Genomic DNA, 1,153,433 nt, shown 5'->3' on the forward strand with positions numbered 1-1,153,433 from the left:
GTAATGCATAGAAAGTCCTTGTAGATCCCAATTATAAACTGACCATCAGTTTGCAGAGTTTCCAGATTTTGCTGCACTTTTTCCTAGCAAACTGGCAATATTTCCTTTTGAGTGCTAGTTGGTGCTGGAAATGTATGGTTATATTCATGAGAATTACTGGAAGCTCGGAAAAGAAACAAGCATTAGAAATGCAATAGGTCTCGCAGCATTAGAGTTAGTGCTTTTAGAATTGTTTATGGGTTTTTTTGTAAATCTTTAGCATGAGGTTGAGGGTGAGTGAGGGTGAGGGGTTGAGGGTGAGTGAGGGTGAGGCTGAGGGGTTGAGGGTGAGGGTGAGTGAGGGTGAGTGAGGGGTTGAGGGGTTGAGGGTGAGTGAGGGTGCGGGGTTGAGGGTGGGTGAGGGGTTGAGGGTGAGTGAGGGTGAGGGTGAGTGAGGGTGAGTGAGGGTGAGTGAGGGTGAGTGAGGGTGAGTGAGGGTGGGTGAGGGTGAGTGAGGGTGAGGGTGAGTGAGTGAGGGTGAGTGAGTGAGGGTGAGTGGGGGTGAGTGAGGGTGAGTGAGTGTGGGTGAGGGATTGAGGGTGAGGGGTTGAGGGTGAGGGGTTGAGGGTGAGGGAGGGTGAGGGGTTGAGGGTGAGGGAGGGTGAGGGGTTGAGGGTGAGTGGGGGTGAGTGAGGGTGAGGGGTTGAGAGTGAGTGAGGGTGAAGGTGAGTGAGGGTGTGAGTGAGTGAGAGTGAGAGTGAGAGTGAGGGTGAGGGTGAGGGTGAGGGTGAGGGTGAGGGTGAGGGTGAGGGTGAGTGAGTGAGAGTGAGTGAGAGTGAGTGAGAGTGGGTGAGAGTGGGTGAGGGTGGGTGAGGGTGGGTGAGGGTGAGTGAGGGTGAGTGAGGGTGAGTGAGGGTGAGTGAGGGTGAGGGTGGGTGAGGGAGGGTGAGGGTGAGTGAGGGTGAGTGAGAGTGAGTGAGAGTGAGTGAGGGTGGGTGAGGGTGAGGGTGGGTGAGGGTGGGTGAGTGAGGGTGAGAGAGTGAGGGTGAGAGAGTGAGGGTGAGAGAGTGAGGGTGAGTGAGAGTGAGGGTGAGTGAGAGTGAGGGTGAGTGAGAGTGAGGGTGAGTGAGAGTGAGGGTGAGTGAGAGTGAGTGAGAGTGAGTGAGGGTGAGTGAGGGTGAGTGAGGGTGAGTGAGGGTGAGTGAGTGAGGGTGAGGGTGGGTGAGGGTGAGTGAGGGTGAGTGAGGGTGAGGGTGAGAGAGTGAGTGAGGGTGAGTGAGGGTGAGTGAGGGTGAGTGAGGGAGGGTGAGGGAGGGTGAGGGAGGGTGAAGGAGGGTGAGGGTGAGGGAGGGAGGGTGAGTGAGGGAGGGTGAGGGTGAGTGAGAGTGAGGGTGAGTGAGAGGGTGGGTGAGTGAGGGTGGGTGAGAGTGAGTGAGAGTGAGTGAGTGAGGGTGAGTGAGGGTGAGTGAGAGTGAGTGAGGGTGAGTGAGAGTGAGTGAGGGTGAGGGTGAGTGAGAGTGAGTGAGGGTGGGTGAGGGTGGGTGAGGGTGGGTGAGGGTGGGTGAGGGTGGGTGAGGGTGGGTGAGGGTGGGTGAGGGTGGGTGAGGGTGAGAGAGTGAGGGTGAGTGAGGGTGAGTGAGGGCGAGTGAGGGCGAGTGAGGGCGAGTGAGGGCGAGTGAGGGCGAGTGATGGTGAGTGAAGGCGAGTGATGGTGAGTGATGGTGTGGGTGAGGGGTTGAGGGTGAGTGAGGGTGAGGGGTTGAGGGTGAGTGAGGGTGAGTAAAGGGTGGGTTTTGACATGTGTGGTTTTAAGCTAGTAGGTGGGACATCATTTTTAAAGGAAAATTTGCTGAGAGCTAACCAAGTGGACGAAGAATTCGAGCAAGATCGTTGGCACTAGCTGGAGGGATTTGATAATTTAGTTACTACCTTGTTTCATGTCCAGTTCTGTGGTTTATCTGTAAACCTATTGCACTCTGGGAGTTGTAGTCTGGGTTTACTTAGATATTCAACCAATTGCACTGCACGCCTTGAAATGATACGTGTAGTTTTTAAGAGCCAAGACCAGGGATGGAACATGGATTCTTGCTGAAATGGAGTGAGGTTGGAACCCTAGCGGCATAAGAGGAAGTCCTCACCGGGGTATGTCGATGCTGCTGGATCTGAGCAGTCGCATTTATGAAACCAGTGCAGCATGGGGTGGAGACATGGGGGACCACAGCGTGGGGACTGAGCATGTTTGAGAATCTATGAAGTGGTCAGCAGCGGCATTTGGAGGTGGTGACTGTAGGAGAGGACTCTCACTGAAGGCCATGGAGCAGTTAAGGTGGACAAGGAGGTTATCATGGTTGGCGTGCCCGGGGTGGAGAGACGAGGCATGTGAGAGGGCTCTTCGTCCATGGACTGGCCGGGGGAGAGCAGCCGGAGGGAAGAGAGGGGAGGGGGGAGGAGAGCGAAAGGATCGGAGACACGGCGGGTGAAATAAAAAAAAAAAAAAAAGCCGGAGGGAAGAGAGGGGAGGGGGGAGGAGAAATGCGACACGGCGGGAAGGGGAGGGGGCGGAGCGGGTCAAATAAACAAAAAACAAGCTGGAGGGAAGAGAGGGGAGGGGGAGGAGAAGTGCGACAGGGGAAATGCGAGACGGCGGGAAGGGGAGGGGGCGGAGCGGGTCTGTGCAGTATGGTATACTTCAACGTAGTACTCACATAACCTGGAGTTTGCATTTCTTTAGTATTAAAACCACACACTTAAATGGCTGTTTCTACAATACATAAAACACCAGTGCCGTGCCAGCATGTGTCGGCTGTGCATGTAAAGCAGGAGTGGCATGCCAAAATCCACATTACTTTAGCATGCAGAGCCCAGACTCATGCAAGAGACCACACTAGGTACGTGTAGATACCACTATCCTGGCAGAAATCAAACTGTCCTGCTATGTAAAGCAGCACTGCAGTGCAAACAAGCACACTGCGCAGGTTCGTACCAAACCGATGTCCCTTTGTCTAAAGCTCCATTTCGGCGCGAGTGGCATTGCCAGCATGCTATCCCATCTACCCTCGTTCTCACCTCTCCTCACATGTGCAAGGGGCAGCTGGGATTGAGTTTGATGCAAGAGACTAAAATAGCTCAAGTGTGTGGATTCAACATGCTGATTCTGGCATAGATGGAAATCCATGTTTTCTTCTTCCTCGGAGGTTCCTTCCATTTTTGCCAAGCACTAAGGTATAGTGAGCTTTCAGCCCCAGGTGTCGGCTCCTGCTCCGGTCTCCTAAAGGTGAAACAGTTTAAGGGCAAACAAATGCCATGTTGAACGATTTTACACATTGTCTGCTTCTTAAGAATATAAAATCAATCTTCCTGTTAAAAGCCTGGTGTTCAGTCAGGAGAGCGAGTGGGCTGCTCAAATGTCCTTTCCCAATTTCCCTCTGAGTGTCTGGGGCTGCGTGCCTCACGCCGGTGGACCATGCGGTGCAGCCTACGAGGAGATTGCTGAAGGGGGCAGGGGAGGAGGGGTCCGGGGAGGAGGGAAGGGCCAGAGGGACTTGATGGGAGTGGTGGGGAGGAGGGGGAGGGTATAGAGAGAGAGAGGAGGAGAGACAGGACAGGGGGAAGCAGCAGAGACACGGCGGGTAAGATAAACACACTAGGTACGTGTAGATACCACTATCCTGGCAGAAATCAAACTGTCCTGCTATGTAAAGCAGCACTGCAGTGCAAACAAGCACACTGCGCAGGTTCGTACCAAACCGATGTCCCTTTGTCTAAAGCTCCATTTCGGCGCGAGTGGCATTGCCAGCATGCTATCCCATCTACCCTCGTTCTCACCTCTCCTCACATGTGCAAGGGGCAGCTGGGATTGAGTTTGATGCAAGAGACTAAAATAGCTCAAGTGTGTGGATTCAACATGCTGATTCTGGCATAGATGGAAATCCATGTTTTCTTCTTCCTCGGAGGTTCCTTCCATTTTTGCCAAGCACTAAGGTATAGTGAGCTTTCAGCCCCAGGTGTCGGCTCCTGCTCCGGTCTCCTAAAGGTGAAACAGTTTAAGGGCAAACAAATGCCATGTTGAACGATTTTACACATTGTCTGCTTCTTAAGAATATAAAATCAATCTTCCTGTTAAAAGCCTGGTGTTCAGTCAGGAGAGCGAGTGGGCTGCTCAAATGTCCTTTCCCAATTTCCCTCTGAGTGTCTGGGGCTGCGTGCCTCACGCCGGTGGACCATGCGGTGCAGCCTACGAGGAGATTGCTGAAGGGGGCAGGGGAGGAGGGGTCCGGGGAGGAGGGAAGGGCCAGAGGGACTTGATGGGAGTGGTGGGGAGGAGGGGGAGGGTATAGAGAGAGAGAGGAGGAGAGACAGGACAGGGGGAAGCAGCAGAGACACGGCGGGTAAGATAAACAAACAAGCCTTAGGGAAGAGAGGGGAGGGGGGAGGAGAAATGCGACACGGCGGGAAGGGGAGGGGGCGGAACGGGGGCGGAGAGGGGAGAGAGAGAGTAGGCAAGGGTAAACAAACACGGACGTGCACGCGCCCGTGACTTTTAAGGTCAATGCGCATGCGCATAAGCTTAATGCGCATGCGCATTGACCTTAAAAGTCACGGGCACTGCAAGGAATCGCCACGATTCCTTGCAGTTAGATAAAGAGTTGATGAGCCCCTATAGTCTCGCTTGCTCGATGCGCATGCGCATCGACAGGCGAGACCTAAAAAACTGCACACCCCTACTTCACATTAGCATATCTGTAGGTTCAAAGTGCCCCCGTGCCAGCCGTACATTGTACCCAAACCATTGGGGATAATCATTGTGACGCACGAGAAAAGGGCTGCTACTTTAATGCCAAATGTCCTCCTGCTACATGGGCTGCTACTGCAAAGGATGCAAGCAGTGATAGCACATGCCTTCAGCGATAGTACATACCTTCACTTATAGCACATGGCTTTCAGTGATAGCGCAGGCCTTCAGTGTTAGCACATGCCTTCAGTGTTAGCACATGCCATCAGTGACTGCACAGGCCTTCAGTGATAGCACATGGCTTCAGTTATAGCACATGGCTTCAGTGATAGCACATGGCTTCAGTGATAGCGCATGGCTTCAGAGATAGCACATGCCTTCACTGATATCACATGCCTTCAGTGATAGCACATGCCTTCAGTGATGGCACATACCTTCACTTTAGCACATCCCTTCAGTGATAGCACATGGCTTAAGTGCTAGCACATGCCTTCAGTGATAGTACATGCCTTCACTGATATCACATGCCTTCAGTCATAGCACATGGCTTCAGTGATAGCGCAGGCCTTCAGTGATAGCACATGCCTTCAGTGTTAGAACATGCCTTCAGTGACAGCGCAGGCCTTCAGTGATAGCACATGGCTTCAGTTATAGCACATGGCTTCAGTGATAATACATGGCTTCAGTGACAGCACATGGTTTCAGTGATAACACATGCCTTCACTGATTTCACATTCCTTCAGTAAGAGCACATGTCTTCAGTGATAGCACATGGCTTCAGTGATAGCACATCCCTTCAGTGATGGCACATGCCTTCAGTGATAGCACATCCCTTCAGAGATAGTACATACCTTCACTTTAAGCACATGCCTACAGTGATAGCACATCCCTTAATTGACAGCACATGCCTTCAGTGATAGCACATGCCTTCAGTGATAGCACATGGCTTCAGTGATAGCACATAGTTTCAGTGATAACACATGCCTTCACTGATATCACATGCCTTCAGTCATAGCACATGCCTTCAGTGATAGCACATGGCTTCAGTGATAGCACATGCCTTCAGTGATGGCACATACCTTCACTTTAGCACATCCCTTCAGTGATAGCACATGGCTTAAGTGCTAGCACATGCCTTCAGTGATAGCACATGCCTTCGGTGATAACACACATCTTCACTTATAGCACAGTGATAGTACATGCCTTCATTGATATCACATGCCTTCGGTGATAACACATACCTTCACTTTTAGCACATCCCTTCAGTGATAGCACATCTTCAGTGATAGCGCATGCTTTCAGTATTAGCGCAGGCCTTCAGGGATAGCACATGCCTTCAGCAATATTACATACCTTCACTTATAGCACATGCCTTTCAGTTATAGCGCAGGCCTTCAGTGATAGTGCTGGCCTTCAGTGATAGCACATGGCTTCAGTGATAGCACATGGCTTCAGTGATAGCACATGCCTTCAGTGATAATACATGCCTTCAGTGATAGCACATGCCTTCGGTGATAACACATACCTTCACTTATAGCACACCCCTTCAGTGATAGCACATGGCTTCATTGCTAGTACATGCCTTCAGGGATAGTACATTTCTTCAGTGATAGTACATACCTTCACTTATAGCACATGCCTTCAGTGATAGCACATCCCTTATTTGACGGCACGTACCTTCAGTGATAGCACATCCCTTCAGCGGTAGTGCATACCTTCACTTTAGCACATCCCTTCAGTGATAGTACATGCCTTCAGTGATAGCACATGCCTTCGGTGATAACACATACCTTCACTTATAGCACATCCCTTCCGTGATAGCACATGCCTTTACTGATAGCACATGCCTTCGGTGATAGTACATGCCTTCAGTGATAGTACATGCCTTTACTGATAGCATATGCCTTCAGTGATAGTACATGCCTTCAGTGATAGTACATGCCTTTACTGATAGCATATGCCTTCGGTGATAGCACAGGTCTTCACTGATAGCACATGCCTTCGGTGATAGTACATGCCTTCAGTGATAGTACATGCCTTTACTGATAGCATATGCCTTCAGTGATAGTACATGCCTTCGGTGATAGCACAGGTCTTCACTGATACCACATGCCTTTTAATTATTTCTCAGAGTCTAGCAACTCAAGCATGCACCCATGTGTGTTGTGACTGTTTGTAGCTACAATAACGGCCTCAGACAATACCTACTGTCCCCGTGCTGCACATGTTTTAGGCTGTTGTCCAACACCTTAGTCCACTGGTGTAACGAACCTTGAGGGGGCCTCCCTGCAAGGCATGTGGAGGGGCCCCCTCCGGGCTCAATCGGGAATTCTGCAGCCAGAGTGCTGTGCTGAGGGGGCCCTCTGGAGCTTGGTGCCCCCGGCACCACGGAGGCTGCGGGGTGCCTGTGTTATGCCCCTGCCTTAGTCTATACTGGACTGGTGCATATGATTTTGCTCTGTATCTGCTGTTGTGAACGGTCCTAGTCTGTAATGGGTTGGTATTTGTGTAATGACCATGCAGCACGCTGGGCAACACTATACCCTGTACTTGTGCAAATGCTTCCCAAGATATACTCGTCTCTCCAATTCTCTATTGTGAGAGGTTAGTAGTTGGCAAGGAACCTCAACAGGGTCATTGCAACCCTTCCCTGCAATATCAATCCAAGAAACAGGTGTCAAAGGACCCCGCAAGTGAAGGGTAATAAGAGGTGCTCTTTCGTACATTTCATACAGGTGAAAGGCCACGCTAAGCCTTCTTTTTAGGTCTGGTTTTGATATCACAGCTGTCATCAGACCAGTAGCTAACAATATTCAGAATGTGCTTTAGGTCTGCCTTTCTACAACTGGCTTTCTTCGACTTGCCTCTTTCACCTCTGACTTTGATCCCACTCGGCAGACAGGTTACTCTGTCACAGCAGTGATGGATATCCCGTCCGCCGAAATATGAATCCCATTATATCCGTCCACCGAGATCAAAACCAGGCCCTTTGTCAGTGAAGTCTCAGTTCGGCCCATGGTTGGAGTATTCCACTCTCACCGAGATTGGCTGTTTGGTAACTCCTTCTGACTCCCCTCAAGTCTTGCTTCCAAATGAATGAGGGACTACTTTACACCTACAGCTGTCTCTGTGCGCTCCTGTGGGCTTCCTCCCTAATGTCTCATTTTATTCTGGTAGAGCTGAATTGTTAGTATTTTAAACCCATACCTTATGGCTTTCCCAATGCTTGTTAGCTCTGGGCTTTAATGGTGCAGCTCTCAAATAAACCTACAGCCAGCAATGAACGTAGCCTGGCTTTCGGTCTGCCCATTTCAACCCCTCGCTTTTATTTGGCAAGCTTCTCTCAGCCTTTGGCTTCAGATCTTGGTGGGCACCTCTTGGCTCGGCCTAGTGGAGTATTGTATTTATTCATTTATTTTATGCATTTTTATATGGTGCAGACTTTACCCAAAGGTGTCAGAGCGCCCCAAAATAGAACCAAGTACGTTACCTGAGGAGAATGTTACAAATGTACATGTTACGGAAGCAAACGAGATTCAAGAAGAGGTATAATACAGCAATAGATGGCAGTCACTCAAAAACACAAAAAAACACAATAGGAAGACTCTTGCACGGGCATAGAATACACATTTACAATATTGAGAGAATTTCCTTGAGGGACTTTTAGACTGAGTAGATTTAATGCTATAGCTCCATGGAGTACGTATGTAGTAAGCTGATGCACATTTAACGTGCATGGGTACAGCTACCTCTCACATTTTGTTTGCTTTCGACACTTGCACAAGTGCCACCATTGCCTACGTAACGTTTGTTCTTGTATTTCAGTGTCTGTCATTTATTGCAGTATTATACCTCTACTTGTACTTTGTACGCTTTTGTAACTTGCACATATCACTTTTTCCTCCTGTAATGTACCTTTATCTACCTCTTGTATTTTGTTTGCTCACAATTGTCACTTTTGCCTCATGTAACATAACGTTTGCTTTTGTAATTTGTTCACTTGTAATGTTCTCATGTATCAGTACTGTTCCTATTGCGAAGCGCTCTGACACCTTCGGGTAAAGTCCGCGCTATATAAAATCGCATTAAATAAGTCAATGTAAGGTGCAAGGGTGCAGCAGGTTGGCCCGCATGTATCTTGAAAGGGGCTCCCGCGCACCCCCCGCCGCCCTGCCCGGCTCTACTTCCATCCTGAGTGCAGCTCCGCCTCGGCGGAGAGATAACAAGGTGTGCTGAGTCCTGAGTGACAGCGCCTGGCCCCGCCCCGGGCCCGCCCCCTCCCCTCGGCTCCCTGCAGCCCCTGGAATGCCCGGCCGGGCTGAGAGCAGCGAGGAAGGGAAGGAGCCTGCGAGGCGCTGCGCTGGGACCGTCCGCTCGAGGTACCCCCCTGCCACCCAGAGTCACCCCGGCGCCGGACCGCCTCCCTCCCGGTGCCCCCTGCGCGCAGCCCCCTCGCCGCTAACTTCTTGTCTTCTCTCCCCAGACCCTGCTGGCCGGACCCCGGAGAGCGGAGAAGCAGCCGGGCACAGCGGAGGCGGCTCCACCGGCGCGATGAGGGCAGCGAGGTGAGTGTGCCCCGGGACTGGGCGCCTTCCGTGGACGGAGACCCTCTCCAGGGGCTGTGTGCCCTCTGCTCCGTGCAGTGCGCTGTCTGTCTGCGCAGATCTGTGTGCCCTCTGCTCCGGGCAGTGTGCTGTCTGTCTGCGTAGATCTATGTGCCCTCTGCACATAGATCTAGTGAGCTGTCTCTACTAGTTGCGTGCCCTCTACTCTGGGCAGTGTGCCATCTGTACTAGTTGCGTGCCCTCTGCTCCGGGTAGTGTGCTGTCTGTACTAGCTGTGTACCCTGTGCACCGAAAGGGTGCTGTCTGCGCAGATATGTCTGTCCTCTGCTCCGGACAGAGTGCTGAACGCACCGGTCTGCGTGCTCTCTGCACGGGAGTGTCTTGTCTGCGCAGGACTGGGTGCTCTCTGTATGCAGTCTGCATCGGATTGCGTGAAAAAGGTTGCGTGCTCTGTGCGCGGGTCTGCGTGCTCTCTGCTCCGGCTTTGCGCTCTCTGTATGCTACCTGCACCGCACTGCGCTGGTCTGTGTGCTCTCTGGATCTGGCTGCCTTTTCTCTGCTCTGCCCAGGTGTACTCTCTGGGCAGGTTGTGTGCAGTCTGTACAGTTTGTTTGCTCTCTTTATGCTGGCTGTACCGAAAAGTGCTGGTCTGTGTGCTCTCTGGATCGGGTTCCTTACTATCTGCACTGGTGTGCTCTCTGCACAGTTTGTGTGCTCTCTGCACAGGTTGTATGATCTCTGTATGCTGTCTACACTGGGCTATTTGCACCTGGCTCCAGGGATCTATGTGCTCTGTCCGCAGGCTCCGGGGGGATGTGTGCTCTGTGGATTGGGCCCCTTGCTCTCTGGACTGGTGTGCTCTCTGCACAGGTTGTCTGCTCTCTGTATGCTGCCTGCACCGGTTGCGCGGGTCTGTGTGGTCTCTGCGCTCACAGGTTGTGTGCTGTCTCTATGCTGCCTGCACCAGGCTCCGCGGGTCTGTATGCGCTCCGCTCCCGGCTCCGCGTATCTCTGCGCTCTCTGCACCGGGCTCCGTGGATCTGTATGCCCTCCGCACAGGGTTGCGCGGGTCTGTTTGGTCTCTGCGCTCACAGGTTGTGTGCTGTCTCTATGCCGCCTGCACCGGCCACGCGGGACTGTGTCATCTCCGCACCGGGCTCCGCGAATCTGTATGCCCTCCGCATTCGGTTGCGCGGGTCTGTGTGCTCTCCGCATCGGGCTCCGCGGATCTGTATGCCCTCCACATTCGGTTGCGCGGGTCTGTGTGCTCTCTGCACCGGGCTCCTTGCTCTCTACAATGGTCCCTGCTCTCTCCACCTCCGCTCCATCCACTGCTTTGCGCTGGGCGTGCGCCCTGTTCTGTCTCTAGCTCTGTGACCCCCCTCTGATGAGCCGGTGTGTGTACCCCCGTGTGGGTCTGTGCAGCAGCGACCTCCCCGTGCTCACTGGTTCTCGCCCCCATGGCCTGTGCTGTTGCCTGCCCGGCCGGACGGGCCCTCGGACCCTTCCCAGGCGGGCTGGTCCCTGGGGCCGGGTTTAGGGCAGGCGCTGCTGCTGGCCCTGGGTCACTCACAGCAGCGCCCGGAGCTTAACAGCAGCGGGCACGGGACGCTTCAAGAGAGAGAGAAGGAGGGAGGGAGAGGTGGAGGGGAAGCGGACAGAGAGGGGGAAGAGAGCGGGGAGAGGAGAGAGAGGGAATAGATGGAAAGAGAGAGAGAGGAGGAGTGCGTGGGGTTGGTTTGAAGGTTTCTGAGAGGCTGCTTCTGGGTCCCCGGTTCCGGTCCGGCCCGGGGCCGCCACTCTCGGACCTGACACGTGCTTCATCTGGAGTCTGTGTGCACCCCAGCTGCACTCACGGCCGACTGTGTGTCTTCCTCCCGCCTATGTGTACCCCAGCCCCGGCCTCACCTCCCCACCATCGGACGTTCGTGCAAACTGTGCTCCAACTCACAGGGCGAGCCCCCTTCTTGAACCCGTGCTCCCTATACTGAATCTGTGCTTCCCAGGCCCCCTTTTGTACTCTCTACCCTCGTGTCTGCTCCTGTCCGTGGTGTCGGTGCCCCCGGGTGCCTGTCTGTGCCACTGTCCCCTTGGGTTTTAGCTCCCTGGTGTCAGTCTCCCTGCCTGTGCCCCCTGTGCACATAGTGTTTCCCTGTTGCTTGTGCTCCTGCCATTGGTGCATGTTTATAACCCTTGCTCCTACTCCTGCTTGTGCCCCTGTGCCCCCCTGCGCATGCCTTTGCCCCCTGCACCCAGTGCCTGCCTGTGTCCCTTCCCCTACCTATCCTCTGCCTCTGCTGTCAGACTGTGCCCCCTGCTCCTGTCTGTGCCCCGTCCCTGGTGCCTGCCCGTGTCCCCTGCCCCTGTCTGTCCCTGCCTCTGGTGTTTATCCTGTGCCCCCTGCTTCTTCCTGTCTGTGTCCCTGCCCCGGTCTCATCCTGTGCCCCCTGCTCTTGTATGTGCCCCCATGCGTCTGGTGCCTGCCTGTGCCCCCTGTTCCTGCTTATATCCCCTGCCTCTGGTACCTGCCTGTGCCCCCAGCTCCTGCCTGTGCCCCCTGCTCCTGTCTGTGCCCATGCCTCTGGTGCCTTCCTGTGCCCCCTGCTCCTGTCTGTGCCCCTTGCTCCTGTCTGTGCCCCGGTCCCTGGTCTCACCCTGTGCTCCCTGCTCCTGCCTATTCCTCCTGCACTTGTCTGTGCCACTGGTGTCTTCCTCGTGCCTTCGTGCAGTCTTCATGTGCAGTGCTGCCTGTCTGTGCCTCTGCTTCTGCGCACCCTTCTTTTTTGCAGTGCTGCCTGCCTCTCCCTCTGTTTCTGCGAACCCTGCTCTCGTGCAGTGCTGCTGTCTGTGCCTCTGCTTCTGCAAACCCTGCTCTCTTGTGCAGTGCTGCCTGTCTGTGCCTCTGTTTCTGCGCACCCTCCTCTCCCTATGCAGTGCTGCCTGTCTGTGCCTCTGTTTCTGCAGACCCTGCTCTCTTGTGCAGTGCTGCCTGTCTGTCCCTTTGCTTATGCGCACCTTTCTCTCGTGCAGTGCTGCCTGTCTGTGCCTCTGTTTCTGCGCACCCTGCTCTCATGTGCAGTGCTGCCTATCTGTGCCTCTGTTTCTGCGCACCCTGCTCTCATGTGCAGTGCTGCCTCCGCCTGTCTGTCTCTCTGTCTCTGTGCACCCTGCTCTCGTGCACTGCTGCCTGTCTGCGCCTCTGTCTCTGCGCACCACGCTCTCCTGCAGTGCTGCCTGTCTGTGCCTCTGTTGCTGCGCACGGTGCACCCCGCTGTCGTGCAGTGCTGCCTGTCTGTGCCTCTGTTTCTGCGCACCCTGCTCTCATGTGCAGTGCTGCCTATCTGTGCCTCTGTTTCTGCGCACCCTGCTCTCATGTGCAGTGCTGCCTCCGCCTGTCTGTCTCTCTGTCTCTGTGCACCCTGCTCTCGTGCACTGCTGCCTGTCTGCGCCTCTGTCTCTGCGCACCACGCTCTCCTGCAGTGCTGCCTGTCTGTGCCTCTGTTGCTGCGCACGGTGCACCCCGCTGTCGTGCAGTGCTGCCTGTCTGTGCCTCTGTTTCTGCAGACCCTGCTCTCTTGTGCAGTGCTGCCTGTCTGTCCCTTTGCTTATGCGCACCTTTCTCTCGTGCAGTGCTGCCTGTCTGTGCCTCTGTTTCTGCGCACCCTGCTCTCATGTGCAGTGCTGCCTATCTGTGCCTCTGTTTCTGCGCACCCTGCTCTCATGTGCAGTGCTGCCTCCGCCTGTCTGTCTCTCTGTCTCTGTGCACCCTGCTCTCGTGCACTGCTGCCTGTCTGCGCCTCTGTCTCTGCGCACCACGCTCTCCTGCAGTGCTGCCTGTCTGTGCCTCTGTTGCTGCGCACGGTGCACCCCGCTGTCGTGCAGTGCTGCCTGTCTGTGCCTCTGTCTCTGCGCACCACGCTCTCCTGCAGTGCTGCCTGTCTGTCCCTCTGTTCAGGGGTGGCCTTAAGCATATGCAAGCTGTGCACCTGCACAGGGCCACCAAACCCCAGGGACCTCCAAGCCAATATATATCCTTAATATAATAATCCTCTGAGGATGGATACATATTTGCGTGGCGGCCCCTGGCAGGGATTTCCATTTCATAACACCCTGACCCTCCCTCCCCGCCCACCCTGAGCTCCGGGTGGAGGGGGGAGGGCTCTGCCCCACCTGGACCCCCTCTTCTCGGGCCCCCTACCTACGCTTCCTGCCCAGGGCCTCCATGAGCCTAGAGCCGCCCCTGCTCTGTTGCAGCGCACGGTGCACCCTGCTGTCGTGCAGTGCTGCCTGTCCGTGCCTCTGTTTCTGCGCACCCCGCTCTCCTGCTGTACTACCTGTCCTTGCCTCTGTTTCTGCACACCCCGCTCTCCTGCTGTGCTGCCTGTCCGTGCCTCTGTTTCTGCGCACAACGCTCTCCTGCTGTGCTGCCTGTCCGTGCCTCTGTTTCTGCGCACCCCGCTCTCCTGCTGTGCTGCCTGTCCTTGCCTCTGTTTCTGCGCACCCCGCTCGCGTGCAGTGCTGACGTGCTCCCCTTCTCTTGCAGAGTTTGGCTGGTGCTCGCATTTCTCTCCCTGGCTGTGCTGGAGCTGGTGCAAGCGGTAAGTGACCTTTCACCTTTGCACAAGCTGAGTTTCCCCTCTCCTGCAGAGAACATACTGTGTGCAGTGCTCTCCATAGACCATTTTCATGCAGCTCCAGCAGTGTGTGCAGTGCTGTCTATATCTCATTATTGTGCTGCAGCACTGGTGTGCCCTCTACTGTACATATCCCATTATTCTGCAGCGCCAGCGGTGTGTGCAGTGCTGCATATACCTCACAATTCTACTGTAGAACTGGTGTGCAGTGTTCTCCATAGTCCATTGTCATGCAGCTCCAGCAGTGTGTGCAGTGCTGTCTATATCTAATTATACTGCTGCAGCACTGGTGTGCCCACTTCTGTACACATCACATTATTCTTAGGCTCTACTAGTTTAAGTTTTCTACAGCATGTCCAGTGCTGTGTGCAGCGCCAGCTCAGTGTGCACTGCTGTCCAAATCTAGTTTCTGTGCAGCATTAGAAGTGTGTTTAGTGCTTTGCATATTCCATTATTCTACAGCCACAACAATGTGTCCAGAGCTGGATATATTTCATTGTTACACTGCGCTAGCAGTGTGTCCAAAGCTGGGTATATCTAAATTTTACACTGCACTAGCAGTGTGTTCAGAGCAGGATGGATCTCATTGTCACGCTGCACTAGCAGTGTGTCCAGAGCTGGATGGATCTCAATGTTACGCTGCACTAGCAGTGTGTCTAGAGCTGGATGGATCTCATTGTCACGCTGCACTAGCAGTGTGTCCAGAGCTGGATGTATCTCATTGTTACGCTGCACTAGCAGTGTGTCCAGAGCTGGATGGATCTCAATGTTACGCTGCACTAGCAGTGTGTCTAGAGCTGGATGGATCTCATTGTCACGCTGCACTAGCAGTGTGTCCAGAGCTGGATGTATCTCATTGTTACGCTGCACTAGCAGTGTGTCCAGAGCTGGATGGATCTCAATGTTAAGCTGCACTAGCAGTGTGTCTAGAGCTGGATGGATCTCATTGTCACGCTGCACTAGCAGTGTGTCCAGAGCTGGATGTATCTCATTGTCACCCTGCACTAGCAGTGTGTCCAGAGCTGGATGTATCTCATTGTTACGCTGCACTAGCAGTGTGTCCAGAGCTGGATATAACTCATTGTTACGCTGCACTAGCAGAGTGTCCAGAGCTGGATGTATCTCATTGTCACGCTGCACTAGCAGTGTGTCCAGAGCTGGATGTATCTCATTGTTACGCTGCACTAGCAGTGTGTCCAGAGCTGGATATAACTCATTGTTACGCTGCACTAGCAGAGTGTCCAGAGCTGGATGTATCTCATTGTCACGCTGCACTAGCAGTGTGTCAAGAGCTGGATATATCTCATTGTTACACTGCACTAGCAGTGTGTTCAGAGCTGGATATATCTCAATGTTACCCTGCACTAGCAGTGTGTCCAGAGCTGGATGTATCTCATTGTTACGCTGCACTAGCAGTGTGTCCATAGCTGGATGTATCTCATTGTCACGCTGCACTAGCAGTGTGTCCAGAGCTGGATGTGTCTCATTGTCACACTGCACTAGCAGTGTGTCCAGAGCTGGATGTATCTCATTGTCACTCTGCACTAGCAGTGTGTCCAGAGCTGGGTATATCTAAATTTTACACTGCACTAGCAGTGTGCCCAGAGCAGGATATATCTTAATGTTACGCTGCACTAGCAGTGTGTTCAGAGCAGGATATATCTCAATGTTACGCTGCACTAGCAGTGTGTTCAGAGCAGGATATAACTCATCGTCACGCTGCACTAGCAGTGTGTCCAGAGCAGAATGTATCTCATTGTTACACTGCACTAGCAGTGTGTCCAGAGCTGGATATATCTCAATGTCACGCTGCACTAGCAGTGTGTCCAGAGCTGGATGTATCTCATTGTCACGCTGCACTAGCAATGTGTCCAGAGCTGGGTATATCTGCATTTTACACTGCACTAGCAGTGTGTTCAGAGCAGGATATATCTCAATATTACACTGCACTAGCAGTGTGTTCAGAGCTGTATATATCTCAATGTCACGCTGCACTGGCAGTGTTTTCAGAGCTGGATATATCTCATTGTTACGCTGCACTTGCAGTGTGTCCAGAGCTGGATATATCTAATTGTTACCCTGCACTAGCAGTGTGTCCAGAGCTGGATATATCTCATTGTTACACTGCACTAGCAGTGTGTTCAGAGCTGTATATATCTCAATGTCACGCTGCACTAGCACTGTGTTCAGAGCTGGATATATCTCATTGTTACGCTGCACTAGCAGTGTGTCCAGAGCTGGATATATCTCATTGTTACGCTGCACTAGCAGTGTGTCCAGAGCTGGATATATCTCATTGTTACGCTGCACTAGCAGTGTGTTCAGAGCTGGATATATCTCATTGTTACGCTGCACTAGCAGTGTGTCTAGAGCTGGATATAACTCATTGTTACGCTGCACTAGCAGAGTGAACACAGCTGGATATAACTCATTGTTACACTGCACTAGCAGTGTGATCAAGTCTGGATGTATCTCATTGTTACGCTGCACTAGCAGTGTGTTCAGAGCTGGATATATCTCATTGTTACGCTGCACTAGCAGTGTGTCTAGAGCTGGATATAACTCATTGTTACGTTGCACTAGCAGAGTGACCAGAGCTGGATATAACTCATTGTTACGCTGCACTAGCAGAGTGTCCAGAGCTGGATATAACTCATTGTTACACTGTACTATCAGAGTGACCAGAGCTGGATATAACTCATTGTTACGCTGCACTAGCAGAGTGTCCAGAGCTGGATATAACTCATTGTTACGCTGCACTAGCAGTGTGTTCAGAGCAGGATATATCTCAATATTACGCTGCACTAGCAGTGTGTTCGGAGCTGAATATATCTCAATATTACGCTGCACTAGCAGTGTGTTCAGAGGTGTATATATCTCAATGTCACGCTGCACCAGCAGTGTGTTCAGAGCTGGATATATCTCATTGTTACGCTGCACTAGCAGTGTGTCCAGAGCTGGATATATCTCATTGTTACGCTGCACTAGCAGAGTGTCCAGAGCTGGATATAACTCATTGCTACGCTGCACTAGCAGTGTGTCCAGAGCTGGATATATCTCATTGTTACGCTGCACTAGCAGTGTGTCCAGAGCTGGAGATAACTCATTGTTACGCTGCACTAGCAGAGTGTCCAGAGCTGGATATAACTCATTGTTACACTGCACTAGCAGTGTGATCAAGTCTGGATGTATCTTATTGTTACACTGCACTAGCAGTCTGTTCAGAGCTGGATATATCTCATTGTTAGGCTGCACTAGCAGTGTGTCCAATGCTGGATATAACTCATTGTTTTGCTGCACTAGCAGTGTGTCCAGAGCAGTATATATCTAATTGTTACGCTGCACTAGCAGAGTGACCAGAGCTGGATATAACTCATTGTTACGCTGCACTAGCAGAGTGTTCAGAGCTGGATATTACTCATTGTTACGCTGCACTAGAAGTGTGTCCAGAGCTGGATCTAGCTCATTGTTACGCTGCACTAGCAGAGTGTCCAGAGCTGGATATAATTAATTGTTACGCTGCACTAGCAGAGTGTCCAGAGTTGGATATAACTCATTGTTACGCTGCACCAGCAGAGTGTCCAGAGCTGGATATAACTCCTTGTTACGCTGCACTAGCAGAGTGTCCAGAGCTGGATATAACTCATTGTTTCGCTGCACTAGCAGAGTGTCCAGAGCTGGATATAACTCCTTGTTACGCTGCACTAGCAGAGTGTCCAGAGCTGGATATAACTCATTGTTTCGCTGCACTAGCAGAGTGTCCAGAGCTGGATATAACTCATTGTTACACTGCACTAGCAGTGTGTTCAGAGCTGGATATAACTCCTTGTTACGCTGCACTAGCAGAGTGTCCAGAGCTGGATGTATCTCATTGTTACACTGCACTAGCAGTGTGTCCAGAGCTGGATGTATCTCATTGTTACGCTGCACTAGCAGTGTGTTCAGAGCTGGATATAACTCCTTGTTACGCTGCACTAGCAGAGTGTCCAGAGCTGGATGTATCTCATTGTTACGCTGCACTAGCAGTGTGTCCAGAGCTGGATATAACTCATTGTTTCGCTGCACTAGCAGAGTGTCCAGAGCTGGATATAACTCCTTGTTACGCTGCACTAGCAGAGTGTCCAGAGCTGGATATAACTCCTTGTTACGCTGCACTAGCAGAGTGTCCAGAGCTGGATGTAACTTATTGTTTCGCTGCACTAGCAGAGTGACCAGAGCTGGATATAACTCCTTGTTACGCTGCACTAGCAGAGTGTCCAGAGCTGGATGTAACTTATTGTTTCGCTGCACTAGCAGAGTGACCAGAGCTGGATATAACTCCTTGTTACGCTGCACTAGCAGAGTGTCCAGAGCTGGATGTAACTTATTGTTTCGCTGCACTAGCAGAGTGACCAGAGCTGGATATAACTCCTTGTTACGCTGCACTAGCAGAGTGTCCAGAGCTGGATGTAACTTATTGTTTCGCTGCACTAGCAGAGTGTCCAGAGCTGGATATAACTCCTTGTTACGCTGCACTAGCAGAGTGTCCAGAGCTGGATGTAACTTATTGTTTCGCTGCACTAGCAGAGTGACCAGAGCTGGATATAACTCCTTGTTACGCTGCACTAGCAGAGTGTCCAGAGCTGGATGTAACTTATTGTTTCGCTGCACTAGCAGAGTGACCAGAGCTGGATATAACTTATTGTTTCGCTGCACTAGCAGAGTGACCAGAGCTGGATATAACTCATTGTTACGCTGCACTAGCAGTGTGTCCTGTGCTGCACCTATCCCATTGGCGCGCATGACACTCAGTGGTTCTAGTGCTGTACATATCCTATTATTCTGAAGCGATGTCCAAATACCCCAATATTCTGCAGCATGAGCAGTGTGTGCAGTGCTGGACATATCCCATTATTGCATGGCATCAGCAGTGTATGCAGTGCTGGACATATACCCCTATTCTGTTGAATCAGCAGTTTAGTCGGAGCCTTACATATCCCACTGTTCTGAAGCACCACCAGTGTGTGCAATGCTGAACATATCCCATTATTTGGAGGGACCACCAGTGTTGGACATATCCCATTATTGTGAGGCATCGCCAGTGTATGCAGTGCTGGACATATCCCATTATTGTGAGGGACCACCAGTGTGTGCTGTGCTGAACATATCCCAGTTATTGTGAGGTACCACTAGTGTGTACAGTGCTGGACATATCCCATTATTATGAGCAGTAGCGGTCGGCAGTAGGTGTTTCTATAGGGTGGTGACGTGGGCAGGAGGAGGGGCAGGGTGGGGGGAAATAATGTATGGATTACGGAGTTTTACAGGTAAGTAAACATTTAAATACATAAAACGAATTTCGTTGCGCGCACTGCATCACATTTGGTGATGCAGTGCGCGCAACGAAATTCGTTTTATGTATATAAATGTTTACTTACCTGTAAAACTCCGTAATCCATACATTATTTCCCCCCACCCTGCCCCTCCTCCTGCCCACGTCACCGCCCTATAGAAACACCTACTGCCGACCGCTACTGATTATGAGACACTGCCAATGTGTGCAGTGCTGGACATATTCCACTATTCTGCTAACTCAGCAGTTTAGTCAATGCCTTACATAGCCCTCTGCTCTGTAGCACCACTAGTGTGTGCAGTGCTGGACATATCTCATTGTTGTGAGGCATCGCCGGTGTGTGCAGTGCTGGACATATCCCATTATTATGAGACACTGCCAGTGTGTGCAGTGCTGGACATATCCCATTATTGTGAGACATCACCAGCGTGTGCAGTGCTGGACATATCCCATTATTGTGTGGCATCGCCAGTGTGTGAAGTGCTGGACGTATCCCACTATTCTGCTGAATCAGCAGTTTAGTCAGTGCCTTACATATCCCACTGTTCTGAAGCACCACCAGTGGGTGCAGTGCTGGACATATCCCATTATTGCGTGGCATCGCCAGTGTGTGAAGTGCTGGACATATCCCAATATCGTGTGGCATCACTAGGGTGTGCAGTGCTGGACATATCCCATTATTGTGAGGCATCGCCAGTGTGTGCAGTGCTGGACATATCCCATTATTGTGTGGCATCACCAGGGTGTGCAGTGCTGGACATATCCCATTATTGTGAGGCATCGCCAGTGTGTGCAGTGCTGGACATATCCCATTATTGTGTGGCATCACCAGGGTGTGCAGTGCTGGACATATCCCATTATTGTGAGGCATCGCCAGTGTATGCAGTGCTGGACATATCCCATTATTGAAAGGCATCGCCACTGTGTGCAGTGCTGGACATATCCCATTATTGTGAGGCATTGCCAGTGTGTGCAGTGCTGGACATATCCCATTGCATGGCATCACCAGTGTGTGCAGTGCTGGACATATCCCACTATTCTGCTAACTCAGCAGCTTAGTGTATGCCTTACATAGCCATCTGTTCTGTAGCACCACTAGTGTGCGCAGTGCTGGACATATCCCATTGCGTGGCATCGCCAGTGTGTGCAGTGCTGGACATATCCCATTATTGTGAGACATCGCCATTGTGTGCAGTGCTGGACATATCCCATTATTGTGTGGCATCACCAGGGGGTGCAGTGCTGGACATATCCCATTATTGTGAGGCATCGCCAGTGTGTGCAGTGCTGGACATATCCCATTATTGTGAGGCATCGCCAGTGTGTGCAGTGCTGGACATATCCCATTATTGTGAGGCATCGCCAGTGTGTGCAGTGCTGGACATATCCCATTATTGTGAGAACATCGCCAGTGTATGCAGTGCTAGACATATCACACTATTCTGCTAACTCAACAGTTTAGTCAATGCCTTACATAGCCATCTGTTCTGTAGCACCACTAGTGTGTGCAGTGCTGGACATATCCCATTATTGTGAGGCATCGCCAGTGTCTGCAGTGCTGGACATATCCCATTATTGTGAGGCATCGCCAGTGTGTGCAGTGCTGGACATATCCCATTATTGTGAGGGACCACCAGTGTGTGCAGTGCTGGACATATCCCATTATTGTGAGGGACTACCAGTGTGTGCAGTGCTGGACATATCCCATTATTATGAGACACTGCCAGTGTGTGCAGTGCTGGGCATATCCCATTATTGTGAGACATCACCAGTGTGTGCAGTGCTGGACATATCCCATTATTGCGTGGCATCGCCAGTTTGTGAAGTGCTGGACGTATCCCACTATTCTGCTGAATCAGCAGTTTAGTCAGTGCCTTACATATCCCACTGTTCTGTAGCACCACTAGTGTGTGCAGTGCTGGACATATACCATTATTGTGAGGCATCGCCAGTGTGTGCAGTGCTGGACATATCCCATTATTGTGAGGCATCGCCAGTGTGTGCAGTGCTGGACATATCCCATTATTGTGAGGCATCGCCAGTGTGTGCAGTGCTGGACATATCCCACTATTTTGCTAACTCAGCAGTTTAGTCAATGCCTTACATAGCCATCTGTTCTGTAGCACCACTAGTGTGTGCAGTGCTGGACATATCCCATTATTGTGTGGCATCGCCAGTGTGTGCAGTGCTGGACATATCCCATTATTGTGTGGCATCACCAGGGTGTGCAGTGCTGGACTATTCCATTATTGTGAGGCATCGCCAGTGTGTGCAGTGCTGGACATATCCCAATATCGTGTGGCATCACTAGGGTGTGCAGTGCTGGACATATCCCATTATTGTGAGGCATCGCCAGTGTGTGCAGTGCTGGACATATCCCATTATTGTGTGGCATCACCAGGGTGTGCAGTGCTGGACATATCCCATTATTGTGAGGCATCGCCAGTGTGTGCAGTGCTGGACATATCCCATTATTGTGTGGCATCACCAGGGTGTGCAGTGCTGGACATATCCCATTATTGTGAGGCATCGCCAGTGTGTGCAGTGCTGGACATATCCCATTATTGAAAGGCATCGCCACTGTGTGCAGTGCTGGACATATCCCATTATTGTGAGGCATCGCCAGTGTGTGCAGTGCTGGACATATCCCATTATTGTGAGGGACTACCAGTGTGTGCAGTGCTGGACATATCCCATTATTATGAGACACTGCCAGTGTGTGCAGTGCTGGACATATCCCATTATTGTGAGACATCACCAGCGTGTGCAGTGCTGGACATATCCCATTATTGCGTTGCATCGCCAGTTTGTGAAGGGCTGGACGTATCCCACTATTCTGCTGAATCAGCCGTTTAGTCAGTGCCTTACATATCCCACTGTTCTGTAGCACCACTAGTGTGTGCAGTGCTGGACATATCCCATTATTGTGAGGCATCGCCAGTGTGTGCAGTGCTGGACATATCCCATTATTGCGAGGCATTAATTCATTAAAATCATTGTTATTCGCAGACACTGTCAACGCACTGCTGCTGAAAGGAAACATTCAACACAGTCCTTCACATACCACCTGCACTTTAAGGTCTGAGACCTAACGCCTTGAGAAAGCACCAGCTTGTGGGCCGCAGGGGTTGAATCACATGTTGGCTGTGCTTCACAACAATATTTTCTTGTAATAATAACAAAAGAAACAAGTTTTCGACCTCACTCTTACTAGTTCTGGAGTGACGCTAGAAATCGAATATGGATATGACTGAACTTTTATAAATACCAATACTTGTCCAGGTACATCTTCTACTACTGAATCAATGGGTAAAGGGCTTTCCATGTCCAAGGACAATTGACACCAGATTTATCCTCATTTGCAAACAAGGGGACAAACAATTGGATCTATTACCACTTACAGGGTATGACGGATCACATACAATCATAATACAAACCAAGTAGTGGGTACCCTCTTCACTTACTCCCTTTCACCCTATAGATGGAATCTGTTTTTGACTCAGGAGCAGTTATATAACTCTGTAGTGCCCAAAAGAAACGCTCTGGGTGGAACCTCTCCTCTAAAAACAGAGGCTGTGACCCCTGCACCTTTCAGTTGAGTGGTTTTGCCCACCTCACCTAGCTCCTCTTGGTCGTCAGGTCTCATTGAGGTTTGGACCGCTAGGCCCATTCTACAAATATAATGTTAGCAATTTAAGCAATATAGTGGGGGAAGATGGTTGTGGCAAAGATTACGGATCACCTAAGAAATAGTTATACTCTGGCTAAATTGTTATCTATAGAAAACATTAGAACATATGTTTTGGAGTTCTTTTATGTTCAAAATATTTTATTAGGATTTTTTGTAGACAAGACAAACACAAAAAATACAATGTTGGTATATGTAACTAAATAGTACTACTAATAGAATGTTATCTGAACAATATCATATACCAGAATCTTTATCATTGTCATAAAGAATAGTGAAATGATAAAATGTGAAACAAGCATTGGAAATGCAATAGGTCTCGCAGTAGTAAAGTTTGAGCTATAGGTGTTATTTATTTTTTTGTTTTTTATTTATGTGTTGTTTTTTCTAAATAGCTAAATTAATAGCTTTCTTCTTAACAAAGCCAATAGTTATAATTTTTGTAAATGTGACACCTCTAGCATTTGTAAAGCAACATGTTTTGTATTAACGGGACTTATATGTGACTTATATGTATTGATATAAAAAAAAATCAATGGCTTTAAAAAACAATTAATAATTAATACGTAAATAAAATGGATTTTATTTTATATTGCCAATAGCTTAAAGTTTATTAAATATATTTAGTGAAGATGCTGTGGTTGCGCTGAGTGAGGGTGAGGGTGAGTGAGGGTGAGGGTGAGTGAGGGGTTGAGGGTGAGTGAGGGTGAGGGGTTGAGGGTGAGTGAGGGTGGGTGAGGGGTTGAGGGTGAGTGAGGGTGGGTGAGGGTGAGTGAGGGTGAGTGAGGGTGAGTGAGGGTGAGTGAGGGTGAGTGAGGGTGAGTGAGGGTGAGTGAGGGTGAGGGGTTGAGGGTGAGTGAGGGTGAGGGGTTGAGGGTGAGTGAGGGTGAGGGTGAGGGTGGGTGAGGGTGAGTGAGGGTGAGGGGTTGAGGGTGAGTGAGGGTGAGTGTGAGTGAGGGTGTGATGATGGCTCCTATAAAATTGAATGTAATCTGCCACTGCGGACATAGCAACAGTAGGCATTACTTGCACGCAGCTCTGAAACAGTACAGAAAATTGGATGGTATTATAAATGCTTGCCGGAAGGGCCGCCGATCACACTGTGCGCATGGGTAGAATGAGCAATTATCAAGCGACAAGCACTTGAGACGAATGCAAAAAACTAAAAAAAAAAAAACCACGTGGGGGTTGGGGTGGCCGATACCGAAAACTCTCACTCAAACCTCAAGGGGAAATGCCTGCGAAAGCAACACGAACATGTGCCTTTCGGGACAGGCAATTACTTTGCTGTGCAGGGTTAACACTGCTCTGGGGACATTCAGGAAAGCGAAACAATATCGGCAGGGGAACAGCGTATTTTGCCGGATAATAGAAAACGAGGCAAGGGGATGAAAGAGGACGGTGAGAAGAGGGATAAAATGCAGGGAGCTTCTACTAAAAAAAATAAAAAGAACCGGAAGAAAAGAGGCACAGATGTGGGGCACGAGTCAAACAAGCTATTGGCATTGCTGTGGGGAGGGAACCATAGGTTACGAAGAATGCTAGTAGACCTGTGTTGTAAGCGCTGTTAGGTAATAAGGTGAATGCAGGTTTAGCATGTTGGGGTCTTGCTTTACACGCTTAAGAATAAAGACGTGAATAACTCTCCGTGTGTGACGTAGTCATTGAAGAGGGCCCAGTACTGGTAAGGGCGCTACAATTTTAAAAACGTATTTACTGCGTTTCAACAAAACTTATTTAATCATCTGAATGTAGCGGAATTACTTTTGGGAGACTTTCGAGCCTCGTCCCTCAATGTGTAAATACAAAGTCTCCGTCACTACCGCATAGGTGATTTTGAGCGGTGTAAACGTAAAGTAACCGTCACAACTTGAAACTTGGCGTGGATTGTGTGATGATGGCTCCTATAAAATTGAATGTAATCTGCCACTGCGGACATAGCAACAGTAGGCATTACTTGCACGCAGCTCTGAAACAGTACAGAAAATTGGATGGTATTATAAATGCTTGCCGGAAGGGCCGCCAATCACACTGTGCGCATGGGTAGAATGAGCAATTATCAAGCGACAAGCACTTGAGACGAATGCAAAAAAACACGTGGGGGTTGGGGTGGCCGATACCGAAAACTCTCACTCAAACCTCAAGGGAAATGCCTGCGAAAGCAACACGAACATGTGCCTTTCGGGACAGGCAATTACTATGCTGTGCAGGGTTAACACTGCTCTGGGGACATTCAGGAAAGTGAAACAATATCGGCAGGGGAACAGCGTAATTTGTCGGATAATAGAAAACGAGGCAAGGGGATGAAAGAGGACGGTGAGAAGAGGGATAAAATGCAGGGAGCTTCTACTAAAAACAAGCCGGAGGGAAGAGAGGGGAGGGGGGAGGAGAAATGCGACACGGCGGGAAGGGGAGGGGGCGGAGCGGGTCAAATAAACAAACAAGCCGGAGGGAAGAGAGGGGAGGGGGGAGGAGAAATGCGACACGGCAGGAAGGGGAGGGGGCGGAGCGGGTAAACAAAGACGGACGTGCACGCGCTTTTAAGCTCAATGCGCATGCGCATTGAGCTTAAAAGTCACGGGCACTGCAAGGAATCGCCACGATTCCTTGCAGTCTGGATAAAGAGTAGATAAGTCCCAATACTCTCGCCTTGCTCGATGCGCATGCGCATCGACAGGTGAGACCTAAAAAGGAATACACGAGGCTACTCCACAGAACATGAGTTATACATAACTGTTAACTGAGACAATTAGTGTGATAAAACGTTCTATGAATAAATTGCAATGTAATCCTCAATTGGTTTCCATAACTGTGTAAAAGACAAAGTATTCTTTGATGGTCCCTTGTACGATATTTGTGCCTTCAGATCTAAAAAAAATAACATATGACCACCATGCATGGAATGAAATTGTGTCTGATGATTTCCAACTGGAAGTAACTGATTTAAGAGTAATAGAGATAAGGAGATTAAAATGTTTAGACTGAGGTTCCAATAAAAAGTCTGAAAGAACATAAGATTTGCCAATAAGTATGCTATAAGTGAGAGTGTCAGAAATAGGAAGTATTTTAATGTTATGGAGTTCTAATCCAGGCTTCGAGCTGGACCAAAGGACAAAGTCCTTATTAGATCTATTTCCTAATAAGAATAATTAGATCCAGTGTAAGCTTTCAACCTAGGTTCTCTATAGAAAACCTAACGTAGATGTATGTATCCTACTGCGAGGTCCCATTTGCTCTTTCAGGCAACTTTCACGTTGAGCCTAAAATGAACCCAGTTTTTCCTGCTGAAAACTGTATCACCTAAACGACTGTGCATCCGGGCACCCATCGGCTAATACCAGCTCTTTAGAGTGAAGGATCTCTCTTTCTGTGTCTTCTTCTTATCCTAGAGTGAATATGCTCTGGGATTTCCACACTTTCATCTCTGTGGCACGTGCAGCTGGTATTTACCCCAGCATAGCCTTCTTTGATGTGCACTACCTTTCATCAGCACCAGGCAGGTTTAATATTCATGATCCCACGGGCAGCCTTTGTAGGTGTCCCAGCCACCTTTATGTGTGAGTGAATTTTCTGAACCGGCTGCTGTCATATTTTGTGACCTACAGTGCTGGAAGGATGCTGGTGGCGGCCATTCCTGCATCAAGAAGGAAGACATCTTCATGGATAGTCTAAACTGTGAATCCTTTTTGGTTATCATTTTTCCAAAGGGCAGCCTGGTTCTATTATTTTTATTCAAACGTGTTGTTCTAATCAGTGTTAAATTAACTTTATATTTAGTGATGTTTGTTTTCATCCAGGAATATATTTTTGTTCCCAAAGCAGTTTTACAGACACCTAGTGTCATCCAGACATACAACACAAGCTTGATTTCAGATGAGCAAATCAATCTACCTTCTATGCAAAATGGCACTTGCTGCGTTCTGCACATTCCATCCTCGCTGGCTTTCCCAGTGTTATTTAAAACATTTTTTCTAAAAAATATTGCTAGAGACCGCTTTTTTTTCATTTTTCAGAGCTTTGCAACTACAACCAATAAACATACGTCATTATATATCATACACATTTTAAAATATACCGGAGGAAAGCCCTTGATGGTTAGCCGGTGAGTCAATGACATATGCAGTTTGCCTGTTTTTACGACAGCTAAAACAAGCTTGTTTTTTCACCATGCAATTTTATATTTTGTAAATTGCTGGCGCTGTGAGCAGTCTAACAGCCCCATATTTGTGAATATTCCAACCCTGGCACTCTCATACATAGGAACACTAGTCTTTGAAAGGGTGGAGGGCTGCAGCTCAACTGCTACCGCGAGAGGAAGAAGAGGGGAAAGAGGGAATGCCATCCTGACTTAGAAGTGTTTATTGTTACCTAACTCAATGGTACTCATTTCATCAACCTCAGAAGGATAAAAGGATGAGTGGACCAACTGGGATTTGAACCTGTAACCATGAGGCCAAACACAGGTTTCAGGAGAGGACGTACTCTAGCACTGGGCCACCACCCAAAGCCTTCAATGATAACGTCTCACAGAAGTGCATGAATAGGTGGAAAGGATATTGGGGAGCTCACGTTTTGGCAGGATTGAAGGAATTCCACCTGACAATGAGCTTACACTTGGCTCATTGTGTTCCAAAGATTCCCTAGTGGATGAATGAGTCACTCAACCTGCCCAGGTTTTTTCTTGTATGATGGTACATGAAGCCCTGTTTTCCCATAAAAAATTGATAAGTACAAGTCCCTTAAAGCAAAGAGCAAACCTAGACGGGGTTAATGTTAATGTTAAAAATGTTTTATAAAGCGCTCGTTCACCAATTGGCTTTATGGCGCTGGATCTAGGAGGTGCTAGTGCTGAATCGGTAACAGTTATTTATAGGCCTGGGTGTACAGCCATGTTTTGAGAGATTTCCTAAATTTCAGTAATTCGGAACAAGACCTGATTTCCAAGGGAATGGAATTCAACAATCTAGGCGCTAACGTTGCAAACCTACTTCCCCCTTGTCGCTTCAGCTTAAAGGTAGGGACTGCCAGAAGTTGGAGGTGAGCCGAGCGAAGGTTTCGCGAGGGGGAGTACCGTGCGATCAGGCTGCTATAAAACCAGGACCCTTGCCTTGCAGGGACTGAAACACAAGACAATCAACCTTGAAGGCGCAACGTTGAGGAATGGGAAGCCAGTGCAGCTTCCTAAGAAGGGGAGAGGCAGGATGCCACCTAGGTTGATGATAAATCAGTCTGGCTGCTTGGTTCTGGACCATCTGTAACCGTTTTGTTAGCCCAAGTGGTAGGCCCAAGTAAATTGTATTGGAGTAATCTAGGTGGGATAGAACCATGGCTATCACAACCTGTGTCAGAGCTGCTTGGTTGAATAACCTGCTTATTTTTCTACTCCTACGCAGCTGAAAAACTCAGGAAGAGATCACTGATTCTACATGAGTTTTCAGGGATAGATCGTTAGATATTATAACACCAAGGCTCTTGGCCGATGCAGAGGAGGTAGGAGAGGGTCCTAATTCAATTGGCCAATAGTGTGGGCCCCAACAATTCTGGCTCCCACCTGTCAGGACTAGTTCAGTCTTTCCAGGATTTAATTTTAGATTCCAATCCATCCAGTGAGAGATAAACTGCATTGTGGACTGGAAATTGGAGACAGATGGGGCGAGTTGTCAATTGTAAAGAGCAGTTGCAGGTCATCAGCATAGTTGAAAGTGACCACTTTCCTTTCCTTTAGAGAACCGATCAGTGGGAAAAGGTAGAGATTGAACAAGTGTGGGGAAAGCGAGAAGCCTCGTGGCACCCCACAAGTGGATTTTAGCTTGGGGGCCATAAACTGGCCCAGACGAACTGCCTGGGAACGGCAGGGCTGCACCCTGAATGCCAGCATCCCTGACACGGTCCACCAAGATCTCATGGTCGACCGCCTCAAAGGCAACCAATAGGTCTAACAACAGCAGGGCCTGGGGAGTGCCTCTGTCGGCCTTCTCCCGTAGGGAGTCCAGTACAGCTGTAATTACTGACTCCGTGGAATGGGCAGGGCAGAAACCCGCTTGGTGTGGGTCAACGAAATTAGTTTGTTCCATATGGTTGGACAGACATTTTGCCACATGGGCCTCTAATACCTTGGCCAGGTTCTGGAGCAAAGAAATGGGGCGGTAATTCGACAGAGTCTGAGGATCCGCTCCAGATTTTTTCAGGAGGGAAATCACCACTACCTCTTTGAAGGCCCTAGGTACACAATCTTGGGATAAAGAATTGTTCAGAAGAGCAAGGACTGGTCCCGGTACGGCAGTAAGGATTTATTTTAAGATGTGTGGAGGGCAGCAGTCCCTGGGGGAACCAGATCTAACTTTGGACAGCAGCGTGTGAAAAGTCTGAACGTAAACAGCCGGAAAGCATTCGAGGGAGCAAGGGTTCCTGATCCTGGAAGAGGTATTAACCTGAGTAGTGTGTTTGGGGATACTGGCTTTAATAGAGGATATTTTTTCAATGAAAAAATTGTTCAGTGATTCACAGAGGGCTTGGGAGGGAGTGGACCTAATTAAGACTCTATCGGGATTGGACAGTTTGTCTACAATTGTAAAGATTTCTTTGGTTTGGTTATTAGCGGTTAGGATTCTGGAGGAGAAATGAGCAGCTTTAGCATTTAAGTTGCATTTTTTTGTATTCCCTCATGGCAGTGGAGTAAATATGTTTGTCTTTTAGTAAGTAGTTCTGCCTCCATTTCCTTTCCAATTGTCGGAGGGCACGCTTTTGTAATTGTAATTCAGGGGAGAACCACCTCTGAGCCTCGAGGCGGTGAGTAAGTCTTATTTTTTTCAGTGGGGCATGTTTGTTGCTGGCCTCGAGTAGCCAGGCTGAGATGGATTCCTCCTGAAGGTTAGCATCAAGTATACAATTAGGGACAGTGTTAGCCAGTGATGTAAAAAAATCATTTTTGTCAATGGCATTCCCTTTCCTGATCCAATCCCCCCTATTAGTAGAGTGTTTGCCTGTGGTAGGATTCTGTAGGGTGAATTTTATCAGGTGATGGTCTGACCAAAAACACAGTAGAATTGACAGTATAGATACTACCAAATGAATGCTCCAAATATGGTCGAAAATGTGCCCCTTTGTGTGTGTAGCTGAGAAGACCTGTTGAATAAAGTTCAAGATGCTTAATAATTCGGTCATCTCAGTAGAGTGCTGCCCTCCTGAGCTACTTCACCATAGAACATGGACATTTGAGCTTTGTTCAATACAAGACTTTACAGAAGTGGTAGCTGCCTCTGTACCGGGATGGGGGGGCAGGAGAGGGAGGTATGATATTAAAAAAATGTAACTTATCTTCTTTGCCGCTGCTGCACGTTTCTCCCGTAGTCCTCGCAGAGTACTGGAAGCACCCAGTCTCCCGGACCTTACCAGCCAATCACGATGCTGCAGTAGCAGTGTTGTGATTGGTATGAGTGGCTGAAACGGCCACTCAGGCAGTAACTGGGACACTAAGCATTTTCTCCCTTGGGACGTGAACATGCCAAGTGTGTATGACTGTTTGGACTGCCCCAGAGGGCCGACCAAGCTGTCATGCGCACTTAGGGAGGGAGTGTGAACCACTCCTGCTCCCACTGATGTGGGGGAGCCCAGCTCCGCCTGACCTGGCTGGAGTCGGAGTCCCGCCAAGAAAAATAAAATGATAACAACTTCTTGTTACCATTTTATTTGTCTTTTGCACTGCTCTACGAGCAGTGGGGCAACACTCCTCCTCCTTAGCGGAGGAGCAGCCACTGCTTTACGGTTACACATTTCTCAAACTGACTCATGGTGAGCAGTGCGCAGCTCTTTGCTTTGCATTCTGGTATTTATAGTTCCGTATTTTATTTATTTTTATTTTCAGAGTTTTGTATAGCGCGAACAAGATCTTTGCAGATATCAGAGCGCTTTACACAGACGGGTACATGAGGGAACAAAGTCAAATAGGTAGATCGATAGTACACACAGTACAGAAGGGTACATGAGGGAACAAAGTCAAATAAGTAAATCAGTAGATAATACAGTACAAATAATACAATTGGGTGGCTGCAAAGCAATCAAGTGGGTGATAAGACAGCTCGTACAAATAGATAAGGGGTCAAGCAAGTAGTACAGATCATCGCAGGGTGTTGATAGGGTTCGAGATAGTAGTACAGGTGAATTTAGCCATGAGGATAGCTTTTACTTCTTTTTTGAAGAGTGTAGTGGAAGAGATAAGCCTGGTTTCGGGAGGGAGTGAGTTCCAAATCCTAGGCGCCATTCCTGAGAAAGAGCGCTTGTATGTTTTCTCCTTCCGGAATCTTCGAGGTTTCAGCAGAAGATTGTTTGCGCCTCTCGTTTTTCTGATTCCCCCAGAGATTGTCAATTTCTGAGCAAGGTAGCCGGGTGAGTTTAGGTGTACCGCCTTGTGTGTCATGCAGGCTATTTTCAGATGTATTCTGGCTTCAAACGGCAACCAATTCAGGGATTTCAAGTCAGGGGTGATGTGGGAGTGCTTTTTTGACCCCGTGATGAGTCTCGCTGCAGCATTTAGAGATGCTTTTAGTGGTGCAGTTGTAGTTAGTGGGAGTCCGCAGTGGGATATGCCTGACATAGCCATGGTGGATGCAAACTACAATTACAGATATATTAACTGCAAACCTACAGGTTTTGATGAATAGTCTTGAAGAGAAGCTTATGATAGAATCCAGCGTTTCAAGGACGGCTGCAGTGACTAGCACTCTCTGCTTTTCTCCTCGTCTGCATCCCAGCTGCAGATATTCATCCGTGTTTAATATTTAAGTATTGAGAACATACAATTTTGAATATTTACATTTTTCGACCATATTATTTAATATAATTGAATAAAAAATTAATATTTAGGGAATATCATACATTGTATTGTAAATACATTGTAACTGCATTTATGTAGCGCTCACTACCCCTGACGAGGCGTCGAAGCGCTTTTTACGGAGAGTAGAACGCTACTCCGGGACCCATAAAGGATTAGTGTTGAATTAGTATAGTGAAATATGACAGTAATTAAAGTGGTGGATAGGTTAGTCAGTTATTTGGATTTGGAAGGATTGAGGAAGGATAGAAAAGGTAAAAAGGTTACATTACCATTTATACATACTCAGTATCCTTATTAATCCACAATATACAAGATAATATTTTTAATATATTTAATCGTGTAAATATTTAAACAAAGACTCACCAGGTTTAACCTTATATAGGTGATTTGCACATAAAAAATAGCATTTTATACACTGTCCTTGTGTAAAAGATGTTCCTTTATGTCCAGTATCTTTGGGAATAACCCTATATGTAAATACTGTGCCATAGGTGGGAGGGAGGGAGGGAGGGAGAGAGAGTTCACGGTGTGTGTTCCCTGAAAAATTGGCTTGAATTTACGTATGGTAATTATTACTTTACTTTAAAAAAAGAAATTCACTGAAAAAAAACAAAGGTTAAAGTAAGGTTATAGATAGGTGAAATATTCAGTAGCAGGCCTAGAGTCTTCCCCACCCCCAAAAGCAGCCAACCCCACACCACACACAGCATTTGGCCACTTGTGACAGAGGATTTGTAACGGGGCCTGGGGACCCCAGGGCCTTTTTTCAAAGAGGAGGGAGGCTGCATGTCCCCCTCTATGAGCCTTGTTAGGTCTTGGAGACCTTATCACCAAGGGTAACTATTAAAATGAAAAGGAAGGGGGTGCCTGGCCTCTCTCCCTTGCCTGGTAGGACCCGGGGGACCCCATCATCCAGGGCTGGTTTTAAAAGTTAATGGGAGGGGGCCATCACTCTGGGCCACTAATTAAAATTAAGAGAAGATGACGTGCTGCCCCCGCGGCAGATTTAGGCCCTGGGTACCCCATGCCTCCGGGCCCGGCACAATTTCTTAGGGGGAGGGAGGGTACACAGCATCCCTCCCCAAGCCACTTTTGGCCCTGTGGCCCATGTACTCAGGGACCTGGTAACACATTTAAGAGAGAGGGAGGTACATGCCCAATTTTGGCCCCGGGGACCCCTTTCCCTGGCTCCGGCACCATATTCTAGGCGTAGGTGGTATGCGGCCCCCCTCCATGGGCCAATCTCGGCCTCGGAAACCCCATCCCAGGGCCTGGTCAGCAAAGGGTGGGTGCCACGCAGGGCACTCGCCACACTATCGTCGGGGGTCGCAGGGGGAGCCCCAAGGCCCTACCATCTCCCCGCATCTAGCGGAAGCTGGCAGTGCTCCCACCCTCAGGGAGCAGCTAATAATGCTGCTGCCTGCAGGAGGGAGCAATCTTTTAATCTGCTTCCCTGTCCGCTTCAGTGCAAGCAAGGAAACCGCTATGTCCTAATTGTGGGCACCCGGGACATAGCCTATGAGCCAGCCTGGGGGGTGGGATCCTCAGGGCCATTAATGGCTCAGAGAAGGGGTGTTGCTTGGGTTCGAATTCTTTAATGAAAACATAAGATAAGAGGTGTTTAGTAAAACAGGAACAGTTTTTTTAATTAAACAGTTTGGCTGGGAAAACAGTGAGAGGCACGAGGTCTGAGGGCTGTCTCAATTTACATTGGGTTTTTGCTCTCTTTAAATACAAAATTACATCAAGCAATAAAAGTTTCCAGCGTGCCATATATGGTGAGGAATGTTGGTTGCTACCTTAGAGTCATACGTTTTTTTTTCACAGAGTTTTATATAGCGCAAACTTGACCCAAATCGGGTATCAGAGCGCTTTACATAGCACCAGTTGCATTACATGAGGACACATTCATTTTTTGTTGGGCACGGGGAGATTAAGTGATTTGCCCAGAATCACAGGATGTTCAGCCTCATTGCCGAGACTCAAACCCAGTTCCCCAGATTCGAGGTCGACTGCCCTAGCCGTTAGGCCAACTCCTCTCCCCAAAATTCATAAAAGAATGGTCAAATGGTTACTACAGGTGGGTCTCGAATTAGCATGGACACAGTGTGGCCAGTGGTGAACGTTTTCAGATGTCCAGCATGGGGAGCATGTGATCACTACGTGCGCTAGGTCCTGATCGGCTATGTGTTCCTCATTCATTTGGCATCTGACTTTTAAGATGTTTTCAGAAGTGTGCGTACCCCCCTCTGGTCATGTGCGCTTTATTGGCTCAATCTCCTCTGGCCATTGTAATGTTGCTATGCCTAGCTGTGGTAGAGTTTCCTGCCCAAGTGTTTGCCTGCCAGCTACGCACCCTCCCACCTGTAACCCATTAATCAGTAATCTCATGGCCAGCACCGGGTGCCATTCAAAAAGGGTGGTGGGTCAGGTGGAGGGAGGCGTTAGAAATACTATATTTAAAGTTTTTTAAAAACATAACTTTAGCCGCCAGCAACCTCCACTGTTGCATCCCTTCGCACCGCCTCTCCTCTTCCTGTCTCGTCCCAGCAGCCCCTGGGACAGACTCCCATCCAATCCCCATGCTGCAAAGCAGCACGAGGATTGGCCTGAGTGGGCTAGAAAGATGCTCGACTCAGGCCAGGGAGTCTGTGGGGTTTCTCCAGCCCAGCTGCTCAATGTAGCTGGGTTGGAGAAAACCTAAGTGTGCATGTGTGTTTTGGTTGGCCTGAGATGGCCAGCCAAAAGCACATGAGCACTTAGGGAGTGCACGTAGCACTCCTCCCCTTTCCATGCCTCAGCCCGCCCCTCTCTACAGTTCTGGCTCAGAGTCAGAAAATGCAAAATAAATGATGCAAAAACATTGTTTTCTTTTTCATTTGCTGGCTCTGAGCCAGGCAGTGGATCGACGCTCCTCCTCCATTGCGGGAAGCCGCCACATCCTGGGCCTAGGTCACAGGGCCTGCCTGACTATGTACTTGCACACCGGGGTACATGTGTAGTTCAGAACTGGCGATTCTATTAATAGGGATATTTCATTTTTATCGATAAACGTATCAATAACCATGTTAAAATTCCCCACTCTAGTTGATTGTCCAACTACACTATCTAACCTGTTGCATTTACCTCAGGTTCTGCTGTTCCCTTTGCTGACTTTTGACTAAGACAACCTTTCTAGTTACTTGCATTCTACCTACTTTGAGGACTGTGTTTTTACAGCAGGGGACTCCCAATTCTATATCCCTGCAAACCAACAGTATTACAACAATAACTGGCAACAGTGATCTATACAAACCGGATATCCATTGTGGGAGCCAGGAGAACCAATTTGAGAACCACTCCTGCTCAGGGGCACCTCCTGCTTCACGCATCCTTCTCTGCAGAATATGCAGTGCTTGGAATTCAAGGATCAATGTTCCATTGTCCAGGTCGTTCCCTGGGATGAATATGCAGCAGGCGGCCCAATCTTGGGGCAGAACCCTCCCTCCTGTGCGGTCATTAAGTCCAACACATATCGATGCTGCATTACCATGAGACAAATGGCTCGCATTTCTTCCTTGATGGCATTGAGGCAAAGCTCAGTGCTTTTCATGATGTTGAGCATTTCCCACCTGGTTATCTGAAGCTAGCGGGCATTAGCTTTTGTCTGAAGGGTGACGACGGGTATCAACCCCACTACCCCCAGCTATGCTTCTGTGAACAGTCTGACTTCTTCTGGAATGTCCTTGAACTGAACCCAGCCAAAATAGTCTGCTGCACTCTTTTCTCGAGCTTGGTGCAGCAAGTTGGTATTTTTCTTTAAGAATGCTGGTACAAGTCTGTTAGCTCTTCTCCAGGAATGAGCAGGATCGGGTTGTGAAGCGTTACCAGGGAGCACAAGCCTCTTGATCCAGGAACCAGCATAGGCACACTCGCCACACTGCCAATAGAAATCCATAGGGTGGAGGTGCCCCATTGCATATCTGGAATGTGCAGAATCACTTCACAGTTAGCATTGGTGCCTATCGGAAGCGTAGCTTTTCATCTGAAACATAAGGAATACAGTGTTATTCTCCATACAATCAGGGGTTGACCCTTCCCTTCTAACCAAGTGTATCCACCCACCTCGGAGTCATAGATTTGCTGACATGGGTGAGCTATACTTTCATTCAACCTCTCCTATGCAACCCATTTCCATTTTTATCCCCAAGATGGACTGCCCAACACAGGAATTCCATTTTGGGAGACCGCTTCTTGTACAAGAAGACCGCCCTGGAGTGGATTTATTTGTGCACTGATATGGAGGCATGGTTATCCTAAAATCTCTTCTCCGGGAAGTCTCAGGACCAGATGGTATCTTCCCCTATGGTGCCCTTCCTATGCATCCTGTGCAGCTTGGTGTTGGATATCAATGGGTTCAGTGAAAAAGTATACAGCTGTTGGGTTGGAGTCATATCGGGTCACCTGTGTGGTTCTATCATATTGGGTTTGATCTTGGCCCGTATACTACAAAGGTAGAGGTGAATGAGGCATTTGCTTTCTCATGGGCTACCTCTTGAGACAGATAGAGCCTATCTGTGCCTACCGCATGTGGGATTAACGAGCAGACATAACATGACCTGGCTGATGCTTGGAAGCCCACTGCGGTTATGTTTTGATACCAGGTGTTATGTATAAGGGTGCTGTGCAATGGATGTGGGATGTTAGTGTTCTGTTTAGTGTAAATCTAGGTGACATACAAAAGGTGCCTACGCAAGCACTGTAGATCCCCATTAGTGATACTCTTTTTACTCTGCAGTTCCTCGGTAGTTCTCAAATGTAGGACTACCCATAGTAGGTGATCTTACACAAACATACATAACTTTTCTCGTGATGTTGTAGTTTGAGGTGTGAGTCCCCTCGGAGCTGTCTGCGCTTCTCCAGCATTTGTGTTTTGTCGGACCATTTTGAAAATGTTTGCGTTATTTAGTTCATGAAGGGTTTGCCAAGGATGGGTTCTGCTGCACTTCGGAGAGGTGCATCCACATAATTTTTTTCCTCCACCTTGAGGGTCGCGAGTGTTGTGAAGATCAACCGGTAGGGCACCTCAAACATAGCCTCTTTAAACTTTCTTACAAAGTTCGGAATATACACTTCTTGTTCAGGCTGAGGAATTTGATATGGCAGCTTGGCGTTGGTGCACTTAGATGTTCTGTGGCCAACGTGTTTGGATAAGAACCTAGCAGTTAGGGTTAGTTCTGAGTGATATACATGCAATTTGTCTCCCAGTGCTTTAAAGCTAGCCTCGGAACTTAATCTGGTCCTGGTCTTTGGGATGGGCATCCCCATCAATCTACCAGTTGCGATCTGAGATGGTGTGAGATGGTGATCGCTGCTAGGTGTGTTTCTTTGTGCAAATAAAGCTAGGGGCAGACAGTGGAGCCACTTCTTTTTGAGGGTGGCACAAATTCTACTTATTTTGTGGTTTAACAAACTATTGAGCCTTTCTATAAAGCTGTTACTTTGGGGGTGGCAAGCTAATGCTAATTTATGCACTAGCCCTAGCAGTTGTTGAACATGGTGTTAAGAAAGTGTTTCCCATTGCTTGATCTTATTATGTCATGCACCCCCACTGGGGTATCCAGTGGTGGCTGGTGACATTTGAAAGTGGCGAGATGTAAACGTTGGGCACGGCATATACGTTGGGCATGACTTTTATATAGCGAACGATGTGAACAAGTTCAATGGACAAACCTGAGGTCCAGGGTGAGTCTCTCTCATGAGAAACAAAATAAAAAGAAATTTGCAAATGGTGCATTTTAAAGCAAATTAATGTAGCGATAAAGCAAGGCTTATTAAGCATTGGGAACACATATTCTTGAAATTTTAAACACATTAAAAACGACCCCATATCTTCCTGCATTAATATGTTCAACAGTTTCTGTAGGGTGTGGGGTGACAAGTGGTGGCCTTCTGAACTAGGTGTGACCCCCTCTCCAGTATCGGAGATAAAAAATCTTGGGGTCTGGCTTGACCCGACACCCAGTTTCATCTGTCACACCAAGAAGGTGGCGGCCTCTTGCGATGGCATTATTAGAGGACTCAGGCCTATTCTTAAATTTTTTGATGCCTCCACCAGACAACTGGTGGTTCAAGCGTCAGTGTTGACCCGGCTGGATTATGCCAGCTCGCTCCTGGCTGGGATTAATCAGTCAGAACTTATCCGGCTGCAGCGAGTTCAAAATGCTGCAGCCAGAGTGGTGATAGGTTTGCCTAGGCGGTGCTCGGTCTCCAAATCTTTGCACTCACTCCACTGGCTCCCTGTAAATCAGAGGATCAAATTCAAGGTTCTCTGCCTTGCGTTTAAAATCCTCAAGGGTACGTCTCTTCAAATTCTGGAGAATCTGCTGACACCGTATGTACCCCCGCGAACCCTCAGATCCCTGGGTCAGAATCTGGCTGTGGTTCCGCACTTCAGGTTGAGTAGAACTGGTGGCCGCTCTTTTCGAGTGCTAGCGGGGAATTGGTGGAATTCTCTTCCTCTTCAAATTCGGGCCATTGATGACCTCCTTCAGTTTAGACGTGCCATCAAGACCTTCTTATTTGCTTAGCCTCATGCTGCTCCTGTAGTCTCTCTATTTTATCGGTGTTGTGTTTGCCTTGTCAAAGCGCCAGGACGCCCCTTCACTGGGGCAGCTGTGCGCGGTATAAGTAAAAATAACATAACATAACATGTGTAAATTGTACTGCATGACACCTTTAGCCCTTTAAAGAATATGCTCTAACCAGACTTCGAGAAGCACCCACAGATGATGGCTGTAACCAGTCATATATAAATATGTGCAGACATGTCTTTAAGTGAGATGAAAAAAGTGGGGGCTCTCTATAAATGAACATGTCAAATACATTTCTGTGATTCTCATAGTGTGCCACCTGACTGGTATTTTGGTTTCTCTCGGAGATGTAAGTTTATCCAGATAAATGACACAACAACTGACATACACCTAAAGTCTGTCAGTATGATTTGCTTTGTCACTGGGTGTTAGCTGTATAAGATACATTAGTAACAACAATGATTTCTTATAAATAATTAACACTGGAAATGTTTACACTCTGAAATAGTCAGTCTGTGAATTAAATAGCATTGAGACCTGTGGAAGGATATTTGTCCTTCAGTTATGTGTGCTTTATGTTAGATATGTATCTTTTTCTCTGCATATCTTTTACATCTGCACATCTTCAGACCCCCCTCTCTCCTCTTTTCACTCTTCCCCAAATGCACTTCCTTCCAACTCTGGCACTTCACCTCCCCAACATGCACTGCGCTCCCTCAAATGTAAGCACTTTAATTTCTCTTACTTTTGCCTTTCAAATATTTTGACATCTTTGTACCCCCTTCACACACATATCCGTAGTATGTCAGTTGCAAATGGAATACATAAACATTGTTCTGTGTGCTCTGCATAGAGGCCAATCCCCCGACAGGCACTTTGTTTGGCTTTAGCCTTAGCGCTTGAGCGCTCAATCAAAGCCCCTCATAAACACCTGACATGGCTCAAGCCTCAAAGTATGCAAAGAAAAAATACAGATAAACAACATCTTAAAATAGCAAACTCTAGGGGAATGCAAGATTAAGTAAAGTGTGTAAAATAAGAGAGGAACTAAATCGCTGAAATGCATTCCCTTGATGATTTTAACATTCATTGTTTTCAAGTCAATCCATGTTTTGGCATCAGGGTTAACTTAGCGGCATCATGACAGGGCCAGTTTTAATGTCATAAAATTGCAAACTGTCCACTGTAGGCACATGTTCCACATTCAGCACATATCTCATGCTTTGGGCTTGACTCGGATATTTGGATCAACTTCGCAAGGAAACAAGAACCCTGCTCCTTCTTTGGATCCATTTCGCGGGGCAATGAATACAGCACCTTTACTTCTAAAGGAGTGAGCGATCTCCAGGGTGTGGGGTGTCACAGTGGCGGGGATTTGCGTGATGAGGGGTCTCAACACAATACATATCACATTACATAAGCATGCAAACACTTACAAGTACAGAGAACAAGGCACCAAATCAGCCGTGCTTACATCCACTCCCACGTATGACGAAAGTGTGGGATCTATGCCTTAGAATGACGGACGTCTGAAATCACGCAGGGATGAAGTCTCGAACACACGAAACCATGACGCTGTTTGCATCTCTGGCCTACATAGTGCATACAACCCTAGGCCACAATGGAAATTTAGGGCTTTGAAACAGAAAGCTATGCGTCGTGCATCACAGTTAAGAAAGTTGATTTACTTCCTGGCTTCTGTATCCTGCTTCATAGCGAGGCGGGGCAGGCAGATTGAAACAGACAGTCCAGACTTGAACACATCAATTTATTTAGAGAAACGATCATATCTCTAAATAAATCAATCTATTTAATATTTTTTTATGTAAAGGTGTAGGAATTTCAGAGGGGTGCAGCCCCTGAGCACTAATGGAGAAACAGCCCCCTGTGGTATTACTTCCCTAACTAAGAAGGTTGTCGCTGCCTTGGCACCACAGTGCACGTAACAGGCAGCTTTGATCCATCTTGAGTACGGACAAACAACTACAATCAAATACCTGCAGTTGGCACATCGATAAATCATGTCAATGAAGTTGATGAGCAATGGCTTAAAGGGTCCGGTTGCTCTGGGAATAGACGCTGCCAGGACCCTGAGTGTGGGTTTAGAGGAATACAATTGGCAAATGCTGCATTTGTTTAAATACATCGTTACCACATACGTAAGGTTGGGGATAAACCAGTCGGTTTGAAGTTCCACCAGCATGTTGTCTTTTACAGTGAATGCTGGGAGGTGCAATTGGGGCAATGCTATGTTCACTAAGCTCTGGGCCCTGACTGGTTTTCCTGTGGGTGGGTGCCAATATATGAGGTTGTGTGCTGTTTGTGTGCAGCCCCTGGCTTCCCACTGCTCTTTCTCATTCTGCAATTCTATTTCTTGCAACTCCCCGAGATGCAGTTTTGACATCTCTGCGTATGGTCTGTCCTGAGTGGGTTTTGTCTCTGCTGTCTGCTGTAAAGGGAGTACACGTATCTCCCTAAATGCTTCATAAGTTGCCCTTTTTGTCATCTGGTGAGCTAGTGCGTTTCCACGTTATACAAAGTCCTTGCCCCAAGGTATGCACAGCAAATCCATTAGTTATGCATTCAGGTAGGGTCAATGCCTTAATTAGTACCTCAAGGAGGTTGTTGTGCATGACGGGTTTACTGTTCAATTACAGAAATTCTCGCCTTTTCCACATCCCTATGCTTGAATGTACTGTGGTGGAAACATAGGCTGAGTCTGAGTAAATTGTTACTGTCTTCCCTGTGCTTTGGGTGTGCACTTCAATCAATGTTATTAACTCTGCCACTTGTGCTGAAAGATGTGGTAGGAGGGTTAGCTGTGCGGTGACCGATGGCATGTGGCTAAGAGCTATCACTACCACTGCCCTGTGTGCCTTACCCTTGCCTGCTGGTCTATCAAGGAGGATTCCATACCAGATGTAATTGCAAAGCCCCAAGAATTTCTACATGCTCCTTTTAGTTTGCAGAGGTGGCATAGCCCTAATGGAGTTTGCCCATTCTGTGGTGACACGTCGACTGGCCCCTGAAATCAGTGTACCCAGATAATTAACCTCCTGCAGCACATACTGATCCTTGCCTTTGTCCACCTTGTATCCCTTCTCGACAAGTGCAATAAGGAGAGCTATTGTGGGTTGCTTCCTTCATGCCTGACGCAGTCCTCCGCTACTTCCATGTTCTCTGGGTCAAATGATCCTTCCCTCAGCCAAGGCCTGTCATAATGGTCTCTCTCCTTAGTCCAACCTGCAAGGAGTTCGCAAAATGGGTAGACAAAGGTCTTACCTTCCCTTTTAGCTATTATCTCCCTCATCTATCTTTGTCGTGCACCCATGAGAAGCAACGCGTATCCTCATTGCTGCTTCCTTCATGTGCACGCACTGATGCAAACAATGTTTTTCCTGTTTGTGGGTGGGTAAGTACCAGGCTGCCTTGCTCCTTTATGTATCCACCATGGGAGGAAGATCCTTCTCCTACTTAGCGCCCAGGACCTGGAATTCTCTCCCCACTCACCTCCGCCTTACACAGAACCACCTCTCCTTCAGAAAGCAGCTAAAAACCTGGCTATTCGATAAGTAACGCACCCACCCTCCCCCAAGCGCCTTGAGACCCTCTGGGTGAGTAATGCGCTATACAAATCCCTGAACTTGAACTTGTCTTGGTCAGTCCCTCTTCTATGCCTTAACGATGCAGCCAATAGCCTTTCATCGACTTCTGACTCTTCCCAGCACAGCGTACAATATCTGGCTTCCCTCATGGGGAGAGTAGGTTGCCCTGTACCATCGCTATAACTCCCTAGTGTGCGCCCTTTCTCTCTTAAGCCTCAATTCATCCCTCTCGTCCTTGTGCCGTCTGACCTGTTTCTTTTTCTCAGAGCTGCATGATGCTTTTGTTCGCCTGGCTTCACCCTCATATTCACTGTCTGCTTCCTCCTCGGCTCCCTGGGCATACCCTGTAGTCCCACCCTCGTCATCGGTTCCCAGGTGTCTGTAGCTCCCTTTATCTCCCACGCTCCCTGAGTTGCTATCGAGAACCGCCACAAACTTCCATGTCACACATTCACGTTCTTCAGACCCAGCAAGAATGGATATCTACATGCTATTGATGTAGATATCCTGTACTTTATATTGGATCAAGAACCGATTAGGTTGAGAGGAGGCAACAGGGAAAAGTGCCCAAGAAATTTGAATCTAAACATATTTTAAGATTCAATACCAAAACACCTGAAGGTTTGAATATAGAAGAAGATTTGTATGTCCATCTTTAAAATCTTGAACATTTTAAGAATCTGCAACATAAATTTTTTAAAGCAAGTTACTTCAGTCATCTATTCTCCGTAGTATATACTTGTTTAGCTGTAGTGGGTTCCTTATAGACATATGTGAGCACAGTTTTATTTATTATTTTATTTAATTTTTAAATTTAGATTTTTCAGTCTGATGGATTTGGGTATTTGTGGTTCAACTTGAGAAAATGTTCCTCTTTATAATATGTATGAACCAAGAGTACTGTATGATTTGATACATAGGTGTAAATGTTTATATACACTTTTTATGCTAGATTCACACACTTTTGGTAATGGCCAGTGGTTTCCTCTTCTTCTTGTCTTTTTCCATCTCTGCTTAAACTAATTTGGAGTAAGGAAAATTTGAGAATATCTTCCAATGTGTCAGGGGCACTTGCCCATATTCCTCTAACAGAAAAATGATGGGAGTACACCATTGATGTTTAAATCCATTGAGAACAGGAAAAACTATGATAATTATTTGAAAATTAATATTATTATGGGTTTTGCCAATTGGGGATTTTCTAAATGTACATTCTTTTAATTGTCAATGCTGTGAATTACAATTACAGTACATGTATACATGTATGTATTGCAATGATTTACACATTTCTTATTTGTAAAAGAATTGCACTCTGCACTATGCACTTTCAAGGGGTCATTGCAGTGAAGCTCAGGATGGTCGAAAGCTACGTGTCAAACTAAACGTTCCATAAGACACTTAGAGTTCACTTCCATAGACATCTACAGATCAAGTTAGAACCACTACTGGTGTGAGAATTTTTGTAAAAGATCCGGTACGATGTGTTTGTGTAGTGGAAGTAGTAAACCATGAGTCTGACGACTGTGATCATTTGTACTAGTTTACCTTTAAGAGAGAAAATGTGCACTGTCACTTTAAATTTTGGAATCCACCTGTGTATATAAAATAGAAAAAAATGGCGACTACTAACTGTTTTGAAAAAGACCGGGGAGGCGGTCAAAATGCGTTAACCAGTAGCCACAATAAAGCCTACCTTTAAAAGCGAGTCAGAGCGTGCTGAAGTCTGTTTTTGAAGTGTAAAGCAAGAAAGTTGAGACATATATACATTTATATTCACTGAAAAGAACAAAGGTTACAGGGACATTCTAGTTAGGCTCACATTTCACTCGTACAAAACCAGAGAAATTCAGCAGTTATAGTGAGAACTATAACTTAACACCCGCGCAATGCATTGCTTATGACCTCACATATTTCATCACTCATGACATCTCAAATGACATCACTGATGACATTTCAAAGGACATCACTGATGGCATCTCAAATGACATCACTGATGACATCATCCACAAAACCACTCACACACCTCCATACAACATCTCATACACCCAGCTACACACAACCACTGACATACCCATTCACAGCCCCATACTAACTCTCACACACCTACTCACTGATCCATTGAGCCACTCACACATCAACTCATCCATACAGGCACTAACACAATCATTAATTCACATATACAGCAGCTAATGCACCTACTCACTGACCAATACACCCACTCACACATCCAGCCATACAGACATATAGACACTTACACACCCACTGATACACCCATACAGCCACTCACACACTGAATCAGTCACCCATACAGCTACTCACTCATCTACTCACTCACCCATACAGTTACTAACACATGTACTCACTCACCTACCTACACAGACACTAAGACAAGCACATACTCTCCCATAAAACGTCTCTCACACTCACCTACTCACCAATACAGCCACTCACACACCCATGTGCTTCCCCATACAACCACTCACACACCCATTCCCTCACCTATGCGCCCACCTACACACACATTCATACATCCATATAGCCACTCATGTACCCTGTCACTCATCCATACAGACACTTATGTACCTGCTCAGTCACCCATTTAGCCACTCATGCACCCTCTCATTCACCATTTATAGCCACCAACACACCCGCACACTCACCCATACAGCCACTCATTCACCCACTCATTTGCCATTACAGCCACTTATACACCCACGCACTCACCCATATAGATACTCATACAGCCACTCACTTACTCAAACACCCACTCACTCACCCAAACAAAATACACCCAGTCACTCATGTATACAGTCTCTCACATACCCACTCACTCGTCTTTACACCACTGACACATGCACTCACTCGCCCATTCAGGCACTCCCACAGCCACTTACCTTAGTATATATGTTTAACACTCAATAACTTTTAGAAAACACCCACAATCACTGGATGATGTCATCAGTGATGTCATTTGAGATGTCATCAGTGATGTTATTTGAGATTCATCAGTGATATTATCTGTGATTTCACTGACAATGTCATGACTGATTTAATAAGTAAGGTCATGAACAGTGCATTGCGGGGTGCGTAAGTTATAGCAGGCTCAGCTAGCTATAACTGCTGAATTTCTCTGGTTTTGTACAAGTGAAATGTGAGCCTAACTATAACGTCCCTGTAACCTTTGTTTTTTAAGTGAATTTCTAAGGTTTTTAAAATTCTATTTCCTAACTGTAACATCCCTGTAACCGTTGTTTTTTTCAGTAAATTTCTACGTATATATTATTTAACCCCAGCATTTTGCAGCATCAGCAACAGGTGCCTAAGAAAAAGTGTACTTACATTTATCTTTTTACAAATTTAGCACTGCAGATGTAGCTCTAAATTACTTCCGAATCGGGTTGAGACAAGTGGCGGCTGGCATGTCCTGAGGGTGGAGAGCGGGTGGGACATTAAAAAAAATAATAACATTAAAGGCACTTACCTGCGAGCCTTCTAAATCCTTCTAAATTGTCTTCTCTCCTCGAGGCAGGCAGGCTCCAAACTCCCACGCCAATTCTGGCGCTGCTCTCACCAGCATGCGAGCAGTGCCATGATTGGTGGGAGCGGCCTCTATCAGCGCTCAGAAGAGCAAGGAAGGGTCTTGCCTTCCCTGTCTCAAGACAGCTGGGTTAGAGTTGTTCAAAGTGCGCATGTGTGGCTATCCAGTGCAAGACGGCCGGCAAATTATGCAGGAAATAAAAACTATATGTACAAGAAAGAGTTCCTGAGTTATAAGAACGTGAGTGACTGTACATCTCCCATCTTACCAGGGTCGATCTGGGTGGGATCAGGGGCGGCCTTAGGCATGTGCAAGCTGTGCATCTGCACAGGGCCACCAAACCCCAGGGGCCACCACATCAATATATATTCTTAATATAATAATCCTCTGAGGATCGATACAAAAATTGCATGGCGGCCCCTGGCAGGGATTTGGCGGCCTCCGGCTCTATTTGACTTCCAAACACCCTGAACCCCCCCTCTTCACTGGCCTCCGTGCTCTGCCCCGCCCGGACCCCCTCTTCTGGGGCCCCCTACCTATGCTCCCTGCCCAGGGCCGCCATGAGCCTAGAGCCGCCCCTGGTGGGATCTCTACTCTGCCTTGTTTATAGTGAGTGGTTCTGTCTTACATTTTAGAATTAACCTTTTATTTTTAATTTCGGGAAATCATTTTGCTACTGAATGAAAAGGGACACCGCTTTTCCTGTTGCATTGCCAAAGGCATGTCTAGGGACTGTCACTGTTTCTTTCTGGCAGGTATTTCTTAAATTAGACTTTTCCGGTGTTAACATACTTTTCTTTGCTGCTTAATGAATGGCGGTGCTTTTACTGCCAATAATTATGTTACTGATGCAGAAACAAAGGATTTACCTGTCTGCACACACTCCCGTCTAGGCTGATTGCCAAAACGTGCAGACGCCTCTATAATAAACAAATTGCTTGTGTCGGGAATAATTCTAGCAAGACATAAGCAATAAGCAATGTATATAATGCATGTGTTTTCTCTAGCTGTATCACCAGCCTCATGTATTAAAAACGCTAAATTAAAAAATACATACATATATAGATACTTATGGGGGATTCAGGTAGGCACTTATGGGCCGATCATGCACTTGACGGTGTGCCGGCGGGACCGTCGCCGCCGCAGCGCCAAAACTGCATGAGAATCACCTGCCGATTAATTACTTTTTTAGCCATTGGCAGGTGATTCTTTGGTGTTCCCATGACGGTGCCTATAAAATAGGAACTGCCATGGGAACGTCAAAGGAAGTTCCAGCTCGGCATGGACTTTGAAGTCCATGCTGCGTGGTAAGACGGGTGCATGCACACAGGGGGGCACATGTTGTGTCTCCCAGTTTGCATGTACCCCCTGTGTGCATCCAGATGGAGTGACGCACAAGGGGGCCCTATAGGGCCCTTTCCTTTTCTCACCGCCACTGTTTTCATAGAGGAAAGATCTCCATGAATTCTATGGCGGTGAGGAAAGTCGTAGCAAGCTTGGCAGGACCGTGACGCTCCCGCCAAGCATTTTGATGCCTCTGGATCGCCGCCCCAATCGGCGGAGTCGGCGGTCCTGGTGCGGCACGAACACCAAGGTTGTAATGTGGCGTTCGGAAGACCGCTACTGCCGCCCCACCACGAGTCTGACGGTCCGAGGACCGCCAGATTTTTAATCAGGCCCTTATTGTTCATTGAGCTGTTCAGCTGTCATTCACATGTTGCTTCTGCTCACCACAGCATACACCTGTGGAAGAGGGACTTTCCTATAGAATACGCTGGCATAGAGGGTAATTCATAGTGAGACACTTCACAAACAAATTGGCAGTAGGGGAAAAATGCGCAAAATAGTTTACAATTGTTTTTTCAATATTCCAAGCTAGCATATGCTCAAAGATGAGAATACAACCGCTACCAAGAGTTGTAAATTGGATAGACACAAATCTATTCTAAAGCACAAAACACAATTTCCAAACCTGAGCAACGCTAGCTTATATAAGTATCCATATCAATAATACTCTCTTCCAAATTGTAAAGTTTATTTTCTTCTTTTATTGTTCCAAATTCATGATTTCTTCATATTTGTCAATTCACAGTTCAATCCAGCCACAGGGTAACCAATTTAAAGATTCTTGCCACAATCCATAGAAAGTTCTTCAACAATTAAACTGCCAAAAGATCTTGCCAACACGTGTTTTGTCAGGCTTATCAGCCAACAGACTTCGTCAGGGCTAAAAACAAACATGCAATAACCTTAAATCATACTTGTTACAACCCTTCATTAGGCATAAGAAATGTTACATTGCTAGACTTTAGGGAACTGTGGCAAGAATCTTTAAATTGGTTACCCTGTGCCTGGATTGAACTGTGAATTGGCACAATATGAAGAAATCATGAATTTGGAACCAATAAAAGAAGAAAAGAAACTTTACAATTTGGAAGAGAGTATTATTGATATGGACACATATATGCTTGCGTTGCTCAGGTTTGGAAATTGTGTTTTAAAACCTGAGACGAAATTGTGTTTGGTAATTCATAGTGAATTCAGTGATTTGAGGCGCTCAAGTCCTCCAACACCGTAAGATCCCCAAATCCTCATCCCTCCACCACCATTATGCGAGGTTCTTGCGATGGTACACAGTGTTTAATTTTTACCAAACATGTCATTGTGCATTTGGAGTCAAACGACTCCACTTTTGTCTCATCTGTCCGGAGCAAATAGTTCCAGAAGTTTTGTGGGTCACTCAGCAGGGACTTACCTTCTGTGGTCAATAAAAAGAGTACCATTGAGTTGGGGAACAATAAACATCTGTTATTCAGGGCCAAGATACCCTTCCGGGGGAATGTGCATTTTACAAATACACATGTTATATTGCAAATGCTACTTACCAGTATGCATCTGTTCTTGGCATGTAGGGCTGCTGACATTCATATCTGTGCATAGATCGCCGCCTAGTGTTGGGTCCGGATGATTGCACATTGTTGTCCTGGAAGAGTCCTCGAAGTATCACGAGATAGGTGGCTCCTCCCCTGGACTACAGTGCGCATGGGCATCGCCTCCATCCCCAGATTGTTTTTAGCCATTGGCAGAGATGGAGTGAAGTATGTGAGTGATGACCATGCTATGAGCATATATATATACATATGAATGAATACTGCAGCTGCTACAGGCGCCGGGGAGGAGGGTGGGCGATATGAATGTCAGCAGCCCTACATGCCAAGAACAGATGCATACTGGTAAGTAGCATTTGCAGTTCGAGGCATGTGGGCTGCTGAATTCATATCTGTGCATAGAATACATAGCAGTCTCTCCATTAGCGGCGGCCGCCCGTGCCAGCTGCAGCAGTCTGAAAAAGTGTTTTGAGAACAGCCTGACCAACAGCTGCCTGCTGTTTGGAATGCACGTCTACACAGTAGTGTTTAGTGAAAGTATGTGTGGTAGACCATGTGGCTGCTCTACAGATATCTTCTAAGGGAATGTTACCTAGGAAAGCCATAGAGGCCCCCAACTTCCTGGTGGAATGGGCCCTTGGTGGGATAGTGAGAGTGCGTTTAGCTTTAGCGTAACAGATTTGAATGCATTTCACGATCCACCTAGCGATCCCAGCTTTGGAGATAGCGTTTCCCTTGTGTTGTGTGGCAAAAGCAACAAAAAGTTGCTTGGTTTTGCGAAAATCTTTTGTCCTGTCTACATAGTACATCAAGGCTCTCTTAACATCAAGGGTGTGGAGCATCCGCTCCGCCAGCGTCTCTGGGTTTTGGAAAAACACCGGCAACTCAATTGTTTGGTTCATATGGAATTGAGATACAACCTTGGGTAAGAATTTAGGGTTAGTACGGAGCACAACCCTGTTAGCATGCACCTGGAAGAAAGGTTCTTGGATGGTGAGCGCCTGCAGCTCGCTAACCCTCCGTAGCGATGTAATTGCTACTAAGAACGCAACCTTCCAAGTCAGAAACTGAATCTCACAAGAGTGCAGTGGCTCAAAGGGAGGACCCATCAGCCTTGTAAGAACCACATTGAGGTTCCATTCTGGAGCTGGTGGGGTCCTTGGTGGAATGACTCTTTTGAGTCCTTCCAGAAAAGCCTTGATAGCAGGGACCTTAAAGAGTGACAGGTGTTGCCTATTTTGGAGGTATGCTGCCATAGCAGACAAGTGAATGCGGATGGAAGAGTACGCCAGATTGCATTGATATAGGTGGAACAAGTAACAAATGATGTTTTGAATGGAAGCATCTAGCGGGTCAATATCGTGGTTAACACAGTAGATGACAAACCTCTTCCATTTAGCCGCATAACAAGCTCTAGTAGTGGGCTTCCTTGCCTCCCGAATGATGTCCATGCAATCGGGAGGAAGATTGAGGTAGCCAAACTCTAGGACTTCAGGAGCCAGATCGCCAGGTTGAGCTGTTGCGGATCTGGGTGCTGAATGTCGCCATGGCTCTGCGTCAGAAGGCTGGGAGTGAGATGAAGCCTTTGATGCGGTACCACGGAGAGTTCCAGAAACGTGGTGTACCATGGTTGGCGAGCCCACGTTGGAGCAACCAGGATGAGCGTCATCGAGTGCTGCCTGAGCTTGCGTGCCACCAGCGGTATCAGAGGTGCTGGGGGAAAAGCGTACGCAAATCTGCCTGACCAGTTCATCCACATCGCATTGCCCTGTGATTGCGGGTGTGGGAACCTGGCGGCGAAGCTTTGGCATTTTGCGTTCTCTTTCGTGGCGAACAGGTCTATCTCTGGATGACCCCACTTTTGGAAGTACGGTTGGAGTACTGATGGATGTATCTCCCACTCGTGCATTTGATGGCTGTGCCTGCTGAGCAGATCCGCCATCTGATTGTCCTTGCCCGGGAGATGCTCTGCCATGAGGAAGATGTTCCTCTGAATGGCCCACTTCCACATGCTCTGAGCCAGATGAGACAGCTGCGGAGAGTGTGTGCCTCCCTGCTTCTGAATGTAGTACATGGCAGTCATGTTGTCCGTCCGGATCAACACGACTTTGTTGCACAGATGTACTTTGAACGCCTTCAAGGCCATGAAGATTGCCATCAGTTCCAACACATTGATGTGCATCTTCCTTTGCTGTAGTGTCCAGAGTCCCTGCACTGTGTACTGGAGTACATGCGCTCCCCATCCCTGGAGAGAGGCGTCCGTTGTCAGGATAATCTGTGGCACAGGCTCTTGGAATGGTCGGCCCTTGCAAAGGTTTTGTGGATTCCACCAATGCAGAGAGTTGTATGCCCGACCGCTCACCAACACTAGGTCTGTCAGTTGCCCATGAGCCTGAGTCCACTGACGTGCAAGGCACTCCTGAAGCGGACGCATATGTAGTCTCGCGTGCGGGACAATGGAGATGCAGGAGGCCATCATGCCTATCAACTGCATGAACACCTTCGCTGGAAGCGAGTGCTGAGGCCTGAACCGCTGGATCAGCGCCTGGATACTGGCGATTCTCACTGAATTTGGCTGCGCAGTGGCTGCCAGAGTGTTTATTGTCGCGCCCAGATACTGTCGCACGTGGGCGGGCTGGAGATGGGACTTCGGGTAGTTCAGAGAGAATCCCAGCTCGTGCAGGAGATGAATGGTGCGTGACACGTGGTCGACGCACTGCTGTTCTGTCTTTGCTTGAATGAGCCAGTCGTCCAGGTAGGGGTAGACGTGGACGTTCTGGCGACGGAGATGCGCCGCCACAGTGGCTAGGCACTTTGTAAAAACCCTTGGCGCCGTGGTGACCCCGAACGGCAGAACCCTGAACTGGTAATGCTGGTCTTGAATCGTGAATCTGAGATACTTCCTGTGGGAAGGATGCAGGGGGATATAAAAATATGCATCTTTCAGATCCAGTGTAGCCAGGAAGTCCCCCTGCTGAAGCAGGGGGAGCACTTGCTGTAACGTGAGCATATGGAAGTGCTCCGAGAGAATGTACCAGTTTAGGGGCCTGAGGTCCAGGATGGGCCTGAGGGATCCGTCCTTTTTGGGGATCAGAAAATACAGGGAGTAAACCCCTGTTCCCCGTTCTTGCAATGGAACGAGCTCTATTGCCCCTTTTTGCAGCATGACTATAACTTCCTGCTGCAATAAGGTCAAGTGCTCGCCGGACATAGGACGGCTCCTTGGGGGTATGTTTGGTGGAATGGAAGTAAGTTCCAGACAGTACCCGTACTGGACAAGAGACTTGACCCACCTGTCCGTGGTGATGGATCTCCACGCTGGCAGGAACTGCTGGAGTCTCCCCCCGACCGGTGTTGTATGGTCGGGGGGCAGTGACAAGACGTCACTGCCTGTTGGCGGTGGTGGACCTGGAGCTGTTGTTTCCACGTCCCCTGCCCTTGACGTTATTGCCTCTGTAGCCACCTCTACCCTTGTTGCTGTACGAGGTTTGGGTGTTACTCTTGTAATACTGTGTGGACTGCGATGCCTGACCTCTTGAGGTGCCTCTGGAATTGGAGCGGCGAAAGGAACCACTCCGAAACTGCTGACTTTGGAGGGCCCCCATAGACTTGGCAGTTTCCGTATCTTTTTTCATCTTTTCCAGTGTCGCATCCACCTCAGGGCCAAACAGGTGGTCAGGATTAACTGTTTGATTCAGTATTGTGGTCTGAATGTCGGGTTTGAACCCCGAAATTCTAAGCCAAGCATGCCGTCTAAGCAACACACTGGTGTTGATCGCCCTGGAGGCTGTATCCGCCACATCTAGTGCACATTTTATAGATGCATTCGTGATGAGCTTTCCTTCCTGAATCAGCATTTCTCCTGCCTCCTTGTACTGGTCAGGCAAGTGTTGCAGTAGTGATTCTAAGGTGTCATAATGAGCCCTATCATAGCGTGCAAGTAGGGCCTGTGTGTTAGAGATTCTCCAAATATTAGCTGCCTGTGCAGCAATTCGTTTGCCTGAGGCCTCAAAGATCTTGGACTCCTTGTCTGGGGGAGGAGCGTCACCAGTGGTCTGCGAGTTCGCCCTCTTCCGAGCGTTGGAAACAACCAACGAGTCCAGTGGCAAGTGTCCCTTGATGTAGGTTGGATCCGAGGGCGCTGCCTTATATTTTTTGTCAATGTGAGGGTTGACGACACGCGCCCGGGTGGGCTCTTTGAAGACCTCCGTTGCGTGTTTGAGCACCCCCTTAAGCATTGGTAGTGTTTTGACTGACTTCTCAGCCACTGAGAAAGTGTCGAATAAAAAGTCCACATCCACAGGGTCCGAGTGGAGCTCGACGTCGTGGTTAGCCGCAGCTCTCTCGATCAGAGCGTTGAAGGCCGCCGAGTCCTCCGTCGGGGACGTTTTGGCCGCAAAAAGTTGCGTGTCCTGGGCCGACTGCGGGTCCTCCGGGTCGCCTCCGGCCGACCAAGGTTCGTGCTCCTCCTCCGGATCCGAGTACGCCGGATAGTTGTACTCTGCGTCTTCGTCGTCCGCATCGCCTGCGGCAGAATGCGTTGGCGAGTGTCCCAGGGCTTGTGGAGACATAGGTTCCACCAGAGCCGAAGATTCCGCAGAGTCCCTCTTATTTTTGAGAGGGATCCGAAAATGTTCCAACACCGGCTCCGTGGTGATCTTCCTCTTGAGGAGAGACAGTTTCCCGGTGTTGGCATCGATGATGACCTCCCGACGTTCCTCTTCAGCAAGCGGCTGGAGCCGAAGCTTTGACACCACCAAGGCAGCTTTCGGCGTCAATACCTCCTTCGAGGGCCCGCCCTGTTTCGGCGCGAAAGCCTTCGGCGTCGACTTGGGCGGCAGGGTAAAACGGATAGGCGTCTGCGCCTTCGCAGGCTTCGGCGTGAGCTTAGGCGCCACAGTGTCCTGATCGGGAACCACACCGCCCTTCCGTATCCGCTGCAGGGATTCCGCTACCTTCTTCGTGAAGGCCGGAGAGGGCTTGACCGGCTCGAGCGATTGTCCCGCGTCGAGAGTCGAATCGATGGCAGGCACCTTCTTCGGGGCCGACACCTCACGCGCCCTGTCCCCAAGGGCCCTGTGCGCGTCGTCGCCCTGACGCTTCTTTGGAGCCGTCTTCGGGTCCACGACCCCTTTCGGCGCCGACGCAGACGCGTCGGTTGACTTCGCCTTCGGCGCCGACCCCGAGGACTTCGGGTCGGCCATCTTGGCGTGGCTCTTCAAGTCGGCCATCTTGAATTTTTTGGAAGTTGACGCCTCCAGAACCTTCTGCCCCAGCGCAACTTTCACTTTCGGTTTCGCATCCGAGGGTGCGTGACCAGACGGCTTCACTTTCGTTTTCTTTAACGAGAGGGGCGCCTCAGAAATGTCCGTGACCGGGCCCGGAGGCGGGGACGTAGGACTTATAAGTAGATCTTGGGTAAGGCCCGAAGGCGATCCCTCGACCTGGGCCGTATGAAGGGGATTGACCCCTGAGTCTGGTTGGGGATGCTCCTCCTCCGAGCTATCCCCTACAGTGGCAATAGCCCGCTCGTCGTCCTCTACCTCGTCGGCGACTTCGTCAAAGTCCTCATCACCCGCGTCGTAGGCCTCCCCTTCGGACGCGGGACCAGATTCCGAACCTTGTACGTCGTCCTCATCTCCAACAGATTCTTGGAAAATGTTGTCTGGTGGGGGCGCCGCGGTAGCCGAGAACTTAGCCTGGAGCCTGTTGGCTCGACGAATCTTCAGAGTCTTCTTGCACCGGAATTTCGAACACGCCATGCAGCTGTCTTCGTTATGGTCCGGTGACAAGCATGTATTGCACACGGGGTGCACGTCGAGGTGTGAATATTTGGAGTTACACACCGGGCACTTCTTAAACGGTGTCCGCTCCATAGCAGAAATGTAGTGTAGGCCCGTCCGCGCCGAAAGCACGCGGAAGGGTAGCAAGAGTTCGGAGCTGAGAGTCAGACAAGAAACCCGAACGCAACTATACCGACGCCCAGCCTAAAGACCTTTTGGTCTCGAGTAGAAAAGTTGAACAACTATCGGTTCCGACAGAGGGAACCGAAACACATCCGAACCCAATGGCGGAAAAAAACAATCTGGGGATGGAGGCGATGCCCATGCGCACTGTAGTCCAGGGGAGGAGCCACCTATCTCGTGATACTTCGAGGACTCTTCCAGGACAACAATGTGCAATCATCCGGACCCAACACTAGGCGGCGATCTATGCACAGATATGAATTCAGCAGCCCACATGCCTCGAACAGCACTTTCTGGTAATCGACTCCTCGTGTGCACTTGTTTAGCAGTACCAGATTATTATTAGCCGCAGGTCAGATGCCTGAACAGAGTATGCATCCCATTGAAAGTGCATGCAACTAACAGCGTCTGTCTTGGAAACAGTGACCTCACTTTGGTTACATCCTGGGAACCGTCTCCTCCAACAGCTTCTCTTAAGCCTCCGAGACAGACAGAAGCCTCTGCCAGAATGAGCTGTAATCTCAGTGGTTGGATTTGATGAGAAAAGACACCACAGTCCATTAGGCCGTGGCACCATTCTCACAACTTGCAGCCAGTGGCATACCTGGAGGCATGGCGTCCCCCACCCACCTCAAATCTCCATGACAGATGTAAACGGAGAGATTACCTGTTCAATGCATGCACTGAGTCACTTTACTAGCACACAAGTAGTGGTTTGTGTAGCCTGTCTTTAAGGTCTGTTGTGTAATTAGCAGCTTACTCGCAGGATACCATGTGCAGTTTATCTCTATTGTTTGTCTCTAGTTTTAAACTCATCTCTAGACTTGTTTCAAATTTACACTGCAGCTTTTTCTGGTTTAGTTACTTGTGTAAATGGAATACCGAAGGGCCAGGGCTTTAAAAAGCTTCTTCTTTTAATTCAATGCAGTATTTCGGAGGTCTAGAAAAAATATTTGACAACTTCTGCTGCACAATGACTTTAAGAACGGTGATGGATTAAACCCAGATCTGTTGACTGGGTGTGAGTGTTCGATTGATTCAGATGCTCCGTCCATCACCATCCCCTTTTGTACCACTTTTGGCCACCATGAGTGTGGCAGGGTATGCTCAGACGTGAGTCCCTTGCTCACTTTGCCACTGGATTCAAGCAAGCCGGGCTGAAGACGGCTGGAATGCCAGAAACCGGTCCTCAGAAGCTTGTTTCCGGTCCAGGGAAGACATGGCTTGGCAGTTCGGGCTGGACTGTTCCCATGAGGCACAGGGTCAGACTGATTTGCATATAGCCATGTCTGAACTGGGGTGGCAGAGTGGGCTAAGGAACGGTGATGGATTAAACCCAGATCTTTTGACTGGGTGTGAGTGTTTGATTGATTCAGATGCTCCGTCCATCACCACCCCCTTTTGTACCGCACAATGACTTTGGCCATGTGCAGAGTTAGCTGGTTGCTGGTGAGGGGTTGGAATGGCCATCCCCCCGCCGTGCACAGCTGAGAGGGTGTGGCCTAATGGGTAAGCCGATCAATCGCAAATCTGGAGAACGAGGTTCGAGTCTCGGCAAGGACGCTCAACATACTGTGATTCTGGGAAAATCACTTAACCGCTTCCATGCTCGTGACGGAACCGCTCGGTCACGAGCCTCGGTTGAGCTGTGCTCATGACGGAGCGGTTCCGTCATGGCCCGCTCGGCGTGCCTGCGCGGCGCTGATTTCGCGCCTGCGCGGCGCGTTGTATTGAGCGGGCGAAGCCATGACGGAACCGCTCCGTCATGAGCACAGCTCAACCGAGGCTCGTGACGGAGCGGTTCCGTCACGAGCATGTGAGCACCGCTCGGCCCCCCCCCCCAGCACTGCGGCGGAATTGCCGCCGCAGCGAAGGGGTTAATCCCTCCGTGCCTAACAAAAATTAATGTGTCCTTGTGTAACGCAACTGGTGCTCATGTAAAGTGCTCTGATACCTTCGGGTCTAACTCACGCTATATAAAACTCTGTAAAAAAAAAAATAGATAGCCTTGCCCATAGGGTGTCTCTAGTGCTTAATTTGAGCCAGTGCTTTCCGGTGTTTAGCCCTGGCACTTAATCATCAACACTGGCAATTTTCATTAGCACCAGTTAAGGACACATTAATTTATGGTAGGCACAGGGAGATTATGTAATTTGCCCAGAATCACAGGATGTTGAGCCGACTCCAAGACTCGAACCTGGTTTCCCAGATCCGATGTCGGCTGCTCTGGCCCTCACGCCACGTCCTCCCCCACTTTCATGGTTCTGTTTTAGGTAGTACTAACAGGAAAAGTGTAAGCTGCCTCCTTATCAGAGCCCCAGCATATATGTTTTTTTTTTTTACAAATTAACCACTAGGTGGCTCCCTGCTGACACTGGGTTGGTTGCATGGCTGAGCCTGGGGCCAATCCCTGACCACAGGCGCTTGACCACTACTAGCTGTTTGGGTGCATGGCCAAGTCAAAGAGCAGGGCCTGCAGACAATACCTGCTGTGAACTGCCAAAGGCTGTGCCCTGCAGCACTTGGCCATGAATAGAATAGTATGATGTGGTATAAAAAAAAAAAAGAAAAGAAACATAAATGCACTGTAAAAACACAATGGTTAAAGCAAAGTCATGGTTAGCTTTTCGTTATAAGATCTTAACATATGTTTCGAAAAAGTGTAGAAATTCAGTGAAATACCACGGTTAAAATGCAGTTATTGATACAAAACAAACCCTAAAAAACGTTGAAATTCACTAGTTATGGTTAGGTAATGACCTTACCGATTACATCTATTATGACATGTTAAATTGCATCATTGATAACCATGGACGGCTCCTCCATGAGAGCGGAGGAGTGTTGCCCCGCCACCAAAATTGCCCCCAAACATGGTAATAAAGTACATTTATTACCATTTTATTTGTTAGCCTCTGTCCCGAACAGAGGGTCAGGGCGGGGCTTGCAGAGTGACTGCAGCAGGGAGGAGGGTGGGCTGACTGGGCACTCTTCCAAAGTGGGCACGTTTTGCGATGGCCAGGCAGACATGCCCACTTTGAAAGCAATAACCCCGCTGTCTTAAGATGGCTCAATAGTCCAGGAGAGGCAGGAGGGGCCACTCCCTCCAACCTTGGCGTTCTTCTCTTATGTTGTTTAGAGCAGCCCCAGGATTGGTTAAGGCAGTTGGCTGGGGTCCGCGTTGGACTGAAACAGCAGGAGGAGGATGTGCAGGGAGGTGGAGGAGGCAACAGAAAAAATGGTAACATAGAAATAAATTGTTAAAGATTAACACCAGTAAACATATCAATTGATCACTGGTCTGGTATCTGAGATTCCACAATGCTATTTATATACAAAATATTTAGAAGCGAAAAACCCACAAACTCCTAAGGAGAGGAGAGTAGAAAAGCGTGTCTATAAGTAACAAATAACAAAACAAATATATACTCACATCACAACAATGAACATTTCTTTTTACACAAAAAACTAAAATAAATTTGGGGTTACAGCACAAAACAAACATATATTTAGTGTCCCTTAAATCAATATGGATCGTCTCTTCCAAAAGTTTCAAACAAAAAAATGGCTGGTATTTCAAATTATCATACGCAGTTCAGACTAGAGGTAGTCCTTTATGGTGACACACACGAGGGAACGTCCTGCCCTCAATAGTTTTCTAGTGTCTTCCATGTAGTAAGAACAAGATTCTGTTTGAAATCGGACTCCTCCAATCATAGAAGTCGACGCATTTCGACCCTTGCATGTTGACCCTTGCATAGGAAGATGAGAAACCTGTGAATTGATAAATATACACACTTTACTTATCAGCATCAAGCATCTTATCCGGAATCCGTATCGTTGACCCAGTTTATAGATCACCTCCAGTTGTAAATGTTAAACACTTTCTATCTGTAAAAGAGAGGTTGTTGAAGCGATCGTTTGCAAGGTGCTGCAGACAATGGACCAGAACTGAATATAGAAAGTTCAGGTTTTCTTTGACTTTTCAAGTATAGAACATAGCCTTATAGCCCGCTGTCGAGGGCTAAACCAAGTTTTAAACGCCCTGAACACTAGTTATAGGCAGGAGCCGCAAGGGCCTATGATGAGGGAGAGGGCCTTTAACAAGGGAGTGGGCCTTTAATTGCCAGGAGAGCCTGCTATGGAGGGAACTAAGGCTATCAGAACATTCTGCCCCTGCAGGGCAGAATGTTCTAAATTGTAAAACAAAGGCTTCACGAAGCTCGAGGGTAAAGCTGGACTGGTAGTTTGGAGCTGTCATTTATTCAATAATGATGATTAAACCCATATTTTAGAGGGACCTCTGAGATATTTTTATAATTTCTGTGAAATACACAAATATTTAGAAACTTGATATTATTTACTGCATGAAGATGATTGAACCATTGCCGATACCTATCACTTTTGCTTCTAAAATGTCAAGCGGCAATTGGATTAGAAATGTATAGCTAAACTGCGGGTTTGTTTGTTCAACAAGTGGTCCCTTTTTTGCATATGAGTGATGACTGGTGGAAATTTCGATAGTATTCTTCTTCTGTGTATTAGTAGATGAGGTTTCAAAGAGCAGGATCCCTTGGGCTTTGAAGGTGACTCAAAGTCAAAGGACTCCAGAACAGATGCTTCTATTCTGCCTTTACTTCTATTCTAAAACTAGTACAAAATTGTCTAGAAGTTTTAAAAACGTGGTATTGCTTTGTTAGAAAGTATATATTAGAGGTCCAATCTGTAAAACATCTGCCAAAAAATTCATGCATAGGAAAACTGAGGCAGTAAATGTACAGGAAGGTCGAAAAGGCAAGTGGTCCTGTCTGAGGTTCCTTAGGAATAACATTAGTGTGCTTGCCTCAGAGGTCTACCCAGAGGCCTTTTTTTGGAGCAAAGTTTGAGCAGGAAGCTTTGTACTAAACTGATCGTGTGTATCATTCAGGTGGGAACCCAATTCAGAGGATATTCAGGAAGAATCCATGTCTTACACTAACAGTGATCCATGAAGTTTATATCTAATAAGCATGCATATCTACAGTATTGCATTGAAAAAGGCTTTACAGCAATACTAAAGCCAAAGCTGTACTGGCCGTACCGTGCATCGGGTGTTTCCTCTGGCAGCTGAAAGGGTAGGGGGGCGGTTTTGTTAGTGGGGGCTGGTTTTGTAGCAGTGCAGCAGTTTTAAAAGCCCTGAAAAGTTCCTTGTATATTCAGCAGTTTTCAGGCAACAATAAAAGTTTCAATCTAACTCTGGTGATTAATGTGTGTGTTGGAGAGAGATAGGAGGGAGTGTTTTTTCCAGTGGCAGCTTTGACTCATCTAAGGTAGCGCAGGAGGTTAATATGCCTGCTGCAAAGAACGTGAACCATGCATAACAAAGAAAAATATTTTATGTGCATAGCTCAGTAGGTTACTGCTTTGGTCACTGAGATTATTTTGTTTCTATGCAGTTCATAAATTACAACCAAAATTTTAGTCAGTTCATAAGTTACAATCGTAATCTAGCACAGTGAGCTAAGAACTGACATCAAAGATCTGCATTCAAGCTGCATGGTTCAGATTAGAAAGTTATGTTTTTCCTAGTCTTTCATTATCCTGATGTTGATAAAATGTTTATTTGGGTAGAAATGCAATCTTATTATTAAAGTCAACCCTAACCACTTTGTTGCGTTCTGAATCCTGAGTTTGTGCTTCTCCAGAACAAGCACTCTTAAAATGTGTCTACCAGTATGGATGGCATGTGAATACTACACCTTGTAGTCCCCCTTGCTGTTTGTAGTATTTTCTATACATTGATTTACACATGCATGATTCATTGTCTCTGTATGTGTGTGACATATAGTGCCCCGGCACCCTACACTGGTATGAGAGGTGCTATAAAACAAATCAAATACATGTGAGAGAGGCTATGGAGAGATGAAAGGCACTGTTGGAGGGTGATAGTGAGCAAATCATTGAACAGCCCTAACAAAGATTGTTGTGTCCTGAAGCACAGTAAGGTCATCATTTACTATGCTTTAAAAGCTTATACAAAATGAATATATAATGACACTTGTGTCGTAGAGTGCACCATTTTTCCCCAAAATGTCTTGGGGGAGAACCCCCTTAAATCCCCCTCCTTTGCAGTGGTCACTCGCACTCGCTATGCACCTTACAGAGGCTGGACTGACCAAATTTGCCAGGGCTGCTTTGGGTTCCCAGTCCGTCCCTGACTACAGCACATTTCAAATAAAAATTTCGAGTGATGTGGGAAACCCAGCAAGGTACCCAACTCACAAACAATTACTGAGTAGGTTTCCTCTTACACTTGGAGCAAATTACCACAGAAGTCCAAAAAGATTTTACAACCCCCTTACAAATCTTCCAACAGTCTTAGATGCCCAGGAGTAGCTCAGAATCCTTTTGTGAATTCCTTGTTACGCATGTGCATTACTTTTACACATGCATGTTGTGTTCTCCTGTATAAAGGTAACTGTAAAGTGCAGTTGCATTTACAACTTTTTTATCTCCACTGTAAAATATTATTCTTCATGGAGAAGCCTCCTTCTGTCATACTCTACCAATTCTGTGTGTGTTATTGTCTCTTTCGCACCACAGTACACATTTACTCTTTCCCTTGACAAGTGCAAATTTAAAGGCAGATGGAAAAGAGACAGTAACCAGTTGTGAATACCAACAAACTGTTGCGTTTATAGGTGTTAAACTGCTTTTGCATGTGTATTCACCAAGAAACGCCCACTCCTTGCCTTTGTGCAGCCACGGCCCGTGGAGGGAAGGGGCGGGTGAGGGGCAGGGTGGGGGGTGCTAAAAACTGGAGTATGGATAATTGAAGGTAAGTAAACAATTTAATAAATAAAACGAATTTCGTAGCCCACCCTGCATCGCATCCGATCCCTGGTAGTAAACCAAATATTTTTAAGTCGGAGTTGCCAAACTCTAGAAGTTAGGGTTTTTAACAGGCCCACAAAGGGCCTTCCCTTTAAATGTATCATCAGTGCTCAGAGGTTAAAGGAAGATCAGTGCACACACTCTGGCCAGAGCTCTTCCTGCTGAGCCTCTGAAGCCCTCCACAGCCATCAGCACTTTCTTTCTTCTCCTTATGGACACGTTTTCAGATTCCTGCCAGTTCCTTTTAATGAGCTTTAGACAACAGAAAGGACAGATGGGCGTGTAGTCCACTGCAAGCTTGGGTGACCAGGCAACTAACCCCTCACGAGTGTCAAGGTCGATGACTTCTACTCAAAGGGACTCCCTTTTTACAAACATAATGCTTGAGCCGCATCATTGGCACTGTAATTACAGCCGTGTGCCAGGGGCATCATGTTTCAGTGCCTGCCTGGCATCTGAAATTACAAATCTTAATGGTGTTCAGCTGCAGCGACAATGCTCCTTTTTGACACTCCTGTTTACGCTGTTGGGACAGCTTGGACCTTTGGGTCAATCAGATGTCCCTTCCATCTCAAGAATTTGGGGGCATTCTTCATGTAGTTTGGCTTGGTGGATTTTAATTTCAAAGCAGCTGTGTGGAAAAAAACTCCATCATCAAAACAAGGAAGGGCCATTGCCTGCACATGTCCCATCTGGAACGGTTGCACGCGAAAGGAAGTGTTGGCGATGACGTAAGGTGGCATCGCGCAAGCCATGGAGGAATGTCTAGAGGTTCGAGGGAAGCGGTGATGTGTATCTGAACGCCTCATGTCCCATCATGCTTGGTGGTGAAATATATATTCAGCTTTTCATCTGCCCACTAGGATTAATCTGTCAAGTAAAATCTGTTTCTCAAAGGACTTCTTATCCTGTGACCCTTGTCTTAATGATCAGGAGTCTTTATTTACTTGGAAGTCTGACTTAAAGCAAATAATTCCGTTTTCCATCTGGGAGATGTCAATTTCACGCTGTGGTTCAGGCTGGCTTGCTGATTGGCTAGTGATTGGCAAGCCGTTGTTGAGTATCTCAGGCGCTTAGGATGAAGTGATCTTGTGAACTGCTATACTTTTTATGCAGCAGTACAATATGAAGTGTACAGATATGGTTACCACATGACTCGATGTAATGAGGGTATTTTCCAGCCCTAAGCTCTCATTTAACTACCCAGTGCACTGTGGGAGTTGTAGTGCTGATTCAACTCAATGAAAACAACTTGAACTAAAGTTAATGATTGCAAAGGTTTGTTGAATGAGAAATGCACCGGGAATGGTGTCCCCAATCACAAGGAGCCATCTGGTGACCTTATCCTAGGAGAGAGTGATGTAAATACGCATAGTGGTATATGGATTGGTATGGCTCAGTGTCAGCAGATCTGCACAAGTGACCGAGAGTAGTGTATCATCATTGTGTGCTGTTCACTGGGTGGTGTGCCATTTTATAATATCCCTTCATTTGTCTTTCTGGTTAAGCACCATACCTTCATCTGCCAAATAACCTCCTATTCAAATAATTTCTACTGAAATGATGTGTAAAGTGCCTAGATACCTCCTTGTTGCAGGTGCACTATATAAAATGATTAAATAATCCAATAGTTCATATTTCCTCAGGCGCTAACAGGGCTTTGAGTTTTAACCTCTTCTTCAAAATAGAGATAATGTCTTGTGCGCCCAAGTGAGGGAGTTGGGCCCTCCACCCCAGATGAATAGTCAGAGACAGCCAAAAATGGGGTAAAGTGGGTCCCACAAGCCCAGCCCCTGTGCTGCTGCACCTTCTGTACTAATCATAGGTATGCTCATGGCATGGAGCTGTTTACTTTCTTTGCTTTCCAACAGTGCATCTCCCCAGTGGTCAGTGGATTTGTTGCGGATGTCCATGTGCAGAGAACACCTGTGGGGCGCAGATATATGGAAGGTGTTTGGGTGTGACATCACCCCAACTAAATACACTATTTTCTTGGTAGTTGAATATAGGGGCCCTTAGTCGGGTCTGCTATGTTAGTGATGGCTTTTCTTGCCATCATGATTTCACTAAGAAGATTGAACTTTTCAGTTTTTTGGTTTGGGAACTTAAAAATATATAGTGACTGGTTTGCCAAAAAAGCAGAAAATCTACACCCAAAGATGTACTCCTCGAATGGGTTCAAATTTACTATTTTTGGGATTTCATAAACATTGGCAGTAGTAGCCTTGAAAATCTGTGCCAGTCTCAAGTTTCCAGGAATACTACTGGCAATCACACACGGAAAAGATGGATGGGATGAGTGTTTGCAAATACTCTAACCAGTGGCAATCTCTCTGATAGCATTCCAATCCACCGTTGTTGGCCACTGTACCGCTCTAGACAGAGGCCCAACGAATGCAGCTCAACACTGACCCTGCTCCTCATGGGAATCAATCAGTCAGGATTTATAAAGTGTGGTAAATCGCCCGTGAGGGTCTCAAGGAGCTGGAGATGATAGCTGCTTCGAGGTGCTCTGTTCATTCGAACAGCCAGGTCTTGAGTCCTTTCCTGAATTGCTGGAGTGATGAGGTGGTCCTAAGGTGCAGGGGAAGGTCGTTCCAGGCTTTGACCGCCAGGTGAGAGAAGGAAAGTCCTCTGCTGTTGGGTCGGCGGATCCGGGTGGTGGGCCGGTCTGCAAGGAAGAGGGAGAAGGATCGCAGGTCTCTGGAATAGTCCATTGCAAACCCTGGTCATTAAACCACTCCACCTGCAAGATACTGCTTACTTCGTTGAGAAATGTAAGATCCTCACCCCCTGAACCTCACTGACTATGCTACGCCCCTGATCACCTGGGACCGGCCTTGACTTCCTGCTTCCGTTGCTGGCCGCCATTTTGATTTCTATTAGAAAGAAAACGTTAAAATGGGGCATTTCACTTAACCCGTTTACAGCGGCGAACATTCCGCCGCAGTGCGGGTGTTCTAAAGGGTGGGCGGGGCTGCGTCGCCCAACGGTCGTTCGCAGCACCAGTGAGGGAGAGTGCCGGCTGACGAGAGCACAGTACAGGTTAAGAGGGCAGGCTGCAAGAAAATTATTATTATTTTTTTTTTTAACCTCGCTCCTCTATAGGGAAGCCTTACCATGGCACAGTTCCCAGTGAAGCCTGTATGGCCAAGCCACACCCATCTCCCTGGTCCTGCGGCCTCAGAGATGATCCAGAAACTGCCCTGTCCTGGTTTCTAAAGGAAATATTTAACCAATCCTGACATGTAACCCTAAAACGGCTCTTTCAGCTGTAACTACTGCCCCCTCGAGCACAGCGTCCGCAGCCGCAGTTGTATCTCGTGATCCAGACGTGACTGGGTCCCACAACCTGTGGGGGCCCGGGGAGGCCCCCACCCCCAGCGGGGAGGGCCGCGCGTGTGATGTTTAAGATGTCAGAGTGACATGCTGGCGGGTGCCCGCGCGCTGGAGCCATCACGCAGGAGCACGCGGGCCTCAGATCTCTGCTTTCATGTTCCTGCTTCTCTTCCTTTTATGGACTAGGAACCTCTCGGATCAAAAAAGCGGCTCGACCAAAATTGATTACGACTTAAGCTCCCCTTTCCCAGGGCTTTTTTTGCCGGAACGCTTTTTATATAATCTGTGCGGTAACCGGTATTTGCAAAATTAAAAATGCGCTTCTTCAAAGTTAGATGTGGGGGGGACTGCACTTGAAAAAACTTGAGGAATGGCAGTTCAAAAACTGTTAACTTGGGGTGGGGAATTTACTGATACGGTAAATACCTTCAATCCTGGGGTTTGGAGGTTAATGTTGATAATGTGTTTCAGAATTAGTATCTACTGCATCAATGACAATGTAATGACATTTTTACCTAACATAGTCCCAGAATACATTTCGGTATGGTTTTGGTTGAGAAATCTGTCGGGAAAACAGAGGGGCTACGATAATTTTTACAAAAATCCCAATTCGTAAAGACATTGTTTTTGACTAAACTCTTCATACTTGGGTCTGAAGTGTGAGCTCTGTATGTGGGATGTTGATGTTTGGCTCCAATACTGGACTTTGATTATTTCTACTTTCTCAGACTCTCCGATTTAAAATATATTCCTTTAGCAGCTACTAGAAAGGAGCGACTGGCCACCGAGAAGATGGCAGGGTGAAAATAAATAAAGGGAACATAAAATGGTGACATGTAGGGGATACAGTGTGTCATATGAACATAGGAAATGCCACTATAAATCGTAATTTGCAGTGTCACGTGACGTCTGGAAAGGCATGAATGATTGTTAAATTGTCCTCTGTTTCTTGCATTTGTGTAGCACCCTTTTTCTGTTTGTATGGTCGGTGCATTTTAGCAATAAGGGCGACCTCTATTGTTATTTCTGGGGTCCGAGCAGTCCTATATAGTATTTCATTGCCTGCAAATCACTTGTAGGTAGTGCAGTTAAATGATTAGTGAGACTGTGTAGCTGATTACTAGTCTGATGGTCCGAGGACCGCCAGACTCACGGTGGCTCAGCTGTGGCGGTGTAGCCGGCGCCGCACTGATAGTCTAACCACGCCATTACGAGTTGGGTGCTTGGATCACCCTGGGACCGCTGCCAGGGAACTGCCTTTCCCTGGCGGTGGCGCAGTGGGGTATAGGCAGCAATATTCTTAGCGGTACCGCTGAGGTCCTGCCAAGCATATTACGTGTTTCCTCTCTGCCGGCGGTGTCTTGGAGGTTCCTTGTGCACGAACACCGTGGCAGAGAGGAAACCAAGGGGGTCCTACAAGGTCTCCTGTGCTTCCTCTACATGGGGATGCATGTGGGGGGAGGGGGGGCATTAATGTGCCTCCCATTTGCGTGCACCAGTTTCTGCATAGCATAGACTTTCGAGTCCATGCCGTGCAGGAACCTTGTTGTACAGTCCCATTGCAGTGTCTGTTTTCGAAGGCACCACAATGGGACTGCCACTTCGCCCACCAGACCGCTTTAAACTTGTATTCTGGCGGGCGGCGGTGACCTTCGATAGTGCAGTAGCACAGCAGTGGCTTACCGCCTGCTCCTGCCCTGCCGAAAGTTGTAATCCGGCCCTAAGTGATTCGAGATTGTATAATGTTAGTTTACCTATCGATACAAAAGTGAACTACAAAAATTCGATAATCCATCTTTTTACAGTATTCATTCAGGGTGTTTGGCTTTGTAGCATTGTTACTCAGTCCTTTGCAGATATGGGCCTTTTTTCTGCTTGTTTATTTCTTGCACGCATCTGGAGAAGCATATAAGTACCACTGCCATCTGTTTGTGTCAGAGTCAGTAAATGCAGGTTGGTTTCAAGTTGGAAAGACTGATTCCCATTAGATTTACTCTTGCAAGCCTTAAGAATAAGCACCTGGAATTGCTGGGAATATGGAGAGAATCAGACGCTACACCCTATAGAAGAAACTTCTGATTTATCTGGGCCTCCTACTGGGGACCAGAACTAGCGCAAAACTGAAAGACTGGGAGTGAGAGATGAATATTTTCTATGCTAGGGGGAAAATGCTTTATTGGGACAGAGGGTGCCCCAAGAAATTTGAATTTGGGATGGAAAGTTAAGGAAAGAGATGGCAAGAACATGGGCTGTTGGGGACGGGGTCCGGAGGAGAATGAGTTGAAGTGGAACTGCCGTAGACCATCTCAAAGACGCTGAGCCGGGAAAAGAGACTTTCTCCAAGACATTGCCTTGCACAATCGGACAATTAGAGCAAGAGGGAGTGGTGGGGGGGGAGAATTGGTGGGTACACGGATATGGATATTGATGGTTATCTGTTTGACAGTCTGTTGTCTATTGCAAATACAATAAAATAGTACATACCCGTCCATACCCCCATGACGTGTATCTGATCATTCTTCTTCCAAGGGCTCCCCACTTTGTGGTGCTGATTCCAGTCCATATTTGATGGGGTCCAGGGATACAGCAGAGGAGAGGTTACATTTAGTTCAAATTACACATTTGGTTGCCATGAAGGTGGCCTGAATTATGTATTTGTTCTTCTGAATTCAGCAGGAAAGTAGCTGAGATCATTGCTTCCTGTCCGTGCCTGGAGACGCGCCTAGTTAACAGAATCCAGTCTTCAATGCACCTCATGGGCTTCCAACAAGTGGAGCTCACCTGTCGGCTAACACAATGAGTCTGTTCAATGATCTTCTGAGTGGCCGTTTAAATATTAAGGGCAGGTAACAAGAGTTACTGGCACTATGGAATTACGTGATGCGCAGTAACGCCACTGATCGTGCGGCTTTCACCCACAGTCCTCCTACTGAAAACACCGGGAGAGAATGAACAATTACAAAAGGAATCCGAATTACTGATTAGCCAAGTAATTTTTAGTTTTCTAACGGGAGTGTCAGGATCCCACTATTAGTAACCTTCCAGTATCTCCCACTCCCTTGTGTAGTTACCGGGCCATACCCCCAGTTATGTTAACTCACCAGTGTGGGTTTCTTAATAAGCCCCTTAGTCGAAATATCTTTAAATGTGCACATTTCGCAGTAACTCAAACAAATTTTATTGGGATTTGTCCTCAAGCCCATGTAGACCTTTGGAAGGTTAAATTTGTCCTTGCTCAGAGTGTGTAATCTAACTATTACTGGCCGGGAAATGCATTGGTAATTGAGTGGAACACTAGTAACCCAGTAACCTGGGCATCATGCCAGTGCATCTGCATTCTATATACCTATCATTGCTGAACTTTGAAGTAAGCTAAAATCAAGTTCATTTGTATGAAAAGGCTTTTTTTATCCTGTTTGTCTTGGGTTTCTGCCCTGTTCTGGTGAGACTCAATGTAGGCGTTCGGAGTCGCCATCGGTTCTTGTGTGGCACACCATGCTCTTAAGAGCTCTCCCTTGATTGAGGGAGTTCATTAATGGTCCACGAAGGCCCTGCTTTTGGGGCGGGCTCCATGTTTTTAGTGAAGAAGGGTCCTGCTTTGGCTGGGAGGTGGGAGTCTGTGGGTTGAAGAAGTCAAGCTTTAATGGAACTGTCTGGAATTTGCAAAGTTTTTATCAGCCATTTTCCAGTAATTCTTCAGATAGGATAATTACTACCCTTAGTCAGCAAAGGTTTTTGAATGTGCGTTTTCATGTCATAATCTGGACTTTCACGCTCCCTTCAGGGTGTATTGAGAAAGTAAAACACTCAAGAAAACAGCAAATCTGTTTTCAGTACAAACTAGTGTTCGGGCGGGGAGAGGGGAATATTTGGAGGGAAAATGGTGCCCGGCATAAACATAGAAAAAGCAGGACTCTCTGCAAACTACGGATAGACCAATAACTAGGACTTACAGAAGACATGGGTCACACAGTAGAAAATTTGCACACCCTACAGCTGCCACAGTCATTGCTAAGTGATCTTTGAATTATCCTGAGAGAAGCTTGGAGCATTCTTTTTGTCCTAAAACCACAGTAATTGCAGCAGAGACACCTTTCATGTGTTGATTGATGTGAGGGAGACCTGTGAGTGTCCCTTTTAATCAGGATTCCCGTGAACATGCACTCATTAATTGGAGTTCCATACACACCGCGGAACAAATGCATCTTCTGGACTATTTCAGATTTTGGAGGCAATGTTCATCTCAAACTGTGGAGCTAATTCTTTTGACTTTCTGTGTTTATGTTCCCAGATAAGTAGATTCTGTTTATTTTTAGTCAACAAATGCATAAAGAAATTGAGTGAAACATTTTTTAACCTAATAAAGAAGTACTTAGACAAACTGGGCCCAGTGCCGAGATTTCTGTGCCCTCTAGATCACGTTACCAAATATTAAATAAAGCCAAAAGTAGGGTTGTTTGATTGAAAAGGCTTTGACATAATGTGTGCTAAAACGCCTGATCAACAATGAATGTCTGTCTCCTTTTACAGGATAATTGTACGTGCAACTTTCTGTTTAAATTGTTTTGACATTGAAGAATATTCTGTATATCTTTTCCAAAGTCAGGGTTCTTCGCAGGTAAATTATTTGTCCTCATCATCACTTCCAGCTGCTTCCATACTAATGCGTCCATAAAGATACTTGCAAAATCTTTCCCCGCTTTTCCCACCACGCAACTACTCGCTGCGCTGTTTCTGAGCTTCTTAGATTATTGAAACGTGTACTAGTTGGCTTTCCTTAATGCACATTCATACCAGTGGAAAGCCGTCCTTACATCCCCTGCCACTAGACTAAAACACTAATCTCTGAGCCTTGTAACATTACAATTGCCAAGTAGTTGACCCTTCTCAATTCTCAGTCCTATCCCACAACTGGGCAAAGTTCTAAACTTTGCTTTAAGAGCACTTTATAACCTCCCAGGGCCAGTGGCGTCACTGGGGTTGGTGTCACCCGGTGCGGGTAACTCATGGTGTCACCCCCTCACGACTTACCGCATGGACTACCTCTGTCGGAAATGTACGGTGCTAGGTACTGTCTTACTCCCTCTAGCTCCCTCTCTCTGTCTAGCTCCCTCTCTCTGTCTTACTCCCTCTAGCTCCCTCTGTCTCCCTCTCTCTCTGTCTTACTCCCTCTAGCTCCCTCCCTCTCTGCCTTACGCCCTCTAGCTCCCTCTCTCTGTGTCTTACTCCCTCTAGCTCCCTCTCTCTGTCTTGCTCCCTCTAGCTCCCTCTCTCCCTCTCCTACTCCTTCTAGCTCCCTCTCTCTCTGTCTTACTCCCTCTTGCTCCCTCTCTCTCTGTCTTACTCCCTCTAGCTCCCTCTCTCTGTCTTACTCTCTCTAGCTCCCACTCTCTCTCTCTTACTCCCTCTAGCTCCCTCTCTCTCTCTTACTCCCTCTAGCTCCCTCTCTCTCTGTCTTGCTCCCTCTAGCTCCCTCTCTCTGCCTTACTCCCTCTAGCTTCCTCTCTCTCTGTCTTACTCCCTCTAGCCCCCTCTTTCTTACTCCCTCTAGCTCCCTCTCCCTCTCTCTCTCTCTCTCTTACTCCCTCTAGCCCCCCTCTCTCTGTCTTGGTCCCTATAGCTCCCTCTCTCTCTGTCTTATTCCCTCTAGCTCCCTCTCTCTTACTCCCTCTAGCTCCCTCTCTGTCTTGCTCCCTCTAGCTCCCTCTCTATCTGTCTTGCTCCGCCTAGCTCCCTCTCTCTCTGTCTTACTCCCTCTAGCTCCCTCTCTCTCCGGTTTGGTCCCTCTAGCTCCCTCTCTCTGTCTTGCTCTCTCTCTCTCTCTCTTACTCCCTCTAGCTCCCTCTCTCTCTGTCTTGCTCGCTCTAGCTCCCTGTAGCTCCCTCTCTCCCTATCTTACTCCCTCTAGCTCTCACTCTGTCTAGCTCCCTCTCTCGCTGTCTTATTCTCTCTAGCTCCCTCTCTCTCTGTCTTACTCCCTCTAGCTCCCTCTCTCCGTCTAGCTCCCTCTAGCTCCCTCTGTCTCCCTCTCTCTCGGTCTTACTCCCTCTAGCTCCCTCTCTCTCTGTCTTACTCCCTCTAGCTCCCTCTCTCTCTGTCGTACTCCCTCTAGCTCCTCGCTCTGTCTTCCACCCTCTAGCTCCCTCTCTCTCTTACTCCCTCTAGCTCCCTCTCTCTCTGTCTTACTCCCTTTCGCTCCCTCTCTCTCTCTCTCTTACTCCCTCTAGCTCCCTCTCTCTGTCTAGCTCCCTCTAGCTCCCTCTCTCTCTGTCTTACTCCCTCTAGCTCCCTCTCTCTGTCTAGCTCCCTCGAGCTCCCTCTCTCTCTGTCTTACTCCCTCTAGCTCCCTCTGTCTCTGTCTAGCTCCCTCTCTCTCTGTGTCTTACTCCCTCTAGCTCCCTCTGTCTCCCTCTCTCTCTGTCTTACTCCCTCTAGCTCCTTCTCTCTGTCTTACTCCCTCTAGCGCCCTCTCTCTCTGTCTTTCTCACTCTAACTCTCTCTCTCTCTGTCTTCTTACCCCCTCTAGCTCCCTCTCTCTCGCACATTAAACCCGGGGGGGGGGGGGGGGGAGGAAGGGGGCAGGACCCCCGCTCCCCCCTTTTACACTCTCTGCCGCTTTCATGTGGTTTCTCTTTTAAAGCTTTTCAAGATGCAAAAAGAAATCTGTGTACAAGGCACCAGCGAGTTTGTAAACGTGAGAATGTTACGATATGTAACAGCTAAAGTAAAAGCTAATTTCCAAGCGGTTAATACCCCCCCCCCCTCTTTAGCACTGTGTCTTTTTCCATATAAATGGCGGGGGCCCCTCATTACTACACTTTTCAAACTTTATCTAATGAGAACATTTTAATTCGAATAGGTGAGAAAATATCTCGGTTCGCTTTTGTTTTTAATGCGGATCGAGTCTCTCCGAGGCCTTCGGGTGCGGTGCAGGGGGTGCCATGTACAGAGGCCTGCTGGGGGGGCGGGGGCGCAACCAGATGGCGTCACCCCCATGTGAGGGTGTCACCCGGTGCGGTCCGCACCCCCCGCACCCCCCTAGTGACGCCACTGCCCAGGGCCACTTCCACGACCTCATGTTATCACCCAATAAGTGGATTATCAGCAAACAAATACACATTTCTTGTTTTGGTATTCAAAACCATAAATGTTCTACCACTCAACTTCAACAACTACATATCACGAATGCTGAGCAGAAGTGAACTCTCGGGTAACTTTCGCTCGACTAACAAACACCTCTCTTAAACCCTCATGCGCTGCCTCACTATTCGCCCATTCCAGTCACTCAGTCGTGACACCCGGAAGAAACTCCTAGTCAAATGATGCTCCATCTCTTCTCGGACCACTTTCTCAACCGCCTTTGAAGCTCACCTGTTGAAGCTGGAAGTGCCCTTTACTAACCCTATACCTCCTTATTATCCCCTAATTTAAAATATTATCACATGCAGCTGAGGTTCAAGAGACAGCACTGGTGCAGTGAATAGTTTGTAATCCGATGTGTAAATATCTTCAAACGTGAGTAGTCTGTTTATTGATAGCTATGTCAGTCTGTGTACTGTCCAAGCTCGCTTCATGCCAAGCGTCTTACCTACAAGTTTCCTTAACCAAACTTATCCAAGTTACCACCCAAACTTATTATGACCGTACACACTGTGCTTCTGTTACTGTGAACATGATTTCTTGTTTTTCTCTAGATTTCTCCTGACATCTTGGCACAGCTTATTCTTCCCTATGTTCCCTCTCGCCATCTTCGTTCTCAGGGCCAACATCTTGTAGTGGTCCCCCGTACACAGAGAGCCCGTGCTGGTGGCCGTTCCTTCCACTACAGGGTCGCCCTTCTTTGTAATTCTCTTCCATCTCTGATTCGGGGCCTAACCAACCTGTTTCCTACATCATAGTCCCTCCTTCTCGCCTTTCCGTCCTGTCAGTTGTCTTGCTGCTAGCGCCGGGACGCCCCTTCACTGGGGCAGCTGTTTTACGCTATACAAGTATTGCTAACATAACATAACATTGTTGAAAGGCTGATTTCTTTCCCAAGAAACATATAGTCGTGCACCGAAAATCCAGGTGAACTGAGCTTCAACATGTAGGGTGCTTATGTATGTGTCTGTATGTAAGTGATATTTGTGATATTTCTGTGGAGCAGTACACCACAGCTTGACACACACACACACATGTTCTTAGGCTTTAAGACATATATGCCAAGTGAGTTGTTACTTATTCAGCTTGCAGTGCAGCATTGTTGTGCAGTGTTGCTTGCTATTTGATTGTGTTAAGTATAAGTTTGACAAACTAAACCTGTTGGGGCAACTGCAGGCAGTGCAGTTCACGCCATATTCAATACGCTCTTAATAGATGCTTGATATTTTACCTTTATTGACCACTTGCTTGCTCAATAATGTTAGTTTTTGACCTCCACCAGAATGATTGACCCATATCAGGAAGGACATATTTGCAAGAAAATGGAACTTGGAAAGTGCCCACCACTCCTCCCTCTGCTATTAACAGCCCATCCCCACCCGCCCCCAGCCAAGTGAACATTGCGTTATTATCATTTTATTTTTCCTTTTTAAACTGCTCAGTTGAGAAGTGGGGTGACGCTTCTCTGCCTTAGCGGAGGAGCCGCCGCTGCTCAGGAGGGGAACATTTTACTATTCCCACACCAGTGTATGCAACAGAAGGGAAAGCATTGAACTCAGGAGGGGAGCATTTTACTATTCCCACTCCAGTGTATGCAACAGAAGAGAAAGCATTGAACTCAGGAGGGGTTGCATTTACTATTCCCACACCAGTGTATGCAACAGAAGGGAAAGCGTTGGACTCAGGAGGGGTTGCATTTACTATTCCCACACCAGTGTATGCAACAGAAGGGAAAGCATTGGACTCAGGAGGGGTTGCATTTACTATTCCCACACCAGTATATGCAACCGAAGGGAAAGCGTTGGACTCAGGAGGGGTTGCATTTACTATTCCCACACCAGTATATGCAACCGAAGGGAAAGCGTTGGACTCAGGAGGGGTTGCATTTACTATTCCCACACCAGTGTATGCAACAGAAGGGAAAGCATTGAACTCAGGAGGGGTTGCATTTACTATTTCCACACCAGTGTATGCAACAGTAGGGAAAGCGTTGGACTCAGGAGGGGTTGCATTTACTATTCCCACTCCAGTGTGTGCAACAGAAGGGAAAGCGTTGGACTCAGGAGGGGTTGCATTTACTATTCCCACACCAGTGTATGCAACAGTAGGGAAAGCGTTGGACTCAGGAGGGAAGCATTTACTATTCCCACTCCAGTGTGTGCAACAGAAGGGAAAGCGTTGGACTCAGGAGGGGTTGCATTTATTATTCCCACTCCAGTGTATGCACCAGAAGGGAAAGCGTTGGACTCAGGAGGGGTTGCATTTACTATTCCCACACCGTGTATGCAACAGTAGGGAAAGCGTTGGACTCAGGAGGGGAGCATTTACTATTCCCACTCCAGTGTGTGCAACAGAAGGGAAAGCGTTGGACTCAGGAGGGGTTGCATTTACTATTCCCACTCCAGTGTATGCAACAGAAGGGAACGCGTTGGACTCAGGAGGGGTTGCATTTACTATTCCCACTCCAGTGTATGCAACAGAAGGGAAAGCGTTGGACTCAGGAGGGATTGCATTTAATATTCCCACTCCAGTGTATGCAACAGAAGGGAAAGCGTTGGACTCAGGAGGGGTTGCATTTACTATTCCCACTCCAGTGTATGCAACAGAAGGGAACGCGTTGGACTCAGGAGGGGTTGCATTTACTATTCCCACTCCAGTGTATGCAACAGAAGGGAAAGCGTTGGACTCAGGAGGGATTGCATTTAATATTCCCACTCCAGTGTATGCAACAGAAGGGAAAGCGTTGGACTCAGGAGGGGTTGCATTTACTATTCCCACTCCAGTGTATGCAACCGAAGGGAAAGCGTTGCTCTCAGGAAGGGTTGCATTTACTACTCCCACTCCAGTGTATGCAACCGAAGGGAAAGCGTTGGACTCAGGAGGGGTTGCATTTACTATTCCCACTCCAGTGTATTCAACAGTAGGGAAAGCGTTGGACTCAGGAGGGGTTGCATTTACTATTCCCACTCCAGTGTATTCAACAGTAGGGAAAGCGTTGGACTCAGGAGGGGTTGCATTTACTATTCCCACTCCAGTGTATGCAACAGAAGGGAAAGCATTGGACTCAGGAGGGGTTGCATTTACTATTTCCACTCCAGTGTGTGCAACAGAAGGGAAAGCATTGGACTCAGGGATGGTAAAATGTACTATTCCCACTACTGTCAGTGCAACAGTAAGGAAAGCGTTGGGCACCAAATGAGTAATATGTCCTATTCCCACGCCACTGTGTGAAACAGTAGGGAAAGTGTTGGACCCATGAGAGGGAAACAAGTATTATTCCCACTCCAGTGTGTGCAGTTATCCGATTGCCATTGTCGTCCCTGGCACTGAATGGATCTTCTTTGTGTTGAGATGCGCTCCTTGTGAAATAGCATAACGCCTCTAATAGTGGCATGTGAATGTTTGAAAAAAACAAAAAAAAAGTTATCATTTCAAAAAATAAACTTAAAAGAAAAACATGAAATGAAAGCAATAATTGACCTACAAGTCCTAGCAAGGAAATTAACTACATTTTAGGTGTCTGTACATGTGTCACTTAAGTGGGCTGAACCATGTAGGGGGTGGAAGCAGAATATATGACACTTGAACAGGTGGGTGAAAGGGGCTGCCAGAAGCCCCTCTATAACGCGATGTACATATGTATATATGTGTGTGTGGGGGTGCTTAAATCTGTTTCTTGACCAGACTAAACATAGTAGATTTACATGCCTTGAAATCACATCCCTTCCTTTCTGATTTGCTCTGTCTCTCTGGCCTGTCTTCTCAGGTCTTTTCCTTTTGTTTCACAAATATCCATGCGTCACCAAAGATGCGCCATGCGTGCGCCCCTGCTTTATTTTTTTTAAAACCATTCCTGTCTGACGGAGAGAACTTTGAGAACCCATTCCGTGGCCTCTTAAAAGGCAGCACATGGCATGTATCTGAGGGTTCCAGGAAAACGTCCATGAAAGAGAATAAAAGGCTGCACTAAAAATACCCGCCTTGCAGGGACTGATGAAGGGGTGGCCTTTGGATGGTAGTGGCAGGCTCTGCTCTGAGCCCGGCTCCCAGCAGCCCCTCTGACGCGGCCTCGGCTGGCTTCCACTCTGTGTTAGCAGGGGGGTGTGAATACGGGAGGGGGCTGGAAGGCTTTCATCTCGTCCGTTCTCACCTCCCTGGCAAGTTCTGCACAGGTTTGGGAGAGGCGTGGCCAATGCGGCGGGACTTCATTTAGACTGAAATGAACACAGCCCTGGAGTAAAAACAATTGGTAATCTGGCCTGGGCCCGAATGGAATCTGCTCCCGGATGCTGCGTCACTGCTAGTTGGACAAGATGAGCAAATGAGAGACTTGAGCTAAGTGATCAGGACTCGTTTCTGATACACACGGTGGGCTGGTTAGGTATGTAAGCTGTAAAATCCCTAGCAGGAGTGGTTAATTCATACGATGAGATACATCTTATTGTGCAAACCTGCCTTTGGGGTATTAAAGCAAGCATTGGCAAAGCCACGAGTTCTCCCTTGGTACCTAAATATCAGTTGGTGTTACTCAACTCAATAGTGCTCCTTTTATAAACTAGAAATTGTTTAGGGCTGGGTAATTGATGCTCCCCGCCAAGCTATCTTTTAGTAATAAATGTCCTTACTCATGTATCTGAAAGATCTGTAAAACCTGGCACTGTCCTATTTATTCCATGGTGTGATGGTGGTTGGGAATTGGAGTAAAATAAGGGTGATTGCAAAATATTAATGAATGACATGTCCTAAGGTGGTGTTTTTCGTACAGGGCAAGCAAACCTCAACCCATGTGCAGCTAAAATGAAATAAAATGTGTAAGCCTACCCAGGTACGATGCAGCAGCTCTGGCGGTGGACTGCCAGTTTAACATCAGTGGAAGGGGAGGTGGCAGTGCCTGCCCTGGATAGCGTAGTCATGGAGTGGTGGCCCAGCTTCAGCCATTTTGTGGTACGGTGCAGGTGCCTTTCGGAGGCCAGGGATTGGAAAAGGTTGGAATGTGGCTGCTGGATGTGGGGCGGAGGTTGGAGACCTGAACACTGGTGGAAATGTTAAGTTATTGAGTTTTCTACATCAGAGTTAGGACGGACTAACACCAGGGTTGCTGTGGCTTGTGAAACTCCTGGAGAACGGTGTGTGGCTGTTCATGTGTGGGAACCGTAGTAGTGGGGGGGTGTTACCATGACAAGCTCACATATTGAAGCTTCACAATTGTCTTAATCTCAGTTTGGACTGTGAACATGCGTAGGATTTCAAACCTTGCACTGCTGCTTCTATTGTGCACCTGGAGCTGGAAGTTGATTGAATGGGGGATGTGGCACTTGCCTTGGCGTGCACGTCCTAGGGTTCGAGCATTATTGGAAGGTGAAGACTTGAAGTAGGCAGCACTAGACTTCTTGGTGTTTGAAGTGGTGATTGGTGAGCACATGAAGTGGTTTAGGCCACGAGAAGACCATCATGGTGGTTATTTATTTAAAGTTTTATATAGCGCGAACAAGATCTTTGCAGATATCAGAGCGCTTTACAGAAACAGTAGGTAGGATAAACAAGACTCTTAAATCAATATGAGATTCCGTAGACAGTGAGTTGCAAAAATAGGGTATCAATCATACAAGAGTATACAGAGTAATAACAATCAAGAAACAATAATATGGAAACAGTACAATGTCTAAACGGATAAGATTATAGCACCCCAGGGGGTGAATAAACACAATGTTGAAGGCAGAGCAGTAGTCAGTAGTGGGTGCATTGCAGGTTATTGAGGCACTCAAGTCCTAGTGTACATGGAGAAATAAATGGAACAGAGAGCAGCAGCGAGGGAAAAAATGTCTTTTTCATCCTGTGGTGAACTCTTAATTTTCCCAGACCTCAGTACTGTGCCCAATAGAGGAGGCAAGAACTTCAGAACAGGAGACCGGACGACGTCCTCGTGGACATTGAGGCATCATCTAGTATCCAGCCAGGCTGAGAGTGTTGTAGGTGGGAAAGATGCCAGATGCTAAGTCCTCTTGCATTTTCTTTGCAAGTGCACTAATCCTTTATGGGTTCAGCAGTAGCGTGCTACTCGCTAAAAAAGTGCCTAAACACCCCATCAGGGGTAACAAGCGCTATATAAATACAAACCTTTTTCCCCTCTTCTATCCTTCAGCTAGCCTTCTGAATCCAAATAACTGACTAAACTATCCACCACTCAAATTACTTTCATATTTCACAACATTAATTCAACACTAATCCTTGATGGGTTCCGTAGTAGCGTGCTACTCGCCGAAAAAGCTCTTCAACGCCTCATCAGGGGTAGTATGCGCTATGTAAATGCAATTACAATACAATACATACATACGTCAGAAGCAAGCCCTTAGTTCACTGGGCTATCTCGCCAGCTCAAGGCCCACAGAGGTCTGGTACTAAAAGTCTAGGACTCATTTCTATGCTATGTAAAGAACCACTTAAACATTCCTCCAGTTGTTTCTTGGCACAGGCGCTACTTCTGCTGCTTGTGTACAGTTTCTGACGTTGCCTTCCAGTTGTTCCCTAGGCAACTATGCCTTCTAACCATGTCCAGATATACAACCCAGACAGGGGTACACATATGCTCGCTAAAGTACATGCTATTTAAAAAGGTTGAGGTAATCAGCCTCTGATATTCTAGCCTGCTTTTTAAAAAAATCTGTTTAGAATTAGTGAAGAATAATGCAAATATTTGTCACCATAATTGAAAATTAAAAACATGATTTGCCCAGCATCAGGCACACACACATGTGCAGCAGTTTATGCTGTTTTTTAGTCTAACTCTTTGATGTGATCCTTTTATTGAAGCTTGTCACTCATACAATCAGCATGTCCTTAATTATTTCAGGATGCTATTCTTCTGTGAAACATCATCCATTGCCACTCCTTGCACGTGTGCCTTTGAATGAAAGGCTGCATGTTTTGAAGACCCCCTTGTGTAATCTCATTCACGGCCATCTTGAATTCTTCTTTGAGTTATTGTTGCCTACCTTCTATCCTTGTGGTTGAATCGCGTGCCCATCTTGCGGACTGTTCGCCTTTATTAATCAGTCTGTGGTCCACCACCATACTATTGGCCTACTTTCCTTCTCATGCCTCTTGACACTCTCAATTGCAGTCTCTCATTCAGTCTACTTTTCTGACCCATGCTGCCGCATTGACTAACTCTGACCCATTTGCGTGCATCCTTCAATCCATCATAGTAGCTGGAGCCCTCCAGCGTCCCTTCCATTTATTTCTTTTTCTCAGTCTCTCAACTACTTCTTTGATTCTTTCTTTTCATCTCAGTCTTTGCCATAGAATGTAGTTTCTCCTTCGCTTTCCCTCAATTCTTTTTTTTGCTCATCCTTTCTTGTGGAAGATGCATGGATCTTATGATTTGCAGAAAGGTCCTACTGTAAGTCCATTTTCTGATTTAACCACCGTTTGACCAATCCCACCTACTCCATTACCATAATCTCTATGTCTTGTTATGGTGTCTTTAGAGCACACATACACACACCTCTGTCATTGCCTCCGAAACACTTGAATGGTTACGGGAATATGGATCGTTCGACATAAGAACCGGAGAAAATCCAGCTCCTAAGCAATTTTCTGATTGGCAGGTTTTTGAGGATGTTGATTCAATAGTAAAATACCTGGATAGGAAAGGAACTGGTGAATGTCCCATCTTTGTGCAAAGGAGCAGTGTTCAACAGGAGGACTCCTGAGGATCGCGACTGATAGCCTTGTTCTTGGTGCTGCAATAGTATGGATTGGTGGTGGGGAGTAGAGTAGAGTAGAGGGTAGTGACCATGCTCTGAAATACCATTGGCTTGCCCTCTTTTGCCATGTGGAGAGATCAAGGTCATCCTGCTACTTCATTTCAGGAGCATCAGGGCTGCAGATTTCTACAGTATCTGGAAGTTTTTCATGGTCACTGCCAGGAAGCCAAAGCAGAGGACATTCGCACATTCACTGAAGGATAGTGCAACGTCATTAATGCTAAGCAGATTTACACATGTTCCAGACTGGGAAAGATTAGTCTGATATGAAAGAGAAGATTGGAACCATATCACACCAGAGTTGCTGGGAGGAGTGAGTGATAGTGTAGACTGTGGAAAATGTGGCTAGACATGTGTCCAGACAGATGGGCCAGGAAGGTGGTGACCATCAGTGGCCCGTGGAGGGAACGCCAGGGGGCGGTAGGGGGTAGGTGAGGGGTAGTAAATAAGGTCTCCATGTGCTGGTCATAGAACTTTTACGAAGCCAAATTAGAGGCAGAAACACACAGCAATAAAAAATGGAGGAGTTTTAACTCCAACATAAATTTCTGAAATGGTTTTTCTTTCTTTTTTGAGGTTTATATGGAGACTGCTCAACACTTTAGGTTTATAGGGAAAAATGCCACCCACATCTTGAGGAGATTTTAAAAGGAGGGTTGCTTATAACATTGTGTTAGTACTCATCAAGTTTAGGACTATAAGGAGACCATGCCAAGATCGAGTAGGCAATGCTAGCCTCTGTATGCCTTTAAGATGCCGAAGAGCAAAGCCTGAACATGACCTGCTCCCTAACAGGATGCCGGTGTGAGGTGTCTACAAGAAGGAACATGTACCCTATCCTCGAGCCAGATATCAGATCGAACTATAGCATCCTGCAGTAACTGAAGCCTGTGAGTTGCATGGGAAGGGAGGCCTGCGTAAAGTGCTTTACGGCAGTCTTCTATTCATGAGTTAATAGCAATGCGTATGAATAATCCTGAGTATTTAAGTCGAAATGGCTAGAAATAACTAAACATACAAATATTTGTAAATGGAACCATGCTGGCAGAAATAAAAAGGAATAGTGCTTATAGAAACTGTGACACAAAAGCTACAAGTTCGTGAAGATTATAAGGATCAATTAAGCAGGACTTATAAAGTGTGACGATATCCAGGAACTGAGAGTCTTGCTGCTTCAGGTGGGTTCAGTTGAACAGCTAGTTCTTGCGTGCCATCCAGAATTCTAGGAGGGACGTGGAAGTCCAGAGGTGAAGGGGGAGATTTAGCCCTGAGGTAGGAGAAACCAGTGGACTTTCCTGAGGTGAGAGTTAATATGGGTCCATTTGGGGATGTTGAGGATGAGTATGGTTCTGGAGTTCTGTATGGTTTTCAGTCTCTTCCGGAGGTGAGTGTGATTCTTGCTTAGAGTGCGTTGCTGTAGTCCAGGCGGGTAGTGACTAGGGCTTGAGTGACGGTGCCTCGGGTTTTGATGAGGAGCCATTTGAAGATATTTCAGAGCATGCAAAGAGTGAAGAAGCAGGCAGATTAGACTGTGTTGCTTGGGTTATTCATAGTGAGTTTGCTTTAGAGAATATTGCCAAGTTTACAAGCATGGTCAGTCGGTGTGGGTGAGGATTCTAGTTCTGAGAGCCACCAGGAGTTGAAGGTGTCGTTGGTGAAGATCAATACTTCTGTTTTGTTTGTGCTGAGTGTTTCATCCACTTGGTGACGCTTGTCCTACACCGATGGAAGATGGCTCTCGTGGTGGTTGGGTCTCATAAGAGCATGAGGATCAGTTCTGTATCTTCTGCATGGGAAATTATGTTTAATCCATGGGCTCTGACGATGTTGGCTAAGGGGGTCATGTAGGCGTTGAACCCCTATTGAAAAAAAACACATTGAGTCCTCTCCTCGCAAAAAAATAATGAACCTATTTCCCTACTCCTTATAGGAAACAAAGTTCTCAAGAAACACATTAACAAGCACCTCTAGCTTTTTATAGGTGCATCCTCCATCCCACCTAAACAGGTTTCAGACCGGGTAGCAGCACTGAGACCACCCTGCCGATAGCCACAGAAGAACTCCAATCAATTCTGGACCGAGGAGGCTCTGCATCCATGATAATGTTAGACATTAGTGGACCTTTGACACAGTCTCACATCCATTCATCATTCAAAGGATGGAGGAAGTGGGATTTTCTGGGGCTGCCCTCAGTTGGCCTGCAACCTTCTGGAAAACAGGAGCTTCCTGGTCTGCAAAGAAGCCTTTCTCTCAACCACTCACACCATAAGCTGCGGTGTCCCACAGGGCTTCTCCCTGAGCCCCACGCTTTTTAATTCATTTGTTTTTCCCCTGGCGGAGATAGTGTATGCACACGCCTCGCACTTAAGACACGCAGTTGATTAGAGCCCTCATGCCTTAAACTGGGGAGACATCCACACAACACAACTCATGTCTAAAACAGGTCACCGACTGGAAGTCAGAAAGTAGCCTGAAATTAGTGCCGAACAGACAGAGGTGCTGGTTGTTGGTAACAACCTCTCAATGTGGAAGGAAATATTTAGGCCAGATTACCTTGGAGAGCTTCCACAGCCCCCCATGAGGTAAAAAGCTAAGACTTTTGGATGGACAATAATCTGACAATGGAAATGCAAGCCAAGAAACTCACAGGGGCATGTTTTGGTGTACTGAGTGCCTTAGGGATGTTATACAATGGCTCCCACCATCTTCGAGGAGAGTGGCCATACTGGGACTGATGAACTCTCGACTCGGTTATGGAAACTTCCTCCTCCTGGGAAGTTCCAGGTATGTTATATAGAGACTACAAGTCCTCCAGAATGCTGCCGCACGGACTCTACAAAAAATCCTAAAACTTCACTCATCCACACCAGCTTTAGCAGCCCTGCACTATCTTCCGCAACAGAAAATAATTCAATTCAAGGCACTCAGCATGGCCTATCGGGCAATACACAGAAAAGGTTCCCTCCTTATTGAGCAGCTTCTCAGCCCTAACATTCCTAGGAGGTCTTACTGGTCCGAGAATCTAAGGTGCTGATAGTGGCCATGGTCAAAAAGATGCAGTGCGGTGGGCACTCCTTCGCATATCTTGTCGCAAACTATGGAACTACCTCCCCACTGTCCTCAGACTGCACTAATCCGAATCTTCCTTCAGTAAACTCCTGAAGACACAACTCTGTTAACTTCAGGCTATTTTACAACTTAAAGCAGGTGAGTTGTCATCAGCGCTGGTAGGCCCGATCGGATAGCTATGCGCTATACAAAAAAATACCTGAATAGAATAGAATAGAACAGAGTGGGGCTGGAATCTCTGGGTTCTTCCAGTGAGGAAGGAGGTGATCTACTTGAGGGCATCTCCTTGGATTCCTATGTGAGGTAGTCTTTTGATCAGGTTGTGGTGGGATAGGGTGTTGAATGTTGCCGAGAGGTCGAGGAGGACCAGGGCTACCATTTCTGCCTAGTCCAGGAGGGTTCTGATGTCGTCAGTGGAGCTTGCAAAAAAAATATATATATTTTGGCTTATTGATTGTGTCTGTATTAGCTTCACAGTAGACATGAGCTAGGGAAAACAATAAACAAAGTATTCGATCTTCTTCCACTCTTGGGGCTCTTGCCTATACACTTGCTTTCCTTTCATACAATTTTTTGTTTGATATTGAAAGGTAAATTCAAAGAGACCACACTTTTTATATTTTCTATCATTTGAGTTTACAAAATAATTTTTTTTGCTGAAGGTGTGCAAAACTTCTCAGAGCTCTATGTCAAATCGTAGGTGCTCTTGGAGGGGAGTTGGACATTTGCTTCCATATTGTGGAGAAGTGTGGCTCACTGGTTAGAGGAGGCATACCCTGAAGCTGAGGTCAGACTGGGATCAGGGTTCGATTCCCGACGCTGCAGAGTCTTGAACCCAATTGTCCACGGACTCGATAATTCTCGCTTCGGTGCCCATTCTAAGCACGAGTTCACACTATGCAGCTCTGGGCAACAAGCTTGCTTAATCTCCACAACGGCCCCCCCCCCCCGCGGCGGGATGCCTGGCTTTCACCTTGGGGATGCCCAGCACGGGTGATCTCACAGGGAAAAACCAGGACGGGTTCCCAAGGCAAGCGCCGAGATGCCCAAGGGTAACAACGAGCGCTATATAAGAACACACATACATACATATATATCTGCTCCTGTGGGTGAAGAGGGCGTTGTGGGAGGGTGACCTCTGGCAATGGGCTGGTTGATATGGCTGGCTGGATCAACTTGCATATGTAGCCTGGGAAGTGGCTCGACAGGAAATATGGGTAAAGGGCATTTGACCCGGAAATAGATAAAAAGAAAAATGTGGGATGACTATGGCTATTAATGGTTTACTGTATGGATGCTGAATTGATTTGGCATGAGCAATATGTAATCTACGTTTGATGGTTTGGTGGTGAGCATTCTTTGTAAATTTTACTTCATATGTTGGTTCCAGGGTATATAAAATAACGTAGTAAAATGAATTGTAACATTTATTTGCTTATAATTTTCATGATACTCTTGAAGAAGGGAAAAGGTTATTCAAGAAGCAAATTGAGATCCATCAAACCATGAAATACATTTTACAAACATCACTGAAGTTGACAAGAATTTTTTTGAAATTATATTGCTATAATCATACGTAAACAGAATGATATTCATTCTAAAGGATGCTCATGACGTATTCAGAAAACGTTCAGACAACAAGTAATGTGTGTAAAATTCTATGATCAGTTCACAGCACCTGGAAGCATATTGAATCTTTGCTACACATGAGTTTACACAACACTTAGATTGAATTATTATAAGATATCGAACTTTTTACAATAAGGTGAGTGGATTACTACCAGATATAGGGGTCATTAGACCTATGGGGGTCATTCTGATGGCGGTAGGACCGCATCCGATGACTCATTGAATACGGTCCAACCGCCATCTGCTGCTGCGGTCCGACCGAAGCATTACAATGCCTGCGGTCGGAGCAGTAGCCGGAGGGACAGTCCAATGCTTTCAAAGGACTCAAGGAGCCCGTCGGACTGTCGTAGGGTCAGTAATCGTTACAATAGGGGCAGTGCCTACTAAGGCATTGCAGTAGAGATTACAATGTCCCTTTCCGCCTGCCCTTTCACGGCGGTTCTCCCGCCATTAAAAGTAAGGCGGAAAGTGACTTTTGGGGCCCCAAGTGGGCCCTCCTTCCCCCCTGCCCGGCCGCTATGGTGTTTGGGGGAAACATCCCTGTACTGTGTGCCAGTTTCCTAATAGAAATTACTTTATTTTTTAATGAAGTGCATCTGATTTTTTAAAATAAATTGTTGTTCATCTTAGACACAATAATGTTATTATCTAGTTCCATAAATGTCTCCCTTTCTTGTTGTAGTTTTATTTCATGCATTTGACTGTGAACATGGTTAGAGTTGTTCTTTCTGGTATTTTATATGTCTTTTTCAGTCGTACCAAGGCATTACTCATGCAGTCATAATTTTCGCCTTTATTACACACCGGGCTCAATCCTTTTACAGTCCTGGCTTGTTGGTCACCGGGCATTAATAGAATATTGTTGCTTCTTGTTTGCATGCCGTAGGGAAAAAGATAAGTACTAACTGACAGATGTTAATCTCTTGTCATGTTTATTCATGCCTTGGAAAACATAAGACAATTGCCAATGCAATTCTGAGCTCTGAGGCATTATAAATGGAATGTGGCAAACGCCAAGTATAACTTTTGTTCCTATTGGTTTGAGTCAGTGCTTCTTGATGTTTTCTTGGAGGTAGAGAACAACAAATATGTTGTATGTCTTTGACTGAGGGAGAAATTGAAGGCACTTATCTGGAAAGCTTTTAGATTTGACCCTCGAGCTTATTCTAATCTTGAGATTCAAGTGGTTAGTCAAGACTCTCTAATTAATTTTGCCGGACATTTTGTACTGTAGGGAAACTGTATTACAGCAAAATCCCCTCACATCGAGTATGTAGTGAGCACTCTTCTAAGCTTTTGCTGGTATGTGCCTCGTGGTTGAGAGGAAAAAATACTTTAAAGAACTTTATCCTCCAGTTCAGTGCTTGAAGACCAACAAGAAGGATATAAGAAGATGAAAAAAACAGGTTGAAGAAGTTTGTCTAGAGATTCGTATTAAATGACATATTTCCTAATAAAAAGGAACAATAAGAGATTTAGTCTTATGTCTTGAAATGAAGGAATGCTCTTAACTCCTTGTTGCTGTCTGCTGGTGATGGAGGTCTGAATTTACAAGGAATGGTTCTATCTACCAATATAAAGATAAGCGCAGAGTTGTTTATTTCTCAGAGCTTTCGGGAGAGAATTCCACAATTTTTCTGTCAGGAAAGAGAAGGATTGGCCACCAGATCTGTCCTTGTGAATCCTCAGGATGCATTACATACCCTGATTGGAGGAATGGAGAGCCCTGCAGGGAGTATATATTCTAAACCCCCTGTGCGAGTATAGAGGCCCTTTGTTGTGCAGTGATCTAAAACTAATCAGCATGGCCGTAAATGTGATCTATTGATTAACCGAAAACCAATGCAGTTAGTTGAGGTTCCGCGAGAAGATTGCCTCTTAGGGCAGTTCAAAATCAAGAGGGCCGCTGCATTTGAAACCAGCTTCAACTGGTTCAAAAGCCCTGTCGGAACCCCTAAATAAATCTCATTTGCATAATCCAGACTGGTACATTTGCATAATCCAGCCTGTCGGTGACCAAAGCATTCACTACCACTTTCCAAGTATGTCCAGGGAGGACTTTCAATGTCTTTATTTCAATTATTTGAGCATCCCAAATCATGTGGCTGTGATTCCGCTTACATGAGGCTTAATCAAAAGATCTTTGTCAAATTTAGATTTCCTGGATTTCTAACTTCAGATTTAGCCGTTGCATGTTCGCTGAGATCAGTAGGCGAGAAGAGTTTGAGATCCAATGAGAACGATTCAGCAAAAATCAGAATTTCTGATTTACCCGAGTCAAGTTTAAGACGTCTGCATTTAATCCAGTTTGCAACCATCGACAAGCAGCTGTGAAAGTTCTCCATGACCAAGTTGTTTATTTGCCAAAATGATAGCATCAGCTGAGTATCATCCGCGTAGGATACTGTGTTGAAGCCCCATTGTACAGCCCTCCTCAGAGGAGCCATATAGATGTTGAATAAAGTTGGGCTGTTAAATTTAGTCGGCCAGCTGCAAGCCATTGCTTCGGCCTCTGCTAATACCCATGCAAACATCTATAGCAAATTCACCAAAGGACCAGTGCTTTCTTACTGTCCAATCTTCATTTGTGCACCTCCTCCTTCTGTAGCACTTTAAGACTCGGGCACTCAAGTGCTGCCGTTGGGGCAAAGTGCACGACGCTATATATTTTTTGAGCCTGAGCCAGCCCCAATGGTTATGTCTGTTTATCGCAGATATGCATCTAAAATCAAGGCTTGTACAGTAACAACTGCTAAAACCAGTCAATACATGTTCAAAGCTCTGGCCCTGGTGCACTATGCGTGCCACCACAGCCCGTACACTAACCAGCAACATAATGAGCACTTGCTGCCGAGGCAGTCTTTATTCTTCTCCAACTTCAGACCCCGCTCCTGACCAGCTCTCTATGTTATGTTACATTATATTATTTAGATCTTGATATAGCGCACAACTCATACCGTTAGGGACATCTCTATAACTAAGGATCTCCCGTACTCCAGGAAGAAACTTAGAATCTACCTCTCCTACCAGCCAAGACATGCTGATGATGCAGCGTGCAGACTGTCTCCCACCCGCCCGCTGCTGGACCGCCACCCTTTCTCACCTGTATAACAACACAGGAGAACAACCATTACGGTCCACTGGTGAGGCATTAGGAGGCATCCTGTATAGTCGCTCGCTATGAGGATGATGAAGATTAATCAAATAAATAGAGGCCTTAATGTGGATTGTGAAAATTCCACTGGAGTTCCTTCTTCACGGAAGTAAAATGAATGTGTGCATTGAATGAAGGTCTAAGAGCAGAGGAATGCGCCATTTTGCACCCACCAGCTGCCTCTTGGGTGAAATCTGGAGTGTTCTTGGAAGAAAGAGCTGAGTTGCATATCTGACTGAATCTAGTAATCATATCTGCTCCCTCCCATTCCAGTGTGATGAGTTCATGCTGCAGGGGGAGAGGGGGTGGCAGAGGGGTGCAGTGCACTCCTGGCTCGCATTCCTCCAGGAATGGAATGCGCCTGAGCACACAGGTACAGGCTAGCTCCATGCAGACTGGAGGGAGGAGGCAGCTCAACACTGCTCGGTTTCTTCCTGGAGGGTGTGTGGATGCCTGACATCAAGAAGTGAGGAATTTTACCCTCCAACTTTTATTTATGGATGACGTGTAAGTGCAATTTTCATGCACCTTGAGCTGCTGTCTCTCCAGCTGCTACTTATCACCAAATCTGTGAAAATGGGGGTTTGAGTAACTGCTGATCAGTAAGCACACAATCATCCAAGTGTGTCTTAAATACTGAAATATAGCTGCAGTTTGAGTTTAGAAAATGTAAATCATAAACGAAAATCTCTGGTGTACTTTTATACATAGGTGCATATACTCTTGAAAAGGGTGTTCATTTTTTTAAATATTTGTTTTATCTGTTAGTTTCTAATAAAGTTCAATTATAGGGCTGCTCATCTTCTGAGTCAAGAATAGTGAAAAATGTTTGTTTGACTGACAGAGGTGTAGAGTCTTTTGCCCCTCTGCGATTACGTACCCTTTGTGGGACATTGGTCAAGCGAGCCGTGTTTCTCTGGTGGGTCCCCTTGTGGCCTTGCCCTTATACGCTCCCCGGGCTATATTATGTTCAATAATCATAGAAGCAGGACCTTCAAAGCCTTGGAGTGGTTTCAATTGCAGTGAATTGCTTTAGTCAATAGAGTGACTTCTTCTGGTCTGTGCAACAGCTTCTGCTGTGTTCTCGACTTGTGTGGGGCTCATACATACATTAGGAGCTCACTGGTAATATACTATCTTCTTGTCGAGACACAACTCCTGTAAACTCTTTGTCTGACCAGTAGATAACTCTGCAGTACCTTGCTAACCAGGGTTCAGTGTAATTTGACCAATTGAGCTCCTACCGTGTAGGTCCACGTCGAGACAGGTGACACCCTCTCTGCATCTGAGCACACAGTCCCCCGAGACCTCTCAGAATGGCAAGAGGGCCCTCTCGCACTACCCTCAAACACTATGCCACCTTCCCTTTCCCCCTCACGCACACCCTCTCCCACAGGCCTCATTTCTTAAAGGAGAACCCTTGATGCGTACCACATCAGCATGGAACTCAGCAACTGGGCATCTTGTTTTGATATATGTTAAACTCCTGATGGGACTCGCTCTCCCATGTCTCTGATAATAATAATAATATAATATAATATAATATAATATAATATAATAATGATCAGTGTGGTAACTTGACCACATATATAGGAATGTTTGTTATGCCTGCTCTACTTTCTGTATGGAACACGTAAAACCCACTAAAGAAACGTGAATACAATTTTAAAGTATGGTATGTGATTAACAGAAATGTTCATTGCATCTGGCCAATGGAGCTATACTTTGGGACCCGGCCAACAGTGATTTACACAATACTTGACTAAGCTCAGCTCGTCAGTGCATTTGCGATGCATACGCTGCACCAGACTGAAGAGCCCCTACTAGGGAGAAACCAGTCTTAGGTTGCTTGTGTTCCAGTTTAGAGGGGACCTGCTTGGCAGTTTGGGCTGGACTGTTCCTACTGCAGCCGGACCAAGACTGATTTGCCGAGTTCTAATCTGAGGTGGCACAACGGATCTAAAAACACTGGACTGGGATGTGGCTTGAGAATTTACCAGTGGCTGAGATTGATTCAAGCATTCCGCCAATCATTTTTTATTTACATAAATATATTTAAACCAGGACAGTGAAAAGAAATGTGGCTCAACAACATTTTATTTAGAGCAACTTTACAAATAAACACAGATTGACCCATTTATCACTACATCACAAGAGTCCAATTCGAGTTTGTTACCACAGTGCAGAGTTTATCAACACTGTACAGTTGACATTAGAAAAGCATGTTTTGCTGCCACACAGACTACCTTGTTGACAGGCTCAATGACCGAATTAACAAGTTCCTAGAGACATTTTCATCAGGGACCCCTGATTTCAAACAGCACATCCACCCAGTTCTGATCCCAGGTGACCTGACACATGCTGCCACCTCTGGGACCACCCAGGGATGACCACATCGAGACAGGTGACACCCTCTCTATATCTGAGCACACAGTCCACTGAGACATCTCTCCGAATGGGCGCTATCACCTACCTGACTGGCAAGAGGGTCTCTCGGATTACCCTCAATTACTACACCACCTTCACTTTCCCTCTCACACAGACCCTCTCCAACAAGCCTTATTTCTATAAAAGCGAACATTTGACTCGCCCCACCTCAGCATGGAGCCCAGTTGCTGGCTTCTTGTTTTGATACATGTTTAACTCCTGATTGGACTCTCTCTCCCATGACTCTGATCAGTGCAGTAACTCGATCACGTGTGTGGAATGTTTGTTTTGCCCTGCTCTACATTCTGTATGCAACACGTAAAACTCATTAAAGAAACATGAATAAAAATAAAAAAACAATGGTAATAGCATATTTAGCATATTGCACTCTGCACATCCGCATTCATACTGTATAATATTTATATATATGATATGCAAATGATCAAGACTGCGGTGCCTGCTGGAACACATTGTGATTCTTTAATGAACCAGAATGGAGGTGTACCCAGAGTGCGCGGTGTCAACGTTTCATAGAATCAAATGGAACGCGGTGTTTTGAAATGCAGATTTAGCCGGAGACTCCGTCCAGCGACCAAAGCAACCCGTATATATAATATTACATTGTGGTAATTCATATTCTATAAGGTGCTGGTATATCAAATTATAATACATCAGGTAATGAGGTTTGGAAAGTTGTCAGTGAGCTAGAGGGTTCAAGTTTTCCTGAAACTAAGCAATGGTGCTTCAGTAGAGGTTGTATGACGGAAACAGGCATGACTTTCCCATGCATACATTTACAACGCGGGCACTTCAACAAACGCTTTGTTACCACTCGTTCCTTTAGCGCGCAAGTGGTTACAACAAATTACCTTAGGGAAGTGCTACACTTTGGAATAGTATAATCTTTGATTCCAACTCCAGTCTGTGTAACAGAAGGGAAGGTGTTAGACTTAAAATCTTGACACCAGTCCAACAACGTATTACCTAATGCAAGACATTGTAATGACGCATGCTAAAGGTATGTGTGGTAACGATGCATTCGTTATAGTGCCCGCATTGTAAAGGGTGTTTCCCTTCAGTAGAGCGCTCCAATGAGAGCAATCTGGAATATGCAGAGATTCTCTTCCAGTGCTTGTGTTGGATGACTTGGTGGCATGAAGACACTACCCATCGTTGGTGAGGTAGTGATTAAGCAATCCTCAGTGGACTATCCAGAGCGCCATTCTAGAACCCTTGGACAGGTCAGATTAGTCATTCTGGTTAGCAGAATACCTGCAGGTTGGCCCACTGCTTTGAGGAGTGACTGTAGCATCTTGCATGTTGAGCTAATCACTTTCATGGGAGGAATAACGATTTTCTATTTTGGCTTCCTGGAAGAGTAATTTAGGTTTGCGCTGTCAGGAAAAACATTCCATGCATTTAACAGAAAAAGGCATCTCATGCATTTAATAGAAAAAAAGTATCCCGTGCATTTAATAGAAAAAAGCATCCCATGCATTTAATAGAAACAAAGCATCCCATGCATTTAATAGAAAAAAAGCATCCCATGCATTTAATAGAAAAAAAGCATCCCATGCATTTAATAGAAAAAAGCACCCCATGCATTTACTAGAGAAAAAGCATCCCATGCATTTACTAGAGAAAAAGCATCCCATGCATTTAATAGATAAAAAGCATCCCATGCATTTAATAGAAGAAAAGCATCCCATGCATTCAATAGAAAAAAAGCATCCCATGCATCTAATAGAAAGAAAAGCATCCCATGCATTTGATATAAAAAAGCATCCCATGCATTTACTAGAGAAAAAGCATCCCATGCATTTAATAGAAAGAAAAGCATCCCATGCATTTAATTAAAAAAACATTCCATGCGTTTAGAAAATAAAGGTAAAGGGGCATAAGCCATCGTCGTAAGAATAATATTTACATGCTTATTTATTTAGTACTTACAAACATATTTGTGCTCTTTAATATCTCTGTAATTTACGGATGCTTCTGTTGCTGTGTTTTTTACTGTGACCCCGGTCAGCACTTCACTCACTGCATTGGGGCTTTCGAAGGTACATGGATAATATGCCTTTTGTTGAATACACTTTATTGGAAAGATGCATCTCAGTCTGTAACTAATTATTTAAAAAGGAACTATACTTATACCTTCATCCTTTGCAGTTGTGGCTCTGTTATGCGTAGCCTGTAACACCTCGGTGCAGCTATGTATATGATCGAGGCTGGTGGTGTTTCTCAATTAGATGACAACGTAGCTGGAAGAGTTTGACCAGAGCTATGTTTGTAAAGTACATCCTAAGCCGATGACTTCATCTTTCATATGTGTATACCATGTGGTGCCCATTTTGGCTCAGCGGCTTCTCTAAATAAACCCAACTCACATCTGGGCCTTCCACTTCCCCTGGCCCCAGACCTGAGTGATGGTGTTTGCAGAACCAAGAGACCACATGCAAGAATACACCTGACAGTTCATTCATACACCCTCGCCCCACAGTCATGCCCCTAGAAATGCTACTAGTGTGATAATACATGTGTGGCGTTGAACCCTTGATGTGTTTGTGAAGTGTGGTATCTCCTGCGCCTTCTGCAGTGGAGTGTGTGTGTGGTTGCTGTAAACATCACCTGCATTGACAACTGTTGTAATGCAGCTCTCACCGGTTAAGGTAATAGCCAAGTTCCAGGTACCCAAAATCTAATGCCACTCTTCATCCCCGGCAAGGACCATTAATATGGATTTTATTGATTTTATTCTTGATATTTTATATGTTTTACCAGCCAATTTGTTTTTTTTAATGTCTTTTTGTACATGTGTCTTTTATGATTGTTTATAATCAAGTAAAGACTGATTGACTACTGACTACTGACTACTAAAATGTAATGCAGATCTCCCAGCTAAGGTAATATCCAAGTTCCAGGTACCCAAAATCTAATGCCACTCTTCATCCGGCAAGGACCATCCACATCACTCCAGGAGTGCTCTCGCTTCACAGTTTCCCATTCAAGCAATTGATTTACATGCCCAGCACCGTACTACCTTGCTGAATAGTCCCTCCATACCGGCCAGGGGGCAATATATGCTTTTGGGAAGGAAATCTCTGTACTCTCTAGGCTTTTCCCATTGAGATTCCTACTAACACACCTTCTCCTTCAAGAAGACCTTGTGACTTTTCAGAAATATTTTTTAAAGCACCTATTTCTACACACCTATCGACTACACTGCTGCTAGCACCTTCACGGGTCGGTGTCGGAGTGCCCCATCTTGCTATCATTGCTTCCGATGGGCTCCACTTGCCTTATACTGTTACTACTTCCTCTTGCCTGAAGTGCTGTAAAGTAGACTCCCAGTTCTATTCAGTGCCATGCACATACAATGAAAATATCACATCATAAGTCTACCGTACCATAATAAGTTTCTTTTGCTGAGGTAGTTTAGCGTGCTGAGCTCATGACTGGATGGGTCAGCAGTTTGTTGTAGGGTTGGTTGAGGTTTCATGACCAAAGGATCTGCCATGCTCTGCACTGATCTGTGTCATAGTGGGCAATCCTCAGCACCACATCATGGCCTAAGTGATGAACTCAACCAAACCTTTGCTGGCTATATCCCTGTCACTAGCCCCTCAGCAGTGAGACTCATATGGACTGCTCCAGTGGGCAGCCAAAGAAAATCTAAGGGAATCCAAAATTAATTCAATCGTTCTGTATGGCTCTCATAGAGAGCCTATGTCATTTATTTCAGTTTCTGAGAGTCATAACTCCTTGCTAAGACATCATAACAGTTGATAACAAAACTCATTGCTCACTGTAGTGAAATCAGAAAGGCCTTCCCGGCCAGGCAGGCAAGGCTCCCCGAAAGCAGAAAGCACAGCTGCAGGAGGGAGAAGGAAGGCAGGGAAGGTAGTGGGTTTTGGTTAAGTGTAGCAGGTAGGATACTTATTTTTCACGTTCGCGTCAGAGAGGAGTCGGCCTGTTATGTATAGGTCTCCCATTATCCTTTGCCCCTGTGCAGTAGTTGAAGACATTGGCAGATGAGTTTGGGGGCCATACATAACATAAAATTATGGATGGGTAAAAAGGGAATTACGGGCATGTTTTTTACCTCTGGATTCTGAGTGACATCAGAGACAACTCGAGCTTCTCTCTTGTTGTCTAGAACACTTCGTGAAAAACATCCCTGTAATTCACTGTTACCAAACTATAATTCTGTATGTAATTGTGTTATATTTTATGTGTTCGTGTTATGCACTGTGTAATCACCTAAAATTACATTATTTAAAAATTAGAAGAAACTGTATTAATCCGTCATCATTGCTGTTCCATGCCCCGCCTGTCCACTCTGAGTCTCACTGCGAAAAAAGTGCCTTTTTTTTGTACTATTTTTTTTGTCTTCCTGCTGTTTAGAGTAATTCCCTGAAAATCTCCCTGACCTCTCACGAATACATTTGCAATGGATAAACGTACAAAAATAAATCCAAGGCACATTTTGAGGGAGCATGAACAGACTGCTCTGCGGCTGCCTCTGCTGTTCCTGTGTGGCTACCACAATTTAAGGATTATTTTGAGAGACTGTTATTGAGATAAAAGCTGACAGCTAAACATCGCTTTGAAAGATGTGGGACGAGAGCTCCAGCTAATGATAAACATGTTCCATTTCTGGCTCAGGGGTATTTTGTACAATATGAAAAATGTAAGTAGAGTAAAGATTCAGTCGACCTGTCAGCTGGGTACTTTCTGAATCAAGTAACATGAAACTTGTTTGCCCTTCCTATGGACTGGGCCGCCATTTTGAGCATGGCAGCATTGGTCCACCTACGTAAAGCGCAGTGCAGACTCCTAAGGAAGTGATGTACAGGGATAATACCAGTGTTTCATTTATAAAAGAGTTAAGTGCCATAGCCCCAAGTTTTGATCAGGCACACTCAGTGCCGCCTTAACGCATGGGCGCGCTGGCCAGTTGCCCGGGGGCCCCACGCAGACCAAATTTTAACACTAATTTTCTGTTAAACATTTTTATTCCTGTGAGTGATTGTGTATGCAGAGCCCAGTGTCCTACCTTGCCCGCGGGCCTATAATGCTGTTAAGACAGCCATGAGTGCCGCAGCTGGGCAACGTAAAATGGCAATATTCAGGGGATGTTCATGGAGAGTTAGTAGAGATAGAAGACAGACTGGGCCCTCTTTGCACTTTTACTAACAGAGTCTTGGACATTTAAGGGCCGTTTACAAAGGCATGTAAAGAGTATTCCCGTAGTAAGTATTTTGCGTACTCATAAATGCTTTTGTGACTCCACCCCAGGAAGTAGACAGAGGCGGAAAGAGAAGTCTTGTCTGAGTAAGTAACCCCAGCCTTTCCAGGATTGGTCATTTCAGTGTCACGTGATTAACCTGATATTCGTGCTTTTCATTGGTGCTGGGCGAGTGCCAACTCCCACGATAGGCTGTTTCAGGGCACATGACGCCATCACACAAGAATCCGCATAAGGTAAAGCTACAACAATAAACCAATAGAAACCAGATCAGAATACGCATTCAACGGAAATAGCTAAATGTCATTCCCACTGTACCACTGGGGGTTGAATGCAGTGTCATAGTTAACATGTTTTCTCTTTCTTCCCATGTTTTCTTGTTTTTTTCTTGAATCGCATAGAACTATTTGATCAGACTGTTGTACCAATTGTGAACGTAAGCTACCACGTGCTCGCCGCCAGTGTCTAACCCTTGCAAGATAAACTCACCCTTCCATTCTTATGAGGTCAGTAACACCTGTTGCTGCGCTTAGAAAGCGCAAAGCTGGGGTATGAAGCGCTATATAAAATCAAGTTACTACGGTTTATCCTACATAAGTCACTTTGTTCCCTTGGGAGCGGCAATGTGGGAGGCGGGATCTGTTGGTTATTAGCACTTCATCGTCTGCTATTAAACAAACTAATCTATTTCTAAATCTAGTCTCGGAGCGACCACCAGACACTCTGGCTGAACACGTGATGACATCAGCAGACGTGTAGTTACAGATGCAGCCAAGGCTGGGCCGAGCAAGTTTAATGTACTGAGGACAGATTAATTATTCCAGTCTGGTACATGTGCTGCTCAGATGCCGCCCTGTCTCCGTTTATGTTTATCACTTCATTGTACACACCTCCTCTTCTCAGCCAAGGCTGTGGCTCTGGGACTGAGCCCGTTCATCACAATAATCGTAAATTAGGAAAGAAGTCAGCAAATTGGTTTCACCCTGGTGCAAACAGTAGTTCAACTTCCATTCCAGAACTTGTCGAAGAGTTGAATGCATGCGACTAGTTAATTTCAATTAAGATATACCTTCATCTGATGTGTCTCACTATACAAGAGTTTTCAAAGTGTCTGCATTCTTGGCAAACACAGACAGAAGTAATATATTCAACCTAATAATCGAATGCTTTTATATAGCGCACAATACTGAAGATGTGCCATTTTCAGCACTTTAGAACTTGTGTATTAGCGGCTTTAGATGGTATGAATACTTAAGTTCACGTTTCTGTCTTTTAATGAAATACACTAAATATCACTTGAAGAGAGAGCATCGTATTATACACTTGGAGAGAGGGCATCTTATTATATACTTGGAGAGAAAGTATCTTATTGTACATTTGAAGAGCGAGCATTTTAGTATACACTTGGAGAGAAAGTATCTTATTGTACATTTGAAGAGAGAGCATCTTATTCTACACTTGGAGAGAGAGCATCTTATTATACACATTGAGAGAGTATCTTATAGTGCATTTGGAGAGAGAGCATCTTATTGTACATTTGAAGAGAGAGCATCTTATTATACACTTGGAGAGAAAGTATCTTATTGTACATTTGAAGAGCGAGCATTTTAGTATACACTTGGAGAGAAAGTATCTTATTGTACATTTGAAGAGAGAGCATCTTATTCTACACTTGGAGAGAGAGCATCTTAATATACACATTGAGAGAGTATCTTATTGTGCATTTGGAGAGAGATCATCTTATTGTACATTTGAAGAGAGAGCATCTTATTATACACTTGGAGAGAAAGTATCTTATTGTACATTTAAAGAGCGAGCATTTTAGTATACACTTGGAGAGAAAGTATCTTATTGTACATTTGAAGAGAGAGCATCTTATTATACACTTGGAGAGAAAGTATCTTATTGTACATTTGAAGAGAGAGCATCTTATTCTACACTTGGAGAGAGAGCATCTTATTGTATATTTAGAGAGAGAGCATCTTATTATTCACTTGGAGAGAGAGTATCTTATTGGATATTTGAAGAGAGAGCATCTTATTATACACCTGGAGAGAGAGAATTTTATTGTACATTTAGAGTGAGAGCATCTTATTATACACTTGGAGAGAGGGCATCTTATTATATTCCTGGATAGAGAGTATTGTATTGTACATCTGAATAGAGAGCATCTTATTATACACTTGGAGAGAGAGCATATTATTATTCACTTGGAGAGAAAGTATCCTATTGTACATTTAAAGAGCGAGCATCTTATTATACACTTGGAGAGAAAGTATCTTATTGTACATTTGAAGAGAGCGTCTTATTATACACTTGGAGAGAGGGCATCTTAGTATACAACTGGAGAGAGAGCATCTTATTGTACATTTAGAGAGAGAGCATCTTATTATACACTTGGAGATAGGGCATCTTATTATATACCTGGAGAGAGTATCTTATTGTGCATTTGGAGAGAGAGCATCTTATTGTACACTTGGAGAGAGGGCATCTTATTATTCACTTGGAGAGAAAGTATCTTATTGTACATTTGAAGAGCGAGCATCTTAGTATACACTTGTAGAGAAAGTATCTTATTGTACATTTGAAGAGAGCATCTTATTTTATATTTAGAGAGAGAGCATCTTATTATTCACTTGGATAGAGAGTATCTTATTGGATATTTGAAGAGAGAGCATCTTATTATACACTTGGAGAGAGGGCATCTTATTATACACCTGGAGAGAGAGCATCTTATTGTACATTTAGAGAAAGAGCATCATATTATACACTTGGAGAGAGGGCATCTTATTATACACCTGGAGAGAGGGCATCTTATTATTCACTTGGAGAGAAAGTATCTTATTGTACATTTGAAGAGCGAGCATCTTAGTATACACTTGTAGAGAAAGTATCTTATTGTACATTTGAAGAGAGCATCTTATTTTATATTTAGAGAGAGAGCATCTTATTATTCACTTGGATAGAGAGTATCTTATTGGATATTTGAAGAGAGAGCATCTTATTATACACTTGGAGAGAGGGCATCTTATTATACACCTGGAGAGAGAGCATCTTATTGTACATTTAGAGAAAGAGCATCATATTATACACTTGGAGAGAGAGCATCTTATTGTACACTTGGAGAGAGGGCATCTTATTATACACTTGGAGAGAAAGTATCTTATTGGATATTTGAAGAGAGAGCATCTTACTATACACTTGGAGAGAGGGCATCTTATTATACACCTGGAGAGAGAGCATCTTGCTGTACATTTAGAGAAAGAGCATCATATTATACACTTGGAGAGAGGGCATCTTATTATACACCTGGAGAGAGAGTATCGTATTGTACATTTGAAGAGAGAGCATCTTATTATACACTTGAAGAGAGGGCATCTTATTATTCACTTGGAGAGAAAGTATCTTATTGTACATTTAAAGAGCTAGCATCTTATTGTACACTTGGAGAGAGAGCATCTTATTGTACACATGGAGAGAAAGTATCTTATTGTACATTTGAAGAGAGAGTATCTTATTATACACTTGGAGAGAAAGTATCTTATTGTACATTTAAAGAGAGAGCATCTTATTCTACACTTGGAGAGAGAGCATCTTATTTAATATTTAGAGAGAGAGCATCTTATTATTCACTTGGAGAGAGAGTATCTTATTGGATATTTGAAGAGAGAGCATCTTACTATACACTTGGAGAGAGGGCATCTTATTATACACCTGGAGAGAGAGCATCTTGTTGTACATTTAGAGAGAGGGCATCTTATTATACACTTGGAGAGAGGGCATCTTATTATACACCTGGAGAGAGAGTATCTTATTGTACATTTGAAGAGAGAGCATCTTATTATACACTTGAATAGAGGGCATCTTATTATTCACTTGGAGAGAAAGTATCTTATTGTACATGTAAAGAGCGAGCATCTTATTATACACTTGGAGAGAGGGCATCTTATTATACAACTGGAGAGAGAGCATCTTATTGTACACTTGGAGAGGGGGCATCTTATTATACAATTGGAGAGAGGGCATTTTAGTATACACTTGGAGAGGCGGCATCTTATTATACATTTGAAGAGAGAGCATCTTATTATACACTTGGAGAGAGAGAATCTTATTATACTCCTGGAGAGAGTATCTTATTGTGCATTTGGAGAGAGAGCATCTTATTGTACATTTGAGGAGAGAGCATCTTATTATACACTTGGAGAGAAAGAATCTTATTGTACATTTGAAGAGCGAGCATTTTAGTATACACTTGGAGAGAAAGTATCTTATTGTACATTTGAAGAGAGAGCATCTTATTATACACTTGGAGAGAAAGTATCTTATTGTACACTTGAATAGAGAGCATCTTATTCTACACTTGCACTTGGAGAGAGAGCATCTTATTGTATATTTAGGGAGAGAGCATCTTATTATACACTTGGAGAGAGAGTATCTTATTGGATATTTGAAGAGAGAGCATCTTATTATACACTTGGAGAGAGGGCATCTTATTATACACCTGGAGAGAGAGCATTTTATTGTACATTTAGAGTGAGAGCATCTTATTATACACTTGGAGAGAAAGTATCTTATTGTACATTTGAAGAGAGAGCATCTTATTTTACACTTGGAGAGAGAGCATCTTATTTTATATTTAGAGAGAGAGCATCTTATTATTCACTTGGAGAGAGAGTATCTTATTGAATATTTGGAGAGAGAGCATCTTATTATACACTTGGAGAGAGGGCATCTTATTATACACCTGGAGAGAGAGCATCTTATTGTACATTTAGAGAGAGAGCATCTTAATATACAATTGGAGAGAGGGCATCTTATTATACACCTGGAGAAAGAGCATTTTATTGTACATTTAGAGTGAGAGCATCTTATTATACACTTGGAGAGAGGGTATCTTATTATACACCTGGAGAGAGAGTATCTTATTGTACATCTGAAGAGAGAGCATCTTATTATACACTTGAAGAGAGGGCATTTTATTATTCACTTGGAGAGAAAGTATCCTATTGTACATTTAAAGAGCGAGCATCTTATTATACACTTGGAGAGAAAGTATCTTATTGTACATTTGAAGAGAGCATCTTATTATACACTTGGAGAGAGGGCATCTTATTATACAACTGGAGAGAGAGAATCTTATTGTACATTTACAGAGAGAGCATCTTATTATACACTTGGAGATAGGGCATCTTATTATACACTTGGAGAGAAAGTATCTTATTGTACATTTGAAGAGCGAGCATCTTAGTATACACTTGGAGAGAAAGTATCTTATTGTACATTTGAAGAGAGAGCATCTTATTATACACTTGGAGAGAGGGCATCTTATTATACACTTGGAGAGAAAGTATCTTATTGTACATTTGAAGAGCGAGCATCTTAGTATACACTTGGAGAGAAAGTATCTTATTGTACATTTGAAGAGAGAGCATCTTATTATACACTTGGAGAGAAAGTATCTTATTGTACATTTGAAGAGAGAGCATCTTATTCTACACTTGGAGAGAGAGCATCTTATTTTATATTTAGAGAGAGAGCATCTTATTATTCACTTGGAGAGAGAGCATCTTATTATACACTTGGAGAGAGGGCATCTTATTATACACCTGGAGAGAGAGCATCTTATTGTACATTTAGAGAGAGAGCATCTTAGTATACACTTGGAGAGAGGGCATCTTATTATACACCTGGAGAGAGAGTATTTTATTGTACATTTGAAGAGAGAGCATCTTATTATACACTTCGAGAGAGGGCATCTTATTATTCACTTGGAGAGAAAGTATCTTATTGTACATTTAAAGAGCGAGCATTTTAGTATACACTTGGAGAGAAAGTATCTTATTGTACATTTGAAGAGAGAGAATCTTATTATACACTTGGAAAGAGGGCATCTTATTATACACCTGAAGAGAGAGCATCTTATTGTACATTTAGAGAGAGAGCATCTTATTATACACTTGGAGAGAGGGCATCTTATTATACACCTGGAGAGAGAGCATCTTATTGTACACTTGGAGAGAGGGCATCTTATTATACACTTGGAGAGAAAGTATCTTATTGTACATTTGAAGAGAGAGCATCTTATACACTTGAAGAGAGAGTATCTTAGTGTACACTTGGAGAGAGATCATGTTATTACACACTTAGAGGGAGAGAGAGCATCTTATTATACATTTGGAGAGAGAGCATTTTACTATGCACTGAGGGAGAGAAAGCATCTTATTATACACTTGGGGAGAGAGCATCTTATTATACACATCGAGCGATCGGCTGACGCTGGAAGATGCTGGTACCGAGCGATCGGCTGACGCTGGAAGATGCTGGTACCGACTGATTAGGGGTACACTACCAATTATTGTTCAGATTGATAACGAACATTTTATACATTGGATCTATCAACGTGACAGGATGTAACCAAGGAAGGTCTCCTTCAATTCAGAACACGGCTCCCTACGGAGGCCATCAATCAAGATTGGACCCCCAGAGCCTGCATATCCTAAGTGCTCACATCCCATCATTTGTCCTGAGGAAGACCCCAGAATGAGGATCTACTAACCCTTTGATAATAGGGGTCGAAACGTCGACAACACCTACATAGCAACATATACAATAGGATTACAAGAAGCCATGATTGCCCTATGTGTAATGTTGTACTATAGGAACTTATGATAGATAATAGACTGTAAAGGTTCCATCATATATTACTGAATTGTGCTTTTACCACAACGCCTTTACCCTGTCCCTCACTGACCTAACCACATCTATCCTACCTCAATTACCTTTCCCTTTTCTTGCACTGCTGAGCACTGTATAATAGTGTACATTATAATACTGTGTATTTGCCTAGAAAATGCTTTTGATACAGAAATATGTATTGATACAACTTACTGAATGAATTAAATTCAGGTTCCATCTTGGGAATACTCGTGTATCTTTTGAATCAATCAATGGTCCCTGGTTAGTTGTTGTTTTTAGGTTTCGCTGGGGGGGCGGAGCCGTTAGGCTCCTCCTCCAGAGAAATCTATTGAGTATAGTAAGCACTATGGAACACGCCCCCCCGTCCCATTGGCTAGCTCCATAAATGGAGCCTAGCCATTGGACGAGGGGCCTGTCCATCAATGCCGGACCAGACACGGGGGCGTTCCCGAGATTCTTTGGCTTTGGCGACGTCACGCGACGCCGGGAACGCCCCCGAGTCTGGTCCGGCCGGGCCGTGCTTGCTGCTGTCCTGGCTTGTGTCCCTCCTCCCGCCGTCCCCACGTTTCCCGCCTCCCTCCCAACGTCCGTGTCCTTTCCCGCCCCCCTCGTCCTCTCCCGCCCCCCTCGTCCTCTCCCGCCCCCCTCGTCCTCTCCCGCCCGCCCCCCTCGTCCTCTCCGAGGTTTCTTCAGCCGGCCGGCCGGCCAATCCTAGCGCGGCCGGCCGGAAGTGCCCGCCCCCCCGCCGCCCAGGGGAAGAAGGAAGACGGCGGCCCACAAGAAGTATGGCGGCCCACGCGGGGCTCCCGTGGCCTGCCTGGAGGGAGCCCCGGAAGAAGCGGAGGACGTTGCCGGGCAGGTGTTGCCGAGTAGGACAGCTGCAGCCCCGCGCCTCCGCCCACGGTGAGTGCTGTGTTGCTCGGGTGTTGCGTGGCTCCGCACGCAGGGTGCACACGGCTGCTGCAGCGGCACGGATCCCCTGAACGGTGTGAGGCTCTCTCTACCGCAGGAACTGCTCTCTGCATTGTCCACCCGGCGCTCTAAGTGGGTCTCTCTGTCTATTTTAAGCCTGAGTCCCCCAGGTGTAGGTAACATAACATTGTTTGGTATTGACGGTGCATGCAAAATACCCATGTGAAGTTCGACGCAGTGTTTACGAGAGCATTTATACCGAGTCGTTCAACTGGGAGGGGAGAGAGCTACGCCACTTTTTTAACATTTGAGCAAAACAGTTCAATATCTTGTACCAGAATGTATTGCATTTTAACATTTTTGTACACCGTAACAATGTTGGGTGTGGACTCACAGGAAAAGTGAGTTTAAATGTACACATACCTCAGTTTAGGAGCCGATGTCTTTTAACACCATCATCCATCGACACAAACATTCAATATTTCATTTTTGCAAGGCGCAGCATTAATATACTCAGTGTGAGTTTTGGGGACGATGGTTTGCACTGGGCCAAGCTCCTTCACACGATTCCGAATGATGATTGACACATTACTGATGATTTTAAATCATACATTGATATTTAGCATTTCCGGCCTGTGGGTTCCAGTGGCCGCCCTATCTCGCATAAACGTATGAGATATAGCACTTTTTGTTTACATATGCTGGAAAGCCGCATTAGCTGTGCCAAAGAGCAGAGACCGAACCTGTGATGGCTGTTATAGAAACAAAAACATTATCTAGTGTTTCTTTGGTTAAAAAAGAAAAACACGGATCAAAAACCTCGGCTCTGTAATTCCTGCAGCTTGACAAGGCACAAATACATCTTTTTGGGATTATGTGACTCCACAGCGGCCTGCAAGGGGCAGGGAGCAGACACTATGCATACTGCACAACTATACAGTATACTGGCAGAAGGTATACTTCACGGCTTCCTGCAGGTGGCAGGGAGCAGACACTATCCATACTGCACAACTATACAGTATACTGGCGGAAGGTATACTCCACGGCTGCCTGCAAGTGGCAGGGAGCAGACACTATCCATACTGCACAACTATACAGTATACTGGCGGAAGGTATACTCCACGGCTGCCTGCAGGTGGCGGGGAGCTGGTGCTGTGTATGCTGCACAAATGTACAATATACTGGTGGGCGGTATACTCCTCGACTGCATGCAAGTGGCGGGAAGGTGATGCTGTGTATGCTGTGCAACTATCCAGGATACTGGTGTGTGGTACACCGCACGGCTACCTGAGCTGGCATTGGGCATACTGCACAACTATGCAGTACACTGATGGGTGGTATACCCAGGGCTGCCTGCACACGACATGGAGCTGACGCTGTGTATACAACACAACTTCACAGTGTGCTGGTGGAAGGGTGTACCCCGCGACCGCCTGTAAGACACAGGGATCTGAAGCTATGGATATTGCAGATCTATACGGTATACTGGCAGAATGTAGACTCCACGGCTGCCTGCATAGTACACAGGTGGAATTCTGTGTGCAAGCTACAGCTAGCCAGTTTTATTCCTGTGAAGAGCAAACCTAATCTATCACAGATCCAAGAGGATTGCTGTAAGTAGGTGTATAACTTAATTAACTATTAATATCTGATATTTACAGCATTGTGAAACTACAAGTCAGTAAGGAGGACCTTATAAAACAAGACCTGCCTGTTGCCGCTGTATTATTGAAATCAACCTTAATGCATGAGTCTCCACTGCCCAGCGTGCTGTGCCTTAGTGCGCATTGAGGCGCTGTGTGCAGGCACTCTCTGCAGCAACTTCTGCAATTAAAGAGTTGGGAGTCACACAGCCTCCCGTGCTCTCAGAATTCCAGGCTCCTTGGCCCGGAGATGGTTTTTTTAGTGGTGCTGCTGTTTTATTTGTGCTTTCAATGCCCAAACGTTTGCTTATGTGTCCCCAGAGGTTCTGGACACCACGAGCAGGAGGGATATTTTGGACTGGTTGCAAATATCTAGAGGGATTTGCACCTTATGTGTACACCGAGCCCACCAGACAGTACAAGCCGCCTAATTGAACAAGCATTTACAATGCAACGGTTTCGCCTTTGGAAAAGTTTGACCTATTGGCATTGTAAATGACAAAATTTGTATTTATGTGTTGGTTTTGAAAACAGATAAATAAATGGCATTGTCATTTACATTGCCAATAGCTCTAATTTTTCCAAAGGCGAAACCGTTGCATTGTAAATGCTTGTTTAAACTAATACTATACCGACCACTTCAGAGTTTGTACCAAAGCTCTTTGCATAGCGCACAAGTTGCTTTCTCTTGCGTGCCCTAGTCTGTTTAGAGATAAGATTAGATTTATAACCCTAACAGACATCTGCGTTCAGCATCAGTTTATAAAATGCTAGTTCCAACCATCTCTAAAGTATCTTGGTGTGGTAGAAGCTTTTTCTACATAACCACTTGCCTTTGGAACCAAATGCCTAATCCTTTAAGGAACATCCCAAATCACTTGGCTTTCAGAAAGCTTCTAAAAACTTGGCTGTTTACCTCAGCTGTTTAATCCTCCACTTTGTCAGTTTCAGTCTTCTTCAATTCAGGCAGCGCCTAGATGCCTTTTTGGCATGTGTCGCACTTAATAAATTTAAATCAAATCAAATCAACCGTCCTAGTATTACAAGGTGCTAGTGGTAAAAGGATGATAGAAAACCTATGAACTAAATAAATATGCATTTATTCATGGACTAGTCTAACTGTGCTATCGGAAGAGTTGCCTAGTTACTATAAATAAAGGGTTGCATGTAGGGTTATTTTCTAAAACACCCTAATGTGAAGCATAGAACATGTTTTGCATCCAAATTCACATATAGCAAAGCAAGAAAAAGTTAGAGCTTTCAGGGGCGCATTAACAAGTGGACAGGGTTTGAGTTTGAGTTTCGTTGTAGGTTTAGGTTTAGGGCTTAAATTAATATTGCACTTATGGTGTAAGGTAGCATTTGTAATCTGTTTTGAGTCGTTTGTGTTGCTTATTTATTTATTTATTTATTTATTTTTGCGATTTATAGAGCGCACAAATACCCGGGGGTGTCTCGGTGCTTCGGACTGCAGTAGGTGGATCCTGATAGAGAGCTTATTGATTGAACAACCAGGTTTTTAACATTCTTCTAAATGTGAGAAGAGATTGGCAGGATCTGATCTCCAGTGGGACCGTGTTCCAGAGTTTAGCCGTGGTGACCACGAACCTTCTGTCACCCCAAGAGGCTGTTTTAGTGCGTGGCACCATTAGCAGAAGAGCAGTGGATGAGCGAAGTGGCCGACTGGGAGTGTGAATTTTAAGGTGGTTGATTAGGAATTCGGGCCCATTGTTGCGAGATGCTTTAAAGGCAATGCAAAGTATCTTGAACTTTATCCGGTTTTTTACTGACAACTTTAGAATTTGTTGTTTATCATATGCTTTAAACTCGTTGGAATAACATAGAAACAGATTTAGAACATGTAGCAATCTACATCTTTAAACTCTGATGAATCTGCAGCCAGTAAATGACCACAGGTAGGAAAGCCACATCCCTGTAAACTATGTAGTCTTTCCACGTGGATTCATACACTGGTTCTGTTTGGTTGATCAGTTTGCCATATCTGTCTGGGCTGAAAATGTGCCCATATTTGACAGAATCCACGTGCAGTCCGTTGTTTGTTATACCAAGGTATGTGAATCTATTTGTGGTCATTTCTTTACGTTCTGTCTAGGTACATGGGTGCATGTTTAGTCCATTCTTTGCGTTATACCAATGTGGTGAATCTATTTGTGGTCATTTCTTTACGTCCAGTCTAGGTACATGGATGCATGTTTAGTCCATTCTTTGTGTTTATACCAAGGTGTGTGAATCTATTTGTGGTCCATTCTTTGGGTTATGTTTAGGCACATGGATGCAAGTGCCAGCTTAAGTGAACTGACCACACACCAGGAAAGCGCCCAGCCATGCCACACATATGTAATACGGACTGGGGCTTAAGGGGTGGAATGGCTGCTAGCACACGCAGGCCAGTACTCCACACGATGCAAATTGGGTCTTGTACAGTTTACAGGGGCAGCTCCCTCGCTGGTAGTTCTCGTAGACCCCGGCACAGCTATCCTTCCATTTACTACGCCCCACAAAGACTCGGGTTCCACCCACCCTTGAACCCAATGACCTCTCCTCTGATGCTCCGGGTGCGGGGCGGGCGCCTTCCTTGCATAAGTGCAGGACACTAATAGGGCATTAATTCCCTTCCCTCCCACTCGCCACTGAAGTGTCCCTCAGCTCAGTAACTGACCTCTCATTAAATCACTTTACGGTTTCACTCTCCTGGTTTCAACTGCACCTGTGTTCAGAATACGTGCTTCTGTCTCTCAGCCCTGTCTTCTCTTTGCAGTCTAAGGCTAGAATGAGGCAGTCTATGTTCCTCTCCACTCACTCACTGTCAGGCGCCATCTTGTCTGCACACTGCGCATGCCCAGTTTCCCCGCCTCGTGCTCTTTTTATTCCTCGCCATTCTAGCACTTTCCTAAGCATATGTCACATGAACATCCAGGGACATTGTCACTTCTAACTCCTCACTTCCTGTTATTGTTTTTTAGTGTATATTTTTCCATATTTACTCAGATCCTAGGTTATTAACAATTATCCTCCTTAGCATGAATTTGCCTAGACTAGCCCCGTTGTTTCACGGTTTTCTTATTATTGACTTGTCACTGTGATATATAGATCGGTCATTCACAATCCTCACTTATCACACATATTTTGCTTCCTGTACTCTCACCCCTGGCTTCTGGTCTTGCACTAATATGTTTTTCTTTCCTCCACATGATGTGCTCCAATACTACGTGGAGTTTACTTGTAGGTAAATCATGCATGACTTACGTGCGTGCATTACGCACACGCACATTACACTTATGTGTGTAAATTATGCATGTATGTACTTTTGTGAATAATGCCCAACAACACCCCTAGGAATATATCATGTTTCCTGTTTCAAGTCTGCTTCATGGCAAATCCATACCATACAACAGTTGTCTATATTATCATTACCAAATCTAGACATGTTCTGTGACAGGGGCTGTAACAATTGTTGGCGCTGTTGTGTGCACAACCCTTTCACCTAGCGGGCTGTGATGTAATCTAGATACACTTTACTTGTTAGCCGCTCCAAGGAGAATACTACCATTAAGAGCTTGTACCCTTAAGGTTGTAGGTGAAAGGTGACCAAAACGAGGGCAGAAGTTAAGAGAAGTGGAAAAATCCTAGCCCTGGGGCCATGGATTCCTGCCCCAGGAGGTCACGCTTATCTTTTCGATTTAAAAGAGCTGGTGAGTGACCACAGGCGTGTGGGAGGAGGGGGCTGAAAGGACATTCCGCTCAAGAAAATGAAATGGCATGCGTGTAATTAAAATCTACCGTGTGTAGGTGGGGAGCAGCTGAGTTTCCCAGGCACGTTGCCTACAGCTGAGGTGTGCAGCCTGACTAGGGTACAACGAGGGGTGTGATCACTTGTAAAGTCATTTCACAGTATCTCATCGTCTCAAGATTGCCTTGCCTGGCTTTCTTGGAAAGCCATGATGCAAATAGGCATCTGTAATGTCATGACTTTAGTTTATAGGCAGTGTGACGTCTACTGTGGTGACGTACAGCAGCTGTATAAGCAACTTAAATTTTTTTTTTTGTTGTTGTTGAGTTTTGCATAGCACGTACACCCAAGACATCGGGTATCATAGCGCTTTACATGAGCACCTGTTTCGTTACAGATGGATCCATTCATTTTTCTTAGGCACAGGGAGATTGAGTGATTTGCCCAGGATCACAGGATGTTGAGCGTCATTGTTGGGACTAAAACCTGGTTCCCCGGCTTCGAGGTCGACCGCTCTAGACGTAAGGCTAGAGATCCTCTCTCCGTCCTCTACAACCTTACCTTGGTGGTCCCCGAGGACAGCTTGGGGAGTAGGCGTGAAACAGATGTTGTGGTGGGGGAGGCGTATTTACAGCATAATCCTGTGCATAGGTAATTCTCATCCAGTGGGCTGTTTTCACTATGCATTCTTAGTGATTTCGTAGGTGACTTGTGTTTTACCCTTGAGGTCTATGACCAGGGGCATAGCTTGGTCAATAAGAATTTACGGAGAGGGCGAAGGGTGCTTCAGACTACCCAACACTCATGCCGGGGTATCTTGATAAAATACAAACACAATTTCTTTTAACAAATCAAAATTTTTAAGGTGTGTTTTGCCAGTGTGAGCATGTAAAAATCCCTGGTAAAATCCGACAGACACTTAGTCATAGCCGACTGAGAGCCCTTGTACCCAACTACTTACTACAGAATACATTTTTTAGGGGGGTGTACCACTGTGACTTGTGCTACGTTGCATTCATCACTTGTTTGGCTGCCTGGTATTTTTGCGGTGTCAGTTGGAGTTGTTGGCTTTGATTGCTTATTTTGTGCCTGGAGATGGCACCTTCAGCATTTTCCATTCAGAAAAGGGGGTGGTGATGAACAGAGTGCCTGAATTAAGCAGAGCACTCTTACCCAGTCCAAAGATCAGGGCTTGATCCATCACCGTTTTTTAGCTCACTGCACTATCCCAGCTCAGAACCTGGCTACATGCAAATTAGTCTGACCCTGGCCCAGTGCATCATGGGAGCAGGTAAGACCAAACTACCAAGCCAATTCTTATACTGGGAAGGAAACAAGCTTCCGGGGACCGGTTTCTGGCATTTCAGCCGTCTTCGGCCCGGCTTGCTTGAATCCTGATGGTGCAATGAGCAAGGGACTCACATCTGAGTATACCCTTCCACGCTTATGGTGGACAAAAACGATTCAGAAAAGGGGGTGGTGATGAACAGAGTGTCTGAATTAAGCAGACCACTCTTACCCAGTCCAAAGATCAGGGCTTGATCCATCACCGTTTTTTAGCTCATTGCACTATCCCAGCTCAGAACCGGGCTACATGCAAATTAGTCTGACCCTGGCCCAGTGCATCATGGGAACAGGGCAGACCAAACTACCAAGCCAATTCTTATACTGGGAAGGAAACAAGCTTCCGGGGACCGGTTTCTGGCATTTCAGCCGTCTTCGGCCCGGCTTGCTTGAATCCTGATGGTGCAATGAGCAAGGGACTCACATCTGAGTATACCCTTCCACGCTTATGGTGGACAAAAACGATTCAGAAAAGGGGGTGGTGATGAACAGAGTGTCTGAATTAAGCAGACCACTCTTACCCAGTCCAAAGATCAGGGCTTGATCCATCACCGTTTTTTAGCTCACTGCACCATCTCAGCTCAGAACCTGGCTACAAGCAAATTAGTCTGACCCTTCAGCATTTTTCTTCAAGCATCCTTCCGTCTCGCACGTGTTGGTGTGGATTGGCTTAATTGTTGTAAGTTTAGTTTGTTGTAATTCTTTTGAGGGTGACATGTGTGGATACCGTGAAATGTGTGTTTCTATGTGCTTAAGTGGTTGGCTTTACAGTTAATAAAGGTCTTCCTAAAATAAAAAAAAATAAAAAAAATTCTTTTGAGGGTGACTTGGCGTCGTTCTGCCAAACCCAGCGGCATGTGTGGCGAGTATTTATTCATTTATTTTGGACTGAAAATGTGCCCATATTTGACAGAATCCACGTGTAGGCCGTTGTTTGTTATACCAAGGTATGTGAATCTATTTGTAGTCATTTCTTTACGTTCTGTCTAGGTACATGGATGCATGTTTAGTCCTTTCTTTCTGTTATACCAAGGTGTGTGAATCTATTTGTGGTCCATTCTTTGGGTTATGTCTAGGCACATGGATGCAAGTGCCAGCTTAAGTGAACTGACCACACACCAGGAAAGTGCTAGTTAGACCCGAAGGTATCAGAGCGCTTAACAAGACAAGTAATAGTCAGAATTAAGGATTATTGTGGGTGCTGGGTTTTATTAGGACAAAGATAACGATTATTCCTTTACTTCGCGTTGCAGTCTGAGTCATTTTGATTCACAGCACATGCTATCCATATACATGGCATTTGCAGCACAGTAAAGGACACACATTGCTGTGAATGTTCCTATACTCTGTCTGCTGTGCCTCTAATAAAGGGGCTTCAAGTTAGCGCAAGGGGGAACATACAATGAGGAATGTACTGTGTGGACTGGACTCTTGAGCTGCCCTCTTCAGAGGACCAGAACTGGGACAGGTGTGTCCTTCACAACAATCAAAGTGCGGGCAAATGCACGAAATGTAGGCTCATGCTTTGTTGTTGTATCGATGGCTTGTAAGGTGCTTCACGGCCACCCAGTGATTTTTTTGAAATTCTGCGATATATATGAAACGTATTAACGTAGGAATTTTGCGGGTGGACCTTTGCTGCCAGTGCCCAAAATACTTTCGCTGTACACAAATTGCCACATCATTGCCTCGAATGACATCTGGCATTAATTAGGCAAACTCTGCTTTTGTGGAGTGATGAATATATAGAATTATAGATGGGTAACAGTGAAATATTGGGATGTTTTTATTGAGGGGCGTTGAGTGATGATAAATAGGCACTGAAAGAGAAGCTGAAATTGTCTATGATTTCACTCAGAATCCTGAGGTGAAGAACGGATGTTTTTCCCTCTCTAATTTTATGTTCGGTGTGGTCCATTCATATTATCTGCTCTGCTTTCAGCCACTACACAGGGGTTGAGAGGTGGAGGGGTCACGGGAGAGGCATAAACACATGCCCCCTTGTGTACTGCCACCCACCTCAAACACCCTCTGCCCATCACTCCCTACTCCTCCTCCCATACCACCATCAGCACTCTATTCTTCCTCGAATATTAGAAAATAATGTACCTAGTGTCCTGCCAAACACTCCCTGCATTCATCACTCTCTACCCATCCGAACTTGAAAAACACTGCTGACCTACCACCAGCCCTCTCTTCATGCACCAGACAGAGGCCATGCTGCTTACATGCTGTACCTCACATCTAGAACACAAGGTGGATATTTTGCCTGGAAACCACCTTCGTTCCTCGGCAGACAGCCCTAGAGTTATTATTTTCCCAGTTGCATCACAGTGGCACCTGAGCATTTTCTCACTCTTTTTCAAGGTCACCACTTAGTTCCTGCCGAAAGGGTGTTTCCAACATTTCCAGTCCTATACGTTCCAAGATATGGCCGGGCTCTGTTAGTCACTTTTTCCTGTCAAACTCTAGACGTCTTTCGTATCTTACATATCTAAAACAATCCTTCTTGGCTGGGGGTTTTACCTTATACCCTTACAGATAAAGACATCTTAGATGTTTGAGTGACTGATTGGGTATTGTAGTGAGCATTTTGTTAGCTCAATTGCCTTTATGCTCCATGAAGCCCTGATCAATGCAGCCGTCTTGACTTGACTTGCTCAAGGGAATTGAATGTTTTAAGATCACGCAGAACAAGAGGCTTTTATGGACATGAAATATTATCTTTGTGATATGTCATATATCACTTATTTTTCTGCCTTGCAGTTTGATTGTATGTTCCCCTGCTTTCAGTATGTTCTAAACTCCAGTTTCCATTGTAAAACATAATTTAGTAAAGGACGCCAGGATGGCTTCTATTTTTAATGATAACCCCAGATCATGTACATGGTTCACATTTAGCTTCAGTGTATGTAAATCTGTCTTATGCGGCCATCATAAAAATCCTACCAGGGTCCGATGTTCATGGAGCAGTACTGGACCCCCTGATGTAAATGCAAGCAGCCGTGTTCGGTGGTCTTAAGCTATACAGAAAAGGTTACTCTCTCCCTTTCTGCATCTGCATGTAACTCAAATGTGCATCTGCATGTTACTCAAATGTGCATCTACATGTAACTCAAATGTGCATCTGCATGTAACTCAAATGTGCATCTGCATGTAACTCAAATGTGCATCTGCATGTAACTCAAATGTGCATCTACTTGTAACTCAAATCTGCATCTGCATATAAATCAAATGTGCATCTGCATGTAACTCAAATGCACATCTACATGTAACTCAAATGTGCATCTACATGTAACTCAAATGTGCATCTGCATGTAACTCGTGCAACTACATGTAACTCAAATTTGCATCGGCATACAACTAAAATGTGCATCTAGATGTAACTCAAATGTGCATCTGCATAAAACTCAAATGCGCATCTACATGTAACTCAAATGTGCATCTGCATATAACTCAAATGCGCATCTAAATGTAACTCGAATGTGCATCTGCATATAACTCAAATGTGCATCTGCATGTAACTCGTGCATCTACATGTAAATCAAATGTGCATCGGCATATAACTCAAATGTGCATCTAGATGTAACTCAAATGTGCATCTAGATGTAAATCAAATATGCATCTGCATATAACTCAAATGTGCATCTGCATAAAACTCAAATGTGCATCTACATGTAACTCAAATGTGCATCTGCATATAACTCAAATGTGCTTTGTGTTTCTGTACAAAGCTAATCTAGCCTGAACTGGTATGGGTTAATTTTGAGACAGATATCCTAAGCCTTATCTGGACTTGAGACTTCTTGTATACCTTGTTTATGCGTTTGTATTAAAAAATTTAATATTAGGACAGTCGTTAGGAAATGTGAAATTTTGTAAATCTATTTTCTTCTTTTCAGTGATTAGTTGTTTGATCTCTTTGAAAGTTTCAAATTATGCATAATATTGATAATTTGTTTGACGTGTTTCTAAATACAAACTAAAAAAGTTAATTAAAACATTTAGTTGGCCCCAAAGCTGTATATAAGATAGCGAAATAAAATATCTTTACAGCTAAGAACAGCAGATTCAGGTAAATCCATAACAATTTTATTAAATTACCTTTTACAATTAGAAAGTTTTCCAGCCATTATGCAGCAAATGGCTTCTCAACACCCTGGGTCCGATTCTCAGAACCACTTAAGTGAGCAGATGGCTTGATGCAGGAGTACAGGTTAATTTCTAAGGATTGCATGGCAAGAATGTGCATGTATAAATGGATTTAAATACATTATAATACATCATCATGATGTAATATCACGTGGGAGTAACTTGCTCCGAGCGGTAGGGAGCGGGTGTTCCAAGACAGGAATGCCATGGCAGTTGGTCAAAACCCCCAAACCTGGGCTAATGCGGACAGAGGCGGCTCCTCCTTTGAAGCGGAGGAGAGTCGCCTCACTTAAAATCCCCCTAAAACACCATGAAACATAAAATGGTAATTTATAGCCATTTTATTTTCATCCCCATCCTGAGCCGACAGTCAGGGCGGGGGCGGGGTCGCAGCAGAGTGACAGCAGCAGGGAGGAGGGTGGGCTGTCTATGCACTTATGTTTAAAGTGCGCATGTATTTTTGGCCGGCCGTCTTGAGATTACCAACCACACATGCGCACTTTAAACATCTCTAACCGAGCTCTTTAAGACATCTGGGTTAGAGTCAGTGCATTCCTCCAGGGTGCTGTAGAGCACCGAGTGAGGCCGCTCCCTCCAATCAGGGCGCTGCTCTCACAGCACGAGAGTAGCACCCTGATTGGTCAAGGGAGTTCTAGGCTCCAGCTTCCATCTCCTCTGGAGGTCTGGAGTGGAGGAAGCCGCTATCGCTATCGCCCAGTAAGTGTTTATTTATTTATTTATTTTTAATTGTATTGTATGCTGCGCATCCTCCCCCCTTCTTCCTGTAGATGGTAGCCGCTACTGCATGCAGATCAATAAACCTTTGCAAAGCACATTTCATCCATGGAGTATGGCTGCAGGATTACTCTTTTCTGTTACCATCCACATTAGCTACGTACAGGCATACTTGTTCAACAAGTACTATTATGAGAGCACTCCTCGAAAGCTTCTCGATCCCACCTTCCTAGAAGCACTCCTGGAATTCTTTCAGAGATCAACAAATCATAAACTTTCCACATCTACGGATTTCCGACTTTTATTCTATATATCTCACCCTTCTGTTTACCCTGGATACTGCTATAACACTGAAAATATTGATTCTAAGTTTTTAAAGTGCCAAATCCTCTTAGATTCATGGATGTGTCAAAATATCTCCTAGCGGTGGGATTTGCTTCGATAAGCTACCTAAGCAGTGCAGTTCAGACTTCAAGGCAGAGTGGGCCCCTAGGGGGGCCCTGGGGAGGTGTTACTGACACAGGAAGGGGCTGCTGCAAGGCTTCCTCTGCACAGGTAACCTCATGGCGTTAAGTGCCATTGTTTTAAGCTGCCTGAGCTCCTCTGCAACTTGAAATGAAAAGCACTCATTTCATCCCTGCAGACTCGGTGTAATCCTCGAGTGTTTAATGTGTGTGTGCACAGATATGTCAAGTCTTGTTTCCTAAACAGGGCTGGCTGTTCAAAGCGAGGCAGATCCTTTTAACTCATTAACTGCCAGCGGGCCTGGGAGTGCAGAGGGCATGCCACTGTCATAGCACTACTTGTTTATAGTGCAGTTCGTCGTTATCCTGCTGAACATAAGGGTTTATTTGTGTGGGGCAAATGATACTCACTTGAAAGAAAGGTAAATAAGTTTCACCAAAAGTGCTGAAAGTTTCTTTATCAGTGGGGACAAAACAGATTTTGGTAAGTCAAAGTACTCAAATATTCAGATTGTTTTTAGGCGGATAAGGTTTGGTGCTTTTCATCTTGTGATTGTTCACTAGGTAAGGAAACAACAATGCAGATAACAGTTTCATTTGTCTCGTGTTTTAGGCTATTAACGATATTAGCTCTATTGGCATCTTTCTGTTGCCCCGCTGACAGTGATGTGATGCTGGTCGCTAGGCAATACCTATGACGACCTCCCACCCGACTCCCTGCATTCCCACTGTTCCTGAAAAGGAATAGGTGAATTAGTAAGGCAGCACCTGAAACTCTTTTCATTTGCTGCAGTTAAGGGAGTCTCATTCTATAGCAGTATGTAGGTTTATAATCAGGGCCCCTAGAGTTATGCAGCAGGGGAGCACCAAATTATATAGCAGGGCTGAGTAAATTATGCAGCAGAAAAGGCAAATAATTCAGCATAATGCAGTAAATTATTTGATACTATTACTTCATTAATTGGTCATCTTTACACATGGAAATACTGTATGATCAAAGATTTCACCTCATTATTGCTAGTTTAAGACTGAATACAGAAATATGCAACTGAAAGATGACCCATTAACCATTCCAAAAGGCCTTCCACTGCACGTGAATACGTAGCCATTTTTTTTGTAACTCTTTGAGCTAGAAACTATTTTTTTTTAAACTCTGCAGATCATACAGCAGATGATAGATTAGGTGGCATATCTGGAAAATCCATAAATATGCACAAAAAAATCTGCTGCTGCAGAATTGCAGAATTACAGGGGTGTGGAATGTATTTAAATATCTACTTGTCAATGGGACTGGTTCCTTCATAAATAGGATTGTCCTGTACCAAAATCCACTTGTCCCTTTGGTGCCACGAAGTGCGGTGACAAGACAAATTATGGCAGCAATCTCATTGTATATAAGAGCTCTGGTATATGATTTAGCCCAAGGCTCAAACTATATTAGGGGTCAAATATTAGTAATTTTCTTAGTATGCTGTCTTTCAGCAGATGTACATACTACTGCTGGGCTAGCAGTAAGCGATAGTTTCAGGGCTGAAATGCAATTTTGAGTCTGTGCACACCTACTAATTTGCATGTTTTATGGGTTTTCACAAGCTCTTCAATTCTTTCTCATACTGAGAAAGGTTGGAAGTTTACTCCTGACAAAGGCAGAAGTAAAACTGCTTCCAGGGTTGGAAAAAAAGCGGTTGGAGGGGAAGTGAATTTGTAAAAGTTCAACAGATTTTCGCATGAGCAAATCTACACATTTATTTGCTTGTGCTAAAGTGCTTTTCACAAATATTTTCTAGGATTACGATTGATTTCTTAGCCTACTTTTGTAAATTCTTGTGAATTCATGAAAGCTGTAAATCTGCATCAATGTAAGGACGTATACCACAGGTGCACTTTAGTGACTTTCTTTAAGAATTGGGCCCCTAATTTGACCTTTTGTCTTTATCAAAATTCTATCTCTCTCTATCTATTTATCGTCTGGCGTCACTGTGAGGGACATCATTCTGCTCTTTCACAAGGAGCATATCAGCACACAAAGTAATTTTGTTCAATGCCAGGAATTACTGTTGCAGTGTGTGCTTTATGAGACCAAAAATATTTTTGCTTTTTGCCAACGTTTGTTCTAATTGTGAGGGCCAGGCAGTTCCCACAGCAGTTAAGTTTTACAAAAAACATGTGAAAACAAGACACGCATTGACAAAACCAAAATACCGACCACATATGTCAGACCTATTGGGTGTGCCGATATGTGTTTATTTTCACGTTTCCCATAATCTTGTTAAAACTGGTTACATTGATTTTCCATTATGTATATTTCTTGGAAATACTTGCATGCATCAACACATTTTACTAGATGAGGCTTCAAGGAAATGGCACCTAAAATGTCACCGTAGTTAAGCAAAATGTTTTTTTTTCCTTGTTGCAATTTTTGTGAACATTTTATTTTGAAAGTAAAGAATTAGCAGTCTTGCTTTCAAGCTTCTGCGAATATTTGCATCTAATCAAAGAGCATTCTAGGAGCATTATACTTAACCTCACACTGTTAAACTTTGCAAACATTTGTACACATTTGTATACTAAAACCACTGTCAGTAGTGCAGTCCGAGCTTACATTTCATTAGAGCACTCACCCTAATAATAAAGGCTTTGCATTAATGAATCATGGATACAAGTTCAAGTTCAAGTTCAAGTTCAGGAATTTGTATAGCGCACTACTCACCCAGAACGCTTGAGGGAGGGTGAGTGCATTACTTATCGAATAGCCAGGTTTTTAGTTGCTTTCTGAAGGAGAGGTGGTTCTGTGTAAGTCGGAGGTGAGTGGGGAGAGAATTCCAGGTTTTGGCCGCTAAGTAGGAGAAGGATCTTCCTCCCATGGTGGATCTGTGGATGCGCGGAATTGCGGCGAGGGCTTGATTGGATGATCGTAGTTGGCGGGTGGGTGTGTAGAAGGACAGTCGTGTGTTGAGGCATTCGGGTCCTAGGTCGTAGAGGGCCTTGTGTGCGTGGGTGAGGAGACGGAACGTTATTCTCTTGTTGACGGGGAGCCAGTGGAGATCCTTCAGGTGACCGGAAATGTGAGCATGACGGGGAAAGTCCAGTATGAGTCTGGCTGAGGCGTTTTGGATGCGTTGGCGTTTTTTCTGTAGTTTGGCTGTGGTCCCGGCGTAAAGGGTATTTCCATAATCCAATCGGCTGGTGACCAGTGCGTGGGTGACTGTCTTTCTTGTTTCGGTGGGGATCCAGCGGAAGATTTTTTTGAGCATGCGTAGGATGTTGAAGCATGAAGATGAGACGGCGTTGACTTGTCTGGTCATCGAGAGGGAGGAGTCTAGGATGAAGCCCAGGTTACGTGCGTGTTGAAACAACATTAACATATGGACACAAATATTGCACTGCACTCAGTACCCTTTCCTAATCCATATTATGGTACTGTAAACTGGAAGCCAAATGGTTTGTGCTGCAGGGGGTTGTGCATACTTGTCTCAAGGACAAAATAAACATGAACACGTGATGTCCTTGACCTCAAAAAATGGGTCCTGGGCTTCTGGATATAGGTATTTCTTACCCCTGAATATTTCCAGTGGCCCTTTTTTTATAACAGTGTTATGAAATGTAAAAGATTCTTTGTAGAAGGGACCCTTATTATGTGGGATGGGTGAGAGGGTAGTACTTTAAAAATCATCTACTGTGTCAGATGCCCCATTGAGCAGGGCAGAGGAAAGGAGAAAGTGGCTCTTCATTATACCGTGAACAATATATTTCTTTAAAAATTGTTTCCCCCCTGAAAATCTTGAGTGAAGAGGTCTCTTTCATCTCCTCATTGATCCTGCTAGAGGGCATAATCTTCATCAGATAAAGTTGCAGAGACTTTCCACTCCTGCGGAGTCATCTCGGCTTCATTCTTCAAGAAGTGAGACCTTTCAGGTAGTGTCCACAAAGGCCCCTTTTTGGGCGGTTAGCCCCTCCTTGAGATCAGGCACCCTTAAGTGTTGGAAGCTGAGGACCCCTTTTGTACAGACCGATTTCTTCTTGTGATAGGCCCAAAAGAGACATTTAGAGTCTCTTTCTGCAGCATTCTATGGCCTCAATATACAAACATTTATATACATTTACCTTACATGAGGTCATGAAAATCTATTATGGATTTGCCCCTCTTGGACCAGTGTTGGACAGCTCTGTTTTAGGCTCTTCTCTTTCGTATACCCATTAGAAGCCTCACCCTTATCCTCCTTCATCTTCATTAGCTGTAGGGTTTTCAACACATGAATGCTGGGTGACTGTGGTGGAACCCAGCTGAGGCCTTTTGTAATGGTGGGCTCATATGGTGGATGGCTTTGGTGTAACCCGACATTACCAAAACCTGACTTCTGATCACAGCAGGTCCTGGAGTTCACCACATCCCTTCCCTTTTCTTTTGTTCTTTGGTACAGGGGTAAGTCGATCAACCTACCTTGAAGATGTTCAACTAAGGTGGTAGGGTTTCTTTTACTAGTCTGAGTTGTAGTGGGGATGTTACGGCCACTGGCCAATGTCCTGTTTTTGTAGCTCTCTCTATAAGAGTGACGTTATCACTGGCCACTTTCGGTCTTTTGACCAACTTGTTGGTTGGAAACAGAGGAGCGAGATGTGCACAGGAAAAGGCAGGGTAGGAATACCAGCATGTGCCAGGGACTTTATGAGGCTCCTAAAATGATACTTTAACAGTAACTTACTTTTTATGTTGAATTTCTTAACTTACTTCTGCTGTTTCTAAGCATTGTAAAGATCAGGTGTTAATATTACCCAATTTAATGATGATCAGTTACTGACCTCAGAATGATGGAAGGCTGAGACAGCTTAGCTGGAAGTCGAACTCGTGATCTGTACCTCATCACTTGCCTCAGCTGGGTCCTAACTAAAAAATGATGGATTTAGGCCCAGATCTGTAACTTGTGGGTGAATGTTTGACAATGTTCAGCATTGGGTCCATCATCTTTTTTGTGTTGCAATTTTCGCCCTGAGTGGGATGGGTATGATGTGGGTCCCATGCTTGCTACGCCACTGGATTCAAGCAAGCCTGGCTGATGAGGCATGTTACGCCGAAACCGGTCACAGTAAGCTTGTTTTCCAGTCCAGGAAGGGCCTGGTCTGGCAGCTTGGTCTGGACTGTTCCCATGAGGAACAGGGTCAAGAGTGATTTGCATATGGCTGGGTCCGAATGGAATGGTGCGGTGAGCAAAAAACAGATGGATTTACGGCAGGCCCAGATGTGTAAATGTTTGACAATGTTCAGCATTCCGTCCACAATCCTTTTGTGTTGCAATCAGAGATAAGCATGTCACTTACTGACCCATCTTGCCAGCATAAGTGATGCGAAGCAGCTGACAACTTTGGGACTAAGCATCTTGATGGCTGCTATTGGAAAACACAGGCCTTCCAGAGAGCAAAGTTGCTAACAGGAAAAGAAACACATGGCATACATAATATTGACGTAAGTGGAGGCAATGGCTGAGGCAAGTGAGGACTTGGAGGGAATGCACAGTTCGGTCCATGCACTCAGGTCACTTAGAGTAACAGCAGTCCAGAAGAAAGCGCTAGGTCAAGGGGGTCAGTCTGCGCTCTCAAGGGATGGCCCCTGGATCTGAGATGGTGGCACAGGTCAGAGGGGAGGCAGGTTACAGCTGCTTCCACTATGCCTGGGCGGCTTGGAATGCGCTTTAATTATGCGGTGATGAACCAGTTTTCTCAGGCATTGCCGAGCCCATCTGCTCTGTGTTCAGAGAGACATTGCTTGCATCTTCCACGGCGATCCAGGAAGTCTTGAAACAATAACCCCGCGCGCGTGGAGGGAGGCAGTGCACATTCAGCACGCCCCCCAGCCCCACCCCTTTGTTGTGTGGCTGCTTCTCGTCCTGGCGTCGCACTGACAGATGCTTGCATGTTGTGGGGGGTCTCTTGTGTCGCAGCACCGTCAAATACCACACAGACACTTGGACATGCTCTGCAGGCCTCTCTACTCGGTCCCGTGGGGCTCCAGATGTACCAGATGTTTGTTGCAATCTAAAAACAGGCCACAAAACATGCACGCGCATTTGTATGGTAATTTGTTAATCTGTGCAAATTCACGTGATTCAAGGCAAGAGGGGCACCGGTAAAGGGGTCCAGGTGACACCCATTGTGCCCTGCCACATGTGCCCTGGATCAGGGCAAGACTGGCAGGCACTTCCGAAGACAGCCGCTCTAACCCGAATGGAGATGTCTGGATGGCACACCATGTAGGAATCCATATCACAAACATGTCACATGGACTTTTAGCCCTTTGTCACATGGAATTCTAGCCCTCTGTCACTTGGACTTCTGACCCTTTGTCACTTGGACGTCTAGTCCTCTGTCACATGGACTTCTAGCCAGTGGTCGAAGTGGGGAAAAAAAGCAGGGGAACTGTGGGCGGAGACTCAGGGGGCGGGAATAAACAGAGGATTGGATCAATGGCGGAGTCGGAGGTGTGGCCAGAAATAGCATAACATACCAATTTTTAGTACGTTTGGCAGTTCACTGATCAGTTACAGCTATTAACGCTATTTAATTAAAGCAATCGATAAACATGTTTATTTGAGTTTTAATATACAAGTTGTTTAACCGAGCAAAAGTAACTAAACAACGAGAATTGTGTTTCTGTGAAGTGGAAGGCCGTGTGCAAAGGTTGATTCGTCACCTTTCTCACTTTTCTCACCGCTGCCTTTGCATGTTACACTGGGATTAATAGGCGAAAGCTTTCCAGAGACTGTTAGTATGTGTAAAGATGTCAAAATAATAAAGTATCAGAAAAAGATAACACTGCAGTCTTTTATGCTGCACAATTTAGTCAACACTGCAACATAATGTTGTCCTCCATTGCTGCATAATTGCAGTGGCCCCAAAGCAGGCAGCACTTGCGAAAAGTGCTTGTGTATGAATCAGAGACCATGAAGTTTGTGAGCTTAGGTGCATATTTAGGGGAATGGTGGCGCTGGGCTGCACAGCAAATTACTTTGCTGCACTGCCCTGTATCACAGGGAAAGGGCAAGAATGCACAGTATTTATCCAATATGGCGCATTCCTGTCTTTTCCCTCTGCGCTGGCGCCATTTCGACAGCCCAGCGCCAAGGCAGGCACACTCGCCCCATGGTGCAAGGGTGCCGCTGTTGCATGCAGGATTGCTTTTGTGCAGGAAGGGGCACCATCCTTCACAAAAACAATCTTGAGAGACTTTTTCCTCTTTCTTTGTGTGCTGCAGAATAAAGCACATTTTGAAAGAGGAAAAAACAAGGAGAAATAAAGATATTTCTCCTAGTTATGCCTCCTCTGGGGCAGCACGAGATTTTGACGCATTCCCAGGATTACAAGTCCTTGTAAATCTGTGAATGCATCAAAAACCGTGGGAGTTGCGTGGGAGACTTTTATTGTTGCAGGAAAACTACTGGGTTTACAAGGAACTCTGCAGTGATTTATGCGTTTTTAAGAGTGAGTCATAATGCTGCACAGTTCTGCTGGTTTTGTTACTGGGGGCCGATTTTGCAGCATTGCTGCAAAAACAGTCCCCAGTTACAAAACCGGTCTCCCATGCAACACCTACTGCAACACCTCCCTTGCACACAGTAAGGCAATGCAGCAGTTTGTGCTGCATTGCACTACTCAATATCTATGAAGTTGTTTATAGACATGCAAAGTGGCTTTACGTGGCTTTTAATACATGACTTGGAACTTTGCATTGTGCATGTACCACATAGCAAAGTGCAAGCATGACGCAAGGCCCTTGAAAACATGCTACTTTGTCTGGTGTGCATGCAAATTCTGCATTGCAAATCCCTGGTGAGTTGCTATATTACTACTGGAACAAGACCAATGAAGGCACCAATGGGTGAGGTGGACTGGCCTCAAGGGTTCTGTGACCTCAGTGACAAAGTCACTGCTGCTCTAGGGTGTGCTGCTTAGTAGGCCTGCCCGCAAGACTGGAGGTGAACTTCAGTATGGATTGTGGTGGGCGGGGCTTCAAGGTTAACCAAACACTGGCCACCGGTAGGGTTCACCTGCTGGTGCTAAGTGACCAGGGCTTCTAAGGTCTAGTGGGACCTTCTAAGGTCTATCATGGGAATGTGCTCCATCAGGAGTGGTCTGATGGACTAGGCATGAAGGCTGAACCAGGTTCCCCAGTTCCAAGTTCTGTAGCTCTGGCCATAGTGCCACATCCTACCCCCACCAAACACCCTTCTGCCCCACTGAGTGAAACTCGCACTGTCTTCTGCTACAACCCAATTCTGCCCCATTATAAACATCTGGATGTAACAACATTCTGGAAAAAGCGAACACTCAAGGGGAATGCAGGATTATGTAAAGCAGGCAAAATATAACCAGGAACAACATGTTACCTTAACGCTTTTACTCTCATTGTTCAGAAATCAATGAGTATTTTTGTGTCTCAAACATTGAGGACATGAATATAGGGCTCCTCCTGTACATATGTGTCAAGAACACAAAGGAACTCTTCAAGAGAATCTGATCTGACTCATGGAAACGCACAAGGGCTCCTTCATATTCATGTCCGCCAACTAGCTGCTCAAACATCTTATAGCAAATATGTATTCAAGTGTCCTGCAAAGAAGATTAATTGAGTGCCTGAATGTAACTGAGCATGAGTGAAAGAGCGTATGTGGATGAAAGTTAGAAAAAGTGAGTGAGAATGAGTCACGTAGAGTAAGTGAAACAGTAAGTTAGAATGAGGTAATCAGAGTAGGAAAAAGTGAGAGTGAGTGCGAGTGAGAATGTGATACCGAATGTTGAAGAGTGAGTGCAAGATAGAACAAGCATTGGCATAGCCAATAGGTCTCACTTTTGGGACCTTATAAGTGTTTAGCCACCAAGGGTATTGTGCTGCATAACTAAATACTTATAAGATCCCAAAAGCGAGACCTATGGCCTATGCCACTGCTTGTTGATATTGTTCAAGGCACTACAAAACAAAAAACATTTGCAAACATTTGTCGGCTTAAAAGTGATTTTCTCTTGAGCATCTTTTAACAAAATTGAATCGGGTCAGATTTGAAGACATTATTACTTGTATTAAAATGTTTAATTAATGCCCAGACTTCTTCTTTTGAGGATAGCCCAATTTACTGGAAAGGGGTCAATTATGAGACATCACACTGACTGCATCGTCATATACACTTGGAAAGTGTCATTTAAGGGACATCTCAAAGGCTCGAAGAAAGGATCTTTTAGGACACTACTTACAACCAGCAACAGGAAAGAAAAGGTCACATAAAATAGATCAAGCTGCTCCAGACAGCTTACCCCTTGTCTCAGGCCCTGGGTTTAAAGGGGCACCCACAGGGCACACCGCCTGAAGAATGGGCATTTATGGTGTCTATGGGCAACGGCTCCTTGAGTCCATGAGTAGTGACGCACTCAAAGCGCTATAATGAGTAGCGACGCACTTAAGGCGCTATCTGTGTAGACGTGCATTCATTCCTTACTCATGCTTGTATTTCTTCATGCATGTATACGTTTTTTTACTGGTGTGCACCCACATATGGACATATTTAGGTACTTCTAGATTCGTAATGCACCTTATGTTTCCCAAGCTGCTTTGTGCAATTAACTAGGCACACTATATACATTAACATAAAATAACCCTCATGTTACCCAGCCCATTAGACACAGATCTACACACCAGCACTACTGGGCACTACACATTGAAAAAAACATAACATTAAAAAACAACAGATAAGACATTCGACATTTTCCGTTTAAAAAAAAAATGCACCAGGTATTTTATACCTTCCTCTATGTGCACGTTGCACCACACAGGCAGAAAAATAAAGTTCCCGGTACGCTTTTTTAAAAACAAGAAGTAGGGGAACGGACTACCATAATTTTTAAACGTAGGGGCACGCCGTGCCCTTCCGTTCCCGCCCACTTCTAACACTGCTTCTAGCCCTTTGTCACATGGACTCTAGCCATCTGTCACATGGACTTCTAGCCCTGTTTTGTCAATTGGACTTCTGGCCCTATTTCACATGGACTTCTAGCCCTTTGTCACTTGGACTTCTAGCCCTTTGTCACTTGGACTTCTGGCCCTTTGTCACATGGACTTCTAGCCCCTTGTTCACTTCGACTTCTAGCTCTCTGTCACATGGACTTCTTTGTCACATGGACTTCTAGCCCTTTGTCACATGGACATCTAGCCTTGTTTTGTCACTTGGACTTCTAGCCCTTTGTCACTTGGACTTCTGGACCTTTGTCACATGAACTTTTAGCCCCTCTATCACTTGGACTTCTGGCCCTTTGTCACTTGAACTTCTAGCCCTTTGTCACATTGACTTATAGCCCTCTGTCACATGGACACCTGGCCCTCCGTCACATGGACTTCTAGCCCTCTTTTTCACTTGGACTTCTAGCCCTTTCTCACTTGGACTTCTGGCCCTTTGTCAAATGGACTTGTAGCCCTATGTCACATGGACTTCTAGCCCTGTTTTGTCACTTGGACTTCTAGCCCTTTGTCACTTGGACTTCTGGCCCTTTGTCACATGAACTTTTAGCCCCTCTTTCACTTGGACTTCTAGCCCTTTTTTTCACTTGGACTTCTAGCCCTTTCTCACTTGGACTTCTGGCCCTTTCTCACTTGGACTTCTAGCCCCTCTGTCACATGGACCTCTGGCCCTTTGTCACTTGGACTTCTAGCCCCTCTGTCACATGGACTTCTGGCCCTTTGTCACTTTGACTTCTAGCCCCTCTGTCACATGGACTTCTGGCCCGTTTCACTTGGACTTCTAGCCCCTCTGTCACATGGACTTTTGGCCCTCTGTCACATGGACATCTGGCCCTTTGTCACATGGACCTCTAGCCCACAGTCACATGGACTTCTAGCCCTTTGTCAGTTTGACTTCTAGCCCTCTCTCACATGGACATCTGGCCCTCCGTCACATGGACTTCTAGCCCTTTTTTTCACTTGGACTTCTAGCCCTTTCTCACTTGGACTTCTGGCCCTTTCTCACTTGGACCTATAGCCCCTCTGTCACACGGACCTCTGGCCCTTTGTCACTTGGACTTCTAGCCCCTCTGTCACATGGACTTCTGGCCCTTTGTCACTTGGACTTCTAGCCCCTCTGTCACATGGACTTTCACTGGACTTCTAGCCCCTCTGTCACATGGACTTTTGGCCCTCTGTTACATGGACTTCTGGCCCTTTGTCACATGGACTTCTAGCCCACTGTCACATGGACTTCTAGCCCTTTGTCACTTTGACTTCTAGCCCTCTGTCACATGGACACATGGCCCTGTGTCACATGAACTTCTAGCCGCCCTTTGTCCCTTGGACTTCTAGCCCTCTGTCACATGGTCTTCTAGCCCATTGTCACTTGGACTTCTGGCCCTTTGTCACTTGGCCTTTTAGCTCCTCTGTCACATGGACTTCTAGCCCTTTGTCACATGGACTTCTAGCCCACTGTCACATGGACTTCGAGCCCTGTTTTGTCACTTGGACTTGTAGCCCTTTGTCACTTCAACTTCTAGCCCTCTGTCACATGGACCTCTAGCCCTGTTTTGTCACTTGGACTTCTAGCTCTCTGTCACATGGACTTCTTTGTCACATGGACTTCTGGCCCTTTGTCACTTGGACTTCTAGCCCTTTGTCACATGGACTTCTAGCCCACTGTCACATGGACTTCTAGCCCTGTTTTGTCACTTGGACTTGTAGCCCTTTGTCACTTCGACTTCTAGTCCTTTGTCACATAGACTTCTAGCCCTGTTTTGTCACTTGGACTTCTGGCCCTTTGTCACTTGGACTCTAGCCCTCTGTCACATGGACATCTGGCCCTCTGTCACATAGACTTCTAGCCCTTTCTCACTTGGACTTCTGGCCCTTTGTCACTTGGACTTCTAGCTCTTTGTCACTTGGACTTCTAGCCCAATGTCACATAGACATCTGGCCCTCTGTCACATGGACCTCTGGCCCTCTGTCACATAGACATCTGGCCTTTCTCACTTGGACTTCTGGCCCTTTCTCACTTGGACTTCTGGCCCTTTGTCACTTAGACTTCTACCCCTTTGTCACAAAGACTTCTAGCCCTCTGTCACATTGACTTTGGCACCGTTTTCACTTGGACTTCTAGCCCTTTGTCACTTGGACTTTGTTGGACAGGCCACATGACGGGCCGCTCTCCCCCGGCTCGACCAAGCCCGAGCCAGTCATACAAGCACCACACACCACCATTGCACGTCCTACGTCCCCTCAGGGACACCTGCCCTCGAGCATGATAACCTCGTGGGTCCGATCCACGGCCGACCCACGCGCCCAGCCCGGGCCGCCATCTTGGACACTTCGCCACGAGGCCGCCTGGCCCCCGATCGACCTCAACCCTGGGCCTAGTCCGGCCTCAGACATTCCGGCACCACCCTCCACCCAGGAGGCGAGCGAGCTACTTGGCCAGTCAATGGGAGAAAGAGGTGTCGATGGTTCTCCCCCGGCCAGTGCCGCTCGCCCATCGCCTCCCTGGGCGCTGGCTCCACCCCCCTGCTGGGTGTCTGGACTCCCTCATCCCGGACCTCCCGACCTCCAAGTGCGAGGGTCCGGACATCAAAGCACGCCAGCCCTATAACTGGGGCAGCTCCAGAACAGGAAGGCAGTTGTATCTTGGAGTCGAGAGACGAAAGAAGAACTCATCCTGGACGAACTACTGGCGCTGCCGTAGCTCTGTCCTGTGCACCATCATCCTGCCTGTTGGCGCTGCCACAGCCGTCGTAACCTTCATCCTTCACCGTCGTCCGGATCTGCTGGCGAGGCCGCGGGCCGTTGTAACTGTCATCTGCATCGGGACCTGCTTGGCTTCTCCACGGCCCGTCGACCATCCTTCATCCATATCGGGACCTGCTTGGCTTCTCCACGGCCCGCCGACCACCCTTCATCCATCTCGGGACCTGCTTGGCTCCTCCACGGCCCGATCAGCAACCACGCCGAGCTCGAGGATTGAGAGCTATTGAACTCATTGGTAACTAAGACTGTCCCGCTACCCTTTTCCTCAACTAGAGATCAGAACCGAGGGGACCCCTGAGTCCAGACCTCCTTGTATTATATCAACGTAACCTAAGAAGTGCATATAAAGTCTCGTTAACCTTCAATCTTGTGTGGTGTCCGTCTGTGGGGGGGAAGTTACTTATCTGTACAGTCGTTGGAGACGGCTCTCCCTGGAGACCTCTCCCCGTAATCTCGGCCGACCCTCCCGGTCCGTCTAACATTGGTGGCCAGCGGCGCGATCCGAATCACCGCATAACGTACAGAGAGTAGCTCACCCCACAACGAACAACAATGTCGACTAAAGAGAGCGGATCAACTGAGAAGTTCCAAATGGAAAAGCTAGAGGAATACAGCCATCGTGAACTAAAACAGTTCTGCATCGAACTAGGTATCGCTACCACCGGACTAAGTACCAAGGACGATTTTAAGCATGCCCTAGAATCTTGGGCAGAGACCGGGGATGTCGAAGCCCCGGAGCAAAGCACCGCGAAAAAGACCAACACGGCCCCTGAAGAGCAAAGAACGGGTCTCTCGCAAGACGAGATCCAAGAAAGAGAAAAAGCCCGACTACACGAACTTGAAATGGCCCGACTCAAGATGGACATAGAACTCAAATTGGCCGAGCAAAAAAATAAACTTAGAGCACCTTCGCCTCCGAGAAGAAAGAGAGGAGAAACAGAGGCAAAGGGAGCTCGAGGAAAAAAGACTAACGTACGAGCACGAGCGGAACCTAGCCGAGATCAACCTGCGCAAACAGAATAAAGAATTAGGGGTGCCCGACAGACCGTCCACCCCCGGGACCACGGACAAAAAAGTGCACATCCCCAAGGATGTGGTCCGAGAATATTTTCGAGAAGACGACATCCAGCAATGGTTTAAGGCATATGAAATCGCGATGACTGCGCACCGGATCGATAGAGCCGACTGGGGAGCCGGCCTATGGGGCAAATTCCTCAATGAGGGCCGCGATACTCTGTTACAGCTCCCAGACCACCAGATGACCTCCTACGACCATATGAAAGCGGCCCTCCTCACTCGCTATGGCCTCACGCCCGAGATGTACCGTCAGAGGTTCCGAGACTGCACACGCATTCCAGGTACAACTTGGGTGGACTATGTAACGTACTTCAGCCGAGCCTTCGAAGGCTGGATCAGAGGGAACAACGTCACGACCTACGAGCAGTTGTTCAATCTGATGGTATGGGAGCATCTGTCCAACAACTGCTTCATTGAACTACGCCAACACCTCCTCGACAGCAAGTTAACCGATCCCCGGCAGCTCGCAGCCGAAGCTGACCGGTGGGAGATCACCCGAGTGGGCCGGAATGGGTCCTACGAGCAGAACAGGAACAACAATGGTCACCACCGATCCAGAGGAGGAGGAGGGGGCCAAGGACGAGGAAGAGACAACACTCCGGCCGCCCCCACTACCAGCACCACCCCCCCGGCCAACCGGGGCAGCACCCCGGCGCGACCGGGATACAGAGCCAATGTTACATGTCACCGATGCCAACGAGTAGGCCACTATGCAAATGACCCAAGCTGCCCGCAGTATCCGAGCCCAAGACCCCGCCAGGTGGCCGCCGCGGCACTAGGGGAAGAACAGATCTCCGAGGAACCAGAAACAGACGAGCAAGAGTATCAAGGGTGGGAGCCAGCCGCCATGACTCTCGCGTGCTTAGGGGGAAGAGACATGGTCCCGCGGGTCCCCCTACCCGCTAACACCCAGAAGTACAGCCAATGGGTGAGCATCAATGGACAACGGGCCGAAGCCCTTCGAGACACCGGGGCCAGTGTGACAGCCGTCCGCTGTCATCTGGTGACCCCAGAACAATATCTACCGAACATTCTCTGCCCTGTACGATCAGCCGACAACTCGGAGAGTCTGTGTCGGATGGCCTGCGTCCCCTTTGAGTGGGGAGGGGTCTCCGGCATGTTGAAAGTAACGGTCCGAGACGACGCCCCCGTGGACTGCCTCCTCGGAAATGACCTGGAAAGCTCCCCGTGGGCAGCCGTGGAGCGAAAAGAACACTTGGGGATGTTGGGCGTCCCAGACTGGGCGTGCGTCACCACCCGGTCTATGGCCGCCCGTGCCAACCATCACCCGGAAGAACCAGAATGGCCGGCGCCTCCGCCTCCGGTCGCCCCCGCCGAGACCCCCGACCAGGGCATCCCCCTCGAACCTGCTCAACCTTCCGACCTTGCTAATCTCGACCAGTGGGCTCAAGAAGGGGGGCCCACACAAGAACAATTTCGTCAGGAGCAGAAGACCTGTCCCTCCCTTGAGGGACTCCGACAACAAGCGCTCGCCCAAAGCGCAGGGGATACCTCCGGAACTCATTGGGTCTACTGGGACAATGACCTACTGTACAGCGAGCAACGAATCGCCGAGCTGGGGGCCAACCGAGTACTAGTGGTGCCACTCCGCTTTAGAGACTTCCTGCTAAATCTGGCCCACGATGTCCCCCTGGCAGGGCACCTGGGACAAGATAAAACCTACAGCCGCCTAGTGACCCACTTCTTCTGGCCAAAAATGAGAAACGATGTGCACCAGCATTGCCGATCTTGCCCCACGTGCCAAGCCAGTGGGAAGAGCGGCCGCAAATTAAAGGCCCCCCTGCAACCCTTTCCCGTAGTCACGACCCCATTTGAGAGGGTCGGAATAGACATTGTGGGACCCCTAGACCCACGTACAAGACAAGGCCATCGCTTCATCCTAGTACTAGTGGACCACGCCACCCGCTACCCTGAGGCTATTCCTCTCCGGACCGTCACAGCCCCAGTGGTCGGCAGGGCCCTGATGGGGATCTTCTCCCGTGTGGGGTTCCCCCGAGAAGTCGTCAGTGACAGAGGCACGAACTTTATTTCCAAATACATGAAGTCCCTCTGGCAACAGTGTGGGGTCACCTACCGCTTCACGACCCCCTATCACCCCCAAGGAAACGGACTTGTTGAGCGGTTCAATCGCACTCTAAAAGGGATGATCGGGGGATTGGAAGAACCCCTCCGTCGCCAGTGGGACGTGCTGCTGCCGTGCCTCCTCTTCGCCTACCGGGAGGTCCCACAGAAGTCCCTAGGCTTCAGCCCATTCGAGCTGCTCTATGGGCACCCAGTACGGGGGCCACTCAGCCTGATCAAAGAAGGCTGGGAGTTGCCTCCGGCCAAGAGTCCTCCAGATGTCTTCCGGTACCTCCTCACCCTCCGCAACCAGTCCCAGCGGTTCAGAGACCTAGCGGAAGCCAACCTAGAGGCCAGTCAAGAGGACATGAAGAGATGGTATGACCAGAACGCCTCATCTATTGAATTCGAGCCGGGGCAACAGGTCTGGGTAATGTCCCCCACAGAACCGTGCGCTCTCCAAGACAAATGGACGGGACCCTTCAAAGTAATCGAGCGCAAGGGACCCGCCACCTATCTGATCGATATGGAGTCCGCCCGGAATCCGCTCCGAGTCCTCCACACCAACAGACTGAAACCCCACTTTGCACGAACAGAACTCAGCCTCTTGATGGCCACAGACAACGGGGTTGAGGACGACTCCGAGCCTCTCCCTGACCTCTTGCGGACCCAGGAGCAAGACGGCTCCGTGGAGGGGGTCCGACTCTCGGAGACCCTCTCCCAGGAACAACGCCAAGAGTGCCAAACCCTCCTATCACGGTTTGCCAGCCTGTTCTCCCTCACCCCAGGTGTCACTTCCTGGTGTGTGCACGATGTGGACACCGGAGACAGCCCTCCTATCCGCCACCGGGCCTACCGCGTACCTGATCGGGTACGGGCCTGCATCCAGGCGGAAGTAACTAAGATGCTCACGCTCGGGGTCATCGAGCCCTCCGACAGTCCATGGGCCAGCCCGGTCGTACTGGTCCCCAAAGCAGCCGCCCCCGGAACCACACCCGAACTCCGGTTCTGTGTCGACTACCGGGGCCTGAATGAAGTCACCAGAACGGACGCACACCCCATCCCCCGGGCAGATGAACTGGTCGACCGAATGGGCGCTGCCCGCTACCTCAGCATCTTCGATCTAACGGCAGGATATTGGCAGATCGGCCTCACACCCCGAGCACAAGAACGTTCTGCCTTCTCCACCCCCGATGGCCACTATCACTTCACGGTCATGCCCTTCGGCATGAAAAATGCCCCAGCGACGTTCCAACGGCTCGTCAATCAGGTCCTGGCGGGGCTCGAAGAGTTCAGCGCCGCCTACCTGGACGACATCGCTGTGTACAGCCACCACTGGACCGAGCACCTCCACCACCTCCAAGCAGTGTTGCAAGCCCTTCAGCGAGCTGGCCTCACGATCAAGGCCAGCAAATGTCAAATTGGACAAGGGTCAGTGACCTACCTCGGACACCAAGTGGGAAGCGGTCTAGTGGCCCCTCTTCAACTGAAAATTGCCGCCATCCAGAACTGGCAACCCCCTAACACTCAAACTGAGGTGCGAGCCTTCCTGGGCCTCACGGGCTACTACCGAAGGTTCGTGAAAGACTATGGTACCATCGTGGGGCCTCTCACCGAACTCACGTCGAAAAATCAGCCCAAGAAGGTGAACTGGACCCCAGAGTGTCAAGCGGCCTTCGAACAGCTAAAGGCCGCCATGTGTTCCGCTCCTGTACTCCAGGCCCCAGACTACAGCCGGGAGTTCGTCGTCCAGACGGATGCCTCCGACCAGGGCATTGGGGCGGTCCTGTCCCAGGTGAACACCGAAGGCCTTGATCAACCGGTGGCCTTCATCAGCCGGAGACTCCTACCACGGGAGCAACGCTGGAGCACCATAGAGAGGGAAGCCTTCGCTGTGGTATGGGCCCTCAAGAAGCTCCGACCCTACCTTTTTGGCACCCACTTCCGGGTGCAGACTGACCACCGACCCCTGCAGTGGTTGATGCATATGCGGGGGGAAAACCCAAAACTGCTACGCTGGTCCATCTCCTTGCAAGGTATGGACTTTACCGTTGAACACCGGCCTGGGTCTGACCACGCCAACGCGGATGGCCTGTCCCGGTTTTTCCGCCTCGACGAAGAGAGTCCCCAAGAGGATGGGTAACTCTCCCCGCCTTCAGCTGGGGGGGACGCATGTTGGACAGGCCACATGACGGGCCGCTCTCCCCCGGCTCGACCAAGCCCGAGCCAGTCATACAAGCACCACACACCACCATTGCACGTCCTACGTCCCCTCAGGGACACCTGCCCTCGAGCATGATAACCTCGTGGGTCCGATCCACGGCCGACCCACGCGCCCAGCCCGGGCCGCCATCTTGGACACTTCGCCACGAGGCCGCCTGGCCCCCGATCGACCTCAACCCTGGGCCTAGTCCGGCCTCAGACATTCCGGCACCACCCTCCACCCAGGAGGCGAGCGAGCTACTTGGCCAGTCAATGGGAGAAAGAGGTGTCGATGGTTCTCCCCCGGCCAGTGCCGCTCGCCCATCGCCTCCCTGGGCGCTGGCTCCACCCCCCTGCTGGGTGTCTGGACTCCCTCATCCCGGACCTCCCGACCTCCAAGTGCGAGGGTCCGGACATCAAAGCACGCCAGCCCTATAACTGGGGCAGCTCCAGAACAGGAAGGCAGTTGTATCTTGGAGTCGAGAGACGAAAGAAGAACTCATCCTGGACGAACTACTGGCGCTGCCGTAGCTCTGTCCTGTGCACCATCATCCTGCCTGTTGGCGCTGCCACAGCCGTCGTAACCTTCATCCTTCACCGTCGTCCGGATCTGCTGGCGAGGCCGCGGGCCGTTGTAACTGTCATCTGCATCGGGACCTGCTTGGCTTCTCCACGGCCCGTCGACCATCCTTCATCCATATCGGGACCTGCTTGGCTTCTCCACGGCCCGCCGACCACCCTTCATCCATCTCGGGACCTGCTTGGCTCCTCCACGGCCCGATCAGCAACCACGCCGAGCTCGAGGATTGAGAGCTATTGAACTCATTGGTAACTAAGACTGTCCCGCTACCCTTTTCCTCAACTAGAGATCAGAACCGAGGGGACCCCTGAGTCCAGACCTCCTTGTATTATATCAACGTAACCTAAGAAGTGCATATAAAGTCTCGTTAACCTTCAATCTTGTGTGGTGTCCGTCTGTGGGGGGGAAGTTACTTATCTGTACAGTCGTTGGAGACGGCTCTCCCTGGAGACCTCTCCCCGTAATCTCGGCCGACCCTCCCGGTCCGTCTAACAGACTTCTACCCCTCTGTCACATGGACAGCTGGCCCTCTGTCACGTGGAATTCTAGCCCTTTCTCACTTGGACTTCTGGCCCTTTGTCACTTGGACTTCTAGCTCTTTGTCACTTGGACTTCTAGCCCAATGTCACATAGACATCTGGCCCTCTGTCAAATGGACCTCTGGCCCTCTGTCACATAGACATCTGGCCCTTTCTCACTTGGACTTCTGGCCCTTTCTCACTTGGACTCCTGGCCCTTTGTCACTTAGACTTCTACCCCTTTGTCACAAGGACTTCTAGCCCTCTGTCACATGTACTTCTAGCCCTTTGTAACATGGACATATGGGCATTTGTCACTTGGACTTCTGGCCATTTGTCACTTGGACTTCTGGCCCTTTGTCACATGGACTTCTAGACCTTTGTCACAAAGACTTCTAGACCTCTGACACATGGGCGTCTGGCTCTCTGTTACATGGACTTCTGGCCCTCTGTCACATAGACTTCTAGACCTTTGTCACATTGACTTCTAGTTCCTCTGTCACATGGACTTCTGGCCCTCTGTCACATAGACTTCTAGCCCTTTGTCACATGGACTTGTAGTCCTTTGTCACATGGACTTCTAGTCCTTTGTGACATTGACTTCTGGCCATTTGGCACATGGAAGTCTAGCCCTTTGTCACTTGGACTTCTAGCTGCTCAGTCACAGGGACTTCTTTATCACATGGACTTCTGGCCCTTTGTCACTTGGACGTCTAGCCCTCTCTCACATGGACTTCTAGCCCTTTGTCACTTGGGCGTCTAGCCCTCTGCCACATGTTTTCTAGCCCCTCTGTCACATGGACTTCTTTGTTACATGGACTTCTATCCCTTTGTCACTTAAAATTCTAGACCTCTGCCATATGGACGTCTAGCCCTTTGTGACTTAGCCTTCTAGACCCTTATTCACTTGGACTTCTAGCCCTTTATCATTTGGAATTCTAGCCCTCTGTCACATGGACATCTGGCCCTTTGCCTCATGGGCGTCTGGCCCTTTGTCACATGGACTTCTAGCCCTTTGTCACATGGGCTTCTGGCCCTTTGTCACATGGACTTCCAGCCCCTTGTCACATGGACCTCTTTGTCACATGGACTTCTTTACCTTTGTCACATGGACATATAACCCTCTGTCACATGGACTTCTATCCTTTATCACTTGGAATTCTAGCCCTTTGTCACATGACCTTCTAGCCCCTCTGTCACATGTACTTCTTTATCACATGGACTTCTATCCCTTTGTCACTTAAAATTCTAGACCTCTGCCATATGGACGTCTAGCCCTTTGTGACTTAGCCTTCTAGACCCTTATTCACTTGGACTTCTAGCCCTTTATCATTTGGAATTCTAGCCCTCTGTCACATGGACATCTGGCCCTTTGCCTCATGGGCGTCTGGCCCTTTGTCACATGGACTTCTAGCCCTTTGTCACATGGGCTTCTGGCCCTTTGTCACATGGACTTCCAGCCCCTTGTCACATGGACCTCTTTGTCACATGGACTTCTTTACCTTTGTCACATGGACATATAACCCTCTGTCACATGGACTTCTATCCTTTATCACTTGGAATTCTAGCCCTCTGTCACATGACCTTCTAGCCCCTCTGTCACATGTACTTCTTTATCACATGGACTTCTATCCCTTTGTCACTTGAAATTCTAGACCTCTGCCATATGGACGTCTAGCCCTTTGTGACTTAGCCTTCTAGACCCTTATTCACTTGGACTTCTAGCCCTTTATCATTTGGAATTCTAGCCCTCTGTCACATGGACGTCTAGCCCCTCTGTCACATGGACATCTGGAACTTTGCCTCATGGGCGTCTGGCCCTTTGTCACTTGGACTTCTAGCCGCTCTGTCACATGGACTTCTAGCCCTTTGTCACTTGGACTTCTAGCCCCTCTGTCACATGGACTTCTAGCCCTTTGTCACTTGGACTTCTAGCCCCTTTGTCACATGGACTTCTAGCCCTTTGTCACTTGGACTTCTAGCCCCTCTGTCACATGGACTTCTAGCCCCTCTGTCACATGGACTTCTGGCCTTTTGTTACATTGACTTCTAGCCCTCTCTCCCATGGACTTTTATCTCTTTGTCACTTGGATTTCTAGCCCTCTGTTACATTGACTAATAGCCCCTCTGTGAAGTAGTGTGGCTCACTGGTTAGAGGCGGCAGACCCGAGAGCAGAGGACGGCCCGGGACCAGGGTTCGATTCCCGGCGCTGCAGGTTTCTGGACCAGGGTCAGCGGACTCGATAATTCTCTCGCCTCGGTGCCCACTCTGATCAGCGATCACACTCGGCAACTCTGGGCATTAGCTTGCCTCATCTTCACTAACGGCCCCACCAGACCGCCGGGGATGCCTGGTCTCACCCTGGAGATACCCATTAAGGGACCATCTCTCAGGGAAGCCAGGAAGGGTTTCGCAGCGGTCGAAGCGCCTTGGGACCCTACGGGTAAGTAGTGCGCTATATAAATGCCAATACATTTACATTTACATTTACATTTACACTCTGTCACATGGACTTCTTTGTCACATGGACATCTAGCCCTTTGCCTCATGGGCATCTGGCCCTTTGCCACATGGACTTCTAGCCCTTTGTCACGTGGACTTCTAGCCCTTCTGTCACATGGACTTCTATCCCTTTGTCACATGGGCATCTGGCCCTTTGTCACATGGACTTCCAGCCCTCTCTCACATGGTTTTCTATCCCTTTGTCACTTGGAAGTCTAGCCCTCTGTCACACAGATTTCTAGCCCCTATGTCACATGGACTACTTTGTCACATGGACATCTGGCCCGTTGTCAGATGGACTTCTGGCCCTTTGCCACATGGACTTCTAGCCCTTTGTCACTTGGACTTCTAGCCCCTCTGTCACATGGACTTCTATCCCTTTGTCACATGGGTGTCTGGCCCTCTGTCACATGGACTTCTAGCCCTTTGTCACTTGGACTTCTAGCCCCTCTGTCACATTGACTTCTAGCCCTCTGTCACATGAACTTATTTTTCACAAGGACTTCTAGCCCTCTGCCACATGAACTTCTAGCCCTGTCACATGGACGTCTAGCACTTTGTCACATGGACGTCTAGCACTCTGCCACATGGACTTCTAGCCCTTTGTCATGTGAACTTCGAGTTCTTTATCACATGTACTTCTGGCCACGTTCCCTACTCCAGGAGCCCACTTACATAGTTAGCAAGGACAGTTTCAATCTTATTTTGGACTGAGCTACCGGCTTGGAGTGGAATATAGTATATCTGTGATTTTTGGGTCAAAATAGGCATGAGTTTTTAAATAAAGGACAATTTAAATAAACAAAAAATTATTCCAGAGATAAAAAGCTACGCTTACAAAACAATTATTGTTATTTAAAAAAAAGATATGGACATTAAGAAAAATAGAAATTCATGTTTTGCATGTATAAATCCGACAGGAAGGCTTCCCTGTTTCACAGCGTTGAGAATTAACTGATTTTTGATTCCCCTAACCCCTCAAATCGTAACTAATGAAAAAACACTTGCCAGGCGTTAGATACAAACAAGAGCTCAGAATAAATAGTAATAACAATACAGACATTTGTAAAGCGCGACAGCTACCTCAGACAGAGGTGTCCCATAGCTAAAGCGATCGGCAGTGCATCAATAGATAACCAAAAAGCCATGCTCCAGGCCCACTAATCTGCCCTAAAGAGCCAAGTCTTAACCATTTTCCTAAAAAGGGCTCTGTGTTTATATTGCGGAAGACAGTTGGCAAGCAGTTCCACAGTTTTGCAGCTCCAACCTTGAAGGATCTGCCCCCATACGAGCCTTCTTGAAGCGAGGTATGCAGAGCAGATTTTGAGAATTGGACCTTAAGGATCTGGTTTGCTTATATCCGCAGAGTCTGTGTTTTAGGTATCTGGGACAGTTACCATGCGTGGATCGGAATGCAAGTGTCCGGGCCTTGAAATCGATTCTTTTAGCCACTGGTAACCAATGGAGTTCTTTTAAATGCGGAGAGACATGCTCCCGGAAAGGGACATGCCTAATCAGTCTTGCAGCCGCATTTTGTACCATCTGCAGGCGTTTAATTAGGTACTTTGCAAGCCCAGATAAAGGCGTTTGCATAGTCCAGCTTGGATGTCACTAAGGCATGGACTGTGATTTTTCGGCACTTCTTTGGCAGCAAATGCTGAACTTTCTTCACATTTCTTAGCTTACAAAAGCATGTAGGTGTCACCTGCCATATCTGAGCTGAAAATGAGAAATCAGCCTCCCACTTGACACCCAGGTTTTTTATACAGTCTGCAGGGGAGGGTGGAGGACGCATTTCCATTGGCCACCAGAGATCCGGTGCTGGAGGTGACTCTTTCCCAAAGAACATCACCTCTGTCTTTCCTGCATTGAGCTTAACAAATTTTAACACCATATCTAAAGAAAGCTCAAAATACCCCTTCATCTGCATATGAATAGTCAGTGTGCATTGGTGACCGAGTCCGAAAGCAATTATTGCAGTTCCTATCTTCGAAGACAAAATGTTTCTAGCTCTTTTCTGAATTTGTAACTAGTCTTAACTCTTATTTTTGTTAATATTCGTGATTTTTCTGGCGCTTTAGCTGCAAGTTCCAGAAGGCACGGGTATGTGTTAGCTGCTATCACTAGTAACTTGAATTTCCGTGAGGTGTCCATATTGATCATAGAGATGGTTTGTCTGGTAGGTCTTTCCAGTAACTGCTGGTATGTCACATGACTGCTGCTTCCTCTCCCTTTCAAGTTGAAGCAGATTGTGACTTCCCCATAGTCTGGACCCAACTTATGAAGACACTTTCAGATTGACCAACTATAATAAATAGAATCAAGATTAAGAACTGGTCACACACACCCCCCATAGAAGCCGGTGCAGGGAGGAAATGGGTCTACTGTATACGAAATGTTATATAAAACATAACCCTACCAGTAGTAAAATTTCAAGTACAACTGGTGACAAAGTGTTGGGACCTTCTCTAGCTTAGTCTATGGATGAGTAGATTCCAAGTCTATCAGGAAAAGTAATATTCAAGAGATGTGTATTCAGAATCTTCTTAACACTTCACCTTATGTGGAGCACAGTGTACCATACTTGGTTGGGTGTGTCCCTTATAACCTAAGTATTGCTGCAGTATAGTATATGTTTGCCTTTGAATTGGACCAGCAGGCCAAGCAAGGACTTGGAAAGCTCATAATAGATGCACAAGCTGTGGACTATATTTATCTGCGGAACTTGTACCCTTTTGTTTAATCTAGCTGTAACGTCTGAATTTAAAATCATTGCACCTTTCACACACTAAAGCCCTTTGTATGGCATTGCCACTAGGTGGTAATACTGTGCAAAGAGTCCAGGGGTTCCCCAAAAGTGTACAGAGATCGATGTAAAACGCAAGTACTCTATTACTGGTAGTGTGGTCGATCAGCATTAGGCCCAATACAGAGGAGTGTAAGACAATTTATTGCACAACATTGACCAATAATGGACACTTTTAAAAATCGACACTTCAGAACAGTTCAATGTTACCCTATAGGGTAAATGTAAATGTGTTGTATTTGTAAAGCGCACAGCTGCCCACGCGACGGGCGTCCCAGCGCTGCGCTCATACCACTGTAGAACCCTTCCTGGCTTTTCCATGTGAAATGTCCACTCCTGGGCACCTCCAAGGTGAAGCCAGGCATCCAAGCGCTGCTGGGGCCGTTGTGGAGATTAAGCAAGCTATTGCCCAGATTAGACTAGGCACCGAGGCGAGAATTATCAGGTTCAGGGAGATTGAGTCCAAGAGCCGCCAAGGCAGGAATTGAACCGTGCTCCTGAGCCAGACCTCTGCATCAGGGTCTGCCGCTCTAACCATTGAGCCACGCTTCTCCACAGTATCACAGTTAAACAAGTCAGTAACACACTTACAATTCCAGGCTTCGGGACCAAAGGTCAGCAAGGGGATAGGGGAAAGGTTAGTTGAGTACCAAAGTTGCACCACCAGCGGCATAGGGACGGCTGGGTACAGAGGTCAAAATCGGCATACAGCCCAACGTATTTCAATCGAGACTGGGGGTGCCTGGAGCCATACTGCTTGTAGGTAAGTGGATCGGTGGCATGGGACCAAGCTTTGGGGGGTTAGGACCAGCACAGGGGGAGGACCACAAGGCTGCACCAAACATACACCACCAGTGGCATAAGGGCGGTCGGGTGAAGAATGCAATTTCAGCATTGTGCGCCTAATGCTTTTCAATGGAGAATCTTCTTTTGGAGAAGCTTTACGCCAAAGGTTTACTAGCCATATCAATCATGTCTGTGGTAATGCACAAGGAGAGGTTCATGGGGGTTTGTCATCCAAATCACTTTCCTGCTGCACCAGTAATATCTCATGTTGTTGTACACCATATGGTGTGTTCCTTCATCACCACACACTCTGCTTCTAACCAAATTTAGTCCCTGAGTTCCGTACTGGGGACTCCCTTTTGGCTACGGCGTCATCATTTTGTGCTGCTTCCTATTTTTTTCTGTTCATGAGGAAGCCTGCTTCCCTTTTTAATGGCATTTAGTTGTGAAGACACATTTTAGTGAATGGCTTACATAATTGAACTGCCATGCGCAATTCCACACATGGTGGAGGCGTTTCCCAGTTAGGTCAGATAAGCTAGAAAGCATGTTTGAATTCTGTGGCTGAACAGATGTTTTGAAATTTCACAGTCCAGTATCTCATCTCTGAAGGGAGAGGCTGTTCAATTCACTGAAGTTGACCAATGTTGAGGTCGAGCACCTACTGCTTCTGAGAGGGATCTAAGAACCACTAGTTTCAATTTCTTGCTTAGATGAAAATTAAAATTATCTTGTACGTAAGAGCGACACATCTCGGATTTTGTTACTGGCATAGTATAAATGATTTAATTCTGTGCATTTTTAAGACTATCAGGCACGTGTATCAAGGTAGGATTTTGCGAGTCCTTAATTGCGATAATTAAGGAATCGCAATTAAGGACTCTCAAAAGCCTATGCATGTAGGAATTGCTATAAAAATAATGATTCCTACATATTCCTTATTTGCGACTCGCAAATTGCGAGTGGAAAATAAGGAATGGCTTCCCATTTATTCCTATGGGCCCACAGGCCCATAGGAATGAATGGGAAATTGCATGCGCAATTTGCGAGTACCAATAGGTCCTCGCAAATTGCGCATGCAATTTCAGGGTGCAATGGTGTCAAAAAGACACCCTGTTGCACCCCTGAAATTGATCTGTGTGCAACATAAAACTTTAAAAAATGCACAAAAGTGCATTTTTCAAAGTTTTTGCAGATTACCATGAAGTTTATCTTCATGGTACTTTGCGCCCCCTATTAGCGAAATCGCTATTCTCAAGTGGTTCTTTCATTGCATTTAAGGAATTGCAATTAGCGATTCCTTGAATACAATTGCAATTTAAGAAATCACAAATAATTGCGAGTTCTTAAATTGCGAGTGGCAAGTTGTTTCATGCATCGCAAAAGCTATTTTTGCGATCGCAAACAGACGATTTTTGAAATTCGCACCGTTTCAGAACGCAAAAAGCTTTGATGCATGTGCCTGGATGTCTTTGTTAAAAGGAGAGCCTGCAGGTCAGTTCTCTTTGTTACAAGGCATGAATATGACCCGTTGGTAACCCTGTTCATGTAGTTGCTCCTCCTAGATTTGTTATTTAGAGGCAATGAAGCCTATTTTATTTTGTTACGTGTGTTTGTAGAGTCGCTGAGTTGGAGATGTCAAACAATAGGGAGAGCAAAGAGAAGTTTGAGAGAAAATGTACAACTGATGACATTGCAAACATTTTTCATTGGTCTGTGATCAACGGCAGGAACAGAACAGCACTTTTATGAGCTTATAGTGGTTTGGATTGAAGGTGGAAGGGAAGATGGGTGTTACATGGGGACAGGCACTATCAGTGTAGGCATCTACCTTAAAACAATTCTACTTTGACTGCCGGTCGATAGCCATAGGGTTTGTGAAACTGGCCATTGGCATCAGGTGGAGCTGGAAAAAGTGGTAACATTCTTGTAATACATGAGAGCTGGATCAGACATGAAAAGAATCTTGATTCAGTGTGACCTGTGGGAAAGGTTTAATCTCTAGAGTGTTCTCTAATGTTTTAAAGCCCCAAACAAGTTGGGCTGCATATCTATCTTCCTATGTCAGTTTCTGTAGGTAGTTTTTGGTAGTCAGGCGATATAAATACCATTTCTGTAATTGAGGAGGGACAGGACTTCTGGGCGAATACTGTGGTCCCACAGGAAAGGATTCTCAGGCAAGATCCTTATATGAAAGTGGGCTACTTTCAATTATTCCATAGATTAGAAGTTCAAATATTAATTCTGCATTTAAGTTCTCTCCCATGTTGTTGAGGACCTGACTTGGAGTGAAGACGGGCGCAATTCGGGTAAAGTAATAGTACCCACATTTTTGAGGTAATTAGACAAAGACTACATGTGTTTTACCTTGGAGGTACTTGCGGACCCATTGGTCACCTCTGGAGATCTTGTTCACTTTGAGATGTAGCTGGATGTTATCTGAGAAAAGCTCACAAAGCTTCTGTGGGTACTATGGATTGCAAAGGAACGATTTCCTCGTAAAAGCTCAGCTCTATTGAAAGACTTTGTGAAGGTTCCCATCACTCCCTTTTTACGGATCTTCGTGTGTTTTGTTAGTGGGACGCACTATAGGATTAGCCGATCAGCGCACAGTATCGTCCCCCGAAGCAGTGGCTTATACATGCCCCAGAACAATGATCATGAGAGCCACGCCTCTTCAATAATTAGGGACAGGCGCACAGCCTCCTCCAAGCTCCAGTTTGCCTCAGGGATACAGTACTTGGTGTCTGGGCATGCCGCTGGGCCCACACAAAAATGCTGTCTTCATTTAATTGAAAAAACATATGAGAATTCCTGTTGGCTTCTGTCTTCGTATTTGGCTTTTCCCAGTCGGCTCAGAAGACTCACGCTGAGCATCTTTTCAGGTGCCCTTTTGTTTCCGCACAAAAGAGGTAGCTATTGGACAACATTGTGGTTGATAATACAGATCTCATACTTTTCACTAAGTCCGCTCCAATGTTTGTCATAGACCATAACGAGGTGAAAGTATGCAAAAGAATAAGCAGGTGGACTGAGGCACTCCATTATTTAAAAAATTGCCTTTGAAGCCCCTTCTCCCCAGAGATGTGTTCCTAAAAGTATTTGTAATCTTGTATATTTTCGTATTGATGTTATATTGTTTGCATTTCTACTGACTATTGTATCCCGCCAAAAGGGTGCTTCCTTCATTGTAAGGTTTCCTACAAAAGAGTGCAAAATAGCACTGGGACAAATGCTTGCTTGGATTTTCAGACCTATAGGGCAATTTCATTTGACTAGAAAATCTGTCCCTGCTCCTCTTTGAGAGTTAACCATAGTGGGGAGCATTGGCACAAGGAAGAGATGTGGTCTAGTGGCTGTGATGTGACCACAGAACCTGGGGCCTTTGGGTCTTGTCCTGGATCAGCCACTACAAAAAGTGATTCTGCACAAATCTCTTCATTTTTATAATTATTGTTTACTTGTTAGTAGTAGTAATAACAATAGTAATACTACTATTACTACTAATAATAACAATAATAATATTAACATTGAAATCAAGTTGAGAGCCGAGCAATCAATCGATAAACATTGGTCAATACTGTACTTTTGCACTAAGAGAATCCTTTGTGTGCCTTCAGAGATCAACAGATTTGACGGGTTTAGTGTCTTCTTATGATCCAATAAGTATCCGTGGTAGTCAATAACTTAGATAGTTCATAAAGGCATTTTATCTAGTTTGAACTGTAGTCACTGTAAAAAAAAAGTGCAAACACCGAATTGCATATATTTCACTATCAAACTAATGGATTTGGCATAGACCTTTGTGTTTATTCAATAAAACACCTTTCATGTAGGTAAAACAAATCACACAGCCAAATAAAGGCGGGTGGAACATTAGAGTAACATCCACTCAAAAAAATGTAAATTACTGTTTGCCTGTCACTGGGTTGATCTTTAATGTAACCTACATTAAATGCAATTTCAAATCGTAAAAGTAAACACAGAATTGACATATTGCATAACATAAATAAAGTGTTGTGGCAAGGGAGGTACATTGGATAAAACAATTGGGAACTACCTTTCTCAAACGACGTAATAAAAGATTGGACATCATCTGCTTTCTATGAATTGTAACGGAAATACTAAATATGCCAAATTCCGTCAAATAGTATGACATAATTTCTGCTAATGTTGAAATGCATTATTTCTCCTTGATGCCAATCACTGCTAAACGTTGAGCACCTAGAAGATACATGGTGCTTGTTTGATTAAAGAGGTTACGTTTGGACATTTGTTTTATACCTTGGCAATAGATATAATTTAGTTTAGCTATTCATTTTGTATTTCATCTTTGTTTAGTTGTTTACATCTTTTCAGAGGGTCTTTAATTAAGCTCTTAATAAACTGTAATACACCAAATGCATTGAGTGCAAGACTTAAACAGGAACTCATAAGAAATGTAACACTAGTCAAAATATTTATTTGTTGAGTAACTGAACAGTGTTTGAATCTTACTGGCTGTACACATTAGAAGATGTATTATGTCGCTGACCCCTGTTTCTTCCTTATACAAACTGGAAGACAAACCTTTTATGGGGTTAATAGTTTTTATCCACCAGCATGTGCTGCTGACTTTTTTTGATTTCTTCAGATCGCTTTAGTTCTGTGCCTCAAGTTATTAGTATGCACAATGTAACAAGTGTACTATTTAGTACGGTCCCACTCTCACGTTAGCCCTCCCCGCCATATTCTCTATCTTTAATCCAGCCCACACACGCTGTACGGCACCTTATGTTTGATTTGTCCTTGATATAATACATATGTTCTCTGCTGCTCCTTAGAACTAGCTCTGCGTTACTTCGCCTACATGGAAATACCATGAAAAAATAGAAACTGACAGTCTGGCATTATTCCATGTTGGGTATGTCACTGCCACATCTCACTCCAATAGCTTCACGCTGTCTGACCTCTCCTTGAAGGTTTGCAGGATGCTTGTATGACTTAACAATGTCTCAAGCTTCTCATGCAGCGGTTCTCTCTGCAGCTTCACATGCAGCGGTTCTCGCTGCAGCCTCACATGCAGCGGTTCTCGCTGCAGCTTCACATGCAGCAGTTCTCTCTGCAGCTTCACATGCAGCAGTTCTCTCTGCAGCTTCACATGCAGCGGTTCTCGCTGCAGCTTCACATAAAGCGGTTCTCACTGCAACTTCACATGCAGCGGTTCTCTCTGCATTTTCACATGCAGCAATTCTCTCTGCAGCTTCACAAGCAGCGGTTCTCGCTGCAGCTTCACATGCAGCAGTTTTCTCTGCAGCTTTAAATGCAGCGGTTCTCTGTGCGGCTTTAAATGCAGCGGTTATCTGTGCAAAAAACAAAATGCCCAAATAGCTTGGCAGGGACAAACCTGCTTTGTGTTTTAAATCCTGGAGGCTTCACTTTCAAAGGTACGTCTCCCCTCTTTTGTGTTCAGTGAAGAAGTTTTGAACATAGTGCCAAGACAGTGTTATAAGCTGTGATGGTTGCTCCAATATGTTATTAACAGCATTCCATGGCCCCGCCAGCTGCTCATTTAAGTCTTTGCAGTGTGGTTGTAATGCCTGTGAAAGCCATGCTTAGAACCATTTTACTGACATCCTCGGGCATTGTTCAGCACATTATGAACACATAATTGCCCAGCTGGAAGAGCTGCACAACACCTACCCTTAAAAGCCCAGAATTGTTTGTTGAAATATGAACAAGTTGGCCACAACATCCTTTCCTTCATTGAGACTACCCTCATGTTATTATTTAATTAGCGGGTAAAAGTGCTCGGTACTACCTCATCAAAAACAGTACGAAGCCGAAGACTGCACGATGGTCTCAAGTGAAGGCGACGCTACTCTTATCGGAGATGCCCCCATAAGTGTGAGGAGAGTGACGCTGATGGACACCATTGTCCTCATCAATCATACTTTCTGAAGAATCTTGGTTATGTCTCCGCAGTCATCCGCCTTCACCCAACAGCCGTTCCATATCTATGACTCGCTTTAAACCCACTAGTGAGGTATCAAGCCCCCACTACGTCTGCCAATTGTAAATGTATCTGGAAGTTTCATTATCCTTGGTAGAATCCAGATATGGTTGAGTTCTTAATGGTAAGGGGCCATCATTTTATTTTTTAACTCTATGATTATTGTAGGTGGTGGAATTGAATCTTATTAGAATGTAAGTGCCAGCTCTTTATTGAAATCGCTGTAAACTATCAGTGCTTGCTCCATTCTGCTGGTTCATCCGAGAGGATTCTACATAGCTTTCATTGCACCTACGATGAGCACAGGACACTACTGGAGCAACTTAGGACCGCCGGATGAGGTACTGAAGATAGCCACTGACTCCTCTTGCCAGTGGTGGCTGATCCAATCCTGAGCCAGGCCTGGTGAAGTCTTTCTGAGAGCCTAGCATTGTAAGAGGAGAAGTAGGCAGGTTGGCATTGGCATCATGGTGTAATGGAAGTGACATTGGAAGAACCCATCCGCCTGCACCTGTGGCACTCACGCGCATACATAGGCAGAGCTCAAGGAACCCACAGATCGAAAGTGTTAAATGGAAGGATGCTCCGGCCCTGCTCCTGGTATACCTGGGGTGGACTCGAATTATGAAATGACAGAAGAGGGAGCAGCTTGTGTATCCCCCAAAACAGTCCAGGTGAAACCCTTGACTTTAAGCTGCAGTGCAGAAATAAATGTTGCCAACTGCTGGGTTTCTGGAGTTGCTTGTGTGGGTGGTGGACCCTCAACAATAGGGGCAGAGCTAGAGCTTCCCCTCTGGGCATTCTTGGGCATCCGAGGTATGGGGAATAGGTACGTTGACTGGTTGCCACTGCTGTGAGTGCCCAGTCTAATCCTGTAACCTATTCAGGATGCTGCTCTGCCACAGGCTTCTAAAAACATAGTGATGGATAGAATGTTGAATTAATTTCAGCCACTGGCAGTTGCTCGGGCCGCATCCCAATCCATTGTTTTTCGCCCACCATGCCACCTCAGTTTGGAACCAGCCATATGCAAATCAGACCTGACCCTGCTTCAGTGGGAACCATCCAGCCCGAACCGTCGAGACAGGTCCTCCCAGTACCGGAACACAAGCAAGCCAGGACCCATTTCCCCCTTATTATGGGCTCATCAGACAAGTATAACTTGCCACAGTGGGCATGGGACCCATGGTTAAGCATACCCGTCACACTTAGGGCATCAAAAAACAAAGTGATGGATGAAAAAGATGTAATACTTGAATTAGCTACTCGTGGTCGCTCGGGCAGCATCTCAATCCATTGTTTTTCGTCCTGGGTCCAAATTGAGGTGGCACGGTGGGCGAAAAACAACTGATTGGGGTGCGGCCCGTGCGATTGTCAATGATTGAGATTAATTCAAACATTCCTTCCATCATTTTGTTTTTCGACACTCTACGGCAGACAGGCAACATACCAGAGACACCTGAATTTCTTCTCTGCCATTGCAGTTGGACCGTCAACCCGCCACCACCTTGCCCAGAGTGGAGAAGAGAATCCAAGGTTCATTGAGGGCACCTACCTATGCGTTGTAGAGGGTTATGATGGGATTCAGAGCCATCGAGGAGAGTATGCATCCTACATTCTCAGGTCATGTCCTCCACTACAACTCTAAGCCACCTTTAAGGAACGGCCCTGTATGGGCATCCGACATCTTGTCAGCAACAGTGGAAAGACGGGCAAGGCCTTGGCGGCAGAGGCGACTATAAAGGGACTCAGGCTGCAGACCCCCCAGGATGCGCGTCATCACAAGACAAACTCACTTCCTGCACTGGTGAATCAAACAGAGGAAGAGCCCCGCCACCCAGGTTTAATCCCCCTGCTTACAGCTCTTTATAAACTACAGTAAAACACAGAAACAAAGCAGAGGAGGTGATATCCCAGCAGAGCGCCCTATAAAGCTTTCAGCTGCACAGAGGAGGGGCTGGCTTCAGTACAAACGCCATTTACAGCCCTTCAAGTGGGTCTCTCTTTTACAGCCCTGTGCATTACAGTGAAGAGCAGGGGTCTGCCTCCTGTAACAACCTCGTGACACACACAGGTTTCTGTTTTTACTCTGCACAGTTAATGCACAGCTTTGTACTGTCAATCAACCTACAAAAACATACAAAATAAACACCATCACACAAATGCACTTTCAAAAACACACAAAATAAACACCATCACACAAATGCACCTTCGAAACACACAAAATAAACACCTTCACACAAATGCACACAAAATAAACACCTTCACACAAATGCACTTTCAAAAACACACAAAATAAACACCATCACACAAATGCACTTTCACCCTTGATAAAACGTGAAAACATCGGTGTCCATGACAAGATGTACAGTGCATCAATCAAGGGGTAAACAACCACATACATTCATGATACAAGACATCATTTTTAAATCCAACACTGAACCTCGATGTCGAACAAACTACAAACACCACCGCAGCCTGCAGGAAGATTACTAATTTCTTGCGTTTATTCAAAATTCTAAACAAGAACAAAAACCAAACCCCAGGCAGGCGTCCAATTGACTTGTATGAAAAAATGAACTGTGGTGTAAATACGGGCACCTGCAACCCCTGTGGCCGGGATGGAGGGGTCCGAGGGGGGGCATCTTTGCAGGAGGTGTGGGGGCGCCATTTAAGGCTATGCCACAGTTCTGGTGACTACATTACTTCTTTTTATCATATTCTTAAATAGGTGTATTTCACCGCCTCCAAAGGGCAGCCATTACTGGCGCAGTATCCCCATGTGACTTCTTTTTATTTCAGAAAGTCTTTATTAGGATTTTGTAAAAACAGTAAGATACAGCTGAAAAAACACAGAGGTCTCAACCTAGTTGAGGACCTTTTGACTTCTAATCAGAACAGCGCAAGTGAGGCTGATGGGAGAAAATCCATAATTATAACTTTTGCAGCAAACCGTTCAGTCCAGCTCATTAAAGTTCAATAGGCGTTCTATACATTCAGGGACAATGTCCTTCATTGCCAGTTCCAGATTAGCATTCAAGAGGCCATGGTGCGTTCAGGTGATTGTAAGCAGCTTCTTTATGATGCCACCACACATAGGCAAAGGAGCGCACCAAATTGCAACAAATGACCTCAAAAGTGGCGTGTTCCCATTGGAAAAACAAGATTGGCAAAGCCTGTAGGTCTTGCCTTAGAGACCAATTGGCTTTGACAGTGTTGGCTGCTCACGCTGTGTGGTATTTTTATTAATACATTAAAAAAAATGTATGTGCTTGCCAATGTTAATATTATGTTAATGTTATGGGAGATTTATAAAGCGCAAGGCTACTCCATGGATTGTCCCGGCACTGAGAAAGTCCCCCTTGGAAAGAGAGACACTAGTCACTCACAATCCTGCACATCTTCATAGCTCATGGAACAGCCAGGTCTTGAGTTGGCGTCTAAAACTAACAAGCTCAGGTTCTTGTCTAAGGGAAAGAGGCAACAAATTCCAAAGTCTGCCCACTACCACCTGGAAGGAACGACCCCCATCCTGGTCCCAGAGAATTTTGGCACCAGTAACAGATGTTGTGTTGATGACCTCAAGGTCCTGGCTGGGGTGTAGGGCAAAATTCTCTTCCTGCTGCAGAGCCTTAAAGGCCAACACAAGAGACTTAAAATCAATCCTGTTTTTCAATGATAATCAGTGAAGAGTTTCCAAATGACTCGACATGTGCGTCCTAGGCCCAGCCAGAGAAATTCCTCTGGCTGCCGCATTTTGTACGACCTGAAGGCGTCCCAGTAAGTAATTCGGAATGCCCAGGTAAAGTACATTGGCATACTCCGGCCTTAACATTATCAAGGCTTGGACTACCGTCTTCCTATGGGACAGTGGCAGCAGTGGTAAGAAGTTCCTCATCATTTTTAGGAGCCTAAAACACGTGCCGGCCACAGATTGAACCTGCGACTTCATAGAGAGATCCGAGTCAAGCATGACTCCAAGATTCTTCACAGTGGTGACAGGACTGGATGGAGACGGTTGATCCTGGGGCCACCAATTACGCCATTCATCTCCAGGAGTATGGCCCAAAAAAAATAATTTTGGTTTTGGCAGAATTGCATGACAGTTGATTCTGTCGGAACCAGTCAAATACCTTAGTCAGGCAATGGTGTATTAGACTTTCATTAAACGGCTCGTCTTTTTCAAACGTGAACAATAGTTGGGAGTCATCGGCGTAAGTTATAATCTTAGCCCGAGTTTCTCCGCTAAAGGTGCCAGTGATGCCATATAAATATTAAAAAGAGATGGACTCAGAACTGAGTCCTGAGGCACTCCGACATTCAGCGAAGGAATATCAGCTGAGAAAGGTGGGGGTATGCTATTGCAACATGCATGATTATACATGTGCGTTCATTCAAAAATTATGTGATTTTTTAATGGACAGATATGAGATGCATTGGTAAATGTAAAAAAAAGTTGCAATAGTAGGGCAAATGTGCTTTGAGTAGTTGGGGAGATGGGGAGTGATCTGGGGAGGGAGGGAGCAACGTGGAGGGGGTGGGACAAAAAAAGCACGCTGGAAGAACAACGCATGGTGCAGGGGAGACAAATAAGACAATGAGCAAGCAACACACGGGGGATGACTCAGGTGCAGGCTAGATGGGACAGCAACATGGATCCGTTGAGGGAGAAAATACGGGTGATACATATATGCCAATAGACCCGATTCAAGTTGGAGACTCCCGAATTTTAAAGTAAAAATAGCTTTTTACACCAAGCCATCCCTATCCTGGAATCTACGCGCATGTAAAGAAGAGAGTACAACCTGGGAAAGTTGCATCAAGTCTGCAAACACAAGTACCATCAACACCATGGCACCTTCCATCTCTTAACCTCATAGCTGCTATTACACATTCCTCCCCAGTGCTGCGCTGTCCATTAGAACTAGTGCTGAATGGACGTTCAATGGTCGTGCGCAGCACTGGGGAGGTAGTGCTGCCGTCGGCCAATGCACCGAGGCAGCACTTAAGGGGTTAAAGAACACTGGCAACGAGAAGCTTCAGGTGCATAATGTGCATTATTTCGTGTATGTAGCGGTGCAGAGCATGATGGGAAGTTAGAATAAGACCAGTCGATGTTACCAATCACTTAGGCGCTGAACAGTGCTGCTAGAGGTGTGTAGTGCTTATCTAAGCAAACGAGAAACACCTCATTTGGAGTCTGGTGTTTGTATCTCTGCAGACAGAATACAATAAAACCCCACTGCCGAATAGTGGCGAAGCGTCTTCCAAAAGACTGATGAGTGACACCTCAATCACCAACGTAGGTATATCTCCTAGAGGTCGTGATAAAAAATGTAGAGGCTTAAGTGCCTGTATCTTGATACATTGGATGTAATATAAGGAATCCTATTTACCGTTGTTGAAAAAGAGTAGGGTTTACTACTTAAAAAATTAAAGAAGGTCGAGAGAGAGAGACAGAGAAGAGAAGAGAAAATGTAAACTGCAATTGATGTACATAGTGTTGACGTTTCGACCCTAACGTCGACGCTTATCTATGGTCCAGAAACTCCAGGATCTTTGAAAATGAATGCTATGATTCCTTGGATGTGAATTAAATTCTGGCCAACTTTACCCCTGTACAAATTGTATATATGTAATTTTCTATTTCACTGTATATTTCTTCATGCACCAAGCACTTGTCACTAATTGTCACTTATCTTTCACTTATGTTTGACAATCTTCTCGAGAGTATCTAATGTCGTTATTGAATGTATCAATTCTAATGTAACACGATTGAATTGCAATATAAATTCATTGCAAACCACTCCTTGTCTTTAAGAAATTGATTTTGCTTGAGTATTCATTACCTCATTGCACATGTGTTTTCAGAGAGTTTTCATGCGTTTGTTTTGCATTAATCAGCATTTTTCAAAGTGATTTGCCTTACCCAAAAGCACCACCTTTGTATTTAACCACTGTCACCCAGGTTCTGAGGGACACTGGGTTACCCCTTTTTCTTCAAACCATAACTATTGTGAGGTCATAAGCATTGTGTTTGGGGCGCATGACCTTATGCAGCATAGTTTCTCACAGGTTCGGACCTCCATGCTGGAGATGTTTTAATTAAAGCATGGGCAAATGCTCACTTCTGTTCATTTCTTTAGCTCCGGAGCCACTGGATGGCAGATTATGCAGGGCAAGGGTGCAGCTTTGAGGACTGTGTGACTACAAGCGCCTCTTCCCTCCCGTGCAGAGCTCATGGGGCCAGTATTAGGCAATAATCATATCTTATTTCAAGCAATATACCTACTAGGTATTGTATCTGCATGAAATTATTCCTTCTTCATCTTAATAGTCATTAAGAAGACCAATAGGGTATTTTTTAGGAGTGGAACAAGGGATCGTTTAGTCTCGTCTTGATGAAAAGCCTTAGGGGATAGGCTTGAAACATGTAGACTAGGAGACAAATACCCATTACAGTGTTTTTCTCCTCTCCCCCTTTTTACAAATACCAGCTATAGGGTTTAATAAAACTTAGGTTCCATGTAGCCAGGTATTTTTTAACGCACAAGTCTGACCCTCCAACTCTCATATCACTTATCACTTAATAGCTAATACCCTACAAAGTGCTCCCACGTCTCCGTCTATCATAGCACACCCCGTCCCGCAGCGGGGCGAGAAGAACCCGATGATGAAGCATGCCACCATGGGACATCTTGGTGGGTGAGGGTTATTTTAAGAAAACTCATTGTTTTCCTTAAATATTACCAATATCATGAGTAGGATTGTCATTTGTAGTCTGGGTGGACTCATTTTGGTTATTCATATTTCTCTACCTAAACATTCCATAATGTAATATTGTTAGGTGCATAGGGTTTGAAATAGCAGAAAATGGGTAGTAAAAATCAAAATTGCCCCAAACAGGGGCCTCAAAAATATATCTTGCTTGGGACCCCCAAAATACTTAAGATAACACTGCTCCAGGCCTTCGGCGGTGTGCACTGGAGTTAAAAAAGGGCCTGGTCTTCAGCCAGCCCCTGCATCGAACTGTCTGTAGCGTCCAACACCCACAGAGCACAGCTGAAGGCCGTGCGCAGCAGGGACTGGCCGCAGTCCCTGCATCCATCTCTGCTGACAGGCAACCCTCTTTGTAGTTGGCCTTCTGCCATGTGCAGTCAGAGGTTAACTGTAGACCCTGGCTTCTGCCCAGCCTATGTGCCCACCTCTCAAGGGCAGCCAACATGCACAGCCTTAAGCAGTGCACACTGAAGGCTGGCCACAGGTCCTAGCCGCCAATGGTAGCAAAGCTCAGCCGTGCCACTAGTCAAGCCCTACACCTTACCCATTGTAGACAGCCAACACCCACCAAACATGACATTTGCATGAAGCGGTTTCTGGATAGGCCATTCATTAACAATCTGTGAGCACCCAACTCCAACTGTACGTGGAAGGGGTTGGCTGAAGGCCCTGACCTCTGCCAAATTCCTGAAAATGACTATCTGAAAGCAGCCAATTCATGCTGCTCTCAAACTGAACCAATTTGCAGCGGTGTAGACCACTGGGCTTTGCCTCTGGCTAGTCCAGCACCTGACTCTCCATGGGTAACTAACTCCTACTTTGCACGACTGTGAGCCTTGCTGTGTTGGCTGCAGGAAGTGGACTGCAGCCAGACCCCTGCTCCCACACCTCCTCGTGTAGCCAACTTCCACTTGTGGGCATTGCTCAAGTAGAGTATTGGTACTCTTCATACTTTTTTTCAATATTGTTTCAGGATTTATGGCTTCTGTGCAGATTTGCAAACCCTGAGGCCCAGGAGGGTCCACTGAAATCCTGCAAATGTTTTTTTTTAATGTGTTTAATAAGGGATATCGTATCTATCTGTTTGGGGTCATTTGCTGACGGTCTGGTCTGAACATGATCATTAATATACCTCCATTGATCCCTCCCTCCACCCCCACGCCTTGTTGCATGCCCCTTCCTGTGGCATTGTGCACTCCACCTGCTCAGCTGTTACGGCCCCTCGTGGTCCAACACTTCTTTTTAGAGGGCCCGGTAGTGTTTACTGCGGGTCCACAACCCATATCACAAAGTGTTTTGTGCTAAAAAAAAGAACTTATTTTTTACCAATCCAAGTGGAGCCTGCCATCTTGGATTGGTAAAAAAAGAAACGGCGGCTGCTTCATTGCAGAGGAGCGGGCATGTGTCACCGTGCATGAACACTTCATTGGAGGGCACGGCTGCCCGAGGCGGCGTGTCAGCACACCTTTTTTGTCCAAATGCTTGAAACATCACCAAATGTTTTTTGGGCAGTACCTGAGGGACTCAGTAAAAAGCATTGACAAGGACAATAGGTCACCAAGTAAAGAAACTGCTGTGAAGAACCCAAGTAGATGTACTTTTTGGGGGAAATTCTCATCGGGGGGTGCGTGTGTGTGAGTCTATATATATGTATTTCTTATAATTAAGACTCCCTGTTTTCCATTTCTACTGATTTTTACAGATAAATACAGACAGAAAACCATTTATTTCTTGTCTTTTTTTTTTTTAAACATGGATAAAAACCGAAACTGTGTGCTTTTTGAGTGATTCTAAATACACTTTGCCATGACTACCAGTGTGGCTTGATAGGTAAGGGGGTTGAAAAAGGAAAAGCATTTCAGTAGAGAGGCTTAAACTGCAGTAGATACGCACAAGGCTGATACTGAAATTTGCATATTTTAATATAAGTGCATTGATTTATCTTCTGAGGGTGTTCATATCACTGAAACCTGGTAGGCGTTCAAGCATGACTACATAATTATTGGTTAAATGAAATATACCAGTTTCAGCTTTATTTTTTTCACAAAACCCATAATAAATATGGATAAATACAGATAAAGTTGACAAAAAAGAAATATGGATAAATGCAGACCGAAATGCCCAAAAAATAAATACCATAAACCTGGGAGCCCTACTGAAAATGGAGTATACTGTTTGGTTATACCTATCCGGGTCTTCGGTTTGAGAAGGTAGTGGTCTCTGGAAGTATCTGATCCAAGAAGCAAGAGCGCTCACCCACTCAAAGGTGGTATGTTTCATCATTGGGCCTGCTCCTCGTTGGGCTGGCTCTCCAATGCCCAACAGGCCATGCGAGGAGGCACTTGGCCAGAGATCTTTTTTTAAGATCACCTTGAGCTGGCTGGGAGAGAAGGAATGTCCCAGTCAGAGGGTGAGAAGGTTGGAAAAAATGTAAGATAAAATTGACTATAGCTCTTATGTGATTAGATTTATTAAAGACCAAGATCTAAGCTGAGTTATGAACAAACCTAGAAACTCCTGGACGTGATGATCCTGTTTTCTATTCAAAAGTGCCAGGTTATGGTATAGTGGGCTGTGTGTGACCAAGTGTATTTACACTGATCCTAGTTCTCGGTCAACATGTTTCGGGCCTTTAAATGTCAAAAATTGATCATGTGGCATTTCTTCAGGACCTTTAGATATATATATATACCTAATCGTCTGTATGTGGCAAATGTGTCATTTCAACTGTTTAGTTAGTAAACGTACACCACTATGTGTAAGTTCAGTATATCAGTGACCCTTCTATATTAAGGATCGGGCCCTTGGACATCGAGGACATGACAAGCTCAGAGTGGGCGAGTCACCTTCCTCCCTACTTGATTCCGTTAGACATATATTTAGACAGCTTATAGATATGTGTCTACTTACAGACAGATGTGGATTTAAAACCATTGCAGAGTCCCACTTTCAACCATTCTGGCTTTTTTAAATGAAAATAATTTGTTTTCAAAGAGAAACATTTGTTTTCAAAGAGGATAATTTGGAGCTAAGACACATGCACAATTTTGAGCCAGTAAACATCAGTGTGGCGTGTGTGTGCTGCAGATGTTCGGGTGGGAAACGAAAACAATTCATGATTTTATTTGGTGTGAAAGGAAGGGACATGAAAGCGAGGTGCAAGGGCCTGTCAAAATAAGTCAGTATAAAGAAAAATGTCTGTAATTTCAAAGAACAGGCACGAGATATTGTGGTCCTTGAGATGATGAGACTGAACACATCTGTTGCTTTAAGGATTGATGACAGCAGAGGGGAGGAGTTAGCAGCTCATAAGATCTTAAATCCCAGCACAAAATAATCTCTATTTATGTGATTTATTTTGCTCTTCTGCTTGCCACATGTGCAAGATGTCAAGCTGACCGTACTGTATGTACAGTCGTGGGTGCCGTTTAAGGACATGTCACGGGGAACTTGGTCCAGGTGTCCGCACTGGATGATTGGCTTCACTGACGTGTGCAGAACGCCTTTCACTACAGTCCTTGATGTGCTGATGCTAAAATTCTGGATGGAGCCGGTTCGGTTCTTATGGTGTGATAGGATTACATTTATTCAGTGGCGGCTGCTGTGGAACAGGGGTGGCGGGGCGGGTGGATGCAAAATAAAAATAAAGATCACTTACCTATTCACACCATGCGCTTCTTGTCGTCCTCTGCTCTGCCTCGCTCCCCGAAGCAGGAAGCACCCAGGCTCTGCTAAGCCAATGATGATGCTGCTGTCACCATGATAGCAGCGTCACGATTGGTCGGAGGGCTGTGGTTCAGCGCTAAGACAGGCAGGGGGAGCTTGGGCATGTTCTCCACCCAGGCTGTGCATTACAGCCCTGTGGAGGACATGCTAAGTGCGCATGACTGTTTGGTCTATCCAAGACAGCCGGCCAAACCGTCATGCACAGTTAGGGTACTATACCACGCCTCCTGCATTGTGACAGAAGCCCCGCCCGCCCAACCTGGCTCCGCAGAGAAAAATAAAATGAAAATAGAATCCTGTTATTATCATTTTATTTAACCTTTTTTGCACTAATCAGGAGCAGTGGGGCGATGCTCCTCGGCCTTAGCAGAGGAGCTGCTGCTGCTTTTATTTGTGTGTTTTTCTACTAGTTTATTGTTCTTCCTCTAAAGCCCTACAATTTTATTTCTGCGCTTTGTCTTGATCTGTGATGGCCCGGACTCTTGCATCTTACTTCTTTGCAGCTGGGTGTCACTTCAGCCAAAGCCAGTGCGCTGTCATCATGACAGGCACTGCCAGGAGGGTTTGTCAGATGCGACCTGAGCCCAAGATGTCTTTTTGCCAGTTTTAAAAAAAACAGATGTTCCAGTGTTTCAAAATTCCCACCGTAAAAAACGATTTCATTTCTCGCTGCTATCCTGTGAATGCTTAAACAGGGCCTCATTTGATTACACAAAGAGGACAGAGAGCCAGATTGTGGTGATTGGAGTTTACAAACACCAGCCAACTGTTTAATTTCGCCAAATTGCTTAAGAGCATAGCCTCCACCTGGGACACACACAGTAATCTGGTATAGAGTGAAAACCCTTTCACCCTGCGAGTGTGCAGCACTAAATTAAAGTCGGCCAAGTTGGTCTTAAATGTGTTTTTTTTAACAATAACTATATGGAAAAATAAAACAACGATGTATTGCAAAAAGTGTTTAAAATATGCTCTGTTGCATGCACTAGAAAATAACTCTTCACTGCCATGTGCAGTCAGACAAGAGCCATTCATCGTCATTACAGTGCAAGCTGACATCAGTATGCCTTTTAGCCCTGGGCTTGTCAGTGGAGCTTTCTGTGCGACCTATTCTTACCACATCTATGCAATGAGCATTAGAGTAAGCTTTGGCTCCTCCCAAAGGAGTATTTTTCCGTCACCTCGTGTTATTGGCGCTTAGGTGACTCATTCCGCCTCCTATTGAGTGTTTGAATTGCTGTGCATGAGGGACTTTTTTTACATCTCAAAAGTACACTGAGTCATCACAAAAGAAATTATTAATAAATTAGATGCATTCCATACAGAAATCAACCATTGTGTGTTTTGTAGTTCACTTCACAGTCTTTTTTATGATTTAGTCAAGGCTCAAAATCCAAACCAGACCTATACGCTTTGCCAGTGCCTGTTTAAAAGGCTTTGCCACTGAACCTTGGCACAAGCAGTAGATACATTTGCAATACGGTGGTGTCCAGTGCAATGTGAATATTTATTTGTAGCACCAACCTAAATGTTAATCAAAAATATTGCACCCAAATAAAAAGACATGATTGACAAATACATACGAATATATTACAAGACTTTATTCTGCTAAATAGGACAATGGATGTAACATACACCTCACTACAGTATAAAACATTTTAGAAAAAACAGCATAGTGGAAAACTGCTTCCTAGATTTAGGACTATACCCAGGGCTTTAAGTGGGATGAAAAAACTGGGGGGTCTCTCAAAGGGGCGTGGCCACTAATTAGGGGCGTGGCTTTTAAACACTTGCGCTAAAAATCTTTGTTTGATATAGTGTGCCGCCCAACTTGTATTTTGCTGTTTCTGTCATTGCATCCAGATATGATACAATAAGTAACATCATACCTACAACAAGTAAGGACTATTGGCTTTGTCAATTGTTATTAGTTGCATAAGATAAATAAGCTGCAACTATATCTTGTTACATATAATATTGAAAAAGCTTCCAATTAAAGCCCTGGTGCCCCAACCACAATGTTGCTGCTCTTGCGTTTCAGAAAGAGAAGGGAAATCCAGAGAGAAAATGACTCTCTTTAAAGGATTTCCCTTCCCCCACAAAGCTCACCTGGCATGACGTCATGCCATAACTTCTCCATTAGTGAGAAGTGAGCAGTGTGAGCAGCGCACATCCATGTGCCTGGTGCTGTCTCGAAACGGGTCTCTATCAGGCTTTGTTTTGTACCCTGGCACTTTTTTCCGGACTGCAGTGACAGTAAACTGCGGTCTCTGCAGTCTGGAAAAAAACGGACCGCCTGTGTCAGGGCTCAAAACAGAGCCCGATAGAGACCCGTTTCGAGGCTTCTTTTAAAAAACTCCCGGTGCTCAGACCCCTTGAGACCCGGCCCACTTAAAGCCCTGACTATACCCCCAAACTGCCTGTGTCCTCTGCTTGGTTGGTCTTCGGGAATAGTTAACTTCCATGACATACGAGTTACTTACTATAGAAGAACAATTCCAGCCACATGAAAGGGTTGAAAAGGACACCAGGTTTATTGCAGATGTGGCAACAGTTTGCAGTGTTTCCTGAAGGAAGTAGTTAGAGCTAAGAGAAAGGGTAGTCACAGAGATGGAGGGAAAGACCCAGATATGTTTGCAAATATGTATGTGTGTATATATATTATATGTACTAATATTTATATTGCACATTGTTATGTTATGTTAATGTAATTTGTAATATGCCTGAATCACCCCAGCAGGGGTATCTCTGCACTAGCGTTGAAATTCGGACAGGTAGTATTAATTCCTGAAAAGCTCTGTTTTAAGAAGCCTTTCGAAGGTGAGTGGGAAGATGATTCCATTACAGGGGGGTCAGGTAGGAGAAGGCTTTGCCACCAGTCCGCATTTTCCTAAAATGCGGTTAGATGAGGAGAGATTTCTCCCCTTATCGCAGAGATCTACTTGGCCGGTGCAGAAATTTTCTCTCAAGTAGCTTGGCGTTCTGCCATTCACCGATTTGTGAACTATACAGCAGAAGTCTCTTGCAAATAGGGAGCCAATGAGGGTACGCAAAAGGGGGAGGGAAGAGGTTCTGACTGGCATATTCTGAACTAGGTGGGCAGCTGTGTTCTGGACCACCTGTAGTTTATTGAGTAGAGACGTATTATTGGCAGCCAAAAGGGCATTACAGTAGTCCAAGCGACTGATTACCAGGGCCTGGGCCAGGGTTTTTCGCACCGAGAGTGGTAAATTAAGCACTTGTCCCAGGTATTTTGTGATGCTCCAATGAACAAGCGTTATGAGTTCCAGTTCGGAAATAGGTACCAGTCTTCTCAGAAACCAATTTAATTTGCTTAACTTATCTGTGTAATAGTGGTATTTAATGTATGTCCCTTAGTGGCTTGGAGCGCTATTTTTTAAGTGATTCTGTGCCTCTCTGCAATGAAACTGTAGTCCTACTTCTATTTTTGTGAAATGTGTAAGTTTTTGGTTTTAAAAATCAAGTCACCCTATTCGAGTCAGGCCCTTATGAAGCTCTGAGTCGGGTCCCTTAGGGGCTGAGAGTGGAGCCTCCAATAAGTGGAGTCAGGCACTTTTTGCTGGCTGGTACTCAGAACTCTAATACTTACAGGGTCAGACCTCTGACTTGGAGAGGGCCGGATCTCTGGCAGACTGAGGGTTTTGTTTGTGATCGGCCGATTTAGGCTACTGTAAGGAAGAAGAAATCTCGGCCCCACTTCTCAGTCCATCCTAAATAGGGAATACGTTTTTACAGTGTTTAATAAAGCAGTCTGCGGTCGATTAAGTCTGAAGGGGAAAGGCTAACAGCTTTTACATGACTTGTATTGATTGGTTCCTATTAGGCCAGCCATATATTTTTTAAAGCAAAAAAATGAATGATGGTAAATGAAGACCTTCTGTTGCCCAATGACACTTCTGTCTATGGGCGGCACAGGCACGTCCAGTGTTTTTGCTCAAGGCACCTAAGAGCTGAGCTCTTACCTGTTGACTTCGCAGACAGTCGTTAAGTGAAGCTCTGTCTGGGTTCTGTAAGGATGTCATCCCAGGAAGTATGAAAAATGAGCTCATTAGAAGTAAAAAGGTGAGGCTGGGGACAGGGGAGTCTGAACTGTGTCAGTAAACCAGGTCCACAGCCCACAGCACACCTGGTGAACCCTGAGCATGGGCGAAGCAGCTGTTCCAGCAGTTCAGTTTGGAAATTAATGGCCTAACTCCATCTGCGCTCAGCATAACCGGCCCAGTCTTTAGGATGCGTGTAACCTTTCCGCACACCTGGTAAATCCGCATGCTACCGGCTTGCACTGAGCACAACCTATAAAGTGGCACCCGAAATGGAAAGGACTCTAAAACAATCCTTCTCTGAGATGGCACCCAACGTGTGGAACTCCATTCCCCTGCTATCATGATGACCGCCTCCATGTAACTGCTCAACTGTAACTGTTTCTGGCTAAGCAGCGGGCAACAAGGGAGGGCATGGAACTAGCCAAGCCCTCAGTGAGACAGTATGTCACATTTAGTCTGTGTTCACAGATACAAGCTTATTTGTTACTGGTTTCCAATGAACAACATTGCTTCATTTTGACTAGATTCCGGCTGAATCTGGCACCCTGGTTATTAGCCTTTCCCAAGGTTTACAAAAGCCTGGTGCCCTAAAGCCATGTCCATGTGACAACTTCTCTGATCAAGATACCTTGCATTTTATATTTTTGTGTGACTTTTATGACCCCTTGCGCAAAAAGTTTTTACTGTCGCTACTCTACAAATGCTTTCCTCCTCCATGCTGTGCTTTGGGGTTGCAAGTTTTTTGTCAGGGGCCTTAAGATTGAAGAATATGTTGTTGCAGTAGTCATGCAGCATCCATCTAAATATGTCCAGGGCATCACATGCACCGTCCAGTGTTTTTCAGGTTGTAATGAAGTAGCCCCCTTATTAAGCAAATGATTCGTCACTATTGCACTTTATTTGTCGTATTCCATGTTCACTTTGGTACTCGTCAAACGATTCTTTATAATGAGTTTTAATCTCTATTTGTTTTATGACTTATTTTACTTACAGCCACCTGTATGATATTGGACTCTCTTAATGGATTAGTGTAACATTTTTAGTTATAAAACCCCTAAAATGTTTTTAAAAGTTTGCAATTGTCTGCTTTTATGGCTTTTATTGGCCGAATAAAGTATTTTTTACTTGATTTTCTCAACTGGGACCTGGAAGGTTTATTTTATCTGTCTGAATCCTCTGTGATTCCTGGACAGGTCCATCTCAGAGTGGGTACATGACAGGACTGCTTCAATTCTGCAGTGCAATACTGATATTAAACTTTTGCTTTTCCTGCTTATGCCTAAATGCATGTGCATCTTACTGCTAATTATTAGAAAGACAATGTAGGCGTTCGCCTCTTATATATACATTGCCATTATCTGCTAGTAAAGGGGTGTCTTCAATATTTCTCTCATTTGTCCTGTGTAAAGAGCTCTCCCGTTTTCTGCGGCTTGCCCGTACCATACAAAACTGCAAATAATGATTTCAATTTACCGAGCAAGTAGGGTTAATCATCTTGTTCTGATGCTTTGAAGCAGACTTTAGACAGATGCAGGTGGGAGCACAGCTACACCTCTAGTATGTAATGGAATGTGCTGCCATGTGCTAACATCGCTTCAAAATCTAAGTCTTTGAAGTCCGCAGATAATTATGATAATGCTGCAAATAATGATCATTTGTGATAATTAAGATAATGATGTTGGGTCATTTGAGGCTGGCCTGTCGGCTATGTAATTGCTACTTAGACTCAACATTCTGTTCTTCTTACCTTCGTGGAGTGATTTTATCTTCTAGCGAGTTTTTTCTTTTTGCAACAGATGTGCATTCTATTAGCATAGTGTCTGGCTATAGTCCTCTTCCTCCTCCAGGCACCTGTCCAATAGTCTTCCTTTTTCTCAGCAAGATCCTTGAGAGACTAGATTTCCATAGATTCCCCATTTCATTATCTTTCAGCAAATTCTAAAATCCACTGCACCGCACACCGTCCTGATAGAAACAGTTTTGCACCAGCATCATCTCCTGTTCGTTCTTATCCTCTGTTGACTGTTTGCAAGATTCATCAATGATGGGTTGGACATCAATCTAAAGTTCATACTGTGACTTGGTACCTTTGTTAAAACTTTCCTGGTACTTTTTCTATCCATCTTCCCAACAGTGCTGTGTGTCCTGATTCTCTGATCACTTAGCTCTTACTTTCCTGAGTCATTTGCTCACAGCTTAGTACTTAGTCTCTTCATCTTGATGACGTTTCATTTTTTATTTGTGGGTCCATTATCTCGAGATACAGAATCTTCAATAATGAACTCAAAAAACAAAATAATTGAAAGCAAAAAAATATCTTATGCAAACAGGTATGTTTACAGGGCTAGGTTAAAGGCTAACGTTTACTTAATGATAAGAATAAAGGTAAAATGGGGTTAAGAATAAAGTGATGGGTAAAAAGGAAGGCTGGACGTAGGTTTTCACCCATAAATGTATTCTGAAAAGAGGGCATTATGTGATTAACCTAAAATATCAGAGAAAAATAAGTGGAGATTTAGGTATAAATAAAGAAGATAATAGGAATGAGGTTTATCTTTATTTGTTTAGTGGTGTTCTATAATGTGGACTAGATTGAATGGAGAACCGAGCCCTTCACAAGAGAACAGGTTATAAGTGATTACAAATGATGTTAGAACAAAAGATAGTATATGCCTAAATTAGCTAAAAATATTCATATTGAGGAGCCCTTCAGTGTGAAAGACGTATTTGAGATGGTCTTCATCGATAGTCTTTGGTTTAGAGTAGCTCTCTAAAGTTGATCAGTCCATATTTGATCACCAGATAGAGTTTTGACATTCCTCTCCCTTTAATTCATATGAAGAAACTGATCTTTGGAGGAATGGCATCCAAGATCCTTGTGACACTTCAAAGAGAGTGTTTCAGTATCTTTGTTTTATTAAATGACGGGGTGTCTAAAAGAAGAGAGTTCATACTCCGCAGATAATGTTCTCTTCCTGCGATAGTAAGTCTCTGTGTTAGGCTGGGGAACCAGCATGTAAGGCCTTGCAAGAGATGCAGGGTGGTTTGCAGACTTAGCAAGACTCTACTTTGATCCAATTCAGTGAGGTTTGAATCATTATTGACCCGTTGTAATCATAAGGAATCTCTTCATCCTTTACCCATCAGACAACATGTTATCCTCTTTTGGCTTTTCCATAAAGGTCTTTACTGACCGCGCCCCGGTATCTGTACCTCTGGTCTCTTCTTCTCTGTCCTCCCAAACGAACTTATTATTATCTCTTAGCTATCTAAGTGTGGATGGCAACTTTTTAACCTACTGTTCAATACCATATGAACAGAAATGATTGGCTTTCCTTCTTCTACCACCCGAGGAACAATTTATCCTGTTTGTGGCCTTTCTTCCAGAATACGTTCTACCTCTTTGAAAGGAAAAATAAATCGATAATAAACGTGTTTATTATCCTTTTATTCTTCCTTTTTTGCCGTTTTGAGGCAGCAGGCATGGGGAGGCAAAGCTCCTCCACCAAAGCGGAGGAGCCGCCACTGATATCTATAGCTACACACACACCACACACACACACACACACACACAAACACATACACTGTCAAAATCATCACTGCCTCGCTTCCATGCCCTCTATATTTATATCCTTATTCCTCCATGCACTCTCCGATACCGTGCTCTTCCGTGTCACCGTTAAGAAGACAACTACCTTGAGCACCACTGTAGAGTCTAGTAAGCTCTCCCTATTTGATATTTAAACATAAAACCCAGCTATTCTTGGAAACCTGCAATAATACAGATCGAATGCTGGACTAAATGTCCTTCTGACTGTGGACATTATTGTTGTATTGTGCTCTTCACACCTTTTCTTTACAACAATCACTGATTAAGGTGTAGCAAAGTCCATATGTACTGTTGTGTTACTAATTGTTGCCTGGTTTTCAGAGGCAAGGGATTGTCTTAAATTCAATAACAACAAGCATTAGCAAAGCCAGTAGGTTTGAGTTTAATGTGCTAATGTATGCAGTGGTACTATAAACAACAAGGGAACCCACTAGGTAGGCAAGGACCTGGGGTATCAATTTTACGAAAAACAATGGTCCTTGACACAAGGATGGGAGGATATAATAATTATAGGCCACAATGTGCACTACAATAGTAAACAAAGTCCAGCCGGACTTGCAAAATTTATTAATTAGTTCATATAACCAGTTGAAAAGGAACAATAAAACAGTGGGACACAGTCCTGTATCCTCAGTGCTTACACAGACTCAGAGACAATACAAACATATACAAATACATCAGGCATGTAAACGAAAAATGGAGCAAGAAAGGGACTCTGTAATATACTCGCTTCACAAATGTGGGGAACAAAACAAATTATGCACATAATAGTGAACTAATGTTAAGCCCACATATACTGTCGACGGCGTTTCGATCCTTTCATAGATAACGGATCATCATCAGGACTACCATTGTTTGCCTGATAAAAACATCAGAACGGTGAATCGCCCACGGTAATTTCAATGGTATTCTGGCAGACGTGGTCACGGCTAATTAACCGAGGTGCGTGAGAGCGCTTGCATCTGAGTCAGTATTAACCCACCTCACTTCTACCTCACTAGCGCCACAATTCCAGCAGTGACCAGGTCACCACAAGACCCACGCTGCAGACAACGGGACGCCCAGCAATCCATGATCTGCTTACAGTGGCTCCTACCCGTGATTTTGTAGATTAATTCTAGACCCACGCAGCCTTCTTCAAGACAATCAGCTATCTTATGCCCTACGCCCAGCTGGGTTAATACTGACTCAGATGCAAGCGCTCTCACGCACCTCGGTTAATTAGCCGTGACCACGTCTGCCAGAATACCATTGAAATTACCGTGGGCGATTCACCGTTCTGATGTTTTTATAAGGCAAACAATGATAGTCCTGATGATGATCCGTTATCTATGAAAGGATCGAAACGCCGTCGACAGTATATGTGGGCTTAACATTAGTTCACTATTATGTGCATAATTTGTTTTGTTCCCCACATTTGTGAAGCGAGTATATTACAGAGTCCCTTTCTTGCTCCATTTTTCGTTTACATGCCTGATGTATTTGTATATGTTTGTATTGTCTCTGAGTCTGTGTAAGCACTGAGGATACAGGACTGTGTCCCACTGTTTTATTGTTCCTTTTCAACTGGTTATATGAACTAATTAATAAATTTTGCAAGTCCGGCTGGACTTTGTTTACTATTGTAGTGCACATTGTGGCCTATAATTATTATATCCTCCCATCCTTGTGTCAAGGACCATTGTTTTTCGTAAAAATGTATGCAGTGGTAGCACATAATATCGAGACACAAGGTGCTTGATTAACAAAGGTAAACTTACACCTTTGCGAATTAGGTCCGAGGAATGGAGCAAGCATGAGCTGAGAGAGAGAATTAGAGTTGTAAAGTAGGGCCGCATGCCATTCAATGCAAGGGCGCAAGTTGACATACGAGGAATGCTCAAACAACCAATAGCATTAGGTGAGAGATGAAAACTCCTCGAGGCAGATTCAGAATGTGGCTGGCAATGGCTGAAAGATGCTGGTCGAAGAAAGCCACTAGTTGAAAGGGCCAGAAACAAAGGACACTCTATGTGTATTGTTAGTGATAGGTCTGTTTGACTATTGTGCTGTCAAAACCCAAACCAAAAAATCACATTTTAAAACTTCTCTAACTTATAAAAATATTGGTCTCATTAAAAAAAGAGGCGGTACACTGAGAATGGTGTTATGGTCCAATGTCTTTTTCTATTCGCTGGTAAGAATTGGGAATTGCCTTTCATGTTGGGTCTGGCAGCTTTGTGGGGTAATGCATTGACTATAGGGGCCTGCATTCAACCTCGTGGTCACAGGTTCCAATCCCAGCGGCTCTACTCAGCCTTTCATCCTTCTGAGTTTGACAAAATGAGCACCATTGAGTTGGGTAACAATAAACATCTTCATTAAGTGCCGAGATACCCGTGGGTGAATGTGTTATAGGCAAAATAAATCACAACTAGTGCTTGATCATTGGGGCCACGGGTGCGCAAATCGAAAAATGATGGGCCAAGTCAGGTGGCTTGTAGTTCTGTGTCAGCGCACGCTAGTGGTAGCCCCAGAAACGAGGTTTACGGCCTGTTTATGATTGAGGCCCGCCACTGTCTCATAGCGGCCATCTTGTCATCGCTGTTTGCACACTTTAATAACTAGTGTTCTCCTGTGGTTTCAGGTGTGTTCTTGCAGTCTGAGGTAATATTCAATGCCTGTTCGGCCCTCTGAGACAATTGCAAAGAAAGGGGAAAGATAACAGGGAGTATGAGGGGCAGAGCCAGACATGCCTACATGCGAAGGGCCTCGAATGAAGAGTGCATTCCTCTCTGCGCGGTGTGGCTGGCAGGATGTCTGTGGTTGCATGGTGCACCGCACGCCCGGCAGCAGGCACGGGCGGACTGTCACCCCTAGAGCAGAACAGCTGGAGCGAGGAAGGCTTGATGAGATGACAGAGGTGCATTCCTGCCGTGTCCTCCAGGTAGCCCCCGGCTCTCCTTCCTGCAGAAGGTGTGCTCCCGTCCTGAAGCCATGGACTGCCATCTTCAGCTTTTTTTTTTCTTGTTGAATTTGGGATGGGCTGATGCTGAAAGGGGCATCATTAACCCATAACACGTGCCTCAAGGGAATGCAGTCACTTAAAGTGCTCAATCTCAGCTCAGCAGTGATCACAGCTATCAAAGTGTTAACATTCCTCAGTGTGATCCTGGGGCGGTGATGTGTTGCTACAGTGTGATGGAGTATTGTATTGTTGGACTAGCCATTTATCATTGGCCATTAGCCTAATTGACAAATAACAAGGAACCAATGGGATACAGAAGAAACCAAGAATGTAGTTTTGTTACACAGAAGAGATTTTCATATTAAACATATGAGAACATATAAATATTCTTTTCAGCTTGCCTGCTCCTCTGTGTATGGTTCTGACTTTTTGCTGAACTTTTATGCTATTTGTGTTTTACTGGTCTTCTTGTTCTGATTGATTGTATTGTTCCCCAAGTACTTTGTTCAAGAATTGTGCTTATTAAGTTATAAATAAATAAAAAATAATATATTAGCTGCATACGGAAAAGAGAATATCCTCCTTCCAACGGTTACCATTTAGAAAACCATTTACACCAACTGGTGTTGAACTTCAAGTAATGTACAAGTGTTTATGCAGGAGTGTCCTCCAACTTGTTAAACCCTCTGCGCCAATTGTGTCATAAGATTGAAAATGGGCCTTTTTATCCAGATCATGTCCATTCTTTATATTCATCAAAAAAACGTTGGACCTGATTCACAAAGCATTTTTAGCAATAAACATACATTTAGGGTTGCAAGTAACTCCATTTGCCTTGATTTATGTATGCCATGAACAGGATTCCTGGAAAGTGTAAATGGATTTACTACTGCGTATTTTTCCTCCACAAATACGATGAAATCTGCAGTAGTAAATCACACCCAAGGGGTGGGAATTGGACTTTACAAGGCTTGGCGTGCCTTACAAGTTTAAGAACCGCCACAGATGTGCCTTTGTGGTCATTCATAAACCCTGATACAATCCCTTCCCATTTTCACTTTGAAAGGGGCTGACATTTTCTCCAGATGAGGTGAACGGGTCAACCCCAGTTTTGGTGGGCCGCTAGAGGTAGAGCTTTCTTCAGTGGGAAAATGTTATTCCCACAGAGAAGAAAAAAATGAGCACTGTACAGCAGATTACATTGCTTTTGTGCTTAAGGGTAATATATATTGAAGTCTGCACAGCAAGAAAAGGAGCATATTGAAAATGTTCCATGAAATTCCCATTAATATGACTAGAAACCTCTTGCCTGCTGCAGCCTTCCAAGAGCCCTGATGGGTCTTTTTTGTGTGAAATGGGCGTATAATGCCTAGTCACCGGCATAGGAATAAGTGCATGTCTCATACACTGGTTTAATTCATTTTGCTTGCTGTTGGATCATAACATTATAATAAAGCTCTGTTTCTTAAGAACTCTTTTCCTCATCTGAAAGGTTAGTTTTTAGGCCTCTATACATTTTGAATTATGTACATAACACGAGGTCCTATGTGGGGCAGTCACGACCAGTATTGAACTTGTCCACTACAAGAACCTCTGTTTTACCCACTGAAAAGGTTCCACACCGGGCGAGTGCAGTCTGCTTTACATCTTACCAAGGTCGATAAAAACGTACTATTGTTGTGGGTGTTAATAAACATGTTATCTCTCAGTAGCGTGGAAAGTCCCCTAGTGAGATAACTAGAACAACATGCCTGTTATGTTATGAGGGGCAATTTTCATAGGAGAACCTAGTTGAGTGTTGAATAAAAAAATAAAGGTACCTTCCTGGAGAAGGTTCCAGCAAGCCTTGTTGTTTTCAGAGCTGCACTGTTGTCTGGGCCCTGCTGCGACCAAGAAAATAACATTGTTTCCTACTCAAAGAGGGCGCATGGGGTATTCCATTAAATATTGGGCTGGGGGTGAATATTTTGACATAGCTGTACAAACATACATTAGTTTATACATCCCACCAGTTCCCCAGCTGGTAGTCCACATAAAGGATATGAGCGCTGAAGCGGTCAAACGCCGAGGCCTGCAGGTAAGCCCAAGCCAGGAGTGCCGCCATGTTGGAATGACTTGTTATCCACTGCCTGCGGCCTGGATCGCATCTTGATCTGAAGGTGTGTTTGTTGGAAGTGGCGTGAAAACCATTATGAGGTCACTTCCCTTCCTTCCCGTGGGTGCTGGCGGCCGGGCACGTGCCTCCCACCTGGCCCGATAACCATAGATATCCGCGCGAGGTGGACAGATAGTACGCCCCGGGGCGGAAGCTGGCTATCGCCTGCTTCCGGCGAGGAATGTTTCGCTCTCTGCAGCCTAAAGGGAGGCCGCGGTCAGATCTTATCGGGCGCTGATTTAGGTTTAACAAGCTCACTTTCCTTCATTTGAATTGTCCGAGATGAACCAGGTCTCCCGGGCCTCCAATCTCCGTGCGGAATTCCACCCCGTGAATTGCAGGCGGCAAAAGGTGAAATTCATCACGCCCTGACAGAGGGCTGCATTCTTCCTTGGCAGGGGCAGGTGTCTGCAGAGATTGAAAAGCCTTCCCGTTGGCCCTAGCTGTGTCACTGTCGACTGATGAAGATCAAAAGGTAAAGTTTAAATCAACGCGGGAACCTGCTGTGTCAATACAACCATTGTGGGGCATGTCTTCTGTAAATCAGCGCCATAAGTCTATGTGCGTTTATTTCTCGGAACCCTCAACAGCAAAACAAAATACGAGGCCTCACCAGGATGCCCTACGCCTCCGCCGCTCTTCCCTGTTATGCCCTCCTTTCAAGGTTCCCCACTGTTAAGTTATTGATGAGATAGGAAAATGTAGATAATAAATGAAGATTTATTCGTAATAATAGAAGCACCAAAGATACAGGTCTGAATACCCAAGAAATCTTCAATCACCTGTCCTTCACGTCCGCTATTCCTCAACAGCCCGATCCATGTAAAGGTGTGGAACACACGGATCGTGCCCTAGAGGAGAGCATTCAAAGGACAACAAGTATACATATGTAAATAGAATACAAAAGAAAGCAGCGCATGCAACAGGCACTGCGCGCAACAACAGATGACAAACACAACAAGCACTGGCGTTGCCAATAGGTCTCGCAGTAGGAAAGTTGGAGCTATTGGTTTTTGTAAATGACATTTTATATTTATGTTTAGTGATTTACAATGCCAATAATTTTAACTTTAGCAAATGTGACACATAGCATTTGTAATGCCACATGTTTTGTATTTACGTGACTTATATGTTTATATCTTTGTAATATAAATGTTTTTTTGTTAATTAATTAATATTGAAATAAAAGTTATTTATAATGTATAATGGCAATATTGTAAACTTTCCTAAATACCTTTTGTGAATATTATGTTCAGTGTTTTTTTTTTGGTGAAGAATATCTAAGATTAGAAGTGAAATCTTAAAAAAATGTTGTGGCATTTGTAATAAAGTTTGAAACATTGAGCGAAGATTTTATAAATAGTTGTTGTTGAATTTTTGCATGGATTGATGCTGTGGTGGTGTGGATAGATGTTGTTGTTGCCTGTGTGTGCACAGTGCCGGTGTGTGTATGCAGTGCCTGTGTGTGCGCAGTGCGCTGTGTGCACTGTGAGTGAGGCCTGTGTGCACTGTGAGTGAGGCCTGTGTGCACTGTGAGTGAGGCCTGTGTTCAGTGTGAGTGAGGCCTGTGTGCAGTGCGAGTGAAGCTGTGTGCACTGAGTGAGGTCTGTGTGCACTGTGAGTTAGGGCTGTGTGCACTGAGTGTGTACTGAATGCGGACTGTATGCAGTGTGATGGAAGGCTGTGTGCACTGAGTGAGGCCTGTGTGCAGTGTCAGTGAGGCCTGTGTGCAGTGCGAGTGAGAGCTGTGTGCACTGAGTGAGGGCTATGTGACCTGAGTGAGGGCTGTTTGCACTGAGTAACGCCTGTGTGTAGTGTGAGTGAGGCCTGTGTGCAGTGCGAGTGAGAGCTGTGTGTACTAAGTGAGGGCTGTGTGCACTGTGAGTTAGGGCTGTGTGCACTGAGTGTGTGCAGTATGCCCTGATTGGGGACTGTGTGCAGTGTGATTGAGGGCTGTGTGCACTGAGTGAGGCCTGTGTGCAGTGTGAGTGAGCTATTGCACTGTGGTATGCTGGAGTGCACATGGGTGTGCTGGGTGCAATGCGGTGCGCTGGGTACACTGTGGTGTGCTGGGTGCACTGCGGTATGCTGGAGTACACTTGGGTGTACTGGGTGCACTGCGGTATGCTGGAGTACACTACAAACAACTGTGAGGCCGCCGGCCCTGCCCTGATCAGCTGTCTGGGTATATCAAAGGACTCAGACCTGCGCATCATCCGACAGAAAGACCTCCCCGTCCGGGGGCATTTGACACCAGACCAGGGGATGAGGTGCAAGCTGTGAAACTACACACGGCCCTCCCTGCTACCTGGGGTGCGAAATCGAGACCCGTCTGTCTCCGAAGGAAACGCTTTGGGAGTGAGCCTGGGCTGCGCCAGCTTCTGTCTCTGTTGTGATCTTGGGCAAATCTACATAACACTGGCTGCAAGTTGAATCACAGACGGGCCACTTGCTTCTTTTCTCCAAGAAAGTCTGTGTTGTGGAAACAAGTGAATGCACACCCGCAGACGGGTATGAAAAGCGCCTGCGTGGCTGGCAGGGCACGAATTGTACTGTTTACAACTAAACCATGCAAAGCAGTTCCGAAGTACGACAACGGTATCCTGTTGGCTGCATTAACGTTACATCCTACAATGATGTAGGAAGCACGTGCTATTCTTCACACACTGCTGTAGAGAAGAGTAATTGTGGTTCTAGAGCACGGCAGGTCCATGTAAATAAACATAAAAAAAACATGAAGAACGCATGGCAGTAGCACAAGCGAAACGGCCAGAGCTGCCGACTTTCGACGCGGGGAACAAAGTTCGTGTCTCTGTGTCATTTCAAAGCCCTGGGATTCCAGGCACATCACTTAATCTCCATGTACCTTCAAAAGAGTAAGTAAAGCGCTCCGATACCGTCGGGTCGGGTTTGTGCTCTGTAAATCTGGGAAAAAGAGCACTTCTTTAAAGAAAGGAGTGAAAGGCGGAATGCTGCCTCGGGCAAGGGCCAGCCTGTCGCTGTGGTTGCAGACGGTGGGCACAGCCATGCATTATTGTGGACCGTCACACAAACGTTTTTATTTTTCATTACACGGAGGAGGCAGACCATGAAAAGAGAGAAAGAAACAGGGAGAGCATATATGGAAACAGTGCGAAGGGAGAAGCAGGGATGAAAAGTAGGTGTACCATAGTGTGAGATAAAGTGACGTCACTAAACTCGATTGCAAGCTACAAGGGAAACCAAACTGCAATACACTCCATCGCAAGTTAAACGCCAAAATAATAAGAAAACCTGGCGTATTCAGACAGCACTAAAATAGATCGTAAGTTACATAGTGAAATGAAACACCAATAAAGTTGATCGCAAGTTAAGCAACTATATAATACGAAAACGTAGGGAATTTAGATAGCATAAACACGATCGAAATTACAAAGGCAAGAAAAACAGTACCACAAGTCACAAAAAGAAGAAACAAGTCAGGAACCTGTGAAAGCGAAAGTTATGATGAGTGGTGGTGGAGAACGAGAGACGGTGACTATGACAGACTTGATAGTGAAAACTAAAGAGTGTGAAAAATGTCAGATACAAACGGTGAGAAAGCAAACTGAAAGACATGCACAAGAGATTGAGGAATACAAAAAGTAGCAAACGAAAAGAAAGAAAAGGAGAACAAAGAAGGCAAGAAATTCAATGCAAAAGAAAGAAAAGGAAAACAAGTTCTGGCACAGCAGCAAGAGCGAGATTTGAACCCATGCCTCCAAGCATAAGAACAAGCGACAGGGAAAGCGTTTGCTTTCACTGCTGATTGAAACAAGAGCGGGGAGGTGAAGCCGCAGAGCGCACGCTGGGCGCAGCCCTTTGATGTGCTGTGCGGCCGTGAATGCACGTGCTTGTTTGGTCACGTGATTCACTCATTAGATCTGGCGTTCAACAGCTTTTTGGCAATTCTTGTTTTGTCATGGTTTATGCAAAACTTTATTGTTCTGTGAGCTCTTGGGCCTTCATCAATCTAAATAAAAACATTGACTAAAGGAAAAAAATTATATTGTCTTTAAAAAGCACACAATGCACTAGTACTCCCTAACACTGAAGGGAACTACTCTGTTGTCTTGTGAAAGGGCAGCAAGATGGAACTCATGGTGAGATCTGCCAATGGTTGAAGTGGGCTGACACATTGCCTCTAGTTGCATGCTGGAGTGGTCGAAGAGACTTGTAAATGACAGAACCACTTTCTAATAGACAATGCCTGGTTGAAACCCCGTCTAAGTAACTACGTTATACGCATAATTTTTTAGTAAAATACAAAAAGGTCTTGGCTGCCAGCCTCTTACCTTTGGGAAAGAAGATAAGAAGGAACAAATGAAAGAGGAACACAAGAAAGAAAGAAAGAGGAAGGCAAGAAAAAATAAAGAGGAAGCCAAGAAAGAAAGAAGGCAAGAACAAAAGAAAGAGTAAGAGAGGAAAGAAAGAAAGAAGCCGGAAAGAAAAAGAAAGGAAGTAAGAAAGAAAAAGGAAAGAAAGAAAAAAGGAATTAAGAAAGAAGTAAAGGCAAGAAAGTAAAAAGAAAGAGGAAGACAAAGAAAGAATGGGGAAGGCAAGAAAGAAACAAAGAGAAAGGGAGGAAAGAAAGAAAAAGAAAGAGGAACAAAGAAAAAAGGGAAAAAAAGGAAGAAAGAAAGAAAATGAGGAAAAAAAGAAAGAGAAAGGCAAGAAAGTATGGAAGGGAAGAAATAAAAAGTAAAGAAAGAACAACAAGATAAGAAAGAGGAAAGACAAAGCAATGAAGAAAGAATGACAGAAGTAAAGATGGAAAGAAGGAAACACAATCTCATCCTTGTTATGCTAATTGATTAATTAGATGTATTCTATTTTGAGAAGTTTTGGGGGGTAAAAGTAGATGTTAAATGGTTGAGTCAATAGCTGGAATGTCAAATGTTTGACCACTGGGTGGATTTTTAAAACGAACTTTATCTTTGATATGCTAATCGATTAATCAGATGTTTACGATCTTGAGAGGGTTAGGATTTGTGAGCATCCTTGAGGTAGTGCAAAGTAATGCAATCAGTGCACTTCTGTCCATGGTATTTGAGTGTTATAGGACTGAATGATAGTTGGTTATATGTAATCACATGCTATTGCTGCTTTACATTTAATGTGTAGGTTTATTTTTAACCATGGCTCTGTTTTTGTTTTTTTTAAACTATTTCTTGGCGAAGACTCACTCTGCAGTATTTGGTTTATGTATGTATTTATTTTTATAAAGTGCACATTTCACCGTTAGGTCTCACAGCGCTGGCAGAGGATATGGGTCATGCGACAGAGAAGAGTTGTTATGCTGGTGCCTTGAATAGTAGTGTTTTGAGATCTTTCCGGAAGATTTTATGATTTTAATTGTATCTTAAAGCCGTAGGCAGGGAGTTCTATGCCATGGGGCCCACCTTTGAGAAACTCCTATCTCCATTTCTGACAGTACGGACTCTTGGTATCTTTAGGAGATATTTGTTTGAAGATCGTTATGTATTTGCCGGGCAATATTCCTGAAGTTTGTTTTTTAAATATTTTGGGTCTTGTCCATTTAATGATTTGTGCACTAGGCAACAGATCTTGAACCTTATGCGCTTTCTGACTGGAAGCCAGTGCAGTTTCTTCAGGCAAGGGGCAGAGGGGTGTGCGTGGGGGTAGGTCCAGGGTCAGTATGGCTGCTGCATTTTGGAGTGGCTGCAGTTTACTTAGTGTACCCTCGTTTGCGTCAGCAAGGAGTGCGTTACCATAGTCAAGGCGGCTGGTAATTAGGCCTTTAATCAATGGTTTACGATAGAACAAGGGTAGCCATTTGAATATTTTCCTTAGGCTCCTCATGAGACCTATGCAGGTATGTACTAATTTATTCGTATGGGAAGCCATGGACAACTTGTCATCAAGGATGAAGCCCAGGTTCCGAACAGTGTCTTTTGGGGATGGGCAGGGTCCAAGTTCAGGTGGCCACCATTCTTGGGACCAGATGGATTTGGCCGCACCGAAAAGCATTATTTCGGATTTGCCTGCATTGAGCATTAGGAAATTTTGGGTCATCCAACTTTTTATTTCTAGCATACAATTCCTGAATCTCACTTTAGTCTCTGCTGGATCTGCTGGATCAGAGCCAAGGGTTATAAGGATTTGGGTATCGTCGGCGTACGACAGTGTGTCGAAGCCGAAGTCCCTAATAATTTTGGCCAGTGGTGATACGTAGACGTTGAATAAGGTTGGGCTTAAAATTGAGCCCTGGGGTACTCCCTTGTCGTTATCAATAGCTTCTGATGAGAAAGGTCCTGATTTGACCCTAGAGCTACGGCCTGTGAGATAGCTCTGGATCCAGCCTAGGGCTTGGCCCTAGACACCTATCCCCGCCAGTCGTTTTAATAGAACTCTGTGGGATATGGTGTTTACCACAATTATATGGCCATATTTGTGTAACAGAGTACTTTAGAAGACATCACAATAACATTAAAGAAATACCAATTATGCTCCTTTAAGTACCAACTCAAATGACTATAAAGCTATCAAAGCTCTCCCTCACAATCTCCATCCTTGCCTCCATTTTCCTCTCAATCATTATTCCATTGTCTTTAGCTTTTTAGGTCTCGTCTACCAGACTGCACAACCTGTCTGATTGTGAAAGACCTATGGTGGGCTGTTACATTTGTTTGCTTCTAATTTGATGGCTTGCCTTCCTCTTCTCATGTATGTTCGTCCCTTGGGACATACCCTCTTCCCCATCCTTTTGATTGGCTGACTTGCATCCCTTCACTGCTCACTTTTATGGTACTATTTTTTTCTATGTGCTTTTCCTGTGCCAAATACCTGTCCCTATTCTTTGTGTTGCTCGCTCCCGCACTTGCTGCTTGTGCATTCTCTCGCTCTCTCTTGTGTGCTTCTACTCCTGCACTCTGTTCTGTTCTCTCCATCATATGCTTCTCCTCATGCCCCTGCTCTGTATTGTTCTCTCTTGCTCCGATGTTGCTTTCTCTCTCTTGTACTGCTTATGTCCTCCTCCCCCACCCTGTTCTTCCACCCCAACCTCAATTTCTTCCCACTCAGTGATCTTTTTTTATTTTTATTTTGCACTTTTGTCTTTAAAACATTACATTTTTTAGGTGGACTTACTAGGCAGTGCATGTACTGTTTGTTGTGAGGCATTCTGGGTTTACTAAGAACATACTTTGACTTGGAGCCCGTCCATTGCCTGCTGTTGGTTGTCTTTCATTTGTTTGCTTCTTATTTGTGTCAGATTGTCAGTCTTGTGTGTTTGTTGCTTGCATGGAGCATAGCCTCTTTACCATCTCTTTTAATTGACTAGCTTCCTCCGCTTGCTTTTCAAGCACTACTTTTTAGGTTTAGCCTAAGACACTGCATTTGCTGTTGCTCGCAAGACATTTTGTTCACTTACAGTGGGCTTAGAGCGTATCCCATGCCTACCATTGGTCGGCTACATCCTCACTCTTATTTGCTTGCTTCTGATTTGTTAACACATGTCGGCTTCACATTCTGTTCTTCTGTTTGACCCTCCTGCGGGGCATGGCCAAAGTACTTGTGTTGTTCCACTGCTACTTTTTTCTTTTTCTCCATGTTGTTGCTTGCCCCATCGGGCTGTCCGTTTTGTTGCTTGCCCCCACCCACTGTTCGCGTTGTTGTTGCTTTCTGCCTTCTACTATCCATGTGTTGCTTGCCCTCTCTCTCTATCCATGTTTTTAGGTCTCGTGACCTATCAATGCGCGCAAGCCCATTGAGCGGAGCGAGAATTCAAGTGCTCGAAGTCCTCGTCAAACCAAGGGCTTCTTGGTGCGGTTTTCATTAAGTTCAAGTGAATCACGTGACCAAACAAGCACGCGCATTCACGGCCGCACAGCACATCAAAGGGCTTCACCCAGCGTGCGCTCTGCGGCTTCTCCTCCCCTAATTAATCATGGCCGGCCGTACTTTCAGTTTCCCGGCCGCTCTGCATTATCAGGTACGTTTTGGTGACGCATTATTTCACTTTGTCTCCGTGCGCCGCTCATCTTCTCTGCCATGTGTTGCTGTCTCCTTTGTGTACTTCTTCCTGTGTTGCTGTCTCCCTCGTGCTTTTCCCCACCACTCGTGTTGCTCTCTCCCTTGTTCAAAGGGTCGTGCTTTATTTACACACATCCTCCAACCCAACACCCTTTTTTTAAATTTCTTGTTTTTTGCTGTGTCTAGTATCGATTATAAGCATGCCCCAGTGCAGAGCTTTTTGAAATACACACATCGAGGCCGACCAAACTTAGCCCCCCAACTCGTGCCTATGCCGCCACTGTTGGGTGTTGTCGTCTTGCCATGCTCAAACCGCAATGCACTTTCTTTCCATGCCACCACACATCGAGGCCGACCAAACTTAGCCCCACAACTCGTGCCTATGCCGCCACTGTTGGGTGTTGTCGTCTTGCCATGCTCAAACCGCAATGCACTTTCTTTCCATGCCACCAACATCAATGTGAAAAAAAGGTTCGAAAAGCATAGCGTAATCGGACAGATATTTGTATAACAATCCCTCCTGCTACTGGCATTCTCCCTTCTTTTGTACGGCCATTAACACTTACAAGTCATAAGATGCTCCAAGTGTGCTGTCTCCACTGCCAGTCCTCCGACGATACCCTTTTGGCTTTTAGGACGCCATTATCTAGCTGTGGTTGCAGTTCACATGACCGCCATCTCGAGCTCACGTTGTACGTCCTACACAGAGTGGTAGGACTCATGATGAACACTCTACGTCTATAAACAATGTTCGCCATATTGGAAAGATCGCATTTACTAGATACGAGTAAGGAAACGTGTGCACAAACTCGTGGCGATATTGTTCTATTGGCCCAAAAGTTCATTGAAATCCCGAAATACATGGAGTTTAAACAAATACTGAAAAAAAGGGATTTTTATCTTATTACATGAATCGGCCAAAAATAAAAATATGTTACATTTTCATTGCACATGTGCGCGCTATTCCATTCTAGTTTAGAGTCAGAATATCGGGTCCTATATCATTTTGCTTGCTTACCAAAGATGATTCATTCAAATGAAAGGTTGTACCAACCTCAGAGTTTATTGCCATTCTAGATATTCTAAAAGGCTGCATGTATCAAAAAATAGGAACAAATACTTTTCAGTCTATCTCAGGAGTTGTTTCTTCCATGATATTCAGTCCCAATTGCTTTTTTAGGTTCAGTTAATACATGTCAGTGCTCACGGGGTATTTATCTATATTAGAACCAAACCCCACCATCATGCTTCATTTAAGAAGCATGGTAATAGAGACCTAATACATGTATTCCAGGGTGCAAGTAATCACTAGACATTATCTTCTCAGAATGCCCTGTAGTTGGAACCAATGAATGCGTGCGCTTTCCTAGTAGCTATCAATTCAACGCTCATACATTTAAAGAAGACAAACAGGTGAAGAAGAGTTGCTCTATTTTCCTATGATTATAGCTATGTCATTCGTGATGCGAAAGCTGCATGGTTGCAGTGGTACCAGCCATTTAGTCCGTTTTAAGACATGTTCCAATTATATAGTTTGGTGCTGGTAATTTTACACATTATAGTTAGTTTTTATGATACATGCAGCCTCACTCAGCCTCACATCCTCACCCTCACAAACTCTCACCCTCACACCCCTCACTCACCCTCACACACTCACACACCCACTCACCCTCACCCTCACACCCCCTCACACCCTCACACCACTCAGTGCTACAACACATATGTGTGTGTAGGTGCAAATGCAATGTTCTTGGATTTTCGTCACAATAAAATACACTGAACACAATCTTCACAAAATGTATTTACAAACGTTTAAGCTATTGCCATTATAAATTACAATAACTTTTATTTAAGTATTAATTATTTACAAAATTAAAAGCCATTGTTATTTGTAATATCAATACATCTAAGTCACGTAAATACAACACACATTGCATTACAAATGCTATAGGTGTCACATTTGCGAAAGTTAAAACTATTGACATTGTAACTGACAAAGCTATTAATTTTGCTATTTTCTAAACCAACACATAAATTAAAAAAGTGTCATTTACAGTGTCATTTACAATACAATACAATACAATACAATAGGTGTCACATTTGCGAAAAGTTAAAACTATTGACATTGTAACTGACAAAGCTAATAATTTTGCTATTTTCAAAACCAACACATAAATTAAAAAAGTGTCATTTACAGTGTCACTTACAATACAATACAATACAATACAATACGAATCGCTCAAACTTTCCTAATGCGAAAAGTTGAAATTATGGGCATTGTAAATCACAAAACAAAAAAATAAAATGTCATTTAGAAAACCAATAGCTCAAACTTTCCTACTGCGAGACCTATTGGCAACGCCAGTGCTTGTTTTTGCTTGTCTCCTCCCACTCTCCATTTCTTTACATACCCCCTCCCACCGTCCTCCTACTGTGCCTGTTGCTGATTGCCCCTCCTGCCCTCCGTGTTGTTGCTTGCCCCAACCCACCATCCTTGATGTTGCTTGCCCCCTTCTGACCTCCATGCTGTTGCTTGTCCTTTTCCGTCCCCTTTGTTGTTGCTTTCCCTTCCCGTTGCCATGTTGGCCCTTCCATCCACCCTCCATAACAAAATGTACCTCTGACAGTGTTTTTGAAAAAACTTTCAGTCCTGTTGTCATTGCTTTTCCTGTGCCCCTTTTCATGTACTTCCCCCTGTTGCTTTCTTGCCTGTGCCCTACTCCCCACCTGCTCCCCACTGCTTTCTCACACACTGCTTCTTGTGCCCACCTCCCATCTGTGTGGCTTCCACCCCCCTCACATTACTTCCCCCACCTGCACCCACCGTGATGCTACCCCTCACCCAACACCTCATGTTGCTTCCTGCACTTAAAAGCTCTCACCTACAAAATTATGCAACCACTAAGTCAAAGGATTTTTTTTTTTTAGTTATGCTGCACAGCATCTGGGATACTGTAAAGCAATGCTAAAAACCAATGGAAAGCTTTGTTCTATTGCTCTGACTTTTTTTTCTGTCTGTCTTTCCATATCTATTTATTTTCTCTCTCTCTCTCTCTCTCTCTCCCCCTCTCCCTCTCCGTCTACCTCTCCCTCTTCCCCTGTCTCTCTCTTTCTCTGTCTCTCTCTCTCTCTCTCTCTCCTCTCTGTCTCTCTCTCTCTTTTTGTCCCTGCTGCCCCGAGGAAACACCTGTTTGACAATGGTCCATGAAAATACATTGTTAATTCTGAAGACCTTACAACTTGGATGGTTTAATGCCCCCATCCCTTCGCAGCCACTTCACCGAGCATGTCTCCCAAGAAATTGACCGCAGCCAGAACCTGTAGTGAATACACAGTCCCATGAGCTCAAGGGATTTAATTTTCTTAGGGAGAATTTCAGCCAGAGAATACTCCAGCCAGGAGAATTCTTGGCTCATCTCTCATTGCATGTTAAGGTGTGGTTTTTTTGTTCTGTTGATTTCAGACTCCAACAAGCCCCAGCGCTTTTGAAGGGTCCTAAACGTTGGTATGGCATTATTCATATTCATATGGCTGTTCCAACTGATGACAGCACATGTTTTGATTTAGATAAGGTGCTATAATTATGCCAACGCTTAGCCGCCTGGGTATTTTTTACCATCCGTGGGTGGATTGCAATATAAAGCGTGGGTTTGTGCCAAGTGTGCAATTTATTTCTGCATCATGGACATTGGTCCCATCGAACCTCTTTTCTAAGTAAATGCAAACTATGCAGCACAAGTACCCTCAACACACTCTTCCTGGAGCTACCACGTCTGTTGATTATGGCTAGAAAACACTTGAGGTGCATTCCTTCAGGGTGAATTAAGGCGTTTGAATTTCGTGGCTGAAAACGTGCATATTGAGAATACTTACATGTCTAGGTAAACTGATGTTTTGCTGCTGGCGTGGAGTCTGTGGATAGTGGAACTCCTACCCCACCTTCCCTGGTGGAACCACAGGAGTTGCCATTTACTGCTGTGTGGCAACACTGATTGATGCACTGTTTGGTCATTCTAGGGCTCTCGACCAAGAACTTGCAGTTTGTATGTGCCACATCTGTTTGTTCCAGAGACTAATGAGGCGAAAAAGATGTGGGTGAGATTAGAGATTGTGGGATGGGTGATTATAAGAGTGGGGCATTTTCAGGGTGCTTGCATCGAGTTTAGTGGCTCCAGTTTCAGATTATATGGTGTGTCCATTCTGTATCTTGAGGTTGTGGCATGTTTTGGAGTGGTGTTGGGATAGGGTCTCACTCAAGTCTAAACTTTTGGTGTGGAGGTGTGCTTGGCGAGTGTCCTACTAGTTTTACAGAACCTAATTAAGGTTTTCAACACTCTATTTCACTTTTCTATTATGATACTGGTTTTTGGTTACAATCAATTTTCCCTGATTATCTTGTACTTAAGAGCTAACATTATAAAAAAAAGAAATTGCAATGCAATAGGTCTCGCATTTGCGAGAGTTTGAGCTTATTGGCATTGTAAATGACAATACCTTTTATTTATGTGTTTTGAAAACTTGAAAGCGGTGCGTAAATAAGCACTTTGTACTTGTAGTCCTTGCGTAGGACAAGCCAGTCTGGCAGCAAACGAGGCGCAGTTACTGCAAGCCTTGGTTCTCATAAGCAACAACTATAAGTAGACAAGTGAGTGTTTACGACCGCTTGCAAGTTTCTAAAACACATACATAAAAGGCACTGTCATTTTCAATGCCAATAGCTCAAACTCTCACAAATGCGAGACCTATTGCATTGCAAATGCTTGTTGATTAAGAAATAGTGCTTTATTTCAGCAAAGCAACCCTGGAAGCAAGGTGCCAATTCTCGCGGGTTCCTTACTGCGCAGACAGACAAGGACCACGGTGTCTAAAATTTGAAGCCTTAGGTGTGGCTGCAGGTAAATATTGAACAAGAGAGAATAAAATAATGTATCCATCAAGAAGTCTGCAAGAAGTCTCATGATTTCAAGTGACATATGGTGGAATGGTGATGGAGTGGACTCTGCTGAGAATATGGGCTCCAGGTCAGTGCCTATATGCCAGCCCTCCCTCTCCTTGCCCCCCACCCCCTTGTGGCAGCTAAGGGCCAATGACAGCTCCAACAGTATCAGATATAGTCGCAGAGAAGAGTAATTTCCAGGTGGAGGAGAAGAGACTGGCAAGTACGCTCAAATGGCTCTGTGTGGTTGTAATTCAGAATTAAGGAATGTTTCCTCGTACTGCTCTTGGAAACCTTTGTGAATTCTAAGAATTTGTAGCTCTGTGCACATGTGAGGTAGTACACCTGCAGGTGCAGGTTTGCTAATTGTTCTGTGAATCAGGCCCTGCGTGATGATTTATGTATCCCTGCGTAAGGAACGCCCAGGCAAGGGAAGGTGCACTGACAGGGGAGTTTGTCCGGTAGTTGAGAGGGCTGGGAAAAAGTGAGTCAAATGCATGACTCCTGCCTCCTTTATTTAGAAAGCTGAACATTTTACCCCAAGGCCATACTGATTTTGCCCCAACTTTTTTTCATGTCCTGAATTATTTCCGTGCCTCTGGCGGACTTGCAAACTTGAATTTCCGTGTGCGCGAGCTATTCCTGTAAACACACATAAAATTAAAATAAAATTACTTTGCCCGATCTATTGGGTCTCGTGACACATCTTGCATCAGAGTGACCCCTGGGGACCTTTGTCCGGTGACGAGTGTCATTGCAGCATCGGCAGTAAGCAAACATCAATCGGGAGGCCGCCACGTGCATTGATCTCTTTCAGATCAGGACTCCGTGTCCGGAAACGTGGCCTCCAATGGAAGGTCAGAACCGCCCACCTTTTATTCCGTCACTGAGGGTCTCCAGGGCCGCGGCAATGACGTTGGCTGTCTTCACAAAGCGGCATTTTGAATCCCACCTCCCCAGGCAATGGGGTCATAGTAGTCGTTTATCATTACGGTGCTGGGGCGTCTGCCTCGTATTACCCTAAGGTGCCACCTACTCTGTTTGTGGGGCGAGAAGTGGTGGGGCAATGGCACCCTCAACTAGTATTTAGTTTGGTAACGCATGATAAATAAATCCATTATTATACACATTTTATTAATGTTACCAATGTTTTACTGTATATGTAATTGCAATAGTTTTACAAGGAATCACGCATTAATGAGTATTATTACATTTAACTGATATAGTGATTGCAGGTCATTGCCCCCCAAAAAAGTAAATTGAGGTTTTGGTCAGAAATAAAAAACTTTGTGACACCCTGCGATTTATCAGGAGCAGCCACAAAGGCTGCACTCATTCTAGCGCCGTGGAAAAACCACCCAGGAAATAATATTAGTGCCAAATTAGTCTCTCTCACTACTGGATTATCAGCCATGCAAGGCGGGGACACCTGCTAACTTATTAATAGTCCTATACTGAGGTTAAAAGTTACGTCTGTGGGCCCTCTCCTTACATGGTGGGGGACATCCAATCCTTAGCAAGACCCAGGACTGTAAGTGGGCCGGGTCCTGCCGGTGATCAGTATCGGCAGATCTAACAAGAACAAAAACATTTCCTCTCAGTACATTTGATGAATGAGACAAAAACAACATACTATAAACGGCAGTCCCAGCCCGGTTTATGTTTTTCGTGAAGTAGGAGCCTACCCATCATTATGCCCGGAGTGAAGGTATCACAGCCACCGGCCCGATTCGGTGCGAAAACCGGAAGCCAGGCAGCGTCATGCCTGTCGTAGAGCGGGACTTCCGCCTTCCACGGGAAGCCCGCGCCCACGGAGTGGCTGGCCGAGAGGAGAAGTGGTGACGCGGGGCTCCCATGCCTGAGGGAGAGCCCCGCGGTGGTGGCAGAAGTAAGTAGAAGCCCTGGGTCAGAAGTGGCGGCTGAGGCTGCCGATGCCGCCGATGCAAGTGCGGGGATCCCATGAGTGAGGGAAGCCCCGTGTGTGCCAGGTCATGTGAGGCAGAGGAGATGAGACCAGGGGAGTCCTGAGACTGAGCCTGTAGCAGACACAAAAGTGCCCGGTGAGTTGGGCTCAGTTGTACCATGGGGGCTGGTGCTTGTGTTTGTTGTTGAGTGACCGAGTACGCGTGCACTGGTTGGGAGTGGCTGGTGCGTGTGTGTGCGCGTTCACAAGTTAACTCCCTCCTCGAGCCTAATTAACGTGTCGCCAAGCACCAGAGTACATGTGCAGATCTGATACATTACATGCAAGCGCGTCTTCATGAGCGCGTACACCTGCTCAAATCGCCAATCGCCCTGCGCATGCCCATCTCCTGTCCCACTTCCGAGGCAAGTCAGCAACAATAGATCTCACTGGCTACTGCAGCGCTTTTGCGCTGCGTTCGCCAGGCGAGTCCTAAAAAGACTCCTTTCTAGCCATAGGCATTACACAGGAGTGTTTCATTGACATGCTTCTGGCCAGCTAAGAGGGTCTGACATCATCTTCATAAGAAGTGGCTTTGAGAGAGTGAAGTATGTCAGCGACTTTTGGGAGATGTGGGGCTTTGAAAGTTGACCATTGCGGGATACTACAGGAAGTGGTGGGTGGAAGAATTGAAGCAGGCTTGGTGTTGTCGATGGGATTCAGATCTTTTCTATTTTTTCACTGAAGACTGTGCAGTTTACCTTAACTATGTATTTTTGCCCATCTGTCTGTCATCTCTGAATGCAATGCTAGCAGTCCGCTTTGTGTAGGTTTTAGTTGTTGCATTCTGGTAACTGCGGTCACTCTTGGAGAGAGAACTCTGTTCTGAACATGAGTTTTATTCTGTTTGATCTCAGATGTTCTGGGTCCCCATCTCCGGAATACCCAGGTTTTCACTTCCTTTCTGAATTTTGGATGTTGCTCGAGATTGCATATCCTGGCTAGCAAGGAGTTCAAGGGTTTTGCGGTGTACACAGAGAATAATGTTCCACCAATAGATTTGTTTTCTCGTAGGGAGGCAAGATGATTGTCTGTGCTAACCTTGAATGGAAACCCTACTCTAGGAGTATCGTTGGTGTTTTATTTGTGGGTACTGTGAGCCTTTCCCTTGGATGGCTCTGTGGACGATGCGAAGTACTTTGAGAGTAAAGTATGTGGCTATTGGCTCCAGTGTCATTCTTTCCCTTGGATGAAGGTGCAGTAATAGTCTTGTTTCGATATTTTGGACCTGTCATAATTTTCATTGAAAAAAGCAGAAAGCACTAAGAGAATGCCATTTCTGTAATAAAGCAGTGAAGTTATGAGGATGATAATAGCCTGTCGTTTTTGATGGTTCTCTAGGTTGGAGAGGATGCGCCTTAGCATCTATATTGTGTAAAAGACACTCCTTGTAATTACACGAACATTTGTGATTAGAGATGGGTTTGAATCCATGAGCACTTTATCGTCCATATTTTTCTGTATATTGCTGGTGGAGAATCAAATTCTTGGGCTCAAATTCGTGAGCGGTTATTAGTTCAAGTGTTCACATGTACTACTCAATTTTTACGCAGTGAGCTTATGGGGGTGATAATCAGTCATTCATTGATAGCATTATGGCACTCATCAAGCTCGCATGCATTCATGTCGTTAAGCTTTTCCAGTTTTAGAAGGATGTGCGAGTCGTCTGAGTAGTTATAGCACGTGAGATTGAAGGAGCGGATTAGGATAGGTAGACTGTAGTGATAGAGATTGAGCAGCAGTGGAGAAATGATCAAGCCTAGTAGTACCCCGAAATGCTGTGTATGAGGAACAGAGATGAATTGTGGCTTGTTACTAGTCCTTCGCAAACCTTTGCAGACCCATAGACTAGGAAATGTCTTATTGTTTAGAGTTGCAAGTTAACATTTTGTATTTCTGTGACAATATCATGTCATGCTACCTTACTTGGTTGACTGTAGTTTTGTCTAATGACATCTTGATTTTTTTCTGGGATTTGGTGCATTATGTTGAGCTAAGATTAGTGTTACACATAAACAGATCACCTCCTAATGTTAGGTATGTGTCGATATCGTATGATAGCGAATAACGGTATGGTGTTCTTCATTGCTTCACACTGATTAATGGTCACACATGTTTCTAGGCAGTCGAGATATATTGAAGTCCATCCTATTCAGCCTAATTGTGCATATCAAATTAAACAAGTGGTGGACAAAACCTGGAAATAACTTCTCATGGGACTTCTAGAATGTTGCTCCTTCCCTGTAGATTTTCTGAGTGGAAAGAAACTAGGTGCATCTGCTTTATCTTAAGAATATGTGATTCAGCGCCTGCTCCATGCCAACCTTTTCACCTGTTATCATGTATATGTGGTGCAATGCTTTATATGTCTGCTCTCTGTTTTAGTTTAATTGTAGATAATTGAATGGTTCCACAATAATATTTATAACACTTTTTAAGTAACCCACCAATATTAACCCAAATATGATAGAGCAATTCATTTTTAATTTCGCAAATTGCATTACTATCTTTTTTAACAAACTTTTACACTTTCCTAAATGCCTTGACAACTTTTAAATAACAGTTCAAATGTAATTTTCGCCCAAACCACTTACCATACCATTTTTAGCTGTTGTATTTTTGGATTGTTAGCCTTGGTCGTTTTTTCAATTACAGTTTTAATTTTTTTCAGTCTTAAGGTTTTGCAGCAGGCAATTATGTTTTTCTTATTTACCAAAAATTGACTAACAGTGGTGCCCTTAACAGGCCAATGCTTTCCTGGAAACAAATCGTCTGTAAAGAAACTGGTGCTCATGTAAAGCGATATGATACCCGATGTCTCTGGTCTAGTTCACGCTATATAAAACTCTTTAATAAAAAATAATAATAATGTATCCTGGTCAATCAAAAAAATGGCAGGTTCCACATTATAGGAAATACTCACTTTTACAAGGTGCACCCCGGCACAGACCAGAACAGTGCGCCATAGAACAATCAATGCATTGCCCCCAGTGCAGCTACAGACTCGCAGCTGCCCTAGGGGCAGCACATTAGGGAAAGGCGAAGCCGCTCTTTGAAGCAGCAGCTCTGTCTTCCACAGTGCAGGCTGCACACAGCCTGCACTTTAAAGGGGTTAAAGGTCCAATGGGTGAATGCCTCTGCCTACTAAGGATGGGAGCTGAGAGGGTCCATTGAAACCCCTATCCACTTGCATGGGTCTTCCTCAGTGGGGTGCACTGACTGTGCACTCCCTTTTTGTGGCACAGCCAGTATGCCTCTTGACTGCGCATAATATGGCACAAGAGCACAGAGGCAAAGTTAATTCATCATTAGCCTGAGGAGTGGCCCCCTTAGATTTGTGCAAGCACTGTGTTGGTTCAGGAGCGATCTGTATTTCATAAAGGGCCACACAAGCATCTGCTTTAATACCAAAATGCCCTGAGACAGGAAAAGGGATGCACCTGCCCATTTTAATGTTATACTGCCTGGGTGTTCCTAAACCTTGTAGATACAGGAGCAATGAATTGGAACAATAATACTGATTGCCAATTGGCTTTTGCTCCACTTTGGTATAAGAAGTAAGGCACTCATGCTAATGAGACAGAATTGCCTCTAATCTGATTCAGCGACATGTATTGATTGAACTTGTTGTATGGAATTAAAAAAGCAACAGCAAGCCCACACTGACCTGTGCGCATGCACACTGGTGCATACGATGGCATCCCATAACAATAGCTATGAAGACCGTATGTTCCAAGGCCAAGAGCTGAAACCCACTCCATATCTCACCTATCCTGTCACCTTTTTATGAAACATTGTCCCTTTTTTCATGTATTCAATAAAACAGTATCCTTGTGGCACAAGTTTCATCTGAAGACAACTTTTCAAGGCTTAACAAGCATCTCCTTATCCAGCATTCGTGCGTTGCCATCTCAGGCTATGAAAGATTGCAAACAATCTCTCAGGGCTTTGTTTTACTGCCTTGGACTTGGGGCAGCGCCAGAAAGCATCTGCAGTGATAAATTGTTGAATGGTCACCAAGACAATTGAGGATGATTATTACCACGGTTGCCATGATTGCATATACAAGAGTATTGTTTTCCGGAAGCAGCATTGATCTAGAGATTAGCCTAACCATAACATACTATTTGCAATTTGCAGATGCATTTCTTCTGAAATCTGCATTATGAGCCAACAGTGGACTTTTTTCTGAATAGTGACATCAGAGGGACAGGGAGCCTTCATTTTGTAATGTTTCTTTGATGTTGGATTAATCATGATAGTTTAGTAAGACTAGCATCTGAGAGAGGCAGGGGTGATGCCCATCAGCTACAGTATCATGCTTGGAACTGTCTACATACAGATCCCTGAACTCAGTAAGCCCCAAATAACCAGGAGAGGAATCATTTAGAAAGGCATCAACAAGGTAAGAGTGAGTGTCCACAGAGATAAAAGTAAGTAACTGATGAAGAACCTATGCAAGAGAGTGCATGCATCACTTAATCGCTTAGTGCTCCTAGAGTCTTTCGTAGTTAATGAATATTTCTTGATTTTTAGAGCTGGATTAATGGCCTCGTTTAAAACAAGCAATGCTGAGCACTAGCTGGTTTAGCCCTGATGGTCTTATAGACTGGGAGGCCGCACAGTTTTGGATCCTGTACATTTCTAGGTAACTTTGATACATACGGAGCTTGATTTAAATTTATCCGCGTTTCAAAACAGTATGCTGCAGGTCATGTCTGTCTTTCCACTGATTCTGGGTAGGAACGTGCCCCTTCCTACACAGTGATCTAAAGTGGGCAGCTATTAAAATGTCTATTTAACATGCTTGTTATCTGCTGCATCATGCCTTTTTCCCACACCCCTTGCTATTTTTCCATCAGGACAGCCTAGCCCCCATGCCGCTAGCACATGCATATATTTAATATCCTGGATGCACAGCAAGAAGAGACAGCATGATTTAGGGTAGGCTACCCATCAAAGATTAGGAAGTGAGCGCCACGCCTGGATAGCTTGTTGGAATCCCTTTGAGGAGGCAAGTGCTATGGGCCATGCAATTTAACAGTCGTGGGAAACATATAGCCGCATCCTCACTAAATAAACTGGATAGGAGGTGCCCCCAACCAGTGGTTTCTGGCATATCCACTTAAGCTGTGAACAAATGGGAAGGGCTCGCGATCAATGCTGCATAGGTTAAATAATTTTGATTTCTGTGGAAAAAGCACATTTGATGTTGCACTATACCACACCAGCATGGCTAGGAGCATAGCTTTCATAGATGAGACCGTACGATAATAACATGTTAAACTATCAGAGATAGAAGGTATAACAGCTTCCCTTAGTAATTTGGTCCCATGCGTCTATCCGCATTGTTGTAGAACTCTTCTCTTTCTAGGTCTGGCTTGAGGCAGCTTCACTTAAAAACGGATCTAATAGCTCTAGACAGAGAGAGGGGCAAAAAGTCAACCCACCTCCTCCCTTAGCCCTTGGTGTTTTTTGTCAGTGCCTGTTCAGCATCCCACATTCATCTTTCCTATTTCCTTCAAAAAAGAATTATCCGAACTGTTCTCAGGTTGTGCTGTATCAAATGGCTCCTCTCTTTGTTATGTTTAGTTTTATGGAGAAGTGTGGCTCACTGGTTAGAGGAGGCAGACCTGGAAGCAGAGGTCAGCCCGGGCCAGGGCTCAATTCCTGGCTCGGTGGGGTCTTGAGTCCTAAAATGTCCATGGACTTGAAATTCTCGCTCCGGTGCCTACTCGATTCACGGGTTCACACTCTGCGACTCTGGGCAATAGCTTGCTTAATCTCCACAACGGCCCCTCACGGCGGGATGCCTGGCTTTCACCTTGCGGATACCCTGCCGGGGTTATCTCACAGGGGAATACCAGGACGGGTTCCCTAAGCAAGCGCTTAGAAACTGCTTGGTGATTTGCGCTATATAAATTCCTGTACATTTACATTACATGTGTGTATTTATATAGCACACTATTACCTGCAAAGTGTGTGTGCCTTTGCCCTGTCTTTCTTTCAGTATCTTCTGTTTACATCGTGGGTGTCTTTTGTCCTTTAACCTCAACCAAATTTTATGTCTGTATATCTCAGTGTCTCTTTTTAGGTGGAGCCTAGGCAGCACATGCTGTATGTGGAGTATGGAATAGAAGCCCCGTCCACTCTCTGCCTATATTTGTCATTGGCTTTTGTCCTTGTCCTTCGTAAATGCTGGCTTCTAATTCATTAATAGGCTTGGTAGTCCCGCCTTGTCTTCATTCGTAACCTCCCATGAGGACTGGCCCTTTTTCTTTGGTAGTTACATGGCGTGTCTTTTTAGTCTGTAAGCACTATTTTCTTTAATGAGTTTCTCCTGCTGCAGGCAAGACATACTTTTCTGCAACATTTAGAGCGCCATGCGCGCTTTTACTTTCTAAGCAGGCCGGGACAATGGAGGTAACCTTGGGTGTAGTTTGCGTTGTAGCGATATGCATAGCTACGCGAAGTGCACTGTGCAAAATGCTGTTCGCACTGATTGCACAGTGCGTACAAGCCTCTGGCACTGTGCAATCAGTGCAAACCGCATCTTGCACAGTGCAAGCGGTCGTTTTCTGCCTCTCAAGTAGATTTGTACTCGACCACTCGCAATGAGAAACCTGACCTCCCTGCGTTGAGAATCTCGCCGGGAGGTTTATTTTCCACACTGGCGATCGGCAACTTGATGTTGCTGATCGCGAATGAGGAAAAAGTCTTGCCGGGATGTTATTTTGCTCGCTCGCGGTCGTCCAACTTGACGTTGAGGACCACGAGCAAGCAAAAAATGCCCTACACGCTATGCGTTTTTGCACTGTGCTACATGCAATTTACGTAGCGCGTAGTTGCGCAAACTACGCAAGTGTAGCGTAGTCCTACGGCCCGCCCAAAATGGCGGCCACTTCTTTGAGTAGGTCTCGCATGACAGTGCCTTTTATTTACGTGTTAATTATCAAAACAGATAAATAAAAGGCATTGCCATTTACAATGCCAATAGCTTACACTTTCGCAAATGCAAGAGCTATTGCATTGGAAATGCTTGTTTTACTGTGCTTGCATTCCTTTTATGGTCATATTCTTCTCTTCCACTCGTGTTTTATGTCATGGAATGCTGTTCTTGTGCACTGACAAGAGTCAATGAGTTAAAAAGGTACAAAAAAACTCCTAACGTAAGTAAATGGTAAACTAATGGTATGCCTCTGTCTCCAGTGGGTCGTGTAAACTAGGATACTTGAGCCTGGAGAATTTTAGGCGTGACATGTGGATGACAGACAGAAGGAAGTAACTGTCTAGCTAATGATAGGTAGACTGAAGCGACAGTGACACTAATGGACGGCAGAAAAGTGCATACAAATGGAGACTAAATAGAGGGAAGTACGTGTGGACTAATGATAGAAAGTGAAAGTACAAACTAATGATAAGAAGGAAGTCACTGATCACTTTATGGGTGCAATGAAGTAACCACAAAATAATAATGGACCGAGGCGGTGGCAGTACAAAGTACTGACAGCGGAAAGTCACCTGGCAAACTCATTCGGAAAGGGATTGTTCCAACTAACAGTGATGGATTGCAGTGACAGTACCAACTAACGACAGGCAAGCAGCCATGACTGATGCACCAACGTTTGCCAGAGAAAATGGTACATACAGGCCAGTGTGGGGGACACTGATACATTTACTTATGTGCAACTTTATTTGCATGGAAGAGGAACAGAAAAACGATTCAGTTAGGAAATAAAGGGGGTAGGGCCACATGAATATTTAAAAACATAACAGGGACATTTCTGGTTCCTTCAAACACAGGTTTGAGTGACTTTTTGTTGCTGAGCCGGGTGCATTTCACACGGTTTTAGCATATTGTATTACATATGCATTTATATGGTACTTCATAGGCATGACTAGGCACCGAAGCTCTTTGCTTACCTGCAGCGTGTTCCTGTGTGGGTGTGATTCGTTGGCAGTGCCAGTGCAGAAATGCTGTGCTGCAATCGTGTTCTATGTTCTTGTGCCTTGGGGTGTAATGGAGCGAAAACAAGCGCAAGATAGGATACTTAGGCTTAGAAAGTGTTAGTGTTTGGTGGGAAGTGTGGCTTATGTAGGAATAATTCAGGTATTGTGCATGGTCGAGAGAGGCTGCTCATGTTGTGTCTTTGCAAACGTCTAGCTGTGCTGGAGCACCAACCTATAGTTATTGTTTTCGTATCTGGTAACCAAAACAGAAGATACATCCAAAGTAGAACATCAAGGCAACAGACAAAGACAGCTGGTTAGCAAGGTTAGTCCACGTCGCAACAGCCTGCCCCAACAGACTTGTCATTTGTAGATTTCTTGTTCAACTCTGCACAAAAGTCCATTCACTGAGACAAAGTGGAGATCGGGGGGCGGGTTTTGGGATCTCCAACAGTGTCTCTTTTGACTACCAGGTAGCCGATTCCGATCAACAGTCTGGTGTTTAGTATTCTTCCATCCTTCCATTATTCCCAGAAAGGCCATTTTGGGGTTTAGGGCTACATGGGGTATGTGTAAAGCGGGTGATTAGATTACGTATTGCGGTCCAATAAGTTATTATGATGGGGCAAGCCCATATAACATGGAAAAAGGACCCATCCAGGCCCCACATCATTGACAGCATGTCGACTCTGCCCATCCCATTTTCCACAGCTTGTCCAGGCTATAATATAGACAGTGGAAGTAGCTAAATTGTTGAGCACAAAATTGGAAGGGATGATCAACCACTGCTTCATGCCAGTCCTCGGTATCCAATTCCCCGACATGTCTAACCAACTTTCGTGTAATTTTCAAAAGGGGTCTGGTGCATTAAGCAGGAGGGACCTGTAGAGCCTTGGAAATACTCTTCCGACCCAATGTGTACATGCTCAACTTCGCTTCCAAGGGGTTGCAGGCTGGGACTTCAATCAAAATCTCTGTGTGTGACTCCAGGGCATGTTATACCTTTATGTACTTGAAAAACTGTGAATTATGAAGCTCAAATTCAACCTTGAGTTTTTCAAAGGACACTATGTGATCAGTTCTCCACAAATCGCCCAGTGCATAGATCCCAATCAGGTCCCATTTTCGGAGTCCCACCAATTGGGTCTCTTGTTTTAGCCACCTCCCCTCCCACAGTGGAGTTTGAGCAGTGGGACTCCCCAACCATTTAATATGGGACATGGTCGCCAGCCAACACAGCAGCGGGATCGTGGAGTTTCCGGGCGGCGGCAGTGGACCCGATAGGTGTAAGAAGGCGAGCCGCTACGAGCAAATTGCAGTAGCGTGAAGATAGCCTCCCCCGTTTAAGCCCATAGATGTCAGCACCGTAGATCTGTGCTTTTCTTTGCGCACCTGGAAATACTAGGTTGCAGCAACCGTATTTTACGGTAATCTTCCTTTTTTTGCTTATTTTTCACATACATTCTCTGGTTGGACGTGCCTTAGCGAGCACGGACCACCAGGGATTTTTTATGTCACTGGTCCTGAAGAAAGCTGCTATAATATTAAGAGACAGCTGAAACATGTCGACCTACTATTGAAGGGATAAAAGTGGTCAATAATATAACCACCCTTAATATCCCACACATTGTTTTTAACAATATTGGCTGACCGTTGAATAAAATAGATTTTGGGTACAACCAATATTTTTTAATTCACTTTCACTTGCACTTATTCACATACACCAAGTCCAATTCACAACAACCTGCTCCGCTGCAAATCAGGCGTCGAAGCACACTGGAGGGTCATTCGGTTCCTCCAGTGGGAACCCCGTGATGAAGCATGTCACCACTAGGGTGAGTGAGGGTTCTTTTTAACAACTCAATTTGTTTGTCTCTGGTGTATGTGTTTTCACATTCTTCTTTTTGTTTGTTTCCAACATTGGTTTATCACTAAGAGGTGGAAGAATGTCTTGTCCTCAGGGTTGTCTGACTTTATGTCTAAGGCTCCAATAAGTCCACTCCTTAGTTGTTTTTTGTATTTATATTCGGGGATATAGGAGTGTTCCTCTTTCAAATCCTCCCTCTCTTGTTGTTAATTAAAACTTCAATCAAAATCTCTGTGTGTGACTCCAGGGCATGTTATACCTTTATGTACTTGAAAAACTGTGAATTATGAAGCTCAAACTCAACCTTGAGTTTTTCAAAGGACACTATGTGATCAGTTCTCCACAAATCGCCCAGTGCATAGATCCCAATCAGGTCCCATTTTCGGAGTCCCACCAATTGGGTCTCTTGTTTTAGCCACCTCCCCTCCCACAGTGGAGTTTGAGCAGTGGGACTCCCCAACCATTTAATATGGGACATGGTCGCCAGCCAACACAGCAGCGGGATCGTGGAGACATGCGAGAGAGAGGCAGGAGGGCGCCCCCCCATAGAGCAGGCCATTCATCCCCCAGAGTTCAAGGAAGAACAGCTCCATGCACCAGGAAGAGTATTGCGCTCTCCAAATAGTAAATCTCCCAACTGGACCATCTGCGTCACCCAGTAATATAGTGACCACAAACAGGAGCAGCCCTCAAACCTGAACCTGGGGCCAAATGAAAACTAGAATCCTGGCAAGGGTTCAAGTTAACTCTCATCTTTAATGTGAGATATAAACATAAAAAATGCCAAAAGATTGAGGTACAAAGAGAATAAAGTTAAAAAGACTTTAGAAAAAGAAGACTGAAACTGAAAAAGAAGAAAATAGAACAATGTTTTACACAAATCATATCCTCATATCAATAGAAAATTATTAGAAAATGTATTGATAAGATAATAATGATAGAAGCGACAAAATACTGATGGTGCTCAACTTGTTACACAAACAATCATAAGAACAATATGTTGTGTATACATACAAAGTGGCTGAGGACCCAGTAATATAGGCAAAGGTCCAGTGCACCAGTGCCACCCGTATGGACTGGTGCCATACATTTGAAGTATGCTACTCTTTTGCCAGCCCAGAAGATCCATGTGGACATGGATTGGCACGCCACAAAAAGACAAGGAAGAGGAGAATCTGTGGGGGGTCATGAAGCACGTAGAGGAAATGGAGAAGTGTTAGCATTTTGAATGGTGCCACCCATTGGTTAGGGAGTGCCCAGGAGCCACCCTACCACTAGCTGGTGCAAGGCATAAATGTGGAAACTACAAACACCCACTTCAGAACACTTTCTGAACTTGCAGAAGATCTAAAGAAGGACTGTGAACTGCTCCCTCATGCATCTGGGAAAAGGAAATGGTCTTCGAGGGTTGGTTAACAGACCTCCCATATGGCTACAGAGGGACAGCAAAGTGTAAGAGCCCTTTTCCTGGAAGTACCCAGCTGATCAGTAGCCACTGGACCTGGACTGGATCATGCTGTTGATATCTGCCTGGCAACCTGTGAGTCTCGAAGTGCCTCCCCTGAGGTCCTGGGGTCCGTCGAAATGTATTCCTTGTTGGAACTTAAAAGATTTACTTCCTGATTAAGAGTGTGGCAGATGGGTGTTTACTCAGTCAGCGCAACGGAGTAAAGTACTCCATTTACTAGACGGAGTCCCTGCCTGCCCGCCTGCCAAATTCTGAGATGTCCGTCAGCCCAGCAAACATCTCTAGCATTGGCAGGATCTGCCGTCATGGCACTTCCTGTCAATGCAATGTAATTATGTCAGACGGCTCCATCGACATGATGGAGTTGCATGTCAAACTTACAATTCTTTTTTTCAAAACGAAAACCTAAAGTGGGATTTGTTTTGAAAAGTTAAAAAAAATAATGCCTCCCTCGCCATGGGAGTTTTCTCTTATGGCAAGAGAGGCATTTTGCAGTTCTCACTTCCCCTTACTGTTAGGTTTCACCTGGCATTGATGAACGGTGAAAACTAACCATGTGTTGGCCTACTCTAAATCGAGTGGGTGGACACCTGACCAAATCTCTGACAGCTCTTACTCTGTCAGGCTCCTGGAGGTTATTGTTTGTGGCGGAGACAGAGTAGTCTCTGCTGTTTACCTAATGAAGGTCCCCCTGCCATCAAATGAGGCTGACGGGCCTTCAGTTTGGCAGCGAGGGTACGCATTTTTATTTTATTACTGTTTCGGTACTGCATAAGTACTTTGCACATTGTCCTACGTTAAGCCTCTCAGCTCTGTGCCATAGCTAGCTATGGTTGGAGCTCAGCTGAATATCGTGGCTTTGAGAGTTCACCCTGACAAGAGTTGTGATAAATCACCTACCCCAAATTATATTCCAGTTTATTACAGACCTCTTTTAGGAATGAGTAATTTGAGCCCTTAAGAAAGCAGCTGTGGCGATCACCAGTACATGTAAGATGCGTGTAGTAGGTTCAACTTGTTGCAGTGTCTGTAGGTGGCCTAATTATTCAACATTGCTGTAGTCTATTTTCTTGCGAGTAGGTTGAGCAAGAAAGAGATGAAGTGGTGGTTGCCATAATGGAGACTTCTTGTTAGTGTGATGAGTCCAAATGGAGAAAGGGTGTGTCCAGCTGCATGTGCAGATCCAGGGGCTAGGTGTGAGAATTTGAGAGCCTTGAGGTTTGTGATGATGAATCTCGGGTGAGGAGGTTAGGGCAGTTATACCAGAGAGCCACCCAGGATGAACATTTTGTGGCCCTTTTACAGCGATGTCAGAGATAGCATCTAGGAAAGTGTGGACACATGCTCTGTGGCTGATGAGGATCAGCAATTGACTAGGTTATTCCAACTTGGCCATCATGACAAAGTCTTGAAAACTTGTGATCTGTTAAGGAATCCTTCAAGATGACTTCTAGTTCTCCCCAGGTCTTCCCTATGATGTTTTTCCATGCGGAATGTTATATCCATGTGAGATTGCCTTGTGCAGAACTGCAGAGGTGTTGTCTCATAACAGGTTCAGTGATGAACAAAAGATAAATTTTTAGTCTGATCTCAGATCATAAATGTTTGTTTCTTTTTTCGTAAGTAATGCCTCACTCATCTCATGTAGGGGTGTGGATTTGGCAGGGGGTGGGCGGCCAGTGGGGACTGAAAGCAGATGGAGAAAGGAAGAAATGGAAGGACGAGAAGTAGGGATTGAGTAAAGTTGGGATGGAAGTTGTAGACCATGTACAAATAGCAGCAAACCCTATAAGAGCTTTCATATGACCCCTCGGTTGCCTTGGAAATATACAAGCACAACTAATAAAACAAAAGTAAAACATAAAATCGGATTGTGCATGAGGCTGAAGTGTCTTCCTCCTTCCTCCTCTTATCTGCTGGCAGAGTTCTGAGTTCTTTCATTCCGTGCCAGTGTACACAAGTGGGGCTGTCGAAGTATGAGGACATGTCTGACCTAATCTCCCAACTATGCGCCAACAGCTTCAAAACTAAATACACTTGAGAGAACCTCCAAGCCTGTGGGGACATGGCTGCCCGTGGATTCCCTGGAGCGCTCCCTTGCAGTGGAGGGGAGAGATGTTTGCTCGCTCTGCAGCGAAATCTGAAGATAATAGATCCTGCCTCCTTTCCTTCCCACATTTTTTTGACCAATTTGTGAAAAATATAACTGAATTCCTTGTCTCTGAATACATCAATCTTTTAACATAACTGTTGAGACACAAGGCCCCAGGGAGTGTAGTCGTAGGACTGTGTACATTAACTGAAGCATGGAGATATTCTTTCTGTTTAAAACGCTTTATTAAACACAATTACACAAAAATACTGGGCTGTCACAGTTCTTAAAAAATAAAATAAGTGAATAAAATTATAATCTATGATTGCATCTATGGCAAATCATAATATAAAACTGAAAGTTTGATATTTGCATAGTATTAAATACAGCACAGCTATATATAAATCAGTGCCCTATGATGCAGCCAGGGCGTAAAACACAAATGCGTCATTCATTATTCGAGGCCATTTTACTGGGGTCACCCAAAGCACGCTTTGGTACCTTTTTAGGTTCGTACTCTGAAAGGCGCTCATTCCGGATTCTCAGCTCGGGTGTGCACAGTTTCGAAGTTGCTTTCTCGTGGTCCTTGCTTTTTTCGTGCCAAAAATCTAAGACAAACATGAGATAGTCACAGAGTTTAAGGCAACTGGGACTCAGCATGAAACTGGAACTTTCACGACGCGTTTATTATCGCATATTTCCATTACCAGCTGTGTGCACCCGAGTGTCATTTGGTCTACCTTTCTCTTGCAAGTGCAAGGAACCTGAAAGTCAACGGCGTGCAAGGCGTGCCCTTGCGTGCAAAACGTCAATCTTAAAATTACATTTTTTTAAATCTGGGTCATGTTTTTGTGCAGGTTTGTCTTATTGTGCGGGAACAGATCCACTTGGGCAGGAAAGCTGGGACTGTTTGGCGGCCAATAATCAAAACCAAGTGTTTTTACAGTGTTCCCTTACTAGCACCTTTATAGACAGCACGACAACAACACTTGCTGTCTCTCTCCTCGCACACAGACGTCCACACGCCGCAAATAGGCCCAACTACTTCTAGCCTCAAAAATGACTACCACGTCGAACAGAAATAGATTCGGAGGCAGACGGTCTCTCCATGGAAATAGAAACATTGTGTGTGGGAGCACCACGGCCTTAGTCATGCCTGCAGGACGCTAAATGTGAGAGCAGACACGTGACACAATCAATCTGCGTGACATTAGTAAGGCTAACACACCTGCCCGGTTCGAAGCAAAAAAAGACGATGCTGTGCACAAATATGTATCCAGAAGTCCGAGATTAAAAATCCAGCTGCATAGACTCAGTCTCTTCTCTTTACAAGGCTAACGACCATTGGCAAAGCCAATAGTTCTGGCAAGCATGCATGTTTCAATTTTATTTTATAGTATTGAAGAAAAATGAAAAGTTTAAAAGTAAAAGAAAACCAAATGGCTGTATACGTTTGGCCCAGCATGCCTGGCACTGAAGTGTCCTTGTTTTTAACGAGGACATGTATGTGTGATTAAGCAAAATGCCCTCACTCGCATTGTGCATCAGCCAGTGGCTCAAGTGGGCTCATCCGTTGCCCCATGCTGTATGCAGTCACAGGGGAAGCTATACGTGATTGTCAATTTAACAGACCAATGGGTGAGGAGGGTTGATGCAAAGCCCCTCTAACTACAAACCTATATATTTATATTTATGTTTTTTTTACCATGAGGCTGCAAGATTCTAGGCCAGACCTAATAAGAGGAGTACCATTGAATTGAAGAATTGTAACACCCGGTTCATTATGTATTGTACTACACAAAGGGACTATTTCTAATAGCATTATTGTTATCTGTATTATTAATATTATACTTGTAATCTGGGGCGGCTCCTCCGCTATGTTGGAGGAGCATTGCCCGACTGCTCTCAGAGCAGGCAGAAGGAAAATTAAAATGATTATGACCTTGTTATTATAATTTTTTTTTTTTTGCTATGGGCCTAGGTTAGGGCGGGCCAGACTGGTGTCAGAGCCTGGGAGGAGTGGTTGGTGCACACTCTAAGTGCGCAAGATGGTTTGGCTGGCCGTCTTGGGCCGGCCAAACAGTCATGCACACTTTGCATGTTCCCCACCAGGCTGTAATACACAGCCTGGTGGGGAGCATGCAAAGGCTCCCTATCCCTATCACCGTCTGAACACCAAACCACGGCGCTCAGACCAATCACATCGCTGCATTGCAGCATTGTTATTGGCTATGGGGAGCTTGGGTGCCTCCGGGACTCGTCAGGAAGCAACGACTTAGGCGACTGTGAGGAGGTGAGTACTTTTTATAAATGTTTTGGTCCCCCCTCACCGTGCCATCCTGTTCCCTGCCTGCTGCCACTGTTTGTTATTGTCATTTTTCATATTTTTTATATGACATCTTACCGCAAGTCATGCCCCTGGATACCCCGTAGAGTACCATGCGGTAGTGAATAGTATAGGGTTAAGTTTAAGTAAGTGGTGCTCTTTTAACATTTCTATCATGTTATTATCACTGAGCTTGGATACGTTTGTGCGGCTTAGTTACCCTAAAGAAAAAGTGAATTGTTCTTTTTGCATTTTGCCTCCGTTTACTCCATTTCCTAACAGTTAGCGTGTTATTTTACACTGTTGCGCACCTTCACAACTTGCACAGAAAAGGTGTGGTGTGATTACTGGGATCGCCGGCTAAGTCTAGAGAGCGCTGCAGTGGCGCAACATTAGACCGTGGTTTGGGCACCCCCGAGTTCCAGGGGGCCCCCCTCCGGCACTATGTATGTCCGGCAGGCCCTTGGCCTGAGAGCCCTTGACTGGGACTGGTGGGTTTGCAGGGGGGACCTAAGGTTTCTTTGCGCCACTGGAGAGATGTAAGTGTCACTTTAAGACTTCAGTGTTTTCAGACAGGCATTATCATGTGATGTTCAGGGTCCAGTGTTAATGGGAATAAAACATGCTACTTTCATTCTGGTTAGCACAGCTGCAGTAAATTTAGTGCCTCAGAAAGTTGTGCTTACTTGTTGATGTCTGTGATGCAGGTAGCTCAGACACTGTATACACACGGCCACCCCATTTGAATTCTTTGGAATAATTCGCACTGCTGGTTGTATTTTCTTCACCTTAACATCAGGGCCACTGGAATTATGGGACGGGAGGACCAAATTATGCAGCAGGACTAAATTATTCTGCAAGTAGAGACCAAATTATGTAGCATAATGCAGCACATTTTGTGATAGTCGTTTTTAGGTTTCACCTACTAGACAGCACAAGATGTCTGTTGGCGAAAATACCATGGTTTTAGAGCCAGCCCACTGCTTACCATTGGTTGGATATACTGTCACCTCATTTGCTTCTTTTTATTTGTTAGCTTGTGTGGGCTTTCCTTCCTCTTCTTGTGTTTGTCGCTCCCATGGAGCATGGATGTATTACTTGTGTGCTTCCACTGCTTGCTTTTCCAGCACTACTTTTTCATTTGGGTTAAGAACTGTATTACAGTGCAAGTGTTTTCCAGCTGTTTGACTTGTGTAATTAAATCCTGCCCTCTAAGTGATGCACTTGTTCTCATGTAGTTCTCTCTTGCATTGCTTTCTCGCCTGTGTGCTTTTGCCCCACCCCTATGTGCTGCTCTCTTTCGCCCATCGTGTCTGCCCACCATTGCCTCCGTGTTTCTTTCCGTCCCCCACCCTTTGTGTTCCTTCACGCCACCTGCACTCTCTGGGATGTTTCCCTCGCCCAAGTCCTTTGTGATGCTTTCCCCTACGGGTGCTTCAAAAACAGTAAAAACAACCCGGTAAATAAAAAAACAAGCACTGGCGTTGCCAATAGGTCTCGCAGTAGGAAAGTTGGAGCTATTGGTTTTGTAAATGACAAAGCCCTTTATGTTTTTAAAATGAAAACAAAAATAAAAGGCATTGTTATTTGCAATTGTAATAGCTCAAACTCTCGTCAATGCGAGACCTATTGCATTGCAAATGCTTGTTTGTTTTTTTGTTTTAATGCCTGCTGAGATGTCACATTGTGCAATTTTTCTATATTGTTAATTATCCCCTGAGGCTGAGGGCGTGAGAGGTACTTCGGAACATGGGGGGGCATGTGTATCATTTTAGAACAACAACAAAAAAGTAATGCGTAACGTTGCGGTGCCCATTGGACCCGAAGAATAATGCAAACCGTAAACACTCGCGTAATAGAGCGCATTAGTTATAAACATACATTAAAAGACCTGCGAATGTTTACACTGGAATAGTTACACGTGGTAGCGGTGACCCAGTCACTGGTGCTGAGGAAGCAATCACTCCAGATTACAGAGCTTGTTCTGCAATTTGTGGGCATGGCTGAAAATTACTTGGGTCTAATATAGAAGGAAGTGACCGAGGGCTATGCCTAGGATCGGCGTGTCTGCATAAAGCGCAGCCACTCATACGCCTCCCAAAAATAGACAGGTCTAATGGCACTCGATCTTCAACTGCAAGGCTTGATCAGGGATTGTAGGCGGGGCGACCAAACGCACAGGGTAAAAAAGTATCGAAAAGCAGTAGATGGGAATGCCATATGTCAGCTGGTAATGACACATCGCGGAAGAGGATATACACGGAGTACTAATTCTGAAGTTTGGATGCAAGGGCTCTGTGGTCTCACGGAATCGGCTAACAAAAAAAGAGGGTCTTTGAAAAGTATACCATCATTGTGCTTAAACCCATCGTACGCGATCGTGGGATTGAGCTGTTTTTTTTTTTTTTTACTCCAGGTGTGGAAAGCGTCTTCGTTCAGAAACTGAATGGAAAAAAATCACACTGTCCGAGCCCTCTCCCTTCCCCTACACATTGCTACTTACACCAAACCGCTAAATCTAACACACTTGCCCATTTCCCCATCACAAGGTGCGTCTTTCCTGCTCCCAGGGTGCACAGAGATGTTAAACAAAGCGCATGCTTTATGGTTACAATTATAAACACTGCTGCATCCGACAGAGGTCAGTCAGTAAAGTATCTGCACTCCACTGAAACGACACTCTGCTGCGCACTCGAAATTCCAAACATTGCGTTACAGTAAGTGGTGACAATTAAACTCAACAATATCGTAATACCATATACGGGCCTCACGATTCAACTGAACGTTTCAATATCATGTGGGAGGGGAAATAGCCTTAACTGTGACATTCACATTACCTGCAGGTTAGTGCACACTGCTACCATGGGTGGGATGGCCAGCCCGGAGACAGACTGCCTGGCATACTGCAGGCCTTACACGATCAACGGAAAAGGGCTTTCAGCATGAATATGAACCAGCTGTTAGGTGCCCCCTAATCACACAGTAAGCAACGTTTCCTTTAAGACGGAATAAAGACGTGGTGCTTTCGAGAATGAGAAATCCTCAAATAGGATCTTCTTTTGAACAAGAATACTCTGATCAGGAACAAACCCTCGTTTGGCAACACTTTGGAGCCAAATAAAATAAAGCTCCTCAGATCCGGGTATGGTAAGGCTGCCCGCTTGTATGGTTTCTATGATATGAAACGGGTCTCATGCATTGAAGCATAACAAACAGCAATAGCACCCAGGATGTGAAGATGTTGAATGTGGCTACATGAACTCTACACTGCTGCTGGGCGAACACTAATGCTGCAGACAACCATGGAGGGAATAAAAACAAGACGGAGGGAAGGCAGAGAAGGGGAGGGGTGAGGAGAAATGCGACACGCGGGCAGGGGAGGGGGCCGAGCGGGGAGAGCGGCGATGAGGGTGTGAAGCAGCAGGGGCCTTTGAAGCTAAGCTAAGCTTCACTTCAAAGGTGTGGGAGGAGTGCTGCTACGGCCTGGGGGAAGCTGGCTGGGGAGGGGAGGAGAAATGCAAGTAAGGCTGTGCGCGGGGAGAGAGAGGGGAGGTGCTGGAGCTGGGGAACAGATGGCCGTGAAAGTTTATAGCCCAAAAGCGCGTGCCTGTGGCCACGTGAACTCGATGAAAACCGCACAAAAAAACCCGTGGTTTCACGAGTATTTTGAGCACTTGAATTCTCGCCATTTCCCATTCCTTCGGAATGGAAAAGGCGAGACCTAAAAAGCAGCACTCCTGTCTCTTTGTAGGTGAACATGAGTTGTGTGTGTACCATCAATATGACGAGTATGCCATGTCATAACGCCTTTTTTATTTGTTTGTTTTCTTAAGCCATGCTCCACAGCATCGGGCGTGCTATACAGCATACCTAAAAACCATTGGCTAAGCCAATAGTTCCCAATAGGCAAGACCTGTTGGTTTTTCCAATACTTGTTCCCCATGTTAAAAGTGCCTAAGCAAAGGTGTTTCCTCGTAAGTACCAGTTTAACACCCAAATGTAGCAATCAACAACTGAATGGTGACCAGTCAACCTTTGCAAAGGGCCTTACACTGCTTGGCAACTGTTGGCAACTGTGTTGCTGTGTTTTTAGCTTTTGATCCGAAGCAAACTTTTTAAAATTAAAATCTGCAGATTATGCCACAGATGATAGATTATGTGGCAAATGTGGTAACTTCATAATTATGTGTGCCAGTCAGAGAATTTCATAATCCAAGTGCCTATGCCTAATAGCCAGCCACACATGTGGTCGCATCAGAGGCATATTTTGGGACCGTGGGCTGTGCTTGGAAATGCAGTTCACAAAGCTTCCTCTGCTTCTGCCATGGCGCCCTCTCAACATGATTAGGGAAGTTGTGAGCCCACCAGAGGTTAGCCTGTGGGGCCAATTTATGTTTTAATTGAATCATAGGCGTTTCTGGACTCAAGACGTTCGGCACTCAAGACCACCACCAATGAGTGCAACACCACCTGATCACCTGGCTGAACGATGGCAAGAATTTCCTGCTCTGTAATTATGTAATTTATAATTGTCGAAGCCTAATCTCTGTTAAATGTAATAAATTTGCAATTTATATATATATTTATCTCTAACCACTAGTCTATGTAGTAGACCTTGTACTTACTAAAATTCCTATGTGATTTTAGAGTTGATCTGTTTGTATCTCTTCCTTGAGTGACTTTACAGTTTGTACATTTGCAATTTTTCACTCCTTTCACTCAACTTGTATATAACTCCAACCACTAGCATATGTAGGAGACCTTTGTACTTACTACCATTCCTATGTGATTTTAGAGTTTATCTGTTTGTATCTCTTCCTGGAGTGACTTTACAACTTGTACATTTGCAATGTACAAGTGGACAACTTGTCCCCTACTCCGCCGGCTGACTCCCTCACTCATCACGCCCCACACCGGGCATCAATCCCTGCTCATAGGCGCAGCGACTGCCCTCGTCCCCCGCATCGCCCCTGTAACCCCTCACACAACTACACCTCCCCGCCCAACTAGTCCCCCACCCCTCCGACTAACTCTCTCACTCAGCTATCCCCCAATCTGACCTCAATCCCAGCTCGTAATCGCAACAACCGCCCTCGTTGCACCCACAACTCTTCTTCTGACCTCGACACACTCACCCTTCTCCGCTCCTATGACCCAGCCCCCCAAATTCACACAACCACCCCACACCTCAACATTCCCACGATACACTCAAATCCCCTTAGACCACCCACACTAAACAGCAGATTCTCCATCCCCAATAACCTTAGAAAAGTCCCTCTCTCTCTAGAACCATCTACCACCCTCAACACACCCCGTCTCAAATGCACTCTTCTCAACTGCAGATCGGCCACGAAACATTCCGCCGCCATTGCTGACCTCCTCTTATCGCGGGACCTTGACCTAATCATCCTGACTGAAACGTGGCTAACTGAATCTTCGACATCTATAATGGACATTCTGGTTCCTCCCAACTACCACATTATTAGGCTGGACAGAACAGGCAAAATAGGTGGTGGAATCGCATGCATCTACAGGAACAACCTCTTTGTTCAGAAAGTCAATTCCACCTCCCTACCATCCCCAACATCCTGGGAATACATCTGCCTCAACATTATTAGTGAGGGCAAACCGATATGCTCTCTTCACAGCATTTACCACCCACCCAGGGACAACTTCACCTTTTCCCAACAAATCATGGATATAATCTCAACCAATTCCGGACGGCAGCTCACCCAAATATACCTTGGTGACTTCAACCTCCACTGGAACGATCGCAACGACGCGGTGGTAAATAGTCTTAAAAATTTCCTCGATGCCCTTAACCAAATATGCAACAGCCCGACCCACGAGAAAGGTTCTACCCTCGACCTGATCATCTCCAAAGAGGACTCTATCCAACTCGAGTCCATCCAACCCTGTGACTGGTCAGATCACCATATTGTCACATTCTTTATCAATGAAAAAGTCAAAGTCAACCCGGCTCAACTCTCCAAGCCCAAAATCTGGAAAAGAGACTCGAAAAAGCTCAACCCAGCCTCTTTGCCCCCTAACAGTTGCAATCTCCTACTCCCACCGACAGGCGCTACGGACGTCCAAACTCTGACTGACCACTATCTCAACGCTATGACCTCTATAATTAATGAGGCTGCACCTATGCAGCTAAAAAGAGTCTCTACTAAAATCTCCAAACCATGGTACGACGGGAGTCTCAATGAGGATAGACGAGACATGCGAATGGCAGAGCGTACCTGGAGATCAGCTCCCTCTGCAATGCACCTAAAAGATCTGAAGAAAAAGAGAAACGCCTACTTCAGGAAAATAAAACGCTCAAAATCAGACTTCTTCAGCCTCCAACTCGACCAAGCAAAAAACCGCCCGAGAAAACTGTTTGAGCTAATCAATTCACAATCCAAGGAGCAACCCCAACCACTCAACACTGGGCGTGAGGCACCCTCCTGTGAAGACTTCGCTGCTTTCTTTATCCAAAAAACTGTCAAAATAAAAAGCGATCTCCTCATTGACGCAAGCCTCTACTCCAAACCCCAATGCCTAGCACCCACTGAACCAAAAAACAATGCTACATGGTCAACCTTCGGCACATACTCGGAAGAAGAAATTGGCAAACTGCTCAGCACCCTGAAACCATCCAATCACCTCACGGACCCCCTCCCTGCCTCCGCAGTAAAAGACGTTACCCCTTTGCTTCTCCCTCTCTGGACTAAAATTATCAACAGCTCTCTCCAACAAGGAAGCATACCTGACTCCCTCAAAGTTGGTCAGGTCACACCTCTACTAAAGAAACCTACAGCCGACCCCTCTGATCTCAACAATTACCGTCCCATCACCAATATCCCCACTCTCGCTAAACTGCTGGAAAAATGCGCACAACTACAATTGACTAAACACATTAAGCAATTTGATCTCCTCAACCCTCACCAGTCAGGCTTCTGAGCAGGACACAGCACAGAAACTGCGATGACTCACATAATTGACGACGCACTTCAAATGCTAGACCAAAACGACACCTGCCTCCTCATCCTTCTTGATCTCTCTTCAGCATTCGACACCGTTAAACATGAGAATCTACTAGAACTACTAAACACAAGAATGGGTTTATCTGGAACTGTTCTCAAATGGTTCACTTCCTTTCTTCACAACAGGTCGCAGAAATTCAAGAGCAACAACCTGATGTCCTCGCCAATACCTGTAACGCTAGGCGTCCCCCAAGGATCCTCTCTTTCCCCAACTTTGTTCAACCTAGTCATGGAACCTCTCACCACCTTGCTACAAGCATCCAATGTACACTTTCACATGTACGCCGATGACACCCAACTTTACCTCAAATTACAATCCCCCAATGACATCAAGCTCCTGAACTCAACAATCAGATGCACCCAATCCTGGCTTGCTGATAATCACCTCAAACTCAATGCCCTGAAAACAGAGTTCCTTCTGATCTCACCTCCAGCGAAGATATCCACCACTCAAATCTGGCTTAAACACCTAACCGCACTCAATGTCCAACCCACCATTGTGGACTCAGCAAAATCCTTAGGCATAACACTCGACACCAATCTCAACATGCAGCAACATATCAGCAAGGCAACAAAGGGAGCGAACTTCCAGATCAATACTCTGAGGAAACTTAAACCCTACCTCCCAGCCAAAGACTTCCAAACCGCAGTACAAGCACTAGTCATCCCACGAATTGAATACGGCAGCACCGCCCTCTGCGGACTCCCCCTAACTACAACAGCACCACTAAGAGCTTCTCTGAATGCTGCAGCGAGACTCATCACTGGGTCAAAAAAGCACTCCCACATTACCCCTGACTTGAAATCCCTGAATTGGCTGCCTTTTGAAGCCAGAATACATCTGAAAATCGCCTGCATGACACACAAGGCGGTACACCTAAACTCACCCGGCTACCTCGCTCAGAAATTGACAATCTCTGGGGGAATTAGAAACACGAGAGGCACAAACAATCTTCTGCTGAAACCTTAAAGATTCCGGAAGGAAAAAACATACAAGCGCTCCTTCTCAGGAATGGCGCCTAGGATTTGGAACTCACTCCCTCCCGAAACCAGGCTTATCTCTTCCTCTACACTCTTTAAACAAGCATTTACAATGCAATGGTCTCGGCAATATTATAGGTAGAGCTATTGGCATTGCTTATTTTTGTATTTGTATTTTTTATCCCTAAGTAAATGTTATTGTCATTTCTATTGTCAATAGCTTAAGTGTTTGCATATGTGTTACATATTGCATTAGACATATTGCATTAGCAGAGAGAGAGTGAGGTAGCGAGATAGAGAGGTATTGAAATAGAGAGTGAGTGATGTAGTGAGAGAGTGAGGTAGATAGAGAGTGAGGTAGTGATGGAGATTGATGTTGTGAGGTAGTGAGATAGAGAAAGATTGATGTATTGAAAGAGAAAGTGAAGTAGTGAGTGTTAGTGATGTGAGGTATTAAGATAGAAACAAAGTGATGTAGTGAGATAGTGAGGTAGTGAAAGAGAGAGTGTAAGTGGCTTAGTGTATTTGAGAGTGAGGTAGTGAGATAGAGTGAATTAGTAATTTAGAAAGAGAGAGTGAAGTTGTGAGGTAGTGAGAGAGTGATGTAGTTAGTTTTTGAGAGTGTGTGGTGATATAGTGAGGTAGTGAGAGTGAGATCGAAATAGATAGAGTGATGTAGTGGTAGAGAGGTAGTGAGATAGAGAGAGAGTGAATTTTGAGTAGTGTGTTAGAGTGAGAGATAGTTACTGTTGTAGTGATATTGTGTTGCTGTGAGAAAGAGTTGAGTAGTGAGTTAGTGAGAGAGTGTAGTATAGTGAGAGATAGTGAGGTAGTGAGAGATAGTGAGGTAGTGAGAGATAGAGATGTAGTGAGAGTGTTAGTGAGAGAGTTAGGGAGAGAGAGAGTGACGTAGTGAGAGGTGTGGGGGAAGAGAGTGGTGTGGGGGAAGAGAGTGGTGTGGGGGAAGAGAGTGGTGTGGGGGAAAGAGAAGGTGTGGCAAGAAGGCAAGGAAAGGTATGTTGGCTCTGGGGTTGAGTGCATCAGGGTTGAATTTGCAAGCCTAGGTGGGTCGGTCTGGCCCAGGTGGTGGCTGCACGTCAAATGGGTCCAGAGTGGTGGGCAGGCACTTGGTAAGGAACCTAACGTGAGTGTCTCCAGTGGTCCCTTACGAAAGGTGCGGGAGGTACAGACGAGCGTGGGCAATTTCCAGTGGATTTGGGGGCGTGTGGGGGTCCCCTATCTCATCTGGAAGGAGGAGGGAGAGTAAGGGTGGCGGAACTACACGTCCCAAAATGCACCGCACTGCTTTCTAAAAAAGCTAGCATAGAGTATCGGTTCATAGACGGAAAGGATATTCTTTATCTCTATGCAGTTTTTACATGAGGGCTCATGTTGTACGCAGAGTTGGCAAGTCGCCAAAGGAGGGGCTGTCACAGGGAGGATGACTGTCATGGGCAAAGAGAGAGTGGGGCAAACGACTCCTTATTCCTCCTCGTAAGAAAGCGGGACGCCCAAAAGCTTCCTCTGCTGCTGCCTCTCCTATAAACTCCTATTTAGGATCCTCGTGTTCCTTGCATGCCCTTGTAACATGTATGTCCTGTACACACGTGATCTCAGGACCAGTGCTCTCTGCATGGGAACTCTTCACACTTGTGTGGCCTGCACCCCCACGGACCCTGCCACTCACCTTCCCACATTCTACCCAAGGGGCGCACCTGCTTCTCCTGGACACACTCCTGGCACCCCTGTGCTCTCCACAGGCACTCTTAATGTGCACGTGCCTCGAAATAGCACCCTTCTAGTCAAGTGTTTAAGACACGCAGTTAGAAACCCCGGATAATGCACATTAACCTCTAGGCCTGGCAGTAATGTATCACACACAGATCACCGTCCTTCCTTTGTGTCTCTACCCTAACTCATGAGGGACTGACTTCTTCATAGAATCAAAGTCTGACTGTTAGCATGTAATCGCACCTGGCACCTACTGGCCAGCTGATGGCGTGGTACTTTTCACACATACAGCAAATGGAGCCAATGGCATCCAAGAGACAATAAATATGTGCAAGTTGTGGTAATTGGGGTGTGACAACACGAGCGTGCCACAGTATTTATTTAGTGGTAAATGCGACATGGTCATTGCTTGGTGAATTGTAAATGCTAGGGTTAGGCAGAGTTTTACACAATATGAAACGTGTTAATCAGCAACCGATTCAAATACTGTGGTGTGATGTCATTGGTGACGTCATTAAATGTGTCATTGGTGATGGCAAAAGTGATAAGCTTGTGACATCGCCAGTTTTGTCACTGCAAAGACGGAAGTCACCCCCATCCCTCCCAATCCCCCCCACCGTACCCTCCTCCCCCCTTCACTGTTTGAGCTTTGGAATGCAGCAATAATCAGGGTTCCATGGGCATTCCAGGGTTCTGGGCCCTGTGCCACTGCACCTGCTGCACCAGTCGGAGCGACGCCCCTGTTTACAGGCTGATGCACCCCTCTTGAAGAGCGATATTGCAAACAAATGTGCTTTAACCCCTTCCATGCTGCTGACGGAACGGTTCCGTCATGCACTACGGGTGAGCTGTGCGGATGACGGAACCGTTCCGTCATGACTCCGCCCGCGCAAGGCGGAGTCAGCATGGGCGGGGAAAACCGCCCGCACGGAAGGGGTTAAGAGCGCCTTGTCGGTGTGTGTTGTGCATGTATGTATGTATATATACTTAAACTGCGCGTATGCAGCTCATCTTACAATACAACTTCTATTGTACATTAGCATCAGTAGATTGCATTCACTTAATACGTGGTATATATACATTTATTCTGCCATTCGTATAACCTCATAGCGCTGCATGCACAGGCAGGAAATACATGTACTTGAACCATGGACTGAGGGGAACGTGTTGTCGCTTCTAACCCACGTTGTCGGAACTCAACAGGAGTCTGCACAACTGAAGCTAATTCTAATTTCTTCTTGGGTTTCACATGAAGGGCTAGGGTCGTATTCTCAATTTTCTTCTGTGGGGATATTTGCTTCAGCACCCCGCCCCCCCCCCCGCCCCCCAGTACCCAGCAGACCCCTCTTCAGGACAGGGATGCTGCAGGGCGTTGGAGAGTGGGGGAGGGCTGGCATTATTCTGCTGTGAGGTTTACCAAATGCTGCATTTCTCTGGCAATGTCACACTGTGACCTGCCATTAAAATGCCACAACAAATGTTAGGGCAGTGGGAACATCACGAGAGTAACTTTAATAGGAATTGGGGACAGAGCTCATTGACGAAATACACTTCGACTCTATGGGGGGGGGGGGGGGGCATTGAAAATCGCTAAATAACTACGGTCAATATTAGGTGCCGGGGGTCTGGGGCTCGTGTGGGAAACAAGCATGTTAAAAACTTATTCCCTGACTACCAACCCCCAGGCTTCCCTCCCGTACCCCAGAGAAATATCACCAGGTTATTGCTTTGCAGTTTCGGTAATTGGGCAACCAGTGCATGCATACTGAGCCCCCGCCCTCACAGCCCGGTTCCGTGCGCCCACTCCGCACGCTCAACCGCGAGCTGGGAGGCCACAGACGTCCACGCGTCCATGTTCAGCACGGCCGAAGTAACAGAGCAGAAACACGCATGTTTAGGTGAAAATGTCCGTCCTTTTTGCTTGAAGCAAAAACAGCCTTTCTGTAGCATAACCCCCACCTTCCCCCAACCCCCAGGCCATTCAAGATGTGAGAAATATCGATAAAGCAAGGTATCTGTTGCATTCCCTGTCTGTCCACACCCTCCCCAATGACCCCCAAACCCCTTCACCCACTTCCTCCTACAAGCATCCCTCCCTCAAAGGTGTCACTTGCCACGCCGGCGCTTGAAACCACTGTCCATGTGAACAACATGCATTTAACAATTAATGCGGTGGGGCCAATGTCCCCGCTGCCATCCTCCCAGACCACTGCCGGCTCTACCCCGCGCCGCCCCCGCCCCCGTCCAAAGCGCCTGCATTTGCAACATCTGTGAGAGATAATAGGTTACACGGCTTAACTTTAGATCAGAATGAGTGCGTATTTCTATAACGAAAACATCAAATAGATATTGGAAATGCATAAATATACATTTGTCGCTCCGTCTGCCGCTCTTCCAATCAATAGGTGCCCCGGGCGCGCGTCCCCCCTCGGCCCGGGAAGAGTCTGTGGAAATGGCGTTTATTTTAAGAGGGAATCTTTGCAGAAAAGGAGAAAGACTTCAGCGTCCTGTGATTATGTCACTGGAAGGAACCACTGTGAGAAAAGTACCATAGAGAGAGAGAGGAGGGGGCAGGGAGGAAGGCAGAGATGGAGCGCGGGCAGAGTGGGCGGAGTCTCTCCCCGCCAGAGGGACAATGTTGGTCGTCACCGGGGTCAGAGACAGAGTCACGGACAGTCAGAGGGGCCGGGCTGGACGCGACAGAAGCATGTGGCCTAACGGCAAGAGCTGCCGACTTTGGACCCGGGGAATCAGGCTCGCGTCTCAGCATCACTGTATCTCCCGTGCCTACCAAAACAAAATAAACAAGAATAAAACGGCAAAAATAAAACGGCGGCCGCAACGATTTTCGGATTCAGGGCAGGAGCAGTGAACAGCGGGAGGGGGCGGGAACGAGGACAGCAGGAGCATGCGACCTACCTCATCTTCAACAAACAGCAAAATGGCAGCCGGCGCTTCTGAAAATTTTCGGATTGGGGGCGTGGTTTTGCTGTCCTGAGTGACGGACTACGTCACTGTCTAAAGAACAGCAAAACTTACGCCCCCAAATCCGAAAAAGACGGAGCTTCTTTGGAGGGACGGCTCTCTCCTCCAATGGCTGGCCCCCTTTTAGGAAGCCAGCCAATGGAGGGAGAGCCAAAAAGAGGGAGGGATAAAGCAGCCCTCTTACTAACATTAATTCTCGGACATCCGGTCTGCCTTTGGCAGACCGGATATTACCGAGACCTAAAAAGAAGTAAAAGCTATCCTCATGGCTAAATACACTTGAACTATTATCTCGAACTCTATTAACACCCTGCACCGATCTGTACCACATGTTTGACCCCTTTACTTATTTGTATGAGTTGTCCTATTACTCACATGATTGGCTTTGCAGCCACCTATTTGTACTGTGTGATCTATTGATTTATTTGTTTGACTATGTTCCCTCATGTACCCCTCTATGTAAAGCGCTTTGATATCTGCGAAGATCTTGTTCGCGCTATATAAAACTTTGAAAATAAAATAAATAAAATAAATGTTTCCCTCCTTTCGCTCCACTTGTAGATTTGCAATTTTTTTCTTGTTTATATCTCTTATGTAATTTATGTAATCCAAAGTCATTATGTAACGCAACTGGTTCTTTTGTAAAGCGCTCTGACACCTTCGGGTAATGTTCGCGCTATATAAAATCGCATTAAATAAAATAAAGAAAGAAAGAAAGGCCAAGACAGAAGGTGAATGACGTCCTGTTTTAGGACCGGGTCATCTGGTGCCTGCTGTCCTCTTGCATTTGAAGCAGCGTTAACACTAACAAGTAGTGTTGAGATTTCATTTATGGGCCTGCTGACCCTCGACACAGGATGAGCTGAAACTGAAACACCAATCCAATAAATTCTATCCCTTTAATAACTGTGTGGAGTGCGCCAAAAATGACCAGAATGCAGCACCTTTGCTTCCTAAAGTTCCTTTATTTAGAGTTTGTGTGGAAGGTGATTAATTTAGCCTTGTGTGATAGAGATGTTACCAAGAATAGTAGGAATGGGATTAGAGGCTGCTTCTCTGTGACATAAAGAAGAGATTGACCATTGCCAAGGCAGCCTTTGTTGGCAATAGGTTTATTTAAATTTAACATATGCAATTGCCCCTGTTGCTAACATCCTCGTGTCTGATTTACCAGTCATGTTGCCCACCCTCATGTGAAGCTATACCATATTATAAATTAGATTACCTTTCATAGAAGAGGCCACTGTTGCTAGTTAGGTAATGCAATTTAGTATGGACAACTGAACATCACAACTAGGAAGGCCCCGGGGCGCCACTTGTTGGTATTAGACCGTGCACATTGAAAGCTTTGAGTGATATTAGATTCATCTGCTCGATCTATAAGCCCGTGCAGATATCCTCAAAAGTGACCTGTTCATTTGGCGTGTGTCTGAGAATTTACTGGATGCTCATGCACAGTGCCTGCGGCCCACAAACACTGTAGCCAACAATGCCTTAGCCGCCCTTCTCGCTAAGAGATGCTGGTATTTTTAAGGGGTGAGGATGTGAGAGGATGTGGAGGAAGGCTTGTAGTGACAACCTGTTTTAAAAGTGAAGTTGATAAAAAAGTCTGATAGTTGAGTGTGTCAGCGCTATTTTTTGTGAGCTTCACAGTGGTATTTTTTGTGAGCTTTACCAACAAAAATGTCCCTCATGGTAGGTATGCATTTATGTGGCCTTTGTGAAGCATGAACCTAGCCGACAGGCGGTGGAGCGGTGTAGGTCAAAGGCAAAGCTAGTCAAGGGGTGATTTCTGTGGTAGCTCGAGTCAGAGAGGGGAGCAGTGGTTTCCTGGACACAAGATGTTCTCACTGATACCTTCTTTACCATTTACTAGCCAGCATAAACCATAGAATTGTAATGATAATGGAGTGACAGCAATGCCAGCGACCTAGAATGCCTTTAGAGCAGCCTCTAGAGTTGAGGTGGAGCAGATTTTCCACCTGAATACAACAAACAAAGGGTGGTGTTGCGTGGTGTGAATTCTTGGTTTCAGACCTTCAAGGACGGCAAAAACCTTTGCACTGGCCCAGCCCATCAGTCAGGGGGATTTTACTCCTACGATGTCACAAGGCAAAAACGTCATTTTTCATCTGTTGAGCTTGGTTGCAGCTTTTCCATTCATGGCTATTTAGCAGGCCAATTCAGTGGAAGTAGAGATAGGACTCTCTACTGACGCCCTTGTCACAGGTTCCATTGTAATTCCCCATTCCTGGGCAATAAACAAATCCTGATGGCATGGCATGTAACGTGTCTTCTGTCCTGGCTTGCTTCTTCTACTGCTATTACCGCCGCTCTAGCTGTATCAGGATTTTTGAATGCCCTTCCGGGGCGGGGTGACTGCCTTAAGTTACTATGCCTCAGAGCTCCGCACTCCCACCCTTTCCGTGCGCTGCTGTACGCAGGACCCCCTGTGCTTGGATGCGAGTGCGATCAGAGCCTGGGAGCTGTAGTATTACCGTGTTGCACCGCCTGGCGCCAACTCTGAAATCTAATCCTACCCAGCAGTTGCTTCAATGAACCCGGATTCATAAATAGCTTAGTAACGCGCGCTCTCTATAGAAGCGTAACAAGTTAATTACTAGACGAGAGAAATTAGTTTTCTACCATTTAATGTTACCATAGGTGCCTCCAAAGCTGCTAATTCTTTTTGCAGATCTTCAGGCCTGCTTTAATATTATCAGGGCCATATCAGGGGTTTGCACTCGATTTTGCACGTAGCAGTTTAGATTTGGGTACACATCAACACTGGGAGAAGAGATAACAGACAATAGAGTAGAGAAGTCTGCAGAAGGTCAAACATTCTACACAACATCATCATCCCTACAGCGTTCTAATATGAACACAAGGCGGGTGGGGTGGGGGGGGCCAACAACACCAGAATGAAGCTTTAGAAGAGGTATTCGTCTGGAAATGGCCGTTTTTCCGGAGGCGATGAACTTCGGCCCACAAGTAGCACCCAGTGACAGCTTACCCAGCATTCCTTGGGACATTAAAGAAGGGCCACATTTGATGACCTGCAACAAACCATGAGCCTGATTTAGACTTCGCTGTATTGTTACTTTATCACAGATGTGATTGACACCCTGTCCGCTGTATTACAAGTTCATTATATCCTATGGCACTTGTAATACGACGGACAGGATACCCGTCATGTTTGTAACGGAGTATTCTGTCTGCCGAACTTAAAATCAAACCCTATGTATTTTTCTCTAATTTAAAGAAAACAAGACAGATGGGACGGTGACTGAATGCCTTAATAGCTCCAACCTGAGGACAGAAGAGGGGTTAGGATGGAAAGGGGTTGAGTCTTTGGTTTAGGTAGTAATCATGACTGCAGGAGAATCATCTACATCTAAAGGTGGAGTGGCTGGTAAGGTGCCACACTCGAACACCATGGCAAGAGGCATAGGAAAGGTAAAACACAGTTTAGTACAGATGACATTCGGTATTAAAGCTGATGTCAGTGCCTCCTGCCAGTTACTTTCCTTGGCAAGACATAAGGGAAGAAACTCTTGGCACACTGCCAGGCGGTTTCACTTACTTCCTGCACTCTGTCTAGAATTCTTTCATTCATGAGTGAGCAAAATAACCCTTCCACCTCCCCGTAGCCTAATTCTACGCTGTCAGTGGGAAAAGTCAAATAACTTTCACTATGCTTTGCACTATTTTTAGTGTGTTGTGGCCTTGCTTTTTGTTTCTTCAATTACAGAAGAGTGAAGTCCTATGCTAAATTGTCTGGGGTCTTTTTTGTGCGTCACTGTTGATCTAAGTTATATTGTCCATAACTTGCTTTATCAGATGGTAACCATAGGGCAAACTAATAGTATCATTAAATCAAAATCAAAGTAATAACAGGTTTCCACATGTGCCCTTTGATTAGCCATTATTTTATGCATTTATAGTGAAACTACAGGCTGCATACAGCATGTTCACTACTAATAGAAGCAAAAACCGGTTCTTAATTCAACCAAACGTTAGAGATCCTTATTATGTCTGTGTTCAGAGCATAGCTTAGAGTAAAGAAAAATAAGCGAAATGACATGGCCCGTGCTGGCCGAGTCAATGCTCTATTATTTTCTTTAATTTAAGCCATGTTGCACAGCTGACCATGCTCCTGTGCAACGTGTCTAAAAAACATTGACAGCCAATAGATCTTGCGTCTGCAAAACCTATTGGATTGGCCATTGCTTGTTTTTCATGTAAAGAAAAAAACAAGTACACTGAAAATTGAATAATTACCCTAAATTTTACTTGAGTACACTGGTAATAAGTAAGGCTTCTACTGGGGAAATCATAACACTTGTGAATTTCTCTGGCATATGGCTTCTGTGGTAAGATCAGGAGTTGGAAATCTGCTAAGATTTCTAAATTCTTTGTGAAGTGAGCTCCAGGGGCTTCTTCATAATCACATAGAATTTTGAACGTGGCAAAGTGAGTTACATCTGAATATTTTCGAAAGGAAAACTGAAGATCCTACCCTACAACCTCAGTGCTGATCAGATGCATTTGTTAAAATGTTTAAAACATCTAGTCGAGGGGGTTAGCTAAACATATATTTGAAAGTGCCTGTAAACACTGCTCTACAAACTACGTTTGGCTAACCCTGTAAAAGAAATGCTAATGTCTTTGCTTGTTAGCGTAATAAAATACTTTTTGATTTCAAAACTTGTATTGGTTGTTTCCAGTAACATAAACATACAATAAAAACATAAGTGTCACAGATGGACACATTCGGAGTGGAGGGTGATTACAAAAGTATAAATAAAAAGATATCTACGTGGGCGATGATAGGCAAAAGGGACCGGATTGAAATAAGTAATCAGATGAACAAACTTGAAAAGAAAAAGTAAAATAACACATAACCTCAATCATATACATCGCTTATGAAGTATCAACACAAGGGCAGTGAACCACAGGCAGTACCGTCGTCGAAATTGCCGGACTTGCTGGATTGGTATAAAGGGAGCGATTATGAGCGTGTCGGGTCGGATCTAGTCGAGATAGTGTGAGATCGTATGCCGGACATGCTGGATTGGTATAAAGGGAACGATTATCAGCGTGTCGGGTCAGATCTAGTCGAGATAGTGTGAGATCGTACGTAATAAAATACTTTTGAAATTAAAAAAGTTATAAATCTATATTGACCTCTATGTTGTGCTTCAGGAAATGCTTGTTCATTTGACAACGTTTGTTTTCTGTATCTAAATGCCCATTCCCTGCAGACAACAAACATCTCATCATGAGACTCACTGTAGCATAGATCATGGTTTCTGTCCACCTCCAAGCAGCAGATTGTCTACATGAGCGAGACAATTTTACATTGAACATATTCTAAAGTTTGTAAGCAAAATGCTGTAATCAGACAGGATTAAGAAGGAGCTGAACTCTCATCAGACTGAGAAGATTTCTTCAGCTGCTGTGCTTATGGGCAAATATGATTGCATTGCATGTGCATGCACATATTGGGGCTGATGCTGAACCTTGTTTCTGACTAATTGTGTAAAATTTTAAGGAACAATGTGACAACTGAGTACTGTTGGGCCCTATTGCAGTCACAAGGAGGACTAGAATTACTGCAAGCGTGTTTCTTACTGTACTGAAATATAGCAGCAACATACACACTTTTTGAGCATATTCTTTAGGGTTGTATGTGATTTCATAGTAAAACGATTTAATGGAATACCATGTGTAAGAATCTATTTCACCTAAACTGTTTAATGGAAATTTGCAGTTTGAATAGCAATAACCATTTCATAGAAACCAATTCATAGAAGGTCTCTTTGTTCGAAATTGGCTTTTGCATGTTTATTTGTAAGGGTAAATGCAATTGCTGCAGGTCTTACTTTCAGAAACAGTTTTGTCAAAGTTATTTATTTCAGTGCTCTACTTCAGGGGGTATTATTTCAGTTATATTTTTTATATTGTTAAATAATTATTTTAGATGCTTTTAATTTGCTGACCCCTCACATCCATCTCTGACCCCTCAAAACCCTGAAACACCCTCAATCCCTGCCCCAATACTACTCATCCCACCTAAACTACACCCTTCCCTGAACCCTAAAAGCCCTTTCTACCACTAAACTCCACCCATTCCAGAAACCTAAAAGTCCTTTTTACCCCCACACTCCACCTATCCCTGACAGTAAAACCCCTCTCTACTGCTAAATATCACGTATTCCTGGACCCTAAACACCTCTTTCTACACCTAAACTCCACCCATCCCTGAATCCTAAAAAACCCACACCGCCCTTAAAGACCACTTACCCATAACCCTCAAAAAACCCTCACCACAACTAAACTCTATCCTTCTCTAAACCAAATAAATAACACCCCTACACTCCACTCATCTCTAAACCCTATAAACACCTAACAACCCTCAAATCTACTCATCCGTGAACCCTAAAAACCTCTCACCACTTCGAAACTCCACCCATCCCTGAATCCTACAAACCCCTTTCTTTGCCTGAACTACCTCTATTCCTGTCCCTTAAAGAACCCTCATCATCCCCAAACATTACCCATCCCTGAACTGAAAAAATACTCATTAGTCTTAAACTCTACCCATGTTTATTTCAATTTTGGATTTTTCCTCACAATTATTTTTCATTTAAAATGTTTTCTTTCATTTTTGATTTATTTATGTTTCTTTAAAAGTGTCTTCCTTAAAATTGTTTTTCCATGACTTGGTTTCCTCCAATTAGCTATGTGGACTGTAACTCACATTTGCTTGCTTTCTTTTTGCTGGGTTTCTTTTTTTTTCGGCTCTTCAGCGTGTCTTTGTTCCTCCCATGGAGCATATTCTATTAACTTTATTCTTTCACAAGTGCTGGCTTTACATTTGTTCTCAACTTGTCATATTTGCACTGCATTGAAAGACAGAGGTCAAATGTTAGTCTTATTTTTCTTTAATTTACTTCAAAGTGAGAGGATGTATCTAATCATCTGGGGGTGTGAAAGGAAAGGGTGTTTTTCTAGAACACAACAAAATGTAAATGTCTGTAAGTGAGCTGTGGAAGTACTTCAGAATATATCATAATTAGGAAAGCACATATGAAGCACTTTTATTGCAATTCTTGCTGGAAACAAATATTTTAATACATTTAAAACAAATCAACGCACTAGGTGATCCCATTTCCATACTTTTTTGTTTGTGCAGTGTATAGTTATATCATAAATCTGTACATCTGTGCAAATGTGATGGCAATTACAATAAAAAATGTGTAATGACCGTGTACTACAACACCATGCATATTCCACTGTACGCCACTGTACTCTGCTTTACACTACTCCGTGCCACTCCACCCTTCGCCACTCCACTCCACTATGTTTCACTCTGACACTCCATGCCTCTCTGCGATGCTCCACTCTATCCTTCTCTGTTCCACTCTACTAAACTGAACTCCATGCAATCCATTCTGACGCTTTACTCCACTCTACGCCCCTCCACTCTGCCACGCTGCTGTATGACCCTACATGCCACTTTACACCCCTCTCCTTTACAAGACTTCTCTTCGCCTCTCCAATCTACAACACTTTACTACACTCTGCATCCCTCCATGCCACTCTACTCAACAACACTCTAGTCCACGAAACTGTACTCCACTCTACGACATTCCACTCTACGACATTCCACTCTACAACACTCTATGACACCTTATTTTACTCCACTCTATACCTTTTTGTGCCACTCCACACTACACAACTCCATGACACTCTGCAATCCTCCACTCTACGTCCCTCCACTCTGCCACGCTGCTGTATGACCCTACATGCCACTTTACACCCCTCTCCTTTACAAGACTTCTCTTCGCCTCTCCAATCTACAACACTTTACTACACTCTGCATCCCTCCATGCCACTCTACTCAACAACACTCTAGTCCACGAAACTGTACTCCACTCTACGACATTCCACTCTACAACACTCTATGACACCTTATTTTACTCCACTCTATGCCTTTTTATGCCACTCCACACAACTCCATGACACTCTGCAATCCTCCACTCTACGTCCCTCCACTCTGCCACGCTGCTGTATGACCCTACATGCCAATTAACACACCTCTCCTTTACAAGACTTCTCTTCGCCTCTCCAATCTACAACACTTTACTACACTCTGCATCCCTCCATGCCACTCTACTCAACAACACTCTAGTCCACGAAACTGTACTCCACTCTACGACATTCCACTCTACAACACTCTATGACACCTTATTTTACTCCACTATATGCCTTTTTATGCCACTCCACACTCCACAACTCCATGACACTCTGCAATCCTCCACTCTACGACCCTACGCTCCACTCTGACACTCTACTCTATGACACTCCACTTTATGAAACTCCACTCTGACACTACACTCTATGCCACTGCACTCTCCACCCCTCCACTCTGACGCAAAACTCCACTCTATGCCACTCCTCGACACTATATTTGACTCCTTCTACGTCACTCCAAGCCACTGTATGCCACACCACCCTACTATACTCTACACCCCTTAACTCTGCGCCCCTCCACTCTACGCCCCGCCACACTGCGCCTCGCCACACTACGCCTCGCCACTCTACACCTCTCGACTCTACACCTCTCGACTCTACACCTCTCGGCTCTACGCCTCTCCACTCTATGCCTCTCCACTCTACTCTGATACTCCACTGATTGACACTCCACACTCTTCAATCTACGACACTCCATGCCACTCTCCTCTTTCTCACAATCTGCCATGCTGAACACCAGCCACACTGGTGTACAACATATCTAAAACACATTGGAATATATACTTTACATTTTACATGTAATTCTGACATAGTTATGCACAGACAAGGTGTGGCATACATTAGACTATCAGTGATGGAACTAAGCATGAGGGTAACGTTGCTTGAGTGCCTCTGTATGTTATTGTCTGATTCGTGCCTGCAGTGGGAATGCTAAGATTGACTGTATCCATGGATATACTGCTGCAATGTCTACAGAATAACGGAAACTTCATATTTCACAGAAAAAAGTGGAATCAAGTTGACTATGGTTAGAGGTTCAGAGGTACTAGATGGCTGCAAGAGCAGACCACGGGTAGGAGCACTACCAAGGCAGAGCGAGTGGAATTACTTTGAGTACGCGACATGTTGTTAAAATTATTGGTGTCACTTTTTTTAAGCAGTATACATTTTATACTCCTGTGCATTGCGACATACAATATTTAAAGGTATTTCTGACTTCTGACATCATTAGCAATGATGTGACATTTTTGGACCTTTTCTTGCCAAGATGCTGAGGTAAGTTAATGGTCCATATTAATAGTCAGAGGTTTCAGAAAAGATCGCACTTTACGATGCATTATGCTTCAAGAGAGGTAGCATCTACTACCAGGATTGTTCGGCATTCTCTGAAGGTGGTAAAAATGGTGACTGAGGAGAAAAGTGAGAAAAACATTGAGAGATGTGTCGTGTGACACCAAGATAGAGGAAACAGGAGGATATGCCTAATAAGAAATCAGATACCCTAGACTGTTACAGATGCATAAGTAATGTCTATGGAACAGATGTTGTGCAGAACAGAAAGGGAATGCAGTCAAGGTGGACATATGGATCTTAACTCTAGGGTATTCTTGGACTGCATTCAAAAGAATGGAAAATGGAAAAAGATTGGTAAGCCTGATGTGGCTTTATTTTTCAGTTTCCTATTGCATTAGCTAGTCCCGAAGGTATCAATCAGAGTGCATTACATGTTGTGTGCACAGGTTTAACAGTCAGAGAGGTAAAAAAAACAAAAACAATCCGGCATTAAGGTAGGAGAATAGTCAAAAAGTACATAACAATCAGTACTGAGGTAATGGCAATAGTGTCAGATTAGAGATTGAAGGGCCTTTTCTTACATCGTGGCCAAGACCTTCAACGAGCTCCCGATCGACCTCAGACGAGCCCCCTCGCTGAACACTTTCAGAAAGGTCCTCAAGACCTGGCTTTTCGATTAAACGGAACTGCTGACCCTCAAGGTGTGTTTAAATTAAATTCACAGATGAATTGATTGATTGATGGGGGCAGCCACCAGCATTTAAGTTAGTTGCAGGTGTGAAAGTGAGTGATATGATGGGGGCACTTGTCGAAATGATGGGAAGAATCGAAGAGAAATCAAGGATGTTCAAGAATCCATGAATGTGTCATCTACTTTATTTTCTTTGTACAAATGTGTGATGTTCGAATTGGGGTAAGTGAACAATGGATTGTGTGTAGTTGTCTCGTGTAGTATTCAGTCTCTTCCATGGAGCGTGCCATGTGCTGGGACTGTGTTATATAGAATATCGTGGCCTTTATAGTCTGGTATAGATTTGTGGATGACTAAACGTACCATCTCATGTAGTTTTCCTCTGTGTCTTCAGTTTGAATATGAATATATATATATATATATTTTTTTTTTAATTTTTTTATATTAGCTCTTGCACATCGGGAGGCTTTGTTGTACCTTAGATGCCCCTATAACATAAATAAAGGCACTTAAGTAACTCCAGTGGCAGGTTGAAACATTCCCATGCCCTCTGCACATAGATGTCAGAATCTAAGGAATCATCAGATCCAGTCATAATATGGGTCTGTGTATGTCTGGCCGGCTGTCCTGGCACCGATCACAGGACGATAGCCACTTTGTTCTCTTCATGCCTGAATCTAGTATTGTGTGAGATACGGTACGTATCTCACACCTTGAATTAGGGGAGGAATGAGCCGTCAGATAGCATTCATGGACACATGTTTCATCTTGTTAAAGTTCTTAACATAAAGCAGCATACAATCGGGGTGAATCTGACACAGACACATCAGTGTGTGCAGGAGTATTCATTGTAGAATGACATATTGGCGTTACTGTCCTCGGGCGTCTGAAAAAGGAGCTGCTTGAAGATGAACTAAAGGATTGTTACAATTTTCCTTGAAAGTATTAGGTCTTTTCTAAAAGTTTTTGACAGAGTGGAGTGAGTGAATAAAAACACTAATGTAATGTACACTTTGCCACAGTAGTCTATGTCTGGGCTTGGAGAAAAAGTAAATAGGAATAGCCAATGGTAGGGATCAAACTTGATAACGTTTCAAACCTTAAAAGTCGATAGTTTGGCACAGTAAAGAGTCAGAGAGTTGGACCCTTTTGTGGCTGCTACCTCAAAATGCCTTCCTCTCTTAGTAGTTACTGCTAACTTTGAATAGATTGACTGATCCTAACTATCTGTTGAAGTAACCATACCATTGTCATTACATCATAAGGACCCAAGGAGTGTGGATCCATGAAGACCAAACATACATCCTTAGATGTGATGCAGCTTTTAATAAGATGTCATTGTAGGGCATCTGGGGTGAGTGAAATATGGTCACATCACCTTCATCCAGTGATCAAGGGATTTCACCTAGACATTTGCGATCAACTTAAAGGGGCATCAGTTCAGTGCTACATGTATAGGGAGAGTAGTCTACAAATACAAAGTAGCTGATCTTAAAAGGGAAACTATTGCAAGAAGAAAGACGTCTGATTCTGCATGTTGGAAGTCTGTCAATTATTCCCCATGATGTGGGCTATAGTAGACATCTCTGCCTTCAACGTGTCCTCTTCTTTGACTATTGATTGGAAAAGCCTGAACATGGTTGGGCAATATAGGCTTAGATGTGATTTGGGATTTAAAGCATCTGTGAACAAATTTTGAAGCTTTGTCAATTTTTGGGCTAATGTGAGGCAGAAAGGCCAAATAAAACTATAAATAGGTATCATTTGGCAATAGGACCAGGTTAGAATTTTTCCTTTTGTGGGTGTGTGTATGTTGGGTGGGAGTGGTGTGTGAAGGGCCTCAATGTAGCACAGCAACAAAGGGGACCATTTGTGTTTATATTTCACGTATTGTGATTGGATAGGAAATTAGACCTGCCCAGCTCATCTGCCCTAAAATATAGTTGAAAGGAGCATCTCATCACACAATTACAATGGAAAGTCTTGTGACGCATGTCTTACTCACTCCAGTGTACATAAGTCAGTTGTGCAATAGAAACCTGCTTGCCATGCCAGTGCAAAGCCAGTGAGTCCCATATGTGTGTTTTAGCTCAGTCACCACGTTCAGTCACAACCCTTTCAATTTCACCTGCTGTATGTATAGTGAAAAAAGCACTTCCAGTTTGTACCACCCAACAATGAGAGTACCGCCCAAAGCCAATCTCCACAATTAAATCTCAAGTATAATACTTTACTTACATTTCTTAGATTTAGGCTTAGGTTTCTGCATGCTCAATAGTTGCCATATTACTGATTAGTTTCACTAGGAGGTGTACAGCCTTCTTTCTTCAAGAAATATCGCCACACAGAGTTTCATCTCTGCAGGTCATGGATATCTTACCACTACTTACAACGTTTGGAGTCATGCCAAGCCTATGAGATATCCACCAAGACAAATGTACTTTTAAGGGCCTTAGATGAGAATCCTGTAGATAGTCTGCGATAGGCCTGAACATCCGAAGTAATTGTGCCCCAGGCCACACCGTTTATTTTGCTGATGTCATAAGCAATTTTTTAAAACAATGTACTTTCCCAATAAGGTTCATTTTAATGACATTTTAAATATTTCGAATTTCATTACTGGTGAGGGGATTGTTGATTCGTGATTTGCAGGTGGTGTAGGCCCCTCATAAGAAAACCCAATCCCAGAAGTTATGGCAACTGTTTCTGCACCTTAGGGGCCAGTTTCAACTGCTCGACTTCAAAAGGGTTGAATATTCTCTGGCTAAGGTAGAGCAGACATTTTATGAGGGCCATAAGGGGATCGGATGTCTTTTGGCGTCTAAGCTTAAGGCTGCACCAACCCAGGGCAGCATTGTCTTTATCAGAGACTACAGAGGGGGTGCAGATGTTTAAGGAGATTACATTTTTAAAAGGTTCTGCAGATTCTACCAACACTGGAAGGGGCACACTACCTACATGAAACATTAGGGGCCAGATAAACCTACATCTGTGCAAAGGACCAAACTATAAATAAAGGAGAAATTTACAACATTGATCAAAACCCTCAGGATCTCCAAGATAATTGGTCCTGATGGATACATTCCCCGTTACGCATTGGTCAAGATCCATAGCTATCATGAGTAGGTTGTTCAACTCTTTTACAAAAGCATCTGGGGAGTCTGCACCCATGGTAAGGCTTGAATTTCGGTAATCTTTAAGCCAGATAAGTAGAGAGGGGTGTGGCGCATATTGATACATAACCTTATGCAAAAATATTCATACAGCTATTGACAGTAGATACCCTTACCAATGAGCTGTTTTTTGAGGATCAGCAATTTAGTGACAACACACGGAAGGTCGTTTTCATGGTCCAGCTGGCTGCCAGACCTAGCAGAGAGGCGATGCTGTTGTCCCTGTCCACTGAGAAGGCCTTCAGTAGAGTCGTTTGAGAGCTCCTAAGGGAGGCAATATTATATGAGCAGGGTATGTAACACGAATTCAAATGTCTGCATAAATGCACGGTAGTCATGTGGTATAAAATGTGGTGAAGTTTAAAGACAGGGATGCCCACTGTCCCAGCTCCTCTGTGCTGTACTTTGAGCCTTGGGTTCAGAGGATTAGAAACAACTCTGAGTTCAGAGGAGTAGGCCGGGGACTTGAACCGATTATACTCACAATTTTGTGGGATGATGTCTTGGTCTCACTGATGGACCCCTTCGTTGCCCTCCTGGTGCCAATGAAAAACACTCAAACATGGCATTAAGGGCATTCAGATTTAAGGTAAACTCGACAGAATTAGAAGCCTTGAGCCTGAATGCCTGGTTACCACATTGATCTGCCTGAGAGGGATGGATCACTTTCACTGAGCAAAAAAATCAATTCGATACCCGAGTATCAATATCACATATTTTAGCAAAAAACGTGTTTGGAGCCAACTATTCTTCTCTCTTCCAGTCTATTAAGATTTCACTTCAGAGATGAGACACAACGCATTTATGGCTGCCGCGCACTGCAGCCCTAAAGATGGCAAACTATGGACGATTCTTTTTCTATTCAAGGCCCTCCACATCCCGATTCCCATGAGATTCATTGAGTGAGTACAGAGGGAGTCTTACAATTATTTAAGTCTACATGGGGGGTGGGGAGGGGGCAGACAGACCTCCCTGTCCAACAAGAGGAGGGGACTAGGAATCCCACAGCCAGTTTCTTATTGCAGAACAGCACAACTGCCACATGCTGTCAAGGGAAAGCACTGAGCGAAAGTGGTGCTTGGTTCATCATGCATTGAAGGCTGCTCTATCTGGGAGCTCCAATGGATCAAGTGCAGCATTGGTCCTGAAGGCGATCTTACAGGTCCAGGATGTGATTAAAGACAAACTGTGCCTTTCGAGCTACCTGTCCACCTCTACCCCACTCTTTGGGAATAGAGAGTTTATACCTGCAGTATAGATGGAGGCATTCAGACGCTGAGGACCAAAAGGTGCTTAAATTTGGTGACCCACTCAAGGAGGCCGCTTTTAAATCCTTTGCACAAATAAAAGTACCTTCTGCCATAGGGAAGGTAGAAATGATATCATTGTCTGCAGGTGAAATACTGGGCTATGCACAGCGCAGTTAGGCCGGTGGCATCACAGACATTGGCACATTTCTAGATTTTAGAGGTAGCAGATCACAGTAGCCGCCGGACCGTGACTATCTGTCGCATCATCCAAGAGGTTGAGGTTTTGGAGTAGTGTTGGGGGGGTGTACAGTGTCAAGGAATAGCAAATGCATGTTGGAGGGGCGTAGGTGTTTGTAAGGAAGGCAGTGTTTTGTAAAATTCTTTATAGGTGACATTATGCTTGATTAGGGTGCATGTACTAGAAGAAGACAGCCTGAAACCTGTTAGAAAGACGGTGGAGGCCAGGAGGGCATTTTGCATATTTTGTGTGATTGCCCAAAGATTTGGTGGTTCTTGTTCTGGCTAACGTGATTCGAAAGGCATGGGGTATGATACCCATGACTGGACTCAAGCCTTAGGATGGGCCCCTGAGACCAGATGGGGATTGACAAAGGGCTCTCATAACTTCGTGATGCTTCTTATAATAGCGGCTGAACACAAATATTGGTTATGTGGCGGTATGCCTGATTTATCAGTTTTGCCAATCTTGCTGGATGGATGCACTAAACATGGCATATATCGGGGGAGCAAATAAATAGCAAACAAGTTGAATGTGACTGAGAGGAGATCGCCAAGATTTTATCTCCACTAAATAAGCATTTCCTGGTGTCAAACCTTTACTTATTCCTAAGGACTCTCCAGGTAGTATAGTGTGATGGAACCAGGGCCGGACTGGGAACCAAAACTGGCCCTGGCAGAGTCCCCCTTCCCCCCCATCCCCCACCCCGCCACCGAGCACTTTGCCAGGGCCGGTTCTCGGCTGTTTTTGTTACATGGCCGATTTTGCAGCAGAAACGGGCCTGTAACAAAAACGGCCCCCAGGGGCCAAAAACCAGCCCACACCCTTGCGGCCCATCGAGGGATTGCCCGGTGCCCGCAACGGCCAGTCCGGCCCTGGATGGATCTACTTGAGATGTCTTGGTTGGGTGGACTTGCTACAGTTCTTGGCATGTATGGAAGGCTGATTACAGGCTGAATTGAGAATTGGAGGCACAATCTCCTGCGACAGAGTGCAGCTCTGGAGGAAGTGGTTGACTTTTGTTGGTTGTCACACTTTTTATTATCTCAAATGCCGATACAGATTGTTTTAAGTCTTACATTTGATTTCCAATTAAACTTATTGGGAGGTAGAACTTCTTTTCCTTGACTCTGTACATCATTGAATTGTGCTTTTTCTGGCCAGCTGAATATCGGCGCAGCTAAGGCCATATTCCATTAACAAATAACGTTTCTAATATCTCGAGGCAATCTCTAGCATAATCCCTTTGAAACTGAATCTTAACACTGCTCTTCAGAAATCCTAGCAAGTCTTCATCCTTTTAAAGGTGAAGCAACCGTACCTCCCTCTTCAGTTCTGAATGGCCTAGTGATAAATACCCGATCGCGAAGGTAAGTTGCTGAAATAAAGGAGGCTTAGGGCTCTGCCATCACAACCTTCACTATGCTCTGCCCTCATTGTTCACAAAGAGAAGCTAAAGAAACCAGGACACAGACTAGCCCTTTTCCACAAACATGGTGGGTCTGCAAGTCACGGCTAGCTGGCTGACTAATTATTCCAACCCATGATCACTAAAAAGAAAACCTAAGCATTACAAAACATCAACACCCTCCCAGTTACTGTGGTTTGGAGGAAATGTGTATTTAATATCGAAGCTTGCTTGTCCAATGTATGTTTCATTGTTACTGTCTACAGTCATTATGGTGTATAGCTTGCAGCTTTTACTTTGTGTTTCATCTAATGAGCTCAGTTTACCAGGAAAGCGCGCGTCCTCAGAGTGTACTGCCTCATGACCAGGTACGCAGGGTATTGTGAGTACAGAAATCTGGCGCTCCTACATTGTGGTATTCAACATTTCTTAATGCCCAGTTTAAGATTGTATGATCCATTATTGTGAAAATATCCGAGCTTAAAACTTCATTTATAAGGATGAGACCAAAGTTGGGTGATGAACTAATGCTGTTCCATATGTACCAGAAACCTGTCAAAATGAGAAGAAGCAGGTGCAAAGTGTGCTGCACTAATCTTGAGCAATGCTAGACTCCTCCATGACCTCATCCTCCTCTTTCCTTTCTTAGCAGGGAGGCAAGAAGTTCTACCAAGGGCCATGTGCGGGGCGAGATTGCAGCAAGGGTTGCAAATGCTTCCCAGAAAAAGGCGGTCGGGTAAGGTTCCTCTCCCATGTTGGTTGAAGTAAAACAGTTACAGTTTCTGTCTAATACTCTGCTTTTCAAGTAAATATGTTTGTAAAGAGCTGTCCAGTTTCAACATGACACTTGGATCGTTAGCGGGAACGTCTGCAGCTGCTCCACGATTGTAGCCATGTTTGTTGTAAATAGTCTAGAAGGTCAATGTAGATAGCCAAAGATGACAGTACCAGGATATTCTCTTTGGCATTTTTGTACCAAAGATCAGACCACGTAGTGCATGGACATGTTTCCCCCAGACATAGAGGGCATGGAGGTAAATCTTGCTGAATCTACCTGAATTGGAATCACCATGCCTTTGGTGTGCTTGAACGCAAGATGGGTTCCTGGAAGGTAGAGTTCTGACATAAAACCCCATCATTCAGACCTTTGAGACTTCCTGCTTTAGGGCAATAGCCATGAACCCCACAACATGACTTTTAAGATTGGCATATTATGGGGTCGACAACAAGTAGCGTTTCCTGATTAGGGGACGTCCCCCTGATCACAGCGATAAAACCCACAACTTGGGTGTTGAAATTAATGAAACCATGTACACAATCTTTGTTCCTTAATCAAGCAAATAGATGTATGCTGCATTTATTCATTGTTTGATATTATTATCTTCATATCAGAACATTCGAGGTAAACTTTGACAGCATCAATCAAGTCCTTTTAAACAAGTATCTCCAGATGCATTTCGGGCTATTGCAGCCCTTCGTCAGTCGCACTCAGACTCACTGTTTCTTACCGTTACAGAGTTTTTTGCCGACTGTATTGCACAAAACCTATATTCGGACAGTCTTCAGAGAAGAGAAAATTGTCTCACTACTGAAACACTGTTAGCTTTTTTCTAAACGTGGATGAGTTGGGGTAAAAAGGATAACCTAGGTTTATTGGTGGTGAATAAAGCCCAAGCAACATTTGACCAGCCAGTGACTCTTGCCACTCCCTACACCTATAGGATCACTGTCCATTATCCCCTTGAATAAGGGAGGGAGCCCTTGAATGACTAGGAATCACACACCTTAAACATGTGTGATATCCCTTGAGATAATTACCTGTTGATTTTACTCACCAATGGGACACATTCCTAATCTGCTTTATCTAACTCTGAACTTTGTGATGGAGACATGTCAGGGCTTTATGAAACCAATAAGTAAATATCTAAAACGCATTAAAGTGCTATGGATTGAGCATTGATCCAAATGTATGAGAGACTAAGACTAAAAACTGTAATATCTAGCATTCGACTGGTTAATAGTTTTAATTTTTTTTACAATTTATTTCTAGTAAAGCAAACCATAGGATAACGTATCTAAATGATATCTTTATGCATGCACCTTTGTAAGCTCTTTTCTAGTTTCAAACAGAGTTTAGCACCAGGCAGAAAATGGTAATGACAGTGTAAGATGAATGTGAAAAATGGAGATTCAACAATTCCAAATATCATTCTGTTGGAAGTATTGAAAAAAGGGAAGTTGTTTAATTAATTAATGCTTTCACCCATGTCCGTGCAATGAAATGCATATTTGGTATGTGAAACAAATAGGATACAGCACACCAGTTCTAGTTTCAGCTTGTTGGTACTTTTATTTGCATATGGAATTTATATTCTCTCGTTTGGGCAATAGAGGAAAGATTGTTGAGCTGCACACTTAAGTTTCAGCCCATTAAGTTACGCGGAGCTCCAATTAACATGCATACCCTTAAATCTGACTCCCTAAAGTAAAATACATTCATTAATCAAACTAATTAATGAAGGAAATCAGTAAGCATAGATCGTAGTTTTATATAAAAATTCTAATGTATTTTATATTTCATAGAATGCTAAAACCAAATACAAGTGCTAGTGTACAAGTGGTTGCCCTGCTGCTGTCACTGAGCAAAACACAAACGTAACGTGTCTGAAAGAAAAAATATGTTATCAACTTCTTCCTACAAACAAAACTGTTTGGCTCTTCTCGAGATGAGCATTTAGAGGTCGGCCACCCCAGGTGGTTTTCCAATATTTAATGACCATCACTAGCCTTTTTGAGGTTGAAATCAATTTACAGGTTGGAGCATTGCTCTTTAACTTCTGATGGTGACCATAAAACTGGTAAATAAATGTTGTTTCCTAAGTACAGGAAATATGGTTCATTCGGGGAGGGGGGAGGGGGGGCGTCTTGATAAACGTTTCTAGCTGCTGAATGTGACATCTTCATAAGGCCTAGAAACCGAGCATTGTAATAATCGAGGCTAGTACTTACAATAGCTCTCGTGGTGTGTTCATCTGATGTCTTATGGACAGAGATATGTTTAAAGTAAAAGTACCTCTTGAGGTCAAAACCGTGGCAGAGACCAACTCTTATACATTCCAAATTTTGATTAACATCAATGCTAAAACTGACATTCCTGCTTATATTCATGGTCAAAAAGTTAAAACATTCAATAAGCTATTTATTCCCTCCCAACATAACTCTATGGCATCATTGAATCCAATATACAAGCTGCTAACAGTTTAGGTGCCGAATTGGAATGAATTCCATATCTTGAGTGTTTTTTAGACTTGGCAAAGGTCAAAAGGAGTTGTCTTTACAGTTGACACCCAACTTCCACACAAGTACTTACAAACGTTTGATGTGTTTTTAAAATATTGTTTCTCGTCACTGAAATCCTCAGTCAGTACCATATATAGTTTCACCAGGTCATCCTTTCCACGTATATTAATAAAGCTGCTGCGACTTTGTGCCACAATGGAAATTACAGGGGCTCAATAAAAGGTGACAACCTGTCAAATCTGGAACATTTTTCTGCAAAATTCACCAATGGAGCAGTTGCTACAGATTGGTCTTGATCGTCTTTTGAGATGATGGTTATTCGTTTCTCAACAGTGACAGTGGAGATGGTACATTTTACCTTGTTTTGGAGCTTCTCGCTATGGCTATGCTATTTATGGATATCTTCTAATATAGAAAGTTGAGCTTCGAAATTCTCTGCATAGTTCCAGAAATGTGTCTGGTGGGTTATCTCTACCATCTATCCTCTTATGAATGAACAGTGTCTCCTTGGGAAAAAACGTAGTTTGGCTGTAGACACATACTCCAGTCACTAAAACAAATGTTAAGCAATTGATGCAGGATTGTGCACAGAAAAGTAAATAAAGTAACTAGATATGACTGGTTATTACTTTCCATTTTAGGACGTTACTATTAAGTACCTTGCTGTTTTTGAAGGGCAGACATATCCTCCATTTTACTATTTATCTCAATTATAGATGGGTTGTAGAGACATAGCTTCTTCAAAACATGGGCCCATACACACTAATAGTGTAAATGTAATAATAAGATTTGCAGCAAAATTACACCAGTAATCTGTACTGAATTGCTTTATTGATCCAATCGGCAGTGATACAGTTATACAGCTATTAATAACACTTTCAACGTAATTAACATTTTCGAAGGATCCGGGTGAAGGCAAGGAAACTGTCCTGCAAGGTTCTCTAAATTTATTTTTAACACAGTTTATGTAATAAAAAAAACAAGATCCAGTGTGCACAGTTGAAATACTGGAACGTTAAAATTCTGCTAATTAGAAATGACGTTTTGCCAAAATGTTTTTTCCGCTAATTTCATCTCATGATTTCCCAGCTGAGTTGATTTCACGCAGCTCTATTGACATTTTGGCATTTGGTTCTGTCATGATGCCAGCTGCAGTTATATAAAACATCCTGTAAAACATCACCGCTCTGCTAGGTCAGCCAAGAGGGTGTCCACATCTCTCTGTATCAGCAGAAGTTCATCAGTGGAAATACGTTAAAATATTTTATCTAGGGAACATGGCTAAAATATTAGTTGGCCGGAGGGGTATGTCATGGGGTGGGTTTTGGAGAGAGTGTGAAAAGTAGTCTATTCTGAAGAAAATGCTTTTTATTAATCTTGAAGTCATATTTTTCTGGGTTTTCTGGCGGAGCAATGTTGTATTATCATGCTACCTGCTCATTCCCAATATTGGCTTCCAAATCAGAGAAAGACAGGAAATCTCCCACTTTTCACACTTTGTACACAACTGAGCACTAGTCGGAAACAGGCATTGGCATAGCCAAAAGGTCTCGCCTTTGGGACCTTATACGTGTTTAGCCATGCAGCACCTTATCCTGGGAACTGTGCTTCCAGGGATTGAAGAGCTATACATTTACTACACACTGGCCCATGCAGTCTGATTCAGGAATACATGCTTCCCTCAGGAAACATTTATGGACACATTCCAAGTCACAAATTGCTAAGCTGTAAAGAAGAGTGCCACGCAAGCCAACAAATGGGTAAGCCACATGCGGGCTCCAAGCCCTTTTTGGATACAATAGTGTCTCGCAAGCAGGAAAAATATGGGCTAACATGCCAATATTAAACCAAATGTGATGAATAGGCTCTGCTAATGAACCTCAATGTGGACTGACAGCACTTTGTGTTACTAGACTGGGAGCACCCCTCTGTTCTCCTGATTCCCTAAATGGTGTTTTGAAGTACCTTGTGGGTCCAGCTATTTCCTGCTGCACAGTCCACTTTTTAGCTTTAGCTTCTTAGCTTTAGCACAATAGCGTTCCTCTTTTGATGATAATGTGTCACTAAGCAAAGCTGGTCGTGGGCCATCAGATTAGATATCGGTGGCAGATAGTGGTGCATCATATTACTTAAAGACCAGTGAATGTTAAAGGTCAGAAGGAAGGAGCTTTGGAAGAGCCCTCAGGATATCCTAGTAAGACCGGTCACCACAGAGGTGCACTTTCAGAGAGGTCTCAATGTGGGGACAGCAGCGTGCGAGGCAAATCAGACTGGATGAGAGATGACCTCTTCACGTTCCCGTGGAGAGATAGCAGCTAAAAAAGAATGCACTTTATGAGAACATATCTTGCACAAACGTGCAACATTAGTTTACAGTGAAAGGAACATTTTTGTGGTTGTGATTTAATTCATTCGATTTGTTATGAGATTCTAATATTTGGGTATCCCTTCTAAACTTTCATGTGTGGTCAAGAAAGAAAAAAAAAGAAAAAAAGAAATCACCAAATCGTACCACTAGAATTCAATAACACTGTTTGAATGTCATTTATTCATTAGTTCAAGTCCACCGATGATTTTTGATTCATGAAAGATTAGGTGATTTGCCCAGAATCACAAGATGTTGAGCAAACGCCGTGACTTGAACCCCCAGTTCCAAAGTCGGCAGCTCTGGTTGTTATGCAACATCCTCTCAATTTGAGCTTTTTGAATTTAGTAGCTTGTGACTTTTACGTTAACTGAGTTGTTGCTTTTATGTTTTTTAATGATTGAGCCAATTGCTTTTTTTAATAGGTTGTATTGTTTTTGGATATGTGGCTTATTTTGTTACTTTTGGTAATTAGCATGTTTTTTTACTTTCGGTGACTTATGACTATTACTTTAACTAGTTTTAGCTTCCACTTTATGTTTAAATGTTTTTATTGATTTTCAAATAAGCATGGAATATACAAAATTGTATATCATTCTGTAGTTGCTAATATACGCCCTGTCAAGAGGGCTGGCATATATAGATGACCAACCCCAAAAAACAATAACCCAAAAACATAAAACCAAAAACAAACCCCTTTTCCGCCCTCCTCTTCAAGGTTTAGCTCTGTTTACATTTAATTAACAATGCCAACTATTGTAACCTACAATTTCTGACACTTTGCAATTTTCCCTAACTGGATCCACATGTACAAGGTATTTCCAGCTGTACCTAATAGCAATATAGCGTACATTGCTTACAGAGCTCAACCATTGGGTCGGAAAGAGAGTGTAATCAAAATTAACAATCAAACCATGCCCCCGCCCGTCCCTCCTCCCACCAGTACTCTTCTTACTGCTTCAAGTATGTAGTGAGCTCTCATGGAATTTACCTAATCTCTTTGTGCTATGTCTGTCTCGGGGAGTTCTCTAGAATTTGTGAGCCTAAGGAGTCGGAGGTATTTTGGGCACGTAATTTCGTGGAATTCCACGGACAACAGTTCAACAAGCATTTTCCACACCTCTGTGAATGGGTCTTCGTAGTTTGTAAGGGATGCATGGATTTGTTCCATCCCCATAATGTACTATAGTCTATGGAGCTAGTCATGGATTGTGGGTATAAACTGTGTCCCCCAGTGAGTTAGAATATTATGCATTGCAGCCCCCAGGGCCAATCCCATCTGCTTCCCTTTTCTCGAATTCAGTGGGAACAATAGGCCGTTAGGCAATCCCAGGATGATATAGGGCGGTAATCGTGGGATCTGTGTATCAAATCTTAGGTCTATTTTGTCTAATACCATTGGCCAATAAGATGCCAAAAGGGGACAATCCCATAAAATATGCAATAAGGTGCCTTCCTCCCCACATCCACGCCAACAAGTGGGGCTATATCTTTCACTTTAAGTGACTATAATTTTCACATTCTTTATGGCTTCCATTTATATTGCTAGTCAATTTTACTTTTGAATGAATGGTATTTTATTATGATTTACGTTTCGATCTTCTTTTTACTACATTGCTATTTATACTTTATGCCACTGTGGTATTCGTTGTTTTCTGGTTGCTCTCCATTCCATTTTTTATTCTTTTGGTGAGCTTCAGCTTTTACACTACATCCGTGCGGCTCTGCGGTTTTTAGATCTTGCCTGAGCCAGTGCATGAGCTGCTCTGGCGAGACTTTTAGTAAGAAGGCTTCAAAAAGCCGACCACAGCTTTTTGTGTTTGCCTAGAGCGTGCGGTTACGCGCACAGTTACGAGCACAGGCGCCATCTGGCTTTAATGTCTCGTCATGTCTCATTTAGTGCATCGCTTGCGGGCAGCCTTACAGATCGCGATCACTTTCACCATCGCGGCTGCGTCACTTTCGCGGCCGTGCGGCCAATGCTTATTGCTATTTGGTACTGCCTGACGTCTTTTGCACTGTTGCACTTTGAAGAAATGGCAGTCCACAGTCCCCTTTGAATTGGCATGTGGAACGTTAATGAAATTTCACCTTTGTCTTTTAATCACTTGGCCCTAGTCAGGCTCCGTTAGCAGCACCTGATAAGGCTTGACATTGTGGCATTTTGCACAGTGAATGTTATGCATGCCATTGTTGACCCAGAGGGCGGGCATTTGGCCCCGAAAGAAATGCTGACTTACAGCCCCACCCAATGTTAGTTGATACGGCTCACCAATATTGCATCCTGCACCTTGAAAGTAATGCTTGTTTGCAATCATTATTGTATTAGCACGTGGCACTTTAGTGACTGGTCCGACAACTTGGCCCCTTGCACTCTGTAAGAAATGCTTGATTGCAATCGTTGTCGGATCGGCATGTGATATCTTTGAGAGTGTGGACACTGCACTCTAACAACTCGGCACTTTGAAAGAAAAGCTCGTTTACAGTCATTGTTGGATCTGGACGTGTCGCCTTAGTGAGTTTGCACTTTTGTTACTCATACTGCTGGTCCATGTAGGGCTCTGTTTTGAGTCTATGGATAAGCCTTGACAGCTTGGCACTTTGCAATTATATCTGAAATGTTTGCCCCTGCTGATTTGTAAAATTCCTATGCGATGCATTGATAATTGTGCCCCTCCTTAGCGCAGTGGCAGTCTTGCGACTCATGCAGCTGGTCTTTGTTGGTACCTTGCACTTTGACTATTATGCCGGCTTCCTAAATCACATTTGAAATGTTTTCTCCCTCTGTGTTTTAAACTTCATGTGATACATTGTTTTTTTTCTCGTAGACTAAATGGACACTTCTCGTTCATGTTGTCTGCTTTTATTAGCCACCCCAAAATCCGTGATTTTATATTGATGTGTTTTATTCCATGTGTGTTTTCTGATGCTCTGATGGAATTGGAAAGATTTTAAGTAACCATACAATAAAGTACAGATTTTTTTTCTCTTCAATACTTAATAGTTAAGAGGGGTTCCTTATTGCCATGAACTGTCTGATAGAGGGGGTGTGGCAGACAGTGTGATGTGGGTCTCTATGTTATGAGAGAGTAGAATCCATGAGGTGCTGGTATTGGTGGGGGCTGGGATGGTATTTGCTAAAGCTGTCTGCAAAATCTAGGCAGGTGCAGTTGGTATCACAAGCCACGTGCATGCAGTCGAGAACTGAGACAACATAGACTGCCAGGGGCAGGAGACCAGCGTGCCTGAGATCCAAACCAGATCTGAAGCACTCACTTAGGGGCTGTAGAAAACGCCTGGCCCTAGCCCATTCCTGAGCCAGGGCCTGTGTGGAGCCACGCAGACACGACTTTACAGTGTAAAGCATCCCCGGCAAATTCTCACTCATTGCCATCATCTGTCTTCAGCTGGGTTGGGCAATTAATCTGATGCCTTACTATGATGCAGGGAACTTTCTTGTTGTGCCGCCTCTATGCCCATGGACTTCACCTCCCTGCCCCTGGTGTCTTGCGGTTGAAATTAGCCATGGAGGAGCTTGCATGAATAAGAAGAGGTGGAGGGTGTGCCGCTCGGCTGGGGAGAGTATGGCTGAGGCAGCGGTAGGGAGCGCAGACTAGACCCCTTGCTCTGTCAGTCAATGAATTAGATGTGCTTGCTAGCTGCACATGGCCTTGGTCTTTTGGGCACTGGGCAAATAAAGAGCCTGCATGCTTTTCTTTTCTGAACATGGTGCCCAAATTAACCAAAACACAAACATGGCTACCAAAGTAAATAACAAACAAAAGAGGGTGGCGGCCGTGAAGAAAGATCAAGCAAGGCAAAAGAAGTGGCCGCAAACCTTTCATCGAGCCGGCGCACGAAGTAACCAAAATACAAACATTTAAAATGAGCAAAGGCAGGCTAACAAAAAGAAGTGGGCTCTCAAAGTATCCTAAATAAACTGGAGAGCAAGAGCACATGTAAAAAGGGTTAGTCCTCATGGGAGGATACTTAAGTCCAGAAGGAGGGACTACTAAGCGTATTTACAAATGACAGTAAGAGGAACCAATGGAAAAAATGGGTGATGCTTAAAGCCCATATTGTAGATACAGCATTTTTCGAAGATACAGCATGTCTCGAATAGACAGCACACATGTGCTGCCTAGACAAGACCTAAAAAGGATGCGGTGTCCTTCTCACATCACCCTCTTTGAATAAAACAGTATAGTTGATACACCTTGTGCATCATCTGTTGGACCATCCTCTCCTAAAAGTAAAGAAGCTCATGCAGCATTGTCCCTTCACAGAGATCTGGGACAGCATAGGAATCAATGAAGAGACGCCCTCAACTCCCAAATGAGCCCTCAATTGCCATCTTCAGCAATTCCAGTCTCTTCTCAAGCTTCAGAACACCCCTCCACTTATTTTACACATGATCAAACTGTCTCTGCAACTTCTCTCAAGATGCATTCCAAAGTTCCGGTTGTGCCACAAAATCCACCGACCATTCTCTAGTTGAACAACTCTCACAGACGGAATTTCAAATATCCTTAATATATTAATCCTCTGAGGATGGATACATATTTGCGTGGCGGCCCCTGGCAGGGATTTGGCGGCCTCCGGCTCTGTTCCACTTCCAAACAACCCCCCCCCCCCCCCCCCCCCTTCACAGGCCTCCGCGCTCTGCCCCGCCCGGACCCCCTCTTCCGGGGCCCCCTACCTATGCTCCCTGCCCAGGGCCGCCATGAGCCTAGAGCCGCCCCTGCACGCAAATTGTTTGAAGGTACGTCTGGACTCCAGGAGTAGACATAGGAGGGAATATGGGCGATGCATTAACATTGAATACAGACTGAGCATCAGAATGAAGAACAGCCTTAGGAAGACAAAGATGTAATTAGGAGGGGGGGGCAGCGAAAAGGGCATTAATAATATAACCATGGCTTGAACAGCTAATTTTAGATCTGTTTTATGAAAGAATGGCGTCTTATTCTGTAGTAGCCTTAGTTGACATTTAGCATTTTTAGCTAAAACTTTCACATGGGAACCATCCCTGATTGAATCTTAGAGTGGCAAGCGGTCAACATGGGAATATTGTCTTTTCAATCAATACATCGATATAGCTGCCTGTAAACAGAATATTGGTGAAAGGAGATCCTAAATTTATCATGTTACCCACGGGTTCTACATTGAGGTAGAAAAGTAATGGTTTGAATTTAGCGCCCTGTATACCGAAGCAGAGGCATAAGGTAATACATTAAATGCTAGCACCACTGCTCCATTATGTTCCTTGATGCGTTTCCATGGTAATCTAGTGTTATCATCCATAATCTCTGTTAACTCCGAAATCGATGAATTCTCTTTGCTTAAGATTACGTTGTTCACATTTCTTTCTGGTGACACTCCAAGACAGCATTTGAAATTATCATGCTTCAGAAGTACCCGGACCTGTAATATTTAGTCAGTAGAGAGTCCAGGTTTTAAATATATAAATGTATGTATGATAATCGAGATTGAATAAAGGAACAGTAACACCACTAAAGGCACCATTCATGTGATAAAAGGAAATGAAGAAATTACACATTTAGGACACCCAGTATGTGGTGAAAGGAAGCACTAGAACCACACATTGAAGACCCCTTTCAAGTGGTGATTACAAAAGATAGAACTGGACATTCGAAGCAGCAAGCATGCAGCCAAAGGAATCATGATATGCTTCCTATCCCAAGTTTGAAAATTGCAGCTTCCAGTTCTTTAGGAGACAGCTTCCTAGGATGGGACCATGTGGGTCAATTTAGGTGTGGCCAGGCTTGCAGCGCCTACCCCTGGCTTACCCTTTGTTAACCCTGCTCTGCATTTGCTATACCTGGCCTCATGGACCATTGTGGAGGCAGCCATGTTTACTTTGTCAATCTAACTCTATGCCCTTACTTACCCTATCCTCTAGAAGCTAACCAGCATTGTCTCAGCCTGGCTTTTATGTGTTAATGCCGGAGAGAAAGCCAGCAGGAGCGGACAGAGCGGGCTGTAGGTGCAAAGTAGTCCCTCATGTGTTCAGCGCTCGAGTGCAAGCAGAAGAATACACACAAACAACCAGTAGCATTTGGTCAAATATGAATACTCCACTGGTCTGAGCCACGATGTAATTGACAAAGTCTCAAGTCAGTGACTGAAAGAGGCTGGTTAAAGAAATCCAACAGATTAAAGTGGTGGCCCCAAAGCCCACTCGCTGTACATTGTAAGCAATAGGTCGGTTTGATAGCTGAGGTTCAAAACCCATACATAAAAGTAAGAGATTGCATGGTGAAGGTCTCGTAATGGGGTTGCGGGCCCGCCTGTGATGTCACTGCTTCTCAAACGGTGTGTGACGTGACTTCCTATAACCCTGGCCCTCTATGGAAATGGTCCTTTCAGAAGGCCCGATGACTGGTCCTACTGTGCTTTGTAGTGTCTAGAATTGAATTGCACGATGAAATCACGTCGTGCATCCTGAAGGCTCGCTCAAATGGTCACTATTTAGACCATATACTAGTGTAGGGAAAAGTATACTATCAGTGTATATTAGAGGGACTGCGATTACATAGACATAGAGGTACAAAATAAAGATTAAACAGTAACCTAAACGTGACTGCTCTTAGAAGCACTGTTGGATTTCAACCGATTAAGGGGGGCGCATGAGCAGGGCAAGTATCATTTGAGACCAGTTAATAGGGAAGGGAACCAGGCGCCCCTCTGAAGGGTCAGTCTGTTTTCTACTGTGTGCACACGGAGAAACACTGGTCTGGGATTAATGTTCCCGAGTGAATTTAATAGGGAACCTGGCGTGAGTGCTATTTGCATGTCAGGGGCCCCGCCCGCACCTTTTTTCGGGTCTAATGAGAAGAGAGGATGCCGGAGGCCCCGTCAGTTCCTGCGAGGGCCCACGAGGTACGGGAGTGCAAGGTGACATCATCACGCAGCGCAAACTGGATTGTTTTGAAGCAGACATCGGTGACGTTGAGGAGCGTGCGGGCCAGTGACGCCTTCGAGCTCCACAGCTGCTCCTAATGTCCTCGCGAACAAGGCGCCCGTTGCTGATTAACCAACCAGCGCTTCCCATTGAGGTGGCTGTCTGAGGACAATATGGCAGCCATTAAGACACGGATGCGTGCCTTTTATACGCAACGATTATTACCATGTGGCAGTTCTATAGTTTAGGGACATTGTGGCCTATCTGGTGAGGGTGAACACAAAGGGCTGTAGTGGCCATAGAAAACGAAGAAATCGAAGTAGTGTCCGCGTGAAAAGGAGCGAAGGGGTCCCCGCTAGGCCATGCCTGGTCTCATTCTTAAAGTAAAGGGCTTTAGAACAAACCATCGGTTCACTCGGGCTTCAGACCACCTTCCGTCTGTTCTATAATGAAGGACAGACTGTGTCTGCTTTGTTGGCCTTTTATTTCCTCCAGATGCAGCCTGTTAAGACGTCCTTCTGACTCCAGGGCTGTGTAAAATGACTTCTCAGTTTCTTCAATTGTGACGAAGGTGGTTTGAAAAGTAAGAACCTAATCCTCGGTTTTGTCATTAAAACGAGCTGTAACAGATAAATGCTTAGTGTTGTATTTTTGTATTTTATGACATGATTTTGTTTACAGCTTGCTCTGCCTTCATGAATGCTTCAGAGCACTTTCCAGAGAAAGGACAGGAAAGATTTACTTTGATGGAGAGTTATACGGGGTATGTGACAAAGTAGTGAGTTGGAAGAGTCTGGGCTAGTTGCTTTCCAAAAGAAGAAAGCCCTTGAGGCATTTTCAAAAGTATGTGTAGTGGCTCAGAAGTGGGTTGTTTCTAGAGGGTATAGGCAGTGTTTTAAATGGAAAAATAGAAGTGCCGGTACTCTGTACTCAGAGTACCTGCTTGTTTCTCGGAAATGCCGGTACTCTCCAATTAAAAGTATTACGTCTCTCTTGAGATGTGCCGGTACTCTCCCTCTCAAAATAAAAAAGTGCCAATACTCGGCGTACCGGACAGTACCGGTCCATTTAAAGCACTGGGTATAGGGTTTCTAGAAGGTAGTCTTGTGGGTGAAGACCCTCCACCCGAAATATTTGAGTCTTGAGTAGAACAAAAGTAGAATTTGAATGACCAACTACAGGCATCTGGTTTGTTGAGTACTGGGGTACATTCCATTGTAGTGCATAACTTCACTCCAACCCGGAGGGTTGTATTGGTTAACAGAGAGGCAACCAAGGTTTTTAGACTACAAGGTGCTAAACGTGATGTCATCGCATCTGCTGGCGTAATGAAACTTGAGGTGGCCCCATGCAGAGTTCATGGAGGGCCCCTTCCGGACTCAGGTACTGTGCTGAAGGGGACCCCCCTGTAGCTTGGGAAGTCCAAAAGAAAAGGTGTAACTGACCAAGAAATTTAAGAAAAGTGGCGGTGTCGCAATACAATTGCATTAATAGTGATTTTACATTATTGTCCACAGCATAACGAAACAAGTGGAAAAGGTTATTTTAATTTATGCCCTGTTGATCGCAGAGGGATTTATTCATGTATATATACTTGTGTTTTATGCCATAAAGAGTAATTAGGAGAGTGAACAACTACTGAGAAGCATGAAATGTATTAAGTGCTGAACTCGGACAATCATATCAAACGATGATTGTTGTCATTATCTAGAATCCTGAAGAAAGTAGCATATCGATTTTCGTCCACCAAAACGCCGCATGAACAACTTTTTATTATATATTTCTTGAACAGCACTTGTGATTATTTGATGTAATTGTGTTTATTTCTTTCTGCTTATTTGCATTTGGTAAAAATCATAGACCGTTTTACAAAGAAGATCAATTGGTCAGTATGTTCCTCTGATTATATTGAACCAGTATATTGATGTAAAAAGAGAGGGCAGAGGAGATCATGTGCAAAATGGGATTTTACTACATGATGTTGTAGCATAAATTCTTTGTAACTGTTTACGTTTTTTTTGTACATGCACTTTGAATTAACATAATAAATATCAGACATGTTTTGCATATATTTGAGTTCAGTCTGTTGAAAATAAAGAGTAGATGAGAGTCTGTAAGTGATGCATGACTGTAGTGATTAGAAATAGATCCCGTTTAGTAGGAGATATTCTTTTGTTGAAATTGCAGTGCACCCTGTCCCATACGCGCAATAGGGTACCTCTCTATTTGTGATAATAATGAAATCAAGCTGGACAGCCTAAAACAAATAAAGCCAGCAAATGGAAAGCAAGAAAACATGAGTTACAAACCAGAAAGACAATGGCAAGCAATGGGCTGAATGCATTCCTAGGCCAACTTTCCGAATGTCCCCAAGATGTCTTTAGCAAACCAGACAGCTTGCGACCTAAAAAGGACAGAGAGGAATTTAAGAGTGGCCTCAAATGTTAATGATTGTAGGCGTTCCCAAAATTCCAAGGCGTACCAGGCCTTAGAATGCATAACAACTTGAGGGGGATTTACTACTTCTGATGTGTACGCACTTATTTAAGCAACTATGCCTTGTTACAACGAAGAATCACTTTGTGAATTCCTGATAAGTGTGAAAAAGATACATTTGGTCATAAACTGTTGTTTAAACTGAATATCCTGGGTGAGTCTGACCTCAGGTGAGTATATATGTACGAAAGGAAGGAAGAATTTAAGAATGTTCTCAGTGAACATGAGCAAGTGTAGTGTATGTCTGAAAGGCAAATTTTCATATTTGTGGTTAGAAGATTGGAATAGTCTCCACAGTAGATTGTGATACAGAAATTTAATGATTGACCCCGTCCATGTGCCCGCTGTGTTTTAGTTCACTTGCCATTCCGTAGAGCTACATAATGCTAATGCTCCAAGCATGGTAGCAGCAGTGGTAGAGCATCTAGGATCTAGCTGTTGTATGGCAGAGGATCCGCTTAGCAGCAGCAGCACAGTGCAAAGCCTGGCAGGCAGAGTTGTGCAAAACCATGGCTGGTTGCTACAGTGGTACAGTACTAAGCTCATCACGTGACCATGGCATGTTACCAGGAAGGGAGCAGGGGTATGGGACCGAATCTAGCAGACAACAGTGGTGTGGCACAAAGCCCAGCAATCTACAGTGGTATAGCACTGACCCGGTCAAGTAGCAGTGGTATGGCACCACGCCCAACCGGCAGTGGTAGGGAATGAAATCCGTCAAGTAGCAGCTTTAGGGCACCGAGCCCGGCAGGCAGCTGTGGTATGGCATTGAGCCTAGCAGGTAGCAGTGGCACACCACCAAGCCCAGCACATAGCTGTGTCCTGGTACCTAGCATGACAGGTAGTCGAGATACAGCAACAAGTTTGACAAGTAGTTGTGATGTAGCACCAACCACTAAAGGAAGCATTGGACAACCGGTGAACATAGCAAGTAGCAGTGGCGGCGCACTTAGCATGGCAGGTAGTCGTGGTACTGCACCAAGCTCGGCAGGCAGCATTGGGCAAGTGGCGAACCCAGCAAGTAGCAGGTGCCAGTAGTTTACGGCGCCATGGGGGCCAAGCATCCATGGGATGGCACTAAACCCCAGAGGCATCAATAGTACACCAACAGACCAGAAAGTAGCAGTAGCCTGGTATCTAGCACAGCAGGTAGTCGTGGTTCAGGGGTAGATGCCTAAATCGTTAAGCCTTGAATCCATGGATGGATGTTGTAGGGGCCAAGGCGAGGGGAAAATTGGTGTATTCCTGACAAACAAATTATTGCAATGAAATTCGCCTTCCTTAAATATCTACACTGGCTAGGCCAACAAACCAGCAACAATACCAAAGCATGCAATATCACAGACAAAGTCGAGAATATCCCAGAGTACCAATGACACACCAGGGCACCGCCAGAATGGAAGTGAATAAACATCTGAGAGCTTTATTACATGTAGTAGTCAGTCTGCTTGCTTGATGTAGCATAAGGGACGCTATCAGAAGCCAGTAGAAGACCAAGACTGTTCTTCCTACATTTTAATATGTACACATGATGTTCATGTTTTAAATACATTTCTGTATTTTTGGCTATGTGAAGATGTGCGAGATTCATTTTGCTATTAATATATGGCTTTAGTTCTTTATTTCACTTAAGGTGAAAATAGTTAATATTTTTTCTCTCCAATCTAATGCAGGTGTAGAATATGATATTTTTCTCTGAATGTACCTTGTACAAATACTATGCTTTACGCTCCTGGAAATCCTACCCCTAAAATACATTCCATACGAATATTAGTTTTTTGCAGGTACTCCTTATTACTGCAGTTCTGTTGTCATACCTATTCACTGTAACTGACAGGTGTTTTTGTACCCAACTTAATGGTGCTCAATTTATAGCCGCTATAAGAGTGAGGGACTAAATTGACCAAAAGTATGACCTGCAGGTCACAACAGATGCCAACAGCGAGCACTTTACTTGTTGAGCCATGTTGCTCGTTACTCATCCAGTCTTTCACACAATTAGGTAAAGCTTCTCTCTCAGTTGTTAATGTTTGGAGACTTTTTGGTTTCGCCATGTGAGGCGTTCCCCCTGAAGTGTGTCTTGTTAACAGTGTTAGCTAGTATTTCATTGTGTCTCACTGCAGACTCATTTGTGCTCAAGAGAAGTTCATCAGGCCCTTGCTTGTTTAAAAAGCAGCTCTGCAGCCTGTAATCCTGGCTTTCAGACTCTAATCCCACTGCCGGCCCAGTGTTTGTCTAGAACCCACCTGTGCTGTTGCATGGCAGTGTGATGAATTATGCCTCAGCGCCAGGCCAGAGCAGTTGTATCAACATGTGTCTGTGCAGTTTACATTCACTCGGAAGGCGCCCAGACAACGTCCAGAGGGTCTTAGCATCTGAAGGGCCCCGTGCCGCCCCCTGACTCCTCTTGTAACAAAGAGAGTCTACATGCTATTTATTTTTGTGTTTACCTGTCCATATAATAACAACTTAAAATGTACGACGAACGGAGGGCATTAGTGAGGTAGATTTTGCTACATGGTGCACATGTGGGCTCGGCTTTAACAGGGCTCTTGCAGGTGCCCCCCCTCCCTTATTTTCTTGTCCTAAAGAGACCCTGGGATTTTATATTGGCTCGAAACGTCATCTATACAATGTAAACAAACGGACTCTCTTCTCATGAACTGTATGTGTGAAGGCGCCCGTGGGCCTGTAAGGGAGGACTAGAGAGAATTAAGCAGTTTGTTGTACACACCACGTTTTCTACATGTTACCAGTGGTGGCTGGCATGTACGGAGGGGAGTTGGGGGAGGGGGGGAGAGGGGGGGTCGGCGGGATTGACAAATAAAAAATTATTCCACTTACCTTCTTCCGGAGGTCATCCTCGCTCAAGTCTTCCCTCCAGGCAGGCAAGCTCCAGGAAACTGCAGGAACCAATCAAGGTGCTGCTCTCATACTACATGAGAGCAACGCCAGGATTGGAGGGAGCGGGGGAGCGGCCTCTCTCGCCGCTCCTGAGGGCAATGGAGCCCAATGCCGTCTCTAACCCAGAAAGCTGGGTTGGAGAAGTTCAAATGGTGCGTTTCTGGCTGGCTATAACAAGACGGCCAGCAAAAAAGAGATGCACAATTTAAATCTAGGTGTCCTGCTCATCAGTGCTTTCTACTACTTCGTAACTGGCCCGACGCTCACTCAGCTCAGGATGGGTGGGGTATTGAAAAATAAAACACACTTTCAGATTCTTTTGATTTGGTGGTTGTCTACTAGGCTGTATATATGTATTAATAAGTATTTGACACAGCACTGGCAGTCGAGACAAAGTTTTAGAAATCAGGGGGTGATTGAAAGTATGGCTTGCTATTGTAATATGATTGGGTAGTATTAGCACAAGGTGCAATCTTTTCATGCAGTCACTGTTTGATCCACGAGAAATAAGATAATTTGCTCAGAATCACACAGTACGCCTAGCCAAGAGCTCAAGCTCGGACTGCAGCCATATATTCTTTTAGCTGTAATGAGAGCCGATCTACTAGTCTCCATTTCCTGAATTATCATGTAAATGTTTTTTACAGTTAAACTCTTACAGGTTATTACAGTGACTGGGTTACCAACTCCATCTTCGCCCTTCTGTCTCTATCAAGGAAAATCCGATTGTTTATGAATATTAGAAATGTGAGATGCAGAATATGTGACTGATGTTTGTATTTTACTTTTTGGTTTTATTACATGTTCACTGTCTATAAACTTATTTTATGTTTATTTTATGTACCTTAAATATTTATAGAGAGAACATTTCTATCTTCCCACAGCTTATTTTAAAGCATATTGTTTAAATAAAATATACACCGTAGGAATGAAACCTTAGATCAGAGAGAGGAGATCCTTTTCTCTTTTTATTTTCTCTGTGGGTGTTTTGTGTCAAAAAGTGAAGCCTGCATCATCTCAGTCTAAACACCTCCCGAGGGGCCAGCGCTTCGAGGTGTTAGATTCCCTGCTGTTCACGCCCCATCTTAACCTCAAACACAGCACGGACAAACTAGGAGCCACACTGCTCTGTCATGAAATGCAATCTACTGAATCCTTTTCAGGAGTTCAGTTTTGTGATTTCACACATTCCCCTTCAAAGCAACTATTCATGTTTGCTTTCCGTTTTATTATTGTTATTATTTTGTTTTTCTCGGTTTAAGTGGTTCATTTTAAAGCAAATGTGCAGGAAGAGAATATAGAGAAGCCAGGTATAAAGAAAAGGCAAATTAGAGTGAAATATATTTAAAAACATAGCTACTAGATGCGACTGGACAGGTCAGACCCCCTTGTCACAAAAAAATTGTTGCAACAGCAGAACTCTTGCGCCTTTTTAAAATAAATCCGTTCCTAGCACCCCTCGCTCAAAGTGAAACATGTGTGCTGTTCACAAAGGTTTTTTACAAGCTTAAATCAAGCTTGCACTTGGAGAAAAGTTAACTTTAGTTTAAGCCCGCATGAGAACGTAGGAAAGAGGCTTATGCATGTGATGTCCTTGTGCCTGGTGTACCAACTCATGCGAACTCGAAGCTCTTGTTCATAAACACTTTTTAATGTAGTGTGTCATACTTTACCTCAGTCATTTATAAGAGCTTGTAAGTAAGAGATGGTATTATTGTCCAATTTAAAGTCATTTAATTTACAGACCTCGGTATGATGGAAAGCTGAGTTTGCCTTTCCGAGTTTCAGACCTGTGACCTGGAAATGAGTAGATGTTAACGTCGAACATTTAACTCACGAGTCTTTTAGGCAGTCACTGTTCATCACTTATTTAGAAAAACAACAGGTGTAAATTCAATTAACTTAGTAGATACCCCCAAATATTTTGCAAAGCATAACATTGCAAAGCATTTTCCAACCCTTTCTTGACATTAGAATAGTGCAGCAGCCACATACATACAAAAATACATTTTTACTGATAGAGGAAAAGGCCATCAAACAAAAAACGTTCTAATCGACATAGTTCACAACGTTTCTAACGCTTTGACTGATGGACACAGTGTGTAGATTAATAAAGAGAAGCATTAGGAAGGCGCGAGTAAACCGACATCTTTTCTGTACCTGGATAATCTATGAAGTGTAAAGTGTGCATGCAGCAGTGGGAAATATTTGTGATTTACTCCCACGTATGCATGAAATCCATGTGTATAGTTAGCAATCAAGAGTCAGTTGTTTCAAAGGGTGCGTTACTGTTACAACGCAACTTTTACGTCGTAATGCTGTTACAACGCAGCTTGTACAACGCTGGTTCCATTACATCGGATGCTATTACAACGCAGGATATTACATAGCAGATGCTATTACAACGCATACCATTACATCGTAAGTATTGGTAAGTATATAATTTTTTTAATTTTATTTAATTTTATTTAATTAATGTAATTATTAATTATAAATAAATATATTTATTTATGTTTTTTAATATTATAAATTAAATATATTAATTTAAGTAATTTTTAAAATAAGTATGAGTATAGGAATATATGTTTTGGGGTACTGAGGTATATGTTTTGGGGTGTTTGGGTATTTTTAGGTTTTAGGGCTGGGTTTGGGTTTTGGGGTACAGGGGTATTTTTAGGTTTTAGGGCAGGGGTTGGGTTTTGGGGTATAGGGGTGTTTTTAGGTTTTAGGGCAGGGTTTGGGTTTTGGGGTACAGGGGTGTTTTTAGGTTTTAGGGCAGGGTTTGGGTTTTGGGGTACAGGGGTGTTTTTAGGTTTCAGGGCAGGTTTTGGGTTTTGGGGTACAGGGGTGTTTTTAGGTTTTAGGGCAGGGTTTGGGTTTTGGGGTACAGGGGTGTTTTTAGGTTTCAGGGCAGGGTTTGGGTTTTGGGGTACAGGGGTGTTTTTAGGTTTTAGGGCAGGGTTTGGGTTTTGGGGTACAGGGGTGTTTTTAGGTTTTAGGGCAGGGTTTGGGTTTTGGGGTACAGGGGTGTTTTTAGGTTTTAGGGCAGGGTTTGGGTTTTGGGGCACAGGGGTGTTTTTAGGTTTCAGGGCAGGGTTTGGGTTTTGGGGTACTGGGGTGTTTTTAGGTTTCAGGGCAGGGCAGGGTTTGGGTTTTGGGGTACAGGGGTGTTTTTAGGTTTCAGGGCAGGGTTTGGGTTTTGGGGTACAGGGGTGTTTTTAGGATTTAGGGCAGGGTTTGGGTTTTGGGGTACAGGGGTGTTTTTAGGTTTTAGGGCAGGGTTTGGGTTTTGGGGTACAGGGGTGTTTTTAGGTTTCAGGGCAGGGTTTGGGTTTTGGGGTACAGGGGTGTTTTTAGGTTTCAGGGCAGGGCAGGGTTTGGGTTTTGGGGTACAGGGGTGTTTTTAGGTTTCAGGGCAGGGTTTGGGTTTTGGGGTACAGGGGTGTTTTTAGGATTTAGGGCAGGGTTTGGGTTTTGGGGTACAGGGGTGTTTTTAGGTTTTAGGGCAGGGTTTGGGTTTTGGGGTACAGGGGTGTTTTTAGGTTTTAGGGCTGGGTAACAAAAAAACGCCCCCCCAGGGGTCCAAAATCGGCCCCCACCCTAGCGGCCCACCGGGGAAACGCCCGGTGCCCGCTATGGACAGTCCGGCCCTGCATACTGCACAAATCAAGCAAGGTGACTGCACAAAGAAGTCAGAAATGGACCCAATGAAAAATAATTAGCTCTCAGCATCTAAGTCTCCACCAAAATATTTACAACTATTTGACTTGCCAACAGCGATTTCAGTAAACTTGGGGTAGCGTGAATCACATTCTTCAATCAAGAGTTGATGGTAGCTCACACTACATTGGGCAGATGTCTTGGAGGGGGGGACTTTATGGTGGTGCTTATTGCCATTGGAGGGATGCCTTGGAGCGAGGACTTTATGGGCCCTTGCTCTAAAATAGGATGGATGTTTCGTGGTGGGCAGGAAGTTCATTGTATTTCCCACTTCCATCAGACAAATGTCTGGTAGGGGAAGGTGATGATGAGAAATGTGCTCCACAGATCAGGCAGTGAGATTAGCATAACTCAGACTCCATTTGTGTAGGTCCAAGGTTGAAAGGAACATGCTGATCCTGTCATTGCTTCAGATTTATTAACCTGGGTAATGCAATCTAAACTGGGAAAAAGACATAAATAACGCTTTAAAATCTGATGATTTGGGCATTCCCTTCTATGCACAGACATGAGACATGAATTTCCTAATCTGAATTCTCTTTTTGAGGACTGAGGAGCAAAGTTGCAGTTATAGTTAAAATACTATAATGACGTTTACGAGAGAGAATACAGGGGCATTTCAGGTTTATTTTAGAGTGATTTCATCCAAAAAGGCGAAATACTGTTGCTGTGAGCCTTGTTTATTTATTTATTCTTTTTCATTTCGTCTAGAGAGCATATCACTGATGGATAGAGTCTCGAAGTGCTTCATTGTGGAAAAAGAGAGGGCACTAGAGCCTAACCCAGCTGTAATCTTGATGCATTTTTCTGGTTATAGAATTTGACAGCTGCCACGACATGAACTTTTGGCGACTGTTTGTTGTTTTAAGTTTGTAGTTCGTCTCATTGTATTTCTTCCAGCCATCTGAAATTGGGTTTGCCAGAACTACTCGCTGTACTATGACTGAAACAGCGTAGGCGGATCTCCAGCCAACGATATTGTTTTCTTTTTAAATGAAACGCAGGCACATGGGGTGGTTCAAGTCCAGCGGCATTCAAGATGTTATCCGGATTGGACATGAACACACAAGATACATTTCCTACATGCTGCATACATCTAGATGAAGATTTCTAAAGAGTCTAAGCACAAGCCTAATCTTGCTTAGCAAGTCTCTTGGAAGTTCGTATAAACTCTTCGAAACTGGTGATTTTGTATGGATAAAGGTAGAGACTTGGGCTCTCCTGGGGATCTCAGCAAGGGCTCTTATGTGGTCATTGTTTTTCTTTTTGATTCGTTTTTGTAAGATACGAAGCAGCTGCATACCAGCAACCCACTCATTAGTAATGCTATTTTGAACCGCGAGGGGCCTAAGGGTTTGAGGGGAAAAAAGAGCATGAAGTGGAGTCCAAGAGAGTTCAGCTCCACGGTCCTTGGAAGGTCTGACCACATTCCATCGTTCCATTGCACCTGTGCTAAAGCACTTATGCTTCTTGCAGAGCCTCGGAGAAATCAGACAGAGTTCTGATGGTCGTAAAGGAGGCTCTGTATCCAGGATGCAGTTGAGGTCTCAAGCAAGGGTTTGGCCTTAAGAAGACCAAGCAAGGACTCCGGTCTGTGTCTGGTTCTAGCAGCTTGTACTGAAGCCAATGGTCTCCTTAAGAGTGTTTCCAGGGATACGTTTTTCCACACTTTGTATGTTACAAATGTACTACTATCTCTGATATCGAGGACAGCGGAATTAGCCCTAACTAATTTAGTGGGCAAATGAAGTCATAGTAACGTTGCTGAATTACTTGTTCCATTCGCATCGAGGTCCTTAAAGTTCTGTTTTGGTACTGTCATTTCTACAGAGCACATGCTGCTGTTAGTGGAGCTTTGCTGCACTTCTAGTTGTCACAGGACGACTTCCTACCTGGTTCTCGAGACTCCAACAAAGACTTCTTGGGAGCTGCCTCACTGTTTTGAAACTCGCTAACAGCAGACCTGAGAGCAATCCTTCCAAAAACACCAAAAATCCCATCTATTCGAGCTGTGTTTGTCTAAGGATATCTGCCGTTCACTGCCAAATTCTAATACTTGGGGCTCTTCTCTTCTGCTCCAATGAATACCTGCCTGTTGGTTATTACTTTCAGATTCAGAAGTTCTCCTTTTGCTTGTGCTTAAAGATAAATACTGGTCACCATGTTAATCTATCCTAGGATGATGATCTTGTTCACAGTATACTTAATTATTCCATGTATAACTTTTGATGCTTTGCACTATATAAAAATTAACAAACACATTACTAATTCTTTTAAGCATTAGAGTATCTATGCAAAATGATTGTAAAACACACAGTTAAAAGTTGAATTATGGTTCTGGCTCCAATGCGTTAAACCACTGAATTCACCTGATATGGTTATAAATGCATACAACACACAATAACTATCATGCCACCTCCTATATTATTGTTTTGATAGCTTTTTTTCTTGTTTTTGTACCATTACAAAAAGGCGTTTGAGCATGACAGATGGTGCTTGTTATGGTGTGTGTTGTGTGCGTTCATACCCATAATGGGAAAATGTCAGTTGTTTTACATATTTGAATCGGAACCATAACTCAGTTTTTAACTGAGTTTTTTTTGAGTGAATTTCATTGTTTAATGACATACTTAATTTCCAACCTGCTGCAAAGGACTTTTGCCGATCTGGGTGTGTAATGCTTGGCCTGTGCCCAACCACCTGTAAATGCACATATTGGCCGTAAGCTGTCCAACCTGCTAAGGGCACCTATCTCCTGCTGCACATGGCCTCCGTGGTCAGGCCCTGCGACGAGCCTGCAGCGGCCGCACATTCCTCGCCATGTATGTCCCAAAGCCATGCCTTATGGGGGTTGGACACGGGACTGCACACTAAAACACAGACATACAATACATTGTTACACGTTAGAATCCACTGTGGGCCAGTGTTGCCATTGAGCTGTACCGGTGATATCATAAATGATAAGGCCAGAGGCCAAGTGGTTTGTAAATCGCACTAGAACCCAAAGGTGGCTATTTAGGATCGGATTACAGGTTATGCATTTTTCATACTACAGATGTATTTTGGGGTAGTTAGCTTGAACAAATTTTTCTTCAAAATTAAGACAACACTGGGAACTGATTGAAATTTAAATATGTAGATTTACCTTTCATGAATATTGATGTTACGGCAATGGACAATGACGAGGGCCAGGGTATAAACGTGATTATGTGGCTGCTTCATTTGCTACATAATTTAGATTTTACGATATTCACCACAGCATTTGCACAAAGTGCTCATTTTACAAAAATGTTTCTAGCTCAAATGGCTGAAAATAATACTGTCAGAGAATGGAACGCATGATACTGGTGGACCCTGACATTGGTGAAGCTCTGCATTCAATTTTGGAGCAGTCATTCTCATCATAAACCCTTGTTTTACAGAAAACTGTGGAAAATTTGCCATATTTCACGGTTCCGTGTGCAAGATGTGTTTTTGTTACAATCTTTATTCATCACTAAGGGCCTCATTAGGAGTATGTGAGGTGGTAGTGCCTGAGCTAGTAACAGTACCGTGGGGTGCAGTACCTACCAAGTGTGGTATTTGCTCCCCCTCTCGAGTTTTGCACCTCAGAATGAAAGATAGCGCAGTAATATCACACACTTCCTCTGTTCTGACCTGCAGAACTCAGAATTTGCATTATCTTCCCCCATGCCAATTGTGCCAGGTTTACCTGATGAAATGTGTCCAGGGAAACAGAGTAGTGTTTCCACACTAGTTGTAATCATGATATCGACGCATACACCTCTCTGCTCATGAATCGGTATTACAAGTGCTTCATGGAGTGAGGGGCTATGTGTTCTCATGTTCCTTCCAAAGTGCAATGAGTTTCTGGATTACTTTATAAAGCCTTATTTATACTCATCAGAGTGGCTGCCATCATGTGCACTTTGTGCATTCACTCATATTTGCAAAATGTTTGATAGGTGCAAATACGGTGCTGGACGGCTATCAACATGGGAGACAATTACTGTCAGTGCCCGTATTGAAGAGAAAATATTCATTCCCAAAAATGTACCTCAGCAGCCCAGAAGCGTCCTTGCTGCCCACTGCTTTTTTTTTTTGAGGGGGGAGTTATAGAGCACAAACTCGACCCGAAGGCATCTGAGCGCTTTACATGAGCCTCCCACTGCGTTAAGGATAGACACATTCATTTTGTTAGGCACAGGAGATTAAGTGATTTGCCTAGGATCACAGGATGTTGAGCGTGCCGAGGCTCGAACCCGGTACCTCAGCTTCGAGGTCGACCGCTCAAGCCATTAGGCCACATCCTCAAACAGAGCCATGGTCCACACCCTCTGGTTCATATACAGGAAAGGGCTACGCAGCAGTTCATCAAGGACATTCCATAGTTTCCTATGCCTTTGTGTGGGAGACTGTCCAAGGATGCAGTTGAGAAGCCACTTCTATGTCAACGCTTCTCGAAGAACCGTTCAGCCAAACAAAGGATGCAGGAATTTTCTTAGGGAGAGCTTTAGTTTAAAGAGAAATGAAACCAGTATAGGGTAATAAACTATTTTATTTAATTGAGGTGCAATTGTAGAACTTAGAGGTGGCAGTTTTTTTAGCAATAAGCAGATAATTTAGCAATTTATAAATTCTTAGTTGTTAATGTGTGGGTCCTTTGGAGGACAGTCAAGGTAGACATTTCTTTATAGCTGCATCCCTGACCTCGACCTTCTATCGTTGGTATTAGTGGAATAGAGAAATATGCCTCTTTTACATACTTTTGACTAACCTGCAAGTTGCAGTAGGTTTTTAGCAAGAGGACCAGATTCACAAAGCTGTTTGCACTTCGGAGATATTTATTTACTGTCACAGATACTTCGGTTTAAGAGTGACATCAACAATTTTGGTTCACTGATCGGAAATTGTGTGACAGAGAATTTAGAAATGCAATCTACTACACAAAAATTTCCGACAGAATGGTAGAAGTTCTTTATGAGCAGATCGGCTTGGTGTATGGGCTTTCCAGGTTCACTCTTTTGTGATTATTCACCATTCGTTTTTAAGCAATTCCCAACCCTGAAAGGGTCAGAAATATACTGCTGCCAAAGGCAGCGGTAAATTCGTTTTTTTGGGCAGAATTAGGGGCCAGCTCGGCCACAAGTGGTCAAGATTAAGAGGAAGGGTTTTTTCCACAGGGATATATTCACCTTTGAGAAACTAAAGAAAAAAAGATTCAATTGCATTTGCATTTTACAATGATTTTTCCTTATGTTTATTTGAACAAATGTTAGGACATGGCTTCCCAAGAGTACTCCTAAACATCATCGTAAACCCAATGAAAGTCAAAAGCTCACTCAAAATGTAGGCGTAAGCCTTTGTGATTAAATTTCCAGGTTTCCGACCGTTTCTAATCTATGAATTGGGCCCACGCACATTTCCTTCCCCCAAGTCCTCATTATTGCAAAGTGTGAGGATTTACGCGCTATCACAAGGACTGAAGAAATAGCAAACTGCCTCTAAATAACTGAATGAATCAGTTTCAAGGAATACACAGTTCCTGCTTCCCACACAGCCAGGGAGTGTAGTGTCCCACCTGATGAGGCATTCCTTATCTGACCAGGGTGTAGGTCACGAGGTGAAATGATCACTACCACACCACTATCTCAATACCTTTTATCACCTTTCCCTCATAGAAGGTGTTGGGAAGTACAAGGCAGTGCCACGCTCATGTTAGGCAGAATTCAACATAGCTGTTCCGTAGAAGGTCTCCCACTCCTTCGGACTGTTGAAACGGTGTCTCGCAAGAATGCCAAAAATGCATGTTGCAGGAATGCCTTAGTTTAAGTTTGTGCTATACAAACAAATGATGGACGGAATGCTGAATAAATCCTGCATTCACCCCCAGTCAAGAGATCGGGGTTAAATCCGTCATTCTTTTGCTCACCATGCCACCCCAGTTTAGACCCAGCCATATGCAAATCAGTCTTGACCCTCTTCCTCATGGCAACAGTCCAGCCTGAACTGCCAAACCAGGTCCTCCCTTGACCGATACAAGCATCCTGGGACCAGTTTCGGGGTATTCCCTTGACCGATACAAGCATCCTGGGACCAGTTTCGGGGTATTCAACCCAGATCTCTTGACTGGGGGTGAATGTATGATTTATTCAGCATTCCGTCCATCATTTGTTCGCATAGCACTTTTTGCCATAAGTGGGATGAGTATGCCCAGACGTGGTTCCCTTGCTCACTGTACCACTGGATTCAAGCTAGCCTGGCTGATGAGGGGTGATACCCAGGACCCGGTCCCAGGATGCTTGTTTCTGGTCCAGGGAGGACTTGGCTTGGCAGTTCAGGCTGGACTGTTCCCCTTGAGGAACAGCGTCCAGAGGTCAAGACTGATTTGCATATGGCTGTGTTTAAACAGTGGTGGGGAAGTGAGCTAAAGAAGAATGGATTTCATCTAGATCTCCTGACTGGGGGTGAATGTATGATTTATTCAGCATTCCGTCCATCATTTGTTTGTTTGTGTTGGACTTAATCTAGGTTTGGACAAGATATGGACATTGTGTTAATAGAATCGGAGAATGTGTGCGCTAATATTTATGCTTCATCTACAAATACATGAGATCTCCAAAGACAAGGAGAAGAGGAAGAGCAATGTCATTAGTGTGGCATGCTCACACATTGACTCATTTACTGCAATAGCCATCATGTCAGAGCGGTATACATCTCTATAAAACGTTCTGCTGTGCTCATAGCCTAGGATGAACATCAGTACAAGATAATGTTTAAGGGATTACATTTGCCAACCACAGTTAACCAGGACTGCCTAGATGAAGCACTTGTGGCCCATTTCCCCAGAACCCAGTGAATAAGAGGAGCACCCTAGGATTTGCCCAACATTCACCTATGAAGTGGGAATGGGTGCGCTGGGAGCTGGAAGGAGTGACTTTGTTTTTCTGGGTATGTATCCTGTCACCCTTCCCCAGTCCTTGATGCTACAGTCAAAGCAAGAGAAGATTACATTCTGTCAATCACCTGCGCTAATCTCATTTAATTAACCCCCTCGCGCCTTTCCGTTGCTCTTGTATTTGTTGTTGTTGGAATCCAGTGCCCCAGAAGATTTTGCACTTAATAAATCACTTGATTTAAGAGAATGGATTAAGACTGTGGTGTTTTAGCTGGAGGAAAAGCCTATGTATGTGTAGAGTGTGACATCGGATTAGGTGTTAGGGCTGTTCTGATGGCTTGCTCCTTCTTATGCCTGATCCTAAATCTTTTCTGCTGATTTGGTGTTTCATTAAGCCTTGCTGCCATCTGTCTGGGGCCTTTGTAATTCTCTTGCATTCCTTAAGTATTTTGTTGTAGCCTTTGTATAGGGCTTTCTTAACCCCAACGGGCTAAGCTCTTTCTGGATGCGCGAGTTGGTAGCTGCTCATTTTGGTTGGCATGGTTGGAAGAGGGTCTTTCATAGAGTGGTTTATGTGGGTACTATTGTGGTTCCGTATTTGATCTTCAGGTGTGCAACTAGGCCTTTACCCCAAGAGAAAGTCTGGAGATCCATAGGATATAATCAGTCTTTTTCGCTCTACTATTGTTTGGGGTGCATAGATACTCGGAGAAACAGTATACCTTCTCCCGGACACAATTCTGTGTTTCATTCTTCAATTTGGTAATGGAGAGGTGTGCTTTGTGGGTAGGCCTTCTTATCTAGGAGGTCCTCAGGGTTCAGAGGGGAGAGGACTTGACTTGACTTGTCTTCGGAGCATGAAGCTTGTCGCCCATCAACTCCCCAAGTGATGGAGTCAAAACAGCACACATTTACTTGCGTTTTAATAACATTGTCCCAGAAAAGGGATGCGAAGGATGACAAAATGTGTCACATATGACAGTAGGTTCCATAATCAGAGCAAACCCTCTATGTGAGCAACTCACTCGGTCTTGCAATCATGAGTGACTTACATGGTGTGGTCCAAGTTTCGTCAGAGCGAAGACTTCTTTCTAGCAACACGGGTATGTTGGATCTGTGCTTTCTCATTTGTCTACTTTTGGGTTGACATTTTAGTCTTTCTGCCTCATAGGTCTTTTATAAAATATATTGAGAATATTTAAATATATCCCCGATTGTAAGCAATCCGTTTACTGTGTATCACAATAGACCAGTAGAGGTTCATTTAGTACAGCAATCACCACTGCAGGTCTGTTTAACTTAACTCCAACAACAAGCATATAAGGGGCTTTAGATGCCACTTGTAGTCTGCATTAGCTTGAATGGCTGCCATGCATACTATCACATTAACTTGATTTAATATTAAACATTCCTTTTTAATTGTCATTCCTGCCCTGATGTGATTCTAGCAGCATGTGCATGCTTGGAGGTTCATAGCCTTTCTCGCTGTTGTTAACGTAACGCGAACCCCACCTTTAACACCCCTCGCCCCCAACACAATCTGCCAGTGAATATCTCTGTAAGGTATTGGAGACTAAGGCACCCCTCTTCTCAATCTGCAGGGGGGTTAGGGGGTCATCACGTTTCAATATGACAGTAGCTGATGAAAATGCTTTGCGGATAAAACTCAAACATCACAGTTATTGAGAACATTATTTTGGGGCGGATAATCCCAACGCCTCCCTTTACAAATAATTTTATAGGATGTGTCCTGTAAACAAAACTCAATATCGTGTTAAAATCTGCTTCCCTTTAAAAATTCTACCTAAATACTATGCCTCCCCAGTCACTTAAGTACTACTGTTCGTTTATGTACTATGGCCAGATGAGTTTTACTTTTTCTTAGTTTTACTAGTAGTAATAATAACAATAGCCTGCCTTGCATAGGCATTAGTACTGCAGACCTGCCATTTCTAAGTGCTGTAAATAACTGGTGCTATTGCTCAATCTAATGACACTCATTTTTCCAACCTTAGATGGATGAAAGGCTAAGTCTGCCGTGCAGCTTTTTTTGTTTGTGACCTTCGTATAACTGCAGATGTCTGCAGTGAGTGTTCGCTCCCTGAGAAAGTGCTGGCCATATGTTGTTGAAATAGAAGTGAGGTATTAGTGTCTATCTAGAACAGTGAGTGAGAAACTATTGAGTGAAAAGATAGATTTTGAATCCCTAAAATTGTGTCATTCATTCTGTGGATAACTGGAAAGAGAATTTACAGCCAAAAATGCAGAACTGTTTAATACAATTTTCAAAAAGCAAGACGAGGGGGCTCAAAGTAGACTTTCATTTGTACTGCTAATGGTTTAAAGATCTGAGTACTGGGAGCTGGACGAATAACTGAGTTTTTGTAGTGAGCACACCAGCATTCAGTGAATTTGACTGGATGGGTGCCTGACATACACACTGTTGTCAAGTCTGAACTGTATGAAAACACCCAGTGAGTAAAAGGGCAAGAAGCTTCTCAACAATGTCATTTAATAAATGCAACTGGAGAAGACCCCAGAGTTCCAGCTCTTGCATTGGTCTTCTTTTTCAATGGCACAGCCATTGGAACATCCATGCATCACTGGATATCCGCACAGTACTGGACATCTATGCAGTATTTTCGTACTGGACATTCATTCAGTACTGGACATCCATGCAGTACTGGATATCCGTGTAGTACTTGACATTCACGTACTGGACATCCATCCACGCAGCACTGGGCATTTATGCAGCACTGGGGATTCATGCAACACTTGATATCCATGTAGTACTTGACATTCATGTACTGACATCCATGCAGCACTGGACATCCACACTGTACTGGAAATTAAATTAGCACAGTGCAGCCAAGCATCACTGGACAGCCAGCATCCATGCAGTACTGGACATCCATGCAGTACTGAATATTCATGCGGTACTTGACATTCATGTACGGATATCTGTGTAGTACTGGACACCCATGCAGTGCTCGACACCCATGCAGTGCTCGACACCCATGCAGCAATGGACATCCATGCAGCAATGGACATTCATGCAGCACTGGACATTAATGCAGCACTGGGCTATTGAACTCTGGCTCCGGTACTGGATATCCATGCAGCACTGGACACCCAACATTTATGCAGTATTGGACATTCATGAAGCACTGGGTGTCCATGTAGCACTGGGCATTCATGCAGTACTGAACATCCACGCAGCACCGGACATCCATCCATGCAACACTGGGCATTTATGCAGCACTTGATATCCATGTAGTACTTGGCATTCATGTACTGACATCCATGCAGCACTGGACATCCACACTGTACTGGAAATTAAATTATCACTGTACAGCCAAGCATCACTGGACAGCCAGCATCCATGCAGTACTGGACATCCATGCATCACTGGACAGCCAGCATCCATGCAGTACTGGACATCCATGCAGTACTGAAGACCTATGCGGTACTTGACATTCATGTTCGGATATCTGTGTAGTACTGGATATCCACACTGTACTGGACACCCATGCAGTGCTGGACACCCATGCAGCAATGGACACCCATGCAGCACTGGACATTCATGCAGCACTGGACATTCATGCAGCACTAGACATTAATGCAGCACTTGGCTATCTCACAATTTAGTTAGAGCACTGTCGCACTCAACACCATCCTGCTCCGCTGTAATTCAGGCGTTGTAGCACGCTGGGGAGGCACTCGGCCACCCCAGCGGGGACCCAATGATGAAGCATGTCACCAACTAGTGGTGAGTGAGGGTCCTTTTATAAAGAGAAGGCTTGTCTTTCCTTTTGTATAAACACACAGGGGCATAGGCTGCCTCTAGTGGATGTTTCCTTCATTGGATTCACTTCTGTTTTTTTGGGGGGTATCATTAACTAAATAGAACTAAAATAATGTTGTTTCTTTTTCTTTATTCACGGAGTCACTCCTTAGTTATTTATGATATATTGATTGGGGTACAGGAGTGCTTACTCTTACCCTTTCTCTCTTGTTGATATTTTCAGAGTTGTGCTTTCTAGGCACAGCTGGAGCACGACAGCAGTGCACGCCCCAATACCGAAGCCTTAAGTAGAGTGCCTTCCAATAGCCTAGCCTAAAGGCTTGCATTGTGATAGATAAGACCCGTTCTTTCTTTTCCTTGCTGTGGTGCATACAAAAAGTGATTGGTACATTTTTGTCTATTTAAGCATAAGTTAAGCAAATATGCTCTCAGATGCACGTGCCTACAGTGTAGGGTTCTATCAACTGTACGCATTGTCCTAATCGTGTGTTACGTGACATGCCATTGAGTAAGTGGAAGCACCACAAAAGGAAGGCATGTTTTGGCAGCTTCCTAGACAAGGCACACATTTTTCTTTCTGGTCAAGCTTCAATGTCTAACATTGCGCATGTCAAAAAAGTGTTTGCTCATGTGATGTGTTGCTGAGAAGTATTCACAGAGAAAAAGGTGCGAGAGGCCAGCTCTGAAAGAGGTTGCCTTTAGAATGTCAGGTGGAAAGTGTAATTCGAAACAGGATTGGCCAGAGGCTTCTGTAAGGTATTTTGCCTTTATGAACCCAGTGGAGGTTGAATGGCCAAGGTGCGTTCCTCAGGTTCTTCAGGGACCAGCATCACTAGTGTTGCTATTTGCTACCTCTGCTGGGGAGTGTAAGGGAAGCCGATCCCTGGCTGAGGTCTGAGACTGCCAACCCCATCTCTCTTTAGGACCAGCAGAAGACTTCTTTCTGCCAAGGGTTGAAAGTAGAGTTAAGACATGTAATGACAGAAAACATGCTGTTAGATCATGGAATTTCGAGCTAGCTTCCAGTGTTCAGAAATATGTCATACAAGCTAGTGCGCCAATCTCCTTATACCCTACGACAACCACATACTTACCATAGTAGTAAGGGCACCTCTTGTTCTAAGCCTCACATATCCACTCTCTAGCAGAGAGCTGCAACAACAACAGGATGCTGACTGTGCGTGCACAATTAGGAATAGTGTGCTGTCATAACTGTACCATGCAGAAGGTACACTCCACATTAAACATATGTATTAATCTGGAACAGCGTGCTGTAACACCAGCACTTTGTGCATTTTTTAACACTTTGCATGTTACTTTCACTCTGCACATCAAATACCATCCAGTCATTGTATAGTACCAGCACAGTGTGCATCATACATTCCACTCTGCACATTCTTATCACCCTGTACATCTCACTGTACAAATGATACAATGTACTTACACCCCACAATTAATACACGTATCATTTCTCAACGGTGTGCTCTGAAACCAGTACACACCGAATTGTATTGTATTGTAATTGCATTTATATAGCGCTTACTATCCCTGACGAGGCATCAAAGCGCTTTTTTGACGAGTAGCACGCTATTTCAGAACCTATAAAGGATTAGTGTTGAATTAGTATAGTAAAACATGAAAGTAATTTGAGTGGTGGATATGTTAGTTATTAGGATTCAGAAAGAGGGATAGAAAAGGGAAGAAGTTTTGCATTTCTATAGCTCTTGTTAGCATATCACCTCTTCCACTCTTCACGTTCACACACTCTACACGTTCTACGACAGCCTGCTTTGATAGTGGCATATTTTTAGAACTCATCCTGTCCTTTGCTCACGCATTACTGTACTAGTGCGCTTTCATTACAATGCAGAGCTCCCACACTCGGCGCTCTGTGACAGCCTGCTGTAATAATAGCACAGTGTGCATGAAACTTTTACACCCCACCTTGCCATTCTCTGGCTGTGTACTATAATAACAGTAAAAGACCCAGGCCCACAACAGCAGACTACGAACCCACCGCTACCAAGTACACATCAGGCTGCCGTCGTAGAATCTTGCACAAACTACATACGCATTACATGACCTTGGTCACTGCAGACGCGTTTCAACCAGTCACTTCAAGAATGTTTGCATGGCATGCCCCTTCACAACTCACTGAACTGAGACTGCATTGCTTCACTTGATGGGCAGACAACCAGAGGGATTGGAGCCAGGTGGCAATCACCAGATAAGCATTGCAAGCCATGCACATCTGGTGCAGGAGAGAAAGAAGGAGCTCCTGCCCCAGGCACATCTGCTGCAGGAGAGGAGCAGGCATTCAGAAGCACCCCCCCTGTGCCTGGTTGACTTTATACACTGTTCGTGGTGGCAGTGGTCTCGGAGAGTGGAATTGCTCACCGAGCCTTGAATCGAGAAACTGGCATACCCCTGTATTCCTCATGTGGTCAAAAAACAGTTGATCCTCTATATATACTCACTGAGTAAACGTTGACATAGGTTGATGATATCCGCACCAGCCTACGTGCCTGTAACTTCTGGGGTCTGTAATGATAATAGCAAAACTTCGTCTTACAATAAATATGAAATATTTATCTCAAATCAAATTGTCTCCTCTCTTACTGGTGGAAAAGCTGTGTGGCCAAGCTATGGAATACTCTAACCCATCCATGTTGCTAGTCTTTCCTTCCCCGTCACCTTCCACAAGCAGCTAAAGACCTGGCTTTTCTCCTTTCCCTGATCTTAGTTATGCTCACCTCTCCGGTAGTGGCTCTTCATCAGCTAGCACTTTGACACCCTCGAGTATAATGCGCTTTACAGATCTCTCAAATCAAATATGGACAACGCAAAGGCACACAATGATACATTCAGACACAGCTTTTATGGCTTGACAACAGAAGCAGGAATTGTGTTTAGAGTATCTTAACAAAAAAACATTGAAGGTGCTGCACAAATGTTCTGTATGTATACAGATCAGTGCACAGTGTGAAAGTCAAACATAAAGCTACAAATGTTATGGCCAACATGGGAAATTTAAAGTAACCCGGTTGCGCATAATTTGCAACAACAAAAAAAAGGAATTGACCAAAAATGTGTGCGATTGTGCCAACAAGGTCCACTGCATAATTAGTTTGCAGTCTAGAGAGGGACATATCGACGTTTTGACCCTTTCATATAATTAGTACTCAGATCTTCATCAGAATGAAGGCGTTTATCAACATTTGGAGTTGCACATTAAAATATGAGATTTCTAAGAGTCAAGTTGATTAAATCCTGTGATGAAAGTGCATAAGTACTGCTCAGTGAGAAATCGAAAAGGTATATCCACTAACCAAATAAAGTAGCAGTCGTCAGAGAGGGTCCATGTAGATTGTTGTTGATAAAGGAGGTGTCCTTGTAATGGCATTATGAGAATTGAAATGGAAAACTAGACTTGCATCCATCTTCAACAGTGACTGCAATCTAGAAAAGACAGCTAACAAAGTATGAACAATGTTGTGGGGGAATCGAATGAGAGCAGAAAGGCAAAGACATTTCCCTTCATGGTTTGCCTAAAACTAGGAGAGTCAAGGAGTCAAACTTATCGTTTCCAGTTGGTACCATGATGAAATATAAAGCCACAAGCTGCTCTCAAAACCATACAGGCACATGTGGAAAAAAAACTTTCATGTCCTTTCAAACAAATCACAGAATGACCTATGTATTTGGAAAATAAAAAGATGTAGGTAGAGTAGGGTATGGAAAAAGCAATACATTGAAGGTGTCAAGGAAGATATTGATGTTATCCAATGAAATCAGGAGATTAGCATGTTTGGACTTTCTTAAGTAGCCCCACTTAAATATGCCTATTGATTGTGCCGGTTGTGATTTGTCAGCTAGAAGGACCAATGGGAGCATACATCAATCCACTTACTACTGTATTAATAAATAATGGTGCAGCATTGTGGTTAGATTTGCTATCTCCTCGCTTGCTCCATTCACACTAATCCCAGTGAACCCAGCCTTCTCTCGTGTGCTACTTAGGAAGAACTTTGGCACCTAGAGGTGCTTTGTGGGCATGGAGAATGGTGACCATGCTGGGGCTATATAATGGGGAATGGGGAAATACTGGGGATATATTTGACCACAGCTTGATTAAATTGTTTTAGAAATAAAAAATTGACTTTGGAACAAGGAAAGCAGGCATTAAAAAGTATTTTCTGTTATCACAGTGGGTTTTGAGTTCTAATGTAAGGAAAGGTGCTGCAATCTCACGGAGGGCTTTTGAGAGTCTATTGCAAAAAATTGGATTCAAGGGGTTTGATTTTGGAAATCTACAACATTCTGTGTGTTTCGCCCAGTCATTCTGGGGAGCAGTCTTGTAGAGGAGCAAAAACCTGAACAACTCAGCACTGAGTTGTAACTATGTTCTGCCAATTCCCCAGCACCTCTCCTGCTCCCAACATTGCCTGCTCAGATGATCCACGACCCCTCTACCTGCAGACAAACATCACCCATGTTATGTTATGTTTTGCGTATTTGTATAGCGCGCAACTCACCCAGGATTGTATCCTGGTGCTGATCTGTGAACCTCAGGCCCTATCACCCCGCCCCTCCACCTGAATGTATGCCTAACCTTTGCGCAACGCTCTGCTGCTGGGTAGCTAGGTTTCAGCTTTATAAGTCCATACGCGTACATGCCGACATACATGAAACAGACATATTACAGTTCCTTGCAGGTGGTATTTACACATTAGTCTGGTTACAATGCATAGCGCTGGAAGTTTCTAAGTATGACAGAGGGTCTTTTTCGATAATAACAATGCAATCATTAATAAAATAATGGCCCATGGTTCTCCGGAGGGTTCCATATTTTGTTGTAAGGTGGGCTGGTTGACAGACAGACGTGCATTTACTCTGAAATCAGTCAGACGGATAGTGTGTATGATATTGAATGTTGCCAACCTGGATATCGCCTGATTGTGGTGATTAACAATGGTGCCAACACAGAATGTTTGGTTAGAGAAAACGAAAAATATTAGGTCTGGCGTGATAGAGCACCTATTGACAAGACCTATGTGATCTACATGCCTTTAAGAAGCAGTACAGACTGGGGCACTGACTCTGCCCACAGGATGATAGCATTGAGTGCATGATTTCACTGGAAATAAGTTGTAGGCTTCTGCCAAGAGTGTGTGTAATCAACTCCTATTGGCTCCTAGAAGCTTCTTTACACTAATATCGCTGCCATATTGAAGTATAATGATGCAGCAGCTTGTATTGTGGTCCTATTGACATCAGAAGGGGATCCTTTCACCGAATGTAGCTGTCTCATTTAAACATGATGATGACATACACAGCAGTTGTGCTGTGTATGTTTCAACATGTGACCTCCATCTTTTCAGAGTTGCAAACAATGCGGTGTGGGCTAGGGATTGGTCTGTTGTCTCTTTGTATCATAGCAAGCAACCATAGCGATTTACATTCTCTTTATGGCAACTCACCTTGGTCTGAGAGCTGCTGCCCTACACACACAGGCATGGCGCTGATGTCCTCCCCATACTGAGTATATGTAACAATGAAAAGTGTCTCAACAGGTGATACTTAAAGACAGTTTTTTTCAAAATAAGCACATCAGTTGCAAGAAGACGAAAACGGGGAGGCATGAATCATTATTGCAATAGATACGAAGAGCAGTCTATATTCAAACACAGTGGGGAAATAACGCACTGTATTAAATTGAATGTACGTGTAACCTGTACAAACTTGTCAACATGTGTGCTTGTGACAAAAGTGAACGGCGCTAAGTGACAAGTGAAGCAGCGAAGAAATGGAGCAAAAAGAAACAATGCTGTCAATATATATAGAAAAACTTGTGGTTAAGATTCATTAACAAAGATTTGGAGAAGGTAAATTATTTGATGAACCACAGAGCGTACACCAAGGAATTGTGGGGGTGGGGAGTTTGGGCGGGGGTCGTCCATGGCGTTTTGACCTATTGTGAGTTCAGGTCATCTTCAGGACCAGGTTACAGAATTGTCAGTGCTGCGTGATTGAAGAAGGGTAATTCCTGGGGGGAAGCAAGTGTAGCACCCAAAATCGGTGTGCTAGGGGAGGCGGGATGCCTGCGAGGGTGTCCAAGGGAAGACCAGGGTGGTCCAAATTGTTGGTTTTCTAGACAAATCTCTGGTAGGAGGCTTGGAGTGGATTGCAATGAATCCAGCCTAAATAGGGGGAGATGAATGCCAATTAACAAGGGTCAGGAGTCAGGCAAAGTGACATCCGGTGGCGTGGCATAATGCGCAATCTGCAGGCATCCAAATTAACTGTGTGGAGGTCAGCTGGGACGGCAGGATCCTCCGGTGGCCTCACAACCTGCGGCAAGAGTCAGAGTTTCTCCCCATACAGAGAGCAGTGCCACCCAGACTTTGAGTACATCTGTGGTGCTCCCCTAAGTTGGAGGCCAGATAAGGTGCAGCCCACGCTCTGTGCCACAGCTGCTTCCCACCGAGCTCATGGTACAGCTGCTCACTCTGCCTGCCCCTAACCTCCATAACATCAGCCTGTTACTTTTTCCCCAGAGCTATCGCCACTCCTCCCCAGGCTTCTTCACGGATGCAACCCCTTGCCCAGTCGTTTCAGCATGCCCAGGCATCCCAAAATCATGACATGCTAAGAAAGAGCTACTGACTGAAGGTTAATAAATGTGCCACCAGGCACTGTCGTTGCCATCTGGACACATTTCAAGTCCTGCAGGACTATCGCTCCCATTCAGATAGTGCCGGCCAAGCATGCAGCCCTGGTCTGCTTCGTAGAGGTGGAGCACAACAACACGGTGCTGGTGAATACTGAGTGAACATGGGAGTCTAGGAAGGAAGTAGAGTAGCCCTGACAACCAACCCAATCTCTGATGTGCATGTCAAGGCAAACCACACCCATCTCCCGGGCAATCTAGATAAGCAGATGAGCTGTAAGGGCCTGCACGTTGCCTTCCAGCCATTTAGTTTTAGACTGGGGTACTCAATTGTTTGCTGTTGATGCTTGTGTCTGGTAGAAGCTATTAAAGAACTTCAGGGACAGGTTTGATATGGTCAACTTACAGAAGTTTCAGTGCATCATGGCAGCCTGACCGTGCAGTCTTTGGACCCTGGTGGTGAGGTTCTTGGAGAGACCAGTGTGGATGACATTGCATTATCAAATATCAAAGCCATGCCCTGACAAGGACTGTCTCTCATCAGATACACTCAGTGGTTGCTTTAGAGTCGTGGAGTTTCCAGAGAAGAGAAAGATGGCTGTTGACTTGGGGAGTGAATGAGCAAAAGTTCCAAAGTAGTGCTAATCAGTGTTATTAGAATAGGCCGTTGGTTTGGAGCGGCATGAAGTCGCTGTCATGAACACATGAGTGTCCCCGGTCCAGGTGTGGTAGAGTGTCAATGGATTTAAATGTAATACTTTGTGATTTGTCCTGTCTGCTGCTCAATAAAGTATTTATCATACTCTTGGAATTATTATTTTTCTGTAGTTAAAGTGGAAAGTAAGCTTGGTATAGCCTTAACACCTGCCTAGAAATCCACTTTAATTACCATATTTTTCTGTGCTTGATTCCGTTAATGGGCTTTCCATAATTTGTCAGTCCTCCATCTGGGTTTGTGGTGCCATTCAATATGGTGTTCCAGCTAAAAGAGTCTGGTGTCATTGTCTGCTCTCTAACCACTTTAGAAGAAGCAAGAACTGTACGAAGGTCCTTCTAAAAAGAAGCTAACTAAAAGAAAACTAAATCTGCATGACAAACTATGTCTCAAACCCCGCCTCTATCACGACCCTGCTTTCACCACGTCTCCTGCTCGGTTTGTGCTCATGAAAAAACGGGCCCTTCAGCACTGGTCTAAAACCAACAAGTACAGTAAGTATGTGCCTCAAGAGACACGCCGCACACAGGTATGTGGAGATCAGGAGTAGGCCACGTTGTTGCTGGTTGAGAGGCGGGAGGCCCTCGCGAAGAATGCAGTCTTTTTTTCAGCACCCTGAAGCCTTCTGTTATATTCCATAATAGCGCTAATGACATAGCATCACGTTTGAGGTGAAGGGTGCACTGTGCTCCATTGAGAAGCATGTTAAGAGTTGCTTGACTTGACACGTCTTCAAGATTGGCATGGTCGGCATTGTTATTTTTGGGGATTTGGAGCGCAGAGTCTGACATTTCTAGGATTTTTTACATTTATTTGAAGAGCAAAGCTCCTTGTGACTGATACTTATGATGTATTTATGTGATAAGGGTTTGTGTGTTGTGCAATGTGCCATTGGTTTGGCCTTGGAGTGCAAATCAGGCTTGGTATGTTCTCATCCTCAGCAGACAGAGGCTGGTGTTTGGAGTATGAGGGACTGTGAGAATATTTAATACTCTGGTGTTGATAGTAGGATGTGTAATAAGGTTGTTTGGTGGGGTTGAGGTGTAGCCAGCGTACTTTAGCGTTAACTGGTTTATTCGCCTTGTACATTTCCCAGCAGGTTTATGTGTTTTTGTATATTACCTCGTCTATGTGGGTTTTGCCTAAACTAAACTAAGCAGCTCCCGCAATGCTAAGGTAGCATCTACTTAACCAATATAAGATGATTCAATGTTTGTTATCATTATTTGTACCCTGGACCACCAAAATCTGTTCCTTTGTAGCTGAGGCTGAGTACCTCCCACTCCTATTGTTGTCACTGAGCATAGACTATCACGGGAAGTGTGGAGTTTTAGAGTAACCAGGCTTTGCCAACCTAATCACAAGCAAATGTTAAATTTCTGCGGCCACAGCGGGTTTGCATCATGCTCTTGGATAGTCCATAGAATAATACGTTACTTTCCATTCATCGAACGTGACCACTTATCGTCTTCCTTCAGTTGATCCCCTTGCTGAGGCTTTACCTCACACAGCGCGCCAACACAGACTTGAGGGTGGACCACATTATAAAACCTGAAATACATCATCATACAAGGACTCATAATCCAGTCAGTGAGACAAACCTGAAACCATTTGAAATACTACATCCCATACAACACATGGTGCTACAAAGCTAGAAGAATGACAGATGTGTTCACCTACTCTTCTCTCATGCCAGCTATGTGCCCTGTCTCTATGCCACTCCTTTGCACTATGCCAGGATTGGATTTATTTCCGGTGGTTCAAGTACCTAGGCCAAATAAGCATTATCCTTGCAGCTTTCAGACCACACTTTAATGCCTTCTTTAGTTCCAGGTACCATGTTCTGCTTCAGTGAATCACTTTCCAGCAGTTTAGTCAGGATTTTCAGTTTCAATCAATCAGGAGTTTGTTAAAGCGCAACTACTCACCCGTAAGGGTCTCAAGGCGCTAGGGGTAGGGGGGGGTGCAGGTTCCATTTAAGTTGTATTAAAATCATGGATTGCTGAACGACCCTTTGGGGAATAATAGGCTCTAACTCCCTCAGAGGTTTAAATGTTTGCTTTCTGCTCAACCTTCATATTCTCATTCTTATTCAATTTCTACCTGATTATGTAGCTGCTTGAAAAGAGACCCAGTGCAGCTGCTATTATTTAGTTAAAGTGCTTCTTTTCTGAGGTGAGGCCAGTCCCCAGTGTGTTTATTTTTGCAGTTCTTTGAGGAATCATTTTTAGTTATCTTCTCTTCTTTTAAACTGGCAGTGGTTGAGTAAGTCACGTACAGCTCTTAGCAACAATTCACTCATAAGATTTGTACGTGTCTTGGCACAAACAACATTCACAAGTAGCAAGCAGGAGGGAATGCAAGTGGATGACTTGTAGAATTAATTGTAAGAATGTGAAATGTGTCCCACAGGTCTACTTTTTAGATTCAATGTAGATGCTATGTGACTTATGCTCTCTTGTAACACACAAAAGGTGATGGTAGGAATGCTTGCAATTTGTCTAGCTACTGGCGAGGTAGCAGGGTAGCATCCCAACCCATCATTGTTTTTCTCATCATACCACCTCAGTTTGGACCCAGCTATATGCAAATCAGTCTTGACCCTGCCCCTCATGGGAACAGTCCAGCCCTAACTGCTGGGCCAGGTCCTCCCTGAACTGCAACACAAGCAACCCTTGCAGTGTTGTCATACTTACGGGCTCATCAGCCGGATCACTGGAACCAAGCTATACCTGGCTGATGAGCCCATAACTAGGGCGAAACCGGTCCTGGTTTGCTTCTTCTTCCGGTTCAGTGAGGACCTGGCTTGGCAGTTGGGACTGGACTGTTTCAATGAGGAACAGGGTCAAGACGGAGTTGCATATAGCTGGGTCCAAACTGAGGTGGTATGATGAGCAAAAAACGATGGGTTGGAGTGCTACCCGAGCTATTGTCAGTGGTTAGACTTATTGCAAGCATCTTCCCATCACCTTTTTTGTGTTTTTTAGGCTCTCTTCTAACCACATAACCACACATAACCACAGGCTGAGCGCTTCCTTGGGGCAAGACATTTTGAACAGAAGTAGTTACGTATTCCACAACACTAGGGTTCAAGCTAGTGTTTTTAGTTTGTCTACTGTAGAGTTCAATAGGTTCCTTTACACACTGAGCTACCACGCCATCATGGGCATGTAAGCAAAGTTGCAGTCCCATTAGGTACATCTATTAGTAACATCTATAAAATCTGACCATTGTTAACTACCTTAATATGATTTTAAATTCCTCAATTACTCGTCATAAATTCCATATCTTAATGTCAGCCTCCTTTGCAATGTTGCACTGCTGTCAGTGGAATGGCCCAGTGCTGGCATGAACATCAGCAACTACTTACTCTTCATGCTTCTTAGTGCTTAAGAGACAGACTTACAGATATGCATTGACAAGTACGGAGAAGATCCTCTTCCAGGGTTGCACAGCATGCTTGGAGGCTAGAGATTTTCAACATTTTCTATAATGAAAACAGCTTATGACCAAAGGCATGTATCTTAAACTACTTCCAATAATTACCAATGTTACAAACGTATTCACATCCGATGAGTTCACATTAGTAACCACTATGTGCAGGATTCTTGGTTTTGACAACCATAGCACATCTAGAGGTCACCAACAAAATAGTCCTAAAAAGCTTGATAAACATTAATTGTCACTCCATTGGTAATGGAGTACCCACCATTGCTGCAGATGTCTTCGGTCACCAACAAAATATCATCAACAGAATCTCCCCATGTATTAACATGAATTATCTCTTGATTATCAACTTTTAAAATACTTTGGAAATGCAGTCAGATTGTCATCAAACATGCTTATCAGTTACTGAAAATACACACATTTGTCCTACCAAATTCAAATATAAGAGTTGCTTTTATTTGAGGGGAATTACATTTGTTTACTCAAAAAGAGAGTAACTTAAAAAAATATATATATATTTTTACCTCAAGAAAACAGTTTTGCTTACAGTACAAATGCGTGTTACAGATGGGAACCTCTTAATTGTTCGAACTTTAACAGACGTGCAGCTGTTTTACTCTTAAACTTAGTACAAATACGAGACATGTTCATAAACATTACCTGAGTTGACCCCTTGGCTGACTCTGAACTTGATAACCTCAGGTATGCAGGTGTTGCAAGCATACGCCTGACAGAGCTAAGCAGTTAACCCAACAAAAAAACTTGGTCTGTCAAGTGAAATTACTCGGGTTCTGTCATTTGCTAAATTAAAGAGCCAAAGTGTTAGGATGCCCATTTTTGAGCCAAAGACCGAGTCATCAGAGCCTAGTGTAATTTAATTATCGGTTTCCTGTCCTCCTCAGAACTAGCTACAGAAGCTGGTACTCAGTGTCATAGGGAATGTGGTTAATTAAGGCTTCTTGAGGGGGGCTACCTGCACTTCTTATATACAATGATGAAAAAGATTCCTTTTAATAAGCAACCATCCAAAGTAGGCTCAGGAGAGTGGATCCATGCCACATTTTCAGGATATCCAAGTAACTCAAAATTTAAATAATTTACATATTGTCAAGTCAAGTCAAGTCATAGAATTTATATAGCGCACTACATACCCAGAGGGTTTCAAGGCGCTTAGGAAGGGGAGGAGGATTACTTGTCAAATATCCACGTTTTAAGTTGCTTTCTGAATGCTGGGTGGTTCTGGGTAAGGCGAAGGTAAGCGGGGAGTGAGTTCCATGTTTTAGCAGCCAGGTATGAGAAGGATCTGCCTCCCATGGTGGTCTTGTTGATGCGAGGTACAGAGGCGAGGGCTTGGCTGGAATAGCGTAGTTGGCGGGAGGGGGTGTAGAAGGACAGTCGTGAGTTGAGGCATTCTGGTCCGATGTCGTAAAGTGATTTGTGTGCGTGGGTTATCAGTCGGAAAGTGATCCTCTTGTTGACGGGTAGCCAGTGGAGGTCTTTAAGGTGACCAGAGATGTGTTCGTTGCGTGGGATGTCTAATATGAGCCTGGCTGAGGCGTTTTGGATTCGTTGGAGTTTCTTCTGGAGTTTTGCGGTAGTACCTGCGTAGAGGGTGTTTCCGTAGTCCAGACGGCTCGTGACCAGAGCGTGGGTGACTGTTTTCCTTGTTTCGGAGGGGATCCAGCGAAATGTTTTTCTGAGCATGCGAAGAATGTTGAAGCAGGAAGAGGATACGGCGCTGACTTGTCTGTTCATTGCGAGTGAAGAATCCAGGATGACGCCTAGGTTCCGTGCGTGGTCTGTCGGGATGGGTGCTTTTCCGAGGGCTTCTGGCCACCAGGAGTCGTCCCATGCAGAGGGGGATGTACCTAGGATGAGGACTTCTGTTTTGTCTGAGTTGAGTTTCAGACGGCTTTGTTTCATCCATTCGGCAACTTCTTTCATTCCTTCGTGTAGGTTAGTTTTGGCGGTGCTGGGGTCATTGGTGAGAGAAAGGATCAGTTGAGTGTCATCCGCGTAGGAGATGATGTTGAGGTTGTGTTGGCGTGCGATGGCCGCGAGGGGGCTCATGTATACGTTGAAGAGGGTGGGACTGAGTGAGGATCCTTGTGGTACGCCGCAGATGACTTCAGAGGCCTCGGACTTGAATGGTGGAAGGCGGACTCTCTGGGTTCTTCCGGTGAGGAACGAGGTGATCCATTCAAGTGCTTTTCCTTGGATTCCGATGTTATTGAGGCGTTGTGAAAGGGTGCTGTGGCAGACTGTGTTGAATGCTGCAGAGAGGTCGAGGAGGATGAGGGCGACTGTGTCTCCATTGTCCAGTAGAGTTCGAATGTCGTCTGTTGCTGCGATGAGGGCGGTCTCAGTGCTGTGTTTTGCTCGGAAGTCGGATTGTGAGGGGTCGAGGGATTTGTTGGCTTCGAGGAAGGCGGCGAGCTGGTTGTTGACAGCTTTCTCGATGACTTTGGCCGGGAATGGAAGAAGCGAGATGGGGCGGTAATTTTTGAGTTCGGTGGGATCCGCTGTGGGTTTTTTCAGAAGGGCGGTGAGTTCAGCGTGTTTCCAGTCTTCCGGGAAGGTGGCGGAGTTGAAGGAGCAGTTGATGACGTCTCGGAGGTGCGGTGCTATGACGGAGTCTGCTTTGTTGAAGATGTGGTGAGGACATGGGTCTGTGGGGGATCCTGAGTGGATGGAATTCATCAGGCGGATGGTGTCCTCAGTGGATATTGGGTTCCAGTCGTTAAGGGTGTTCACGGGGGGAAGATGATCAGCAAATGGTAGGGTGGGTTGGTTTCCGGGTTGGTTGTCAAAGCTGTTGTGGATGTCTGCAATCTTGTTGTGGAAAAATGAGGCTAGGGAGTCGCAGAGGGTTTGAGAGGGGGTGATGTCGTTGGAGTTGGCCGAGGGATTGGAAAATTCCTTGACGATGTTGAAAAGTTCCGTGCTGTTGTGGGCGTTGTTGTCAAGTCGATCCTTGAATGCTGTTTTCTTGGCTTTTCGGATTAGATGGTGGTGAGTGCGGGTGGCGTTTTTGAAGGCGTCCTTGGTGCTAGTGGTTGGGTCTTTTTTCCAGGCCTTTTCAAGGGAGCGGCAGAGTTTCTTGGACTTCTTGAGATCATCGTTGAACCATGAGGCCTTCTTGCTTCCAGGTTTGTTTTGACGTTTTTTCAGAGGTGCTAAGGTGTTGGATAACCATAGGGTGAGGTTGGCGGCGGCTTCGTTAGCGTTAGAAGAGAGGGCTGGGGTGTTTCGAAGGAGCGATGCGGAGATTTGGTCCGTGGTGATTTTGTTCCAGTTTCTTTGCAGGGTAGGTTGGAGGTGGATGCTGGGTTTTGGTTTGTTGTAGGTGAAGTGAACGCAGCTGTGGTCAGTCCAGAGGAGGTCCGTGGTGTGGCTGAAGGAGACATGGTTGCTGGATGTGAAGATGGGGTCGAGTGTGTGACCTGCGATGTGGGTGGGGGAAGTGACTAGTTGTTTAAGTCCGAGATCGGCGAGGTTGTCCACGAGGGTGGTGGTGTTGCGGTCGTGGATCTTTTCAAGGTGAAAGTTGAGGTCTCCCAGAAGGATGTAGTCTTTGGAGGGGAGCACGTGTGGGGTGATGAAGTCCGTGATGTCTTCACTGAATTTTGCGCGGGGTCCTGGTGGTCTGTAGAGGAGGGTGCCTCTGAGTGTGGTTTTGGGGTCGATGTGGATCTGGAAGTGAAGGTGTTCGGAGTTAGCGAGGTTGGCGTCAGAGCTGGTTGAGATGCGGATTGATTTCTTATGGATGATAGCGATTCCTCCTCCTGTGTGGCTGGTACGGTCTTTGCGAGTGATCTTATAGTCTTCAGGGATGGCAATGGTGATGTCTGGTGCGGAGGAAGCATTCATCCATGTTTCCGTAAGGAAGGCGATGTCCGGAGGAATGGTGTCTAGTAGATTCCATAGGTCAATGGCGTGCCTGTGGACTGATCGGGTGTTGAGAAGGATGCATTGTAGGTGGTTGGGGTCGGCAATCTGTGGTGTGGTCGTAGCGGAGATGTTGTCGGTGCCGCTGAATTTGCAGGAGAGGCAGGAGAAAGGTCCATGGGTTTGTCCAGGGGCGGCTTGGACGCAGTTGGGGGCGCGACCGGGGTCAAGGGCTAGGAGGGTGGCGGCATCGTAGGTAATGCGGGGGGGCTGGGAGGGACGGGGGCCAGGGGGTATGGCGCTGGGCGCGGTCCAGGCGCGGACGTGTGATTTTGTTGAAACCTGATTGGGAGCTGGTGCCTTTGAGGTTAACATTTGAAGGCATTTAATCTAGTGTATCTATTGTTGTCTACCTGGTGGGAAGATGATCCTTCATCCAATAGGCAAGCATGGATGCGCGGACCAGGCAAGAGACAAAAGGGGAGAAGGCTCCAAAACTGGTACAGAGCACTAGCGCCAGGTGACAGGAACAGGACAGAGTGCACACGATGGCAATCCTGTTCCGGCACAAAATGAGAGCGCGGCCGCTCTACCGCTCCGTGCATGGCATTAAAAGGAGGATCAGGTAGCTAAAGAAATCAAAAGACTGGGTGCAGCACGGTGGCGGCAGCGTCCCGGCAACAGAAAGAGTGTGGGCAGGCATGGCGTTTGATAACCGTCGAGTTTCCTATGCAGATGGGATTCTTGGGGCGAAGGAGCTTGCGACCTTCCCTCCAAAGCCATGTGGAGTTGATTGTCTCTTCTGGGTGCATCACAGTGGGAATGCCTGTCTTGTGACCCTCTAGTTAGCTTTGGAGGCTGAGGTCTCAACAGACTTTATATGGTTTATTCTGTGTGTTGGTGGGTGATTGTACTCGTGGTGAGTGTGGTGCAGGTTGCTAATAGCTGTAGTGAAGTTATACTTCAGCTGAGCCTTAATCTCACAGGTTAGTTGAGTAGCTTCAGCTTTTCTTTCGATATGGGATAAACATGGTTGTCTACCTCTGTTAAAGTTCTCGATTCTTTCCAGGGTACTGGACAATATACTGCCTGGCCCAATTTCCCTGCTTTCAACAATCCATCTGTGTTTAGCAGAGGCCTAGTTATTCCATCCCTGCTGTGGTGTATTTCGTCTAATTTATTTTGTTATATTCTCTCTCTCTCCCATTTTTGTAATCCTCTTCCCCCACTGTTACTCCTCAGGAACGGGCATGCCAGAGCAGCCCTAATGTGGTTTATACTCTGCTGCTTGCATGTGGTCTGGGGTCTGTATATTGGTATGATTGTTTATTCAGTGGTTTGTGCGGTGGAAGGATAAGTTGGGAAGTACTGCTATGGAGTGTGGTGAAAGATGAGTAGTTATTCCTGTAAAAGTGAAGCAAGTTGCACAAGGCAGGCAAACGGACTGCAACATTGTAGTTCTGGAATCATCACTACGTGGGTGAGTTGGATTGATTAGTCAAGCCTGCAGTAAGGAAACAAGGCAGGCCTGTAGGCAAAATGCATTTTCTTGGTGTTAATATATTATAATTAGATGAGTCTACCCCCCCCCCCCCCACCACACACACACACACAAGCACCAAGGGTAATCTATTCTGTAGCTGGGTCTTGATTTCTCATAATGTAGCACCGCTGAGCATGTCAGGATCAGGTTGCGAAAAATACCCCTCACACACCAACAGGCCCCTTGGTGTCATGCTTCATCATCGGGGTCTTTGCATCTCACTAGAGGGATGCGGCGTGCTGCGACCAGCGACTACGCGGGAGCACTGTCAGAGTTGACTATGTGTGGTGTGTGTAAGGTGTAAGTGGTGGGGTATTTGAGGATGTGAGTAGGGTGTGGTGAGAATTAAAAAGTACCTGGCTAGTAGGTTCTATGAAAAAACTTTATTCGAGACCTCAAGCTGGTACTGCTAAAAGAAGTGCAAAGTGAGGTTAATTGTCTTTATTATGGACATTACCTCTGGTGTGCGTCGACATGTTTCGGAACTGGTGTTCCTTCTTCAGGACGGGGGCACAACTTCCCAACCCTACTCACGTGTTTTTATAGAAAAAGACTTTTTGTCTAGGAAGTAAAAGAAAAGTGAAGCTATTTACAGTGATGAAATGAGGCTATAGTGTGCCTACAGCGGTATTGGTTCATGCAGTTGCATGACTCAATGTTACTGTTTTTTATCCTGCTTCATGAGCATATCCAGAACGTCAGGGTGGGTTGATGGATTCGTAATAAAATCCGCCAGAGTTTGCCTCCTTCTACCACCCAACTCTGCTCCGCTGGTGAATACCACCCAATGCTGCTCCGCTGGTGAACCGAGACCAAAGTCTGCTTTGTTAGCCCTTTGCTTACTGTCATTAAAGAGATGTATTAATCTTCCTACCACAAAACCCCCTGGGTGAGTAACACCCTAACTTGCACCCTCTGTGCCCCTCAGGAGAATATTGCGGAGCTGCTCTGCCATCTGTAAGTTAACCACACATCCTCGACCCCACACCTCCCATTTTCCCTTGGCATTGTTGGTTCTCATAGCTGCAGTTTTCTTCCCTCGCTCTACCTTGATGATGAAAACGACAGTCCCACGAGGTCATTTCCCTTTCAAGTGATTTTGGATACTCCAACTCCACACACCCCTTACCTGATCTGGAGTGATGGTCAAACCTGCCACTCTACCACCTTGCTGCTGTATAGATGCAAACCAGCTCGAGGTTCTCAGCCTGTTGCCATATCACCAATTACTAGCATATTTACGGATCTTGTTTCTGGTACACACATGGCCCATATTATTGAGGTTTTATTCCTCCTCAGGGGAACACCTCAGGAGGCATAGAGACACACGTGTGAGTGGATCTGGTGGGGGCATATGCCTCAAGAAGTACAAGGGGCCATTAAACTGTTTCATAATGTTGACTTGTTAATTCCATTTTAGTAATTTTCATATATTTTACTTCTTTTTTGCCCAAATTATTGAGGATTTCTTACAAAGTATATTAAACTCCCTCCTCTTCTAAAAAAACGACTCCTCCTTTCCCAGCCTTCAGTCTCACATAATCAGTGTTGCATATCTGCAAATCCTGCCGATTTAGGTGGCAGACTATAGCTTTTGCTGCAGGCCTACCACCTACCAACATAAAAGGTGCAGTCCTACTGCTTTTCAGTCCCAGGCAGGGCCCAGCATTTACTGCCCCCTTCTCCTCTTCCTCCGCGCATAACAATAAAAAGAAGTGAACCCTGTTTAGCCTAGGGTGCCAGTGACCCACTAGAGCAGGACAACCAGGATTGGCCAAAAGGGAGTGAAAGCAGGTCATCTGTAGCTACGAAGCATTGTCTTGCAGTATTCTTGTAATGGGGCGGCCCTTCCGACCCCACTACTTCGGCCTGGCCTGCCGGGAACACAAAGAATGTATCTAGATTTGGGCCTTGTGGTCAATCCCTGGAAGCACAGTGTCTGGTGATAATCAGGGCGGCAATGTACGGTTGTAATGCCAGTCCTGCAACAGACAGCAGGGATCTGACAGGAGAGAGATTGGAAAAAGAGGTGAGGGAGTTAAAAAGAAGAGGGAAAGATGGATCAAAATAATAGTCGAAAAGATCAATATCATTTTATATATTTTTCAAGAAGGATAAAAGAGCCTGTTGAAGAGGGGAGCCACACGTAATTGTGAAACTTCACATATATCCTTCAACGTTCTCAAAAAGAAATAGGTAACATCAAGGAAGTTGGAACGTCACATTGGCATCATTGAGATTAGCAGTTGGAATAGAAATTAGGAAAATTGTATTTACATACCCTGAAAAGATTATAGATCGATGTATCTTTTCGAAGAAAGTTTCTAGAGCTAAAATAAATAATAAACAGAATAATGGACAACCTTGCGGAGTATCTCGGTGCAACTGAAAATATTGAGATTGTACTCCATTGATGAAAATAGAGGTATGAGGGGAGGAGTACAGAAAACATATTTTTTAATTGGGGGATCAAAACCCGGCTGTTTCAGAGCTCTAAACATATAATCCCAATGAACACGACCAGAAGCCTTTTGTGCATCAAGTTGGATTGCTGCAATAAGATTAGTGGAGTGTGAGGCAGAGTGTATGATATTAAAAAATGTTCTAGAATTATCTGTATTATAGCTACCTTTAACACAATATAATTGCTCAATGTCAATTAGTTCAGTAATAATGTGGTTAAGGCACAGAGCTAAATGTTTTGCGAAGATCTTACAGTCAGTATTAATTAGCTAAATGGGTCTGTAGTTTTCACATAGAGATAGATCCTTACCCATCTTTGGGATCAGATAGAGCAATGCTTCTGAAAAGGTGCCATTTCACTTATTTACTGGGAGGAAGTGTTGAAATAGTAACAGCAATTTTTGGAAACAAAATTTGGGAGAATTGCAAACAGAATTCAGCCGAAAAACCATCTGGACTAGGAGCTTTGTCTTTGGGTAGATTCTGTAGGGCTGCCTTAATTTCAGAAATTGAAAGATCTGTATCCAGTGAAGAAAGATCAACTGAGCTATCTTGGTGTTTTGGAATAGAATAGAATAATTCATCTAACACCTCTGTCAATGGAGAATTTCCTGGGGTGTATAGTTTGGTATAATAATCCAAACATCAATCCAAAATACCCTGATCTGGATGATGTTTATCACCCAGTTTATCATGACCCATAGTAATGTTAGATTTTTTTTAATTTAAGATAACTAGCCACATGTTTGCCTACCTTATTACGACCACCATAATATTTTGCATTAATGTAATAAAGTCCCACAAGCACTTTCAGTGGATTTTCTGTTATCCTCCATTTTGGTCTTTGTCAAGCAAATCAAAGTAGATATGTGATTAAAGGAAAAATATTAACGTTTAAGGTGTTTGATAAGTTGAAACAAAACAGAAGAAGATTCATTCAAAGCTTTTTTTATTGATACATATTGGATAATAAAGCTTCTGGCAGTTGCTTTAAAGGCATCCCAGACAAAGTTCATTTACTTATTATCAGTTTAATTGTTGTCAAAAAAATTCTGCGGCAAATTGTTCAAATCTCTCCACAAATGTATGATGCCATAACAAGGTATTATTAAATGATCAGAAACTAGTATAGGATCAATTTTTCGCTATTAACAATTTGAGTATATTCTGGCTCATAAACATGTAGTCTATTCTGGATCTGGAATGGTGTACAGCGGAGTAAAATGTGAATTCCATTACATCTGAATTAAAAGTCCTCCATGCATCAACTAAACCTCCAGAAAGAATAGATTTTAAAAACATTTTTGCATTTTATTCTGCATATATTTTGACCGAGAAATTCTATCCATGACTGGATCCATCAATTGGTTACAATCTCCACCAACAATTAATTTGTTATTTGAACAAAATCTTAGCAAATGTGAAAAATTACCCCAAAAGGAAAGTAAACTCCGCTGAGCCCATTGACAGTGCAAATAGAAAGCGGTGTATTATTAATTTTGAGATTCAGGAGAAGCCCTCTACCTTCATAGTCTTTAATTACAGTATCAATATCTAGATTAAGAGATTTATGAAACAAAATGAGAACACCATTCTTATTATTTTTAGCAGGGAGCACAACATTTGATCTACCCACTCTTTTTGTATTGAATGAATATCTTTTTCTAAACGATGAGTTTCCTGCAAAAGAGTAATCTGGTACTTAAGCCTGGACAAATGTGTGAGAACCCTTTGTTTTTTATAGGATTACAGAGACCTTTAACATTCCATATAACCAAACAAACATTAGTCATGATAAACAATAATAGAAATAAAAAACCATGTTACATAATAAATACAACAACTGGTAATTGATATATTGTATACTATAATGAGTTGAACAGTATACATACATTTTAAGCAATAGAAAAGTAAGGCTACGGGGAAACAAATCCGAAAAGGCCAGGAGGAGAGGAGATGTACAGAATCAGGGAAAGAGATAAGAAAAAGGGAAACTAGTTAAGAGGGGAGACAGAGAAATTCCCTATGTTTGTAGAGTAGTAGATGGCAAAAAGCCAAAGAGTATATCTAAATAAGTTAGAGAAAACTGTGTAAAATTCTGAAATCTGGAGAGGGTGAGGTGCCAAAAAGAAGGCCCAGCCACAAGCCTGCCCCGAGGAAGAAAAAAAAAGGAAAATAATTGTTCACGAGACAGGTCCGCAGGGACAGAAAAAGAGACGGAACATATTCAAGTACACTGAAAACATAAAAGAAAAGAAATCGCTTATCGTGAGCATAACAAACACTGATGGATGTAGAGGTGTGCAAACATGTAGACACAGGAACACAAAACACTTCAATCAGAACACAGTTAACATCTGCAAATAAATGGTGTTAGAATATTTAGTATGAGAAGGCACTGAAATTAATTACACTGTATGAGAAATGTGTACAATATAATAACAGAACATTAGTTATCATGTCTTTCCCATTTCCATCGCCTCTCATTGTGTAGGAATATGAACTTGAGATCCTCAGGATTTTCAAAAGTTGATGTTTTGCCCTGAAAGGTAACCTTAAGAAGGCATGGAAGTAGAAGACAAAAACTCGCTTTAATGGCTCTTATAGCCGAGCGAAGGTCCAGAAATTCCTTTAATCTGCTGGCCATTTCCCCTTGAGACATCCTGTGTGAAGAAGATCTTCTGCCTGGACAATAAATGTGTTTCCGTTGTTTGGCAGCAGAGAGGACTTACAGTAGATCTGAGTATTTCAAAAAATAAGCAATGATCTCTCTTCATCTAGCTGAAGTGGATTTTGCAACGGTAGGGTTGTTGTATGTTTAAAGATAAACCATCTTTTAGACCAACAATCTTGGGAATATTGATGAAAGAAATGCAATCATGTCTACTCCTTCTGAACTTTCAGGAACTCCAAATGTTTGTACATTATTGCACCTGTTTTTTAAGTTGGATGACTTACCTCGACAATGAAATTACCTTGTCAGCTATATCTTGAGCATAACTGATTCTCTGCTCTACTTCTGAAACCCTGGATTCTGGATTATACAATTTCTCTTCCATGCTCTGAAGAGTGGCATTAGTTTCAACAATTAATGGTTTTAGGTTTTTAAGTTCATTCATTATATCTTCTAAAGTCAGAGACAAAGGGGATTAAGTGTGACAAACCAGATCTTTTTTTACTGGATTATTGGCATTACCAGTTTGATTGGATACACAAGTAGTGACCAAATATGGAGGGGAAGCAAAATATTTGTAAGTCAATAGCAAGTGATGATCCATGGCAGAGAAAATACTGATAACCCAGAAGAAGAAGTGTTGAATAGTCTAAAAGTAGTAGTTAGTGAAAATATACAGCTAGTCTCTAATACAAATAATGTGAAGAATAAATCAAAACCAAAGACCCATTAGGAGGGGAAAAAATGGCTTGTGCTTAAAAACTCCAGGCAAAAATCAAGGCATTTTCTGAGTATATTATAGGAATCCACGTGATGACTAGAAGGGATCAATATTAAATATAAAACCTACTACAATTTGTGATCAAAGCTGTGAGGCCGAAACTCATCATGAATGTGTGTATCTTCAATCATGTCTTACTGAAGAAGAGACAGTATCCTGAGAGGTATATACATGCTGACACTGAAGATCGTGTAGAGATGAAGAACGTTATATAGAAAAAATCGCTAGCTGCAAGGTATGAGCTAGAACCAATAATCTGTCCTTAGTAAAAAAGACAATTGTAGGCAAATTTCCATGAGAGGAGATCTTAAGAAAATTCCCTCAGAGGCTCCGTGACTAAGTCGTTGATGAAAAATGAAAAGCATATGGCGGCTGCAGCGGAGCAACACTGGGAGCGGCAAATTCAGTCAAGTTTTTCAAAAGACCCTAAAGAATAAGGCTGTAAACTCACCTAGCTGCCCCTGATGTTACGTCACCCCTGCAACCTATTCGTTCTCTTCACAAAGCTTTCATTGCGCTGCAGAGCCGACTCACTGATCTGAGTGGACGGGAGAGCCAAGCAGCGCGGCCATCTAGTTGCACTCCAGAAATCTTTGTAGTTGAAAGTAATCCATTGGGACAGGATTCAGGGGTCTCTCATTGTAAACGGTTTGCTGCTCTCAGGTCAACTTGGACAGGCCTAGGAGCAAAACCATTTTGGGCAACATTCACTGGTCTTAATTTCTACCAGGTGTGGTATGACCAATGTATCCAGTACTTTGCTTTTCTTTGCATTATGAGCCTTGCATTTGTGTTTCTCTGTGTACACGAATAGGATTACAGGTCACAAAAAGGCAAAGAAAAAAAGACAACTATCTGAGCTGCTTGTGTCAAACCTGGGACAACGTTTTAACTATGTAAATGGTTGAAATAATTCACTGATTATATGAGCTAAAATTCCCCCGTACTGTCCAAAGGGCATCTGTATACGCTTCAGAGTTTCCTGACTTTATGTAGGCACTAGGACAGCAGCCTCGTGTCTTTTTCATTTCACAGAACTCCTCAGCGACTTGCAGTATCCTATAATGTAAAGCTGTGGTGGGCATATTCATGTCTCTTAGACCAATGAAAGGGCCTTAACCTGGGTCTGCAACGCCTCCTCAGAGGGCCTGCTACTGTTCAGAAAATTAAATAATTTTAGCAGATTGATAAATATAAAAAAATGTAAACACGCTACAAATGGGAAGGAATTTTAAAGTGGAGGCTGAAAATTAAGTTGGTATCAGATTGATTCGTGGGAGCAGTACACATACATTAAGCAGAATCTAGTATGGACGATTGGCGGCCTCAAAGCACCGGTTTGTGCCAGCATAAAAAAGCATGCATTAGTTAAAAGACAAAGTGATATGCTAGATTCAAATGTTTTGCTTTGTCTTTAGAATAAAAACAAATACTAAAAAGCTTTAAATTTCCAATTACAATTCTGATTTTTGTATTTTATGGTGAATTAAATAAAATGTAATATGAGTATTTCTTGATGTATATTTGTTGATGTATTTTTGTGTATTGTTTTGAGGTTCAAAATCATTGAAATTATTTAAGCGAGGACCCCAGCTTTCAGTAGAGATTCAGAAGGGTCTACAGAAGTCATAAGGTTCTTGGACAATATAGAAGTGATGCTCATAAAATGCCTGTCTATGCCTCATGAATTATGAGATAGTCATGCAAGTCTTGGGAACCTCTGCTTGGGAGGGTGAGGGGGGCAGTGAAGACGTATGTAGCCTAGAGGTGACACTCATCGGGACGCAGGAAGAATGCCAGGGTATAACCGTTTCAGGATGTAACCATTTAGCTTAATATATTTAGGATGTTTGGATTAAGAAGTGTATTATCCTCTGATCAGACAGCATTCACCCTCGAGCTGGAATATGGGCTGGTGGGCAAAAAAGTTGGGTTGCCATTACGGCGTTAGAGATGGCATTTGTGTTAGATATTTAAACGTGTCACTTCCTGCCAAGCGCATTGCAGGACGATTATTGCAGTTTTTTTTCCCATTTATGTGCTCTTTTTTCGTTTTCACTCTGGTGATAGCCATAGGCCTTAGTAAAACCTCTGTTCCCATGGAGTGAGAAAAAGATGGCCCGACTTGTAAAAGCAACAGGTTCATATTTTGTGTTTGGTCCTCATTGACACATCAGTCCAGGTTTTCATGAAATGTGCTTCACATTTTCAATCTGTTAGAAACACTGCAGTATCGAACGAATTCCACAAATTCTCCCTTTTGCTTTTCTGTCTACATAATCTACAAGTATCCACTTGTTTTCATTTAGTTTGCCATTCTGATATTTGCCTATTTGAACGTGCCTACGCCAGCGCATCCTCTGCATGCGCTGTCACTTGTGAGACTATTGTCTACAATAAAGGGCTTGGAACCCGCCATTTGCTTACCATTTGTTGCCTTTAGTGTCACTCTTCTTTGCTGTCTTCTAATTGGCCAGCACAAGCCCATTGAGCACTTCTATTCCTTTCTGTGGTGCTCGGAACAAACACAGATTAATGCATCCTAATTAGTGCTAATCCGCTGCCCCGGCTGTGAGTGAGGTACTATTTATTTTTCCCACTACCCCTGCCCGGTGTGGCAGAAGCCACAGAGGCCAAGGAGCACCAAGCCCGATTTCTGTTAGGGTGTATCTATCAATTAAAAAGGCTACAGCCAAGGGCGGCTCCTCCTCTAAGGCGGAGGAGCGTTGCCCCCACTTCTCTTTGAGCAGGAAAAATAAAATTATATTTAACACAGTTATTATAATTTTATTTGTTGCAGGTTCGGGCCCGGGTTAGGGCGGAGTTTGGTAGGAGGCTCAGTGGTGGGGGGAAATGGTTTGCACACTCCAAGTGCCCATGACTGCTGGGCCGGCCGTCTTGGCCTGGCCAGACAGCCATGCTTACTTTGCATGTTCCCCATCAGGCTGCATTACACAGCCTGGTGGGGAGCATTCCCAGGCCCCCATCCTCATCTGAGTTCCGATCCACAGCTCTCAGACCAATCACAACGCTGGCAATGTTATGTTATGTTATGTTATTAATGGGTCTTATATAGCGCAACGGTTACTCCAAAGGAGTGTCCCGGCGCTTTGTGCTCCAGACCCAGAAAAGATACTAAAGAAGAACATAACAGCAAACAAGAAGACAAAGGAAAAGGAAACAGAACTCTACCTAGCGAATAACCAAGTCTTCAGACCCTTCCTAAAGGCTAACAAATTGGATGTGGAACGTAAGGACAATGGTAGGGAGTTCCATAACTGAGGGGCCAGGAATCTGAAAGATCGCCCTCCCAGACGTGCCCTCTTTATACGGGGAACTGCAGCAAGAGCTAGAGACTCCGATCTTAAAGATCGAGTCGGCCGATAGAATTCCAGCCTCTTCTGAAGGTATTTTGCACCCGTGGCATGCAGTGCTTTGTGGGCTAATGTCAAGGCCTTGAACATTATCCTCTTCCGTATAGGGAGCCAATGGAGGGATTGCAGCAAGTTTGAAACACTGGCTCGACGGTGCAGGCCGGAAATGGCTCGCGCAGCGGCATTCTGGGTCACCTGCATACGCTGTAAAAGGTATTCTGGGAGACCCAGATATAGAATGTTGGCATAATCCAATCTGGATCCGATGAGAGCCTGCACAGTTATTCTCCGATGCTCCTCAGACAGCAGAGGGAAAAACTTTCGGAGCATCCTGAGAATCCCGAAGCAAGTCCCAGTCAAGGTTGCCACCTGGGATTTGAGCGAAAGCTCGTTATCGATTTTAATTCCCAGGTTCTTGGCCCATTTAGAAGACTGGGCTGGAGGGAACTTGTCAGCAGGCCACCAACCATGCCAGTCTGGTTCCACAGGGCATCCGAAGAAAAGTATCTCGGATTTATCCGAGTTACACTTGAGGCTGTTCAGATGAAACCAATTAAAAACAGCCCCAAGGCACTCGCGGATACTGGGTGCTTCTTGGTTCCGGGACTCGAGTAGAGGAGAAGAGTCGCAGCTGGAGAAATTGTAAGAGCTATTTAAAAATATATGTAAATATATTGTCCCCTGCCACCCGCCCCTCCACCCATTCTCTGCCAGACGCTACTGGCTACAGCGCTGGATTCTTCATCCAAATTTAAGCATTACTCTGCTTTCCAAATATATTACTTCTCCACCAGTTGAAACTCCTTACGTGACACTACTCAAACTCAAAGCCACTGCTGTGATTCCACTTATTATGATGTGAAAATTAAATGTAATGGTACCATGAAACTAAAAATGTGTGTTACTCATCCCTACTGTTCCCAAGCACATAAGTCGGCAAATAAATTATGTAGGGATTTTTAGTTAAAGACTGTCTGGTCAGGGTGGTCATTTTATGCCTGTATACTTGCAATTGCATTTAAAGACTTTCTCAAACACATTTTTTTCGAGTTTATGTTCTTGCAGGAAAGAATTTCTCACAATGAAAGCAGAAGCTGCGAAGCTCCATTTTCCCCTTGCGTTCCCTTACTACCACCCCTCAGCATACGTCACTCTAATGTCAGTCTCCCTCAGCCTGTACAACGGTGTAGCAAGGATGCCATTGGCCCTAATGCAAGTAAGGAAATTGGGTTTTCATTCCCTGGGGGAAAATTGGCCCCTCACTCAATTAAGCTCTGGTACCACTGCACCTACTGCACTGTTGATAACTACGTCCCTGAGCCCCTATCTGCCCTTTACTCTAATAGCCGGAATGTGGTTTTCAGCTCTTACAAACGTTTTGTCTGCCCCCTGTCCAGATAAAGGTCTCTCCTTCCAGAAAATCAATTACACCCCATATACCAGGGTTACACTTGGCGAGAAAATAGTCCTGGGAACCAAAATAAAAATGGCCCACATTAGTGAATTAGAAAGCTTAAAAAAGTGGTCATGTTTGCAATTTGGGGCAGTTCTGGCAAGCTGTATACATCTTTGCAAGGTATGGAAGATTGCATGTATTTGTGCTTGTTGCAGGAAATGTTTGTTTAAACATCTGGTAAATTAACAGTATAAACTGGCCTAGCAGCCCATTAAACAGACCTACAAAAAGTAAAAACACTGGTTCACTTACTGACCAGTCAACCAGCACTATAGGCCTATAGCAGAACCAATGTAAAGCATTCATGGTCCATGATGCCAATACGGATTCACACCTCTTACAATCTTCAACTGATTATTTTATTTTAGGCTTTGTGTAACACACACCTTTGGGTAGCAGCAGAGAGAGCCCTTTTATATGAAGTAGATTTCTGGAGAAATTGATGATGGCAGCACTGCAATCCTAGCCTTGAAATGAGAAGTTAATAAATATGTCGTAGACTGGCGTAGAAGTGTCGGAGCCCAATATCAAAGCACCTCATTTTGGGAGCTGTAGAGTAGTGAGAGGGAGAACAGCTAAGGGGTAACGAACTCCCAGGTAATAGTTTTAAGGGAGTTGGAGATATACAATGGGGGACTAATGCTGGAAAGGGGAGCTTTCCTTCTTCTGCAATATCAGAGTCGAGGGGCGTAGCTGGGGATATGAATAGAAAAGACCTGTCTGCGAATTATCTCTGCTCTGCATTTCTTGGGAACACCTGAGAATCCTCAATGATTACACATTGCGGTGTTGCGATGCTGACCCCTCTGCGGAGGTGGCCGCAGCAGTATGAGTTAGTTTTATTCATGACAGTGGTGTCTAGTCATAAGGGCAACGGGAACCATGTCCATATATACACTATTTGCCTTGGTGAATATTAAACGGATGTCAACTGCCCAGAACAGTTATGCTATGTTCTTCAAATGAATTTCCTCTGGTTATAAACCTAAGACCATTTGGGTCTGTACAATGTGAGCAACAAGCAGTTTCCTCACTTGTGAATGTTTATCATAGGATTGTGAACAAATCCCACGTTAATAGTTCCACGTTGCTGTGCAACACGTCGTAAACAAAATTGGCAAAGACAATAGATCTCACATAGGCGAGACTAACTGGCTTTGCCAATGCTTGTTGGAACTGAGGCTTAGACTTTCCACCATACTGCCTACCTTCAAAAATGTGCTTTAAACCTTCATGTGCAACTCATATGAAACAATCTGTGATGAAATAACTAGTCTGTACTATCCCTATAGTAATGTCAAGTCAGGAGATGCCTCGGTTTTTTTCTACTGATTCTGCCACTATTCATACATGTATATTTTGCCTACTGGCTATGTTATTGGTGGTTATCTTTTGCACCCTGATGCCTGGGCTGCGCTTTGTAATGTTATTTATTTGCAGCAGAAATAATAAACTGTGATCAGAACATTTGTCCTGGAGGCACTGATTTGATGGTTTGCATCACCCAACTAGGTTGAATGTCGCTTTTGTATGGAATTAACAGAAGAGACAAACATAGTATTTTTACAAAGTAAAGCATCTGCAAACATTTTGTGAGCAGTTCCCCTCCGTGTTATGGATGGCACTATGGAAATAGAGTACAACATTTTAGATGTAAAACGGTGTTGCCAAGGACTGCGCAGTTTGATGTAGATGGGAGTCTGGGATTAAATATCAGACCTCCTGGTCCCACATTTGTCATGTTTATTTACCCCGTGACACCAGGGGTGGTCAAACTATGAAAAGTAACAGTTAAAGAAGTTTATACGTTTCTTGGGACAATGCAGACCTTTTGTTGCCCCAAAATCCAGCGAACATAACTGCTACCCACTTACAATATACTTTACATGTCATATAGGACCCGGATCCCCCAGCATTGCCCCACCTCCCTCTTCAAGCATAAAGTACCCCACAGTTAAATCAACCAAAGAGATTTGTGTGGGTTTAAAAAAGGCCATGTTTAATATCAACATTTCATAAAAATGACAAGGCAAATCAACTGCATATTTCAAAATTACAAAACACTTTTAATATTGACTTTCATGATTTGCAAGATTATTATCCCCCAGCACCAAGGGGCCTCCTGGCTCGCACCCCTCAAAATGAGTTTTCCACGCAGGCGCAGTGCGCCTGCGCCCTTGAGCGGTGGGCCCCCACCTCTGATCCTTGTCCGCCATTATCGGGGGCCCACCCCCGACCACCAGGCTGCCCAGGGACCCAGGAGGCTCGTAATCTGTCGCCCTAGCCTCCCAGCCGGTGGTCACTTTTCCCCGGGCGAGCTTACCGTCTCTCCCCTCAGTGCTGGCCTCGGTAGTCCGCAAGGCGGGCTCCCCTCCATTCTGTAAGTCAATGTCACTGTTCGCAGGTCTTTTTACCGCAACACACCCCCTCAAAACTCTGAACTACGGGACGGGTGGGTGGGAGTTAACAAAGAACTAAAGGGTAGGCAATGGGGAGGGGGAGCATAGCCGGTCAGCCGGTCCCGGTGCAGCAGAGGGAAGAGGTCGAGGCCACGGCCACTTGACCCTAAATAAAGCACACATGTTTCGCTTCATGCCTGATACTCGAGCCCAGGTCCGGGATCGCGTGCACTAGACAGCATTATACCTCTACTTGCGCTTTGCACGCTTTTGTAACTTGCACCCATATCCCTTTTCGCCCTGTAATGCACTATTTGCTACCTCTTGTCTTTCGGTTGCTCCCAAGTGCCACATCTACCTCGTGTAAATTAACGATTGCTTTCGTTCTTGTTGTGCCCTTGAATTCCTTCCCCATCCTCAGGCGCCATTACCGTACCTAGTGTAAAGCGCTCTGACACCTTCGGGTAAGGTTCCACCGACTATATAAGTCTCTCTTGAGTGTGTTACTACACTACCCACCTTTGTGCGGGCAACCATGGCAAGAATTGTTAGAGGTTCTGCTCCATCCAAGACTCTATTACTCACTGTCCACTGTGGAACATCAGACAACACCTTTCCTTGAACCCACATCATATGCAGCCTGTCGACTACACACCGCCTAATGTACGTCCCATCTGTGCGTTACTACATATATCAGAAAGGCAGCGACACGCGTAGCGACTGTACCCAATGAAGAAATACACATTAAATCAGCAAACGCTGATGCGGTCCTGGCCCTTAACCGGGTCCCGAAGATTCTGCGCTATGCAATGACCGCCTCGGCTTCACCTACCCAGGCAATTACGACGTAACAACATTCAGCACTGCGTCTGGCCTGAACACAAACTGCGCCCGCCCGCGGCCGAGACACTAATCAACAGACTCGCTGCATGATGTAACCCACGCGTTTCCACATACCATAGATGATCTGGTTCGACTAAGGAGGGCAGAGGACAAAGCCGCCAAAGTATCGATTGCTGTGTGTGACCGCTTCGCAATTCAGTGTAAATAGTGACCACGATGAACTAAGGGGGACACTTATTCTCGGGCGTAATTAAACCCCAGGAAGGCGATGAGGACATAACTATTCCAAAATGCCACAGATCGAGCAATGAAACCATTATATGATCGTAGCCTGCTGCAACGCGCCTTAAACTATAAATTTGTAGTTTCGGAGGAACAAAACAGACGCACTGTGCCGCTCCCCCCCCAGACCCAGATGTAGCCCGTGGTGATTGTAAGCATAGATTCGATTTGCAGAAATCAACGATATAAAGCAACCCTCTCGACTGACTGCGGAAAATGCCAGCCGCTTATATCAAAAACCTTCTAAATACCCCCGAACCTTGGTCACACTGATACCCCTAGCTCTGAGCAGTACCACACTCCTAATGCAGCCTGTGCTACCGAACCACACCGCTAATCCTTCTGGCCCTGCGCAGTAAATACCCCATTCTTTCCCTGCTAAATCCGTTCGGTCGGTACCCCAACGACCAGTCAACACTCACTGTGGCACCATTGCCTGCGCCGAGCCCTCGATGCCTTGCTGCTAAAGCGCACAAGCTGTTACCAGACCTCTAGTACTGCCCCCCCCCCCCCCCCCCCCCCCTGGCCCCAACCCCTGCCTTCCCTGGCAGCACTCTTGCAGCCAATCCGCCGTACCGCAGAACCACGCTACTAATGTAGCCTGTTCTACCGAACAACAACGCTAATACTTCTGGCCCTGCGCAGTGAATACACCATTCTTTCACTTCTCAGTCCGTTCGGTCAGCACCTCAACGCCAGTCAACACACGCTGTGGCAACCTTGCCAGGGCCGAACCCTCGACGCCTTGCAGCCAAAGCACCCAAGCTGCTACGGGACCTTTAATACTGCCCCCGCGGGGCCCCCAGAACCCTGCACTCCCTGGCAGCACACTCACAGCCACTCCGTTCGGCCCCCAGTCAACACACCACTTGCATGGCATCCACAGCTTGCCCTGGGCAGACTCAACCGCTGCGATCCTCCCTCGCGCGCAAGCGCAGCTCAAAATTATGTGCCATAGTGTCGCCACTAAACCCCTGGGGTCCACATACTAGCACCCGCTCCACGAAAAGGCATTAACCCCCCCAACTAGCACTGTAGTTGGATTACTAATGGAACCATAGGCCGAGCACACCTGCCGGGGGATCGCCACGAAAGGGCTATACTCCCTGCAACATCTCACAACCAAATAGTAACCACCGTTCGACTTGCAACTTCAGATTTTTTGGCGTGAGAAAACTGCTGCCTAATTATCGCCCATGTCCCACCACGAGGTACGCTTCCGATCATTGCTGGTTACTGGTTAATCCAGACCACGCAGTTTCAGGCCCGTCTCTGCCTCGCGCCTAAGCGCCGCTGCTCCTCTCCCGGCTTCAGGCTGCTCGAGGCCCTGTATGCCTAGATACCGCTTAATGCTCGCAACCCCCAACCCTTTGGAGGCCGCCCACGTCGCCCCCGCAGGAGCCCGCACCCCGGAGCCCCGCCGGCAGCCGCAGACCACCGGAGCAGTCCCTCACCTAATTTACACCACCGGCCCCCTCCCGTAATCCACGGCCGCCAGCAGGCCCCCCGAGCACCCGACTCCCTACCTGGCGAGATGGACGGTCTCCAAGTCCCATGCGCTCCTCTTCGTCGCCTCTCCACCGGGCTCAGCAGTGTTGTCTCGCCGTCGCTCCCGAATCCTCCGGCCTCCGCTCCAGAAAAACAGTTAACAAAGAACTAAAGGGTAGGCAATGGGGAGGGAGAGCATAAAAAGGCGAGGTCAGCCGGTCCCGGTGCAGTAGAGGGAAGAGATCGAGGCCACGGCCACTTGACCCTAAATAGGCCAAAGGTCTCCGCCCCCCGCTGCACCGGATGTGCGTCACTCCCCCTGACCCGGAAGCACTTGACGGCCGGACGCCCTTTGGCGAGCCGACCGCCCCCTACCTACGTGGCTGGGAGGCGGGCCCGGGTGACCGGGTCCTAAGTGCACGCTCCTTTAAACTCGCGCTTGGCAAACTGCAGTGTAGTGGGGGAAAAATAGATCGGCTGAAAGTGATCAGACTGTTATTAGGGACTACTCTGCTCCCAGTTCTCATATGAGTTTTTTTGCTCGCTTGCATTTCTTTTAAATAGTAGATCTCCCCCAGCGTGCCCTCGGCCTCAGGCAGGCATTTCTCCTCCCCTAATTATTCACTTCACTTCGCGTTTCTCCTCCCCCTCCCAACTTTCACTTTCACGGCCGCTAGGCCGTGTCTCGCGTTTCTCCTTTTATTTTTTTTAACTTGTTCCTATTAACCTGGCTGTTGACATGGGGGTGATCCGGTTTGCTTGTCGATTTGCTTGTGTGCTCATAGTCAAGCCCATCCACGAAACATGCAATTTGGCAGCGGACAAGGATCACAATTCTGTCCATTCCCTTAACCTTTCAAGACAAACATACTTCACTTGGGCTTGCTTTCTTACTTCTATTCCTCCCATTTGTATGTCCCGTGTGCATTTAATTCATATACTCTTATTTGCTTTTATCAAAGTGGTTGGGTGCTTTTTCTCCACTTTTGTATCTCATTTGTGCCATATTGTGAGTTCTGGTCCCTGGAACCCTTTTGTGTTGTTAACTTTCTGTGTGCTGTACTTATGAGTCCATATGCCACCCTGAAAGTCCTCATTGAATTTCCATGCCCTCTGTTAGACTCTTTTTTTTGTGCCTTTCTGCCCCCTGTTAGACTCGTTTTTTGTGCCCTTCTGTTCTCTTAGACTCGTTTTTCCCTTGTTTTTCTGCCCTTCTGACCTCTGTTAGACTCGTTTTTTGTGCCTTTCTGCCCTCTGCATCACCACATCATCACTCAGCGCAACCACAGCATCACTCAGCACTACCACAGCATCACTCAGCACCACCACAGCACCACCACAGCACCACCACAGCACCACTCAGCATCACCACAGCATCACTCACCGCCACCCCAGCACCACTCAGAACCACCACAGCATCACTCAGCACCACCACAGCATCACTCAGCACCACCACAGCACCACTCCGCACCAGCACAGCATCACTCAGCACCAGTACAGCACCACCACAGCACCACTCAGCACAACCACAGCATCACTCAGCACCACCACAGCACCACTCAGCACCACCACAGCACCACTCAAGGCCACCACAGCACCACTCAGCATCACCACAGCACCACTCAGCACCACCACAGCATCACTCAGAGCAACACCAGCATCACTCAGCACCACCACAGCACCACCACAGCACCACTCAGCACCACCACATTATCACTCAGCACCACCACAGCACCACTCAGCATCACCACAGCACCACCACAGCACCACTCAGCACCACCACAGCACCACTCAGCACCACCACAGCACCATTCAGCACCACCACAGCATCACTCAGCACCACCACATTATCAGTCAGCACCACTTGTTCAAATATGTTCTCTCAATGTTTCAAGCTTTATTACAAATGTCACAAAAAGATGTTAAATAATGCTATAGGTGTCACATTTGCAAATTCTATAAATATTGGCATTTACAATAACAAAATTAATACATTTGCTATTATAAAAACATAAACCTAACTTAAAAAATTATTACATTTACAATACCAATACCTACAACTTTTCTAATGCAAGACCTATTGCATTTCCAATGCTTGTTTTTAAAGCGCCCAAACCGTGCTTGTACTTTAATGGTGGCCGCACCTTTCTTTAGACGGGCCCCATCTTAAAGAAAGGGACGTGGCCGACATTAAAGTGAAAATGTGTCATGGGGCACTTTACAAAAAAAACCATTTGTCAACTTGACAAACAAATGCCTTTTTTTGTAAAAGCGCCCCATACCACGCGTTCACTTTAATGGTGGACGCACCTTTCGTTAAATGCGGGTCGCCTAAAGAAAGGGGGGTAACCGCCATTAAAGTGAAAGCGCAGCATGGGGCACTTTTACAAACAAGCATTTGGAATCCATGGGTTTCACATTTACGAGAGTTTAAGCTATTGGCATTGTCATTTACAATGCCTTTTATTTAGGTTTTAAAGACCAAAACATAAATAAAAGGCATTGTCATTTACAATGCTAATATCTCAAACTCTCGTAAATGTGAGACCTATTGCATTGCAAATGCTTGTTAAGACTTGGTGTAAATCTGTTCAGTAATTTTTTTGGAATTAAGGTTCAAAATGTATGTATATTTACCTGGTGCAAACCTGTTCAGAAGTTTTTGAGGAATTAAGGTTCAAAATGTATGTATATTTAGCTACACTGTACCTTCGTAGTACTTCTGTGGCGTACCGCAAGTTCAAAATATGCAATCTAATTGTCTGGCGCAGTACTCGGTCCAAACATGTGATCGGATTGGCTGCCCACAACATGTAATTTTGGTTATAGTACCCCAGTGCCACAAAAAAAGGGGAGCATGGGATCTTTGGTGCTGAAGTTCATTGGGGTTGGCTAGCAACACAGTCTTGGTCCCCTACGGCCATACCTCTGCTACTCACGGCCGAAGGCCATGCTCTGAGGGGGGGTTGACAGCTTGTGGTCAACTCCACTCTGCGTGCTGCCAAAGGCCGTGCATGAAGGGGGGTTGGCTGCCCAAGAGGAATTGGGAGCAGGCGGTGGCCAACCCCACACTGTGCAAGGCCTAAGGCCACGTGTGGCAGGGTGTCTTGAGGGTTTGGGCGCCGGGCCAAAGGCTGGCTCAGCGGGGGTGGGCCTGGTTAGATATGGTAATAAAATATTACTTTATGTTAAAAAAACTAGAAAGTCTCTGGAAAAAAACAATGGTTAAAGTGACGTTCTAGTTAGGTGTGGTTATATCTTTCTTTACATTAAAAAAAGACCCTCCTAAAACTTAACTGAAAAAACCAAAGGTAAAAGTGACGTTATAGTTAGGTGAAAATGTCACAAGTAATAGTTAATTGAAGTAACTATAGCTCGTATCCTAGACATGCACTGTGTTGTCATCAGTGATGTTGTTTCAGATTTCATGGTATTATCAATGATGTCATAGAACCTGTCATGAGCGGTGTACAATGTGAAGTTATAAACAGTGTATGGTGAGGTTGTAAGTTATATTTACTTAATTTTAATATAATTGGTAAATTCCAGTGATTTTTTTTTCAGTTTAAAATGTAATGTTTTAACTGGCTTTTCCCCCCTACTAGAAGGTCACTTCAACTTTTGTTATTTTCAGTGAATATAACACAAACATGTGTGGTAAAGATCTACAATGTAATGAGTTCTAAAGGTCAACATGTTGTATTACATGCGTGGTGAAAAGGCATGCCTGTTAATTGCCTTCTTTTAGCTCAGGGGAAGTCTTGTAGCAGGCAAACTGTTTTGCTTGGAGCACTGAAAACCTGTGTTCCTCTCCTGCCCAGCCACAAGCGGAACACTTAGATCTTAAAAGGCTGCATAACCCCACTCGAGAATGTTCCCCCAACTAATTCTAAAGTTCAATGAGAGGTAAATCTCTGAAGTTGGAGTCCCTGGGGATTGTGATTATTTTTGCTTTGCTGCTAGTTTATGGCTTTTTCGTGAGCTAAAATCTGGCAACCAAATTTCTTTACATTAACTTGAAAGCTTAGGAGTCGTTTGTAGGACTTTGCTGCGATTTAAATCACGTCTTCCCCAAGAGAGTTTATAAAAGGGATAATCCAGGCAGGGGAATGTTTCATGTCAGGGTTGGATTGGTTAATAAGGCCAGTGGTTAGTGCGGTTTTCCTGTGTTTAGGTTTTGAGACATTAAATATATTCAGACTTGGCAGCGTGCAGACATCAGGCTGCCATGCCTCTCTCCGAGCCACGAGCCCGCCCAGAGATGGACAGCTTCGTGCAGGATAAGACTGATTCATGGGGGACATTCCCACATTAAGGCAGGGCCTGATTGCCGAATACATCGCTGCGGGGGGACGATTGCTCCTCACAAATGTGGGACAACAAGTGATCCTCACGAATGGGACCTGAGGCAAGTGGGAGGGTTGGGAGGGTTGGGAGGGGGTTGCCCTAAGCTTGGTTAGGTATGGATTCCCTTAAACCTCGAGGCCCTCGCAGGGGCCCTTCCCTTTGAGCATCGCTCCTGGAAGCAGCAGTGACAGGTAAGGGCCTAAAGGGGTCCTTTACCCGTCAGTGCTCCGAAATGTAAATCTGTTCTGCACACGCGTGTGTTTCGTGAGCAGTGGAGTACAGGGGTCTGCAAAATAGGCCGAGGGCATTCCTTCCCTGGTCATCCCCAAGCGACTGGGGAAGAGGCGCGCCAGGTGAAGGTTCCAAAGAATCTGTATGAATGAATGACGCACAGGAATCTGTGCTTGGCACACCCTTGGCTACCACATTTGCAGCAGTTTATGTGGAATATAAAGTGGCATGTGCAACAAATTTTACGCATGTGCAATTTCTTTTTGTTTTTGTGATTTAGTGCAGGTACAGGCTGTGCTTTTTCCACACTCAGTGCTAACTCAGATTGGATAAAGCCTCCTTGTATCGGCCTCTTAGCATTCAAATAAGAAGACAAATCTGAATAGGAGGAATTTACTAAAAATGTGGAGGGGGCTGGTCGTCCTTCTGTAGGGATTATACCATTTAAGGACACAGCCTACAGAATGGTGTTCTCCTTATCACACATATTACTGCTTTGCAAGTTACGTAATTGAGAGCAACCCATTAACGAATGTCTTCTAAAGATAGTGGACGATCTACTCCATGTCTAATCTTTCCCATGCAGGGTATACATGCACGTATCTCTAATAAGTTTACATGAGCCAGGAAGTATGTGCGACAGTGTTTATGACTGAAAGCAGTTAATATTAACATTGCGGTAAGGCATGAGTCCATTTCAGTTGCAGAATGAACCAGTGTAATTTCTTCGTTTTGTTCCAAGTGTACATCTTCTCTTAAATATTTATACCATGAGGGGGACTTTAATCTCTGTAGAAGCGTTGTGTATTTATGAAGTTATCTGCACCTGGGACTTCTCATTTACAACATGCGGCTGAGTGGTGGAGTAGTAAAAATGAGTGGTAATCGGGTTTCCTCTCTTTGTAACTGCTGTGTCATTCACTGAACGTAAATTCTGTTACACTGCAATATAGTTACTGGTGACATGCACACGTATCTAAAAACATAGCACCACACAAGACACGGAAACACAAAATTTGTCTCGCAAACATGGTTTTCTGTACATAACTTAAAACTAAACCCAGCCAAAACTGAGTTCCCGCTTTAAATAACAATCACAGTCAGCATCGTATTGGGTCCTGCGAGCAAAATGTTTTGGTAACAAGCCGGATATTGTCAATAAAAAAAAGTTTTCAGGTTTTATTCTTGACTAAAAAAATATCTCTAGTCGGGGTCACCGAATATACATAGCCAACAATATGCAACCTAACAAACTTGGTGCCCCTTAAAATGCTTGCTCCCACCTCAGGTACCTGGTACAGTCCTTAGGTCTGGCCAGACTAGATTACAGACTTTTTGTGCTCACAGACATCCCCAAAACAAGCTCTTCACCACTGAAAACTGCCTTGAATGCAGTGTAGAGACTCATAATGAACACATCAGTCTGAACTTGTATCTCCAATTCTAAGATCCTTAAACTGGCTTCCAATGGACAGAGGATGCATTCTTAAACTGGCTTACATCACTCGCAAAACCCTCCATCATGCCCAGCACAGACAGTAAAAGTCCTAATCAAAGACATACATTTTAAGAACAAAGAAATCCTCACCTTAGAAATCCTGAAACTGAGAAGCAAAAATCTCTCAGACAGTCCACTTCAGATGCTGTACTATGAATCTGGAACGTCGGCTTCAGATGCTGTACCATGAATCTGGAATGCAATCCCAATAGCACTCCGAACAACAACTTCTTATATTGCATTCAGAAAAAGGATGAAAGAGCTGTTTCCAGATAGTTCCCTCAACGATCAGGAGGCCATTCTTGTGACTCAAACACACCTTTACCCACATGTGCCAACAGACCCAACTCAGTCAAGAGATTCACGATTTTTAAAGCCCCAAAAACATTTCATTGAACTTTATCCAGCTTAGTATTGCCCACACTTCAGTGCAAGTCAGTGGGGAAAATGAATATTCAAGTATTTTTTCAAAATCTCCCGCTTTCATGTGCCCACAATTTGGTTTGTATATTTGTCTGACCCGTTGTTAGACCTGGCATCCTTGACGGGGTTTCCCCCTAACGTTTTGCCTTCAGACCTCCTGATTTTGCGGACTTTGTTTGCTGGACTTAGAACTCTGCGCACTTTACCACTGCTAACCAGTGTTAAAGTGCTTGTGCTGTTTCTCTACAACATGGTAACATTGGTTTATACCCAATTGGCATATTTAATTTACTTATAAGTCCCTAGTAAAGTGCACTAAACTTGCCAAGGGCCTGTAAATGAAATGCTACTAGTGGGCCTGCCGTAACAGATTGTGCCACCCACTTAAGTAACCTTTAAACATGTCTCAGGCCTGCCATTGCAGAGCCTGTGTGTGCAGTTTTAAACTGCTATTTTGACCTCTCAAAGTAAACCTTTTGCCAGGCCCAAACCTTCCTTTTTTTAATACATATAAGTCACCTCTTATGTAGGCCCTAGACAGCCCCAACAGCAGGGTGCAGTGTATTTAAAAAGTTGGACATGTACTTTTAAGTTTTACATGTCCTGGTAGTGAAAACCTCTTAAATTCATTTTTCACTACTGCAAGGCCTATCTCTCCCATAGGATAACATTAGAGTTGCCTTATTCACTTTTATAAGTATAATTTCCAGATGGAAAAAGATAATTGGTTCATGTTTGGTGTCTCTGGAATCGTAATTTAAAATCCTGTTTATGGCAAAGTTGTATTTCAAATTACAATTCTAAAAATCCCACTGTTAGAAAGTTGGCAATTTCTTGCCTTAACCATCTGGTGCCTGAAGCCTGTCTCTGGCCACATGACTGGGTGTAGTTGGCAGTTTGGCTTTGTATATTCCTCCTAGGCAGCCACACTCAATGGGAGCTTAGGCTGGCTGGTTCATCACAGGCAGATTGGGAGGGAGGAGCTGGACCCAGCCTCACTTACACCTGATTATGCTGTGGCCTGCCTCCACAAAAAGGGCTGCATAACCTCTGTAGTTAGTCTGGAGCCAGGGCAGGGAAGGCATGGCATATGTGCACTTCAACAGCATGCCTCTAGAAGCTTCTCTCCACTTCAAAGGCACAACAGTGCATAAAAATACCCCAGAAACCAGTACTTGACTACACTTCTGGACCTGTCGATATTCTGCCAGAAAGACGGACTGCTGTGCTGCTACAAGGATTGCCACTCTGCTGTACTGCTGCTGTAAAGGAACTGGTGCCCTGTTTTGCTGATCTGCTGCCCTGTGGCTTGGGGAAGAAGAGCGAGACCTACAACTTCATCTTGAAGCCAGGACCCCAGTGTGACTCAAAGTGCTAATCTGCTGGCATCCTGACCTGAGCCTCTAGGACATAAAAGCCTCCCCGACTGCTCCTGGACCCGTTTTCAGCGCGTACCTGACACCAAAGTGGTGCTGCTTGAGTCCTGGACACTAGGTGTGACTCACAAGTTCCTAAATCAAGCTTTTGGGCTGTTCACGACCCCAAACAGGCTTGTTCACACCAGAACTATTCTGCTCGCATCGAAAATCAGGGCAAACTGCCATCGCCAGTCCATCTCTTCACACAGCAACCATTGATCGCCCGCAGAGAACCCCAACGCAAAGCTTCAGACTGCCCATCAGTAATGTCCAACCTGCTCTTCGTGTCACTCCGACCACCAGAAACGCTCTGCTTGCTCCCTGCGACACTCTCCAACGCAAACAAGACTTTGCACAAAACTTGAGAAAATAAAACTTCAGCTGGACACATCTGGGATTGTATCTGACCAGTGCTCCATCGCGATTGGCCTGAACTTTTGACTTTGACCTGGTCCAGCACAACCAGATACCGCCGGTTGGTGCTTTATGCTTTAGGTACAATTTTAGTTTATTCTTTCAAAATTCATAACTCCGGTTCTACTGATTAGGGTTTTGCCATTTAAGTTTTATTTTATTTAAATTAAGCTTTATTTTTCTAACAGAGTTTGGGATCTTTCTGTAAAGTGTTTTCACTGTTTTACTTTCAGTGTTGCCCAAATACTTTACACATTACCTCTAAATTAAGCCTGACTACTCTGTGCCAAGTTCCCAATGGGTTGAGCACAGGTTAATTTGGGGTTTTCTTGTACCTTACACTGACGGGGATTGTGTTTTTTTCCCTTTTTTTTTTGGATTGTGGTTGCTGCGTGACCAGGGCTCACACCCCAGATAATGAGTAACCCACTTTTAACACCACTCATTTGGAATAACCTTTTATCTGCATCATATCCCAATTAGGTCCAGGCATAATCTTGTTTGACTTTCGTAATTCAGCATTATACTTGTTAGGTGAAAATCCGAAAAATACTCTATTATGCCAAGTTTCGCATTTTCTCGCGGCTCATGGCAAAAACTTAGTGCGAGTGCAGTTAACAACATTTCAGGCAAAAATACAGCTCCAAATGTCAGTTTTGTTTTTTGTGTTATGTACGCGTAATTTCCCTTATTTTTGACAACATTTCTCATAATTTATGCAAAGACAAATTATGGGAACTTTGCACGCTTGAAGTCCCAACCATCTTTAACGTCAGCTTATGTAATACAGCTTGCTTCTAGCTATGGTGGTGGATAGACTTTCTGCATATACTTCCACTCTGCTTTCGTAAATCAGTAACCCTCATGCATATTCAGGAAAGATATATTTTTGTGTGTGTGTATGTGCATGTCTATACAAAATCTCGCAATAAATCGTATTTCTGGTAGATTGCTGGTATGTCATTACAGAGGTGTTTATGCTGATCGCTGTGTCAGAGGATTACTGATCCTGCAGCAAGCTCGTGCTCCCCCCCTCCCCCCTCTCCCCTCCTCCCCTCCCTCGGGGCCTGAACCCCTCGTACATTGAGGGCCGGCGCAAGAGCGGCCTCAGCCCCTTCCAGCCGAGGGCGAGCCGCTCTGTGCCCGGCACATTTACACATCAGAGTTATCTCCGCCGGTTCACACAGAGCCTTGCTTTGATGTACGGCTCAGCTTGGAAGGAATTACTTTCCTAGCCCCGACCTTTGACCCTTCCTTGGCGTGCCTAAAAGGCAGCTGGCTGGCGCGGTCAGCGGAGTTGTGTTGTTAGAGCCAAGGGCCGCAATGTTACATTTTTGAACCGTGTCTGACTCAGGGTTGGCGTGGAAAGTGCACACGGCGTGATGACCTCCGACGGCGCCCCTTTCGCTGCAGTAATCGGGCCGAACACGGAAACACCACCAATGGACGTGTATTCATATTGTTTGCATTAAAGGACGCATTCGGACTGCTTGCTCTCATGGGGAGTACTTCATGGTGTGGGTGGCTGATGGCTCCGAGGCAGGTTTGAAGACCAGAGGGCCGCGCTGGGTGATCACAGCCCGTCTTGTATTCTAAGTAAGGGCTTTGAGCATTAGTCCGTCTTCTATTGAGATGGGGGGTCGTGACATCACTCGGGGCTCGGCCAGGTACTGCATCCCCAGCATGTCTGTGTGCAGAGCGTGGCTCCGAGTAAACTACTTAAGGGTTTGCACTCACTGCTTAAAGAGGAGGAAAACCAACAGGGCCTGATGAGCACACCGAGGCCCGTGCCTGCCTTCGGCCCTGGGCTGTGTTGACTGGAGGCTCTGTGCAAATCACTGCGGGACCCCGCGAGAGGCAGATTGGGGGGGTCCCGTGGGCAGAGGGCCCTTTCAATGGGAAGCCATGAAGCGCAAACACAGCTGCGCGGGCGGGCGGCCGCTCACAGAAGGCCTCGATGTTTGGCTCTAGCCGGCACCCGTCATTGTTAAAGAGGTTATTTGGAGCTGTCACCCCTTCCCGAAATGGAACACGGCGGTAATAAAATGTCTGTAGTCTACTTGTAATTGGATTTGGATCGGCATGAATAGAATTTTAAACGTTTTCAGCGTCCTGGCGTACGGACAATGTACTCTACATATAGTAGATAATGTGCCCTCGAATGCGCATGCAAATCTGTCAGAAAATAAAACCAGCTAGAAATACTTAACAAACATGGCGGTGCCCCGCCCCCCTCAGCTGAAGCTTGAATGCTCACTTCTTGCTGACGGTATGGTATAGGGGGCTGCACCCTGTCTCTGTTGTGCGACTGCGCGGCATTCCACGGTGGTAATCTGCCTTACACCACATTGTGAGGACCTGTATGCTCCCTTCTTTGGGAGACCGCGCAGCATTCGACAATGAGGGTCATCTCTCTGATATGTACACTTCCTGATAAACACGTGCTTCACATTCTACTGGAGCCTCTATTTCCCGTTGGTCTAGAGGTTCCACCCTCCATGATGCAACGGCTCTGCTCTCTCTGAATCTTCTCTACACTTAGTACTGATGGTCTGTTGATGATCCGCTCTACACTGCTCAGTGAAGATGCGCCCACACCGGGTCTTTTCTACGCTTCGTGATGAGCCTAGCCTGCACTGCCCTCGAGGGTGAGGCTCTGCTCTACAGTTCATGGTGAGTGTCTGTAGATGGTCGGCTCAACTCTGCTTGGTGGTGGAGTGTTCCTCACTTCATGCTACACGTCTGCTCAAACTCACATAGAGCCGAGCTATAAAGTTAAGCAGCGCAGTATCCCTAGGTGGGACAGTGCAGTGCCCCAGTGGAACTGTGCCGTCTTCCCACATCCAGATTTCCTGAATCCAAAGACACCGGACCCCGTTTTGCTCTCTGGAAAACACAGCCAGTGAAATCGCTTTGGCATTGGGCAGCAAGCAAGGTTCAGTCCTCATCTGACCACCTTCCAATGAATGGGGTGGAATTGATGCTCCCCCCTGCCAGGCACCATTCTCCTCTTCCCTCGAACCCGCCAGCACCCTGCCAAGGACTGGCCGCCCTGCACTCAGTTACCACTTGCTCAGAGCAGGAGGCAAATTAGAGCATTATTTGTCATAAAATTGGGAATTCCCTGTGGAATTTTGCCAGAAAAAAACGGGTCAACACAGTTATTCCCGTAACATGAGGGTTAACTTGTAATAGCTGAATTTATGTGCGGCGATACTGTTCGGAAGCGTTATTTCCCACCACAGGGCATTATTTGTAATCAGGGCCATAAGAAGGTTCTACACACAACAGTGAGGCTAATCTCCAACCTCCATCCTGATTGACTGCTCTATGCTCAGTTGGCGAGGGTCAGCTCTACACCAGTATTGAGACCCACCGAAGGCTCAAATGTGGTGTCAGGCTCTTGACTTCGTTATGAGGCTCAGCTCTGCCGTGATGTTCTGTTCTACAACCCATTGAGAGGATCTTCTCTACAATCTCTGGTAACTGCCTTCTAGGCACTCTGAGGTAAGGCTTGTTTTAACCTCCCTGGCTCGATTCTCTTCTGTCGTCCATGTTGAGGCTCGGTGGTATGGTCTGGGATGGAGAAGAGGGATCACTGTACACCTCATCGGGGAGAGGCCACTCTAGACTCTCTGGCGTGGTTCTGTCCTAAACGCCATCATGTTTTCTACTCTGTACACTCTGGTGAAGTTCTGCTCTAAGCTTTCTAGTGTTTGCCTTGTTCTTTTTAACACTCAACAACAAGACTATTCCCTATAAACCACTGTGTGGTTCGCCCTGAGAATCCAAGGTGATCATGTGCTCTGCACTTGTTGGCTCGGGTGTGCTTTGCACTGGGGCTACTTTTCACTTCCTGTTACCAGTCTGCTCAACAGTCCATTGTTGACGGTCTCCCTTAAACGTCTTGTTGATGCTCGGTTGTACATTTTGTGGTGTGGTTCATCTCTGCTCTCAGCGACCAGTTTCTGCTCTGTGCTCTCTGTTGAAAGTCTGCAGTGCCTGGTCTGGTTCTAGTCTGCCCAGCAGTCCTTGGTGGGGGTTTGCTTCTGCTGTGCACTTCATGGTTACACTCCCTTTTCCCTTCTGTGGTATGATTCTGTTGAATGCGCCTTGGCAAGCCTCTACCGTGCTCTACTCCAGGGCAAGGGTCTGCGTTACACTTGGTCTTTGGTACATTGCCTGCTAAGGGCCTGCTTTACACCCGTTTGTTGAGGCTTGCCTTACATACCCCGGTTAGGTAGGTAGTTTGAGTGTGCGCCGTGCGGGGGTGGCCAGGCCTTCGCTGTATTATGCACACCTACGGGACCACAACTCAGCACATAAGCTGAAATGGCAGAGGCCAATTAGGAAGGTGGTGGGATAAAAGAAGAAAACAGAAAAGTAACTGGAAGGATGTATTCCACTTCCACCCAACTGCGCAGAAAGCCAATTTCATAAACGCAGTAACCGATGGAAGTAGATCTCCAGCTGCTAGTCCTTTAGATAAAGAGGGCTTCAATTGTTGGTGCTGGCGTTTTTTTCTTCACAGTGGGTGCAGACCACACCAACACTCTTTATAAAGTCACCTGTCACCTTCTGCTGTAATTGACCCTTTGAAGAGCTGCCGATGTTGCAGATAGTTGGGGGCAGCAACCTAACACCATAAAGGCTTGAAAGTAATTCAGAAAGGGCCGCTAGATGGCAGGATTCCTCGGTCATTATACCTTTATTGCACTATTAACTCAAATCCATCTTTACATCACACATACTGTTTTCAGAGATGCATTCGTTTTGGCAGAGATCTCAGGCATTCGAAGAATCATATTGCATTTTATTTCAGGTCCTGTCTCTTGACTCCTAAAGCACCTCCTGCTGAGAAACTTGCACAATAAATATGAAACGTTTTTTATATACTGTGCTGAAAAGCTGTGTTAAACAGAATAGTTGTTATATATTTGGCATATAATTTGCCATTTCTTGAACCAAAATGTATCAAACCACGCGGCACACTTCGCTTCTGCAAGCTTCCAGTGACCCTGAATATAAGAAAGGACTTGCTCAAGAAACTAGTGAGGGCCCCTCTTCTAGTCTTGTGTTCCATAGTCTCCGTCTGTCTTACAGGTAATTGCTTTGAGCCAGGGTTGGTTCTTGGAACAGTTCACTCTCTGCAGTCCAAAATCCTAGACCCACACTGGTTTCTACCTCACTTATATTTTCCATGGTTTGATGTAGTAGGCTTGCAGTAACATCTATATAACCATCATTCTATAAGAATATGCATCCCAGCAGAGCCTATTCAGCTGTTCCTTCTTCCGAGATCGATGACTTGGTATCATTAAATTCTGCATCATCTGTTCATTTCAGCACTACTATATGACAACAGTTGCAGCAGAAAGTGCTCTAAAACAACTATTTGATGTGACCTAGTTAATCATTTTAAAGAATGCACAAAGGTCAGGCATGTGCTGTTCTACAACTCAACCTCAGGGGAGTTTGACACCATTAACCATACAACCTTTCTTCACGTTAGCAAAATATGCAGGAATAGGCAAAACCGCTCTCACCTGACTAAGGCATAGGCTTGGATAAAATCTTAACTACACTAGAGGAATTTGTGAGACTGCCTCATTTTACGTCGAAGTGCTGTTTTTCTAAATTAATTTTTTAAGGAGTGTGCACCTAGTGTTATTAAGAAGTCTTGTGAGCTATCAGCAAGAAACTGGTTTGCCAGGAAAATGTCTGGTTATGAGACAGTTTCTGCTCAAACCAGTGTCTTGCTAGTATCTCACAAGACGTTTTTATTAATGAAAGGTGCGAACTCACTTAAAACATAGTAATGTGAGATACCAGCTAACTAGATTTCAGTCTGAAAGTGTAGATTTGCAAAGTTTTCTAAACATTTCAGAATATTTTACAAGAACATTATGCAGTTTCGAACAACACTTCCTAGCCAACTGCCCTCAGCAGGCCAATTTAATTTCTGTCTATTCCAAGACCACCACTGTTATCTGTGGAGTTTTAAGGTTATGCCATTTCACCAAACCTCAGCAGCCTCCATATGGGTTCCCTGACTTTCATACTGTAATGGCCACAATGACGTGTAGCAGATGTTCACAAAGACACACATATTCATTTCAGGTTGAAAAGGAACTCTGGAGGATGCACACCCAGCTGCTTGAAGAATTGGATGAAACCAAATGCACTCTGCCTGAACAGCCAAAGGACTGAGACCACCCTTCGGGCCCTGCTAGCTCTTTTTTGCTTCCTATCACTTGGCTAGACTCTAAGGGATTTTCAATGACTTAACTTCCAAGGTGCATAATGATGGTGACTTGGTTAACAAAGATCTCACTTTCATCGAACAATTGAACACCGTTACCATGAAGGTATTCTGATATCTCCGTCTGGCCTGTGGTATCCTCCCCTTCTTTCACAACACGTACCTTGTTACTTCCAATGTGGTCATACGGTCCCCTTTTCCAGCAATCATTCCAGATCTCATCACTGCCTTTAGAAACAGAATGGAGGCAGAACCAAGTATGAAGTAGACCAGGACCACGTAGTATCAAAAATATATTTTCTTTTATTTTTTCATTTATAAGACAGCCAACGCATTTCGCTCCCCAACCATGGGAGCTTCGTCAGGGCAAGGATGTTATTAGATCTTGAGGCAACGGAATGACGTCAGTAAATAAGTTTGACCAAAACAGTACAGAAGCCGATATCAAAATTCTGATATCCGGATAATATTATAAACACGTCAAGGGCTTATGGGTAAAGGGCACGATTATCCAAGAAGGTAATATTCCAAAAAATAATGTAAAATTTTTGACGTCCAAAGACAGGCACGTGCGCAGACCTTAATAAGCTGCTACCACAAATGCTCCACGCGTCCTGTTACTGCAGTGTCCCCATGACGGATTCGATCGAGAGCCATGAAGGTATTCTGATATCTCCGTCTGGCCTGTGGTATCCTCCCCTTCTTTCACAACACGTACCTTGTTACTTCCAATGTGGTCATACGGTCCCCTTTTCCACCAATCATTCCAGATCTCATCACTGCCTTTGTTTACTTGTGACCCCCTACACCTACATAGGGTCAAGGAGTTTACTGCATGGCACATCATGATCTCCAGAGCACATGTCTCCCATATGATATATACCATGACTCCATCTGAAGCCCCCCAGTGTACAGAAGAGCATGTTAGATTAGTCATTGAATACTAGGTACTTGACCCTCTCCAGTTGACACTGCTAAAATCTAGGTATCATTCTGGATAGCCAGTTGTCACTAGACAGTCAGGTCGATCTTACAGTGTCAAACTGCTTCTGAACGATCGGAATGTTGAGGAAGATATTTCAGTCTATGACCCTTCTTAGTCATAAACACGTTGTTCTTGCTTTGGCCTCCTCAAGGATAGACTACTGTAATGTGCTCTACCTTGAGATCATCTAGTCAACCCCAGCAAAGCTGCAACTCGTGCAGAATGTAAAGGCAAGGCTTACGCTGGATATTCCTAAGCTGCAATCGGGGTCGAAAGGTCTATGAGAACTGCACTGGCTTCCGGCAGAGAAGCATATCCGGTTCAATACATTATGCACTGTACATAAAACTCTCTACATGGAAAGTCCAGTTTACATCAAAGCCATGTTCCAATGGTATGTTCCTGCTAGAAGTCTCAGCGCCGCACACCATAACCGGGTAACGGTCCTCAGAGTCCGGAAGAAGAATTGTGGAGGCAGAGCCTTCTCAGTAACGGCGGCAAAACTCTGGAAGACTCTACCCCATCATCTTACAGTTGCATTTCCCTTTTAGACTGGCCTTAAAAACCTGTTTTTTCACCCTGTAGGAAGGCACAGTATAATTAGAAGTTTCTATAACAGTTCAGTCGTGCGGCATAGCAAGACTACAGTGCCTAGAAACCCACAGGTCTTTGTTACGCTTTATACATTCTGGTCATATCAATTTACTGTGATTTATATGGAAATCCTCAGGTAAGGAGTTGTAATCCCTTTAAGGCCACCTCAGCCTCCTATCCTTCCAAGAGCAATAAACTGAGTGCATTAAACGGATGTATGACGGTACAACGCGTACCGTCACAACGCATACCTTTACCACTCGACTTGCGTTGGGGGCGCGAATTTCAAATAGTATAATTTACTATTCTAACACCAGTCCCCGTGGACCCTAGGGAAGGTGTTGGGATAGTAAATTAACTATTTGTAATCCTTTAGCGCCCTCCAGCGCAAGTCGTGGTAACGACTTGCGTTGTCACGGCCGCGTGGTAAAGGTACCGCGTTGTAAAAACATCGTGGTAAACGATGTTTACCGCATTAAACTGGCTAATTTAAATACAGGGAGGGTGACCGGATGGGTGAACAGAATCCGGTTATACAATTCAATAAACCAACAAGTGGGACCACCAACGTTAAACATTTTAAGGGTCCCACAGTGCAATAACCTTCACAGCATAACTCCTTACGTGACATGCCAAATCCGGAATTGCAATTTCTTTTATATATTTTATATTGTAAGAAATTATGTTTTTCATAAACCATAAACCCAGTTGGGGTGCATAGATGACGCAGTGGACTGTGGTCAAAATGTCTACAGCTAATAATTGACTCCACCAATAACTTAGACTTTAAGTTCATGTGCAGATCAAATCTCTGTCCTATACTTTTGTACTGTACTTACAGCACTTATCATTGCAAAGAGAATTAAATAGATTTGTACGTGTTCTGTATGGAGTTATTTATACTAATACCATTTTAAAGAGAGAGGGGAACCATTTGTTACTTTTTAGATTAAATTGGGTAATAGCAGCACCTTGTATTTGCAGCGCTCCGAAGCAACAGAGAGCCATAGGTCCACGCTGCCTGTTCCATTCCAGTTTTCAGGTCGAGGACCGTAGGCTGCGCTTGCGCAGTCTCGGTCAGAGATTTAATGTTTTGTAGAGTGGGGCTTGAACCCTCCCCTCTTCTCCATTGGCTGGCCTCGTAAATGCTGACCAGCCATTGGAGGAGAGGGGCGTCACTCCCTTTAAGCCCCGTCTTTTCCCGATTCGGGGGCACTTATTTTTCTCTCTTTTCTCTCCCTGATGTCATCGGGAGAGAGCACTCCCCTCAACACCCTACCTGTACGCTCAAGTCAGCTCTCTTATTGGTGTTCCTTATTAACCAATCAGAGGGCCGACTGGCGCGTGCAGGCAGCGTGAGCAGACTCTGCTCCCAGACAATTGGCTCGGCTCGTCGCTCGTCCACATCTACTTTTGATGAGGAGGCTTGACTGCAGCAGGGCAAAGCAGGAACCCATACGGTAAGAAGCGCCCGTTGTGCAGTCGAGACTCTGGGACATGCTGCATGCGGCACTGATTGCATGTTTCCCCCACATCTTCGTGTCTTTCAGCCTTTTTTAAACATCCGCCGCTCTCTGGACATCAAACGGTACAATCGTCTCGCAACCCTTCATTGCCTCGGGCTGGCTATAGTTGTAAACACTTTTCCCGTTCCAAATTTACCATCTCATGTTTTCAAGCCTTCAATAGCTTTCGTGTTTAATTGGACTGTAGCCCCTCACCCACTTTTCTATTTGTCAGATCAAGTCCATGATCGAAAAAAATGCACCATGTGTCCTGCCTCCTCCTTGCTCGTGCTTGCCCCCCTGGACCCCCCCTCGTTGCTTGTGCTTGCTGTCCTGCCCCCCCTTGTTGCTTGTGCTTGCTGTCCTGCCCCCCCCTCGTTGCTTGTGCTTGCTGTCCTGCCCCCTCGTTGCTTGTGCTTGCTCCCCTGCCCCCCCTTGCTCATGCTTGCTGTCCTGCCCCCCCCCTCGTTGCTCATGCTTGCTGTCCTCCCCCCTCGTTGCTTGTGCTTGCTCCCCTGCCCCCCGTTGCTTGTGCTTGCTGTCCTGCCCCCTCTCGTTGCTCGTGCTTGCTGTCCTCCCCCCCTTGTTACTTGTGCTTGCTCTCCTGCCCCCCGTTGCTTGTGCTCACTGTCCTGCCATTGCTTGTACTTGCTCCCCTGCCCCCGTTGCTCGTGCTTGCTGTCCTGCCCCCCTGTTGCTTGTGCTTGCTGTCCCCCCCTCGTGCTTGTGCTTGCTCCCCTGCCCCAGTTGCTTGTGCTCGCTGTCCTGCCCCCCCTTGCTGTCCTACCGTTGCTTGTGCTTGCTCCCCTGCCCCCGTTGCTCGTGCTTGCTGTCCTGCCCCCTCGTTGCTAGTGCTTGCTGTCCCCCCCTTCGTTGCTAGTGCTTGCTCCCCTGCCCCCGTTGCTTGTGATCGCTTTCCCCCTTGCTGTCCTGCCCCCCTCGTTGCTCGTGCTTGCTGTCCTCCCCCCCTCGTTGCTTGTGCTTGTTCCCCTGTCCCCCCTGTTGCTCGTGCTTGCTGTCCTGCCCCCCTTGTTGCTTGTGCTTGTGGTCCTGCCCCCTCCTGGCTTGTGCTTGCTCCCCTGCCTCCCCCTCGTTGCTTGTGCTTACTGTCCTGCCCCCCCCTCGTTGCTCGTGCTTGCTGTCCTCCCCCCCTCGTTGCTTGTGCTTGCTGTCCTGCCCCCTCGTTGCTTGTGCTTGCTCTCCTGCCCCCCCCTCTTGGCTTGTGCTTGCTGTCCTGCCCCCTCGTGGCTTGTGCTTGCTCCCCTGCCCCCCCCCCTCGTTGCTTGTGCTTACTGTCCTGCCACCCTCCCTTGTTGCTCGTGCTTGCTGTCCCCCCCCCCCCTTGTTGCTTGTGCTTGCTCTCCTGCCCCCTCGTTGCTTGTGCTTGCTCTCCTGCCCTGCTATTGGCATTGTAAATGACAATGCCATTTATTTATGTTTTAAAGAAAATAAATAAAAATAATGTCATGAGCAATGCCAATAGCTCTAACTTTAAAAATGCCGAGACCATTGCATCGTAAATGCTTGTTTGTTTTCCTTTCAATTCCTGTGCTTGTAGTCTAATGTATGTATCCCACTACAAAACAAGGATCACAAGCTCCACAAAGCAAAGTAAAAACCTGAACTGGAGCAGATGGTCGCGCATGGACTTGGGAATCTTGGCAGCTGTAATCATAAGTGCAGTATAAAGCGTTATATAAACAGAAGTTAGTGTTATTTAAATGTGCCCTGAACCGGCTCAAAAAAGGCGCTCAGATAAATAAATAAAACAACCTTCTAGACCGTGGGCGTCTAGTTAGACTTTGTTGACGGGGCGCCTCCTTTCCGAATTCAGATCCGCGTGGTTGAATAGTCCCCGGTTCCCTTTCTTGGCCCCCAGCAGTGTGGTGGGAGGGCAAGGGGTGAGATTTATTGCACACCCCTATCTGTTAATGTGAGGATGTCCTCTGGGGACCACGGTTCACCGGCTGGCAAGAAAGGACCCCTCAGTGCCCACATGGCTGCCTCCATTCGCTTTCACCTCCTGATGATTGCAGATGATATAAGGTGCTGATGGGGGTCAGAGGAAAGGTCAGAGCAAACATCTGATTCTAATTAGTGCGCAGTTCCATCGCGACGGAAGGATGCGTGCGCTCCAAAGAAGCGCAAGTGAAAAGCCACGTGGCCTAGAAGCCGTGGTAGGTTATTTAGGACGTCAGTTAAAGCCATTAAACACCTTGAACAGCCTGGTGTTCGGCGACTGATCTAAAGGGGCGGTTCTCCTCTTTTGCAGGTGTCATCAGCCTGCATCGGGCTGGACGTCCGTTGTTGCTGAGACTGTAAACTCTTCTGAGCGGTGAGAATGACGAGCAATTTCAACAGAAGTGTTTGGCTCACTGAGCTATCTCATTGGATTCCCCAGGGGAGCCGATCGGAGGTGCTTGCGTGTTTGTCTGTGTCATTTTAAATCCCAGCTTTATAAGTGCTGGTGTCGAATTCAAAAAATTGCATTATAAATAAGGCTACCAGCTTTCCGTTTTTACTGATTTTCACAGCTAAATACAGAAAGAAATCATTGTGTTTCCTTTCTGTATTTATTTTTAAAAGAGGAAAAATATAAAACATTGTGTATCTTTTGATTGACTCGCCAGGCTGTCATTCATGAATTCCAGGTCATTAACTGTTCAGATTGACAGCATGGGGAGTTGAAAGAAAAGGTATGCGATTTCCTTAAATGATTGTATATCTCAATATAAGTCTATGTTCTAATGCTAATATTTTCATGTGGGTGCTATTTTTTTATTATTCTTTGGCTTTGTAATGAGCTAATCCAGGCAAGCAGCAAAGTATGAGTGCACATGTATCGAATAAATACGTGCGGAAATATACAAATGACAACTTAATTTATTCACAAAACAAATATGGATAAATACTGATAGGATGACCAATTAATACATAGGGATAATGATAAAAAAATGTATACCATAAAACTGGGAGCCTCAATTATAAATAATGTTTTGTTTCATTACCTTCTCCGCAGCTCCCAAGACTGCAGTGTAATAATGTAATAGTACATACGGCTGATAAGGGCTTTACTGCAGATCTCTTGCCCTTTTAGCGGGACCCGATGAAGCAAAACGTTTTGGCGGGCCCTCTTGGTTTCTGAAGCTGCAGAGAAGACGTGGGGAGAAGTCAGACCATGAGCTCACAAAAAATTGTGCATCGAGATAGTTGGGAGAGATAGTTAGGTGTTGATTCACTCTAGGTTACTCCGTATGGGGACCGATTTGTAAGACGTCATATTTAACAACTTTTTTCTTCTGCTTGGGTCTGTTTCTTGGTTGGAGCCCCCCAGTGTACTCTCTGGGTCCCCTCCTTAAGCATCCACTGCCCGCATTCCACAGGCCTCTCCCTGCCCCTACAGAGCAGAAGCACCACTAGGTCAAAATTTAGAAATAGCTGCTTTGTAGATAAGAATTAACAAAAAAAGGGAAAATAAACCTCCGAGGCTACTTCATAGCAGTATTTTTTTCTGTTGCTGTGTAAGATGTAATACATACAAAAAAAAATCATGGGTTAAGATTTATGTTTTTAAGCGGATTATACAGCACGTGCCATTGGAGCGCTTGACATAAAGCAGGCAGCAGAAGCAATGCTACACTTTCGTACCAGGCATGGTGCCAAAATGTATAGATTAACAAACACTGAGAAGTTGCAAGGCATGAGAGTGGTATGTGAATCCAAGTCAGGTGATGCATGCAGCAGTTAACCCCTTACTATGCTAGCATCTACTGGCAAGAGCCCCCTTATACCAGCATATGTTAGGGCTATGATAGCAAATGTGACCCTCGCTTGGTTGACATGGGTGGCAGTTGTCCACCAAGATGTTTAAAACGAGGAGGCAAACAATTCATTTCACCCAACAGTGCTCCAATATACAGACTAAAAAGCCACGGCAGTTCTGATGAGCAGTCATAAATCACTCGCATTTATGATGGGGCTTTCATAGTAGAAACAAGCATTGACAAAACCAGTAGATCTTGCCTTTGGGACCTATTGGCTTTGCCAATGAGTTTTAGCCTTGCTGCACATCATTGATTCTGTGCAACATGGCTAGAGTCTTAAAAGAAATAAAACCTTTTGACACAGTTACTGATTCTTCCCGTCCGAGAAGTCTGCACAGAAGTACAAGGTGAGACAACAAGGAGACTGAGGGTGGGGGCAGCAAAGCACGCAGTGTAACAGAGAAGCAAGGAGATGGGAAAGCACATTTTGACAAAGCAACACAGAGGTGGGGAGCAGAGAAGCACAAGGTGAGACAAAACAACACTGGGATGGAGGCAGAGAAGCACACAAGGGATACAGTTGGAAACACACACACACTCTCGTAGAGTGCTGAACTAAAAAGAAAAAAGAAGCACCAAAAACTATGAGCAGTATAAGGACACATTAATGCACCAATGATCCAGGCCAGGGACAAACTCATGACAGGGAAGTTAGGCCCAAACAAGCCATCAAAGAAGAAGCAAGCAAATGAAAGTCACAGCGACGCCAACCAGTGGTAAACAATGGGCGGGCTCTAAGCCCACTGTAAGTTAACAAAATGTCTCACAAAAGATAGCGCATTCACTGTCTTTGGTGAGATCTACAAATACCATCTACCTGCAGCAACAAATCGTGTATACACCAGAACCACCTTTAGAAGCAAACCATGTTGTTTGCTGCTCGTGCAGGGCTGGATTAGGATGGGTTTGCCATGCGTAAATGCATTTCCCCTGATCCCAACCAACCAAGGACTTTCCCTGTGTCCAATGTTACCAGTCCTGCCATGCATGGACATAACTACAAGTCAAGAACAACTAATGTGCAAAGCATGGTAGTTAGATGCTCCCACTGGCTTCTCTTGGTTACTACATGTCCGGTTTCAGACTGCTGTATGGCAGTGGCGGCTCCTCCGCTGAGGCGGAGGAGCGTTGCCACACTGCTTTAGCAGTGGAAATGAAGGAAACAAAAAAATGGTAATAACTGGATTTTATTTTATTTGTTCCTGCGTCTTTGCGGGCGGAGCTGCTCTGCTCTCAGAGCAGGAGAAGGAGTGGTGGCACTCTAAAGTGTGCATGAATGTTTGACCGGCCTTCTCGGGCCGGCCAAACAGTCATGCGCACTTTGTATGTTCTCCGTGTAGGCTGCATTACAGCCTGCATGAAGAACATGTCCAGGCCCCCATTGCCCATTTGAGCGCCGAACCACGGCACGCAGACCAATCACAACATTGCATTGAAGTGTTGTGATTGATCAGGGGAGCCTGGCTGCGTCCTCTTCCGACTGGAGCGAAGGGACGATGACGAGGGACGACGTGGAGAGAGGCGAAGAGTTACGTTTTCTTTATTTTATCTTTACCCCTCGCCACACCACCATGCCAGCCACTACTATACTGCTGTATGGCCCTGTTGTGCTGACAACAAAGAATTTGGTTACTAGATCACCCCACATGGGCAGAGAGCATGTTTCCAGTGACACACCAGTAGATACATTGAGCTGACTGAAAACTACTATAAGTATGAATGTTATATAGATATATAAAGTTGGAAATCTGCCTTTTTTCTGCATGTCCCCCTCCAGATATTTTCCCTATATCCTTTCCTGGTCCCAGTATTGTAACATAACAGTAGTGTTTACACAAAGAAAGTTAATCATAACATATTTAGCAACAAAATTGTTCCCCAAGTAGGAGAGCTCCCTTTGCTCTCCTACTTGGGGCACAATTTTGTTGCTAAATATGTTTTAAAAGCTTACGCTGGCATACGAAATCTCAGTGTGAATAAATAACACTGTGTATAACCAGAATGTTGTGTTTATACGTTTATAGTTTGTTATGATTAACTTTCTTTGTTTAAACACTACTGTGATGTTACAATACTGGGACCACCTTATTGTATACTGTCCAATACCCAGGTCCCAGTGATTCCCGGTGTACCCCTTTCTTTAATACTATATCCTTTGCTGGCTTTAGAATTCTGTTCACTTTACCTCTGCTAACCAGGCGTAGAGTGTTTGTGCTCTCCCTTTAAAAATGTTTGAATTGGCTTATTCAGTAATTGGCACATTTAACATGCATCTAAGTCATTAGTATATGATGTAGAAAATGCAACCAGGGCAGGCAGTTAATGCTAATAAAGGACTGCGGCACCTATTGTGCATTCCAATATAGTGGCAGGGAAGCATTACTTCAGGCCTACCCTGTATAGTCTAACGGCTGCAATGTCAAACCTTCAGTATGACATGCAAAATAACCCAAAGGGAAGCTTCCTTTTAAATATTGATAAGTTACCTCTATGTAGCTCTTGCAGCACACACGGTATGGTGCATGGTATTTAAAAATGGGACATGTAGAAAATTAGCATTACCTTGTCTTTACATTGACAAGGCCATAAAAGCTATTTTCACTGTGGCAGGTGTAGCTGTCCTATGTAGATAAGAAGAGTACAGACAAAAATACTAATACTGCATCTCCGGAATGGGATCAGCTAGAAAAATATTTGAACCTCTATTTTAGGTTGAGCCTGGGCAGCGCATGAGCTGCTCTTCGAGGCATGCTGTATTGATGTAGGGATTGAAGCCCCGCCCACATTTTTCATTGGCTTGTGCCATTGTCCACTGTAAACTGTGGCTGTTCAATGGTCAATAGGCCTAGTAGTCCCTCCTTAGTACCGCCTTGTCTCATTTTGTAACCTCCCATGGCGACACCCCCTGTATGGGTTCTGGAGTAGCCTGATGACCATCCGGGACCCGGGGCCAGAACCCCTGGTCAAATTTTGCCCTACTCCAGAGGTGAACTCTTGGAGCTTAATATGGGTAAGTTCCATCTTGATCAGGAGTGTATACATCTGCTAGCCCGGGAGGGCTTGCTGATTCCACCCAAGAGCACAAGAGCGCGGAAGCGCGACTCTAATACTCATACTCTAAACTATGGCCTGCTGAATACGCGTTCTCTGCAGGACCATAAGCTGGAGGTCTTTTCACTTCTGGAAGATGGGGAGCTAGATGCCCTTGCGCTCACTGAGACTTGGCTGGAGGATTGCTCGGCGCCGGACTTAGTGGCGGCCCTACCTGATAACTATCTGGCACTCCATTTCAACAGGGAGGGAGCTAAGAAAGGAGGTGGAGTAGCTCTTCTCTACCAGGCTCATCTCCGCACCGAAAGGTTTCTTTCCGAAACCCTAGGGGGAGCAGAGGTTATGGGGGTTAAGCTCAGGCGGGGGGCGGTATGTGTGGTGTTCTTGGTGGTATACCGTCCGCCCTGGGCATCGCCAGATTTCCCGGCTCTGTTTATCAGATTGGTTCAGGATCTGCGCTCGAGATACGATAAAATGGTTGTCGTTGGGGACTTCAACTACCACTGGGAAAAATATCCCAAAGAGGGACAAGCACTACAGATTGAGGAGGCTATTTCCTCCTTGGATTTCACCCAACAGGTGAGGGGACCGACACACGAGAAGGGACATGTGCTTGATTTAGTCTGGACCACCATGCCAGCCCAGGGTGTTACAGAGATCTTGCCTTGTGCCTGGACTGACCACTTTTTAATAAAGGGCAGAATTTTACTGAAAGGCCATTTGTCCAAGTCGGGGGAAGGTTGGAAAATGGCCCGGAAGTGGAGAAACTTTGATGGGGAAAAAATGGTCCATCTTCTAGAACAGTTTCCTTCAGTAAAGGAGCAGGATGCTAACATTGATGCCCTCTGTGGTCACCTTCAGCATAAACTGAGGAGCGCCATTGATTTGGTGGCACCCCTCCGTAGGGTGAAGAAGGTGGAGAGAGGAGCTGGGGCCCCTTGGTACAATGATTCCCTACGGGATATGAAACGTGGGGTGAGGAAGAAAGAACGGGCATGGAGAAAAGAGTATGACGTCACTGCCAAGAAAAAATACGTTTCTTCCTTAGCAAATTACAAACTAGCCATCCAAACCAGGAAGGCTGCTTTCTTCGAGGAAAAAATAGTTGCAGCTAGAAATCCACAGAAGGAAATCTTTCGGGTCCTGGCGGAGCTCAGGATAAATAAAGAGCAAAGTACTGAGTTCACCCAGGAGGACTGCCAGAGGTTCCAGGATTTCTTCGTGAATAAGATCTCCGATATTCTGGGAGAAATTGCTGCAACTACACCCCTCGAATGTCCTTGCACATCGGACCTCACTGCTCCGCCAGATATCTCACCACTAGTTGAGTTCTCCCCAATTTCAAAGCAGGAACTATTTAAGATCATGGACCGAGTCAAATCGGGTTCCCTGGTGGATCCATGCCCTCCTGATGTGTTCAAGTTGGCACTGCCAGGAATTGAGGAAGAGGTTTTGCAGTTGCTAAATAACTCCCGTTACTCAGGACAGGTCCCTCTAGTCTTTAAAGAGGCTCGCCTGATTCCTCTGCTAAAGAAACCCGGATCGGACACAAAGTGTTTGAAAAACTTCCGACCCATCTCCCAGTTGCCTTTCTTGGCTAAGGTGATCGAGCAGCATGTGTTAGCACTACTCTCAGGCCATCTAGAGAGCAACAACTTGCTGGAGTCCAATCAGGCAGGGTTCCGTGCTAACCATAGCACGGAATTAGTTATGTTATCAATCCTGGATGAACTAAGAACTCGGGCTGATGTAAAAACACCGAGCGCCCTGGTACTACTGGATCTCTCCGCGGCTTTTGATACCGTGTGTCATGAACAGCTTTTGTCGCGGTTGAGATCTTTTGGTATCAGGGGAACAGCACTTGCATGGCTTACATCATTCTTGCAAGGCAGGACACAAAGAGTACAGTTGGGAGATTTACTTTCCACCTCTGCTCCCATCGCCTGCGGGGTTCCACAGGGATCTGCCCTGTCACCATTACTCTTTAATATTTACCTGCAGCCATTAATCGCCCTCCTGAACAGGATGGACTGCCTTGTATACAACTACGCCGATGATACCCAGATTATCATCCGGCTGGATGATGGCCCGGGAGCGTCCACCAGGTTGCAAGACATACTTAAAGCCACGGTCAACTGGATGTCCGAGAACTCCTTGAAAATCAACCCGGATAAGACGTAAGTGTTGCCCATTTCCATCTCGGGCAACCCCTGAAGCGAGAAATATTGGCCTGTGGAGCTGGGTGTACCACCAAAACCGGCGACTGCAGTCAAAAGTCTAGGCCTATACGTGGATGACAAACTATCCATGAAAAAACAAGTCACTACGGTAGTAGGTACTTGTATAGGCCTGATACGACAATTAAGGAAGATCTCTGCATTACTTTCATTCTCTACTCTGAGACACGTGGTCTCAGCCACAATCCTGGCTAGGCTGGACTACGGGAACTCCCTGTATATAGGTTTACCTCAGCGGCTGCTGGATAAACTACAGGGGGTTATGAATGATGCAGCCAGGCTGATTTATAAGAAACCTAGGACTGCCCACTCTTCCCCCCTGATGCAGGAGCTACACTGGCTTCCGATTCGGCAGAGGGTTGTATTTAAAGGCCTGTGCATTGTACACAAGTCGCTGTATGGTAAAGCACCAAGATATCTGAAATCCCGCCTATCCCCATACATACCAGGCAGGACCTTGCGCTCGTCGGACGCTACCCTCCTGTCCCAATCTCGGTTCAAACTAGCCACGGTGGGGGGACGTGCTTTCTCTAACACACTCCCAGCTTTGTGGAACAAACTGGCCCCAGAACTTAGGAAGGAAAGCAATCTGCTATCCTTCAGGAAAAAATTAAAAACTGTACTTTTTAAGCAAGCATGGTGCAGACCCTAGGCGCTCTACTGGGATCAAGTGAATGCCATACCTCATGTCGTAATCTGGACAAAACAGCGCTTAGAGACCCCGGTGGTTATAACGCGCTATATAAGTTAAATAAATAAATAAATAAAAATACTCATATAAAAAAAAGGCGCTTCAACACCCCGTCAGGGGTAACAAGCGCTATATAACTACAAACCTTTTTCCCTCTTCTATACCTCCGCTATCCTTCTGAATTCAAATAACTGACTAACCTCTCCATCACTCAAATTACTTTCATATTTCACTATACTAATTCAACACTAATCCTTATTGGGTTCCGGAGTAGTGTGCTACACGCCGAAAAAGCGCTTTGACGCTTTCTCAGGGGTAGTAAGCGCTATATAAATGCAATTACAATACAATACAATCTGTTTTAAAAACAACACATAAATAAAAGGCATTGTCATTTACAATGCCAACAGCTCAAACTCTCATAAATGCTAGACCTATTGCATTGCAAATGCTTGTTTAATAGTTATTTACAATTCAATGGTAAAGTTGGATTTTTTTTACCCAAGACTAACTTTTAGAAAGTTACGTTTTACCTGCCTGAACTGTCAGGAGGATAATTAGCATAACCCATTGCTAGTTCTCAGCCTGTTCCCAGCCATGAGTAGGCATAAAAGAGGTATGCGAGGCCTCCAAGGTGAAAACAATAAGCTGACCTGAATGGGCAGAGATGACATTTTGAGCTGAACAAAATATGCAGGATGGGGGATGTAGCTCTGCATTTCACAGACCAGTGTAAAATCCTACTTGACAAGCCTGTTGAGCCACATGCAACACTTGTGATGCCCTTGAAAGAGAGAGAACAGGATGCCAAGACAATTCTCGTGGGTTCCCTGTCCGGTTGCTGAAGTACCTTGCCTTTGTCCGACAGGACTTCTGTCACTTGATTTATTGTGGGATAGTGCAAACACAATGTGGCGGGGTTGAAGGGAGTGCTCGGAGACTGGTTCTCAGTATATAAGGCTTTCTTTTTATAAACGTTTTCTTTTTCCTTAGTGTAAGTCTTTCACGGGCCAATATTGCAGGATCCGTAGTGGCTGTCGCGGTCTGTGCTCCTCTGTGACTCCGGGCTCTAAGTGTTACGTCTTTTACAGGCTCCTCTTCCTCTGTTGCTCCACCGTAGGACATGCAGAAAGAAAACACGGTGGTCAGGTTGTTTGTCCTAACACCGTTATACCAAAAGGAACCCGGGGAGTGAGGGAACACCTGTGCATAAGTGTATATACAACTTTATGTACACTAGGTGAGGTAACGACTGTGGAGCAAGAAAGTATGAGGGTAGAGGTACTTGGGGAAGTGGGGGTAACAGGAACGCAGTATTTACAAGAAGTAACTACGAGAAATCACTGGTTCAATCGTACACTTCACACTGCGTCTCCCCGCCTCCCCACCCAGCCCGACACACGCTCCCGTACCTGGCTGAGCCACACTCCTCCTTTGCGAGTGTGGCTGGGCGGCTCGTGGGGACGGTAGCCTCCTGGCACTGCAACCTCCTGGGACGGTACTTCTGGACTCCCGATCTTCGTCTCTTCTCCGTGGTTCTCTTCTCTTCCTCCCTCGTCTTCCACACGGTCTCCGGTACAAGCCGCGAACACTTCGGAGACGTCACACGCCGTTCCCCTGCCATCCTTCCTTTTTTCCAATGGTGGCAGGTCTACGTCATCCGGGGGTGTGTCTTCCCCTTCAATGTAGGCCTAGTTAAAGGAACCCTCTTCAATTCCGGACACCTGCTCTCTCCATAGCGTTTCGGTATCTGTGCTTCCTACATTCTGGTTCGGGTGTATAGAGTAGAAGGTGTTCATGTCAGTGACCCACCATTCAGCCTGTGTGTTTGTGTGTTTATCTCCTCTGACTTCCGATACTCCTCGCTACACACAAGTAGATGATGGAAGGAGCACTACAACTTTTCAGACACTCACCCCCAGTCACGGGTTTGGGTTGAATCCATCATCATTCTTTAGCTCACTTCGCCACCCCAGTTTAGACCCAGCTATATGCAAATCATTCTTGACCCTGTGCCTCATGGGAACAGTCCAACCTGAACTGCCAAGCCAGGTTTCGCTGGACTGGAAACAAGCATCCTGGGACTGGTTTCGAGTAACACCCCATATCAGCCAGGCTAGCTTGAATCCAGTGGCAAAGTGAGCAAGGGACCCACGTATGGGCATACCCTGCAAATTTAGTGCGAACAAAGCAAACACAAGGAGATGATAGATTGAGCACTAAAACTTTTCAGACCCTCACCCCCAGTCACAGATCTGGGTTGAATCAATCCATCATCGTTTTTAGCTCACTTTGCCACCCCACTTCAGACCCAGCTATATGCAAATCAAATTATTGTGGGATAGTGCCTGCCTCAAACTGGTGTTTAGTGTGAGATGTTGGAGGACACTCGGATAACAAAGTACGCACCCCCACACACCCAAATCCGTAGAGCCAACGTCTAGTGTGTGGTTTGCCATCTTGAAATGTTCAACTAAGTCACTTCACTTTTACCATTATATGAACTGGCTTACAAGGTCCAGCATATTGGGCCTATTTCCAGTAAGGCAAAAAGGAACTACTGAAGAAAAGTGAATAGAGTTGACCCCCAGAACTATTAACTTATTGGTTAGTCATCCCCACCCACTAGCTAGTGCCAGGCATAAATGTGGCACCTCCAGGCACCCTCTTCCGAATGCTGTCTAGACATGTGGAAGAGCAGAAGAGGACTGTGACCCGAGAGGAGCCTTGAAGGACTGGACCCTCTTGTACTCCTCTGGAAAAAGAAGTGGACCTCAAGGGTCATTTGGCTGAACTCCAGTGTGTCTAGAGAGAGATAACAAGCTTCAAGAGGCCTTTTCCCGGAAGTACCACTCTGACCAGTGGCAACCTGCCCTGGACTGGATCCTGCTGTTGGCCTATGCCTGGCACCTTGTGCGTCTCTAAGTGTCTCCCCTGATGTTGCTTGTTGGGACTTGAAAAATTGAGTCAAAAGGTAAAATCGTTGACCAAGATGAACCTGGTTAGTGTAGGTAACCTACAGTCCATTACGGTTGGCCTCAAATTACCCTTACATCCTAGTCTACCACAACCGCAAACTATCATTGGCCCTTTGTACTTTTTTGTGCTATTTCTACTTAAATTGTAAAAAAAAAAATCATATCTCAGGTTCCTCTGGATTTTTGGAATTTTGGTGTCATTCCCTGGAGGACACTCTGGCACATGATAAAGATATGGACTGGTCAACTGGGCCAACACTTGGACCCCTGAAGCAGACAGCATCCCTCCTCACCCAAAAGGACCAAACATGTAAGTAGCACTCAGCCAAGCACAGGCAAAAAACACCCACTGCAACGTCCATACTCAGCCCCATGTAAATATTTAAGGCTCCATGTGCCTCCTTTGAAACCCACATGAGAAAAGCCAATCATGCTATAAACATTTTTTGATGCAAGATGCAATGGTAGCCAGAAATATAATTGCCAACCATGAACCCACACTTGCCCAAAATGACGACACAAAAGCAACCCCAAAATGGAGGAATAGCAGTAATGAATTATAAATCAATACAACCAAAATACCCTCAAGTAACCTTAGTCAAAGGGTTAGATGGGTGGAAAAAACACAGCTGCAGTTGGCAATCTCACAGCGACAGCTGCAGTGGATTGGCAGCTAAGAGCCCTCCTGACTCTTGCACCCCACTTTTTAAAGGCAGAAGGACCCTCGCACAGTTACACTCGCCAACGAGCCCCTCCTGATCCATGACTTCCACTGGAAGGCAAAAACTTTGGCCGGCAGCTCCCAGGTTCAATGGTGGGGTGATGCTGTTTAGACTGCCATTAAGGGTGACACCCCATGCCACCCCTGGGCACTGTCTCAGCTTTGGTTTCCCCTTTTTGGGTCAAGACTTGTCGCATTACAGTTAAAGAGGGTAATATGCTTCATAGCCTATGAAAACTAACAAGGTGAACTGATCATTCTTTAGGCAGGTCTGTGTTATCTTCCTGTGATTGGCTGGGGTACTGCAGTAATGAGGGAGACATCCCGAGATTAGCTCTTCTTTAAAAACTTTACTGACAGTCAGCTACTTAATTTTAAATCAGAACACTTTTGCAAGCAAAATATCATAAAATCTTAGGGCCCAATTATGAGTTAGGGGGTGAGACCGTCATTCCGCCGCAGCAGCGGGACCAGGTACTCTGCCAAGCAATCAACCTCGCCACCTGCCGTATCACAAGTTTACCACATGACTGGCAGTGTGGTGTATGGGTGGCAGAGTCATGGCGACGTGCATTAGAAAAACAGAGGTCACACGTTTTGAAGTGCTTTTTTGATTTATTCATGGAGGAATTCATTAAGGGCGAGAGCAGAAGTAGTATGCAAACGGAGAGCCAGGACGAATGCACTCCATCAGTTAATGATACCGCTCATTATGTGCGGGTGCTGTGGTAAGGAGGAACCAGTCACCCATCAGTCTTGGGCCTGACGCGAATTCCTGCAGAATGGCTGTCTCAGCAGGACTAGTTAGGGGCATCTGAAGCCAGACTCAAGGGAATAGTTTCGGAAAGTACCACTTGCACGGAGTGGTCTTTAAACACAAGCTTGCAATCTCCCAGCCCAGTCTCCTCTTGGAAATTACTACTGGCCTAAAATACCCAGATAGTGCGGTTGAAGTGCTGGCTTAAACTCTGGATATTCCTTTTGAACCCCAAATCAGAACTAAATCAAACTACCTCCAAATAATTTTTTTTAAACCTTGAGACCGAGCCCTTTAAGAGGCCCATTACTTGCCTTTCCGCAGACTCTTGCATGGCGGTGTCCCTGCCAGTTAAATGTCGGTGGAAAGGAAACACGTAATTAGGTCGGCGGAAACAATGCTGGCCCCTCCTCTGTTGGCCGCCTCTGCCTCTCCCGCCACTGCAGCGGTTGCAGAAATGGCGTGGGTCTTGAGGTGCTCTGCCTGCTACATTCGTAATCTGATGGTCTGACCGCCAGGGAAGCGGGCGGTCGGACTACCGAAAAGGGTCGGCGGTTCCCTAACTGCCAAAGTAGTAACAGGGCCCTTGGTTTTAGTTATCTCTATAAATAGTAAAACATTTTATGAAGACACGTATAATATTGTTGTATATGGCTTCCATAAGGAAGCAATTATAGTGAACATGTCTTCAAAACCACTACTGGGACGTCCAAGCACTGAAAAAAAGTTTGGTTTCACTGATCTGACATCAGAGGAGTGGAAAACATCGCTTTGAATCCTGTACTCCGATGAACGTTGTTCCACCTCCCATCCAGGTCTTCTGAGACTGGGGAGGAGGTGAAATGGTGGTTGTGCTATCTCTCCTGCTTCTTCTGGTCTCCATTGACTAGAACTGAGAGTCTGTGTAGATACACACTAACAAGGCATTCTATGTCATGCTGATCGACAGGTCTCTCAATGCCTGTCAGTGCAGGTTGTGATGGGAAGGGGATGGAAGGCGCAGAGGGTGGCGCACGATGCCAAGTGTGGATTATTTAAATATTCAGAGATGGAGTTGCCTAGTACGTAAAGAAGCCAGGATTTCTTTTTTTATAGTGGGAATGGTGGGTGGTGGCACTACGGACAAGACTGGCAGGATGTCAGGTATTTGTTTATTTGGGTAAAGAGAGGGTTTCGGAGAGTGGCAGAATGGCAAGATTAACCCCTTCGCTGCGGGGTAATTCCAATGGGCTCTGTGCATTGGAATAATAAATCCTATAGATGTGACTTATGACTTATGTCTACTAGGTCTCTATCGAATATATTAGACTTAATTGTGAGTGCCAGCTAGCTCAGAGGTCACTAGAAACTTTCTCGAGTTCACAAGAAGGGATTTAGTTTCTGACAACCGCATAAACATGGCCACTTTGTTTCCCCAAGATAAAACTGATCTTCAGAGTCGTGGAAACAATAGATAAATATTTTACTCAGTCATTCGTGCATGCTTCGTTTCACCAGAGTTTGCAGAGAAGTAGATAGACAGGTGTTTTCAATAAAAGGTATTTATTGAACAGTCTTCTTTCTCAAGCAGAAGAAATTAACTTCTACAATCGTAATACCGGTTGCAAAGTATAATGCGTACAGTAAAAAGAGTAGGATAAAATAATACTGTAAGAGCATTGTATGGTTCCTAGACCATAGATCAATACATGCATAAATAACAGAGGCTAAAAAGTACTCAACTGGTGCGTCTAAAATACGCCTACCCCGATGTACCTAACCTAAGCCTAGTACGAGGGAAGGAGTAAGTGAAGTGTAGCATAAATGTAGTATTCTTGGCCAAGAATCTATCCAAGATTTCTCTACGAGTCAAATCAGCTCCGTAGCTTGGTTTAGAATGAAAAAAGTCAGGCTCGGGACTCGATTTCCCAACAATCCGCAAGGGTAGCTTGGAAACACTAGAGCTGGATTTCACGGTAAGAGAAAAGACAGCGTCTCTCTCATTGCGTCTGCTGGAGGGTCGGCTTCCTTCGGCACTTGCTGTAGCAGGATTCGTCGGGCAATTAGATAGTCGAACTGCTCCAAACCAATGTGTGTTTGCTAAGGCAAGTGTGGGCATATTTATACCTTGAAGGTGCCGAGTTTGACGTAAAGGTGGACATAATAACGTCATCAAAGAGTCTCAGTTCTTTGAAAACTCCATGAGTTCTTAGACAAGTCAGTTTTCAAGCAAGGGGAAGTCCCTAACTGCTTAAGCCGAGTTTTCCAAGAAATTGTTGTGGATTTCCAGAACTAGTGGAAGTAGCCCTGCCGTATTTGGACTGCATGACCTATGTCTAAATATGGTTATGATTTCTATGCCTATATAAGGATATGGTGATTTATACCTATATAAGGGCATGAATAGGGAAAATTACAGTAGGGTCCTAAAATGCTATACATCAGTTGAGTATTATATGAGGATGGAAATAGATTCTATAATGGATGTCTGCTAGTTCTTAAATACAGAGAGAAAGCTAACTGTACCAAGCCGTCTCATGGAAAGTCTATCAGTGGTAAGAAAGCATGGTGGCTTTAGCTTGGTTGATGGAACTCTTGACATGGGATTGACTGCAGAGTCTCTGGTCAGTAGTCCCTGGCAGTGAGACCACCCGAGTACATGTGCCCATGCCATGGAATTTAGCAGATGCACCCCCCATCAGGTCCAGGATTCACTGATGTGACATTAGAGAAGTTGACTCTTCTGGCTAACTGCCTATGCCGTTACATGTGTGTGAGCAGACAGCCGAGTCTAAGGTGGCCAGAATAACCCAGTTAACTGTGTGAACTGGATTTGTGCTGCTGAATAGACTCTTCCCGAGGGCATGATCAGTTTTACTCAACTCCGTTTTGCAGCAGATTCAGTGAAGAACCTGCCACTGAAGACAACACTGCCCGGGATAGCCTTACAAGCGCATCTTGCCTTCTGAGTTATTTGTCCCTCTCTCAGGTCCTGAGCATAGCGGCTCTCAGCTGATTTCAGCCGTGTCCTGCCCCAACCTCAGCACAGGGCTCAGACAAGCGCAGGCCCAGCTTCCTAAGAGATCACAAGGGGGGCCTCTAGAATTATACTGCAAGAAGGTCCAAATTATGCAACGGGATTGACTAAATTATGAAGCAAAAAGCAAATTATTTGGTATAATGTGGCACATGTTGTGCTAGTATTACCTCAATATCTTAGTCATTTAGTGTATGGGGCATGGTGTATAAATTGTCAGTGTAATATGTCCATGGAGCGTCATGTCACTTTTTTTTTTTGTTCAAGTGGCTGTAAGTGGTGGCCACAGGCACCCATTTTAGTGAACCAGGACTTATATTTCATCAGCAAGAAAGAGACGGGAGGAAGGAGGAAGAGAAAGATAGATAAACTATGTCAAATGCAAAAAGCATTGGCAAAGATTATAGTGATAGCCTTAGTCTGCATTTTTTTCTGCAAACTTACAATATGCCCTACCACTGTATATCTATGGTTAACACTCCCTTCCGGAAGTATGACGTTACAAGGCATGCTTTTACCACGCATGCCTTTACAACGCATAGTGCTTTGGGGCGCTGGATAGTGAATAGTTTAATTTACTATTCCAACTCCAGTCCCCGTGGATAGTAGGGAAGGTGTTGGATAGTAAATTAAACCTATTCCCTATCCTAGAGCGCCCCCCAGCGCAATGCTTTGTAATGGTTTGCGTTGTAAAAGTTGTGTCGTAAAGGCACTGCGTGGTAAAAGTTGCGTTGAAAAGGTTGTTTACCCTCCCTTCCCATTGAAAAGATTTTTTTAGGTCGAGCAGACGTACTCTCAATGCGTGAGCATTGAGAGTGTCTGCTACAGACCTAATGTTGCCCGTATTCAGGAGACTGGACACGACTCAGACGCGCGCTTTTGCAGTCTCAGTTTTGACCGCGGGAGCGCGCGTCTGAGCCGCGCTTGCTCAGATCAACTCACAGTTCCTGCTCGCACACAGCCAGCCCCCACCCCTCTGCATGCACGCACGCACACACACACACAGGCGCGCGTGCGCGCACATACACACACGCTGCCCCCCCCCCGCCCCCCGCCCCCCGCATACACACAGACACGCAAGCACGGAGCACCACTCACCCGGACTTCTACTCGTCCCGCTCCGGGGCTGCTCACGACGTAATACGGGAACAGGGACACCGGCACTCCGCTCCTTGGCTTCCCGGGCGGACGCCGGCTGCACGCAGGGCTCTCCTCTCTGCACCGGAGCCATGCGCCAGCCACTGCCTGCCTGCCTCCTGGGAAACTCCGGTCGCGTGTCCGGCCCCGCCCCCGTCCCAACAAAGGTTGCCTGGCTTCCTGTTGAAGCCGGGCTGCGGCGGTGAGTTTGCTTGTTTGCTTTCTCCCAGAGACTGCAAGTAGGTAAAAAACGCAAAAACAGGTTCATTTACGTGTTTTCAATACACTTAGACCGCTGCGTTGACTTGAGCACATAATTCCGCAATTCTGACATAATTTGATCGAGTTCTCTGATGCGGTGTGCAAATACTGAACAATAAACTTCACGTCAGAAAAGTGTTTATTAAATGCTATTGCGCTAACTCCCGAAGCGGTCTTAAATCCTTTGTTGCACTGCCTAACTATAGTACACAGTACTGTGAACAAATTAAGTGCAGTGAATCATGCTTTTCTGGTTTCGGTGTGAAAGTGCTATTTCGGTTTCATTTCTGTTCTCCTAATGAATGCGGTGTTAACATCTAGAACATATAACTTTATGTGAGAAAAACGCTATCCCATCCCCCGATGAGGTCTGAAAATGCTTTGTTGCACTTCGTAAGTACAGTAAACATGCTCCTAGTGCACTGGGTAAGTACAGTAAACATGCTCCTTCCTATTGGTCTTAAGAATTCGGTTTTGAACTTTCCATTTTGGGTGCTTGCTTATTTTATATGCTAAATGCTTCAGTGCTAACCCTCGTGAATGCTTTTTCCAAACTTCGTGTGAAAAGCGATTACCCCCGATGCAGTCTGAAAATGGGAGCTTGCTTTTTTTTCAAATGCTTCTGCGTTAATTCTCGATCCCTGGCCTTAATGCGTAGTGAAAATGCTTTTAAAAAAAAAAAAAAAAACAATTAGATTTGGTTCCAGTGCTCCCGATGCAGTGTGCAAATACTGCACAATAAACTTCACCTCAGAAAAGCGGTTTGTAAATGCTACTGCGCTAACTCCCTATGCGGTCTTAAAATCCTTTGTTGCACTGCCTAACTATAGTAAACATTCTACTATTGGCATGGAGAAGGGCAAACTGAATAATGTCATGGTTAGAAACGCCCTATTAGTGTTTAATTTGTAAACAAATTAAATGCAGCAAATCATATTATTTTGCAGTTTTAAGGTGCAATTTTATTTCCATCTTCTAACAAACAGCATGAAATCTGTGTAAACAAGAAGCGGGTGTGGCTTTGAAAAGAAAATGCTAACATCCTATCTTGGAACCCACATTGCTGTGTCTTATTTTGCTTATATTTCCCCATCTACATTTGTACGTGCGCACAAAGCACACTTAATCACCAATTGCAGTTTTTAAACATTTTGGCACGTTTTTATTTTAAAATTACAAACGGGACCCCAGCTCTCCCCTCCCCTCTTCCCTCTCTCCTTACTCTCCCCTCTCGCCTCACTATCCCCTCCCCCCTCTATCTTCACTCCCCCTCTCCCCTCCTCTCTCCACTCCCTCTATACTCACTCTCCCCTCTCTCCTCGCTCTTCCCTCCATCTCTCCTCTCCTCCATCTCCCCTCTTTTCACTCTCCCCTCCCCTCTCTCCAATCCCTCTCTCCCCTCCCTCTCTTTCACCTCTCTCCTCCCTCTCCTCTCTACCCTCCATCTCCCCTCTCCTCACTCTACCCTCTCCTCACTCTACCCTCTCCTCACTCAACCCTCTCCTCACTCTCCCCTCTACTCACTCTCCTCTCTCCCCTCCCTTATTCTCTCACCTCTCTTCTCCTACCTCTAACCTCTTACCTCTCTCCTCTCGTCCCTCTCCCCTCTCTCTCCTCACCCTCCCCTCACCCTCCCCTCTCACCACTCTCCTCTCACCACTATCACCACTCACCCCTCTCTCCTCCTCTCTCCCCTCTCTCCTCCTCTCTCCCATCTCTCCTCCTCTCTCTCCTCTCACCACTCTCCGCTCTGTCCCCTCCCCCTCCCACCACTCTCCCCTCTCACCACTCTCCTCTCACCACTATCCTCTCGCCTCCTCTCTCCCCTCCCTCTCCCCTCTCTTCTCCTCTCTACCTCTCCTCAATATCCCCTCTCCTCACTATCCCCCTCTCCTCACTATCCTCACTCGCCCCACTCTCTCCTCTCTCACCACTCTCTCCTCTCTCACCACTCTCTCCTCTCTCCCCACTCCCCCCTCTCACCACTCTACCCTATCCTCACTCTCCCCTCTCCTCACTCTTCCCACTCTCTCTCTCCCCTGTCCCCTCTCTCCTCTCTCCCCTCTTATCTCTCCCCCTCTCCTCACTCTTCCCACTCTCCCCTCTCTCACCACTCTCCCTCCCTCTCTCACCTCCCTCTAATTTCAATTTCCCCTCTCCTCACTATCCTCACTCTCCCCACTTTCTCCTCTCACACCACTCTCTCCTCTCTCACCACTCTCCACTCCCTCTCTCACCACTCTCTCCTCACTCTCCCCTCCCTCCAATCTCCCCTCCCTCCAATCTCCCCTCCCTCCAATCTCCCCTCCCTCCACTCTCCCCTCCCTCCACTCTCCCCTCCCTCTCTCCCCTCCCTCTCACCTCCCTCTCTCCCTTCTCCCTCTCACCTCCCTCTCTCCCCTCTCCTCACTCTCCTCTCCTCACTCTCCTCTCCTCACTCTCCTCTCCTCACTCTCCTTTCCTCACTCTCCTCTCTCCTCCCTTTCCCCTCTCTTCTCTACCTCTCCCCTCTCATCACTATCCTCACTCCCCCACTCTCTCCTCTCTCAACACTCTATCCTCTCTCATCACTCTCCCTGTCACCAATCTCCCCTTTCACCACTCTCCTCTCTCTCCTCACTCTTCTCCTCTCTACCTCCCCCCTCTCTCCTCACTCTCCCCTCTCCTCTCACCTCTCTCCTCTCTCTCCTCTACCCTCCCTATCTCCCCTCTCCCGCTCTCCCCTCCCCTCTCTCCTTACTCTCCCCTCTCTCCTCACTCTCCTCTCCCCCTCTCTCCTCACTCTCCTCTCCCCCTCTCTCCTCACTCACCCTCTCTCCACTCCCTCTCTCCTCACTCTTCCCTCTCCCCTTTTCACTCTCCCCTCTCCTCACTCTCCAAACCCTCTCACCCCTCCCTCTCTTCCCCCCTCTCTCCTCCATCTTCCCTCTCCCCACTCTATCTATCGCCCTCACTTTATCTATCTTTCTATCGCCCTCACTCTATCTATCTATGGCCCTCACTCACTCTATCTATCATCACTCTATCGCCCTCACTCTATCTATCTATCGCCCTCACTCTATCTATCTATCGCCCTCACTCTATCTATCTATCGCCCTCACTCTATCAATCTATCGCCCTCACTCTATCTATCTATCACCCTCACTCTATCTATCTACCGCCCTCACTCTATCTATCTACCGCCCTCCCTCACTCTATCTATCTACCGCCCTCCCTCACTCTATCTATCTACCGCCCTCACTCTATCTATCTACCGCCCTCACTCTATCTATCTACCGCCCTCACTCTATCTATCTACCGCCCTCACTCTATCTATGGCCCTCACTCTATCGCCCTCAATCTATCTATTGCATCACCACAGTATCACTCAGCACCACCACAGCATCACTCAGGGGCACCACAGCAACACTTGTCGCCACCACAACATCACTCAGCATCATCACAGCATTAATCTGTGCAACCATTCAACAACAACTGGTTCAAATATGTTCTCTCAATGTTTCAAGCTTTATTACAAATGTCACAAAAAGATGTTAATATTTCACTTCTGTTCTTGGATTTTCGTCACAATAAAATACACTGAACATAATCTTCATAAGTTATTTACAAAAGTTTAAGCTATTGCCATTATAAATTACAATAACTTTTATTTAAGTATTAATTAATAAAAAAATTAAAAGCCATTGTTATTTGTAATATCAATACATATAAGTCACGTAAATACAACACATATTGCATTACAAATGCTATAGGTGTCACATTTGCAAAAATTATAACTATTGGCATTGTAAATGACAAAGCTATTAATTTCGCTACTTTTAAAACCAACACATGAATAAAACATGTGCCATTTTCAATACCAATAGCTCAAACTTTCCTAATGCGAGACCTATTGCATTGCAAATGCTTGTTTGAATTGCCTTTAAGTTTACCCAGTGGACAGCTCAACACAGAATGTGTGAACTTTCTAGCGGAGTATGTAAGCTAAGCTTTGGCATGTCACGTTTTGAGACGATCAGTCTGTGAAATAAAAAAAAGGGGAAGTGGAAAAAGAAGTGTTTTTCCATTTTATGCCCAATAGGAAATATATAAGTCTGCAACACAAGTCGCTTTAAGTATTCGCAGCAAACCTGACATGAAAGTAGAACTTTACTCAAAAAGCGTGCTTTCATTGATTTGGTGTTATTTTGTTAAGTAGCTTTTGAGGTATTTTTGTTTAAAAAAAGTTGCAGAGCAGGAATTGCAGGGTTAACACTTTTGGAAACATGCCATTTGGAACTTAGCAAATAATATACAAGTCTTTTAATGCAAAAAAGAAAACATTTTGATTTGACAAGGAAACCTTTTCGCCTGTCGTCACCAGTTGACTGCTGCAAGTAAAAAGTTTCCCACGTGACAACCATTACAGAACTTAGTGCAGAGTTCCCAGGTCCTGCACTTTTTTTTAAATTAAACAAAAGATCTGTAACGTTGCAGACTAGGCACACCCAAATACTTGCGGCACAGTGGAGTGACCCTGAAGCTGTCATTCTTAGTTGAATTATTTTTAAAAAAATGTAATATGTTGTGGGATTCATGAGCCTGATTTCTGACTCGCGAATACCCAACATCTAAAATGCCGGCCAGGGATTGTAGTACCTGTCAATTTTGCCATTTTAGTTGCTTAGGATTTGCAAGTTAGAAATGTAACTCGCAATTCTGATTCAAGCTTCATGGTGTGAAAGTTGCACAGGATTCACAAATTCTAAATACCATTCTGATTATTTTTTTAAAAGGAAAGATTAGGCCAAAGGCTGAGCACTTAGACCGGCTCTTGGGCATTGGCCACATTCCAGGCTCTGTGCCCAACTACACAGCTAAAAGCTGTGTGCTGCAGTGGTGGGCTGCCTGTAGACGGTGTGGGGACGCTATGCAGCAACTGTTACTGGACACAGCTATTGGTTGGCTGTCTGTAGTGGACTGGACCCAGGGCCAGACCACAGACTAAGCCCTCTGGCCGACGCCCGCTGCACACAGCCGAATGCCATGCACGGTGGAAGGTGGCACCACTCAGGGCTTTAAATGGACCGGGTCTCATTGGGTCTGAGCACTGGCAGTTTTTAAAAGTGGGCCTCGAAACGGGTCTCTATCGGGCTCTGTTTTGTGCCCTGGCACAGGCGGTCTGTTTTTTTCTGGACTGCAGTGAATGCAGGCATGGTGTGCACGTGCTCACACGGCTCACTTCTCACTTTTTAAAATTTTATTTATAAAGTTTTATTTAGCGCTACCTAGACCCATGGGTATCAGAGCGCTTTACATACAAAAGGAAAAGAAAAGATTGCATAACATCGCAGGACATGAGGATGCATAAAGATAAAAGCAAAGACATTATACTTATGCATCCAGTGAGGGCAGAAGGACGCAGGTGGCTGACACTGTCAAAAAACCACCATCCTCGAAGGTCAAAGTGAGTGGGGACTCCACTAAGTTATTGATGCCTAGGACGGTTGCCTTGGTTGGTAAAGTATTGGTTGAGAAGAAAGAGTTTCAGGTCCTTTTTGAAACAAGAGAAGGAAGGGTTGCATCTGAGGTAAATAGAGAGTGCTTTCCACACCATGGGTACATTGCCAGAAAAGAACTGGCACTGGGTAGATGTTCCTGCTTTTACTAGATTGCTGTTTAGGTAGTTTGGGGATTGGGTGTGAAGGGCCTTGTGAGTGATGCAGGCCAGTTTGAAAATACATCTACCTTCCATGGGAAGCCAGTTGAGTGCGTTGAGGGTTGGTGAGATGTGTTTAAACCTTTTACACCAGTTATGAGTTGGGCTGCCGTGTTAAGGATTGACCTTAGTGGGGCTAGGTGAGCTTTTGGTGACCCTGTTAGGATGGTGTTTCCATAGCCCAGTTTAGAAAGGACTAGGGATTGTACAATTGACTTGAGATCATCTTGAGGAATGAAAGGTTTAATTTTCTTGAGGTGTTTTAGAGATTAAATGGTACTTTTTGCAGAGTTCTTGATGTGGTCCTTCATTGACAAGTACTTGTCCAGGGTAATGCCTAGTGACTTTACTCAGTCGAGTAAGACGAGGGAGCAGTTTAGAGCATCAAGCTCCTTGAGCCAGACTTGAATTGGTTAGTGGTTACTTTTTGGAGAAAACAGTATTAATTCCGTTTAGTCTGGGTTCAGTTTTAAGTGGTTTTGTTAAAACAGGATTGGATCTTGGTTAGCTTGACATTCAGGTGTCGGATGTCACTGGGCGTTTTGATTTTGTAGTATATTTGTGTGTCATTAGCATATAGGTGGTAATGGACCCTTGCTTGTTTCAAAATAATTGCAAGAGGTTCCATGAAGCGATTGAAGAAGGATGGTGAGAGGAACAATTCTTGCGGGACTCCAAGATTGACTTGTGTTGGTACAGAGAGGCAGGAGTTGATTTTAATCTGTTAAGAACGGTGCTGAAGGAAGGAAGTGAACCATTCTAGTACTGTGCCATTAATACCACATTGGCTCTTCAGAGTCTCATGTAAAGCTCGATGGTTTTCTGTGTTAAATGCCGCTGATAAGTGAAGGATGATGAGGCAGGCTTCACCTTCATCTAAGGCTCTGTGGATATCATCTGCAATATTGAGCATCGCTGTTTCTGTGCTACAACCTTTCCTGAAACCCGACTGAAAGGTGTTGTGGAGATTTAACTCATCAATATGTTTGTTAAGTTGTGGGAGAACGCACTTCTCCAATGTTTTAGCTAGGAACAGATAGGTCTGAGGTTGTTGAGCTCGTTGGGGTCGGCCCCTGGTTTCTTGGGTATGGGTGTGATGTGTCCTAGCTGAAGGGAGTCTGGGACACAACCTGATGTTAGTGAGGAGATGATGATTTTTGTCCAGAAAGGGGCAATGATGTGGTTGAGTATTTTTACTATTGTGGATGGGAGGGGGTCCATAGTGTGGGAAGAAGACTTTAAGGTTGCAATTATATTAAAGACTTCGATTTCCGATATGGGTTCGAAGTGCGTCCAATTAGCGTAATTTTTCAGTTGGGAGCGGGTCTGGTTGTCCATGGTAAGATTTCAATCTGTATGGTCATGTGTGGTTAAAGGGGGGCAGGTTGCAAGGGAGGGGGATTTGAGGTTTGGATGAAGGATTGCTCTATTTTTGTGACTATCAATGAAGAAGCTGGCGATTTCTTTGCATCAATCTGTGGTGGCTTTTATTTCTTGTGGGGGTGTGCTGTTTGTTTGACTTTTGACAATGTTGAAGCGTTCTCTAGGTCTATTCTACGCCTGGTCTAGTTGGCTGCAGAAGAAAGTGGACTTTTCTCTAAAAATGTGTTTTATATGGCGACCAGGTTGATCAATGTTGTGCTACGTGAAGAGTCGAAGGGTTTAGTCTCCAAGTCTGTTCTGATTGTCTGAGTTGTCTTCTTTCATTATAAAGATCCACATTGAACCAAGATTTAGATTTGGTAGATCTCAAATGTTTGAGTGGTGCTACTTGATCTAACACCTCTGTCATTGTGGAATTAGAGCTAGCTGTGAGGTCATTTGCCGTCATATTGGAAGGCTGGGGTTGTAGATGGCCATGATTCCTGGATCCCAGTTCAGTTATGGTAACTCCTTTGATGTTCCTAGTACAGTGCTTAGGTTTGTCAGGTCGTATTGGTTGGTTTCTGACGTGAGTCAATATAAAACAGTATGAGGTGGTGGTCAGACCAGTCAATGGGAGAAATCGATCTCAAAGAGATAAGCTCATTTTTGGTGATGATCGTATCCAGAGTTGCTCCTTTGATGTGTGTTAGCTCTTTGCAGATTTGTTTGACATTGGTTATTTCAAGCACATTGGAGAGGTTCTGGGTTGTGGTGCCGTGGAGAACTTATGGCATGACATTATGCCAGGTGAACGTAGTAGGGAAAGGGAAATCCTTTATAGAGAGTCATTTTCTCTCTGGATTTTCTTTCTCTTTTTGAAACTTAGGAGCAACAACATTGTCATGGTGTAACCAGGGGTTTAAATGGAAGCTTTTTCTATTTTTAAGAGAACAAGCCATAGTTGCTGCTTATTTATCATACACAACTAACAACCATTGTCCTGACTTGTTGTAGGTATGATATTACTTGTTTGCAATGACAGAAATAGCAAAATACAAGTCCGGTGGTCCACTATGCCAAGCACAGATTTTTTGCACAGGTGTTTTTAAGCCACGCCCTTTATTACATATTCAACGCCCCTTTGAGATACCCTCCAGGTTTTTCATCCCTCTTAAAGCCCTGCCCCCGCCACACGGTTCTGGTTCTGTGCAGGGCCTGGCTGAAGGCTCAAAGCGGAGGTTAAAAAGTAAGTATATCATTAAAAGAAAATCTATGAAATTAACTGAAAAAAAACACAGTTAAAAACTGAGTTATGGTTCTGGCCCAATCACTGAACGAGCAACACATGCCGTAACTTGTGCCGCCGACCGTGCAAAAAACATCAGTTTGCCAATTACACAAAAACAAAGTATTTGTGTGTGTTTATTATTCATTTCTTGGAAAACATCTATAGACCAGACCCAAAAAGAAAGGATGAAAAAGAGTGCTAGAACTAGACAAGGAAGTCCGGTAGTGTAGGGTGGTGGAAGAAGCAGGAGGTGGCATCAAAACTAGACCGGTTTGGTGTTCGGCCTCAACGGCAGGGATCTCCGCACATATGTATTTGTTTGTTACTTCTTGGTTTTCTCAGAGTAATCGCTGCCTCATGTCATGGTTTGTCCACAGCTGCTTTCGCATAGTGCACAGTGACAGGGCTCAAGTCCCTGAGGGGGGTCGATGGCGGGAAAGCCTCACTCTCCAAACTTCCGCCAGGACACTAGGACAAACACCTGTCCCCGCACGACAATGCACCCTCAGAGCAATAATGAAAGCCGTACTCGCTGCTGTGGGACCCGACTGGAGGTGCCTGCAGGCTTTGACGTGCTGACGCAGACTGCCTCGTGAACGCGCCCTCCTCAGAGCGCGAGGGCCTTGAACCCGCACAAGCCCTGGCACCTTCACATCCGCCGCCGCCGCCAGATAAGAGATGGGAACTCCTTTGAATGTTCTGAGCACAGTGGAAAGAACTCGTACATGCAACGAGATGCCGATGAGATGTTCATACCCGCTGAGTAACCAGGGGGCCTGGCACCCCTTTCACCTCTGGGACCGAGCAGCAGCCACCACTCAGAGGCCCAGCCTGACCTACAATAGGGACCCAGGCCTTCAGATGCCCGCTCATAGCAGGGGAATAACCCTGGGGAGACGTTGTCTACTAAAAATATTATTAATACATTGTTTTGACATACTGTTACATACCACACTACTGATGATCCTAAACACTTTAAATAACTGATCTTAGCATTACTCGATTTAATATAATTAGTTTATCAACCTCGTAAAGTTGAAAGGTTGAGTCTGCCTTTTTGGGATTCAAACTCGAGAACTTGACGTCACTGCCAGTGTCAGTGGCGAGCTGTAAGTCACTGAGCCATCTTGGCGCATGAGCTAGTGGCTGTTACTGTTCTAAGAAACGTAAGACTAGGGCGCTCTTGCCTACATATAAGCTTGACCAAAAAACTTTGGATTCTGGGCATATCATTTTATTTCCCTGTGCCTCGTGTACTGTACGTAAACAGACCAGCAGTTGCACAGTGAGCTGTTTAGGACTGCCCAATTACATATTCTCTCGCTGTGCCCCCATCACACCCTCGTTTCTGAAATTTGGTGTGAGGCCTACTCTTTTCCGTTTACAGAACTTCATGTTTCAGGTGCCCCTGCTACATTAAAAAAATGCTCTGTTTAAAGAGCTGTGGTACTCCTTAGATCGGCGTCTGAGCTAAATTAAATATCTAATATTGAATAAATGAATATTCTGTATCATCATGCAATCCATTGGCATCTTCCTTTGTCTTTGATGGGTCACCCTTCCTTGTGACTGGTGGCTCTATTTGTCTTATTACAACAGAGTTTCTGTTTCAGATGCCTAATATAGCTCCAGGACAGACCATTCCAGACGTTCAGGTGCTCCATTTACATTTATCTACAATTAATCTAACTGGAACTTTTTAAAATAATGCTTAACCCGACAATCTGGTCCTCCTGCAACTTCGTTGGCCACCACCGTCGAAAACACTTTATATATCTTCCTAACTCAGCTCTGTATCGTCTGAAACACGTTTCTTCTTGCCTTAGAGGCGACACAAAGTTCGAACGCTGGATTCGTTTTCAGAGTCTTATAAAGCACTCTCTTGTCCCCTTGTGCTCACCTTGTAGCGCCGGAACAGCATCTGAGGTAGACATTGAGCTCAGCCGTTAGTGCCATCTGGGTGCGAGTGAGTCCCATCTAGTATTTTTCAGATATCTCTCATGCGCAAGTCCAGTTTTCAGGCGTTTCCTAAAACATTAAAGGTTGAGTTGTCTCCTGGGTCTGTAGTCAAATTGTTACACACTGTTGGGTCCCATGACATTCCAGCAGTGCCGGCTTTAGGGCAGTGCGACTGGTGCGGCCACACTGGGCGCTGACCTGGGGAGGGGGCGCTAATACCTCAAGTGGGGTGAGGGAGGGGGCCGTTTTTATAAATAACGCATGATTTAAAAACACCTTCAACAGAGTTCCCTAGTCATTCAATTTTCAGGCTGCATTAAAAATGTCAAGATCACTCTTGTTATTAATGTTCCTGATAGAGAGAGAGGTCAGAGTTTTGTCTAGGGCTAGTCTTGGCTCGCCATAAAGTAGTGCAGAGGTTTAATATGCCTGCTGCAAAGAACGCGTATTGTGAAAATCACAGATCTGTGTTTTAGGTGGATAGCTGAGTGGATTACTGCTTTTGTCACAGAGATCCTTTTGTTACTGTAGTTCATAAAATAAAATCCTAATATGGAACAGTGAATGCTACGAACTGTCCTCATAGATCTGCATTGAAACAGCATTAAATTGGTTAAGATGTTCTGTTTTATTTTCCTTAGTCTTTCATTATCTATTCCTAATTTTGCTGAAAAGTGTTTGTTTGGGTAGATATACATTCTTATTTGTAGAGTCAGCCTTTTCCAGTGCTTTAAGACAAATTAAATATATGTGAGAGAGGGGTTATGGAGCGATGAGGGGCACTTTTGCCTTGTAGGCGTGAGGGAATCCGAGGAGGTGGTCATGGGGGGAGTAGGTGACAAAAATGATTGTTGCATCGGTGCCAACAGCTCTAAAGCCTTCCAGAGCTCTTCCTCCATGTTTCGGGAGCTTTTGTTGGATAAACTTAGAGTAGGATAATATAAGATCTTTGCATGGGGACAGTTTTTGTAAGTATGCCTGACCTTTGCCCCAGTAGGCTTCGCATAGAGTTATAAATATAAGTTTGTAGTGAGGTAGAGTCCCTAGTCTTGTCTCCTGAAGTTGACCCAGAGTCGAGCAGATTGAATGTGTACTCTCTGTTTGTTTCTTCAGGAGACTGGTGTATGATATTTCAGCACTCAAGGCGCACCATTAACAGTGTCCATGTCAGCTCAGCCCAGCCCTGTTTTGGGTTTGCAATGGAGAGAAGGATCTCCTTAGTCTGTGAATGTAAAAGTTCATGACTTTTACTACTTCGTTTAAATGAAGGTGAGAATCATAATGAAGGTGGCTCAAAGGTTTATGACTTTTTGGCAAATAGAGGGGATCCAAGAACAGTAGGTGATTGAAATGGGTAGGTGTTCGGAGTGGACCCACCTACCGGGACTGATTAAGGCGAGGGAACTTTCTTTGATTCAGCAGCGTATGTGCTCACGGCGTTTGGTCATGTTTGTTAGTTACTGTCGAAGAGTGGCGCAGAGACAGAAGAACCTTGTGTGAGAGTCACTGCATGTGAGTGAATTGGTCCACTATTGGATAACGTGGCCCAATGCTTCAGTAGCCAGTGGTGAAACAACACAAGGGTTCTAGTCACCGCATTGCTGTTTGCCCATCTTGTGTGCCTTGTGGCAGATGGCACCATCTTCCTCTGCCTCACCTGCCAGGTCAGCTAGTTTGCATAACTGAATCTGGTGAAGCCCAGTATTAATGCAGTATTAAAAAAACTAGACATTTACATGCTAAGCAAGTCAGTATAGTGGCACACAAACTACCTATATGAAAGTTTGAGGCCTAAGAAGTTAACATTTTGAAGGTGTTGTGACTCATATTTGGAGTGCGAGTGAAAGATCCATATGGTACAAGTGATTTCCACAAAACAAGACTCAGAATGATTCCATCCATAGAGCAATACAAATGTTAAGGACACTGGCTGGAAGCAGCTATTACCCCCAGTGGAGAAGTGTGGCTCAAGTGGAGAAGTGTGGCTCAATGGTTAGAGGCAGCAGACCCGGAAGCTGAGATCGGCCCGGGACCAGGGTTCGATTCCCAACGTGGCAGGGTCTTGGGTCAAAATGTCAGCGGGCCTGATAATTCTCGCCTCAGCGCCTACTCTAACCTTTGGCTTCACTCTGCAACTCTGGGCAATAGCTTGCTTAATCTTCACAACGTCCCCTTCAACGCAGGGGATGCCTGGTCTCACCTTGGGGGTGCTCAGAAGGGACCATCTCACAGGGAAAGCCAGGACGGGTTCCCCAGCGGTATACAGCTCTGGGACGCCCGCGGTGCGGGCAGCTGTGCGCTTTACAAGTATACAACATTTACATTTACATTACCCCAGGTACTTCAGGCCATAAGGTCGGACTTGTACACGCCAAGGGCCACATTTATGATCTTAGTGGTGTATGGCAGTGCAGCAAATAACCCTGCTGCGTTGCGTCACAGGGAAAGGGCAGGAATGTGCAGTATTTATCCAATACTGCACATTCCCATCCTTTTAATGGCATGCGTTGTAATGGCATGCGTTGTAATGGCATGCGTTGTAATGGCATGTGATGTAAAGGCAGTTGCGTTGTAACAGTCGCGTTGTAAAAGCAGCACGATGTAATGACCTCGTTGTAATGGATGTTTTCTGTATTTGATAGTTGTTTGCTTTTGATAACATAGCTGCTTGAAGTCACATTGTAAAGAAGATGATATTACACTGAACTGTTGCTTGGAAACTCAGAGGCAAGGAGCAGATGCCTGTGAGAAACTGGAAAGCCATTTCTTCACTGTGAAGTGATTCTGGGGATAGTGATACAGCCTCAGATATTACTCTTTCTCGTGGAATTTGATATAATACATGCTGTGCTGTATGAACTTTTTATGGATCGTTTCGCATCTTATCTCATGTGGCTCTCACCACTCTATATGGGGCCTTGCCAATAGTAAGTACAGCAATAAAACACGCCTCATTATCCCCTTTATCTCAGCATTCCTCTGGTTTTTACACTGCTTTATCTCTCCTTGTGGCCATTTTCAGATAATCCAGTGGAATAAATACCTCTCCTCTTTGCTCTTCAAGATTTCACATTCCATACTGCTTCAATTCATTCCTGTTTAAGTGCATGCCTTTTCAGTTTCACGTTTTGAATGCCTGACTTTTCACTAGTCGCCCTTTAAGTGCATGTCTGTTCACCTTAAGTGCACACCTTTTCACTTGTCACCCTAAGTGCATGCCTTTTTAATTGTCACGCCCTAAGTGCACACCTTGTCACCCCAAGTGCACACCTTTTAACATGTCATCCTAAGTGCATGCCCTGATTCCATGCCTTGTCACTTGGCACATCCTAAGTGTACGCCTTTTCACTTGGCACACCCCCAGTGCACGCCTTTTCACTTTGCAAACCCTCAGTGCATGCATTAATGTTCACGTTTTAAATGCCTGCCTTTCAATTAGTCTCACCCTAAGTGCAAGACTTGTCACTTACCCTAAGTGCACGCCTTTTCACTTGGCACACCCTCACTACTGTGCACGCCTTTTCACTTCACAAACCCTCAGTGCATGCCTTTTCAATGTTCACGTTTTAAATGCCTGACTTTCAATTAGTCTCACCCTAAGTGCAAGACTTGTCACTTACCCTCAGTGCATGCCTTTACAATGTTCTTTTTAAATGCCTGCCTTTCTATTAGTGCATGTCTTGTCACTTACCCTAAGTTCATGCCATTTCACTTGTCACACCCTAAATGTATGCCTTTTCGTTTATCACTCCCTAAGGGCTTGGCTTTTCAGTATTCACACCCTGAGTGCATCCCTTTTTTACTTGCCACACCCTAAGTGTGCGCCTTTTCATGTATCACTCTCTAGGTAAACGTTTATCACTTGTGACATCCTAACAACAATTCTTTTCAGCCTTTACACCCCAAGGGCATTTGTTTCGCTTGATACACCCTAGTCGCCTGCCTGTCTCTCCAGTTGTCACACCCTGAGCACATTCCTTTTCATTTGTCACACACTACGTGCATGCATTTTCAGTTGTCACACACTACGTGCATGGCTTTTCAGTTGTCACAGTCCAAGTACGTGCTTTTTCGCTTGTCACACCTTGCGGGCATGCCTTTTCACTCCTCAGTTCCTAAGTGCTGGTCTTTTCACTAGTTACACCTTAAGGGCATGCCCTGAGTGCGTGCTTTTCCACTTGTCATAGTTGGTCCTTTTCACCTGTCGCACTGTATGGACATACCGTTTTCAGTCTTTTTGCCCCAGACATTCATACTTCAGGTTCATTCCTTTTCAGGTGTGATACCCGAAGGACGTGCCTTTTAACTTCTACACCTTAAGTTCCTGCTTTTTCCCTTGTGAAGTGCGTGCCTTTTCTGTTTTCACAGCTAAGTGAATGGATGCCTTTTAACTTGTCACACACCCTGTTCATGCCTGTACAGCCTTCATACCCTAAGTGCTTGCTTTTCAGTCTTCACACCCTAAGTGCATGACCTTTTGGTTGTCACACCCGAAGTGCACACATCATAAGTACATGCCTGTTTAGTGTTCACACTTCAAGCGCATGCATTTTCAGTTGCCATGCTGTATACCTGTTCCATGCTCTATAGCCATTCCCTTCCAGTTCTCGCCCTTTGGTGCATGGAGGTTTCACTTGCCACGCACTTTTCAGCTCCCACACTTTAGGTGCGTGCATGGTTGTTTTTTTTCTAACTACTTGCTCCTTTAGTTTTCACAGTTTTAAGAGGAAGCATGCTGCTTGCCTACCGTACATGCAAACCTGTTCAGTCCAAATACTCCACGCTGAACCGATTTTCATTTTTTATTTATTTATTTAGTGGCTTTATATAGCGTGAACTATAACCAAAAAGGTGTGGGACCGCTTTTCAAAAGGTACACTGGGGCCGTAGTACCAATTAAAATCAAACAATATTTAAATAAGGCCCCTGAAAAAATAAAATCAGCAATTAGGAGCAAAAAGATGTTGACTTATATCGAACCCACAAATTATATCCTGAAATCAGAGTTGGGAGTTATAAAAAGTCAGCATAGAGTAACAAACAGTTAATAGTAACAGTATATTTACATATAAACAAACTATAGATTATAGCAAGGAAACAGTAATGTCTACTTGTTAAAATTATTCTACATAATACTGTTATATGTTGTCTTCAATCATCTGAACCATTGGTTCTTAATCGGTTGTCCAGGGACACTTGTGGGCCTGCAGTGCCAACGCAGGGGTCCACCACCACTTAAAAATGAAACACTACTAACAGATGAATACGGTTATATTCGTAAAAATGCAAAATGTGCAAATGAAACTTATAAAATGTTATGTAAATGTGAAGGAATTGCAAATTGTAGGTAAAAATAATGATGGTATCCGCAGATTGATTTGTGGGAGCAGCGCAAGTGTATCAAACAGAATGTACTCGGACAATAAGCAACCTAAATTGAATTTTAAAAAGCCCAAACCTTCCCATTAAAATGTAGATCACGTTATTTTTGTTTTTTTAGTCAATGTAATTAATTTCATTTCCTCATTGTGTATCTATTTGATAAATGCTTGTTTCCGTATTTGACTCAGTGGTGGCCCCTGGATTCTAATAATGAGTCATTGGGAGGTCCCTGAATTCCAGTAATGTTTGAGTGGTGGGGAGGGAGGGAGGGGGTTAAGAATTACTACTCTAATCCACAAGTTGTAAAAAAAGAAAAATCGCTGTCCTTTCCAGTATGGCCAGTGTGGTCCAGTGGGTGCTGGCGCTGACCATAGATGCCAGCAATCGTGTATTATAAGAGCATCCCTCTTGCAGTGCTCTGCAGCTGCCTAGAGATGGAACGAGCTGGGCCGGAGGTGCTAGTGACCGGACCTCTATTAGCGGCGTTTTAATAATCAGTCCAGCCTCACGACTTGATGCACCCAAGGTTTCCTTCCTTACAGCCAGAGTACGTGTTTGCACCGTGGATTGGAATTATTCGTTTTTTAGCTTGTCTTGTTTTGTTGCGTCCCCTGCTGTTCCACATACACCATGGCCACCCTCCAGCTGTGAGTCACTTTAGCTTCAAAATATTGACACTTCCTTTCTCACATGCCCTTGCACACATGTTACATGCCAGTATACCCACTTGCTTAGCATGTGAGTGTCTCAGTTTTATTCAGATGAATAGGGAGCTTCTCAAGTGTGTTTTGTCATGTAGCAGCTGAGGCACAGGCCGACAGGATTGGCCAAAAGTCATATCGTTTGCTCAGGCTGACTCTAGACCTTAGGTGTCATTGTCTGACAGCCACCCACTTATCTACTGGGCCACATTACTCAGCAGTGCAGTTGTTTGACCCTTCAGAGGTTTCCTTGTTTGACGATCTGCATCAAGACCTCACTTTACATTAGGGCATACATGCTATAAATCTCCATTTTTGAAAAGATAACCCCTCTCCTTGTGCCCAGAGTATGTTTTTGAGCTTCCTTTTACTTTTATACTTTGAATTTACCTAGGGAAGAGCTGAAGGGGGTTTCCCTATAACGCCCCCATTATGAGTGAACATACCCCCACCACCATCCTCACCATTCTAACTTTCCTGGTGTCTCTAGGCCCAGAATTACTAGGTTTAAACATTCTGGGCAGGATAATTCTGGGCCTGGAGACTGTGCCAATGTTTGGGTGCCTGGAACACCCTTTAACTGTGCTTGGCAGCAAACACTCTCCCGCACCTAATGTGCTGTCTTTACTTCTCCCACCACCTGCTGAAGAAGTCTCTGAATACATTTACCATCTTCTTCAAGGAGGGATAAAAACGGATTTGGACCCAGTATTCTCAAGTTCTTCTTTTATACCCCTTTTCAGGGAAAGGAACGTGTGATTCACCGATTCAGGAACACGGAAGGGCCCTGTATCTCACACCGCACACCTAAATCCAGAGACATTCTAATGAGGGTCAATATATGCTATCTTTCAAGCTAAATCTTGACTTTTTTTCACTTATAGAATTAATACATATACAGCAGTTTAAAGTAAAATAATGAAAAACATATATCAATTGATGAGGTGCAAAAAGGAATTGTCCAGGCCAAGTCAGGCCAATCCTTGGTGGGCACTGTTCACCCCAATAGGTCTATTAAGAGAATACTTGGTTCTTGTGTTTTAAGGGGCGTCAGGAAGCCATTACTTGATTAGACAATGTCACACAATTGTGACACATATCTGTTTGTTTAATTACTCAAAAAGTCTTTCATCAATCTAGAATGCGAAGTGTCCTTGTTTGTTTCATATTGCATTTTATTCATGATTTACACTGCACTGCTTTCATTGAAATAGAAGCCACCCACCTACCTTTGAGCATATAATGGCCTAGAAAGTAATCTGGACAGGATATGAAACTGTTTTTTCAATCAATTGAAATTTCCCCGTTAAATGATTCCTCATGAACGCAAGACTATGTAACAATTAGTAAGCCACACATGTTGACTGTAAAAATATGTATTTACTTTCATAAAATTAGAATCGATCTATAAAAATGTGTATTCACTTTTATAAAATTAGAATTCTGGATTGAGGAACTTATATCAATAAATTACTTTTTGAGTAGTTTATATGTAGTTATTTGTCAACATTTTGTGTAATTTTCTGATCGTGTAAGGAATTTCTGAGTCTCCCTCAAGCACGAAAACCCAAGTATTAATTAAGACATGTTTTACATATAATGTTCTTGCTGTACCTAATTCATAATAGTGACAGAATTTATTTGTCCAGTCAGCTCTATCGTATTAGGTCGCAAAAGCACTTAAGCACAAGGAAATACCTGCAGATAACTACTTATACAAAAACGAATACGTTTGTGTTGTCGCACTGTAGTGCTTTGGATCAAAATTGGGTAATATGTTAATTATTGGATAAACATTTTGCCTTACGCCTATGATCCATAGCCTCTAGGATGAACTGCAAATTAAATCTATTGAATGCCCCTCTCAAATAAAACCTGCTCAAATCATCATATTGTCAGGTTGACTGGACAAGATTCAGTTCCCCTGAACCACATTGTGCAACATGTGTCCTCCTTAATTTGTTGTCTCTTTACCCAGTTCTTGGCAGTTGAGAATCTTTGAATTTCTCAACAATTATTCATATTCTTCTCTTTCACCCAACTCAAGTTCTTGACACTCAACCTAGTTGACAGTCGTTGCATTTCTCAACAATTATTTGCAATCTCCTTTTACAGTTTGGTCTACAAATGTAAAGTGCCTTCCACATTTGTGCTTTACTGAAAAAGTGCAATCCGTGTCTCCCCTCTGGGTCTTTCTTAGACATGGGCGCACCACTACAGGATTGAAGCTGTCATGTCCATGTCCGCTGTTAACCCAGACTGTTTTTGGTGGTGTCTCTCAATCTTGCTCCTGTAATTGATACTCAATCTGAACCATATTGTGCAATGTGTCCTCCTTAATATGTTGTCTCTGCGCCCAAATTCTGACTCTCAGACTTCTTGACAATCTTTGAAGTCCTCAACAGTTATTCAGAATCTTCTTTTGCATCTGGATCTATGAGTAGAGAATTTCTACCGCATCTGCAGCTTCCACAAGACCCACTAGTGTCCTCTGACTTAGGCTTTCACAGACCTAGATGTCGGACACCATGAATGAGCCATTGTGTCTAGATCAGCGGTTATCACAACTGGTGTTTGTGATCTTCTGCAGGACGACGTCCTCCCGCGCGCCGTCAAGTTCCAGTGAACACAGTCCGTGACAGGTGGAATCTTCCTCCAGACCTCAGATGTACCCACACAAAGAGCCCAGCTTAATCCGCACCCAGAGGAGGATGCACCAATCTGCCTGCTCATGAATTCCAGGGATCTGGGAGCAGGAAGCCCATAGCATTGTGGGTAGCTGCTCTGGCCTACACAGCCGTTTTGCCCTTTGTTGGACCGTAGAGAAGGGGATTTGTTGGACAATAGGGCTTGTCTGTCAAAGATTAAGCAGACTGGAAGTGTAGTTTAAACTAACAAATGGGAGAAGCTCTTTCGGTCACTAAAAAAGCTGCACTGAAAGTGTCTGTGGCCTTAAACTCACAATTTAATTGATGACAAGACAAATTGGAGCTTATAATTTTGTCTGTATGTCGAGCCATGGCAAACGCAGAGGTTAATAGTTCACTTTAGTATATACAGTATCCTACTCGGCACATTAAATTTATCAGTTGATGTTGAGCACATCATGACACTGGGTTCACATTTAATAGGGAACATGATGTTGTTTACTACCAATTTTCTGGCATAAAATTGAACACCAGCACTGCATGAACACACCTTTTTTAATTTTTTTACTAAAATGGTGCATGTTGGGTTTTTGTCTCACTTTTGCAAGTACTCCAAAGGCCTGCATGGTGGATGAATACCTGCTAATAACAGCTTTGCTGGGTCCCTTCTGACTGCTGAACATATAGTTATCCGGTAATTGTGGGCTGTGATGCTGTTTTCATGCTGATAACCATCAGAATCTTAGCGCCGAAAGGGGCTCATAATGTGGACCTGAAAAAGGTACAATTAATTAGCTAGCAACCTACAGCAGGGGCTATAAGATTGAAATAATTCTCGAGGGATGGTTGGCGGTGTGATTATCATGGTGTGTTAAAGAAGGAAAGATAGGGAGAGACAAAGTCTAAATATGGAACACAAGTTGCTAATGAGAGATATTTTAGTCACTCCTCCAGTGAGATCCACTCACTAAGAAAGCTGCTTCCCACAAACGTCCTATATTAAGTTGATGTGCCCCTATGAATATATCTGGTTCCATGGCTCACAATTAGGTCAAAAAGGCGAGACCCGTTGACTTTTCCACTGCTTGTTTTAGCTTACTCTATGGCACTCATTATTATAGACTTCCAGGACCCGTTTGTGGTTCTTAATCACAGTATATTAACATTTGGAAAATTTAATAAAATTTGCAAAGCCCAAACTTGGGAAAGGTTGTATGGGAAAGTGTTAATCAAGGTAAAGCTCTGAAACGAGGATCGTGAATAACGATTACACTGCTGAAGCCTCCTATCACACAGCATTCTTCACTTTGAGGCTTCTGTCATTTGCTTGGATGTTGACTCACCATAGTACTACCCTGTGTGGTCTCTTATGTAAGCTACCCATCGCCACTCGTTGCCAAAATCTTCTCCATCCAGCCAAAGCTGCTGGGAGAGTACAAGGCAGGGCAACCTTACAATGCTAGAAGGGCTGGTCTGACAGTTCAGGGTGTGCCCTGGGTTTTGGCTGGTTGTGGCCCGGTTTTTATTACTATTGATTTCCCTGATGTCACCAAAAACATTGGCTGCAGCAGCCACATGCAGGCAGTCTCTCATATGTTATGAAACGTCTTTGCAGCGTCTTCACAAGTTCAAAACTGCCCTGATTTGTAAATGTATGTCATCTTTTTTTTTTACAGCCATTTGATTCTCTAATAGGGTCGCCTATATTTTGGGGCGTGAACCTATGTTGTGTGCCAGTACAGCCCAGGACTCTAATTCTTGTGGCGCTTGCCATTATGAGATCAATAAAATGCAGAAATGTATAGGCTAGTTGGTCACAATGTCACTAAAATCCACCTACAGGGCCCTTGCTAAATAGATGCTAGATAAGCAATAAATACATATTATTTTTTCGTTTTGTGTGTTGAGTTCCCTCCATGCACGTGAGCGTGTGCTTGAGGTACAGGTGAAAAATAATAGTTATTGAACTCGCATCCGAATTGCTACCCAACCTCAGTTGCCATTCTATCTACCTCCACTCGGAACGATATATAGCACGCCCAGCGCCACAGAGCACCCACAAAAGGCGAGCAAGTAGTATCAAATAAAACGCCTATACCCGTAAAGTAGTAGAAACATCAACGTCTTTGGAATGTGTTTTCTGGAAGTGGGCGGGCCACTGAGAGCTTGAGCCAGATACTGGGCTCTGGCTCAGCGCAAACTCTTCTTGGAACCTGAAGCCCAAAAGTAGCCGAGCTTCCATGTGGCTTCTACTTGTCTCCTCTCATGGACAACTAGTTAAAAACAAAGCATTACTATTTGAGTTCAAAAGGAGAGACTAATAGACACCCATTTAGTAGCTGATTTATACAAAGTGAAACCCGAAAACCAGGGGTTATCCCGGCTTCCCTGCTTAACCAAAGTGTATGATCTAAGGCATATATTTTATTTCAACAACCCGCCTCTTTCTTCATTATCGCATACGAAAGCACATTCGAATACATGCGTACAGAATATAAGCTGTACAAGCATATTGTGAGTGATTCTATAATATTGCTCTATCTATAAGACGGCCGGCCACATACAATATAAACGAAGACGTGCCTCTTACGTCATGGTCACTAATGGCATCGTCACCAGGGTAGGAGCGAGTGCAGTCATGGTTCTAAGTTAATATTTAAAAACTTAACATTTTAATAAGTACCTGTCAGTGCAGTTCTTTACCGCGACTTATTAATGCCAAAGCTTCTAGCAGATTGTAAAATAAATGTTCGATTTTTAATTTTAAAGAGATTTGCTTATATTTTAGGTGATGTTTGTTGCATGGTTTACATGGCAAACATTTCCAGGGATGGGCTCGTGCACGGGCTAAATAACCAACTCTTCCATGGTAGGACTCTCCCTGGTAATTTGTTCACTGCCCCACGTGTATTGTTTTCTTCCTTCGCCCCCATTATCAAACATTTGCCCACCAATGCATAATGTTACACCACCCGTGACCCAGCTCGGGCGGGTGTTTGGTCTCGTGGTATGAGCCCGCTTGCGTGGATGCGTCGTTGCCTCACGTTGTGCTTACGGCTGCAAGCCGTGCCTGTCTTGTACGATCAACAACCTTTGACCCCGCGCTCAGGACGGCGCGCGCGTGGTACAGCAGGTGAGCCTTGCCTGAAGTTCCCGCGTTTCTTATTTTATATATTATGACTTTAAAGACGAGAGTGCTTATATCAGAAGCGTCCTCGCCCAGCGCATGGCCTTTGTTTTGCCTCTCCATTCCAGAGCAGCCGAGATGGGAGAGTGATTGTCACAGGAGGAGGGGCGGGGGCACCAGAAAGGCGGGGTGGGGGGGAGGGAGGGAGACTCTTTGAAGGCTCACAGCGAGACATCAGACAGGACAAAAGTGCGTGGAAAGGGACTCTGATCTCAGGGCCTTTCATATGGAAATGGCTTCTTCCCAAAGTGATGCCTCGTCCCTCTGATTCCAAAGTCTGCTTGTCATTCAGTTGTGTCATAATGGATGTTCATAAAATGGATTCACCTGTCACGTGGAAAGGCTAGCTTGGTAGCAGTAGTGGTGGTTGGTTCTCGCGGGGTGTGATCTCTACCCCTTGCCCATAGAAGTATCACAACTTTACCCTTAAAGGCACTGGACCTACCGCAAGTTGTACCAGGGCCCTGGGGTTCCTTTCTTTAGCCCCTTTGTGTGTTGCAACAATAACATTGTCCAACATTTGCCCTCTTGCTGAAAAGAAGCCAGACGAGATGAATGGTATGTGCCGAGTAGCACCACTGTGTCCTTGGCAGTTGGCTTTATCTGCCCAGTGTACAGGGTTGTGCAATGTCAAAGCTTTTGGCCACTATATAGCAATACATAAATTAATAAACTCAACTAAAATTACCTTCATTTTAGGTGTCTGGCGTATTACATCCACCAGTTGCTTCCTTTGTAAGAAAGAGTGTAATTTTATTATTAGGGACACACCTTCTTTTGGGGAGTAGTCCTAATTTAGCCATCCAGTCAAGACACGTCCCCTTCCTCGACCACCCTGCAGCCTTACTTTTCAGGAGTTTTTCTTCTTCCTATGGGAGCCTGCTCCTTGCATCAGGCCTTGTGCAGAGCAAGCTCATGTCACAAGGCCTTGCACAGATATTTATTTGTGGATTTAAATAGAAAAAACCATGGAATTTCAGAAGTTACAACAATTTACCTATGAAATACTTCCTTGTAATTAGCAGCAGATGTTTGTGTGTATATCAAAGCTTCCTTGTGCACATCATAATAGAAGAGATCTTTATGTACTTTCTTGAGCACATTCATATAATTATTTTCACAAAGTTGCGCTTGTATTCCACCTCTGAACTATAAACATATGAGCACTGAGGCATGAGTAACTGTTTTAACGCTGAGGGGTGGCGGAGAGAGATACAACTTCATGAAAAATGCCCCTTGAATGGGAATCTACTTATGAGTTTGTTAGTCACATAAAATACAAAGGCATGATGGCTGAAGACTTTGGTAAAAAAAATAGCCTTCTATTTGGGTTGTAGTAGTAGTAGTAAAAGTACTTTTATTAGACCATTGGTCTCTAAACAACATGATACATATTACAATAAATAATTAAAACCTATACAACAATTTCCATAATACTTTTAAAAACACACTACCTTCAAAGGAAAGGGGGAGATCCTACCTCCCTCCTACAACTTAAAAATTCTAATAACAATACTCCTACAGTTACAGTAAACAACACCATAAGCTAGTGTTACAGCCTAAATATAACGAGTTTTAAGCATTTTCCATGCCGTTTTCTATCCAATCTTATTTGGTTTCAACACTGTCTTTTTTATCGCCTTCATATATTTTGCCATGGCGATTGGTACATCAAGATTTGACATGTCACTAAATAGAATAATTGCTAACAGGCGCTCAGAAAATACCATATTTAAGAAACATAGGTCGTAAAAACAATTTCCGCTGTGACACAAATTTTTGGCAATCTAATAAAATATGTAAATTATCGCATTAAGTACCTAATCCACAGCGACATTTACCGTCGGGTTGTACCATATCTGCTTTTCTGTTTCCATGAGGTACCCAATGGTTGACCTCTATTCTCCACCGGAGCACTTCTCCTTGAATAGGAATCTACTCATGAGTTTGTTAGCCACATAAAATACGAAGGCATGATGGCTGAAGACTTTGGTAAAAAAATTAGCCTTGTATTTGGGTTGTGGTTTAAACCAAATGTGCACTTCCTGATTAATTCAGAGGCTAGAGCCCTCCCCACCACTTCCACTTTCCGCCCTGCTTATCATGTAGTGAATGAAACCTGCCAACCTTCACTTTACACAAAGGCCTCAACTTTGACCCATGCCATGTATTCAGCCTACAAAGATACAGCGCTGCATCTTCTTGCGAAACCAAGCATGCTGCATTCTTAGGCTAATAGCAGCCCTGTACAAACCAGTGAGATAGTATTCAAATTGATATTTGGCCTCATCATCCTCATCTCCCCAAATCTATTCCCCAAGCTACTTTCTCGCCTCCATCTCCTACCGCTATCTCACTATCCCAAATTTCTTTGACCATATTAGGTTGCTTTTTTCTCTCGCACATACTGCATCCTTTGAAGGTGTGTGTTCGCCTCCTTATAATCTCTTCAGAACATCTCTCCAAAACCTTGTGCTACAACTGGAGTATCCAGTCAGACGGTGCTGGCCAAAAGGGTAAGTCCCCTGGTTTGCACAGTGCCTAGATGTGTTCAAAACAAATCCCTAGGCAACTACTATTTTACATAGTATTATGTAGAATAATTTCTAATTGATTCTGAAGAAGGCTAGGTATACACATGGAACCCAGTAAAGATCATAGAGCTTCATGGTCAGCAGGGCACTCTCCCAGTTTTTGGAGTCTAATAACAAGTTGGAGGATGTGCAGTTTGGGTGCCGCCTTGGCCATGGGACGGAAACAGCTCTGGGACCGGCCTGGACGATCTTAGAATGCGAGCAGACAGGGGACAATCAGCTATACTGATTTTACTGGACCTGTCTGCCGCATTCGACACAGTCAACCACACAGTTCTCCTACCAAGGTTGAAGACAGTAGGGGTGGGGGAGTAGCCCTGGAATGGTTTCGATCCTACCTGACAAATAGATGTCAGGTGATGGCTCTTCCCCCCTATCGTTCAGATTTTGCCAAGATAAGTCATGGGTTCCCACAGGGCTCAGCAATTAGCCTGATGCTGTTTAACGCCTATATGCGTCCCCTGATTATGATTATTAAGTCATACGGGGGTCAGCTTGGTAAACTATGCTGACGATACTCAGCTTATCTTGTCACTGGAGGGTGACTAAGCGGTCTCGCAGGAACATTTTCATGCCTATATGCAAGATACCGTGCACTGGTTGAAAAACAACTCATTGCAATTTGATTGCATGAAAACTGAGATACTCTGCTGTGCAGCAGGTAAAGTCCTGTGCACGCACTCTTCCTTCGGGCTTCTGGCCCATCCCCACGGAGACACCCCTGTTACCCGTTAGGACGGTACGTAATCTTAGGGTCAGCTTTAATGATAAGCTAAACCTCGAAACTCAAGTTAATAAAATCGTGGGAAGCAGCTTTTCGCTCCTCAGGGTTCTCCGGAAGATTCTCCCACTACTCCCAAATCAGGTACGAGCACAAGTAGTAAGGAGCATCATTCTGAGTCGGCTTGACTATGGTAATGCGCTACTGCTGGAATCCCCAAGGTACTTGATTGGGAGACTCCAGAGAATCCAGATGTTGGCGGCTAAGCTGGCCTTATCAAGACCACAACAGTTATCTACATCTCTGGCGCTGGCGTAGCTGCACTGGCTCCCTGTATTCCAGAGGATACAATTAAAATCACTCTGCATTGTCTTTAAGGCACTGCACGGGATGGGGCCTATGCCGCTGCAGTCTAAGTTCAGCTGATATACTACCACCCGCAGCCTCCGTTCCTGTTCGGCCAACCTGGTGAATATACCTATACCCAAGATTAAGAGAGCTGAATCAGGCGGAAAAGCTTTCAGCTATGGGGCAGCACGCCTTTGGAATGGTCTCCCAGCTGACCTGAGACAGTCGCAGCATCTGCTGAAGTTCAGAGGGAAAGTCAAAACCTGGCTATTCCCTAGAGTACAGGCTTAGCTTAGCAACATGCTGATTCCAGAACTATGGTGACAGTGCATATGTACCGCAGCGCCAGGATGTCCGTAGGGTTACAGTGCGCTTTATAAATTTGAATACAATGTAATATAATACAAAATGCTTTTCTTCTATCAAAATATTTATAAAATCAATGATGTACAGTGTCTGTACAATTACCTGGCAGGTTAAAAACAAAATATCAACACAAATGTCTCTCATTAGGATAAACATACCATGGTCAAGCATAGTTAATATAGATTCAAAATGCATATGTAAACTGATACTGTTTCATACTTTAAGGACAGCTTTTACAATCATGAAAACATTTTTTTGATAGACACAACTGATGGTTGACAAGGGTAGTTATTTAGTTCATTTACACAATGAACAATAGAATATCTTCATCAGGAAAGCCACAAATGTAACATACCTAAAAACACATAATGCATTCACTTAGCATTCAATCTAATTAATAAACCAATCTTTAAGAGAGAAAAATGATACTATAAGTGAAAACCATCACCGAAAAAAGTGCATAGTAATCATTGTAATCATCCTAATGAGAAAGAATAAGGAAAAAGGAAACAAAAATAGAAACCCAGTTGTGCTCTCATGGAGGATCAGTGGTTTGCAACTTTTAGTAATGGAGGGAAGAGTTATGGTACAAACTCTTACTAGATATTAGATACCAATGGAAAAAGGTGTCGGTGGGAGTAGGGCCCAATTGAATAGCGGGACCAATGGATGAAAATAGGTCACTAATGGAATAAATATATATGCATGATAAGAGTAGGCCCAACATTAATGCCTGCTAGATGTACATCAAAATCCCAGCATCTGATAAAATACAATGATACCTTATTTACTTACAAACAATAACTGTGCACACGTCAGATAAACAATTTTGTATACATGTACTGTTGGACAAACGAAAATGAGGCTGTTGATTTGATGAAAGCTTTATGTAATTCTCTTTAGGGAGTATACAGACGCCAGCCGACACGTGTTTCATCAAGCAGGACGAAGCCTGTGATTCATCAGGGCTGAGAGTGGCGTGATGGGGTAATACACTGGTAGGGTAGAGTAATCGTATAGAATAGGGTAGTCCGCTCCTTGAGGGAGGTAGTCATACCCTCAAGGAGCGACACTGCTACCCTGTTCCATACGATCACAGACTACAGTTGTACCCGACTGTGTTTGCTAACCATTCATCCTGTTACACCCAGCACGCGGACTACCCTATTCTATACGATTACTCTACCCTACCAGTGTATTACCCCATCACGCCACTCTCAGCCCTGATGAATCACAGGCTTCGTCCTGCTTGATGAAACACGTGTCGGCTGGCGTCTGTATACTCCCTAAAGAGAATTACATAAAGCTTTCATCAAATCAACAGCCTCATTTTCGTTTGTCCAACAGTACATGTATACAAAATTGTTTATCTGACGTGTGCACAGTTATTGTTTGTACGTTCTATAATGTTCTGGCACCCCATGCTTGAATATTAGTTAGAGGTTATAGGGTTCTCCTCTATACTGTTTGCACCGTCTTATCCTATTATCATCCATCATCATACTCTACCCGCACTGTTTGAGCGCCCTTCACCTGTACATACCAAACCCACAGCAGATCACACATACCTTATTTACTTCCTCTGAGATGAAAAAAAAACAAGATGCGGACAGCATCAAGGATTATGATAAGAAATTGGAAATTATTTGTGAATAGACGAATCTGGATAAAAACCATGAACAAATATAACTCTTTTCCTGTTAATTAAACGGAAACGATTCCCCATAGTCAATAATGAAAACTGCCACAAAGAGCTAACTTATGTAGCCAGGAAGTTGGACTGGACAGGATCTTAGAACCCAAAAAATGATGTATCCAGAATGAAATTGAATACGTTTCTCCTATTGTATTTCTCAAAAATAGAGGAGAGATTTGATTTGAGCTCAAGACGTAGATTATTCCGCTTCGTTTTCATGTGAAGTAATGAACGTAACAAACATCAATCCCATGTAATCTAAATGTAGGGAGAGAATAGCAAATGAGAGGTGTATCCGGATAAATAAGCTAAGGCATATAGTTGATAGCTACATCTGGTTATAGATAACAAGAGTGTATAAAAAAGATGAATGGCCTCTTTGTATGGTGAATTGAGCCTTGCTGGCTGATGCCAAAGAAACCATAGGTAGATAATATGGGTAGCCTGGGAAAAATAATTAAAATATGCCATGTGGCATGATGCGTTACTGACACGTGAACAGGTCTCACGACTATGTGGGCCTGGGTAAGACGTATCATAAAGGGATTACGGCAGTCACAATTTCATCAATAAGTAGTGGAGAAAGTTATAAATCATCTAAACAAAAGATTTAAAATATGCTGTGTGGTATGATATTTTACTGACGAAAGGTCGGAGCTGTGTGTGCCAGAGTGGAACATAGATTCACAGCAGCCCATCATACCAAAATTGGTGTGTATATAACACTAAAAAATGAGTGAATAATACATACGTGTGGCCATGAGGAACAGAAATTGAAAAACCTTGAAATCTTTAAGCGTGTAGACATATGTATGCGAGGCGATGACTCCTGCAAAAGGTAATATGGTTATGTATCAAATGCACCTGTAACAACTTAGCATTCCACTCAATGCATAGTGACTGACTATGAAAGTACTAAGAATTGAATGACAGTACTAGGCATTGGTGTAAAAAATAAAGGTATGGAGACAAAAAGTGTAATTATATCATCATCAGAACAGACACAGGGGGTAACTTACCTATGTCGGTAGTCTTCCGCTTGAAAATAGCGATACCTGAATTCAGACAAATTGATCCTTGGCCTTGCCGTCCTCATCTCCCAAATCCATTCCCCCAGCTGGTTTCTCTGTTCCATCTCTTAACGCTGTCTCAGTATGCCAAATTTCTTTGACCATATTAGCTTGCTTTTTTCCCTTGCACATACTGCATCCTTTGAATGTGTGTGTTTGCCTCCTTATAATTCCTACAGAACCAGTTGCGGCCGACATGACTTGCGGGTGGGGGGGTTGGGGGGGAGTTCGCTTGGGGGTTAACGCGGGCAGGGTATGGGGGGGGTTCATTAAAAAAAATACACATACCTTTTCGGGTCCCGTGCCGTCTCAGCTCCTGGCTGGGTCCTCTAAGCCAATCACAACACGGCAATTTCTCAACGTTATGATCGATGGGGACGCCGACCAGCCTGGCATTCCTGGGGAGGCCATTTTCTCCATGTAGGCTGCTACACGGAGAAAATGGAGAGTGCGCATGACTGGTTTGGTCGGCCCCAGAGGGTTAACCAAACAGTCAGGGGCCGCAACATTGGGAAAGCCACTATTCCCCTGCCCTCGAGCAGACTCGCACACCTGCCCGCCCCCAACCGAACCCTTCTGCTTTCTCGCAGTGCAAGAAGCAGAATCATAAAATGGTAGGTTTACCATTTTATGTTTCTGCTTTTGCGCTGCGAGAAAGCAGTGGGGCAACCCTCCTCAGCCCTAATGGAGGAGGCCCTCGCCTCTGTTCAGAACAGCTCTCTAAAACCGCGTCCTACAACTTGAGTATCCAGTCAGACAGTGGTGGGCGGGAGGGTAACGCCCCTGGTTTGCACAGTGTCTGAAAGTGCACAGTGTACGTATTGTCTAATTTTCAACAATGTATTTCTACTGTCGCCAGTTAATGTAAATACTACTTTCTCCACAAATGGATTCTTACAAAGACTTTAAAAAGCACCACTGCGGTGCGAAACAAGACAGCTCAATGTAATTTCATTCATAACCAATATTTCTGACTATATTAATGAAGTTTGCAAAAAACACAGTTGATGGACAGAATGCAGAACAATGTCTTACATTCACCCCAGTACAAAGATCTGGGCCTAAATCCATCGTTTTTTTGCACTCCACACCACCCTAGGTCAGACAGTGGCTATATGCAAATCAGTCCTGACCCTGTGCCTCATCGGAACAGTCCAGCCCGAACTACCAAGTCATGTCTTTCCTAGACCGGAATCAAGCATCCAAGGACCGGTTTCTGGCTATCAGCCTTCTTCAGCCTGGATAGCTTGACTCCAGTGATGTGGAGAGCCTGGGACTCACGTCTGAGCATACCCAGCCCACTCGGGGTGAAAATTGCAATAAACACAGTTGATTGACAGAATGCAGAGCAATGTCTTACATTCACCACAGTACAAAGATCTGGGCCTACATCCATAGTTTTTTTGCACTCCACACCACCCTAGGTCAGACAATGGCTATATGCAAATCAGCCCTGACCCTGTGCCTCATGGGAACAGTCCAGCCCGAACTACCAAGCCATGTCTTTCCTAGACCGGAATCAAGCATCCAAGGACCGGTTTCTGGCTATCAGCCTTCTTCAGCCTGGATAGCTTGACTCCAGTGATGTGGAGAGCCTGGGGCTCAGATGTGAGCCTGGGACTCACGTCTGAGCATACCCAGCCCACTCTGAGCATACCCATCCCGAGTGGGATGGGTATGCTCAGACGTGAGTCCCATGCACTCCACACCACTGGATTCAAGCAAGCCGGGCTGAAGACGGCTGGAATGCCAGAAACCGGTCCTCGGAAGCTTGTTTCCGGTCCAGGGAAGGCATGGCTTGGCAGTTCGGGCTGGACTGTTCCCATGAGGCACAGGGTCAGACTGATTTGCATATGGCCATGTCTGAACCGGGGTGGTGTGGAGTGCAAAAAAACGATGGATTTAGGCCCAGATTTCTGTACTGGGGTGAATGTATGACATTGTTCTGCATTCTGTCCATCAACTGTGGTTTTTATATTAATGAAGTGATTTCTTTGTGTTACTGGTGTGTGGCTCACGATTGCTTTCATGTTTATTGGTTGAACTGAGCATTTGATTGGTTTGCGCAAGCTCCACATCTATTTTCCCAAACTAGATCCTGTGCAATGGCTATACCACTCTAGGTACAGGGGCATGTGTTGCTCCATTTCTGTGACCCCCACAACCCCAGGTCCTCCTCTAAAAGTTTTGGTGCAGCTATAAAGCTGTCTCCCGAACAAACATTTTGAGGGTCTCCTTGACAGACTTTGTCCAGTCGCCATGTCATTGTGCTTTGTACCACGACCAACGTGGTGCCCCCCACCCATTGTGGTGCCACAAGATTTCAATTCCTGGGAATCTTACCCACAGAGGTAGCTGGGAGACAGCTGGCATTGGACACTAATTCTATTCTGTGAGACTTGTAGAGTGTGTGGTTACCCAAAGGTCTCCCAGCACTAGTACAGACTGGTAAGAAAAACAAACTTGAGTTTGAACCATAATTCATTAATTGTTCTTCCTTCAGGTCACCTAACTTTGCAGTATGCCCATCGTAGTAATGTGTGTTATTCTACACTTTAAAGGATTATCATTTATTTTGTAATTAGAATATATAGATCACATTAATAAACGATGTAATGTGATCAATATATTTTCATGTTTTTTAATGTGATCTATGTATTCTAGTTACAAAATAAAGGACAGTCCTTGAAAGGACAACGAGACAGAGACTGCGGTGTTTTAATATTGTTTTTCAATATTGTTGCATATTCCCTTAGATTTGTACTCTTTCAAATATGATGGTGATGTGTCCAGTGGGGATGTAAAGACACAAAGCACCAAAGTGAAAATCATTTTTTGTTTATTTGTAAACTACTCTGTCCCTGTTGGCCTGTTGGGGGGGGGGGGGTACTCTCCTTTTGTTTGGAATTAAAATGTAGCAAATAAGAGTAACAGTGAAACAAACCAATGTTAAGTAATGGGAGTGCTGCAAGCCCCTTGTATGCAATATCCCTGTCCATCGGCAGCGAGAGTGCATGCAGCGCATGCGCCGTCGCAGGCAAGACCTAAAAGTGTTTGTCAGGACTCAAAATGCAATCCTGACCTATTGGCTTTACCAGTGCTTTTTGAATGTCTCCTCTCAGGCGCCATGTGCTGTCCCTGGAGTTCGTCTGTTCGTGCAGGACTCTCTCTGGCTTGCCATAGATGGGCACAGCGTGAGACAAAGCCTGGCTGTTCTGCATTAAGAGATGGATGATCTCAATTTTCCAGCTGCTTGGACCCGGTCACAGCTCCTCGCTGGCCTCCGTGAGCAGACACACTGCAGTGCCCTTCACTGCACAGCTGTGCCTCTGACGTCTGCGTGACAAGTGTCGGGTCGGTCAGGGGGTGCAGTGGCTTGGCAGCTTTCGAGGAAATGACTCCTGGTCCCTTTCAAGCCCTCCTCCTTCTGATTGCAAATACCTGTGACCACTTCACTGGGAAGTTACTTCAGTGGAAGCAAGCTGCTCTCGGGTGTGGTTGAAAAGTTGGTTGCATGCTGGTATCTTCCCTTAATTAGGCGTAAGTTACTAATAATGTTATAATGTAGTGGTTGTCTGTGATGTCAGCCAGGTCAAAGCTGATGCAGTGTTACATCCATGCTATCGTCACTTATACATTTCAAAGATAGACTCCTCCCTTGCATACCTCGTCTACTGCTTTGATCCCTTCATGCTTTGCTTTTTGAATATTTACACAGCACACCTGCGTAAAGGTCACTTGCTTGAGTCACTTGACGCATGGTCTGACTCTGATTCTGCTCCCCCCTTGCCTTGTGAAACAGAGCCAAGCGTCTAGCTGAACCGACCTTTATGCCTGCCGAAGGGAAGACAACTTCTTGTGCAGCTGACCACTATGCATCTTGAAGGTTGGCCTACATTCTGGTTTCGCTGAGCACTATGTCCTTTAAAGATAAGTCAAATATCTGGCCCATCTCTGGCATAACTTACCATTTGCCACGTAATGCCAAGCCAAACCTGTGGCTCGAATCAGCATTTGACTCTTGACGCCAAACCACACTTCTTGGCGGACTTGCTTCTTGTCTCTTGAAAGTAAGCCAAACCTCTGGCTCAGCCTTACAGCTTTCTTCTTTGACCGCCTATGACCACCTCCCTGTAATAGTGGCAGGTTGTGGCAGGTGCTTTACAAACCATTGCGGTAGGTGCTAATTTGGTCAACTAGGTCGAAGTGGTTGTGGTGCACACTTTACGCCCACCTCTGTGGATCTTCGCCACCGACACATAATCCGATAGTTGCACATCATAATGATCTGAGTAAGTAAGTATGCTCTAAATTAATAACACCAAGTGCAACTGTGCAGCATGTAATGATAAAGTAACATGAATACCCATTGTATTGCTCAGTAGTAAATCAGTGTGATTTTGTGGAACTGTGCCACCTGAAAAGGGATTCACATCCATCGAGTGTGAGTTTCAGATTACTCATATCTCTGAGCTGTAAGCTGAAGACTTCTCTGTGCCAGGTGCAAGAGCTGTACCTCCTCCAAATTGAAACAACCTTACCTTCGCCCTGGTGCTGACAGTAACCCACAGTAAGAGGCATGCCATGTATTTTATTTATTTATTTATTTTAATGTTTTATAGAGCGCGAACTTGCCCTGTGAGGGTATCAGAGCGCTTTACACGGTTTACAGAGGTAAACAAACAGTTTGGCGCGGGGTAGGGGTGCTGAGAGCATACATACAAAAGGGGACACAAATGGATGGTTATGGTTATAATTAGGATCAGTAAAAACAGAAGCCCCACATTTTCTTGTCGGGCGAGTTGGTGATCTGAGGAAGAAGCAATAGATTTTGATTCGTCAGGCACACTGTGGTGGAAGAGAGCAGGCCTTAGGCCAGGAATTTACCAATGAGGATAGTTTTGGCCTCCTTCTTGAAACGTGGTAGAGAAGGGAGTTTTCTGATGTCAGGTGGGAAAGAGTTCCAATTCTTGGTGCTGCTCCGGAGAACGCCCTATTGTAGGTTCTTTTTTCTGAAAATGGGCAGGTTGGAGCAGGAGGTTTCTAGCAGACCGGGAGTTCCTGCTTCCTCCAGATATCACAAGCTTCTGTGCCAGATAAGCAGGGGAGTTTGTGTATAGGGCCCTTTGTGTAATGCATGCCAGTTTCAGCTGTATTCTGGCCTCCAGAGGGAGCCAGTTTAGTTCTTTCATATGTGGAGAGATGTGGTCCTTAGGGGCCAACTAGCCCACCACCAGGTACCTCCAGTAAGCCCCACACAGTGGGATTGCTGAGAAGTGGTTACAAGGCTATGCCCCTTTTCACACCACTCTGCAAACGCGCCTCTTGGAGCATTGCTGGTGGGGCGATGAGGTCCTCTTGTGTCCTGAGGACTTTAGGACTAAAGTGGACTTCATTCCCTGAGCAGCAGTGCACCAGGGGGTGAGTTTGCAGCGTGGTGTAAAAAGGGGCGTGGCCTCGGACCATTCTCAGCAATCCAGCTGTGTGGGGCTTACTAGAGATAATAGGAGGGCTAGTTGGCCTCCAGGGACCCTCAGGAGGCAAGGGGACTTCATCCCCCAACCAAGAGCGCGCCAGGAGGCGCTTTTGCAGAGTGGTGGAGAAAAGGGCATGGCCTGTGTCCACGCCTCAGCAATCCCACTATCTGGGGCTTACTGGAGGTGTCAGGTAGACAAGTCGGCCTCTAAAGACCCCCAGCAGCAAAGGAGACTTTAATCCCCATCCAAGAGCATGCCAGGGAGCACGCTTGCCGAGTGGTGGGCAAAGGGGGTGTGGCCTGCTTTGAGAACTTACCAGTGCTGCTGTGTGGGACAGCCTGGAGGTAATATGAGGGGTAGTTGGCCCCCAAGGCTATCCTTTGGGGGCCAACTACCTCCCTGTTACCTCCAGTAAGTCCCACACAGTGGTATTGCTAAGAGGTCTTAGGAGGCCCGCTCCACTTTCTCTACCACTCTGTAAACGCTCCTCCTGTACCACGACGGGTTGGGGGATGAAGTCCACTTTACTCCTGAGGGACTTTGGGGGCCAAGACGCCCTCCTGGTACCTACTGTAAGTTCTACACTGCAGAATTCCTGAGCGCTGGTCGGAGGCACAGCCGCCTTTCTGCACCAACCTGCAAACATGGCTACTACGTTATAGTTAGAAATTAGCATTTTAAAAACCTTTGATATTTACTGAAAAAAACATAGGCTTCAGGGACGTTATAGTTGCAAATTAGCATTTAAAAAACCATAGAAATTCACTGAAAAAACCATAGGTTTCAGGGACGTTATAGTTATAAATTAGCATTTAACAAACCGTAGAAATTCACCGAAAAAAACACAAGTTTAGTGACGTTATAGTTAGTAATCAGCATTGAAAAAAACTTTGAAATTCACTGAAAAAACTCAGGTTTTAGGTACGTTGTAGTTAGTTGGACATTTCACTCGTACAAAACTAGAGAAATTCAGTCGTTCTAGTTATTTCAGCTAACTTTCTCGCTTCCTCGCAATGCACTGCTGATGATGTCACATATTGCATCACTCATGACATGGTCAGTGACATCACTGATGACATCTCAAATGACATCACTGATGACATCTCAAATGACATCACTGATATCATTCAGTGACTGAGTGTTTTTTTTAAAGTTTAAGAGTGTTTATATATATATATATATATATATATATAATGAGTGGGTTTATGAGTGTCTGAATGAATGATTTACTTGGTACATGACTGACTGTGTAAGTGAGTGATTAAATGTGAATGCATGGGTGAATGACTAATTAGTGTGAATGTCTGTATCGGTCTGTCAGTTGGTGTGTAAGTGGTCCATTGGGTTGGTGTGTAAGCTACATGAGTGTCTATATAGGTTAATGATTGGTTCTCTGAGTACCTGTATGGGTGCCTGAGTTACTGTGTTGGTGGGTGGCGGGGGGAGTGTGACTCCCTGCATGGATGTGTGAATGGGTGATTTACCAAGTGTATGGGCTCATGAGTGCATCTACAAGGGGCTGTATGGGTGAGTGAGTGTGCGTATGGCAGTGTTGGTGAGTGAATGGATGTCTCAGTGGTATATGTGTGAGTAACTAGAAATATGAATGGCAGGATATGTGAGTGTTGGAGTATATCAGTGACTGTATGTGAGAGTGAGTGATTGTGAGAGTGGCTGTATGGATGAGTGTGTGCTTGTGTCAGTGATTGTATAAGAGAGTAAGAATGTGTTAGTATCTGTATGAATAAGTGAGGTGGTGTTCCTATAACTGTATAGGTGAGTGAATAACAGTGTGATTGAGTCTTTGGATGACTGACTAGGTGTGTGAGAAATTCTATGGGTGAGTGGTGATATGTGAATGTATGGGTGTATGAGTGCATATATCAGAGGCGGTATTCATGAATGACTGTATGTATGAGTGACTGTATGGGTGAGTGAGTAGATGTGTGTGTAGACCTATGAATCAGTGAGTGGGTATGTACTAACTGGTATCGGTGTGTCTATGGTTTCGAGAATGGTAGTCTGTATTTTAGAGTGGGTGCATGAAAGGCTATATTAGGGTGTGAGGAGATGCATTAAGTGGATGATGTCATCAGTGATGTCACTGACCATCTCATGAGTAATGTAATATATGACGTCACCAGCAGTGCATTGCAGGGTGCGAGTTATAGTTAGCTGAAATAACTGTAACGGACGAATTTCTCTGGTTTTGTCCGAGTGAAATGTCCAACTAACTGTAACGTACCTGAAACCTGTGGTTTTTTCAGTGAATATATAATGTACTTACTTATAAGAGCTGTCAGCCAGCCCTCTTCATCCATTGGGGTGCTATTGTGTCATTCACGTTTATTTTCCACCCACTAAAGCAAACTGCATGATACAGTGGTCATCCCATTTCAGCCATTCAGTAACCTCACTATGAGTGATTGCGTTCTGCCCCTTCACGCGGAGCACGTCCACACACATTGGAATTTCCATAAGTGCCAGGGACTACTGTGACAATGTCTGCTTTTTGAGACCAAAACACATTTTTTCTTTTAACCATGCTTGTTTTTTTTTACTTGTATAGAGGTGAGGACCTGGCAGGTCCCCCAACAGTAAAGTTATACTAAAAACATGACAAAACAAGCATCAACAAGGCCAAAAGGCTGTCAGCCAACGCTAGATCAAATAGTATGTCTTCTGCCTTTTGAGGGCGAAACCCCCCTACCCTCACTGCTGCTTTTCACTTAGTCAGGCCTCAGTTGCCACAAAACAAAACAGAAAGGAGAGGAGGGGAAGGAGGCAGGGCCTGGACTTGGGGGTTTAGGCTCGGGCCCTGTACCGTCTCTGCTCAGCCCCATTCATCTTTCCTGTGTTTGTGGAGCCTTTTTGGAGTGTAATCTCCACAGATAAAGTCCCTGCCACTCGGTGGCCTCTTCATTAGGGACAGCAGCTGTGATAACTCTCCTGACCTGACCCCAGACAGGGGCGGCTTGCAGGTTACAGGAGGGCGTTGCCAGGGGGTGAACGGCGTGCATTGACAGCACAGGACAAAGAAGTCACACTCCTCCCGACTGGAGTCACTCAGTAGCAGCATGTCCGAAAGCAGAAAGATCTAAACAATTGCCTTCCGGGGCCATTTTTTCACGAGAAAACTTTTTCGAAAAAGTATCTCAGCTTTAACTTGCTTTTAGTGTGAAGTAGACAGGTCATTAGACGTATATTCTAATTATTAAATTAATATTAGATGGGTTTACTTTTAAACTGCTTCGTATGAAAAAATACAAAGTAACCAATTCAAAAGATGAAATTAAATGCATTCGAAATAGAAAATATAAGCCACTTTGAACAACAACGAGACGTTAGATATTGAATACATTTATAGCATTGAAGAAAATACACATTTTAAAACCGAGCTTTGCCAGAGCCCCTTGCTGTGGATTCTGTTTTTTTCCAGATGTTTATGAACATTAGTTGTCACATGTGCCAGGTGTACTCGGTCAAACTCACGGACACAGTGCAAACATTGCACTATGTGTTGTTAAAAGTGCTTAGAGCAGTCAAGCACATAAACCACCCCTAAACATTGTTCTATTTTCCTTACTTTTAGTACAGCAAAAAGGACATTAAACTCTGCTGTTAGTATAATGTGCATCGAGCAGTCACACACACTAGCAAACTGTAAACAATGCACTGTTGCGATCATGTGCATAGTAGAGATGGACACACTTTGTCCAGATGTATTCTATGTGCATACGACAGACAGAGGTTGGGTGCTGTGTGGCCCTTGGCCCTCTGCCCTAGCGTCGACTAATTCACTGAAGTAATGGTAGCCACACCACTGTGGGAGGTGGTGAGCAAGAGGGGGAGAGTGAACCCTATAAGAAAGGAGCGCGAGTCAAAACCGTCCTCCCATCCACCCCTCTTAGACAAAGGGCTTTAATTATTTATTTTTACACGCTGCCTGTCACTTAGGCTTCTCCAGAAGCATAAAGAACAAGCATTGGCAAAGCCTAGAGGTCTGAATTACATATGGAGTCCAAGACTAAAACATTTAAGAAAGGTTTTGTAAAAAACAAACAAAAGAAAAACAATTGCTTTGTGTATAGAGTGCTCAAGGAGATAAAGAATTTCATTTGCAATGATTTAGTGTACTTTTGAGATGTAAACGCTTCCCTCGTGCATTGCAATACATGCATTCCATAGGAGTCAGAGTGATACTCCAAACAGCCAATAGCAGGAGGAGAGAGAATCAGACTTACCACTGAGAGGACTTCAGGCTGTTAGGGGCGACCTGGCTCTGTCTATATCACTGATCACAGACAGGTTCAAATAAAGTGCGAAATGAGTGTCATTTTTTACGAATTTATTCATCCCACAATAGAGATGGTGTATGGAGTCGTCTACGGTTGGTCGATGCCCTCCTCTGGGGTTTTACATGTGTTTATCTTCAATTACACACTATAACACCCATGCCTATTGGTTATGGACGCCTAGCTTTGAACAGAAGTGTTTTTTCGGTAACTTCTATTAAGTAGACCACGTTTGTCTACTTCTTGCTCATCCACTCGGTACATGACAAAAATGTTTGTCATTTTGGGAAAGTTACTTATCTCTGTGTGCCTCAAAAAGTACATGTGTAAATTAAATATGAAGAAAGCAAAGGTACTCTGAGAGCCTAGCACTGTAGCAAGCAAAGGTCCCTTGCACCCTCTTTATCCCTCACACCCTAGTTTCTGTAATCTTGGGCAGGCCGAACCCACCTGGCCTGTCAGGGTACCACCCCTCATATCAGAGCCGCTCTTCCAAAATTACAAAGTTCGCTACTTGGAGCTGGCGCTGCTCTGGGTCAAATTCCTTCTGAAAAATGTATGTTTAAAGCCCATTCGTTTCTTGACAACGGCCAGAGAATCAAGACCCCGGCACAGGCACAACATCTTAGTGGCCTGTTTACTTTCGGCAGTTTCCGTTCTTTGCCCTTTAGCTCACCTCTAGACAGCAAGCAGGAAGACAGGCGGGGCATGGTGCCAAATCTGTGATGCCATGGGCAGAGTGTGTGATGTCACTTCCCCTGCCACTTGACTTGTGCGGAATCTACATCCATGCATACATTTCGCCCATTTCCCTCGGTGTCCTGTGAGCCTGCAGAATGCAAGGCGGTCAGTGTCAGGAGTCAGAACAGTGGGGTCTTGCAGCAGGTGCCCCTAAGGGGAAAGCAATGTTAATCCAGCTGGGACAGCGTCCAATTCTTTCTAGGAGGGAACCCGAGCGCTCTGCTCTCCCATTGGCTGCAGCTGCAGGCTGCTGCTGGCTTTCTGGCGCTGCACCTCCTTGCACAGGGAGGCCTGTTAATGATTTGTAACTGCGCGTACTACAGATGTCAAGAATGCAAAGCGGATGGCGGCCACTTTAGATGCCTGATCGGAAAGATCGCTTATTGTTTCCTTTATCTCCATGAAACAGGATTTCGAATCAGTGAATAGTAAATGCTTCAGGCTGGGTAGCACTTTAGAAGAAAGCTTGTACAAGTGCAGAACCGACTCCTCCCTCAAATTCCTATAGTTCAAAGTAGCGTTATTCTTAGGGCTTAAAAAGGGCAAAGACTAGATGATAGCATTGATAAGAATTTGTTTTATATAGTGCTTCACAACATACTTTTGGTGTTTCTAAGCGCTCTGAGTAACATCTGATACTCTAATGGAACTCATGTTATCCTTCTCAGAAAAATGGACCACTTAGTCAGCTTTCCTGGATTCAAACTTGTGACCTGCAGGTTAACTTGCTCTCCCGATCTATGCAGCAGCTGCAGTAATCAACGGAGTTATCTGACCATTTGAGTCACTTGGGCCCAGTTAATTAAGGTTTCTGGCTTGGAGCCGGACTTAAACAAAGGAGGTAACAGAAAACCCTCCCATTACCTGTCATCTCTAAATCAGACCCTTGCTAGTGTCTTACACTTGAATTTCCAGGAGTAAATCACAACTACTGAAAAAGCTTTTAGGCAGTCTGATCGCATACAAGGCAGCAAGCTCGGGGGTACCTTTGGCCAAAAAAACATTAATTCTATGTTGCTATTTGTCACATCTCACTGCTGATCTACCACCCAGTGTTGCAGTGGCCTGCAGTGGTGGGTGCAGTGTTCCTCTGGCGGATTCCTTCAGTGTCAGAATGTGCTACGTGTCTTTTTCCCCTTCTACAATTGCCTTCTTACTTCTATATTCTTTCCTTGCCTTCCTTCAGTTCATCTCTCCCTCTAGTCATCTATTCCTTACATTTCCCACTCCTCCCTCCTCCCTCCTCACCCCCTCTTCCTTCAGTTACTCAGTCCCACTTTATTCCCTGCCTGTCTCTCTTCTTTCCTAGTAAGAGTAGGAAGTACGTCTGAAACCAGCTCCCACATCTTCCACCTGTCCTGTTAATTGCTAAAGCAGTCTGCAGCGCCATTGCCATCTGCTGGCTGATCGCGGAAGTGCAGTCATTTCTGTAGCAGCCTTGGTAAAGACACCTTGGTAACTTTCACACGGCATCTAAGAGGTCTCACAACGATCACTTTCCAATCAGAGTTAAAAGCAGTTACTAATGGACGAGAGGCAATGTGTCATCGTTAAATAACTCATAAAGCATATTTTATTTAATCATCTCTCAGAACGTGTAGTCGTTAAACAAAAAGATTGTACCTTCGCTGGTTCCACTGAACGTTTAATGTATGAATATTGCATCTTTCTGTATCATTCTCTACAGAGTACATTGACAGTCATATTTGTGTTAATGTTCTGTGTTGCATTATGGGTTGTATGGACAGTCATATAAACCTTGAAGTTACATTTTCATTTGTAAGTCCCTCGTTTCTGTCTCTTTTCAAGGTACTTAATCATATGCATTTTCCAAATATATGAATAGGTTTGAGCAGCCATAAAGTTGTTGCTTTTTTTATTACACTAAGACACCATTTCAGGGCACATTCTCCTCATTTGATTAAGAAATTGCTTCTCGCTTGACAAACAGTATTCGTAGCTGTTGTTTTCCTAGTCATAAGGAGTAAGACTCTACCATGCGTCTTGTTGATACTTGTTTCTAACATTGAAGAGTCTGTTCTGCGTTGTAGATTTCCACATTCTCAGTTTCTCTTCATTGTTAGGCCTTGCGGGACAGGGCAGCTGTCTGCGGGCTTATTGTTACAAATTCTTTAAAATATACTTAAAATTTACATATAGGAGGAGTGTTACCCTCTCATCGCATGCCAACTCTGTCCATCACCACCCCCTGTTGTTTAATTATTTTGTCCACCATAAGCGTGGAAGGGTATACTCAGACGTGAGTCCCTAGCTCACTGCACCATCAGGATTCAAGCAAGCCGGGCCGAAGACGGCTGAAATGCCAGAAACCGGTCCCCGGTAGCTTGTTTCCTTCCCAGTGAAAGAATTGGCTTGGTAGTTTGGTTTGCCCTGTTCACATGATACACTGGGCCAGGGACAGACTAATTTGCATATAGCCAGGTTCTGAGCTGGGATGGTGCAGTGAGCTAAAAAACGGTGTTGGATTAAGCCCTGATCTCTTGACTGGGTGAGAGTATTCTGCTTAATTCAGAAACTCTGTCCATCACCACCCCCTGTTGTTTAATTATTTTGTCCACCATAAGCGTGGAAGGGTATACTCAGACGTGAGTCCCTAGCTCACTGCACCATCAGGATTCAAGCAAGCCGGGCCGAAGACGGCTGAAATGCCAGAAACCGGTCCCCGGTAGCTTGTTTCCTTCCCAGTGAAAGAATTGACTTGGTAGTTTGGTTTGCCCTGTTCCCATGATACACTGGGCCAGGGACAGACTAATTTGCATATAGCCAGGTTCTGAGCTGGGATGGTGCAGTGAGCTAAAAAACGGTTTTGGATTAAGCCCTGATCTCTTGACTGGGTGAGAGTATTCTGCTTAATTCAGAAACTCTGTCCATCACCACCCCCTGTTGTTTAATTATCCTGTGGAATTCTGGCATTGCAATGCATGGGGAACTATTTTACTTCTCAAAAATACATTGATTCCTACTTTAAATTTTCCAATTCATAGATGCCTTATAAACAGAAAGCATTTTTTATTTTATTTTGTTTTTTCATCACAGCCGGGTTGTTTAATACTCTAGAACTCAAAATGTAAGCTAGACCTATTGGCCCTGACAGTGCTTGTTGAGTCTAGTTGCTCGGTTGATTTAGACATCCACTGTCGGAATCTGTATTTGTCCTCACAGCCACAGGTTCAAACCCCAGTGGGTCCACTTACCCTTCCACCCTGCTGAGGATGATAACATGCGTACCATGAAAGTGGGTAACAGTGAACACCTGTTATTCAGCGCCAAGATGCCCTCGGGAAGTGTGTGTTTTACAAATTAATGTTATCTTCCATTCCTTTATGCTGTTTTAGAAGAAAGTTCCAATATTTTTTACATAATCCATTATGTTAATAATTATATATAGCGCGCACTTCAGCCTAGGCGTGTTGGCACTGTAGAAAGCAAATCAAAAGATAATATTGAATGGCTAGGAGTTGAAACTGATAGCTCCTGGGAAGCAAAGAGACGGACTGGCCAAGCAGGCAGGCGATCTGTCCTGATCCAGTTGTATTGTCCTCGAAAAGGAAGAATGTTGCATGTTTTTGCTGCTGTCACCAAAAAGTCCTGATCAGCAAAGGTGGCAGTGAGCGTTCTGTATACATGGAATAAGGCGAGCTTAATTGCCGTACGGACTGATGCCATCTAAACTTTGCTGCCCGGACATCAGGAGTTTTGGAATAGATGGCTCTATGTATGACCCACCTGGCCTTAAAGAATTGCAAAGAGGGAGCTGCCATTGCGGGGAACACATAGTCAGCGAGATGTGATCACTGTGGGAGAGGCCAGTAGCCAAGACTGATGAAGCGTCAAGAAAGGTTCTTTTCTGGCTCAACTAAATAACCAGCTTTCACATAGTCTAGGTGGGATTTAATAGGGGCATTGGCTATTGACTTATGAAGTAGAGGGTCGCTGAAGTGAGGAGACGTTTAAGGGTCTTCATATGGGGGACACGTGTATCTGAGACTTAAGTAACCTCCATGTATAAGAACGAATTAGTGTCAATATTTACTCTTGCCCTAGGGATGATTTCCAGACAGTGATAACTTGTGTAGTTAATTGAAGCTTTTTTTTCAAGGCATTAGGTTTTAAAACGTTCTTAGCAATCCACCTGCTGGTTAGGGAATGAGTCTGCTAAGCCTAAGGGTGGGGATGCCACAAGCTGACTGTGAATAGGCTGTAAGAGACCAAAGATCATTTGGGTTTTGTGGCTTACATGTAGAACTTGCTCCCTGCAACAGATGGCAAATCATTTGGGGCCTCATATACAGGTTCTAAAGGAGGTGAACAAAATAGATCTTGGAGGTACATCGCAGGAGTTCCTGCCGGGCTCCGAACGTGGTGGAAGACCCACGCTTGGTTTCTGTTGGAAGGAAATGATGCATCCAAGAAAGAGCAGTGCCTCTTAACCTTGACTTTTTTAGTCTTCATATCAGGATAATATGCTCAATAGTGTCAAATGCCGTCGAGAGGTTGAGTAAGACCAGTGCCCCAAGCTACTTACCAGGATTGGATTGGGATAAAAATCGGCCCGGGCACGCTAAGAAAAAGAGCCCACATTTGCATATTGCCTTTCCTCAAAACAACTTTTATTTTTAAAAAAATTCAAAAAAAGAGAGAGGGCGGGGTGGGGGGGGATTGTCAACGGATTAGTTTAGTCTGGTGAAACACCTGAAAACAAGTAAGGCCACTTCTGCTCAGGCCCCGCCCGCTCAATATGCATATATTAATGGGCGGACCCAGTGAGAGAAAGGGAGTGACGCCCATCTGCCTCCATGAATGCCACTCAGACACCCACTGGGCCGCTGGCTGTATCTGAACAACAGAGAAACCGCCCAAATGGCCACCCCAGACTGCTCAAAAAAGCAGCCCACAGCTGGTACTCGGACACCAGCCCCTCGTGCAGTGCCCGCATTACCAATCCGACGCTGCCACTTACATCCGCTGTGCTTATGAACTCTTTACCACTGATCTGATCTGGTTCTTCTACTTGGGTGGAATCCAGCTTTGAATTAATGTAACAGTTGGTTGTCTTCTACATGTACAGTTGACCCAAGGTCAGTTTTTCACACATTTCTAATAGGCGGGGCAACAGTGAGATAGGACAGAAGTTGTTACAATCGTCCTGACTCAACAATGGGTACTCGTTTAAGAGTGGCCTGTTTGAGCTATTTCCCGCCAGGTTGAATAAGTGATATTCAGATGGTGAAGTTTGGTATTTAAAGTCATTCATTTGTGATTGTTAATACGCATGCTTCAGCATGGCTGAGGTAGAATTATGAGTCGTGCTGGCCATTACCTCAGAAAGAGGGGCTTTGGAAATGGTAACTCTTTTTCAAACAGAGGTGTCTATGTGGACACGAGGGCTCCAGCTGAAGATCTTTACCATGTGCCACGGTGACACCTGGCTCTCTTATTCTCCAACCTATTGTAAGCCTGGGGCTGCAGTCGTCACTATTCCGAGCAAATTTCTGTTTCTCCCTCGCAACAGAAGCAGATTTAATCTCTTTAGGTGATTGAAACCCCCTAGCTGGGGGTGCCCCTTAGTGCATACCTTGCATTTTCTTGCAGAAGTGTCAGATGTGTTAGGTGTGACTCAATGCTATACCTCTAGCCCTCCAACCTAATTCTAGGAACAAAATCTGATTAGCCACAGCGAAAGCATTCTTACCAAATTCACTCTGATTGTAAGCAAGGCGGCCAGTTAGTTATTTGCTGCCATATTGGTCAACCCATAATTTTTGTCGTAAGGTACCGTTTTTGACAAAATAAAGACAAGACTTACCAGGCTTTATTTTAGAGAGGAATTTTATTTCTCCTCATTTATGGCAATTGCCTTAAACATAGCGTTTAGCTGGCACTGCAATGCCAAAGAGAACTGATGAAGAACAGTATCGTCTGTATTTGTTGTTTCCTTTAATGCACATGATTCTTTGACCCCGCCACAAGGATGAAGATGTTCCTGAGTGTGGGAGTCAGGGTTCAGCATCCAGGATCCTGCTTTAGGTCAGTAATCTGTCCACCTGGTGGCTCTTCTGCACATGTGGCTCACTAGCTCCAGCTCTGAGTTGTGAGTCCCTTTGCATAGTCATTGGCGAGGGATGGGTCCCTCTGAAATGCATCTCATCCAATTCTTTACTGCATGCAATTGAATGAGATATTAGCTTGATGTCAAAAAAGCACGCCTGGTCCATGGCTTTGGATTTGTTCAGGCTCTACTACTCGGGGTGGACTGCTTTCTTCTGAATCTCTCTTCACATTCAGATACAGTCAGGTGACCTCCACCTTGCCTTCCACTTTCTGTAACAATCTTCAAAACATCATGCCTCAGAAGTCCAAGATAGATATTATTCATTTAGTCGTAGCATCCAACCAAACCCCTTCTTTGAAAATGGAGAAAACCTTGTCTCAGACTGTACTGATCATGTAATTTGCCTATCCTGCAAGAAACCAAAAGTAGTGCATATCTGTCCTGCGTCTTTCCCCCGCCTTTGTGCAGCGCTCCATTGGTCTGGAGAAGGTATTCCACTACATAAGGCCACATACACACAAATGCCCAATCATATGGTTGGATACTAATAAGTTAGGAGCGTAAGGATAAGACCTTGCTTCTGTATTTTTGCTAAGTTCTTCTAAACGTTTGTCAGGGAGAGAGTAAAGTGAGATTTAAGGAAGCTTCGAGCATTCTATCCAGTACTCATATTCATTGCAAAGTTCAATGATGCTGACATTATTGCTTGCTGATGCTATTCAGGTCGCTGATCCCAGGGCATAAGGCTTCATCTTACAAGATACAAAGGACCAAAGATTGGCTGTATCATTTGGTGTCCACATATTAGTCGGCGATACTACCTCTTCTTCTTTTTGAACATTTTGTAATTCTGCCCCTGGATTACAGGTTGTTCAAAGTTGCAGAACACAACCGGTGGAGTAGCCAGGGGCGGCTGGTGAAATTTTCAAGTGGTGGGGCGCAAACTGATTTGCGAGTGCGACCCCCCCACCCCCCCTTGGCGGCGACCCCCCCCCATACACAACACTCAAAGAAATGTATTTACACACGCATACACACAAACACATCCATTCGCAACACTCTCCACCAAACATTCATGCATGCATACACGCACGCTCGCACCAAACATTTTAAAATAAAAGAAAAACACACACTCTTACCTTGCTGCCGGTCCCGGTCCGCGCCACCTCTGGGCTCTGCTCCCCACACGTCACAGGCTCACAGCGCCCCTGGCCAATCCTGGCGCCAGGGGCACAGGTACCTTCTCGCCCGCAGCACGCCCATTAGGGCTCCTACTGGGCATGCGCAACGTCGCAAAAACACAAGTGCGCATGCGTGGGCACGGGTAAAAATTCACCCTCCGTCCCCACGCATGAGCACTTGTGTTGCCGCCTGTACAATCATGTCAATCAATCAACATGACGCTAGACCGCCCACCCCTTCAGACTCTGAAGGGGCAGGGCGGTCTGACGTCATGTTGATTCATTGACATGATTGACGCCGAGGGAGCTGCGGGCGGCTTCGGGCAGGGGGGGCTACGCCCCCACACCCCAATGGACGAACCGCACCTGGGAGTAGCCAAGCTTTATTCTGTACTCTTGAGTTCTTCAGGGCGCTACTCACTTCATCAGTTTAGGAAGTGCCACAGATTATATTTTGTCTCAGGGTCCATCGTTTTTCCCCCCATTCATGTGAAATGTAGCTCATAGTTTCAAGTAGTGTGAGGGTGGGTGGGTGATGCTAACTAGATTTAAAATATCCAGGAAAATAAAAGGATTAGGAAGCCAAAGGATAAACCAATGGAACATTTTTTAGAGAGGGGTGCTGTTATTAATGTTATATCACTGAAGTCGTAGGGCTTGTGCATAATTCAAGGGTAATACAATCAACCAGTGTGGGAAATGTGCCATTCACTTTCAGCAGGAGAGTGGTACAGGTTTGGTATGTAGCGGGTGGTGCTTTTTGGTACACTAGTGTAGAGGCACGCATTTACAGGCAGCACATTTTTCATTGAAATGACCACTAAGTTTGCAAGACATGCAGTTTCACTGGTAATACTACATAGCGCAAAAACGATCATGTGTGGAAATCGGGTTTCAGTGAATATTTATCATTTGTGCATCACCAAGTAAAGTCTTCATTTCTTTTGATCTGATAAAACCTTTGTTTCATCACACTTCAAAATTACAAAACAAGTGTGTTATTTGTGCTTTCCTAATTGGTGATATAATTAGAAATATGTGTATAGCTAATTTCCCGATATTTAAATATTGAGTGTTAGAAGAAACTGACCTACTACAGCCGTTCTTTCAGTTTCCGGTGTCTCAGTAGGATTGTTACCTAGACCACTTTTACAAAATCATCTCACTTTGTCTCAAAGCAATAAAAATACACTCCAGTTTCCGAATAAGCAGCAATTCGTCAGAAGACATAGCTTGATATTTGACCTCTGTCTTTAAACACATAGTAAATGTGACAAGATGGACACAAGAATGAGCGCATCTTTATTGCTCATTCACCTTCTGAACTCAGCATGATTATTTCATGGGGTGCTGCAGCACCATCAACCCCATTACTTCCAAGCCCTATGGGATAAACAGAAAAATGTGTGGTCCAGTGTCACATTTTAGGAATTTTGAGCTTGTAGATCTTATTCAGGTAACGCCAACAATCGGCATATTACTTTGAATGTCTTTTTCTACATTGATTTGGAGTTTCGAGTTTTTCCCCTTCTCACCGATTTCTTACAGTTTTCTGGTGCCTTTCCTTTCCATTACCTTCTATGCGACCCTTTCCGTTGCACATTGATGTGACACTGAAAGCAATGCCACCACAAATAGCTTTTTTGCAACACAATTCTTTACTGCCATTGTTGTCTTTACCTGGACACTGAGATGTTGTTGTTTATATACATTTGCATTTCAAAATGTGTTTTGGCACCAAAACATACCCCCTTCTTTATTTTATGTCAAATAACCCTATTATTGAACAAGTGCTAAATATTTAAATAATTTTGATTACCTACAAAACGTTCTGTTACATTTATCACCTAGTTTTATTTTTATTCTGATCACTGTGCAAACTGCCCAGTGTAAAATAGATAGTTTGCGTACATACATTGGACACAGGACAGACCACCAGTCTAGGAGTATCAGCACCTATCCACATGCACATTGGTCATGGTACGGACCAACAGTCTAACAGTATCAACACCTATCCACATACACATTGGTCATGGGACGGACCACCAGTCTTACAGTATTGGCACCTATCCACATGCACATTGGTCATGGGACGGACCACCAGTCTAACAGTATCAACACCTATCCACATGCACATTGCGCATGGGACAGACCACCAGTCTAACAGGATCAGCACCTATCCACATGCACATTGGTTATGGGACGGACCACCAGTCTTACATTATCGGCACCTATCTTTATGCACATTGGTCATGGGACGGACCACCAATCTAACAGTATCGGCACCTATCCACATGTACATTGCTCATGGGACAGACCACCAGTCTAACAGTATCAGCACCTATCCACATGCACATTGGTCATGGGACGGACCACCAGTCTTACATTATCGGCACTTATCTTTATGCACATTGCTCATGGGACATACCACCAGTCTAACAGTATCAGCACTTATCTTTATGCACATTGCTCATGGGACATACCACCAGTCTAACAGTATCAGCACCTATCCACATGCACATTGGTCATGGGACGGACCACCAGTCTTACATTATCGGCACCTATCTTTATGCACATTGGTCATGGGACGGACCACCAATCTAACAGTATCGGCACCTATCCACATGCTCATTGGTCATGGGACGGACCACCAGTCTTACATTATCGACACCTATCCACATGCACATTGGTCATGGGACGGACCACCAGTCTAACAGTATCAACACCTATCCACATGCACATTGGTCATGGGACGGACCACCAGTCTAACAGGAGCGACACCTATCCACATGCACATTGGTCATGGGACGGACCACCAGTCTTACATTATCGACACCTATCCACATGCACATTGGTCATGGGAGGGACCACCAGTCTAACAGTAGCGACACCTATCCACATGCTCATTGGTCATGGGACGGACCACCAGTCTTACATTATCGACACCTATCCACATGCACATTAGTCCTGGGACGGACCACCAGTCTTACATTATCGGCACCTATCTTTATGCACATTGGTCATGGGACGGACCACCAATCTAACAGTATCAGCACCTATCCACATGTACATTGGTCATGGGATGGGCCACCAGTCTAACATTATAAACACCTATCCATATGCTATCTTTCAGCCTTCACTGGTTGGTAAGCTCTTATATCCATTCCCGCCATTCTCCTACAATTACAGTGAGACAGAGTTGCAGGTAAATTTATTTACCAGAGGCAGTGAAACCGAGATGCTTGACTATAAGTTGATGTGGTCAGGATCACGCCCTTTGGTCAGGTGAGGAGCTGGAGATTAGAACTGAAGTAGCCTCCTTCGTGCAGTCGCAAATACAGAAACATACACGTTTGAAGTACTGTTCCTTAGGTTTAGGCCAGTTCTGGTTGACTCAGGCCCCCCATGGCCATAAGGCAATCCTTGTAACAAGTATAGTCAGTTGTCCAATGGAATCTCAACAACCATAAGCTACCACCAGCTATCTGAGGTGCCCAGAACCTGCTATGTAGGCTATGATTCTCCAGAGAAGCAAAGGCAAGCCATCAAAGCTGTTGGGAGGGTGATATGGTTTAGAAACTCAAATATAGCACTTGAATGGCACACACAGTGTGAATGTCAAAGGAGGTCTTATGCCTTTGTAAAAGGTCTAACAGCTGAATACACTTTAAAGTCGAAAGTATCAGGTGACAATGAATAAATCTATCTTTGGCAACAGCACCATTTCAGAACGTGACCTAAGGGCGTGACCTAACAGGTTACAATACCCCTCATTTAGAAAGGATGGAGGAAGAAGCCCCTAATCTCAGCTGAATTCCAACAAAATAGCCTCCTTCAAGCTGCCAGGCAACTTGCAGGTATTCTGTCTAAAAAGCAAACCACAAAACATCGAAACATCACACACTAAGTATATATTAACTCAGACGGTACTCTTTGCAAGATCAGAAACTCACAAGGCTCGACCATCTTAGAGGAACTTAGAAATGGCAGCCTTGTAACCATCCAACAGTCGCTTTCTTCTACTCTCACTCTTTTGACATCGCTTTTACCCTATTATGCACCTGATGATTGGTTTACTGTGCTGGTGATTGCTTTACTTATGTGTTATGGGTGTACAGGCTCCATTTCCCACTGTATGGGAGAGCATCAGCCATCATGTGGTCTGGCTGTAACGCAACAGCTCTTAATTAGACAGTGATAAAACGACAGTCGAAACACTGACCTAGAACGGATGTCGCATTCTACAAGTATGTGGCCAATGTGGAAACCTAGCCTAAAGTAAAATACCTTACTGTTCAGTCCCTGCCACATACTACCAGGTCATGCTATAACATAATCTATAGGAAATTACTGGAAAGTTGCTTGCAGGTCTTTGCACATGTGACTGTGTTAACTTGTTTCATTGGATGCCAGTTCATTACAGAAGTGTTTGTTAAATGTCTACATGGCCTGGCCTTAAATGTGTGGAGCAAAACATTAAATGGGACAACCACACCAGTATCTAACAGTCAATCGATGAAACTTCCATCCATCTCTTTGTTGGTAGAGAGTGCAGGGGTTTTGCTGTATGTGCAGCTAGACTTTGGAACACTGCCTCTTAATAGACAAGCCCAGTCTCCACTTCAGACTTTATTATACTTTCAAAAGATGATGAAATCTGGTTATATAAGTTGCTTCTCCTGACATTATTTCATGCCTGTTTTTCATACGATGTACCTTTTTGTTTTGTTAAATTTATTCTTAAGTCATTTATATTGTATATTTTTTTTAAGTAGTATTGTTGTTTGTGTTAGTGCCTGGTAACAATTACATTTGTAGTGTGAGCTACACTAGAGAAGTAAAGTCAGCTGCTGTTCCCATCTCGTAAGTGTGGGTTGTTTTGGTGCTTTCATGAACAGCTACAAGCGCCTCGTTTACATAATCTTATTATAATCCTAGGGTATTATCCTTAGTGTAGAGCCCCTTTTTAGATAGTTGAGACCGGCATACCCATTTCCAAGAGATACAACATCATAACTATTAACTGTGTGTCCTTGGTCATGTTGTCGCCTGTGGTCTGCAAGGCGCAGTCCATACCCATTTTCAAGAGATGGAGCATAATAACTATTGTTGTGTGTGTATCTTTGGTCACATTGTCAACCGCGTTCTGCAAGGCACAGTTCATACCCACTTTCAAGAGATGCAGCATCATAACTATTAACCGTGTGTCCTTGGTCATGTTGTCGCCTGTGGTCTGCAAGGCACAGTCCATACCCACTTTCAAGAGATGCAGCAACATAACTATTAACTGTGTGTCCTTGGTCATGTTGTCGCCTGTGGTCTGCAAGGCACAGTCCATACCCATTTTCAAGAGATACAGCATCATAACTATTAACCATGTGTCTTTGGTCGTGTTGTCGCCTGCGGTCCGCAAGGCACAGTCCATACCCATCTTCAAGAGATGCAGCATCATATTAATTAACCGTGTGTCGTTGGCCATGTTGTGACCAGCGGTCCGTGACACTCAGTCCAGTAGTGCCTTCATGGTTTTGCACGGGATCCTCCTTCCAAACATTGCATTGGCCGGGCGGTGTGTAGGTCTATACGGATACTTCTCTCCAGTGGTGGCGAGATGATATCCACAGAAGTATGGCAGAAAGTGGCTTAGCATTAGTCATAAGAAGAGGGGTGGAGGAAGCTTACCCCCACACTGTAAAAGATGCATGAAAGTAAAGAAACTATAGATATAAGATTAGTGATTGATTGATTGATTGATGGTAGGTAAAGATTTTAAACGCAAAATAAATTCTACAAGGAAATTGAGTGATTCGCCCGAGTAAATCTAACTGGAAGGAGTCAGGAAAATAATTTTGCATGTGAGATTTGCAAATACTTTTGACAGTAACGTTTGAAATGATGTGCTTATCTGTTGTTTGTCTCGTTTTAGGGTCGACCGGGGCCACTTGGACCGCAGGGACCCATCGGCCCTCCAGGATTCAGTGGGCCTGAAGGTGTGGCTGGACACAAGGGTGAACGGGGGACACCGGGGTCCCCTGGATCAGCAGGACCCAAAGGAGACAAGGTGTGTGCCATGATATGCTCTACTGCTGATGGGATCACTATACTAATGCCTCACAGCCTTTTGGTGCTGTCACACCAATCCTAACATATTTTTTATTTTCATTTATTAAACGGAAAAAATCATTTCATTTTTATATATTCAACGGAGAGACTAACTTACAAGCGACAGGTCTGACGGGCACATTTTATTTGATAATAAAGAGGCACTTAGTTTGCTTGCAGTGTCCTCTTCTGAATTACTTTGTGGTATTACGGACAGCTTTCTCGTGCTGTTATGGCTTAAAATAATGACTTGCTGCTAAAGCATTTGTCATAAGCCTTTATGCTTCGTTGTGCAGGAAAACCCTACTCTGCAAGGTTGGCTAGACAGCAATCCTGCATGGACTTACTATGCAGCCGCATGCAATGAGTTTAGATGGTGGCAATGGATCCCCCTGGATTGATCACTCTGCAAGGCTGGCTTGAGAGCGATCCTGCATGGTGTTACTGTACAGCCGCATGAAATGACTTAAGATGGTGGCAATGGAGTCTCCCTGGATTGATCACTCTACAAGGCTGGCTAGAAAGCGATCCTAAATGGCGTTACTGTGCAGCCGCATGCAATGACTTAAGATGGTGGCAATGGAGTCTCCCTGGATTGATCACTCTGCAAGGCTGGTTAGAGAGGAATCCTGAATGGCGTTACTATGCAGGCGCATGCAGTGACTTAAGATGGTGACAATGGAGTCTTCCTGGATGGATCACTCTGCAAGGCTGGCTAGAGAGCGATCCTGCAAGCCGTTACTGTGCAGCTGCATGAAATGACTTAAGATGGTGGCAATGGAGTCTCCCTGGATTGATCAGTCTGCTAGGCTGGTTAGAGAGGGATCCTGCATGGCGTTACTATGCAGGCGCATACAGTGACTTAAGATGGTGGCAATGGAGTCTCCCTGGATTGATCAGTCTGCTAGGCTGGCTAGAGAGGAATCCTGAATGGCGTTACTATGCAGCCGCATGCAATGACTTAAGATGGTGGCAATGGAGTCTCCCTGGATTGATCACTCTGCAAGGCTGGTTAAAGAGGGATCCTGAATGGTGTTACTAGGCAGCCGCATGAAATGACTTAAGATGGTGGAGGGGATGGAGTTTCCAGGATCCATAAGTAAACTGTCACATTAAGAATGATGCACTAGTTGTTTTAGCACAAAGAATTGACTACATTGAAGGGCACAGACTAACACTGAGAGGTAACTGGCCAATCTTTCTACAGCAGCCAAAAAGAAGTGAAGAGCGAGTGCGTAGACGAGCAGCAGGCATCTGTTCACATTGGATGCCAGTGAGGGAGAAGCATAACAACACCCCAGTGCAGTCACACTTCCTATATAAGATGCTGGTTCAAACGAGACCCGGGTCCGGGAAAGGAACCGTGAAGCTTAGGACGGAGAAGCCTGCATGCACAAATGTCAGACGGCCTCAAGACATAAGGATCATCTTTAGCCGAACTTGGTTCTGCGCGGTGAGACCTGCACGGCCCATACTTACAATATGAAACGACACATAAGCAGCCAAAGTGCTGTTATCCAGACAGCCATGTCTGGCTGAAGTTGTCCCTCTTGGTGCGTTGGGTGATGGCAACAGTACAGCTGATCAAGCCTGAGCCCTGGAGCTGCTCTAGCTGATGTGAGCTGGATCCTACTCAATAACAAGACCAGCTGTGTTTACCAATGAATACGAAGCCATCACTTCCTGCAGCTCTAAGCATTCCTTTGGGTGTTCTGTCTTGTAATTTCTGTCTTCAGAATTAATTTCATTGCCTCGTCCGAAGACCATTTTTAACTACAGAAATAACAAATTGATACCACAACGCTGACTGCCTCTTGTTTCTTCTCTTTTTAGGGACCCATGGGAGTTCCCGGATTTCAAGGCATTAATGGGATTCCGGTACGTGTGTTGCTGTGGGTGTAAATATTTGAAAATATGTGTAAAATAACTGAAATATATACTATATGTGTACTGTACATGGTTTATGTAGCTGACACATGTCTCTGTGTAAACTAGCGTTGCTTTGCCTTGCATTCCAGAAGTAAAGGGGATGGGGAACGTTTATAGTTTGTCCTCATGTTTACATAGGAAAAGTAACACAGTGTCTTTTAAAGTCGAGGGTGCGGGGGGTTGGTGTGGGGGCTTTACATGGATCCCTTATAGATGTGGAACCGAGAGTCTTAAAAGCCAAGCTTCTCCCCAGGCCTAAAAATGATGTGCTGAAGGCGAGTGTCTCTTGGTTGAAGGCTGCTGAGGCCCAAGGGACCGCAGAGGTAGGTTCCTTGGATAGAGTTGAGGATTGCATTAGGACAGGACTGTTGACACTGCTGACCCTGCATATATGCCTAGATGCCCACTTTTGTCTGGATCTGTACTTTGAGTCTACGAACGAGTGTATCGAAGCCGAGTGCTGCCATTTGATGGTAAATCTCTTGTTTGTACTTTATGTGGACCAATTTACTCAGGTTCAGGAGGTTGCATAAATGCTTTACTGTATTATTGGCTCCTTTAATTAGGTTTTGGAGAATTAATCCAGGTAGCATGCCATTACCTCATCTACTTGGGGGTCAGCATCTCAGCTCCTGCCCCTTACTTTATTTTCTGGTAACCTAGGATAGAGTTTGTTAATCCTTCCCTCCCTCTTCATTTTAAACAAGTGGATGGACCCACGTAACCTCTTCCTGAAGTCCTCTTTTTTGTGTCAACCCTAACCATAAATGGGACACCTAAAGCCAAGTCTAACCCATGCACTAAACTGAACCCTAGCCCCACATCTGTTTTTGAGTCTGCTCATTTCTGTTGCTTTCCATAGCGCCTTCTGACTCCATTGTTTTTGGAGTCCCAGGTTTTTTGACTTGCGATTTTTCGGCCAGACTTTGGACCTGTTAAAAGACACGTCGCCGTTTTAATGCTATTGAAACTTATTCACAGACTAACTTGACCCCTATGTTTGTAAATGTTGCGCCTCATCATTCAACAGAAATAAAACGAATGCTTTATTGTCCATGATGACTGCTGCAGCTTGACATCACTGGAGAAGTGTTTTCCTGTTGTACCTTTGCGCGCTCCTTCTTCCCCATTGGCAGATCTCCTCACTCATAGTACATCTTACGCTCCTCCTAAGATTACCAGAAGATGCCATGTAACCTTGTACACTGCTCCGGCCCTTGGCTTTATTTAAAGACTGACGGTGTTCTGTGTGCTTTAGTCTTGCTTCATCTCAGCTCAACAAACTGGCCCAAAGTTCTAAAGCACCATGGTTTGTGGAAGTAACTACTAAATGTAAATATGCTATCCCTGATGACATTCAACATGCTGGAAGAGAGGCAGCCTTCAAACGAAAGACTACAGATACATCCATATGATTGCGGCATGTGGACCTGACGGAGATAGCCAGATGGCCTTCGAGTGCCATTCCAGATACTCAGTGGTCCTCAGAAGGGCTGCCAGTCCTGACCTTTAATGTTAGATGTTTGCAGGGCTCTCAGCTGTATTTAGTCTACCAAGAGCACGATGGGTTTGCGTTAGAAGGATTTAAACTGGTGAAATAAATATTTACACTGATAGTGTAGACAGACTGGTTCTGACTCTTACATGCATCAGACTACCTCTTGAGCTTATAGTGCTGCGGTAAGGCCTGGCACATGCATGTTTGTGTGCCCTTTGTCTTCGCGTGACATGCAAGAGTTGTGCAGCTGTTGAGCACTGTGAGAGTGGCCATAGTGTTGGAACTGGTGTTGGCGGCCATGAGTCTGCCGCCTGTTCGCTTTCATGAAACACTTGGCACTGATCACTGAAGCGGCCTTGTTAGTCGTCCGCCACAGGTACATCTTAGGAGGGATCAAACAGCTTCCTTCATAAAATGAAATGAGAACAGATTCCTTGAATAAAACGAGGACAGAGTGAACACGATGGAACATTGCAGTTTGTTATGTATAAAAAGCGTGCATTTTGTTGCTTTCAATAAAACAGAGCCAAGCAGCTTGAAAAGCGTTTGATCCAGCAACAAAGGAAAACTGCTCATTAAGAGAATTTTCCATCGTTGCCAGTGCAAGACTGATAAACCCACAGCAGACGGAGAGGACTTTTTGATTGTTTCCCTTTACGCCTTTCCTGTTTTGTCATTCCTATACTTTCCCCCTGTCGTTCTGCCTTTAGAAGGTTTGGATTTACCTATTTATAGATTAAGGGCCAGATGTACGACCAAGTAATTTTCGCATCGCAAATTGCAACTTTTTAGGGAGTCGCAATTTGCGATCCGCAAATTACTATGTACAACAGTGATTTTCTCACTGTTAGCGATTTCCAATTGGATTGCAAATAGAGAGGTTCAAGAATATTAATGAACCTCTCGCAATTTGCGACGCCATTGGGAATGACCAGCCTCACAGGGATGGTGGCCTGCTGGGGTCAGCAGACCACCATGTCTATTGACTGCTTTTCAATAAAGCAGTGTTTTTTTTTAAAATGCATCCCATTTTCCTTACAGGAAAACGGGATGCATTTAAAAAAAAAATAATAATTTAAAGTTTTGGTTTCTTTTTTTAAGGGCATGTAGTGGTCCCTGGGATCACTGCCTGCCTTAAAAAATATTCTTAAAGTCAGTCACAAAGGGTCCCCAGGGGATCCCTTCCAAATTGCTACTCCATTACCACTCTCTTTAAGAGGGTGGTGATTTGCGACCGCAATTGCGGTCTTAAAACATTCGTACATGGCTAGGGACTTACTATTTGGAAGGGAACATTCCTTCCAAATAGCGAGTTGCTTAACAGTATTTTGCGAGTCACAATTTATTTGCGACTCGTAAAATAGTGTTTGTACATGGGCCAGTTGTAAATTGCGTGCGCAAATGAGTCACAAACCCGTTTGCGCATGCGATATGCCGTTGTACATCTGGCCCCAGGTGCTCAAAGGCATAGTGGATGCAATGAACCACGTACGGAAAGTTTCAATAAGATGTGTGGCAATAGTACAGCATATCCCCCCCAGAGGCATGGAACCACAGGAACTGATCCAGGTCCTGCCACTAAATAGTACTGCAGTGCATAGTAAATAAAATACCATTATCTCAGCTACATTGTGCTGCCATATAAAGAAACAGTATGGCATGTATTTACGTTCATGATAGCATGAAGAGTAAAATACAGGTTGCAGTTTAATGTTAAGGTACAGATAAGGGATATAACTAGTGTTAAGGTAAGCGAAAGGTTTAATGTCAGTGTAAAAGATAGGTTTCTGATTATAGTAAGGGTAAAGATCAACAGTGAGGGATAGGTATGTGTTAGAGTAATAGGAAAGGAAAGGTTTGGGCTTGTGCAAGGGTAAACAGTATTTTAAGGTTCAAAGTAAGAGAAAGTTGTAAAGTAAGGGCATAGGGTAAGAACAATCATTGGTTATTGTAATTAAATGAAGCGTTGAGGTGTAGAGTTAGGGTATGGGTAAAGGAAGGCTTTGGGATTGGTGCTAAAATATTGGTTCATGTTCAGAGTAAGAGATACGTTTAGGGTAAGATAAGGGTAATGGTTTAAAGAAAAGCTTTGGGGTTGCTCTTAGGTCTGTAGTAAGGGCTATGTTAAGGGTCAGGATAATAGACACGCTTAAGGTAAGGGTAAAAAATAACAATAAGTATAGGGTGTGAATATTTAATATAAACGAAAGGTGAAGGTTTGGAGTTGGGGTGGGGTAAAAGAAAGGTTTGGGATTGTGTTAAGATAAAAGATTGGTTCGTGGTCTGGGTAAGAGATAGGTTTAAGTTGAGAGTAAGTGGAAGGTGTAACAGTAAGGAACTGGTATGGGGTTAGAGGAGAGATTTGGGGTTAGTTATTATGGTAAGGGTGTTAAGGTAACATTTAGACTGCGGTTAAATTTAGAAAACCTAGACGAGGTACAGTTGATAACAAAGTAATAGTGTGAAACAATAATATGTTTGGAGTAATGTAGATACTATTGTAATAATGGCAGGTGGGTGCAAAGAGATGAGGTACTAGTCGGCAAGGTAACAGCAAAACAGGTGGTGGCATAGATCCACATCATATCCCCATTTGTGCCATCCTGGTGCAGGGCAGTGAACTGCAGGGCACCGACAGAGTTAGAAGCTTGGCCTTGGGGTCCTCAGCACCTCTCTTAATTTGAGGGTGCAGGGTTCTTATCACTGCATCATTCTTGTAGCTGAGCCACGTCTTGTCTACATCCATTTTCTGAGGTTTTCAGTTTACTTTGTACCACTTTAAAAGATAGAAGGGGACCAGGGGAACGGCTTGGAAGCCCTTGGCGACCACATTCCTTTCAGGGCACAAGGCTGCTGTCATTATACTCGCCCTCTCTGCTCTGTAAGCCACAATTATCTTCCAGTCTCTCTCACTCTAAGCACCACTGGACCTTAAACTTTCTACAGAGAGTCGCTGCTTGTTTGGTCCAGTTGTCTCACAGGAACGCAGTAGATGTACCAGGTGTCCTAAGAAACATTGTGCTATTATGAGAGGTTTGTAGGAAAAGGTTGAAGCTACAGACCCCAAATTGCCAAGTTGGCTCCATGTTGTGTGTGACCACCATAGCCAGGCTTGGCTTTTTGTGCCAACAGCGCTCTGTTTGCTGCAACTTATCAGTGTCTACACTGTGAGGGTACAAGCAGCCCAGGTGTTGTAAATAGCATAAAGCCATCTGTAGGCAACGCAGACCACCCTGCTCCCAGCCACTCATTATCTACGGAGTCAGCCATCAAACGTTACCTAATTAGTAAAAACTCGCCTGCTTCGCCTTGGCAACACTTGGTGCCAGCATTCCAAGGGCACTCGATGTGGACCATCACATTTAACCCACAAGGACTCCAGAATGGGAAGCCCCTTCTACTGCAGCGGCATTGCTGCTTTCTTAACCTTTTTTTGGACAAGTTCTGATGGTCATAAAATACTTCTCTTGTGTCTCTGGAAGTCCTCATTTTAAAAACCTATTTTCTTAAATGCGGCACAGTACATTTGTCACGAAATCTCAGGCAAATGACAAAGGCATCTATGTCACTGTCATCCTGTCTTAAAATGTAGTAGAAAAGGACTACGGTCTCAGCAATGGATGGCCAAAGTGTGCTAGAGAGTTGTAGGCAGAGGTCAGTTTAGTAGGTTATTTGAAAACCAACATTCAGCACTGAAAGTACAGACTAAATGTCCTCCAAATGCGAAGTGTTTTCCTCTCAATATGTATTTATTCTTTTTACCAACAGGGGCATTCAGGCCAGCCTGGTGTGAGAGGTCTCCCTGGCCTTGATGGCTGTAATGGCACCATCGGCGAAGACGGACTGCCTGGCTCAGGAGGATACCCTGGGACACCTGGTTCCTATGTATGTTGATTTGTTTTTTCATTTGTTTATACATACTCCAGTGCTGGATAAGGTACAAGTGGTTGGCTTAACTGTACAGAGAAATAGAAGCGATAAGGCATACCAATGTATTATAGTGACATTTGCGGGGACATTTCAGATGGTCATTAGCAAGTCTGTGACTTGCCTTAAAAGATATGTGCCTGCTGACACTGGTATTTCTTTTATTTTGCTCAGCTCAGGAATGGCATGCATCTGCTGGTACTTTTATGTGTCACCTATCTTTAAAAGGTATGCTTTTGCTGACACAGTTATTTGTTGCACAGCTCTAAAAGGTATGCATCTGATGGTATGTGTTGCACAGTGCAGAAAGGCAATAAGGCGTAGCAGTTTATAGTATTTTCTGATGGATACATCTGCTTGTGGATTCCTCACATTATGAATACCCTCTGCACCAGCATGCCGCAGATTTTTTTCGTAGCTGTCTACGCCGACGAGGATATCACAGTGCCACGATTCCGCTCGCTACTCCGCATGATATCACTGGAGCCATGAGAGAGCCTCGTCAGCGTGATGTCGTCAGTTCCCTTTTTTCTGCGCCGTCAATGCGTAACGGTTTTCTGGCCCTCTCCATCTTTGTCGAGTTACTTTGTTGTTCTTTTATCTTAACAGTTGCTGTTAGGATGTCGTCTTTGAGGAAGTCCGGGTTCAAGCCCTGTAGGGAGTGTGGGGGTCACATGTCCATCACTGACCCCCATGAAGATTGTTTATGGTGTTTGTCGTCTGATCGCGGCGTGGAGGACTGTTCCAGTTGCAGGAAGATAAATCCAAAGGCTCTTAAAGAATGGGAGGCCATACTGTTTATGGCTAAGGCGAAGAAGGAAGGAAGAGGCCGTAAAAGAGATAAGTTGAAGTCGAAGTCATCGGCTTTGCATTCGTCGAATTTGAGGAAACACAAGAAGAAGAGAAGACATGGATCTTGGCGCCGTTCGTCGAAGGGTAAGGCTTCGAGCTCGCCTTTGCCGGCTCCTAGACATCGTCAGAAAGAACTTGTGTCTCCTTCTCCTTTGCCTTCTCCTCGAGTAACTCCGGTGAGATCTCCTTCAAAAGGAACGTCGTCGCAGTCTCCAGCGCCGAGGGGGTTTGCCGGATTCGGAGGGCTTACCAGCCCAACATGATCCTACTCCTGCTTTTCCTGTTCACAAGGTTGATCCTGTGGCTCTGATGGAACCAGCTGTTCCGACGCCGGATGCTCCTCGATTGGATGCTGGATTGAATCCATTCCACAATTTCCTACTCCAGGTTCAGATCCAGCGCATTTTTTAAATGCAATGTATGGAGTATTTGCTAAGGCAGCTTTCCCCCCTGGGGTCTGCTGGTCTTCAACTTGGGTATACCTCAGCACTATGCCCAGGCACCCTTTGTGCCTTTCATGCCGACGGCGCCGTCATGCAGGTTCCGGCTCGGAGGGTTTCTACGCCGTTTATGCCGTCTGGTGGGCCTTCCTCTCAGCCTCTTACGACGCATATTCCAACTACGGATCCTCCTTCAACGTCAGCTCTGGCGCTGCGGATGCCGTAACCAAGATTTCTCTCAAGGAGAAAGGCACAGAGACTGCTGGAGGAAGAGCAGTAGCAGAGTCAGGAGGTTGAAGAGGGTGAAATTGATGAATCATTGGATGATTTTGAGGGTATTCAGGAGGCAAGTGGACTGGACACTTCCCCTGAGTGGGAACTTTCTTCCACATGGGCTTCTCCACCTCAAGAGGTAGCTCCATACCATACTGTTAGAAGGAAGGCTGCAGAGCTTTTGGAATTGCAATTACCAACTGCTGAATATAGGTCAAATTTGCTCACTGAAGTTTTACATACGCCTTCTTCGATAGTTGAGCCCTTGTTGCCTTTTAATGAAGCCTTGACGGAGCCTTTCCTTGAAGTGTAGTGTAAACCACTCTCTTATCCTGCTGTATCTAAATCTGTGGCAAGAAGATATAGATCTGCTCCAGGGGATCCACTTTTTCTTTCTTCTCATCCTTCGCCAGAAAGTTTGGTGGTACAGGCGTCCTGCTCTAAACAACCTTCAGGCGCTTTTCCCCAGGCACCTGCTGACAGGGACTCTAAGAAGCTGGAGCAGTCGGCTGAAAAGGTCTTTCCATTTTCTAGCATGGCTCTAAAATCTACCAATGCTACCTGTTTGCTGGGCTTTTATGTACATGCCTTGTTGGACTCGGCTAAGCAATTGGCTCAAAAGTTACCTGATGAGGAGTGGGGACATTTTATGGAGCTTCTGTCAGATGCCCAGGCTGCCGCTAGACTGGTCATTCAATCCGGCCTGGATACGGCTAATTCAATGGCTAGAGTTATGGGTTCCTCCATTGCTACCAGGAGACCAGCTTTGCTTAGATCCTCTGGATTTTCCTGGGATGTTCAGGCTACCCTTCTTGATTTGCCCTTTGATGGTTCAAAACTTTTCGGGGAGAAGGCGGAGTCTGCTCTTCAAAGGTTTAAAGACAGCAGAGCTACGGCAAAATCTTTGGGACTGCAAACCCAGTCCAGGGGGTTTGTATATAAAAAGAATTGTGGATTTGGAAGGTCTTCCTTTCGCAGCTTTCGACAGCCTCAGCAGCAAAATCCACTCTATAAGTCCTATTGAGGAAGAGCCAGGGGTCGCCAATCTCTCCTCTTCTACCACCTCTGCTCCCCTTGGTAACGCAGGAAAGCAACCCTAGATCCCCCATCCTGGATCATGTGGGTCCTGTAGGGGGTCGGCTGTCTCATTTTCTATGGAGTTGGAAATCGTGTCAGACCTGTGGGTTTTAAACCTTTTAGAGAATGGGTACGCCCTTCCCTTTCGGGAATTTCCTCCTCCTTACCCTCCATGCCAAGGTTTTTGTTTGGAGGACCATTACCTTCTTCTACAGAAGGAGGTCCTAATCTTATTGCAGAAAGGTGCGCTAAAGGTGTTCCCGGAGAAGGAGAGTGGTCAGGGATGCTACTCCCAGTATTTCCAGATTCCCAAGAAGGATGTCAGGTTACGTCTGATCCTGGACCTCAGGGCCTTGAATTTTTACCTCAAACAGGAGAAATTCAAGATGCTGACCCTTGCTCAGGGTCTTTTGGCGCTGCAGCAAGAGGACTGGATGGTGTTGATCGATTTACAGGATGCGTATTTTCACATTCCAATCCTCAAGTCGCACAGGAAGTATCTCATTTTTACGGTGGGGTCGCAGCACTACCAGTTTGCGGTCCTGACGTTTGGTCTTAATACTGCACCTCAAGTCTTCATAAAGGTGATGGCAGTGGTGGCAGCTCATTTCAGAAGCTCTGGACGACTGGCTGCTCAAAGCGGAGTCGCCAGAGATGGTGCTTCATCATCTGCATGTTACAACTCAGCTGTTGTTTAACTTAGGCTTTTCAATAAATGTGTCCAAATCTCACCTGGTGCCCTCTCAGCGCAACCTGTACACAGGGGCAGTACTGGATACTACTCTGTGTCAAGCTTTTCCTCCTTTACAAAGAATTCTCGACATTTAGGAGATGATTCCTTTGTTTCACAATGGAGCGGTTGTTCCGGTCCTCCGCTTGCTCGGTCTGTTCGCTTCCTGCATACTGTTGGCTAGTCATGCGCACTGGCACGTGAGGGCGCTTCAGTGGTGCCTTTGCAGGCAGTGGTATCAACTCAATGTAGATCTCAGGGAGTCAGTCAGGCTCTCGAGAGAAACTGCTGCGGAGCTAACTTGGTGGAGTGTGCAGGGCAACTTGACTCAGGGAAAGCCCTTTCAGTCTCCTCCTCCAGTGGCAACAGTGATCACCGATGCCTCCACTCTGGGGTGGGGTGCACATCTAAATGATCTGGAGGTCAAAGGTTTTTGGTCTCCAGAGGAAAGGTTGCTTCACATCAGCCTTCTGGAATTGCGGGCTATACGTTTGGCACTAAAGGCTTTCCCTCCTTCCCTTCGCGATCAGTCGGTTCAGGTCCTGACGAACAACACTACTGCGATGTGGTACATCAACAAGCAGGGAGATGTAGGGACGTATCATCTCTGTTGAGATGCTCTGGTGTAGTGTAGTTCCTATATTTGCAATAGGCTCTGCGTATTGGAATAATATATGCTGTAGTTTAGACGTAGGACTGAGGTCGACTAGGTCTCTACCGAATATATTAAACTTAATAGTGAGTGCCAGCTAGCTGAGAGGTCACTAGAAACTTTCTCAAATTCACAAGAAGGGATTAGTTTCTGATAACCGGATAAACATGACCACTTAGTTTCCCAAGAATAAGAAATCAAATCTCTAGAGGCGCGGAAACAATAGATAGCTATTTTACTCAGTCAATCGTGCATGCTTCGTTTCACCAGAGGTGCTGAGAAATAGAGAGACGGGCGTTTTCAATAAAGGTATTTATTGAATAGTCTTATTTCTCAAGCATTGAAAATGAACTGCTACAATCGTAATACTGGTTATAAAGTACAAGGCATATAATACACACAGTATTATAAAGTAGTACTGTAAAAGCATGATATGGTTTCTAAGCCATAAAGTGCATAAAATATATAAAATACATACAGTAATAAATAATGACTAAAAGTACTCAACTGGTGCTTCTAAAATACGCCTACCCCGGTGTACCTAACCTAAGTCTAGTACGAGGGAAGAAGTAAGTGAGGAGTAGCCTAAGTTTAGTAGTTCTCTGCCAGGAATCTAGTCCAAGAATTCTCTAAGAGGTCTAATCAGCTCCGTACCTTGGTTTTAGAATGAAGGAGGTCTTGTATCTCTCTCTCAGGACTCGATTTCTCAGATACCCGCAAGGGTAAGCCGGAAACACTGGAGCTGGATTTATCGGCAAGAGAAAAGACAGCGTCTCTCTCAGTGCGTCAGTTGGAGGGTCGGCTTGCTTCGGCACTTGCTGATGCAGGGCGTCTGGCAAGTAGATAGTCGATCTGCTCCAAACCACTGTGTGTTTGACTGGGCAAACCTGGGCATATTTATACTTTGAAGGTGCAGAGTTTGACGCATGTTTGGACTTAATAACGTCATCCAAAGGCTAATTTCTTGGAAAACGCCAGGAGTTCTTGGTGAACTTAATATTCAGGCAGGGGAAAGTCCCTAGCTGCTGAAGGCAGGGTTTTCCAAGAAATCGTTCCATTACATTCTCTGAACGTAGTGGAAATAGCCATGCCGTATTTGGGCTCTATGACTCAGGTCAAATATGGTAGTGATTTCTATGCCTATATAAGGATATGATAAAGTATACCCATATAAGGGCATGAATTGGGAAAATGACCCTATGGTCCTAGATTCATTTACAACACTGGGACTCTGGTCCTGGGCACAGAACCATCAGATTTGTGTGTTTGCAAATCATCTAGCCGGTGTGCTAAATGTTCGTGCGTACAGTCTGCATTATTCGACTGATCACAAGTGGCAGCTTCATCCAGAGGTGGTCCATCACATCTTGCAGATGTGGGGGACTCCTCAGTTGGACCTGTTTGACGATCACGAGAACGCGCACTGCCTGTTGTTCTGCAGTCTTCTGTATCCGATGAAGGGAGCGTTGGGGGACACGTTTCAAATAAATTGGCGCTTACAACTCCTTTACGCGTTTCCTCCCATACTCTTGATCCCTCTGGTTCTGAGGAAGATTCGCCAAGACCGGGTAATATTGATCACCCCGGATTGGCCAAGAAGGGTGTGGTACACAGATCTACTTCACCTCTCATTGCACCCGCCGCTCCGTCTCAGGCCAGACCTCCTCTCGCAGTCACAGGGGCAGGTTCTACACCCCTAGCTCCAGAGCCTGCACCTTCATACCTGAGTACCTTCTCTCTCCCACCGGATGTGGTGGATGTTATTTTATTGTCCAGGCGACACTCCACTAAGTCTATTTACTCTTCCAGATGGTCTAGATTTGTTAAGTGGTGTGGAGAGAGCTCCATTGATCCTTTAAAGGCCCACTTGTCAGATATTCTTCAGTTTTCACTGTTTTTGGCCAAGCAGGGTTGTGCTGTGGCCACTGTTAAGGGCTATTTGTCGGCTGTATTGGCGTTTCTGGGTTTGCCAGATCAGCCATCTTTATTTAAATCTCTCATTGTTTTGAGGTTTATTAAGGTCCTTACCAATAGGTTTCTGCCTACTCCTTTTGTTATGCCTCAATGGGATTTGAATCTTGCTTTAACTTTCTTGATGGGTTCTTGTTTGAACCCTTGCATAGTTGTCCTTTGAGGTTTTTGTCTTTTAAAACGGTCTTTCTTGTGGCTATTACCTCAGCAAGGAGGGTGAGTGAGCTTCAGACTCTCAGTTCATAACCCCCGTTTTTGACTATACATGCTGAAAGGGTGGTTCTCAGGACCAGGGCTGCTTTTCTGCCTAAGGCGGTTACTCTCTTCCATCTAGGACAGTCCATTACTCTTCCTGTGTTCTCTCCCCCCCCCACCCTTCCAAGGAGGAGGAGAGACTTCACCGCCTGGATCCTAAAAGAGCGGTGAGGTTCTATTTGGACACAACTAAGGACTTGCTTTTGGACGATCAGCTCTTTGTGGGCTACAGTGGATGGATGAAGGGCAAGGCTGTGCATAAGCGCACTCTATCCAGGTGGATCATCTTGTGCATCAAGATCTGCTACGCCCTGGCTGGTAAGGAACCTCCTGAGGGTATTAGAGCTCATTCTACCAGCGCCAAGTCATCAACTTCTGCTTTGGCCAGAGGTGTGCCTGTAGTGGACATTTGTAAAGCAGCGACTTGGGCCTCCCTCCACACTTTCGCAAAGCATTATTGCTTGGACTCCAAAATGAGGAGGAAGGGTCACTTTACGCGCTCTGTCCTACAGGAGTTTTTGGTATAGAAGGGCGGACACCCTCCTCTGGGAGTGGGACTGCTGTGATAATCTATTCATAAGGTGAGGAATCCAAAGGCAGATGTATCCATCAGAAGAACAAGTTACTTACCTTCAGTAACGCTTTTTCCGGTGGATACACTATCTGCCTTTGGATTCCTCACTGACCCACCCTCCTCCCACATGTCCACCCGTATATACCTTAAAGGTGGTTTTGTTTAACATGTTTGTTGTATATTTGGTGCTTCATTTTGCATTGTGTGATTTATAGGAAATGCTTTTGCTCTTTGGCTTTCCTTTTGATTTTACACTATGTGTAGTTGTTTGGTGTACTGTGTATACTTTGAATCTGTTGTCGGTCCACCCATTCGCCTCAGAGGCACAGAAAAAATGGGTGGAACTGACGTCATCACGCAGACGAGGCTCTCTTATGGCTCCGGTGACGTCATACAGAGTCGCGAGCGGAGCTGTGGCATTGTGATGTCCTCGTCGGCGTAGAGAGCTAGGATAAAATTCTGCGGAATGCTGGCGCAGGGAGTATTCATAAGGTGAGGAATCCACAGGCAGATACTGTATCAACCAGAAAAAGCGTTACCGAAGGTAAGTAACTTGTTCATCATCTGCTGGGACATTTCCCACGGTCATTTGCAAGTATGTGACTTGTCTTAAAAGGTATGCGTGTGCTGACACAGGTATTTGTTGCAAAGATCGGAAAGGTATGCATCTGCTGGTAGAGATGTTTTGCAGAGCTTGAAAATGTATGCGTTTGCTGACACAGGTATTTGTTGCAAAGTTCGGAAAGGTATGCATCTGCCGGTAGAGATGTTGCACAGCTCTGATAGGTATGCATCTGCTGGTACAGATATGTGTTGCACAGCTCTGATAGGCATGCCTCTGCTGGTACAGATATGTGTTGCACAGCTCTGATAGGTATGCGCCTGCTGATACAGATTTGTGTTGCACAGCTCTGATAGGTATGCGCCTGCTGATACAGATTTGTGTTGCACAGCTCTGATAGGTATGCGCCTGCTGATACAGATTTGTGTTGCACAGCTCTGATAGGTATGCCTCTGCTGGTACAGATTTGTGTTGCACAGCTCTGATAGGTATGCCTCTGCTGGTACCGTTATGTGTTGCACAGCTCTGATAGGTATGCGTCTGCTAGAAAATCTGAATACCACATGCTTAAACCCATAGCAAAGGATGAGAGGGAAATACAGTATAAACACGTTTGTGCATAGGATTGATGTTAATTGTCAGCATTTAGTAACTTAGTTGAGAGTGGGGAGGGAACATGATTTACAAGAGGCAAAGCTTTGCGTGGATCACAATACCCTTCCACAGTTCTAATAAATTACATTTTGTTCTCCGCAGATCAGCATGTATGGTTTATGCTGTGTTTATGTCCATGTGTAGAAGTGAAAAACAGAGCTGTTTAAGAATCTCCAGAATGCACTGGGTCACATCTGTTAGATAAAATGTCAGAACACTGGCTTTGCAAGTCTGGGACCAGTAGCTTTCATCTCTGTAGTGATTCTAACATAAACAAGTACATAAATAACATAATAAGTAAATAAAGAACATATACCAGGAAAATATGTTCACTTCAATGGTTGAATAAAGTAGCCATTAATCTATCTATTTATACATCGTGGAAAGAATACAATAAAAACATCACCATTCAAACTACACAGTGCAGATACTGCAACTCGTAATTAACACTTCTCTGATCATAAATAGTATTAATTCTCTACAACATGGTGACAACGAATAGACCTTAATAGTCCAACAATAAAAGGAATTCAACATAAATAGAGCGGCTATAGACCCAGTACAATATAATAGCTAGAAGCACTGCACCTTGTGCAAAATAGCAAATGTTCTGTAAGACCGCAAAGCAAATGCCCCACTGTAAGACCACAGAGCGAATGTCCCGTGGTAAGACCACAGAGCGAATGTCCCGCTGTAAGACAACAGAGCGAATGCACCACTGTAAGACCACAGAGCGAATGTCTTGCGGTAAGACCACAGAGCGAATGTACCGCTGTAAAACCACAGAGCGAATGTCCCGCTGTACGACCACAGAGCGAATGTCCTGTTGTAAGACCACACAGCGAATTTCCAGCTGTAAGACCACACAGCGAATGTCCAGCTGTAAGACCACAGAGCGAATGTCTCGCTGTAAGACCACAGAGCTAATGTCCGTCTTTAAGACCACAGAGCTAATGTCCCGCTGTAAGACCACAGAGGGAATGTCCCGCTGTAAGACCACAGAGCGACTGTCCCGCTGTAAGACCACAGAGCGACTGTCCCGCTGTAAGACCACAGAGCGAATGTCCCGCTGTAAGAACACTGAGCGAATGTCCCGCTGTAAGACCACTGAGCGAATGTCCCGCTGTAAGACAACAGAGCGAACGTCCCGCTGTAAGACCACACAGCGATTTTCCAGCTGTAAGACCACACAGCAAATGTCCAGCTGTAAGACCACACAGCAAATGTCCAGCTGTAAGACCACAGAACGAATGTCCCGCTGTAAGACCACAGAGCTAATGTCCGTCTTTAAGACCACAGAGCTAATGTCCCGCTGTAAGACCACAGAGGGAATGTCCCGCTGTAAGACCACAAAGCGACTGTCCCGCTGTAAGACCACAGAGCGACTGTCCCGCTGTAAGACCACAGAGCGAATGTCCTGCTGTAAGACCACAGAGCGAATGTCCCGCTGTAAGACAACAGAGCGAATGTCCCGCTGTAAGACCACAGAGCGAATGTCCTGCTGTAAGACCACAGAGCGAATGTCCCGCTGTAAGACAACAGAGCGAATATCCAGCTGTAAGACCACAGAGTGAATGTCCAGCTGTAAGACCACAGAGGGAATATCCCGCTGTAAGACTAAGTGACAGACTGCAAGAAACTCTTATTATTTAGGAAGGAAACTGGAGCTTGGCAAAGACTATACAGGTCCTTTAAGTAGCATCACAGTTAATACATCTGGCCTTCTTTGGCAAATGCCTAAAGTTTCAAGAACGTGTTTCAATTATTTACTTATTTGGAAAGCAAATAAAATGTGTACAAGGGCCTCGAATGAAGAACCATTAACACATGTAATTAGTTGCTGGGTGTACACGAACCTACCTATCAATGCTGCAACTCTAACAAACTCTAGATTCACACGGTGTGCTGTACTAGCGGTTGGACTTGCAAAAATATCCTAATATGTCTTTTAAGCATCAACCATAGTAGAAGTGTACTCGATACATGTTGACCGTAACCCCCCAATGTATCTGCAATATTCAGGTTCTATTTCCTAGCCAGGAGTTTGGAAACATTGTCCAACTTAAAATGAAAACTAGTCAAAACAAATTCTGCGGATAAGCACTTTCAAAACTATAATCAAATTCTACTGTCCCTGTGAAGATTGTTCAATGCAGAATGTAAGAGCTAAACCGTTTCTGTGAGTTCCTCATGTTGTACAGACTTTCAATACTTGCAAATTGAAGTCATATAGAATGGTTTGCCACTTTTGGTTTTGATTATGGAGCAGACGCCATATTATTTCGGTCCACTTTGTTATTGTTAGTATCCATGGATACAGTTACACAAGGGGTTTAACTTGTGTGTTTCTAGAGGATTACAATGATGCTCAGTGACCGGTATGTGCTCTTTTCTAGCCCAAAACCTTGATTTCTCAAAAACAACAAAATTGATACCACTGCATAGGAGCAGGAGTCAGGTGATGCTAAGATTATGACCCAGCATCTCAGAACTTAAGCTTGGATACTGAAGATGAAACCTCAGACCACAAATGTTTGTAAATTATCCCAGGCTGAGCAATTTAGTTTAGATTCAAGTGAGGAATCGGATCAAGTGTCACATGTTGTTCCCACCAAGATCAGTTTTTAATGTAATTATTTGATTTCCCACAGAACCATAAATCTGCAAAAAGTCTAGAGCCTAACAAAAACGGAACATACAGACCACTATTAAAAATCTAGAATTGCACTAGTAAATTCAATCATGAGGCTCAAGCAAAGTAAGGAATATGGTAAAGAAATCCAGGAGGATCTAACCTGATCAGAAAGTGGCTTTAATGCCGAAAAATCTTCAAGAGTTCAAGTCTCAATGTCGAACAGAAATATCAAAATATTATGATCGCAAAAAGATTTCAGGGCCAGCCAGCCAGCCTTGGCCATATTTGATGCCACTTCTAGTCTCCTATTATGCCACAATTGTCTCGTCAAAAGAGACCAAGGGAGGAGCCTGACAGCTCGTAGTGTCATCATCGTGTACCTACTCAGTCACCAACCCATGCTGAAACATTGGCCCTGCCTACCCTCGTTCCCCTTCAGACAATGTGAAATCACTACATGAAGCAAATTAGGAAGAGAGACTCCGGGAAGAGTTCCAGGCGGACTCCCCGAAGGAAAAATGTACATCATACCTTGTGCGTTCTTCGCCCTCAGATGTGTCATCCACTTACCACTTACCATCCGCTTAGGTGCAAAAGGCAGTACTTGTGTCTGCTTCCTACCGTGTTAGATCATATATGTGTGTTTTCAAGACCCCATTTTCTGTTAAATCTATCCCTCCACGAGTAGCAATAAACTTCAGAGCTTATCGTCCGGAACCAATATTTAGGAGGTCACATGTTCCACCAGGCTCTTTGATTGTTGCTACTGCAAGGAAGTGGTTGCTAAACCAACTTGCAACTAAAAGTCATCCTGCTGACACGGGAAACTCAGTTGCAATGTGGAAAAAGATGTAAGTAGCTGAATCAATGCAGCAGAGAATTAGTAAATTCTCCACAAATGAGCAACACATTGCCTCCAGCTTGTGAATGGGACCTCAAATGTCTGCGTGGGAAGAAACCTTTGTGCAAGAGGATTTGGTAAATTGGTGCCTGTCAGTGCCCCAGAGCCTTGACAGCACAATTACAGGTCGCCTCTATTCCGCGGTGTATCTTCAATTCATTGTAGCACCTCCTGTTACCTCGCATAGGTATGCGGCACATGCTGCCTTTGGCCTCCAGCGATGACATCAGCAGACAGAAGTGCTACGGTTAGTAGGAATCAGTGGTCTGGTCTGAGAGGGGACTTGGCAGCTTCTGAGAGGTTTACCTCCAGGGATCGTGAGATTTACAGCCCGTAATAGCAGAGCTCTGTTGGGCCTCTTGCTACAAGCGGCATAAAATCTGTTCTTTTTATGGATTATCTTCAGTGTTTAAATTGAATGTTCAATAACTTGCCATTATTTATTGAAGAACAATATTTAGTTTGGTTTAAAAGGAGACATGTCAATGTACGTAATTAACGTTACTCCTTTAGTCTGAATCTGAAACCAAATATTTGTATGTGGTTCAACCTTTCATTTGTGTGCCTCACATTTCTACTGTTCAAGTGTTCTTTTCCTGGCACATCCATTTGCTAGAAAGTCATCATACATATTTGATAGGCACACAGTGCATATGTACATTAAGAAGTAATAGTAACTATTTAGCATCAGAATCAATCAGATTTGACTTGTTTTGATCTTCATTTCACTATTACTGTCGCTTCCAAATTGGAAATAAAAAAACTGATAAGATTTTTCTCTATCTTTCTTGAAATCTACAGCCAGTACCTTCTTTCATGCGTGTAGAAAATAAAAGCATGTGCCTCTATGCACTGGCGTATTTTTCCAAGTTAGTGTTACATATAAGGTTTACATGCATGGATGCACAAGTATGCATATTGTGTAAATCATGTATGCTTTCTAGCTCTTTCTTGCTATTGAAGTTTATAACATACACCTCCAGTGCAACACTAAGGAGTGTTGATGTTCAGCAATGGTAAAGAAAATGCATCTATCTCATCACCCTTTTTACTGGCTCCTTGAGAGATCCTAGATTCTGTTCAATGTGTTGTCAATGTCATGGAGTCTGCTTATTCGAAATGAACAGAGCGTAGAAATGTCCTGGGTGCGGGGTGCTCTACCACCACCAAGGCCTGGCTGCAGGATACGAGATGCTGCAATATGATTGATGTGCACTCATTCTTACGACCGATGAATGAACGCCTGCAGGCTATTTAGATTCCTCAATTCCCTGAGCAGTTACCTGTTCGAGCATGATTTGGATCCGAATCTGCCTCTCGCTAGCAAATCGAAGAATTGTCTTAGTGAGCTTAATGGTTGCAACATCCCATGGTGAGTTTCAATGATGTAGATACTGTGCAGCCCAATATGTTAAAATATATGGGAAACAGCCTTTACAACCAGGTTTTTACCTCATTGTGCCTTTAGCACAGATTTTTAGCACATATATTTTTACCACGTGCATGCCTTTATCACACATGCATTTACCATGCATTTAAGGTAAGTTGAGGGGTGCTGGGGACTCCCTTCACAAATACATTGTTTTTGTTATATAAAAATGCGTGGCAAAAGCCTGTTAACACATGCATGGTAAAAAATGTGCGGTAAAGGCATATGATGTCTTTACCTGATGTACTGTCGTACAACCAAAATATACATGCATTTGATGGAGAGAGAGAAATAAAGTTCTCATATTACTCTACCTGAAGAGAAAGCGAGGAAATGTTTTTGTAAAGTGAATGTGAGGAACATGTTAGTTGCAAAAAAAAGTCTTGTAACGTTTCCGTGCACCTCTCTCAATGTGTTTGTATTTTTTCTCTATATCAGGGTCGTGATGGTCCGAAAGGTCAAAAAGGGGAACCCACATATGTTCAATCTGGTTTCAAAGGAGAGAAGGTAGGAATCTCATGTTGTTTAATATGAACAGAATGCACTGCTTATTGGCCACATTATATGCTACATGTTGAACCAGAGAGATGTGCAGCAATCACAACATAATGTTCGGTTAATCGCAGACTAGACCATGTGCCTGATGAACCATGGATCTTCAGTCTTCTGGCTCTCAGAGGCCTGTGGACCTTCGTTTGTCTAGTTAACTTTCGTAGTCATCATTGAGCCTATTGGTAACGGAGACGGGCCTGCTGTGACCATGCCCTGAGGAGGCGTGAGCGAGGCAGTAACAAGCCGAGCCAAGGCTCCTGTGGGTTTACAGGGTTGATCCATCACAGCTGCTGGAGGATTCTCTGACCTGAGAAGTGGCAGGATCTTCTGTTCTCATAGACCTACATCCTCAGTGTTAACTTGAGTATTTATGGTTTTCTAGGTCTTTTGCCCCATTTCAAGCATTTGTGTACATATTAATGTCATTTCCGCTCCTTTCCACGTCCTGATTCTTTGATTATGCATTTTTAAATATAGTAATGGTGTAAATGGCATTGTCTCATATGATGATGTAAGGTTATTGTTTTTTTTTTTTTAAAAACCTTTATTGAGAAACATGAAGATACAATAGCAATCATACAGCCACATCGGGTCGGCTGGCAACATTTCCAATAATCATATCAGGATGAATAAATACACAGCCCTTCAGCCGACAACCCTAGGGCCCGGTGGCAGTTGGACAATCATGTCGTGTCATACATTACATCGCAGGAGAAATCAGGTTTTTATTTTGTGTTTTTTTAGAAAAAAATAACCAACCAAAAAATAAGAAAATAACTACGGAGGATAAACTGAAGGCAGAGACATCATTGATCCTTCTGGGGAGGGAGTACCACATCCACAACTGTTTCGTGTGTCTATAGGAAGAGCAGACGGGAGGGGGGGTGGGGGGCAGAGAGAGATAGCCAGCGATATATAGACAAATCCAAATCAGAAGGAACATCACGCTAGGGTGAGTGCAGCACTTCCGGTGGAGGCTCAAATGGGGGGGTACAAATCTCCCCACAATATTGGTTCCACTGATTCCATAACCTCCCCCATTTCTTGGGCCTGCCCCGAGCGATGTAAACTGTTTTCTCGCGAAACATGCACCAGTCCATGTTCCTAGACCAGGCCGACAGGCTGGGCGCCCTAGACGATCCCCACAGTTGCGCAATGTCGCGCTTAGCGATCATGTTACCCAAGGAGGCCCACTGCGTCTGTGCAACATTATAATCATTAGGCTCCCACACATTCAATAGACACCTTCGGGCCTCAGGCAAAAGCGAAACACCCGTCACCTCAGTCAGCTTTTTGTATATAAGAGAGATTGTACTGTCCGGAACGTGTCCATCGAGTACTCTGTCCTTCAGAGGAGAGGATTCTGGAACAGGCGTGCCAGCCGGAAAAACAGAGGAAAGGGCGTGTCGGACCTGTAGGTACCAAAGGTATTCTCGATGACTAAGTTTGAATTCTAGTTGCAACTCTTCAAAAGACTTTATCTTGTCTTTCCGCCAAAGGTCCCCCACCCTACTAATTCCAATTAGGTCCCATTTATCAAATCCCTTGGTAGTCCACAAATTGCCCAGCCTCTCAGCAGCGTAAAGTGGAGTAGCTCGAGTGAGAGTATCCGACCAGCCCATAGCGACATTAGCATTGTGCCAGACCTGCACCGCGACTCTGGTAGGCCCGGTCAAAGTCACATCGGATCGTTTGGAGTAAAGCGCCCTGTTATAGTCTCCGCCCGGCAGCAGCCATTTATCCATAGCAAAAGCCGGGTTAGGAGCTGGACCATACATCGCATGATTAACCGAGCTCAGTTGTGAGGCCCAGTAATATCGTCGTATATCCGGCAACGCAATACCGCCATCATACCAAGGCAGCGTAAGCTTAGCCAAGGCAATCCGGGGACGTCCGGCCCACAGCAGCTTCCCTTGTAGGCACTCGATCTCATGGAAGTAGCTGGAAGGCACTAGGTCCAATGTATTCTCAAGAGCATACAAAAATCTGGGAAGGGACATCATTTTGAATAAGGCTGCTCTGCCCACCAGGGACAGCGGCAGCCTGCTCCAGGCTTTCACGTCTGCTTTTAAGCGAGTGAGCGGGGGAGTAGGTTGCGTTGATATCGGACAGCCGAATCACGCGAAGCATAGATACCTAACTATTTAAACCCGGTGGAAGAAATTTGTATTGGGCAGTTGCGCGTTACGAGTGGAGTATCGTCTGTAAGCGAATACACACAAGATTTGCCCCAATTGATGACCAGTCCAGAGTTCTTCCCAGAGGAATTATGGACGTCAAACAATACCCCCAGTGACTTCCGTGGGGAGGTAAGGTAAAGAATAATATCGTCCGCATAAAGTGAGATGCGATCTTCAAAACCGGGGGTCCACCTGATACCCTTGAGGGACGGCTCCCATCGCAACCAAGCGGCCAAGGGCTCTAGAGCCATGGCAAAAAGCAACGGGGAGAGAGGGCATCCTTGCAGCGTACCCCTCCCCAGAACAAAGGGAGCTGACACTCGACCGTTAACTACAACCTGGGCCAGGGGCTCCTCATAAAGTAAGCGGACCCACCCGATGAACACCGGTCCGAAGCCAAACTTCGCCAAAGCCGCCCATAAATATGGCCATTCCAGTGTGTCAAATGCCATAGTGGCATCTAAGGAAACCAAAATGGCCGGTTCACGTAGCATTTCCGCCCTCGCCAGCACGCCATGAAGACGCCGTAAATTCAGCGCGGTATTACGGGCTGGAATAAAGCCAGATTGATCTGGATGCACCAAATCTCCAATCACTTTAATCAAACGGTTAGCCAATATTTTCGCCAAAACTTTAGTTCCACATTCAGAAGTGAAATAGGCCTATAGGAGGTACAGAATTCACGGGGTTTCCCCTCTTTAGGAATCACCACGATGGATGCTAAGCGCTGGTCACGGGGAAGCGAACCCCTCTCCCTGGATTCCAAGAACATCGAGCGAAGATATGACGCCATTTTGTTCGGACACAACTTGTACAGCTCGATGGGAATGCCGTTTGGGCCCGTGGCTTTTCCAGAGCGAATGGAACGAATAGCGAGCGCTACTTCATCAGTGGAGAAGTCCACCTCCATTAGGTCTCTATCAGAGTCGGACAGGCAAGGCAAAGCGATATCCCTGAGCAAAAGATGGGAGTCTTCCTCCGGCCGATCTGAGACCGAAGCGTACACCTTACGAAAGTGGCAATCTCCTCCACAATCAAGGTTATTGTTAATTAGCTCTCTATAATACTATTTTGGTACACCAGACTGAGGTCAATAAGTAATTCTCTACATCATTAAAGTATCTTGTTTTTCAGACCTTTGCAAACAATTTTAGTGTTGCTTCCATCAGTACATATATGGTGACTGTTTCAATTTCCTTTCCTTTCCTTCCCTTCTTTTTAGCCTTTCCCCTCTTGCTTAAAAGCATGAAAGATTTACAAGGTGCTCACACGCCATCACCTCTACACCCCTCCATACCCTGTCGTTTATGTGGACACCATGCAATTATCAGCTTAAAAATCCCAGACTCCGGGGGCGTTCATCCTACATATTTTCTGTTTATTAATGTTGGCAGCTTGCCTTCGGTGAGACTCTCATGAGGTTGAACTTGGGGGCAGACAGATTAGCCTCCACCCACTAGTATAGAAAAGGACAATCGACTCGTCACTCCCAGCTGTCACAATGTCTCCTCTGGACCTTGCAGCACCTATGGATGCCTTCACCTGCTTCATGCCTCTGGGCACTGATTCCTTGATCTTAATTGTATTTCCCTTGTTGGCATAAGCGTGGGATGCAGGGGGCCTACACAAGCCTCCCACGATAATGTTACCTATAGAAGTATGGATCTAATTCATACTTTTCATGTCAACTGTCTTCTGAGAAGCTCACGTCTGGAGGTCCAGGACAATCAAAACCACTTGGCACAAATTGAATACGCGTGTTTTTTTTTTAGCTCTGGTGTCCCTGTTCTGCGGACACTCAAACTGCGATCCTATTAGCACTTGACTCTCAGGCTAGCTAGGCAGAGCAGTCCAGAACTGACCCAGGAAATGCTGTGGGCTAGAGTCTCAGCAATACATCATTTAACATTAAAAAAGTTATTCAGAGGAATATCCGTGAAACCTCCATTATTTGGCGATGGTGAAGGTGTGGGTAAGGGTGCACTTTATTTGAAGTGATTTACACCTCGTTAGTCAAAAACCTACTCTTTTTGTTATGGCAATCGATTCTTTGTATATCAAATTGCCACTGCAGGAACTGATCAATTTACATTTAGGTTTAATATCACATTCACTTTTTTCTCCCCAATATTGTTCGTTATGAAGAAACGTCTTCTACAAACACACACAGTATTAGAGTGTTCAGTGGTACTGTCACCCCAATATTCACACTTCGCACTGCATTTTCCTGCCAGCACTCACATTCGGTGTGAAAAATCATGGATAATATTAATGAATACCCATAAGGTTAGGACTGAGCGTTTTTCTCCAGATTCCCACAGGCCACCATCATACCCTTGGCTTGGGTGCACCAATGCTGATATATAAACCTAAAAACTAGGACTGCAGAAATACAATAGTAGTAAGTTTTGTCTGTGACTTTAAATGTCTGCTGATCCTGATCTAACCAGCCTGAGCTACAAATCAGGGTCTCTAATTTGTGAGACAATATGAGTGTTATGTACACACAAAGATTTGTGTTTCAGTCCAATACAACTTATCTTGGTGTACAGATGGTTTTGTATACTGGTTACATAATTATTATCTTTGAGCCTAGTCTGACAATTATAGCACAATTTATTTTTGATGTCACTTAACAGATCTTAGCAATGGCTTACTTTGTCTACAGAAATCTAATTACAAAAAGGTGAAGGCTGAGACTGATAGTGTAGTACAGAGATCTCCAACCTTTTCTGTAACAAGAGCTATTTATGTTAAATGAAAATCCTCCCGAGCTACTAATATTATAAACAATGTAATAGTTATCACATCAGACAAGATTGTATCAGTGGCCACATGATGCAAAGATTACCAGCAGTGATCATTCCAGAGCATCAAGCATTGTTGCCAGCAGTAATGTAAAAACAGGTTGTCAATGTGGAATGCCTTTACATGGGTAATACAGGACAGTCATTGCTGCAATGACCCTACCACCAAGTTAATATTATTAGGAATATGTCTCCCCAATACCTTCTGATTTTTATCACCCAATTATGAACTTCTAAGTATAATAATGGAATTCAAACATTTTTCTCAAAATATCAGCTTTTGAGTTATGAAAATAAACACATTTTCATCTCAACTACATGATTTTTAATTTTGGTATACAAATCTAAGTCAACTAAGGAGAAGCTTCTAATTTTCTAGACTGGGCTGCACATAGGAGAACAACTTCCAAGTAGCTGGAGAGCTACCAGTAGCTCACAAGCTACTGGTTGGAGAAGCCTGGTGTAGTATATTCTTGAAATTCCCATTCCTAGCATGCAATTGTGGAATGCAGGCAATATCCCATCGCTTTGAACATGACATTAGTACCCTCAGAGCAGTAAGGCACTTCATAATGCCAAGCTGAACTAGACTGGCGAAGGTTAACATATTTTATTAAACTTAAAGTCGAGAAAAACGATTTTCCTTTTTGCTGATCATTGTCATCTAGCTAAAAGAAAATTCCACTTATGGAGGGGCAAGCAGTCAGGATTTCTTTTTTGCATCAAATTATTTTGGGGGAGTGTCAGACGAGAATACCTGGCCTGTTGGTTATTGTTGGATTGCTGCCAGACTCTATAAATCACAGTGTATCCTGGAAGAAACAGCATTTTGAAACATTGAGACACAAAAATTATAGGTTAGGGACAAATCACCATTGAAGCTTCCATCAAACAGTGGAATTTATTAGACAATATGATTGTGATATACTGACGTGTCGGAGAACTAGATTCTATCCCATTGACGACATATTGGATACCTCACGCTGAAATGCCTTCAACTCATGATTAACATTCTGACAATTCCTCAATAAAGGTATATTTTTCTTTGTTTTCATCCTTTAATCTATAAACCGTCTCTCCCGCAAGGCGTGCCACTTTTTCTCCACTGCCTGTTTAACTGGGTAAAGAGGAACCCGAGTATATTTCAGGAACACAGGTTGTAGGCAGCATATAGTGAAATGTTTGCATTAGAGGTTCTTGTTAAGTGCGGCTCCTCCATCCAGTGCTCTCAGCGTCACAGCAGAAAAGAGTTGGGATATTTACTTCTTGGGTAGAGTTTGTCCCAGCTTGTGGTATCCTGGATGAAAGAGCTTAAGTAGCCATACTGAAAATGGGTGGCATTTGGCATAACATGAGGCCACTTCTTCCCAAAGTATTCGAATGGAGACATATCAATCATTGGCTCTGACTTACAACGTTGTAATACTATGCAGACACCTGCAGACGGGAAACAGAATTGCATATGGTACATGAACAGATTCACAAAGGGAATATGTGAGTGTGCAAGGTGCAGCACATGGGTGCAATTTGTTTATTCCTTTGCATCACATCCAGTTACCCAACTTGCAGTTCTCGGCTGTTGTAGGGGAGTGGCAGGCACTGGTCTCTGTGCATTTCTTGTACCCACGGAGATCTACACAGATGGATCCATGATGCACCACATCTACTCCTGCTTCCATGGGAAGTATCATGCAAACCGGGAACATAAATGTCTCTTGCTTGGAGTCATGCATCTGTCCATCAAGGCTAACAGAGGGCAGGAGCATTACAGCACTGGCTGACATTCCTATCCCTGAAATCTCATCCATTCCATTTTCTTCACTTGGTACTTTAGGCCTGGGCAGGTGTATGATCCGCACATGAGTGGGGACATAAGCAGGCCATTGTTCATCGTCCCTATGAGAGCTAATGCATAGTTATCCAGTGAACTTAAAGTGCTGTGGAGGGGCCCTTTCATTGTAAATCTGCAGTAGGACGAGCTCTGGGAAGATAGACTTCCTTAAGGGCCCTTCTTTATTGCTTGGAGAGGTTTCCTTCTGGAACCTTGGTCCTCAAACAGTGCCCATGATCCTGCGATGGATAGTCCCTCAGGGTGGTCTTCATTGTTGGCACCCTGGAGAACTGCTGTTTGGCCATTTCAAATTCAATGAGTAAATGAAACCAGTAGACAATTGAAATAACACATGCATGTAGAACTCCCTCATATCACGCATCATCTACAAGGGATGGAAACCTCGTACTTTGGTTTCTCATAACGAGTACAATGTGCAAAGGAGACACATCTAAAGACTAATGTTAAGGATATGAGCCTTCCAAGCATTCCAAAGAGTTCATAAACCCACTATCTGTAATTACTGGAAACCTGTGCAGAGGGTGAGCTTCCCTGAGCATTCCAGATGTGACTGTAGCTGGTTTAAAAACAGATCAGGGGGCGCCAAACAATCTGAAAGGGCATTGTGGCTCAAACTGATGATGGATTGCGTCATTCTGTAAAGCGCAGCCGAAGACGGCTTTAACAACCTGCAGCATACACAGCGCACCTTTTGATTGCCTTTAGGGCAAATTACTATGGCACACAGGCTACCAGTGCCAGCAGCATGCTAATGACACCTGACCCTCCCGCCTACCCTTCGTCTCTGATTGAACATACCCAGTTTTATGCTGAATAGGTATCATTAGAGTGAGTAAATATCATCTTTTTGGACCAGCAAAGAGGCAAGCTGTTTCTCCACTTTATCATCCATCTTTCCACAGGCTAAAGGATTTATGTTGATCGCAGCTACTCCTTAGCATAACAACCTGCTCAGTCATCAGTGCCTTTTCCCTCATCTCAGATTAACAAAACCCTTTAGTAGTCCATGCTCCTGCTAAACCCTGTAACTGGTTTCACAAACAGAAGAAAATGATCTGCTTCAAGTCACTACAAACAACAGCGATGATATCCAGTAGCGCATCATGTTCAAGACTATGGTTGAAACTATCCATGAGCCATTCCGGTCTAAAAAGCTTAGAATCAAGGTTATGTGCACAACATCTGTGCAAAAACTGCCTTCAGGCGCCCTCATCATGACTTCCTAATTCTTTGGCCTTCTCAAAGAGAATAATGTACTGTCCCCTCAGGTCTTTCCACACTGGTTCACGCTCTTTCCTTTCATGTTTTCATCCACTAGTACTCTACAACACTTGTCCCCATTTATCTGGGTATATCCTTGAACACCCTGGTTCTTCATACTGATAAATCTGACTTACTGATTCTAGAGCACGCACAGGCAGAAGTCCAAAGAGACCAGCTGCAGGTTTTAGAGAAATATGAATAGCAACACCTATAAATACTGGTTAACAGCAGACAAAAGGAAGGCGGATCAATCATAAGGAGAGGAGCACCATGCTAAAGAATTTGGAGGACAGTGAGGTACCATTTCATCTAGACCGCAGTCTTAAACTTGATGAAACCATTGGCTTCATCACTAGGCCTTGCCATTGCTGTACGTGCTTGGCATGCTAAATGTGGATAAGGGCGCGCGAGGTAACCAAGAAGTGCAGTCCGAGCCCGATGTTACTTTCGTACTGCAGCATCTTAAAGGGTGGTACCATTTAAGCCTGTCAAACTCTGAGGCTGGAGCTATTTTGCTGCTACAATGTACATCATTTAATCTGTGTGAGTGCCTCACCTTAATTCCCTTACAATTTGTAGAACTAGCTAATACTCTTCAGTAAATTATTTAAATTCATTGTTATGCTTGTTGTATATAGATTTACTAATTCAATGAGTGAATATGATTATCCTGACAAATGTGCTGATAAACTTCAACAGGACAAAGTGGTAGATTTCTCCATCACGAAAGGGACCATGTTTTATTAGTATTCCTAGGCACTGCTTAATTACTATTCATAATCAAGGCTTAGTTTTGCAGCGTGAATCTTTCTGGATTCACTATGCTGTGCATTATTCCGCTGTCTAGTGGTTGGGTCCGGAATCGTAGTCTTTTTTTTCTTTCTCTCTTTTTTTTTCGTCACCCAGGTGGGCGTCGACATCGCACCTTTTGGTGTCCTTCCTGTGACGTCGGCACGCTTCCTGCGGAAGCTCCCACCCTTGGACGTCATCTTCAGATTTTTTTTTCCGCCGTTGGGTCTGGATCGTCACCGAGAGGTTCCAGAGTTTTTGGGAGAAAAGAAGAAGATAAAGATGGAAAACCACAGAAAACAATTGGAGAATACATCTAGAAAGCAAGACCACTGAACCGGGACGACTAAGAAGGAGGAGAACATCGAAAACTTCGACGTCCAACTGAGAATGGGCACACAGGGGGCTCCCTGAGAGCAGGAAAGGACAAAACACCGATCAAATTCTGCTGCAATTGCCACCACAAATACGCGCAGGAGGAACAGCCTCAGGTTTGCAACCTCTGCCTGCCAGTCGACCAGGAGAGCAAGGATTGCAACACCTGCTCCGTTTTTACCCCAAAGACGCTCAGGATAAGAAAAAGACAGAGGAGAGCCAACTACAACATGCAAGGCCAAGGTAAACCACAGTCGCTCCGGGACTTGGGCCTCTCCAGTGGGGAAGAGGACAGTATCCCCGAGGGACCAGATGACTACACAGTAAACAGCCTTTACAACGCAACTTTTACCACGCAGTGCCTTTACGACGCAACTTTTACAACGCAAACCATTACAACACATTGCGCTGGGGGGCGCTCTAGGATAGGGAATAGGTTTAATGTACTATCCAACACCTTCCCTACTATCCACGGGGACTGGAGTTGGAATAGTAAATTAAACTATTCACTATCCAGCGCCCCAAAGCACTATGCGTTGTAAAAGAATGCGTTGTAAAAACCACGTTGTAAAGGCATGCGTGGTAAAAGCATGCGTTGTAATGTTATACATCCGACTACACGGTCGTAGAGACCGATACGAAAACAACAAAGGAGGCAAGATAGACGTCGACCCCTGAAACCCTGACAGACTCTCGAAAATCAGAGTCAGACTCTTGAAAAACAGAGTCTAAGTACTCGAAAGGAGCACTGGCACCGAAACTTTCGACAGACGCAGCTGCATCCAGGGACAAACAGCCCAGCGTATTCTAAGAAAAGGACTCCCAGTCGGCGAAAACACAAGAGAAGCCTAAGTCGTCGAAACACGTCCCCGAAAAGGCACGCTCGAGGCCGAAGGAAAAGGACCCGAAGGCAAGTTAGACATCGAAGCGAGCGTCCGAAACCCCAGATGCAGAACAAACCGCCGAGATAGAGAGAAAAAAGAGAAATTCGAGGCCGAAATGGACAGCATCCTGCAAAGGAAAAGGGAATTCGACAAACGGATGAAAAGGTTCACCATCCTGTCGAAGCTGACGACGATAGTCGAGTTTGAGGACGAAGAGGACTTCGACGGCGAAGAGCCGCCGAAAACTCCGGAGCCCCAAGAACACCAAGAGAAAGAGAACCTATACTATTACGAGGGTGAAGGCGAGGAAGACCAGCAAACAAGTTTGGGCTCCACATCCTCAGTGGCACATGACCTGGATTTGCAGGACCTCGCGCCGAAAGCCCGGAAGAGGCCGTGTAAACATATCCTTCGAGGCCTTCGCTGCCAGATGACATTGGCATCTACAATATGGTCATCAGGAATGCGGCAGCAGCATATGGAGTGAAACTGGAGAAAGAGAAACCAAAAGCCTGCTTCCTCTTAGAGACCCTGCTCCCCACTCAAACTAGGAGTCCATTCCTCCCCATGCCCCCAAGTCTCCTGGACCAGGGAAGGGAAGCATTCAAGGAACCATTGAGCTGCAGGCCTGTCACACCCAGGACAGAGAAGAAGTACAAATATTCCTCTAAGGATCCACCATATATCCAGGGATCTGTCACAGCTGACTACATCAGTGCAGCAACAGCCAGAAAGAGGGCCAACGTTCCCACAAACTCAGGCCCACCTCCAGACAAGGAAAGTAAGAGGATAGACCTCACTGGAAGGTAAATAGAGAGGAATACAGGAGGCCACTGGCGTATTGCCAACTCTAATTCCCTACTCAACAGGCATATGTACCAGCATTGGGAGGAGGTCGGACAGCTACTCAAACACCTCCCTGAGCAATACCAACAGAGAGCATCACACCTGGTGGAGGAAGGCAAGAACATAGCAAACTCATGCCTAAAATGAGCCCTGGATGCGGCAGACACATCCAGCAGGCTCATGATGATTAGGGTCCCAGAAAGAAGGCATGCCTGGCTGAGGATCTCAAGTTTCAAGCCGGAAGTCCAGAATAATATCCTGAACACCCCGCTCAATGGATAAACTCTCTTTGGAGTGCCAGTGGATGAGAAACTGATGAAACTGCAAGGTCCATGGGGACGTTGCAATTCAGAGGAATGAGAAGGCGCATCCCGACATGGAGACCAATCGGAAGGAGGGAGAACCAGCCGGGAACGTCACATCAAACATTCCAGCAGAACAACCAGGGCAACAACCAGGCGCAGCAGGGCCAGCAACAACAAACCTGGCAATACCAGCCTAGGGGCCACTCCTTTCGCGGGAGGGCGAATGGATGAGGACAGACAAGAAGAGGGGGACAGCAAACCACCTTTAAGTGACTCTGCTCCACCAAACGTGCCCACCCACACAACACCTTCAGGGTAGGGGCACAAGAAAATAAGCAAAACAGTTTTAGACGCACTCATATCAGGGTTCTTTTGAATATGTAACACCAGTAGGAGGCAGGCTAAAACACTTCTTCTAGGAGTGGAAGAACATAACAGACAAATGGGTATTGAACATCATACCGTTCAGATACTGTATAGAACTGGAAAAGAAGCCTCCAAACAGGAAACCAAAAAGAAAGGCACGCTCAGCAAAAAAACTTGCGTTACTCCAGAAGGAAGCACAAGAACTCCGAAACAAGGAGGCAATAGAAACAGTACCATTCGAAGAAAGGAACAAGGTAGTGTACTCCAACTACTTCCTCGTACCAAAGGTGGACGAAACGTTAAGACCCATCCTGGATCTACGGTTCCTAAACCAATATATAAAGACTCAAAGATTCAAAATGACATCCCAACAAGAAGGCATCCCTCAGATAAAGGTTGGAGACTTTACGGCCACCATGGACCTCAAAGATGCCTACCTACACATTCCCATGAACAGACAACACAAACATTACTGAGATTTGCCATCGACAAAACACACTACCAGTTCACAGCCCTAGCCTTCGGATTAAAATCCGCAACATGGGTCTTCACCAAATGCCTTGCAACGGTAGCAGCGCACCTACGGAGGGAAGGGATTTATGTATACCCCTACCTAGACAACTGGCTAATAAAAGCAAGTTCCTACAAACAATGGCAAACACATGTACAGCGGGTCACAGAGACGCTGACAGAACTGGAATTCTCAATACACTGGCTGAAATCCTAGATGGAACCAGAACAAGTGAAGGTCTTCCTAGGCGCACAGATCAACACCATACAGGGCAAGGTGTTCCCCAGCAACAAGAGAACACTTGCCCTGCTGAAGGAGACACGTCAATTCCAGAAGAGGCGAGCTCTGACAGTGAGGACAGCGAGCAAGATCATGGGGATGATGGCGTCCTGCATGCAACTAGTCCCCAATATACGACTCCACATGAGACCATTCCAGGAATGGCTCCAACAACAATGGTCACAAGCTACAGGGAGTTGGGAAGATCTTGTGGTTGTAACGCACGCAGTGCAGGAGGAAATAGCGTGGTGGAACAAGGAGAACATAACCAGGGGGAAGCCTTAAACACCACCAAACCCAACAGTGACCATCACCACAGACGCATCCCACAGGGGATGGGTAGCACACTTGAACCAGCTCAAGGTGCGGGGTCTGAGGACTCCAACAGATGCGATCAAACACATCAACTACCTAGAACTAAAAACTGTGTTCCTTGCCCTAAAAGCCTTCCAGAAGCAACTGTACAAGCAGAGAGTGTTGATACAAACCGACAACACAACAACGATGTTCTACATCAACAAACAGGAAGGAACACAACCGGTCCCACTATCCAAACTAGCGCAGGAAATATGGAGATGGACCATCCCACTAGAAATAGACCTCCTGGCTATACACCTACCAGGAAAAGACAACGTGGAAACAGAGAGGCTCAGCAGACAGACATCAGCATCCCACGAGTGGGAACTCAATGCACAGGAAACGCAAAAGCTATTCAAGAAGTGGGGAACACCAAAGATAGACCTATTTGCAACACACCAGAATGCAAAATGCCAATACTTCGCATCCGAGCAACCAGGGGAACAATCCCAGGGGAATTCCCCAATGGATAAGCTGGTCAAAAACATTTGCCTACGCTCCCCCCCCCCCCGATACCACTGATACACAGGGTACTCAGCAAATGCAGAGAAAGCAACATGACACTGATTCTGGTGGCACTCCAGTGGGCCAGGTAGACCTGGTCCTCTCAAATAGTGGAGATGGCGCAGGGACCACCCCACAAGTTCGCAAAAAGGAAAGACTTGCTCTCCATGCAAAACGGGGAGGTGCTCCACCCAGAGCCAGAGAGCCTCGGCCTAGCTGCATGGCTCCTGAAGACGTAGAGTTTGCACACCTAAAACTCCCAGAGAGCACACTACGTGCTACGGGAGGCAAGGAGACCTACCACAGGGAGGTGCTATGTGGCAAAATGGAAAAGATTCACACAATGGTGCATCAGGGAAAAACTACACAAGAAAATGACCAAGGAATCAACTGTGCTAAAATATTTAACACACCTGCTAAAGAATAACCTAAGCTCTACCTCGCTGAGAGTACACCTAGCAGCTATAGTAGCCTACACAATAGGGGAGACAGGAAAGAGCTTCTTTACATCCGAAGTAGTAAAGAGATTCCTGGAAGGGGCTAAAAGGATCGCACCACATAAAAGGATGCCGCCACTGGCATGGAACCTTAACTTAGTTCTTACAGAGCTTATGAAAGCGCCTTTTGAACCCATCCATAAGGCCTTACTAAAAAGGCTCACAATGAAGACAGCCTTTCTGGTGGCACTCACCTCGCTACGCAGGGTAAGCGAGCTACAAGCGCTGACGCTACAGGAACCCTACATTCAAATACACAATGACAGGGTAGTAATGAGAACGGCCCCACACTCTATGGCAAAGGTGGTGTCAAGGCTCGACATGAACCAGACAATACAGATACCATCCACAAGCGCGGAAAGAGCATTACAGACTATGGACGCTAGAAGGCCAGTAATGCATTACATGGAAAGAACGGATGTATGGCGTTAAAACGCATACTTTTACAACGCATCCTTTACAGCCCATTTTTTTCAATGCAATGTCCTTTACAACGCATTCCATTACAATGCATGCCATTACAACAAATTTTCTAAAAACTAGCATTACAACGCATTCCATTACAACGCATACTACCTTTACAACGCATACCATTACAACGCATACCATTACACAAATTACTATTCTAACTCCAGGGGGTGCAACAGTAGGGTAAGTGTTGGATAGTGTAGGGGTAAAAATTACTATACTAACTCCAGGGGGTGCATCAGTAGGGTAAGTGTTGGATAGTGTAGGGGTGAAAATTACAATTCTAACTCCAGGGGGTGCAACAGTAGGGTAAGTTTTGGATAGTGTAAGGGTAGTATGCGTTGTGATGGTATGCATTGTAATGGTATGCGTTGTAATGGTATGTGTTGTAATGGTATGTGTTGTAATGACTGCGTTGTAATGACATGCGTTGTGATGGTATGCGTTGTAATGGTATGCGTTGTAATGACTGCGTTATAATGGCATGCGATGTAATGGGTCTTGCGTTGTGAAAGTTTCGTTGTAATGGTAGTGCGTTGTAAAAGTTGCGTTGTAAAGTTTGTTTCCCGGAAAGAACTAAAGAGCACAGGAAAACAAAGCAGTTCTTTGTGTCCTTCGCAAGCAGTTTCCTGGGAAGACTAGTAACAAAGGGCACCATCGGAAGATGAATCACACAAACTATACAATTCTGCCACAGGCAGGCAGGTCAAGAACTACTAGGAGGGACACCAAACCACTCTACCAGGAAAAAGGGAGCAACAATAGCCTTCCTGGCTAACACACCCATTCAAGACATATGCCTGGCGGCAGCATGGGCTTCAGTGCACACGTTCACTAAGCACTACTGTGTGGATATACAAATGAACAAGGAAGCACAAGTAGGACAGAAAGTGCTTCAACATATATTCAACAACCAACGCTCATCTTTCACCCAGCAGCCACAAACATAACAAACCGCTACAAAGGCTATGCACATCATAGTGAATCCAGAAAGATTCACGCTTCAAAACAAATAGTTTCTTACCTGTCAGTGTAGTTTTGCAGCTTGAAGATCTTTCTGGATTCACTAGCGAACCCACACACCTCCGCCAGAAAGATGAGGCAGGAGGAGGAGGAGAAAATACAAAGACAACATACAATCAGACACTTCAAAGAGACAAAACTGGAATTCCTTTACATTAAGGAAGAACTTGAAAAGATTGGAAAAGTATGAACAAACATGACACAAAAACAAGAAAAAAAAAGAATCCGAAGATGGCACCCAAGGGTGGGAGCTTCCGCAGGAAGCGCGCCGACGGTCCAGGAAGGACATCAAAAGGTGGGACACCGACGCCCACGTGGGCGACAAAAAAAAAAAAAGAAAAAGAAAAAAGACTACGATTCCGGACCCAACCACTAGACCGCAGAATAATGCACAGCATAGTGAATCCAGAAAGATCTTCAAGCTGCAAAGCTACACCGACAGGTAAGAAACTATTCGTTTGCTGCCTCAGGTTGATTTTTTGATACAGCCCCATTGGTGACAAAATCGTTTTGCACAATACAACATATTCTTCTTTTGTTTATCCTGCTCTGATATAAGTAGCAAAATAGCATGATGTCGATCAGTTGTGATTCAGGGTCCAGCTCCTGAGAAGCTGGCTGTATAATTCACGTAAACTGAATGGTTTATACTGTAGACTTGTGTGTGAACTTTTCATTTGTATTTTGTACTCATTGTGTCCCAGCTTAGCTTATAAAGAGGTTTTCAAGCTTGAAAGGACCGATCTTGTGTCGTAAAGCAGCTCTGTCTAGCTGTTTATCATTTACTGTGGTAACCACACTAACTAAAATTGAAAACTTCACCGGCAATGTAAAAAGTGCTGATAAACAAGTGACAAAGACTCAAGTAGATATGAAAGATTACATCTGAGGAAGAGAGGGACAAAGACTGAAGTAGATATGAAAGAGTACATCTCAGGAGGTGAGGAGTAAAGACTGAAGTAGATATGAAGAGTGCATCTCAGGAGGTGAGGAGTAAAGGCTGAAGTAGATATGAGAGACTGCATCTGAATATTTGAGGAGAAAGACTGACATAGACGTGGACGATTGCATCTCACCATGTGAGGGACAAAGACTGAAGTAGATATGAAAGTGTGCATCTCACTAGGTAAGGGACAGACTGAAGTAGATATGCGAGATTGCATCTTAGTAGGTGAGGAGTAAAGATGTTCTGAGTATTTGAGGAATAAAGGCTGACATAGATATGAAAGATTGCAGTTTAGTAGGTGAGGAATAAATACTGACCTAGATATGAGAGATTGCTTCTCAGGTGAGTGGCAAAATCTGGAGTAGATATAAAGGTTTGCAGCTTTGTAGGCAAGGGGCAAAGAATGATGTAGACATTAAAGCTTACATCTGAGAATGCGAGGGACAAACACTGAAGGAGATATTACATTTTATATCCCATAAAGTGAGGGACCAAGATTGAAGTAGCTATGAAAGTTTATATCTAAGAAGGTGGAGGGCAAATACCGAAGAAGATATGAAAACCAAAGTCTCAGTAGGTGAGGGACAAAGACTAAAGTAGCTATGAAAGTTTCAATCTCAGTAGGTGAGAGACAAAGACTGACGTAGCTATGTAAGTTTCAATCTCAGTAGTTGAGGGACAAAGTCTGAAGTAGCTATGAACATTTCAATCTCAGTAGGTGAGGAAAAAGACTGACGTAGCTATGAAAGTTTTAATCTCAGTAGGTGAGGGACAAAGTCTGAAGTAGCTATGAAAGTTAAAATCTCAGTATGTGAGGGACAAAGTCTGAAGTGGCTATGAACGTTTCAACCTCAGTAGGTGAGGAAAAAGACTAAAGTGGCTATGAAAGTTTCAATCTCAGTAGGTGAGGAAAAAGACTGACGTAACTATGAAAGTTTTAATCTCAGTAGGTGAGGGACAAAGTCTGAAGTAGCTATGAAAGTTTTAATCTCAGTAGGTGAGGGACAAAGTCTGAAGTAGCTATGAAAGTTTCAATCTCAGTATGTGAGGGACAAAGTCTGAAGTAGCTATGAACGTTTCAATCTCAGTAGGTGAGGAAAAAGACTAAAGTGGCTATGAAAGTTTCAATCTCAGTAGGTGAGGAAAAAGACTGACATAGCTATGAAAGTTTCATTCTCAGTAGTTAAGGGACAAAGACTGAAGTAGCTATGAAAGTTTCAATCTCAGTAGGTGAGGGACAAAGTCTGAAGTAGCTATGAAAGTTTCAATCTCAGTATGAGAGGGACAAAGTCTGAAGTAGCTATGAACGTTTCAATCTCAGTAGGTGAGGAAAAAGACTAAAGTGGCTATGAAAGTTTCAATCTCAGTAGGTGAGGAAAAAGACTGACATAGCTATCAAAGTTTCATTCTCAGTAGTTGAGGAACAAAGACTGAAATAGCTATGAAAGTTTCAATCTCAGTCGGTAAGGGACAAAGACTGAAGTAGCTATGAAAGTTTCAATCTCAGTAGGTGAGGAAAAGGACTGAAGTAGCAATTAAAGTTTCAATATCAGTAGGTGATTGACAAAGTCTGAAGTAGCAATGAAAGTTTCAATCTCAGTAGGTGAGGAAAAAGACTGAAGTAGCTATGAAAGTTTCATTCTCAGTAGCTGAGGAAAAAGACTGAAGTAGCTATGAAAGTTTCAATCTCATTTGGTGAGGAAAAAGACTGACATACCTATGAAAGTTTCAATCTCAGTAGGTGTTGGACAAAGTCTAAAGTAGCTATGAAAGTTTCAATCTCAGTAGGTGAGGGACAAAGACTGAAGTAGCTATGAAAGTTTCAATCTCAGTAGGTGAGGGACAACGTCTGAAGAGGCTATGAAATATTCAATCTCAGTAGATGAGGAAAAAGACTGACATAGCTATGAAAGTTTTAATCTCAGTAGGTGAGGGACAAAGTCTGAAGTAGCTATGAAAGTTTCAATCTCATAGGTGAGGGACAAAGTCTGAAGTAGCTATGAAAGTTTACAACTAAGAAGGTGCAGGGCAAAGACTGAAAAGATATGAAAGTTTGCAGCTTAGGAAAGGTGTAGTCCTTTCTTTTCAACTTCTTTTGTGAAAGTTGGCCTGGTGAAAGACATTGAGATTAGTTGTCTGTTCTATGTGCATAAATCAGTTTCCTAAAGATTTCATTCTTATTATGTACATTTTAGGGGGTTGACGGATTTCCTGGTTTGGAGGGCATTATTGTAAGTATATTTTTCGTTCAATTAATTTCCGTATTTTCTTCAGACCACAGATGGTTTTGTTTGTCCCTATTGTGCTATTATTCAGAACAAGACATCCATGTGCTGTGTATGATGAAATGTCACTTAGCAGTCCCTGCAATGCCTCGTAGGATTGGCTTTCTCTCTTAGGATGCTATATTATTTGAATTTGGCCAGATTTGTGCTGATTCTTTCTCTCTCTTTTTTTACATGCTGCTACTATCAGGTGACCTCAAATGCCTCAAATGCAAATTTGGGATGATGGTATAATCTGCAGATGAGAATCACGAGTTAATGAGCTTGAGTCTGAAACGCAGTATTTGAAGCACTTCACAATTTTACCAACTTTGGCTTGTTAATAGGAGAGTATAGCTGAATTGTAACTCAGCTGAATAAACTATTAATATCATTGGAAACTTTTTCTCGGTATTTCTGAACAGGCTCACTTGACCTCTGCACAAGTAACTTGAAGGTGCATTATGCATCGGCAGACCCTATTTGAATATGTTATATGAAGCCTTTTCACTCTTTTTCCTTTACTCTGTTTCGCCCAAAACTGTCTTTCAAGTTTATTAGAACTGTAAGGTTGATATATTATTTTAAATATACCAGATTTCCTTAATTTAAAATGTATATGTATGTATGTATGTATTTAAATTTGTAGAGCACAAACCAAGCTTCCTATAAAAATACCACCAAAAATATCTATAGAATGTGCAGCACTATTATCTTCTGACACAAACACATATTTGTGAATAATCTCTTCTGGGGCTGAGGGAATGTGCCGTCATACATGCTGACCGGCATTTGAATTATAATATTCTGAGAAACCACTATTTCATCAGCTTGGTGTATCAGAATCCTTTTTTATTCAGTCAATCCTGTGCTAGCAGGACTCCCAGGTCTCTTCATCCGACATGTGCTACATTTGTTTTATGTATTAAATATTTATTGAGCACAGGCAAAGAAATGCACCTCTGAGACATCTGTAGGGGCCGTCTCCACTCCAGGGAGGCCTAGGTCAGCAACCCCACTGACACCCAACACGAGGCCAGCGGGAACATCATCTTGTTAACACAGCAAGCCGCCTACAACCCAACTGGGCCGGCCGCGTCATAAGAGGTGCTACAACGGTGCAAGCTAATCAGTGCTAGCATAACTTTGAGAAACAAAGAACTGTAAACAACCCCCCTACCCTTCCCACCCCAGCCCACCCCTCTCCTTGTCCATTTCCGGGATTGCTCTATCGGTCGTGTTCCGCCACTAACAGTCAGTTGGCGCTGCGCGCGCAGGGCCCGTGCGTTTACGGGTGTGAGTATTGGGGTCTGGGAGAGGTGTTTCTGCCAGGCGTAGCAGGCGCAGGTAGCGTGGGCAGCTCACCTCCCGAAACTCCCCGGTAAGCAGGGCGAGGAATGGCCGCCAGAGTTCCGCAAATTCCGCCCCCCTCCCAGCTGCCGCCAGTGACAGTTTCTCCATCCCCAGGATCGCCCAGAGCCGGTGAAGCCACCCCAATTGCTGCGGGGCCTGAACCGCCCTCCAGTGAGCCACAATGTTTTGGACCGCAGCCCCAAGCGCAAGCGCGATCAAGCGTCCTCTCCAGGATTTCAGAGGGTATGTGAGGGCGTTTGGGAGGCCTAGAATAATGTATGCTGGGAAGCGCGGCAGTTGCGTGTCTAGATGTGCATCTATGAGGTCCAGGATGGGGTCCCAGTAGGGGCGCAGCGCCTCACAGCTCCACAGCAGGTGTTCCAGAGTACCCAAACCCCCACACCCTCTCCAGCATCTGTCACTTATTCGGGCATCCCATTGATGCAGTCTCTCAGGGGTGTGGTACCAGTATGTGGCTACCTTAGTCAATGTCTCGGTAAGCCCGGTGTGGTGCGCCGAGTGTCTGGCCCTATGGTAAACCCCCTCCCATTCTTTCCGAGTGAGCTGTCTCCCCAGGTCCCTTTCCCACCGGACTTGTCCCGCGTTGTACGTGTGTGCCTGAGTGAGAAGGAGCTGCTGATATAGATCTGAAATCAATTTCTTGTCCGAGGTGCGTGTCAGCAGCCACCGTTCGTAGGGTGTGAGGTGCCGTTGGGCCCCGGGCCGGATCGAGGGGTGAAGCACCCAGTGGCGCACCTGCAGGTATTGCAAGCGTTCCGATTCGGCCACGCCGTAATCCGCCTTGACCTGCTGGAACGGGAGGATCCCCTTGACGTCGAACATGTGTCCCGCTGCTCTACAGGGTGTCGCCCGCCACGTCGTGAATGCTCCGGCGTTCAAGCCCGGCGAGAAGTCTGGGTTTTCAAAGATGGGAGTCATAGGTGAGGGGAAGGTGGTCAGCCCCTTGGCCACAGCCACTCTGTCCCACACTCGCAGGGCGGTACTAGTGATTTCAGAGGCGTACAGGTTAGGGGGCCGGTGTCGGCGTGGTAGGAAAGGCACGCCCTGGAGGGTACGGCCGGCCACGGCCTGGTCCAAGAAGAGCCAGTGTTTGCCGGACTCCAGCTGGAACCATTCCACAAAGGTGCGCAGCTGTGCTGCCTGGAAGTACAGGGTGAGGTCGGGCACGCCGACCCCCCCGTTCGCCGGGGGCAGAGCGGCGAGAGTGTGCTTAAACCTAGGCCGCCGGCCGTTCCAAATGAACCGCGACAGATCCGATTGGGTCTGTTGAAGCCATCCCTTCGGGGGGTTCACGGGGAGCGTCTGAAACAGATATAGGATCTGCGGCAGCAGTGTCATCTTGCCTGCGGCAATTCTGCCCAGCCATGACAGCGTAAGTGGCCTCCAACGCCGGAGCTGCTCCCGGAGCTTGTGTGTGAGGGCCTCGTAATTGACTTGCGCAGTGCCCCCAACAGTAGGAGCCAGGCGCACGCCTAGGTACGGGACGGTTGCGTCCGACCATTGAATCTTGAATTCCGATTTAATCTCGGCCACCACATCTGGGCTCAGGGAGACGTTCAGGGCTTCGGATTTGGCTTCGTTGATTTTAAACCCCGAGGCCAGGGCAAAGGTGTGGAGCTCCACAAAGAGAGCACGCAGGGATTGCATCGGGTCGGTAAGGGACAGCAAAACGTCGTCAGCGTACAGGCTGATCTTGTGCGTGTCGGCTCCAAATTTGATACCAGAAATGCGAGCGTGCTGCCGCACTCTTTGAGCCATCGGCTCCATATACAGTGCGAATAGGAGCGGTGACAGAGGGCAGCCTTGGCGCGTGCCTCTGCCAATGTCGAACCTCGGGGAGGTATGACCGTTCACCCTAACCGCGGCGTTGGGCCGGCGGTAGCAGTTGAAGATGCGATGGCGGAGTTTTTCCCCAAAGCCGAAGTGGCGGAGGGCCTGATCGAGGTATGGCCAATGCACTCTGTCGAAGGCTTTCTCCGCGTCGATGGTGAGGAGCATGCAGCCGGGTTTAGTGCGCGACCCGGCCTCAATGAGGTGCAGCACCCGCCTGGTGTTGTCGCTGGTCTGCCGCTGAGGGATAAAGCCCGCCTGATCGGGGTCTACCAGCTGTTGCATATATGGTGCAATGCGGCTCGCTAGTATGCCAGTGTAGAGCTTCAAGTCTACGTTCAGTAGCGAGATGGGCCTGTATGAACCGCAGGCTGCCGGATCACGGCCCGGTTTGGGAATAACAGAGATAGACGCCTCCAGTAGGTCCGGGTGTATGGCACCGGGCGTGTCAAATGTGTTAAATAGGTCGCGCAAGAGAGGGGCAAGTTGCTGACAAAAGGTCTTGTAAAATGCCGCGGTATAGCCGTCGGGTCCCGGGGATTTCCCCACCTTGAGGCGGGCAATAGCCGAGATGACCTCCTCCAGGCCTATGGGCCGCTCCAGAAAGTCTGCTTGAGCTGGGGTAAGGGTGGGGAGCTCCGCGCCCTGCAAGTAGGCCGGACCGGCACTGGGGTCCAGGTGATCTGCGTCGTAGAGCGCCGCATAAAAATTGCCGAAGGCCGCGGCAATTGCCGCGTCTTCCGCAATCTGGTCGCCATCGGCCGACAGGAGAGAGCGCACTTGTTGCCTCTGAGTCTGTGCCCGTAGCCTGCTCGCCAGAAGCCTCCCGCAACGGTCGCCCCCGGTGTAGTAGGCGTGTTTGAGACGCATAGCAGCGTATTCCGCCACGTCCTGATCCAAGGCCGCCAGCATCTTCCGTTCGGCGCACAACTGTCGCCATGCCCTGGCCGCCCCTGTGCGCTGGTGCATCTGTTCCAGTTCTGCCACCCGTTGGGTAAGTTCGGCACGCTTCAGCGCCCTCTCTTTGTTATTGGCCGTGGCGATGGAGATGATTTCCCCGCGCAGGACTGCTTTGAGGGCCGCCCACTGGGTGGCCTTCGTGGTATCATCATTGGCGTTGTGTTCCAGAAAGTGGTTAATCGCGGCTGTGAGCCGGGTCTGGGTGTCAGGCAGCTGTAGGAGTCCGTCTCGCAGCCTCCAGTGGCGTTGTGGAGCCGGCATGGCTCCCACCCGAAGCGTCGCCACCACTGGGGAGTGATCCGATAGTGCGGCTGGCAGTATCTCCACTCCCTCGACCTGTAACGCCAGTTGAGAGGAGCCCAGAAAGTAATCCAGTCTCGCATATGTTTTGTGCGCCGCCGAGTAATACGTATAGGCAGTGGTTAGGGGGTGTGTGTGTCGCCATAAATCGGTGAGGCCCAAGTCTGCTAAGTGTGCATGCCCCGCTGCCGTGAGCGCCCCTACCTGCCCGGATCTTTGGCCTGAGCGGTCCGCCGTATTATGGAACACGATGTTGAGGTCCCCCCCCAGCAGCAAGTGAGTGTGCGTGGTGGATGTAGCGGTCTCTAGAACTGTATGTAAGAACCTTTCCTGCCCCTCATTCGGGCCATAGACGGAGCCCACTAGCAAGGTGTGGCCTGCAATTTGGAAGCTATAGAGCAGAAGCCGCCCTTTAATTTCGGCCTCTTTCTGGAGAACCCTTCCCTCAAAGGATTTAGCCACTAGGATCGCCACCCCTGCCGCCTTCTTCAGGGAGGAGGAGAAGAACTGCCATGGAAAGGCGCGTGATTTAAGCCTATGCTGGTCGCTGCGCAGAAGATGTGTTTCTTGAAGAAGGCAGATATCCGCCTTAGAGCGCTCGAGACAGGATAGTATCGCCCTGCGCTTGTTCGGACTGTTGAGACCCCGCACGTTAAGCGTGAGCACTGTGAGGTGTCGTGGCATGTCTGGGATAGTGAGAAAGACGCCAAACCCACCCGGAGGCCGTGACAGTAGGCCAGCAGGTCGCGGAAGATATTGCGCCGGGAGCCCCGTCAGCACCTCCCGTGATGTCAGCACCCCCTGGACAAGGAGAGCCCCCCGCCCCTCGCCCCTCTCCCCCCAACTCCCCCCCATCCCCGACAGTCCCCCCCTGTCCCTGCTCAACCGGAGCGACCTCCCCGCCCGGATCCCCCCCTCCCTCGGTGCAAACGCTTCCCATCCAACTCCCCGAGCCCGCCCCCCTACCCAACCCTTCTCCCCAACTGGCAAAGAAATGTGGTCCAACATTGTCCCAGGTCCAGGCACATGGCCGCTGGACCCGTGGTAAGGTAAGTCCGTAGAATGGGGGCAGTGGTGGCGCCGCAAGCAGGTCGGCCCGCTCGAAGCACTCCGCCACAGACGAATAGACAGAGTCACCATCAGGGAAGACCAAGGAGCGCTCTGCACGCGCTCCCGCCGCCGGACTAGATTAGCCCGAACCAACCATGGCTTGCGGAACTAGTGCGTCGCTCACCCAGCGGTCAGCCATTGTTTGCCGGCACCAGGCCCTGCGCCACTGTCTCCACCGCAGCCCTCTGCCCCTCTTCAATCTCAGTTGCCGCGGGGCGTCTCGGCCTGCGCCTGCGCCGTTGCTGCTGCCAGCGACCTGGGCCAACCTCGTTAGAAGTCTTTTCTCCCGGTGACCCATCGTCGACCACCTGCTCCTCCAGGCCCAGCACGCGGCAGGCGTCTCTGAGGGTGCGTGGCTGATGGAGGACATTGCCAAGCCGAAACACCAGGCGGAAGGGGTGCCCCCAGCTGTAGGAAATGTTGCGCTGTCTCAGTTCCGCCGTTACTGGCCGAAAGGTGCGCCGTTTCTCTAGGGTAAGTGCAGCCAGGTCCTGGTAAAGCGCCGGGGAATGGTCGCCAAAGGTGATACTCTCCATGTGGTGTGCCTTGCTTAGGATCTCCTCTTTTGTCCTGAAGTCCTGCACGCACACCAGGATGTCCGGCGGGTGCGTTGCGTCGGCCCTCGGCGGGCCCGTCCGATGGGCTCTGTCCAGTCGCAGGGGGGCGTCCGCCTGTCGGCCCAAGATGTGGTTGAAGAGACCCTGTGTGAACTGAAAGAGGTCCTCCGTGTCCGGGGCCAGTTTCACTCCTCGGATCCTGATATTATGCCGCCGGGAGCGGTTCTCCAGATCCTCGGCATGCGTCTGGAGATCCACCTGCTGGTCATGGATGCGGGCCAGCTCCTGCCTCAGGGCCCCTATTTCGGCGTCCCGTGTGTCGCTCTTCGTTTCCAGGTCTGCCACTCTCTCCCCTATGGCAGCGGTGTCGCGGCGGACCTCTTTGATCTCGTCCTGGAGCTCCTTCTTTAGGGCGTGGATGTCCTCCCTCAGCCCAGTGAACAGGGACTCCAGAAAGGACCGCGTGACTGGAGCCTCGGGGTCCGCTCCCCCAGGGGGCGACGAGGCCACCGTCTGCTTGTCCGTGTCTCCCCGGGGATTTGGCCCCGCGGGGCCATTCCGCTTCCCCATGGGCGCCGGGTCCAGAGGACGAGGCGGGAAGCGCCGGCCAGGCCGGGCGGGAAGCTGCCCAAGATGGCGCCCGCGGCACACCGCGTTGCACTGTCCAGAGGGTGAGAGCTCAGTATGGTCACAGGGGCCTCTTCGCAGCAAGGGGGGCCCGCTCACCTCCGGGGGGGCAGCGGTTGGGAGGGCTCGGCTACCAGTGTGGGTGTCCCCAGCGTCAGCGCCACCACGTCGGGCAGGGTGAGAGGCCCCGCGCTGTCCCACCACGTGCGGGGTCCCCGTGGATCCTCTCCGTGCCCCCGTGCCGACAGGCCACCCCCTCTCCCGCCGAATGTCCAGGCGCGCAGAGTCAGCCAAGGATTGGGCCGGTGCTGCAAGCGGGGACCAGTGGCCGCGGGGGGCCACGCCGATAGGCCCAGCGCTGGCGGATCGTGGTCTCGGTCGTCCCAGACTGCCGCCGTGTTGTGCCGCTAGCGGACGTGCCTGCGGGGGTGCCAGCCGGCCTCCGCTGTCACTCGGTGGCCCCACGTGCAAGGGGGTCCGCTGGGCCGGGGGGGGTGGGGGCCCCCTCCTCCACCGCTCCTCACCTCCTTGTCCTGGGTTCCCACACTCGACCCAGGCCAGGTCCGTCGTTGATCACCACCAGCTGGGCACTCCGATAGGCTGCAGGTCAGCGTGGCGAGCCCGCAGAAGCCCCCAACAGGTGATCGCGGGGGCCTCGCGCTCAGTAGCGCGGGCCGGGCTCGCCGTCGCAGCAGCCGCCGGGCACAGGCACCTTCGACGCGGCGTGCAAGCTCCGCCTCCCGCGGCCTCGTTGTCCCGCCGCGCTCCCTCCAGGCCCTCAGCGCCACCAGATCTCCGGGCCAGGTCCAGCCGGGGTTCCGCGCCGGGAACCGGCCGTACAGCCGTCCTGCACCCCCCCGCAGCAATGCTGGCCTCAGGCCCGCCGGGGAAGTGCTCGGTTCAGGGCGTTTGCTGGAAAATATGCTTTAGTTAACGGCCGGCGGCCGGAGCTCCGACAAAGCACGTCTGCTCACGCCGCCATCTTGGCCACGCCCCCGCTACATTTGTTTTAAAGGTGTGAGACTTATGCCACATTGATCTCACAGGTCTCAGGACATCATGTTGCTTTTCTTCCTTTTTAGGTCTTGCCTAAAACTTTGCATGCACTGTCTTTTGCGACACATGTTGTTAGCTTACAGTAGGCCTTGTGTTCCCCCACTGCTTACCATTGATTAAATTTATTGTCACTCTCGTTTGCTTGCTCCTTATTGGTCAGCTTCTGTAGGCTTTCCCTCCTCTTCTTGTGTTTACCCCTCCCCTGGATCCTGAATGCATTACGTGTGTACTTCCACTACTCATTTTTAGGCACTAATTTTCTATTTAAGTGCTCTACAAGAGTGCATGTTGTCCAGATGTCTCCCTTGTGTACTTCTCCCCCTTCTGTCTTCCTCTTTCTCAGCCTCCCTCAGTTGCCATTCTTGCTTCCTCACTGCCTACCTTCCCTTGCTGTTCTTACTTCCCCACCAGCCCCTTGTCCATTTTCTACTCCAGCCCTCTCACCCACCCTTCATTGTCTGTTTGCTTCTTCAGACCCTCCCTCCATTGTCTGTGTGTTTCCCCATCTGCTCTCGCTTGCCCTCCGTAGTCCATGTGCTGAACCATTTTCAGCTTGCGGGCCCAGTTCCTCACACCCTCCCTCTTTTTTTTGTCTTACTGATCCAGCCACTCCCACCTACCCTTTTGTGTCAGCTTGCTTTCCAATACCCTCCTGCCAACCCTTTATTTTCAGCTTGCTGCCCCAGCCCTTCCTGCCCTCCCTTTGTTGTCAGCTTCTCTCCCAGGGCTACCTGCCGCTCTGCAATTTCACCTTGCTGCCCCGACCCCTCCCACCTGCCCTCCATTGTCAGTTAGCTTCTCTGTTGTCAACATGTTGCCCTAGTCCCTCCTGCCCACCCTCCATTGTCACCTTGCTCCTCATCCCATCATATCTAAATATAACCCCATTGTCAGCTTGCTTCCCCATTACTTCTCCATTGTTAGATTGCCACCCCAACCCCTCCTGCACACTCTGTTGCCTGCTTGCTTCCCCAAGCCCTCCCAGCCGCACTCTATTGTCAGTTTGCTTCACCACCCCTAAAAACCCACCTTCTGTTGTTCGCTTGCCTCCCCAGCCCCGTCCGCGCACCCTTGGTTCTCAGGTTTTAACCGCTCTGCTGTACACCACGGCTAAAAATCTCATAGGTGAGACCTATTGGCTTTGACAATGCTAATTTTAGGTCTGGCTTTGCAGCACAGTTGTCTGTTTACCTATTGTTACCAATTCTTTAAAATATGCACAGTGTGGGCTTTGCCTTTTCCCAGAGTTTGGTGTATCATTCCGCTTCCTAGAGTACTCTTGTATTGTAATGCATGAGGGACTGTTTTACATCTCAAAGTACGCTGCAGCACCACACATTATATTCTTTGTCTCATAGTTGCTCTATATATTGAAGGCAGTCCGTTTCTGTTTTGTTATGTTCACTGCAGCAGACTTTTTTGACATTATAGTCAGGATTCGGAAAGCAAGCCAGACCTATTGGCTTTGCCAATGCTTGTCTCAGAAAGTTACTCCATAGGTTATGAGCACACAATACTTTGGCATCTGTCCACTACTCTTTCCAAGGTGAACATTGATTCCAAAGTCCTAGCAAAAAAATTGGTATTGAAGATGAAGCAAAGTTCTAATGCAGCTATTATCTTTAAGCATGTTTTGTAAATTAAATTATTGTAAGTGTTTACATATCTCATTTATATTCGAGGTATCCTTCACCTACAAGTTTATAAGGGTTTGAAATTGATTCCGGATTAACTTGATTTATAACTTGATTTCAGGTCAGCAAACCTCAATGAAGCCTAAAGCTCACAGCCTACTATATTGAATTATTCTGCCCAGCACTTGACTGCTAGGAGCAGTTACTTTTTACAGCAGAAGGAAGGGTTGCCACTTGCTGATACTTTTTCAAGGCAGTCTTCCAAATTGCAAGCATAGAAGGCCCTCAATATGAATGACCTATTAATTCCCATAGGGCCAGAAACAGCTTCGGAATTATGAGATTTGTGGAAGAACCACGGATCTTTGTATTTTACCCGGAGATTTCGGCTGCTGAAAACAGACAAAATCTGTGTGCGAGCATGGAGAAAAATGTGAAATTACCAGGGGAATTAGTACCAGTGTAACAGATTTTCCCCAGTAATTCTTTATTTCTTAGTGGTCTGTTAGGGTCCAACTTGTAATGGGCTGGATTTTCCCAAGCCCGGTAGTTACCGATACCCCTGTATCAGTAACTCTGGGGGTGGGAAATTCCTGCCCATTTTGCTTGGCCAGTCATAACTTTTGTTTCACTGCATAAAACATGTAAACACCCTTGTAATCAGTCTCAAGCTTTCCAGTAACAATACGTTGGCATATTTAGGTACTCCGCTCAGACACCCAGATCACAATTAAATAAATAAATAATGGTAAAAAAAAATGTATGCATTATTTCCCTGAAGTGAGAAGTTCACACTGTGATGGAATGAACTTCATTTATATTGCAGTACTTAGCGAAGATGATTCATGTTATTGTTTATTCAAAACAGCTGTAATTTTGGATTAAGTATGATAAGCCTCAGCATATTTCAGCAAGAAAATTCCCTTCTTCAGGATGAATTTTGTTGAACCTATAAAACAAGACAAAAGAGCCTATCAAATTAGATATTTTAACATCCTTTCACTTAAAAAACACAAGTTGTTGCTCTTCAAACCCTAATCATTATCACGTAATCATTTAGGGTTTCGATGAATAACGATTTTTAGTTCAGATTTAAAAAGAATCCTCTGCTAGAAATGTTAGCGGCCTGGATGAAATGCAGGGAGCTTTCCAGCCAATCGGAATGCTCTCATTGCAGCTACAGCAATTTTTACAGGTCCGCAAAAGAAGCATTCTGATATCTTCCAATGGCCCTCAAGTGCACTATGGGTCTGGAGCAAGAACTTTCTCTTACCTGAAGAGATAGGACAAAAACATCCCTCTTGACCTCAACAACCTTTAAAACGTAAACAAATATTTTTCTACGTTTTTTGGCTGATAAGGCTTTTTTCTAAGCAACATCAAACAAAAGGTGCAGGCCAGACTGCCATGTGTAAACAGGCTGCTAATGAAAAGACTGAGGGATTGCTGGGGCAAAATAGAGCCATTTCTTTACAATCTCTTCAGGCAAAAGCTCATGCCTCCGCAGCACTCCCAATTTTTTTGAGGGGGAGTTTTTGAAAATATCATTATTGCCTTTACCAGCATATCAATAGCGGCTATTAATTTGTTATACAACCTCAAATTTGGCTCGCACTCAGAAGTAGAGGGAGGATAATTAACTCCTGTTATTCCAGCAGGAGTAGATAATAATGCTTAATAAATCTAGAAATAGACATGTATTCCACTGCATTATGCACCTTTCGCTGTGAGCAGGTAACATAAAAAATGGTTTCTACACCACAAACCTCTTCAGTCCTCCTTGTGGGTTGCAAACCTCATTTACCCTTATTAAAAGAGAAACTTGATTGGTTTACATTGAATCACACAATACAAGTAAATATCTATCAGTTAATGACATAGTATGATTATGTTTGAAATGTGCTTTGTTAATCCCCTTGAACAGGTAAACAGGTCTCTTTATGTTGATTTGGGAATCATAAGGGAAGCTCAATGCCATCCATGATACAAAATATGACAATAAGAAATCTATTTTCGAATAGGTTACGTGTATTCCCCATGCATTCTACTAAGTTTACTTAAGATAAGAAAATCAATAGTAGACCAGAACTTTGGGCAGTTTTCACACTCTCGCTTTCAGATTTTTCTCTTGTTTCCGCTGTACTAAAAAAGTGTCAGTTCCTGGTGTAGTTCTACGGACAAATATCATTTTGATAGTACTTGTTGATCTGCCTTACATTTCTGGTTTTCTTTCATTACTTAAGAATTGTTCTTTTATGATGAATTGTTGATGTCTCTTTCATGCAGGGGCCTCAAGGTTCACCGGGTCCCCAGGGTTTTGTTGGACCTATTGGACTACCAGGGTTACAGGTGGGTTTATTTTCCTTTTTCTTCTTCTAAATTCTCAGCCTTTTTCAAGTCTTCTTTAAGGTAAGGAAAAAGTATAGCCTTGGTTTATCTACCCAGTTAGTGGCATATGTTAGACTAGTGGTTGAACAATTAGAAGTCACTACCCTCTCCTAAGGGCATTAACAGTCTAATTGCCCTCCCAAAATGTATGGGTCTGAACTAAAACATTGGCTGTACAAGAAGTGTAAAAACCAACTGAGATCTGTAGGTGATCAGCATGAGTAATCATACCACTAGCACCAGTGCAACTGTCTCAACCTCTGTATATATAAACACTTCCCCACTAGCTATATCTGTTTCTACTCACTGCTGCTTACTTTGAGAGTTCTTAGAATACAGGCAAACAACGTCTGCATTGTAAGCCTTATGACTGGCTGAACGAGCCTCAATTTTCTAGATAATAGATGGTGCTAATTATTGGTATTACCACTTGGTAGGACTAGTAGTTTTTTGAGTAAATAAATACATGCTTGTGTAATTCCCACAACAGATCAGTGCATGACATGTTTTTAGAGATTGACCTATCCATGGGCAAGAGTTTTATTTTACCTTCAAATGTGGGAACTAGTCAAGGGTTCATCAAAATCAGTCAGGGACCTTTCAGGGCCGATTTACAATGATTGACCAGTATTCATGAATTGTTAAAATTCATATTGAGACTCTTTTTGAATTCCCTTGCAGGGTCCACTGGGCTTGCCTGGATCTCCAGGACTAAAAGTAAGTATCATTGGTGTAGATTTTTGTCTTTGTTTCTTGATGCATGTGTTTGTTGTTTCAGGCAAGTTTTACATAAGCACATACACGACTTTATAGCTATGTGTTTCTTAACGTTTGAAATTCCATGTTGTTCTTGAATCATGACCCTTGAAATACCTTAAATATTGAGAAGGTCCCCATTCCAAATATTCAGCTTCTATCTCCAGGACTCATCTCTTTGGAGGACCTTTTAAACATTCCATATTGCTTATGTTTTTCGGATTAAAACCAGGACTTCTTTTCCTGTCTGGTGTAGAAATGATGGCCTCCCATTTCTGCTCTGATTTTATTTTGTATATAAATGGTCCAGTATCAACTTCTGGAGGAGAGCAGCTAGTCAGACAATTCATCACACGAAGCTTAATTATCAGTGAGACACCAAATACTGAATAGGAAGTATGCAGTTAACATTCATTTTCCTAGTGAATTGCGCTGTGGGTAATAAGTCTCATCTTGGTAGATATACTTGGGATTGTGGAGGGAGATACTGGAAACAATATCGAAATCGGAAAAGCTGATCAACCACTGGGGGTACAGGTAAAATCTCTAGAAATCTAAATTTCAGAAGATGTAATATTTTAATCCGAATCAAAGAATATTTGTTTTACTTTGCTCTCATTTGGCTCTCCTGGAGCTGTCCTGCTACCTTAATGCTGAAATGTCAAGGGTTCATTAACCTGATTGTTTTATAGATTTATTGGGAATATTAGAACATTATTTTTCTGTTATGTTTGCTTTAAATGAAAGGCAACAGATATGTATTACAAAAAGTAATGGCTAAAAAATGCTGGAGCCATCATTTCTTAAATGCTAGTAATTCCCCAGGTCCTCTCATTTTTTTTCAATTGCATTATATTGAAAGCAGTGATATAATGGACCTATAAATAATCACACATTTATATACAATAATAGATTACACAGTGTGTGATATAAAGAAGGTATCGGATACAGGTCAGTTAGACGTAGAATAATATATTTCTTAACTGTTTGCCAGCATCACCCCAGCAGAATATACATGTTTGACAGGTACAGAGCTAGAATATCGATGTATAAATATTGGTATACATAAATATCGTGGACAAGAATATCGATTGTCAGGTAAGTAATATCGTGTACAAAAATATAGTTAAAAATATTGATTTATTATTTTTATGTATTTTAGTATTTTGTATGAGAAATGTTTGTATTTTTATATATGTGTTAAAATGTTGATAGTTAATATATATTTTTTTTAAATACAATTTTGCATTTTTAGTCCCGTAGCTGGTTGTGGGTTTATAGGGTAATAGGGTTGGAAGTGATTTAATTATATAGATTTTATTTATTATTTCTAGTAGTTAATGCATTTTTTTATAATGAATTTTGCGTTTTTAGTTCCGTAGCGGCTGTGGGTTTATAGGGGAATAGGGTGGGAAGTAATTTAATTATATGTAATTTATTGAATAATTTATATTTATTCATAATTGTAATGTTATTGAGTTACGTGTGTGCATTAATTAATTAATAATTGTATGCTAATTAGTTAATTAATTTAAATTAATTATTCATTATTATGGTAATTGTTTAATTCATTTTAGGTGTGTTTTGTGGTGTTTATAGGTGTAAATGGTGAGAAGTAATATTTTTTTATTAATGCATTCATTATTTGTTGATAAATTTGTATTCATTAATTATTAATTATTAATTGTAATTGTGTAATTAATTTTAGGTGTGTTGTGGATGTTATAGTGCTAAATAATGTGTAATTAATGAATGTTTATTATCTTTTTTAATAATAATATATTTAAATTTCAATATTACTTATGTTAATAATTGAAATTTAATTTATTTAAAATGTTGATTTTTTTTTATTGGTGTGGTATCCAGCACTTTCCCTACTGTTGCACTCACTAGAGTGGGAATAGTCATTTTTAGACCTCCGCTATCCAACACTTTCCCTACTGTTGCACTCACTGGAGTGGAAATAGTCATTTTTACCCCTCCGCAATCGAACACTTTCCCTGATTTGCACTCACTGGAGTGGGAATAGTAATTATTACCCCTCCGCTATCCAACACTTTCCCTACTGTTGCACTCACTGGCGAGGGAATAGTAATTTTTACCCCTCTGCTATCCAACACTTTCCCTGATTTGCACTCAATGGAGTGGGATTAGTAATTTTTACCCCTCCACTATCCAGCACTTTACCTACGGTTGCACTTACTGGAGCGGGAATAGTAATTTTTTTACCCCTCCGCTATCCAGTATTTTCTCTGCTATTGAAATTATTGTGTTGTGAAATGTATTTTTTATTTTTTTTATAATCGTTTAATGTGTTAAATATAGGATGTTTTATTTTATTTTAAATTATCGATACATGTATTTATTTTATTTCTATATAATTTAAGAAGTTTATAAATTAAATAAAGATAATAGTTAATAACATGTATTTAATTAAGTAAATATATGTATATGTACACATTTTTGTGTGTATCTTTTTTTAAATTACGTTTATTTGTTATATTTAGTTAAAATATATATTAGATGTAATTTATTTTATTAAAATGTTAATATTATTTAATATATTTTGTTTAAGTTATATATAATTTTAAGTTGATGTTTTTTACACCTATATTTTTACTTTGATATTTTTGATTCAATATTATTGTACTTACCTGTTTAAGTATAGGGAGTCGATATTTTTGTATTCAATATTATTACATCGATATTTTTGTAAACTATATTTTTTACATCGATATTTAAACATGGAACCGTTTGACAATATGTCATTTCCTTTTATCCTATCCCAATAATTGGTTGATTCTGTAGACTGCTAAACAGATAATGATTATGGTTTAACCAAGGGAATCTAAAGTATGTCTTCTCCTGTTCCTCTTCCAAATAGTCATTCCTAACATCTGAGCCCAAACCCCTTTTATGCAGTGGAGATATTTTTGCCTATGTATTCCACATATTCTTTTTCTTAACACATTTGAGGCTTTTTGCCATAGTTCATCACATTGTTTTACCTCATCTTTGCAATTGCATAAGGGGTCACTCTCAACTTTGCCCCGGAAGGTGCAGTCCAAACCTAACGGCGTGGCCAGATCACATCCGCTTATGACACAAGCATACCTAGATGTGATTTAGCTTTGCTGTGCTTCGATGGATAGGTTCAGCTTGGGATGCCTCAACACAGAGTGCTCAGGCCCTCGCCTAGACATACTCTATAGCTCAGGGGGACTAAGACAAAAACAAAGCGATGAATGAAAAGCCTTGCTGCCACTTCTTAACCACTGTTGGTGGCTCTAGGTAGCAACCCAGTACATAGTGTTTTTCAATCATTGTTAGAAAAGAGACTTGGTTGGCTGTCCAGAGAAAGCTGGCATACTGGGCATAGCATCAGTCACCCTAACCTCCTGACACACCATCTATTTCTGGGGCGTCATTCTTTGTTATAACATGGTCCCCACAAATAGGTGGTGTCACTCTAAACTCATTTTAGCTATTGTGAGAAGGTGGCCTGATATGCAGTGCTCACTATTCTAGTGAACACTATATATCAGTCCAGCAACCCTTATTGATGATTGGTTGTAAGTCAACCTTATAGACCAGATATCCTAGTAGCATGGATACGAGCAGTCTAAGGCTAAAGACTCGAGAGGGCGTGTTAAGCCAGCTGTTTACCACACATATACCCCTTGAACACCAAGTGAAAGGACACCACACAAGTGTTATGAAAATAAACAGTTATTTATTAAAGATCACAACAGCCCTGTACTCTTTATGAGGACAGGGTACTAAGCACAAACCAAAACTCTTACAAAAATACTTAAGTTAGCACAGTATATACAAATGCCCGAGGGGCACGGAAAACCATATACTCTGAAAGTGGAATGTGAAATTCCTAGCAGGTAAGTACAGTACTAATAGCTTTTGGAATCGCTAGGACTTGACTAGGGAATCGTTAGATTACTTCTAGGAGGCCTAGGGGACTCGGGTGCAGTGTGTGCACTCTCACGCGAGATGCGGACAAAAGTCTATGGTAGCTAGGAATTAGAAAGTTAGTGTTCTCGGGCGAACCCGACCTGGTAGGGAAAAAGACGAAAGTAGATTCTGACCCTCGGATAGTGAGGCTATGCTGGGGCACCGAAATGCCGAAGTTACCTAGCCCAGGGGCTGCAGCTGCATAGGTCTGAAAAGACGTCGGGAATCCTCGTAGACGGACCAGGAGCCGGAAGAAAAGATGCTGGCCGGTGACCAGTGAAGAAAGTTCAGGTGGATCCAAGCCTGGATCTCGAAGATAGATGACACCTGAAAGCAGAGGGGACCAAGTTCGAGACTACTAGCCAGTAGTCAGTGGGCACCAGGAGGGCACCGGATGGTAGCCACCTCGACTAGGAGAGTGGGTGACGCTTGAGCTCGAAGATCTCACGGACCAGGAGGCGTTGTCGGCGACCAGGATGGAGGATCGAGCTGTCCCACGAAGATAGAAGCTGTCGGCGTCGCTGGACCCAGGATTGGGCAACAAAGCCTTGGCAAATTCAAGCCCACGCGGTGGACCTAAAATGGCGTCTGGAGTGGACCAGGAGGGTCCGGGGTGCCTCTCTTGAAGAAGGAAGCAAGGGCCAGCCTGGAGCAACCAGACCAGCAGTCGTGAAGTCGTTGGGCGTCGTTCAGAAGGCCACAAGCCAGCCGGCTAGTAGCCAAACAACGCGGTGCACAGCAAACAGCAGAAGGGCCCCACGCAGATCGTGGAGATGCAGGGAGGCTGACCTTGGGTGCTGGAGCTGCGCAGGGTCGGGGCTTCTCGGACCCCAAAGCACTCACCAGTGGAGGACACGGTGGGCTTGCAGTAAAGATGTCGTGCAGTCTTGGCGATCGTCGGTCCCTCGAGGTCTCGTCGCACTCACGGTTCTCAGCTTGGCTGTAGAGGTGAGTAGAGGTCAGAGGTGCCAGGGAAGCCGGGTCTCGTCGAGCTGGGTCGTCGGATTCGTGATGAAGGACTTGCAGCAGACCGCAGTGTTCTTTAGGATGGTGCCCGCTTGATGCAGGGTGACTACTCCTTAGCCACAAGGGAGAATCTTGAAGAAGAAATCGTGAAGTCCTTTCGAAGAAAGTGGTATCTTGATTCCAAAGATGATCTAATTTGAACAGGGGGCCAGCTCCTATCTTTATACTGAAAAAGGGGGCTGACCCGGTGACTAGGTCCTGCCTATGGGTGGGACCAGGAGGGGGGTGGTTACACCCCTCTCCCCTGCCGGACTTCCCCAGGCCAGGGGCTGGTGTGCCCCTGACTGGCCTATGCGTAGTGAGCACCGGGGTGCCACTCAGCAGTCACCTTCCTGAAAAGCCCTGCCTACCCAGGATACACAAAACCATGTCTGGGACGGTGCTAGCACCGCCCCTGACAGGAAACCCTTTGTCCAGGCTCCCCTCGCTGGAAGGACTCCCAGCTGCAGGGGGTCAGACTCGTGTCTGTGGTGGCAGCATCCATTTTGTGGAGCTGAGGCTTCAGTTAACTTTAACCGGGGTTCACAGTTACATACATGTCGTGTCCCTCTAGAAGGGTGGAATGCTAACCCCGTCGCCAGAATTGGCGAGGGGTTAGTATTCCAATTCGTATGACACCTTACTCGACATGTTTTGATAAAGCAATACCAAAGATAGCATTTAACCGCGAGGATTATAATGCACTTAAGAGTATATGGTATGCGATATCATGGAACAGCTATTAGGACTTGATTCCGCAAGCTGCAGACAGGCTCAGCTCATGCCAGAGCACCATCTCACACGATTCCAAGCACTCTGCCTTCAGGATTGTCAAGGCCTGCCATAGGAGTGACTGATAGGAATCTGTGTGTCCATTTTAGGGTTAGGTATAGGTATACTACACCTACAGCAAAGGGTGATTACACGACTTTGCCCCAGCTGTCATGCAGCCAGTTGTGTCAAATTTAGGAGGCCAGCCAGGGGTGGCATAATACATGCTGCAGCCCCTGGCAGCCCTGGGTACACCTATGCCCTGAGTTACAGGGTCTGATAAGGTGGCCCAGTACCAATTGGAAATGTACCTAGGGTACATGGAATCCATTTTAAAGAGAGAGCAGTAGGCCTGGGGTCCTGATTGGCAGGGTCCCAGGTCGACTATGTCCAAAACCAGCTAAAACACAGGGCAAAAAGTTGGGGGCAACCATAGTCAGGATGTACCTTCCTACAGCTATGCCAAAGTGAGATTTCACCACAGGACAGTAAACCCTGGAGCGACTCTTAGTCCCTCTTCTAAGCACAAAAGAGAAGATTAGCTTTTTAAATGTTTTGGGGAGAAAGGTACAAGAGATTTATGAATTTCACGGTACTATACTCCAGTAAATGTTTCTGAGCTTACTGTTTAAAGTTGACATTGGATATCTCCTGACAGTGCCTGCATCTGTGTACAGAGCTGCAGTCACACCAACCATAAAGTTTCTAACACTATATGAAGAATACCTACATATTTATGACTGGGTTAACTGATTCACTTTTTAACTTCACTTTTCAACTTCTTACATCTGAATCCATAACCTCTGCAACATCCCTTCTTTGAAACTTGTGTAGTGAAAATATTGAATGCTATAGGGTATTGATGACACAGATCATCTTGAGCAACTGCACATCTGGAAGCTCCTGTGATGGGTTGTAAGATAGATCCTAAGAATATTCTTCCCATCCTGATCAGTAAAGTTTTTCACCAGCTCTGTAGCTGTACCAATGCTATAAGAGCTTTAGAAGAGAACGAACCTACCTCCTTGAGTGTGAGAACCAGGCAAATTGCTAGCTCCTGTCATTTGGGATTCACGTTCTTGCCTTATTGTGTTATTTTAAAAGAGGCATGGGTGCTGGTAGTAATTGTATGATATTGCCTCACTGCTTTAACCCAAAATTTGTGGACATAAGAGTGATAGATAACCTCCCTAGAAAGATGTTGGTTCCCCAAAATAAAAGACGTAGACAGGTATCTTGGGTGATGCTGTGCATTGAGGCCGTAAGGTAAATTACATTAAATCAAATTTTGATATATAACTAATTCTTCCTCTATGGACATAGTCTTTCACTGAGTAAAAATATTCCAGCAAAGTTGACAAGAAATGTTGAGAAAGTGTTTTCACATGGGCAGAGCATTGGCAAGAGGACCAACCCAGACATTTGGTAAGAGAAAACTGGAGGTAAAAAACAACAATTGATATGGTCATGGAACGCTTCCAGTGATTTTTCCACAGCCACAGAGATGGGCTTTCTTAATCATATTTTTGAACAATCTTGCAGCCTTGTTCCAGGATACTTAGGTGCTCAGCACTAGAGGCCCACAAATCAACTAGTTAGCCTCCATGGAATTATGCAAGCCTGGGTTGCTGCTAATTGCAATGACTGGAATAACAAGGAACTAATAAAGGCACATTGAACCTCGAAACAGAGATTACCCACACTCTGAATCTATGTGCCCCCAAAAATCAAATCTAAATCCATAAAAAGAACCACCTCTGCAAAATGGTATACACCAGAAATCAAAGCTCTAAAAAAAGTGCAAAACTAGGGAACATAATTCCAGAATGTCCAGACTGAATGCCGATAAACTATCCTACAAAACCGATCTCAAAATTTACAATCACGCCATAAAAAAAAGCAAAAAAGACACACTTTGCACAAAGAATAAACAAAAATGGCAACTCAACTAAAGAGCTATACAAAATCATAAAAGAACTATGCAAACCTACCTGCATGTCACAAATGCAGTACCCTTCAGCAGAGAACTGTGAAATGATTAGCAACTTTTTCACAGACAAAATAGAGAAAATCTATTCAACATTTAACCTAAATACCCCAGTGGTCCCCACTAACAGGGGAGAAACAGACCGTTCCTCCAATAATCACGCTAAACTGAATAGCTTTGCCCCGATTACTGAAGCAGAGGTTGCCAGAACCATGAATGAAATCAAATCAGGATCTCACCTTGACCCCTGCCCACACTTCGTCTTCAGGCAGATCATACCCTCCTTCACCCCAGCTATCGCACAGCTTTTCAACAAATCCCTAGAAACAGCATCCTAGTAAGCCATAGTAACTCCACTCCACTACTAAAACTAAAACTACTAGTAACTCCACTACTAAAAAAAGCAGGTGCGATAAACCCGGTCAAGTACAGACCTATCTCCCAACTTCCCTACCTCTCAAGTGTTGGTGAAGTTGATCAATAGGCAGCTGTCCAACTACCTGGAAGACAACAACTTATTTATCAAATGAGATTCACGGCCACCAACAGCACAGAGGCTACCTTGCTGGCCATCACGGACAATATTAGAACATCACTGGACCAGGACAAGGCTGTGGCCCTGATCCTGATAGACGTGTCGGCAGCGTTCGACACAGTCTTCCACCACCTCCTACTTGAGAATCTACATGAGAAAGGAATACATGGAAAGGCCCTTCAATGGCTCAGCTCTTTCCTGAGCAGCAGAACTCAAACTGTACAGCTAGGTGCTTTCTCATCCAAACCAAAAAAACTGAAATGCGGTGTCCCGCAGGGGGCCTCCCTCAGCCCTATGCTGTTCAAAGCCTATGTCCCACCCCTAGCACAAATTGGGACAGAATGGGGTTTTGGTGTGTGCTCCTACGCGGATGACACCCAACGAACCATCACCATTGGGGAGGGGCATGATGACACCAAAATGAAACTTAACAGCTGCCTCACCCAAATGGCTAACTTGATGGCAGTCTACTGCCTAAAACTAAACGCAGACAAATCCGAGATCCTGCTCCTTGGGGAAGCCAAACATATTTGGGACACATCCTGGTGGCCCTCCGCTCTGGGAGACGCCCCAGTACCCAAGCACTGTGCCAAAAACCTGGGTGTAACAATCGATAATAAACTATCCTTGCAGGCCCATAGACGAACTCTATGTGGAAAAAGCTTCGCCACCCTGAAATTTTTAAAAAGACTATTCCCATGAATTCCCCTGGAAAGCAGGATGACAGTCACACAGGCCATGCTGGTCAGCAGACTGGACTATGACAATGCACTTTTCGTTTGCATGCCGGACAACCTCTTCAAACGACTACTGGTGGTGCAGAATGCTGCAGCCGAACTAGTGTGCAACAAAGACAAATACACCACATGACACTCCATGACACAGGCCCCGTGATCCTCCAGAACAAATTATTTTTCTACACTCGTACCAGATCGCTAAGATCGCAACACCTCTCACTTGCCGAAACGAAAGGATAAATAAGTCCAGAATGGGAGACCGCACCTTCTCGCATCTCGCAGTACGCCACTGGAACGAGCTTCCAGTTGAACTCAGGCTGACCAAAGATTACAACATTTTTAGGAGAAAACTCAAAACATACCTATTTCCCAAAGACTGATATCTGATCCACCAATCTCGCGGACCCTACCCATCACTGTAATCCTTAGCGCCGTGATATCCCCAGGGATGAACATATGGGAATCGGTCTTTCCCACATTTCTTTCGGGTGAAATACCCCATACATATTCCTGCAAAATCTGAAATTCTGATGGGGCCATAACTTTATGGCCCTATCCGAATTCTAAGGCTTTGCATAGTGAGAGCATTTATTTTCGTCCCTAAATTTCTGAAAAATCATGTATCAATCTTTTTTCTTTATCCTTCGCCTCAAAAAGAAGTTAATAAATAAGGTTGTAGTTATGCTATGTGTCAAGTAATTCCTGTTCTTTGTTCCTATTTTTTCAGGGAAATATGGGGATTGGCTATCAAGGACAGAAAGGAGAAAAGGTAAGATTTGTGAAACAAATGCTAGCGTCGAATGAATGAATATTTCTTTGGTGAAAAGGTACTTGCATAATATAATGTTGGTGAACTGCAGGATCTAACAAGTCACACACCGCACAGCCTTCAATTGAACAACGTTTTCTGATTGTACCTAAATTATCTCTATACAGTAGTGAGTTATTAAATGCCTTTCATTGATGGTCTCTAAAACATGAAACTATTGTTTTCAAATTAACAGTTGAAACCAATGTTGATATTTAACAAGTAAGGTCTTATGTTATCTGCTCTATATAGACCTACTTTGTAAATACCTTGGTTTGTGATCAGATCGGTTGAACCTTGCAGAGTGCTATATTTCAGAGCCTGCTGTCGCTGGGAATACGTTTAAGATCCGGCCACATTTTCCACATAATCATTTTAGCACTTATGAGCAGAAATTGAGACCCTTACTACAAATCCCTTGTAAATCCCTGCTCAGATGATGTCAAGAGTTACCATCTGAATCAGGATTACGGGTGATATAGGAAAGCTGAAATCCTAATTCAACAGTTTGCATCTTTCAGGGGAAAACCTGGTGAGATAGGAGTAGGAAAAGGTCCCAGAATTAGGGCAAATTGTGAGATCAGAGGCCAAAGTCCCAATACAACGGTTATTTCCCATTTTCATGTGTCAAAACATACAACTGGTTGGTATTACTGCAACCTAGGATCACCCCACATTATTGAAGGTGTCAGATGTGGTATTACTGTGTTTTTCCTTTTGTATTATTAATAATCGCAAAATAGACTTATTTACTGTGCAGTGTAATGAAGTGTAAACATGCCTAAATATGGCTGTTTAGAAGTGTGGGACGGAGTTACTAGAATAAGGAAATGAGAAATTATACATATAAAAATAAGAAGAATGCAGGTGCAAAATGATATTTAGAGATATCAACTGGAAGGCATCACTCAAGGGAAAGTGTACAAGTGAGAAGAAGGAACAATAGAAGATTCCTGAGATTACCTCAGAAGTTAAAAGAGGAATAGGAAATGAGAGACCCCTCTAAAAGGCTATAAGTGTATTAAAGAGGGCAAACCATGGTCACATGACAGAAAGGATAGAAAATAATGCCAAAAGGAGATTTAATCAAGGTAAAGAGATAGTAAACAAGGCTGAAGATAGCAAGATGATTGGGTGTAAATGTAATTTCATGGCTATGGTTCCACTTATGTTTTGGTCACAGATTCATGAATCCTGAGGAAGACTTTGAGGCCACCCCGAGGTGGAGGGACCATCTGCAGGGGTAGCGGCGGTCCCTCCATAGCAATTAGGATGTGACCGCCACCCTGGCGGTCACATCCCGTATCTTTAACCTTGCGGCGGGTGCTGCTTGAAGCAGCACCCGCCGCAAGGTTAAAAATGCATGCTTTGCATTTACATGCACAAAGCGGCAGGCACTGCGCGGTGCCTGCCGCTTTGTGCATGAAAATGAAGGGGGGTACCATAGGTACCCCCCATGTGCACCCCCCAACCCCGACACCCTGGGTGCCCGCAAGGGCCCCCCAGAAGCAAATCTCAACATGCTTTTCCACGGCGGAAAATCCGCCGCGGAAAAGCATGTTTGCACACAGATCGTAATTTGGCTGGAATTGCGGTCAACATCCTGCGGATCTTCGGCGGACGGACCTGCCGTCCGCCGCTGATCCCACCGCCATCATTATCTGGCGGGGGTGTTTTCAGGGTCCGCGGCGGTGAATCCGCATCCTCGGGGACGGCTGTGGCTTCCACCGGCCCGGAGGATGCGGATTCACCACAATCATAATCGACCCCTTTGTGCGGACACAAAGAAGACCCATGTCTACCCGATGGCCAAGTTTTGAGTTATGGTTTACTGCCTAATAATACTCAAATTCATTTTCTAAATCTAATTCAGTATACATTTTCTTATTCAACATTGGTGAAAAGTGTCTGGTGTGTATGAAAAACCTGCAGGAATTGATGCTGAACACTGAGTACCACAAATATTCCCCATTTCTCATGGAAAGGATTGTAATAAGGCAATATTGCAGCTTGAAAAGACTGTACTGGTAATTCGAGGTGCAGTGTTACTGATGTGGTGGTCCTGCTTTAGTTGTAATCTGCTCCTTTTGTGTATTTAAAAGTTGATGGTTAACTGCATCCTGATCTCGAGTGTGGGTGGCTCTACAATATTGAGTGAGTGTTGTGTAAATGCATCATATATGTTAGTTGACTTGTGTGCTCACAAACTGATCAAAATCCTACTTTTATAATATTAAGGGGGCTCCTCTCTTCCTTACCTTTACTGCTAAAACATTGTCTGTGTGGGGAGCAGGCAGGTCTTCCCTCTGGGTATGTGAATGTAGACGGAACTGTTCTTCAGAGTGCAAATCAGGTCCTTGACAAATCAATTATGGAATATGTTTTCTACTAGGCACCCTTGGCACGATCAGGCCTGACATTAATGTTCAATCTGAACTGTAGATTCATGCATGTTCTTGCTTTGGTTCCACACAGGGAGATGTTGGATTTCCAGGTGAGAGAGGTGCAGAATCTCCTGGACCATTGGAGTTTGAAGGATTTCCAAAAGGACACAGAGGCGAGCAGGTTAGTTGTCTTCCTGGTACCATACAGGTTGTTTGACAGCCATGTTTTAAATGGTGTTATGTTAGACAAGCAGAGGGTCACCTAAAGATGCGTGCTTGTCTTCGCACTTCTCAAAAGTCACGTGTCCTGTGAAATTGATATCTATTAGAATGCTTCCTTGCAAATAACATTACAATTGGATGGATCTTTCTTTTATACGGAATCTAAATTGGCAATACTTGATAAAATAATAACAATACAGAAAATATCTAATACATTCACGTGCTTGTTTTCCAAATGTTGAAGCTTCCCTTTATATCATTGCCAGCCTTAATTAGCCTATTTACAAGCTTCTTTCAAAAGAGAAGGAAAGTAGCAGAAGTGTGTCCAAATGTTTGTGGACATAGTAATTTACTAGTCTAATGCCTGGCTTGGAATATTTTGGGGATGTGTATTTTTTGGTGTCTTTGCCACAGTCTCTGCAATCAAGGCGAGTAAAATTAAAGATACCCTAGGGTAGTTTCAACATTCAAAACATTAGCAACATGTATAACAATATATGTTTTTCTGTTAAGTACCAGTATCTGCCCTCTTACACTCAACTTTTCAAATGCCAGTGTAGGATGATACTGCATGTGCTTGATGGCGTGGATAGCTTTTCTTTGCTTTGGCTCCTAGTTTATAATTTTCACAGATTTTGAATTAGCTCTTTAAATTTTGTGATGCATAAAACACAAGTGAAGATTAACTTGTTTTTAAGGTATTATTAGTCTGTTCCTTGTGCACACCTACTGGCTCGCCCAAGGGCCTGTCTTTTAATACTTGGCTTTGTGCGCTGGGCCAGCGATGAGTGATTGGAAAATCTGTGTTGTTGTCAGGTAATCTCACCAATTTGAAGAAGGGCGATAAGCCAAGTGCCCAAGTACAGCCCTTTATGTGAGCACATAAGCTGACTTTCTCCGTACTGTGTATCGCTTCTCTTGAAATGTTTGTTTGCATGCATTGTTGCACATGCTCCAAATTGTCTGTACGTGTTTGCTCAATACTTTTTGTTCCTGTGTCTGCTCTCTAGTGTGTATTTATGTTTCTGGTTATCCAGTGTCTGCAGATGCAGGACTCCGGACACTCACTCTCCTTTTACAAACATTGGCAAAGCATAGGTCTTGATTTGACTCCCAGCCTTTGACTTTGTCAGTACTTGTTTATTTTTGTCAATGTTTTTGCAAACCATTATTTTTGGGGAGCTGTGGAGCTCTCATCAATCTAAAAAAAAAATGGCTAAAAACGAAAATATTTTTTGGGTCTCAAAAATACACATTGCCATAATAATTAATTCATGGAAGGGAACTACTTTGTGTGTTGATGTGCTCCTAGTGAAAAGGAAGAATGCCATCATTCACAGTAAAGTGAGCCTGTAGTTGAAGTAGGCGGAACTATTGCGCTAGTCTACATGCTGCATTTCTGCAGAAGAAAGATATGATTGACACAATAACAGACAAATGGAAGAAGAGGGCTGGTAAAAGCCCCAGTATGCAAGTATATTATATATATAGTTTTAGCAAGATCAATAGGTCTTGGCTAATGCCAAACCGAAACAAAGTGATCATTCAAACTTAGTACTTGGGATCTGCACAGTTGTGCAAGGATGTACTTACTTTGTTCACACTGCATCGCCACACACCAGATTCTTGTTGTTTTGCCAGTGAAGGATGTGCAAAAACCATGTTGGCTCCTCTGTTTGCCAACAGTTCGAGCTACTGCAAGGCTTTAGGGGCCAGATGTACGACCATTTGCTTTTGCTACTTGCAAATTGCAAAAAATTGCGAGTCACAAAAGTAAATGTAAAACAATGTCAGAGACACTGTTAGCGATTCCCAATGGGGTCGCAAAATGCGAGCCTCATGAATATTAATGAGCCACTCGCAATTCGTGACCCCATTGGGAATGGCTGGCCCTCCCAGGGACGGTGGCCTGCTGGGCTCAGCAGACCACCATGTTTGGGACTGCTCTTAAATAAATCAGTTTAAAAAAAAAAATGCTGCCCATTTTCCGAAAAGGAAAACGGATGCATAAAAAAAACGCAAAAAACAATGAAACTTTTTTGTTACATTTTTTAAGAGCAGACAGTGGTCACTGGGACCACTGCCTGCCCTTAAAAAATATTTTCCCGTTTGCGAATGCTTTTCCACGTACTTCAAGAAGGTGGTAAATAACTGTTTTGCGACCGCAATTGCGGGCGCAATACAGTCATTCTTAGGGCTCAGACTCGCTATTAGGAAGGCACGTCCTTGAAACGTCCCTTCCTAATAGCGTGTCACAAATAAATTGCGACTTGTTAATTAGGGTTTGTACGTGGCCCTTAGGTATTTTTGCATGTGTAAACGGGTCGCATACCTTTTTGCGCATGCAGAAATACGTCGTACATCTGGCCCTAGTTCTGGTCTGACGGTTGTACTGAGATGTGTTTTTTAGTGCAGGTTGTTCCCTCTGTAGGAGGAAGCTGATTGTGTCTCTAAGTCTTAGCTGCCGTTTTGCAGTTGGTTAAAGCTTGACCTAGATTTCTGGCTTGCTAAAATTAGCTACTTACACTAAGTATATTCTAAGTCAATGCTAATACAATTATGGGGCAGATGTATCAAGCCTTTTGCGACTCGCAAAGGCCGAAATCCGCAGAATTTCTGCCTTTGCGAATCGCAAAAGGTCTTTTTGCATGTTTTGGCATGCATCAAAAATTCGCAAAATAAGAAATAGCAAAATTTTTCGATTCCTTATTTTGCCATAGCATTTAAGGAATCACAGTTTTGCGAATCCTTAAATGCCATGTATGTAGCATTTTTTAATTGCGACTTTTGTTTAAGAATTCGCAAATTCCCACCAAGTTGTAGTTGATGGTAATTTGCGAAGTCTTTGAAAAATGCACAATTTAGCATTTTTTTTTTTTTAATTTTTGGTAAACCTTTATTGTTGCATTAATCAGGTACAGGTATGGGCCTACAACCCACATGGCTGGCCGCTAGTACGGTGAAGTCAACTCAATAAAGCATCTCGTGAAGAACAGTAATCCGCCACCCGCAGGCCCCGCGTCAAAGCTAGGTAACATTAGCACTAGGCATAACACATGTGTATCAGGATTAAGGAAGGTTTCTTTTAAAAGATATAAGGGAAAACAGGATCCGGTTCAGTATAATCAATCAGTGAGAAAGTAAGGAATCGCAATATTACAGGATATTAACAAATAGGATCACTTATAGTTGAAATTTTGGGCGCCGGTGCACATTAAACAGGATAATCAAAAAGAAACAATACACGTAGCATCATTAAAACTGTCCTCCGGCATGCCTATGAACATCGTAGAAGCACCCTCCCCAGTTGAATAAGCTAACAGGAAGTATGGAAATACCCTACCCAGATCCCGGAAAAAAAGGAGAAAAGAAGGAGAAAAAAGGGCCATAGAAACAATAGAAGGACAAAACTAAAAAAGCCCATCCCCCAACCCCCCACCCTGCACTCCTGTAGATGGCTACGGCCTACCCCCCCTAGCAGTGTGCCTGTCGCCCTGTAAAAACCCACTAAAAGAACTAATCCATAAGAAATGAAAAGAAATAGATACTAGTAAAGCGGAGGACGACCTCCAGGCCAGCCCCCGGCCCTTCCCCGCCCCGCGCTAAACCCTCAGTACAGTAAACAATGCGAAATCGAATACAACCAGTTCACAGAAGGGAATGAGATACTTTGTTCGCCCGCAAAGCTACATAGTCACAGAACGTTTCCGAGTCTCTCTTCCTCCAGCAGCCCGTTAGCAGTCCCGGTACAATGACACCATCCCTAACCTTGGCCCACCCTATCGAGCTCACCCACACACAGCAGCCAGTCAGCCTCAAAGAAGATCGTGTCGGAGGGCTCAGGCACTCCGAGTGGCAAGAACAGTCGGCCATTTAAAAGAGAGTCACTGCGGGGATCAATCCACCCCAATATGTGCACCAAGGAACGCGATAGGACTGAGTATGGGGCCCTTAGCAAGTGGGGAAGAATCACTGTCCCATTCCGCTGTCGGAGCCGTGCCAGCTCGTTTAGGGGCGCTGCGTGATCCGCCGGCTCCTCCGGCGGTACAAGTCCAATGTCTCCCGCTTCGTGCGAACCTTTCGTTGGCCGGCCAGGAGTTATAGCAGTCGGGTCCCTCAGAGCCTCGCTTGTTGACGGGGTATCAGAAGCACATCCCACTGATGCGAGATCGGGCAGGGTTCCATTCATCCAAGGTCCGACTGGCGACTCCTTCCTGAGGGTGGCAGTAATGGCGTCCAGCTTGTCCCCTAGGTCCCGTGCGTCACAATCCAGGGCACTGCGGAGGGCGCCAAGGGCCATAACAAGATCACCAAGCATCATCCCATCACGATGCATCCCAATTCCAGCGTATCTCCCTGACGCAGGGTATCGCTGTCCAGAGCTGCGGCTCGGTCTGCACCCAGGTCCGTGTAGGATCGGGAGCGGGTTCCAAACAAGGGAGAGGGAGATTGCATGGCGCCACGTAGGAGACTGTAAGGTCGGGTACAGCAGTCGGAACCACCGACACCCCCAGGTGTACCTCGCCGTTAACAAAGGAAGCCCCCGTACACCATTCGGGAGACTCCCGCAGTCGTCGGGAGAGGCAGGCTCGACGTCCGATTATCTCACCGGCAAACAGTCCGGTTCCGAAAGCTGCAGTCGAAAGGCGATGGTCTAGACCCTCTCAGCGGCATTACTAGCGAGGATGAGTCGCTGCCGATGGAGCAAGGCAAGTCATTCTCCCACTCCAGGTGATCGATCTGGCCTCGCAGCTGGTGGCCGCCATTGTGCATAGGAATGAATGGGAAATTATTCCTTATTTGCGAATTCGCAAAATGCGAATTCGCAAATAAGGAAGATTAAGGAATCACAAAAAAATAGCGATTTTTTTTCATACATTCCATTTTGCGAATTCTAAATAGCGATTCCTTAAAAATCGCTATTTAGGATTCGCAAAATGGAATCTTGATACATCCGCCCACTTGTCTCCTATATGTTTCAAACTGTACAAGAATCTCAATCTGAAAGCAACTCCTACTTTCTTGCAAGCAAGTGCCTTGATCAAGAAAGACAATACAATAACAGGTGATTTAATGACACCACGGGTTGATGTACGTTTTTCAGTTAATCCAGTTTTAAAAGCCAGAAAAAAAGAACCACCTAAATTAGGACCCAGGATGTCAAATAATTCCTTACGTTGCATTGTATTTAAATTATCACACTTAGCCACGAAGCTTCAGAAATATATATAAAATTGGCTTATTACGTCCCTTCTTGTGCTCCAAGTGTCCAGGTTGGGGCACTTTAACAGGTCACATTGTCTGCTGTCCCTTCCATTTTTTCCCAGGTGTGAAAAACAGAATTTATGGCTACTCTGCCTTGCACCATGATTAAAAAAATGTTTTTCATTGAAGCCATAATCTCCCAAAATGTAAAGTTTGAACGTATTTGCATTTCCTTTCAAAGCTGGGACCACTTTATAGAATGTTATGGCACACTTTCTAAAAGTTTAATTGAAGTCCTACTTAATTTACTGACTTGGAGTCTGTATGGAATGGTAGAGCTGATTGGGCAGTTGTTCATGGGATCTTTGACAGTGGTTTTCCTTCCATATTTAAACAGGAGATTAATACCAAAGGTGGATAAACTCCTTAGGCAAAGGAGCAAACACTGTGCGCAGCTCAGCTTCAGACAAAGGCTTTTTGCTAGCAGAGAGAACACTGCTGCATCATTAGAAGAGGGATGCTGTTTTCTACACCAATTTGTTCGACATCTATTGTTTCATCATTCTGGTCCCACAAACTCAATTGTTCAAGTTACAGAGAATCTTGAAATCCACTATAAATCCTGTGAGCGCATTAGATTTGCACCGGATATTCCTCCTAGATTTCTCTTAGCTTCCTCCAACACACCAGGAACGGACTTTGAAAGACTTTTGTAAGGCCCATTATTGGATAAGGTCAGTTTCTTGTGCAAACCTTTGATCAAATCTGTGCTTCAAACAGTCTGTCTTGATCTGAAAGTAAATAGTGTTGTGGAACTTTTGCATCCTCTTTCTTCTACTCCTTCTGGGTTCTGTGCTGAAATGGATTGCTCTACCTGTGACTCAGACCAGGGGCCCTCAAGGCTCTATAAAGAGACATCCAGAATTGTGGCTCCAGTGGTAGAGGAGTGCCTGGTTATTTTGGGTGAAAACTGATGTACACTCAGGAATGGATCCAAAGAGGTTCCTCCGTCTGTTCTTAAGGGACTACAGCTCACAAGTACATTAGGAAGATGACACAAATACAGGATAGCTGCTTCTGTCAGAGGGAATGCCCCAAGGATGGTTTCACTGGATCAGAAGTGGATGGGTTAAAGTAGCATGGGACCAGAGAGAGGAGAAATATGAACCAAGGGCACCCTCCTAACTGAAAGGAGAATGAAGCACACACTGTAATAAGTAAAAGGCTAGTTACATAAATGGTTAAGAGCAGAAAGGTAGGAGAAGTTATGGGCAACCTTTGTACTGAGTAAATTGCTCTGGCACTTCTGGGCTATAGCTATGCCCTTTTATAGGCCTTCCCTGATGATTATTATTTTTTGGGGCACGGTAGCTTTGAGTGTGTGTTTGTGTGGGAGAGGGGGCAGCCAGCGCCTATCCAATATCCAAGCATTCTATACTGTGAAAGCAGACATGGCATCCACGGCTTACAGCTGCCTGCATGGTATTGTCTTATGTGGGATCCTCTTGCTCTGTACCCCTGTGCGGGGTTGCCAGCACTGATACTTTTTCCTGCCATTGGGTCTGGAAGCAAAATCTAGAGCTCAAAGATTAAGGAGGATTCAGGAAATTGTCGACAGATCAGGGAAAATAACTGCTGGAAAAAACTAGAACAAGGACAGAACCATAGATGGATGATGGATAACCATCTGGCATCACTGAAAGAAATAGATGCGTCATGCGGTGAAGCAACTGTGAGGCAGAAGAATGTGCATCTAGGATGCTGGAATTATCAAGGGAAATGAAGAGCACTGTCTTTAACCCCTTCGATGCTCATGACGAGCTCAGCTCGTCATGAGGCACGGTTGAGCTGTGCTGATGATGAGCTGAGCTCGTCATGAACAATGGTAAATCTGGGAAGGCAGCACCGGGGGGGGAAAACCTCTAGCAGCCAAGGTGTTAAGTTCTGCCCGAAATGCCACTGTACGTTTGCACAGAAAGACATTCACAAGGTTTGCAACCTGTGTCTGCTGAGCGATCACACCGTTGAAGATCGGCAGACGTTTGCAAAGTTCCATTCAAAGACTCAGGACCAGGGAAAAACAGAGGTGAGTGAATTACTCCACAACACAAACAAAGCAAAAATAACAGGGACCTCAGCATGTCCAATGAAGAGGAAGAAAATGTTAAGGAAACCAAAGTATCTCAAGGAGAAGGGTCCGACGTAGAGAAAGGAATAGTTAAACCAGAAAAAGAAGAGTTGCCATAGAAGACATTGATAGAGGGAGACCACAAGAGATGTGTGTAGGTAACACCTCTGAAGCATAGTGCACCTGAGCCAAAGGATTTGAACTCGAGGGCATCAAAATTACCCTCAGCGCCAAAACCTTCAACCAGCGAAAGGAGGTCAAAAATAAAAAAAACTCCATGGGTCCCTACACAAGGATCCCATATGAGGACTTCCTTCATACACAGGATTGACGCCGAGAGGCGATCGAGAATATGAGAGGAAGAAGTAGTTGATACAAGACCCACCAACTCTGGGAAGAATGACAACATGCATCCTCAATGCCAAATAAAGAGCACTCAAGGTTGAACAAAAAAACAACTTGAAGGCCAAAATACCAGGGGTACGCCAGAAAAAGATGGATTTTGACGAATACGTGAAAGGATTTTGAATCCCTTGGGAGAACCATCAAGGACAAGAGGCACGAAGGGGAGCAAGTTGAACTATCACCACTGTCGAGGAAAAGAACAAAGTCTTCTTTGAGGAGGAGATGTATGAGCAGATTTTTCAAGGACCCCGAGACCACCAATGAAAAATGGCAAAACCTTGACACTGGTTCACCCGAGAAGAGCATTTAATCCTACCCTTTGAGGCATTTACCTCCTGATGACATTGTAATGTAGAACACTTAGGTAAAACGAGCTGCAGTCAAGAATTGGATGCAGCTAGAGGAAGAACAGTCATAAGTTTGTTTTCTTCCTGAAACTCTCTTGCAATTGCAAAAAAAGTTTCAATACCTTCCTATGCTCCTGAGCGTCCTAGACCAAGGTAGGGAGGCATTTAGGGAACAAGCATCATGTAAAGCTGTAACTGAAAGGATGGAAAAAATACAAACACTTCTCAAAAGCCCCCTTATACATAAAGGCAATGCAGTGGAAGACTCAATAATAGAGGCCAATGCCATAAAAAAGCCAATTTTTCAACATCAATAGGCCCTCTACCATAAAAAGAAAGCAAAATAGCGGGGATGGTGGGACACAAGGTAGAGAGAGCAGCTGCAACACAATGAAAAGTAGGTAGCTCCAATGCGCGCCTCAATTGATATGGCCATGAACAGTGGGAGGAAACTGGGGAGTTGAGTAAGCCCCCCCTTGAAATGAGTTTGTGCTCGCATATACGCTCTGTGTACCTGCACTACCCTTAGGAGATACATTTGGTTACAAGTCTCAGGGTTTTAGAACAAGGTCCGGCAACATAATAATAATACCCCAAAGGCCATGGGCGCCCTACAGTTACATGGCAACAGGAGAAGGGGGACTACTCCAGTGAGAAGGCTGTCAGTAAGAGGAGGTTTTCAAATCACTACTCCTCCACAGACATTATTCCAACATACCAATGTATCACAATCAGCAGCCCTACAGTGGCAGTTCCCCTCAACACCTTGTTAGACCTTTTGAGGCAGGTTCAGATGAAGAAGCCGGCCCAGCACCCCGCCACATCCCTGCAGTGAGCGGCAGAATAAGAGGTTTCCTCAAGGAATGGAGGTCAACCACCTCCGACAATTGGATACTTAACATTATCCAACACAGTTACTATATTGAACTCTTAAAAAAACACCAAGTGTAAGGCCAAAAGAAACTCTTGCCGACAAAGAGCAAAGCCACTTACAACAGGAGGTGGTGGAACTCCTTCAAAAACAAGTGATCGAAAAAGTACCTAGGGAAGATAATCTTTTCGGTATAGTTCCTGTTACCAATACCGGACCATACACTGAGACTGATTATGGATCTCTAATTGTTAAACAAAAGTTTTTTTTCCCCAATGTTTAGTACAAGATTTTCAAAAATAGTAATAGCAAGTAGAAAACGTCAGACAGAATGACATTCGGTACAGCACCGTTCACCAAGTCCTGCTCAAACATATGCCCCGCCAAATCCTTCCCCTACTCTCTATTGGGTTCCCAGCAGATTACTCAGGGACCCATGGTCAACGGGCCTGCTGATCTTGTGCGCTTGTAATCAGGCCAGTATCTAACCCTTCCTCTGCGACAGGAGCCATCTTTTTTGTAATATTCCAGCCCACTCAAGACAGTCCTCCTCTACCTTACATCCCATGTAACCATATACCTTAAGGGACGCTTATCTTCATGTGCCAATAAACAATGAGCACAAAAGATTCTTTCAATTCAGCATGAACCAGGTCTACTTTCAATTGAAACTACTTCCTTTTGGTATAAAGTCAGCACCCACAGCGTTCTCAAAATGTTTACCTATACTGCTGACTAATAAGGGGGAGCTCATTCTCACAATGCCACAGGAATATCAAAGCAGTCATACATACACTGCACAAACTAGGGTTCTCAATGAAGTTGGAACACCCTTCCCAATACTTAAGAAGAATAAGACCTTTCTAGGATCATGCCTTCTTACCCCACAACCAAGAGAAATATGACACTGAGAGAGAAAACTCACTTTTACCAGACGGAGCTAATTTCTGCCAGTAAGGACAGTTAGGAACCAAATGGCCATGTTGGCCTCATGCATAGCATTAATTCCACATCACAAACTTCATATAAGATCAATTCAAGAATGCATACCAAACCAGTGGTCACAGGCTAGCAGGAGTTGGGAGGATCTAGTGGTTGTTACTTTAAAGGTACAGAAAGAAATGGCATGGTGGAACCTGAACAATATAACAATAGGGAGGCCTTTTGTACAACCACCTCCGTCAGTGACCATCACTATAGATGCATCCCACACAGGATGGGGAGCACACAGGGGGAATTTGAGCATCAGGGGCCTCTAAAATACAAGGAAAGCAGTACAGAAAGTAAATGTTGTTTCTGAAGATAGTTATTGTGGCACTAAGTGCTTTCTAGGCACAAATAAAAGGAAAGAAATTGCAAATCTAATCATACGTTCTGTCAAAGCTAGCCCAAAGCTCTTGGAAAATGGCCATTCAGAGGCATCCAGCCCTAACAGCAAACAGACACTGTAGACAAACAACAATCATGCATGAATGGAAAGTAAAACAACAAGTATTGAAATTCATTTTTCAAAAATGGGGTACACCAGAGTTAGACTTGTCTGCAGTCTCCGAAAACACAAGACGCCAAAACTTTGCAGCCAGGTACCGATACCACCGTTCCCAAGGGAATGCTCTATAGATAGACTGGTCAGGAATCTTTCCATGCATTTTTTACCCAATACCACTGATATCGCTGATGATATACAGTGCAGCCTCTCATGCCACTAATAATAATAACACCACAATGTGCAACACAAATATAGGTCTCTGACCTGATGGAGATTTTGCATGGAAAGCGAATAAAGCTACGGCGATCACCGGACTGACTATCAATGCAAATAGGGCAGGCCAGTCACCCGAAACCAACCAATCTAAGTCGAACAACTGATGTATGAACCCTTCAAACTGCTGCATAAAGCAGGACAACAAATGATAACCCTGCTAACAGCATTCCTAACAGCAATAACATCACTATGCAGGGTATGAAAACTATAAATGCTTACACACAGGAACCCTACATGGATATCTACAGAATCAGAATGCTAAATAACCCACATTTCCTGCCTAAGATCATGCCACAATCCATGTGAACCAAACCATCCAGCTGCCGGGGTTTTTCCAGCAGCCAAAGACACAGGCTGAAGAGCGCTTCAAATTCTAGGCACTTGCAGGACAGTCATGTACTAAGTGGACTAGACTATTTCCTTAGCACCAGCATGCCAGGGCTCACCAAACGGACACAAGGAACTATTGCATGATGGACAGTCCGTTCCTTCCAGACGTGTTACAGGAGAGCAGGAATACTGCTAGTAGATAAAGATAGAACCCACTCCACAAAGGCAATCCTTGCATTCTTAGTGAACATTTTAAATAATGATGTGTGCATAGCAGCCACTTGGTCGTCAATATGCACTGTACAAAACACTATTGTGTGGACATTCAAGTCAACAGAAAAACAAAAGTAGGGCAAAACATATTAAAACATCTGTATGTGAGCACAAACTCATTTCAACCCAACCTCCAAAAAGAGAAATATAACACTCCACAATCAGTTCACAGCATGTGAATAATGAAGAGTCATGCTTCAAAACTAAATGGATACTTACATGTAGGAGTAATTTTTCAGCTTGAAGAATTCACTGGATTCACGTACAACACTCCCACCTCCCCAGCAACGAGGTGCCTTTCAAACAAATTACAGAGGAGTTAAATTGTTCATACAAGTAGAAAGTATTTTTTTTTTTTAAACACGGACAGAAGGGAAATTTGAAGATGTGCACGTCTGACGTTACAGGGGGACCGACATACCACCAAATGGTGGTCAACAACGCCCATAGGGAAAAAAAGAAGAGGATAAGAAAGCGAAAATTGTGAATAAAACCACTAAATGGCAGAGCATGTAAATCCAGAAAATGCTTCAAGCTGCAACACTATTCCAACAGACAAGTAAGCATTGCATTCCACCTAAGGTTTGTCTGCATTATTTTCCCTATGCCTCCCTTTCCTATGTCACTGTTAGCAGTTTTTTCCTTTTTGACATTCTGGAACTGGACTAGACTAAATGACTTTTCCAAGTCCATCTCACTGAGTGGACCATGAATAATATAATAATGTGGTATTTCTGCACCCGGAATGGACAATACCACAGGAATACTTTAAGACTTGAGAAATTCCACACTTGATGCCAATGGTGATGTCTCATTTTCAGGCTGTTTTTCAGCCACTCTTTTCACCAGATGAAATATCTGGAGGGCGGGCATTATTAGTACATTATTCCCTCTTTACTTCTAAACCTGATGTGGTAGGTCATTTCCAGTACTGGCCTCTTGAGGACTGCCTTGTGACTAAGATCGAGGACCTAAATCTTTTTTATTCCTCAGCGACAATGTTTGCTTTGAGTTTTGAAGAGACCAGTTCCTAAAGTTGGACTTTTAATAAAACAGATGAGCCCTAAAATAAATGGACAGTAGAGGAGGCCCAACAGCAATTTACTATAACATACATTGACATTTTCTAGTGTGCTCCTAAGGCTTGGTATTATGACACACTCCACTAGGTAAGGCAGAGATTGTGATGTATGCATGTATGTGGTACTTGTGTAGCACAACCAAGCCAAAAAGCAGCAGAGAGACAGTGCGCGTGTGATTGGAGGGGTAGCTGGGATTTGAGAGCTGAAGTGGAGAGAGACTGCATCATGATGTAGTGTTCTTTAAAGAGGTGAGTCTTCAGCTCTTCCCTCTAGGCTAAACAGTTCACTCTGTCTTTACTCTAATGATCATGAGAATTTGAGCAATTAACTCTACAAACGGAGAGTTAAATCTTTGGCTGCCGAAAGAGTATTCAACATACTACTGTATCTGGTATATTTCCATCTTCATTGAAGAGCTGATTGTCAGAGAAAAACTTGATAAGCATGCATATCAACTACTTAACTGTTATCATGAGGGCTGCACTTTAAAAGGGTATTGGAGCAGGTTTGGGGAAGTCCTGATGGATACAGGGTTGTTGTTACAGTTACTGGGGTCTTATAGCGAAAAGGCCTGTTGGCTTGTTTTTGATCATTTGCCCGTAATTGTTTCTGGTCTGACAGTGCCTTAGCTGTGGGAGTGCCAGGGACCACCAGGAATGAGTATTCTGCTAGAATCTTCTCTTTAAAAGAACACCCTAGCCATATTATCAACTACCACAATACTGTGAATGTACAAGCGTTTAGGTAGAGGTTTACTTACCACCATAGATGTACCTCTACAATATATATGTATCTACAAGGTATGTAGATGTGGAGTTATGAATAATAAATCCATACTTACTTTCCTACCGATTGTGGTAGTCATTATTCTGGTTACAACATTTTTGTAGGACTATATTTAAAATGATATTCTAGCATACGGCCCTAGAGACGGTGAGCCTATCATCCAGATAGATTGAGTGCCAGTTGTGCTGCGGCTGGGTTTTAAGGTGGTATGGGTCAGCAAGGAAGAGGAGTTTCCGCAGTGTGTGGGTGAAGCAGTTATATTATTTGCCTCCAGCTGATGCCCTTAAGAGGACCATAGACGAGTTTATGAAGCCATGGACTAGGGCACAACCACCAAACAGATTGAAGAGATGAAGCTTGAACAGTAGTTCTGAAGTTGCTTTCGGAGATGAACAGTTTCACTTTTGCTAGCAAAGAGAGCTGGTACCAAGCTGTTGTGGTTTTCTTGGTGATGTGTTCCTAGAGTGTGAGAAGGGTGTCCAGGCTGAATCTGAGTGACTTAGTGTAGGATGGAATTTACAGTTTTGAGTGCATACAGGTTCAGGTTGCTGAGCATTGTTAGATAAGGTGGGATGATCCCCTTCGATCACTATCATCTAAAACTCAAGTAGAACCATCTGATGAAAAATAGACCCACCACGCATGAGGAGCAATGGCTATCCATCTTTGCACTGTCCCCGGTTGTCTGAAATAATGTAACACATTTAGATGCATCTTTAATGCCATGCACATTTCATCACCTCATTCTCACAAGGCTTTGAGTAATTCATGGCCCAATATTTTAACCCCTGACAGGGCGAAGAAGGCGATGTAGGAGACCCAGGATTTCCAGGAGAGCGTGGACAGCCGGTAGGTTTTACAGAATTCTAATTATGAATATTGACTATTGATCATTTTTTAAGTTTGTAAGATTGTTTTTATTTTTCCTATTTGTGGCTAAATCAATGTAGTCGGTGTGCATCATTTATTAAATGCGTGCAAAGGTGCCAGAAATTACAACTAAATTACCCTTTGCAAATTGGGTCATGTGACAATCTATGCTGCCAAGCGTGCTTTTTGCATGCATCATTAAGACAATAGGTGTGTGCTGCAGAGTGATTTACTGTTATTTTGAGGGCTCTATCTTTGAAGAGTATCTTTTTGGCTATTAAATGATAGTGGTAGGTTGAGAGCACTTGGCTGTCTCACGGTGATGAGGTCGAATTGGTGTGAGCTCAGAAAAAGTGTAACACTTTAGAAACAGTTGTGGCCTTGAATATCCAGTCAGTTCTTAACTTTTAAGAATAAATGTCTTTCTGACTGATAAATTATAGTACACTTATGCAGTAAAGAAGACGAAAAAACGTTCGTCAGGTGGATTCTTCAAGTAGTTTTAATCCAACAAAACTGCTTCACAACCACCAGCTGCCGTTCCCATCACAATTCTACCCACTTAATTCTAACCCAGAACATCCCCCCTTGTCTATTCCAACTGCAATTACACATTCAACACAACTTTCCTTTTTCCCCCAAAAAAGATACACTAATATTAAAACAGGCTGGAAAAAACTGTCACACCCATATACAGAACATAATAAAATAAAACAAAATAAAAACTACAGTATAGTAATAAATACAATAATAATAAAAGATGAAGGAGAAATCAAAGCATTCATATAAAGAATCAAATACAATAAAGCAAGGTAAAAACCCATAACAACATAGTAATTAAAACATTTTCACAACAAAGTAAGGAATGAATTATCACAATAAACACAATTTCTGTAGTAGGGATCTCTGTGTATAGTCATAATCTAGTGAATAGTCCCGCCCATGTGCGTGGACCCCGGCAATCAAAAATAATCTCTTAAGTTGTCAAATCATGCAGACCCTGCAAGACACTTAAGAGAGAATTTAAAGACAAATAATGCAGCCTATATCCACAGGCTACACTGTCCAGTACTTCAACTAGAAATTCCACCAAACAACACCACACATAACCCAGCCTGCAGTTTCTACCATAGAGAAACTTGCCTCCACCAGTAAAAGACTCTGGAATGATAGAGAGGAAGGCATGGACAGACAAGCCCCATAGGCTGCCATTATGTGGCTTAAATAGGATACTGTGCCTTTAAGAGAACTTTCCAGAACGTTCTCCCAGTATCCCAGAATGCATAGCAGGTCCCTCTTACTTTCAGTTCTTTTTGAAGGCGTAGCACGCCAGACCTGTAGCATTCCTTACATGAAGAATTATCTCCACCCTCTTTTTAAATCCTCTGCAAAAAACTTTGTCCAAAAACTCAATTACACCTCTAGAATCTGCTCTCTCACACATCCTTAACTCTGATCATTTTGAAAAATAATCTTTCAAAATAATGGCAAAAGCAGATTTCTTTTCCAACACCAGAAATAATCCAAGAAGGTTAACCCCAACTTCCTCCACAGACCTTTAGCACATTCCTCCGGTTCCATTTCAACAACACACGTTTTAGCTGACTTTTCACTATCAGCTCACGGCGCACACTACCTCACCCAACCATCAACCGTGCCATCAATCTTTGGCCACCGATAAAGTTCACTAACCCTCTGTTTAGTAGCAGGCCTACCAGGATGACCTTCATGAGCCAGTGAAAATATTTTCCTCCAGAGATTCTGAGGAGGCTCTATCTTGTTGCCCCTTACCGCAATACCCTCAAAAATCATCAGTTCATTTCGCACTTTATTAAACAAAGCTAAATCCTTGCTTAACATGCGTACTTCAGGTCATCCATTAATTAGAATACTCTGAACCAAATTCAAATTTTGATCCTACAACAAGGACTCCTTTCATTCATCTTCTAGAATGAAACTCTGCAGTCTCATGCTCTCACATTCCTCTCTGACATCTACAGTGTATGCTACATCACACTCTAGTAAATCAACAAACTCATCATCAATTACCAGTTAAATACACACATGCAATCTGTGTGTACATTTTTACGTCCAGGAATGCATTGCACAATGCACAGATATTTTGGTAATTTAGCAGCCAAACGAGCTAACACCTCCTTTTCTATCACTGCATAATTTGTTTCAGCAGACCTTAAAGTATGCAATGCATATGATACAATCCATTCTTTGCTCTTGTCTCTTTGCATTTAAACAGCACATAAACCCACACTGCTTGCATCCACAGCCTTTCCAACCTCATATGGTCTCAACCAAGATGCTTCCTCCAATTCATTTTTAAACAGTTCAAAAGCCATTCAATAACTTTCCCCCCATTCAAATTTCAAATTTTTCCTCAACAAGCGCCTTGAAGGATCAATTTTTGTGGCATAATCCGGCACAGATATGGCATAAAACACTGTTGGACCCAGAAATTATAATAACTGATCCTTAGAGATTGATGCAGCAGCATTACAATTGCCTATACATGGTTCCGTTTAGGCTTAATACCACTTCGAAACATTTCATGGCCCAAATATCAACTTTTTCTTACATATATTACATTTAAAAATGCGTACTGTCAAACCCTTCCATTGGAGTGTCTTCCATACAACACCCACATTTTTATCATGTTCTTAATAAGTTTTTCCACATTCCAAACTAATGTCCTGGAATGTGACAGCGTCTGTAACACCCTCACCCTCAATAGTCTGTTTCATTAGCCTCTTGCGTGCTCATGACGAGCTCAGCTCATCATGAGGCACGGTTGCGCTGTGCTGATCAGCTGAGCTCGTCATGACCTCCGCGGAACGCCCACACGGGGATAATTCCCCTGCTGTGCCGGCGTTCCATTCAAACGGACGGAGTCATGACAAGCTCAGCTCGTCATCAGCACAGCGTCACCTTGCTGCGTGACGAGCTGAGCTCGTCACCAGCACAGCGGCACCGCACGCAAACCCCTCCCCCCGCGGCGAAGAGGTTAATCATTGAAATACCAGTGCAAGGGTAGCTAAACCAAAAGGCAATCGCAAGTACTGGAACATGCCTTATGGAGTTACAAATGCTCTAAGGTATTTAGAGTCCTCATGCAGTTCATCCTGGTGGTAAGCAGTTGCAAGATCAGTAGTTGAAAACACAGCCGCTTCAGAAAGAGTAGAAACTATTTCATGCATATTCAGGAAAGGATGCCTAGCAATCCAAATGTCATTGTTTAAACTCCACAAATCTATGCAGAGACGTAGTTCCCCTGAACCATTCGCAGAGATCACTGCAGGAGACATCCATGGCGATGATTGAATTGGTTCAGGTATTTTTTTTTCACACAAATCATCCAACATTGCTTTTGATTCTTCCCGATAGGCACTTTTCTTAACTTATGCCTAACCGGAACTGCCCCATCCGTAAGGATTATTTTGTGTTTAAAGGCACAAACCTTCCTAAGACCTCAAAGAAGAGACCCCATTATAATGAAGTTATCTCAATTACAAAATGAGAACCATGTATTTCTGTCATTTTATGTACAAAGCTGGAAAGCCATTCAGGACAAGCTTCGTACCCAATTCCTGTTGATGTGGTCAACCCAAAATGGAGTCCCTTTTTTTGCCACATACATTTTTGCTCCAGTCCGTCTCCAGTTAAATTCCCAATCAGCCAAAAAAGATCCTTCCAAGTCTGTTTTTCTGTCCAGACGGTCTACCTGGTTGTACATCAGGAGATTACAAATGTCTCCCTTCCCATAACTCACAAAACACAGATTTCCCAATAATGGCCTGCTGTCCTATTTTTGTCCCTTTCGCTGGTACCGACTGACACCAGTGAGCGCTGTAATGCATGAGAGCCAGCCGACCACAAACACTCTGCACAGAATCACCCCACCTGGACCTAAAGAAAACAACTGCTTCCCTGTGCTCACAGGACCCTCACATCCCAAGCCCCCCATTGGGAACTCCCGGTATTGTCCCCAAGTCCTCCCTTGCAGTCTACTTCCAGGTGGCCTCTGTCATTTCTGCTGTGTAGCGTGCAAGGCTACTGACTCGTACAGCATCTCTGCACCCAGATTCACCAGCAAAAGAAACGAATGATGGATGAAATGCTGAACAATGCAAACATTCAAACCCAGTCACAAAGGTCTGGGTTTAATCCATCGTTCTTTTGCTCACCACGCCACCCCAGCTTAGACCCAGCCATATGCAAATCAGTCTTGACCCTGCTCCTCACAAGGGCAGATTTGACTGATCTGCTGGTGGAACTTTTGTCCCTTTACTTTTACCACCTCATGACCGAAAGGGGATCAAAGGAAAAGCATTGCAGGTATATGTATGCAGTAAATGTTCTTTTTCCCTTAGGAAAGCATTACACATAAAAATACACTGTTGGTTAAAGGTGCTGAACCTGTACAAAGTCTATTATGAAAAAGTAGTTACTGATAATGAAGATCTTGGGTTACAAATATATATAAAGATACATTTTATTTATCCAAATTGGTGTGGATCTGCTTTTTGAGTCTGTGCATCATTCATTGACTCTGTGTGGGCAACAGATGTCTAACACTACTCTCTGATAAGCCTAAAGCTGCTCGACCACACTACCTTAAATACAGCACCTGAGATTACTATGGAAAGCCCATGTCCTCTCATAAGGGATACCTGGACTCTATACACAGCATTCCTATTTTTGGTATACTCTATAAATAGCCAGCTTCCTACGCTGACGCAAATGAAAGACCACCCTTTCAGGGCCACCTTTTTTTGATACACTGAGGGCACAGCTCGTCTCCCATAAATACATGCTGATCTACTGCAGTGGGTGTAGTAGTTAATATAGCTCTTACCTGCTCCGGTGATGGCTGGAGCAGGTAAGAGCGGGGGTTTGATGGGGAGGGGGTGGCGGGATGGGGGGTGCTGGCGGCAGATGAGGATGAGCGGAGAGGCCGAAGGGAGAATAAATAAAGAAAACTTACCTTGCTCTTGCCACCGATCGTGTGTGCTTTGTAAGCAGGTGGAAACTGACTGTGGCCTTCCGGCAGCACACAATGTTGACAACATCTGAATCGGGCCCTGAGAATAGCATTGGAAACCCGCACTTCACAAACAGGCCTCTTTCGACCACTTTCACTGATCAATCCTCGTGAAACTCTCGCCATCTCCGCCCCAAATTCCATTCTAGGCCTGAAAACACACAACATCGCATTTATGAACTTGAGCTAAAAATAACCCGTGGATCGATTGTCTTCAAATACATTACATTACATTTTCTCATATCCAGCAATCGAGAACAGTACAGTACATAACTCAATAATTAAAAAAAAAAATACAAATGCCCTTACCCACTCCCTGGCTCACCTGCTGCGGTCCTCTCTGCTTCTATAGCCCTGGGCTCTGGTGTTCTCTGCAGCAATTGAAGTCTCCACACCAATCCAGGCGCTGCTCTCATGCTGCTGATAATTTTAAGTAGCATGAGAGCAGCGCCAGGATTGGCTGGAGCAGGCTGCCTCAACTGTCCTGGATGAACTTGGGCCCTTTTCTTGCTGGGTGGAGAGGTTTACACTGTGCATGTCAGACTGGCGTTGCAAGACCACTGGCCAAAGTGACATGCGCAGTGTAAATTGGTGGAGAAAGCACCACTCCCCTGCTGTCAACAGCCACAGTGGCCCCGCCCCCAAACACTGCTCGGGATGTGCTGGGGAAAGGGTAATATAAAACGGTAATACATTCAATTTATTACCATTTTATTTATCACCTTTGCGGTGCTAGCAGCAGGGGGGAACACTCCTTCGACCCAATGGAGGGGCCACCGCAGAATGTAGGCACGTTTAGAATGCTTCTTTTCTTTGGTTTTAATTACATTTAGATCCAGGGAAATGTGTACTATTGTTTTATATACCCTAATGTATTTAAGTTTAAAAGTGTTTTATTTCTGCAGTTTAAATTATCTTTGGATCTTGTCGCATGTTTTTTACTTTTGTGTTCATTAACTTGATGCATTTTAAGTTTGCAGCGGTCCCTTTTTCAAATGTTCTTCCTATCTTTCCTGTGAAATGTGTACTTTGTTTTTTTCTTATCCGGTTCATTTGTTCACCTATAATCCTTGACGTTTTCTGGGCCTCAAAAGTTACCAGCCCTGACCCTGAAAAGGCGAAGTGTCCTCCACAAAGCTTATGGCGGACATTAAACATTTCACTAAGCAAGAAGAATCACCAGAACCGAGCGTGAGCTTAGGAAAAGAAGAAGAAACAAAGAAAGCTTGGGGACTTTAGTGAAAATCAAGCATGCAGACACATCCGCCTTCTCGTTCTCACTGCTGTACTGCACCTCAGTTGTTACTCGTTTGTGCCACGTCGTGTGTTTGCATGTGACTGCATGACTCTGGTATTTTGTTCTTTTCTGCCTGCAGGGCCCTGGAAGTGTCGGAGAGGCAGGTGAAAAAGGAATCCTTGGTTTACCAGGATATCGGGTATGCACTCCATTTATTTTCAAAAGTTTGGACAGCTGCCAAATAATTCCGCCTTGTAGTTTGCATGTTTTTTTACAGCATAATGCTGCAGGCTGCATATCTTTGCGAGATCAGCTGGCACTGCGACTTGTGCATAACTCTTAATCCCACACTTCTAGTTTTAAACTGTTTCTAGCCATGGTACTATAAAGGTAACAGTGCTTAAACGCAAGCGACAGTTCTAAATATAGTTTACAATGTGCGACTATGCCCTCAAAGTCCCCTTCCCCTGGTAAACCCAGGACCGCCCCATTCCTAGATAGAGATGTCCTTACTGAGTTCTCCAAAGCTTCACACAGTGACTCTCCCAATGTACTATAAAGATATGTTCGACATTCCCTGCCTGATGGGGGTCGTTGGAGCTGCTTCACCCTGTGCCATGAAATCCAGGACCTTCTGCCGCAGTGAAACAAAGTCTCAGCATTGATCCAGGAATAGGCGATCAGCTCCACTGATTGTACGCCCTACATATTATGAAACCACTTGGCCTGGTTCACCACCTCACCGTCTATGCACGGGAAATCATCTGGCTAGTTGTCTTCGTAAAGTGACAAAGCCGCTTTTGTGCAGCGCGGATCATGCTTTTCCTAGCCTGGCCCCTGATATACATGAGAACTAGCCTCAAAGGCTCCAGGAATGGAGCCCCAAATCCTCTAGATGGCACTCAGCATATCCTCCCAAAATGTGATTTTCTTTGGAAACTTCCATCATTTGGGTATAGTGTCTCCCTGCCCTCCACAACATCTGGAGCAGTTGGCAGAGATATTTGGAAACAACACTTCCAGGTTCTGAATGGCATGATGCCAGTCATACATGACGTTATAATCTGCCACCTAACACGCACGTCTAACAACATGCATGAGACACAAATTCTTTAGTGACTGATGATGGTCGGGCTCACCTCTTGCATCATCACCAACCACAGCCCCCTCACAGACACTGACTTCCTTAGCAGACTGCTGCAAGAAGGATGGAAGGGATGCAAAGATACAGGTGATCGTGGGTCAAACCATAAAAGCCGCAGGGAGGCATCATTCCAGACACAATGAAAACTTGGGGTTGTCCCCGTCAGGAGTGCTTGAAGTGTGATCCCCAGGACCTCAATGTGTTCCCAGAAATCAAAGCCACAAAATATCCCTCAGACGATCCATTACAACAAAAAGTTCAGTAGGCATTTCGTTCTCACACATCCACTTGAATGAATTTAAAGTTCGACTGATCACTATATCTAATTGCTGAAAATAAGCGCCACCTTTGTGTCAGCATGTTTATTTGATTTGTATACATTAATATGCCTTACCCTGTGCTGGCAGAAGGGTTTACAATTGGCTGTAAACTAAGAGAGGAGGAGGGATGGTGGAAGCTGACTGAAGGCCCACGGCACACTGTGTGTCTTCTTGCAGAATGGGGCCTATTGGGACAGAGTCAATGCCAACACTTTAATTACAGCAGTGTTCAGGCTCACCTGAGGATATAATGATTCATTTTAGGATAAGTTTATAAAACTGTTAAGTAAACTCTGGGTAGGATTCCCAACGTGTTGATTCGAAGGCTCAAGTACAGTCCAGCATCAGACCTTTCAAGAACTTGGAAAGCCTAGGGTTTCAGCAATAGGCAAAAGACTCTACCCCATTGCTGGGTATATGCTGGGCCGAGTTTATCATGTATCCATCAGGTGAACCCCATCAACAATCTGACTATTCACTCAAAACCCAAACGCTGTGCAAAAACCAGCCCAGCCCATTCCAGGAAGATATGTGGAAAGAATAAACAGGGTCTACTATCAGAACACCATCAAAATGGTTTACATCAAGCCTTGAAGTGGAACTGCTGGGGAGATCACCCCTCAACAGAGTTTAAATACCTAACATGGGGAAACATCCTTTACAACCCAACTTTTACCACGCAGTGCTTTTACATCGCAACTTTAACAACGCAAACCATTACAACGCATTGAGCTGGGGGGCGCTCTAGGATAGGGAATAGATTTAATTTACTATCCAACACCTTCCCTACTATCCACGGGGACTGGAGTTGGAATAGTAAATTAAACTATTCACTATCCAGCACCCCTCAACACTATGCGTTGTAAAGGCATGCGTTGTAAAAGCATGCGATGTAAAAGCATGCGATGTAAAAGCATGCGTTGTGATGTCATACATCCCTAACATGTCTCTGTCTCACCAAAAGAGACAAAATCAAATCAAAGCTCTCAACAAATGGTTTAAAGAAGCCAACAGCAGTAATCCTGAATGCTGATCAATATGTTTCAATAGTGAGATAAGTAAGACATGGAGCACATGAAATGGGATGTGGTGTTTTGAAGCAGCTAAGAAAACATACATAGTTTGCTATTCCAACTGGGACATTAACAAAACCAAACAGAAATAGTCAATTACATTCATGAAATGAATAATCCAAAATATGTGTTGCCATAACGAATAACCCCAGACTTTCTCCATGTGTCTAAATTGCCCACAGCCCCTAGAGTCAGTAACTTAGCTAGCTTCATCTCATGTCAAGTCAAGTCAAGTCAATACAAGCTTTATTCGATTAGTTAAAATCATAAAAGCAATTACATCACATATAAAATCAACAGTTCATGTATTAAAAAACATTTCTTATAAAACAATTCATGTATTTACATTAAAATAGAGCATTTCATAGTTAGACTAACAAGTGGTAATTATTAACACATTTCAGGGACTGTTTGATTTCAGTTTTCTAGACTTAACACGCATAGCAGCAACCAAAAAACTTGCGACCCCAAATATTACTCTGATGCTACTCAGGAGTTGTAAGTAGCGCAGAGCGGGACGAACTTGTATAAACCCTGCTTCTCTCAGGATGGGTATTAAAAACAATCTCCTACATTCATCATAATGGCCGCAAAACATAATAAAGTGCATCAGTGTCTGTTCAGAGAAATTATCACAGCTACAATGGATAGATGTATCAGATTTTCCCCATACTGGGTAATTCCCCAAGGAATACTGAATGATGTTAAGTCTAAATCTCACAAGGAGATTACGATGGTAAGGTCGAGTCACAATGGTCAAATAGGGTTCCAGTTTAGGGGTGGTCTGGAGTATGTAATTAGACCTAACCCCCGGTTTTTGGACCTCTAATTCCTCCCGTTCCATCATCACACGTTCTAGAAAATTATTCTTCATCCACAGTACATCACCCTTCTTGATGGTGCTCGGGGCAAGATCTAGTTCTGGCCTCCCCAATTTAAGAAAGGTGTTTTTAATATATGCCAACCATGGAATTTAATTGACTTTATCCAACGCCATACAGTCTTTGAGGATAGAATGATTTAGACTTATGTCGGGATTCAACCAGGTCTTGGCCCAGCAGGTCAAAGGTGCCAGCTGTAGTTGGTCATTGATGTAGCCAAGACCTACCTCGGTATGGACTGATAATACTGGGGTTGATTGGGGGACCACTAAAAGAGATCTAAGAAACTTATTTTCTGCCACCTGGACTTTATCTTGTGGCAGATAGCCCCATATAGAGGCACCATACCTAGCTATTGATAGGCTTTTTGATTTGTAAACTGCCAGCAGTGCTTCTATTGGACGTGAACCCAAGCGTTTAGCAAAGCTCAATAGAGCAGAATTAGTTCTGGTGACAGCTAAGCCTTTAGCGTTTAGTTGTGGTCTCCAGGTGCCCCTTTGGTCAAAAAGGACGCCCAGATAGGTGAAAACTGGGACTCTGGAGATTTCCTCACCGTTGCAAAGAAACTTTCCAAACTTTACATTTTTGGAACGTTTCCCTGCAACCATGACGTGCGATTTTTTGTTATTTACCTGCAGGTCCAAGGAGGACATAAATACCCCAAAATAAGTCCAAGAGTTTCTGCAGCCCTACCCCAGTACGGGCGAGCAGTACAGCGTCGTCCGCGTAGAGGAGTACCGGCACCAAGTACTCCCCCACGCGTGGGACGTCAGGAGTGGACCCTTTCAGGGTTGGTTCGAGGGAGTTTATATATAGGGTGAATAGGCGGGGTGCCAAGATGCACCCCTGCCTTACCCCTCGTTTTGATTTAAAAGGACTCGTAGTTCTACCCTCGCTATTGGTTCTAATAGTGGCCCGCAGATCTTGATGCAGAGCCGCTAGATAGTTTACCAATGTGGGATCAATCCCTATGTTAATTAAAATTGCCCAAAGTTTACCACGATTGACTAGATCAAAGGCCGATGATAGGTCCATAAAGGCCATATATAACAGACCCTCCTTAGCCAAGGTGTATTTGCTGATTAACATGTGGAGGTTAAGGATTTGATCAAGAGTACCCCTTTTGGCCCTGAACCCATATTGTAATTCGGAGAGGACCTTCCTCTCTTCCAGGTGTTCGCCTAATCTCTGCAGAATGACTCTGCCCAAGATTTTGACGGCAGAGTCAATCAGCGTGATAGGCCTGTTACAGGCTGGGTCAGATCTTAAACCTTTTTTGAAGACGGGTATTATAGATGATGTTGCCCAAGATGGGGGAAACCCCGACGTTATTGTGGAGTTGAAGACATTCGTGAGTATCTTAGTTCAAAACTCCAGGGGAGTCCTATAAAGGTCTGCGGGCACGCCGTCTGGGCCCGGGGCCTTATTTTTCGTCATCCCTACAATGGCCTTTTGTACCTCCATTTCCTCGAATCGCAAAAGGGGTTCTACACCAATTTCTATAGGGTCCATCATTAATGTGTACTCTTCAGCACTATTATATATTTTACTAAAGTGGGCGACCCATGTCTCATCGGGGATCACAGAGTCCATCACCGAGTTATTTATACCAGAAAAGTAAGGGTGGTTTATTACAGCCCAGAATTTGGAACTATCTTCCAGCACATCCGTTGACATGAGATTATCCCAAGCCTCTTCCTTTATACATTTTTTACAGTTAGCCATAACAAGTTTATAGTTTTTTCTAAGTGCAGCCACCTTTTCCTTGTTTCTCGGTTTTTGTTTTAAAGCATGCATTAGTTCTTTATGGGCTTTTGAGCACGACTCATCAAACCACCTTGGCTGATCTGGGCAATCCCTCTTCTTGTGACATTTTAGGTCAAGTCTCACTTGGGTGCAAATAGTGGTGAAAAAATTTATTAACCCCTTTCCCATCTGCCAGGTTATCTAGGCATATTGCCATGTCCTCCTTAACTTTATGCTCTAGGTCTTTAATAAAAGTATCTGGTACCACCTTAGCCCAATTGAGCCTCCTCCCCTGATCTTTGGGAATGAGTTTATCAGGATTACAGTCCTCGTTTGTCTTCTGGTTGTCTGTGTCCTCCCCCCTATGTATGGTCATAATTAGAGGATTATGATCACTGAAGATCGAAATTGTGACCTCTATGGAGGAGCATACCTGTACCACACCAGGGGAAACGAATATGTAATCGATTACAGTTTCTGCTTCTCTACCTACAAAGGTCGGGGCCCTTTCCTCCCCTCCACTTCCCTCGACTTCATAAGCTTCCTCTATCAAGTACATCCTTTCAACCTCATGTCAAACAAGTCATAAGTACACTGCTTCAGACTCTTAAAACATGCTTACACTAGCCAAACCCACAGGAAATTGTGACAAACCTAAGCAATTATCCCACTATGACCATAGCAGATCTAAATTTGCAAAAGTTAAAAAAGGTAGTAACCAGACAGCCAAAGATTGAATAGTCCAACTGACTCCAAAATCGAGGACATTTCAGACACTCAGGAGGTGCTGCGTCCAAGGTAATGTCCTCCTCTCCCTTGTAGAAGCCACTGCTAAACTTCAGTAGTCGCTCCCTTCCCTTTGATAGGGCCCAGAGAGTGAGTAGACAACTCTGGCGCTGCCTTGATTAGAGCTAATGCGTCCTCTAAAAGAGCAGAAACAAAACAGAGTTTGATCATAGCGGGCTCTCAAATTAAAGTTTCGCGATACGTACCCCAGTTTGTCCAAGTCACATTCGCAGTTGCGTACGTTATTCAACTGCATCATATGCGTATTATACTCGAATCATCCCCTGGTTGGAAAAATAATGTGGGTTTTAGGCTGGATCCTGTCCGTTTCATGATGGGGGACATCTGCTCCTAAGCTCTTGAATGGCCAGACAAGGGTCTGGGCCTGGGTGGGAGATTGTAATCAAAAGCTGATGTTATCAGAGAGCCATGGTTTTAGAGATGACTCTAATCAAACCTTCACCCCTCCTTCCCTATAATCAACTGCAGCATCAAGAGTACCAAGCTCCACTTATCTAGCGTTCCTGCAAAGTAGAGCCCTGATGTTCCTGCGCGAGGTACGTCTACACTACTGCATCTTCTACCAAAAATCAGATTGGCTGCCTGCAGTGAGGATCAAAGAAACAAGCCTTGATCTTAAAAAACTCATGAGCATTGAAGACCCACCTGAAAGGCGCAGTTTTGACTCTGGGTCCCGTTCGTTGTGCACAAGGCCTGTTGGAGCAATGACACAGGAAGGATACCCCAAGAAATAGGCACCCCACACTAGGCATCATCCAGGAGTGCAGCTTTGAGACAATGTGGCAAAAAAGAGGAAGGGTCCATGCAGCGTAGGGCCCTAGGCCCTGCACCTCCCAATCCATCCTCCTAGGGGCAGTCTGATCACACAGATGTTAGAACCGATTGAAAATGGAATTGTTAAACCCCGCTCGCACAGCTTTACTTTGCTACAGGACGTAACTTTCAATAGATGCAGATGAGGAGCTTGGATCGATCCCAGCAGCTCCCCCCCCCACCCTACCCTCCCTTCCAAGACATGGATTCACCCCCCCCCCCCCATACCCCAAGGAGACATGCCAAGCTCCTCCTCCCGCCACCATGTACTCACCAACCCAATGTGTTTGTTTCAATGCAGAAAAGCTGTGAAGGTATTGGAAGATGACACTGCTGACACTTTAGGGCACTATGAATGTTTTACAGATCTGATCACACTTTTCTTTTAATGTTCTGTTTCCTAGGGGCCGCCTGGATTCGATGGAGCCACAGGCCTGCCAGGAAGGAAGGTACTGCCTAACATTTGATATCTGTTTATTGACACACCCTGCTTACAGGCCATTGTTGTATGTATTTTGTATGTATATATGTTTTTTTAAAGGTAGGCTTCAAACGTTTCTAGCAATAGCAAGGGGGTTGACATTAGGGGAGTATTCAGGACGCTAAAAACATTTGATAAAAAAAACAGGCGGATGAAATGAAAATAGTACGGAATAAGGATACTGATCGGGTTGGTGGGAAAAGTTAAAACGATAAAGTATTGGTAATAGGTTATTCTGTTATGGGAAAAGGCGAGAACCGGGGTCTCGCTGTAATCAGTGAAACACGAAATTACATCAAGACTTTCAAAAATAATTACTCTGAAATTTTGGAACATAATAATACATTTAACAAAATCCTATAATAAATGACACTGATATGTACAACTCGGAGTTGTTCATCCGAAATACCTCCCCATTATTAAACCCAGTGATCATATCACCTGAAATGAAGACATTGAACCAAGATACCTGCACACAGCGCAACAAGTCTGTTCCTCCAGCAGTGTGATGGATGCAGCCAATCTTAATCTAGGTGTACATTTCCATGTTCTTCTTTGTAGAACTGCCACCTCTATTCCGGTTTGCGTAGTTTTGAAAATAGAGATTTGAAAAGCGAGACCAAAGCAAACCAACAACACTTCCATGATATGCCGTAGACGTGAGATTGAAAATGTCCTTTTTATGGCTGTTCATAAGGCCTGCTTGTATGCATTAGCTACAGTCGGTCTGCAGTGGCACCCTTGCTGGTGGCGCCCGTCATCAACCCTTTCTAAGAAGCCACAGTCACTGGATGGCCCCGCTGCCACATAGGACCTGTTAGGGATATTTGCAGGCGGCATGCTCTGTCACAAACACGACGGATGTCCCGTTCTCTGGGTTAAAGGTGCCAGAGGTATATCTCATTTCTAATTCTGTGCACAGGATACTGCCTTCGTCAGACTCTAAATCAGGTCCATGCTATTCACAAGGAGCCTTAAGTCCTAAGGATGCATTCCATGAAAGCGGTCGCAATTTGGCTACTCACTTGAACCAAATGCCAAGGTATTTTGCAAACCGACCTATGTACTAATATAGTCCGTCACAATACGATCTCCCTCATTAATATGAATGTTGCAACTTGCGACACTCTGTGATTTGTTGTCATTACAGGGATAGTGGCCTGCTGTGGTGTCTGATTTTTTAATGCTTCGCTTTTTCCGCAAAGAAAAAACGTGATTTTTTTTAGAAAAATGAATATATTTTCACACATTTTTTGTGGAGCAAGCACAGGTCCATCAGACCCCTGTCAACATTCAGAAAGGGGAGTGGGTTATTTAGGGGACCCCTTCCTGTTTGCAAATGGGCTGCTACTGCTTTTCAGGTGTCGGTAACGTATCATTGGTTTGTGACAAAACATACCTTAAGGAATTACAACACACACCCTTTCCACTGTGTGATTGGTATTTACCATGAAACATATTTTGCGATTCGGTAATGAGTTAGCAAATCCCGGTTTGCGCTTTGTACATACCCAGAGCTATGTTGCGGTTGCAAAGGCCCCGATTTTGTGACTCCCAGCCTTTAAGACTTCAAATTAGCTTTATACCAAAGACCCATAGAGTATCTGAATAGAACAACCCTTGCAAACCAAAGTAGGATGCTTCTTAAATTCTGAAAAAGAAGAACTGACAGCGGAGCCTCCTAGCTAACAGCACCTTACCCGATGTTCAACTCTATTGGCGATGTCCCACTAAATTAGATGGGAGCTGTGTGCACACTGTTAGGTACCCACTGTCACAGTACTAGTTCCCAGCCGGGCTCAAAGGCTTTTACAAAAGAAGCAAAGGTGCACCACTCAAAGAAGCACTTTTATCAACATAAATAAATCAATTGTTCGTTGTGTTGAACGCTGTGTTTTATTTATCCTGAATGGAAATGAGGACAAAATAAAGAAAGAAAAAAGATAATACCGAAGACTTCCTTTCCTTTCTGGATATTGACAATTGATTTGTTTATGTTGATAAAAGTGCTTCTTTGAGTGGTGCACCTTTGCTTCTTTTGAAAAAAAAGTTTCTTAAATTCGCTTAAGGGTATCTTCTGCCACCTGGTGGTTGGACTTGGAATGATATTTAAAGTGTAAGAGTGAGCCTATTCTGCGGGAACAGCAAATGCTAACTCCTTTGGCTTGCGATCCTCTTTGATTCAGTTTCAGGAAGTGGTCAGTGTCATTCACTCAGCCCTGTGTTTGTGATAGATTCCCGCAGTGAGGGGTCTTGTAATATCACTCTGATTTAAAACCACTCATTGCTTGTTGTTGGCTCCTAGTCCTGGTTTGTGTCTCACCGACATGTAGTGGGCGTCCTGCAAGTTCTTCCACGGTCTCTTTGTTATACCTTTTTATAACCGTGCTATATAAAGTGCATTCTCAACCTGCTATTAAAAGGGGTACTGTCTCTGCACAGAAATCAGTACCTACTAAAGCACCTCAGTTTGCTATAAACAAGATGTATGTAGTTTGTTGAGCTAATATGCATTGCTTGCAATGGATAAACGAGTGTTAGTAGTTTGGACAGCCTGGTCTACTGTAGAAAAAAAATCTCGGCCTACATCAATGTAACTTCAGTTTAACAAAATGCCTGTAATACAAAGCAACATACACAGCAAGCGTTAGATAAAACAGGGAGCGGAGTTCATGCGGGAAAAGACACTCTTCAAGAGTTCTCGGTGAGTATTTTCTTCGTGGTGCTTAAAAGTGGGGCGAAATCTGGCACCGCGTGCATGAGGGAAAGAGGCGTCCCATCTCAGTGGTGCGTGCGTTACCCCGAAGGCCATGGATAAAGTACTTTTTTGTTTCGTACTTATACTGGCGGCACTAGAGCCTCTGGGAAATCCCACAACGTAAATCTATTTTTTGTTTAAAGTTTTGTTGCATGTACAATGTATTTTATGCATGTAAAAACTGCAGGTCTGACCTTAAACCAAGTCCTTGTGATGTGTTGTTTCAGTAGTTTGTTATTGAAGATGTTAACCAGGGGAGATACATTTCTTAAATATAGGGAAAATATACTTTCAAGAACTTTCAAGAAATGTACCTTTTTCGTAATTTCATAGAAGATTAGAGAGTGTTGGTTACTTTCATGTTAAGTACCTTTGATTGGATCTACTAAATAGCAGTGTTCTGGTTCATTGGTTCCCACATTTAAAAATTCCTTTGGTGGTTTAAACATGTTGGTTGTTTTTTGTGTTGTAGTTAACTTTACTTTCTTCCTTTATTTTTTAAATTGCAAACAAGTATAAACTAGTGCCGTTTATTTTAAAAAACCGATTTAATTTCACAGTTTATTAAAAAATGAAAATATTTGCAACAGCGTGCTGTGTTCAGAAGTCAAAGTCAAAGTCAAAGTTTATTATGTTTTGGCTCTCAATGAGGGCCACATAAAATAAAACACACAGTATACATCACATAAAGGAAACAACAAAGTAAAACCATACAGTCTAGAAAAAGCGATGTGACACATACAATCATTAGTTTAGCAGTCCCCAGCAATTCCCTGTGCATTATCAATAAATATCTAAAAAACTTTTAAAAAAGTTAAAAATTCTGTAGCAAAACATTTCGTTAGGGGGGCTATAAAGTGGTACATCTCTACATTGCTTTACATCCGTAACATGACTGTATCTTTTTCACCAGCATCAGCGAAAACACTCCAAACAGTCTTAAAAGTGAACACAACAACTTTGCTATATTGGCCACACAAGGCATTTGAATATATGTATTTAATGTGTTTTTTTTATTTCAGGGAGAACAAGGCCTTCCTGGCTTTTATGGGCTTGATGGTCTGCCTGGATTTAAGGTAATATTTTGAGAAAGACAGATGCATCTACTTAAAGAAAGGTAGAAAATACAAATAAAAGTATAACATAACATAACATAACAAAATGCCTCCTGGTTTTGTTTGTTCTTGCTGGCCCCATTATTGACCTCATTTTGGCACATTAATGATTTCTACAGCCCACTTTAGCTCTGCTCCCATGGCTTTCATAGCGACCTAGATGCAGTTGTTCTCAGAGGTAGTGCACGAGCATACTTGAACTTCCCTTGTGTAGGTCTGGCTGATCAGGAGCCTTAACTCTCTCAGTGGTGCTGAGGGATACAATCTCCATCATAATGCAGTAGAGTTAGTTAGTAAAGAACTTACAGCCCGCACCAAGGTTCTTATAACAGTAAATGTGTACTCACTAGTGACCAATAGAACATGTAAAGAGTAGCAGAGATTTGGAAAACAATGAACTTCACAATTTTTATCAAATATTTAATGAGCGTTGCCAAAGACAATATATCTAGCTTTAATGTGCCAACACATGGAAATACCTTCATGCACAAATGCTGCTTGTATGCACTTTATGCACAAAAGCTGATTAACGTATTAAAGCCAGACCCGTTGGCTTTTACAATACTTCAAAAAAGTAGCAAAAGGCATTTCTTTCTATATAGAATGCATTTAAGAGATAAAAAAAACTGAATGTGACAAACAGTGTGATGATTAGGTGTACTTTTCAAAAGGAAAAATAGCCCCTCCTTTATTTTAATGGATGCACTTCCCAGTGATAAACCGTACGGCCAGTAGTAGGTTGAGAACAAGAAATACTCTTTTAGGTGGAACCAAAGTCCGCTCTATGTATATTTCGAAGAATTAGCAATAATAGGTCTTGAAGACAGCTGCGCTGTCAAGCTAGACCTAAAATATTAGCCTAGTTGGGATATTCATCCTTAAGCTTTTTACCTAACAGTTTACATGGCGAACAAACGGAAGATTTTCCTACAGAAATCGCCTGTAAAAATTGTGTTCCTAAATATGTGTCCTCTTGGCGGCTTCACCAGATTTGCTCCTCATGTAAAACTGAAGCATAAAGAAATGGACCAGCAACAGAGGCTGATGTTTGGGTGTTTTTCTGAACAACGTCTCTACTCTTCCCTGTTCTAAAGCGATTGAAAACAAATGCACTTTAGGCTTTAAGGTGATGAAAAACAATTCAACTTCATGGCACTAAATAACTCCTCTCAACACTTAGAATCTTGTTTCTCTCACAGTACTTATCCTTCACATCAATATGCTCAAGTAAAACCTCCGTTCACTTCTGTATACTGTGCAGAGCATGTGAGAGGACAATTGCAAGGTTTCTGCTGGCCAGCCCAATTGGGCTCTTCACTCACTGCAGGCAATACCTCATTTCACTCAGAGCTAGATGTCTCGGATACCAGAACTAGTATGACCGGCTCCCAAGTGATGTCCCAGCATCTGACCCCATAGCAGTGTGGAGACTAGCCGGCCCGCCCTGGAAGTATCATTCAGTCTAGGGGGGAGCATGCTCAAGTGATGGACTTCCATATCTAGGAAGTAGGGATGCTTCTCAAAGAGGTTCACTCTGAAGATGTTCAAAGGTGGAGCGTGCCGTCAAATATGGAAATCCTGATAATGTTTGAGAGCTATTTTGCTAACCTATCCTGGCTCAACACCCACTATTATTTCAGCTGTGGCCTGGGAATACTTCATGGTGCATGTTTAATTGGCATGTCCCCAATTGGCATAGCCTACCTTAATAGTAAGTCCCTAGTATATAGTACAAGGGGTACCCAGGACCTATAGGTTAGAGTGTTCCCCAGGACTGCAGCATTTGATTGTGCCACCCTGAAAGGCTTAAGGTAAAACACGGCTCACAGTCTACCACTGCAGACTGCAAGGGTAGTTTAAAACTGCTAACTCGACTTTCCATTTAAAATAATGGCGAAGCCCAAACCTCCCTTAATGTATGTAAGTCACAAGTAATGCTGGCCAAATGAGCATTTAGGCATGGTGCTGGATGTTAAAAAATGGAACATGTACTTTTACATGTTCCAGCAGTAAAATCCCTAAATTGTTGTTTTTGCTGTGGAAAGGCTTGTAGCCTCATTACCACTTCTGAATGGGACTACTAAATTTGGTGATTTAAGGTGTCAAAAGAATCAGTCCATTAAATCCAAATTAAAGCTTAAATAAAATGTAATGTCACTGGTGAACAAAGTGCAACTTCAGAAGTTGTCACTTTAGTTGCCCAAGGTTTCCAATGCCTGTTTACTGTTGTACTCGGGGACTGCCCTGCATATAGGTGTTTGCCCTCCTGGGGAGATGTGCTAACGACTCCCAGGACAGGAGACAATAGGAGCCTGCTCAGAAAGCCAGGCAGATTTTGGTCCAAAAGGTGAGCTTCAAAGCTGAATCCGCCTTTGAAGCACTTGGGAGAGGGGATTATCTATTGCTTAGACAGACACGCTGGCACTAGGGGCAGAAAAGAGGAATCCAGTTGTCAATCTGGGTTTCCAGATGCATGTGACCCCCTTGGTAGCTTCACCTCCTGGTTGGGCTAGGGCGCTCTGGAGACCAAGAGAGAGCCTCTGCCATGTTGGGAGTGGGCAGGATGGTGCATCGTGGGATAGCTAGATGTCACACTTTCCAGGAAGTGTCCATCAGGAGGGAGGGAACCTTGCAGCCCATTGGCTACCAACTGCATCCTACCCTGAATGCGTTTGTGAGCATAAATAGGGCACCCTTGTAACTCAAAACTTAGATCTCGACTGGACTGGAAGAAGGACTGTCCTACTGCACCAAATTCCCGGCAAAGAGGCACTGTACCAACGTGCACTGTAAGTAGAGATAGTATGATTTATGAAATGTAGAATGGAGTTGGATTATTTCATATGAAAAAAAATAATGAATCTTGGAATTTGTTTAAAGATACATTTGAGCAGTTTGATGTACGTTACTTTACAAATTGTTGCAACTAGCAGAGTGTCATAACTGAGGTTCTGGCTTTAGCGTAATGCACTCTAACAGTGCGAAATTGATTGCACTGCCAGAAATCTTTCCTTGACCATGGAAAGTTGTCCAGAAACGAAAAAAGGGAAAGGGGCCTGATACATTTCATTCAGCATCAGTTGTTAGTCTGAATTTGACATTGCCTTGTGGTCTGGAATAGTCATTGTGTCGTGGCTGCGTCATTTTCATATTGCAGTTGGCTGGGGATGTTCTAACCAGACTTTAATTTATAAATGTGCTACATGTTTTTAGTTCTTGCCTACAGGCAGCTTTAGTTTTGTTTTGTGGAAGACCTGTTTTCTACAATACAATCCTTAGAGTGGGCTTTGGATCAACCCCTTGATCACGATTGGATGGCTTTCTTGCCTGGATTCGGTGCTCCAGATACAGTGGCTTTCCTTCCCATTCTTGGTTTTGCCTTGCCTTTCAGCAGTCTGCAGGAGAACATGGCTTTCCTCGCTTAATGCCCATCTGCGCTCTTCCTGTTGCTTCCCCTTGTTGGTTTTGTCAGTGCTAGTTATATATAAAAAAAAATTCTCGCAGTCTTCCATATAGTATAATGAAATAATCAAGAGCTTTTGGATTTGTATTTCTGATCACCATATACTGTGATACAATCCATATTACTCATGTCCTACAGCATCACTACGTGTTCATGTTGTGCACTTCGTTAGAACATGTTCACATTCTGTGTTTCAGGGTGACCGAGGAGACCCTGGCCCATCAGGTCCACCTACCTTCTACGAGGAAGACAATGGATTTATCACAGGTGCATTTTAAATTATTTATTGTTTTTGTATTTGCCTGAACGTGATTTGTGGACATTTTGTCAGAGTACACAACAACACGCTCTGGACAGCGGTCTTTGCCCCGCTGATTTTTTGTTGTTGTTGTAGGCCCCCGGTGCCATCCCCGTTCTGTCCAAAGGTATTTCGCCACCTACAACTGCAGCTGCAGTGCAGGAGGCAAATGTCCATTGGCATAATATCACCAGGCCAAAGTCTGCATACCTTTTTGTGCATCTTGAAGTTTTACTCCACTGGATATTTCTCTACTATACTTGTTTGACTGACAGTGGTTTGTGAATTAGAAAGAATGTTATTGATCTTTTGCTGAATTTATCAAACATTATAATTTCTATCTTTGATATCAGAACTGATGCAACATTAATGCTAATGTTGTTAGCAATTCTTTAAAGCCTATTTCAATTAATAAATATATTCTCTGTATCTACTGTTCATATTGCGACTCTCTGTTGTGGCCTCCCAACACTTATTGTCTCAGGTTTTGTCTCTGACTTTATTTATACACGCTTATTCTTGCCACTGATGCCTGCCTTACTCCAGCTGGTTCATAGCACACCACCACAAGAACAGCAGTACATCAGATGACTTGGCCTATAGAAGAAGCACTATGCTGTCGCGGAGCATGGGAAAACCGATCTCTGCCAAATCTAGGGAACGACAGAAAATCATTTGGTGCACATAGTCAAATACACAGAACACCACAGATCAAACTAATTTTACCTTCACACTAACCTGCCTAATCAATTTTGAAAGTTAACATCGTAAAAGCGCTTTCAACTAACCACGTACAAACACACACCAACAAAATTATAGGCTCTTTCAAACAGTAGATCTCCTGGTCCAATTGATGGCTTTCGCACATCAGTACACAAGGAAGCCCAGTTGAAACCATGCAGCGGCGCCATGAAAGAAGTGTTTAGCACATGTCACTTTACTTACTACATATTTTTAGTTCTGCAATAATTGTATTCTATTACACGCCAGTCAAGTACACTATGTATTACATTTTGTACTAAACATCTTGTGATTTCCAAAAAGACGAGTCCTTCTGAAATGTTGCTTGTGCAGAGTCAGTCACATCTCAACCAATGGCCCCAGAAACGCTGGCGGGTGAAGGACATTCATTTCCACATTGATCTAGGCACAGTCATTAATAATTTGTTGGGGTACCATCTGAAAAGTCTAGAAAGAGAGCAGCAGAGTTCATAACTACGTTTTTTGATCAGTGTGTAGTAAAGCTAAGCAGAACCAGACCAATGCCAAGAGATCAACTCCATTAAAGAGTTAAATCTGGGCCGAGATAGCCGGAAATATTCATTTATAGAAATCAGCTCTAAAACAAAACTACTGGGACTAGGAAAAAGTAATGCCCCGATCATTGTGGCTCTACCAGAATGACAAATGTATCAGACACCAAACGTGTGGCTAAACTCTGCGCCAGCCCAAGTGTATCACTCTTTGAAGCATATACAATTATTTTGAAAAGAATATATAGCCACCATCTTTAGAATATTTTTCTGCCTGTGGCTTCAGAAGCATTACAATGCGATACGTAGAAGTTCTGAATTCAGGATGAGTTAACAATAACCAGATGTATGCAAGGAGAACGTGATCAGACCTCACGGCATTAAGAACATATAGGATATGGCATTGGATGACATTTAAAAAGCAAGATTGTTCTTGCTCTTTCCAGCCATACACGTTCTAGGATGGAGAATGAATATTTAAGGTCCAGGGATGTTGAATTCCTTTAGCCCAATGCCCAGAACATATTGTTTGGGGTCAAGGGCAACAAGTTTTCATGTGTATTTTGTCCTTGTGACAAGAAGGCCCAACCCCCTACAATACAAACCCTTTGGCTGCCAGTTTTTAGTACTGCATTAAGGGAAAGGCATTGCCTGTAGTTAAGGTAATATTTGTGTCCATGTTTTAATGCCGTTCAAACTAGTATTTATGGTTCATTAATGCAAAGGCTTTATTATTTGGGTGAACGGGCTAAGTAAATGTTGTAAGCTCAGACTGCACTACTGACAGTGATTAGTGTATAAAAATGAGTACACATGTATGCAATGTTTAGCAATATGAGGCTATGTGTAAGGCTCCCAGAATGCTCTCTGGATGGATGCAAATATTTTCAGAAGCTTGAGAGCAAGATTGATGATACTTTGCTTTCAAAATAAAATGTTCACAAACAAAATGCAAAAACAGTTAGCTAAACTACAGAAAAAATGTAGGTATCATTTCTTTGCAGCATCATTTATTAAAATGTGTTGATGTACGCAAGTATTTCCCAAACAAATTCCTGATAGAAATCGGTGTAACCAGTTCTAATAAGATTATGGGAAACATAAAAATAAACAACCATTGGTAAAGCCAGTAGGTCTGAAATTGTTGGTCAGCCTTTTGGTTTTGTCAATGCGTGACTTGTTTTGGATGGTTTTCATAAAACCTTATTAGTGTGGGTTATCTGAATGCAGGGTTTTTAGTAACTATGAAGTATGGCGCTCAGCTCTATAAACGCAAATGTAAATAAGCTCAGCGATGTATGGTACAACCAGGTAAGAGGATAAGCCCTTTAACCCCTTGGAATCGTGTAGGAAAAACCTACACTGTTACAAATGAAACAAAGTCCTGGGCACACATCAACATAATTATATAGTGTAATTGTATCAACACAGTTCGATCATTGAACAAAGGTCAGTTGTCCTGGTGAATGGATAATATCTTTGTCCTTATTCCATTTTCCATTTGGGCAAAATACGAGAAACCAGCCAACAATTGTTACGTCGCATTTGGAAAATAATTCAGAGACTGCCTCAGGGCTGTGCGATGAAGAAAAAACTCTTGTTTATCGCTCCGCCGGTGATATTTCCCACCCAGCTGTTCAAGATAAAGTCCCATAATAATGGACTGTTCAGTGAAGGATGCACCATGATAATGGTGATCCTGTTATTAGGGCAGCCGGGTCCGAAATATCACCGGTGGAGCGATAACCAAGGCTATTTTCTTCATCGCACAGCCCTGAGGACGTGGCGGAATTATATTCCATATGCCACAAAACACGTGTTGGCTGGTTTCTCATATTTTGCACAATGAAAAATGGAATAAAGACAAAGCTATTCTCCATTCTCCATTCACCAGGACAACTGGCATTTGTTCAATGATCGAACTGTGTTGATACAATTACACTGTAGAATTATTTTGATGTGTGCCCAGGACTTTGTTTCCTTATTGGTGTGGGAGCTGCCGGGCCCTCACCATTATAACAAAGATTGGCAAAAGCAAAAATAGTTTTGGTCTCATAAAGCACATATTGCACAGTAGTTCCTGGCACTGAACAAAACGACTGTGTGTCGATATGCTCCTTGTGAAAGAACAGAATGCTGTCACTCACAATGAAGCTAGCCTATAGACAGAGGGAGAGAGACAAAACTGTAATAAACACAAACAGTCATGATTAACGCTAGACCTAATTAAGGGCCCAGTTATTAAATAAAGTGCACCAATGCCCTTGGATTAAGTGCAGATATATGACTTTCGTGAATTCACAAGACTTTATAAAGAAGTCGGCCAAGAAATAGTACTCCTAGAAAATATTTGTGAACAGCATTTTAGCATGAGCAAATATGCAAGTGTACATTTTCTCATGCAAAAATCTGAGTGTTTGCAAGTTTACTTTCCCTCCAGCCACTTTTTTCCCAACCCTGGAAGAAGTTTTATGTCTGACATTGTCAGGAGAAAATATACAACCTTTCTCAGTACAGGAAAAGATAAGACAAGAGTTGGTGAAAACTCAATGCAAGTTAGTAGGTTTGCACAGACTCAAAAGAGCATTCTCACCCTGGGACTCTTTCTTGTCATTACCTTCAGCCCCAGTATGTAGATCTGCGGAAACGTGGCAACATAAGGGAATTGCTAGTTTTCAAACCCTACTACGGAAGGAGCCCTGGCATAATCAGAGCTCTTATATAATGAGATTGCTGCCATAATTTGTCGCTGCATTACATGGCACAAAAGGGACAAATGGATTTTGTTATAGGACAAGTAGATTTATGAAGCAACCTGCCCCATGGACATGTGGATATTTTATTTAATTCCCTACCCCTGCTGGTCCAATTGTTTTCCAAAGCAGCAGAGAAAATGTGCGGCAAAAGATGAACCTATAGTTTGTAATACATGCTTCCATTGCAATTATAAGTTGGAGAGTTGTAAGAGTGATCATAATTTACTCCTACAACATTAAACAAATCATGGAAATACAATATTGGACATATTATGCAATGGCCCCAAAAACTGTTCATTTGTAGTGTAGGCTATGGAGCTAACCAGGCAAGACATAGGTTCGTCCTCTAAAGACGACTGCTCAGACAGGCTAGAAAGCACAGAGAAAAAAATGTGCTGACTTTTCCAGATTCTGCCATGAAAGACATTTTATCAGTGTCAAAACACCGTAAGTAAACAATCCTTAAAAATAATAGGTCTTCAGAGCTTATAAAAGCCGACTCCAAGACATTCATCACTATTGACATTGAAGCATAAACAGATAAACAAAAACTTTACAAATGATTTACAAATTTACAAGTGAATAAATGCCTTCTGGGCCAAAAGAAAGAGACGCCAATAAGACTAATGTCAAGACCCTCAATCTAACTTCTGAAATCGATCAGGCTCTAATCCTGTAACCAATTTAATAACCAAAAATCTTTAATTACGGAAGAGTTTGAAAGCTATCTTGGTCATCTATTAGGAAGTCCTAATAGATGTCTCAAGGCTGAAACTGCACCAGTTCTGCAGAACATTAAATCTTTGAGTGAGGCGAGGCAGTAATGTAATATCCCTCTAGAACAGGAAATAAAAGACCAAGGGCCAGATGTAGGACACCAAATACCGGTCGGTAACGGCCGATTTCGGCCGTTACCAACCGGTATTTGGTTTTTGATATGTAGGGGGCCTAAAATTTACTGAATCTGTAAATTTACCAATTCGGTAAAATACCGAATCAGTAAATTTACTGAATCGGTAAATCTAGATGTAGGTGGCCCTGAAAACAGTGCCACAGTCCCTTAAGAAATCGTTATTTACCACCAAATACTATTTTGTGGTAAATAACGAATTCCTGTGTACATGCACATCTGTGCATGTACACCTGTGCCAAGTGGCACACATACATGCCCTAAGGGCATGGCACACAAGCCAGAATCAGGGGTGCAACAGGGTGTCAAAGTGACACGCTGTCCCCATTGACAATTCAGTAATTTTACCGAATCAGTATTTACCGATTCGGTAATTGCCATTGATTCCTATGGGCCTCAAGGCCCATAGGAATCAATGGCAATTACCGAATCGGAAAATACCGATTCGGTAATTACCAAATCATACCGATTCGGTGAAAATTACCAAATTATTTCATACATCTCATTTACCGAATCTAGAATACCGAATCGGTAAAATTCGGTATTCTAGAGTCGGTAAATGAGATTTACCTACATCGGGCCCCAAGAGATTAACTAGACCTGGCGACATTGGAAGACACAGGAATACCTACAGCCACCACTGGATTCAAAAAAGTCATCGGGATAGAAGACTCCTGGCATAAAAATATTAATTAAAGAATATACAGCAGTACTTAAATAAAGTTGCAATTTACCCTACTAGATATCTCTACCAGTTGATTTATTAATTATCGATTGACGGACAAGAGATTTGCAGACATGTAATGACCTGGAAAAATCATGTTTTTACACACTGCACACAGACTTTGAAAACCACCACTTACTGTAGCAGAGGACCATTCCCAAATGATGTTTCATTTAAAAATGGTATCGCCTAGATTAATACAGGTCATTTACACTACAACTACTAAAATCATTTACCTTGCATTGGGAACAATAAATAATCCATCGGGATTGGGCATTAGATCTGATATTCACAAAAACAATTTAAAAACAAGGGGGCCCATTAGGATTTCGGGCGGATTGCCCGGTAGCCAACACCGGCCTGGCGGGGGCAATCCACCCGACATCCTCTCCTCAATGCCCCCCGCGTTATAAGTATGGCGGGGGGGACCGCGGCAGACGGAAAGACCATCCGCCGCTTTACCGCCCTGGTCACCTTGCGGCCGGGGCGGAAAAGGTTCAATATGGTGGCGGTGTCAGTTTGACACCGCCAGCCATATTACAATGGGCCCGATCTGATGCCCATTGCCGCCACGGAAAGGCATGCGGTCTTCACCTCGGGGGCCCCTTGCAGGCTTCCATGGTGAAGGTGGGGGGGTGCACATGGAGGTACCTGGGGTACCACTGTGGCGGGCGCATCCCAATGTCCAGTGCGGGACCGCCGCTCAGCTCGCGAGCGATCCAGTTTTTTGCAAGGGTGGGGGGCGGGCAAAGTCTGCCAGCCATCCTAATGGGGGCCAAGGTGTCCAGTTCCCTTAAAGAACAGAAATGTTTTCCCAATCCCACCCCTCAGTGATAACACTTTATTTAATTTAATTTTGAGCACTTTAGCCAGAGTTATCCTGTGGGTGTATTTTTCAGCAGCAATAAAGTCAGGGCACAAGTCCTAAAAAAAGAAGTGGGGGGACGCTGACGTCACGAGAGGAAGTAATTTCCCGAAAGGTGGCTTGTACCATCAGACTCATTGCCTCCCCTCGCTCACCCTTAGATGCGATTGCATCAGAGAAGCCAGCTCGTGAGCAGCGTTCTGAATGAGCTCCGATCTCGCCCCAGAGAGGCCAAAGAGTGAATGTGTGGCTCCATTTGCTCCAGTTATCGAGCTCCCGGTAAAATAAGTGGTACCCCGACTCGAGCCCTAAATAAAGTCTCTTTTTACTTTAAAGCCAAATCTAAAGGTCTGGTTAGTTTTGGTACACAGTGATTGGGTTTTAGTTCTAGAGGATGCAATGTGCTCGCCATACAACATCAAATGCTTTGTCGCGGACTCTTTACTCCCATGTACCACCGCGAAACGCCTATATTCATTTTTAGCTGTGTCGATTTCTTATTTATACAGTACTTCTGCACATTTGATTGATGAAGTTTTATGTGTACTTTTATGGTTATCTGTTTTTAACCGAATAAAGTTGAATTGATTTGATGAGTGACACTGCAGCAGACCAATGGATGAAGGGCCGACCGGAAGCCCCTCTACGTATAGCATATCATTTTTAGCAAATACAAAAGGTCTTGTCCAATGCGGACCTAAAAATGTTGCGTTCGTATTATCTGTATTTTAGCACTGTCACTCTCACTACATTTTGTGAACTACGTGATACTTCCTGGCCTGTGTGCTTAATATCTGTGCTGTCTTTAGGTCCCCCTGGTGATCCTGGATATCCAGGGCTCAAAGGCCCTTTTGGAGATGACGGATTTAGTGGGCCGCCTGGACCGCCTGGCCCACCTGGCTACCCAGCTGGCATTCCAGGTAAGACCTATATTTTGCGTCTCGTTTCATAAAAATGCAGTTTGCCATGTAATAGTCACCCTCAAACCAAAGAAGAGAAAGTGGTTTCACTGGCGCCAGTTCTGGAGGCTTGTTTCAGCATCTGCAGGTGCTTGCTCTTGGTGCCACAGAAGGAAGTTAAATATGCAAATCTCAGCTTTTTAACTGCTGATGGGACCTGTGTAATGGAGGTGTAAGATTTGTCATAAAAGCAAAGTAAGCATTTTAGAGAAGCTGTGATGCGGTGAAGGTCACACAATTTGGCCAAGAATGGATGGCAGATTAGGGCTCCTGTTCCCTCGTTCCAGTTGGCAATTTAGCCACTAGACCACATTGCCTGCGGCTTTAACATGTGGCCTTTTTATGGCTGCATACTCCATTTGAAGGGGTACTTCTCTCAGGTGAAACATATTTTTGCATTGACCTTGAATAGGTTACATGAAGCAGCCTTCACAGAAACCTCTGCATGTGTGTGACCTTTATTTTTTCAAACTGTTAGTTGGTTCTGGGGCGTATGAAATATTGTTTAATACTGTGGAGGGACTTCTGGTCATTCAAGAAGGAAGCTTATACCGGACTTCCAAGTGAAAAAATATTTCTATTCGTGTTTGGAAGCATTTATAGAGGTTATATAGCCTGTCTTCCTTTTCAAGCACTGCCTTTACATCCTGAAACGGGTAGTGAGTAGGACAGGATGTGCAGTTAGTATGCCCTTTAAAGTAAATATTTGCATTTTTGTTTGGTTGAAAGTGAACACAAATGGACTCGTCTCACTTCACACCGTTGTGTCTCGCACTGCAGCTCCTGTTTTTCCTCGATGTCATTTCATGCTTTAGAGTTTGAAAGCTGCTTTTATACCCTAGAATAGCAATACAAGGGCCTATCAGAAACAAGATATAATGGAAGAACTTTTAACTGGCGAATCATGCCAAAGTTAAAACGTTAACAGTAAAGAAAACATGTTTTATGTTTATTTTTCAGAGTTAAGATGTCCCCTGTAAGAGGTTGTTTGCCATACCTACAAAACTTAGATATTACTGCTTAGGTGATAGTGTGGCAACATCAATTAAGTATGTAGCTGGGTGGAAGTGCTCCCTTCCTTGCTGTGACTGGCTGTCTCCCACAGCACTGCCATGCTCGTCTCACTAATTCCAAAGACCTTATTATGAATCTAAGTGGAACTGTTCAGTCACACCATGCAAGTTAATGTAAGTCCCTATCTTCTCAATTCCCATAGATTAACTGATGTATTGCCCATATGAAGTTCATTCCCTCTGACCGCTTTGCAGCCCATTACTTTCTGCCCGGAGTAGGTTGACATTATTGTAAGTCATTCACATCATGATTTTAACCTTGCAATTCGAAAATGTGTTTCTTAAAAACCAAAGGAGGTGTGCTTAAAAATAACAAACATATTTTAGGTCCCACCTAAATGCCTTAGCCATACCATTGGCAAAGCCAGTATGTACCAAAGGCGAGACATTTCGTCTAGGCCAATGCTTGTTATTTGTAAGGGAAATTTAAAGCAATTGGTTAAATACCAAAATTCGGTGAATAATGAAAATGAATCAGCGCAATCAATTTCAGAATCTTTTATATGTCTCTTTATAAAGGTCCTCCTGGCACACAGGGATTCCCAGGTCTTACAGGGGTCAAGGGAGAGAGAGGTGACCCGGGAAGATCAGAGATTGGAACCAGTGGACGTCCAGGCAACGATGGGCTTCCAGGGTCCCCTGGTGAGCAAGGTCTGCCCGGACTCCCAGGTAAGAAATCTCTCTGTATCCTCAGTTCTCGATCAGTTCATGAAAATATTCTGCAGCCGAAGGGAAGAGAGAATAAGTGGGTCTTACACTGCTGGGACTGGTTTAGGAGACGCAGAAGAAGCATATACTGCATCTGAAGAATTGTAGTACAAGAAATATGAGAAAACGCAAAGAAAAATATTGATACAAAAAAATTAATTTTTTCATTGCGCAACAGAACACAGTCAAGACCTTTACTTTTTTTGGGCGATATACTTGGTTGAAGTGCTTTGGTGACTTTGACGTTAAGGGGGTCATTAGGATGACGGGCGGACTTAGTCCGCCCGCCATCCCATGGGATAATGGGACCGCCCGCCATAAGGGCGGGGTTCCTGTGAGGGGTATTAGGATGCTTCCGTCACAGTGGCGGGCGCATCCTGCATTTCTAACATTGTGGCGGGCGGTGCTCTCAGCACCGCCTGCCACAATGCTAAAAATGCATGTATGCATTTGCATACACAAAGCGGAAGGCACCGCGCAGTGCCTGCCGCATTGCCAGACATCCTATTGGGTCCCTAAGTGTCTAGAGGGCCCTCCACTACAGTGTATGTACCTGCGGTCCAGCAGTACTTGCCCTCCTCTCCTCACCGTTATCTAAAAAACTTGTGTTTGTCGGAAGACAGACAGCACTGCTGGGGTAAGTGCTTTGCTGTTTGTCTGTTCTTTTCTTCTAATTTGGCTGGTGGTTTAGGACAGTCCACCTAGTGGGTAGAATCTGTACAGTGGTGAACTCCCAAGGAGACTTATGTCATTTTCTGAATGTAATGGCACAGAAACAGCATGCAATGCTTGCAGTTCAGTTGCAGGATTACTTCCATGTTATTTGTTTTGGAGCTTGGTATCAAGGCAAGATGGCGGACATATTGTTGATGGCTTGTGTTTGAGTACAACATTTCTGTACCAGAGTTCTTGGTCTGCTTTCCTATCCATTGTCTACAGTTCCAGAAGCTTTGTGGTAGTTTCAGCGCTGGCTTAGATTTGAGGTTTCTCTCTTTGTTAAGATCAGTTGGCTTGAGCTTCTGTGTTTAATTGTTGGTAAGTGCCCATTTTTGAACTTGTAATATGTTCCTATTTTTCATGTCTGCTATGGTTGGTATTCAAGAAGTTCGTTGCAGCTGAGTGTATTCTTAATCACAGCAATCAATGCTACCATCCGCGATCCTCATTTTCTGAAAGTTTCATTATTAAAAATCACTAGCGAGTTTTTTGATTTTCAGATGTTATGTGGCTAAAATTGCTCCTAAGAACTTGCTATATATTGGCACAGGTCAAAAGAAGAGTTGGCATATGTATGGCATGTGGAAAATGATGATGTGCATTCTCTATTTCTCTGCCCCTTGCAATTCTTCCCCTTTAGTAAGTGGAGTACTAAGTTTGACAGCTAAAATGGTCCGTTATTAGGTCTGGCTTGCCATCACAGCTATTTTAGACCTATTGTCACAGATTCTTTCAAATATGCAGAGTGGCCTACAAGTCTACATAGAACATTATTTTTTTCTCACCTTATGCTATTCACCGATTGGTGTACTATTCCGCTTCTTATGTGGTACTTGGTTTGCAGTGCTTAAGGGACTATTTTATGTCTCAAAAGTACATTTAATCATGATACATGACATTGTTTATCTCATAGAAGCATGGTACATAGAATGCAATAGTTTTTTTTTCATTACAATATTTTAGTTTTGTAGCGTGAATCTTTTCTGGATTCACTAGGCTGTGCATTATTCCGCCATCTAATCGTTTGGTCCGGAAAATACTTCGAAGAACTAAAGATACCTACAACGCCAGAACCGGTTGAGGAACAGGAGGAAGAAGAGCACTACTGCGAGACCAAGGGAGAAGAAGAGGACCAAAACTATCACCGTTCGGGGACCTCGGAAAACGCAAGACCTGCAGTGGCAAGATCTCAACGCCAATTCACCAGAAGAAGGGTTGACTCATACACCTCGAGGCCCTCACTACCTGATGACCTTGGGGATAACTAGACATAATATCGAATTCAAAATATAGAATAGCCATAATATCGAAGTTAAAATATAGAATGGACGAAATATCGAATGGACCCAATATAATGGTGAAAAATATCGAATTGAAGGTAAGTAATATAATATTGATTTTCAAAATATAGAAAGTCATAAAGGCATTAAAATATATCGAATTTTTAATAATATCGAATTTTTTTAAGTGTTTTGTATGTTAGTATATGTGTGAAAAGTGTATATTATTTTTGTAATTTATTTTAAGTAATGAATTTTATGTGTTTTAATTTTTGCGTAATCTAATTCTGTAGTGGGTTTATAGGGGAATAGGGTGGGAAGTAATTTAATTATATTAAATTAAATATTAATTTATAGAAATTATTAATTATTTTTAATTTAATTTTGCGTTTTAGTTCTGTAGCGGGTTGTGGGTTTAAAGGGGAATAGGGTGGGAAGTAATTTAATTGTAATTAATTTAATATTTTTATTTATTTATTGGTATTTATTTTGAATTTATTGTTAATTAATTTTTAATTGGCAATTAATTTTTATTAATTGATTAATTAATTACAGTGATAATTATGTTAATTGTATTAATTTATTTTCCGTTGTGGGCATATAGGGGAATAGGGTGCGAAGTAATTTAATTGTAATTAATTACATATTAAAAATACTTTTTGTGTAATGACAATTAATTTACTGTTAATTAATTATTAATTGGTATTAATTGTTATTATTCGTTTTTGTTATTGAAAATTAGTCAATTATTATGAATAGGTAATTAATTTAATAACTAATATTTATTTGTATTTCTAATTAATTATTATATAATATTAAATTGGTAATTAAGTTTAATTATTTTTTTATTGGCATTGATATTTAATTTATTTTTATTAATATATTAAATCATTTATTTCCCTACTGTTAAACTCGCTGGAGTGGAAATAGTAATTTTTACCCCTACGCTATCCAACGCTTTCCCTTCTGTTGCACACTCTGGATTGGGAATAGTAATTTTTACCCCTACTCTATCCAACATTTTCCCTACTGTTGCACTCTCTGGAGTGGGAATAATATTTTTTACCCCTACGCTATCCAACGCTTTCCCTACTGTTGCACTCTGGAGTGGGAATAGTAATTTTTACCCTCCCGCTATCCAATGCTTTCCCTACTGTTGCACTCACTGGAGTGGGAATAGTAATTGTTACCCCTACTCTATCCAACGTTTTCCCTACTGTTGAACTCACTGGAGTGGTAATAGTAAATGTTACCCTTCCGCTGTCCTATGGTAAAAATATTGTATATTTTTTATTAATATTACGTATATATATATATATATATATATATATATATATATATATATATATATATATATATATATATATATATATATATATATATATATATATAAATAAAATTGTTTTGTTATAACTTAAATTAATTATTTAATAATTTTAAGGTTATTTAAGTATTTTTAAGTATGTTAGTAATTATATTTATTATTTCATTATTTCAAATTACTCTTAAGACATTTTAAAAAAATCGATATTTTGACTATATTTTTTACAACAATATTTTTGATTCAATATGTTTGTACTTACCTGTTTTTAGGTAGGAATTCGATATTTTTGCATTCTATATTTTATCATCTACATTTTGGTAAGTCTATATTTTTGTATTCGATATTATGTCAGTGATCCCACTCCTAGAGACCTTGCTGCCTACACAAACAAGGAGTCAATTCCTTCCCATGCTACCAAGTGTGCTGGACTAGGGCAAGGGAGCCTTTAAAGAGCCTGCTACATGCAAGGCTGTGACACCAAGGGTAAAAACAAGCACTGGCGTTGCCAATAGGTTTCGCATTTGGAAAGTTGGAGCTATTGGTTTTGTAAATGACATTTTATATTTATATATCGTTATTGGCATTGTCAATAACAATATATAAATATAAAATGTCATTTACAAAACTAATAGCTACAACTTTCAAAATGCGAAACCTATTGACAATGCCAGTGCTTGTTGGTTGTTTTTTGCACATGCTCGATGAGAACCTTGTGAATTGTGTTTCAACAAAGCTACGGGTCGGTGAGCAAGGGAGTTCCATTATTGGGAAGGCCGCTGCCTCCATGCCACCTGAGAAGCATTGCGACAGGCTCCTGCTGACCTCCAGTCAGGCAGAGCTGTCAGGACAGCCTGGTTGTTAGCGTGCCCCGGGGTGCTCCTGACAGCCACAGCAAACTCAACCCATCTGCATTTAACGCTAAAGCCAATTAGCAAGAACTCACTGACGTCGGGTACAAGAAATTCTAAAGCTGGTTAAAAAAAAAAAGGGGGACTAAAGTATCTGAACAGCAATTAAACAAGTCTAGTACTCCTAAACCGTTATGTCTTCAAGCAGACACTACTACACGCTTGCAAGAGGGAAAACTAATTAAATTAAACTTATGACACATCCAAAAGGAAACAATCCGCACGTAGTTCCACGTAACGCCCAAACAGATGTATGAAAAGGCTGAGACAGTGAAACAAGCTATTACAGCGTAAAGGAGGCAGGCTCATGTTTCACTTCAGGGTAGACACAGTTTTGTTCAGGGCATGATGGGAGGTCGACATTGTTGAGCCTCTGGACTAACCACAAAGTATGCATACATCTTGCACTTTTCAGCTTTCATAGAAATCCACAAACACGTGCAAAACTTGTTTTAATGTGAATCTGATCAGATGGTACTGTACAACAGATTATAACCTGCACTCAAGACGAATTTCAATGCACCCAAATAAACAGTTGATGCAAAAATACCCACATGTCCAAATTTATGCATGCACATTGCAAACTGCCCCTTCCTAGGCCCACCGAGAATCTCTCGTAGACAAGGAGAGCAGCCAGTGAAACCTCTTAGACTTTAAGTTCCAGTTTGCTCATCTCACATTTGGAATCCCATAATATTTATAAAGCGCTGCATCACAACTCAAGAACAAAGTCTAATTTAGAATAGAGACGACTATGGAAAAAAGAACACATTTCATAAGTACTAGATGGAAATATATAGTTCCAACTGGAGCAATGTTTGTTGTGTGGTTAGAACGTTAAGGTACAGGAATGCATTGTTTTTCTCAAAAGCACCTTTACAGACATAGCATCACTTCACAATTCTTCTGAGCATCTACCCCGGAAAATCCATACACAATGGAATAAATACATGGTCTTGTAAGCACTAGCCACTGAGATCGGAACATCAGCAAAGGGTCGTCCCTCAAATAGCAGCAGTGTACAAACACAAGACACTTAAAAGATTTAACCAGACAGAGTCAACAAGTCCGGACACCTCGGTCACTGTCCGAAAGGACGACTTCGACATTGTTCAAACCCCTTTGTTAACCCCTTCGCTGCGGATGACGAGCTGAACTCGTCATCTAACGCGGCTTTTGGAAAAAAGCCGCACAGCGGAAAAATAACCGCCGCAGCGATGCGGTTAAGAGATCTCTTGTTATTATACAGACAGATATTCAGGAATTACAATTATACAGAAAAAGCGACAGCAGTTTTTAAAATGCGTTTCATGGTGTGCACAAACATAACCAAGTGCTTTCTAGAGGACTTCACTGACGGAAATGATGTAAAGCTGAACCAGTTGGAGGGAAGCCGGATGGGGGCGGGAGAGCCTAGTGGGGGGGGGCGGGAATGCGAGCGAGGGGAGGAGAAGTGTGGCAGGCGGAGTAGGGAGATGCGCGGAGGGAAGCCAGATGGGGGAGGGAGAGACTGGTGGGGGGGCGGGAATGCGAGCGAGGGGAGGAGAAGTGTGGCAGGCGGATTAGGGAGATGCGCGTGCTTGTGTGGTGACGTGACCCACTTTTGTGGTCACGTGACTCCAATGCACTGTGAGAAAACCGCAGTGGTTTGACGAGTCGTTGTAGCACTTGAATTCTCGCCTATTACATTCGCAAGCAAATGATAATAGGCGAAACCTAAAAAATACAAACATTCTTCTATGGACCCTATGTACATCAGGGGTTCAGTGCCAGCTGATTCTATGATAACTTCCATGGCTGAGGAAGAGAGCTAATGTACCCACTAATGTGGAGCCACCACCAGAAAAAGAGAGCAAGAGAATTGATCTCACTGGAAGATAAGACGTGCTGCAATTCAGTGGTGCATCGCAAATTCAAATGCATTGATCAATAGACATGCATATCAGCACTGGAAGGAAGTAGGTGAACTACTGAAACATCTGCCAGACCAATTCCAGAGAAGGGCAAGCCACTTAGTGGAAGAAGGGAAGAACATGGCGAATACATGTTTAAAATCAGCCCCAGATGCTGCAGAAACATTGAGCAGAGAAATGATGATCGGGGTTACAGAGAGAAGGCACGCTTGGCTTAAAATTTCAGGTTTCAAACCGTAGGTACAGAACAACATATCAAACACCCGGTTCAACGATGAACAACTATTCGGAACAGCTGTAGACAACAAATTAAATCAATTAAAGAAGGAAAATGAAACTGTAAGGTCCATGGTGGCACTACTATTCAGAGGCATGCGTGGGGGACACCATCACGTAGACCAGCTGCCAGGGGTAGCCGGTAGCCTCACACCAAACATTTCAGCAAGGTTACCAAGGAGGAAGCAAGGGCCAGCTACAGGGCCAACAACAACAAGGCTGGCAATATCAACACGGAAGGCAATCCTTTCGAGGGCGCACTCAAGGAAGAGGCCAACCCCAAAGAGGGGGACAGCAGGTGCGACTTCACAGCAAATTTTACGCACACTCAAGCAGGATCTCAGCAGGTGCAATAACAAGCAGACCTAGTAAAAGATCTTGTCCCAAAGAACAAACAATGCTTCCAACATGTAACACCAGTGGGAGGCAGGATAAGAAACTTCTTCCAAGAGTGGAAGAAAAGTACATCCGACAAATGGATATTAAACATAATACAATATGGATACTACATAGAACTTGCAAAACAACCGCCAAGAAAAAGCCCAAAGAACAAGGTTCATTCAGCAAGAGAGCTGTCTCGAAGAAGCACAACAGCTTCTGAACAAAAATGCCATAGAGAAGGTATCATACAAGGAAAAGAACAAAGGAGTGTATTCCACGTACTTCCTCATACCAAAGGTGGATGGAACCTTAATACCTATACCAGACTTAAGGTTCCTAAACAAGTACATAAAGACTCAAAAATGTAAGATGGCATCCTTACAAAAGTAATACCTCAGATACAGGAAGGGGACTCCATGGCAACTATAGACTTAAAGGACGCATCCCCATGAACAGCAGTCACAAGGGCCTATTGAGATATGTGATCAACAGAACACACTACCAATTTACGGTGCTAGCATTCGGACTAAAATCAGCACCAAGATTCTCCTCAAAATGCCTAGCAGCAATAGCGGCCCACCTAAGAAGGGAAGGGATACAGGTTTATCCATACCTAGATGACTGGTTAGTAAGAGCAAACACATGCAATCTTTGCAAACAACACATACAGAGAGTCATAGAGGAATGGGTCCAGCTCGGTTTCTCAATACACTGGGAAATATCATCAATAGAACCAGAACAAGTAAAGATATTCGTAGGGGCAGAAATCAACACTACACTAGGAAAGGTATTTCCAAGCACAAAAAGGACATTAGCGATACTGAAGGAGACACATCTATACCACAAGGAGCAATCTCCGACAGTGGGCAAACAGCTAGGGATGATGGCTTCATGCTTTCATCTAGTCCCAAACATTCGACTACACGTGAGACCATTCCAGAAATGGATTCAACAACAATGGTCACAGGCAACAGGTAGTTGGGAGGATCTAGTGGTTGTCACACAAACAGTTCATCAGGAGATGGCATGGTGGAATAGAAATAACATAGCACGGGGGAGACTTTTCACACAGCCAACTCCAACAGTAACCATTACAACAGATGCTTCCCAACTAGGGTGGGGAGCGCACATGAACTACCTCAAAGTAAATGGATTGTGGACACACCAGGATGCGATAAAATACATCAACTTCCTGGAGTTAAAAACAGTGTTCCTAGCCTTAAAAGCCTTTCAGAAAGAGCTTTACGGGAAGAGGGTGTTAATTCAAACAGACAATACAACTACATGTTTTACATCAACAAACAAGGAGGAACACAATCATTGACACCATCAACCCTAGCTCGAGAACTATGGAGATGGACAATTCCAAGGGAAATAAACTTACTGGCATTACATCTTCCGGGGAAGACAATGTAAAAGCAGACAGGCTGAGCAGGCAGGCATCAGAATCCCACGAATGGGAGATGAATCATTCAGAAATCCTAAAGATATTTAAACATTCGACTACACGTGAGACCATTCCAGAAATGGATTCAACAACAATGGTCACAGGCAACAGGTAGTTGGGAGGATCTAGTGGTTGTCACACAAACAGTTCATCAGGAGATGGCATGGTGGAATAGAAATAACATAGCACGGGGGAGACTTTTCACACAGCCAACTCCAACAGTAACCATTACAACAGATGCTTCCCAACTAGGGTGGGGAGCGCACATGAACTACCTCAAAGTAAATGGATTGTGGACACACCAGGATGCGATAAAATACATCAACTTCCTGGAGTTAAAAACAGTGTTCCTAGCCTTAAAAGCCTTTCAGAAAGAGCTTTACGGGAAGAGGGTGTTAATTCAAACAGACAATACAACTACATGTTTTACATCAACAAACAAGGAGGAACACAATCATTGACACCATCAACCCTAGCTCGAGAACTATGGAGATGGACAATTCCAAGGGAAATAAACTTACTGGCATTACATCTTCCGGGGAAGACAATGTAAAAGCAGACAGGCTGAGCAGGCAGGCATCAGAATCCCACGAATGGGAGATGAATCATTCAGAAATCCTAAAGATATTTAAACAAGCATTTACAATGCAACGGTTTCGCCTTCGGAAAAGTTTGAGCTATTGGCATTGTAAATGACAAACTTTTTATTTATGTGTTGGTTTTGAAAACAGATAAATAAATGGCATTCTCATTTACAATGCCAATAGCTTACTCTGTCGCAAATGCAAGACGTATTGCATTTGCACACACACACCCACACAAGAGCCCCCCACACACACACACACGAGCCCCCCACACACACCACACAAGAGCCCCCCTCACACACCAGAGCCCCCCACACACACACGCAAGAGCCCCCCACACAAACACACACACGCAAGAGCCCCCCACACAAACACACACACGCAAGAGCCCCCCACACACATACGCAAGAGCCCCCACACACACGCAAGAGCCCCCCCCACACACACACACACGCAAAGAGCCCCACACACACGCAAAGAGCCCCACACACACGCAAAGAGCCCCACACACACGCAAAGAGCCCCACACACATGCAAAGAGCCCCACGCACATGCAAAGAGCCCCACGCAGAGGTCAGGGGTGGCACAGAAGCAGAGTTTCACCAGCTGAGGCTCGCATGAAGCCTCTAGCATGAAATAGAGGGAGGGTAAGGGAGAAGTGATGAAAGAGAGGAGGTAAACAATGAAGGGAGAGCTCCATACGTGGGGCGGGGGGTCGAACTTGGCCAGAGGTGGAGGAGGTGTACCCCAGATTCGAGGGACTGCCCCTTCCAGCAATCTAGGAAGCTCTTTTCAGGAGAATTTGTTTGAAAAAGCAGGTGGAGCAAGTTGTTCCAAGGGGAATAGCTGTTTTTATTATTACTGCTGATAAGTTATCTGTGCCACCTGCTCTTGTAAGTTTTAGCATCTCAGTTGTTTTCTTAATGATTGGTATTGAGAACCCCTCTTTGATCTCTTTATTAGCAAGAAATGTTATCAGGCTATAAAGTAGTGTCCTCCAACAGTGAGAAATGCCCTGCGTGGCCGAAACAGGTCGGTGTGACAGACTGGCTCTGTTTACTTAATTAAATACCTGAAGTGAAGGATTTCTGAGTGCGGCGTATTTTTGCTAAAAAAAAATAGATATATATATAATCCTGCTATTGTTGTATACACACAGCTTGTCAACTAGTAGCAAGGTGATCCTCATAGCTATATGCATTGCGTAACTCATACAAAATCATTATAGGTTTCTTTGATGAAGCAAGGTAATAGTGTATTGCCTGTTGCACAAAACGGTGAAGGTTTAAAATCATATGATGTATTAATCAATACAAGACAGGTTCCTTTTAAATCCAAGTACAGTTTGAAGTAGAAACCCCAAACTGAAACTGCATATTAAAAAGATTTAATAAAAAAAAAAGAATGACTGGTGCAAACTAAGTCAGACTGTATTATTCATTCAACCACATATCGCTTGTTCTTTTTCAAAGAAAAGGAATACTGAAGAAAATATTTAGAGCGCACATAGAAATCATTTTTTCACCACTTAGTACAAGGTCTGGAGCAAAGTCTGCTTTGATGCCGCTAAGAATTAGGAACAGCGTTTTTTTTCCGTTTAACGTCTTCCGTGCATGAAAAGCATAGGACAAAATAATTCCAATGGGTTAATGTCTCTATGGTTACCAGGTCACAAGCTCAAGCTCGAATGCCATCCCAGGATCCCTGGCTGACATCAAAGGGGCTGATTTACTGTAGCTGCTACTTCCTCCAGAGGCAGGCAGATGGCGTGGCCGCCTCCACGGAAGTGTGTTCTTAATCTGGGGCCCTGAGTTTTAGCTGCGATAGTAGTTTGTGCAGGGGTCCTCAACGAAAACATACACCTTAGCGATGCCTATGCAATGCATGCATGAGGAAACATTATGCAGTACGTTGTATCGAAAATATTGGCGTTTCTGAAACCTTTAATGTTGCTGTGAGGAAAATATATATATAGAATACACAGTATCGTTCCGAAAAAGGCCACGTCGACCAAAGTGCTTTACTGCCGGTGGGAAGTCTGCGTTCTTAACTTAAACATAGAAACCTGCCACATATCACCACGGAATGCTTGTAACGTCAAATAAATATACAACAATAAGCTCCACTGCGGTGCCGAATATAAAAGCGATCATACTAAGAGTGCGTGCTGCACTTGAATGGGCGCCGTTTCTCATTGGAGAACCTGTTACTGAGTATCATCCCTGGGGTACAGGGGGAAATGCATTGTGTATGAACGTCCAATTGAAGAGTTGCTGGTGAACCCCTGTATTCTAAAGGCACAGTTGAATACAATCAGGAAGCAGTTGGCCCTCCCCTTAATCGGTAGGTAGATTACACACATCCAGAGTTGAAGGCATAGGATTCCTTCCATATCTCTGACAGCGGTGTGTGTGCAACACTACCACTGCCTACGCACACAACTTAACCATAAAGTAAACTATCCAGATGAATAGGATGAAAGACCACGAGCAATTAAGCAGATTAACGTGCAGTGTACGAATAGGGCCGACTGTGGGCGGACACCTTAGACCACAACAACGATTCCAAAAAACACACTTAGATGCGAACTAGTTCCCAAGAAGGCACTCGTCTGCTGTACAACCGATAGTAATATTGGAGAGCACGAATGGATGAAACGAACTTCTACATAAATGCACTGACTAGAAACAAACAGCCCAGCAAAACACAGTGCTTAAAACACCTGCTACCCGCCCTTCAATAAAATGTGTTAAACCCCATGGTAATGGGGCCTCAGCTCAGCTGGTTTCTCCCCTCAAATCAGGGAGATCGGGTATTGGGCTGTTATCCCCGGGTCCCACGCGCAATGCGGGGCACTCGGGAGGCGAGGCGCACGTCCGTGACGCTTTGGCGAGCGAGCGCACAGCCCCCCAGCGCTTCCTCTCTTCAGCCGGTGTCAATACCGGGTGCGGGGTGGAAGGCGATCTCCCCCAGCTTCTGGGCCAAAGACTCACCCTCGCAGGCACGGCCCCCGTCGCAGCTCCCACTGGCCTCCGCTGACGTCGAGGGTTCCCCCGGAGTCAGCCACTCACAGCGCGGCTCCCGGGGCAGATCCTGATGACGCGGCGAGGCTCCAACCAACGGCGGCGCAGCTCACGGGGACAGGCCCACTGCAGCGGCCAATCAGAGCGCGCCTCTGCCGACGAGCCTCCGAAAAGCCACCAATGCGGTCGCAGCCCCTTCGTGCCTCGGCCAAGGTGCCGAGCAGCTGCCGGTTGACCCCCGGGCGGGACGGGATACCACAATTTGTGAGGACACGGGGGGGGGGGCGGGAGAGGACGAGGGGGGCGGGCGGGAGAGGACGAGGGGGGCGGGAAAGGACACGGACGTCGGGAGGGAGGCGGGAAACGTGGGGACGGCGGGAGGAGGGACACAAGGCAGGACAGCAGCAAGCACGGCCCGGCCGGACACAAGGCAGGACAGCAGCAAGCACGGCCCGGCCGGAGGAGACTCGGGGGCGTTCCCGGCGTCGCGTGACGTCGGCAAAAGCCAAAGAATCTCGGGAACGCCCCCGTGTCTGGTCCGGCATTGATGGACAGGCCCCTCGTCCAATGGCTAGGCTCCATTTATGGAGCTAGCCAATGGGACGGGGGGGCGTGTTCCAGAGTGCTTACTGTACTCAATAGATTTCTCTGGAGGCGGAGCCTAACGGCTCCGTCCCCCAGCGAAACCTAAAAATGGGGTACTCCGCAAATCGACCTATTTGCAACACCCCAAAATGCAAACTGCCAACACTTCGCATCCAGGCAACCGTGCAAACAGCTATGGATAGACTGGTCAGGGACATTTGCTTATGCTTTCCCTCCCGATACCACTGCTACACAGGTTAAGGAGCAGCCACATGACATAACTTTTGATTGAGTTCGGATTTTTAACACTATATTGTACCAAACTTTTATTTTCTGTTTTAAATCATTGTTAAAGTGAATTGTGTATTGTGATGAATTTGAAGCTGTTGGGAACTTGAATTGGAAACCCGGGGTGGCGGTACAAGATACTTACATTCTGCACTTCTGGGTAGTCAAACTTTACAGGGGGTACAACGCAGTCATTACATTGCATGTCACTACAGCAAATGTCATTACAATGCTTGTCACTACAACGCAGGCATTACATTGCAAGTCATTACAACACATACTTTTACAACGCATAGTACCCTTACACTATCCGACACATACCCTACTGTTGCACCCACTGGAGTTAGAATAGTAATTTTTACCACTACACTATCCAACTCTTACTCTACTGTTGTACTTACTGGAGTTAGAATATTAATTACGACCCCTGTACTATCCAACACTTACCTTAAATGCAATGTAATGGGATGCATTGTAAAGATATAATACGATGTAATGGAATGCGTTGTAAAGGTAGTTCCTGAAAATGCGATATAATGGCATGCCATGTAAAAGAATGCGTTGTAAAGGATGTTGCGATGTAAAAACTGCATTTTAAAGGCATGCATTGTAAATGTATGCGTTGTAATGTCATACATTCCTTAAAAAGGGACACTACGCCCGTCACCGTCCTGGAAGCGACCGGAGACGCAGCCTAATGTCCACCAGGTAAAGCTGGTCCCCAAAAGCTACAATTTTATTATAGCAGAGAGAGTTTATCAGCCCTGGATAAGCGGGGGAGTTGTTGCCTCTACTTTGCCCTATCTGTTGACACAAACCGCCTCGCTTGTGAAAACTGTAATTAGGGTGCCCACCCCCCCCTATGATGACGATACTGCTATAAGAGCAGTTGGCCATGTGGCATATACTCCTCACCCTCGGATTGTGATAACAGAGTGCAATTGGAAAGGCAGCTCTTCTCAATGGGCGATCCATAAGAAAACACGAGCTACAACTCTACAATCTCCTCACTGTCACAATGCCAAACATTATGTTCATTACTGAGACCTGGTTTAATGAGGGATCAAATCCAACCATTGCGAATGCTATTCCCTCCGATCACTTGATAATCAGGAAGGACAGGGAAAGCAGGAGGGGCGGGGGTGCGGCAATTATTTATAAAAAGTTGCTCTCTTGCCTACCTCTACCCATGGCAGAGATTGAGGGGCGGAGAGTCTCTGTTTCCGTCTTGACTGTGTCGGCTCAGCAATTGATTGCCGTCGCAGTAATGTACCGATCACCAGAGACCCTGGGACCCACCATTCCCCCAATCACAGCCAAATATAATCATGTGGTTCTTTTTTTTTTTTGTCCTCATTTATGCCACCAGATGTTATATGCTCTAGATGGTTCTCAATGTCGCCTTCTGTACTGACATTCCTGAAACCGCCCCGGGGTCAGTATATAGCTAACAGAGATGTCCCAGAGGTGGGTTGTTTCCTTATCCAACTCCCCTGTCTTATGATGGAGTACCTCAGGCTAGGGGAGGACAGGACCGACACAACCTCTGGCATAATCATCGGACCATTTACTTGTTCGACCAGGCCTCCAGTTTTGACCATACATTCTCAGAGCTTTCAGCTCGACCAGCCATGTCCATCTTACAGACTTCCATTATACTTTTTAAACAATCTGCAAATCTGGGAGGGGCCACTGACTTCATGTTGTTCTTGGGGATTTCAACATACACACGGACTAAGCAGCAGATCATGAGTCCATGAAGCTACATGAATCCCTTAGCATCCTGAATTTAACTCCCTATGTATCGCTCCCCACGCACGAAAAAATCCCTTTATTGGACCAGATCTTCTCGTCATCTAAGATCGTAATAGAGGCCACTTACCTGAAAAGGCTATCTCCTTAACGTAATAATAATATGGATGATCCCCTACTACAACTACGTGAAAAGTGGACTGGAGATGGCATCGAACTAGACGATGAAGGTTGGTAAATGGCGGTCTCCTCCACCAAAGTAGTTGCTATTCAGGCGCGGATTCGATTAGTGCAGCTAAACATCTTGCATAGAAGCTAATAAACCGGTCCCCTACTGATACACATGGGTGGTCTGATGGATGGGTCATTTAGAAGGGGATGCACTCAAATAGGCCAATTATGCGCACCATATGGCATTGTGAACCAATCCAGGAGTATTATTTTTTTTTTTTTGGTGTAAGAAGTTAATTGCATTTTATCATATCATCAATATACATGTTGTCGCCTACTACCTCAACAGGCCGGCTATGCAGTTATATCATACATACAGTTTTTGCCAAGCACACAGCCCATCAGCCGACATCCAGAGGACCGGCGGCGTTATAGCGAATATTGTGCGACATTTTAGAGCAGTGCGTATTCATATAAATAATCATGTTAGTCATCTTACTTTTCTCTTGTTTTTTATATTTTAATACTCTTTAAACAACTAAAGAACCAGGAAATCTGAGAATAACTATCACTGTGTCACAGCATCCTTCCCCCCGTCAGGAATTGGTCCAGGTCGGTTTCTCAATACACTGGGAAATATCATCAATAGAACCAGAACAAGGAAAGATATTCGTAGGGGCAGAAATCAACACTACACTAGGAAAGGTATTTCCAAGCACAAAAAGGACATTAGCGATACTGAAGGAGACACATCTATACCACAAGGAGCAATCTCCGACAGTGGGCAAACTGCTAGGGATGATGGCTTCATGCTTTCATCTAGTCCCAAACATTCGACTACATGTGAGACCATTCCAGAAATGGATTCAACAACAATGGTCACAGGCAACAGGTAGTTGGGAGGATCTAGTGGTTGTCACACAAACATTACATCAGGAGATGGCATGGTGGAATAGAAATAACATAGCACAGGGGAGACTTTTCACACAGCCAACTCCAACAGTAACCATTACAACAGATGCTTCCCAACTAGGGTGGGGAGCGCACATGAACTACCTCAAAGTAAATGGATTGTGGACACACCAGGATGCGATAAAATACATCAACTTCCTGGAGTTAAAAACAGTGTTCCTAGCCTTAAAAGCCTTTCAGAAAGAGCTTTACGGGAAGAGGGTGTTAATTCAAACAGACAATACAACTACATGTTTTACATCAACAAACAAGAAGGAACACAATCATTGACACCATCAACCCTAGCTCGAGAACTATGGAGATGGACAATTCCAAGGGAAATAAACTTACTGGCATTACATCTTCCGGGGAAGACAATGTAAAAGCAGACAGGCTGAGCAGGCAGGCATCAGAATCCCACGAATGGGAGATGAATCATTCAGAAATCCTAAAGATATTTTAAAAATGGGGTACTCCGCAAATCGACCTATTTGCAACACCCCAAAATGCAAACTGCCAAAACTTCGCATCCAGGCAACCGTGCAAACAGTCCCTAGGGAATGCGCTATGGATAGACTGGTCAGGGACATTTGCTTATGCTTTCCCTCCCGATACCACTGCTACACAGGTTAAGGAGCAGCCACATGACATAACTTTTGATTGAGTTCGGATTTTTAACACTATATTGCACCAAACTTTTATTTTCTGTTTTAAATCATTGTTAAAGTGAATTGTGTATTGTGATGAATTTGAAGCTGTTGGGAACTTGAATTGGAAACCTGGGGTGGCGGTACAAGATACTTACATTCTGCACTTCCGGGTAGTCAAACTTTACAGGGGGTACAACGCAGCCATTACATTGCATGTCACTACAGCACATGTCATTACAATGCTTGTCACTACAACGCAGGCATTACATTGCATGTCACTACAGCAAATGTCATTACAATGCTTGTCACTACAACGCAGGCATTACATTGCAAGTCATTACAACACATACTTTTACAACGCATAGTACCCTTACACTATCCGACACATACCCTACTGTTGCACTCACTGGAGTTAGAATAGTAATTTTTACCACTACACTATCCAACTCTTACTCTACTGTTGTACTTACTGGAGTTAGAATATTAATTACGACCCCTGTACTATCCAACACTTACCTTAAATGGAATGTAATGGTATGCATTGTAAAGATATAATACGATGTAATGGAATGCGTTTTAAAGGTAGTTCCTGAAAATGCGATATAATGGCATGCCATGTAAAAGAATGGGTTGTAAAGGATGCTGCGATATAAAAACTTCATTTTAAAGGCATGCATTGTAAATGTATGCGTTGTAATGTCATACATTCCTTAAAAAGGGACACTACGCCCGTCACCGTCCTGGAAGCGACCGGAGGCGCAGCCTAATGTCCACCAAGTAAAGCTGGTCCCCAAAAGCTACAATTTTATTATAGCAGAGAGAGTTTATTAGCCCTGGATAAGCGGGGAGTTGTTGCCTCTACTTTGCCCTATCTGTTGACACAAACCGCCTCGCTTGTGAAAACTGTAATTAGGGTGCCCACCCCCCCTATGATGACGATACTGCTATAAGAGCAGTTGGCCATGTGGCATATACTCCTCACCCTCGGATTGTGATAACAGAGGGCAATTTGAAGGCAGCTCTTCTCAATGCGCGATCCATAAGAAAACACGAGCTACAACTCTACAATCTCCTCACTGTCACAATGCCAAACATTATGTTCATTACTTAGACCTGGTTTAATGAGGGATCAAATCCAACCATTGCGAATGCTATTCCCTCCGATTACTTGATAATCAGGAAGGACAGGGAAAGCAGGAGGGGCGGGGGTGCGGCAATTATTTATAAAAAGTTGCTCTCTTGCCTACCTCTACCCATGGCAGAGATTGAGGGGCAGAGAGTCTCTGTTTCCGTCTTGACTGTGTCGGCTCAGCAATTGATTGCTGTTGCAGTAATGTACCGATCACCAGGGCCGGCTGGCCGTTTTCTGGAGACCCTGGGACCCACCATTCCCCCAATCACAGCCAAATATAATCATGTGGTTCTTTTTTTTTTTGTCCTCATATATGCCACCAGATGTTATATGCTCTAGATGGTTCTCCCTGTCGCCTTCTGTACTGACATTCCTGAAACCGCCCCGGGGTCAGTATATAGCTAACAGAGATGTCCCAGAGGTGGGTTGTTTCCTTATCCAACTCCCCTGTCTTATGATGGAGTACCTCAGGCTAGGGGAGGACAGGACCGACACAACCTCTGGCATAATCATCGGACCATTTACTTGTTCGACCAGGCCTCCAGTTTTGACCATACATTCTCAGAGCTTTCAGCTCGACCAGCCATGTCCATCTTACAGACTTCCATTATACTTTTTAAACAATCTGCAAATCTGGGAGGGGCCACTGACTTCATGTTGTTCTTGGGGATTTCAACATACACACGGACTAAGCAGCAGATCATGAGTCCATGAAGCTACGTGAATCCCTTAGCATCCTGAATTTAACTCCCTATGTATCGCTCCCCACGCACGAAAAAGTCCCTTTATTGGACCAGATCTTCTCGTCATCTAAGATCGTAATAGAAGCCACTTACCTGCAAAGGCTATCTCCTTAACGTAATAATAATATAGATGATCCCCTACTATAACTACGTGAAAAGTGGACTAGAGATGGCATCGAACTAGACGATGAAGGTTGGTAAATGGCGGTCTCCTCCACCAAAGTAGTTGCTATTCAGGCGCGGATTCGACTAGTGCAGCTAAACATCTTGCATAGAAGCTAATAAACCGGTCCCCTACTGATACACATGGGTGGTCTGATGGATGGGTCATGTAGAAGGGAATGCACTCAAATAAGCACAATTATGCGCACCATATGGCATTGTGAACCAATCCAGGAGTATTTTTTTTTTTTTATCTTTTTTTTTTTTTTGGTGTAAGAAGTTTATTGCATTTTATCATATCATCAATATACATGTTGTCGCCTACAACCTCAACAGGCCGGCTATGCAGTTATATCATACATACAGTTTTTGCCAAGCACACGGCCCATCAGCCGACATCCAGAGGACCGGCGGCGTTGTAGCGAATATTGTGCGACATTTTAGAGCAGTGCGTATTCATATAAATAATCATGTTAGTCATCTTACTTTTCTGTTGTTTTTTTATATTTTAATACTCTTTAAACAACTAAAGAACCAGGAAATCTGAGAATAACTATCACTGTGTCACAGCATCCTTCCCCCGTCACAGGTTGATATCACTACACCACATTCCATCATTTCCGTTTTAGTCCACGCTATGGGTTATCAACATGTTCTACCAACTCATGTTCCAATAAATATTTGCGTAAATACATCCAATAGTCTTTAGGCCGCGATCCCACTGGCAACTCTTCTTCATATGCGACCAGCATATCCCGGCAATATGTCAAATCTTCCAGCCAGTGCTTAACCCTCGGCCCCAATTTACTGTTCCAATGCATTGACACCCGTCTCTTGGCCATCAGCAATGCCACCCCGCAGAATTTACGTCGTTGTGCCCTCAGCTGCGGAATAACGCCCAATAAGCATATCTTGGCCTCACATTGCATTGACATCCCAAGCATTTCATTGAGGGCCTGCATCACCTCCTCCCAAAATCCCGCCACCCGGCGACAACTCCACGCCAAATGTATGAAGTCTGCATTCTCTTGTTTACACCTTACACATCTGGAGTCATCTCTTAACCCTTATCTTTGTAATCTCATTGGGGTATAGTACATTTGATGTAGGTACTTGTAGTGAATAATCCTCAGGTTCCCATTTGGCGTCAGCATACCTGTAAGCAGGCAGGCCGTTAACCACTCGTCATCTGTGAGTTGTGCGTCTAGCGCAGTGTTCCATTTGTTCCTCGCCCTCTCCGTGTTCCCTCCTATATCTCGCTTTATGCTAGTGTATAATTTCGATACCAGGTGGGAAGCCGTAGGTGAGGTGAGTACTAACTGTAAAGGTGCCAGTGTCTTAGGCTCATTTGGGTAATTCGGGAAATGCTCTTTAACCGCCCTCTGCAGCCTGTAATAGGTAAAACTAAATAACAGTGTCGGGTTAGTAATATACGCCAGGTTGTCCAGTGTCTTAAAGACCCCAGTTTGGTATAGGTCGCCTAACTTATCTATCCCAGCACATTTCAGCAAATCCATTCCAACCTGTTCCTGGGTGACTGAGAGCGCCGGATGGTGCGCTAGTGGAAGGGCAGGCGCATAAAGCGGCAGGCAATTCGCAGCCTTCCCCATCAGTCTCCACGCTTCCGTGGTGATGTTGACTGGGTTAATAGCATGTTCGTGTAAACTAGGCCGTTTGTACGATATTATACTTGTCAGTGGAATCGGGTCCGCATCCCCTGCTTCCACCGCCACATGTGTCAGGAAGGGTATTTCGTGGTACCAGTAATGCGCGAATTGCGCCTGAGCGCACAGGTAATAGAGATAGAAATCTGGGACCTTGAAACCCCCCTGTGCGAATGGTAGCGTCATAGTGTGTAAATCTAACCTGGCCTGTTTTCCCGCCGACAGCAAGTTAAGCACCAGTTTCTTAATGTTGCGGAAGACCTCTGCAGGTGGTTTTATTGGGATATTATTGAATAAATAGAGGAACTTGGGCAGTAGCACCATCTTTATTATCGCTACTCTGTCCGCCAGGGATAACGGCAATTTATTCCACCTGGCAACCTTATCCTCTAATGATGATATCGTTCTACCGTAATTAGTGCGAATGACCAGTTCCGGGTCTCTATGGAACCATACCCCCAAGTATTTGGTCGGTTCGTCTGACCATTCTAGAGGGTAGTCTAGAGTCGTGGGATGCGTGCTATCTGTCAATGTTAATACTAGGGATTTTGACCAGTAAGCCCGAGTGCTGCCCGAACTTAATATATTCTCTTAACAAGGGATTGAGGTGTTGTTCCGGATTTTTAACATACAACACCATATCATCAGCATAAAGCGAGATGTGTATGGGCCGTGTTTGTAGCTGTATTGCCGAATAGTGGTAATGTTGTCGAATTTTGCACGCCAAAGGTTCCAATATTAAAGCAAAGAGCATCAGTGAAAGCGGGCACCCTTGTCTGGTGCCTCGACAGATCTGTATCGGCTCAGAAACATATTTGTTAACTCTTATATGTGGTGATAAGTTCGTGTATAACATTTTAATCCATCCCAGAAAGATAGGTGGAAATCCCATGCGGAGCAGAACAGTGTGCAGGAATGACTAATCTATGGTATCGAAAGCTTTGGCCGCATCTAACAACACCACTACCGCTTTAATTTCCGGCGCCAAATAGTGGGCCAGTGCGAATAGTGTACGCGTGTTATGCATGGTGGACCTATCCGGTATGAATCCGGACTGATCTGGTCGAATTAACATGGGCATCAGTGGCTTGAGTCTATCCGCCAATAGGCTTGCTATTATTTTTGTGTCGACATTTATGAGTGAGAGGGGGCGGTACGAATCGCATTTATCCTCGTCTTTCCCAGGTTTCAATAACGCAATTAGCAGTGCCTCTCTCATTGATGCTGACAGAGACTGTGCCTCATGTGCCGCTCCATACAATCTTACTAGATATGGTGCTAGCAAGTCCGCAAACATTTTATAAAATTCCGTCACGAACCTGTCAGGGCCTGGCGCTTTGCCATTTGGTAGCCTTTTAATCGTATCCGTGACTTCTTCAATTGTAATAGGGCGAGCTAGATAGTCCCGGTGTCCATCCGCGAGCCATGCAATTTCTACGTCTGCCATATAGGCCAGTAAGTCCTCTTGTGGTATCGAGGTGCGTGCCTCGTACAGCTTGCCGTATGTGGCCATGAATTCCCTAGTTATTCCCTTCATGTCCCTAGTGACGTGTCCCTCTTGGGTTTGAATAGCCGTGACATTTTGGGGTGGACGGCCTGAGCAGATCTTGTCTGCTAGCGCTTTGCCCGGTCTGCCTCCCTCCCTATACCGTCTGGCAGTTGTGCATTTGGATATATATTTAAGCTCGTCCGCTGCAAACTGGCGGTGTTCGACTAGCAGTGTTTGTATGTCCCCTAATAGTTTAGTGTCACCTGTTTGTGTATATCTCTGTTCTAAATCGTGTATGTCTTTCTCACGTGTTTGTAGCTGGCGTCGGATGTCTTTCAGTATGCCTGCGGAAGTACTTATGCATACCCCGCGGATTGTGGCTTTAAACGCCTCCCATAATAGACCAGGATCATCGGTCTCGGGGTCGTTGAGTTCGAAGTAATCTACCATTGCTTTATGTAAGGTGTCTGCATATAAAGGGTCTCGCAGTGCTGCAGCATTAAATCTCCAAGTGAAAGGTGGCGGCACATAATGTGGGATATTCATCTCGACCAGCACAGGGCTGTGGTCAGACAATGTCCTGGGGAGATGCCTTATTTGTGTGGCCCACGACGTCACTTCATGTGTTCCTAGCCAGTAGTCTAGTCTGGACCAGCTGTTGTGCGCTGCGTTTATATGTGTCGCCACTGTCATCCCCGGGTGTTGAGCCCTCCACATATCAATCATGCCTAAGTCCTCCACTGCATCCTGTATCATTGCTCTCGCTCTGACATGTGGTTCCAGCGTGCCCGTTGTGCTATCCAGCCCATCCCTTAGCGCCACATTGAAATCCCCACCCCAGAGCACATGTTCCACCTGAAGTTCTGCAATGGTATTCCATACATTCCTAAAGAAACCTGGGTCATCTACATTAGACCATACGTGTTCACTAATGCCAGTCGCCTTTGTCTCACTACCCACCACAATCACATACTTGCCTTCGTGATCTGTGTGTGTGCTAGCTATTGTAAAATGTGTCCCCTTCTTTATTAAGATGCTAACCCCTCTGGAATATGACGAGTAGTTCGAGCAGGTAACTGACTCCGCCCCTCTAGCGCCCAGATTAGATGTACTTGTGGCTGCAATATGCGTTTCTTGCAGAAATGCTATGTCAACATGTATTCTATCCAAGTACGCAAACATCTGCCTGATTTTCTTGGGGTTACCCAGGCCTCTTACATTCCACGTGATGACTTTTAATGCGTGCGACCCCGTCACGTCGGTGTGAGCAGGTGAATCCATGTTGTGTTAGTGGCCATCTTGATGCGTGTCTTGGTAGTTGGTCGCATCACTATGGGAAATAGGTGAAGTGTGAAACGCATTACAACTGTCATGTCGATGTGATTGAGCAACAAGGAGGTCGCCATGCTTCTCAGACACAGTGTTTGAAATCCAATAACCCCCAAACCCCCCGCCTTCCCCCCACCCACTTCAGCGCCCAAACTTTGCCAAAGCCTTCCCTTCAAAACTTTCAAAACAGTAGTAGAACTTGGATTGGGGCGCACCCTCTTGGGGGTGTCACCAGGTACACACATCTCCATCCACATGGTGGATGTGGACAGAAGCTTGCGGTCTAGTCATTGTAGTGCACGAATTCCCTTGTTCCCCCTCCCCCACCCCTCGCAAGTCTGCAATCGCATAGTTCAACATTGCCGCCCATTTGTGTGTTTGCCACGCCGTAGGCGTCTGTTGCGTCAACTGACACATGCGTGAATCCCTTCTTGCTGGTACGTCCAACAGGACTCCACCGCATAGTTCCAGTGTTCAGTTACATTCCTTAAGTCTAATCCCATCAATCTATCTATATGCCCAACTCAGCATACATCACTCAGCATGGCGTCGTGCAGCCCATCGTAGTCTATACTCCGCTCCCTCTAGCCTGACTCTCAATGCATTACCAGTGTACTCACTGCGAGAGGTGCCACCTCTAGTGTAGGCATCCAGCTTTGTCATGCATGTGGTGCATGGGGGGTCTCTTCGCCTTGAAGCAGTGTGTTACCAACGCTGCCCGTTGTCCCTCTGTGAGCACGATACCCTTCCGCTCTCGCTCCCCACTTCAGCACCCTCTAGTTAAACTTGTCTCCGTCTGGTTATGCATGTATGTGAGGAGTCCATTCTCCCGAAGAGTCAATCTATGTCGCTGGTCTGCTCGTCCCGGTCCTGCGTCTTCCTCCGCTTGCCTATTTTCTTGATGTACTCCTGTGCCGCTTGCACTGTTGGGAGCACCACCGGTTTACCCGCAGTCATGATCTTGAGTTTTGCCGGATACAGCATTGCGTATTCTAGTCCCAGATCTCGCAATTTTTTCTTCACTGGGGCGAATTCCTTGCGCGCCATCTGTACTGCCATAGTGTGGTCTGGGTAAAATTCCAGGGTATTCCCGTGATGCGTGATTTTGCCCATGTCTCTGGCCAGTCTAAGGACTGTGTCTCGGTCCCTGTAGTTTAGCAAGCGGGCAATGATCATGCGCTGGGCCGCTCCCGGTTTAGGCGCCGGCGCCAATGATCGGTGAGCCCGTTCGACCAAGAAGACAGATGACAGATTTTCAGCGCCAAAGATCTCCTTCAGTAATGTCTCGACGTAGGTCTCCATTTTACCAGTGTTGGTGGACTCCGGCAGGCCGGAAATGCGCACATTATTACGTCTGGACCTCGCTTCCTGGTCCTCCACCTTTGCCCAAAGACTCTCCAACGTTTTGTCGTATCCACTGCATGCTTTCAATGCGGTCCTGGAGTCGTCCTCCACTTTAGAGATCCTCTGTTCCGCTTCTACTATGCGCCCATCATGTTTTTTTATCTTCGCCGCCATGTTGTCTACCCTCTGCATCACGTTATCCAGTTTGCTGTTCATCTCCTGGAGACTCTGCTAGATAGCCCTGAGGACCGCCTCCATGCCCGCACCTTCAGGCGTCTCCTGTTCGCCTTCTATATCTGGGGTAGCCGCGTTGTTCTTAACCTGTTTCCTGGTCTCGAATGGGAGTTTCGTCTGCTGTTTATCTGGCTTACCCATATCACCAACGTGCTTTTGGGGGCTGTGGCTGTGCGGGCTCGCTGTTTTCTGGGCTCCTGTATTGGCTTGGAAGCGGCGGGCTGGTGTTCTGGATCCCAACAGGGCGGTGGGTCTACTCATCAGTTGCAGGCTGATTGCGCGTGACCCTCCGTGTTGACTCACTGACAGAGTTATAGGCAGCTTCAGCTCAGGCAGCCATTATCGCCGTATCCGCAAGGCTCAGGCACCACTCATCAAATGTGGTCGCAGGGCAATTATATGGGGACCTGGACTTTCCCTAGTCGCATTACAGTGCCATATCTTCTTTGCTGTAGGATCTTCGCTCCCCCTGTGCAGTGTGGCAGAGGCGCAGCTGCTTAATGGCTATATCCATGTTGTCCCTCTTTCCAGTGCCTCCTTGGTTTGTAACACATTGTGGGGTACGTTTGGCAGAAGCTCCTGTGGTCCCGATGCCACTGCTCGCCTGGGTTTGCCGCTTAAAGTTGCCGCTGTCGCACCACTGGCGCCGCCGAATGCTCACCTCCCAACCCCAGTTACAGCTCCCGCCGACCTGCAGTCAGTTGGCGTTGCTCACGCTCGTGGTCTCGCAGCCAGCGCCGCGCCCCACTACCTGGAGGTTTCTTCGCTGGCCTTCCGCCGGTGGTCCCTGATCATCCAGCAATCAGTGTTCCTTAGCGTTGCGCGGGTCCAGGATCTCTTCAGACGCCCCTCTCGTCACAGCGGGTTTGCGTTCCAGCACCTCCGCCATCTTGTGTCCGCTGGAACGCATACCGCATCTCCACAATCTCCGTGCGTTCCCGAGCTCACCGCTGGTTTTCTTTAGGTGTGCTGGCATCGGAGTGTCTCGGCAGGTCCCACAGCGGGTCTGGGCAGCGGTGTGTCAGGCGTCTGGCCGTCAGAACCCGCGGTGTCCACGGATGCCGGGCGCGGCCATCTTGTAGCTTCGCTCTTCCTAGCAGCAATTTTTGCCGTTAACTTCAGTAAATGCCACTAGTTTGGCATTTCAGCACACATCGCTCCTGGGCTGGGTATTCAGACAGGCGCGTCGACCGTTTTCGCCGCTTTTTGGATGTCCAAAGGGGGTCAGAGGCCGCTATTTAGCTCCCCTCCGGCGGAGCTGACACACTCAGCCAGCCATTCCGCAGTGCGCCCTCTAGCGCCCCCAACCAATCCAGGAGTATTGGTATAAACTGCACGCAGTCATTAGCGAAACACTGGAGGTTGAGATCAAGCCAGAAGCGCCCAGATGCCTTCCTAATATCTGGGAACTGACCGACCTATACACACACTATACAATAGGTTACACTCGCCAAGAGGAACATTGCACCTACAATTGCCGACTGGAAAAAATACCTTGATTGGTGTATTCTAAGAGAAAAGACTGTATATACGGCCCCCGAAAATGGTCTAGGATATGGGCCCCATGGAATGCATACCGTGGCAACGTTTGTACTCCTCCCCGTGATTTCCAATGCATTCCGCTCACTTGAAGGATGGCTCCTGGAGTGGGCTTTGCAACTAGCTCCACCAAAAATGCAAACAGCTAAATCTGGCCGTGCCTCTGCTCCATGGTTCACAGAAGAACTAAGCAAAAGGAAAAGCGCATGCAAATGCCTGGAAAGACAATGAAGAAATAATTTTTATCCCATAAATAAAACTACTTACAAATTGGCCTTGAAGGCCCACTATGCTAAAGTTTGAGAGGGGAAAAAAATCTTCCTGGCCTCAAAAATTGAACAAGCTTGGAAAAGTAGCCTGGAATTGTTTAAGATTGTCAAGGCCTTCTCCTCCCCAAGCACAATTAGGCACCCTTTCACCCCTACAGATGAATGAATAAGCCACATGGCGCAATATTTTAATAATAACATTTAAATTATCCAGGATGCATTTGGGACTGTGCCCCAAACAAGCGATGGCATTTTAGTTAAATCCCCCCTTGCCTACTCCAATTTAGACAAGACTCTTTTGGAGGCCCCCACCCCCCCCCACGTCTCTTAAAAAAAATGCAAGTGCTGAAATCTGGCTCTCCATTTGACCCTTGCCCGGCGAAAGTACTGGCCTCTATTGCTGAAGTGATCAGTCCAGGAGTCAACTCAGTCCTGAATCTCTCTTTAGCCGAGGGTTTGATGCCAGAATGCTGGAAACGCTGTCGAATCTTGCCACTCCTCAAAAAGCCTTCGGCAGATCCCTCTATAGCCAGCCATTACGGGCCAATTACGCTACTGCCATACTTCTCCAAGGCTTTGGAGAACTACGTGAACATTATGTACACTGATTTTATAGACACAACCCATGCACTGCACTCCAGTCAGTCTTGGTTTAGATCTAATTTTAGTACTGAGATGGGGCTATTGGAGGTCTCTGACACAATTAAAACCACTCTTGACAGCGGCGGAAAAGCGGTACTGATCCTGCTGGACCTCTCGGCGGCCTTTGATACCATGCCCCATGATTTACTTCTGCACAGACTTCAGGACTGCGGTATCGGAGGCACAGTCCTAAAATGTTTCGCCTCCTTTTTGGAAAGCCTCCAGCAGACCGTATGGTCCCCTCCTTTCTCCGCCCTTATTCCGCCCATGAGGGTCGGTGCTGAACCCAACTTTGTTTGTTCAATCTATAAATGGCTCTCTTGGCACTACCGGTTGAGCATTACAGAGCAAAGGCCATATCCTACCCAGATGACACGCAGCTGCTGTTTACTTACGAGAAAAACGCTGCGCTGAGAGGAGATGAAATTAACAACTGCCTGACTGAGGTGTTGTCCTGGTTCAGACTAAACCAGTTGTGATGCTACTCCGATAAGCCCGAATTTTTTTTTTCGGCCATAGACCTGGTATGGCGTAATTGGTGGCCCCAGGACATGTCCCCAAAACCCGTTTGTCCAGTTACCACCATAAAAAATCTGGAGGTAAAAATGGATGCAGACATGTCCATGATGTCTCAAGTTCAGTCTGTGACTGCCACATGTTTTGGACTACTGAAAATGATGAGGAATTTTCTCCTTCTCCTCTCAATTTCACATAGGAAAACAGTGGTCCAAGCCTTGATAACATCCAGGCTTGACTACGCCAATGTTCTGTATCTAGGCCTCCTGATCTACCTATTAGGCCGCTTACAGGTGGTACAAAACGTGGCAGCAAGGGCCGTCTTGACCTTAGGACTCATATGACGCCTCTTTTGATGTCCTTGCATTGGCTCCCGGTGCGAAGGAGGGTGCACTTCAAGGCTCTGATACTGGTCTTCAAAGCCTTTCATAATGTCGGAGCCTCCTATATTAGGAGCAGAATCCAGCCCTATGCTCCAATCAGAACCTTGCGATCCTCAACGCAGAGGCTGTCGATCGTCCCAAAGTTCGCCCGTTCACGTATGGGCGGACGCTCATTCCTGGTGACCGCTACTAGGCTTTGGAATTGCTTGCCGCTTCACCTGAGACAGGAACAAACTCTCCTTAGCTTTAGGAGAAAGCTAAAAACCTGGTTGTTTCAACAATAGCAAAGCCACCCATAGCCGCTTCCAATTGCTCTGTCAAGAGGGTTAAGTCTGCGCCTGGACACTCTTAGGAGTAGCCGCACACTTTACAATAACATATAACATAACATATAGCCTATAAAGAACCAAAGAATACAGGAAAACAAAACAATTCTTTGTATCATTTGCCAATAGTTTTCTTGGACGACCAGTCACACAGAATACCATTGCAAGAAGGATTGCACAAGCCATACAGTTGTGCCACAAACAGGCAGGTCAAACATTGCAAAGAGCCCCACACGCTCACTCAACAAGGAAGAAGGGAGCAACAGTAGTTTTTCTAGCAAATACACCTATTCAAGACATTTGCTAAGCAGCAACCTGGTCTTTGGTGCACACATTCACAAAGCACTACTGCGTGGATATTCAGATGAATAAGGAAGCACAAGTAGGACAAAAAGTCTTGCAATATATATTCACAAACCAACGCTCATCTTCCATTCAACCACCACAAGAATAGCAAACAGCTACAAAGTCTATGCACAGCATAGCGAATCCAGAAAAGATTCACACTGCAAAACACTAAATTTTCTTACCTGTCGTTGTAGTTTTGCATCTTGAAGAATTTTCTGGATTTTCTGGATTCAATAGCGAACCCATCCTCCTCCGCCAGAAAGATGAGACATGAAGAAGAAATAAAGAAAACAATATGTGAAAGAAACAGGTAGTATTAGATTCCTTACCTTAGAATATCCCCAGGCGTCAGTCTGATGTCGGTTACCGACCCCCATCGCCGGTGCCTGTACTGCTTAGGGGCCGACCATGATGACAAGTCCTGCTCCGACTGCCAGGCCTTGACTTCGAAACCTAGGCGTAAGCGGTCCTGTAAGCGCCTCGAGCTCCGACAGTCGGCCCCACGCCGCTCGAGGTCCCGGTACAGGAGGAGGTCGAGGGACTGGTAACGGGGCCGGAGTCAACACAGCTCGGCGAGTCGACACCACTCGTCGGGCTCCAAGTCCTCAGATAATAGGCACAAGAAGTCGAAGAAGCAACACCGCTCTTTTGACTCGCCCGATGCTCGTGCGACGCGGCCGGGAATTCGGGCGACACCGTAGGCGTCGGGGCCTTCCCCATACCCGCCGGTCACTGGGCAGAACGCGACGCCAGAGGAGATTGATGCCTTCCTCATGACCATGAGGTCGCTCACTCCTCCGTCGGGTTCCGACTGGGAGCCCAAGCGGGCCGGGTGCTTCGGCCCCGGTGCCGTCGGGTGCTTCGGCCCCGGCGCCGTCGGATCCAGATCGCCGCTGGTCGACCTAACGACCCCTCTGCCGGCGTCGACTCCTAGGGTGTCGCCCACAACGCCGTTCCCGGACGACGTCGTCCCTGATCCCCCCGTCGATCCGGTGCCAACGTCAGAACAGCGTTGATCGACGCCGCATTTAACGTCGAGAGAAGTACAATACTTCTATGATCCGGCCCCATCATTTGAACCTGAGTACCAAGAGATGGAGGGCGAGGCGGATTGGGAGGGCTCTGTGGACCCTCTGGCACTGGAGGGCCAGTCTTTTCAAGACTGGGCAGGTAAACTAGGGGAGACCAGTGGTTTGGAAACTTCGCCCGACACTGTATTTGTCTCCCCTCCTACCGTGGCTACGGAGGAGGGGACTGCCTATAGTGTGGTGTTGACGAGGGCAGCCAAGGCCTTGTTCTTGAGCTCCCCGTCGCGGCCGTGAGGACTAACCTCCTCACTGAGGTCCTCAAACCGCAGGCAAGCTCTTCGGAGCCTCTACTGCCGTTCAATGAGGTCTTAACTGACGTTCTGTTGGGCACTGGGTCCTGGCCCGCTACAGGTCCCCCTGTAGATAGGAACGTGACCAGACGCCACCGCCCAGCCCCGGGCGACCCTTGTTTTCTGCCCCCCTCCCCCCGAGAGCCTGGTTATCCAGGCCTCTAATTCCCAGACCGCATTCCTGACAGCTCCCCCTGATCGGGAATCCAAAAGGTATGAACAGTACGCAAAAAGGTGTTCTCCTCACTTAGGTTGGGGTCGGTCAACACCGCTTGCCTTTTGGGCTGTTATACCCACTCTCTGTGGGACACGGTTGCGGACGTGCTGCCACAATGCCCGGAGGAGGCCCGGGTTAAACCCGCCCAAGCCCTTGCGGAGGGTCGAGATTCGGCACGGTATTCTATTCGATGTGGGCTGGATACCACGGACTCACTAGGCAGGCCGATTGCAACGACCGTGGCGGTTCGCCGCCATGCCTGGTTGAGGTCCGCCAATTTTTTGGCTGATGTCCAGAACACCCTTATGGACATGCCGTTTCATGGCCGTCGCCTCTTTGGCGACAAGGCAGACAGTGCGCTTGAGCGCTTTAAGGACTCCAGGGCTACGGCCAAGTCCTTGGGCCTGTCTGCCCTGTGCCAGCAAACTGCTGCCTTTCGCTCATTTCGTGGCCAAGGAAGGGGCACCCCCACATGTCCTGCCAGTCACGGGCCGCAGACTAACATTCAGCGCGGTGGCGGACGTGGTAACCGACATGGCGGTACCAGGTGACAACGGCGAGGCCAGTCCACATCCACCCCGGCAGCATCCGCCTCAAAGCCTTCTAGTCCGAGCTTTCAGGCCCATTTAACGCCAGTGGGGGTCAGGGTTCGCCATGACCTCCTCCACAGGCGCGACATCACATCGGACAGGTGGGTGCTGCAAACCTCCCCTTCGAGGCGACCCCTCCAGCCATGCCATCGCAATACCACCGCGTGTTGGGGGACCATTTGAAACTTCTGCACGAGAAAGTTGCGTCCCTCTTGGCCAAGGGGACCATCGAGCTCGTACCTGGGCCAGAAGTAGGGTGTGGTTGCTATTCCCACTACTTTCTGGTTCCCAAGAAGGGCAAAGGGGGCCTATGTCCTATCTTGGACCTGCGGAATGTCAGCGGCTTCCTCCGGAAGTAGAAGTTCAAGTTGCTGACTTTGGCTCAGGTCTTAGCTGCCCTGGACCCCGGAGACTGGATGGTAGGGTTGGACTTGTAGGATGCTTATTTCCACATCCCCGTCCTGCCAGCCCACCGGCGCTACCTGCGGTTCATGGTAGGCCACGAGCACTTTCAGTTTACCGTGCTCCCCTTCGGCCTTACCAGCGCCCCTTGGGTGTTCACGAAAGTGATGGCGGTGGTCGCAGCTCATCTGCGCAGATTAGGGGTGTCAGTCTTCCCCTACCTCGGACACTGGTTGTTGAAGGCGGGCTCGCCCCACAGTCGTCAGCCACCTCCAGACTACCGCCGACCTCCGTCACCTGCTGGGGTTCTCCATCAATGTGCTGAAGTCACACCTGTGCCCCTCTCAGAAGCTCCTCTTCATCGGAGCGGTTCTAGACTCGGCGCAGTTTTGGGTTTATCCCCCCGAACAGCGGGTTAGGTATATTCAGGCTCTGATTCCGATCTTTCAGCCTTTATCCCGAGTCTCGGTCAGGTTGACGCTGCGGCTTCTGGGGCTGATGGCCTCCTGCATCCTTATGGTGCATCACGCCAGGTGGCGGATGCGGGCACTGCAGTGGGACCTGAAGTTTCAGTGGGCCGAGCATCAGGGCAACTTGTCCGACCATGTATTGATCTCGGAGGGCACTGCAAGACAGTTGCAGTGGTGGCTCACGGACCGCGATTGGGTCAGCGGCAGATCCCTCTCCTTACCCCAACTGGAGCACATTGTTGTGACGGTCGCGTCCCTCATGGGCTGGGGGGCCACATGGGAGAGGTGGAGATCAGAGGCCTCTGGTCTCGGGCAGAGTCCCAGGGCCACATCAACCTTCTGGAGCTGCGGGCATTTCAGCTTGCACTGAAAGCATTCCTCCCCTCAGTCCGGGGGAGGGTAGTGCAGGTGTTCACGGACAACACCACCGCCATGTGGTACTCCAACAAACAGGGCGGGGTGGGGCTCTGCGCCTCTGGCAATGGATGGAACATCAGGGCGTGACCCTGGTGGTTCAACACCTGGCAGGTTCCTTGAACGCCAGGCTGGACGAACTCAGCAGCCGGTGCATGATGGATCATGAATGGCGTCTGAACTCGGACGTGGCGCAAGGTCTCTTTCAGCAGTGGGGAGAGCCTTGGTTAGATCTATTCGCCACAGAAGAGAGCGCGCAATGTCATCAGTTCTGCGCGTTGGAATTTCCAAGGCGGCACTCGCTCGGAGACGCTTTTCGTCGCGAGTGGAGTTGCGGTCTGTTGTTCACCTTTCCGCCTATACCACTTCTGCCCAGAGTGCTGAAGAAGATCAGGCAAGACCTGGCCCAAGTCATCCTTGTGGCTCCGGACTGGGCACAAAGATACTGGTATCCCGAGCTACTCGGCATGTCAGTCGATCCCCCGATTCGTCTGCCTCTTCAGGAGGACCTTCTGTCGCAGCAGCAGGGGACGGTCCTCCACCCGAACCTTCTCCAACCTCCACCTCCATGCGTGGAGATTGAGCGGCGTCATTTGAGGCCATTTGACTTGCCTCCTGAAGTCTGCGATGTGATTCTGGCAGCCAGGCGTCCCTCCACAAAATCGGTATACGCCTGCAGGTGGAACAAATTTGTGGCATGGTGCACAGCAAAGGCTGTGGATCTTCTACCTCTCTGCCATTTCCACCTTCTTAAGGCTCCCTGATCAGCCCTCTCTTTTCAAGTCCCCAGTTGTAAATAGGTTCTTGAAGGGCATCGTTCATATGTTTCCCCCTGCTCCTTTCGTGATGCCTCAGTGGGACTTGAATCTAGTTCTGATGTGCGCTCCCGTTGAGCCACTTCACAACTGTCATGTTCGTCTCCTTACTCTTAAGACTGCATTGCTGGTTGCCATCACCTCTGCCAGGAGAGTGAGTGAGCTCCAGGCTCTTTCTTCACAACCTCCTTTCCTTTCTGTCCATCCGGACAAAATTGTGTTGGGGACGCGACCCTCTTTCCTGCCCAAGGTAGTCACAGCCTTCCACATCGGGCAGTCCATCACTTTGCCCACCTTCTTTCCGCCTCCGCATCCCTCGAAAGAGGAAAAGAGGCTCCGCCGTCTGGACCCAAAATGTGCGCTCTCATACTATCTGGATCGCACACGTCCGTTCCGGGTGGATGACCAACTCTTTGTTGGTTACGTGGGCGTTAAGAAGGGACGGCCTGTGCACAAACGAACCATGTCCCGGTGGGTCGTTTTGTGCATCAGCTTGTTATTCACTGGCTAAAAAGGAGCCTCCTGTGGGGCTGCGTGCCCATTCCACTCGGGCCACGGCAGCTACTACTTCCCTGCGTCGGGAAGTCCCCTTGCAGGACATCTGTCAGGCAGCTGCGTGGTCCTCGCTTCACACATTGGCAAGACAGCCAAGTTCGGAGAGATGGCTGTTTCGGCCGTTCTGTTCTCCCGGACATGCTGGTGTAATTATTGGTTCGCAGACCCACCGCCGGGGTTGGTATTGCTGGGGTATCTATTCTAAGGTAAGGAATCTAATACTAACCTGTTTCTTTCAGATGCACAAGTTATTTAACTTCGGTAACAATATATCTATAAGAAACAGTAGTTAGTATTAGATTCCTTACCGCCCCACCTATCCTCCCCGTTCTGCGAACCGATATCTAGGGTTAAGGTCATGCCTTTTCAGGGCCCTAGTTTCATGGCACCAGTGTTGGTTTTTATCATGGCTCTGCGTTTCTGGCGCGGAAAAGCTGTGTATAAGAACTGACGTAAGCGCGCGAGGGTGGCGTCTAAGTACTTCGCCGACGACGGACACAGAGCCGCAGACGACGCCTAGCAACTTGCAGGGTTACTGCTAAGCAAAAGTTTCCGGATCCAGACTGAGGCCTAAGGTAAGGAATCTAATACTAACTACTGTTTATTACAGATATATTGTTACCGAAGGTAAGTAACTTGTGCGATTGCACGGGAGGCAATCATTACACTGAGGGTTGCCACCCTGTCCTCTTTTGGACCCGCCCACCGGAATTTGATATTTTACTTGCGGCGGGAGACAGTGTCTCTCAATTAGCCGCTAAGCACTTTTTTCTGTATTACGTGTTTGCCTTCAACAATGGCTGACACGCTTTTTATTTCTCCGTTCTTGGCTTGTTTGTTCTACGCTTTGAGATTTTGAAAGCATGGTCAGGAATTTCTAACTATCAACCTTTGCAATGTTCTGTGCCATACTCCACAGGAAGACTCTTTTGCACAAGAAAAAAAGAAATGGTAGCAAACCGGGCTCCGCGTGTTTGCGAATTGTACTGACAAACGAAGAAAAACAAAAACTTACACTAATTGTTAACGTCATCCATATGCTCCGAGTTTTATCTGACGGATATCCTCACAGCCCTGCGCCCCTCCCAAGACATTGCATTGAAGTAGCAGTATGCTGTGTGGCTTCCTCTCGCAAGGACTTGTTTACAAAACGCACGTTATTTTTTTTGCTACTGGGGGAAAAGGGCAGCACGGCCGGCAATAGCGCTCGTTCTTAATGATGTTACATCTGCGGTTTCTTGATCATTACCTAGGCGTAGCTGGCTGTCTTTCCAGGTATTTGATATGTCAATTGCCTGGCTTGGTATGTCATATTCGGCTTTGTGCTGCGGTGTTTTCACCCTCCTGTCAGCCGTTTCGGCCTGGTCCTTTGTCAGGTGTTACAGGGGGGATGCTTCCCTGTGTTGACGGCTAGGCCCGTCCCACTTGTTTCTCCTCTTATCTTCCGGCTGGTTGCTTGTTGGCTCCCTGCTGCGCCCGCCTGGACGATGTGGTCTGGGCGTTTGGTTCCGTGGCACTTGTCAGCGTCCAGCTGCGACCGCCTGCTCTTCGGGTCTACGGCCAGTGGCCTTGGAGAGGGGCCTGGCACCCCTGCTTTTAGTTTTGCGGGAGCCTTGTGGGACTATGTTTTTCTTCTCCCACATGTCATACTGCTGAGGCGGTATTCTGTCTGGTTTATTGACTTCCAGCTGTGATGAATTCGGCTGCCCTCTTCACTGGGTGGAGGGCTCTTGTCTTCGTTTCTACCCCTTCTCCTTGGAGTCTCTGGGCTGCCCTTCTTCCTCGGTACTCCTCTGCGTTGCCTGTACCTCTAGGGCTTCTGATGGAGGTCCCTGGTACATTGGCTGCTGGCCTCCTTTCTAATTGCCCTTGCTTTCGCCTGCTTGGTGAGGGCTGGGCTGCTTCTTGTGTCATTATAACACATCCCCTATGGGGCCGGTGTTCTTCCACGATGCTGAGGTTCTCTTCTGCTTGGGGGGGTGGACTGGGCTCTTTCCCCTGTCCCTGTGACTCATCCCCTGTTGGGGAGGACTGGGCTATTTTACCTGTCACTGTGATTTGTCCCCTGTTGGGGTCTTGTGTTCGCCTGAGCTGGAGAGGTCCTCTCGCAGACCCTCATTCCCCTTGGGTATGGCTAGGGCATCTATTATACGTTAAGGCATCTGCGGCTAGTAATCTCTATCAGATGTACGAGTTACTTACCTTCGGTAATGGTGTATCTGGTAAAGATGATTCTAGCCGCAGATTCCTTCACGACCCGCCCTTTCTCCCCGTTCTGCGAGGACCCATTTTTGGTCTTCTGCACTCGCCTGCCTCCGGTAGGTTGTCTTCTGCAAGTTCCTTTTCTTACTCCCTCCCTAGGTGGATGCTAGTCTTGTGGTTTGCTCCATTTCTTCCCTTCTGGGGATTGGTTGATGATTTTTGCGGCTCTGTACCCTAGTCTCCAGTGTGAGGTCTGCTTGTGCTCTTCTTCCTTTCGTTGATTGCACTTATGACTCCTCTGCAGTCCTTGGGGTTGAGGTCTCTTGGCTAGATCTCGACCCTTAGCTCTTTTTAGGAGATGTCTTTCCCTGCTGGTGTTGTCTGGGGTTGAATTGTCGTTCCTCTTCCGTTCTGGGCTGTGGCTTCAGACTTCTGCTTCTGCTGTGCATTTTTTGCTTGCAGTAGCTGTGCTCTGTTCTTCCCTTCCATGACTTTTGGTGCCGTAGTGCCTGGCACTATTCTGGATGTTGCTGTTCCTCACCATTCGTTTCTCTCTTTCTGTTTAGCTGATTTTTTCGCACACTGTTCCAGTATTCTCACATATTTTGTTTGTGATGGCTCCGTGATGTGGCGCAGAAAAGTTCTTCGAAGAAAACTGATGTAGGCGCGCCAGGGTGGGACTTATGTATCCTCACTGACATCGCGGACGACATCAGGGTGGAGTCACGTGGTGCCGCCCACCTGGCGTGCAGGGATGCTGTGACAAGAAAGTTTTCCGGATCCAGTCCCACGCCTGGGGATAATTCCACGTTAATGAATCTGCGGGTAAAATCGTCTCTACCAGATACACCGTTACCGAAGGTAAGTAACTCGTACTTCACCTCCCTTGGCGACCCTTTAGGCTTTCGCATCTGGCTGCAGACCAGATTTTAACTCGCAGGAAGCGGCCTCAAGGGGAGAAGCTCGCTCCGTTCTGAGCGGCAACTTGTACAGCCATGTCTGAAAGGTAGAAGGTGGTCGTACCAGCCCCAACCTTCCCAAGGCACTCTTTGTAGTGTATACTCGAAGACCACTCTCTTGACCGTTATTCTATCGCCCTTTTGCCTTACAGTGTTTAATTCCGGAGCTTCAATTAAGCGTTCTGTATTTTGGCAACAAAATCTCAGAGACATTAGTTTGTCAAGGATACAACAGCGCAGTCAAGTGGGAAAGCTGAGATCAGATCTTTGACCTCGATAGTTTGTGCTGAGAATCTCAGACATGTTCTAGTTAGGATATTACGCAATACAGTCAGTCATTGGTAGCACGTGCCCTGCAGACCTTAATGTGGAATGCAAGAGGCACCCACCACCTTAACCCAACCGCCTGTCCAGGACTTTAAGGTGGATTAAAAAACTGTGGGGGGGTCTCTCAGAGGGGCATGGCCAATGTAATTAATGGCGTGGCTTAAAAACACATAAGCTAAACATCTGTGCTTAGCATAGTTTGCTGCCCAACTTTTATTTAGCTTTTCTTTCATTACATCCAGATATATGATACAACAAGTATCATCATACCTACTACAAGTCAGGACTATTAGCTGGCAGCAACGATGGCTTGTAAATAATATTGAAATAGCTTCCACTTAAAGCCCTGGTGACACCACGACAATGTTGCTGCTTTTTCAGTGTTTTTCAGCTATCTCCCTATATTGTGCTTCTCTTCCCGCCTGTGCGCTTCTCCCTGCCCCCTCCATGATGCCCTTGTGCACTCCCAATCCACGCTGCTTTCTCGTTCCTGTCCTCCTAACGCTATGCTTTAACTTACTACACAGCTAAGAAATACACTTCTAACAACATACAACCACTGCATATGTTATGTTATGTTATGTTATGTTATGTTATATTTACTTTTGTATAGCGCGCGGCTACTCAAAAAGAGTGTCCCGGCGCTTTGAGTAAGGAGGGCTACAGCGTGATAACATAACACAGTTAAAAGAAGAAAAAGACCACAGACAGAGAGGACATACAACAGAACGGCGGCCTACTGGGTAAACAACCAGGTTTTGAGGCCTTTTCTAAAAGCAAGCAGGCTGGTGGCTCCCCGTAGTGTGAGCGGCAGAGAGTTCCACAACTGTGGCGCCAGTAGTCCAAAGGAGCGACCTCCCAGGCGCGCTCTCTTATCACATACATACAATCAATAATACATAGCTATAACACAATACCATTAGCAATGCAAATGGCTTTAACTTAAACAAAGGCGAGACCTATTGCATTTCCAATGCTTGTTATTTGAAGTAATTGACTGTTATCTGTTGTTTCCTACTGTATTCTAACCCACTCAACTTTGAATACACATCACTGCCATACTATATTGAAAGAGGTAAGTGCCTAAAAGGTCATCCAGTTTGGAGTGCAGTAATACTGTGGCCCAAGGACACTGGCATTGCCACAACAGACAGTGTCCAGTAGTCTCTGACTGCACCAGGACCCCAAGATAGGCTTCACAACTAGTTTTCCCATTATTTCAATGAATATTCAACTTGGTTAATTTTTTATTTATTCACAATATTAATCATAGGGTAGTGCTAAGCATTTATTGCACACATATAGGCAGTAGGTGAGACACACATTCAATAAAGTAATCAGACACCAAAATAACACATCCTTTTATATGAGTGTAGATACCAAGATCATCGGAATCAGATAAGTACTTTTCAAGTATGAATTTGTACAGTTTTTAAAAGTTGAGAGTGCAGTTTTTGGGAGCAGTAATGTTGACCTATTAGTGAAAAACATGTACTGCATTCGGGCACTTACATCGACTGTTCTCAGGTACTTGAGATCAGGATAGGGCAAGGTCCAAGGCCACACCAACAGGACACCTGGGAGACTCTGGAGTGTCTGGGTGCAGAGATGTCTTACACCGTTAGGTGTCCTATTCACTTCAGTGGGGAACAGTCTGGTCAGAAAGAGGCTGCAAACAGGGTCTGGGGGACCATTCCGGGGGAACCTACGGTGGGCTCAACCCTTGAGATGCTTGGGCACGGGGACACCATTGGTCCACTTCCCCTCAGGCTGTGGGACTCTGGTGCAGTGGTGTCTTTTGGCATAGGGTTCCTGTTCTGGAGTCAATTGCAGTTAGAGGAGGCCTGCAGAGAGAGGCTTGGCATAGATTTTGTGGGTCTGGGGACCCTGTTGGCACTGTCACTCCCTTGGACTTGGGCTGTGGAGCCAGAGGCAGTGGTACTTTGAAGCGTTGGGTGGCAGCTGTCAAAGACTCACTTCTTTGTCTTTGTTCTGCAGAAAAGGGACAAACAGGACAGCTGCATATCTCTGTGTGGGTCCCACTATCCTTGAAGTCCTTCGAGGTGCAGGTCGGGTTTCCTCGGCATTTGGTGTCCAGTCTGGGTATAACAACCCTTGGTCGCTGCAAGGGTTGCAGTACCCCAGGTATTTGTTTTGTCCGGTTCTGGTCGGTCTTGGCTTCCCTGCACATGGAGGAAGGATGGATCTGACCTGTAGGAGCACAACTACCTCTTCCTGGGCACTGCTGCTTCAGTAGTCCTTGAAAGCGGCGGGTGTACCGGGGTTTGCTTCTTTGGTGCTTGCAGCAAAAGATGACCTGTCCTGCAGCTGCTGCGTCTCCAAAGCCTGGGAGACCTGCCAGCACGTCTCCCAGGCACCAGGAACTCCTATAGAGCAGAGGAGCTGCTTCCCTGCATCTTTCAGGCATCCAAAGAGAACTGAAGACTCCCAAGACAGCGAAAACCCTGCGCCTAAGGACTCCACTGAACCCATGGCCGCATGCCCGAGTTGAAGTGGGCCAATGATGCCCTCCAGAGACGAGTCCAATGTGGTGTCACCCCCAATGGACTAATGTCACTTACAGCCTCTGTTCGCAGGCCCCCTCTACCATGACTGTTCCTGGTAAGGAAAACCCAATGCCTAAAGATACCTCTGCACCTGTCGCAGCTGACGGGGGGAGAATTGGGCAAAAGGTGTCCCTATGTCTCCGAGCATCGTGAGGCCTGAGTTTCTCTGTTGGTTCAGCCACACTGGCCTCTCACTCCAAGCCTGCAGCCTCTTTAGGCGAAGAAAATCCCCATAGACTAACATTGGGCCCCCAACGCTGTTTTGCACCCCTGCACCTGGCCGCTCTAGTGCAGCTTGTAGAGGCTTGCTGGTGCTGCCTTGGACCTTGCTCACCACTCACCTTAAGTCTTGGAGATTGGCCCCGTAAGTCGCTGTATTGTACCTGAATGGCGTACTTGTTTTTCCTCTCATAGGATAACATTGCAGCTTCTGAAAAATGCTGTCGACTTTTTCAATGCAAAAGTATTTCCACTGAAAAACATACTTACGTGATCATATTGATTCTCGTGCCTAAATATACAAAAACTGTAGAACAGTGAAGGTTTTGGATCCTACATCTGCCCAGCCCGGATCTCAACAACAGGGAAAACAGAACAAATTGGCTGGACAGGAAAATTGACAAAAAAAGTTCTACAGACACGCAGTCAATATGTACCACGTGACCACAGGGTTTATATCCCAAACAAATTTATTTTCTTTTTTACTGAAATTGTCAAAGTTTCAAAAACACGAGCACAAACAAAAAACCATCACAACAGTAAGTTCATGTGTACAGTATCTACAAATATACAAATTTACAAATGTACAGTACTTACAACAACGAGTCAAACGAAGCAAATAATAACGACACACCAAGGAACAGTAAAACATACAGTGATCCAAATAAATTGCATTTATATACAGTGCAAAATTAGTGCATGAAACAGAGGAGAGAACCAGTCCTTAGAACTATGAAACCAAGGGACAAGCGAGATAGATGGAAAGGAGTGCCTGCCTGTCTACCAAAACCTGTGGTCAAATGTTTATATGGGGTTGCACGACTAGGGTCCAAAGGTAATTTTTGCTAACCTTGGGAACCCTTCTCTTGTGGTTACTCACTCAGCCTACAACACCTGCGCTGCAAAATGTGAGCCGTTCTCCATCCTGAGTGTGCACCGCTTGGCGGGCATCACGTCTTCAGTCCATCACTGTGTGAATTACAGGTATGATTCACATTCTCTAAGGCCTTGCGCTATTGCTCTAAACATCCCAGACACCCCGGTTTGTCATCGTGCTGAGTACTTTTTTGTATGTTCTTTCAGAATTGACTGCTCAGTGAGATTTACCGACACTACGGCATCTTGTGTGCCCCTGTGCAGGTAATCATTTTTTCTTTCTTGTGGAGTCAGAGTAGACCGTTATAGTACTATGATATACAATTCTGACACCAACTCCGTATATCGTTACAGATTTACCGTCCCCAGTCCCTGTCCTAAAGAGAACCTACAACATCTAGGTTTGAAACGCGTCGACACTCCCACCCTGTGGCAACCTCAAAGGGTGCCTCTAGGATATAATTCACCTTACTACTTTGGACCCTAGTCGTGCAACCCCATATAAACATTTGACCACAGGTTTTGGTAGAGAGGCAGGCACTCCTTTCCATCTATCCCGCTTGTCCCTTGGTTTCATAGTTCTAAGGACTGGTTCTCTCCTCTGTTTCATGCACTAATTTTGCACTGTATATAACTGCAATTTATTTGGATCACTGTATGTTTTACTGTTCCTTGGTGTGTCATTATTATTTGCTTCGTTTGACTCGTTGTTGTAAGTACTGTACATTTGTAAATTTGTATATTTGTAGATACTGTACACATGAACTTACTGTTGTGATGGTTTTTTGTTTGTGCTCGTGTTTTTGAAACTTTGACAATTTCAGTAAAAAAGAAAATAAATTTGTTTGGGATATAAACCCTGTGGTCACGTGGTACATATTGACTGCGTGTCTGTAGAACTTTTTTTGTCAATTTTCCTGTCCAGCCAATTTGTTCTGTTTTCCCTAAATATAAAAAAAGATATGTGTTATTTTTATACATTGGTGTGGACCTCCTACTTGTGTCTTGTACATCATTTATTGACTATTGTGTGTATTTGCAGATCTCTAACACTCCTCTCTGATAAGCCTAAGGTTGCTTGACCACACTAGCCCCTAGAAAAGCACCTTGGGGTTGCTAGAACAAGCCTCTGCTCACTAGTAAGGTAACATCTGGACTCTTTTGGTATATCATATAGGGGCATATCTAGGAAGCCGTTTGCGATTCGCAAACACCGGAATTAGCAGAATTCCGGCGTTTGCGAACCGCAAACGGCGTTTTGGTATGTATGGGCCACATTGCAAAATAAGGAATCGCAAAAATTGCGATTCCTTTTTTTGCTCAAACATTTAAGGAATCGCAATTTTGCGATTCCTTAAATGCTATGTAGGGGTGCCTTTCAAATTGCGATTTTGGCTTAAGGAATCGCAAAATACCACCTACTCCAAGTAGATGGTATATTGCGATTTCCCGTCAAAATGCATAAAAAAAAAAACAAAGTGCCATATGGCGCACAGACATGCCCTTAGGGCATGTATGTGCGCCACGTGTACTTACAGGTACATTCCAGGGGTGCAACAGGTGTCCTTTGGACACCCTGGCCCCCTTGGAATTGCGATTCTCAAATTGCGATTTTCTCATAGAAAATCGCAATTTGAGAATGTATCCCCATTCATTCCTATGGGCCTCTTCTCAAATAGCGATTCCTTAAAAATCACTATTTGAGAATTGCAAAATGTAAATTACCTACATATGCCCCTTAAAGAGGAGTAAAACCACACAGGAGTCGTACCGATTGACGAGCAGCAACCGTGTGTGAACGCCAAAGGGATGGTGTGATATACTATTGCAGAACACATCCACCCCCACGAGGTTGGTTGCCGGTAGGATCATTAAGGGCAACCACCTGGCTCATGATGAAACACTAGTGAGGTGAAGACTGACCCCAAGCCCTGACGAAATTGCCTCAAGGTACTTTGACAATGAAACATGTTGGCCTTCCCTAATTGAAGTGGCTTACAACATCGTTTGTTTTTTATTATATATTTATCAATCTGAGTAGGCTCACGGCATATATTAAAGTTGGCATTGTTGCCAGTGGGTCCTATCTAATTTTTAGCTTGGAGAAGTGATAATTTCCATTTTCTTTTCACTATGGGGCCACAGTGGGATAGCACATGACAAGTATTTGCGGTGCATCCCTTTGCACATCACTAGGTTTTCCTTGTTTCACATGTTTTCACTGATTTCATTTCTTGGTCTTCAATGGTGATAAATACGTGAGCAGACTGGTGAGTACCTACCAGCAGCTCCCTTGGTGATGCCTACGGGAGGTACATTAAGACCTTCACACACCTTTTTTCTCTATGTGCACTTACATATTGGGATATAAGTGGGGTTGACAAACTTTTAGAATTGGATAGCTAGACCAGGTTCCGAGTAGCAATTTTTAGAAGCTATTCGCTAGTACGACAGCTGAGTACCTTGCCCGTGAGTCTCTGAAAAAGTATTGGTCTATGTCCAGAGCAGGTCTTTGTTGATATATTGTTGTTATGAGTGGAGGGTTATTGTATATATTATATAAAGAGCCAGCTTCCTACAGTTCTCAAGAAGATCAGGAACGACAGGGCCCAAGTCATTCTTGTGGCTCTTGACTGGGCTCAGAGAATTTGGTATGCCGAGCTGTTGAGCATGGCCATTGGTCCTCAAATTAGGGTGCCCCTCCGGGAGGGTCTTCTGTTGCAGCAGCAGGGGAGGGTTCTCTACCCGAACCTGTCAATGCAGCAACTTCATGCTTAGAGATTGAGCAGTGACAGTTGTGCGGTTCGACCTTCCGCACAAAGTCTGCACTGTTATCATGGCAGCCAGGCGTTCCTCCACCAAGACTGTATACGCCTGCCACTGGGGCAGGTTTGTGGGATTGTGTCCAGAGAAACAAGTTGACCCTCTTTCTGCTCCCCTCTCAGGTCCTTCTCTTTATCATTTCTCTTGCACAGCAGGGCTCTGCCTAAAGAACTATATGTTTGCCATCTCAGCTTTTCTGCGATTGGCAGCCATCCCTCTTCAAATCCTCTGTTGTAAATAGGTTCTTGGTTGGTTTGCAACACATTTCCACCTTCGTCCTTCATCATGCCTCAGTGAGATGTTAACCTGGTCTTAACTTTTCTGATGTGCGGTCCCTTTGTGACATTGCACAATTGTCCTCTCAGACTCTTTCTCTTTAAGACGGCTTCCTGGTGGCAAAAACATTTGCCCGGAGGGTCACTGAGCTTCAAACTTTGTCATTCAGGCCTCTGTACCTAACCATCTACCCAAACAAGCTGGTTCTTCACACTAGAGCTTCCTTTCTGCTGATCCTTTTCACTTCCTTTCATGTAGGCCAATCTATCACTGTGCCTATTTTTTCCGCTCTGCCACATGCCTCCAAGAAGAGGAGCGACTTCACTGAAGCAACCAAAAAGACCAATATCGTTCTGCCTTGACTGCACAGAAGAGTTCCAGGTGGACGACCAACTCCTCATGGGTATGTCAGAGCAAAGAAGGGAGAGGCCATGCAGAAGCGGACCATCGCCCGATGGATCATGCCCTGCATTAAAATCTGCTACACATTGTCCAAGAAGCAATCCTCCACCAGAGCTAAGGCTGCGACCACTGCTTTAGCATGTCGAGTTCCTGTCCTGGACATCTGACAGACAGCAATATAGGCGTCTCTGCACAAGTTTACCAAGCACTACTGCCTGGACACTCAGGTCTATTGCGTTGGGAATTTTGCCTGTTCTGTCCTGCAGGACTTCTTAGTGTGAAATTGTTTTGCAGACCCAGCTCCTGGGAGGTATTGCTTGGATATCTATTCTAAGGTAAGGAATCTGTAGCTAGAAGTCTCTATCAGATGAACAAGTTACTTTTCTTTGATAATGCCTTACTTGGTAGAAGCTCTAGCCAGCCACAAATTCCTTACCAACACACTCAATCAGCTCGGTCTACGAACACATTTCTAGGGACAGGGCTTTCCCCTTTCAGGGCCTAGTTTTCCACACCAGTGGTCAGTGTTCTTTGTAGCTTCAAGCTCCTGGCATGGAAAGTCTTGAAAAGAATCTGACGTCAGCACACAGGGGTGGCGCCTATATTGACACCTCGCACGTCACTTCCCGCGCTTACATTGACACATGCAGCCGACCGACACCACCAACCAGCACGCAGGGATACTGCTCACAAAAAAGTTCCAGATGCGATCCTACGGATAATTCAAAGGTAAGGAAGCTGCGTCTAAGAGAGTGTCTGCAATAAAAGGCGTCACTGAAGGTAAGTAGTCTGTTCTTCAGTGCATTGTTAGAACATAATTATGCAGTCTTACCATGTTCTTGGGCTTTATTCAGAGTGATACATTCTTTTAGAAATTTCTCTTTGCACCATAATTGCTAAAGACATTTATGAGGAATATTTCAGTTTCCTTCCAAAAATAAATACCTGTTATGTAGGCTTTTCCTACCATTTCCCCCCAGATAACAGCTGTCTTAAGCCTCTAAAAGCATGTTTTGCTTTCTTCTTGAGACAATATTTTGCTCATGTAGTGGAGTTCTTAAAACAAATGAAGCCTTGAATATTTTGTTTTGTTGCATATTATCAAACAGGTCCTGTCATTGGAGTTGGATCTATAGTGGAAGGTCTTCCTGGCCCACCGGGCCCTCAAGGTTTTCCCGGACTCCGCGGCCCATCAGGGTTCAAAGGTACGTCTCATTTAAATATTTGACATTGACGTGTGCTATCTTAGCACACATGGGGAGCAGTGTACAAAAGCATTTATTAGTATGTGAAGTAGTGCAGTCATAGTGCTAAATGCCTTCATAAATTGGTCTCAAAATTCTAAAATGGAATATTTATACACATGTAGAACAAATGGTAAGGGCTGTGCCCTGTTTGCACCTTTCCTAAAAGAGAGCTGGACATTTCAGCGCCAGTTCACAGAGGAAGGTGTGAGTATGTCTAATTGGCCCCAAACGGCTCATGAGGATTCAGGTTTTGGCTGCCAAGCTTGCACTAAACAAAGGAAGACCAGACTCCGCAACTAAGAGACTGCAGAAACTTTACTGGTTGCCGGTAAAAAAAAGGTGCATCTTTAATGCTTTATGCATACTACATAGGCCAGTAAATGGCACAGGAACCAGAGCTCTTCAACAGGAAGTTGAAATCTATATAGTCTGGCACGAACCTTAAGATCATCCCATGCCGACCTAGTATCTGTTCCTTCTTTCAGAAAGACAGGACTTGGAGGTAGAGCCTTCCAGGTAAAAGAATCTCAGCTATACAATAACCTTCTACTCTCCCTAAGAACCACCATCGGAAAAATCTAAAGACCTGGCTCTTCCCCTGGAAATGGAGGGTTAAAGTACAGTAGCACAGTGCTACCTTTTGTTAATAGACTTTCCCATCTTTACTGAGAGTTACCAGCACCAATATGCCCTTTGGGTGATAGTTGCACTATATAAATGATAACTAATAATACAAAAAAAGTCAACAGTTTTAGGTAAGTACATACTGTCAAATGATTGTGATTGATAGTGAGCTTAAATTTACCCCACCTTCATACCTGTCTTGTGAGCCTCAAGCATTTTGTGTAAGCATCAGTCCTAAAAATAGCAACTAGATAAAAACAAAGTGTTCTTGACAAACTCTAATCTTGGGAGCCATCAGCTAGTTCTTAATGGACCAACTCAAACAACTGGCTTCTTGGCCGTCTGTAAATTAAATGTGCTAAACCGTGCATCACTCCAACCTGTGAGCAGAACAAGATTTGCCTATGTCCAGGAAAGAGAAGGAGAACCAATGATTTATTTGCCTTCAGCACAAGCGCCAGTAGTACAATGCCTGCATGCCTTTCCCCACTGGAAGTATATGAATATTTTCCATGGGGGCCTCCAGGCTGGCACCACCTGTGCTGCAATCCCTGAGGTACCCCTCCAACTTATATGTCCCGGGTGTCTGGGTACCATATAGTAGAGAGTTACAGGTAAATTAGTCATTTGCAATTGGATACTGCCAATTCTACAGACACTTTAGGGTCCAGGCACTAGAACTGAGGTGTGGTTAGAAGGCTCAGAGCACTCATAGAGTCGAAAAACCACACAAATAGAGGCATTTCCTTACAATTATTATTTATGAAGGAGCCAAGAATAAATAACCACAGAACTAAGGACTTAAATCTCAGGCACCTGCAATGTAACAATGTCTCTTGTAGACTTTATAGCAATAAACCTTTTTCATAACCGAAATTATACAACTATAAAAGACAGAAATGGGGCAGGTTTGTGTATACAGGGCTAATAAAGTAATCAACTGGTGCAAGATAAACCTTAAAGACTGAACTGTCTATTTCTTCATGCAACTTAAACATGGTAGGTGTTGAAAGATGGCAAGGTCAGTCGATGTTTTACCCCTCTTAAACCTGGCAATAACCATCAGAAACACCAAAACGCCTGGCCTGTTAGTCATGATAAAGTATTGGATACTAAGAGAAATGACCATATGAATCACATTCAAATATTTCTGACTAACCTGTCTCCATGAACACAGAATGAACACAAGAGGATTAGGCGGGGATCAGACTATCTGCTGGAGCCCTGGTGCCCCTAACATTTCTTCCATTGTAGAGTTCTTCAGCAGGAATTGAGTCATTCCTCATGTGCCCTAGGCACAATCTCAAGTCATGCAAAGGCCTCGCTTGTAAAGGCAGCATTGAATATTGATACTATAGTATTCCAGAATGTCTAAGATACACACTGGCATGATGATGTGTCATTAGCATCAAACACGCGTAGAAATGTTGAATGCTGGCTCTCCAAAAAAGCGATCTTAAAATTAGAAAATGGGGACAAAAGAATGATTACCTCTGTTCAGTTTGTGTCCTGTCCCAGTTTATAGTTGCTGCTATGAATATACAAGGTTCAAACAGCAAACATACATCTTCACCTTCCATACCATACTTAAGGTTATAAAGATTATCATTAACCATGTCTGTTGTGCCAGAGCATTGCATAAAAGAAGTGCTTCATTTTAAATGTCAGTGCACTCTGATCGTAATGACCGCGATATTTCAAACTGTTCCTATATTTTCTTCCTCATTTCGAAATAAAATTGCATTGACCTCGTTAGACAGTGTGAATACGAATTGTTGCATTTCTATCTTGACGCATTTCCATCCTCCCTTTACCTTCCAGGAGATGCAGGAGACTGTGATTGTGAGAATGGTGAGCCAGTCGAGGGACCCCCCGGCAGACCTGGCATCTCCGGCTTTCCTGGATTCAAAGGGTATCGAGGTGATCCTGGTGTGATGGGCCCTCCTGGAATTCCAGCATCACCAGTAAGTACAACTCGAAAACATTGAAGAATATTAAATAGAAGCTGGGAATTCACTAGCAGGCCTTGGATTTATTTGTGAAAACGTGTAATGCTTTCCAATACTAAGAAAAGAAAGCTTGGCTCACCCACTCCCCTTATTTAGTGAATGGCTTCTTGAGTTACAGCTACCATTTTATCGCACTTTTAATACCAATGTGTCTGTTTACCCACATGCCAATCCCATCTTTAAATATGTAAAACCAGGTGACTGTGGGTGGTGTGTGATATAATGTGACCCCTGCAGAGTGTCAGCCCTCCTCAAATAAAAAAGGAAAAGGAGAGTGTATTTGTGAGTGAAGTTACATCTTAATATGGACTGTTATGGACTCCCTCAAGATCATTAAAAAATGGCAGCTGTAGGAAGCTGACTTTTTATATAATGGACCAAATTGAGGTACATTGTGTAAAGAGTCCAGGTCACCCCGATTGACTGACAAGGACACTAATTATATCCTAAATGCTTTCTTTTGTGATAGTGTGGGCAATCAGTTAGGCATATCAGAGGGTAGTGCTAAGCATTTATTGCACGCATAAAGGCAGTAAGTGAGACACACACTCAATAAAGAAACACCAATTTTGAAGATAACAATTATTTTTCTATTATTTAGATACCAAAATCATCGGAATCAGGAAAGTACTTTTAGAGGTAGAAATTTGTATACTTTTCAAAAGATGACACAGAGCAATTTCTGAAGTGGTAATGTATGGGGAAAAACCTTTATTGCATTCGGGCACTTGTCAGTGACTTAAGGGACTGTTCTCCAGGACTTAAGGGGAGTATGGGCCATGATCAAAGGCCACACCAACAGTTCACCTTGGAAAGCTATTGGGCATCTGGGTGCAGAGGTGTGTGACAGCGTTGGATGTCCCATTTACTTCAATGGAGATCGGTTCGGTTGGAAAGAGGCTGCAAGTAGAGACTGGGGGGCCAGTTAACTTGGACCTACAGGGGGGCTCAAACCTAGAGAGGCTCGGGCGTGTAGGTATACTGGTGGTGAGATGCTCAGACCTGGGGCTCATGTGCAGTGGTGTCTTTTAGCATCTGGTCACGTGCTGGAGTCCCTCGCAGTAGGAGGAGGTCTCCAAAAAGAGACTGCAGGTGTAGACTGCTTGGGCTGTGGGGCATGGGTGTAGAGGTGCTTTAAGGGGTCAGGTGGCGTCAGTCGGAGGCTCTCGCTTTGCCTTGTTTCTGAATAAGAGGAGCAAACTGGACAGCTGGACCACTCTCGATGGGGGTCTCACTGTTCCTGAAGTCCCTTGACTTGCAGGTTGGTTTTCCTTGCCGTTTGTGTCCAGTCTGGTTTTCCTTGCCGTTTGTGACCAACCAGCCTTGGTTGGTGCAACGGGTCTGGTACCCCAGGTATGGGTACTGTGCTGATCTGGTCAGTCCTGGCATCTCCACACTTGAAGGGAGGACGGATCTGACCTGTTGGGACACAGCTTCCTCTTCCTGGGTGGCTGCTGTGTTAGTAGTCATGGTAAGTGGCAGGTCGGTGAACCGGGTCTTGCTTCTTTGGTGTCTGCGGCTGCAGGGGCTTAGCTTCTGTACTCCAAGGGAGTTTCTGGAAGCACTGGAAGCCCTTTCTTGGATTCTGCATAGCAGCAGGTCGAGTCTGTTGCTACACGAGGGTCGGGTGCTGTAGAGAGGCTGGCAGGGTTGGCGCCAAGTCGGTCTTGCTCCTCTGTTCTCAAGTCAGCATTCCTGAAGTCCTGCTATCAGGAGATCCCCTAAATACTACATTTAGGGGCATTTAAGGGGATTGAGGGTTAGTAGGCAATGGGCCACTTATCCTTGGGGTCACTACACCCCCTGGATGACCACTTCCTTTCGGGAGTGGGCATCACCCTGTCCCAGAATTCTACTACGCACAAGACGGTGGAATTTGTATCTTCGTGTTCACTTCAGGTTGCCCACCCTAAAGTTGTGTCTAGCATTGCAGTGCAACAAGCCTCCTACATAGCACATTTTCCTGCCTGCCCTGGTGCCAAATGGGCCAAAGGCAGGGGGTGTAATTTCTCCTGTCTGGGGTAGCCTTGGATCGCATAGCAAATTCGTCAGAGGCCTTTGTAGGTTTCTGCCTCGAGATACAGATTTACTAGCTTTCCAGGAGGAGGAGGTGTAAACTATATCTCACCAGACCAGGCATTGTTTCTGACCTCTGAGAACATGACTCTAACATCCATGGAAATCAGAAACTCGTCTGTGATGGCAGGCTGGACTGGACCAGTCAGCCAGTGCACTTGAGGTGGGGTTCAGGGGGTACCTCCAAGGTGTCCTCTGGATGCAGGTATTAACAAAACCATCACTGGAATCAGTGTAGGTTTATTAATATGAGGTGTTTGATACCAAACACCATATTTTTCAGTGAAGATATTCTGTAGCTGGGTAACTCGTTTTTACCACTGCCCAGTACATACCTTAAGGTGGCTTCCCTGTTCACTTGTTCTGTCCGTAATCAACTGGCCAGCACAGGAGCATATCTGCTCATGCAGATATGTCCTCACATGTAATATAATGCATCTTGCCTTAGGGCTGTTAAACCTTCTGTAGGGTTGACTTACAAATATTACATTCAGTGATGGGGGACATTGCATACAGGTGTGTGCCATGTCATATTTTCACTTTTTAGAGCACCTTGTCATGCAGTCGCAATGGCAGTCTTCATGAGTTTGGTACTGGGTTCCTTAGAGTGGCAACAAATATGATGCAGCTCTTAGGGACCCTCTTTAGTAGCTAAGCTCTAGCCACCAGGTGTACCACTTACTATGGACTTACTGAGGTGATAAAGTTTACCCAGTTGGGGATCAATTCAGCAGTTTCCTTGTTTGGGAAAAGAATACTGGAAGTGGGGACCTGATTATCAGGAAACTCGTGCACTTTAGCCAAAATTGCATCAATTACAAGGCAAAAAATGGGGGGGACTACTGCAACAAAAGCCAAGCTGCGCTGCCTCCCTCTCCTTTAATTTTTGTAGTGGCCCTGGGAGATGGGGTCCCTAGGGCCGAACAAGGCTTGGGGAGGAGGGCCACGCAGCCCCCACCCCTTTAGTTAGATAACCGGACCTGGGGTTGGGGTTCCCAGAGTCAAGCAAGGCCAGGGGAGGATTGCCAGGTGCCCCCCCACTCCTTTAATAAAAAAAAAGGCCAAGGGGATGGGGTCTCCAGAGCCTAACAGTTTCAGTGAGGGTGGCCACGCAGCTCCCTCTCCCCTTTATTTTAAGTAGTGGCCCTGGGAGATGGAGTCCCCATGCCTTACCATGACTCTGGGTAGGGGGGTGGCACAGTCGGCCTCCTCCATTTGATATAAAAAAGGTCCTGGCGGTTGGGGGTCCCCAGGGCCTAAGAAGTCTAGTGCAGTAAATGTTTGTGAGCATATTATATTTTGTTTCAAATCCTCGCCACATAATTGACTGTGTTGTAAAAGTTCCTGTTTCACATGATATTTTTATATTGTTTTAATTATAGGGCTTTCCTGGACCAAAAGGTATTGCTGGTTACAAGGGAGAAAAGGGAGAGCCAGCCTTTGGAACCGGTTTTGCAGAACGTGGTGACCCAGGTGCAGAGGGGCAAAGAGGACCATCCGGGTTTCCAGGACAGCCTGGTAGAGATGGCCTTCCCGGATTGCCTGGCCGCCAAGGCCCTCCTGTGAGTTTTGTCTGAGTTTGGAGCTAGCTAAATGGTAACAAAAGCTCACATTGAAAGGGTGGTTTGGCAACTCATTTTCCTTTCTTCTAGGTATTTAGGCCTTCAAAGAATAAATAAGTTCTTAAGCAGTGGCTATTTTTCCTTTAATGGGGCATGCAATTATTGCTGAACAATGCATTATGGTCCACTTTTATGTACATCTTTCCTTGTTTAACTTGATTGTGTAGTCCAGATCACTCTAGGTTGCATTTTTGACATAGGCCACATAAAATGGACTGGCTGTCTTATGTGGCCTTAGTATACTCATTTATGCACTGCGGGCCCGATTCACAGAGTTGGATTTCTTAGAAAGAAAATTTAAGGTTCGAGGCATATGGGCTGCAGACCACACACTATTGCATTAGATCACCATCTGGTGGTGGGCCCGGATGATTACACTTTGTTATTGTCTTGGAAGAGTCTTTGTTGATGACTCCTCCCTTCGATCGTAGTGCGCATGTGCATCGACTCCATCTTCAGATTGTTTTTTTCTGCCATCGGGCTTGGATGTGTTCATCGTTCGGTCCCGTTACCGATCTCTTTTCGAATTCATAAATCAATCATAATACCATCGGCATCGTCTTCGACAGTGATTCCGGTTACCAGCGACGAAGAAAGGCTTCACTTCTCAATTCCAGCGTTCGTCGGGGCTGTGAGGCCCAACTGCGCCATTGGGCCTTTGGCTCATGGAAAGACACCCTTCAAGAAGTGCCCTCGGTATGGACACAAATTCCCTCACACCGATCTTCATGAGGTTTGCAATCTGTGCTTATCTCCAGAGCACGAGCGTCGAGACTGTGAGGCCCCCGCTTCGTTCCGGTCCAAGAAAACCATCAGGGACCGTTGAGCTCGAAGAGTAATGGCGCAGTCATCTTCATCGACACCAGACATCATAGACGAGGCTCCGATTGAAGTAGACGCCGAAGAACAGCCTCACGAGACATCGCTTCCAAAGCAGAGGATTCAACTTCTGGAACTGAGGATCAATCCGAAGATGACTATCTTCCAGCTGGTCAACAGGTCGTGAGTACAGACGTCAACCCTGTTCACCCCACCATACTGGGACAGGCTTCGGTTCCACCTCCACCTTCGGGTCCAGGTGCACACCGACCAAAACCTTCCGACGCCCGCCTTCTTGCTCGGCAGCGAAGAATATAAAAAAGCCTCCAGTCGATTCGGGCTTGAGTCAGTCTGTCGGTCACTAAAAGCAGGTCCTTAAGCCAAAATTAACACCGGCACCAAAGCATCCTTCGGTACCGAAAGCGGTCGAGCCGAAAGCAAGTTCGGCACCGAAAGAGGTTCCCAAAGCTACAGTACCAAAAACCACCCCGGTTCCGAAAAAAGTGGACCCGAAGACGGTTCTGGCACCGAAACATACTTCGGCTCCGAAGGTAGATGAGTCAAAACGTACTCCGGGAACAAAAACATCTGATCCAAAGACCACCGATCCTAAGAAAAAGTCTTCGGAACCGAAACCAAAACCTGCTCCAAAGACAATAGACACTGTAAAAGCTAAGCATTTCGGCCCCAAACCAAATAAATTGGCACCGAAAAAGGATTTTCCAGTAGAAGAGCTTTTCAAACCTGACCCAAAGCAAGACTCTTCATATTAATCTAAAGACTGGACATATCACTTCAGTGCCTGAAAAGTGGAAAATGGACTATCCTAAACCACCGCCAGTTCCTCTAAAAAAGCATACTCAAACTTCCCCCATAAGGATTCCTTCACCAGAAGTAGAAATACCAATAGATATTTCTCCTGTACATTCACCATCTAGTACACAAAGTCTTATACCACAAGATGAGGATGATGGGGATAGCTACTCACAAGAGGTAGAGAGTGAACATCATATAGACAACATTAATGACCCAGGTGATATTCCTGGGCCATCAGGTGATCCATGGGAAGATTATAATGCACCAGATCGGCCACAAGACGATGTATACCCGTCTAGAACATCTCCCCCAGATGACACTATTGGGTTTACGCAGCTCATTCATAGAGCAGCCACTTTCCATGGAGTAGACTTCCACACAGATACAGTGAAAGAAGACTTCCTAATGGACTCACTAATGTTGTCACATAAGACCACAACCACACTTCCAATACATATTGGAGTTGTAAGACATGCACCAGAAATATTTAAAGACCCAGTTAGAGCCAGGGTAATTAACCCCGGACTAGAAAAGAAGTACAAATCGGCTCCGACTGATCCAGCATACATTAAAGGACAGTTTCCATTGGACTCACTAATGTAATGTAAACAAATATTTGTACCGCGCGGCAATCGCTCCAAGGAGCATCTAGGTGCCACTGCCAGGATGGTGTAAACACTGGTCATACTGCTATTAGTAATTGCGCCACTCCTTCATACTAGTGCTCTGGCACAGGTGTCAGGAAGCTTAAAGATCCAGGTTTATAGAGCCTTTTGGAATTCTAGTTCCCGCTCGATTGCTCGAAGGTGGGGGGGGGGAGTTTATTCCATGCCTTTGCCCCTAATACAGGCAAAGATTCCCCCCCCCCCCCCCCCCCCCCTGAACTTAGTTTGAACATAGGAACAGATAACAGGTTGGCATTGGAGGAACGCAAGTTACGCCCAGGGTGGTAGTAGCAGAACCTCCCTTGTAGGTACTTAGGTCCCTGAGAATGGAAGGCTCTGAAAGTAATAACTAGGATCTTAAAAAGGATCCTTTTGATAATTGGTAACCAGTGCAAGAGGTTTAAAGCAGCAGATGCAGAGGATTTCTTTGGCAGTTTCAACACCAGCCTAGCTGCAGCATGATGCACCATCTGGAGTTTGTGCGTGACTACTTTAGTGGTCCCTGCATATTGGCTGTTGCAATAATCTAGTCTAGATGTCACGAGAGCGACCGTTACCATTTTCTTAGCAGCCAGGGGGATCAGGTCGAAAAATGTCCTTAGTCCCTTGATGACATTGAAACACGTCCCTGCTACTGCCAGTGCCTGTTGTTTGAAAGACAGAGCTGAGTCAAATTTGATGCCTAAATTACATGCCACATTGGTGGTATGAGGGGGTACCTCTGCGTTAGCCGGCCACAGATGTTTAGGACAAAGTCATTATGAGCACCCATTGGAATGATTTCTGTTTTGCCCGTATTGCATTTCAAATGTTTCTAGTAGTGTCAAATGCGATAAAAAGAGCTAACTCGCAGACAACAGGGGATGCTCCACCCCCTGACACAGAGTCTAAGCTTTTAGATGTTTCAGGAAAACGCACCATTTCACAAGCAGCCAATGTCTGGAGGATTGCTAACACTCACGCTTTGTTAGCAAGATATGATGAGTTAGAGTCACTCATGCAACACTTGCCAGAACAATATAAAATCGGGGCTTCTGATCTAATACAGGAAGGCAAGGTCATTACAAATACCTCCATTCGCTGTGCACTAGACACAGCCTCTAGAGCAATAAATACAGGAGTATGTGGCATAGACATGCATGGCTACGCATCTCTGGGTTCAAACCAGAAGTACAAGCCAGTGTTTTAAACCACCCATTTGACCAGCAACATCTTTTCGGTCCATCAGTCAATAGTGCACTAGAAAAGATGAAGAAAGATACAGACACGGCAAAATACATGGGAGCTTTACAAACGCAAGCCCATAGACCTTCCTTTCGTCGCTCCTCATATAGGGGCGCCTCTAAGGGTTTCCAAACCGACAATACCTCCTCTTCTTACAAAGCGCCCAACCAAACCTCGCCCAGTAAAGGATATTATAGAGGAGGGTATAGAGGAAACAACAATACGGGCAGAGGTAGAGGAAACAACAATCACAACGCCTCTACTCCCAAACAGTGACTTCCCTTCCATCCCCCCAGACCATTCCACTCCTGTCGGGGGGAAGGTTACAACAGTTCCTACCTGTCTAGAACTCCATCACCACAGACAGGTGGGTAAGACAAATAATTCAGTAAGGTTATTGCCTGGAGCTCACTTCCACTCCTCCAACAATACCACCCAGGCAGCGTCCCATGTCTCAAGAACACCTTGTACTACTAAGACTAGAGGTGGCATCTCTACTGCAAAAGAATGCAATAGAACCAGTCCCAAAACAACATCAAAACACAGGAGTTTATTCTCTATACTTTGTCATACCCAAAAAGGACGGGTCACTCAGACCTATTTTAGATCTAAGGCCCCTAAACCTTTACATACAATCAGGCCACTTTCATATGGTCACACTACAACAGGTTCGAAGGGCGACTTCCTTGCCACATTAGATCACAAGGACGCCTACTTCCACATACCCATCCATCAATCGCACAGAAAGTACCTACGGTTCATTCTAGAAGGTCAACACTACCAATTCAAGGTACTCCCTTTCAGAGTAACTACAGCACCTCGAGTGTTCACAAAGTGTCTAGCAGTAGTAGCAGCACACTTAAGAAGGCACAACATTCATGTCTTCCCATATCTGGACGACTGGTTAATAAAATCAAGTCATACTACCAATGTGTACAGCACACGCATCAAACGATATGCCTGAAACACAAAATGGGATTCACTGTAAATCAAAAGAAGTCACATCTCCATCCGTCCCTGTCTCAGCAGTATCTAGATACCTCCAAGGCAATAGCGTACCCCAACCCAACAAGAATACAAAGTATGCAGGATCTTATCAAAAGATTCCAGCCACAACACTCACTACCAGCTCGAGTGTTCATGCAACTAATAGGAATGATGGCATCTTGCATTTTCATAGTACCATATGCAAGTCTACAAATGCGCCCCATACAAGAGTGCTTGGCAAGTCAGTGGAATCAGGCTCAGCAACAAATAACAGATCTGGTGGTGGTAGATGACCGGACATATCGCTCTCTGCCACGGTGGAACACCAAAAACCTTTCCAAGGGCCGGACGTTTATAGAACCTGTTCCACAAATAATACTAAACACAGACGCATCTCTCACAGGATGTGGAGCGCATTTACAAAGACGCACAGTACAGGGTACATGGACACTGTAACAAAAACTACTCCACATAAATCATCTGGAGTTACTAGCGATTTTTCTAGCTCTGAAATCGTTTCAGCCTTACCTATCAAACAAAGCTGTACTAGTTCGGACGGACAATATGACAGCAATGTACTACATTAAAAAATAAGTTGGAACACACTCCCTACAGCTCTCCCGGCTGGCGCAGAGCATATGGATAGGGGCCATTCCTCAGAACATTTTTCTATTAGCAGAACATCTACCAAGAGTTCACAATCAAGTTGCAGATCTGTTAAGTCGTCAGAGACACAAATGGGAACTTCATCATCAAATTCTTCAACCATTGTTTCAAAAGTGGGGTCAACCAGAGATAGATCTGTTTCTACAAACCACAACTCCAAATGCCCAAGCTTTGACGCCAGAAACCCACACCCATTATCCAAAGGCAATGCGGTATGGATGAACTGGTCAAACACATTTGCGTACGCTTTTCCACCTCTCCCATAAATTCCATTAGTAGTACGCAAGCTACAGCAACATTCTCTCACATTGATTCTCGGAGCACCAACGTGGGCAAGACAACCCTGGTACACCACGCTACTAGAGCTCTCAGTAGTACCACATCACAAACTAAAACTCTCCCCACATCTACTGACACAGAACCATGGAGAGATTATGCATCCAGACCCAATGCAGCTCAATCTAGCGATTTGGATCCTGAGGTCTTAGAATTTGGATATCTACATTTACCACCAGATTGCATGAATGTCATAAAAGAAGCAAGAAGCCCTACCACTAGAGCATATTATGCAGCAAAGTGGAAAAGGTTTGTTGTATATTGCAACTGTATACTGCATACTGCACAAACAACATCAACCCCTTAGATGTTTCCACACAAAACATAATATGCTACCTGTTACATCTGCAAAGATCTAACTTAAGGTTACATCTTGCTGCTATAGCAGCATATCTTCAAAACAGACAACATTTGTCATTGTTTAGAGTACCTACAATCAAAGTGTTTATGGAATGTAAATGTAAATGTTGTATTACTTGTATAGCGCCCGAATCACCCCACATGGGGTCTAGCCGGCGCTTGTACGAATACCGCTGTGGAACTCTTCCTTTCTTTTTCCCTGTGATGCGCCCACTCCTGGGCGCCCCCTAGGTGCAGCCAGGCATCCTAGCACTGTTGGGGCCGTTGTGGAGATTAAGCAAGCTATTGCCCAGAGTTGCAGAGTGGGGCCCATGATTAGAATAGGCACAGAGGCGAGAATTATCAGGTCTGAGGAAATTGAGCCCAAGACCCGCCGAGGCATCAGGGTCTGCCGCTCAAACCATTGCAAAACAACAGTTGATGGCCAGAATGCAGAACAATGTCATACATTCACCCCAGTACAGAGATCTGGGCCTAAATCCATCGTTTTTTTTGCACTTTTTTGCACTCCACACCACCCCAGTTCAGACATGGCCATATGCAAATCAGCCTTGACCCTGTGCCTCATGAGAACAGTCCAGCCCGAACTGCCAAGCCATGTCTTTCCTGGACCGGAATCAAGCATCCTAGGACCGGTTTCTGGCTATCAGCCGTCTTCAGCCAGGATAGCTTGACTCCAGTGGTGTGGAGAGCATGGGACTCCCGTCTGACCATACCCATCCCACTCGGGGTGACAAAAGCAAAACAACAGTTGATGGAAAGAATGCAGAACAATGTCATACATTCACCCCAGTACAGAGATCTGGGCCTAAATCCATCGTTTTTTTGCACTCCACACCACCCCAGTTCAGACATGGCCATATGCAAATCAGCCTTGACCCTGTGCCTCATGGGAACAGTCCAGCCCGAACTGCCAAGCCATGTCTTTCCTGGACTGGAATCAAGCATCCTAGGACCGGTTTCTGGCTATCAGCCGTCTTCAGCCAGGATAGCTTGACTCCAGTGGTGTGGAGAGCATGGGACTCACGTCTGAGCATACCCATCCCACTCGGGGTGACACATGCAAAACTTTTGTATCGCTCTAACCATTGAGCCATACTTCTCCACTCTCACACTTCTCCACATGGAAGGACTCAAAAGAATAATTCCTCCCAGAATACCACCCTCTCCAGTGTGGAATTTAAATATTGTTCTCACAAGGCTTATGGGTCCTCCTTTCGAACCATTACATAAGTGTGAATTACAGTTCCTTACATGGAAAGTTGCTTTTTTAATAGCTGTTACCTCACTTAGACGAGTACGTTAGATCCAAGCATTAACAATTCAAGAACCATTTATACAACTTCCTCACAATAAAGTGGTTCTTAAAACAAATCCAAACTTTCTACCAAAGGTCATTTCACCTTTCCACCTCAACCAATCTATTGAGTTGCCAGTATTTTTTCCTCAACCGCAAACAGTTGCAGAAAGAGCTCTACATACATTAGATTTAAAAAGAGTGCTTCAGTTTGTGTCCTTTTCTCCTCCACATAAGGAAAATCCTATTTAAAAATCAGGTATTGCAAGATGGATTGTTAAGTGCATTCAAATTTGTTACCAAAAAGCAAAACGCACTCTATCCATTCCCCCTAGGGCTCATTCTACCCGTAAATTAGGGACATATATGGCATTCCTAGGAAATATACCATTAGATGACATCCGTAGAGCAGCTACATGGTCTACTCCGCACACATTTACAAAACAGTACTGTGTAGAAATGCAGGCAAAACAACAAGCAAGTGTGGGCCAGGCTGTACTCAAAACATTATTTCAAACTACTGCAACAGATGCGGGTGGTCGCCGCTAAGGGAGAACTTGCTCTGCAATCTATGCAATAGTGTGTGGTCTGCAGCCCATATGCCTCGAATGGAAAATGCTACTTACCAGTATGCATCTGTTCTTGGCATGTAGGGCTGCAGAACCACACACGCCCACCCGCCTCCCCGGCTACCTGTACCTGTTCCAGTATTATCTTATTTAGATACACAACACATGGTCATCTCTATCTGTACTCATACAACTCTATCATTTGCCCAATGGCGAAAACAATCTGAAGATGGAGTCGATGCCCATGTGCACTACGATCTAAGGGAGGAGTCATGCAACAGACAAAGACTCTTCCAAGACAACAACAAAGTGCAATAATCCGGGCCCACTACCAGATGGTGATCTAATGCATTAGTGTGTGGTTCTGCAGCCCTACATGCCAAGAACATACTGGTAAGTAGCATTTTCCTTTTCTCCTTTCTTCTTTTAACACTTATGGTTATAATAAGCCTTTGTTTTAGCTAGGCACAGATATCTGTGAGTCATGGATTTCCAGGATTACACAGGGAAACCCTAATTCAAAGCAAAGGCAATTTTCTATCGTGAAAAATCATCTGTTTACAGTTATTCAAAAGCTAACATTTGCACTCTTTTTCTGTTTCTACTACACTTGGAAAAATATTTATTTTCTCTGTTGAGGAGTGCTTTCTCCATTATCCTGCTGTAATTTGGAGGCTGGTTGCTTATCTTTTTACAATTATAAACATCTGAGAGCTTTTTGGTTGAGAAGCTCCTGAAAAATTCTCACTTTCTCATGTAGAAAGGTTTAGCAGAGTATATAGAATTCTGCTCTGAAAACCTGAATGAACAAATGAGAATTTATGGAGCGCACAGCTACTCCGGGGAGTGTCCAGGTACAAGTGGCAGAGCAGAAGCATAGTGCAGTGAACAGGTAGGTTTTAAGAGCTTTCTTAAAAGATGATTCATGATGAATTGCTCACAAAGTGTGCAGAAGTCAATTCCATTCAATGCTGGCGAGAACCATAAAGGAATGGCCACCCATCCTGGCACAGCGAAACCTAGGCACAGTGATAAGCAGGGCAGAACTGGATCGAAGAGATCTGGAAAGGTTAGCCAAACTCCATTTTTCAGAGATGACACCTGTGATCTTGAAAATATTTGGAAATATTTGTGGATTAGAACCACCTTAAACAGTCTGTTTATCTGCTTCATTTGCACTTTGTTCCTCTGCCTCCATTCATGTCTGTCAAACTCATAGTTACCTGCGGAGTAATGAGGGTTCGGCCTTCACCCCCTTTCTTTTTCTTATTCATGTCCATCCGCAAGGGAAGCTTGTGTGTTCCTTTGGTTTTATGTCCTTCTCGTATGACAATGACGCACAGATTTTGATGAAATTTGATTAGTAGTCATTAAACACACTCAGCAAGTTGGGGTAATACCCTAGAGGTATCCAGCAAATCATGGGAGACAACTGCCTGAAGCTGAATAGATAAAAGAGAGAGCTCCTTATTGCTGGCAAGAACACATCTCACTGATTAGCTGGACCTCCACTCCCTTCTAAAAGCTATATACTTGGACATCTTCTTTGAGCAGGCTCTTTCCTTTAGCGGCCAGTTTCACGAGGTGTGGCCCTGGCAGTCCTACAGTTGAGACTGTTCTGAAAAGTACTTTCTTTTTCGCTTGCATCAATGCATTTCATTGTGGTAAGGGTTTGAGTTCTGTTGAACTTGGATTATTGAAATGGCAGTCGTCATTGCAACCTATCTATGAAGCTTCTTTGTGGACTGTGCACATATAGTAATGTTTTTCCGCCCACTGGCTGCATCATTGGCTCCCAGTGAAGTATTACATTCAGTTCAAACCCCTTTGTATTGTCCACTGTGCCTTCCACAAAATGGTCTCAACATTTCTATCCAAATTGCTGGACTTCTATGTCCCCCGTGAGGCCCCTCAAATCTGGGCGTTGCTTTCCCCTAGAAGTTCTGTGCTTTTCTGAAGACGCTTGAGGACCTACTTTTCGCCCCACCCTACCGCAGTTGTCGGTTTTTTGGACTCCTGGGAACCAATGCCCGTTGGTATAAGTGCACAGTACAAATAACTAATTGTTATGGTCAGATATAATATTCTCCGTATTGTGAGACTATAGGCGTTGTTATAGTGCACAACCAATTGTGTTTTTCCAACAAGACTAGGGGTTAGGCTAGTAAATAAAATATTGCTATCTGGATGCGCACAATATTCATGTCACAAATGTAGGCACTTTTTGAATTTATTAGTTAGCTCATGAAAAATGTGGATGATCATCAGCCTAGCTATGTTACTTTGATGCTTTCAGGACATTTTGAAATTTTCATTTGCGTACATTTATGGTAAACTGTATATAAATACTCAATCCTGACGTTCCTGCCACCCTCATCGAACATCCGTTGTTAAGTGCAACAGCATAGAGGAACCCCTTCTGGTCCATGTCCAGTGTTTTCCATCTTTAAGCTTGTGTGCTCTGCTTACCGTTAGTCATTCCTCTCCGCTTTACTAAGTGTACTACAATACGCACTGTATTTTAAAACAATTAATATTCTCTTTTTGCTAGACAATTCCAAAAACAGGGGAGAGTATGCTAAAAGAGACAAGGTTATATTGTCAACAAGCAAAAGTTATTACCCTCTTGTGCTTAGTTCCATATAACATCCTTATTAGACAAATAAAATCACTTCTTTAAAATAAAATGCAGTTTTATTATCTAAAACAAATGTAAATTGCCTTTCTGTCTCGTTGTAGGAAAAAATATATATTTGTTTAAAACTCAATTTAAAAAACATTGTTTTAAGTTTTTAATTGAGTTTGCATAAACATATTATTTGTTTTCTCTTTTTACTGCACCACGGTCAGTTTTGGCAGGCAGGCAGTAGGACATTAGCGTATACATCCTACATAAGCAGTCTATGTAGAACTATATGCTTAGATAATAATGAACAAATAACCACATTTATTTTAAAGCATGCACCCAAAATCTTAACCTTTAAGACCATCAAAGTGGAATTCGAGACTCAAGCACTAAATGGCAGCATATGCACAGCTTATGAATCTATAATCCTTAAGGCTCAAAACAGTAGCCACAGGTTAGTAACTAGCGCCTTTCAAAGTATGCATCTGCTTGAAATCCAATTCTTTATGAAGTGTGTGATACCTGCTGCATGTTTCTTTACTATTTTTGTTACTGTCTCGCAATGCACAGGGTGATGGTGGATTTGGCTTTCCGGGTGATAAAGGATTTCCTGGATTGCCGGGTCAAAAGGGTCTCCGTGGAGACTTTGGTCCTCCAGGGTTTGGCTTCCCAGGTCCCATAGGAATACGTGGACCTCCAGGAAGCCCAGGCCCACCTGGTCTTGAAGGGCAACCCGGAGTTAAAGGTCAAAGAGGTATGTCATGTTACTTTGTTGTACAGCAAGTGAGTCTTTTCAGGTTATCTGTTGTACCATAGTGTAGGTCCCTAATGACATTACCAGATTGTGCTGCATCCTAATTGGTAACATAAAAACAAATGTACATAATCTACTTTTAAAAGTAGAATAGAATTACGTTTTAGCTGTTTGCATCTTTGCATCATCCTCCTCTAGTTACTGATGCCTCAATGAAAATTAAAATAAAATTGGGTTGGCACGCATGTGCAAATTTATAGGGTGTATTGAACATTAAATCATTTGAATTCACTTTTACCATTATCCTTAAACATAGCTATTTGTATAGTATCATGCACGTTGGCCAACTTTGAAAGGAACTAAACTTTTTGTTTTTACTGTAATTATTGACACAAACTGAATCTCATTATAGGGATGGCCAGCCCCTGCTCTTGACTTTTCTCTGCTTCTTGCAATGTGTTTCTTGTTTAACATTTTCTTTCTAAAGCTAAGCTAAGATGTAAATCAAGTCTGGGCCCAAGATGTAAGAGTTTGTCCATCTGCATCAAATTGCTCCTCGTTCACTGGTCCCCTCCGAACAAGCCTTGACATCTGTCTTAGAGTTTAAGATGACTTTTGTCTAGCATGGCAGTCTATAGTAGACAGTCCCACTTTGTCTTAACATTACCATCACCACCATGAAGCAAGTCCACTTACTATCTCCAAAATAATTGAACTTCCCAGAGGTCACTCTGCTTGAGGAACTGTGTCTAAAACAGTGTTGCCTCAAAACATGTCACGCTCCCAAATATCGTTAAAAAAGCAGACAGGCATTTTACCAAATGGGGATAGCAGTGGTCTCTCAGTGAAATGTTCCCTACCTTTACTTAGCTCTATATGAAAACCTCTGGTGCTGGACAGATTGGAGAGCAACCCTATGGTTGGCACAGTTCATATTATATATGCTGCTGCCACTCACTTTGTGCATCCTTTGTGCTGAACTCAATCACTTATAAATACAATATATTTACCAATTACTTTGGTGGGCAAAACTAATTTTGTTCACACCGTCACTAATCCCAGGATTTCAATTCGAGCCCCTTATCCAGGCTCACATCTGACGTGTTTGGTGATCCATTCCTTCCTCTAGATTCTGCAGTATATTAATTCAGTGGGTTGACTTATAAAATATATGTCTGGGGCTTCGTGTTCTACTGTTAGGCAAAGCAATGTATATGTTACCTTTTTCTTTCTGCTTGTGCTCTTTATTTATTGTTATTTTCATGCCTGTCATAGTTGTAATTATGCAGCCAAATATATTCACAATGCTTCACATCTAGTCAGAAAAGGTAATATCGCCCTTTTTCCACAAAACATGCAGTGCCATCTGTGTTAAAGAACCTAATCTCTTTGTGATCCAATCTGGCACCTCATTATCTGTGTTTCAGCAATTGGTTTCTCTATTCAGTAATCTTTTGTATCTGCTTATAGTCACAGTATGCAGAAAGAGGCCCTCAAATCCAATGGCCCCCTTGGTAACAATTTAGGAAGAAGATTGTGAATATGTTTGGCCTGTAGATCAAAGCTCTGCCAATCTTGTAATCCTTCGACTTTTTTTTAACCCTTTGCTCCTTTGCTTGCCTGGTATAGGTGCCTGTTGCTGCGGGGACACTCTTGGTAATGGAGACTTAGACACAGAGGGAGGTGAGAGGCTAGGCTTTAGTTGGTGTCAGTGAAACGATGGTGAGATGCACGTGTGCACTTGTGCTCGCCAAGGCTCAGGACCACAGATCTGCATGAACCTTTGTGATTATCCCATCTCAGTGTGGATGCATCAATGCATATGGCGATTGCACTGGTGTGACTATGGTCAATTTTAGTATCTTACCTACTTTCCTAACAACACCAACCACTGACGCTGTCATAATTACTATGTGATGACAAAATGTACAACCATGTCTTGCTTACAAAGCTTTGTTTTTGTAACTGTCTCAATGTTCAATTGATCTTGTCAAGCTTGCTAAATCCCAAGTCACATCACACTGCAATTACAGGCAATAAGTGCTCACTGGTTTTCTGCCACAACATTTAGAAGTATTGTGCTGCAAAAATGTTGACTCCAGACTATTAACTGCTTCTATATGACGAAGTTAAATATATATAGTTGTGTATAGATTTATTTTAAATCCATACTTACAAACTTTAATTGCATATGTATATGTAATTGTTTTATTGAAGTGGAGTTAAGATTAGTAAATCTATGCTTACCCATATAAACTTACCTTGATGATATAGTGATAGTCGATATTCTGTAGTTATTTTTGTAGGATGACATTAAACACTAGTTAATGTGGTAGAACACACATGAAATGTGATATTAGCTTTATGTTCACTGTACTCATTTAAAGCTATGCTGGGCACTGTGAAGGCATGTTGTAGGCTGCGCCATGTATTATTCACACACCACTCTTTGTGTTGTAATTGTTGTCGACTGGCAGTGTAAATTGTATCAATTATAACATGATTAGTAATGTTAGATTAAAGTACCTGCTTTCTGAATTTCAGTAAATGAAATAATATTTTAAGTGCTAATTAGTGTTTCTTTAAAACTGCATATTCCTGTCATCCTAAGTATCCATCTTATGGATTCGTATTTAGGTATTTAAAAGAATTTACTGATTATTGTGCATTATATATATATATATATATATATATATATATATATATATATATATATATATATATATATATATATATATATATATATATATATATATATATATATATATATATATATATATATATGTTCATACAAATGGCAAACAAACTGCTGAACGCCTTACGTGACGGGTGCCTCCTTCGTGCATTTGGCTTGCACGTGTTTAACTTCTTTACAATTGTCCCTTCACCCATGAACGCCACAGGAGCACAAGCAGGCTTGATTTATAACACATTTATTTCATCTCGCATGACGCGTTTCAGCCGCCAGGCCTTTATCAAATGCTGTGTGATGAAAACCGATTGTTCATATTCCACGGTTTAAATAGCTCAAGAAGCTCAGCTTCTATGTCATGGCAAGCAAGAGAGGACTACATTTACATCGTGGTCCTGTTTGTTGTTTTAGCGGCGCCATCATTGAAAGTGAATAAGTGCATTTAATTCCCATCTAAAATGATGTTTCTTTTTATTATCGACTTTATATATATATATATATATTTCTTTTTGTTTTCCCATCAAAATACTTCTTAAAACTCCATTAAGAGAGAGAGACAGCACTCAAACTCAGGGGAATAAACACTACTGCAATGTGTCTCTCATGTTTTCATGTGTTCCTGCTCTGGGAATTTTTATTTATTAAAACGTTTTATTCCCCTTAGTTAGAGTGCCGGCTCTCTCATAATGGAGTTTTGACAGGTATTTTGAAATATTTAGCGCTGGCACTGACCTCCAGCAGCGATTTGGCAGCACGCAAGCATGTCGCAACCCTCTTTCTTCGGATATATATTTAGTTTCCAATTTTTAAGTGAAGAGTAGCTTCTTTATATGGAACACTCTACAACACCACCAACAAGGTAAAAAGTGACAGAGTCTTTTGCCGTTTTTGCACCAAGTCTTTAAGTATAGGATTAGCTAGTGCCATCCACGTAGAGAAAAAAATTATAAAAGTCTTTTACCACTCCAGGCACAGACATTAAAGTTGTGTAGTTTGAGAGTGTTGGTGGTGTTGGCGAGTGGTCTATATAAAGAAGCTGCTCTACACCTAAACCTTGGGAACTTCTCATAGTTCCCTACTTCCTTTTTTGCATAATTTATAGAGCACTCTAAGCCTGACAGGGTATTGTTATATATTTATATATGTATATAGTGTACGTAAGAGATAACCATGTAATATGGTGCAATATTGCCTTTGAGGGGTTCTGGTCACATCTTAAACCATGGGTGCTAGTGATTTGTAAATGCCAACAGAATCTTGAGATGACAATATAGAACCATATTATACATCTTTCCAGTTACGTATCTTTTTATATTGTTTGTGTTTGGAGTTGCTAGCTTGAAAACGTTGTTTTCTTCAAAGTGTATTTAACAATGGACACTAACTGAGTTAGAATGTATTGGTTTATCTTTGATGAATAACTTGTTGATAAAACAATGGACAACGGTGAGGGCAAAGGGATTAATGCGATTCTTTGTCTGCAGAGTTTAAAGCACAATTATGGATTTACTCCTTTTGCCACATAATTTGAGGATTTCACAAAAACATTTCTAGTGAAAATGGTTGAAAATAATGCTACCAGAGAATATACCACTCAATTTGCATGTTTGCCGCTTAGTTTAGAAAACCATGCCGCCTAATTTGCTTTTCCGTTTCCCATATTTGTAGTAGCCCATACAGTAGTAAAACTCCACAGAGTGGTTTTTGGGCTGTCATTATGATGTTGAAATCAGTATTTCACCGTCAACTGTGAAATATTTACTATATTTCATGGCTCCGTGTTTATACCACTGCATTTTGTGCACTAAATGTAGCCGAACAAAACATGTAACAAAATATAGCTTTATTATTTTGATACTGTAACTCTTAGCAGCTCTTGGTATCAGTTACTAAGATGTAGCAAGGGTTTATTTATTTATTTATTTATAGTCTTGTTTCGCGCCTGAATCAGCCCCGAAGGGGTATCTCTGCACGTTGCTCCTGCATGAGTTGAACAAACTGTAATGAGGAGGATAACAGAGAGAGTAGCCAAATTATTCGTGTGCGAACAGATGAGTTTTTAGTTTTTTTCTAAAGGAAAAAAGGTTTGGGATTTGCCTCATCTGGGGTGGAAGAGAGTTCCACAACAAGGGGCCTTTAAGGGAGGGTGCTCGCCCCCCCTGTCTCGCTCTGGAAACTTTAGGCACATGCAGTAGCATGGTGTTGCTGGAACGCAAAGCACGTCCAGGAGAATAGGGAAGAAAAATCTCTTTTAAATATTTGGGACCAGACCCATATATGCACTTGTGCATAATGCAGCAGATTTTGAAGTTTATTCGCTGTTGCACTGGGAGCCAATGAAGGTGGGAGAGAAGAGGGCGGGAAGGGGTACGGGGAGGGGCATTCAGTATGAGTCTTGCCGCAGTATTCTGCACCACCTGCAGTCTGCGTAGTTGTTCCTGGTTGGCGGAGATGAGTAGACTATTACAATAGTCCACTCGTCCAAGGACTAGTGCCTGCACCAGCGTTTTCCTATGGGTGTTAGGTAGGAAGGGGAAAATACGCCGTAGGAGACCAATTGTACGGAAACACGTTCCTGTGACCTGACTGACGTGATCTTTCATAATCAGAGCTTGGTCCAGGCGCACTCCCAGATTTTTGATGGTCAGTTTGGGCGCTGGGACAGGTCCTAGCTCAAGTGGCCACCAATCCGGCGACCAGAGCAGGGTGGCCCCTCCAAACAACATGACCTCCGTTTTGGACACATTGCATTGGAGGAAGTTCTGGGCCATCCAGCCCGCCACTGCTCTCATGCCGTCTTGAAAGGATTTCATGACTGCAGGTGTGATGGTCTGAAAGGGAAACAACAGCTGAGTGTCGTCAGCGTAAGAGATTGGGGAGAACCCGTAAGATCTTATAATCTCTGCCAAAGGGGCCACATATACGTTGAATAACGTGGGGCTTAGGCATGAGCCCTGTGGCACACCCTTGGTAAGCTTCCTGCAGACAGATTTATGGGAGCCTAATTTGACACCTTGATGTCTGTCTTCAAGAAAGCTTTGAAGCCATGCAAGGGCGGTCCCTTTTACTCCCACTGCCTTCAGACGGTCGAGGAGAATACCATGCGACACCGTGTCGAAGGCAGCGGACAAATCCAATAGCACCAGAATCACTGAGCTCCCCCTGTCAAGTGACATTCTGATGTTATCTGTCACTGAGAGGAGGGCTGATTCGGTGCTATGGTTAGGCCTAAAACCAGATTGCGAGTGGTCTAGGCTGCCCGCTGCCTCGATGTAACTGGACAGGTGTGCATTGACATGCTTCTCGGCCATCTTGCTGTAATAAGGCAGAAGGGAGATGGGACGGAGGTTGGAGAGCTCTGTCCATGGGAGCGCCGCATTCTTGCGGATGGGGTTCACCACTGCATTTTTCCACTCTGCTGGTACTTTTCCCTCTTTAAGAGACTGATTGATCACATCCTGAATGTGGGGGGCTAACAGGGTGCGGAGGGAGGTTAGGGTTTTAGCAGGAATAAGGTCATTCGGTGATCCAGATTTTACTTGGGTCATTATTGTGTAAAGCTCTTCGGTATTGACAGGAGGGAATGTGGTTAATGTGAAGTTGGTATTTTTATTAGGGGAGGAGACATTCAAGGTATCGCTATTTGGTTGAGATGCCAGAATTTTTTCATAGATGGCTTCTATTTTATTTTCGAAGTATGATGAGACTTCTTCACATAGACTTTGTGAGAAGTCATCTGGACTTATACATGCCGTGGGTTTAGCGAAAGTTTCAAGAATCCTGTACAGTTCTTTAGGGGAATTACCGGCTTCTATGAGCTGTAGAGCAATATTGTTTTTACGGGCAGCTTTAATATGTTTATAATAGTTGTTTTGCGCTGCACGATGTGCCTTTTTGTTCTCCTCAGAATGTGATTTCCTCCATCTTTAAACTATGAAGAGATACTGCAGTATATACAGCACATCAAAACACACATAAACTTGTCTTGAATACCCTTTTGTGGGTGAAAGACCGCAAAGGTGAGAAAAGACGAGCTATGGGAAATCCATGTGGGTGTAACTAATAGGAGACAAAATGATCCCAGTGCTGATCCTAATTGATTGACGACCTAACATAGAGGTAGTTGGGCTTATGAACTGGCCCAAAAGGAGCACTACAGCCTTATTTGGAAATCTGGTTCAAAGTCCACATCCAAGGAATTTACTGGTTCAAATAATCAAGGGTGGCCCGCGGAGTCCTAGTCAGCTGCCCAAACCTGGCAGAGAGCACAGGGCTTTGTTAAAGATTAAACAGAGGACCTAGATCTAAAGTCTGAGACCAGAGGAGAAATGAAGCATCCTGCTTGTAGCAATAACAAGATAGTGAAAGTTGCCTTACTAGTTGAAACACAAAATGTATTCTTTAGGGGCCCCAAAGAGCCAGGGACAAAAGGGATTGAGAACCTGTTTTGAAATGTAATAGGGAAACCTGTCATGACTGGAAAAACCACAGGAGTCTTGTTTGGATTTGAAGAAGAATGAACAGAAAAAAGGGGAAAACACGTAACTGGATTAAATTGATAAGAAATGGAAACAGTAAGACTTTCTGCAAACATGAATTAGCTCATTTAAACACAGATCTTCAAAGCGAAAAGGTAGTCGAAAACTCGTAGGCAGTAGGTTGAAAAATAAAAATAGCTGTGTGGCTCTGCTGACTGAGCAAATGTCATGGTGCATGTTCTAAAAAGATGTGTTTTTTTTCTTTTATATTTCTGACACCACTCATAAAGTGGTCACTTCAAATTACTCCTTCCGAGCCCTATGCTTTGTTCTACAGGGGCAAGATGGTACACCAGTCTAATTGTATGTTCTTTAGCAAATGACTTGGAATGCCAAATCAACCAGATGATGATTGATAATAAACTAATGGTATTTAGAAAGGAAAAGATGCACCATCCCTTAGCAATCATATGATTTTGTGATCTTCCCATATGAAGGAAGTTGAACATATGTAGGTCTTAGCTGATGTACTCATTTGTGTGCACTTAGTACTAAGCATTTACCTTAACTCACGTTTACATATCACTACTCTGGCATCACGGTTGCGATACTGCTGGTCCGTTGTTGGTAGGCAATTGAGAAGTGAACACGTATTTCCAACATCGTTTTTGTAACACAGTGGCATTAATTCAGTTTCCTACTCATCCATGAGGTGAAAACATATGTTCGAGGCATATGAGGTGCAGATCTCACACTGTGCATTAGATCGCCACCTGGTGTTGGGCTCGGATAATTGCATGTTGTTGTCGTCTTGGAAGAAGTCTTTGTAGTCACGAGATAGGTGACTCCTCCCTTGGACGATAGTGCACATGGGCATCGACTCCATCCTTAGTTTTTTTACGCCACTGGGTTCGGATGAAACCTTTCCGCTCTAGTATGAAATCTACTTTTCAAGTACTTCGACGCGTAAAAATTTTCTTCAAACTTTACCAAACAACGTTCAATACCGATAAACATCAACTTGACTTCATCAGCTCGATTCCAGTCGTCGACGCGGGCCGTTGGGCTTACCCACGCTGTGAGGCCTACACCTCATGGAAAGGACGCCATCCAAAAGATGCCCCGAGTGTGGAGCAAAATTTCCACACAGTGACCATCACGAGGTATGTAACCTGTGCTTATCACCAGAACACGATGAATCCAGCTGCACATCTTGTGCATCCTTTCGATCGAAAAAGACCATTCGAGATCGGAGGGCCCGTCGATGTGATATGCAGAGATCAGCTCCGGAACCGGTGGATATCTTCGACGAAGGTCCAATGCCGCCCAGAAGAAGATTCAGATGATCTCCAGATCGTATCCGAGGCAGTAGAAAATAATGAAGCCTTCCGGTAGCTCTATACTGAGCAAACCGCATGTGCCAATACCACCTGCTCCCCTGGCACAGAAACAAAAAGAAGTCCCAGTTCCGAAAGACACTCTGAAACCATCGACTCCGAGAGACAAAGCGGCTCCGAAAACAACAAAACCGGTATCCGGTGCCCCGAAAACAGCTTCCTCTCCGAAGCCGATACCCTTGATACCGAAACAGACACAGCCTGCTTCCGATGCTTCCAAGTCCACGAAACAGGCTTTGGCTCCAAAGACAATATCTTCAGTGCCGAAATCTACAGCCAAAGGACTCAACATCAGCTCCTAAGGCTAAAGACGAGCAACAAACAGGTTCGGAACCGAAAAAATCGGCGCCGAAGGCTGTGCCTCAAGAAGAGGAGCTTTTCCACCCAGATACTTTACAAAAAAGGATCTACATTGATCCAGAAACAGGACATGTTTCCACTACTCCACACAGGAAGAGAAAGTCAGATACAGCACCTACACCTCCAGTGCCTGTCAAGAAGAAGGACTCTGCCACATCTCCTATGCACCCTTCTTCACCTGTATCTCCTTCTCCTCCTCTTCCTTTAAACATTTCACCTCAAAATTCTCCTCCTCATTCTCCACCACATACACCTCCTCAGGATGTTGATGATAATGAGTATAGCATGGGGGAGGGAGAGACCCAGGTGACCCTTTTCCCTACCCAACAGGTTCACCAGACTGGGAGTATCCATACCCACAGGATGTACCAGATATTCCTGACCCACATCTATATCCATCTAAACTTTCTCCTCAAGAAGACAATATTGGTGGTTTTGGACACTTAATTAATAGGGCTGCCATCTATCACAATGTCACCATGCATGAGGCCGAGGAAGAATTTTTATTAGACACTTTTGAACACTCTCAAAAATCTGTGCAAATACTGCCAATGATTAAAGGAGTCATTAAGCATGCACCAGAAGTGTTTAAAGATCCTGTACGAGCTAGATTCATAAACCCAAGGATAGAGAAAAAGTACAGAGCAGCTCCAGGGGACTCTGCTACATTGAAGTACAGCTACCCTTAGACTTCCTAGTAGTTTCAAACACTAGGAAAAGAGCAAATTCCCAAACATCAGGTGAAGCACCACCTCCTGATAAAGAATCAAAGATCATAGACGCTTCAGGGAAAAGAATAGCTGCCCAAGCTAGCAATGCATGGCGCATCGCTAACACATAGGCCCTCCTCGCAACATACGACAGGGCTCACTATAATCAGTTAGAGAAGCTCTTACAACATCTACCTGACCAATATAAGACACAAGCAAATGACCTCATACAAGAGGGTAAGCTTATATCAAATGCCTCCATTAAATGTGCACTAGATGTAGCAGACACTGCATCCAGAGCAATAAACACCAGTGTCCTCCTTGGACATCACGCGTGGCTACGCATTTCAGGATTTAAGCAAGAAGTGAAAACTACTATCTTAAATCAACCATTCAACCAACAACAATTGTTTGGTCCAGAGGTAGACACAGCACCTGGACAAAATTAAGAAAGACACTGACACATCCAAGTCTATGGGAGCTCTGCAGTCCACCCAAGCACGAGGCTCCTTTCGCCGCTCCTTCTACAGAGGAGGCTCCAAACAAGCTGGAGCAGGCAATTCAGCTTCCTTTAAAACAAATACACAAACATCCTCCAATAGAGGATACTTTAGAGGAGGCTACAGAGGCAACAACAACAAGGGAAGAGGTTGATGAAATAACAATCAAACCTCTCCCAACACAAAACAGTGACTTCCTTCTGCTTCCCCAATAGCATTCCACTCCTGTAGGGGGCAGACTAACACAGTTCCTACCTGTCTGGAATTCCATCACAACAGACAAGGGGGTAAGACAAATTATCCAGTATGGTTATTGCCTAGAGCTTACGGCTACCCCTCCACATATACCACCCAGACAGCGTCCAATGTCCACAGAACATTCAACGCTGCTCCAAAAAGAGGTCCTCTCATTACTGTTGTGTTCCCCTGAGCCCGCCACGCCTCCCAGCTGAGCCGCCCTCCCACAAGCACTCAAAAGCATTCCCCAAACCTCGCAGCGCTGTGATTCACTCGCTGCTTCCGCCTTGAGTGATCGCTCCCCTCGCTGCTCCTCACAGCGTGGTATCGTATTGCTGCACTGTAACCAAGTTGTGATTTCTGCATAGCGCATTGTAACCAAGTTGTAATATTTGCATAGCGCCATTTTTTTTTTTTTTTTGTAAGCTTCGTAATTTCATAGCGCTATTATCTCACAGCGCTTACATTGCTTTGATTGCATTGTTGTGTGTGATTTCCCCCGGCGCCCTGCTCTGACCTCCCCTCCATTTTGATCCTGCTGTTGTTGTGTTCCCCTGAGCCCGCCACGCCTCCCAGCTGAGCCGCCCTCCCACAAGCACTCAAAAGCATTCCCCAAACCTCGCAGCGCTGTGATTCACTCGCTGCTTCCGCCTTGAGTGATCGCTCCCCTCGCTGCTCCTCACAGCGTGGTATCGTATTGCTGCACTGTAACCAAGTTGTGATATCTGCATAGCGCATTGTAACCAAGTTGTAATATTTGCATAGCGCCATTTTTTTGTAAGCTTCGTAATTTCATAGCGCTATTATCTCACAGCGCTTACATTGCTTTGATTGCATTGTTGTGTGTGATTTCCCCCGGCGCCCTGCTCTGACCTCCCCTCCATTTTGATCCTGCTGTTGTTGTGTTCCCCTGAGCCCGCCACGCCTCCCAGCTGAGCCGCCCTCGCCCCTCCCCCTCCACTATCCATATATGACAGTAGTTCCCGCGTGCAGCGTCCACGCGCAGCGACCGCGCCCAATCCGCGCCGAAGGTGCGCCAAAGGTAAGCCCGTCTACGCCCGTCCGCGCCAAGCCCGCGCCCAGCGCCAGACCCCCTGCCCCTCGCGCTTCCCAGCCCTCTCGCATTACCTACGATGCCGCCACCCTCCTAGCCCTTAACCCCGGTCGCGCCCCCAACTGCGTCCAAGCCGCTCCTGGACGCACCCATGGACCGTTCTCCTGCTTCTCCTGCAAATTTAGCGGCACCGACAACATCTCCGCTACGACCACACCACAGATTCCCGACGCCAACCACTTACAATGCATCCTTCTCAACACCCGATCAGTCCACAGGCACGCCATTGACCTTTGGAACCTACTAGACACCATCTCTCCCGACGTCGCCTTCCTAACGGAAACATGGATGAACGCTTCCTCCGCCCCTGACATCGCCATCGCTATCCCTGATGACTATAAGATCACACGCAAAGACCGCACCGACCATACAGGAGGAGGAATCGCTATCGTCCATAAGAAATCCATCCGCATCTCTACCAGCTCCGATGTCAACCTCGCCAACTCCGAACACCTTCACTTCCAGATCCACATCGACCCCAAAACAACTCTTAGAGGCACCCTCCTTTACAGACCACCAGGACCCCGCGCAAAATTCAGTGAAGACATCACTGACTTCATCACCCCACACGCGCTCCCCTCCAAAGACTACATCCTTCTGGGAGACCTCAACTTCCACCTCAAAAAGATCAACGACCGCAACACCGCCACCCTCTTAGACAACCTCGCCAACCTCGGACTTAAACAACTGGTCACTTCCCCCACCCACATCGCAGGTCACACACTCGACCCCATCTTCACCTCCAGCAACCATGTCTCCTTCAGCCACACTACGGATCTCCTCTGGACTGACCACAGCTGCGTTCACTTCACCTACAACAAGCCGAAACCCATCATCCACCTCCAACCAACTCTACAAAGAAACTGGAACAAAATCACCACGGATCAGATCTCCACTTCGCTCCTTCGAACCTCCCCAGCCCTCTCTTCTAACGCCAACGAAGCCGCCTCCAACCTCACCCTTTGGTTATCCAACACCGCCGACACCTTAGCACCACTGAAAAAACGTCAACACAAACTTGGCAACAAGAAGGCCTCATGGGTCAACGATGATCTCAAGAAGTCCAAGAAACTGTGCCGCTCCCTTGAAAAGACCTGGAAAAAAGACCCATCCACCAGCAACAAGGACGCCTTCAAAAGCGCCACCCGTATTCACCACCAACTGATCCGAAAAGCCAAGAAAACAGCATTCAAGGATCGACTTGACAACAACGCCCACAACAGCAAGGAACTTTTCAACATCGTCAAGGAATTTTCCAACCCCTCGGCCAACTCCAACGACATCACCCCCTCTCAAACCCTCTGCGACTCCCTAGCCTCTTTTTTCCACAACAAGATTGCTGACATCCACAACAGCTTTGACAACCAACCCGGATGCCAACCCACCCTACCATCTGCTGACCATCTTCCCCTCGTAAACACCCTTAACGCCTGGAACACAATCTCCACTGAGGACACCATCCGCCTGATGAATTCCATCCACTCTGGATCCCCCACAGACCCATGCCCTCACCACATCTTCAACAAAGCAGACTCCGTCATAGCTCCGCACCTCCGAGACGTCATCAACTGCTCCTTCAACTCCGCTACCTTCCCAGAAGACTGGAAACACGCTGAACTCACCGCCCTTCTGAAAAAACCAACAGCAGACCCCACCGAACTCAAAAACTACCGCCCCATCTCGCTTCTTCCTTTCCCGGCCAAAGTCATCGAGAAAGCTGTCAACAACCAGCTCGCCGCCTTCCTCGAAGCCAACAAATCACTCGACCCCTCACAATCTGGCTTCCGAGCCAAACACAGCACTGAGACCGCTCTCATCGCAGCAACAGACGACATTCGAACTCTACTGGACAATGGAGACACAGTCGCCCTCATCCTCCTCGACCTCTCTGCAGCCTTCGACACAGTCTGCCACAGCACCCTTTTACAACGCCTCAGAAACATCGGAATCCAAGGAAAAGCACTGGAATGGATCACCTCGTTCCTCACCGGAAGAACCCAGAGAGTCCGCCTCCCACCATTCAAGTCCGAGGCCTCTGAAATCATCTGCGGCGTACCTCAAGGATCCTCACTCAGTCCCACCCTCTTCAACGTACACATGAGCCCCCTCGCGGCCATCGCCCGCCAACACAACCTCAACATCATCTCTTACGCGGATGACACTCAACTGATCCTTTCTCTCACCAAGGACCCCAGCACCGCCAAAACTAACCTACACGAAGGAATGAAAGAAGTCGCCGAATGGATGAAACAAAGCCGTCTGAAACTGAACTCAGACAAAACAGAAGTCCTCATCTTAGGTACATCCCCCTCTGCATGGGACGACTCCTGATGGCCGGAAGCCCTCGGAAAAGCACCCATCCCGACAGACCACGCACGGAACCTCGGCGTCATCCTGGATTCTTCACTCTCAATGAACAGACAAGTCAGCGCCGTATCCTCTTCCTGCTTTAACATTCTTCGCATGCTCAGAAAAACATTTCGCTGGATCCCCTCCGAAACAAGGAAAACAGTCACCCACGCTCTAGTCACGAGCCGACTGGACTACGGAAACACCCTCTACGCAGGTACCACCGCTAAACTCCAGAAGAAACTACAACGAATCCAAAACGCCTCAGCCAGGCTCATATTAGACATCCCACGCAACGAACACATCTCTGGTCACCTTAAAGACCTCCACTGGCTACCCGTCAATAAGAGGATCACTTTCCGACTGCTTACCCACGCACACAAATCACTCTACGACATCGGTCCAGATTGCCTCAACTCTCGACTGTCCTTCTACACCCCCTCCCGCCAACTTCGCTCTTCCAGCCAAGCCTTCGCCACTGTACCTCGCATCAACAAGACCACCATGGGAGGCAGATCCTTTTCATACCTGGCTGCCAAAACATGGAACTCACTCCCCGCTTACCTTCGCCTCACCCAGAATCACCTAGCGTTCAGAAAGCAGCTTAAAACGTGGATATTTGACAAATAATCCTCCTCCCCTTCCTAAGCGCCTTGAAACCCTCTGGGTATGTAGTGCGCTATACAAATTTTATGACTTGACTGGACTTGACTGCAAAAAGATGTAATAGAGCTAGTTCCGTTGCAACATCAAGGAAAAAAGGTTTACTCACTCTATTTCCTAATACCCAAAAGGACCAATTCAAGTGCTCCCATTGTTGCAACAAGGCGATTTCCTAACCACACTAGACCTCAAGGACGCATACTTCCACATTCCCATATATCCTTCTCACAGGAAGTAGCTCAGATTTGTACTAGAAGGACAACACTCTCAGTTCAAAGTCCTTCCATTCGGTGTCACAACTGCACCACAAGTGTTTACAAAGTGCCTAGCAGTAGTAGCAGCACATATCAGAAGACAACATATCCACGTCTTCCCATACTTAGACGATTGGCTCATAAAAGCCAAGTCATTCAATCAGTGTGTCCAACACACATCTCAAACAATTCAAACACTGCAGGACTTTGGGTTTACAATCAACTACACAAAGTCACATCTCCAGCCCTCTCATGTACATCAATACTTAGGGGCTTCCATAAACACTGATACAGCTCTAGCTTATCCCAGTCCAGCCAGGATACAGAGCATTCAAGCCGTAGTCACAAAGTTTCAAAACCAACACTCTCTCCCAGCCAGAGTGTTCATGCAACTAATAGACATGATGGCATCTTGCATTTTTATTGTACCATATGCAAGACTGCAAATGTGCCCATTGCACATCAGTGGAGTCAGGCTCAAGGACAACTTACAGACACAGTGTTGGTGGACAGCTGCACACATCGCTCTCTGCAGTGATGGGATACCAAAAACTTGTCCAGAGGGCGGCCGTTCCTCGAACCTGTGCCAGAGACAGTACTGTCAACAGACGCATCCCTCACAGGATGGTGAGCCCATCTGCTCCACCATACAACTCAGGGAAAATGGAACGCTCAACAAAAGGTGCTTCACATTAATCACCTAGAGCTGCTAGCAATATTCCTAGCACTAAAATCCTTACAAGTACAAGTACAGAACAAAGCGGTCTTGATCCGGACGGACAATATGACAGCCATGTACTATATTCAAAAAGAAGGAGGCACACATTCCCTGCAACTGTCCCAGCTTGCACAGAACATTTGGAGATGGGCCATTCCACAAAATATATATCTGCTTGCAGAACACCTTCCAGGAGTTCACAATCAGATAGCAGATCTGTTAAGTCGACAGACACAACAGATTCACGAATGGGAACTACATCTGAAAGTTCTTTTACCATTCTTTCACAAGTGGGGTCATCCAGACATAGGGCCACATGCAGGAACACATTTTCCCATAGACTCAGAATGGACAAAATACTTTGATGCATCTGGCCCATAGATCTGTTTGCCACACACGAAAACGCAAAATGCCCAACCTTCGCCGCCAGGTTTCCACACCCGCTGTACAAGGGCAATGCGATATGGATGAACTGGTCAGGCAAATTTGCGTACGCTTTTCCGCCAATCCCACTAATACCACTAGTAGTACGCAAGCTGAGACAACAATCTCTCAAATTGATCCTGGTAGCTCCCACATGGGCACGCCAACCATGGTTCACCACACTGCTAGAACTCTCTCTAGTTCCACACCAAAGACTGTGTCTGACACCATCCATGCTAACGCAGAACCATGGAGACATCAGACATCCAGATCCAAGTCAATTGAATCTGGCGATATGACTCCTGAAGTCTTAGAGTTTGGTTACCTTAACCTGCCACCCGACTGTATGAATATCAATAAAGAAGCCAGAAGACCTACTACTAGAGCTTGCTATGCTGCAATATGGAAGATATTTGCCATTTACTGCACTAATAAACAAATTGATCCTCTAGATGCTTCCCTCCAGAATATCATCTGTTACCTTCTCCATTTACAAAGATGTAATCTAGCATATTCATCTATACGTTTACATCTTGCAGCAATTGCAGCATATCTACAAAATAGACAACATATGTCATTATTTAGAGTACCTGCAATCAAAGCTTTTATGGAAGGATTAAAAAGAATCATTCCTCCCAGGTTACCACCCTCTCCAGAGTCCAACCTAAACATTGTTCTTACCAGGCTCATGGGGCTCCCCTTTGAACCTTTACATAAGTGTGAACTGCAATTCCTTACATGGAAAACAGCTTTCCTTATTGCTATTACCTCTCGTAGGAGAGTTAGTGAGATTCAAGCTTTCACTATACAAGAACCATTTTTACAAATACACCATAACAAGGTGGTTCTACGGACTAATCCCAAATTCCTACCTAAAGTAATTACTCCTTTTCATCTAAATCAATAAGTAGAGTTGCCAGTGTTTTTTCAAAACCCAGACTCTGTAGCAGAAAGAGCTCTACACACACTAGATGTAAAAATGTAAATGTAAATGTACAGGAATTTATATAGCGCAAATCACCGAGCGGTTTCTAAGCGCTTGCTTAGGGAACCCGTCCTGGTATTCCCCTGTGAGATAACCCCGGCAGGGTATTCGCAAGGTGAAAGCCAGGCATCCTGCTGCGAGGGGCCGTTATGGCGATTAAGCAAGCTATTGCCCAGAGTCGCAGAGTGTGAACCCGTGAATCGAGTAGGCACCGGAGCGAGAATTGTCGAGTCCATGGACATTTTTAGGACTCAAGACCCCGCTGAGCCGGGAATTGAACCCTGGTCCCGGGCTGACCTCTGCTTCCAGGTCTGCCTCCTCTAACCAGTGAGCCACACTTCTCCGCTCTTCTCTATTACATTGATAGGACCAAATCCTTTCGGAAAACAAAGCAACTGTTTGTAGCTTTCTCTCCACCACATAAAGGCAACCCCATCTCTAAAGCTGGAATTGCAAGGTGGATTGTAAAATGTATACAAATATGCTATCACAAAGCAAAACGTACATTAACGGTTCCTCCTAGAGCGCACTCCACACGCAAACTAGGAGCCTCTAAGGCTTTCTTAGGGAACATTCCCCTAGAAGACATCTGCAAGGCAGCAACATGGTCTACAACACACACCTTCACTAAACACTACTGTGTTGATGTGCAAGCCAAGCAGCAAGCTGCAGTAGGCCAAGCTGTCCTCAAAACTCTCTTTCAAACTACTGCTGTACAAGATACAAGTGATACAAGTGACCACCGCTAGGGGAGACACTGCTGTACAATCGATGCACAGTGTGAGATCTGCAGCTCATATGCCTCGAACGGAAAATGCTACTTACCAGTGTGCATCTGTTCTTGGCATGTAGAGCTGCAGAGTCTCACACGCCCACCCTACTCCCCGGGGCCTCTATCTGTTCCAGTTCTATCTTAATTCGATACACACACATGGATATCCCTTTTTCTATTTCTACTAACTCCATCATTTCCCATCATGGCGGAAAACAATCTAAGGATGGAGTTGATGCCCATGCTCACTATCGTCCAAGGGAGGAGTCACCTATCTCGTGACTACAAAGACTTCTTCCAAGATGACAACAACATGCAATCATCCGAGCCCAACACCAGGTTGCGATCTGTACTGGGAAATGCAGGTGGTCAAATACATTTTTGGGTTGTATTTGCCCGCAAACTGTTAGTCAAGAGAGTGTTGTCACATTTTTATTTTATTTCACCTGGGGTTTTAACCATGAATCATGTCAATCACAAATTTCTGAAAAAGTAAGAAACACTGATGATGTAAAGCTAATGATCTAAAGACTTACAAGCATAGCTTTCAATCCAGTGCCATTTTAGAGTTTCAATATTTCCTTGATTCATTGAGTGAGGAAGTTATGTAACTTGTGCCTAAATTAAAATGTAAATATTTGGTAGAAGAAAAGCATATCCATCACTGCGTAGTAGTAGTATTATGACATTGCCTTCCAAAAACAATTGAACAGTCCAAGGGGTGCTTTTATCTCAGGTATGGTGGAACCTCTGTCCTAGCCAGTCCCTGTGACATGAATGTTTTGCCTCTAGTCGTTACATTTAAACTCTTGTGGGTAAAATACTACAACCCTTTATGTCTCATTCATCAGGTAATGTTGACGAAAGACACATTTGTTTGGGTATGGGTATTTTGTGAGCTGCAATTGGTAAGTGGCCTTTATCTGTTTACCAAGCTCACCAACCTGGCCAGATTATTGTATGTACTATTTAATTTCTTCAGTACAAGGGGGCACCCAGTATAGGAAATGTAAATGCTATGTTTTGCATAATGATGAATGGAATAGTTCACAACAATGGCGATCTGCTTATGAGATCTCACAGATAAAGTTAATCTGCTCATAATGAGATGACATTGCCTAGATTAGCTTGCCAAGCAGGCTAGTAGATTCTCTAGCCCAAAAATGGGGCGCTTCATCAAAGAGGATCTGAATTCACACATGATGAAGGCAGGCGCTGGCAGCTCTGAATGAGAGATGGATTGTCCAAGTCCTTAGTCCCCTTTCCTCATGGGATGAGTAAAGTGATGTAGGTATTCTTGACTTAACCTACCATAAACCGTTCATTGGTTGAAAACCAACATTACAATTTCTTTATGCACATTGATGTCTACGGCCAAAAGAGGAACTTTTTGAAGACTTACATATGATCCAAGCCGCTCATTTTTTGGATAGCGCAAACATTGTGACTTCTTGGTGCACCACAACACTTACAGTTAAGAGGAACTGTTTGCATACTTTTATATGATCCTCAGAGTCTTTGTGGAGGACTTCACACCTTCTCAGGAACCCACATTTCTCTGATTCGAGCCAATGCCATGTGTGCTGCTTGTTATGGTCGTGCGAGGTCCTTTAAAGCTGCTCTTACTCTCTACCCTTTTGATTTGAAGCTTAATATGTGTATACTTTAAGCCAAGGCACATGGGTGCAAATTACAAGTTGTAGTTGGGTAACCCGTAAAGTAAACCAGTGGCTGTTACCTAACAGTTAATATTAAAGGCAGGTTCTTCAGAGTATTTACGTCATCACTTGGAGTTATTCTCACTGAAAGTAAAGCACAAGAGACCTGATGGACCCCAACTTGTTTGCTAAGGAATGCCAATGAAGATAAGTAAGGGAAGAGTTCATGTCTTCCTGCTAAAAGTTAAAACTTTGCAAATCCCTACATACAGTTTGCTTTCAGTTTTAATATTAAAACATAAACTCACAATAGAGATGAAACAGCAGACACTACATGGAAGTATTAAAGCTACTCAAGGTCATTTAGGGGCTTAAGCAGTAAACTGGCTTCTAATGCACGGTAGTGTTTTCTTCTTGACACTGAGCCATAGTTGATCCTGTGACTGGATTTCCCAGTTTTGGACCATACACAGTCTTGTGAAAATCACTTTTAGAACAATTTTTTATATCATGGCTTAAAACCATTTTGTATTTGGTTGTACCAATACCTTCTTCTCTGATTGTTGGATTTTCTATTCATGGATACCGGTGTGAAATGATGAATTACAAGCATATGCTAACTTACTGCTTTCTATGTAGGTTTCACGTTGCCATGTGTTATTGCTGGAGAACCTGGCTTGCCTGGATCACCAGGTGTCCCGGGATCACCAGGTATGCCAATGTGTCAATAGCTGTTATGTCTTCTCATTTACAGTGTTTTGCATTTATGGGCATCCTATTGTTAATCTTGTTTAGTTATCGTTGGGCTACTACTTTCTATGATACTGCATACCACTCCTTCAATGTGTGATTTTAAAAATGTAAGATTTTAGTGTTTATAGTGTGTTATAATCTGTATGATAAAATTAATAAAACCTTCAGATTGCTCCAGAAAATAGCAAGTAGTTACACAGCAAACCGTGTATTTGACAACTCAATATGCAACATATATCATATAAAAATATCAGTTAATGAAGACAGAAATATTTAAATGTCATGCACCCCAGAAAAACGAAAACCCTAAATTGCTGCACTAATGGTTGACACAGTGTTACTCAATCGGCAATTATATGGTACAAAGTTATAGGTAAAAACAATTATGTCCCAAAAAATTAACTTGAGAAAGTTTCTTTTTGAATAAAATGGCAGTAAAAAAATGGCAAAGGTTTTTCATCAGTTTCCCTTTGGCAGGGAGATTGTTCCACAGGGGCGCCCTCCCTGTTTCAAAGCGTGTATACTGAATCTTGTAGTGTTTTGCAGGTGAGTCTTATTAAGTCAATTATGTCTTGGGATTTCTGCAAAAGTAAGAAAGCAGACTGAAGAAAAATAAATTGCTCTTTGTTAAAGAAAGAGAAGTTCCAGCCACAGTGTGCCAGCTGTAGCGGTTCCTAACAGCCACTGTCTTCCCTGCTCGCCAATCTAACATAAACAATTCCACATTCTAGTAGAACATACCATACCAAATATCATGGGCAGAAATATGAAAAAAAAACATACAAGAGTTAAGAAACGTCCTAACAGTACCTCAGTACCTTCTACTTGAACTTTTGTCTTACACTTTTACTTACAATGTTCTTGTATCTTAGGAAGTTTTTTTGATAGATCCATATCTGTGAAAACATCGTTTCACCACATTTTGAACTGTGCTGCTTAGACAATACTTAATTAAGGATACTCTTCACTCTGTTCATGGCTTGATCATCTTAAACTGGCGGTGAACAGGGACCACTGAATTACAGGAGGGCTCCCACTTTTTTTCAATGACTTCGAAACTATAAGTAAACATATGTAGCCCCATTTCTAATACATTTAAGTGCACTTAGCTCGTCACATAGTCAATCAATGCTCCAAGTATTTCATGTTTCTTAAAAATATAAGGGAGCACAGTGATCATATGAACAGATCGTGGATGTATTAAGTAGAGAAAAGATTCTTGGACATTTACGGATTTATTCATTTTAAAATTTGGGGTATAGAATAGTCAGAGTCCTCAAAACAATTTGCTTGAGAAAATGTTTATTTTACTACAAACACTAGGGCACTATGAGATGATGCAATGCAATTTCTTTAGATGTACTTGTAAGATAGATAATTTAATTTTAATAAATATATTCGCTTTTTCTTGTGTAAAAGAAATATAACTGTTTGATGACATTGTACATCCAGTGACTAAAAGTGGATTCAAAGTCTGTCTTACATACAGTTGACATCATCATATAACATTTTAATTTTCAAAGGGATTTGGAGCACCTAATTTTGATCCTTTTTGCATTACATAGACATCTCCAGGTTGTGTCGACTTGTTTCAATAAATAGATAATTTGTCAGGTCTCATCTATATGATCTGTCATCAAATGTATGAACACGTATTGGAAGCACCTACATAATGAGGGAAACATTAAAACGTTTTCCACATTTAGTTAGATAAAAATTTGTTAGAGAATTACAGCTGCCTTAAATAACAAGCTAATGTATGTATATACTGTACATTAGAAGCATACAGATTGTTAAGCTGTACTAAATTTGTTGGACCAGAAATGTTAGTCAGTTTCAAATGGAGCTATTTGCATTTTATGTTTCTCACAAGGGAACATCATGCAGCCATAGTAGGAGTATGAATAATACATAATAATAATAATAGTATAAGTATAAATAATATCATTGATATGATCATAAATGTATCTGCATGCATGTCTTTATTTTCATTAGACACCCCAATAAAAATAGAAAAGTTCCATAAGAATGCAGACACACTTGTATAGGAATTTAAAGGAAAAGTCTACATAATATTCATAGCATTGACAGGGTGGTTTCCTATAGCAGTGCTATTGGCCAACGTTTGCACAGAGGACTTTAATGCAGTGTGAAACTGTCCATAGAGGTACTAGTAATGAGCTGTACAGCTTCAGTGGAGGCTGGAGACTGTAATGCAGTTTAGAAGCATTGTAAGCATATTTAGCAGACCAGGAGAATAACATGAAAGCAGACAATTCCACTGCATGAAATACAGTTGATTGATAATCAACTGTAGTCCATGTGAATTATTAAAAAGTCACCTTGACTGAGCTTGTGTCTTTACTTTCCTTCAGGCCCGAAGGGTAGCAAAGGTTTTCCAGGCATTCCAGGCCTACCAGGATTTGGCGGATCTAAAGGACAGCCAGGAGATCCAGGTCTTCTCGGAATACCAGGGCCTCCAGGTTAGTATGAAGATCACCACCAAGTGATAAGTTGTTGTAGATATTTCTATCAATCGTCCCCTAATTTTCAGACTGAAAGTATACAGTTCTGGGTCTAAATGTAAAATATCAATTCCACCTTTGATTTTTGGTTTTCCAACTCTGCAACCATGTCTGCACTAATATTTGAAATGTGATCCTAAGAAATTATCTTCCAAACACCCCTCTTTATCTCTGTTATGGTTTGTTTTATGTTATAGTTTAATAAACATGTTTTATTGAAGTAATTACCAAGTTGAAAAAATATAAGATTGGAAGTGATTAGCTGCAAACACAGTGGCCACTGTTATGTAGGCAACACTTATCATACCAGCTTACTGGGAGTGAGCTGGCTCTAGGGATTTAACAGGCCTTTAGCCATCGACATACAGATCCTCAAGGAAGCCCTGATGGACAGGAGCAGCTGGTTAGAGTGGTTGGACTAGGACCAACAATACTCCTGTATCCTCAGTTGGTGAAAGATTGGGCTGAGCATGAAATGCTTCCCAAGTTGGCAGTTGCCTTAACCAAACCCTGCTGTGACCCAGACCACTTAGTGATGACAAAACCAGAACACTAATAAAGCAATGTTAAAACATTAAAGGACTTTGTTTATGCCCACTCACCCGCAAGCAGGACACAGACGAAGACAGTGGCGATTCTATGCCTGGTATGACTGGGAGCTAGCTTCTAGCTTAGGGTCAGAAGGAGATGATGACAGTATCTGATTTCCTTAGAAAGGCGCTAAAGAAAGCACAGAAATCCTCTGCAATGGCGGAATAATGTTGGTAGTGGAACAAAAAGTGATGGGCCTCAACTCAGCAGTAAAGGCGGGCAAGCTGGTATTCTGGAAATAGAAAGATGTTAAAAGCAATTGGAAAAGGAGAATTGCGGTGTCATGGAGTGCCAGAAGAGTAATGAGTAGCTCTGGTCATGCTTGATTGCAAGATGGTGGTGATGGGAAACACACGCCTAACAGTGAACATCAAGATGAAGAGTTTTTTGCCCAGTTGTAGAGATGCCATTCACAGGAGTGATGTATTGTTTTGAATGGCGTCTTTCATCCCTCTATCTTTCTAGGCAAGATAAAGATGTGAAAAGGGCATATAGGATGCCGTTAAGGTCTGTGTTTTCTACATCGGCTGCTGAAGACCAGCATCATAGTGCTTAAACACCTCGGTTACAGTGTCCCTATAGTTATGAAACTGGTGGAACTAAAACACACTCTACTTATGCTAATATTTCCAGGCTTTTGTGCTGATACACTGTGAAGGTAGATGGAACTATAAATCTATCATAAAGAGTTCATGACCTTGGCAACAGTGCCTACTCCCTGCAACTCTGCTAGACTGGATCCAGAAACTTTCAGAGTCGTTCTCCTGCATGTTGCCAGTTGGCGTTGTGCAACTATCAAAGTCCGGCAAACAGTACAAAACTGTGCTGCTCGCCTACTTATGGATGTGCCTAAAGGTAGTTCAGCCAAATCTGCATTACATCAGTTGCACTGGCTTCCAGTGCAGCAAAAGATTTGGTTCAAAGCTAGGTGCACTGTCCATAAATCCATTTCTGACTCTGGGCCTGCCCTGCTCCAGCCCCACCATATTCCACGGACACTCAGATCTAACCATAAGAAGCTGCTAACAATCCCCAGGATTAAAAGGACTAGGATGGGTGGGGGCCGTTTCTCCCTTCATGCTGCAAAATTTTTGAACCAACCTCCCGATGCCATCCGACGTGAATCTAATTATCTCACATTCAGGAAACAGCTTAAAACCTTCTTGTTTTCTTGAGCTGGAGGAATGACTATGGGCTTACTGCGCTGGGATGCCTAAGGGTAGCCATGCGCTATACAAATGCGTAATCATTCATTCATTCAAATCTGTGCCAATGTAGTTATGCTCCAGCAGTGACGAGTGAAGCAGTACATTAGCACCACCCCTGCATGTTGACTTCAGTTGATTTCTGTCCACGACTTCAGTTGCAGATCTGGAGCTTCTCCATGGTCTTTCACCATTCTATTTCAAACAAAATGTCTCCAGTGTGTAAGGGAAATGTCATCCTTTCATATAACAGGGTACCTTGCAGCTGAGTGCTTTAAAGATAGCAGAAGCAGACCAGTAGTGCATTTCTGCCCCAAGAAGGTAATGTCACCAGCTTCGCTACGTTAGAGATCCCAGTTTGTTGGTGCCAATCCCCTCCTCTACCACATCAGTCTTTTCAGCCCATTCATGACAGAGGTTTTCAGATCCAAGAGACCATGAGGACAGCAGGGACAAGGTTCTTGTTGCAGTAACCTCAAGTGTGCGTCATGTCATGTTTTCACTTTTTAGAGCACTTTGCCACATATCTTGCAGTGGCAGTCTGTATGAGGTTGGGGCTGGGTCCCTTAGAGTGACATACAATATGCTGCAGGTCTTAGCCCTCTCTATTACCTATTCCCTAGGTTCCAAGGGTACCATTTACTAGGGACTTACAGAGGAACTAAATTCCTCTCTACTTGGGGATCAAGTCACCAGTTGTTTTGTTTTGGGGAAAGAACACAGGCACGGGGGACCTGGTTAGCAGGAATCCAGTGCACTTCAGTCAACATTGCATCAAATACCTTGCAAAAAGTGGGGGGGACTGTTGCAGCAAAATCCAGTTTTCTGCAGGGGCTTTGTCCAACATGAAGAGCATCAGTTGGTTGTCAGCATAGGGAGAGTATTTTGATGTGTCTTAGGTTCGCAATATAAGTTTGTTAGACGGACCGGGAGGGTCGGCCGAGAATAAGGGGAGAGGTCTCCGGGGAGAGCCGTCTCCAGCGATCGTACAGACGAGTAACTTCCCCCCCACAGATGTACACCACACAAGGATAAGGTTTAACGTTCTTTATAAGCAATTCTTTAAGTACGGTGAAATGGTACAAGGAGGTCTGGACTCAGGGGTCCCCTCGGTTCTAGTCTCTTGATTGGGAAAAGGGTAGCGGGACAGTCTTGTTACCAATCTGGTAGATGAAATAGCTCGCAATCCTCGAGCTCGGCGTTCTAGATGATCGGGCCGCGGCGGAGCCAGCAGGTCCCGGGATGGTTGAAGGTAGCGACGGTCCGCGGCGGAGCCAGCAGGTCCCGATGAAGGTGGTGGTTACAAACGGTCCGCGGCCACGCCAGCAGGTCCCGACGATGATGAAGGTTTCAGAAGGTTGCGGCAGCGCCAGCAGGCAGGACGATAGTTCGCAAGGCAGGACTACGGCAGCGCCAGTAGTCCTTCAAGGATGAGTTCTTCACTGCGTCTCTCGACTCCAGGATACAACTGCCTTCCTGCTCTGGAGCTGCCCCAGTTATAGGTCTGGTCCCCTTTGATGTCCGGACCCTCGCACTTGGAGGTCGGGAGGTCCGGGATGAGGGAGTCCAGACACCCAGCAGGGGGGTGGAGCCAGTGCCCGGGGGAGCCGGGGGCGATCGGCACCTGGCAGGGGAGAGCCATCGACACCTCTTTCTCCCATTGACCTGCCAAGTAGTCCGCTCACCTCCTGGGTGGATGGTGGTGCCGGGATGTCGGGGCCTGGCCAGGCCCAGGGTTAGGGTCGATCGGAGGCCACGCGGCCTTGTGGTGCTGTGTCCAAGATGGCACCCAAGCTGGGCGAGGGGGCCGGTAGTGATTCGGGTCCACGATGTGGAGATGTCCAGGGGCAGGGGTCCCATATGAGACGGGAAACGGGTGGTTGTTGCGTGTCACACCTGAGGAGCCGGGCTCGGGCTCGGTCGTGCGGGGAGGGAGCAAGCCCTTCACGTGGCCTGTCCAACAAAGTTGAATTACGTTGGGCTGAGCGATCATCCTTGGGAACTCCACATATGAGGTTCTTGGCCTCCGACGTGTATGGTGGTAGGCTGAACTTTTGTGTTCTCCCTGTAAGGTAGGAGCAGAACCAGTTGATGGCAGGTACTTGTATGCCGGTTTCTTGTGGTCTTTTGATCATGGTGGAGAGGAGGACCATGTTGAAGGCTGCTGAGTGGTCAAGAAGTATGAGACCTCTGTATCTCTAGGGTCAAGGTTCAGCCTAAGGAAGTATGTGGCTGCTTTGAGAGCAGTCTCTGTGCTGTGATTGGGCCAAAACCCTGATTGCATGGTGTCTAGGAGCTGGTGGGCATTGAGGTAGTGAGTGAGTTGTTTGTTAATGGCTTTTTTCGTGGCCTTGGCTGGGAATGCTGGAAGGGACATAGAGAAGTAGTTTGCTAGTTGAGTCGGGTAACTGTTGTTCATGGTGAGTTACAAAACAATGGGGAAACCCGAACTTCCACCGGACTGGGTAATATACTGTACAGAAATAATGATCTCAGTGGAATTTTATATTGACATAGAATCACATCCTCACCTTGATAAATCAAATTTTACAATGTAGTCATGTTCATAATGTTCTTGTGTTCATATTAAAAAACAGCACAAATATCTGTACATATTTGAAAGAAGGTGCCCAAGAACGGGAAGAAAAAAAGTGCTGAAAAAGGGTGTGCAATTGTGAGAGTTATAGAAGAGGAAAGGCAATGTGCCATATATACATCACAGATTAATAGTGACCTATCCAGCCACTTGAAGGTAAATTTATGCAAGAAACATAGTATCCTTGTAACACAGGAAATCAATTTCTGTTGTCAGTACGTGAACCACAAAAAAGACTGTTGACCTTTCGACCCTCTTGATATGAGTGGGTTATTGTGTCCTTAGCCTGGGGTCTTCATCAAGTCATGTGGAGACACCATTAGAACCACCTAGACAAATCTGGCGGTAACATTGGAAATAAAGGCTTGTAGGCTCGAAGTCGTGGAGGAGAGTAGAGAGGACTCACAGCATGTTAGTTATGATTTGGTGTGGCATCAGAGTTAATCAATCGAGGCCCCTCTGTGTAAAGTGCTTTGGCACGATGTGGATAAACCGCAGCCTGTGTCCGTCTGGCAATCTGTGTTTCTAAACGCGGTGATGTAGCAATTATGAGGTCAAACAGTTGAGCATGCAATGCATCCTGTTCATCCGGCTCTGAGTCAATCAGGAAAAAGTCAGCCTTTTAGAAAGACAGATTGCCACACGGACACAGGCAGCGATTTATCCACATTGTACCAAAGCACTTTACACAGAGGGGCCTCGATTGATTAACTCCGATTCCACACCAACTCATAACTAACATGCTGTCAGTCCTCTCTACTTGTCTCCACAACGTTGGAGCCTACGGGCCCTTATTTCCAAGATTCTGCCACATTCATCTAAGTGGTTCTCATGGTGTCTCCAAATGTCCTGATGAAGACCCTAGGCTAAAGACACAATAACCCAATCATATTAAGGGGGTCGAAACGTCAACTGTCTTTTTTGTGGTTCACGTACTGACAACAGAAATAGATTTCCTGTGTCACATGGATACTATGTTTCTTGCATAAATAAGCTTTCAAGAGGCTGGATAGGTCACTATTAATCTGTGATGTATATATGGCACATTGCCTTTCTTCTTCTATAACCCTCACAATTGCACACCCTTTTTGAGCACTTTTTTCCTTCCCGTTCTTGGAGCACCTTCTTTAAAATATTTAATTATTAGTAAATATGCTATTGCTAAGAAATCCCTGGTCTATATGGCCTTCATGGACTTGTTCACAGCTTTTGATCTAGTAAATAGGTCTAAGCTGTGGGCATCCCTTCTATCAAAGGGTCTGGACGAAACTCTGGTCAATTTCCTGGCTTATCTGCACAGAGATCTTAAGGCCCAAGTAAGAATGGGGGTGGGAGGAGAGGTCTCAGGGTTTATTGATATTGGCAGGGGGGTCAGACAAGGTTGTGTTCTGCTTTTCATTATATATATCAATGACCTGAACGCCTCCCTGAAATTGGCCACCCAAGACGTCCCATATATTAACAAAGTACCCATTCCTGCGTTGCTCTACGCCAATGACGCAGTTTTAATAGGGCACATGTCGAAGATTTTAATATTTTCATGAAAAATCTAGACTTACAAGTCAATTTAAAAAAAAAAATTTTTTTAATGAGCAGTGGCCCAGAAAAACGGGCTATACGCCCGATTGCAATAGACGGCCATACGATGACGGCGGTAAAATCCTTTGTATATTTGGGTTTGGCCTTTGCTGCGAACAGCTCCTGGAGTGAGCACTTAGCTCGCGCCAGGAGCAAGTTCTCAAAGGCCATTAACTCGATTTTAAGCATCCCTCGCCCTTAGACGATGGGTGCAGTATTAGCTGTCGAAAGGATTTATAAACATCAGTGTACCTATGGCGCTGAGATATGGGGGACGGCCAGCTGCTCTGCTATACAGCAGGAGGAGAATAGATTCCACAGAAAAATACTGAATGTCCCTATTTCAACCTCCCATTACATATCTCATAAAGAGCTCAATATTAATTTTATTTCTGATTTTATCAGGGCTCGTCCAGCACTTATGTGGATTGCTGTATGGAAGAACGAAGCATCCACCCTGACCCAGTCAATCATTAAGGGCTGCTTAGGTTGTGCTAGGGGCCTAGATATCTCGTGGTTGGGTGGAGTGTTGAGCAGTTTACGCAGTATAAATATGGAAAGCATCTTTTGGGACCCTTCACTTGCTGCTTTAGTCGCAAAAAAGGATATGCAGAATGCTCTGTACTCCTTATATAAGACCGAGCGTGAGGCAGTAGAGGTCAGTAAAACTACTGTGCGTAACTATATGGCCATTGAACATTATAGGCACCCACTCCACATTGTTACTACCGATGACTCGCTGGGAGACCAGTTTATTGTTCCGTTTAAGGGCTGGCACAATTTGTTTTGTACTCTCCTTCCCACTTGGTTATTGTTCTAATTAAACTCAATCCTGTGTCCGTGCGATGGGAGGAGTGAGCAATCTGTAAAGCATTTTATATTCTCCTGCAAATTTTATGTCAAATATTTTAAACAGTTTTTATGCTCGTATTTTAATAAGAGAAGACCAATTAGTTTAGAGGTAGCATTTGATTCCATGTTAACTTTAGATGATGAGGACCTTATTTTTCGGACTTGCACTTTCCTAAAAATGGCAGTAAGGGCACGCAGATCCATGGTTGAAGACTGAGAGTAATGTAAATAGTTTTGTTCTGTGATGAACCTAAATTTTGCACTAAATCACTTATGTTCTGTATAATGAATGTATTTAGACTATTTGACCGGTTAACATTTTAATATGTATGTAATGCATTTTATATTGTGCTTTTATGGGTACTGTGGTACCCAAATAAAGATTGACTGACTGACTGACTGAAAATATGTACTGATTTTTGTGCTGTCATTTAATATGAACACAAGTACATTATAAATATGAATACATTGTAATATTTGATCTAGCAAGGTGATGATTTGATTCTATGTCAATATAAAATTCCACTGTGACCATTATTTCTGTACTGGTGTTCATGGTGGCTTGGAGCATTTTCAGTTTGTAGTGCTCCCCCAGTGCCTCTTAGGGGTTCATGAAAGTGATTGAGGTGGTTAAAGCACATCTACAGAGGTCGGGGGTAACACGCTTTACCTATAATGACGACTTGCTGTTGAAGTTATAAAGACACAAGTAGTCCCTCTTGGGGAAGTGAAACCCATGACTTCCACTGCAATTTTTTACACAAATGTTCACTAGTAAGGTGCTCCTAAGAGTGTCCAGGGCTCGACAAATCTACTCGCCCGCTCGCATTTGTGAGGGAGAATGGATGAGGACGAGTTATTTTTAGGTCCTACTCGCCCTTTCTGGCGAGTAGGAAGACAAATTAACTTTTGTCCTCTGTCTTTGAAAACGGAGCAAAAGTGTGTGATGGCGCAGTAAAAGTGATCATATGTCAATCATATTCCTTTATTCGCAAGTGACTCCTCTGTATATATTTTCTGTTCTGATGATGACCTTAATCTGAATAATTGTGTTCGTGGGTCGAAATGATGACAGCCAACTACTACAGTGGACTGTTTTTAAATTAATCTCGGATCTGAATACACCCAATGGAAGTGTCTGCTTTTCCATCTGAATGGCCTTTTCAGTCACATGTAAATACTTGCATAATGTATAACACTTGGGCACAAATTATTCACAATATCACTTTTACTCTGATGCACCTTAGCTTTAAAATTGATTCATAAAACAGAGTTCTTGTTTGCAACAAGACAATCTCATTGTAAAATAACAATAACATTGTATATCGCTTCCTAAGCCTTACTAGTAAAGGTTTTTTAGGTCGAGGACCGAGAAGGCTGCGCTTGCGCAGTCTCCGGGAGGAGAATTAATGTTCTTTAGAACGTTGTTTGAACCCGCCTCTCTCCTCCGTCTCTCCTCCATTGGCTGGCTTCCTAAACGGAGGCCAGCCGTTGGAGGAGAGGGGCGTCACTCCAATGAAGCTCCGTCTCTTTCGAATTCGGGGGTGTACATTTTGCTGTTCTTTCGACAGTGACGTCATCCGTCACTCAGAACAACAAATACACGCCCGAATCCGAAAATGGCTGTGTGTTTCTCCGAGGCATTCCAGCCTCACCTTGGAGAAACGTGGTAATTTGGAGTGCTCCTCTCTCACCGAAGCACAAAGCACGGACGCGGTACTGACTGAAGGCTGCAGGTGAGTCACGCAGCTTCCAGCAGCTCTTTGTGTCGCCCTTTCCCCCCCCGCCCCCTCCTTTCTTCTCACCTACAGCAGCCTCGACATGTCTCCCCTTGGGATTGTCCCCGACATGTCTCCCCAGTCGGGCGGCGCCTCGCCTCATCACCGTCTTTGCTCTATAATAGGTTTAGGTCAGAGCAGGCAGTAGAGCCCCGCGTGCCTGCGTGGAGTGTGTGTGAGAGGTCGTGCAGGGAGGGTCTGAGGCTGCGGTGAGACACGGAGCCCGAGCAGCAGCGGCAGCTGGGAGAGGAGCCCGAGCAGCGCCTCCTGCCACGCACCCAGGACTCCGAAGCACAGCTCCAGGCCATGCAGGACTGGCAGCCAGAGCTCTCTGGGGAGGCTGCTCCCTTCACCGTGTATTTTTTGTCAATTTTTACCCTGGCCCTATTCATATTTATCTTTTCTTTGCCCACTTCGGCACGTGGCAGACGGTCACCCCACATCAGCCATTGCCATCACTGTGAGTGACTGGGTAATAGAAATAGACACCACCCGTAGGCACGGAGGAGGACCCGGTGCCAGCTCACAGCCCCCGCCTTTCACAGCCTACAACAGTGTGGGCTGTGGTGGCAGCACAGCCCCTGGCATTCGTAGCATCTAACATCTGGGCCCTGGCGGCACCTCGCAGCACTGGCATTCTCCTAGTCTCCCAGTGTAATTCACAATTTCTAGCGTTTCCAGCATGCACGCGTGAGCTGCTGGGTTGTAGGCAGCTCAAACTTCTTTGATTGCGCGTACTCAGTGCCAGGGGTCCTTGTGGCAGCTCACAGGTCCGGGTATTCCCATACCTGCACTAGTGGCAACCCCGTAGGAAGATAACACTTTCTGTATTCTTTTCTCATGGCGCCCCTTGCGGCAGTGCACGATTCCTGCATTCTTTTCTACTTGTGCCAGCTCACGATTGTTAATAATTCCAGTCACAATGTACATAAATTACCACACCTATAACATTATTTTCACAATACAAGACTTTACCCATGCAGCATATGTTCCTATTCAGTCCATGGCCTCTCTATAGAGGTAGCTAGCACCTCAGTGGTTCACTGCTACCTTTAAAGCTCTTCACGGGGTTTAGGTGGACTGGTTCGGTATTCATGCATGGGGTTAAGAGAAGTTCAACTTTCATTTTCCTCACGTCTTGGCCTCAGTGCTTAACGATGACAGATGCCCTCACCAGGAAGTGCAGTGATGGTTCCTGCCCACACTCCAGTGCTCGATCATGAGAAGTCCAAACAGGATGCCCTCAGAGGGGAAGGCGCAATACATCTGTGAGCCACGTGCGCCTTGCTTGGCATGCACTCTGCTGTATGGAAAAAGTATTAAGCACAAATGAATGTGTAGTAGAGATAGCATGCTGATCACAGTAACAGCGCGCTGTGCTCCCCTGTCCCACATACAGACCGTGCTTTTGTGCTGTGCCCTGCTGTGGTTCGACATTCCAGGGAGTGCCTCAAGGATCCAGCTGTTTATCTGGCATGATTGAAAGGCATTTACACAACCTTCCTCATGCGTGAGCACCAGCAGGTCTGCCCCAGGTGGACGGGTAGGACTTTATTTGCTAGTGAAATGATCTCCTCAGAGATGAGCATTGCTGTGTAAGCCTGTAGATTATTGATTGTGTTGCAGGGACAGGGGAATCCTTTTATTGTTTCATTTTCCTCCTCAGCCATTTACCAAAAGGCCATTTTACAGATAACGACCTGCTCAGCGAATATGACATTGTAACAATCTCTGAAAGTGTGTGATCTGGCATTTGGGAAGTTGAAATGAACAGATAATACCTATTTTGTGTCGGGGGAGGGGGGGCTCAGAAGTGCTTACTGTCACTAGGCTAGTGTGTGGCTCTGTCTGTGTGTGGCTCTGTGTGTGTGGATAGCTTTTTTTGTAGATGGCTCTGTGTGGGTGGCTCTGTGTGTGTGGATAGCTTTTTTTGTAGGTGGCTCTGTGTGGGTGGCTCTGTGTGTGGGTGGCTCTATGTGAATGACTGGGTGGCTCTGTATGTGTGTGTCTCTGTGTGGGTGTAAATGCAATAGGTCATGTATATGCGAGCGATTAAGCTATTGGCATTGTAAATGACAATGCCATTTATTTAACGATTAAGCTATTGGCAATGAAAATGACAATGCTATTTTTTTATGATTTAAAAAAAAAAGTCATGAGCAATGCCAATAGCTCTACCTTTAATAATGCTGAGACCATTGCATTGTAAATGCTTGTTGTAAACTTTTGCCAGGGAAGTCAAGGGCCACTCTTCCCCCATAGGGACCACTTGTGTCCCAAGGTTACTGGGTTGCCTCTTATTATTTGAGAGACTTGCTGTTGAAGGCGTGCTCGACCCAGGGTGCCGCCAACCACCTGCAGACATTCCATAGTTGGAAGTTCACGATCAGCGAGCTAAAGTCATACCTGACTCCTTTGCAGATGCTCCCTTACACTTGAGATATTCTGGACACAATACTGTTTCTAGCCTTCCCCTGATAACAATGTGTCCAGGACATTCAGGTTCTGATCTTGATGTTTTAGCCTCTCTCCTGGACCTCAATGCAGATGATTATGAGGCTGCTGGCGTTGTAACCTCCTACATACCGCTGGTGACCCATGGCAGATAGCACATGCGGGCTCTGCAGTGCAACCTCAAATCTCAGTGGGCACAACATCAGGAAAATCTGTCATAGTATATTCAGAATCTTAGATCGTCCGAGGCTAAACTTGCTGTAAAATCCAAGATCAGGAAAGCTAGAATGGGTGCTAGAACTTTCGCATACCTAGCTACTAAAATGTGGAATTCTCTGCCGAATGCCCTGAGAGCCTCTCCCAAAGAATCTGATTTCAGAAGGAAACTTAAGCTTGGGTGTTTCTTACCCCAATTCAATATTAAGATAGGTCCTTCATTGCCTTATTTGCCTTACCAGTCTCTTTGCCAAATTCCCGTGTCCAGCATGGGGACATACTGAAGAGGTGTAACCATGCGCTTTATAAATCACTTTAAAAAAAAGAATTACTACCTTCTAGATTGTTATTGTTGTTTTTGCCCCATGCATGTCTGCTTGCTGTACTGACTCTTTCCTGTTAAAAATAAAAATGATTTATACTTAAATAAAAGAAAAGATCATTGTCAGTTATGACTTAAAGGAATAATGTCTAGGGCAGCTTGTGTAAAGTAATACCATTGCATTTTTATTATAACTGAAATTCAGTAAATGATCTCAGGTTACATTCAAGGAGATTGAATGGTCCATGTTCTGTTTATGGGGGAAACGTGCATCTATCCCATCAACATTTATGATGTCTTGTAATTGAACTGTGTGGCCAGAAACACTGAAATGCCCTAACAAATATATGATGTCAGTCTAAATAGAATTATATTACTTTTTATTCTAAATTTTTAAAGTTTTTTTTCTCTTCAAAGGATTTACTGGTCCTCGAGGTGATCAGGGTCCTCAAGGACCTCCAGGACTGGATGGAAGAGACGGTTTACCTGGGAAAGCGGGAGTTCGTGGACCTCCAGGTACACCAGGAGCCCCAGGAGACATTTTAGGTGCTGAGACTGGCTCTCCTGGTAACCCTGGTCAAGATGGATGCCCTGGAGATAAAGGCATACCAGGAGATCCTGGGTTTCCAGGCGCTAAAGGTAAGGGGATTGCTTTTACACTCATTTTGAATGTATGGTAAACCGATTAGTTATGAATTATGTATTGTGCAACTGAATGAGAAAAGGAGCACTATCCTGTTATTTTCACATTTTAGCTTTAAAATTACCCACAGCCTTTGGTATGCAATTCTGGCGTCCCTCAGAGGGATGCCGCCCCTTGTAGAGGGCCCATTTGGCGCATAAGCAGGCGGGAAAATTATTAGTGGGCTAGCTATCATGGACACAAAATTTCAGAGTCTGCCATCTTTGTGATGGCAGAATTAGGAATTATGGGACAGCTTTATGACCGCTTCCCACTGGAAGTGGTTGTAGAGGGGGCATAGTGACCCCAGGGGTAAATAGCCCGTTGGCTACTACCCTACGAGCAGGAAAAGAAGACCAGCAACTGACTTGGTGCCAACCCAGCTGGCCTGTCTGCTCTCCTCAACAGTGGTGCCAAAGACAACTCGCCCTGCAGCTGCCTGTGCCTCCAAAAGCCTGGGAGGACGTCCAGCCTTCAACTAAAGACCTAGGAACTCACGTGGAGCAGCAGAGCTTCTCACCTGCATCCTGTAGGCACCCCAAAAGAGCTGCGAGGACTGCCAACAACTTGACACCGGAAAGCATCACTGCACTTGTGCCACATAGCCTCAGTTGAAGTGGGCCAAAGGTTCCAGCGTAGTCCCAAGAACCTCCAGACTCAAAGCCCACCTTGGGTTTCCTAGCTGTGTACTTCCCGAGGCCGTACAGATCTGCTCTACTGCAAGTGTCTCAGGTGACAGAAACCCGACTTCTCAGGACACCTATGCACCTGGCCGCCCCGTTCTGAGGAGAAGAGAACCAATGGTGTCAGCATGTCCCCGAACATCTTGAGATCTGAGCCCCATATTGGTTCAGCTGGACTGGCCCCCAGTCCAAACCTCCAGCCTCTGTTTGACAAGACCGATCCCTATTGACTTCAATGGGGACTTCAACGGGGTACCTGATACTATATTGCACCTCTGCACTTGGCCTCCCCTGTGCCGCCCAAGGCGACCTGTTGGCTGCCTTAGACCTTGCATCATACTCACCTTAAGTCCAGTAGATTGGTCTTGTAAGTCGCTGTAAAGAACTTGTATGCAGTCTTTGTTTTTCCTCCGTAGGATAATATTGCCGCCTCCTAAAATTGTCAACTTCTCTAGTATTGAATCTTTCATAGATTCCCTGTTGTCATGGTGGAAGCACTCCTGTATTTAAAATAATCAGTCTCATGTAAATGCATTAAAATAAATAGAGAAAGCAATTGACATTGTTAAGCAATTCTCATTGTTTTAATAGACCCAAGCTTCTGCCAATCAGAGGCAAGACCCAGTACCACTCTTCCCCCTCAGAGCCACCATACCTCAGATTTCTAACCGCACATGGTGTTAAGGGAGTCTCCCTGAGCTTGGCTCAGTTTGTTACAGGTGTGAACTTTTGACCTTGTCTCCTCTTCTCAAGGATGTAAGTATTTATCAGCTAAAACTCTGAGGTACTGCATTTTCAATATTTTCTCAAATATGTCTTAAGGACCCCAGAAAAGACTCTTCAAGACAGGTAAGTCTTGTGGCAAGCCTAGACTTTTTTATGAAGAGCCTCACACAGATTGTTTATACTGTCTGCATCCGAACCATAGAACAAAAGATTGTAAGCACTGCAGAACCTTTTCTGCCAAGACCTTCAACGACAGAAAAGCCAGACTTCTACTATAATTTCAGAGGAAAAAGTCCTGATTACATTCCGGCTATGATGAGGAGGATAAAAGTCCAAAAAGCTCCCCAACTGAGTGAAAGCAAAAAAATGAGAGCTCTACCTCATATGCTAAGGACTGAAAGACATTTAAGACTGCTGAAAAATATCTGATACTTCAGCCTCTGAAAATTCCTATATTCAAATAAAACACCTTGGCTTCCTCTGCTCCAGTTACACCTCAACAAAAATCAATCTGTCGACAATGGTACCAGCGTTGACAGGAACATCGTCGACAGTACGTTTATCGACCGGTCATTTAGGGATGACAGTCACCCCTACCACGTCGATGATGGCTTCGTCGTCGACAGATCCGACGACCACCCCATCATCAGTATTGACAACAGTAATCCTGTCGATGACGATAGTGGCGACGGCCCTTTCTATTTGGAAGAAGATCTTCCTGACGTTGACGGCATCGTCGACGAGCCCGTCAACGAGGCATAAAAAGATGGCACTCTCTAAAGAAGGTCCATCAGCACAATTGAGACCAGACATCGCCTCTCCAAGTAAGGTCTCCCTTCTGCCTCCGGCTCACCTGCTAGACATTGAAGAGTCTTGTGATGAAGGCCTTTTCGGCCCTGCTTACATCGCTTCTCAACTGAGAGTAAAATGGCAAGATTCAGGGGATGACGAAGATCATAACAGGCACACTTTTACTTTCCTAGAAGAGGATTTCTCATCCACTACTCTCCAGCTACTGATTCCCCATAGATATGATACTTTCCAGGAACACTATCTCTTTGAAGACCAAGATGATGAACACAAGAGTTTGAGGGAAGACACTATTTTGGTGCCCATTTCCTTGGTCATTGATCTAAGGCATATGATCAATGACAATTTTAAGGGCTTTCCTTAGTCAACGGCGCCAGTTCCTTTTCTTCCAGTCCAAGCAGATGTGCAGGAGGTGACACCTCGACCTAAAAGTCCTGCTCCTGTGCAAACCCAAGAGTCCTGGATAGTACTTCCTCTCAAAACCATCATGAGGAGATTACATTGAGAGTGATCTGGACAACCAACCTGAAGAGGTTGAACTTTTTTAAGATCAAGGAACAGTGGGTCAGGAATGGGATGATTCTGACTCCTTTTTCGCCCTCATCAGAGCCTTCTTCAGCAAGTTCCATACTTGAAGACAGTGGAGGGTTTCATGAGCTACTGGAATAAGCATCAATGAGGTTCGATATGCATCTCTCTGTAAAGCAAACAGATTGTCTTCAGTATGAATTTAAGGACTCTGCAAGAAAGTCTGTCAGATCGATACCCATTGTCACCTACATAGGGGAAGAAGGTCTTAAGTTAATAAAAATCCAGCTTCGGTCGCTGCTATAGTCCCATGTATGGACAAAAACTATAAAGCACTGGATTCGTCAGCAGCCTTCTTGATACGGCATCCATTCCAGATTCGGTGATAATGCAGGCTGCGCTCGAGTAATCCATCTGCCCCTTGTTGACCACCTCCAGACAAGGAGGGAAGAGGCTTATAATATTGGCAAACATTTTGCAGCCACTTCCGTCAGGGGCTCAAATGCTTTAACCATTCTGGGTCGTTACTACTGCCAACTGTGGACCGACCTCATTCCTCTTTTGGATCATCTTTCAGAGGATAAGAAAAAAGAGGCAAGAGAAATTTTGCAAGACAGTGACAAAGCGTCTTCTCAGATTATTGACATGGACATGGATACCTCATTCATTGCTTTGTGTCCGATGGTGGGAGTTGTGCCATAAGGTCCGGTTGAAGGCCACCTTGTTCCGCCCTGAGGTTCAAGCCAAGATATTTGACATGCCCTTTGATGGGGAAAATGTATTTGGCAAACATTTGAATGATGCTTTTCAGACTATCAAAGCGGATACTGAAATGACGCGCTCCCTTGGAACGCTGCAATCGATATGTTTACAGCCTTTTTGTTGAGGAAGAGGGTAATATGTTCATTGACTTTCGTATCAGTCTTACAGATTCCAGCCATATGCTCAGAAAGGCTATTGATCCTAGTGCGCTGGGCTACAACAACAGCAGTAGTACAGGTCTTCCATTACGGTTTACACAAGACATCCGGCTCGTAGGCGAACCTCAGCTGTGGGAAAAGCCGAAGGCTCTGCAAAGGGACAGTGAGTTTTTCCCAAGCACCAAACCCCTCCTAGCGGCATCAAAAGTCGATCCACAATCTCTGCGTTTATTATCAGTGGGAGAGCATCACCACAGACAAATGGGTGTTAGACATTATACATCCGGGTTACTGGCTGGAATTTTTTCCAATTTAACCCCCCCCCGAAGCCCCATGAATAGCCACCTCCAAAAAGGAAGCATCAACACATCTCTCTCCTGAAAAACAAAATATCTCTGCTTCTCCCAAAGGGGGGGCCATAGAAGAAATTCCTTTCCACCAGCGCGCACAGGTTTCTACTCGAGCATTTTGTTCATAAAGAAAAAGTCTGGGAAATGGAGACAGGTCGACAGGTCATGCACTGCAGACAGCTAAACAAATGTATAAAGAAGCAACCTTTCATAATGCTCTCACTTTAGGAAATTCTGTTGCTACTCAACAAAGTGGATTTCATGACGTCTCTTGATGTCTTGGGTGCATATTTTCACATTCCCATTCATGTGAAACATCAACGGTACCTGAGGTACAAGTTGGCAGGGTACCGCTACCAATTCAAATTTCTTCCTACTGGCCTACGGTCAGTTCCCAGAGTTTTTTTCAAAGTGCATGTCACAAGTAGCTGCTTTCCTGAGAAAAAATGGCCATCAGGTATTCCCCCACCCTGTACGACTGGTTAGTCAAAGCACTCTCGTTCCGCTATGCAGTAGAATCTACCTTGGCTTGTCAGCAGCTATTCAACTTTCTCGGGCTGAGATTGATGGTGGAAAGTCTTGTCTCCTACCAACAAGGTTACTGTTGTTTCTAGGGGCAATTCTGGACACCAAGGTCGACAAAGCCTTCCCGTCTACAGAAAGAGTCCACAAGATAATGGATATGGCTACTTCTCTGATAAAAAGAAAGTCCACTTCAGTAAGAACGTTCAAATCCCTACTGGGGTTGCTATCCTTGTGTATCCCATTGATTAATAAACTGTCGGCTACTCATGAGGCCATTGCAAGAACAGCTGGATGCGCAATGGGTTCAAATCCATGGGTCGTTCGAGGATATCGTCAACATCACCCCTGCAATGAAGCAAGCATTGCCATGATGGAGTAAGGAGGTCAACATCTCTCCAGGTCTCTCTTTTGATTGGCATAATTGTGCTTTGTAATGACAATGGATTCCTTCCTGGGAGGTTGAGGAGCACATCTCCAGGAGAGAGAAATCCATGGAAAATTATCGCTCCAAGAATCACAGATGCACATACATCTTCTGAAGCGAAAGGCTGTATTCCTAAGTCTCCAAACGTTGCTATCTAGAATTCACAATCCTTCTGTCTTAGTAAGAACAGACAATACCACCACCATGTTCTACCTAGCCAAGCAGAGGGTAACAAGATCGAAAAGTCTCTCATCTCAAGCCCAACAAATTTAGAAATGGTGCTGCAAAGTCTCTCATCTCAAGCCCAACAAGTTTAGAAATGGTGCTGCAGAGCTGCATTTTCCTGCAAGTCAATCATGTCCCATGCATATAAAACAAATGGGTGGACTCTCTCAGCAGAACAACAAGTCAATGCCACAAATGGCAAATGAGCTAAAAACAACTATCCCAAGTCTTCAAGAAGTGGGGTACACACAAATCCGACCTTTGTGTAACAAGTCACAACAAGAAATGCAAAGTGTTTGCAAGAAGTTTCCATCAGAAAAGGTCTTGGGGGAATGCTCTTCAGATACAATGGATAGGAATGTTCACCTATGCATTTCCACCCTTTAATCTCATTCCCAGTATGATATGCAAAATGAAAATGGAACAATGCCATCTAATTCTCATAGCCCCAGCATGGCTGGTACAATACTGCTCTTGATGTCTGTATCTCCACCCATTCGGTTTCAACCGATGGAGTACCTGATTTCCATGAACAACAGCCAAAGCTGGCCATTGTACCTCATGAACATGAGTTTGGATCTCTAAATTTTCCAGCAGAATGCAGATCTATCCTATAACAGTCCTGTGCTGGTTCAACTTACAAATTGTATGTAGCAAAATGGAGAAGATTATGTTGCTGGCGTTTCACAAACAATAGTAATCCTTTTAGCTCTTCTCCAGAGCAACTGTTGCTGTATCTCCTTCACCAGGCATAGTCAGGCTTGGCACATTCTTCAGTTAAGGTGCGTTTATCTGCAATTTCCAGGTTCAGAACACAAACTGGTGAAAGATCACTGTGGTTCACCAGGCTGATAAAGGAATTCATAAAGGGCCTTTTGCTGGCTTTCCGACCGATCCAGCAATATACTGGCAGCTAAACATGGTCCTTTCCCAAACTGTCTTTTGAGCCAATACACAAGGCAGATCTGAAATATGTTTCATGGAAAACAGCCCTTCTATTGGCCCTCAAATCTGCCAGAAGGATCAGTGGGATTTATGTGTTTTCTGTCACAGAAACTTTTCTACAGGTTAGAAAAGATAGTGTTTTTGAGAACCAAACCAAAATTCATCCTGAAGATTCCACCTTCTTTTCATCTGAATGAGCCCATTAGTCTTTCAACATATTTTAAGAACCTTTCTTCAGCTGCAGAGAGGGCGCTCCATTCTGTGGATATCAAGCAGTGCTTGAACTTTTACATTCACAGAACTATGACTGTCCGAAATCGGATCATCTTTTCATCTCTTTTGCGCCTCCCAGAAAGGGCTGCTGACTTTCAAGAAACAGTTTGGCTCATTGGGTGATGTAGGCGATTGCTTTTTGCCTCAACAAGGCAGGAAGGCCACTATCCAAGAATGTTTCTGCGTATTCTACGAGAAAGATGGCAACAGCCTTCTTAGCTGGAGTATCGCTTCCAGGCATCTGTCGAGAAGCAACTTGGTTGAACGCTCATACCTTCACCAAACACTCCGGTTCGGATTCAGCGCGGAAAGCAGATGCTGCAGACGAAAAGGCAGTTTTGTGTCCTCTGTTTCATTAAGGTACAGATTGTTATTTCTCTATTTCACTGCAATTTTTTTCCTGGTCTGTTGTTCATGCTGATATCAACATTATTTGCAGAAGGTATCTTGTATGTAGAGTGGTTTTCGCCTAACCCTCCCCCATGTGTTCTTTGCTTACTGCTAGGTACTCTGATTCAAGCATGTGAATCTATGAAAGATTCAATACTGGAGAAAAAACAAGATACTTACCTGTACACTATGGTTCTCCCATATTGATATATTTTCATAGATTCACATGCAGCCCGCTCTCCTCCCCGTTTATGCACACCTCTTAGATACCTCATGGATACATATTTACACTTGTGCTTTAAATCTGAGGTATGGTGGCCCTGCAGGGGAAGAGTGGTCCTGGGACTTGCCTCTGATTGGCGGAAGTTTGAGTCTATTAAAACAGTGTGAATTAGATTAACAATCTCAATTGCTTTCTCTATGTCTTTTAATGTATTTACAATGACTGCTTGAGTACGGGGAAGATTCAAGCATGTTAATCTATGAAAGATATTAATACTGGAGAACCACAGTGTACAGGTAAGTAACTTTTTTACATTTTTTTTAAGTAAAAACATTTCTATCTCGATACGTACTTACCTGATTTTGCTGATCTTGGTGCCTAAATATATAAAAAGATACGTTATTTTTATAAATTGGTTTGAATCACCTTATTGAGTCGTGTGTACCATTTATTGACTGTGTGTGTGTTGCAGATGTCTAAAACTCCTCTCTGATAAGCCTACGGCTGCTCGAACACATTGCCTCCTACGAGAGCACCTTGGAATTGCTAGAGCAAGCCCTTGTACACTTATAAGAGATTCTTTGCACAGTATACCTCATTTTGGTAAACTAAATAATGAGCCAGCTTCCTACAGATAGGTGAGAAAAGCGCATGGTACTTAACCCCATTTTGCTCTCCCCTCCAAATAGTTTGCACAATTAACAGATTTGCTTCTTACCATTTATCTACTCTCAATTTTTATAATGTGTTTTTCCTCCATAAACATGAATTTCTTATTCCCCAGGATATGACGGAAGGCCGGGTTTAATGGGTGTCAAAGGTGAACGAGGTGATCCAGGATTTCCTGGAATTCCTGGTTCAAGGGGACCCCCAGGACCTAGCGGGGAATTTGGCATCAGAGGAAAGCAAGGTTCACCTGGGGGCTTTGGTTATCCCGGATCACCAGGTAATTTCCATCAACTATTTAATGATAAAAGATACATTATTTTCAGCATGTGTACACTCAGAACAGACGTTCCCGCTTTTACCAATGTGCATGACTTTATAACGATGAGTTAGAAATTTAAATGTGGTTGTATCATTTTTACATCGTCAAGCTTACATTTTTTATTCCAGGTTGTTTCAGAATGTGTTATATTCTTTTTCTAGCCTTCCAACTAATTTGAATCCTTGCTTCTTCTCAAAATACTTATCTTTGGACCGTTTAACCTTTAACACATGAAATGCATTTGTTTATGTTTAATTTTTGCTTTAAACCCTAAATCCTCCTTACAAAATAAAAATATAACTCGCAGGTGATGTTCAAAGTAAAAACGATTTGTTTTTTACCAGACCAATAGCTGCAAGCATGAAACACTAAAGTGAGATGATTATTTTTAAAATCTACAGAATTGGCATGACAGTGACTTCTTGAGTGCATGCATGTTTTTGGTTGGTGTGATGGACTTGTCAGTGAGCACGGCTCCTAATTGGACAATGGCCTTTGATGAGTATCTCTGGAATTCGGTTGCAGCATTCTGCCTGAGACATTAACTCCCTGTTTCCACCTTTATGTTTTCAATTATCACCTGTTGTTGTCTGTTTCTCCTTCATCACGCCTCTCTTCCATTTACCATCAACTCTCCATGTCTGATGTCACACTGTTTGCTTTTGGGTTCATCACATAGGCTGCGAAGGTGAGAAGATGCAGTGTAGCATAAAAGCTTATGGACTAACTGCCTAGCTTTTGATGCTACAAAGATTGCATTGACTGTCAGTGACACCCCTTATCGTAATGCAGCAGAAAAAATATCATATCAATAGTTGTCAGGATTGACAGATTGAAACAGCAGGGCATATACAGTGCTATGATTCTGTGAAACCGCCTGTTCCTGCTACTCCACCTTCTATAAATAGCAACAAAACAATTGCTACTAGAAAGTGGTACACATGATCCTTGCTTTAACGGTGCTACAAGGCTTGCTGTTAGTGCCATCTAATATTATTGTTAAGAACCCTTCCCTTTTAGGACAGGAATGCACTTGTCAAGACAGCCAACACAGAAACATGCAATGTATGTTGGACATTTCTTGCGTTTCCTTGCCTTAACCAGTGGCCTTTGTCGTGAGCCACGCTCCCGTTCCCTGATCTTTAGTGTGCCATCTTGTTGCATCAAGATTACTCAACTTCAAGTCGGCTTGCCATTGTGCATTCCCTCGACAATAGCTCAGATCCTTAGGTTGCTTACATAATATTGTTAAGAGTTATAACAATACATATTTTTATTGTGTGTTCAATACCTCAGTCTTGTAAATAACTGGTGTTGAATAAATCGTTAATTAACTATAGGTTTGGACTTCCTGTCACTAGGTGATGAAGCACAAATGGTGACACACATTGGGTGTATTTCTTTCCAATAACTGTAAGTCCGGTATTGTACAATTGCTCTGGATTGTGCAACACATATCTTAACTCAACAGTTCAAATAGTTCTTATCATGTTTGTGAAGTTCCTAGCCTTGGGTGCAATGAGTTGCACATAAGAATGTCATGCTCCAAATAATTGTACTTAACTGGAGCATGACCAGATAATTGCGTGAGTAAATTCACTCTCCACCTTTCCTTTTGATCTCCTTCCTGATCTAAATTCGTTTCCCAATTCTAATGGGAAGGTGCATTGAGCACCCATTAACCTGTGGAGCAAGAAGTAACTAGAGTGCACTGAGGTAGTCGGTATAAAATGTAGCTTCCACTGCTTTACCTGACCCATTGCTCTCTCCATGAACTCCATCATCACAAATCATTGGATCGCTCTCAAAAAGCTTCTAATAATGATAACCTGCATGTCATGTAGCTCTGTCATGTTGGCTAAAAGCTATCACGTACACAATAAGTACTCATAATGATAAGGGGTTTCACTATGGCCAGTTTTTGTAGTGACTTAGGTAGTAATCATCTGTGTAGATATTATATTGTTAGACAACTAATGCTTTGCAGTTTCTAAACTTTGTCTGTTATAATTAAGCTGCTTGTAGCATAACTCGTTGTCCATCTTCAGGCTTAACAAATGTGCAAAGTTGTTGCGCTTGGTGAAGTGTTCTGATCGACAGGTGCTCTGCTTTCGCAGCATGCATTTTTAATTCCACTCTACAACAATTGCAGGTTTTCCTGGGAAAAAAGGATTCATTGGGGACCCTGGACCCCCTGGTCCCGCTGGCATGAAAGGACAGCCTGGCTCTGTTGGCAGAGTAGGTCGTCCCGGCGATTTAGGACCACCAGGGCCTCCTGGAGGTCCTGGTCAAGATGGGCTTCCAGGACTTTCCGGATTCAAGGGTAAGTGAAAATAGCATTCCATCTGTAGTCTTGCAACGTGTAACTTACAGAATGACTGACATGCCCGGAAGCTGTCACTGTAATATGTTCTTAATGAATCAAAGACACATAGAGGACTCACTTCATACAGATGTCTACATATACATATACAAAAACGATTTACTGTAGAATCCAGTGTAAAGAAATAACACAACATGATATGATTACTTCACTGCATATGAAGGTGTATATTGGTTTCTTCTCTTACAACAAATTGTCCATTTCTGTATAAACGTCACCCTTGCTCAAGAGTCATTGTGCAGCAACTCTGTGTTTAAGCTAATGGTTCAGGAAACAAGAGTTGGTGCATGTGCTTTCCATACCAGTTTCCATAATATCTGATGTTGATGTAGAAGGCAAAGCTTCAAGTTCCTGGGCGTAGTAGACATGATTATTGTAGCCCAAACAAATTCCCATATTTCATATTCCTTAGGGCACTGCAAAGTTTTTCTCTTGCGACGTTACAGAAATTCTAGTGATTGATATCTTTACAATTGTAAAGACTCCTCTATGTGTTAAAATCTAAATGTTTGCACCCCTTTTTTAAGTTCTTTGAAGAAAAAAGTTGCTATTAGCCATTCCTCTTCAGAGCTGCAAGAAAAGCTGTTTTGAAGTTGACACACTAGAAAAAGAATTTTCGCAACAGTTGGGACTCATTAGGAAATATTGTCACTGTATGGGGGGAAAAAAGTATACTAGGCCATAAACATAGTTAAAGTAGACAACTCAGTGAATGGCAGGTACAACAATAATAGGAATTGACACATTATACATGCTTTGCACCAGTGAGCCACAGTAGTGTGGCTCACTGGTTAGAGGCGGCAGACCCGAGAGCAGAGGACGGCCCGGGACCAGGGTTCGATTCCCGGCGCGGCAGGTTTCTGGACCAGGGTCAGCGGACTCGATAATTCTCTCGCCTCGGTGCCCACTCTGATCAGCGATCACACTCGGCAACTCTGGGCATTAGCTTGCCTCATCTTCACTAACGACCCCACCAGACCGCCGGGGATGCCTGGTCTCACCCTGGAGATACCCATTAAGGGACTATCTCTCAGGGAAGCCAGGAAGGGTTTCGCAGCGGTCGAAGCGCCTTGGGACCCTACGGGTAAGTAGTGCGCTATATAAATGCCTATACATTTACATTTACATTTAATTTCCATAAGGGAATCTGTTACCAAAGCAGTAAATGCTCCTCTGCACCCCATCTTTCACCTGTCCCTGCCCTAACGGTTGAGAAGTTGCTTTTATAGTTCATCATTGTGGAGAATAGGATTATGGTGTACTGTGTGTGGTACAATTTACAGGACAGGCAGATAAGTGAACTTGAGAATCTTTTTTGGGACTTTGACAGCTAGTATCTTACATGAAGTGCACCCTGGAATTGCTGACACTAGAATGGAATATTGATATTTGTATGGAAACATTTTACATCAACCTTCCATTCCAGATGCCTCACACTTCCGTCTGTTAATACAATAGCGTGAAACAATTAAACTGTATATATATATATATATATATATATATCACACAAGTGGGTTTGGAGGGGTAAAGACACCACTGCATCTGTGAGTTATCACGCCCTGCCACACGGCTTTCTTTAATTGAAGGAGTTTTAGATGCTGCTGTACTGATGTCTGCCATTAAAGGTGTTGAATCTTCTCCGCGAGTGGCGTCTCCACAAGGGTAAAAGAATGTGTGATTAATGTGTTGCGGCTCGCTCAGTCTCGGAGACGCCCTTCTGCAAGCAGGCGGATCTGTTGGTCGGCAAATACAGAGCAAAAAGAAGCGGAGAAAGCCGTGTGGCAGGGCGTGATAACTCACAGATGCAGTGGTGTCTTTACCCCTCCAAACCCACTTGGGGCATACTGCAGGACACTAGAGGCAAATCGGCACCCACTGAGGAAGCATATGCAAAGGACCACGAAGACCAGTATGCCTCTGAGCATACGCCCACTGGGGCGGGACTTTCTATCAGTTTAAGGAGCCTTTGTAACTTGCCGATTTGATTACTCACCTTTCAGCCCGTGAACAAGAGCACAGCGGTGCTCGAAACGCGTTGGGCATTTGACTTTTAATTGAAGGAGTTTTAGATGCTGCTGTACTGATGTCTGCCATTAAAGGTGTTGAATCTTCTCCACGAGTGGCATCTCCACAAGGGTAAAAGAATGTGTGATTAATGCTTTGCGGCTCGCTCAATCGCGGAGACGCCTTTCTGCAAGCAGGCGGATCTGTTGGTCGGCAAATACCGAGCAAAAAGAAGCGGAGAAAGCCGTGTGGCAGGACGTGATAACTCACAGATGCAGTGGCGTCTTTACCCCTCCAAACCCACTTGGGGCATACTGCAGGACACTAGAGGCAAATCGGCACCCACTGGGGAAGCATATGCAAAGGACCACGAAGACCAGTATGCCTCTGAGCATACGCCCACTGGGGCGGGACTTTCTATCAGTTTAAGGAGACTTTGTAACTTGCCGATTTGATTACTCATCTTTCAGCCCGTGAACAAGAGCACAGCGGTGCTTGAAACGCGTTGGGCATTTGACTTTTAATTGAAGGAGTTTTAGATGCCACTGTATTGATGTCTGCCATTAAAGGTGTTGAATCTTCTCCGCGAGTGGCGTCTCCACAAGGGTAAAAGAATGCGTGATTAATGTTTTGCGGCTCGCTTAGTCGCGGAGATGCCCTTCTGCAAGCAGGCGGATCTGTTGGTCGGCAAATACCGAGCAAAAAGAAGCGGAGAAAGCCGTGTGGCAGGGCGTGATAACTCACAGTTGCAGTGGTGTCTTTACCCCTCCAAACCCACTTGCGGCATACTGCAGGACACTAGAGGCAAATCGGCACCCACTGGGGAAGCATATGCAAAGGACCACGAAGACCAGTATGCCTCTGAGCATACGCCCACTGGGGCGGGACTTTCTATCAGTTTAAGGAGACTTTGTAACTTGCCGATTTGATTACTCACCTTTCAGCCCGTGAACAAGAGCACAGCGGTGCTCGAAACGCGTTGGGCATTTGACTTTTAATTGAAGGAGTTTTAGATGCTGCTGTACTGATGTCTGCCATTAAAGGTGTTGAATCTTCTCCGCGAGTGGCGTCTCCACAAGGGTAAAAGAATGTGTGATTAATATATATATATATATATATATATATATATATATATATATATATATATATATATATATATATATATATATATATATATATATATATATATATATATATATATATATATATATATATCGTTATAGTCAGACTGACTGTTGGAAAGTGGGTTATTGGTAGGGGCAAATGTAGGTCTGCCACTGGCAATAAGGCCAATAACACATGATAGGACTCAGCATAGGTCTTAGAAAAGTATTCCTTTGCTCAACCCTTGGTAACGTGGCTGCGAGCAGACAGGCTTAACTTCAAAGACAGGTATGTAAAGCATTTAAAAACACCATTTCAGTAAATAATTAAGACACTACACAAAATAAAAATCCAACACCAATTTATAAAAATAGGTAATATTTTTATCTTTTAAATGACACCAAAACGAAAATAATCCACTGTAGGGAACCAGAGATATGAATTTTTAAAGATTAGTCACTTTCTAATACTTAGAAACCAACAGTGCCCCTTTAAGTCATTTCGTTTTCTCTGTCAGGGACACACCTTTATAAATTGTTCTTAAGAATTCTCACCACTGTAGTGGGCCGCCTTCTTCAGCAAGCAGGGTCCAGTTAGAACACCTTCCTGGCGTTCTGCTTGCAGGTCCCAAAGTATCCAACACGCAATCCAAGGTTCTGGAATCTCCAAGAGGGTCCTTGAATGTGTGAAACTTCAATTCCGCAATCCACTTGAACAAAACCCTTACAAATCCACTGGTACTCCAGGCTTTGGATTCTTTGTGGGGCTGTCCAGGTGAGCTCTGTTAACCTGTAGCTTGCAGGGAGTCCACTCTTAGTCCTTTGGCAGCAAGGGCTGTAGTTTCAAATGGTGCAGTCTTCATAGGTCAGGCCGCCTTAGAGTTTCTTGCACAGCAAACTTCAGCAGGTCACTTCTTGCTTCATTCAGTTTCAAGCAGCAGATCTGGAGGGCTCTGCCCCTCTCAGATACGTATTCAAAATTCTCTGGGTCAAGCACCAGGTCACTGCTGACCAATGAGATCAGGGCAACTCCTCATGGTTATGACCACATCCTGTGGAGTGTGGCATTAGTTTGTCCCAGAGTGCATCATTCTTCCAAATCCATAATGGCTGACTTTCTAGCAAGGAGGTAAGACCTGGCTAAACACACCCCCTAACGTCTGCAGATACCTTTCTTAAGCCTAGCCCTGACTCTGGGTCACGACTGTCTTAGTGGATTGAAACCCAAGCCTCCCTTCTGTCTTTGAAGAATGTAGCCTGGCATTCCTATAGAACAGATCACTGCCCTCCCAGCAGCCTGGCTAATCCACTTAACTGACCAATCAGGGCAGACCACTGAAAGGCTGAATTTGGACTTACAAACAAGAAAGTCTCATAACTTATTGTATGTACACTTTAAGAGAAATTCAACAATTTAATATTGTTGGATTTACTACGACCATTCTGGGAAGTATTTGAATGGTCCGGCAAATCCTCTCCTATCAATATTTATTAATCAATCACTTCCTACCATGTTAACCTATGGGCCATGGGGTTTGCAATGAGGAAAATGACTTGCGCCACTTTTGTAGCACCAGGGCTTATAAAACCATATTTTATAAGTATTTCCCTAATTTCTACCGGCCCCCCACCCCCTGTGCAACTAGGGGAGACTTCAGGGGTTCTGAATCTGCAGAAATATTGCAGATCATCCTTACCCAATTCTTCCAGCATCAAAGTCGAATTTGAGCACCTCTTTAATACAATGTGGGGAGTGAAATGTAAAATTTCACTTTACCCAGGCCTATAAAAACTCATTTTATTAGGGCGCTCCTTATAGATAACTGACCCCCCACCCCTGGGATACCTAGGAGTGACCCTGGGGGTCCCAAATATGCAAAAACATGGTTGGTTTTTAATTTTTAAGGGCCCCTACCCCCAAAGTCGAGTTTGGGCACAATTTAAGGTTTAAAAGCTGTCCTGGCCACTAGTGCAGCTTTTAAACTGACCTCAGGCTTCAGCACTGCACACATGCTGGTGCAGAGAATCTGCTGGCCTCTAAACTGCCATGCCCCAGGATACTGGAGACTTCTAGGTAGTTTCAATCCCCTGCCCTATTACATACTAGGGGCTTAGGTGGTAGGTCATCCAACTACAGGGATACCCCACCATACTATAGTGTACCCTAGTGTATGTTGGGTGTCTTAACTGTGTTCTAATGTGTTCCTTTTAGCTTGGCACTTGCCCTGGGCCTGGTTAAACAGAGCCCAGGGTCAGTCAGAGTCAGTTACCACCAATTCCGGTCAGCAAAAAGTTGGGGGGTGCCCAGGGCACAGGATGACTTTGCAACACTGACGTTTTACCCATACAAAACCATAGGAATTCAGCAGTTATAGTTATACTTATGTTAAAAAATTATGACTCGTTGCTTTAAGTTACTTAATGGCACGAGTTATAGTTTCTTCAGCTAAGGATTGTCCGACCGGACAACGCAGGGAAATACATTGCATGCCTTAACCAGGCAATTTTTACCCCACATTTTTTTTTACATCGCATGCCCTTACCTTGCTTTATTTATAGATATATAAAAATTATCTATTTGTTGGGGGTGAACCCCCACAACCTCCAACATACCTTAAATGCGTGGGAAAGGCATACGCTGTAAAGACATACATGTGATAAAAACATGCACGCAAAAAATGCATGGTAAAGGCACAACTTGGTAAAACCTTGTTGTAAAGGCTGTTTCCCAACTATAAGTATAACTAACACTGCTGAATTTCTATGGTTTGTATGGGTAAAATGTCAGCCTAACAATAACGACCATGTAACCTTTGAATTTATCAGTAAATTATTATGTTTTATATTTTTTCTACTGAGGGCCAAAGCTGCGGAGGGCCCACGATTAAAGGTTTCGGCGAAATAAAATTAAATATGCAATTTTGGGCTCATCAAGGGTCCCTTACGGACCCCTCTGTGTGCTCTCTGGAGACAGAATACCTACATCCTGACCGCTTGTATGTTTTTTAAATTGTCTTTTCCCTGCATCGGGCCGATCCGAGAAACAAAATGGCAGTTGACACTTTTCTGTGAAGCTGATTAGCAGGGCTGAGGGCATTTCAGAGCTATTACACCTGTTCCCAGTACTTAAAATGGGGGCCTAAACTGGGGGTGGATCTGCAAAAAGGCTGTTATCTCACAAGGTGGCAGTGCTGCTTGCGTTGAGTAAGGAGAGGAAGAGTGTTGCAGGACAGTACCTTGGTATGAGCCACACTGCTAGAGACTCCATATAGCAGCAGTCTCCGACCGGCCAGGTTTTGCAGTCTGCAGAGTTGCCCACAATATGGAGTTAAGTGACTTACCGCATTGTGAATTTTTATAATAAGCATTCAGTGTGCTATTTAAAAGATTAACAGTGCTTGCACACTGAACGTTATGAGCAATTGAAGCAAGCAGTTTATTCTATTAGTTGAGCACAAATGCACATTAACTTGTGGGCCCGAGGCGAGGTGTTCATTGCAGACTGTGCAAAAGTCATTCTCTAGTAGTGTTGTAGCACTGTGGTTATTTTACAAATGCACAGAGTACACAAAACGTGGCTGAGAGGTTAGCTCCAGGCTGTCCCATATTCCCAATAAAGGCAGGGGGACAGCCACAGCGAGCACTTGCCACCACTCAACAATTTTTCCAGATGCTGCAAATGGTTATAACATCTCAACTACTGGGGGATCTGAAGATTCCTGAGTCACTGGCTTACTCTAGTACAAAGCTGAAACATTTAATTGTGAAGAATAAAAAATAATGGAAGCTATAGAGACGCTCACCATTAGTTAACGTCTTGTGATAAGACATGGACAGAGAGATAGTCCTGCTTAAAGTGCGTATTTGAAATGTAGAAGACAGAATGGTTGAATATGCACAAGCTCTGGCAGCAATGGGCTTCACATTGACGAAATATGAGGGAAGGCTTGCAGACTTGAAAAATAGACCCCAGTGTAATAATGTGGCATGCTGTATGGAAAATTGTTCCTGCTGTTGAGTCTTTATGCCCCGCCTATAAACAATGACAAAGGTTTTGCTGACATTGGATCAGTCCTGTGCAGAAATAATGATCACAATGTACTGTGAAAGGGTGATTTCAGTTGTGTGTTTAACAAGCTCTTGAATAGCTCCTATGGGATCGATAGACCACTTGGTAGGGTTTTCAAATAAACCACACACCTTGATTGAGATACTGGCATTGACTGAAGTGTGAGGAGTGCAGCATGGTGAGCGGAGGGGTTATTCTTTGCACTTATGTCCACGTGGCTCCTGCCTGCATATTGATTATATATCAGTGCAGCACACTACAGGAATTTTGCTAATAGGATTTTGGGATTTATTTCAATAGATCACTCTCAAAGCCCATGTCTGTAATGTTGCAATTGAGGCAAGTAGCCATTTGGTTTCAATGTCCCCTGAATCTTGGAGCTCTGCCAGGTAAGGCCCAACAACATGGGGTTCAGTTCCCTCTGGGGCTGACAGGTCTTCTAACTGAGAAGAGAGGACCTGAGCTGGTAGCTGGTGGCTTCCCAGACTACTTACCTTTTCTCTTGGAGGGTTGGGACACTCTTTCAGACTCCAGCACCTCTCCGTGGGTTTGCTCTGTGCTCAGGTTTTACGCACACCCATTCAGGGATCCCCAGCATGGCTGCTTGGAGCTCTACCTCATCCCATTCTGAGGACTTGAGATCATTCCCTAGCACACATTCAACAGGAATTGCAGAGGACACAACCACCTTTTTCCGGCCAGTAACCTCTCCCCACTCCAAGGACACCATAGTCATGGAATTAACCCTGGTGACGTTATCAGCATTGGTGACTAGATCCGTTTTTGCAGCGTAAATCTTTTCTGGATTGACATGCTCTGCATTATTCTGCTATCTAGTGGCTGGGTCTGAAATTGTAGTATTTCATTCTTTTTTTGTTGTTGGTGGTGGGCGTCAACATACCAACATTTAGTGTCCTCCTGTGACGTCAACGGGCTTCTCAGAAAGTTCCCACCTTTGGTCCCCATCTTCGGATTCCTCTTTTTTTTCCACCGTTGGGTCTGGAGCGAGATGGAAGGAGCTCCAGAAGATTGGATAAGGATTGACAAAGCAATTACGAAAATTATCCAAAGAACAGGAAAAAAGGTTCTTCGACGTACCGGACTTCGATCCTAGGAGCCGGAGCACGACGAAGAGGGAAAACTAATACTTTAACGACGCACAAAGAATGCGCATGCAGGGGGCTCCCTGTGCACGGTAACAGGCAAAACACCATTCAAATTCTGTAACAATTGTCATCACAAATACGCACAAAAAGATCAGCATCCAGTCTGCAACCTTTGCCTGCCACTGGAACACCGCAGCGACGACAGCAAGGCATGCTTAGCTTTCACCCCAAAGACTTTGAGGGTTAGAGAGAGGCAAAGAAGAGCCAACTATATTATGCAGGGTCAAGGCCCGCCACCATAGTTTCGAGACCTGGGCCTCTCCAGCGAAGACAAGGACAACATCAAAGAAGGTCCAGAAATCGAAGGGGACACAGGCGTCTGTCGTAGAGATCGAGAAGAATGCTCCAAAGGAGGTAAGAGAACCGTCGACCTCAAAAAAGATAAGCAAGTCCAGAAAAACTGACTTCTGCCCTCAAAAGGAGCCTTGGCAGTCGAAACACTTGACGTCTGCAAGCGCGTCCAGTGGAAAACAATCCGTCGGTTCCTTAGATAAGTACTCCAAGACAGCAAAAAAGACTCAAAAGTTCAAAAATGTCAAAAGACAGTCAAGAAAAGGACGCTTCGACGTCCAAAAAAGAGAGGATCAACAGCTGCATCAGTGCCGTCAAGCTCCAAAAGCAAGGCGGAAAGTCTTGCCGCTGAAACTCATGCATTAGAGATGGAGAAAAAGAAAAAGAAACTCAAAGTAGAAAAGATTTCGACAAAAGGATGAAATTATTCAAAATTCTGCCGAAATTTTCTATTGGCGTTGAAAAACAGGCCAAGGAATTACAGCCGCCAACAACTCCCGAACCACAAGATGAAGATGAAGAAGAGGAGAGGAAGAGGAGCAAACTTTTTCAGGTTCGGCGACCTCGGAGGCTCAAGACCTGCAATGGTAAGATCTCCACACCAAATCGCCAGAAGAAGCAGTGGAGACATATCCATTGAGGCCTTTACCACCAGATGACATTGGAATGTATAACCAAGTCATAAAGAAAGCAGCAGATACTTATGGAGCTCAATTGGAGGAAGAAAAACCCTAATCGTGTTTTCTGGTAGAAGCCTTACTGCCTACCCAAACAAGGAGCCAATTCCTTCCCATGTTGCCAAGTGTTTTGGATCAGGGTAAGGAAGCTTTTAACCCTTTCGATGCTGATGACGAGCTCAGCTCGTCATCACCCACGGGTGTCGTGTGCTGATGACGAGCTGAGCTCGTCATGGTGCCACTAAAATGGCAATTTCCAGCACGGGGGGGGGGAAACGCCCAGCAGCCATGTGGTTAAAGAACCAGCCACATGCAAGGCGGTCACGCCAAGAGGAGAGAAAAAATACATGCATTCCTCTAAGGATCATATGTACATCAAGGACTCAGTGCCAGCAGACTCAATTATAGCTTCAACAGCTTGAAAGAGAGCTAATGTACCCACAAATATTGGCCCTCCACCTGACAAAGAGAGCAAAAGGGTGGATCTCATGGGACGAAAGGTTGAGAGAAGTGTGGCAATTCATTGGCGCATAGCTAATGCTAATGCATTGATCAACAGGCATGCATATCAACATTGGGAGGAAGTTGGAAAGCTGTTAAAACACCTGCCAGAGCAATTCCAAAAGAGGGCAAGCCACTTAGTGGAAGAGGGAAAAACATGGCCAACACATGTCTAATATCGGACCTAGACGCTGCTGAAACAGCTAGCAGACAAATGGCAATCGGTATTACCGAAAGGAGGCATGCAGGGCTGCGAATCTCTGGTTTCATGCCGGAGGTACAAAACAACATTCTAAACTCACCTTTCAATGGAGAACAGCTGTTTGAAGTGTGGTGGATGCAAAACTAAACCAATTAAAGAAAGTCAATGAAACAACAAGGTCTATGGGTGCACTGCAATTCATAGGCATGCGTAGAGGCAAACCCTCACGGAGGCCAATGGGCAGAGATAACTACCCACCTACAACCTCACACCAAGCCTTTCAACTGACTTACCAAGGAGTAAGCCAGTGACAACAACAAGGACAGCAGCAGAACTGGCACTACCAACAGAGTAGGCAATCCTTTCATGGGCTCCCTCAGGGAAGCGGCCAGCCACAAGGAGGGGGACCACAAACAATCATCAAATGACTGCCCTCAAAAGTTTGTGCACACTCCAAAGACATCAAGTTGCACAAAAGAAAAACAATGACAACCAAAAACAGAAAACAAAACAGTTCCTGCAACATATTACACCAGTAGGAGGCAGGTTAACATACTTCATCAAAAAGTGGAAAAAGATAACTACAGACAAATGGATGCTAAACATAAAACAGTATGGTTACTGCATAGAGCTAGCAAAGAAACCTCCCAACAAAAGATCAAGCAAAAATACATCCCAAAAAGAAAATATCTCAATTACTACAAGAGGTACAAGAAATTCAAAACAAATGTGCACTAGAGCAGGTACCACGCAAGGAAAGGAACAACGGCATTTACTCCACGTACTTCCTTATCCCATAGGTGGACGGAACTTTACGACCAATACTAGACCTAGGGTTCCTCAACAAATTCATAAAGACTCAAAGATTCAAGACGAGAACACTGGGAGAGGTAATACCTCAGCTGCGAACAGGAGACTACATGGCAACCATAGATTTAAAGAATGCGTACTTAGATGACTGGTTAGTAAGAGCAAGCTCCTGCAATCTATGCAAACAGCATATAGAACGAGTAATAGAGACACTGGTTCAGTTAGGTTTCTCAATACACTGGGACAAATCTTCAACAGAACCAGAACAACAAAATGTGTTCTCAGGAGCACAAATCACGGCAATGTTAGGAAAAGTGTTACCAAGCGAGAAGAGAACATTAGCACTACTGAAGGAGACACATCTATACCTCATGGGGCAAGCTCTGACAGTGAGGACAGTAGGGAAACTGCTAGGAATGATGGATTAATGCATTCATTTAGTCCCCAACATTCACCTACAAATGCAACGTTCCAGTAATGGCTTCATAGCAATGGTCACAGGCAACAGGGAGCTGGGAGGATCTAGTGGTCGTCACGCAGATAGTTCATCGAAAGATGGCATGGTGGAACAAAACTAACATAGCACAGGGCAGACTTTTCACAACATCAACTCCGACAGTGACCATAACAACAGATGCGTCCCTAATGGGATGGGGAGCACACATGAACAACCTCAAAGTCAACGGATTATGGACACAGCAGGATGTAGTGAAACACATCAATATCTTCGAGTTAAAAACAGTATTCTTAGCCTTAAAAGCCTTTTAGAAAGAACTATTCGGGAAAGGGTGTTGATAAAACAGAGAACAAAACCACAATGTTTTACATAAACAAACAAGGGGAACTCAGTCCGTAGCACTCTCAAAGCTAGCTCAAGAGATTTGGAGATGGGCAATTCCAAGGGAAATAGACATAATAGCAATACACCTACCAGGGAAGGACAATGTAGAAGCAGACAGACTGAGCAGACAAAGAACATCATCCCACGAGTGGGAACTAAATCAAGCAGAACTCCAAAAGATTTTCAGGAAATGGGAGACACCACAAATAGACCTATTTGCAACACCCCACAATGCAAAATGCCAAAACTTCGCATCCGGGTGACCTTGCAGTCAGTCCCTTGGGAAAGCGCTATGGATAGACTGGTCAGGGATATTTGCTTACGCTTTTCCCCCAATACCATTACTGAACAAGGTGCTCAACAAATGCAAGATCAGCCAAATGACAATGATTCTCATTGCACCACAGTGAGCCAGGCAAACTTGGTTCTCAGAAATAATGGAGATGTCGCAAGGGACAATGCACAAACTGCCAAGAAAGAAAGATTTGCTAACAATGCAAAACGGAAAAGTACTTCACCCAGAACCAGAGAGCTTAGCCCTAGCGGCATGGCTCCTGAGGACTTAGAATTTTCACATCTCAAACTACCAGAAAGTACAATGGCTGTTCTAAAAGAAGCTAGGAAATGTTATACAGTGAAGTGAAAGAGATATACACAATGGTGGCTTAAAAAAAGTCTTTCAAAGAAGATTACAAAGGAGAGAACAGTGCTAAAGTACTTGATACATTTACTGGAAAGTAAATTATGCTATACATCATTGAAAGTGCACTTAGCAACTATTGTAGCGTATACAAGAAGAACAACAAGTAAACATTTCTTCACTTCACATGTGATCAAAAGATTCCTAGAAGGAGCAAAAAGAATTGCACCTCCAAAAATGGCGCCAGCACCCACATGGAACCTGAGCATAATTCTAGCACAAATGATGAAAGCACCATTCGAACCACTGTACAAAGCAACGCCACAAATGTTCACACTAAAGACAGCCTTTTTAGTGGCAATAACATCCTTATGTAGAGTTAGTGAACTACAGGCCCTAGCACTACAGGAACCTTACTCCAAATGCATAGCAACAGGATTGTCATGAGGACAGATCCTCAATTCATACCAAAGGTATTATCAAGATTCCACATAAATCAGAGTATACAAATGTCAAGTTTCTTTCAAAACCCAAGGACAAAAGCAGAAAGAGCTTTGCACACAATTGACGCAAAAAGGGTGGGCATGTACTACATTGAAAGAACCAAGGATCCAGGAAAACAAAACAGTTCTTTGTATCCTTTATCTATTTTCTGGGAAGACCAGCAACCAAAAACACTATTGCAAGATGGATAGCGCATACAGTTATGCCACAGGCAAGCAGGACAGACCTTACAAGGTGCCCCGTGGGCACACTCAAAAAGAAAGAAAGGAGCAACTATTGCCTTTATAGCTAATACTCCAATTCAAGAGATCTGCATGGCTGCAATATGGTCTTCAGTGCACACATTCACAAGACATTACTGTGTGAACATTCAAATGAACAAAGAAGCACAAGTAGGAAAAAAGGTCTTACAACATCTATTCACGAACCAAAGTTCATCTTCCACCCAGCCACCACAAAACTAGCAAACTGCTACGAAGTCTATGCATAGCATGTGAATCCAGAAAAAATTCACGCTGCCAAACAAATAGTTTCTTATCTGTTGATGTAGTTTTGCAGCTTAAAGAATTTTCTGGATTCACTACCAAACCCATCCCTCTCTGCTAGGAAGGATTAGAATAGGGGGAGAAGAAAAAAATTTAAAAAGAATCCGAAGATGATGACCAAAGGTGGATGCTTCCAGACAAAGCCCGTCAACGTCACAGGACACCAAATGGTGGTATGTCGACACCTACCAACAACAAAAAAAAAGGAAAGAAATACTACAATTCTGAACCCAACCAATAGATGGCGGAATCATGCACATCATGTGACTCCCGAAATTCTTCAAGCCGCAAAACTACACCGACAGGTAAGAAACTATACGTTGTCCAGTCAGCTACGGTTCTGGAGAAACCAGTTTTTCGGTTGCCACAGTGACACTTGTACCTGTATCTCTCAGTGATTCCACTCTAATTGCATTAGTATGAGGATGTTGTCTGTATTTCTCCAGATTACTGGGCCAGACAGCCAGGGCAGCTACATCCACCCCATCCTCTGAAACTAAAATGGCTTCAATTTGCTCTCTGACTTGGTCAAAGCACACACTAAGTATCCCATCTGGAGACTCACCACTGCAGTATGAGCTGCAAGTGCACTAGGGGGAGTCTTTAGTGTGGCCCCCATTGTCTTTGCAATTAAAGCACCTTCTCAGGATCCCAGTTCTTAACCCTGGTATCCACCTTTGGTCTGTGTTTTGTCTCGGGCCCACCCTCCTAAACAGGCTTTGGGGGGGATTTTAGAGGACTCTTTGTTTTTGTCTTTAGACTGTTCACCATCTTCCCTTGGGGGTGCTTAGCAACACTTTTCATTTGGTCACCCCCACTGTGATTTGTCTTGGTTACCCCTAGGCTTGACCCTGTGGTCAGCCTTCTTTCCCAATTCTTGGGGAGAGGCTGGACCTCGGCCATCCAAGTCCTGATGCAGTTTTTAATTTTTAACCGATGCTCTTTCATACTAATATTATAAAACCCATCATAGTTGTGCACCTTGTTACTTTTAACCAGCCATCTAGTGTGCCTAAGAAGTCAACAAAATATACATAGGTCCGACTCAAGGTTTTCTGAGTTTCCCTGAACCTGATACTCTACTCCTCAGTGGTGAGTGCAAAGCCCTCAATCAAGGTATCGTTCATGAGGCCATAGGACTCAGCATCTACCGCATTGAGTGTCAGGAGTCTATCCCTTCTCTTGCCTGAAAACAGCTGTCAAAGTAGAGGGAACCAGAACTTCTGGCTGAGTCTCCTCATCTTATAAGCCCTCTTAAATTCTGTAAACCACTTGGTGATATCATCACCCGCTACATGTTTGGAGACAATGCCTTTGGGGATTTTAGGGTCAAAAGCTTCTTCTTTCTCGCTATCACAAATTTTAATGCCACCAGAGATGGGTGCTAGGCCCATCGCATCTCTCTCTTTTTCTAGGACTAAGATTATAGCCTCTAGGGCTATTCTACTAGCTAGTTCCCGAAGTTCAGAATCGTCCTCCTCAACTTCATCTGGGGTACTACCAGAAGTAAGCGCAGTGGAGGAACTGCAGAGGATTTGTCATCCTCACATACATCTCAACCCCCTGTATCCTCAGAGCATTCTGCCATTGCCACGGCTCTATCATGCTCAGCAAGCAGGGCCTGTAAATGAGCCTTGTTAGGTTTAGACCCCATTGCAAAGTTCTATGCTTTGCGAAGGTCCTTAAGTTGAGACAACATAACTTTCTTGTAAGGACCCAGGTTGAGCGCCTGAGTATTACTTTCTGCCTCAGACATGGTGTTAGATCAGTTGAGACCTTTGTAGCAAGATAGACAAATCTAGCAAACTATTCTTTTTAAAGGCCTAACTGTCTAGGATACTTTTAAGATTCTAAAATAATTGGACTGGGGGACTTAAACAGCACAGTTTAAATAATTTGTAAAAATCAGCTACATTGAAAAAAAATCACCCTTAACCTAATAACAATTGTGGATTTACTTTGTGGAATCACCTATTGACCAAGTGGTCTCAACACATGCAAAGTCTTGTATGCCACTGCTGAACCATTAATGTAGGAAGCTCTCTCTTTATATAGTGGACCAAAAAGAGGTACGCTGTGTAAAGTGTCCACACAAACCCCAATTGGTTTACAGAGGCACATATGATATCCCAAATGCTCTCTTTTGTGGTAGTGTGGGCATCAGTGTGGCATATCAGAGGGTAGTGTTAAGCATTTGTTGGCGTACACACAGGCAATAAATTAGATACACACTCAAGAAAAAATCCAAGACCATTTTAGAAAAATAAGTTGTATTATATATAAATTCTGATACCAAGAACTTCGCTACCAAGTAAGTACTTTTTAAAAATTTAGATTTTAGCAGGCAAGAAAAATGTTCACTGCCTTTTTATTACTGAGACCTGGGCGCTGGAGCACTCGGGTCCTGACTTGACAGACCCCATCCCCCAAAGGCTATACTATCCTTAGATTTGACTGCCCTGGTAGAATATAAAAACCAGGGGCTAACCCAGCTAAATTGGCATCAGAATTAGGAAATGCTGGAAAGCAAACAGAACATTTAGAAGGCCCCAAACGCAAAATAGAGGGGACAAAGCATTTCAGGGTGCTGCCACTGGATCTCTTCGAGCTGCCTATAAGAAACTTGCATGAGAGAAACGTACTAAACGAATAGACAATGCTTGGCTCAAAATGTTCTCCCTTCTTAAAGAAAAAAATCCAGCTCCATTTTGGAAATATGTAAATCAACTCAGCAACAATGGCCAGTCTAAGGAGAATGGGGTACCCGAGAATGTCTGGGTTGATCATATTATATAGCTCCACAGCGGCGGGACAGGCCCAATGGAATACCCGCTGCAGTTTTTAAATCAAACCGATCCTTTTGGGCAGAACTTCTCACTCCGCTTTTTAATCAAGCCTTTCTTACAGCCACAATTCCTTCTACTTGGCAGGGCTCAATATTACACCCAATTTACAAAAAGGGCAACCGCTTAAACCCAGATAATTACAGATTAATTGCATTATTGGATATTGAACCCAATGCTTACGCTCGTGTCCTGCTGGCTGAATTAGAAAATTGGGTCACAGAAAATAGCATCCTCCCTCACACCCAGTCAGGCTTCAGATCGGGCTGTTCTACAACAGGCAATATAACAGTACTGGCCTATTTGTCCTGGAAGGCTATTCTCGCCAACAATCCACCCTTGTTCTGCTGTTTTGTGAACTTCAGTGCAGCATTCAATAGAGTCGATCGAGGAATGCTATGGAATAAGCTAAATTCTTGGGGGATACTCTCCTTTCTTCTCTCTGCACTGATGTAACTACATCAGAAAACCTGGGTGAGGATTAAAACCAGCGCCATAACAGTATCTGCAAAAATTCCAACAGAAAATGGATTAAAACAAGGCTGCGTATTAGCCCAGCTACTTTTTAATCTCTATACTGCCGACTTACCAAAAGCAATGGCTGGTGCAACATTGGTTGCCCCAAAACTGGGCAACGAACGGCTCCAAATTATTCAATACGCCGATGACATTGTCATCATGGACCATACAAGAATGGGTCTACAAAGAGCACTCACTGTCCTTAACACATACAAAATAAGGAACAAACTCCTGATGAATGAGTTAAAAACTAAAGTCATGATTTTTGGGAAACATCAAAGAAACAAAATCTTGGATTGGAGAGTCGGTGGATCAGAAATAACCACCCGCACCAGCTACAATTATTTGGGAGTCTGGTTCAATGAAAGGGCAAATAAAGTGGCCCACCTTAAACATCTTTGGTCCAAGGGAGCTGGGGTTATACATAGCCTTAGGCGCCTGAATCGGCAGCTGCACAGCCCCTCTGCCAAGCCAATTTTAAGGGTCTTACACACCAAATTGCTTCCAGCATTATCTTATTGCCACCTGGCTTTTCCAGGTAAAATGGACCTGTTTCTTGCGAACTTTCAAATAATGGCCTATAAGAAAATATTTTCCATTCCACAGCATGCAAGAAGGGCCAGGCTGAGGCTCGAGTTGGGCCTGGCAAGTGCAGACTTTCACTGCTGAGGCGATTTAATGACATTTTACATCCACACCCTGCGCGCCTCAGGTCAATCCCTGAAAGAACAACTTCAATTTATATTTATGGACGAACTCTCCCCCTGGTACAGACAGCTGCATTTGGTTATTTCCACATTGAAGATTGAAACTACAAACCTCTCTAATCCTGCTATTCCTCTGACAACGTGGAAAAACCCCATAAAATGCAAAGTGTCATTTGAGAGAGACATTGCTTGGCTTTCTAAAAACCCACTCTTTACAGCCCTGGATGCCTCGTACATCAAAGGGAAACATCAACCAAATGTCAACTACTTCCTTCAACCATAGACTCGCAATAAAATTATCTATATGAAGCTTTTAGCCCTTCCAATCTACGATTTTAATCCGCTTGGGCTCAGAGGACTGGACAGCGAAAGTGTAGGCTTTGTAATTACCCAGATGAGTCTTGGCTTCACCTTCTATGCTGCTGTCCCCGCCTTGCTCACGACCGTCGTCGGCTACTGTTCCCAGTCTATCGGAACAAGCTGCTGAGGCATTGCAGGGAAACATCTGGCGTGTGTTTTAGCAACAACTCCGCTCAAGTTCTTGCAAGGGCTGGGAAGTTTATTAACATTATTTTAACAACATTGCACACAGCTCAGCACTAAGACACAGCTAAAGAACATGAGACAGCATCCAGGGGGTCAAATCGGATCACCTTGCAGGGCCCAGCAACACGTTTACAGAGATAACTCACTAAGAGCTGCTGAAACATTCTCAAGTCCCTTTCTATATTGCCACTGTACAAAAGGACTATGCTGAAAGTCAGGTACTGGCAGCTGTAACAAACTCTGGGACATTCTGACATTGCCTTTTGCACTTCACACTTTTCTTCTGGCTCTAAATGGTTACATTTGGCATTCTTTCCTTTAACCAGAAATGCTGCTAGGGAATTGTCATTTATCTTTATCTTGACTGCTTGCTTTAACAATGTGCTTTTAAAACTTTTATTGATGAGATGTTTGTATGTTACGGTTTTAATTAACTGTATAGTAAAGAGATATAAAAACCAACACAGGTCTTCCCCCCCCCCCCACCCCCCACCCCCCCCAAAAAACATACAATGTAGAAGACTGAACAAGGTCACTGCCATGAACTGGAAGGCTGCCTTGGTCTCATTCTCAGGTGGTAACAACACCACTCTCCCCCCCCCCCCCCCCCCCCCCCCCCCCCCCGGCAGAAGGCTTCCGCAACTGGATTACTAACGCCCTGGACATTGTACCTCCAGTCAAAAGTTGGGACATTAAAAGAGCTACGCCCTCAGCTCTGTGGTTCTCAGAAGAGCTCATGGCTCTCAGGCGCCTATGCCACAGGTAAGAACGGAGATGTCGTGCAAGTCCTTGCCTTCGGGAAAAAGCCAAGCAGAAATCTCGCCATCTTCCAGGCCAAATCTCAGTATTTCACTGAAAAGATAGTGTCTGCTGACAATTCCTCCAGCATGCTCTTCAAATTCATCAAGGAGATTGCTGAGCCCCCGGGATCAAAGCTCCTGAACCCCTTCCAAGACTTTTGTGATAAAATAGCACTCTACTTCCAGGAGAAAATCCTTAAAATCTTTCACGAGTTCTCCTTGACCGAGGAAGTTGTCCCCGTCGCATAGGCAGCCGAAGGGGAAAACGCAGCCAGGCTTTTGAGATGCTGGCTCTGTCGTCCTTTCCTCCTACACACAGTTCCTCGTATCAAGGAACTCTTACTAGGCCTTAAGTCGGGAGCTCGCATAGATCCCTGCATGCGATCTACGCTCAGACTTGCTCCCAACCTAATAGCTAACTTCCTGTGCAAGGTCATACTTTTGTCCGGGCAATATCTGGAAGGACGCTATTGTCTCACCGCTCCTTAAGAAAGCCAACGCCGATCCCTCAGAGTTGAAGAATTTGCCGCCTGTCTCCCTCCTCCCTGCCCCTGCCAAGATTCTTGAAAAATTCATTAATGTTGAGCATATGAAACATATCTCATGACGTACTTGATAGCTCTCAGAACGGTTTTCGGGCAGGTCATAGCACATAATCCTCCTTGATAGCAGCCTCTGACTGTATCTGCATGCAGGTTGACCAAGGCGGATCTGGGGTGTTGATTCTGTTCGACCTCTCAGCTGCATTTAATACCATCTCCCCAGCTCACATGATTAAGCGATTGTGGGAAGCAGGAGTCACCGGGAAGGCCCTGCAGCTCCTTCACTCATTTATGAATGGTAGAACCAATGTCGTCAGCTGTAGCGGTTTCAAAACCAAGGCCTTTGGCCTTCTGTGTGGGGTCCCCCAGGGCTCCTCGCACAGCCCCACCATTTTTAATCTTTATGTGACCTCCCTGGCTTCATTGGTAAGATCATTCGGTTTTCAGGTGCTCTCGTATGCAGATGACAGAGAAATCATAATTTCCTTCTCTAATGATTTGCAATCAGTTGCCCAAAAGTTCAATCAGTGTATGTCTAGCATCATATGCTGGATGAAGGACAACTCATTAAAAATCACTACGGACAAAACCGAGGTTCTGGTCTTTGGCCCTCGAACCCCTATTTAGTCTGCTGCCTGGTGGCCCGCAGACTGCAGTCCCCATCGTGTTCCATTCAAAATGGCTAAAAATCTGGGTGTCCTCTTTGATGAGGGCCAGTCTTTTTACGCCCAGGTGAACCGAAAAGTCAGTACCTGCTTTTACAGTCTCAACATTTTGAAGACAGTTTTGCCGTATATCCCTTCGGAGCTATATCTGCCCACCATCATTACACTAGTCACGTCCCGGTTCGACTACTGGAATGCTCTGTACCTTAAGATCAGCACAGATTCCCTGAACAAACTCCACGTGGTGCAAAACACTGCGGCAAGTCTGATTCTTAACATCCCGAAACACCAGTCTGCCAGGAAGGAATCAGTGCCTTGCACTGGCTTCCCATCAGGAAGCGCATCTCCTTCAAGGTTTTGAACTTGGTTTACAAAGCTATGCATAGCAAAGGCTCACCACACCTAGAAAACCATGTTTCAGTGGTACACTCCAGGGAGAGCCTTGAGATCTTCCACACTTAAAAAACTTGTTTCTCCCAGATTTCACAGGTCCAAATAGGATGGCCGCTCATTCTCAGTGGTGGCCGCTAAACTTTGGAACTCACTGTCCCCTTCTATCACCACGGCTGACTCGCTTCCGGTCTTCATGAAACTTCTGAAGACCTGACTCTTTGCCTCCTAGCTGGCTGTTGCTAGTCTTTCTTCTTTTGTGCTCGCCTAGCGCCTTGACACTTTTTGTTTTTGGTGCGCTCTATAAATACTATACGATCCAATCCTAAATGCGACTTTATGCACAATGCTTTCCTATGGGAGAAAAGGAATGTATAGCATAAGGTTATTTGCGTTTGGTTCCTGGGGGTCTGCGTTTGGAATAGGGTCACAGGGGGCAACGGTCCAAAGTACCACCAGCAGTCATTCATTACATGCCCTGGGGAATCTGGTTGCAGAGGTGATGATCGGGTTGCTAGCTGTGTGACCTACGCCGGTAAGAAGAAGGTGGGCCACTTACAAACAGGCTGCAGAAGGACACTTACTTAGGCACAAGTCCGGGAGCTCCCAATGGGGGGGGATCAGGCCACAAGAGTCCTGGGGACAAGGGCGTACGTCGGTTCGTCGGTACCCAGGCTGGGGCAGTCGAGTCCAGAGTGGAAAGGTTGACTAGGCTCTGTGCACCTTGAAACATTCTCGTCAGTCTCTCCGGTCGAGGGTGAAAAATCAGGACAGCTGGGCCACTCTCAAAGTGGGTCTAGCAGTGCTGACGTCCCTCGATGGCTGTTTTGTCTTGGAGTTGTTGGAGTCTCGACTGGACTTTCACGGTCTCTGCTTGCTGTAAAGGGTCCGATGACCCAGGTATTGGTCCTGTGTGGCTCCTGTTGCCCTCTTACTTGGTGGGGGGACAGATAGGACCTTCAGGAGCACAGTTTACTCTTCCTGGGGGCTAGCTGGGGAGCGGCAACACAGTAAACCAGACTTTGTGTTTCTGTGCCTGTGGACTGCAGGGGAGCAGCTCCTCTACTCCAAGGGAGATTGCCTGGTGATTTGATAAGGCTGCCAATCTCATGGGATTCTTGGAAGCTGGTCAGCTGCAGGATGAGTGGCTGGGTCACAATTGTCGAGAATTAGTGCAACAGGCAGGCCTTGGTGCCAAACATCCAAAGCTGTCTTCAATTCTTGCTTTTTCTTGAGGCTCTCGGTGTCCTTCTCTTCTTGATACCTCGAATCGGAGTTCCTGGTGACTGGGGTGTCACCTAAATACTCAATTTAGGGGTGTTAGAAGGAGTGACAGGTAGTGCAAAACTCAAGTGGGGGCGGGACGGGGGAATTAGGGAAATAATAAGAATGAAAAAAGTACCTGTTCTGCTGCTGATGCTGCCGTATGCCATAGTGCTCCTTTTCACTCCTGCTCGTGTCCCAGTAGTCCCTGGGACACCAGAACAGTCTCCACAAGCAGTCCCGGTGCTCCTCTCAATAGCATGAGAGCAGCTTCAGGAATGGTCTAAGTGGCTTGGTTTGCTGCTCAGACAGTGCCTGGGAGTCTGTGCTGTTTCTCCAACCTAGCTGTGCAACACAGCTGGGTTGGAGAAACCTAAGTGTGCATGATGTTTTGGCCAGCCTAAAACAGCCGGCTAAACCTCATTCTATCCCGTTTGGACTGTGGAAACGCCCTATACCTCAGGGCTCCACAGTCCACCCTTAATAAACTACAAATTATCCAGAACTGCGTAGCCAGGACCCTTCTCCAAATCCCTCGTCGAACCTCAGTTAAAGCCCAACTGAAGGACCTCCACTGGCTCCCAGTAAAAGCAAGGATTGAATTCAAGGCTATGTGCATCGCCCAGCTATCCTACTAGGGAACAGGTCCCACCATCAACCGTACCCTTATAACCGCCTACCACCCTAACAGACACCTCAGATCGGGGGCTTCTTACCTCACCACAGTACCCTGAGTTAAGAAAGCCAGGTGCGAGGCCGTTCACTTTCTTACAACATCGCCAAGATCTGGAACACGCTCCCCCTCACACTCAGATCAGAGCCCAGACTACTGACCTTCCGTAGACACCTGAAAACCTGGCTCTTTAACAAACCTCAGTAACTCTCTGCGGCTCTGTCTCTGCTCCAATCTTCTGCAGCGTTGGGACTCTTTAGGGTAGCCATTGCGCTATATAAATCGTCTTTTCATTTCATCATTTCATTTCATGTTTGAAACTAGGAATTGTATCTGTATTGCTAACTTCACTTAATTTAACCTCTCTTTGATTTTTCGAAGATAGTAGTGGGATGGGGCAGTCGATGACCGCAGCGCTCTTTTGCCCAAGTTTCTGTTTTTTCCATGTATTCAATAATTTATGTACACACAAGAGGGGACCATGGGAAAGCAGTGCCTATCATGAGGCAAATAGTTATATTATAGTCACACAAAACGCCTCAAAGCAAATCAAAGACAGTGCCTTGGGATGTCTAAGAACCCACTTCCATCAACCATTACAAGGCAGCTGCAAACTTGGTGTAACTTCACCTGACACACAAGCAGGGATGTTACCAGGTGCAGCGCTCTACTGTGTCACTTCAAAGTCGCAACCCCGATGGCTTGGTTTACACCTGAGCCAATTAGCCTGGGTGATCAGACAAGGCCTGGAAAGGAACACCAGCCCTTGTATTTGTGACGGAGAGGGAGTCACTTGATCCTTGGTAAGACGATCGGACAGGAACAATAGGGGACAAGGCAGGGCTGAGAAGGAAGACGAGCGAAGGAGGGGCGCGATACGGGAAGCTTGTGATAAGAGAACCGGCACCGGATTCAGCCCGGTGACTAACAAGGAGGGAGGGGGAGAAGGGAGGGGATAGTGAGAGGGAGGGGGGAGGAGAAGGGAGCGGGTAGTAAAAATGATTTGCGCACTGTAAGGCTTAATGAGCCATAATGGAACGCCAGATGGTGGCAGTGTGCGTGCACGCGCGCGTAACCGCAAGCTTGAGGCCAGCGAAAGCGTGTGGTAGCACTTTTAAAAGTTCACTTACTAAATGTCTCGCAGGGCAACACATGCGCTGGCTCAAACGAGACCTAAAAAACGGTATTCATCAGACAGCAGTCTACACACTGTGTGCAATTGTGCCCCTCTGCTAACTTTTTCACATGTGGAACTTTCTAGTTGGCACTTACTTCATTGAATGAACTTTAAACTCAGTACCCTATATTTATTTAAGATTGGCGAATCCTCTTCTGGGATATTTATTTGCAGGTGTTGTTTAAAATATTAAATAGCCATGAAATTTATTAGAGCTACTTTGATTAATAAATTGTCAAATCAAGACTATGTTTTGCATAATGTAACATCATTTTTAGAAATGTGGTGGTAATTGTTAAATGTAGCTAATATTTATAACTTAAAGACTGTGAGTATTGTGCTTTCTTATATATTTTGTCTCTAGTCTCACTTTACTACCCTTGTTGTTTGTCTCTTGCCCCAGTATTGGAACTTTCATAGATTCCCATGCTTTGTATCATTCCCCGTCGTCGGAATGGGAGCCTCGGTACATAGAAAAAAACCATAGTAGTAAGCACAAAGTGAAAAAATAGGCCTAGGCCTCATCTCATTTTGTAGCTTATCCACCTCTTTTTGTAAAAGAGACCAAAATTCTGCAGCAGCCAATCAGAGCAGCCTCACCCCATAGAACCTTCCTGAGAGAAGCTCAGAGCCTCAGATTTTCTACCGCACGTTGTGCAAGGGAGTCTCCATTGAGCTCTGCTCAGTTTTCTTCAGTTTTTTCTTGTTATTTCTTCAACTACTTGGATATTTTCTCATCATGTCGGAGAAGCAAGCCCTCTTTAGAGCCTGTGCCACCTGCTCCAAGAGGAGGTTGTTTGTCGATGACAAACACGATGATTGTATCTACTGTTTGTATCCGGACCATAAACCAACAGGCTGTCCGATTTGCAGATCCTTCTCAGCAAAGACCTTGAGGGACAGGGAAGGACGTCTCCTCACATGGCTTCAGAAGATGAAGGACCGGAAAGAAATTATCTCTTCGGACAGTGAGGGCTCCTCGTCGATGGTGTCATCCAGAAAGTCTCTGAAGAGGGGTAGGTCCCCCCTTTCTGCTTCAGACGAGTCCCGTCACAAGGCCTTACCAGGGACCTCTGATAGGTCTGACAGGCCTGCTGCCCAAAAATCTCCTCACCGAGGTGAAAAGGAGAGGCAGGGTAAGCCTGAGGAGCAACAGCCCTCAAAGAAGGTGAGAAAGACTTCTACAATCTCTTCACCTCCCTCAGAAAAAGATCGAGGGGTCAAGAAGCCTTCAACTCCTGCTCAGGAGGTCGCTTCAGACAAGAAGCAGAAGTCGTCGACGACCAAACTCTCAGGTACGTCGTCGACGAGTGTTAAAAAGGACAGCTCTGCCAAGGTTGCCTCGTCGACGGGCTCGTCGACGACGCCTACACCGTCGACGGTTTTCAAGGCTCCAGAATCCTGCTCGTCGTCGACGAGAGTGACCATCTCCACGTCGACGACGATGACTGCAAGGCTGGCGTCGACGGCGGTGTCGACGACGAGGACGACTTCGACGACGACTATGTCGACGACGCCGGTTACCATGTTGCTGACGACGAGCTCGTCGACGGTCCCGTCGACGATACCACCATCGTCGACGACGTGTTTCACCTCGTCGACGACGCAGCCCTCGGCGATGAATATAGTGCCTACGTCTGCACTTCCACCGTTGACACAGACCCAGAAGAGCTTGCCGTCGACGACGGCCTCGTCGACGACGACCTCGTCGACGACGGAATTTTCTGAAATACATGTTTTTTCACGGAAAAGAAGGCAAATAACGCCAGAGATGACGTCTCCTCGCCAGGTTCAGAAATTACCTCCAAGCCTGCTATTAGAAGAGGACTCTGATGAAGAGACTTTCAGTGAATTTGGTCAGGCCTATAGCCCTTCTGACCTCCAGGTTAAGGTGCAGGACGTTAGCTCTGAGGAAGAGCAGTTGGAACGACAGCACTATGCTCCAGAGCATTATTATGAAGAGGAGCGCACTACTACTAGGCACATGCCTCCACAGCAGCCTATACGTCAGGTTCCTGAAGGGATGGTGGCAATACCGTCCACTTTAGTGGCGGATTTACGACTTATGTTGCAGGACTACCGGCAACGTTTCCCTGCGCCTCCAGACACCCAACAGGTGCGCCCCCCTACACCTCCGCCTCAGACATTACGACCTGTGGCAGACCATTCTTTGCCCGCAAGAGAGCGGGCCACTGCGCCGGATGTGCACCCACAAGAGGTGGTACAGGTGCAGGACACTGATGATGACGCTGCGTCTTCAGATGCAGACCAGCAAGCGGATCCTGATCAAGATCAACAGGCGCCATGGAATACTACTGACCCTATAGATCCGGACAACACCGATCCAGATAACATTACTTCGCCTCCAGCGGACGTTGGAGGGTTTCACAACCTAATGGACAGGGCATCTAAAAGATTTGGTCTCCCAGTGACCACGGTTCAATCGGACTGCTTCTTATATGATTTTAAAAAACCATTCAGAAAATCGGTGAGGTCCATCCCGATCATTGAGCATGTCTGGTCTGAGGGCTTGAAGGCCATGCATAATCCGGCCACAGTCCTCCCGGTGCTTCCGAGACTGGAAAAGAAGTACAAGGCACCTGATGGCAGTCCGGCATGTTTGCTTGGCCAACCGAAACCGGATTCGGTCATTTCGCAGGCTGCCCAGAGCAAATCCAAGAATCCTTCTACGCCGATGACTACACCGCCGGATAAGGAGGGCAGGCGCCTAGACAATGTAGGCAAAAGATTTTCAGCTATGGCCAGTCTCCTGGTTAGAGCAGCCAATGCTTTAGCGATTCTGGGACGCTATGATCGGCAAATGTGGTGCGACCTGGCTCCATTTGTAGAAGAACTGCAGGATTCTTCTAAGGAGGAGGTGAAGAAGATTTTGCTCGAAGGGGAACGGGCCTCTTCGGAGGTGATTGATGTGGCAATGGATATAGCAACCACCGCATTCCGAGCACTTGCTGGCTCAGCGGTTCTGCGACGCCAAGGGTGGTTAAAGGCCACATGGTTCAGGCAGGAGGTGCAGAATAAGATCTTGGATCTGCCATATGACGGTGAGATGCTGTTTGGCAAGCACGTCGATGAGGCCCTGCAAGGCATCAAAAAGGACACGGATACAGCTAAGTCCTTGGGTTCATTACAGTATCGTAAAGTGCCTTTCAGAGGGGCTAGAGGTAGAGGTTTTTCTTCTTATCGAGGAGGAAATCAAAATCGCTACTCTTCTGGATCTCAGTCCAACCAAACGTATAAGCCTCAATACTTGCAAAGGGGTTCTTTCTCTCGCCAGCAGCCTAAAGGACGTCAGGGGCAGCAAAGAAGAGACAACACCAGGAAACAATAGCGGCCAGGTGGCTCTTTCCACTGTTCCTGTTCCCTCATTCACATCAGTGGGGGGCAGGATTGCCCATTGCCTACACAACTGGATGATTATTACATCGGATCAGTGGGTCCTACAGATTGTCAGAGAAGGACACACATTGGAGTTTCAAGACCTTCCTCCAACGAGAGCGCCGGATGCCTTCCCTCCAAAACATCTCAGGCTCCTTCATCTCGAAGCCCACCAACTTTTCACCAAGGGGGCGGTAGAGCCTGTACCCCTTTCGCAAAAGGGGAAAGGGTTCTATTCCAGGTTCTTCCTGGTTCGGAAGACAAAGGACAAGTGGCGTCCAATTTTAGATCTACGGCAGCTCAACACTTATCTCGTGAAGTTGTCCTTCAGGATGGTCACTCTTCAGGACATCCTTCGTCTACTCAATCCAGGGGATTATATGGCAACCCTAGATTTGGAAGACGCATACTTCCACGTTCCAATTCATCCAGCTCACAGGCAATATCTTCGATTTACAGTGGGCAAGAGCCACTTTCAATTCAAAGTACTGCCATTTGGTCTCCGGTCCGCCCCACGGATCTTCACAAAGATTCTGGCTCCGGTGGCAGCTTTTCTCAGGAAGCAAGCTATTCAAGTGTTTCCATACTTGGACGATTTGCTGCTAAAAGCTCCATCTGTTCTAGAAGCGTCCAGTGCAGTCCGGACATGCAAGGATCTGTTCGAGCGACTAGGTCTGCGACTCAACAGGCAGAAATCGGTCCTATGCCCATCCAAGTCAGCAAGATTCCTAGGGGCCATCCTGAACACGGACAGTTGCTTAGCCCTTCCATCGGAGGAACGCCAGACCAAACTAATGTGTTCAGCTCGTCTTCTCCAATCTCGAAAGACACTAACAGTTCGCAGGTACAAATCGCTTCTCGGATCGATTTCATCTTGCATTCCTTTGGTTCCGCACTGCAGGCTCAGGATGCGTCCACTGCAAGAGCAATTGGACAGACAGTGGCGGCAAGTCACAGGATCCTTCGACGACAAGATTGTCATTACCAAGGAAATGAGGAAAGCAGGCAGCTGGTGGCTGCAGAAAGGCAATCTTTCCAAGGGTTTGTCGTTCCTCCTTCCACCATCTCCCCTTATTGTAACAACGGATGCTTCCATGGAAGGATGGGGAGCGGTCCTCCAAGAGCTGAAGGTCAGCGGTCACTGGAGTCCAGTGCAAAGCAAGTTCCATATCAACCTCCTGGAACTTCTCGCTATCCGGTTGGCGCTTCAGGCTTTTCTTCCGAGGATTCAGAACCGTACAGTGCTGGTTCGTACGGACAACACTACAGCCATGCACTACATAAACAAACAGGGTGGAACAAGATCCTCCACCCTCTCCAAGGAAGCCCAAACGCTATGGAATTGGTTAATCCAGAACAATGTCTCCCTCTCAGCGGAACATCTAGCGGGGACACTCAATGTCAGGGCGGACGCTTTGAGTCGTCAGAGAACAGTCTCTCACGAGTGGGAACTGGATCAGACCGTTCTGGAGGAGCTCTTTGCGCGATGGGGGACACCATCCATCGACCTGTTTGCGACTCCCCAGAACGCCAAATGCCTATCCTTCGCAAGCAGGGTTCACCATCGGGAATCCTTGGGGAATGCGCTTTTGATTGCCTGGTCAGGCGCCTTTGTTTACGCCTTTCCTCCCATTCCACTGATTCCGAAGTTGATCAGCAAACTCAAGGTGGAACCGTGCAGGATGATTCTGATCGCTCCAGCATGGCCCAGACAGGTTTGGTACTCGGAACTTCTTCTCCTCTCCCAGGACCAGCCAGTTCTCCTGCATCCTGTTCCAACTTTGCTAACAATGTCTCACGGTCAGGTTCTACATCCGGACTTGAAGTCACTGAGATTGACAGCGTGGCTCCTGAGTTCAGAGAGTTCCAGGGTTTAGATCTCTCAAGGGAATGTAGAGACATTCTGGCTCAGGCTCGAGCCCCTAGTACCAACAAGACCTATCGTGCTAAATGGAAGAGATTCTGTGTTTGGTGCCAGAGGGAAGGTTTGCACCCATATACTTCTTCTCCTCACAAACTCTTGCCTTACATACTTTCACTGGCGAAATCTGGGTTGGCTCCATCTTCTGTAAAAGTCCATCTGGCAGCCATCTCTAGATTCAGACGTTCATCTTCAGGTCCTTCCCTATGGTCAGCAAGGATTGTCAAACAATTCCTGAAGGGTTTATTCAGGGTCTTTCCTCCAGTCCGGCCGCCTCCTCCGGCCTGGCATTTGAATCTAGTTTTGTCATCTCTCATGAAAGCCCCTTTTGAGCCTGTCCATAAGTCTGACCTTAAGTTTCTCTCCTGGAAACTGGCTCTTCTCTTGGCCCTGACATCGGCTCGCAGAGTAAGCGAGCTCCAAGCTTTCACGATTGAGGAACCATTTCTCCAGTTTAAGAATAATGTGCTGATTCTACGGACAAATCCTAAGTTTATCCCGAAGGTACCTTCGGAATTCCATCTAAATGAGCCCGTAGTCTTGAAACCATTCTTTCCAAAGCCTTCTTCACCCGCGGAAAGAACTTTGCACTCTCTGGACATTCACAGATGCCTGAAATTCTACCTGGAGCGAACGAAGCATTTCAGAAAATCTTCTCAGCTGTTTGTTTCCTTCAGCGCTCCACGCAAAGGTTGTCCAGTTTCTAAAGCTTGTATTTCACGTTGGATTTCCAGTGCTATACAATTTTGTCACCAAGCGGCTGGGAAACCTCTGCAGTGAGCAGTTCGTGCTCACTCTACCAGATCCATGGCTTCATCTGCGGCGTTATTCGCAGGAGTCCCTATCAAGGACATTTGCAGGGCGGCAACGTGGAGCAGTGTCCACACCTTCACCCGCCATTACTGTTTGGATTCTTCTGTGAAGGAGGATGCAGCAGTGGGCCAAGCAGTCCTGAGGAATCTTTTCCAATGAGTCGGTGAGCTTTCCTTTCTATCCCGCCTTCCTATTGCATATTTTGTGTCACTGCATTATTGTCAGACTTTATGATCCTATGTGTTCTGCTGTTCTTTTCAGAGATGTTTAGGATTTTCAGGTTCATGTATGGCAAAATATGCTTTTCTGTTTACTGTTGGTTACTCTGATATAAAGCATGGGAATCTATGAAAGTTCCAATACTGGGGCAAGAAAACAAGTTACTTACCTGTAACTTTGGTTCCCCAGTATTGGTAACTTTCATAGATTCCCATGCGCCCACCCACCTCCCCTGGGAAAGCTCAGTCTTCTGGTATTGATGGATAGCTATTTACAACGGCTACGAAAATCTGAGGCTCTGAGCTTCTCTCAGGAAGGTTCTATGGGGTGAGGCTGCTCTGATTGGCTGCTGCAGAATTTTGGTCTCTTTTACAAAAAGAGGTGGATAAGCTACAAAATGAGATGAGGCCTAGGCCTATTTTTTCACTTTGTGCTTACTACTATGGTTTTTTTCTATGTACCGAGGCTCCCATTCCGACGACGGGGAATGATACAAAGCATGGGAATCTATGAAAGTTACCAATACTGGGGAACCAAAGTTACAGGTAAGTAACTTGTTTTCTTCTTTCTCAGTCACCCTGTGGTGTATGTAGGTAACACCATTGTAGTTTCACAGTTATGTATATACTGTAAAATGTAACTAATCTTGCAGGTGAAAAGGGCTTTCCTGGTGTACTGGGATTCCCTGGAATGCCTGGCCTAGTGGGACCCAAAGGACTTGATGGTTTCAACGGCTTTCCAGGTTCTCCTGGACGAGATGGCAGTCCTGGTATGTCCGGCCCCCCAGGGGTTAAAGGTGAGTATTTTAATGCCTTCACATATACCAGAAAACATAGGGCAACAAGCAGAAGTTTAACGTTTCACTGGTAACCTCCAATAGAAAAACAATGTTAGACAGCATGAGTCTTGAATGTCTTTGGTCCTTTAATCTAACTATTGCTAATTATTTAATCCATAGCGTTTTTCCTTGAGTATATTTATCAACAACTGTGAATCATGCAAATGTTCTAATACTTTTGTTCTTTTCTTGTTAGGTGAAAGAGGTGCAGTGGGTCCTCCAGGTCCACCAAGTCCTAACCCACAATCTTCTAAGGGAGTGAAAGGTGATCCTGGGACTGAGGGACCTGTTGGATTTACAGGGCCACGAGGTATGAAACACCATTAATCTTAAGTGCACATTAGCACCAAGTTTTCTGCCTAAAGGTCATTGTCATGTTATGTATGCTCATGTTAGAAGATAATTAAATATTCGTTTTAAATTCACTACATCTTGACACTTTGTGTGGTCTTATACTTGTTTGATAGTTTTTACTCTGTTGGTATACCTTTTTATGTTTTCAGTCATTTAAATGTCTGGCTTGCTAATGTTTTACATGCTGTTCAAAAAATTATAGCATTTCACACCATATTGAAATAATTAAGTATGGCAGAGCATTCCTTTGGAATAGCTTTGTGCTTCTGAACACACAAAATCTGTGTCACCTAAATCTACTTCAAACCTATCTTCTTAAAACACATTGTATCCATGTGTAAAGCACATTGTTTCAGTATAAATAAATAAAAAGCAGTCCACACAGTCTAACCCTTCTCTAATCCACATATCCCCATAGATACTCATGTTCCATACCGAAAACCATGTAGGGTTCCCATGCCCACCAGAGCTTGATCCAAGCAACAGCCGTATGATATACAGAATGTAAAGTCTCGATGGTTTTATTCCCTAAGGTTTTTGCCCCTCAATGGATACATTTGGGCTTTTTACAAGAAGACCAAGACCCCATATGAAAAAAGTCTAAGCCAGGGCTTCTTTTAGGAAAGATGCTCATGATTCTTGAATGAGATAGAATAGCACTACTATGCCACTAATAACAATAACCATTATTAGCAAATGCCTAGGCATCCATTTCATAAGATAGTGAACAAATTCATGACCCCTATTCCTTGCTCAAGAGGTGTATTACCCTCCTTAGAATGGTGTAATAACTTAGCCTTCTTCTTTGGAGATAAGATTTTTTAAATTCAAAGCAGCCTAGAAGAGTCCATTAGGGATGCCAGCAGGCTTCACCTTACTTAGATAGTAACCAAGGAGGTGGATTGCTCCCTCTCCTCTTTTAACTGCTTTTACTTAGTGGAGTCTCTAACAGCCACCCAGAGCCTTAAATCTGGCTCGCCAGCAAACCCTTGCCTCGTTAGTCTGCTAATTATAGTAGCAGATGTAATCAATTCACTGATAAATAAAGTGCTTAACGAGTCTCTTGTGCCGACGGTAGTCCCCACATGCTGGAAACAGTCTAAAATTCTTCCAGTCATGAAGAAGCCTTCGGATCACCCCAATATGACAAGTAACTACCCTCTTCCTTCCTCCCTGCATTGTCTAAAATTTGGAAGAAATGTATTATAGGCAACTCTCCTACGTGGAGACCAACCATCTCCTGCATCCTAGTCAGTCAGGCTTTATGCAGAGCCTGAGTACTGAGATGGAATTTTTGGAGGTCACTGAGCAAATTAAATTTATGTTAGATACTTGTGGCAAGGCTATGCTGGTGTTGTTAGATCTATCAGCAGCCTTTGGCACAGCTCCTCATCTCTCTCTTTTTGACCGCCTCCTGAGGATTGGCGTAAAGGGGATGGCACTTAAGTGGATGGATTTCTTTTTGGATAAGAGAGAACAGAAGGTATGGTTCTACCTTTGAATTTGACAAAAAGGCCATTTCAATTGAGTTGCCTCAGGGTTCTGCCATTAGCCCTACTATGTTTAATATCTATCTTACCCTCTTGCCTTTTTGGTAGAGTCTTTCAAGTCCAAGATCATACCATATGCAGATGATGCCCAGATCCTCGAGAGTCGCAAGGATCTTGCCCCTGATTCAATCAAGCCTTGCCTGACTGCTGTGTTTGCTTGTGCTGCTGTATTTGTTTGGATATATCAGAAACAGCTTTTGTGTAACACTGACAAGACAGAAATACTCTTTTTGGTACCCCAACTGGCCAGCAGCCTGGCTTGATGAAGCCCCCCTCCCTCCCCCAGTTTCTCATACAGAGATGCCCGAGAACTTTGGAGTTAAGTTCAAAAATCGGCTAACTTTCCAACCACGGATTAGTTTAGTGGCTGAAATTTGTTTTGGACTACTACTGGCACTGAAAAAGTTTTTGTTTTTTCTGTCTTTTTCTGCCAGGAAAACTGTTATTCAGTCGCTCATTACTCCTCGGTTAGATTATGCTACTGCTTTGTATCTTATGCCATCCGTAAGCTTCAAGTGGTGCCGAATGCTGCAGCACGACTGTTGTTCAATCTTCCTCTGAGAACCAGAACCTCTAATCCTTTGCACTGGCTCCCTATTAAGAAGATAATTCTGTTCAAGACCGTGTTGCTGACTTTCCGTACTTTAAATATCATTGGCCCAAGCTACTTGTCTTGAAGAGTCCATTTCTGCTACCCTTCTAAGAATCTCCAAACCTCGAAGCAGGCCTACAAAGATGTGCCGAGTCAACAGTGTAAGGACTAGTGGGCACTCTTTCTCCTTCCTGGGCACTGTTGAATGGAATAAACTCCCCCTGCATTTGAGCCAGGAGAGCTCTGAGCACATTTTAAAAATACACTAATAACATGGATTTTCACCCTGTAATAGATGACTTGCTGTTAGACTAGTGCTGGGACACTCGTAGGAGCATCTGTGCGCTCTAAAAGCTTGCATCATCATTTAGCCTAATGTCATATAGGAAATTAGAATACTCATATTTTTGTGATTCCTAAAATATTTTGTATCCATATTTGACAGTGCTGTTTGGTGCATGTAATAAAATTAAAATGTGTATTAGCTTTTCAGCATTCTCCTTCTCTCCAACCTTGGAACGCAATCAGGAGCCAAATGGATCTGCTCCCCAATATGTTCAGTCTCGACTTCCCAGTACTGTTCAGTAGACCGTCCGCACGTGTGTGAGGGTGACATTTCATTAAGTTCAGAGATGTTTTAAGGCCTAGGCAAAGTGGGCTCTGGCCCAGGGCTCCACCTTTCAAAGGAGGATCTTGTTATTTGATCAGTACGGGCCCCTCATTATTTTATACGAATAGTCAAGCTGTAATAACCTCTTTTAGCAATAGAATGTTGGCAAGTATACCACAGCCTCATACAAGGCTGCCTCATGGTCCACTTTCTTGCAAATCTGTGTGCTATATGTGGGTCAAGGCAGTGCAGGGGTACCTCGTACCTCGAGAAAAAGAGGAATGTTAAAGGGGCTGGTTTTAAATAGGCAATTGCCTATCAATTTTCTTCTTTCTTTTACTATTACTTAACTTCTAAGGTAGGATCAATGGGTGTGATTTAGCTGAAAATGGATAATAAATTCAAAGTTGTTGTGAACAGGGGCCACCAAAATAGTTTTGGCCCAGCCCACCAAAATCGTTAAGATGTTTCGGATTATGTTTTTTTTTTTTACATAATGTTAATTTGACTTACAAACGCTCCTTCTCAGGAATGGCACCCAGGATCTGGAATGCGCTCCCTCCTGAAACAAGGCTAATCACCTCCACTGCACTCTTCAAGAAAGAGGTGAAAACAATGCTTCTGGCCAAGATCTCCTGATCGCTACAGATGTTGGGTCAGAGACTCTGCATTGCTTGTACCGCTGCTCTGCCTATCCCCTGGCACTATACTCGACTTGTTGAGGGCACTATTACGCTACTCTCTTACTACCGACCAAGATATGATACACGTTGGTTTACTGATCCACCTGTACGCCATTGTAGTCGGATCAATGACCTGTGTTGCTCTATACTACTCCCTTACCTTATCATATATGGATTGGTTTTATGTTTGTTTTTATCATCCATGTTATTACCATGTTACTTACCATGTTATTACCATGTTATTACCATGTTATTACCATGTTACCATGTTATTTACCTGATCATATATGGATTGGTTTTATGTTTGTTTTTATCATCCATGTTATTACCATGTCACTGACTATTATACTGTTCCCATTATCTCTGTTTACTTCTATTGCCCCTTCCCTGTCTTTGTGAAGCGCTCTGATATCTGTAAGGATCCTGTTCGCGCTATATAAAACTTTGAATAAATAAATAAAATAAATAAATATAAATGTAACCTATTGTTGTTTTACCTAATTCTAGGTGAGCAAGGACAGCCAGGTGTGTCTGGCCTCCCCGGCATGCCAGGGATTCCAGGCCGAGAGAAAGGAAGGCCGGGAGAACCAGGTTTTCCTGGTGCAGTCGGACGTCAAGGCTTTGCAGGACCCAAAGGAGATATTGGCATCATCGGATTCCCTGGGATGCCCGGAGAGCCTGTAAATATACACAGATGTTTTATTCTTCTCTTTAGTTATCACAATCACTTCCCACCCTAACATATGTTTTTTGGAACCTAACTACTTTGAAAACATTAGTTAAATATCACCCATCGGACAATAGCCTTGTTTTATCATACTGTGAATGCCACCATAAACTAGTAACTTGAGTGAAGGCCATGCTGGAAAATGTAGGCCTCACACAGGCTTCTTGGTGCATTTTAGTCATCCTGATCTAGACCTCTCCAGATCTCTACAGTACTTCAAAGGTGCTACTATACAAAAGTTATTAAGACTGGTGGTGAGCTGACCAGCCCACTTGTGCAGCAGAAGCCGCTGCTTTCCACTTGCCTGGTGAATTATTGTCTGCCTCATTTTGAGATCCCCTCCTGCTTTTGAATGATTGCTTTGATGAGAGATGCTATTCCGGCCTAACTGCATTTTTATATTTCACATGTAAACCCCAACAGTTTGTTTGTGAACTATAAAAAACAATAGCTTTGATATGCAGCAAAGTATCTCCCTGCACGTCAGAGTCCTATGATGGTCTCAGGATGTTGGAAGACCTGCCGAACTTAGGACAGGTCCTGCAACACATTGACCTGATGGTCCTGTGACGGCATGGATACCTGGTTTTAGATTACTTACAGGCTAGCAAGCTAAGGTAAGAGAATTGCAGGTTTCATAGAGCACAAACCCAGACAGTTTTTGGCAGGGCTCCCATTCTGTCAAACCCAACGCGACCCCTTCTTTTTGGTTTGTGAAAGACCTGTTGATCCTGGCATATTAAGAAGAATTGGTTGTTAAGTAGGCCCCAAACTGTGCATTAAACGGATTGTCCTGTGTCAGAAATTTAACAAGAAGCCGGTGTTGATTGTGGACAGTTGGTGTAATTGATATAGCTAAATTGCTTAAGGAAATGAAAAGCCACATTGTCCACTGACTCATGACCAAACAAACAATGCTATCTCCCAACCTATATTTGATTTTATTCTTGGAGTAGACTTTATTGATTCAGAGTTTTTATATAGAATGGTCCAGGCTTTATCCATCATGCTAAAAAGTGAGAATAGGGTGGGTATACAAAGGCATAGGGGAGGGATAGCAAAAACAGAGACAAAAACAACTTTAAATTAAGAGCTACAAGGAAGAACAGAAGAAAAGGTATCAGTTATTCTGATAAACGTTGCACATAACTTGTAGTCACTATTGGGTCCCAAAGAGCAGACAGGAACGATAGGTTTTAAACCCTGATATTTTCAGGGGAGATATCCTTAAAACATTGCAGTGCTATCATTTGAGAAGGTACTCTTCCAAGGAGAGCAACTCCAGATCCGCGTCAAATCTTGCAGAATTTAAAGGAGCTGGGATCAATGAGCTGGGGTGTCACCTCATATGACTTAGTGATGTCATAGACAGGGTTGGTCTTGGAGCCGAGATAGAGTTGATGCTTTGCCTACCTATGCCAGAGAGCACCTGTAGTAGATTTAAGAGGTTAGGAATCCTCAGGTAAAGATTAATACTGAAGGTAAGCAACTTTTTCTTTGGAGAATTAGAAAATTCAGGAAAGGCACATTACAGCAGACACCTAGAATTGCCTCTATGTTAGCACCAGGAGCATGATATTCAATAGTTAGTGGAAATTAATTATTAAAAAGAGCAGTGCCTCACCCCATACAAGATGGTTGACTGACAGGGGATCCAATGGAGTTTAGAAGGTAGGTCTGAACACGGGTTAAAATGTGCTCTATTCTCCCAGTATGTGGGTATCTTTCTGTGTGGTTGCTAGATCTTGGGTCCCTCAACTCTGTATATTTAGCCATTATGAGCATAATATGAAACAGAAGAGGATTTATGTACAATAGACAGGAAGCACCTGGAGTCCTTCAAAGGGCTGGCCAACATTGGATAGCCTTCTATGCTGACTTCTAGGGCGCAGGCAGGACATTATAGCATAAACCATGGCCACTGACCGTTCATAAGAATTTTTGAAAGCTAAATGAATGCACATTTAATGGATTACATATAATTAACATTTGAAAACAAACTTAACTTAAAAAATTTCAGAAAATCCCTCAAGTGGCAGCTTTCTTCACCAGTTAGTCTTGTTGGAAATCAAAACTTACCAGTGAATCTTGCCAGAACACATATGTTCTATATGATTACTTTAGAAATATTGTTGTGCAGTTCATGATAACTTATGACATTCCACAAACTCTCATGGGTTCAGATCTGTTAACCCTGTGGATAATTCTTGCATTTCCAGATTTTGTATATTCCCAATGAAAATTGTTATATTATACTGGTGCGTTTTTTGAGTAAACACTTGCCTATTTTTGAGAGGCCAGATGTCAGCGCTGTTTAACAATCTTTATTATGTGGCAACATTTATGGAGTGTTTGTGGATTCATGTTTCTAAAATTCGCATAACTGGGAAAGTTCCTGCTTACTGTGTTCACTTTTGTTTCCTAGCATGGATTCAGATATGACTGACCATGGTTATGGAACAATAGGCTCTCTCCTCACGTAGGAAAATGGCCTTGCTTTTTCCAAAAAGGAGATTCCACTAGTTGCCAGTGTACCAGGACCCCCTGGCTGCCGTCTGCTACCAAAACAGATTTTCTCCAAGTCCATAAATTACAAATGTCAAAAAGATGAAGGAGAGTCTAGACCGGGTATGCAATGTACCTGTCAATACCTGCTTATAATATCAGTATACTTTGGGCTGCTGTGCTTTTCCAACTAAACACATTTTATTTGGCCTCTCCTAAAGCTTTCAATAGGCAAAATGCTCTTCTTGTGGATTACTCCAAAACCACTATTGCTGGTCTCCAAAACCACAATGCTGGCTCTCCTAAAACAACAATGTCTGGCAACCCATAACTGGGTAATCACGTCACAGTGCGATTTCCAACAGTATCAAGCCAATTTTGGTCCCTACCAAGACAATGATGGAACAAATATTGAAAGAACCACCCACTTAGGATCACAAGAGATCTTTATGCCAGTTGGATTGGATGAAGAAGCCTCATCAACAGGTTGTGGCATGCTTCATCATTGGCGACCCTGGATGGGGGACCAATATTGACTTGATACTTTTGACCATTGCACTTTGATGTACTTAACTTGATTTTTGTGGAAGGTGTGTGGGGGCGTACCTCCACCTTTCCCTTTGTGTTACATAGCTCTCAAGCCACAGGGCATAAGGTTTCCGAAATATCTTTCCAGCTCCAATATTTCTGGGAAAAAATATACTTAAGCATACAGAATTTGAGAGTTATATATTCAATTGTACTTTAATGGTGGATCAAATTACTACTGATTTACCTTCTAAGTGGTTGGGAGCGGGTCGGAGAAATCAGGAATCTGAGGAGTTGGACGAATTGGCTTCGAGAAAACTCCTCGCAAGTTACGAAGATCACTTAAGATAGTCATCAGGTCAGTGTCGTATGAAATCGAGTGTGTGGCTTAAAGTAACTAAAAGAACCTTTGAGTTTGTATATCAGCCCGTAAAGGAGCTTAGACCTTGTGGTTTTATTGTAAATCTGGCAATTATTTGCTGTACGTAGAGGTTAAGGAAGGCCACTTTGCTGGTTGCTGCCTGTAGGACACCGTTGGTTGAGCAGTATTGAAAGATACCTCATTCCAGTGGCTTACTGAGTTTCCCTGTGTGAGAAAGTGCCCTCTTTCTTGCATGATATGCCCCCAATTTTTGCTGAATTGCTGATGTGCTTTGACCAAGTGTGCCTTGGGCTCCTGCCAATCAGGTACCCAATGCCTGTGTTCCTTCCCTAAAACTACATTGAAACCTAAACTCAATTGGCATCCCTGGCCACATGTCAGCCCCTGGTAAATGGTACCCAGGGCACTGTGACCAGAGAAGGCCCCTAAGGGCTGCAGCACTCATTGTGCCACCCTTAGAGGCCCTGTGCCCTGACACACACACACGGCCTTGGCAGGCTGCGTGTCTTGTTGCAGAACAAAACCGAGTCGACATGGCACACATCCCTGTGTGCCATGCCCACAAAACACTGCCCTGGCATACATCAGTCACTCCTCTAGCTGGATGCCCTATGCCAGTGGTGAGGGTACAGGTGCATGAGCCCTGTACCCCTACAGTACCCAGGTCTATTCCAGGGCACTGTAAGTGCAGTGCTGCATTTAAGAGTATATGGTGCCAGGTAGGTTGTCATTACGAACTCCACAGCACCATAATGGCTACACTGAAGACTGAGAAGTTTGGTATCAAACTTCTGTAGTAGGGGATCTCTGTGTATAGTCATAATCTAGTGAATAGTCCCGCCCATGTGCGTGGACCCCGGAGCAATCAAAAATAATCTCTTAAGTTGTCAAAAAATGCAGAACTGCAAAGACACTTAAGAGACAATTTAAAGACAGATAACACCAGAGACCTTCAGTAACCACTACAGACCTACACTATGAAGGCCTACCACAGGTCAGTACCAATCTTTGAAGAGTCCTTTCTGTGACAGGATACCAGTGCTCAAATATTAGCCAATGAAGGAAGGCAGCAGTCTCAACGTCATCACAGAGTGGGATAGGGTCAGTGAGACTGCTGACCCCACCGCACTCTGTGATAAAGCGTCACTGATTGACACTCGCCCCTGGGCGCTTCAGGGCTTAAAACTGAAGTGGACAGGTGCGAGGCAATCAGTGACGCTACCCCTCGTCACTGAGGGGAGGGCCTCAGGGACCTTTGCTGAGCTGAGGAGGTCACGGCCACAGGAGCTCTGACTTCCTCAAACCAGCAAAGTTCAGCTCAGGCAGCCAGGAGCCTGCACATTTAGCGCATGTCTGGCTTCTGGCTGTCTGACCTGAAAACGAACAGTGTCTGTCAGGCTGACCTTTGTTCAGCCTGATTGACACTGTTTGTGAGGGGCAAAAGGTTGGTGGGCGTGGCCCCTCAGCCCCAATGGACTGACCGTAGCTGGCGGAACCCATGTGCTAGAATAGTTTGTTAGCCGTATCACAAGTAAATATCTACACTGCAATAGTGTTGGATTAGATGCTGATCATGACAGGTGCTCCTACCAGTGGTGAGCCCTACATTTTGTTGAAGACCTATAAAGTAAGATGCAACATTCATTCAGAATTCAGGTGTCTTAATCCACAGCCAAACACATGTATTTAAATGTTTTATCAAATGTTCCTTGTGTTTTTTAGGATTTTTAACAGTAAAACTCCTTCAAAAAAGCATATAAGGAATCTAAGGTTACAGTTGGCAAAAATGGTTTGCTATAATTCAGTGCAAATTTTGTGTGAATCGTGTTCTAGCTTTATTTCCTAAATATAATCATTCATGTACACAGAAGATTGGCTGTGAACACAATTAAAAGTATATTTTAGAACATATTGTGATAACCAAAATCATTCTGCTTCTTAGGGTGATTCCGGTTTTCCTGGAATTCCAGGTTTTCCAGGAACTGAAGGTTCTCCCGGAGTGAAGGGTAGGAAATTAATATTGTTTATTTGCTACATTTAGTGATGGTATCATTTTCATTGAGAAAAAAATATATGTTTTGCTGATGTGTTTGATTTTATTGGGATGGCAAATATTTATGACTACAAGATTTTAAGACACCACTCGCCCTTCAGGGGAAGGGACAATAAATAAAGCTTGGAGTGGTTTTAATGGGTAAAATAATTTGGCAACAAACAATTTTTCCCATCAGCAAAAGGGCCTGATTCACAAATCATATTCTATTAGCCTGTCATGGGCATCGATTCTACAAAATACCTGGGGTGGCGGAAGTGACATCAAATGTTTTGACCCCCATGATGTCACAGGAAGTGATGCCATATGACTTTTGACACGCTGTCACCCTCCCCTCAGTTGTTTGTGATCTGTCTAACTTTTCTATTATATGTGACGTCTTTCTCAGTTGTTGTTGTCTCTTTTTCACCCCTCCTGTTATCTTAACTTTGTCTTTTTCACTGATCTTATAATACATGTTTTCCCTCTCACTGATCTCCTTTCTTACCTGTTCTGTCTCTTTTTCACCTTTCTCCCACCTCTCCTGTCCCTTTTCACTTGTTTGTGTCGCAGTATTCTTGGTGTCTCCTTCCTCCCTCTTTGTCTCTCTCAAACATACATCCTCCTGGGCTTGTCTCTTGATCTCGCTTCCTCCTCTCTGTAGTGAATTCTTCCTTTCATTATTCTCCTCATTTCGCCTCTGAGCCTTTTACCTTTACCCCTCTCTCTCTTTCTCTCTCCTGCATGTGTTTCTTCCTCTCTCCACCAGCTATGGGGCAGCAGGAGGCACGGAGACGATCTACTCCACTTGGAACAACAAATGATTCTTTTCCAAGTTAGCTGCTGTCCTCTGAGTGCAGGGGGTCGCAGGCACGGTGCTGGGGGTCGCCGGCGGCAAGTAAGGGGTCGCAGCTGTAACCGCTGTCGACCCCTAAATGACATTCATGGAGTCAGTGTGCATTACTCTAAGTTTAAGTGTGACTTTCTCATGAATTTGAAAGAGTAGTGAAGGTTAACATAAGGTTTCCGATAGTACGCAGGGAGTAAGCCTGTCCCAATCTTGGAAATGATTCATAGAAAATGCTTTGCGAATCAGACCTGGATATTGAGCTGTAACTCGCATCTAAGACTGGTTGAAGACACATCCACTCACTCACGGACAGAGCTGTGTGACTTGGGCTCACTTCAGAGGCGGTGCGGGGGTACCCCAAGTCTCTCTGCGCGAAGGGGGCCCCCTCAGCCTGTCTGTGCAGGGTCTCTAAAGCAGCAGCAGTGTGCGGCCTGCTTTGATCTGGTGCCTTGCTGGCCAAGGGCCGAAAAGAAAGAAAATAACGTATTTGTCTCTTTCCCGTCTAAGCCTGCCAGGCAGGGAGTGGGTGGGGGCCTGAGACAGAGCATACTCCAAGGGGCACTGCTCGTTTTAGAGGGAAGAGGCAGACAGAACTCACTGGAGTAGAGGCAGCGTTGCCACCATCACACAGCCCGCTCTTCACATTACACGAATCTGCAAAGGCATGCACATGATTGTTAAATAGAACTTTATAAAAAATGATCTATATTCATTTTCACATGCCCTTTCTGTCTTTGTTTACTCAAGTTATCAGTCGGGGGTGATAATGACGGCTGTGGAACACATTCTAAAGTGTCTTTGGCTTACATCAACTGTTTAAATTGTGTACTGATAGGAGGAAAAACCTGCCCGCTAGAACATTAAATGCTATTGAGTTCACAAAGTTTCCATAAAAGGATCTGGATGAAAATCCAGAGAGAGAGTTCTTGTTTCTCTGGACATGCTTTAAATGACTTTGAATAACATGTTTAAAAATAATTGCCAAATATATATATCAATAAAAGCACAGCATTGTAAAACGAAACTGACCAGCTTTTCTGAAATATTTTCAAGTGCTTCATGTATTTTTTAAACCAGAGTAAAGTGAAAAAAGCAGATTGCCTTTTTCTTACATAAAACCGTTCAGTGAATTAAATATTCAAATAACCACATTGCAGAATTCTAAAGCAGACAGCTCATCCTTTCTCTTGTCAAATGTATCTTTTTTTGAAACCTGGTCCTTGTTATTTTGCATTTCCTATTATAGACAGGGCTAAAAGTTTCAGAATGCAATGCATCAACTACGCATACCTGAAAGGGAATAGTGTGAGTGCGCTATGTAAGGTCTAATGAATGATTTCTTGTACACTAGAAACCTTTTTTATTCATTGTTTCCACAAAGCAATTTTGTGTTTTCACACTGGTAGCTCCCATAAGAGAGATTTATAGCAGCATTAGTTATTTTAGTTTCCAAAATAAAATTCTTTCTGTAGGAAGCTGTCTCTTTATATAGTGCACCAAATCGAGGTACACTGTGTAAAGAGTCAAGGCAAACCCCCGTTGGTTTACAGAGGCACAAATGATAACCCAATTGCTCTCTCTTTTTTTTTAAGGTTGGCGAGCAGTGAATGAATGAATGAATGGTGATTTATAATGCGCAGAACAATGACCCGCAGGTATCAAGGCGCCTAACAAAATGATCAGAAAAGGGGCAAAGGAAAGAAACAGGAAACCTTACATGTATGCTTGCCGAAAAAGAAGAGTTTTTAGCGCAGAGCGGAAGTGCTGTAAAGACGGGAGAGATCTCAGGTCCAGGGGAAGGTCATTCCACCACTTAGGAGCAAGAGTGGAAAAAGCTCTACCACCCCATTTGGCTCTTCGTACACGAGGGGTTGTCAGACGCAATTTTCCAGAGGAACGCAAGTTCCTTCCGGGAATATAGTGGGAAATGATGGATCCGATTCCTGTGTCGCTGTTTTTGACAATGGCTCTATAGGTCATACATAGAACTTTGAACCGGATTCGGTGTTCTACCGGCAGCCAATGCAGCGTTTTCCTGGCTGCAGTGGCCGAAGAGCGTCTGGGAATATCCAGAACAAATCTAGCTATAGCGTTTTGGACTACCTGTAGGCGCTGCAGCTGGCCTTTGTTAAGCCCAGCATACAGCGCATTACAGTAGTCCAGGCGCGAGCCGATGAGAGCAACAGCTATTTGTTTTCTTGCCTCGAGGGAGAGATATTTCCTGATCCTTCGTAGGGTGTAGATCAGACCCCAGCAGGTGGAAACAGTTCTGCTCACCTGGCTGCCTAAGTCGAGGGCAGGGTCTATCAGCACCCCGAGGTTCTTGGAAGAAGTTGTAGGGGAAGGGCATGTTCCTAGAGAGTCGGGCCACCAATTGGCTGACCAGATGTTTTCTTTCCCCCCGAACACCATCACCTCAGTCTTCTCACCATTCAGTTTATCAGAGGGTAGTGCTAAGCACTTATTGTACCCACAAGGGCAGTACGTGAGACACATCCACAGTAAAGAAATCCAACACCAGTTAACAAACATACCACATAGTTTTATATGAATTGAGATACCAAGGTCATCCAAATCGGGTAAATACTAGGATATGAATTTTTACAGGTTTCAAAAGTTCATACAGTGAAAATTCTGGACCTATAATATTATCTAATGGGGGGAAAACATAAACTGCATTCTGGCACTAATCAGTGACTTATGGGACTCTTCTTCTTAACTTAAGGTGAGTATGGGAGTCCAGAGCAGCACCAACAGGTCATCTCGGGCAGGTCTTGGGCGGCCAGGTGCAGAAGTGCCTTTTGGCATTGGGGGCCCTGTTTAAGTCTATAGGGATTGGTCGGGTCAAAAAGACGCTATAAGCTGGGACTGGTGGGGGCAGTCCGGATAAACCCACAGGGGGACTCAGTCCTTGAGATGCTTCGGCACATAGAGACACCGTTGGCCCACTTTTTCTAGATCTGTGTGCCTCCGGTGCAGTGGTGCTTTTAGGTGTCAGGTTGCGCTGTAGAAGACCCTCGCGGATTGAGGGTGCATGCAAAAAAAGGCTGCATGCTGTGACTGGGGGTCCAGTCTAGCCAACCTCAAGGTCGTACTAAGCCTTTGAGGGTCTCAGGATCCCGCTGGCACCGTCACCTCCTTCGGACTCAGTCTTTGGGGTGCGGGTGCAGAGGTACTTAGAGGTGTCGGTTGGCGGCGGTCGGAGGCTCACTCTTTCTCTTGGTTCTGCAGAAAAGGGGCAAACAGGACAGCTGGTCCACTTGATGTGGATCTCACTGTCCATAAAGTCCCTTGGAATACAGTTGAGTCTTCCTCAGTGTTGGTGTCCGGGCTCGGCACAACAATCCTTGGTTGCTGCAAGGGGTTACTGTGAGAAGCTGGGTTTCTGTTGCAGCAACCCCGGCCCCCACTTTTTGCCAGACTACTGATGCACTTTTGACTTGATGTGTCTGCCGTCCCTGCCAATCAGGTTCACAGGGTCTGTGTTCTTTCCTTTGAAACTGTACCCAAAACGAATTGGCATCTCTGGCCACAGGTCATCCCCTGGTAAATGGTACCACAGGTCCCCAGGGCACTGTGACCAGGGAAGACCTCTAAGGGCTGCAGCACTTATTGTGCCACCCTTAGAGACCCTGTACCGTTACACACACTGCCATTGCAGGCTGTGTGTTTTGGTGCAAAACAAAGTGAAGAGTCAACATGGCACCCATCCCCGTGTGCCATACCTACAACCCACTGCCCTAGCATAGACCAGTCACCCATCTAGCTGGGTGCCCTATAGTGCTGAGGGTACAGGTGCATGAGCCCTGTACCCCTAAAGTGTCTAAGTCCATTCTTAGACATTGTAAGTGCAGTGCTGCCATTAAGAGTATATGGTGCTGGGAGTTTGTCATTACGAACTCCACAGCACCATAATGGCTACACTGAAAACTGAGAAGTTTGGTATCAAACCTCTCAGCACATTAAACCCACACTGATGTCAGTGTGGGATTTAATGAAAAATGCACTCATAGGCACGTTAGAGATGCCCCCTGAAAAAACGGCCAGCCTCTGGTGGGTTCCCTGACTGGTACACACCAGCCTGCCACCACAAGACATGTCTCTGGACCCCTAGGGTGGGAGCCTTCGCTCCCTGAGCCCAAAAACAAAGCTTTTTGTTGGGGGGAGGTGTTCACACCTCCCACAGGCCAGAAAGAGCCATCTTTGGCAGGGGAGCTTCAAAGGCCTGGCAGCCTTTGTAATGCGACCCCCAGCCTCTCCTGCTCTCAGGAGCCAGCCCCCTTCCTGTCTCCCCTCCTTTTCGTCCGAGAGGCAGGCGGGAAAAATTAGCCAGCCCAGAACGTATGCCCACCTCTGCAAACCCCACCCCTTAGGTGGGGAGGCGAGGTGAAGCCCACTCTCCAGTGCCCGCCATCTTGCAGATGGCAGGCACTCCCCCACATGGGGTGAGCACAGCAAGGGTGTAGTCACCCTAGGGTCAGTAGCCCCTTAGCTACTGACCTCGAGACCCCTAAAACGCCCCCTAAATACAGTGTTTAGGAGGCAGCCCTGAACCAAGAAGGCAGATTCCCGCAACCTTAGTAGAAAAAGGATGAAAGAAGACGACCAACAGAGGAGACTGCAGAGAACAACTGACTAGGCCCCAGTCCTACCGGCCCGTCTGCAGTTTCCAGAGACACCAAAAATCGACATGTCCTGCAGCCAGCTGCCTCCAGAACCCCTGGGAGGACTGACTGCCTTCAACAAAGACCGGATCTCCTGTGAACAGCAGTTCTGTTCAGAAGAAACACCAAAGAAAGCCCCAGAGCCTGCTGAGGAAAACAAAACCGGACGCCTGGAACCACCACTCCACCTGTCACCTACAGCCCGAGTTTGAGTGCCTCACTGGTCCCTGTGTGGTCCCCCAGCGCTCCAGAGACCGAGTACACCGTGGATTGACCCCTGCAGGACTCCCTGACGTCGCCTGCAGCCTCTGCACGGAGACCCCCCTCAACCAGAGTTGCCGGGTAAGGTGAAATCCGACCTCAAAAGACACCCCTGCATCCAGCTGCCCTGCATCCTGGAGAAAAGAACCCGAGGTGCACGTACGTCCCCGAGCCCTCCAACTTACCTTCCCAGCTGTTGGTTCCTCCCGGAAGTCTTCCTGGAGCGAGCCTGCTGCTAAAAGCCACAACCAAAAATCCCCATTGAAAATAACAGGGCACCCTACGCCAAAACAGCACCCTGCACCCAGCCGCCTCTGCGGGTGCACTTTGTGTGCTAAACCGGATCCCCCGGTGCCCTGAGCCGAATACCAGGAGCTTGACTCCCACAAGCTTGTAGCCTACTCGTCAGAAGCCACCAACCGGAGGCCCCCTATCCTCCATTGGATAACATTTGGCCTCAGCACTCTGCACCCGGACGCCCTATTGCTGCAGAGGGTGAAACTAGACCTGCATCCTCGACCCTGGGGGACCACTGAGTCTACCCCCAGAACCTCAATTACCACTACCAAATACTTACCTCAGAACCAATAACACTATTTTCCTCCATAGGATAACATTGACTGTACTTCTATGAAAAGTTTTTTGACATTGACTGTACTTCTATGAAAAGTTTTTTGACATTGACTGTACTTCTATGAAAAGTTTCTAAGTATGGAGTTTGAAAAACTTAAGAAATTCTTTAAAATTGCATAATCTAACAAAAACTATTCTACTTACTTGTTTTCAGGAAATGTACCAGAGTAGTATATAGGTATACTACTCTGTGTAAGCCTAGTAATCTCGAAAATTACTTGCCTGCTATGTTACTAAAGAGCCTCACTGTCAGCCCATAATGCTGTGTCCCCTCCCTCTCCCTGTCTCGTGGGTCATCAACCCTGTGGGGTCTAAGTAATACTGTGGTCCTAGTGGTTCATCATTCTAGAAGTGCTATAAGGGTCATATTCAGCCTAAAGATGCAAGATCATGTGATTGTCTCTGTTGCCCATCTAGGCTGGGTATTTTTTAAACTAACTCTGTGTTTGGTATAGAATGCCATCATGGGCTCTCTAGCTTCATGTTTAGCATCATCGATCCTTCACAGACCCACCCAATCTGTTGACCCCCCCCTAACTAGAGTATTTAGAGTGTAGGTGGTAAAGAACCACAGTGCATCCTGTGCCCAGCTTTAGAGTCAACATCCATCTGATTTACAGCATCTTAAGAATGTATAGATTTTTAAAGGCGATCTGAAAAAGCACTTTTTGTGCTCATCAGGTGGCATGTATCGTCCATGCGATGTTGTAGTTTGTTTTCTACCTATTAATTTATATTTTTGTATTGTTCATCATCTGCTGCATTGATACTGTCTGACATTGTTAAATCAGCAACAAATGAATATTAAATACAAAAACCCTGAGCCCCTGTTTGTCTTCAACTTTACATTCCCCCGAAATAACCACCAGCAGCAGATCTGTGAAGCATTATATGCGTAAATTACCATCTCTGGTGCTTTCTTAAATAAACTGCACTGTGAGAGATTTTTCTCTCCCAATGTTGGCGGAAATAAAACTATTTGATGTCACACACCAGGTGTGGAGTGGCACCCTGTCCCCTGACATGGAACACTCAGCCAGCACTCATGTCTGGTCCGATCTTCCTACCGGCTACTATGTGTAAAGGATCCTAGCATCTCTTCTAGAAAAGATAATGTCTCAACATTAGTGATTACCCTACCTCAATGAATGACTGCACCTGCTTGAGTCTGAACTAGGAACCTGGGTCTCCTCCCGAGTGAGAAATAGAAGGGTCCCTCTAAGGTGTCTTTCAGCAGAAGCTATCCTGGCCCATCTTCCTGAACCTTTACCTCCCACAGACAATATGTCAGGGTAGTTCATCACATTGATGAACCAGGGCCTTCCTTGTCCTGGTCTCCAATTCAACTCTACTTTCCTCCCAAAAGAAATGCAGTGTGATACAGACTGATTGTTCTAATATGATATCACAATATATTCTTAGTGGTTAACCCATTGCATGCTGATGACGGAACCGATCCGTCATCAGCTGCGGTGGCGCTGTGCTGATGACGGAGCGGTTCCGTCATGGCCCGCCCGACGCTCCTGCGCGGCGCGAATTCCGCGCCTGCGCTGAGCGTTCTATTGAGCGGGCGGGGCTATGACGGAACCGCTCCGTAATAAGCACAGCGCAACCGACGCTGGTGACAGCGCGGTTCCGTCACCAGCATATGCCCACTGCATTTCCGCCCCGCCCCCTTAGCACTGTGGCAGAATAGCCGCCGCAGTGAAGGGGCTAATGTACTGTAGAACAACACATCTAAACATGCTCACCCCAGTCAAACATACCTCAGATTAAACACAAAACAGTTGGCAGACTCAGATCAGCTGGAATCACAAGCAAACAGAGAAACAAACCCTTCAGGGTTGGATATGCTATTCCCAAAGCATTTTGTTTACTTCTTCTGTCATTATAAATAATTAAATCGGAATAAGCTGTGCCGTCTGCTCGGCCATAAAGAGCGTAGTTCAAGATCTTGCGGTAATAATACATTTAAAAGTCTAAACTGAAAGTTTAATTTTGTTTTCTGCAGGTGAGCGAGGGGATGCTATTGGAAGTCCGGGGCCTCGTGGGGCTAAAGGAGAGCGTGGAGTGTCTGGATTTCCAGGTACATGATCAGTGTTGTTTGAAACTATTACTTTCAATGTATATAGTTTGAAATGCATTTATCATGGGTTACTGATGTGTAACTGTTGTGAGCATCTGCACATGAGAGAAATCTGAAATGATGATTTAACATATGTTGGTTTAGTTTTATCAGTCATTATGTGCTTTAGACTTCTAGCTGTAGAATCCTTACCTTAGAATATCCTAAGGCGTCAGACTGGATCTAGAAATTTATTGTGCGCGCCAGTAGGAGGTGTCGTTCAGCTTCATGTGGCGTCACCGGCTTGGTCAACGCCAGGAGTGACGTGCGCGAGGCCTGTATTGGCGCCACCCTAGTGTGCTGATGTTTTCTTTCCATGCCAGTTAGCCCAGATCCAGAAAGAGCTACCACCAGTCTTTTTTGACTGACGCTTTTCAGCTTTTTATAGAGGTTTTTTAGGACCTTGCCTCCTGGTGCATCAAGGTGTCTGCTAGGAAAGCTGTTCTTAAAGTGTATAGCGCATGTCAACGTCCAATGTCTATGATAAACCCACATTTGGTGGGCCTCTGGTACTTGGAGCATGACCACAATGCCAAGACCTGCATCGACTGCTGTACCATGCACCCCAAACCCTTGAGAGAGCAGTCCTTTAAGCTCCTCGCCTCTCGAAGCTCGAAGCACGAAGCTCAAGATCTCGGTTGAGAGGAAGGTCCCAAGAGCATTTGCGGACCCACTCCATGCACTTATCGCATCAATCGAAGTAGTTGGAGAAATTAGGTAAGTTCCACAGGCACAAGTTGAGCAAGAAGTCAAAGAGATCTCCGACTTCACCACGTCGGTCGTAGTCATCTGACGAGACGAGGGAGCATCGGCATTCGAGGGCTAGCTCTGTGGTGGAGCCTGGGCCATCTTTGCTCTGAGTTTTCAGGAGCCGCAGCAACCCCCGACCAGTTACGAGAATTTCTATGAGGCCATGCACCTCATATGTGGGTAGGACATCCCTGCTGGAGCGCCTTCGGGCCCGACGGCTCCTACTGCTCTTCCGTCTGCGGGTTCGCCACCGGCGCCCGTCCGACCCCTTGAATCTATTGATGAATCCGGTCGAGCCACCTCAACCTTACCCGGCACCTGCTCCAGTGCCGCCACCACCCGGTGGCCAGCCGCGGTTGGCAGTGGGAGTACCTGCCGGGTGGTGACGTGGGGAGGCGAAGGGGCAGGGTGGGGGTTAGTAATCTATGGATTACGGAGATTTACAGGTAAGTAAACATATAAGTAAATAAAACGAATTTTGTTGCCTGCACTGCATCCCCAAATGCGATGCAGTGGGTGCAACAAAATTTGTTTTATTTATTTATTTATTTATATGTTTACTTACCTGTAAAGCTCTGTAATCCATAGATTACTACGCAACTCCCCCCCCCCCCCACTCTGCCCCTCCCGACGTCACCGCCCGGCAGGTACTCTCACTACTGACCGCGGCTGCCGGTGGCACCATCCTCAACTCTGATACAGAACCAGACGGGCGTCATCCATGCCTGGCTCCAGCACTAATGGGTACAGACCCCTCATGTCGGGTCTGGTGGCTCAGTGGACTAATGCGTCCATTGCAGGGGCCTGTGTTCGACCTCATGGTCACACGTTCAAATCCCGGTGGGTCCACTCAGCCTTTCATCCATCTGAGGTCGATAAATTGAGTAGCATTGAGTTGGGTATGAACATCTGTTATTCAGCGCCAAGAGACCTCTGTGTGAACATGCGCTTTACAAATATTATTATATTATGTTTTGTTATGTTATTTTATGTTATGCCGGAGCCAGTGAGCTATTTTGTGGATATGCCTGGATTGGTTGATGATTGGGGGCGGGGGGGGTTCTGAGGACCCTTATGGATACCAGTTAGACGATCCAGAGGACAACTAGTATGAGGATATGGTGCCTGCCAGCAGACTGGACACTTGCCCAGAACTGACCTGGTACCTACCCCTAGTCTGGCTGTGAAGGATGGTGCTTCATACGCAGTGGTGGTGCGCAGGGCAGCGGAGGACCTTGTAGCAGTTACCCTCATTGGCAGTTACCCTCAGTGGCAGTCAAGATGATTGTCTTGACGGTGGTGCTTCAGACGAGAGTTGCCCCCACCGAACCATTACTCCCATTCATTGAAGACCTTTCCACTATTCTTCTCGGGCCTTGTCCAAGCCCTGCACAGAGGTTGCTGTGCATAGGACAATTGCCCAACACCATAACACCATCGCCCCGCCCCAGGGGAACCCAGTTTCCTCACCCAACACCCCAACCTGGAGAGAATGGTCTTCCAGGACTCCACCTCCAAAGTTAATCCCAGCTCATTTCCTACCACTCCACTGGATAGGGAATCCAAAAGGCAGGATATCTTAAGGAAGAGGCTGTTCTTTTCCAACAGCATGGCACTGCTATCAGTAAACATTGCAAGCTTCCTGGGCCGATGCTCCCATACCATCCGGGGCTAGGTGGCCCTTGGTCTCGGAGGAGGCCCTAACCATACTCTCTCAAACAATTGCTGATGGGAGAGCTGCAGCCAAGTTCTTAATATGATGTGGGCTGGACAGAACTGACTCACTGGGCAGAGCAATTTCATCGTCGGTGGCCCTTAGATGCCACACCTGGTCGACAACCACTGGCTTCTCTGGGGATATCCAAGATTTTGATGGCTGTCGGTTGTTTGGAGAGAAGGAGAACTCAGCGCTAGAGAGCTTTAAGGACAGCAGAGCTACAGCCATGTCGTTGGGCCTTTCCATGGCCCTCGCCAATCCCAGTCCACTTTCTGCCCCTGTCGGGGTCACAGAAGGAGCTTACAACCGCATCTTTACATGCCCAGCCACCATGGATGGCAAACCGAGCAATCTTTTAGTGGTCAAGGATGCAGTTCCCACAGGTAACGTGGGACAGGAAGCCAGAAGTCAAGGCGGACCACCACCCCTCGGCAGCCTCCAAACCCCTTTAGTATGCCCTTCGAACAAAAGGCGGTGGAGGGCAGGATACGCCATCACCTGCACCAATGGAGGTTAATAATATCAGACCGTTTGGTTTTGCAGCTCGTCCAAAGGGGCTGCTCCTTCCTCTTTGTGACCAATCCCCCACCCATTCGACCCACTTACGACAAGCTTACTGCGGACCATCTCTTTGCTCCATCAGAAGGTGTTAGCTCTCTTGGCCAGGGGAGCTATAGAAACGAGGCCGGCATCAGAAGTAGGTCTAGGTTGCTCTTTGTGCTATTTTCTGGTGCTCAAGAAGGGCAGAGGCCGAAGTCCAATTCTAGACCTGTGCCTGCACAATCTCTTCCTGAAAAAGAAGAAATTCTCACATTCCCTAAAGTCTTGTCCACCCTGGTTCCAGGAGACTGGATGGTATCTCAGGACTTACAGGACACTTATTGGAATTTCCCTGCCCTGCCTGCCCACAGCTGTTACCTGCGGTTCACGGTCGTATGTTGGTGTTCACAAAAGTTAAGGGGGGGTCACAGCTCATCTGTGGAGGTCCGGAATTCCAGTCTTTCTCTACCTGGACAAAGGGCTGTTGAAGGCAGGCTTGCCCCTGTCAGTCATCCCCCTTCTTCAGACTACAGCAAACCTGCACTCTCTGGGATAAACTTGCCGAAGTCGCACCTGACTCCTTCTCAAATGCTCCCTTTCATCAGAGCTGTTCTGGGCACAGTGCAGTTTTGGCCTATCCTCCTGAGCAGCGAGTCCAAGATATTCAGGTGACGAAACTGATGTTTCGGCCTCTTTCCAGGATTTCCGTGAGACTCACTCTGAGGCTGTTGGGTCTCATGCCCTCCTGCATCCTCCTTGTGACACATGCGCATTGGAATGTGAGGTGTGTGCAGTGGGACCTGAAGTTTCAGTGGGCACAGCAACATGGAATCTTTATGACGTGGTCTAGATCTTGAAGGGAACTGAAAAAGACCTGCAGTGGTGCCTAACAAACCTTGATTGGTTCAGTAACAGACCCTGACAGATGCATCACTTCTGTGCTAGGGCAGCTGTCTGGGCGAGGTGGAAGCTTTTGACCTTCCGCCCGAAGTGTGCATTGTTATCTTTTCAGCCAGGCGTCCCTTCACCAAGATGGTATATGCATGCCATTAGATCAAGTTTGTGTCATGGTGTGCAGATAGCTAATTGACCCTCTATCTGCGCCCCTTTTCCAGGTTATTTTGTTTGTTCTTACCCTAGCCCACAAGGCTCTGCTTTAGGCACATTGAAAGCTTATTTGTCTGCCATATCTGCATTTTTGCAGTTGTCAGATCAACCATCAATTTTCAAATCACCTATTGTAAATAGGTTTCTCAACAGTCTTCAATATATGCTTCCACCTGCTCCTTTCATTATGCTGCAATAGGACCTCAACTTAGTTCTCATATTTTTGATATGTGCTCCCTTTGAAATGCTACACAAATGCCGCCTCAGGCATTTACCATGAGGGTCAGTGAGGTACAGCCACTGTCATCACAGCCTCCGCACCAGACCAACTGGTCTTTCGCACTAAAGCATCCTTCCCACCGAAGTTGGTGACTCCCTTTCATGTAGGCCAGTCCTACGCTTTGCCCACCTTTTTCTCTCCAACTCACACTTCTAAAGAAATGGGGGGGCCTCCATCGGCTGGCCCCAAAAAGATCATTGCTGTTCTACTTTCACCACACAAAAGAGTTCTGGGTGGATGATCAACTCTTTGTGGGGTACGTCGGAACCAAAAAAGGAAAGGCGGCACAGAAATGGAACATGATGGATAGTGCTCTTCATCAAAATCTGCTACACTTGGCCAAAAAGCAACCTGCTGAATGTTGCAAGCTCATTCTAGCAGCACCAAGCCTGCGAACACTGTTATCTCGCAAAGTACCTGTCCTGACTATCTGTCTGGCAGCAACTTTCTCTTCCCTGCACACGTTTAGGAATCAAACTGCCTGCACAGACAGGTCCAGCGAAATGGGCATTTTGTCCGTTCGGTCCAACAGGATTTTCTAGTTTAATCCATGTTGCAGACTCACCTTCAGGCGGTATTGCTTGGTATCTATTTTAAGATAAGGAATTTGCTACTAGAAGTCTCTATCAGATTCACAAGTTACTTACCTTTGGTAACGCCTTATCTGCTAGAGACTCTAGCTAGCTGTAGGTCCTTACCGACCAACCTGTCCTCTCCGCTCTGCAAAAAGATTTCAGTGTAAAGGGTTGCTTCCCTTTTAGGGACTCTAGTTTTACGCACGAGCAGCCATTGTCCTTCGTGGCTCCTCACTTCTGCAGTGGAAGGTCGCAAAAAGAAACTGATGTCAGCTTGCTGAGGTGGCGCCTTTACAAGCACTGCGCACGTCACTTAGGACGAGACCTACCAGCATGCAGGGGTACTGCTCAGGAATACATTTTGGATCCAATCTAGCCCCTGAGGTTTATTCTATGGTAAGAAATCTGGGCTAGATGGGGTCTTGAGCAGATAAAGCATTACCAAAGTGAAGTATCGTGCTTGTTACCTTGCTGTGTCAGCCATCAACACTACTATCTTATTTGCAGCATTTCAGGATACTGTCTTCCCATAATGTCATGTTTGCACTTTCTCTCCCAAGGACTGTTAGCTGGGTAGAGGACTAGCCATGCAATTTAGCCACATGTTGGTTCATGATACTGGGCACTATATTCTTTCTAGCCCTGCTATTCAGTGTTGAATTTCTATATACCCTGCCTGCTCTCCATATCAAAGTTCTTCATTTGTCCAGTATTATCTCTATTACAAAGAATTTGGAGAAGATACAAAGTGTGATTGATGTTTTTACTGATATTTTAGGGGTAACAGGAGCGAGCGGTCTACCCGGAGAGCCAGGTCCCTCAGGATTCCCTGGATTCTCTACTAAAGGCGCTCCGGGTGAAACAGGGCGAGCTGGACAAACAGGTACTGTTCAATAAATGCTTGTGTCAGGCGAAGAGCTGATATGAGTGTGAGAGGATAACTGAACGTTAGCGTACACATGGATATCTTTTAGTGTTAAAGAAATTATGCTGTTGAATCCTGAGCCAGATGTGTTACTTTAGCATAGGATCATTGAGGTCCAGTTCACCACACTGTGCATTTGTGCTTTTCTACCCTCCCCCAATACGCCTGACTTCACTCATAGTCTACGCAGAGACATCGGAGTGTAGTAAAGAAAAGGGAGGCAGGGAATTATTCCGGTCTTCTTGCTGGTTTTGAGGAGTTGCCTGTTGCCTGTTGATAACTGCACCACCAAATCCACCACATCCTCCCTGTATCCATGTTCCCTGCTATGTACTGTCCTTCTTTACTCTATTGTGTATACAGAGTGCTTTATTTGTACCTACTTTACTTGTGGCATATTGAATGTAAACATAAATAGTCTTACGCTCATGTTCTGTGTTTGCTTAAAAGAATGTAACATTTTTTTTAAAATTTAGAATCGTTTTGATTCCTTTTTTACTTATGTCCAACTGATGATGTAGCCATCATTTGAGTTAGGTTTTGCTTTGTCTAATGAACAAAATGTAATTCCAGCCCAAACATATATTGGCAGTGCTTACACAAAGAAACTACTGTTGGCCTTAAATCTTAAACCTTCGACCAGGAATGTTTTTATCATTTTAAGAGTTGTTGCCATTTTGGAAATGTTGCCTTTCCCGAACACTGGTGCTCTGACTTCTTAGCTCTGCAGTGTGTGCCCACTCATGAGCTAGCCCACTCTTATCAGCTTTATGTGAGGTGTAAAGCTGCACTGACTCTGACCTTTTCCTCACAGTGCATTTGGTGACGAGATAATGCAGGGGTTGGAAGCTTCAGTGTTGTCCGTCAGTCATGAATTCTTATGTTCCTTAAATGGTCATGCCCCCAAAGTGATACAAAGTAATTTAAAGCCCATTTTTAGGTCTCTCCTGTAGATAGAGCTTGCTATAGCTGTCGGCTGTTAAAAGAACTAGTGTGTACAATACCAATTTTTAGACTGCCCTTTGGGTCAGCCCATGTCTTATCATTCATTGGCTTTCTTGTCTATATCATGTGCTTGCTTCTACTTTAATGGCTTGCCTTCCTCTCTTTGTTTGTCCCTTCCTGAGACAATAGCTGTTTACAGAGTTTTTGATTGGAAGAATTGTATCTTTTCTTTTTTTGCCTACAATTAGGGATTTACTTTTTTCTTCTTTTTTCAGCACTTCAAGAGAGTGCATATGTTGTCTTCTTTCCCTTGTGTACTGGTTTTGCTTTACATTTTTGCCCCCTTTGTGCTGTGTATGCTGCTTTCTCTCCCTGCTTCCTCCATTGTTCTCTCACCTCTCCCTGCTCTGCCATTTAGTTTTCATGTTTTCTTTTAGTTATAGCACACTGCTGGAAAGTGTTTCGATGCTGTACATCCTCCGCTGTCAATTCATTCATCTTACATCTACGCTTGTGTGTTGCATTCCAACTTTTCCCCGACTTATTTTTAATTTTAATTCTTAAAAAATTAACTTTTTTCCAGGAACCCACCAACTGCAACAAAGTTATGAGTGTGCCACTTCTTTGATTTCTGCCCTTCTGCACAATATTTTTGTTATTTAGGCAGCCATGCTTTTTGTTTCTGAAAACCCATTCTAAGATGGCTGCCCATGTGTGCACATTTGCTGTCGTGCACCAGTAGCCTCCTTGGAGCAGGTTTCCTCAGACAAAAAGCATTCCTAGATGCTCTAGGCATCCATACATGGCAACCATTTAGATTGTTTGTATTTATTGGAAAACCAATGGTGTGGCACTCTCATTAGACAAGCCATTTTACTAGTGTTTGTTAGACTTCACCTAGCTGTAAAAAATAAATCATCTTACTAAGGTCCTCTGGGTAAATGTTTTTAAGTATTTCCACTTATATTTCCTTGTTAAAAACTTCCAGTAGATGGGTGAACCAAATCCAACATTTCACGTTGAAACATTAGGCTTTTTTCCAAAGCTTGCCAATTTAGCAATGTTTATGAAAATACTTGAAACATTTTTCAAAAAGACAATGCAACATTTATGGTGATGAATGTTATGGCTGTAGGTGTAGGTATTGTTGCGCGTGGTTCTTTGGTCCCGAAGTGATTGCTGAAAATGTTCTCTAGACTGTTGCACAGAATGGATTCTCAAGCAAGGGTGGTTCATAGCCAGTATATTTATGCTCTGTTTCTAGGTATACCTGGGCTGCTTGGACTGAGAGGGAACCCTGGCTTCCCAGGGTCTCCAGGACTGCCAGGACCACAAGGATTTCCAGGGGCACCTGGCTTTCCGGGGACTAAAGGTGAGTGATTTTTATAAAAATTTAGCCCAGCAAAAATAAGACACGCTTCTGGCAGCAGGAGCAGGTGAAGTTATTTGATTGTCGCAGATTGCTTAATGCACAAGGAGGCAGTTTTAAAGATACTTGATTTTAATGTTGTGTTGAGGCTCTGCGTTCTGATATTTGCAACACATTCATTTTCTTTTGCATAAATAGGATTACATAAATGCATTAAATGTGCAGAGAGGAAAAGGGATGTTTATTTCACTGAAAACACAGTAAGCTAAGGACCCCTTTCTCCGAAGCAGGATCTGTTGACGCATTTTGGTCGCAGTCGGAAACCTTTGACCTCTGAGAAAGAGAGTACAATGTGTGGAAGGTGCAGGCTGCGGACTTGTACCAACTGTATGCACCTCTTTAAATCTAGTGTATACATCTTCTCTTCGTGGTCAGTGATGGGACCAGAGCATGTGGTGAAAACCACAGTATCCATAGTATGAATGAGGGGAACATGCTGTTTTCCTCTTTTGAAAAAACTACCTCCTAGTTCAATGAAGGTTACCCCTAAATGAATAGATGGACACACATTTAATTTTATCTCCCTGGAAATTAGGTTAAAGAGAAAAGCAGCACACTTCCCACATTCTTCCTATTTCTATATCGCAAGGGACTTGCTTGTCAAACCTGCTTAGTATTTTTTAAACTTAACAAAATCGTAGGCTCTTGTGCATGGTATCTCTAGACTGTAATTGAATTCCAACATTTTTCACCAAATATAAACATGTTTCTGTGTGGGAAAATCTTTTCTCCTAGATCTCCCGAGATTCACATTAATGTCACACTTATTATTACATTTTCTTTAAAGTATGATTGGGTATACATTTAGGAATGGAGAGCTCTTGCAAATGTTTTTGAATACTCAGAAAGTTACAGATTTGAGAGCCTCCCTACCTGTTGGAGAAAAGTCCTCTGCATTGCTTTGTGAAGCTGTGACTCTCCTTTGAGCCTGCTGGAGGTTTTCCCTTTATTATTCTCAACTTCTGCGCTAGGCTCTGATGTCAGGGATCACCCCAATGTGTACAGTTTTTGTGAGACTTGCTACTGCACTGTCTACTAGATGGAGTGGTACTGACAGGGTGGTGGCATGTATTTCTAGGCAGGAGTACAGACCTTTTTATATTACCAGCATCTGCCTTAAAACGTTAATTCAGTCTCTGATAAATGCAGTCCTTGCTCTTCATCAAGTCTTGTACAAGGGGTACCTGCAGGAATTGATTTCACAGGTGTTTGTCTGGACCATTGAGTGTTGGAGCCCGTTGGGCTCCATGTGTGTGGGCTGCACAAGATGGTGGCTCCCATTATGCAGGACTGGTATTTTCCTTTTGGACATGCTAGTTCCCACGTGCGCAAACACCTCCTGTATACTTTTACAACACTAGATAAGCCTGTTGTGAAAAGTATAGACACCCCTGTCCTTTGGTTTAGCAGAGATTTCTTCGGCATATTGGAAAAGAAATGTTGTGACCAAAATATTGTGATGCAAAAATATTGTCAAGAATATCGTTTTGTAGGTAAGTAATATAATTTTCAAGAAAATCATTGTTTTAAATATCGTTTTCAAAAATATATTTGTAAAAAATATTATTCTAAAATTATTTTAATGTGTTTCTGTTCATTTGTCACCCCTACAAACCACAAATCCCCTCAAAGCACTTTAAAAAGACTTTTGCCAAATGAGTGGGCCTACACCCTTCCCTTTCTTCAGGTGCCTCCTCTCCCTTTCCCCATTTCCCCTCTCTCTGATTTAATGGTTAAGTCGAACTTAATGTCACTGGTCGGCAAAGTACAAATTTAGATTAGACTTGGGCTTTAATTGTCCAAGTTTTCCAGTGCCCTTTTACTGTTGTACACGGGGCTTGTTCTTCAGACAGCTTTCTGTACCCCTGGGGAAACGTGGTAATGACTCTCAGAAAAAGACACAACAGGGTGGCACAGATGTGTGGGACAGATGTGTTACCTCCCTGCTGCAGGGATCCACACAGGTGTTAGCCCAAAAGGTGAGCTTCAAAGGAGAAGCCGCCTTGAAGGGCAAGTGGATAACATTTAGGAGAGGGGTGCTCTATTGTTTAGGCATGCAGGCTGGCACTGTGTACAGGAGAGGAGAAGCCAGTTGTCAAACTGTTTTGTCAAGGGGCGTGTAACCACACCTTAGGGAGTGGGCTAAGGAGCTCTGAGTGTCAAGAGAGGTGTCTTGCCATGTTGGAAGTGGGCAGAATTGTGCATCCTGGAATAGCCAGATGCCACACATCCCAGGAAGTGGTCATCAGGTGTGAGGGAACCTGGTAGCCCATTGACAACTAACTGCATCCTTCCCTCAGAGCATTTTCCTAAGATAACGATGACCCCCTTGGCACCCAGAACTCCGAATTCACCCGACTTGGAAGAAGGACTGCCTTGCTGCATCAAACTGCCAGCTAAGAGAGGCTGCACAATCGAAACTGCACCTGGTGGCTAGGGAAGAGAGGGACTGTGCCTGCCTCCCGAGCCCAGTCATGCCACAAGAACACCAAGGGCCAGCTGGCTGGACTCCTGTTGGCAACACAAGGACACAACAGCTGAAGAAGCCTGCTGGGGCAAGTTGATAGCCCAAAGTCTTCACTCCTCTACCACTGCTGCCATGTAGCACCAAGGACCAAGACCCGACACACAGAGTTGCTCCCGAGTTCGCTGAGCCTGGGAGTGCTGTCGGAGAGTTGCAGAGACCGAGGCAAGTTATCAACCCAGGAAGGTATGGCCTGTGATCACAACACCAGACAACTGGTGGTCCAGTGGGGACTAGACTTCAGCCAGACCGGTGGGAGCCTTGTGGTACATTGACCCTGCAAGTAGGACCCCCCTCACCATCTTTATGGACTAAGTAACCTCTTCAGGAAGACCCCCGTAGACGCTGTCACATCCACAGCATCCTTGGAGCATCTTCAGCATCCTTCATCCCTTGCATCAGGACCACACCATAGGAAACCATTGCAACACAGATAAAATGCCTGGAACTGCTTAAGGACTGTTCTTCTGTGGAGGGTTCTATGCACAACCAATTTGTAGTACTGTCCTTTCGTGTAACTTGGGCACCTCGAGTCTTTACAAAGGTGATGGCAATGGTTGTGGCCCATCTCAAACAGTTGAGTGCCACAATTTTCCAATACCTGGATGATTGGGTCCTACAAGTCAGCTCACCGGTGGTGGTGTTTCGCCATCTGCAGACAACAGCAGCTCTGATGTTTCACCCAGGCTTTTCGATCAACGAGCCCAGACCTCACCAGTGGCCCTCCCAATGACTCCAGTTCATAGGGTCAGTACTGGACTCCACTTTTCTCTGCACCTTTCCTCCGACTCAGAGAATCAGAGACTTCCAGGAGATGGTTCCATATTTCCAGCAGGGCACTACTATTACAATCCTGACAGTTCTGCCTTTTGTAGGTCTGCTGGCTTCCTGCATCCTCTTAGTCATGCATGCACATTGGCACATGAAGGCCTTGCAGTGGTGCCTACGCAGGCAGTGGCTCCAGTATGGGGTACACCTCTCAGACTCCATCTTGATCTCACCCAGTGCTATATCGTAGTGGCCTGGTGGGGTATTGAGGCCAACTTTACTCACAGGATGGCCTTCACTCACCCTCTAACCGTGACTATGAAGGTGATGGATGCCTCCGTTTTAGGTTGTGGAGCCCATCTGGAGGTTCTGCAGATCAGAGGCCTCTGGTCTCCGGAAGAGTGGGTGCTTCATATCAATCTATGAGAACTGCGCGCTATTCGGCTGGAACTCAAGGCCTACCTCGCCTCCATTGCAAATTGATCCCACCAGAACTTGATGGACAACAAGACTGGTATGTAAAAAAGCAAGGGGGGTAGGTTCTCACCTCCTTTGGCTGGAAATGTTGAGACTGTGGTCTTGGGCTCACCACCAGTCACCTAGCGGGGTCTCTAAATGTAAGAGCCAACAGCCAGAGCCGACATAATTTTGCCAGTTACAAGTGACGTCTTCTGCTGATTGTAATCTGGGGCTTCTTTGCCCAGTGAGGCACTCCTCAGGTGGGCTTATTTGCCTCCTCAGAAAATACTTAACGCCATCTGTTCTGCTCCTTACAGTATCGGTTGAGTGAGCCATGGTGAGATGAGGTGGAACTTTCAGCTGCATTACGAGCTTCCCCCTTACACTTGATTCTTGATTCCTCGACTTCTCAGTAAGATTTGCTAAGGCAGGACACAAGTCATTCTCATTGCCCCTGGACAGACTATAAGGGTGCGATATACAGACATTCTGCGCTTCTCCACATTTCCTTCGCTATGCCTTCCACTCAGGCTGGACCTTCTATCACTCTTCTGACCTTCTGTCCTCCACCTCATCCTGCAAAAGAGGAGTAGCGGTTGCATTGGTTGGATCCTCAGCGGGCAATTAACTACCACCTGGACCACACTATCAAACAACCAGCTTTTTGTCAGATACTGTGGTGCCAAAAAGGTAAGGTGGTGCAGAAGAGGACTCTGTCTTGGTGGATCTTCCTCTGCATCATGAAGTGCTAAGCCTTAGCCAAGAAAGAGCCTACTGTTGGAATTAGAGCCCATTCCACAAGGGCTAAATCAACCACTTCTACTCTTGCTCAGGGAGTCTTGATTGCAGAAATCTGTACGGCAACAACATGGGCTTCCTTACAGAATACTACTGTCTGTATTAGGAGGTGCGCATGGATTGACACTTTGCCAGATCAGCCTTGCAGGATTTTCTTGTCTAACCATCCATCAATCTGGGCAGAGAGAAGGATTCATCATAAGATAAAATTACTTACCTGCAGTAATGATCTTTCTGGTGGCTACTCTACCTTCAGATTCTTTATTGACTCGTTCGCTTCCCCGTTTGATGGATGTGTCATAGGAAAAGTTAATAAGATCCCATCTTGCATTGTTCTGGTACTGCAATCCTTCATCAAAGTCAATCTGCCCTCTCACCTGGAAGGCTAGGGAAAAACAGAGGACGCGGATGTTGATGCGCTGGGGTGGATGCTATATGGCCCTGGTGATATCACCTGATGTCACTTCCAGTACCAACTGAGTCTGGCGCCCTCAACAGCGAAATCATTGCTTTGAGTTGGGGATCCAGTCTGATGCCTGTGGATTACTCTACACGTCAGGAATCTGTAGGTAGATAGTGTATCCACCCGAAAGATCTTAATCGCAGGTAAGCAACTTTTTCTTCTCATGGATGTTTTTTGTTTACTTTCAGAGGGGATCTGGGCTGGCAGTTTGAGCTTGACTGCTCCTTATTCTGCAGGACCAAGACTGATTTTCATAAGGCTGGTCTACATCTCAAGTGACATAGTGTGTGAAAAGCAATGTACTGGATCGCAGCCAGAGTGATTGCCAATGGTTCAGAATTTTGCAGGCATTACATCCGCATTGCATTTTGATAAGTAATGATTGTCAAAGATATATGTAATTGTGTAAAAAAAAATGCCCTTTTTGCGTCGGTGAAACCGCTACCTAAACCCCCCCCCCTCAGAAGCACACACTTTTTCCTAGATTTTTATTGCTGGTGTATGGACTCTGAACACTGGGGTGTTGCTGCCCGGTGTAGGTGCTCTGACCCCTAAAAACATGTAGAATTGGCTAATTTCGGATTGGCTTATTTCACTTACCTATAGGTTCCTAGTATGTGGGACTCTGTGTGACCAGGGCCTGTAAATTTAATATCACTAGTGGACTGAAGCACTTCTTATGCCACCACTAAAGTGACAAGTGAAAACATGACTCTTAGCCTGCCATGGCAGGCTGCATGAAACGGTGCAAACCTTTTTCGAAAACGCGGCATGACCCGCTGCTTGTGTGCCATTACCAAAGACACTGCGTATACTATGTGTCACCCTACAGCAGGCCGGGCAGCCCTAAGGCAGGGTTCATTATTTTATAGGTGAGGACTTATCTGTATGAGCAGGTATGCCCCTGTGATACCCAGTTCTATTGCTGGTCATTGCAAGTGATCAGGTAGCCATCTTAAGGCCATGCACTGGGCCCTGTTTATTATGAGTCACCCAGCTACACAACCTGATGCCCGTGTAGGATTTATTTTGACATGCAACCAGAGGGCATCTTCGAGGTACCCCCTGAAACCTACCAGTCTTTTAGTGTGCTGGCTAACTGGACTCTTCCAGCCAGCCACCCCAGTCGAGTTTCTGACCTCATGCTCGGGACTGCCAAAGCTCTCAGTAATCAGGAGCAATGCCTGCTCCTGAGAAAGGTGATCACACCTCCTTCAGCTGGGTGTCTAGTGAATTCATGTACCCAGCCCAGAGGCTTCAAAGCCTCTGCCATCTTTGATATGCAACCCCGGCTTCCTCCAGACATGAAGCATGCCACCCCCCTGCCCTGGGGCCCATTTAGCTCTAGAACAGGAGGGAAAATTAGCTAGTCAATAGGCATGCCTCACTATCAAGTTAGGCACCCCCCAAGGTGGGCCACCTGATGTGGACACGAAAAGAGGTAGTCACCCCAGGTGTAAGTATCCCATTGGGTAGGAGCTCACTGATGTGTCTTACTTCCAGAGGCAGTCCATTCCACAGTTTGGCCGCAGCGACCGCAAAAGTTCTGCCGCCGGTTCTGGCTTTCCTAAACCTAGCTACCTTAACCAATCTAGCTGAAGTAGAGCGAAGATTTCTAGCTGGGGCATACCACTCAAACTTTCTCTTTAACACGCTAGGACCCATCCAGTGCCAAGCTTTAAACACAAGACAGAGAGATTTAAACTTAATTCTCTGTCCCACAGGCAACCAGTGGAGTTCTGCAAGGGCCTTGGAGGACGAGGACCGTCTCGGCCATCCCAAAGGAAGTTTAGCTGCGGCGGACTGGATTCTCGACAATCTGTCCAACAGGAACTTAGGAGATTCAAGCAAAGAGGGCGTTACAGTAGTCCAGTCTACTCAAGACTGTACTCTGTACAAGGGCCCGCACTTGAGATGGTAGTAAAGGAAGGATTTTGCGTAGTGATCTGATGATTGCCAAGCAGTTTCCCACCGCTTTAGTGACTTGGGCTTCCATGTTCAGCTTATTGTTAAACACAATACCCAGATTGCGAACCTTCTCCACTAGCCTCAGTGCAGTTGACATTTCATTAGGCCAGAAGTTACTAGACAGCAGTGAAGGAATTCTGTCAACCGGACAGAAAAGAATCTCCGTCTTACCGGCATTAAATTGTAATGAATTGGCTTTCAACCGCTGTGCCGTATTACGCAGACAACAGTGAAACTCATAAATAGAAGGAGATTGCTCCCCCTCCAATGAGAGGATGAGCTGCGTGTCGTCAGCATAGTTTGTGACATAAATAGCCAGCTTCCTTCACTGTGCCGTTTTAAAACTATAAAATTCAACCTGGAAAAGTAAACCCATTCCTAAGCCTGAATCTTTCTTTCTAATAATTATAGGTCACCCCAAATGGCAAGCCCTAAATGGCAATAGAACAAGCTGCATGGTATTAAACAAAAAAAGGGCTTGTGTACTTACTATTTACATGTCCTAACAGTGAAAAGTCTTTTTCACTGTGGCAAGGTTAGCTCTCCCATAGAAAAGCACTGGGTTACAGTGTAACAATTTATATTGTATAACTTCATTTTGGGAATAGCTAGAACAATGAATCAAGGACACAAATTAACAGTAAATTAAAATTCATTTTACTGGTCAAGTCAGATTTTAAATTACTATTCTGAAAACGCCACTTTTAGAAAGTTGGTATTTTCCTGTCTAAATCCTCTAGTAGCCTTGTCAGAGTTAATGCCCCACTGCCTGTCCTAAGTATTTGAAAACCCGGCTCCCGAGATACTTCCAGGCCCGTGCGCTTTGTTCCAATTGCCGTGTTCAACTTGTCGTCCCACGAGCAAAAAGGGCTCGATTGGGGGGTCGAACTTTTTCGGCAAATGTTGCAACGCTATGGAACACCCTGCCCCCAGCAATTCAGCAAGCCCCCTCTGAACCTTGCTTCAAGCGGTTGCTAAAACTTGCCTCTTTACCCAACCACGCTAAGCTCCCTCACTTCAACTCTCCAGGTCAACTGTGTTCTTCCTAGCGCCGGGACACCTCCTCGTGAGGTAGCTGTTCGCGCTTTACAAAATGCTGTATTATTATTATTATTATTACTGGCCCCTTGCAAGAAGGTGTGAATGACTCCCAGGAAAGGGAACAAAAGAGGACTTGGCTGGGATGGCGGAGAGGGGGAGGCTGTGTCCACCAACTAAATGAACTTCAAAGAGGCATCCCCTGTCAAAGGCAGATGTAACAAACACCCTGCCATTGTCCAAGTAGCCAGAGTGGCACAGGTCCCAGTGGTGTTGGGGGGGGCGGGGGAGGGGGGAGAGAGGGGGGGTTCAGAACTGGTTTGCAGGGGGGGGGGCTGATTTGTCTAGCTAGACACTTATGGTTGTACCAGAGCTCTTCATCACAAGGGAAGAAAGGTTCTGCCATATTGGTTTAAGGTAGAAAGTGGCATTGTGGAATAGTTTAAAGTAAAACACACCGGGAATGCTGCAAAAGTGGGTAGGACCAGGGTCCTGGGAACATTTATCCCATTGCTTAGGAAGGGGGCAGGAGTTTCCCCTATTCCCTATCCCTATCCACAGGCTAGCACTGGACATAAAAGAGACACCCTTAGTACCCTCTTCAGAACACCATGGACCTGTGGAAGACAGAAGAAGGACTGCACATGCTGTTGAACCTGTGGAGAGAAATTTCAAGGGCTGAAACTGCTTCCCACGTGCACCCAGGACAGAAGATTGAACTCCAAGAGCTAGTTGTCTTTCCTACTATTCTGCTCCAGGTACATAGATGCTGCAAGAAATCCAAATCTCTACTGAGCCCAGCTGACTAGTTCCAACTGGATTTGCTCTGGATGCTGCTAATGGCTTCTGGGAAATTGAGTCCTAAACCCCAAGCTGTGCCAAAAAGGTCCTGGATCCTTGGCTGGTGTTTGAGTATCCTCCCTGCCCCTTACAAATTGAGACTGGACACTTAGAAAGTTTTTCTGAACTTTCATCAAAAAGAACGAGAGGCTACCGAGCCAGAGCAACCGACATCCAACTGCCGGTCAGAGTCAACTTGATGGTTTATCCCACAGAAAGAATCCTGACTTCCAGAAAAGTTTCTAAGTCTGAACATAGAGGATTTCATAAGGGCAAACAGCATGCAGCAGCACCCCGCACCCGACGACACCTTCCTGGACCTAGAATTCAGACTACACCTGCTCGAAGTTTTCTCAATGTCCGAGCCTTAAACTTCCCGGCGAGGCTCTCACTGAGATCTCGCCCTTCATCCAGCTGCCGTTTAAGAACCCTCTTCGGATTCAGCTCTCACCCCAATCCCCTGAACATCCTTGTCGATGAGGACTTTCCTCCAGAAAAATGAAGAAGTCAGAACTTTCCATGGGTACGAACATGGTCCCAGTATGCAACATGAACTCCATTGCGGTTGGCCTTAACTTTTAAGTTTCAGCCGATCTAGCTTGACCAGCTACCCTCAGGTGGCGCTTTGTGCTTCTTGGTGCTAGAAACAGCAAAAACTTTGAAAAATCACATGTCTGGTTTCTACTTCAGATTTTTGCCATTTTGGTGTCTATTCACACCTTAACATTTTCTCTATTTTTTTAAATTGCAGTGAGAGATTTTTTGGTGTTGTGTGTTTTACTTTTGAACTGTTTTGGTACTGATAAATTATTTGCACATATCTCCTAAGCTAATCCTGTCGTACAGCTACCAAGGATTGAGCCATTATTACTTGAAGAGGACTACCATCCACCTCAGCTAATAATTTACTGTCTCACAACAGTTGATAAGTGTTTCTGTTTTTTAATATTCTCTATCACATTTTATTTTAGGTTATCCAGGATTTTCAGGTCTGACTGGTCTAAATGGCTTGCCAGGAACCAAGGGATTATCGGGAACACCAGGTAAATAGAAGTAGTATAAATGTCTATTTTGCCTTGTTTAAATAGAAAAATGCCAAAAATTGACAGGTTTATGGTACTTTGGGCACTAATACTCTTTGTGGAAGGTAATCTAAACATTCTGCTGCAGTTACGTTTTTTGGGGACTACTCAGCGTTTTTATCAAAAATTTACTTTTGTGCCTTCTAATGCAAGAATACAAATATTTACTGGTTTGTCTATAGTGTTTGCCTACTGCTAGTGAACACACCTAGGACTGTGCTCAGGTTCACCATTTGTTCGATCCATTTGTTTCTGCTACAAATATTTGTGAAATAAATTTCTACAACTGCCTTATTGGCACTGATGAGTTCCTTGTGAGGAGGCATCATTGTCACTTGCATCCATATAAGCTATAGTGTGATTTATGCTTTTAGATTTAATGCCATTGAATGTTTTTAGCATTTTTAGCCTTAGATCAAGTTGTACACTCCTGCCATCCAATGGCATAGATGTTGCAATTTTTGTGTTATTCCTTGCGGTCTCTGGTCAAGCAGAGATTTCAAAACATGTGACTGTCACAGGAACGTACTGTTGTACTTGAGACAAAACTGAAGGTGTGTGTTCTCCATAACCCCTTCCCTCTACTTCCCACTGAGTCATTCTCATACGACCTGGATCAGTGAAAAAAGACCTCTGATCTGGATTAAATCCCAATCGTTAAAGATGGAAGCAGTTTTTTGTAGTTGTTGGAGATGATTCTAGAGTCAAACAACTGTTCTTTGTACCTCAACAGTCATAGTTCCAAAGTACTAGCCAATCTGATGACAGAAAAAATGAGGTGTACTCATTGTCCTGGTGCATTGTTAGTTTTGTGGATAACCTCGAAGCGTATACTGCAAATTCAAGCTGTTCAGCCTGCCAGCCCTTTGAAAATAAGAAGACAGTATAGGAGGGATCGTTGATGAACACATTATGGAATGCAGCACCAAGACTCTACCAAGCCATCAACTACTCTTGGTTCCGAAAAAATTGAAGGAACTTACTCCTAGAGGAAGGTGCCCCCAGTACCTTGCAGGCCTAATAGATCAGAGCTGGAAACTCTGTCCTCAGAGGACGGACTTTGATCCAGTAAAACATACACCCAGGACACAGACTGCGCTAAAGACTGCAGTTACCATCTGAGGATCATTCTTCCAGGGTTCTATCTCAACAAGAGTCTCAAAGTCAGGGCAACCACCGGTCTCGCTCTATCTCTCTCGCTCTCTCGCTCTCTCTCTTTCTCTCTCTCTATCTCGCTCTCTCTCTATCTCGCTCTCTCTCTCTCTCTCTCCCTCTCTCTTTCTTGCTCTCTCTCTCTCTCTCTCTCTCTCTCTCTCTCTCTCTCCCTAGAGAGAGAGCGACTGACCGACCTACCTACCTACCTGACTCTAGGGAGAGAGACAGGCTTTGAACCTCAAGGATGTGCCAACGAGGCCTCGACAACAGCTCCAGCCGATGTCCCTAAGCCCGCCTGCCACCAACATCATTTCTCGCTCCAGAAAAAACCTAGAACCGTGGGCTCTGAGGTTCAAAGCCAGACCACACCATCTCAGCAGGAGGTAGTGAACCACCAACTCCAAAAGTCGACTCTGATGCCTGTATCAGTGCCAATCGAACCTATGGTGATCAGCCTGATGTCAGGTAAAGTAAAATTTGCATCCACCTTCAGTCAGGGATCCTGTGGATCCAAGCCCTCTAACGTAGAGAAGACTAACATTCGAGGAGGCGATCTCTGAGAAGGAACACAAGAACACCAGCCAGGCTCCTCAGCCTTCCCCCAGCCACCACAACCTTCACCCCAGCACCCAACACGCACTGATTCACAGCAGGACATTGAGTCTGACCCCCAGGACCAATACTATGAGCCTCTCACTATTGATGAAAGAAAGGATCCATAGCAGGTATACGATGTGGATTCTCAGAACGATACTTTAAGCCCTACCCAGTGGGGCTTCCCCACCAGATGACACAACCGCGTACTATGCAGTCATTCAGAGAGTAGCAGATCATCATAAGGTGGAACTGCATGTGATCGAGGAAGAGGATGACTTCCATGGAGCCCTTACCTAAAATGGAGTTCTCTGCCCTCGCTGAACTTCGCGGATAAATGTGCAGCATAGAACATAAGCGAGGGTGGTAACGAAGAAATGTAAACAAACGCTGATCACCCACTCTACATCTAGGGGTCACATGCCACCTGGCTTTCTGTTTGTACACACAGCTAGGAGGTGATAGCCTTTTACTATGGAACTGAAGATGCTGTGCCTCCAAAATAAGGAGAGCCGCAAGCTTGACGTGTGACCTCCCATCTTTTAGGATGCAAGCCTATGCCTCAGATGCTCTGTGGAGTCTTTGTCCTGGTGCATTGTTGGTCCCAAGGAAGGATCACAAGTGTCCTCAAAACAGAAATGTGTACTTCAAAGAACTGGCAACATCACTGCCTAACACTAGATGGCAGGATTGAGCACACCTGGTGAATCTACAACACTTCAAGCTACAAACAGATAGTTATCATGTATGTAACAGTTTTCCATATACATTATAATAGCATTTGTGAGGAAGTGAGGCCATATATGTTTTTGCAAAAGGTCTGCAATGCCCGCACTGTCATTGCATGAATAGGTCAACATAAAAGTGTAATCTCTGGTAATCCGTCACTTGACAAATCCCTAAAAAGAAGAAAGTCAGCCTGACAAAAACAGGCTAATGAATATTCATTTTAGGAAAAGTTTACAATGACTAAATATCTTATCCACAAAAATATTATTTTTTTATGGAAAATAATTCAGTGGAGAAAAAAGAGGACAGTGTGCCAAAGAGGTAAGAAGGGGCCAGGGATAGGTATACATATCAGTGGGTAGCGAGAGGGTGGGAGGGTGAGTGGTTATAAAAAAATAATGCAGCAAGGTGAGTATTTTATTTAAAAAAAAGAGTAGAGCGGGAGAGAGGTAAACTGCTTGTAAAAAAAAAAGGAGTAAATCAGGAGTTGTAGTAAGGAATTTGTTAAAAAGAGAGTAAAGGCAGAGTTAGGGTGTTGTTATGAAGAGAGTAAAGGCAGAGTAAGGGGGTTGTTAAAAAGGGAGTAAAGAAGGAGGTGGGGCAGTGATTTTTAAAAAGGGAGCTAAGCAGAAGGGGAGATAGGGATTTGTTAAAAAAGGGAATGAGAGTGAGTATGGGTTTGAGAAAAGTGAGTAAAGTGGGAGGTTGACTAAAGAGTTCGAAAAAACAGTCGGAATAAAGGAGAAGAGGGGCAAAGTGGGAAGAGAGGGTTTTAAAAATAAACGGAGTCAAGTAGGAGTGGGAGTAAACAATTTGTAAAAAAAAAAACAAGCATTTACAATGCAATAGGTCACGCAATTACATTGTTTTGAGCTATTGGCATTGTAAACGTTATTGTGTTTTTTTTCCTTTGTGAAGCATTAATCAAATGTAATTCAAAATGGCAATAGCTCACTTTGTTGTAATTTTGAAATCTATCGCATTGCATCTGTACTAGTGTGAGTTTTGTATTGTAAACAGTGCTGGCTTTTATTAATGTTTTTTTATCACTTTAATCGAATGCATTCAAAATGTTAATACCCAGGCATTTTGGAATATGGACTCTGAGTGGATATTACATATACCCATGTATTGTTACAATGATTGCAGTTACAGGTGTGAGATCACTGTCACTGCAGATATAGTTGTCATATTACTATCACTGCATATATAGGTGTGAGATCAGTATTCGTGCAGATATAGGTTCAGGGAGCAGTGGGACTTGGGAGGGAGGAGGTGCCGCTGCCCAAGGAGGAGAGGGTGGGAAAGATGTGTGGGGCAGCCGATGGGGTGTGCTGATGGGGCCGGTGGTACTGGGGGCACGGCACACAGGGAGGGGAGGCAGCGTGGATCACAGTGCCAGCAGATGGTTGGGGGGGCTTGTCGCCTTGCACAGGCACAAGGGAAGGCTGTTGGTCCGCTGCCCTCGAGGTGATTGCTGGTTTGGCTCTAACCCACACGCATAGGGAGAGGACTTAGAGAGCGGCTGGTGTCCTTGTGTAGCGGTTCAAGGCCCAGTCTTCATACCCTCTGCCTTTCATCCTTCTGGGGTCAGTGAAATTGGTTGCAGTTCCTTGTCAACCGCGGTGCCTACAGGCGCTCGGGAGACATGGGCGGGGGGTGAAGCACTGTCTGGGGAGGAATGAAGGGGTATTATTGCGGTGAGAAGTGAATGGAGGGCAAAGGGTTGTTTGCGCGGGTGGCGCAGAGAGCTGCCGACTTAGGAGTGGCTCAACATCCTGTGATCCTGCGCAGATGATTTACTCTTCTCAGAAGAGGTATTTGGCCTGAGGTGACGCACGGAGGATCAGGAAGAAGGAGCCCTCGTTTCGGTGGCTTAAGGAAGGGCAGCAAAGGGTCCAATTGTAAGGTTTAGGCGGGGGACCAGGCTGCGCAGGAGGAGGCTTTTGCAGATAAGAATGGAGTGTTTTTTTTAGAGTACATTGGCTGTTCCCCGACATCGGGGTGGGGGGAGGAGGGGGGGCGGCACCAGGCACTATAGTGCGCAACAACGAGAAATCATGGGTTGGCTCCATTTCTTACAATGGCAAGAATAATTTACACATGGGGAGTAGAGGACAGTTCGGCAATGTGGGCACAGTACTGGGTGGCACACTCGTGGGAACACACAGGCGGCAGAGTGTGCAAACATTTGGCCGAGGGACAGTACAGCAGCAAAATGTTGGATTGGAAGGATGACGCCTGGTCCCTGGATCTACACTGCACCATCCTCGGGGGTACTTATAGTGATACCAGCAGTTAGGGGAGGTTCCACAATAGCACCTTCAAATTAGTCACAGGTACATTAGGGCTCTACCACAGGAGTTACGGTGAGCAGTAATCGGCAGGGAGAAGGGCAGGTACAGAAGAATTTAATGCTCAATAAACCGGGTCAGACCTACGGGAAGATCAGCCATCCATCATTCTATGCAGAACAGTGCCCCCAGGTGCCTGCAATTGTGGTCGGCGTTAAGGTGGGGTACTCAGATAAAGCGCTTTCGACTTAACAATGTAGTGTCTCCGAACAAATAAAATGTTGCCGCAATAAATTGGTGCTCGGTGTAGCGCTTTCCTGGCCAGGCAGTGGTTGGCTGCACTGCTATAAAGTTAAACTACAAGATCCAGAATGCATTGTGCCGGTGGACTGACACAACATGGCTGTACTTGGCATCTGTGGGTGGTGCATATATTCTATCAGTCGAGTTCTACATTGTAGTGCCTGGGTGCAGAACTGTTCTGTTATGTTTATCATAGTTTCCAAAATACATCTGCGGTATCAAGAACTCTCAGGGATGGTATGTGGCCTAATTGACGCTCTGCGGAGTCCCTGTCTCGGATCGACATCCTGTGATCCTGGGCTAACCTCTGACTCCACCCGTGCCTTACAAAAATGTGTCCTTATGCAAAGTTATCTGGTGCTCTGATAAAGCGCTCTAGTGCCTTGGACCAATTTCACCAATATCTAAAAAATAAAAAAAATAGAAAATGTAATGTTTGCCTTGTTTTAACTATATCTCCAGCAGCGTTTGCAAGTACAGTTTGTTTAAAAAAATAAATAAAAGAGGGTGTAAAAGGCGCCCTCTGCCCCTGGTACACAGGCAACCTCTGCCTCGCTCCAAAGATAGTTTGAAGTGCGATAAACAGGGAGTGAAGAGAGGTTTCACCAGCCTCCTGGTGCAGAAGGTTAACCAAGTGCTCCCCAGAGGAGCCTCCAGGGGGAGTTGTGGTGTGCGAGGGAGAGAAGGAGACAGAGAAGGAGGGAAGGGAGTGAGTGCTACGCAGAGACGACACCTCCACCGAGAGTTCTCACTACAGCTGGAGGCGGCCCAGGCACTCACATCTCCAGATCGGATCTCTGCTGGTCTCGGAGTCTAGGAGCCACGGTACGTGTGCAGGAGAGTGACCCCGCAAACCCCGGACTCTGCCAGGGCAAGGGGTGGGTGCGAACCCGGGAACCGGGGACGCCATCCAATGAAAATGAGGGGCAGGGCTTTAAGTCCCCTTCTAAAATCTCCTCTCTCCGAATATGTTTCGACGAGGGACAGCGCATGCGTTGCAACGCTAGGCGAGACCTAAAAAACAGGAGTAAGACTAGAGGGGGATTAAGAGGGTTGGAAAAAGAAGTAAAGTGGGAGTAAGGGGTTTGCAAACATAATTAAATTAAAGCAGGAGGGAAAGTAAAGGGTTTGATAAAAAGTAGTAAGGCTTGAGTTTGAAAAGAAGGGGAGTAAAGTGGGAGTAAGGTATTGATAAAAATATTAGAGTAAAGCAGGAAGTGGAGGTAAGTGGGTAAAAAGAGGAAGTATATTGAAAGGAGGAGTAAGGAATTTGTATAAAAAAACAGGAGTAAAGTGGAAGAGGGAGTAAAGAGTTTGGAAAAAACACTGGAGTAAAGTGCAAGGGAAGTATTGCAGGTGGCATAGAAGGTAGGGATGAGGGTCTTGTGATACTCCATGTGGGCTAATTCAGCTGTAGCAGGGAGTCAAATAAAAGCTGACATAAATCTGCCGCTACTTCAGAAGGGAAGGGTCCATCTGTGTCAATTTACCAGACTGCTGGTTTTATACAGGCCTCAGCCAGTCTGAATGTAACTGTATAAAGTAAAGAGTAATATGTTTGGATTTACAACTGCCAAGCCAAGGGATAGTGGTGGTAATTTGTCCCAGTGGAGAATCCTCCCATGGAATCTGCACTTATGAAGAAAATTACACGAGGACAGCCCTTCGGAGGACTAGTAATTTCCATTGTCTAAATCATTAAGTTGTGCAAAGATTGTTCTTTATAGGGCATGCATGATTTTCAATGGAACACAGGTAATACTTAATCCTTTGATATTTTTTTTTAACCCAGTACTTATAAAATAAAACCTGATTTAACGTATGCAGAAGATAACTCAGTTACAAATGTGACGCATATCCCATCTGCCTTATTACAAGTGCATTATAATCAGGGCCAATGGAATATTTGATTCTGCAGTGATTTTAGTATAATTATATATTTGCCGCATTTGCGACATATTCCATCATTTTGCTTTGTAATTTTTTATTAGCATTGTTGTAAAAATACCTCACAGGAACAATAATGATAATAGCATTCAACATGTAACAATTCATAGCAGAGAAATGAATACATTACAAGCAGAAATATAATCTGCAAATTTTATCTCAAACAGATCAAAAGTTACAAAAAATATGGCTGCTCAGGTTCTTGCGTCCCGGAATGCTTTTTGCAAAGTTGGACTGGTCATCTTTAAGTCAGTTACTGTTGTATTTGGGTGTTAAATTGTTACTAATAAGGTGAACTCGATTCCCAGATACTATTACTAAGTGTAAAAATGACAAAATAATGAAGTAATACTATCACAAAATGTGCCGTATAATATGCCTTTTCTTGCCACATAATTTGTTGAACTCTAACTCATAATTTGTTCAACTCTGCCGCATAATTCCGGTGGCCCTGATTATATCCTGTGGAACTTGGAATTAGGCTGTTGTGATGTCAATCACGTTTTTGACAGTAACCCATCTGCCAAAGTCTACCTCAGGTCCTCAGCCCTCTGGCGTAAAAACAGATCAATATTCTACTCTGTACTGAAATACATTGTAATGTCTTTTGAAAGGTTTGAATGAAGCAGGCCGCCCAGGGTCTCGAGGGTTCCCTGGCCCCAAAGGTGAAGCGGGAACTCCAGGTTTTGCATCTGGACAACCAGGATTTCCCGGCCAGAAGGGATCGAGAGGAGAGTCTGGTGAGTGCTAGTGAAGGATTTATATATATCTGGAATAATCATGGCCCCGATGTTGTTCACTCATGCAGCCAGCAGCCCGTCGGTAAACTGCCCGAGTGGTAGAAAGGCCAATCTGACCCAGTTTCCCTCCAGAATACAATGTCACCTCTGACTCCTTGCTATTCCTGCTGGAAAAGAAGCAAGTCTAAAGATATATGCCCAGTGATGTCATGAGCTCAACCACGTTTGGGTATCCGCTTAGTAACCTGCTCCTCCTTTCTACTGCCATACATGCCAATATACCTGATTTTTTTAAGCCAACCATGGCTTTATTTTAGGTGTCTCCCACCTAAAATGTTGTTTTTTTCAATATAACCCAATGGGGAAATGTATACCCTTGATTTTCTTTTCAAAATCTCGCACTTCAAAAATGTTGCACTGCAGCTCTGTTTTACAACCCAGCTGCCTGCCTAGTTCAATAGCTTTTCCAGCAAAAGGGAATAGTTTTCCGCATTTGTAAACAGTGGGCTGCGGGGGGCTCCTCAGGGTTTGGTGGGGGGGGGGGGGGGGTGAGAGGATACCCTCTCCTAAAAGGAGGTGTGGCCAGCTGACCATGGGAGGCGGAGCTGCGGTTTGAAACTTCCACTTAAGAGATAAGGGTAAAGTTATACCCAGGGACACCTACCAATGCGAATACTTAGGTTTTATAATGGAATGCACTTTTCGTTTTGTAGGATTACCGGGTGCAACGGGTCCTCCTGGTATTTCTGGGCCTCCAGGATTCTCCACTCCTTCAACCATACCCGGAAGACCGGGTGACCCCGGATATGCCGGACCCGATGGTAACCCCGGTATGTAACAGCCAGAAATTGTGGCAAGAATGTGCAGTGTATTTTCTCTTCTAGAGGCAGATGTCTGATTTAATAAGAGCAAGTGTGATGAAGCAAGAGAACCGATGCACTGGGACCTTACTTGGTAACGGGGTCTGATGATGAGAAAAAAGACAGACCTGTGTGTAATGAGAATCTCATGCACTGGAGGGATTTTAAACCTTTTGCCCTCCGGTTTTGCTAGTTAGTGACCTTCAAAATAAACTATGGTATGGGGTGGGACACTTCAAAAATATTTTTTGTCCCACATCCACCTTAATCTCCTCATCTCTTGGCTCAGTGGCTGCATCTCAGGGTGGGTTAATTTTCTCCATACAAGAGGTCAGAGGGGGGCTGGAATCATGTGACTCTGGAAAGGCACCGGGGCCCGACGGCATTCCAATCGATCTCTTCCAGGAGAACTATGATATGTGGGTCCCTTTACTAACTAATGTCTTTAATTCCATCCAGATAGAGGGTCTACCACCATCCTGGAAGCAGAGCGTAATAGTGCCAATATACAAGAAGGGTGACAGGGGATCCCCAATGAAATACAGCCCAATTTCTCTCCTTGATACTACTGCCAAGCTTATGGATTGGCTCTTATTAGTTAGACTGGAGGTTTGGGCTAAAAATCATAGCATCTTTATGAAGGCCCATATGGTTTCCGAAAGGGCATGAGGACAGTGGATCAATGCAGAAACCTTTCTCTATCCGTAGGAAAATACACCAAGGCAAAAGGCGGGATAATCAATAGGGCCTTTATAGATTTGACCACAACCTTTGATTATGTTTAGCACTAGAGGCTGTGATCTATGATGGAGGGAATGGGCATTGACCCACTGATAATAAGTTTTATTCGTCAGCTGTACGCCAATGCCACCGCTTGTTTACAGTATTGCAGGAATGGGGAGTGTACACGTTCCTTTAAGATAGAAAAGGGAGTGAAGCAAGGGGGTGTACTCGCACCGTTTCTAATTTCTATCTACACAAACTGGTAGGGGCCTCCCTTTCTGCCACACAAAGGGATGTGCCTAAATTCGATCATAGCCCCCTTGCGATATTGGCGTATGCCGACGACGCAGTACTTATGGCCAGAACGGGCATAGCTTTACAATCCCAAATTACAGCTTATACAACATTCATGGCCTCCCTAGATTTAAAAGTAAATGAATCAAAGTCCTTTATAATAGTAGCAGGAGGAGCCAGAGGAGAGAAACACTCCAACTTCAGTTTGGCATTAAAGAATTTTGAGGTGGTTGACTGGTTTTCATGCCTTGGAGTCCTTTTCGATCAAAATCACTCACTCTTGGACTAACTTGGTGGCAGCAAGAACCCAGAGTATGGAAAGGAATCTCCAATATATAAATGGTTAAAATAATATGAATCTCTTACTAACAAGTGAAGCCCGTGTTATAGAAATAGACCACTTCTATCTTCATTTGTACTTATTAGACTGCGACCCCCAGTCTTCCTCCTTTTAATGCATGCCCATCAAAAAGAAGCTAGGGAAAAACATACAAATGGGTCCCGGAGGGTCTTTAAAAAATACATGGCCACCCTGCATTGTTTGAATTTGTGGTACCTCAAAATTGGAAGAATTAATCTTTTTCTTTCTGCAGTGTAGTACTTGCAGTATATTATTAGGTTAAGGTCTGACTGAAGGGAATAATTATTGCATGGGCAAGGTGGCAAATCTGAAAATGTGTATCTTTTTTCCGGGTACCCTAATATTAGAGGGATCAAATTCATTCGAAAACATAGAAGGATGAATCTCTGCTGGGTGTTATTAATAGACATGAGATAATAAAAACCTTCCTCCTAGGGCGCCCTTTGCTCTCTGCAAAAATAGCTCAGTTAACCTTTTCTTCATAATTTCTTTCATAATCAAAGCCCCCTTGCGATATTGGCGTACGCTTACGACGCAGTACTTATGGCCAGAACGGGGATAGCTTTACAATCCCAAATTACAGCTTATACAACATTCATGGCCTCCCTAGATTTAAAAGTAAATTAATCAAAAGTCCTTTAAATAGTAGCAGGAGGAACCAGAGGAGAGAAACACCCCAACTTCAGTTTGGCATCAAAGAATTTTGAGGTGGTTGACTGTTTTTCATGCCTAGGAGTCCTTTTTGATCAAAATCACTCACTCTTGGGCTAACTTGGTGGCAGCAAGAACCCAGAGTATGGAAAGGAATCTCCAATATATAAATGGTTAAAATAATATGAATCTCTTACTAACAAGTAAAGCCCGTGTTATAGAAATAGACCACTTCTATCTTCATTTGTACTTATTAGACTGCGACTCCCAGTCTTCCTCCTTTTAATGCATGCCCATCAAAAAGAAGCTAGGGAAAAACATACTATTGGGTCCCGGAGAGTCTTAAAAAAATACATGGCCACCCTGCATTGTTTGAATTTGTGGTACCTCAAAATTGGAAGAATCAATCTTTTCCTTTCTGCAGTGTAGTACTTGCAGTATATTATTAGGTTAAGGTCTGACTGAAGGGAAAAATTATTGCATGGGCAAGGTGGCAAATCTGAAAATGTGTATCTTTTTTCCGGATACCCTAACATTAGAGGGATCAAATTCATTCGGAAACATAGAAGGATGAATCTCTGTTGGGTGTTATTAATAGACATGAGATAATAAAAACCTTCCTCCTTCAGGCGCCCTTTGCTCTCTGCAAAAATAGCTCAGTTAACCTTTTCTTCATAATCTTTCTACATGTTTCGGTGTCCTGGAATAATTCGCCTAGCCCTAATGCAATCGATTGTGTCTCCACATAGTTCAGCCAACCAATCTTCTTGTAATATTCCAAATTACAGCAGTCCTTGATAATACACTATGTCAGATCTACAGTAGACCTCCGCCAGATCGAGAACCACAATAAGAGTGGTGCCAATCTAATGCAGTCATTCAAGTATGGTAACCCCAAGTTCTAAATGTAAAATATAATTGGAGGCAGATTGGAGTAGAGTTTCCCGGTTTTAAAAAAAGGTTTCTTCCAATTACTGAAGATGTTCAACATTGGCCATCCCCCAGACTCCCGCCCCTTACGTTTATTACATGTTTCACAGTTTTACAATGAATTGGTACTTTTATGACTTGTGTAATCAAGCTCAAATACAAATGTATTTGTTTGATTTGATTGAACTATGGCATCAAAATGAACTATGGCATCAATGTGTAGTTGGACTTGCATAATAATGAAATTTAAGGTTATTTTGCTCACTGTGTTCCCCAGACCACCTATGTCAACCCAGTATGTCATTCCATAGGACAGTATGCAGAAGTGACAGACTTGTGCTAACTTGGTAGTGGCATATAGTTTGCAATGTTGAGGAGGAGGAGATTATGATACTAATGAAACGATACAATCATGTCTGAGGTTCTGAGAAGCTGTATTACCTTTTGTGAAGTGTGGCTACCGAGAGAGCTGGTAACTCGATTGATAAATGTATTACAAACTGATCATTTTTCTTTCGCAGCTATTTAGTGGACTAGAAAAAGGAAGAGCAGACATGAAAGTGTATCTTGGTTAATTGTGTGAGTGGAGAACATGGGCACACAACATAGAAGATGGCCCCACATTGCTCTTATTTTGTTTGCATTGTAATTCAATACAGTCAAAGAGTGAGGTGATGTCGGATTGCAGAGTTAGCATCTCATGTGCATTAAAATAGGCAGAGGCACCATAACAAGCAGGAAATGAAAAGGATGTTTATTGGGGCCTTGACCATTCGTATACATTTGCATGGACTATAAACAACACTGGTACATCACACATACTAGTAGATCTTCAGCGAAGATCATATTTACAGTTAAAACAGCACACCATAAAAACACAAGTTTTAGAGAGGGCTAAAATAAAATGTCAAGCATAGGCATCGCATTTTCAAAAGTTGCAAACTTATTTCAATTTACAAAAACAACTTGAAATGTAGATATTGTATGATTTTCTCACTGGCTTTTCATTTACTTCTAGGCCCACCAGGACCACCTGGTCTTCCAGGCCCCCCAGGACCAGCCAGCAACCAAGGTGATTCCGGTAACCCTGGGATTGCTGGTGTTCCTGGCTTCCCCGGTCCAAAAGGTAACAGTGGCATCCCAGGATTTTCTGGAAGACCTGGAGCTCCAGGGTTGAAAGGTATGTACTCTTTCACACCATGTGCATAAAAACAATCACAAGGCATCTAAAGTAAGTGTAAGAAAGTGAGTGTTCGAGGCATATGAGCAGCAGATTACACACCGTGCATAGATCGCCACCTAGTGTTGGGCCCGAATGTTTGCAGTTGTTTTTGTCCTGAAAAGTCTTTGGAAGTCACAGGATAGGTGACTCCTCCTTTGGACCATAGTGCGCATGGGCATCGGCTCCATCCTTAGATTGTTTTTTTCCGCCACCGGGCTCGGATGTGTTTCCTGCGCTCTGTGTTGGAACCGATTTTCCTTCGGCGCGCAATCCTCACCAGCTTCGACGGTATTGTTTTGAACGCGTTTCCAATCGACGCAAGTCTTCGATTCCGGTCGTCGATGAAGGCCTTCGGGCCTACCTAGCTCATGGAAAGGACGCCATTTAAAAAGTGTCCTCAATGTGGGTCGAAGTTTCCCCACACCGATCTCCATGACGTGTGCAACCTTTGCCTCTCACCGGAAGCAGAGACTGTTCCGCTTGTGCCTCTTTCCGCTCCAAGAAGACGATCCGAGACCGACGACCTCAAAGAACAAGGGCTCACTCATCAGCTTCGATCCCAGACGGCATCTTCGAAGAGGGCTTCGACCTCCCAGAGCAACAGCAAGAACATGGCGTCGACAGTAACTCCAAGGCCGAAGATTCAGACGTCGAGGACATCACTCCGGCACAGAGGGTCGTAAGTAAGAACATCGACCTCGACACCTTCTAAAAAGGCTGCGGTCACACCCTCGCCCTCGGCCCGGGTGCACACCGAGACACTGCTTCCCATGCCCGCCATCGAGCACAGCAAAGAAGCATAAGCCTTTAGTCGACTCAGGCTCGAGTCAGCATACCCCTACTGCCGGCACACACCTACTGGCACTGAAAATAAAGCATTGTCTTCCTCCACGCCAGCATCTAAGCACTCGGCGCCGAAGACTAGCTCTAGCTCATCTGCACCAAAACCACACTCTGAGCCGATCAAGAAACTGCCACTCTACTCCCTCGCTTCGGAGCAGAAAAAACCCTCTGAGCCGAAAAAACAATTGGAACCAAGAAAACCATCGGAGCCGAAAAAGACAAATGTTCCACCGGCTAAAAACACAAAGACACTGCCATAGAACATGTTTCAAAGCCGAAAGATACTCACAGCTCGGTGCCGAAAAAGCCCTCGGCACCAAAGGATCTACCTTCCTTCCTCTCCTTTAAGGGTACCTTCTCCTCCACCTCATATCCCTTCACCACCTCCTCCCCTACCCCATCACTCCCCTACACCTTCTCCTACTCCGTTAGCAGACGATGATAACAGGGATGACACCTCTGATGACACAGGGGGTGATGCAGATAGGGAGCCACCAGATCCTTCTAGTCCTCCTGGCTCATCTGACCCTTGGGTTGATTATAGCACCCCAGATGTCCCTAACGTCCCACAAGACAACATATATCCCTCCAGGCCTTCCCCACCAGAGGACACTGTGGGATTTAACCAACTAGTACAATGGGCTGTCCAATACCATGGGGTTGACCTACATACTGACCCAGTAGAAGAAGACTTCCTTCTGGTTACCTTTGACACCGCACCAAGGTCCACTTTGATTTTACCCATGCTTAAAGGTGTTATTAAGCACGCGCCAGTCTTTAAAGATCCAGTTAGGGCTCGAATCGTCAACCCTCGAATTGAGAAAAAATATAAGGCTGCCCTTTCAGATCCAGCCTAAATTAAAGGGCCTGCACCATTAGACTCCCTTGTAGTCTCTAATGTATGCGAAAGAGCAAATTCACAAACATCAGGCGAGGCTCACCCACCAGATAAAGAGTCTAAGCTCCTTGGCGCATCAGGTAATTGAACAGCGTCACAGGCAGCAAACATTTGGCTTATTGCCAATACTCAAGCATTACTGGCAAGGTACGACAGAGCACATTATGATGAGTTAGAATTAATAATGTAGCACCTTCCAGATAAATACAAAAACAGGGCACATGGGCCTATACAAGAGGGTAGAAACATCACGAATACCTCTATTCGTTGTGCACTAGATGCATAAGATACTGCTTCAAGGGCAATTAATACCAGTGTCCTGTTGCGTAGACATGCTTGGTTACGCATTTCCGGTTTCAAACCTGAAGTACAAAGTGCCATCCTCAACCAACCCTTTGATGAGCAAAACTTATTTGGGCCTAATGTGGATGTATCTCTTGAAAAAATGAAAAAAGATACCGACACAGCTAAATCTATGGGAGCCTTGCAGTCGCAAGCTCCCAGACACACCTTTCGCTTCTCATCTTACAGAGGCACCACCAGGGGATACTCCTGAGAGAGTCCCTCTACTTCTTACAAAGCCCCTACACAATCCACCTACAGTGAGGCTACCAAAGAGGTAGTCTCTACAATAAAGGCAGAGGCTTAACCAACAACTCCCGCTTTGCCTCCACCCCTGCCCAATGACTTCCCTCCCCTTCCCCCAACACTTTCCACTCCAGTTGGGGGAAGACTACAGCAATTCCTGCCAGTCTGGACCAACATCACATCAGACAGGTGGGTGCAACAAATAATTCAGTCAGGTTACTGTCTCAAACTAACATCTACCCCCCCAAATGTACCACCCAAACAACGTCCAATGTCACAAGAACATTTGATACTACTCAGGCTAGAGGTAACATCCCTCCTACAAAAAACGCAATAGAACCAATTCCCCACCATCAGCAAAACAGAGGAGTTAACTCCCTGCACTTTCTAATTCCAAAAAAGGACGGATCTCTAAGGCCTATTCTCGACCTCAGACCACTGATCCTGTACATACAATTAGACCACTTCCATATGGTCACACTCCAGCAGGTTCTTCCTCTCCTTTTACAAAACGACTTCCTTGACACTATAGATCTCAAGGACTCATATTTCCACATTCCCATTCACAAAGCTCACAAAGTACCTCAGATTAGTACTAGACGGTCAGCACTATCGATTCAAAGTACTGCCATTCGGGGTCACAACAGCACCAAGAGTGTTTACCAAGTGCCTTGCAGTAGTGGCAGCGCACTTAAGAAGACCGCACATTCACGTCTTCCCATATCTCGACGACTGGCTCATAAAAGCCAGTTCATACAGTCATTGTGTACAACACACTCACACCACCATCCAATTACTCCACAAATGGGGGTTCACAGTAACAACACCAAGTCCCACCTGCACCCGTCCCACGTACAACAATATCTAGGTGCCACAGTAAACACCTCCACAGCGCTAGCTTATCCCTCTCCTGCCAGGATAACGAATATGCAAGCTCTTCTAACCAAATTCCAACTGCAACACTCTCTTCCAGCTCGAGTGTTCATGCAACTCATAGGAATGATGGCCTCTTGCATATTCATAGTGCCTCATGCAAGATTACAGATGCGTCCTCTTCAGGAGTGCCTAGCACAACAATGGAATCGGGGTCAATTAACAGACCTAGTGTTGGTAGACGGTCGAACGCACCGCTCACTGCAATGGTGGAACACCAAAAACCTTTCCAAGTGCCGATCGTTCCTAGAGCCAGTTCCTCAAATAGTCATGACAGCGGACGCATCGCTCTCCGGCTGGAGAGCCCACCTACTGCAGCCCACCATGCAAGGAAGGTGGACACTGCAACAAAAGTTACTCCACATCAACCACCTGGAGTTACTAGCCATTTCTCTAGCCCAAAAGCATATATCGGGCAAAGCTGTCTTAGTCCGCACGGACAACATGACAGCCATGTACTACATACAAAAACAAGGCGGGACACACTCTCTGCAAATCTCTCAGCTAGCACAGAACATATGGAGGTGGGCTATACCTCAGAACATCTTCCTTTTAGCCCAACATGCTCCAGGGGTACACAACACCATGGACGATCTGTTAAGCCGTCAGACACAACAGATCCACGAGTGGGGACTTCATCCACAAGTTCTTCAACCGTTCTTTCAAATGTGGGGACAACCTCAGATAGACCTCTTCGCTACCCACGAAAATGCCAAATGCTCAAGCTTCGCTGCCAGATATCCACACCGCTGTCCAAAGGCAATGCGATATGGATGAACTGGTCCGGCAAATTTGCGTACGCTTTTCCACCTCTCCCACTGCTTCCACTAGTGATGCGCAAACTTCAGCAACATTCCCTCACTCTCATTCTAGTTGCTCCAACTTGGGCCAGACAACCGTGGTACACCACACTGCTGCAACTTTCTGTGGTACAGCACCAAAAGCTATACCTGTCGCCACGCTCCCTAACCCAGAACCATGGAGAGATCATACACCCAGATCCAGCTCAGCTCAACTTAGCGATCTGGCTCCTGAAGTCCTAGAGTTTGGTTATATTAACCTTCCTCCTGACTGTATGAGCGTCATTAAAGAAGCTAGACTTCCCACCACTAGGGCAGCTACACTTCCAAAGATGTAACTTAACGAGCACATCTATTAGACTGCATCTTGCTGCCATTGCAGCATACCTACAAAATAGACAACATCTATCAATTTTTAGAGTATCTGCCATAAAGGCTTTTATGGAGGGCCTCAAAAGAATAATTCCTCCCGGAGCACCACCTTCACCTGTGTGGAATTTAAACATTGTTCTCACACGGTTAATGGGACCTCCATTTGAACCTTTACATAAATGTGTGTTGCAATTCCTAATCTGGAAAGTTGCTTTCCTAGGAGCTATTACTTCTCTAAGAAGAGTTAGTGAGCTTCAAGCATTAACCATTCAAGAACCTTTTCTGCAAATGCATCATAATAAGGTTGTTCTCCGTACCAATCCTAAATTCCTTCCAAAAATCATTTCGCCCTTCCATCTCAATCAATCTGTGGAGCTGCCAGTCTTCTTTTCGCAGCCACAGACAGTCGCAGAAAGAGCTCTTCATACTTTATATGTCAAAAGAGCATTGCTTTACTACATTGAAAGAACACAATCCTTTCGTAAAAGTAAACAACTTTTTGTGTCTTTCTCACCACCACACAAAGGCAACCCTATATCAAAATCAGGGATAGCTAGGTGGATTGTCAAATGTATACAAATTTGCTACCACAAAGCTAAACGTACATTATCTGTTCCTCCCAAAGCCCACTCTACTAGAAAGGTAGAGGCTTCAATGGTATTTTTAGGGAACATTCCCCTAGATGACATCTGCAAAGCAGCCACATGGTCTACACCGCACACATTCACAAAACACTATTGTGTAGATGTGCAAACCAAACAACAAGCTACTGTGGCCAGGCTGTACTCAAAACACTGTTTCAAACTACTGCAACAGATACGGGTGGTCGCCGCTAAGAGTGGGTACTGCTATACAATCTATGCACAGTGTGTAATCTGCAGCTCATGCCTCGAACGGAAAATGCTACTTACCAGTATGCATCTGCTCTTGGCATATAGAGCTGCAGAGTTACACACGCCCACCCGGCTACCTGTATCTGTTCCAGTATTATCTTAATTCGATACAGCTTACATGAGCATCCTTCCTGTTGCTTACAAAACTCCATAATTTCCCTGCTGGCGAAAAACAATCTTAAGGATGGAGCCGATGCCCATGCGCACTATTGTCCAAAGGAGGAGTCACCTATCCCGTGACTTCCAAAGACTTTTCAGGACAAAAACAACTGCAAACATCCGGGCCCAACACTAGGTGGCGATCTATGCACAGTGTTGTAGTGTAGTTCCTATATTCCCAACAGGCTCTGCGCATTGCAATAACATATACTATAGTTTAGACGTAGGACTGACGTCGACTAGGTCTCTATCGTATATATTAGACTTAATTGTGAGTGCCAGCTAGCTCAGAGGTCACTAGAAACTTTCTCGAATTCACAAGAAGGGATTAGTTTCTGACAACCGCATAAACATGACAACTTTGTTTCCCAAGAATAAGAAATCAATCTCTAGAGTCGCGGAAACAATAGATAGCTATTTTACTCAGTCATTCGTACATGCTTCGTTTTACCAGAGGTGCTGAGAAAATAGAGAGACGGGCGTTTTCAATAAAAGTATTTATTAAACAGGCGGGTTTTTCCAAGAAATCATTGTTGATTCTCGAAACGTAGTGGAAGTAGCCATGCCGTATTTGGGCTGCAAGGCTCAGGCCAAATATGGTACTGATTTCTATGCATATATAAGGATTGGATAATGTATACCTATATAAGGTCATGAATCGAGAAAATTACACCAGGATCCTAGATTCATTTACAACAGTGTGTAACTCTGCAGCTCTACATGCCAAGAACAGATGCATACTGGTAAGTAGCATACTCCTTCTGTTGCAGTACCCCTCCCCCCCACACTTTTTGCCTGATGCCTGATGCACTTTTCCTTGGTGTGCCCTGGGTCCCTGCCAGTCAGGTACCCAGGGCCTGTGCTCCTTCCCTAAAAACTGTAGTAAAACCTAAAGCCAATTGGCATTCTTTCTCAAGCATAATAAATGTACTGCTACAATCGTAATACTGGTAATAAAGTACAGAGTATATAATACAAACAGTATTATAAAGTAGTACTGTAAAAGCATGATATGGTTTCTAAGCCATAAATTGCCTTAAAACGGATAAAATACATACAGTGATAAAATGATGGCTAAAAGTACTCAACTGGTGCTTCTAAAATACGCCTACGCCGGTGTACCTGACCTAAGCCTAGCACAAGGGAAGAAGTAAGTGAGGAGTAGTTTAAGTTTAGTATTTCTTGCCAAGAATCTAATCAAGAATTCTCTACGGGTCTAATCAGCTCCGTACCTTGGTTTAGAATGAAAGAGGTCTTGTATCTCTCTCTCAGGACTCGATTTCCCAGCAACCCGCAAGGGTAGCCTGGAAACACTGGAGCTGGATTTCTCGGCAAGAGAAAAGATAGTGTGTCTCAGTGCGTCAGCTGGAGGGTCGGCTTCCTTCGGCACTGGCTGCTGCAGGGCGTCGGGCAAGTAGTTTGTCGATCTGCTCCAAACCACTGTGTGTGTGTCTGAGCAAATGTAGGCATATTTATACCTTGAAGGAGCCGAGTTTGACATGTGATTGGACTTAATAACGTCACTCAAAGACTCAATTCTTTGAAAACTCCAGCAGTTCTTGGATAAATCAATATTCAAGCAGGGGGAAGTCCCTAGCTGCTGAAGGCGGGTTTTTCCAAGAAATCATTGTTGATTCTCGAAACTTAGTGGAAGTAGCCATGCCGTATTTGGGCTGCAAGGCTCAGGCCAAATATGGTACTGATTTCTATGCATATATAAGGATTGGATAATGTATACCTATATAAAGTCATGAATCGAGAAAATTACACCAGGGTCCTAGATTAATTTACAACAGTGTGTAACTCTGCAGCTCTACATGCCAAGAACAGATGCATACTGGTAAGTAGCATACTCCTTCTGTTGCAGTACCCTCCCCCCCCCCACACTTTTTGCCTGATGCACTTTTCCTTGGTGTGCCCTGGGTCCCTGCCAATCAGGTACCCAGGGCCTGTGCTCCTTCCCTAAAAACGGTAGTAAAGCCTAAAGCCAATTGGCATCTCTGGCCACATGTCAGCCCCTAGTAAATGGTACCCTAGGCACCCAGGGCATTGTGACCAGAGAAGACCCCTAAGGGCTGCAGCTCTTATTGTGCCACCCTTAGGGGCCCTGTACCCTGACACACACACACTTTCTTTGCAGGCTGAGTGTCCTGGTGCAGAACTAAACAAAGAGTCGACATGGCACACATCCCTTAATGGCTACACTGAAGACTGACAAGTTTGATATGAAACTTCTCAGCACATTAATGTAAAGTGCACTACAGAGGGCATCTTGGAGATGCCCCCTGAAGCCTAACCTGCAATCCACTTCTTGTCTGAGAGGCTGCCTAGGCTGCCACACAGCAGACATGTTGCTGGACCTCTGGGTGGAGAGCCCCCGCTCTCCTGGGCCTGCAACAATGCACATCCTGGGACGAGGTGCCAAGCCTCCTCCCCCAGGATGGACAGGGGAAGCTTCAAAGGCATTCCGCCTTTGTGAGCTTCTCCAGACCACTTGCTGTACTTAGCAACTGGCCCCCACCAGTTCTGACCCCTACTCTGGCAGGAAGACTGGCGGGAAACCCTACGTCAGGAAGGGGGGTGTGCCAGCCTGTACCAACTCCATCCCTCAGGTGGGAGAGGCGAGGTGAAGCACGACCTTGGGCTCCGGCCATCTTGAAGATGGGGCGCCCTGCCCAATCACAGCTAGGCTCCCGCCCTCCTCCCACAGGAGAGGTGCAGGCTAGGGGGTGTACCCACCCCAGGACTGAGACCCATTGGTCCCTGCCCTTACCCTACCTGTAACACCCGTAAATTTAGTATTTAGGGGACCCTGAACCTTCCTTCCTGAGATCCCGATTGCAACAACAAGAAGACCTGCCACGCAGCTGCTAACAATAGGGCGACGCCCACTGACTTGGCCCCAGAACCCTACAGGCCTGTTGATCCTTGAACCTGCTCCTGTGAAACTCCTGCGTCTCCTGCGGACAGCAACCTTGAAAACCCCGGAGGACCTGCCTGCCTTAAACCTTCCAAAAGACTGGGACTCCCACAAGCAGTGGTTCTGCTCAAACAGCAATACCCCTGGTGCCAGCCAGGAACCGCGAATCCAGCCCACTCTGCATCCGCCGAGCCCGACTTGTGTCTGAGTGAACCAAGACCACGAGGACATCCCCCCAGTGACTGGGACACGAAGTCCAGTGCCCAAAGACCCCCCTCGACGAACCAGATGACGCCTGCAGCCTCAGAACCAGGGACCCCTCCAAACGCGACCAGCTTAGGGTAAGATTTCCTGATGCCAAAAGACACCCCAGCACCCGGTGCCCCACGGCCCCCAGTGCCTTCCTTTGGGGTACCTACCTCTTCTCCAAGATCCCAAATTACCTCTCAAAGTGGTGGTCGCACCTGAAGAATCTCCATCCCCGAGCTTGCAGCCTTTGTTCACCTTTTAACTTTCCCATTGGATAACATTGAGCGCCCGACGGCTCAAAAGCACCCTGCACCCAGCCGCCTGAGTGCCGCTGAAAGTGCAACTTCTACCCTACTCTATTTCCCCACTTGCATTGAGTAAGTGACCAGGAGCTCAGCTCAAACAGCCGCGTGGCCTGCTTGCTTGCAGCCACCAACCAAAGACCCCCTACCCTCCATTGGATTGCATTTAGTCTACTCTCTCTGCACCCGGCTGCCCCTGTGCCGCTGAGGGTGTAACTACTGTACCTTTCCGACCCTGGGAGACCACTGAGTCTATGCCCAGAACCTTAACTCCTCCAGTCGAGTACTTACCTAAAAGCTGATAACTCTCTTTCCTTCCATAGGTTAACATTGACTGGTTTTCACTTGAAATTCGAAGTGTGGAGTTTGGAAATTTTAAAATATTCATCTAAAATCAGACGAATAACGAATTCTGAATTAATCACCCGTGATCAGGAGAGAAGTCAGTACTGTACCTTCTAGCCCAGTACTGAACCGCAAAAGTAATCCTAACTGTACTTACCAGTTACCTGCATTTTCTTCCATAGGAAACCATTGACTGTTTTTCTGTGAAATGTCGATTTTTGCAAACTACAAATATTCTTTAAAAAATCGTACCAATTACCAAACCGAAACTACTTACCTTAGTTAGGTAGAGGTCACAGTGCTGAACCTAGGAGTCCAGTACTGGATTACAAAAGTAACGAGAACCTACTTGTTACTACCTGTGACTTGAATTTCCTTCCATAGGATAACATTGCTACTTTTTCACTGAAAAGTTTCTAAGTATCAACTTTTGAAATACCTTTTTATTCTTTAAAAATCACTGCAATAACCAAAAAGTTTTTACCAAACTGTTGTCAGCTTAGACCCCAGGACTGAATCTAGGATCCAGTTCTGGAGTTACAAAAGTATCAACTTTGAAAATACATTTATATTCTTTAAAAATCACAACTGTAACCAAAATGCTTTTACTTAATTGTTTACAGCTTAGGCCCCAGGACTGAATTCAGGATCCAGTCCTGTGGTTAGCAAAGTAATCCTTAAAGTAATCAACTACCTTTATGTAGAAAAACCCATTGAGCTCAACGTTACATTGTGTTTAGAATAGTGTTGCCTATTGCAACCCCTGTAACTATTGTACTTACAAAGTCTACTGCCTTTCTGCAAAGTAACTACCTAAAGTCACGCATATTGAGAAAAGTATATTTTGATACATGTTGGTTCTCAAATAAAACAACTATATCTTATTATATAAAAACACTTGGCCTAGAGTTCATGTCTTGAGTGTGTGAAACCTTTTGCTGACTGAGTGTGTACAACAAATGCTTTACACTGTCCTCTGATACTGCCTTACTGCTCGATCAAGCTACCACTTTAGTGAGTAAGGTCAGATCTGACTTTAACCTCTGTTATACCTCTGGAGATTGGGGACTCTATACACACTGTACCTTACCTTGGTCCAGTATATATAGAGCCACTTTCTTACAGTATGTTACTAAGCAGAGCAGCATTTCACCTCTTCCAGCGAAACTCCAGCTGATGTAGTTCATGATAAGATAGTTCTGTAGGACAGAATGCCTGCACTCTACCAGTGTCCTACTTGTGAATGTAAAAAAAGCCTAAATGGATTTCATGAACACATCAGAAGTTGAGGCACAATGCATAAGAGAGTGTCCAATGGCATGTGTGGCTGTAGATGCACATGCTCTATATACACCTGTCATCTAGTGTTGGATTGGAGTTGTGCAACTTGTTTTTCTTCGAAGAAGTCTTTTGAGTCATAAGGTAGAGTGACTCCTCCTATCGTTGAAAATGCGCTTTGCATCAATTCCTTTGTTTGATTGTTTTCTCTCTGTTGTTGGGTTCAGACGTGTGCGCCTCTCTCCTGTGTTTAACTCTGTTTGGTAGAGTCTTCAGTCTTATCCTGTCTTTGACGGTATAGGGTATCTTGATTACGTATTTTCATTCTTGTGCCGGTTCGCACTTCGACCGATCCCCCTAGGTGTGCCTCCCTTCTCAGGCCTACCTTTCCATGTGCATCGTTGGTACAGATGTGTTCTTGATGGATTTGGTATTTGATGCATCTTTAACTGAAAAGCTCTGGGTTCCTGCTAATCAGGTCCCCAGTACTAGTGGTCTTTCCCCCCAAAAAGACAACTTGTCACTAGATCCCGAAGTGACCAGGACTTTACCACCTCTGAAAGTCCCTAGTAACTGGTACCTAGGGCACAGGTACTAAAAAGGGTCCTTGAGAGCTGCAGCATATCTTATGGGACTCTTAGGGACCTTGCACCAAACTCGTACAGACTGCCACCGCAGGCTGTGGGTCAAGGTGCTTTAAAAAGTAAAAACAAGACATGGTACACTCATGTACCACTTACATGTGAGGACATATCTGCATGAGCAAATATGCCCCTGTGCTGGGCAGTTTAATTATTGACAGTACAAGTGAACAGCGAAGCCATCTTAAGGTATGTACTGGGCACTGGTCAAAATGATTTAACCAGCTACATAATGGCTTCGCTGAAACCTATGGTGTTTGGCATCAAACACCTCATATTAATAAACCCACACTGGTTCCAGTAATTGATATATTGATACATTCACCTTGAGAGTACCTTAGACGTACGCCCTGACCCCTTCTATTGTGAAGGGTGACTATTCAAGTCCAGCCTGCTACCATAGACGAGTTTCTGACCCCCCAAGAGGTGATAGCCCGGCTCTCAGAGTACAGAAACTGTGCCTACTCTGGAGAGGAGTGTTTTGCAGCGTGAATCTTTCTGGATTTACTGTGCTGTACATCATTCCGCGGTCTAGTGGTTGGGTCCGGAATCGTAGTCTGTTCTCTCTTTTTTTTTTGGGACGTCCCACCTTTTGGTGTCCTTCTCGTGACTTTGACACGCTTCCTGCGGAAGCTCCCACCTTTGGGCGGCATCTTCAGATTCTTTTTTCCGCCGTTGGGTCTGATTCGTCACCAAGAGGTTCCAGAGTTTTTGCAGAAAAGAAGAAGGAAAAGCCTGAAATCTACTGTAAAAGATTGGAGAATACATCCAGAAACAAGACCACTGAGCCGGGACTATGAAGAAGGAGGAGACCATCGAAGACTTCGACGTCCAATGGAGAATGCGCACTCAGGGGGCGCCCTGAGCGCAGGAATGGACAAGAGTCCGTTCAAACTTTTGCTGCAATTGCCACAAGTACGCGCAGAAGGACCAGCACCCGGTTTGCAACCTCTGCCTGCCGGTCGACCACAAGAGTAAGGATTGCAAGGCATGCTCCGCCTTCACCCCGAAGACTATCAGAGTTAAAGAGAGACAGAGGAGAGCCAACTACAACATGCAAGGCCAAGGTCAACCTCTGTCGCTTCAGGACTTGGGCCTCTCCAGTGACGAAGAGGACAACATCGCCGACGAAGCAGATGACTACACAGTCGTAGAGACTGATAAGAAAACATCAAAAGAGGTAGGAGAGACGTCGACCCCTAAATCCCCGACAGACTCTCGAAAGCCTGAGTCAGACTCTTGATAAACCGAGTCTTAGTCCACGAAAGGAGCACTGGCACCGAAAATTTCGATGGCCGCAGCTGCATCCAAGGACAAACAGCCCAGCAGATCCTTCGAAAAGGACTCCCAGACGGCGAAAACACAGGAAAAGCCTAGGTCGTCGAAGCACATCCCCGAAAAGGCTCGCTCGGCACCGAAAGAAAAGGACCCGAAGGCTACTTTGATGTCGAAGAGATCGTCCGAATCACTCAACTCCGAACAGGCCGCCGAAATGGAAAGGAAATAGAGAAGGCTCAAAGCGGTAATGGATCACATCCTGCAAAGGAAAAGAGAATTTGGATGAAAAGATTCACCATCCCGTCGAAGCCAGCGACGACTATGGTCGAGGACGAAGAGGAGTTTGACGCCGGAGAGCCACCGAAAACCCGAGCACCAAGAACACCAAGAGGCAGAGGGCCTATACTATGTCGAAGAAGGTGAGGAAGACCAGCACACAAGTTTGGGCTCGGCATCCTCGGTGGCGCTGGACCTGGATTGGCAGGACCTCGAATCCGAAAGCCCAGAAGAGGCCGTGGGGACGTATCCTTCGAGGCCTTCGCCGCCAGATGACATTGGTATCTACAACATGGTCATCAGGAACGCGGCAACAGCTTATGGAGTGAAACTGGAGGAAGACAAAATAAAAGCCTGCTTCCTCTAGAGACCCTGCTCCCCACTCAAACCAGGAGTCAATTCCTCCCCATGCTACCAAGGGTACTGGACCAGGAGAGGAACCAGCAAGCATCAGGTCTGTCGCACCTAGGACAGAGAAGAAATACAAACACTTCTCTAAGGCTCCCCGCTACATCCAGGGATCCGTCATGTTTGTTTCCATCATTGCAGCAACAGCCAGGAAGAGGGCCAACGTTCCCACAAACTCAGGCCCACCACCAGACAAAGAAAGTAAGAGGATATACCCCACTGGAAGAAAAATAGAGAGGAATGCAGCAGTACACTAGCGCATTGCCAACTCTAATGCCCTACTCAACAGACATACGTACCAGCATTGGGACGAGGTCGGACAGCTGCTCAAACACCTCCGTGAGCAATACCAACAGAGAGCAACACACCTGGTGGAAGAATGCAAGAATATAGCAAACTCAAGCCTGAAATCAGCCCTGGATGTGGCAGACACATCCAGCAGGCTCATGATGATAGGGGTCACAGAAAGAAGGCATGCCTGGCTGAGGATCTCAGGCTTCAAGCCGGAAGTATAGAATAACATTCTGAACACCCCCTTCAATGGAGAAACCATGTTCGGAGCACCAGTGGATGAGAAACTCGCCCAACTCGAAAATGAAACTGCAAGGTCCAGGGGGGCCTTGAAATTCAGAGGAATGAGAAGAGGCACCCGACACAGAGGCCAAACGGAAGGGGGCGAAAGCAGCCGGGAACGTCACATCAGACATTCCAGCAGAGGTACCAGGGCGACAATCAAGCATAGCAGTGCCAGCAAAATCAAACCTGTCAATACCAGCCTCAGGGCCAGTCCTTTCGCGGGAGGGCGAATGGACGAGGGCAAACGAGAAGAGGGGGCCAGCAACCCACCTGAAAGTGACTCCGCACCACCGAGTGTGCCCACCCACACAACACCTCTATGGGAGGGGCACAGCAAAGTCAACAAAAAAGGGTTAAACAGACTAAAGATCAACGAGCATGTAACACCAGTAGGAGGCAGACTAAAACACTTCTTCCAGGAATGGAAGAAAATAACGACAGACAAATGGATACGGAACATCATACAGTTCGGATACTGAATAGAATTGGAAAAGAAACCGCCAAACAGGAAACCAAAAAGAAAAGCGTGCTCAGCAAAAGAACTAGAGCTACTCCTAGAGAAGGCACAAGAACTCCTCCACAAAGAGGCCTTAGAAACAGTGCCATTCAAAGAAAGAAACAAAGGGGTGTACTCAAACTACTTCCTCGTACCAAAGGTGGACGAAACGTTGAGACCCATCCTGGACCTACGGTTCCTGAACCAATTCATAAAAACACAAAAATTCAAAATGACATCTCTACAAGAAGTCATTCCTCAGATAAGGGACGGAGACTTTATGTCCACCATAGACCTAAAAGATGCCTACCTACACATTCCCATGAACAGGCAGCACAAACATCTACTGAGATTTGCCATCGACAGAGCACACTACCAGTTCACTGCCATGGCTTTCCGACTAAAATCCGCACCAAGGGTCTACACCAAGTGCCTCGCAGCTGTGGCGGCGCACCTACGGAGGGAAGGGATTCATGTATACCCCTACCTCGACGACTGGCTAATAAAAGCAAGCTCCTACAAACAATGCAAACAACATGCACAGAGACGCCAACAGAACTGGGATTCTTAATACACTGGGGGAAATCCTCAATGGAACCAGAACAAGTGAAGATCTTCCTAGGCGCACAGATCAACACCATACACAGCAAAGTGTTCCCCAGCGACAAGAGAACACTTGCCCTGCTGAAGGAGACACGTTAGTATCAGAATGGGCGAGCTCTGACAGTGAGGACAGCGAGTAAGATCATAGGGATGATGGCGTCCTGCATACACCTAGTCCCCAATATACGTCTCCACATGAGACCATTACAGGAATGGCTGCAACAACAATGGCCACAAGCTACAGGGTGTTGGGAAGATGTAGTGGTTGTAACGCATGCAGTGCAAGAGGAGATAGCGTGGTGGAACAAGGAGAACATAACAAGGGGAAGATTTTGACACCACGAAATCAAACAGTGACCATCACCACAGACGTATCCCAGAAGGGATGGGGAGCACACATGAACAAACTCAAGGTGCGGGCCTGTGGACTCCAACAGATGCGATCAAGCACATAAACTACATGGAACTGAAGACTGTGTTCATCGCACTAAAAGCCTTCCAGAAACAACTGTATGGGCAAAGAGTGTTGATACAAACCGACAACACCACTACGATGTTCTACATCAACAAACAGGGAGGAGCACAATCAGTCGCATATGGAGATGGGCCATCCCACTCAAGACAGACCTCCTAGCTATACACCTACCAGGAAAGGACAACGTGAAGGCAGACTGGCTTAGCAGACAGACATCGGCATCCCACGAGTGGGAGCTCAATGCACAAGAAACACAAAGGCTATTCAAGAAGTGGGGGACACCAACAATAGACCTATTTGCAACACACCAGAATGCAAAAAGGTGATACTACGCATCCAGGCAACCAGGGGAACAATCCCAGGGGAATGCCCTATGGATAAGCGGGTCGAAAAAATTTGACTACGCTTTTCCCCCGATACCACTGATGCACAGAGTACTCAGCAAATGCAGAATCAGCAACATGACGCTGATTCTGGTGGCACCACAGTGGGCCAGGCAGTCTGGTTCTCACAAATAGTGGAAATAGCGCAAGGACCACCTCACAAGTTCGGGAAAAGGAAGAACCTACTTTCCATGTAAAACGGAGAGCCAGAGAGCCTCTGCCTAGCTGCATGGCTCCTGAAGACATAGAGTTTGCACACCTGAAACTGCCGGAGAGCACAATGCGGGCTCTGCGAAATGCAAGGAGACCTACCTCACGGAGGTGCTATGTGGCAAAATGGAAAAGATTCACATAATGGTGCATCAAGGTAAAACTACACAAGAGGAATCAACGGTGCTAAAATATTTAACACACCGAAATCAAACCTAAGTTCTACTTCGCTGAGAGTACACCTAGCAGCGATAGTATCCTACACAAGAGGAGAGATAGGAAAGAGCTTCTTTACATCACAAGTCGTAAAAAGATTCATGAAAGGGGCTAAAAGGATCGCACCACCAAAAAGTATGCCGCCTCAGGCATGGAACCTTAATTTAGTCCTAACAGAGCTTATGAAGGCGCCTTTTGAACCCATCCATAAGGCCTCACTACAAATGCTTACGATGAAGACAGACTTTCTAGTGGCAATCACCTCGCTACGCAGGGTAAGCGAACTGCAAGCACTAACGCTACAAGAACCTTACATCCAAAAACACAATGGCAGGGTGGTGATGAGAATGGACCCACACTTTATGCCAAAGGTGGTGTCAAGGTTTCACATGAACCAGACAATACAGATACCAAGCTTCTTTTAGAAACCATCCACAAGCGCAGAGAGGGCACTGAACACTCTGGACGCTAGAAGGGTAGTAATGCATTACATGGAAAGAACTAAAGATCACAGGAAAACAAAGCAGTTCTTTGTTTCCTTCTCAAGCAGTTTCCTGGGTAGACCAGTAACTAAGGCCACCATTGCACGATGGATCGCACAAACGATACAAATCTGCACAAACAGGTAGGTCAAGAACTAACAGAGGGGGCACAAGCCCACTCTACCAGGAAAAAGGGAGCAACAATAGCCTTCCTGGCTAACACACTCGTTCAAGACATATACCTGCCGGGAACTTGGCCGTGAATGCACACGTTCACTAAGCACTACTGCGTGGATATACAAATGAACAAGGAAGCACAAGTAGGACAGAAAGTGCTTCAACATGTATTGAACAACCAACGCTCATCTTCCACCCAGCAGCCACAAACATAACAAACCGCTACAAAGTCTATGCACAGCAAAGTGAATCCAGAAAGATTCACGCTGCAAAACTAATAGTTTCTTACCTGTCGGTGTAGTTTTGCAGCTTGTAGATCTTTCTGGATTCACTAGCGAACCCACCCACTTCTGCCAGAAAGATAAGGCAGGAGAAGAAGGTGGAAATACAAGGACAATATACAAGCAGACACCTTAAGAGACAAAGTGGAAATTCATTTAATTTAAGGAAAAACTTGAAAACATTGCAAAAGGATTCACGAACACAACACAAAAACAAGAAAAAAAGAATCCGAAGATTGCGCCCAAAGGTGGGAGCTTCCGCAGGAAGTGTGCCGACGTTACAGGAAGGACACCAAAAGGTGGGACGTCAATGCCCACCTGGGCTACAAAAAAAAATAGAGAAATGACTACGATTCTGGACCCAACCACTAACCACGGAATAATGCACAGCATAGTGAATCAAGAAAGATCTTCAAGCTGCAAAACTACACGACAGGTAAGAAACTATTCGTTATCGCCTCCTCCTCCAGGAAGACTTGTAAATCAGTATATCAAGGCAGGAGACTTCAGAGATCTTTGATATGCGACCCATGGCTTCCCCAGACAGGGGAGATACCGCCACCTGCCCTGGGCCCATTTGGCCCCAGAACAGGCAGGAAAATTAGCTATGCAGGAGGCATGTTGCACTGCCAGGCAGGGCACATCTCTAGGGTGAACAGCTTGAAGTGAACACAAAATTAGGAATTCCACCATCTTGTGTGTTGTGTAATTAGCAATTCTGGGACATGGTGATGCCCACTCCCCAAAAGAAGTGGTCATATAGGGGGTGTAGTGACCCTAGGGGTAAGTAGCCATTTGCTACTACCCGTCACTCCCCTTAATGCCCCTAATGTGAGTATTTAGGGTACCCCCTGAACCAGGACCTTAGATTTTGACAGACACAAGAAGAAGTGGAGAAAGAAGATTGCTAACCCGAGAATAAAAGAGCACAACTGTCTTGGCGCTAACCCTGCCAGCCTGCCTGCTGCACCTGACCCTCGTGGAGCAACGACTCATACTGTCCCTGTACAGACTCCAAGAAACCCAGAGGGCTGCCATTGCTTCGCCAATTGCCAAAGAAATTTCGTTGTAGTAGAGGAGCTACTCCCCTGCAGTCGCAGACACCAAAGAAGCAATGCCCGGAACACCGACCTGCCGCCTACTGGGACTACTGATGCAGCTGCCACCCAGGAAGAGGTAGCCCTGCTCCTATAAGTCAGATCCGTCCTCCCTCCAAGTGTGGGGACGATAGGACCGACCGGAGCCGCACAATGCCAAAACCACGGGTACTGTACCTCTTGCAGCCACCAAGGCTTATTGTGACCGACGAAAACTCACCTGCATGTCGAGGAACTTCAGTGACAGTGAGAACCACAATAAGAGTAGCCCAGCTGTCCTGTTTGCTCTCTTCTGCAGAAACTAAAGACAAAGAGTTAGTGCTTGACCACCGCCACCCGACACCTCAAAGCACCCTTGCACCTGCGCTTCAGAGCCTGAGTCCGAGGGAGGTGACGGTACCCTTGCGGTCCTGAAACCCACAAGTGCGTAGCCCACCTTTGGGTTTGACCAGACTGGACTTGCAGTTGCCACCTGCAGCTCTTTCTGCAGGCCCACTCCAACCACGAGTGACTCAAGCACCAAACAAACTCCAAAAGACACCACTGCACCAAGCCCCACAAACTGAGGAGAAGTGGACTAACGGTGTCCCTATGTGTCCGAGCATCTCATGGGTCAGGCCCTCCTGTAGGTTCCCCCGGACTGGTCCCCCAGTCCCAGTTTGCAGCCTCTTTCTGAGCAGACTTTTCCCCATTGTAGTAATGGTGCACCAGACGCCGTAACACACCTCTGTACCCGGACACTCCAGAGCCTCCCGAGGTGGCCTGTGGTGTGGACTTAGACCTTGCCCCATACTCAAAATAAGCCCAAAAAAACAGTCCCGTAAGTGCCCGAATATAGTACATGTTTTTCCTCCATAAGACACCATTACCACACCCACAAATCAGCTTTTGAAAACTGTAAAAACCCATAACTTGAAAAGTACTTACCTGATTCTGACGATCTTGGTATCTAAATTTATATAAACATACGTGCTATTTTTTTAAATGGGTGTCAGATTTCTTTATTGAGTTTGTGTCTCATTTACTGGCTGTGTGTGTGCAATGTGAAAGAAACAATAGTTATAGATTTCTTACTTTAGAATTGCCCCCAGGCGTCAGACTGGATCGGCTAAGTTTTTGTCAGCAGTACCCCTACGACTCTGAAGGTGGCGTCGGTCGACTTTGCGTTCGTCGTTGGCGTTGTGGTTGCCAGGATGACGTCGCCTTAGCTACATAGACGACGCCTTTGCAAAGAGACATCAGTTTTTTCTTTTTCTACTCCAGCCAGCGCAGATCCGGAGAGAGCGGTACCTAAAGTCACTTTTGGACTGACTTTTTTCCAACTTTTGTGAACACTGTTTTCGAGTCTTCGATCCTGGTGCACGTCAGGGATGCTGGGCTTCAAGGCTTGCGGTTCCTGAAGCCGACTGATGTCGGTAACGGATCAGCACTGTGTTTGCCTGGAGCGCTACCACAACTCTAAGTCGTGCTCCGACTGCCAGACCATGAACCCGAAGTCTTTGCGGGAGCGGTCCCGAAAGCTGCTCGAGGCCCCGCAGTCGGCTCTGCGCCGTTGGAGGTCCCGGTTGCTTAGGAGGTCAAGGGACCGGTCATGGAGCCATCATCTCTCCTCATCCAAGTCTTCGTACTCTGGGTCAGGTAAGTCAAAGCACAAGAAGTCGAAGAAGCATCGTCGCTCTTCGACTTTTCCCTGTCTGTCGGCTGTCACGACGAGGCATGTGGGTGGTGCCCCTCCAGCATCTCCGCATGTGGAGCCCAAAGGGCCGACTCCGAACTTCCCACCCTTTCCGGGACACTGAGCGACCCCTGCCCAGCTTTGCCAATTTTACGGAGCAATTTATGCCATCTTTGGGCAGCCCAAATCCGCTGGCGTGCCTTCGGGCCCCACGGACTCAGCTGGGGGCCCTAGGACTTGGCCGCCGGTGGCTCCGGCACCGCAGGGTCCCCTTGGATCCAGGCCTGGATCCGGATCAGCGCCGGTCCACCTTGTTACACCGCCTCTGGCACCATGTCCGCAGCCATCGTCAGTTGGGCCCCCAGCCGGCGTCGACCCCGACCTCCATTCCGATGTAGACACGGAGAAGGACCAGCTTTGACGGGTACTTTTGTGCCCTTGTTCTACCCTGGCTCTTTGAGACCAGATTGGCAGCCAGAGAAGGGTGAGGAGGACTGGGAGGGGTCTGGAGACCCTCTGACTGACCAGTTGGGCTATGAACCGGACTGGAGAGAAGAACTGGGGGAAGCCAGTGGTTTGAATACCTCACCAGACCTTGGCATGTTGTCTCCTCCTACCATGGCTATGGAGGAGGGAGCGTCTTACGCTGTGGTGTTGCGTAGGGCAGTCGAGGCCCTCAGCTACCTACGGTGGGTATGCAAATTGTCCGAAGGGGCTACTCCCTCCCCTTCGAGACTTACCCTACATCCAGCACAATCACATGTCGGAGGATCATCTGGCCCTGCTCCAACAGGAAGTTTCGGCTCTCTTGGCCAAGGGAGCCATCAAGCGACTTTCTGCCCCAGAAGTAGGTTGTGCTTGCTATTCTCACTACTTTCTGGTGCCCAAGAAGGACAAATGCCTGCGTACTATCTTGGATTTCAGGAACATCAACCACTTCCTCTGGAAGGAGAAGTTCAAAATGTTGAGGCTAGCTCAGGTCCTGTCTGACCTCGACCCTGGAGACTGGATGGTAGCGTTGGACTTGCAGACGTTTGGTTTCACATCCCCGTCCTGACGGCCCATTGGCTTTACCTGCGGTTCACTGTAGGCCACGAGCACTTTCAGTTTACCATGCTCCCCTTTGGCCTTACCAGGGCCCCTTGGGTGTTCACGAAAGTGATGGCGGTGGTGTAGAAAGCTGTCTCTGTATATACAATACCAAAGTGAGGTATAGTGTGCGCAGAGTTCAGTGGAACCCCTAAAGGTAGGCAGAGGTAAAGTTGGATAGCACTTCACGCTCTATTTGTGATAGTGTGGTCGAGCAATAAGGCAGTATTAGAGGACAGTGTTAAGCATTTGTTGTACACACTCAGTCAGCAAATGAATTCACGCATTCAAAGACTGAACTTCAGAACAATTGTTTTTGTATAAAAATATTCTTTTAGTTTTTATTTTCTAGAACCAGGCAAGCCTGGCACAGGTAAGAAATAAATACTTTATAGTAGTAATGCAATTAAAATACAGTTTGAATGATAATTGTATATGCACTTTGGTTTGATTTACAGTATGGATGCAAAGAAATGCAATACTTAGTAAATGCTGTACATAGACTTGAATAGGCTTTTTAGTAAAATAGCAGGTAAGTAACTTTTGAGATTACTAGGCGTACACAGAGTAGTATACCTAGATACTACTCTGGGGCATTTCCTGAAAACAAGTAAGTAAAGTCGTTTTTGTTAGATTATGCAATTTTAAAGAATTTCTTTAGTTTCTCAAACTCCACACTTCAAAAACTTTTCACAGAAAAACAATGTTAGCCTATGGAGGAGCGGCACTAGGGTGGCGGGTGCAGAGTGCTGAGGCCCAATGTTATCCAATTGGGGTTAGGTGGGCCCCCCGATTGGGGGCTGCTGGCAAGCAGGCCACTTGGTTGTGGGAGCAAAGCTCCTGGACTTTAGCTCAGGGCAAATGGGGAAACCAAGTAGCACCAAAGGTGCACACTCAGCGACACTAGGGCGGCCGGATGCAGGGTGCTGTTTCGACGTCGGACGCCCTGTTGTTTTCAATGAGGAACCTCCTGTTTGCAAAGGTACTGCAAGCTTTGGGACGAAGGTCTCCTGGGTGCAACCACCACTTCGGGAGGTAAGTTGGGAAGTATGGGGTTGGTTATGCAGCGTCGGTTTGGGCACACAAGGCAGTGGGGCGTCAGGTGCAGGGGTGCCTTATGGGGTCTGATCTTCTTACCAGCTCCTGGGGTGTGTACACCCCCTATTATGCCACCCTCCAGTGAGAAGGGGCATGAGCCTGTCCCTGGTTGGCAGAGTCCCCCGATCTTCAAGAAGGCGTGGACTCAGAGTTGGGCTTTACCCGATATCCTGACTACTACATCGGGACAGAGGATACAGATTTCATCATTCTGGGCTTCACCTGGCCCTGGGATTTCCCTATTGTCTCCAGTGCATTAGACTGGAGTGATTACTTACCTTACAGACGTGTTGTATTAAGGTCTCTTTGCTTTGTCCAAGAGCCTTGGCTTTGGGCACTACTCAGCCCAACTGTGTCCAACACTACACACTGGAGCACTTACTTCGAAAACCGTTCCACCTGCTAAAGTCAAGGGCTCACCAAGTTATAATTTTAGCCCTGATGAAGTTTTCCAAGGAGAAGCTTGCCATTTCTATCTGAAAAATGTATTCTAAATAAAGACTTTACGTAATACAAGACTGCCTTGAACTTTTTTGCCTGGTGCAGGCCCACTCGTAATAACCTCTCTTCCTCACTTTTTTTTCCTGCCAGTTCTTCCCCCCCCCTCCCCCAACCCCCCAAAGTGGGGGTAAGAACCAGTTGGACCGGTTGCTGAGTGCAGAAAGTGGACTTGGGAAGCTGACAAAGGCGGCAAGCCTTTGAAGCTTCCCCTTCGTGAAACCTACCCATCCTGGGGGAGGAGATTTGGCACCTCGTCCCATGATGTGCATTGTTTCAGGCTCCAGAGAGCAGCAGGCTCTCGACCCAGAGGTCCAGAAACATGTCTGGTGGTGGCAGCTTAAAGCAGCCACTCAGCCTGGACACTAGTGGTAGGTTAGTTTTTAGGGGGCATCTCTAAGATGCCCTCTGTGTGCATTTTTCATTAAATCCCACACTGGCATCAGTGTGTGTTTAATGTGCTGAGAAGTTTGATACCAAACTTCTCAGTTTTCAGTGCAGCCTTTATGGTACTGTGGAGTTCGTAATGACAAACTGCCAGCACCATATACTCTTAAGGGCAGCACTGCACTTACAATGTCTAAGAATGGACTTAGACACTGTAGGGGAGCTGGGCTCATGCTCCTGTACCCTCACCACTGGTGTAGTGCACCCAGCTAGAGGGGTGACTGACTTACGCCAGGGCAGTGGGTTCCTAGGCATGGCACACAGAGATGTGTGCCATGTCGACTCTTACTTGTTCTGCACAAAAACACGCAGCCTGCAAAGGCAGTGTGTGAGTGTAATGGTACAGGACCTTTAAGGGGGGCACAATAAGTGCTGCAGCCTTCTCTGGTCACAGTGCCCTGGGTACCTGTGGTACCATTTACCAGGGGCTGACCTGTGGCCAGCAATAGCAATTGGGTTTAGGCTGCAATGCAGTTTTAGGGAAAAGGACATAGGCCCTGTGTACCTGATTAGCAGGAGCCCAGGGCACACTCATTCAAAGCACATCAGCAATTCAGCAAGAAAATGGGGGCAACCATCAAAAAGAGGGCACTTTCTCCCAGATGATTGCAGCTCATCTGCGCAGATCAGGGTTTCCAGTCTTCCCCTATCTCGACGACTGGCTGTTGAAGGCAGTCTCACCCCAGGCAGTTGTCTCCCACCTCCAGACTACAGCGGACCTCCTGCATTTTCTGAGGTTCACTATCAACATACCAAAGTCACACCTGATTCCCCACCAGAAGCTTATTTTCATTAGAGCAGTTCTGGACACAACGTAGTTTTGGGTTTATTCTCTCGAGCAGTGAGGTCAGGATATTCGGGCTATGATTCCGATCTTTCAGCAACTATCCCGGTTTTTGGTCAAAATAACTCTGAGACTGCTGGGCCTCATGGCCTTCTGTATCCTGATGGTGGATCATGCCGGCTCTGCAGTGGGACCTGAAGTTCCAGTGGGCACAGCATCAGGGGAATCTGCCCGGTTGCGTTCATATCTCGGAGGGCACTGCACGTCAATTGCAGTGGTGGCTAATGAACCAGGATTGAATCAGCGGCAGATCCCTCTCCCTTCCCCAACTGTACACAGTGGTGACAGATGCATCGATTCTGGGGTGGCCACATGTGAGAGGAAGAGATCAGGGGCCTCTGGTCTCCGGCAGAGTCCGAGCTCCACATCAACCTGCTGGAGCTCCGGGCCATTCGTCTTGCACTTGAAGCATTCCTTCCCTCTGTCGGAGGAAGAGTAGTACAGGTTTCACGGACAATACCACCGCCATGTGGTACTGCAACAAACAGGGCGGGTGGGGTTGTGGACCCTATGTCAAGAGGCTCTCCGCCTCTGGACATGGCTGGAACATCAGAGCATATCCCTGGTGGTTTAACACCTGGCAGGTTCACTGATCGCCAGAGCGGACAAACTCAGCCGCAGGTTCATGATGGATCACAAATGGCATCTTCACTCAGAGGTGGCGCAAGGTCTCTTTCAGCAGTGGGAGAGCATTGGTTAGATCTATTCGCCACTGAAGAGAACGCGCAATGTCATCAATTCTGCGCATTGGAATTTCCAAGACGGCGCTCGCTAGGCGACACTTTTCATCGCAAGTGGAGTTGCGGTCTTCTATACACCTTTCCGCCTATACCATTTCTGCCCAAAGTGCTGAAGAAGATCAAGCATGACCGGGCTCAAGTAATTCTTGTGGCTCCGGATTGGACACGAAGCGTCTGGTATCCCGAGCAGTTACCCATGGCCATCGATCCTCCGATCCTACTGCCTCTTCGGGGGATCTGCTGACGCATCAACAGGGGACGGTCCTCCACCCGAACCTGTCCCGCCTCCAACCTCTTGCGTGGAGATTGAGCGGCAACAGTTGACAGCCTTTGACCTTCCTCTCGAAGTCTGTGATGTTATCTTGGCAGCCAGGGGTCCCTTCACTAAGACGGTATACGCCTGCAGATGGAACACATTTGTGGCATGGTGCACAGCAAAGCCTCTGAATGCCCTTTCTGCCCCTCTTTCTTTCTGATGCCCTTTCTGCCCCTCTTTCTGAGGTTCTATTGTTCCTTCTCTCTTTGGCCCAGCAGGGCTCTAATCTGGGCACTCTTAAGGGCTACCTCTCTGCCATTTCAGCCTTCCTTAGGCTTCCTCATCGGCCTTCTCTTTTCAAGTCCCCCGTTGTAAATCGTTTTCTTAAGGGCATTACTCATCTTTTTCCTCCTGTTCCCTTCGTAATGCCTCAGTTAGACTTGAACTTGGTTCTTACCTACCTTATGTGCGCTCCCTTTGAGCCGAATCATAACTGTCCTCTCAGACTTCTTACTTTAAAGACTGTCTTTCTAGTTGCCATCACCTCTGCTCGCAGGGTGAGTGAGCTCCAAGCTCTTACTTCTAAGCCTCCTTTTGTCACTGTCCATCCGTACAAGGTCATCTTCAGAACCAGACCTTCCTTTCTTCCCTAGGTGGTTACTTCTTTCCACATTTGGCAAACCATCACTTTGCCAGCCTTTTTTCCGCCTCCGCATCCTTCTAAGGAGGAGGAGGGGCTCCACCGTCTAGATCCAAAACATACACGTTCATTTTATTTGGATCACACCAAACAATTCCGAGTGGATGACCAGCTCTTTGTTGGCTACAGGGGCGCCAAAAAAGATCGGGCCCTGTACAAACGGACCATCTCTAGGTGGGTCGTTTTGTGCATTAAAGCTTGCTGTTGTTTGGCAAAGAAGGAGCCTCCAGTGGGACTGTGCGCCCATTCTACCAGGGCACCCGCAGCTACCACTGCTTTAGGATCGGGAGTCCCCCACAATGACATCTGTCAGGCACCTACGTGGGCATCTCTGCACACGTTCACAAAACACTACTGCCTGCACAGCCAAGTCCGGAGGGATGGCTTCTTTGGTCGTTCTGTTCTTCAGGACTTTCTGGTGTGAACTTAGTTCGCAGACCCACCTCCGGGGTTTGTATTGCTTGAGTATCTATTCCAAGGTAAGGAATCTATAACTAATTGTCTCTTTCATATGAACAACTTACTTACCTTCGGTAACAATATATCTGTAAGAAACATAGATTGGTTATAGATTCCTTATCGCCCCACCCATCCTCCCCGTTCTGCAAACTGATTTCTAGAGTTAGGGAACCCCTTTCAGGTCCCTAGTTTTGGGCACCAGTGGTCAGTGTCTTGCATGGCTCTGCGCTTCTGGCGTGGAATTTCGTGTAAAAGAACTGACAACAGCGTGAGGGTGGCGTCTAAGTGGCTACCGCAACGTCATCCCGGCGACTACAACGCCAACGACGAACGCGGAGCCAACCAACGCCACCTTTTGACGAGCAGGGGTACTGCTGACGAAAAATTCTCTGGATCCATTCTGACGCCTAGGGGTAATTCTAAGGTAAGGAATCTATAACTAATCTATGTCTCTTACAGAAATATCATTACCGAAGGTAAGTAACTTGTCCTACAGCCTCAATCCTGGATTTCAGTGAGGTTGACTCTGAGGCTGCTGGTAATAATGGCCTCCTGCATCCTGCTGATCGAGCACACTAGTTGGAATATACAGGCTCTGCAGTGCGACCTGACATCTCCGTGGGCCTAGCATCATGGGTACCTCTCTGACCACGTCCAGATATCGGAGAAGACCACTAAAGTCCTGCAATTGTGGTTACTGTACTGCGATTGGGTCAGTGGTAGACCTCTCTTCCTGGGTTTTTGTTGCAGTAGTCCCCCACTTTTTGCTTGGTATTTTATGCAACTTTGACTGAAGTGCACTGGGTTCCTGCTAACCAGGTCCTCGGTGCCAGTGTTCTTTCCCCAAAACAAGACAAGCAGTCAATTAATACCCCAATTGACCAGGCCTTTAGCACCTTTGCAAGTCCCTAGTATATGGTACCTCTGGTACTTAGGGCATAGGAACTAAAGAGGGTCCTTAGGAGCAGCAGCACATCTTGTACCACTCTAAGGACCCCAGCACAAAATTCATACAGACTCCCACTGCAGGCTGCACGACAATGTGCTCTAAAAAGTGAAAATACAACTTGGAGGGCAGCCAGTGCCTCGCAAATCGCAAAAGAAACTCCCTTGGAGTAGAGGAGCTGCTCCCCTGAAGCCGCAAGCACCAAAGAAGCAACTTACGGTACACCGACCTGCTACTCACCAGGACTACAGACGTAGCAGCCACACAGGAAGAGGTAGTGGTGCTCCTACAGGTCAGATCAGTCTTCCATCCTGGTGTGGGGACGCGAGGACCGACTGGAGCTGCACAATATAGGAAGCAGGCTCTTTATATAGTGGACTAAAAAGAGGTACACAATGTAAAGAGTCCAGGCAAAACCCAATTGATTTACAGAGGCACAAATGAAAACCCAAAATGCTCTCTTTTATGGTGGTGTGGGCGAGTGAGAGAATAAATCCAAGACCGATTTAGAAAAATAACTTTGTTATCAAGTAAGTACTTTTTAAAAGATTGATTTAAGAAGGTAAGTAAAAATGTTCACCTAAATGTTGTTTTACTCAGAATTGTTTCCTATTGGAGAAAAGGCATATATAGCATATAGTTATTTGAGTTTGGTTCCAAGGGGCGGAGGGTCTCCTTTGGAACTTAGGGTCATAGGGGGCCATGGTCCAAAGTACCACCGGCAGTTAGTCGTTGCTTGCTCTGGGGCGTCCGGTTGCAGAGGTTTTGTTCTGGTTGGTAGCTGTGCACCCTTTGCCGGTTGAAAGAAGGGTGGAGCACCTTGAAACAGGCAGCATAGGTGGAATTGGGGACAAGTCTGGGAGCTTCCAATGGGGGGCTCAAGTCACAAGAGTCCTGCAGACAGGAGGGCACAGCCGGTTCGCCAGTACCAGGGCTGGGGCGCCTGGGTGCACAGTGAAATGTTGGTGGTACTAGCCTGTGAGGGGGACACGCCCCCTGACTAGTTAATTTTCCTGCCTGTCCTGGTGCTAAATGGGGCCGGGCAGGGGGTGGAATTTCCCCTGTAAGGGGAAGCCTTTGGTCACATTTCAACAGAGGCATAGGCGTTTAAAGTCTCCTGCCTTGATATGCTGATTACATAGCCATCCTGCCTTGAGGAGGTGACAGCATCTCCAGCCAGAGCAGGCATTATTTCTGCCCTCAGAGAACGCTGGCTTTTACCTACAGGGTTCAGAAACCTGACTGTGGTGGCAGGCTGCTCTACACCAGTCAGCCAGAGCACTAGTAGTTGGCCGGTTTTCAGTTGGCACCTCTAAGGTGCCCTCAGGGTGCATGTATTAATAAATTCAACACTGGCATCTGTGCAAGTTTATTAAAATCAGATGTTTGATACCAAACATCTCTATTTTCAGTAAAGCGATCATGTAGCTGGGTAATTTGTAAATACCAGTGTCTCAAAATGGCTTTCTTGTCCAGTTGTAATATCTAAGAATCGACTTAGACAACACAGGGGTAAATCTGCTCATGCAATTATGTCCACACATGTGTTATATAGTGCACCCTGCCTTAGGGCTGTAAGGACTGCTGTAGGGGTGCCTTACCTATACTGCGTGTAGTGTTTGCGGGCATGGCACACATGAAGTGTGCTATGTCATGTCTTCACTTTTCTCTGCACCATGGCAACCAGCCTGCAATGGCAGTTTGCATGTTGGTCCTTAGACGTCCCTTTAGGGTGGCACACTACATGCTCAGTCCTTTAGGTACCCTTTAGCCTCCTTGCCCTAGGTACCATTTACTAGGTACTTTCAGGGGGTGCTAAAAGTTTTGCCAATTAGGGGAACAATTGTACAGAGTTAGGGAGAGAGATCTGACACTGGGCACCTGTATAGCAGGCACCCATGTGCACTTCTGTCAACATTTGCATCAGATAACAGGCAAAAAGTGTGGATGCTAATGTCAAAGAGGGCCACTTTTGTGCACACAACCTGGGGTACTGGACCCCGTGCAGCAATAAAGGCTTGTTCTGTCCAGGCCAAACCCCAATGCTGAGGAAAACCGACCTGCACGTCGAGTGACTTCAGGGACAGTGAGACCGACAATGATTGCCCAGCTGTCACGTTTGCCCTTTTTTATAGAAACAAAAGACAAAGAGTGAGTCCTCGACCACCGCCACCTTACACCACCCCTGCACATGTGCCCCAATGCCAGTGGGAGGTGACGGTGCACAAAAGGTCCTGAGACCCACAAGATCCGAGCCCATCCTTGGGTCTGGCTAGACTGGACTTCCAGTCTACACCTGCAGCCTCTTTTTGCAGACTCCCTCCAACTGAGAGTGACTCCAGCACCGAACCAGACACCAAAAGAAACCACTTCAACTGAGGCTTACAGCCCTAGGAGGAGTAGACCAATGGTGTCCCTATGTGCCTGAGCTTCTCAAGGGTCAAGCCCCTGTCTGTTCCCCTGGACTAGTCCCCCAGTCCCAGCTTTTAGCCTCTTTCTGACTGGACCGTTCCCCATTGAAGTAAATGGGCACCCGAGGCTGTAACACACCTCTGAACCCAGATGCCCCAGAGCCTCCAGAGTTGATCTGTTGGTGTGGCCTTGGACCTTATGTCCAAAAGAACAGTCCCGTAAGTCACTGTTAAGTGCCCGAATGCAGTACATGTTTTCCCCTCACATAAAAATACCGCTCTCAAAAACTGACTGGTAACTTTTGAAAACTGTAAAAACCCTTAACTAGAAAGGAATTACCTGATTTTGATGATTTTGGTGTCTAAATTCATATAAAATATGTGTTATTTTTATAAATTGGTGTCAGATTTCTTTATTAAGTGTGTGTCTCACTTATTACCTTTGTGTGTGCAATAAATGCTTAGCACTACCCTCTGATATGCCTCACTGCTCACCCACACTATCACAAAAGGGAGTGTTTGGGGTATACTTTGTGCCTCTGTAAACTCACTGGGGATTGCCTGGACTCTTTATATAGTGTTCCTCTTTTTGGTACACTATATAAAGAGCCAGCTTCCTACAGTGACTGGTTGTAGGAAACTGATTCTGTATATACTATACCAAAGTAAGGTATAGTCTACACAGAGTCTAGTGGAACCCCAAAGGTAGGCAGAGGTAAAAGTAGATAATACCTTACTCTATATTTGTGGTAGTATGGGCAAGCAGTGAGCCTATTTCAGAGGGTAGTGTTAGGCATTTATTGTTCACACCCAGGCAAGAAATGATGTCACACACTAAAAGACTAAACTCAGACCAATTTTGTTCGTACAAAAATATTATTTAGTTATATTTTACTTTCTAGATCCAAGCCAGACCTGGTACAGGTAAGCATAATAATACTTTGCAGGATTTATGCAGTAAATTACAGTTGAATGCAGGTTAAAATGCAGTTGGCTGAGTTACAGGTAAGTCAACAGTCAAAATTACTTTTCAGTTACTTTGTAGATGACTGGATAGGTTACTTCTTGGTTTACTTTTTAAATTACTTTTTGCTAATCAGTGTGATATGCCTAGATATCACACTGGGACGTTTCATAGATAAAAGGTAAATAATTCAGATTTTACACATATGCAGTTTCTTAAGGTTTTCTTACAAAACAATTCCACACAGAAGATTTTTCACAGAAAAGCAGTCAATGCAGTCCTATAGGGAAAAACAGTGTTATCCGTTTATGGGTAAGTACTTGTGTTTTGGAGTTGGTATTTTGGAGTTAGTTAGAACCAGGGTTCCGCCAGGGTCAAGAATGCTCTCTCAAAGCACCCTCAGCGGCACTAGAGCGGCCTGATTTTTCCCACCTGTCTTTCCACCGAAAAGGAGGGGAGACAGGAAGGGGGCCTGCTCCTAATAGTAGGGGAGGCTGGGGGTCGTGTTACAAAGGCGGCAAGGCCTTTGAAGCTCCCCTACCACAGATTGCTCTTCCTGATCTGGCGGAGGTGTGAACACCTATGCCCAGAACAAAAGGCTTTGTTTCTGGGCTAGGGAGCAAAGGCTCCCATCCCAGGGGTCCAGAAACATGTCTCGTAGTGGCAGACTGGTGTTAACTAGTCAGGGGACCCACCAGAGGCTGGTTGTTTTTCAGGGGGCATTTCTAAGCTTCCCTCTGAGTGTGTTGTATAATAAATCCCACACTGATATCAGTGTGGGTTTATTATGCGGAGACATTTGCTACCAAACTTCCCACAATTCAGTAAAGCCATTATGGTGCTGTGGAGTTCATATTGACAACAAACTCCCAGACCATATACTCTTTATGACTTTACTGCACTTACAATGTCTAAGAATGGACTTAGACACTGTAGGGGTACAGTGCTCATGCAACTGTACCCTCACCAGAGGTATAGTGCGCCCAGCTAGAATCTTCACACTGGTCACACCAATTTGCTTTTGGGGTTCTGTGTCTGAGGGCGTGGACAGTAAGTTGTCAGTGTGCGAGTGGCACCTACAAATGGTCGCATGTCATTTCCAAAGTGGAACGAGTCAGTATAGATCCACGCGGTACCACCTCCTGGTGCACAGAGCTACTGCTGAAAACTTCTGGGTCTAGTGTGACGCCTGAGGAACATTCTAAAGTTGAGAAATCTGCAGCTAGATAGAATCTGTACTAGAAAGAGAGTATCAAAACAAAGTAACTTGATCTTCAAAGAATCCAGTATCATATCCTCCCAAGCTTCTCATATTTAGTCCTTAAAATATCTCAAATGTTGCTCTTGGTTTAGATGATCTTTTGCAAAAGTTTCCTTCGGGTATGTCTCAGTCAGATTAGTGCAGGCAATCTACCAATCAGTACCAACCACAGGGCTTTTGCTGTACAGTGGATAAGCCATAACCATCCAGCCTACCAATACATGTTCTAAAACTTCTTCAGTTATATAAGGCCTAGGCTTTCTCTCTCCAACAATGTGTACTCTGTGTGCTGAAAAAGGAGATATTTTCCTACACGTACTATCAAGCCTTCAGTTTCTAGATATTTGATTATCTCTACTTTTGTGCAAAGTCTGTATTTCTGTGGACCTAGAAGTTCATCAATATTCATTCTTTAAGGGCTAGCACGTTCTTCTCCATTTGGATTTACTTTTGTATGTCCTGCAGAGGAATAATTGTTTGGGAGATGTCACACCTTTGGCTTTGGGGCAGGGGTGGGGGCTGGATTGTAAACAACATCTGCCTTAGCATCGCATGGGTACACATTTCTGGGATCCTTATACTCTCCCCCATCCTCATGATCTCTCACCCAGCCCCCTCCCCACCCCCCAGCCTTCTCTAATTCCCTGATAGTCATCGAAAGCTTTGCTTGCTTGAGCTTGGAACACCTGAGGAGCTACATCACTTTACATAGCTTTGTTGGGAGCTTGGACCATTCGTCTACTTTAAGAGGTCAGGTTTGTCTGCATTTTAAGAAAGAATGTTGCACTATTAGCTGTTTGTTGGAACTTTACTCCTTTTCTTCCAAAGCACACCAAAAGTTGAATTACTGAAGCAAAATAGAAAAAGGCATTGGACTTTGAATATTGAGTAGCCCACTTGAAGAATGTTTTTTCATGGGATCCAGGTAACTAGGTACAATTGAGCCATTTGTTTATTAGGTTAACTGAAATTAAAATATTTTGGTTCAGGCAATTCAAAATATCATTATACATCTGGCTTAATTTTGTAAATTTTATGTTTATCTATGTCGCTGTAAGCTGCTAAGACTATTTCATGAGACTTTTTTGTTCCTAGGCGTGAGAGGAGATCCTGGCTTCATAGGGTTGCCGGGCAGTGAAGGCCCAGTTGGAGATTCTGGTTTTCCAGGATTCAAGGGGGAAACTGGTATTTCGGGTAAGTCGTTTAATTACTTCTGGTTGAGTCATGTAAAAATACTTTAACTTGTCATGTAATGAAAATGTATAGGCTGCCACAGACATCGCACCTTGTTCATGAAGATATTGTTTACATTCTCCCTTTCAGATGCAGAACAGGCGCTAAATTGACTATATTGTTGACAGTGTGCAATACCTTCAGTATGATTAAGAGTGCACACCCTCTAAACACCTTTTCACTCACCCCTATTCCAAAGGACCCCTAGCATATCCTAACATTCTAACCCCACATTCAGACAGAAGGCCTACTTCTAAAACTTTTACTTTTACCCTAACCTATAACATCAGTCCAAATCCAGCCTCTAACCAAGTCTTGTTCCTGACATTTAGACAGCTCCATCCCTAGTGTTCCCCAATACTAATTTGATCCTGACCTTTGACCCAACAACAAATGTAACTCGGTCTTCTCATAACCCTAACCCAACTGACCATATTCTTAAACCTATTTTGGCATTAGCTGTTTCCCTAATTAACACCTTGGCTGCTAGGCGTTTTCCCCCTCCTGTGCTGAAAATTGCTATTCTTCTTTATTCATGACGAGCTCAGCTCGTCATCAGCACAGCTCAACTGTGCATCATGACGAGCTGAGCTCGTCATGAGCTTCGAAAGGGTTATAGTCTGACTATTGTCCAGTTTCTATGACATTTATTTTTAATGTGAGCACCATTTCTTCTTCACAAGAGCTTCCCTATAAACAGACAACATTACATATTCAGACAGTAGTCACTGAACAGCTCCTAGAATGATTCTGGTTTACATTATAAGTTCTAGTTTAGCATCCCTCCCCTTCGTTCCCTTTTTCGAAGTGATCTCAGAAGCATCCATCTACCAACTCCTTGCTATCTTTAAGCCTACTGATCCCAGCTTAGACACAGCTCTGGGGTGGATGCTTCAGTTTCATGTTTCTGAATTTGCATCCATTTCCCATCATGCAAAAGCTATAGGAAATATTTACAAACATAGCACAACTTCTGCTGCACCATACAGTGTTTGTGGAAAGGAACTATATATGAAATTCATCTGTACTCCGGTAACTTGAAGCAAGCAGAGGTCCTCAGCAATTTTCTCTGTCACTGTTACCATTACCTTACCATTAAATTGTTGGATATCAATGTGATCTCAGGTGGAGTTACACAAATGGTAGATGAAGATAAAACATCAGTGATTTATTTGGTTAGAAAATACTATATTTATCCTATTGTACAGAAGAGTATTTTAATGAATGCTGATGCATGACTATGTATCTAAATTTGTCACACAATGACATTGAGATTTAATTTTGCCACTTTGATCACAATTGAACACATCTTGCAAGGGACAGATGGCTATTCTGTGTTTAAGCTATCACAAAGGGACCTTGAAAGAATACAATCGCTTTTTAATGATCTCTAAGTTGGCATCAGAACTTATAGTGACCAATTCTGTCAAATTTAAAATGCTAGTTTGGCAGCTGCCTAATAGGGTTGTTTCACAGACTATTAGGTGTCATGTAACTAATCTGCAGATTCCTTACAATATAGACGCTTGAACAAAAACAGCTACATGTGTGAACATCCAGTTTTTGTGTGGGACTAAATATTTCCGTTGGTGGAAGGAAATAGAAATTGGCAATTCGTTTACAAGTTGAATAATATGTGAAAATTGATTTGAATATTTATTCTCAAGGTGAGGTGATGTAGGATATGAATCGAGTTCTAATGTCTCTAAGCTGTTCCATAGTCTTAACAAATGGTAAGCAGATGGTGGATAGCAGAAATTATGTTTTGGCCCTTGTGTGTATCTGGTCACCTAGCATTTCTTGCTTTGTGTAGTAAACATTTAAAATATATCTGATATTTAGCAGTGTGCCTCACATTTGCCTCATTTATGTGACTATTGTAGTTGTTTTTTTGTAGTGTAAGCAGAAGATTTTGTTACTTAATGCGGTGGCGTTAAACAGTGGATGGAGCGATAGCAGGCAAGCGAAATAATATTCCAGAAAGTGTTCTGCTCAAATAAAATACATGCATCTATCTGGTCTAGCATCTCAAGCAAAATGAATGCTCTTGGTTTACTTCTGGGTGTCTAAAGTTATCCAGAAGGGATGGATCCTTTCCCGATGTTCATGATATCCCCATGCGATACATTTACATTAATTGAATTTCAATGAAACTATTTTACATAGTCTATGATTATCCCAAAATATGTCTCCAATCTGAGCTTTCTAGACTTATATTGGACACCCCTGGTCTAAATTAAAATCTTTTTTTACACATACCAGAACATACCGTGGAGGGCAGTGATTTTGACAATATATGACAGTAAGAGTAAATTTGGGAGGAATAGAGTTCACTTAGATTATGTCACACCCACCTTGGAGCATAGTGATGGCAGATGTGACAAAGGGACTCAGATCTCAAGTTGTTTTGGTGTAGATGTCAGGAGGTGACTGAGAAACAAAGAATCACAATTATGATATAGCAGTTCAGAGCTCTTCTAGTTGAAAGGTAGTGCTAGATCAGTCTATTCAAGGTTAAAAGCTTGAGGTCATGGACTTATTCCTATAGTAATTTGTGGAATGTTTATAGAGAACCTTGGTGCAGTGAGCCATCGTGCCTAATTTATATAGTTAATGATAGTATATGTGATGGGTGGACAAATCAAAGACTGTTGGTAGAGTTTGCACATACTAGAAGACAACATCCAATGTGATAGTTGAGTATTCCCATTCCCTCCTCAGAAGGTTGTAGTCACTGAACAACAACTACATTAGGAGCCTGTTTTGCACTTATTGTGTAGTTGCAATTGCTAATCAGTTACAATAGCTTGTTGAGAAGGGAGTGGTGATACCAAGAGAATAATGAAATGGCATTTGTAAAGCGCAACTATGCCCAATGGGCGTCAAGGCGCCTAACTCAAACATCTAGCTGACGGCAGACAGATACAGGAGCTTACTGATATGCTTTAGTGAAAAAACAGGTTTTCAACGCTTTCCTGAAGAGATCAAGTGAAGGCTGTGATACTGGAGACTCCTCAGTTTAGGCTGCCCTGCTTGGAACGTAGGTGTTATCAGTGCATGTCTTATGTGGTATTGAATTAAAAGTTACAGTTTCCTTGTTATTTCCATTTGTAGGTGAACGTGGATTACCTGGACCTCAAGGTCTAGCCCCAAGACCAGAAGATTACCCTATCCCTCAAGGTTTACCTGGACTTCCCGGAATTGAAGGATTGTCTGGTGAAAGTGGATTTCCCGGATTTCAGGGACAAGACGGGCTGAAGGGTAAGAGGAAGTGCATCCATGACGGATAATAATAGCTAATAGATAACATAATAGTTATATTCCCTTGTGGTGAGCTGCCATGCCTTGTATGTAGAGCCATTATTGGATCTTGAAATTAACTACCTTACTCATACTAGACATTTAAAAACTATTTAATAAGGGTAAACCCAAATAACAACAAGAACAGGAAACTCAGTGAGCAAAATAAATACAGCAAGTAGATAAATTATTTCTTATTCCATACCTGAAAGTAGGTTTGTTAATTTTCATTGAGTAATATTAACACTTCCTCCGTGTCCAGCTCAATGATCGTTTCAGTGTCCCATGATAGGCCATTTGTGATTATGGTTTTTGAACTATCGACCTGCTCTTGTGGTGTGTAGAACTGCAATATCTCTTCACAGCAGTATGTATAACCTACATGAGCAGTATGAACAATATATTGGTTAGGCCACATCTGTATAACCATCATTTCAATAATCAGTCTGTTGTATGATCCATAATTATATGTTCGAGGCATCTGAGCTGTAGATCATATGCTTTAGCATAGATTGCCATCTGGTGTTGGGTCCGGATGTTTGCACTTTGTTTTTTTCAAAGAAATCTTGTAGTCACGAGGTAGGTGACTCCTTCATTCGGTGATAGTGCACATGGGCATCGACTCCATCCTTAGATTCTTTTTTTCTGCCATCCGGTTCGGATGTGTATTGCTGCGCTCTAGTTCGGTACAGTTTTCGGACCCCTACGACGCTTAATTCACTACCCTCAATGGTATTGTTATTGATCGTGATCCATCATTCTACGTGCATCGTCTTACTTCGGAAAGCTTTCCATTGGAAGCCTCGAGGCAGGCTGTCAGGCATACCCTTGCCGACCGCGTTAGCAGTTGATGGAACGGACTCCATTGAAACTATGTCCCGGGTGTCATGCTACATTTCCACGCACTGACTTGCACGAAGTTTGTAACCTCTGCTTGTCCCTGGAACACAACGAAAAAAGCTGCAACGCATGTCTATCCTTCCAATCAAAAAAGACACTTTGTGATCGTCGGGCTCGGCGACACGAAATGCAGCACCAGAGCGACTCCATTCCGGACATCTTTGGAGGAGATACCAGCATCCAACCTCCAGCTTCGGAGCCAGAGGAAGAAGAGCAGGTCTCTGTGTTCGAAGCCGACTCCGACATGTAGGAAGAGGAAGACATCACTGCGGGACAGAGTACGATGAGCACAAATCCCCAGTTACCCATTCCACAAAATGGTTCAGGTTGGCACCAACAACATGTTTCCGATGCCGCGCCCTCTGGCTCGGCTCTGAAACAAAAAGAAAAGCCCTCGGTCTCGAGCCAGCCCTGCTCCGATGCCGAACCGATACCTTTGGCTTCAAAACATAAGAGCAAGATATCTTTAGGACCGAAGGTTCCACCTGATACGCCAAAAGGCTTGGAGTTGAAACCCTCCAAGCCCAAAGACTCGGAGCCGAGACATCCCAAGTCCAAAGACTTGGAGCTGAGACCATCCAAAGCCAAAGACTCGGAGCCCAAATCCTCCAAGACCAAAGATTCAGAGCCGAAATCTTCCAAAAACAAAGACTCTTAGAGCCGAAATCCTCGAAAACCAAGGACTCAGACAAGCCCAAACACACTGAGCCCAAATTATCAACATCCAAGGGCTAGGAGCCGAAATCTTCGGTATCGAAGTCTCCACAGAGAGATAAAGATACCTTCCCCAAAGAGTTTCCGTCTAATGAGCCAATTTTTGACCCAAAACAAAAAAAACTTGGTTATAAATCCTAAAACAGTACATATTCAAGAAACCATTCCAAAATGGAAGGCTGATTTGCCAGAGGAACATCATGCCCCTTAAAAAGAAGAATATGGGCACTAAACTTACCCCTCCTTACAATCCACCTCCTTCTCCTCCTCCCAATCCTAACTTGGTCATTACACCTATCAATTCACTACTTAGGCCTATTACACCTGACCCACAGGATGAAGCGGATGGGGATCAGGATGAGGACACTGACTCTTGGGATGATTACCACACTGGCCCAAATACAGACAATGACCCTGATTTGTATCCCTCTAGACCTCCCCCACCTGATGACAACATTGGTTATCTTGAGCTCCTTAACGGGGCCAATCATTACTATGGGGTAGAACTTCACAAGGAACCTTTAAAAGAGGATTTTCTTTTCAAGACAGTTTCTTCCTCCCAAAGAACTCATACCTTACCAATGCTAAAAGGTATGCTAAAATATACAGACAAGGTCTTTAAGCATCCCGTAAGGGCTAGAATTATCACTCATAGAGTAGATAAAAAATAAAAACCATCTCCTACCGATCCTATTTATATTAAAGGACAGCTACCCTTAAACTCTCTTGTAGTATCCAACGCACGCAAGAGAGTTAACTCCCAAGCCACAGGAGACACCCCTCCGTCTGACAAGGAGTCCAAGCTTATCGATGCCTCATGGAAAAAATAGCTTTGCAGGCAGCAAACAACTAGTGCATTGCGAATGCCCAGGCGCTGCTAGCCCGTTACGACAGGGCTCACTACGATGAGCTAGAAAAACTAATACAACACTTGCCTGACCAATACAACTCTAAAGCTAACAACCTTATACATGTAGGTAAGCTTATTACTAACACCTCCATTAAATGTGCGCTGGATGCAGCAGACACAGCATCTCGTGGAATCAACACAAGTATATTATTACGTAGGCGTGCTTGGCTCAGGATCTCTGGATTTAAGCCAGAAGTGCAAACTTCTATGTTTACCCAGCCTTTTGATAAATAGCTTTTTTTTGGCCCAGCTGTTGATACCATGCGGGAAAAGATGAAGAAGCACAATGAGGTCGCTAAGTCCATGGGGGATTTACAGTTACCAGCCAGTAGAGGTTCCTTTCGCCGCTCGTTTTACAGGGGTGGCGCAAAAACTATGTCCACTGACCATGCCTCCTCCTCTTACAAGGGCAACAATCAATTCCCCTCGCCCAGAGGATATTCTAGAGGAGGTTATAGAGGGAACAATAATAGAGGAAGAGGTAATTCCACATGCTCTTCCCCCGCAAACAAACAATGACTTCGCTTCACTACCCCCGATCATCCCACTCCTGTCGGGGGACATCTCTCCCAATTTTTACCTGTCTGGAATTCAATCACCACAGACAAGTGGGTACTACAAATTATCCAACATGGTTACTGCCTGTAGCTTACAAACACTCCACCAAATATTCCTCCAAGAGCACATGCAATGTCACCGGAACATCTCACTCTCTTAAAGCAAGAGGTTTTATCTCTGTTACAAAAACACGCAATAGAACCTGTTCCGTTAATGCATCAAGGGACTGGGGTATACTCCCTGTATTTCTTAATTCCCTTAAAGGATGGCTCTCTCAGGCCTATACTAGACCTCAGACAGTTAAACCTCTACATACTGTTGGACCACTTCCACATGGTCACACTCCAACAGGTGCTCCCACTACTTCAGCAAGGCGACTTTCTACCCACTCTAGACCTAAAGGACACCTACTTCCATATTCCCATTCACGGACAACATTACCAATTCAAAGTCCTCCCATTCGGAGTAACTACAGCACCCGGGGTTTTCACCAAGTTCCTAGCAGTAGTCGCAGCTCATCTAAGAAGAGCGCACGTTCATGTCTTTCCTTACCTAGACGGCTGATAAAAACCAGATCACAACAAAACTGCATACATCACACCCTAAAAAGAGTTCAACTGCTTCACAACTTGGGTTTCACCGTAAACCTCACCAAGTCTCACCTCCAACCATCCAACATCCTGATCTATCTAGGAGCCACAATAGACACTCGCACAGCTTTAGCGTACTCCAACCCAGTCAGGATTCGCAACATGCCAGCTCTAATTTCACAGTTTTAGCCTCAACACTTACTACCAGCCACAGTGTTCATGCAACTAATCGGAATAATGGCTTCTTGCATTTTAATCTTTCCAAGACTTCAAAAGCTTCCCCTACAGGAATGCTTAGCACATCAGAGGAACCAGGCTTAAGGTCAGTTATCAGATCTGGTGTTGATAGAGGGCCGTACTCATCGGTCTCTGCAGTGGTGGAACATACAAAACCTTTCCAAGGGGTGGCCAATTCTCGATCCGGTTCTAACTGCAGACGCATCCCTCACTGGGGAGCACCTATGGGAAAACATAACCATCCAGGACATGTGGACTCAGCAAAAAAAACAACTCCACATAAACCATCTAGAACTGCCAGCAATTTTTCTAGCATTAAAACCCTTTCAACTTCAGCTAGTAGGCAAAGCTGTCCTGGTGAAGAACCGGGCCTTTGGGCCTGGCGGCGCAGGGCACGCCTGAAATCTTCGAGTTCACCTGCCTTGTTGCACAGAGACACGGAATACTCTGTTGGTGTAGAAAAACAAGTTTATTGGCTGCAGCTAAGCACAGTTACCCAAGAAGTACACCAAGTAGGTTCTCAGGAGACTGCCACTTTACTCCGTGGCTCACAAGCTTTTTACAGGCAAAATACATCTGTGCAAACATACACCCAATGCACACAGTTTTAGCCAATCAGAAGAGTTTTAAACCAAGGTGTTGTGCAACCAGAATGCTCTCTGCTTACATGTTGTGTGTTATCCAGCCCCCAAAGTTAATCAATACTGGTACCCATAATGGCAGGACATGTCTGTATGCTTCAAAAGAAAGGTTGTGAAATAGGAAAACACAGGGAGAGAATAGTGAAGGCCAAAAGATAAGATACGGCAAGAGAAGAATACCAAAGGCTAAGAGGTAGTTGATACAGGGATTAGGTAGTCCAGACAAGGATTAGTTAGGCCGGCTGGTGTCTGAGATTGGTTTCAAAACAAGGACGGAGGGGGTTTTTGACACGTTGCAGTCCAAAGGGCAGAGACACTTCGTTCATCGAGCAGCCTGTGTAAAGGCAACACAAAATGGCGGCGAATGTAAGATGGAGTCGAAATTAAAGAACCTCACTGGTTCGCACAGACATGACAGCTGTGTACTACATGCAAAAACAGAGGGGGACGCACTCTCTACAGCTGTCACAGTTATCACAAAGCATCTGGAGGTGGGCCATACCTCAAAAGATATATCTCCTTGCAGAGCATCTTTTAGGAGTACACATCCAAGTTGCAGATCTGCTCAGTCATCAATGACAGCAGATACATAAATGGGAACTTCACCCTCAAGTTCTCATCCCGTTCTTTCAAATGTGGGGCTTCCCAGAGATAGATCTGTTTGTCACCCACCTAAATGCAAAATGCCCAAACTTTATGTCCAGACATCCACACCCATTGTCCAAAGGCAATGCACTATGGATGAATAGGTCCGGGATATTTGCTCACGCTTTTCCACCTCTCCCACTCATTCCATTAGTGGTTCGGAAACTCAAACAACACTCCCTGATGCTTATCCTAGTTGCTCCCACATGGGCCCGACAAAATTGGTTCACAAGTCTGTTGGAACTATCAGTAGTTTCCCACCAAAAACAACACCTCTCCCCCAAGTTCCTTACTCAGAACCATGGAGAGATAAGACATCCAGATCCCAGTCAGCTCAACCTTGCGATTTGGCACCTGAAATCCTAGAGTTTGGCTACCTTAATCTTCCGCCAGAATGTATAAATGTTATCAAAGAGGCTAGACGCCCTACCACAAGAGCATGCTACACAGCAAAGTGGAAGAGATTTGTTGTTTATTGTAACAATAATCACATCAATCCACTAGATGCCTCAATGCAAAACATAATGTGTTATCTATTACACCTGCAACGTTCTAACTTAGCGTACACATCCATACGCTTACCTCTCGCTGCAATAGCTGCATATCTGCAAAACAGACAGCACTTGTCTCTTTATAGAGTGCCTGCTATTAAAGCTTTTATGGAAGGACTCAAAAGACTCATTCCACCCAGACTTTCACCTTCTCCAGTGTGGAACCTTAACATAGTCCTTACAAGACTCATGGGTCCACCATTCGAGTTGTTGCACAAATGCGAAAAATGATATCTCACCTGGAAAGTAGCCTTCCTTATAGCGATCACTTATCTCAGGAGAGTGGGTGAGCTTCAGGCACTAACCATAGAGGAACCATTTTTGCAAATACACCAAAGCAAAGTGGTCCTTAGAACTAACCCCAAATTCTTACCTAAAGTCATCTCTGCCTTTCATATCAACCACTCTGTTGAGTTGCCTGTGTTCTCCCCTCAACCAGATTCAGTGGCAGAACGTGCCCTTCACACATCAGATGTCAAGAGAGCACTGTTTTACTACATAGAAAGAACAAAGCCCTTTAGGAAAACTAAACAACTCTTTGTAGCTTTTACTCCACCACATAAAAGCAATCCCATTACAAAATCAGGCATTGCAAGGTGGATAGTTAAGTGCATTCAAATATGCTACATCAAATCTAAACGCACACTAACAATTCCTCCTAGAGCGCACTCTACCTGCAAACTAGGGGCTTCTATGGCATTCTTAGGAAACATACCAAGATGACATCTGACAAGCTGCAACGTGGTCTACACCACACACATTCACAAAACACTATTGTGTGGATGTCTTTGCAAAACAACAAGCCAGTGTGGGCCAGGCAGTTTTACGAACACTATTTCAAATCACTGCAACAGCTACAGGTTAGCCAACGCTTCAAAATAACTGCTTTATAGTCTATGCTAAAGCATATGATCTACAGCTCATATGCCTCGAACGGAAAATGCTACTTACCCAGTATGCATTCGTTCTTGGCATGTAGAGCTGTAGAGTCATATGCATCCACCCGCCTCCCCGGGCACTTTACCTGTTGCAGTGATATCTTACTTAGATACAATTTACATGGACATTTATTTTATTACTTTACTAACTCCATCATCACCCTTTATGGCAAAACAATCTAAGGATGGAGTCAATGCCCATGCACACTATCACCGAAAGGAGGAGTCACCTACCTCGTGACTACAAGACTTCTTCGAACAAAAACAAAGTGCAAACATCCGGACCCAACACCAGATGGCAATCTATGCTACAGCATATAACTCTACAGCTCTATATGCCAAGAACAGATGTATATTGGTTAAGTAACATTTTCCTTATTGTTGTTCTCATCAGTGTGTAAGAGAGATGTGCAATTGTATGATTGTGTGAGGTTGGGAGAGTATGATTTATGAATGAACCACCGCTTTCGTAATCAATGAAAATGATTATCTGTGTAAAAACAATATATATTATAGATACATTGATATCATAATAATAAATAAGAATATCTTTTTCTAATTGATGCACGCTTTTTCTCTTTGTCTCAGTATGTGCCTCAAGTTTTGTGATAATAGTTATTAGTTGCCTGAGTTTTTCTTATGTGTTAATTACTCTATCCCTGCATTGGGCAAATACTTTTGTGGCAGGGGACCCTTTTCCTTTACATTAGTATACATAACCTACATCATTGAGTGTCCCCCACACTCAGCATGCACTGTTGTGGGGCCAGGCTTGTGCTCCTCTCCTAGTGGGCAGGTATGTGTCCAATGACTGTGTCCTAGAGGCATCTTTGGCGTGTGTCTATCTTCAGATGGCGGCATTCTTATGGGCTGATGGTCTCAGCAACAGGAGGGCCTCTTTATCACAGACTGACCTTCTGGACCAGTGAGTCTTAGGGAAGATCTCTGGGGCCTTCCTGGGATTAGTTGTTCATGCAGAACTCTTCCAGAGTGGATGACTAGGTAGGGTCAAGGCACTTCTGGTCAGCAGAAGCTGGATCCAAATCGGCACACTTGAGGATAGTTCCAGGGACAGTCACTCAGTTGTGTTGGCACACGTTGGCAAGTGCCTCAAAGTAGCAGCTTCCATTTTCAGTAGCATAGTCCACACAGGCACACAGTTGACAAATGCCAGAACACGCCATAGTCTCAGTTCATCGGACGCTTCTGGACGAGTGCCATGGATTCACTGGTCTCTTCTTCAGAGGCGCAGGCTGCTCAGGTACCTATGGAAAAGTGCCATGGATCTATCAACAGTATTGCTTCAGTCACGCAAACAGTGCCACAGGCCAGTGTCAGTTCCTTCTTTAGCGTCACAGTCTCCAGGCACTCATAAGCAAGTGCTGCAACTGCAACAACTATGTCAATGAAGGAATATTCTTGGGCATACTTTGGCAGTGCTGCAAATCCTCCCCTTTGGCTTCCATGATTAGCCCCAAGTCCAGTCATGCTCTCACTTGTCTGGTGGATGGATAACCTCTCCTGTCCACACCAGTCACTAGCTCCGTCTGCATGTATGGCTTGTTCATTCCCCCTTCTTCCAGGCAGGACTCTCCAGGCATTTCAGGGAAAACAAGGAAATGGAAAACCGTTCTTCCTCTAGATGAGACTCTAGGCACTGCCCACCCACCACTGGGAAGTTGTCTGTCAGACATATGCCAGTTCTGGGTGAACAGTTTTCACCTGGTTGAATTGAGGAGCATACCCTCCTTGGTCCAGGAGTACTTGAAACTAGAACATGTAGGGCAACTGTAGGAAGTTCGCTTTTTATGCACTGTACCAAGATGAGGTACATTATGTAGAAAGTACAGACGACCCTTATTGCCTTACAGGGCTTAAATTAATCATCTCAAATGCTCTGTTTGTGCTAGTGTAGGCAAGCAGTTTAGGCTTTTCAGAGGGTAGTTTTAAGCATTTGTTGAACATTCAGAGTAAATAAATGAGAAGCACACTCAAGAAGAAACTCAAGACCAATTTAGAAAAATATCTCAGATTTTTATAAATTTTGACACTTAAGATTACCGGAATCATGTAAGTGCTTTAGACGTTATCAATTTTACAGTAAAAATTGTTGAAAATGACCGCTGTCAGATTTGAGGCATGAGCCTCAAATGCGATATTGTTTATGGGAGAAACATAGCCTGCATAGGTACACTTACAGATGACTTGCAGAACTGTTCTTTTGGACTTAAGATAAGAAGGGGCCAAGGTCCAAGAAAGCACCGGGAGTTCACATTTACATGCCCTGGGATGTCTGGGTGCAGAGGTGCTTCCAGCAGTGGTAGCCCCGAACACTACACGCTAAAGTCAATGGGGACAAGTAACTGTAAGAAAAGGCTGCAAAGGGGGACTGGGGGACCAGTCCAGCAGAACTGGGGTGGGTGGGTGGAGAGGGGCTTGGTTCTTGAGGGTCTTAGGGCCACAGAGACACCATCTGTTTTATGGGAGCCTGGGCAGGGGAGCTCGGGTGCAGAAGCGTTATGTCCAGCAGGTCCCAGGAGTTAGAGGCTCCCATGGTTCTTGGGTGACCTGGAGAGAGGACGGGAACAGGGCAGCAGGGCCTCTCTTGATGAAGCTCTTGTGGAACGTGAATTCCCTCGTTGGTCGGTCAGAGTCAGTAGTGTCCGAACTGGACATGCAACAAGGCTTTATTGCTGCAAATGCTCTGGTAAGCAGGGTATTGGTGCTGAACAGCCCCTGGAGATCCTAGCGTCTCAAAACTTGGCAGGGGGATGGAGTAACAACGACCTCTTTCTGGAGTGCTGCTCCCTCGGTAGGCCCGATCGCCAGCAACACGGTGAACTCGGCAGATGCTTGTCGGTGCCTTCAACTGTAAGGGACGGCTTCTCCACCCTAAGGGAGATGTTAACTGGTTGTCGACGTCCTGGGCAGTCCTCCAAGCGTTGGAGAGGGTGTGCCGCTTTTGGACGAGCTGGGTCTTTGCAAGTGCTCTTCTTTTGTCCTCTTCAGTTCCCAGGAACAGAATCTGAGTTCCTGGTGTATGGGGGGGGAGGTGGGGGGGTGGGGGGCACTAAATACTAAATTTGGGGGTGATAAGGGGAGAAAAGGGTAGTAGCCAATGTGCTACTAACCCCTGAGGTCACTACCATTTCCTGTGTGCAATGGGCATGACCTTGTCCCAGAGTTCCTAATTCGACCAAAAACAAGATGGTGGAACCCTTCTTTCATAGACCGCATCAGGTAGCCCACCTAAGGGGTGCGACTAGCCTAGTGGTGCAACATGCCTACTTGCATAGCTATTTTCCCACCTGTCCTGGTGGGGCCTGAAGTCTTTGGGGAAGCTGGGTGGCGTATCAAAGGCTGCAGGGGCTTTGAAACCCTTTGCCTTGATATGCGAAATCACTAGGCGACCTGCTGGAGGTGTGATCACTTTCCCCCTGAGAAAGCATTGTTTCTGGCCTCAGAGAGCATAGACATTCACCTGCAGAGGCCAGAAACGTGTCTGTGGTGACAGGCTGGACCATACCAGTCAGCCATCCCACTAAACATTAGTACGTTTTTCAGGGGGCACCTCTAAAATGACCTCTGGGTGCATGTCGAATAAAATCTAGTACTGGCAACAGTACAGATTTATCAAGACACAGTGTTTGATACCAAGCACCATCAATTTCAATAAAGCCATCATGTAGCTGGGAAACTATGACCAGTGACCTGCATATATACTTAAGATGGCTAAAGCTGGCTTCCCTGATCATTTGTACCATAATGTAATTGAACTAGACATCACAGGGACATAGCTGCGCATGTAGATAGGTCCTCACATATAATATAATGCACACTGTCCTAGGAGGTTCTTTGTTGTTGTCTGTGCGTTTTGAGGAAGTTTCAGGTATGGGTGAGGATTGGTAGGGGTCTATGGACCCTTTAAAACATCAACTGTAAGTTCCAGTGGAACAGCTGGACTGGTCTGAGGATCTATGAGAGGCTGGTGGACCGAACACATCTCCAGATACTGATATGCTCTCCAGATACTAATATGTTCTCTCTGCCAACTGTGGCTATGGAGTAGGCAGCTTCTTATGCCATAGTGGTAAAGAGGGCAGCAGAGGTCCTTGGACTGAAGCTGTGCAGGTCAGGACTAATATCTTGGGGCTTCCACCTCCAAACCCCTATTGCCCTTTAATGAAGCACTGACAGATGTCCTTGTTGGCACGTAGTGCAAGCCTAGCACAGTGACTCCTGTGAATTGGATAATTGCACGCCGCCGTTGCCGGGAGCCAGGCGATCCAAGTTTCCTCAGCCAACACCCCACCCCAGAGAGCTTAGTGGTTCAGGCTTCGAAATCCCATGGCACATTCCCTTCCGCCCCTCCAGATAGGGAATCCAAGAGGCTGGACACACTTGGGAAGAAAATGTTTTCTTCTACCAGCCTGACATTGCAGTCGGGGAATGCTGCATGCTTATTGGGCAGTTTCTCCCACACCCTTGGGAGACGGTTGTGCAAGTGTTGCCACAGGTCCCAGAGGAGGCCCGGGCTGTGCGCTCCCAGGCAGTGAAGGAGAGATGCAGCAAAGTTCACCATTAGCCGTGGCTTAGACACAACTGACTCGCTGGGCAGAGAGGTTTCGTCGACGGTGGCCTTACAGTGCCACACCTGGCTTAGATCATCTGGCTTCTAGGTGATATCCAAACTAATCTCATGGACATGCCCTTTGATGGGACTCGCCCTTTTGGAGAGAAAGCGGACTCGGCATTGGAGCACTTCAAGAATTCTTGTGCTACGGCTAGATCCATTGACCTCATGGTCACACCTCAGTCTAGCTTCCGACCCTTTCGGGGCACTGGAAGGGGTTTTCAACAATGTCAGCCATAATACCAGCCACTGTCCTGCGCAGACTTCCTAAGTTGTAGGTGGACGCGGTTCATTCTGACTTTAAAATGGTAGCCAGAAGTCGTCTGCCACCCAGCCCTTGGCAGCTGCAGACTCCAAGCACTCCTAGCTGCAAAACCATTTCACTCCAGTCAGAGGGAGTATTCATCACCATCTTCTCCGTTGGAGGTCCATAACATCGGACAGCTGGGTCTTGCAGATTGTTCAGGAAGGCTATTCTCTTCCTTTTCTTTATTTTCCTCCTCCTATTACGGCAATTCAAGAACGGCTGGTGGAGGATCATCTAGTATTACTCCAAGTTACAGCTCTCCTGGCCAAGGGAGCTATATAAAACGAATATAGCATATTACCACGCCTGCTTTTACTAAGCGGTAGGTAACACCGCTTTTGTTACAACAACCGCGTTACAACGACCACGTTGTTACAACACGATGCCATTACTATGCAAGTCATTACATCGACTTGCAGTAGATGGCACTGTAACATTAGGAATGTATAATTTACTATTCCAACTCCAGCTTCCGCAACAGTAGGGAAGGTATTGGAATAGTAAATTATACCATTTCTTATGTTAGAGTGCCATCTACTGCAAGTCGATGTAATGACTTGCGTAGTAATTGCATCGCGTTGTAAAGGCATCGCGGTCTAACTACTGCAATGTAAATGTTGTTTCCCATATAACGCGTTTCAATTTCAGAAGGTTGTTTCCCGTATAAAGCGTTTCAATTTCAGAAATAGGCAGTGGTAGCTACTCCCTCTACTTTCTGATTCCGAAAAAGAACTGGGTTGTGGCTCCTTTTGGAACTTCAGACTGTCCAGCTCCTTAAAAAGGAGAAATTCAAGATGCAGACGTTGACTGAGGTCTTGTCTGCTCTAGACCAAGCAGATTGATTGGTAGCGTTGGACTTGCATGCTGTGTATTTTCATATCCCCATCCTGCCGGGTCATAGGCCTTACCTGTGGTTCAAGGCAGGCTACAAGCACTTTCAGGTTACCGTGCCACCTTTTGGCCTTACCAGCGCCCCTTGGGTGTTCACCAAGGTGATAGCAGTGGGTGGAGCTCATCTGCGCAGGTTAGTGGTGTCAGTCTTCCCCTACCTCCACAACTGGCTGTTCAAGGCGCCTTTGCCCCAGACTGTTGTCCCCACCTCCAGACTACAGCAAATCTCCTGCATTCGCTCGAGTTATCTATAAACGTGCCAAAGTCACACCTGACTCCTTCTCAAATGCTCCCTTTCATTGGCACGTTTTGTACACTGCAGTTTTGGTTTATACTCCTGAGCAGCTGATCCAGGATATTCAGGCTATTATACAGAAGTTTCAGTCTCTATCCTAGATTTCGGTGAGATTGACTCTGAGGCTGCTGGGACTCATGGCGTCCTGTTGGTAAATCATGCCAGGTGACGTATGCAAGCTCTGCAGTGGGTCCTGAAGTTCCAGTGGGCACAGCATCAGGGGAATCTCTTCGACATGGTTCAGAACTCGGAGGGAAGGGTGAAAGACCTGCAGTGTTGGTTTACAAATTGTGATTTGGTTAGAGGCAGTCCCCTCTCCCTTCTACATCCAGATCTCACAGTAGTGACAGATACATCACTTCTGGGATGAAGCGGCCATCTGGGAGAGGTGGCAATCAGGGGACACTGGTCTCCAGCGGAGTCTGGGCTCCACATCAACGTGTTGGAGCTTCGGGCGATCCGGCTAGCATTTAAAGCATTTCTTCCTCTTTCAAGGGGAAGTTAGTTCAAGTGTTCACGGACAACACCACCGCTATATGATACTGCAACAAGAAGGACATAGTGGGGTAATGGACCTTTTGCCAAGAGGCCCTGCGTCTCTGAACATAACTGGAACAGTAGGACATAACCCTGGTAGTTCAACATCTGGCAGGTTCTCAGAATCTCAGGGCAGACGAACACAGCCGTCGATGCCTAGCGGATCATGAATAGCATCTTCAGTAGAGGTGGCACATGGGCTCTTTCAGCAGTGGGGAGAGCCTTGGTTAGATCTGTTCTCCGAAGAAAATGCATAATTTCAGCAGTTTTGTGCCCTGGAGTCTCCATGGCGGCTATCGCTCTGTGAAGCTTTTCGTAGCGAGTGGAGTTCAGGCCTCCTGTGCGCCTTTTTGCCCATACCACTTCTGCCCAGACTTCTGAAGAAGATACTATAGATACTATAGATATTATAAAACTCAGCAAACGAGAGGGACAAAAAAAAGGGCGCGGGACAGTTAATCTACTAGAGAAATGGGAATATGGGCCATAAAGACAATAAGGGAGGAAAACCCTACTGGAAAACCCATAGGGTTGTTAAAATTGCTCTCACCCACTTAATAGTGGCATGCTTCATCCTAGGGCCACGACTGAGATTTGGTCTGCACCTTTCAAATTTCAATTCCAAATAACAAAGAGTATTATTATGATAACAATCACTCATAGATGCAAAACATGTAATTTGTTTTCCCAAAAGAACAGCAAAACAAAGAGTCTTCACTTCAGTTCTTTTTTTAATTCAGTTTTCTTTTTAAAATTGCAGAAAGCCAGATAGCCAACGCGTTTCGTCCGTTACCGGTCTTCTTCAGGGCTATACAAAATACAAAAAACACATATTTACAAAGTGCTATTTACAAATATACATTAAAGACAATTTAATCATATTACAAGAACCAGAACTTGACACAATTGTTTCTTAATTCTATTTAAGATTTCATTGGGGAAAACGTATTGGTGACAATATAAACTTCAACTTCCACATAGTATATGCATGTTTACATATAATAAATATATTTGCTATAGTAAACAGATTAACCCCAGTTGCACATATTCTGATATTGTTCACTTTCTAATCTGTATAATTTTATTCGATCAAAATTTAAATTACCATTAACAAAGTTCGTTAAAATGTATAGAGAGAAGAAAAAAATAGTTCATTTGATATACCTGAATCAATTCCAACAGATGGCAGATGCGCGTAAAATTCATACCGCTGATTATTTGTTGATCTGTCAAAAATAATCCAAAAGATAGAAAAAAATATATAGAAATATATTTCACATTATGTATTCAATAATCATATCGTTTTACTATCAGACCCCCCTGTTCATACTCGAGAGTTTTGTCAGAACAGATGATTAGTGAATTTCCCAAGAACCAGTCACATCTATAGGGTGACAAATTACAATTATAGTAATGCACATAGTAATGCGAAATTGATTTTTTAGGAAGCGGTATATGGGAAAAGCCATCATTCATTAAAGTTATGAGAGATTAACTTATTCAACAATGGTGTACCTAAAAATGTCTCAATACTCACTTATTTATGTTCTTGTTTTATGTCGAAATAAGTACTCCAAAGTATTAACAGTTGTCAATGTTGATAGTCTCAATCAAATATTTAGGCCTAAAGGCAAGATCAATAAGAACATTTCTTTTTAAGAAGGTGTTGTTTTTTGTTTTGTAAAACTAAACATATATAGACATCATCCCAATTGTGCAGTTAAAATAAGATTGATAAACAATCTCCAGAATAAGTGCTGCCTTAATTTGTGTTCATCAATATAGAGATATATAACATGACATACATACAAATTGCAACCAATTAAAAGAAATATATATATCATCAGAAACAGAACCGTCTACAGTTATTTATATTCTTTTCCATTAGTTTGACTGTAGCCGTTATTCTGAAAACCAGTAGGAGGCTATATCAGATGACATCACGTAATATATGTTGTTAAAATTTAAAAAACGGACGAAACAAAATACGTCTGTATTTCAAATCATTATTATGCTATGCAGTCTGCACATTTTCATATAGCTTTTTTATTTTATAACCGTTATGCAAAGGACCACACTTCGATCAGAATGACTCCTAAGAATCTAAGAAAATGATGGCATCCATATTGGAAATATACAGTTTAGACAAAAATAGTCACCTATTGATTAAAATTATCATGCGTTTATAAACGCCAACAGTTTAAAGATACAACAAAAAGCGTGAGCGTTACTCTAATCCAAACTCGTTGTGTCACATCATTATCGTGTGCTGGCTCAGTCCTTTGCCATAAGAGCAGTACATCTATCCAGATCCATATTCTGAAACTCATCGGAAACTTTGTAGCAACATTTCTATGAGAGACAAATGCCGCACACGCACACATCGTGGTCACCGAAAACAAGCGCCATTTTAAAGTGGCAAATGCAGTGGTACTGAAATACGAGTGATACATAAGGTAATACAACTACAGCCATACTATGCGGATATTACTAAACTGGCATACATCAAAAAAGGAAGATTTAAAAAGCGACTTAGCCTGTCATTATAAAATGCTGATTAGCTACTCCTACTTACCACAGAGATGTATGGTCATCGGTCACAATGCGGTCGTCTGGTTCACTTGTTTGGTAAGTGACCAGTCATTTTATAGGCGACGTCTTGAACAAATTCAAGCCAATTAATGAATTGGCAAGAATTTTCACAGTCAATTAGTCGCAACATGATTGCGTCATATTGATGTAAAAAAACGATGCAGTCTTGGAATGGTAAAAGCGAATAACAAAAGTCTATGTCGTATCTAGATGGATGCACCTACAAGCACACAATTCAATGTCTTTTTAACAAAAGACATCAATGATATTGTAATTACATAATTAACTTCAAATTTCCCAAAGTGGATCGACATTTAAAAAAATAATCCAAAAAATCTATTGTTGCACCGATGGTTCATACCAAAATTATTATAATATATAGAAGTGTGTTCATCAGCATGATCAATCCATACAGCGAACCTGTATGTCATTTCATTCCACATTCAATGAGAAGATAACAGAAAGCGTTATGTATATCTCAAAGAGCGAGCGCGCCATTTTGAAACGGTCAATGCCGCATGAACAGTCTATTCAATGCCACAATCCCAAATAGAATCCATTTTTAGCAACAAAAGGTCACGCCGGATAAAATGTTGTTTTGTTTAAAGACATCTTCCTCAGCGAGACCATTTTATACAGCAAGGCTGTACTACATCTCATTCCACATTAATTGGAGAGGTGTCAAAAAACGTAGTATCTATCTCAAAACAGGCACCATTTTCCATTTTAGAACGGTCAAAGACGCAAAAAAGATCTATTCAATGCCACAATTGAACCCATCCCCTAATACGATTGGTTATTTCTGATTCCATAACAACCGTTGTAAGTTCACAATGATCAAACATATCATATATTGAAATCTCAAAAACAACAGTGTATTAATAACGTGATGCATTCATTTATTAAATAACTGTGTGTGAGAAAAGGCTATGCTAAATACATATAAAAATGAGGCAGATCACTGAACCACATATATTGATACCGATATTATACCAAGCAGCCAAGTTCTGTTACACATACATATAAGAGCCTCTATCAAAATAGTTCAGAATTCCTGATCCAGAAAATCTCACTGCCATTTCCGGCTATTTGGGGATGTCGATTATTCTTCTTCATTAACCTACAGAAAGTGATGATATTCATTATTGGTGTTCATTCCCTGATGGACAGCCCTCAATCTACAAATCCAGCGTGACTTACTTTGCCTCAGAGATAGTGTCCTTCACCCCCTCTTACATTCATCTCTACATGATCAATAGCATGAAAGCTAATCTCATTATATTCTGGGTGACATCCCAAGATATGTTGCGCCACAGGGCTACGAGTATTGCAGTGTCTAATGTCTCGGACATGTTCTTGTATCCTTATTTTCTAGTTCCTCATACTGCTACCCACATATATCAGTTTACAATGACAAATAATCACATAAACTACAGAGGTAGTATTGCAATTAATGAAGCACCCAATTGAGTAGGTCTTCGGTCCATTGTACTTAAATGTGCTGATTTTATTCATACCGAATCTGCTAATGGAACAATTTCCACATACAAAAAAACCACAGGGATTTTCAGGTAGCCATGTTTTGGTGAAGGTCTTAGTAGGTTTGATATAACTAGGGCAAATGATGTTTTTTATTGTAGTGCCTTTCTTATATACCACCCTGGGTTGTTTGGGCACAATATCCTGCGGAATAGTATCGGACTTGAGAAGGTGCCAATTTTTTCTGAGTATGTTGTAAATATGGCTGCTATACAGTCCATATTCAGTCACAAAGATACACTGGCTATGGTAGTCATCATTTTTTCTCTTGGTTTGTGTAGTGAGAGTATCACTCCTTTGTTTTCTCCTGATTTTACATTCTGCTTTTTTGATGTCAACAGGATCATAACCCCTAGTTGCAAAATTGTTCTTGACTATATTAATGCCTTTCTCAAAATTGCAGTCCTCACTGCAATTCCGACGGACACGTACCATTTCTCCGTAGGGGATGGCAGCAATTGTGTTCCTCGGGTGACAGCTTGTCGCATGCAGAACATTGTTGCATGAGGTAGGCTTCTTGTACATGTCACTATGAATCATGCCATCTCTGACATAAAGTCTAAGATCCACGTAGACAATCTCCTTTGTGGAACTATTAAATGTCAGTTTAATATTGTGATCATTAGATTCAAATAGCTGAGGTACTCATGAAGAGCACCCCGCTCCCTTTCTAAATTAAAAAGATATCGTCAATATAACGAACATAAAAGAGAAAATGGTCAATCCAAGTTTCTGCTCCACGACCCCAGGCATGCTCCATCTCATACAGACCCATAAATAGGTTTGCATAAGATGGAGCAAACCTGGAGCCCATTGCCGTCCCACGTCTCTGCATAAACCATTCGCCCTCATGGAGAAACACATTTTGAGTCAAGATTAATTCAGACCTAGACAACAACATATTACTATGCTCCAAGTGACACGCATTACGTTTGTACAAGTAATGTTTCAGTGATCTAAGCCCATTTTCAAGTCCAATACATGTATAGAGACTTTCCACGTACTTCGTGACAAACGTGAAAATCCCATCCTCCCATGTCATATCCTCCAGTTTACACATGAGTTCATCCTAGGGCCGTTAACACAACCTAACGCAGACTTACGCTCAGGGTGTAGCGCATATTTTTTACAGAAAATGCTTTTTTCATGGAGGGGTCCCTATTGCAGAAAGAAAAGATATTTAAAACTGTCTGAAGTGGGTGTCCCTATCTTTATTGATTATGGGCAAACATAATAATAATACCCGAGCACAGGGCACATCAACTTTCACCCTCCCGGATGGAGGAGCATCACGTCCGCACAATGGGTACTCCAGATCATGCAACATGGATATTCCCTACCCTTCCTCCGGTGCCTCTGGAGCTACCACCCACATAACAACTACAAGAGGACCTCTTGTATATACTCTGAGGAGGAGTACAGGCTCTCTTTACCAATGGAGTGATAGGAATGGTGCTGGTACCAGAGACTACTTGTTATTCCAGTTCTTTCCTGGTGCCAAAATACACAGAGGCATTCGTACGATCCTCAATCTGCACCCTCTGAATTTCTTCCTCTGGTAGAACAACTTCAAGACGTTTACCCTGGTCCAAGTTCTATCAGCACTGAACACAGGAGACAGGATGGTGGTATTGGATTTACAGGATGCCTGTTTCCACATCCCCGTCCTGCAGTCCCACAAATTCAACCAGCAGTTTCAAGTAGACCAAGAGCACTTTCAGTTCACTGTGCTTCCTTTTGGCCTTAGCAGTGCACCTCGTGTGTTTACAGAAGTGATTGTGGTTGCAGCCCATATGCAGAACTTTGGAATACCAGCCTTCCCATACCATAACAACTAGCTGATAAAAGCTGACTCACCTCAGTCAGTCCCAAACCACTCCAGAAAAGGCGTTACTAAAGGTAAGTAACTTATTCATGTAAGCTTATAGGTATGCATCCATCTCATAAGTGTCTCAATTTAGGAGAGCTATGTTTATACTATTAGATGTGCGTCTGTCTTATCTCTGTCTGCAACATTATTCATATAGACATGGAACCATCTCATCTCTGTCTAGAAGGCTCTATTTATGTTAATACGTGTGAATCAATTTCCTCAGTGTCTGCATTAAAGAAGGCTATGTTTACGCAAATAGATGTACATCCATCTCATCACTGCGTGCATTGAAGAGCAATCTATGTAGCAGCTTTATTTTAAGAGCTTGTGTCTTCTTCCAAGGTCCAAAAGGCATTGCTGGTAAACCTGGTCAAGCCGGAATTAATGGTTTGCCTGGTGATCCTGGCCCACTCGGAGATTCTGGTTTTTCTGGTATTCCTGGACCTGTCGGTTTTGAAGGTAATTGTTTAATGCATTGTGCATAATGTGTGTCCTTCAAGTAGCTATGTTTTGCATTAAAACCACAAAACACTTGGTAAAAGGAGTGTTATAATGTGTTACCAACTTAATTTTTGGTGGCTACTTTAGTTCATAGAATTGTGTAGTTGTATATAGCCAGGACAAAACCCCTATTGTGAGGTGAGAGAAGAATAAATATGTTTTTGTCAAATTAAATGAAGTGACCTGTATTCATCCTTTGAAAATATTATCAGTCCACACTCTTAAGTACCCTTGACAGATATTCCACCATATCCAAGCCATGCAATGCATATAACAGTCCTCCAGATGGTATGACCTTGAACAACTACCAACAGCTACACACCGGAACCTTAACTAACCACGTTAGCAGACCTACAAACAAGCATACACATAACAGGAGCTTAGCACCTACATCCACACTAGTGATAATGCATCTCAAACAGCCAGAAACCAGACACAGATCTATGAGGGAATCCTGGATACAGGGCGGAGCACACACTTTATAAATCTATGAAACAACATGAGTGAGTAAGGAAACAGAATCTGGAAGATGAATGAGAAGGGATATGGAGGAGTCGGAAGCACCTGCAGTACACAAATACATAAACATCAGAATTTTCAAGCATAAGGCTGGATGTGGAAGCTTTTTCTTAGCAGTACCCCTGCATGCCGGTAGGTGGCGTCAGTCAACTCCGTTTGACGTCGTCAGCGTTGTGACGTCAGCATCATCACTATAACCACCACTCTGTCATTCTGATGTCAGTTCTTTTCTATCTGAGCCAGCCAGCGCTGATCTGTTGAAGAGCGCTACCCCCTGTCAATTTTTTACAGACTTTTTTAGACACTTTTGTCGACTTCGTTGGTGGGTTTAGGCATGTGGAGCAAGAAGACTTTGGAATTCAACCCACGTGGTGCCTGTCACGACGCCATGTCGGTCACTGACCCCCATTTACTGTGTCTCTGGTGCGGCTCAGAGGATGTAGGGACCCCGTGGAACCCACGGCCTCCCATTGGACCTGGTCCCGTGTCCAGACCGATGCCTGTCGCACCTTCACAGCAACCTTCCCGGGCGTTGCGTTCGACGCCGAGGTCCTTGGCATCACCAGCGCCTCCCCGCTCCTCATTCATGACGACATGGAGTCGGTCGGGTGTTCCCCCGACGCCGAGACCGGCACCAACTGAGCCGTACGGCTCCATGCCGTTCACACTACCCTATTCTGAAGGGTTACGGATGGAGAAAGATTGGGAGGGGGAGCAGGATGCTTTAGAAATCCTGCACTAACAAATTGTGGACTGGTACGAGGAGTTGGGTAATGACAATGGTTTGGACACCTCCCCAGACTCTGGCATGCTGAGGAGGGAGCATAATTTGCCATGGTGATGCGTAGGGCTGCGGAGGTCCTGGACGTGCAGCTCCCAACAGTGACTAATGTCTTGACAGAGGTCCCGCAGCCTGGGGTCTCCAGCTTGGAACCCTTACTGCCCTTTAATGAGGCCTTAAAAGACGTCCTTCTGGGTACCTGGTCCAAACACAGGACAGGGGCTCCTGTGAATAGGAAGATAGCCTGCCGCCATCGCCCTGCACCGGTCGACTCACTTTTCCTCACCACCCACCCCACAAAGTTTAGTGGCCCAGGCTTCCTCTTCCCGTGGCGTGTTCCCTTCCACACCCCCGGACAGGGATTCCAAGAGACTGGAGAGTTTCAGAAATAAAAAAAAATCATCCGCAAGTCTGGCATTGCTGTCGGTGAACACCACATGCCTTTTGGGCCGCTATGCCCATTTGATATGGGACACAGTTGTGCAAATGCTGCCCAGAGTCTGAGCTTTACTCTCCCAAGCTATTTCAGACGGGAGAGACGCAGCTAAGTTCACCATTAGATGTAGCTTGGACATGTCGGACTCGCTAGGCAGGGGAATTTCCATGATGGCGGCCATTCATTGTCACGCGAGGCTGAGAACATCGGCTTTTTCGTGGTATGTCCACGCTAACCTCATGAATATGCCCTTTGGTGGCTTCCATTTTTTTGGAGACAAAGCGGTTACTGACCTTGAGAGTTTCAAAAACTCGCGGGCCACGGCCTAGGGCCTCATCCGCTTTTCGCTCCTCTCGTGGCTATGGAGGGGGCTATCAACCACACCAACCCTACTCTTACCAGCACAGCAGGCCCTGCAAACTCAGTAACCTCTGCGGGGCTGTGGCCGCGGACCAAAAGTCGAGCCAAGCCAAAATCCCCCTCCTTCACTGCAAAATCTTCCTAGTCCGATCCTCCAGGATCACTCTCAGCCGGTCGGTGGCAGAGTACGCCATCATCTCTACCACTGGCAAGATATCACATCGGACAAGTGGGTATTGCAAATAGTCCGAAGGGGCTATTCCCTCCCCTTTGAAACTACCCCTCCATCTATACCCCCAGTGTGCAATCAGCTGATGGAGGATCACTTGTCTTACTCCGCGAGAAAGTCACGACTCTCTTGCCCAAGGGAGCTATAGAGTGGGTTACCAGGCCAGAAGTAGGCAGTGGTTGTTATCCCGGCTACTTTCTGTTCCCAAGAAAGGATAGAGGCCTTTGTCCTATCCTAGACCTCAGGGCCCAAAATTACTTACTCAAAAAGGAGAAGTTCAAGATGCACACCCTAGCTTAGGTCCTGTCTGCCCTGGACCCGGAAGCCTGGATGGTAGCGCTAGCCTTGCAGGATGGCTATTTTCATATCCCTATCCTACCTGCCAATCGTCGCTACCTACGCCATGAACAGTTTCAATTTTCACTGCTTCCCTTCAGCCTCACAGCACACCTCAAGTGTTCACAAAGGTGATGGTGGTGGTCGCAGCCAGTCTTCCCCTATCTCGACTGGTTGTAGAAGGCGGGCTCATCCCACATAGTTTTCTCCCACCTCCAGACTACGCCAAACATCCTGCATTCGCTGGGGTTCACTATCAATGTGCCAAAGTTACACCTGAGCCACTTTTAGACGCTCCCAGTCATTGGAGCGGTTCTTCACACAGTGCATTTTTGGGCCTGTCCGCTCGAACACGAGTCTAGGATATTCAGGCTATGATACTGATTTTTCAGCCCCTATCCTATATTTCAGTAAGAATGACTCTGAGATTGTTGGGCCTCATTGCCTTCCGTAGCCTGCTAGTGACCCATGCACAGTGGCTCATGAGGGCTCTGCAATGAGACCTGGAGTTCCAATGGGCACAGCATCGAGGAAGTTCCGCTGGCCTAGTTCAGATTTCAGAGGGCTCTGCAAGAGACCTGCAGTGGTGGCTAACAGACCGCAGTTGGTTCAAGGGCAGACCCCTCTCCCTTCCCCACCCAGATCTCACAGTAGTGACGGATGCATCCCTTCTGGGATGGGGTGGCTATCTGGGGGAGGTGGAGATCAGAGGACTCTGGTCTCCAGCGCAAGCCAAGCTTCATATGAATCTGTTGGATCTTCGGGTGATCTGACTGGCACTTAAAGCCTTTTTGCTGTCAATAAAGGGAAGGCTCATGCAGGTGTTCCCGGACAACACTACCACCATGTGGTACTGCAACAAACAGGGCGGAGTGGTGTCTTATTTTTTATTTTATTTACTTATTGCATTTGTAGAGCGCGCTGTCACCTGTCAGGCATCCTGGAGCTAAAAGTGAATTGAGCTGGCCTACCTCCTTTAGGACCTCAGCAACCCCTAGATCTGAGGCCCTGCGTTTCTGGACTTGGCTGGAACAGCAGGGCATTTTCCTGGTGGTTCAACACCTGGCTGGGTCTCTCGAAAACCAGTGCAGACGAGCTCAGCCGAAGGTGTCTTGCGGATCACGAGTGACGTCTCAATCCAAAGGTGGCACGCTGTCTCTTTCAGCGGTGGGGAGAGCCTTGGTTAGATCTATTAACTTCCAAAGAGAACACACAATGTCAGCTGTTTTGCGCGTTGGAGTTTCCAAGGTGGCTCTCGCTCGGATACACTTTTCATTGCGAGTGGAGCTCAGGCCTTTTATGCACCTTTCCGCCGATACCATTCCTTCCCAGAGTGCTCAAGAACATTAGGAGCGAGTGGGCACAAGTTATTCTTTTGGCTAAAGACTGGGTACGGAGAGTTCGGTATCCCGAGCTTCTAGACATAAGCAGGGTCCTCCACCCGAACCTGTCCCCTCTCCGCCTCCTTGCATGGCGATTGAGCAGCGACAGTTGATAGCTTACGACCTCCCTCCCGAAGTCTGTGAGGTTATTTTGGCAGCCAGGCTTCCCTCAACAAAACTTGTATACACCTACCAATGGAATAGATTTTGTAAATATTGTACAGACCGGTCTGTTGACCCTCAATCTGCATCTTTATCTGATGTCCTCCTGTTTATACTTTCGTTGACCCAGCAGGGCCCTGTTCTGGGCACCTTGAAGAGCTATCTTTCCTCTTTTTTCGGCTGCCTGATCAGCCTTCTCTTTTCAAATCTTCTCTGTGCAGCGGTCCTAAAGGGGTTAACAAACTTGTTCCCCTCTTCACTCTTTATTATGCAACAGTGGGACCTTAATTTGGTTCTCACTTTTCTGATGTGCGCACCTTTTGAGCCACTGCACAACTTCCTTCTAGGACTGCTCACCATCAAAACAGCCTTCTTAGTGGCAATAACATCTGCACGGAGGGTGAGCGAACTACAGGTACTGTCATCACAGCCTCTTTACCTGACAGTCTTCCCGGATAAAGTGGTGCTCCATACAAGGGCATCTTTTCTCCCTAAGGTGGTGACACCCTTTCACATGGGACAGTTGGTTACTCTTCCCACCTTCTATGAACTACTGCACCCTTCCAAGGAAGAGGAGTGTCTCTATCATCTGGACCCCAAAAGAGCATTATTATTCTATCTCGATCGAACTAACGAGTTCCAGGTGGATGACCAGCTCTTTCTCTTTATAGAGTACGTGGGTGCAAAGAAAGGGCGTGCTGTCTAATGGAGGACTATATCCTTCTGGGTTATCCTCTGTATCAAACTTTGTTAAGCTTTAGCTAAGAAAGATCCACTGAAGGGCTTAGGGCCTGTTCCACCAGGGCAAAAGTGTGCCACCATGGCTCTCCAGCGTGCTGTCCCTGTTTCTGATATCTGCCAAGCAGCCACTTGGGCATCGCAGGACACGTTTGCCAAACACTACTGCCTGGATTCCCAGGGTCGCAGAGACGGTCTGTTTGGTCGCTCAGATTTGCAGGATTTTCTTGTCTAAACCTTTCCGCAGTCCCTCCTCTGGGAGATAGTATTGCTTGGGTATCTGTTCAAAGGTAAGAAATCTGCGGCTAGATGTCTCTATCGGATGGACAAGGTATTTACCTTCAGTAACGCCTTATCTGGTAGAGACATGATCTAGATGCAGATTCCTTACTGACCAACCCATCCTCCCCGCATTGCGGAATTGTTTTTAGTGTCAGGAAAGTTCCCCATCAGGGCTCTAGCTGTTCATTTTTTAACACACCATGGTCACTCACTTCATGGCTTTGCGCTTCTGGCATGTAAAGTCATGAAAAGTACCGATGTCAGCACCCCGGATTGGTGGTTATACTGACGACACGGACGTCACAACGAGATTGACAACGTCACACAGAGCTGACCTACACCACCTGCTGGCACACAGGGGTATTGCTAAAAAAAATCTTCCTTATCCAGTGTGACGCCTGGAAGTACAAAGGTAAGGCATCTGCGGCTAGATCATGTCTCTACCAGATAAGGCGTTACAAAAGGTAAGTAACTTGTCCGATATGCACTGAACAGGAAAAGAGAGAATTGCTTTGCATTTATGATATAAATACAATACAGAATGTTGGATAATTAATTCATGCATTTGTGGAAAGGCAGAGATTATAATGTAACAGACAACCATATAAGAGATTTGGCATTTACCTACAGGATAGAATACTACAGGGAAGATGATGTGTTTGGTTTGCAGCACGTTGATTCAAAATTATAACTTGCGTGTGGAGGTCTCCGCCATCACCTCTACTGATTTTTATGTGCAGAGATCTCTGCACACAGTAGTAAATATGGGAGGGATGGGGGAATGGCTGGACCATTGATTATTCTATAAAATGGGAAGAGTAAAAAGTTAGGAGTAAGGAGAGGTTTAGGGGGGACATGCACAAAATAGTAAGCCCATTGCAGAGAGTGTGGCGTAATGGCCAGAGCTGCCGACTTTGGTGCTGGGGACCCAAGTTCGAGTCTCTATGTCAGCTCAACACTGTGTGATTCTGAGCAAATCACTTACTCTCCCATACCTAGGAACCACGCCTAGACACCCTCAAGAGTAATTAGCCACGCTATACAAATCCAAGTATTATTATTATTGGTATTCACAAACTACACTTCTATAGGTACAACAGCCTAAATGGACACAAATCCATCGTAAATGTGCCCAAGTGAAGCACATATACTAAGGCTGTGAGGAAATGGAGTGTATTATATGATGTGGTTGTAATACACTTATCAACCCCTTCAGGGCCAGCAGGTTTCATCTGAAAAACCATCAGCTCCTCCCTCTGTAGCTATGGCACAGAGCAGCAAAGCTTACACAGAGGAACACGTGTAAAGCATTTAAACAGCACCAAAACAATTGCAGAAAAAATCAACACCACACTCAAGAAATCAAAATAACAATTTATAAAAATATACTGTATTTTTATAAGAATTTGGACACAAGAACAAAAAAGATCCACCAGACAGTTCCAGAGATACTAAGCAATAATAAATCAAATCAATTTCACTCAACCATGCACAAGCCTTGGCAAAGTCACCGAATTGAACTTTTCAGAGAAAACGTAGGTAAGTGCAAATGCTGTTGGGTACAAGTACTTGGGGAGACCAACTCTGGCAGGAAGCTAGTTAGGGGGACCAGCAAGGTCCCCAAGAACAGCTACCTTCTCAGAAGAAGCAGTCCTTCAGCAGTTCCTGGCACTTTGTCTGCGTTGTAATGGATTCCTATGGAGTAGTCCTGATGCAAGGGATGCAGAATGCTGAAGATGCTCCAAGGATACTGTGGTTGTGATGTGGTTGATGGGGGTCTTCTGCAGGGATTCCTCGGTCCACGAAGATGGTGATGGGGTCCTGTTTGTGCGGTCTACATCCCACAAAGTCCTCTACGGTCTGGCTGAAGTTCAGTTGCCACTGGACTTCCAGCCACGCAATGTTGCGGTCACATGCCACTTGTTACTGGGACGATAACTTCCCTTCTGACGGTCCTAGGAATTCTCCGACAGTACTACTGGGTTCAGCGAACTTGGGTGCAACTTGTTTGTTGGTTCTTGGTCCTTGGTGTTACACAGCAGCAGTGGTAGCGGGTTGAAGACTTTGGGCTACCAACTTGCCCTAGCAGGCTTCTTCAGCAATTGTGTCGCTATGTTGCAATCAGGATGTCAGTCGAATAGCCCTTGGACATTCTCTGGGCTTGACTGGGCTCTGGAGATGACTTCTCCTTGAGCAGGAAACGGCAGTCACAGTCCTTCTCTTTGCTAGCCACCAGGTGCAGCAGGTGTCAACCTCGTCAGTGCAGCCTTTCTTTGCTGGTCCCTTGGTGCAGCAGGGCTGTCCTCCTTCAGTCCTTCTTTCCAGTCAGTCGAGATCTGAGTTCTGGGTGAAAGGGGTTCCCTATTTATCTTCAGAAAATGCCCTCAGGGTAAGATGCAGTTGGTAGCCAATGGCCTACCAGGTCCCCTCCCTCCTGATGACCACGTTCTGGAAAGTGTGGCATCTGGCTATCCTAGGATGCACCATTCTGGCCACTCCCAAGATGACAAAACCCCTCTCTCAGCACTCAGAGCTCCTTAGCCCGCCCCCAGGTGTGGCTACCAAGGGGCTACACCTTCTCCTCTCTTGTCCCCAGGGCCAGCATGTCCGCCTAAACAATAGAGCAGCCCCTCTCCCAAATGTTACTCATTTGCCCTACAAACCAGCTTCTCCCTTGAAGCTCGCCTTTCGGGCAAACACCCATGTGGCTTCCTGCAGGAGGGAGGAAATCCTCTCTCCCATGCAAGCCATTATTTTGTCCTTTCCTGGGAGTCATTAGCAGAGGGCAGAAAGCTGTCTGCAATACATCATATAAACAGGCACTGGAAACCTGGGGCTACTAAAGTGGCAACTTCTAAGTTGCACTTTTGCCCATCAGTAACATTAAATTCAATTTGAACATTAAATCAGATGTAATGCTCTGATTCATTTGATACCAAACAGTACCAACCTTAGTAGTACCATTCAGAAGTTGGTAAGGGTGATAGCCTGTAACTCTGTACTTGCCAATGGGGCTACTAGCCTTTCCCCAGTAAAAATTATAATTGAGGGTTTTTACTGCTGAAATATGTAAGAGTACGCGTCCTACTTTCTAAAATACAGCACCCTGCCTTAGTGCTCATTAGGCCTGCCAAGAAGTGACTAATGTACATTAAAAGGGGAGGTTTGGGCTTTGCCATTACTTTAAATGGCAACGTTGAGTTTTAAACTGCCCTTCCAGTCTACAATTGGCTGACTGGGAGCCATGTTTTACCGTGTCGTACTCATGGGGGCACAGTTTGTGCTGCAGTCCACGAGAAACACCTCAACCTACAGGCCCTAGATACCCCTGGTATCATATACTGGGGACTTACCATTAAGTTGGGTTATAGCAATTAGGGACAAGCCAATTAAATATACATCAATTTAAGGGTCAGAGCACATGCACTGAGTCCAGTTTAGCAGGGCACAGGGACTTTCAGAACCATTACACCAGTACTTAGTAGTCGAAATTGGGTTGAACAGTGGGGGGGCTTCAAGCAAAAAGTCTGTTCCTTATAAAGATATATTTACATACATCAGAGAAATTCGAGGATAGAAAAGAGTCTATATGTTGATGCCCAGGACGAGGTTAGGAGGCACGTTTTGAGGAATATGTCAAACTGGGACAAAGGCAACATAGCATAAGTGTCTGTTTTATGCTTAGCACCCACCATTCATAGAAGATGCTAGATTATATAGAGGGTCCACTAGCATTGTCACTCGGTTGTCGACACTTAGGAGATCGCCCAGAGATGCTAGAATGAGCAGAGCATCCCCAGAAAAGAGCAGACCTCTTTATGAATGTTACAGTTTCTCAGTGCAATAAAGTGCATTTCTCAACCACAAACTCTACTTAAATTGTGTAGCAGATACACTAGGTATTCATTTCTTTGAAAAACTACTTAAGGTGATTTCACCTTAGAAACATGCCTTAACATGTAAATTACTTGTTTTACCTTTGAAATAGACATACACTTACAGTAAAGGTTGACATTTTAATCAAATGGTTTAAAAGCATAGGGCTGTAAAATCACTTTATTTCGTTCATTGTCAATAATCTCTTTAAAGTGAATTTGCTGAAGAAACAAAGTGTTTAATGGTAGTTATCTCAACAAACTGAAATAAAATTTGAAATCCACATTGATCCTATATGTTTTATGTAAACTCATGCTTAGGTGCTCCAGGGAAACAGGGTCCACTGGGTTTGCCTGGAATGCCTGGCCGGAGCGTCAGCGTGGGCTATACTTTAGTGAAGCACAGCCAATCGGCCCAGATCCCATTGTGTCCCCTTGGAATGGCCAAACTCTGGGAAGGATACAGTCTGCTGTATGTAGAAGGACAGGAGAAGGCTCACAACCAGGACTTGGGTAAGTTATTGAAATTACATTTGCAATATGACATTGTGTTTAGGTCAATTCTATGAAATTACATTTTTCATCTGCGCTGTTATTGAGTGTCTCCAGTGCGAATTTCCCATTGGAAACATTTTAGGTTTGGGGATACTGTCCCTTTGGTATAATTGTACCTCTACTAAGGAGGGCTAGTACTATACATAGAATAAGAACAGTTGCATTGTGTGTCTTCGAATAATTTGTGTATCATTCACTTAGTAGTTACATTTTGAAGAAAATAGGTCACCTTCTACATAGCGTAGGATGATGGGTGTCACTAATCAGTCCGAGTACACAGTATTCATAATGTTATCCCATGCTGCAATTATTACTGACTGTGCTCTTATTTAGGGGACATTCTGTTTTTATGTTGTGTAAGCTGATAATTCTGTTCAGTCTAGGATAATAGTTGAATGTAAGCAGGGTTCTCAATCAGCTTGTAAAGGAGAAGGGGATTGTAGATTGGACAATGGATAGCAGGGAATGTTAAGCATGAGACAGATTTTAGGTTGAACCAACCAGACAATTCTTATTGTGGGCTTACCAAAAACATACAGGGCTTGTAGTTCGCCAATTGCTTGCCATTGAATGTGGTATTGTCACTCTCATTTGCTAGCTACTTATTCAATGATTTTCCTTGACCCAGCTTGTCCAGGCCAACCACGATGGAGCCCTGGGCGGCTATAGCTTGCAGCAGGTGCCGGTCTCAGTTTCTACCTTCACACTTAGAAACTTTTCTGGAGCTTTTCTCCTCGAGGCCCTTCTAATCTCCCAGCCAGTCCGGATTTGGTGAGGGTTCGCTGGATTGACTTGTGACGAGGTCCTGGTCAACTCCCCTGGAGCGGACTTAGAACATTTTTCAAGATCGCTTCAGCAGGGCAATCCTGGAATCCAGGCCGGCACGCGATGGAAGGCAGGTGCTTTGGCGTTCGCGGTTGCTCCCGGTCACCTTTTCTACGTGCAGGCTTAGAAACTTTTCTGGAGCTTTTTCTTGTGGGGTCTCTCGATGCTCCTCATGTAGCCGGATCCGGTGAGGATTCGCCAGCTTCAGATTTCTTCGAGTCCCGGTCAATCTCTGGAAGTTGGAGCGAGGGAGCTTTTAGCGGGACGAACCTGGTTGGCTTGGCCGGCTCGCAGTTGAAGGCAAGGCAGCCTAACTGGCCAGGTTGAGTCTGTCCCTCTATGGAGCTTTTTTTCAAAGCTCTTCAAACTTCTTGAACTTTTTCCTGAAGTTCCTCAAGGCGTCCCAACATTTTTCAAACTCACTCCAAGGGCCTGGAAGCTCCAAGATGGTCCAGGAAAGTCGAGGACTTTAGTTCCCACAATCCACTGGTACAAACCCCTTACAAATCCACTGGTGGTTCTCCAAGGTGCAGATTAGATGGTGATGCTCCAGATGATCTATTTTAACTTGTGCTTTCAGGTATTCCACACTTTAGTTCTTTAACAGCAAAATAATGCGGTTTTCAGAGGACAGGCCTTAGAAATCTTTGCACAGCAATCTTCTCAGCTTGGCAATGTCTTGCTTCAGTAAGTTTCAAGCAGCAGATCTGGAGAGCTCTGCCCCTCTCAGATACTTATTCCAAGTTCTCTGGGTCAAGCAGGAGGTCACTTCTGACCAATGGGAGCAGGGTAACTCTTTCAAGATATGACCACATCATGTAGAGTGTGGCATTATTTTGTCCCGGAGTGCATCAAAACTTCCAAATCCATAATGGCTGATTTTACTTAGACTCCCCCCTCTGCATCTGCTCTTACCTTCCTTAATCCTGCCATATACCTAAGGTGGGATGTTCAGAGTTGTAAAGAGCCGCTTATGACCCTATTCCAAGACACCTACTATGGGAATCATAAAAAAATCTGAGACTACCGGCCAATCTCCTGGAGCAACTAATTAGGCTACACCAAAAGAACTATGCAAAAGTGAGGTGGGGCCTAAATGGTGAACAGTCCAGCCCAATACCAATAAAGAGGGAAGTCCGTCAAGGATGTGTTTTAGCTCCAACTTTGTTTTCCTTTTTTGTAAATGATATCCCCTGCTTTTTAAAAGAAATTAAATGATGATGAAATGAAATGATTACGCACTTGTATAGCGCACGACTACCCGTAGGCACCTCGGTGCTTGTACGAATACCGCCGAGGAACCCTTCCTGGCCTTTCCCTGTGAGGAGCCCACTCCTGGGCACCACCAAGGTGAAGTCAGGCATCCTCAGCGTTGTTGGGGCCGTTGTAGAGATTAAGCAAGCTATTGCCCAGAGGTGCAGAGTGGGACTCATGATTAGAATAGGCACCGAAGCGAGAATTATCAGGTCCAAGGAAATTGAGCCCGAAACCCGCCGAGGCGGGAATTGAACCCTGGTCCCGGCCAGACTACTGCATCAGGGTCTGCCGCTCTACCATTGAGCCACACTTCTCTACAAAAGACTGTAGTAATGATGCACCTAAACTGGGAGGTGAGCCTATACCTGCCCTGCTATTTGCGAACGATACTATTCTTGTATCACAAACACCAAGGGGTCTGCAATGTTTACTCAATACATTTCAAATTTATTGTAGAAACAAAGGTCTTGAGATTAATATCGACAAAACCAAGTATATGGCAATAAACCCCATAGGTCTTTTAACGAAAACATGGTTTTAAATGGGAAAAGAATAGAGGATGTACACAATTTTCTATATTTGGGTATCTCACTTGACTCAAAAATGACGTGGAAAACCCAAATTGAAAAGAGCAAGCTTTTGTTAACACAAAACACATTACCAATTTAAAAAAAACATGGTAATAGTCAGAACAAAGCGGTTTTCCCTGCGCTTGAGGTATTTCGGTTTAAAGCGCAATTTGCTGCCATATATGGGGCAGAATTGTGGGGCCCATCATGTAACAAGGTGTTTGAGGTGAACGAAAACACGTTTTTTAGGGCCTTGTTAAAGATACCTATTCGTACCCCGCTAACACCCTTGTTGATGGACCTTGACGTTAGGCGCACTGATTACCATGGAATTATTAGGCCTTTGATGTTCTGGGTTAGACTATGGATAAGACCTGAATTATCGGATTATAGGGCAGCTCTAATTGAGATAAAAGACCTAGACACCTGTAACCGTATCTCATGGTTTAATCATGTCAGTGTATGGTTGAAGAAGATCGGTCTAACACACTTCTGGAATAACCCAACTGCCTTGACCCCAACCTCTAGGAAGGTCCTAAAATCTTCCTTCTGGGGTTACGTGGAGTCAAATAGACCGAATGATAGAGTAAACGGATCATTGACTTGTGAATTCCTCCTGTTCAAAGCCAGTTCAAGTTTTGAACCCTTTCTAAATGAGGTAAATCCACCACTGGCAAAAACACTTTATTTGAAATACAGATACGGTGTACTAATGCTAAAATGTAGCATGTTAGGATGGTCTAAGAATAGAAATGAATTATGTACCTTGGTCCAGATGTAGATAAATCTGATTTACCGACTCTAGAATACTGAATTTTACCGATTCGGTATTCTAGATTCGGTAAATCAGATGTAGGTAAAAATTCAGTAATTTTTACCGAATCTGTATGATTCGGTAATTACCGAATCGGTATTTACCGATTCAGTAATTGCCATTGATTTTTATGGGCCTACAGGCCCATAGGAATCAATGTCAATTACTGAATCGGTAAATACCGATTCGGTAAAATTAACGATTTTGCAAGGGTGACAGTGTGTCACTTTGACACCCTGTTGCACCCCTGATTTTGCCTTGTGTGCCATGTGACACACATACATGCCCTTAGGGCATGTCGGTGTGCCAAATGGCACAGGTGTACATGCACAGATGTGCATGTACACTGGATTCGTTATTTAACATGTCATAGTATTACATGGTAAATAACGAATCTGTAATGGCCTGTGGCACTGTTTTCAGTGCCACCTACATCTGTATTTACCGATTCTGTAAATGTACCGATTCGGTATTTTACAGAATCAGTAAATTTACCGAATCGGTAAATATACCGATTCTGTAAATTAAGCCTACCTACATGTCAGATCCCAAATACCGGTCAGTAACGGCCGAAATCGGCCGTTACAGACCGGTAATTGGCAACCTACATCGGGCCCTAAGTCCTTTCTCTGGGTGCCTGGGCCCAAACCAAAAGCATGGCACTTCATGGTGACTCCCAAGGGCCTACGCCTATGCAAATACCTAATAACCTGTGCCTGGGATGAACTTCTGACAGAACTCCTTGCCAACCTTTGCGGTACGGATTTCAGTCCTAGTGAAACATCTCTCATGTCTCAACATTGATGCTGTTCCGACACCACCTCCTATCACAGCGTACACTACAGTTTCTCCCATTGTACGTTGGTCCTTCTCTTGCCTTGACGCTTCTTAGATAACTCTGGGCCATATGTAGGTAAATGGCATTTACCGATTCGTAAATACAGAATTTTACCGATTCGGTATTTACAAATCGGTAAATGCTATGTAGGTATTTTTACCGAAATACTTACCGAATCGGTAACATTCTGTAATTACTGAATCAGTATTTACGGATTCGGTAATTGCCATTGATTCCTATGGGCCTTGAGGCCCATAGGAACCAATGGCAATTACCGAATCGGTAAATACTGATTCGGTAAAATTACCGATTTTACAAGGGGGACAGGGTGTCACTTTGACACCCTGTTGCACCCCGGATTCCGGCTTGTATGCCATGTGACACACATACATGCCCTTAGGGCATGTATATGTGCTACATGGCGCAGGTGTACATGCACAGATGTGCATGTACACAGGAATTTGTTATTTACCATCAAATAGAATTTGATGGTAAATAACAAATTATTTAGGGCCTGTGGCACTGTTTTCAGTGCCACCTACATCCCATATTACCGAATCTGTAAATTTACCGAATCAGTAAATTTGCCACTCCTCGCCTTCGGGCCCGGCAAAGAAGCCTACTAAGCCTCAGACGGCTCGGGCTCGAGTCAGCCTATTCCCGGTGCCAATCCTATACCGACACCGAAGAAGAAGCCATCTTCCTGAACCTCGCCGACCGCTGCTCCGACACCTAAGCACACCGCGCCGAAGACTGGCTGCGGCTCATCGATGCCGAAACCGCACTCGGAGCCGAGTAAAAAAACGCCTAAAGGCCCGTTTCACATGCTTCAGAGCCGAAAAAACACCCGGAACCGAGAAAACATGTTCCGGTAAAAGACATTTCAAAAGATCACACTTCTAAACCAAAAGACCCTAGACCAGCTACCGACTCGGTGCCGAAAAAAATCTCCGGACTTCGACGCCGAAGGATCTGCCCTATACAGAAGAACCTTTTACACCAGATCCTAATCAAAAAACTCTAGTAAAGGATCCTAAGACTGGCTAACTAGCTCTTAGCTCCAAGAAGAGACCACTATAGGCGCCAGCATCTCCTCCTCCTCGAAAGAAGAGAGACATTACAACCTCTCCATTAAGGGTCCCTTCTCCACCACCTCCCCATACTGTTCCTCCTCCTACACCTCCTCCACCACATCATTCGCCTACACCATCCACTAATCCAGATGATGATGTAGGTACAGACTCTGATGACACAGGTGGGGGTGCACATGACCCAGCAGGGACCAATAGTCCCCCTCAGTCACCTAATTCAGGGGATGATTACAACACCCCTGATGTGCCTTACGTCCCACAAGACGATGTATATCCTTCCAGACCTTCCCCACCAGAGGACACTATAGGTTTTAACTTACTAGTCCAGAGAGCTGCCCAGTACCATGGGGTTGACTTGCACACCGATACTGTGGAGAAAGATTTCCTATTAGACACTCTTGGCAACACACAAAGGTCTACTGCCATTTTGCCAATGCTTAAAGGTGTCATCAAGCACGCAACAGAGATTATTAAGGCTCAGTTCCTCAACCCTCGCATTGAGAAAAAATATAAAGCTGCCCCTACAGATCCAGTTTACATTAAAGGTCCAGCACCACTAGATTCTTTAGTAGTCTCTAATGCACGTAAACGTGCTAATTCACAAACATTAGGTGAGGCCTCACCACCAGATAAAGAATCTAAGCTCCTTGACGCCTCCGGTAAACGAACAGCGTCACAGGCAGCTAACATTTGGCGCATTGCCAATACCCAAGCGTTTCGGCAAGATATGACAGGGCACATTATGATGAACTGGAGTCCATAATGCAGCATCTACCAGAAAAATATAAAAATAGGGCCAATGAACTCCTACAAGAAGGTAAAAATATTAATAATACTTCCATTCGTTGTGCCCTAGATGCTGCAGACGTAGACATGCCTTTGGCTACGTATTTCAGGTTTTAAACCTGAGGTACATAATTCAATCCTTAATCAGCCACTTGATGAGACACATTTATTTGGCCCAAATGTTGATGTGTCTGTAGAAAAAATGAAAAAAGACACCGACACAGCAAAATCTATGGGAGACTTGCAGCAGCAAGCTTCCAGACGTTCTTTTCGTCGCTCATCATATAGAGGCAACACAAGAGGCTACTCCTCCGAAAGTCCCTCCACTTCTTACAAGACCCCTAGCCAATCCACATTCACTAAAGGCTACCAGAGAGGAGGTTACAGGGGTAACAACAACAAATGCAGAGGCAAAACCAACAACTCCCGCTCTGCCGCCACCCCTACCCAATGACTTTCCTCCCCTTCCCCCCCCAACATTCCACTCCTGTGGGGGGAAGACTGCAACAATTCCTTCCTGCCTGGACCAACATGACATCAGACAGGTGGGTGCGATAAATTATTCAGTCAGGTTACTGTCTAGAAATTACATCTACCCCCCGCAAACATACCTCCCAAACAGCGTCCAATGTCACAAGAACATCTATCACTGTAAATAATTGTGTGGTGTTTTTAAACTGTCTGCCATTGGTATAATAATCATACCTCATTGTTGCTCCCCGGTCCCCCTGGTCCCCGGTCCACCGCGGCTTGCCTGTGCCGATTGTGTGGAGGGACAGGTTAGGCGCCATCTTGGGTGTCCCGGACCCCTACTGGAACGGAGTTAGCGCTCCAGCTTGGGGAGGGGCTTGGCCGTCAAATGGGGATGCCTCCCAGAACGCGCAGCGGTCGCGCGCAGCGGGCGCGCCGTCTGCGCGCCGAAGGAGCGCCAAAGGAGGGCCCGTCTGTGCACGTCCGTGCCTCGGACGGGCCCAGGGCCAGCCACTTTGCTCGGCCTCCTTTGGTGACGACCAGTTCAGCGACGCGCGACAATATTCGCGCGCTGACCTTCTGAGACTTGCCCCTCACGGTAAGGGCCAGCCTTGCACGCGTGCTGATTTAGCCGGCGTTCTGGGTAAGTGCGCTACGTGTGGATTCCATCCCCAACCCTTCCCCCTCCCACGTTTAGTCAGTATCGCCACCACTACCAACATCAGGGCGGGTCTGATCAATGCTAGATCGGCGGTTAAGCATGCGGCCGATATTTTCGAACTACTATCGGACGGCCAACTGGAGCTGCTGTTCCTCACGGAGACTTGGATGACTTGCACCTCCGCTCCTAGTGTAGAACTTGCGGTCCCCAGAGGGTTCAAGATAGTGAGAGTGGATCGCCCCCTGGGTAGAGGGGGTGAGCTAGCTGTTGTGTTCAAGGAGGGATGGAGTTTTGAATCCGAGCCTCTGACTGTGAGTCTAGGGGGTGAGGCTCTTCACTTCTCCATTAAAACTTCTCCCCACTTTACCTTAGGTGGATCTTTGATCTACAGGCCCCCGGGCCTGGCTACCCAATTCCTGGACTCCTTAGAGGAATATATAGTGCCACGGGCCTTAGGTTTTCCTAAGTTTCTTTTGGTCGGTGACCTAAATATTCACATGGATGTCCCCGATTCCTCCGAAGCTCGCAGGCTTGGGGAAATTCTTGAGCTTGCCCAGTTAGAACAATGGGTTTCTGGTCCGACGCACGCGGGTGGTCATCTACTTGACCTGGTATGCGCGAATTTCCCCATCCAGTCAGTGATTGTGGAAAAAACAACTTGGTCTGACCATGACTTGGTCAGGTTCAGTTGGGAGATGGTAGAGCCCAGCCCCCCGCCCTCTACATGCCATCCTCAAAAAATTAATCTACCCGCGTTCAGACTTGCCTTGTCTAACACTCGCCCACAATCTAAGGGGTGCTTGGACGAGGCGGTTGGTGAGTTTAATGAATGGGTACGGCAGGCGGCGACTGCCTCTACTAAGCAAACCATGCTGACTAGAGCCAGACGCTCGCCCTCCCAACCCTGGTTCTCCCCTGAATTGAGAAAGATGAAACTGGGCTGCAAAAAATTGGAGCGAACATGGAGAAGGGAGTACAGCTCTGAGGCTAAGTCCACCCTACGGCTTGCCCAAAAAGAATACTATGCAGCCATTAGGGATGCAAAGGGTAACTATTATGCTGGGCGCATTAACAAGGCCGATAACAACAGCAGAGAGATCTTTGCGATTGTTAAAAGCTTTGTGTCCCCTGTCGCGGAAGCTGTGCCCCTCCCGTCCTCTGCACAATGGTGCGAGGAGTTGTCCACTTTTTTCATTACTAAAATAGCGAAGATTCAGCAGGGCCTTTTAGAGGCACTTCCTGCAGACTGCTCCGCAGCTGGCCCCTGTTCGCCCTTTCTCTCATCCTCTGGCCACCAACTCACCACCTTCGCACAAATTGCGGAGGGTGATGTTCTACTTCTTCTCCAGTCCTTAAAATCGGGCTCTCCTGCCGACCCGTGCCCTGCCCGAGTGCTTTCGGAGGTGGCGGTAACAGTCTGCAGTGAGATCACGCAGATAGTGAACCTCTCCCTGGCTGCAGGTGCGGTTCCCCAGGTTTGGAAACAAGCCAAACTCCTGCCGCTCTTGAAGAAACCAGGACTGGACGTGTCGGTTCCTGGGAACTACCGACCCATCTCCCTTCTACCTGCTCTCACGAAAATCTGTGAGAAGGTAGTTCTTCAACAAGTGGAGAGCTTTGTCGAAACATCTAATGCCCTCCACCCTGCCCAATCGGGCTTTAGGGCTGCTTATAGCACCGAGACGGCCCTGGTGGAGATGACCGAGGCAATCCGGGAATGTCTAGACGGAGGTGGCAGAGCGGTCCTAATCTTATTGGACCTCTCTGCCGCTTTCGATACTGTCCCCTATGACCTCCTCCTCGGTCGGCTGTCTGCCATGGGCATTGGGGGAGTGGTGCTGAAATGGTTGTCCTCTTTTTTGTCTGATAGGACCCAGCAGGTCTGGATGCCCCCCCATGCCTCTGAGCCCAAGCCTCTACTTACAGGGGTCCCGCAGGGGTCCACTCTTAGCCCCCTACTGTTCAATGTGTATATTACACCCCTGGTTTATCTAGCTGAACAGTTTGGGGCTAAAATCTTGGGGTATGCTGATGATACTCAATTGTCGTTCACCTGGCCTGACGACAATCTGGACACGTCTACAGTTCACTTGTGTCTGTCCTCGGTATTTCGCTGGCTAACACAGGCCCAGCTGAAGTGCAATGAGGACAAGTCCGAAGTGCTTTTTTATGGCTCCTTTCCTCCCTCATTTATGAGCACACTTTGGCCTTCTAATATTCCCTGCCCAAAAGAGATGGGGAGACCAGCCAAAAATCTGGGCATTTGGTTTACGGAGGATCTCAGATTTGAGCATCATATTAAAAAACTTACAGGCACTTGTTTTGCCACTCTGAAAATGCTCCGTAAATTTTTCCCCCTACTCCCTAGGGAGGCCAGAGAGTCGGTTGCCAGGGCGCTCATACTGGCTCGCCTCGACTACGCGAATGCACTGTTCAGTGGCATTCCGGCATACCTGGTCAAACGCCTCCAAATTATTCAGAATGCGGCTGTACGTCTACTATTTAACATCCCCAGATGGAAGAGCGTCCGCGCTGAGCTGCGCTCGCTTCACTGGCTTCCTGTAGCACAACGCATTTTGTTTAAATCTTTGGTGTTGGCGTTTCGTGCAATTCATGACCAAGGCCCCTCGTACTTGAGAAAGAGATTCATAAGGTACATCCCGGCACGCGCCCTGAGATCCGCCTCTTTGTTTAAACTGTCCCTTCCCCGTTTTAAACGTGCCAGACTGGGCGGCCAGTCGCTGTCTGTTGTGGTGGCTCGGGCCTGGAATGCACTCCCTCTCCATCTGAGCTCCACGCCGACAGTGGCTGCTTTTAAAAAGCACCTGAAAACTCACCTATTCAAGAGTGCAGCCTAGGAGGATCCCTCGATGTTTTGTTCTTTGCCTGTTTGTTTTCCCCGCGCCAGGATACTCTCCAGTAACAGAGCGCGTTACAAAATGGTTTATACTATACTATACTACTATACTGTTAAAGCAAGAAGTAATATCTCTGCTAGAAAAAAGAGCAATAGAACCAGTTCATCTGCACCAACAAAACAAAGGGGTTTACTCTCTATATTTTCTAATCCCAAAGAAGGACGGCTCTCTAAGGCCTATTCTGGACCTCAGACTGCTAAACATATACATACAGTCAGACCATTTTCACATGGTCACACTCCAACAAGTCCTTCTTCTCCTGTTACAAAACGACTTCCTTGCTACTCTAGATCTCAAGGACGCATACTTTCACATTCCCATTCACAAGACTCACAGGAAGTATCTCAGATCTATAATAGACTGGCAGCACTATCAATTCAAAGTACTCCCATTCGGAGTCATAACAGCACCAAGAGTATTCACCAAGTGCCTAGCAGTAGTGGCAGCACATTTACGAAGACAGCACATCGATGTCTTCCCGTACCGTGACGACTGGCTCATAAAAGCCAGCTCATACAACCAGTGTGTGGAACACACTCATGCCATTATCCAACTGCTCAACAACTTGGGGTTCACAATAAACCACACCAAGTCTCATCTGCAACCATCCAAAGTACAACAGTACCTCGGTGCCGCAATAAACACCTCAACAGCGCTAGCTCACTCCAGTAAGGATAGCCAGCATGCAAACTCTTCACACAAAGTTTCAGCCACAACAATCCCTTCCAGCACGAGTGTCCATGCAACTCATAGGGATGATGGCCTCTTGCATTTTCATAGTGCCCCATGCAAGACTTCAAATGTATCCTCTACAAGAGTGCCTATCACGTCAATGGAACCAGGCTCAAGGTCAATTAACAGACCTAGTGTTGGTAGACGGTCGGACTCATCGCTCTCTGCAGTGGTGGAACACCAAAAACCTTTCCAAGGGAGGACCGTTCCTAGAGCCAGTTCCTCAGATAATCTTGACAGCGGACGCCCACCTACTGCAACACACCATCCAAGGCAGGTGGACACTGCAACAAAAGTTACTCCAGATCAATCATCTGGAGTTACTAGCTATATTCCTAGCACTAAAAGCTTTCCAAAAGGAAGTATCAAACAAAGCTGTGTTAGTCCGCACGGACAACATGACAGCCATGTATTACATACAGAAATAGGGTGGAACACACGCCTGCAACTCTCTCAACTAGCACAGGACATATGGCGGTGGGCTATACCTCAAAGCATATTCCTTCTAGCCTAGCATGTTCCGGGAGTACAAAATACCATAGCGGATCTGTTAAGTCGTCAGACACAACAGACCCACAAGTGGGAACTTCATGTGCAAGTTCTTCAACCATTCTTTCAGATGTGGGGACAACCTCAGATAGACCTCTTTGCCACCCACAAAAACGCCAAATGCCCAAGCTTCGCCGCCAGATATCCATACCCACTGTCCAAAGGCAATGCGATATGGATGAATTGGTCAAACAAATTTGCATACGCTTTTCCACCTCTGCCACTCATGCCACTAGTAGTACGCAAACTACAGGAGCATTCTCTGAATCTCATCCTAGCTGCTCCAATATAGGCCAGACAGCCATGGTACACCACACTGCTACAACTGTCTGTAGTACCGCACCAAAAATTGTACCTGTCTCCACACCTTTTAACACAGAACCGTGGAGAGATCAGGCACCCGGACCCAGATCAGCTCAACTTTGCGATCTGGCTCCTGAATTCCTAGAATTTGGATATCTTAACCTTCCTCCAGACTGCATGAATGTCATAAAAGAAGTTAGACGTCCAACTACTAAAGCATGTTATACAGTTAAGTGGAAACACTTTGTAATATATTGTCACAACAACAATATTAATCCCCTAGACGTTTCTATTCAACACATCATAGGCTACTTACTGCATCTCCAAAGATGTACCTTAGCCTACACGTCTATTAGACTGCATCTTGCTGCAATAGCAGCATGTCTGCAAAACCGACCGCATCTATATGCCTACTATTAAAGCCTTTATGGAAGGCCTTAAGAGAATAATTCCTCCCAGGGTACCACGTTCACCTGTGTGGAATTTAAACATTGTTCTCACACGGCTAATGGGACCTCCCTTCGAACCCTTACACAAATGTGAACTACAATTTTTAACATGGAAGGTTGCGTTCCTAGTAGCTATTACTTATCTGGGGAGAGTTAGTGAACTACAAGCACTAACCATTCAAGAACCCTTCTTGCAAATGCATCATAATAAGGTCGTTCTACGTACTAATCCAAAATTCCTGCCCAAAGTCATTTCTCCCTTCCACCTCAATCAATCTGTGGAACTGCCCGTTTTCTTCTCGCAGCCAAAGACAGTAGCAGAAAGAGCTCTTCATACTCTAGATATCAAAAGGGCATTGCTATACTACATCGAGAGGACACAACCCTTTTGTAAGACAAAACAACTTTTTGTGTCTTTCTCACCACCACACAAGGGTAATCCCATTTCAAAATCAGGGATAGCTAGATGGATTGTCAAATGCATACAGATTTGTTACCACAAAGCTAAACGAACGTTATCTGTTCCTTCTAAAGCCCACTCTACAAGGGAGATAGGGGCTTCAATGGCATTTTTAGGGAACATTCCCCTAGATGGCATCTGCAGAGCAGCTACATAGTCTACACCGCACACATTCACAAAACAATATTGTGTAGATGTGCAAACCAAACAAAAAGCTAATGTGGGCCATGCTGTTCTCAAAACATTATTTCAAACTACTGCAACAGACAGGGGTGGTCGCCGCTAACAGTGGGTACTGCTATACAATCTGTGCACAGTGTGTAATCTGCAGCTCATATGCCTCGAACGGAAAATGCTACTTACCAGTATGCATCTGTGCTTAGCATGTAGAGCTGCAGAGTTGCACACACCCACCGCCTCCCCGGCTACCCTTGTCTGTTCCAGTATTATCTTAATTAGATACAGATTACATGGGCAACCTTCCTTTTCTTGCAAAGCTCCATCATTTCCTAATGGCGAAAAACAATCTGAGGATGGAGCCGATGCCCATACGCAATGTGGTCCAAAGGAGGGGTCACCTATCTCGTGACATTCATAGAACTTTTCAGGACAACAACAAATCCAGGCCCAACACTAATGTAAATTGTAAATTGATACTTGTATAGCGCACTACTCACCCGCAAGGGTCTCAAGGCGCTTGTACGAATACCGCTGTGGAACCCATCCTGGCTTTCCCTGTGAGGCGTCCACTCCTGGGCACCCCCAAGGTGGAGGCCAGGCATCCTTAGCGTTGTGGGGGCCATTGTGGAGATTAAGCAAGCTATTGCCCAGAGTTGCAGAGTGGGACTCCATGATTGGAATAGGCACCGAGGCGAGAATTATCAGGTCCGTGGAATTTTGAGCCCAAGACCCGCCGAGGCGGGGAATTGAACCCTGGTCCCGGGCTAGACCTCTGCATCAGGGTCTGCCGCTCTAATCATTGAGCCACGCTTCAAAACTAGGTGGCGATCTATGCACAGTGTGTAACTCTGCAGCTCTACATGCTCTACATGCCAAGAACAGATGCATACTGGTAAGTAGCATTTTCCTTATGTGTCAAGCTTTCTTCTGGTATTAAACACATCCCTACTGTAAATAATTTTGTATCTTTACTCTTACATTTCTTAAGTTTATCTGCGTCTTTTCATGTTGTGTCGACCAAAGCTGAACATAGTATTTAAATAATGTTCTTATATGCATAGTCAGTTGTAAGTAAGAGCATAAAGCATGCTCAGACGTCTTCCGTCATATCCTATCATGACCTGTGGCTTTTAAATAAATTATGTCTTCAGTCTGGGATTTGATAGTTCATTAATTGTCTTAGAGTGAGAAAATCGATAAAATGTGCTTTAATGTGGCATTTCACCTTTTCTTGCAGGACTTGCCGGGTCATGCTTGCCGCGTTTCAGCACCATGCCATTCATTTATTGTAACATTAATGAAGTGTGCTACTTTGCCAGTAGAAATGATAAGTCCTATTGGCTCTCCACCTCTGCTCCTATTCCCATGATGCCCGTCAGCAGCACTCAGATTTCAGAGTACATTAGTCGCTGCTCTGTATGTGAGGTTCCATCGCAGGCAGTGGCTGTACACAGCCAGGACACAACAATTCCCAAGTGCCCAGAAGGCTGGCGCAGTCTGTGGATTGGATATTCTTTCCTTATGGTAAGTCAGCTGGGTGACTTTTATGTGTCCAACTCTGTCACTTCACCTTTCCATGTTGCCTAATTCTTGCCTATGAAAGGGATGCATTGACACTGAGGTTGTTGAAAGTAGACGATCATCATCTGTGTGAGTAAATATAGATTCACTTACTTTGCCAGTCATCTGCATTCTGGATCAACTGTTCAATGTCTCCGGCAGCTCACGTACGCGTCTTCTGTTCGAGTATGAAGGCTCTTCTCCTAGAATTACAGTATCTTATTTGGGTTTTAGTTACAAGCAGATCTCTTTTTTCCTTTGTTTCAGAGGTGTTGTTGTTTTGGCACCACGGCTGTTATATATACCCAGTTGTTTTTAGGTTGAGCCTAGCAGCTGCGCGCATGTGCTGCTCGCTCTGCAAGGCATGCTGTAGTCGAGTATGCTTTAGGAAGCCTCGCTTACTCACCTCCCATATTTATCATTGGCTGGTATCATTGTCCTTGGTAAGCGCTGGCTTCCGATTCATTATGAGGCTTCTAAGTCCCGCCTTGGCACCGTCCTGTCTCCATTTGTTGCCGGCCATAAGGACTGGACCTTTTACTTTGCTCGTAACACGGCATGCTTTATCTAGTGGGTGAGCACTATTTAGTTTATTGACATTGGCGGCTGCTTTTTTTTGTTGTTGTTGTATGTTCATGCTGAGCGCTGCGCCCGCTTCAGGGACACGCGCTCCGTTTATTTATACTTTAATTTGGAGCGCGGCGCCCGCTTAAGGGATACTGTGCTCTTTCTTTTTTACAATGCCAGAGGTTAAAAACTTGCAATTGCGACACCTATAGCATTGTAAATGCTTGTTCGTTTCTTCGCCTCAGTTGGTCTCCGGGGAAGCTTTGTCAGTGCAGGTGAGCGGGCGGGGCACCTCTCTCACATCAGCACACTACCAAGGGACATATTTCTGATGACTGTTATTGTTACTCCCCTGTCTTTACAATACTTTGTTAATCATTTAACCACTTTATTCACGCTTCTCTCACTCGAGTGCCAACACACAAGACACATTTTTGGTCATAAAATTGAATCCAAAAACCACGCCCAACCTGCAGAGAGTAGTGCTGCTTCAAATGACAAGTTGTACGTTCACTCATTGTTATCCAGCAGAAATGCATGCTTGCATTATCGACCTTGGAAGGAGAAAAGAGTGAGGTCAGCCCCATGGGGATCCCAACCGATGACCTCTGGTGTGCAGGGGTTGACAGCTGGAGAATTACCCACTGAGCCCTCTCACCGGAAGAGCTAGATTCTGTCACTGACAGTGTGGGCCTGCACATTTCTTTCTGTGCGCGTTTTTAGGTGTGTTCTGTATGGACTGTGGCTCAGGTCGTTACGCTTCTTAGCGTGGATCTGTGTTATTATCCAAATACAACATTTGTATTGTTGTTTGTGTATGTCTGTCTGACAGTAGGTGCGAGTTTCCCAGAGGGTCTGAAATTTATGCAAATGTGTGTGGATCCAAGATAGTGTGATGAGGTGCCTGGATGTATGTATGTCCGTGTGGGTTTGTCTGGGTGTTTCTTTGAGTGCCTCAGCGTATATGTGTTGAGCGTGTACTAGTGGGTTGGATGAGTCTGTGTGTCTGAGTACGGTGTGTTTCCATGTTTCTCTGATATTAAGCCAAACATTAATGGCTCGAAGTACACAAGTTTAGCTAATTGCAAGTCAGTTACCAGTTGGCTAGAGAACGCTAAAAATTAGGAATGCAATGTACAAAAAACTAAAAATGTTGTAGTTGCAAAAACATGTGTGCAAACCACGGGGCATATTAACAAGGGATTTATCTCCGCTTTTTTTGGCTCTACCAAAGCAAAATAATAGGAGAAATGTCACAAAGCGACATTTCTCCTATTATCAAGCTTCACGCTAACCCTCTTAGAGATTAAAAAAAACAGCGCTAACCACGGTTAACGCTGCTTTTTGAAGTCTGCTAATTTTCAGACTTAGGCATACCTGTAATGGGATGATGTGACTGCAACCACAGTCACTATCACCAAGGTTATCGCAGTTTTTCATTGAATATCGCTGGAAATCCAGCGTTATTCAATGTAAAACGGCGATATTCCTGCTATCCCTGTTTTTTTTAATCGCCATGGCACTCAGTGTAGATAATACTGCACTACCATGGCGATTATCGCCAGGGATAGCCGGCGATATATTTTTTAACACTAACAGCGGTCAGCGATAATTTTCGCTGCCGCTTGTTAATATGCCCCTCGGGGGCATATCAACAAGGGCTTAATCTCTGCTTTTTTGGCTTTTAGATAAAACTAGCGCCCTATCAGCAACAGGGTGCTAACACGCAAATTTGCATGTTAGCACCCTTTCACTCTACGCTTCCCCTTGCATCTCTAATGAGATGCAAAGGGGGCATTCCAGAGTAAAATAATAGGAGAAAGTTCGCTAAGCGGCCTTTCTCCCATGATCAAGGATATCGCTAAACCTATTCGCGATTAAAAAAGCAGCGCTAACCGCGGTTAACGCTGCTTTTTAACGTCTCAAGCAAACAATGGTCCTGTCGGAATTCAAAACAATTTCTTAGTTCAGTTAAATTATACTTAATGCTTATAGTGTATTTCACATTATTAATCATGTAAATACTCCATATGAAGAACTGACCGGAGACCGACACAGACGCCTGCTGTTCTGCTCCTCAAGTGATCGCGTTTGCGGCACTTTAATCCCAATTTTTCCACCGGATGGTGAAGAAATCTCCAAATAATGTTAAGATACCCTGCTTGAGAAACACTTACAAGGGTGAGGGTGGACACCCCGATGCCAGAGGCTACGTGAAGAAGCCTCCATATCTACAAAAATACAAGGTTGTCCTCCCCCTTTTTGTCTTGATGAAGACCCGATACGGTTGCTAATAAGTCCGCACCATCTTCTAGGGTCGAAACGTCGACTTTATATTATCAATCGGTTCATACTATGTCTCAACAGAAAAAATTTGTAATCTTGTTGTTGAAGATTACTAATGTAAAACCTTGGACTGATGTTATCTTATGTATTTACATGTTATTGTGTCACTGAACATTCACCTAATCACTGATCACTATCACTCACCTCAGCACTTCACCCGAATTGTGATTTCAGTTGCTTTTGGACAGCCAAGTTTTTATATTTGAATTAATTCATGAAAGGTGACAAAAATAATAATAACCTTGAAAAAAACTACAAATTGTGGTGTGTGTTCTTCATATGGAGTATTTCCATGATTAATAATGTGAAATACACTATAGGCATTAAGTATAATTTAACTGAACTAAGAAATTGTTTTGAATTCCGACATGTGTTTGCTTGAAGCTTATTACCCAGGTTCTGTGGGTCACTGGGTCACCCCATTATAATTAATGGCTTTTTAACGTCTGGTATTTTTCTGACTTAGGAAGAAGAGGATTCCCTTGAGACAAAGCTAAGTGGAGGTTTAGAATGCTAAACCTTGCAGTGTCAAAGTTACATACAACAGAAACATATGAAAGTTAAAAATTCATTTATTTTGAATAAATTAAAACACACAATAGGGCAAACTAATCTAAATCCCTAAGAATAAAAACACAATAAAACAATTCACTCAATAATGACCCGCACTATCGAGAACAGACAAAGATGGGTACAACATAAAAATTGTTGGTTACAACTTGTACATTCCTGCTCCGTGGTTTAACAACCAGTGTTGTACTGCTACGACATCGGCATATCAAATCTGGTTATGGAGACTTGAATTGTACGGTAAGTAGCGTCGACGCGTTTCGGTGGGTTCTCTTATTGGTTACCACCTTTATCAAGACAAGATTTATTCTGTCCTCACCAGGGAGTGTTAACAATCGCCCCTGAGTTGAAAGATGGACTTATATAAGTCTTCTGAGTAAAACTTCTTGAAACCAGAAAGCAGTATTACTTGAGCCTTCTATAGTATCTGCTACTAGTGGGTTGTCCTGTTATACCTATTTAAGTTCGAAAAAGTTCCCCTTGGTTCGCCGTTCCAGGTTTGTTGGCGAAATGTAAAAGATAGATTTTGTTCGATTTATTTAAAGGCTAGGCCAGGGTTGCCATTTGGAGTGTTCATGAAGTCCCAGTTAGGGTAGCTTGATTTTAGAGTTAGTCCCTTCTAGTCTGTTTCTCCCTCTTGGCTATTTCAGTAATTGTCTACTTGAATGGCACGAGATTCCAATGTCCATCTGGTAGTCTATCCTGACCTTTGTTAAAATACCTATTCCTTATGGAAATGTTCCGCTGCCTGTGGGGGTCTGCCTTGAATGCCCTATTGTGTGTTTTAATTTATTCAAAATAAATGAATTTTTAACTTTCATATGTTTCTGTTGTATGTAACTTTGACACTGTAAGGTTTAGTATTCTAAACCTCCACTTAGCTTTGTCTCAAGGGAATCCTCTTCTTCCTTGGTTTAATAACCCCATTTCCCTTGGCTGACTCAAGGGGTACCTCTCCCTTTTTTACTCATTTTTCTGACTTAGCCATGATATCCTATGTAAGGTGGATATCATGGCTAAGTATGTCTATCCATATCAGCAAGCTATTGCCAAACCTTGTGGGATTATCGCTGTATTTCCAGCTATAATCTAAGAATTGGCAGCTTGCGCTCTGAATTTTATCGTTTTGGAGATAAGCATTTGCTCATAGCACGCTATCTCCGTGATAAAATTCAGAGTTGGCTGGTGATAATTATCCTAGCACTTGCCCCCAACTACTTTGCAATTTGCATGAAAGTGAAATTACCGAATTGCGATTACTAAATTGAAATTCACAGCTGCAGTGTACCAAACATTTTCAATTAGTGAATAGTTGCAAAAAGTTGTTTTTCCAGTCACAAATTACCATCAAGGGAAAGCAGCTGGTAACAAGGTGCAAACTATAAAAAGCATTTGCAATGCAATATGTCTCGCATTTGTGAATGTTTAAGCTATTAACATTGTAAATGACAATGCCTTTTATATATGTTTTAAAAACCAAAACATAAATAAAAGGCATTATCGTTTACAATGCTAATAGCTCAAACTCGCGTAAATGCTTGTTTCTTCAGTCATTACTTTCTCCTAACAGTAACAAAATAATTTGTGAATGTGGTTAATGAAAACATGGCAATTTTGTGCAGTGCATGATAAAAATCAACATTTTCAGTAAGCAAAATGGTATGTTTGACTCATGTAGAGTGCAGACCCTAGTTAAAGGCATTAGGACGAAACTCACTTTCAAAACTTTAAGCCCTGGCACCCTCTCAATATCGCTTTCTAGATTTTCATTCTAGCCCATTAGAGGTGCTCTAGGTCATGATGGTTTTGGTGCACTGTGAGAAAATTATAGGGACAAACAAACACTATCTAGTAGTTTGGCTGGAGAGAGATTGTTTTATGTACTCCATTTTGGTGGAGAGTTTTTCTTTGTAATTTGGACCAGAGCTTTTTACTTGGTAGGTAGTTTTTAAAACGATACATTTGCTGAAGTTGACACGCTAAACTTTGAAATTCTGTGTGGTAACAAGACTGCTTTCTGTAACCAAATTTCTTTTTTGTCTTAGCACACTGCTGCAGGTGCAGAAGGTGGTGGGCAGTCCCTGGTATCGCCGGGCTCATGCCTCGAGGATTTTCGTGCTACACCATTCATTGAATGCAATGGCGCCAGAGGAACCTGCCATTATTTTGCAAACAAGTACAGCTTTTGGTTAACCACGGTGGAAGAATCACGTCAGTTCATTGGTGCACCACCCTCAGAAACACTCAAAGCTGGACAGCTCCGCACGCGTGTGAGCCGATGTCAAGTGTGTATGAAGAACTTGTAGAAAGAACATGAAATACAACCTTACAACTTAAGACTTGAAAAAAAACCCTCAGAAATGTTAAGAAAAGCTGATGAATTGATTGACCCATCAGGTCTGCTTCAAAGTTTAGAACAGACCGGGACTTCGCAACTATTGGGAGAGAGAAATAATGTTGTAATGGCCTATGCGGATGAGATATGCAACATTGCATAGTCAAGGAGGGACAGGCTCATGCCATGCGATCTCCGCGTGTTACTCAGAATGGTGCTATTTCCTTTGGTTTCCAGTGTTGTACAATTCATGGCTACCTCAGAAAGTCTATCCTGTATCTTCCGAATTAAATACAGTGAACGGTCCACTCCTCAAGTAATGAAGATTCTTACACTGAGCATCTTGAACAATGGGGGTGTTCTTTCCTGTTTATTGTGCTTTCCTCCAAAGATGACCAGTATGCAGAATATGAGTGGGCATTGCTGTCACTAGACAGATTGTCAGTCAATGTATTACTATACCATGCGTGAAAGGTAGTGGAAATGGTGTGAAAAGTAGCATGTTTATTGAGGCAGAATATTTGATTATCATGATGCAAACTGTAAATATTGAATGCAAAACAAAGAGACCCGGGTTAAGATACATACATTGGAGACAGAAGTGTACTTCAGGAGGTGGGATCTTAAATAGGGCAGCTCGCTCACTCTGCAACGTTTGCGGTCGGTTGTCTCGGCTGCACATGTTTGGTTCTATTCCTACAAAGTCGTAGCGGGTGGGAGATAATTCAAATTATCTGAACCTTTGTGGAATGAAAGTTGTGGTTGTATTAAAGACACTGAGGCTAGCTAATGTTATGAATGCAGCTACTTAAATAAAAAGAAAGAGTTTAAAACTTCAGAATGTCCCAGAAGTTGTGGGAATACTCAGCAGTCTCCTTCAGGTTTGTCAGTACACTGAAACACCAGTGCAAAGAAAAGTTTCCTATCATCTTTTGCACCTATCGAGCCATCACCTGCGTTTCTTTCCTATTGCTCCTCCTACATTGCATCCTTCACTTATCAAACAGGGAAAAACGAATACCCTGAAAAATCCCTAATTCAAACATTATTTCAGAGTGGGATCATGTCAGCATTTGTACATTTAATGAAATCATGATTTACTTCCTGCTGAACTGTAGGAAGGCAAGGAGGCTAACATTATATCTGTTCAAGGCCTTGCCACAGCGGGGCAGTAGCAATCTTTTCCTTCAGTTATTTAAACATCTGACCCCAAACAACCTCTCATTTTCATTTCTTGAAAAAAAAGGGTACATATGACTAGATGTCAAGATATTATTCTCCAAGAGTGACATATAGTGTCTTTACATCTGAAGCCCATTGCAAGATACCAGATGTTGCAACTATTTAAATTCCATGTTAATCTTTTAAAATTCAACGTCTGGTTACACAGAGTCTCCAAGAGACGTAACAGACTCTGCCCACCTCTCACAGTATAATGTTGTGTAGGCAGCCTCACACTTCTCAAAAACTTCTTGACATGCACATTATGACTTACTGAGAGACCATACACCATTTTGCAACGTACTCAATTTTTCAACATTCATTGTTTTATGCAATAAAACCCTTTTCATGCAACCCTGTGATTTAATGTATCACCTCTACAATAACTACCATAACTCCCGACACCAGCATATCTATTTCCGATAGGCCCATCTAAATCTGTGCTTTTTTTGCTGAGGTCCAAGACCCTACTGTGAGTTTGTTATTCTTCTGCAAAGGCCCTGACACCAGCCAACTCTCTGAAATATGCCAACTGACCTGATCTGACTAACCTCGAGAACTAACTTGGGCACATGTCCACTGGACTTACCAGCACTTAATGGAATAGACAGGGATACTTATTTTCCCCTTCAAACAGAATCAGAACCATCAATTCATCTTCTTTGCAGGTGTTTTTTTATTTGGCCATTTTCTTCACCTGACTTCTGTGACTGGATTCCTCTGTAAATCGGCAAAACTCTATTTTCATATTCAAACGCAGCCAATACTTGCTAAAATACGTGACTCAACCAAATTACTATCTAAATTTACACCAATGTTTGCTTTTCACCTGAACTTAAAATTAGCATTTTTGGGATTGTCCTCACTGTCCCAGATTCTGCATGATGTATGCTGTTACCCTACCAATACCTCACTCATTTACAATCCCAACCTTACATTTCTATGAGGCATTTAATCCACTATTGTAAAACACATGGGATCAGGTTACTGAAAGAAGACCGGAGACTTATGACTGCTTATGAAACCTCTTGGACTATTTTGAGGTTTTAAATTCTTTCATTGTTTTTTTGGCTGCTGTAAGTAGTAATTTTAGCAATAAAAGAGTTCAATGCCTAATGTTAGCAACTGTGCCTTGCCATCACACACTCCTTTTAGTTCTGTTTTTTGAAACCATTTACATTTTACCAACACTTGTCGTGGGGGGTGAGGATACATTTAAGGGTCCAACCACCATGCAATGTATAAGAGGTCATTTTCTGTAGTGATAAGTAATAAAGATGGAGGACTGCATTGGCAGCATAAGATATAGAGACAAGTGAGGACACTTTGTGTCTGTTTAGTTGCTTGCCAGAATTGGTAATGCTTGTGAATCTCACCATATGTTAGAAACATTTTCACACTGCTCTTTTTTAACCCACTACTAGGTTAATGTAAAGTCAGAACATGCCTCTTTCGTTAAGGCACTTGGAAACATTCAAAACCATTTACCAGAAGTGCTAAAATTGTCTTTATAGAAGTTATATTTGTGGTGGCCTTAATGCAGTTTTGGTTTTGTGGCTACCTTCTTCATTTTAGAAGCAATTTTCAAACCACTAGAATTGTCTAGCCTTTCCAAGGTAGCCTTGGTGCTATTGTTGTTCTTCAAGTTTGTGTATATTTTTAATAGAAAGCCCAAACCCCATTTCTGTCACCGGCAGTCTCGTGTATTAAAAGATAACCCAGCAAGGGGTTGGATGTAAATTTGTGACTGCTAGATTGTGCTACCTGTGTGCTACCTTATTTGTACCTTTCATTGTTAAATAGGCTATTAAGTCTATAATAGTTTTTTATAATACACTAAAACATATATTTGCAGTATTCCCTGAGGGTATTACAGATCCGATACTACTGATTGTATTTCCCAAAAGGCAATAGAGTTAGTCAGGAAGCAAAAGGAGGTATTACACTGAAGTCTGAAAATGAGATTTTCAACTTCTGCATACATAGCTAAATTGTGTAAGACGTTGAGCACATTAATCTTACAGAATTGGCAACAACAATCGTGCACATTTCAAATAAAAGTGATTTTAAGATTGACCTGTTGACTTCTTCCTCTTTTGACATCGTCCTTCCAGGAAATATATTTGTCTTCAGTTTTCTTAAAGAAGTACTAGATAAGTCATAAATTATCTTTTTTTTAAATTAAACTCCTCTCCAGCTATTGTTCAGCAATTAAAATCCCTCTTCTCATCTACATTTGGCTAGGATTTCAGCTTCTAGCCATGTTCTGGCTCCCTAATTCTCCCAACATGTGGGTATTTTTAACTGTCTCTGGTTTTGGAAACTGCTACTTAACTTGGTTTGTATTGCAGATATGTGCTGCCGGTACTGCTCAAGGGTTACTGCATATTTGTAGCCATGCGCCGTATCTCCTGTGCCAGGCAGTTGTGCATTAGTGGGAATTACAACCTGATTCTGTTGAACTAATCTTCCATTTCCTTGCTTTTTCACTCTTCAGCTATGGTACGATTCTCTGGTTTCAAGGCATGCACATAGTGGCAAAAGTGTTTTGCCGCAGCTTTCCTGCATATCTACGGTTTGTCACATCTGAGAATCAACCATATTGTGCATGCATGTGTTTGCTTCTGATGGGATGAGATCTCACTTGAACGGCCTAGCATGTATGGAGAGTAAAAGTGGCCACACCAAACAGGAGAAAATTGATTTTTATTTTTAGACGTGGAGTACAAGTGCTCGGAAAGCACTAGGTGACCATATACAAGGGCCATTACACCCCAGTCTGCATGCCATCTTCTCTGGTCGAATGCAGTGCACTCTAGTGACTGCTATGGCAGTGGCCACACTTGGCTGCCTGTCCTCCTCTCTTTGTCTCCCTCTTCCCCCAGGGATGGATGAAATGTTTTAGCTGCTTCACTTGTTAAAGTTCAGGAAGATGTGCACCCCACCAGGTAATTCTAGTAGAATGTCCTTTAGGGACAAAACCTTTTGGATGCTCGTTAGACACCATGGCAGTATAAGTTGAGCCCATTTCACCAGGTTGGTATAATGCCCCAAGGTAGCTAAGCACAGTGCGATTGTGCTCAAGTCGGTGTGCTACTCAACTCTTCAAAAAGGATTGTGAGTTCTTCCCCTGGTAACCCTAATTTTTGAACACTAGAGAATGTTATCCCCTTTCCTATTTCCTTCAGTTGAACCCTGGAGAGTAATATGTTTGAATCAGCTCCTAGAGTGTCAGGTTAGCTATGGGTTACTGTTCAGGCAGGATTTTGATCAATAAGTGCTCCCCCTGCCTAATTATGTGAACAAACTAACAACTGCTGAAATTCCTGATTATCAATGACATGGCCACAGCTGAGTCGGCAAGTGTGAGAAAGTGGCTCTATATATACTGGACTAGAATGAAGCACAGTGTGTATAGAGTCCCGCAACCCCAGAGGTATAACAGAGGTTAAAGTCAGAACTGACCTTACTCTCCAAAGTGGTAGCTTGGTCGAGCAGTAAGGGCAGTACCAGAGAACAGTGTAAAGTATTTGTTGTACACACTCAGTCAGCAAAAGGTTTCACATACTCAAGGACTGAACTCCAGGCAAATTGTTTTTATATCCACAGATATAGGTGTTTTATTTTTAGAACCAACTGTTATAAAAATATACTTTTCTTGTTATGAGTTCTCTCATGTAATTTCACTGCAAAGGAGCAATAAAGTTTGTGCACACAATTAATACAGTATTGACAGTAAACAACACAATCTTAAAATACACTATAGCATTGAGCTCAATGGGTTTTCCACATGTAAGTACAGTTGATTACTATCTATAGATTGCTCAAGTAGTCCCAGGACTAGGTCCTATATTCAGTCCTGGGGTCTAAGCTGAAACCAGGTTAGCAAAAACGTTTTAGTTACTGTAGTGAATTTTCATGAATATAAAGCTGTTTTAAAAGTTCACACTTAGAAACTTTTCAATGAAAATCTGACAATTTATTCAATGGGAGAAAATTAAGGTTTCAGGTAAAGTACAATCGTGTTACTTTGGTAACCCAGCACTGGTCTCCTAGGGCCAGCACCGGCGTCTTAACTCAAAACAGGTAGGTAATTGCGTTTCAGTATTTTGTGTGATTTTTAAAGACTATTTCATGTTTTCAAAAGTAGACACTGGGTTCCTATGGAGAAAATACATATTACTAGTAAACCCATTAAGGATTACTTTTGCGGTTCAGTACTAAGCTGACAGGTACAGTACTAGCTTCTTCCCTGATCACAGGTGAGTACTTCGGAATTTGGCTGATTTGATATGAATAGTTTCAGTTTTCAAAACTCCACACTTAGAAAATTTTTGAGTCAAAATTGGTCAATGTTATCCAATGACAGGTAAGTGAGTTACCGGTTTCCAGCTGAGTACTCGGTTGGGAAAGTTATGGGTTCGAGGCATATGAGCCGCAGATCCTACATTTAGCAATAGATCGCCACCTGGTGTTGGGCTCGGATGGGCTGTTGTCTTCTTGGAAGAAGTCTTTTGTAGTCACAAGATAGGTGACTCCTCCCTTGGACAATACTGCGCATGGTCATTGACTCCATCCTCAGATTGTTTTTTCCGCCACTGGGTTTGGATGAAAGTTTTCCGCTTCGGCTAGAAAATGACTTTTTCTGCTTTTTCGAAGCGAGAAACTTCAAACAAACTTCTTTGGATATCGAATAGACTTTCGACATCACCAGCTACATTCCGATGCGTCGACGCGGGCCGTTGGGCCCATCGGCGCCGTGCGGCTTACGCCTCATGGATAGAACTCCATTCAAAAGATGCCCGGTATGTCGAGCAAAATTCCCTCATAACGACCATCACGAGGTTTGCAACCTCTGTCTCTCGCCAGAACACGACGAGTCGACCTGCACAGCCTGTGCCTCCTTCCGATCGAAGAAGACCATTCGAGATCGGAGGGCCCGTCGACACGAAATGAGGAGATCAGCACCAGCGGCCATCTTTGAAGAGGACGTCTCCGAGGACGAATATCCAAATGAAGATATCTCCGAGGACGAGGCTCCACTCGGCGCAGAGGAGGACTCGCCTGATTCGAACCCGTGAGTACATCTGCCCCTGCACGACAGACATTACCCAAACAGAAGGCAACGGTCAGCACTCCGCCCATGGGACCCAGTCGAGACCGACATTTACCCTCTAACGCCCCGCCTTCGGGCCCGGCTCCGAGGAAAGAGAATAAGCCTTCCGGTGCCTCGGCACCGAAGAAACACCATGTGCCAGTTACACCTACTCCATTGGCACCAAAACATCCTTCGACACTGAAGGACTCGTCGGCACCGAAGATAAAACACCCTTCGGCGCCCAAAGAGAAGCACACTTCGGCACCCGTACCATCGGTGCCGAAGCCAAAACCTGTACTAAACCCGAAAGCTTCGACTCCGAAACCTTCCGGTTCAAAAAACAAAGAGGGGAAGCCAGTTTCCGGCGCCACAGGACCAGCAAAACCTGTCTCCACGCCGAAACCTCTAATATCGGTACCAAAGACCCCAGATAAGGATAAACAACCTTCGGTACCGAAAACATTGCCAAAAGACTCAGCTACTCCTCATAAGGCAAAAAGCACTAAACAACCTCTATCGGCTCCGAAGAAGATTATAGAAGAGGAAGAACTGTTTAGACCAGATCCTAGACAGAAAAAGGTCCATATTAATCCAAAAACTGGACATGTGGAAGCAATCCCTTATAAAAAGAGACCAGCAGACACAACACTTACACCTGTGGTTCCTGCCAAAAAGGACTGTGCAACTTCTCCAATGCACCCTTCCTCTCCTTCACCTTCTTCCTCTCCTGTTACTCCATATGTGGAACCTATAACTTCTCCTATTCACTCTCCTTGATCATCACACCACACTGATGAGGAGTATGATTTGGGTGGGGGGGATGATGTTCCAGAGCCACATACATACCCTTTAGATGAGGATGTTAACACAGAATACCCTAAGGATGATGATACATATAATTTTGCTCCAAATAATGCATCAGACATCCCTGATCCTCAGTACTACCCAACAAAACCTTCCCCTACAGAGGACAGTATTAGTTTTAATCATTTATTAAACAGAGCCGCACTTTACCATGGGGTTCCTATGCACTCTGATGCCATTGAGGAGGACGTCTTGTTAGACACTTTCAAACAGTCACAGAGGTCTACCCAAATATTACCAATGATTAGGGGAGTCATTAAACATGCTCCAGAGATTTTTAAAGATCCAGTAAGGTGTAGGGTGTTAAATCCTAGAATGGAGTAAAGTATAGGCCAGCACCAGCTGATCCAGTATACACTAAGAGCCATCTGCCATTAGACTCCTTGGTAGTGTCAAATGCACGCAAAGAGGCCAATTCTCAAACTTCTGGGGACACCCCCCCGCCTGACAAAGAGTCCAAAATTATTGATGCGTCGGGAAAACAAATTGCTGCACAAGCAACAAACATATGGCGCATAGCAAACACACAGGCTTTACTCTCACGCTACAACAGGGCTCATTACGATCAACTAGAAAAATTATTGGAGCACCTACCAGATCAACACAAGGATCTGGCAGCAGAACTTTTACAAGAAGGCAAATTAATTTCAAATGCCTCAATTAAATGTGCACTAGATGTAGCTGACACAGCATCCCGAGCATTGAACACTAGTGTTATCCTCAGGCGTCACGCATGGTTACGCATCTCGGGTTTTAAACCAGAGGTACAAACTACCATCCTAAACCAGCCTTTTAATCAGAACCAATTGTTCGGGCCGGAGGTAGATATTACATTAGAAAAGAAGAAGATGGTGTCATACACCGCTAAGTCTATGGGGGCATTACAATCCACCCAAACTAGAGGTTCCTTTCGCCGCTCCTCTTATAGAGGAGGCTCCAAGCAGACCGGCGCAGACACAACATCATCTTTTAAAACACATACGCAGACCTCCTCTAATAAAGGATATTTTAGAGGAGGATACACAGGCAATAACAACAAGGGAAGAGGTAGAGGTAGTAACAACAACCGCTCCTTTTCCACTCCTAAACAGTGACTTCCCTCTGACTCCCTACAGCATTCCACTCCTGTGGGGGGCAGAATATCACAGTTCCTACCTGTCTAGAACTCCATCACAACAGACAGGTGGGTAAGACAAATTATCCAACACGGCTACTGCCTAGAACTCACAGCAACCCCCCCAAACATACCACCCAGGCAGTGTCCAATGTCTGCAGAACACATAACTCTGCTTCAACAGGAAGTTCTAGCACTTCTACAAAAAGATGCTATACAGATCACTGACATAATATCGAGGGACATAATATCGACTATCAAAAATATCGTAGACAAAGTATCGACAGACAGAATATCGAGTTTGTATCTACAAACAGGTAAGTACAAAAATATCGAGTAAAAAATATTGTTTACAAAAATATAGTTTATAAAAATATCGACTTTATTAAAAACAATGTTAAATTAAATTAATATTAAAAATGAATTACTAAAATATACTTAAAAATACTTAAATTAACTTATAATAATTAAATAAATAATGAGTTATAAAAAAAATGTTTAAATCATATTTGTTACAACGTATATATATATATATAGTTACATAATATAATTAAATAATATCCAATATAATTACAGTACAATAGCGGAAGTGTAAAAATTACTATTCCCACTCCAGAGAGTGCAACAGTAGGGCAAGCGTTGGATAGCATAGGGGTAAAAATTACTATTCCCACTCCAGTGGGTGCAACAGTAGGGAAAGCGTTGGATAGCGTAGGGGTAAAAATTACTATTCCTACTCCAGTGGGTGCAACAGTAGGGAAAGCGTTGGATAGCGTAGGGGTAAAAATTACTATTCCAACTCCAGTGGGTGCAACAGTAGGGAAAGCGTTGGATAGCGTAGGGGTAAAAATGACTATTCCAACTCCAAAGAGTGCAACCATAGGGAAAGCGTTGGATAGCGTAGGGGTTAAAATTACTATTCCAACTCCTAAGAGTGCGACAGTAGGGAAAGCGTTGGATAGCGTAGGGGTAAAAATTAATATTCCCACTCCAAATAGTGCAAATGTAGGAAAAGCATTGGATTACGTAGGGGTTAAAATTACTATTCCCACTCCAAAGAATGCAATAGTAGGGAAAGCGTTGGATAGCGTAACGGTAAAAATTACTATTCCCACTCCAGTTGGTGCAACAGTAGGGAAAGCGTTGGATAGCGTAGGGGTAAAAATTACTATTCCAACTCCAGTGAGTGCAACAGTAGGGAAAGCGTTGGATAGCGTAGAGGGAAAAAATACTATTCCCACTCCAGTGTGTGCAACAGTAGGGAAAGTGTTGGCTAGCGTAGAGGTTAAAATTACTATTCCCACTCCAAGTTCAAGTTCAAGTTCAGAAATGTGTATAGCGCACTACTCACCTAGAGGGTCTCAAGGCGCTTGAGGAGGGGGGGTGCTTTACTTATCGAATAACCAAGTTTTTAGTTGCTTTCTGAAGGAGAGGTGGTTCTGTGTAAGGCGGAGGTGGTTTGGGAGAGAATTCCAGGTTTTGGCCGCTAAGAAGGAGAAGGATCTTCCCCCCATGGTGGATCTACGGATTCGCGGGATTGCGGCGAGGGCTTGACTGGACGATCGTAGTTGGCGGGTGGGAGTGTAAAAAGACAGGCGTGTGTTGAGTCATTCGGGTCCTAGGTCGTAGAGGGCTTTGTGTGCGTGGGTGAGGAGACGGAACGTTATTCTCTTGTTGACCGGGAGCCAGTGGAGGTCTTTCAGGTGACCGGAAATGTGAGCTTGGCGGGGATGTCTAGTATGAGTCTGGCTGAGGCGTTTTGGATGCGTTGGGAGTTTTTTCTGTAGTTTAGGGGTAAAAATTACTATTCCAACTCCAGTGGGTGCAACAGTAGGGAAAGCGTTGGATAGCGTAGGGGTAAAAATTACTATTCCAACTCCAAAGAGTGCAACAATAGGCAATGCGTTGGATAGCGTAGGGGTTAAAATTACTATTCCCACTCCAGTGGGTGCAACAGTAGGGAAAGCGTTGGATAGCGTAGGGGTAAAAATTACTATTCCCACTCCAAAGAGTGCAACAGTAGGGAAAGCGTTGGATAGCTTAGGGGTAAAATTTTACTATTCCCACTCCAAAGAGTGCAACAGTAGGGAAAGTAAATACTTCATATATTATTTAAAAATATATAAATTAATATCTATAAAAAATTGATTAAAAGTAATTACCGATTTTATATAATATAATAATTAATCTACTAAAATTGTTAATTAACATTAATGATTACAATTAGTTACCTATTAATACAAATTAATTACAAATTAACAATTAATTATTTAACAATTAAAAATTAAATACAATTAAATAAATGTTATTATTTAATTAATTATAAATAAATTACTTCCCACCCTATTCCCCTATAAACCCACAACCCGCTACAGAAAATAAATTAGTAAAAGTAACATAATTAGCAATTAATCTATTAAAATAAATTAATTGGCAATTAAAATGTATTTACCCATAAAAACTTAATTAACAATTAATTCCAAATAAATACCAATAAATAATTTTACATATTTATTTAATTATAATTAAATTACTTCCCACCCAATTCCCCTATAAACCCACAACCCGCTACAGAAAATAAATTAGTAAAATTAATATAATTAGCAATTAATCAAATAATTAAAATTATTTGCCAATTAAAATGTAATTAATTACCAAATATAAATTAATTAACAATTAATTAAAAATTAATACCAATAAATACATTTACATATTTAAGTAATTATAATTAAATTACTTCCCACCCTATTCCCCTATAAACCCACAACCCGCTACAGAATTAAATTACGCAAAAATAAAAAAAACTAAATTCATTAATTATAATTAATTATAACATAAATACACACTTTTCACACATATAATATAAAAAACACTATAAAAAATGCGATATTATTAAAACATCGATAATTTTAATAACCTATATTATATACTTCGATATTTTAAATTTCTATATTTTTAACATTCGATATTACATTACTTACCTTAAAAAAGATATTTTTGATGTCTATATTCTGTCCATTCGATATTTTGTCCATTCTATATTTTAAACTCGATATTATGTCCATTCGATATTTTGTACTCGATATTTTGACTGTTTACCATGCTATTCAAGTGGTTCCGTTAGAGGAACAAGGAACAGGAGTTTACTCCCTGTACTTCCTAATTCCAAAGAAGGACGGGACTTTAAGACCAATTCTTGACCTCAGGCCACTCAACCACTACATACAATCAGATCATTTTCACATGATCACTTTACAACAGGTACTCCCATTACTGCAACAATGAGATTTTCTGTCCACACTAGACTTAAAGGACACCTATTTTCACATTCCAATACATCCTGCACACAGGAAATATTTAAGGTTTGTCATACAAGGACAACACTATCAGTTCAAAGTCCTTCCATTCGGGGTTACAACAGCACCACCAGTGTTTACAAAATGCTTAGCAGTAGTGGCAGCACATCTCAGAAGACAACAAATACATGTCTTCCCCCATCTAGACGACTGGCTCATAAAAGCAAGATCGTACAACCAGTGTGCACAAAACACAAAAAAAATTCAAACACTGCACAACGTAGGGTTTACGATAAACTACACCAAGTCGCACCTAGAGCCTTCGCACTTTCATCAATATCTAGGAGCTACTATAAACACATTGTTAGCTCTAGCGTATCCCAGTCAAGCCAGGATTCAAAGTATTCAGAACTTAGTCTCCCTTTTTCAATGCCAGCACTCTCTACAAGCCAGAGTGTTCATGAAACTAATAGGGATGATGGCATCTTGCATCTTCATAGTTCCCCACGCAAGACTGCAAATGCGCCCACTACAAGAGTGTCTAGCATAACAGTGGAATCAGGCTCAAGGTCAGCTCACAGACCTGGTGTTGGTGGACAGCCGTACATATTGCTCTCTGCAGTGGTGGAACACCATAAATTTGACAAAGGGACGGCCGTTCCTAAAACCTGTTCCACAGATAGTGCTCACGACAGATGCATCCCTCACAGGATGGGGAGCCCATCTCCTGCATTATACCACACAGGGTCAGTGGAACAATCAACAGAAACAGTTCCACATCAACCATTTAGAGCTGCTAGCAATTTTCCTAGTACTCAAAACCTTTCAGGTACAAGTCCAAAACAAAGCTGTCCTAATCCGAATGGACAATAGGACAGCCATGTACTATATACAAAAACAGGGGGGGACACACTCTCTGCAACTGTCCCAACTTGCACAGAACATTTGGAGATGGGCCATCCCTTAAAACATACATCTGACAGTAGAACACCTTCCAGGGATCCACAACCAGATAGTAGATCTGTTAAGCCGTCAATCACAACAGATTCACGAATGGGAGTTGCACCCACAAGTACTTCAACCATTCTTTCAAATGTGGGGGCATCCATAAATAGACCTGTTTCCCACCCACGAGAACTCAAAATGCCCAACCTTCGCCGCCAGGTTTCCACACCCACGGTCGGAGGGCAATGCAATATGGATGAACTGGTCAGGCAGATTTGCGTACGCTTTTCCGCCTCTCCCACTCATTCCACTAGTAGTACGCAAGCTCAGACCACAGTCCCTCAAACTGAGACTAGTGGCCCCCACATGGGCACGTCAACCGTGGTTCACCACGCTACTAGATCTCTCATTGGTTCCACATCAGAAATTACGGCTCACGCCATCCCTGTTAACACAGAACCATGGAGAAATAAGACACCCAGAACCAAGCCAACTGAATATGGCGATCTGGCTCCTGAAGTCCTAGATTTTGGTTACTTAAACTTACCACCAGACTGTATGAATATAATTAAAGAAGCTATAAGACCCACTACCAGAGCATGCTATGCTGCTAAGTGGAAACGATTTGCAATATACTGTAACAATCACCTTGATCCTTTGGACGATTCCATCCAAAATATCATTTGCTACCTTCTACATTTACAAAGGTCCAATTTGGCTTACTCTTCCATACGCCTGCATCTAGCAGCTATTGCAGCGTATTTACACAATAGACAACATCTATCTCTATATAGAGTACCTGCAATAAAAGCATTTATGGAAGGATTAAAAAGAATAATCCCACCCAGGTTACCACCTGCTCCAGTATGGAATCTAAATGTGGTCCTTACAAGACTCATGGGACCCCCTTTTGAGCCGTTACATAAATGTGAACTGCAATTCCTAACATGGAAGACTGCTTTCCTTGTTGCCATTACCTCTCTCAGAAGAGTTAGTGAAATCCAAGCATTGACAATAGAAGAAACATTTTTTCAAATACATCCTAACAAAGTGGTTCTTAGACCCAATCCAAAATTCCTCCCAAAAGTGATTACTCCTTTTCACCTAAACCAATCAGTAGAGTTACCAGTGTTTTTTCAAAAACCGGACTCTGTTGCAGAAAGAGCTTTACACACCTTAGATGTGAGAAGACCTCTACTATATTACACAGACAGGACTAAATCCTACAGAAAGACAAAACAACTATTTGTATCTTTCTCTCCCCCACACAAAGGCAATCCCATCTCTAAAGGAGGTATTGCTAGATGGATTGTAAAGTGTATTCAAATATGCTATCACAACGTACACTAACCGTTCCTCCTGGAGCACTCTCCACTCGCAAACTATGAGCCTCTATGGCTTTCTTAGGAAACATACCATTAGAGGATATATGCAAGGCAGCAACATGGTCTACAATACACACCTTCACTAAACACTATTGTGCTGATGTGCAAGCCAAGCAGCAAGCTGCAGTAGGCCAAGCTGTCTTTAAAACACTTTTTCAGTATGCTGCAACGGATACAAGTGGCCTCCGCTAGGGGAGACACTGCTGCACAATCGTTGCTAAATGTAGGATCTGCAGCTCATATACCTCGAACGGAAAATGCTACTTACCAGTATGCATCTGTTCTTGGCATGTAGAGCTGCAGAATCCTACATGCCCTCCCGTCTCCCCGGGACTTGTATCCGTTCCTGTACTCATCTTACTTAGATGCACAGGCATGGACATCCTTTCTCTTTTACTTTTACTAACTCCATCATTTCCCATCATGGCGAAAAACAATCTGAGGATGGAGTCGATGACCATGCACAGTATTGTCCAAGGGAGTTAAGTACAGTAGGTTCAGCCCCAGCAGCACAGGGCCGGCCGGGTGCAGATGTAATTAGGCCCAATGATATCCAATGAGGGAAAGGGGGCCTTCGGTTTGTGGCTGCTGGCTCGCAGGCCACGCGGCTATGGTAGCTGGGCTCCTGATCACTTGCTCAAGGCAAGGGGAAGTAGGATAGGACAAAGGTGGCACAGCCAGCAGCACACGGGCGGCTGGGTGCAGGGTGCTTTTGAGCCGTCGGGCGCTCAATGTTATCTAATGGGAAAGGTCAAAAAGGAACAAAGGCTGCAGGCTCGGGGACGGAGACTCTCCATGGGTGACCAGCACTTCAAGAGGTAAGTTGGGACCTTGGAGCACAGGTAGGTACCCCAAAGGGAGGCACAGGGGGCTGTGGGGCACCGGGTGCAGGGGTTGCGTTTGGTGTCGGAAAAGCTTACCCTCAGCTAGTCGTGGTTGGGGTGTCCCCTGGTTCTGAGTCTGCAGGCGTCGGCTAGTTCGTCGAGGAGGGTCTTTGGGCGCTGGAATTCGGGTCCCAGTCGCCGGGGGGACGTCCTTGTGGTCTTGGTTCGGTTGGGCCCGGCCCGGGCTCGGCTGGTGCAGAGTGGGCTGGTCCGGAGCTTCCTGGCTGGCACCAGGGGGGTTGCTGCAGCATAGCCTCTGCTGATGGGAGTCCCAATCTTCAAGAGGGTCAAGCCAGCCAGGTCCTCTGGGTGTCCCAAGGTTGCTGTCCGCAGGAGTCGCAGAGTTTTAGGTAGGAGCAGGTTCCAGAATTAACTGGTCGATAGGGCTGGGGCCAAGTCAGTAGTTGTTGTCCTGTTGTTAGCAGCTGCACAGCGGGTCTTCTTCTTGATCTTCTTTCTTCTTTTTGGTATCTGAATCTGAAGAAGGAAGGTTCAGGGAGCTCCTAAATATTAAATTTAGGGACGTTACAGGTAGGACAAGGACTGGGACCAATGGTTCCCTGTCCTGGTGTGAGTACACCCCTAGCCTGTGGGAGGGGGACAGGAGCCTAGCTGGGAATGGGCAGGGCTACCTATCTACAAGATGGCCGGAGTCTGGGGGGGTTGGCAAAGGTTGGCACACCCCCCTTACTGACGTAGTTTTTCCTGCCAGTCTTCCCGCCAGAGTGGGGGGCAGGACTAGTGGGGGCTGGTTGCTGTGTACAGCAAATGGTCTGGAGAAGCTCACAGAGGCGGCATGCCTTTGAAGCTTCCCCCTGCCCATCCTGGGGGAGGAGACTTAGCACCTCGCCCAGGATGTGCATTGTTGCAGGCCCAGGAGAGCGGGGGCTCTCCTACCCAGGGGTCCAGCAACATGACTGTTATGTGGAAGCCTCGGCAGCCACTTAGCCAGAAATGGATTGTAGGTTAGGGTTTCAGAGTGCATCTCTAAGATGCCCTCTAGTGCATTTTACATTAAATCCCACACTGGCATCAGTGCGGGTTTAATGTGCTGAGCAGTTTGATACCAAACTTGTCAGTCTTCGGTGTAGCCATTATGGTGCTGTGGAGTTCGTAATGCCAACCTCCCAGCACCATATACTCTTAATGGCATCACTGCACTTACAGTGTCCAGGAATGGCCCTGGGGACTGTAGGGGCACAGGGCTCATGCACCTGTGCCCACACCTCTGGCATAGGGCACCCAGCTAGAGGGGTGACTGAAGTATGGTAGGGCAGTGGGTTCTGTGGGCATGGCACACAGGGATGTGTGCCATGTCGAATGGTTTTAGTTTTGTACTTTGGCACTCAGCCTGCAAAGGCAGTGTGTGGTTGCCAGGGTACAGGACCCCTGGGGTGGCACAATAAGTGCTGCAGCCCTCAGGGGTCTTCTCTGGTCACCATGCCCTGGGTACCTTGGGTACCAACTAGTAGGGGCTGACAGGTGGCCATAGATGCCAAATGGGTTTTGTTTCAGTACAGTTTTAGGGAAGGAACACAGGCTCTGTGTACCTGGTTGGCAGGAGCCCAGGGCACATTCAGTCAAAGCACATCAGCAATTCAGAAAAAAAGTGGGGGCATACCAAGGCATGAAAGATGGCACTTTCTCACAGCAAGTACAGCTAATATCTTCTGATACATACTTCTACCAACAGATTCCTCACTTCTTGAATCCCCTTGAACTACTGACAGCATCCAGAAACTTGAATAGCGCTCCTATGGGGATAGGTGGCACCTTGGCCCTATCCGAGCTTTGGATTCCTACCTGGATTCGACATTTGGCATCAGCATGAGCTCCACCGTCCTGGGGGAAATTTGGGTGGTGCCAATGGCCTCCAGCCGCAATAGTGTCATCTCTTGATATTCAGTGGCCTACCAGGCTGTGGTTGGCAAGGACCCTGCTAGGCACGTGAAGGAAGAAATCGGACTAGAGTACACAAGCTGGGACTTCCAGGACCTGGAGAAGTGGACCAAGTACAAAGTGTGGGTCAGGGCCCTGGACCTGAGAGCCTCAATGTACTTACAAGGACCGACAAGGACAGGAGGAGTCCTCCTTGGGTCCTGCACCACTCTCTGACGGTGACCCTGGCCACTTATTCGCCTACCTGGTTTTTTTCTTTTTTTCTTGGTTGCTTTCCTTTCTTCCTGTTTGATTTTCTTCCCCCTTTTTTCCTTGACTCCTCAATGCCCCCTGCTGTGTGCCCTTATTTTGTCCTTTCCTCCCTTTTGGTCACCATTGCACTCCCTAACTCTCAGATCTCTTTTAAGGTTGAGGTATTATAACAATGTGTTCGAGGCATATGGGCTGCAGATGGTGCATTATGAATAGATCGCCATCTGATGTTGGGCTCGGATGATTGCACTTGTTTTTCTCTTGGAGAAGTCTTTTGTAGTCACGAGGCTGGTGACTCCTCCCGTGGGTGATAGTGCGCATGGGCATCGGCTCCATTCTTAGATTTTTTTCCGCCATCGGTTTCGGATGAGGATCGAAGCGCTCTGGATCGACTTTGAGAAAAAGTAATATTTTGGCGCGTATTCCCTTTCCAATTCGACGGTATTGTTTATCGAGCGCGAGCTAATTCCCATTTTGACGCGCTTCGAGGTCAACAGCGAAGATTTCTAACTCTACGTCGACGGGACTGTGAGGCCTATTTCGACGTAGTCCAGCCCGGAGTCCATGGAAAGGACTCCATTCAAGAAATGTCCAACGGGCGGTGCTAAATTCCCACACAAGGACCTACACGAGGTGTGTAACCTCGGTTTGTCACCTGACCACGAATCCAGGGATTGTGAAGCCTGTGCAGCTTTCTCCTCCAAGTCGATGATTAGAAACCATCGAGCCCGAAGACACGAGATATCGAGGATGGAGTCAAATGCAATCCCAAAACTGTTCGAGGTCGAACACTCAGAGGAGGAAGAAGATGAGGACGGGTCGGAAGCGGACGAGTCTGATGTCGAAGAAGTCGACGTTCATCAAACTGTGAGTGACGACGTCCCTTTGCCAAAAAACCGACCCCGCCTTCGAGCCCGGTCAGACAACCGAAAAAAGTTTCCGAAGCCCTTCCTTCTGGCTCGGCAACGAAACCAAAACACTCAGTCCCTCACTATGTCAGATCCGAGAAACAGTCGACATCGACACCGAAGCTCCACACCAAAGAGAGCTCGAAGTCGAGACATTCCATGTCGAAACCAAAACATGCTTCCACGTCGAAGACTCCCTCGACACCGAAAAAATCGGACTCGAGCAAACTCTCGGTGCCGAAAACACATAACACCGAGACACAGAAGCTAAAACAGCTATCGGACCCAAAGGCTTTGGTACTGACACAGGAGCAGGAGATAGATCCAAAACATAAGACTTTGTTCATTGATCCACAAACTGGCAGGGTGGTGGCAAAACCACCTAAAAGGAGGAAGACTCAACCGTTGGAGGGGAAAGCTCCTCCTCCTAAGAAAAAAACAATGGGGACAAATACAACTCCTCCCCTTTCTCCACAGCCTATGGACACACCCTCTTCTCCTCTTCCTCATACTCTACCAGCTATCCCTCGACCTTTTACACCACGCCCATCTACACCTCAAACAGATGTAGAAAGTGACACAGGGGATGGGGACCTTCCTGGGAATGATAACAATACTATCCCAGAGGACACAGACCCATGGTAAGATTATGATTCAGTAACAGATAATGATAATGACCCTGATCTGTATCCCTCAAAACCCTCCCCACCTGATGATAATTCGGGTTTTGCACAATTAATTAATAGGGCAGCAAAATATCACAAGGTAGATTTACATACTGAACCTCAGGTAGAAGATTTTCTTTTAGAAACACTACCAGCTGCACAAAAATCTTCAGGGACCCTACCAATGCTGAAAGGTCTCCTCACTCACACATCAGATATATTTAAAGATCCTGTGAGGGCTAGGGTGTTAAACCCAAGAATTGACAAGAAGTATAAGGCAGCCCCAAAAGACCCAGTATTTATTAAGGGCCAAATACCTCTAGACTCGTTAGTAGTCTCAAATGCTCGTAAGAGGGCGAACTCACTAACAACAGGAGAAGCTCCTCTTCCTGACAAAGAGTCTAAGTTAATAGATGCCTCTGGCAAGAGAGTAGCATCTCAAGCAGCAAACAGCTGGCGCATAGCAAATACTCAAGCGCTACTTGCACGCTATGATAGAGCTCATTATAATGAGTTAGAGAAACTCATTACACATCTCCCTAAGAACTTCAAAAAAGGGCAGAGCAGCTGATACAAGAAAGGAAGATAATAACCAACACTTCCATTAAGTGCGCCTTAGACGCAGCAGACACTGCGGCAACATCTATAAACACCAGTATCATGTTAAGAAGACATGCATGGCTTAGGGGCTCAGGGTTCAAACAGGAGGTACAAACTTCTTTATTGAACCATCCTTTTGATGGGAAAGCACTCTTCGGCTCAAGCATAGATGAGGCGTTAGAGAAAATGAAGGAGGACACTGAATTTGGATACTTAAATTTACCTCCAAACTGTATGGAAATTATTAAACAAGCAAGACGTCCCACCACCAGAGCCTGCTATGCAGCAAAGTGGAAAATGTTTGATGTATACTGTAACAGTAACAACATCAACCCTCTAGACGCATCTACACAAAATATTATTTGCTACTTACTACACTTACAGCAAAGTAACCTTGCTTATACCTCCATTAGAGTACATCTTGCAGCTATAGCAGCATACCTACAAAACAGGCAACATTTATCCCTGTTTAGGGTACCCGCAATCAAGGCTTTCATGGAAGGCCTCAAAAGAGTTATTCCACCAAGACTACCACCATCTCTAGTCTGGAACCTCAACATAGTACTCACCAGACTAGTGGGACCACCTTTTGAACCTATGCATAGGTGTGAAATGCAATTTCTTACATGGAAGGTGGCTTTCCTTATAGCCATTACCTCCCTCAGGAGAGTGAGTGAGTTACAGGCATTAACAATACAAGAACCATTTCTACAGTTACACCAGAATAAAGTGGTTCTTAGAACAAACCCAAAGTTCTTGCCTAAAGTAATTTCAGCATTCCACATCAATCAGCCAGTGGAACTACCAGTCTTTTTTCCAAAGCCACAGACAGTACCAGAAAGGGCCCTACATACACTAGATGTCAAAAGGGCAATATTATATTACATAGAAAGAACACAAACTTTCAGAAAGACTAAACGACTATTTGTAGCGTTTTCCCCAACACATAAAGGCAACCCTATATCTAAAGCAGGTTTTGCCAGGGGGATTGTTAAATGTATACAGATATGTTACATAAAGGCAAAAAGAACACTTAACTGTTCCCCCTAGAGCTCATTCTACACGCAAACTAGGGGCATCTATGGCATTCTTAGGGAACATTCCCCTAGATGACCTATGCAAGGCAGCAACTTGGTCTACACCGCATACCTTCACAAAGCACTACTGTGTTGACGTGCAGGCAGGACAACAAGCAAATGTGGGCAGGAGCTCCGGCCGAGCTGCGCAGAAATCCGACATATCATATGCCCCACGATCCACAAACGGCACCATACGGAAGGCACAGCACTCAGGAGACTGAGAGTAGTGCCACAGTGGCGTTAGCGTGCTGAATTCACCAGGGAACCGTGCTGTACGACTGCCCCAGCGAACCTTCAGGGGCCAAGATGGCGACCGCGGCGCCCGGCGGATCACGGCGATTCTAGAGCTCCGCCTGTGGCCCTGCGGAGGTGGACCCAACTGACGGAGGCACCGAGACCCGCCTGAACGCCAAGAGGAACCGGACTGCCACTGCCGGAGTAGCGGAGGTGGGACTGAGCGATCGCCGACGACCGGCCGCCTTTACCAAGATGGCGGCCGGCGGTGTCCGTGGCCAAACCACCGGAGGGGGCAGGACCGAGACCAGTTATAGCGCGCTTCTTGAACTTTGCTGACAGAGACTTGATCCTACGAGAAGCCAGGAAAATGGGGGAGATCCGCCTGGAGAATGCCACCATTATGATCTTTCCGGACTACAGTCAGGAAGTCTCAAAACAGCGCCGCTCGTTTGACTCAGCGAAGGCAAAACTGAGGTCCTTGAACATTACGTACATGCTCCTCTTCCCCGCCAAACTCAAGGTCATCTACAAGGACAAATCCATCTTCTTTGCACACCCGGAGGATGCGTGGCAATGGCTTGAAGAATGCCCTATCCTGAATAGCAGAGAGGCAGCAGGTCGAGAAGCGCTGGACAGGTCAATACAGGAAAGGCCGCGCTGGGAGTTTCCGAAACCACAGCGGCAGAAAACGCGGAGGACGAAGCAGAAGACACCTGCAACACCGTACAGAACTCGAGGTACGGAGGACAGGAGAGGAGGCAGACCGGCATCCCCGGCCAGTGACTCTGTGGCGGGCTCTAGGTTCAGTTGCCTGAGGAATGGAATCCGTTCGGAAGGAGAAGAAATAGAGGAATCGGAGGGCCGCACGTCCGGAGGAGAGGAGGAAGAAACAATGGGCGATTCGATACACCCGCTGGTTAAAGAAATCCAGCAATTGGAACAGGACTCCTCAGGGCAGGGGCCGAACATGGACACGCAAGACTCACACTCATGAACATTGGTGCACGGGAATCGGGGAGATAGCCGCTCGGCGATACGGAGCAAGCAAGTTGACACACCCCCTACTGTTATTTGAGTTTTCAGTACTGGTTGTTGTTTAGTGTGGGGAGGGATGTGTGGGAGGGCGACAGGCCTTCTCCTGTGGATAGTTTGGTCCCAGGTTGGGATGCGACTGGAAGGGGAGGGAGGTGGGGAGGGGGGTGCGGGGGGGGGTTGGTTCCTACATTACCTCATGTTGGGGTTCAGGAGGGTTACGGGGGAGGGGGCAGTCCGTTGAGGAACAGCAGCGACACGCCATGCCACGCTTTGTGCCATCCCTACTCCGAAGTCCTACACGGGGAGGACACTGTGACGTACAATGGCACGTACATTAGATACTCCACACATGGGTGACACAGGGGTCACGGTGCTAACATGGAATGTAAATGGCCTCGGGTCAAAAATTAAGAGAAGTTTAGTTAATGCCTACCTCAAAAGACTGGCACCTGACATCATCCTCCTCCAGGAAACACACCTTAGAGGAAATCAGTGCACATTTATAGTGCGAGGACGATATGTTGTCCTGGCACATGCAGGGTACACAACAGACTCCAGGGGAGTTGCGATTCTCATAAAAAAAACAACGCCATTCACGGTTACGCGCACTTGGCTGGACCCACAGGGCACTTATGCAGGAGTTCAGGGTTTGTGGAGGAGACGTAGGTACACGATACTATCAGTATATGCCCCACCCAAGTTACAGACACGCACACTAAAGGCAATCACGGCCATACTACTGGACACGGCCGACACGACACAAGTAGTGCGGGGGGATTTTAATGATGTTATGTGCGCTTCACAGGATAGATCAGGGTCACCTCACACAGTGGGATCCACTTCAGCCCTAGCGCGGCACATGAACACTATCAGCCTCACTGATGTATGGAGGTGGCTTCATCCTACGCACGAGGCATACTCATTTTACTCGGGGGCCCACAAAGTCTTTTCTAGGTTGGATTATATCTTTGTATCCAGACAGGAGGTCTCAGCGAGAGATTTAGCAGAATACAAAGCGAGAGGGATCTCAGATCACTCCCCGCTATATGTACATTTGGGGCGAGAGAAGGGAGAGAGGAAGGCGGAATGGCGACTAGCGGCATGGGACATCCAAACGCCGGAAATACTTTGGGGGATGCGAGCGGACTTACGGGTCTACATGGCCGAAAATGAGTGTTCAGTTGACTCAGGAGTTACCCTCTGGGAAGCAATGAAACCAGTCCTGAGAGACCGCATTCAGAGTAGGCTAGGGGACGCTAGGCGGAAACGACAGGGCAAGATAGCGAGTGAAGAGGCGACCATCTTAAACCTAGAAGCAGAATACCACCAGCAGAAGGGAGAGGCGCTCCTCAGGAAACTGCTAGACACGCAGAGACACTACAGGGAAATAGTCACAGACGAGGCACGCACTCAGGCGCTGGCAACACTGCACCGATTATATGATGTAGGTGACAAGTCCGGCAAACTCTTAGCTTGGTTGAGCAGGAAAGAACAAGCGGCAAGGTGGGTGGATCAGATCACGTTAGCAGGGAACAGACGGGTGAACACAGACGAGGCCATAGCAGACGCCTTTGCGACCTATTATGAGGACTTCTATAGGGCCAGGGACTTGGGGGACAGGGAGGACGCACTACACTACATGTGCGATATGGAAGTGCCGAATCTGTCCACAGAGGCCAGTGCGGCCTTGGAGGCGGACTTGACACTAGAGGAAATATCGGAAGCCGTAACAGCGCTGAAACCGGGGAAAACACCGGGGCCCAATGGTTTCCCGGCGGACTTCTTTAAACGGACGGCGGATTTGTTGCAGCAACACATGAAGACTTTATTCACAGAGTCGTACCGGATGGGGAGTCTCCCGCCCGATCTAGCCTGGCCACTATCGTCCCAATCTACAAAGAGGGAAAGCCCAGAGACGACTGTGCCTCCTACCGCCCAATTTCCCTCCTAAATATGGAGACGAAAATTCTGGCCACTGTCCAAGCTAGACGTCTACGACAGGTCATTACAGAGCTGGTACATATAGACCAGTCCGGCTTCCTTCCGGACAGGGCGACCAAATTAAATCTCCGCCGCACCCATAATTGGCTACAGGAGGTCCGTGAGAGAAGTGAACCCCACTGGTTCCTCTCCCTGGATGCGGAGAAGGCCTTCGACGCAGTCCACTGGCCTTTCCTGATGGAGACCCTCCAACGGTTTGGGTTTGGACCCAAATACTTGAAATGGGTTCAGCTCCTATATTCAGCCCCGAGGGCACGAGTGCGGGTTAACGGAAGGTTGTCCCGCGAATTTACAATCGGAAGGGGAACGCGCCAGGGCTGCCCACTGTCCCCCCTTCTCTTTACCCTTACAATAGAAATATTAGCGATACGGATTAGGCAGAACCAGGAAATCAGGGGCTTTACGTGGGGAGACTCGGACGCAACACAGGAGAAGATATCCCTGTATGCCGACGTCCTATTGTTTGTGACTGACCCAGACACGACAATCCCGGCACTGTTTAGAGAACTAGGAGATTTCGGGGCGAGGGCGGGTCACACGATAAACTGGCACAAATCGGTCCTTTATGATCCACAAGGCAAAGAGCGGAGGGAGTGCCTGCCAGAGCTACTCATTCATACAACGGAAGGCTTTCAATACCTAGGAATATATATAACGCTAGATAGGGAACGCTCTTTCACGAACAACATAGCCCGAATAATGGTATTGGGACACGCCGCACTCTATAAAATGGTCCTATTACCAAAGTTTCTCTATGCACTTCAGAACGAATATTATCCACTGCCAGCCAGGACCTTGAATAAAATCCATGCGGACCTGCGTGCATTCCTGTGGCTGGGGAAAAAGCCGAGAGTGGCTCTATCCACGCTACAGCGCCACCAATACAGTGGTGGGATTTCGCTTCCCAACCTGGAGGCGTACTACTGGGCGGAACACCTCGCCCCGATTAACGAGTGGCTACATGCGGCAGCCAATCACCCTACCTATGCACTAGAAAGGTCTAAATGGTCAAACAAGACTATACTGCACTACCTCTATGGAGGGACGGTGGGACAGCAGTTCCTACCTGCCACCAGGATTACGCTAACGGCGTGGCATAGAGCGACAAAAAGAATGGGTTGGGACAAGAGGCTCACTCGACAGACGCCACTGTGGTGCTGCAAGTGGCTAGGGGAACTTAATAAGCTGAAAGGCTTTAGACGGTGGGACGACATCGGTATTTCCACAGTGGGAGACGTGATACCAAGGGGGGAATTGAAAACCTTTCAGGCGCTCAGGGTAGAATTTGGATTGCTCAACACCCAGTACTACAAATACGTTCAACTGAGGCACGCATGGAGGGCACAAAATATCACACTCGCAGACATCCCAGAATACGCACCACTAGAGGGTAGATTGCTGCAGGAACAGATACTGGGCGGGGCGATCTCCCTAACATATAAAACTTTGACCAACAATATGCTAGGGGACCTACAGGGCCTACGAGACAAATGGGAGGCAGGCGTGGGAGGCATGGAGGATCTGGATTGGGAACTCACCCTCATGCACCCTCGCGAGGTGGCGATGAAGTCAAGGCTCCGTCACATACAATTCAAGGTACTCCACAGATCCTACTTTGATAGGGTGCGACTTTTTAAAATGGGTAGGATAACTGACACAGCCTTAGGTGTCGTCGGCAGACTGGCGATTTTTTCCATACACTCTGGGGTTGCGAAGTCATTCAAGAATACTGGGAAGGTGTGTTCCTGGAACTAGAGGAGTTACATACCGCGCGACCCTAGATTGGCGCTGCTGGGCATGACAACAGAAGTGGACCTAACCCGCCCCTTGATTATCTTTCTGGTATTGGCTTTAGTGGTGGCGAAAAGGGACATTGCAAGACACTGGGGGGCGTCCGAAAGGCCAGACTTGGAGGAATGGAGGAGAGGGCTGGATCTGTACATGGCGGCGGAGAGAGTGACTTACAAAGCCAGGGGTTGCCCCAAAAAATTTCGGAGAGTGTGGGCTAAATGGAGACAGTATCATGGACTGGAATGAGACATTGCAGACTAGGCACAGGAGGTCAAGGGGACCCCTGACGTGGCAATACGTACGATGGGGATCCCTGATGGACATATGTATACTTTAATGCTGAGATCATGTATACGAGATGGATAGGAGTTCCATAGGGGAGGAGGGGTAGGACCAGGGGAGGGGAGGATGGAGAGGTGGGTAGGTGGGCTGCTGTTTGGGGGACTGCTTTATTTAATTATGTTTTTCTTATGTTGCTAGTTCAAGAGCAAAGTGTTCTAATGATGGGTATGGCATCCAGTAACAAGAAAAGTTGCGTGACTAACGGCCAGGGCGGAATGTTGACGCTCTACCGTATGCTAGTTCTTACATCTGTGATACTTCTGATGCAACAATAAAAAGAATTAAAAAAAAAAACGTTATTTCAAACTGTTGCAACAGACACCGGTGACCACCGCTAGGGAGGGAACTGCTGTGTAATCTATTTATAATGTACCATCTGCAGCCCATATGCCTCGAACGGAATATGCTACTTACCAGCATGCATCTGTTCTTGGCATAGAGGGCTGCAGAGTGGTACATGCCCTCCCTGCCTCCCCGGAAACCTGTGTCTGTTCCAACATTATCTTATTTATATACACTTACATGGGCATCTCTTTCTGTATTCTATCTTACTACTCCATCTAACCTTACTATGGCAAAATAATCTAAGGATGGAGCCGATGCCCATGCGCACTATCACCCAAGGGAGGAGTCACCAGCCTTGTGACTACAAAAGACTTCTCCAAGAAAAAAACAAATGCAATCATCCAAGCCCAACACCAGATGGTGATCTATTCATAATGTACCACTCTGCAGCCCTCTATGCCAAGAACAGATGCATACTAGTAAGTAGCATATTCCTTCTCCAGCATTGGATCTTTCATAGATTCTCATGCTTGACATGTTGTTGTCCAGCTGTTCCTGCCCTCCCCTTCGCAAAGAAACTGGGAGGGGGCCTCATGTGTACCAGTACAAGAATTTAAGACTCATCAGAGGACTGCCCGTAGACCCAAATGTCCCACTCAAACATATGAGGCTATGATTTGGGACGGGAGTGTGTCTTCCAGGAGGAGAAACAGGTCATAATATTAGACTCAGAGCGTAAGACTCACAAACAGTGCTTTTTTGTGTGTGGTTGCGGGTGGTGAGCAATGGCACTCAAGGTTTTGATGACTGGGACTTCACCATTGAACTTTGCCCCAGGGAAGAGGAAGAGAGAGATAAGAAAGTTGTGGCAAAGGGAAGAAGCAGGGGTGAAAAGAATCTGCATGAGTGATATAAAGACAGAGTGTGGCGTGATGGAAGGCAGGGGCATGAGGTGGAATCAAAAGTAGGACGCTTTGATATCCTTCCCTCCTTAGCAACAGAGAAACTATACATCAGAGACTGAGAGTGCTCTGAGACAGCAGTAATCTGCTGTTAGTCGTTTAATTTGTGTTTCATAGGGATTGTACACTTGTTAAGGAGAGTGAGTAAAGTTTTGTATTAACAGTATTGTTAGAGGGCAAAGTTTATTAGGCCCTTACCTACAGAACTCCGAAGTGTGGAGCAGCTTCCAGCCCCCTGGCCAGCAGCCTAAGCATGCTGATTGGCTCCCTAGCAACCCTGAGCCCTCCTCTCACACCTGCCCCAACTTCTTAAGGGTTTGTTGAGTGAACCCCTAAACATTCTCCTCCATTTTGTGAGCTGCAGTTTCCATGTGCCCAAGATTGCAGTGACCAGGAGCTGGTAAGAAGGCAGACTCGTGACACCTCTTTCCTTAGATTTAAAAAGCAATTTTTCTCCGCCTGTGATTACATGATTTTCACCTGTTTTGCTTGTAGTTGTTACAGTTTAAAGATTGAAGTTTTTACCTGCCCGTGATTGCATAAATCTTCACATGTTTTATTTAGAAATTTGATATTTAACTTGCCTGTAACTGTCTAATTTTACCTGTTGAATTGTGTTTGGAGTTCAAAATCTGTTGTATTTTCAAATGTATTTATTTTATTTTGAAAGTTTTATATAGCGCTAACAACATCTTTGCAGATAGCAGAGCGCTTCACAAAGCGGGGAATACAAACAGGAGAGTGAATAACAGGCCATTAGGTATAGCGTAGTTGTAGGTAATAAGTGGGGTGGGGTAGGTACATGAGGGAGCATAGTAAAATGCCATGACTACCTGATTTTCCCTCCTCGTTTCTCCCATGATCAGTGCTCAGACCTCTGTATTAAGCATCCACCCCAGCTCCTATTTTGTCGTAGCGCAAGAGAGTGAAATCAGATTTACCCCCCTCTTTACTCCCTTAGCAGCAGAGACACTATACATCAGAGACTGAATAGAGGGTGCTCTGAGACAGAAGTAATCTGCTGTTAGTTGTTTAAGCTGTGTTTTTTTAGAGATTGTACACTAATTTTTTGGCTAGAAGAGTGATTAAAGTTTTTCACAAACAGTATTATCTGAAAGAGACACGTTAGTAATAGATTCCTTACCTTAGAATATCCCTAAGCGTCAGACTGGATCTGAACGTTTTTGGTCAGCAGTACCCCTGCACGTCGGTAGGTGGCATCGTGCGGCTCCGTCACGGAGACTACTTAGGAGCCACCCATGCGCGCTGACGTCAGTTCTTTCTTTTTTCGCGCCAGGAAGCGCAGATTCGGTTAGAACACGTACCCTAGTCCATTTTTGACAAACTTTTTGGAGACTTTTGTCTCCGTTTTCATTAAAATCTTTGACTCCTGGTGCCACGTAGGGATGCCTGGGTTTAAATCCTGCGGGGCCTGTCGCCGTACGATGTCAGTGGCCAACCCCCATGGCATCTGTCTCTACTGTCTGGAGCACGACCATGACTCTCGGTCATGTTCCGAATGTCTGGCCATGGCTCCGAAGGCCTTGCGGGAGCAGTCCCGTAAGCTACTGGAGGCCCGGCAGTCGTCCCCGCGCCGTTCAAGGTCCAGGGGTTACTCGAGGGACCGACCGCAGAGCAATAATCACCGCTCCTTGGGGTCCAAGTCTTCACACTCGGAGTCAGTTAAGAGGAGTTATAAGTCGGTCTCCAGGCGCGGATGGGGGGACCGGAGATACCTCTTCCACGGCTCAGTTGGAGCCAGTGAGTCCCGCGGCCTACCCACTTTATCCAGGTCCGTTGGCGACTCCGGGCCAGGTGCCAGGTTTTCTTGCTGTCATGGACTGCCTCTTAAGGTCTCGGGCTCCCGTCGGCGCGCCTTCAGGCCCCTCAGTCCCATCTGGGGGCGCCGCATGGTCCTCCGCCACCGGCCCCGGCCCCGTCTTCCCGCGGCTCCGTTCACGCCACCGCAGTGGGTTCCGTTGGTTCCACCTCTGCCCTTGCCCCGATTTCCGGACAATTTTACTCCAGGTTGGAAACCTAACTAGGATATGGAGCCGGATCGGCGCCAATCGGCAACATTCCCGCCGTCGTTCCTGGTGCCGTTGGACCATTTGTATTCCCCTGTTCCTCCCCACCCCTACAGCCTGTGCCTCGGGCAGTGGAGGATGGGACGACTGGGAGGGGTCTGAGGACCCTCTTGCACGGCAGTGCAAGTCGGAACAGGAGTGGGCAGAAGAGTCGGAGGATGCAGGTGGCCTTGACCTCTCCTCTGAGCCTGGATTCCTTTCTCCTTCTGCTGTGGCCATGGAGGAGGGCGCTACATACACTGTGGTGCTTCGTAGAGCAGCTGAGGCCCTTGACATTGACCTGCCTAAGGTAACTCTGAAAACTAACCTCCTCACTGAAGTCCTTCAGCCGGCGGCAAGCTCTATGGAGCCCCTGCTACCGTTAAATGAGGAGCTAACTGATGTGTTGATGGGCACCTGGTCGAGGCCAGCCACGCGGGTCCCAGTGGAAAAGAACGTGGCCAGGCGTCATTGCCCGGCCCCGGGTGACCCTGCCTTTCATAACGACCCACCCAACTCCGGAGAGCCTGGTCATCCAAGCATCCACCTCCCAAAGCGCATTCCCTACCGCCCCGCTGGATATAGAATCTAAGAAGGTGGAACTGTTTGGCAAGAAACTGTTTTCCTCTGCCAGCTTAGGGCTGTGGTCGGTGAACACTGCATGCCTCTTGGGCCGTTACTCTCACGCTGTGTGAGACATGGTTGCGCAGACGCTGCCGCAGTGTACGGAGGAAGTTCGGGCAGTGTTTTCAAAATCTGTGGCTGAGGGGAAAGATGCCGCAAAGTTCTCCATCTGGTGTGGACATGGACACCGCGGACTCGCTGGGTAGGACAATTTCCACCACAGTGGCCCTCCGTCACCACCATAGTGCGCTTGAGCATTTTAAGGACTCCCGGGTTACGGCCAAGTCATTGGGTCTTTCCACCACATGCCCGGTCACGTCTGCTTTTCGTTCCTTTTGTGGCCACGGAAGGTTCGCCCCAACACGTTCGTTCAGTCAAAAGCCTGCGCAAAATCAATCCTAGCGCGGCCGCGGAAGTGGTTCCCTCCGCGGCTGGACAGGGGGCCAGCGTGTGGGTCAGTCCACCTCCGTTCCCGCAGCATCCGCCTCAAAGCCTTCCTAGTCCGAGCTTTGGGGTGCACCCCACGCTGGTGGGCGGTAGGATTCGCCATCACCTCCCCCACTGGTGTGCTGTCACTTCGGACAGGTAGGTACTGCACTCTCCTTCGAGTCTGCCCCCCAGTATTGCCACCTCAGTTCCACTGCATGTTGTGGGATCACTTTGCACTTCTCCAACAGGAATTAATGGCCCACTTGGCCAAGGGGGCCATCGAGCGCGTTCCTGAGCCAGAAGTAGGACTTGGTTGTTATTCCCACTACTTTCTGGTCCCCAAGAAGGAGACCTCAGGAACGTCAATAGCTTCCACCGGAAGGAGAAGTGCAAGATGTTGACTCTGACTCAGGTCTAGGCGGCCCTCAACCCTGGAGACTTGATGACATATTTTCATATCCCCATCCTGCCGGCCCACCGGCGTTAACTGCGGTTCATGGTAGGCCAAGAGCACTTGCGTTACCAGTGCCCCTCGGGTGTGGTAGGTGGTCGCAGCTCATCTGCGCAGATCCGGGGTTCCAGTCTCCCCCTATCTCGACAACTTGTGGTTGAAGGCGGGCTCGCCCCAGGCAGTCGTCTCCCATCTGCACACTACGGTCAACCTCCTGCATTTGCTGGGGTTCTCCATCAATGTGCCGAATTCGCACCTGAGTCCCTCTCAGAAGCTCCCCTTCATCGGAGAGGTTCTGGATTCAACGCAGTTTCAGATTTATCCTCCCGAGCAGAGAGTCTGGGATATTCAGGCTATGATTCTGATCTTTCAGCCTCTATCCCGGGTTTCAGTCAGGTTGACCATCCGGCTCCTGGGCCTAATGGACTCCTGCATGCTGTTAGAGCAACATGCCAGATTGCATATGCGGGCTTCGCAGTGGGACCTGAAGTTCCAGTGGGCACAGCATCAGGGCAACCCGTCCGATCATGTCCAGATCTCAGAGGGCACTGAAGAACAATTACAGTGGTGGCTCACTGTGAGAAAGTGCCATCTTTCTTGCCTTGGTATGCCCCCACTTTTTTCTGAACTGCTAATGTACTTTGACTGAGTGTGCCCTGGGTCCCTGCCAACCAGGTACCCAGGGCCTGTGCTCCTTCCCTACAAAGAAAAACTATGCTGAAAGAAAACACCCAATTAGCATCTCTGGCCACCTGTCAGCCCCTAGTAAATGGTATCCTAGGTACCCAGGGCATGGTGACCAGAGAAGACCTCTGAGGGCTGCAGCACTTAGTGTGCCACCCTCAGGGACCCTGTACCCTGGCTCCCACACACTGCCTTTGCAGGATGAGTGCCTAGGTACAGAACTAAAGCAAGAGCCTACATGGCACACATCCCTGTGTGCCATGCCCACAGAGCCCACAGCCCTGGCATACTTCAGTCATCCCTCTAGCTGGGTGCCCTGTGCCAGAGGTGAGGGCCCAGGTGCATGAGCCCTGTGCCCCTACAGTACCCAAGGCCATTCCTGGGCACTGTAAGTGCAGTGGTGCCATTTAAGAGTATATGGTGCTGGGAGGTTGTCATTTACGAACTCCACAGCACCATAATGGCTTCACTGAAGACTGACAAGTTTGGCACCAAACTTCTCAGCACATTAAACCTGCACTGATGCCAGTGTGGGATTTAATGTAAAATGCACGAGAAGGCATCTTAGAGATGCCCTTCAGAAACCCGAACCAACAATCCACTGAGTGGCTGCAGAGGCTGCCACACAGCAGACATGTTGCTGGACCCCAGGGTGGGGAGCCCCCCGCTCTCCTGGGTCTGCAACAAAGCACATCCTGGGCAAGGTGCTATGTCTCCTCCCTCAGGATGGACAGGGGGAAGCTTCAAAGCCATACAGCCTATGAGAGCTTTCCCAGACCTTTTGCTGTACCCAGCAACCAGCCCCCCACCAGGCCTACCCCCACCCTGGCGGGAAGACTGTCGGGAAAAACTACGCCAGGAAGGGGGGGGTGCCAACCTGTGCCAACTCTACCCCTCAGGTGGAGGAGGCATGGTGAAGCACGACCCCGGCCATCATGTAGATGGGGAGTCCTGCCCAATCCCAGCGAGGCTCCTGCCCCCCTCCCACAGGAGAGGAGCAGGCTAGGGGGTGTACTCACCCCTGTACAGGGACCCATTGGTCCCTGCCCCTGCCCTACCCATAACGCCCCTAAATTCAGTATTTAGGGGCTCCCGAACCTTCCTTCCTGAGATCCCGATACCAAGAAGAAGAAAGAAGATCAAGGAGAAGACCAGCCGCGCAGCTGCTAACAACAGGACAACAACTACTGACTTGGCCCCAGCCCTACCGGCGTGTTGATCCTGGAACCTGCTCCTGCCTAATACCGGCGGCCTCCGCGGATAGCAACCTTGGGATACCCAGAGGACCTGCCTACCTTGACCCTCTCGAAGATTGGAACTCCCATCAGCAGAGGCTCTGCTGCAACAACCCACCTGGTGCCCACCGGACCAGCCCACTCTGCAATAGCCAACAGCCGAGCCCGGGCGGGGCCAACTCGAACCAAAACCATGAGGACGTCCCCCAGGCGACTGGAACCCGAAGTCCAGTGCCCAAAGACCCTCCTCGACGAACAAGCCCATGCGTGCAGACTCAGAACCAGGGGCCACCCCAACCGCGACCAGCAGAGGGTACGCTTTTCCGACACCCAAAGACACCCCTGCACCCGGCGCCCTGCAGCCCCCTGTGCCTCCCTTTGGGGTACCTACCTGTGCTCCAACATCCTAACTTACCTCTTGAAGTGATGGTCGCCCCCTGAGAATCACCGTCCCCGAGCCTGCAGCCTTTGTTCCTTTGTCAAGATCCTCATTGGATAACATTGAGCGCCCGACGGCTCAAAAGCACCCTGCACCCAGCCGCCCGAGTGCCGCTGGCTGTGACCTCTCTGTCCTAATCTACTTCCCCCCTTGCCCTGAGCAAGTGACCAGGAGCCTGGCTCCCACAGCCGCGTGGCCTGCTAGCCAGCCGCCACCAACTGAAGGCCCCCTGCCTCTCATTAACTAACATTGGGCCTTATTACCTCTGCACCCGGCCGCCCCTGTGCCGCTGAGGGTGTACTAACTGTACCTACCTGATCCTGGGGGACCACTGAGTCTGTGCCCAAAACCTTACCTTCACCAACCAAGTACTCACCTGGAGGCCGGTAATTCACTTACCTGCCATTGGATAACATTGACCCATTTTGACTCAAAAATTTGCTAAGTGTGAAGTTTTGAAAACTGAAAATATTCCTATAAAATCAGCCAAAGTCCGAATTCGAAAATACTCACCTGTGATCAGGAGAGAAGCCAGTACTGTACCTTTCAGCCCAGTACTGAACCGCCAAAGTAATCCCTAGCGGGTTTACTAGTAACCTGTATTTTTCTCCATAGGAACCCATTGTCTGCTTTTCTATGAAATTTCTTCTGTCTACTTTTGAAAACTGCAAATATTCTTCAAGAATCTACGAAATACTGAAACACAAATACCTACCTGTTTTGAATTAAGCTCCCAGTACTGGCCCTAGGAGACTAGTGCTGGGTTACAAAAGTAACACAATCGTACTTTATCTGTAACCTGAAGTTCTTCCCATTGGATAACATCGTCAGAATCATCTTGAAAAGTTTCTAAGTGTGAACTTTTAAAACAGCTTTATATTCAGGAAAATCCAACACAGTAACTAAAACGTTTTTGCTAATCTGATTTCAGTTTAGACCCCAGGACTGAATCTGTGACCTAGTCCTGGGACTACCAAAGTAATCCATAAAGTAATCAACTGTACTCTCCTATGACAAACCCATTGAGCTTAATGCTAGAGTGTGTTCCAGAACTGTATTGCTTATTAGCTATCCGGTAATTCTTGTGTGTACAAACTTATTACTCCTCTGCAAAGTATTTACATGAGAGTACTCGTATCTCAAAAAGTATATTATTATAACTGTCGGTTCTAAAAATAAAACAACTATATCTAAGGATATAATAACAATTGGCCTGGAGTTCAGTTCTTGAGTGTGTGAAACCTTTTGCTGACTGAGTGTGTACAACAAATGCTTTACACTGTCCTCTGGTACTGCCTTACTGCTCGACCAAGCTACCACTTTGGAGAGTAAGGTCAGTTCTGACTTTAACCTCTGTTAAACCTTTGGGGTTTGTGGACTCTATACACACTGTACTGCCTTATTGTCCAGTATATATAGAGCCACCTTCCCACACTCACGAATCGTGGTTGGGTCAATGCCAGATCCCGCTCCCTTCCCCAAATGGAGCACACAGTGGTGACGAATGTGTCCCTCCTGAGATGGGCCGGCCAATTGGGAGAGGTGGCGATCAGTGGTCTCTGGTCTCTTGCGGAGTCGAGGCTCCATATCAACCTGTATGAGCTTCAGGCGATCTGACTTGCACTGAAACAATTTCTTCCCTATGCCTGGGAAAGTGTAGTGCAGGTGTACACGGACAACACCACCACCATATGGTACTGCAACAAACAGGACGGGTGGGGTCGTGGCTCTGCGCCTCTGGACATGGCTGGAACATCAAGGCATTACCTTGGTGGTTCAACAACTGGCAGGTTCTCTGAATGCCAGGGTGGACGAACTATGCCGCTGGTGCATGATGGATCACGAATGGCGTCTGAACTCGGACGTGGCGCAAGGTCTCTTTCTGCAGTGGGGAGATCCTTGGTTAGATCTTTTCGCCACCTAAGAGAATGCACAATGTCATCGGTTCTGCGCGTTGGAATTTCCAAGGTAGCACTCTCTCTGCGACACTTTTTTTCGAAAGTGGAGCCGTGGCCTGTTTTACGCCTTTCCGCCTATACAACTTCTACCCAGAGTGCTGAAGAAGATTTGGCGAGACGGGGCCCAAGTCATCCTTGTGGCTCCGGATTGGGCACGAAGATACTGGTATCCCGAGCTACTCAGCATGGCGATTAATCCCCCGATCCGACTGCCTCTTTGGGAGGATCTTCTGTCGCAGCAGCAGGGGACGGTCCTCCACCCGAACCTGTCCAGTCTCCACCTCCATGCGTGAAGATTGAGCGGCAACAGTTGACAGCTTTCGACCTTCCTCCCGAAGTCTGTGATGTCATTTTGGCAGCCAGGCGTTCCTCCACTAAGCTGGTATACGCCTGCAGGTGGAATACATTTGTGGCAGGGTGCATGGCAAAGGCTGTGGATCCCCTTTCTTCCCCTCTTTCTGAGGTTCTTATGTTCCTTCTCTCTTTGGCCCAGCAGGGCTCTGCTCTGGGCACTATCAAAGGTTATCTTTCTGCCATCTCCGCCTTTCTACGGCTTTTAGATTATCCTTCTATTTTTAAGTCCCTGGTTGTTAATCGTTTCCTCAAAGGCATTACACACACGTTTTGTCCTGTGCCTTTCATAATGCCTCAATGGGACCTAAATCTTGTCTTAACCTATCTTATGACCGCTCCCTTTGAGCCCCTTCATAATTGTCCCTTACGTCTTCTGACTCTAAAGACGGCTTTCCTGGTAGCTATACAAAAGGCATGGGCGTCCGCAGGGGGGGGCAAGGAGGGGCCCTTGCCCCCCCTGGAGCAACCCTCCGTGCCCCCCCTGCGGACGCCCAAGAAAACCATGACTTCAAGACGGGGTTCTCACTCTCTTTCCTCTCCTTTCTTTTATTTGCTTCCCTTTGAAATGGATCCAAAAAAGAGACGCTTTTGCTGGAAATGTTGCATTTCAATTCCAAAGTGCAGCATTGGGAATAAAAGGCTAAAAGTATGAAAAATAGATAAATAACTAAATAAAGTAAGACAGAGTGGTAGCAAACTGGCAAAACTGATTTTATTCACACTGAAACACATTAGCGCCACTTTTACAGAGTTTGCCAGTGAAGCGCTATTTTTGTTTTCTTGTCTTTGTTTTCTCTGGACTTGGAACTAGTGCACCAATCCTGGAGGTACTGCAATGTGTGGATTGGAAAACAAAATGTGTGCTGCGGCTCTGCGACCAGGGATGTGGTCTTTTTACCATGCAGCTTACGTTTTGTAAAGGTATAAGCAATGGCCATTGAAATGGGTCCATTCAGGGCCCTGTAGTCGGGTCCTTAACTTTTCAGGCAAAAGCACTCACTGATTTCTGAATAGTGAGTGTAAAAACATTAAGGTAACCATGTTGTTCCTGCTTACATTTCCCATTGTTTGCAAAATTTTGCATTCCCTATAAGTGTTTGCTTTTTCCAGGACGTTGTTACTTTTTTTTTTGTAGGCCGCATATTGCTCTTGTCTAGTGCGTAATTTAAATTGAGCTGCATCCAGGTGTTTATAGCGGGTAACAATTGGGTTGTAGTTGAAGATAGTGGGAGTTTTTCTCAGTGGGACAGTACGGTGTTCAGTGGGGGAGAGGATGTGAAACTATGGTCAGAGCTGCTGAATTTGGAACTGGGAACCAGGTTCAGCCTTAATAACCAGTCCACCAGACCACTCTTCTGTGAGAGCACAATCACATGCTAGACCTTAGAAGGCTTCGCAACACCTCAGAAGTCCTGGTGTCTTCGCACAAGCAGGTGGACCCTAGCATGATAAGTGTAGGTTAACCTTCAAGGCTTGTCCACCACTATCATTACTGAAGTTCACCTCCAGTCTTGTGGGCAGGCCTATGAAGCAGCACACCCTAGAACAACAGTCACTGAGGTCACAGGACCCTTGAGAAGGGCCAGCTCTAGGGCGGTGCAACCAGTGTGACCGCACAAGGTGCTGACTTTAGGTGGAGGCATCATGTTTGCAAGTATATTATGGTTTTAAAAACGCTTGCTGACTCCTTCCTGGTCTCCAGCACTTTTCGGCCACAATAAAAATGTCATGATGACTCTGGTGAATAATGTTCTTCCTAGAGAGGGATCAGAATTTTGTTTAGTGGAAGTTTTGACTCATGGAAAGGTAGCTCAGAGGGTTAATATACCGGCTGCAAAGAACATGCGCCATGCAGATCACAAAGTTCACATAATGTAAATAGGTCAGTGGGCTACTGCTTTTTTCAGAGAGATCCTTTTGTTACTTGCAGTTTATAAGGTAAAATCCTAACTTAGAACAGTGAGCTATTAACTGTCATCTAAGAGCTGCATTCAAACTGCAAGGTATAAATTAGAGCATTATGTCCCCCCCAGTCTTTGATTATCCTAATGTCCCAAAAAGTGTTCTTTTGGACAGAAATCAGTTCTGATTATTAAGGAGAACCCCCAACCATTGTTTTATGTTTTAAATTCCAGGTATTGTGTTTCTCCAGACCAATCACTATAAAACTATACCGGCTACTAGTATGGTTGTCATGTGACTCCTACACCTTGTAGTCCTTAATCTTATGTAACATTTTCTATACAGCAATTTACACACATATTGATTGTCTCTGTGTAATGTATGTGATGTAAAGTGCTCTGACACCCTACAATGGTATGAGTGGCGCTGTAAATCAAATTAAATACATCTGAGAGAGAGTGGTTATGGAGACTTGGGGGGCACAGTAAAAGGATGGTTGAGAGGTAATCCATGGCAGAGGTGGTCATTGAGGGGCACTAACAAACAATAATGCACAGGACACCACCAGTGCTATGGCTGGCCCTGCCCTTGAGTCCAGTCTGCCTCACCGATAGGTACCTCAATTGGCCTTGTTTCAGCAGTAGTAGCTGCAACTCACCAGGGATTGGCAATGCAGGATTTACACGCACACCAAACTAAGTTCGCAAACTTCACAGTCCCCCTGCTTCATTCACAAGCACTTTTAACATGTGCTTCCTGCTGTGGGGCCACTAGAATTAATTATGCAGCAAAGGATGACAACATTATGCCGTAGTGTTGACTAAATTATGCATTCAAAAAAGGCAGCAGCGTAATGCAGTATATTTTCAGATATTTTATTATTTTGACGTGTGTACACATGCTAACAGTCTCTGGGAAGATTTTGCCTTATTAGTACCAGTTTAACATACAAACACAGCAGTGAGAAAGGTGACCAGTCAACCTTTACAATAGGCCATCCACTCCCCAGCAACACATGTCACATTTTATATTAACTTTTGATATGTTTGAGCTACAAACAATTTATTAGTTTAATTGGTCAGATCATGCAGCAGATCTTGAATTATGAGTCAAATATGGCAGAGCCATACTTTTAGAGAAAACATTTGCAAACTAGGATATTTTGCCATTCATTTGAACTGCTGTTGTGGGAAAAGGGAGAAGTGCTGATGATAGAAACTCCATGGCTCGGAGACAAATGGCTTGTGTTTCCACATTTTATCGTATTTGGTACATTCTGTGATTAGAAGCCCACTTTGTAAATATATTTTAATGTCAATAACTCATTATAACCTTAAATAATCATGTGTATCCATTGGTTGATTAAACTTGGCAGTGAAATGCCAAACAAATACTAAAAATTGGGATGTCTGCGCATTCTGGCCACACCTCTGGCTCCACCCACAGATCCAATCCTTGGGTTATTTCAGCCCTCTGATTTTCCACCCACTGTTCCCCTACTTTTTTTCCCCACTTCGATTACTGTGTAAGACTCAGCATCCCTGGACCTGTGATGTGCCGCCGCTGCAGGCACCGCATGTGCCACACATTTACGGTGCCGGGCTTTTGCATAAGGGAGCTGGCCATTATTGTATCCCTAAACGTGCGCAAGATGTCAGTTTGACATTGACTACACGTAGAGGGACTCTAAGTTTCTTTTAAAAAATATAGCTAACATTTGGACCTATACATTTTATTTTGTATAAATTAATTTAATGTGTGTAAAATTTAGCAATGCCCAGGGAATTCTAGTAAAGGGAGCATCCATTGGCGAATCACTAACGTGTGCGATTGCTGCATTATTTATTACTTTGACGTTGTGCTTTAAATTTGGATAAAAGTTATCATGAATTGTAGCACCAAGAAGCCAATATTGGTGAATATGTGTGATACAAATAATCCCTAACATACACTGTGCATACAGTATATTTAATCTGGTGCTTTAATCATAGGCTGTTTTAAAGTATTCTGCTAAAAATCGAATTGTGCTGAAGACAGCCTTGACTAGTGTTAGATCGAGGACCCGGAAGTCTGCACACCTAGCAGACAGAGATAAAGCACTTTGTGTGAAAGTTTAGCGTTTTCCCTACAGGTGGTGTTTGTTGGCCTGTGGCAGGGGCAGTCACATGTCCTGGATTCCTGGCATTTAATTGAGTCTATTCTAGTTCTGTACCCCGTGTTTCTTGTGCCCCACCTGGCACACATCATCGGAGGATGGTGATGACGTTAACATTTTGCTCACCCCTGGAAAAATTTCTGCGGACGCCCATGACAAAAGGGGATGATGGACGGAGCATTTGAGCAAATCAAACACACCCCCAGTCAACTGATCTGGGTTTAATCCATCACCATTCTTTAGCTCACTCAGCCACCCCAGTTCAGACATGGCCATATGCAAATCTGTCTGACCCTGTGCCTCATAGGAACAGTCCAGCCTGAACTGCCAAGCCATGTCTTCCCTGGACCGGAAACAAGCATCCTGGGACCGGTTTCGGATTCATAATCCTCATCAGCCAGGCTATCTTGAATCCAGTGGCCAAGTGAGCAAGGGACTCGCGTCTGAGCAAACCCTGCCAACCTTTGGCAAGAAAGAAGGACGAGTCCTTAAAACCACCTTGTCCAGATGAACAGAGAGAAAAGAAGTTTAAAAGAAAGAGCCTGGTGCCCACTCACTCTTCTGGCAGGGGTGATAGCTACCAGGAAAGCGAAACAAAAGAGGATGATGGACGGAGCGTTTGCGCTCTTTGTGTGCACTGATTGGTGGTTGTATCTGGTGTTTTTATTAGACTAGGGTTTGTGTTCTCATTTGTTAACTATTTGAGGGTGCTGAATGGTTCCTGGGTCAGTGATTCTATTGCTGTAGGACTTAGGGTTAGTGATCTGATTGGTGGATAGGTTTAGGGTTTCGTATTGGTTTCTGGGACTAGGCTTTCTGTTGGACATAGGGCTTAAGGTTTCTTGCATGATTGACTACTGAGAGCAGGATTGGGACTGGCTTTCTATTGGACATAGGGCTTAGGATTTGGTGCCTGATTGGTTGCTAGGACTAGGACTTTGATTAGCTTTAAGAGGCTGCTGTCCTATTGGATCTATAGCTTAGGGCTAGTGTTTTGACTGATTAGGGTTAGGGTTTTCATTGGCCTGTTTACAAGGTCTGTATAAGGCCAGGGTTCAGGGCGTCTCAGCCTGGGCGTCAAGGACAAGGGCAGAGAGGATAATGTTGTGTAGTTCCTCTATAACCTATACAGGATCTGCGCACTTGGATAACATAAAATGTGGGATTGGTGGCAGACTGATTCAGTGCACCCCCACCAGGTATGTAAGCCTGTCTGTATCAGCTAGCCACTAGAATCTCAACATATCGCAGAGAGAATAGTTCTTGGCAACGTCAGAACATGACAACCCTGATCCCTCAGAATCATGGAAACAATATACTACCTTTCACTCTGTAACGCATGCTTACTTAGTTTGTCTCAGAGATACACAGAATAAACAGGCTGGGTGTTTTTGATAAGAATTTATTGAACAGTTGTTATTCTAGTGTAGAATAGATGAGCTGCAACAACCATTAGACAGTAGCATAGATATATGATTAGAAGTACTATGAAAGTAAAAATATTGTACAGTTCTACCATCTTGCAGTAATCATGAATATATTTACGAGTACATAGAATACATGATAAAAAGTGCATACTCCTAAAATGCCTCCCTGACTAGATGTACCTAAATGTACCTAACATCTGTAGAGGTGTTATGCCAAGAATCCCTCTTGGATCTAGTCAACCCCATTACCTGAGAATGAGAGAATATGGGACTCCATCCTGGTCTCAAGTTGGACACCCCGCGAAGAATGTTAGACCACTGCGAGCTGGAGTGTCTGCATGCAGGAACCTCAGTGTCTCTGGTCAGTGTGTCAGCAGGGAAGTCTTGATCTCCTCTGTCATTCTGAGCAAGATGTAATGTATATATAACCATAGGTCTCCCCAGGGGTCCAACCTTGCTGTGTTACTGTGTCGGCCTAAAAGATGACATCAGGCCTGAACTTTATACAGAGATATTATACAGGAGATGGTAGTCCCGCGTTCTGAATGCAGGGTAGTATCTAGGTAAAAGGTCAGTCCCTAAGAACTGATATGGATAACCAGTGATTGATAGATGGGGGATATCTTCTTTTCTGTCAATTCTCCCATAAACAATTTGGCTTCTAGCAGACTAAATTCCGGCAGGGAGTCTAATCCCTCCAAGGCAGGAGAGATAGCGTGGCGGAACTGCAGGTATTTGAAGAACTGGGTACGCGGCATATCGTACTCATCCCTCAGCTCCTGAAAGGATTTAAGGGTTGTGCCCCTCATGACATGCCCCAGCACCGAGATCCCTATCGCTTCCCATCCGCGAAACCCCTGCAAAGTCGACAAAGCCGGCAGGCGGCCGTTCTGCCACAGCGGGGTCTCCTCAGTCAGCCTATTCCACCATCCCATACGACTAAGTGCTCGACGCCAAACCTGAAAGACAACCTGCGTAACCACCGGGAGCCTCTTCCTCTTCCCCGCCGAGTACAGTAACGTGTGCAAAGTATCTGGTTCCATTAAATATCTCTCCAGAGCATACGCCGGATTGCCCCGATCCCCATACCACCATTCGTTGAGTATCAATAGATGGGACGCTTGATAGTAGGAGAGGATGTCCGATGATGCCAGGCCACCGCAGTACGTAGAGAGGAAACAGGTGCGGAGGGCCACACGAATAGCACCTCCAGCCCAGAGAAAGCGGCCCAGCGCCGAGTTAACTTGGCGAAACCATTGTGGCGAGATAGGATAGGGATGATTCTGCAGTTGGTAGAGCAGACGAGGGAGAGCCACCATCTTAAAGATGGCCGATCGGCCATACAAGTTCAAGGGCATATGGGACCATGTTTTCATATCCGACCGGACCCTGTCCCAGACCGGAACAATATTACGGTTCCTCGAGACTCCAGGGATGTCCGTCATGAACACCCCAAGATACTTAATACCTCCTGTCGCCTTCTGTAGGGCGGACGCCCAATTACCAAGAGCCACACCGCTGCCCAGGGTCCACAAGATGGATTTCTTTACGTTGAGGTTAAGCCCTGAAACCTCTCCAAACACCCTCATGATGTCAAGAACTCTTGGGCCCGACCTATTGAGATCTGTAAGAAAAAACAGCACGTCGTCCGCGTAAATCGTGATTCTGTCTGACGGCCCAGCTTCCCATTCGAATCCCTTCATCTGCGCGTCTATACGCACCCATGCCGCGAGAGGTTCCATCGCGAGACCGAATAACTACGGCGAAAGTGCCCATCCCTGCCGGGTACCCCGCCCGATGGGGAAGACGTCCGAAATCGCACTGGCCACTCGCACAGACACTGTCAAATCGGTATATAGCAGCCGTATATACAAGAGAAAATGAGGGCCGAGATTTAGACAAGGTAGAAGCGCTTGTAAGTAAACCCAGCTCAGTGAGTCGAAGGCTCTATCAATATTAGCCAACAAAAGCGCCAACTGGGAGCCGGTGGCTCGCATCATTTCCAAGGCCACCTGGGCCCGCCTAATATTGTGTCTGGTGGCCCTGTGTGGCATAAAGCCAGCCTGGTCTGGGTGGGCCAGAGTGGTAATCAATGGGAGGAGGCGGTTGGCGAGCGCCTTCGCCAGTAACTTCTCCTCGATATTCAGAAGTGAGATAGGGCACTACGATTCATTGCGATCCGGTGGTCTTCCCGGTTTGCAGAACACCACGATCTCGGCATGCCTCCAATCTGGCGGCAGATGACCTAACTCTCTAGCAGCATCTAATGACTTCTTGAAATGTGGCCCTAACTGGAGATGATATTTCCGAAAAAACTTGCATGGGAAACCATTCGGCCCTGGGGCCTTCCCGGCGTTCAGTTCACCAAGTGCCTTGCCCAATTCCTCCGCGGACAATGGAATCTTGAGACGGTCACGCTCCTCATCGGAGATCCCCCTTGGCGGGAGATCCGCTAGAAATTTGTCTACAGCCTCCGCTGGTAGAGAATCTCTAGGGGTATATTGTGCTTCCTAATAGCGCGCAAAACTGTCGGCAATGACCCTTGGATCGGATAGAGAATTCCCGGCCTCATCTCTCAGCGCCGGCGTCCTAAGAACTGTTATGTATGTAAGGTAGGGAAGAGTATAGGTGGAAGGTTGCAATGTTACCTGCGCCTATATAGGGTACATATATGGAATATAACACCCACTCCTCTTCTTTCGACTAACCAACATATGTAATGCGGATCCAGAGTAAGCAGTTCCTCTGGCCTGTTTTCAGGCTCCTTTTGACACTTTTTTTCTGGAACAGTGTGCGATGCCTTCGGGCTTTAAGACATGTGCCTCCTGTTTACGGCAAATGTCCGCGACTGACCCATATCTTATCTGCATGTGGTGCCTGGGCGAACACCACGACTCAACTGATTGCGACGCATGCCAACAACTCAAGCCGAAGTCCCGGCGGGAGCACCGGATGAAGCTACTTTCGGCTCGGTCTGTCCTGGTCGAAGTCGCCACGGCCCCCGGCCTCCTCTGCGGCAGCATGTCCCGGTAGCAGAGGGTTCTGTTTGCGGCGTCGGTCGCCATCTGGTTCCCATGTGCGTTGCTTGACTGTCCCTGGTAAGTCCTGTCGCCGAGGTCACCGACCTTCCTTCCTCCTGTTGGAGGGGGCACTAGTTTCCGGACTTCTCAGGGCGCGGCCTGGCAAGGTCCACCTCTTCGGCCCATAGCACCCCTAACGCATTGCATAGTCCCGTGGGGCGTCCTGTAGTGTTGCAGGTGGTCGCTGATACTCGTAGCTCGTCTCTGAGTCCCCCTCGGCCCTCCGTACGTGCGGCTGCCTTTTCGGAGCCAGGCCGGTGCCGGTCCGGCGCCGTAGACTGGCTACGTTCCTTTCTTTAAAATCTGAGCCTGTTGTGGTCGAGCCTGAGTCGGTGCTGGTCCGGTGCTGTAGACTTGCCTCCCCGACTCTGGCTCTGTTCCTTTCTTCGGAGCCGAAGCCTATTGTGGTTGAGGCCAAGTCGGTGCCAGATTGGGCCGAGTCGGTGCCAGACAAGGCCGCGTCAGCCTCGGATGGGGTGAGTCGGCACCATCCAAGGACACCCTGGTGCCACCTCAGTCCCAGGTTGTTGACTTCTCTCTGGGAGGTCGGCTCTGGATCATCGAATCCTCTCCAGAGGCCTCTGGAGCGAGTTCGGCATCACCCCGACGTCCGTCGATGACGGATCCATCCTTCCATCCCCCCCCCCCCTCTGGAGTTTGTGGCTCCGGCGGACTCTCCGCCTCCTCAAGAGCCCCTTCAGGACCCTCATTCATCCACAGGGCTTCCTCCTTTTGGACATTGGTCTGTTCCTCCTTTCATCGGACAATCCCCTTGGAGTGAGCGGCTCAGCTTACAGCCCTCACCAATGGATGAGTTACTGTCCCCACCTCTGAGGGCTACAAGGCTGGTGCAGCCTTTGCGAGGGTTGTTTCCATGGCCACCCGCATTGTTCGTATGCAGCCCCCTTCAGTTCCCCTGCCTGTTGACCCCCTGTTGGATGTTCTCCACCACGGTTTGGGGAATGTAGAGCCGCTTCTGCCTTTCGAAGCCTTTCTTTATGATGCTCTTCTGGAGACCTGGGCACGGCTGGCTTCGGTGATCCGGTGGCTCGTTCCATAATGCACCGTCACTGCCCTGCCCCGAACTATCAGGTTTGCTTGTTTATTCATCCGGACGTTCAGGGGCTCGTTCTGCAAACGGCTGTTCCTTCCTTGCCTCCGCTGTTGCTTCCTCCCTCCCGGTAGTCTAGATGGCTGAAGTTGTGGGGTCGTAATATTTTCACCTCCACTAGCGAGGCTCTTCGCGCTCTCAATACAGTGTGTGTTTTGGCTCAGGCTACTTCTGCCCTTTGGGACTCTGCTGAGTCTCTTATCTCTTCAACCTCTGAGGGCGCTCGTGCTGACCTCCTTCATCATATCTGTGACGGACGTGACCAGACAGAATTTACTTTCAGGTCGGCCCTGGATACCTCTGACTCCTCTGTTGCACTACGTCAAAATTCTTAGTTGCGGGATGGCGTCTTCCCATAGAATATCTGGGAGCGCTTTGTTGACCTGCCTTTTGATGGGGTCCTTTTGTTTAATACCCATGCCGACTCAGCAGTTCAGCACCACCTTGCTGGCTTTTGCCCCCCCCCCATAGGCTTGTACTTGGCAGGTCTCAGGTCATCCTACACTGGGGTGGTTACCCCTCCTTCCTTTTGCAACTTTCATTCAGTGTCCACAAGTTGGACTGTGCGTTTCTGGGCTGACAGTAAGCCGACTGTGGTGGTGTTCCACAGGTTGTTCGTGTTTTGACCTCTGACTGTGGATTTCCCTGTTTTTTGTTTTTGGGGTCATGATATACCCCAGGTGAGGTATACCCCATGCGGGCGTGGAGGACCCTTTGGCATACATGCCAACATTTGAGAAGAGCAAAGAGGGAGATTTAAAAAAAAATTCGGGAGAATAGGGCCTTGAATCGGGTTAACGGCATGTATTGGCTTTGGAAGGGGCTGCTGCAGGATCGGACATTTGAAACACAAATGCAAGTTTTTTTCATACCTTTTAGAAGCATGGAGCGCAATGGCAGGCAGAGAGAGGGTGATGCAAGTGTTGTGCACTGGCCTGGCAGTGCATGCTCCCCCCCCCGCCCTTCCCCCGTGTGACAGCCCGGGCTAAAACAGCTTCCTGTGCACACTCACACCCACCCCCCCAATACTTCACAGGTCTTTAAAAGACCATTCCCTTGTTAATTACGCTTTGTTGGTTGTTCACCCCTTCGAGAGCCCCTGCATTGCCACTCTGACTATTGCTGGAAAAATTGGCACTTTACACAATACCAAGCCCTGTCAGCTGAAACCCCCGAGGAATCGGGTTTTTGCTTGTAGGAATCGGGAGGCGGGAGACTAGCCTTCTCACGCCTGAATCGGGAGGGTTGGCATGTCTGCCTTTGGGCTCCTCTCTTCCCCAGGCTTCATTATCTTAACGTTTAGGGCGGTTTTCTGTGGTGTGTCTTCTGACATTGCCTCCCACAGGCCACAGGTTCCGCCCTGTCTCATACCCCTCTTTTAGGTTTTTTTGCCCTTGTAACTAATTGATTCTTCAACCATTGTCCCTTTAGGGAGACACTAGGGGGCGGGCTGACAAAATGGCCGCACACTAGCGAGGCTCTGTCATCCCCGGAAGAAAAATCCATCTCGAATCCTTAATCCGGTGGCAATCATCGCCAACCGCAACTGGAAATGTGCGGAGAGACTAACTGGGAGTGAAAGCTCTCTCCTGGGGGCCACAGACAACAACGAGGCTTCAATACCAGATCAATTGTGCTGATTAGCATATTAGCGTAGCGCTAGTCTCCCATAGCGCGCTGCAACGCTCTGCTTTCTTTGTGCTGCCTATATTTAACTGATTGTGTCTTGTGCCGGTCCCACTAGCATTGTCATCGCGTTTTACACATATTGTGCCCCAACCCTGCATTGCTTTTGGCTGACTGCCATCTTGTTTTGGTTGTTGTTGTTTTGCCTTCCCTCCCCGGCTCTCCACCCCGCCTCCCAGCTGCTCCTCCCTCGCCCCTTCCCTCCACTTTCCGCATATGACAGATGCGTTTTTGCGCAGTGTTCACACGCAGCGGTCGGACCCCATGCGCACCGAAGGTGCGCCAAAGGTAAGCTCGTCTACGCCCGTCCGCACCCGACCCCCTGGTCCGCGCAAAACCCACTCCTCGCGCATAACGTATGCCGCCGCTACCCTCTTTGCCCTTAACCCCGGACGCACACCACAATGCTGCGAAGCTGCCCCAGTACACATCCATGGTCCATTCGCCTGCCACTCCTGCAAGTTCGCCTGCACCAGTACCCAGACCAAATCCACTACCTCCAAACACAGCCTGAACTCCAACCACCTGAAGTGCATCCTGCTGAACACTCGCTCGGTCCACAGACACGCCACTGAACTCTGGGACCTACTCGACACTGCATCGCCGGACGTCGCATTCCTTACAGAAACCTGGCTGAACGCCTCATCAGCGCCTGACATCGCCATAGCCATCCCGGATGCTTGCAAGATCATCCAAAAAGACCGCACCAACCAAACAGGAGGAGGCATCGCCATCGTCCATAAGAACACCATCCGAATCACGACCAGCTCCGACGATAACCCCGAGACTGCCGAACACCTTCATTTCCAGATCCACACCGACCCCAGGACCACACTTAAAGGCACCCTCATCTACAGACCACCAGGAACCCGCACACAATTCAACGAAGACATCACCGACTTCATCAGCCCACATGCCCTCACCTCCGAGAACTACATTCTACTGGGAGACCTCAACTTCCACCTGGAATAGACAAACGACAGCAACACCAACAGCCTTCTGGACAACCTGGCCAATCTCGGACTCAAACAACTTGTTGACACCCCCACCCACCTTGCCGGACACACGCTCGACCCTATCTTCACCTCCAGCAAACACATCTCCTTCGATCACACCACAGCTCTCCATTGGACAGACCACAACTGCGTTCACTTCAGCTACAAAAAGACCACGACCCACAACCCCCCACAACCTATTCCTCGAAGAAACTGGAACAAAATCACCACCGACCAACTCTTCACATCGCTTAACCAAAACCCTCCTGCCATATCATCGGACCCAAACCAAGCTGCCACCAAACTCACACAATGGATCACCCACAGCGCTGACGTATTAGCACCCTTGAAAAACCATCAGATCAAACAAGGTAGCAAAAAGGCCCCCTGGTTCAACGATGACCTTAAGAAATCCAAGAAGTTATGTCGTACCCTCCAGAAAACCTGAAGAAAAAACCCAACCTCTGACAACCTGACCACCTTCAAGGACGCCACCCGCAAACACCACCAATTGATCCGATCCACCAAGAAATCAGCATTCAAGGATCGACTCAACAACAACACCCACAACAGCAAGGAACGATTCAACATCGTCAAAGAATTTACCAACCCCACCGCCGGCACCAACGACATCACTCCCTCCCAAGACCTCTGCGACTCTTTATCCTCTTTCTTCCACAACAAAATCGCCGACATACACAACACCTTTGAAAACCAGTCCGATGAACAGCCCACTCCACCCACCTCCGAACCAAAACAGCACTCTCACAACCTTTTCGCCTGGAACCCAATCACCACTGAAGACACCATCCACCTGATGAACTCCATTCACTCAAGATCGCCAACTGACCCATGTCCCCACCACATCTTCAACAAAGCAGACTCCATCATTGCACCCCATCTCCGAGACATCATCAACTGTTCCTTCAACTCCGCTACCTTCCCGGAAAGCTGAAAACATGCCGAACTCAGCGCCCTTCTGAAGAAACCCACAGCAGACCCCTCTGAACTCAAGAACTACCGCCCCATCTCACTCCTCCCATTCCCTGCCAAAGTCATTGAGAAAGCCGTCAATAATCAGGTCGCCGCCTTCCTTGAATCCAACAATTCCCTCGACCCTTCACAGTCCGGCTTCCGAGCCAAACACAGCACCGAAACCGCCCTCATCGCAGCTACAGACGACATCCGAATGCTACTGGACAACGGTGAAACAGTTGCCCTCATCCTACTTGACCTCTCCGCCGCCTTCGACACAGTATGTCATAGCAAGCTCATACAACGCCTCAACAATGTCGGAATACAAGGAAAAGCTTTGGATTGGATCATCTCGTTCCTCGCCGGAAGAACCCAGAGAGTCCGCCTCCCCCCATTCAAATCAGAGGCCACCGAAGTCATCTGTGGTGTACCACAAGGATCTTCAACGTATACATGAGTCCCCTCGCATCCATCGCGCGCCAACACAACCTCAACATCATCTTCTACGCAGACGACACCCAGCTGATCCTCTCCCTCACCAAAGACCCCAACACCGCCAAAACCAATCTACACGAAGGAATGAAAGAAGTAGCCGAATGGATGAAGAACAGCTGTTTAAAACTTAACTCGGACAAAACGGAAGTCCTCATCTTAGGATCATCCCCCTCTGCCTGGGACGACTCATGGTGGCCACCGGCCCTGGGTACAGCACCCATACCTACAGATCACGCACCTGTTATGTTGTTATGTTATGTTAAAAATACTTGTTACAGCACACGGTCACCAATTGGTTTCATGGCGCTCAGAGACAAGTGGAGAGAGGAAGCCGGTGAGTAGAGGGCTAATCGTAAGCTAGGTGGAAAAAATGAGTTTTCAAGTGTTTACGAAAAGTGATGTAGTCTGGAGTGAGCCGGATTGAGAGAGGAAAGGAGTTCCAGGTAGACGGAGCAAGGAAGGAGAAGCAGGCACCGCCGTGTTTCTTCGGTTTGAACCTGGGAGTGATCAAGAGATTGTGAGCAGAGGACCTGAGGTGCCGTGAGGGAACGTGACGGTGAAGGCAGAGAGAAATAAAGACAGGGACAGAAGCAGATAGAGATTTTAAAACAGTGCATCCCATTTTAAAAATGCAGCGGTACGCTACCGGGAGCCAGTGCAGTCTTTCCAACAAGGGCATGACATGTTGGTACTTGGGCTGTTGAAAAACCAGTCTGGCTGCCTGGTTTTGTACCAGCTGGAGCCGGTGAAGATGGTATGCGGGAATCCCCACGTACAGACAGTTGGCATAATCAATACGTGAGGTAACCAGGGCCATGATTACAAGGATGAGAGCCTCTGATTTTTTTTTTTTTTTTTTTTTAAATATATTTTTATTGCAGAGTTATAAACCGCAGGATACAATTAAGCAGCCAGTACACTTGTGAGATCCCCCCGTCCAATAAGAATTCCCAGTCGTACACAGCCATTCAGCCCGCATCCCGGAGGCCGGGCGGCATATTATATCGCTCAAGAGGAACACATCACAGTGCACGTCCCATAAGGACCCTGGTTGAAAGATCGTTTTGCGTATCTGCTTTTACCCCCCCACCCACAACAACATTCCCGTCAGCCATCCCAGTGATAGTCAGTGATGTCGCCCTTGTCGGGACCTGCCCTAGGCGCCATGGGTCGTCGCATCTGGCCACACTACCCAGCCATTCTACCCTCCACATAGTAACCACCGTCCCAGTAGATCCAAGGCCCTAACAGGTGACCATCTAATGGCTTCCGGCCCTCCCCAAACACCCAACAACCAACCCCCCCAAAGCCCCCCCCCCCCTGGCAACTGCTAAGGTGTGTGCCTCGTCCTGTCGAATTGGATGGGTCCACTACAGTGCGTGATGCTATACTTCTGTGTTCGCCCCGCGGTGTCCAGCGGCTTAGGTCTCGCCATCCTCATCCTCTACCAAAGAATCACGCATAGCCTGTACCACTAACTCCCATGCACGCGCCGCATCCAGTGCCTTCTCATTCCCCAACTTTACAGCTTGCTTCATCCGGAGCACACTCTCGCAGTCAGACCACCGCAGCAGCTCATTCTTCCATCTACGCAGTGAGGGTCCCCCCCTGGACTTCCAATGCCACGATATTTCCCTCTGTGCCAATATCAGGCCCAGGTCTATGAATTTGCTTGTCACCCTGGTGTGCTTAGTATGCGGGAACCAGAGCAATAGGCACGCCGCCATGTCGAATTCCACCTCCCTGTCAGTCACTTCATTCAGAAGTTCCCCTACCTCCGCCCAATAGGTCCCCAGTTGTGGGCACCCCCAAAACAAGTGGTCCATGTCCGCTCCCTGGGACGAACACCGCGGGCAACAGGCATCCGGCACCTGAAAGTACCGCTGTAGTTTCTCAGGAGTTAAATAGGCCCTATGGAGCACATAGAAATGCACCTGCTGAAAACGCGCGTTTCTAGTGCCCTTCCACGTGCGTCGCAGGATGTGACCCCATGCCGTATCCGGTATGGGCCGGCCGATGCTCACCTCCCATTTAGCCTTGAGCCCTTGGAGTGGTTCCAACCCCTCGTTCAGCATCCTATTATGGAGGCACGTCACAGCTTTAAACGTGCCAGCCGCCATCACCACATATTGGCACGCCATAGTCGTCGTGGGTTCCAGGAGCCCCTCTTTCCAATGCTTTTGTATGGCAGCAACTACTGCCGCGTGTAGGAGAAAGCCCCCAGCGGGCAGCCCGAACTGGTCCCGGAGCACTTCGAACGGCGCCAAAGCCCCATCTATGTACAAGTCGCCCACCACCTGCAGTCCCGCCTCCTCCCAATCCAGCAACGGGGACCAATCTCCTCCGTGCGGCAATGCCGTCAACATCCCGATCGGGATCTCCGGGGCATAAGGCCGCGATGCCCTCGCTCTCCGAAGGCTCCGTTGCCAGCACAGCCGGAGCGTCCGCTCTTCTATGGTGAGGGCCCGTAACTCGAGCCGCTGCTGCATAATGATGTAGGACAGCACGTGGCGTTGCATTCCCCGATCCCGGTCCTCCTCCGGGCCCCGGAACACCCTGGCTACGTTCTGTGTAAGGACCTGCAACTGCGCTGCGAGGTAATACAGCTCAAGGTCGGGCACAGCCATGCCCCCTTCCAGCTTGGGGCGAAGTAGCGTGCTCAGGGCTACTCTACGGCGGCCATGCCCCCAAAGAAAGCCAATTATCATTGACCGCAGTTCTCTAAACACCCCCTGGGGAATCCAGACAGGCAGCGTTCGGAAATAATAGAGGAAGCGGGGGAGCGCCACCATTTTCAACAGTGCTATCCTGCCCAGGACTGACAGCGGGAGGGTTGACCAGAAAGACAAGCTGCCCCGCAGCACCCGGACACAGCGGCCGATGTTGCCCTCCAATAGGTCCGCAGCCGCGTGGTAAATGCGGACACCCAAATAGGTGATGCAAGAGGGTTCCCATACTACACCCAAATCGCTGCTAGGGGCTGGCGATCCCGCTCGCAGCGGAAACACACAAGTCTTCGCCCAATTGACCTTAAGGCCCGATAGCCGGCCGAACTCAGACAGCAGGTCCATCGCTCCAACCAATGCCCCCGAGGTGTCAGCTAGGTACAGGAGCAAGTCATCCGCGTATAGCGATATATAATGCCACTGTCCGTCACTAACTATCCCCGCGTATCGGTCACCTGACCTCGCTTGGACCGCCAAGGGTTCCATCGCCAGGGCAAACAACAGGGGGGAGAGAGAACATCCCTGTCGTGTTCTCCTGCCCACTGGATACGCCGCAGACACCAGGCCACCCAATCGTACTCTCGCCGTCGCCGAGGTATATAAGACCCTCGTCCACCTCCGAAACCCCTCGCCCATGCCAAACCTCTCTAGCACTCCATCCAGGAAAGGCCATTCCAAGCTATCAAAGGCCTTCTCGATGTCCACGGACAGAACCGCCGGTGCACCCTCCCTGTCCAAGATGGCGTCCATTATTCCCACCAGGCGGCGGATATTCAGCGCCGTGCTCCTCGTGGGTATAAACCCGGCCTGATCCCTGTGTACCAGACCCGTCATGTGCGGGGCCAGCCTGGTGGCCAGGATTCGGCTCAGGATCTTATAATCCACCGTCAGCATGGACAGCGGGCGATAAGACCTCACATCCGCGGCATCCCGGCCAGGTTTGAGGAGCGGTACAATCAAGGCCTCCCGCATGGACCCAGGCAATGCCCCCGTCTCGAAGGCTTCCGTGTACACCACCAGCCGCCTGGGCGCCAAGCTGTCCACATATTGTTGATAGAATTCAATTGGCAGTCCGTCCACCCCAGGCGTCTTGTTGCGGGCCATATGTTTGATGGCCACCCGTATTTCCGTGAGCGTGATCGGGCTACCCAGCTCTCTCACACCTTCCTCGTCCAGGACCGGGAGCTGCCTCTCCCCCAGGTATTCCGCGATGTCCTGAACCCCCACTCCCAGCTGACTCCTGTACAGTTCCTCATAATACCCCCTAAATCGTTCCAATACCGCTGCCTGGGAGTACACCATCTCTCCCTGCGCATTATTAATGCCGAGAATCGGGCAGCCCCTAAGTTCCGGGTTAGCTAATCTAGCCAAGAGGGTACCCACCTTGTCCCTTTCTGCGTGTGCCCTGATGATGTACTGCCTATAGTCATAGCACCTCAAACGTTCCGTCTCGGTGGCAACCACTTCCTTCGCCTCCAACAACTGGGCCTGTAGACCTGGCCTAGCCGGCCTGCGGCGCTCCAAGTCCCTCAAAGTTTCTTCCGCTTTCATTAGGTCATTCAGCACAGTCGCACGAGCATTCGAGAACCTACCCAAACACACCCCTCTCACCACCACTTTCATCGCATCCCATTCAATAGACCTACTCGCAGCCGTGCCCTCATTCACTCCGAAATAACTATCTATGCCTTGCCGAACCGCATCGCTGAACACAGAGTCCTCTAGCGTCTCCGGCCGAAGCCGCCATGTTGGTATCACTGAGCGCTCTCTCTGCCACTGAATGTGCACTAATAGGAGGTTATGATCGGATATAGTCCTAGCCAGGTACTCCGCATGGGTAATCAATGGGGCCAGGGATACCCCGCAAAGCACCGAATCGATCCTGACATGTAGATCATGGAGAGCGGAATAAAAGGAATAATCCCTGGCTCCCCTGTGCCGCTCCCTCCAGACATCCAGCAACCCCCATCGTTCCTGCCAGTCCTTCCTGTGCGCGGCCATCCTGCGCACCGGAGAGTCCACTAGGGGGGGATGGGACCTATCCAGAGCAACATCCGTAATTGAGTTGAAGTCCCCCCCTAACACTATCGGACCCGCCAGGAAAGAGGCCAAGGACCCCGAGAGACTATCAAAGTATCGGCCCTGGTCAGTGTTCGGTGCATAGACACAGCAGAAAACCACATCCCGTCCATATAACCTCCCCTCCACCACCACATACCTGCCATCCGGATCTACTACTTGATTCAGCACCTGAAAGGGTATCCCCGCCCTCACCCAGATCAACACCCCCCTGGCATACGCTGAGTAAGTGGTGCCAAACACCTGGCCCCGCCATCTTTTCTGCAAGGCAGCGCACTCTTTTTTGGTGAGATGAGTCTCCTGGAGCATAGCAATCTGAACCCCCCTGCGTACCAGATATGCATGTACTTTGTGACGTTTCACCATGGTCCGCAGCCCCCGGACATTCCACGTTAGGCATTTCAAGTTAGGTAATGTCCCCATTCCAACTTCGTACAGTCCGAATCAAAAAACAAAGGTCCATGGCCCCCCCATTGCAGTTGCCCCCCCCCGAACATTCCCAAAACTGAAACACTTCCCAAACCCCACTCCCCAGGACAGAGCACACGAACCCAGTGGCTGCCCCCATCCAAACCTTGAACCAACTTCTCACACTCTTACCCTGTGGTCTCCACCACAGTCGACCTTAAGGGCCCAAGGGGGGTGAGTCGCCGCCGACCCCAGCTAGCGGAGCCTGCACCCCGCACCTTCATCCCCTCCAACGCACACAGCTACCCCTCCCGGCAACCCGCCCTCCATCAACAGGATATCACCCTACCATGAAGTCCCGATCTAGTCCCAGTTCTATCTCAGCCGCAGAAAATACCATCCGATGTCTGTGGGGTCACTATCGGCCCCTTCGAACTTTCCGCCTCTGAAAGTTCCTCTCCTGTTCTGCTGCCTTCCCCTCCCGAGTCCGTTTCTGCCCGTTCACTGTTCTGTTGCGACCCTGTAATGGCCGCAGTCGCTGCGAGCGCATCCCTCTTCTCCGCCGCCATTTGAGCCTCCCGCTTCTCCCGCTGGCGCCTGTTGCGGGATCTGATGCGTTGTGACTGCCTCACCCGGGGCTGCTTGGGTTGGTCTCGCCTACTTTGGTGTGATTTGTCCGTCCCCGCTCTATGTGACTCGAGCCATTGCCAAACTTCGTCCGGAGTCTGGAAGAAGTGCGTAGTACCGTCCATAATGATCCGCAGCTTGGCTGGGTAGAGCAAGGAGTACTGGATGCCTTCCTCCCTGAGCTCCTTCTTCACAGCAAGGAACGATGCCCTGTTCTTCTGGACCGCTTGAGTGTAATCCGGGAAGATCGTTACCTTACTGTTCTCCACCCCATACGGGCCCGACATCCTGGCCCGCTGGATGAGAAGATCCCGGTCCTTGTAGTGGAGGAGCCGCACCACCATCGGTCGGGGGGGGCGGCCAAGCCCCGGCGGGCGAGCAGGCACCCGGTGAGCTCGCTCCAGAGTGAAAAAAGGAGTAAGCCCCTCCGGTGCCACCACAGTGCGGAACCAGTTCTCCATGTAGGCCACCGCGTCCTCCCCCTCAATCCGTTCCGGCAGGCCTACGACCCGCACGTTGTTCCGTCTATTGCGGCCTTCGGCATCCTCCGCCCTCCGTTCCAGTGAGTCCAGTCGGGCCAAAATGTCCGTGATCCTGTGCTCCGCGGTCACCACCGATGGCTTCAGGTCCAGCAACAGCTGGTCATGGTCCTTGACCCTGTCTGCCAGCTTCGCGTGATCCGCGCGTAGCAGCCCCAGGCCCGTGGCCACTTGGGCAATGTCGTTGCGCAATGCTTCCTTAGTGGAGGTGATCGCATCAAGGATGGCATCCAAACGCCGGTTCAGCCGCTGTTCCTGGTTAAGCTCCGGGGAGGGACTCTCACTCAGCTGAGTTGATGTCGCCGGGTCCCCCTCGGGCATCGGTCCTCCGATCGCCGCCATGCCAGGGTGCTGCGTCACAAGTCCTGTCGCCCGTTCTGCGATTACGCCCGTGGGTCCGTGCCGGTCACCGGGCACCAGGCAGTGCAATGTCCCCGCCGATGCTCTCAGGAACAATGGCCAGGTGGACGGGCTCCGTTCCGTCACCCCCCTCCGGCCTGAGGGGGGAAGGATAAGTCTCGGAGCGGTGGCCAACGAGGGTCCCTGGGCTCCTGGGTGAATCAGGTCAGCGTCCCCTGGTCTCAGGACACAGCACCGCCAATCCTAGTGCCTCGGGCAGCCAAGTGCAGGATCTCGTGCCACTCGGCGACAACTTGGTTCAGGGCCGAAGTTCGGAACCGTCCGACCTCCTCGCCGCCATTTTCTTCTCACCCTCGGCAACACCTCGGCCGCCTCTTCACTCGATCTTCTCGGGGCCAGCAGTCCCCCAGCGACTCTCCGATTGCGCGCAGCTGTCCCCTTACACTTCAGAGGGCAGGAACGTCGTCTTCGGGTCGCCTAGGGTCCCGAAAACAGGAGAATTAGCGGGATTCCGCGCGGAGCTGCGAGCTCACGCCGCCATCCCGATCGGCGTCCAAGCCACGCCCCACCACACCTCGATGAGAGCCTCTGATGATAAGAACCTTCGGATTTTACCAATTCTGCGTAGGTGATAAAAGCAGGCCGAGGTAACAGAGTTGATTTGGGGCCTCATCGATAGGTCACTGGAAATGATGACACCAAGGCTCTTCACGGAGTTGACTGGGCAGGGGGGGAACCAAGGGCTGGGGGCCAGAAATTAGGACTCCAAGGGTTCGTGGACCCACCGATCAGAACCAACTCAGTCTTGCTGGGGTTGAGCTTCAGCTGGCTGAAGTTCATCCACTCGTAGATGGTGAGCATGATTGATTGAAAATTAGAGCAAGAGAGAGGGGAGGAATCAATGGGAAAAATTAGTTGCAGATCATCTGCGTGATTAAATATAGTGACAGAAGAGTGACGAAGAGAGGCTAGAAGGGGTTGCATATACAGGTTGAACAAAAGAGGTGACAAAGCGGAACCCTGGGGGACACCACAGGAAAGTGAGATTTGGGGGGCAGAGAAGGTGGACAACTGAACCGATTGGGAGCGGTGTTGAAGGAAGGACCCAATCCAAGACAGGGCCATGCGCTGGATGCCCGCATTTCTGACACGGTCGATCAAAATGACATGATCGACCGTGTCAAAAGCGGCCGAGAGATCTAATAACACCAAGGCCTGGGCCAAGTTCTTGTCCGCCCCCTGTCTCAACGCATCCATGACAGCTACAACCACTGCCTCCGTTGAATGGGCCGGTCTGAAACCTGCCTGCTGGTCATCTAGAAAGTGAGTTTTCTCGATGAAGGCGCTCAGGCAGCGGGTGACATGAGTCTCCAGTACCTTCCCCAGATAGGGGAGGAGGGAGATAGGTCGATAATTACCTAAGACAGCAGGATCAGAACCGGGTTTTTTCAGGATGGGTACTACAACAGCTTTTTTGAAAGCATCGGGGACAGAGCCTGTAGCAAGGGAGCGGTTAAGCAGATCAAGTGGAGGACCTGGACAGGCCATGAAAGCATCCCTTAAAATTTGGGGGGGCAGCAGTCGTGGGGGAGCCTGAGTACATGTAGTATCGAAAAAAATTCATCTATAGAGATAGGAGGGAATTTGTGCAGACAACAAGGATTCGAAGGAGGGAGAACACTGACCTTAGACAGGGAAGGGGGGGGAATATTATTTTTAATGATGGTGATTTTATCTATGAAAAATGAGTTGAGAGAGTCACACAAGGCCTGCAAGGGTTGCGGCTGGGCCGTGACACGGTCAGGAAGGGAGAGTTCAGCTACGATGGAGAAAATATCTTTAGTTTTTGATGCAGAGCTAATGATTTTCTGGGAGTAGTAGGAGGATTTGGCCAAAATAATAGATTGTTTATATGATTTTAATAGATCAGTGAAAATGATCTTTAGTGAGGGGTCATAATTTCGCCTCCAACGACGCTCAGCTTGTCTGAGAAGTAATTTATCCGCTTTTAGTTGTTCGGTGAACCAACGCTGTGCGTCATGTGGGCGTTTGGATTTGATGGTTTTCACAGGGGCTACCGCATTGCTGGCTTGGATCAGCCATTGATCCACAGTAGTGGTTTGGGAGTTCAGATCAGAGTAGTCATTGGGGAGTGTGGTAGATAGGATCGAGTGAAAAAGGGGAATGTCAGCATGTTTCCAGTTACGTGCCGAGAAATTCGACACTAGTGGAGGACGAATGGATAGTGAGAGTTTCAATGAGAAGGAAATAAAGGAATGGTCAGACCAAGCGCAGGGGTAGACCAGGGGAGGGGAAATGTCCAAGTTAGTTGTCCAAACCTGGTCGAGGATATGGCCCCTGTTATGAGTTGCGGCAGAAATGTGTTGCAGAACATTAAGGCCAAGTAGTAAGTCTGTGAATTCGACTGATAAAGCGGTTTCCTGGGGGTCTAGTGGCCAGTAGTTAAAGTCGCCTATAATCAAGATCCTGTCGGAATTAATGACCAACTGAGAAATAAGATCACCAAACAGGGATGAGAAGGAAGGCATGTTAACAGGAGGGCGGTATACTAAGACACAAATGAAAGAATATTTAGGGGACGTGAGTTTCAAAGTGAGTATGTCAGAGTTTAATATAGGAGTAGTTGTTAGGGAAGTGAATTGTAGTTTAGAACGGATAATGGCGGCTACTCCACCACCTGGTCTGCCTGAGGTCCTGTTAGATTGGAGGATATAAAATCCTGTGGGGATGGCAGCCAGGATATCGGCGAAGGAGTCCTCATGAAGCCAGGTTTCTGAGAGGAGCAGGATATCGATGTTACCACTATCCAGTAATTGAAACACTTCGAGTTGGTGTTTAGGAAGTGAGAGGTGTTGAGGTAAACAATCGAGATGGAGTGAGCATCAAGAGAGCTAATCCTGGTGGATGGGGGGGCGGCGTTACAATGGAGGGAGGGGACAGGGGGGGAAGCCAGAGGGGTGTGGGAGGGGTGGGAGGACAATATGCCACAATTCTGGGCAATAGTAGCAACGTGGGGGGCAAGAGGAGCAGAGCAGTGAAACGAATGAAGATCATGGGAAGAGTAAGTAATGCAACAGGCAGCATGCATGGCCCCGGGCCGCGGACGGGCGCAGACGGGCTTGACTTGTGCGCGACTTCGGCGCGAAGTCGGTGCTCCTGCTGCGCTTCCTCCAGGTAGCCATATATACTGGCTGACGTGAACCACTAGACCGCTCACCTGCACGGTGGAGAGGCAGGGCGGAAGTGGTGCAGAGCAGGAAGTGGCACTCGTGTAGAGGACCCTCCGCACAAACGGCACACTGCCGGGGCGGACCGGGGTCGAGAGCGAAGGTAATCAGGTAAGCTAGTTACCGTATCCAGGAGTGAGAGATGCGGGCGCAGTAGCACATAACACAAATGTCAAATTTAAAAATATAAACAGCTCGTAGTCAGCTGGATAGCAGTTAAACACATCAGCAACACTGGTACACGTCCGCGGCCTGCTCGCCACGTTTGTCAACCTGCAGAGCCAATTAGCAGACAAGATATAAGAAAAGGCTCAGCAACCACTAGACCGCTCACCTGCACGGTGGAGAGGCAGGGCGGAAGTGGAACCTGGGCTTCATCCTAGACTCCTCCCTCTCGATGACCAGACAAGTCAACGCCGTCTCATCTTCATGCTTCAACATCCTACGCATGCTCAAAAAAATCTTCAGCTGGATCCCCACCGAAACAAGAAAGACAGTCACCCACGCACTGGTCACCAGCCGACTGGATTATGGAAATACCCTTTATGCCGGGACCACAGCCAAACTACAGAAAAAACTCCAATGCATCCAAAACGCCTCAGCCAGAATCATACTGGACATTCCCCGTCATGCTCACATTTACGGTCACCTGAAGGATCTCCACTGGCTCCCCGTCAACAAGAGAATAACGTTCCGTCTCCTCACCCACGCACACAAGACCCTCTACGACCTAGGACCCGAATGCCTCAACACATGACTGTCCTTCTACACACCCACCCGCCAACTACGATCATCCAATCAAGCCCTCGCCGCAATTCCGCGCATCCAAAGATCCACCATGGGAGGAAGATCCTTCTCCTACTTAGCGGCCAAAACTTGGAATTCTCTCCCCACTCACCTCCGACTTACACAGAACCACCTCTCCTTCAGAAAGCAACTAAAAACCTGGCTATTCGATAAGTAATGCACCCACCCTCCCTCAAACGCCTTGAGACCCTCTGGGTGAGTAGTGCGCTATACAAATTTTGAACTTGAACTTTATATATCGTTCCCAGAAGATAATTGAGTAGTGCGCTATACAAATTTCTGAACTTGAACTTGTCGGGCCTGGCAGGAAACACTGTTCATTACGGGGCCGCCATTAACGTGACCGCTCACCGACTGGCGGAGCTGGCACCACACTTGCCGAGCCGGCCTTCCCCAGTGAGAGTCCGGAGAGAGAAGCTGTCGTAACCGAAGGCGCCGGGCGAGACAGCAGAAGCGGTGCGGGGGTGCACTGAGCAAGGGGCAAGGCTAACCTGCTGCTCTGGAGTAGGCGGAGACAACCATACGAGGCCGGTGACTGAGGCCTGCGGACGAGAAGTGAGGCTGGAGTGACGCGCATAACCCTGTGACCCTGAATCAGGCGGTGCCCTCCTGAACACGGCCTGTGCTACCTGAAAGGCGCCGATTGCGGGTGGGGGAGTTCTCGCCACCGATCCCCCTTCTCATTTCCACTGGAAGGGCAGTGCGTGGAGCCATTGCCTGCCACCTTACACAGGCCTAAAACTGAGACTGCTGTGCTGGGTGATCCACGCGACTGGCTGCCAAGAAATCACCAGCGGCGATGCCAGGGAGTGGAATCCCCAGGGACAGACCTCAGACTGGGGGAAACGCCGCAACCACACGGAGCCGACATACATGCCCATATCCTGCGGGGAAGTCCTGATGCTCTATACCGCCCTGTTGTAAGCACCAGTACTTTGTCACCACATTAATAGAAGCATCAGGTATATACAGGTAGCATACTACCTCCTTCACTGCCGATGCCACCCCTCCCCCCACTGCACACGAGATGGCATGGGACGCCTCCACCTAAGACCTGAGCTGTACAAACTATGCTACTGGGGGCCTCATGCCTCCCCCCTCTGTTAGGAGCAGTGGAACATCAAAGATAGAGAACACAAGCAATAGACGAATTGGCGAACCTGCGGAAACTCACACCCCCACCTCGGAAGTGGCGACAAAGCACAAGATAATGGAGGGCACAGCGAAACGCAGAGATTGCCCATTTGACACGAGGCGCAAGTGAGTAGAGCGAACACTCGCAAGGACCAGAGAGACGCCATCCACTAAGAGACATAGACCACGACGCCTACAAGGCATTGAGTAGATAGTGGAACCTGCCGCCCACCTGATCAGTGGGAAAACTGGATGGTAAGCAGCCCAAACTTACCTTCGATATGCACAAGACGCCCACGGGCCGCCGCCTGAACCAGACCCAGATGCCACGGGTCACGACGCCCAAAGCACTGACGAGGTGGACATGAAAACTCTACTGCACACAATGAAAACCAGCTTCGCCTCCATAGAGGGTAAAATGGACAGCATATGTGCTAGAATGGACCAAATCACTCAAAAAATTGAAAAACAGGATGGCAGGATCAAGGGGGCTGAAACACGCATTTCCACCGTGGAAGATGATCACGTGCAGGCAACGGGGCCCCTCACGAAAATGGACAAACTGCTAAAAGTGATAGCAGCCAAAAACAAAGACATCGAAGCCCGCTCGCGGCGGAATAACATTCACGTGACGGGAATAACGGAATCCACCAACACGGGCAAATTTGAAGATTACGTGGAACAAATGCTGACAACCTGCTTTGGTCAAGAGGCCCTCTCCAAGTTGCTTGTAGTTGAAAGAGCGCACCGTACGCTGGCGCCCAGGCCTCCGCCGGGGGTGCCGCCTCATCCCATAGTAGCAAGACTCCTCAACTACCGGGACCGAGATAACGCTTTGCGTAAGGCACAAGAACTCAAAAATGTCATCTTTGAAAACAATGCAATCTCCATTTTCCCGGATTTCACCTTGAATGTGCAGGAAGTGAGAAAGAAATGTATCCCCATAAAGAAAAAACTTCAGCAGGAAGATTTACCCCACAAAACTACGGATTAACCATGATGGACAACAACACATTTGCTCCAACCCACAGCAAGCTGCGGACTTCTTCAAACATACTGTGAGGGCGGCAAAAAGAGCGGTAAGATCACCATCAAACTGAGAAGACAGCCCAATGCACTCAGAAGAAGACTGAAAAATGTATAATCCCAGTCTCCAACAGTTCGGAAAAGTTGTCATAACCAGACTGCGCATTTGTAGCAACACACAGGTAACGTTCACTCTGCTCACTGTACACACCACAGCCTAGATACCAGACTCTGGGTACGGAGGGTATGAACCGGCCAGACACTGTACCAGTTTTCTAGGGCCCCCTTCCACACCTGTCATTAGGGTGTGGGAGGTGCCGCCACGCCCCCTAGGACACACGTCTCTATGGGAGCACCCCATAACCTCATACGTGAGGAGTCTTTTGTTAATTGTTTATTGTTGTAATCTCCCCACAGGGCTAGAGCCATCGCTATTTGATAATACCTGTATGCTGAATGTAATACTATCCCTGCGAACACAAGATACTAGCGTATTACTAGGTTGGCCTTTTAAACAAGCATTTGCAATGCAATAGGTCTCGCATTAGGAAAGTGTGAGCTATTGGTATTGAAAAATAAAAATTTTTTAATTAATGGACACTGGACAACGATCCCTGTCCACAATCGCAACAACCGCCCCCGTCGCACTTGCAACCCTCTTTCGGATCTCGACACTCTCACCCTCATCCGCTCCTACGATCCAGCTGCCCTAAGCAACCCAACCGCCTCGCACCTCCCCATTCCCACGATACACTCAAATCCCAGTAGACCCTCTACACTAAACAACAGAATCTCCGTCCCGAATAACCTTAGAAAAGTCCCCATCTCTCTAGTACCCTCTACCTCCCCTGACACACCCCGTCTCAAATGCACTCTCCTAAACTGTAGATCGGCCTCTAGACACTCCTCCGCCATCGCCGATCTAATCCTAACATTAGACCTTGACCTAATCATCTTGACTGAAACCTGGCTAACCGAATCTTCTACACCTATAATGGACATTCTGGTTCCCCCCAACTACCACATCATTAGGCTTGACAGGTCCGGCAAGATAGGTGGAGGAATCGCATGCATACACAGGAAAAACCTTTCAGTGCTGAAAGTTTCTGCATCGTCCCTACCCTCCCCAACTTCCTACGAATACATCTGCCTTGACATTATCAGTGAGGGCAAACCGATATGCTCTCTTCACGGCATTTACCACCCACCCAGAGACAACCTCCCATTCGTCCAACAAATCATGGACATGATTTCAACCAACGCCGGACGACAGCTCACCCAAATATACCTTGGTGACTTCAACCTCCACTGGAACGACCACAATGATGCGGTGGTAAATAGTCTTAAAAACTTCCTCGACGCCCTAGACCTCACCCAAATATGCAACAGCCCGACCCACGAGAAAGGCTCTATCCTCGACCTGATCATCGCCAAAGAGGACGCCATCCAGCTTGAGTCTATCCAACCTTGTGACTGGTCAGACCATCATATTGTCACATTTAACATCAATGAAAAAGTCAAACTCAGCATGGGTCAATCCTCCAGACCTAAAGTCTGGAAAAGAGACCTGAAAAAACTCAACCCATACTCCCTACCCCCGAACAGCCGCGACCTCCTGCTCCCTCACACGGGCGCCACAGATGTACAATCCTTGACTGACCACTATCTCAACGCCATGACCTCAATAATTAATGAGGCTGCTTCCTTGCAACTAAAAAGAGTCTCCGCTAAAATCTCCAATCCATGGTACAACGGGAGTCTCAATGAAGATAGACGAGCCATGCGAATGGCAGAGCGCACCTGGAGAACAGCTCCCTCTGCACTTCATCTGAAAAGCCTGAAGAAAAAGAGAAACGCCTACTTCAGGAAAATAAAGCGCTCAAAAGCAAACTTCTTCAGCCTCCAGCTCGACCAAGCAAAAAACCGCCCAAGAAAACTGTTTAAGCTAATCAGAACACAAGCCAAGGAGCAACCCCAACCGCTCAGCACCTCATGCGAAGCACCCTCCTGTGAAGACTTCGCCTCTTTCTTTACCCAAAAAACTGACAACTTTAAGAGTGACCTCCGCACTGACGCAAGCCTCTTCGCCACACCCAACGGCATAACACGCACCGAACCAAAAAACAATGCTACATGGTCTTCCTTTGACACCTACTCCGAAGAAGAAATAGGCAAACTGCTCAGCACCTTGAAACCATCCAATCACCTCACGGACCCCCTTCCTGCTAACGCTGTCAAAGATTTCACTCCATGGCTCCTCCCACTCTGGACTAAAATTATCAACAGTTCGCTCCAACAAGGAACCATCCCTGACTCCCTCAAAGTTGGACAAGTCACACCTTTACTAAAGAAACCCACGGCCGACCCATCCGACCTAAACAACTACCGTCCAATTACCAATATTCCCACTCTCGCCAAATTATTGGAAAAATGCGCGCAACTACAACTGACTAAACACATTGATCAGTTTGATCTCCTCAACCCTCACCAATCAGGCTTCCGAGCAGGACACAGTACTGAAACTGCTATGACTCACATAATTGACGATGCCCTTCAAATCCTAGATCAAAATGATACCTGCCTCCTCATCCTTCTTGATCTCTCTTCAGCATTCGACACTGTTAAACATGAGAATTTACTCGAACTTTTGAACACAAGAATGGGTATATCTGGGACTGTTCTCAAGTGGTTCACCTCCTTTTTACATAACAGGTCGCAGAAATTCAAGAGTAACAATTTGATGTCCTCGCCAATACCTGTTTCGTTAGGCGTCCCCCAAGGATCCTCCCTATCACCATCTTTGTTCAATCTAATTATGGAACCTCTCACTACCTTGCTACAAGCATCCAATGTACTTTTTCACATGTACGCAGATGACACCCAACTATATCTCAAATTACAATCCCCCAATGACATTTTACTCCTGAACTCAACGATCAGAAGCACTCAATCCTGGCTTGCCAATAATCATCTCAAACTCAATGCTCTGAAAACAGAGTTCCTTCTGATCTCACCTCCCGCGAAGATCTCTACCACTCAATCCTGGCTTAAACAGCTAACTGCACTCAATGTCCAACCCACCATAGTAGACTCCGCAAAATCTCTAGGCATAACTCTCGACTCCAATCTCAACATGCAGCATCATATCAGCAAGGCTACTAAGGGAGCAAACTACCAAATCAATACCCTGAGGAAACTTAAACCCTTCCTGCCAGCCAAAGACTTCCAAAATGCAGTACAAGCTCTAGTAATCCCCCGAATTGAATACGGCAGCATCGCCCTTTGCGGTCTTCCGTTAACCACTACTGCACCCCTAAGAGCTTCTCTAAACGCTGCAGCGAGACTCATCACGGGGTCAAAAAAACACTCGCATATCTCCCCTGACTTGAAATCCTTGAACTGGCTGCCTTTGGAAGCTAGAATTCACCTGAAAATCGCCTGCATGACACACAAGGCTGTACATCTGAGCTCTCCCGGATACCTCGCTCAGAAGCTGTCAATCTCTGGCGGCTCTAGAAACACTAGAGGCACTAACAATCTTCTGCTAAAACCTCGAAGATTCCGTAAGGAAAAAACTTATAAACGTTCCTTCTCAGGAATGGCACCCAGAGAAGTAAAAGCTATTCTCATGGCCAAATACACTTGACCTATTAACGTTATCCGTAAAGACTCTGCACCAATCTGTATTATTCTGCATGATCCCTACGACTATGTGTTTTACCTGTATTATTGACTTACTTGACTATCTATGCACACGTCTATCTGTAATACTTGCATTATTGATGTACCTGTTTTACTTTACTCCCTAATGACCTGAGTTTCACTCTTGTGTTGATATTCCCTGCTTTGTAAAGCGCTCTGATATCTGCAAAGATCTTGTTCGCGTTATATAAAACTTTCAAAATAAATAAATAAATGTGTTGGTTTTGAAAATAGCGAAATTAATAGCTTTGTCATTGACAATGCCAATAGTTTTAACTTTCGCAAATGTGACACCTAAAGCATTTGTACTGCAATATGTGTTGTATTTATGTGACTTAGATGTATTGATATTACAAATAACAATGGCTTTTAATTTTTTTAAATAATTTATACTTAAATGAAAGTTATTGTAATTTATAATGGCAATAGCTTAAACTTTTATAAATGACTTTTGTGAAGATTATGTTCAGTGTATTTTATTGTGACGAAAATCCAAGAACAGAAGTGCAATATTAACATCTTTTTGTGACATTTGTAATAAAGCTTTAAACATTGAGAGAACATATTTGAACTGGTTGTTGTTGAATGGTTGCACAGATTGATGTTGTGGTGGCGACGAGTGATGCTGTGGCGTTCAGTGATGCTGTGGTAGCGCATAGTGATGTTGTGGTGGTGCAGAGTGATGCTGTGGTGATGCGATAGAGTGAGGGCGATAGATAGATAGAGGGAGGGAGGGCGATAGATAGAGGAAGGGCGATAGATAGAGGGAGGGCGATAGATAGAGGGAGGGCGATAGATAGAGGGAGGGCGATAGATAGAGGGAGGGCGATAGATAGAGTGAGGGCGATAGATAGAGTGAGGGCGATAGAGTGAGGGCGATAGAGTGAGGGCGATAGAGTGAGGGCGATAGAGTGTGGGCGATAGAGTGAGGGCGATAGAGTGAGGGCGATAGAGTGTGGGCGATGGACAGATAGAGTGAGGGCGATGGACAGATAGAGTGAGGGCAATGGACAGATAGAGTGAGGGCGATGGACAGATAGAGTGAGGGCGATGGACAGATAGATAGATGGTTGTGTGTGTGGTTGTGTGTGTTGTGGTTGTGAGTGTGTGGGGTTGTGCGTGTTGTGTTTGGGGTTGTGTGTGTGGTTGTGTGTGTTGTGTTTGGGGTTGTGTGTGTGGTTGTGTGTTGTTTGGAGTTGTGTGTGTGGTTGTGGGGTTGTTTGTGTGGTTGCGTGTGTGTGTGTGTGGTTGTGTGTGTGGGGGATTGTGTGTGTGTGGGGGGGTTGTGTGTATGAATGGGTTGTGTGTGTGTGGGGGGATTGTGTGTGTGGGGGGGATTGTGTGTGTGTGTGGGGTTGTGTGTGTGGGGAGGTGTGGGTTGTGTGTGTGGGGTGGGGGTGTGTCTGTGTGGGGTTGTGTTTGTGTGTGGGGGCAGTTGTGTGTGGGTTTGTGTGTGTGTGGGGGCGGTTGTGTGTGGGGTTGTGTGTGTGTGGGGTTGAATTATTATTTAACTTGCAACCGGGCAGCTTCTGTTCACAAGCTTGAAAGCAGCAGTTACATAAATCGGGAGCTGCAGCAGCAACATGCACTGGCTCACCAGTGCATGTTGCAAATGAAATGAAGCATAATGTGTTTGGATTGCATTACAAAGAAAGGCAATAACAAGGGGGTAGTAAGAGTGGGATGGGAGGGGGAAGAAATGGAGAGAGCTCCGACACGGAGAGCCAGAAGATGATTAATTTGAAATAAGGCTTTGATTAGAGAACGGGCGCGGAGCCAGGTGGAGCGGACGTGGGTGGGAGCACAGAAGGAAAGTACTAGAATTTGTGAGAACGAGATGAAAAGTGAACGGCAGAGCAGGAAGGTGCGACTCGGGCGGTACGAGGCACAGCAGTAGCCCAACTGGGGGAAGCATTTATTAAAAATAAAACAAATAAAAAAGGAATGAATACTGTGGTTGGGGCGGGGGTGGAAAAGACAAGAACTGCAACAGACGGAGATGTGTTTTTATCTACTGTTAGGGAGTGTTGTTATCTGTCTCGCTCTCGCTGCTCCTGTCTGTTTGTCTACCTCTTTCTGTCTGTCTGTCTACCCGCCTTTCACTGCGCATCGAAGTGCCTGCCACTCAGGGCCACGCGCACCTCTCTTTTTGGCAAATAACGCTTGTGCGGCAGCCTTTGAAGTCTGATGCAGAGGCACAGACAAATGGTGGTGTGTGATGTGTGATGTGGCTGGCGATGATGTGCACGCGCCTGGCTCACATGAACTGTACACGATCCGCAGCTAGGTAGACTTTTCGGACCGCTTACTATAATCTCGCCTATCAATCCCTATTGGACAGAATAAGCGAGACCTAATAAATTAGGGTTTAGATGGAGAACTGGAGGTCCATGTTTTAAAGGGGTCATCATGTTGTCACGGAACACCATAGTGTGGACATTTTCCCAGTCACCAAAATTGTTCTTGCAAAGAGTGAGCAATTGTGAGCGTGAAAAGGAAAGAAGCCAATATTTTTCACTCCTTTTTAAAGAATTATTTTTGAACTCGACCCAAAAGTGAAAAGGGGATTTGAAATAATGTGCTAATAATTAGCTGGTCAGTAGCCATAATAGTCCAAAGTAATGGATAGAAAAGGGATTGGTCTATTGTGACCATCTGTGAGTGATGGTAGAATGGGCTGGTTCTTCAGTACTGACTTGTGGATATAAGTGCTAAACAACGAGAAATGAAAACATAAGATGATGTAAGGAGATGTACAGGAGGGGAATAAGCAAGTTCTAGAATGAAATTTACTAACCAGCAGGGATGCAAGTGTAGTTATCATAATGTATAGTGGATGTAGTAACATCCAGTCAGTCCTTAGTATGCTGAAGAGTAGGAGATGACCTGCTGCACAAAAAAGGGTATGGGGAAAAATATGAATCCTGGTGATCAAGTACTTAATTATAGATCTGGATAAATTATTAAAAATGAGTGATTCCCTCCAAAACATGGACATAGACATGCCCATTAGCTGGAATGATGATGGCATCACCGGCACATGGTTCCAAGGGTGCAACAGATGGTCTAGAGTTACAGTAAGAAGGTATGTTGAAAAATTATTTTGCATAATCCTGGCAGTAGGACCAAGGTCAAAAGAGATGTGAGTAATGGTATGAATAAAAATAACAAATCATAAGTTGTGGTTAGACATGCATTGCAACACTCACTGCTAGGCCAATCTGTGTGAGTGTGTGGAAGTGTTGAAACACGAAGGCAGTGGCCGCTCATTAACTCAAATGCTAACCTGATTGTTGCGAAGTGTGCGTTGGCCATTTGCAGACATAAATCTCAGATTAGTGAGTGAGAATTTGTACCGTGTTAGCAATAGGAAGACAATATAAACAATGGTATTACGCTTAAGAAGAACCTGCCATAGCTAAATTAATGTGAGCAGAAAAATAAATTAATTGCATAATTTCCAAAAAGCATAGAAACCGGTTATGGCAAAATAGAAGATTGAAGTTGTAGTTCAGAAAACACTGATGTCATGCGAAAGACTGGGCATAACCCTTCAAGTAAGAAAGTGTATATATTTGCTAAACTTTTTAAACACTCCTGAATAAGATGTTTCCATAACTGGTCTCAGAGGTATAACAAAGCAGTGTATTAAATGTTGTAGAATAATAGAAATGTCTCTGTGCAGTCCAGCCCGTAAGAAGAACCAGAGCTCGCGCCACCGGCCTGCGACCAGGAAGTCGGCAGGCCGGGCGGGACAACCGGAAACAGGAAGTAGGAGGGCGGGAGCCTACCCCGCCTCCCACGGAAGAGCCGTGGCGGTTTTGAGCACCGGAGCAGGCAGGAGCCTACCCTGCGCCCCGGTGCCGAAGGAGGGAGGAAGAGTCCTGCTGCCGGGCCCTGCAGCTGCCGATGAGAGGAGAGCCGCCGCACCAAGGAAGCCGGTGGGTGGGGTTTCGCCTTGTTGCTGAGCTGCTAGGGCGGGGGGAGCCATGTGTGTGTGTGTGCACGCGCGTGCGGCGGGGGGCTGTGTATGTGTGTGAGCGTGTGTGCGCGAGGGAATGTGTGTGCGCGAGGGAATGTGTGTGCGCATGCGTGACTGTGTGCGAATGAGAGAGAATGCGAGGCAGGGGATAGCACGGCGACGTGCGCGCCCTCGAGGAGGAATCTGAGACAGCGAAGCTCGTGCTTGAACGCTGTCTCACATTCCTCCAGACACGCCAGCAAAAGATGTCGTCGCAGACAAAGCAGGTTTTTCCTGCTTTTTAGGTCTGCTCGACCTAAAAAACGCTCATGTCACTCGGATCAAACACCGGCGAAATACAATGCTCCCTGTGGGAAATGTTGACAGGAATGTCTATACTACAGTTGGGAATTTCGGGAGAGGGTTGGAGGGAGGGCATAATGCACAGCAAGTTGGGGAAGCCGTTGTGGGTGGATTGTTGCGGTGAAAACATAAACACTGCAGAGATGTTTTTTATTGACAGAGTCCTAACACTTTAAGTGTATCAAACCCTTGCACATACAGCCGGTACTACCTCACCAATAAGTCCAGACATTTTTTTGAATCTGCATGATGGGTGACAGACAGACGAATAGTAGTAACATGGGACTGCTACTCCTTACCTGGAATGTTCGGGGGTTGGGCGTCCCCAGGAAGAAACCGCATATTCTAACATACCTGGATAGACACCAGGTTAGTATAGCCATGTTACAGGAAGCCACGAGGTGTGCCTCCCACAGATACTTTTCCGCGTACTCTGCCTTCTCAAGAGGTGCAGCACTACTTATTAAAACAAGCATTTACAATGCAATGGTTTCGCCTTTGGAAAAGTTAGAGCTATTGGCATTGCTCATGACATTTCTTTTTTTTTTTTTTACTTATAAATAAATGACATTGTTATTTACATTGCCAACAGCTCTCTCAGCCACACAGCTCTCACAGCCCACACAGCTCTCACAGCCCACACAGCTCTCACAGCCCACACAGCTCACAGCCCACACAGCTCACAGCCCACACAGCTCACAGTCCACACAGCTCTCACAGCCCACACAGCTCTCACAGCCCACACAGCTCTCACAGCCCACACAGCTCTCACAGCCCACACAGCTCACAGCCCACACAGCTCACAGCCCACATACCCTCCCAATCTGTCCAAAACTGCATCAAAAAGACGCAAAACTCACCCTGAAATGCTCATGTCAGACCCATACTTCTGATCTAGCAAGAGTACATTAACCATTTACCTAATTTTGACATCAAAAAGACGTGCACAATGGAAGACTATCATATATTCCATGCTTCAAATCACCTACACCAGGAAAACACCTCATGGTCTCAGATTATCGGCCACTCCTTCGCCCTGCTGCAGGGCGGATGTTACAATTTCTCTATACAATAGTAACATTCTAATGCAATCCTCAAACGACAAACTAGCAATAGAGGCTGAGACCTTCCCTATCCTCCAGAAGGTGGTGAACAATAAAAACGTACATCCCCCTACCCCACCTTGTTGCCTGACTAATTTATTTTATTTTGAAAGATTTGTAGTGCGCACAGATACCCTAAGAGTTTTCCCGGCACAGAATAGAAGCAGATAGGTTGTCCCCAGGCCAGCCACTAGAATAATCAGGTCTTCAAGTTCTTGCGAAAAGCAAGTAAGGAATTGCAGTTCCTAAGAAAGGCAGCCCAAGAGTTCCACAGTTCAGGAACTCGTAGGCAAAGGAGCAGCAGTTCATACAAATCAAACAAATACTGGGTATGGAAAATAGCACAATGCTCAAAGATCTCCAGGGAGGCTAGTAGAGGAATAGGAGTAACCAACCAGAACCTGCATTATGGAGGTGCCAAGCCATATTTGGCATTAAACATATAGCACAATGCCTTGAACTCTTACTTAAACCTATCCACTCTAGAGTCCTCATCTCCGGATGGGCTTGAGAATCAATCTGTGACTTGCTGACCCAATGCCCATGCTTCCCCTGCCCCTATTAGGGCAAACAGATGTGCTCATCCCTGGACTCTTTTTCCCGTCCTCCGACCTCTCCAGCGATGTTCTCTCTGGTACTCCCAAAGAACCCTCCTGTGCCCAGAAGTTCTCCTTGTTCGAATCTATACCCACTACCTTGATTAACCTCTTGCGACCCAGGTCCCCCACTCAGCTCATAATACCCAGCCCTTTGCACGCACAGTCTGTAGGCACATGGGGCTTTTTAAATAAAGTAGCAAAATATCACAAATAATGAAGTTCGCCATGGTGATTCCTCTGTATAAATATAAGGTTTTCATATGATCAAAAATAAATTGATTTCATACAAAATTAGCACATTTGGCTGCAGAGGGTCCAAGGTCCAGACCAACCAGGTCCGGGGTGAGAAGGCTCGGAAGGTGCAGGGCGACTGAGGTCTGGACACTGGGCTCGGGGCTTTCCAGACCGTGCTCCACCAGTGCTCGTAGTAAGTCCTGTGGTCGCAGGCTGTGTTTAAGGCACACTTGCAGCGCGTGCACCGACTCCCGCTGTAGCGCCTCGTTCTCCTCTGGCAGAGCCCGCAGAAGCTCGGACAGAACAGCAAGACGCAGGGGTTCGAGGTCGGACTCGCCCCCCTCACACAGGGCACCCAGCAGCTGCACACACAGCAGCCTGTGCTCCATCCCGCAGTCTCGGAGAACCCGCGGCAGTGTCGAAAACAGTCTCGGTTACCCAAAAGAGAATAAGAAGGAAGATAAAGAGAATACCAAGCAGAACAAGAGAGAAAAAAGGGGCCCTAGAAAAGAAGAGAGGAAAAGAAAAAAGGAAAATACCCCTCCCCCAAGCCCCCACCCTGCACCCCTGCCTATGGCTACGGCCTCCCCACAGCAGCGTGCCTGTCGCCCATTATATGGAACCCGAAATTTTGAAGAAAGAAGAAAGAACTACCACCCGCCTAGCCTAAAGAAAGGACTCAAGAGAGAGAAGAAGAAAAAGAGAACCCCGAAGTCTACAAAAGAACAGAAAAGGAAGGAGGGGGGTTCCAAACTACAACTACAGTAAGAAACACAAAATGGAGAGGATCCCTTTAGCAGTCCCTCTGCCTCTCCCTCACACAATCGTTATATCTGCACATGATGTGAACTAAAGCAGCAAGAATCAAATCGAGTTAAACAAGTTGCAAGGGACAAAGTCAACCCGGCGCGTTATTAGCTAAGACAACGTATCGCGTAACCCTCACAGCCCCCAAAACAGAAGACGACGACCCGGAGGAACGTCATTTATCCTTGTCCGGTCTTGCTTATACCGCCAGATCCAGCAACTTTACCATTCTCCAGCAAGTACGATGGGCAAGACCTGGCACTGAAACAGATCTTCCGCACTTCATGCAGCGAGGTAACACAGGAGAATAACGTCCCAATGTTCAAACACGGTAGGAACAGCACCAGAATCTCCAGCAGCAGACGTAGGAAAAGGTTCCACCAGTCAGATCCAGTCTAGCGCCTCCAGATTGTCCTGGGCATTCAATAGTACGGTCATGGGATGTCGCGAGGCTCAGTGTCTCCGACCCTCCGGTGTCAGTAATAGACGCCATCTTGATGCATCTGGGCGCTGAGGAAGGCATCTCGCTATGCATCAACGGGTCAGCCGATCTCGTTCGCTCCGCCACGAGGGTCACTTCATCCAACTTGCCCCCCAATAATCAGGCACCCTGCACCAAGTTGTCATGGAGGGCGGCTAGGGAAGCCATCAGATCGCCAAGGTGCAGTTCTGTTCCGTGCTCCCCGTTTGCCATGCTCCCCTTCTCCATGTTAGCACGGGTCAGCGCCGGTCTGGAGTGGGGCCAAGGCACAGACAGCGAGGCAGCGAGCATTATAGCACCACCGGTAGGGCCACTGAGATCAATTAAAAGCAACCGCTGGAGTCAGTTCAGCTTAGTGGCGGCTCGGAGTAAATTCGGGAGCCTCCCGCCGAAAGCGGGACAAGTGGCAAAGCACTTCTCGGCGGAGGATAAGCGAAAATCGTGCCGCAATATCCGTCCTCACAGGGGCACAACGATAGGCTTGTCCCTCACTTGTGCTCACAGTCTGCCAGTATGAGCCTGCCAAAGATCGGCTGTTGTTTGCCACGTCGGAGCTGACCGGTCCCTCCCGGCCACCGGCGGCCGCTGTTGTTCACTCGGGGACCAGCCTCACAGTCTGGCCGAGTCCCCGGTCTCAGGGCTGCAGCGGGCCACGAACGTCGTCGACTGTATCTCGCCTCAACAAGCAGGCACGAACCTCGGGATTGCACCCTTGGCGATCGGACGCGTTCATGTCCCCGTTCACTCCGTCTTGCTGCAGTATTTCATGCAGGATGTGGTCCCGGGAGGAGATGATAACCGGAGCCGAGGGACTGGGCGGCCATCGCGGTCGCCGGCCTGGCCCCTCCCCCCCCCTATTCGGTGCGCTGCATTATAAATGCGGCGCACCATGGCTGGCGGAGCTGTGGCGCACTGTGGCGCATGTTAACTGGCGCATCCCTGGGGATGCGCCAGTTAACATAAATCTGCCCCATAGTACCTCATTTAAAGCCACCTGCGCATCACATTTGGACAGTTCTGCTTGTTGAATGGTCTTCTTTAGAGTGGCCATACATCTTTCTACCATTCCATTGGCTTGTGGCCATAAGGGAGTAATCTTTTGATGTCTGAAGTTTAGGTGATTGGCAAAAGCAGCAAATTCTTGCCCATGGAATGGTGGGCCATTATCTGTTTTCACTCCCTTCGGGATGCCCCATGCTGCGAAGACCTCATCCAGTACAGGTATAGTGGAGGCAGCTTTCTTTGATGCTATAAGTTGTGCAATTGGGAAACGTGAATATTTGTCCATTATGACCAGGGCATACTTGCCAGATTGTAACGGGCCAAAGAAATCCACTGCAACATGATGCCACACACCATCTGGCAGTTCAGACATTTGAAGGGGCGCAGGGGGATCCTCTCGACTCGCCAGCTGACACTGTGGGTAATCCTTCAGTGTAAGGTCAACCATCTGATCAAGCATCGGGAACCACGCGCTAGGTTGATGACTCCTTGGCGCAGCTGTTTCGGAATGATGATTCGTTTGTCCCTTAGTACCAGACCATCTGAGGTGATGGACAGTTCATCCTTCACATGTCTGAAGGAGGACAGCTCATGACTGTCGATGTGTTCACTCTGTTCATATTCCTCCAGATGTCTCCAGCTATTTGTCTGGATGCAATGTTTTACGTTTCAGAGTGTGGCATCTTCATTGGTAGCATCAAGGATGGCCTCCATAGGGACGGCTGGTGGTCTGGCTTGAGCCACCACAAAATGGATGTATTCTTCAGCTACGGTGTGATTGGAGGTGGACGTTGCTTTGGGGTGTCTGGACATATAGTCAGCTGGATTGGCAGCATTTCCCGGTTTGTGGATGATGGTGTAAGTATACTCTCGAAGTCGAATACCCCAGCGCTCTATTCTTGGTGGCATCTTGGCTCTGGGATTTTCAAAAATGGTTATCAGGGCCTGGTGGTCTGTGATGAGTATGAAGTGTTTTCCGTAGTTACAAATGTGAAAATGTTCGCAGACCCAGACTACTGCCAGGCTTTCTTTTTCCGGCTAGGAGTATGCTCTCTCTGTGTCTGTGAGACTCCTACTGGCATATGCTACAATATACCGCTGATCACTCTTTTTGTCATATTGAGCTAATATAGCTCCAAGTCCTACGGGACTCGCATCCACTGATTTACGTTTTCCTTCTAGGATTGAAGTATGCAAGGTTATTGGCAGATTCAACCGCAACTTTGATTGCATGAAAGGCTTGATCACATCTTGTGGTCCATTGAAACGCGTGTCCTTTTTTGGTCAGCTTTCTCCGAGGGTAACTGATGGTGGCATAATCTTTGATGTACTGCGCACAATAGCTTGCCATGCCTAAAAATGAACGCACATCTCCAGTGTCTCCCGGCATGGGGGTATCATTCAAAGCAGCAATCTTTTCTGGATCGGATTTCATTCCTGCACCTGAGAAGATTTGTCTGAAGAATTTCAGTGTGGATTTGTGAAATTCACTTTTGTCTAAAGTGAGGTTGGCGTCCAACAGAGCATGACAGACTCTGTCCAGTGCTGTGTCATGTTCTTGCAGTGTCGCACTGTAAATGAGGATGTCATCTCTGTAGTTCAGTGTGTTGGGAATGTGATGAATTACCTTCCTGATGGCCTCCTGAAGAATCTCTGCGGCAGATGAAACCCCAAAGCGGAGTCTTTTGTATCTGAACAGGCCTTGATGAGTCGAAAATGTGGTGATTTATCTTGATTTCTCGTGTAGCTCCAGCTGGTGATAACCCTTGTTAAGGTCTAGTTTGGAGAATATCTGCACACCGTTGAGTGACTCAATCATGTCACTGATGAGAGGCTCTGGGCGCCGTTCTCTTTCGATGGCGGTATTGGGTGCTCTCATTTCTACACAGAGACGCACTTTGCCAGGTGAGCCCTTTTTGGGCACTACAACCACTGGAGAGACCCAGGGAGTGGGTCCTGATGTCCTCTCGATGATGTCAGCCTGGAGAAGGTCCTGCAGTTCCTCCTCGACAGTCTGTTGAAGGTGAAATGGAATTTTCCTGTGATGTTGAGCTATGGGGGTCACACGTTCATTTATGTGCAATGAAACCTAACAATGAGCCATATTTCCAAGTCTGGTGAATAGCTTCGGAAACTTGTGAACTGTCAGGTTCATCATCAAATTTGTACAAAAACTAGTCGAAGTCGTTCCGCCGTTAGTAAGCTAAGAAGACAATCTGCTTCAGGACCATCAATGACATGAATGCGGGCTGGAATGGTCCTATCTTTGTATCTTTGTATGTGAGGTTAGTCGGGAATCGTCCCAAGCACGGGAGAGGTTCCTTTGACATCCAGGTGTACACCCGCACAGCAGCTTTATGCAAGTGTGGTGGCTGATATATTTTCTTGTATACTGCAACTGAGATATAGTTGAGAGATGCTCCACTGTCCGGCGCAAACTTGGCTAAGTGCATGTCCATTTTAAGGTCTAGTCGCGGGTATTTCTTCAGCCAGTCCGGATCCGCGACCATGCAGACATACTAATCATTGTCTTGCGATATTGGGGACAGGGACCTTAACTCATGAAATTGAGATCAACAGGATTGGTATGTCCTGTGAGAATGACGGCTGGACTGTGAAGACCCAGTCTTCAATCTTGGCTCTTAGCTAGATTAAATGAGCTTGCCCCATTACAGCCACCTAGACCTGCTACCCAACGGATCTCGGCCCCTTGGTTTACGGAGGAATTGGCCCATTCCCGTAGACAATGTAAAGTCGCAGAACGGGCTTGGAGAGCCCATTATGATACTGAGGCTAAACAGATCTATAAATCCATGATGAAATCCTATCATGATTTAATTCTTCAAGGCAAAAAATGTTACTTTGCCAAAAGAATTGAGGAAGCGGCAAACTCCTGCAAGGAAATGTTCTCAATTGTCCGAGAATTTACCACCCCGCGCTCACCCTCAGCTCAGGACGCCCCGGCGGAGACCTGGGCCAACACCATTGCCAATTTTTTACCACCAAAATTAGGCAAATACAGGACTCTTTTCCTCCTAGACTAATAGATGACCCTCTGACTCCGCCGATCGAGACAGATCTTCTGTCAACTACGGGCCCAGTCCTGCTAGACTTCCCGCCTCTCACGGTATCTGCATCCCTAGCTTTAATGAGGAACCTTAAATCGGGCTCACCGCGCGATCCTTGTCCAGCAAAATTCTTAGCGAAAATGGCAGATGTTGTCAACCCCTTAGCCAATCCCATTCTTAACCTCTCACTGAGTCAGGGAGCTTTGCCTCAATCTTGGAAACAGGCTATGGTTATTCCTCTCATTAAGAAGCCCAACCTGGACCCAGAAGTGCCATCCAATTACAGGCCGATCTCGCTCCTTCCAGCACTTACCAAAATCTTAGAGAAACACGTACATAGCGTGCTCTCCAACTTCTTGGAGTCGAACGAGCTACTCCATGAGTCTAAATCGCGCTTCCGATCGAACCTAAGCACCGAGACGGCGCTCCTGGAAGTCTCTGAGATTGTGAAGGAGGTGCTGGACACCGGAGGCAGGGTGATGTTAGTTATGTTGGACCTGTCGGCGGCGTTCGACACCGTCCCCCATGAGGATCTCCTCACTAGGCTTCATGATATCGGTCTAGGAGGGACGGTGCTCAACTGGTTTCGCTCCTTCTTAGCCAACCGCCGACAGACGGTCTGGGTCCCATCTGGATCTGCCGAAATGCCGCCATTGGGAGTTGGAGTCCCTCAGGGCTCAGTATTGAGCCCTACTTTATTTAACATCCTCATGACCCCTCTGGCGACATTGGCGGAATCCTATGGGGCCCGGATCGTCTCTTATGCTGACGACACCCAGCTTCTGTTCACCTGCCGCAAGAGTGAAGATTTCGATGGAGAAAGTATCCGTGAGTGACTTGGGGCTGTTTTTAATTGGTTCCAACTTAACAGCCTCAAGTGCAACTCGGATAAATCCGAGATACTATTCTTCGGATGCCCATCGGAACCGGATTGGCATGGCTGGTGGCCCGCTGACATGTTCCCCCCAGCTCAGTCATCTAAATGGGCTAAGAACCTGGGAGTTAAAATTGACAATGAGCTCTCGCTCAAATCCCAGGTGGTTACTCTTACTGGAACGTGTTTTGGGATCCTCAGAATGCTTCGCAAATTCTTCCCTCTACTGTCTGAGGAACATCGGAGGATAACTGTTCAGGCACTTATAGGATCCAGATTGGATTATGCAAATGTTCTGTATCTGGGTCTGCCAGAATATCTCTTACAGCGCATGCAGGTGACCCAAAACGCTGCTGCACGAGCGATTTTTGGCCTGCATCGCCGTACTAGTGCCTCAAACCTACTTCTATCCCTCCATTGGCTTCCTATACGGAAGAGGACTATGTTTAAGGCTATGACCTTAGCCCATAAAGCCTTGCATGCCAATGGTGCAAAATACCTTCAGAAGAGGCTGGATTTTTACCGGCCTGCACGATCCTTAAGATCGGAGTCACTGGCTCTGGCGGTGGTGCCACGTATAAAAAGGGCCCGACTAGGCGGTCGGTCCTTTAGATTCCTTGCTCCCCAGCTCCGGAACTCCCTACCGCTGTCTTTGCGGGCCACATCTAATCTGCTTGCCTTCAGGAAGGGTCTAAAGACCTGGTTGTTCTCTGGTTAGTGCACCTCTCCTTTTTATTGGTTTCTGTCTTTTTTTCACTGTTATGTTTTCCAGTCTTTTTTTAAGGTCTGGAGCACAAAGCGCCGGGACACTCCTTTGGAGTAGCCGTTGCGCTATAAAAGTCCCATATAACATAACATAACATAACATAACAGATGAATCTCTGCGGTACCAGACTGCCTTGGCATGATGACGAGTGTTAGCCTATCTGGACGGTCTGTAATTTTCTTGGTGATTGTCTTTGAGTGGTGCTCCGCACACATTCTCAAAATGGTTGTCCCTTTCACACTTCCTGCATTTTTGGCCTAATGCAGGGCAGGTCTCCGTGTGAGGGAAGTCGTATCCAAAGCGATAGCACTTAAGCTGGCGCTCCTGTCTTTTGTCAGTACGACTTGTACTGCGACGACAGCGATTTGTATAATGAGACTGCACTTTGGATCTGGATGATCGTTGCCTTGCAGGGGAGGACCTTTCAGTGTCACGAGATTGGAGTCTAAATGCCTGTACACGTTTTTCGCCTTTTCCAGCTTCCATTCTCTTGGCATGTTCTTCTGCTTGATCATGCACTCAAGTAATTTCTTCGATTTCCAACAGAGAGTAGCTTTTCTTTAATAGACATCTATGTAGCGACACAGACTGGCATCCTTCTATGATTCGCAGGCGAAGGGCATCTTCCGTCGTGAAGAAGTCAAATTTACCATAGCGAGCCAAACATCACAGTCGCGTAGTGAAAGTACTGATGGGTTCATCTTTTTCTTGAGATGCCAGGTTGAATGTGTATATTTCATAATCAATGTTTCGTTTGTGAAGAAATTTTCTGTTTAGGGCATCACGCACATTGACATATGACGAAGCAACGTCAGCTGGAAGTTCTTTTATGATCTGACCAAGGTCTTTCCCAATTAAGTTGTGTAGTGCAATTAGTTGCTGCTCCTCCTCAGTCACATGTGACCCTTTCATGAAGTCTTCGAAGTCCTCTAGCCATTCTTGCCAGCGAAGGCCCTTGCTCCCCCTAATATGAGGACTAGGGGTTCTGGGCGGTGTAGAAAAGGGACTATAATCATGCCAAGTCTCTGTCCGCCCATTTGCGCGGCGGAGATAGGCGACTCCGGCCCGGTGCTGGCACCCACGGAGGCATGACCCTGTCGGGATGTGGGTGATCCAGACATGATATGCGACTGTGTAACAGACAGTTGAACCACTCCCTTGTATTGGACAGTCTAGCACCAGAGTGCTCACAGCGCCTGTCACTCGGCGTAAATCACTGTATGCGACTCTTATTTGTACTTGTCAATTGGGAAGACACACCAGCGGGGATCCCAAGAGAGATGCAAACTACGTAATATGCTCCTGTGGGGCTGTAACATAGTGCCAAACCTGCAGCAACTTCTTCAGCATAACATTTGCCAATGCTTGATGCCATTTGCAGCCATTGCCTGACTCCAAAATGGCCACCGGGCACTCCTCGCAAGGGGATTGGAGGAAATGCCAGACCCAAAGATGGCCGCCGTGAGGTCTTGCTAATCGTGAGACTAGCAAAGCCCAATACACACGGTGGTAGCAGCTTGCAGCAGGGACACAGAGAGGCACTAGTACCTCCACGCTGATGAATCCAGCTACCGGGTGCCTCACGCACTCTTTCCTCGATCCCTCAACGTCAGCAGGAGGACGGGCACTCACTGCCTAGACCACGCGACCGGGGTGGGCTCCCAGGTCGCGAACAGCACAATGTACCTTTCTGGGCACACACGCGACCGGAGTGGGCTCCCGGGTCGGGCTCCCGGGTAGCAAACATCACTGCAGCACCCCACAGGAATGACACACGGCTGGGGCGGACTCCCCAGGGCGTGGCAAAGCTCAGAGGCAGCAGAGCCGACGAGCAACTCAGCAGGGGGACACAACGCAACCGGGGTGGGCTCCCGGTCCACGAAACAGGACAGCTCCAAGGCAGCGGAGCGCACACAGGATGCAGGTAGGGAGGCAGGGTCCACACCCACTCCTCGTCGCCAGTTGTGGTGTCGTAGGTCTGCAAATCATGACACCGACACGTTACTACTTTGGAGGTATTTTATTGCCTTCTTTCCTCTACCATGCTACTTCCCTAACTAACTCTCCCCGCCTACGCTCCTCCTCTTCTGTCCCTGGCTATCCTCCCACTGCATGTGCAGTTCCTAGCGCCCAGCACATTAGGACATTACACACAGTGTGGGAAGCCCTAAAGGTCACTTTTCAAGGATATTGTATTGCCAAAGCAGGGGGAATCCTGAGAGATATCCATACCACACTCACCAGCCTAGAGTGTCAGATAAGATAGCTTGAGACAGGGGCTCAAGGAACACACACCGGCCCCATACTTGCCCAAATACGCATAACCATAAGCAGAAGCGGAAAGGGAATGTCTCGCTGTACACCTCATGCGCACAGCGACAAGAGGAGACTCGACAATATCTGCAGCAGGTGGAACTGGCCTGGCTCAGCGACAGGCAAATCATTTTTTGCGGCTGCCTTCGAATTAGATGAAATCCGGGAAGCAATAATGCAAATCAACAATGGCAAAGCACCGGGACCAGGCGGGCTTGGCATTGAAATTCTACAAAACCTATATAGATACCTTAGCTTCTTTCCTCGAAGACGTCTACGAAGAAGCGGCTCATAGGGAGATACTCCCACCCACCATGCAGGAAGCGATGTTGGTGTCCTTGCTGAAACCAGGAAAGGCCCCTGACTCCACAGACTTGTACAGACCACTCTCTAATATAAACTGCGACGCCAAAATCCTGGCAAAAGTGCTAGCAAATCGGCTTACCCTATTGATGGAAAGATTGATCCGGCCCGACCAAGCGGGATTCATACCATGAAGATCGACCTCGCGAAAGGTAGACGGCAGGGTTGCCCACTCTCCCCCTTGCTATTCTCGATAGCCATGGAACCATTAGCCGCCATGCTACGACAACATCATAAGCCGTATGCACTAGATTATCCTACTAGGCCTTTGTTAATTTTGCGGATGCCATTACGTTGTACGTCCGTAACCCTGTGGATGGGCTAAACCCCATGATAAGTGAAATCATAAAATTCGAGGCCTACTCGGGCATCACTATCAACTGGGGGAAATCCCAAATCTGAAAGAGACACGTTAGTGATAGATTCCTTACCTTAGAATATCCCCAGGCGTCAGACTGGATCCGGAAAGTTTTGCGTAGCAGTACCCTTGCGCGTCGGTAGGCATCGTCTGCGGCCGTGATGATGTCGTCGGAGTACTTAGACGCCGCCTCCGCGTGCTGACGTCAGTTCTTCTTTTTTCCGCACCAGCCAGCGCAGATCTGGAAAGAGCAGTTCCCTAGTCACTTTTTGACTAAACTTTTGTGATCATTTTGATCCATTTCGAAGTCTTTACGACTCCAACGGTGCCGTTAGGGATGCCCGGCTTCAAGCATTGCGACGAGTGCGACCGTACCATGTCGGTCACGGATCCCCACCGCTTGTGCCTGATGTGTTTGGGCGTCGACCATGACGACGAGGCCTGCTCCGACTGTCGGGCCCTTTCGAGGAAGGCCAGGCGGGAGCGGTCTCGCAGGCGACTCGAGATCCGCCAGTCGGCCCCGCGCCGTGTGAGGTCCCGGTCCCACGGGAGGTCGAGGGACAGGTCGCGGGGACGGAGCCGTCACAGCTCCGGGAGTCGGCGCCACTCCTCCGGGTCCAAGTCGTCAGGTAAGAAACATAAGAAGTCGAAGAGACATCATCGCTCTTCTGACTCCCCCCGACGCTCGCGCGATGCGGCCGGGGGTTCTGGTGACACCGCCCATGCGGCTCCTCGAGAGTCGCGGGCGCCGCGTTCGGCCCCATGCCCCCGGTCCCTGGGCTGAACGCGACGCCGGAGGAGATCGAGCGTTTCCTCATGGCCATGAGGTCCCTTTCTCCTCCGACGGGTTCCGCGGCACCTTCGGGCCCAGTGAACCCGTCTGGGGGCCCTAGTGGGTCGGGGGCTACGACCCCGACGGCGTCGGGTGCTTCGGCCTCGACGCCGCCGCCGCCTTCAGGCCCGGCACCGCAGGGCTCCACGATCCCGACACCGCCGGTGCCCTCGGGCTCGGCGCCGCAAGGTACAGCAGCCCCGGCGTCGTCGGTGCCTTCGGGCCCGGCGCCGCAGGGCGCCGCTGGACCCTCCTCGGGCGATGGATCGTCACTGGTGGACCTTACGACCCCCTCGGCGTCGGTCCGTGTGGTGTCCCCTCCGGCGTCGTCCTCAGGCGGCGCCGTCCCCGATGCCTCCTCTCAATGGGTTCCGACGTCGGGACGACGCCTATCGGCGCCGCTCTCGACGCCGTTCGGAGATTTTCATTTCTATGAACCGACCTCATTCACTTATGACCCTGAATCTCAGGAGATGGGGGACGAGGAGAATTGGGAGGGGTCTGAGGACCCTCTGACCAGGGAGTGTCAGTCTAACACGGACTGGACAGGAGACCTTGGGGAGGCCAGTGGCCTGGACACCTCTCCAGACACTGGATTTGTCTCTCCTCCTACCGTGGATTCGGAGGAGGGCGCTACTTATAGTGTGGTGTTGATGAGGGCTGCTAAGGCCTTGGGCCTTGAGCTCCCCGTCGCGGCCGTGAGGACTAACCTCCTCACTGAGGTCCTTAAGCCGCAGTCATGCTCCATGGAGCCTCTGCTGCCTCTGCTGCCGTTTAATGAGGCCTTGACGGACGTTCTTTTGGGCACTTGGTCCAGGCCTGCTACAGGTTCGCCTGTAGATAGGAAGGTGGCCAGACGCCACCGCCCGGCCCCGGGCGACCCATGTTTCCTGTCCACCCACCTCACCCCGAGAGTCTGGTTATCCAGGCCTCTAACTCCCAGACCGCATTCCCGACGGCTCCCCCCGATCGGGAATCCAAGAGGTACGAGGCCTATGGCAAGAAGGTATTCTCGTCCCTTAGCTTGGGACTGCGGTCTTCCAACACCGCATGCCTCTTGGGCCGTTACACCCACTCTCTGTGGGAAACGGTGGCGGAAGTGCTGCCAGAGTGTCCGTTGGAGGTACGGGCCAAACTCGGCCAAGCCCTAGTGGAGGGCCAGGATGCAGCAAAGTATTCAATCAGGTGCGGACTGGATACTGTTGACTCGCTGGGCAGAGCGATGGCTACGACGGTGGCGATACGACGCCATGCCTGGTTGAGTTCCGCCAACTTCTTGGCAGACGTCCAAAATACACTCATGGACATGCCGTTCGATGGCCGTCGCCTCTTTGGCGACAAGGCAGACCACGCGCTTGAGCGCTTTAAGGACTCCAGTGCTACGGCCAAGTCCTTGGGCCTCTCGGCCCAGCGCCACAAATGGGTGCCTTTCGCTCCTTTCGTGGCCAAGGAAGGGGCGCCCCCACACGTGCCGCCAGCCAGTCGCTGCAAACTGTCGTCCAGCGCGGCGGCGGCCGTGGAAACCGCCGTGGAGGCGGTCGGGGAAACAAGCGGAGCCAGTCCACACCTGCCCCCGCAGCATCCGCCTCTAAACCCTCCTAGTCCGTGCTTTTCGGCCCATGTGACGCCAGTGGGAGGCAGGGTTCGCCATCACCACTCTTACTGGCGCACAGTCACTTCGGACAGGTGGGTGCTGCAGATCGTCCGAAGGGGCTACTCCCTCCCCTTCGAGACGACCCCTCAAGCCATGCCACCGCAACACCACCGCATATCGGGGGATCACTTGCAGGAGGAAGTTTCGGCCCTCTTGGCCAAGGGGGCCATCGAGCGCGTTCCTGGGCCAGAAGTAGGTCGTGGTTGCTACTCCCACTACTTCCTGGTACCCAAGAAGGGCAAAGGGGGCCTACGCCCTATCTTGGATCTGAGGAACGTCAACGGCTTCCTCCGGAAGGAGAAGTTCAAAATGCTGACACTGGCTCAGGTCTTGGCTGCCCTAGATCCGGGAGACTGGATGGTAGCGTTGGACTTGCAGGACGCGTATTTCCACATCCCCGTCCTGCCGGCCCACCGGCGTTACCTGCGGTTCACGGTAGGCCTCGAGCACTTTCAGTTTACTGTGCTCCCCTTCGGCCTTACCAGCGCCCCACGGGTGTTCACGAAGGTGATGGCGGTGGTCGCAGCTCACCTGCGCAGGTTAGGGGTTTCAGTCTTCCCCTACCTAGACGACTGGTTGTTGAAGGCGGGCTCGCCCCAGGCAGTCGTCAGCCACCTCCAGACTACGGCGGATCTCCTGCACCTGCTGGGATTTTCCATCAATGTGCCGAAGTCACACCTGTGCCCCTCTCAGAAGCTCCTTTTCATCGGAGCGGTTCTCGACTCGGCGCAGTTTCGGGTTTACCCGCCCGAACAGCGAGTCCGGGATATACAGGCTCTGATTCCGATCTTCCGGCCGTTATCCCGGGTTTCGGTCAGGTTGACGCTGCGGCTTCTGGGGCTGATGGCCTTCTGCATCCTTCTGGTGCATCACGCCCGGTGGCGGATGCGGGCTCTGCAGTGGGACCTGAAGTTTCAGTGGACCCAGCACCGGGGCAACCTGTCCGACCATGTCCTGATCTCGGAGGGCACTGCAAGACAGCTGCAGTGGTGGCTCACAGACCGCGATTGGGTCAACGGCAGATCCCTCTCCCTTCCCCAACCGGAGCACGTAGTTGTGACGGACGCGTCCCTCCAGGGCTGGGGAGGCCACTTGGGAGAGGCGGAGATCAGAGGACTCTGGTATCTGGCGGAGTCCCAGCTCCATATCAATCTGTTGGAGCTGCGGGCGATTCGTCTGGCACTGAAAGCATTCCTCCCGTCTGTCCGAGGGAGTGCAGTGCAGGTGTTCACGGACAACACCACCACCATGTGGTACTGCAACAAACAGGGCGGAGTGGGGTCGTGGACCCTTTGCCAGGAGGCTCTGCGTCTCTGGCAATAGCTGGAACATCAGGGCGTGACTCTGGTGGTTCAACACTTGGCAGGTTCTCTGAACGCCAGGGCGGACAAACTCAGCCGTCGGTGCTCGATGGATCACGAATGGCGTCTGAACTCGGACGTGGCGCAAGGCCTCTTTCTGCGATGGGGAGAGCCTTGGTTAGATCTATTCGCCACCGAAGAGAACGCGCAATGTCATCAGTTCTGCGCATTGGAATTTCCAAGGCGGCACTCGCTCGGAGACGCTTTTCGTCGCGAGTGGAGCTGCGGTCTGTTGTACGCCTTTCCGCCTATACCTCTTCTGCCCAGAGTGCTGAAGAAGATCAAGCGCGACCGGGCACAAGTCATCCTTGTGGCTCCGGACTGGGCACGAAGGTACTGGTATCCCGAGCTACTCAATATGTCAGTCGATCCCCCGGTTCGTCTGCCTCTTCAAGAGGACCTTCTGTCGCAGCAGCAGGGGACGGTCCTCCACCCGAACCTGTCCAGTCTCCACCTCCATGCTTGGAGATTGAGCGGCGACAGTTGAGGCCATTTGACTTGCCTCCTGAGGTTTGCAACATCATTCTGGCAGCCAGGCGTCCCTCCACAAAGACGGTATACGCCTGCAGGTGGAACAGATTTGTGGCATGGTGCACAGCAAAGGCTGTGGATACCCTCAATGCCCCTCTCTCTGAGGTTCTTCTCTTCCTTCTTTCTCTTGCCCAGCAGGGCTCTGCTCTGGGCACTATCAAGGGCTATCTTTCGGCTCTTTCAGCCTTTCTGAGGCTGCCTCTCCAGCCTTCTTTGTTCAAGTCCCCTATTGTAAACAGATTCCTGAAGGGCATCACTCATACCTTTCCTCCTGTTCCCTTTGTGATGCCTCAGTGGGACTTGAACCTGGTTCTAACATTTCTGATGTGCGCTCCCTTTGAGCCACTTCATAACTGTCCACTTCGCCTTCTTTCTTGGAAGACTGCCTTCCTGGTAGCCATCACCTCTGCCAGGAGAGTGAGTGAGCTCCAGGCTCTCTCTTGTAAGCCTCCTTTCCTTTCAGTCCATCCGGACAAGGTTGTTTTGAGGACTAGGCCCTCCTTCTTGCCTAAGGTGGTCACGGCCTTCCACATTGGGCAGTCCATCACATTGCCCACCTTCTTTCCGCCTCCGCACCCCTTGAGAGAGGAGGAGAGGCTCCACCGTCTGGACCCAAAACGTGCGCTCTCGTTCTATCTGGATCGCACACGCCAGTTCCGGGTGGATGATCAACTCTTTGTTGGGTACGCGGGCGCTAAGAAAGGGAAAGCGGTGCACAAGAGGACCATCTCTCGATGGATTATCATGTGCATCCAGGCGTGTTATTCCTTGGCTAAGAAGGAACCCCCTGTTGGGCTGAGGGCTCATTCCACTCGAGCCACGGCCACTACAACTGCCTTGGGCCGAGGTGTTCCCTTGCAGGACATTTGCCAGGCAGCTACGTGGGCCTCGTTGCACACGTTTGCTAGGCACTACTGCCTGGACAGTCAAGTCCGGAGGGACGGCTACTTTGGCCGTTCCGTTCTCCAGGACTTTCTGGTGTAAATATTGGTTCGCAGACCCACCACCACGGGGATGGTATTGCTGGGGAAGGTAAGGAATCTATCACTAACGTGTCTCTTTCAGATGCACAAGTTACTACTTGTGTAACGATATATCTGTAAGAGACATTAGTTAGTGATAGATTCCTTACCGACCCACCCATCCTCCCCGTTCTGCGAACCGATATCTAGGGTTAAGGTCATCCCCTTTCAGGGCCCTAGTTTCTTGGCACCAGTGTCAGTTTTTGTCATGGCTCCACGCTTCTGGCGCGGAAAAGCTGTGGCTAAGAACTGACGTCAGCACGCGGAGGCGGCGTCTAAGTACTCCGACGACGTCATCACGGCGCCCACGACGCCGACGACGGACGCGGAGCCGCAGACGACGCCTACCGACGCGCAAGGGTACTGCTACGCAAAACTTTCCGGATCCAGTCTGACGCCTGGGGATATTCTAAGGTAAGGAATCTATCACTAACTAATGTCTCTTACAGATATATCGTTATACAAGTAGTAACTTGTGCATCATGCCGCTAATGAACTGTACTGACCGGTTCCCCATGGACTATCCACTTCTGTGGAGCGAAGACGAAGTTCGCTACCTGGGTATCGCAGTCACCAGAGACAGAGATGAACTGATGTGCACCAATTATGGAGTGGCTCTAACAAATGTTGAGGATCTCATCACTAGGTAGACTGCACTCACACTTTCAATGGCAGGTCGAATAGCTTTAATGAAGATGGTCATCATGCCAAAATTCTTATATCTATTCACCAATATACCGTACTCCCCGGGATGCCCCTTCTTCACTAGGCTAAAAAGCCAACTCATGGGGATGGAAACAACCCCGACTTACATGGCACACACTCACACTACCTTGCACCCAGGGAGAGTTCAAAGTGCCTGATCCAGAACTCTATTATTTTAGTGCTCAAGCGCATTTTTCTGCGTACCGGTCCACTCCTCTGGCCTTCATGACACATCTGGCAGTAGAACAGGGGCTCATGGCGCCATTGTCTCTGTCAGGTTTCATTGAGGCGGATGGTGGAACTAGTGGGGGCAGAAATAACGTCTGGCGTGCTTTAGCCAATGGTCCCAAGTCACTATGCTTTATTCCCCACTACTCCCCATATTCGATCAACATAACTAACCGGTGACACAGGAAAAGATTTGTAAGTGCTTGCTTCTCCGCAAAGGCATGCACAAATGGGGCGACATGTATCTAGAATGCCGCTGCTAGGCTTATTAGAAATCTGCCACCACGTCACCATATCTCCCCTCATCTGTGTAGCCTACATTGTGTCCCAGTTAGGAAAAGAATAGAGTTCAAGGCTCTGGAATTGGCCTTCAGAGCCTCGAGAGAGAGAGAGGCCCAGGATATCTGAAGGTGAGACTCCAGAAGTACAGCCAGACTAGGACCCTGCGATCCAGTTCTCAAGAATTGCTTCGGATTCGTCGTTTGGCGAGACATCATGGTGAGAACTGCTACCCTCTGGAATTCCATGCCTGACCATCTTCATAAAACCGAGTCAGAGACTGCGTTTAGGAAAGCATTAAAAACTTGGCTACTTGATCTTCCTTAGCCCGTCTTTCTCTCTCTGTTCTCTATTGGGTTTTTGTCTGCTGCTTAGCACCGGGACGCCACCATTGGTGGTAGCCGTGCGCTCTACAAATGAAATGGAATGGAATAAACCATGACAACTACAGACCAAGTACAAATGGACCTTTCTTTGGAAAACTGATAGAAAGAGCAGCTTTCGCCCAAATGTCATAATTTCAGACTTCCAAATGGGATTCCATCCAGGAAGAGGCACAGAATCTGCCCTTGTGTCCATCTGGGATGAACTGAAGAACTTGGGGGCATATTATCAAGGAACGGCGTTAAAGTTATCGCTGCTTTTGCGGCAGTGAACTGCCGCTAAAGCTGCGATAATGGGCTTGATAATATGCCCTTGAGAATTCCCATAGAGGCCCATGTTCTGGTGTTAACATGGGCTTCTATTGGAATTCTCTACAGCATATTATCAAGCCCATTATCGCAGTTTTAGCTGCAGTTTCCTGCCGCTAAAGCGGCGATAATTCTGACACCGTTCCTTGATAATATGCCCCACAGTTTTTTTGTTTAAATCTTTTTATTGAAATTTTCATATTTTCATACAACATAAACAGTGCATCAGCACCCTGCATGACAACAACAAAGTTATGCAGTTCAGCATACAATCCATCTTATTAACAGGTAAGCTAGCGGATGATTTACTGGAGAATTGTCCTTGCAATGACTGCAGCAGTATCATGTCAGACATTGTGATATACTACATCTTAGCCATATTAGCCATGGTGCGTTACTTAATCAAACTGTGTGCGTGGGGTACAACAAAATGAGAACAAAGTAACCAAAGGAAAGATAGGGTAGTCACCTGAGACCCGCTGCCGCATATGTTAAGAAGGGGACGGCTTTGTTAGAGCTGAATGACAGCATGGAATCATATGTTAGTAGGTGAGGCCAGCTCTGTGTGCGTGTACTACCAATTGCTAAGCGCTGAGTTTCTGATCTTGTTCCCTTTCTTGGGTCCCCTCCTCCGTGACATTATCCATGCCCTGCAAACTTGACACCATAGCGTCCCAGTGATGCACCAGAGGACACTTGCGGATCCCAAGCAAGTCCGCCCGGCAAAATGCAACACCCTCAGCCTTAGCCCAGTTAAGTAACAAGCGCCAGGCTATGGCGTGAGGAGCCGTTGGGGACTTCCACCTCTTAGTGATTAGGCGTTTAGCCACTATGAACCCCAGATCAAGGAACCAAGTGGCTGCTCTGTGTTTCTTACTCCTACTGAACAAATGCAGTATGTGTGCCTCCCAGTGAAGGGGTATATCTCAGTAGGTACAGGTAGCTATTGTAGATATCACATTGGCCCAGTATTCACGCAAGTCAGGGCAATGCCACAACATGTGAAGTATGTCTGCGTTTGATAGGCGGCACCTAGTCCCGGCTGCATCTGATACTTATTAATTTGGGCTGGGGCGAGGTATGCCCAGTGCAATATAAAAAATTGAATTTGTTTAAAGCTTTGATTACGAAGTATACGTGTTGGACCTCCCTGGACGGCCAACCATCCCCTGTCCATAAATCCTCTCCCCAAGGCCTCCTCTCAATGTTGCTTCAGGGGGGTCAGGTCAATTTCTGTGTATTGTCGGAGTGAGGACGAGAACCGGCGAGTCAAGTGCCCCCCATTTCCCATCACATGTAGCTACTGTATTGTATGGTGCATGGGCGGTTCCTGAGCGAGATTACACCACTTAGAAGCCAGCGAGGCTATAATCGCACAAAGTAATAAAAACTGTCCCGGGTACATGTTCTCCTCCGACATTAGATCCTGGTATGGAATGAGTGAGCTATCCTGGTAAAGGTCTCCCATATCTTGAATACCTTCTGTGTCCCAGTGACGCAATTCCGTTGCTGTGGTGCATATGACCTCGTTGTGTACCCAGTAATGGGATGGCGGGGGTGTATGGTGTGAGAGCTCTGGTGAGGAAGAGGCTCCTGCATGTAAATGTACAGGAATTTATATAGCGCAAATCACCAAGCGGTTTCTAAGCGCTTGCTTAGGGAACCCGTCCTGGTATTCCCCTGTGAGATAACCCCGGCAGGGTATCCGCAAGGTGAAAGCCAGGCATCCCGCCGCGAGGGGCAGTTGTGGAGATTAAGCAAGCTATTGCCCAGAGTCGCAGAGTGTGAACCCGTGAATCGAGTAGGCACCGGAGCGAGAATTGTCGAGTCAATGGACATTTTAGGACTCAAGACCCCGCCAAGCCGGGAATTGAACCCTGGTCCCAGGCTGACCTCTGCTTTCAGGTATGCCTCCTCTAACAATTGAGCCACACTTCTCCACAGAAACACTTAATAGCTATAGTGGGTAGAAGTGCACCAATGGGTCTAGGCTTTGTGCATGGGTGGAAGATATGTAGTAATGTAATGTATGATGCAGAATTGGAGGTTGCAGCGAGGCTGTATCTGCCAAATGTCGGGATGATAGCCATCGGGTGATCCATAATGTTCGAAGTTAGGCTCCGACAACCCCCCTTGTTCTGCAAATAGAGTTTCTACATAGATACTCTGTGTCTGGACGCTCCCCATACAAAGTCCCATATTACCCCTTTTACAAGGGCTACCCTGCCCGAGATTTCCAATGGGAGGGTCTTCCAGAAGCTCATTTGTGACTGGATAGCTGTAGTGATTCTATGTTTCCTTTGAACAGATTCTCCCTAGTACGGTAAATGCGCACTCCTAGGTATCTAAAGGGGTCAATGCACCACGTCATATGAACGTCCCCACCACGGACTTCGGCAGAAATGAAGAGAGAATAGATTTCGCAGCATTAACCCTCAGGCCCGAAGCCCCGGCAAAGCGTGTTAAGGCCTGGTCCAAGGAGGGTGGGATGTCGTGGAGTTCTTGCACGTACATTAGTAAGTCATCAGCGTATAGCGAGATAACTTGTGAATGTCTCCCAGAGTGACTCCCATGTCCACGTGCGCGCGTATGCGCACCGCCAGTGGTTCCACAGCCAGCACAAAGAGGAGGGGGGACTACGGGCATCCTTGCCGAGTCCCACACCTTACCTGTATGGGGTCCGATAAATAGGGGCTTGTCCGAACTCGGACGGATGGGCGCCTATACAGCAACCGAGCAATACTAAGGAAATAAGGCCCTATACCGTACCGGGCTAGGGAGGCAAAAAGGAAATTCCAGTTGAACGAATCAAACGGCTTCTCAAGGTCCAGCACCATTGAGCCCGACTGAGGCCATTTGAGGGGGGCATACTCTGCTACCCTAAAGTACTGGCGGATGTTTAGAGCCGTGTTTCGGTGAGGGGCGAACCTGTTTTGGTCTGGAGGTACTAAAGGGGGGAACATGAGGCACCAGGCGATTAGCTAAAACTTTGGCTAAAATGTTATAGTCGACGTTTAATATCGCTCTCGGCCTATATGATCCGGGGGAGGTTGGATCCTTACCTGGCTTCAAAGGGAAACCACGTTAGCCGCGCACATCGAGGGGTGTAGAGTCATGTTGTGAATTGCCGATGTGTATAAGGAGTGCAGTCGGGGCACCAGAGTCTCCGCATATGTTTTAAAAAATTCAGTGGGGAGCCCGTCGGGTCCCGGCATCTTTTCGGAAGCCAGCGGCCGAGGTGCTTCATGATTTTCGACAACTGTCAGGTGAGTCCAGAGGGAGGAGTTAGTCAAGTGTCAGCCTGGGCAGCTCTATGTGGAGAGGAATGATTCAATATGAAGGTTATTCCTAGTCAGCTGGAACTAATATAACCTGGTGTAATGTGCTGTCATTACTGCATGAATGTCTCTCTTCATACAGCTCCTACGGCCCAGTTAATGTACCAAGAGTTGTATTGGGCGTTGGGGTTGTTTGTGCCTAATTAAGTAAGCCAGTTTTTTTGTCCGCCTTATCTGCAGTAGCATGGGAGCGAGCCGAATGCGCCAAGATGTTATGACATCATAGTCTTCCTAATAGCACTTCCCACTCAGCATGGGAGTCATCAAGTTGCTTTTGCCTATCAGACCAGTCGATGGCCTGTGCTTCTAACTGGAGCTATTATTGCTCAATGGCGGATAGGGATCTGTCAAGCTGTTTACAAATACTCCTTGTGTGCCCAAGGCAATGCCTTCTGGTCACTACCTTACATGCCTCCCACTCTGTCAGTACCGAATCCACAGATCCCAACTTGAGATCAAAGTATCCAATCACTGCAGACTCAAGGGAGCTCCGGAACACCGGGTCCTTCAGCGCCGCCGTCGGTAGACGGCAAGCTGGAATCGGGCGCACCTCGACCTCCTACACCAAGTGCATTATTTGTGGATTGTGGTCTGAGTGTGTCCGACCTCAATATTCTGTGGTCTGAATTAGGGGGGCTAGAATGCAGTCCAGCAACTTTTGGACTGGCGAAAAAAAATCCTAATGTGATGGTGGCGTTTGCGCCAGACATCTGTCAAATGTCCAATGCCCCATCCAAGTACATAGGGAATGGGCTTTCGAAGAGGCTGTGGTTCTGTTCAAAGGGGGAAAGGAACAATCCAGAGAAACTTCCAGCACAGAGTTAAAATCACCTCCCAGCAACCATTGAACCTCTCTCTATCTGGGGAGCAATGCTGTTAGGCTACAGAGGAATGCTCCCTGTTCAGTGTTAGGGGCGTAGATGGAACCCAACAGAATAGGTTGGCCATTTAACCTACCCTTAAGTAGCACATACCGTCTGGCGGGATCCACTATCACCTCCTCCTCCCATGGGACCCCGACTTTTACCCAAATGAGTGTCCCTCCGGCCATGAATGAGTGGTTAGTGTTATAGATCTGACCTCTCCAGCGACTGCGTAATCGGGCGGCTTCTGGTTGTGTTAGGTGCATTTCTTATGACCTGAAGAACACAGGGTTGCTGTGCAACTTTTCTTGGACCTCTCGGATAGCTTTGACACTGTTGACCATGACTCTCTGTTACAAAGACTCTACAAAGCCGGCATTGAGGGGACTGCTCTAGACTGGATCACATCCTACCTTCGCAACAGAAGTAATGTCATCTCTAACCTCCCTATCTCATCCAAACCGTACTTTACTAAAGCTAGGGTTTCTCAAGGCTCATCTCGCCCATGCTTTTCAACATGTATGAGAAGTCATACCGGCACTATTCAATCTATTTCGCATCATGTGCTGTAACTATGCAGATGACATGCAAATACTCCTTCAACTGGATTGCCCCAAAGACATTGGAAAATTGTCTGTTTTCAACTGTCTCAGAGCCATGGGTCAATGGATGATATGGAGGCATCTCAAACTGAATGCTTTCAAAACAGAAATACTCAATTCTGGCAATTGGAAAAATTATGACCCGCTCGCCGCCTGGCCTGATGATCTGGGAACACCGCCTAAAGTATCAAAGGAAGTAAGAAACCTCGGAATCGCTATGGATTAATGAATGCCCAAGTGGACAAACTAGCAAGATCAATCTTTGTTACTATAAAAACTCTGCGACAAATCTTCCTCGATTTGGGATTTCTACACATAGTAAACTCTATTACGCCAACAGCCTCTTCCACGGATCACCTTTAACGACTATAAAAAGAGTACAATGGATTCAGAACTCGGCAGCCAGACTACTCTTACATACGAAGTCACAAGACCACATCTCCCCTGCCTTGAAAGCCCTGTATTGGTTACCAGTTGCCAGAAGATCCATGTTGAAGCTGCTTTTTATCGCCCACAAAGCGATCCATGGAACGGGACCGTTCTTCAACAGGAATAAAATCACCAAACATATTCAACAAAGGAACCGCCGCTCTAGAGAGACACCTTGCCTCAAAATCCCAACGTACAAGAAAAAAACCACGGGTGGCACATCCTTCTCTGTTCCATCAGCCAAACTATGGAACTCTTTACCCCTAACATAAGATCCACGGATAGCCACCTTATCTTCAGAAAACTACTCAAGAATTGCCTCTTCCCCACATAACTACCATACACAAACAGAAAAATACAGCATATACCTCTGTATATAAGCATTTATTTGCACTATAGACATGTACCTATATATGTGTATTTCTTTTTTATAAACGTGTGCAATAATTGTTTTTAAAAATATAGATATTCATTAGTTCTGCTTAACAAATGTACAAATTACTGACAGTTACACTATTCTGTTTTTAACATGTATATAAGTGACTGCATAAATAAGTGAATCTTTTATCATAACTATTTATCTACAATTGCTTCACTATTGAATTACAAAAAATAAAAAAATGTATTAATTTAAAGTACAACAATACTTGAAAGCCGGAGTTTATTAAATGCATCTTTAATCTACATATACTACCTTCCTTATGCGTATATATATATATATATATATATATATATATATATATATATATATATATATATATATATATATATGTATAAATCACCAAGGTTGTCCAGCACGAATCAATCAATGACATTTAGGGCGCACTTTTCACAGCTGGTGCGCGTAGCGAGGCTGGACAAGCCTCGACTTCAAATTATTCACCAAATGTAGAAACATGCTGCACTCTCCCAGATATGTGACAATACACTGTTTATTTCTTTACATAAGCAAAGCCTTTGCTCCTGCTCACCTACTGGTTTCACCCTGCTGGGCTTGATCATGGTAAATACAAACAATAGTCCCTCTACAGTTTCTCTATTTATACCAAACACCCACAAAACACATTATGGTGCATTCTAGGGCTGGTAGTTTATACTGATTTTTTTCACCCAATATGTGCAATTAAAAACGTTATGTATACAAGTTACTGTTGTCAACTGCAAGTTCATTAGGATGTATGACGTTACCACGCATACTATTACCACGCATACCATTACAACGCGGTATTTACAACGCATACCGTTACAACGCATAGCGCTTTGAGGTGCTGGATAGTGGTAAGTATAATTTCATATTCCAACTCCAGTCCCCGTGGACACTAGGGAAGGTGTTGGATATAAAATTAAACTTATTCCCTATCCTAGAGCGCCCCCCCAGCGCAATGAGTTGTAATGGTATGTGTGGTAATGCCTGCGTTGTAAGTGTAGTGTGTGGTAAAAAATGCGTGGTAAACGTTGTATACCGTTCATTATTTCCAGGTGTTTCAGACATTGATGCCAGATCCTTTGGGGTGACCGTTCCTTCGTAATGTCTTAGTGACTTAATTAACATTAATATTCATTTAATTCAATGTACATACCCCCAAAAATTTGATTAGAGAACGACTAAGTGCGTATTTTTCTTTTTCTTTCAAATGTCCCTCTACTCAATTTTGATAGAGCTCAGTGCCCTAGTTTTCACCCCATTCTGATCCACAATGGCTCACCCTTTGTTGTACCTTATTGCTCATGCCTGGAGTTCGAACTCGCTTTTGTTGTCATCAATCTAAGTTTCTTTCACAGATGTGCATACATCTCTTCGTCCCCGTTTAGCCCTGTTGGGAACTTGGTTTTAAATCTGATGATCAGTTTTGATTCTAATCGTCATAGTTTAAGGGTCCGGTTCCCCCCTCTCTCATGTACAGGAATCGTTGCCAATCCAAAATAGTTCACACCTTGCCATATTTTTCCTGTATGGGTTAACATGTGTTTTTTTGTTTAAATCATTTTTATAAAATTTTGTGACATCAAACATATGAGAAGTCGGCAAAGAAGTAGTGCAAAGGACCCCCCAAGCTTCCACCCGGCAACCCTCCCCTCCCGCCCGAGGGCAAGCCTCACATCGATGTAGGAGAATTTGTCCATGAAGGTGGGTGAGGGCCCGGATCCGGCCGACAATGTCGTCAATCAACTCCAGCAACAACCAACTTCCCCTCCTCCCCCAACCCCCCCACTCCCCTGCCTCCCGTATTCCACCCCCGGTGTGGTCAAAAAGCAGCCGTCAAGCGTTCTGAGGTATATATACAGTGTGAGGTTTATGATGAGGTCTCTGTGTCCTGCCTGAATTCGTCTGCCAGGCGAAGCACCCTGAGGTATTTTGGGCATGTGAGTTTGTTAAATTCATCCGACAGGAGAGAGACCAAGGGTTGCCACGTGTCAAGGAATGTGTCCCGTGTCTGAGTGAGGGATGCTTGTATCCGTTCCATTCCCATTATGTACCAAAGCCTGTGAAGCCACCCAGTGTGCGTGGGTGTTCTCTCGGTGCCCCATAGTGATAGGATATGTTGTGTGGCTGCCCCCATTGCCAGCCCCATCTGCTTCCCTCTGAGTGACTTGAGGGGGCATGTGATTGCGTTGGGAAGACCTAACAGTGCATATGGTGGAAATCGGGGGATCTCCGTCTCAAAGTGCTTATCTATGTCGCGTAGCACCTGTTCCCAGTACTCCTTCACGTCCGCACATTCCCACAGTATGTGAGTAAGTGTTCCTATATGGCCGCACCCTCTCCAGCATGTCGGATCCCTGTGCGGATTGCTTTGACGTAATCGTGCAGGTGTCAGGTGCCAGTAATATGCTATTTTTACCGCTGATTCTCTGCTAGCCACGTTTTGGGCAGTGTGGTGGGCCCTGAAGTAAAAGTCCTGCCACTCTTTGTCTGTAAAGGAGCGATCCAGTTCTTGTTCCCATCGCTTTTGGCCCGCGGAGCACGAGGTTGAAGGGGGTGGGCTGAGCAATTTGTAAAGGTCCGTGATCACCTGTTTATCCATCCTTTTCGTGTGTAGCCACTTTTCATAAGCTGTGAGATGTCTGCTCACGTGGGGCAACACCTCTCTTGCGGTAAGCCAGTGCCTGATCTGGAAGTATTGGAAACGCCGAATCTGGGGGAACGTGTAATAGTCTTGTAGGGTGTGTATTTGCATGAAGCTCTTTGCTCAGCAATATACACATTTTGTTTTTAAAGTTCATTCGTTTGGTCTCTCCATCTCAGAAAACTCCATCCTCTAAATTGCTGCCCGCGGCGGTAGGGTGATTCTGCTAAGGAGTGCTTCTGTCAGTCCAGGGCAACTCCCTTAGACCAACCAGAACCGTCGACCTAAACGTTTTCGGCTGTACTCCAAAGACTTTGGGAAGCCGCGACCCTAGCAGCAGAACCAGATGGCGGTTCGAAAATCAAAAAATTAGCAAGTTTCTTGGATGAGAGAGCTGCACAATAAAAAGTAAAAAAAAATTCATTTGTCCATATTCATAGTTCTTGGCCTACAAATCAGCTTCCATTGTTTTCTTCCGCGTTGAGCCTCTTCAATTCAGGCTTTTTCATGAGAAAAAAGTACTGTTTAGTTGGAGTGCCCTCCTGGCAAACACCCACAGCTCACTTGAAAGTCATAATGTCTCAAAACAATGCACCAGTGTCTCTTCTTTGTGGCAGACACTACAAATGATGTGCTCTTCATTGACCAAGGGCACAAAGCATCTCGTTCAGATCCAAGCACTACTGAGAAACAACCTTTCAAGATCAGCAGCACTTTCAGACTCCAACACTCATTATTTAGTGTCAGAGGACGCTCAAGCTGCTTTCCCATGGACGCCAGAATGTAGTGCCTTTTTCCAAACGTGGATCCTTGGGTGCACTGCCTTTCCGCTGGAGCAAAGCAAAAAGAGGTGTGTGTATGGCCAAAACTCGGGCCAAGAGCTCAAGGGACTGTACACTGACAGAGGTTTCCAGCACATAACAGGTACGAAGCTCAAACACACAAAAACTCTCATTCTGTGGCAAACAAAGAACCAGCTCCTTTTTTTTCTCTGCAACGCCTTCCAATGAAGCAAATGCCTTGCTTGGGAGGTACCATTGATGTCACGCTGATGATTGCTGTCCAGCCTCGCGACTTCCTTGTTGCAGAAATTGTAGAGCCAAGAAATCTGTCATTCATCTGTAGCGGTCACTGATGGGGAGTGGGCTTAGTCTCGATCACAGGTCTGCAGTGTATCACTCTTCCTTTGACTCTGGAAGATCCAGCAGAACCTAATGATATAGGAAATGTAACACAATTGTTAGTTTCCCTCAAATCAAGCACAAAAACAGTTCATGGGTTTTAACAAGGGGACTGCTAGCAGGTGGCCTGCAATCTGCAAGGGAGTGGCAATATGCCATAGGAATCTAAATGGATGTCCTCACACAGTGGCATTGTCTAATGGGGTAAATACATATTTTCCTCAATTATTGAGCCTAGGTGTTCCTAAATTCCTTATCTTAGAACATCTCAAATAGAGAAATGACATAATACAGATTATCAAGGACATGAAGAAAAGTCCCTTTAAAAAAAATGTGCATCAGGTGCACTCTGCAATACAAAGGCTAATGATCAAATGTGCAGACTAAGGACAAGCACTAGAAAGTCCTGGTATTTGCATGATTAGAACACATCTGATCCCACCAAAAATTAAAGCAGCAGGAACAAAAGAGAACTGAAAAATTTAAAATAGACATTGAAAATTCGCCATGTTCAAAAGGGTAAACTTAAGATATCTCCTATTGAGATGGAAAACTTGTCTTACTATAATATTGGGTCAGTTAACCAGCCTATCACTCCCCGACAGTCAGTCTGAAAAAAAATATTGAAGTAGGCCTAAGGAAAATTCTTGCAAACCAGTCTGGTCATACAAAAGGAAATTATACATAACATGGGGGGTCCCTGATACATCACTGCTGTCTAGAAGTGTGCACATAAACAATACACCCATAATAAATGGGCTGACTGGTGAAAGGAATATGGAGAAGGGGATATGGAACTAGGACACAACTAAAATTCCCAATAACTAAGCATAATGCGACATTGGTCAGGGGAGAAGCAACAAAAGAAAAATCTATAGGAAGAACAAGATTTTGCTTGGGTGCCTCAGGCATGTGACACAGCACCAAGAGTATGGGGATACACAAAAGACCAAAGTTACACAAATTCTAACTCTACCGCTGGCAACTACACCATATACGGTAATCCTAACTAATGTTCCTGTTCTCTCTTCCGGGAGAGAAAAAAATGAAACCTGGTTTCCTTTCAAGGGACAAAGCCATATGCTATTTGGGAAACAAAACATGATTAAGTAATGCAATATAGAAATTAGGCCACCTTGAGTCACAGATCTATAATTCCATCCTTAGGTCCAATCAAGGATACATGAATGTAGGGCTGCCTATTCCTTTAAGGGAATGTGCAGTAAGTGACTAACAGCAGATGACACACTTTGATTCTGTATGTCTTTAGTTTTCTTCAATATCATTATAGCCAAAATTAGGCATGCACTGGTAAAAATGCTGCCTGTCTTCCTCACAGTATGAAAACCATATCTGTGAAATTTATCATTATACCAAATTCATCCAACTGTTGTGCAACGATACGTATCGTCATACGAATCCCTTCACAACACAGGGGAATTTGTAATAGTAACAACATAAAACAAAACATACACTAAATAAAAAAATGCACATGTCAAGCCATCAGATATACTCGCTGTATATCAAGCACAAAAAAGCAGCACAGACAAAACAAGCATATGTGGACAAGCGGTGACACACAGCACCATGGCATATGTACTTTATGCACTGTAAACCTGCAGCCAAAAACCCAATATTTGGGCCTGTACCCTCCTTTTGACAGTAGAACACAATGCAGTTAGAGTCTACTGTCAGATATAACTTTACTGTCTCTCTTCTAACATACAGGACCAACTAAAATATTTCACGATAGGGCCAAATACACAAATGAAAACATGAAATTTTTTTTTCCAAATAAATTACGTAAAAACACATCTCCTTTCAACTAACCAAACTCACGTGTCTTCTCAGCCTTAGAACAATCCATGAATAATCTGTAGGCAGAAACAGAAAAATACACAACACAACAAAAAACATTGTAACATACACAAAAATAAAGTTTCATTACTTAACTGTTACTCTCTTGTCAGTTCACCTCGCAACATCAAGCCACCATATTTTTACCGTTCTAAAAGAAATGGTTATACTGACACTCCATATTAATTTGGCACCTATAATGTGCACTGAAAAATAATACCTAATGAGCAAATTGTTTTTTTACTTAGGCCTGTAGCCTTCAAAATTTAGGAAAGGGCTGCATCCTATTTTTTTATCTAAGACTTGATGCAACACTTAGTTTTCTGTAAAATAAACGCAGCTAGCTAACATTATATTACTTAACGTGGAGACACAAATGTATTAGTTCTGCAGAGCATTTAACACAATGTTTTTGGACTTTTCAAAGAAACCCCTGTTTATTTTCCCTCTTAAATTAAGTTCTTTCATTGTATTGTTGTTTTCACGGAGAAACCAGAAACCCCACCCTTAGAGGCCCGTTCAGCAAGGTCATTCTGCATTCCTCGGAGGCAAAGTCCTAATTAAAGGGTCACAAATGTCAACATGACAACCTTCTCCATTGTTTACAGGGAAACTAAAAGATAACATCTTAGCAGCGCACTCGAGCCAGCCTCTGCAATTGTCCCAGCCCCCGGCCTCTGCCACATTGAAGCTAACAAAGCCAGAAGGCTCTAACCTGCAACAATTCACTCTATTTTGAAAAATAATTTCTCTTTTGTTAGGCGCTAAAATTATCTCTATACCCAGATCATTAAACTACATTAACTGTCAATGTTTCTCAAAACCTAAAGACACACAGACCAGAGTAAATGCTTGTTGCAATCCTATGGTACACACTTCATCAGTCTTAAATAAACAAACTTTCCGTAGGCCTAGCTGAAGCTAGAACCTTCAACCCTGATATTAAAACAAGCCTTTGTACTGGCACATTAACCCACTGAATCATAAGAAGGCACAACCTGCAAATATATATCAAAACCTAAATGTATGCATTTGCTTAAGCCTGAGACACTTTCAAAAGTACTCTGAATGAAAGCAAAATGCATTTTAAACAGTGTTTTTACTCAAAATCGACTTTCATATTTTGGGCATTAAAACATGAATATCCTACATTTTTCTTGCATAATATGCATTACTAGAATGTCTATTACATAACCCATGAGTCAGGCATTTGAAAATAATAACTTATACTTTATAAAAATGAGCTTGCTTGCGCCTATGCCAAGGGGAAATTATACACACGAATACTTGTCATTTTAGTGATGCAACATAACTTAAATCAAATTTTAATGCTAGGAGGTCATAGTATGAGTGTTAAGCTTTATAAATATTAAAAACCGATTTTTGTAGCACTTATTTTTAATAATTATTTTTCATAATTAATAATTTTTTTCTAATAAAACCAATTATTTCTTTTTGTGATTGTTCTACATATAAGAGCCCGCTGCATCCCTTGCCTATCATTTAGATGCATTAACTCACAAACCTAAGCGCATATGCCTAACTTAAAACGCGTCACATTCCTGCGTCACATTTTGCGCCACATTTATTTAAAAGGACGGTTATGCAAAATTCCACCGTGTTTAACTGGAAAAGTGCTGGCTGAATGAACATTCCAATCAAATATACTGCAGCTGAAAGGTTTGCCTGTGAACATCTAATACAGTGCATCTAAAGAAAACGCTGTAAATTTATTTATTTATTTTTGCAAAAATAGGTACTTTCGTTTTTGTTTGGGGCCTTATTTATGTCCATTAAATGTGACACCCACACACACATTGAGCTCATTTCAGACATAAACAGAAAGTGTTGAAACATTCAAGACACACAATACAGCACTTTCATAAATTGCGCGAACGCTATGTACATACCGAAGTTACACTAATAAGAAAAACCACATAAACATTTAAACACACATTTAAACCCACAAATCAACACTCAGGACGAAAACAGGACAGTTCAGACCGTACATAAACCAAACCATTTGTAAACAGTAGCTGTAAGTCATATTTACAAGAAACACCCCTCAATAGTGTTCCAAAAGACTGCAGAAACAGCCCAACAGACCACCGAATGTGCAGGAAACCAAAAATACACTCAATTCACTAGCTGTAGCTGCAGGAACACCAAAAATCGTTCTGCATATCTCCAAAAATTGCACAGAGCAAAGGATCCTTGTTATGTATTATGTCATATTTGAATTCCCTGGGGATACAAAATCACCAAGGAAGAAATATGTTTGTAAATCTAACCTATTTAGATATTCCCTTTAGGGGAAACCGTCTAATCCAAACGTATACAAAGTTGGCCAACACAAACCTTCAAATTTGCTAAGATCAGGCATCTTATAGCCCACTAATCTAGCTTCAAACTTCAAGGGGCTATCTCTATCGATACACTTGTAAATATACAAGACCCTCGGTTATTGAAAATTGCAATCTTCAAATAGTACTAAGGACCCAACAGACTAAGCAAAGAACCACAGAACAAAGGATTGGGAGCGACCCACTTATACTTCAACTAAAGCAGATGGAGAGAAAAAAATTCCTTCATTACCTGCCTACACAAATTGCAATTCGCATATACAAACCTATACAAACCTTGTCCAAATTCTAACTGCCAAGGTCTAACTGCACTAACAGTCTCTTTCTTAAAAAACTTACGCCAAAAAAAAAAGGTTGCTCAGTCAGGAGTGACATCTTTTGCAGAGTTAATGTCAGAAAAATCAAAAATATACTGGACCGCAAAGACAAAGAATCCCCCAGAACCTCCGTGCACAGAGTACCTCTTTTAGTAGATTTCTGTCTTGCCTTCCCCAGCAGATTTCTGTCCTCTGACAAGATTACTCCTCTCACTTCTTGATGAGGCCACTGTTGGGACGCCAACTGAAGTACCTAAAATACTTCATCACTTCTTCTCAGGGGTCTCACCAATAAGTAGTCCATTCAAAAGCAGCAAAGAAATCAACAGAGAATCTGAAATATGAAAAGACATCTTTATAACAATTAATTGTGAGGCTACGTCGCCCAGTCACACCTAAAGCAACTGAATGAGGCAGCCTCCTGAATGGTCTCCGAACAGACCTTTTATACCGTTTATTATGCCCTAGGCACACATTTTCTCTTTGAAGTACATTATTGTTGGTCACTCTCAGGACGTGCACACAAAGCACTGTATGATGACAAACCCACTTTTAAGATAAGTCCAGGCCATAAACAATGTTCACATAATGCGTACATTCTCTAACTGACAAGGCTGCGCAAACCCAAAACAGTAAGATCACAGCCCATGTCATAAATAGCTCGTGGATGCAGGAACAGGAACAGATGGAAGTAAGATTGATGGAGAGGTAATTTCTTCTGGTAATTTCTCAATGCAAAACCCTCATGCTACCTCTAATTTACCGCTCAAAAAGTGTTGGGCCCTTCACACCATGTAATACCTTCAGGAGACTTTAAATAAAGATGAACAGTCAAAAATGCAATTATTATTTTAAGCCAATAAAGAGAGTTGTTGAGTGTTTAAAGGGTTTTATTTTCTATTCAAAAGTAAATTTTTCTGACCCTTTATTCATTAATAAAATATCAATCAGGTTACAGAATTTGAAAACCAGGAAAAATAGCATTAATACAGAACACATTACAGTCTGCATATAGGCATAACATGTAGGAATGTGGCGCAAAATGTCATTCAAGACTCAAAGAGTTTCTAAGAAAAATATAGTCTTGCACGGCTAATCAAAAATCAAATAGTTTGCAAAAATCTCCCATTAAGAGAAATAAATGCATAAGTCAAATACATCTTTTCAGACCTAATTAATTTGTCTAAGCATAACTTGAAGTTTAGCATCTAATTCTATTTAATCAGCTGTTCTTCTGCATCTGTCTGTGTCTAAAGAGCAAGCAGGGAGTGAGATAGCCCGCCCTTCACCAGACCTCAAAGGAATGCGGCCTCAAGTGCCAAGATATGACGTGGAAGCAAGAAACCTCCCCCTGATTCTCCTCGGACGCCCCTGCAGCACCCGTGACGATCTCGTACCTAACCCATAGGCTGTCTGGCCTAATCTGTTCCTTCTCTTCAAGAGCTCACACACCCCCTAATGAGCCTAGAAGCCAGCTGAGCTGAGAAAGCCAGCCCCTGTCAGTTTTTATACACAAAATTTTGGCAGACTACACAAAATGTTGCATTTCAGGAAAACCTGTACGTTGATTGGTCAGTTATGATGGCATGAGTTTGCACTTTCCTGACGCATTAAAAAAAACTGTTTTAACAAAAGAAGCATACATGAATAATACATTTATAAACATTTGCAACATTTACTAGGGAAAATGTTTCATTTTAATTCTTCCTTCCTTTTCTCAGCGCAGTAGGACGGATACTTTAGTTAGCTGGTACATTGGCACAATCAGAAGAATGTACAGTTCAAGCTGTCCTTCACTTCTTGGCATGAGGAAAGCTGCCACAGTCTGCGCATGCTCCCTTCTCATTCAAAGCAAGCCATAGCTTTTGATGGTTTCACAGGCAGCCATTTAATGGTAGGCCCCAAAAATAAAATAAACACAAAGATAATGTTAATTTCATGTAAATCAGCACATTATGTTTCCAAACTCCATACTAATACTCATTATAAATGTTTTCCTAGCCAAGCTACTAGTGTAAAGCAGCTTTTCTATTATTTATGACAACATGTAAAATAAATGTGCACTGTACAACAAAGAAAAAGAGGTGTTATTAACTGAAAATATTTATCAAAATATGCAACAAGTCAAAGTCTCTTTAGACAGAAATAGTGGATTTAGATTACATGGGATGAGCTGGGAAGAGAGAAACACATTCTATTAATCTTCAAAGCTAAAAAGGCCACTTTTCTCTACATTGCAAAAACACATGTTAATTCAGCAAAAGCATGTCAGACTGATTTGGCCTCACTTTCGTATTTTTTTTATGTGCCATGTTTTTAACTTGCACCAAAATGTGCGTGGCAATTTAAATGCAGTCTGTCTGAAGCACAAAAAATAAAACAATGCCTGACTGCAGAGGAAATCTGCTCCATCAATCCACCCTTCTGATGATTCAAATCATAATAAATTGATTTATAATTCATCACATATATTTCATTTTCACAAGTGACATTTTTTTAAAATTGCAAAAGCTGAGCATATAACAATTTTAAATCTATTTCTAAGGCAAACACAAGTCTATCTGTAATCAGATCATATATAGCCAAGCTCAAATGTTTTAGTGCAGAGTTCTGTAAGTAGCTTCTTGAAACAGTCTTCTTTAAAATAAGTAACTAAAATAATAAAAAAGGAATTCAACAGGACAGTTTCAGCATTTCTTTGCTCTTTGTCATCAGCTTGCCATCAGAATGGCTCATTGGCATTCTGTACCTTTTTCAATGCAAATTAGACTACTTAGGTGCTGAGAAACTCGGACAGTGCACCATCAATCCTTGGCACTTTTTCAATCAATGCCTTTCACTCTTATTTTCACTTTGATCAGATTCAGATGATTCACCACTTCATCTCTCAGACCAAAGCCGTTGCACCATCCATTATGCAGATCTTGTGTAGCAGCTGCAATCTGGTGAGAAACTGCACACTGTACATCAACCAGACCTACACAGCCATGGCTAGTGTTCTCCTCAGTGTTTTCCACAAGTGCATTTGCATATGCATTTTCAAGCCACTTTGGTGTTGGTGAGACACCGTCTTTTGCAAAAGGTAACTCAGTGCTGCCATTGTGATGCTTTATTATGCTTGACACTTCAGGCAGATAGCTGCAAACCATTCCTTGTCCAATCTGTTGTTCTGCACTCATTATCTTTGAGACCACATTATAATCTGATTTCAGAGAAACTGGCAATCTATACCTGGGCATCAGTCTTTGCAATAACACTTTTGCCACTTTGCATTTGTCACTTTTCCCAAAAATAGTTCTGATACAACCCTGTTGTGCTGCTTCAAAAACATTTTCTTGAGCCTCTTTTAATTCACCTGTGAAGATTCCATAGAATGTGCATGCTAACAGAACACAAATGTGTGCAACTGAATTAACATGTCTCTCTCCCATGACAACAGTGACTCTCATTTGAGCAGATATACTGCATGTTATGGTAAGGGCAATCAATTTCGAATTTTGGACTGGGGAAATTACTAAAAGCCATGAAGCTTTGACAACATAATGTACAAGAAGCACAGCATGTGCTGCTTTTAATGTGTCACCTTTCAAACATGGGCCATCTACAAAATGGACATTGTTGGGCTGACTCAGGCGTTCATCATTAAAGTCTGAATTTGGCTTTATGCATATTTTCATGATATTTAGACACTCATTTTCAGTTTCATCACAAACCAAATCAGTTGCTGACATTTTTGTGAAGTTAGGGTCAAAGGTCATTGGGCAATACATCACAGCCCTTTGAACACAGTCATCTTTTTGAATAGGCAATGAGAGAGTGCAGCCCTCCCTCTCACTGCAAATTGGTGTATTTTCTTTCAAATAAACTTTCATTCCTAGTGCTGGGGCGCAGCATTCTTTCTCTTTCAACTCTAGGAATGCTTTTGTGCAATTGTTGTCCAATGGAAGCGGATCAGACACACCTTTGTGTGTCAGCCTCAGTAAAGGCTTAGCCACTAGGGAAAGGTTTAGTAACCACTCTCTACAGCAGCTAACCATTCCCAAAAATGTCCTGACTTCTTTCTTCATTTGAGGTGGATTTTTCTCGGAAATTATTTCCACCCTTTCTGGTGACACCTTTCTACCTCCCTTTCCAATTTTGTGTCCCAGATATTCATCTGCTTTTTGACAGTACTCCTGACTATTCTCATGCAATGGCACTGTTACATGGACTTTGCAAAAATCAATAAAAGTAAGCCATTCTTCAGCATATGGAATGTGAAAAAATATATTGGCTGGATTCGGTACCACGGGACAACATGAAAAAAATATGCTTTTAATCTCCTGCACTATTCTGTTCATTTCATTTATTTTCTGTGAGCCTGTGATCAGAAAGTTATACAAACTTCCAATCAATTCCATCAAAAATCCTTTTATTGGTAAAATTTCTGCAACTGATGGTGTTCCTGAATACATGTCATTTGGTTCTAATTTTAATAAGACATGTTCTGCACATTTTATTATTCTGGCATCCTTCTCTGTGAACTCTCTTATTTCTATGTTTATTATTTTTTCAAAATCAGAAGGTAATTTTTCAACAGTCTTTTCTGAAAATAATGCTACAGCTGTTTCTTGTTGGGCCATTTTAAAATGTACATCCTCATCAGGAATCTGAAAAATAACATAATCTGGTGTACAGTAATCTGTGCTGCTTAATTTGCAAAACAATTCGTTTTCTGCTTGGCCTGAATCACAGACAACAGTTTTGCAGTTTTCCTCAAATGGGCCTAATTTTGGTGCAAATTTTTCTAAAACTGGGTTTATAATTTCTTTCCTTAAAACTCTTGAAATTAAGTCTGGACTTTCCACTGCCTCCACAATGCACTTGGTAAATTCTGAATTGTGAGGGTTAAAACTCTCATTTTCAAACACAGCAACCTGTTGGACTGGGTTCTGATTTTGTCTCTGGAAATAATTCACATTTGCTCTGGATCACTTATTTAAATTAATGTTAGCATTTTCCATATTTTGTGGGACCTTTGCTTGGAAAATTCCTGCCATAGGTACCTGTTTCTGAACTGACATTTGCATTTGCTTAGCTTGCATATTTTGCATCTGCATTTCTTCATGTTTTTGTGCATCATGTTTAAATTTATTTTTCTTCTTCCAATGCTCAAATCTGCTAGAAAGATGGCAAAAGGACACATTTTCCAGCAGTACAACATCCATACCTGAATTTTCACAAACCAAACCAACTTTACTTCCATCCTGTGTTCTTTTAATCTGTACCCAATCAACATCCTTTACTGGCACTCCACCCTTCAGGAAAATAATCACTGCTATATTTTCCTCCATATCAACAGAAAATGATGGTGCATTCATGCAAACCCTTTTCACTGTCTCTTCACCTGGCCTCTGCAAAACTTTAGATTCAAACCACAATTCAGTCTGCATGACAATGTAAAAGAACATTTCCAAATTAATGCACAACTCTTTTAAAATGTCAACAAATCCATCAACTTGTGGGTACCACAGCATAATTCTGTCTCTCAATTGTGGGAATGTGTTCAGAAATGCTGCAACTTCACTTTTATTCTGTGGCATAGGAACATGCACTTCTCCTACCTTTTCTCTCAATGAGTAAGCAAAAGCTTCTCCCTCATTCTGCTTATTATTTTTCTCAACTAAATCTGGTGGCTTCTTTTCCTTATCCAGTTTCCTAGCTAAGTCTGGTGGTTTCTTTTTCTTCTCATGTTTTCTTGCCCATTGGTCTCCTAATTTCTCAAACCCATTGCATTAAAAAATATATTTTATTTCTGCAATGTGCAATTGCATTCCTGAAGAACACATTTTCTCATTTGCTTCATCATCCATGTGTACCCTGACACTTTTCTGAAATGGGAAACTTCCTGAAACATCAGTTTCATATTTTTGAGCCAAATCTGTCAGGCCATTATGGGTAGTTAATGCACATGCAACTATTTCCTTACTCAGGGAAATTAATTCTTTTTCCTTACACTGGTTCACATTTTCATTATTTAAACAGCATGGACTGTTATTTTCTCCATGTTCAAGGGCCGAATTTAAAACACTTAGCCGTTTCTCTTTTTCAGGGCCTGTGTTTATATGTTCTCCCATGTTTTCTATCTTTTTAACCACTGCTGCTTCCTCTAAGCAGGTTTGAAAAATCACATTTTCAATTACATTTATTTTATCCTGAGCTGTAGATGTTGTAAAGGCCATTTTCCCCTCACCCTTCAGTGCTTGGGGTAATTTCTGTTCAATAATCTGTGTATTCTGAGTTTCTGAAATAAACCCTGCCATAATCACTGATTTTGCAGCTCTTTGAACCTTTTCAGTAGGGACCATATTAATTGGGACAGTCATAATGTTTCTATGCATTATCTGTGCATCTGCAGTTAGCAATTCTTGGACTGAATCAGGCACATTTGAAGCAGTAACACCTGGAGGTATCACTATCAGTGCTGAATCAACCGGTAATGGGATAATCTGAAATGTTTGCACAGTTTTCTCAATATGTATTTCTCTCTGTTCAACAGAAGCAGTAGCCAATGTAGTGCTTACTAGTACACCATTTTCATTATTTTTAATGGGAACCACATAAAGTGGTGGACACTCAGTTAACAATGCATCCATTATTTCATCACCTGAATCATTATTTATTTGAAGCTCTTTATCATCATTAATTCTCTTCTCCTGCATTTGGTGCTTTACCTTTTTATCCTCACTTGCTTTCTCTCTTGCTACCTTTTCCCACATGCTTAAGGCCTCAAATTGTGCAGCTTTAGATGGTGTCTTTATTTCACATAAGACTTCCCTTAATTTGTCAATAATTTGCAATTCAAAAGTACCATCTTTTGGAAACCTCAAAACACCCTCTTTTTCAGTAATCTTGCACCATTGGTGAACCCACATACATGTATTTTGTCCCAAATTGGTAGACATAAAATGCACAGGTGTTCCTTCAGAAGCTTCACCAATAAAAAACGCATTTTTCACTTTACCTCCTAACAGCTTCTTTAAACCTTCAAACATTTTCATTTTTGCAATAGTTAAATGCAATGTCTTTTTTCCAAAGCTGTCAGTCTCAATATCAGTCAGTTTTACTCCTACTACTGACCCTCCACAAAATCTTACTGCAATATTTCTCTGAATCAATAACTCTGTTAGTAACAACATAAATACATTCTCTACTCTGTCTGTTGTGCTAAATAAAGGATAGATTTATATTCACTACGAGTAACACATTCCGCTTACCCTTCACAAAGTAAGACTTTCCGTTTACTCTTCAAACACTACAGGTAAATCCCTTCCGCTTACCCGTCACACAAGCTCAGAAGAACCTGCTACTCCTTTGGACTTATCCTTCAGGATATATCTTAGGCCAAAGTTTCACCAGCGAACCCTTTTGCTGTCAATCAAGCTCAGAAGAACCTGCTACTCCTTCAGTGTGACCCTTTCTAGGTGATATCAGACTAAAGTTTCACCAGCGAACTCTTTGCTATCAATCACTCACACAGAAAATAGTCCCTAATTTAACACTGCCAGCCCTACCTAGCTTCTCAGTGCTATTCCAACAGACGAGTAACCTCAGTGCAGTGTGGCTTCCATTTACCACCCGCTATTCCTTCCCGGGATTCCACAGGTGTGCATACCTGCGTGTTCCAGACAACATAGAACAAGACACTAACTTAACATGAAGAGTTAAAACATGTAATCAATAACCAAAAATTATGTCCTATGAATTTACCAGTATAATCAATAAAACCATCAATTCAAAATGAGTAAAATGTCACCAACAGTAAAAAAATCCTTACTATTTTCAACACTTCAAAAAAATACATGCATGCTAGCATATTAACAACATTTCACAACCCTATTGATACTCACACCACTTCTTGCAACACCTTCCAGTACTGCTTTGCCAATCTTCAGGTTCTGAGCATTGGAGTCAGGAATCAGGACTTGGACATTTATCTAACTTGGGCAATTATTTTATTTCCCTCTTACGGTCAATGATCCATTAGTTGAGTAGTTGATGGTGAAATCAATAATCATTAATCACCAAACTAATCAATAATAACCATCCTCTGATTACCAAAAACTGATGGAGAGGTAATTTCTTCTGGTAATTTCTCAATGCAAAACCCTCATGCTACCTCTAATTTACCGCTCAAAAAGTGTTGGGCCCTTCACACCATGTAATACCTTCAGGAGACTTTAAATAAAGATGAACAGTCAAAAATGCAATTATTATTTTAAGCCAATAAAGAGAGTTGTTGAGTGTTTAAAGGGTTTTATTTTCTATTCAAAAGTTAATTTTTCTGACCCTTTATTCATTAATAAAATATCAATCAGGTTACAGAATTTGAAAACCAGGAAAAATAGCATTAATACAGAACACATTACAGTCTGCATATAGGCATAACATGTAGGAATGTGGCGCAAAATGTCATTCAAGACTCAAAGAGTTTCTAAGAAAAATATAGTCTTGCAAGGCTAATCAAAAATCAAATAGTTTGCAAAAATCTCCCATTAAGAGAAATAAATGCATAAGTCAAATAAATCTTTTCAGACCTAATTAATTTGTCTAAGCATAACTTGAAGTTTAGCATCTAATTCTATTTAATCAGCTGTTCTTCTGCATCTGTCTGTGTCTAAAGAGCAAGCAGGGAGTGAGATAGCCCGCCCTTCACCAGACCTCAAAGGAATGCGGCCTCAAGTGCCAAGATATGATGTGGAAGTAAGAAACCTCCCCCTGATTCTCCTCGGACGCCCCTGCAGCACCCGTGACGATCTCTAACCTAACCCATAGGCTGTCTCGCCTAATCTGTTCCTTCTCTTCAAGAGCTCACACACCCCCTAATGAGCCTAGAAGCCAGCTGAGCTGAGAAAGCCAGCCCCTGTCAGTTTTTATACACAAAATTTTGGCAGACTACACAAAATGTTGCATTTCAGGAAAACCTGTACGTTGATTGGTCAGTTATGATGGCATGAGTTTGCACTTTCCTGACGCATTAAAAAAAACAGTTTTAACAAAAGAAGCATACATGAATAATACATTAATAAACATTTGCAACATTTACTAGGGAAAATGTTTCATTTTAATTCTTCCTTCCTTTTCTCAGCGCAGTAGGACGGATACTTTAGTTAGCTGGTACATTGGCACAATCAGAAGAATGTACAGTTCAAGCTGTCCTTCACTTCTTGGCATGAGGAAAGCTGCCACAGTCTGCGCATGCTCCCATCTCATTCAAAGCAAGCCATAGCTTTTGATGGTTTCACAGGCAGCCATTTAATGGTAGGCCCCAAAAATAAAATAAACACAAAGATAATGTTAATTTCATGTAAATCAGCACATTATGTTTCCAAACTCCATACTAATACTCATTATAAATGTTTTCCTAGCCAAGCTACTAGTGTAAAGCAGCTTTTCTATTATTTATGACAACATGTAAAATAAAAGTGCACTGTACAACAAAGAAAAAGAGGTGTTATTAACTGAAAATATTTATCAAAATATGCAACAAGTCAAAGTCTCTTTAGACAGAAATAGTGGATTTAGATGACATGGGATGAGCTGGGAAGAGAGAAACACATTCTATTAATCTTCAAAGCTAAAAAGGCCACTTTTCTCTACATTGCAAAAACACATGTTAATTCAGCAAAAGCATGTCAGACTGATTTGGCCTCACTTTCGTATTTTTTTTATGTGCCATGTTTTTAACTTGCACCAAAATGTGCGTGGCAATTTAAATGCAGTCTGTCTGAAGCACAAAAAATAAAACAATGCCTGACTGCAGAGGAAATCTGGATGCAGGAACAGGAACAGATGGAAGTAAGATAAGCACGTTTGTGTATAATACATCTTTACAATGTCCTGTGCTCTGATCTATAATCTTGATTATAGCCAGCTAAAGGGCAGGAACTGGCTTGGCAAGGTTAGCCTCAAGCAACAGGGTCAGCTTTCGTCAGGTCATGCAGAAGTCAGCACAAACCCATGCTAAGGTTATGTCCTTAAATACTTGTTCTACCACGGTGAGGGCCTACTGTAAGGGCAATGCCCAAAATGGCTGCTATTCACAAGATGGAACCCGAGGGTTCAAAACAGAACCTTCAAATACACAGTGAATCCATTGGTGTAACATGACGAAAACACTCGCACTTGCTGAACTCACTGTTTACGGTCTGCTGTTACCAAATTCATAACAGAATCATGATATTTAAAACACAGGTTCAGAATTTTCAGTACCAGATCATGCGCAGGTATTCTGTAATGCAGTCATGAAGCTGTTGCTTGACCCCTGTGCGCTGCAAGAAGGCTTCTTTGAGGCGCAATCTGCCTTTCTGCATCGTGATTCGTGGGACTCGCATGTGTCTCATGAGAGCGTCGTGATCGGAGAGTGGGGCCGGAAGAACCTCAATGTCATCAACCAGAGGGGCCAATTCAGTGTTTCCAAAGAAGTGATCAATTCGAGCATATGTGTGGTGTACGTGTGAATAAAAGGTGTAGCCCGGAGTGGTGGGGTGCTGTCTTCTCCATAGGTCCACAAACCCCCTATGCGCTAGCCACTGGCCCCCTTCCATAGAGTTCGCACCTATAAACCCAAATCGGTGGCCCGACCTGTCCCTGCTGGAGTCCACATTAAGTTAGTGTCTCCACCCACCAAAATGGATTTCGTATTGGATGCTAATGCGTCTGCCAGGGCTCCTTTACGAAATGGTTCTTGTTTAGAGTTTGGAGCATAAAGTGACCCCACGACCACCGCTAACCCACCTATCAGGAGGTTGTAAGCTAGGAATCTCCCTTTAATTTCGGCCACTTTGTCTCCTACCTGCCCCTTGAAATGTTGTGCCACTAGAAGGGCCACCCCTGCCTTTTTCTCAGGTGTTGAAGAGTAGTATTGGAACGGGAAGGCCCTGGAGCGCATCCTGTGCCAGTCTTTGGGGAGCAGATGAGTTTCTTGAAGTAGGCACACTTCTGCCTCAGAATTCTCTAGGTAGGACAGGACGACCCTACGCTTGATGGGGTTGTTAAGCCCCTTAACATTCAAGGTAAGAACCCTTAACGTGGAGTCCGCCATACATGGAAGGTGTAAGGGTTGCCGTGTATGTTAGGAGGTCTCCGGACTTCCAGACCCATGTTACCCTGCCTCGGATGAACGACACCAGGAGTTCCCCCTTTCCCCAGAACCGCCCCCCCATTCCACCCTCCCAACAACCCCCTTCCCCAACAACCCCCTTCCCCAACCCCAACTGAGTGAATCCCAACCAAAACATAGTCCTCGGCCTATCCAATCACAGTTCAGGCCTCTGGAGTCCTTACGTGTTGGAGTATGTGGCGGTGGCAACCTTCGTGGCTCCCCCCTTCCCCTCCCAGACCCCTGGACTTTGAAGCAAACGATAAGAAACCCCCTGTACTGACTTGCAGAGAGGGCAGCATCCAAGGCACACCTAGTGTCCTGTGTTCTCAGTCGGTAGGCGCAGTGTCCCTGGAGACCTCCAGCTTGCGCCACTGTTGTTGGATCCGGCTTGAGGGACAGCTCGGCGAGCGCCGTCGATCCACCCGCTGCCATCTGCCGTTGGAGGACCTCGGCGAGTGCCCGTTCGAAGGGCGGTCTGGAGGTTCTCCCATATTCTTATCTTCTTCTTTTTCCATGCCCAGCATGGCGCACGTGTCGCTGAAGGAGCGAAGTTGCTGGAGAACACCGTTCCACCTAAAGATTAATCGGAATGGGTGGCCCCAGGAGTAGGGGATTCCCTTTTCTCTCAGCAGGGCAGTAGCCGGCCTGAAGGTCCTGCGCTTCTGCAGGGTAATCGCGGAGAGATCTTGATAGAGGGCGAATTGGTGACCCTGGTAGCGGAGGGGTTGTTTCCTGCGGGCCTCCTGTAGGATGCGTTCCTTTAGGGGAAAGTCTGGAAGAAACGCCAGAATGTCCAGCGGGGGCGGGTGCTCGGCGAGCCAGGCCCACCCTTTGCGCCCTGTCGATGCGTACTTCAAAATCCTCCCCCTCGTCCAGGACATCGCGGAAAAGGCCTTGCAAGAAGAGGGAGATATATTTCCCTTCTGCCTGAAGCGGCACGCCCTGGACCCGTATGTTATTTCTACGGGAGCGGTTCTCCAGGTCTTCTGCGTGCGCTTATAAATCTACTTGTTGGTCTCGGAGACGCACCACCTCCTGCTGTAGCTGATCTATCTCTTCACTCCTAGTGTGGTCAGCCTCCTCCACAGCGGCCACTCGTTCACCCAGGCTGTCCACCTCTTTCCGTATGTCCCGAAATTCGCTCACCATGTCCTGCTTTAGGGTGTGGAAGTCGTACCTCAGCGTGTTGAAAAGAGACTCTAGAAACAACTTAGTGATGGGGGCTTCATCCTCCTCACGCCCCGCGGCACCTTTCGCCGGCGCCACGGTCCCCGGGCTCTTTTCACCTTTCTGGGCGCCTTTTGTCAACATGTCTGTGATTGTCCGGCCTCCTCTTCGTGGCCCTGAAGACATGTCGATTGGGTCCGCCGACCCCAAGGGCCGCAGGCACTCTCCCCCATCAAGAAGCAATCCGTGCAGACTCTGCCACCCGGCCGCTTGTGGACACCAAAGAGGCTGCTCGCCTCCCGTCGGGTGAGTGAGGGACAAAAATGTAGTCCCCCGATGCTTTTAGGGGCCGGGCTTCGTCGCTGGCCTGCGCCGCAAAGTCCGTGATGACCAGATAGTGGCGGGATAGGCTTGCGGCCAGAGAAACGGTCCCAAGCTGTGTGGTCCCAGTGCGTCAGATCCGTGGCCCGTGCTAGTACTGCCGCGTCCGAAGCCACTGACCCGCGACCAACTGACAGTCGGTGCCTCTAGCCTCTGCACTATGTGTTGCTTATTTCCTGCAGGACCTGCGGCCCCACGCCGTCCTTGTAGGGGTGGCTCAGCTCTGTCACATCCAGGTCCTCCCCTGGCAGGCTGGGAAGCCCGGGGCTAGATTTCGGGACTCCCGTTGGGTGCCACGTGGTTCTCAGGATATCATCCGCCGCCGGGCGCCAGTGCGTCATGCCCTCGCCCCCGGACGGGGCCTGCAGTATGGAGCCGCCGCCGTGGGATGTTGGCGGGAGCCGGCCCACTTGTGGCCGCAGCTCGTGTCTCTCTGGGCTGAGGTCCGAGCCCCGCAGGTAGGCCCCCAGGCCTGGGGCTCGATTTTCGCCTCCCGGCCACACTGCCTGATGTCTTCGCCGCTGCGGCCTATGGGCCTCCACGCCCACCTCCCTCTCCACGCAGAGCTCTCCTATCCCCCCCGTGCAGCCGCAGATCGCGGAGCGGCGGGGATCTGTTTGCGGGTCGAGACTCACCGCGGGTCCAGGCACCGGGCTCTCTGCCTTGTGTCCTCCGGGTGGGTGCTTCCACCCGGGTGCTGCGGGAACCCCCCGCCGATTGGCCGCTCTCCAGGCACAGCCGCTGCGATCCGTAGCGGAATTCGCGTCTAGGCTTCCAGGTGCTCCGCCGTCCCCGCACCTCCGGGAAGAATCAGCGTCTGCTACTCCGGGACCGGGGCCGCCATTTTCTGAAATGCAGGCCACGGGGAGATCCAACGGCGCTCCACAGCCACGGGAAAACCGTCACCAGCCTCTCCCACTGTACCAGGTCATGTAGTCCGGTTTCACCAGGGCCCCGCTGATTCTGCTTGGGGGTTCTTGAGTGCTAATATAGGGCCCGGAAGTGGAATCGGGACGGGAGCTTCACTAACACACGTCCATCCCGGTCGCCATCTTGGCCAAGCCCCCTAACATGTGTTTGGCCTTTGCATATGTTAAATCCATATTCTGGATCGCCTTGGTATGATCAAGAATCCGTTTTTTGAGGGGACAGATGGTGCTTCCAATATAGCGTTTCCCACAGTAACACAATACACAACATACGTGGTGTTACTGGTGATGGTGTCATTAATATTGAAAATCTTTCCTCTTGGGTCCAAGATGGTTTTCATATTTCTGCCGATTTTGCAGGCTTTGCAGTGACTGCATTTACATGGCTTTTGACCAGTTTGTCTGATATCGATGGTGCTTTCCTGTACGATATTTGAGGCCAATTTCCCAATTGTTCCCCAATATCCGGGTCTTTCAATAAGATGTTCAAGTACTTTTTTAAGGTGTTACGAATTTTAAAACTCTCTTTGCTGTAGGTCATTACCATTCTTATTGGCTCCTTGGTTTCGTTATCTTGATTTTTATCTTTCCTTCTTATCAGGGTTTCGGCTCTTGAGATTGATCTTGCTTTCATCTCTCCACGCTTTATATCATTGTAGCGATACCCTCGTTGTAGAAAGCGATGTTTTATTTCATGAAATTTTAAATTCATTTCCTTTGTATTGGAGCAATGTGTGTGTATATATATATTGGCTACAGGATCCTCAAGTGACCAAGCCTTCTTAAGTGTTAATGATGCACCTGCCTTGAAAGATGTGATCTCTTTAATAAATGATGACAGTCAAATTGGGAGTGAGGAAGTAATGGCAAAAGCAACAGGATTGGAAAAGATTGATCATACACCATTAAGAGCACCGTCTAGATTTTTGTCCCAAACTATGAGAGATAATTTAGACATTTTTGGGGAAAATATAACGAAAGAACTTAAACAGATGTACTCTGTGGTCAATCAAAATAAACGGAAAATGGATTCCAAGAAGAACACCTTTCCATAAAACAGTGAAGAATTACAAGAGGACGATGGAGTACTGATCAAACCCTCAGACAAGGGGGGGAACATTGTGTTGTGGGGTAGGAAGCAGTATAAGAAAGAAGCCCTCAGCCAATTGAATAACCGGAACTGTTATAGCAGGATCAGTCTCAAGGAATATGAAAAAGTGAAGGATCTATTTTTTATAAGACTGGATGCATGGAAGAAGGAAGGACTATTAAATTGGGACATGTTTAAGTTCATCAAAAAGGAGAAACCAATAATCCCAGTTTTTTATATACTCCCAAAAGTGCATAAAAGCCTTACTAGTCCACCAGGAAGACCTATTATCTCGTCCTGTGGTAGCCTCTTCGAAAAAGCCTCAAGGTATATTGATTACTTCCTTAACCCAAGAATACTCCCTTCATACATTAAGGATTCTACTGATTTTTTTTAATGTATTTTTGACATTCACTGGCATGAAGAGAGTATGATAATGTTGACACTTGAAATATCAAAACTCTATACTAACATACGACATGTAGATGGCCAGAGAGCATCTGAATATTTTTTAAGCAGGAGACCAGTACGATTTGTGAATTAAAACAAAATGATTTTAGAATTAATGGAATGGTTCCTAACTAAGAATATTTTTCTCTTTGGTGATGACTATTATCTACAGGCACAAGGGACTGTGATGGGCACCAGTTTCGCCCCAAGTTATGCCAATTTACATCTTGGCAGGTGGGAGGAACAGGTGCTCAGGGGCAGTCCTTTGGAACAATGGACTGAACATGTGCTGCTATGGGTCCGATTTATTGATGACGTCTTCGTGTTGTGGCACAGAGACGGAAATTGAACTGTTCATCAAAGATCTAAATAATAATTCCCTAAATTTGGAATTTGTGGGGCACAATAGTAGAACGCCCATAGATTTCCTTGATATCCGGATTAAACCTATTGAAGGAAAATTGGAAACATCTGTATTCCGCAAAGCTACCGCTGAAAACTCAGTTCTCCATGCGGAAAGTGCTCATCCTGGTGCATTAATCGGGACTATACCATTTGGGGAGTACTTTAGAGCAAAGAGAGCTTGTAGCGAACAGGGGAAATATGAAATCTAGAAAGACATAAAATACTGTTTGGGCCATCTAGAACAAAGCAACGACAACAACAGGGAAATTACCTAAATTATCAGGATATTTCTAGATTTATAACTACATTCAATATGAAACACAAAGAGATTAGGTCAATTTTGAACCGGCACTGGCACTTGATAAGAAGTGATCCGGTGTTGGACTCTAAGGTCAAGAGAAATCCTGAGAATACATATAAGAGATACAAATCTTTGAAGGATTTAATTGTCAAAAGTGAATTTCAAGAAAGGATGGGAGGTGCCCCTATATGGTTACAGCAGAAACCGGGTTTTAAAAAGTGTTCAAAATGCAAAGCGTGCCAGCATGTCATGAATCGCACTAATTTTAGAACTTTCTTTAATAAAACCGTGACCATTAGAAATTTCCTAACCTGCAGATCTAGTTTTGTTGTTTATTTGTTGCAATGCTCCTGTCCCAAAATGTATATAGGGAGTACACCTCTCCCTGTATATAAACGAATCCTTCAACACAGGCGAGCGATTGTAAATCAAGACAGGACTTATCCTATTGCAAGGCATTTTGAGACCCACCACCAGAGTAATCCCATGAGCCTGCAGTACACCTGTATAGCAGAGGTCCCGAGAAAAAGAGAGGTGGGGACAGGGAGAAGGAACTCCGAAAACTAGAGACATATTTTATTTTGGAGTTCAATTGCAAAGAACTATATGGGCTCAATGTGGATGAGGACTTATACACCTGCCTGTCTTGAATAATGTAATGCAGAGTTAGAATGTAAAAACCTGCACGAGTATAAGACCATAACATTTATGCTTTTAATTTTTAAGTTTGAAACAGTAGTGAGTAGTTGGGCACATAAATTGTTATGATTGGCGTTAACCATTTGTGTTGGTTAATAATACTTTTTTAGCGGATATGCATTCGCACTTTAGAATGAACATTGTACTGTAGTGTAGTATGTATATACTGAGGGAAGAGATAGGCTTATAGGGAGAAATCAATTTTTTAAAACTATTTTTCCAGCCTTCATAAGTACTAGCACTTTAAATTTAAATTTCTCCTCAACTTTAATATGCACTTTGCAATAAATAAAAGAAATTATGTGCTTTTTTATATAAAAATTTTTGATTTCTTTTAAATATTTTTTTATGTTTTTTGCAAAAACCATGATATATTGTATTTATCTAGCACTGGCACTTTATAGTGAAGTAACTATAAGTCTGAATGACAATGATTATAAAAAGAGGTAAAGAGATGCTTATCTTGCACAAATGCACTTGCACTTTAATTTGCTAGAATTTGCACCCAACTCAAATAGGCACTAGCCGGAATAATATGTTTTTGCCAAATTCTTAACATTGTTATGCACGTGCACTTTAAATTTCTGACATGCACCGATTGAAATTGAAATTTGTTGTATTTTAGATAAAATGTAGTGAATTTAAAAAAGCCTGAGGAATAATATTCCCGTTATATATTTGCACTTTACATTTTTTAGAATCATTTTAAATTCAATTTAAAATTGCTGCAATGTCATTGAAAAAATGGAACCTTAAAAGAATATGGTTTCATAATTGGGAGAGATAGTGAGGAGAAAAATGCCAACTCAAAATAAGCTGTCCCCATTTGAAAAAGAATGTGAATTTGGAAAATTAACATGTTGAAATATGGCCGCCATTAGATGAAAGGCTCAGTCCTTTCTTGCAGCATGTTGTGTCCTTTCTCAATGTCACTCACTGTGTATTTTAATGAGAAAAAATTGTGTTTTAAACATCGTGAACAAGGCAGCATGAGTCTGCTGAAATGCGTAGATGTTGTTATCTCGTTATAAATAAAGCCCGAGTGTTTTTGAAACTCAACCCGGAGTGCCGGATGATTATTTTGAATAGTTTTGGATAATCCTATATTCGATATATTTATATATATATAGCCAGAGACACGCCTTCTCATTTCGGTTTCTCCTCCACGCGAAAGAAAGAGCACAGACCACAGAAATACGTTCTGCTCCCAACAGATCGCATTAGCCATGACACGTTTCGTCCCTCACAGGGGACTTGATCACACACATATATATATATATATATATATATATATATATATATATATATATATATATATATATATATATATATATATATATATATATATATATATATATACACATACATACATACATATATTCACTGAAAAAACCATAGGTTTCACACCAGTTATAGTTAGCTGTAAATTTTACTGATATAAAACCATTGAAATTCCCACGTTATAGTTAGTTGGACTTACTATAACTTGCGCGCCTGCAATGCACTGCTGATGACGTCACATATTACATCACTCATGACATGGTCAGGGACATCACTCATTACATCACTGATGACACTATCCAGTGAATGTGTGTCTTTCTGAAAAATAAATATGTTTTATATATGTATATGTAAAGATCGATGGAAGAATAAATGTTTAAATAAGTGTCTTAATGAATGTTTTAAAAAAAAAATGATTGGTTAACTGGCTTATTAAGTGTATCTTAGTGAATACATATATTAGCGAGTAACTTTTAAATATATTAATATATATATCAGTGTTTCACTTTGTGTATAAGTGGCTGCATGGGTTGGTGACTGACTCACTGTTTGTATGTGTTTTGAAGACACCATATGAGTAGGATTGTAAGGGTGGATGAGTGTGTATATGTGTGTGTTAGTGAGTGAATGACTGTCTCACTAGTGTCTTTATTAGTAACAACATATGTTTTAATCTAGTATATGTGAGTATTGATGTATATAAGTAAGTATATGTGACAGTGAGAGATTGTAAGAGTTCCTGTTTAAATTAGTATGTGTTTCTTTAAGTGATTGTTTATGAGAGTAAGTAAGTGTAAGTTTCCTTAGAAGTAATGTGCTAGTGTGTGTATACTTGTATATGTAAATAAATGGATATTCAATAGTTTACTTGCATGTGTAAGTATGTGTGAGAGTAACTTTTGGATGACTGTTGGTGTGTAACAGGATGTATAGGTGTATCACTACATATGATGAGTGAGTATATGTATGAGTGACTATATAGAACTGTTGTTGAATGAGTGGATGTGTATATAGATGGCGGAATTATTGAATTGGTTGTTGTAACTGGTATGTGTATCTCCATTTTTTTGAAAATGTTAATTTCTATTTTTGAATATGTGTTTCATGGGTTACATTACACTGAAAGGAGGTCTGTCACTCTGTCACAAGGATGATGTCATCAGTGATGTCATGAGTGATGTCACTGACCATGTCAGGAGTGATGTAATATGTGACGTCATCAGCAGTGCATTGCACGCGCACGTTATAGTGAGTCCATCTAACTATAACGTGGGAATTTCAATGGTTTTATGCGAGTAAAACTTCCAGCTAACTATAACTGGTGTGAAACATGGTTTTTTCAGTGAATTTAATAGGTTTTTTAAATGCTAATTCCTAACAATAACTGGTGTTAAACCTATGTTTTTTTCAGTGAATTTAATAGGTTTTTTAAATGCTAATTCCTAACTATAACTTGTGTGAAACCTATGGTTTTTTCAGTGAATTTCATAGGTTTTTTTAATGCTAATTCCTAACTATAACTGGTGTGAAACCTATGGTTTTTTCAGTGAATTTCATAGTTATTTTTAATGTTAATTCCTAACTATAAGTCTCACTTTATAAGTAAGACTGTTAGCGCTCTAGTTGTTCTTTTGAACACTCTGGTACATTCTGTCATTGGGCTACAGTTGGGCTACATCTAGCTGATATTTGGGCTACATTTGCTTTTTTTGTCTCTGGTGGCCATCTTTGGGCTACATTGGGCTACATTGGGCTACATTTGGGCTACATTTGGGCTCTAACATATATATAGCCCAAAGTAGCACAATATATATTTTTTTCAAAGTTAATTTTCGTAAAAACCACTTGAGAATAGCAAAGGCACATTGGGCTACCAATCCCTACTATTTTTCCCAATTTCTTTTTTTTTTGTTGCTATGGAGCGCTCCCGGTGCGCGCCCCGGGGAGCGCCATAAAAGTGTACTTTTATAAAGCGCCCCGGGGCGCGCTCCGGGGAGCGTCCCGTAAGCGCCAAAATCGCGAACGAAAACATGATCGTGAAGTATCGCGTAGCCGCGTCCGCGTGAAACGCACGGCGTAAGCACACCCGGAAGCACTCGAGCGAATACGATCGCGCAACGTAGACGTCCGGCGCGCTTACGCGACGCGCCCCGGGCCGCGCAGCGTAAGCGCGTCGGGTCATGTGACCAGAAAATAACACTTTTCATTGGTTCATAACAGTTTTGGTTTCATAATGATGAAGCCCCTGCTCATGTGACCTGAAAATAACACTTTTAATTGGTTCAATAATTTTTTTTTCTAAATTTTGAGAAACCCACCCATTTCTCTCACTATTGATTTGCACTTGGAGAGAGAAAGAGGTGTTTTGTGAATTATCTACTCATTAATTTCCTGATCTACAGCAATGGCTGCAAGGGAGTCATCCAGCAGTGATTCAGATGGATTTGTGCAAGAGGACCCTCCTCACCAGAAAATAAAGAACCACTTTATCTGGAAATTTTATGACATCCCTGAAGGACAAAAAAAAGTTAATGCAAGTAAAGTAACTTGTAAAATATGTGGCAGTATTTTATCCAGAGGCAATCCTCTAAAAAAATATAGCTTTGGAAATGCCAATTTAATTAGGCATGTCAAAAGAAGACACCCCAAAAATTATTCCAGGGAGAGTGTCAGGGAGCTGGCAGAGAATGCACTAAGAGATGGCGGCAGCACCTCCACTGGTGGAGCAACACCTTCAGGAAGAACACGTGCAAGAATGGTCCCTAACGTTCAGCCGGTCTTTGCAGGCATTACATTTTTATGCGTGGACTGTCACGAACTACTTTGTTATGGAGAGCAGAGCGTTGAACTCATTGCAATGAAGAGACAGGAACACCGATGCTCTCCCCGTCCCTAAATTTTCTCATTTTTTTGCTCCTGTTGAGCAGTTTTTGAATCCCTGTTTTTGTTTTTCCCCTGTAAAAAATAAAAAAAAAATATAAAATCGTTTTAAAAAGTATAAAAAAAATATAAAACATCAAAAACAAAAAAAAAGTTCTTTTCACAACTACCTCCAATTTATAAAAAAAATTATATATATTTTTTTAAAAAGTGTCATTCTTTTTTCTCCATGGTGCGCGTACCGGGCGCTCCCCCCGCGCAAATCAAAAAAAACATTTTTTTTTTGCCCTGTGGGGCCCTTTTATGACCCCCACAACAAACCTGGGGGGTCAGGGGGGTGTACCCTGCCTCCTTTTGCTCATTTCCCCCTTTGATTTTTTCCACCTCAATCCTACCGAGGTACAAGATGGCGGCCGCTGCGGACTGTTTCGAATGTTTACAAACACCCGAGAGCCAATCAGCTTTCCGCGCGCAAGTCGCGTGGCGCGCTTTGAGCGCTCCCCCGTGCGCGTACTGGGGCGCGGCTCTAGATATATATATTTTTTTTAACCTAAATTACTAAAAATCCACTGGAGCACATATCTTGAGACATAGCAAAGGCACATCGGGCTACCAGTCCCTACAATTTTGACAACTTTGGTGGAAATCCATTCAGCCGTTCGGGCTAAAAGTGAAATCGACCGCCCTATGGAAATTAACATGGGGAAAACGCGTTTTGGGACCCCCCTTTTATCTCGGCCCCCGCTTGACGCATCCCCCTCAACCTTTCAGGAAAGGACCGGAGCGCCGCGAGGCCATTATGAGGAAATTGTCAGGCAGATTCGTCAACCGGCGCCAAAGTTATTCCAAATAGAATTTTGAGATTTAACATTGAAAAAAATCCTAACTATAACTACCTACTGGCGACCGCCAGTAGGTAATATATATATATATATATATATATATATATATATACATATATTGTACACCAATTTAGTCCGTCAGTAGTGCGCTCTTTGCACAGCTGGTGCTCGCGTCAAGGGTGGACTATCCCTCATATAGATTATTCAACAAAGTGAAGAAACGCCGCACTCCAGGAAAGTAAGGGGCATATTACCAAGCAATAGCGATAATTATCACTATTGCTTGGTTAGAGACAAAAATGTATTGCTGAGCTGCGGCGATTTTTATCGCAGATAAACCTTGGTATTACCAATGTTTATTGCAAATGCGATAAAAATCGGCCGCAATGCATGAATATCGCTGAAAAGTCAGCGATATTCATGCATTACCGAGCTAATGCTCTTAGCCATGTATTCCACCTCCCATTGGATAACATGGCTAAGAACTGCTCAGACGATTCAGAAAAGGGGGTGGTGATGAACAGAGTCTCTGAATTAAGCAGACCACTCTTACCCAGTCCAAAGATCAGGGCTTGATCCTTCACCGTTATTTAGCTCACTGCACCATCCCAGCTCAGAACCTGGCTATATGCAAATCAGTCTGTCCCTGGCCCAGTGCATCATGGGAACAGGGCTGACTAAACTACCAAGCCAATTCTTCACCAGAAAGGAGACAAGCTTCCGGGGACCGGTTTCTGGCATTTCAGCCGTCGTCGGCCCGGCTTGCTTGAATCCTGATGGTGCAGTGAGCAAGAGACTCATGTCTGAGTATACCCTGCCACACCTATAGTGGCCAAAAACGATTCAGAAAAGGGGGTGGTGATGAACAGAGTGTCTGAATTAAGCAGACCACTCTTACCCAGTCCAAAGATCAGGGCTTGATCCATCACCGTTATTTAGCTCACTGCACCATCCCAGCTCAGAACCTGGCTATATGCAAATCAGTCTGTCCCTGGCCCAGTGCATCATGGGAACAGGGCAGACTAAACTACCAAGCCAATTCTTCACCAGAAAGGAGACAAGCTTCCAGGGACCGGTTTCTGGCATTTCAGCCGTCGTCGGCCCGGCTTGCTTGAATCCTGATGGTGCAGTGAGCAAGGGACTCATGTCTGAGTATGCCCTGCCACACCTATAGTGTCCAAAAACGATTCAGAAAAGGGGGTGGTGATGAACAGAGTGTCTGAATTAAGCAGACCACTCTTACCCAGTCCAAAGATCAGGGCTTGATCCATCACCGTTATTTAGCTCACTGCACCATCCCAGCTCAGAACCTGGCTATATGCAAATCAGTCTGTCGCTGGCCCAGTGCAACATGGGAGCAGGGCAGACTAAACTACCAAGCCAATTCTTCACCAGAAAGGAGACAAGCTTCCGGGGACCGGTTTCTGGCATTTCAGCCGCCGTCGGCCCGGCTTGCTTGAATCCTGATGGTGCAGTGAGCAAGGGACTCATGTCTGAGTATACCCTGCCACACCTATAGTGGCCAAAAACGATTCAGAAAAGGGGGTGGTGATGAACAGAGTGTCTGAATTAAGCAGACCACTCTTACCCAGTCCAAAGATCAGGGCTTGATCCATCACTGTTATTTAGCTCACTGCACCATCCCAGCTCAGAACCTGGCTATATGCAAATCAGTCTGTCCCTGGCCCAGTGCATCATGGGAACAGGGCAGACTAAACTACCAAGCCAGTTCTTCACCAGAAAGGAGACAAGCTTCCGGGGACCGGTTTCTGGCATTTCAGCTGTTGTCGGCCCGGCTTGCTTGAATCCTGATGGTGCAGTGAGCAAGGGACTCATGTCTGAGTATACCCTGCCACACCTATAGTGGCCAAAAACGATTCAGAAAAGGGGGGTGGTGATGAACAGAGTGTCTGAATTAAGCAGACCACTCTTACCCAGTCCAAAGATCAGGGCTTGATCCATCACCGTTATTTAGCTCACTGCACCATCCCAGCTCAGAACCTGGCTATATGCAAATCAGTCTGTCCCTGGCCCAGTGCATCATGGGAACAGGGCAGACTAAACTACCAAGCCAATTCTTCACCAGAAAGGAGACAAGCTTCCGGGGACCGGTTTCTGGCATTTCAGCCGTCGTCGGCCCGGCTTGCTTGAATCCTGATGGTGCAGTGAGCAAGGGACTCATGTCTGAGTATACCCTGCCACACCTATAGTGGCCAAAAACGATTCAGAAAAGGGGTGGTGATGAACAGAGTGTCTGAATTAAGCAGACCACTCTTACCCAGTCCAAAGATCAGGGCTTCATCCATCACCGTTATTTAGCTCACTGCACCATCCCAGCTCAGAACCTGGCTATATGCAAATCAGTCTGTCCCTGGCCCAGTGCATCATGGGAACAGGGCAGACTAAACTACCAAGCCAATTCTTCACCAGAAAGGAGACAAGCTTCCGGGGACCGGTTTCTGGCATTTCAGCCGTCGTCGGCCCGGCTTGCTTGAATCCTGATGGTGCAGTGAGCAAGGGACTCATGTCTGAGTATACACTGCCACACCTATAGTGGCCAAAAACGATTCAGAAAAGGGGGGTGGTGATGAACAGAGTGTCTGAATTAAGCAGACCACTCTTACCCAGTCCAAAGATCAGGGCTTGATCCATCACCGTTATTTAGCTCACTGCACCATCCCAGCTCAGAACCTGGCTATATGCAAATCAGTCTGTCCCTGGCCCAGTGCATCATGGGAACAGGGCAGACTAAACTACCAAGCCAATTCTTCACCAGAAAGGAGACAAGCTTCCGGGGACCGGTTTCTGGCATTTCAGCCGTCGTCGGCCGGCCCGGCTTGCTTGAATCCTGATGGTGCAGTGAGCAAGGGACTCATGTCTGAGTATACCCTGCCACACCTATAGTGGCCAAAAACGATTCAGAAAAGGGAGTGGTGATGAACAGAGTGTATGAATTAAGCAGACCACTCTTACCCAGTCCAAAGATCAGGGCTTGATCCATCACCGTTATTTAGCTCACTGCACCATCCCAGCTCAGAACCTGGCTATGGAACAGACTAATTTGCATGTAGCCAGGTTCTGAGCGGGGATGGTTCAGTGAGCTAAAAAACGGTGATGGATCAAGCCCTGATCTTTGGACTGGGTAAGAGTGGTCTGCTTAATTCAGACACTCTGTTCATCACCACCCCCTTTTCTGAATCATTTTGTCCACCATAATCGTGGAAGGGTATACTCAGATGTGAGTCCCTTGCTCATTGCACCATCAGGATTTAAGCAAGCCGGGCCGACAACGGCTGAAATGCCAGAAACCGGTCCCCGGTAGCTTGTTTCCTTCCCAGTATAAGAATTGGCTTGGTAGTTTTGTTTGCCCTGTTCCCATCATGCACTGGGACAGGAACAGACTAATTTGCATGTAGCCAGGTTCTGAGCTGGGATGGTGCAGTGAGCTAAAAAACGGGGATGGATCAAGCCCTGATCTTTGGACTGGGTAAGAGTGGTCTGCTTAATTCAGACACTCTGTTCATCACCACCCCCTTTTCTGAATCATTAAGAACTGCTCAGGGCAGGTGTTAGCTTTTGGAGATATTCGCGCTTAGCGTGAATATCTCCAAAAGTTGGTAATAGGAGATAGCGATGTTAGCGACTGTTTCCAGTTGCTAACATCTTGGCACACCCACTTTGCATGTCATTAGTGATAAATATCACTGACATGCAAAGTGGGGCCCAAGATGGTCGCTATCTCCTACTAGCTGTCGCTAACTGGTGTTAGCGACAGCTAGGTAATAGGGAGATAATTCTATCTCCGCTTTCTTGGCTTTTAAAGCCAAAAAAGTGAAGATAAACCCCCTTGATAATATGCCCCTAAGTTTCTTCAACAAAATGTATTTAACAAAGGCAATTGTCACCATCACCACCACCAACGTGTTTCAAGCAAAGAGGTCTTGCTCGAGGTAAACTGAATACCTCATCACTTTTTTTCATTTATACTCTTTCCCTTTTAGCTCTTTAAGAGGAAATATGGGGATTGTAGTTTTTATTCTATTATTATGGTCCACAAGGATGTTTTTACTGACATATCTTTACAATTGTTGTTTTTTTTCCTCATTTCTCATTTTTTTTCTCATTTCTCATTCTACCCAGTATCATTTCATAACATGAGGCTAATACACATCATGGGGTAATATTTTGATATACATTACTCATTATCTCCACTTCCCAAATGATGGTAATGCTCAAAAAAAGTAGTTATTTACTGGGTATTGGAATATGATTTGTTCATGTTCATTACATCAAACAGCCAGCTTTCAGGAGTTTCCTTATTTCACAAAGTACAGGCTAAGTGCCCCCTTTTAGGCTTTCTACTTTTCTTTCAATCTCATCCTATTCTAAGAATCGCTATTGGGGATTCCTTTAATTCCCAAAATACATAGCTCAGTGCTCCTTTCTAAACTTTCTACTTCTCATCCAAATAAGGAGTGGCAAAACATGAAATATTTTGGAATAGCAGCAATCCCAAAAAATGAGAGAGGAGGAAACAGAACTTTAAAATTAAGGCGGTTAGAATCAAGATTAATTATTAGATTCAAAACAAAGATTCCTCATGGAATAAATGGAGATTAAGAACTATGGGCCATATGTATCAAACTCCCTTTTTGCGATTCACAATTTGCGATTTATAGCGAATTGCAAATTGAGAATCGCAAAACGGTATGTAAATAAAAACTTGCATTAAAATAGCGATTCCGTAAAAAGCACTATTTCAATAGCGATATGCCAAATAGCTATTCCTTATTTCAAAAATTGCAAAACTGGCGAATTCGCAATTTTGAGAATCGGAAACTCAGGTGCAGCTTGATGACATCACAACCAGGAAGTGTGACTACCCATGCTGCACCTTAGTTTCAGAAGCACAGTGAGAGACTAGGAGTGGAGGTGAGGCATCACTGCAGTGCTACACCTAATGGCAGAGACTGGAGACATGGCCAGCAAGGACAAGCAGCAGGGGGAGACACCCAGAAAAAAAACACAAGTTCTCAGAAAGTGAGCTGGAGGTCCTGATTCAGGAGATGGTTGTTAGCAATGAGCTCCTCTTCTGAAAGAAGTCCCTGCATGTGCCTGAGACCCGCAAGAGAAGGATATGGGCAGACATCCAGCGTAAAGTCAAAGCAAATGGTGTAACCCACCGAAGCGTGGAAGACTTATGAAAGCACTGGTGTGACATGCGCCAGCGCTCAGAGGAGAAGGTTGCTGCCAGGTTGGAGCAGGCTAAGAAGGCCGGTGGTGGGAACTCCACTGCCACCGCTTCAACACCACTCGAGGAAATGGTTGAGGGAACCCTGCTTCCGGAGAGTGTTATGGGCGTGGCAGACCTAGACAGCTCCGACCCCCCGGAACCAAGACAAGCTAAGAAGCTTGCCATCACACCCCTGATACCCCTACTTCACCCAGGAGAGACCTAGAGGCCCAACAAAACTATAAGTCCAGTGCAGGTACACAAGCACACACAGCAATGCATTATGGGAGATGTAGTCACATGCACCTAACAGTGGAGCATTGACAACCAGCCAGTCTCAACCAGTATGTGCGCATCATGAAAGGCAAAAGACAGACAGGACCCATGTAACTCCAAACAGTGAAATTTAATGTATGACAAATGCAGGGCAGAACAGAAAATTAATGTGTGCATTTACGTCCACAGCACCAGCAGAAACACAGGAAAGAATCAGTGGAGGCGAGGATGAATCCACAAACCCAGAGGCGACATGGCAAGAGGAGGAGGGCAGCCCAGTTATCACTCCAAAACGCAGCCGGCGGATTGCAGTGCCACCATTGCCCCCGCTGGAGGAGGAAGCCCAGGACACCGATGTCGATGTCCAACCAGTCCAGGGACAGTCAGAGCCACAACCCCGTGCTCGAGCAGATCCAACACTGCCAATACCATCCAGGCGCAGGGCACGTGCATCCACCAGCGCAGCAGTCAGCAGAGAGGACACCGTCTTCAGAGGGCTGGAGGGCCACATGTTAGAAGTCCAGCGCCTGCAGGCAAGAAACATAAGGTCAATCCAGAGGCAAATCAGGGTTGGCTTCATAGCCCAGACGGGTGCCCTGGAGGCACTCTGTGCTGAACTGAGAGCGGATCGCGCTGCTAGGCGCAGGGAGATGAAGCCTACACACCGCCTAGACCTCCACACCAGGGCGGTCAACCGCCTTTCCTCAGTGACCTCTGGGCTGTCGAGGCGCAGCATCAGTATGCAGCATGAGTTGGCACGCTGCAGCCAGGATGTGGCAAGGGGCCTGGTACAGGTGACATGTGCTGTGGATCAGCTGCGGACAGCTTCCACTACTGGCCCAGGAATCCTCACTCCAACTGACGAGGATGCCCAATCTAGCAGGAGCAGCATTACACTCCCGCCCCCACTGGACAGGCGCCGTAGTGTGCCAAAGCAGGGCTTCTGAGATAGGTGAAGGGGGCCCTGTGCACCCACGGTGAGGGGCTACGGGTTGACAGCACTGCAGTTGAGGTGCTCAGACTTGGCCATGGAGATGGGTGCATCAACCCAATGTACACAGACACTTGGTCAATTTTGTTAATTTGCCCTGTGAATCTAACATGTGCTGGACATATATATCATGTACTAAAGGAAATTAAACACAGTCTCCAAATAGATATTTAGAATTGTGTCATCTTTTCTTACCTAGAAATAGTTCTGTGTGATCTCATCTCGCCTCTGGCGCCCATCAGCTGCACCAATTACACCACCTGGCATGCGTCCTGGAGCTGGCCCCGCCTCATCTGATGATTCCGATTCGCTGAGCTCCACTGGTGTGCCTTTCCTGGTGGCGATGTTGTGCAGAATGGCACACGCTACCACTATCTTGCAACAGGTCTGGGGGCTGTATTGTAGTGCCCCTCAACTCTTATGTAGGCATCTGAAATGGCTCTTGAGTATTCCGAAGCTCTGCTGAGTGGTACATCTGGGTGCTATGTGAGCACTGTTGTACCTCCGCTCTCCAATGTTGGCAGGATTCAGGTAAGGAGTCAGTATGTATTCACGGACCGCATACGCACTGACACCTGTGGGGTGGGAGGAATATGGTTAAACGCTGTCCTACTAGTGTGTCCTTCGAACAAATGCAATTACTTAGTAGGTATCTCACCAAACTCCTCACTTGTGAGTCAACGGTGTATCACACTGTGGCGGAAGATGAAAGTGTTGTGTGTGCTGCCTGGATAATTCGCAACGATGTCAGTGATTATGTGCTTGGCATTACCCACCACCTGTATGTTCAGGGAATGGTAGGATTTGCGATTCCTGAAGACATGCTCGTTCTGGGAGGAGGGAATATGGCGACATGGGTCCCATCTATGCATCCAATTACGTGGGGAAATTGTGCAATTTGATAGAAATCCTGCTTGGTCTGGTCTAGTGCCTGTAGTTTGCTGGGGAAGTGGATGTGGTGATGCAGCCTCTGTACCATGGTATCAAGGAACACATGGAAAAAGAACAATGCACTCTGTGAGACCCCTCCTGCTGTGGCTATCACTCCCTGGAAGCTACCTGATGCCAAGAGGTGCAGTGAGCAAAGGACCTGGATATGGGTGGGGATGGTGTGTGTCCTACGTGTGGGGTGTTCAAGTATAGTTTTGAGCTCCGCTATTAATTCCAGGATGCTCTCTTCATCTAACCTGTAGTTTGTATGGATCTCCTGCTCAGTCCGCTGGAACAGGGTTATGCGCACTCAAAAGATCCTTTCCTGGGATCTCCTTCTCTGTGCTTAAGCTCTGAGTCGCAGCCTCCTGGCTATCACATACAGCCCAGCCATTGTGGGAAAAATTTGTTGCATTGTGGGCCTCTATAAATAGTTTGCAAAGGTTACCACCTCTCAATTTGCAATTTTTTCATGCATTCCATTTAGCAAAATCGCAAATTGCGAGCTTGACAATTACGAGTTTCGCTATTGTTGTGTCACATTTAGCGATTTCGCAAATAAATCGCAATAAAGTATGAATCGCAAATTTGCTAATAGCTCATTTTGCGATTAGCAATATTGCGTACGGAATGTGTCTCTTACATAGCGAAGCTGTGTTTTGCGATCGCAAACACCGTTTTTTTTGCGATTAGTAGTGTTTGCGAACGCAAAACTGCTTCATACATATGGCCCTAAATATCCATTTATAATCTTTATGAAAAATTGATTTCTTTGATAATAACTGAGAAGAATAGTACAGGAATATTAAATAGGAAAAGATTACACAGACTGAGAATACTCTGTGAACAAAGGGGGATATAGGAGAAAGGCTCACAAATATATTCATATGTACAGAAAGGTAAAAAAAGAGGGTATAGGAAAAGTTAACCAGGGTTTGAGGAGAAAGTCCATCCAACCGAAAACCGCCAAGGCACTTATCCAACATTAAGCTCCCATAATTATGGGAGGTAAGCGGAGAATGAGGAGACAGAGACATAGAATAAGGACATATTGTGGACAAAGAGGTGCTAAATTATTCGTACGTCGCTTAGGCACTTCGCCTCAAAATGTAGGAAATGGTTTGAGAAGTAGAAAGTATAGAAACGAGCACTGAGCTATGCATTTTGTGAATTAAAGAAATCCCCAATAGCGATTCTTAGAATAAGATGAGATTGATGAATGTCTGACAAAATATCGAAATCAAAAATATCGAAATACAAAAATATCGGAACAAAAATATCGAAGTCAAAAATATAGGAATCCTATCCCTAACAAGGTAAGTACAAAAATATCGAAAAATTAATATCGTAGTACAAAAATATTGAAATTAAAAATGTCGTTTTTTAAAATGTATTAATAATAATGTAAAAATAATTATAAAATACATATAATGTTACAAATATTAAATACAAATATTAAAACATAATTAAAAAATTAAAACTAATACATATACATTTAAAATAAATTACAAACTTAATAATTTAATGTAATTTTATATTTTTTAATTTCATTTAATTGATTTAATTTAAATTTATTTTATTTTTACCCTGTACGACTGTACCCCAAAAACCCAAAACTGACCCTGAACCCTAAAAATACCCCTTTACCCAAAAACCCAAAACTGACCCTGAACCCTAAAAATACCCCTTTACCCAAAAACTGAAAACTGACCCTGAACCCTAAAAATACCCCTTTACCCAAAAACTGAAAACTGACCCTGAACCCTAAAAATACCCCTTTACCCAAAAACTGAAAACTGACCATGAACCCAAAAAATACCCCTTTACCCAAAAACTGAAAACTGACCCTAAACCCTAAAAATACCCCTTTACCCAAAAACTGAAAACTGACCCTGAACCCTAAAAATACCCCTTCACCCAAAAACTGAAAACTGACCCTGAACCCTAAAAATACCCCTTTACCCAAGAACTGAAAACTGACCCAGAACCCTAAAAATACCCCTTTACCCAAGAACTGAAAACTGACCCTGAACCCTAAAAATACCCCTTTACCCAAAAACTGAAAACTGACCCTGAACCCTAAAAAAACTCCTTTACCCAAAATTAATTATTATTATTTAATTACCAATTAATTATTAATTAACAATAACAATAAAGTAAATATATTAGCACATTAGCTGTAATTACTTAAATTTAATAATTAATAATATTTTTTCCCAATTAATTAATTAAGAATAACAAAAATTTATATATATAAAAAAATTACTCTAATTAATGTAATTAACTAATTAATATTAATTAATTACCAACTAATTAATAATTAAAAATATGTACGAAAATTATATTAATTAATTAACTAATTAATATTAATTAATTACCAATTAATTATTAATTAAAAATATTTACAAACATATATTAATTAATTAATTATTATTAAATTACTTCCCACCCTATTCCCCTATAAACCCATAACCCGCTACAGAACATATTTATCAATTAATCAATTAATTAAAATTAATAAAAAATTAATTCTCAATTAATTAATTAATAATTCCTACTAATTAATAATTAATTTAACATAATTAAATTACTTCCCACCCTATTCCCCTATAAACCCACAACCCGCTACAGTACTAAAAGACAATATTTAATTAAATTACGTTAAAAATAGATAATAAAACATAATAAATACAATATAATATACACAAAATGTATTTAAAAACTGATATTAGTAACATCGAAATTATTTATTTCGATATTATTGACATCGATATTTAAAACTTCGATATTACTAATATCATACTAATATCGATATTAAGACTGCCGATATTACTTACCTTCTATATTATGTCCCATCGATATTTAAACTTCGATATAATTGTATATCGAAATTTAAAACTCAATATTTTGTCTGTGTACCGAGATTGATAGAATAGTAGAAAGTGTAGAAGGAGGCCCTTAGCCGTATACCTTGTGAATTAAGGAAACCCCTGAAAGCTGGCTGTAAGAAACTGCCTCTATATATACTACACCAAAATGAAGTATAGTGTGTATAGAGTCCAAGGGGCAGATTTAAGAGCCCCTTGCACCCCTTTTACGCCGTTGCGTCACTTTTGTGATGCAGCAGCGGCGCAAAAGATGCGCCATGGTGCGGGGTACTTACAACGTGACACATCTGGGAGATGCGTCACGTTGTAAAGTCCTGCGCCAGAAGGAGATGTTCCTACGCAGGGGGGGGGGGGGGGCGTTCCGGTGCAGGAACGCCTCCTAAAAGTGGCTCAGTGAAATCTACAAGATTTCACTCAGTCACTTTTGGGCCCATGCTGCGTCAAAACCCTGCGCCTGCTTGATGCAGCATTGTAACAATAGGGACCCCCAGAGCATTGCTGGAGCTGCGTCGCACTTGCGACGCAACTGCAGCAATGCACCGCTTTTACGGCACAGATGCGTCACGCATCTGTGCCGTTTTTGGCCCATGGTGCGCCGCATTGTAAATGCAGCACATCCATAGTGACGGAGGCATGGCGCACAATAACTGGCGCATCCCCGCTGATATGCAGGGATGCGCAAGTTATTGTAAATCTGCCCCCAAGTGTCCCCAGAGATAGGCGAAGGTTAAAGTTAGATAGAACCTTAGTCTCTTATAGTGGTAGATTGGTCGAGCTGTAAGGCAGTATCAGAGGACAGTGTTAAGCATTTGATGTACACACTCAGTCAGCAAATGAATTTACACACTCAAGAACTGGACTCTAGGCCAATTGTATTTTTTTGTTTGAAATCTGTTTTATTTTCAAAGTACCAGAACATAGGTCCATACATACACAGCATTAAGCCCACAACACTGCATGTCGCCTACAACACTTAGCGGGCCGGGAGGAGCTACGACGGCAAACAGGATGGCTGCTTAGGTTCCCGGCTCCGCCGTCCTCCGTTTTCCGCCACGAGATCCTGTACGATATCCTGATCTTACACCCAGCCTCTACCTGGATGACGTGTTCCTCACCCCGGTGGTGAAATCCCCAAGCTTTTATCATTTGATTTCGCGAACTTACACCGAGTTAAAGATCGTGGCCTGTTCCAGCGGTGAGGTTGCAGTTCAACAACATCGGCTGAGAGACCCCGGCAGGGTCCGGTCTACCGAGGTGGAGACTTTGTCTACGCCCGAATTTGGTGGCGATTGTTTTCCGTGCCCAGCGTTGTGAGAGAGGTGACCTGCTGCTGCTGCTTGTGTGTGGGGATCCCTGTACCGCGGACTCGGTATAGATTCCTGCCGGGGTTCGGCGGGTAGGGACCCAGGACTGCGGTGCTGCACCGGGTTCTCTCGGTTGTGGATAACTATGGGTCGCTGTCCACGCTTGCTCTCCCAGTATACTGTTCGTCCCCCCCAAAAATGCCTGATTCACCCAGGGAGTCGATTGTGACTGCCACCGAACGTGGTATCGTGGATCGAACGGCGTCTGGGACAACGCTGGAAACAATATTGGCAGAACTTTGGGCGTTTCACTCGCAAGTGGCTGTGCTAATGGCTAAAATGGATGTAAGTCTGACTGGGATCCTGTTCGAAGTACCGGACCCTGCCCCACGGTTGAACCAGCAAACAGCAGCCCCTCAAGCCGCGGCCATTTTGACTTCGTGCGAGGACCCCATGTGGGAACGAGTGTGGATGTTAATTCCGGATCCAACGGATGGCGCCCTGGAAGACGTTGTCCCCGAGACCAAGAGTGTCTCACAGTGCTTTTCATCATCATCGACTCTGGAGGTCTCCAAAGGCGTCCCCCCCCCCTCCCCCGGAAAACTGTGTTGTAAACTCTTCCCCCATCTTGTGGTTTTATCCCCCTTTTCTGGACGTTCTACGATTCCGGGGCAAGAACTATCGGGACAGTCCAGCTTGGAGAGGGGAATTTTCCGCGCGTGAAGACCTCTTGGAGTCACTAGCCACATGGGGTAAGGGATTGACTTTCGATGCTTTCCCTCTCGTCTATGACTCGTTTGTGTTCTCCGGGGTTTCGCTGGGGAGGGTTCGTGTGATGATTCGAAAGGGTCAAGGTTGAGTCAATTGAACTGGGATGGTTTGGACCACTGGTTATGGAAGTTCGAATTGTAACAGTTTAGTAATAGAGGCTGGGCGGAGTATCACGGTGCCCCTTCTTGATTTTTGTAAGAGTTGCTTTACGTCCCTCTTTGGCTGTAGGGGGTATCTGTGTTTTGGCGGGGGAGCCAAGGGGCCGGGAACACTGTATGATTAGGCCCTCCTCCATTCTTCTTCTTTTTCCTTCTTTTAGGGTTTAGGTTAATAGGGCGACAGGTACACTGCTAGTGGGGTTAGGCTATAGCCATCGGCAGGGGTGCAGGGTGAGGGGTTGGAGGGGGGGTTTATTTTTCCTTTTTTATTTTCTATGGCCTTTTTCTCCCTTCCCATATTTCCTTTAGGATCGGTATGGTCTGTGTTTTATTCTGATTTCATTGTGCTCTGAAATTAGTGTCCATGCTTCTCACGTTACTCGAATTACTGGGCGGGCGGGCCCTGAGAACTGTAGGCCACGAAAATGTATACTGTCTTACTGTTTACACTGATATGTAGGTATCAACGCTAGAGACCCACAAATGGCTGTTTCCACACGCATATCCTGTTTCCTTGGCCTGTCCCCCGTATCCTGTTGTTAGATTGTATGGCACCTGATCCGATCATTTAAATATTATAAAAAGAAGACCTTTATTATATCCTGTGATCTATTAATGCGTTCTGATACAAGATCCATCCTGAATCGCTGCCGGACCTCAGGGTTGTCGGCTGAAGAGCTGTGTTGTGTTATGATATGTCAAGGTTTGCTACTGTTTAGCGGCCGGCCCCTGCGGTTGTAGGCCCATGCTTGTATTTTATGAATGCTGCAATAAAGGTTTTTAAAAAAAAAAAAGAATGTTAAATGAAACATTGCCACTTTTTAAAATATTTTGTATCAATAATAAAAGGAGATACATTTCTAAAAAAAAAAAACACTTAGCGGGCCGGCTGCGTGGATTAGTACATGTAGCAATAGTGGCGTGCTGCGGGACGTTTCAGGACCTTTTTAAAACCAATGACAATACAACCAGGGGCTAGAGGCCCATATAAAGTGGATAGCAGTAGATGTACAGAAAAAGGTCGGGAAAAGAAGAAAGAAAAGAAAGAAGAGATATACGACTACATAGATGATCGGGTAGACGGACGGAAGGTGGTGTACGGCAGTATTAGGCGTAGAACGTGGAGGCCATAATGCTTGTGGAAAGGGTGGTGGATATGGCTGTTTGTTGTATGCTTATGTTTATTCTTAATTATAGTACTGTACCTTTAATGTTAGTTAGCCTTAAGAGTTTATGCTTGAAATGCTATCTGCTATCTGTTACATCTTGACATGGTTTGTGTTTTCCATGTTTAAGGCAACAGAAGAATTACAGGATCTGAGGAGATCAGCTGTTGTACTGTGCTCTTCATCAATAAATCCTATATTTTTTTAATATTCCTGGATTGATTTTTTACGAATTTTGGCGACGAGGATGGGATACGAGCACCGGCTAATTTTGGATATCTCTACATTCAGCTTTACTAGAGGAGTGTTTTACCGGCATAGTAGGTTTGACCATTCTTTTTATAGTTTATTTTTTCTACTTTTTATTGAATTCATATTTATTAATTATTTTCATACAAACTAAATATTTGTTTTCACTATTTGGATATTACTACTTGGCAATATTACTACTTGGCAACATTACTACTTGGCAACATTACTATTTTCTCCATGTCATTATAAACTTCTTATTTATTATTTATTTATCTGCATACAAACTAATGCTGGGTTTTACTACTTGAGAACATTACCTTTGCTCAATCATTTATTATATCTTACTAAAGGAGTATCTCAAGAGTGTTTATATACAATGCAATTTGATTCACCCTACAAGTTTCTTCAATCCAAAGGGGAACCTCCTATACCATGGAACAGATGGAAGGATGAGTTTTTAACATTTTTAAAAGCCACAGATGGAGATCGATTCTCTGCTGAGAGGGAAAAAATATTCATTTACACTCGCTAGGTTCTGAAGGACAAGTGATTTTCAGAACACTCCCTCAATTTGATAGGGGTGGTGATAGGAATGTTTTTGAGGATGCCATGATCCGTTTGGAAAACAGATTCAAACCTACGTCTAGTATAGCCTTGAATAGGTATAAATTCTATATGAGAGCTCAAGAAGAATCCGAATCCTTTGATGATTTTCTTACAGCATTACGTTATCTTTCAAATAATTGCAATTTTTGTCCAAATACTGACAAGATGATTAGGGATCAAATCATAGTTAATACTAAAAGTAAGAAAATCCAAGAACAATTGTCGACAATGGGTGATCCGGATTTGAAAGATGTTATCATTACTGCCAAAGCCATGGAACAATCTGACAAGTGGATGAAATCTCTTGACACAAATTCAAAAGAAAAGTCTGATGATGTTTGTGCTGTTAAAACAGAACCTGTTGTTAATTCCTCCAAATTCTTCTACTTCACAAAGAAACACTACTACTGCTCAACGCACTTTTAGAAGAACTGATAAGGAATTTCATTACTTTAGATGTGGTAGTACAAGTCATGTAGTTTCCTTTCCAAAATGTCCTGCATTAGACAGGGAATGTAAGAAAATGTGGTAAGCGTGGACATTTTGCCACAGTGTGTAGGAACATTCTCACAGGGACCAGATCTACTAGTAATGCTACTAGAGGGAGAATTTCCTATTTAAACAATGAAGAACCTCATGAAGGAGAATATAAAAGAGGGATTGTTGTGTCCATTACTGCTTGTGGAGAAAAAGGAAGTTCCTACATTTCTTTGAAACAACCAGATTGTTTTGTTCAAGTTTTGGGGGTTTCTCTCAAGCTTATGGCTGATACAGGGTCAGATCTCAAAAAATCTGATATCATTGCCAAAGCTTCTGATGGGTCTGTCATTGATATGGAGGGATACATTGGCGTTGATATGCACTTCAAAGGACATGTTGCGTTTGTGAAATTATATGTTGCTACTAAAAGTGTGAATGTACTTGGTTGGAGAGATCAGTGGGGTCTGGGAATTATCCTTAATCCTAGAAATTGTGATCCTGTGATGGTCACTGATGAAGACCATCAAGAATCAGATGTTATTAAAGGAATTGTTGATGTTGGAAATATTATTAATGAAATTATTGAGTCATTTCCAAAAGTTTTTTTCCAAAAAATTGGGAAAACTCAATAATTTTCAATATCAGATTAAGCTTAAGGAGGTAGCTGTACCTGTTAAACAAAAAATGAGAAATGTGCCAATCAATATCAGAAAAGATCTCAAAATGTTACTACAAAATCTAATTGATGATGATATTATAGAAGAAATCGAGTCTTCTGAGTGGGTTTCACCCATTGTTCTAGCTCGCAAGTCTGACTAAAGCTTGAGACTGTGTGTGGACTTGAGGGCGTTAAATGCAAATTTGATTGTAGACGGTCACCCCCTGCCTAAGAATAATGAGGTTGTGCGGATGCTAGAAGGGGCGAAAGTTTTTTCCACCTTTGATTTAAGGTCAGCTTACCACCAAATTATTTTAACTGAAATTTCAAAACATTTGACTCCCTTTCTTACACCTGAGTGTCTTTTTCAATACAAAAGAATGCCTTTTGGACTAGAATCTGCTGCATCAGTCTTTCAATGTGCTATGCACCACATTTTCAAAGATTTAAAAGCATATGCTAAATGTTTCCCGGATGATATTCTGAGTTTCTCTCCTAATAATGATTCTCACAAAGTACATGTCATAGAGGTTTGCAAACGTTTGGAGTTACATGGTCTTACTCTTAAAGACAAGAAATGCAAAATGTTTTGCAATTCTGTTGAGTACTTAGGACATCCCAAAAAAGTCACTTGTTAAAGCTATTGTGAGAGCTCCACATCCAGACAACAAAGACAAATTGTAATCTTTTACTGGTTTATGTGAGTATTACAGCAAGTTTATTAAAGGATTTGCCACCAAGATGGAAACTTTAAGAGACCTAACCAGACAAAAGACAGAATTCCATTAGGGAGAGAAGCAGGAGTCTGCTTTTCAATTCATTAAAAATGAAATTGTGTATGCTCCTACCTTGAAACCGTTTGTGTTAACGAACTCTGTATTGTTACCGTTGATGCCAGTGAGTATGGTTTTGGAGGTGTTCTTTCTCAAAAAAGTGGAAAGGATGAATGGTGTGTGGCGTTTGCGTCTCGGACTCCTAATGAGAGAAAGAAAGTACTCAGTTATTGAAAAAAAACTTTTGGGATGTGTATGGGGAATTTAACACTTTCGAAATTTCAGACAGATCACAAACCTTTAGTTCCAATGCTTTCTCCAGGTGGAGGGCGTAATGCCACTGCACACATTGGTAGGCTTATGTCCAGGTTACAAGAATACAATTTTTCGACTGAGTATGTTCCAGGTAGAAGAAATGTGACAGCTGATTGTCTTTCCAGGTTGCCCTGTAATTCTGAAGATAAAAATAACAAAGGAGATGATGTGGAAATTGTTGCTTCTTTAGGAGATTTTGGAGCTAGGGAATTTTCTGCCATTTCTGAAGATGATTGGAAAATAATGTGAACAGTGCGCAGTGCTGCTACCGCTGTGGTAGCATTCACACTATCTTGTACTTGGCCCACGTCAGACAGCGAGGGTCTCACTGCAGCACCATTGTATTGAAGTTGATTCATTTTTTGCAATTAATTGATTACTTTTGTATACAAGGAGTGCGCTTCCAACCACATTACTTTCCTAGATTCAGCACTGGGACATTTCCTGTAAACAGGTGAGTAAATGCTTTTTTGTTATTTGTGCTATTTTTAAAGAATATTTTCAGATTTCAAAACTCCACACTTAGAAACTTTTCGGAGCTCTACATTGAAATGAATAGGCTTTGTCAACAAATTGCAGGTAAGTTACTTTTACTTTACTTTTCCTAACTCAGTGCTGAATACCTTGATTCAGCAATGGGGCATGTCCTGCAAACAGGTGAGAAAACAAGTTTGGGTTATTTGTACGATTTTTAAAGAATATCTTTAGTTTGTAAAACTCCACGCTAAAATCGTTTTTTGGAGGGAAAATTGTCAATGTTATCCTATGGAGGGAAAACAAGCTATCATTTTGCAGGTAAGTAAGCAACTGTGAGAGTTAAGGTTCTGGGGATAGACTCAGGGGTCTCCCAGGGTCAGTGATGGACTGGAATTGCACCCTCAGCGGCACTAGGGCAGCCGGGTGCAGAGTGTTGAGGCCCAAAGTTATCCTATGGGGGATAGAGGGTCTCCGGTTGGTGGCTGCTGGCAAGCAGGCCACAAGGCTGTGGGATCAAAGCTCCTAGGGTTTAGCTCGGGGCAAGTTGGGGACTAAAGTAGCACCAAAGGTGCACCCTCAGCGGCACTACGGTGGCTGGGTGAAGGGTGCTGTTTTGAGGTCAGGTGCCATGTTGTTTCCAATGGAGAACCTCCAGGACAAAGAAACACAGCAGGCTCGTGGACGAGGATCTTCCAGGTGCGACCACCACTTCGAGGGGTAAGTTGGAATGTTGAGGGTTGGTTAGGCACCGTTGGTTTGGGCACACAAGGCCGTGGGGAGTCAGGTGCAGGGGTGCCTTGGGACGTCGGATTTTCTTACCAGCTCTGGTCGCGGTGGAGGGAGTCCTCTGGATTGAGGTTGCAGGCGTCGTCTGGTGGCAGGTCTGGGGTCACCGGTTCTTGGGTCAGGATCGCTGGGGGGACCTCCTTGTGGTATTTTTCCACTCGGGCCAGGTTCAGCGAGTGCAGAGTGGGCTGGATTCACGGTTTCTGGTTTGCACCAGAAGCTGCTGTTTGAACAAGTCCAGTGTTCACGGAAGATTCAGTCTTTGAAGTGAAGGCAGGCAGGTCCTCCGGGGATTTTGAGGTTTCTGGCTGCAGGACACACCGGGATTTCGCAGGAGCAGGTTTGAGGGGAGACAGGCCTGTAGGGCTGGGGCCAAGTCAGTGGGCGTCGTCCTCTTGTTAGCTCTGCATGGCTTTTCGTCCTTCTTCTTATCTTCTTTTCATGTGGTTTCTGGATCTGAGAAAGGAAGGTTCAGGGTGCCCCTAAATACTAAACGTAGGGGCGTTACAGATAGGTAAAGGGCAGGGACCAATGGGTCCCTTCCCTGGAGTGGGTACACCCCCTATTCTGCTACTCTCCAGTGGGAGGGGGGCAGGAGCCTGTCCCTGGTTGGATGGGTCGCCCCATTCTCAAGCAGCAGGGACTCGAGGTTGTACTTCACCTCACCTACCCCACCTTATATGTGGAGTTGGCAGAGGTAGGCACACCTCTCTTCCTCACTTGTTTTTCCCGCTGGTTCTCCCACCCAAAGTGGGGGTTAGAACCAGTGGGGACAAGTTGCTGAAAGCAGCAAATTGTCTGCAGAGGCTCACAAAGGCGCCATGCCTTTGAAGCTTCTCCTTCGTGAACCCTGTCCATCCTGGGCGAGGAGGCTTGGCACCTTGTCTGAGGATGTGCTTTGTTTCAGGCCCCTGAGAGCAGCATGCTCTCAACCCAGGGGTCCAGAAACATGTCTGGTGGTGGCAGCCTAAGCAGCCACTCAGTCAGGTCACTAGGAGTTGGTCGCGTTTCAGGGGACATATCTAAGATGCCCTCAGTTGTGCATTTTACATTAAATCCCACACTGGCTTCAGTGTGGGTTTAATGTGTTGAGAAGTTTGATACCAAACTTCCCAGTCTTCAGTGTAGCCATTATGGTGCTGTGGAGTTCGTAATGACAAACTCCCAGCACCATATACTCTTAATGGCAGCACTGCACTTACTGTGCCCAGGAATGGACTTGGGGACAGTAGGGGTGCAGGGCTCATGCACCTGTACCCTCACCACTGGCATAGGGCACCCAGCTAGAGGGGTAACTGATGTATGCCAGGGCAGTGGTTTGTGGGCATGGCACACAGGGACGTGTGCCATGCCGACTCTTCACTTTGTTCCTACTAAGGACATGAAATTGCTGTTAATTTTTAACATCACATCAAACTTACTAAAGGACAATTGCTTTTGCTCACAACAGGCACTGCGTGTTCCATGCATTTCAACTTGGGGGGTGTGTAAAGGAGGCATGCTCAAAATGAAATCATCAGAGTCAGCTGCTGAGTGTATGAAAAGGTCCATGATTAAGAGGCAGGAGCCTTGAAACGCGTCGGACGGAAATGAATTTTAAACATGAATGCTGCTGCTCGTTTCTTTATTGAAATAAACCGGATGGTTTCCTCTGAAATCGTGTGCGCTCTCATTGCTTTGGGCAAACTTTGTTGGATTTAATTACACGGCAGCCCTGCCGTGGAGAGCTGCGCCATCTCCAAACTCACGAGTGAAAGGCTGCAAGTTGGAACTGTGCCACACTTGATTTACAGCATTTCAAAGGAATACAAAATATAAACGGACTCAGCAAACATGACCCACTGGAGGGGAATAAGAACTTCCAAAAATGAACTTTAAAAAGGTCATACACGAAGCAGCACCTACTGGAAGGTAATGACTTACTCTGATTAGGACTACAAATCCTAGCATGCTTGGAGAAAGTGACGCAAACAGCGAGGCTTACTGGGGGTGTGTAAAGGAGGCATGCTCAAAATGAAATCATCAGAGTCAGCTGCTGAGTGTATGAAAAGGTCCATGATTAAGAGACAGGAGCCTTGAAACGCGTCGGACGGAAATGAATTTTAAACATGAATGCTGCTGCTCGTTTCTTTATTGAAATAAACCGGATGGTTTCCTCTGAAATCGTGTTCGCTCTCATTGCTTTGGGCAAACTTTGTTGGATGTATATATATATATATATATATATATATATATATATATATATATATATATATATATATTCAATGAAAAAACCATAGGTTATAGGCCATATATAGTTAGGAATTAGCATTTACAAAACCTTATTTTACTCGCATAAAACCATTGAAATTCCATATATAGTTAGAAGCGCTAACTATATATCGCGCACCCGCAATCCACTGCTGATGATGTCACATATTACATCATTCATGACATGGTCAGTGACATCACTGATGACATCACTGATGACATCTCAAATGACATCACTGATGACAACTCAAATGATTGTATGTGTCTGTAAAGTTTAAATATGTTTCACATATTGAAGAATGAGTGGATGTATAAGTGTCTGGATGAAGAATTTAGTAGGTGCATGACTGACTGTATGAGTGAGTGATTAAATGTGTCTCACTGAGTGCATGGGTTAGTGACTAAACTGTCTTAATTTGTGCATCAGTATGTTTGTTGTTGTGTAAGCTGCTGCATGTGTTGATCAGTAGCTATAAGAGTGGCCATATGGGTTATTGATTGGTTGCCCAAGTATTTGAATGGGAGGCTGAGTGTGTGTGTGGGTGGCTGGGAGGTGCGTGACTCTGTACATAGATGTGTAAGCAGTTGATTCACTAGGAGTATGAGTTCAAGAGTGCATGTGGAAACAGCTATATGGGCGGTTGACTATGCATGGGTGTTTTGGTGAGTGAATGGATTTCTCATTGCTACATGAGCAAGTAAGTACGTATGTAAAACACAATACATGTGAGAGTTGAGATATATAAATAACTGAACATAAGAGCCAGTGAATGTGTGAGTGGCTGTATCGATCACTGTGAGCTTGTATCAGGGATTATATAAGAGAGTAAATATGTGTTATTATATGTTTGAATAAGTAAGATGTGTATAACTGTATAGTTGAGGAAATGGAGGTGTGATTGATTCTTTGCATGACTGACTAGGTGTGTGAGTAACTCCATGGATGACTGACAGTCTGTGAGTGTCTGTTTATACTGAGTGTATGTAAGGTTATATTAGAGTCTGAAGAGGTTCATTGTATTATCACATGAGTGATGTGATCAGTGATGACAAATGAGATGTCATCAGTGATGTCATTTGAGTTGTCATCAGTGATGTCATCAGTGATGTCATTTGAGATGTCATCATTGATATCATTTGAGTTGTCATCAGTGATGTCATTTGAGATGTCATCAGTGATGTCATCAGTGATGTCACTGACCATGTCATGAATGATGTAATATGTGACATCATCAGCAGTGGATTGCGGGTGCGCGATATATAGTTAGCGCTTCTAACTATATATGGAATTTCAATGGTTTTATGCGAGTAAAATAAGGTTTTGTAAATGCTAATTCCTAACTATATATGGCCTATAACCTATGGTTTTTTCATTGAATTTTCAAGGTTTTGTAAATGCAAATTCCTAACTATATATCCACTATAACCTATGGTTTTTTCTGTGAATTTCATTGGTTTTTTAATAGCAAATATGAAAAGCTTTAAAATGTCAAGTACGTGATAGATAAAAACATTTTCGTATTTATGCACGCTGATGTGCTTTGAACGCTGCACCCCCCCCCCCCTCCCCTCTTTTGCCTTAGTAGTACTCTCTCTTTGCAGATACTGAAGGGTAGTTAACGCAGGCCTTTACCCCCGTTGTAATCCGTCGTGCCTCCTTGTCTCTCCATTTGATTGATTGTTGTCCAAGCATTTACTGTTTTAGAATTGGTTCTCTTTGGATCATTCTCTATTTACAAACAAGCACAAAGTCGCAATACTCTGTTTAATCTTTGCAGATAGTGAAAAATCGTGTAAAAAAATAAAAGTAATCGAGCAAAATCAGTAGGCCACTAATTGGATCTCTTTTTGACCTCGCTAAAATAGAAATATTAGGAACAACCCTTCTTGAGAAATACGAAAATAGTGAGATGAACTGAGCTCCACACCATGAGGGCTGCAAGACAGCTCGGCTCCATCACCCATCCCGCACAAAATAACGACAAACCCTATGCAAATATTAAAAATATAGACAACACACCAACAAAGAAACAGGGTAAAACATTTTATTAAAAAACTATTTACATAACGTTGGTTTATAAGATGATGTCAGTAGTGGACCGATGTGTGAATAGATCGAAAACAGCACAAGGCTCCAAGATCCAGATAGCAAGCTCCTGGATGTTGGGTGCCATAGTTTAGAGTTCTGAATTTCAGCCTTTTTCAATGCCTGTGCTTTGTTGAATCAAAATGGCGGCTTGACACAAAGCTGACTCAAGCGTTGTTACTGATGCTATGCAGACCAAAACTGGTTTTCAGTTTGTACATTTTTCTAGATTTTTCAATCCAAGTTTGGTTGACTTTGTAGAACGATGGCTTCAGATTTTCAACATACGGTGTGGTGGCGCTGACTGGGAGGGGGCGCTTCGCTCCTGCCCCCTCCCCAAGTAAGATTTTCATACGTGAAAGTACGTTAATGGTTTTGGTCCCTGAGATGCTTCGATGTCACTACCATTCTCAAATAGCATAAGTTCTGGATGTTGGGTGCCATAGTTAAGAGTTCTGAGCAGTGCTTGTAACACTGTCTGAAGCTTATTTCCACCTACTGCAGCTTCACTATTCTCAAAGTAAGTGAGTGTCGTTTGTGGACCTGACTGCATTAGAAAACAATGTGATATGTTACCTTCCTAAACAGCTTGACGGAGGCCCCTGAGGGGCGGTGTGATGGCCATGGACTCGGAGAAGACGCTTGGCTCCGACACCCTCCCCAAGTCTTATAGCACTGGTGTAGCCTGAGATCGCCCCCGACATAGGCGGCCGGCTCCCGGGGTTCGGCGGAACTTTTTGCCTTTTGATGACTCTTCAATTCTGGACCTTGTCCCACAATCCGTTTGACCTGAAGACAAGCTGTAGTGGGGCGCCCCTTTATCGTTTTAGTTGCCATTCCGCCCGCTTTTGCTACACTGTGCCTCTTCCGCCATTCAGCTGTTTACCGCCCGCTCTTGCGACTACAGCGTCTCGCTCACCATGTAGTTGAGATGCGCCCGCTCTTGCGGTGCAGCGATAGGCGGCTGCCACAGGACTCTCAAAATGGCGGCCGGCTCTTCGGTTTTGGGCCTGGTCCACTAAAATGGCCCTGGGACACCTTACAACTCGGACGCTTGTCTGCTAGGGCTTGCGTCCCATTCTCGAAAAGCGTCCCCTCAGCCGTGAAGATTCTACAAAAGTCTTGGGGGCCTCCGACTCCCGCAGGCTTCTGGTGGGGAGCGGCTGCCATGATTGCTCGTGGAATGGCCACGACGGAGCTACGAGATGGTAGTGGTCTCATGCTGACGCCAGCTTTAGTCTGAAACATCCAGAAACACTGTAGACTACCAATTCGATCAGTTCCGGTAGCGCCCCAACATGACCCGGAAGAGAAGAACTTGCCCTCCCCTCTTTGACTGATGGTTCTTGTTGCCTGTCCCCTCTGTTGTCATTTAACAGAACTTTTTGGACTGCTGAAAGGGGCTGTGTTCTGAACGCTGGTTGGTGGAGACATTTAGACTATATTCTTGACCTACGTTGTCGCGTAATGCGTTTTATGACACGCCGCGTTAGCGCACCCGGAAGTGATCCGAGGCGCGGCGCGCAGCGCGTAACGTAAGCATAACAGGTCATGTGACTTGTTAATAAAACTTTTCATTGGTTCATTTTACTTTTGTTAATTTAATGATGAAAAGCTTGGTCATATGACCTAAAAATTACGCTTTTTATTATTTTCGAACAATATTTTTTTTTCAAACATATGTTATAATATTCCAGGCTAATGTACTTTCCCGGAAAATTTACAACTGTCTTGCAAGTAAAATATATTCCTTTTTCGAGAAAAAGGGCGTTTCTTCCTTCCATGACGGAGCCGTTGAGTAAAAGAGATTCGGCCTGCTGTCTTAGTCGCCGATACGCCTGATTATCAGATTCTTATCGATCACTTTATGTTGCAGACATGAAAAACACAACTGCCCTTGACCATTTATCTTTACTGTGTTCCTACATATTATACCTTTTATCCGTCATGTAATTGGACTGCTTTATTTCACTTGCCTTTTACTGATTCGAAAACAGTCACTAAAAGTAAAAACTTTACAAATGAAAATACTACTACCGTGTTTTGTTTTAAAAACCTTTATTGTAAAAATGTCAGTATACAAATACGGGCCTACAACCACGTGGGCCGGCCACGGAGCAAACTGAAATCGTATATGATGAGGAGACATTTACACTGTAGAAGAACGTAACGAGCGGGCCATTAGGTGACAAGAACAAAGGTGTCTAACAGTTGCGGAATCGGTGGACGTACATTTTGTAATTAAAATACGACAGGGCCACTTACAATAACATTTTCTAGATATACATTTGCGGGCAAAGAGTTACGAGTCCCATTTATACCAGCGCCATTTTGGGCGAGGCCGGGCAGGTCCAAGATATAGTCAAAATGTCTCCACCAACCATCGGCCAGACCAGAACCCCTTTCGGCCCTTTATGCTACAAGATGGTGTCTTCCATTCAGAAAATATTGGTGGCAGCATTTTGAAAGGAAACAGAAACAGCCGTTCTCCTAGTGAGTTTCACATTGTTACATTTAGGAAGAATGTTGAAGAGTAGTATGTGGAAAATCTGAAGCCATTTTTCTACAAACTCTCAATCAGACTTGGATGGAAAAAAAAACCTGAAGAATGTACAAACTGAAAACCAATTTTTGTCTGTATAGCACCAACAGTAACGCTTGAGTCAGCTTTGTGTCAAGCCGCCATTTTCATTCAATCAATAGCGTCCCCCTGCACACATTCAGGGACCTGGTCGTGTCTTCAGATGAAACGCATTGTAGGAAAAGAAGCAGAAAGGAAAAGGAAAAAAGTTCCGCCGGACCTAGTGAAGCTGCAGCAGGTGCAAATAAGCTTCAGACAGTCCTACAAGCACTGCTCAGAAATCTCAACTGAGGCACTCAACATCCAGGACTTGCCATTCGGATCTTGGCGCCTTGTGCTGGTTCCGACCTATTCACACATCAGTCCACTACTGACATCACCTCATAAGCCAACGGGGCACCCCACGCCGACTTTCGGCGCAGCATTGTAGGATGGCCACACCAGTGCGGCAATTTGCTGGACACCACCTCGGTGCCATCCAGATCTCGGCGCGTTCATTCAATCAATAGCGTCCCCCTGCACACATTCAGGGACCTGGTCGTGTCTTCAGATGAAACGCATTGTAGGAAAAGAAGCAGAAAGGAAAAGGCAAAAAGTTCCGCCGGACCTAGTGAAGCTGCAGCAGGTGCAAATAAGCTTCAGACAGTCCTACAAGCACTGCTCAGAAATCTCAACTGAGGCACTCAACATCCAGGACTTGCCATTCGGATCTTGGCGCCTTGTGCTGGTTCCGACCTATTCACACATCAGTCCACTACTGACATCACCTCATAAGCCAACGGGGCACCCCACGCCGACTTTCGGCGCAGCATTGTAGGATGGCCACACCAGTGCAGCCACTTGCTGGACACCACCTCGGTGCCATCCGGATCTCAGCGCGTTCGAGTCACTGTGCCGGAAGAGTGACCGGAACTCAGCTGAACACGCCGTCTTTCGGCGCAGCATTGTAGGATGGCCACACCAGTACGGCAATTTGCTGGACACCACCTCGGCGCCATCCGGATCTCGGCGCGTTCGAGTCACTGTACCGCAACAGTGACCGCAATTCAGCTGGACACGCCGTCTTTCGGCGCAGCATTGTAGGATGGCCACACCAGTGCGGCAATTTGCTGGACACCACCTCGGTGCCATCCGGATCTCGGCGCGTTCGAGTCACTGTACCGCAACAGTGACCGCAATTCAGCTGGACACGCCGTCTTTCGGCGCAGCATTGTAGGATGGCCACACCAGTGCGGCAATTTGCTGGACACCACCTCGGTACCATCCGGATCTCGGCCCGTTGTGCTGCCTTCGGCCTATTCGCACATCGGTCCGCTACTGACGCCGCCTCACGTGCCAACGGATTTTCTACGCTTTTTGTAGCCCTATGTCGCATAACAGGTCATGTGACTTGTTTATAAAACTTTTCATTGGTTCATTTTACTTTTGGTTTCCTAAAGATGGAAGGCTTGGTCATATGACCTAAAAATAACACTTTTCATTGGTTTAGAACATTTTTTTTTCCCAAACGATGAAAGCCCCACCTTGTTTCTGGATCATTCAGACTGAAGCTGGCGTCAGCATGAGAGCACCACCATCTCGTGGCTCCGTCGTGGTCATTCCGCGAGCAATCATGGCAGCCGCTCCCCACCGGAAGCCTGCGGGAGTCGGGGGCCCCCAAGACTTTTATACAATCTTCACGGCTGAGCGGACGCTTTTCGAGAATGGAGCCCAAGCCCTAGCAGGCAAGCGTCCGAGTTCCAAAGTGTCCCAGGGCCATTTCAGTGGACCAGGCCTAAAACCGAGGAGCTGTCCGCCATTTTAAGAGCCATGTGGCAGCCGCCTATCGCTGCACTGCAAGAGTGGGAGCAACTCAACAACATGGTGAGCGAGACGCTGTGGCCGCAAGAGCGAGCGCAACTCAGCTAGATGGCCGCCACCTGGGGAGGCCCGTTCACGCCGGCTCCCCCACGCCCCCCCCCCGAGCCGCCGCACGCCAATTTTCGGAGCAGCATTGTAGGATACCAAAACCAGTGCGGCAGTTTACTGGACATCACCTGGGTGCCTGTCGTACATGTTGTGTCAGCCATGTGACACTGGACACAGACCGCTACTGACGAGGCCTCCCCCCGCACCACCCGGGACGCCCCACGCTGTTTTTCTGTGCTGCATTGTAGGATCCCTAAACCAGTGCGGCACCCAGGCGACATCACCTGGGTGCCGTCCAGAACTCTGCACGTTGTGCTGCCTTGGGACTATTCGCACAACAGACCGCTACTGACGAGGCCTCCCCTCGCCCCACCCGGGACGCCCCACGCCAATTTTCGGAGCAGCATTGTAGGATCCCTAAACCAGTGCGGCACCCAGGCGACATCACCTGGGTGCCGTCCAGAACTCTGCACGTTGTGCTGCCTTGGGACTATTCGCACAAAAGACCGCTTCTAACCATTGTTGCTTTTTGTGTTGAGAAATGTTTAAATGTTTTTAGTTTTTGTTCCGTTTGTTAAAGTTAGTAGTTAATAAAGTTTTATAACCTTACTTTGTTGGAGTGTTATCTATTTTTTTAAAAACGGGTGAATGGGGCCTTGAATCGGGTTATTGTCATGTGTGGGCTTTGGAAGTGTGCTGCTGCAGGATCGGACATTTCAAACTCAAATGCACGTTCTTTTTCTTACCTTTCCGAAGCATGGAGCGCAATAGCAGGCAGAGAAAGGGTGATGCACGTGTTGAACACTACCTGACCTGGCAAGTTGCTGGCAGTGCCCCCCCGTCCGCTCCTGAAAGAGGGCACACACACACCGCCGCCCCGAGTACTTCACAAATCTTTAAAAGACCATGCGCTTGTTCATGAGGCTTAAATGGTTTATCACCTCTTCTAGAACCCCTGCATCGACCCTCTGACGTTTCATGGAAAAATTACCATGTAACACAATACCAAGCCCTGTCGGCTGAAACCCCCAAGGAATCGTGGGGCATATTATCAAGGGGGTTTATCTCCGCTTTTTTTGGCTTTAAAAGCCATGAAAGCGGAGATAAAATTATCTCCCTATTACCAAGCTGTCGCTAACACCAGTTAGTGACAGCTAAAAGGAGATAGCGACCATCTTGGGCCCCGCTTTGCATGTCAGTGATATTTATCACTAATGACATGCAAAGTGGCGTGCCAAGATGTTAGCGACTGGAAACAGTCCCTAACATCGCTACCTTCTATTACCAACTTTTGGAGATATTCGCGCTAAGCGCGAATATCTCCAAAATCTAACACCTGCCCTGAGCAGTTCTTAGCCATGTTATCCAATGGGAGGTGGATAACATGGCTAAGAGCATTAGGTCAATAATACATGAATATCGCTGACTTTTCTGCGATAATAGCAAGGTTTATCTGCGATAAAAATCGCCGATGTGCGGCGATAATTTTTGTCTCTAAACAAGTTAGAGACAAAAATTATCGCTAGTTGTTCGTAATATGCCCCCGGGTTTTTGCTTGCAGAAATCGGGAGGCGGGAGACTAGCACTGAAATCAGTAGTCACACGCCTGAATCAGGAGGATTGGCATGTCTGAATTCTCTACAGCTGGGGCCATAAACTACATCCGCAGGGTTAGGTGATATCCTGGGACCAGCCTGGCATCTAAAATGGCTGCCGTGCACGACAAAATTGTGGCATTCGAAAAAAAGGCAAGATGGCGCAGCCGCTGGAAGAGATGTATCAACATATATCAGCCTCCTCAGCCACCCTCAGGAAACATAGGGGATTAGGATACCTCTCCCGCACCCCCTTATACCTAGTAATTTAATTAACGAAGCACAAAATGGCGAATTCCCGTTTCGCTACCAGTTTGCGGCCCAGTTCGCGGCCCGTGAAGCAAATGGCGAATTCCCGTTTCGCTACCAGTTTGCGGCCCAGTTCGCGGCCCGTGAAGCGCTTCTACCGTGAAAAATCATTTTTTTTTTTATTTTCCCCACGGGACCCTTTAATAACCCCAACAACATTCCTAGGGGGTGAAGAGGGGGATACCTTGCCCCCTTTCATTAAATTCCCCCTTAGTTTTTCACCTTTTCTTCTCTCTCGATCCTACCAAGAGACAAGATGGCGGCCGCTCCGGACTGTCACGCAGCAAAAAAAAAAAAAAAGCTCACGCACAGCCGCTGGAAGAGATGTATCAACATATATCAGCCTCCTCAGCCACCCTCAGGAAACATAGGGGATTAGGATACGTCTCCCGCACCCACTTATAACTAGTAATTTAATTAACGAAGCTCAAAATGGTGAATTCCCGTTTCGCTACCAGTTCGCGGCCGCGCTTCTACCGTGAAAAATCATTTTTTTTTTATTTTCCCCACGGGACCCTTTAATAACCCCAACAACATTCCTAGGGGGTCAAGAGGGGGATACCTTGCCCCCTTTCATTAAATTCCCCTTTCGTTTTCCACCTCTTCTTCTCTCTCGATCCTACCGAGAGACAAGATGGCGTCCGCTCCGGACTGTTTAGAATGTTGACAGACACCGGAGAGCCAATCAGCTTTCTGCGCGCAAAGTTCCGATAAGCGAAAAGTAAGCGGACCGGATCGCTGCCCAGAGCGCTGTTACAGATATATATCTTGGTTTGAACGTTAATTTCTCAAAAACTACTGGAGCACATATATTGAGACCTAGCAAAGGCACATCGGGCTAACAGTCCCTACAATTTTGCCAAGTTTCGTGCAAATCCATTCAGCCGTTCGAGCTAAAAGTGAGTCCAACCGCCCTATGGAAAAATGAATGGGAAAAACGCGTTTTGGGACCCCCCTTTTTTCTCGGCCCCCCCTTGACGAAACCCCCCCAAATTTTTAGGGGCTGCTCAGAATCAAAATGTGCCATTTTCCTGAAAATTTCAGCCGATTCCGTCCACAAACGCCAAAGTTATTAGACATAGAATTTTCAAAAGTCCCATAGAGAAAAAATTCTAACTATATATACCTACTGGCGATAGCCAGTAGGTAATATATATATATATATATATATATATATATATATATATATATATATATATATATATATATACACATATATATATATATATATATATGTGTTCACACCAAATGCCCTTAAGCTTCAGAGAGGGCACACGAAGCAGCCCCAGTCATCCGATCTGCACCTCGAGGCTGCTTGCAGTTTTTTGGATCCATTTCATTGTTCCATTTGCCGACGTTTCGAGCTTAGTATTCCCCATGACACTGCTTTAACATACCCATGATGAAGCACATCAAGCCTGTGGAGCAGAAAGGGTCCCATCACTAGACACATTGACAGTCCATCACACTGGAGTTTTGGTTCCTACAAATTGTCGAGCAGGACTACACCTTTCCCTCCCAGGACTTGCCCCATTCCAATTCACCCTGTCTTCTCAGCCACCTTACATTCTGCAGCAGTAGGTTTTCACTCATTGAGCAAGGATACTATGGAGTTGGTTCCATTCTTGACCATCACATTTGGAATGCATTTCTCTTCAGGAAAAACATTAAAGAAGTTGTCTATGCAGGCTCTCTATGCTTTGGAGCCAGAAGATCTGATGCTGTCCCTCAAATTGCATAATGTGCGTTTTCCTAAACCAAAAAAAAAAAAAAAAAATCAATGGGTTGCTCAAGAGGAACCTGAGTTTTGTGTTAGGTTTATCCCACTGTCAATTCGTGGTCCTGTCATTTGCGGTAACATCTGCACCTCAAGTCTTCACAGAGGTAATGATGGTGCTTAAGGCACACCTATGGGTGTAGATCTCTTTATACCTTAAAAATTGGCTGCTGTAGGCAGGCTTGCCACAGGCAGTCTTAGACTACCCGCAGGCCACAAATGAGCTCTTAGTCCTTCTGAAGACTGCTTCCGATACAAACTTCTATCCACATATTCCTCACCTATTGAATATTTCCCAAGCATCAGGCTAGATCTGGAAACTTTTCAATAGTTCCTGCAAGGCAAAACGTTCACACTAAACACAAGAAGACATAGCGTTGAGACCACTTCAATGATCGATCCCGGTTCCCTTTCTGTTCCTGGAGGTGATGGAGCCACTCTAGAGACCTTTCTTCATTACACTCCAAGTCCTCTGGTAAGCACAAAAAACACAAGTCGTCAAAGCAGAGTTTAGCTCCTTTGCACCTTTCCCACTTTCTGGTTTGAGTTGATTTACAGGCCCACTTCCAATAGGTACTGCTTTGGTATTTTTGGGGGGAAATTTTATATAGCGCAAACTCGAGATGAAGGTATCAGCACACTTTACATGTGCACCAGTTGCGTTAAAGGCGGACACATTAACTTTGTTAGGCATGGGGAGATTAAGTGATTTGCCCAGAATCACACGATGTTGAGCGTCCCTGCTGAGACTCTAAGCCGGTTCCCCAGCTTCGAGGTCGACCACCCTAGCTATTAGACCACATCCTCTCCTCTTTTCTTAATTATTCAAAACGTGAAAAATCTGCAGCTGTATCAGACGAACAAGTTTTGCAGCATGAATCCTTTTCTGGAATCACATGCTGTGCATTATTCCACCATACTGTGGTTGGGTCTGGAAATGTTCTTGTTTTTCTTTTTCTTTTTTTGTCGTGGGTGTCGTCGACCAGGATGTGGGGGTATGTCCATCCCCTGTATGAAGTAAGATGGCGCCATGGAAGTTCCTGTGCATAGTCGCCATCTTCATATCCTTTTTTTCACTCTTGGGTCTAGAAGCATGACAGAGGAGCTCCGAAGAATTTTGGGAAAAAGAAGAGCAGAATCAAAAAACAAACCAAATCGCCAAAAACAGAGAGAAAATCAACAAACAGAGAAGGGGAGCCATTTCAATCCCGACTGGGGACCCATTGGTAAGAACCATCTGGTTGGAGAATGAAAAGGGGAGAAGCACAAAAGGGTCAGGGAAAACACCCAATTAAGTTCTGCCCCAACAGCCATCAATATTTGCACAAAGAAACACCCCCGAAGTCTGCAACCTTTGTCTCTCGAAGGTCCACAAGGAGAAGACTGTGACGCCTGTGGCAAATTTGTACCAAAGACACCCAAGATACGACTGCAAGAGAAACTAGAGCACTAAACCATGGCCAGCAGTAAGAAGATGTAGGAATCGCTCAAAGACCCCTGCTTATCCATTCACGAGGAGGAGCATGTCGAGGAGGCGGAACCAGCCTGAGGAGAGAAGTCATACTTCAAAATCTATGCATCCGATGTAAAAAAAGGCAAGTGCGAGAAAAGTGTTGAAGGACGCTAAAAAGAAGAAAATTAAGGTTACTAAACAGCCAAAGGCACAAACACTAAGTACTCGGACACCAAGTCCTCAAAGCCGTCCTAAGTATCGAAACATTCGTTATCCAAAGGTCAGCAAAAACAAAGAGAGCCACACGGAGACCGATCAAAGAATATTGATGGAGGCAACATCAAAAACCTTGACACAACCGTTCACTTTAGAGGGAGTGAGAGAGAAGGGCAAGGTCTTGGAGATGGTAGATCTGTTGACGCTAAAAAAGAGACCGACGCTGACAAAAATCGCTTTAAGTCAAGCACAAGAAAAGAAGGCTCAAGGCCAAAACAGCCACCCTACTACAGAGGAAAAAGGAGTTTGACAACTCATTGAGGGAATTACACATCCCTACAAGACATTTCACAGCCACAGAAGCTGAGGACGACCAGTCGGGCATGGACGACCAGTCGGGCATGAAGGCAACGACAGACCCTCATGAAGAGGAGCAGGAGGAGGTCTATGAACTTGAGAAGGTAGAGGACACAACATGGTTTGATGACCAGAACCAGTTCAAGGAAACATGGCAGGATCTTGACGCCAAGTCTCCAGAGAAGGGGTTAGCCAACTATCTTTCGAGGCCATCTCATCCAAACGAACTATCCCGCTACAACAGCCTCATCAAGAGGGCTTCAAAGAGATATGGGATGCAAACAGAGGAGGAGATGGAGGAAGCATGTTTCCTTTTTGAAACATTAATGCTCTCAGAAAAAGCTATATGTGCCCAAGCTCCCTAGCATCCTGGACCAAGAGAAGGAGTATTCTGAACACTGGTGTAGGAAAGACCCTTTTTGCATGGTTGCCTCCCTCTTTTTGCCTAATGTTGATGCACTTTGATGAGCGTGCCCTGGGTTCCAGCCAACCAGGTATCCAGGGCCTATGTTCTTTCCCTAAACTGTACTGTTGCAAACCCCATTTGGCAACTCTCTGGCCACATTTAAGTCACTTGTAAAAAGTTACCATAGTTACCAAGAACACTGTGGCCGGAAAAGGCATCTAAGGGCTGCAGCACTTTCTGTGCAACCCTTAGAGGCCATGAACATTTACACACACATATACACTGCCATTGCAGGCTGCATGTCTTGGTGCAGGACAAAGTGAAAAGTTGACATAGCACACAACCCTGTGTGCCATGCCTATAAGCCACTGCCCTGACATTGGTACAGGTACATGAGCCCTGTACCACTACAGTGTCTAAGTCCATTCTGAGACATTGTAAGTGCAGTGCTGCCATGAAGAGTATATGGTTCTCAGCACATTAAACCCATACAGATGCCAGTGTGAGATTTAATGAACAATGCACACAGAGGGCATCTAGGAGAAGCCCCCTGAAAAACGACCTTTCACTAGTGTCAGGCTGAGAAGCTGCTTTCAGCTGCCACCACCAGACATGTTTCTGGATCCCTGGCTCGAGAGCCTGCTGCTCTCGGGGGCCTGAAACAAAGCACATTCTGAGACGAGATGTCAAGCCTCCTCCCCTAGGATGGGCAGGGTCCATGAAGGGGAAGTTTCAAAGGCTTGCTGCATTTGTGAGCTTCCCCAAGCCACTTGCTGGTTTAAGTAACTGGCCCCCACTGGTTCTGATCCCCACTTTGGGCGGGAGAACCGACGGGAAAAGCAAGTGAGGAAGAGAGGTTTGCCCACCTCTGCCAACTCCACCCCTCAGGTCGGGGACGCGAGGTGAAGCACAACTCTCAATCCATGTCATCTTGCAAATGGGGGTCCCAGCCAACCAGGGAAAGACTTACGCACCCCTTACACTAGAGGGTGGCAAAATAGGCGGTGTACCCACCCCGAGGAAGGGACCCATTGGTCTCAATGTTTTATCTACCTGTAACACCCCTAAATCTAATATTTAGGGGCACCCATGAACCTTGCTTCCTCAGACAAGAACCTACAAGAAGAAGGGCCGAACAGCAGTGCCGAAGCTAACAAGAGGAGGATGCCCACTATCTTGGCCTCACCCATACTGGCCTGTCCCCACCTCGAGCCTGCTCCAGCGAAATCCTGGTGTGTCCTGCAGCCATCAACCTCGAGAAACATCGAGAAACCTGGAGGACCTGCCTGTCTTGAATCCCAAAGAATCTGTCTCCCATGAACACCGGATTTCTTCAAACAACAGACTCCAGCTCCGCAAGCATCCGCTTGTTTGCACCACTCTGCACCCGACACCCACGGTCCGAGTTCGAGTCGCCCAACACCAAGAGGAGGTCTCCCTGGCGATCCTGACCCAAGATCCTGCAACCATAGACCAGCCTTAAGCCTCCAGCTGATGCCTGCACCCTCAAACCCAAAGGCCCCCCTAACAGCGATCAGGAGATGGTACGAAGATCCGACCCTAAAAGGCACCCCTGCACCTGACACCCCACAGCCTTTGGTGGCTCAACTGACGCTGCCTAACCAACCTCCAACATCCCAACTTACCTCTCCAATTGGTGGTCGCACCCATAAGACCTTCGCCCCTGAGCCTGCAGTGCTTTTGCAAACATGAGACTCCCCACTGAAAGCTACAGGGCACCTGATGCCAAAACAGCACTCTGCACCCGGCCGCCCCAGTGCCGCTGAGGGTGCATCTTTTGAGCTGGCCTCAACCCCCATTTTTCCTGAGCTTACGTCCAGGAGCTTTGCTCCCACAACGCAGTGGCCTGCTTGTCAGCAGCCACCAACCGGAGGTCCCTTATTCCCCAATGGATAACATTGGGCCTCAGATCTCTGCACCTCGTTGCCCTAGTACCGCTGAGGGTATAACAAGGGTGCATCCTTGACCCCCAGGGACCCCTGATTCTAACCCCAGAATACCCTCATACAACAAAGTACTTACCTTTGCACCGATAACACTATTTTCCTCCATAGGATAACATTGACTGTTTTCCTATAAAACGTTTTGAAGTGTGGAGTTGGACAGTATAAGAAAACCTTTAAAACTGTAACTAAATAACCAAAACGATTTTACTCACCTGTTTACAGGAAATGTCCCAGTGCAGTATCCAGGTATACTGCACTGTGTAAGAAAAGTAATCTGAAAAGTAACTTACATGATATTCTGCTAAAAATCCTATGCAAAGTATATGTACTGTATTCTGAAAAGCATTGTATTATCAGTAACATTACTTTAATTAAATCAAAGTACATTTACAATTGCAATTCAAACTGTTTACAAACTGTATATTTACTGCAAAGCAGTTATCATTTACCTGTGCCAGCCTTGCTTGGTTCTAGGAAATAAAATAACTAAAACAATATTTTTTATACAAAAACAATTGGTCTGAAGTTCAGTCTTTGAGTGTGTGAAATCATTTGCTGACTGAGTGTGTATAACAAATGCCTAGCACTGTCCTCTGATAAAACCTTACTGCTCGACCACACCCCACAAATATAGGATGAAGTGCTATCTACTGTACCTCTGCCTACCTTTTGGGTTCCACTGAACTCTGTGCACACTATACCTCACTTTAATATAGTATATACAGAGCCAGCTTCCTACACCCGCACTTTTCCCCATGGTGATGCCTGATTGCTGTGATCACCACAGTGGCACAGCCCTGCCCCTTGATTATCGAAATGTTATGTCTATTTGTCCATCATACAAAACAGACAATAAAACGTTGTGTCCCTGACAAGAATCAACATATCTCGGGCAGTAGGAATACCCCAACTCTGCTACACGTTGTGATACATCTGTCTTGTGAATTGATTCATATAGCGCTCGCTACACCTACTGAGCCATCAAAGCACTTTACGGCGAGTAACATGCTACTCCGGAACCCAACATTCTTGGTTAATCCAGTGGTTATTGATATTGTTAGTTACTGGGGTTAATCTAGTGCTCACTGGCAAGACACAAATTGTAACCCCTCAACCTGTGGTCAGTTGGCCATAGGGGAGAAGGCCATGTCAGAACGTTCCCTGTCTGGGAGGTGACTCTCAAATGATGACTTGCTTAACGCGAACAGTTCCATACATGTGACCTACCTCTTTATTCAGTGTATCACACCTGTACCAACGGCATACCAGACATGTTAGAGGGTAGGTGTACTTCACGTGATTTGCATGTGGTCGTCAGCAAATACATCGCAATCAGCTTGAACCGTGAATGTGAATGTGAATAGGCTTTTATAGAGCGCACTTACACTCCAGGGAGCATCTTGGCGCTAGACATCGCTGTCCCGACAAAGAAGAAGTAGGGATGCTGCTTAAGGTAGATCCTAAATGTAGATCCTGGTCTATGAGTAAAGTGTGGGTTAGATTAACGCTAAGCAGAGTGAGTCTTCGATTTTGAAGATCCATGTTTTGAGCATTTTACGAAACAGTTTTTCGGAATGGATCAGGCGCATTTGTGATGGGAGCTTGTTCCAGGCTTTGGCTCCAAGTACTCCGATGGATTTTCCACCTTTTGTGGTCAGTCTGAAATTGGGGACTGCGAGTAGGTTTAGGTTGGATGATCTGAGTGACCGTGGGGGAGTGTATCTTCCAAACCTCTGGGACAGGTATGTCGGTCCTGACTGGTGGTAGGCTCTGAACGTAATGAGCAGGATTTTAAATAGCACTCTTTTGTGGATGGGTAACCAGTGCAGGGTTTTGAGTGCTTTTGAGGCAGATGATTTCCTGGGTAGTCTTAGCACCAGGCGGGCGGCGGCGTTTTGAACCATCTGCAACCTGTGCAGAACAGCTCTTTTTGAGCCTGCATAGATGCTGTTGCAGTGGTCTAAGCGGGATGTGATGAGGGCTACTGCCACAGTCTTTCTAGCTGTTAGGGGAAGGCGGTCGAAGAATCTTCTAAGACCTTTGATGATATTGAAACAGGACCCTGCCACTGTACCTGCTTGTTGCTTAAAGGATAAGGCTTCATCAAACCTTATCCCTAGGTTACGGGCCGACGTGATGGTGTTAGGGGGAAATTCGGCGTCTTGTGGCCACCAATTGGAGGGGGAGAAGAGGTTGTTTTGGCCGAAAGGGAGGATTTCAGTTTTACCTGAATTACATTTGAGATGGTTCGTTCGCATCCAATCAAAGGTTGCCGTCAGACAGGTTTTTAAATTTTCCTCCACTTTGGAGGAGTTGTTATCCAGTACTAGGATAAGCTGGGTGTCGTCAGCGTAAGATATCGTGCTGATGTTAAAGGATGTGATGAGTTCTATCAGGGGGGTCATATAAAGGTTGAACAAAAGCGTCGGGACACTCCCTGTGAGTAGCTGTACGCTATACAAAAAACTCAATAACATAACATAACATAACAAAACCGGGCTCAAGCTTGAGCCTTGTGGTACCCCTGTTTTTATGGTTTTTTCATCCGAGCAGTAGTTTCCTAGCACGGTTACTTGTCTCCTATGGCTTAGAAAGTTTTTCAGCCATTCGAGGGCAGTTCCTGCTAGCCCTGACTCTGTCAGGCGGCCTATCAACACGGGGTGTGAGACCGTGTCAAAGGCCGCCGACAGGTCGAGCAGGATCAGGACGGCCTTTTTCCCTTGGTCCAGTGCCATCTTGAGGGTCTCTACAGTATGTAGGAGGGCTGACTCCGTGGAGTGTTTCGCCCTAAAACCAGCCTGGTTAGGATGAAATAGGTGGTTTTCCTCTAGATGTTTTGTCAACTGTTTATTAACTGCCGCTTCGGTCAGTTTGAACAGTAGTGGGAGCAACGAGATGGGGCGAAGGTTGGAGAGCGTGGTGGGGTCAGGTAGGGGCTTTTTCTGCAGAGGCTTGACTGCCGCGAGCTTCCAATCAGCCGGAATGGATGCAGTAGTCAGAGAGGAGTTTATAATGGAGTTTATGGCTGAATTTACCGTGTCCACCAGAGTGTGGAGCAGCATAGGGGGGCATGGGTCAAACGGGGAGCCTGATTTACTAGAGAGGATTGCTTGTCGGGATTCGTCGAGACTGATGTGAGTAAAATTTTTCAACTGGGGTTTGTTGTTAATTGGTAGCGTTGCATCATAGGGGGGGGTTCAGGAGGGTCAGGGAAGTCTGAGGTAAGTTTGAGTATTTTCTGTTCGAAATAGTCAGCAATGTCGTTACAGAGAGCTAATGAGGGTGGTATTTCTCGCCTGAGGATTCTGGGGTTCATAAACTCGTCAACAATTTTAAAGATTTGTTTCTGGTTATTGTTGGACCGATTAATTCTTTGAAGAAAATGGTCTTTTTTGGCGTTTTTTTATCATAGAGTGATATATTTTCCTCGCGATTTTATAGGCAAGAGCTTCCTTAGGATCATAGTTTTGACGCCATTTCCGTCATACTATAGTGGCATGTATGTGTAGACAAGTGATGTGTACTAACAGGTTTAGTGTCCTCTCCTGCTTCCAGGCCACCTGTCAGCAACTGGAACTGATGATGCTTCTGACTCTCTCCTCCCCGGCTCCTGCTATGGCAAGTAACTCGCGGTAATGTTTTGCCTTTAAGTCTTATACACACCTCTGAAAGTTGCCCAATAGTCTTCCACTCCTCAGGGGTGAAAAACAAGGAGTCCATGTTGACAGTGCTAGCTTGCCGTGGTTTGCAGCTTACCTTACCATTGGCTGGGGCTCCAAGGTGCCCCATGGGGTGACTCTTACTTTAATCTCTTCTATGCTAGGACCTTCAGTTCTCTTTCATTTCCTCGTCCTTGAAAAGGCTATGGTAGTAACCAGAGATGGTGTTTTTGGTTGTATACCTAATTTAATTTAATTGTGGGTTTATATAGCGCTAGGAATCGACTCCCGGAGGAGTATCTCCGCGCTTCGACCGCTGGGGAACCCGTCCTGGCTCACCCTGAGAGATGGTCCCTAATGGGTATCTCTAAGGTGCGACCAAGCATCCCCGGCGGTCTGGGGGGCCGTTGTGAAGATGAGGCAAGCTGATGCCCAGAGTTGCCGAGTGTGGTCCCTGACTGGAGTAGGCACCGAGGCGAATTATCGAGCCCGCTGACCATGGTCCACGACCCTGCCGCGTCGGGAATCGAACCCTGGTCCCGGGCTGTCCTCTGCTTACGGGTCTGCCGCCTCTAACCAGTGAGCCACACCACTCCACCTAGGCTGTCACTCTTGACCCATGTGCCTCTTGAAATTTCAAAATGGCCACCAAAAGTGACGTTTGATAGGATAGTGTAAGATCAAGCAGTATGCAGATTGATATTTGAAAGTAAATTTATTCTTACGAAAAGGATCCCATCCACAGGAACAGTGCATACAGACAGCAGGTTCAACGTCAACTGTTTCCAAGAGCCCCCTTACATATAAACATTCCAAAGCTCCTAGCAACAGGAGCAGAGGTCTAGAATGCCACACATCTCCCTCCTCCACAAAACACACTATATTAAATTTTTTTGGGTACAATTTTTATTTTATTAAAGAAAAAGAACTTAAATACAAGGCAATAAGACAATACATTCGGATCTGTGTTCAAGAAGGAGTGTAACTGCAGTACATTATAATACAAACATCATTGCTGCAAGGGGGGGGCCAGTGAGGAGACAAAATCAGTAATCATAAAAGCTGCACAAGACTTGGAACGCCGGATCAGGGGGAAAGGGAAACCTCTGGGGTCTCTAAGAATGAAGGCGTACATACATTCCCACGGTAGGAGTTCCACTGGCTCCAAATTTTATTCCATTTCCTGGGTCTACCCCGTGCCACATACACCGTCTTCTCCCTAAACATACACCAGTCCATGTTCTCCTTCCATGCCAAAACCGTGGGCGGCCGCTGGGAGCCCCACAACTGCGCGATATCTCTCTTAGCAATCATATTCCCATGGGTCGCCCACTGCGTCTGTGCCACATCATAGTCATTTGGTTCCCATACATTCAATAGGCAACGCCTGGCTTCGGGCAATAATGCCACACCCGTGACTCTTTCCATCACAGCATGTACACGATTCCTGAACACCACCACCTCCGGACACTCCCAAATTATATGAAGGAAGGTTCCAACCAGTCCACAACCATGCCTACATAATCCATCCACTGAATAACCCATACGAATCAAGCGCGGGCCAGTTACATATATCCGGTGTAGGATTTTAAGTTGAACGAGTCGGAGACGGGCCGGAATCGCGACCTCCTTAGGCGAGGATAGCGCCGACTGCCAGTCCTCGTCATCCAACTCTAAACCATCGCTGGTCCAAACCTCCCTGAGCCGCACCAACAGATCCATTCGATTATTGATCAATTTCTTATATATCAAAGAAATAGTGCTGTCTGGCACGTATCCGTCAAGCACCCGATCTTCTAGTGGGGAGGATTCGGGGATGTCAGTACCCTCAGGAAAAACCGAACTCAATGCGTGGGTAATCTGTGCATAACAGAAGAATTCCCTATCACTCAGCTCATACTCTACCTTCAGTGCCTCGAAGGTCTTGACTTTACCCTTGACCCACAGATCACTCACCCTACTAATACCAATCATATCCCACTTTTCAAATCCTTTCGTCTTCCACAGGCAACCCAGTCTTTCAGACGCGTAAAGCGGAGTCGCGCGGGTCAGTCGATCCCTCCATCCCGTTGCCGCATTTGTATCATGCCACACTCGTACCGCTATCTTGGTGGGTCCCGAAAGTTCCCTTCCCGCTGCTTTAGAATAAAGGGCCCTGTTATAGTCCCCACCCGGTAACAAGTACTTATCCATCTCGAATGCAGGGTTAGAGGCTGGTCCATACATTCCATGGTTAATCGCTCCCAACTGTGAGGCCCAATAATATCGCCTAATATCCGGAAGTGCTATACCTCCATCATACCAGGGAAGTGTGAGCTTGGCGAGGGCAATACGCGAGCGTCCATCCCAGATCAATTTTCTCTGCAGACTCTCCACCTCCCGAAAATAACTCGCCGGAACAACATCAAACGTATTCTGAAGCGCGTATAGAAATCGCGGTAAGGACATCATTTTAAAAAGAGCTGCGCGCCCAAGTGGTGAAAACGGTAGCCTGAGCCAACCCGCCACGTCAGATTTTAACCTCTGAAGAGGAGGAAGCAGATTGCGATCGTAACGAGCCACAGGATCTAAAGTTATGAAAATCCTCAAGTACTTAAATCCCATCTGCGACACCTGGATGGGACATCTGCGCGGTAGTCGGGGGGTATCACCCGAAAGCACATACACACAGGACTTGGTCCAATTGAACACAAGGCCGGAGTTCCTTCCAAACGAGGTGAGCACATCAAACAATACATTCAACGACTTACGAGGGGACGTGAGGTACAACAAAATGTCGTCTGCATAAAGCGATATACGATCCTCAAATTCTGGGGTCCACTGAATACCCTTCATCGAAGGCTCCCATCGGAGCCAGGCAGCCAGAGGCTCCAGGGCAAGGGCGAAAAGAAGTGGGGACAACGGACAGCCCTGCCGCGTTCCCCTCCCAAGCACAAAAGGCTTCGACACTCGACCATTCACTACCACCTGCGCCAATGGTTCCTCATACAAAAGTTTCACCCAGCCGATGAAACCGGCACCGAAACCAAATTTCGCAAGAGCGGCCCAGAGGTACTGCCACTTCACCATATCAAAGGCCATCGTAGCGTCCAAGGAAGCCAAAATGGCCGGCTCACGCAGCGAGGCCGCCCTCGCGAGAACGCCGTGCAAGCGCCTCAGGTTAAGAGCTGTATTGTGGTGTGGGATGAAACCGGACTGATCCGGGTGAATCAAGTCACTAATTACTTTTATCAAGCGGTTTGCCAGCAACTTAGCGAGAATCTTTGGTTCGGCATTTAAGAGCGAAATTGGCCTGTAGGACGCACAGCGATCCCAGCGATTGATCGGGGCAACTCGTCCCTCGGCACCCATACTAGTGCCGATCTGGAGCCACAGTGGGGAGTGATCTGATATACCCCGGGCCAGATGCCTAATTTCCCTGACAGAGGAGGCCTGTGCCGCCGGCATCAAAACATAATCAAGTCTAGAGAGACTGCCATGGGCACCAGAGTGGAAGGTGTATTGTACCTGTCCCGGATGCATCAACCTCCAAAAATCTACCAAACCCAGTGTCTCCAAAAACCCACTTAACCAAGACTGTGACCTAGTGAGGTCTCTGGGTGGGTAGCGATCTACACTACCGGAGACAACCGAATTGAAATCTCCGCCCATAACCAGGATACCATCCGGAAGTCCCAGTACTACACGCCCAAGATCAGCAAAAGTCGAGGTCTGTAGACCGGACGGGACATATACAGAAATCAGCGAGACAGTCCTCCCCTCCCACCTCCCTGTGAGAGCAGCGTAGCGCCCCCTGTCATCAAGGATCATGTAGTCTATTTCCAAGGGGAGAGAGTTCTTGACTAGGATGCCAGCGCCCCTAGAACCAGTAGTGAACCCAGATTGTGCAGCGAGACGATATCCTCGCCGATTCATAGCGTGACAAGAGTTTCCAATCAAGTGCTTCTCTTGCAACAACACAACGTCAGGGGAGAGGCGTCTCAGCAGTTGCAACACTACTCCCCGCTTTATCCTATCCCCCAACCCATTGACATTCCAACACAGTAGTTTCAACCCACTACCCCCCATCCCGGAAATGAATGCAGAATCCACCCCTTAGCGAACACAGTACCCAGATCCAAAAATAAAACAATACGTTGCCTTGAGAGAAAATAAAACATACCCAAACTGCCCCCTCCACCCCCCAACATGGGCCCGTTACAATACCCCCCACCCTGCACCCCTGCGTTAGACTCAAAAGCCACCCCAACTTGCAGTGTGCCTGTCGCCCTAACATTAAACTAGTCTACAAAAAGAAACCCAGAGGAGGAAAGAGTCCCACTCCCCCGCCACCCTCCGGTGTGCCACCGTAACTCACATAAGTATAAAAGACGTCAAACCAAGCTGTATGTTATGTTAATTGTTCGGAAATCAGGAACCACATTGTCATTGTTATTCTTGCTCCGGCACGCCACCCTCCGCTCCACCCGAGTGTTCCGTTCGATCGCTCCGCATTGGTAATGTATCCAGCCAGTCACTCACTCCCTCGAGACGATCAAAGAAAAACGTCTGGTCCTCGTATTCGACACGGAGCCTGGTTGGAAATAGCATGGCGTATTTCAAGCCCATGTCTCTCAACCGTCGCTTCACTCCCTGAAACCCCATCCTCTGCCTCTGAACGAACTGGGTAAAGTCTGGGTAGAAGCTCACCGTTGTGTTTTCAAACTTCACTGGGCCGCCCACCCGCGATGCCTGCAGGATAGCGTCTCTGTCTCTAAAGTTGAAAATTCTGGCGATAATCTGCCTCGGAGGGGCACCCGGCTTCGGCTTCCCACCCGGCACTCGGTGCGCACGCTCCACAGCAAAGAGTTTACTTTGGGGGCGAGGTAATTTAGGATGAGATCATCAACAAGGAGATCTGTAGTGGGAGTTTCCAATTTTTCAGGGACCCCAATAATACGTGCATTATTGCGTCTGGCCCTATTTTCAAAATCCTCAAGTCAACGAGCCATGAGATCATTGGAGGATCTCAGATTTCCGACCTCCGTCTGTAAGTCGGACACATCGGTCGTGAGGCTGGAGGTCTTCAGATCTAAGGATTTGACCTTCTCATTAGTCTTTGATAAGTCCGTTCTAATCAAATTGACGTCAAAGGCCACGGTGTCGAGCTTAAGGGCGAGAGCCTTATATTGCTGGCCAATGGAAGTCTTAATACCAGCAATGGCGCCCATGACATCCTGTAGAGTCAAATCGATCGACGCAGCCGGGTCTTCCTTTGCCTCTTCCAGGGTCTTATTCGTACCACCGGGGGACCCCCTGGGATGGGTATATCGATCCATGACTTTCGTTTGGATGATTCTCCCTCGAAGAGGCGTCTTGGTTTTTCGCTTCTCGTTGTCGGGCCTGCCCGCCATGTTGGGCAATGTGCCCCCGAGGGGCCTGTGAGACCGGGTGAAAATGGCCCTTCGCGGTCAAACCCACCGGAGTCTTCAAAAGCAGGCACCAGCAACTCAGCACACGAACACTTGCGACCGTTGGCACACAGTGGATTCACAGAGTTCGGCTAGACCTCGGGCAACCAGATCGATCTTAAGATAGGATAAGGTCAAAGATCCAAAAGCGAAACCGAAAGTTAACTCCAAGGCATTGAGCAGAGCCCTGCAGCCGTTGTTGTTCAACTACTGCCTGGGCGTCTCAACGACTCGAGCCCCAGGCGTTGCCATGGGGTGGGCCCAAAAGTTCAGGATGTCGTAGTGGCGGTTCCCGAAGTCCGAATCAATTTTTGAAAGCAGCTAGTCTATCGCTGAGTTTCATCTCCAATAACCCGTCTTCGTAATCAGGATTTCGTTCAGGATAGATGCGGAAGGCGGCGAGGGTCCCGGGAGCCCTGTGTTCACGTGGCCATCTCCGATGCGCGCGAAGCTCCTCCCCCACACTAGATTAATAAATAATATACAATATGAGGAAAAGTACTAGAGAAATAACACAGGAACATAAAGAACAAACTCAATTTACATAACTTTCATAAGCAAGAAATTCACTCTACATAATCTCTCAAATATGCCAGAGAATTAGACGCTATTGTGGACCACTTGAGCCGTTGGGTGAGCTAGAACCGGAACCTCTGTACAACGGATGAAAAGGTACCAGATTATCTCTGAGTGTAACCACTCTGTTCAGGTTCCAAAGGCGGTGATCAACAGGCATTATTAAAGATCTTGATCACCTGTAAGGGTTTCAAAAATGCTCTGGAAGAGCGTCTTTACAAGGAGTTTTAATAAGGACCCAATCCCCCACTTTTACAACAGTTTTCTTTACACTCTCATACACTTACACTTGGTCATAAAGCTCCTTGCGAGCTACAATCTTTCTTGACTCAGCCAGTTTCCAATCATGCCTGTCACAGTTTGCATCACAAGTGTTTTGCAAATCATTGACCCATGAGGAAGCCACCAACGTGTTGGCATGCCTACCCCTGAATAGCTCAAAGGAGGTTTTCTTAGTTGTGGCGTGGGTGCTTTACCTGTAAATCTCAACTTTCTTGAAAATTTCATGCCAGTCCAACCAAGTAGATTTAGACATCCCAATTGTCTCTTTAAGAACACGGTTCAAGGGTTCCACCATTCCGTTGGTTTCTGGATGGTATAAAGCACACCTCTTGTGCTTGATGCCATGTTTAACTAGGAATGGTTAAATTTTTCTGGAAACAAACTAAACGCCATTGTCAGTTAAGATGGCATCAGTTATACCTTACCGGGCTATGAGTTTATGCAAAAATGTCTTCACATGCCTAGTTTCTATACCACGATTAATAGACATCTCTGGCCATCTGGAGAATAAGTCTACCAGAACCAGACATACCACTCAGAACCCAAGGAATGAACAGGATCAACAATATCCAGTCCAACTTCTTTACAAGGACCATCATTGCAATCTCGTATGACCATGTGTTGCTCCTTCGGCTTGACTACCCTCTCACTCAAGGCACACTGCACACAACCTCTGATAATCCGCTCTACCTGTAAATCCATCCCAGGTCACCAATAGGATAATCTCAGCCTCTCCTTGGTTTTTGACATTCCCTGATGTCCTGTATGAGCCAAAGAAATGAGTTCTTCTCTAAGGGCAGACAGTGGAACTAACCTCAAAGCCCTAACAAATAGACCACCGTGCTCCGAAAGCTGATCCTTAACATGCCAAAACTTGTCCAACTCATCTTGACTTTTGGGTTTGGTCTTCCAACGAGCCTTTTTAAAAAAAAAAAATGTTATTAGTCCTTAAGTGATACATACATCATAGCACAGTCAGGCCATAAATACAAAAAATACATATGCATACATTTTATCTCTGCCAAATCTTAAAAGATACTTAATCAAAAAAATATCCCCATATTTTTTCAAATGTTTTCACCCCTCCAATTCTTTGAGCATAAATGTGTTCGCTTTTTCTGACTCTTTCCATTTTATGGAACCAATCTTGTACCAAGGGGCAATGCTGTGAACGCCAATTCTGCAGTAGCACTGATCTAGCCACCGCCGTTGCTATATAAACAAGTTTTACTAGCTGTTCAGAAAGCATGAGGTCTGGATCAAAACCATACAATATTAATTTAACATTCCAGAGAATCATAATATTATAATGTTTTTGAAAAAACACAAAAATTCCATCCCAGAATGCCGTAATTTTGGGGCAAAAAGCGATTATATGGGACCAATTAGCCGGAGCATAATATAAACACCCGAAACAATTAGAAGAATTATTAATGTACATTTTGGCTATTACCGCCGGTGTGCGATACAGAAGCCATTTGCTGAAGAATAGCATTCTGCGCCAATTGGCTCCCCTTAATACAGTGAAGTTGAGTCTATTAATGGTCTTCCAAGTTGGAGACAGCACATGGTTTTCCTGTCTCTGCCATTTACTAATTGCTTTTAAGCTTAAGTCCCCCTCCCTACTCAAAATTAAACAGCGTTTCCACTCCCGTGGGTACACAAAAAGGTCATTGGTCAATTGAGTAGGTGAACTAATCGATATAGGATCCATTTGTCCCAAAATTTTATAAATCAAATTAAATGAGCCTATCAATAAAAAATTCCCATGGATTAGGGAAGCCATCTCTGTCAGGGTTATCCAAGATTCATTCCTGACAAAATCCCTTAACATGGTAAACCCTGCCCGCCGCCAGTTTACCAATATCTCGGGACGTATTTCCATCCCTGTGAGTGAGAATACACTCTTCAAGGGGGTTGTTAAATTAAAAATAGGAAGAGAGTATCTCTTAAGCATCGCAGAGCATCTCTTAAAAAACCAATTCAGTGTCTTATAACGAACAAATTTGGGTGATTTAAGTACCTGAAACGGGGAGGGTATCTGAATCTCATGGCAAATTAAATCCAAAAAAAAGTTTATAAATAACTTCTGACCATGAATTTGATTCTTAAATCTTGCCAAGTATTGGGCATAATATACATTATAATATTTGTAATTTGTAATTTGTGGTGGTATTTGTAAAGCGCAACGGTCGCTCCGGAAGGAGCATCTTGGCGCTGATTTCCAGGTAAAAGATCAGGTTGCTTCCTAAGTTAGAGAAGTTTAGATGGCTGCCTTGATGTAATCGTCGGGAAGATTAAAAATCCAAGTTTTCAGTTCTTTCCTGAAATGTTTTTCTTGGTTTAAGGACCTCATAAATTTGGGCAATCTATTCCAAGCTTTTGTGGCCAGATGAGTTAGGGTTTTACCGCCTTTGGTTTTCAAAGAGAACCTGGATGGCAGGATTAGATTGTCATTGGAGGAACGCAGGGACCTGCTGGGGTAGTAGTGAGGGAAACGCTTAATGAGATATTTTGGGCCGGTGTGATTAAATGCCCGGAATGCTACAATTAGAATCTTGAAGTATATTCTTTTGTGCAGTGGGAGCCAATGTAAAGATTTTAGGGCGGCGGAGATTGAGGAATTTCTGGGTAATTTCAGGACTAACCTGGCAGCAGAGTGAAGTACACTTTGGAGCTTCTTAAGTGTAGCCTTCCTGGCTCCGGCAAGAAGGCCGTTGCAGTAATCCAAGCGGGAGAGGACTAGGGCCACTGCAACAGTCTTCCTGGCATCTATTGGTAAGAAGTCAAAAAACTTCTTTAGAGATTTGATAATTCCAAAACAACGGCCTGCAACCGTTCTAACGTGTTGGTCGAAAGACAGATCAGTATCAAACAGGACTCCTAGGTTCCTAGCCGTTGTTACTGTCTGAGGGGGAACAGCTGAGTCTTCGGGCCACCATAGGCTAGGACAGAAATTGACATTTTTTCCCATGGGGAGGATCTCGGTCTTGCTGGAATTACATTTTAGATGGTTAAGGTTCATCCATTGAAAGACGGCATTTAGACAGCATTTAAGGTTCTGTTCCGCTTCTGTCGAGTGTTCCTCAATGGGTACAATGAGTTGTGTATCATCGGCATACGATGTTACAAGTATGCCGAATGACTCGATCAGAGAGATAAGTGGGATAAGGTATATGTTAAATAGGAGAGGGCTCAGGATGGAGCCCTGAGGGACTCCGTATGGGACCCTCTTCTCTTTAGAGAGGAAAGGACCTAGGGCTATCGTTTGCGATCTGTCCGTTAGAAAAGACGTAATCCAGGCTAGAGCCACCTCAGAGATACCAATATCTTCCAATCTACTAATTAGAATGGAGTGGGAGATGGTGTCGAATGCTGCCGAGAGGTCTAAAAGAATGAGAATAGCATTCTTTTTCTGATCCTGCAGCAGCTTTATTGAGTCGGTTAACTCAATCAGTGCAGTTTCTGTGGAGTGATGGGGGCGGAAGCCTGATTGTTGGGGATGGAGTACATTGTGTGCGTCGAGGTATCCTTTGAGTTCCCTATAAACCGCTTGTTCTGTGATCTTTCCTAATGCTGGAAGGAGAGATATTGGGCGGAGGTTGGTAAGATCAGAGGGAGATTTATTGGGTTTCTTCATCAGGGGTTTAACTATTCCCTGTTTCCACAGGCGAGGTACAATTCCAGTGCTAAGGGAGGAGTTAACAATCTTGTTGATGATTGGGTTCACCAAGTCGATAAGTTGATGGAGTATTCTAGGGGGACAGGGGTCAGAGGGTGAACCAGATTTGCATGCCATGATAATTTCCCTGGTTTGATCTAAGTTGATTGGAGTGAAGTTTTTTAGACTTCCAACAGGCATTTCTTTCTGGGCAGATATGCTCGAGGTCTGTGTAGCTTGGGGAGGAGAAAAATTTTTTTGGATGTCATTTATTTTCTCCTCGAAGAAATCGGCTATTTGGTTACAAAACTCCTGAGATGGAGGGATCTCAGGTTGTAACGCTTTGGGCTGGGTGAACGTCTTCACAATTGAGAACAGTGTTTTCTGTTTCTGTTTGGACTCATTAATGGCGTTAGTGTAGAAGTTTTTTTTAGCTGTTTTAATGTTGGAATGATAGATATTCCTAAGATGGATGTATGAGAGTTTATCTGCTGTATCGTACATTCTACGCCATTTGCGTTCGGCTTTTCTGCAAGCCAGATGGGCTATTGCTAGCTCTGGGGTAAACCAGGGGGCATTGATCTTTGATTCTTTATCTTTTCTTTGTGGGCGATTGGGAGGTTCACGCGCTTTAATTTCCTGACGAATCCAGCTGTGGAAAAGGTTGGCGTCAGATTCGACATTACCGGTGAAGTTAGGAATCTGAGAGTTGGAGATTGGATTAAGGTCGATGTTTTCTTGTACTATTTTCCAGTTGACAGAGTTATCCGGGTGAGGGTTAGGTTTATAGGTAGTTTGCACTCGTATGGGTTTGATGTGGAATGGGATCAGGCTATGATCCGTCCATATTTGAGGGACAGGAGGTAGAGTGGTTAGGGGGGAAAGGTTGGTGCAGACCCCATCAAGTGTGTGCCCTCGTAAGTGGGTGGGCTGATTAACTCTTTGGTGTAGATTGAAGATTTCTAAGGTCTGAAGGAAGTTGTTGACATAAGCGTCGGTTTTGGACTCGAGGTGAAGATTGAAGTCCCCTACGAGAGTAAAATGTGGATATCTGAGGAGGAGGTGAGCCAAGGAATCGCTAAGCGAATCTAGGAATCTGGTGGCATTTCCCGGCGGACGATATATCAATCCTCCGGAGAAGGACGAGGAGTCGTTGATTTTGATAGAGAAGCCAAGACCTTCCACATCTTGTAGGGGGTCTAAGTTAAATGTGTGGCAGTTGAAGCGGTTTTTAAGTACAACCGCGACGCCGCCACCTCTTCCCTTAAGTCTGTCTTGCCTAAAGATGGAAAAGCCATGGGGGAGGGCTATGGCAAGATCCGGGTTGCTATCGTCCGTAAGCCAAGTCTCGGTAATCAGGAGGCAGTCAAGATCTAAATTTTGGATAAGGTCCCTTATATCTTGACTGTGCCTGCACATGGATCGGGCGTTGATCAGCCCACCTTATAATAGTCTTTGAGATTTGGTAGGGCAAGGCCGCCTTGCTCCTTATCCTCATAAAGAGTTCCTATTGCGATCCGAGGTGTCTTTTTGGCCCAGATAAATGCTGACAACAAAGATTCTGCTTTGGAGAAAAAAGACCCAGGTAAAAAACAAGAAATGGGGGAAAATAGGAAATTAAATAGGAGAAGAACAGACATTTTTATTAGCGCAACCCGACCAAGAATAGATAATGGCAATGGATTCCATCGTGCAAGCATTGCACGAACTTTCTGGAGAAGAGGATCAAAGTTTAAACTATACAAATCTTTAACTAAAGGGGAGAAAAAAACCCTAGATATCTAATGCAGCTGCTTATATCAGAATGAAGTTCTGGGTCTATACCCCCACAAACCCAAATTTCCGGCTTTTTTTTTAATTAATCTGATATCCTCCAAGAGCCTCAAATTCTTCAAAAATCTTAAAGGCATGTGTTTGAGATTGCATATCAGGTTTAATTAACAACATTATATCGTCAGCATATAATTTAATCTTGGCCATGGAGGTAACGGGGGAGAAATATTTATACAGTTCCTAATTGCGGCTGTTAAAGGTTCAATAAAGAATGCAAAAAGAATGGGTGACAGTGGGCAACCCTGCCTGGTACCCCGTTTAACTAACACTGATCCCACTGAAGCTGCATTAATAATAACGTTTGCTTGAGCACCTGTGTAAAGATTCTGAATAAAATTTGTGATTTTCTCAGGGATCCCAAAATGTTGTAAAATAATAAAAAGTGTCTCCCAAACCACCAAATCAAAAACCTTTTCAGCATCAATTAACAAAATTAACGCAGGAACCCCTCATGTTTCAAAATAATCTAAGGCCTCAATCTGAAAATGTGTGTTGGTTATCAATTGTCGACCGGCTATAAAACCATTTTGATCCGGATGAATCAAATCTGCAGAGATAATAATTTTGTGATCATTTTATAGTCCGAATTCAATAATGTGATCGGTCTATATGAATTCGGGTCTTTAGCTTCTTTACCCCTCTTCAAAAAGCTAACCACAGTGCCTTCCCGAAACAAGTCTGGAATTGAACCGCCATCCAGCATGGAATTTAATAGTTGCAAAAAAAGATCGGAAAAAGAACAAAAAAATACTTTGAAGAATTCGGCGGGAACCCATCAGGCCCACAAGGCTTGCCTATTGGGAGAGCTTTCACCCCACCAGCTCTACTTCCTCCCTAGTAAATGGTTTAACCATTGTAAATTTATCCATTGGGGAAAGAGTAGGCAGTGCATTTTTACCTAAACAATCGAGTAGCTTTTGTTGATCTATGTTAAGTTGCCTACTATAAATCTTATTGTAATGAGAGAGCATTATCCTCCCTATCTCTGCCGACACAGATGTGTCTGTATGAGTAACGGGGCATTTTAGGGAATGAATCAGATTTGCAGCAGCTTGTTCTCTAGCTTGCCAGGCCAAAAATTTACCTGTGAAATAGCTTTCCTCGTAATTTTTTTGCGATTGCCTGAGAAAAATCTCTTCGCTTTGAGTTAAAATTTTTTGGCTAAGTTCCCTCTTGGCTTCGTTTAATTGTTCCAGTACACTGCTAACAGGATTTTGCTGCCGGAGTTCAGTTATAACCTGTATCTTTTGTTGAAGTGAATTATGTATATTCCTGGCAGCAGACAATTCTGCAGCATCTTTACTAATAATTATTCCCCGAATAAAAGCCTTCAAGGAATCCCAAACAAAATTAAGAGGAGCTGTTTCAATATTACGAGTAATAAAATCAGAAATTTCTAGTTTGAGTGATGCCACCCATGCTTCATCCTGCAAATACTTTTTATTGAACACCCATCGCTTGGGGACCCTTATTTTATCCACCAATGTCAATTCGATAACTAACATTGCATGATCAGAGAACCCGTTATGCAAAGTCTTCTGATAGCAAAAATTAAGCTGTTGTGAAACAAGAAAAAAATCGATACGGGAAGAGAACTTGAATCTGCCAGACCAGCAGGTGTATTCTTTTTTTAATGGATTTTGTGTTCGCCAAGGGTCGCAAATATCAAGTATTGTCATATTATTAAAAATGGATCTGAGTGATTTAGGTTTAAACTGTTTTTTCATATGAGTCGATGAATCCAGCTTTAAATTCATCGCAATATTAAAATAGCCTCCGATAACAATATCCCCTCCCACCATCAATAAGGATTGAAATAAATCCTCATAGATCTCTGATTTATCTTCAACAGGAGCATAAAAGCTAACGAAAGTAATGGGTCTTTGTCTATTAATTTTGCATGTGGCCCAGCACCAACAACCTGAACCACCCTGTTCTGTCTGTATAATCTCAGCATGTAAATTCTTATTTAAAAAGAGCGCAACCCCCCCGCTGGGACTCAGAGAACGAGGAGAAGCCTCGATATGAAGACCATGATTTAAACATAGAAAACTCCTCAATTTTTGTAACTGGAATATGAGTCTCTTGTAACAATATTATAGCTAGATTCTCAGTCTTGACCCACAGTTCAATGGCGCACATTTTTTTCTTATTGTTTAAACCATTTACATTAAAAGAAATAATTTTTAGACCCATTCTAATAATATAGCAAAATCAAAAACCTGGGAGAAAAAAAAGAAAGAAAAAAAAACATCTCAAAAACATTGCACATTCTCTGTCTGACTACCCCTTTTTTCTTTTAACAATTACATTCATTTTAAAGAACACATAGCATAAAATTAAAAAGTTAGTAGGCAGTAGCACAAAGGACTTCATTTTTTGTTTTATCCACCCCCCCCACCCATGCTCCAAACCCCTAGCACCCCCCCAACCTGTTGCCCTACTCCTACTCCTAATCCCTTATCCCACGCTGGCCACAGAACCTTAACCCCTACCATGAGGTGTTGTGTTATTACACCCCTTAACCCCCTGAGCCCCTCACCCCATCTACCCCCGAGCCTCTAAGAGCATATCCCAAAAAAGGGAAAAAAAACAATATCTAACCCTTCTCGCTATTCAAAATTTCTCTCAGCAGCTCCTGCGCTTCCTCTACATCTGACAGAATATAAAATGTACCCTTAACCAAAACTTTTAGTTTTGACTGCTGGGCGATAGTGGCTTGAGCCCCCTTAGCTTTAAACAGATGTAAAATTTTCACAAACTCTTTCCTTCTGCGGGCTGCAGCTGCGGACATGTCAGAAACAATTCTACATTTGATAGTTTTGTTAAGTGCAAACTGTCTCTGTTGGATGGTCTTGGATAGAATTGTCTCTTTGATTCGAACATCAGAAAAGTTCCGAAGGATTGTACGGGGGAGTGTGGAATTTGGAAACGGCTGAGCAGGGTCCCTGTGGGCGCGAGTAATCGTTAAATCGCCCTTAAACTCTGGGACCACTTTCTGCTGTAAAAAAGTAGTGACCCAGTGGACCATATTGGATCCCTCCATTCCTTCTGGAACCCCCACTATTCTGAGGTAGGACCTTCGATTGTAATTTTCTAAATCATCCAGTTTTGATTTGATTGTCTTAGGGGTTTTAAACATAACTTGGACATCTTTCTTAACCTCTGTCATATGGTCTTCCAGATTAGAAATTCTACCCTCAGCCTCCTGAAGACGGACAGGAAGAGAGGATACTAAATCTTCAATCTTGTCCAGGCGCTGATGTATTGCAACCAACTCTGCTTTTTGAAACCTTTTTATTTCACGGATCTCATCTAAGATCAAATTAAGCATGTCCTTGACAGACATCTGAAGCTCCCCCACAGTCTTGGTGTCCATATCAAGAATGGGGCTGGAAGGGCCTGAGGAGCCGCTGACCTAAGGTCACCAGAAGAGACTACAGTATTTGCCAATCCATCTCCCCTTTGACCAGCAAAAGGCGGACTTTTTACCTCATGTGAAATAGAGCCAGAATTAGAACGAGATGTTATATTAACTGTCATATTCGCAAGTGGATCCAGGATTGTGGCAGCTGATGTTTCCGGAGAATAGCTTAATCCCAAGGGTCCCGGGAAACCAATAGAGAGAGCCATAGGTGAAACCACAGGTTGCCAACTGGGATCAAAATAGGTTTTCTCTCAAACAGAGGAAATTGCTTCGGAATCTTGAGGGCTGCTGATGCCTTAACTTTTTTAGCATCCTTCATATCTTTCATATCCTCTTGTATGAGTTGCCCAGTCTGGACCACTACCAAGCTGGTGTGCTTTTCCTCTGTATCCGCTGACTCGACTAATACCAAATTGTTGCCTAGGCTGGGTTGAGTGGAGATATCTGTAGGATACCCCTCTGGGTCATCCGAGCTCTCAGAGAAAGAATCTCCTTCATCCTCCTCTTTATCGGTTAATTTAGCGGTGGCCTCTTTAGCCTGCTGTCGACGTGCTTTCGCCTTATATTCGGACGGTCAAAAGTTTACCCATCTTCTCAACTTTTTAACTCTCTCACAATCAGCTGGGATTAAATATGTAAAGGGAGCAAAAGAAACGGAAGGAGCCGAGGATTCTGGTTACTGAAGTCCGAGGCAGAAAACCTGCAGTTACTGGAAGAAGATGCAACTTCCGTGAAATCAACAAAGCCAGTGATGCCCAAGCTTAAAATCTACAGCAAACTGAATATCACTCACCCAGCTCGCTTTCCCAGCTCTAAGTCTGTTCAGTCTGTTCGGAAGCAGGGAGCAGCTCTGCTGGTCGCAGTCCATGTCTTTATCTGTCCGTGTTGCCGCTTCGCCACTTTCACTGCCCTCGTTACAGACTCGGCACAGCCCCAGCCCCAGCGCTCACGGAGAAACAAAGGTGTGTTCAGAAGCAAGAAGCAACCCTGCTAGTCACAGCCCGTGTCTCTCACTGTCCGTTGCCGCTTCGTTGGCGTCACTGCCCTTCAAAACACTCAGCACAGCACAGCTCTCAAGATAGAAGGGAGACGTCGTTTTTCAGAAGCCGCATTAAATCGCACGAACACCATCAGGCGGAGCGCAGAGAGCGCAGAGAACGCCGCTGCCTGCTGCCGCCATCATCCTCGTGGGGGGGGAGCAAAGGGGCAAGGTACACAGGTGCTACGTGGAGGCGTGGAACTCCACCATAGCGGCCGCCTGACCAGTCCTCTTCCAACCAGCCTTGACACATTCCAAGACTTCTAGCAACACACTGTCAGAGATAAGAGCCTCAAACCACCTTTCTTGGGTAATACTCTCACCTTCAATGGAACAAACCAAGTAATGTAATGTAATGTAAACTGATACTTATACTGCGCAACTGTCACTCCAGGGAGCCTCTAGGCGCCTAAACTGACCAGAGAGATCTAAAACACTGGTCAGACTGCTTTCAAAGGTCCAGCCCTAGATGGTCACACTAGTGCTATGGCGCAGGCATCAGGGAGATTAAAGATCCAGGTTTTCAGTGCCTTTCGGAACTCTGATTCTCGTTGCATGGAACGCAGATGAGGGGGGAGTTTGATCCATGCCTTTGGCCCTAGAACAGGCAAGGATTTGCCACCTCTAGAGCTGAGTCTAAAGGCAGGGACCAACAACAGATTAGCATTGGAGGACCTCAAGGTACGCAGAGGATGGTACCGTAAGAACCTCCTTTGTATGTACTTTGGTCCCCGAGAGTGAAAGGCTCTAAAGGTAATTAGCAGGATCTTAAAAAGGACCCGTTTAATTACTGGTAGCCAGTGCAGGGTTTTTAATGTGGAAGATGCGGACGATTTCTTTGGCCATTTCAGCACTAACCTGGCCGCTGCATGTTGCACCATCTGCAACCTGTACATGACCACCTTATTGGTTCCCGCATATAGGCTGTTACAATAGTCAAGTCTCGCGGTTACGAGAGGGACTGCTACCATTTTCCTGGCTGACAAAGGAAGTAGGTCAAAAAAAGTCTTATTCCCTTGATGACATTAAAGCAGGTGCCTGCTACTGCTAGTGCCTGTTGTTTGAACGACAGAGCGGCATCAAACTTGATACCTAGGTTACGTGCCGTATTGGTTGTATGCGGCGGTACCTCTGCGTTCTCCGGCCACCATAGCTTCGGGACAAAGTCATTTTGCGGGCCCATTAGCATATTTTCGGTTTTGCCCGTATTACATTTTAAATGGTTCTTCCCCATCCAATCAAATGTCACCGTCAAGCGTTTAAGATTTTCTTCCCAGTCCTTTGAGTCTTTATCAAGGACTAGGATAAGTTGTGTGACGTCCGCGTAGGAAACCACATCTATTCTAAAGGACGATATCAACCTGATCAGAGGGGTGGTGTACACATTAAAGAGTGTCGGGCTTAAACTAGATCCCTGTGGTACTCCAGTCGTGAGTATTTTTTCCTTTGAGCAGAATTCACCCAAGGTGACTGATAGATTGTAATTTTCCTTTATATGATGTTGTACATATGTTAGCCTAATGTGTCATAAATTAATATGCAGTTACAGCCTATTATTCATGTGCTGCAACCCACTGAGCTATTTTTCTTTATATGCAAGCTTCATTTGGATAGAACTGTTTCTGTAATGGTTAAGCTTTTGTCTTATTTTTGCCTTCTGAGTTAGAAGACTTGCTGTAGTACATTGCCTTCTATCCGTTAGGTTCCCATTAAGGATATTTTTGTATACTTTCTTATAATAACAAGAAGCTTGCCTATGACAGGCAGATTTCTAATGCTGACATTTGCTATGCAGCTCCAATGTCTCATGGTACAGTTTTCCCCCCTCCCTTATGAGCAGAAAGTCCCTGTTTCAGCATTTCTTTCCTCAGAGCTTCGGCTCTGTGGCCTTGAGGAGTGATAACACTGTTGCCTTCGCAGGTGCAGATGCCTCATGTATGAGGTAATTGTTCTCCCTCTGCTGAGCCCAGTACTTTTCCAGTCTGGGCGTGGTTTTACTCTAGCATGCTATGTGATAATGTATTGCTGTGAGGAGAGTCCTCAGTCTTCTCGATGCACTCTCTAGGGTGTAGAACTGACAGGGCCCATCTGCAGATGAATATTATTTGAATAAATATGTGTCTAACTCTTCTCCACTGCCTGGCTGGATTATTTAATTGTTGAGCCACACTTATCAGATGGTGCCCGAACAGGGACCCCGCGATAAAGATCTTTCTCACCCGTAAGGGGGTAGCAGAAGACCGGGGACCCGCTGGTCGGCACGGTGGGCCCGGGTACCCATCTGATGCCGAGCTTGGTTCTCGCAGCGCTGCCCCATCCTGCTGATCGGGAGAGGTCCCGGTTCGGATCTTACGCCGGGGTCCAGAAGGCGGAACTTTGGAGCTGACCGTGTTGGTCCCAGCAGCCGGCAGTGGAGAACAGTGGATGTTGGGTTCCGCGAACAGGAGGTGAGTGGTCCGACTGGTTATTGAAGGAGCTAGGGTGCTCCAGGGACTAGTGTGTCCCCAGTGGTTAAGAGACCGGTGTGTCTCTAGTGGTAAAGGAGCCGGTGCGCTCCTGGGGCTAGTGTGCTCCGGGGAACTCAGAGTGCGAGTGGTGCTCTGACAGACTTAATGGAGGTTGGGAGGACATTTGTTTTTGGTCATCCGACCGGGTGGTACTGTGGTGGAGGCGTGGCTCATTGCGGGTGGGCTCCGGAACTCACCCCGAACCCCTAGGGAGGCGGTTCGGCGGGAGTGGGTCCAGGGTCCCCTGTGGTAAAGTGCGCAGCGATCTTTAGTGCCACCCGGGTGGCGGATGTGTTCTCCATCCTCAGAACAGTTAGTGTACTGTTCGGTCTGCGGTAGGGTCCAGGTTCCCCAGGACTTGGTCGACGGGCCTTGTCCCATTATGGTAACACGTGTTTGGCAGGGACTTAATGCATAGGATGTATGTGCGTGGGCGAATGTAAGTGGTTGTGTGTGGAGATAGTTGCTTGGTCTTTTGTGTCCGGGTATGTGTGGGTTCCTTGGCGGTATCTGATTGAGTGAGTTTGGTGGTGTTTGATTGAGGGTGCAAGATGCCGCGTTTCAGTAAGTTGCAATGTTTTAGGTGTTGCTGCAGGTCAACTGATGTCAGATTGGCCGAGAGCCAACGTGCTCCTGTAAAAGATTCTTTTAATTCTGAGATGTATGTGTAAATGGATTTATCCTGATTTTGTTTAATATTTCGATGCAGTTAAGATACATTACTTACAGGAGAGACTGTTCGCTATGTACAGCTGTCAGAGCATGTTTAATTCCTAAGGGTGAAGATGAGGGCTTCCTGAGAAAAAAAAAAGCCTGTAAGAAAGTACGTATGGAAATTAAGTTGGCCCTAAAAGAAAGGGTTGTGGCCGAGAGAGGTTCAGCAAGGACAGATATGAGGACTTATGATAGCTTAGAATATGGACTGATCAACAGTTTAGTTTTACAAGAGAAAAAATGTGTACATTTGAAGGTGCAGGGTGTTCTTATTTAAATGTGCTTGTATTGGCTCAGGGGCAATGTGAGTAGTGATTAAGAGGAGTGGGTATGTAAATAATAATAATAATAATAGAGCCATTTATAAAGCGCATGGCTGCACAACTGTGTATCCCATGTAATATGATTTGGTTAAAATTGGCCCGGTTTGAGAGCAGTCTGTGGGTTGCCTTTTGTTTGTGTAAATGTTTGTTTGAATGAAGTGAGTGCATCTTTTTGCATGAGTTAATTGTCTGGTCCTTGTGAGCTACCTGAGACGGTTGCACCTAGCTATCAGGGTGTTTTTTATGTAGTGTAAAAGTCCATGCAGGGCTGTGCTCTATAAACAAAATTTGTTTTCTTTTATCCCTTTAATTTGTGAACAGTAGAAGATGAAGAAAAGAATGAGGATTTGTTTACAAGTAATTAGAATGTATACTAATAAGAATGTAGTAAGTGTGTAGGAGAATTTTTCTTTTTTTTCTTTTAAATATGGCATGTCGAAAAGGTTAGGAAAGGCTTCTTGGCTTTGTCAGCGCCTGAACGACGAGCACAGACTGCGAGGCAGATTTGGCCTTGGTGCTGAACACCAGGGGAGGGCTAGGAAGGCTGGCGAGCAGCCCAGAATTCTTAGCTCTTGGAAGATGGTCGGGTGGAGTGTGAGATGCATTTTTCTGAATGACAAAGGGAGACTTTGAAAAATAATTTGGGACTCTGGTCTAGGAAGATTTACTATGGCAGTGTGTGAATTGTATTCCGTTCTGGAAGGGTTAAATAGAAAAATGAAGAATGTGAGCAAGGCTTTTGTGGAGATTTAGACGAGCAGAGCAGCAGTGACCTTGTGTGATAACAGCATTCCAATGGGTTCGCAGAGCACAGACAGAAGATTATGGGGGGGGCTAGGAGGCCCAGCTATTGGCACGGACAGGCAGAGATACACAGTTGGAGCCATGTAAAATGTGAATTTAGAGCGAGTTTGCATAATAATTAGTGCAACATGGATTTGTATGAAGGAGTTGATGAGAATACATGTGATTTAGTATAAGGAACAAATTATGAATAATTTTCCACAGGTTACTCCATTTGGACCAGTCAAAAAGAAAAAAGAAGGATTGTCTTGAGAAAAATTAATTTACCAGATATTTTGTTTCAGTGTTGGTCCATGTCATGGTATACAGGTTTTCTATTTGAATAAATACTGAGTAGGGGGGGGTCTCTCATGGGCATACTGATTAGTGTTTTTGCTAGTGGATCCCTAGTGGAGAGAACTGATCATGTGAGGGTAGGTATATAATATTGATTGTGTCCATCATAAGAATGGTCTGGTGGGAATGTCTATATGCATGTATATATTGGATTCGTATAAAAGTCTTTGTATGTGGGTTGTCCAGCCCAGTGCCCCACCCGCTGAGTAGAGGTGCAGAATGTGTTTGTGCAAATGTCAAAATGTTAACATGACACATTTAGAGCTGTTATTTTATACAGAAGTAAGGTGTCTGTGCAGAACAAGGGTTTGGTATATTTAATAAGAAGAATAAAAGTCTTGCGCATGGACCGTAAATGTATATCTTTTTTTTTCTTTTTGATGCTGCCTTAGATGTAATTATAACTTAGTCATGTGATTTTCAATACTGCTACATGTTTTGTTCTTTTGGCTGGCCATTGGGGATTCGTCCTGCCTAAGACAACACACCCGAATAGGTTTCTTTTTTTACATTGAAAGGATGTGAGGGTGTGAATGAGCTCTGGGAATGGGTTTAAGGTGAGTATTTATACAGGGTATTTTTACTAAGTGGTTGCTTTTTTTGGTCCAATATTTTGTGTGTTGTTTTTTTGTGGTTTGATTCGTTTCGTTTCAGGGCAATGGGAAATATTATCTCTGTGTTATGGTGAGTATTGATGCAACTTTGTGTTAAAGATGGATTACATGTGCACTAACACCACATCGCATGATGCATGACATGCATGAGAAGGATATAGTCCTCTGAGTAACTAATATTGTGTTTCCCTTTTGTGGTTTTTGTGTTTGGCATAGGTATTATTGCGTATTATTTTATGATATACGCATGTGAATATTGTGAGTTTTATGCTTTCTTTGGCTTATTGTGCATTGTTTGTTCTGTTCAGCGTGGTAGGTATGTTGATGGACTTTAAGGCTGACACAAAATGCGTACTGGGTTTTGAGCTGCATGCATGGCATTGTGTTCTGTGTCACAGCTCCTTTGCATGTGTGGCTGGGATTTGTCTATGTTTTCTGTGCTTGGCACAGCCACTATACTTGCTGCTTTGGTATGCTTGTTTCTGTTTTGTATTGTTTTGACAAATTCATTTTTGATAACAAGTACAGGTTCCTCTGTGGGGAATTTGTTCTGGCCCTCAAATTTTTTAAATAGCACTTTTAGCAGTGTATGTCCATTTTGTTACATGGTTGTTCTTTTATAGATCTCCCTTTTGCCGCCATTTCCCTAATGAATGGCGCATAGTGCCTGGTTATGGGGGATTTTTACACTTTCCTTGTCCTTACTCCTTAATGGGAATATAAGGCCTCAAAAGAGGTTGTGTGTTTTGCAATGGGTAAATAATAAGAATTAATTCTTGATATTAATAGGCACACACATCATTTTATGGCAATGACATTTGTACATGTGCTAAAAGATGTTCTAGCCCTCTCAAAAGTGCTATGTATCTCCTACAATTTTGTTTCTGCCCAGTGCTGCACCCGGGGGTTGATGGTTTTGACTGAAGATAAATATGTTTCAGATTTCCTTCTGTCAAAAATGGGGGAGGTAGCTAGCTCTCCGCTAGCTCTCCTATAAATTAGGAATAGGTAGCATGTATATTGCTCCCTCCTCTTCTCCAATTTTTATTAGCCTGTTCTGCTTTGCTCTAAAAATGGAATTTGATGTTGGTAGTTTTGTTTTACAAGTGTTGGGTTTTAAAGTTATGCGGGCACACTGCTAGTTCTTTATTAGCTAGTCTGTGAAAATAAACTGATAGTCTTTATTAAAGAAGACGCCCCAGACTAATGTTTCCTTATTTGACCTTTGAAGGGAACAATAGTTCTGTACTTTTTTTGAGTGATGTCACTGACCACGTCATGAGTGATGTAATATGTGATGTCATCAGCAGTGCATTGCAGGCGCGCGTGTTATAGTTAGCTGAACTAACTATAACGGGGGAATTTCAATAGCTTTGTATGAGTGAAATATTTTTTAGCTAGGATAGCTACTCCTCTTGTCCTACTATCCTGATTTGTATGAGCAAGAACATCATACCCCATCTGTTCCAGCATGAATTTATCCTTCCCCATAAAATGAGTCTCTTGGAGACATACCACGTCCAGCCTTAACGTCCTTAGCATAGCTGCAGCCGTCTGCCTTTTCCCTCCGTTATTCAGTCCACATATGTTCAAAGAGGCCACCCTTAACGCCATGTATATTTACAAGGATTTTCCATACTACCTGCCAGCTTGAAACTCTCTTCTCTCATTATGTATACCCAAGCTTCCTCTTCTTGATGTGTTTTGTCATTTTGTGCTGTTTTCTCCTCCCGACCATCACAAGACATGGTCTACATAGTGAAAAAGGTGAAGGATGCTTGTGATCCTCAGCAAAATATCCTCAGCAAAATATTTTTTCTGTTGCAATTATAGCTTTGTAGAAGTTAGTTTCCTGCTGCTTCCCATAGTACATGAGCATGGTCATGAGTATAAAAAAAAAAGGGAATATTAGAAGTGTTTGATGTTTTGCACAACAGTGAGGGTTCACAAAGTAGACGCTTTGTGCATGCTATAGGAATAGCGTCTCAAGAAAATGTTTTGCGGGAATACAACATGTCTGTGTTGTTTTATTTTTTCTCTTCTCTTAGAATTAACGCATACGTCCGACCACAGGTAATACAGTGGAAAAGTCAAACATGTAATATATTACCTATTGTTAGCACAAATTTATTGATAGGCCTGAGATGTTTTTTTCATTCAAATCCACACCGCCCAGCAAATGTTTGTGGTGTCTTGAGACCAAATTGTTTTGACCCTTTGTATGCTTTGACTAAAGATCTTCGTTCTATTTATCAATAGGTAGCAGACACCCTGAAGCCGTTGCCGGAGGGGCCTGGACACACCAACCATCATGAGGACTGCGTCGACATCCGAAGATACCAGCGGAAGTTTTACTTTGAGCCGAAAGGAAGGTGCTGTTACCACCCAAACAGCACTCAGGATCCTGGCTCATGAGTGGGCACCCATGCCAGCCGTGTAAAAAGGGTCTAGCTTCTGTTGCCCTATGAGTGGGAGTGGGCAAGAAAGGGCGTCGCTGATGACAAATACGCTTCTCAGATGCTTTATTGAGAGGTGACGAGCCTGATCAAAAGGATAAGAGGCATCTCTGATTGATAGTGGTGAGGTCTCTCTTGATAACAGTGAGCAAAGATCAGCAGATAAGTCCCCTGCAAAATGAGCCCCCCATTCTGTTCACAGATCCAGAGGTGTGAGGGAGCACTCGATACAATCTGTGGCCCAAGAAAGGAGAACAGGGCACCGGAAGAAGGGCTGAGTAAGGGAAGTAGGGAAGGACTAAAGAGAGTGTTAGGGATGGACTGCTGGAAGAGCCCTGGTGCACTGTTGAGACATTGTCAGGTGAGACACTAGGACTGCGCCTGGGCCCAGATTAAGTGCTCCTCTGTTACAACTGCTGTGTGACAAGCGACGTGGGATTAGGGTATGAACGGTAAAAGCCTGCCTGTGAGGCTTTAACGGACACAGGGAGAAGATCCCTTTCGAGGGTTGAAGAACCCCTCTGGCCGGTTTTAGGACTGTCTGGGACAATTTTTTCTAGTTTAGTTTCTTTTTCCCTTTTTTCCTTTTTGTTTTTTGGATTTTTGGTTACGTTCCCTTTGGTCGTTCTATCCCCGATGAGGAGCAGCCCTTTGCGGCTCCTCGTAGACCTGAGCCCGCTTCCCCCTGGTTGGCCTCAGTGTGAACTGTTTTTCCCTTAGTTTACTTTGGTCTTTTAGCTAGGAAAATGAGTCCCTTTGAATGTTCCTTTTCCCCAGGAGGAGCTGCCTCTGCGGCTCCTTGTCCAGATGCCCCTGCCCATATTTGGTTCACATGGTCTACAAATGTAATAATGTGTTTGTTTTTTGGGAAGTTCATTAGGATGATGTAGTATTCTATTGTTGCACAAGACACCTGTTACTTATAGTATTGCAGATTATTGGGTGTGGGTCGTTGCCTTCAAAAACACAAGGGTGGAAAAACAAAATGTTGCTTTTATTCTTGCCCTATGGAAGTAGCTGTCAGGGTTAGTATACTTTGAGTAGTCTAGATGCAAGTGAACACTGAGTATATGGTTCAATAGGGCGTTTTCTCTGATCAATATTATTGCATTACTTCCTGCTCATGACTTGAACTGTGATGTCTTTTTAAGTTGTCCAATAATGACATAATGTTATAGAGCAATGGTACACCGGGAGAATATGCTTAGATTAGTCAAAAAGGAGGGTGCCTCACACCCAGAGAATAATAATTGTTTTAGTAGGTATTGCAGGGGTTGTTCTTTTACTAGTTGCCTCTGCACTTCCTGTCCTATAGTATGCTGCGCTACTTCTATGATCATGCTCATCCTAGTATTTCCTTTCCCGACATTTGATTGATGAGTGATGCCGTTCCCGTTCTCTCCTTTAGATTTGCACAGTCCCTACTTTGAGTAATAAAGGATGCACTTATGTTAGCCACATTAGGCTAAAAGGAGGGTCTGATAGATTGTAATTTTCCTTTATATGATGTTGTACATATGTTAGCCTAATGTGTCATAAATTAATATGCAGTTACAGCCTATTATTCATGTGCTGCAACCCACTGAGCTATTTTTCTTTATATGCAAGCTTCATTTGGATAGAACTGTTTCTGTAATGGTTAAGCTTTTGTCTTATTTTTGCCTTCTGAGTTAGAAGACTTGCTGTAGTACATTGCCTTCTATCCGTTAGGTTCCCATTAAGGATATTTTTGTATACTTTCTTATAATAACAAGAAGCTTGCCTATGACAGGCAGATTTCTAATGCTGACATTTGCTATGCAGCTCCAATGTCTCATGGTACAGTTTTCCCCCCTCCCTTATGAGCAGAAAGTCCCTGTTTCAGCATTTCTTTCCTCAGAGCTTCGGCTCTGTGGCCTTGAGGAGTGATAACACTGTTGCCTTCGCAGGTGCAGATGCCTCATGTATGAGGTAATTGTTCTCCCTCTGCTGAGCCCAGTACTTTTCCAGTCTGGGCGTGGTTTTACTCTAGCATGCTATGTGATAATGTATTGCTGTGAGGAGAGTCCTCAGTCCTCTCGATGCACTCTCTAGGGTGTAGAACTGACAGGGCCCATCTGCAGATGAATATTATTTGAATAAATATGTGTCTAACTCTTCTCCACTGCCTGGCTGGATTATTTAATTGTTAGTGATAGATGAGTGAGGTAAGTCGCTCAGGTGGATTTGAGCCACACTTATCAGAGACCACTTGTCGCCTGTCACTTAGAAAGTTCTTAATCCAATCCAGTACCTTTTCAGTTATGCCAGATGTTGCTAGCCGGATAATTAAGATGTTATGTGAGACCGTGTCGAAGGCTGCCGACAGATCTAATAATATCAGGACAGCCTTCTTACCCTTGTCCAGCGCCATTCGGATGGTATCGGTGGTGAACAGTAGAGCTGACTCTGTAGAGTGTTGAGCTCTAAAACCAGATTGGTTAGAGTGCCAAGCAGAGTTGTCTTCCAGGAACTTAGTGACTTGTTTATTCATGAAGGACTCTGTTACTTTACATAGCACAGGGAGCAGTGAAATTGGTCGAAGATTGGATAATGTAGTAGGGTCAGGTAGTTGTTTTTTCTGCAGGGGTTTGACCGCCACCAATTTCCATTCTAAGGGAATAATTGCTGTGGCCAATGATGTATTTATGATATTGTTAATCACTGGAGTGACAGTGTCTACGAGCGCATATAGAAGCATCGGGGGCATGGTTCAAATGGTGATCCCGATTTGGTCGCCAATATTGCCTGGCGGGTTTCCTCCAAGTTAATTGGCCGGGAAGTCGCCATCAGATTCGAGGGCATACTAACCCTGCTACTGACTTCTCCCAATTCTTTGTCAGGAATCACAAAGTCCTTGGTGAGGCCCTGTACTTTTTGCTCAAAATAGTCCGCAATTGTGTTACAGAGGTTTTTCGAGGGTGGAATTTCCTGTACTAATATTTTGGGGTTGGTAAAGCCCTTCACTATCTTGAAGATAGATTTTTGTTTGTTGTTTGCCGCTTCAATAGCTGTTGTGTAACCTCATCCGTGATGTCCCGATTTACCGCCGGTGCTGGGGCCCAATGTTAATGGGTGTGGTCATGACGGAACGGTTCCGTCATGAGCACAGCTCGACCGATGCTCATGACGGAACCGTTCCGTCATGAGCATCGAAAGGGTTAAAAGTTAGTTTTTGCCTTTTTTATCAGTGCATGATATACACTTCTAGCAGCTTTGTAATTACAGCGTGGAGAAGTGTGGCTCAGGGGTTAGAGGCGGCAGACCCGGAAGCTGAGATCGGCCCTGGACCAGGGTTCGATTCCCCGCCTCGGCGGGTCTTGGGCTCAAAAAATTCCACGGACTCGATAATTCTCGCTCCGGTGCCGTCTCAACTCATGGGTTCACACTCTGCGACTCTGGGCAATAGCTTGCTTAATCTCCACAACGGCCCCTCGCGGCGGGATGCCTGGCTTTCACCTTGTGGATACCCTGCCGGGGTTATCTCACAGGGGAATACCAGGACGGGTTCCCTAAGCAAGCGCCGGGAAACCCTTTGTGGGTAGCTGTGCGCTATATAAGCTCAAATACATTTACATTTAGCGTTCCTCCTCTTGATACTCTTTCCGCCACCTATGTTCAGCCCTTCGTACTTCACCTTGTTTTTCTTTAAGTGACTGATTGAACCATGGGCCGGATGCTCTCTTATGGCTAGGACTATTCCTAACCTTAGCAGGACCGGCTTTATCTTTAAGCATAGACATCCATTCCCTGAAGCTGTTATTGTCAGTTTCCGGGTTTCCTGTCATTGGAGACCTGCAGTCACTGGCCATCGAGATCAGGTTCGGGTGGCCAACGACTACTTCCCAACCCTCATTTCTGGCCTGAGTGTTCCTGACTGATTGCCATTCACACCACCTCCAAATGTGAGGTTAAAAGGGACCAGTGCGTGGTCTGACCAGGTCTGGACCGTAGGGCAGCCAACTTTAAGTGTGACGAGATTGGAACAAATACAGTCTAGGATGTGTCCTGCCCTATGGGTAGTATTTAGAGTGAGTGTTGCTAGGCCTCGTACGTCCATTGTATCTTTAAATGAGGTAGCTGCTGGGTCTGCGGCGGAGTCCAGATGGAGGTTTATATCCCCAAGTAGCGTAAAATTGGAAATTCTAAGTGCTGAGTTACTAAGTGCATCCCCAATACTTTCCAAAAAATCCTTATATGAGCCCGGGGGCGATAGACCAGAGCCCCTGCGAATGTAAAAGAGTCATTGATCTTAATATTGAATCCCATACACTCAGCTTCTTTGAGATTATGAATCTCAGTCATTGAGCAATTAAAGGATTCCCGATGAATAAAAGCTAAACCTCTACCCCGTTGTTCCTCTCTATCGATCCTTTGAATGCGATAGCCTGGCAGTAAGGCGTGTACTATATCAGGGTTGCTCCATGGTTTAAGCCAGGTTTCTGTAATGAAGAGACAGTCTAGGTCGCTTTCACTTATCAAATCATAGATGTGTAATGCGTGCTTGGACATAGACCTTGCGTTAATCAACCCCCCCCCCCCTTAAGTCTCTCCTGCCATCTGTGAGTGAGGAAATTTGCGAGAATGGGAAAGTTTTTTTACAGTCCCGGCAGCTAACAGGGCCCTTCCATAAGGACAGGTCCAGTAAGTGCGGACAGGCATGGGAGCTGGTGTGGAGTGATAGTAAAACATCCCTACTATATTTCACAATGTTAAGCGGGCGAGCAGCATTCCTGGCCCTGCGACCGGCAAGAGCGCGGACGGGCGCAGACGGGCTTACCTTTGGCGCACCTTTGGCGCGCCATTGGTGCACCCGCTGCGCGCGTCCACTGCGCGTCGTCGCCATATGTGCTTTAAATAGGAGGCTGGGCTCGGTCCTAGCAAACAACTAGACCGTCAGCCTCAGCCAAGATGGCGGCGTATGGTGTGCCCCAGGAAGTGAGGATGCTCGCTCCCTCTGTGCTGTGCTGTCTCCTGCCACACAAACAGCACCAGCTGCGGTGGACCGGGGAGCAATGCGGCGGATGAATGGTAGGTATGATTCAGATAATCAAAGTATCATGCACAATTAAAAACGACAGGTAGTAAGTCCTTGTTCTGTTCATGATCCACAGAAGAACCTTGCTCACCACAATCAACCAAACGTGACAACGCATCTGCGACTTTGTTCTCCACACCAGGCAAGTATTTGATCTCAAAATCATAATCCTGTAGTGCCACAACCCACTTGGTGATCCTACTTGACACTGCATCGATACCTCTCTTTAAAAAAAAAATTCACACAAAGGCATGTGGTGAGTCCTGAATTCGAACAAACTGCCCCACAAAAGGTTCTTGCTTGTTTATGAACCAAAAGACAGTGATGTCTTCTCTTTCTATGTCAGAGTATCTCAACTCAGCCCCTCGCAGACTGTGTGACAGAAAAAAGATTAGGTCATCCTGACCCTGTTTTTTTTGTAGCAATACCGCACCAAGACCCTTCATGCTAGCGTCAGTAATCAATAAGGATTTCCTCTTAGGATCAAAGCAGCTTAATTTGGGTGCGGCATTCAATCTCTCCTTAAGATTGCGAAACTCATCCTCACAAGCCTGATCCCACGCAAATTCACACCCTTTGTGTAACAATGACCTCATCTTAACACACAGAGAGGCAAAGCCCTTAACAAACTTGCTATATTGATCTGCCATCCCTAAGAAACTCATCAGTTCTTCCTTATTGGCAAGAGAATGCCGTTTACGGATGGTATCTACAAGCTCCACCTTGGGCATCACAACACCTGCAAAAATGGAGTGGCCCAGATAATAGATTCCTTCCTGAATTTGCACTTCTCAATCTTGACCGTGAAGTTATGATCATTGAGTCTACTCAAAACTTCCAAGACCACCTCATCATGCTCTCTATTGCCCCTCCCAAAGATTCAAATATCATTCTGATATACCCTTACGGCAGTCAGATTTTTAAAAACATTTTCTAAAGTTCGCTGAAAAACCAAAGCCTCTCACACCAGGCCAAAAGGAAGCCTGGAAAAGCGAAAGGTACCGAATGGGGTCACAAAAGCAGTGAGGTATTTTGAGTCTTCATCCAATTTAATCTGATGATGAGCAGATTTCAGATCAATGGTACTGAAGACTTTTGCGCCTTGGAGTAACATCAACATGTCTGCGATCTTCGGCAAGGGGTAGCAATCTACCACAACATGTTTGTTCAATTCTCTCAGGTCCACACACAAACGTAAGGAGCCATCCGCCTTCTTTGCGGCTACCACTGGGGCAAGTCAAGGTGTGGCTTCCACCTCCTCAATTTTGCCATCAGCTTTCAGTCATTCTAACTCACTTTGCACTTGTTCATGTACTGCCACGGGGAAATTTTGTACCTTACTGCACACAGGTTTGGCACCATCGACCAGCCGAATGTGATGTACTCTCAAATATCTCTCTCAAACAGCCCAAAGTTTTACAAATGTTCCCTTAATCTGATGGGAGGTGAAGCATTGGGATCTAGAATCACACCAAGATCTCTCTGGTGGAACCGGATTAATATGCTGTCCCCTTTTAGAGAAATGTACACCTTGGAATTGATTATTCTGTTCTTGTATTCTAACAGGCCACAAAACTAACCTAACAACTTAATGGGTTCGCCACCATAAGCACATGGTGTAATGTCAGGGCGGAAGATTTTTACTTTGTGCATGATTTTCTTCTGATAGAACTCTACTGAAATTATTGTGATCTTGGCACCTGAGTCAAATAGCAGACTCGTACTTTCACCTTCCACCAACACCTCGTCAACGGAACAATTCTTACCCTTTCTATTACTAGTGACTTGTAGTAGAATTTGACCACAATCAACCGCAGCATCTGTATCATTAGAGTATTCATTTTCCTCATAAGTTTCATTGACCCTTCCCTTATAGGGTTAACCCTTACATACTGCAACAAAATGACCCTTCCTCTTACAATTGCTGCATGTAACTTTTCCACCTGGACATAGCTTGTTATTGGCCAAGTGACCTAGTTTACCACAGCGAAAACATTTAGGTTGAAAGGTACTGACCTTTCTATTTCTCTCCACATTAGGTTTCTTTGGTTCATGTTCTCTCACCACTTTTTGGGGATGTTTAACAATTTGAAGTGAATCTTTTTTCATTCTTAACACCATTTTTTTATGACCTCTACACACTTTAGGGAATGTTTAATACGTTTAGCAATAACCAGAACATCCTCAAGTGAAGGCTCATCCTTTTGCCATAATTCCTCTCAGACACGTTCAATATTGCAACCCAACATAAATTGGTCCCCAAATATTTCGTTAAGGGTGGAGCCAAACTTACAAGATGAAGCCAATTTTCTCAAACAGGGTATATCATTTTCTATGGACTCACCTTCAAGTTGGCTCCTGCGACCCTAATGGTATCTCTCCAGGAAGGTACTGATTTTGGGCAGGTAATGTTTGTCTAGCTTTGCAATACAAATTTCAGATTCATTTAAAGCAGGCTCATGTATTTCGGGAAGGTGGTCAAAAACCTCTTGGCCCTCCGACCCAAAACAATGCAGCAGTAAAGCAGTTTTCCTCTCAGTGCTCAAGGAGGAACCACAGACTCTGGCATACCTTTCAAAAACTTTGTGCCATTTCTTCCACCGTATGGAAGGATCACTGGGGTTAGATAGAAAGATGGGGGGGCAGGGACATTCTGCATTGTGAATAAATAGAGTAACATGACCTGAAAAGGAATAATAGTAAAAGCGAAATTTGTAAGACGACTTTAAGTCTAAACAAATCCAGCTGTGAGTCTTCTTGAGAATGTGTGCGTATCACAGAGACGACACACAAATATAAGTAAGAGTCAAATGTGTACTTGTCATAGGGGAAAAGCAAAAAGTGTACACTGTAAATCAATTTATCAAGTTGTCAGGTACACAGACGCTGTGTAGCAAAAATGCAAGTTGTCATAGAAGTGTGTCCACACATCACAGGAAAGATGCGCAGAAGTAACATTGTATTTGCTTTGGTGTTGTGTGTCCTAGCAACATGACGCTATTGAATTGCACTGAAGTAAATTGTACGAGCTGGTGGAGCTTGCACAACGAGGCAATCCAACGCTCCGGGAACACTGCTTGAAGACTAGTGTGCGTGTCACATGAGTGACACACTGGTACATGAAACATTCCAAGGATTGCAGATACCTAAAATGACCGCCACACACGTGAGAGTGAACGTGAATGCGCCAGCTTGGGGATAACATCACCAGAGCTCCAGGAAAAGAAGGAGAAGATGGCGGGATTCCGGTTCCACAGCGTCAGAGAAGGCAGAAGCGTCTCGAGCGTCGGGCAGTATTCAAAAGATAACAATACTGGCTGCTACGCTGGTGAGCATGAGTGTAGGCTTTGAACGGGGTGCACGTGCATGCACAAGGGTGGTCTTAAAAGTAAAGATATGTGAGCCAGAGGAATGAGTCAATACACTTTAAGCCACACAACTCTCCCAAATAAATGTGCTAAAGTAACCTCTTGCAAAAGGGGAGCGCTGTCGAGTCCAGAGTGAGTTATAGTGATTTCTCGAGATGAATAAGCAGTGGAAGAAAAAATAAATATGTGGTCCGCAACGCTTGAGGGTAATAAATGTATAACAGTATCTCAAAGTGGATCGGTAGTCCAACGTTCTCTGAAAGCAATGCTTAAACTCAGTGGGAATGAGCTTAAGGTAGATGGTGTTGAGATCCTTGCAAAGTTAGTCCCATCCTCTGTCGCCAAATGTAAGATCAAGCTGTACGTAGATTGATGTTTGGAAGTAGTTTTATTCTTAAGAAAAGGATCCCATCCACAGGAATAGTGCTACAGGCAGAAGGCTCAACTTAAACAGTCTCCAAAAGCCCCCTTACATATAAGCATTCCAAAGCTCCTAGCAACAGTAGCAGAGGCCTAGAATGCCACAGATAGAGCTTCATGGCTTATGAAGGGGACTGCTTAGTTCTCCAAATGACTCAGCAGGAAGTAGTTGTATATTTGTGACAACTTTGCCGACGCATTTCCTGTTTTCTAGGCTGTTTTGCACTGGCGCAATATTTACAGGTCTGGTAAGACCAGGCACAGTATCACCAGGCGGACGAAAGAACCTTGCGCCTCTTTTACGCCACTGTTGCGTCACTTTCGTGACACAGCGGCGGCGCAAAGCCAGCGCCATGCTGCTCTGGGAGATGCGTCACGTTGTAAAGCCCTGCGCCACATGTAGGCGTTCCGGCGAAGGGGGAGGGGCGTTCCGGTGCAGGACCGCCTCCTAAAAGTGGCTGAGTGAAATCTACAAGATTTCACTCAGCCACTTTTAAGGCCATGCTGCGTTCAAACCCTGCGCCTGCTTGAAGCAGGTGCAAGGATTGACGCAGCATTTAAAGGATAGGGCACTCCCGAGCCTTGCTGGAGCTGCGTCACGCTTGCGATGCAACTCCAGCAATGCGCCGCCTTTACGGCAGCAGATGCGTCACGCATCTGCCCATTTTTGCCCGATGTTGCGCCGCATTCTAAATGCGGCGCATTCATGGTGGCGGAGCCGTGACGCACAATAACTGGCGCATCCCTGCTGATATGCAGGGAAGCACCAGTTATTGTAAATATGTCCCCTGGTGTCGCCAGGTCCAGTACAGCACCAGGGGATACTGGGCACAGTACTGGACCCAGAAATTTCGATACTGCCAAACCCGGAAAAATCTTGTGAGCTAGGATTCCTGCTCCTAGTAACAGGCCGGGATTTGAAATTCCAGACATGAAGAGTATGATCTAGATTTACATCCAATCCATGAGTGCCTAGGGGCTCTCCTAATGAGAGATCTGTTGCCTTTTACAAATGTCCATAACATCATATTTGAAAAACAAATTGCTTTCCATGGGTCCTTTTTTTCCTCTGATGGACGTGATCTACCTTTTGCAGATGAAACATTGCCATATTATTTTGTCGTTTACTACGTTTGTTAGTTTAAACCTTTTGTTTCTTCTATAGTGCTGGTAAAAAAAATAAGACTAATGTGGGCACCGTGGGATTCCTTTGTCACTTATGTTTTTAGCTCTTCAGCTGCCATTAGAGAAAAGCACTTTAAGGCTTCTACCGAATAGATTTAATGGAGGCTAGCCATTGGGTGCCGGATCTGTCCGTCAAGGCCGGACCAGATTCGGGGGCGTTCCCGAGATTTTTTCTCTTTTGGCCACGTCATGCGGCGGTGGGCGGGGTTTTTTTTTTGGCTGGTTGAGGTTTGTTTGGGCCATTTGGCGGCCGACCGCCGGCCGAGGAAGTCCAGGTGAGTGTTTCCTTTCCTGTCTGGTCCTTTCCCGCCCCCCCGGGCCCCCCCGCTATCCGTTTCTTTCCCGCCGCCCCTCCCCTCCCGCTGTCCGTGTCTTTCCCGCCCCCCCCCCTGTTTTATTATTTTGGGGGTTGCTCGGTATAATAAATAATTGTCTGGCAGAAAGGAGGACCCTGCGGAGTTCGTCTATGCCCTTGCGGGTTGTGTTGTGTTGTGGTTGTCAAACGGTCCCGGCATGAACAAAGGTGCAACCGCTCACAGGCCAGTCACAACCCGGTGTCGTGTTTACAGCGCTCGCGCACGGAGGGTATCACTTAGTCCTGGTCTCTGTGGCGTCGGACCCCTATTCCCAGGGTGTGCAGGCGCCTCTTCCGTGTCTGCACTGTCCGGCGTGTGGTCACTCTCCGCACCTCGGGCGTTCTGGCGTGCTTGCTTGCTGCCTCTGTGCGCCACTTGTGCGTGCTGCGTTTCTTACTGTGTTTGTACACACACTGAGCCTCGGTGTTCCAATCTATTTTTAGGCACATATGAGACACACTTATTTAAGGGCATGAAAGTGACACACTTGTAAGATTGGCACCATCTCACCGGTATCTGTACCCCCTTGCTTACAAAAATTGGACCCCTCCCCCATGTCCAAGTAAACCCCATAAGCTGTGCGGGCAGCCTTGAACCTTGATGAGAGTGAATGTCTGTTCCCGCACAGTACAGCCCTTGCCATCGTTATATAGTCACAATCAACAAAGAAATGCCAGTACTGCAATTGAGTTAATGATTTGATAAATTGAGTAACAATCCTCAATTCAATAAGACCACTAAGTCCGTCTATTGACTTCTATTTTGATTCTTTTTATTTTTCAACTTCTTTTATGTGTTTTGTTTTCTTGGGTTTGAACAACATATTTCGAAACCAACAATATGATACACAGAGGACTCATAAAGTGCATACAAAACCATCAATTATATACAGTCCTACAAGGATACAATCATATAAAGATTAATTAGCAACACATTTAGAGGAGACATTGAACATTTCAAAAGACTACACTTAATACACTTAGAGACAGAAACATACAAGACAAGACACTATTGACAATGAAAAGGGTTCACCGTTCCTAAAGACGAATGTACCCGCCCTTTTATTAATAAAGTTCTCGTTGAGAGAGGTGCGGATACTGATGTTTAGTACAAAATGCTTTTTTGGGCTTGTTTTTCAGTAGACCATCCAATGAATCAATTATTATCATTTGCAGTCATGACAGGATTGGTCTAATGGAAGGACGATGAATTATCAAAAAGGCAGTGGTCGACGCGTTTCGAATCCCTTATGTGGCAGGGATTCTCATCAGGACCATGTGGGCTGAATCTAGAAATAAATCAACAAACATTCAGTCAATCATACTGTTTCCCTCTCAACTTCTAAACAGTCATGCATTCTCTCAGGTCCTACCTGTGAATCAGATTTCAGCGGTATATGTCCCCAGTTGTGGAATGCTCATATAACTGTAATGGAAATGAGCATGATTAGGGTGGTTGTGTCAAAGACGGTTATCAGAACTGGTGGGGACCACCAATCTGTGTACTTACATATGACTTTGAGCCACGTTATTAGCTTGTATTCACTTTTGTCTGACGATTCTGAAAATAAAAAGACAAAGTCTCATTGAACTTAAGCCCTCTGTATGCGTGTTGCGCATATGGACATAAATTACTGGTTGGTAAACATGTATATGTAACATGTGCAGATTGTGTCCTAGAAAAATCACAGCCTCCTTGAGGCGCGTTTGGAAAAAAGAGAGACTGAAGCTGGCTTTGTGTCGGCATGTATAATCCTCTTAAGAGTGTATGCCTTTGCGCTGAGGACGGTGACCAGCCTACTCGAATGGCGTGCTCTGAGTTTAAAGATTTAGTTGTATAGCTAAAAGGCTGTGTATTTTGCCAAAGCCGCATCGGTGGCGGAAAAGCATTTTTACATTGGTCCAGTTTTATGCGTGTTGACCCGAGTGTTCAATAATTACGGCGAGGGAACAGATTTTAAACGTGGCGTTTCTACACACCGGGTTCCGCAGCGGTGCGCTGACAGCGGCGGTGCGCACAGTAGGAGTTGTGCAGTTAGTCCGGGGGCATCTTACCGGTATTGTGGATTCAGTTCTCCTCCAAACGCGTCCTTGCCGATTAGTGGAGCGCAAGAGTCATGGATCCGGTTGCTCCGGATATTCTAATGGCATAACCGCTAAGCCTGATGGGAATTGGAGTTTTTTTTTTTCCGGAATTGTGTGATTTCAGGACGTTGAAGGGCAATGATGATTATAGTTTGTCCTTTGTAATGTGTTGAACAAGAGGGGTGGGTTTCTCCGTGTATCAAGGAGATGATTTGATGTTTGGTGAGACTGTCTGTCGAAATTACCGAATAAAGGTGTCATGTGTGGAATTTCAATAATTTTTGGAACCGTTCCAGAACTTGTGTGATTTAACTAGGTAATTGTAATGACCAACCATACTGATTAAAGGTTATAAAGTTCAGACATTTCATTTAAGCCACGGGTGGCAGAATTGAATTTCAGGATCAACATGGCTTCACGTTGTTTCAGTTTGGCCTCTAGGTCTCCGCCCCTCTGGTCATGCTCTAATTTTGAGATGACAGTCCATTTAAAGTCGAGGTCGCCGTGCGACTCATCGATCCAATGTTGTACAAGGGGTGCCGTGATAATTTTTTTCTTTATTCTTGATTTATGCTGAGAGATTCTCTGTCTAATCTCTTGATTGGTTTTTCCTATGTACAATTTTGCACATGGGCAAAGGATGGCGTAGATCAAATTCTTAGATTTACAATTTGTGAAAGCATTATGCTTCCAAAAAATTCCTTCATGTTGAAAAACATTCCCTTCAATTGTCGAGTTGCAGCACAGGCATGTGCCACATTTTTTGTGTCCTGTAACTGGTGGTAAATTGACAAACTCTCGTAGTGTGGGTGTCTTCTTAGTGGGGACGGCTGCTCTGATTATTTGATTCGCGATGCTCTTGTCCTTTTTAAAGGCAAATAGTGGTTTGTCATTCAATTGTGTGTCAACATCTTTTATCAAATGCCAGTTCTGATTGATGGTCTTTTTCAGAAAATTAGATGAGGCCCCAAATGTAGTTACACATACTGTGCGTTCCAGCTTTTTCCTCTCAGTCTTCCTCAGTAATTCCTCTTGCGGTGTCCACCATGCGCGTTTTATTGCTTGTTGGACCAATTTTGATGGATAACCTCGATCCAATAGTCTCTCTGAGAGTATGTTGGCATGATACATATACTCATCCTTGAATGAACAATTTCGTCGTATACGGAGAAATTGGCCTATTGGTAAGTTTTCTTTCAGGCTGCGCGGGTGATTACTTGAGTAATGTAGGGATTTATTCCGGTCAGTCTCTTTACGATAAAGAGTAGTCACTAGCTGTCCATTGGTACAATAGACTTCCACATCTAGGAAGGAGAGTCTTGTATATGATGACTGAATGCTGAACTTGATGTCACTAGTGCGATTATTTAGCCATTCGTGGAACTCAGAAAGTTGTTCCTTTGTGCCTGACCATGTGAAAAAGATGTCGTCGATGAAACGCACCCACCCCCCTATCCATTGAAGGAAGGGGTTGTTGTTGTAAACGTGTCTGTCTTCATACTCACTCATGAACAAGATGGCAAGCTCAGGAGCAAAGGGGCAGCCCATGGCTACGCCCTTTATTTGTAGGAAAAAGTCCTCATGGAATTTGAAGTAATTCTTGGTTAACGCCATTCTCGCCAATTTTAGAATGAACTCCGTGGGAACCCTTAATGGTCGGTCCCTTCTGTCCAAAACAATTTCCACCACTTCCAATGCCTGGTCCTGTGGGATTTGAGTATATAGTGAAACTATATCCATGCTGACTAGTAAATCCCGACCCTCTGTGAATGGTAGTTGTTTCAGTTTACATAGGAAATCCGATGTGTCTCTCAAGAAAGATTTGACTGTCAATGTAAATGGTTTCAGGAAAAAGTCAATAAACTTTGAAATAGGTTCGAAGAGTGAGTCACACCCTGATATTATTGGGCGTCCCGGCGGGGATTTGGCATTCAGGGTGTGACTCACTCTTCGAACCTATTTCAAAGTTTATTGACTTTTTCCTGAAACCATTTACATTGACAGTCAAAAATTGGTCCAACAAGCAATAAAACGCGCATGGTGGACACCGCAAGAGGAATTACTGAGGAAGACTGAGAGGAAAAAGCTGGAACGCACAGTATGTGTAACTACATTTGGGGCCTCATCTAATTTTCTGAAAAAGACCATCAATCAGAACTGGCATTTGATAAAAGATGTTGACACACAATTGAATGACAAACCACTATTTGCCTTTAAAAAGGACAAGAGCATCGCGAATCAAATAATCAGAGCAGCCGTCCCCACTAAGAAGACACCCACACTACGAGAGTTTGTCAATTTACCACCAGTTACAGGACACAAAAAATGTGGCACATGCCTGTGCTGCAACTCGACAATTGAAGGGAATGTTTTTCAACATGAAGGAATTTTTTGGAAGCATAATGCTTTCACAAATTGTAAATCTAAGAATTTGATCTACGCCATCCTTTGCCCATGTGCAAAATTGTACATAGGAAAAACCAATCAAGAGATTAGACAGAGAATCTCTCAGCATAAATCAAGAATAAAGAAAAAAATTATCACGGCACCCCTTGTACAACATTGGATCGATGAGTCGCACGGCGACCTCGACTTTAAATGGACTGTCATCTCAAAATTAGAGCATGACCAGAGGGGCGGAGACCTAGAGGCCAAACTGAAACAACGTGAAGCCATGTTGATCCTGAAATTCAATTCTGCCACCCGTGGCTTAAATGAAATGTCTGAACTTTATAACCTTTAATCAGTATGGTTGGTCATTACAATTACCTAGTTAAATCACACAAGTTCTGGAACGGTTCCAAAAATTATTGAAATTCCACACATGACACCTTTATTCGGTAATTTCGACAGACAGTCTCACCAAACATCAAATCATCTCCTTGATACACGGAGAAACCCACCCCTCTTGTTCAACACATTACAAAGGACAAACTATAATCATCATTGCCCTTCAACGTCCTGAAATCACACAATTCCGGAAAAAAAAAAACTCCAATTCCCATCAGGCTTAGCGGTTATGCCATTAGAATATCCGGAGCAACCGGATCCATGACTCTTGCGCTCCACTAATCGGCAAGGACGCGTTTGGAGGAGAACTGAATCCACAATACCGGTAAGATGCCCCCGGACTAACTGCACAACTCCTACTGTGCGCACCGCCGCTGTCAGCGCACCGCTGCGGAACCCGGTGTGTAGAAACGCCACGTTTAAAATCTGTTCCCTCGCCGTAATTATTGAACACTCGGGTCAACACGCATAAAACTGGACCAATGTAAAAATGCTTTTCCGCCACCGATGCGGCTTTGGCAAAATACACAGCCTTTTAGCTATACAACTAAATCTTTAAACTCAGAGCACGCCATTCGAGTAGGCTGGTCACCGTCCTCAGCGCAAAGGCATACACTCTTAAGAGGATTATACATGCCGACACAAAGCCAGCTTCAGTCTCTCTTTTTTCCAAACGCGCCTCAAGGAGGCTGTGATTTTTCTAGGACACAATCTGCACATGTTACATATACATGTTTACCAACCAGTAATTTATGTCCATATGCGCAACACGCATACAGAGGGCTTAAGTTCAATGAGACTTTGTCTTTTTATTTTCAGAATCGTCAGACAAAAGTGAATACAAGCTAATAACGTGGCTCAAAGTCATATGTAAGTACACAGATTGGTGGTCCCCACCAGTTCTGATAACCGTCTTTGACACAACCACCCTAATCATGCTCATTTCCATTACAGTTATATGAACATTCCACAACTGGGGACATATACCGCTGAAATCTGATTCACAGGTAGGACCTGAGAGAATGCATGACTGTTTAGAAGTTGAGAGGGAAACAGTATGATTGACTGAATGTTTGTTGATTTATTTCTAGATTCAGCCCACATGGTCCTGATGAGAATCCCTGCCACATAAGGGATTCGAAACGCGTCGACCACTGCCTTTTTGATAATTCATCGTCCTTCCATTAGACCAATCCTGTCATGACTGCAAATGATAATAATTGATTCATTGGATGGTCTACTGAAAAACAAGCCCAAAAAAGCATTTTGTACTAAACATCAGTATCCGCACCTCTCTCAACGAGAACTTTATTAATAAAAGGGCGGGTACATTCGTCTTTAGGAACGGTGAACCCTTTTCATTGTCAATAGTGTCTTGTCTTGTATGTTTCTGTCTCTAAGTGTATTAAGTGTAGTCTTTTGAAATGTTCAATGTCTCCTCTAAATGTGTTGCTAATTAATCTTTATATGATTGTATCCTTGTAGGACTGTATATAATTGATGGTTTTGTATGCACTTTATGAGTCCTCTGTGTATCATATTGTTGGTTTCGAAATATGTTGTTCAAACCCAAGAAAACAAAACACATAAAAGAAGTTGAAAAATAAAAAGAATCAAAATAGAAGTCAATAGACGGACTTAGTGGTCTTATTGAATTGAGGATTGTTACTCAATTTATCAAATCATTAACTCAATTGCAGTACTGGCATTTCTTTGTTGATTGTTATATAGGCACAGCCTTACTGCTTTGGCCAGAACCCCCATTGTTGCCCCCCCATCGTTATATAGTCGGCATGACTAAAGTGAACTAACTCTTCAGAGGGGTGAGAGTTACAGTTGAGAAGGAATACGGTACCACCATATCATTTTTCCAAATCGGTGCCGCTTGAAAGCTTATTTCTCAAATCAAAAACATTGATAGATCGAGTGGATAGTTTTTGTGTGTTTGTTTTAGAGCTATGGCATTCGGGATTTTCATTCCAGTCTCTACATTTCAGATTGTTCACTGCCATGCTAGCATCTCCATTAAGCAGTATGCCTGATTTCTAGGCTGCATCAGTCCTGTCCTCGATCCACAATAATCCTACGGTTGCAAGCCTCATAACTGGTTCGTTTTTTTGGCCTCACTCCTTAATTTACATTTAAGATTACAATATTAGTTGAAATGCAGCTTGGAGTTAGCAGCAGTGGTCCAGTTAATACGTCACACTAGTGAGTCGTAAAGTGAAAAGACATTTGTTCAGGCATATTGGAAATTGTTAAATAGATCATTGCCTTACAACTTCATATGTGTTAGTGGCTGACAATGCTTACTGTTGAAGAAAAGCCTGCAGGCAATCAAGACTCTGTTCATCGGCGTGCAAACATAGGGTGTTATCTTTGAATACTTTTTTTTTTAATTCTTTCTAATTATTTTGCGTTCTAAGATAGGTCACTCATGGCTCCATAACACGTTAGTCATCTTGGGAAGGGTAAAGAATGGTAAAGTTAGCAAAGTATTCAGAGCATGCTGTCTGTATGTACATATGCAGGATTGGTCTTTTTTTAATGGTTTTCCTAATGTTTTTTTCCCCCGTACTTTAATTATTTTACTGTTCATAGATGGCCGACGTGTTGAAAACAATTCTTTGGCTTACCTGCTTAGAAAACTGATAAAGTGCTATCAAACAAAACCATCATTGCAAAAGCCAAAAGCGCTAAGGCCGGATAATAAAGCCAGACTCTTTGGCTTTGCCAGTGCTCGTTATTGGTTTAGGTACAGTTCTCAGTGGCAGTAGAGTAGCGTTTTAACTTACTCTTTTCCGGAATCCTTCATGCACAAACTGATATCCAGTACCTGTTGCTGAGGCCTACAATTCTCCATACCTTTGTAATTCTTGTGAGAAATGTACTCATTTTAATTATAACTACGGACCAGTCAATAAAGTGGACATCATGAAAATCTAGGCTTAAAATGAGAGTGGAGAGTGACTAGGGAGTGGAGAGTGACTAGGGAGTGGAGAGTGACTAGGGAGTGCAGAGTGGTGACTGCAGAGATTAAGCTAATGGCAATGTAAATGACAATGCCATTTATTTATCTGTCTTCAAAACCAACACATAAATACAAATTTTGTCATTTACAATGCCAATAACTCTAACTTTTCCAAAGGCGAAACCATTGCATTGTAAATGCTTGTTAGTTTTACTTCTACAATCTATTTAGTGTTTAGATTACACGTATAAAGCACAGACTAACATATGTGGTCTCCTGGCTTTAGTCATCAACTATCCTTAAAAGAGGTATGTTTTTTAGAGCTTTATGGAAGGCGGAAAACGTAGTTGATAGACAAACTGGTTTAATCAGAGAATTCCAGAGAGAAGGTTCTTGAACTGAGAATGTTTGCCCACTTTTTGATTTTAGCTTATCATGGGGACTGTCCAACAGACAGAGTTTGAGATTGACTGTGAAGTAGGCATGGGGGTAAATCGGGATGAATGTGCCTAGTCTGGTAGTTGGGGGCAAAACATTTCTTACATTTGTACATCATCAAAGCTAGTTTAAAGTGCAATCTGATCGAGACATCTAGACGCAGATTCCTTACCTTTGAACTTCTCAGGTTTTCGGATTGGATCTGGAAGATTTTTGCATGAGCAGTAACCCTGCATGCCGGTAGGTGGTGTCGAGTGGCTCAGCGCTGTGTTATCTGAGCAGTGTCGTCCACAACACCTATATAAGAGCCAACTCAGTGCAATGACGTCAGTTCTTTTCTTTCCGCGCCAGGTAATATCGATCCGGAGAAAGAGCTACCCCTCAGCCGCTTTTTGACAGACTTTGTTCGATGTTTGGTCAAATTATTTTTTGACAAATTTTTCTTTCCTCCTGGTGTGTCGAGGAATGTCTTCAAGAAAGACAGGTTTTATACCATGCGGTGCTTGTCATTGTACCTTGTCTGGCACAGACCCACATCTCATGTGTCTGTGGTGTCTCAAGTGCGGTCATGACTACCGGGCCATGGCACCGAAGGCTCTTAGGAAGGCTCTTAGAGGGAGTGGTCCGTGAAGCTGCTAGCGGCTCTGCAAGCAACAACTCGGTCCAGAACGAGAGGGAGATCACGGACCTGATCTGGAAGCCTCAAGTCTTCTTCCTCCCATTCCAGGTCATCAGGACATTCGGGGAAGAAAGCATAAGAAACACAAAAAGTCGGAGCGTGCTGACACGACGAAGCATTAACGTTCGAGGCACGTATCTACCGAATTGTTGCCAGGGCCGACCCCCAGCCTCCCATCTTTTCCATGTGCCGGAGCATCCCCGGTTCAAGTTAAGGTATTTTACAAGGCCATGCTCCATGTATTTTGAGCAGATTGACCCCTCTGTGCACCTTGGAGTCTCATAGAGTCAGAGAGGGCCCATCTGGTACTGCACCAGTGGCTCCAATGGGCCAGAGGATCCCATAACTGATCCAGACCAGCGCTGGTCGTGCCACAGTGACCTCCCCTGATGAAGGCTCCAATGCGCCCGACGCTGTAGGGTGCCCACCGGTGGAGACAACCTGATTTACATTCACAAATTTGACACAGCGCCGAACCTGGCGGTGACAGGACCAATGCGTCCTAGGTCAGTGCCTGAGCCATATTCTGATGGCCTAGGCTTCTAGGAAGAATGGGAAGGGTCAATGGACCCTTTAGAGTACCAGGAAATGGACTGGTGTGAGGATCTCGGGGATGCCAGCGGTCTGGACACATCTTCAGATACAGGTATGCTTTCTCCTCCTACTGGGGCTATAGAGGAGGGAGCATCTTATTCCATGGTGAGGGCAGCTGAAGTACTGGATCTTGAGTTGCAGTCAAATGTGTGTTTGTTTGTAAATGTTTTTTGGATTTGTAAAGCGCCTATCACCCAGGGGTCTCTAAGTGCTGTACGAATACCGCTGTGGAACCCTTCCTGGCCTGTTCCTGTGAGGTGTCCACTCCTGGGCACTCCCAAGGTGAAGCCAGGCATCCTAGCGTTGTTAGGGCCGGTGTGGAGATTAAGCAAGCTATTGCCCAGAGTTGCAGAGTGGAACCCATGATTAGAGTAGGCACTGAGGCGAGAATTATCGGGTCCGAGGACATTGAGCCCAAGACCCTGCTACGACGGGGATTGAACCCTGGTCTGGACTAGACCTCTGCCTCAGGGTCTGCCGCTCTAATCGATGAGCCACACTTCTCAAGACTAATATCGTCATCCAACAGTGCTACAGCCGGGAGCTTCCTCTTCCGAACCCTTGCTGTCTTCTAATGAAGCACTGATAGATGTCCTTCTGGAAACCAGGTCCAAGCGCAGCACAGAGGCTCCTGTGAACTGCAGGCTCGGTGCTGGAGCACTTTATGGACTCGGGGGCTACAGCTAAGGCCTCTCTGTTGCCCCATGTCAACCCCAGTCTGCCTATCGCCCCTTTCGTGGCTACAGAAGAGATTTTCACCCATACTCCAGCCTTTGATCGCCCCATGCAAGCTTCCCAGGCTATGCGGGTGCGTGGACATGGTTCATATTGACCCCGAGAGTCAAGTAGTCAGAGGTCTGCCACAACCAACAAACCCCCTACATCTGCAGCTTCTAGGAGCCTTCTACTCCTGCCCTACAAGATCAATAGGGCCCAGTTAGTGGCAGAATAAGCTATCAATCTCCACCAATGGCAGTTCATAACATAATAGGTCTTACAGATCATTCAGAGGGGCTACTTCCTTCCCTTTGAATCCTTCCCTCCATTTCATGACTGACTGTTGGAGGGTCATTCATCCTTGCTCTGTGAGGAAGTCACAGCTCTCTTGGCCAACAGAGCCATAGAGAGGGTTTCAGTGTCAGACGTAGGAAGTTGTTGCTATTCCTGCTACTTTCTGATTCCCAGAAAGAACAAAGGGTTTCGCCCTATTTTAGATCTGAGAGTTCTCAATATCTTTCTCACGAATGAAAAGTACAACATGCTCACATTGGCCCAGGTTTTGTATGCCCTGGACCTAGGATTGGACTTACAGGATGCCTAGATCCTCGGCACCTGACATCGCCATAGCCATCCCGGACGGCTAAAAGATCTCCCGCAGAGACCGCACCACGGGATGGGAGGAGGAATAGCTATCATCCACAAGTCCACCCTCAAGGTCCACACCCTCGCAGATGACTCCCTCAACTCCACCGAACACCTTCACTTCTGGATCCACACCGACCCGAACACTACCCTCAGAGGAACACTCATCTACAGACCTCCTGGACCCCGGTCGCTCTTCAGCGACTCCGTCGCCGACCTCTCCAGCACTCACGCAGTCGCCTCCACAGACTACATCCTCCTCAGGGACATGAACATCCACCTCGAGAACAACGACGACGCCAACTCCGCCGGCCTGATCTCCAACCTCGCCATCTTCGGCCTCAGACAACTCGCCACCGAACCCACCCACGCCGCCGGCCACACGCTCGACCCCGTCTTCTCCACAAACACCAACATCGCCTTCAACCACACCACCGAACTCCACTGGACTGACCACTGATGCATCCACTTCAACTTCAAGAAACCCACCACGCACCACCGCACCCAACAACTGCCTCGCCGCTGCTGGAGCAAAGCCACCAAGGACCAACTGAACTCCACCCTGGCCCAGAACCCGCCCACCGACCCCACCGACACAGACGCCGCCGCCCGAAATTTCAGACTGTGGGTCGACGACTGCGCCAACACCCTCGCCCCGATCAAGGAACCCTCCATCAACTACCCCAGCAAGAAAGCCGCCTGGTTCACCGAAGAACTCCAGTTCGCCAAACGAACATGCCAGAAGCTGGAGAAGAATAGCTCCACGACCGCACACCAGACAGCCACGCAGCCCACAAGGACGCCATCCGCAGACATCACCACCTCATCAGAACAGCCAAGAGATCGTCCTTCAAAGCCGACTGGACAACAACGCACACGACAGCAGAGAACTTTTCAACATAGTGAAGGAACTCCCCAAACCCAGCGCCAACACCAACGACATCCCGCCCTTGCAAGATCAGTGAGACTCACTGGCCACCTTCCATTGCAAGATCGCTGACATCCACGACAGCATCAACTCCTCATCCGCCCCGACCGCAACAGACCACACCCCGAACGCCACCTGCACCAACCAGCTGACCTCCTGGTCCCACATCAACGATGAAGAGACATGGAAGGTCATGAAGTCCATCCACTCAGCTTCTCCGTCAGACCCCTGCCCACAACACGTGTTCAACAAAGCTGACGCTACCATCACACCCCAACTGCGGAAGATCATCAACACCTCCTTCGACACAGCGACATTCCCGGACAGCTGGAAGCACGCCGAAATCAACGCCCTCCTCAAGAAGCCCAAGGCGGACCCCAAAATTCTCAAGAACTTCCGGCCCATCTCCCTGCTCCCCTTCCCGGCGAAGGTCATCGAGAAAATCGCCAACATGCAGCTGACCCACCACCTCGAGGACAACCACATCCTAGACCCATCCCAGTCCGGTTTCAGACGCAACCACAGCACCGAGACTGCCCTTATCGCCGCCACAGGCGACATCAGGCGCCAGCTCGACAACGGCGAAACTTCAGCCCTCATCCTGCTGGACCTGTCAGCCGCCTTCGACACAGTCTGCCACCGCACACTAAGAGCACGCCTCCAAGAAGCCGGAATCCAAAAGAAGGCCCTGAACTGGACCAAGTCCTTCCTCTCCAGCAGAACCCAGAGAGTCCGCCTCCCGTCCTTCCGATCCGAAGCAACTAACATCATCTGCGGCGTACCCCAGGGCTCATCCCTCAGCCCGACCCTGTTCAACATCTACATGGCCCCCCTCGCACAAGTGGCCTGCCATCACGACATGAACATTATCTCCTACGCCGACGACACCCAGCTCATCCTCTCCCTCACCAAGGACCCGCACACCGCCAAAACCAACCTCCACGAGAGAGTGAAGGCTGTCGCCGAGTGGATGAGGAGCAGCCACCTGAAACTGAACTCTGACAAAACTTAGGTTCTCATCCTAGGCCCCACCCCCTCTGCATGAGACGACTCCTGGTGGCCGACCACACTGGGAGCAGCTTCAACACCCACGCAACCTAGGATTCATCCTCGACTCCTCCCTCTCTATGTCAAAGCAGGTCAGCAACATCTCCTCCTCCATCTACAACACCCTCCGCATGCTTTGCAGGATCTACAAGTGGATATCAACCGAAACAAGAACAGTGACCCAAGCCCTCGTCAGCAGCAGGCTGGACTACGGCAGGAATCCCAGCCAAACACCTGCAACGACTACAACGCATCCAAAACGCCTCAGCCCGACTGATCCTCAATGTCCCCCGCCACAGCCACATCATCCCTCACCTAAGAGACCTACACTGGCTCCCCATCAACAAGAGGATCACCTTCAAACTCCTCACCCACGCACACAAAGCTCTCCACAACACCGGATTAGCCTACCTTAACTAGAGACTCAACTTCTACACCACCGCCCGCCAGCTCCGCTCCGCCAGCCTCGCCCTTGCAGCCGTCCTGCACATCCAACGAACGACCTCCAGCGGCAGATCCTTCTCCTTCCTCACCGCAAAAACCTGGAACACCCTCCCCACTTTGCTACGGCAGACCCAAGACCTACTCACCTTCAGAAAACTCCTCAAGACCTGGCTCTTCGAGCAGTAGCAGCACCCCCGCCTTCCCACCCCCCCCTTAGCACCCCCCCCCCAGCACCTTGAGACCCTCACGGGTAAGTAGCACGCTTTACAAGTTCATTGATTGATTGATTGATATTCCCATCCTGCCTGACCATCAACGTTACCTGCAGTTTCCAGTAGGCAGAGTGCACTTTCAATTCATCGTACTCCCTTTTGGCCTTACCAGCGCTCCTCAGGTATTAACCAAGGTTGTGGTGGTAGCTGCTGCTCATCCGCGCACATAAAGGGTGACGTCCTCCCCTATCTTAATGAATGGCTGATGAAGATTAGCTCACAAAGGCTCTCGTCTTCCAGTTCCAGAGGTTCACTATCAATGTGCCGAAGTCACTCCTGGCTCCTTCTGAGATGCTTACTTTCATCTGAGCGGTACACGGTGCAGTTTCAGGATTATCCAGCCGAGCAATGAGTTGAGGATATTCAGGGTATAATACCAATGTTTCAGCTCTATCCTTGATTTCCATGAGAATGACTCTGAGGATGCAGGACCTCATGGCCTCTTGAATCCCATCAGTAACATATGCCAGATGGCATGTGTAGGCTCAGCAGTGGGACCTGAACTTTCAGTGGACACAGCGCCTGGGGAATCTCTCCGAATTGGTGCAGATCTTGGAGGAAACAGCAAAAGACCTGCAGTTCTGGCTAACGTACCATGATTGGGACAGGGGCAGACCCCTCTCGCTTCCCGAACCAGATCACACAGTAGTGACAGATGCGTCACTCCTGGGATGGGGCGACCATCTGGGAAAGGTGGCGATCAGAAGACTGGTCTCAGGAGGAATCGAGACCTGGGTGATTCAACTGGCATTGAAAGCCTTTTTACCCTCCATCAAGGGAAGGCTGGTTGAAGTTTTCACAGACAACACTACCACCATATGGTACTGCAACAAACTGGGTGGGTTTGGGTTGTGGAGATTGATGGAACAGCAGGGCATATCCCTGGTGGTTCAACACCTGGCAGGTTCCCTTAAACCCATAGCAGACACACTCAGCCATTGATGCCAAGTGGATAACGAATGAGGTCTCCATCCAGAGGTGACGCAAGGTCTCTTTCAGCAGTGGGGAGAGCCTTGACTAGATCTGTTTGCCTCCATCAAGAATGCACAATGGCGTTGGAGTTTCCAAGGTGGCTATCCCTAAGAGATGCTTTTTGTCTTGACTGGAGCTCAGGCCTCCTGTACGCCTTTCTGCTCAAACAACTTCTGCCCAGAGTTGTCAAGAAGATCCGGAACGACTGGGTCCAAGTCATCCTTGTAGCTCGGGACTGGGCACGGAGAGATTGGTAACCAGAGCTACTTAGCATGAGCGTCGATCTTCCAATCAGGCTGCCCGTTTGGGAAAATCTTCTGTTGCGGCAGCAGGGGAGGGTCCTCCAACCAAACCTGTCAACTCTACACCTTCTAGCATGGAGATTGAGTGGCGAACGTTGACAGCTTTTTACCTTCCTTCCAAAGTCTGCAATGTTATCTTGGAAGGGTGTCCCTCCACCAATATGGTGCACGCCTGCCGGTGGAACAAATTTGTATGACACTGTACAGAAAAGTCTATTGATCCTTTTTCTGCTTCACTTTCTGATGTCATTCTTTTTACTCTTACCTTGCTCAGCAGGCCTCTGCTCTGGGCACTCTAAAGCATTACTTTTATGCTCTGTCTGCCTTTTTGCAGCTGCCTTACCAACTCTCTTTATTTAAGTAACCTATTGTAAATAGGTTTCTCACAGGTATTGTAAATATGTTTCACCACTCTCCTTTTATTATGCCTCAGTGGGACCTTAATTTGGTTCTCACTATTATAATGTGTGCTCCTTTTGAGCCTCTTTATAAATATCCCCTCCAGCTGCTCACCATCAAAACAGCCTTTCAAGTGGCAATAACATCTTCCCATAGGGTGAGTGAGCTGCCGAATTTATCATCGATGCCTCTATTCCTGTCTGTTTTTCCATACAAATTGGTGCTTTGTACTAGGGCCTCTTTCCTACCAAAAGTGGTAACACCATTCCATGTGGGCTAGTCTGTCTCCTCGCCTACTTTCTGCCCTCCTACACATCCCTCAAAAGAATAGGAGTGTATCCACTTGGTGGCCCCAAAAAGAGTTTTGTCATTCTACCTTGACCGCACACAAGCGTTCTGGGTGGATCACCAACTCTTCGTGGGGTATTTTGGAGCAAGGAAGGGCCAGGGGGTACAGAAACCAACAATTTCACGCTGGGTCATTCTCGGTATTAAAATCTGCAATGCACTGACCAAGAAGCAGCCCCTGAGTGCTTAAGGGCTCATTCCACCAGGGCTAAAGCTGCAACCACTGCATTAGCATGTGGGGTTCCAGTCCTGGACAACGGCCAGGCAGCAACGTGGGTGTCCCTGCACACTTTTACCAAACACTACTGCCTGGACAATCAGGTCTACAGGGACAGTCACTTTGCCCCTTCGGACCTGCAGGACTTTTTAGTTTAGAATTTGTCTGCAGCCCAACACAGGGGATGGTATTGCTTGGGAATTTATTCAAAGAGAAGTGTGGAGATATTCAGAATGTAGAACTGACAATGATGCACAATATGATGCAGTGGAATGGGATGGGGAGGGGAGTTCTATGTGTGAGTCGTTCCACAGAATCAATGATGCACAATATGATGCAGTGGAATGGGATGGTGAGGGGAGTTCTATGTGTGAGTCGTTCCACAGAATATGCTGGAGATTACTGTTCGTGGCTTGAACTGAGAATAAAATTACCAAGAAGTACCAGGTTTGTGCATGATTACTACAATTTTTGTTGACACGTTAGTTCTGCGCAGAGGGCTGACGGCAACCTAACCTCCACCTCTGGAATGCCGCTATTTACCTAAATAGCGCTACAAGGATTTATCTGAGACTCATATCATCTAAGGCTGTGAACATCTACCTGTAAGTTTGTACATTATCATTATGAGAGCTCTACTGGGTGTGGGGGTCTAGCATTGGCCACTTAGAGTTAAAGTTGTGCTTATTTATTGGCAACGGAGTCCATGCGCCATATGTGCCACATTGATAATGCCGCAATCAAAAGTAAACAATTAACCGATTCTACCTCGATCTGCCCTTTGCATACAGCACCTGTGCTCTTCCTTTGGGTGGTGTAATTCTAGTCCGTGATCCAAGCTTCACGTGCAGCTGCCTTGATCCAAGCTTCGCGTGCTGTAATTCTGCTCTGCGATCCAGGCTTCACGTGTAAAGACTGCACACTCTTTACTTATCGTCTGTCTTTACCGGAGCCTCGCATACATCAGCTGCGCTGTCAGCTGATAAGAAATTTGGGGGGAACCTGCAACTACCTACATTTAAGGAATGGAGGGCAAGTCTGGACCTGCACATGGTGGCGGAACAGGTGACATGCAGGGCTAGGGGTTGCCCTCGGAAAGTCCGAAAGATTTGGGCACCATGGATAGAATACTATGGTCTGATGTGGGTGAGGGGCGGGGAGAGGAGTCAAGGGGATTGCTGTTAGAAAGGTCGGGAGAGAAGCCTTGAAAGATGTAATGTTTGCCTCTAATGTTGGTAACCATGCGCACTGTAAATGTGAACCTTTGTCTTTCTGCGCCCAGGACGTTCAAGTCCAGCTACAGTCTACCCTGCAAAATACATTTTACTCTTATAACTGCCTACCAAGAATGTGGTGGATTAATATTCATTGTGTATGGTGTATTCATGCTTTGTTTTCTTCTAAAAACAAAATAAAAATGTTTATAAAAAAAAGAAATAACAGGATTGCGAGGATAAGTGTTATGACTTATCAAAAATACAGATAATTGGTGATGAAAAGTTATGTACTTATCAGATTCAGCCCACAAATGATAATGCAAGTCCAATAAAGATTGCTGCCTAGAAAAAAAAAGAAAAAAAGAAAAGAAAAATAGAAAAGGGACTTCTCTTGAGTAAAAAATCACCAAACATAGAAGAAAGACTGTCCTTAAGCAGACGACTCACCATAAAATCTGGTGAATAATAAGCTTTAAAAGGACCATTGGAAGACTGAAATCAACTATTATTATTTTAGCTAATTATTTAATTAAATATTTTAAATAATTATTTTAGCTAATTGTTTCAACTTATTATATTGGATTGTCGTTATGTTGATTGTTTTGGATGAATGTAGTTTTTGAAAGGCACAGATTTCTTTTGCAGAGTACAAGAACAAGATGAAGACATCATGACCTATGTTGCTTTTTTGGGTAGTTTATCAGTGACTTGTGATTTCCAAAATTTTGTAGATTCTTTATATAGGGATTAAATTGTGCGGTACACAAACAACAAACATTGTTACCAAAGGTCCCAGTTTAGAAGAATCTATACAAATTGCACCATCATCCTGTCTGGATGAAGGAGATTGATATGGGGAAAATTAGTAAAAAGTTATAGAAAAAGAATTGGTGATTGAAGTAAAAGTAGTCAAGAAAGAGAGCATGTATAAACCTGTTAAGAGTGGATTGTCTACAAGTTCAAGGTTTGGGTAATGTAGAACTGTAACCTGTTATCGGTGTGGGTCTCCAGGGCACATTAGTTTAAGTTTCGCTTGTGGGGCAAGAAATGTGACACGTAGGTCTTGTGGGAAGAGAGGGCATTAGGCAAAAGTATGTAGGTCAAAAGGGAGGGCACAAAATGGTAGTGTCAAAATGATTGAAGATCAGAGTGTGAACCAAGAGGAAATATTATTGACTATAAATGAAATAGTGCAAATCTTAAAGAGAATAACTGTGCAAGTGACAGAAATTTAAGAAAAGAAAGTACGATGTGGAAAAACCACATGGTGAGATCCTATTGGGCACTGTGAAAGTTAAAGTATTAGCTCATTCTGGAAGTTTGTTTATCCTCAGCTCTAAGGAAATGTATCAAAAGGAAAAGAGGATTAATATGTTAGGAATGCAGAGGATGGATATATTCTTTAAGCAAAGCAGTGTGCATGGGAGGGTTTATATAACCAATGAGGGTTCAAATCTTTTAGGCTGGAGCAACATGAGGGACTTGAACATAGTGTTTGATCCTAATGCCAAAGAGCTGGTCATGGTGGTAGAACCAGTGAATGAAAGTAAAATAGTAAGACATGATGTAGGCAGTGAATGGGGGAAGGAGCATTTTGAAAGATTTCCTCAAGTGTTTTCTGAGAAATTAGGTATGTTAAAGAAATGTACGCACCAAATTATTCTCAAGAAGCATGTCAAACCTGTAGTGCGTAAATTGAGAACCATACCGTATTTAATGAGAGAACCGCTCCTACAAGAGTTGAACAAATTATTCGAAGAAAACATCATTGAGCCAATAGAATCATCTGAATGGTTGTCCCCTATTGTAGTTGCTCCAAAGGAAGGAAACAAAATCTGTTTATGTATTGACTTGAGGGATCTCAATAAAAAAAATGTGGGTGGACAGACAACCATTACCTAACATTGGTGATAGGCTGAGCCTGATGGTTGGTGTAGTGTTTTGGACATGTTAGCGGCATACCATCAAGTGAACCTACAACCAGAGTCTCGCCCATTTACTTTTTTTGTTACAGCGCTAGGAGCGTTCCGATACCGCAGAACGACATTCGGATTGGTGTCAGCTTCTGCTGTTTTGATGAGGTTAATGCTAAACAATCTTGAGGGAATGAAGAGGGTGCTATGCTTCCAGGATGGCATCATGGTGGTGGAAAAATTGTTTGAAGATCATGATGTTGTTGTTGGAAGAGGTATAAGAAGGATAGAAAGTCATGGGTTGGACCATAAAGAAGGAAAAATGGCAGTTGAGGTTGCAAAAAGTAAATTACTTGGGACATGAAGTATCCAGGAATGGAATAAGCCCCAAAAACATTGTGAAGGCAATAGCGGATACTCCTCGGCCTATCAAAAAAAAAAAAAAAAGAACAGTTGAAATCTTTTTGGGGACTTGCTGAATATTGTTCGAAATTTGTGTCAAATTTTACAGATATGGTTGAACCAATGAGGGTATTGCTAAAAAAAAAAAGGGAATGTGTTTGAGTGAGGTCCAGAGTGTGACGATGCATTCATAAGGGTAAAACAATCTCTTGCTCATGCACTGACATTTGGTCACTTTGAGACGAGTAGAAAAACTATTGTAACAACTGATGCTAGCAATGTTGGTCTTGGGGCAGTTTTGATCCCAGTGGCAGAAGAAGGAGAAAGGATTATTGGGTTTGCGTCAGGACGGCTACAAGGTGCAGACCAGTCGTATTCTGCTACTGAGAAAGAGGCGTTAGCCTGTTGTTGGGAAATGAACAATTTCAGGTATTATCTGTGGGGTTTGCCATTTATGCTCAAAACCGATCACAAGCCTCTTGTACATATTTCTAAGTGCGGGCGGGGTTTAGAAGGAAGTGTGATGCCTCGTATTTCGAGATGGATGTTGTCTGTGATAGACTACAATTTTATTGTAGAATATGTGCGTGGCAAAAAAATTGCAATTGGTGATCGTTTGTCGAGAATCCCTGTGGAGGATATTTCCTGTATGCAAAAAGTGGAAGATGAAATAGTTTGTGTGGATGGTGAATTTGCACTTGAACAGGGTAAGTGGAGAGAAGCTATTGAGAAGAACAAAGAGTATGAAGAATTGACAAAACTTACAGTAGGTGACTGGCGGGATATTAATTGAGTAGATGGAGATGTAAAACCTTATATGAAAGTGAAGGATAAGCTTAGCATTCAAGGTGATAAGATATTGAGGAGAGAACGCATCGTTCCGCCATAGGTGTTGAGAGCAAAGTTGATTAGGATTGTCCATGAGGGGCATTTAGGAGGAATTTGAAAAAAAGATTAAGGCAGTTTATCTGGTTGACCGGAATTGATAGAGCTGTTGAAGATGCCTGCATTAATAGCGATAAATTCAAGGTAGTTAGGCAACCACCTTTGGAATGTATGGAACTCCCAGCTCGGCCATGGAAGAGATCGGCTGTAGATTTCTTAGGGTCTATAGAGAAACTTGGAAGGGGTGATTGTTTTGTAGCCATATTGGTAGATTACCATTGAAAATGGTTTGTTTGTAAATTTATGGAACAGATTACTACTAGCAATGTTGTGAAGTTTTTGAGAGAGGTGTTCTCAGAAGAAGGGATATCTTGAGTATTTGTCACAGATAATGGGGTTCAACTAGTTTCCATGGATATGGCAGAATTTCTTGCAAAGCTGGGTATCAGGCATGATGGGGTGGCATTGTTTTTACCACAGGCGAATGGACTAGTGGAAAGAGTGAATCATGTCATCATGGATAACATTCAATTGTCATTGGCTAATGGGTCGGCATGGAAGGATGAATTGCGGAAAATGGTGTGGACCCATAGGGTGAAGCTTCATTTGGTGATGAGTGTATCTCCATTTATAGCCTTGAAGGGTAGGGAACCCACAACTAAGGAATCTCTCATGTGGCTACAAGGAAAAGATCAAGTGTGGGTGGACCGGGAGGAAATGGGGTTGAGGGTTTCTGATTCACAGGGCTATAACAAGGGCTATAACTAATTGTGACATTCGGAAAGGTGTGAGGAATTTGGATTTTAAAAGTGGAGATTGGGTGGTAGTAAAGGAGTAGTTTCTTACCTGTAACTCCAGTTCTGTAGTAGGGGTATCTCTACTATAGTCATAATCTAGAGAATAGTCCCGCTCATGTGCGGGGACCCCGGAGCAATCAAAAATAATTTTGTAAGCTGTCTTCTTTGCAGTACTGCATAGACACTTAAGAGAAAATTAAAGACAAATAATGCAGCCTATACATGCAAGGCTACACTGTCCAGTACTTCAACTAGAAATGCAAGGATATTCCAAAAATATCCCACTTTAGACCTGTCTGCCAGGTTTAACAATGGAAAACACTTCCCTTCACCAAATCCTTGGAATGATAGAGAGGAAGGACAGGACAGACAAGCCCCTATAGGCTGCCATTATGTGGCTTAAAAAGAGATACTGTGCCTTTAAGGAAACTTTCCAGAACTCTCCTGGTATCCCAGAATGCACAGCAACTCCCTACACTTTCAGTTCTTTTTGGAGGTGTATCAGCTAGACCTGTAGCATTCATAATTTCATCACTTTCTTCACCGGGGAGGAGGGCGGGCGCTTATGACTATAACAGAGATACCTCTACTACAGAACTGGAGTTACAGGTAAGAAACTACTCTTTCTGTAGTAGAGGATCTTTGTCTATAGTCATAATCAACTGAATAGAATGGCAAGCCCATCCAAAAACAACTCGGCAGTGGAGAAAAAGACAACACCACTATTATGCGAACAGATTTCACAGCGAAGCCTGTCCGACCTGAGCATCTGCCCAGGCATCAGAGTCCAGACAGTAATGTTTCGCTAAGGTATGATCCGACTTCCAAGTGGCAGCCTTGCAGATTTCTACAATGGGAACATTACGAAGCAAAGCAGTTGTGGCCGCTTTGCCCCTGGTGGAATGAGCCTTAGGTTTACCCCCTAAGGTCTTATTCACTTTCTGATAACAATGCTGGATACACGACACAATCCACCTAGAGATAGATTGCTTCAAAGTAGCCAGACCAGTCTTAATCGACCCATAGTTGACAAACAATTGGTCGGACCTGCGAATGTCTTTGGTCTTATCCAGATAGAATTTCATCACCCTTCTAACATACAGGGAATGAAGAGACCTTTCCGCTGGAGTGGAAGGATTCTGGAAAAAAGTTGGTAAAGTTATAGTCTGATTAACATGAAAATCAGAAATCACCTTGGGAAGGAACTTAGGGTGAGTACGCATAACAACCTTAGCAGTATGAAACACAGTATAAGGTTCTTGGCAACACAATGCCTGAATCTCACTCACCCTGCGGGCCGATGTAATGGCCACGAGGGACGCCGCCTTCCAAGACAGGTGCTGCAGCGAAGCCTTATGAATAGGCTCGAAGGGTTCCTTCATTAGTCTGGACAGCACCACATTCAGTTCCCATGCCGGCAAAGGAAGTCGAACAGGAGGGAACACCTTCTTCAATCCTTCCAAAAAATCCTTAATCACAGGGATCTGGAAGAAGGACGTCTGCAAAGGACATTTTCTGTAAGCAGTCAATGCAGCCAGATGAACCTTAATGGAATGGAAATTAAGGTCAGACTGAGCCAGATGCAGAAGGTATGGAAAGTATGGAAGGATGACATCCTCCTTGCAGGTCGTAGGATCATAGTTCTTAGAAATGAACCAGATGCAGAATCTCTTCCATTTATAAGCATAAGAGGTCCTAGTAGACGGCTTCTTAGCCTCCTTCAATATGTCCATGCAATCCTCAGGAAGATTTAAGTGACCATTCTGTACACTGGGCAGATGAGTTGCCGTTATAGTCAATACTCTGGCTAGCAGCCAGTGCCGGATAGTTCAGTCTTCAGTAGTAAACGATAGCGCGCAGGCGCAAGAATATAGCGTTTTGCAAACTCAGGTAAACACAGCTGATTTACATCAAAGATTTAACGTTTAAATAGACGGAAGATGTAAGGCCGGTCATCATTGAAACACTGGCAGACACGAGGCGAAGAACTACGCGACATAGCGGAAGGTGAGTGAAAGCGATTTGGGCATAGAAAATAGCGAGGTAGGGATAGGGAAATAGAAGTAGTGAGCAAATAGGGATACGCTTTCCAAAGAAGAATGTGGGGTAGTTGACAAGGACCCGGGGAGGCAAATAAGCGAGAGAAATGGGCACATTACGCGAGAGTAGATAACTGGGTAAGGGGTAGTTCTGGCTAAAACGGCTAACTAAATATAGAGAAATCACTATAACCAGCAAGTATCTTTCCTGTGTTATATTAAATACAGGAAGAATGCGAATAAGGATAAGGGGGTTTCACCATAAAATAAGTCACCAAGCACGATGTTTTTGAGAATATAATCTAAGATAAAATAAACCTTTTCCTAAACATAAGAGGGTGATAGACAACCACCAGGCAAATACTCTAGGAAGTTGAGCAGTAGAAATTAAATCGAATAATAGAATAAAAAGAGGTGAGCATCTAAAGATATGCTATTTCAATTTATAGAACATATCCGGTTCGGCAACGCTGGGAAATGCACACAACAGTCACCCTCTGTAGCCAGTGAATATTGTGGGAAAACAACTTCGCTCCGAAGAGAAGGTAAGGCAACAAACTAAATCTTAAATACCAGGGGGATCATAACATAGGAATAAGGAAAATTAAGACAAATCTGTATCCATTAAAAAAACAGATACCCGCATAGAAAATAATCGTGGATATCGGAGAGGAGAGGGTACCACGATCACTATCATAAATAGAAGAAAATAATTAAACGTTTTAATCACAAATAAAAGGTAAGAAAAATACTAGGTTAAAATCGTGATAATAGATAGGGTAACAGCAAGGAAATGGAAGATAAGTTCGTAATAACTGTTTGTAATGATTATCTTTATTAGAGGAAAAGATTACGAGATTGCTACGCAAAGGCACAACTTTATAACCCTGCGAATCTGGTCGCTAAGGATATTTAAAGCACACGACCACATCACACTGGTAAGATTGTCCAAGGTCAGTGGTATATATAATTAAATAAAATAATAACAGTGGTGAATATCCTGATAGAAGCTCTTCCTTCATAAGGTAATTGATTATGCCTCTGGTTATAAATCACCTAGATTAAAGAATTTGAATCCTACTTGGAGGCACTAGACAACGGTGGGCGATAGTGAAGCAACACCACCTCGACTCCAATAAATTAGGTGGGTTGTGGTTGTTTAAGCGATGATAAAAGGAGGAATCAATATATACGCCTATGTCCATGAGGCCAATGACTGAAGTGTAATGGAGGGCTCGGGGCTAAATCAAGGGGGTATGACCCTAAGTACGTGCTGTAAGAAGGTCAAAAATACAGGTACAATTCAACAAGTATGGAGCATGTATAAGATTTAAAAATTTATCTGGATCAGGTGTTTCTCTATAATAATGGTCACATCAAATAAATGAATAATGGAGGCCTCAGAAATGTATCTCAGGTGGGGAAATTTTCCCTAGGCTACAAATGTAGATGCGAATGGTCACATCAAATAAATGAACAATGGAGGCCCCAGAAATGTATCTCAGGTGGGAAAATTTGCCCTAGGCCACAAATGTAGATGCTAATGGTATTGATGAAACGTTAGGATCTGCTTGATATATAGATACAGTGTCTTGTACTGATAGATACCTTTCTAATACACAGAAGGATACCACTTATATGAAAGTGAGGACCCCGCTATTAATTGTCCAGATGAAGGTGTGACCCCATCCACGGTACCAACACCGTAACGCGTCGACGCACAGAAAAATAGAGAATCCAAATAAAGCCTAGAAGATACCAACTATTTGTAAATCTAATAATTGTGGTATGAATACATGAATTGTGCAAGGCTATTGGATCCCACAAATTGGTAGAAATAACATTCGAGCGATTACAGTAATTGGGGTGTTTTTGATGTTTTGTATACTTAGTCTTATTGAAAATCAATGTATTGTAATAAATATGTACTGAATTAGGTTTTTTATGCACTTTATTAATTGAAATGTCCTTCTTGTATTTTTATTTTTAAAGGTATGAGATGTTGGTTTATATTGTATGCTTTCAGAACAATTGTTTTTTTCTGAAATTTTAATTCTGAAATAATTTGTATCTATTTTAATAAAAAGATAGTAAACATTACAATTTGGTCCTTGGCCTGTCCCTTGATAACATGTATATGGGTATCTTGGACACAGAATAACTTTTTCTATACATACTGTGGTTTTTATAACTACTCCAGGGATATTCTTTAGACTTGCTTGGCCAGTGCCAGATAGCCTGCGTCTCCTGTGACAGTGTGCGCGATCTCGAGCCCCCCCTGCTTGTTGAGGTAATACATCGTGGTTGTATTGTCTGTCTGTACAAGCAAGGAGCTGGTCTTGAAGGACGGAAGAAAGGCCTTCAATGCCAAGTGAACAGCTCTGAGTTCCAAGAAATTGATGTGACACGTGGACTCCGCCGGACACCACTGTCATTGGATCTGCAGATGGTATGAATGCGCTCCCCAGCCCAGGAGAGACGCATCCGTCACGATAGTCCGAGTCGGGATATCCTTGTGGAAAGGAACCCCTCCGAGTAGATTCTCTGCCGAGCACCACCATCTCAGGGACTGTTGGGCGTGAAGAGACAGCTGAATCCGGTCGTCCCAATACCCTTTCCTCTGGTCCCACTGATCCTCCAAACATTCCTTATAGCGGACTCATGTGTAGGCGTGCGTGTGGAGTGAGGAAGATACAAGAGGCCATCAATCCCAGTAGAGAAGACACCGTCCTCACTGTTGTAGATGGAGCAGCTATGAGAGCCTGAGCCTTCCGAAGGATGGATAAGCGTCTCTCCTCCGAAGGAGACTCGCTTGCCAACAGCGTATTGATGGAGGCTCCCAAGTACTGCAGGCACTCTACAGGAATCAGGACAGACTTGGACAGGTTTATGTGCAAGCCCAGACTGTTCAGCAGGACGGCCGTCCTGTTGAAGTGCAACTGCGCTTCCTGGAAGGTGGAAGCTTTGATCAACCAATCGTCCAGGTACGGGTAGACAAACACCTTGTTCTTTCTCAGGTGCGCTGCTACCACAGCCATGCATTTTGAAAAAGTCCTGGGTGCAGACTTCAGTCCAAACGGTAGTACGGTGTACTAATAGTGATTGGTGCCGACTAGGAAGCGCAGGAACTTCCGATGTTTCTGTGCAACAGGCACATGGAAGTATGCATCTTGCAGATCTATCGCGCACAGCCAGTCTCCCCTCTGCAGCTGAGGATAGATCTGGTGCAAGGACAGCATGCAAAACTTCTCCCTGCGAATCCACTTGTTTGCTTGTCGCAAATCCAGAATGGGCCTGAACTCGTTCTTGTCCTTCTTCTGTACTAGGAAGAAGCGTGAGTAAAGACCCTTTCCCCTTTGAGACAAAGGGACGTCTTCTATCGCCCTTTTGCTTAACAGTGAATCGGCCTCTGCCTGGAGCTCACGCAGTCGGAACTGTGAGCCGACCGGTGGAATTGCTGGAGGGGGGATGGTGAAACAAAGACTGTATCCATTGCAAACAATATTCAGCACCCACTTGTCCTGAGTAATGTTTCACCACTCTGCCAGGTAATGTTGAAGGCTTCCCCCCCACCGGAGCGGGTAACGGATGAAGGGGAAGTAACAGCTCAGGACCTAGACCCGGCCGGGCCTTTGGTCGCGGATGAAGCCTACTGACCACCACGGCCCCTCTGGCGCTTTTGGAACGGGTGCCGCTGGAAATGCTGCTGTTGCTGCTGTTGTTGTTGTTGTCCAGCCTGATGACCTTACCCTCTACCTTGCGCCCCGTACTGTCTCTGGAACGAGCGGAAGAACTTCTTCTGTTCTTCTGGCTTCTCCAATCCGGCAGCCGTCAAGGTCTCCGCCTCCGCACGGGCCATCTCCTCGTCTGCGTGTTTTCCAAACAGGGTCTCACCAGAGCAGGGTAGATTGGCCACCCTCTGCTGTGCCTCGGGCTTCAAGGATGTCAGACGCAGCCAGGCGTGGTGCCTCAGGTTGACCCCATGGCAGTATCCGTGCGCTGCCAGGAGGGAGGAATCCGCAGCGGAACGGATCACCTGGTTGTAGACCAACAGTCCTTCATTTAGGATTTCTTGGAAATCTTCCCTATCCTCCCGTGGAAGACGTTCCACGAACCGTGTTGGGGACTCCCAGAGGGACCGATCATAACGTCCCAACAAGGCAGAGGCACTTGCAGTCTTCATAGACGTGGCTGCCGTCCCGCAGACCTTCCTGCCTGCCGAATCCGTCCAGCGACTCTCCTTGTCAGGAGGCACTGTCGATGATGGGGTGGTTGCGTGTTGCTTCCTTGCCGCCGTCACAATTACCGAATCCGGCGCAGGGTCCAAGCGAAGGAACGCAGGATCCGTGCCAGGGGCCCGATATTTCTTCTGCAGCCTGGAAGGTGCTGCTTTAGTAACCACAGGGGTGAGGAAGAGCTCCATGGCGGGTTCCACCAGCCCTGGCACCAACGGTAACAATGGATGAGACAATTGGTTCTTGTGAAGGGTCTCGAAAATAACGGAAGTCAAGGGTGTGGGCGTAGTGAGCGTGATGCCCAGCTTAGCCGCTCCTCGCAGCAACACTTCCTGGAAGGAGACAATATCGTAAATCGGGGACACCCTCGTCCGAGGGGAGTCTGATAGGGTCGGCGAGTAATCCCTGGCACTGGACGAGTCCGTGTGGCGGGATCTAAATCTGTCCCTCCTATGGCGTCGTCTGGACCTCGTAGAGGAGCGATGGCGACTCCTGGACCTATCTCTCCGCCGTGAGCGAGTCCTCAATCTCCGCGGTCTCGGGCGGTCTGCGAGCCGGAAAGGAGGGCACTAAAGAGGCCGGGCTGGGAGCCTAGGCTGTGGAAGCCCCGTAGGCGGCGTCGGCAAATAAGGCAGCGAGGCAGACCTCGCCGGGGCAGGAGGACGGTGATGAGGAACTGGAGGAGTAGGAGGTTGTGGAGGAGGAGTCGGGTCCGAGGAGGAGAACCCACGGGTAAAGGAGGAGGTGTAGGTGACCTCGGTTTGGTGGGCGAGTAGACTTGAGAGTACTCCGAGCCCGGAGACCGTCCAACTCTTCTTTTCTTCTTCTTCTGACCAGAGGGGGGGACTCTAGAGGCCCTCTCCCTCGTGGGCGAGCGACGGCGCCGCCGCGACTGCGTGCTCGCTGAAGCTGAGGACTCTTTCCTAGTCCTAGAACGTCTAGTCTTCCTCCTCAACGCTAAGCGTCCCTCCGACGTCGACGAACGTCTCCTTGACGTCGACGAGCGTCTCCTTAACGTCACGGATGTCTCCTTGACGTCGACGGCCGTGTCTTCGACATCGATGGCCGTGTCTTCGACATCGATGGCCGTGTCTTCGACGGCGACGAGCGGTGTCTCGACGTCGACCGGCTCCTCGACGACGGCGATCTCCTCGGCGTCGAAGACCTCCGTCTCGACACTGATCTTCGTCTCGACGTTGCAGACTTACGTGTCGACGTTGATTGTGACCGGCGGTGTCGCCTCGACGGAGAGTGCCGGTGTCTTGACCCCTCTCGACGTCGATGGTAGCTCGACGACGAAGCAATCCTCGACGTCGACCTCAACGGAGATCTCGACGTCAGACCCGTCGACGTCGCTTCGACCCGGAGCCCCGGGGAGATGGAGAACAGACTGTGGTCATTCCTTTTGATGCCGATGTCGAGGCTATCGGCGTCGATGGAGACCGGTGGCGTTTTCTGGCCTTTTCTTTACTAGGGAACCTCCCAGAGGCCGACGCACGGGCAGAGGAAGGAGCCCCTTCATGCCCAGACCCACCTTGTCCTTGCTGCCTTCTCAGCTCCAAGCCTTAGAGCCTGGTCTTCTCCCTGTCCTTGAGGGTTCTTTTAGGAAACTGCAGACAGATATCACATTCCTTAGGAACATGAGAAAAAGGCAGGCACAGGATGCACATCCTGTGGGGATCCGATTTTGCCTTTTTCCTGGAGCACTCAGAACATTTATCAAATAATGCAGTCATATTTGATAAAAAAAGAGCCATAACAGCAGAGAAACTCCAGTCAGATGTAGACAAGGCAAGAACATGTCGAGTGAACACACTGTAACACTTTAAAAGTGCACAATTAGTAGAAATAAACCCAAAAAAGGGAGAGCTCAATGCTCCAGGGTCCTGCTAGCAGGAGCCAGAAAAAAGAACTGAAAGTGGAGGGAGTTGTTGTGCATTCTGGGATACCAGGAGAGTTCTGGAAAGTTTCCTTAAAGGCACGGTATCCCTTTTTAAGCCACATAATGGCAGCCTATGGGGGCTTGTCTGTCCTGTCCTTCCTCTCTATCATTTCAAGGATTTGGTGAAGGGGGGGGGGGGGAGTGTTTTCTATGGTTAAACCTGGCAGACAGGTATAAAGTGGGATATTTTTGGAATATCCTTGCATTTCTTGTTGAAGTACTGGACAGTGTAGCCTTGCATGTATAGGCTGCATTATTTGTCTTTAATTTTCTCTTGTCTATGCACTACTGCAAAGAAGACAGTTTAAGAGATTATATTTGATTGCTCCGGGGTCCCCGCACATGAGCGGGACTATTCTCTAGATCAGTGGTTCCCAAACTTTTGACTCCTGAGGACCCCCATTGAGTCACCACTGGAAGCCGAGGACCCCCAAGCAATTTGTATGAGTTAAATTTCAAATATTAAAACAGTAATTCGAAAAAAATACACACGTGTGCACACAAAACAAATACTCAAAGTACTTAGGCGCACATTTACAAGTGACGCATCCAAGCATTTCAGCAGGGATGTGCCACTTATTGTGCACCATGCCTCCATCACCATTGATGCGCTGCATTTACAATGCTGCGCCTCATGGGGCAAAAAAGCACAGATGCATGACGCATCTGTGCCGTAAAGGTGACGCATTGCTGGAGTTGCGCCGCAAGCGCGACACAGAACCAGCAATGCTCTGGGGGCCCTATATTGTTAATGCTGCATCAATCCTTACGCCTGCTTCAAGCAGGCGCAGGGTTTTGACGCAGCATGGGCCACAAAGTGACTGAGTAAAATCTTGTAGAATTCACTCAGCCACTTTTAGGAGGCGTTCCTGCGCAGGAACGCCTCGTTCTGGTGCAGGGCTTTACAACGTGGCACATCTCCCAGATGCGTCATGTTGTAAATACCCTGCAACATGGCGCGTCTTTTGCGCCGCCGCTGCATCTAAGAAATTGACGCAACAGCGGCGTAAAAGAGGCGCAAGAGGCTTGTAAATCCGCCCCTAAGGATTTTGGGGCCAGATGTACGACCATTTCATTTAGCGGCTCGCAATTGGTGACACATTGCGAGTGGCACATTGTGAGTCGCTAAAATGAAATGTACAACAGTGTGTTTAACACGGTTTCGGATTCCCAATGGGGTCGCAAATTGCGAGGTTCATTAATATTATTGAGCCTCTCGCAATTTGTGAGCCTATTGGGAATGCCAGCCCTCCTAGGTATGGTGGCCTGCTGGGCTCTGCAGGCCACCATGTCTGGGACTGCTTTCAAATAAAGCAGCAGTTTAAAAAAAAAATGCAGCCCATTTACCGTGCATTTAAAAAAACAAAAAAAATAAAAATAAATAAACTTTTTCGTTTCATTTTCTAAGGGCAGGCAGAGGTCCCTGGGACCACTGCCTGCCCTTAAAAAATAATGTTGCATGCATTTGCAAAGAGGAAGAGGTCCCCTGGGGACCCCTTCCCATTTGCGAATGCATTACCATCTACTTGAAGTAGGTGGTAATTGCGAGTGTTTTGCGACCGCAAAACATTTGTACATGGTTTAAGACCCGCTATTTGGATGGGAATGCCCCTTCTAAATAGCAAGTTGCAAAACCTATTTAGCGAGTCGCAAACAAATTGCGACTTTGCGAAATAGGCAATGTACATGACCCAATACGTTTTTGCATGTGAAAGCGGGTTCACAAACCCGTTCGTGCATATAAAAACGGATCGTACATCTGGCCCTTAGTATTTTATATTGAATAATAGCCCCTCTCTCACATGTATTTCATTTGTTTTATAGCATCTCTCATACCATTGTAGGATATCAGAGCACTTCACATCACACACATATAGAGATATTGAATCATACATGTAAATCAGTGTGTATATAAAATGTTTAAAGAGTGCTTGGTCTGGAAAAGCACAAACTCAGGATTCAGACCTAAACACAGTGGCTAGCACTGACTTTAACATTAAAAATGTATTTCCACCCAAATAAATCTTTTTAGCAGCTACAGGATAATGAATAACTGGGAAAAAACAAAAGTTACAAACTGGTACCATGCAGTTTGCAAGCAGCTCTTTGATAACAGTTTATAGGCCCCTCTGCTACATTACGATTGTCACTTATGAAGTGCACAGTAACGAAAGAATCTCTGTGACAAAAGCAGTAACCACAAACCTATGCACATAAAATGCTGCTTTTTAAAATGCATGTTACACGTTCTTTGCAGTAGGCAAATTAACCCTCTGTGCTACATTAGTTAAGTCAAAGCTGCCACTAAACAAAACTCTCCTCACGCTCCAGCAGGTACATTAATCACTGGCTTTATCTTGACATTTTTATTGTTGCTGGAAAGCTGCTAATTATACAATAAACTTTTCTGTGCTTTTAAAACTGTTGCCTGCGGACCCCCTGGGAATGTGTCACGGACCCCTGGGGGTCCGCGGACCACAGTTTGGGAAACACTGCTCTAGATTATGACTATACACAGAGATCCCCTACTACAGAAGACTGACGTTGTGAAGAAGGGTGAGAGCAAGTTTTTTCAACCACAGAAGGTGTGATACAAGTGAAAGGATCAATTGTGAAGCTGGATGATGGTAGAGAATGGAGTTTTGTAAATTTATGTAAAGACAGTAGTTCAGGAGGGGTAAAGTAAATGTCATTCATTTTATTATTATTTATGTTCTTGTTCCATGATGCTGTTCACTATTTTGGCAAAATTGTTTCTATATCCTGCAATTTTTGTATGGAAAGTTGTTTAGGTTTTCTTTGTTCAAATATTAAAGGGAGAGATATGTGGATAATGTACAACTGATAATGAGTAGGTTATGATGCTGTGGAATGGGATGGTGAGGGAAGTTCTATGTGGGACTTGTTCGTGACTTGAACTGAGAATAAATTTACCAAGAAGAAATACCGGGATTGTGCATGGTTACTACAGTAAGGAATCTGTGGTTAGATGTCGCTATCAGATGAACAAGATACTTTCCTTCAGTAATGTATTATCTAGTAGAGAAAAGAACTAACTGCAGATTCCTTACTGACCCACCCATCGTACCCACTGTGCAGCCAAGTTTCAAGGGCCAAGGCCCACCAGTGTCAGTGCACTTCATGGCACTGAGCTCCTGGGGTAGAAAGTCGGGAAAGGTAAGTGCTGTCAGCAGGCTGAGGTGGTGCCTATGTAGGTGATGCGCATGTCACTTCCGGTACGGATGATGCCGCCGCCGACGAGTGCAGTCGAACAACACGACCTACCGGCGAGCAGGGGTACTGCTCACACAAACATCTTCGGGATCCAGTTTGACGGCTGAGAAATTCAAAGGTAAGGAATCTGCGGCAAGATCTTGTCTCTACCAGATAATTTATTACCGAAGGTAAGTAACTTATTTGTCTGTGCTGTAAAGCCAGTGAAAAGCTCATTTGGCAGATGTGACTTATTGTTTATTTCATGAGTCTCATTATCAATCTACTACCTGCATTCCAAACCCTCTGTACATCAATAATTTCGGAGGCTGGACAGTTTGTATTGAGGCAATTACAATAGCTGAGCCTTGGCAGAAATGGTGGCACACACAACCACTCCAATCTGTGGGGCACTTCAGAGAGATGATGGTACAAACTGCTAACTTGGATTTTAGGGGACATAACAGCATCAAAGTTACATCTAATTTTTTTTACTTTGGTTGACTGTGTCAAGGTTTGTCCTAGAATGTTGGGATGGGGAAAGATGTTAGGCTAAGTGAGTTTTGTTTTGTTGTTATTTAGTGTGAGTACTCATCCAAGCTACTCATCTGCTCACGATTGTTTAATAGTTTTTGATGAGATTCTTGTCAGTGCAGAGTATGTTATCGACCTGGGCATCATTGGGATATGTTTGAATTTTGACGTGGGAGTAATTAAATAATGTAAATAGGGGAGCCAAATCGATGTAGAGAAGAGCAGGTGAGATTGGGGTGCCTTAATGAGTCTTGCAGCAGAAAGTAGCTTTCGGTGACACAAAATGACCCATCAAAATTCTTCGGGAGAGATGGAAGAGAAAGAAGTGTCCTCAGTAGCATGAGCTACTGTTGCAAGTCTAAGAGAATTGCCTGATCTACTATATTAAATGATGCATAGAGGTCGATCAGCTCAAATAGGCAGCCATAATTCTCACCTAATAGTGGCAACTTGAAGTCTTAATTTTTTCAAATTGCTATGGAAAAGCTATTTTTGTGTCTAATCAAGTTAAAGTTCAGTCATAATTTGCCTGAGGAATGGTTACCTAAATTAATGGACCAACAATTCTAAACAGCACACCTGATAGCTAGCTGGCTGGCTGACTGACTGACTGACTGACTGACTGGGTATTTCTAGAGCTCACTAATGCCGAGGCGTCTTGGCGCTGTGTAGTGTGAGTGACAATAGCGAGATTACAACAGACGTCCAAAAAGCCAGGTCTTAATGTGCTTACGGAAAAGCTGACGGTTGGATATCAGCCTAAGATGTGTAGGGAGCATGTTCCACAGCTTGGCGGCAAGATGAGAGAAGCGTTTGCCGCCCCATCTTGCCCTTTTAAGCTTGAAGGTATTGACCAGACCCAGGGAGGCGGATCTCAGAGTGCGGGTAGGTACATAGAAAGTGAAAAAGGGCCTCATTGAATCTGCACCACCTCCGAACAGTGCCTTGTGTACCAAGAAGAGAGCTTTGAAGTCAACACGACTCCTCACTGGAAGCCAGTGAAGCTGCACAATTGCTTCAGACGTGGGATGGTGTTTGGGCAGATGTAGCAGAACTCTGGCTGCCGCGTTTTGGATCGACTGACGTTTGGCCAGCTGGCCACTATTCGCTCCAAGGTACAGTGCATTACAGTAGTCGATCCTTGTCAGTATTGATGCTATTATCACCGTCTTTCTCAGATGAAACGGGATGAATGGCAAGATTTTCTTCAGACCCTTCACGGACACAATCAACTGTGTGTCGTCCTCATATGACACCAGTCTGAGTCCGAAAGTGTGCATCAGTTTTGCCAGTGGAATGACATAGATATTGAAGCAGGTAGGGGATAGGGCCGAAGTCTGCGGGACTCCACCTGGGAGAGAAAAGTCAGCTGACTTAAGACCATCCCAAACGATAGCTTGTTCTCTCGTAGTAAGAAAGGAGGTGAGTAGATTAAGTGCTGTGCCGGTAATGCCAATTTCCTTAAACCTTTTAATTAGGACCACATGGTTTACCGTGTCGAATGCTGCGGTTAGGTCGAGCAAAACAAGAATAGCTCTTCCACCCGCATCCATTACCCTCTTCAGTTGCCATTAGGAGGGCCGTCTCCATAGAATGTTTTGAATGGAAACCTTGTTGAGTAATGTCAAGGAGGCCATTAGTTTCTTGAAATGAGGTAAGTTCTATATTCATAGACTTCTCTAAGATCTTGGCCGGGACGGGCAAACAGGAGATGGGCCTATAGCTTTTTACATCAGTGGGGCCAACGTTGCTTTTTTTAACAGAGGACGGATACAGGCCTTCTTCCACTGAGTGGGGTAGATACCAGAGGATACGGCAAGATTTAATACTGGGGCGAGCCGAGTGCTGATTTCCTCTTGGATAGTATGCAGAATGTGCGGAGGACAGGGATCTACTGGGGAGCCAGATTTGGTTTGTAGTAACAGTTCTACTACCCTATCTACTGTCAGGATAGAAAAGTGTGCTAGACCATTCTGAACGGTTGTGGTCAACGTGTTGTCTAAAATGAGGTCACTATCCGTGTTAGGAAAACCCCTGTATACCGACTGCACCTTGTCTTGAAAGTGAGAGGCTAATTCATCAATACATTTTTGGTCAGGGGAATAAGTTTAATCTCTGGAGCATTTCAGGAGAGAAGCCACAGTTTGAAATAGCTCCTTTGAGGAGTTGGTTGTCCCTTTTATCTTGTTCGTGAAAAACAACGATTTTGCTTGAATGATGAGATTCTTATAGTCCTCAAACACTGCACAGTATGCTGTTTTTGTGAGAGTTCATAACCCACTCTCCACAGTCACTCTTGCCGCCTGCATTTAATCTTGGCCAGTTGTAAATCAGCGGAGTACCAGGGCGAAGATGCCTTCCTAGGTTTAGAGTACAACACTCTTTCGGGAGCAACTCTGTTGGCTGTTCTATTAAGTCAGTCCTGAAAATGGGCTGCAGCCAAATTTGCATCCGTATATAACTCAGGCTCCTCTTCAATTGCAAGCAGAAGATCCTGTTTGTTAACAGCTTTCCAGGCACAATGCTATCTTACTTGGGGCCCTATATTCTGTCTGTTAGCGTCTGCTATGATTGTTGCAGAAAAATGCACTGCACAGTGATACGACATGGGGAGTGGAACAACCCGTTCCACCCTGACCCTAGGATCATTAGTGCAAATTGCGTCCAGTACATGACCTGCTATGTGTGTGGGTGCGGATATAATTTGTTTGAGGTCATATGCCGCAAATACATCCAGGAGATGGTTCGTATCATTGTTATTATGGTCATCTAGATGGAAATTGGCTCAAAGTACATTTGCATTGACAGTTCTGGAACGTGTGTGTGCAGGGCTACGTCACAGATTCAACAAGCTTGCAGATTTGTTTTTACATTAAAAAACAAAATGGGCATATATTTGTTTTCGATAAGTACTACATTGTTAACCGGTAAAAGCACACTTAGCTTAAGTATGCTTTTGTTGTGTAAGAAGAATTGCCACTCATTCACAATATGGTGAGCTCTGAATCATTGTGCCTTTTCAGAACTGTAGGCCTTCAGTGATTGAATTAACTGATGAAAAAAGGAAGCAGAGAATTTTGTTCAAATATCAGTACCATACAAAAAAGTATATTTTCCATTATCTTAAAGTTTTAGAGAATACAAAGTTAAACAAAATGAAGATCAACCAGGTATGGCAGTGAACACCAACCAAACCGTGTATAACATCTAGTGATTCAAGAAGTGCAGCATTTTCGAGAGTGCTCACCATGAGTGAAGACTGTTTCAGTTCATGTTATAGCTCTTCTGCTCTTCATTGAAGCCAGTTGATCCTGAGAGAATGCGAGCTTGATGCACAAACCCTCTTTAAATAGAAATCTCTTACTTTGCTCTTTAGAACAACACGTTTCTCAAAGAACACTAAATATTGCAAAGTTTATAAACAACATTACTGTTTTGATATATACCTGGTACCATCCAAAAGTAGTCATTTATATTGCATATTCTCTTTTGATATAAATGTTCTTGACATCACAGTTGGATCCAAAGTTTGTAATTGTAATGCCACAAAATGTAGGTAATACAATGTTCTACTGTCTAAAGCCTCCTTTCCTAGGTCTATATTACAATCTTATCTTTCAGTTTAGGTAATCTAAGTTTATTATTCCAAGTCAAGGATGAGTATGCACTCAGACACAGCATCCATCTGCTTCTACTTTGTGTACACTTTGGTAGACTTGCATATTACAGTGGTGAGAAAACAAGAGAACTCAATACTTTTCTGTTCATTGTAGACCTTCCGACAGTACTTGCAACCGAAGAAAGGATGATGACACTTGCAAAACCACATACTATACGGCTTCTCAAGAACACAGCTCCTTCATGCACGGAGACGTGGGTAACAAAGAACGACTTGTACTTCCAAACAGTCCTTGCAACAACATAAACGGGTTAACATCTAAAAGGTTAAACATTATTTTTAAAGCAAGGATAAAGTGCTGATACTGATGGGCTCTCTGTGAGTAAATCAACAACCTTATAAAATAAATAAGTTAGAACTGGTGTGAAAAACTCTGACCGCCTTTACTTTTTTTGAAATATAATGAACTTGGTTCTCGGCATGCTTTAATAAGAGGTCTGAGTGGAAAATGCCATGACCTACAATCTGCAATATCACTCATCGCATATCTCTTCAACCTGACTGATTAATGTTTCAGATGAGTTTCGTTTGTTAAAAAAAAGAAAAGTATTAAGAAAACAAAAAGGTTTTTGAGAATTTATCAATTTAGTTAACAAAATCTATCAATTTGTCGTAGTGATGGAAAAATGCAAAATTGAAAACAGTTACTCAAGTATCCTCAAGAGGTTTCTGTTTGTAAACAAGAAACTGCTGAATAGTGGAACATTCCTTTTGGTACTGTCTTACTTCAAAACGAGGCCCTGCCACTGGCAATCCTCTTTCTTCTGATAAGCTTCTGCCTCTTCTTGAAACGGCTTTCAGCGCGTGTTTTTATTTTACAGCTGCTCCATGGCAATGAAAGTTTCCTCCCACAAAAACACTAATTCAGAAGGATATCTATGTGCATTATCCTTTTGGGAGGATATGGTCTGAAAAAGTAGAACTTCATGTTGGGCACCGTACGAGTTTTTGTGCTCTGCTCGTGTTTATGTGATTTTAGGCACTTTCCGGCTAGAAAAGCTGTCCCATGACCAAGTCCATGCATGGTCCATTTCAAGAAGGTTCTTCATACACTCAGAATCTCGAACTCTTCCTCTAATTCAAACAGTTTATCTGTAGATTCAATGAATTCTAAAACAAAACAAAAATAAAACAATGTCAGATAGAGGTAACCTCCAAATAACCGAGGAGTCTGCCATATGTGTTACAAAATATGATTGAAGAACGATACGGCAGTCAAACAATATAGCTGTTCTTGAAAAAGAACTAAGCAAAGAGAATATACTCACTATCAAGTACGGTTTATCTAGAATGCCAAAATCCTCTCAACCACACATATGTCTCTCTTATGAGTAGGGTTTCTCTCACTCGTCTTCTGGCAATCAAAAACTGGATGGGAATTGACGCCTATGCCTAGACAGTGATAAAACCAATGTCTTGGAAATAAATAATAAGTCAATAACACCTGATGTCAGCGTGCCCTCACAAGTAGAGCCACTGCCTTCCCCGAAGAAAGTGGCGCAGATTCTGGGTGTTTCCCAAATGCCAGTTAATATTTAACCCATAGACAGCAAGGCATCTGGTTATCCGGTATATTCCATTTCCACAAACCAGTCACACCTCCATTCTCCTACTTTGACCAAAACATGTTATTCCAAGACGGCACTTGCCCAAATATGAGGCCGATCATTACTATCAGAAGTGGCTAAAGTCTGGAAGAGTTGACCCAAAAACATAGGGCTAGCGACCAACTTCAGAATAAATTACAAAAGAATCTTCCAAAGCTCTAGGCATCAGGTGCGAAATGTCTTTAGCTGTTCCTACCTAAGACTATGTGTCTCCTACCCCGAAACTTCCTTATTCTACTATGCTCATAACTGAGTTATTGATCCATTTTAATTACATTGTATGTTTAATGTATTTAGTTTCTGCTTATTACAGTATTTCCTTTTTATTCCATTATGCTTGTGTTGTTGTTTTGCTGCTTGCCTGAATTCTGTATGTCGTATTGTTTGCTACGCCTTGAAGGTTGGGCTGTGGCATGCGACGTGTTACAAATAATAAACAACAATAAAGCACACTGACCATTTTTATTTTCAATTCAGGTCCACAGTGTTGTGTCTTCACTCTCTGTATTCAATATTTATTGTTTTGACTCAAATGTATGACCTTGCTACAACCTTCTGCAGGACAAGCTTGGGTTCTTATGCACAGATCTGAGCCACCTCGCTTTGGATAGAAAATAATGAGAGCCTCAATTTACGGTCAGTGTGGAAACATCTATTTGTGCAGTGAATGCACTTACAAGTTTATCGCTTCCAGTAATTACTGGAGAAAAATTTGTAAAAAGAAAGTAACTTTAAATGTTTCAGCCGGCCAAACCAGTCCATATTTAATGAGGGAAAATGCCTAGTAATTAACAGGACATATGCATTTTGGTGAGGTAAAACCAAAATCAGCTATTATTTCAAATTTTGAAGGGCTCAAATAGCAACATGGCATATTTACCGCCTTCGATAAATTCAGATTGCTGTCATATCAGTATTAATCGGGTGCAAGTAATATTGTGCTCCACCCTGGAGCACTCCTAACTGAAACATTAATAATGAATTTGCAAATGTATTAGACCTTTTTTCTTCTTCACAGCTGATCACTCATGACTGAAGAGATGGGAGACAGAGTATTCATTTCAAGTAATATTTTTTAAAACAAGGGCGTTTCAAAATCACAAATTAACTAACATGGAAGAAACCATGATTTTCATTTCATATGCGTAGATATGTTAAAACAGTATATTTTGAGTCATCTTATATGATTAACATTTTTCGACACTATGTCAGTTTCGAAAAATACAAAAATACACGGCCTATCTCTTGATTCAAACTACGTTCATCTGTGACAGCTCTCCAAAATATCAGATTCCTGTTTAAGTTCTTCAATGTAGAAAAGATTTGGCATGATAAATCTTTGCCATTCAGTGCACTGTATGATTCAGAGAAAGAAAATGTGTTGATAGTGCAGCATTGAGGATCCCATTTCATAACACAAATATTCCTTCATGTAACCAGTCAGTAAACTGCATACGTAAGTGCTGAAGGTTACACAAACCCTGCATTTTATACATGCACTGTAGGAAAGTACCCTTTTTTGACATGGTCACCCCCCATTTTTTTACCTGGTATTTAATAGAACTTTTACTGAAGACCACTGGGTTGCTGATAACCAGGTCCCCAGTGCCAGTGTTCCTTCCCAAAAACAAGGTAACTATGCAATTGTTCCACAAAAGGCAAGACCTTTAAAACTCCTGTAAGTACCTAGTAAATGGTACCCCTGGCATGGACACTAAAGAGGATTCCTAAGGGCTGCAGTATGTACTGTGCCACCCGAAGGGGCCCACCAACAAACTCATGCAGTTAGCCATTGCAGGCTGTGTGAAATGGTGCGGACAAAAGTGAAAACATGACATGGCACATGCCTTGTGTGCCATGTCCCCAAACACTGCATGAAATATATTTAAGTCACTATAGGAAGCTGGCTCTGTATATTCTGTACGAAAGTGTGGAATAGTGTGCACAGAGTCCAGTGGAACCCAAAAGGCTTACAGAGGTAGAAGGAGATAATACCTTACTCTGAAATGAAATGAAATGAAATGAAATGGAAAAGGTGATTTGTATAGCGCGGCTGCTGCCCGAGGGCGTCCAAGCGCTGAGTAGAGGGCATAGTACTCTGAGGGGGGGTGGGGTGCTTAGTTTCTGAAAAGGAAGGTTTTTAGTTCTTTGCGGAATGAAGAGAGGATCTGATTAGATCTTAGAGAGGGGGGAAGGGAGTTCCAGAGCTTGGAAGCGTTGAGCTCGAAGGACCTGCCTCCTGCCCTTGATCTTTTGATTCAGGAAACTGTGGCAAGGCAGGCGTTTGATGAGCGGAGTTGTTTGCCGGGGCGGTATGGGGTGAGAAGGGGGTGGTTGATCTGGGGGCCAGCTCTGTAGAAGGCTTGGTTGGAGATACAGAGGGCCTTGAATTTTATTCTTTCCCTGACAGGGAGCCAGTGGAGAGATCGAAACCCTGCCTTGACTGATTCTCTGCGGGGTATCTGTAGTAGTGTCCTGGCTGCACAATTCTGGGTCCGTTGAAGTTTTTCTAATACATATTCTGGTGCTCCTAAGTAGAGGGCATTGTTGAAATTAAGCCGAGATTGAATGAGGCCCTGAATGACGATTTGTTTAGCTTCGAGGGGTAGGATAGGGAGGAGTTTTTTCAGCATCCGGATCAGTCCGAAGCAAATTGCTGAGGTCTTGGTTGCCTGAGTATTAAGAGTCAGGGATTTGTCAAGCCAGACTCCTAAGCTCTTGATGTCCTCCTTTGGAGATGGGGGTGGGCCCAAGCTGGGGAGCCATAGCTGGGCAATGGTGGTAGGGGAGGGGGGGCCCAAAGAGCAGGATCTCAGTTTTGTCCCCATTCAGTTTTAGAGAGGATGCCGTCATCCAGCTTTTTATCTCTTCCATGCAGGATGCCATGTTGACTTGCGGGAGCCCGCTGTTCTTCTGTGCCAGGGAGACCACGAGCTGGGTATCGTCCGCATATGATATGATCTTGATACCATATTGACGAACGATCCCAGCCAGCGGTCTAATGTAGACATTAAACAGGTGGGGCTCAGGGAGTAGCCCTGTGGCACCCCGCAGCTCAGAGGTTTGCTGGTGGAGCAGGAGTCACCATCGAAGACCTGGAAGGTTCTTCGACTCAGGAAGGATCTTAACCATGCAAGAGCATTTCCAGAGACTCCAAGATCGAGTAGTCGATGCAATAGAGTTTTGTGGCATACCGTGTCGAACGCGGCGCTGAGGTCGAGGAGGACCACTGCCACTGATCCCCCTCGATCCAAGATCTTTCTCGATTCTTATACCAGGGCTAGGAGAGCTGTTTCCGTGCCATGTTTTGGGCGGAATCCTGTTTGGGTGACATCCAATAGGAGATTTTCTTCGAGGTGTTTAGTTAGTTCTCTATTTGTGGTAGTGTGGGCGAGCAGTAAGGCTTTATCAGAGGGTAGTGTTAAACGTTTGTTGAACACACTAAGGCAGCAAATGATGGCACACACCCAAAGACTGAACTTAGACCAATTGTTTTTATTAAAAATATTTCTTTAGTTGTACTTTATTTTAGAACCAAGCAGGACTCGGTACAGGCAAGTAGAATTGTGCTTTTTATGATAGATTGATCAAAACAAGCAAGCTGGATGAAACTGACTGTTACATGTTTGTAAAATATTTCAAAGCAATAGTAATTTGTAATTACTTTGTGATTACTTTTCGGATTACTCTTGAGAGTACCTTTTAGATTACTTTTTTCTAATCAGTGTGATATACCTAGATATCATACTGGGACATTTACTAGACAAAGGTAAGTAAAATAGTTTTGTATTCAAACACAATTGCTTAGACTTCCATACAAACAAAAATCAACACTTAAAACCTTTTCAGAGGAAAACAGTCAATGTAATCCTATGGAGCAAAATGAGATTATCGGTTTTCAGGTAATCAATCGGTTGTTAGGGTCGAGTTCAGGGGTTAGAAGAATGGTTCCCCCAAAGAGCACCCTCAGTGGCAGTAGGGCGGCCGGGTGGAGAGTGCTGAGGGCCAGTGTTAGCCTATGTGGCTAGGGGGCCGTCAGTTGGTGGCTCCCCTTGGGCAAGCCACAGGGTTGAGGGAGCAAAGCTCCAAGGGTTAAGCTCAGGGCAAAGCGGATCCAAATTAGCACAGAGGGTGCACCAACAGCAGCATAGGGGTGGTCGGGTGCAGGGTGCTGGGTGATGGCTTCTGGGTTCTGGGTTGGCGTCGGATGCCCTGTTGTTTTTAAAGCAAGATCTTCGGTCGAAACGAACACTGCAGGTTCAGTCAGGGAGGCTTCCTGGAGACGACTAACCGGTTGGAGAGGTAAATTGGGAAATAGGGGGTTGCCTGTACACCGTCGGTTGGGCCCCCCCAAGGCCATTGGACGTCGGATGCAGGGGTGTCTTTAGGTGTCGGGTTTCCTTACCAGCTCCGGTCATGGTTGGGTGGACCCTCCAGATAGAGGCTGCATGCGTCGTCAAGAGGCTTGAGGTAGGTCAGGGATCACCAGATCCCAGGTCAGGATAGCAGGGTGGACCTGTTTGGTCATCCTTGGAGGGGACCACTGTGTCTAGTAAAGTAAGGCTGGAAGAAGCCTCTTAAAAAGCCTAAGATAAACATTGTCAACAATGCACTTGGCCTACGTTCAAGGAGAAAGCATCCAAAACCTTTAAGCCAGCTAAGATCTCCAGAAGCTCTGCTATGACCAAATGGCTGCACTGGTGGAATTCCAACCAGGGCAGAATGTGTGGATCCTAGAGCCTGTGGCTCGGAGCGCACTCTAGGACAAATGGAGTGGTCCTTACCCTATCCTTTAAAGAAAAGGTGAGATCACCTACTTAGTTGACCTAGGCACAAGCAGGAGACCTCAAAGGGTCATCCATGTGAACCGCCTAAAGCCTTTCCATGATAGGGCTGATGTGGCCATGCTGATGGGCACTGATGAGGATCGGGAAGATGAAAGTGAACCTTTCCCTGGCCTCCTCTCCCACAGCCCTAAAGACGGGTCAGTTGATGGAGTGGTATTCTCAGACACCCTCTCTGCCCTTCAGAAAGCTGGTAGCAGGCAAGTCCTGGAGCAGTATGCTAAGCTCTTTACTCTCACCTCACCTCATAACAGACTACCTGGTGTACTCATGATGTGGACACTGGTGATAGTATACCTGTCAAAAATAAAATATACAGAAAGTCTAACAATTGAAGGAAAATATCAGGTCTGAAGTCAGTGAGATGTTAGAGTTGCAGTAACCCCCCACTTTTTGCCAGATTTCATATACACTTTGACTTGATGTGCCCTGGGTCCCTGCCAATCAGGTTCCCATTGCCTGTGTTCTTTCCCCAATTGGCACATTTCTGGTCACATGTTAGTCCCTTGTAAAAGGTACCAAGGGCACTGTGACCAGGTAAGGGCCTCTATGGGCTGCAGTACATTTTGTGCCACCATTAGTGGCCAGGTACCTTAACACACACACACTGAACCCCTACAGTGTCTAAGTCCATTCTTAGACATTGTTAGTGCAGTAAAGCCATAAAAGAGTATATGATCTGGGAGTTTGTCACTACGAACTCCACAGCACCATATTGGCTTTACTGAATTCTGGGAAGTTTGGTTATCAACCTTCTCAGGCAAATAAACCCACCCTGGTACCAGTGTGGGATTTAATATACAATGCACTCAGAGGGCATCTTAGAGATGCCCCCTGAAAAACGACCAGCCTCTGGTGGGTTCCCTGACTGGTAAACACCAGACTGCCACCACGAGACATATTTCTGAACTTCTGGGGTTGGAGCCTGAACTCCCTGAGCCCAGAAACAAAGCCTTTCCTGGGTGGAGGTGTTCACACCTCCCCTAGGTCCAGAAGAGCCATCTGTGGCAGGGGAGCTTCAAAGGCCTTTCTGCCTTTGTAACATGATACCCTGCCTCTCCTGCTATCAGGAGCAAGTCAGGGCATAGTAAAGTCATACAATGTAAACGCATATTGTCGTTGGTTGGTACAATTTTTTTTTACATTTTGCATATCTTTATTACATATATTTATATGATGGATCTCTTCTATTAACCTATATATTCCTTTGTTCCCCCTCCCCCTACCCCCTTCAATCTGAAATCTCTTCAGTTGGCAACCCAGGTGGCTCACAGATCTAGCATCTGTATTTGTTCCATGCTCCCCACACTTTCCCTCATTTCTGTGGGCAGCCCTGGTTGATAAATGTAGCTTTTTCTGCAATCATGGCTCCATCCATGTCTTTCCACCATTCATTGAGCGATGGTGCGTATCTGGAGCCCCACAATCTAGCTATATTACGCTTGGCGAACATCATTCCCGAGGGAGTCCAGTCCTGTGCCAATGATTTAAATCATTGGGTACCTATACGTTTAACAAGCATCTTTTAGGCCCCGGTACCGCCGACACCTCCTCTGCCTGCAATATAGTTCTCATCACTGCTATCCAGTAGGGTATTATCTTCGGACATTGCCATATAGTGTGATAGGATGTACCCCCCCTCCCACACTCCCGTAGTCAGAACGGATGGGAGGCATTCCCTATTTTGTGTAAGGTTAACCTAGTGTAGTACGTACAGTGCAGTATCTTTAGCTGTATTAGTCTTAATCTTGAGGGTATTGCCACTTGCCTGTAGTGCATGCTTGATTTGCATGTATCTGAATAGTTCAGATGGTGCAAGTTTGTATTGTTTCTGTAGGCATTTGAATGTGATCATCTCGCCCTTAATCCATATGTCGCCCAACGTGGAAATGCCTATTGCGTCCCAACTATTGAATCCCTTACTATTTCTAAGTCGTCCCAGCTGCTGCGTGTTCCAGCAAGGAGTGAGTTATGTAATAACCCCCTGCCATCCCAGTTTTTTATGCGCCGAGTACCATATGCTGACTGTGTGTGCCGTTGGCCCAATTAGGGGGTTAGACCAGTTTTTGTTGTATAGTGCCGCCATAACGCCTCCGTCTCCCAACCTATATCTATCCGCTTGGAACGCCGGGTCGGTTTGTAGGGCGTGTATCCATCAATTGATTAATTTTTAACTGTGATGCCCAGTAATACAATTGTATGTTTGGGAGTGCTTTACCTCCATCATACCAGCCTCTACCCAGTTTCTCCATTGCAATTCGCGCCGGTTTGTTTCCCCATAGTAAACTCTAGACCTCTGCCGCTATTGCTTTAAAATAGCTTGGTGGCACTGGAAACTGAGTGTTTTCTAAGGCATACAGAAACCGTGGGAGCGCCATCATTTTAAAAAGTGCTGCTTTTCCAATCAGTGTCAGAGGCAAAGCATGCCAGTGTAATGTATTCCGTTTTAGACGTTCCAGGGAGGGGTACAAGATTTGTTTTTAATGAATTTATTGGGTCTAGGTGTCACATAGATACCTAAGTACTTGAAGCATTCCGCTGTGCTCTTCCGCTGTGATTAGGAGATCACAATCTTTAGAAAGTTGCAGTGGTGGACCAAACAGCACTAATAGAACCGATTTGGACCAATTAATCATTTTCACAGATAGTTAATAGCACTATAATGGAGCGCTGAGGTGAGGTCAGGTATAACAATACATCATCTGTGGTCTTCCCATCCTGCTGCCCACTTGAGTCCCCGAATGGTTGGTTCCCATTTAATCCATGCCGCCAATGGCTCTAACAGAAGAGCGAACAGTAAGGGGGACAGGGGGACATCTCTGGAGAGTTCCGTGTCCCCGCGGAAGTCTTCAGACATGTGACCATTTGCTGTGACATGCGCCAAAGGTTTCGAGTATAGCAGGTGCATCCATGCACAGAATTTAGGTCCGAAGCCTAAATCTCTGAGGACCGCAGAGAGGAAGGGCCACTCCACCATATCAAACGCCATGTGGGCGTCCAATGAAAGAATTACAGCTGGTTCTTGGATATACGGTATACGGGCCATCACCCCATGTAGGTGCCTCAGGTTAAGAGCACTGTTTCTACCTTGCATAAATCCCGACTGATCTGGATGTATTAGGGCTGTTAAGTGTGGGGTCAATCTTGAAGTTTAGCGAGAATTTTAGCTTCAGCATTAAGCAAAGATATTGGGTGATATGAGGTGCATTCCTCAGGAGGTTTTCCCGGTTTGCGAATCGCTACCAGGGTGGCCGTTCTTTGGTCTTGCATGAGTTCTCCCACATCTAGACTTTCGAGATACATATTTAGCAGGTGAGGGGAGAGTGTGCCCGCCATCCTTTTATAGAGTTCGATGGATATGTCGTTAGGCCCTATCGCTTTCGCTAGTTGTAGAGAACCGATTGCTAATTGCAATTCTTCCGTCTTGAGGTCAGCTTCTAGCGTGTGGGTTGGTAGGTGGGAAGGCAGGTGGGAAAAATGAGAACGGCTCAGAAGGTGCGCCCATCTCTGCCCCCCAGGTGGGGGAGGCGAGGTGAAGTCCACTCTTTAGTGCCTGCCATCTTGCAGATGGCATGCACCCTCCAATCCGGGTTAGGGATTGTGCCCACTCCCCCACATAGGGTGAGCACACCAAGGGTGTAGTCACCCTAAGGTCAGTAGCCCATGGCTACTGACCTCAAGACCCCTAAAACGCCCCCTAAATACAGTATTTAGGGGCAGCCCTGAACCAAGAAGAGAGATTCCCACAACCTACGAAGAAGGATGAAAGAAGACGCCCAACAGAGGAGACTGCAGAGAAGAACTGACTTGGCCTCAGCCCTACCGGCCCATCTGCAGTTTCCAGAGATCCTGAGCCAAAGGTAGCCTTGTCCTGGAGTCAGCGACTTCCAGAACCCCTGGGAAGACTGACTGCCTTCAACAAAGACTGGATCTCCTGTGAACAGCAGCTATGTTCAAAAGAAACAGCCAAGAAAGATTCCGAGCCTGCTGAGGACAACAAAACCCGATGCCTGGAACCACCACTGTACCCGATGCCTATGGCCCGAGTCCAAGTGGCCCACTGGTCCCAGGGAGGTCCCTCAGCACCCCAGAGTCTGAGTTCACCATGGGTTGACCCCTCCAAGACTCCCCGACATCATCTGCAGCCTCTGCACAGAGACTTTAACCTAACCGCGAGTGGCCCGGTAAGTTGAAATCCGACCTCAAAAGACAGCCCTGCATCCAGCCGCCCTGCACACTGGAGAAGAGAACCCGAGGTGCAACTACGTCCCTGAGCCCTCCAACTTACCTGCCCAGCTGTTGGTTCGTCCCGGAAGTCTTCCTTGACCCAGCTGAAGCCAAAATCCAAAACCAGCAACTCCCATTGAAAACAACAGGGCACCCTACGCCAAAACAGCACCCTGCACCCAGCCGCCCCTGTGCTGCTGTTGGTGCACCTTGTATGCTAAACCAAATCCCCCTTTGCCCTGAGCCTAACACCAGGAGCTTTGCCCCACATCCTTGTGGCCGGCTCGTGAGCAGCCACGAAACGGAGGCCCCCTATTCCCGTTGGATAACATTGGACCTCACTCTGCACCTGGCCTCCCTAGTGCGATTGAGGGTGCTTTGAGAGTGTATTGTCGACCCTGGGAGAACCCTGGTTCTAACCACAGAATACCAACTCCCACAAACAAGTACTTACCTACCTCTAAACTGATAACTTCATTTCCTCCCGTAGGATTGCATTGACTGCTTTTCTTTGAAAATTCTTCTAAGTGTGCAGTTGGTTTGTATGAAAACTTGAAAAACTGCAAATGTACCAAAAGTGAATTACTTACCTTTTGTCTAGGAAATGTCTTAGTGTGATATCTAGGCATATCACAATGATTAGCAAAAGTAACTTAAAAATTAATCCAAGAAGTAATGAGTATTGTAATCTACAAAGTAACTGAAAAGTAATTATGATTATTGACTTACCTGTAAATCAACCCACTGCATTTGAACCTGCATTCAACTGTAATTAATTGCATAAGTATTGCAAAGTATTATTTCACTTACCAGCACCAAGCCTGGCTTGGTTCTAGAAATAAGATAACTAAATAATATGTTTATACAAACAAATTGGTGTGAGTTCAGTCTTTGAGTGTGTTACATAATTTCTTACCTGAGCTTGTGCAATACATGCTTAACACTACCCTCTGATAGAGCCTTACTGCTCACCCACACTACCACAAATAAAGAGTAAGGTATTATCTACTTTTACGTCTGCTTACCTTGGGGATCTACTGGACTCTGTGAACACTATACCTTAATTTGATATAGTATATGCCGAGCTAGCTTCCTAAAGTAGCCCATTGGCAACTACTGTACACTCCCCAAACTACCCTAAATTCAGTATTTAGGGGAAACGCTGGCACCAGGAAATCATATCCTGCCAACCTGAAAGATGAAGAAGGACGTGAAGAGTCACACCCAGCAATAACTGAAGACCCAGCAACGGACTTGCCACCAGCCTTGCTGGCCTGCCTGCTGCCTTCGAAAACTGTGCCAAAAGTCGACTTGTCCGGCAGCTGCTGAGTCCCCAAAGCCCAGGAGATCCACCAGTACTTCACCCAGAAACCAAGACCTCCTAAGAAGTAAGGGACCTGCATCCCTGCACACCTGCAGGCATTCAAAGACACCTGTGAGGACTTTGTGACCGCCAAAACCTGACGCGTGAAGACACCACTGCACCCATCGGCCCAAGCCTGAGTTGAAGTGGGCCAACAGTGTCATTGCGATCCCCCAGCCCTCCAGAGATAGAGGTCACCGTGGTTTCATCCCCAGTAAACTCTCCAACGTCACCTGCAACCTCTGCATGCAGGGACCCTCTACCCCGACTGTTCCTGGTAAGATTTACCTGCCGCCTAAAGACACCTCTGCACCCTTCGCCCCTAGGCAGTGGAGAAGAGGACCAAAGGTGCCCCTACATCCCTGATCATCGTGAGGCCTGAGCCTCTCTATTGGTTCAGCCCGACTAGCTTTTCAGTCCGAGCCGGCAGCATGTTAACGTGAAGACATCACGTTAACATGCTGCCAGCTCGGACTGGTCACATTGGGCACCTGTTGTAGTTTTGCACCCTTTTACCCGGACACTCTAGTGCCACTGTTGTGTTCTGCTGGTCCTGCCTTGGGCCTTGCATGCCACTCACCTAAACTCCTGGAGACCGTTCCTGTAAGTCAATGTACTGTATCTGAATGCCACATTAACCTTTCCTCCCATAGGATGCCTAAAGCACAAGTTACTACTTGTGTAACAATATATCTGTAAGAGACATTAGTTAGTGATAGATTCCTTACCTTAGAATATCCCCAGGCGTCAGACTAGATGTGGAAACTTTTGCATAGCAATACCCCTGCGCATCGGCAGGTGTCGTCCGCGGCTCCACGTCCGTCGTCTGCGTCGTTAGCGCCGGAATGACGTCGCTGGAGAACTTAGACGCTGCCCTCGCGCGCTGACGTCAGTTCTTATACACAGCTTTACTGCGCCAGATACGCAGAGCCATGATAGAACCAACACTGATGCCATGAAACTAGGGCCCTGAAAGGGGATGACCTTAACCCTAGACATCGGTTCGCAGAACGGGGAGGATAGGTGGGTCGGTAAGGAATCTATCACTAACTAATGTCTCTTACAGATATAATGTTACACAAGTGGTAACTTGTGCATCTGAAAGAGACACGGTAGTGATAGATTCCTTATCTGAGAATAGATACCCCAGCAATACCAACCCCGGAGGTGGGTCTGCGAACCAATAATCACACCAGAAAGTCCTGGAGGACGGAACGGCCAAAGAAGCCATCCCTCCGGACTTGGCTGTCCAGGCAGTAGTGTCTTGCGAACGTGTGCAGCGAGGCCCACGTAGCTGCCTGACAAATGTCCTGCAAAGGGACTCCTCGGCCCAGGGCAGTAGTAGTCGCCGTGGCCCGAGTGGAGTGGGCCCTCAGCCCAACAGGAGGTCCCCTCTTAGCCAAGGAGTAACACGCTTGGATGCACAACACGATCCACCGAGAGACGGTCCGCTTGTGCACCGCCCGTCCCTTCTTAGCGCCCACGTAACCAACAAAGAGTTGGTCATCCACCCGGAGGCTGGTGTGTGTGATCTAGTTAGTAGGAGAGCGCACGTTTTGGATCTAGACGGTGGAGCCTCTCTTCCTCTTTCGAGGGATGTGGAGGCGGAAAGAAGGTGGGCAAGGTGATGGACTGCCCGATGTGAAAGGCTGTGACTACCTTGGGCAGGTAAGAGGGTTGTGTCCGCAATACAACTTTTTCAAGATGGACAGAAAGGAAGGGAGGCTTTGAGGAAAGAGCCTGGAGCTCACTCACTCTCCTAGCAGAGGTGATGGCAACCAGGTAAGCAGTTTTAATGGTAAGAAGACGGAGAGGACAGTTATGAAGCGGCTCAAAGGGAGCACACATCAAGAAAGTTAGAACCAGGTTCGAGTCCCACTGGGGCATCACGCAAGGAACAGGAGGGAACATATGAGTGATGCCCTTCAAGAATCTGTCTCTGTTAACAATCGGGGACTTGAACAAAGAAGGCTGATCAGGTAGCCTTAACCCCTTCCCTGCTCATGACGAGCTCAGCTCGTCATGCAGTACAGTGCTCCTGTGCTTATGACGAGCTCAGCTCGTCATGAACAATGGGAAAAAACTAGACTCAGCACAGGAGGGGAATCTCCCTAGCAGCGATGGTGTTAAGAAGGTGGAAAGGGCAGAAAGGTAGCCCTTGATAGTGCCCAGAGCAGATCCCTGCTGGGCAAGAGAAAGAAGGAAGAGGAGAACCTCAGAAAGAGGGGCATTGAGAGGATCCACAGCCTTTGCAGTGCACCATGCCACAAATCTGTTCCACCTGCAGGCGTATACCGACTTTGTGGAGGGACGCCTGGCTGCCAGAATGACATGACAGGAGGCAAGCCAAATGGCCTCAACTGTGGCCGCTCATTCCCCAAGCATGGAGGTGGAGACTGGACAGGTTCGGGTGGAGGACCGTCCCCTGCTGCTGCGACAGAAGGTCCTCCTGAAGAGGCAGACAAACCGGGGGATCGATTAACATACTGAGTAGCTCGGAATACCAGTACCTTCGCGCCCAGTCCGGAGCCACAAGGATGACTTGGGCCCATTTGCGCTTGATTTTATTCAGCACTCTGGGCAGAAGTGGTATAGGCGGAAAGGCATACAACAGACCGCAACTCCACTCGCGACGAAAGATGTCCCCGAACGAGTGCCCCCTTGGAAATTCTGACGTGCAGAACTGATGACATTGCGCGTTCTCTTCGGTGGCGAATAGATCCAAGCAAGGCTCTCCCCACTGCAGAAAGAGGCCTTGCGCCACGTCCGAGTTCAGACGCCATTCGTGATCCATCATGCACCTTCGGCTGAGCTTGTCCGCCCTGGCGTTCAGAGAACCTGCCAGGTGTTGAACCACCAGGGTCATGCCCTGACATTCCAGCCTCTGCCAGAGGCGCAGAGCCTCCTGGCACAGGGTCCACGACCCCACCCCGCCCTGTTTGTTGCAGTACAACATGGCAGTGGTGTTGTCCGTGAACATCTGCACTACACTCCCCCGACAGAGGGGAGGAATGCCTTCAGTGCTAGACGAATCGCCCGCAGCTCCAGAAGGTTGATATGGAGCAGGGACTCCGCCGGAGACCAGCGGCCTCTGATCTCCGCCTCTCCCATGTGGCCTCCCCAGCCCTGGAGGGACGCGTCCGTCAAAACTACTTGCTCCGGTTGGGGAAGGGAGAGGTACCTGCCGCTGACCCAATCGCTGTCCGTGAGCCACCAATGCAGCTGTCTCGCAGTGCCCTCCGAGATCATGATATGGTCGGACAGATTGCCCTGATGCTGGGCCCACTGAAACTTCAGGTCCCACTGCAGAGCCCGCATCCGCCACCTGGCGTGATGCACCAGAAGGATGCAGGAGGCCATCAGCCTCAGAAGCCGCAGCGTCAACCTGACCGAGACCCGGGATAAAGGCTGAAAGATTGGAATCAGAGCCTGAATATCACGGCCCCGCTTTTCGGGAGGATAAACCCGAAACTGCGCCGAGTCGAGGACCGCTCAGATGAAGAGGAGCTTCTGAGAGGGGCACAGGTGTGACTTCCGCACTTTGATGGAAAACCCCCGCTGGTGCAGAAGGTCTGCCGTTGTCTAGAGGTGGCTGACGACTGTCTGGGGCGAGCCCGCCTTCAACAACCAGTCGTCGAGGTAGGGGAAGACTGAAACCCCTAACCTGCGCAGATGAGCTGCGACCACCGCCATCACTTTCGTGAACACCCGTGGGGCGCTGGTAAGGCCGAAGGGGAGCACGGTAAACTGAAAGTGCTCATGGCCTACCATGAACCGCAGGTAGCGCCGGTGGGCCGGCAGGACGGGGATGTGGAAATAAGCATCCTGCAAGTCCAACGCTACCATCCAGTCTCCTGGGTCCAGGGCAGCTAAGACCTGAGCCAATGTCAGCATTTTGAACTTCTGGAGGAAGCCGTTGAAGTTCTGTAGGTCCAAGATAGGGCCCCCTTTACCCTTCTTGGGTACCAGAAAGTAGTGGGAGTAACAACCACACCCTACTTCTGGCCCAGGAACGCGCTCCATGGGCCCCTTGGCCAAGAGGGCCGTAACTTCTTCTTGCAGAAGTTGCAAACTATCCCCCTACACGTGGTGGTATTGTGGTGGCATGGCTGGAGGGGTCGTCTCGAAGGGGAGGGAGTAACCCCTCCGGACGATTTGCAGCACCCACACGTCTGACGTGACAGTGCGCCAGTGGAATTGGTGATGGCGAACCCTGCCCCCCACTGGCGTCACATGGGCCTGAAAGCACGGACTAGGAGGGTTTTGAGATGTATGCTGCAGGGGAAGGTGTGGACTGGCCGCGGAGTTGTCCCAGACCGCCGCCATGGCGGTTTCCACGGCCGCCACCGTGCTGTGTATTAGTCTGCAGCGCGTGGCTGGCAGCACGTGTGGGAGCGCCCCTTCCTTGGCCACGAAAGGATCGAAAGGCACCCGTTTGCTGGCGTGGGGCCGAGAGGCCCAAGGACTTGGCCGTAGCCCTGGAGTCCTTAAAACGCTCAAACGCATGGTCTGCCTTGTCGCCAAAGAGGCGACGGCCATCAAACAGCATGTCCAGAAGTGTGGTCTGGACATCAGCCGAAAAGTTGGCGGTCCTCAACCAGGCATCGCGTCGAACAGCCACCGTCGTTGCCATCGCTCTGCCCAGTGAGTCCGTGGTATCCAGCCCACACCGGATGGAGTAGCGTGCCGCATCTCGACCCTCCGCAAGGGCTTGGGCGAGTTTAGCCCGGGCCTCCTCCATACATTGTGGCAGCACGTCCGCGACCGTGTCCCACAGAGTGTGAGTGTAGCGGCCCAAGAGGCATGCGGTATTGACTGACCGTAGTCCCAAACTCAGGGACGAGAACACCTTCTTACCGAACTGTTCATACCTCTTGGATTCCCGGTCGGGCGGAGCAGTCGGGAATGCGGTCTGGGAAGTAGAGGCCTGGATAACCAGGCTCTCGGGGTGGGATGGGTGGACAAAAAGCAAGCGTCTGGCCACGTTGCTATCCACAGGAGGACCTGTAGCGGGCCTGGACCAGGTGCCCAAAGAACGTCACACAAGGCCTCATTAAACGGCAGCAGAGGCTCAGCCGAGCTTGACTGAGGTTTAAGTACCTCAGTGAGGAGGTTAGTCCTCATGGCCGCCATGGGAAGCTCCAGGCTCAAGGCCTTGGCCGCCCGCGTCAACACTACACTGTAGGTAGCACCCTCCTCCGTAGCCACGGTTGGAGGGGAGACAAAACCAGTGTCTCGCGAAGTGTCCAGTCCACTGGCATCCCCAAGCTCACATGTCCAGTCCTGCTGAGACTGGCACTCCTGTACCAGAGGATCTTGATCCCGAAGACCGATGCCGACTTTCGGAGCTACGAGGGCTCTGACCTGCGACCGGTCCTTCGACCTCCTGTGGGACCGGGACCTCGAACGGCGCGGGCCGACTGCCGGATCTCAATCAATCCGTTCCCGCCTAGCCTTAGATGTCAGAGCCCGGCAGTCGGAGCAGGTACGGTCGTCGTGGTCGAGGCCTAAACACTGAAGACACCGGAGATGGGGGCAGGTAACCGTCATGATTCGGTTACACTTGGAGCAGGGTTTGAACCCGGGCATCCCTACCGGAACCGTAGGAGTCGAACGACTCGAGAAAAAACAGATCAAAAGATCAAAAAAGTTTAGTCAAAAAGTGACTAAGGGGTAGAGCTTCTCCGGATCTGCGCTAGCTGGCGCGGAAAAAAGAACGGACGTCAGCTCGCGAGGGCGGCGTCTAAGTACTCCAGAGACGTCATTCCGGCGCCAACGACGCGCAGGGGTATTGCTACGCAAATGTTTCCGGATCCAGTCTGACGCCTGGGGATATTCTAAGGTAAGCAATCTATCACTAACGTGTCTCTTTCAGATACGTACTTACCTGAACGAATTGCTCGTGGTGCCTAATCATATATAAGGATACATGTTATTTTCATAAATTGGTGTGGATCTCCTTATTGAGTCATGTGTCTCATTTATGGACTAATGTGTGCTTTTGTAGATGTCTTGCACTCCTCTGTGATAAGCCTAAGGCTGCTCGACCACACTATCCCCTAAAAGAGCACCGTGGGAGCCCTACAAACTCCTGTCCACCGATAAGAGAACCCCTAGACTCTTCCATGACATATCTCATTGTCATATATCTTATAAAGAGCCAGCTTTTGACAGATGGCCATCAAGATTTCTAAACACCCTTTTCACTGTGAGGCACTGTGAGATACTTGTAGTGCCTTCAGCCTGAGAGCTCTCAAGTGGTGCGACTCAGTTCAAAGTATGCACTGTAGAAGAGTAATGTGATGCATGAAAAAATACAGAAACTACATTGTTAAAATAGCTAACAATTTTCGGGAATGCAACTATGCAAGAGATAGTGTAAAATCTGACGAAACTGATGTACATAGACAGCACTCATTTCCCTTCCTTTCCCACTCCTCTCCCTGTGGGCACCATGGATACTGTAAATTATTGACCGTATCACCCTGCCAGTAAGAACCCGTACCCCTATGCATATGTGCAGCCATTCTAGGCACCATGGCCTTTTTACCCATTGGAATCCCCAGCTTCCCTCCTGCGCGTATCTTGCACCCCCTCTCTCATGTATAGACCATGAAACCCTTTCCCTTTGCGCGATCCTGATGTGAAAAGGTAACCCTCCTGCTTGACCCAGGCCTTCCCCATTTCCCTCTCGAAGAAGCATCCTTCGCCTCAGCTGACATAGCCCCCCCCCTGTTGTATCTGACTGCCCCTGTTCTCTCATGTACAGGTCATAAGATCTCTCTCTCTCTCTCTCTCTCTGCGCGACTCTGGCCCTGCACGCACCCTGACCCCCTCCTTCTCCTCATATGAGCAAGTCATAAACCCTCTTCTTCCGCAAAGCCCTGTCCTTGAGAGTCACGGCCGCGCCTGACCAGCACCTCCTTCCCTTCCCTGAATGCCCCTCTATTGACAAGCCCTCCCTCCACGCTCGATTGTCCACGCAGGCATGAATACCACTCCTTTGATGACCCCTTCCCCCGAGTTCGGCTGACCACACATGTCCGAGGCCATCGCCTAAGCCAGGAGATACCATTTACTGCCCTTATTGTATGCCTAGCCACCCCACCCCCTGGGCCATGATCAGGCGCACACATCCTACGAAACACTCAGCTGCACGATTGCCCTCCCCCCTTATCAGCAGGTCAAGGGTCCCCATTGTGAACGTATGTGGAGTAGGATCATCACGAGGATTATAGGGATGTCTTCCTTTTGCGACATACTGACCTGATTGTACCATCAAATGTTTTGCAAAGTATAAAAGCAAGAGTCTCAAGCTCACTTGTCAGAGCACCTCCCGAAAGACACTGTGTTTCGTGTCCGAAATGACTGGCTCTCCTCATGAGAAATAAACTCTGTTCTTGATTCTTGCTTCCAGCGCCCGTCTCTTTATTTGGTAACTATTCAGAATGGGAACTAAGAGGCGGTTTGCGCCAGCAGCCTGGGCATCGATAGAATTATGGGCTCACTTGCCACAATTGGCGTCCCAACGCGGGGTCCATCAGTGACATAGGGTTCGGTAAGAGAGATCCAGACGAAGAAGTGAACGTCTAAAATGATCGGAGTATACCTGCCTTGAGAGGGCCCTAGCCCGGCTGCCGATCGACAGAACTTCACCAATTCTGAACGGACCTCTCTTGAGTGACCTATTGTCCTGACTGGAATCCCACAGGAATGCTACATGGAGTAAGAGAACGATCGGGCGCTGGAGGAGGGAGTCGAAGAACTGTCCGTATGGTCCGGTCCGGGTAAGATTAAGTAGGGTGTTTTTACGCCTGATTGGTAGGGTGGCTCTGTCCACCTGATTGATTGATTGTTTGTATTGAAAACCGGTATTTGTATACTGGCATTGTTGGTATTGGTTCATTTAGCTTTGAAGGCTACTTGACATATTGGTTCTCTTTTGAGAACGAGACATTCTCTGTTTGCAAACAGCGGCGAATAGGAACGTCGTCCCTCTTTGCAGATAGAGAAGGGTAGGTAATGCAGACTTTTTGTCCCCCGTTGTAATTCGTCATGCCTACTTTTCTCCCCACTGAATTGTTTGAAGTCGATTAATAATCGATTGTTGCTCTTTGAGATCTTCCCTGTCCACAAACAGAGACGAATAGGAATATTCTGTTCCCTTTATGGATAGCGAAGGGCAGGTAATGCAGACATTTGTCCCCGTTGTAATCCGTCATGCCTGTTTTTCTCCCCATTGGTTGGTTGGTTGCCTGGACATTGTTGTCTCAGGAATTGTTTCGTTTGAGGTATTTTCTATTTGCAAACAACGTGAAATAGAAACACTCTGTCTAGTCTTTGCAAGTAGAAAAGGGTAGGTTATGCCCCTTTGTGAATTCGTCAGTCCTACCCACTCCCCACTGGTTGGTTATTGTGGGGTAGCTCGCATGGTCCGCCCAGGAGACTACCCTTATGGAGGACATATGCTCTCTACTCATGGGCCATTTACTAGAAATAGACCGACTGGTCCGCCCAGGAGGCTACCCTAGTAAGTGGAAGTACATCGCTCGGTCTGTCCAGGATGATACCCTAATGAAGGAATATATGTTCCCCTTTTGATCGATAAATCTCGTTCCACCCCGGACCATTTATTGGAGGGGACTCGTCTGGTCCGTCCAGATGTACCCCCCTAGTGAAAAGGACGCATAAAAAATATGAAGTGATCACCGTTCCCTACTAACAGAAAGCTTTAGCTCGAAGCACGCTAAGGAAGAGAAAGAAAAATAAAAAGAAATCAGGCTAAGTCAGTAACCCCCTGATGAGCTTTTGACTTCACCAAAAATAAGAAACATTAGAAATAGTTCGTAATAAGAAATGTAAAATGGCGAAAAGATTTGATAGCAGAACATAGCCACGTGGTAGCTAGGCTTCACTGCCTGTTCCTGCTCCCAACATGTCTGCCTCATTGCCCGCCCCGCCCAAATAACGGTCACATGAAATAGAAACAACTCAATAGGTACCTACCCCCATTCCGGAAGCTCCCGAAGTGCAACAGGTCCGCGGTTACGCCCATCCGGAAGGCGAGGCCTGGAGGCACGAGGGAGTCGCCTGGCCACGGTCAGGAGGAGATGATGTTGGGCAGGCGGTCCAAAGGATGACAAGGACCTCTCCATCTTCTCTCTTCTGCCGCCCTGCAGGCCGCGGGGAGAGAGGGGACTGTCTTGCCTCGGCCACCGACCACCCCTCTCTCTCACCCGATCCGGCTTTTTGTCGAAGGCCGAAGCCAAGGCAAGAACGGCGGCAAATCAAGTAGTCCCGCCAGATGCCAAATTCACCGCATGCCGTCGCCTGCATAGGTACAAGCAGTCCCGCCACATGTCGAAAAGGAAGGAAGGGGGGGGGGCTGTCTTGCCTCAGCCGCCGACCACCCCCCCCCCCATCATCAATGGCTGGCACGGCCAATGTCGAAAACGATGGAGCCGAAGAACGGCGCGGGGTCGCTGGAAGGGGGAGGTGGCGCGAACGACCCTCCCCCACCTCCCTCCAGGTGGAGGCTTCCAGCGACACCCCAACACTCTTTGCTTAAAGAGGGTCAACATCAAAAAGCGGTCTTCTGCCCAGGACGGGCACTCGCTCCATATCGCCTCTCCTCGACCTTGAAGATTCTATAAGAGCCGGGGGGCCCCCGACCCCCTGCATGGGCGCCCCCGCCCCCTTCGCTGGGAACCACGACATCGGTGCTACTCCTGCCGGCACCAGACTCGGATCGGAAATGGCTAAAATGCCGCCACGGCACAGGCTTGTTCAGTTCCGGAGGAACACCAGAATGACCCGGTAGGAAAATTGTTGCCGCCCTTCCCATTCTTTGACTCGTGGTCCATATTTGTTAGACTGTTAACCACATTGCACGAGACTTTCTGAACTGCCAATGGAAAGTTCTGGGCCAACCATGCGAGACTAGAGATACTCTGACTGTGCTGGAACTTGCCTGACCCCACCCAAAATGGCGCCGACACAAAATGAGACGTTTTTAATGAACTTTGTTGCACCCTGATTGCGCAAGCTTTTTACCCCGAGATATATATAACGTTTGGATAATGAAAGTAGATATGAAGGATATTGAGTATGTGCTTGGACAATGAATTGACTTAAGGGTGGGTACCGATTATGAGTTGAAAAATGAATTGGTGTAATTTAAGGTAATGAATGAACATTGGATAATGTATTTATGAATTTGTTAAAGATGAATTACTGACATGCATCATGCTTGCTCTGTAGGGGAGTTTAATACGATTATATTGCACTGCCGCACTTTATGCAATGAACTGCCACCAGCTTTGTTCTCCTTATGTACAGTTCCAATCTGCTCCGTGGCTAGTCCACCGGGTTGTAGGCCTGTATTTATGTGTCAACACTTTTTATTAAAAGTATTTTGAAGACGAAAGCATAGTTGTAGCGGTTGCAATTAATGAGTCTTGAATGTATTACTACTGTGAACAACGAGAAAGTATGATGAAGGTTAAAGGTTAAAAAGGGACCCGATATTCAGCAGCCACACTATGTGTCACAGGCAGCCGGAAAAGTGCTTTAGAAGACCTAAAACGACACCACAGAAATGCCACCTGATCGCCACCCTTGTACCCGATCGAAAGGGGTTACGACCAAGTAACTCATGTAGATACACAGATCATCAATGATTATCTGTCCGACCTTCCTGGTCCATCTGGGCTTAAACGCCGTGATGGTAGGGAAATGCACTACGTGGAAATAGGTCGAGTATGTGGTAGGTAAAAACATTTCCGGATTACTGCATGCTGATGAGGTTTGAATATTGCCTCCCCCACCCCTTCTTTCTCCTCCCTTCTGCAGGTCACGTCAGGACACTGGCTGATGTATAGATGGACGACGACCGAACCGCCGATGAGAAGGGGAAGAAAGGAATATGAGCATGGTCCTTATGACAAATAAAAGTTTTTGAAAGACGTAGACTTAAACATGACTGTTCCTCCTTAGAACATAGCAACGGGAGGATGGACTGACATAGAGACTGGACAAGTACTGAATGACAAAAAAAAAAAAAAAAAAATTGACTAGAGACGACGCGTTAAATAATATAACTGGACGTTTTTACTAGGTAGGGAGAGGACAAAAAAAAATATACGGGTAAGGGTTGCCACGGCACCACCCGCCTAGGGAGTTAGAAATGTTGCCGATGTTCAAAATGCACTGCCCCCTTTCTCACACTCTTACAGATATAGCCAAGCTGTCCGACTGTTTTCCCGATCAATATTTGCCGTTGCCTCAGCCTGGAGAACTTCCCACCACAGGAGGGAACAGAAAAATGGTTTAAGATCCAACCATGGGTAACTAGCGCAACCAGGTTAATTTCTGATCGACCAACCGAGGTGTGAGTATTGGTAATTGGGAACGCTCGCAGGCATGACAAGCGAGAAGGGAAAGGGGGGAAGGGCAGAAAGAGCTAAGCACGTGGATAAATAGGATAGTAACGATACGTAGAAAATATAAAAACAGATCTTGTAGACTAACAATTGTTTCCTGTCTTGTCGTGAATGTCTTGTACATGCGTAATATATGTGCCGTCTTCCCTGTCTGAGTTTGTGTGTGTGTGTAACGTACGAATTTATGTCTCCCCTCTGTCTGTATCTGCGGGTCGCCTGACCTTTGCCGTTCTGTGTTGTGAGCGCACTAAATGACCTATTTTCGTACACGTCTCTCTCTCTCTTCACTCCTTTTTATCTATCTCTCTCTCTCTCTCTCTCTCTCTCCCTCTCCTTACATGTCATACGTGTACCGAATGGCTCGTTTAGATTGCGGACGACTCTCACTCTCTATGAAAGTCTCCCTATTTTTCCCCCTCTTTTTGGTAAAATTGTGCCCCACCGGCACCAGTCTGATTTGATACATATTTGAACGCGAAGGTGTTCAGCGAAATTGACCGAAACTAAAATGACTGTATTTTCGCCATGTTACTGCCTCTCCTTTCTGCAAAATGAATGAACTTGAATTGGCTGAGAAGGAAAGGACAGGTAAGACGACTAAAGTCCCCCAAATCAGGCCATTTATAGGGGAACTGTATGTCAATGGCATCTTATGTCTGTTCTTCAGAGACGAACGCCAACGTCTAGATTGACACCCAATACCCAGATTGTCCCACCCCCCTTTGCACCCAAGCGCAAGCGCCCGAAGCATCCCCGCCCCATTTTTGATAGAACCACTTCTGCTGTCCCGGGTATAAACGTAATGACCATGGGTAGTTGTTGACCCTTGAGGAAATCTTGTTTTGCCCGACTCCCGACGATAGCACCCCCCACCCTGTCTGAAAATATGATTGTTCCTGAAGGGAAATGCTCTGTAATATTGAATATGATGTAACGCACAGTTGATGGAAATGTCATTTATCCTCATGTGAGTTATAAATAGGACAATGAATAAACCTGCCATAGACTCAGTAGGAATGCTGACACATGCACTGCTTGGTAATAGACCTCTGACTGTGACCGATGAGCATAAAATCTCAAATGCGGAGAATTGAGGGAGGAATTCATATGCGTAGATGTCTTCTTCTGCCATTTCTCTAAAACGTTGTCTTGTACCTATTCAAAGATTCACGATCACCGGAGGAGATGGGTCAGATGTGACGTTCAGCCTGACTGCGGACCTTGGGACACGTATGTCATCGACCAGAGGTGGAGCTGCAGAGCAACAAGGCACGGGACGAGACCGCAATTTCAACGTGGAAAATGAAAAATGACGGGCCGCCTCGAAGCCCTCCGACTGCTAACCCACGTGTGCCTGGAGTCTCCGTCTGCCTTCTTAGGGCCCGATTGATGGGCCTGCCTGCTTGTTATCCTTTGCTCCCTTGGTCCCTTTTTGTGTGTCCCAGGAACTCTGACCCAACTCCGCTCACTCTTTCTCCTATCGACTATTTGAACTACATCCACCCACCTTCCCACGTGACTTTCTGCCAAAGGAAAGAGCTGCAACTATATGGGAAGAGGGTGTTGCCACAGAACTATAGGTGCCGAGCATAAGGCGCCGCCAAACGGACTGTTTAAGGAACAGGACTGTGGTCTAACAGCAGAGGACTGACCGCACCCTGCAACGCGTAAGGATCGAACCGAGCTGGACCTATAGCTCCACCGCCGGTGCTCAACAGTGCCAACGAAAGTACCCGGATTAGAGCCTACCAGTGATGGCTCGCTGACAAAAGACACTGTGACGAAGAGATCTTGTGTATTGAACTGAATTCCGCTCTCAACTATCTGGTCAAACCTGTTCATTGGTCACATTTTTTAAGTCAGAAAGATTTATGCTATGTAGTGCGTTTAATTGCCCGGAACACAACGAAAAAGTAATTTCCTATGTACTGCGTTCTTCCCATCACCTTGACTGTCTATGATTGTACGCCACATGTTAGTATCGACAAAGTGCTAATTCGTCAATGATGCTTGTCTACCTGTAATGCCATCAGCTGCAAAAATGATTGCTGCTATGTAAAAAGGGGCGACTGTAAAATCTGACGAAACTGATGTACATAGACAGCACTCATTTCCCTTCCTTTCCCACTCCTCTCCCTGTGGGCACCATGGATACTGTAAATTATTGACCGTATCACCCTGCCAGTAAGAACCCGTACCCCTATGCATATGTGCAGCCATTCTAGGCACCATGGCCTTTTTACCCATTGGAATCCCCAGCTTCCCTCCTGCGCGTATCTTGCACCCCCTCTCTCATGTATAGACCATGAAACCCTTTCCCTTTGCGCGATCCTGATGTGAAAAGGTAACCCTCCTGCTTGACCCAGGCCTTCCCCATTTCCCTCTCGAAGAAGCATCCTTCGCCTCAGCTGACATAGCCCCCCCCCTGTTGTATCTGACTGCCCCTGTTCTCTCATGTACAGGTCATAAGATCTCTCTCTCTCTCTCTCTCTCTGCGCGACTCTGGCCCTGCACGCACCCTGACCCCCTCCTTCTCCTCATATGAGCAAGTCATAAACCCTCTTCTTCCGCAAAGCCCTGTCCTTGAGAGTCACGGCCGCGCCTGACCAGCACCTCCTTCCCTTCCCTGAATGCCCCTCTATTGACAAGCCCTCCCTCCACGCTCGATTGTCCACGCAGGCATGAATACCACTCCTTTGATGACCCCTTCCCCCGAGTTCGGCTGACCACACATGTCCGAGGCCATCGCCTAAGCCAGGAGATACCATTTACTGCCCTTATTGTATGCCTAGCCACCCCACCCCCTGGGCCATGATCAGGCGCACACATCCTACGAAACACTCAGCTGCATGATTGCCCTCCCCCCTTATCAGCAGGTCAAGGGTCCCCATTGTGAACGTATGTGGAGTAGGATCATCACGAGGATTATAGGGATGTCTTCCTTTTGCGACATACTGACCTGATTGTACCATCAAATGTTTTGCAAAGTATAAAAGCAAGAGTCTCAAGCTCACTTGTCAGAGCACCTCCCGAAAGACACTGTGTTTCGTGTCCGAAATGACTGGCTCTCCTCATGAGAAATAAACTCTGTTCTTGATTCTTGCTTCCAGCGCCCGTCTCTTTATTTGGTAACTATTCAGAATGGGAACTAAGAGGCGGTTTGCGCCAGCAGCCTGGGCATCGATAGAATTATGGGCTCACTTTCCACAATAGTAATGTAAACAGAAACTAAATCACTGACCTGAACGTTTTCAAGTTACAACTGAATGTTTAAAATGTTGCCATTTACTTTCCTCAATAGAGCAGCACGCAGCGCGCCCTTGGTTTGCCATCTCTTCCTATAGTGCCCTCACTCCAGTCCCACTGCACTCTCCCGCCATGTGGCTCATTGCACAGTGTGGACTGCGCCACATAGGTCACTTAAGGTCCCTCTATCCTGCGTCTCTTTTCTGTTATGTCTTGGTGTGTGTAACTATAGGGCACCTTTATCTTTAGTACCTTTGACATATTTTATCGATATAGCAGGTATTGTAGATTTTTTTTGTGCAACTGATGTCATCAGGTCTAATCGTAATTTGACAACACTTCCAGTGAAGACCTCTGCTGAAAATATAATGTGGTGTTGATTTCAGTGACGCCATCAGATTAAGGTTTCATTATGTCCCTTCTGATACTCCAGGCAGTGGTAAGTGGTGGCTAGGTTGGGTGACTAGCATCTTGTGGGCATGGTGGGTGCTCATTTTTGCTATGGTGTGCTCCTGGTGGGGTGGATGGCATGGACTGGATAATGTGGACGGTTGCGGTACTCAGTAACAAGTAGGAGTGGTACCTGAACAGGGGGGGCTCTCAGGCAGCAAGAATCATGGATTGCTTGGGTGTGGTCATGGCTTTATGGTTCTACCAAAATTAGCCTTATGATCATGCTATATATTTTATAATGTTGCATGGCGAAAGAAATTAGTTGATATAGACAAGCTTGTTTTATTTATAAGACCATTCCCACATCAAGAACACACACACCTGCTTTTGTACTGATTTTTGAGGGGATCACTTCTCCGTTTGGACAGTGGTAGTTTTGTATAGCGCTACATGTTGCTATCAGCTACTTCAAAGGGCTGCTACAGTATGAGAATGGCAGCGCTAGCATCCTGTTATGGGATTATATTTTGTGATTCACCGGCTACAGCACTTTATATTGTGCTTTGATCTGCGTAAGGAGGGGGAAGGTCACAAGTATTGTGCGAATCATTTCATCCTCTGAACCCTGTTTGTCTGAGGTCTGGTGTGACATTTTTTCTGGCTGTTACTCAGATGCTCATAAACGCTAGCAAAACAAGCATTTGCAATGCAATAGGTCTCGCATTTACGCAAGTTTGAGCTATTGACATTGCAAATGGCAATGCCTTTTATTTTTGTTTTTAAAATATAAATAAAAGGCATTGTCATTTACAATGCCAATAGCTTAAACTTGCGTAAATGTGAGACCTTTTGCATTGCAAATGCTTGTTTAGAACTCAGCCCACTTAAAGCCCTGGTGCCAGGGTAGCCACACAGCCAAGCATCTTACATTTCTGTATGAAGCTGCTGGTTCAAGAGGAAGGTTAAGTATTGTTGACTTTTAGGCTCTCTCCTTCCTTTCTCATGGAACCTGCTTCCAGTGATTGAACTTGGTACAAACACCCACATTTCAATGTAAGCAGGACAGCAGCTTTGTTCTGAATACATCAAACAGGTGAGTGATCACGAGAAACCCGAACCAATGACATTTGTACATAAACAAGGAGCTGAATTGAAAAACAAATTTCAGGCCAACAACAGAAGTAAGCACATTCAAAAACGATTGTTTTAAAAAAATAAATAGGTTCAGTTTCTGCTATTTACAAAGATAAACTTTCTGTGCGCTTGCCAGTTTTCATGAGTAAGGCATGGTGCCTTGTACTGGAAAAACAACAGCTTAAAAGCCATTAGTCGACAAAGGTGGATTTGAAATCAAGTCACTGAGAAAGGCCTGAAAAGACTTTCTGTGGAGAAAACTGACACAAACAGCGACTCAAAACAGCTGAGCAAAATGGCAATACATTTATACCACCAGAGAGCAGCGGAGGAGGCGGTCTTCAGAAGCTTCTAAACAACAGAGCTCCAACAATTCTTGAAATTTACGGGTGCGCTTTCAGTGATGCTTTCTTGGATACCTTTCAGCTCCATCTTCAGATAGTTGATGAGCTTTCCTGTCTCCGACTTTATTGTTAAAGGCAAGTAAACAAGAGGTTCCTTGTCAACAAACCAAGATGCATCTTGAGTCAGTCACATCATCTCCCTGCGATGGACATACGGCGCCGACATCAATGAATGCACTAAACACACGTGCTTCAGACGCAAAGCAGCGTTAAGGGAAACACAAGCATTTGCAATGCAATAGGTCTCGCATTAGGAAAGTTTGAGCTATTGGTATTGTAAATGACACATTTTTTTATTTATGGGTTGTTTTTGAAAATAGCTAAATTAATAGCTTTGTCATTTACAATGCCAATAGTTTTAACTTTCGCAAATGTGACACCTATAGCAGTGGTGGACGTGGTAGTGGCCTCTTGGTGGCCGTGGTGGTGGCCGTGGTGGTGGACATGGTGTTGGTGGTGGACATGGTGGTGGTGGATGTGGTGGACATGGTGGTGGTGGACGGGGTGGTGGATGTAGTGGTGGATGTTGTGGTGGTGGATGTGGTGGTGGATGTTGTGGTGGTAGTGGATGTTGTGGTGGTGGTGGTGGTGGGTGTGGTAGTATGGAGGGCTGAATACGAGAGGCAGTGAGAGAAAAAAAGTACAATAGATACTTCGCTGGACGCAATGCTTCGTATTGATTTCTCCAGCTCGACCTAAAAAGGTATATGAAATGGGAGCAGGATGCAGCAAGATAACATGATCCAGCTGGGAAACCAAAATTGCATTGCCCTGCAGCTGCAGGGTGCTGATAGGTTGTGTTTTGAAGGAACAGCAGTTGGGTGGGTGGGGGGTGGGGAGGGGAGAGGTATAGGATCAGCAGACCCCATTTAAAATGCATTGCAATAGTGTGGTTCCAGGGTGCAGGAAACGTGTAAGCACGGCAGCACCGGGGGACAAATGGAGTACAGCATGGCAGTAGAAACGTAGTAATAGTAAAGTGAGATGTAGGCGGTGCAGTGCTGTATTATTAAGATGCATAGCAGGCTACAATGGGGGGAGGTCGAATATCACAGCGGGTATGAGAGAGGCATGAGGGCATCGCGGAAGTGGGATGCTCACTGCTGAATGATTACAGAATAACCGGCAGGAAAGTACAGGTCAGTTGGGCGGTGTATGCAGACGGCTTGCTGAGCACACAGTGGTGCACTCGCTGCATGGGGGTGCATTGGGGGGGTCGGCGCAAACCACGACACTTAAGAGGACCAATATCGGGCAACAACCCTCGTTCAGCCCAGTGGTCTCACCTGCAGGCTACCTGCCGGGTCTAGCCTCCCGCTGGAGGGATAGTGGGGATGATGGCGAGGGTGGTGGGGCCCCGGGTGGCGGAGGAAGAGGAGCTGGAGGCCGCTGTTGACTGTATCCCCGAAGCAGCTGCAGCCGCCGCCGCTGCCTCCGCCATCTCTGTTTATTCTGCGGCTCCCCCGTAACATCCGGGAATACAACTTCCGGTGGTGGCACCGCCCACCAGCCGCCTGCGGGAACGGGAGCGGCAGCGCACGCTCGAGGCTCGTCCTTCCTCCTTGTGCCATTGCTCCACTTGTGTCACCTGCGGCTGCGGGGGGTGGGGGGGCGGAGCGTTTACACTCACTCTAAAAGATAAACAACTCTGCCTTCGACTACTTCACCACATGAGGCTCACCGTTAACAGAAAGAGGCGGGGACTTCAAGACTCCTCGGCCTATCCTGCATGGAAGGGGCTGGACGTGTAGAATTGGTTTGTGGAAACCGCGGACTTGGATGTCAGATAATGATAAATTTAATATTTATATGCGGTAAGTGGGGCTTAGTTGTAGTGGGGGTGGCGGCAGGGGAAGGGGGTTGGAGTAGGGGTGTGTGCACGTGTGTGAGTGTAGCTGTGTGGGTGCGCGTGTGCAGCTGTTCGTGTGTATGTATGTATGTATATGTGTGACTGTGTGTCTATTCGCTGTGCGTGGGTATATGTGTTTCTGTGTGCATACGCCCTGCAGCTTTGTACCTGCGTGGGTGTATGTGTGCACATGCGTGGGTGTATGTGTGGCTATGTGTGCGCGCGATTAAGACCGGCGAGAGGCTGTCTTGCTGAATCTGACACAGGAGATGTGCACGGCGCCGGGCTGGGCGTGCGCGTCCACAAAGCAGAATCTGCAAGAATATGCGCGTGCCCCGGTCTGTCTCCCTTGAGAGGCATCTCAACAACAATAGGTTTCGAGAGCGAGACCTAAAAACCTGCAGTCCCCCCTCTCCAGCAATGCTGAATATATCGACTTCAGAGCACCGGTTCCTGACCAGGCCAATGTAAAGGAGCCTCTTTTGCTTCCATGTGCCACTTACTATTTATGCATCTTGTTCAGTAGGATTGTTCCTGGTGCCATGCACAAACAAGCTTCTGAACAGTGATGTTTGAGTCAGGCACTACTGCTGATCCAGAACACTGAAGCCTGAGGCGGGACTCGCTGCTTGTTCCAGAACACAGGGACACCATGCATGTCCTTCACAGCACACACTTCCCACTGGGAGGCACTGCAGGAGGGGACTGGTTGACCATGGATGATTATAACAATGTTAGTGTCAGCCACACCAGGTGTGCTTGGCATGCTGAGGGCATGTGATCTCCTATGTCCTCCGCCTCTAGAGGCATGCAGGCAGACCCCCTGGTCTTCCCATAGACCTGAATTAATGACTACGTGAAATAATTAGCATGTATAGCATCTTTAAGCAAAGTGCATCGGCTTGAGTCGCTTATGCGGTGCTGAAGGAGTGGCACACAAAAAAAGGGCATTTACTTGGTTTTCTCTAGAGGTGAGTTGGTGCAGATGTTGACAGAGACTTCGTCCCGTTGCCAGGGGTCTTTCGGTTGTAAAGCGCCTAAGTAGGTTGTGGGTAGCGCTGATTAGCGCTTGTGGAAAAATAAGCAATTAAAAACGTATGAAAATGATCGAGCTTGGGTCCCAGAGATAGTGGCGTAACGAAACTTGAGGGGGCCCCACTGCAAACTACACGGAGGGGGGCTCCCTCCCATCCGCCGTGCCAGTCTAGAGCTCTCAGGCCAGCGACCTGCCATACTGCAGGGGATGCGGGCGATTGTTATGCCACTGTCACCAAAACAGCCGTTATAAGTAACACTAGGTGGTGGAGTTAAAGGTTGGGCTTAGTCTGCTAGCAGGCTATCATAGGTGGTGGTCCATTCATTACAGGGTCCCTGCCATCAGTTGGCCGGGGAAGTTTGCCCAAATGTAGATGGGTTTCCTGATGCAGACTCCTGTCATGATATAAAACATCGGGCCCACTCATCGTTCAGTTTTGACAAAAGTGCATCCACTGCTCCTTCTCGTTTCCGTTTTAAAACATTAGACAAAGCGACAATGCAGTATTTCAAAAGCAGATGTAACTACAAAGAGCACATTTTGATAATACATTTTTATTAGTAGACAATAGCAATCTTAAGAGGCATTGCATAGCTTCATACACACTGTGACCCCAATTCCATCACAGTCTCTCTCTCTCTCTCTCTCTCTCTCTCTCTCTCTCTCTCAATGAGTCAGTCTCTCTCTCTCAGTCAGTCTCTCTCTGTGTCATTCAGTCTCTCTCAGTCTGTCAGTCTCTCTCTCTCTCTCGGTCAGTCTCTTTATCTCTTTCTGTCAGTTTCTCAGCCAGTCAGTCTCTCCATCAGTCAGTATTCAGACTCCGAGTCAGTCAGTCTCTAGTCTCTCTCCACTCTATCATCTCTCTTTCCATTCTCTCTCTCAACTCTGTCCACTCTATCTCCACTGTCTCTCTCTCCACTGCCTCTACACTGTCTCCCCTCCACAGTCTCTCCCTCCACTGTCTCTCCCCACTGTCTCTCCACTCTCACTCTCTCTACTCTCTCTCCAGTCTCTCTCCACTCTCTCTCCATTCTCCCTCTCCCTTCTCTCTCTCTACTCTCCCATCTCTCTCTCTCTGCACTCTCTCTTCACTCTCTCCACTCTCTCTCTCCACTTTCTTTCTCCACTCTCCCTCACCACTCTCCCTCACCACTCTCTATCTCCACTCTCTCTCTCCACTCCTCTCTCTACTCTCCTCTCTCTACTCTCCTCTCTCTACTCTCCTCTCTCTACTCTCCTCTCTCTACTCTCCTCTCTCCTCTCTCTACTCTCCTCTCTCTTCTCTCTCCACTGTCTCTCTCTCCACTGTCTCTCTCTCCACTGTCTCTCTCTCCACTGTCTCTCTCTCCACTGTCTCTCTCTCCACTGTCTCTCACTCTCTCTACTCTCCCTCCACACTCTCTCCACTCTCACTCTCACTCTCCACTCTCTCACTCTCCACTCTCTCTCTCTCCACTCTCTTTCCTCTCTCATCTCTCTACTCTCTTCACTCTCTCTCTCTCTCTCTCTCTCTCTCTCTCTCTCTCCACTGTCTTCCACTCTCTCTACTCTCCCTCCACACTCTCTCCACTCTCTCTGTCCCTTCTCTCTCTACTCTCTCTCCACTGTCTCTCTCTCTCTCCTCTCTCCACTCTCTTGCCACTCTCTCTCTCCACTCTCTCTTTTTCCACTCTCTCTCTCTCCCTCCACTCTCTCTCTCCACTATCTCTCTCTCCACACTCTCTCTTCTCTCTCTCCTCTCTCTCTCCACTCTCTCTCTCTCCACTCTCTCTCTCTCCACTCTCTCTACTCTCTATCTCCACTCTCTCTTCCCACTCTCTCTCCACTCTCTCTCTCTCTCCACAGTCTCTCTCCACTGTCGCTCCTCTCTCTCTCTCCACTCTCTCTTCAATCTCTCTCCACAGTCTCTCTCTCCACTGTCTCTCACTCTCTCTACCCTCTCTCCACTCTCTCTCCACTGTCTCTCCTTTCTCTCTCTCTCCACTGTCTCCCTCCACTCTCTCTCTCCCTTATCTCTCTCTACTCTCTCTACTCCCCCTCCACTCTCTCTACTCTCTCTCTCCACTCTCTCTCGCTACTCTCTCCCCACTGTCTCTCCACTGTTTCTCACTCTCTCTACTCTCCCCCACTCTCTCCACTCTCTTGCCACTCTCTCTCTCTCCACTCTCTCTCTCCACTCTCTCTCTCCACTCTCTCTCTCTCCACTCTCTCTCTCTCTCCACTCTCTCTCTCTCCACTCTCTCTCTCCCCACTCTCTCTCTCCCCACTCTCTCTCTCCCCACTCTCTCTCTCCCCACTCTATCCTCTCTCCACTCTCTCTTCTCTCTCCACTCTCTCTTCTCTCTCCACTCTCTCTTCTCTCTCCACTCTCTCTTCTCTCTCCACTCTCTCTTCTCTCTCCACTCTCTCTTCTCTCTCCACTCTCTTTCTCCTCTCTCTCTCCGCTCTCTCTCTCCACTATCTCTCTCTCCACACTCTCTCTTCTCTCTCTCCACTCTCTCCTCTCTCCACTCTCTCTCTCCACTCTCTCTTCCCACTCTCTCTTCCCACTCTCTCCACTGTCGCTCTTCTCTCTCTCTCTCCACTCTCTCTCCACAGTCCCTCTCTCCACTGTCTCTCACTCTCTCCACTCTCTCTCCACAGTCCCTCTCTCCACTGTCTCTCACTCTCTCTACTCTCTCTCCACTCTCTCTCCACGGTCTCTCCATTCTCTCTCCACTGTCTCCCTCCACTCTCTCTCTCCCTTATCTCTCTACTCTCCCTTCTCTCTCTCTCTCTACTCCCCCTCCACTCTCTCTAATCTCTCCACTCTCTCTACTCTCTCTCTCCACTCTCTCTCTCCACTCTCTCTCGCTACTCTCTCTCGCTACTCTCTTCCCACTCTCTCTCCACTGTCTCTCCACTGTTTCTCACTCTCTCCACTCTCCCCCCACTCTCTCTCCACTCTCTCCCTCCCCACTCCCTCTCTCTCCACTCTCTCTCTACTCTCTCCCTCCACTCTCTCTCTCTCTACTCTCTCTCTACTCTCTCCCTCCACTCTCTCTCTCTCCACTGTCTCTCTCCACTGCCTCTCTCTCCACTGTCTCTCTCCACTGCCTCTCTCTCCACTGTCTCTCTCCACTGCCTCTCTCTCCACTGTCTCTCTCCACTGCCTCTCTCTACTCTCTCCCTCCACTCTCTCCCTCCACTCTCTCCCTCCACTCTCTCCCCACTCTCTCCCCACTCTCTCCCCACTCTCACTCTACTCCACTCTACTCCACTCTCTCTCTACTATCTCCACTCTCTCTCTACTATCTCCACTCTCTCTCTACTATCTCCACTCTCTCTCTACTATCTCCACTCTCTCTCTACTATCTCCACTCTCTCTCTACTATCTCCACTCTCTCTCTACTATCTCCACTCTCTCTCTACTATCTCCACTCTCTCTCACTCCACTCTCTCTCACTCCCCTCACTCCACTCTCTCTCTCACTCCACTCTCTCTCTCACTCCACTCTCTCTCTCACTCCACTCTCTCTCTCACTCCACTCTCTCTCTCACTCCACGCTCTCTCTCACTCCACTCTCTCTCTCACTCCACTCTCTCTCTCACTCCACTCTCTCTCTCACTCCACTCTCTCTCTCACTCCACACTCTCTCTCTCACTCCACTCTCTCTCTCACTCCACTCTCTCTCTCACTCCACTCTCTCTCTCTCACTCCACTCTCTCTCTCTCACTCCACTCTCTCTCTCACTCCACTCTCTCTCTCACTCCACTCTCTCTCTCACTCCACTCTCTCTCTCACTCCACTCTCTCTCTCACTCCACTCTCTCTCTCATCTCACTCCACTCTCTCTCTCACTCCACTCTCTCTCACTCCACTCACTCTCTCTCAATCCACTCACTCTCTCTCACTCCACTCTCTCTCTCTCACTCCACTCTCTCTCTCTCCACTCTCTCTCTCACTCCACTCTCTCTCTCACTCCACTCTCTCTCTCACTCCACTCTCTCTCTCACTCCACTCTCTCTCTCACTCCACTCTCTCTCTCACTCCACTCTCTCTCTCACTCCACTCTCCCACTCACTCCACTCTCCCTCTCACTCCACTCTCCCTCTCACTCCACTCTCCCTCTCACTCCACTCTCCCTCTCACTCCACTCTCTCACTCCTCTCTCTCTCTCTCACTCCACTCTCTCTCTCACTCCACTCTCTCACTCCACTCTCTCTCTCTCACTCCACTCTCTCTCTCTCACTCCACTCTCTCTCTCACTCCACTCTCTCTCTCACTCCACTCTCTCTCTCACTCCACTCTCTCTCTCACTCCACTCTCTCTCTCACTCCACTCTCTCTCTCACTCCACTCTCTCTCTCACTCCACTCTCTCCCCACTCCACTCTCTCTCCACTCTCTCTCACAAAGTAGTGTGCGTTGCCATGGGGGTCCACAGAAATGTTTCCTGCGGGCACATTTTTTACTTCATCACCATCCCCCTTGCACTCTTCTCCCCTTTGCCTTGCACCCTTCTACCACTCCCCCTTGTAACCTTCTTCCTCTCCCCCCTAGCACCATTTTCTACTTTGCACCATTCTCCTCTCCGCCTCGCACCCTTCTCCCCCTCCGTCTTGCACCCTTCTCTCTGCCTTGCACCCTTCACCCCTCTGCCTTGCACTCTTCTCGTCTCTGCCTTGCACCGCCTTGCACCCTTCTCCCCCTCCGCTGTGCACCCTTCTTCTCTCTGCCCTGCACCCTCCACCCCTTTGCCTTGCACCCTTCTCGTCTCTACCATGCACCCTTCTCGTCTCTACCATGCACCCTTATAATAAAAGAGTTTATAAAGCGCCTGGTGACGCCATCTCGGCGTGTCCCCGCGCTGTGGAGAGAGTAGCAGGACGCAGAGGCAGAAATTATAGGGTGAACAGGTAGGTTTTTAAGACTTTCCTAAAGATAGTTTCTGTTTCAGCTAGTCTGATGTTCATGGGAAGGGCATTCCAGTTTTTGGCCGCCAGCACGCGGAAGGAGCGACCTCCCATCCTGGCCTTCTTTATACGAGGAATTTTAAGGAGACCAGTTCCCATAGAGCGTAGTGCTCTATTTGGCTCATAGGGTATGGCTAAGTCTTTGAGATATTCAGGGGCTTTCATAGAGTTGATCCTGTAGCATATAAGCAGTGTTTTGAAGAGGATCCTTTTTTTTATGGGAAGCCAATGAAGAGCATCCAAGGTGGGTTTAGAAGGAGCTCTTTTGGGTAACTTAAGGACTAACCGTGCTGTCGTATTTTGTAGGACTTGAAGCTTTTTCTTGTTCTTTTCAGTTGTCCCTAAAAGAAGCACATTTCCATAATCAATACGGGAAGTGACTAGTGCTTGGGTCAGGGTGCGTCTGGCCTCTAGCGGAAGAAGGTCTAGAGTGCGATTTAAAGTTTTTAGCACCCCGAAGCACTTCCCTACCACTTTGTGGACGTGACTGTCAAAGGAGAGTTTGGGATCAACCCAAACCCCCAAGTTCTTGGCTTCCTTGGCAGGGGTAGGTAAAGGTCCTAGACAGGAGGGCCACCAATCCTGAGTCCAGCTGGTGTCGCTACCACCTATCACAAGAACCTCCGTTTTGGAGCCATTAAGTTTTAGGCAGTGTTGGTTCATCCAACCTGCCAGCTCCTGCATGCAATTTTTGAAGTTGGTTGCAGCTAGAGTAGGGGCTTGGGATAGCGAGATGAGCAGTTGGGTATCGTCGGCGTAGGATACTAATTTTATGCCATACGATTGTACCACATCTGCTAGAGGGGCCATATACAGATTGAACAGGGTAGGGCTCAGGGCAGAGCCCTGAGGCACCCCCTGTTCAAGAGCAATGCTGTCTGAGAGGAATGAGCCTCTTTGGACCTGAAAACTGCGGCCCAAAAGGAAAGCTTTGAGCCAACCTAGTGCCGTCTTGGTGACCCCAGCTTTGTTTAGACACTGTAGCAAGATGGAATGTGCTACAGTGTCAAACGCAGCGCTGAGGTCCAGCATGATGAGTGCCATTGTGTGACCCTCGTCTGCTCCTGCCCGAAGAGTTTCAGTCGCTCTTAGGAGAGCTGTTTCCGTGGAGAAGTTAGTTCTGAAACCAGATTGGGATCCATGTAGGGAGTGGTTGGATTCTAGGTGGACCATCAGTTGTTTGTTTGCAATTTTCTCTGCCACTTTTGCAAGATAGGGGAGGAGGGAGATAGGTCGGAGATTTTCTAAGGTGTCCTGACTGATGTTAGGTTTCTTTTTAATGGGCAATACTATCGCTTTTGTCCAATCTTCCGGAAGACAGGCCAAGGAAAAGGATACTTGAATAACATGCCTGAAGTGGGGTTCCAGTACTTGTAGGCTAGTATTTAGAATTTTTGGTGGAGCAGGGTCTCGAGGGGAACCTGATTTAACGCTTTTACATATATTTATAAGCGTTTCCGTGGGAGGTACAGAAAAATGTTGGAGACTCTGCACCGGGGGATCAGTTTCTAAGCTTTCCTTAAAATCGTGACCAGAGGCTATCTGTTCAGAGAAGTTAGCATAAATGTTGGTGATTTTTCCGGAGAAATACTGAGCTATTTTATTGCAGGTTTCAACCGAGTCATTGCAGGATTGATTGTCGCTGGTGATCACCGATATTTCTTTGAAAATTTTGTAAAGCTCTTTTGAGGAGTTCTCCGCCTCCCCTATGCGAGTTTTATAGTGGAGAGCTTTGGAGGGGGTTTTTTTTTTGTAGTATTGTTTTTGTGCATTATTGTATTTTGTTTTAGTTGCAGGACAGAAATTAGTGCGCCATTCTCGCTCCAATTTCTTACAAGCCGATTTAATAGCCTGAAGTTCAGGCGTGTACCAAGGACTAGATTTCCTCACGTAGTTAGGGTTTTTCATTTTCCGAATGGGAGCGGTGGTGTCTAGGGCCTTTAGAATGTGATTCTGCAAGAGACTGTAGGCTGTTTCGCAGTCTGTGCCTCCCAGGGAGCCACCTGTATCAAGTATTTTATTAAAAGTCTCATGAGAGAAGTTTTTCCAGTTACGTCGTAGATAGTGATGATTGCAGGCTGGTTTAGGATCAGAATCGGATAATTGGATGGTGAATGGGACAATAAAGTGATCAGTCCAAGGGACCGGAATGGGGGAATTGGCATATACTCCGGAACCGTTCATAAAGATTGGGTCTAGGAGATGGCCCAGTCTGTGAGTGGGATCACTGTTGATAAGGTCAAGCTGTAGAGATTGAAGTTCAGACCTAATGTCCTTAGCTTCGGTATCGAGGGGATCATCAAAGTGGACGTTCATATCACCAAGCACGATCAGTCTATTTTTCCTAATTGCTAAGTGTGCTGTGGCTTCTGTCAGGCTGGTTATAAAATCATACAGTCTGCCAGGAGGTCTGTATACAAGGATGCCTGACAGAGAAAGTTGAGGGTCGATGATTATTGTAAAAGAGCCAGCTTCACAGTGGTCAATTGTGATGGGGGATAAAGAGCAGACTAATGGAGATCTGATGGCTATAGCAATTCCTCCTCCCCTTCCATCCTTTCTGTCTATTCTGGAGAGGGAGTATCCAGGAGGCATAGCCTCTATGATGTCAGGGTCAGAAAATTCACCTAACCACGTCTCGGTTAAAAACAGAATATCTAGTCCATCATCCTCAAGTAGGTGATGTATTTGGGTGCTGTGTTTGCTAAGTGAGCGGCAATTAATCAAGCCAGCCTTAATCTGCCTAGTGACAGGATTCTTAGTAGGTAGCATAATCGGCGTAAAAGTGCACGAAGGGCAGCTATGCAAGGAAAGCGCCTCCATATTGTGTTTGCATAGTAGGGGGACATCAGGGCATAAATCTAGCAGTACCTGCCTATCATATCGCAGCGGTGAGAGATGTGGGTGGCAAGGAGTCCTGGCCCCGCGCCCCGTCCTGGCGCGGACGGGCGCAGACGGGCTGGACTTAGGCTCGACTTCGGCGCGCTTCCGGCGCGCCCGCTGCACGCGTCCGCTGCGCGGGCGCGGACCTACGCACATTTATAGGCGACCTAGGGGCGACTAGAGCGCTGAACTAGCAAACCTTCGCCCGGAAGTGCTGGGCTCCTCCTCCACCCTCCGCAGCAAACGCCCAAGCTGGACGCGGCGGACCGGGGCGGGAGTGTTAAAGTAAGCAGAGTGATTTCAGGTGAGGCGCGGTTTTAAAACTAACACAGTATTACACAGGCATAAAATTTAGCAGCATTCGCCAAAGTTTAAAAACGCTATTGAATGTCAGCGCTCGCAGTGTAACACACACAAGACACACAGCGTGAGCGGATAGAGTCAGCCTCTGCCACCGGCTGGACTCTTCTCCACCACGCGAGTGAGCAAAAGTAAAGAATTTATACACTCGTGCAGTAAAGCGGGACTAGAGCGCTGAACTAGCAAACCTTCGCCCGGAAGTGCTGGGCTCCTCCTCCACCCTCCGCAGCAAACGCCCAAGCTGGACGCGGCGGACCGGGGCGTTCTCCTCTCTACCTTGCACCCTTCTCCCCTCTGCCCTGCACCCTTCTCCCCTCTACCTTGCAGCCATCTCCTCTCCGCCTTGCATCCATCTCCACTCCGCCTTGCACCCTTCTCCTCTCTACCGTGCACCCTTATTCCCTCTGCGTTGCACCTTTCTCCTCTCTACCTTGCACCCTTCTCCTCTCCGCCTTGCACCCTTCTCCCCTCTGCCTTGCACCGTTCTCCCCTTCGCACTGCACCCTTCTCCTCTCTACCTTGCACCCTTCTCCTCTCTACCTTGCACCCTTCTCCTCTCTACCTTGCACCCTTCTCCTCTCTACCTTGCACCCTTCTCCCCTCTACCTTGCACCCTTCTCCCCTCTGCCTTGCACCCTTCTCCCCTCTGCCTTGCACCCTTCTCCCCTCTACCTTGCACCCTTCTCCCCTCTGCCTTGCACACTTCTCCCTTTCTGCCTTGCACCCTTCTCGCCTCTGCCTTGCACCCTTCTCCTCTCTACCTTGACCCTTCTCCTCTCTACCTTGCACCCTTCTCCCCTCCGCCTTGCACCCATCTCCTCTCCGCCTTGCACCCATCTCCTCTCCGCTTTGCACCCTTCTCCTCTCTACCTTGCACCTTCTCTCTACCTTGCACCCTTCTCTCTACCTTGCACCCTTCTCCCCTCTACCTTGCACCCTTCTGCCCTCTACCTTGGTCCTGAGCAGTGCTCTGTGTTGCCTCCTGCTCTCTCTCTGGGGCCCCCACTCCTGTCTTTGTCAGGGTCCTGAGCAGTGCTCTGTGCTGCCTCCTAATATCTGGGGCCCCCACCTCCCTGTCCTTTTCAGGGTCCCGAGCAGTGCTCTGTGCTGCCTTCTGCTCTCTGGGGCCCCCAACCCCCCGTCCTTGTCAGGGTCCCGAGCAGTGCTCTGTGCTGCCTCCTGCTCTCTCTCTCAGGGGCCCCCACCCCCGTCCTTGTCAGGGTCCCGAGCAGTGCTCTGTGCTGCCTCCTCTCTCTCTGGGGCCCCCAGCCCGCCGTCCTTGTCAGGGTCCTGAGCAGTGCTCTGTACTGCCTCCTCTCTCTCTGGGGCTCCCAGCCCCCATTCTTGTCAGGGTCCCAAGCAGTGCTCTGTGCTGCCTCTTCTCTCTCGGGCCCCCAGCCCCCGTCCAGGGTCCTGAGCAGTGCTCTGTGCTGCCTCCTGCTCCCTCTCTGCCCCCCCATCCTTGTCAGGGTCCCGAGCAGTGCTCTGTGCCGCCTCCTGCTCTCTCTGGGGCCCCCACCCGCGTCCTTGTCAGGGTCCGGAGCAGTGCCCTGTGCTGCCTCCTCTCTCTCTGGGGCCCCCAGCCCCCGTACTTGCCAGGGTCCCGAGCAGTGCTCTGTGCTGCCTCCTGCTCTTTCTCTGCCCCCCCTCCTTGTCAGGGTCCCGAGCAGTGCTCTGTGCTGCCTCCTGCTCTCTCTCTCTGGGGCCCCTACCCCCATCCTTGTGAGGGTCCTGAGCAGTGCTCTGTGCTGCCTCCTCTCTCTCTGGGGCCACCAGCCCCCCGTCCTTGTCAGGGTCCGGAGCAGTGCCCTGTGCTGCCTCCTCTCTCTCTGGGGCCCCCAGCCCCCGTACTTGTCAGGGTCCCGAGCAGTGCTCTGTGCTGCCTCCTGCTCTTTCTCTGCCCCCCCACCTTGTCAGGGTCCCGAGCAGTGCTCTGTGCTGCCTCCTGCTCTCTCTCTCTGGGGCCCCTACCCCCATCCTTGTGAGGGTCCTGAGCAGTGATCTGTGTTGCCTCCTACTCTCTGGGGCCTCCACCCCCATCCTTGTCCTTGGCTCTTCTCAGAGGCGCAGAGCCCTGTGGGGAATGCTGTATCTGGGCCCCAACCCCCATCCTCTTTCCGAGCCTGGCACCTCTGACTGAAGAGAAACAATGTAGGTTGATACTTTGTTTTTCTTCAGTCAGATGGAGGGGTGAGGGGCTCAGAGCAGGCTGCAGACAGCCTGCACCTGCTTCAGAGGGAGAGAGGGTTGCTTTAGCGCAAGCCTCTCTCACAGCTCTCACCGAAGAGCTGAGGGGGGCCGGGGCCCCCTTTATTTACTGAAGAGAGTGGGGCCCCCCCGCACCGTGGGGGCTGCGGGGGCGTTTGTTACGCCCCTGTCCAGAGCAGAACCTCATTCCCAACTTAACGAATACAGGAGCTTCTATCATGCTACTTATAATAGTAAGCAGTATGAGTGAAGCGTCTGGATTGCTGGAGCAGGCTGCCTCAGCGCTTTAACAAGAACTGGAGGCATGTGCCTTCTCTCCAACGCAGCTGCCTTCGATAGCCAGGCTGGAAAGGTTTGAATTGTAGCAAGATAGCCAGCCAAACTGACATGCACACTTCAAAATGAACTGACCACTCGTCATTGCTGCCAATCAGCAGACATAACGCACTGGCCCCGCCCTGCCACTCCATTTGGCAGAGAGTGAAAAATAAAATGGTAATAAAACCATGTTATTACCATTTTATTTTTCATGCTTTCGAGAGCAGTGGGTGTGGGGGAGTCGACGCTCCTCCGCTCCTATGAGGGACCACTGCTGGGAGATCCTCTTGAACCACTTCTCAGAAATACTGCTTCAATTTCCTGTCCGGCTGATCTCTATTTTGAACAGGCGACAATTTAACCGAATCCAGTTTTGGTTGTAGGCATAGAAAAGCCGGATACTGTGTAGGGGACCCTGTAATTTGGTATCACCTACCAGAGAATACAAGCTATCTGTTGGCAAAAATCCCTACTGTCAGCTTACAGTGGGCTTGAAGCGCAACCACTGCTTAACATTATTATTAGCTTTACTGTCACTCTCATGTGCATGGGCTTTCCTTCCTCTTCTTGTGTTTGCCCTCCCGTGGAGGATGGACACATTACTTGTGTACTTCCACTATTTGCTTTCACGCACTATATGTAGGAAGCTACCTCTTTATATAGTATACTAGAAAGAGGTATACTATGTTCCATGTTTCCCTTATAAGTGGGCAGTGGAGCTCTTTTAGGGGGCAGCATGGTCAAGCAGCCTTAGGCTTATCAGAGAGGAGTGTTAGACATCTACTGCCAACACACAATCAAATGATATACATAACGCCATAAGAAGATCCACACCAATTTGTAAAAATATCACTTATCTTTTTATAACTTTAGGCACCAAGTTCATCAAAATCAGGTAAGCAAGTTTTTAGTCATGATTTTTTTCAGTCTGGAGCTGTATTGTAATCCTATAGAGGAACGACATATACTGCATACAGGTACTTTATAGCAACTTACAGAATCAATCTTCCGGAATTAATGTGAGTATGGGGCAGGGTCCAAGGCAGCTCCAACAGGTAATCTCAGCAAAACAATGGGGTGGGCGGGTGCAGAGGTGCTTTTCAGCGACGGGTGACCTGTCTAAGACTATGGTGATCAAGCCGGTTAAAAAGAGGCTGCATGCTGGGACTGGTTGGCCAGATCGGCTGAACCACCCAAGGGGTTCAGGTCTCACGATGCTCTGTGACATAGGGACACCTTTGGTCCTCTTCTCCTTGGGCCGGGGCGGCTGGGTGCAGAGGTTTTTGGAGGCATAAGGTTCTCACAACCGGGGACATTTGCGGTTGAAAGGCCCTGCACAAAGAGACTGCAGGTGGCGTCAAAGAGTCCACTATGGGCAAACTCAACTTGAGCTTCATCTCTGGAGGGTCTGGGGACCACGCTGGCATTGTTGGCCCACTTCAACTCGGGGTAAGGGGTACGGGTACAGTGGTGCTTTTCGGAGTCGGGTTTGTGGAGGCTGGAAGTCCTCGCAGTTCTTCTGGAGTGCCTGTAGGATGCAGGGGAGGAGCTCCTCTACTCCCTGGGAGTTCCTGGGTCTTGGGTGACATGATGGCAGTCCTCCCAGGCTTTTGGAGGCACGGCAGCTGCAGGATGAGACACCTTTGGTGCAATTGCCAGGGACAGCATGCAGGCTGGCAGGGTTGCCGCCAACTCAGTTGCTCTTCCTCTGTTCTTGCATTTGCAGCTCTTCTGGGTCCCTCTTCTTCTTTCAGGTCAGCAGGATCTGGTTTCCTAGTGCCCGGGGCTCCTCTAAATACTAGAGTTAGGGGCATTAGTGGAGTGTAGGGTAGTAGCCAATGGGCTACTTACCTCTGGGGTCACTAGGCTCCTTATATGAACAATTACTGTGGGAAGTGGGCATAACCCTCTCCCAGAGTTCCTAATTCTGCCATCACCAGGTAGGCAGACTTAATTTTCGTGTCCACATCAGGTACCCCGCCTTAGGGGTGGGATTAATCTGAGGGTGAACATGCCTCTCTACTAATTTTTCCACCTGTCCAGGAGGCGAATGGGCCCTGGCCAGTATGGGTGGCATCCCCTCAGCTCTGAAGGAAGCCAGATTTGCATACCGCAGTGGGATCTTTGAAACTCCCTTCCGTGGAATGCTAATGTATGGGTCGTCCTGTTGTAAAGGGAGTAAACACCTCTTGCCAGAGCAGACTTTGTTCCTGACCTCCTGAGAGAGTGGGCTCTCACCCCTGAAGAAGGAAACTAGGTTTTTATTACAGTAGTCCCCCCACTTTTTGCCTGGTTTTTGACTGAAGTGCACTGGGTTCATACTAACCAGGTACCCAGTGTCAGTGTTCTTTCCCCAAGAAAAGACAACTGGTCACTTGAGCCCCAAGTGACCAGGCCTTTAGCACCTCAGTAAGTCTCTAGTAAATGGTACCTCTGGTATCTAGGGCATACATAAAGAGGGTCCCTAAGAGCTGGAGAATATATTGTGGCACTCTAAGGGACCCAGCACCAAACTCATACAGACTGCAACTGCAGGCTGTGTTACAAGGTACTCTAAAAAATGAAAACACGGCATGACTCACACTTGTGTGCCATGTCCCTTAAGACTGTATGTAATATTTGTAAGTCACCCCTACAGCCGGCCTTACAGCCCTAAGGCAGGGTGCATTATATTACATATGAAGACATATCTGCATGAGCAGGTATGCCTATGTGCTTGCCAGTTCAATTACTGACAGCACAAGTGATCAGGGAAGCCGTCTTAAGATATGTGCTGGGAACTGATCAAAACAGATTTCCCAGCGACATAATAGCTGCACTGAAACCTATGGTGTTTGGAATGAAACACCCCATTTCAATAAACCCACACTGATTCCAGTGATTGATGTATTAATAAATGCAACCAGAGGGCACCTTAGAGTTGACCCATGAAACCCTACCAACTACTAGTGTCCTGACCGGCCTGCCACCACAGACAAGTTTCTGACCCCCCCGAAGTGTAGGAAGTTGGCTCTTTATATATGGACCAAAAGAGGTACACTGTGTAGAGTCCAAGCAAACCCCACAGGAATTACAGAGGCTCAAATGATACCCCAAATGCTCTTTTTTTTTTTAAGTGTATAGCACACACAAAGGCAGTAAGTGAGACACACACGCAATAAAGAAATCCAACACCAATTTATAAAAATATGAATTTTGAAACCAAGATCATTAGAATCAGGTAAGTACTTTTCGAGTTATGAATTTTTACAGTTTTCATAAGTTGACACTTTTTGGTAGTGGTAACGTTAGCCTATGGGGGAAAAACATGTACTGCATTCGGGCACTTAACAGCGACTTTGCTACATCTCCCCCCTGCACTGCTTTCTCGTCTTCTTGCTCCTTAATACTCTTCTACAACTGTTGCTTCTCTCTGTTCAGTACTGGTGTCCATTTTGCTTAAGCAAATAAATAAGCCTCTTGTGTCATTTTATAGGTATGCACACACTTATTGCGTGTGCCTCCAAAATGATACGGCCATCATTGTTTGTTTTCATTAGTCAAACTGCACATCATCGGGGGTGCCGTACACGTAATTCTATGCAAATAGGTCCCAAAACACAAGAACTATTGTCTTTAGCAAAGCTTGTTTTTAAATAGTTATGGAGCGGCTGCTTTTTAGGTCTCGCACTTGGCGACGCAGCGCGAAGCACTGTCGCCAGAGAGACCTATAGTCGTCGACTCGGCTTTCAAGGGCTCTCAAGGGAGACAGGAGATGGGCACGCGCAGGCTGCAGGCCAGACTCGAAATGTGGATGCGCCGTGCACATCTCCTGTCCTCCTTCCATCCACACAAGCGAGCTGCATGACATAACTGCACCAAAAACACACACACATGCACCAGCCGCCCCCAGTCAGTGCACGCCTACTCGTCTCCTTAAACGCAAGCATGGCGTGGTTTTGCTAAAACAATACCGCCATACTACATGCCGCGCTACACCCGCTAATAGTATTGGCTATCAGCAGTTGCCGCTGGAAAACATGCTATTGGCAGCTGTAGGGCGCGCTCACGAGACATTCTCAGTAGCAGAAGCAAGAGTCACGGATCAATGGCACAGAGCGGATGCTGCAGCCATCACTGTCCGCATGATTCCAGCCATTCGGAAGAGGCGCGATCAGTTGGGTATGGGGGCGCAGTCGTCAGGGTGGGTGGGTGTGGAGGTGTCATATGAACTCACCCCGCGGAGTGAGTCGGGAATAAGTTAATAAAAAACATAAAGTGAAAAATACCTCTCCTCATGAGTGGGGGGCTAACAGGAGCCCCTTCTCTTAATAAAACAACTTGCCGGTGGCTGGGCTGTGGACTAGATAAAGGCCAACCATAACATGAAGTTCCACCCGCGGCAGGGGGTGGGACTGCATACATTTCGCCTGAGTGTACCGAGAATCCCACTGCCAGAGCAGAACCGCCCCACCATAAACCCGGACACTGCATTTGATTTATTGGGCCCCATTCAGTCTAAGAGCAGCGCACCAACGCTCTGTGACCATAATACAAACGGCACGGCCATCCCTATCGCACCTAAACACATCTGCATGAACCCCCGGTCCAACTCGGTCCGCTCTCATCTGCTAAACTCCAGCTTCGGCAAGTTCTATGCATCCTGCGCCAACAAACGCACATGCACGCACCAGCCAGTACACGCGCGCATGGCGTGCTTTCGCTTTCACTCCCTCTGCGTTTCAGCCCACGCCCAGGTTCTCCCACCCGCTGTGGCCCCCCCATTCTTCCTCCCTCGCAGCTCTCTCCCCTCCTCTCCCAGCATCCTCTTCGACCCCCTCTTGTCTTCCTCCCTGTCCTTTAAGATCACTTCATCCCAACTTTGACTTGTGCCTCTTCCCAGCGTAGCCCTCATTGCTCGGTGACCCTCAGCAGAGAGCAGCCCTCGTACGGCCATGAGGATGGAGAACACATGGCCCTGCTGCTCAAGAGGACTGACGTGGGGCAGAATCCAGGTACTGCTGGTATCTCCTGAGCGCATTATGGAACCGCACGGAGACTCCTGGGGGTTGGACAGGGGACACCTCTTAAACCGACAACATCTGTGATCTCTGAGGGGGCTGGATGGAGGCGCAGCAACGAGCACAAAGGACTTGGACAGGACAGTGACCTGCTGCAAACCCTACCACTACAGTCGTCTGTGCGGGCCAGGTAAGCTGGTGATGGGGGTTGGGTGTTATGGTAGAGAGGGATGTGGTTGGAGGAAGAGACTAGGGCAGTGTTCTGGGAGGTAATGTAGTGGTGATTCGAGTCCTCGTGGGGCATAGTCAATGCGTCTGTTGGTGGGCAGTGTCTCTAGAGTAGTGATACGTCCTGTGCCCGAGAGCGAGAGGACATAGCAGTGTCAGGACAAGGAACAGGGAACATTCCTCCCCCCTCTAAATTCTAAGTAGCTTGTTGTATTTGGCCTTCAGTAGGATTTCATTCTTATCGACAATGTTCTTAAATAGAGATGGGGAAAGCTCAGGAAACTACTGAGCAATACGCAGTTTAATACAATATCCCGGACTAAGGATCCCCCAAGTAAAATCTTGGTTCCATTGACCCTGCAAACATAATTAACATTGGACTGTCAAAGTACTGTTTTAATTGTAGGTTGTGTTTAAGCTGCCAAAACTAATACTAAAACATTTTAAAGCACCTGTAATGACGTGGGGCTTTCAAATATGTTCAAGGTGCGTGAACAGAAACTCAACAACGTGCCCAACCAAATATGTTTTCTCATTACTGGAACATGGAGTACTTACAGTTCAAAATGATGTAATGAATATATAGCCATGCGATAAGTGTAGTTACTGGCCTGAACAGGGACATATAAACAACTATGTACATATAAGGGGGATGTCAGAAAGTGGATTATTAGTGTTTGAAAGGGCACCTTTACCAGCTTAATAATCATACCCTTGTTAGGTTTCAGTACAGTTCTAAGACAAAAGCTGTTCAGCCCCTTGTAACAGTTGCAGAATCTGCAGGCAGTTCCACAGAGAAATGTGTGTTCAGCTCAAAGAGTACAAAACATGTTAAAGTAAAAAAGCACACTAAAATTACCAAGCCTATTTAGAACAAGCATTTGCAATGCAATAGGTCTTGCATTTGCGAGAGTTTGAGCTATTGGCATTGTAAATGATAATGCCATTTATTTATATGTTGGTTTCAAAACAGATAAAAAAGTAATTGTCATTAACAATGCCAATAGCTTAAACTTTCGCAAATGCGAGACCTATTGCATTGCAAATGCTTGCTTGTTGTATGAGTCAGGAATTTTCTTTTGGCAACTCTACCAACAGGATATCTTAGAGAGAGCGAGTACCCCACTACCACCAGGGATCAGGGTACAGTGACAATCAGTCTAGGAAAAATCCCTGGGTACACACTATCAAGGAAATTCACTCTATTTCCATACCTTTTCAGTCTAGGTATTCGCACAATCGTATTCCCACCAACACAACCCAATCAATCACTGTGATGGTAAATGGTCAATTTCCACACTAAAATTGAACGTTCACAGTCTCTTTAATAAAAAACATGCAAGAATAAACTCTAACAACAGTCCTGGTACTAGGAGTAAAAGAGGTCTAGGTGGTGCTCTCAACTGCAGGGTCATAATGACCAACACTTCTCATAAGAGGGGCTTCCAATGGGATGTTAAGTTTAGATGCCCCCCTGCCAATACTTCCTGGAAGGTGGTAATTTCATCCACCAGTCAAATTCTTGATGGGCAACACATGAACAATGTCTGCGTATTAGAGAAAAAGTTACTATTTTAAAAATCCGAGGCTCTATCAGGAGATAGAGATGGCTTCCTTCAACGTCTGTGTTCTGTGGTGGATTACCTTCCGATTGATCACAAGAAGGCTGTGGAGAAGAGTGAGGTGCCCCCCGAAGGCACATGGGGTGTGGTGGTGAGTCCTGTTTCTGATAGGTTACATTGAAGTCAGCTTGGAGACCATGACTGCCAGTGGTGCTGGAGGCACTGCAGTGGTTGTAGAAGAGAACTCAGTGAGGTCTGTTGAGGATCTTTTGCTTGTATTCTAAAAGACAGAGTTGAGGTGTTGGACTGCCAGTCAAAGTAAGCAAAAGACACAGCCTTTTCCTTAGCAGCAATGGGCCTCAATTTTGTCTGAGGGTTTTGACAGGGGCTAACGACAGGATAACGTTTAGGCCACACTATTGCCTTATTAATATCTTTTTATTCATTTATTCAACTGAACTGCATGTTGACATTGGACATTTAAAGTTGCAACAGAGAAGATATACTGACATTGAATTTCTTTACATCAAACGATGCCTTGAGTGCAAGCAGTACAATGGCAAATGAGTCGGTGACATCAGGTACTTTGAATGTTTCGACAGTGCCAGTGGTGCTTCGAAACTGAAACTGATCTCAACTGTGAAGGCGAACAGGAGAGGCCTGTACCTTTTGCTGATGTTAAGATCTTGAACATAGATTGAAAATATCAATGGCTTGAGTGGCACAATAAATTATGTTTTATTTTTTCTTCCTCTCCTCAGATCTGCTTCTCCAAGAGTCCTTTGGACCGAAGGGCTGGGTCACAGTGGAAGACGATGCTTCCCTGGAGGTACTTTTCTTTTTTCTTCAGAGTTCTTCCAATTTTTCTATCAGTCTTCCCTTTCCTTAAGGGTCCTCTTTGACATTTTAGAACAAACTTCTGAGTCCTTGGTGGAGTGACAGCTGGGAGGCACACTTGTTGAGGACAGTTGCAGCTTTCTTTCTTCCAAATTAAAGAGCCTTTGACAAAATAATAGGCATTCTGACATGGAAATTCAGTTTCAAAAGCAAGATAGAAGAACACTGATTGAAGGTAGTAGAAGAAGATATCGGACAGTGTAAGTGCACAAAAATAGGTAAAAACTATCACAGTGTTCCTAGGTACTCGTCTCATGAGCCAGAAAAAAACCTGTCTCCGAGAGCCAGTACACGGCAGTATGGGGTTTGAAGCCTACGTATCTTTAAGAGAAAATTAAGCCTAAATGTTCAGAACTCATTCTAGATAGGTATATGCTCCTGTTTACACTTTTGGGACACCAAACACTCTCCCTTTCACACAAACAATGTTCTGTTAGGAATGAAACCAGAGAAAGCCAAGCTTGTCCCTTTACTTTGAAGTTAATTCATTTTAGTGCACGATGTTTTGTAAGTGGTGTTCACCATCACAAAAGTGAATGACCCACTCCCCGAAATTGTATTTCTAACAGTGCGCTGAGTCGTAAGCACTGAGGCCACCGAGACCCATACCTTCTTAAAGTTCTAAAATGACATGTTACAAAGGAAAATTGGGGTGATAAGAGACAAGCATTGGGCAGGAAATCCAGCCTCGACTAAGCTGTCATACTATAATAACTGTACTCAATCACCAATCTCTCCTTCCAATTATGTTAGTAGGATGCAAGCTCTCTACTGTCTAATGATAAATCAGCAGTACAATACCTGCTCCCGTAGTGGTCACTTCTGGTTTTGCTGGAGGTATGAAGGGAGGCCAGTGCGGTGGATGCTTTGGTACTAACTCGAACATCCGTAAACTCTGTTGCTTTAAAATTTCCTTATGTAAAACATGGAAGACAAAAAAAAATATTAATCAAAACATCTTTTTCACCATGATAATCATGCGGATAATGCATACCGTTGGACAAAGCAACACAAATAGAGTAGTTTGATAACATGCATATTTTTCCGAGGTAATAAAAGAGAATGATCAAGTTGTGACTGAGTTAGAACTAGAGGAGTAGATCAACTAGAGATTGTATAAACTTAGAAAACAAAAGGACAGTACAAAACTGCATTCTTCTCTTCGAAGCGCTTTCTGCACTATTGTTTCAACTTTTCCAAAGTTTATATGTTCATGCAACTGAAGTAAAGAAAAACTCCCATGATTTGAATTAGTGGTGATAAACAGCCGTGTGTGACACAAAGGCAGGAGGTGAAGCCACAGAAACGTCAAATTCAATCTCCTCTCTCTTACTTTAGCATCAAACTCTGTGTTCTTTATTGCCAGATAAAATACTACTAATAGAAAATTATCGGATGAGTTAAATACCCCAACATTTGTTAAATTTCAGCAGGTCAAGCCGGCAGGAATTTAACAGGGGAAATGTGTACAGTATTTACCATACCATGCGGATTCTGGTGTGTTAAACACAAAAATCAGCATTTTAATACCCAGTGACTCGTAATTGGTGCTATTTTCGCACCAGATAATTAATGAATGTACCCGATAAATAACGAACCCCAGGGTCTTGTTATTCACCAGGTGCAATAAATAGCACTTTATCTTGTAAATAGGTCTCTTGGCTATTAGGATTCTTTTGTGCAAAAAACATTTTTTGGCGAATGAGACCTCTTTTACCACGCACGGCACATACGTTGAAAAGGCTACCAACATTTCACAAGAGCTGATGTGTTCACTTTTCAAGCATCTCTAACTGTAGACTGGTGAAAGGTACAGTGGCAGGATGGGAAAATAGTTTATCAATAAAATGATCAATATGTATCCCTTATCTCATTTATACATAATCCGATATCTAATAGAGAATCCTAACTTCAGTTGAGCCGTTTCTTGCTATAAAGTTACATAATCGTATTGTTAACTTTTCTTCGCTTCTTCATCATGACCTGATGTATAAAGGAAGAGGGTCTTTCCCACGAGATTAAAATGAATTAATATATATACATATACTACATGTCTGCATATTGCTATTATATACATTTTGGATCCAAATTACTTAATTGAGGGAATGATATACCCATGATTTCACCTACTTCGTGGAAATGAATAAAAGAAGTGAATTGCAGATTTCAACCAACAGAAAACTGAAAAAAAAGTTGATCATGTTTTACAACTTATTTTTAGTTCTGTAGCATAACAGTATAATGTTGGCTAAATAAGCAACCTATCCAGTAATCAAATACAATTTCTAATCAACACTATTTTCTTGAAGTGAAAAAACAAACATTACATGCAGTCACATAGATGCCCACTGTAATCAGCGTAAGTTTGCATAAGACACACAACACTGACCCAATCTAATGATTAAAAACAGCAATATAAGAAAGTCACATCTTAAAGGGCATTACCACCCTTATTTGACATTATTCTCTACAACGGAGAACGTCACGGGGTTTGCAAACACATTCTCTTAAAAAAATATATATGCACATCTCGCCCCATGTGCAGGCTATGTTGGCCACTTGAAATACACTTCTTAGTTTACAACGACCCCGCCACATCATCTTCCCCTTGCTCGGTCAGTCATCAAATTAACTTGCCTCTTTAACTTTTTTCCTACATGAAACTGTAACAGATACGATCTGGGAGTTGAATTTCCTTTTTTTAACGTGTATGTGTATTTATAAAGGTTGTGTAGGCAGACTTGAATACATACCAGGGTTATAGTTATACTGAGTACTGTTTTATGCTCAATATTTAATGATTCAGACATTTTAGAAATCGCTCAGGATGGCCGCTCCGTAGTGGAGATCTAATCAGACTTGACAATGTTTTAGGAAAGAAAGACAGGATATTACCTTTTGCACATGACTACACCAGTAATCAAAGTCGTTTTCTTCTTTGCAAAAAAATCCCTGAAATAAAAAAAACATTGTGACTTTCAGAAACAGACCAGCATGTGATGATACTAGCAGACCCCAAGAACCGAACATTTGTTAGACAATATCTTCAGCCCACTGTGTTCTTTCTGAAAAAAGCCCGGGGCCTCTTGACGTCCCAGAGAGAGATACAGGACAAAAAGCCTCATATTTGTGATAAGCCGAGACCTGTCTGTGGCTGGACCCTGGCTGGAGTGAATGGTAAAGCTAATTTCCCGTTACTATATGAATATGTCCCCTGGTTATATAGGGCCTAGTAGCCGGGGATCTTTAGGAGTGACCAGGACGAAGTTATGCTGTAACCTGAAAAGTCTGTACATAGATTATTTTTCGAACTTCACAGGAGTGCGACAAGATGCAGAGACCACCTGAGCAAGGTGCACCCTCAGAGAGCGGATTTCCTCGTTCCTACTGCTGGGAGGGTTTTGCCACAAGATGAAACTTTAGTTCCTCAAGCTCAGTTCCCTTCCTTCCCATGCTGGGGAAATTCAAGCTCCCAAAAAGTGACTATGGGCACGCTAAGCATAGGGTAGTTCACAAACCAGGATCTGAAATTACTCACAACTGGTTTGTAAACTATCCTGCATTTTGTGATGTCGCTGATACACTAGTCATTCACTTTGCAAAATGGATGTTCTCAAGAGGTCACAAAACCTACATATTAATGGGGAAGGAGGCAGTCTGTGACACTTTGAAAATGTTTGAGAACCCATTGATCCACATTCTTTCAATGATAGTTTTTACGTCTCGCCTGAGCCAGGGCATGCGCTGTCTGGCGAGACATTTAGTGAGTGGGGCTTTAAAAAGCCGACCACAGCTTTTGGGTGGCCTAGAGCGTGCAGTTACGCGCACAGTTTAGGTCTCGCCTGAGCCAGCGCATGCGCTGGCTGGCAAGACATTTAGTGAGTGGGGCTTTAAAAAGCCGACCACAGCTTTTGGGTGGCATAGAGCGTGCGGTTACGCGCACGGTATTGCGCATTCCTCGCTTCGCTCGCTGGCACCCTTACAGCGTGTAATCAGGCGCCATCTGGCTTTCCTCCAAGAGCGTGCTTTAACGCTCCTCCCCTCCCCCACCACAGAGCGCGTCTTCCGTCTATCGCTCATTCTCCCTTAGTCGTCTCTCTGCTGGATTCACTTCTCTTTTTTCTCTATCTCATTGGATTCTTACCCCAACCCCCCATCACCCCACCTGTGCCCACTGTTGCGATACACCACAACCCTTTCTAGTGTTTTCACGATTTCTGAATCTATCCCTTCCCTGATTCCTCCCCCTTGCAAAGAGCACTCTGCCGAGGTCATAGCCTGGTTTGTGTAATATAAATGCAAGTAACAGTACAACACCATGGATGATTAGAACACAAAGAAATGACTTCAGCCTTGTGTGCCCATATGGGTTGCAGAACAAACTTGTGCAGTATGTTTTCAACCACATTTATCTCTGTGAACAAAAACCTTAAAAGAGAATGCAGTATCAGAAAACATAACTTGTTTTGTGAGCTTAGCATGCAGCGTGCCGTCCTCCACACAGCCGCTGACCCGGCGAAGACGATTAAAACACTCTAATTTAAGACGCGCATTTTAATTGGCCAACAATAAGCACGCGCCAAATGTACCTCGGCTGCCCTATTCAACGAGTGGTTTAATATTGCAGTTATACAATAATGCATGGGAAGATGCGAAGTCTATTCAATGTGCTAATGACATGGCTGACTGCACTCCCCACTGGAAACTACAACTAAACCCGAGACAACAACGGTGGCCGTTATTACAATTATGGGCGCAATTAAGCCACCCCCCTCTCCCCCTCCCCCACCTCTCTCTTGGTAAAATCAGGGTCGGGTAAACTGTTTGCTCCTGCTGTCTGAGCAACATCACAGAGAAAATATAGAGGTAGCAAGGCCTGCTCCAGGCTTGCATCCTTTGAGCGGGGAAACCACAGCCTCTCGTTTGGGTACCCATCTGGGACCCAGGCAGCTAAAGAGAACACTGGGGAGATTATCCGAATGTAGAACATGTCACCATTCTACATCTGGTCTGAATTAATCCTTCCCCCTTGCTAACCTTCATGAAACAGAATAGTTTGCTGGATTTAAAAAACAAACATTTTTACAAGATTAAATTAGTATGTAACGCCAGGTCATGTGACCATGCATTTCACAAATGTCCAACATGCTTGCTGCATAGCCCCTCTGCTCGGAGGGCACCCATAAACTAACACTGGATGACGCTGTACTCTACTTTTGTCAGTGATAATCGACTGAAAGTCCACCAACCTATTTAGTGTTTGTAAAGGGGCTTTCCATCTGGACAAAATGTCTTGTCTATCTATTTTATTTTAGTATGTTTTGAATCTTTCTTCCATTCTCTTTCTCTAGACTCGCTCTCATCCTCACGTTTCCTCTTTCACATGAGGCTTGTACAATAAGATATGGCAAAGCAATTAGCCAAATGTCCACTTCACTCTACTCTGCCTATAGCAATGTCCTTTTCCCCAGACTTACTTTTGCCTGTCCTTAAATTCAGAGGGAATTGAAGGGCCTGCCTGGACTTTCCATTCTGTTATTTCTGTGCTGCTACATAAACAGGATATGCCCCTATCATCTTTGGCCACGATGCAGAGCCACTTAACCCTGAATAGCAGCGTGACCGGAATACCATAGCAATTGTTTCTGTTTGCAAATAGCGGGTTGGTTTGAGTGACACGCCTTCCAGAAATTGAATTGTATTAAAGTTGAACCCTCTCTGAAATAACACTTCAGCCAGATTGCCTCTTTGCATTTCATTATGCAAATCCCGCAGCCGGCCAGGCTACAATTTAGGTTGCAATAATCTGCTGTTCGCATTTCTTTGGCTGAGAAACAACTGCGACTATGTAGCAAGCAGGCTGCAGTTTCCTCCACCCTCTCTCTCTCTACCTCCACACACTCTCTCTCTCTCTCTACCTCTCTCTCTCTTCTTCCAACCTCTCTCTCGCCCTCTCTTCCTTCACCCTCTCTCTCCATCTCTCTCTACCTCTCTCATTCTCCTTCTCCTTCTCTCTCTCCCTCTACCCCCCTCTCTCTCTCTACCTCTCTCTCCCTCTCTCTCTCTCTCTCTCTACCTCTCTCTCTACCTCCCTCTCTCTCTCTACCTCTCTTCTTCTACCTCTCTTCTTCTACCTCTACACCTCTACCTCTCTCGCTCTCTCCCTCTCTCTCTACCTCTCTCTCGCCCTCTCCCTCTGTCTCTCCCTCTCTCTGTAACTCTCTTTTTCTACCTCTCTACCTCTTGCTCTCTACCTCTCTTTCTCTCTACCTCTCTCTACCTCTCTTCTTCTACCTCTCTCTTTCTACCTCTCTCTCTCTCTACCTCTCTCTCTCTCTCTCTCTACCTCTCTCTACTGCTCTCTCTCTACCTCTCTACCTGTCTCTACCACTCTCTCTACCCCTTCTCTCTACACACCTCTCGACCCCTTCTCTCTACACACCTCTCTACACACCTCTCTACACACCTCTCTCTCTACACACCTCTCTCTCTACACACCTCTCTCTCACTCTCTCTCTCTCTCTCTACACACACCTCTCTCTCTCTCTCTACCTCTATGTGGCAGCCGGAGCCTGATAGCACTGCTTGTCCTTTAAAAAAAAAAAAAAAAGCATTGGCATAGCCAATAGGTCTCACCTTTGGGGCCTTATAAGTGTTTAACTATGCAACAGTTAATGTTGTTGCACCAAGGATATTGTGCTGCATAACTAAATACTGATAAGGTCCCAAAAGTGAGACCTATTGGCTATGCCAATGCTTGTTAATAAAGCTGTTTCTGTCATTTAAAGAGACACAAGATGCTTTTTAAAAATGTTCACACCGGAGGAAAAACTCGGTAGGAGCCTGCTCCTCATGAGGTCCCCTAATACCATTCTCAAAGGGGAAGCTGTCCCACATCAATGGTTTGCAACTCTACATGGGATCAGAAACCACTAATACCACTTCCCCTTCTATTCGCCCTTTGGGTCATTTTGAGAGTCAGCAATACTTTTCCAACTCCCCAAAAATGAATTTGAAACTTGCACAAAAGTATTTTCTGGTCCAAGCCCTGTATTTGTTTGAGACATAGGTTCTGCATCTGTAAAATACCATGGTCCGTCGGGCAATAAGTTCAAATGAACATTAAGAGAGCAGTCATAGTCTATAATGTGCCCGAAATACGAGCATTTGGAGATGTGGCTTTTTAAGTTTGTCCTGCTCAAAGCCTTTGGCACTAAAACTGGGAACATCAACGGGAGCCTATATCAGCACTCCTGGCCTCTCAAGCCCTCATACGACAAAGCATCCTCCTGCTTTGCCCATCTTGGCAATGTTTCCTTCTGTACGAGTCTACGTCAGAAGGTTGCACTGACGACACAGGTTAATCCTTAGACTTTAACTGACCAGCACACAATTAGAGCAGACTTAAAACAGGCACCTAAAACTTTTTTTAGGCCCAATCAACTTCCACTTTTTTTTAGACGTTTACTATTTACTTACAAAATTTCAGAATTCCTTATTCTCTTAATTGTGTTTACCATTTTGATGTGTTTTAATCAAAATATTTTGCTTCTTTTTTGTAAACTGGCTGGGAAAGTTTACTCTTCGAGTTATTGAATTTAATATTGCATTGGGTGCAGCTTACATACTTTGTCACTTTTCACTGAGAGAGTCATCTTTTCAGCCTTTGCGATCAGGGTAAGCCTAGGATTCCTCACTGAATCCCAATTTCTACTTTTTTAGAACAAGGATACTTAACAATGCACATGATGTTGAAAACAAACCTACTTTTAAGTTTGAGGGATGGATCTGAACGGGTCAAAGCACCATTTAGGGCTTCTAGACGGAGAGGACTAACTTATTCCTACATTAGTAGACTTCAGATTTGTTTACAATAGGCAGGCCACAACACTTCAATGTTGTGAGCTCCTCGGAGGACAAGTGAGTGACAGAGGGCCAATAATGGCTGGCAAAAGCCTTCTGCCCCAACAATCCAATGTGCGTTCTTTGGCGCACCCTAACTCATTTAGAACATTCAATCTTCTGTAGGTGGGATGTTCTTACACAGCTATAACCCTTTGTCTCAGTCTATACTTGTCGTTAATGGCCCTCTCCCTCTTTAACAGCGCTCACTCAATGGTCTGTTCAGGGACAGTGCATTGCATGAATGGTAATACCTTGGCAGAAGGATATAATACTTTAATATATACTAAGCTTGCAAACAGTAATCTACAAACAGAACAGCTGGTGAAGAACTTATATGCAGATGATAAAATCTGGATACCCGGAAAGGGGACTGGGGAAATAAGCATTTATCCCCTGCTGATGTAATCCCCATATTTCAGAATTAGCCGAGGTGTGCAGGCCTTGCTTTCCAAACACATTTTTCTACAATGTTCTTGCTGTGGAATCGTAAAATGAAACCAGTCGTAGGAAATCCTGAAAGAACAGCCTGGCTGAGTGCCTGGCTTTTAAGAATCATGTTCTGATTGAGAAGATTCTCACATTGGAGTTGTGACACATAAGTTTCCAGTGCTAAGTAATGAAACCTACAATGTTCTCTGTGATCTGGGGGTGGGGATGTTAGCTAAGAAGTGTGTGTGCATATAGGGCGAGCTAGTGAACACCACTGCTTGTATTTTACCTATCGATGCTGCAAAAGTCTCTTGAAATCAATCAATAACTTGAATAACTGCAAACTCCAGTTTAAGCTATGAATGTAATTAAACAAGTGAAATCAATGAAGTATATTTTCAAATATCTATCACCAGTCCTTCGGTACCCAGGAAACAAGGTGAGTTTTTTACGTTTTTAATTAGTCATGCTTTGAGGGTTGACATGCAGCCCAACATAATTGTTATGCGTGACATTTGAAACTACCAGTATATTTGAACTGCTATGCAAAAGGAAAAGTTTTTCTTTGATCACCTTAAAGAAAAGTTACTTAACTTTAGTAACTATCTTTCTGGTGGGTCCTTATTTACCTGCAGAATCCTAACTTGTTAAATATCCTCAGGTGTCAGACGGGATCCTGATCCTTTTACCCAGCTGTCTTGCTCTGATAGGGGCACTGGATCCACCTCAGTTTCAGAAATTACTCTATAGCGACATCAATGGAGTCATAATGCGCCCTCCCGGCATACTGATACCAGTGCCCCATTCATTCTTTTCAAGCCCATGGAGGCAGGGATGAGGGAAAAATATCTATTTTGGCAGTGCACTGCAGCAAATTGAACCTTGCTACCAAGGTATATGACCATCTTTCAGAAATATCGATGAGGATTATGCAGGTAGATAGAGTACCTACCAGAAAGATTGTTAAGTAACTTTTTCTTTTGATGGATACTTCTGCCTACACATTCCTCATCTGCTTAACAGATTCCAAGGCTATGTCCTCCTCACGTGGTGGGTCTGAAGGATGGTCAGATGAGGATATCCTGGAGCACCGAGCATACAAAAACGACCATTCCTTCTCACTTCTGAATCCAAACAGTAATGTTTCGCAAGGGTGTGATGAGAAGCCCATGTCGCCACCCAACAAATGTCTGCCACAGAATCAATGCCGTGGAGGAAGACTACGCCTTGTGGAATGTGTCTGGATTTCATGTGCAGTTCTGTCTTTGTTAGGGGCTGGCACATTTTAATGCACATAATTATCCATCTGGATAAAGTCTTCTTCTGTACTGCTTTGCCCTTCTTGCTGCCTGTGTACTCCACAAAAAACTGGTCATCAGATTTGATCTCTTTAGTAGGGACAATGTAATAACTGACCGCTCTTCTAGGTTCCAGCCGGGGTATTCTCTTTTCCTTATTAGTAGGGTGAGGTGGAAGGTAAAAAGTGGGCAGGATGACGGATTTCCCCAGATGTAAAGGTGTCGCCACCTTGGGACGGAAAGCTACTTAAGTCTGAGGACCAGCTTGTCTGGAAATAAGCATATGTACAGTAGGCAGACATGCAGGGCCTGCAACTCACACGCTACAACAATGTGATGTCTTTGATAAAACTATTTTAATGTTATTAATTGTAGCTAATACGATGAAATCAAATGGAGCACCAATCAAAAAGAACAAAACCAAGTTAAAATCTGACTGGGGTGACAAAAGGAGTAGGTGAAAACATGATTGTCAGTCCCTTCAGACACCTCATCACTATCCGTGATTTAAAGAGGGGTGGCTTGTCTGGAAAGCAGAGAAAAGTAGACAAGGCTGTGCTCATTGGGCAGCCCTGCTGTGCCCTTGAAACAGCAAAACTAAGGACCTTAGAAAGGGAGGTCCTCAAGGGTTCCAAGTCATTCTTCACACACCAAGTGATAAATACATTCTACCTTCCAAAATAGCCTGTTTTGGTGACGAGCAGATAGGATCGCATGAACACCTCCGGTAGCATTCAGAAGGAGGAGCTCAGAAGTCCACACTAAATCTCCAGGTATGAAGATGTAGATTCTGGAGGTTGTTGTTCAGAACTTACCCGTAGGACATGGAGAGGAGTTCAGCCCTGAGAGGTACACCGAGCAGAGAACACAGGAAGAGGGCAGGGAGTCTACATACCTTACCCTTCTCTGCTTGTTCAGGGTGAAGAAAATGATTTGTGGCCGGTTCTAGAAAATCTTCCTCGGAATCAAGGGTAAGGAAGGAAATGTGTAATTAAGGGAAAAGTATAAGAAAGTGGCTCTGTATATACTGCACCAAAGTAAGGTATAGTGTGCACAGAGTCCACATTCCCCTGAGGTTTGGCAGAGGTTAAAGTTAGATATAACCTTACGGTCTAAAGTGGTAGCTTGGTCGATCAGTAAGACGGTATCAGAGGACAGTGTAAAGCATTTGTTGTACACACTCAGTCAGCAAATGGTCTCACACACTCAAGAACTGAACTCTAGGCCAATTGTTTTGTATTTAAAAATATATTGTTGTTTTATTTTAGAACCACAAGTAGGTATAACAATACTTTCTCAGAATGAGATGCTACAGATGAATACTTTCAAATAGCAATACACTTTTCAATGCAATAGATACAGTTGTTGCAATATGCAACACAAGTTAAACACAAATATAACATTGAGCTCAATGGGGGTTTTAAGTAAAATGCAATATCAGTTACTTTACGTATGTTTTTCTTACTCAGGGCTGGATCCTGGATTCAGCCCTGGTGCATCTCCTGTAAACAGTTGAAAAAAAAAATCGATTTTGTTACACAGGGGATTTTTAAGTAATAGTTGTATGGTTCACAAATCGACACTTAGAAGAATTTCTGGTAAAAAACAGCCAATGTTCAGGGACGTTTTGCGGCGGAACATGGACAGTGGGAAGGAAGGCCGCTCAATGTGGTCTCGGTATATATCCCGCCGGCACTACATGCAGTCGCACTACCAGAGTTGGGGAAATTCCTGCTAGACCTTCCAGAGGGGGATCTCATCTTGGGTGGGGACTTCAACGCAGTGGCACACAACACACAAGACAGATTCCGGGTGAGAACTCCGTCTCCCAGGCCCTCCCGGCTATACGATTTTATGGAAGCACAGGGCTTGGTGGACCTTTGGCGGCGATTCCACCCAGACGACCAGCAATACACGTATCACTCAGCGGTCCATGATAGTTTATCACGGATCGACTATTTCCTAACACTGGGACACGGCACCCTCACTATAGAAGACGTACAAATCAAACCAAGGGGTGTTTCGGATCACTCTCCCCTGACACTGAGTCTCTCCAACCCTGGACGGACCCGAACACGCATCTACCCGATCTACCCGGGGTACCTTAAAGTACCATTAGTAGCAAAAGCGCTCAAGAGAGGGACGAGGACATACCTCACTGAAAACGTAGGGTCCGTTAAGTCCCCCATTATCCTATGGGAAGCGTACAAAACGGTTCTCCGGGGACATGCTATCTCCACTATCACGAGGTACAAACGCACACAAAAACAAGAGCTCCTAGACCTAGAAGACAGACTCGCCAAGGCCAACAGAGATCATGAGACTGGCCCGACGAGGGACACGCTGCACAGGCTCCGACTGTGTCAGCAGCGTCATACCGACCAAGTACGCCGCAGGGTAGTGGACAATATAGCGACGACAGCACACAGAATCTACGACGTAGGTGACAAAGCTGGTAGGCTTCTTGCCTGGTTAGTGAAAAACGGGAAGGGCAGAGGGCTATCCTACACTTGAGAGATCCTGCAGGGGTAGTACAAACCCGTCCCTCATTGATAGTTGAACTCCTGGCTGACCACTTTCAAACAGTATACTCCCCTGAATTCGATGTCACTCGGGAGATGGCGGAGGCGTCTCTCACAGGAGTACCCACTCGCACCCTGTCGCAGGACAATAAAGAAGAGTTGGAAACAGACCTGACCGCTGAAGAGTTACAGATAGCCATCACTGCACTACACTCAGGAAAAGCGTTGGGTCCCAATGGGATACCGATTGAATGGTATAAAACCATGTCGGAAACGCTTGCGACCCCCCTACTAAATATGTTTAAGGCCAGTCTGGAACAGGGACAACTACCGCCCGATCAACGCGCAGCGACTATAATAACAATACCGAAACCCGGCAAGCCACCTGAGTTCTGCGGGTCATACCGCCCAATATCCCTACTTAATGCCGAGAGTAAGATCTTAGCGAAACTACTAGCCAACAGACTGTTACCTCATCTGGTACACCTAATACATCCTGATCAATCCGGATTCATGCCGCACAGGAGCACGGCGATGAATCTCAGGCGCCTACACGGCGTAATGGCACGGGCTCCACTACTGTCAGAACCAGCAGCTATCCTGTCGCTTGACGCCAAAATGGCGTTTGACCTGGTGGAATGGCGCTACCTCTTTGCGGTTCTGGAGCATATGGGTTTCGGCCCGAAATTTATAGCGTGGATTAGACTTTTGTACAAAAACCCTGTAGCCCGAGTGATGGCCAATGGCCACATCTCGAGAGAAATACCACTAGCGAGGGGCACGAGACAAGGATGCCCACTCTTGCCGCTACTGTTCGCTCTGGTGCTGGAACCATTAGCCACCATCATTAGGACCACCCAATTACTGAAGGGCGTACGGGGGGGGGGGCGACTGGGAAGACAGGGTGTCATTATATGCCGATGACATGTTGATTTACCTAACAGACTTAGCAACAGGTATTCCGGTACTGCTGGCCTTGTGTGAGAGGCATGGCACAGCCTCGGGGTACAAAATAAATTGGACAAAATCTGTGCTCTATATGCTACACGGCCACCGCCGAACCTAAGTGCGGACTGCCCATTATTGTTGGAGTCCACCTCCTTTAGATATCTAGGGATCCAAATCACACGAGAGCATGCGACCTTTCAGGACTTAAATCTTAGCCCGCTGCTCGACAGATTAAAATCAGACGTGCGCCACTGGAAAACCCTCCCGTTGACACTGCTGGGCAGAGCCACACTTTTCAAGATGATGGCGTTACCCCGTTTCCTATATGTCCCGGAAAATACGCCAGCGTTGGTCCCATCGTCGTTCTTCCGACAAATATCGACTCAACTGTCCAGCTTACTGTGGGGAAACAGACCAGCCAGGGTGGCAAATGTGAAATTGATTCGAGACTGGTATAGTGGGGGGATAGCGCTCCCAAATTTGGAACTATATTACTGGGCAGCCCACCTCAAAGTGATTAACCAGTGGATACACAGGCCACAGGACGACCCGGCGTATATGGCGGACAGACGGCAGCTAGGGACAAGCACGCTTCTGGCCCCACTCTACAATAAAGGTTTGACTGCAAAACTTAGCGGCCCAACTAAACACACTGTGACGCTATGGCATAAAGCCCAAACACGACTAAAATGGGAGGGAGTGGTTACACGACTCACACCCCTGTGGGACTCCAGAATTCTGGGAAATCTGAGACACAGTAAAGGCTTCGAACAGTGGGACAACATCGGGATCTCCACGGTGGGTGATATGTGGACGAAGGATGGGGTGGTTTCGTTTGAGACCCTGAGGGAACAGTACGAATTGGGCATTACTGAAACATACCGTTACATACGCATTAATGTCAGCAATAGAACCAGGCACTAATGTCCCAGAATAGGCCCCGTTAGAGGACCGACTACTTACAGACTACATGGAAGCCAGTGCTACTTCCCTCACTTACCGTAAACTCATAAACAACTTACCCGACCCGTTGCAGAAATTGAAGGAAAAGTGGGAGGGGGAAATAGGGGAACTAGATGAGACAGACTGGAATGCGGCGCTGGCGTCACCTAAAGAAGCTGGCATCTCGGCAAGATTTAGGTTAGTGCAACTTAAAATATTGCACCGAGTATACTATACACGCACCACTCTGCACAAAATCCAAAGAACAGATCACCCATACTGCCTGAGGCACTGTGGAGAGGAGGGCACATTGTACCACACCCTATGGTCCTGCCCCAGCATGGTGGACTACTGGCGGCGAGTAACATGCACGATGGCCCAGACTTTACAAATCCCGATCACACCTGACCCCCGAGTTTGTCTGTTGAATGTATGGGGCCCAAACAACTTAACACTACATGGAAGGCAATGGGTGGTCATTGGAACGATGTTAGCAAAGCGAGATATAGCGCAGAAATGGGGATCATCCGAGACGCCGACCCTGGCACAGTGAGGCCGGAATATGGACATGCTTATGGTGGTGGAAAGGGCAGTGTACCAACAAAGAGCCAACCCACGCAAATGGAACAAAATATGGACACCTTGGAACACTTATAGGGGGGAGCTGTGTGAGCCACTGCCAGAAGAGGAAGGCATGGATAGCTCAGGGGATGAGGAGGATACGGAGTAGGGGAGGACGGAAGGTGGAGATGGGTTAAGACAGGGTAGCCCCAGGGTTTTCCGGGCTCGCATGGTTGGCATAATAGGTCTGCAAATTGTGGTATTAAAGGCTTTGCCTGTTGTAATAGTTGATTTGAACGCTCCAATGATCTATCTAAAATGTACCAATTATCCAATCGATGACCTCTAAAGATAAGAGTTGTATAATAAAAATGAAAAAGTTGCACTACTGGTTGACTGCAGCAGAATGTTGATGCTGCAACCAACGAAAATATATGACTGTGTTTATCGATATGTGATGCAACAATAAAAACAAATTTAAAAAAAAAAGAAAAAAACAGCCAATGTTATCATATGGAGGAAAATTAGGTTATCGGAAAATCAGAGTGGTAATTATTTAGCTGGACACAAAGATCCAGCACTGGGATCTCTCCTGGTAACAGGTGAGTAATTTCGTTTTCATTGATCGGGTGATTTTTAGTGAATACTTAAAGTTTCAAAACTCAACACTTAGAAGAATTTTCAAGTGAAAACCAATCAATGTTACCCTAAGGAGAAAATGTAGGTTAGCGGTTTTCAGGTAAGTACTCAACTGGCAGAGTTAAGGTTCTAGGATTAGACTCATGGGTCTCCCAGGTTCAGGTAGGTACAGTAGTTACACCCTCAGCGGCACAGGGGCAGCCGGGTGCAGCGACAGTAAGCCCAATGTTACCCTACGGCGGATAGGGGGCCTTCGGTTGGTGGCTGCTAGCAGGCAGACCACGCGGCTGTGGGAGCTGAGCTCCGGGTCACTTACACAGGGCAAGTGGGAAGTAGAATAGAGCATATGCTGCACTTCCAATGGCACTCGGGCAGCTTGGTGCAGGGTGCTTTGGGCAGTCGGGCGCCCAATTAATTTCAATGGGAAAGCTGCAAGACGAACAAAGGCTGCAAGCTCGGGGACGGAGATTCTTCAGGTGCAACCACCACTTCGAGAGGTAATTTGGGAAGCTGTAGGATGGGTAGACACCCTGGAGTTGGGCAGAGGGGGCCGTGGGGCGCTGTGTGCAGGGGTGTCTTTTGGTGTCGGGAAATCTTACCCTATGCTGGTCGCGGTCCCTGGTTGTGAGGCTACAGGCGTCGTCAGGATCGTCGAGAAGGGTCCTTGGGTGCTGGATTCTAGGTCACAGTCGCAGAGGGGACGTCCTCGTGTTCTTTGTCCACTCAGGCACGGGCCGGGCTCGGCGGGTGCAGAGTAGGCTGGATTTGCGGTTCCTGGCTGGCACCAGGGTTTGTAGATCTTTGAGCAGAACCACTGCTCGTGGGAGTCCCAGACTTTGGATGAGCAAGGCAGTCAGGTCCTCCGGGGTGTTCGAGGTTTCTGACCACAGGAGATGCCGGGGTTTAGCAGGAGCAGGGTCGACAGGCCGGTAGGGCTGGGGCCAAGTCAGTTGGTGTCGTCCTCTTGTTAGCAGTTGCACGGCAGGTCTTTTTTCTTCTTATTCTTCTTTGTAGTTTCCTAATCAGGATTTGAGGAAGGAAGCTCCAGGGTGCCCCTAAATACTAAATTATGGGGTGTTACAGGTAGGGTAAGGTCAGGGACCAATGGGTCCCTTTCCTGGGGTGAGTACACCCCTTATCCTGCTACTCTCCAGTGGGAGGGGGCAGGAACCTAGCCCTGATTCAGGAGTTGTGCTTCACCTCGCCTCCTCCACCTGAGGGGTGGGGTTGGCAGAGTCTGGCACACACCCTTTCCTTCCTTTGTTTTTCCCGCCTGTCTACCCGCCAGAGTGGGGGTCAGAAATTCAGCAAAAAATGGGGGCATACCATGCAAGAAAGATGGCACTTTCTCACAAAAAGTTTCACCTTAATCGAAATGCATCCTCCAAGGCTCTCTGTAGTAGGTACTGGAGAGCACAGTACTGCTTTGTGTCGCAAAGAGGGCCACTAGAGTGGACCCTCACAGGTCAAAGAGGATTTGTATCACCTCCAGGTGGAGACACCACTTGTGATCGGCAAGAAGATGCCAACTGAGGCTGTTGGCTCTGTAGTTCAAAGAGCCAGTGATATGGTTGGCAACTAGCCATATCACATGCTGGTGTACCCACCCCCCAAAAGACTCAGCTCTTCTCCACAGAGAATGTGAGACCCCATTCCTCTCTGCTTGTTGATGTACCACATTGTTGTCATAGTGTCCATCAAGATCTAAACAAACTGACTGCAAAGGAGAGGGATAACAGCCTTGAGGCCACCTGAACTGCCATTAGTTCGAGCAGAATGATATGTGGCATCTACTCTTCTGGAGACCAGTGACCTTTGCTCTTCAGTTCCTCCAGATGAGCACCCACCCCATAGTTGGATGTATTTATAACATCTGTAGGGTAGGGTAAAATGACACCCCCACCCCCTTGATACAGGCACTCTGCCACTGACCACCAAGTCAAATCTACTGCGCTGACCTGGAGGTCATGCTACTATCCGTCAGATCGCCACCATGCTGAAACCACTACCTACGGAAGCATCATTGGAATGCCTGCATGTATTAGTGTGTGTACAAGACTAGTCGGATGAAGCAAGCCTGCAATCCTAGCAGACAAACAACCATCCTCACAGGAGATCGGGCACCCTCCTGAAACATCAGTGTCACATCCTGAATGTTTCTGATCTGTGGGGAGGAGGGAAGACTTCAAGAGATGTTGTATCCAGGCCTGCCCCTATGAACATACCTGCAGGTAGTGAGACACCATCTGCAATGAATTGGCTTTGAGCAGCAAGGTGTCAAAGAATATGAAAATTACTGATCTCCTGAGTTAGGCAATGACCAACTCCATGACCTTTGTGAAATCCCGAAGTGCCGCCTATTAGAGTAGGAGGATCGACAACTGGTAGCATGGGTACCTCCTATGAGACTACAGGATTGGTATATGGAGTCAAAGGACACCATCCTGTCTTTTGCTTCCACTGCCAGAAGAACCTGAGGACAGGACAGCATCTTGAACGTTTCCTTGAGAATGGAAAATTTCAAGAGCCCGAGGCCTAGGATTGGAAGACCACCATTATTCTTGTGAACCAGGAAGTACTGAGATAAGCACCCATGCTCACTTTCCTGCTCCAACTCCATAGTCCCTTTCTGCAGCATGGCTACTGCCTGCTGCTGAGGTATCCAAACATTTCCTCTGACTGAAGGGACTGGGAGAGGGGAATATGAGGATTCCCCTTTGCATAATCTTTATGATCCATTGATCTGATGGTATGGCTTTCCAGCATTTTGAAAGGAAGATGCTCATCTTCCAACTGGCCGCATATGCTCTTAGAGGGGTGAAAAAGAGCGGCTTCCCAGGTGGTGCAGTGGAGGAGAAGTAGTAGGACTGCTGGCCCGGTGACCTTTTCCTCTGCACCTGCCTAGGTATGGACAAAGCAACTAGTTTGGCTGTTGGACTGACGGGGTGGGCTGGAGTTGTCAAAAGGAGAAACCTTTGTATAAGCTCAAATTTATGAAACAGCCAATTGTCCTGGGCCAGAGATTGGAGGCCAAAGTAGCAGACCATTGTCATATTGTCCATCAAGATCTAAACAAACTGACTGCAAAGGAGAGGGATAACAGCCTTGAGGCCAGCTGAATTGCCATTAGTTCGAGCAGAATGATATGTGGCATCTACTCTTAGATTAGCCTTCCTAGTACTACATGTGACCCCATAGCTCTTGCAATGGAATCAGCTGTACCCAGGCCTGTTCTGATAATCTGGTGTGAGGCATTCTGGCCATCCCTCTCAACTTCTACAAAGTGGTGCCTGAGGGAATTTGAGAGACTTGGGTATGCTGGGTTAGCCATCTCAAACAGAGAATGGGGGTACCTTAACAGAATAGATGCCAGTGCCAATCTAATGGCTGAGAATACTTTTTCGCATACAGCCTCCAGCTATTTTAAATTCAGGACGAGGCATAGGTAATGCTCCAGGATTCTGTTTACCACAGGAGGACACGTTACCACTAGGCTTTCTGGAGGCATGAGAGAAAAGAAATGCTGGGTCTCCTGATATGGACTTGTATCTCCTATTTCATCAGCTGACGGCCAAAGCCAAGGTGTGCTTGTACAATGCAGCCTTGATTGACTCGAGAACAGCATCCTAAAAGGAAGCCTTGTCTGGGGTGGCCGGTCTTATGAGTCACCCCATTTCTCTTTCTGGTGACGTATCAAGACCACTGGCATTCTGTAACGCCAAACAATGTGTCTGAGGAGAGTAAGTGCAAAAGGTTTGCTGCCTTGCTGCTGTCATCTTTCTCATGGTGGATGGGGTCTAGAATCTGATTAGGATCCGAGTCAGACTAAAAATCCTGCATTGTCTGGCAGTAGGGGGGACTCAGGTTGAGGGGATTCTCCATGCCTGGCCTCCTTTATTAGCCTTTGAGCCTCCATCCTTGACATATGAAGTCTAGCCTTAGCCTTGTGGGGGGCTGGCACTGAATCCAGGGTTTGCGTTGGTACTGGTGCTGAAGTCAGCTTCGGAGGTGGTGCCAGAGCTGGTGTCAGCACCAAAGAAGGTTCTGGAACAGACATGAAGTTGGCAGGTACCAAATGGATCCCCAGAATGGGGGCACTGGGATCGTATGGTACCAAGGGTGGGCCTGCCCAGAGGGAACATGTACAGACCCCTAGGGCCTGAAGGCACATCAGACTGGACTGCAGCTTCCTGAAAAGTGACATCATGACAATAAGAAATTGAGCCGGATCGGGCCCAGCACCAGGAACCCTGGATATGAAGGCACTTGAGTTGGCGGTGTGAATGGAATAAGCAGCAACAGTCTGGTAACTGGCAACACAGAACGCAACAGAGAGCGGTACAGCCGGACCTGGCTACTCGGTGGTAGTAACGTCCTACAAGCTTCGGAAGTGAAAAAGACTTTGCTTGTGGTGGAGTCCGTCAGGGTAACTTACTCTCAACTTGAACTGGTATCAAGGGGAGCCATCATTGTGTGTTCTTCTTCGTCTATGCTTCTTCTTTTTGTCCTCTGAGGACTCTGCTGAAGGGAAGGAGTGCGACTTCAATGGAATCTTGATCTTGCCCTTTGCAGTGGTCAAGCCCCACGTTTGTTGTGGGCATGAGGTGTAAAAAGTTTGGCCTTGTATTTCTTGAATGCCTTAGGGTGCATGAGGCCGCATCTGTCGCGAAACCTCAGGATGTTCTGTGACCCTAAGCAAACTTCATATGGAAGTATCCATCAGGATAAATAGCAACTATTTCAAACAAATTATGGTTGGGGTGTACGAGTTAATCAAATAAAATGAAAACAACAATTAACTCTAAATTGTGTACTTGCGATCTGCCGTAAGCATAGCATGGCTTATTTCTCTTTCAGCTCAGTTTCCGCTTTTAGGAAGTACATTTTTTACTAAAGTTTCCTGCTGACGTTTTAATAGTAATGAGGGCAACAGAAGAAAAATCTTAGACCGATTTGTCAACGGAGCTCGAGTATTAGCCAAATCATCTGTGCAGCTCTCCTGCATCTCTGGGGCTGTATTAGGTTATCACATGTGGCTATGCCCAGAAGTAGCACTTATTGTGCCTGTTTAATACCAAATCACATGCACTACTGCCTAGACCAAAACTCAGAAGCAGATATAGAAGGAAGGCATGTGTCATGCCATTTCCCTCAAGAAATGGCAAGGGAGCACAACCCTTGGAGTATGTAGATGAGAGCTGTGGGTGTGCATTTTGTAAGCAACAGTTGTGCACAGATGACCTACGATTAAGTTATTAATGTTGAAATATATTTGTGTTACTTTTTTGGCATTCATTTCCTCACTTCCAATCTGACATTACCAAGGTGTATTGCTTGGGAACCATCAGTGCTTTGGTGGGGTTTGAATATATATTTGACAGTGTGACCACTCCAAAAGAAAACAGTGACAAATGTTCCCCTGCTCATGTTTGCTATATAATTAACGAGCAGTACAATCAGACTTCCATGTACTTACTAAAGCTACGGAGGGATCCAAATTCAGGATTTTCATTCTGTGCGGCGCTCGTTGGCAATGATAACTCTGGTCATGAATTATCCCATTTTCCTCTGAATCGACAAACGTCTGAGTGGTGTGGGGGTCCAGGTAGATTAACTCATCCTCTGTGCAAGTAACAAAAACAATCATTTGAATAAAAAAGTTTGATAAATGTTTAATCCGATTCTTGTCAATATGGGTTTTATGCTTAATGAAAGTCAGAGAGTAGGGGTTCTTATTAAATTCATAAGTAAGTTTGCCAGAGAAAAAGCTGTTTGTGCTGTCACCCCATGGTACCTGAATAATGCCTTGACCAAATATTACTTTTAAAAACACATCGCTTCATCCACTTCCAATGGATTTGGTATACTAGACTTGTTCATCCTGGAAATTGCTGAGGTCCAGATTAGGAAGGGCCTCAATTCTGAAGCTGTAGTAACAGCAGTGACCACCCCAATGGAATTATTTAATCCTACTGCTCCTTTCTGCAAGGTAGTCTACTTGTGGCTTATGGTTCAGCAGGCACCTCCACAACAAACCTTAAAGGTTGGTTTATTTCCCTTGTTTATACTATGGCTAAGTTTGATTTACAAGGTTGATCCAGGGGTGGTAGCCACCTCTTGAGCAGCTTTTAAAGTTGGGTTACTGCAGATCTGTTTATTTTCACACAGCAATTTCAGGAAATCTCCTCTTGAACCAGAATACCAGGTATGTGTTTCTGTGAAGTTTTAACCATTGTGTGATGCATGAAAAAGAGTTTGAATCTGGTACCCTTGTCCGCAGTTGTTGTTTTGACTAGGGGTATTTGTATCATAAAACACGATAGCATCTACTTTGGGCCTCTTGTGTTTCATTGCACAAGACTACAGAATAGTGTCTTCAACTGATTTTCTTGATCTTATGTTTGCTCTAAAGCTCTTTGCCCGGGTTATTGTTTAAGGGGAGGAGTTGCATAACTAGTTTGATATGCATTCCATTGACAGTCTATTCACAGTTTTTTCTTTTTCTTACTGCATAGACATGTGATGGATGAAATCAATGCTTTACAAAAAAATATATTTATATAATGTTTAGAAGAAAAAATATTTATTACCTGAAAATCCTATAAAATAATAGGCATGATTTGGTTTTCCTCCTAGTGCACCCAAAGATTGCGACATCTTGAAACACTCCTAGAGGGGTAGAAAATAAGAACAATGAGCGCACTTTGGAACATAAAGTTACATTTTGGTACAATAAACCAACATAATGATAATGCACCAGGAAGAGACAGCTTTTACTTATGTCTATACGGCCTAGGACTTTGTTTGGTAGGGCCTCTAGATTGCAAAATTGCAGTCACAAACGGAGGTGATGGTCTAGGCAGGAGAAGAGCAGAGACTGGTAGAATATGGGAAAGGAGAGAAGGGTGTATTGAGGAAATAAACATTCAATAACTGCTAGCTGATGGAAGGGCAACGGAATGAAGGAACTGTGAGGTACTTGTAACAATATTGTGTGAACAGTAGTTTCGAGTCTCCGGTCATGTTCCTTATCCACCTGGCCAGCTACATAACTATAATCTGTGATAAACAAGAAACAGATGAAATGCCCCCACATCCATGCAAGATTGTAAAACCACAGCATGTACATATGTGGTATCTGCATGACATAAACCCAGCCGAACGGCAGCAGAGAGTTGTACAGGGTCAAAAACAAATACTGAATTAAGGGTAGCTGGGTTCTGAAAGTAGAAGTTATAGCTTCATGATGTAGTGTACATTGAAAAGGTTTCTCTTCACCTCTTTTTCAAAGTGGAGGAGGGATGAGTTATTCCTTCTGAAAAAGGGGATGTTGTTCCAGATCCTGGGTGAGAAGGCAACAGATCTGAGATGTCTAAATGTAGGATTTTAGAGAGATACTTCTACATTTAGAATTCATATCTTATTTTCTTGGAATCAGCAAACATTATTTTTGTGGTTCTTTACATGGAAAATATTTCTCCATATGGGCAAAGCCCTACCATTACACCTGCACCAATTTTGGTGGTCATCTCTTTCATTTCTAACACTGAAAACACATTCCCCTCAGCCCCCCACCGTGACAAGAGAAAATGTATGACCACATCAGCAAGATGTTTGTGAATACCCACATAGGTTGTGCTGTGAGCTTGTGAGTGCTCATCAATGTTTGCAGAAGTCTCACCTTGAGCCATCAACAACTGTCTCCTATAGGAGGCTTTACCAACACATAAAATAAAACCACACAGGTGTACTTTTACTTGCACATAAATCCATTTAAGTGAGCAAATTAACTTTTTATAAATCACAAACTTGATTTTGCATTTGTAAATGATGCTATTTGTGCATGTAAATTCCACTTAGGATCACAAAATCCTAAATCCACACATGGTAGGGAAAAACAGGAGGGCTGGAACTGGGATATAAATAACGAGCGGGAAGAATGGCCTGGTTATGTACTGATAATCTTCATTACTCAGAGACCTGGTCTTCCTTTTCACATCCCTAATAATATTAGGTATTGCCTCGTCACAGACCTATAGTTCTCCTATCCAAACAAAAACAAAAATATAGATACTTTCTCTGATCTCTAATTAGGCTTCAACTCTCCCTTAAAGAGATTAACATACAGACTTCCTGTAATATTAAAGTGTTTGACACTAAGCCCTATGGAGACCTACTTTCCTTGTGGCAGGAGGGTGAGTGCCTAGGACTGTGACAAGGAAGACCAGTAATTGGAGTAATAAACATTACTGAGCTATTACCTCCTTGTTTGTCTTCCTCGTCTGAATCGTAATAATATTAAGATGTCCCTGAGCTAATGAGATGACCACAGACACCTGAAAATCATTACAGACCACGCAGAGGAGATACTTCAACTCCTGCAAGGCATAAATAAGGAAACAAATTTACTTACAGGGATCCATGTTTAGCATATGTTTCCACCAAAATCAAATGAAAAACCACCACTAGGGTTTATAAATGTGCGAGAGGAAGACCAGGTGGTAGTGCTGCATACGTCCATCAGTAAGGCTCGTTTACAAGCTGCCCAAGAGGTGGCTCCCACCCATGGTAGGTCAGCCTTCGGCAGGACTTGGTAAATCAATCAAGCAATGGTAATGTCTCTGGACTGCTGAAGCACATGTCATAAACAGAGACATCGCCGTGCAGAAAGGAGCGGTAGGATTTAAATAAATGGTGAGGGCTCATTGTCTGAGGGAAGGGAAAAAACTGATAGCTCCAAATCATGTGTTCAATGGAAACCAGAAGGAATATTTGGAAGAAAGAATAATCTGCTCTAAGGACAACCTTGTCTAGAAAAAGTGTAAAAAGAATCAGAACAAAGTAGAGCACCACACTCTCCAACAAATGACCATTAGAAACAAAGCTCGAGCAAAAGTTATTTTTAATCAGCAGTATCTAGCAGTTCAAAGGGTGATACCTGAAGAATCTAAAGCACCAAAGGAAGGTCGCAAGGTGGCACCAGAAAATGAACCATAGGGTGGCAAAGCAAAACAATTCCAAGTGGAGAGGAAACCAACTCAAATATTGGAAGTCTTTCTGAACCCTCAAAAGCTTGAATGGCAGTCCATTGTCTACTTAAAGTGGAAACAGAAAAAAAGAAGAATAAATCCATCTCAAACGAAATCCAACACTTTAGTTGCCTCACAGTAGGCGGCTTGTAGAGTGCTGTATACGCAGAAGGACCCCGTTAGAAGACCCCAGGCCTCCAGACCTAACATTAAAGCTCCAATCCCCCTTGTGGAGCCTCAGTTGATATGAACATGGAAGCAGAGGGGCTCGGAGAGGAGGTGGGAATGTTGAACATATCCAATGAGGCTGGGATAACAGATTGGGATAACAGATGCAGGAGCAACAAAGACTGAGGATGATGAGGCTAACAGCAACTACTACCAACACTACCTCACGGTCATTCTGAATATGCATGTTTCCTGACACAAACTACTTAATTTAGAAACTGAGTACCCCACTTGCTGATCAATATATCAGTTCATCTCCCCTTGGTTCCAAAAAGCTCAAGCCAAAAATCCCCCTTGATTTGCTCCCCCATAACAGTATCATCCATAACATTCATAAAGGTACATCAAGGCCTGCAGAGGAGGTATCTTATGGCTGCTAGGACTGCAATCACATTATGGAGGCAGGTAGATGAAAAGAAGGTAGTTTGACAAAGGATGCACTTTGGGCCATTCATAAAGGTCACGCCAACGCGCGTTTTGGTGTATGGCCTATTTAGGCTGCACCATCGCTCAGGGCGAAGATGACCAGGGGGCGGGGACACACACAATTCCCATGCTGCACAGAGGGAGCACGGTATAAGTTTCACCGGTGTTTATATGTTCTCTCTGCGTCAATGATTGGAGGATATCTGTGAGGGCAGGGTCTATTTCCGCGGGTCCGGCGGCTGGGGTTCTAGGTAAGCTCGGTGTTCGCGAGTCAGGTATCAGGTCAGGAGTTCTTGTTTGAGACGAGAGACAATGGTAAAGAAGATTAAATCAAAGGAGCTCCTTCTTGGGAGTTAGATACTCGTCGGATCAAAGGAGGTCTTTCACGAATAGGGTGGATATTCCTGAAAGTTCAATAATGGCGGAGCCGCGTAGCGATCAGGTCTTCCAGGATCCAGCGCGGTGGTCGTCTCCCGTCAGGTGTGGGACACGGGCAGGATAAGCAGGGGATAGGGAATGGACTGGAATAGTCTAGCTCCGCACGGATGGAGACAAGCCTTCATTAGACAGGCCAACCAGTGCTTAATTTGAGCCAGTGGTTTCCAGTGCTCAGCACCAGCACTTAATTGTCGACACCGGTGCTTGTGAAAGTCTGCCACAAGGTGGCGCTGTCTGCGTAATTTAGAGATAACCACAACAGTTTATTATTGTCTCAATATACATAGATAATTACTTTTTAACCTGCTGATTAATCCAATTTCATAGCTTTGAGGGCCTGGTATAGTACGAATTATCACACTTGTAGAAGTGTGGTGGTTAGTAGCGGTGATGTTAATATCACTGGCAGCATGGTAGGGGCAATTTGTGGTGCAAGCTGCAGTGGTCTCCTGGCGAGAGCCCAGGCACATCTTTAAATTTTTTTTCAACTTAAGCACTGCAGGCCACCATGTCAACTCATTCCCTTAACCAGTCTTGAGCTGTTGCCTCAGATCAGGCTAATAGAACAGACAGGTGGCACATCAATGTTGGCTTTTTTGTGGGTGAATGGAAACCTTAATTTAAGTCTCCTCCAATGCACTGTAGATTGTGAGAAGGCAGTAAGTTGAGTTTCTGAAGCTGAGAAGAATACAAAATTCCAGAGGAACCCTGCAGATTGTTTGCACATCTCTGCATCCCCTGAAAAAAGACGAGGCACATACTAAACAATCATGGAAGGATGAGTAGATGTGTATGTCTTGGGAATGTACCATACTCACCGGCAAAGTCAAGATCTTTGTGAAAAGCTTGAGTGGAATGGGAACACCTGAAATCTGAGACAGTCTGAATGGATCTAATGTCTAACAAATCTGGAGAACCCAGAACAAAAACATCAACATTAAAAAAAAGAAAACGTCTCAGAATTTAGTGTGTGGAAAAGGAATAATACTACCCTTTGACAGAAAAACAAACTTTATGCTTGTAGGAAGGAGTGGCTCCATGCTTGAAGGAAGGAGGGACCAGAGAAAGTGTCTTTATTTCTCTTTTTGCTAGGACAGGGGAACTATACCTCTGTGATGAGGCAAACCCTCATATTATAAGACTGGGTCGAGGCGGACGGAAGAGGAGGTAAAGAAATACTCACTTATACCAACAAATTACTGCTAATTCATGAGGTGTTTTCAGGTTTGCAGACTCTAAAGTATCTCATAATGAACCTGGAGTGACTCTCCCACCCAAGACAGGCCTTGCGCTCACTGCTTGAGGCCTCTTTGGCTTCCCAGCTTCCACTAAAGTCATCTATCCCATCCTGAGGGAGGCTTCATATTGCACTTATCAAACCATAATACTTTTGTGGTCGGCAGCCCTTTCTTGCTTAGAGCAACATTCCCTCTCCCAATACAGAGTGCATCTCCATTTGGATAAAAATCCATATGTTTAGACGGAGATGCATCACACAGCAAGACTTTGGGAGTTAAAGCACCAGGCATGACATAAGACATTTTAAATTCTTAAATTAAGCACTAATTTTGTCTGATACCCAGCATGTACACAGTGGTGTAGCAAGGTCAGGTGGTACCCAATGTGGAAAATTTCTTGTCACCCTGTGTGTTTAAAACAAATATTTTTGCCATTTTGTCACCCCCCTCTGTGATGACACCGAGGCGGCCAGCACCCACCTTCCTACGCCACTGCATGTACAAGTCCACAGTAGAATGACAAGTTTCCAAGGTCAGTAGTGTCATCTTCTGCTCCTGTCAAAATAATGTTTAACTTCGTAAGAAGGAAGCCATGGACTTCAGCAGAGGAGGTATCACCTAAATCAGCTGAGGACTGTCAGAAACACTCTGGTGACCATAATCGTGCCAGAACCCTGACACTCTCCTGTCCTTGAAAGGACAGTGCAGCTATGCTTACACGCCTTATTCATGGCAGCAGTGTCACATTGTACGGTGTAGGTGCTGCAAGTGCAACTCTGTTCATATACCTGTTTCCTGGTAGAATACTCATACCCTGCTGTCCTAGTGCTGACAGTATAACTCTGCTCAAACGCCCTATTCCTAACAGCAGGCTCAAACACCCTGCTGTACTAACACTGAGAGCAAAACTCTGCTCACACTTCTTATTCCTGACAGCTGACTCATCCAGTGTTTCTAGTGCTGACAGTACAACTGTGCTCACACACTATTTCTTACAGCAGACTCACTCTGCTGCTCAGACAGTAACACAGTTATAAAAGGGGGGGATAGGCCCAGCAGATCGGAACCAGGTAGGGCCTTCATATATAGTGTACACGACAATATACCTGGTGTCCTTGTCACTTACACTTTTAACTTGTAAAAAACCACGCTATATTCCTTTCGTGATTGGGTTATTTAATCACAAAACCACGCTATATTCCTTTCGTGATTGGGTTATTTAATCACCCTGTTTTTTTCAGATCATCATTTTTTATAGAAGGAATCTGGCCTTCACGCAGTTACACAACCAGTTCGAAAACATATACCACATACATTTATATGTTACACAATTTACATTTATACATACAACCAAAACGAATTCTGACCAATGGATAAAGACTTTTACAATACTTTTACAATACAGCCACATAAAAACAATACCAATGTGGAACAAAGATTCAATTCTTTTTTTGTTACACAAAAGATGAGGGAAAGTTCTTTTTTGAATTTTTGAACGCTGTTGTAAATTTATAAGGTATCAATTCTATTCCTTTATCATGATCCTTTATTTGAACCAGCTAAATTAATCGCTGCGTCTTCAGTCTTTACTGTTACCTTATGGGGATTGGGCACATACCTGCCAATATGGTAACAATCTTGTCTCTATCTTTGGACTCTTTCTTTACACTCTCGAACAGCAAGCGCACTCTCTTTTGTTGGTGGACCTGTAATCAATAAAGTTCTTTTTTATATGGACCCCTATATATGATACTGTTAGTTCAAGCAACCTAAATGCCATGTCAGTTCCACATACATGCACTCCTGATTGTTCGATTGGAATTTACAAACTCTAATTTTGGAGCATTGTTTCAAATGAAAAAGAGAGAGGCACACGCCTAATGAGTGCAAACTGGTTGTTAAATGCCATTTTATTTAATAAAGGAGGGCATTTAATGCACGTACCTTTTGGCGTTTTTTATTTGTTCTCTGCCAAAGCCCGCTCTCATGGATTATCTTTCTTCACTGTAATAGTAACAGGAACCGTATATCAGGTATCCATCATCTAAAACGTTTACTGTTTACCGTTTTTTGGCTAATGGGGCTCCCTGCTTACCTACGTGCGCGTTCTTCCCTGTTCGCGGTTAGTTCCAAACCAATTCTGCCTCGTTTCCGCAATGTGTGACGCGCTAGGCTTGGGCATGAAAAAGGCGTCCCTGTACTGCTGGGATATGTAGTTCTATATCCTCCAGCTCCGTGCATGGTGGGTCTATTATTTTTTATGATTAAATAACCCAATCACGAAAGGAACATAGCGTGGTTTTTTTGCATGTTAAAAGTGTAAGTGACAAGGACACCAGATATATTTTTGTGCTCAGACAGTAACAACATAACTCCAGTCAAACACCTTTTTCTGCCTGAATTGGGCACCAGACCATTCTCAAAAGCAGTCTGTGAAGAAAAATCTTGGAGTGAAGCTTGATCGGTCTCTTTTCATGAAGAACAAAGTAACCGTCACCTATGGCTGCTGCTTCGCCTCTATGAAGCTTCTACAAAAGGCTCTTCCTTGGCTCCCGACAGTGCTAGAAAACCTCTTGTCTAAGCTCTCATAATCAGTCCCCTGGACTACGGGAATGCTCTGTTAACATCAGTAAACAACTCTTTGATCATGAAGCTGCAGGTGGTACAAAACACCGTCGCTAGACTAATTTGGAATCTTCCCTCTTATTACCACTCTTACCCTATTCTTCGGACTCTCCATTGGTTGCCTATTAGAAAACGGGTCATTTTAAAACTCTGTTGTCTGACACATAAGGCACTTCACAAATTCCTCCTAGTCTACTTGTCCATGCGTTTAATAGCGTATCGGCCGGCGGGATGCCTTAAATCCTCGGACAAGGCTCTTTTGACTATCCCTCGCATTCGGGCCTCAAATCAGGGGCGTAGATCTTTTTCCTACACTGCCCCCTATCGCTGGAATAAACTCCCCACTAATCTTTACTTATGCTCATAGACTATGGCCTTCAAGAAGGCTTTGAAGACCCGGCTGTTTTAGGGAGTTTTTCCTTCTCAGCAGTGCAACGCTGAGATACTCCTTCGTGAGTGATTTGTGCACTAAATTAAATGTCTGTATTATTATTATTATTCCTGACAGCAGACTCATACTCTGTGGTCCTAGTGCTGACAGTGCAACTCTGCTCAAACCTCCTATTCCTGACAGCAGGCTCAAAGACTTGCTGTCCTGGCACTGACAGTGCCACACTGCTCACTCACCTTATTCCTGGCAGAAGACTCATACTCTGCGTCGCGGCACTGAAAGTACAGCTCTGCCCACACACCCTATTTGTGACAGCAGCCATTCACACCCTATTGCCCTGGCACTGGCAGTAGTAATCCGCTCACACTCCTGAAAGTAGACTCACACCCTGAGGACCCCCATATTGGCAGAACAACACTGATGAGCAACTTCCTACACTTTTTAGAAAAGAGTCCCATGAACTGAGTGGTAAAGGTTATAGCGTTGGTTAACGTGGGAGTAGGGATATCTCTGCCTTCATTAAACTAATTCATTCATTCATAAGTATGGAGAAGCTGAAGAGCAGGCAGAGGACATTTAAATTTGTTTTTCCTACAACCTGTGATGATGGTAAGAATCGGGAAAGTACAGTGAATGGACAGTTTTAAAATCCACTCTTTTAACAAGCATTTGCAATGCAATAGGTCTCGCATTATTTAAGTTTGAGCTATTAGCATTGTAAATGGCAATTGTTTTTTGCTTTTTGCTATAGTTATTTTTTTACATAAAAAGCTACATATAAAAAATGTTTTATTGAAGTTATTTATGCAGTATCTAAATTTTGTTTGCATAAAAGAGTATAATAATATCTTAGTAAAAAAGTCAAATATTTTAATGGAAATTCACCAAATGTTCTTTTATGTGTTGGTTTTGAAAATAGCTAAATTAATAGCTTTGTCATTTACAATGCCAATAGTTATAACTTTCGCAAATGTGACACCTATAGCATTTGTAATGCAACATTTGTATTTACGTGACTTAGATGTATTGATATTACAAATAACAATGGCTTTTAATTTTTTGTAATACTTAATAAAAGTGATTGTAATTTATAATGGCAATAGCTTAAACTTTTGTAAATAACTTTTGTGAAGATTATGTTCAGTGTATTTTATTGTAACGAAATCCAAGAACAGAAGTGAAATATGAACATCTTTTTGTGACATTTGTAATAAAGCTTGAAACATTGAGAGAACATATTTGTGCTGTGGTGGTGCTGAGTGATGCTGTGGTGGTGCTGAATGGGGCTGTGGTGATGCTGAGTGGTGCTATGGTGGTGCTGTGGTGGTGCTGTGGTGGTGCTGTGGTGGTGCTGTGGTGGTGCTGAGTGATGCTGAGTGATGCTGAGTGATGCTGAGTGATGCTGAGTGATGCTGTGGTGGTGCTGAGTGGTGCTGTGGTGGTTCTGAGTGATGCTGTGGTGGTTCTGAGTGATAATGTGGTGGTGCTGAGTGACTGTACTCACTGTCACTCTGCACTCACTGTCACTCTGCACTCACTGTCACTCTGCACTCACTGTCACTCTGCACTCACTGTCACTCTGCACGCACTCTGCACTCACTGTCACTCTGCACTCACTGTCACTCTGCACTCACTGTCACTCTGCACTCACTGTCACTCTGCACTCACTGTCACTCTGCACGCACTCTGCACTCACTGTCACTCTGCACTCACTGTCACTCTGCACTCACTCTGCACTCACTGTCACTCTGCACTCACTGTCACTCTGCACTCACTGTCACTCTGCACTCACTGTCACTCTGCACTCACTGTCACTCTGCATTCACTCTGCACTCAGTCACTCCACACTCACTGTCACTCTGCACTCACTGTCACTCTGCACTCACTGTCACTCTGCACTCACTGTCACTCTGCACTCACTGTCACTCTGCACTCACTGTCACTCTGCACTCACTCTGCACTCACTGTCACTCTGCACTCACTGTCACTCTGCACTCACTGTCACTCTGCACTCACTGTCACTCTGCACTCACTGTCACTCTGCACTCACTGTCACTCTGCACGCACTCTGCACTCACTGTCACTCTGCACGCACTCTGCACTCACTGTCACTCTGCACTCACTGTCACTCTGCACTCACTCTGCACTCACTGTCACTCTGCACTCACTGTCACTCTGCACTCACTGTCACTCTGCACGCACTGTCACTCTGCACGCACTGTCACTCTGCACGCACTGTCACTCTGCACGCACTGTCACTCTGCACGCACTGTCACTCTGCACTCACTGTCACTCTGCATGCACTGTCACTCTGCACTCACTGTCACTCTGCACTCACTGTCACTCTGCACGCACTGTCACTCTGCACTCACTGTCACTCTGCACTCACTGTCACTCTGCACTCACTGTCACTCTGCACTCACTCTGCACTCACTGTCACTCTGCACTCACTGTCACTCTGCACTCACTGTCACTCTGCACTCACTGTCACTCTGCACTCACTGTCACTCTGCACTCACTGTCACTCTGCACTCACTGTCACTCTGCACTCACTGTCACTCTGCACTCACTCTGCACTCACTGTCACTCTGCACTCACTGTCACTCTGCACTCACTGTCACTCTGCACTCACTGTCACTCTGCACTCACTGTCACTCTGCACTCACTGTCACTCTGCACGCACTCTGCACTCACTGTCACTCTGCACGCACTCTGCACTCACTGTCACTCTGCACTCACTGTCACTCTGCACTCACTCTGCACTCACTGTCACTCTGCACTCACTGTCACTCTGCACTCACTGTCACTCTGCACGCACTGTCACTCTGCACGCACTGTCACTCTGCACGCACTGTCACTCTGCACGCACTGTCACTCTGCACGCACTGTCACTCTGCACTCACTGTCACTCTGCACGCACTGTCACTCTGCACTCACTGTCACTCTGCACTCACTGTCACTCTGCACTCACTGTCACTCTGCACTCACTGTCACTCTGCACTCACTCTGCACTCACTGTTTCTGCACGCACTCTGCACTCACTGTCACTCTGCACTCACTGTCACTCTGCACTCACTGTCACTCTGCACTCACTGTCACTCTGCACTCACTGTCACTCTGCACTCACTGTCACTCTGCACGCACTTTGCACTCACTGTCACTCTGCACGCACTCTGCACTTACTGTCACTCTGCATGCACTCTGCACTCACTGTCACTCTGCACGCACTCTGCACTCACTGTCACTCTGCACGCACTCTGCACGCACTGTCACTCTGCACGCACTGTCACTCTGCACGCACTGTCACTCTGCACGCACTGTCACTCTGCACGCACTGTCACTCTGCACGCACTGTCACTCTGCACGCACTGTCACTCTGCACGCACTGTCACTCTGCACGCACTGTCACTCTGCACGCACTGTCACTCTGCACGCACTGTCACTCTGCACGCACTGTCACTCTGCACTCACTGTCACTTTGCACGCACTGTCACTCTGCACGCACTCTGCACTCACTGTCACTCTGCACTCACTGTCACTCTGCACTCACTGTCACTCTGCACTCACTGTCACTCTGCACTCACTGTCACTCTGCCCTCACCCTGCACTCACTGTCACTCTGCACGCACTCTGCACTCACTGTTTCTGCACGCACTCTGCACTCACTGTCACTCTGCACTCACTGTCACTCTGCACTCACTGTCACTCTGCACTCACTGTCACTCTGCACTCACTCTGCACTCAGTCACTCTGCACGCACTCTGCACTCACTGTCACTCTGCACGCACTCTGCACGCACTGTCACTCTGCACGCACTGTCACTCTGCACGCACTGTCACTCTGCACGCACTGTCACTCTGCACGCACTGTCACTCTGCACGCACTGTCACTCTGCACGCACTGTCACTCTGCACGCACTGTCACTCTGCACTCACTGTCACTCTGCACGCACTGTCACTCTGCACGCACTGTCACTCTGCACGCACTGTCACTCTGCACGCACTGTCACTCTGCACGCACTGTCACTCTGCACGCGCTGTGCACTCACTGTCACTCTGCACGCACTGTCACTCTGCACTCACTGTCACTACACTCACTCTGCACTCACTGTCACTCTGCACTCACTCTGACTCTGCACGCACTCTGCACTCACTGTTTCTGCACGCACTCTGCACTCACTGTCACTCTGCACTCACTGTCACTCTGCACTCACTGTCACTCTGCACTCACTGTCACTCTGCACTCACTCTGCACTCACTGTCACTCTGCACGCACTGTCACTCTGCACGCACTCTGCACTCACTGTCACTCTGCACTCACTGTCACTCTGCACGCACCCTGCACTCACTGTCACTCTGCACTCACTGTCACTCTGCACGCACTCTGCACTCACTGTTTCTGCACGCACTCTGCACTCACTGTCACTCTGCACTCACTGTCACTCTGCACTCACTGTCACTCTGCACTCACTGTCACTCTGCACTCACTCTGCACGCACTGTCACTCTGCACGCACTGTCACTCTGCACGCACTCTGCACTCACTGTCACTCTGCACTCACTGTCACTCTGCACTCACTGTCACTCTGCACTCACCCTGCACTCACTGTCACTCTGCACGCACTCTGCACTCACTGTCACTCTGCACGCACTCTGCACTCACTGTTTCTGCACGCACTCTGCACTCACTGTCACTCTGCACTCACTGTCACTCTGCACTCACTCTGCACTCACTCTGCACTCACTCTGCACTCACTGTCACTCTGCACGCACTGTCACTCTGCACGCACTGTCACTCTGCACGCACTGTCACTCTGCACTCACTGTCACTCTGCACGCACTGTCACTCTGCACGCACTGTCACTCTGCACGCACTCTGCACTCACTGTCACTCTGCACTCACTGTCACTCTGCACTCACTGTCACTCTGCACTCACTGTCACTCTGCACTCACTGTCACTCTGCACTCACTGTCACTCTGCACTCACTGTCACTCTGCACTCACTGTCACTCTGCACTCACTGTCACTCTGCCCTCACCCTGCACTCACTGTCACTCTGCACGCACTCTGCACTCACTGTTTCTGCACGCACTCTGCACTCACTGTCACTCTGCACTCACTGTCACTCTGCACTCACTGTCACTCTGCACGCACTGTCACTCTGCACGCACTGTCACTCTGCACGCACTGTCACTCTGCACGCACTGTCACTCTGCACGCACTGTCACTCTGCACGCACTGTCACTCTGCACGCACTGTCACTCTGCACGCACTGTCACTCTGCACGCACTGTCACTCTGCACGCACTGTCACTCTGCACGCACTGTCACTCTGCACGCACTGTCACTCTGCACTCACTGTCACTCTGCACGCACTGTCACTCTGCACTCACTGTCACTACACTCACTCTGCACTCACTGTCACTCTGCACTCACTCTGACTCTGCACGCACTCTGCACTCACTGTTTCTGCACGCACTCTGCACTCACTGTCACTCTGCACTCACTGTCACTCTGCACTCACTGTCACTCTGCACTCACTGTCACTCTGCACTCACTGTCACTCTGCACTCACTCTGCACTCACTGTCACTCTGCACGCACTGTCACTCTGCACGCACTCTGCACTCACTGTCACTCTGCACTCACTGTCACTCTGCACGCACCCTGCACTCACTGTCACTCTGCACTCACTGTCACTCTGCACGCACTCTGCACTCACTGTCACTCTGCACTCACTGTCACTCTGCACTCACTGTCACTCTGCACTCACTGTCACTCTGCACTCACCCTGCACTCACTGTCACTCTGCACGCACCCTGCACTCACTGTCACTCTGCACGCACTCTGCACTCACTGTCACTCTGCACGCACTCTGCACTCACTGTTTCTGCACGCACTCTGCACTCACTGTCACTCTGCACTCACTGTCACTCTGCACTCACTGTCACTCTGCACTCACTCTGCACGCACTGTCACTCTGCACGCACTGTCACTCTGCACGCACTCTGCACTCACTGTCACTCTGCACTCACTGTCACTCTGCACTCACTGTCACTCTGCACTCACCCTGCACTCACTGTCACTCTGCACGCACTCTGCACTCACTGTCACTCTGCACGCACTCTGCACTCACTGTTTCTGCACGCACTCTGCACTCACTGTCACTCTGCACTCACTGTCACTCTGCACTCACTCTGCACTCACTCTGCACTCACGCTGCACTCACTGTCACTCTGCACGCACTGTCACTCTGCACGCACTGTCACTCTGCACGCACTGTCACTCTGCACGCACTGTCACTCTGCACGCACTGTCACTCTGCACGCACTCTGCACTCACTGTCACTCTGCACGCACTCTGCACTCACTCTGCACTCACTGTCACTCTGCACTCACTGTCACTCTGCACTCACTGTCACTCTGCACTCACTGTCACTCTGCACTCACTCTGCACTCACTGTCACTCTGCACTCACTGTCACTCTGCCCTCACCCTGCACTCACTGTCACTCTGCACGCACTCTGCACTCACTGTTTCTGCACGCACTCTGCACTCACTGTCACTCTGCACTCACTGTCACTCTGCACTCACTGTCACTCTGCACTCACTGTCACTCTGCACTCACTCTGCACTCAGTCACTCTGCACGCACTCTGCACTCACTGTCACTCTGCACGCACTCTGCACGCACTGTCACTCTGCACGCACTGTCACTCTGCACGCACTGTCACTCTGCACGCACTGTCACTCTGCACGCACTGTCACTCTGCACGCACTGTCACTCTGCACGCACTGTCACTCTGCACGCACTGTCACTCTGCACGCACTGTCACTCTGCACTCACTGTCACTCTGCACGCACTGTCACTCTGCACGCACTGTCACTCTGCACGCACTGTCACTCTGCACGCGCTGTGCACTCACTGTCACTCTGCACGCACTGTCACTCTGCACTCACTGTCACTACACTCACTCTGCACTCACTGTCACTCTGCACTCACTCTGACTCTGCACGCACTCTGCACTCACTGTTTCTGCACGCACTCTGCACTCACTGTCACTCTGCACTCACTGTCACTCTGCACTCACTGTCACTCTGCACTCACTGTCACTCTGCACTCACTGTCACTCTGCACTCACTGTCACTCTGCACTCACTGTCACTCTGCACTCACTGTCACTCTGCACGCACTGTCACTCTGCACGCACTGTCACTCTGCACGCACTCTGCACTCACTGTCACTCTGCACTCACTGTCACTCTGCACGCACCCTGCACTCACTGTCACTCTGCACTCACTGTCACTCTGCACGCACTCTGCACTCACTGTTTCTGCACGCACTCTGCACTCACTGTCACTCTGCACTCACTGTCACTCTGCACTCACTGTCACTCTGCACTCACTGTCACTCTGCACTCACTCTGCACGCACTGTCACTCTGGACGCACTGTCACTCTGCACGCACTCTGCACTCACTGTCACTCTGCACTCACTGTCACTCTGCACTCACTGTCACTCTGCACTCACCCTGCACTCACTGTCACTCTGCACGCACTCTGCACTCACTGTCACTCTGCACGCACTCTGCACTCACTGTTTCTGCACGCACTCTGCACTCACTGTCACTCTGCACTCACTGTCACTCTGCACTCACTCTGCACTCACTCTGCACTCACTCTGCACTCACTGTCACTCTGCACGCACTGTCACTCTGCACGCACTGTCACTCTGCACGCACTGTCACTCTGCACTCACTGTCACTCTGCACGCACTGTCACTCTGCACGCACTGTCACTCTGCACGCACTCTGCACTCACTGTCACTCTGCACTCACTGTCACTCTGCACTCACTGTCACTCTGCACTCACTGTCACTCTGCACTCACTGTCACTCTGCACTCACTGTCACTCTGCACTCACTGTCACTCTGCACTCACTGTCACTCTGCCCTCACCCTGCACTCACTGTCACTCTGCACGCACTCTGCACTCACTGTTTCTGCACGCACTCTGCACTCACTGTCACTCTGCACTCACTGTCACTCTGCACTCACTGTCACTCTGCACGCACTGTCACTCTGCACGCACTGTCACTCTGCACGCACTGTCACTCTGCACGCACTGTCACTCTGCACGCACTGTCACTCTGCACGCACTGTCACTCTGCACGCACTGTCACTCTGCACGCACTGTCACTCTGCACGCACTGTCACTCTGCACGCACTGTCACTCTGCACGCACTGTCACTCTGCACTCACTGTCACTCTGCACGCACTGTCACTCTGCACGCACTGTCACTCTGCACTCACTGTCACTCTGCACGCACTGTCACTCTGCACTCACTGTCACTACACTCACTCTGCACTCACTGTCACTCTGCACTCACTCTGACTCTGCACGCACTCTGCACTCACTGTTTCTGCACGCACTCTGCACTCACTGTCACTCTGCACTCACTGTCACTCTGCACTCACTGTCACTCTGCACTCACTGTCACTCTGCACTCACTCTGCACTCACTGTCACTCTGCACGCACTGTCACTCTGCACGCACTCTGCACTCACTGTCACTCTGCACTCACTGTCACTCTGCACGCACCCTGCACTCACTGTCACTCTGCACTCACTGTCACTCTGCACGCACTCTGCACTCACTGTCACTCTGCACTCACTGTCACTCTGCACTCACTGTCACTCTGCACTCACTGTCACTCTGCACTCACCCTGCACTCACTGTCACTCTGCACGCACCCTGCACTCACTGTCACTCTGCACGCACTCTGCACTCACTGTCACTCTGCACGCACTCTGCACTCACTGTTTCTGCACGCACTCTGCACTCACTGTCACTCTGCACTCACTGTCACTCTGCACTCACTGTCACTCTGCACTCACTCTGCACGCACTGTCACTCTGCACGCACTGTCACTCTGCACGCACTCTGCACTCACTGTCACTCTGCACTCACTGTCACTCTGCACTCACTGTCACTCTGCACTCACCCTGCACTCACTGTCACTCTGCACGCACTCTGCACTCACTGTCACTCTGCACGCACTCTGCACTCACTGTTTCTGCACGCACTCTGCACTCACTGTCACTCTGCACTCACTGTCACTCTGCACTCACTCTGCACTCACTCTGCACTCACGCTGCACTCACTGTCACTCTGCACGCACTGTCACTCTGCACGCACTGTCACTCTGCACGCACTGTCACTCTGCACGCACTGTCACTCTGCACGCACTGTCACTCTGCACGCACTCTGCACTCACTGTCACTCTGCACGCACTTTGCACTCACTCTGCACTCACTGTCACTCTGCACTCACTGTCACTCTGCACTCACTGTCACTCTGCACTCACTCTGCACTCACTGTCACTCTGCACTCACTGTCACTCTGCACGCACTCTGCACTCACTGTCACTCTGCACGCACTCTGTACTCACTGTCACTCTGCACGCACTCTGCATGCACTGTCACTCTGCACGCACTCTGCACGCACTGTCACTCTGCACGCACTGTCACTCTGCACGCACTGTCACTCTGCACGCACTGTCACTCTGCACGCACTGTCATTCTGCACGCACTCTGCACTCACTGTCACTCTGCACTCACTGTCACTCTGCACTCACTGTCACTGCACTCACTGTCACTGCACTCACTCTGCACTCACTGTCACTCTGCACTCACTGTTTCTGCACGCACTCTGCACTCACTGTTTCTGCACGCACTCTGCACTCACTGTCACTCTGCACTCACTGTCACTCTGCACTCACTGTCACTCTGCACTCACTGTCACTCTGCACTCACTCTGCACTCACTCTGCACTCACTCTGCACTCACTCTGCACTCACTGTCAGGACTTCGATGTGGAACGAGACCTTGATCGTGTGCGGGATCTTGACTTGGATCGGCTGTAGCGGCTCCTGCTGCGGGATCTGGAGCGACTCCGACTGCGGGACCTCGACCGACGACGCCTCCTGGGACTGCGACTCCGGCGTCCATAACTTCCTCCACTGCCTCCATATCTTCGGGGTGGTGGTCCCCTGCGGCTATGGTGTGAGTCTGGTGGCCTTCCATAACGAGCCATCTGCACCTGAAGTTCGCGCCCATCCAGTACGGCTCCGTCCATGGCGTCCATGTAATTGAGAAGTCAGGCAGGCCGGGGGCGGTACTGCGGGACACCTCTGTGACGTCATTCCCGGGCCGCACTCTGATTGGCTGCTGGCCCGGGACCTGACGTGCAACCAGGAAGAGGAGCCGGCAGTAGGAAGTGGCGTGAGCATTGAGGCCCCGGGGCGTGAGCATTGCGGCCCCGGGGCTCCCGTGACCAGGAAGGAGCCCTGGATACTGTTTCCCTTTAAGTCCCGGTCCCGAGATGGGGGACCGGGTGAAGACCCGCGGGGCGAAGCGGGCGCACTGAGGAGGCGGGGCTCCCATGTGGAGAGAGAGCCCCGCCGAGCGCTACCACCGCCCGGCCACAGAGAAGCCTTCTGTCTAGCAGCGGGCCCCCGTGATGTGGGGAGAGCCTGTAGCTGCGGAGGAAGGGAAGGTGCCTGGAGACCCGGGGAGCGCCCGCCAGACACCGGTGAGTGGAGCCGGGAGGAGAGGGGCTGGTGTGTGTGGAGGGGTCTCTGTGTATGCGTGTAGGGGCGGCGGCGGCGACGGGGGTGTGCCTGTGTATGCGTTTGTATGTGCGCATGCGTGAGTGCTGTGTCTGCGTGTGGCTGTGATGTGCGCATGCGTGAATGTTGGTGCGCGTGCAAGCAGCTGAATCCAGCCGGGGAGAAGCGCGTGACAGTTTCTTGTCCGTCATTCCCCCGTGTCAGCTCGCTATAAGTCTCCAGCCTGGACGCATCCTTCGGATGCGATTTCCAGGCGAGACCTAAAAAGGATATTTCTGTAGAATAAGATACATGCATACATTAGCCAGTCTTACTCTAAAAAAAACAGGTACTACTTACTTTAAAGGCATCTATGTAAACAGGATTGATATGGTTCAGCCCCAGTCGAAGAGGTACAATAAGCAGCAAGGGTTTCCAACAGTACCCAGAAGTAGAATTGCTGTACGAGTTGCAGTGTGGCACGGCGCAGTGCTGTGCAGCATCTCCCCCATGTGTACAGAATTTGCACATTTTTTCTGAAGACAAAGAAGCAAAGCTTAGTTAAAATAATGCTGATTCGTGCAGTAGTTCCAAACTGTACAACCTTTGGTCATGCAAGGGTGAACTGGAAACATGGATAACTGAACTGCACCTGAAAAACTATACAGCAGGTTAGTGATTTTTTTTCATACCCATACTGGATCAGATTTATAATGCGTTTTTCTGTTGGAATTCAAGCTATATCCCTTCATGCCGATGATTTGCTATTATATCTCATAGACGTGCACAGCATCCCTGATACGATCGCTCTGACTCCATCCTGCTTTGCTGTCCTGTCTGGTTTAACAGTTAATTGGGCAAAATCATATCTGTTCCCCTTTATGCCTGAGTTGCCAAACAAAGACTTCACCCTAAACGACATACACATACTGTGGCTACCAAATAGATTTCTGTCTTTGGGTATATGAGTATATCATTCTCCATCAGACCCAAGATACCAGATTACCTTTTAGAGCACTTGACCTCTATAAGTGATGGGACGCATTACCATCCTAAGAATGGTGGTCCTTCCCCGCCTTTGAAATTACTTTGCTAACTTACCCCATTGTCTCCCAAGGTCACTGTTTCGCTCTTTTGAAAAGCACATCAGGGAATTCATGTGGAACAAATCACTATGCAGGGTGGCACTTGAGAAGCTCTACTTGCCCACAAATCAGGCCAGGGTTGCTATACCAAACTTAGAACAATATTACCTTGCCTGCCAACTTCAATGGGTGTCTGGGCTACTACTAGCTGATAACGCCACAATATCACCAGCCTGGACTTTGCCAAAGATCCTGCACCTGTTTCATCCATGGACCTGAACAAAAACGCCTGACTTTGTGCTTCTAGGAGTGGCATACTGCTGCTATCTCAGGAGTCCATATCTCACATAGTTAGTAACCCCTTATGCGCCAGCACTAGCCCAATTAGGTACACCTAAAGGACGCAACTTCACCTTATTGGCGGAGCTAACCACTTGGCATGCAACTGGTCTACATTCCTTGGGAGATCTCTACCAAGACGGTGCTCTCAGCCCATATGAGAAGCTTATGGAGGACTCATGCTTACTACCCAGCTAATTCCTTTTACATAACTAACTACTCACAAGATTGGCAAACACATGCGGCAATATGATGCAAGAGCATCTGACCCATCTCACCATACATTACATGCATGCTATGGGGCCGGACCGACACTTAATACATTGGTTTGGTTAGTCACTGCGACACCACTTACAGCCCTGTGCTGCCGCTGGGAGAGCAACCTGGCCGGCTCCTGCACAGACAAGGAATGGGCCACCTTGTTGGAAAGTCCACATACATTCCTCGAAATCCTCTATTTCGCTTTATCCAAGCCTACATTATACACAGGGCCTACCTCAACCCTGCTAATATTAATCACTACTTTCACTGTGCAGATGCTGTGTGTCCCCGATGTTGCTTGGACGTTGCGGACCTGCTTTATATGCTACGGGCTTGCCCATCCCTCCAATGTTACTGGCTATGTGTCACATCTGGACTGTCCACCTGCAGAGGGCATCCAGCACTACAGAAATGGAAAACATGTCTCTTGACAAAGACAAGAAACACAGTTACCTCCCGCTTTCCCGATCTGGGGTTACTGATGGGCAATTGTCTCATCACCCGTCGGTGGAAAGCACCTGTAACCTCACCACTTGTAGACGCAATCTCTCTTCCTGCATAGGCGCAGGCAGAAAGCATTGTGTTACATAGGGAAGATAGTTTAGAACTGAGGAAATACCCTTTAGCAATGTACTGGGATGCTATCCTTATCGACTTCCAGACTAATGCACACCATGATGCTGAAACTCGCGTGTATCACTGGAAGGTAGAGATGGAACGGCAACGGAGAATACCCCTTGCTAACCGCTTGGCATTTGCAGAGATCTAACATCCCCCCAAGATGCGTTCCTCTAGATTTTCCAACCTGTCAATTCATCAGTGTAATCATGTGTTCCCCTGATTAACCATGTTGGGTGAAGGATGCGGAAGTGGTTTGCAATCTGGCCTTTTATTTGTTTAGCAGCTGTTCCATTTCATAAAAACAGAATCGCTCGCCTAAATTCACTTCATCGCCGACTGACCTGCTGCAGCTATTTGATGGCAAGATACGAGCATCCAGCAACAAGCTCATGCAAAACCAGACCCAAAAACTAAAGGATTGTCTGCTTGTTATAAGGAGCTTCTTTCTTCACTACTTATATACCTTCAACATAACCCAAGTGGAAAATATAGCAAACAGCGGTATTTTCCCAATAAAGAAGGAAGTTCCTCTGACGTCTTTTCATTTAAAAAAAAGTTACTCGGGGCATGTCCAAGATGGCGATTGTGTAGGACGTGCTTTAAGTCCCTCCGACGCCGCACCTGCCTTAGCTTTGTCCAGCACCCCTCCGGGCCCAGCATAGACGAGACCGCCCTGTGGTTTTCTGCTCCGGTGCCGGCTGGAGACATTTTGAACCACCTGCGGACCTCCGTGGTCCTACTGAAGGGGAGATCGGCTCCTGCCTGCTGAGAGGCCTACCGCGGGGCTGGACAGTTGGAGCCGGGGTCTTGCGTGTCTCGCTGTGGTGACCCGAGAGACCCTTCCTGCCGCGACTGCGGCGGCCGCTACCTGAGGCTCTTGGGCGACACCCCGGGTGGTGACGGCCGCAGCGGTTGCTGTCTACTTTTGCCCCGACGGCCTTCTTGTTGTTCCCCGGGGTGTATCTCCGGGCGATGACTGGCGGCGGACCGGCGAGGCGCCATAATTGAGGCCGGGGATTGGAGATCCGGCCGGGCCTGACGCCGCGGCCTGTCCTGACGGCCTGCTGGTCGGACTGTGGCGCAGCGAGGGTTGGCTGCGATCCTTGCTGCCAAGGGCCGGGGGCCCCCTCTTGGCGACTCTTTACCCCCCAGCCGGGGAGCCTCGGAAAACTTTGGAGGACCCGGGACAGGAGAGCTGGGCCCTCGCTCCACCCGGGGCAGTGCTGAGGAACCGGACCCGAAGGAGGGGCCTTCCTGCGGCGCGGGGCTCCTGGGACACTTACAGCCCGCGGAAGCCGCTTGCTTAGTGGTGCTGCCCGGCTTGGTGACTTTGAATACCGCCGGGGGCTTGTCCCTGTGCCTGCGCCTTGTGTCCTCCGGCGTGGAGGAGTGGGACGTGGGTCCCGAGCGGTGAGTGGCGTCTTGGCGGACCTCGGCGGCGGAGAGGGTGGCCTACCTTTGGACCCCCTGTGGAGGGGATCGCCTGAGCCCAGTGCTGCTGCGGTGAGTGCCCACAGCACCACGCTTAGCGGTGGAGCTCACTGCATTACTTGAGCCTGTAGGCCCTTCTGCTGCATGGGCTGACGCTAGAGGGGTTCGACCGCCTGACATTGGCATTTAATCGCTGATCGGAGAAGCTCCGGCGAGGCACCCGGCGAGAGGGGACCATCGGGGCTGTACCTCGGCATCTCCCCCATCACCATTCGGATTACCGCCGCGGCGGGAGGGCTGACTTATAGAGGGGATTGGCGGCATTGACCCTGCCTGGGGATCAGCTGGGGGCCCCTGGATCGAGGAGGGGGTGAGCGGCCCCCCCTTAGCGCAGATAGCACGGTCAAACTCACCGGATACCCACGCCTCGTGGCTGAGGAAGTGCAGTAACTTGCAATGGCTGGACCTGGAGGCTGGTGAGCGGCGGAGCCCTGCAGAGTGGGCAGCAGCGTGGAGCCCAGGTGCGACGGCTACGAGGTGACATTGATTCCGGGCCTCTGGATTAGCGGAGACTGGGAGACGAACCCGCCCGACCTTTGTGCCCTGGATTTGGCGCCCCCGGGTCTCCATTGGCCTGCCGGACAGGGCTCGACTCCTGACTAACAGCCTACCCCATCTGGGGTGTAGTGGTATAGAGATAGACCGGCATTGCTGTGGGGACGCTCCATCGGTGGGGGTACGGCAATGCTCGCCGGCCTAGTACATTGGCACGGGAAATCGCCGGAGCAATATAAGGTCTGAGCGGTGCGACGCCATGTCTAACAAGACGCGCAAGGATAAGCCGGAGAAGCCCGGTAAGGATGTACCTCCGAGGGGATCCCAGCAAGCGGCGTCTCCCGGTACTAGCTCCTCTCCGAAATCAAACGACGGGGAGGCCCCGGCCACTAAAGCATTCATGCTGGAACTTTTTGCCTCCATTAAGGAAGACATTACTGAACTGCGCTCCCAGCTGGCTTCAGACCTGCGGGAAGTGCTGAGAGATGTAGATGGCATCGGTGAAAGGGTGGCTACACTGGAGGACCACGACCTGAATGTGGCCAGTGATGTCCATCAACTGCAGCAAGATGTGATCCGACTCACTGAGCAGAACCTAGACCTCCAAACCCACGCGGAAGATCTGGATTACCGCTCGCGTCGGAACAACATTCACATTCGAGCGGTGCCCTGGGATGGGGAAGCAGGTGATCTGAAGGGTTATGTCGAGGCACTCTTCTTGCAAATCCTTGGCGAGGACGACGTTGGGGAGATCAAGATGGACAGGTTCCACAGAGTTGGACTGCCGAGGCGCGGTGGGGCCCTCCCCCCGATATCCTTGTCTGTATTCATGATTTCCAGCTTAAGGAACGAATACTGCGGAAGGCCCGGGACATCCCGTCTCTACAGTTCTGGGGTCACCGCCCCCAGCTCTACCAGGACTTGGCGGCATCGACGCTTCAGAAGAGATGTGAGTTCCGTCCTGTGACCACCTACCTGCGGGAACGAGGAGTGTCCTACTCTTGGGGGCATCCCTTCCGCCTTATGTTTAGATGGCAGAACAGGCTGGTTCAAGTTCGCTCTCTGCAGGATGCCAAGGACTTACTGGGCTTGGATGACACTGTCCCTTCTCCCGGGGGCGGGAGCTCCCAATATAGGCGAAGACGACGCTACTCTTCTTGGCATAGAGTGGGTCGGGACGCGGACTCGAGGAGACCCGATCGTACAACCAGTTTGCAGGAAAGGGGGTGCGGCGGTTGCTACTGTCACCTCTGTAACTGAATCATCCTCACAGGAGAGCTCTGGGGCAGCTTGAGCCTTGAGACGGAGTTTGATTGGCGAAAGAAGGGCTCTTCTCCTTCGGCTCTTGAGCAGCTCACAAGAACTGGGGGCCGCGGTGGCCCCTATTACATTGGCGAAGATGACGACAACACAGCTTAGCTCCTGAGTGTTGGCGGCCTGGCGCCGGAGGGACACATACCTTCAGGTACCGTGGGTAAATTTGTACTTTTTGGGAAGACAACCCGGTACGTGGCCTTTGGGGCACACCATGTGGTGACCCGTCCTCATCCCCCGGAGGAATCTTCAGACTTCTATGTACAAAGACTGTTAAGTACTTTGTTTTTTCTGGGTTTTGTTTCCTTTCTTGGTACTTCCTATTCCTCAACTGTTTTGAGGGCAGTTCTAGGGGCTTTATGGGGGGGTGGTACAAAAAGAGTCCGTTTGGGGCAAGGGGAGGGGGGTTACGGGGAGGGTTGTGGTGGCGATGGGTATGGACGGATGACTGCGTTTTTTGTTCTATGGTATCTGCGTGATGTTCCTCAGGGCGGTCTATGCTTGGCTTCTGGGATTTTAGATGTTTGCTCCTTGATTATGAGGCTATGGGGTGGCTGTGTGGGTGGGCCTTGTCCCTACTGGAGAACCGAGAGTGGGGATGGAGGCTGGGGTTGCTGGATGGGGGGGCTCTGGTATGATGGGGATCTGATGAGAAATGGGATGGCCAATATCCTTACGCTCTTGGACACCTTTGCATATTATCTTTCTGCCGTGTTGACTAAGATCGTCGAAGGGGGAGGTAGAGGAGTGGGGTGGGGTGGGGTGGTACGGGAATAGCAGGGGGAGGTGGTTGTCTCATGATGCCTCTTAGTATTGGGACGTGGAATGTCAAAGGCCTGAATTCACCGCAAAAACGTCAGAAGGTGTGAAAGTATGTGAATGACCACCAGCTTGATATCGTGGGTCTCCAGGAGACTCACTTGGCGCATAGGGATGAACTTCGCCTTCGGCATAAGCATTTTCCCCTCATATATAGATCATCTGCTTCTACGAAACACAGGGGTGTGGCTCTTCTCTTTCGGGCGGCACTTCATTTTCAGCCTATGGACGTGCGCAGCGATAAAGAAGGCCGATGGCTGATAGTGAAGGGTCTGGTCCATGGTAGACTGAGCACTTTTGTTGTGGTGTATGCCCTCAGTGCGGGGCAAAATGGCTTTCTTCAGGGCCTGCTGCGGAAGGTGGGTGACTTTGTTGAGGGGCACCTGTTTCTGATGGGGGACTTTAACTTAGTGTGGAGTAGAGAGATGGATAGCTCTGGACCCCAGACGGCCACTGCAGGTTTATTCTCTGCAGAGACACAGCGGCTCCTTGGTGACCTAGGTTTAATTGATGGTTGGCGTTCCATGCACCCTCTGTCCCGAGATTACACCTTTTTCTCCCATGTACACAACACCTACTCTCGCCTGGATCACGTCTTTCTTGGTCAGGCCCTCAGGGGAGATGTCCATGACTCTAGCATATTCCCGCTGTCAGTCTCTGACCACAGTCTACTCGTGCTCGGACTTCGCTGGTCGCCGCCAGGTGACGGTCTTCGAAAGTGGTACTTTCCGGCGGCAGTTGTAAGGGACGATACTTCAAGCAGGGATTTACGGAAGGCTATTAGGGAGTTTTCTGCTCTCAACCCTGTATCCGATACGTCAATATCCACTACCTGGGACGCCTTTAAGGCGTCGCTCAGGGGCACCTGCTTGGCTCTTAACGCTAACCTCAATAGAATGCGACGAAAAGAACGAGAGGAGTTGGAGAGAGAACTTGCAGTCCTTGAGCAAGCTCACAAACTAAATCCATCTAGGTTGACCCTCCGCCCCTTGACGGCGGTTAGGGGGAAACTGAGGGCCTACTATAATAATAGGGCGGAATTCATCCTGTTGAGACTGCGGCATCTTTCGTATTCCCAAGGGAATAAGGTGGGGAGACACCTGGCACGTCAACTTAGAGAAAAAAAGGAACTGGATTACATAGGAGGGGTTCAAGATGCGATGGGTGAGCTGCAGCATCGGGATGAGGTCAAGGCTGGCCTCTTTGGCCGCTTCTACTCAGACCTCTATGCTGGGGACACGCTCGACTCCGAGGCCCAACGGGAATATCTGCGACACCTGCCCATTCCGAAGGTTTCAAAGGAGTGGAATGATCTACTAACTGACCCGTTCACTCGCGACGAAGTGCTTGATGCCATTAAAAATCTGAAACTCCATAAAGCTCCGGGGCCGGATGGCTATATTGCCATCTTTTACAAGACGTATGCCCCTGAGGTGTGCGACTTTCTGGTCTCCCTTTTTAATGACATGGCTGAATCCGGCGCAGCATCCGGCTCGATGGCTGAGGCCGTCATATCAATTATACCTAAGCCTGGGAAGGTTCCCGCTCAGTGCTCTTCGTATCGCCCGATAGCCCTTCTCAATATCGACGCCAAGCTGTATTCCTCGATTATTGCTAGTAGACTTCAGGATCTGATGCCGGCACTCATACATCCGGACCAATCTGGATTTATTAAGGGGCGTCAGACCCATGATAATACTAGGCGGGTAGTCCACTTGATAGAGAAAGCTAACAGATTCCAGATTCCAGCGGTATTAGTAGGCCTCAACGCTGAAAAGGCTTTCGACCGGGTGAACTGGGGCTTCTTGTTCCACACTTTAGCTGCCTTCGGCTTTTCGGATAAGTTCCTCTCAATGGTGAGAGCGAACTACAGGACTCCCCGCTCTAGAGTTTCGGTAAACGGCCATCTGTCTGCTTTTTTCTTGCACTCACGTGGCACCAGGCAGGGCTGTCCTCTTCCCCCCCTGCTCTTTACCCTGAGCATTGAACCATTGGCATTGGCGGTGCGGGAGCACGGGGATATACGGGGTCTTCCCTTTACTGGGGAACAGCACAAAATTTCTCTATTTGCGGATGATGTGCTGCTCTCTATTATGGACCCGGCTCACTCTCTGCCACATGTTCAGGGAGTATTATCGCGCTTTGAGGAGGTGGCCGGCTTCAAGGTCAATTTCGACAAATATTGTTCTGAATCTCACGCTTTCACCTGCGGAGGTGGAACGAGTGCGGCCTCTCACCCAGTTGGCCTGGGCCTCCAGCTCGATCGTGTATCTGGGAGTCCGTTTGACATCCACAATTGGGAAATTATATTCTGCAAACTTTCCACCTCTACTGGCAAAAACCCGGGCGGACTTGGATCGGTGGAAGCCCAAATACATATCATGGTTGGGCAGAATTCACGCCATTAAGATGATCCTCCTCCCCAAATACATGTATCTCTTTCAGGTGCTCCCCATACCTCTGGATGTGGACTTCTTTCGGCGCCTTAAGACCAAGATACTCCGGTTTATTTGGCAGGGGGGTCGAGCGCGATTTTCTTTTGCAACCTTGAGACGGCTGCGGGGGGATCGAGGAGTGGGCCTTCCCAATATGCATTTGTATTATAAAGCGGCACAATTACGAGTATTGGTGGAGTGGTCCCAGCAGACATCGGAGAAACACTGGCTACACATGGACAGGAGTGTGGCGGGTAGGTCTATTTGGGACCTGGCCTGGAAACCCAAGAAAGACAGGCCCCAGAACGCTTACATCAGCACTCCCACCAGTACCACCCTAAAGGTGTGGGATACGTTGGCCGCTGATGACCTTTGGACCACCTTCCAGTCTCCGTTCACACCTATACATTTTAACCCGGATTTTCCACCAGCACTACAGGAGGGGCCTTTCAAGGTGTGGAGGGAGGGAGGATGTAGGGCTCTAACCCACTTGTTCCACGGCTATACTCTGCTCACCTTTGATAACTGTATGAGGGACTATGAAGTCCCTCCGTCGGAGCGATTCCACCATGTCCAGATGATTCACTGGGCCACCTCTCCTGGGGTCCTCGATGCGGCCACGAGACCTCCTTCACCCTTTGAGGCTTTCGTTCTCCGGACTTCAGCTATGAAGGGGGTTGTATCCTTTCTTTACCAACTACTACTTACCTCGGCAGTGTCGCCCCGTCCCCGATATATGGGACAGTGGGACAGTGGGAAGAGCTTCTGGGGCAGGACATTTCTGACAAAGAGTGGTCAGCATTGTGGCGCAATATTGCTTCGTCTTGGAGCTGTCAAACTCACCCTGGCGTCAGCCTGGAAAAAGCAGGAGGCTCCGGCGATTTCCCTATGGCACGCAAGACTCTGGAAATTACTTAGCTTGGAGCGAGTGGCAGACATCTTCCTGGGCAATTTCAAAGACTTCCAGTTCCGCTGGGGACCTTTGGTCCGCTATCTTTCCAAGGGGTTACCATCTGCAGTTTGCCCATCCTCCATACAAGCGCTCCATTTATTTCAGATCTAACAGAGGACCACGTTGAATGATTGTTGTTGTCGCCACCACTGGGGGGGTGGGAGGGGGGGGGGGATATTGTTTTTTATTACTTATTGTTTGAGGCACCCACACAGATGATAAGGCCTTTCAGATCCGGACACGATAATCTGTATGCATGTGCGGCTTCTACTGGCACCGGCATATCTAACTTGATGGCTCTTGGGGACTGTGCACTAGCCTAAATCTGCTTCCTTTAGCCGAATAACACTGGCCTTCTATTCTGCCCATTGGCAGCCTGCTGTTGCTTAAGCATCATTACTAATAGACTATACTTATGCCCCCTGCGTGGGACGATGTGCGGGATTGCCGCTGTTATTTCTCTTTGTTCTTTATTAAACCAAAATAAAGATTTTACAACAAAAAAAAAAGTTACTCAATTCATTGTGCAGGCGATGGTCATCGCAAGCTGTATGGGTAACGTCTGATGTTAATGCTAATACAGTCAAAAGCCACAGACATCATACTGACTGGACCTTATGTGTATTTTCCTAAAAGTATTCAGAAGACTAAAAATGTACAGAACTCAAGAATAATGTACTTGTATAAAGTTGACTCCTGTTGTACAATAGAAACCTTTATTTGAAGTCACATATGGGTAACATTTGATGTACTCCATTAGGTGAGGCTAAACCAATGCACATGGTTTTATTTCCTGCACTGTTGCAGTGCCTCAGGAGGTACAACACTGCATGAGAATGTGGTCCACTCGATCACCCACCCAAGCACTACTTTAGATATTGTGTTGGTTAAGAGAATCCCCACCCCCAATCCAGCATCTTAGAGTGGGAGCTGCCTGTCCGTGTACACAACCTGCCCTTCTTTGGGGTGCCATCTGCACCAAAGAGAAGAAGCTGCAGTCCTCACGCAAAGCAGAACTCTATGAACTCAACAGCCAAATCCTCTTCATTCTAGGAGTCTATTTACATGGTGGTAAGAAGAATAAATGCAGAGTATATAATACAGTAGAGCACAGTATTCAAAATAAAAAAGGCTCTAACTCTGAAAGTCCCTTTAAAGACTCATCCACCAGTGCTTTACTAAACAAAGGAAGGATCTAGGTAAAGCGCCAAGGAAGTTTATCAAAAACAAAAACATTTTTCACAATAAGAAAAGGAATTCTTACTGATGTCTTCAATAACCACCGTGTTGTCCATAGAAACATACACTGCCAAAGAATTCCACTCATCAAAAACAGCAAGTTTCCTGTAAGATGTGTAAAATGGAATGTTAATTCAGAATTATGGAGGTCTTTAAGAAAGCAATAGAGTACAGCAACAGAAAATGCAACAGATCGACTTAAGAAAACAACTGAGTAATTACAAGACAGTAAGACTTTTAAGAAACATTAAATGATTTAATAATGGGCCTTTATAGATGCATTTATCAGGAGTAGTTGTGGACCATGGCAAATCCTTTCACACACAAAAAAAAACTTGTAACATCCTGGATCTTCGCTTCTCGGCAGACCATGGTCCTGGATTACTATTCCATGAAATAGCAAGGTGGGATCTAGCAAGTGACTCTTCAAGGAGTTTCCTCATCTGTGCAACACAATGACTTTTGCTGGCCAACACACTTTACACCAGTAGTAGGAATATTCCAGCTAAGATTACAACAGGTTCACTAAATAAGAGATCAAATGCAACTAAACGGCGCTACGTTACTTACTTTAGAACTTGTGCCACCGTATTCGGTCCAAACCACTCTCCTATCGACTTCCCTTCACCAATCCCCATTTGTGCTAGAAACATGAAAACATAATGCTGGTGAGAAATGCATCCAATGAAGCTAGTAAAGGCAAGAACAAGTTCATAGAGCTGCAAGGTCAGACTCCAGGGTAACCAAGCAAGCCCTATTGTGTTTAAAGCATACCGAACCGTGCCATTTAAGTATGAAATCAGGTTGTATAAGGATGTTTTATTTAACTAATATCTTCTATACTGTAGAGCATCAGGTCCCCTCGAATTAGCAAGTACTGGGGATACTTCACACCTTAGGGTGCGAATGGTATGTGCTCTTCAAAACAAATTGTGCATTTTGGAGTGTGGCCAACACCATGGAGCATTTCCCCATTTCCCTCCTGTATGGTTTTCCTTTATGTAAGTCTCCATCAGTTCTTGATTGTAGATCAGTAGATGTGCTGTCACAACCAAATACAAAAATGTGGAGAGGGACTTGTAAAGATACCCAGTTAAATAAACAAATGCAGCTGATCTTTGAGGTGACCCCAGAGGCTTAAACGTGTCTCCAATCCTAACAGAACGAAAAGCTCCATCGTGGGCCAGCATATCATATGGCAACCTCACACACAAAGTAACACTGCCTGAAAGAAGCTTATCAAGTTGCAAGACTAGGTATATAGTCTATCTCAAACTTGGCACATCTATACAAAGGTACACAACAAGACTTGATGGGGGTGGGGGGGCGTTTTGTGTCTTCCACTGGGGTGGCGCTAAAGAGGAGAGATAGACTGATTAATGGTGGTCTACAATGTTCCCAACTATTCACTGCAGGAAGTATTGCCTTTGGGGTAATGTTCTGCAAGAGGTAGGGTGCCAAGAGAAGGATACATCAATGGAACAGCTCTGTCCTTGGGGTCCTTGAAGGAGTGCGCAAAGAGGGTGCTGTGAGAACCTCAACACTTCATAGGGTCCAACATCAACACCTAGAACAATTTTCCAACCTGGTACCAGTGATAATATGGGGATAGCAGTTGCTAAAAGTATCATTTTGTGATCCAACAGTTGGTCCATTGTGTAGGTGTTGAACCACATGAATGACCAGGGGTGTGACTAACCACATGCGTATGCTTGAATATCCACTTCAAGGTATATTTTGTACAAGGACAAATGAATGTCAAATATTTGATGACTCTTGACGATTCTATCCTACCCTTTGCCCCATAGTGGGCCTTTAGATATATTTCTAGCTCCATCTCTTACAGCTGTGTCAATCCATTCACGAGCACTCTTACTTTGCTCCTCTTAAAGACCATTTTCTCCCTACGGTTAACCTACCACGGACTGTGGAACACAGCTTCTTTCATCTAATGGGTATTTTTATGGGGGTATGGCTGGCTCTACGGTAACTGGGCCAGTAACTCAACATGTTGTTGTGAAAGGGCAAGAGTGGAATGTAATCCATTCCATTCATCCTGCTCTTGTTTGGCCAGGGTCCAGGATAATATCGTTTTTTGTCCCTGCCCCCTGAATGTAAAATGTTCTTTGTTGCATATAATTATGGACTGTGCTTTTTATTTTTCACGCTGCATTAAGTTTTTAAGACCCTTGTTTATTTAAATAGAGAACTGTACAAAGGAGGAAGGCTGTAGAATTGCTGTCAGATATGCGTTGTTTAGATGTGGCAGTAGGAATTGCTCGTTTTTTACGTTCTGTCAAACAGAGTTCAAATGATGGATTACAGTGGGGAGGGGTTGATGGTTTGGGCTGATGGGTTTTAAATTAATTTTACACCATTACTGTTTTATGTGATTTCTATAATGTTTTATGGAGAATCATCCATATAACCTTGTTTTCTACCTACCTTGTTGTGAAAGCCAGAAGGAACCCATGTCAGATTTCGCGTGTGAAGCATGATTCACAGAAAGATGGCCATGATCAAAAGAGAAGTCATCACCTTGCCAAACCTGGAAGCCATGTATTAATGTATTTCATAGCTTTGCATAGTGCTGGCTGGTGCTCGGAACCTACTTCTCAGTGCTAGTAACAGGAGTGCTACCTCAAATATGACTTAATACCCTTGTGCTGTAAACCTATGCATAAACTTATGGGGTTGCTTTCTTGTGGTCTCAAAATTTAGTGAATTGGCACCAATCACGTAGACTGAAGAATAGAGCAAAGTAATTCAGAGGGAAGGTTGCCGGGTGCAGCAGAGTGTACAGGCTTCAGTGAAGTAAGGTCAAAACCAGGCTAAGACACTTCAGGATATTTCAAATTGTGGTGGGTTCTATAATCCATTCTAATAGAGGCACTTAACATAAAATAAGCATGTTTATTGCTGAATGCAAAGTATCTTTTAAGATAATTCGCCAGCCTCGTGGTTGACTCGTTAGTCAGGAGCACAGGAGGGAGCTCAGTGAAAAGAGGATGGCGTTGGAAGGATGAAGGTCATGAGTTAGACCAGCTTATATAAACTAAACTTAACACAACGTTTAAAAACTGTCTTTGTCTGGCAACCCGTAATTTGACTGTCGGCGACAGTGTACGATCCCATGGACTAAGGGATAGATCCCATCTTACACGTTGACCAGTCAGAGGACAGGCAATGATGGACTTTAGAACAGAGGCATACATCAGCCCTATGACAACAACACATGGGTGGAATGCTCAAATTAATCTCAGGCATTGATAATTGATTTGAGCTGAATGATAGTAAATGTATCTTTATAGTTAGGACCTGTCATCAGGGGAAGAAAGGGGATGGAGGACTGGGTGTTTGCATCGATGTATACAGAATATAGGTTTGCATTGCTGTACATAGCAAAGAGGGACAGACAGGGAAAAAGTATGGGGATGGGGCCATTTCAAAGTGAAAAGTTAACTTAGAAATGTATCTATTAGCGCTCTGCAATTGCTGCACAAGCCCAAACAAAACAACAAATGAAAGCTAAAAAAAGGATTTTATATTTAAATATTATTTTTGATAAATCACCTATGTTTTCTATACATAAAAGAGCAAGTGAGATTAGAAATGTCTCAAAGTAATATACTTTAAAATCTATGGTTCAAAGTAATAAGCTTTTAAATCCAATCAGTATTACGCTCTATATACATGTTAAAGCTACAGTGCTCCTTCATCAAATAAAATACATTTGGTGTATTTTTGTATCACATAAACTATCTTTGCATGTGTTTTTTTTAAAAGAACAAGGGCACCATCTTTAGCCCCTTGGAGACATTCACACCTAGCTAAGCACAAAATTTATTTAATAAGCAGCTCCTTCAGCATTTAATAAGCGGTCACTAGACAAAAACCTCTTGTGGCATTTTCATTAATGAAGACACAGCTTTTGGCAGAAAGGGGTTAAAACACAATTCAGATACACAGCGATTTCATATGCAGATTTGGTGATGTGTCACAAGTTGATGAGATAAATCGGCATCTGCTCAGTTGGTTGAGGGGAGAGTGTCTTCTCCCTAAAATAGCTGGGGGTTGGGAGACGGTCAACCTTCTTCTTGACTTTTCACATGGAGATAGCACAAAGGGCAGGTAGGTGAGGGTGTGTTTACTGGCGGGAGGGTGTATATATAATTGCCACTCTAAAGATTTAGGGGTAGAGTAAGAGTTTGATGCAGAACGTTGTCCAAAGTGCACCTGATGTCCAATCCACGCTATTAAGAGTGTATTGAAGTCTATACGGTGGACAGGACATCCCATACTTCTTGACGTATGTCTCACATCTGCCCAACTCTAAATCAAGCCCTTAGTTTGGATGGGGTCAGTGCTGCAATAAAAGAGAGATTTATTGCTTTATTCAGTTTGAGCAAACACAACAAGAAGATGGACGCAGTGATGAAACTTTTCAAACACTCACCCCCGGTCAAGAGATCTGGGTTAAATCCATTGTTCTTTTGCCCACCATGCCATCTCAGTTTGGACCCAGTGATATGCAAATTAGTCTTGACCCTGCTCCCCATGGATTTATCCCATTCTCTTGACTGAGGGTGATTGTTTGATTTATTCAGCATTCCATCCATCATTTGTTGCTGCAGCATTTTTTGCCCTAAGTGGGATAGGCATGTCCAGACGTGGGTCCCTTGCTTGCTGTGCCACTGACTTCAAACTAGCGTGGCTGATGAGGGGTGATACCCCGAAACCGGTCCCAGGATGCTTGTATCCTGTCCGGTGAGGACCTGGCATGGCAGTTCGGGTTGGACTGTTCTCATGAGGAGCAGGGTCAAGACTGATTTGCATATGGCTGGGTCTAAACCTGGGTGGCATGGTGAGAAAAAGAATGGATTTAACCCAGATCTCTTGACTGGGGGTGAATGTTTGATTTGTTCTGCATTCCCGCCACCATTTGTGCGTCTTTTTATTCAGTTTGAGGCACACTTTCACAGTTTCAATGAAATTTCTTAACCATATCTTTTTAGATACATTCCATATTGACTCACAATTGCAAACGGTTCCATCATATTTTGTGAAACTTCTGGATTTTCTATTGCACTAAGAATTTCATGGAATACAAAACTGTTTTTTCCAAAGAGGAAATATGGATACTTGTTCACCCCTATATATGTGTGGGAGTTGTTTTCTCAAATGGAGGCATTGGAAGATGCTTGCAGCAGTTGTAATGTTATTATCCCAAGCATAAAATAGTTAGTTGACCAACACAAAATGATAAATACTCCTGTTTTAGCATCCATCCCTTGTTGTGAACCTCAAAGGCAGCTCTGATCAGGATGTAAGAATTTGTGTAGTCAAATGTAAAAGAGTTACGCACAGAAATGAAACAAAAAACCGTAAAGAACCATAAAAATGTGGTAACAGTATATGGTATTTAATTTAAGTGAACCTGGGACATACATTTTATTTACTGGTTGCAAACATAAAATCATACTTGCAAAAGAGGGTAAGATCTCATGTCATAACTACATTAAAGAGTGCGAAAGAATGTTTGGAAGATCTCAATAAAATATCAACTCCACATGGTGACCAGCACATTGAAGTGTATTTACCCATTTGGTGAATGGAATACCAACAATCTTTACGGTCTAAGAAACACTGCAATATTCGGCGGTATCTATCCGGCTGTTTTTTGTGTATCTCCCACCTCCAATCTAGAGAAATAAAGATTAAAAAAAAGAAAAAAATTATAAGGTTGTATGGTAAATATTGGTTTTGAAAATTATGTATTAGAACTGGGTTTTCTCACAATGTACATCTTCTGCAAGTTACACCACACCATTAAACCACCATGGCTTGTTCCAAAGGCATTGTGGGATGCGCTCCATTGACCAAACTCAAAAGTCAAAGGCACGTTTAGGAAGAGCTGGAAATATCAGAGTAATGCAAACAAAGGTGCAATGAATCAGAGAACGGTTTCCGGGGAGGGGAGAAGAGGAAACAATGGCCAAAAAGGCACTAATATTACATATTTTCAATGGGCTACACTGAGGAAGCACTTCTTCAAAGAGATATATACATACACACACAAAAACACATTTTTAGTTGCAACGCTAGAAGGATCTTGCCTAGATAAATCTTAAATCTGTGAGGTACAACCAAAAGAGCACAACAGTGAACCGCAAATAATATGTCACGTGGTTAGTGGCTCTAATATTCTTAGTAATTAATTGCTGCTAATAACCAACCACTGATAAAACAACATTGGTAAAAGTGCATGCCTTTCCGGGAAATGGTCTTCCCTACAGACCGGAAGCAACAGTAATCACATATGGTAAGCATGTGATCTAGCGCTACCTGCTGTAACCAAAGAGAAAGGGAACACATAACCACAAAATATGTTTTAAAGAATGGAACCATGATGAATTCAAATCAGGTGTCAAGCCAGCACGCTGCAAAGACCAACATCGCCTGCACATATTATAAAATATGCTGTGAATACAAGCCTGAGGGATGTATCTTGTCGGTTCTGAAACCACTGAACGCATGTGCTGGGTTCTGGGGCCAGTGCTGGGCACAAGAGGGAGATGGGAGTATAGGAGGGGAAGCCACATCCCTGCACACAGACAGTGCTTCACATAGTGAAAAACAGATGTGAAGCAAGTCCAGGGTGCATTGCCTGAGCATATGGTTTGGCAGGCTGTGTGCAACGAGTTACAGACGCAAAAATGAAGACATTTTATCTGGAAGGTAACATCCTGATAACCAGGTATATATGAAAGCATCTACCTAAACAGATCGTCCATCTGCACCTCCAGTAGTTGAGCATCCTGTTTTCACTGATACAGTTGCAGAGTTCTCACTCCATGTCTCTGTGTTCAGGCCTGCCATGTTACAAAATTATGGAAGAAGAGCCGCCAATCTAAGTTGAATGATTCGCCACCATGTATTTTGGTTTTAATTCAGTTAGAGACACAATGTGCCAGAATTTAAGGTAGGTACTGCCCCACTAACGTGCTGGGAAATACTCACTTTCCTGTTTTATCTGTTTTCTCTCCCAGAGATTTAAACTGCAGATATCTGTGATGTACGAAAGACCTGGCCTTGATGTCGTATGTAGAAAACCAGAGTACAGATTAAGATTCCTAATACTGTATCTCGGGATGAGACTAGCCAGAAAAATAATTAAACATAATTAAACAACTATTTTATAAAGTTAGCAAAAACCCAATTCAAAAGTGAAGTCAGATTTTTAATAAATATTTAGGACAAGGTAACTTTTGGAAGCTAAATTTGCATTTGTTCTCATGTCTGCCAGGCAGTAATTAGCATTTGAATAGGTGAGAAAAAGGTGTGCAGTGACTCCTAGGAACAAACAATAAGCTGACTTGAATGGGCAGAGATCACTACTCTGAACCTGATAGAATATACATGGCGGGACTGCGTCATGCTTTTAGACATTACAGTGTGAAATCCTAATGTAAGAAATTCTGCTTGACAGGTGAGCTGGGTTTGAATTTAAAACTGGGAGTGCACATAGAACAATCCTTCTGTATCTACTTTCTCGTTGCTGAAGACCTGGTTTATCTGTCGGATGTCTGTGTCTGGGTATTTACATATTACATTGGGAGAACACTTAAAAGGAAGGGAAACAGGATGCTAAAACAATTTTTGTGTATCCACTGTCTAGCTCTGAGAAAGCCTGCTTTGTTCTACCAGACGTCTGTCTCTTGGTTTATTGGGGGTATCATGGTCATCTCAAACTAGATTTTGGTATTAGATGCGAGTGCAATGGGATTTCCATAGTACCCTCCCTACATACACCCAGAGACCTCAGATCCCAAGTTTAGTGCAGCTGAAGAGTTTTATCATCTTAAAAATGCTAAAAAAAAGGTAGGGAGTCAGGAACTTTTACACAATTGGTTAGTAATTGTCTAAAAGTCATTACTACCCACTACCAATACCTAGCATTAATGTGGCATCACCAGGCACCCAATTGCAGAACACTCTTGCACCTGAGGAAGATCAAAAGAGTACTGAACCTGCTCTCTGTTACCTGAAAAGAGCCCTGAAGTGGGCTCCAATGGTAATACAACTGACTGCCTGTTAAATATATAGGGATACAACAAGCTACAAAAGACCTCTTCTTACAACTTCCCAAATGGCCAGTGGCAACTGGGCCTCAACTGGACCCTGCTGTTTGGCCTCTGCCTAATTTGCCGTGAGTCTGTAGGACTCTGAGCTCCTGGGGGCTTTAGAAGTCTGCTCCTGTAGTTGATTAGGAATTAGAGGACTAAAGCCAAAAGGCAAACTGTTGGACCTAGGACGAACCTAATTGGTGTATCTGACCTGTGCTCCATCGCAGTCAGTGTCAAATTGTGCCTCTGTTCTGGTCTACTGCGACCATTGACAATCATTTGCACTTTTATGCTTCTTGGCGCTATTCTTACTTAAAAATGTTTAAAAAGGGGGAGGAATCACGACGGCGTTCAAAATGGCAGCTTAAGAGCCCGGCTCCGCCGGTCGCCCTCTCCCTCCCTAGCATCCTGATATTATTAATCCTGCGTCTGCACCATACCCCCGCACAGCTAAGGTGAAGCGGTGCCCGACCGCGTAATTCCGAGTTTGCGGTCAGCTCGGAGGACCAAGAAACGTCGTCGCGAGGAATGTGGCCTGTGCCAGCTGTAATCCGGGACCTCGAGCTGTGACGTGGCCGGAGAGGAGTCGAACAACAGCAGCCGCAGCCAGGCAGAGAGGACCGGTGGACCCCGTCGGAAGTCATAGCTTGCGCGATTTTGCAGGCGGACACGAGCGGAGTACGATGCGAATGCCCCGAGCCCCACAGCACGCATTTGGCTGATTTTCACAGCACTGGATGACCCGGGACCAAACGACAGTTCTGCCGCCCACATAGGTCTTCTTTGGTGGGCTGCCCAGGGCGACCTAGCCCTCAGTGTGACCGCCCGCCGGCCGTGGCCAGTGTCAGGATATGGATCTTTCTCCCAGGCATGGCGTGTAAGGGATTGGTGACGCTGCACTACTGAGGGTTCTAAATGGTTTTGCTCCAACCTCAACATAGACTACCAGGTAATAATAAGACCCCGGATGCCTGATATGATGTCTATTACCTTGCCTGGGGAGTGCCCAGAGGCGAGGAGCACTGCAACCACCGATAGCGGAGAAAGGGAGTACACATTAGGAGATGTTCTTTTGGCCGTCGATGATTTTTACTCCTCCCTGAGCCGTGGATTGATGGCCCTCCATGACTCACTGGCGTCTATTATTCCTGAAATGGGACCTGGTGGCGCAGATGGGAGCACGATGGGTCGGGTGCCCGTCTGCGCTCAGTTATTGGTCACCGAGGACTCCCTGGGGCGCAAGGTGCTGGATTTTGAGAACAGTGAGCTTTTCGGTCGGATTTGCACGACTGACACTTTTTTTGAACTTCAGACTTATGTGCTCGCCACCAAACAGCAACGCCGGGTCCTCACGTTATTTGAAAGTGACTACTGGCGAAGCGGTCCTTTCACTGTTCTGCTGCCTCCGCCGAGCACTTGGGTGGCTCCTAAGCAGCAAGTTTGGTCACCAGGCTCGTCTGCCTGTGGAACTGTTGCGTTGGAGAGTTTGCTTACTCTTGCTCGAACTGTTCAAGGATGAGCTTTTCTGGCTTGTTTTACTGAGTTGGTGATTCCGGTGGTGATGTGGGACCTGGCTCGTTAGTGTGACTATGGGGGGGTGAGAGGGACACATGATGATGGGCGCCTCCTTTTTGGGGAGCTTACATTCTTTTCTGGGATGCCGTGGGGTGGGGGGGGGGGGGGGGGCAGGGGGCGGGTACAAGGGTCCTCCTCCCTTTTTCTCGTAAATGGGGTTTCAGTTTTTGGGGCGACAGGCATGCCTATAGGGGGGGGGTGGGCCGTGCTGGTATGCAGGGTGGGGGGTTGGAGGTGGGGTTTGTTTTCGTCTTTCTTTGTTTCTATGGTCTTTTTTCTTTCTCTCTTTACTTATACTCTTTTTCTCTGTTTCTTATATACCTTCGTTCAGATGGGGGGTCAAGTCTTGTTCTTTTTGGGATAGAATCTTGCAACGTGCATTTATGTGTTTTTTATATTGTTTGTTGACCCTACGGGTAGGACACCGAGTTAGCGCGTAGTTATTGTATACCTGCATATTCTGATTTACACATTTTTACGGCAGCTTTCTAATCACGCTTGTACAGAAAACGAATATCCTGTTGCGCGACCTGCTTCGAATAAGACTTTGCTTGATTGTATGTCATAGGATCCTTTTCCCATATTATAAAATGGAATCCTCTCAAATCTTGTTATTTTGTGGACATGCCTACAAATAAATCCTGCTCTTTCGATTTGCTATGACTCCGGCCCGGAGATGCTGAGCTGACGTTATTTTTACTTTGCAAGGTTTTGATATTATCTAGCGGCCGGCCCGTGGGGTTGTAGGCCCATGCCTGTATTGATCTAAAACGACATATATGAGGTTTCCGAATAAAATAAATATAAAAAAAATAATTTAAAAAAAATGTTTAAAAAAACATATCTTTGGTTTCCTTTATTGGATTTTTGTCATGTTGGTGTCATTTTCTTTATTAAGAAATTCTAAATCGGTTTGGGATATTTATTGCTTTGCATTTTGACTTTATTACTCTTTTGGGACTGCATAAATACTTTGCACAGTGTCCTAAATTAGGCCTGTCTGCCCTGTGCCATAGATGCGGAGGGTTAACTTCAGGTTAATTTAGTGACTTTGATGGTTTACTTTGAAAAGAGCAGTGATTATTCGTTGAGGTGCGTAGCCACCCACTCGAAATAATAATCCAATTTCTTACAGATTTCATCACAGATGCTATAGGTGATCCTGTAGCAGAAGTCACCTGTTCTTCTTACAGCAATATAGTTTCACTTACCTCTTCCTAAATGCCTGCAGATCAGAGCCTGTGCAAGCATCATCTGTCCACATCGCAGCATGCAGCCCCAGCCGGTGTCTGATGAAGGGCCTGTTCCTCCTACAATGTACAAAGACCAGCAAGCAATGCAGAGTTGAAATCGAATTCACTGAGCAAACATACAGGTATGCCTACCTACAGCACAGCATGCATTGGGATTGGCAGATAACAGCTTACAGGAAATATAACAGCTTCCATCACTGATGTATTGCACTTTTTCATGAATATTCTGAAATGTATGCAGAGTTGGCGAAAAGAAGTGCCCACAATAATATCTGAACTCCACAAAATGTTTTGCTATATATTGCAGTGCAGCAAGTATGAAGACTAGCAGGGCGGAATCAGCGAGTCCCTTTAATTTCAGTCTAAAATCTCAACACTGCTACGAATATACTGGGTATGGTACTGAATTACGAGCTCCACATTTAGCTATGTGTAAAAAAACATGGATGAAGGGGCACATTACCAGCGTCGAATCCCGCACAATGACATGACATTTTGCAGCCTGAATTCTGTTCCAAAATCAGTGGTCCTAGTTCCGATAGTATCAATGCTGAACAAAGGAAACGGTGGTATTTTGGGGAGAAAGAGAGGGTAAGAGGTGGTCCTCCTCAACAACTAGATAAGCAGGGCTCAAAGGCTGCCCTTCATGCAGCTGCTAGACTGTTCTTGAGCATTCACCGTTTTGATTAAATCATCACAGTCCTGATGGTAAGACCGCAATAGAAAATGTAACACTCCATTCCAATATGGCCACCACGTTTACAATTAATGAATGGCACGGCTGCACTGATGAGCAAGCACAAACAAATATCTTTAAAAACCACTCCAGTTAAAAAGCAAAGGGACCACTTTCATCCTTTTTCTTTAAAAAAACTCGTTATTCATTTTTTAATCTAATGCAGAACCATACTGTGCAGCAGTGCGTTATCATGTATCATCACGCTTCTAGTGTGGAAGGCATTAAAGGAGGGGAAGTTTTAGGTGGGGCAAGGAAACAAGAAGTGCAGGCCAATATCATGTAGACACTAACACTCCGGTGTCAAAGGGGGATTATTGCGTATGGGTGAACCAGCCATGACTTCCAAGCTGACCCACCTGCCGCAGAGACCACTTTGATCCTTAACTTGTCACTGGACTCAAGTTGTTTGAGGAGTGTCCCAAACTGGACACCAGGTCACCGGCACATGACCACTTGCCTGCACTGAAGACTTTGGTAGGTGGGAGCATAATTATGTTGGAAGATTTTTTTTCATTTATTAGATTAAATCTGGCCTATTTTTAGAGATTTAGCACCATTTATCCTATCTCCTCTGGCAACCAGGATCTATATCCCATGCCCATCTTTATAATCATTTTGAGGGAACTTAGCTAATGCTAAGAGCTACTGACTTCAGAGCACCAAGTCACAGTGATATAAACAAGTACTTATTTACGGGAAAGCTCTTTCTGGTGTTCATTCTATCTAATTGCTGATTCATTCCTCTCCTTTAAGATATCCCCAGGCGCTAGACTAGATCAGGAAGATTTTTCAATATAACCCCTGTGTGAAAGTAGGTTGTATTGTGCGGCTCTACATCAACTCTGCTATGCACCAGAAGTGACATCTCGAGAGGCATACTGGTGCTGCTCAAGCTCGCTGTTAGTTTTTTCTAGAAACCATCCGCACCCTCAGATGCAGAACCCAAAATCCAATTGCTTGTACCAGTTTGCAGATCTCTGAATTAGGACCTTTCTATATGGGAAATAGTCCTTTCCACAGAACCCCGAGGGTGATAAAGAGTCTGTGGTTAGACTGAGAATCCACTAGAAACAGTTTTACGAAAGTAAGTAACTTGTTCTTGTGATGGATACTTTGGACAGCAGATTCTTCGCCTTTAGAATAGATACTAAATAAGTAACTTCCACGGTGGTGGGTCTGTGGAATGACATAAATCAAATGGTAAGGAGAAGGAAGGAGGGTCAGACGCACATAAGTGTTAAGACGAGAACCCTCACTCACCCTAAGGTGATATGCTTCATCATTGGGTTCCCCCTTGCACACTGGGCCCTCAAGGTACCCAGTGTGGGGTACCATTCCCCCGTAGGAGAGGAGCGTGAGGTGTTTTATATCATCCAATGTAGGACAGAGTGAGGAGCAGGCACCTTGCGTGCCAGGTGTTCAAGAATGAACCCAATGATGATGCATGTCTCCTTAGGGTGCGTGCGGGTTCTCGTCTTATCACTTATGTGCGTCTGTCCCTCCCTCCCTCTCCTTGCTTTTTCTAGTGAGTAGTTTGGGTACACCATCCGGTTACCATTTGTGAGTCGAGATTACATGCAGTGGTACCATGGAAGGTAATACTTTCTCCTTCTATAACCTCCAATAGTGAGATTTTATATATCAAAAGGTCCCACAGGACTGAAAGGCCAAAATGTCCTTTCCCTCAGGACTGCCGGTCAAAGGAGTAGTGTTTTGTGCTGCCCACATTGCAGCCTGACAAATATCCACGAGGCACCATGCATGCCAATGCAGTGTCAGCAGTATTGGTTCTAGTAAAATGTTCCCTCAATCTTTCTTGAGGCTGCTTCTTGGCCATTGCATAGCAGATTTTAATACAGAGGACTATCAACCTGAACAAACTTCTTTTTTGCACTGCCTTGCCTTTCTTTGCCCTAGAGAACCCCATAAACAGAGGATTAGACGATTGATGTAAAAGCTGAGCGCTCTATTGGGGTCCAAACAATGGAGTCTCTCCTTCTGATTTGAAGGGTGAGGCGAGTCGGGCAAACAACATCAGAAGAGTGATGTACTATCCAATGTGAAAAGAGTCACAACCTTCAGTAGAAAGGCTGCTCTACTTCTCAGCAACAGTTTGTCCTAAAAGAAGGTGGTGTACGGTGGCTAAGCTGATAAAGCTTGAAGCTCACTCACGCATTAAGATGAGGTTATCGCAATGAGTAAAAACATCTTCAGGATAAGGAGATGTAGAAAAGAGCTGTGAAATAGCCCAAAAGGGGCACAAATACGGAAAATAGGGACCGAACTAAGGTGCCACTGTGGCATCATGAAGGGTTTAGGAGAAAACTATCAAACCTTTGAAAAATTGCATCACAAAAGGTGATTTGAACAAGGATGGTTGGTTTGGTAAATGCAAAAAGGTGGAATGGGCTGACGGATAACCAACCTTTAACTGTGCACACTCAAGTGGTTACTGGGTCAAGGACAAAACGAAGACCAAAACATCCAGCAGTTTGGCCTGCAATGGCTCCATACTGCAGGTGCTACATCAGGACACAAATTTGTCCCAACGTACAAATACTTTATAGCAGGACATAGGGCCACAAGGATGACATCCACGACTTTGGGAAGGAGGTCGCATGTGGTCAACTGCCACTGCTTAACTGGCACACATGTAGATGTAGAATATTTATGCCCACCATCAACTCCAAAAGCTGGTTGACTCTGGTCAGAGTTCAATCCGAAAAATTGCTGAAGCACAAGAGGACGGCTCCTAGGCAGAGGTACTGTCCTTATCGTAGTCAGAGTATTTGGAGCTGGGGCCATCATAACTGTCTTATGCCAAGGTTGAGAGGGATTTGTTTCACAGTCAGACAGGACGATGAGTTTGGCATCCTCCCGTAGAGACAGGGCTGGTATTGATGTGGCAGTATTCAGCATTAACCGTGGTGCCGGTTGTGGAGTTGGTTCCTAAGTCAGAGATGAACCCGAAATGGGTTCAGAAGGCAGAGGTGGCGTCCAGGGAGGGTCGCCAGTGGTAATCAGATGGGAGGCCTCCGCAGATCCTAAGGGCCCAAAGGCACACCAGAGGTAGCTGGTAGGGTGGCAAAGATTCAAAGTATAGCCTTTTTAAAAACTTTAATCTGTTGTGGCATCACCGAGAGCTCTGAAAATTCAGGGTGCACCGGGATCAGCTGCAGAGTCGGCTCTTCGGTAGGGGATGGGGACTGAGACTGAGGGGCACACTGACATCCTTGTTACTTTTCAAGAGAGTGTCAAGGCTGTGACAAGATCCGTTTGGATATTTTGTGCTTCTTTTTGATAGTTTTAGTTACCTAAAGACTTTGACCACGAATAAGTCCTGTTGTGGGTATGCTCAGACGCGAGTCCCATGCTCTCCACACCACTGTATTCAAGCAAGCCGGGCTGAAGACGGCTGGAATGCCAGAAACCGGTCCTCGGAAGCTTGTTTCCGGTCCAGGGAAGGCATGGCTGGGCAGTTCGGGCTGCACTGTTCCCATGAGGCACAGGGTCAGACGGATTTGCATATGGCCATGTCTGAAATGGGGAGGTGTGGAGTGCAAAAAAACGATGGATTTAGGCCCTGATCTCTGTACTGGGGTGAATGTATGACATTGTTCTGCATTCTGTCCATCAACTGTGGTTTTTGCTGTTGTGGGAATGGCACAGAGAGTGGGAACTGGTCCCCGTCCACGACTTCGAGCATGAGCAGGTCTTATGCGACTTCCTGCAGTGTTTGTGAGGTACAGCTTGGCTTCACATTCCCAGATGTGGTGCATCAAGTCACACAACTTGGATTCATCACCCGAACCCAAACATCGGCGACAAATCTCATGGGGATCTGTCAAAGACACCTGTTTGCAACAGTTCCTACAAGGCTTAAACCCTGTACTTTCAGGAGGTGACATGTCGCCTTATACACTGTAAATATATATATATATATATATATATATATATATATATATATATATATATATATATATATATACATATACATATTGTGAATAAACATTGGAACATCATCTGTAATGATCCATCTATCGGAGAGAGCATGCCAATAAAACCTTTAATCACCTTTAAAAAAGCTCGTTCTTTGGGCGATGAGTTGGTTAAATCTAGCCCTGAAATCATGGTCCCTGTCAATTGGCTTAGCACGAGCAGAGGATTCCGCAAGTGTGCAACTTGCAAAGCCTGCAAGCATGACATTAACAAAACTGAGGTTATCACCCCTTTTTCCGATATTCCTCTCAAAATCAACAAGCAACTCACGTGCAAAACAGAGTTTGCAATCTATGTGCTGGAGTGTCCCTGTGGCCTGCGATATGTTGGGAGTACCAAGTTGCAGGTTCACAAGCGGATACTCCAGCACATTAGGGCCATTAACACCTGTGATGCATCATGCCCTGTTGCACGGCACTTTAAGTCACATCATGATAACAAGAGTGAACTGTTACAATATTATGTCGTGGATGCCATTGGCCCTTTAAGGAGAGGTGGTGATAGGGAAGCACTATTGCGACTCACTGAGACAAAATATATCCTAATATTGGACAGTAAGACCCCGGGTGGCCTTAACGCCACAGAGGATTTCTACATTTGCCTCTGATTCATTTAAGAGGGTCTTAAACATTATTCTCGACGATATGTAAAACACATGACTCAGCCTGTTGACAGGCCGTCGAGCATGGTGGTTGGCATTCTTTTTGTCTATCGAGTTTCCTGTATACATAAGGTCACGCTGCTACATTTTTACCTCATAGTCTGTTTTCATAAACCTAAGTCATTTGCTATTTATGATCTTCTAAAAAACAATTAGTCATCACTCTGTATTTGACTAGTTTAAGTATCACATATAATAATGCACTTTTTGCACTTTTCTGCTGCACTTTAAGGGTTCTGTATACAGGTCAATACAAGAATTAGGAGCCCACTTGGGCCACATTTTGTTGATAAACAACTTAGCCACTTGCACATTTACACAATGCTGCTTCCTTTCTGGCTATTTGGTAACCATATTTAGTTGATACCATGTCATTTAAAGTCAGATATTCGCTGCTGCACTTGCACTTTTGTTGCCTGGCATATTTTGCACATTTATGAAGCAGTTTTTGTATTTAATATAATTACGAGCTTTTAAATATTTATGTGTATTTTATGCCATAATTGATCTTATTTCCTTTAGCAACAGATAATTTTATCTACATTTTAAGATAATTTATGTCTCTATTTAGGAGTAGATTTGAGTGCATTGTTTACATGTTTTTAACATTCTATATAGAGATGTTAATGTGCAGCACTAAGCGGGGCATTGTGCATTTATGTAGTTACTATGTCCTCTTTTTATGGCTATTGTAAAGCGCCCTTTTTGACCAATTGCATCCCTTTTTCTCTATGCACTAGCACTTTAAATAGTCCCCCCTCCCACATTGGCGTCATGTGATTAAGGCCTCTGTGAAGGCCGAAACATTATGTTGGCAGGGCGAGCTTCCACAAATAAAAACTAATTTGCTCACTGCAATCTTTGGGTCGGCTCCTCTTTCCTCGCCTTGAAGCACTCCGGTGTATTTTGGATTTCGAGGGTTCCTGGATTGGGTGTGCTGTGTATGTATGTATGTGTGTATGTATGTATGTATGTATATATATATATTTGTAGCAAAAAAACTCATCAATTTACAAGAAAAAGTTAGGAGCTTGCTCTGGATCAGGGCACAAAGGCACAGGAAGGAAGGAACGAATGTCAGTTGTCTTGGGTGGTTCCTATATATAGCTTCAGCCATTACTTCTGGGGCAGAGGGGAGTGAATTCGGAGCCACATGACACCACCTACTGGTATGCAAAAATCATACACATCCAGCCTGGTGCAGGGGATATTCTAAATCTGTAGTTAGAAGTATCCATCTGAATTGGCAAATGGGCCAACAAGAACAGAAATCTAAAGGTAAGAAACTTTAATAACTTTTGGATCTTATTTCTGCCCCGGAATCAAGCAGCATATTCTGTTTTTGTATGTATCTTCTTTGTAATTGGATTATTTTCTCACTTGTTAAAGTCTTATTGCTTTTCTAAGGTAACGCTCGGACTACAAATTGATGTTATTGAGTGTCATTTACTGTGTCATACCGAATCAGGGTGTCTGGTCCCCTCCACTTTCAAAAGTAAGTCTTGACTGTTCGCCAGGGCTGTCCTGAAATAGTCAAGTTCCTAAACAGAGGACACACTAATGTGTCCCCAGATTACATATTATAACATCTGATAAGATTGTTACTTGCACAAATGCACATAGGTGGCTAGATATTTATTATTTACATTGTAGCTTTGAGTGTAGTGATTTGGTGGAGCTTAATGAAGTTCACAGTTATCGCCTTTTTGATCGCCTTACAAAGGTCAGGAAATAACATTTGATAGAGACTTTAGAAAGCTGAACTGTGAAGTATGTCCATGGAGTGGAAACTAAAATGAACCAGAGGAGTAGAACACACAAATGGACAGATCATTTTCTTCTTCCACTAATCTCTTATTTTACTCCCTCTGCCTTTCTATTGGGTTTAGCCCACCCTATCAAACAGAAATAAGCAGCAAAAAAACAACGTCTGCTCTTTACATCAGCTTGCTTTTTTTAGTTGATGCAAGTCAAGCATTTTCACCTTGAAAGGAGATGCTAGTTTGTGTTCCTTGCTCTGATGCACACACAATGGAACAAGTAAACTTACCAATGGGAGAGAATTTTTTTCTGTAGGTAAACCACAGGCGAGAGCTGACGTCTTTTAACAAATCTGATTTGTCTGTAATTAAAAAAGAAACATCCTGTTAGGTAGTGGCTCTACAATATGCTATACCTGCTGAGCATACTGTACAATGTCTGTTTATCAAAAGCTCAAGGTCTGTCTAATTGAGTTTACAAAATGTTAGTCAGACAAGGTTGTTTGCGGCTGCTTCCCTTGTATAATCAATTTCCTGCAAAAGGTATATCACATTTATTATGTGCTGCTTCACTTGCTGCAATGTATGCGACACAAGCACATCTCCAAGTTTGAGGTCAGCCACCTGGAAGATCTCAGAATCCCAAAGATGTGGAAGCAGACAGCCCAGTCAAGAAGCATCAATGGGTAGGATCTAGTACAATGAATCAAAAATGACATTTCTTTGCTTAAGACTTCAGGCAGTCCAAATTTCTTCTTGTAAGCTACAGTATTAGATAGAATAGTTTTTTGTTTTTTTAGAAACCTCTTGTGGGCTGTGCACCCCCTTTAAAGTGACATTAAAGCAAGTCAAATGGGAAGTCTTGTATGGATCAGCTCTTTTAACGCTATTATACAATTTCTGTCAAAGCCCCGTGCTGAATTCTTACTCTAGTTTGGGTTACATTTTTATGAACCACGAAGGTGCTTCTATCCTGCTCCAGCAAGGAGAGGATCTGATCTCATCAGCTACTGCAGCCTGCTTTCTTCTGCTTCTTTCTTAGGATGATGTCAAACAGACTGTTTAAAGCCAAATCCCAATGAACGGGATATATTGCTCATCAAATCCATTCTACTGGCCCTTGTCCTGGTTTGGCTTAGAAGTCTGGGCCTCTGCCGCTCTCCTCCAAATGCTCAGGTCAATAATGTCACTTGCGATGCTTTCCTAACTCCACCCTCAAGGAGGACTCCACCCGGCACTCCTTTTCTTAACAAATCAGTATAGTTAATGCCTTTATTTCTTCTGCATGAATTGTCGTAATAGGGTCAATCCGGGCTTGTGTTCAAAACAATTTCAAAGTCTGCAATCTGCAGTGTATTCAGAATTCTACTACTAGGTTAGATATAGCAATTTGTTGCTCCAGCTTTGACTTCTTTACACTGGTTTGCAATAAACAACAGAATAAGGCTGAAGTGTTTGTGTATTGTTTTGAGGCATACCAAGAGATTAGCTTGACATTGCTATAAGACACATTCAAGAACTCCCTTCTCAGGAGCGCCCTTTTATCTTCCATTGATCTTAGATTGGTGATTTGAATATGTGGAAGACTCTTCAGGTTCAAGCAGCAATGCTGAAAGCGGTTACTACATTCCATTTGCTGCAAACTCAATCATGCAAGGTTTTGCAATGCTATTTAGGTCTGTGGTTTAAGTCTAAAAGAACAGGAGGACAGCCTGGAGTGAAGCTAGTCTCATTTAAACACAGCAAGACTAGCTGCAGTTTTATGACAAGATTCCTTGCTTTCGGCACATGCATTCACCTCTAATGCTCACAAGGGACTGCAGTGTGATTTCCATGTTACGTCTTACCAGGCACCCACCTGCTGTGATGTCATATTGCCTTCCCAGAATCCATACAGGCTCATTGGTATCCGGAAAATCTTCTAGACTGTCATAGGAGGAAGTAATCGAATTTCCACGCTTGGCAAAAACTGAATGTAACCCTAGAAGAGTCAGAGAATAAACGGTCAAGCTTACTTGCAACTGCCCTTAACTATGCTTTTCCTCCGGGAAGGAGGCACCAGTGATGCTTGTCATCAGGTACACATGGGCAGTCCACTTGGATGGAAGGGCAGTGGGGTACCCTTTGAGCCATGCTGCACTGGCAAAGAGGGCTATGGAAATCAAGCTAGCTGTACCACGATATGCTGAAGGGATTACCTAACATTGTATTCCAAATTCAGACGCGGAAGTGAGAGCTCATTGCCAACAACATAACCATGAGTAACCAAGTACCTACATGAAAACAAGCCTTGGTCAACCTATCGCACCCATTCTCTCAATCTTGCATAGCAGGAGCAGTGGGTGAACACAAAGCAATGCATTTAAGGTCAAGCCCGCAATGGGCTTCAATCAATGTGGCACATTAAGAATTTCACGCATTCCAAGATTTTTCATAATTATTAGACGATGTACACAAACAGTTCCACAAACAACTCCTATCAACCCTGAGAAATACTTTGATTCCCCCTTTTGGCCACAAATGTGCAAACAAGAAATGCTGTTAATCTGGAGGATGTTTGAAGGGTTCTGTAAATTCACATGCGGTAAGAAGGCTCCAGCTGCAGTCCAACACAGTCTAACAAACCCCATGAATATTTCAGCAGAGTTGCCCCAGTCTGCATTGCGTCACAAGATGTACTTACAAGGCATCACTCACTAGGGCTCAGCCTCAACTGCGTACCGCGTCTCCACTGGAAGTGACATGCTGACCACTAAAAAGGTGTTACATGCACCAGTGACATTTTTGTCAACTTTCCACACGTGCAAAGGACATAAAAATACAGAGCATAAAAAGGTTGGCTGGAACCTCATAACGGATATGCGAATGTATCTGTTTGGTAAAACAAATATTAATAAAATACCTTGAAATAAAAAAAAATGAAACAGTATCAGAACCCTCGTTTGGGGAGAATGGAAGTGTGTAAGTAATCATATCTATCAGAAAGATTGTTACCGAAGGGAAGTGAATTGCTGTTGTTTAAGCGTTAAAGTACCCCCTGCCGTACATTATAAGCATATTGCAAGTCGCCAAAGAGTTCTCGAACCATAAGGTGGAACAAGAGCAGAGCCGATTTCCTTTAAAAGCTTATGGAACTCTGAGGTGACTTACAATATCCTTATCATGTACACTAAGGGGGACTTTCACACAAACCACTTAAAATCTGGGTGTGGAGCTCTTTCATGTAAAAGAGCGAGCATGTTTGTAAACATGAAGAATAAAAATAAAAACTTTATTGCAAAATTAAACATCAAAAACTTGCTAGTTATTTGGAACATTTCAGTACAAGTCAGTTTAAAAAAAAAAGGCTGCTCTTGCTTAGCACCAGAAGGAACATGCAGAAAGATTCTAGCTCTTGTATAAATATCTAAGGAATGTAAAAAATAATCCTGGTCTTTCTGGCAATAACTGTAAGCTAAAACAAGCATTTGCAATGCAATTGGTCTCGCCTTTGGGGCCTTATAAGTATTTAGCCATGCAGCTCAGTTCCTGCAGCTGGTTGGCCATGAGCGTTTCCACCGGGAAGCAGGGAAGAAGAAAAATACCTGAGAGATCACAATCGGGCAATTGATACATCTCACAACTCACAACAAAGACGGTGTACCTTTTAAAAGGGACATGTTTACCTTAGAAGGTATCCTCTTATAGTTGCACCTTTCTGATGCAGATATGCATTTTTGCATTGCAATATAATGTAAGTGAATCACAAGATACTCCCTGCCATTACAACCATATAAATTGTGTTGCTGACATTCCGCTGCCCCACCTCCCCCCAAACCAAAGAAATTTGCAAACCTATTCCTATTCTAGGGAGGAATTTAACTTCAAAACATTTCTGAATAACTACCAACTGAGTGTTTGCCAACGTATAGTAAGACCCACCCTGAAACACAAACAAGCCTGCGCTTGAGAGGAGATTTGCTCTTATCACAAACTCACTATACAGGCAGAATTTCTACGTGGGCAAATTCACTTTGTGGAGGCAAAAGCACATCGTTGGTGGTACTTATAATCAAGAATAAAACTTGCCCTTGGTAATATGCTGGTTGCCATTAAGTGTGCAAACAGCTTGGGTAATTTGGCCCTTGATTGAGCTGTCCATATTCTTGCAATAACAAAGCATTGCATGTGTACTTTTGCCTACAATTAATAAAGGTGTTTCAGCGCGGGATAGTGTCATAACTATAAGGCTCAGATGAAGAAGCACAATAGACACCACCTGGAATCGTGCAATTTTTCTTTTTTTAAATTGTGTCACAATGTGGGTCGGATTTTTGGGTGCTTGCGGGAAATAATAATAATAATAATACTCAAGATACACTAGACTAGGCTAGATGCAGCATCTCTCAAAAAACAAAAAGAACAATGAAAGCACTTTATATACAATGACAAGCCCAGGTTGAGAGTCCAAATTGGATACAAGCGGGCCACTGGACAAATGTAACTGCACGCCCTAAACATGAACTTGCCACATATGCTATCATCTGCTGCATAGTTTGCCCATTTTAACAAAAACGTTTCTAGCTCCAGTGAATCATAAGTTAATAAAACAATGCCACACCAGTCACTTTAAAAATGTAAAATTGTCACCTTTTACCTTCCAATTCCTGTAATTAATTAGCCAGTCTAAGAGGTGAATATGTTGACCACATACAGTGAGCATCCCCATTTAATGTACTGATGGAAGGGCTTTTGTCTGCAGAAATAAGCACAAACTTATGTTAATGTCAAATGAATTCAAACAGGTTAGGCACACCTATTGTCTGCCTCGATTGTATTTCACAACCAACAATTACAAATAATTCTTAGTCGCATTACAGAGTATACCCAAAACTATAGTAAATCCAACCAGGACTGTGACTTTCAAAGAATCAGAAAGCTCTTGAGGTCACATGTGCTCAATGCTAAAGTACATTCTAGTGAGTCGCTTATATATCCTATATTACATGTACTACACTGTTCTATAGAGGTGATTTTATGGAAAGATGTGCATCAAAACTTGTTTTTCCTTGCTGCATGATTTGGGGACCCTGGATATAAAGCACAACACCCTGGACAGTGCAACGGGTAAGACACATAACCCATCCATCTGTCTACCTGTCAATGGAGCGAGCGCCTGAACAGATCATGCAAGAAGTGATCTAGTTCAGGGAACTCCTATATAAGTGCCCATTATACAAGATATATGTGGAGAAGAGGTGGGGGGTGAAATAATGCGCACTACAGAGAATAGGGAGGAGAATAGTGATATGTAGGAGAGGAGGAGGAAACTAGTGGGTTGGACTTTCGAAGTTGAAAGGATTGCTGGGAGGTTGTAGGAGGGGAATAAGATATTTAAATGGAATGGAAGGGAAGGCAGGTTATATGAGAAAAAGTAGAACTCGAGATACAAAAGATTAAGGGATGGGGCGGACAAGCGCTGAGAGAAAGGGGGCAAGAAACACTAAATGAGTGAACACTGCAATCGTCCACAGTTTTAACTGGGGTACTTATAACTATTAAGTAACTATTACATTTGTGCCAGGAGCATTTCAGCTAAGGCTGTTATGTGTTGCCCATACAGCAGCTTTTCAAACTGACATCTTTTTTAACGTTACTGGTGGCAACCAAGCTTGACTCACGAGTGTGATCATTGCAAGTAATTTTGCAATTGGTGGTGGCCATCAATGTAATCTAGGCTGATGTGATCACTGTACGAACAGGGATGATGTTAACAGCTCGGGATGATTCCCTTGAACATAACCAGCTCTCATCACAAAAGCGTTAGAGACAACTGATTTAAACATAATTGCACAGCTAAAACACAACATTGAGAAGAGTGGTTAAAAACAGCAGGCAAGGACAAGGGAGTTGTAACTAAACTCGGAGTTCTGAAGCAGACACAGCTGATTGACAGGGCTGGGCGGCTCCGAGATAAACTGAAGACCAGGTACGGTCAGTGTACTGGGCCTGGAAGGGCAGGTAGGATGGGGCAGGAAGGCGGCAGAGTGTTTTTAATGAATTCACTTGGCTTTGGCGGAGTGGTGCTCTCACAAGAGAAAGTATATTTAGAGGCACAGTCGCACAGACTTACCACCATGGTGGGTGCACCCCGGCCTGTCCCTTTTTCAGGCTCCTCTTTCATCTGCCAACTTCTCAGGGCGAGAAAGAGAATAATAATCATTTAGAGAACGATTATTATGCAGCACTGTGTAGAGTGAGATCCGATGGAGATACACGCCCCCCTGCTGTAAACACACTGCCTCATGAAACTTGCACGGGCAACTCTTGGCGCAGACCTGACCGTGTTGGGACATCATCCCCCAGCAAACCAGAGAAAGCTGTGCAATGTTAATGTTAGAGGCACGCGGCCACTATTGTTAGAGCGGGCCGCGGATGCAAAAAAAAAAAAAAATCAAGTTTACAACTGTGGGAGAGGAAGGGAAAAGGAGGGAGACGAAAGAGTAGGCGTGGGGAGGAAAGACTGCGGTTCAGGCCTCGCTGGAAGATATTTGAGAAAAGAGCAGCCTGGCTGGCAGCGACCGGAGAAAGAAGGAGGGGAGGAGAGAAGTGAAGAGAAGAGAAGACAAGCTGTCGCCATTGTGAAAAATATAGTGCGTTCCGAAGACCGTATCACGCCACGAGTAAAGCATCCAGTCCCGGTGGGCGGGGCTAAAAGCAGACAGAGCGGTACTTCTGTTGTCCGGGTGCACATATTCATCCGTGTGCATCCGTCTTGATTCCAAAAGGCCCTCCATCGCGAGAGCAGCGCATGCACGCTGCCAACGCCAGGCGAGACCTAAAAGTAGAGCAGAAGAAAGAAAAGAAACCTTTAATTTACATTGCTTTAAACAGCTGCTCTGCGACCTGGCCTGCCATTCATCTCAGCTTCTGGCTAATAACTTATTACAGTTAACTTCGGACGTCTTTTCTTTATAATCGGTGACTAGGTTTGTCACAAGTCGCTGACAATACAGAAATTAGAGACAAGCGTTTATTCAGGGATTACAAAATCTTGCGCATTATAATGGAGATTAACTGCCACCGAAAACTTACTTCAACACTCCCAATAAATACAGCCCATAAATCAAATGCACATATTAATATGAACCCAGGTCTATGAACCCTTTGAGGATAGCAAATACTTTGGAATACAAAGAGTCACAGCTGTTCATGTGGTCCAATGGGCAGAGAGTTAAACCCATGCAGCTGACAGAGGTGAAGGAGGGCCAGTCATATCAACCAGCCAAGCAAAAGACATCAGAATGGAATGTGCGGTCTAGACTGGACTCAGCCTGTGAGAGCTGCAGGCCATGAAGAAGTTGTCAGGCTACGCAATGTGATGAAAGGTGGAGAAATTAAAACTTGTTTCAAAAGAGAATTTTAGCTCTGGGACCAATAGGATGAAATTGGAAATGTGATTAGCTCATGTTAAATGAATCACTTGGATTTTCATGGACACAGTACTTTATTTTTTCTGAGGCATATAATAAGGGATGTTTTATTAATCTCAATAGCCAAGAGTAAAATAGTAGAAAATGCTTTGGATGTTGTGAGGAGCTGGCCTGGTATCTGATGTACACTTATGTAAGTGGAGACCTTGCACCAGTCCAGACAACTCTTATGGTGATTCAAGAGGTCTTAGAGAGCAAGCTGGCCCGGTATCTGATGTACACTTATGTAAGTGGAGACCTTGCACCAGTCCAGACAACTCTTATGTGATTCAAGAGGTCTTAGAAAGCTCTCCAAGTGGTAGCTGTGGAGAGCAGCCTTTAGGCTTAGCACAGAATGAGTGTAAAGTAGCTTGTTTTCCCAGAATGCAATCCTATAGTATAGATTAAGTGAAAAAGAACCACACCAAGTATTTATAAAAAAGTATATATATGAGTGACGACGGCATTGTGGCAGAGGTGGGGAGATATCAGGCGCTTACGAGTTAACTCGAGATACGATTCGAGTTACATTTGTAATACGAACCTAGCAGTTAGCATGACAGAGGAGGCTGTACGCCAGCGTGAAGCGGCGGCGGAAGAATTGTTTTGCAAAAGACCAGCGGCAAACTTAAACACTGTACCCACTGCGAGCACATCGGCAGGGGCGGATGAAAATGAAAAAACTCTATTGAAAGACCTGGAAAAGTACAAACGCTTGGAAATCACCAAGTGGTGGGAGCATTGCTCATTAACCAAATATGCAGAAGTTGGACGGGTCCCGAGGGGTCTGCGTATCCTTTTGGCCCCAAGTTATGATAACCCCAACCCTGCCATGTTAAAAGAGTGGGCGCAAAACAACCTAGAAGCTTCCATGACCTCAGTCCGCATTTTAATCAAATATGCAGCAATAGACCGGGTGGATATAATCAAAAAAATAGAAAACATCGAAGAGGAACTTAAGAAATCTGCTAAAATTGATTATATAAAAAATGCTAGAATTGCCATTGAAGAAAGACTGTGCAAACATGAAGAAAAAATAAAACAACGTAAAGCACATAAATTTGCCAGGGATGAAGCAGATTATAACAACGGGCAAATTTTCACATTCGCCCGAAAATACAACAATGAAAACCGCAAAAAATTTGGGGAACAGAAGGGTAAAAGCAATGTGGAAACTAATGTGCAGAAATCGGCCGCAACAGGAGGCGCAGCGGCAGACAGCGCCAGTTTTGATTCAATTTCCATCTCAAGTGAATCTAGCATAGAAAGCGGAGAGAGGCCCACGCCAGCCATAGTACTTGATGCAGGAGAGGAATTGGATTTTTTAGTAGCAGAGAGACTGCGGTCACTGAGACCGAGAAAGGACAGCAAACAACAGCAAAAAACACAAGGAAAAACAGACGAAGAAAAGAAAGAAGAAAAGTCAACAAACAAAAGAGGAAAAAACAAAAAGAAGAGCAATTGGACACGGCAGAAGTAGAGTTGGATAAAACCATAATCAATCTGTCCAAAGTGCCTTTGTCCAATGATGAAAAAAAGATGCTGTCTTTAGGTCTCAATTTCTGCCCCGGCCAAACTTTCAACTATAGCTCCACAAGAATTGACGTCTTTAGATTCGTTAGAAAGCTCAAATTGAAAAAACATTTCTCTTTGAAAAACGCAAAAGATAAAGACGAGGAGCAACAACAAGGAATGAACAATCATGTAGAAAGTTTAGGCATCAGGGCTGCTGATATTCCAACTTATCTAGACCTACATGATTTAAATACTGGCGAGGCAGCAAGTGACGAGATTGAATGTGATCCTTCAACTCAGACCAGACTTAGTAACATCAATCTGCTACAAAAAGGCGCTGGGATCAGCCCCTTCAAGAAAAAATCCAAATACATCCCCATGATGCCCAGGGATGCATTAGACACGTTCCACGACTGTGTAGTCGAAGACATTAAAAAATTGAATAAGCAAGTACAGTCCAAAAAATTCAAACAAAGAAAACATGTTGAAAAAAAGAAAAAAGACTATGCCCAGTAAATGAAAAAGCTAAGTGAAAACAACGAAATCATCATCAAGAAATCAGATAAAGGGGGCAACCTAGTAATCTGGCCCCGAGAAGACTATATCAGGGAGGCAAAACGGCAACTGGATAATAGTGAATGTTATGAGCCATCTTATACCAAAAAATACAAAGGAGCTACAGATTCTCTAAAGAAACTACTAATGCAACTGCGTAGTGATGGCCTTATTTCTAATGACGAGTTCAAGTTTATGCACAATGAGAATCCAATTGTACCTGTGTTGTATTTAATACCGAAAGTGCATAAAGGTGTTTCTCCCATTCCTGGTAGGCCCATCATTTCCGCTATAGGAAGTGCAGCGGAACAGGTGGGCCAATACATTGACTTTTTTCTGCAAAATCATGTAAAAACACTGCCTAGTTACATTAAAGATACGGGTGATTTTCTGGGTAAAATCAAGAACATTCAATGGTCAGATGGGATGTACCTAATTTCATTAGATATCGAATCCTTATACACCAGTATAGATCACCAGGCAGGACTGTCAGCTGTAAAATTCTTTTTGGACCAGAGACCGTGCGAATTCTATCAGCACAACAAGGCCTTAGTTAACATGATGAGTTGGTGCCTTAATAACAATTTCTTCCTATTTGGAAAGGAACTGTTTAAACAACTAAGGGGTGTGGCTATGGGTGCTTGCTTCTCCCCCAGCTATGCGTGCTTGCACGTTGGCTAGTGGGAGGAGCAGGTGCTCAAAAGGGACTATTCTTCCATTTTTGAGGAAAACATTGTACACTACTACAGGTTTATCGATGATATTTTCATCGTGTGGAATGGCGGTAAAGATAAAGCATTGGAATTCATTGAAAACATCAACGAGAATAATTTGAATCTCCACTTTACCCACCACATAGACAATTCCAGCTTGGAATTTCTGGACGTCAAACTGTATGTAGCGAATGGTAGAATAGAAAGTACCCTTTTCAGAAAATCCACCGCTGGCAATGTCACACTCCATGCCTCCAGTGCCCATCCTAGACATCTGATTGCGAGCATCCCCTATGGGGAATTGCTACGCCTAAAAAGGATATGCAGCACGGATGCCGAATTTAACATCTGTGCAGCAGAATCCATGCGTCGCATGAAAGCTAGAGGCTATTCAGACAAGATCTTGACATCAGCATTAACTAAGACATCATCAAGACCTAGAGCTAGTTTACTTCCAACTCCCATAGTGGAAGAGTCTGTCCCGGAGGTTCCATCTGATTCACCAGCTACTCCGGAGACAACTGATAAGGCCCAATGTCCTAGACTTATCACAGCATACAGTGAGAACGAACGTAAAATTAGATCCATTGTCAATAAAAACTGGGGAATAGTACTCACTGACCCCGTTCTGAGAATGAGTCTGCCTTCTAGCCCCACTATAACATTTAGTAGAGCCAGAAACATGGGGGCTGTATTAGATCTTACCAGCCCAGAAATAAGAACAAAACCTAATTGGTTAAAACCTAAAGATGGTTTCTATAAATGCTCATCTTGCCGGGCGTGCAAGTTCGGGGTGAACACAACGGAATACTGTACTCCATTCAGTCCTATACCACACAAGATAATGGGAAACTATAACTGTAAAACTGATTTTGCAGTTTATGTTCTCTCTTGTACCTGCGGGCTGAATTACATCGGAAGCACAAAGCTACAGGTACATGAGAGAATCCTCCAACATCTACGTGCCATCTTGCATAGTGATCCCAATTACCCAGTGGCACGCCACTTCAAACTAGTTCATGGTAATAATTTATCTTGTTTAAAGTACTATGTGGTAGCTGCTGTCCCTAAACCACGCAGAGGAGGGAACAGAGAGGCTTTGCTCAGAAGATTGGAAACCAATTTCATTCTTAACTTCGACAGCAAATGCCCTAATGGTCTGAACAACACCGAAGATATGTACACATGTTTATAAAGAGGTATTCTGTGTGTTACCCCAAGCAGTGTGTTTTATATCATACAGATACTTTGAGTTTGTCTTTCGTTCTGATTTAGATGATTTAAACTTTTTTTTTAATGTATTGGTATTGGTCAAATTCGTGGTCACTAAAAGAATGTTCAGTAATTCTGACTGACGTTTTATAATGGTGATTAATTGTGTGTTTCACTCACTCACGCCTCGACAGAGACACTGTATCATGGGGCAAGCAAGTATTGGTTTAAAAATGGTCAAACTTGGACGTGGTCCAAGTTTACAATAATATTTTCCAAACATAAGCTAATGCCATCCCATAATATATTGCACTTTGTGTAATGTCTCAGCCGAGTTTGGGTTGCAAAATGCATCTTTATTTTATTTTGTAACCATTTTTACATTCATTGTCTATCACATCAATCTGCACTGGGTTCATTTGTAAAACAATTCTATTATTAGCACGCTATGCACTTTTATCTTCTTTGCACATTTCCTTCGAAACCAAAAAGTCGTAAGTCTGTTAAAGATTACATGCATTTATGCAGCTATAATGAATTTTTGCACTTTTTATATCGTGCATTTGGATTTATCCAGAGATTTTTTAGAGTGTCAAAATGAAATCTTGTTGATTTTGGAATTATATTATAATTTCATAAAGTTTGATTTTGTTGTTCTTCAGCCGATAACAATATAAATTTCCATTATAATGTGATGGTAAATACGGTTGGGGTTTTGTCAATATGATTTTTTGACACTAACGAATATACATATTACATTGATTATATATGAGTCATGTAGTCTGTTTACTATGTTCTTCATTAACTTTTGGAACATGTGACTTTGGTGGGAAGGGCATATCACTTAAAATGGCGAAAAACATTCACAGCCTTTATGTGAACAAGGGCGCCTAAGCCCGAAACGCGTCATCTGTTGACTGCTGCTAGGTTTTAAATAAACATCTTGCCTGGAAAAAAGAAGTGGTTCGTTCTCTTTCTTCGCTGCCGAGGCTTTGGTAGAAGTGGAAGGAGTGTTGTTTGCGATATATATATATATATATTACACAATACTTCAATTAGAAATGCAGTAAATAGCAAAATATACACAGTGGAATCAGGACCACGACTCGAGTCAGGACGATGTTGAGAGGACATAAAACTGCTGGGGACCCACAGAACTACCCAAGGTAAGTATAGGGACCTCACGGAGAGCATGTGCAGTCTGAGAACACAACTGCGTTCTCTGTACAAGTCTATGTGCAGGTCGCAGTTGGATTTTTAAAGATTAGGGACCCTTCCCAAGGGACCCTAAAGAAACCCTTGGAAGTCAGAGGGTTGGAGAGCCACCCCACCCGTGGATACCCTACTACCCACGTTACCTACACCAGGGACGCCTGGAGCATAGGGGTGAAGTGGTGTCAGAAACTGCTGTTGAACCCAATGGAGGACTTCAGGAAAGTGCCGCTGCTCGAAGAGGAGGAAGTGTCCGTGGGAATTCAAACGTTAATTCTTGAAGAGGAGTACCTGAAAGCAGAGGAGACAGAGTCTATGACACTCAGGAGTGAACAGGAGACTTGGAAGACAAATGCCCTCCAATGTCAGGTGCTTCAGGGAAGATGAAGATGAATTTGACTCTGCAGCTGAGAGGAACAGGCGACGCTGAGGATGACCAGGACCCGACTACGAGTTGTTCCACAAAGGATGTCGAGTGCTGAGGGGTCAGTGTCTGGTGGGAGCACCAACAAGCCTTGGCAATGCAGCCCATGCAGGAAGTCATGAAGATACAAAGTTGGGACCAGTAAGGACCAGGGGACTCACCACAAGCAGGGGAGTCAGGGCAGACCCCAAGCAATCAGAGGAGGCAAAAGGAAACAAAGGTGACCCTCAAATGGACCCACAGGCCGCAGGCACTGGAGTCGCGAGAGGACCTCGAGCAGCTCACCAAAGGAGGAGGCCACAGTGCTCACAAGGCGGTGTGGCTGCAGGTCTTGGTGGAAGAAGTTGTTGGAGGTTGGGGCTACTTGAAGCTCAATGCACTTGTCCCAAAGTTGCCAGCAATCATTTGCACTTGCAAAAGAACGCAGTGCACAGGGGTTCAGGTAATGCAGCCCCCAAGAGGGATACTGGCCTCAAACTCGATGAGAGGATAGCTCAGACCTCGGGGGACGTAGGAAACCACCACATGTGTTGTTGAATCCCAGGAGCTCGGGATCGGCAGACTGGTCAGCAGTGTTGAAGCGCCTGAAAAATGCAGGGAAGTGACTCCTTCACTTCAAGGGGGATTCCTTCAAGTGTCTTGGATGCTTCACATGTCCTGCACAGATCCTGTATGGTGCACAGGCACAGACGATGCAGCAGACTGGTAGAAAGACAAATCCCGGCCCAAACAAAGTCCAGAGTGCCCAGACGGTAGAAGTGCAGTGGCGTCAGTTCTCAATCTTATCCCACAACAAATCTAGGGACCTACACCCAGGTAGGCCCTTAAGTACCATGGGGAAAGGGTTGGGAAGATTCAGGGGCCCCTCCCATGGGAGGGTCTGGACAGTGGGAGGTTACTCCTATGTCCTTTGTCCATTTTCGCGCAAGAGCGGGAGCCGTTGGCTCCCAGAACTGGTTTGAGCAGGACTATGCACAGGGACACCAAATGTGCCCCTCATGCAGACTTTCTGGCGCTGGTAAGCACACTCATCTGGTCCCAATGCACTGAATCCTATCTGGGAGGTGGTCACACCTCCATGTGACTGGATGCCTATTGTTCCACCTTCCTCTGCTCGAGCTTGGGTCAGCAGTAGGAGGGCAGAAATGTGTCTGGTCCGCAGCAACCATATTGTGCTGTCCGGGGCTAGAAGGTTGGCCCCGGGAACACTGAGAACCTAGCGGATGGCTCTTCGAGTGCTTGGAATCATACCGCCCACACCGTTTACGTTGTGGGAGGTATGATTCCTACATGATGGGATTTGTTGCAGACGTTTTCGAGATGGTCATCGTGAGGTTCTGTGAATCCTATATTGTCCCGTGAGGTTATTGTTCTGTCACGATTTTGGTGATGTCGTACCGTATTTAGTAAGTTCGGCTAATATGGAGTGAATTTGTCACGTTAACTAGCGAGTTCATTACGTATTCAGAAACTTTGTCTCGAATATGGGTTCCATTTTGTCCGTGCCTCCATCTTGTGTTGCCATCACGTAGGCCGATGAATGTGGTCGAACGAATAAAGCGGCCTGGCCTTTTCGTACACGTATACATTATCCAGGTTCTTTTTGACTCTAAGATGAACTGTAAGGACCTGACCCCTTCACCTGAAACTGACCCTGCTAAGCCAATTTCCCTGGTTGATCGTTGTCTGAGATTGCCAATCAATGTTCATGAAATCGTTAACTTTTAGTTTCTTTACACATGCCTTATCTTGCTCGTTATCTGTTACTGTTTCTTTTCTATGTTTCTTCATTACATGGGTTATGCTTTCAATTATAGGTTTGTCCGGCTTGCGGAGATTGAATTTGGAACATTCCTAATAATTAACTTTGGGTTGGTTACTGTAAATTGAGTTTTGTGTCATGTGATACTTCATGTGAAAATGTACCTTATTGGCTGGAATTTTGTGCAGTGGGTGTACATTTATAATGTGAATATTGGGTATAAAAAGAGATGTCTCGCCTTACAAAATTTGAGCAGTCTCCTGAGAATATACGCTATGCTGTATTTCTAGGATCTCTGTTACTAGCTGCAGCTAATAAATTTGGTCTTTGACGCCACTCAGAAGTATTCTGTGTCTCTGTATACCAAGACAGGTGAATCGGAAGACTTTGGGCGTGCCCCTGGCGCCACTGGGTTTAAGACCCGGTTCTTCAACTGGCGCCCAACGTGGGGCGACTTCAGCGGTACCAGTCCAAGCCCGAAGATTGTGAGGAAATTCTGGAGGAGGGCCCCCACTTCATCGACCCCTGCATTTCGAACGTGGACTGAAGCTTTTAACTGCAAGGCTTCCCCCTTTCCGACGGCTACGAAGGACTGCTGCCCTGTCTTGTACCCTCTTGTGATGATTTGTAAGGCGAGACGTTAGACGGTTTTCTGGTGGTATGACAAACACTTTGGTTAAGTAAAAGTGCGTCGCTCCCACGACTTTGTTTTGTTTCTTGGGTTTCTTTGATTCAGTTAATGCATTAACCGAAGCCGAGGGGCTCGTATGTTTGCGAGTATATCGTTTTTGATAACCCCTTGAAGTTTGAAGCTAGATTAGTGAGCTATAAGATGCCTGGTCTTAGCAAATTTAGGAAATGGTTTTGTTGTAGTTGTAACAGGGATTCCCGATTGGAGGACTCGTGTCCGATACCTCTGGTTGAACTCTGACTTATGAGCTCAATTCAAAGCATGGCGTGGGTCCCATTACGTTTAATGAAGTATGGGTCCGCTATACGAAGAAAGATGGTGTCTTACGATGGCCCCAACATGGTAGTTTCGAATCAGATGTTTTAGACAATCTAGAAGTTGCGTTATTTAAGAAGAAAGCCCGGCCGGCGATGTTTGACTCTTTCCGCCTTTGGCGTAAGGAAGCCAAACAGCGAGAAATTAAGCAAGCTAAGAGAGATAGGAAAGAAAAGAATATATCGATAATACAAGCTGCTAGGCAGTTTAAGAATATTGTGCGATTGAGGTGTCAGATAGACAATGTTGCATGGCCATTGACAAATGTTACCCGGCTTTGCCACCTTTTCTTCCAAATGTGACTAATGTGACTAATGACCCTGAAAAGGATCCTTTGATGTCGCATTTGTTGAGATCACCACCCCCTTATGTGCAGAGTGCTACGGCACCTCCGCAAACCCCCAGTTGTTCAACCCCCTGTTGTTGTCCAGCCACCCGCTCCTCCACAATTGGTTCTTCCTCCCCCGGTGCAGCCCTCTCCCGAGCCGCCAGCTTTGCAAACAGTTCTGCCTCAAACTTCTTTGCCTTACTCTTCTTTATCTTTGACTTCCTTTGCTACTGACCCTACGTCTCTGTCACCTCAAAACACTTTGTCTCCTGTCCTCATGTCAACTTCTTCTCCTTCTGCTCGAAAAAGAATGACTGAGACTGTTACTAGTTTTTTGTCTCCTTTCTTTGGGTCACTGAATACGACCCCTGTTTCTGCGCGTAAACAAATGCGTAGTCAGCTCCCTAGTTCCGAAGAGCGGACAGTGTTAGATCTCCTTGCTCGTAGATGGGTTTCGAATGCCTCCAAGTATAGTCTACAAATGGTTATGGATGTCTTCCTGCAGTGGGAGGCACCAACACAAAGGTATGTTTTTGATGTTATGTGTACCTTCCTCCGTGAAGAATTAGAAGATAATGAATTGGGTCCAATTCCATTGGAACTACTTAATGTTCAGTCTGAATTTGCTAAAGGGACGATAGTGGGTCCCGATGTTGAGGAAGCGGTAAAGGCGCTTCTTGCATTTAGGTGTAGACTTCCTTCTTAGTTGTTGTTTGAACCTGACCCTTCTGTAAGGAGAAAAGTGAAGCAGTACCCGATGAGAGAGGTTCCCCCTGTATGGAGAGAGGAAGTTGTGGCTAATCTTAATCAGGGTATTCAGGGAGTACCGGCTCATTTTCAGCGAGTGTGGGCACATGTCCCTTGGAAGAGAGCTGAGGTCCTGGCTCTTAAGCAGACTTTGCCTGACCCCCGTAAAAATCCTGCTGGTTATTACAAGGAGTTGTCCCAGACAGTTGAATTTAGCTGACGTAGATATGTTGTTGGGTAATGTAGTCCCTCAACCTTTGTAGGCGAAGCTCCGTCACGAGGATCATGCGGCCGAGTTAGGAGATACGTGGGTTAATATTGTTAATGCAGATGGTCGGCAGGTAGGAGGGGCCAAACCTGAGCCTTTAATTGCAGATCTACCCAGTAGGATTATTCATTTAATGAAAACTATGATGCCTCCTATGCGAGTGAATTGGGACAAGTTAGCAGCATGCAAACAAAAGAAAGACGAGAGTGTGTCTGATTTATTCACCAGGTTTGAGGAAACATTCATTGATCACAGTGGTCAGGACATGAGTACAGAAGGTGGTCAAAGGTTGTTCGTGGATAAGTTTGTCTTTAATTTGCCTCCTGAGCTTTCTAATAAGTTAAAGGACTCTAAGAGTTCATGGGCTGTTTCTTCTTCGGCCCAGATATTGGCTACTGCACAACACTACGAGAATAGAGATAAAGATGAGAAGGATAAAGTAGAGAAGAAAACTAAAGAATTAAAAACTAAGGTTCTTCTACAACAGGCATATCCGCCTCGCCCTAATCAGCGTCAGTTTCAGCAACCTTCCCAGTTTCAGCAACCCCCACCGTTTCAGAGATTGTTGCAGAAGCCTGAGTCTTTTCCTCCGCGACTCCCGCTAGGCCCTAATCAGTGTGCTTATTGTAGAGAGGAAGGTCACTTTAAGAATAGTTGCCTGATCCTGCTACAGCGTGCGAATGGTATGTCTGGTTTGAGAGGTCGTGGTGGTTTCCAGCAAGTACCTAGGGGTAGGGCACGTGGTGCGTTTCCCCAGAATGAACATTCCTTTCCCCCTCAGAATTCTATGAATTATTTTGATCAACAGAATGTTCCGTATGTTCAGTCTGCTCAATATTACACTGATGATTATTATGTTGAAAGCGATAGGGTTGGTTTTAATGATAGCTAGGACAGCCATGGACAAAGGGAGGGAGTAGTGTCAGTTCCAGTAGACCAGAGTGTACATCAGGTGTGGCAGAACCTTTTCTTTTGGATACTGGTGCAGCAAAGAGTTCTATCATGCACTCTAAAGTCCCTGGCGCACCTTTGTCTGGCTTGACGAATGTCTCGGTAGGATTTTCTGGCGCCCCAGTTCGTAACCCGGTTTCTTGTCCTTTGCCTCTTTCTATTGGGCCTTGTGAATTGGAAGCACCCCTTATTCTAACGACAGGTTGTGGTGAGAATCTGTTGGGTTTGGATTTGTTGAAAAGATTGCATGCGACATTACATTGTTCTCCTTCGGGAGTACATCTTATTATTATTATCTGAGAATTTTATAGAGCGCACAGCGGCCCCAAAGGGGGTAAGAAAGTGATTTCTCTGATGTATTTATCTAAAGATTGGCTTCCACTGGAATTGCGTTCTCTCCCTGATACTCTCTGGGCTACAGGTCCTAATGATGTTGGCCTTTTGCAGATTCGACTTTACGTTGTTACCCTCAAGTCGAATGCTAAGCTACCTCGCATTCCCCAATACAGGATTTCTAGTGATGGCGAAAGAGCTCTTTTTTAGCGATTATCTATGATTTGGTTGAGAAAGGTGTGATTGAAGAAACGAGAGGTAATGTGTATAACAGTCCTGTTCTGTCTGTCCTTAAGCGTACTGACTCTTCCCAGCCACCTGTATATCGGTTTGTGATCGACCTTCGAGAGGTCAAAAAGATTCTTGTGCCACAGTTTCCTGTTGTCCCGGACATTACTGCCTTACTGACTATGATCCCTGCCTCAGCTGCTTGGTTTTCTGTTATCGATCTGAAGAATGCCTTCTTTAGTATTCCAATTGCCGAAGAAATTAGGGACATTTTTGGCTTCTCTTTAGGAGGCCGAAGTTTCCGGTTTAAGCGCGCTCCTCAAGTTTATTGTGAAAGTCCCTCCATCTATAGTCAGGCTTTGAAAACTCAGCTTGATACTTTTGTCTTGCCTTCTGGTGCGACTCTTATCCAGTATGTGGACAATTTGTTGGTTGCTGATGATGATGAAGAGATTTGTAAAGAAGTTACTCTTTCTCTGTTGCGGCACTTGTCTGACCTTCACCATAAAGTGTCACCTTCGAAGTTGCAGTATTGCCGCCAAGAAGTGACCTACTTGGGTCATCTCTTGTCGAAGGAGGGAATCCAGATGGTACCTTATGGGTAGATGGTTCGTGCTTTAAGCTTCCGAAGGGCGATACGACTGCAGCGTATGCGGTTACAACTTTGCACACAATTGCTGAAACTGCACGTTTTGCACAGAATTCAGCTCAAGCAGCAGAGTTGATTGCACTGATGAGAGCGTGTGTGTTGTCCTAAGGAAAGAGAGTGAATGTGTATACTGATAGCCAAAATGCATTTGGCATGGGTCATAGTTTTGGTCGCTTGTGGAGAGAGAGAGGATTTCTTACTTCAAACCTTTATTCATGGGGGGGCGTGGCTTGGGCGCCGATGGCGATGGTCGCCTGAGAGCTCGGCTCCGGGACTAAGCCCGAAATTATCCTGAACATCGGTGGCTGAGGGGCACCCCAGACCCCGAATTCGGTTGAGTGAGGCGACGACACCCTGCCGAGGGCCCTGGTGGAGTTTGGACGGGGGTGGCTTTGAAGAAATGCCGAAGTTTGCGGAGTGGCGAAGGACGACCCAATATGGCGCCCGGACCCCTTTGTCCCCTTGAACGGACCTACGGAGTTGAGGAGGTCTCGCGGATGTCACCCGGCTTCACCAGCCTCAGTGGCTTTAGGCATTGGACATTGGTTGGATCGGACCCTCCACAGCGGGACCATACTCGATTGGACGACCAGGCGGGTGCCCACGCGTTAGAGGGCGCCGGGCACGGGTGCCCTCAGGTCCAGGCGGTGGACTGCACCGCGACTCCGCAACTAGCTGCGAGTTCCTGGCCACCCCGACTACATGGATGGCGCGACACTCGGGCGCCACAGGACAACCGGGGGAGTTGGTGGCCCTTGCCCCAGAGCTGTAGTGGGTGAACGGGCCTGCCCGACTCGGAGACGGGTGTCTCCACCCCCTTATCGGTGCCCTCGGACGCCGTGGCGGTGGCGTGAGCCGAAACGGCGGAGTCTCCACAGGCTCTGGAGAAGGAGGTCGCCCATTCCGGACTGGAGGGCGAAATCCCGGGAAAGTCGTGCTGGACACTTGCACACGGAGACGCCTACTCCGGGACCCTTGCGGAGAGCCCCTGGCAGCATGGGGAAACCTAAAGGAGCCAAGGGATCCAGCCAGGCCACCTCGGACTCTGAGGCCCAGGACAAGGAAGAGCATGGAGATCCTAAACGACCTGGTGGCGCACCACTCCAGCAACAATTCGACCGTGTACTGGAAGCCATAGAGGCAACTCGGTCGGCTCTACAACAGGACATTGCCCAGGTGGCGACTGGCCTGGGCCTCCTTAGGGCAGACCATGGTAAACTCTCAGACCGGGTCAAGGAGGTGGAGAGCACGGTGAAGACTATCGAACCAGCGCAGAGGACCCTGGCTGCGACGATCAAGGATGCCATGTCCCGAATCGAGACCCTCGAACGGAGGGCGGAGGATGCGGAAGGCCGAAACAGGAGGAATAACATTCGGGTAGTGGGCCTGCCGGAAAAGATCGAGGAAGGCGATATGGTGCGCTACTTGGAGACCTGGCTCCGAGACACGGTGGTCCCGGAGGGCCTGTCCTCCTTTTACACTCTAGAACGGGCCCACAGAGTTCCAGCGCGGCCCCCACAGCTGGGACGAGCCCCGAGGCCGGTGGTGGCGCGGTTGCTCCATTTCCGGGACAGAGATCTGATCCTAAATGCCGCCAGACACAATGGCCCGTTCCAGGTTGCAAACAGTCAGGTGAATATCTTCCCTGACTATACCTACGAGACGCAGCGCAAGCGGTTCTCCTTCCTGGCGGTTAAGCGTGAACTCAGGAGTGAGGGCATCCAATATTCACTCCTATTTCCCGCGAGGCTCCGAGTCATTGTCGACGACAAAACCCAGTTCTTCGACACCCCGGAGGAGGTCTGTGACTGGCTCGAACTGTACCGAACGGGGAAGGATGGTTATAACGCCTCGACCCATCAGGCGGAGGAGCCGGAACAAAGGAGGCGCTCTAAAAGGGTCAGGAACCGCCGCGGCCGCACGGGAGGGCCCTCGACAGTGGAGACATCATCTGAGCGGAGGGGAGTGTTGGAAGTTCTGTCGGAACTGTCGGGAGCGAGGGGCGAAGACATCGAAGAGGAGGAAGACAACCCGGGTGCTCAGGGGGCACCATCGGACTCGGAAGACTCAGTGGCAGACAGTACCCACACACCGGTGATCACACCGAAATCGGTGGAGGACCTTTTGGACGGACAAGGGTAATGGGATAGGTTGCCTTGTTTTGGGTGGGGGCCCGGCAGGGGGGAGGCGGCTGCCGTTCTTTATTGCTGACAATGGGAGAGGGAGGGTTGGGAGGCTTCTGCTCTTGCCCCGAAAGATTTTGACACAGGGGGGGGGCTTATTATAGTCCTGGTGGCCTGGGCGACGAGGGCCCACTGCCTCCGCTCAGCCCGCACCTGGCCCATAAGGCCTTCCTACGGTGGCGACCGTGGGACTAGTGGGGTTTTTGGGGTTGTTCTTCATAGAAGTTTGGATGGGATCTAGATGGCGCAGTTTGGGTCCTGTTCTGGGGTGGTTGGGAGGGGGTTTTGTTGGTTTTTGGGGGGTTTGGATCTGGTTGGGGAAAATGGCCGCCGTCAGCGCTGGGAGAATTGATGTCCTTTTTTTGTGGGGACCCGGACGGGGAGACTGTGCAAGAACACTCTGGGACAATGGCTGATGTTGCTAACTTGAAATGTATTACTTGGAACGTGAGGGGGCTTCACACTATGTCCAGGCGTCACAAGGTCCACGCTTATTTAGTGCGTAGGGGAGTGCAAATGGCGCTGCTGCAGGAGACGCATCTGAACAGGGCGGAAGGGGCGGCGCTTCAGCGTAGGTGGCGAGGGCAGGTCTTTTCCACGGCGTACTCTGCTTATGCCAGGGGGGCGCTAATATGGATCAGGGCAGGAGTCCCCTTCCAGGTCACGAGGACAGTGTTGGACCCAGAGGGGCGTTTCGTGGCCATATCAGGCACGCTGGGAGGGAGGGACTTGAATGTTTGTTGTGTGTATGCCCCTAATGTGGACCAGACTGCCTTCCTTTCCAGGTTATCGGGCTCGTTGGCTCACTTTTTCGCCGGTCCCCTCCTGCTGGGGGGAGACTTTAACTCCGTGGTAGATGTAGACATAGACCGCTCGCACCCCCCGCTCCCCGATTCCCCGGTCCGGCGGACGGCTAAGGGCCGTCAAGATTGGCAGACCCGCTGGGGTTTGACGGACATCTGGAGGGCGCATCACCCCGCGTCTAGAGATTATTCGTACTTTTCGAGCCTTCATGAGCTACATGTCAGACTGGATGGCTTTCTTGGTTCGTCCGAATTAGTCTCGGCAGCGGCCCGATCGGAGTATTTATCGCGGACCATCTCGGACCATAACCCCCTCCTGCTGGACATTCGCTGGTTCCCTGGGACGCCGGCGGTACCCACCTGGAAGATGCGCCCCGAGATCCTCGAGGACAGTGTCTTCAAGGCAGACCTAGGGGAGAGAATCACGGATTATTTTGCATCCAACGGCGGCTCCGCGAGTACTAGGGCGTTCGAATGGGACGCTTTCAAGGTGGTGGTGAGGGGGTACTGTATCTCTAAGAAGGTGGGCATGCGGCGTGTTATCCTGGCTGATCTAGACGCAGCGGACCGAACGCTCCGCGAGCTCGAAATTAGCCGACCCGGACACCCGGAATTGCAAACACAAACGGTAGAGGCGAGGGAGAAGGTGGCGGTGGAGGTCGAACGGCTCCGCTGTTTCGATTATAAGGCCTACACGGTCCGTTCTATAGCGGAGGGCGACAGATCGAGCGCGTTACTGGCGTGGTTGGCCAACCCTGCGCGCCAGTCCCAAACGACGACTAGGATGCGTAGGGCGGATGGGACTGAGGTGTGCACCCAACCGGAGATTCTTAATTGCTTCCGGCATTATTACGAATGCTTATACCGCAGTCGCTCCGCGCGTGACCCAGACCGGCTTGATAACTATCTTAGCCCGCTGGAACTCCGCACAGTGGAACAAGAAGTGGCGGACGCCCTGGGATCTGACATCGGCTTGGGGGAGATCCGCGGGGCCATCAAACGGATGGCGAGGAACAAGACCCCGGGCCTAGATGGCCTGCCGGTGGAGTTCTATGCAGCTTATGCTGACCTCCTGGCCCCTCGTTTACTGGTGGTCTACAGGGAGGCGAAGAGGCTGGGTCGCCTCCCCGGCTCGATGTGTGAGGCGTTGGTGGTTCCTCTCCTCAAGCCAGGCCGAGACTCGTCTGACCCGGGGTCCTACCGTCCCCTCTCAATGCTGACGGTGGACTACAAAATATTGAGCAGCATCTTGGCCTCGAGGCTGTTAGGACATATGAGCTCCCTAGTACACGAGGACCAGGCCGGTTTCATCCCACGGCGAAATACGACCATGAACATCCGAAGGTTGTTTCGCTTGCTTGGGGAACCATTCGTGGATGCCCCGTCCCCGGTAGTTTTGTCGGTGGACCTGGAGAAGGCTTTTGATAGCCTGGAGTGGGACTACTTAAGCGCGGTATTGCGGAAATTCGGCCTCGGGGAAGGATTTATCAAATGGACAGCAGTTCTCTACGCTTCCGCTTCAGCCAGGGTTAGAGCGGGCCCTTTGATTTCATCGCGATATCCGGTGGAGCGTGGCACGCGGCAAGGGTGCTCCTTATCCCCGCTTCTCTTTGCACTAGCGGTGGAGCCACTAGCGATGCATCTTCGCTCGGGAGCCCACTATACGGGCTTCCGGACAGCGGCGGGCCCGCATTACGTCTCGCTCTATGCGGACGACCTGTTGCTCTTCCTGGAGGATCCGGTCGACGCATTACGGGGAGCGGAATTAGCGCTTACGGAGTTCGGAGACGTCTCAGGCCTACGTGTGAACTGGTCTAAGACCTGCCTCTTCCCGATGCGTAGGGGTGTCCCCACTCCGGCGCTAAGTAAGGAGATCAGATGGGAACCCGACTGCTTTAAATACCTTGGGGTATTTGTGTACCACGACCAGCCCGACCTCCTAGACGGAAACATTGCCCGTTGCATACGAGCACTCCGAGGCAGCATGGACTTTTGGGCCACGCTGCCGCTCTCCGTGGCAGGACGCGTCGCCCTGCTCAAAATGGTGGCGCTCCCCCGATTATTGTATTACTTTCGGACTTTGCCGATCTGGGTCCCGCCGGCTACGTTTCGCCGCTTGCGTTCCATGGTGGTCGGGTTCCTTTGGGGCACGGGCCGGCGGCGGGTGGCCCTCAATACCCTGATGAGGCCGAAAGACGAGGGGGGGCTCGCTGTGCCGGACTTCGAGAAGTATTACCTAGCGGCGCAGCTCCAGACATACACCCAGGAGATAGCCAGGGAGTTCAGAGGCCCGGAAGACGGTAGAGGGACGGGTATGGCCAGGCACGTCCTCTCCTTTATCGCGCTGCGACAGCGTTTGGTCCTTCGGGACCTGTCGATGGAGGAGCGGACTATCCGACTCTGTTGGAATCGGGCTCATAACAGAGGTCACCTGCGGACCCCATATGCACCTGAAATTCCATTGGGGATGCTGACGGCCCTCCCCCACGGAGGAGACTGGTCACGACTGGCGGACTGGGAGGATTCGGGTTTACAGCTCGTCGGGGACCTGTATGAGGACGGAGTGCTCCTGTCCTTTCAGGATCTCATTGACCGCTTTGGGATCTCCCGGGGCGACTTTTTGCTGCACTCGGCCATTGTGCGAGTGATCCAGGCGCACTGGCAAAACGGACTAGAGGAACCTCAATTGTCCCAGGTGTGCCAGTATGTAATGATGTCGGCGGGCACAGTGAAGGCGGTCACTTGCCTGTACGGCAGGCTGATTACCGAGGGGTTGGTCCCTCTCACTACACTGAAGTCCCGCTGGGAAGAGGACATCGGTAGGGAGATTCCGGAGACGACCTGGTCCCAGCTGGTGAGGCGAGCATGGAAGGGTACACGTAGCGCCCGTTTCCAACTGGCCCACTATTATGTTCTCCATAGGGCGTACCTGACCCCGGTTAAGATCAGGCGTTATTTTGCCACGGCTTCGGCGGAATGCCCTAGGTGCCCGGCTCAGGAGGCGGACCTCCTACACATGTTATGGGCCTGTCCAGGATTGACGTCCTACTGGCAGGAGGTGGCGGCGACTTTGGAAGAGGTGACGGGGAGGCACTTATCGTTCGATGCGGCGGTGGGGCTATTGCACTGGTTCCCCCATACCCCCCGGAATAAAATCACCAGTAAATTTATCGACCTGGGGCTCCTACTTGCTAAACGAGAGGTGACCAGGAACTGGAAGGCACGTGCTGGTCCTGCAGGCGGCAGATGGCACGGTGAACTTTTGAAATGGGCGGCGGGGGAGAGCGCGCTGCGATATCAGTTGGCTTGGAGGCAAAGCAATGAGAAGGCGCAGGAGGCCGCGTTAGAATGGGAAACGCTGGTGCAGGCCCTCAGGGATTATTGTGCCCCCAGCGACTCCGAAAGCGAAGAAGCAACTAGACCCGAGTCCCGTTAGACACTAGCATTAACAGCACTATTACCTTCCCCGTGGGTCAAGAAGTGGATCCTAAAGTGATAAGCTCCCTGGCGCTGATGGTGGGGGGGGGGGGGAGGGGGGAGTTTCATAATGACTGGAAGTTTGAGGGGGGGGCACCTTTTGGGGGTTGGGGTTTGTTTAGAAAAGCAGAGGACGGACAGTGTATTATCCGGACCAGCTCCCGCATCCTACTGACCCCAGCTACATTCGCCGCCCAACCCCAGGGATATGGGCTGCTTGGCTGTATAGTAATGCTATGGAAGGGGGTCGGTGGGCTATATCTGGTAAAAGTTGGCTATAATATGATGCTGGTCGTTACTGTATTGTTGTACTGATTCCTGCAATAAAAATATATTTAAAAAAAAAAAAAAATTCAAACCTTTATTCATTTTCATCCAACCCGGACACCACAAGGTATTGGGAACCCTTCCTTTAAATAATTCAAAAGGAGACCTCCCAGTAGACTAATGAGGAGCAAAGCGATAGGCATTAATTCTGTCCTGAAGAGTTATCTTCCAGTTCAAACCAGAAGATCTAGCCAGTTGTATTGACTCCTTAAAGGTCTTGTTGACCCTTTCCACAGCACCATTAGTCTCAGGGTGATACAAAGAACACCTTTTATGTGTAATACCACATTTTTTAAAAAATTTACTAAACACACTAGAACAGAATTGTGGACCATTGTCAGAGAGTAAGCTATTAGGAAAACCTTCCTTTCTAAAAATACTCTCCAAAAACGTGATGACTGAATCAGAAGTAATGTCCCTAACTGCACTCACTTCTATCCATCTTGAATATAAGTCAATGAGCACAATCAAGTACGGAGTATCTGAAACACCAGAGAGGGGTCCCACAATGTCGATTGCCAACTCATCCCAAGGGTGACTAGGCAAGACTCTGCTAACCATTGGCATCTGTTTTGTCTTTAATATTTTGTCACTCACACAGCATTCTACACATTCCCTGACCAACCTCTCCATCTCCAAATCCATTCCTGGTAACCAAAATTGTGTACGCAGAATCTCCTTGGTTTTTACAATACCCAAGTGACCACAATGGGCATGTGATAATAATTTTCCTCTAATACCTAGAGGAGGCACCAATTTCGTACCTCGTGTTAATAAACCATCAGTAACAGAAAGTTCACCAGAGACTAATGACCACGGCTTATCTAAACAAGCATTATTCTTCAAACAAGACATGACTCTACAAATTTCCTCATCCTTCTCCAATTCTTTCATCCATTCACTTTCATCCACCGCACCCTAAGTGACTTCACACACATTGATGTACTCATCTATTTCATTCATGTATTCTTCAACGAAATTGTCAGTATCAACTAATCTCGATAAACAATCGGACAACTTATCTATACCAGGAATGTATTGTACCTCAAAATCAAATTCCTGTAAAGATATAATCCACCCCAAATCAAATGTTTACATTTTCCCAAAGCCCAAAAATAGCAAGAGACTCATTCTCTATCACAGAGTAGTTCAATTCTGATCCTCTAAGACATCTTGATGAAAAACAAATAAGAGAATCATTACCATTTTTCTTTTGAACTAGAAGAGCACCAAGACCTTTGTCACTTGCATCAGTAAATAAATACGTGGGAAGACCAGGAACAAAGGCATGAAGCGAGGGAGCCTTTTTTAACTCATTCTTAATGTTATCGAACTCATTCTTGCACACAGAAGTACAATCAAAAACTACATTCTTTGCAGTTAACCTCCTCAAATTGTGTGTCTTATCTGCAAAATTAGCAATGAACTTCCCATAAAATTCCACCATACCACGAAAAGAGAGTAACTCCTCCTTGTTAAGTGGCTCCTTGACCTTGTCAATTGAATCAACCAATTCTCTCTTGGGAAAAACACCTTCACTAGTAAAGCGATGTCCTAGATAATTAACCTCTTCTACACCAAAATTACATTTGTCCTTTTTCAGTGACATGCCAGCCTCATCTAAACGCTTGAGTACTGCACATACATGCCTATTATATTCCTGAATATGGTTACCATAAATTAACAAGTCATCTTGATAACATTTAACACCAATTAACCCCTTTAAAATTTTAGACATAATTCGTTGAAAGACTGAGGCTGCAGAGATGAGGCCAAATGGCATTCTCTTAAACTTAAAAGTGCCCATAAGTGTAATGAAAGCAGTTAGATTTTGAGAAGACTCATCTAGCTCCACTTGATGGTATGCGGAAGCTAGATCAAGGGTAGTGAAAAATCTAGTCTCTTCTAAAGTCCCAACCATCTCATCTATGTTTGGTAGAGGAAATCTATCCACCACCATTTCCTTGTTTAGAGATCTTAAATCAATACATAGGCGAATTTCACCTGAGGGTATTGTGGCAATCACTACAGGAGCCAACCACTCTGTAGCCTCTACTGACTCAATTATGTAGATCCTGACAAGCTTTTCAATTTCCTCTTGAAACTTCACTTGTTCTGCTAAAGGAATCCTCCTCACTTTTGCCACAACTGGAATAGCATCATTTTTTAATTTAATATGATGTTTGTATCCCCGCAAACACCCTAGACTCTCTTTGAATACATTAGGAAATTGTTCTGAGAAAGTATTAGACATCTCATCACACTTCTTGTTTTGTACATACTCTTTTACCTCCTGAATCTGTACCTGAGTTGACGCATTAGGATAGAGTTTTACTTCGAGTTCACACTGATGCATCCAACCCAGCAACGAGAAATGTTGAGGTATGGTGTAATTCTAAATCCCTTTTAGCAGTTCAATATGAAATATACCTCTGTTCTGCAATTCTTGCAAGGTTGTTTTCGGAAGCAATTGGCTGTTCCTACTAACTACAGAAGTGATTTTGGTTTGGTGATCAGACTCTTAAAAAGTTTTTCCACTGGTGTCCAGAACCTCTCTTTCTTCGTGGGATTTGCCCTTAGTCCTGAAAGTAATACACGGTGTACTTTCTGAACCACTGACTTCTGTTGATTTAAAATATTTATCCTTTAAGGTGGCATTCCTTGTGGCTTTTACATCTGCTAGGAGGATTGGTGAGCTGGGACCCTTGTTATGCAGACCTCCTTTTTGAAGAGTCTGTAAGGTAGAGTACTTTTCAAGCACAATCAGACTTTTCTTCCCAAGGTAGCATTCAAAATTCATAGGAGACAAAAAGTATTGTTACCTGTGTTTTTTTCTTTCTCTGGCCTCCAATGAGTAGGAACTTTCAATTTCTGGACGTTAAAATGGCATTTGAAATTTACCTATAAAGGTCTGAAGGGTATAGGAAACATGATTTTTTTGTTGCTTTTGGTGGTGCCAAATAGGGGCACAACATTTTTTGCGTTTCTTTAAGCAGATGGATTAGATCCACAGTTGTGTTGGCATACGCTTTGTCTAATATTTCTCTACCTGAAGGGATACAAGGTAGATCCACTAACTAGGTAGCAGCCTCTTGGGCTGAAGCACAGTGAGTTCCCCGATCAGGGACTTGCTGAGCAGCTACTTGGGCCTCAGCTCAAACTTCTGTGAAACACTATCAAATTCAGAGTTCTACGTAGGGTAAATCATTTGGAGTAAATGTGTTAAATGCAGTATTTTCCACATAAACTGAATGTTTTTGTTGTTACACTGATTAAAATGTATTGAGCATCATGGTGCAACGTATTTCAATATTCTATTAGGATATGATTGGCTGAGAAGATCATCTTTTGCTTAAGTGAGACTGAAAAGTTATGACTTGGTCGAGGACATGGGATGATGCCCACTTAAATACCGGTGAATCTCATTATGCTGTGCCTCTAATGTCCTCATCACAGCAGTCATCAAGTACCACCCTGCCAGCTGGACTTTATGAGGCTTGGTACAGTCAAGAAGTCATGTGTGTAAGAGTGAAGGTATACAATGCTAGGGTGAGTGGGGTTACGCCACCACTTTTGTTTTCTTCGCCTGGTTAAGGTGGATTTCACCTCAAAAGCAATGACTGTGACGAAGACATTTGGGACTAAGGATGATGAGATTTACCGATCGATAAACTTGCATAAACTTCACCAACGTCAAGTGCAAGTAGCTCAACTAGGCCTGCTTTACTTTGAATTAGGTTACACTTAGTCCTGCACCGTGCTTTACATGGAAATATAGAAGTGCTGGTACTCATTCTTTAGAGTACCTACTTGCTACTGAAAAGTGCTGGTACTCTACCATTAAATGTATTGCAGCAGTGCTGAGAAGTGAAGGTACTCTCTTTTTCCAATCAAAGAAGTGAAGATACTCAGTTCAAGAGAGTGCCTGCCAATTTAAAGTACTGGTACTGCACTAATAAATAAGAAGTCAAAACTACAGCTAAGGAAACACAAAGCAAGAAATATTTCCAATATGGGTTAATCAAACCTGACAACTTGCAATATTGATGACAACCGTACACAGTCTTACCCCAAAGTCTAGAAGATGGGCGGGAGTGAACCCACAATAGTTGAGAAGATTGTTCTCTGTTGACAGAACACCATGTTTCCAACTCCTGTCTTTTTTTTTTAACTCACTGTCATTGGGAGTGTTAGCTCAAAAAGCAACACAGCTCCCAAAAATATCAAACTTGTAATACAAGACGACAAAAGTAATGTCTTGCCTACATGGAGCTACCTAGCATTTCTGTTCATATGACCTGGGTGCGTTAGGTTTTGGTTTCTTGGGCTCTGATGCCGTTGAGAGGCACGAGTAAAAACCATGGCTCTAAGACTTATGTCAGTATTGCCTTCTCTCTCAAAACAGTCAAAGAATGTATGAGAAACAGAGGCATGAAAAGTACTTGGTATGGGATCCCTTTATAACCCGACTATAGGGTGGAAATAAGAGTGCAAGGTCACCTGCTGACTCCTTGCCAGTAATGAGGTTGTGCTTCAGTCCTGGGTTTGTGGTTAATCAATTGAAATCTGGAAGTTGTAGTCCTAGATCATCTAAGTTGAGGCAACCAAATACACTTCAAAACAATTATCTATAAGCAAACAGATTCGGGCATAAGCACTCTCTTTTTGGTGGCATGGAGTTATCGAGTCACCGTAGCAGAGAGGCTTACACTAGGATACAGCAGGGTGTCATTAACAAACTCCAGAAATCACAATGTGACGTCACCCAATGCACAATGAATTCAGGGGACTGTGGGGTCAGACAGAGAGCAACACAGACAAGGGGGCACTACACTTTCACGATGAGGTATCCTCAAAATGCGAAGGTGAACCTGAGCAATCACACTTTTGTACAGGGTGTTGTGTGATTCTCAGTGTTCGTCAGCTTAAACACACACTGCTTCTCAAATGTTATTCTAGGTTTTGCACAAACTAATATCGACACACCCAAGTATATCCTGTAACACGGAATGCACGGCTCCGCCTGAACTCATTGATGTCCGCCATGTCTCAACACCTGAACGTCGCATCACCCCACCGGAACCTCTTTTTGAGAGATAGAGCTTACCTGCCTCCATTCTCCAGCTGTCACGGGCTTTTAAACGGCAGCACAACAACAGCACTCGAGAGCTTCTGGGAGTTGTAGTCCTTTTGGAGAAGGTTGAGCTCAGTAATCACTCGGTGTCTCATGGTCCTTCCTGTCCCTTGTTCAGAATAGAGGACGGAAAAGTTTCTATCCAAAAGTATGTCCTTCTGGCCAAGTCACGGTGTGCCAAAATAGTTACAAGCTACATTTTTATTTAATATAACTACATTTCCCAGATAAAAGAGAAAGGTACCGGGCTATATGACACAAACAAGGAAAAAGACTTCTAATTGGCAGCCTGGAAGGAAGCATCACGATTTTTTTTGATTGGTTGCTCGTCCGACTTAAACACAATCATTGCCAAGAAAGTTTGGGGCTAGACACAAAAGACGGGCTTTGGAACTAAAGAGACAATTTAAGGCCATGGGGTTCTGTCGTGTGTTTAAACGAGAGTTGAAAAGTACTAAAGAAGAGATCGTCTACACGAATCTGCCAAATATCCAGCAATCAAAAATGCACATTTTGTTATTTAATCGAGTTCAGAATGAATGATGAACTGGATGATTCTCTTTAGGACATGCTCTCCGTCATTTTTAGGCACTGTCAGCCTCATCACAAACATCTCTGAATGATTATATTTCACTTAAACTCATTAAGCGTTTAGTCCTCTTTTGTTCGTAACATTATTCCAGGCCATTTAGAACACACGCACTCTCTTTCTCTGCGCCTTTTGCAATAGTATTATTTTCAAGATGTCCGGTGCTTTCAGCTTTCTAAGAAGGAGAAGATTCAGTCCGTTGTCAGTGTTCACAACTGCATTGTAATGCTCTCTTCTCATTGGTTGTTACTGTTCACTGCATGGTGCTGATGGTGCAGGCATGGAGGGGTCGGTGTCTGATGTGCTGGTTTGTGACTTGGCTTTCAAGGGCCAGGTGGACGAGCTGAAGACCAGGGTCCTTGCAGACAAATCTCTTGCGACCAAAACGGACCAGGTAAAAGCTTCCTGTTTGTTCAAGGCCGGTTCCTGGGGATAAAAGTGATTTGAAGTAGTTAGTTGTATTTCTGTAGCATAAATGTCATTTTTTTAAAAAAACGTAATAGGGACGTTATGTTTGTGGCCGAACTTATGACGGGTATTTTCGTTTTTGTCAGTCACAGTCTACTGGAGAGCGGGATGTTTAGAGAGAACCACTGCATTGTTGATGTGTTCAGAAATATCACTTTGACATAAATCCCTCACTTGGCATATAACCATCTACTGTTGGGCGGAAGCCTTAATATTCCATCACTAGGGTTGCCACCTTTCCAAAAGAAAAATGCCGGCCATTGGAATACTAAATATGTTTGTAAACAACATTTTCCATTCTTCTAGCAGCATGAACACCAAGATCTACTTCGCGCTGGTGAGCATGAAAATATTTTCAAAACCAAAGATTGGGACGGGTTACAGACATGGGGCCCTTTTTTCTCAGTTTTGCAGACGGGTTACTCCTTCACAAACATTAATGATGTCCCGTCTGACATTTAACTTGTGCATTATAGCCTATGGCATTTGTAATTTGACGAGCAGGTTATTTGTTAAAATTTGACCAGGTTTTTTTGTCTGCCAAACCCCGAATAAGGCCTATAGTTTTTGGACTAGAATTTGGTGGTGACTATTTAAAAAAGACTCTAATGATAGCACTGTGCGACCTAGAAGACTCACGATGTGACCATGTTGACCTTCGTTTAGTCTCTATTTTAGCTTCTCATTTTTAAGTTCGCATAATTTTTAGTGGAGGTTTGTGTGAGAAGTTAGCCTGGCATATGATGTCCACTAGTTCTAGTGGGACCTTGCACTAGTCTAATCGACCCTTATTAATGGTGGTTGTAAAGTCAACCTTATAGAAAGCTATCCTAGTGGTAGCATGGACCAGCAGTCATCAGGCTAAGACTTCAGAGAGAGCATTAAGCAAGTTGTTTTACCAATTATAGTCCCTTGAGTACCAAATGAAAGTACACCACACAAGGTATATATCAAATATATATGTATTTATTCTAAACACAACCCCTCTACACTCTTTATGAGGTCAGAGGTAAAAGTACAATACAAGGATCTCAATTAGCATAGGATAAGTTGCACAGTATACGTTTTGCCCTAGGGGCCTCACAAACCATATACAAAAATAGTGGTATTAGAACCACGTCTGAGATAGAAAGCAGGCCTAGGGAATCGCTGGGGCTTCTGGAAACAACCAAGGGTTAGGAAGTAGGAGGCCCACGGGAGCCGCGTGCAGTGTCTAAACACAGCTGCAGGTTACCATTGACTGGATTGGACCCAACAAGCCTTGGCAAACGCAACCCACGTAGGATGTCGAGATTGGCTTCGTTGCAGACCAGCAAGGTCTTTGGCGCTTCTCCTTTGTAGAGAAGTTGGAGCAAGCCTGGAGCAACCAGGAAAGCAAGTTAGATTCAAAAGTAGGTCTTCAGGGGCTCACTAGCCAACGGACTAGGAACCAGGAAGACGTGTCGAGCTGAAATGCAAAAGCGGGGCCCACGGGACACTCGTGGAGTGTGGGCCTCTGAGCTTCGGTGCACATGGTGCTCGGGGCTGGGGCTTCAAATAACCCAATGCACAACTTCGGGAAACCTCGGGAAGTCGGTGCAGGTAGCAATATGCAGGATGTCCAGGAGTTCCTGTCCCACTTCTCTCGTGTCCGCCACGGGTCTCAGCTTTACTGTGAGCGAAGGTCGGGGTCAAAGATGCCTGGAAGTCCGTGTCCTGTGTCGCAGATTCTTCAGGAGCCTCGAAAATGCAGACCGGCAAAGATGCTGTTGGTGCCTGTTTGAACAGGGTGGTCACTACTTGACCACAAGGGAGATGTCTTCCAGTCAAATGGAATGTTGAAGGTCCAGGATTTATGTTTGAGTTTCGTCTACGGTATTAAGTCCTAGGGACTGGGATAGAATACGCATACTAAGTTTAGGGGTTGGACTACCTCAAAGGTCCCTCCTATGGGTCGACCTGGAAAGGTGGTGGTTACACCCCTTTCCCTTTGTCCAGTTTCGTGCCAGAGCTGGGGCAAAGGGCCCCAGCAACCATTTTGAACTGGGAAATGCATGGAGCATGGCAGTGTCTTGAAAGCATTCACTGAATGCAG

At 45.6% G+C, this 1,153,433-nt stretch overlaps 3 protein-coding genes across 4 annotated transcripts in view; 2 read left to right on the top strand and 1 right to left on the bottom strand.

The window, feature by feature from the left end:
• Window positions 1-8,992: 8,992 nt before the first annotated feature.
• On the top strand, window positions 8,993-768,480 carry COL4A6 (collagen type IV alpha 6 chain). 2 transcript variants are annotated; one of them, XM_086918466.1, is made up of 47 exons: window positions 8,993-9,090; window positions 9,195-9,276; window positions 13,820-13,874; window positions 229,348-229,434; window positions 382,201-382,335; window positions 384,210-384,254; window positions 389,572-389,688; window positions 403,174-403,242; window positions 421,735-421,770; window positions 433,538-433,600; window positions 434,321-434,356; window positions 444,124-444,165; window positions 446,680-446,769; window positions 460,798-460,851; window positions 467,302-467,361; window positions 474,351-474,395; window positions 478,208-478,261; window positions 481,961-482,030; window positions 489,379-489,489; window positions 491,121-491,270; window positions 536,281-536,376; window positions 538,864-539,006; window positions 542,510-542,689; window positions 553,685-553,868; window positions 555,498-555,551; window positions 573,818-573,889; window positions 576,307-576,414; window positions 588,466-588,687; window positions 596,537-596,698; window positions 598,893-599,063; window positions 629,603-629,746; window positions 629,985-630,098; window positions 634,085-634,257; window positions 639,662-639,725; window positions 648,171-648,245; window positions 654,032-654,136; window positions 656,388-656,495; window positions 666,382-666,453; window positions 674,129-674,254; window positions 674,968-675,084; window positions 679,092-679,253; window positions 711,958-712,056; window positions 715,210-715,356; window positions 735,089-735,205; window positions 744,669-744,860; window positions 759,043-759,329; window positions 764,894-768,480. In XM_086918466.1, exons 2-47 carry the CDS (start codon window positions 9,263-9,265, stop codon window positions 765,152-765,154), a joined length of 5,088 nt encoding a protein of 1,695 aa, XP_086774592.1. In that variant the 5' UTR covers window positions 8,993-9,090; window positions 9,195-9,262; the 3' UTR covers window positions 765,155-768,480. The 2 variants fall into 2 exon arrangements, with proteins under 2 accessions (XP_086774592.1, XP_086774593.1); XM_086918467.1 differs by having other exon boundaries at window positions 229,351-229,434.
• A 230,604-nt stretch (window positions 768,481-999,084) lies between these two features.
• Window positions 999,085-1,150,608, bottom strand: ATG4A (autophagy related 4A cysteine peptidase). Its single transcript, XM_086918468.1, has 13 exons — window positions 1,150,276-1,150,608; window positions 1,120,883-1,121,005; window positions 1,119,315-1,119,386; window positions 1,111,824-1,111,922; window positions 1,106,512-1,106,613; window positions 1,101,482-1,101,554; window positions 1,100,937-1,101,016; window positions 1,090,221-1,090,396; window positions 1,071,475-1,071,553; window positions 1,070,361-1,070,506; window positions 1,052,536-1,052,592; window positions 1,050,442-1,050,553; window positions 999,085-1,000,798 (listed from the first exon to the last, which is right to left on the bottom strand). The coding sequence occupies exons 1-13, from the start codon at window positions 1,150,283-1,150,285 to the stop codon at window positions 1,000,734-1,000,736; spliced, it is 1,194 nt and encodes a 397-aa protein (XP_086774594.1). The 5' UTR covers window positions 1,150,286-1,150,608; the 3' UTR covers window positions 999,085-1,000,733.
• Window positions 1,150,609-1,151,018: 410 nt separating this feature from the next.
• The window catches only part of PSMD10 (proteasome 26S subunit, non-ATPase 10), a 111,854-nt gene continuing 109,439 nt past the window's right edge, over window positions 1,151,019-1,153,433 (top strand). Inside the window, exon 1 of the mRNA XM_086918469.1 lies at window positions 1,151,019-1,151,285. Coding sequence (XP_086774595.1) covers window positions 1,151,172-1,151,285 — 114 coding nt within the window. The 5' untranslated portion in view covers window positions 1,151,019-1,151,171. The remainder of the gene's footprint in view (window positions 1,151,286-1,153,433) is intronic.

This window comes from Lissotriton vulgaris, chromosome 4_1 (genome assembly GCF_964263255.1).
Source record: "Lissotriton vulgaris chromosome 4_1, aLisVul1.2, whole genome shotgun sequence".
Lineage (NCBI taxonomy): Eukaryota > Metazoa > Chordata > Amphibia > Caudata > Salamandridae > Lissotriton > Lissotriton vulgaris.

Bases quoted from the DNA above. Each gene is read 5' to 3' on its own strand.
- COL4A6 (XM_086918466.1), top strand. The intron at 555,552-573,817 runs GTGAGAGGCTAG...CTTTCTATGTAG, and splicing joins AGACTTAGACACAGAGGGAG to GTTTCACGTTGCCATGTGTT. The intron at 629,747-629,984 runs GTGAGTATTTTA...TTTTCTTGTTAG, and splicing joins CGGCCCCCCAGGGGTTAAAG to GTGAAAGAGGTGCAGTGGGT.
- ATG4A (XM_086918468.1), bottom strand. The intron at 1,101,017-1,101,481 runs GTAAGTAACGTA...CACATCTTACAG, and splicing joins ACGGTGGCACAAGTTCTAAA to GAAACTTGCTGTTTTTGATG. The intron at 1,071,554-1,090,220 runs GTAAGTAGTACC...CTACCCCTCTAG, and splicing joins TTTACATAGATGCCTTTAAA to GAGTGTTTCAAGATGTCGCA.